The 1153433-nt window shown below is 35.9% G+C and overlaps 3 protein-coding genes, 3 non-coding genes and 3 pseudogenes across 9 annotated transcripts; 4 read left to right on the top strand and 5 right to left on the bottom strand.

The window, feature by feature from the left end:
* Positions 1-49932: 49932 nt before the first annotated feature.
* On the bottom strand, positions 49933-621325 carry Tbc1d8-9 (TBC1 domain family member 8/9). 2 transcript variants are annotated; one of them, XM_090415484.1, is made up of 28 exons: positions 621182-621325; positions 612945-613056; positions 557182-557233; positions 534459-534536; positions 494752-494931; positions 481548-481681; positions 468365-468430; positions 452365-452441; positions 442453-442578; positions 412894-413026; positions 395944-396063; positions 388345-388430; positions 378253-378311; positions 366825-366957; positions 353126-353234; positions 312958-313147; positions 283475-283621; positions 261790-261901; positions 249287-249347; positions 219866-220051; positions 190670-190777; positions 157358-157468; positions 144170-144358; positions 129543-129705; positions 117232-117447; positions 86680-86771; positions 59860-59950; positions 49933-50914 (listed from the first exon to the last, which is right to left on the bottom strand). In XM_090415484.1, exons 1-28 carry the CDS (start codon positions 621223-621225, stop codon positions 50550-50552), a joined length of 3540 nt encoding a protein of 1179 aa, XP_090271610.1. In that variant the 5' UTR covers positions 621226-621325; the 3' UTR covers positions 49933-50549. The 2 variants fall into 2 exon arrangements, with proteins under 2 accessions (XP_090271610.1, XP_090271611.1); XM_090415485.1 differs by lacking the exon at positions 117232-117447.
* Positions 597408-597524, bottom strand: LOC150107961 (5S ribosomal RNA; annotated as a pseudogene).
* Positions 621326-636434: 15109 nt separating the features above from the next.
* On the bottom strand, positions 636435-637355 carry BCAS2 (BCAS2 pre-mRNA processing factor). Its single transcript, XM_090415486.1, has one exon. The coding sequence runs from the start codon at positions 637222-637224 to the stop codon at positions 636580-636582; it is 645 nt and encodes a 214-aa protein (XP_090271612.1). The 5' UTR covers positions 637225-637355; the 3' UTR covers positions 636435-636579.
* Positions 637356-652396: 15041 nt separating this feature from the next.
* Positions 652397-652864, top strand: LOC150107963 (cell division cycle 5-like protein pseudogene; annotated as a pseudogene).
* Positions 652865-659823: 6959 nt separating this feature from the next.
* LOC150107964 (cell division cycle 5-like protein pseudogene) lies at positions 659824-660717 on the top strand (annotated as a pseudogene).
* A 58554-nt stretch (positions 660718-719271) lies between these two features.
* LOC150107965 (hepatocyte growth factor-regulated tyrosine kinase substrate-like) lies at positions 719272-981165 on the bottom strand. Of its 3 annotated transcripts, XM_090390574.1 has the most exons (16): positions 980882-981165; positions 970257-970341; positions 929590-929665; positions 921132-921224; positions 903483-903606; positions 894617-894738; positions 866695-866819; positions 853499-853528; positions 824639-824702; positions 814167-814265; positions 799909-799989; positions 799187-799375; positions 775056-775263; positions 756591-756763; positions 748679-749015; positions 719272-719733 (listed from the first exon to the last, which is right to left on the bottom strand). In XM_090390574.1, the coding sequence occupies exons 1-16, from the start codon at positions 980916-980918 to the stop codon at positions 719474-719476; spliced, it is 2103 nt and encodes a 700-aa protein (XP_090246700.1). In that variant the 5' UTR covers positions 980919-981165; the 3' UTR covers positions 719272-719473. The 3 variants fall into 3 exon arrangements, with proteins under 3 accessions (XP_090246700.1, XP_090246702.1, XP_090246703.1); XM_090390576.1 differs by lacking the exon at positions 853499-853528 and having other exon boundaries at positions 980882-981164; XM_090390577.1 differs by lacking the exon at positions 929590-929665 and having other exon boundaries at positions 980882-980932.
* On the bottom strand, positions 830786-830867 carry TRNAS-GCU (transfer RNA serine (anticodon GCU)). Its single transcript has one exon. It is a non-coding gene; the product is annotated as a tRNA-Ser (tRNA).
* Positions 981166-1031294: 50129 nt separating the features above from the next.
* TRNAG-GCC (transfer RNA glycine (anticodon GCC)) lies at positions 1031295-1031365 on the top strand. Its single transcript has one exon. It is a non-coding gene; the product is annotated as a tRNA-Gly (tRNA).
* Positions 1031366-1036888: 5523 nt separating this feature from the next.
* Positions 1036889-1036959, top strand: TRNAG-GCC (transfer RNA glycine (anticodon GCC)). Its single transcript has one exon. It is a non-coding gene; the product is annotated as a tRNA-Gly (tRNA).
* Positions 1036960-1153433: the final 116474 nt, after the last annotated feature.

Here is a 1153433-nt window from a genome sequence, read left to right on the forward strand (position 1 = left end):
GAGATTCTACTGGAATTTAGGGCGCTCCACAGTCACTGCAGACAGCACAAAGTGAGATTGGGGAGTTGGATAAGAGAATGGAAAGTATGAATTTGGTAGAGATGGATGGAAAGGGGAGGGAAAAGTTAAGAAAATAATACTAGGAGATCTGATGATTCGTAATAGAGTAAAAACCAAAGATGTCTTTAAAGAATGTTGGCTGGGAGTTAGGTTAGAGTGTGTTACTAGAGCTGTAAAGAGAGGTGATAGTGTAGACTAAATGATTTTAATGATTGGGACGAGTGACTTGGGGAACAGCATAAATCGTGTGGCAAGGGATTTGAAGATGTTGGAGAGTGTTAGAATTAAGAGTAAAAGTGCTAGGGTAGTCAGTGTGCTGCGCAGATATGAGAGTCGAGAAATGAGAAGGGCATTGATGATGAATGAATTGGTATCTAGGATATGTAGGAAAAGAGGGGTGGGATATTATTATTATTATTATTATTATTATTATTATTATTATTATTATTATTATTATTATTTGATACCTCCAGGGAGTCCAGACCCATCGAGGGAGAGTGTGCCAACAGCATCGAACTATTGTCCCCTTCCAACTACTAACCGCGCTCAAACTTAACTTAACTGAGCCATTAGTATCAGAGGCTCTACCTTTACGGCAATGTGGATGTATGTGAGGAGTTTGATGGGAGAAAGGAATTATATGCCGATGATGGTCTGCCTTTGAATGAGTGCGGGAATAAACCTTTACAGAAGCTGTTTAGCGATTATATGTGGTTATTAGATCAGGGAAACGACAGTAGAGTTATTAGAATAGGAAGGGACAAGGACGGTTGACAGAAATAACAATGACAGGGAGGCGGGGAAAAATGAAGAGTCAATGGTAAACCTTAAAAACACCCTCATCTGTTTATATATCAATGCGAGAAGTATAAGGAATAAGTCAAGAGTTTATAGTATTGATTAATTACAGTCCAGCCTCAGAAAATAGGAATATCGGAAAAGTTGTTGATCAGAAATGTTATCTTGACTGGCATTGTAGTTGATGGATATAGTATTTTTAGAGAAGAGAGAAATTATAAAAAAACGGGGGGAGGGGCTGTTTTACTGATGATAGCAAATGAGTTGTATCCATATAGGTCTGCAGAAGTAGGGGAAAAATGAAGTTTGAAATAAACAGTGATTTTGAAATTGTATGGTGTGAAATAAATTTACTAGAGAGATATTTAGTCTGGGTGTGTTACAGACCTCGAAATAATGAACGATATGAGAAAGAAATGTATAGGCAAATTAGTTTAGCTAATTTTTCGAAATATAAATTAGGAAGAAGAAATAACTTATGGGAGAAAGGAAAAAGATTTTCTTGAATTCTTAAGGAATCACTATCTCCTACAGTTAATGATGGAAGAAACCCGTGGGGTGCTTAAGGGCCAAAGCTGTATAACTGAGAGGAGACCTCCACATAGCCTTTAAAGGAATGCGGAGAACCGACCAGGGCTTCTGACCTAATGTCCAATCCTCACCTTCTCGTGGTGCACCCTGTTGGGTATCTACTTGGATACTGAACGAATGAGGATGGGCTGGCAATTTGGGATTTAGCCGACCAAATTGTATTCTTATTGGTTAAACCAAAATAAAAATTGATAGTACAACATGACAAAATTTCATGCCGGCTGGGGCGTCGCCCGGTTAAACAAGGGCCCCATATGTTTTCGCCACGGAACCAGGGCGAACAGCAAAAAGTCAGCTACTGGAACAAATCTGAAAAAACACCCCAACTCAACATCCCCAGAGTTAAAGATCGGTACTATCAACATAAGAAGCCTGAATGGCAAAGAAATGGAGCTAGCCGAGGAATTAAATAAGTACCAGATCGACATAATAGGGGTGACTGAAACAAAAAAGACAAAAACTGGTGAGATCTTTCTAAGCAATAAATACAAAGTGTTATATTCAGGCAATGACAATCAAAGAAAAGGAGTAGCCATAGTATTCAACACAAAATACAAGGCTAATCTTCTTGAATGGCAGGCAGTCTCAAGTAGAGTAATGTGGGCAAATATGAGAATGGGGAACTTGACAATGATACTTATTTGTGCCTATGGTCCCACAGAAGGTTCTACTAAGGTAGAAGTGGAAGAATTTCTTGAGGCTTGAGAAAAAGCAACTAACACAATGAAAAAAGAAAAGTTGGTCCTTGTTGGGATCTAAATAGCAGAGGAAATGATTAAATAGTAGGAAATGATTGTCAGCCATACAATTTTCCCAAAAATACTTTGGGAAAATTTGGAGAAAAGAGCAAAACTAATAATAATGGCAAATACTTGTTGTAATTCTGGTCATGACATGGACTGGTTATTACTAACACCATGTTCCAGCATAAAAATGTGCACAAATTCACATGGAGAGAAGAGGCAAGGAATACAAAAAGTCTGATTGACTATGTTATTGTTGATTGTGATGTTTTCTCCCTGGTGCAGGACACCAGAGTGTACAGAGTATTTGAAATTGGAAGTGATCTCCATTTAGTCTTGAGCAGAATAAAATTGAATTTCATATAGAAAAGAATGACATGTAAGAAAATTTTATAAAAGTTGAGCAGCTCTCAGATGTGAACTGTAGACTAAAATACACAAGGATTATTGAAGATAAAATGAAAGAGTTCGAGAACAGGAAACAAACCTTGGAGATTCAATGGTAAGCTTTGCAGAAAACTCTGATTGAATCAGCCAGAGAGGCATGTGGTAAGGTTGTGTGCAAGGGTAGAAAAATCAGAATCCATGGTGGAAGTGAAGGAAAAGAAGAAAGCATGTCAAAAGTTCCTGGCAAATAAGTCGGGTTGTGCGCTTAGAGAATATAGAGACAAATGCAAGAATGCTAAACACCGTGTAAAACTAGCTAAACAAAAGTCATGGGAGGACTTTGGAAAGAATATAGAAAATAAATATCAAGAAGGTGGCAAACTATTCTGGAGGTTGTTGAAGAAGCTTAGGAATGGAGGAAAGAGTGCTGTAAAAGGAGTTAGAGATGATAATGGTGACATGAAAATGGAAGAAAAAGATATCTTTGATGTATGGAGTAATTACTTTGAAAAACTGCTAAATGAAACAAGCAGTGATTACAGCACAGCGGTAAAAAGCACTGCCCAGGCATGCAGTCAGGAATACATATCCATACTTGAAGTAGAAAAAGCCATCAAAGGCTTGAAATGTGGAAAGGCAGCAGGAGTAGATGATATTCGACAGAAATGCTGAAGTATGGTAGTATAAGAGTCTTACAGTGGCTGCACTGCATAGTTCAGAAAGCCTGGACAGGGTGACGAATTCAAAACGAATTCAGGCCAAATAGATGCTGTCAGTATCAGATCTTCACTTTACGACAAATAGTCGAGAAGGCATGGGAATATAACAAAAACCTATATTTAAGTTTTGTCGATTTGGAAAAGGCATATGACAAGGTGCCAAGAGAGAAGCTATTAAATACGCTGCAGTTATATGGTGTGAATGGGGCGTTATATCAAGCAATACTTAGTCTTTATTTGAGTTGTAATTGAGCAGTTGGAATTAAAGGAAATACAGGAAGATAGTTTAATGTTAAATCTGGTGTGAGACAAGGTACATTATCTCCTCTGTATTCATTATCTATATGGATCACATTATGAAGGAAAGTGGTATCAAACATTATATCAAAATTGGAGATGTTAATGTCAGCTCTTCGCTTTATGTGGACGATTTTATACTTCTAAATAAATCCGCTACAAGTCTGCAAGATTCTCTGACTAAATTGAATAACTGTTGTAATAGATATGGTATGAAGATCAGCAATAAAAAGAAAAAGACAATGAAAATAGGCAGAAGCATTGAAAATGTCAACTGCATTGTGAATGGTGAACCTGTGGAACAAGTAAAACATTTGAGCTACTTAGGCACGATTTTTAGTGAAGATGGTAAATTATATATGGAAATAGACAATAGAATGAACAAAGCTAGTATAGTAGGAAGTGAATTGAATAAATTCATATGGAATAAGAGAGAATTTAGTCGCAACACTAAATTAGCTGTATACAAGACAGTGTTCAAACCAATTTTAACTTATGGATCTGAGAGCTGGGTCAGAAGTAAAACACTTGACCAGAGACTAGAGACTGCAGGTATCAGAGTCCTCAGAAAGATTAGTGGCGTGAACAGATGGCATCAATGGCAATATCATATTAAAAACGAGGATATATTAGGAAAGAATTCGACATTGTCAGCATCCAGGAATGCATTAGCAGAGCTAATCTCAGGTGGTATGGTCACTTAAACAGAATGGGCGAAGAAAGATTAGCAAAACAAGTGTTCTCTGCCAGGTTGGCAGCAAAATGACCCAGAGGAAGACCAAGATATATGTGGATTGATTAAGTGCCTTTGACGATAGAAATATAAGATCTGATAATATTGGAGTCTTGACAAGTAACAGACTGATTTGGAAGAAAATTGTAGAAAGGAAGTTAGTAATGATGTAATTTTTTTCATGTAGTATTATCATATCCTGTACAGTCCTTGAGGGTACATGACAGGAATTTGATGATGATGATGATGGAACCCGTGGGCAAAATGTACTGGATTTAGTGATAATGTCAGATAACGTAATTGTTAACAACATTGCCGTAAGATGATAACAGCGGTCATGTAGTCCTGACCTGGAAGGTGCTAATGCATGCAGAGGCATCTAGAATAGAGTAAAAGAGCACATGTGGAACTATAGGGCATGAGATTATGGAAACTCAGAAAACAACTTGAAGGAGTTCTATAACTTGAAGGAAAAGATATTAATGTGGAGTGTATCATCGTTAAGAAGTATTTGATGAGGGCAATAGACTGCATGCCTAAATCAAAAAGGATTAATAAAATAGGTGTTAAATGGATGAAGAGGGAAATTAATCAGGAATTGCAGAAGAGAAGATTATGAAGAAAATATAAACTTTGAAGATGTGAACAGTTGCATGAAATATATAAAGCGCATTCAAAAAGAGTGACAAGTATAACAAGAAAGGCGGAATTAGACTATAAGAGGAGACTAGTGAAACAGGCTACGAAAAATCCCAGATAATTTTTCTGTTATGCAGCTAGCAAAAGAAAGAATGATTATGGGAAGATAACTCTCTGGATAGAGATGGCGTAAAAGTGACCAAGCAAGAAGTTATTGTGGAGTTGTTCAGTGATCATTTTGTTAAAGTTTTTCACACTGATGTTAGTGATACTATTCTAAGGAAACGTTAAATTGAGGAATCAATACTTCAACCCAGTTCCTTGAAAGTCAATGACGTAGACGTCTATGATTGCTTTAGTCATATTGATGCGTATAAGGAATTGGACTAAATGAAATTCCACTATGTTATGAATGAATGCGCTAAGGAACTGACACTTCCTTTAACTCAATTATTTAATTAGAGTCTAGTGACCTCAACATTCCCTAATGAATTGAAAGAGGGTAAAATTTTTCATTGCATAACGGTGGAAGCAAAACGGATGTTTCAAATTACAGACTAGATTGCATTTCTGGGGTGGTTGTTAAGATCTTGGAGAGATTGGTTAGGAATAGAATACAAAATTCCGTGGACAAGGAAAATATCTGTATAGAGGTCAGGTTTGTTAAAGGGAGGTCTTGTTTTACAAATTTGCTTACATTTTATAAGAAGATGACTACCGTCGTGGATAAGGGTGATTCACATACAGTGATACTTCTGGATTTTACAAAAGCATTTTACAGCCTACCACATAATAAACTGGTATATAAGTTAAGGCAAATGGGATTGAAAAATCAGTTGGTTGATTGGATAGCAGACTGGTTTTCTAATCGATATCAAACGGTTGTGTACAGAGGTGCCACATCCCTCAGGAGGAGAGTTACCAGTGGAGTCCCACAGGTTCTGTTCTAGGGCCACTGCTTATATTTGTTTGTTAATAATATTGCGAGTGGTCTACAAACTGATATTCAGCTGTTTCGGATGATGCTAAGCTAGGAAAAGTTATTAGGATTGATGAAGATGTATTGGTGCTTCAGAGCGATTTGAATACCATGTGGGGAAACAATTGGGGATGTTAATTTAACACCAGCAAATGTAAGATTTTGCACTTTGGATCTCAAAAAGTAGAACGGCGTATCATATTGGAGACATTGTATTACAGGAGGTGGAGGAAGCATGTGATCTTGGGATATTGGTGGATAAAGAATTGAATTTCCAGAGATATATTACAAAAATAATAAAAACAGCACAAAGAAATGCCAGTGAACTAAGAAGAACACTGACAAGCAGAGATAAGGATGTGGCCATTCCGCTGTAGAAGGCTTTGATTAGACCACATCTGGACTACTGCGCATCGGTTTGGTCACCTGCGTTCCTAGGTGAGAAGTAAGCTGCGAAAAAAGTTCAGAGGCGAATAACAAAAGCAAATATCAGGGTTGTGGAATACTGACTATGAAGACAGGCTGAGAAAATGTGCATTACAGACGATAGTCAAATGGCGGAAGAGGGGTGATATGATTGAGATTTAATTGCTAAGGGACGGTTATCAAACATATACCGAGGACATTTTTCACAGGGTTGAAGGAGGGAAGAGGACAGAGACAAGAGATGATTCTTGGAATTTGTATAAAGGTGTGGTGCATAAGTGAGTGTCTCATGAGATTTTTGCATGGAGAGTGGTTGGTAATTGGAATTTATTGCCAAATGAGATTGTGAGAGCAGAAACATTGAACCAATTTAAGCTGAGGTATGATAAACATTATCTCTGTTAGAATGCATCTTACTATAGCCTGCATCGATGAGTCTTGGCGCCAGGAGGTGTTTGTATAATAATAATAATAATAATAATAATAATAATAATAATAATAATAATAATAATAATAATAATAATATCACTTATAAATAACAAGACAGTCATGCATAATTTCAGGCGGGAGCAGCAGAGTTTATCTCTCCTTGAAACCCGAGTTTTCCTCCTGTAAAATAGGCAAACCAGCCAGAAAACACGATTGCTCAACAGACAAAAACACACACACACATCTGTGAAGCCGACAACAAAACCGGCCTTTGGTCGAGTGGTTAGCGTGTCCACTTTCCAGCCAAGAGGCTGCGGGTTCGAATCCGGCATGGATGTTTGTGATTGTCCTACAAACTTTGTGTGGAAAGGAAATCTGCACCCCTACCACTTATTCTAGCAAGACTTTACTCCAAAAGAGGTAAGGGAGTGACCATACGGCGTCTACGGACTTGACGTCCGTAGATGTGAAAAAAAATTTTGGGGAGCGAACCGTGTAGTGTTCAGGTAGTCTCTTGAGATGAGTCATGGGACAAAATTGGTGCTTTGGATTACACGGGATCAATGATTAGGCTAATGCTTTAATATGATAATGCTAATGCATTTGGGTAATTTCCAAGGGTCCGAGTGGCAGAAGGATGCAAATGGTATAGTATTTGACGGTTATCGAACGTGTCATACTAAAAAAAAACTTTAATATTAAAATATAATATTAAAATTTCCCATCTGTTTTATATAGATGACTTGAAGTTATATGAAAAATCGGTACAGCAAATAGATTCGTTACTGGACACAGTTCGTATTTCCAGTTAGGACATCAAAATGGAATTTGGGTTGGATAAATGTGCAGTTTTATCTATTTAACGAGGAAAAAATTAATAACGCTATCAATTTTTATTTGGTTCAGGAGAAATAATATATAAAAGCAATTTCAGCTAACGAACACCTGGTTTATATTCCTATTTGTTTATAGGAATATAAACTATTCATTTTAGAAATTATAAACTTTACAACTGTGTTATAAATAACTCTTTTAATTTCCGGACGTTTCGATCTTCATATTAAAATCATCATTGGGAGTATATACAAATATACAAGCACAAGCTGAGTTACATTACATACAGTGAGTAAAGAAACAATGAATTTGATCACAGGTTATTCTACTGGCATGACCTCTAGTGAGAAAAAATATTTTAAAAAATAAAAATAAATAAATTAAAAAAATTAAAATTAAAATAAATTTTAAAAAATTACCAATTAATTATTTAGAAACTACATTAAAGCAAAATTCTATTTGAGATAACATGAGAAAACATTCTTTCTTATGGATAGTCTTCTTTCAGTAACAATGATGTCCTATTTTTAACATTGCAATTGTTATTTTTGATTTAGGACTCTGGATAACCTACAGTCCTGTTTACTCTTAGAGAGAAAGGTTCTGTGGGTAGAATATGTGCCTTCCATATGCTTGGGATTTTTAGACCATCATTATTGTTCAGATTTGGTTTAATGTTGATCTAAAAATCCCAAGAATATGGAAGGCACATATTCGAAACCTTTCTCCCACGGAACCTTTCTCTCTATTAGTTAACTATAAACAGGACTGTAGGTTATCCAGAGTCCTAAATCAAAAATAAAAATTGCAATGTTAAAAATAGGACATCATTGTTAATGAAAGAAGACTATCCATAAGAAAAAATGTTCTCTCGTGTTATCTCAAATAGAATTTAGCTTTGTTATAGTTTCTAAATAATTAATTGGTAATTTTTCTTGTATTCATTTTATTTTTAATTTATTATTTAAATTTTTTTTCTCACTAGAGGTCATGCCAGTAGAATAACCTGTGATCAAATTCATTGTTTCTTTACTCACTGTATGTAATGTAACTCAGCTTGTGCTTGCATATTTGTATATACTCCAGATGATGATCTTCATATGAAGATCGAAAGGGAAATTGAAAGAGTTATTTATAACACGGTTGTAAAGTCCATATTTTCTAAAATGAATGCTGACCACCGTGTAACACTAAAAGAAAGGAATATAAACTAGGTGTTTATATTCCTATAAACACATAGGAATATTAGAAGCCAGTGATATTCTCCACTCGAAAGTTAAACAACAGGCAGTAACGGAATGCACCAATTATGCACCAATATTCTGAAAACAAAACTTAATGGGTTAAACACAATTAGAGCAATGAACTCTTCAGCCATACCAGTGATCCTACACACATACAGCTGGCACAATACATTGGACAAAAGATGACTCGGGAAAATTGGACCACCAAACTAGAAAATTAATGACAATGCATTATGCATTATGTTTAAAAACTTATATCGACAACAGCACTGAGCATATGCTTCAGTCCATTTAAGAGCAATGATAAACACATCCGATTACAAAAAATGAACAGCAAAATAACCGATATGTGCGCTTGAAAAATAAACCCTTGCATGGCCAATTTCTTCGAGACGTGGTAATGGTTACAGTATGGACATATTAAAAAAGAAACAGAAGGATTTATTGTAGAGACTCAAGAACAGGCGCTGCCAACTAATGCAATCAAAGCAAAAATTTTGGGTATCAATAATAATAGCTAATAGCAAATACAGATTATGCGATCAGAAAGATGAGACTATAGAACATCTAATAGGGCATACAGCAAACAGCGCAAACTGATTATAAATACCGCTGTGATCAAGTGACCAAAATAATTCATTGCCATCCATGAAAAAAATATGGCTTTCCTACTTCTGGTCGCCGCTAAAATAAAGATAACATTAGAAAACGAAACAGCAAAAATTCTCTGGAACTTTAGAATACAAACTAATTAACCGCATTTGCAACAGAAAAAACCTGACATCGCAATTATTGAACATCGACAGATATGGATTATTGACATCGCTGTACCCAGTGATAACAACATTAACAACAAAGAACTGGAAAAAATTATTAAATATCGAGATCTGGTAATCGAAGTTGACTGGCTGTGGCTTAAACACACCAAAGTCATCCCAATAGATTTCAAAAAATAGCATTTTTGAAATCAAGTGCAATTTTAAAAATGCTACCCAACTATTCACAAGAATTAAACATCAAAGAAGTGAACACATATGATCTACGGAAAACGACATTAATTGGAACAGTCCATATTTTACGACGCTACATGACAGATTCTTGTGTAGGATCTGAATTGCTCTGTATCACCAACCTAATTATTGTATGAATGATATCGCGTTTCGATTCACATAATTGATACTATGTATCGATTATGAGAATAAAATAGTAGTAATAATAATAATAATAATATTTTTAATACTTTATTATGTCTTCCATACATATAATAATTACATTATATAATTATAGAAATTTCAAAATTTAAAAAGTCTAAAAATTACATACCTATAATAATAATATTATTATTATTTTTTTAAATTCAATGATTTTTTATTATTAAAATGATTGCAATGGATTTACAAAATATGTTCTGGTTTCTTTCTTTCTTTCTTTTTTTTTTGTTAACAGTGAATTTCATACAAAGTTCTTGCTTTTCCTATAATGTATTAATAATAGTTACTATAGATGATAATTTATAGTTTGCAATGAAAAGGTTACAGCATTTATAGTATTCTATATAATTGTATAGTTTATAATTTTTGCTTTTAATGTATTTAAGAGCTGAAGTTACACACTTCAATATAATAAATATTTTTTTTTCTGGTGATCTCGGTTGAGATGTAATGTCTCTGCTTGCATCCTCGAAGCTTTTTAATGAGCTTATCTGAGGATGACACCAGTTAGATATATGTATTTATTATTATTATTATTATTGATTATTGATTTGATTGCTGTGTTGGAAGTAGGCTGATGTTTGAGGTCAAATGAATGATCTGAAAGGTCTGATCAAAGTGAAATTGCGATATATTCTGGTGTTATTGCTTCTCTCTTGATGGTTCACATTCATTTTTATTGTGGTCTTCTTTTTTAACTAATTAGGAGACTTTTTTTTTCAGTGTGGCAACCTTTCTATGTCTTCTAAGCTTTTAATTTGTATCAGCTTTGAAGATTGTGACTTCTTGAATATCTTGGCATATCTGATCCACAAAAATTGGTAATTTGTTTTCCATTTTTGCTTTTCTTGCTTGGTACTAAAGATTCTAGTTGAATGGTGTTAAATATTCGGATAGGAAGATTGGTGTATTGTCTTGCAATGCGTTCAAGTCCTTGGCAACTGTTTTTTTCTGTCTGTTGGCTTTTATGAGATTGTCTCTTGTGGACTTGCTTGTAAGACAAACTATGATTGGTGCAGGCCGTGGCAAGCCTTGTTTTTTGCTCTTCCTAGGAATCCGATTTATGGTCTGAATGTCGTTAAGCTGTAGGGGGATATCAATTGCACGGCCTCATTTTAAGACTACATCTCTGAGGTTTTCTGTAGATGCAGATTCAGGAAGACCGTTTATGACAAGATCATCTTTATGTTGTTGCTGATTTAAATGTGTATTGTAGTTTTAGAGAATCAAGTTCTTGACGGAGTTCGGATGACTCTTTCATTAAAATTGTGTTGCCTGTCAGTTAGTGCGTTAATGCTGATTTTAATGTATTTTACCGTTTGCAACACTTCTATGATTGCTGAATTATTATGTTTGGCCAAATCTTCATATTCGCTAGAATTTTTTGTTATTTGTTCGTTCTGTTTTTCAAAGAGTTCTTGCACAAGATCTACTAAGCTGGCTTTTATAGTCTCTAGACCGTTTTCTATTAGTATATTTAAAAAGTTGAAATTATAGGGCTCACCTGTATTTTTTTTGTCTGTTCAGTTCGTCTTCTGATTTTGCCTCCGGTATAATCGGCTACATCGCAGGTGTAAGGTGCGTTTCTTTGTTCTTCCTGCAAAATAGGCACTTCCATTCCTCGCGTGTTGCATTGGATTTATGTTGTAGGGTTGTTTCGAAAAAGCCGGCATATGTAAAGTGTAGAATCCGACTGCATTTCGTACAGGTTATATGGTTTCTGTTGGACGATAAATTCTTCAGGCATTTGATGCACCTCATGACTCACCTTTCTTCTCATGAGCAACTATAATGTGATTGTAAAGATGGCGACATCCTTTGTTCTTCGCTCTTTGTTGACCCCGGTCCTCTCTGTTCACTTCTCAGCACTTCAAAAGATCAGGAGAACGAAAACATTAGTCAGGATGTGGAAAGAAGTTGTAAATGTCTTAGAGATATCCCTTGGCCTTATTTTGCCAAATACATGAAGTTGAGAAAAGTTGAGTGAATAGTGATATTAGTTATTGGCAGATGATGGAAGTTGGAAAGATCTAAGAGAAGTAGAATGGATGTTGTAGCCTTGCAAGCGGACTTCAATACATCGGTTACCTGGGCAAATAAGTATGGCTACCAATTTAATGTAGCAAAGTTAAGTTTTAAAATTTGGGAAGTGCACAAGTTAATGAGGTTATCTTTTCTTATAGCAAGTTACTGCAATGATATGGATATAATGAAATGATATAATTCCATTATACAAGGCCTTAATCAGACCACATTACTGTGCTCAGATTTGGTCACCTGGTTTTTCAAAAGGATGAAGATGTTGTTGAGAGGGTTCAGAAATGATTGACTAAGGTGGTTTCTCGTCTGAAATTTTGAACATGAAGACAGATTGAGGGAATGGTAAGGGATTAAGTAAGATTAATGTGGATGAGAATTTTCATAAAGGGGTCAGCTGTATAAAGAGAGTGTTAGCAAGTGGGTGAGGAATAGTTTTTTTTGTCTGGAGAGTGGTAAGTGATTAGAAAGCATTGCCTGAGTGTAGACACAGTGAATGCATTTGCTGTTTCATAGTCAAAAGATTCATTGCAGGAAATCCCACTCTGCAGAATTTCCTGTGATGAGCCTTTGACGCCATGAAGGTGTGATAGTGATGATAATAATAAAACCAAAAATACAGATGTCACAACCATGGACAATCAGAGATGGACACTAATCAGAGAATCAAATGGGAAAAAAAGTGAACTTTATTGTATCAAATTTAAATATGAGAATTCTGGATTCTACAGCTACACTTAAAAATGATCTAATGTAAATACATATGGATATGTGAAACTCTCACAGTATGGGGAAACTGTTTTAGGACATAACAGTGAATACCAAAACCACTCTGCTGAATAGCCAACAGAGTAACCATTACCCACTTCTATGTTGTGCGTTTATTAATCAGAAAAAAAAAAACCCAGCTAACACCTTTTTATTCCCGTATAGGGAGTAGGAACTCCCACAATAAAATTTGGGATTTCACAATAAAATTAGTTTTTGAGCTCTAATTAATAGTTTAAAATATGTCAAAAAATCAGCTAATGCCTTTTATTTCCTTACAGGAAGTAGGTGAGGCCTTTAAACCCTATCTAGCTTTTGAGACTGTAGGTAGTTCAGTCTCCACTGGTAGCCAATCAGATAGGTGGCTCATGAATACAAGTGCTGCCATCTCTTAGGGACCCGCTTTCCCGTGCCAGAGATCGACTAACTCAGAAACAGGTCGAAGATAAGCTTAGAAAAAATATATGTATATTTTTTTCATAGATAGGTGGTGTTTTGCACTGCACTCATTTTTGATATTTTATGTACTTTTCATATAAAAACAAAGTGGGCATTGTATAAATTTATAATATTACAAGTGTGTGTATCCAAATTAAGATATCATGGATTGTTGGTTGAGAGGAGTTTTAAACAAAAGTATAACAAGCAGTTCACAAGTTTCTAGTAACAAGGAGACTGATAAGCGGATATTGACGAAAATGCAGATCATGGCACTGGCATTACTTCTGTGGCAGATGAATCCAGAAAACGGAAGTGTTGTTTGTCAATACTAAAGCATCGTTAAGTCATAAAAACGTAAATATGACTCGAGTTATTTATTACTCGGATTCACGACTACAGGAAAAAAAATCCCGAGGCCCTTGATGCGTTATTGTTATTATTAAATGACACCTCTAGGAAATCTAAGAACTCACCGCAGGAAGCCGTGCTACACTGCTAAATACATCTCACCCTCTCCACTACTATCATCACCCAGTATTTTTTGTTTGTAAATTGCGTGTTCTGAAGGCCGATTTGTCTGTACGCGGAATAAAAAAACACTGTTTTTTCCTGGAGGGGAAACCCTTCTACCCACGTGTGAGATAGGCTAACTCACCTTGAATTGAAAAAAGCCCGCATAAGGATTCATCGTCAAGACGAGATTCGAACCTAGGTCTTTTCCAATCGAAGGGCAAAAAGTTCTGCTGCTCTTCCAATTGTACTACGGAGTTATATTTATGCAATAAGATCTTATCAAATACAGTAGTTCTTCAGCACCAGCTAAACTGTGCAGAATTTTGAATATAAAAATTCAGAATATAAAAATAAACATGTCAATGTTTTTTAAAAGAAAGCTTTTTAAAGAAACCTTTTCTCAACCGGTTTCCGAGTTAATCGATCTCTGACATGTGCAAGTTTGTTTTTTCTCCTGGAAACTCGGATTTTTCGTCCCGTAAACTCAAGAAAATCGGCTGTCGAACCCACACTATTTTCAAACATTAAAAATATTGTGTTAAGGTTAGGGACCACGAGATGGCGGCACTTGCTACTCGCCTTCTTAGCTGCATACCGATTAAGTAGTGATAGCCTTGGGCCAGCTATCTCTGATTGGCTACCAGTGGAGATTGATTTGCGCACTCAGTCTCCAAAAGTTAAATAGGGCTAAAACGGCCTCGCCTCCTCTCAATACGGGAAGAAAAAGGCGTTAGCTTTTTTTTTTTTTTTACAAAAGGAGAAATTATACAGTAATCCCCCCCTTATTCGTGGGGATACCTGAAACCGTGGATAGTACCAAACACATATATACTCCACAGTTCATAGAACCGAGGCTGACTATGTGCCAAGAATAATCAATTCATGCTGAAGGGGAGAAAGAAATGAAGGATGAATTAGTTGGTCACCAAAACATGGAATCATGTGCTTTATAAGTAAATTTTCCAACTGTTGCACAAGCAAAGTAGTTAACACTTTAAGAACTAGAATTTTCATAAAAGAAAAGCTAATTTTCCGACGTATTATAATAAACACTCATCCCATGAAATGCATTGATTACCCTAATATCGGAATGGATTCTCCTTCTTCTGACATGCACAGAAGTGTTGAAGGATCTCACATCTGTAAATAAGTGTAGTACCTATGATAAAGTTCAACTTATAAATTAGGCACAGTAATAGATTAACAAGAATGACTAATAATAAAATAAAACAATTATAACAGCATACTGTAATAAAAGTTATCTGAATGTGAATCGAATCTTAGCAAATTCAGTATACCTTTTTTATTATTTGTTATAAATAATTTTATTTATAATTATTATTTTTAGGCCTGTGTAGCTCAGTGGAAGTGGCGCTTGCGTCCTTTGCACTTGGTTGCTTGAAGTCAGACTTAAGTTCAAGTCTAGTCGCCAACTGGAGGAACTTTTTCTAAGCCTTTCTTCGACCGATTCCCAGGTTAGTCGATCTCTAGCACAGGCAAGCGGGTTTTTCCTCCTGGAAACTCGGTTTTTTATCCTGTAAACTCAAGAAAATAGGCTGTAGAACCATATTATTTCAGACAGTAACATATCTTGTTAGGGTTAGGTACCAAGAGATGGCAGCACTTGTTTGCCAGCCTCTTCCTTGGTGGCTGCTATGATTAGTGATAGACAGTTGTTAGCTATCTCTGATTGGCTACCAGTGGAGATTGATCTGCCCACTCAGTCTCCAAAAGCTAGATAGGGTATAGAGGCCTCGCCTGCTCCCTATAAGGGAATAAAAGGCGTTAGCTGATTTTTTTTGATTTTCATTATTATTTTTTTATATTTATTAAGAAAGTTTTTATATTTATATTTATCTGTCCACAATTATATACAGAATTGTAGACAGATAAATATTTTTAAAAAGATAACTGGCAAACATTTAATGAAAATGAAAAACTATAGAATTAGAAATCAGCCTGAAAGAAACAAGAAATGGAAAATCACCTGGAGAAGATAAGTTAGGTTCAGAATTATATAAATATTCAGGAATAAGTTTCAAAAAAAGCTATTATTTTTCAATAAAATCTAGTCAACAAGTAATCCACCAATAGAATGGAAAAAAGCCATTGTGATTCCTATCTTTTAAAAAAAGGTAGTAGAGATGACCCTAAAAATTATAGAGATATAATTATACTAAATTCCTGTTACAAAATATATAGCAGAATTTTAAATAAACTAATAAAATATTCTGAAAACTTTATTTTAATAGTACAGAATGGATTTAGAAAAGGACAATCATGTATAGACCCGGCCTTATGCCTAAAATTAATAATAGGGAAAAGAAGAGAATACAATTTAGAAACACATATTGCATTTATTGACTTTGAAAAAGCATTTGACCAAGTTAAAAGAAACATATTATTTAACATATTAAAAGAAAGACAGATACCAAATAATATCCTAAAAGCTATCACAAGTATATATGAAAATAATCAAATACAAATAAGATTAAATCACGAGCTATCATAAACCAAGGGGTCCGACAGGGATGTCCCCTCTCAGCAACTCTTTTTAATATTTATCTAAATGAAATAATAATAAAATGGAATAAAAATTTCCATCAAGGTATAAATCTTTCTCCTATAGTGAACGTAAATCCTCACTAAATCTATATTTAAAATCTGTAATTAGCTCTGTATTTAAACCTAACCTAGTACAAAAACAAACCAGACTAAAAGTATACAATACGTTAGCCCTACCAGTCCTATTGTATGGAAGTGAAATCTTGACAATAAAACAAAAAGAAAAGGATTATTAACAGCCAAAATGAAGTTTATGAGAAAAATTGCAAACTATATTCTATTCGATCAGAAAAGAAATCATGAACAAATCAAACCAGGAATGAGTATTAGAAAAAATTAAAAAATATAAACATAAATGGATGGAACACGTTCAAAGAATGAAAACAGAAAGATTACCAAAACAAGCCTTAAACTATTAAATTAAATTAATTATTAAATTATTTAAAAACATATATAAAAAATTAGTAAATTGAATTAATGCCAAAACATTAGGAAAAAGAAAACCAGGACGTCGTCTTAAGAGATTCAACGATGCTTTTATGACGTCGAGAAAGTTCACCTTTTTTCACTTAAAAGGAAGCACTTGACGGCTTCTCTTTGGCATATCCGAATTGCCACCATCACAACTCTTGTTTTGGAGCCATTATTAAGTAAAATAAGGGTTACTTGAACAAAGAACGGCGATACCGCGACAGTCGATCTAATAACCGAAAACTAGTCAGAACAGCGCGAAATTTTAAACTACGAATTGTTTATTACTAAAAGAATGAGCCATGCGACTTCGTTTCAGCAATGTAAAATTACATCGACAAAGTGGATATTTGATCCAATGTTATTTCAAAGCCGAATGTAAGTTGATCTGAGAGCTTACGAGAATACAATCGTCGGCATCCCTGAGAAACTTTCATAGTTTCTACAAACATTTGGCTTTGAAATAATGTTGGATCCATTTTGCTGATGTAATTATAAATTTTTTATTTCTGGAATTTTTTATTTAATATTTTCGGACCGGGGTTGACCGCGGATAAGGGAGGACTACAATATTTAAATATATCAACGATTTTATGACGACTCGTGGAATAAGTTGGGAGAAATGTGTCGATGTAGCGATGGTACGAAGTCGATGATGCACCTGTGAAAGGGGAAGTAACACGAATTAAAAATGTTGCTAAAACGTGTATGAGTAGTCGCTGTGTTCTTCATAGACATGTACTGGTTGGTCGAAATATCCCTTCATCTTTAAAATGTATTTTAGATGAAGCAGTGAAAATTATTAAGCAAGTGAAAACACGACCGTTTAAAAACAAGATTATTCAAAATTACATGTGAAGATATGGGCAGTCAACAGACATCTTTGCTAGTACATAGTGAAATAAGATGGCTGGCATTTGGCAGAGTTCTTGTCAGATTGTTTGAATTAAGAGAAGAGCTCGCCAAAGACTTACACAATGACAAATTTCTATTAACAGATGGGTTTAGAAATAAGTTGGGGACCGCTGTTGTATACAGATGTACGGCGTATCAGAAATAAAAGGGCTGAGTTGTAGCATTTATTGAATCAGTATGCCCAGAGATAATTGGCATAAGTGAAACTTGGTTGGATGAGGATGATATACTGTCAGAACTTGAAATGGTAGGATATAGAATTTTCTGAAAGGATAAAAAGATGAAGAGAGGAGGGGGTGGGGTATTGTTAATGGTATCGGAGGAATTGTGTCCTTCAAGAGTCGAAGTGAAAAATAGTGGTATATGTGTGTGAAATTTTTGAAGCTGTTTGGGTGAAGTTGAAATCAGTAGAATAGTATACCTAATAGAATGCTGTTATAGGCCAGGGAATGTGGAGAGTATTGATTGTTTAGACATGTTTTGAAGAAGTAAAAGTAAGATGATCCTAATGGGAGATTTTAATTATAGAAATAAGAGATAGTGTATAATAACAAGAAGAGAGAATTTGTTGAGTTTCTGAGGGATAACTATTTAAAGCAAATACGATGGAAGCAACACGAGGTTTATTGGTGTTAGATTTGGCGATATCCTCTGAGGATGTGGTTGTGAATGAGGTATCAACACTGCCACCTGTTGGAGAAAGTGATCATGAGGTATTGGTATGAAAGGAAGTCGAAAGGAAAGGAACAGGAGAAAATTGTTATCAAGAAGGCCTATATGTGGAACTATAAGGTGGGTGATTATCAGAAACTCCGTAGTCATCCAATGTATTTATTTTAGTTGACTACGGAGCTTCTGATAATCATGAATATTTTTAATAAAAAGTTAAAGAAAAGATGTTAACAGTGCATGGGAAATGATCAGGCAGTATCTAACAGAAGCAATGCATAACTGCATACCAAGTGTTAAGGGAATGAATAGAGGAGTGAGATCAGTGCCGGCGCTAGGGTATTTGCCGCCCGCATGCAATTTCTATCTATGCGCCCCTGTAACAATCCGGTCGTGTGTGGTTCTTTTACGATAATAAAAATTTAAATTATTTGAAATTTCTTAAATAAGTTTTGACAGAACAGCCACACGTTGGTTCGCTAAATGCTAAAAATGAACCGGGGTGTTGACTAGGCAGGATAATCGTTAAAAACCCGAATATTCAAAAAATTCTCAAAAGTTAAAGCAAATTTTGATAAGCCACTTCACTTTAATCATTGAATATGATATAGGGATTATAGCCTTCTCACAGACCCGACTCGCTAACAAAATTAAAATGAATTTTAATTAAAGTTAAAATTTATTTGAACTAAAGTTTAAAAAATTCTTGCATTTTACAAGTTACTAAATTCTTAGTAACTTTTAAAAATGTTTTAATAATTTTTATAAGTGGAACTATCTTTAAGGAAAATAAAAGAAACTCAAGATAGATGAGAAAATAATAAATAATTCAGAAATAATTTGAATACTTATATTAACATACTTATAATAACAAAAATAAATTAAATTACATAAATATACTTGAAATTTTTTTTATTAAAATTTTAGGATTTTGCGCTGATTTTTTTTTTATTCACAAAATTAGAAATAATGGTCTTAACGTCTAATTCGGCACATATATCATTTCAATAGCTATTAACGTCAATCTAACAAGTCTTTTTTTGTGACATACTTGTTCTTAAGTAGGTTTCAATCAATTTCAACTTGGAAAAGGAACATTCACCGCTCGCCACACTAACAGGTAAGGTTAATAGTATTCTTAAAGCAATTGAAAAGTTAGGGAAATGTAAATTATTGGACACAATAAAATCAAGAATATTGAAAGGGTTTTGAATATTTAAATTATCCTTCCTAAAAATATCCCGGAAAGCACATAACTCATCATATAGTTCTGTTGCATTTACGTCTTTATTATCGCCGTCCTTCAAGAGAATTTCTAATTCGTCACAATTTTTTTTGTAAAACTTCGTTATTAATTTGTAGTAATCTATACAAGAAATTGAAATTATCATAGTATGTTTTTAGTTGTTCAAAACGTTCTATTAACGAACACATTGTAACGTCTAGAAGTGTAAAAAACACATTCACTCTAAATTTATCTTCTGGCAATTGTGGCGTTTCGTCCTGACGCTCGTAGTCAAATTGCCGTGTCTTCTTTCGTCGTCGAACTTCCGTACTAGTTTTAAATTCTTGTTCTCCATCCACCTCTTCTCTCAGTTCTTTTGCCGTTTTTAGATCTCCTTTAAAATTTTTACAATTCTTACAAGAGTTTCTGATTGATACTCTTGTAAGAATATTTTTAAGTTTTCGATAGATTCTAAAACAAGTGTAATGTTACTAAGATGAAAAGCCAAACGGCTATTTTTCTGGCGACCTTAATTAAAATTAAGGGAATAAAAATCCCTTTTTCAAGTGTAATGTTCATATTTTTGTCTTGAAGCATTTTACTCACAGGGTTAAGTAAATCATGCCAAGCTATAAGAGAGCAAATAAATTTGTAGTTCTTTATTTTAGCACATAATATTTGTGCTTCATGCTGAGTTTCTTTATTAAAATTTTCATTATTTAAAATCTCAAAAAGTGCATCGTAAATTTCTCCCAACTGATATCGTAGAGGGCGGATTGCATTAATTTTACTTTCCCATCGCTTTTCTGATGGCTGTTTCAATGTTAAATTTTTGAAGAACTTTAAAAGGATTGCCCAACGTTTGTGAGAGAATGAAAAGAAATTCTATATTTCTGGAATAATTACAAAGAAACTAATTGTATCTGCATTCACTTTGGCTGCATCGTTAATGATTAAATTTAGAGTATGAGCAGCACATGGCACGTAAAAAGCTCGAGGATTTTTGTTCAAATTCAAATATTGGCTCCAAAAGCCAGTTTTGGAGCCAATATTTTTTTCCTTTCATATTTTTTTCAATATTTCCCTTTCAATATTTTGCCCCATTGTCATACCCTTGACCTCGCATGTCTCCAATGGTAATATTCCATTTTTCCAGCTGTTCCATTATTGTTTCACATAAACGACGTCCTGTGGAATCTGATATATCTGCAAAACCAAAAACATTTCCCCTGATCTTGACAATTCCATTGTCACAGGAAACAAAGCGAATAATAATAATAATGTTCTGTTTTACTTGCATCAGTTGTGCAGTCTAAAATTATGGAATATTATTTAGATTTTCGAATTGATAATAAAATTGTATCCCTGATTGCGTTACTTAAAGTTTTGCAATATTTCATTTTGACAGTCTTTACTCAAATAGCGTACTCTATTGTTTCGTTGTAGGATCCTTTCAACATGATTTTCCATAACGGGATCAAACTTCGCAAACAGTTCGACTAATTTTTAAAAATTGCCGTTATTCCTTTCATATAATTTATCAGATGATCCGCGAAAGCTAAATTTTGGCTACCAAGGAATTTTATAATTTCAATCAAGCATTCTAAAACACTCGTCCAATGTTTCTTTTCCATTTCATACATGCTTTGAGTCTGGCAATCTATAGTAGTTTTTTTTTTTTTTTTTTTAATTTTATCAAGTTCCTTCCAGTTTAAGAAAATTTTCATGTGAGTTAAACTAGTCTCATGTCTATGCAAAGTTGTACTTACATTTCTCCAATCGTTATAACCTTCTACAAAACTATTTGATTCAGTAGGTGCGAAAAGTTTGCAACAAAAGCAAAAAACAGAATTTAAAGTTTCGGAATAAATGAGCCATGTTCTTGGCACGAGCTCCCCGTTTTCCATTTTTCTATTATACGTAGGCTGTTCAATAAGTAATAAGACTATATTTATACAGAAAACAGATTACCTTTAATCGTCATGATTTACATGGTCTTTTTCGAAGTAACTACCGTGAGACTCGATGCATTTGTCCCAACGTTGCGTCCACTTCTTAAACACATGTGAGAGGCCGTTTTTTGAGAGTTCTTTCAAAACCGCCTCCGCAGCTTTTACACATGCTTTGTTGCTTTCGAAATGGCGGCCTCTTAGTGGTTTCTTGAGCTGAGGAAACAGCCAGAAATCGCACGGTGCGAGATCAGGACTGTATGGAGGGTGGTAGGATATCTGTGTTGTTCTTCTGCAAAACGTCCACTACACAACCAGCAATATGTGGCCTTGCATTGTCGTGGAGCAATAAGAAGCAATTCTTCAGAAAAGGACGCTTCCTGTTGACGTGCGTGATGATAATCGCTGCTGTGTTCATCATTGTCTCTGTAATGGAAGTTGAAGGTCTTCCCTCACGTTCAAGATCTTCCACATTTTGCCTTCCTTCCTTAAAAGTTTTATGCCAGCGAAAAATACTTGCCCTCGACATTGCTTCATCGTGGAAAGCTTCGCGTATCATGTTAAAAGTGTCCGATGCCGATTTTTGCAAACGCACACAAAATTTAATCGAATAACGCTGCCCCAAGGACGCATCCATTTCGAAGACTGGTCGCACCTCGCAGGCGCGCCGATGAGCACTTGCGTTTAGTCACGTGACACTCTGGCATATCAGCCCGTATACGCCATCTATCAACCTCTTTTGTTAATACATACAGCAACATTTCTTTATTCCACAGAAATTAATATTGTGATGAGTGGTTTCGCCACAGTAAAATTAGTCTTATTACTTATTGAACAGCCCACGTAATATGTGTCGCCAAATTTATGACCATATGCATCTCTGGGATATATTATATTTTTCTTTTGAACAGGCCCCATTTAATTAAAACAACTCGTAATTTTTTATCAATATTTCCCCATTCACCTGGATCTTCTAAATTTACAGAGACTAATAATGTGTTAGTTTCGCGATCAACTACAACTAAATCTTCTGTTTTTCACTTAAACCATGCGTCTTGTTATCTTGTTCAATAGTTGCTATAGTATTTTCATGAAAACTGGATGATGTGCACGGTCCTTCAATTCTGATTTCTGGTGTATCGAGTTGGTTACAATCTGCATCAGAATACTTTAATATTTTAACAAATTTATTAAGAGCCCCAGTTTGTTTCTTAATATCTGCTTCTTTCGCATCATGACGCTTACGATTTTGTGCGCCGGATAACTTTTTTTTAATTTTTGATTCCATTTCTATTTTATACCCACAAGAAATTATTACACAACACGACACAGAGAGGAAATAATAGTCCGCACTGCGCTACTATCAGTAGCCTACTGAAATGTACCATATGACTGGTTAACTAGCAACAAATGTTTTGTACGAAAATTCGTTTCTTCGCATAAAAACCGTTCACCGTTTCACTTTAGATAGACTGCAGTAGACACAACATTCTACAGGCAAGCATTTAGCCTGCTCTTGCTGCAAAAGTGTAAACAGCCGACTAATCAAAGAGGCGGCAATATACAATTTTTTAAAATTTTTATTCGGTGTATCCGTCCTTATATTAATATTGATCATTCTAAGCATTTTTTTGTTTTTATGATAAAAATTTTGTTTCTTAAAAATGAACTTATGAACCATGCCCCGGCGGCGGCGTCCCCTTCGTAGCAGCGCCCGCATGCACTGCATGCCCGCTTCTGGCGGCCCTGAGTGAGATGAATGAATAGCGAAATCAAGCAAGCAGTGGTATAAAATAAATTGTTATGGAAGTACAACACAGTTTGCAGTGAACAGATGCATGAAGAATATAAAGTGCAGGCCATAAGAGTGCAAGCAAGGTTAAAAAAGAAAAGTAGAATATGAGAGGATATTGGCCAATCAGGTCAAAGCTAATCCAAGGGAGTTTTTCTGCCATGTGGCAAACAAGAGGAAAAGTAATTATGACTGGTTGATAGTTATGGTAGCAGAGTAACCATAGTAGATGATATAGTGGAATTATTTTTATTATTACGTAGCATCTCCAGGCACCTACACTAGAACTCTCCGTCTCCACCAACCACAACTGCCTTCACCTACACCAACACCATCTACCGCCAACCACCATCACTATTTTCACAGTCAATCACAAACATCCATGCTCTTGGCAGGATTTGATCCCACAGCCTTTTGGCTGGAGAGTTGATATGCTAACCACTCGGCCAAGCTGGCCGGCATTTAATGAACACTTCATCAATGTACGAGGGTGGTCTGAAAACTCGGCGTAACAATGAAAAAACGAATTTATAATTTCAAAATTATTTTTATTTTTCAACATAATCTCCCTTAAGACTATTCCAGCGCCATTATCCCGTCCCTGTAGTGGTTCTCAGTGAGATCTGCAAAATACCGCTCTACAGCTGCAATCACTTCTTGATTCGAAGGATAACGCTGACCAGCGAGGAAGAGTTTTAGTTTTGGGAAGAGATAGAAGTCAGAAGGAGCCAAATTTGAGGAATAGGGTGGATGTTCCAACAATTCATAGTGCAGATCCCTTAATTTTCCCATTGTCAAAACACCTTTGTGGGTAGGTGCACTGGCCTGATGAAAGATGATTTTTTTTTCTTCTGCAAACCGGGTCTGTTCTCACGAATTTTTTCATCTAGTCTGGTTAAAAGATCGGAATAATATTCCCCAGTTTTTGTTTTACCCTTTTCAATATAATTAATAAACAAAATACCTTTGGCATCCCAAAACACCGATGCCATGACCTTTCCTGTTAATGGACCCGAACCGACTGTCTTCTTCTTTGGCGCTGAACAACTGGCTTCTGCCCACTGTTTGGATTCTGGTGTGTAATAGTGAATCGAAGTCTCATCCATAGTAATAAATCAACGCACAAAATCAGTTTTATTCTTGTTAAAACTCTCGAAGCACTGTTCAGAGATTTTCTGTGAACAGTGCTTGGAGTGCAGTGGATTTTAGTTTTTGATCTACTGTGAGCAAGAGTGGCACCCATCTTGCGCAAAGCTTTTTCTTTTGCAATTCTTCATGCAAAATATATCCTACACATTTTTTGAAATGCCTATAGTCTCAGCAATTTTATGCACTTTGACTCGCCGGTCATCCAATATCATATCGTGCACTTGATCAAAAATTTCTGGTGTTGTTACACTTTTTTAGACGTCCCTCACGTGGATCATCTTCAAGGCTGGTATGCCCACGTTTAAACTAGGCAGCCCATTTCTTAATTGTCGAAAAAGAAGGAGAAGTGTGCCCATAAACTTTTATGAACTCTGAATGAATTTCTTTTGGCATTAAACCTTCTTTGACAAAGAATTTTATAACCACACAATACCCAATTTTATCCATTTCAAGGGATACATAAATTTTTTCTTCAGACAGCTGTATAAAAAAAAAACTAATTGACAGAATGACTTGCAATTTCACATGGATGCTTATGACAGATGTACCAATGTAAGAAAAAAAAATCTTGCCGATAGTATAGCCATCTATGGTCGAGAACTTTTCAGACCACTCTCGTATATCATAGTGGTATGATATTGTGCAACATGTAGGAAGGAAGGCAAGAATTAGGATGATCAAAGGTTTAAGGAAGAATTAGAGGTGTATCAAGTGTTGCTCAGGTTAGATGTTAATAAAGCTGTGGGAATGGATGACATATCACTTATTTTTAAAGATTGTGCAAAAGAGTTAGCCATGCACTTGTCCCGGTTATTTAAATGAAAGTATTGCAATGGGGAAGGTTCCTAAGGATTGGAAAGAAGGCGCAATAACACGAGGGTGGTTGCATAAGTTTCTGGCCTGACTGATTTTAGAGGAATAGAAAAAACCAACTGTCCCTTTTCAACATAATCTCCTTTTACTTCAACACACTTTTCACATGTTTGAATTGGAATTTCTATGCCCTTGGAAAAGTAGTCTGTACTTTTGTCAGCAAAATGGCCTATAACTGCATCTTTCATCTCATTGTCATCTGCAAATTTTTATCCCCAGTGACAATGGATTCCAGAACTTCTGATTCCCTCGGCAAAGCTCTAAAAACTTGCAGGAATTATAGAAAGCCCCAACCTTGCTGAGATTTCGTTGAGCTTCTGGTGTCATTGAGCAGTTTCTCCTCAATAAGACATTTTGGTCAGTCATCACTTCCGCAGGCCGACTAGCATGAGGATCATCGTCGATGCTTTCTCTTTTCCTAGGTGAAACTGTTTAACCCATTCCTTTGCAGTGAAATATGAAGGAGAAGCTTCCCCATGCAATTGCTGTTTCATAGCACTTGGAGAAAAACTATCAGTTTTTCTCCAAGTGCTGGTACCAAGTGCTTGGTACTTAATTTTAACATTACAGCCGCTTAGCATGCCACGTGTTAGTCAAACGAGTGCCTTCAACTGAATGACACAGGCAGAGTTGAAACTGATAAACCAACCTTCCCATAGATGGTGCTATCTGTCAAGCATGGAATTTAAAAATTGGTGTGAATTTTGTATGTCAGGCTAGAAACTTTTAGAACCTACCTTGTACCTCTCCACAAGCATGGTTCAAGAAGTTTCCAATTATAGGCCGATCTGTATATCTGCAGTTATGATCAAAATACTGGAAAAATGTGTTAGAAATAGAATACAGGATTGAGTTGAACATAAGATTCTTAATGATAAGGTGACAAATGTGTTGAACAATGGTAAATCATATACAATGATATTCTTGAAATTTGCAAAAGCATCTGATAGATTATCACACAATCAATTTGTGTACAAGCTGCAGAGGATAGGAATAGATAGTATATTGATTACATGGATCGGAACAATAACAGCAAGTTATGTATGATGAAGCCGCGTCTCAGAAGAGGAAGGTAACCGGTGGCATGCCTCAGGGTCCAGTTCGTGTGCCCAGTGGCATAGCTAGAGCTTTTGCCACCCCTCTCAATATACACCAAAAAGTCAAAATAACGCATAGGGAAATAAATTAAAACACTATGTTTATTTTTTAAGTAAAACTTTAATTCCAACATTCTAAAATGTTTTTTTTTTCTTGCTTTTCTGATAGCACAATCATCGATGACATTGGCGAAGTCTATTTCTTAGTAATGTAGGTAATTCTTAATCAATTTTAATTCAGAAAAACTCCTCTTACAACTAACAACACTTACAGCAGTTGTGAGGAAACTTCGCAGTAGTATTACAATATTTGGAACTGAGTTCTTGAGACTATTTTAGAATAAACTGCGAAAGTTCAAAAAGGTTCAAAGTGCCGCCCGGGGTAGACTGCCTATTCTGCCCTACCCTAGATACGCCACTGCATGTTCCCATACTGTTTAACATGTTTGTTAATGGTATTTCATGTGGATATTCAAATGTTTGTCAATGATGCAAAGTTAGATAATCAGGAGTAGTGTTGATGTTAATTCTCTACAGGAAGATCTGAATAGATTTTTAGCTTGGACAAATGCATGGAGTTGCAGTTTTAATGTTAATAAAGGCAAGGTGTTACACTTTGTGATTCAGAGATATAAGGCTATGTACTGTATTGGTGGAACTGAGCTTCAGGAAGTGGATGAGATTCGGGAACTTGGAGTGATGGACAGTGGACTGAAGGGCATATCGCACATGTTGCAAAGACTGCACACAGGGGCGAATGCTGGTCTTGAAATTCACGCTTTCTCTTGTTATCATTCAGGGAGTGAGAGGTGTGATTGAAATCTGATTATCGGAATAATGAATTACAGGTAACCCTCGTATAACGCGGATGTTAGTTTCCATGGAAACCGCGTTATGCGAGACTCAGATCACATACAAAAAGTAGGGTTATGTTCCGAAATCTTTTTTTTTTTAATTATATAAACAACAATGCCATATCCAACAAAAATATTTTATTATTTAATTCAGGTAATTCATGTAAGTTAAGAAAACAAACTATGACACACATACATATAAAAATTACAAATTGCAATTAAGTTTCATTGCACGTAATGCATAAATGTTTTTGGAAAATAAAAATAAGTGCATATTTTAATCTTTCATAGCACCAGGATTTGAGGATCGGTTAATAAACATTACTTTTGTCATGCAATCACCTGATGTATTACTACAAAACAGAAGAGTAATTCTGTCTTTGGAAACTTTGAATCCAAGAGCTGATCTTTCATTTTTCGAAATATAGGTGCGTTTTGGCATTTTTTCCCAATATAACCCGGATTCATCAGCATTGAACACGTGGTCTGCATTATAAATGTTTACAAGCTTTTGTTTAATAAGATTTCCATACAAATGAATTTTCTTTTGAGTGCATGCATCTTCTTTCCAAATCATTAGAGATTTCTTCATTTTTCTCTTAGAAAATTGCTTACACGAGCAACGAGCTTTGCACTTACCATTGACCCAGCAAAAAACACTTTTTCGGATTTTATGTTCATTGTGTTTGATTGATTGTTGATTCATTTAAATTCAAAGTCCTTACACCAACTGGTTTTTCCTCCATGATTTTAATTTTTTTTCTTCGAGATGAATTTTCTTTTCAATATTCATTCCCCCCCCCTTTTCAATGCAATTTGTGGCCATTACTATAAAAAATAATTTTTTTACACAAAAAAGCATTACATATTATGTATGTAACCCACCAGAATATAAAGTGCTCAGCTTGAGATAACACTTATGTTTTTAATGCGCTTTCCTGGCAGAAAACGAAGACAATTTTCAACAATAAACACTTTATACGGTATATTGACGTATATGGGTGTTTCTAAAGGGCGTTTGCCCTAATATAAATTCGCTACCTATAACTACCTGCGCGATACGGGCAGACACAAATTTAACGAAGATAAAATTTGATTTTTAAGTCGCGCGGTGAAAAATATATGAAAAGATAAAGGGTTACTACAATTTGTAGACTGCGTTATATTAAAACCGCGTTATACGAGGGTTACCTGTACTCATCATTTAAAACTATATATTTAGAAATTTATGTACATTTAATCATACAAATACAACATTTATTTTACAAATGATATTCTGTATTTTTCCATTTAGCTACTTGAATACAAATTCTACCCTACGGTTCTTTTTTATGAACTGGTCAATAACATCGTCATAAAAAGTTGGTTGTATTATGTTGGAGGTTTAATGGATTTTTTACAACACTCAAAAAGAATTAAAATAGAATTTAATACTTCCTATATTTCGTCCTAGTCACTAGGACATCTACGGGGATTACAAAACAATTAGTGTAACATGCACAAAAACTTACAATACTAAGCCCAACCACGTGGGTGACACTAAAGTCCTATCTAGGTGGAGCCCCCCCAAAGGCGGTAGTAGGTGGCCTGGAATGTAAGGTGGGACCTCTGGTGATGAGTGTTTCCCAAATCTTCGGAAGCTTAATGCAACCGTATTTATTAAGATTTGGTTGGTTTCTGAGAGCTGCTGCTGCTTCTAAGAAAAGTCTCTCTTTCTTGAATTTGCTGTGGTGGAGCATGGTGGTTTTCTTCCATGATACTCTGTGGGTGGTGTCCAAAACATGGTCAGCCAAGCCTGAATGGCCATAGTTGTGTTTAACGATGTACGACTTGTGTTCCTCCAGGCAGATGGATGCTGATCTGCCTGTCTGTCCAAAGTACGCAAGCTTACAGGAACAGGGTACTTTGTAAACTCCAGATAGAGAGAGAGGAGGGAGCTGATCTTTCGTAGAACGGATAAGGGTAGCAAGTTTGCGGTAGGGCTTATATGCTGTGTGTAGGTTATATCCTTTCTTTTAGGCTTGCACGGTGATCCGAATGCATTTTTGGAAATTATGGAGACAACTACCGTGTTTGAATAAAAACTTTAGTTTACTATTACTAAAATTTTACAATTCGAAGTTTCGACCTTTATGTCAAGGTCATCTTCTGGAGCGTACAAATATACACAAGAAACAAGCTATACTACAATCATACTGGTTCGTTAAAGACACTGAGTAACCGCTACCACAATTGTTGGCCTGACCTCTGGTGAAAAAAAAAAAATTATACATCAACGCTAGAGTCCTATTATTTGTGTTGTCTACTATATACATATATTAACATCATTCCAGCCAGTTTGAGTGGAATGGTTTCTAATACTAGCGGATTGGCTGAAGTCCTGACTTATGTTGAATCTTTCATATTAGGTTGGCTGAATGTGTGCCATCCAGATCCCTGGAATTTTCATACCATCTTTATTGTTGATATTTGGGTGGTTTATCAGGATTTCGCAGGATTCTTTAAATTTTCTTTCGTACGATGTTTTTGTGCGGTGTAAGGAGCAGGTGCTTTTCCAGTTGATTTGGTGTAAGGTGTTAAGTGCATGGTCTGAGAGGTCTGCTTCACCATAATGGTTATATTTAATGTGTTCTTTCTTGCGTATAGGGATTGTCCGCCCTGTTTCACCAATGTACGGTAAGTTACAGTTGCAGCGGATGCAATAGACTCCAGGATGTGCTAATGGGAGGAGAGGATCCTTAGAGGAGCTGAATATGGTTTTAAGTTTAGTGGGTGGTTCAAAGGTGGCATTTAGGTTATAATGTTGTAGGATTCTGTTGATTTTTTCTGATAACCCTTTAATGTATGGGATGGCTATGGTTTTACTGTAATCTAGATTCGTTTTTGTTGTGGTTTTATAGAGTATTTTATTGACAGTATTTTTGTTATAGCCATTGTTTATGAATGTGTCACTAATGATTTTTAGTTCTTGTTTCAGGGCTTGCTGGTTAGAGCAAATAGTTGTGGCTCTGTTTTTAAGGGTGTTTATGACTCCATATTTTTGTGCTGGGTGGTGGTATGAATTCGCATGTATGTATTGGCCCGTGTGTGTCGGTTTTCGGTAGACCGTGAAGGATAGGCTGCCTGAAGGAAGACGTGTAACTAGTGTGTCTAGGAACGGGAGCGAATTTTGGTTTTCAATTTCGATGGTAAATTGTATGCATTCGTGTTGTTTGTTTAGGTGGCTGAGGAATGTATTTAGCGTTTGTCGCCCGTGCGGCCAGATCGCGAACACGTGGTCAACGTATCTGAGCCATATTGTCGGTCGAAGTGTGGTGGAATCAAGAGCCCTTTGCTCAAAGGTTTCCATGTAGAAGTTCGCGATTGAGGGGGGATGATGGTGAGCCCATGGCTGTACCTTCCTTTTGTAGGTAGAATTTGTTTTGCCACACGAAGTAACCGGACTTTAGTACGTGGGCAAAGAGGGCCGTAATGTCGGGCGGAAATTTGTTCTGTAGTAGGAGAATTGTGTCATTGATGGGGACATTAGTGAAAAGGGCAGAAACGTTAAAACTGACTAATAAGTCGTCTTTGTCGAGTGTTATGTTTTTGATTATGTTTATAAATTGTGTGCTTTTTATGTAGGAGGGGGAATGATCTACCAACTCCTTGAGTGTTGCCGCTAATTTCTTGGCTAGGTGGTAATTGGGACTGTCTATTCCTTCCACTATTGGTCGAAGGGGCACATTTTGTTTGTGTATTTTCGGAACTCCATATATTCTGGGGGGGCGGGCGTAGTGGGCTTTGAGTTTTTTAACTGTGTCTGGTGGCCAAGAAGTGACGGACTTTAGTTTTTCTGTTTTGTCCTTTATCCTCTTTGTTGGGTTATAATTTACCATTTTGTGTTGTTATCAGCTACTAGTTGATTCATTTGCAGTATGTATGTTGACCTGTCAAGGACAACAGTGGCACTGCCTTTATCAGCTTTCGTAATTGTTTTGTTTGGCTTTTAATGATTTAATTGCTGCTAATTCTGTTTTAGTCAGGTTGTTCTGTATGGTTTTCTTGGTATTTAGGACATTACTGGTTTCTAGTCGTATTTTGTCTGCTATGTTGTTGTTAGATAGGGATCCGATGCCTCTTTCAATGTGGTAGGTGTAGGTTATACTTTTTTAGTATCTTGGCTATTTTTTCCGAAGTGCCACGGATGTAGGGTATGGAAAAAATACTTCTTATGGAAAAAAATAGCCAAGATACTAAAAAAGTATAACCTACACACAGCATATAAGCCCTACCGCAAACTTGCTACCCTTATCCGTTCTACGAAAGATCAGCTCCCTCCTCTCTCTCTACCTGGAGTTTACAAAGTACCCTGTTCCTGTAAGCTTGCGTACTTTGGACAGACAGGCAGATCAGCATCCATCTACCTGGAGGAACACAAGTCGTACATCGTTAAACACAACTATGGCCATTCAGGCTTGGCTGACCATGTTTTGGACACCACCCACAGAGTATCATGGAAGAAAACCACCATGCTCCACCACAGCAAATTCAAGAAAGAGAGACTTTTCTTAGAAGCAGCAGCAGCTCTCAGAAACCAACCAAATCTTAATAAATACGGTTGCATTAAGCTTCCGAAGATTTGGGAAACACTCATCACCAGAGGTCCCACCTTACATTCCAGGCCACCTACTACCGCCTTTGGGGGGGCTCCACCTAGATAGGACTTTAGTGTCACCCACGTGGTTGGGCTTAGTATTGTAAGTTTTTGTGCATGTTACACTAATTGTTTTGTAATCCCCGTAGATGTCCTAGTGACTAGGACGAAATATAGGAAGTATTAAATTCTATTTTAATTCTTTTTGAGTGTTGTAAAAAATCCATTAAACCTCCTACATAATGTCCTCACAGCACTTAAGCCTCTACACAAAAAAAAAGTTGGTTGTAACTTAATTTTCCCAAGCAACATGCACACTTGTAAAGGCTGCCGAAGCTCACTGGCTAGAGCTACGTTGACTGCGTATGGCCTGTGGTTTATGCAACAGAGTGAGACGACGTGAAATGGCTATGTGCTCACATGAAATCAGTGCTGCTGCGAGGACCTGTAAGCTCCTACAACCGAGCAAGCCAAGGCCTTCGATACACAACGCAAAGCTCAATTATTGCCTCGCAAGCTTAAGATGTCTTCTGTCTACAAAAATAAAAGTCTAAATGGAATGCTTATAAATGCATGCATTTATTAACAAATAAATATTACTTCTTTGTCAATTAATGAACTTGCGCAGCAAGCATGGAGAATTCGCCACTGATTGCACATAGTATAGCTGCTATGATAAAAAGTACATTGACATTTAGGAATAAGGTGGCGGCGGTCTTCTATATAAGACAATGGTCAGACCACATATGGACGATTTTGGTCTCAGATTTGGTTTCTTAGTTTTCATTGTGATGTGGAAACGAATGATATCAGGACCCTGGAGTATTGGTAATGAAGAGGGTTTGAGAGAATGTGGATTACAGAGGTTGGTAGACTGGAGGAAAAGAGATGTGATAGAGACTTTCAAGTTAGTTAAGCGATCTATCAGATCGACATAGAATTATATAAAAAAAAAGAGCAGATGTTAAGAAGAGAAGAATGAGAGGCCATCTTCAAACTCATTATGATAGACATGTTGCTGGTTGAGTGGGCCTCCCATGATGAGTCTGTTGACTCCATGGAGATAAGAAAATAATAATACAATATGGAGTGATAACCAGCATTTATACCTTCATATAAAATATGACCTAATTCATGAAAGAATAGTGGTATGAAATTCCTTTCTTTTAAATAAATAGTTTCATAATTCTTTCATAAGAAAATTCCAAGATAGAGGAAAATAATTAATTTCCTCCTTTAATTTCTCCACATCATACGGGTCTCAAAAATTAGAGATATTGCCATACACTTATGAAGTAGAGAGAGAGAGAGAAGGTTGAGAAGTGGTAACATAATCCAGAGGTGATTGACCAAGATGATAGCAGGTCTGTGGAATGAACCTTATGAGAACAGGTTGAGGATTTGTGGGTTGCAAAAATTGGTTGATAGGCGGAGGAGGGGAGATATGATTGAGACATTCAAATTACTGAAGGGTTTCTATAAAATTAATTCAGAAGATATTTTTGAGAACAGGGCTGGTTGTGGAAGGACTAGAGGACATCCATGGAAACTGGGCAAAAGTGTGGTTAGTAAAGGTGTTAGAGCTGGGTTCTTTACTTTTAGAGTAGTGAATGAGTGGAATGCGCTCCCTGAGTCTGTGGTGGATGCTGTGGCAGTGAATGAGTTTAAGGCGAGGTATGATAGATACATAGTTGTGATGAATATGATTTGGGGCCTTCCTCAATGAGTCTAATGACTCCCTGGAGTTGGCCGTAATAATAGTAATAATCACAGTGTTCACATGATGAACATTCACTTCCTGGACAAACATATTAACGTACAGAGAGAAAAAACCACCTATCCATGGTTCTCAATAACTGTGATTATGCACTGATTAAGGTGATGCATTAATTAGCAATACTGTTTTGTATATTTTGTCTTAATGCTAGCAATTACCAAATTAAAAGCAACTGATACAATGTGTGACACAATATTTTAAGTGATTTTTTGCTGAAAATTTAACTTATATTTTACCATATCATTTCTATATTTGTGACTTATATACAACAATTCTGTTGAAATGAAGCATTTACTGTGCGTGCATATCAATTCACAGCCATATCAAAATCACACACCACAGAAAATAAGACAATATGGGAAATAAATGTTACATCAAAAGAGAAAATATATTTGTTCTTCTTCATGTAACCATGTGCAATTAAACTGTACTAAAAACTCAACTTCTCTAGTGGTCTTCAAAATAAATAAGCATTTATTTTTCTCAAGAAATTCATTCATTTATTTTCTCTGAACAAATAAATGAATATTTATTTGTTTAGAGAATTTTTTTTAGTCCATCAGTATATACATTTTCATTGCTACTGCAAAATACTTAATTATATCTTACTAAATTAAAATTTTTAAACAAAAAAAATTCAAAATTATTTGACAACTTTTTAAATATCAAAGATGAAGTCAACATATTTTCAACAACAAAAAAAAAAAAAGATATTGTTTGAAAATTTAACAAACTGTTTAAACTGCATTACCATTGATCAACTTGAGATGCTATGAAGAATTTATTTAAAATTTAGATACCTGTTTTAACTTTGGAATGATACTAATGTATAGATTAATACAAAATATGTTTTAATTAATCAGTTTTTAATTTATAAAAAAATAAATATGAATGATTATTATTATTATTACTACGGGCTACTCCTGGAGTCCTTAGACTCATTGAAGGAGGCCCTAAACATCATGTTCACACAACTGTTCAACATTCTCACAGTATCTATCATACCTTGCCTTGAACTCGCTCACTGTCATAGCACCCACAACAGACTCTGGCAGCTTATTCCACTCATTTACCACTCTAAAAGTAAAGAACCCAGCTCTAACACCCCTGCTAACCACACTCTTGCCCAGCTTCCATGGGTGTCCCCTAGTTCTCCCACCACCAGTCCTGATCTCAAAAATATCATCTGAATTAATCCTATAGAATCCTTTTAGCAATTTGAATGTCTCAATCATATCTCCCCTTTTCCGCCTATCAACTAGTTTCTGCAACCCACAAATCTTCAACCTGTTCTCATATGGTTCATTCCATAGACCTGCTATCATCTTAGTCACTCGCCTCTGGATCCTCTCCACCTCCTCCCCATCAAGAAGGAAACGAGGTGACCAAATCTGGGCACAGTAGTCGAGATGAGGTCTTATCAGGGCTCGGTACAGAGGTACAATAACTTGCTTTTCTCTGCTCGTCAAGGTATTTTTCAACAACCAAGTAAGTTGATGAGCTGATTTAGCTACTTTCGCAATATGCCCCCTAAACTTCATCTCCCTATCCACCAACACTCCCAAGTCCCTGGCCTCATCAATCTCTTGGAGTACAGTTCCACCAATGTGTTATACTGCTGCTAATCTTTTCACTCCGAAATGCATAACCTTACATTTTGTCACATTAAATTGACATCCATTCTCCTTAGTCCAGAACTCCAATCTATCTAAGTCATCTTGCAAGACTTTGACACCTTCTGCGTTCACTATTGCCCTACCCAACTTTGCATTATCAGCGAACAAATGAACTGTCCCACTTAGACCCTTCCCTATATCGTTAATGAACAGATTAAACAGCAGTGGTCGAAGAACAGAACCCTGTGGCACACCACTAGTCACAGGCCGTCTTTTGGACTCTACTCCTGAATAAACTACTCTTTGATATCTCTCCATCAACCACCCAGCTATCCATCTCACCAACCCTATATCCATTCCCATATGTTGTAGTTTACGGATTAGAATTCCATGTGGTATCCTGTCAAACGCCTTTGCCAGGTCCAGCAGTATCACTGTAAACTCATTTCCCTTATCCAGTTCAGCCGTCACCTTGTTATAAAACTTGAGCAAGTTACTGAGGCATGATCTGCCCTTCACAAAGCCATGCTGTCCTCTGTACAGTATCTCATTTTCATCAATCCATTCCTGGTAAAATGATAAAAAATTTAGTAGTTTTAAAAGACAATTTTTTGTTTATTACTGCACAAGTGACGAAGATAATTAACAGACATGGGAATGATATCCGTGTATTATATTCTATTGTGCAATAATAGTCCATGGATGAAGTGACTTTTGTTTATTTATTTTGTATGTACTGTATACAACTGACTTCACCATAAGTCATTTTCCACTGTATCTCCACTAACAGAAACTTCATTCCTAAGCAGTAAGTTGCTTCTTCAAGATGTTTTAACCTTTATTGAAACCTAATAGTAAGAATCCTATTTACAACTATCTTAAATCCAAAGTACAGCAAAACATGGTGATGATGTGATGCTCTGCCAAACCGGCTAGCATCATTCCTTCACTTTCCATTTAAGTCTTTAAAAACATGAGTAGCTGCTAGTCATAAGTAGCCAACATTCATACTGTTCGGCTTCAAATTTATAAAATCAACTTCTCATCCTGTTCTTTCGCTCTGTCTACCAATGTTCCTTTTCTCAACTTCTAGCTGTAGAAGAAATCAACAGATTGCTTAATAATTTGTTCCGATGTGATATAGATTTTACAGCCTCTCAATTGGAGTTGATATATATAATGTAATATATGCTCCACGGGGAATGTACTTTGCTAGTATAGTATATACTTAAATCAACTTATGATGAAATCAACTGCTCTCAAGTACATAAAATAATTTTATTTTATTTACCGAGTTTCATATAATTTTGTTTTGCATAAGAGCAAAAGTTGGTCGATTGGTAGAGCCTCTGCTACTAATGGCGCATGCAAAAAGTTAAGCAAGTTTGAGCATGGTTATTAGTTGTAAGGGAAAAATCGTTCGATGCTCTTGGCACACTCTCCCTCGATGAGTCTTTGGACTCCCTGGAAGTGTCACATAATAATAATAAATAAATAAATAAATGACTGCAAGAAATCATTACAAAAATAGTGAGTTTTGCAATGCATTCTTGTGCAGTAAATCAGTCATTATTGGTTGAATCTACAGCTGTTGAGGAATGTGTACTATAAGCATAATTTTGGTCTAATTTCACCATTAAACCTGTCTAACTAAAATGGCAAATTTGAAAAAATATTATTGGTGGAAATTAATTTTCATGAAATTCCATTAAACCAGAAAGGAATTACATTATTAATATCAATGTTTCATGAACTGAGTGAAAAATTAAATTTACTGCACAGCATGTCAAATCTATTCTTGCCTGCCTGGTTGGCCAAGTGAGTAGCATACTTGCTCTACAACCAACAGGCTGTCAGAACTTCACTATGGACAAGGTTTTATGCAGGGGATGAATTTCATCTCTATTCCTGTATGTTGGAAGCCTGAAGTAGCTTGAAAAAGTTACTTTCCATATTTGGTCTCTAAAGCAAAGTTTCCATATTTAAGAAATACAAAATAAGAAACACAAAATATTCTCTTTTCCCACCTATGGTACTAACGTACCATGAGTGTGGTTTTAAGGCAGTTGTAGGTGGAAGTCTCATAAAAAAAAAAAAACTGCAACAGCAAGCATTCCCATAAGCTCTCTGGTCTTTTTTTAAACTCTTTAAGTTTGGAGTTGCATCTTCGATTGCAAATATATTCACTGTTTTTGAGAAAATATTATAATCATTGTGACTGGATCATGAGGATGCAATTACAAATTTTTTCATTTTTTCATATGAGGATTATATGTATCTAAGGTTAAATATCACCAATAAAGGCACAACATAATGAAAATGAAAAATTTATTTTCAGCATAATGGTAATATGAATCAAACCATAAGAACAGAAAAATACACAAACATATGCATTCTGTATAATGAATTCAAATACAATAAAGCAAGATTGTTTAAAAGGTCTAATTATTACCACATATAATCATCATACAATATCACCAGGGTCAGTCAACTGGGTTACCCTTTGACTGAGTTCATTAACTGCATTAAGAATTTAGCAAAGTGTTGTCAAAGTAAATAGACACATTTACTGTCTCTCTCTCTCTCTCTCATATACCATATAAGCAGAAATATGAAAAAATGCTTAAGACTCAACATACACATTTAATTTTTAAAAAAAGTAAACTCAATGTGAACATGCAAAGACCTAAAATAGTTTGATATATATACACCCCCCCCCCCCCCCCCCCCGGTTCAAATCCTGAAGTTCATTTTTTTTGTCAAAATCTTGTGATACTCATGGCAATATTTAGAATGCTTTTTTTCTTTAGTGCATATAAATTGTATAAAAATTCAAAAGCAAATAGATGTCAAAAACTTCAAGACTTAAACCATCACTTAAGTACCAAACGGCAATTTTTCTTGTTGTTGTTGTGCTATAAGTTTTGCAACCTCTCATGGGGTGATTATGTAAATACAAAATAATACTTACTGGTATTTCCTTTAAAAAATTAAATATGTTTTTATAAAAAAAAAAGTAGAACTGATTAGTAAATCTTATGTTAATACTTGATGTATTAGTTTCATTCCAAATCTAAATGCTACATGACTGAGATTGTTTTCTACTTTAGTTTTTATGATATTACTATATACAGAATCTGTTAATTGTCATTTCAACATACACAAACAAAATTTTTTATATATTTAAATTCAAGCTTAGCAAGCCCAACTGTCAATGTAGAAAACAATACTAATAAGTAAATTATATATAACTGCAACTACACCACCGATTTTTTGGTAAAAAATGGTCTGGCACTTCCTTTAGTCTGGACAAAATTATGACATTTCACTTGAAATTCCTGCAACCACCCAACAACCTCACCGAGATGCAACAGATGGTGCTGCATGTGGTGCACCCTTGATTTTTTGAGTTATTCTTACTAATGTATGAAATGCATATGCTAGTGGTACTAATGTATACATTTCATTAAAATATTTAATCCATATTTAATACCTGTTTTATTAATAATCCCATTTCGTCGATACTAATAAACTTGTATCGTTTATACTAATGTATTTTTTAATAATTTAATTTACATTTAATGTTGAATGTTCTAGCAGTCCATGGTGCTTTAGAGACATGGGAGAGGTATAATTAGTTTGTCAGGAGTGTTCTGGTGAATCGTTAATACTCTGTTGGCCTGGCAAAATGGCTAATCCGATAAGGCTTTGGAACCAAGGATTTCAGAAAATCAGTAGTGTACCTGTATTATATTAAAATATACTGATATTATAAATGAATATTGTCTTGTCAGCACATACCAAAACCATTATTCCCAAGGTAAAAACATAGTGAATGCCTATCCCAATCAAGCAGCATTTTTTCATTGCTACATTACGAGGGATTATATAATGCAATAAATATGAAATCTAGTATAAATATCTAAGTAAATCTAGTTAATGCAATAAGTATAAAATCTAATTTTTCCTGTGATAAACCGTTAATTGCATATTTCCTAGAAGTGATGCCAACTTAATTAACTATATTTTATACATGCAAAAACCCTACTCTGAAAGTCATAGCCAGAGAGAGATAATTTCCAAAAAAAGGCAGAGAATGATATAATTAAAAAAATTTTTTTTTTAAAATACAGATATTTTATATAAGGAAAACAACCAACACAACAAATAATATAATATATATTAACATTATAACATATAAAATTAATACATTAATATTATATATTTAATAATATATGTTAACATTATAACATATAATATTAATATATTAATATTATATATCTAATAATATATAATTTATAAAATAATATAAATTCAGTAAATATAATAAAAATGGCAACTTTAATTATAGATTATATTTGTGCAATAACATGAAATGCAATACGTATTATCATACAAATTTTATGGTATGTAAATGCCAATGGTTTAGTGATATAAGAATGAGAGAAAAAGCTTATTTTCTGACAATCCTTACAAAGCAGAAGTACTATTGATAAAAGTATAAATGTTTTAACCATGCCATAAAGTAGGTATGCAATATTCACAAGCTATGAGGAACTGAAATTAGTCATTTAGTGAGTATACGACATTACAATTTAAGTATATTGTTCTTTACACACAACCATAACCATATAACGATTTGCATATATGGCCCAACTTATAAGCAAACTAAACACAAATTTAGATACAAATGAATCCCCCCCCTCCCCCCAAACATGCATTTTCTTATGGAATTATCAAATATCATAATACTGAAAATCAGTGTATCAGTGCAATGCCAGAAGATGAGTTACATCATTAATTTGTTGGGCTGAATGGAGATAATCTCAGATTTACAACCAATGTTCTCTTTGGAAGTCTTCAGGTGGTAGAGGATTTTCATCACTCTGTGTGCAACCTTTGCTTTGTTTACTTAATGGGGAACCAAGTGATTATAAAGTATAAATGTTTTAACCATGCCATAAAGTAGGTATGCAATATTTACAAGTTATGAGGAACTGAAATTAGTCATTTAGTGAGTATATGACATTACAATTTAAGTATATTGTTCTTTACACACAGCCATAATATAATTGCATATAAGCAAACTAAACACAAATTTAGATACAAATGAATTTCTTCCCCCCACCCCCAAACATGCATTTTCTTATGGAATTATCAAATATCATAATACTGAAAATCAGTGTATCAGTGCAATGCCAGAAGATGAGTTACATCGTTAATTTGTTGGGCTGAATGGAGATAATCTCAGATTTACAACCAATGTTCTCTTTGAAAGTCTTTAGGTGGTAGAGGATTTTCATCACTCTGTGTGCAACCTTTGCTTTGTTTACTTAATGGGGAACCAAGTGATTAGCACGGTTCCCAGATTTTAAGCCCCTGTAGTACCAAAGTGCTACATGTTTCCAACATTTAATAAGAAGATTATCATATAAATCAGTTGGTTGTCTATAATCACACAGCTTCTACAGAATGTTGCTAGAGCAGTTTGCATGCCAGAGAGGAATCTAGTAGTTCAGCTCAGCAGTTGTACAGCTGATTCAATGTTGTTCATTGTTTAGTAATTATAAGATTATTGCCATAATAATCATTTTCTAATGTATATTTTCAAAAGATGTACCAAATACTACTACAAGTGAAACATAATTACTATATCATTACTAATCTTCTATCAATCCATTTCTTCCAAATGGTCTATTAAATTAAAGATGCCAAGAAATTATATTCTAGTTTAATCCTTTATTCAAGTGTTAGCAAACAAAGTTTGCAGTTGCAGGTGAAGTATATTCATGACTAGGTTACTTGTATACAGAGACTTCACTCACACCAATTTATAACCAAGTGACAATGCTTTCAACAACTAGCTCTAATCCAGAGTATTTTAATAATAAGGTATTACACCTTTTTACTGCTTGTATATGGGATATATATGACTTCTACATTACTATTCAACCTCAATAAAGGTTGAAACCAGTCTGGGTAGTGGCCCTTCCTATAATGCATTATGTGCATCCAAAAGGATGTGTGCTTTGCATTATGGGATACCAAGGCAATTAATGTGAAGTCATTAGCCTCTATATACAAGTAGCCTAGTTGTGTAAAAGCTAATGACAACTAGGCTACTTATATATACAAACTTTGTTTTCTTGGATAAAGGATTAAATAAGAATATAATTTCTTGGCAAGATTAATTTAATTTGCAACCAAGTGAAAAAAACGTTCAAAAAATGGTTTATAGTTTGTGTGGTCTTGGATTTGTCAGTTCTATCTTCCAAAGCACTCTAAGCTGCAAAATCCATCTATACCCATAACTAGAGGTTATGGGTCTGTGAGTCTTCTTACTGCTATTTTTTGCTAATCTTTAATAACAAATTCTGTTTAAATGTAATCATATCATGTTGGAATTATATGCATACAATATAATTGATGCTACTCTTCACTCCACTAATTTTATTCAGAGCTCTCATATTTGTGATCTCCAAACTGGTGATCAACTTCTAACACTACTTATTATACATACTACTATATATTACTACTCAAATGTTTTGGGTGATTTCTTTCTTATTTCATATATTTGTTTAACTGGCTTGCCACTTATTCTGTGATTTAATCTGCCATTTTCACTAAAAATTGTCTCTAGAAAGTTTAAATATGTCATGTTCTAGAGGTGCACTTAAAGAGACAATGCAGTTGATATTTTTAATTTTTCTGCTATTTTCATAGCTTCTGTTTTTCTGATCTGATTTACATATCAAACTTGCCTCAGCAATTATTTGACTAAACAATTCTGAATATTTGCAGCAGATTTATTTAAGAGGATAACATTATCTGCAGAGAGTAAAGAAACGAGTTTAATATATCGTGTGTTGACATTAGGTTTAATAGCAGTTTTTTTATAACAGGATTTATAATTTATATAATAATATATATAATTTATATATACAATTTTTATAATTTATTCATATGATAATAATAAAACTTACATGCCTACCAGTGACCATAATGATCATGAAGTAGAAAGAGTATATGCAGATATTGGGAATTGGATAAACTTACCAACGGTGAAAACAATCTCATTTTAATGGACAACTGGAATGCTGTTAATTGAGAAGAAAAAGATGGTAAACAGGTAGGAAAATATGCAGTTGAGTACTGAAATGAAAGAGGAGAGAGAGAGAGAGAGAGAGAGACTTCTAGAGCTCTGCCGCCAATTTAATCTGATCATTACCAACACTTGGTTTGAAGTATCAAAAAAAAAAAAAGAAAAAAAAAAGGTATATTTGGAAAATGGGATATATAGGAAGGTATACAGATTACAGTATGACAGGAAATAGATTTAAAAATCAGGTAAAATTGTGTAAAAGTTATGGTATTGAAATGCAACTTGAAATTAAAAGCTATCAGAACTAAGGAAAAGGCTCAAAGGGAAAACAGATAACAATAAAATAGAGGGAAACTATAGCATTTATAAGCAGAAAAGTGATGATAATGTTAAAATGTGAGAGAGCAGAAAGAAAAACAGAAGTACAGAAGAAGAAAAATACTAAGCAATTGTCAGATTGGCATACCTGAGAAGAATTTAAATATCCTTATTTGATCTTTATTTGCAGTTTAAGTGATGTATTGCTCTGTATAGAGTTCCATTCACACATTCAAGTTTTAATACTGTGAACAGTTTTTTCCCTTGGTACTTTATCATATGGCTTTTTTTGAGACTGTCAAAACAGAGATCCTTGTCACATTCCAATGATTTCCTGTCTTTAAAAAAATCTCATCTTAACAACATTTGGCTTAAACCGGTCTCATTCTTCACCAAATTTCCCTTCAACAATTCTTGTTTATCCCTTTCTCTCTAACCAATAGGCTGTGCATCTGAATATCACAAAAGATTGTGTACTTATTTATATAGCAAATGAATTGAACTGTGCACAGATTTGGTCACATGGTTTTCAAAAGGACGAAGAGATGTTGGAAAGGATCCAGAGGCAACTGACTAAGGTAGTTTCTGATCTCTGGAATGTTGAATATGAGGAGAAGATGCAATTTACAGAGTCTAGCAGATAGGAGAAAGAGGGGGTGATGTGACAGAGACATACAAGATGGTAAGAGGTTGCTATGACAATGTCTGTGTGTGTGTGTGTGTGTGTGTGTGTGTAATGGGACTTTCTAGATGAATCTTAGACCTTAGACTTCATGGGGTCTCATGATGATGATGATGATGATGATATTAATAATAATAATTCCATCCCTAGGTACAACTATCCTAATTATTGGAGGCCTGAAGTGACTTGAAATATTTTGATCTCTAGAGTTGAGAAGGGTTTCCTGATTATATAACCATTATTTTATTCCTCATAATTAATACACTATAGATTTATTTACAGCCTTTTGTGAATGAGATTCACATAATAAAAGTATTCACAATAAATCTTTCCTGCAATAGCCAGAAGATACATTCCCTATAATTTTCATTTGGTTTTATATACATATATATTTTATATATGTATATAAACAAAAATATAAGAAAATATAAGAAAATCTAAAAAATATAAGAAAACATCCCTCTTTGCCCAATTGTGGAAGGAATTGATTCACCTACATATAAACTTTCAAAATATTTAGCAAAGTACCTCAAGTGTTTCTCCAATAAATCTTCATCTTTCATCAAAAACACCACAGATTTTGTTTCTCATATTAAAGATATTCCCATCGATGATAATGATATTCTAGCTAGTTTGGACATTATATCTTTATTTACTAACGTTCCTATGGACGAGGTACTTACATTACTACAGGATAAATTATCCAAAAAAATGTTCACTTTATTAAAGCATTGCATTCATTCTGGTTACTTCAGATATAAGGACTCCATTTACCAACAAAAACAAGGCCTGGCAATGGGCAACCCTTTGTCCCCTGTGCTAGCTAACATCTTCCTTGAAGACTTTGAAAAGAAAGCCATATCTTCCTTCTCATTTAAACCAAAAGTTTGGAAAAGATATGTTGATGATATATTCATTATTTGGAATCACGGGCACACAGCTCTCACAGATTTTCTTCGTCATCTAAACATCCAACATCCTAATATAAAATTTACTGCTGATATAGAAAATAATAACTCTTTACCTTTTTTGGATGTTATGCTTACACGATACTCTGAAAGATTAAAAATCTCTATGTACAGAAAACCTACGCATACCAATAGATATCTGCATAATCTTTCTCATCATTTTCCACCACAAAAACTTGGAATTATATCTACCTTAGGACACAGAGCACGTTCTCTCTTAAATGAACAAGATGAACTACAAAAAGAAATGAATCACCTCACTCTTATTTTTAAACAAAATGGATACTCTGAAAAAACAATTAAGAAACTTCTTCTGAACCCTCCTAAGCAGTGCACAACAGAGACTATTAATTTTAAAGGTAGCATCTCTATTCCATACATTAGCACAGTCTCTAAGAAAATAGCTAAAGTCCTTAAAAAATATAATATCAGGACCTTCTTCACCACACTTCCAAAAATCCGCTCTCTAATCAGCCATCCAAAACCTACTCATCACAACCTTAAGTACCCTGGAGTATATAAATTGTGGTGTGATTGCAATATCCCATACTTTGGTCAAACTAACAAATCTATAAAGAGCATAAGAGAGACATCTCATACAAAAGATCTCATGCAACTGCATTATCCAGTCATGTTCTTTTTTCAAATAATCCTAATGATGACCAACAAAGCCACTCTGTATGCTGGAATAGATCAGAAAATATTTTTCGCTGTGAAGATGAGTTTGAAAGAAAAATCGTAGAATCAAGGGAAATCCTACTGAACCCGGTCCACTTAAATAATAATTTAAGTTATAACATCCCAGATAGCCATGCTGCAGTTATTCAATATTGGCGTTCACGTGAACTTACACGCACAATTGCAACAAACAATGGCACGCCAGTTGGAACAACTTGAAAAATACAACGTTTTTATGTATCGATTATGTGAGGCAATTTGTACCTGTAATTTCCAGTTTGTTTATTTAAATAATTCAATGTTTATTAGTATTCCTTTCCTTTATAAATACCTGAAGAAGGCTGCTATATGCCGAAACTAGTAGTATTTATCATTAAAATCTTGTAAAATGTTATCTCGGTCTTGGAGTCATTAAATCTATTTTTTGAAATGTATAACAACCGAGTAAAAACTAATCGCCACCATATTTTATATATATATATATATATATATAAAAGTTTTGATAACTTTTTATAAAAAGTTTATAAACTGTTATAATGAAAACTATACTAGTTATCTGGAGTATAGCTCTCATTGGAATTCAATTTTTTGTCCAAGCCTGAATTATGCATTGTAGCCATTGAAAAACATACATTTCCGTATATGAAGAAAATACATCAGGTTTCTGATGGCATTTTCTATTTACAGTAATAAAATCTGTTCATGATTGCTGAATTCTCTTCCAGAATATTTTCTTCACAGTTCCATCACAGAATACCTTATTTTACCATTCTTCTAATACTTGCTTCAGACATTTATACTATTTATATCAGCCGGCCTGAAATGACCACATTCGTATCCTGAAGGGATTGGTTGGCTGAGTGGTGAGCGTATCTGCTCTCCAGCCAAAAGGCCGTGGGTTTGAATCCTGTCATGGGCATGGATGTTTATGCTTATCTGTGAAAATACTAGTGATGGTGGTCTGTGGTAGATGGCATTGGTGTAGATGATGAAAGTAATTGTAGTTGGTAGATTGAGTGGTGGAGGGGGAGAGTTGTAGAGTAGGTGCCCTCTCTCGATGAGTCTCTGGACTCCCTGGAGGTGTCATGAAATAATAATAATATATCTTCAATTATATGACCTTTATGCTCTTTGATCTTTAAATGGCTGCCCTTTATGATATCTGATTCCTTTTGGCATTCTTCTAAATTAGTATTCCTTACAAAATTCCTTTTTTTTTTTCCTTTGTGCAAGGAAAATGAATTTTAATGTGTGATGAAGGACTAAAATTTGAGAATTCAAGGGAAAGAGAAGGGGAGTTTGCATAGTGATTGCATTTTGTAGATACTATGAAGCATCGAAGTAATGAATAAATATATATAATGATTATATTTTTTTCTGTTCTGGGCAACAATATTCAGTAATAATAGATATTCTGGAATTCTACTTAATTTTTAAAATAAATGATGATAAAACTCACAAGATTTATGTTAGTCTCCATACCCATACCTTAGTCACTTGTAATGATGCCTTTTTTGCTAGAAAGACATGCATTCCAATCCACTCTAGACTGTGAAGGGCCTTTAATAAGACTATTTCAAGTGAAGGTGGGTTAGCCAATCTTACAAAGAAGTGACAGAGTTCTTTTTTTTTCTTTTCCTCTCCTAGAAACTCAGATTTTTCACCCAGCAAAGTTGGTTAGAGAATACATGCAAAATTGTAGATGAAATATATTGTTAATTGGTATAATTCTGGCCATATTACCCTACCAAATGAAGGTTTCAAAGCATAGGTATCTGACCAGTCATAGGCATCAGTGAAGCCTATGACTGGTCAAGAGAATTAATGTTGCTGTAATGTTACTACACGTGCTGCAATTTACCAGGAATATTTGATTAGGTAAAGAGCCATAGTATAAGCTATAATGTTCCATCAACACAGTAAACTTACAATTTTTATCTTTTCCTGCATTATTTATTCATCTTTACTATTCATTTGGATTACTTATCTTTTAGTTTAATGTAGCAATACTGTTTCACTATATTGTCACTGTCATTTAAATAAAAAATCTTTTATTGTTTAGTGGTGATTCTATCTACTAAAACAACCTATGATACATTATTATTATTATTATTGTTATGAAAGAGTTAAGGAAGGGACTCTTGGAAAATGTCAGGAACTCAGCTCTGTTCTGAAGATCAAACTTAGTTTTATTCATTCTCCTTGGTCTTATAATAATTAAGATAAGTGCTTTGCAGGTTATTAATTAAATATTTTTTTAGAAATTAATACCACGACAGATAAAAGGAAACTGCCTAGAATGTAGTATTATAAAAGGGAAAGTTGAGTAGATAAAATAGCAAAAAGGCAAAAGAAAAAAAAAAGCAAAACAGTTACTTTTCTTTACTTTCTCAAATAGCTTCAATTTGACAATATCCAACTGAAGGAACAACAGCATGGTTGAAAAACTTTATTCATCTACAGATGTATATGCAAAGATTCCAAAAAAAGATAATATGCAAGTAGATGCAGAGGGTAAATACTATGAAGATAGACTAGCAAACAAGTTGGTTTGGATTATGAAAAAGCAGATATGTATGAGATACGAGGTGAGCACATTATGTCTGTTTCGGTGGTGCATATTCCCCCCCCCTCACAAAACACTACTGTCTCACCTGCATGAAAAAATCAACTCACTCAAGAGAATAACAGTTTTGCACATTCAAACCACAGTCTTCCTAACCAAAGAATATATGTAATTTTTCTGTGCTTTGGACCCTGAACAAGTTATAATAAAAAGATCTTGCTACAAGGGCTAGATTAATGACTGCATATGAGAAATTATAGTGTAACATGGATCCATATTTCAATGCTTGAAAGGTGGAAATAAAAAATTTTCTGCACACTGCTACATATTTACTAACAGAAGAAGTACAACAGTAGTGAAAATATTCAGTATTTTCAATGCTAAGATTTTTGCTAACCATGCAAATGGTACCTTATTTGCTAAATGTGATTCAAGCTTCTCATGAAAAAAGTTCAGAACATTTGGAAAATTTATATCAAACCAGTTAGGAAGAAAAGTCCTAGAGCCAAACAACACACATGGTTGTTTTAAGTGAAAGTTTTCTGTGATCAAAACATGATATGTCATGAGACAACTGAAATTTTATACAGTGCAGATAATGGAAACCTCTTAACATTTATTGACTATCTAGCTTTGTTTGATTGAGCCATGAAGGATCATCCATATAAAATAAATGCCCATGAAAATTGCATTTATTTCTTTGGAAAACATTTCAGAGCAAGTTAATTCAGCTTTGAGAAAATGCTATTAAGCAGAAAATCATAAAAGCTGTCCATTCTGCTAAGACTTTAGCTGCAAGTTGCATTAAACAGATGATACTAAAATGATCATAAAGAAATATTTTTGGAATTTGTACTGTTGAAAGTGATGAATGTTAAGCATTTACAACTATGACAAAAGAAACAGAAATGGTATGCAAAAGAGAAAAACGAATATTGTTTGGAGGCAAATAATTTCTTTGGTCGAATGCAGCAAATGTGTTAAAACATGCTAGCAAGAAGTTTTTTCTACTAGTGCAGAAACAGTTTATTGTAAAGGTTAACTGTATATATATATTTGTTCTTCCATTATGCAAGTGGAACTTCACTAGCCATTATCTCAAAGAACACCAAAAAGTTTCAAACAGCTTAATACTTAATGTACTGCTCAGAGATTGAAAGCAAAAGCAGCAAACTGGTTAAGGCTTGAAAGTACAAACTGTAAAAAAGTTACGTTTGCATTATACATTGCGATTTGTTAGGATTAACAAAAAAGTGAATGAAAAATCAATGAACATATTTTGATATTTTAATACTGTTCATACTGAATGACAAGTAAATAAAAGTAAATTATATTCATTGATTTTTAATTTTCTCTATGCCAAATGTGAGAGAATGCACCAAAATCAGAGTTTGCTTATAGGTATCAAATGCTTGGTATGCTCACATACCTATCCCGCCCACATACAATTTTTTAGACAACCAAAATAAATTACCTTATAGTTCAGAAAGTGAAATATTTCTCCGTGTTAAACTATAGTTTATGTACGAATGCAGCCTATTATCAAAAATATAAAGGAAACAAAATTAAAGCATAATATAATACAAAATTGTCAAAGCATAAAAATATGTTAAGAAATTTTTACTTCTTTGCATGATATATATGTATATATACATATATATATATGATCATTAGTTACATTGACTCAGTGATTAGATATGTTCATCTTTTTTTGACTGACTGAAACCGAGAAAACAGATAAGTTAATTTAATGGAGCACACAGCATGTTTCGTCAAAACGACTTCTTCAGGTGTGGTAACACTTAAAGAAAATTAAAAAAAAAAAAAGCATAAAAACACTGTGCCATTATAATAACAGACTTGTAAACTGACAATTCAAACTTAACTTCAGTTTACAAGTCTGTTATTATAATGGCACAGTGTTTTTATGTTTTTTTTTTTTTTTTTTTTTAATTTGCTTTAAGTGTTACCACACCTGAAGAAGTTGTTTTGATGAAACATGTGTGCTCCATTAAATTAACTTATCCATTTTCTCGGTTTCAGTCAGTCAAAAAAAGATGAACACACACACACACACATATATATACACACACACACACACATACATATATATATATATATATATATTCAGCAAATTAAAATTTTCATATAAAGTCCGAAAATTTTATTACAATATATACAAAAAATCTGACTTTCATATTTACAGAATATCCTTAAAAAAAAGTAATGAGGATAATGAAAAATGGAAATGAATGGCCCCTTTCCCCTTTTGGAAGACTACTGATACCTGTTGTTAAAATTAATTACTGCTCAGTGATTCCAACTAATTAAAATAATTTTAGAATAATTCTGATAAAAGTATAACAGGTTTAAAAAAATAAAGCAATTAAAAAACACAACTGATATATATATATATTTCTATAAAGTTCGGAGGTTAATGTATCAATACAAAATGTAGTTGTGGTGGTCATCAATAGTAAAATATTAACATGTTTAAAATATATTTTCTTATTCAGAAGAGTTAGAAATTAGCTCACGGGACTGTGAAAAACTTAAGATTTACCCCAGAATATCAACCGACTGTAACAAATATCAATTCATAACACATAAATAATCCATTCTTGTATTGCAATGTCTATGAGGTCTCATCACATTTCACTGCAGAAAACGTGCAGGGAAACTGACTACAAACATCCATATCATTAAAGATAAGCACTTCTTGAATCCTTATCAAAATATGGATGATATTTACTATATAACTCACATGTACAAAGAAATCATTACTTTTATGAAGGGATTTAAGGTGGTGTAGATGATAAGCTTGCAGTCCTTTCAAGGCGGCAGCAACGAATTTTTTCAATTTCTTCTTCCAAATCTATTTTCCTTTCAAAAAAGTTTATTAAAGGCTGTTCTGTGTGAAGTGTACCCTGCAACTGCTCAAATGTAATGACCCATCCATCATCCCACTTAGCAGTACTACTGCTTGAAGTAGATGGGGTAGAATCAATTGAGCTTCTTTTCTTTTGAGATGCATCTGCATTATCAGAAATAGAGGGAACTGATTTTTCTGATGATTTCAGACTTTCTGATAGTGAACTATTTGGTTCATCAACTTTCTTAATAAGATGTTTTCCTAATTCTCCAATTTGCAATAACATTGTACCTGAAAATAAATACTGCAATGAATCATAAAAAAGCATCTTGAATCAAGTTTATAAATATTTACATAGAGAAGTTTCGCTTCAAAACTGAACTATTTAAATTGTATCTGTAGTTCAATTTTATCCATAAATTATTAAATGATCACTTACCTTGCTATGAAGAGCATAATATACAGTATTTTAAATTGCTGAAAATAGTAAGAACCAATAATTTTTCAATCAAAATAAGCACTATTTTTTCAGAGGATAACCTATTAAATCGCACTTTTCAATTCTTCTTCTTATTATTATTATTATGAGACTTCTAGGGAGTCAAGGACTTATCAAGAGAAGCTATAAATCATCCATACCAGGTAAGACCCATGTCACAACTTCCCTTAAATTCATTCACACTAGATGCACTCACTACCCCTAAAGAGCAAACTATTCTACTAACGCACAGCTCTGTGAGAGAAAAACCTAGCTCTTACCCCTTTCTTGACTGGGAGCAAATTTAACTTCCATGGATACCCCTGTGTTTTCTCCCCGCCTTCCATATAATAAAAAATTTCATCAGACAATAAGTTATAACACAGATTCAGAAGATTATAGACCTCAACTATATCAACTCTCTTCCTCCTGTTAACCATAATCTGTAATCCACATACTCGCAATCTGTCCTCATAATCTAAATCCCATAATCTGGATATAATCTTTGTAACTCTTCTTTGCAAGATTTCACGGCTTCTTTATTCCCTTGGAACCTGAGAGACCAAATCTGAACACAATAATTCAGGTGTGGTCTTATCAAGGCTGCATATATATGAGTTGCCCTAGTCCTGAAAATTCTTCAGGCACAAACTCTGTTTGCTTACGCTTGAATAAAGGATTAAACTAAGTACAGTAGGCCCCCCCCCGTACCCGCAGATAGTAGCGGACCACTAGTGAGATCCAGATTTTTGCACATATATAGCAAAACTAAAGCAGGAAATTATTAGTAAATTGACTTAGTCTCATGTGCTAGGACTGTAGGGTTCTTTAGTGAATATGTTATGTAGTTAATATATAATGTATACACTAAATTGTATGGCTAAATAAATAATAATAAAAAGAGTTAGATTTATTAAATGATGTAATTTCTAGACTACCACTTCACCTGTACTATCCATGGATGCTATTTACCGCATTTGGGCACACATTCCATTGCTCCTCGATAATAATATTACATATTTATTTAAAATTATCATGAAACAATTTTTTTGTCTTTAGAATCTATGAGGAGCAATGGAATGTGTGCCCAAATGCGGTAGAAAGCACCCCTGAGTAGTACGGGTGAAGTGGCAAAACAAAAAAATTGCCTCATTCAATAAAACTTCGTCTTTAGACAAATAAAATTTAACCCACATAATAATTATGTAGAACGAAATGAGAAAATAAATATGCTAATGAAAATGTAATTGTTAATAAAATCTTAACATTTTTATTCTTATTAGGAGGAATCAACTGAGATCAGAACACCTTGTTGTGTTCAGCTACATATTTATTCATCTTCCGAATCTTTGGCAGTCGGCTGCTTGCTTGTCTACTCAGCAAATGATGTGAATGGCTGAGGATCACTGAGAGTAGAAGCTTTGTTGACTTTTTTAAAAAACATTGTTATTGGAAGCTGCCATTTTTGTCTCTTCAATTCAGTAAACAGGTTCTGTTATTGTGCAAGTAATTTTTATGCTGCGCTCCATCATTGAATCATAATCCATTATCTGTTCCTTTAATGTTTGAGCCATTTGAAATATCATGGCAAATTTTTCAGTATCTCTGGTGTGTTAGTGAACATTTTAGAGAAGTTGATAAGAACTAGCATACAGAAATGGTGTTAAATTGTGAATGAAGATATTTATAAATAATAATACTTCATTCATAATTAACATGACCTACCATATTATAAGCAAGACTTGTAAATATTATTTGTTGTTAGTATCTTACTTGTAATATGTTATTCATATAAATGCTTTGAATTTTGTTTATTATTAATTAATTATATAATCTTAGAATATGTAATAGTAATAAAAAGACTATATAAAAATGACATTTAATTCATTTACTTAATTCTGTAAAATTTATTGTAAGAAACTGTGTGTATATAAATTGAAATGTACCTTATGTGAACCGTGATATATATTTTTTGTTATTTCTATAAGTAAAGGTAATTTTATGGAATTCTACTGATGAGATTTGATTGGCTACAGACGGAAAAATGGAGTTTATTTTAGTTAGCTCGTGCGGAGAGCATGAGCTACTGTGTATAAAGAGAAAAGCCAGTTGATATAAACTAAATGGGTTAAAACCGGATCTTGGTGGGGAAAGGAGAACGTAGTTGATTGGAAAGAAAAAGTAAAGAGAGAAGCCCTAGAGACAGTATAGAGATCGGTAGTGAGTGGCAGAAGGGGAGTTGATATATGCCAAAAATCGACTAGGAAAGGACAATGAATTAATAGGCATTTCGAATTACTTCTATGGGAATTCTGATACTACGATAAATTCCAAATGGTTAGTGGAAGAATAGTGAAGAACTGAAGTTAATACATAGAAGAAAATAAGGAATTAGTAGATAACTTAAACCAAGTGCATCAAGACGTGTATTTCTGTGTCTATAATTCAGTTATTATAGTGGAAGATTTCTTTGAATTGTGTTGCCATAAAGTAAAAGTCAACCAGAATTTCAAATGTGCCTATATGAATTCGATGTGTAGAAGCAGTAATCCGGTAAGAGTTGTCCTTTCTATAACCTGTGAAGCTATAACAGTTAACTCCGTCGGATATATTTTGACCTTAGCTGCGATGTTATGTCATTTACTGGTCGGTATAATAAGTGTTAGCTGCCTGAGAAAGAATATAGTGTAGCCTGTCATAAGATTAGTTATTGTAACGTTTGGAAGGTTAAACTTTTAAGAACTATTCTCAACTTGATTGACTGAGCATAAAGAATTGAAAAATGAATGTTTGATAGTTAATGGATTGTAATTATTCTGAATACTTTAAACTGAGCTAATATATTTATGATTTAATTCATCTAATTGGGCAGAGTCTTTCACTATGTGAAAGAATTCCTGATGCTTTAAGAATTAAGAAGTGTCAACATTAGCCATAATCCTCAAACCTAAATAAGAAGTTACTAATATCTGAATATGAATTTTTGTAATTGTTCAATTTGATAACCTTTTGCAGATAGTTATACTTGAATGTATATGTTGTACTATTCCATATTAAATGTTTTCTTTTGTTGAGTTAAACTGGTGTTTGCCTGATTTTCTTTCATTGCACCGCTCATAAAATTAATCAGACCTTTGCAGAAGCCTTAAAGCTATTAATAACCTCGGCTTGAAGATAAAGTGATAATATAAGTATAGCTGATTATTGATTCCTCTATATTATTTAGACTAATCTGAATATAGGGTGGTGCAGTATAATATAAATTTCTTTATATTCAGATGAGCATCAATAAATAACTTATGAATAAAAACGGAATTTAAAGAGGTAAAGATAAGATTAACAAACTAACAAAAATAGAACAGTCAGTTAGGTAGGACGTTCCAACAATGGGTAAACAAACAAGCTATATTCTATAAGGAGCAGCATGAGTTTACTAAAGGAAAGTCTTCTTTTACTAATTTCCTCATAATTTATAATAATGTTACAACCGAGTTGGATATACTATGATAATGTTGGATTTCGCTAAGTCATTTGATAAGATACCACACGAAAGACTGTTGCATAAAATGAAAATATGCGATTGGATATAAAGTCTTGACTTGGATCAGTGGATGGTTGACAAACAGATATCATATATGTGAGTGTTAAACTACCATATTTAAGGTGACTAGTGGTGTACCTGAGTGTTAAGTATTTGGGCCATTGCTGTTCAATCTATACATTAATGACATTAAGAAGGTCTAACAGATGTGTAATTGTTTGTTGATGATGTTTGCTGATAGGCAAGGCAATCAGGGATGCATGCTACTGATATCAAGCACTTACAAAATGATTTGAATAGGCTGGAAATTTGGATAAATGAAAATGGTAATCGGTTTAATGTTAGTAAGGGTAAAGTTATTCACTTTGGCATAATGAGATTTCCATTGGCATATTATATCATCATCAAATTCCTGCCGTGTACCCTCAAGGGGTGTACAGGATATGATAGTACTACATGAAAAAAATTACATGATTACTAACTTCCTATCTACAATTTTCCTCCAAATCAGTCTGTTACTTGTCAAGACTCCAACAGTATCAGATCTTATATTTCTATCGTCTAAGGCACTTTCTACTGTATCAATCCACCTATATCTTGGTCTTCCTCTGGGTCGTTTTCCTGCCAACCTGGCAGAGAACACTTGTTTTGCTAATCTTTCTTTGCCCATTCTGTTTAAGTGACCATACCACCTGAGATTGGCTCTGCTAATGCATTCCTGGATGTTGACAATTCAAGTTCTTTTCTAATATCCTCGTTTTTAATATGATATTGCCATTGATGTCATTTGTTCCCGCCTATAATCTTTCTCAGGACTCTCATATCTGCGGTCTCTAGTCTTTGGTCAAGTGTTTTACTTCTGACCCAGCTCTCGGATCCATAAGTTAAAACTGGTTTGTATACAGCTATAGAGCTAATTCAGTGTTCTGACTAATTTCTCTCTTATTCCATATGAATTTATTCAATTGACTTCCTACCATACCAGCATTGCTGATTCTGTTGTCTATTTCCATATTTAATTTACCATCTTCAGTAAAAATCGTGCCTAAGTAGCTGAAATGTTTCACTTATTCAACAGATTCTCCATTCATAATGCAGTTGATATTTTCAATGCTTCTGCCTATTTTCATTGTCTTTGTCTTTTTATTGCTGATCTTCATACCATATCTATTACAACAGTTATTCAATTTAGTCAGAGAATCACGTAGACTTGTAGTGGATTTATTTAGAAGTATAACATTGTCCACATAAAGCAAAGAGCTGACATTAACATCTCCAATTTTGATATAATGTTTAATACCACTTTCCATCATAATGTGATCCATATAGATAATGAATAACACAGGAGATAATGTATATCCTTGTCTCACACCAGATTTAACATTACACCATCTTCCTGTACTTCCTTCAATTCTAACTGCTGACTTACAACTCAAATAAAGACTAAGTATTGCTTGATATAATGCCCCATTGACACCATATAACTGTAGCGTATTGAATAGCTTCTCTCTTGGCACCTTGTCATATGCCTTTTCCAAATCGACAAAACTTAAATACAGATCTCTGTTGTATTCCCATGCTTTCTCGACTATTTGTCGTAAAGTGAAGATCTGATCCTAACAGTCTCTATTTGACCTGAATCCAGCTTGTTCTTCACCAAGATTTTCTTCTACAATTCTTCTCAAATGTTTCTCAAGTATACTTGCATAGGTCTTGCCAGGAACACTTAGTAGAGAAATACCTCTGTAATTCTCACATTCAGTTTTATTTCCCATTTTATATATGGGTACTATGAGAGCTCTACTCCAATCATCGGGAATTCGTCCCTCTGTCCAGGCTTTCTGAACCATGCAGTGCAGCCACTGTAAGACTTTTATACCACCATACTTTAGCATTTCTGGTCGAATATCATTCTACTCCTGCTGCCTTTCCACATTTCAAGCCTTTGATGGCTTTTTCTACTTCGAGTATGGATATGTATTCCTGACTGCATGCTGGTCAGTGTTTTTTACCACTGTGCTGTCATCACTGCTTGTTTCATTTAGCAGTTTTTCAAAGTAATTACTCCATACTTCAAGGATATCTTTTTCTTCCATTTTCATGTCAACTTTATCATCTCTAACTTTTTTTACAGCACTCTTTCCTCCATTCCTAAGCTTCTTCAACAACCTACAGAATATTTTGCCACCTTCTTGATATTTATTTTCTATATTCTTGCCAAAGTCCTCCCATGACTTTAGCGAGGTTATGTTACAAGAAACTGAAGGGGCAAGGTATCTTGCCGTAATGGTGGGTAGGAATTTAAAGTTTAAAGGTTACATAGCAGAGTGCTTAAGGGTCAAAGCTATATAAGTGAGAGGGAAACCTCCATATAGCCTTCAAAGGAATGCGGAGAACCAACCAGGGCTTCTGACCTAATGTCCAGTCCTCACTTTCTCATGGTGCACCCTGTTGGGTATCTATTTGGATAATGAACGAATGAGGATGGGCTGGCAATTTGGGATTTAGCCAACCAAATTGTATTCTTATTGGTTAAACCAAAATAAAAAATGATGGTACAACATGACAAAATTTCATGCCGGCTGGGGCATCGCCCGGTTAAACATGGCCCCTTTTGTTTTCGCCAGGGAACCAGGGCGAACAGCGAAAAGTCAGCTACTGGAACAAATCTGAAAACACACTCCAAATCAACATCACCAGAGTTAAAGATCGGTACTATCAACATAAGAAGCCTGAATGGCAAAGAAATGGAGCTAGCTGAGGAATTGTATAAGTACCAGATTGACATAACAGGAGTGACTGAAATAAAAAAGACAAAAACCGGTGAGATTTTTCTGAGTAATAAATACAAGATGTTATATTCAGGCAATGACAATTAAGGAAAAGAAGGAGTGGCCATAGTAATCAACACTAAATACGAGGCTAATCTTCTTGAATGGCAGGCACTCTCAAGTAGAGTGATGTGGGAAAATACGAGAATGGGGACAACGAGTCTTATTTGTGCCTATGATCCCACAGAAGGTTCTACTAAGGTAGAAGTGGAGAAATTTTTTGGAGAAAATATTTTAGTGGAGAAAGCAACTGACACAATGAAAAAGGAAAAATTGGTCCTTGTTGGGGATCTAAATAGCAGAGTAGAAAATGATTGTCAGACATACAAAAATATTTTGGGAAAATTTGGAGAAAAGAGTAAAACTAATAATAATGGCAAATACCTGTTGGATTTCTGCTCAGGACATGGACTGGTTATTACTAACACCATGTTCCAACATAAAAATGTGCACAAATTCACATGGAGAGAAGAGGCAAGGAATAAAAAAAGTCTCATTGACTATGTTATTATTGATAGTGATGTTTTCTCCCTGGTGCAGGACATCAGAGTGTACAGAGGATTTGAAATTGGAAGTCTTGAGCAGGATAAAATTGAATTTCATATTGAAAAGAATGACATGTAAGAAAGTTTTAAAGAGAATAAAAGTTGAGCAGCTCTCAGATGTGAACAGTTGACTAAAATACATAAATATTATTCAAGAAAAAATGAAAGAGTTTGAGAGCAGGAATCAAACTTTAGAGATTCAGTGGGAAGTCCTGAAGAAAACACTGATTGATTTAGCCAGAGAGGCATGTGGTGGGGTTGTCTGCAAGGATAGAAAAATCAGAGCTCCATGGTGGACACAGGAGGTTACATTCTACACTTGTTTTTACAGACTTAGAAGAACATGGAGGAACAATGAAAGCCAGTTAGCAGAACAGCACCCAAAGTATTTCCATAAGTCTTTTACCTACAGAAAAGGCATAAAGCAGAAAAAAAAAAATCAAATCTATGAGAAAGTAATTGGAGTGAGAGAGAAATCTACTAAACCTTTTAGAAATCTAGAAATCTACGTAACCTTCTGCCTCTTTGATATTGATATCGGACAGCCAATCCTAAATCCATTTGACCAATCTGACATCCAGATCCATGTGCTACAACTTGAATATCAGCTTATCATGTGGCACCCTGTCAAATGCCTTTGCTAAGTCTAGGAAAATGGCAGTATATGCCTTTCTCTCATCTAATGCTCTTGTAACTTTATCATAAAAGGCTAGCATATTGCTAAAACAAGAGTGCCCCTTCACAAATCCATGTTGACTCTCACTGATAACATTACCCTCATCTGCCCAATGCTGTATATGGTCCCTCACTACTTTCTCCAAGATCTTACTAACTACTGATGACACACAAACTGGCCTATAATTAGACATTTCCAGTCTGCTACCGCCCTTATGCAATGGCACTATCTTACCTTCCTTCCATTCCATGGGCACCTTTCCCGCAGCCAGACTTTCATTGAAAAGCCAGGTCAAGGGCACAGTCAGTTTCTTAGCACATTCTCTCAAAACTCGTGGTGAAATACCATCCAGTCCCACAGCTTTACTAACATCCAAAGTACTCAGTATGTGGAACACACTCACCTCCTGCACCTCTCAAACTCAAACCTGCTCTATCCCTCTAGTATTCAAATTGACTCCTCCAGAAATACTCCAATAAAGTGTTCATTGAACAATTCCACTATGTCCTCTGCATCAGTCCCTCTATTCCCATTTTTATCCCACAATGTCATTCTTCCACAGTCATTTCTCCTCCTACTGGCCACATAGCTAAAAAATTCCCTAGGATTTTCCTTGGATCTAAGGGCCAATCTTTTCTCATATTCCAGTTTTGCCTTTCTTACCATACTAGTCACTCTTCTGGCCTGTGTCTTATATTCTTTTTCATAAAAGTTCTTCACATTCTAGATAGGTTTTAAACCCAGATCTTTTCAACCAAAGGGTATCATCAACACCTAACGTATGGACAAAAAAAAATTCATTCCATTAAATTAAAGTTGCCAAGAAACTGTATTCTTGTTTTTTTTATTTTTTTTCAAGTGTGCAAACAAACAAAGTTTGCATGTGAAGTACATTCACGTCTAGGTTACTTGTATATATAGAAGCTAAATAACTTCACATTAATTGCCTTTGTATCCCATAATGCAATTCCCACATGTCCAAAAGGGGGACACCCTTTTGGACATGTATAACACTACGCATTAAGGGAAGGGCCACTAACCAGACTGGTTTCGACATTTACTGATGGCAAGTTTAATTTCATTTGCAAGTGAAAAAACTACCTAGATTTATTCCATCATATATGTGAATTTTTTTAAAATGAATTTTGATGAATATGTTACTCACCTACAGCAGCAATGGAATGATACATCTGTTGTTCATCTTGATGACCAGTAAACAGATCATACATTGTACGCCAAAGCTGAATAAACTGTTCCTAAAAATGTAAATATTAAAGAGGATAAGCATATGCAAATAAACTAGTTTTCATTAAAAGCAAATGTGAAGATGTTTTCTTACATGAACATTAATTCATTTTTAACATACAACATCACTAAATCACAATACTTTTCTTAGCATGACATTTTTAATTAATCGATGTACATGATGTTCAAAAATTTTATACAATAGTTTCTTTTAAAAATGACAGGGAATTTCTCATAAATCCTTTCCTTTTCCCAAAGTAGCGCCCTTAAATATAATAATAATATATATATATATATCCTGTACACCCCTTGAGGGTATATGTCAGGAATTTGATGATGATGATGATATTATTTTTAAAAAATCTGGGTTTATTAATTTAATCTTCCCACTTTGCCTCAAACAACCCCCCCCCCCTTTATCAGCCAAAGAGAAGAAGTATGGAGAACAAAGACATCCTAACATCCAAACAAGGTATATGCAAAATTTCTTCCTCTATTAGTCTGTATACATTTATCTCTAAAATACAATTATAATGCCCTAAAAAATTCTTGAGTAAAAAGCCAAGGTATTTAAAATAAGGGAACACTCCTAAAAGGAAACAGGCTAAAATAGCCGTATAAAAATGATCCTTTTTTTTTCTTTTTTTTTTTTTTTCTATACCAATTCTTTTCAAGTATTTTATTTTCTAACATGGCACTATCTGGGAGTAAATGCAAGTTCGTGAGGCCTCTAGAGAAGGAGTACGTGGGGCAGTCATCAGTGATATTCAGTTATGGTATGCAAACATGATAAAGATATGAATGTCTTCAAACATGGTTATGTATGTGACGAAGGGGTGGAAAAATATACTTTGGGTTCAGATATTTTAAATATATCTGGGGAGGAAAAAGAGAAAATTCTAGAACAACGCCAAATAGATTGCATATCTAATTATAAGGATAAGCTAGGTGGTAATTTATTTTGTCTAAACACAAATGCCAGGAGCATTAGACACAAAAGGATAGCTTTATTGAATATGATGTGGCCTAAGATTGTTAGCATTAGTGAAACCTGGCTATGGTAAGAATATCAGAATCAGATATGGTAAGTGAGATCAAGTGTAATAGGTATACTATTTTTAGGAACAGCAGAAGAGATAGGAGAGGAAGAGTACTACTAATGATATCAGACGACTTAAGTACAGTTAGGGTAGAAACATAAGAAAACCAATGATGGTAACAATGTCCCATGTAGAGTTGAATCTGAGTTTATCTAGTGTGAAGTGGAGATTAACAGAATGAAATATATGGTGGGCTGTTGCTATAGACCTGGTGGCTCAGTTGCAGGGGAAGAAGAAATGCATTGCCAATTTAGCCTTATGAGTACCAAACGAATGATCACTGGGTGACTTTAATTTTTCAAACATTGATTGGATAGAAGAGAAATCTCATGATAAGAAAGAAGAGGAATTTATTGAATTGTTATGTGACAACTTTCTCAAGCAGCATGTGAAAGAAGGAACTTAAGGTCAAAGAGTGTTGAATTTGCTCATAGAGTCAGAAGGAGTCTCTGTTAAGAATATGGCTTTCTTACCACCAATTGGTGACAGTGATCATGCTGTGCTTTCTTGGGAAGTATCTAATTGTACTGATGCTCCAATTAAAACAGGTTACATTCTGAACTACAAAGCTGGAAATTATGATCTACTTAGAATACTATCTTTGGTCACATGGTATGAGTTGCTGAATGGGAAAAATGTCAGCAATGAATGGGAATCTTTAAAAAAGTGCTTAAATGAGGTGGTATCAAAATGTATCCCTAGTGTTCGAAGAATAAAGAGGTTGGTAGTGAAATGGATGTGCAACCTTGTTAAGCAAGAGATCCACAAAAAGATAATGTGTAAAGAATATTGCAAGAATAACAGTGAGAGGAACTATGAAATAAATAAATCTCAAGTCAGAAACTAACGAGTACTGTGGGGAAAGCTAAGTCGGAGTATGAAAAGAAACTGGCCATGCAAGATAAAGGCAATCCAAAAAAATTTTATCGTTATGCTGCAAGCAAAAGGATAACTTTATTGAATGCAGATGGTACTTGAGTGTTGGAAGCTAATGAGATTATTCAGTTAATGAGTGCTCACTTTGCTAAGATATATCTACCAGGTGTATATAACATGGTGCACAGTGCTACTGCTACATTAGTTGAAGAGTTAGAGGTTCATGAAAATAAGGTTGAAGAATTGTTGCATAAGCTGGATAAGAATTAGTCTACAGGGACAGATGGAATATCAGCCTGTTTGCTAAAGGAATGTTCAGCCAAATTGGCTATGCAATTCATATGTTTGTATAACTTGAGCCTCAGCTCAGGAATAATACCTGAGGAATGGAAGGAACATATGATAGTTCCATTGTACATGGGTGGTACAAAAACTGATGTGTTTAACCACCAACCAATCAGTATCTCTGGTCTGGTCTGGTGTAGCAAAGATTTTTAGAGAAGTTGGTATAAACTCGCATACAGAAATGGGTAGACAAAGAAGCTATACAAGGAACAGCATGCGTTTGCTAAAGGAAGTCATGCTTTAGCAATTTGCTTATATTTTATAATAATTCTACGACTGATTTGAATATTTATTTATCATATGGCAATCTACATACAGTTATAAAAGTGCATGTACATAAATCAGTACATGCACTAGAACATGCACATGTAAAAGGTAAATAAAAGATATAAATGACAAACAATTAAACTAAAACATAGGCAGTTGCACTTTTGGCAGACAACGCTCTTATAAGTTAGGATCAGTTCTCTGATCCAGTCTATAACAGGCAGTATCGCCTCCAGAAAGTCACTTCTCTGAACCATATATATGCGAAGATTGCACTCAGTGGAAATATGATGGATTGATTGGTTTGGGTGTCCACAGTCACACTCCAGTGAGGGAATTTTCACCCACTTATACAGAAAGCTTGCACATCTTCCATTGCCGGTACAAATCCTGTTCAGTGTTATCCATGCCTTTCGGCTCAATTTCATACCCAGAATGTTGAGGCAGTGCCTATCAAACCAAATTTTGAATTGGGCATTAGTGTTTATGCTCCACATTTGTTTCCATTGATCTTTGATATTATAATTAGTCATTCTCAGATGTTTAGCTTCACGAAGAGCGGGCTTTGTTGATTTCAATCTGTTTAGCTGTAGTTCTGATATGTCATTATGTATTGGCAATTCAGTATGTCTGAGTATTTTGTCATATTCTCGTAATAGGGTATCATATCTTTGTAGATTTGGTGATATTGTGTTACTCAGCATTGGAAGCCAATAAACAGGAGTTGTTTTTATGGTTCCAGATATAAGTTGCATTGTGGTGTTAAGCTGAGGGTCAATTAGTTTAGTATGGCAGCTATTGAGCCAAACTGGAGCACAGTACTCCACCACTGAAAAAACCAGACTGAGTGCCGATGTTTACAATGTGTTTGCTGTACACTCCCAGGAAGTGACACAGAATTTCTGAATGATGTTATTTCTAGTTCTTATTTTTCCAGCTGTGTTTTCAGCATGTTTCTTATATGATAGAGATGGTCGAGTGTAACTCCTAGATACTTAGGATATTTATTATGACGTAGGATTGATTTTCCAAATGGGATGTTCAACTTGTCTTGTGCCAATTTATTATTTGAGATGGAAAGTTGACATATCAGTTTTACTTTGGCTTAGTTGTATTCTTCATTTCTTAAAGTAAACATGCATGGAGGCAAGGTCGTTTGTGAGGGTTTCCTCCATCTGTCTTCGTTCTCTATTTCTGGTGGCTAGTGCTATGTCATCCGCATAACAGAATTTTCTAGATACTGTATCTGGAATATTGGCTATATATAAGCTAAATAAGAGTGGTTAATCCAGTCTCTCAATTGTTTCAGTCCAGCGTTGTTGTCTTGCTGCATCCAATTCGTGAAGGAGATCGTTTGCAATTTCCAAATCACCACTCTACAGAAATTTCTCATAAAGTTGTTCACTCAGTTCGTTCCATCTAGGAACATGTTTTTTAGATATAGAGATGACAGCTGCTACAAATCGGTTGTAGTCATTGGATACAGGAGATATGAAGCGAACACACTTGTCAAGGTCAGTGGCATATTCTTCCCGATTGGCTCTTCAAAAATTCCATCTCAGGCAGGAAATTGATCAGACAAGAGATATTTTTATGCCTACATCAAGGAGGACCAGCCAGAGTTGGCTGAATTGTGTTAGTGAGTTGGATAAAGGGCATGGATACACTATGATAATGTTGGATTTTTCTAAGACATTTGATAGGATACCACACGAAAGGCTGTTGCATAAATTGGAAATACAAACTCTTGACTTAGATTAGGGGATGATTGACAGACAAACATCAAAAAGTGGTACACAGTGGGTATGAATCTGCCAGATTTAAAGTGACCAGTGGTGTACCTCAGGGTTCAGTCCTTGGGCCATTGTTATTCAATCTATACATTAAAGACGCCAGGCGGGGTCTAACATCAGATGTGCAATTTTTTGCCAATGATGCAAAGATAGCTAGGGCAATCAGGAATGCTGCTGATATTCAGTACTTACAAAATGATTTGAATAGGCTAGAAATTTGTGAAAACGAAAATCGCTCTCAGTTTAATGTTAGTAAGTGTAAAGTTATGCACTTTTGCATGATGAGATTTCTAGTAGCATATTATATTATTGAGGTTATGATACAAGAAACTGAGGAGCAAGGAATCTTGGCATATTGGTGGATAGGAATTTGAAGTTCAATGGTCACACGGCAAAAGTTGCAAATACAACTCAGAGGATAATTGCAATGTTGAAGTGAACCTTGACATGCAAGGATAAGGAAGTCATTTTGCCTATTTAAAAGTCTGATAAGACCACACCTGGATTACTGTGTGCAGATTTGGTCTCCTAGGTTCCAAGGGGGGGTAAAGAAGTTGTAAAGAGTGCAAAGAAGAGTTACAAAGATTATATCTGGATTATGGGATTTAGATTATGAGGACAGATTACGAGTATGTGGATTGCAGTCTCTGGTTAACACGAGAAAGAGCGATGATATGATAGAGATCTATAAACTTTTGAATGGGTGTTATAAGATATCGTCTGATGAAATTTTTCGTTATATGGAAGGTGGGGAGAGAACACGGGGACATCCATGGAAGTTAAATTTATTTGCAGTCAAGAAAGGGGGTAAGAGCTAGATTTTTCTCCCAGAGAGCAGTGAGTGAGTGGAATAGTTTGCCTATAGGGGTAGTGAGTGTATGTAGTGTGAATGAATTCAAGTATGACAGTTGGTTTGGGTGATTTATAGCCTCCCTCGATGAGTCCTTGACTCCCTGGAAGTCTCAAATAATAATAATATTCTGCACAGCACTACACACACAATAGGATGACTGAGAAATTCTCCAGAAATGTAATAAGTGGGAGTTTCTTTGTCTGGTCTTAAATCTGTTTAGCTGACCCCAGAGGTGTTGAGATCTTGGAGGTCTGAGAGTTGAAGCTGTAATCAGGCACTTGTTTGTAGTTTGGTCCAGAGTCTTCTCTATCAGTCCTGGGGACAATCATCTAATATTTTCACAAGCCATGTGGAAGATTTGGAAGTAAAGTGGCGAGCTGGAGATAGAGAGATATCTTGATGTATAGGAAGGTATATGTTATTTCTGATTTTATTTATTTCTTTGATTGTAGCTTCTTCCCTTCCGAAGCATGGAGAAGTGATGTGGAAAAGAATAATCTCTGTTAACCTTAAGATCTACTCCTCTCCCATGGTTACCATGACAGAGGAGTAGATCTTAAGGTACCAAAGATGGTTCTCATTGTTATGTTAAGCTGTATATCCACAAGAGTCATGTGGTGATTTCAGATCCAAATTGGCAAAGAATACTCTGCAACAGGGGAGACCAGAGTCAGGGCTGCTGTTCTAAAAGTCAAGGTATTACGATCCCAAGTAGTGCCCGTCAGCTTATTTATAATGTTGTTCCCGGCGGATATCTTTAATAGTTTTTTCTAAATATTTTCAGTAAGTCAGACTACAGTCGAACATGACACCAAGCTAACAAAGGTTAATTTCATAGATTAGAGTTCTGTTGCAGAAGTTCATTTTTAGTCTTCTATGACCCTGATGGTCATTTAGGTAGAAAGCAGAAGCAACAATTTTGCTGGGATTACAAGATAGTCCTAGCTTTCAAAAGTAATTTGGTAGTGAACTTTAGTGTTTCCTCAAGGCCTTGGAATGTACTATCTTGGGAGGCAATAGATAAACTATAGTATGCCCACAGATTCGAGACCCTTCAACACAGAAGTGTTGAAGGGTCTCGAATGTCAACAGGAGGAGAATCCATTCCGATAATAGCGTAATCAGTCCGTATTGTAGGACGAGTTGTTTATTATTACACGTCGGAAAACTAACTTCTCTTTTATGATCATTGTAGTTAACTATGTTGCTTGTATAACAGTTGGAAACTTTTTATCTATTATTATTATTGTTCCGGGAAACTCCAAGGAGTCGACAGACTCATCGAGGGAGGCCCTAACATCATGTCTGGAACAACTATTCAACATTCACACAGTATCTATCATATCTTGCCTTGAACTCATTCACAGTCGTAGCACCCACAACAGACTCTGGAAGCTTATTCCACTCATTCACCACTCTCCAAGTAAAAAACCTAGCTCTAACATCCTTGTCAACCATGACAAGCCCTCTTGACTCTTGACCAGCTTCCATGCATGGCCCCTAGTCCTCCCACCACCAGTCATATTTTCAAAAATATCTTCTGGATCAATCTTATAAAAACCCTTCAGTAATTTGAATGTCTCAATCATATCACCCCTCCTTCGCCTATCGTCCAATTTCTGCAACCCACAAATCCTCAACCTATTCTCATAAGGTTCATTCCACACACCTACTATCATCTTGGTCACTCATCTCTGGACACTCTCCACTTCCTCCCCATCACGAAGAAACCCTGGTGCCCATAACTGGGCACAGAAGTCCAGATGGGGTCTTATCAAGGCTCGATACAGAGGAACAACAACTTGCTTCTCTCTGCATGTTAAAGTATTTTTCATAAGCCAAGTGATTTGGTGAGCTGTTTTAGTTACTTTTGCAATGTGCCCCCTAAACTTCAACTCCCTATCCACCAGCACTCCCAAATCCCTGGCCTCATCAATCTCCTGGAGTACGGTTCCACCTATGCGATATACTGCTGCTATTCTTTTCACCCCAAAGTGCGTAACCTTACACTTTGCCACATTAAACTGACATCCATTTTTCCTAGCCCAGTCCTCCAAACTATCCAAATCATCCTGTAAAATTTTGACATCCTGTGCACTCACAATTGCTCTACCCAACTTTGATTCATCAGCAAACAAGTGAACCCTTCCTCTCAAATCCTTTCCAATATCATTGATGAACAAATTGAAAAGCAGTGGTCCAAGAACAGAGCCCTGCGGCACTCCACTAGTCACAAGACGTCTTTTTGACTCCACTCCTGAATAAACCACTCTCTGGTATCTCTCCTTCAACCACCCTCCTATCCATCTTACCAACCCTATATCTATCCCCATCTGCTCCAGTTTACTGATTAGGGTTCCATGTGGTATCCTGTCAAAGGTCTTGGCAAGGTCCAGTAGTATCACTGTAAACCCATTACCCCTATTCAGTTCAGCTGTCACTGTGTTATAAAACGTGAGCAAGTTACTGAGGCATGATCTACCCTTCACAAAACCATGTTGTCCCCCATATAATATCCCATTTTCATCTATCCAATCCTGTATTCTTTTCTTGACTAATTTCTCTAAGACCTTGACAATGATTCCTGATATGCTAATCGGTCGGTAATTTACAACAGAAGTCTTGGAACCACCTTTATGCAGTGGAACTATTTTCCCCTCCTTCCACCCGCTCGGGACTAACCCAGACCCGAGACTCAAATTAAACAAAATGGTCAAGGGTACTGACAATTTATTAGCTGCTTCTCGTACTACACGAGCTGGTATACCATCCAACCCCACAGATGTATTGACATTGAGGTTATGCAATAGACTACTCACCTCCACTTCATTCACCACAATTCCTGTATAATCTACTGGTTTATTCGTTTCTGCAATGTCACCACCTGGATGATATATTCTTGCAAAGTGCTCACTCAGTAACTCAGCTCTCTCAACTGATTCAGTTACCTCCCTACCATCGGCATTCTTTAAAATCATTCTGCCATGTACATTTTTCCTTTTACTTGCTAAATATCTAAAAAACTGTTTAGGATTCTCTTTAGCCTGCATGGCCAATGTTCTTTCGTAATCCTTTTTTGCTTTTCTTACCACACTCGTCACCCTTCTGGCCTGCCGGTCACCTTCTCCTTAAATTCACTCCATAGTTGTTTCTTTTTTTGCAGCTCAAGCTTAATGGTGTTATTCATCCATTTAACCCCTACTTGATTTATTATTCGGACTCTAGGTATACAGTCAGTCATTGCTTCATGCAAGCACTTCTTAACCACCTCCCATGCACTATCAACTTCTAGTCCTTGCAGTTGTACATGCCATGGCACTGAGTCAATCAAACTCCTAAGCTTGTAATACTTTCCAGCCCGATAATTCCACATGTACCCTGTCTTAATTGAAAATTCTACACCTTTAGCCACCTCCCAAGTCAAGACCCTATGATCACTCTCACCGATTGGTGGCAATGTGGTCATATTTGTTACAGCCAAATCCTCAGATGCAATTACTAGGTCAAGCACTCTCTGACCCCTAGTATTTTCCATTACATGCTGTTGCAGATAGTTATCCCTTAATAACCGCATAAAATCCAATTCCTTCCTCCCGTGTGTCCTCTCCTCACTCCAATCAATGCGACCATAGTTGAAATCTCCCATAATAATCACCCTCCTTCCACTCATTTCTTCTATTTGCTTGTGCATACTGTCACCACCATCTTTTCCATCACCTGGTCTATAGCAGCATCCAATTGTATATTTAGTTCTGCTAGCCACAATCTCACACCAAATGGCCTCAAATGTGCTCTTTTCTCTATCCTGCATTTCAACTTCTATTCTCTTTGGCTGTAGCTCATCAGCTATCATCAACAATACTCCTCCCCCCATTTTATTCTCTCTGTCATTCCTGAACACACTATACCCATCACATTCAATCCCACTAGCTATATCATCTACAGTCAGCCATGTTTCACTAATACCAATAACCTGTGGTCTGGAAGTGCCAACCATGGACAAAAACTCTTCCTTCTTGTTCCTAATACTCCTAGTATTAGTGTACATGAATTTAAGACCCCCATTTTAGCCCCAACCCTACCTTGATGCCTTATATTAACTATCCCACTCTGGTTTGTTGTCCTTATTTGCTCTAGCATATTATATTCATTCTTACATTCAACTGCCTCCCTAAGGACTGTATATCTACTCTCCCCCCTAACGAATCTAGTTTCCCTGAATTTGCACATCCACTACATTCAGCAACACTTTCTCAAGTCTTCTTACACCATAACCATTCAAATGCAAGCCATCCATCTTATATAGATCCTTTCGCCCATCAAACTCACTCCACACGTCCACAAATTCCACACCACTCGTCATACATAAACGATGCATAAAGTCATTCGCAATTATGGCCCTCCTTTTAAACATTTCACTGTCATACCGTGGCAAAAGACTAATCATTCTAACTCTCTCACTCTTTTCTTTTGCTTCCTCAAACAATTCATTCAGGTCTTCTATCATTTCCATTTTGTCTCCTTTCAAATCATTCGTACCTGCCACAACAATCATTTCTTTCACCCTTTCCTTTTGCTCTCTAATAGACTCAGTTACATCCTTTATGGTCGCGCCAGGTAGGTACGATTTTGTCAAATCCTCTACTAACACAGCTCATACTAACGAGTCTCCATACAGCACTCTATCCTTCATTTTGTTCATGTTCACATTCATACGCCTATTTTTCCTGTCATACCTTTTATTATTGGTTGGTTCATTCAGTCGACTTTTGTTCATGCACTCTAGCTGCTGTTTTGCCCTTTCTATCGCACCATTCAACAACGCGATCTCATTCAATGCATCTATCTCATCTTTTTTATTCTCTGAGAAACCATTAATACTATCATTCACACTTTCTACATTCACACTCTCATAATTCTCATGTACAACCTTGCCGTTTCTTGTCATATCGCTATTTTCTTCATTCTGAAGGTTGACAAAAATATCACACTCACGATCCGAAATACACTTCAATTCCTCATCTATAAAGTAATTGATTTCGCGTGTTGGCGACCAATTCGTACATCCTTCATTTCTTTCTCCCCTTCAGCATGAATCGACTATTCTTGGATGTCAAGCAGAGATCTACAAACTGTGGGCTAACTATATCATGGAATGTACTATCATCAGCATAGATAAACCTTTGCCTAGCTGCTGGAGGATTATTGCCAGTTTTCCTTTTATTATATCAATTTCTCATAAAGGTGGATCCAACCCAATGTAGTTTTTTTTTTCTTTTTAAGATCATTTTCACTGAAGAACATTGTTACCATTCTCTTTCTGGCTTATGCACGAATTGACTGGTTTGCATAGGTTGTGTGATATATGCTAAAAATAGGCAGACATTTAAGGAAATACAATATCTACAATATAACACAGTTGTAGAGTCCATATTTGTGTAAAATGAATGTAAAATGAAAATAGATACCAAGAAATAATATTCTTGGTTTAATCCTTCATCCAAGTGTAAGCAAACAAAGTTTGTACGTGAAGTAACTGCATGACCGAGCAACTCATTATACATGTCAGTAAGGATATGCGCTTTGCATTATGGGATACTAAGGATACTAATGATGTGAAGTCATTAGACTCTATATATGAGTTGCCCAGTCATGAAGTTACTTCACATGAAAACTTTGTTTGCTTACACTTAGATAAAGGATCAAACAAAGAATATAATTTCTTGGCATCATTAATTTATAGTATAATCAAGTGGAAAAACTTTCTGAAGTAAACTTCAAGATTTTTCTAAGAATAAATTAATTTCTTTTTAACCTTAACGTTTTTTAAAAAGATAAAAGAAGTTCTAAATATAATTGATTTATAATTCCTTTGACATAGGTGCCTATTTCTCAGAATTTAGCAAGATTCTGCTATACTGAAAATTACAAGTACAGTCATCCTCAACTTACACACATTCAAAGATATGTCCGTGATCATATAAGGGAATAAATAACATTTTCGACTACACTTTCAAACAAAATGCAAGCGAGCGTAAAGTGAAAAGGTTTCTATTTAGCAACAATGCACAGCGTCAACAGCTCTTCAGTGGCAACCTCCCTCGGCATTTGGCAGGTGTCTTCAACAGTTCCTCTGTTGATTTTGTGTTTGAGAAATAGGTTATTTGTGTATTAACATCGAACGGAACTTATTTCTCTTCTCCAGTGAAAAGGCTAACACTCTCCACCTAGAAGTTGCATCCACCTTACTTAAAGCCAAGCTTCCTCTATCTATTATTATTATTACACACCTCCAGGGAGTCCAAAGACTCATCAAGGGAGGGCACCTGCTCTACAGCTCTCTCTCTCTCTACCAACTAACCGCAACTACACCAACACCATATACTAACGACCACTAGTATTTCCACAGACAATCACAAACATCCATGCCCACGGCGGGATTCGAACTCGCAGCCTTTTGGCTGGAGAGCGGATACGCTAACCACTCGGCCAGCCAGGCTGGCAAAAAAAAGTATTTGCTCATGATAGTAGGTTCAATTACGTCCTGAAAATAAATATACGGATAACCATTTTTTATTATTACGTCTAACATATCTCTGTCTGAAAACAAAGCTATACATTCCCTAAGAAGCAACAGTCACCTAGTTACCACTAAAGCACACAAGGGAAAAACTATAGTAATTATGGATTTCTCTTTTACTATGAAATCGCTCAACATACCAAGAACTAGATCATGACCCCATTAACAGGCAACTGAAGAAATTAAATTCCCTTCTAGATGAAGTTATAAGTTTAGATGCAGACACCATAGAAAGGTTAAAAACTCATTTTGCAAGACCTCCTAGGTTTTATGGTCTACCAAAAATTCACAAGACAGACATTCCTCTCTGTCTTATTGTAGACTGTATTGATTCACCTACTTACTGCATAGTCGAATATTTAGCAAACTTATCAAAATCACATATAGGAAAATCTCGCTCTTTTTTTGAAAACCTCTTCTCATTTCTTAAACAAATTAAAAAATGTCCCCATACAACCTACTGATCTTATGGTGAGCTTCGATGTAGAATCTCTATTCACAAATGTACCTCTCAAAGAGACTTTATAACTACTTACTGACATCTTCTCATAAGATATTGTAAAATTATTCAGATTCATAATGCACTCTGGATATTTCTTGTGCCAAAACAAATTTCTACAACCAAGTAGAAGGAATTGCCGTGGGAAGTCCACTTTCCCCTACTTTAATCAACTTTTATTTGGAACATTTAGAAGACATCCTTTTTTCATCTATATACCCTCACAACCTTCATTTTGGGTTAGATATATAGATGACATTTCTGCAGTGTGGCCTCACAACAAAGATTCTTACTTTCCTTTTTAGCCAAAAGCAATACTTTACACCATTGTATCAAGATCACCATGGAAATTGAAAAAGACAACAAATTATCCTTTTTAGACATCCATCTCATCTGCTCACCACCAAGTAATTTAACAACATCAGTTTACAGAAAGCTCACTTTTACTGGGCATTACATTCTCAAACAATCAGCACATCATTCTTCTCAAAAGATAGGAATCATAAAATGTTTAATTCGATGACCTATAACTAACTGTTCAACTTCCCATCATTTACAGAAAGAACTTTCTACTATCAAACAATCAGTTGTAGAGTAGGTGCCCTCCCTCAATGAGACTTTGGACTCCCTGAAGGTGTTATGTAGTAATAATAATAATAATAAAGCTAAAATCTATGCTTGGTTTCATAGCTCTTAAAGACTATATTACGATTCTGTTAGGGAGTAATGTGGCTGGATGTAAACTGAAACCATTTGTGATAAGGCACAATGAGAATCCTCACGCCCTCAAAAACATTAGGAAGCATACTCTTCCAGTTCATTATCGGAGCAAAAAGAAGTCGTGATTGACTCCAAAATTGTTTGTCGATGCCTTAATCAACTGTTATGGAAGTGAAATGGAAAGATATTGTGTGAAAGAAAATGTAGAATTTTAAATTTTATTAATTCTAGATAATGCTCCAGGTCATCCACCTTATGTCAGTAGGGTGGTTTTCACCCAAAGTTCAAGGTCATGTTTCTTCCTCCACTTTCTTTCTACTTCCTCCACTCCTTTCTACTTCATTGATCCAACCAATGGATCAGGGAGTTCTTGCATTGTTTAAGGCTTTTTACCTACAGAGAACTTTTTCAAACAAGCCACTTCTGCCATTGAAAGAAGTGACCAGACTCTCATGCAATTCTGGAAAGCATTTAATATTTATCATGCTATTAAAAATACTGCTGTGGTTTCGGACGAAGTGACCTTTCAATGTATGATTGGCATACAGAAAAAGACATTAAAAAGGCTTGTGCATGATTTTGGAAGTTTTGAAAAAAATGAAGGCCTTTGTAAACTGAATGAAGAAATAGTGGGCCTAACAAACAATCTGAATCTCGAAGTAAATGATGACAACATAATTCAACTCAGAGTAATGCCCCTGAAGAGTTGATCAATGAAGATTGGGTCAAACTGGAGGAATAATGTGTTACAAAAGAGGAAGAATGAGAAAAGTAAGAGGGAAAAGAGAAACAAGAAGAGGTAGTTTGACAATTTACATTGAAAGGTCTTGCAGAAATGTTAACTAACTATGAGAACATAGCTATGTTCTCAAAACGGTAGATAACAATGTACCCCAATGATGCTACTTATTAGTAGAAAGGAAAGTATATGATGCATTTGCTTGCTATAAACAAATTTATGATGAAAAGAAGAAGAGGAATAAGCAAAGCACATTGGACATTTTCATCAAAAAAAACCAAACAAAACAAACAAACAAAGGTCACACCAGAAATGCCACAGCCTGATTCTTCACATACAGAAGGTAATGAAGATGTGATTGTGGAGGAAGATTTGTTTGATTAATTTCTTGTTTATAGCGACAGTAACACACAGTACAGTTTTATATGGTTTAAAAATTAAAATGACAGTATACTTATTATGGTTAAGTCCCTAACCCCTATAACTCTGTTGATTTAATGTATCGACTTACATCCTGTTGGATGGAATGGAACCTCAATGTAAGTCGAGGGATGACTGTATATTCTAAGCTAATAAAAATATTATTACATATGACAACTTTAGAAAACAAAAACACAATAAAGGTAAATCATACATGTGATGTTGCATATGCACCATACTAAGGAGCGCAGTACTACACAAAGAATATTTTACATGCAAGAAATGCTGATTTCAACTTTTATCAATCAGATAATATTAAATGAGATAATATCACCTGATTATTTTATCACCATCTTCATCATGAATTTCCTGATATATATACTCTCACAGGGTACACTGGGCACTGTGACAGATACAAATATTTAAAATTTTCAACTTTCTACCTTTTTTGATAGGAAGTTATAATTGATAACCTTCTATCAATTATTTAGGAACTTGATAGGGATCAATTTCCTACAATTTATTATCTGTCAGAATTGTGTTTATCAGATCGTATATTTTGGTCTTCTAAGGCACTTCTAACTGCATCAATCCATCCTAGGTCTTAGTCTTCAACTGACTCTTTTTCCTGCCATCTTGAAATCAAATACCTGATCATTTTATAATGGTTATACATGTATTTCAAGTAAGATGTAGTCAAATCTAAATAATGATTTCATTAATGAAATCACTTAGGAAGGATATTTCCACATGGTCTTCTGGGGAATGCAGAGAAATGATCATGGCTTCTGACCTGATGTCCAATCCTCACCTTCCCGTTGTGTACCCTGTTGGGTATCTACCTGGATAATGAATGAACAACGATGGGCTGGCAATTTGGGATTTAGCTGACCATATTGCATTCTTATTGGCTTAAACCATAAATCAAAACAATAGTACAACATTATGGAATTTCATGCCAGCTGAAGCATCGCCTAGTTAAACAAGGTCCCCATTGTCTTCATCAGAGATCATGGTGAACAGCGAAAAGTCAGTTACCGGAACAAACCCCAACTCAACATCAGCAGAGGTCAAGATGGCACCATCGACATAAGAAGCATCAACGAAAAAGAAATGGAACTAGCAGAAGAATTCAATAAGTACTAGATCGACACCATAGGTGTTACCAAAACAAAGCAGACAAAAACATGTGAGATCTTTCTAAGCAACAAATACAATATGTTATATTCAAGCAATAACAATTAGAAGTAATCAGCAAAAAGCAGGAGTAACTATAATATTAAACACTAAATATGAGAATAATCTTTCTGAATGGCAGACATTATCAAGTAGAGTGATGTGGGGTAACATCAGAATGGCGAACTGGACAATGAGACTTATTTGTGCTATTGGTCCAATAGATTCTACTAAAGAAGAAACAGAGGAATTTTTCGAGGCATCAGAGAAAGCACACAGTGAAAAAGGAAAAGTTCGTCCTTGTTGGAGATCTAAACAGCTAAGTAGGAAATCATTACTGGACATATAAAAATGTTTTGGGAAAGTTTAGAGAAAAGAGCAAAGCTGATAATGGTAGTATTTGAGAGATTTTTGCTCAGGACTAATTTTATTTTTCTTTATGTTAGGTCCATACACGAGAGGTTGGTTGATCAACCTATCGTACATTAATACCGTATATATTACTAACACTATGTCCACACATACACATGGAGGGAAGATGCAAGGAATAAGAAAACCTCACTGACTATGCCATAGATGCCGAACCTATGGCACGCGTGTCAGAGGTGGCACATCCGAGAATTTTGCTGGCACGTCAACAATTTACAGGTGATATCCTTTTATACGCTTATAAATTATTCGACTTTTTTTTTTTTTTAATTGTTACAATACGTACAAGTTAAATTTTGTTTTACACCACAGAGGCTATGAAGACGTTCATATGATTGGTGTGGTGTTAACAAAAGATCGCACGACCTAAAGACAAAGGCAACTGACAATTTTTGAGTTGAATACCAATTCTCTTCAACCGAATTCCATAACATCTGAAACTATCATAACATTCACTATATATTTCTTAGTTTTAACACATTCATGACGGGGTGTCATTTATCGTTCTGACAGAACTTGTCATTACCAGTGGGATCAACTCGAACAAAGTTTCAACCCTCAGTTGATTTTTATTGCTGCTTGTTTGCGTTTGAGCTTGCAAGGGAACTCACACAAGCATTATATGGCATGTTTCAATTCGTGGTAGAATTTTATTTGAAGTTAGCCTTTTTGATCTGTTATAATGACATCGAGAATTTCAAATGCAATCGAACAAACACTTACTTCATATACAGTAAAACCCTGTTTTTACGTTCCCGCAATTTACATTTTCCTGCCATTTACGTCATTTTCTGTTGGTCTGATCTTAAGACCTATTCTTACGATATATTGTTTTCCCGCCATTAACAGCTTGACGTGGATGTTATTTCCCGTGATTTGCATTTTTTCAGCTTGTGCTCTTAGGGAATACAGAAAAAAATGTAATAAAGCAAAGAATCTTGTAAAATTAGCTAAAAAAAAAAATCATGGTAACAATTTGATATCAGGGAGGTGGAAAAATATTCTGGAGGAGGCTATTGAAAAAGCTCAGAAATGGAGGAAAGAGTAATGTAAAAGGAATAAGAGATGACAAAGGGGGTATAAAAACTGAAGATAAAGATATTCTTATGTATGGAGTAATTACTTTGAAAGATTGCTAAAGGATACAAACAGTGACAGTATGGTGGTAGAAAACACTCAACAGGAAGCTATCTGAAATATATTACTATTATTATTAACATCTGATCTCCACGGAGTCTGATCGTGAGAGGTACACACTATTGTACACGATGCTCATCTAACCATGCCTTCAACTGATTCGTTGTGTCTACATTCACAACAAACTCAGGCAATGCATTCCACTCACCAACAACTCTCCATTCAAAGAACTCTCCTCACTCCTCTGTTCACATCCTCCTTATACAGTTTCCAGCAATGGCCTCTTGTTCTACCCTCCCTCTCTCATTCTATGAGAAATCTGATTTCTCATGACTACTGTTAAATTATGAATGAAGGTAATTTATAAATTATAATACTTCATTCATATTTAACATAATCCTCTGTTTCATAAGCAAGACTGGTAAATATTATTTATTGTTTGTCTCTTGCTTATAGTGTGTTATTCATATAATTGCCGTGAATTTTGTTTATTGTTATTTAATAATATAATCTTAAGTAATGTAGTAGTTATAACAAGGACTCTGTATAAAAATGTCATTCATTTTATTTAATTTATTCCTATAATAATATTGTAAGAAATTATACATATGTAAGTTTAATGTAGGTAAATGTGAACTATGTGAACTATGATATCTTTTATTTAACATTACTGAAAGAGAAAGCAATTTTATGTAATTCTTCTGATTGAATTTGATTGGCTGTTGTCAAGGGAACAGAGTTAATTTTAGATAGCGTGAGCTATGGTATTCGAAGGGAGGAGTTAATATGAGCTGAACTGGCTAGAACCGGATTTTGGCAGGAAGAATGAGGGTATTTTATTGGAAAACGAAAGTAAACAGGGGAGAAGCATTCAGGACAGCAAGGAGAAAAGTAATGGGTAGCAGCAAAGGGATTTGGATATGCTGTAAATAGATTAGGAAGGAACCGGGAAATTAATAGGCAATTAGGAATATTTCTATGGAATTCTAAAATTACATCGAATTTGAATTGTTTTGAGGAAGAACAGTGCAAAGCTGAAATTAATGCGTAGAAGAAAATAAGGAATAAGTAGATTACCTGAAACGAGACTTGTGATTATCTGCTTCAAGACTTGTAAAGCTCTATGTTTAATATTTCAGTTATATAGTGAAGATTCCTTTTGAATACTGTTACTTCAAAGTGATAGTTAACTTCTGTTTTAAGTGTGCCTATAGCAAATCCAATGTGCAAAGGATGTAACCTAGTAAGAGCAGTCCATTTTTTTATATTTCAGCATGAAGAAATAAGAGTTAGCTCTGCCCGATATATCTTAACATTAACTGTGGTGTTCTACTAAAATTAGCCAAAGTATGGAGCTTTAAAGTAATTAATCCTTGAAGTGATAACTGCCTCATAATTGAGGCAGTTATCACTTCAAGGAGGAATCACTTTTCAATGAGGAAACACAGTTCAATGTTATACTTAATGTACATGCTATGTAACCCTGCATTAAATGTTTTGTTTTATTGATTCTAATTTGGTGTTTGCCTGATTCTCCTTCATTGCACCACTCATAAAAAATATTGGACCTTGTGGAAACCTTAAATGATATTGAAATTGAAAGTTTATTTTTCACTTGGTTAGAGTATAATAAATTTAGTTTAATCCTTTATCCAAGTTTGTTTGCTCACACTTGGATAAAGGATTAAACTAAATTTATTATACTCTAACCAAGTGAAAAATAAACTTTCAACATCTTTCTCTAAATCCAGAGTAATTTATTAAAAAAGGGTGGCACACCATTTGGCAACTCCTATAGGTAGAGATGACCTGCGAATGCTTCTGCCTGGTATCTCAGCTTGGGCCTGGCTCCCACTGAAGAGACCTCAATAAAGGTCGAAACTAGTCTGGGTAGTGGCCCTTCCCTTAATGCATAACATCAGACATATCCACAAGGAGATGTGTTTTGCATTATGGGAGATGCTGAGACGGGAGTGTTGGTAGCTTGCTCCGCCTTTGCAACGAGTTGTCCTGGTGTTGTACCACCTTACCCCAGTCCTGAAGATACTTTCAGGCGCAAACTTTGTTTGCTCACACTTAAATGATAATATTAACCTCGGCCCATATAAAGTGAGATTGAAAAAGTTAATTGATGATTGATTCCTCTATATTATATAGACTAGTCTGAATATAGGGTGGCGCAGGATAATATAAATTTCTCTATATTCAGATCAGTATCATTCAGCATCTAACAAATAAAAACGGATAATTTAAATAAGAATAACGTTCCAACAAGATGGCGGATTCAAAGACAGGATGTACGATCCAATACTACCTTATATGTCTCAATCATACACCCCCCCTCCTATTCATGAGGCTTTGTAACTTAAATTCTCTCAATTTGTTCTTATACTCCACATTCCAAAGACCACTGACCACCTTTGGGAAATCTTCTCTGGACCCATTCAAACATATCCTTGTCACTATGAAAACCCAGCAACCAAATCTGCACAATAATCCATATGAGGACTGATCAACGCCTTACACAGTGGCATCATAACCTCTTTATTTCTGCATTTCAGGGTTCTCCACATTACTGCCATTATTTGATGTGATGTCTTCACAACTTGTGCAATGTGGCCAATGAATTTCAGGTCCTTGTCCACCATTACTCCTAGTTCTCCCATCTCCTCTACTTCCTTTAAAGTTTTCCCACGAAGAGTGTATACTTTGCATCTCATTGTTGCTTACCAAATTTCAAAACTTTACACTTTGCACATTGAACAGAGAGTTCCACTTACCAGTCCATTCATGCAATCTATTCAAGTCCTCATGTAAGGCCATAACATCTGCTTCACTCTGCATTTCTCATCCCACAATTTTGCATCATCTGCATGTCACTAGTTAAACCCATCCCATTATCATTAACATACTAACTGAACAACAATGGTCCCAAAACTGACCCCTCCAGTACACCACTAGTGACCTTTCTCTTCCAGGATACTACACCCCCATATACAAATTTCTGATACCTATATGATAGCGATTCATTGATCCAACTCAGAAGTCTATAACCCAATCCCATCTGTTTGAATTTATTTAACAACTTGTCGTGTAGCAGTCTATCAAAAGCTTTTGCAAAATCCAAGTATGAGGATGGTCTGAAAAGTTCTCGGCCTCAACCATAGATGTCAATATTTTTGGCAAGATTTTATTTATTTTTTTCCTAAGTTGGTACATCTGTCATAAGCATCCATATGAAATTGCAAGTCATTCTATCAAGTAGTTTGTTTTATATAGCTGTCTGAAGCAAAAGTGTTGTCTGTATCCCTTGAAATGTATAAAATTGAGTATCACGCAGTTATAAAATTCTTTGTAAAAGAAGGTTTAACGGCAAAAGAAGTTCATTCGAAGTTCATAAAAGTTTATGGGCACTCTTCTCCTTCATTTCCAACAATTAAGAAATGGGCTGCCGAGTTTAAACGTGGCCGTACCAGCCTTGAAGATGATCCACGTGAAGGATGTCCAAAAAGTGTAACAACACCAGAAATCACTAATCAAGTGCACGATATGGTATTGGATGACTGGCGAGTCAAAGTGCGTGAAATTGCTGAGACTATAGGCATTTCAAAAGAATGTGTAGGATATATGGATATATTTTGCATGAAGAATTGCTTATGAAAAAGCTTTGCACAAGATTTGTGTCGTGCCTGCTCACAGCAGATCAAAAACGCACTTGCATGAAAATCTCTGAACAGTGCTTGGAGCATTTTAACAAGAATAAAACTGATTCTGTGCATTGATTTATTACTCTGGATGAGACTTGGATTCACCATTACACACCACAATCCAAACAGCAGTCAAAACAGTGGATAGAAGGCAGTTGTTCAGCACCAAAGAAGACAAAGTTGGTTCCATCAGCAAGAAAGGTCATGGCATCAGTGTTTTGGGATGCTAAAGGCATTTTGTTTATTAATTATCTCGAAAAGGGTAATTTAACCAGACCAGATGAAAAAATTCATGAGAAAAGACACAATCTGCAGAAGAAAAAAATCATCTTTCATCAGGACAATACGCCAGCCGACAAAAGTGTTTTGGCAATGAGAAAATTAAGGGATCTGCACTATGAATTGTTGGAAAATCCACCCTATTTTCCAGATTTGGCTCCCTCTGATTTCTCTCTCTTCCCGAAACTAAAGCTCTTCCTTGCTGGTCAGTGTTTTTCTTTGAATCAAGAGGTGATTGTAGCTGTAGAGGGGTATTTTGCAGATCTTACCACGAACCACTACATGGACAGGATAATCGTGCTGGAGAATCGCTGGAATAAATGTATCAGTCTTAAGGGAGATTATGTTGAAAAATAAAAATAATTTTGAAATTATAAATTTGTTTTTTCATTGTTAGACCAAGAACATTTCAGACCGATCAGGATGAAACACCCATATAAATTGATCACTGAATACCTCAACGTCTTCTGCAACAGTTATCATGCTACCATTTTCATCCATTAACATCATCTACTATGATCATTCTGTGTTCTACTTGTAACATATCTAAAAGAACTCTAGAATTTTTCTTCACCTGATTTGCCAATTTCTGCTCATACTGTAGTTTTGTTTTTCTTACTAACCGAGTCACTCTCCTGGCTTGATCATTATACTCTTCATGTAACTGATTATTACCATTACACATCTTGTACTGCTCCAATGTAAGACTCTTATTAAACAGGCATGCCAGTGCTACAGTTTACAAAGCTATTCAAAACACTAGTTATATGATTTAAATTGGAGATTACATCAAGCAATACATAATCTCTATTTAAGCTGTAAGTCAGCAGTTAAAATTGAAGGAGGTACAGGAAAATGGTTTGATGTTAAGTCAGGTGTGCGACAAGGTTGTACATTATCTCCACTGTTATTAATCATCTATACAGATCACATTATGAAGAAAAGCTGTATTAAACCTATGATATCAAAACTGGAGATGCTAATCTGAATTCTTTACTTTATGCAGATGATGTTATACCTCTAAATAAATCCAGGACAAGTCTACAGAATTCCCTGACCATATTGAATAACTGCTGTAATAAATTTGGAAAGAAAATCAGCATTAAAAGGAAAATGAAAATAGGCAGAAACATTGAAAACATCTACTGCATTCTGAATGGAGAAACTATAGAACATGAAAAACATTTTAGCTATTTAGCCATAATTTAATACAGAAATAGACAACAGAATCAACAAAGCCAGTATGGTAGGAAGTTAAATGAATCAATTTATATGGAATAAGAGGGAGATTATTCAAAACACTAAACTATCTCTGTAACAAGATAGTGTTCAAACCAATTTTAACATGTTGACTGCCGTATGAATCAAATACGATTCACACTACATTTTTTCAATGCGTTGTGTGAATCATATTTGATTCGCATAAAGATTTTTCTTTCAGGCCGTGTAGTTCACCCGTGATTCATATCTAAATGAAATGCTTATGGGTAATGGAAATGTGGGGCCTGGTAAACAGGTTTATATAGTTAGCGCAGTAGAATTTCAACTACACAACCTATTATAGGAGTTTTATTTTTACCTGATTTAGGCCAATTTCTAATGTTGAATAAAAGAATAACAATGGTGCTAAATATTTATTTATAATATATGTCATTATAAATGTGTCTTCGAAGACAAGAAGTATAGGCTTTTACCTGATCGGATAGATCAATAAAACTTTTGCTTTTGTTATAGTCCATAATAGCTTCTGGCTTTTGCACTTCATTACCATTTCTTTCTGTAAGGGATTTCATTTTGTTTGTGTGCTTTGTTGATAACATAAGCACTTCACGTTTATCGCACCATTTTATTACCGCCACCTCTGTGTCACTTTCTTTACCAATTATTTCATCCTTTTTCAATTTCTTCTGGGTAACATCCTGTGGAATTCCCTTTCGAATTTTTCTCAAAGTGCCTACAAGGTGTGTTTGTCTATTCAAAAGTTTGTGCACTAATTCAATACTGGTATAATAATTATCTACAAATATTGTGCGTCCATTGTCAAGTAGATTCTCACAAAGTCCCATAACAATTGAAGTTGGAACACTATTAGTAGTATTGGTCTTTTCTGCGCCACAGTATATCTTGAAATCATATGTACAGGGTGTTCGGGATAAATTTGACAGTTTCGTAAGGAAAAAGAAAATCTTCTTTGTATCTATTAAATTTAATGAATTGACAAAAAAACATTACAGGCAGAGTTAATTACAATACTATCAACAAGATTTACTCAAAATAACCACCATTAGCATCGATCACAGCTTCAATTCTGCTTCGGAACCTCGAACAAGCTGATGCTACAGTCTCCCTGGGAAGGGCCGCAAAAACTGTTTTAATTTTATCCATTAACTGGGCTTTTGTATTACTGGAAGTGCAATTGGTGTCTTTTTCAACTGCGCCCCATACAAAATAATCCATGGGGTTAAGGTCTGGGGAGTTTGGAGGCCAAACATTTGGACTGGTGAAGTCGTAGAAATTTTCAGACAACCATTTTTGACTTTTCCCAGAGGTGTGGCAAGGGGCCGAATCCTGCTGCCATACATACGGCCTACCATTGGCTACCCTTGTTATCCAGGGCTTGACTACAGTTAGCAACTCCACGAACAAAGCCCGAATTCCAATGCCAGGGTTCTTCAACACCTGTTCCTGCAGATTTGCGAGGAATTCTGCTGTACGAACGCAATCAGATCGTCTGCTAGGGATCTTTCTTCTTGCTACATCCTCGTAGTCACCATTGCAAGTCTCTAGTTCATGCCTGATTGTTTTTACTGTATTCAGGGAGCATTGGGCAGCAGTCGTAATATCCTTATTTTGATGGCGGGCACGAATCATCATGATACAAGTTATTCTCTTCCATGATTCAGGTGGGTTCCAGCTATCCATCCTTTCTGACATCTTGTATATGAATGAAGAAGGGTCCAAACTTTTAAATGAAGAGAAGTGTGTGTTAATACATGTAACTTACGGAAAAATATAATTAATTATAAATATGTCAAATTTATCCCGAACACCCTGTATATCCATCTTCAATACACAATTTAAATAGTTTTATGCCAAATTTGTGTCGTTTATTCTTGATGTATTGACGAAAGGCAAGACGACCTCGGAAAGGAACTAAAGTTTCATCTACGCAAATATTACTCGAAGGCGTCATTATTTTCTGGAAATTTTTTCTTATGTGATTTATGAGAGGTGTAATTTTATAAAGTCTTTCAGAAGTATTTCCACCCTCGTTGTCTGTGAAGTGCCAGTTAATGAGAAGAAGAAGATCGAACCGATTCCTTGACATAACTTGTTTGATTTCTGTAGAATAGAGGATGTTATTCGACCAATAACACTCTAATTTTGGCATCTGCACTAAACCAAACCAAATTTGCAGACCAGATTTGCAAATATATTTTGCAAATCTTGCAAAAGATATTTTGCAAGATTTGCAAAATATCTTCATTTCATTGGGATTTGTGTTTTTCCACTTTCTTATCCTTGCTTTTGGTAAAATTGTCTTACTGAGTTTTTGAAGAGCATATGTGTTAGTTTCTTGTACCAGCAGTCCTTCATCAACAAACATAAAACTACAGGATGTTTATCGTGCATTTCTTCAATAACATTCTGTTTTATTCCGAAATTATTATCCACAAACTGAAAATGTTTTAGATTATCACCTGTAATTTCATTCCATTGTAGGTTGGTTGAATTCACATTTCCTAGTATTTCATCTGAGGAAGAATCATTAGTCAAATGCAGATTTCTTTTAACATCATCATCAATTGTTTGTTCTACAGAATGAGCAGCAGTAAACTGAGATGTACTAGGAGCAAAAACTTTGGTATTACTAGTTGTAGATACTTCTATTCTCTTTCTAGCAATGAGAGAATCAGACTGAAGACACAGAACTAAGATCACTTCTGTTGTAACTTTCCGACAAATATTCGTATGGTTCGTCATAAGATAGAACATTTATCAAGGCTTCTAAATGACGGTCTTTTTCGTAGTCTCCCATATTAGGGCAATTTATAACAATATTTATCACTATAACAAATTTATCCGCACTTCACACAAGTTTGACCTTGTGTGAAGTGCGAATCACGTGTGCACCGCTCGGCCCAGTCAGTGAAAAAATTCTTCCTAGGCCGCGCGGTGCACACATGATTCGCACTTAACAAATCTATTTAGCTGCATGAAATAGATAAAAAAATCATAAAATATGATTATTTTATGTTACTTTCAGCAAATTGTAAAATAAAAAGAAGTTGGCCCGGGGATCACAGAATTTTTTAACATTACAGCGGTCAGTCAACGTGTTAACTTATAGATCTGAAAGCTGGGTTAGAAATAAGTCTTGATCAAAGAATGGAGACCACAGATATGTCAGCTCTGAGAAAGAATAGTGGAGTGAACAGATGGCATCAACAGCAATATCACATTAAAAATGAGGATATTAAGAAAGAACTCAACATTGTTAGCATTCAGGAATGTGTCAGCAGAGCTAATCTCAGGAGGTATGGCCACTTAAACAGAATGTAAGAAGAAGGATAAGCTAAACAAGTCTTCTTTGCCAGGAGAGCAGGAAAATAACCAGAGGAAGATCAAGATGTAGGTGGATTGATATAGTAAAAAGTGCCTTAGAAAACAGATATACAGGGTGTTCGGGATATGACATATTTATAATTAATTATATTTTTCCGTAAGTTACATGTATTAACACACACTTCTCTTCATTTAAAAGTTTGGACCCTTCTTCATTCATATACAAGATGTCAGAAAGGATGGATAGCTGGAACCCACCTGAATCATGGAAGAGAATAACTTGTATCATGATGATTCGTGCCCGCCATCAAAATAAGGATATTACGACTGCTGCCCAATGCTCCCTGAATACAGTAAAAACAATCAGGCATGAACTAGAGACTTGCAATGGTGACTACGAGGATGTAGCAAGAAGAAAGATCCCTAGCAGACGATCTGATTGCGTTCGTACAGCAGAATTCCTCGCAAATCTGCAGGAACAGGTGTTGAAGAACCCTGGCATTGGAATTCGGGCTTTGTTCGTGGAGTTGCTAACTGTAGTCAAGCCCTGGATAACAAGGGTAGCCAATGGTAGGCCGTATGTATGGCAGCAGGATTCGGCCCCTTGCCACACCTCTGGGAAAAGTCAAAAATGGTTGTCTGAAAATTTCTACGACTTCACCAGTCCAAATGTTTGGCCTCCAAACTCCCCAGACCTTAACCCCATGGATTATTTTGTATGGGGCGCAGTTGAAAAAGACACCAATTGCACTTCCAGTAATACAAAAGCCCAGTTAATGGATAAAATTAAAACAGTTTTTGCGGCCCTTCCCAGGGAGACTGTAGCATCAGCTTGTTCGAGGTTCCGAAGCAGAATTGAAGCTGTGATCGATGCTAATGGTGGTTATTTTGAGTAAATCTTGTTGATAGTATTGTAATTAACTCTGCCTGTAATGTTTTTTTGTCAATTCATTAAATTTAATAGATACAAAGAAGATTTTCTTTTTCCTTACGAAACTGTCAAATTTATCCCGAACACCCTGTATATAAGATCTGATAATATTGGAATGCTGACAGATAACAGGCTAATCTGAAGGAAAATTATTGAGAGGAAGTTAGTAATGATGTAACTTTTCATATAGTGGTATCCTGAGATCCTGTATATCGTAAGATGATATATACCTTCCTCAAGGGTATATGTCAGGCATTTGATGATGATTTCATTTAGCAGGTGATGCTAAATAAAAGTTAATGATAAATAAAAAATTAAAATACCTGATTCATGTGAGGCAATGGCTTTGTTTCAACTTTACCACTGTTCTTATAAATACAACTTCTATAACATTCTGCTACAGCACTACTACCATCTGAAAATAAAATTCATTATTACCACAACAGAAGAGCAGAATTTAAAAGTATACATATCATTAATAAAATAAATAAAATGTTGTCATTTGTAAATTCTATACATATTATACATATGTATTCTATAAATAAATTGTATAAATATCACATAAAATATTTTATACATAACACTACATATTAAGAACTCACACATGTGTCCTCTACTACATTATTAAGCATAGCAATGCTTTATTGCATTATTAATACTAGTACTCATATCATCATCATCATCAAATTCTTGCTATGTACCTTTAAGGGGTGTACAGGATATGATAGTACTACATGAAAAATTTACATCATTACTAACTTCCTATCTACAATTTTCCTCCAAATCAGTCTGTTACTTGTCAAGACTCCAACATTACCAGATCTTATATTTCTATCGTCTAAGGCACTTTGTACCGTATCAATCCACCTATATCTTGGTCTTCCTCTGGGTCGTTTTCCCGCCAACCTGGCAGAGAACACTTGTTTTGCTAATCTTTCCTCTCCCATTCTATTTAAGTGACCATACCATCTGAGATTAGCTTTGCTAACGCATTCCTGGATGCTGACGGTTAGCATATCATTTTTAATATGATATGGCCATTGATGCCATCTGTTCACGCCACTAATCTTTCTCAGGACTCTCATATCTGTGGTCTCTAGTCTTTGGTCAAGTGTTTTACTTCTGACCCAGCTCTCAGATCCATAAGTTAAAATTGGTTTGAACACTGTCTTGTATACAGCTAATTTAGTGTTCCAACTAATTTCTCTCTCATTCCATATGAATTTATTCAATTGACTTCCTACCATACCAGCTTCGTTGATTCTATTGTCTATTTCCATATTTAATTTACCATCTTCACTAAAAATCGTGCCTAAGTAGCTGAAATGTTTTACTTGTTCCACAAGGTTCTCCATTCGCAATGCAGTTGATATTTTCAATGCTTCTGCCTATTTTCATTGTCTTTGTCTTTTTATTGCTGATCTTCATACCATATCTATTACAACAGTTATTCAATTTAGTCAGAGAATCATGCAGACTTGTAGCGGATTTATTTAGAAGTATAACATCGTCCACATAAAGCAAAGAGCTGACATTAAAATCTCCAATTTTGATATAATGTTTAATACCACTTTCCATCATAATGTGATCCATATAGATAATGAATAACAGAGGAGATAATGTACATCCTTGTCTCACACCAGATTTAACATTAAACTATCTTCTGTACTTCCTTTAATTCTAACTGCTGACTTACAACTCAAATAAAGACTAACTATTGCTTGATATAATGCCCCACTGACACCATATCACTGTAGTGTATTGAATAGCTTCTCTCTTGGCACCTTGTTATATATGCCTTTTCCAAATCGACAAAACTTAAATACAGATCTTTGTTATATTCCCATGATTTCTCCACAATTTGTCGTAAAGTGAAGATCTGATCCTGACAGCCTCTATTTGACCTGAATCCAGCTTGTTCTTCAACAAGCTTTTCTTCCACAATTCTTCTCAACTGTTTCTCAAGTATACTAGCATATATCTTACCAGGAACACTCAATAGGGATATACCTGTATAATTCTCACATTCAGTTTTATTTCCCTTTTTATATATAGGTACTATAAGAGCCCTACTCCAATCATTAGGAATTCATCCCTCCGTCCAGACCTTTTGAACTATGCAGTGCAGTCACTGTAAGACTTTTATACCACCATACTTCAGCATTTCTGGTCGAATATTCATCTACTCCTGCTGCCTTTCCACATTTCAAGCCTTTGATGGCTTTTTCTACTTCAAGTATGGATATGAATTCCTGACTGCATGCCTGGTCAAGTGTTTTTTTATCATTGTGCTGTCATCACTGCTTGTTTCATTTAGCAAATTTTCAAAGTAATTACTCCATACTTCAAGGATATCTTTTTCTCCCGTTTTCATTTCACCTTTATCATCTCTAACTCTTTTACAGCACTCTTTCCTCCATTCCTAAGCTTCTTCAACAACCTGCAGAATATGTTGCCACCTTCTTGATATTTATTTTCTATGTTCTTGCCAAAGTCCTCCCATGACTTTTGTTTAGCTAGTTTTACACAGTGTTTAGCATCCTTGCATTTGTCTCTGTATTCTCTAAGAGCAAAAGCTGACTTATTTGCCAGGAACTTTTGATATGATTTCTTTTTTTCCTTCACTGCCTCTTTAACTTACTGTATCCACCATGGAGTTCTGATTTTTCTATCCTTGCAGACAACCTCACCACATGCCTCTCTGGCTGAATCAATCAGGGTTTTCTTCAAGGCTTGCCACTGAATCTCCAAGGTTTGGTTCTTCCTGTTCTCAAACTCTTTCATTTTTGATTCAATAATCTTTGTGTATCTTAGTCTACAGTTCACATCTGAGAGCTGCTCAACTTTCATTTGCTTTAAAACTTTCTTACATGTCATTCTTTTCAATATGAAATTCAATTTTATCCTGCTCAAGACTAAATAGTGATCACTTTCAATTTCAAATCCTCTGTACACTCTGGTGTCCTGCACCAGGGAGAAAACATCACTATCAACAATAACATAGTCAATGAGACTTTTCTTATTCCTTGCCTCTTCTCTCCATGTGAATTTGTGCACATTTTTATGTTGGAACATGGTGTTAGTAATAACCAGTGCATGTCCTGAGCAGAAATCCAACAGATATTTGCCATTATTATTAGCTTTGCTCTTTTCTCCAAATTTTCCCAAAATATTTTTGCATGTCTGACAATCATTTCCTACTCTGCTATTTAGATACCCTACCAGGACCAACTTTTCTTTTCTTCATTGTGTCAGTTGCTTTTTCTAAAGCATCAAAAAATTCCTCTACTTCTACCTTAATAGAACCTTCTGTGGGACCATAGGCACAAATGAGTCTCGTTGTCCAGTTCCCCCATTCTGATATTTGCCCAAATCACTCTACTTTACACTGCCTGCAATTCAAGAAGATGAGCTTCGTATTTTGTGTTGAATACTATGGCTACCCCTTCTTTTCCTTGATTGTCATTGCTTGAATATAACATTTTGTATTTATTGCTCAGAAAGATCTCATCAGTTTTTGTCTATTTTGTTTCAGTCACCCCTATTATGTCGACCTGGTACTTATGTAATTCCTCTGCTAGCTCCATTTCTTTGCCATTCAGGCTTCTTATGTTGATAGTACCGATCTTTAACTCTGGTGATATTGAGTTGGGGTGTGTTTTTAGATTTGTTCCAGTAGCTGACTTTTCGCTGTTCGCCCTGGTTCCCTGGCGAAAACAACGGGGCCTTGTTTAACCAGGGCGACGCCCCAGCCGGCATGAAATTTTGTCATGTCATTCCATCATTTTTTATTTTGGTTTAACCAATAGGAATACAATTTGGTCAGCTAAATCCCAAATTGCCAGCCCATCCTCGTTCGTTCAGTATCCAGGTAGATACCCAACAGGGTGCACCACGAGAAGGTGAGGATTGGACATTAGGTTAGAAGCCCTAGTCGGTTCTCCACATTCCTTTAAAGCTTTGACTCTTAAGCACCCCGTACTCATATCAAAAAAATTGAAACCACATTATTTAGTAAAAATCAGTGATGAAAAGACCTATAGAATTGAATATATGAGGACAGATTAAGGGAATCTAGTATTCCAAGTTTGAAGAATAGAAAGTGAAGAAGAAATATGATAAATATAGAACTTAGAAATCTGCCCTCTCTTGATGAATCCTTGGAGTTCCTGGAAGAGCAAACATACATTGTTATTATTATCTAGGTATCTCAATGGAGTCTGAAGACATTGCATTACACTTCACACTAAGCTTTATACACAAATTTTCTAATATAATGAGATAGGTGGAGTAACCATAATTATAGAATCACATATATATCACAGTAAAAATTAATTTATTATACAGATATGTTGTCTTACATATTGCCAGACATTATCAGTATTAGCAGAGAACAAAAAAAAAAAGGAACTTCGATAAAAGAAACAATAGACCGAATGTGTTACATTCGAATCTCTCTCTCTATATATATATAGACGATGCAAAACTGGGAAGAGCAATGCAGAGTCATGCAGATGTTATGACCTTACAAGAGGACTTGAATAGATTGCAATGGGGAGGAAAGTGGAACTCTCTGTTCAATGTGCGAAGTGTAAGGTTATGAGATTTGGTAAGCAACAATGAGATAAAAAGTATACACTCTTTGTGGGAAAACTTTAAAGGAAGTAGACGAGATGGGAAAACTAGGAGTAATGGTGGACAAGGACCTGAAATTCATTGGCCACATTGCACAAGTTGGGAAGACATCACATCAGATAATGGCAGTGTTGTGGAGAACCCTGAAATGCAGAAATAAAGAGGTTATGATGCTGCTGTATAAGGCGTTGATCAGTCCTCATATGGATTATTGTGCAGATTCGGTTGCTAGGTTTTCATAGTGATGAGGATATGTTTGAAAGGGTCCAGAGAAGATTTCCCAAAGGTGGTCAGTGGTCTTTGGAATGTGGAGTATGAGAACAAATTGAGAGAATTTAAGTTACAAAGCCTCATGAATAGGAGGAAGGGGGGGGATATGATTGGACATATAAGGTAGTCATGGGTTGTTATCAGAATTCTCATAGAATGAGAAAGAGAGGGAGGGTAGTCTAGAGGCGATTGCTGGAAACTGTATAAGGAGGATGTGAACAGAGGAGTGAGGAGAGAGTTCTTTGAATGGAGAGTTGTTGGAGAGTGGAATTCATTGCTTGAACGTATTGTAAATGTAGATACAATGAATCAATTTAAAGCACAGCTGGATAAGCATTGTGTGCAATATTATGTACCTCCCAGATGAGTCTCTGACTCCATGGAAGTCAGATGTTAATAATAATAATAATATAGTCACGTGTTCATTGGTTAAAACTATTGGGCAGAAAATAAATTAAAATCAGATAATTAGCATAAAAAAAACCTTGAGAATACAAATTTACTTAATACATTTAAGGATGACAATTTACCACACTTTAGTAATAGTAAGGTAGACATCAGTATTTTCTCTTTCATTACTTCATGAGAGAATATAAGTTGCAAAGCCTTGTGAATAGGAGGAAGGGGGGGATATGATTGAGACATATAAGCTAGTCAACTTACATAACTTTATTACTAAGCTATTTTCAATCATAAAAGGGGTGATCGACGAGAGTCTAACAAAATCATGCTTTCCTGGTGTGAAAATTAATGATGTCAATGAGGCGATTAGAGTAAAAAGGGTAGGGTGAAAGAAATGATCATAGTGGCTGGAACAAATGATTTAAAAGGAGAAAAGTATCACATGAGAGAGGATGTGAAAGAATTACTCAAAGTAGAAAAAGAAAACAGTGAGAGAGTTAAGATGCTGAGTCTTTTGCCACAGTATAACAGAGCAGAGCTGAGGAGGAGGGCTAAAATAATGAATGACTCAATGTGTAGGTTATGCAGGAGTAGTGTGGAGTTAATTTGATGGGTGAAAGGGCTTTTACAAGAAGAATGGTTTGTATCTGAATGGATTTGGTGTTCAGAGACTGGAAAAAGTGCTACTGAATGAAGTGAAAATGGATGTGCAGAATCAGGGAAACTAGAGCTTTTGGGAGGGGGGGGGGTAAGCTGTTGAGTGGACATGCAGTTGAGTTGTATAATATGTGTAGAATGTGCATAATATGCCTAAGTTACCACCACTGGTAACAAACCGGAATGGGATAGTTGGTATAAAGTGTCAAGATAGTGGTGGACCAAAGGGGCTTTTGCACTTTATGTACACTAATGCCAGGAGCATTCAGAAAAAGCAGGAGGAAGATGATATAGTTAGTGGGAGAGAATGTGAATGGTATAATGCGTTCAGGGAGGATAGAGATAAAAGCATGAGGGGGGGAGTGTTATTGATGATAGCTGATGAACTCTACCCAAAGAGTGCAGAAGTTCAACTGCAGGCTAGTAAAAACAACACATTTGAGTCTGTCTGATGTGAGATTGAAGCCAGCAGAACAAAATATACAGTTGGATGCTGCTATAGACCAGAGGATGGAAAAGATGATGGAGTTAGTATGCATAGGCAAATAGACTCAATGAGTGGAGGACAGGCAATTATTATGGGGGAGGATGCGAAGGAAATGGAATTTATGCAGTTAATAATGGATAATTACCTGAGATAGCATGTGATGGAATATACTAGGGATTCAAAGGTGCTCAATCTAGTAATTGCATCTGAGAATTTGTCTATAACAAATATGACCATGTTGCCACCAACTGGTGAGAGAGTAATCATATGGTCTTGTTCTGGGAGGTGGCCAAATGTGTGGAATTTTCAGTTAAGGTGGGATACATGTGGAATTACAGGGCTGGTAAGAATGACAAGCTTAGGAGACTGCTTGGATTGGTGCCATAGTATGTAAAATTGCAAGGGCTGGACGTTGATAGTGCTTAGGAAGAGGTAAAGGAGTGTTTAAGAGAGGTAATGGTGGACTGCATACCTCAAGTCAGGAGAGTAAATCAAGTGGGAGTAAAATGAATAAATATCATCAAGCTGGAGCTGCAGATAAAGAAACAATTGTAGAGAGAATTTAAGGAGAAAGGTGACCTGCAGGCACATGAACAGTACAAGGCACAGGCCAGAAGGGTAACTAGTGTTTTAAGAAAGGCAAAAGCAGATTATGAAAGGAAGTCAGCAATGCAGGCTAAAGAAAATCCTAAACTGTTCTTTTAATATGATGCAAGTAAAAGAAAGAATGTTTATGGTAGAAAGATTTTAAGGAATGCTAATGGTAGGGAGTCACTGAATCAGTCAAAATAGTAGAATTACTAAGTGAATACTTTGCAAAAGTATATCATACAGGTGGTGCCATAGAATGTAAAATTGCAAGGGCTACAATTGTTTCTTTATTTGCAGCTCCAGCTTGATGATATTTATCCATTTTACTCCCACTTGGTTTACTCTCCTGACTTGGTGATATTGCAGGAATGAGAGAGATCAAAAGGTTTATACGGGAACTGAGGTAAACGAAATGGAGGTGCGAGACAGATAAAAGAGAATAGTGTGATAGGAAAGGTAGTATAAGTAGATGGCTGAAATTACTGTTAGTTGTATGAAATAAAGAAACAGAATGCCCGCCAAACCACATTAGCTTAATTCTTTTTTAGGAAGGAGAATAATAAATTTATATTCTGAATATGTTTTATTGTCTTTCAGTTTCATGGTTTTCCTTTAACTAGGCCCTAAGACTTACCCTAATTCTGTTATAAAAGAAAATTAAGGGTCAAAAAAGAAATTTGAGGAAGGAATTATCCTTTTCCCCCATAGGTTATTATATTTGATTAGTGCATTTCGATTAATGTGCCCATTTTAAAGAATGCATCACATGAATGTAATACAGGAATCAAGGGATTCCTGTATTACAGTTGAGTAAGAGTTAATCTTAAAATGCAAATGTTTGGCAGATTAATACAACCATACTTGTTAAGATTAGGAGAATGCTTCACAGCCATTTCTGACTTTAAAAATAATCTTTCTAACCTGTAATGACTTCTATATAGAACATTGGTTTTCTTCTATCTACACCCACATGAAGAGGTATCCAAAGCATGATCTGTCAGTCCCGACTTGCCATAATCATGGTAGTAAATGTACTTCTTATGTTCTCCAAATGCAGACATTAATAGATCTTCCTGTCTGTCCACAGTCAACTTCATACACTCCAGGATATCCAAGTGGATGGAGTTTGTGTTTAGGAGAGCAGATCATAGTTGCTAATTTGACATGTGGTTTGAAGGAAATATAATCCTTGACTACCACTCCTGAGATGCTGATTGATTAGTAATTTGCTAGCATAGTCTTGGAGTCTCCTTTATGGAGTGGAACTATCTGGGTCGATCCCAAGGGGTTCAACCCAGAGCTGATATTTAAATTACACAATGTGGTCAAAAGTCACTGTAAATTCCCTGGAGCCTTTTCGTAACACTCAAGCAGGTATACCATCAAATCCTATAGCTGTATTCACATCAAAGTTCTCTAATATCCTATGCACCTCCACAGATTATCTACCTCTATTTCTTTTTTTTTATTTTATTTCGTATCCAAACACAAGCAGTACAGTAGTAAGTGGTACAACATGATTTACCAATAAATTAGGATACATTATAATGAGATCAGCTTAGATTTGGTAGGTGAATTATACAGGGAATAATAATTAAATATGCAAAAAGGAAACTATACATAACTTATATACAATAAACATGGTCAGATGTTCCTCCAGTATCTTGCACAATCAACTGCTCTTTCTGTACAGGATATAAGGTCCTCTTTTGCACAAGGCGATGGAAGAAAGGGACAAGAAAGAAGGTGTTCCATGGACTGGGTTGTCCCACACTCCCAAATGTCTGGGCCAGTGAGGTAACCTCATTTGATGAGGTTTTGTTTGCAGCGTCCTGTCGTCCGGAGTCTGTTTAGGCTTTTCCAAGTATTCCAGTCCAAGTGGGCACCACGTGGAAGATGATCGGCTGTTGGAATACCAGTATTATTTTCAGGATATCAAGCCATGTTGAAGTCTTGTCTCTGGGAGGTTTTTAGGTGGTTTCAACAGTTGTCAGGAAGCTATATCGGGATCTTAGTCTTTGGGGCACTGCGGTCTGGCTGAATAGTGGGTGGCGTTCATCATTCATTTGTCTGCTTCTTTCATCAGCTGAGAATGCAGATCTTCGAATTGAAGGGGTGCAATACCAGCCAAAGTATACAGGTCTTTTAGTGGTGTTGGTTTCAGGCATCCTGTAATTAAGCAGCAGCTTTCATTCAATGCTGGATCAAGTTTTTCAGCATGGCAGGATCTGGACCATACTGGGCAGGGATATTCAGCAGAAGAATAGCAAAGGGCCAAGGCAGAAGATCTCAGTGTGCTAGGGTCTGTACCCCCATTTGGAAGAGGTAAGCTTTCTTAGTATGTTGTTTCTTGCATTCACTTTTGCCTTTGTTTTTTCTATGTGGGTTTTATATGAGAGGGTGCGATCGAGAGTCACACCGAGATAGACTGGTTTCCAGGAATGTTCTATATTAGAGCTTTCCCAAGAAATCTGTAGCTTCCTGTTGGCTTCCTTATTGCCAAGGTGGAAAAGGCCAGTCTGGGTTTTCAAGGGGTTTGGTTTTAGTTGATTGCTGGTATAGTATGTGGTTAGACTATTTAAGGCAAGTGATTGAGTAGTTTCAATGGACTTGAAATTTTCTGACTGAGTTGCTATGGCAAGGTCATCAGCATAGATAAAATTTCTGGTTCCTGGAAAGATGGGGAGATCATTGACGTAGATGTTGAAAAGTAATGGTGATAACACACTTCCCTGGGGGAGGCCATTTTTTTTGGTGGTGCCAGCGCCTCTTCCTACCCCCAAGGTCCACGCTGCAGTTAGGTCTACAAAGACTACTCCTGTGGCTAGTTTTTGCTCATAACCATTTTTTATATATTGAGAGAGGTTGAGAATTTGTGGTGTGCAGGATTGCCTGGTCTAAAGCCAGCTTGCTCAGCAATAACATGGGGTTCGATTAGGGGTTGTAGCCTATTCAAAATTAATCGTTCATGGAGTTTAAAGAGGTTGCTGAGTAGTGATATAGGTCTGTAATTTTTTGCTTCAGTTGTGGTTTTCCCTGGTCTTATTTCCATATAAGACCTTGCCTCTCTTGTTACTGCAATCTTTCTATATTGGTCACTTTTTTGGCCTGTATTTTCTACTGCTCATATGCCCTGCTACTTTCTTTTCTATCTGAATTCCCTTCAAAAATTTTTATTTTTTTTGTACACCACCTCCCATGCACTATCAACATCCAATCCTTGTAGATTCTCATGCCATGGCATTGCTCCGAGCAATCTCCTGTTTGTTATCAGCACTGTAATTCCACATATATCCCCTCATAACTAAAAATTTCATACATTTAGTCACCTCCCAGGTTAAGAAAGGCCACATGTTCACTCTCAACAATGGGCAGCAATGTGGAAAATCTTGATTATAGACAAATCCTATGATGTAATTACTTGATCTAGTACTCTCAACCGTCACATGCTGCGTCAGGTAATTATTTCTTAGTAATTGCATAAATTCCATTTCCTTCCTTCCAATCTATGTTCCCATAGTTGATGTCCTGTTTGCCTCTATCTCACATCAGATGGCTTAATATGCACTATTTTCAATGACCTCAAGTTGAACTCCTACTCTCTTTGGTTGCAGTTCATTAGCCATTATCAACAACACATCGTCACCAATTCTTTTTTCTTTCTTTTCTATCCTCCCTCAAATTACCATACCCACTTTTCAGAATCAGCAGCAGATTTAAAAAACCAGACTAAGCTAAATAAATATGGTTATATTAAACTTCCCAAATTATAGAAGCTTTAATTCTTAGGCCTAATGCCCAACTGCACTTACAGGGTGCCCCTAATAGTAATTTAGGCTCAAAATAGTCTAATTTCTTCCACTTATTGTTGTGTGTTATAACAATTTTAATAAAGTATTCCTGAAGACGTCTCACTGACAGAGACAAAATATCAGAACGATTAAACCTATTTTCAATTATTTCTCTACACTATATTTCTTCTATTAAATTTAATTATAAGTGTAAACCAACAATTAAGCCTAAATACATATAAACCTACCAAATATACTGTGAGATGTTGCTACAGATGGTGCTTCATTTTCTGGGGATGAAGAAATGCATTGCCAAATTACTCTGATAGTACTACATGAGTAATTACGAGGGTTGTTTGAAAGGTTTGGTAAAAAAATAAGTTAAACACTTTTTTTTGGAAAAAATCACCTTTATTTCCCAACATAGTCTCCATCGAGGTCCACACATTTGGTCCGGCAAGTTTCCTTTTTTCACCCCATCTAAAAAATAGGATTCGTCAAATTGTGCAAAATAGTCATTGACAGCCTTGATGACATCCTCGTTTGAAGAACATTTTTTCCCACGAGCAAAATTTTTAAGTTTGGAAGCAAGAAGAAGTCACACGGGGCCAAGTTCGGAGAATACGGTGGATCTGGAACCAATTCAAACCTCAATTCATGCAATTTTGCCATTGCGACAGCCGATGTGTGGGATGGTGCATTGTCTTGATGAAAGAGCACTTTTTTGTGCAATCTTGGCTGTTTTTTCTTCAGTTCCTCTTTTAAATGGTCCAACAGTGATGCATAATAGACTTCTATTATTCTTATCCTTTTCCAAATAGTCTATCATGATAATTCCTTGGGAATTCCAAAAAAATAGTGGCCATCACCTTCCCAGCTGATAAAATGGTCTTCGCTTTTATCGGTGCTCTTTCACTGGCATTGTCCGCTGTTTTGACTGCTGCTTGGACTCAGGTGTGTAGTGGTGGACCAAATTTCATCGACAGTCACGAATCGATGCAAAAAAATCCTGAAAAATTGCGATTAAACATCGCCAAACACTGCATTAAAATGTCTTTTTGAATGCGTTTTTGATCGACAGTCAGCAATCCCAGCACCCATCGCACACACAGCTTTTTTCACGTGCAATTTTTTGTGCAGGATATTATACACCCGTTCAGTTGAGATGTCTGCAATCTCAAGCAGTTTCTCTCATCAATCTTCCATAACGATACCATGGATTTTGTCAATCATTTCCTTTGTAGTGACCTTAGTCGGGTGTCTGGAGTGCACTTCATCTTTGATGAACTTATGACCACACTTAAACTCATTTATCCCAAAATAAATAGTCTTTAATGCTGGTGCAGAGTCCCCATGAACTGCATCTAACTCGATTTTGATCTGCACAGCTGTCCACTTCTTCAAATAAAAGTGTTTTATCACTGCACGAAACTCGTTTTTTCTCCATTTTTATGAAAAATGCAAACATGGTCATTTTAAATGTTTGCCAGACAAGAATTACGTGTTGCACATGGCTAAAATTTTGCCAGGGGTCATGAAAAAGATGATACGTGCTAACATTGGTATGAACGAACTAATTGTGTCACTGTCTATTGGAAATTTACCAAACTTTTCAAACAGCCTTCGTATTATGGATGACTAAAATTATCTAAATGTTAACTGAGTAGTAGAAAGAGAAAACTAATGATAAGAACAAAGGAAAATTTAATGAGTCATTGAAAACTTTCTGAAGCAGCACGTGAAAGAAACAAATCAAAAGCAAAGAGTATGAAATTTGATCATAGCATCAGAATGTGTCAGTTAAGAATGTGACTGTTTTGCCACCAGATGTTGATTGTGACATACCGACTTGGGAAGTAGCCAACTATATGGATGTTCCAATCATGACAGATTATATGTTGAACTACAAATCTGAAAATTATGCAAAATTCAGAATACCATCTTTGGTTCCATGTATCAGTTACTGAAGGAAAAAGGATATCAGCAAACCATTGGAAACTCTGAAAAGATGCTTAAATGTTGTGTTATTCCTACAATTAAAAAAAAAAAAATTAGGATGGTAGTGAAATAGATGTCCAATCTTATACTATATACTAATACCATATGGAAACTAAGTTGGAGTATGAAAATAAATTGGCTTCACAAGCGGCAACCCAAAACAATTTTATCGGTATGCTAGTAAAAGAAATAATGAATGTAGAAAAATAACTTTATTGAATGCAGCAGACAGTGCCCATGCATCAGAAGCAGATGTGATAGTCCAAATAACAAGTGCTGACTTCACCTATGTCTATCAGGTTGGTGTATGTAACATAGTCACAGTGCTACCCCTAAATTGGAAGAAGAGACAGAAGTGCATGAAAAGCATTTTCTAGAGTGCTGAATAAAATGGATAAAAATTTGGCAATAGAGAGGCAGGATATCAGCACATACTTAAGGAATGGTTAGTAGAACTGGCTGTGTCCTTGTAATATTTGTAATTTGAGTCTCAGGTCAGGAATGATCCCACAGGAATGAAAAGAATGCATAATAATCCCATTGCACAAGATTGGTGCAAAGACTGGTGTGTCTAACTCTGGAGTGATTGTGAAGTAACTATCATTTTTTCCGGAAATGACAATGTATACTAAATATTAATTATAAAAAATTTGAATTAATATTTTCTTATATTTTAGCAATCTTACACTGCCATCATCATGGATTACAAAAAAACAATATGCGCATGCAGGCACTAACACTGGGAAAATGAGGCAGAAGAAATAGAACTAAAGTCTCCCCCCCCAGTGGGATGAATTGGGTAGTATTGATTGTTGAGCTGAAGATTTCAGGATGCATGCTTCCCAATTTCAAGCAGTTTCATGCACCCAAATTTGTTGAGGTTTGGAAAGTTTTTCAGAGCTGAGGCAGATTCACTCACATAGTTCAGAAATGGGCGGATAAACGAGTACAGTAAAACCCCTTTTTTACACTTTTCAGGGGACTGATGGAAAAAAGTGTAAATAGCAGGAAATGTAAAAAAACATTTTAAAAAAAGGCTAAAAGATGACTTACTGCTAGTATGTGAGTCTACATACTAGATTACAAAATTTAATAACTGAAAATAAATGAATTAATGAAATAAATGAAAAAAACTTTAATCGTTGATTGTTTTTGCTTTTCGTTTTTTTTTGACATAGTGCTAGATTGCTTTACATTGAGTACAATGCTTGACCTGTTTTTTTTTACTATCGTGTTCACAGTGGACACGGAGAGTCCAAGATCTTTTGCTAAATGCACACGTGTTCCGGCATGCCAATCTACACATCGCAGAATTGTCATCTTTTCTTCTTCCGAAATACATTTTCTGTCTTTTTTCTCCATGTTACTAATATGGATCATCCACCACCGCAACTTGAAAGCAATTCTCACATGCTAAATTACGTAGCAGAAATTCTGCAATATCAATTCGTACTGTGATTGAAAAATCATGGTATCGCTCATCACTACATTACTGCTGCAAGTGTGAAAGTCACCATGATGGCGGAAACGAAACTACAGCTGAAAGCAACGTCATCTGGGAGCAGAAATGTGTAGATTTCCACAGAAATCGATCCGGAAATCAGTATTGCCACCCGAGAAAAAAACATATCGTAATGATACAAAATTAATAATGGAAAACTCACGTACAAAGATTATTTAATAGTATAATTTTTGCTTGTGTGTTACAGGCATCTTCAGTACATATTAAACTCAAATTAAACAATAACTAACAATTCCAAAAAGTGCCACCTAAGTACTATCTCCCATAAAGGGGATAGACGTAAGCTGCCGGATCTGTTTAAGTTAGGAGAATGAAGTGGAGTTTCACATGTTTCTTTATAAAGGCATTTCACGAGGAACTGACTTTTGTGAAGAACTCTTGTCTTTCTCCAATGAACTCTATGTCTAGTGAAGATGGCATGTTCTGCAAGTCCAGACTTTTCAGGTTTTAAAGTATTCAATATAAGATTGGTGCTATCTTCTAGCCAAATAGAGGCAGATCTTCCTGTTTGTCCGAAATAAGATAATCCGCAAGAGCATGGAATCTGGTGTACACCTGGATAATTAAGATGTGGAAGCTTGTCCTTAGGAGAAGTGAGAAAGGTGGAGATTTTTCTAAATGGTCGAAAGGCAACAAAAATATTCAGTGGTTTTAAAACTTTTGCTATACGTTCACTAATACCTTATACATAAGGGAGAGGAATGCGCATTATTTCTTCTGTATTTGAAGAGAAGACATATTAAAACTACTCAAAGCTCTTTTAATGAAGCTATTCTTATAACCATTAGATAGAAAGGAAGAAATTATATATTACAATTCTTTTTGTAAAAGATCGTCTGAAAAACAAAAGGAGTGGGCCCGATGAACCAGTGTTTTAATAGTTCCTGCCATTTGACTGGGATGGTGATGAGATTCAGCACAGATATAATGGCCTGTATGAGTCTTCTTTCTATAGACTGAGAAATGTAGGTTACCATCTGGTTGGCAAAGAATTAGAAGATCTAAAAAGTCTAACTGCTTATTTGATTCTACTTCTAGGGTAAACTGGATCCTAGGATGAAGTGCATCAGAAGAGTCATTCCATACAGCAAAAATGTCATCGACATATCTGAACCAATGAGTAGGTCTGGGAGAAATGTTGTCAAAGATATGTTGTTCAAAATGTTCCATAAAGAAATTGGAGATAGCAGGAGAAATAGGGTTGCCCATTGCTGTTCCTTCAATTTGTTGATACAACTTATTTTTAAAGGAAAAATAACCAGAATGTATTACAAAATCAAATAATTTTACAATGTCTGAAGGAAATTCCTGTTGCAGTAATTCAATGCTTTCAGAAAGAGGCACATTTGTAAATAAAGAAACAACATGTAAACTAATCATGATATCAGAAACGTCCAAATGAAGATCTGAAATTTTATTTTTGAAATCCGAAGTATTTTTTATACAAGTATCAGTTCTTCTAGTTGAAGAGGAGAGTAAATTTGATAAAAATTTTGAGATTTTGTAAGTGGGGCAACCTATACACAATCTACGACTGGTCTTAACAGAATGCCTGGTTTATGAACTTTCGGAAGACCATACAATCTAGGCGGACAACCAAAGAAGGTTTTAAGTTTTTTCTTTTGATCTTCATTCCATGTAGATACATTATCTATAAGAGAATTAAGTCTCTTCGATTGACTCTGGGTAGGATCCGATTTAAGAGGCCTATAAGTTGAACAGTCACGAAGTAATAGAGACATTTTTCTCTCTTATTCCTTCCTATCTTGAATCACTACAGCCTTCCCCTTGTCAGCTTTCGTAATAATTAAATTATTGTTATTTTTCAGTGATTTCAATGCTTTAAACTCAGGTAAGAAAGATTAGGACGAAGAGGCTAGGCATTAAAAAGAATTTTCGCACATTCAAAACGTAACCTGTTGGCTGTTTTTTTGGATAATGATTGAATACCTTTGTCTATGTTATGAAAAAAAATCCATACGTGGCACCTTATTCGGCGAAATCATGTCCTTTTGATAAAACAAAATGTTCACAGTCTGTTAGTGGATGTCCGGAAACATTTATAACTACTAGATATATGAAGAGCCAAAGGCTTCAATTCGGTGACATATGATTGTTTAAGTTAAGGGATATTACATCCCATATCGTTTCTTAGCCAAATAAGAAACTCAAAGAGTTTCATGCCAAATATAGTAGAAACTATATAAAGTTCGGCGATTCCAAGCATAAGCAAATACCTGGATACTGCAGCAACTGACCCTAAAGGTAGTGCAAGCTGAGGCAACTCATGTCTAAGGTGGAGCAAGCTCCAATCACTATTCTTGATATTTACCCATAAGTAGGTAGACCTAGTTAATATCAAGTTTGTAGCGAACAGAACTTACAACCCTTCTATGAGTATTGCCGAGAGGTGTCCTAATAAATTATTAGATATATGAAGAGCCAAAGGCTTCAATTCGGCTTGATATTAACTAGGTCTACCTACTCATTGATGAGACCTTAATAAAGGTCGAAACCAGAACAGAAATACAGCTCCTAGGAGCTAAGTTCACATTATGGGTAAATATCAAGAATAGTGATCGGAGCTTGCTCCACCTTAGACATGAGTTGCACTACCTTTAGGGTCAGTTGCTGCAGTATCCAGGTATTTGCTTACGCTGGGAATCGCCGAACTTTATATAGTTTCTACTATATTCAGCATGAAACTCTTTGAGTTTCTTATTTGGCTAAGAAATGATATGGGATGTAATATCCCTTAACTTAAACAAATTTATAACTACTTTATCTATATCAATTGATACAGATGAACATATAGCAAAAGTTTTAAAACCACTGAATATTTTTGTTGCATTTCGACCGTTTAGAAAAATCTCCACCTTTCTAGACTCTATTCGGCTAGAAGAACACCAATCTTATATTGAATACTTTAAACCTGAAAAGTCTGGACTTGCAGAACATGCCATCTTCACTAGACATAGAGTTCATTGGAGAAAGACAAGAGTTCTTCACAAAAGTCGGTTCCTCATGGAACGCCTTTATAAAGAAACATGTGAAACTCTATTTCATTCTCCTAACTTAAACAGATCCAACAGCTTATGTCTATCCCCTTTATGGGAGATAGCACTTTACAAATCAGCTAATCTTTCCTAACTTTTTATTGTATAATTTTTTTTTTTTTTTTTTTTTAGGAAATTTATTGACCTTTTTAGTTATCTTACACCAGCTACTTAGGTGGCGCTTTTTGGAATTGTCAGTTATTGTTTAATTTGAGCTTAATATGTACTGAAGATGCCTGTGATGCACAGGCGAAAATTATACTATTAAATAATCTTTGTACATGAGTTTTCCGTTATTAATTTTGTATCGATATGTCTACTCATGGTATACCTCTTTTAAAACTAATATATTGTAAGAATAGCCTTAAGACGGGACCAACGGAAAATGACGTAAATTGCAGGAACGTAAAAACGGGGTTTTACTGTATTACGTTTTGAGGAGCAGCATGGGTTTACTAAAGGGAGTGTCATGTGTGAGCAATTTGCTCATGTATATTGGTAATACATTCATGATTAATGATATTGTGAAGGGCTTGGCAGGATGTCTTCAATTGTTTGCTGATGATGAGGCAATCAGACATGCTATTGATATACATTTACAAGGTGATTTCAATAGGCTGGAAGTGTAGGCAAACAACAATGGCTCTCAATTTAATATCAGTAACTGTAAAGTTATGCACTTTGGTGTGATGATTCTTCCAATGGCATATCATATTAGTGGAATTATGCTTGGAGTAACTGATGAGGTTAGAGATCTTAGAGTTATGTTGGCTAGAAAGTTGAAATTCAAGGGTCACATAGCAAAAATTGCAAATACAACTCAGAAGATAATTGCAATGCTGAAACAAACATTGACAAGCAAGGATAAGGAAGTAATTTTACCTCTTTACAAGTCCTTGATATGACCATACGTGGACTATTTTGCATAGTTTGGTCTCATGGATTCAGAAAGGATAAAGAAGCTCTATAAAAGAAGAGTAACAAACATGATATCAGGATTTAGGAATGTAGATTATAAGGACAGAATGACAGTATGTGGACTGCAGATGCTGGTAGACGGAAAAAGAAGGGGTAACATGATAGAGGTCTATAAATTTTTTGAGAAGACATGGGGGGGGGGTAGTATCTGTGTAAGCTAAGTTTGTGTGCAGTTAACAAAGGGGTGAAAGCTAGATTTTATTATTACAGAACCCCGAGCAAGTGGAGCAGTTTGTCTGTTGAAGTAATAATAGATAATAATAGATAAGAATAATGAAGTAATAATAGATAGAGTAATAATAATAATTTATTTTTACACATTACACTTAATTGGACTTGAGTGATCATGAGTTTTCAGTTACTTGTGCATGCCTCATGTTTCAATCAATACCCATTGATCACTTCCTTGTTATGGAAATTCTACTACACATACCATTCACTGAATTAGAAACTTTTATTTAATACAGGAAACCTCACTTAACGCAATTAATGAATCCATCAATTAATGCGCACTAAGGGAAATCATGTTAAGTGAATGCAATAAACAATAGGAATAATTATAATTCATCCAGCGTAAATTTGAAAAAAAAAAATACAGTATACGCTATATTAGAGGATAAAATCATCAAAAGTTAATAAAATTCAATTGTTTAAATTTTTATTTAATCTCTAAACATTTGACTGAGCTACGTTTTTACAAAAAAATTAAGTAAAGATGTTTGAATCATGCTCGACTTTTTCATCTTTCATGCAATCTGTAATAGCTTGTGATCGCTTTATCAAGATTTTGGCAGATTTCGAAGATTCATTCCTTATCAGGATCAGTATCAAACAAAATTTCATTAGCATGCTCAATGTGATTGAAAACTAGCTCAAGTTCTTTTGTAATTAGCTTCTTAGTCGTAACATTCTCTTCTTGTTCGCGCTCCTTATCTCCTTCTTCATATGCATACTGTTCTTCTAGTTGAAGGAGATCATTCTTGCTTAACTGTTCTGAAAGGGAATCGAGCAAGTTTCTCACATCTTCATTATCTAGTTCATTAAATTAAAGTTTTTTTCCAACTGTGCCAATTTCTTCAATAATGTTAGATCTTGGATTTTGCGTATGATAAACTAACATAGGCTTGAGTTTAAAGTTGCCTTCTGCATCGTCTTCTAATAAAAGTGTGAGACAATCTTTAGATACTTTGTATCCTGGTTGAGATGCTTCAGTTTTAGCTAGGAAAGTTTTTGTTGGCATACGCTTCCAAAAGAGACCAGTTTCGTCAACACTGAATATTTGCCTATCGTTATAATCACCTACTCAATTATCCTTTGCAATTCTTCAGGAAACTTGGCCCACAGAATCTTTATCAGCACTAGCAGATTCTCCAGTAATTCTTACGTTATGCATCCAGCTCAATTTCTAACCATCCTAAACTTGCAGTAAAGTTTTCACATTCCTCTTGAAATTTGGTTTCCTTAAATGAGGTAAAAATATTGGGAGCTTTTGCCTGAATATTCTCTGCACTAAGAGGTATTCTTTTTTGGTTATAATACTCAATACAGAGTGATAGAAGACGCTCCATCTCGATCATTAAATGGCTTCTATTTCAGGTGATCTGCATGCTTAAAGAAGCAGTAGCAACTTTTCCTTGTTCTTTGTATTCTTTGTTCTTATTTAATATAGTCCGAACTGTAGACTCGCTGTATCCCAGGTCTTGCACAATCATTGTATTACTAGCACCACTTTCATGCTCTTAATGACTTTCAGCTTTTCCGTTCACTATAGATTGGTGACAAATAATTTTGTGCAACGTAAAAAAATCATGTTAACTGATTAATTACTTGCATAAAACGACAAAAAGTATCAATTCACTCAATCACACTAACTGATTATCATGCATATCGAATTCATATTAAGCGAGGTTTTCCTGTACTGTGTTGAACTTCCTTTAGCTCAAATTACAGCAAATACGAGATTTGGTAGAGATTCCAGAAAGTGTTGGATTGCAATTATGTCTGCAATATACTAGGTGTTCACCAGACAGTACTTTAACTGGTTCAGATTTGATCGAAAAGGACTTTGCTCCTAGAGCTGTTTTTCTAACATGTCCCATATATTCCCAATGGGAATCAGATTTAGGCTTTATGGTGGCCAGGAGATATGTGAATAATTCTTGTACGATGAACAGTAGAATTGTCATCCATGAAACAACGATCACCTGCTGGATAAAAAGTCAATGTTGCAGGATGGACTTGATCAGCAACAATGTTCAGATATTCCTTGGAGGACACCTGACCTCTGGAAATATCAGGAGACCTGTTCTGTACCAACAGAACATGATCCACACACCATAACATGACCTCCAGAACAGCGAGTTGTTTTTACAAGTCAAGCTGGGTTCGTTGCTTCATGGGCTTCACCACTCTCTAAGCCTACCATCAGTACAGAACAATGCATACCATGACTCGTCAGACTATGTGACTTTTTCCAGTCTTTCAGTATCCAATCACAGTGTTCCTTACATCACTACGGACAAACTTTCTGGTTCTTTGCTGGTTTCTTATGAGAATGTGAATGCCAATATTGATCCTCTTCAATTACCTGCACATAGTTTGATGAGGTATGGGTTAGGAACAGCCTTCATTAAATGTTTGGTCAATCGCTGCACACAGGAAGTTCTGTTTGTCTTTAAAAGCCTTCTCAATGGTGTAGATCTTGTTCCAGACAGAATGACTTAGAACTACTGTTGCACCTCTTAGACAAGCAATGCGAGTTATTTTTCCACTGATTAAATACTCAAGATATCTCACCTTTTGAGAAACCAGTCAGCTCTGATGTTTTCAAAATTGTGGCTCCAGCCAGACAGGCACAAACAATAAACCCTTTATCAAACTACAAAAGTTTCTTTGTTTTTCCCATTGTAATCGACACTTTTCATGATTATTGACCAGCAGCCTTTTTAAATAGTTTCCAAGAACATGTGGTGAAGCACATGATCAAGTATTCTGCATAGGGTTTCTAATTCAGTAGCCAGTATGAGTACATGTCTTTCCTCCAAATCAATCTGTAATCTGTCAAGACTCCAACATTATCAGATCTTATATTTCTGTCTTTTAAGGCACTTTTTACTGCATCAATCCACCTATATCTAGGTCTTACTCTGGGTCTTTTTTCCTGCAAAAATAGCAGAGAACACTCGTTTGCTAATCTTCCCTCTGACATCATCATCAAAATTCCTGACATGTACCCTCAAGGTGTACAGGATATGATAGTACTACATGAAAAATTTACATCGTTACGAACTTTCTATCTACAATTTTCCTCCAAATCAGTCTGTTACTTGTCAAGACTCCAACATCATCAGATCTCATATTTCTATCATTTAAGGCACTTTGTACTGTATCAATACACCTATATCTTGGTCTTCCTCTGGGTCGTTTTCTTGACAACCTGGCAGAGAACACTTGTTTTGCAAATCTTTCCTTGCCCATTCTGTTTAAGTGACCATACCATCTGAGATTAGCTCTGCTAACCCATTCCTGGATGCTGACAATGTCAAGTTCTTTCCTAATATCCTTGTTTTTAATATGATATTGCCATTGATGCCATCTGTTCACACCTCTAATCTTTCTCAGGATTCTCATATCTGCGGTCTCAAGTCTTTGGTCAGGTGTTTTACTTCTGATCCAGCTCTCAGATCCATAAGTTAAAACTGGTTTGAACACTGTCTTGTATACAGCTAATTTAGTGTTCCGACTAATTTCTCTCTTATTCCATATGAATTTATTAAATTGACTTTCTACCATACCAGCTTTGTTGATTCTGTTGTCTATTTCCATATTTAATTTACCATCTTCACTAAAAATCGTGCCTAAGTAACTAAAATGTTTTACTTGTTCCACAGCTTCTCCGATCACAATCAAGTTGACATTTTCAACGATTCTGCCTTTTTTTCATTGTCTTAGTCTTTTTATTGCTGACCTTCATACCATATCTATTACAACAGTTATTCAATTTAGTCAGATAATCTTGCAAACTTGTAGCAGATTTATTTAGAAGTATAATATCGTCTGCATAATGCAAAGAGTTGACATTAACATCTCCAATTCTGATATCATTTTTAACACCACTTTCCTTCATAATGTGATCCATATAGATAATGAATAACAGAGGAGATAATGTACATCCTTGTCTCACACCAGATTTAACATTAAACCATCTTCCTGTACTTCCTTCAATTCTAATTGCTGACTTACAACTCAAATAAAGACTAAGTATTGCTTGATATAATGCCCAATTGACACCATACAACTGCACAGATCGACAAAACTTAAATACAGATCTTTGTTATATTCCATATGCTTTCTCAACTATTTGTTGTAAAGTGAAGATCTGATTCTGACATCCACTATTTGGCCTGAATCCAACTTGTTCTTTACCAAGCTTCTCTTCGACAATCCTTCTCAACCAGTTCTCAAGTATACTTGCATAAATCTTGCCAGGAACACTCAGTAGGAAAATACCTCTGTATTTCTCACATTCAGTTTTATTTCCCATTTTATATATGGGTACTATGAGAGCTCTACTCCAATCATCGGGAATTCGTCCCTCTATCCAGACCTTTTGAACTACGCAGTGCAGCCACTGTAAGACTTTTATACCACCGTACTTCGGCATTTCTAGTTGAATATCATCTACTCCTGCTACCTATCCACATTTCAAGCCTTTGATGGCTTTTTCTACTTCAAGTATGGATATGTATTCCTGACTATATGCCTGTTAAATGTTTTTTACCACTGTGCAATCACTGCTTCTTTCATTTAGCAATTTTTCGAAGTAATTACTCTATACTTCAAGGATATCTTTTTCTCCCTTTTTCATGTCACCTTTATCAACTCTTTTTACAGCACTCTTTCCTCATTTCTGAGTTTCTTCAACGACCTCCAGAATATCTCGCCACCTTCTTGATATTTATTTACTATGACCTTGCCAAAATCCTCCCATGACTTTTGTTAAGCTAGTTTTACACAGTGTTTAGCTTTCTTACATTTGTCTCTGTATTATCTAAGAGCACAAGTTGACTTATTTGCAAGGAACTTTTGATATGCTTTCTTCTTTTCCTTCACTGACTCTTTAACTTCCTGTGTCCACCATGGAGTTCTGATTTTTCTATCCTTGCAGACAACCTTACCACATGCCTCTCTGGCTGAATCAATCAGGGTTTTCTTCAAGGTTTGCCACTGAATCTCCAAGGTTTGGTTCCTTTTCTCAAACTCTTTCATTTTTTCTTCAATAAGCTTTGTGTATTTTAGTCTACGCTTCACATCTGACAGCTGCTCAACTTTTATTTGCTTTAAAACATGTTATTCTTTTCAATATGAAATTCAATTTTATCTTGCTCAAGACTAAATAGTGATCACTTCCAATTTCAAATTCTCTGTACACTCTGGTGTCCTCCACCAGTGGGAAAACATCACTATCGACAATAACATAGTCAATAGACTTTTATTCCTTGCCTCTTCTCTCCATGTGAATTTGTGCACATTTTTATGTTGGAACATGGTGTTAGTAATAACTAGTCCATGTCCTGAGCAGAAATCCAACAGATATTTGCCATTGTTATTAGATTTGCTCTTTTCTCCAAATTTTTCCAAAATATTTTTGTATGTCTCACAATCATTTCCTACTATGCTATTTAGATATCCTACCAGGACCAAATTTTCTTTTTTCATTGTGTCAGTTGCTTTTTCAAAAGCATCAAAAAATTCCTCCACTTCTATCTTAATAGAACCTTCTGTGGGACTATAGGCACAAATAAGCTCATTGTCCAATTCACCATTCTGATATTTGCCCACATCACTCTACTTCAGACTGCCTGCCATTCAAGAAGATTAGCCTCATATTTTGTGTTGAATACTATGGCTACTCCTTCTTTTCCTTGATTGTTATTGCCTTAATATAACATTTTGTATTTATTGCTCAGAAAGATCCCACCAGTTTTTGTCTTTTTTGTTGCAGTCACCCCTATTATGTCGATCTGGTACTTATCCAATTCCTCAGCTAGCTCCATTTCTTTGCCATTCAGGCTTCTTATGTTGATAGTACCGATCTTTAACTCTGGTGATGTTGAGTTGGGGTGTGTTTTAGGGTTTGTTCCAGTAGTTGACTTTTCGCTGTTTGCCCTAGCTAAAACAAGGACTTTGTGTAACCCGGCGATGCCCCATCCGGAATGAAATTTTGTCATATTGTATCATCATTTTGTATATTGGTTTAAGCCAATAAGAATACAATTTGTTCGGCTAAATCCCAAAGTGCTAGCCCATCCTCGTTCGTTCAGTATCCAGGTAGATACCCAACAGGGTGCACCACGAGAATGTGAGGATTGGACATTAGATCAGAAGCCCTGGTCGGTTCTCCGCATTCCTTTAAAGTCTATGTGGAGGTGTCCTCTCAGTTATACAGCTTTGACCCTTAAGCACTCCACCACCTGAGATTATTCTGCTAACAATGTCAAGTTCTTTATTAATATCCCCATTTTTCATATGATACTGTCATTGATGCGAAGAGTTCACGCCACTAATTTTTTTCAGGACTCTCATATCTGCGGTCTCTAATCTTTGGTCAAGTGTTTTATTTCTAACTCAGCTCTTAGATCCATAAGTTAAAATTGGTTTGAACACTGTCTTGTATACAGCTAATTTAGTGTTTTGACTAATTTCTCTCTTATTCCATATAAATTTATTCAGTTGACTTCCCACCATACCAGCTTTGTTGATTCTGTTGTCTATTTCCATATTTAATTTACCATCTTCACTACTAAAATTTATGCCTAAGTAGCTTAAATGTTTTACTTATTCTATAGTTTTCCATTCACGATTCGTTCGATATTTTCAACGTTTCTGCCTATTTTTGTTGTCTTTGTCTTGTTATTGCTGATTTTGATTCCAAATTTATTACAACAGTTATTCAATTTTGTCAGGATCTTGCAGACTTGTACTGTATTTATTTAAAAGCTTAACATCATTTGCATAAAGTAAAGAGCTCAGATTAACATCTCCAATTTTGATATCAGATTTAATACCACTTTCCTTCATAATGTGATCCATATAGATAATGAATAACAGAGGGGATAATGTACATCTTTGTCTCACACCAGATTTAACATTAAACCATCTTCCTGTACTTCCTTCAATTCTAACTGCTGACTTACAACTCAAATAAAGACTAAGTATTGCTTGATATAATGCCCCATTGACACCATATAACTGTAGCATATTGAATAGCTTCTCTCTTGGCACCTTGTCATATGACTTTTGCAGGTCTACAAAACTTAAGTACAGATCTTTGTTTTAGTCCCATAATTTCTTACCTATTTGTCATAAAGTGAAAATCTGATCCTGACGGCCTCTATTTGGCCTAAATCCAGCTTGTTCTTCACTAAGCTTCCCTTCCATAATTCTTCTCAACTATTTCTCAAGTATACTTGCATAAATCTTACCAGGAACACTCAGTAGGGAAATATCTCTGTAACTGTCACTGATTGTTTCATTTAGCAATTTTTCAAAGTAATTACTCCATACATCAAGAATATCTTTATCTCCAGCTTTCACTTCACCGTTATCATCTCTAATTCCTTTTACAGTACTCTTTCCTCCATTTCTGAGTTGGTTTCTTCAATAACTTCCAAAATATTTTGTCACCTTCTTGATATTTATTTTCTATGTTATTTCCCAACTCCCTCCATGACTTTTGTTTAGTTAGTTTTACACAGTATTTAGTTTTCTTACATATGTCTCTGTATTCTCTAAGAGCACAAGCTGACTTATTTGCCAGGAACTTTTGATATGCTTTCTTCTTTTCCTTCACTATCGCTTTAACTTCCTGTGTCCACCATGGAGTTCTGATTTTTCTATCCTTGCAGACAACCTCATCACATGCCTCTCAGGGTGATTCAATCAATGTTTTCTTCAGAGCTTGCAACTGAATCTCCAAGGTGTGGTTCCTGTTCTCAAACTCTTTCATTTTTTGTTGATTAATGTTTGTGTATTTTAGTCTACAGTTCACATCCTAGAGTTGCTCAACTTTTATTCACTCTGAAACTTTTTTACATGTTCTTCTTTTCAATATGAAATTCAATTTTATCCTGTTCAAGACTAAATTGTGATCACTTCCAATTTAAAATCCTCTGTATGCTCTAGTTTCCTGCACAAATGAGAAGACATCACTATCAACAATAACATAGTCAATGAGACTTTTCTTATTCATTGCCTCTTCTTCTATGTGAAGTTATGATGAAAGACATTGTGTTAGTAATAACCAGTCCATGTCCTAAGCAGAAATCCAACTTCACAAGAAGTAGTTGTTAATGAGGTGCTGACCCTGCCACTGGTTGGTAAGAATGATCATGAGGTATTTGTCTGGGAAGTGGTGAAACAAGAAAAGGTTACTGCCAAAAATGGATATATGTGGAAGTATAAAGTGGGTTATTACAGGAAGTTCTGTTGCCAGCATCAGTACATTGGGTAGATGAGTTGAGCAGAAAAGATGTTGACAGTGCATGGAAATTCACAAGGCAGTTTCTAATGTAAGCAGTGTATAACTGCATACCAAGGGTTAAGAGAGTAAGTAGAGTAGGAGTGAAATGGTTAAACAATGAAATCAAGCAAGCTGTGTTGGAAAAGAAAAGGCTACGAATGAGGTGGAAGATAGTTGTGGTGATCGAATCTATGAAGAGTATAAAGAGAAGATGACAAGCATGATAAAGAAAGAAAAGGTGCAGTATGAGAGGAGATTGGCTGGTAAGGCCAAGGTTAACTCAAGGGAATTTTTCTGCTATATGGTAAGAGAAAGAATGATTATGGAAGATTGACACTGGTGGATAGTTGTGGTAGCAGCATAAGAGCTGCAAAGGATATAGTGGAATTATTGAACAAGCAATTTATCAGTGTATATAATACTGGCGTAAATGATATGGTGCAATATATAGAAGGGAGGCAAGTATTAGGAGAATTGGAAGTGAAAGAATTAGAGGTGCATCAAGTGTTGATTGGGTTAGATGTTAATAAGGCTTCTGTCGCTTCCATCATTCTTAAACCAGTCCACCCCACGATGTCATTAAACCACTCTCTAGTTGGTCTTCCATGTCTTCTCTTCCCCTCAACTTTCCCTTGTAATATAGTTCTTGTCAGGTGTCCTGAAGACCCTCTCAGAAGATGTCCTGCAAATCTGGTCTTTCTTTGCATAATATTCTTTAGTAGTGTTCTTTCCATCCCAACTCGTCTTAAAACTTCTTGATTTGATATTCTTTCTGTATAGCTAATCTTTTCCATCTTTCTATACCACCACATTTCCAATGCATTAATTCTTTCCATATCTCTCTTTCTGAGTGTCCATGACTCACTTCCATAACCTGCAATACTCCAAACTGTTGCTTTAACTATTCCAATTCTAACGCCATTTTAGTGTTCTTGTTTATTAAAATTCTCTTCATTTCCATAAATGCCGATTTAGCTTTGCCTATTCTATTTCTAATGTCCAACTCTGAAGTTCCTTTCTCTGAGATCTAGCTACTTAAATATTGAAATCTTTCCTCCACATCTTATTTTTACATTATCTCCTATTTTTCTACCCATTATCATTATCTTGGTCTTTTTTGTGTTAATTCTTAGTAATATTAAAACTACAACCCCACTTTGCAAATCTGGTTTGCAAAGTGGGATTGTAGTTTTAATATTACTAAGAATTTTAATATTACTACGAACAGACTTTTGCAAATCAAAAGTCTGTTCAAATCTACCTGAAGGGAATTAACATCAGCAGTGCTATTTATAATTCTCCCCAACTTTGCATCATTGCTGATGATGCAAAGTTGGGGAGAATTTATGTGTAACCAGTATGGATACCGGTTACACATAAAAAATAAAAATTAAAAAAAAGTAAAAACTCACTTATTTTAAATATTTTTATTATTATTATTATTATTATTATTGTTCCGGGAAACTCCAAGGAGTCGACAGACTCATCGAGGGAGGCCCTAACATCATGTCAAGAACAACTATTCAACATTCACACAGTATCTATCATACCTTGCCTTGAACTCATTCACGGTCGTAGCATCCACAACAGACTCTGGAAGCTTATTCCACTCATTTACCACTCTCCAAGTAAAGAACCTAGCTTTAACACCTTTGTCAACCACGCTCTTGCCCAGCTTCCATGCATGGCCCCTAGTCCTCCCACCACCAGTCATATTTTCAAAAATATCTTCTGGATCAATCTTATAAAAACCCTTCAGTAATTTGAATGTCTCAATCATATCACCCCTCCTTCGCCTATCATCCAATTTCTGCAACCCACAAATCTTCAACCTATTCTCATAAGGTTCATTCCACAGACCTGCTATCATCTTGGTCACTCGTCTCTGGACCCTCTCCACTTCCTCCCCATCACGAAGAAACCCTGGTGCCCATAGCTGGGCACAGAAGTCCAGATGGGGTCTTATCAAGGCTCAATACAGAGGAACAACAACTTGTTCGTCTCTGCATGTTAAAGTATTTTTCATAAGCCAAGTGATTTGGTGAGCTGTTTTAGTTACTTTTTCAATGTGCCCCCTAAACTTCAACTCCCTATCCACCAACACTCCCAAATCCCTGGCCTCATCAATCTCCTGGAGTATGGTTCCACCAATGCAATATACTGCTGCTATTCTTTTCACCCCAAAATGCATAACCTTACACTTTGCCACATTAAATTGACATCCATTTTTCCTAGCCCAGTCCTCCTTTATAGACTATGAAAACTATCGGATAATGTATTTTACCTTATATGTATATATAAGGAAAATATTTTTATTTGTCTATAACAAATAAACTCAAAATAAATGTAAAAAATTATGTATCATGTGGAGATCTTCAGTTGATTGCTGATGATGCAAAGTTGGGGAGAATTATAAATAGCACTGCTGATGTTAATTCCCTTCAGGTAGATTTGAACAGACTTTTGACCCGGACAAAGGAGTGGGGTTGTAGTTTTAATATTAACAAGTGCAATGTGTTGCATTTTGTAGTGCAGAAATATAAGGCTGTGTATTATATTGATGGTGCTGTACTGCAGGAAGTGGATGAGATTCGAGATTTGGGAGTGATGGTTGACAGTAGACTGAAGCTCAGAGGACATATTGAAAGTGTTGCAAAGACTGCACATCATAGTGCCACTATGATAAGAAGTACTTTAACATGTAGGGATAAGGAAGTGGTTGTGCTACTGTGCACTGGTCAGACCACACTTGGACTATTGTTCTCAAATTTGGTCACCTAGTTTTCAGTGTAATGTGGAAACACTAGAGAGGGTCCAGAGACAAGTGACTAAGACAATACAGGACTTTCAAATGCTGGCTATGGAGAAAGTTTGAAGAAATGTGGATTGCAGTGTTTGGGGAATGGGAGGAAAAGACGTGATATGATAGAGATGTTTAACTTAGAGGATTTTATCAGATTAATCCAAATGGGATGATAAAAAGAGTAAAAGGCTTAAGGGGAAAACCACAGGCCATACCTGGAAGTTATACAAGAATGCAATGAAGAGGGGTGTGAGGAGTAGATTTTCTACATGGAAAATTGTCAGTGAATGGAACACATTACCAGAATGTGTTGTTAATGCAACGAGTATTAAGGATTTTAAGATTCGGAATGATAAATATTTTGTCAGTTGAGTGAACCTCTCAAAATGAGTCTGCCAACTCCATGGAAGGTGCAATAATAATAATAATAATGCGATTATACTCTTAAAGCTTTACTGTATTACGGGAACGAATTGTCAAATTCAAACTCAGGAAACAAGTGCATCCTATTTCAATCTTATGCAGTGAACATTTAATTTATTTTTAGTCATTCGGATATTAATTTTAAAATTCAGTAATCTTATTTCCCCCCCCAGGAAATATTACTATGTGTGATTACAAATGAATGTGAAATGACACTAATTTTGACCTTTTCCTCATTCTAATTATCTGGCTAATTTCACAGTTTTTCAGGTTCTATCTCAGTTTCAAAAAACTAAACATTATGCCATGCTTCTACTAGATAAGAGAATCTTCTCAGATAAATTATCAACACTTCTTTTTTGCTGAAACACACACCTTACATTAGGGTATTTCAGTAGCAGTTTCCACAAATCAAATATGGATTTAATCTTGTCTACTTCAAATTCTATTGATCGCCATATTGTTTTTATATCGGTATATTTCCTTGTGTCACTAAAATCAGCATTTCATTTAGAGAAAGAAGTTCTTGCTTTCTTTCCTTTGCACAGAATTTTGCTGAAACAATCTGCTAAAGATCATCTCCTATTATTTTTTTCTATAGCTTTTCCATTTAAAATATCTGAGAGATTTGTAATTACCTACATAAGTCACCTGAATCAAAGGTATATAAGCCATCCAAATGTTCATTTATCAAATAATAAACACATTGTCCAACAGCATTAAAACGTTCCCACATAATACCTGTGGCTAAATATGCATCGCTCAAGTTACTGAAACTCAGAGAGTTTTCATTTGTCCATGTTAGATCAACTGGCTCAGTTTTATTAAGGGATGCTGAATTCATCAGCTGGTTGGCTGATAAGGAAGATATCATAGAGTCTGCAGAGACTGGACTTGGAGACTGTTGATCAACAGAACTAAAGTATTCCTCAGCTTCTGCAGCTATTTCAGTATCATCTGAAATAAAAAAAAGAAACAATAAAACATCATTATTAACAGAAGGAAATAAGTATGGCAATTTTATCTGCATCGCTTGTTATAAAAGAGACTTTGTTTTCATATTGCTTATTCTGAAAAATAAAAAGTAGTCATAATGATATGATTTCAGCTTCTGTCATAACACATTAAGCTTCCATATATTCCTCATTCAACATGAAAAAAGAAATGTCTAAAATTTCTAAAAAGAAATTTTAGAATTCCCAAATTCTAAAAGTGACAGTTATATATATTGTAATCTTTTGATACAATTAATGCTGACAGATGGTGCACCTGCTGAACATTTAACTTATTCCTTAAAAAAAAAAAAAAATAATAAAATAATAATAGATAATAATCATTAATGACACCAGATCAAATAAAAAAAAATTTCAGGTGGGCAAATCAAATCAAAATTCCCCTTCTACCATTCCAAGGAATATTTGTGATTAAACTTTTATATGTGAGAATTGTGTAAGAACTGCAGAGATAGAAACTACATTTAATTACCTAACACGCTAATTCTGTGGGTGTGTATATATTCACACATACAATATATATTAAAATATAGAAAAGGAATGTAATTAATGAGTATATTTCATGAAGATCTGAATTGGCATATGCTTTGAATTACAGTCAAAGCTACTTAGGCTATGAAGCCAGTGTGCCACATGTCTTAATTTTGCGTGTGTGTGTTTTAGTTTGCATGTTTTGCAGGATGGAAAACTCTTCTACTGTCATCTGAAAATGGATAAACACCCACCTTCAGTTGAAAGGCACTTCACATCCTAGAATGGGATTTGAATGTAGGTCTTTCAACAAAAGAGCACCATTACTATCAAATGAGATACTGGAGCTATATTTCATGTACAAAAAAAGACCTAGAATGCTGAATCCTAGAAAGTATCTGGATAAGATAATGTATAACCTTGCTTCAGTTCTTCTTCTGGTTCCCATCTGCCATACAGCTGCGGGAGGGTAGCTATATGCTACCATTCTAGGGAGAGATGATTATGAGCAAGGTGGTTTCCCGTTGCCTTCCTTGTCGTAAGTATTTATGACTGTAACCTGTGTGTTCATGGGGCCAGTTTGCCTGCTTGTGGGATGAAAAACCTCAGATAAACTGGCGGGAAAAACCCTGCGGCCCACGCCCAAGACCGGCTAACTTGGCTATGGCTGAGGAAGATCCTTAAGCTCCTCACGTCGTGGACAGGAATCGAACCTAGGACACTCCTTCCCCAGGCATATGGTTGCGAAGCGCAAAGCCACTAGGCTAACTGCGCGGACCTTGCTTCAGTAGGGAAGTGTAAATAGGCAGCTAAAATGTATGTTTCACTGTGGCAATTAAGCTTTACTTCCGTATTTGACTCCTAAATTAATTAGAATAGTAAGGAAATGCTGGTTTGTCGTCAACAGAAAAAAAAAAAAACCTCTAAAATCTAAAATAAAATAGGTGATTTAATTAAAACAGCAATAAAGATAATTTACAAATAAGAAATATTTGTGTCATATAATAAAACAGTATCTCAGATTCCTTTTAACATAATAATTTTAATGTTAGAGTAAGGAAAATAAAATATACTAGTGATTGTAGGAACCAATTATTTAAACATTGAAAAATACAGTATGAGATAGGATATGAAAAAAATTGCTGGAAGAAGTGTGAGTGAAAATTGTTAGTCTGTTGCTGACATGTGATAGTACTGAAATACAGGGTGGCTATGATAGCAAATGATTCAATTCTCAGGCTGTTTAGAATAAATGGGTGTATTTTTAGATGTATAAAATGGGTTTGAAGGCAGAAAAGACATATATAACAGGGATGGACTACAACTGAATGGAAGGGGCATTGGTAGCCTGGAGATATTATTTATTAGGGCAAAACTTGATGTAAAGAGTTAAGAAAACTAGATATTTGGAATTAGTGAAACTTGGCTCTCAAATGCTATAACTAGAATTCCTTTGAGGCTACAGTATTTTTAGGAAGACAAAAAGATATACAAGAGGGGAAGTGGTATGATTAACAATATTAGGCAGTTTGTGCCCAGTTAAGTTAGAAACTCATGAAAACAATAATGTCCCAATTATCAATGAGTTTGAGGCTATCTGTTATGGCATGGAAGTTAATAGAATGAAATATATGGTGGGGTGTGGGTACAGACCTGCCAGTTTGATTGATGCATTAGATGCATTTAGCACCAGGAACGTGGAAAAATTATTAACTGATAAAAGACCTAACACAGAGAGTCAGGGAAACTGAATTCTGATGGGAGGAATCATGAAAAATTGTATGTAAGAATGACAATGTTAGGTAACTGTTTTAATGATGGGAATGGTTATTATTATGAAAATAATAATGAAGCGATAACAATTTTGTGTTCATCCAGTTCGGACACCTATCAAGCTTATGTAACGATGTCAGTATAAGTAAGGAACAGAGATCTGCAAGTTGCCGAACTGTTTCATGAAGACCACAGAAAAGTGTATGCAAAAGAGCATGCAGGTAATTTATTATGTCTATACACAAATGCTAGGAGTAAAAGAAACAAAGAAGCAGAGTTTGTTGCCTTGGCTAATATATTAGTACCTCATGTTGGAGGCATTAGTGAGACTTGGTTATCAGAAACAGATATACTAACTGGTATAGAGTACAAAGAGCAGATTATTTTTAGGAAGGATAGGCAGGATAGGAGAGGAGGGCACATGCTTCTAATGATCAAATGTCTTGAATTCAGTTAGAGTTCAGACCTATGAATGCAATACTATAATGCTCAAAACAATTAGGGGATATTTTGGTTTTCTTGTAAATTATAAAGTTATAAAAATAATTTACAAATGTAACACATTTATTTAAAAATATTCTTAATATACAACAGTGTAGAGCACACAACTGCATACAAAATCATATTAAGACTTGTCGAAACGTGTCTTAGCCGTATTAGCATGTGTGTGTGTGTGTGTGTGAGGGGTATAAAAGCATGACTTGTTGCGTTCACTTTCGCAGTGCATAATTATCACTTCAATTGTAAACTTGTGTCACCTACCACCCATTATTTTGTTAAAAATGGCAGAGCAACATGATATCCTGAAATCCATGGCTTGGAGAGCCATTGGTCAATTAGAAGCTGGACAAACGCAGCAAGTTGTTGCTCAAGTGCATGATGTATCTCAAAGTGTAATTTCATGACATGGGAATCACTTTTTGGAGACAGGAAATGTTCAAAATTGTCTTCGTGCCATAGGTTTATGTGCTCGATGACCAATGGTTTGCATTCCACTTACTGCAAATCACAAAAGAGCCCAAAAAGTTTGGGCACAGGAACACTGCAATTGGAAAAATGAGGATTGGGCTCATGTACTTTTTAATTCAAGATGTTGCATAAACTGTGACAAGTCCAGGTTCAGCCTGCAACCAGATAACCAACGTATCTTGATATGACGTGAAAGTGGAACACATAATTATCCACAGTTTATTCATGAAAGACCCCAACATCAAGATGGGAGTTTGATGGTATGGGCTGGAATAGGTGGCCATACTGATCTCTATTTTATCAGAAAAGGTTCCTTAACAGCCCAAAAGGAATCACAATGAGATTTCAGAACCTATAGTTTGTCCATATGCTGCTGCAATTGGCCAAGAATTCATTTTTATGAATGACAATGCTTGTCCACACCATGCAAATTTGGTACAAGAGTGGTTTGAGGAAGAAGGTATTGAACGAATGGACTGGCCTGTCTGTTCACCGGATTGTAATCCAATCAAACATGCCTGGGATGCTTTAGCTAGGCACGTTTCTGCTCGACTGGTATCACTACAATCGTTTCAAGCTCGAAATTGCTCTCACAGAAGAGTGGGGAAATAACCCTCAAGAACTGTTTGATCATTTTATCCAGTCCACGCAATCAAGATGTCGATGTTTTGGCTGTTAATGGAGATCATACACCCTATTAAAAATTAACAAAAGCATTTTTGGCTATTTTTGTTGTTATTTTTGTTAAAATTATTTCATGCTAAAATGTATAATTCAGTTATTAAATTTGTAATAACTATCGATTATTTAAACAATATCTCATCAATTACACCCTAATCCATAAGTAAGAAATATTTATTCATGTATAAAGCACCCAATAGTTATAATTATTTGCAGAAATTTATAATTATCTAACAGAAACTAAAATATCCCCTAATTGTTTTGATCAGTGTACTAACAATTTTTCATGTGCCAGTGAGTTTGAAGTCATCTGATGTGAAGTGGATTCTAACAAGAATAAATAGACTGTGGGCTGTTGTTACAGACCTGGTGGATTGGTTGCTAGTGATGAAGAAATGCATCAACAAATAAATGCAATGCATGCAAAAAGAATACTCATAACGAGGGACTTTAATTATCCAAACATTGATTGGGTAGGTGTGAAATCACATAAGAAGAATAAAACTGAATTTATTGACTGGTCTATAGCAGCACCCAACTGTATATTTTGTTCTGCTAGTCTCAATCTCACACCAAATAACCTCAAATGTGCTCTTTTCTCTATCCTGCAGTTCCACTTCTATTCTCCTTGGCTGCAGCTCATCAGCTATCTATCTTCTAACATACCTTCTTCTTTTTTTATTCTTCAAATGAATGCGATATCCTCATATTCATCTGATAGTAACCATATTATATAGAAAAATGTTAGACTAAAAAAAATACATAAACCTTCTGTATTCTTAGTATTTATATTATGCTTAACACAATGCCAAAATCTCAAATATAAATGATCCTTAAAATCTTTTCTTTCTGCATTTATTTCTAAGAGTACAATTTCATTATTTTCTTTGATTGGGAAGATTTCTCAATATAAAGATTTCTCTCGTGAAAAATCTTTATATACAAAAATAGGCAAAATACCCATAAAAATTAAGATTTATATGGGCTTTTTCACTTGAAGGCGAGTTAGCCGATCTTGTCTGGAGGTAGCAGGATTTTTTTTCTCTCGGAAACTTGGGTTTTTCATCCCACATACAGACAAATCAGCCTTGAGAACACATGCAATTTACAGCCAATAAAATACTAGTGTTGGTGGTGATGGGCAGTAGATGGCATTGATGTAGATGATGGTAGAGGTGGTTCAGTACAGTCAGCAGATTAAGTGGTGGAAACAGAGAGCTGTAGAAGTTGGTGCCCTCCCAAAAGAGTCTTTGGACTCCTTGGAGGTGTCACATAATAATAATAATAATAATTAGACAAAAGCAAACATTACTAGCATTTATTTATTTATTCTAAATTTAAAATAAAAATTTATTTTAAATTTCATCGTCATATTCCTGATACAAATACTAACAATGGCAAGTTCTTTCCTAACATCCACATTTTCAATATGATACTGGCATTGATGCCATCTGTTCACACCTCTAATCTTTCTCAGGACTCTCATATCAGAGGTGTCCAGTCTTTGATCGAGTATTTTACTACTGACCCAGCTCTCAGATCCATAAGTTCAAATTGGTTTGAACACTGTCTTGTATACAGCTAATTTAGTGTTTTGACTAATTTCTCTCTTATTCCATATAAATTTATCGAGCTGACTTGCTATCATACCAGCTTTACTAATTCTGTTGTGTATTTCCATTTTCCATATTTAATTTACCATCTTCGCTAAAAATTGTGCTTAAATAGCTGACATGTTTTACTTGTTCTATAGGTTCAAAATTCAAGACAGTTGATGTTTTCAATGTTCCTGACTATTTTCAGGAACACTTGTTCCTTAAAACTTATTTTAAATCTATTTTTTTTTTTTTACTTTCCATGCCAAGCATAGAATGTGGAAGTGCAAAGTCAAGAAAACTAAAGAAATTAGGGCAGATGGAGATGAGTGTATGTGAAGACACCCATGAAGTGAATGAGTGTGTGTGTGTGAATGGGGGGGGGATACAAAATCTAGTCTCTCAAGCAACAATATTGAATGAGGGTAGTCAATTCAGGATGATATCATGCTACAGTTTCTATATGCTAATGCTAGAAGCATTAGGAATAAGAGGGAGGAGTTTTTGACATTTGATAGTACAACCTTACAAAAAGTTATAGGCATTAGTGAGACCTGGCTAACAGCAAATGATGTAGTTACAGATAGAATGTGATGGATTCATGGATGATAGAGTATACAGGATGGGGGTGAGGTACTGTTGATGATAGCAATGAATTGCAGCCAGCAAGATTAGGAGTCAGTTGGGCAGATGGCTTCTTTTCAGTCAATATGGTGCGAGATGAATGCCAACAGGACAACATATAAAATCTGTTGCTGCTATAAGCCAAGGAGGGCTAGGAATGATGTGGAAAATATGCATCAACAGATTAGTACAATGAGTACAGATTAAGTGATCATTATGAGAGACTTCAACTTCTAAGACATATATTGGAAGAAGGAAAGATCACATGGCAAGAAAGAAATGGAATTTATACACCTATTGAAAGATAATTACTTGAAGCAGAATGTGATGGAGGAGACTTGGGGTAAAAGATTGTTGGATCATAAGATCTGTCCATAACTAAGGCGGCTATGCTGCCTCCAAATGGGGAAAGTGATCATGTGGTCTTGACTTGGGAGGTAGCAAAACATAGAAATACCAGTTAAGAACAGGTATATGGAACTAGAAAGCAGGTGATTATAATATGCTAAGAAGACAGCTTGAAGCAGCACCTTGGCATAAAGACCTGTAAAGGAAAGGATGTTGATCAATGCATGGGAGATAGTCAAGGGGTACATGGAGGAAACAATATCACACTGTACACCCAATGTCAGAAGGGATAAATCAGGGAGGAGTTAGATGGATGAGTAATATCATTAAGCAAGAGCTGCAAAAAAAAAAAAAAAAATAGTGAATGATATATAAAAAGAAAGGTGACCAGCATGGTAAGAAAGGCAAAATCAGATTATGAGAAAGTTAGCTGAGCAGGCAAAAGGAAATCCCAAAATTTTTTCGTTATCTGGGAAACAGGAAGAAGAATGACCATGGAAGAATAAGTGCAGATGGTAGAGAGGTACGTGAGGCAGATGAAATTGTTGAGCTATTAAGTGACCATTTTGTAAGGGTATATCATATGAGCGAAGATACTATTATGGTAGAGGTGACAGGTGATGTGAGAACAGCAGTGGATGAATTAGAGGTATTTAGGATATTGCAGAATTTGAATGCAAATACTGTGGAATTAGATGGGATATTGGCTCACATTTTAAAATGAATTGGTGATGACTTTGACTAGGCTGTTTAATTTAAGTCTCAGCTCTGGCAAAGTCCCAAGAGAGTGAACGAAGAGAAAAATAATTTCTTTGCACTAAGTCTGTGGCAGTAAATTATAGACCAATTAGTACATCAGCAGTAGTGGTAAAAGTACTGGAAAAGTTGGACAAAAAAGAGAATTCAGGAATGAATAAATACAAATATGTTACACTATGCAGGGAAGCATGGCTTTGTGAATGGTCAGTCATGCCTTAGTAATTGTCTATCTTTTTATAACAGCGACAGCTGAGTTGGATAAAGGGAATGGCTACACAATGATACTGCTGGATTTTGCAAAGGCCTTTCACAGGATACCACATGGAAGTCTGTTGCATAAACTGTAACGAATGGGGATCAAAATGGAATTGTCGATATGGATAAAAGAATGGATGATGGACAGATACCAAAAAGTAGTATATGGAAGAACAGAATCCAGGAGAAGACAGGTTGACTAGTGGTTTGCCACAGGGCTCTGTGCTTGGGCCACTGCTGTTTAATTTGTTCATAAATGATACAGGAAATAATTTGAAGTGAGGTAGTTGTTTGCTGATGATGCAAAGTTGGGTAGGGTAATTTTTAACCAAGGTGATGTAGAGAGCTTGCAAGATGTTTAAAATAAGCTGACAGTATGGGGGAAAAACATAATGGATGTCAATTTAATGTGGAAAAGTGTAAAGTTATGCATTTTGAGACACAAAGATTACAAGCTGTGTACAACATCGAAGGAACTGTACTCAGGAAAATGATTAAGCCAGGAATTGAAACTTAGAGGCACATTGCTGAAATAGCCAGGGTAGCTCACAGGATTACTTGGTTACTGAAGAACAAAATAACAAGGAGAGATAAGTTGTTATTCCTGTTTATAAAGTCTTAATATGACCACATCTGGATTACTGCGCTCAGGTCTGGTCACCTGGGTTTCTTGACGATGAGGAAGTAGTGGAGAGGAACCAGTGGAATATGGTTCCTCTGGAATCAGAAGTCTGTAGAATCCTCTTTATGAGGATAGCTTGAGAGTTTGTGGATTGCAAAAATTGGTTGACAGGCAAAAATGGGTACGATATGTTAGAAACATTTAAGTTACTTAAAGGATTTTACAGGATTGATGCAGGGGAAATGTTTCAGCAAATGTTTCAATGTCAGAAGGGATAAATCGGGTAGGAGTTAGATGGATGAGTAATATCATTAAGCAAGAGCTGCAAAAAAAAAAAATAAATAAATAAAGGAGTAGTGGATGCTATATAAAAAGAAAGGTGACCAGCATGGAACATTGGTTATCATCATCATCATCATCATCAAATTCCTGCCATGTACCCTCAAGGGGTGTACAGGATATGACAGTACTACATGAAAAAATTACATCATTACTAACTTCCTATCTACAATTTTCCTCCAAATCAGTCTGTCACTTGTCAAGACTCCAACATTATCAGATCTTATATTTCTATCGTCTAAGGCACTTTGTACCGTATCAATCCACCTATATCTTGGTCTTCCTCTGGGTCGTTTTCCTGCCAACCTGGCAGAGAACACTTGTTTTGCTAATCTTTCCTCTCCCATTCTATTTAAGTGACCATACCATCTGAGATTAGCTCTGCTAACGCATTCCTGGATGCTGACAATGTCAAGTTCTTTCCTAATATCCTCATTTTTAATATGATATTGCCATTGATGCCATCTGTTCACGCCTCTAATCTTTCTTAGGACTCTCATATCTGCGGTCTCTAGTCTTTGGTCAAGTGTTTTACTTCTGACCCAGCTCTCAGATCCATAAGTTAAAATTGGTTTGAACACAGTCTTGTATACAGCTAATTTAGTGTTCCGACTAATTTCTTTCTTATTCCATATGAATTTATTCAATTGACTTCCCACGATACCAGCTTTGCTGATTCTGTTGTCTATTTCTATATTTAGTTTACCATCTTCAGTAAAAATTGTGCCTAAGTAGCTGAAATGTTTTACTTGTTCCACAGGTTCTCCATTCACAACACAGTTGACATTTTCAATGATTCTGCCTATTTTCATTGTCTTTGTCTTTTTATTGCTGACCTTCATACCATATCTATTACAACAGCTATTCAATTTAGTCAGAGAATCTTGCAGACTTGTAGCGGATTTATTTAGAAGTATAACATCATCCGCATAAAGCAAAGAGCTGACATTAACATCTCCAATTTTGATATCAGGTTTAATACCACATTCCTTCATAATGTGATCCATATAGATAATGAATAACAGAGGGGATAATGTACATCCTTGTCTCACACCAGATTTAACATTAAACCATCTTCCTGCAAAGTTGGGTAGGGTAATTTTTAACCAAGGTGATGTAGAGAGCTTGCAAGATGTTTAAAATAAGCTGACAGTATGGGGGAAAAACATAATGGATGTCAATTTAATGTGGAAAAGTGTAAAGTTATGCATTTTGAGACACAAAGATTACAAGCTGTGTACAACATCGAAGGAACTGTACTCAGGAAAATGATTAAGCCAGGAATTGAAATTTAGAGGCACATTGCTGAAATAGCCAGGGTAGCTCACAGGATTACTTGGTTACTGAAGAACAAAATATTCTAACTGCTGACTCACAACTCAAATAAAGACTAAGTATTGCTTGATATAATGCCCCATTGACACCATATAACTGCAGCGTATTGAATAGCTTCTCTCTTGGCACCTTGTCATATGCCTTTTCCAAATCGACGAAACTTAAATACAGATCTTTGTTATATTCCCATGCTTTCTCGACTATTTGTCGTAAAGTGAAGATCTGATCCTGACAGCCTCTATTTGGCCTGAATCCAGCTTGTTCTTCACCAAGCTTTTCTTCCACAATTCTTCTCAACCGTTTCTCAAGTATACTTGCATAGATCTTGCCAGGAACACTCAGTAGAGAAATACCTCTGTAATTCTCACATTCAGTTTTATTTCCCTTTTTATATATGGGTACTATGAGAGCTCTACTCCAATCATCGGGAATTCGTCCCTCTGTCCAGGCTTTCTGAACTATGCAGTGCAGCCACTGTAAGACTCTTATACCACCATACTTCAGCATTTCTGGTCGAATATCATCTACTCCTGCTGCCTTTCCACATTTCAAGCCTTTGATGGCTTTTTCTACTTCAAGTATGGATATGTATTCCTGACTGCATGCCTGGTCAGTGTTTTTTATCACTGTGCTGTCATCACTGCTTGTTTCATTTAGCAGTTTTTCAAAGTAATTACTCCATACTTCAAGGATATCTTTTTCTCCTGTTTTTATTTCACCTTTATCATCTCTAATTCCTTTTACAGCACTCTTTCCTCCATTCCTAAGCTTCTTCAACAACCTCCAGAATATTTTGCCACCTTCTTGATATTTATTTTCTATATTCTTGCCAAAGTCCTCCCATGACTTTTGTTTAGCTAATTTTACACACTGTTTAGCTTTCTTACATTTGTCTCTGTATTCTGTAAGAGTAAAAGCTGACTTATTTGCCAGGAACTTTTGATATGCTTTCTTCTTTTCCTTCGCTGCCTCTTTAACTTCCTGTGTCCACCAGGGAGTTCTGATTTTTTTATCCTTGCACACAACCTCACCACATGCCTCTCTGGCAGAATCAATCAATGTTTCCTTCAGAGTATGGGACAAAATAAGAGGTCATCCCTAGAAGTTGGGTAAGTTTTGGTTAGAAACGGAGTGAGGACTAGACGTTTTGCTTGGAGAGTGGTGAATCACTGGAATGGGTTCACTTCAGTTGTGAACGCTTTGTCTGTTAATGATCTCAAGGAGAGGTACAATAGATATTGTGTTGATAGTTTGAGTCTCCCACAATGAGTCTTAGGATTCCATGGAGTGCCTTGCAATAATAATAATTTCATAAGTGATGCTCAAGAAAGGATGTTGTTATCATCTCTAAACTTTCTAGATTAATCAATAGAGGATTCTGATGTAGTGAAATAATTATGATGCACTTATAAATTTTTCATGCTATATGCCTATTAGTATTATCAGTATGTACATCATTTTATAAAATTATCGAATTATGAGAATGTCATTTCATATTTTTAACTCTGTGTTTATATGGTTCACTATGACAATATCAAATACCACTAGAACAAACTCATTTACTAAAACCAACTGCCAAAATGTTCTGATTCTGATTCACAGACACAAAGCAATTCTAAATGAAATTTTCTATTGCAAACTATCCCTGTGGTTTCTGCAGATTTGTTCATGATGGTTGACTCTATAATAAAATGATTGTTATACTATAACAGGATTGATGAATTTTCATCTAATAACCATATTAAAACATGGTTATTTTCACATGATAAGTTGCTTATCAGGAAGAAAACATTTTTTTTTAAATCATCTATTTATTTATAAGAGTATTAAGTATACAGTTACATAAATAACATTTTATTTTGCTCGCTTTGGCTTGCCTTTATAAAATGAAGGACAATAAAAAAAAATTAAAAAAAAAAAACGAGAGAAGATGAGAGAGCGAGAGAGAGAGAGAAGCACAAATTATATTTCAGAATAGCTAAAAGTCCTTCTTGACCACAGATAGAACATTATTTTTATATAGGTAATCATATTAAACTACATGTAAACAGCAGCTATTTTTACTGTAGGGAAATGTAAGATTCACACAGTAGTCACATCCCCACAAACCTGTTAATCTTATTTATGAAATATTATATGACTAAATCATTAAAATGCATTTTGTGATTAAAATGTCTACTTTCCTATGATTGGATATAATTTAAATCTATGTCATAATGACTACAAAGAAGTTATTTAAAAGAAATAAATATTAAACTACTTATATACCTGATCCAACTGGTGAAGTCATTTCAAATTCTGGTAAACTAGGAAAAAGGTGAATTGCATAAAGCAGCCGTAACCGAGTGTCCATGTCTGCACGGCCCATTAGAGCAAAGGCCCGTACAAATTCCAAAAAATTTATTTGGTTATCTTGATTTTCATCCAGTATCTAAAGTAAGATATGAATATCATTAGTGTCATTTAACTAAGCAGTTTTTTTTATTTTAAAAAATCTCAAATTACAAGTTTTCTCAAGTTTTTACTACTGTATAAAAGAAAAAATATTTAATAGAGCATCATTTAAATATTGGCTTAAAGTCACATATTAGTTTAATCAGAGTAAAATGAAGTCAGTGAATTTATATACTTATGAGGAATAATATTTTATTATGCAAAAAAAAAAGAAAGAAAAAAAAAAGCAAGCTATTTTTAGTAATATGAGTGCAACTTTTTTAAAAAATTATTCAACTAAGTTACAGAGATGCTAAAGAAATGGGATTATATCAAATAAAGATTATTAATTTGATATACTTATGTGCATTTTTGAAGGTAAGGATGATACAGTGCTTGACTAGGATTTGATTAGACTGAGTTGGTATGTAATTAGGAGATATTGCAGATGAAGAAACTAATAGTCTGACTGTAGATATAAGATAGCAAAAAAAAAAAAAAAAAAACACGAATAAACCAATAACAAAGGAATGAACTAAGCGAACTAAGAATGTTAAAGGGCTGAAAATAAAGAATAAAAGGAGCATAAAACCTATTATGTACAGCAAGACAGCAAGATTACAAGTGCTGGCTTAACATTTAAAAACACAATCAGATGTTGAACAAAGATAATTAACCGTGAGCTTGTCATGTAGTTGAAGTCATGCAGCATGAAGAAGGGATATATGTGTGGAAGTATGAGGTTAATTATTACAAAAAGCTTAGGAGATGATTGGGAGCTATATCATGGAAAGAGCAGTTTAGTGGAAAGGAGAGAAAGATGCAGCAGGGACACTGATCAAGAGCTATTTAACAGCAAAAATGCCTGTATATTCCAAAAGTGAAAATGCTAACTAAGGTAGTAATAAAATGGATAAATGAAGAGAATAAGCATGAAATCCGGAAGAAGAAGGCACTATGGAAGCACACAAGAACATGAATCTTGCAATAGGGTGAGTCCCAAAGGAGTAAAAAGGAAGAAAAATTGTTCCGCTTTACAAAGACAGGTTAAGAGCGAGGCTACAAACTACGTGTCTATGTGACATGGAAACTATGTGCCAATCTGTGTCTGGAGTTGCAGTTAAGGTATTTGAGATGTTTATGAGGACCATTATTCCAGAGGTTTGTTATGGAGATTTCAGATGACAGAATGAAGAGTCCAGACTGCTTTAGCTATCTGGAATCTCCATTACAAGAAGGTGACAAATTCACTGTATATGGGGGTGCATATACAATGGTACACTTGGATTTTTCAAAGGCCTTTGATAGACTGCAACATGACTAGTTAGTAGCTAAATTAAAACAAATCAGACTGGGATGACAGACTTATTAGCAGACTGGCTGTCAGATAGGTATCAAAAAGTTGTGTATGGAGGAGTGATGCTTCAAAAGAGGAAGATCACTAATGGAGTGCCACAGGAGTGTCTTTTGGGGGTCATTATGTTTAACTTGACATATAACATGGCGCAAAGAGAAAAGCTATTTGAAGTGCTATAGTTGTATGGTGTCAATGGAGTATTATATCAAGCAATATTTAGTTTTTATTTAAGTTGTAAGTCAGCAATTAGAACTGAAGGAAGTACACGAAGATGGTTTAATGTTAAATCTGGTATCAGACAACGATGTACATTATCCCCTCTGTTATTCATTATCTATATGGATCACATTATGAAAGAAAGGTATTAAACCTGATATCAAAATTGGAGATGTTAATCTCAACTGTTTACTTTATGAAGATGATGTTATACTTTTAAATAAATCCGATACAAGTCTGCAAGATTCCCTGACTAAATTGAAAAACTGTTGTAATAGATATGGTATGAAGGTCAGCAATAACAAGACAAAGACAAAGCAAATAGGCAGAATCATTGAAAATATCAACTGCATTGTGAATGAAGAACCTATAGAACAAGTAAAACATTTCGGCTACTTAGGCATGATTTTTAGTGAAGATGGTAAATTAAATATGGATATGGTAGGAAGTCAACTGAATAAGTTTATAAGGAATAAGAGAGAAATTAGTCAAAACACTAAATTAGCTGTATACAAGACAGTGTTCAAACCAGTTTTAACTTATGGATTTGAGAGCTGTTCAGAAGTAAAACACTTGACCAAAGACTAGAGACCGCATGATGGTATTGATGATATTACCATCAATGGTAATATCATATTAAAAACGAGGATATTAGGAAAGGACTTGACATCGTCAGCATCCAGGAATGCATTAGCAGAGCTAATCTCAGTTGGTATGGTCACTTAAAAAGAATGGGCAAGGAAAGATTGGGAAAACAAGTGTTCTGTGCCCCAGATCCCCAACCTGTTTATAAAACCTTCCGTGAAAAAAAAAAAAAAAAAAGATTTGAAAAAGCTTTTCATTTTTATTGGATAATAATAATTATAATAATAATAATAATAATACACATTCTGTTCAAGAAAAAGACTCAGAGGAAGACCAAGATATAGATGGATTGATATGGTAAAAAGTGCATTAGAAGATAGAAAGATAAGATTGATAATGTTGGAGTCTTGACGTAAGAGACTGATTTGGAGGAAAATTGTGGATAGGAAGTTAGTATAGTAAGCCCACAGATGCGAGACCCTTTGACACTTCTGTACATGTCACAAGAAGGAGAATCCATTCTGTTATAGGGTAATCCATCCGTCTTCTGGGATGAGTTTGTTTATTATTACAGGTCAGAAAATTTAGTTTTTCTTTTACGAACATTGTAGTTTTTAAAGTGGTAACTATTTTGCTTATATAACAGTTGGAAAAAATGTACGTAAGGTATTAATGAAATTAAAAAAGGTATAACATAAAATACAAATTTAACAAAATTTATTTTCAAGAAAGTTTTGTATAAAATAAAAATAATTATACAGAAAAACAGAAATTTTTTCAAATGAACTATTCTTAAGATATTCTTAAGATATTCAAAAAATTGAGAGAACTGAGACACTTTAATATCCTAAACTGATTAATTATTTCTGACTTGTGAGACTTTAACAAAACCATGCAAAAAAAATATCATTGTCAAATCCTTTTAATCTTCATAGATCTGAATCAGTGTCCGAATCGCCATCACTTTCACTTAATTGATCACCAAAGGTTTGCATAATTCTTCGATAATTACGTCTCTGTCCCAATACATATTTTCCAATGAGGTGATATGAGAGCAATATTTTCCCCAATTTTGAACTGTAATACTTTCAATCGCCTGTTCTGAAAGCTTAAAAAGTTTCGACATATCAATATCCCAAGTTACGTTGCGATGACGAATGAAATTTTTCACTTCTGTCCAAACATACTCAATAGCATTAATATCACAATGATATGGTAGTAGCCTCAAAGCTTGGAATCCATGCTCTTTGAGCATCATGTAGAATTTAAATAGTTTACTTGTGGGCAAGTTTCTTTTGACCAAGTTAAGCAATTCAATTTTTTGCATATCTGGGGGGATGAGAAATGTTATTTGCAGAGAGCCAATCCATAAAAACATGCTTCTTGTTAGCCAATTTGGAACTGTGTTTAATTTAATATAGTGATATGAAGCATTATCAAGCATTTTTAGGAAGGTTTGGAATCAATTTTTCTTCTGCCCACTTTTCGAAGATCGTAGAATTCATTTGCCCATGGTAATCTCCAGTAGTTGAATTGGCTTTGTATAGTAAGTTTGAATTCGGTAAAAAAACCCATTTCTCCACCTGCACACAAAATTATTATGCATCGCGAGGCATTTCCGGTTTGTTGCACTCCACATTCTTCTTTAGATTGCCAACATTTTCCAGAAGTTAAATTACTGTCAATCCAAGTTTCATCTGTATACACAATTGGTCTTTTCTCCTCCTGGAAATGTCGTATTGCTCTCAAATACTGCGTTGTAGATAAAAGAATGTCACTTCGCTCCATGATAAGTTTCCTTTTATTCTGATACTTTTTGACATTCTAAAGTTTCTCTTTTCCATGGAAAATTAATTTTTTCTTTCAGCACAGGAATCGATTTCAGAACAGTTGGCACTTTTTTCTCGACCACATAAAGTTCATGAATAGTTCTTCTTATAATGTCTACATCAAAATCATTCAAAGGTATGTTTTCGATGGTTTTCTTTCTCTGACACTTTTAAGAGATTTAAATTTTGGCTTACCTTCATCTTTTGATTCCCTATGAATTTTTTAAACAGTCGACTCCGATAAGCCCACAATTGCACTTGCATGTTTTATGATTTAAGAAAGGGGAACAAGGAGACTGCCTTCTAATGATTCTTTTTTGCAGAATGTCAGCACATTATTCAATATTCTTTTGCAAGAGCTACTGAAAGATTTAACACCAGAATTTGTTGACTGTACTAAATCATTATACAAATTAATAATAAAAAATTAATGCAAAAAAGCGACAACAAAAATCAAGCTACTACTAGTACAGCGACAGACAAGAAAGCACATGATTTCACGTGTTGGTGACCAATTCGTACATCCTTCATTTCTTTCTCCCCTTCACCACGAATCGACTATTCTTGGCAAGTCACCAACCGAAGCTCTCGCAAGTACGGGCGTACTATAATGATGTATTTTTTTCATGTAGTGCTATCATATCCTGTACATCCCTTGAGGGTACATGGCAGGAATTTGATTATGATGATATTCTTTGCTGTATTCTGTCAAAAGCCTAAGCAAAATCCAAAAGTATCATGGTGTAACCATTCTTCTTGTCTAATTCAGTGGTAGCATTATTATAGAATGCGAGCAAGTTACTCAAACAACCTCTTAGTAAACCTAAGAGGTTGTTTTTTCAACTCATTTCTGAATGTGAGCCCTAACTGTTGTGTAGTTCCCCTTTTATTATTAGTATGTATAATAAAGTGCCTCCGTAGTTCAAATGGAAGAACAACGTTGCATGGCACCCTTCGAGTGGATAAGACCTGAGTTCGATTCCTGTCGTGATGGGGGGGAATCTTTATATGGACTTTTTCAACTGAAGGTGAGTTAGCCGATCTCATACAGAGGTAGCAAGGTTTTTTTCTCCTGGAAACTCGGGTTTTTCATCCCACATACCGACAAATCAGCCTTTCGGAACACACATAATTTACAGATAAAAGATACTTGTTGTGGTGGTGGTGGGCAGTGGATGGGGCTGATGTAGTTGATTGGTAGTGGAGGTTCGGTAGGGTGGAGACGGAGAGTTATACACTAGGTGTCCTCCCGCGATGAGTCTTCGGACTCCTTGGAGGTGTCACGAATAATAATAATATATATCTCACAACTTTACCTTTATTCACTTCTATTTATTCTCTTGTCCTAACTACACTTAAGATCAAGATCCTAACTTAAATTTTGGCTTTGGTGCTAGTTGCAGAAACACTATATACACAATTTGGCCAATTCCTAGATTGATTAAGTGCATTAATTACTTAGACAAAGGGTATGTCTTGGGCAGAAGACAAATCCTTTTTTTTTTTTAGACTGTCCGGAGTTACTTCCCGATAAGATACTGGCAAATTTATTTGTTTCGCTGCACAAGCCAATACCATTAGGTTAGAAAGACCTCTTAAACAAGGCAGAACTCTCAGATAATATGCAGAGATAATCAATCTATCATTAATACCTAGTACTGAATTATCTATATCACTTTCATTAACTATCATTTGCAATTGCGGTTGTAGTTCTAAACATGCTATTCTATTCCGCTCAGGTTCCGATTAAAAAATGAGTGGTGCATTGAATTCATTCTCAGGCCAAGAATCAGATAAAATACACAGTACATTTATTGAAGTCATAAGAATACATATTTACATTCATACGCTCTACTAAATAATGTCATTCTAAGTTAGGGAATTGTTTAAGACATCTGAGTTTCAAATCAACAAGATTCAATCATGAAGCCTTTCTACATAATTAAACACTACCTTCATACAATATACGGATCTAAATTCTCATCCATACAATTACTCAGATTCACCAATCACCTTGTAATAACATACTTGACACAATTCATCTGATATAACTTTCTCTAAAGAAATTATCACAGGAGTTATGCCACTGCTACCTATACTAATCACTTAAAAGTCCTACACTAGAATGTCTTTGCACATTAATTCACAACATTTCATCTTTTCAAATGGAAAAGGAAAACAAAAACTGTACATTACCAACTCCTATGATGTTCAGCGAGTCCGATACTTAGTTCATAATTCAGCTTGCACTGCTCGATCTTTTTCTCTCAAATTGTGATTAGACATCTCATTCTGGCTTTGATCCACGTGGTGACTCAAGGAGGTCATTCAATCTGTTTACCTTGAAAGCTGCCGTTGTGCCCATGCTTGACGTGCTCCGTCGCCGTTTATCTTTGTCTACATTGCCGTCCCGATTATCATACTCAGCTATTCCTCTCCGAAGTACCGAGCCTGGACTCTGGAACAAACCGGCATCAACATCAAATAGCAGAAGGCGATCCAGAATCCTCGGTGAGGCAGCATGAAAATCCGACATCCAAGAAAAAAAAGCCTTGTGTAAGGAGTGCAGACTCGTTTTATGTTGCACCCTTTGTGCCCTCTTTACTGCTATGTTTTCCGCTTGGCACTGATCCCTTTTTTTTTCATGCGAAACGTTCCTCCATACTGTATCTTCTTGTGCACACGGGATGATCTTCTCCTTAACGTCTTCTGAGAAATATGAGCGTGTCGCTCACTGTAGGCCAAGCATTCACCTGAAATTTCGCCAGTGGACTTCGAACTTTTGTTTTTACATTGTGATAAACACTTCACATAGAACACCTTTTAATTGTTACACTTTACAAACAGATCACATTACTTAAATATATAGTTTTTGTAATTCCACTTTAACAGCATTCATTTATAGCCCTTTTTACAATTCGCTTCTTCATTTAACACAGGTATCTCTTTGTTGATTTGTTATGTTTGTTAAATCTTGAATGAATTATTTCTATAATGAAAGCACTTCATTCAAGATCTAACATAACCACCTTTTCCAAAATCTTCACCATCACTCCTGAGATACTGAGTGGTCAATAGTTGGATACATCTGTCTTTTCACCACCCTTGTGCAATGGAATTGCCATATGTTCTTTCCACTCCTGTGGAATCTTCCCTGTTCTGAGACTCAAATTATATTGCCTGGTCAAGGGAATAGCCAGTTCAGCTGAACATTCTTTTAGCATCCATGCTAATATCCCATCACTTCCTATTGCAGAATTCTTATTCAGTTTGTGCAACTGCTCTAGTACTTCCTCATATGGTGAAGAGGTAGCAGTGACACGATAGGAAATGATAAGATAATAGGAAACTCAGACACGATAAGCAAGAAAGCACTGAAGTTGATAATTATAATATTAATAACAACAAGGTAAGTCAGTTAAAATTCTAAGAAAAAAAGAAGTGATATAGTATGGTGACCCAATCTTAAAATGTGCGCTTGCTGAGGAAGTCACCACTTCTAGTTTCCTGGGGCAAAAATCAAAAAACTACATCAAAGGAGGAATGGGAAAAATGTGTGTGAAAGTTTGGTTATGGTATGCAAACATGATAAAGATATGTCTTCGAACACGGTTATGTATGTGGTGAAGGGGTGAAAAAATATGCTTTGGGTTTGGACCTTTTAAGTATGTCTGGGGAGAGAAAAGAGAAAATTCTAGAACAAGACCAAATAGATTGCATATCTAAGTATAGGAATAAGTTTGGTGGTAATTTATTTTGTCTATACACAAATGCCAGGAGCAGTAGAAACAAAGGGTTTGAGTTCATTGCTTTATTGAATACGATGTGGCTTAACCTTGTTGGCATTAGTGAAACCTGGCTATCAGAATCAAATATGGTAAGTGGGATCAAGTGTAATAGATACACTATTTTTAGGAATGACAGAAGAGATAGGAAAGGAGGAGTACTACTAATGATATCAGACGACTCAAGTCCAGTTATGGTAGAAGTACAAGAAAAAATGATGGTAACAATGTCCCATGTAGCGGGACATTGTTACCATCATTGAGTTTGAGTCTATCTGGTGTGAAGTGGAGGTTAATAGAATGAAATATATGTTGGGGTGTTGCTATAGACCTGGCGGCTCAGTTGCAGGGGATGAAGGAATGCATCGCCAGTTTAGACTTATGGGTACCAAATGAATGATCATTATGGGCGACTTTCCAAAATTGATTGGGTAGAAGAGAAATCTCATGATAAGAAAGAAGAGCAATTTATTGAATTGTTACGAGACAACTTTTTCAAGCAGCATGTGAAAGAAGGAGCTCAAGGCCAAAGAGTGTTGGATTTGCTCACAGCATCAGAAGGGATCTCCATGAAGAATATGGCTACTTTAACACAACTGGTGACAGTGATCATGCTGTTATATTCTTTCGCTTATGTATATATTCTGTCTGTGCGACTATGTGACTGCCTTATTGTTATATCTCTAACTGTCATTACTTTAACTTTACTGTTAACATTAAATTTTTGTAATTTTAATATCAGATATTCGTTTGCTGACAAATTTGTATTGATTGACAAATTTGTATTGAATGACAAATTTGATTGACTGCGCCAGCCGGCAACTAAACTCTGATACATTATCCAAGAATACTTAAAGAAAATGTAGGGATCATGAGCATGCAGTCGTGGTCCCGATTCTTATATCACTATTGGTTTCCCCCTTAATGCACGGCACGTAAATTTTCAAACGGTAGCTCAATCCTCAGAAAGCATGACAAACTCATTTGATTGTATATAAAGAAACACATTTATTATGGCACAAAGACAAGTATACATGTTAATCAAATCCTTAATCTTAAAAGAGTCTGGGTTCCCTTTACTTAATTAATCACATCCAAAACTTCTATATCACAGTCCCTTACTAGACACAAATTTCTCACTTCTATACGTACATTTATTCAGACTCTTATAACTAAGTTACCTAATATTATCACACATATAATATTGCATATATACACAAGACAACTCAATAATTCTGACATGAACTTCTCTAGGATAATACTTCTTACTCTTACTTAATCCTCCCTCCAAAATTTTAGCTAACATTTAATTACGTTCTGACCATATAACATTACTGTTCCTAAGTTTCACAAACAGTTCGGACCTCGGCCTCCTATTCGCCTGGCGCCTAATATGCTTTCTTCTCAACCGCAGACAAAAGTGTCCAAATCGCTAACTGTTCTTATAGCACTACACGGAAATAGCATGCTTCCTTAATTTCTGCTACCTTACTCCATGGTTACTTTAATCCAACATTTAACATAAGAAATCTTATGCTTACCGTTCTTGCTTTGAACTGGATATTCTGGTCTGCTTACAACATCTTCTCTGATGGCGGCCTTGCTATTCCTTTGTTTCCATACGAACCAAAAACATTCATACACACATTTGTACACTGACGTTGATCTCATCAGTAGCTCTTTCTTCTTATGGATCTGAATACATTGTAGTTGCAGTCTTGGCCCACGTAGCATACATAGCAAGGGGGAATTCTTGTTACACGTGGTGGCAAGCTCTACACAGCTCTCCGACAGGAAACTAGGTGCCGACGAAACCCGGAGACAAGAGAGCGATTCAAATCCCCGCCGAAACCTTTATACCTCAAAACAGCTCCCTCACTCGGTGGTGTCGTCACGCATACGGCGACTGCCGATTGGACGCCGTGGCCACGGACTGTTTTTACATGGCTTAAAACATGCTCTAACTTATACAAATTTACTTGGCAATTTATACATGATTTTATATTCTAATTCATTTACAACTATTCTCTATTAAACTCATGGGTTATTTTAACACTGTTCAGAGCTTACACACTTGGATATTTACATGTTCTTGGGACATTAGTCGGTACATTTCCCATCCGGAGGCATAAGCATGTCCTTATCCACTCCTTCTGAGATAACTTAATGTTGGTTGGGAAAAAAGGCGACTCATCATTTTTTTCCAACACAACAATGTGGTACTTTCTTGGGAAGTATCTAATTGTATTGATGCTCTGATTAAAACAGGTTACATGCTAAACTACAAAGCTGGAAATGATATCAACTTAGGAGAATAAAATCTTTGATCCCATAGTATCAGTTACTCAAGGGGAAAAATGTCAGCAATGCATGAGAGTCTTTGAAAAAGTGCTCAAATAGGCAGTATCTGAATGTATTTCTAGTGTTCGAAGAATAAATAAGTTGGGAGTGAAATGGATGTGAAACCTTATTAAGCAAGAGATCCACAAAAGAAGAAAATGATGTGGAAAGAATATTGTGAGAATAAGAATGAGAGGAGTTATGAAATATATAAAGCTCAAGATAGAAAAATATTGAGTATTGTGTGGAAAGCTAAATCAGAGTATAAAAAGAAATTGGCCATGCAAGCTAAAGGCAATCCAAATGAATTTTATCGTTATGCCACAAGCAAAGAAAAGAATGAATGTGAAAGAATAACTTTAATGAATGCAGATAGTACTTGAGTGTCAGAAGCTAATGAGATTGTTCGATTAATGTAGCTCACTTTAGTAAGCTATATCAACCTGGTGTATGTAACATAGTGCACAGTGTTGCTGCTACATTGGATGAACAATTACAGGTTCATGAAAATGAGGTTGAAGAGCTGTTGCATAATCCTGGATAAGAATTTGTCTATAGGGACAGATGGAATATCAGCTCGTTTGCTAAAGGAATGTTCAGCCAAATTGGCTAGGTCTTTAACATGTTTGTATATCTCGAGTCTCAACTCAGGAACGATACCAAAGGAATGCATGATAGTTCCATTGTACAAGGGTGGTGCAAAAGCTGATGCATCTAATTACCAACTCATCAGTATCTCTGTTGTGGTAGTGAAGATTTTAGAGAAGTTTGTAAGGACTCGCATACAGAATGGGTTGACAAGCAAGGTATACTCTGCAAGGAGCAGCATGGATTTACTAAAGAAAGGTCATGTTTTAGCTATTTGCTCATATTTTATAACACTGTTAAGGCTGAGTTGAATGAAGGGAATGGATACACTATGATAATATTGAATTTTTCTAAGGCATTTGATAGGATACCACACGAAAGGCTGTTGCATAAACTGGAGAATATGGGATTAGAATATAAACTCTTGACTTGGATCAAGGGATGATCCAAGTCAAGACTTCCCCTTCACAGACAGATATCAAGAAGTGGTATACAGTGGGTGTGAATCTGCCATATTTAAGGTGACCAGTGGTGTACCTTAGGGTTCAGTCCTTGAGCCATTTTCGTTCAATCTATATACATTAATGACATTAGGAAGCATCTAACAGAAGATGTGCAATTGTTTGCCAATGATGCGAAGATAGGCAGGGTAATCAGTGATGCTTCTGATATTCAGCACTTATAACTGAGGAGGCAAGGGATCTTGGCATATTGGTGAATAGGAATTTGAAGTTCAAAGGTCACATAGCAAAACTTGCAAATACTACTTGGAGGATAATTGCGAAGTTGAAGTGAACCTCGACATGCAAGGAAGTCATTTTGCCTCTTCATAAGGTTTTGATAAGACACACCTGGATTATTGTGTGCAGATTTGGTCTCCCAGATTCCAAGCCCCCAAAGAAGTTGTGGAAAGAGGAGTTACAAAGATTATATAGAGATTATGGGATTTAGATTATAAAGACAGATTGTGAGTATGTGGATTGGAGACTCTGATTAGCAGCAGAAAGAGGGATGACATGATAGAGTTCTGTAAACTTTTGAATGGGTGTTATAGGATATCATCTGATGAAATTTTTCATTATATGGAAGGTGGGGAGAGAACACAGGGACATTCATTGTTGCAGTCAAGAAAGGGGTAAGAGCTAGGTTTTTCTCCCAGAGAGCAGTGAGTAGAGTGGTTTGCCTATAGGGTTAGTGAGTGCATCAAGTGTGAATGAATTTAAGTATGACAGTTGGTTTTTTATTGATTTATAGCCTCCCTCAATGAGTCCTTGAGTCCCTTTATTATTATTATTATTATTAGTAGTAGTAGTATAAATAAGGAAATAGTGCACTTGTTGCATGTTATCCATCATAGGACAAAGCAAGAAATTGTAAAATTGCAGCAAAGTCAAGAGATTAGCAGGACTGAAAAGAGAAAGAAGTGGGAGGTCCGAGGTAATTGTTAAGATTACATGAATAAACAAGAAAAGCAAAGTAAGTAGAAAAATTTGTAAGGAGATTCTATGATCAGAGGAGTACTTAATGAAAGTGTAAGAAAATCCAGTTTTCTTGGTGCAAAAATTCATATTAGTGATGTCATCCAGATGTATAAAGATAAAGTGAAAGAACTAATTTTCTTGATTGGCACTGATGACCTGAGAGGTGAGAAGGTTTCAATGATGGAGGTTGTGGAGGTTGATGGATGATGCAAAAAAGAAGAGAGAGATGATGAGAATTTCAAGTGTCCTCTCATGCCATGAGAGAGACGAAATGAGGAAGACACTGAGGAGGGTGTTAATACAAACGAATCGATTTTCAGGTTGTGCAGGATATAGGCTTTATGGAGCTATGGTCTGAGTTTGATGGAATGAAGGATTTGAATAATTTGGAAGGTCTTCAGTTAAATGGTTTTGGTGTCAAGTGAGGGCTTTGTTAGCTGAGAGTGCTGAAGCACAAAGTCAGGAAAATTTAGGCAATTAGGGTGAATGCGGATGAGTGAGTGAGTGAGTGAGTGTGTGTGTGTGTGTGTGAGGGTACATGAGGTGAGTGTGTGTGCGAATTACAAACAAATATGGAATGTATTCTCTCAAGCAACAATATCGAAACAGGGTGGTCAATTCAGGAATTAAAGGTGGATGGGGACCCAAAGTTGTGATGAGAGAATCTTTATAAGAAATTTTTTAATTGAAGGTGAGTTAGCCAATCTCACATATGGAGGTAGCAGGAGAGCCATGAGAACACACAAAATTTGCAGACAAAAAATATTATTGTTGTTGCTGGTGGTGGAGGTAAATGGCAATGTATGTAATTAACAGAGATGGTAAGAGTTTGCAGGATGATTTAAATAGGCTGACAGTATAGGCAAAAACATAATAGATATCAGTATAATGTGGAGAAATGTAAAGTTATGCATTTTGGGTACCCAAAATGCATAACTTCAGTCTGGTACCCAAAGCTGTGTACCAGACTGAAGGAACTGTACTCCAGAAAATTGCTGAAGTCAAGGATTTGGGTAGGGGGGGGTAGTAGTAGACAGAGAGTTAAAGTTTAGAGGGCATATTGCTAAAATAGCCAGGGTAACTCACAGGATTACTTGGTTAATGAAGAAGACACTAACAAGAAGAGATAATGGAGTTATCATTGTTCTTTATGAAGAGCAATGATAACTTAAATATGACCACATCTGGATTATGTGGTCAGATCTGGTTCCCTGGTTTCTTGGGGATGAGAAAATGGTGGAGAGGATCCAGAGGCGAGTGACCAAGATGATGAGGAGCCTGTGGAATCATCCCTGTGAGGATAGATTGAGGTTTTGTGAATCGCAAAAGTTGGTTGATAGACAAAAGGAGATATGACAGAAAACATTTAAGTTACTTAAAGGATTTTATAGGATTGATGCAGGGGATATGGTTTAGCACTAGGCTAGATGGGGCAGAACAAGAGATCATCACTGGAAACTTGGTAAGTATGGTTAGCAAGGACACAAGGACTAGATTTTTTGTTTGGGGAATAGTGAATGAATGGAATAGGTTGCCAGAATCAGTTGTGAGTGCTTTGTGTGTCTGACTCCATGGAGGTGCCCGTACAATAATAATATCCTCAACCAGCATGAAGATATCACTATGAACAGAAACACAGTTTTCTTATTTCTTGTGTTCTTTTTCTTTCTTCCTCTGTAATTGTGAATTTATGCACATCTTCCATGTGTATAAAGTGATAAATGGTTAATAAAAACTAAGAGATATACTAAGTAATAAAATAGACAAAGTTTTAAGTGCATGTTCAGGACAGTTCTTAGTCGGTTCACACAGTGAAATTTGGGATGACTATTTCCTTCATCTTAGACAGTGGTATGCCAAAGTACCTCAGGTTGGGTTATTAACAATACTTCAAAACTTGATTTGATTAGATAAGTTTGAAACAGCTAATAATGTTCTGTCTTACTTCATACATAAACAGAAACAATGGAGTGTAATTCATCATCTGAATGCCTGACTGTTTTTAAATGTAATTTAGCTCTGTTCCTTAATTAGTCTGCCTGATTATGCTTGAAGATGGATCAAATGATTAGTATAATATTCAGTTAAGAAACTTAATTTTAATTCATCTATATGTTGCAATTCATTTTACAATTTCAAAAGGGTATATAAAATTAATTAAAAATGATATACAGTATCATCATAACCATAAAAAAACAAGGCTATTAACAAATTAATGATTTTTTTAAAAATGATTCACCTATGGAAAACTGCTAAAATAAAAAATATTTAAAAGTATTACCTTAAATATTCTAAATGCCACTAAACTTGCTCTTTGACTATGTCCCCATGGTGACAGCAGCATGAAAAATAACTTGAACTGTTCATAATCAAGCCGATACAATTCATAAAAAGGAAGGGTGGGATCATATTTGTCCTGATTAGTGACTGATTGAGATCTTCCCCAGTATTGCTTGCTAAGCTGCTCTTCCTAACAATAAAAATCATAATAGTGATTAACCATACACTTGGAAAGTCAGACACAAAATTGAAATTCAAAATTATATTAGAGTATAAATAAATCGAATCAACTGTATACTTAGAGATAATCAAGTTGAATAATTTTCACTTTCTTAGAAATTTTTCTTTTCAGTAACAGCAATAAGAGCCTTATCTAATATGAGATTCACATGAGCACGCACTCTCTCTCTCTCTCTCTCTCTATATATATATATATATATACATACAACAAAACAACTTAAAATAGAAAGTTTTACAAACCATTTTATTGACTCAGATTTATTGGATTACCCACTGAATTCCTGGGTATGCAAATAGTCAATAACATAAAGCTACCACAAGGACTAAAAAACTGTGTAAGGGGCTCATGAAGTAGAACAAGATGGTTTATGGACAAACAGTGGTTGTCAGGATCAAATTTTCATTTTAAGACAGATAGATGAAAACTCATAGAAATGAAACAGAATCTGTATTTAAATTTTGTAGACCTGGAAAATGCATACAATAAGATGCCAAGAGAAAAGTTGTTCAAAATGCTACATGATGTAAATGGAACATTATATTGAGCAGTAAGACAACTGTATTAGAGTTGCAAGTCAGTAGTTAGAACTGAATGAGGTACAGGAAAATGTTTTGATTTTAAATCAAGTGTGAGACAAGGGTGCACATTATCTCCACCATTATTCATCATTTATATGGATCAAATTAAGAAGTGGTATTAAACCTGTATCAAAATTGGAGATGTTAATTTCAGCTCTTTACTTTATGTAGTTTGATGGTATACTCCTAATTAAATCCAGTACAAGTCTGCAGGATTCCCAACTAAATTGAATAACTGCTATAACAAATTTAGTATGACAATGAGCAATTAAAAATATAATGAAAATAGAAGAAAGACTGAAATCATGAACTACATCCAAATAAAAAATCTATAAAACAAGTAAAACATTTTGGCATAATTTTTAGTGAAGATGGCAAATTAAATATGGAACTAGAAAACATAATTATAAAATCTGATATGGTGGGCAGCTAGATGAAAAAATTTATAGGGAATAAGAGAGAAATTAATCAAAACACTAAATTAGCTGTATACAAGACAGTGTTCAAACCAATTTTAACTTATGGATCTGAGTTAGAAATAAAAGTTGATCAAAGATGAGACCACAGACATGTGAGTTCCAAAAAAGATTAGGGAAGTGAACAGACTAGCATCAATGACAAAATCATATTAAAAATGAGGATATTAGGATGGAACTTGACAATGTTAGCATTCAAAAATGTGTGAGAAGGGCTAATCTAAGGTGTATTGGTCACTCACTTGAATATAATAGAGGAAAGGTTAGCAAAACAAATGTTTTTTAAAGGGTCAAAGCTGTATAACTGAGAGGAGACCTCCACATAGCCTTTAAAGGAATGCGGAGAACCGACCAGGGCTTCTGACCTAATGTCCAATCCTCACCTTCTCATGGTGCACCCTGTTGGGTATCTACTTTGATACTGAACGAACGAGGATGGGCTGGCAATTTGGGATTTAGCCGACCAAACTGTATTCTTATTGGTTAAACCAAAATAAAAAATGATGGTACAACATGACAAAATTTCATGCCGGCTGGGGCGTCACCCGGTTAAACAAGGCCCCCGTTGTTTTTGCCAGGGAACCAGGGCGAACAGCGAAAAGTCAGCTACTGGAACAAATCTGAAAACAAACCCCAACTCAACATCACCAGAGTTAAAGATCGGTACTATCAACGTAAGAAGCCTGAATGGCAAAGAAATGGAGCTAGCTGAGGAATTAGATAAGTACCAGATCGACATAATAGGGGTGACTGAAACAAAAAAGACCAAAACTGGTGAGATCTTTCTGAGCAATAAATACAAAATGTTATATTCAGGCAATAACAATCAAGGAAAAGAAGGAGTAGCCATAGTATTCAACACAAAATACGAGGCTAATCTTCTTGAATGGCAGTCAGTCTCAAGTAGAGTAATGTGGGCAAATATGAGAATGGGGAACTGGACAATGAGACTTATTTGTGCCTATGGTCCCACAGAAGGCTCTACTAAGGTAGAAGTGGAGGAATTTTTTGAGGCTTTAGAAAAAGCAACTGACACAATGAAAAAGGAAAAGTTGGTCCTTGTTGGGGATCTAAATAGTAGAGTAGGAAATGATTGTGAGACATACAAAAATATTTTGGGAAAATTTGGAGAAAAGAGCAAAGCTAATAATAATGGCAAATATCTGTTGGATTTCTGCTCAGGATGTGGACTGGTTATTACTAACACCATGTTCCAACATAAAAATGTGCACAAATTCACATGGAGAGAAGAGGCTAGGAATAAGAAAAGTCTCATTGACTATGTTATTGTTGATAGTGATGTTTTCTCCCTGGTGCAGAACACCAGAGTGTACAGAGGATTTGAAATTGGAAGTGATCACTATTTAGTCTTGAGCAGGATAAAATTGAATTTCATATTCAAAAGAATAACATGTAAGAAAGTTTTAAAGCGAATAAAAGTTGAGCAGCTCTCAGATGTAAACTGTAGACTAAAATACAGAAATATTATTGAAAAGAAAATGAAAGAGTTTGAGAACAGGAATCAAACCTTGGAGATTCAGTGGCAAACTCTGAAGGAAACATTGATTGATTCTGCCAGAGAGGCATGTGGTGAGGTTGTGTGCAAAGATAAAAAAATCAGAACTCCCTGGTGGACACAGGAAGTTAAAGAGGCAGTGAAGGAAAAGAAGAAAGCATATCAAAAGTTCCTGGCAAATAAGTCAGCTTTTACTCTTACAGAATACAGAGACAAATGTAAGAAAGCTAAACAGTGTGTAAAACTAGCTAAACAAAAGTCATGGGAGGACTTTGGCAAGAATATAGAAAATAAATATCAAGAAGGTGGCAAAATATTCTGGAGGTTGTTGAAGAAGCTTAGGAATGGAGGAAAGAGTGCTGTAAAAGGAATTAGAGATGATAAAGGTGAAATGAAAACAGGAGAAAAAGATATCCTTGAAGTATGGAGTAATTACTTTGAAAAACTGCTAAATGAAACAAGCAGTGATGACAGCACAGTGATAAAAAAACACTGACCAGGCATGCAGTCAGGAATACAGATCCATACTTGAAGTAGAAAAAGCCATCAAAGGCTTGAAATGTGGAAAGGCAGCAGGAGTAGATGATATTCGACCAGAAATGCTGAAGTATGGTGGTATAAGAGTCTTACAGTGGCTGCACTGCATAGTTCAGAAAGCCTGGACAGAGGGACGAATTCCTGATGATTGGAGTAGAGCTCTCATAGTACCCATATATAAAAAGGGAAATAAAACTGAATGTGAGAATTACAGAGGTATTTCCCTACTGAGTGTTCCTGGCAAGATCTATGCAAGTATACTTGAGAAACAGTTGAGAAGAATTGTGGAAGAAAAGCTTGGTGAAGAACAAGCTGGATTCAGGCGAAATAGAGGCTGTCAGGATCAGATCTTCACTTTACGACAAATAGTCGAGAAAGCATGGGAATATAACAAAGATCTGTATTTAAGTTTTGTTGATTTGGAAAAGGCATATGACAAGGTGCCAAGAGAGAAGCTATTCAATACGCTGCAGTTATATGGTGTCAATGGGGCATTATATCAAGCAATACTTAGTCTGTATTTGAGTTGTGAGTCAGCAGTTAGAATTGAAGGAAGTACAGGAAGATGGTTTAATGTTAAATCTGGTGTGAGACAAGGATGTACATTATCCCCTCTGTTATTCATTATCTATATGGATCACATTATGAAGGAATGTGGTATTAAACCTGATATCAAAATTGGAGATGTTAATGTCAGCTCTTTGCTTTATGCGGATGATGTTATACTTCTAAATAAATCCGCTACAAGTCTGCAAGATTCTCTGACTAAATTGAATAGCTGTTGTAATAGATATGGTATGAAGGTCAGCAATAAAAAGACAAAGACAATGAAAATAGGCAGAATCATTGAAAATGTCAACTGTGTTGTGAATGGAGAACCTGTGGAACAAGTAAAACATTTTAGCTACTTAGGCACAATTTTTACTGAAGATGGTAAACTAAATATAGAAATAGACAACAGAATCAGCAAAGCTGGTATCGTGGGAAGTCAATTGAATAAATTCATATGGAATAAGAAAGAAATTAGTCGGAACACTAAATTAGCTGTATACAAAACTGTGTTCAAACCAATTTTAACTTATGGATCTGAGAGCTGGGTCAGAAGTAAAACACTTGACCAAAGACTAGAGACCGCAGATATGAGAGTCCTGAGAAAGATTAGAGGCGTGAACAGATGGCATCAATGGCAATATCATATTAAAAATGAGGATATTAGGAAAGAACTTGACATTGTCTGCATCCAGGAATGCGTTAGCAGAACTAATCTCAGATGGTATGGTCACTTAAATAGAATGGGAGAGGAAAGATTAGCAAAACAAGTGTTCTCTGCCAGGTTGGCAGGAAAACGACCCAGAGGAAGACCAAGATATAGGTGGATTGATACGGTACAAAGTGCCTTAGACGATAGAAATATAAGATCTGATAATGTTGGAGTCTTGACAAGTAACAGACTGATTTGGAGGAAAATTGTAGATAGGAAGTTAGTAATGATGTAATTTTTTCATGTAGTACTGTCATATCCTGTACACCCCTTGAGGGTACATGGCAGGAATTTGATGATGATGATGACGTTTTTTTTTTGTCACGATTGCAAGAAAACTATCCAAAGGAAGACAAAGATCTAGGTGGAGTGATATAATACATACCTTAGAACGCTAAAATATAAGTTATGACAATGGTGGAGTCCCGAGAGATAACAGATTAATTTGGAGGAAAATTGTTGATAGGAAGCAAGTTATATTTGTAGTATTATCATAACTGTCATCTGGAATAAGGATTGACTGACCTATTCTGTGGGATGTTTGGTTTTGAATGCTTGCACGGTGAAGTGTGGGTCTATGCTTGAGTGTGAGCGTAAATCAGGAAGTATTATCATAATATCCTGTATACACCCCCCTGATAATGCATTTCAGGAATCTAACAATGATCACTAAAAACACTGATGTAATTGTATAAGAGACAGTGTTCAAACCAATTTAACTTATATGGATCTGGGAGCTAGGTTGATCAAAGGAGGAAGACCACAAATCCCATCAGAGGTAAAACTATATTAAAAATGAGGATATCAGGAAGGAAATTGAAATTGCTGATATTCAGGAACGTCGGCAGAGCTAGGAAGGAAAGCAAAACAGGTATTTGATTTCAGGATGGTGAAAAAATCCAGAGGTGCTAGCAAATACCTAGAAGTGCTTCTGAAGTCTCCAAAATTTAAGATCTGAAAATATGGGATTTCCAACAGATTAATTTGGATTAAAACTGTCAATTGGAAGTTAGTTATCATAACCTTGTTATGGTATTATCAGTATCCTGTAAAACTCCTGAAGGGTCATTTACAATCACCACAATAGTTGTGGTGATTGTAAATGAGCAAAATGAAAAATATGCAAGTACTCCAATTTTGACTGGTGATATTCATAACAAAAAATGTTAATTTTTCTCTAAAAAAAATATTTTTTTTATCACTGAAATATTTTTAGCTAAGATTATCACAATTATCATCTAGCAGATCTGTAACAAAGAGTCCTAATATGCCAGAAAACAAATTTTATACTTAAATTCTTCACTACCTATTTGGCTTATGGGTTGGCTAGTTACAAAATTCTTGTTGATCAGTGTCATTAACAAATGTTACTGAGCAATGAATTTCATATTACTAATAAATTTCATATAATAACAGTTTCAATGATGAAAAAAAAAAAAGGATTTTTATTTCTCATAATATTACAGGAACTATATTAACTTACTAATGTGGCCAATAATTAAAAAAAAAAAGGCTTCATCAGAGTAAACACAAAAAATATAAGGTTAGCAACTGTAAACATTTCTACAAAGCCAAGTCTGTAGAAAACATTACAATATGAATAATGGAAACGTGGAAGATGGGAGGTGGCATGAGTCAAACACTATCCAGCACTATATACTGAAAACTTGAAACCTGGAATTTGAAAGGATCTAATGACAGATTTCCAAATGTCACAAAGAATTATTCCTTGGTTTTTATTAAGGTTGTCATGAAAAAGGATGACCACAGTTGATTCTTTTAGCCAAGAATAAATGAAGTTGTCTTCTAAGCAGGGCATTGAACTATTGTCCCAATCAATATCATATAGGAAAAGTGATAAACTAGACTAGAGGCAACATCTCCATGGTGTTCTTTTTACTTATCATGTTGTTCTCATGGTTCTTACCTATATATTACCGTTTTCTTTTTTCTTATCTGAAAACTTATCGAAATCTGACCTATATACAGTATGAAAGATCACATGAGAAGGGAATTCTGTAAACAGCAAGATGTTTGTAGAAAGGATTACTGTCTTTAGGAGAGAGGAGCAGACTCCATATAGTAAGAATAGGTTTATAAGTAACTCTGATATCATGAGGTTTTAAGAGATTAGAAATTTTTCTTGAAAGTATAGCAATGTAAAGGATGAAAACAGCATCTCTGTAGTGCATATCAGGATTTGACTGCATAGCATGATTAGAGAAAAACTATTTTTGGGTGAGTTTTTTTGGATATCCATTAAGAGTTAGTTTATAGAGCAGAACTTGAAGTTATTCATTAATTTTCTCTTCATTTCTAAAGATGGACGTAGCACATTTTTCAAGCACTGAATTGTCCATTTTTTGTGAAGGGCAGTGCAGTGAAGATAAATGGAGGTAATGATCGGTATGGGTTGGCTTGTGGTATACATCATGTGTAAACTATTATCTGCATTTTTTGTGATTAAAAAAAATCTAGAAAGGTGATATTTCACTTTCTTTTTCCAAAGTTAATTTTATTTTTTTGGTGGAATAAGTTAATTGAGGTAAGAAAGTTGTTTAATTCAACAACACTAATGTTGTTATTATTATTATGTGATGTCTCAAAGGATGTCTAAGGACTCATTGTGGTAGGGCATGCTACTCCACTTCAAGTCACTGTCTCCCTTACTTAATCCTCTAACGACATACAACAACACTACTACCATCAACACACAACAACATATGCTGCTAACCACCACCCATTGCCAATAGTACATTTTATCTGTAAATTGTGTGTGTTTTCTCATGTCCAATTTGCCTGTATGTCAGATGAAAAATCTGAGTTTCTAGGGAGAAAAACTATGCTACCTCTGTATGAGATCAGCTAACTCACCTTCAATTGAAAAAGCCCATATAAAGATTCCTTTAGATACAATAAGAATTGAACTCAGGTCTTTTCCAATCGAAAGACAAAATGTATCATAGTTCTATGGAGGCACTATGTTTTCTGATAATGAAGATATTATTATTATACAGGCACTTCTATGGAGTCCAAGACTCGTCGCGGGAGACCAATCTATACACAAACTATCATACCTCTCCTTGAACACATTAACAGACAAAGCACTCACAACTGACTCTGGCAACCCATTCCACTCATTCACAACTCTCCAAGCGAAAAATCTAGTCCTCACACCCTACTAACCACACTTCTTCCAGGGATGATCCCTTGTTCTGGTCCCTTTAACCAAGTGTTAACACATTTCCCCTGGATCTATCCTATAAAACACCTTAAGCAACTTAGATGTTTCTATCATATCCCCTCTATTTCTCCTATTAATGAACTACTGCAATCCACACACCCTCAATATATCTGCATTGGGAACATTCCACAGGCCACTCACCATCTTGGTCACTTGTCTCTGAATCCTCTCTACCGCTTCCTCATCCTCAATAAACCTAGGGGACCAGAATTCAGCACAGTTATCCAGATGTGGGTGTATCAAGACCTTATAAAGAGGAATGACAACTTCCTTATCTCTACTTGTTAATGTGTTCTTCAACAGCCAAGTAATCTTATAGGCTACCATAACAACCTTAACAATATGTCCTCCAAACTTTGTATACCACCACCCCTAAATCTCTAGCTTCATCTATTTCCTGGAGCACAGTGCCATTAATGTGATACATAGCTTGTAATCTATTTATCCTAAAATGCATAACTTTACATTTCTCAACATTAAACTGACACCCTTTAACTTTTGCCCTTACTGACAGCCTATTTAAATCGTTCTGCAATTTCTCCACATCGCCTTGATTAACTATTACTTACCTAATTTTGCATCATCAGCAAACAACTGAATATTTCTTTTCAGGTTATTTCCTTTACCATTTATGTACAAATTAAACAGCAATGGTCAGAGCACTTAACCTTGTGGGAAATCACTAGTCACCTGTTTTAGCCTCGATCCTGCCCTTCCATATACCACTTTTTGATATCTGTCCAGAAACCACGCTCTTATCCACTTAAACAGTGTTATATCGATCCCTATTTGTTCTAATTTGCGTAACAGAGTTCTATCTGGTATTCAGTCAGATGCCTTTGGAAAATCCTGCAGAATCATCGTGTAGCCATTTCCTTCATCCAACTATTGTAAAAAGTTAGTAAATTACTAAGGCATGACCAACTCTTCACAAAGTCATGTCAACCCTTATACAGTATCATATTTTTCTCTACCAATTCTTGAATTCTCTTTTCAACCCATTTTTTTTTTTGGTACTTTTACCACCATGCCTGAGATACTGATTGGTCTATAGTTCGTTACTGTAGTCTTAGAACTTCCCTTATGAAAAGGAATTATTTTGCCCTCTTTCTGATCCCTTGGAACTCTACCAGAGCTGAGACTTAAATTAAAAAGCCTAGTCAAAGGCATTGTCAGTTTCTTGCACATTCTCCCAAAAACCTAGCTGATATCCCATCTAATCCCACAGCTGCATTTACATTGAGATGCTGCAATATCTTAAGAACCTCCAATTCATCCACCTCTTTTCTCACATTAGTGTCTGTCGCATAGGCTAAAGCAGTAACCTCACTGGGATGATACATCCTTGCAAAGTGGTTACTCAATACCTCAACTATTTTATCTGCTTCTGTCTCCTCGTAACCATCATCACTCATTAAGGTCAATCTGTAAAAATAATCATAATTAAAATTCTGAATATTTTTACGAATTGTTTATGTTAAAATGTTTATTAGTTTTGTTTTCATAACACGCATTGTCGGCACTTGCAATGTGCCCGTTATGGAAATTGTTTTGTCAAAAGTGATATGTAAAGAAGTCAAAAAATTGATGTACTTACCAGATTTGATATTTGTATTACTTACAGGAATTTTATTGTAGTTTAAAAATATTAAGTTTTGTGTTTTTATGAAGACATTCTCTCTTGTCGCTAACGGAGACAATGTGTCAGCCATTATTTATACCTAACTTCTTGCTTACCAGTTTCATGGGGTACGCATGCTCGCTGAGAAGTTGGATGTGTGATTGACAGCTGACAAGGAAAGCGTTCGGTATCTGAGTAACGGCTGTAAACAAGAGAGTGTTCGGAGGAACTTAAGTTTTTATGTGACAGTCAGAGGAAAATTAATAGTATATTCCGAAAAAGGAATCGTGGAACTATATTTTAATGTGGAATAAGTATGTGGATAAATAAAAGAAAATATTGTTATATGCGTTTTAAACGGATATTGGAGGAAACGCTAATTGAAAGATTTATAGTAGATTCCGAAAAGGGAATCGTAGAACTGTATTTTTTTTTATTGGAAGAGTTAAGACTGTCAATAAGCATTTAGTGAATAAAAGAAGAATTTGCTATTTATGTTCTAAAGGAATGTTCGAGAAAACTCTGATTAGGAAGTTTCATCTGTATTAAGGACGCCGGATCTAACTATTATTTCTACTGAAGAAAAGAGACAGAATTAAGTTAGGAAGAATTAATGTGTGCTACATAAGTGATGAGAAAGGATCCTGTGAAAATGAAGAATAGAGACATATATCTTTGGAAAAGGGCCTTGACAGAGAAAGAAACTGGCTATGAACATTTTGTCATTGTGAAAACAAAGTGTTTAGTCTTAAGTGTAAGTTTATTTTAAAAAGGCCTTGGATCTAATTAAATTTGTAGTTAGTTATGTAAAGTTGTTTGAAGTGTGTGTGTGTATATATATATATATATATATATATATATATATTATTTTTGTTATATTAAATGTGTTTATTTTGTATTTTGGTCTTGAGCAAGTGATTATTTAGATTCTGAAAGAAAGAGTTAAGATCATTGCACCAATTGGAGTGAACCCTTGTGCATATAATAACATATAGGTACACTCGGAATTAAACATTAAGATAATAAGTATGAATATCTCCTCAATATAAAAATCCACCAATTATTAACAAATCTACCATAGTCATTTTTCCTCTTACTTGCCACATAATGAAAGAACTCTTTAGAATTTCCTTTGGCCTGCTCAACTACATCCTTTTCATAATCTGATTTTGCCTTCCTTGCTATGCTGTTACTTTTCTTGCCTGAGCCTTGTACTGTTCATGAATTTGCTGGTCATCTTTCTCTTTATATATCCTCCACAGCATTTTCTTCTTCTGCCGCTCAAGCTAAATTGTATACCATAGGTATACAATTTAATACTGCTTCCTCTAGATCATTCTTAACCATATCTCTTGCACTACTAACATCCTTACCCTGCAGTGTTTTATGCCATGGTACAGATTTAAGCTTTTTCCTAAACATGTCATAATCACCTGCCTTGTAGTTCCACCAATTCCTCATGTTTTACAATCTCCAAAGTCAAGACCACATGGTCATGTTCACTAATTGGAGGCAATGTTGTCACCTTGGTTATGGATAGCTCTTCTGATCCTATTACCAAGTCCAATACTCTGAACCCCTAGTCCCTTCCATCATATAATAATGTCTAATACATATAATAATCACATGCTGCTTTAAGTAATTATCTCTCAACAGTTGTATAAATTCTATTTCCTTCTTGCTATACGATCTTTCTTCCTTCCAGTCTATATCTCCATAGCTGAATTCCCCCATAATAATCACTCAACCTGTACTCATTGTACTAATTTGGCAATGCATGTCTTCCAGATCATCTGTGGAACTCCCTGACCTATAGCAACAACCAACTGTATATTTTGTCTTACTGACCTTAATCTCACACCAGATTGCTTCAAATGAACAGCCACCCTCCTGCCTGTTTCAAATTTTTTGGCTGCAATTCATCTGCTATCATCAGAAGTACTCTTCTCCCCATCATATCTTCTTTATCTTCCCTGGAAATACTAAACCCTTCACATTCAATCCCTGTAACTACATCATCTGCTGTTAGCCAAGTGTCACTAAAGCCTGTAACTTTTGGTGAGGTTGCACTAACCAATGCTAAACACTCCTCCCTCTTATTCTTGATACCTCTGGAATTAGTATATAAAAAGTGCAACATCCCCCCCCTCAGTCCCCCACCTACCTTTACTTTCTGAACTGACTACCCTATTCAGTATTTTTGCTTGATAGACTAGATTCCTCACTTGATCATTCTCACACTCACTTGCTTCATGGGTGCCTTTACGCAAGCTCATTTGCTTCCACCATAATTGCTTAAAGTTCCCTGAATTTTCACTTCAGCATGCTTGGTGAACAAAGCTCTCTCCAGACACCTAACACCAAAACCATTTAGATGCAGTCCATCAGCATTGTACAAATCCTTCTTTCCATCAAACAGAGACCACAGATCCACAAATTCAACATCATTCATTTAGCACAATCTATGTACAGGTCACAGGCTATCAATGCCATCCTCCTCAGTTCGCCTCTATCATAGTGTGGTAGGAGACTTATAGTCTCACCTTCTTGCTCTTCAGTTTTGCTTCTTCTAACAACTCCTTTACACCCTCCCTCATAGAATACTTCTCCTCTCAAATAATTTGTACCAACCAAGACAATCATTTCCTTTGACTTACCTTTTTGCATCCAGATGGCGTGGCTAATATCATGAATTTTTGCACCTGGGAAACATGATTTTGTCATACTTTCATTAAGTACTCCCCTGATCATTGCGTCTCCATACATAATTTTCTCCTAAACTTGTTTTTCTTGTTTGTTTGGTCAGTCTTTATTATTCCTACGGATAACCTGCTTCTTTCTTTTTTCATCCCTGCTTAACTCTTACTGCTTCTGCAACTTTTCAGTTTCATGCTTTGTCCTATGAAGGATAACATTTAAGCATGCTAGTTCTTTATTAATATCCATTTCGTTCTCCTCTATTTCCATGAGTGCAGTGCACATTTGACATTAATAATATTATTTTCCATTTTATCATCAGCATTTGTTGTCTTAAATTTACACTCATACCACATTTTGGTGTGATCTAAACAACAGGTGCCTTTCCAGTCAATTGTATGTATTGACATAGAATTGCCTGGAAATTGATTACAATAGAAGTCCATGACAGAATTCCAGTCAATTCTACGTATTGACTGAAAAGGTACCTGTTGTTTACATCACAAAAAAAAAAACGTGGTATGAGCATAAATTTAAGGAAGCCTGTGAAATTTTTATCAACCACCATAATCTTAACAATAATGGTGGTTTAAAAATCTCAAGGATATGGATGGCATATATTCTACCCATTTAAACTTTTGGTCTAAGGGTTAATTATAATTAGGACTGTAAGCAATCTAAGATCTTAACTCTAATATAACAACACTATTATTATATTATGGATTAGGCCACCAATTTTGCTATTAAAACTATCTACGAATTTGTTCTCTGATGATGTTATAAATAGAATATACCTCTGATGTAGGTTTTTTTTCCCACTAGAGGTCAGGCAGTAAATTAACAGTTGATCAAATCATTGTCACTTTGACTTACTGTCTGAAATGTAATATAGCTTGTGTGTGTGCACATGCTTCAGATAATATTGGACTGATATATAAAAAGGGCCTTGCTCTAACATATATAAATGTTATTTAAAAAATGATTTCTACAATTTTAAAGCACTGGATTGAACACATACCTTAAGAAGAGTATATAATTCTTGAAGTTCGTTCATTCTGAAGCAGCTGTTTATTAAGCTATCTGACATCACACTTCTTACAACATTTTTCATAGTTGTATCCTCCAAGACCTAAATTTAAAATTAAAAAAGGAAGTATTTCATATCATTCAGCTGTGCTGTTGTGTATACAAATGTATGTTTTTGTGCAAGTGTGCATTTGCATGACTAGGATGGTAATGGAAAGAACTACCTCTGTAATTATAAGATAACACAAGTCTTTGAAATGCTGACAATTTATTTTGGTACTTCATAAAATTACAAGTGAAAAAAAACATTATTATTATATTATTATTATTAAGAAAGAGACCTCCAGGTAGTCAGGGACTCATCAAGGGAGGCCACATACCACATGCACCAGCTATTACTTATTCTTGAATTCATTCACACTTCTTGCACTCACAACATCCAATTGCAATCTATTCCAATCACGCACCACCCTATGAGAGAAAAATCTAGCCTTCATCCCCTTCTTAGCAGCATTCATTCTCAGCTTCCAAGGATGCCCTCTTGTCATTTCCACACTATCCATAAATTGAAATCCTGTATGACCCTTTCAGAAGTTTTTAAGTGTCCATCATATCACCCTCTTTTGCCTGTTTACCAGTGTCTGCAATCTACAAATTCTCAATGTCTTCAGAATCAGTATTCCATAATCATGATATTTTTAATACTCTCCTTTGCACACTCTCTCTCCAATATATCAGAATCACAACGGAAACCAGGAGACCAGACTTGCGCACAATAATCCAAGTGTTCTCAAAGTCTTATCAAGGCATTATAAAGAGGCAAAATGACATCCTTATCTTTACATGTGAACGTTAATTTCAGCACTGCAATTATCTTTTGAGTTGTATTTGCAATCTTTGCTACATGACCCCTGAACTTCAATTTCCTATCTACTAACACTCCAAGATCCCTTGCCTCATCAGTTTCTTCAAGCATAATCACACCAATATAATACGACATTGGATATCTAATCACGACAAAGTGAACAACTTTATTTTTACTAACAGTGAACCGACATCCACTTTCTCATGCCCACATTTCCAGCCTATTCAAATCATTCTGCAAGTACTGCATACCAGCAGCATTCCTGATTATCCTACCTATCTTTATATCATCAGCAAATAGCTGTATATCACTTGTCAAATCCTTCGCAATATCATTATTATATAGACTGAATAACAGTGGACCAAGCACTGATCCTTGTGGTACACCACTGGTTACGTTAAATCTTGCAGACTCACATCCCCCATATACCACTTTTTCATATCAGTCCCATCCTCTTATTTAGGCTAATATTTTATAATCCAAACCCATATTCTCCAATATATAAAACAGTTTACCATGTTGTATTCTGTCAAAAGCCATAGCAAAATCCAAAAGTATCATGGTGTATCCATTCCCCTTGACTAGTTCAATGGTATCATTGTTATAGAATGTGAGCAAGTTGCTAAAACATGACCTTCCCTTAGTAAACCCATGTTGCTCACTGCAAAGTAGAGATTCACTGTCAACCCATTTCTGAATGCGAGCCTCAATTTTTCCAAAATGTTCACCACACTCTTGAGATACTAATTGATCAATAGTTGGATAGATTGGTCTTTGCACCACCCTTTTGCAATGGAATTACCATACATTCTTTCCATTCCTACAGAATCTTCCCTGTTCTGAGACTCATATTAAACAACCTGGTCAAAGGAATAGCCAGTTCAGCTGAAGACTCTTTTAGCACACATGCTGATATCCCATCAGTTCCTATTGCAGAATTCTTATTCAGTTTGTGCAACAGCTCTAATACCACATCCTCATACACATGAGTTTCTTCACCCAGTGAAGAGGTGGCAGTAAGCTCAATATCGCATACACCAGGTTGATAGCTTTTACAAAACAGACACTCATTAGTTGAACAACCTCTTCTGTAAACCCATGTTTCAGAAGAGGTTGTAATCCTCATACTATATGCATTTAGAAGAGTTATTCTTTCATAGTCCTTCTTTCTTTTACTTGCAGCATATTGATAGAATTATTGTGGGTTTTCTTTAGCATGCAGAGCCAGTTTCTTTTCACACTCAGACTTTGCTTTCCATACAACAGTTGTGACTATTCTAGCCTGCTGCTTATAATTTTCATAATGCACATCATCCTTATATACATGGTATTCCTTCCACATCATCCATATCTTACGAATCTCTTGCTTAATAAGATTACACATCCATTTGACTCCTACCCTATTTATTCTTTGAACTCTCGGTACAAACTCTGATATTGCATAATTTAAGTATGGTTTAAATGCTTCCAATGCACTGTCGATATTCTTCCCATCCAGCAACCAATCCCATTCCACTGAACTTAGTATACTCCTCAGTTTTTTCATAACTTCCTGCTTTGTAGTTCAGTATGTACCCTTTTCTGAATGAAACATTCATAAACTTAGTCACTTCCCCAGTGAGTACCACATGATCACTGTCACTAACAGGAGGCAAAATAGTTACATCTTTAACTGAAATGCCCTCTGATACTATAATCAAATCTAACACTCTTTGACCTTGAGTTCCTTCTGTCACATGCTGCTTGAGGAAGTTGTCTCGCAGCAGCTCAATAAATGCATTTTCATTCTTCTCATGAGATTCTACTGCTACCCAATCAATATTTGGATAATTAAAGTCTCCCATTATGATTACTCTTTTCGTGCCCATTGTCTCTATTCAGTGATGCATTTCTTCATCACTAGCAACCAATCCATGAGGTCTTTAACAACACCCCACTATGTATTTGATCTTGTAAGATTCCACCTCACACCAGATGGCTTCAAACTAACTGGCACATGAAATACTGTTACTAGTACTACAATCATAGGTCTCAACTTTAACTGGATTCAAGTCATCCGATATCGTTAGCAGCATGTCTCCCCTCCTCTCCTATCCTCTCCTCTCTATCCTTCCTAAAAATAGTGTACCCTTTACACTCGATACCATTTGGTAGTATGTCTGATTCTGATAGCCAGGTGTCATTAATGCCTACAATCCCAACATATTGACTAAGGCAACAAACTCTACCCCTCTATTTCTGTTTCTCTACCCCTATTTTTCAGCAGAGTGTAGGCCATCCGCTTTTTTTCACTAGCAGTTCTATCCACCAGTCCTTTTCATGCTTAGTTTTTGGAGGAAAAAAACAGGCAATTCAATAATGGCAAATATAAGTAGCATTAACAACAATAAAACATAATAAGAAGGTAGTGTAACTCAATCCTATGAGCAAAAAGCTTAATCTACAATTCTTGATTTTCATGTGCATGTGTGTGTGTGTGTGGCGTGCCAATATTACTGTATGTGTGGCTTGACATCTTACTGGAAGAATACCTACTTTTGCTTGATCAGTGCTGAGCAGCAATTATACAGCAGAATAACATGCAACTTTCTGGAACCAGCTTCAAGTGAAGCATGTCCTCAAACTTCTACCAAATACACAAAATGGCACTGTGCTAAAACCATGACCTATTATTAAATCAATCCACTGATTCTACATACTTTGGTTGTTGATGTAGATAGTCTTTTCATTAAAAAATTAATTTTCAATTAATTAACTGAATAAAATGTGGTATCAATTCTCACCTTGTAAGAAATTATCAACAATTTTCTAGTCATCAATACAATTCTGAGACTGATTTTAGTATCATCCATGAAAATGATATTAATGCTGTTTCTCTTGAAGCACAGAATTCAGACAAACTGTCAATTCTAGAGGTGCTAATATCATAAAAATCTACTTTTGAGATTTTTTCTTCTTGTGAACTAAGTGAATAGTTTTATTTAGCTGTCAGTTTTTCCATATGTCTAGCTCATACTGATGAGACAACAAAAATTGGTCTGAATGGTTTCTGTGATCCACAACATCATTTATCATGCTTGATTAAAGGATAAAAACAAGTATTTCTTGTCATATAAATTACTTTTGAAGCAAGAAAAAAAAGGGGGAAAGACAAAAAGAGGGCATAGAATAGAATTTTTAAATTTAAGCACAAGTAATTAGATGCAGGCTTATGGAAATGATGTTTGCATCAACAGTGCTGTTTTCAGTTTGAATTTAGTTGCTCATTAGAGGAACTTTTTCTAACCCTTTCTTCAACCATTTCCCAAGTTAGTCGATCTTAGGCACGGGCAAGCAGGTTTTTTCTAACAGAAACTCAGGTTTTTCATCACGTAAACTCAAGATAATGAACTGTAGAACGCACACTATGTCAGACAAATACACTGGTGTCCTGTGGCAAATTCTTCATGCTTGCTGCGCAAGCTCATTAATTGAGAAAGAAGTAATATTTATTTGTTAATAAATGCATGCATTTATAAGCATTCCATTTAGGCTTTTATTTTTGTAGACAGAAGACATCTTCAGCTTGCATGGCAATAATTGAGCTTTGTGTTGTGTATCGAAGGCCGATGCTTGCTCGTCTAGTCAAAGCTACCTTGGCTTGCTCAGTTGTAGGAGTTTCCAGGTCCTCGCAGCAGCAGCACTGTGATTTCATGCGCATGCATAGCCATTTCACGTCATCTCAATCTATTGCTTAAACACAGGCCATTATGCAGTCGATGTAGCTTTAGCTGGTGAGCTTCAGCCAGCCTTTACAAGTGTGCGTGTTGCTTGGGAAAATTAAGTTACAACTAACTTTTTGTGACGATGTTATTGACCAGTTCATAAAGAAGAACCATAGGGTAAAATTTGTATTCAAGTAGCTAAACTGTAAAAGATAGAATATCATTTGTAAAATAAATGTTGTATTTGTATGATTAAATGTACATACATTTCTAAATATATAGTTTTAAATGGTCAGTATCCTTAAGTTTTGGTGTCCAAAACATAAGAATGAACACTATCTCTGAAGATTACAAGTGCAAATTCAGATGAATCTATTTGTGTCAATTTGTATAACTGACAATTGTGGGTAGAAAGCAGATACACATTCAAATTTTCGGATCATGCAAAGGGGTCATGTGGTAGCACTCAGCAGGATAAAAGGCAGAAGGCTGTGCCAAGCAAATTGTGCTTGAAGAACGCTCCTTTTGTGAAGGAATGTGCCTGCCTGGTTGGCCGAGTGATAAGCGTATCCACTCTCCAGCTGAAAGGATGCGGGTTTGAATCCTGCCATGGGCATGAATGTTTGTGATTGTCCATGAAAACACTAGTGGTTGTGGTGGGCAGTAGATGGTGGTGTAGCTATGGTTCGTTGTAGTTGATCGACTGAGTGGTGGAGACAGAGAGCTGTAGAGTAGGTACCCTCCCTCAATGAGTCTTTGGACTCCCTGGAGGTGTCACGTAATGATGATGATGATGTCTTGTATTTAATAAATTAAAAATATAATTTTTAATTTGGATGTGTTGTAATGTCTACATTACAACACATCCAAGTTTTAAATGGTGTAACACTGATCTAGATGATGTCTTACAGACATCATCTAGATCAGTGTTTCCCAAACTGTGGTCCACGGATCCCCAGGGGGTCCACGAGTAATTCAAAGGGGATCCGCAGGATAGTTTTTTTCATTAAAGTTTATCTTATCATGTTGCTCACACCTGGGATATTTGCATTGTATAACTGTGGCACTTGGGGCCCACGGTTTAAGTAAAATTGAGCACAAATGTTGGTGCCGTTACTTCTTCCCTTTGTAAAGCAGAGGTGAATAACCAACCCTTTGTAATTTAATTTAACTAAATTTAATAAATTATTATAAATGTAATTTAATTTAATAAATTATAATTTAATGTTATATTGGGTTTGAGATTTATAATATTATAATTTATATTATAAATAAATTTTATAATATTTAACAAGTGTGTTTTTCTCGGTTTAATATTCAGTTTTTCTGCTCTTGGTCAAACAATTGAGTTCACAACGAAACTTCTGATTTTTAATTTGTTCACGATCTTATTTAGATATTTATCAGTGGTTAAAGTGTGGATTGTTGAAATGCAAGACAGATGATAATCCTAGTGGATCTAGGAAATAGGAATGTTGTCGAAAATAGTACTAGTGCAGATAAAGTTCCTTCCCTCAAAAACTAACGCAAATATTGTCCATCCTATTTGCTAATGGGATTTTCCATTCTGAATAAAGATGGTGAAGACAGACCACAGTGTGTTCTTTGTTGCAAAGTGTTATCGAATGAATCTATGAAACAGCCGAAGTTGAGATGCCACCTTGAAACAAAACATGGTGAATCAGTTAATAATCCAATAGAATATTTTCAAAATAAAAAAACTGCAACTTTGTGGTTCACAAAATTTAGTTACGGACATTGTGTTTGGAACAAAAAATGAAAAAGGCTGTTCTTGCCTCTTACGAAGTCGCCCTTCTGATTGCTAGAAATGGACAACCCCATACAATTGGGGAAGATTTAATTTCGTCTGCGACAAAGGCGATAACAAAGAACTTGTTTAGTGAAAAACATGTCAATGAGGTGTCTCTAATATCGTTATCTGACAATACTGTGAAAAGAAAAATCAACGAGATGGCTCAAAATGTGAAAGATATTTTACTAGAACGGTTACGTCATAGTGAATATTTTGCGTTGCAGTTGGATGAAAGCCATAATATTTCAAATAATGCTGATTTGCTAGCTTTTGTGTGATATGAACATGAAAATAAAGTTTGCAAAGACTTTTTGTTCTGTGAACCGTTACCTCTCCATACAACTGCTGAAGCCATTTCAAAGTTGTCAATGACTTCATAACTACAAATAAACTTCGGGAAAAATGTGCAGGTATCATCAGATGGTACTTAGGCAATGTCGGGAATACATAAAGGTTTGATCACACACATCCAGAAAGTCGCACCTCTTGTAAAATGGACATGTTGTATACACCGCGAAGTACTAGCTACGTGCCGTATGCCCTCCAAAATAAAAACTGTTCTAGACGAGGCAGTAAAAATTGTCAATTTTATTAAAGCCCGTCCTCTTAACAGCCTGTTATTTTCTGCACTTTGTAATGAAATGGGAAGTGATCACGAACACTTATTATTGCAAGCCAAAATCCAATGGCTGTCCCGGGGTAAGGTTCTGACACATGTCTGTACCAACATTTTCTCATCTTGGATATATGAAAAACAAATACAGGAACAGAGTTAACGTGGAGCCAGATCTACGTCTGAAATTATCCAGTTTTGATCCTGACATGCGAAAGTTGATGTCTCTGAAAAACAGCACCAGCCATCATCACATTAGGTGAGTGTTAAATTCATATTAGGTCTAACTGATATAAATGGAGATATTCGGAAGAATATGAACATAACAGTATTGCATTGTCATAAATGACACATTTAGTGTTGTAAAAATGTAATTTATTACTTCATCTTTATGATATGTAAAATATAAAAAAATTTCCATTTTGGATTTTATGGGAACCGTGGTGAATTAACATTCATTACAGGGGATCCGTGACATCAAAAAGGTTGGGAAACACTGATCTAGATGATTTTACATGGGGAAGAATTAATAGAAAGAAGGCCTCAGAATTACTGATATTGCCAGAGAGTTTGGAATCTCGCATAGCATTGTATCCAGGCTCTGATCAGCATTCAAACGAATGGAATGTGTTCCAGATGTTTGCTAAGAGGTCATCCTCACTCTACCATGGAGCACGAAGAAGACAGGTTTTTGATTATAACAGCAAAATGTAATTGACACACCACAGCAGGTCAGCTCCATTCAACCACAGGTAAGCAGATATCTCGACAAAATGTGGCAAGATGTCTGTAACAAGTAAGCCTATATGTTCAAAGGCCTGTAGTCTGTGCCTCTTTATCCACAGCTATTGTTGACCTCAGTGGTGTTGTATCTATAAAATGGACAAGACACCAATGGGCTAATATACTCTTTACAGATGAGAGTCATTTTAGTCTTTCCTCTGATTCTAGATGACACCTGATCTGGTAAGAAACTGGTACTGTTTACCATTGCAAGAATGTTCTTGAAAGTGACAGACTCAGCAGTGCTAGGATCATGGCGTGGGGAGGCATTCATGGAGACACACCAAGCTACAAGTACTTGAAAAAGAGACCATGACTGGTGAATGATATTGTAATGAAATTCTTCAACATCATGTTCAACTGTTTGGGGTGGACATATTCCCAACTGAAATGTCTCTCTGCATAGTTTTCTGTTAGCACTGAACATTAATTCCTTAACTACTCCTTAGGAAATTTGCAACTTTTGCCAAAACCATATTGCAATTTAATTTGTACAAAATTTTATTATTATTATTATTTTACAGCATCTCTATAGAGTCCAGAGACTCATTATGAGAGATCCAAATTAACCATTATACACACAATGTGAATGATATTGTAATGAAATTCTTCAAAATCATGTTCAACTGTTTCATGATGTAGGCAAAGAATTCATTTTTATGGATGACAATCCCACACCACATAGTACATGAGCAGTGGAGATACTTCTGAAGATGGAGGATATTAATTGAGTGGCCAGCATACTCCCCAGATCTAAACCCCATAGAACACATTTGGAAAGCAATTGGGAAATGCATTGCCGCTCGAAATTCCCCTCCAGAAAACAAAGAAGGCCTTATCCTTGCTCTGAAGTGGGCCAGTTTGCCTCAAGAACTCCTGCATCAGTTGGTGCTAAGCATGGTACGACATTGTGAGAGCTGCATCACAGTTTGGGCTGGACATATTCCCAACTGAAATGTCTCTCTGCATAGTTTTCTGTTAGCACTGAACATTAATTCCTCAACTACTCCTTAGGAAATTTGCAACTTTTGCCAAAACCATATTGCAATTTAATTTGTACAAAATTTTATTATTATTATTATTTTACAGCATCTCTATTGAGTCCAGAGACTCATTATGAGAGATCCAAATTAACCATTATACACACAAATTCTCTCATACCTCTCTTTGAATCTATTCACCAACAGGTAGCTTACAACTAATTCTGACAATCCATTCCACTCACTAACCACTCTAACATTTATAACACATTTTTTTGTGTAATATAATTTATCAGCATGCTAGCAATAAAATTATGTCTGCATTTGGCTGTAGTCATGCAAATATTTTCATACACAGATAAAAATGTAGTTCATCCTTTGTTTTTGGACACCAGAGTAATAAACTTTGTTAGGGTTAGAGCCACGAAATGGCAACACTAGCCTGTGTCTCTTCATCCAATGTAGTTTGAATATGTGATTGGCAACAAGGAGAATGTGAGAATGGACATCAGGAGGTTGATGATGAGAGTAAACGATGAGCCTGGTAGGAAGAGTAGTTTGTGTGTTGCCAAGTATGACAGTAATGAGCTAAGGTGGCAAGTGAAAATTATGCTAGCAGAGCTGTGAGGAGAAAGGAGTGCAATCTGTGAATGTCTGTATAATTTTGAGGGATGATAAATGGAACCTAAGAGAGAGAGAGAAATGGACTTCATTTAAATGGTTCTGGTGTGAGTCACTGGAGAAGCTGTTGATGGAAGGAAGAGTAATGATCACAGTGCAGAGAATATCTGAGGAACGATCCAAGAAAGCAAGTAAGGGAAGGGCAGCAAAGTATCATCATTACATGCCCTAAGGTCACTCCATAGCTCAGTGATGTGCCACACTAAGTGGACCTGTTGTATGCTTTTCTGAAGGCTTCAACTCTCTGAAGATCAGTCACACCAGACACCCCATCCATCCATCTCATTGGAAGTCTATCCCTTCCTCTTTTCAAGGAAGTTTACCTTCTATTACCGTTTTGAGAAGCCTCCTTCCATTCTTTCAATGTGAACAAAGTATTTCAATATTGTTCTATGAATATCCTTAAGGATCATTGAAGTTCTAATGGTCTAGTTCTAGCACCCATCCATTTCTCCACCTTTCAGTATATGATATCCTCGATAGCCTTCTGAAACACCACATCTCAAAAGCAGTTATCCTTTTCCTATCAGACTTCTTTAGGTTCCATGTCTCATAGTCACTGTTGGAAAAACAGCAACATCCAGAATACATAACTGTAGGGAGAGATCTGTCCTTCCAGATCTCTGACAAGTGTCAGACTGTTGTTTTAGCCATTCCTAATCTTATTCTGCCATCTTCTGAATAAAAATGCTTCACGTTAATAAGAGATCCCAAAGTTGAGGAAGTCAACAAGTTCGAGAGATTCTCGAACTTGTTGACTTCCTCAATTTTTTCTCCATTAAGGTACACTTGTTTCACAGGAGTTTTCCCAGTCTTTATTACCTTTGAGAACCATAATCTTGTCTTGCTAGGGTTGAGCTGAAATCCTTCTCTGTTCTTAATGATCTCATTAACTTTGTCTAAGATCTGTCCTAGTTCTTCCTTGTAATTACAAAGGAGTACTGTATCATCAGTGTACCTCACATTACTGATCAATCTACTACCTATCCTAATTCCAGTCTTAAGCTTATCTAATGTTGCAAGCATGATGTCCTGAGAATAGATACTAAACATGTGAGGAGAAAGTAGGCATTCTTGCCAACCTGAAGCCAATCAGTTAATCCAACACCTGTTCTTACTGTCGCTTCTTGTTCACTGTACAATTAGATATCAACCTGATAATGTATTGAGGAAAATCCATTATTTTCTTCCTCCTACAGTTTCACAAGCTGAACACATTCAAAAGCTTTGGAGTCATCTATAAAAAATTACCATAGGGAGTATAAATTCTTTATACTTTTCGATGATCTGTCTAAAGCAAAGGATCTGGTCTCTGGTACCCTTGCCTTTCCTAAAACCTGCTAGTTCCTCAGGCATCATTGCATAAACTTTGGCCTCAATTCTATTTAGATTTTTATTTAGAATGATCTTGAATAAAATCTTGTTTGTATGAGGGATTAAACTAATAGTTCTATAGTTCTTGCAATCCTTCATATCTCCCCTCTTGTGCAGTATGAAACCAACTAGATCATGATTCTGTCTCTCATATCCTTGTAATCAAGTAATTAAGGCAATGGGAGTAACCAGCATTGCAGGCAAGAAAATTGGGGATGAGAGTGAAATCAGAGTGAGCCTGGAGATGTTAAGTGAGAAAGAATGAATGCTGGGTGCAGAAATGAATGTGAACCAGACAAAAAGGGACTGGGATACGAAAGGGGGGGGAAGCATATGAGTATTGGGATGATTGTGGGATTTTGTGGTGATGGAGAGAAATGGTGGGAGGGAGTCATATCTGAGAAGTGGTTATAGAGTCAGAAATAAGTTGTTGTGCTTGTTTATGAATGCTGGAAGTATCCCAAAATAAAATGTGGTTGGAGGAGGATGACATCCTGACAAGGATATAGATGGAGGGATATGATGTTTCTCATGAAGACAACAAAAAAAAGGGAGAAATGACAGCATTACGTTCTCTTTTTCTCCATTGCCTCTACCTTGGCTAACCATCCAAAATAGGTGTAGTAGAGAAATAGTTGCAGTGATTTTGATACAGTATGGTGTGAGGTAGAGTTGGACAGGATGAAATATTTAGTTTGAGGTGCTATAGACCAGGTAATGTGGAAGGCAGAGAGAAGGAAATGACAAAGAGAATGAATGTTTTAAATTTTTAAGTGGTACCAATTTTAGACACTACATAACAAAAAGCACATCAGGATCAAGAGTCTTGGATTAGAATATCTCATCAGAGGATGTTATTATTATTAACAGCTTACCTCCACGGAGTCAAAGACTCATTGTGGGAGGTACACACGATTGCACATAATGCTCATCTAACCGTGCTTTAAACTGATTCAATGTGTCTACATTCACAACACACTCAAGCAATGTATTCCACTCACCAACCACTCTCCATGCAAAGAACGTTCTCCTCACTCCTCTGTTCACACCCTCCTTATACAGCTTCCAGCGACAGCCTCTTGTTTTATTCCCCTCTCCTATTTTATGAAAAATCTCTTCCATGTCGATCTGACAACAACCCCTGACTAGCTTATATGTCTCAATCATATCCCCCCCACCACCACCACCACTCCTCCACAAAGCTCTGCAACTTACATTCTCTCAATCTGTCCTTGTACTCCATATTCCAAAGACTATCTTTGTGAATCTTCTCTAGACCCTTTCCAACACATCCTCGTCACCATGAAAATCCGCCGACCAAATCTGTGCAAAATAATCCATATGAGGACTGACCTTATACAATGGAATCATAACCTCTCTATTTCTGCATCTCAGGGTCCTCTGCATCATTACCATTATCTGATGTGACATCTTCACAACTTGTGCAATGTGGCTCCTGAATTTCAGGTCCTTGTCCACTCTCACTTCCAGATCTCTCATTTCCTCTACTTTCTTTAAAGTTTCCCCACCAAGTGTATACTTTGCATCCCATCATTGTTTACCAAAATCTCAAAACTTAAACTTTGCAACACTGAACTAATAGTTCCACTTAGCTGCCCATTCATGCAATCAATTCAAGTCCTCTTGTAAGGCCATGACATCCGCTGGACTCTGCATTGCTCTCCCCAGTTTTGCATCAGCTGCATATCACTAGTTAAACCCATCCCAATAGCATTAACATACAAACTGAACAACAATGGCTCCAAAACTGACTCCTGCGGTACACCACAAGTGATCTTTCTCTTTCGGGATACTGCATCCCCCATATACAACTTTCTGATTATCTGACAGCCAGTCACTGATCCAATTCCATCTGTTTTGATGTCGTATGGCTTTGTAGTTCAGCATGTAACATTCATAAACTTAGCCACTTCCCAAGTGAGTACCACATGATCACTGTCACCAACCAGAGGCAGAATAGTTATGTTTTTAATTGAAATCTAGAATCTAGATTTCAGTCAAAGAAGTTTGAATAAACAGAGAATCGTTCTCTCTTCATAATCATTTCCATTCTCATCATTAACAGTTACCTAACAATGTTGTTCTAACATTGCACACAGATTCTCTCAATTCCTCCCATAATAATTCAGTTTCCTGACTCTTTTCATTAGGTCTCATATCAATTAATAATTTTTTCAAGGCTCCTCATGCTAAATGCAAAGTGTAAGCCATCAGAAATGGGTAAAAAAACTAATAATTTTTACTTTCTCACTCTTCTCTCTTGCTTCTTCCAACAACCTTTCATATCCCCTTTCATGCTGAATTTATTGCTAGTTAAGTCATTGTTAGCTACCAGAGTTATGACCTATTTTTCTTTTCTTTTCTGTTTTTCAATTGCTTGTGCTATATTTTTCCTTTCTGCTTCAGGAAAACTTGACATTATAACCCACTCGTCAAAGGCATGTTTTATGATAGAGTCGCCATACCAAATAACATCCTTCTTTTTTTACAATCCACTTTAGTTACCCAATTTTCATTATTATGCACTCGCTTACCTGATTTTGTGCTTTGTTGTTTTCCATTTTGCTGCTGAACTGAACTTTTCTTTATTCTCCTGTGTTCCTCTAAATGCTGCTCGACTTTTTGTAATTCCCTTGTCTGTGTGTCTAATAATCAGCTCTATCCTAGCGATTTCAGAGGTTATGTTATTTTCAATATCCTTTTGAATATTGTGTCTGGGGGTGAAATCTTATTCACCACTCTCCTGTCCTTGTTAGTGTTTTGTTTCTTCTGTGTTTTTTGAGGTATTTTACTGCTGAATTTAATATTACAATATCACATTAAAAATGGTATAAGATACTAAATACTCTAAAAACATGAAAATTTACTCTAATATACTATAAAACTTTAATTTTCTAAGGAAAAAAAACACCCAATAAAATAAAATGGATAAAAATCATGTTATACAGACTTAACTATACAGGCAAGATGGACCGATTGGACCTGTGGTCCTTTATTGAATTTACAATGAAATTTCTGGATTAAGAGTACACCCCTTGAGGATACATGGCAGGAATTTGATGATGATGATGAAATACCAAAGATTAAGATTAAGGAGCACTTTTTTTTCTTTTCTTCTTATATATAAATACTTGTTCAGTATGTTTCTTTTTTTTTTTTTTTTCGATGTTTGTCCTGAGATATCTGTTTTAGTTTACTGCTAGGTGGTTAGACTGTAACAGGCTAGGAATATTAATGTGCCTTTAGCTTGCCAATTTTGGGCTTCTGGCAGTGGGTTTTAAAAACTTACCTATTCAATATGGTTTGTGTTTTGCAGAATCATGCTCAATGTAATTTACGTTCTGGTGGATTAGTGGGTTAGGATGGATAGCAGTATTTGCAAAGAATTTTGCAGCCTATTTGCATAGGAAAGTTTTGATCACAGGGATATCAGCTTCACAGTATAGCTGTGTATTTCTTACGAGGATGATAAACAGAATAAAATTTAGTTGGCTAAATCCTAAACAGACAGCCTATTTTCACTCATTCAACATCCAAATGGATACCTAATAGGATGCACTACAGGAAGGTTAGAACTGAGAATGAGTCGGCAGATTTAATTTCTGACCCACTGTTCAGATTTCTCAACATTCCTTACAGATTTATTTGTTAAGGCAGTAATGAAATCCCTTCAACAGAACTCCTCATCTTTAGATGGAAATTATGTTATAAATATCATATTAAATTCAACATCTGGAGTAGAGACATATATATATATATATATATACAAAGACAAGCTTTATTATATTTCAAACAGTATGCCAAAGTGACAATGATTTGTCATAGTCGAAATATAAAAAATTACTTCTGTACTGTGCTCAATCATTGAGAATTTATGGTTTACCAAATAGAACACACCACTTCAGCCAATAGTTGAACATATTGAGAGCCTCAATTATCATCTAGTCAGGAAACTAGCATCAACACTCAAGGAGTTGGTATGTCATTACCCCATCTATATTAAAAACACACAATACTTTGTAAACAAAATTAAGGACATCACACTTGAAAAAGTGATTTATTAGTTTTGATTTCTCTGCCCTTTTCAATGACACAATCCTTTTTTTTACAGGACATATTCGTGCCCAATATCATGCTGCTTTTTCCCATGTACTACATTCTGGCTATTTTGTGTGGCAAAATACTTTTCACCTGCAAAAAGAAGGCACAGCCAAAAATTCACCATTATCCTCTCAAATCGCTAACTTTTATATGGAAGCTTTTGAGCAACATACTCTAGATTCCTTTACTGTAAAACCCTAAGTATGGCATAGATACATTGATGTGTTCATTATCTGACCCCATAGCCACGAGACATTACACACTTTCTTCAGCCACTTAAACAAGCAACACAAATGCATACAATTCACAACTAAAATTGAAAGTAAGAACACACTTCCTTTTCTAGATACACTTGTCAACTTTTCCCTTCCGAGAGTCTTTCCTTCAATGTTTACCATAAGCCTATACATACTAGCCAATGTATACAGATAAGCTCTTACCACCACCCATCACAAAAACTAGGTGAGATTAACACACTAAAAACAGGACTTTAAATATTTTCTTCAGTGAGCAAGCACTTAAACATGAATTAAGTTATCAGCAATAATGGCTACAGCAAAAATACTATCAACAAAATTCTTCACAAGATTCCACTTACAAACAACAATAAACTAGATTACAATAAAACTGTAGATGTTCTGGGTTGCTTAAGGGTCAAAGCCACATAGCCACATAACATAGGGTTAAAGGAAAGAGGCAAATCGACCAGGGCTTCAGACCTAATGTCCAACCATTACCTTTATGTGGTGAACCCTGCTAGGGATCTATCTACCTGGATACTGAATGAATGAAGATTGGCTGGCAAATTATGAATTTAGCCAACCAAATGGTATTCTCATTGGCTTAAATCATAATGCAAAATGATGCAACATGACAGAATTTCATGCTGGCTGGAGCATCGGCAAGTTAAACAAGCCCCTCCCCCCCCATTGTTTTAGCCAGGAAACAGGACGAACAGCAAAATTTCAGCTAATGGAACAAATGCTGAAATGCATCCAAACTCAACATTACCATAATTCAAGATTGGTACTATCAACATAACCTCTATGGCAAGGAAATGGAGCTGGCTAAGGAATTGGATAAGTACGAGATCGACATAACAGGGGTGACTGAAATAAAAAGACAAAAACTGATGATATCTTTCTATGTGACAAATATAAAATGTTATATTCAGACAATAACAATCAGGGAAAAGAACGAGTAGCCATAGTATTCAACACTAAATACGAGGCTAATCTTGAACGGATAGGCAATATCAAGTAGATCGATGTGGGCAAATATCAGAATAAGGAACTTGTTGTGTCAGAAAAAGTGCCAACTCACTTTTAACGAGTTATCCTATTTCCGACCCAACATAAGGTAACGTTAAAAACCATGGATATGGACATGCTTATGCCTCCGTGAAGAAAATGTGCATCTTGGTAACTCAGAACTGTGTCTAACCATTTTCTAGTAGATATTAAGTGAATTTTGAGAAACCCATAACTTAAATAGATAATGTTTGTGGATTATTTAACAAAGAAAAATATGTATAATTGCTGAAAGATGTATATAAGATAATATATGTATTGAGCCATGTCAAAAACAGTTCGGAGCTGCGGTAACCAATCGGCCGCCGCTATGTGCATGACGTAGTCACCAAGAGGGGGCGCTCACATTAGCTATATAGGTTTTGGCGCGGAATTCAATCGCTATCTTATTTTCTGTTCCTGGTTCCTGATCCAAGTGCTGGATAGCTGTGAAGCTTGCCGCCAGGCCCAGCAACATTTCCCATTGCTGTACGTGCCGCGTCGACCGTAGCCACAACTGAGGAATGCGACGAGAGTTCCAGAAAAGAGCCGTTGGTTAGCCATGCCAACGTATAAATCAGCGTAGAGGTGAACCTCTTACGAAAAGAATAGAAGTATGTCGCAGACGCCATAAGAAATATACGGTGAGGAAACCCGGAAGTCTAGTTAAGGAAATTCCAACAACTACCAGAAAAGCAAGAATGGTAAGGTGCAAGTTTTCATATTAAGATTGAATAATAACCAAAGAGGGTATAGGAATCAGAAGGTTAAGGAGCTCCGTATAGTCAACTTCCATTTTGTATCTAAAGAACTGTTTCTTTTGGACATTTTGTCTAAGTCTAAAGAGCATGTGGCACCCTAAGCTTAAGCTGAGTTGGGAACCAAGGTTTCGGACTGTTTATGTTGGAAGAAACATTTATATCATTGTGTTAAACTTAAATTTGAATATTAACTGAATTTTGGGGGAGGGTAAAGCCTGAGCATAAGAGAAAATATTGCCCCATGTGAATTTTGCAAGACGGAGTACATCTGATATGCTCCATATTAGGATTGTAGAATGTATCTATGTGTATGTGTTATTCCTATATATGGGAACTGAGCACTCTGTAAGAATTAACCGAGCCTGAACGTAATTACACTAAGAGATTGCTAGTATAAGATTTTAGAGTAAACCTTTTGGATACATTAACTTAAAGGGTGGGGGGGGGGAGTTCAGACTCTCTAGAATTGGAATTATTGACTAAAGTGTATATATGTATCTGTCTAAATAAATGTATTTCTTTAATTCAAACCTCATGAGTCTGTCATTGTTCTGAGAATTGAGTTACCACTTGTTAAATTTCGGACCATGCATAATTAGTAGGGGAATCCATTAGCAACTAAAAAGGGGGGACCATGACTGCAAACCACTTGATCCCTATATTGTTTTTTAGTAGTTTTAAATTGTGTGTCAGAATTCAGTTGCAGGCTGGCGCAGTCGACTTAAAAGAATATAAATTTGTCGGCAACGGAACAGCTGAAATTAAGGAAGATAAGTAAATAATATAACTAATAATAACAGAATAGGCCCTGTCAGAAGACATAACAAACTGGAGAATGAAATGCACTCATGCCTATGGTCCCTCAGAAGGTTCTATTAAGATAGAGAAGTGGAGGAATTTTTAAGACTTTACAGAAAGCAACTAATACAATGAAAAAGGAAAAGTTGGTCTTTGGTCAAGATATAAACAGAAGAGTAGGAAATGATTACTGAACATACAAAAATATTCTGGGAAAATTTGGAGAAAAGAGCAAAGCTAACAATAAAGGCAAGTACCTGTCAGATCAGGACATGGATTGCTTATTTCTAACAAAATGTTCCAACATAAATATGTGCATAAATTCATATAGAAAAAAGTTGCAATAAATAAAAAAGTCTCTTTGCAGGCGTAAACTTCTGTGGCTAATTGGTTCAAAAGACATATTTCAGTGATTACACCACTTTTTTTATTATTTAGTTATATAAAACACTGAAATAATAGTTCCTGACAAGTTTCGTAAATCGTAGGATTTACATCTTCAGGGGTAAATAGTATAACTTAAAGTTTAAACAAGAGAATTAATAAATACAAATCATAACCGTCTGGCTATTCATAAAACTCAAATAACAGAATGCAGATATATAACGTTATTGATGTTGAACAATATTGGACGATGTCACGTGTGCTTGTTCTCGTTCATACAGTCCAAGCTCAGATTGAGGTAGATTTTTTATTAGAGCTGACCACACTTGATGGAGAATTAAACCTTGATTTTTATTGCATTGGGTTGGGTTTTTTAGCATATTAGCAGCTTCTTTAAATTTTCTTATATAACTGTTGTTTTCTATATATGACATCGTCGTTTTTTGCCAGAGTACATCGTGTCCAGTGGAAGTGGTATGGAAAACAAGACCCGTTTTTTGTTTTCTTTTGTATTGTACGTCTTTTTGGTGTTCAGCCATGCGTATTTCTCCAGCTAACAACACAATAAAACAGGATTACAAAAACGCAATCTCGCTTCCTTATATCAAAAATGTTACAGACAAGCTAGCCAAATTATTGAACAAACACAACATAAAAGTAGCCTTCCTTCCTATGGAAAAAATCTCAAGATTCCTACATCCACCAAAACCACCTCATCATCCTCTTAAAAAACAAGGAGTCTACAAAATCCATTGCTCTTGCGGGATTTGCTATGTAGGACAGACAGGAAGATCTGGAGAAATATGTATGGCTGAACACCAAAAAGACGTACAATACAAAAGAAAACAAAAAAACGGGTCTTGCTTTCCATACCACTTCCACTGGACACGATGTACTCTGGCAAAAAATGACGATGTCATACATAGAAAACAACAGTTATATAAGAAAATTTAAAGAAGCTGCTAATATGCTAAAAAACCCAACCTAATGCAATAAAAATCAAGGTTTAATTCTCCATCAAGTGTGGTCAGCTCTAATAAAAAATCTACCTCAATCTGAGCTCGGACTGTATGAACGAGAACAAGCACACGTGACATCGTCCAATATTGTTCAACGTCAATAACATTATATATCTGCATTCTGTTATTTGAGTTTTATGAATAGCCAGACGGTTATGATTTGTATTTATTAATTCAGGGGTAAATAGTAAAACTTTAAGTTATACTATTTATCCCTGAAGATGTAAATCCTACGATTTACGAAACTTGTCGGGAACTATTATTTCAGAGTTTTATATAACTGAATAATAAAAAAATGTGGTGTAATCACCGAAATATGTCTTTTAAAAATATGTTATTGTTGATAGCGATGTTTTCTCACTGGTAGGACACAAGAGTATACAGAGGATTTGAAATTGGAAGTGATCACCATTTAGTCTTGAGCAGGATAAAATTGAATTTCATATTGAAACGAAGAATATGCAAGAAAGTTTTAATGCAAATAAAAGTTGAGCAGCTCTCAGATATGAACTGTAGACTAAAGCACACAAACATTATTGAAGAAAAAAAATGAAAGAGTTTGATGGGGGAGTAGTATCAGGGAGTAGGAAAGTTACAAGTGGAGTCCCATAGGACTCAGTCCTGGGACCATTGCTGTTCAACCTTTATGTCAATAATATTGCAACAGGACTACAGGGAGTCCTGTTCGGTTGTTTGCAGATGATGCGAAGCTCAGAAGGGTTATTAGTAATAGTGCAGATGTTTTGGCTTTTCAAAAAGATTTGAATAAACTGAAAGGGTGGGCATGTCAGTTTAATGCAACTAAAGGTAAGGTTTTTAAAATTTGGGATCCACAGACGGATGCATCATACACAGCATGTGGCGAGGTTATGCTCAAGGCTAGAAAAATCAGAACTCCATGGCGCACTCAGGTAGCTAAAGACGCAGTGAAGGAAAAGAAGAAAGCATATCAAAAGTTCCTGGCAAATAAGTCAGCTTGGGCTCTTAGAAAATATAGAGACAAATGTAAGAAAGCTAAACAGTGTAAAACTAGCTAAATAAAAGTTATGGCATAAGAACATAGAAAATAAATATCAAGAAGGCAAAATATTTTGGAGGCTATTGAAAAAGCTTAGACATGAAGGAAAGAGTATTGTAAAAGGAATTAGAGATGTTAACGGTGAAGTGAAAATTGGTGACAAAGATATCCTTGATGTATGGAGTAATTACTTCAAAAAAATGTTAAATGATACAAGCAGTGATCTAGAGCACAGAGGTAAAAAACACTCAACAGGCATGCGATCAGAAATGTATATCAATACATGTCGATATCAATGTAATTAGGAATACATAGAAAAAGCCTGAAATGTGAAAGGTGGCTGGAGTATATGATATTCGATCAGAAATGCCCAGTATGGAGGTATAAAAGTTTTATAGTGGCTGGATAATTCATGAGGCCTGGTCAGTAAAGGGTCGAATTCCAGATGATAATCATCGAGCTCTCATAATAATCATATATAAAGATAAATAAAACTGAATATGAGAATTACAGATGTATCTCCCTAACGAATGTGCCTGCTAAGATTGATGCAAGTATATTGAGAAACAGTTGAGGATTGTGGAAGGAAAGCTTGGTGAAGAAAAAGCTGGATTCAGGCTAAATAGAGGTCGTCAGGATCAGATTTTCACTTTACGACAAATAGTAGAGAAATCGTAGAAATATCACGAAGATCTGTATTTAAGTTTCATTGATCTGGAAAAGGCATATGACAAGGTGTCTACATGAAAGCTATTCAAAATGCTACAGTTATATGGTGCCAGAGGTGCATTATATCAAGCAATACTGAGTCATTAATTCAACTGTAAGTCAGCAGTTTGAATTGAAGGAAGTACTGGAAGATGGTTTGATGTTAAATCTGGTGTATTATCCTCCATGTTATTCATCACCCATTATGAAGAAAAGTGGTATTAAACTTATATCAAAATTGGAGATGTTAATCTCAGCTCTTTACTTTATGCAGATGATGCTATACTTTTAAGTGAATTCAGTACAAGTCTGAAAGATTCCCTGACTAAATTGAATAATTGTTGTAATAAATTTGGTATGAAAATAGGCAGGGACACTGAAAATATCAACTGTGAATGGAGAACCTATAGAGTAATATAAGTAAAACATTTCAGTTATCTAGGCCCAATTTTTGTGAAGATGGCAAATTAAATATGGAAATAGACAATAGAATTAACAAAGCTGGTATGGCAGGAAGTCAACTGAATAAATTTATATGGAATAAAAAATTAATTATTCAAAACAATAAATTAGCTATATACAAGCCAGTGTTCAAACCAATTTTAATTGGTTTATGAGCATCCAGGAATGTGTCAGTAGAGCTAATCTCAGGGGGGGGGGGGGGTAAGGTCACTTGAACAGAATGAGAGAGGAAAGATTAGCTAATCAAATGTTCTTTGCCAGGTTGGCTGGAAAAACACCAAGAGGAAGATAAAGGACAGAAATGTAAGATCTGATAATCTTGAAGTCTTCACAGATAGCAGATTAATTTGGAGAAAAATCGTTGATAGGAAGTTATTAATAATGTAAGTTTTTCATGTAGTACTATCATAATATCCTGTACACCCTTTGAGGGTACATGTCAGGAATTTGATGATGATGTAGCCATTCCATATCAAATAAAACAAACAGAATACAACAGAAATACAACTTTAATGCCACCTTTAATCCTCCAGCAAAATTAAAGAACTTATTCAACTCATCCAAGGATCCACTTCCTCAAATGATTCACCCTGGAGTATAATGTATTCAATTGTACCTGTAATTTGCCCTATATAGGTAAAACAGGATGCACATCTCCTATCAAAAAAAAAAAAAAAAAGGAATATAAACAGCACATTATTAATAACTATTAACTCTGCTGAAACTGGTATATGGAAAAATGACTTCTCCACACCTCAGTATCACCACTTCTGGGTCTGGCTCCCACTGATGAGACCTCAATAAGGGTCGAAACCAGTCTGGCTAGTGACCCTTCCCTTGATGCATAGCATTATACATGTCTGCAAGGAGATGTGCTTTGCATTATGGAAGATACTGAGGCAAGTGATGAGAACTTATTCCACCTTTGCCACGAGTTGTCCAGTCCTGAAAGATACTTCAGACACAAACTTTTTTTGCTTTTACACTTGGATAATGGATTAAACCAAGCATATAATTTCTTGATATCTTTAATTTATAACTATTAACTTTGGCATTTCTGAATATGCCCTGAATACTCTACATAGAATTAACTGGAAAGGCAACCTTTCTTTACATCCAACCAAAACATTGTACGAGCACATATTTAAATAGGCTTGTGAAATTCTTATTAACCACCATAAGCTGAAGAATAATGGTGGTCTAAAAGTCCCAAGAATATGGATGGCACATATTCTACCCACATAACCTTTTGTTCTCAGAGTTAATTATAACTGTAGTAATCTAGAATCTTAGCTTTAATATAACAAATACTTATGTTCAATTACTGATTTTACCACCATAATTTAGCTATATTAAAAGTATTAATATGAATTTATTCAGCTAGGGAGATATGTGGAGAAATTGTCTTCAAGGAGAGAAAAACAAGAACACCATCATGGACGCGAGAAGTTAAAGAAGCAGACCCAGAAAAGAAGAAAGCAAACCAAAAGTTCCTCGCAAATAAGTCAGCAGATGCCCTAAAAGAATAAAGATGAAAATGAAAGCTTTCTAAGCTAAGTGTAAAAGTAGCTAAAGAAAAATCAAGGGGAAGACTTTGTAACAGTATGGAAAATAAATAGCAGGAGGGTGGCAAAATGTTCTGGATGCTATTAAAATGGAGGAAAGAGTACTGTGAAAGGAATCAAAGAATGATAAAGGTGACATGAAAACTGGAGATAACGATATCCTAGATGTGTGGAGTAATTATATACTTTGAAAAACTGTTAAATGAACCAAGCAGTGACAGAACTGTACAAGAAAATTTTCAAAAGGAATGCAAAAAGAAGTACATATAAATACCTGAGGTAGAAAAAGCCGTCAACAACTTGAAATGTGGAAAGGCAGCTGGAGCAGATGATATTCAACTAGAAATGCTTAAGTATAGAAGCATAAAAGTTTTCCATGGCTACAATGCATAATTCAGAGTGCCTGGACAGAAGGTTGAATTCCCAATGGTTGGAGTAGAGCTCTTGTAGTATCCATCTATAAAAAAGGGAATAAAGTTGAATGTGAGAATCACAGAGAATTACCTGGAACACTCTCTACTGAGTGTTCCAGGTAAGATTTATGCAAGCATACTTGAAAAGAGGTTGAAAAAGATTGAAGAAAAACAAGCAGGGTTCAGGCCAAATAGAGATTGTCAAGATCAGATTTTCAATTCAAGACAAATAGTTGAGAAATCGTAGAAATATGACAAGGATTTGTAGTTAAGTTTTGTAGATCTGGAAAAGGCAACTGACAAGGTGCCCAGAGAATAGCTTTTCAAAACACTGCAATTATGTGGGGTGAATGGAACATTACACATAGAAATAAATAGTCTATATTTAAGTTGTCAGTCAGCAGTTACAATTGAAGGAAATACAGGAAGATGGTTTGATGTAAAATCAGGGTAATACAAGGATGCACATTATCTCGACTCTTATTTATCATCTACATGGATCACATTATGAAAGAAAGTGACATTAGGCCTGATATTACAATTGGAGATGTCAAACTTAGCTCTTTGCCTTATGCAGATGATGTACTTCCAAATACATCTAGTGCAAGTCTTCAGGATTCTCTAACTAAATTGAATAACACCTGTAACAGATTTGGCATGAAATCAGCAATAAAAAGACCCAGAACTATGAAAATAGGCAGGAACATAGAAAACTTCAGCTGCTGAATGGAGATCCTATAGAAGTAAAATATTTCTGCTACTCAGGAACGGTTTTTAGTGAAGATGGTAGGTTAAATATGGAAACAGACAAGAGAAGAAGCAAAGTTGGTATGGTGGTTAGCCAGCTGAATAAATTTATATAAGGGTCAATATACAAGGACCTAAGTTTGACATCTCCAATCCTAATATCAGGACTAATGTCACTTTCTTTTATAATGTGATCCACATAGATGATAAATAAGAGTGGAGACAATGTGCATCCTTGTAAATTTATATAAGGGTCAAAGCTATATAACTGAGAGAGACCTCCACATAGCCTTTAAAGGAATGCAGAACACTGATCAGAGCTCCTGACCTAATCTCCAATCCTCACCTGCTCATGGTGCACACTGTTAGGTATCTACCTGGATACTGAACAAACGAGGAAGGGCTGTCAATTTGGGATTTAGCCGACCAAATTGTATTCTTATTGGCTTAAACCAAAACAAAAAATGATGGTACAACATGACATAATTTCATAACAGCTGGGGTGTCGCCCGGTTAAACAAGGCCCCTGTTGTTTTTGCCAGAGAACCAAGGCAAACAGCAAAAAGTCAGCTACTGGAACAAATCCTAAAATCCACCCCAACTCAATATCACATATTCACGAGTTCAAGATCGGTATCAACATTAGAAGCCTGAATGGCAAAGAAATGGAGCTAGCTGATGAATTGGATAAGTACCAAATCAACATAATAGGGGTGAGTGAAACAAAAAAGGCAGAAAAACTGGTGAGATCTTTTTTATTATTATTATGGGCAACTCCAAGGAGTCCTTAGACTCATCAAGGGAGGCCCTAAACATCATGTCAAGAACAACTAATCAGCTTCTACACAGTATCTATCATACTTTGCCTTGAACTCATTTATAGTCATGGCACCCACATCAGACTCTGGCAACTTATTCCACTCATTCACCACTATCCAGGTAAAAAACCTAGTTCTAACACCTTTGCTAAGCACACTCTTGCCCAGTTTCCATGGATGGCCCCTAGTCCTCCCAATACCAGACCTGTTCTGAAAAATATCCTCTGAATTAATCTTATAGAAACAATTCAGTAATTTGAATGTCTCAATCATATCACCCCTTTTCCACCTATCAACCAATTTCTGTAACCCACAAATCTTCAACCTGTTCTCATAAGGTTCATTCCATAGACCTGCTATCATCTTAGTCACTTGCCTCTGGATCCTCTCTACCTCCTCCCCATTAAGAAGAAACCCTGGTGCCCAGATCTGGGCACAGTAGTCAAGATGGGGTCTTATCAAGGCTCGATACAGAGGAACAGTAACTTCCTCGTCTCTGCTCGTCAAAGTGTTCTTCAGTAACCAAGTGATTTGATAAGCTGATTTAGCCACTTTTGCAATGTGCCCCCCCTAAACTTCAACTCCCTATCCACCAACACCTCTAAATCCCTGGCCTCATCAATCTCCTGGAGTACAGTTCCACCAATGTGATATACTGCTGCTATTCTTTTCACCCCAAAATGCATAACCTTACATTTTTCCACAATTGACATCCATTCTCAGTAGCTCAGTCCTCCAATGGATAAAAAGATATCCTTGATGTATGGAGTAATTGCTTTGAAAAATTTCTAAATGAAACAAGCAGAGACAGCACAGTGGTAAAAAACACGCAGCAGCCATGCAGTCAGGAATATCTATACTTGAAGTAGAAAAAGCCGTCAAAAGTCTGAAATGTGGAAAGGCAACAGGAGTAGATGATATTCGATCAGAAATGCTCAACTATGGAGGTATAAAAGTCTTACAGTAGGTGTGCACTGCATAGTTCAGAAAGCCTGGACAAAGGGAGGAATTCCAGATGATTGAAGTAGAGCTCAGATAGTTACCCATATATAAAAAAGGTAAATTAAACTGAATGTGAGAATTACAGAGGTAGTTCTCTACTGAGTGTTCCTGGTAAGATATATGGAAGTATACTTGAGAACCGGTTGAGAAGGATTGTCGAAGAGAAGCATGGTGAAGAACAAGCTGGATTCAGGCCAAATAGAGGCCGTCAGGATCAGATCTTCACTTTACGACAAACAGTCGAGAAAGCATGGGAATATAACAAAGATCTGTATTTAAGTTTTGTCGATCTGGAAAAGGCATATGACAAGGTGCCAAGAGAGAAGCTATTCAATACTCTACAGTTATATGGTCTCAATGGGGCATTATATCAAGCAATACTTAGTCTTTACTTGAGTTGTAAGTCAGCAGTTAGAATTGAAGGAAGTACAGGAAGATGGTTTAATGTCAAATCTGGTGAGACAAGGATGTACATTATCCCCTCTGTTATTATCTATATAAATCACATTATGAAGGAAAGTGGTATTAAACTTGATATGAAAATTGGAGATGTTAATGTTAGCCCTTTGCTTTATGCGGATGATGTTATATTTCTAAATAAATCCGCTACAAGTCTGCAAGATTCTCTGACTAAATTAAATAACTGTTGTAGTAGATATGGTATGAAGGTCAGCATTAAAAAGACAAAGACAATGAAAATAGGCAGAAACATTGAAAATATCAACTGCATTGTGGGAGAACCTATGGAACAAGTAAAACATTTCAGCTACTTAGGCACAATTTTTAGTGAAGATGGTAAATTAAATATGGAAATAGACAACAGAATCAACAAAGCTGGTATAGTAGGCAGCTAACTAAAGAAATTTATATAGAATAAGAGAAAAATTAGCCAAAACACTAAATTAGCTGTATACAAGAGTGTATTCAAGCCAATTTTAACTTATGGATCTGAGAGCTGAGTCAGAAGTAAAACACTTGACCAAAGACTAGAGACTGCAGATATGAGAGTTCTGAGAAAGATTAGGGGTGTTAATAGATGGCATCAGTGGTAATATCATATTAAAAACAAGGATATTAGGAATGAACTTGACATTGTCAGCATCCAGGAATATGTTAGCACAGCTAAGATCAGGTGGTATGGTCACTTTAACAGAATGGGAGAGGAAAGATTAGAAAAACAATTGTTCTCTGCCAGGTTGGCAGGAAAAAGTGCCTTAGATGACAGAAATATAAGATCTGATAATGTTGGAGTCTTGACAAGTAACAGACTGATTTGGAGCTAAATTGTAGATAGGAAGCTAGTAATGATGTAAATTTTCATGTAGTACTATCATATCCTGTCCACTCCTGGAGGATATATATCAGGAATTTGATGATGATGATAAATTTATATGAAGTAAGAGAGAAATTAGCCAAAACACCAAACTAACAGTATATAAGACCTTGTTCAAACCAGTTTTAAGTTATGGATATGAGAGTTGGGTTAAAAAAAAAAAAAGCACTTATCAGAGACCAGGTTCCACAGATAGGAGAATTCTGAGAAAAATAAAGGGAGTCAATCGATGGCTTCCATAGCAGAATCATATTAAAATGAAGATATTAGAAAGGAAGTTAGTTAACATTATTAGCATTTAAGAATGTGGCAGCAGAGCTAATCTAAGGTGGTTTGGCTACTTAAATAGAATGGGTGAGGAAAGGCCAGCAAACCAGGTGTTTGATGCCAAGATGGCAGGAAAGAGACCCAGAGGAAGACCAAGGTCTAGATGGATAGATTCAGTCAGAATTGCCTTAGAAGAAGAAAATGTTAGATATTAGAATATTATAGTGCTTACAAGTAATATACTGATTTTGAAGAAAATTGTGGATAGGAGATTTATAATAATGTAAACTTAATGATGTAGTGCTGTTATAGTAATCTGAATACCCCTTGGGGGATACATATTAGGAAATGGATGATGAAATAAATTTAATTAATACTTCCAGTATTTTGTAAGCATAAAATTGCCATCATCAGAGAACAATATATAATAAGATATGTGCACACACAGGCACTACACTAAGTAATGAAACTGAAGAATGTCAATTGAGAGTTGGCCTAAAGTTCTAAATTGTGCCCCCTAGTGGCATTATTGGCTATTGGGCTGAAGTATGGAGGACGAGAGCTTCCTAAATTTGGGACAGTTTCATGCAACCTAATTTATTGTGCTTATGATAGTTTCTTAAGTCAGATGCAGATTCAAGTAATAATAAAAATTTGTTCTCTGATAATGTTATAAATAGGATATAGCTTTGATCTAGTCTTTTTCTTTTTCTTTTTTTTTTTTCACTAGACCTGTAGAATAACAGTATCAAATGAATGTCACTTTGGTATACTGTTTGAAATGTAATACAGCTTGTCTTTGTGTGTGCGCATGTGCATATGCTCCAGAAAATGATATTAATATCAAGGTCTAAACATTGGGCATTACATTCTTGATAATTTAATCAAGAATGTAATGCAATAACTTTTATAAAGGATTTTTTAATAGAACAGCAGTTATAAAGAAGAAAAGTGAAACATAGAAAAAATGACATATACAAAAATTCTGACATTGTGGGTTATTACTTAGTTAGGTAACCTTTAGCGTTAATTATGGCCTTACAATGCCTTTCCATGGAGTGAACCAAGTTTTTTAGTTCTGCAGCTGTTATAATGTGAAACCAAGATTGAATTATTGCTTTTATTAATTGGGTTTTATTATTGGGTTCCTTCTGACTAACAAGTTTCTTTAGTCGGCTCCACAGATTTTCGATTTGGTTAAGGTCTGAGCTATTCCCAGGCCATTCCAGCAGTGGAATATGATCATCTTGAAACCACTTTTTGCACACAGCAGCAACATGACATGGAGCTGAATCCTCTTGAAATATAAATGCTTCATTATCATGAAAAAGATCACATGCGGAAGACTTCAGTTTGGGCTCAAGAATTTTATTTATATATTTTTGGGCATTTATATTCCCATTAATCACGCAAGGGGTGCATAAGGGTTAAAGCTGTATAACTGAGAGGAGACCTCCACATAGCCTTTAAAGGAATGCGGAGAACCGACAAGAGCTTCTGACCTAATGTCCAATCCTCACCTTCTCGTGGGGCACCCTGTTGGGTATCTACCTGGATACTGAACGAACGAGGATGGGCTGTGAATTTGGGATTTAGCCGACCAAATTGTATACTTATTGGCTTAAACCAAAAAAAAAAAAAAAAATGATGGTACAACATGACATAATTCCATAACGGCTCAGGTGTTGCCCGGTTAAACAAGACCCCTGTTGTTTTTGCCAGGGAACTAAGGCAAACAAAGTCAGCTACTGGAACAAATCCTAAAACACACCCCAACTCAATATCACCAGAGTTCAAGATCGGTACTGTCAACATTAGAAGCCTGAATGGCAAAGAAATGGAGCTAGCTGAGGAATTAGATAAGTATCAGATCGACATAATAGGGGTAAATGAAACAAAAAACACAAATACTGGTGAGATCTTTCTGAGCAATAAATACAAAATGTTATATTCAGGCAATGACAATCAAGGAAAAGAAGGAGTAGCCATAGTATTCAACACAAAATACGAGGCTAACCTTCTTGAATGGCACAAAATCTCAAGTAGAGTGATGTGGTCAAATATGAGAATAGGGAACTGGACAATGAGACTTATTTATGCCTATGGTCCCACAAAAGGTTCTACTAAGGTAGAAGTGGAGGGATTTTTTGATGTTTTAGAAAAAGCAACTGACACAATGAAAAAGGAAAAGTTGGTCCTTGTTCGGGATCTGAATAGCAGAGTAGGAAATGATTGTCAGACATACAAAAATCTTTTGGGAAAATTTGGAGAAAAGAGAAAAGCTAGGAAAAAAGAGGCAAGGAATAAAAAAAGTCTCATTAACTATGTTATTGTTGAGAGTGATGTTTTCTCCCTGGTGCAGGACACCAGAGTGTACAGAGGATTTGAAATCGGAAGCGTTTGCTATTTAGTCTTGAGCAAGATAAAATTGAATTTCATATTGAAAAGAATAACATGTAAGAAAGTTTTAAAGCAAATAAAAGTCGAGCAGCTCTCAAATGTGAACTGTAGACTAACATACACAAATATTATTGAAAAAAAAATGAAAAAGTTTGAGAACAGGAACCAAACCTTGGAGATTCAGTGGTAAGCTTTGAAGAAAACCCTGATTGATTCAGCCAGAGAGGAATGTGGTGAGGTTGTCTGCAAGGATAGAAAAATCAGGACTCCATGGCAGACACAGGAAGTTAAAGAGCCAGTGAAGGAAAAAGAGAAATCACATCAAAAGTTCCTTCCAAATAAGTCAGCTTTTGCTCTTAGAAAATACAGAGAAAAATGTAAGAATTTACACTGTGTAAAACTAGCTAAACAAAAGTCAAGGAAGGACTTTGGCAAGAACATAGAAAATAAATATCACGAAGGTGGTAAGATATTCTGGAGTTTGTTGAAGAAGCTTAGAAATGGGGGAAAGAGTGCTGTAAAAGGAGTTAGAGATGATAAAGGTGACATGAAAACAGGAGAAAAAGATATCCTTGAAGTATGGAGTAATTACTTTGATAAAACTGCTAAATGAAACAAACAGTGATGACAGCACAGTGGCAAAAAACACTCAACAGGCATACAGTCAGGAATACATATCCATACTTGAAGTAGAAAAAGCCATCAAAGGCTTAAAATGTGGAAAGGCAGCAGGAGTAGATGAATATTCGACCAGAAATGCTGAAGTATGGTGGTATAAAAGTCTTACAGTGGCTGCACTGCATAGTTCAGAAAGCCTGGACAGAGGGGCAAATTCCCGATGATTGGAGTAGAGCTCTAATAGTGCCCATATGTAAAAAGGGAAATAAAACTGAATGTGAGAATTAAAGAGGTATTTCCCTACTGAGTGTTCCTGGCAAGATCTATGCAAATATACTTGAGAAATGGTTGAGAAGAATTGTGGAAGAAAAGCTTGGTGAAGAATAAGCTGGATTCAGGCCAAATAGAGGCTGTCATGATCAGATTTTCACTTTACGACAAATAGTTGAGAAGTCATGGGAATATAACAAAGATCTGTATTTAAGTTTTGTCGATCTGGAAAAGGCATATGACAAGGTGTCAAGAGAGAAGCTATTCAATACTCTACAGTTATATGGTGTCGATGTGGCATTATATCAAGCAATACTTAGTCTGTATTTGAGTTGTAAGTCGGCAGTTAGAATTGAAGGATGTACAGGAAGATGGTTTAATGTCAAATCTGGTGTGAGACAGGGATGTACATTATCTCCTCTGTTATTCATTATCTACATAAATCACTTTATGAAGGAAAGTGGTATTAAAACTTGATATCAAAATTGGAGATGTTAATGTCAACTCTTTGCTTTATGCAGACGATGTTATACTTCTGAATAAATCCGCTACAAGTTTGCAAGATTTCCTGACTAAATTGAATAACTGTTGTAGTAGATATGGTATGAAGGTCAGCATTAAAAAGACAAAGACAACGAAAATAGGTAGAATTACTGAAAATGTCAACTGTGTTGTGAACGGGGAACCTGTGGAACAAGTAAAACATTTCAACTATTTAGGCACAAATTTTAGTTAAGATGGTAAATTAAATATGGAAATAGACAACAGAATCCACAAAGGTGGTATGGTAGGAAGTCAACTGAATAAATTCATATGGAATAAGAGAGAAATTGGAACACTAAATTAGCTGTATACAAGACAGTGTTCAAACCAGTTTTAACTTTTGGATCTGAGAGCTGAGTCAGAAGTAAAACACTTGACCAAAGACTAGAGACCACAGATATGAGAGTCCTGAGAAAGATTAGAGTCGTGAACAGATGGCATCAATGGTAATATCATATTAAAAACGAGGATATTAGGAAAGAACGTGACATTGTTAGCATCCAGGAGTGCCTTAGCAGAGCTAATCTAAGGTGGTATGGTCACTTAAACAGAATGGGCAAGGAAAGATTAGCAAAACAAGTGTTCTCTGCCAGGTTGGCAGGAAAACGACCCAGAGGAAGACATAGGAGGATTGATACGGTACAATGTGCCTTAGACAATAGAAATATAAGATTTGATAATGATAATATTGGAGTTTTGACAAGTAGTAGATTGATTTGGAATAAAATTGTAGATAGGAAGTTAGTAATGATGTAAATTTTTCATGTAGTACTATCATATCCTGTACACCCCTTGAGGGTACATGTCAGGAATTTGATGATGATGATGATAATGATTAATCACACAAATTATGCCCACACGTTTTGATGTGATACAACCTCAGATCGTAACACTAAGTGGGTGTTTCACTTTAGGTTTAATGCAATCAGGATGCAAATTTTCTCCAATTCTTCTCCTTACGTATTTTATGCCATCGCTACCAAACAGGGAGATTTTAGTCTCATCACTCCAAATAACACTGTCCCATTGTTCTGCTGTCCAGTTAACATGGGTTTTAGCCCAGTTTAATCTTTTCAACCTTTGTTTGAGAGATAAAAATGGCTTTTTTTCGTACAATTCTAGCATTTAGACCAAATTCCAGTCTGCACCGAACCGTCCTTGCACTCAACTTCACATTGTATTGTGCCATTTCATCATGTATACACCTAGGTGATTTTCTTCTGTCACTTAAGCACAGTTTCTCAATTCTTCTATCATCACCTGTTGTGCACCATTTCCTGCCTTTACCAGTCTGGTTTTGTAGTGACTGAGTCTCCTTATACCTCTTCAAAAATTTAGAAATGCCACCTTTGGTTAAGTTTCCACCAATTTTTCTTCTCATTTCTTTATAACTGTAGCTTTGTTCACTTAATAGTACTATTTTACATTGCTTTCTGGGTGACCAGTCAACACTTTGCACCATTTCTTTAATTTTATTACGTTTTACAAGCTGACTGAATGAACAAACACAAAAAAAACCCAACCAACTTGATAGCAATCGCATAACACACTGACAAATGTCCTCTTCTCAGCTCCAATAGATGACATCAACAGCTGAATCCTACCTTATTGGCTCATTTCCAAAACAAGATGACACCTGATTGGCTCTCTAAAAACTCATGCTCATTGGCTACATTCAAATGAAGGAAAGCTACTTCGTATCAACCTAAGCAAGTTGTGTTTCTTTTTTATGGTTATTTGGCTATAATTTTCATATAATACAGATAATTGAACAAACTTTGTTGCATTACATTCTTGATTAAATTATCTTTCCATTGATATATAATTTTATGGTATTACAGCAAATAAAAGTGGTGTTATGAGCCATCAAACCTGAAAAATACACTTTTTCCAAAAGGTTTCCATAATTTTGGCCACTGGTGTATGTCATTAGAATTAAAAAAAAAGTTCTTACCTGAACAACCCTAAGTCGATGCTTAAGTCTGAGGCGCTCAATCATATTGCCAGTAAGAAAGCCATATCTAGCATATGACTCATAAATGAGATCAGCAACATCAGTCTCCTATATAAAACAAGAATAGAATTTTTAATGTACTTAATCTACTTTATCAAGTTGAAGAAATTTATTACACACAAAATATACAAACACAGAGAATATGTCCAGCCTTGACTGAACAATAAAGATGAACTCTAGATTAGCCAGAATTGTAAATGCAAATTCATATTCACTTTTTCAGATAGATGAACTTAAATGTTTAGTATAAATTAAAGATACCAAGAAATTATATTATTGGTTTCATCCCTTATCTAAGTGTAAGCAAACAAAGTTTGCATGTGAAGTCACTTCATGGCTGGGTTACTTGTATATAGAGGCTAATGACTTCCCATCAATTACCTTAGTATCCTATAATACAATGCACATATCCTTACAAACATGTATACTGCTTTGCATTATTATTATTATTATTATTAAACAAGATCTCATGGAGTCAAAGACTCATCTAGGAGGTCCTTTTATTTCACACACATCTCATCATACTGCGTCTTAAACACATTCAAACTCCTTGCAGACACCACACTCTCAGGCAAGGCATTCCAATCACTCACAACTCTGCACGAAAAAAACCTGCCTCTCACTCCCCTACTCACACCCTCTTTATACAGTTTCCAGGGATGACCTCTGGTTCTCCCCTGATCTCCCACTATTCTCTGTAGAACTTCTCCACCATTGATCCTATAACAACCCCTTACCAACTTGTAGGTCTCTATCATATCTCCCCTCTTCCTTCTCTCCACTAGACTCTGCAAATTACATCTTTTCAATCTTTCCTCATACTCGACATTCCAGAGGTCAGAAACTACCTTAGTCAGTCGCCTTTGGACCCTTTCCAACATCTCTTCATCCTTCTGAAAACCAGGTGACCAAATCTGGGCACAATAGTCCATGTGTGGCCTAATCAAAGCCTTATACAATGGAACAAGAATCTCCCTACTTCTACATGTCAGTGTCCTCCGCATCATTCCCAGAAGTCTTTGTGTTGTCTTCACAATTTTGGCGATGTGTCCCCTAAATTTTAGATCCTTATCCACTATCACCCCAGATCTCTTATTTCCTCTACTTCCAACAATGTATTCTCACCAAGCCTAAATCTGCATCCCATCTTTGTTTTCCAAATTTTAAAACCTTACATTTTGCAACATTGAACTCACATCCCCATTTGCTTGCCCAATTACTCAATTTATTCAAGTCTTCTTGCAAGGCCACAACATCTTCACTACTCTTTATGGTTCGTCCCAACTTTGCATCATCTGCAAAGAACTGAATATCTCCATCCAAATCTTCGCCAATATCATTAATAAACAAGTTAAATAGTAATGGCCCTAAAACAGACCCCTGAGGCACTCCACTAGTGACTTTCCTTTTCCTGGATATTGCACCACCATACACAACTTGTTGATATCTATCAGATAGCCAGTCTCCAATCCAATGCACTAATCTAATATCCAACCCCATCTGCTCTAGTTTGACTGTCAACTTATCATGAGGTACTCTATCAAAAGCTTTTGCGAAATCCAAGTATATTACTGTGTATCCTTCTCCTCTGTCCAAGGAAGCAGTCACTTTATTGTAATAAGTAAGTAGATTACTAAAACATGACCTACCTTTAGCAAATCCATGCTATCCATCAAAGATTATACCATCGTTGTTCACCCAACTCTGGATCCTAGTTCTCACAAGCTTCCTCCAACAACGTAACCACAACACCTGACACACAGATAGGCCTATAGTTTGATGCTCGAGTTCGATCACCTCCTTTATGAAGTGGCACAATCTTGCCCTCCTTCCACTCTTTAGGGACTTGACCAAGTGCAAGACTCGTATTAAAAAAATATGTCAAGGCAGGTGTCAACTCTCTGGCACATTCCTTCAGAATACGCGGTGATATATTATCAAGTCCCACAGCCTTATTTACATCTAGTTGACTCAACTCCCCAAACACCTTTTGCTCACTTACAGTCAGTCTCTCCTCCCCATCATCAACTGCTCTTAATCTCTCCATGAAGTCACATTCACAAGATTGAAAGATCTTTATGAACTGCTCATTAAGTATCTCCACAACACATTCTGCAACAGCTGTCTTTATACCATTTCCTCCAATCAATGTCATCCTTCCATAATCATTCTTTCGTTTGCTAGCTACATATCAAAAGAACTCCCTAGGATTCTTTTTGGCTTCATTAGCTAACTGCTGTTCATACCTCTCTTTAGCTACTCTCAACAACCAAGTCACCCTCCTTGCCTGGTCTTTGTAGACCTCATGAAATTGGTTACTTCCACTTCTCTTATGCTGCCTCCACAATGACCTTTTTCTCTGTATTGCATGCTTAATCTCTTTATTCATCCATCTCGCACCTACCTTATTTAACCTTCTCACCCATGGTATACATTTAGACATTGCATCTACTAAATATTTTTTGAAAATCCCCCAAGCTGCATTGATCTCTTTTCCAGCTAACTCCTCATTCCATGCTACACCTGCAAGCTGTCTCCTGAGCTCTTCATAATCCCCCCCCCCCTTGTAGTTCCACATATACCCTTTTTTCACAGGGGTCCTTGCACTGCTGGCAACCACCCAAGTAATCACCTCATGGTCACTTTCACCAATTGGTGGATGATTTGATACCTCATTGATAATTACATCCTCCGATGAGATGACCAAATCCAAGACCCTTAATCCTCGTGTGCCCTCTGTTACATACTGTCTGAGGTAGTTATCTCTCAAAAACTCAAGAAACTCATTTTCTTTACTTCCAGTTGCTATCTCTTCATTCCAGTCTATATTGCCATAATTAAAATCACCCATAATGATCACCCTTTTCTTATTTGCTTGCCTTATTTGACTATACATTTCACTATCACCACCATCCACATTACTAGGTCTATAACAACATCCCACCAAGTATTTGATTCTATTCACCTCTATCTCACACCATACTGCCTCAAAACCACTGGCCCCATTTCCCTCTTGCATCTCTACCTTGTATGGACATAACTCTTTCTCTATCATCAATAGCACTCCCTATCCCTTTTTACCCCTTCTATCCTCATGAAACACATCATACCTTTCCATCTCTATTCCTGTCAGGATGTCATCCTCATCTAACCATGTCTCACTTATTCCGACAATCTCTGGGTGCACAGACGCAATTAGTGCAACCATTTCATCCGCCTTGTTTCTTATACTTCTAGCATTGGTATACAAACACGACAACTCATTTCTGGATCTACAGCTAGTTCCACTGATACCACTCACTCGATGTGATCTCTCCATGCTGGACTGGGGCCATTTCCCTTTCTGCTTCTTCATTTTAGAACTCTTTGCAATTCCATCTGTTTCCTTTTGATCCCTGATCATCCCATTACTTTCCTGCTTACACATGCTCTCACCTCCTCTTGGAGCACCACCTTTCTCACGCTGTGTATCCTTGTCCACCCTGAGCCTCCCCGTTTCCCTGCTCCTCTTGCACACCCATTCTCTCATTTTCTATACTCATACCACTCACTTCCCCATTCATTTACACTTCTTCAATCTCTCCTGCTCTTCCACATCACTCCCCTCTCGATCTGATTCATTCTCTCTATTCACTTCTCCACTTTCCAGCAGCAGTCTCTCCAAGCAACTCACACTATAACCACTCAAATGCAGTCCATCGCTCCCATACAGCTCACTTCGTCCCTCAAACTCATTCCACACATTAACAAACTGTACTCCCATCTCCTCACACATTTCAGCCAGAATATCATTCATAATCCTTGCGCTCTGCCTCATTTCACCACAATCATACCTAGGCAACACACTGACTACCCTTCCTGTCACACTATTCTCTTTTATCTTTCCAAGCAGTCTCCTGACATTCATTTTGACATGCTCTTTGTTCTCTCTCAAATCATTTGTACCAATTAATACAATTAACTCTTTTGCTCGTTCCCACCTCATATTCAATGCCTCAATCACTCTACTCATTTTACCGCCTGGAAAACATACCCTGTGCATTTTATCCTCTAGCACACCTTTAATAATGGAGTCGCCATACAACGCCACTCGCTCATCTTTCGTTAACTCTTTCATGTCATCATGATTTATTTTAATAGTTTTGACCTGAATTCTCTTAATTTCATTCCGCATCCATTTCATTTCTTGCGTCATCCAATCCAATTCACCTTCCGAACCTCGCGACACATTCTCTCTATCATTAAATCTTTCTAACTTTCTAACTCTCAACCCCTCTTCTCACTTCCCCCCTCATTCATCCTTCTTTGTTTCCGTACTTTCGGTCCAACATACGTCCAACTTTCACTATCATTCTTCTCACTTTCACTCTCACATATCTTTCTTTGTTTCCGTACTTTCGGACTAACATGCGTCCAACTTTCGCTATCATTCTTCTCACTTTTACTGTCATTCATCTTTCTTTGGTTCGGTACTTTCGTTCCAACATGCGTCCAACTTTCGCCATCATACATTCTTTAGATTTTTTTTACTTGCGATTTCTGCATCACGCCATTTCTACTTTCATTCGTTCTCTCAATTTCGTTTCTTTCCACCTCACTTTCGTCCCTTTTAACATCCGTTACGGTTGTCAAATCGCTCCTTTTCTTTTTTCCTGATTTTTTAACATTTTTTCGCCTGTCTTTCTCACCATCCTTCTCTTTCAAACGTGCACTCACGACACAATCGGTACTAGCACTTTCTGTCATCAATTTCATATTCGCATTCATCAATTCCTCGTTCAGGTCACATTTCGCACACACCCTTCTTCCATCCGCATTAAACATCCACAAATCATTTATGTAATCGAAGGAATACATATAACAGATCTCACACTTAACGAAACGACTGAAATCTAAATTAAAATCATGGAATGACAATGCCGCCGCCATTTTTTTTTTTTTTTCCTGCAGGTTACTAGGTCTAATATTAACGATTTCGTATTTAGTTTAGGCAAGAAAAAACCCCACACTAATAATATCGGTAGCGTACAATGTTTACAGCCGCTCTTACTTAAACAATTACGCATATATACTTAATTATTCCTAGTACAACTTATCTGAATCAGGAGCTCTTCAAAACATGTCCGTAGCGCTTGAGTGGGTGACACCAAGGCTGAAGTAATGTAGAAGTCATATTTCCATATACAAGTAGTCAAAAGGTGACACACCTTATGTTTAGGATATTACAAAACCTCAATGTGAGCATATTCATGGGAATGAATGAGATATTGGCAGTGAATCTAACCAGGTTTTTTAATAAGTCTTGACAAAGGAGAGAAAGAGAGAGAGTATGGATGGATAGGAACATGATACTCTACGAGGATAGCATGGCTTTGTGAAGGGTAAGTAGGTAGGGTCTTGCCTTAGTAATTTCATGCTTTCTTTATATAATAAAATGACATTTCAGTTGGATAAAAGAAATGGGCACCATGATACTGGTAGACTTTGGATATTTTATATATCAATCTCCATTGGCATCTATATAAATAGATGCCAATGGAGATGGATATCAAAACTGGTGACACCAATAACAAGATGCCTGATTGGATTTGTGGTTTTATTATTACTATTATTCGTGACGCCTCCAAGGAGTCCGAAGACTCATCACGGGAGGACACCTACTGTACAACTCTCCGTCTCCACTACTACACAGAACCCTCTACTACCAATCACCTACATCAACGCCATCTACTGCCCACAACCACCACTAGTATTTTTTGTCTGTAAATTGCGTGTGTTCTGAAGGGCCGATTTGTCTGTATGTGGGATGAAAAACCAGAGTGTCTGGGAGAAAAACCCTGCTACCTCCATATGAGATCGGCTAACTCACCTTCAATTGAAAAAGTCCATATAAAGATTCCTCCTGTCATGACAAGAATCGAACTTAGGCCTTTTCTAATCATAGGGCGCAATGTACCATCGCTCTTCCACTTGCGCTACGGAGGCGTTTATTGGCACAAGGCAGCAAAGGTTACAGCAGTACAGAATCAAGGAGAAGGCACGTGACCAATGGTGTGCTACAGGACTCTGTAATTCTTGAATTACATTAATGGCATAGAGAATGATCTAGGGAAGGGGAATATCCAGTTTGAATTTTAATAATGCCCAGGCCGTGATTAAGAGATCTTGCAGGATGATTTAAATAGAGCGAGTGACAATGTAGACAAAGGATAATGACTGCTGTAGAAAAATGTAGGATTATACACTCTAGGATCATATTAGATTGATGGAATGGACCACAAGAAATTGATTATGGCTATTAGAAAACAGGACTACTGTGTATAACCTACTTTGTTTGCATAGGTTTCTTAGAGATGAGTGGGTAATGGAGAGGAGTCAGAATATGAGGAATGCTATATACAAGGATAAACTGAAGGTTTGGGGGTGGAAAATGATTAAGAGATACAAAAGAGAAGACAAAATAATAATATTATTATCATGGATATTATCCATGAATCCATGGAGTGTTGGTGATAATAATAATAATATGATAAAAGAATAAGTAATTAATAAGGATATACTTGTAAAAATGAATTAAACATATTAAAAAGATTAACTACTTCTAATATTTTGTTACTTGTTACAAGGATATCATCAGAAAATATAACACTGATCAGTAAAATACATTTAAAAGTGACATATGTCATGTAACACACATTTACTACTCAAGTTTCAGTTATGGTTGCATAAAAAAGACAAGCACACTATTAGAGTGAAAAGAAACACTGAACAGCTTTCTTCCCAGAACTTAGACAAAGGCATGCAATATGAGCAATCTGAATTTAGTATTGCATATTTCTGAAGAGGCAATCAAATATGAATTTACTTGAGTGGAGAATCCTAGTTTGATTCTAGTGAACTTTATGACTTGTGCCAAAGGCATGGGATGAAGTCTTTTTCTTTAATAATAATTTCAGCAGAATAACCAGTTGTCCCAAAATAATATAACTGATAAGAACAAGAAACTTGACACAAACCAGGAAGGGATATTTCCTTAAAGGTAAGTAAAAAGAAAAAGAGTTCATGAAATAGTATGAAGGTGCTAAACAGACTAAATTTGGGAAGAACTTGTGCAATCAGTCCCACAGTCCATTTAACTGCTCATAGAAGATCAGAAACAGTTGTCTGTGGTTCTCTCTGGAGAGTTAATGTATACAAGAGGATGGAAAATGATGAGAACAAATGCATTGTTCTCTTCTTGTCCTAAGTCAGGTATTTTTAAAGGAGCATTTAGGACACAATCCTAAATGAAAGAAGTATTCAGTTTGAATGAATCTGACAGAGTTAACAGCTTTTCAGAGGTAAAGTAGCACCTTAAGCAAAAATTCTTGGATGGTGAGTAAGTGATATTTGTATCACTTGTCCTTATCTTGTCCACAGATTTGCAACAAACAATACATTTCAGCTAAATGAATATATCTTTTCCTTTAGCTGAAATTTTGTGTGTGTATATATATACCTAATACACATACATACACATGCTGAATTTACTTGAAGGATAAAATGTATTTCCTTATTTTGACATCTGAAAACCATATTCAGAAATATACACAGGAATATCTATATTTTAAACACATTCATTTACTGCAAAGGCAACGAGGTCTTTTATATATATATATATATATATATATAAAAGGAAATTAAATGACTTTATACCGAAAATGACAAATTTATTGTTAAGATACAACTAGTTTCTGAGAGATCAGCTATTAAAAGTTTGAGATACAATGACGACATCATTTTCTTCCTGCAGACAAAGGGAATGCTACTGTGATCTTAAATAGATCAGATTATCATAACAAAATTTTAGAACTACTAAAGACTGACACTTACTCTGAACTAAATAGTGATCCTACTAAAGAACTGCACAATAGGACCAACAATTTACTGAAAGCCACCTCAGTTACCTAGAAACATCTGTCTTTCCCTTAGGTCGTTTCATCCTCTAATCCCTAGGTTATATGGACTCCCTAAGATCCATAAATTAAACTCTCCTCTTAGACCTATCGTTGAAGGCATAAACTCCCCTACTTACAACCTCTCAAAATACCTCGCATCCTTTTTAAAAAACCTTTGTGGTACTTCCTTTTCTCATGTAAAAAATTCTGCTGATTTTGTCTCAAAAATTAAAGACATCAAACTCAACACATCAGATTTAATGGCAAGTTTTGATATTGTTTCCCTCTTCACGAATGTCCCTACTCAAGAAGTTCTATACTTTCTCCAGAGGAAACTATCCAAGAAATTTTTCTCCTTACTTTCTCAGTGTGTAAACTCAGGATACTTCAAATATGATAACAAGATTTATAAACAAAACTCAGGTTTAGCTATGAGCAGCCTGCTCTCTCTCCGATTCTTGCTGACATATTTCTTAAAGATTTTGAAGAAAAAGCTATTAATTCCTCACCTCTTAAACCTAAAGTTTGGTATCGTTACATTGACAATGTATTTCTCATCTGGGAACACGGTATCATCAACCTCAACCTTTTTCTGGACCACCTCAACAAGTTTCATCAGAAAATCAACTTCACCTGTGAACTAGAATCCGACGAATGTCTTCCCTTTCTGGACTTAAAACTTACGAGATGCGCTGAGAACATCAAAATCTCCAATTTTAGAAAACCCACTCACACAGACAGATACCTTCATGCTTCTTCCCATCACTACCCTCCACAAAAGTTTGGTATTATTTCAACCCTGGCACATCAAGCCAGATCTTTATTAACAGATGAAACAGAAATTGAATATGAACTCAATTTTCTTAAAAAGTCTTTCATTAACAATGGATTCTCTCTTAAAAAGATTAATAAATTTCTCTCTGTCCACCACTCAACTGCTCTTGAAGATTCTTCTCCACCAAGAGGTTTTATTTCCTTACCATACATCAGCTCTCTCTCCCCAAAACTGGCAAAAATGCTTCAGAAATTCAACATTAGAACTTGCTTCACTACGTTCCCTAAACTTCGCTCCATACTAAGTAGACCTAAAATGAAACATCTTCCTACTCAGTATCCAGGAGTCTATAAAATTTTGTGTGATTGTGGCAAGCCATATTATGGCAAACTTCTAAATCCATCCTTTTATGCATAGAGGAACATCAAAGAGACATTTCTTACAACAGAACCAGAGCCAGCGCTCTCTTCTCTGTCAAAGCAGATGATGGCCGCCAACACATCGTTGATTGGCAAAAAAAAAAAACCCTGTAATATCCATGTGCACTATGATGAACTGGAAAGAAGAATAATTGAATCTAAAGAAATATCATTTGATTCATCTCATATTAATAACAGCCTTAGCTATAATATTTCTGATGCGCACATTGCCACTGTCCAATACTGGCGCACTAATATACCAGCTCACACACGTAATCAACTTCAGTTGGAACTCTAGCACGCATTCCTTTTAAATGTACTTGTTTTATACTAGATCTGTTAATGTATTTTTTCATGTGTCTGTTATTTTTATTTTACTCTTTACCAATGATACCTGAAGAAGTTGTATTTCAACGAAACTAGTTGTATCTTAACAATAAATTTGTCATTCTCGGTATAAAGTCATTTAATTTCCTTTTTTATATACAGTTCTACCGAGTAAATAATGAACATTAATATATATATATATAGCTTGCTTTATTTATATTTATGGCCAAAGCGACTCAGGCAACGAGGCCAGTGTATTATGTATGTTAATTTCATGTGTTCTAATGGCCAGTTTGCATGCTTTGTGGGATGAAAAACCAAGCCATCTCTGTATGAGACTGGCTAACTCACCTTCAGATGAAAAGTCTTGATAAAGGTTCTTCAAGTCCTAGATGAGATTTGGACCCAGGTCTTTCCAACCAAAGGGCATCACTGAAACCGACTGAGCTATGCAGGTTCAGAAAGGATCAATAAGAAACCAATTGAGTTTACTTTTGCTAGCAATGAAATTAATAAGGTCATCAAAACACCAATGAAGAGCAGTTTAAAAGTCAGCATATTTAGGGTTGTAGAAATTGATATTCTGTACATTTGGAAGGTTTTGGTGATTTGTGCAGTTCGAGGTTTGTCAAATAAAAAAGGGTGCAGTGTACTTTCATTGATAAAATTGTGTATTTGATATATAATCAACTAGAAGGCTGCCCATATAAAAAAGGAAGAGAGTAAACAAAAGAACAGAGTTGTGCAGAATACTGCCATTAGTTGCGAAGTTAGAGGATAAAATCAGTCCACTATCACATATGACGTGCATCATTGTTTATTAAAAATTTACCCACTTCAGAACATGGACAGAGTGAAAGTGAACCACAGAATGTGACAACAAATAGCATTATCTCCAACTAACACGCATTAACGGTTGTATAGATCTGTTGTTTGGTTTTTTAACGTACTTGTTTGATGTTTGTAATACCAACAAATGAACTTGTTTTTTCATAATTTATTATAGTTTGTGCTTTAAACTGTTAGTTCTCTTTACCCCTGAAGATGTTAGTCTTACAACTAACAAAACTTGTCGGGTTATTTTTAGTAATTGTTTAGTTTTTTAAAAAACAGTTCTCTAATAAACATGTGGTCACAAAACCGGAATATTTCTATTAAAAATGTGAAACTATTATTTTAAATATTCTACAGTATCAACCAAAACTTTTATGGCATAAAAAAGTGAGGGAAAAAATATATAAAAATTACATAATTAAATACAAGAACATAATTCAGAATATTGTAGACAAAAATTCTACAATATAGTCATCTCTCACTACAGCAATAGAATGATGAACCAATGGAATGATGGATATTATAAAGAAAATTCATAGCAAACTATTCATTTGGTCTGGATGAGTTCACTGTAGTTAGAGTTGACTATATTCTAAAATTTGAAAGCCATTCACATGTTCCTTTATATTTCAGGCTCAAAAGCGTTCTGATATGGTTAAGTACCTTAGCTTTGTGTAAATTTCATTTCTGGTAATGATAAGGTAGTTAATCATGTTAATTAATGTATATGTAGTCCAGCTGGTTTGCATATGTTACAAAAGAAAAATGTATGCTTCCATTAGACAAAAATTCTATCACTAGCATTTTGAGACTGGCCAAGTCACCTTCATTTGAAAAGTTCATTGTATTATTCTACTTGAACAGAATATCAAATCTAATGTATAAATTATACTGGAACACATAATGTACCTTCAATGGGTGTACAAGACATTATGAAGTCAAAAATTCATGATTAGACTATCTAGTCAATAACTTCCTTCCAAATTGCTCTATCATAGAGATTTTATACAATATCATTTATATCATATCATATAAAAATCATAGATCATTTTTAGGTCTAGGATTATATTAGCTCTTGCATTTTGATCTAATGCACTACTAAGTGTCAACCAGCTATATCCTAGGCCTTTTTTTGTAACATTTTTTAATCCAGGCATTTGTTTTACAAATCTTTCATCTCTTTTATCTGTTCTAAGTACTATTCTAAAACAGATAAGTTCTTTTGTTTCAGCTAGTTCTGTTTACAAATTTTTTACCATCTGACCATAACAACATTACTGTACTATATATTTTCACATACAAAATTTGTCATTTTCACTAATGTTATTGCTCAACAGCTGAAATAACTTATTCTAAGTTTCCTTACAGAAAATGTAGTTGGCATTTTACATTTTACATGCCTATTTTCAATACCAAATATTTAAGAGCAACTAATGAATTTGACTAAAGATTCTTTGAAGACGTTTCAAATTTATTTAAAAGAATAATGTTACTACAAAGAGAAAATAAGTTTAATATTCTAAATGTGGTTAAGAATGAAACTGGGTTTTAATAGTCATTAATATATACAACTATTACAGCCTAGTTTCATTTTTAATAGCCATGTAGTTGTAAAATTATTTTGAAAAAAATTTCAAAAGTGGCATTTAACCTGATATTTGAATATTAGGTTTAATACCACTTTTCTTAATAATGAGGTCTATACAGATTATAACTGTGGAGACAGCAATAACCTTACCTTAGACCTGAATTTAGAATCAAAAACCATCCTCTTGTACATTCTTCAATCCTAATCATTAGGATTGAAGAATTTATATGTGCACCTCCATTCTTATAAGTTCATTAATTTGTTTAGGCATGAACTCTACCAATGTAGAACACATTTTTCTTACTTCTGCATCTTGAAACCATACTTTTATAATGGATTGCATTAAGTTATCCTTCATATTACAATTTAATTCTCCAAGTCTATTGCTTTAGCCCACAAATTTTCTATTGAATTAATGTCAAGAGAGTTATCTGGCCATTGAAGCAATTGGATGTTGCGATTTTTCAGGAACTCTTTCACTTTTTTTGAAGTGTGATACAGAGAGAGATCCTGTTGGAAGATGAGTTCTTTGTCTTTCTGGATCTGTGGGACCATTCTTTCCACCAATATGTTTATGTATTGTCACTTTTCATCATACCACCAACAGGCACAAGTGATCCTGGGCTGTCATGAGTAAAATAATCCAAGAACATCTTTTTAGCTGGGTATTCAGGTGCTTGTTGAAAGTGGGCAGAAGTCGTCTTCTCAGCTGCTTATTTCCAAACATAGGGTACTGGCTCTCATCTGAGAATATGACTTTCTTCCACTTCTCAACAGTCCAGTCTTCACTTTTGCCCACAGAGCCTCTTTTTCTGCATAGCCTTTGTGAACAGTTGTTCCTTTATTGGTCTGTGGGCAGTTCTCCCTGCTTCCAACAATCTTTGATGGACTGTCATGTCAGAAACATTAATCCCAATAGCTGCCAAGTCTCTACTTAAGTCTACAGCAGACAATCTTGGATTCATTTCACTTTTCCTGACTAGTAAACAATTTGGAGTAAGTGTAGCTTACCTTTTCCACCCTCATTTTCCTTTTTTGTTAGAAGAAAAGGTGCCTATCTCTCTCTAAACCTCTTTAAAATCGCATTAACAGTACCCAAACCAACACCAGACTCATTGGCAATTTGTCTTTGAGTCACAGATGTGTGCTGAGAAAGAATATATATCATTGAATACTTTCTTGGGGATATATCCATTTTATAGCTACACAAAATAAATAAAACACTATGAATATCAACTTGTTACACTATTAAAAACACGCAACCCTAATATTAAACATTGTAGTGACATTTAAAACACACAGCACTCAACCAAAATAGTGAACATCAATCAAAACCAAAATTATTGTGAACTAAAAACAAAAACTAAATTAAAACCAAAAACTTGACAAAAATTCAGCACGTTCAAATTAATTTGTTCGCTACTGTATCACTCATGTATAAATTCCATTTACAACATGCAGGTGTAGTATTCTTCCATGTTTTTTCTGATTTTATCATATACATTTCTGAGTCAACAGAGGCTAGAGGAAGTGATTCTTATTATATATTCCCATGATTTCTCAACTTTTTGCTATAAGGTAAATATAAAAAAAATAAAACACATCAGATAATACCTTTTATTCCCTGATAGGTGAGGCCATTTTAGCCATACCTAACTTTTGGAGAATGAAGGGGTGGTTCAATCTTCACCAGTAGCCAATCAAAGAAAGCTTTCCCAAGACTATCACTAATTAAAAATGGGATCCAATGAAGAGATGACTAACAAGTGCTACCATCTCATGGTTCCTAACTCTAACATAATATGTTATTGTTTGAAATAGTGTGGATTTTGTGGTTGATTTTCTTGAGTCGATGTGAAGCAAAACCTGAGTTTCTGGGAGAAAAAAAACTTGCTTGCCCATGCCATAGATTGACTAACTTGGGAACTGGTTGAAGAAAGGCCTATAAAATGTTCAAGTCAGTGACTGGAATCAAGATGTTTTTTGTGTGGCTAAGTCCTGTGGAGGCAAATGCCATTTCCACTGAGGTACACAGGCCTTAAGGGAAATATATGGTCTTAAAGCCTTAAGGGAAATTCTTATTCACCTGAAATAGTTCTTTACCAGTAATCCCGTCAAGAGTTTTTCCTTAGTCTTTTCTCAAGTATGGTAACATAAATCTCTCTCTCTCTCAAAATATTAAGTAAGGATATTTCTATAACTCTCAACATTTAATTTTCTTTTTTTATAAATCTCTACAAAGGAAGCTTTACTCCAGTCACCTGTGACTTGACTTTACAACCTAGTGTTCTGAATTATGGAATGTGGCCAGTGAATAGCTCTGATATCACTATATCTCACCATCCTGGACTATTATCTACTAATATATATTATTATTTTTTTTTTCTACTGCCCTTCCACATTATGGTTTAGTTGAATTACTCTGCAGTGAATGGTAGTATTGTCCTTTTACTCTCTATTATTATTATTATTATGGAGTCAGCAGACTTCTCGTGAGAGGTTCTTTCAAGAGACAATACATTTATCATACTGAATCTTAAAATCCTTAAAACTTCCAGATTCTGGTAATGCATTGCATTCACCCACAATTCTCCATGTAAAAAGTCTCCTCACACTCCTCTTCACCATACATTTACATAACTTCCAGGGATGACACCTGGCTATTCCCCTTTCACCTTCTACTCTTTTTTATAATCCTCTCACTAACTTAAATGTCTCTATTATATCACATCTTTTTCTGCTATCCAAACTCAACAATCCACATTCCTTTAACCTCTCTCTCTCTCTCTCTCTCCATAGCCAACATTCCGGAGCTCTGATATCGTCTTTGTCACTTACCTCCCCAATGTTTCTACATCAGAATGAAAATAAGGTGACCTAATCTGAGCATATTAGTCCAAGTGTGGTCTGACTAATGCTTTATAACAGTGGCAAAACCACCTCTTTACCCTTACATGTCAGTGTACTTCTTATTACAGCAGCAATACGACGTGCAGTTTTTGATACTTGTAACATGCACTTCAAACTTCAATCAACTGTCAACCACAATTATCAGATCCTGAATCTTATCCACTTCCTGTAGTGCAGTGCCATAAATATAGTACACAACCTTATATTTCTACACTCCAAAATGCAACACCTTGCACTTAATGAAATTGCAATTCCACTCATTTGTCCAAACATAAAGTCTATTTAAATTTTCCTGAAGGGAATTAACATCAGCAGTGCTACTTATGATTCTCCCCAACATCTCTCTCTCATCATCAGAAAACAACTGAAAATCCCCCACTCAATTCACAAGATATTTCATTTACAAACAAGTTAAACAGCAGGGCTCCAAGAACCCTGTGACATGCAACTTGTTACCCACCTTTTTTGAGACAGTGCTCCATCATACACAATTTGCTGGTATCATTCAGAGAGCCAATCACCAATCCATCTAACCAATATACTATCCTATAAAAGCAGCACTTCACAAACTGTGGGCTGCGGTCCCCTTGGGGGCCATTAGTTTTGCTGAAGGGACTGTGAAATAATGAAAATAAATTTAAAATGTTTTAAGACTAAGTATATATATTTTTTAATCTTAAAAGAAAAATATTTAATTTTTATTATTTATTTCTTTTTTGTTATTTTTTATAATTTAATGAAAAAATCACACATGGTGTTGATTCTCGATTGCTTCATGCGGATTTCAGCGCTTAATGAATATTAGTAAATATATGCTTATTCATATATGTTTCATTTCAAAGATATTGATAAGAAGCCCAAAAAAGCTTACAAGAGCAAAATCTTGTGCATATTTAAAACAGCTTAGTTTTTCACACTTTAAATTAATGCTTCATTGCTAGTGTACACAGGTGTGGGCGATGCACGGGAAATACACTTGGGGTGCAGGGCGACTGTGCTGATAGCACAGATCACATGCATCAGAACTATAAACACTGAGGATTCCCTTCTTCACGTAATTCACTAATTTCATCTTGTTAGTCTGTGGTGTGCTGGTATCAGTACATGGTGCTACTATTTGATCCATTCTAGTTAAAAATTTAACCCTAAGATGGATAAGTGGCTGATAAAAAAAAAACAATCCAGCGAACACTCAGCAGAAGCAGACTCACAAATGACAGGATCTCATATTTTACCAGAAAAGTCTACCTCGTTTTCAGCACCATGCGGTAAGAGGCAAAAAACGTCGTATGAAAAAATTCGAAAATACAATCCTTCTTATTTGAAATATGAGTTTGTACCACCATATAGTGATCCAAACAAATGTATGTGTGTAATCCGCAGGAAACAGTTATAAAATGATTGCATGCAACCCGGAAAAATTTGTTGCCATTTAGATACTGTTCATGGGGAATATAAGAGTAAGACAATTGAGATTTTTCAAAGAAAGGCTGAAGAATTAAAACGACAAACTAAATGTTTTTCAAAACTAAATTGAATGACAAATTAGTAAAAGCATCTTTTGAAATTGCTTTGTTAATTGTGAAAACAAAGAAACCTCATACAATAGTGAAGACCTCATCTTACCAACAGCAATAAAACTTTGCAAAACTATCCATGGTTCCAAAATATCAGAACCTTTAAAAAAAATTCCTGTGTCTAATAACACAATTAAAAGAAGAATTTGCATTTCCGATAATATCATGTCTATATTAATTTCATGAATCAAACAAAGTAATACATTTGCCATTCAACTTGATGAATCTATGGATAATACAAATGACACCAATTTAATGGTTTTTGTTAGATACCTCTATAATTTTCAAATTCATGAAGATCTACTGTTTTGCAGAAATCTTTCTGGTACAACCAAAGGAAAAGATACATTTGAAAAAGTGAATAATTTTTTTAAAGAATATGAACTTGATTGGCAAAAGTGCATTGGGAATTGCAGTGAGTGCTGCAGCCATCGCGGGGAGAATTTCAGGTTTTGCAGCAGAAGTAAAAAAAAAGTAAGAAAAAACTTAGTATTTTGACAAATGGAAGAATCGCTGAGTAAAATGTTATCAGAAGTTTCTACTATAGTTAATTGTATTAAACTTTGGATTCGACAACAAAAAGAATGTCCATCATTAGCAAATGCAGCCTTAAATATGCTAATTCCTTTTGTATCTACATACCTTTATGAAACAGCATTTTCATCGTTATTGGTAATTAATAATAAACACAGGTCCTGCTTATCAATGGAAGCAGTGGAAAGAAATCTAAGAACTACAGTTTCAAATATTTCACCTGATACTGACTTTTTGTGTAGCAGTATTGAAACACATCCATCACATTAAATTGTTATGGGGGGGGGGGATTGAGACAGTCTTCCAGTGCCTTCAAGCAGTGGTACTTGAAGCCAAATCCAACAAAAACTGTGTCCACAGTATTTCACCTGAACAATGCTGAGGCAAACCAACACCTCAACCTTTCTGTGGAAAAATGGTACAACACGAGCCTCACCCGAAATACCTTGGAGTGAGCCTGGACAGAAGCCTAACCTATAAAAGGCACATTACCAACCTATCCAATAAAATTAAAACAAGAAACAATATCATTTCAAGGCTTGCTGGAACAATCTGGGGTTGTGGTGCAGAAGTCCTAAGGTCGTCTGCACTAGCCCTCGCATTCTCTGCAGCAGAATATTGTGCCCCTGTCTGGGAAAGAAGTGCACACACTAACATTATAGACACCCAGCTAAACTCTATCACTACTCAGTAATTGTGCACATGATACGGAGAAGACAAGCCTCGATTAAAGAATTTAATAAAGCAATGAGCAACCCCGCTCCTGCCCCAAACTCTCATAAATCCACCTGGTCTTTGCTTAAAATCTAGAAAGCCTCTCTGGTCCATGGACAAACTCTCTTCAGCTGCCCTGCCATCAACACCTGACATGTGCAGAGAATTCTGGTCCAACAATCTCCCAAGAAACAGCTTCCTGGTAGAAGATCCCTGTGCTCTGCAGCCTGGTTTTGCTCTTCCTAGGAAGATTTGGTCATCAATCAACAGGATCAGAACTAACCAAGGCAAATGTGGCTACCTACTACATAAATGGGGGCTGTTAAACCACCCTTATTGTGATTGTTCTCCAGTGGCTCAAATGATTACTCATATTGTGTAAGACTGCCCAAGGCGCCAATTTCACAGTGGTGGTCTACAGGATATCCACAAGGTGACGGATGAGGCCTTGAATTGGCTTTCCAGACTGGACATGGACCTGTAGTTGTAATTACTTTTCCTTTTTTTAAAAAAGGAAGACTTAGAAAACAGTTTGTGCCTTTTATGTAATGAACTTTTACATGTTAAAATTTTCATCATTTGTTTCTGGATATTGTGATTGTACATTTCGCTTGCCAGTTTCACAAAGCCATATGTATAAATAAATAAGATAACTAAATAACTTTATTTTAAGCTTTCTTTAAGCTAACTTTCTTTTTTCATGAAAATTCCATAAAGAACACACAACACTTTATAAACAAAATTAAAAACATAACACTCAACAAAGACGACTTATTAGTCAGTTTCGACGTTTCTGCCCTTTTCACAAATGTCCCCATCAATGACACAATTCTCCTACTACAGAACAAATTTCCACCCGACATTACGGCCCTCTTTGCCCACGTACTACAGTCCAGTTACTTCATGTGGCAAAACAAATTTTACCTACAAAAAGAAGGTATAGCCATGGGCTCACCACTATCCCACTCCCTCAATTGCTAACTTCTACACAGAAACTTTTGAGCAAAGGGTTCTTGATTCCGCCACACTAAGATCGACAGTCTGGCTTAGATACGTTGACGACGTGTTCGCTATCTGGCTGCACGGGCGACAAACGCTAAACACATTCCTTAGCCACCTGAACAAACAACATGAATGCATACAATTTACAATCCACAACCAACCTCCCTCTTCATAAAAAGATTACTCTAAATCCATGACAATTCCCTACATCCGAGGCACCTCGGGAAAAAATCAACAAAATCCTAAAAAAATATCATTTGGACTACTATTTCGAAACTTTGAACATTTTTTTTTTAACCTAGATGGCGCCATATTAGGACTTTAGTCTTGTGTTGCACGCTGCAATTACTTATACTAGCCCCACTGTTACACCAGATTGTGATTGTCTTGCTTTCGTAACAAACTTTGTGTTGTGTGCTCTGAAGATGCTGGATATAATACCAGCAAAATATTAGCTTCTAAGTTAATAAATAGTTATTTTCTTATCCATCTGTGTTCATATCATACCGTGAAATCTATTACAACATGTCTGACGAACACATAAGCCTATCCAGGCGTATAAATATTCTTCACGGAGATAACATCATACATAAGGCATGACAATATGGTAAGTGGAAAGTAAAATTGGCACGGCAACTGAACAGGTTAGCCTTCTTAAAAAGGTGCTGAGCTACCAATTTGATACCAAACTGTATAAAAATTAGGGATAAATTTCACTCAGCCAAAGCCCAATGTATTTATAAAAGAGCGAGTTTAGCACTATTACGAGAACAGGTATACGCTACTCACCGAGAAATTTCAAAAATAAATTCCTCCATCAGTGTACTACGTGATATATTATCTGACATTTTGAACTTGGAGCTATGGGATATCTTGGATAAAATCTCTGACTCGACAGCCAATAAAGAATTTGCTAAAGTTAAAAACCGACACCGGAAAAAATTTGAAATCCTCCAGCAACGCAATGTTACACAGCGACCACAATTTCATCAAGATGGCGTCGTTGTGAACCTATCATCGACAACCTTATCCAAAGAGGCCACGAGTGCATTAAGTCTTGGACACAATTTTGCCGCTACTCCTACTCCCAAATAATGGCTTCCGTTGAACGCAGAATTTATGACTTGCCTCCAGCTCTAGCCAATAATATTAGGTTAGACGTGGCCAATATCCTTATCCATTCTAAGCCTCCCAAAAATAATATCCCACATAAAGAAATAATAGCTCTAAAAGAACTATGCAATAATAACCACATTACACCAAATCAGACAAAGGAAACGCCACTGTAGTAATGGATATAACAGAATATGAAAGCAAAATGCATGCACTGCTTCAAGACCAGTCTACATATCAAATCATAGATCAAGATCCCACCGACTCGCAAAAGAATAAGGTGGGCAAGTTATTGAACAAAGTCACTTCATGGCCAAAAGAAATTGTCAAAAAACTCAAACCCCTACACATTATTTTAGGAGCACCATATATTCTGGGTGTTTTAACCCAGAATATATGGTGCTCCTAAAATACACAAACAAGGTACACCTTTGCGTCCTATTGTAGATAGTATAAACAGTCCTATATATAAACTAGCTAACATTTAGCCAAATTATTAACCACTTACACAAACAATTCTCCCTCTTTTGTTAAAAATTCTACCCACCTAAAAAGTATTTTAGAAAACCACACCTTAAATAGTTCAGACCTAATGGTGAGTTTTGATATCACCTCATTATTCACTAATGTACCACTGATTGAAACACTTAACTTACTAAATTCACAATTTCCCCCAGATATATTTCAGCTATTTAAATTCAGAGTACAGGCAGGTTATTTTACATGGAAAGGGAAAATATATAAACAATTAGATGGGACAGCTATGGGTTCCCCCCTTTCTCCCCCTTTAGCCAACTTCTACATAGAACATCTGGAAAAATTAGCTATCAACACAACCACTCTCAAACCTATTCTCTGGCTATGCTATGTTGATGATGTTTGCTATTTGGCCACATGGCCCAGACACATTGAATACATTTTTAGTGCATCTAAATAGCCAGCACCCTAAAATCCACTTTACAATGGAACTAGAAGCCAATGACTGCTTGCCCTTCCTGGACACACTGATCACGTCTTCCAGAAGGTTCCTTATCATTTTCAGTATATAGAAAATCCACACATACAGGGAGATACTTACACAAACAATCACACCATCACCCTTCTCAACAATATGGTATCTTAAAAACACTAACCCATAGAGCTAGAGCAACCTGTTCCAATGACATTGCTCTCACTGCTGAACTTTCTCACCTACGTCAAACCTTCTTAACCAATGGTTATAATCCCCATAAGATAGATAACATACTAAATGCTACTCAGAAATCTCCTCTATCTACCACAAAAGACTACAACAAAATTATCACCATCCCATACATTAAAGGCACATCTGAAAGATATCTAGGGTACTTAACAAACACCAACTACGCACAGTATTCAAACCTTATGTAAAATTAGCAACTCTCATCCATTCACCTAAGGACAAATGCACTCCTTTATCACATCCAGGAGTCTATGAAGTTCCCTGTTCTTGGCATCAAGCCTACTACGGACAGACAGGAAGAACTGTGGATATCCGCCTCAGTGAACACAAAAAATATATTCGACACTTTCACTATGGCAAGTCAGGTCTGGCAGACCATGCTTTGGATACCCCTGCACACGGGATCAATTGGAAAGAAACAAAAGTAATGCACAGAAGCTTCTACAAGTCAGAGAGGTTGTTCCTGTAATCAACAGAAGCCTTAAAACATACTTCAAACCTTAACAAGTATGGCTGTATAAATCTACCAAAGATTTGGGAGACAGTCATCCTAAGACCAAATTAATATTTATTACTTTTATTTTATTTTTTAAAACTTTCTAAGACTATCATTTGGACTACTATTTCAAAACTTTTAATTTTTTTTTTTACCTAGATGGCGCCATATTAGGACTTCAGTCTTGTGTTGCACGCTGCAATTACTTATACTAGCCCCACTGTTACACCGGATTGTGGTTGTCTTGCTTTTGTAACAAACTTTGTGTTGTGTGCTCTGAAGATGCTGGATATAATACCAGCAAAATATTAGCTTCTAAGTTAATAAATAGTTATTTTCTTATCCATCTGTGTTCATATCATACCGTGAAATCTATTACAACATGTCTGACGAACACATAAGCCTATCTATGCGTATAAGTTGTTATTAAACTTCTTTTATTTTTTAAATTTTTACTTTGTTTATTACTAATTGTTTTATGTTTCATGTGTCATGTCAAATGTGTATGTAAGATGCTAAAAATGTAATATTTGCATTTGATTTTTTGCAATATTCACTGTGTATGTTTTGTATTGAATATAAATACAATAAATTATGTATAGTTTCTGGGAAAATTCCCATGCTACTCCTCTTAAACACTATTATCACAATAACGGCTATTAGTCATTACCGAAACGGTCCGCACCCGGTTAACCCCTTCCCCTGCCCCAGTTTCCACATAAGTAAACCCTTCTCCCCCCCCCACAAAATGCATCCCTAAACACAATAATATATATATATATATATATATATATATATATATATATATATATATATATATATATACATAACCTAGGTTTCCAAATTTATTTTCCCACGTCAAAACACACCCCCACGCTCCCTTCCTCCTCCCCCCCCTTTATAAACAACCTTAAGCAGGATCATGAAATTGGAAGACATCCTGGAATCAAAACAAGGTATGTACAAAAATTTTTATTCTGCTATAATATAATTCAAATGGGTTGGCTATGAATCAGACAATCTGAAAACCCGCTCTATAGACCAAAAAACTGACCTTTTTCTCAGACTTCTAATAAACAAAATGGTGATCCTAAGCTAACAGTCAAGTTTATCTCCCATTCTAAAGGCATGCCTATAGTGGGATTTGAACCTTACCAGCAGGGTAGAGAAACTGCAAACACATTCAACCTGCTTCTATTCATCCACTTTTATTCCACCAGCCTCTGTTCTCTGGAAGAGTCTTCCTCAAGAAGTATTCCCAAATAATTCTTCAAAAAACATCAGTAAACTTCTATCTCAGTCCTCATTTGCACCCCACACATGTGCTTATAGGTCCCTCAACCTCTCGTGTACGGGGTCAATATATATATATATATTAAAGAATAAATATTTAATGACTTAAACCGAAATAAAATATGAAGTTTTAATGAAAACGAGACAACTAGTTTCAGCCTTTTACAGCCTTCTTCAGGTAGAACACAGTAATAAAAAACTGAAGCTACAAAAAACTGAGAATTACAGGCAAAAAATGCAATACATAATTCACACAAAAACGTTGCATTTTTCAATTCGTTCTATCTAACGTGCTATTGTTTGTTGCATGCGTGCTTGCAGGTTCTCGGGTGCGCCAGTATTGAACAACTGCAGCATGGCTATCAGTAATGTTGTAACTCAAATTGTTGTCCAAATGTTCAGGATTAAGGAGGATTTCTCTGGACTCCACGATTTTCCTTTCAAACTCATCACTACAGCAAAAAATGTTTTTGGATTTATCCCAGCAAACTGAGTGACTCCGTAGATCATCATGAGGGTTATTAGAGAAAAGAACATGACTGGATAGGGCAGATGCATGTGATCTTTTATAGGAGATGTCTCTCTAATGCTCCTCTATACAAAGTTCAACAGATTTGTTGTCTGTCCAAAATAAGGAATATTACAATCGCACCACAACTTGTAAACACCTGGATATTTCAGGTTGTGATGAATAGGCTTCGGATGGCTTATAAGAAAACGGACTTTAGGGAGTATAATGAAAAACGTCCTGATGTTGTATTTTTTAAGGACTTTAGCCAATTTATTGGAGACTGAACTAATATAAGGCATTGAAATGCTACCTTTAAAATCAGTAGTTTCTGTAGTACACTGCCTGAGAGGATCCAAAAGAAATTTCTTAATCGTTTTTTCAGAATATCCATTTTGTTTAAAGATAAGAGAAAGGTGATTAATTTCTTTTTTGAGCTCATCTGGTTCATTTAAAAGAGAGCATGCTCTGTGTCCTAAGGTAGAAATAGTTCCGAGCTTTTGTGGTGGAAAGTGATGAGACTGACAGTGCAGATATCTGTTGGTATGAGTGGGTTTTCTGTATATAGAGATTTGAAATCTATCAGAGCATCGTATAAGAAATACATCCAGGAATGGAAGGCAGTTATTTCGTTCTAGTTCGGCAGTGAATTTTATATTAGAATGCTGGTTGTTAAGATCATGAAGAAAATCCATGAGAGATGTGTGTCTGTGACCCCGTATGATGAAAATGTCGTCAACATAACGTCTCCAAAGTTTCGGCTTAAGTGTTAAAGACTACATTTGAACTTCCTCACAATATTCACCTTTCTTTACGCTCTCTACACCCTCTTATACCATGCATTTATGGAGTTCCGAAGATCCACAAAGAAAATACTCCTCTTCGCCCAATTGTGGAAGGAATTGATGGTCCTACTTATAAGCTTCCGAAACATCTTGCAGAATACCTCAAGTGTTTCTCCAATAAATCTTCATCGTTCATCAAAAACACCACAGACTTTGTTTCTCATATCAAAAATATTTCAATCAGTGAAAATGATATCATGGCAAGTTTTGACATTATCTCATTATTTACTAACGTCCCCTACAGAGGAGGTATTAACATTACTAAAGGACAAATTGTCTAAAAAGATGTTTGCTTTATTAAAGCATTGTATTCAATCTGGCTACTTCAGATATAGGAACTCCATTTACAAACAAAGCCAAGGCCTAGCAATGGGCAACCCTTTATCCCCGATTCTAGCAAACATTTTCCTGGAATATTTTGAAACGAAAGCCATATCGTCCTTCTCACTTAAGCCGAAACTTTGGAGACGTTATGTCGATGTCTGACAGCTGCTTCAAACTCAGTGGTTTTCATCAAAGACCAGGTAGAAACCTAAGAGAGCAAAAACTCTCAGTACCAAGGAACTCGAAGCATTGGAGAGGTGTACAGATAGATAAATTTTCCGTAAGCAAACTCTCGGTCAGTATGTAAACTTTTATAGTTTCAATACAAAACTTTTATAGTTTCTGTATTCAGCTCTGAAATTATGTTGGATTTAATATCCACTTAATTTATATAATTTTGCATTGCTGAATTGAAGCCTTTTGGCTGTTTATTTTAGTAAATAAGATATTATTTTCTGTACCTTCTTCCCTGTGAATTTGTGCACATCGTTCGGCATAATTGCTGTTAATAATGACCAGTCATAGAAATCCAGCAGGTATTTCACATTATTATTAGCTTTTCCCTTTTCCTCCAAATTTTTTCAAACCATCTCAATATACTTGGCATTAATTGTCTACTCTACTCTACTGTTTAGATCTTTAACAAGATCCAGCTTTTCTCTTTTTTTCTTTATTCAGCTGCCCTCCCCAGTGACTCAAACAGTTTCTTTACTTTCTACTCACAAAAACTTCTATGAGACTAAAGGTAGGTGAATAATAATTTCACATAAATATATTAACCAGTCCAAAATTAGCCTACATCACTCTCTTAAAATTGCTTGCCATTTGAGAAGTGCAAGTCTCTGGAGATCAGTTAGTTTCAACATGGCCCTTTAATTAGAAAGACCTGGTTTTAAATTCTATCTATAATGCAAGGAACCTCTGTCAGGACTTTTCAATTGAAGGTGAATTAGTTTGTCTCATACAGAAGTGGCAGGGTTCTCCCTTCTGGAAACTTGGGTTTTTGTCCCAAATGCAATTGACAGCTATAATACACTATGCAGATAGGACCATCAGAACATTAATCAGGTTTCTATCCAAACCATAATAAGCAAGCGGATCTAATGATGATTGATTTCAAGTAGTTTAAAAGTTGACTGTTATCAATTTCTTCTAAAGATATGGAGAAAATGATGTGAGAAACTGGTCAGTAATTTCACAATAATGATTTGCTACTCTTCTTAGGAATGGGTTGAATATGGACTAATTTCAAGTTGCAGGATAGATAACAGAGGAATAGATAACAAAATGTAAGCATAGAAAAAGAATCATCTTTGGAACACAAGCCTTCAGAACAATTGAAGATATGTCATCAGAGACAGGAGAAAGCAAGGCATATTTTTATCAGTCATCAGAGAATTTTAATCACAGTTATCATCATGAAAAGGAGAGTAAGGAGATAACTTTTACGGTGATCCTAGGATAACAGGAGTATTTAATGTAAGTGTGACAATCTTGTTTTCCTAGTGTGAAAATTAATAACATAAGTGAAGGTGTCAGGATGCAAAAAAAAAGGTAAGGTGAACTGGTCATTTGTGCTGGACAAAACAAAGAATTGATTGTTTTGTCCAGCACAAATGACTTGAAAGGCAAAAAAATATTGTATGAGACAAGATATGACAGAATTATTAGAGTGAAAAAGAAAAGCAAGAGAGCAAATTAGTAAAGATCGTAAATGCCTCAATACACAGGTTGTGCAGAGGGGATGGTGTGCAGTTTGTAAACCGATGAGTTGAATTGGTGGAGGCACACCATAAAAAACACAAAGTTTATCATACCACTCCTTGAACTCATTCACCATTCGTGCTCTCACCACACGATCAGGCAATGCATTCCATGGTTCAACCACCCTCTATTCAAAGAAACCACTCCTCGCCCTCCTGCTCACAACTTCCTTTTGCAACTTTCAGGGATGGGCCTTTGTCCTCACTCCTTCCTCTGGTTCCACCAAATTAAAGAACTCCCCAGTGTCAACCCTGTGACTATCTCTCAACAGTTTAAATGTCTCAGTCATATCATCTCTCCTTCTTCTATCTACCAAACTTTGCAGTCCACATTTCGTAAGTCTATCATCACAGCTAACATTGTACAGCCTTGATATCATTTCTTTTATCCATATCTGCACTCTTTCCAAGGTTAATTTATTCCCTTCAAATCCCAGGGACCAGATCTGAGCACATTAATCTAGGTGTAGTCTGATCAGGGCTTCATATCTTTTATTCCTGATGGTCAGCATCATCAGTACTGTAGCAATTCTATGGGTTACTGTCACCACCTTTGCAACATGTCCCCGAAATTTCAGGTTTCTATCAATCATCATCCCAAGATGGTTCAGATGATGATTCATAGCCTGCTCTTTATACTCCTTCATGTAACTTATTATTACCATTATTCATCTTTAAATTAAAGATGCCAAGAGATTATATTCTTGGTTTCATCCTTTATCCAAATGTAAGCAAACACTATGTGGAAACAGTATATGTGGCTTTGAATTATGGGATACTAAGGCAACTGATGTGAAGTCATTAGCCCATATACAAATAGCCCAGTCATGAAGTTACTTATCACACAAACTTTGTTTGCTTACACTAGGATAAAGGATGAAACCAAGAATATAATCTCTTGGCATCTTTAATTATTATTATAAACATCATAAAAATCGCCTACTCCCTAAACAGGAAGAAAAAATCTTTTATTCCTGTTTAGGGAGTAGGCGAGACTGTTTTAGCCCTATCTAACTTTTTGGAGACTAAGTGGGCAGTTCGATCTCCACTGGTACCCAATCAGAGATAGCTGGCCCAAGGCTATCACTAATTAAGCGGCACGCAGTGAAGAGAAGGCTAACAAGTGCTGCCATCTTGGGGTTCCTAACCCTAACACAAGATTTTTTAATGTCTGAAAATAGTGTGGGTTTGACGGTTGATTTTCTTGAGTGTATGGAATGAAAAACCTGAGTTTCTGGGAGAAAAAAACTGCTTGCCCATGCCAGAGATTAACTAACTCTGGACCGGTCAAAAAAAGGCTTAAAAAATTTTCTCTAGTCGCCGACTAGATTTGAAACCAAGTCTTCCTTCAAGCAGTCAAGCACTGTGGTATGCAAACACCACTCCACTGAGCTACACAAGCTCATTAATATTATAACCAAGTGAAAAATCTTTTCAACATTATTCATCTTGTGCTGCCTCCAAAGTGTCTTCTTCCAGATTTCAGGCTTAATCCCTTCATTCATCCATCCATTTTAATTTACCTCATTCAGTCTTTTGACCTTCAGAATACATTCACACACTGATGCTGTTTCTTTGTAAGTTCCCAAGCAGCACTCATTTCCTTACTGCTCAATGCCTCAATTCCATGCTATAGCATCAAGCTGTCTCCTTAAGCTTGCCATAATCACCAGCCTTGTACTTCCATATATATACTTTCCTCACAGAAATCATCATGTGGCTAGCCATAATCTATGTGATCATTTCACGATCACTCTCACCAACTGGAGGGAAGTGCAAAACCTCACTCACAGTTATATACACTAATCAAATAATCAGATCCAAAACTCTCAATCCTTGAATGCTCTTCTTTACCATACTGCCTGTGATAGTTGTCTCTCAAGAACTCAAGAAATTCATTTTCCCTATTCCCAAATACTATCTAATACTATCAAATACAAATACTTCATTCCAATCTATCCATAATTAAAATCACCCATAATAATCACCCTTTCCTTGTTTACTAACTGAAGTTGCTTTATACATTTCTTTATCACCACCTTCAACATTCACTGGCCTATAGCAACATCCAACTAAATATCTCTTCCTGTCAACATCAAACCCCCACATCACACTGTCAAAAAATGAGGAGAAAAAAACAAATAAGCAAACTGGTACTCAAGTTAAAAAAAATTTATCAGTTATGTTATGTTGCAAGTAAAAAAAAAAAATGAATGTGGAAAAAAGGATAAGAATTTTTTCTTCTACTGAATGCAAATGGTATATAGTTGGCAGATATAGAAGAGACTGTTGAACTAATGGAGTGCTCATTGTTCTAAGAACTATCAAATGGTATATGCAACATGGAGCTCAATGTAATTCTACAGTGAATGAAGAAACTCAGGTATATAAGGAAGAGGCACTAGAACTGTTGGATTGCTTTTAGCTTTACTTTTCTCCAAATTTTCCAGAAATATTTCTATAATAGTATGCACAAATAGAATGAAAGATACTTATATAAACATTGCATTATTATTATTACCCAACCCAACAATATGGTATTCATTAAACACTGCTACATCAAGGCCAGTGCAATAAGTTCCACACAGCTTTTGTCAAGGAACTCAATATTATCTCTGCTGTACTTTACTCACTAATGGCTACTCAACAAAACTATTTTTAAATTGCATTTTTAGTGAAGACGGCCAATTAAATATGGAAATAAATAAACGACAAGATAAGCACGTATAGTGAGAAAACAGTTGAATAAATTTATATGAAATAAGAGAGAAGCCAAAAGACAAAACTAGCCGAATGCAAAATGGCATTCAAACCAATGCTAACATATGAATAACAGAGCATGTGATATCTTAATTGTGTCAGAGGTTACCACACACACCTTTAACCCAATTAAGATTTCATAAGATCTCACAAAGAATATACATCAGAAAAATGATGCTAATGATTAGTAACATTACAGAAAAGATTACAACTTACACGCTTTTCTTCATCAAGCGTTGGTGGGTGAGTGAGACGATGTACCATACGAGGAAGGGTAGCATCACGATTAACTACATTTTCTAAATAATCACACAAGACAGTCATTGCTTCTCCATCATCTTTACAGTGCATAAGGGCATCTTTGTTAGATTCAAGGACAGCTAATGCAACTTGGAAAACTACCTAGTAAAAAAATAAAATAAAGAAAAAATAATTATTGCAATGTTTTCCAGAAAATGATTTTGAAAAATTCTAAATTACAACATGCAGCAGTAATCATACTTCAGTTTTCTGGATTATGGATTTTCCCATAAGAATGATCCAGATTTCAGAATTTTGGCTTTTTTTTTTTTAATAACTAATCAATTATAACAGACAAACATTTATTCAGCAAGCTCCATAACCAGTTCAATTTAGTTCTTTCATGAAGGAACATCTCAACTTCCTCAACATTGGCAAAAAGTTGTCTACACTGGAACTACACTATCATCAAATCTGACTTGGGTAAGGGAGAAGCCTCATCTTGAGTCACATTCACACACATAATAACTTCTGCATATTCATACTAGTTTTTGACCATCTCTGATGGTCCACCATTCTTAAATTATCTGAAAGCAGAATATGCTCTTGAAATAAGAAATACACAAGTGGCCTGTTCCAAGCTAGGACAAAAAGTGCTGCATTATCAGGGGTGATACACTGCTTTTCTCTCTAGATTGGTGTAGACCCTTATCACCGATGGCCTGGGAGGCTGAGGAGACAGCATTTCTGCAATCCAACCAACAGGCCAGTGAATTTAAATAATCCCAGTAAAGTACAAATGCTTGTGAATGTATTTAGATGGTAGATCACGTTCGTTAATAAGTGTAAGACCATAACCCTGTATACTGAAGTTGTTAAGTAGCTTGAAAAGTGCCATATTTAATCTCTATAACAGGTACTCACTTTAGCATCCTTAGCCAATCAACCATCAACAATACTAACGTACTTTTTTTTTCTCAAACAAATTTTTTGATGAAAAGGTTGTTGTGAAGACTGGTGAGCAGTTGGTCTTACACTGGGCAATGAAATTCATCTCCCACCTAGAGACAATCACATACACCCATGCCAGCAGCGGGATTTTAACCCACGACCTGTTGATTAGAGTGGGTATGCTAACCACTTAGCCAATGATGCATTTAGTTAACTCCTAAATCAAATATATCATGTAACTTCACTGAATGAAAGGAGCCATCATCACTAAAAATTGTGCTAAAATATAACTAGCTGCTATTAAAGATACCAAGAAATTATATACTTGGTTTAATCCTTTATCTAAGTGTAAGCAAACAAGTTTGCACTTGAACTATTTTCAGGACTGGGGCAACTCATATAAAGAAGCTAAGATTTATATGAGTTGCCTCAGTATTGAAAATAGTTTAGGGGCAAACCTGTTTGATTATACCTGGATAAAAGATTAAACCAAGTATATAATTTCTTGGTATCTTTAATTTATAGTATAACCAAGTTGAAAAACTTCCAACTAGCTGAAATATTTTACTTGTTTTATAGGTTCTCCATTCAGTATGCAGTTGATGTTTTCAGTGGTCCTGCCTATTTTCATATTCTTTGTCCATTTATTGCTGATGTCATTCTGAATTTAATATGGCCAAATTAGGGAATTCAAAGTTCTTCTCAGACATCTTGTTCTCAACACTAAGAGGCTCTTTATTTAAAGTCTTTAAGCTGATTATAACATTACTTGATAAATTAATCATCAGGCAGATTATCGTAACATATTTTCCTGAATTCTCACTACATACAAATCGATAACTTGAATTTTGTGCATGCTATACCTTAACCGAGAGTTTTCTGTTGAATTGTAACCATCTTAACACTTGCTGATTAGAAAGGGATGTGCATTCACACAAAACTGAGCTACTAAACATCATATAATAATAACTATCATGGCTCATTGTGTACAATTTATGGAAACAAAAAACTCATGTTGGAGTAACTACTTTACTTACAATTAAGCAAATAACACTTGACATTTCAATCTCTATATTGAGGTCACATATGCACAGGACAAGCTATATAATACTAAAGTAAACTACATCTAAATGCTTAGTTAATCGTTTACACTAGCCTGACCTCTGAAGAAAAAATTTAAAAAAAAATATATATATACCTTCTTCTTCTTCTGCTGCTTCTTCCACTTAAGTGGGGACACTGTTGATGATGAGTCTCCTCCACATCCTCCTGTCTTGGGCTGTCACCGCATCCAAGTTCTTCATCCTCAAGTCCTTTTCTACCAGCTCCCTCCATCTCTTCTTTGGCCGCCCACGTTTCCTCCTTCCTTGCACATCCATCTGCATGATCCTTCTTCCCACACATTCATCCTCCCTCCTCATCACATGACCAAACCATCTCAACCTTGTCTCCTGTATCATCGCTCCTAAGTTTGTAACTTTCACTGTCCCCCTGACATAGTCATTTCTCAGATGATCCTTTCTGGTCACACCGCACATCCACCTAAGCATTCTCATCTCTGCTACTTCCATCCTGCTGATGTTATTTTTCATCAGGGCCACAGTTTCTATAGCATACGTCATAGCTTGCCTCACTACTGTCCTATAGATTTTGCCTTTCAGATTGATCAGCACTCTCTTATCGCATAACACTCCAGCCATCTCCCTCCAGTTCCTCCAACCCGCTCGTATCCTGCATCCCACTTCCTTCTCAGCTCCTCCATCTTCTTCCACTGTTGAACCTAAGTATCTAAAGTCCCTCACCTTCCTGATGACATTTCCTTCCAGCTCCAGATCTGTCTCCTGGCTGCTGCCCACTGTGCAACACATATACTCTGTCTTACTTCTGTTCAGTCTCATACCTCTCTCTTCCAGTACTTTTCTCCATCTTTCCAGTTTAGTTCCTGCTTCTTCTCTTGAATCTGTATACAACATTGTCCAAGGCGCATCTTCTCTCACCTCCTCCGTCACCACCTCCATCCCAATATTAAACAGAAACAGACTTAATGCTGACCCTTGATGCAAGCCAACTGTTACTTGAAAACTTTCTGTCTGTCCCAGACAGGTCCGAACACTTGTCTTCAACATTTCTGTACATCTCCTGCACCAACCTAACATATTTCTCTTGAAAAATTTTGTACATATATATTTTTTTAAAAAAATATATATGTACAAAAATAAATAATTACTTATTTAATTAACATAAATAAAATATTTTTATATACATAAGTATAATAATATACAGATGATTAAAAAAATTAAGTGGAACTTTATCAAACACGTCTCTAATGTCCTCTCCTCTTAAGGTTTTCTTGTGTTGGGGTTCTGCCATCATGTTCTGGATGCTATATCAGATGTAGATGGGTCCTCCAGATTCTTGAATTACTAATCCATCATTTTCATTGAGATTAGGATGATGTTTCAACATCTCACAAGCTTCCTTGAATTTTATTTCAAATCAGGTTTTGGTGCAGTGTAGGAACTTGGTACCTTTCCAGTTGATTCTGTGACATGTTTGAAGTGCATGTTCTGACAGGCCTGTTTTACCACAGTGAAGGAATTTAATGTGCCATTTTTGTTCATAATTTTTTGTTGGAATGGTGCATCCTGTTTCCCCTATGTAGGGTAGGCTGCAAGCGCACTGAATTTTGTAAACCCACAGGTGGGCAAGATAGCAAAGGGGATCTTTCGATGAACTGAGTATACTTTTTAATTTTGCAGGAGGTTTGAAAGTTGCCTTAATGTTGTATTTATGTACTGTTCTATCTATTTCTTTTTCCTGATATTCCCCTAATGTTTGATATGGTTATGGCATTCTTATAATCTTTTTTACTTTTCATGATATTATGGTGGAGGATCTCGTGAACTGTTTTTTTGTTGTAGCCATTTTTTATTAACATTTGGCTAATGATTTCAAATTCCTTCTTAAACAACTGGCCTTGAAAGAAAGAATAACTATCTAAGGTTTAGACAGCTATCAATAATTTGGTTTGAAACAGATTTGCCCTTAAAATATTGACATCATTTTGTAGAAATCCTATATAATTATTTATTGTCACAATAAAAACTCAAAAAATATAATATAAAAACAAAATTTGAAACCTTCAAGGTTTTTTTTTATTACATTTACGATCAGCATGAAATACATTATGGATGTTAGAGTATAAAATCAACTGCTGCAATTATACCAACAGCAGTTTATTTACAGCAAATGATAAGTACTACCAAAAACAAAGTCACATACTGCAATGGAATACTATTGTTACCTGATGGTATATCATAATTTACAGGTAAAGGATGATATCTATGAAATCTTTCTTTCTCCACAGTAAATTTAATCTGAGGAAAATTTCTGTAGGAAAATGATCAGGTCAGATTCTGAATAAGGACAAATGTATACAGCAGGAATTCCTACCAACTCCATATACTGCAAATCTACCTGCACTGCCACATACAGAAAAATCTCTGCTAAACATCTTTTGCAGAAAAATGGCATCATAAAAACACTTCTCAGAAGATCTCATCACTTGTTCCCCAAAAACCACATAATAACAGGAGTTCCATACTGGTATAGCCTTGAATCAGCAAACTGGATACATTCGCCACAACATTCAAAGATTCACTATAATTACATACCCCCCCACCTCTTTAACTCTGTTGAAAAAAGTGGTTTCAATTCTCTAATGTTAATGGCATGTTTGAGCATGTTACTAGAATTCTGAAGGTGTGACATGTCATCACTCTGTATAATAAATTTAGTTTAATCCTTTATCCAAGTGTGAGCAAACAAAGTTTGCGCCTGAAAGTATCTTCAGGACTGGGTTAAGGTGGTACACACCAGGGCAACTCGTTGCAAAGGTGGAGCAAGCTACCAACACTCCTATCCTAGTATCTCCTATAATGCAAAACACATCTCCTTGCAGATATGTCTATTGTTATGCATTAAGGGAAGGGCCACTACCCAGACCGGTTTCGACCTTTATTGAGGTCTCTTCAGTGGGAGCCAGGCCCAAGTCGAGATATCAGGCAGAAGCATTAGCAGGTCATCTCCATCTATAGGAATTGCCAATTGGTGTGCCACCCTTTTTTAATAAATTACTCTGGATTTAGAGAAAGATGTTGAAAGTTTATTTTCCACTTGGTTAGAGTATAATAAATTTAGTTTAATCCTTTATCCAAGTGTGAGCAAACAAAGTTTGCGCCTGAAAGTATCTTCAGGACTGGGTTAAGGTGGTACACACCAGGGCAACTCGTTGCAAAGGTGGAGCAAGCTACCAACACTCCTATCCTAGTATCTCCTATAATGCAAAACACATCTCCTTGCGGATATGTCTATTGTTATGCATTAAGGGAAGGGCCACTACCCAGACCGGTTTCGACCTTTATTGAGGTCTCTTCAGTGGGAGCCAGGCCCAAGTCGAGATATCAGGCAGAAGCATTAGCAGGTCATCTCCACCTATAGGAATTGCCAATTGGTGTGCCACCCTTTTTTAATAAATTACTCTGGATTTAGAGAAAGATGTTGAAAGTTTATTTTCCACTTGGTTAGAGTATAATAAATTTAGTTTAATCCTTTATCCAAGTGTGAGCAAACAAAGTTTGCGCCTGAAAGTATCTTCAGGACTGGGTTAAGGTGGTACACACCTATCCTGTAACAAATATTGGTAGTTTTAACTCAGTCAGTAAGGACAAATTCTGCCCTTTCTTCATACTGTGTGTGCTCATGCATATCAGGTTCTCTATAGGTGTCACTTATTTTGTTCAAACTGGCTATTGTGTTAAGATTTTTAGTGAACACCACAACTGCATAAACTATTATGAATAATGAATCATACATGCCTAGCTTGGTAAGGCTTCAATACTGAACATATGTTGTGGAAAGATGCTAAGTATCCATAAGAGACTTCTTGGTATTAATGCTTGTGTAAGAAGATTTCTGAAGCACAATTACACTGTCCTAATTTGAATTAGAATGATGGTTTATCATACGAAAACTGAGAAATTGTGACTGACAGTGACTATATTAGTTGTAGCAGGATTTTTCATTTCATTAGCAAGCTGACAAGAAGTTATGTTTATATTATTATTATTATTATTATTTTGTGTCTACTCTACAATTCTCCATTTGAAACATCTACACTAATGCTCACCACCACTAGTAATTTTTGTCTATAAATTGGTGTTTGTCGTAAAGCCAATTTGTCCATATGCGGAATGAAAAATCCGAGTTTCCGTGAGGAAAAAACCTACTACCTCCATATGAGAGCAGCTAACTCACCTTCAATTGAAAAATTCCATATAAAGATTCCTCCAGTCAAGAAAGGAATTGAACTTAGGCCTTTTCCAATTAAAAGCACAATGTACCATCATCTTCCAATTCTGATACCTATGGAGGTGGAATTGGAAGAACCTTTTATCCTTTACCCAAGTGTGAGCAAACAACAGTTTCCAGGTAAAGCAAATTTGTGACTTGTCCACTTGTATGTGGAAGCAGATGACCTCGCATCCAGTTTCTAGGAATGATCAAAAGGAGAAATACCTAGTTTGGCCCACAAAAGATTGTAAACCTATATTGCATTAGTAAAATGATTGGTCTAAGTTTTTTTTTCTTTTTTTATATAACCTGGATCTGCTAAAGACCAAAAACAGAGAAATTATGGACTCTACAACCATGTTATAAATAACTATTTTAATTTCCCGACGTTTCGCCCTTCATATTAAGGTCATCATCTGGAGCATATACATATAAACAGAGACAAGCTGAATTACATTTCACACAGTATGCTAAAGATACAATCATTTGATCAATGGTTATTCTACTGGCATGACTTTTAGTGAAAATAGAATATTAAAAAAATTTGATATTTGATATATTAATTTGATATAGTTTTTTAATTAATTAATTAATTAAAAAACTATATCAAAGCTATATTCTATTTAAGATAACATCAGAGAAACATTCTTTCATATAGATAGTTTTCTTACAGTAACAATGATGTCCTAATTTAACATGACAATTATTATATTTAAGATTCTGGATTAACTATGGTCCTATTTATAGTCAACTCTTAGGGAGAAAGGTTAAGTGGGTAGAATATGTGCCTTCGATATATTTGGGATTTTTAGACCATCATTATTGTTGAGATTAGGGTGGTTGATAAGAATCTCAAAGGCTTCCTTAAATTTATGTTCATAACATGTTTTGGTGTGTTGTTCTTCAACTTGTGGTCTGCCAAAAATCCCCCCCCCCCAATCATGTAGCGGCTACATGATTCGGATGCTCTACTGTTGCAGGGCGAGCGGGCTGCATACAACAATGTAACGTCCGAAGTATAAACAAAGTGTGCGGCCATCGAATGCCAGTATTGCATCAACTCACCTCTTGACGATCGTCATAAAAATTCTTTTAATTTTTGACGTGTCGTCATAAAAATTCTTTTATGACGACACGTCATAAAAACACTCGTCCGTATTGTTTTCTATTATTGTGTTGTGGTATTTCAGAAAACAAGTTATTTCTTTCATACAAATTGAAACCCTACAAAATGGAGACAAAAAAAAAAGTCAAATAGCAAAACCTTTTAACCTTCTTTTAGTAGAGGCAAGGACAATATTCAAGAGAAAAGTAGCGATGGTACCAAAAGCATGCCAAGTACTAGTGCTTCGAGTTTCGAAGAAACAAAGACAAAGAAATATGTTGATACTTCAGAATGTGCAATACAAACCAAAAAAAGAAAAAGAAACTTCGTTATGCGTTTCAACAAGGACTATTTAAAGCTTGGTTTCATTGTAGCTCCTGGCAGTGAACTACTGCCACAGCCTTTATCTGTAGTATGTTCTGAAATTCTGTTAAATGACACTATGAAACCTTCCAAACTTGTTCGTCATTTGCATTCGAAGAACAGAGATTTTATTGATAAGCCACTGGACTTTTTTCAAAGATTATGTGACCAGATGAAAACTCAGAAAAGTGAAATGAAAATTATGATAACTAGTGACAAGTCGCTGCTTCGAGCTTCTTATTTAGTTGCTCTTCAAATAGCTAAAACGAAAAAACCATTTACTATTGGTGAGGAGTTAGTAAAGACTTGCATCTCAGATGTCATACGAGAAATTTTGGGTCCTCAAGTCACTAAAAAACTGGAGGCTATATCGCTTTCAGACACCACCATTCAGAGGAGAATTATTGATATGGTCACCGATATTGAAAAGCAAGTTGTAGAGGGGATAAAGAAATCGAGATGTTTTGCGATTCAACTTGATGAATCAACTGACGTGAGTAATCATGCTATCCTACTTTGCTTCGTGAGGTATAGTGAAGATGAAGACTTAAGGGAAGAACTTCTTTGTTGCCTTGACTTACCTGGAAGGACCACTAGTTCAGAGATATTGAATGATCTTGACAGGTATTTTCAAGTGCAGGAGTAGTTGCTTCAAATGCGTGAGCAAATGCGGTGGAGTGTGTATGGACGGTGCTGCGAGCATGACTGGACGTTGCTCAGGGGTAGTTGTGAAAATAAAGGAAGTTGTGCACCCAGAAGATTTGTCCACTCACTGTATGATCCACCAGGAGCACCTAGCTGCAAAGAAGCTTTCTACTGAACTAAACACTGTGATGAATGAAGCGGTGAAGATCATTAATGAAATTTGTAGTCGAGCTATGAACTCCAGGTTGTTCATAACACTGTGTGAGAGTATGGACTCACACCATCAACATCTCCTTCTCCATGCAGAAGTGAGGTGGTTATTAAGAGGAAGGGTTCTTGCATGCCTTTTCGAACTGAGGGAAGAAGTAAAGTAGTCTTTGTGAGAGTGAAAATCTGACCTAGTAGAGCCTTTGTTGAATGAGGAATGGATGGCTAAGCATGCGTATATACTGGACATATTTGGCCTTCTTAACGAACTTAATATTTGTATTCAGGGGTCTTGTACAAATATTTTTACACTCAGAAATAAAATGGATGCGTTCAAAAAAAAGCTGGCTCTTTGGGATAGTTGCATACAAGAGGAAGATATAGAAATGTTTCCACTTTTGGGAGAATTTTTGATTGCTGCTAATGTCAAAAAGAAAGTCATAATCAACATAATAAGTCAACATTGAAAGGCATTAGCTGAAAACTTTAATAATTATTTCCCTGAAAATGAGAATCCTCGTAAAGGTAACCTCTGAATTAATAATCCCTTCTTGGAAGATATAAAATCATGCGCACTTGATCCTCGTGAAAAAGAAAAGCTGATCGAGTTCTCTTCTGATGTCACTCTGGTATCCAGACATAAAATGCAATCATTGTCTCAATTTTATATATATCACTCGAAAAAGAATATCCAACTCTGAGTTATAAAGCTATCAAATTACTGATCGTTTTTCGACTTCATATTTGTGTGAAAAGACTTTTTCAGCCATGTCAGTAATAAAAACCAAACAGAGAAATCGAATGGCTGTTACTGCAGCACTTCATCTCTCAGAAACAACGCTCCAGCCATGTATATCAAATTTTCTGACCTCTAAGCAGCAGCAGATGTTGCACTAGCTAAAAATTATAATTTTATAACATTGGATTTAATAAATAAAATACTATTCACATTGGTTTATGTTTTTGTCTTAGACGTCAGCCAGTCTGTGAAATATTTCTCCTATTTTCCCCAGTCCGGAGATGTAAAAAAGGTTGAAGAACGCTGATGTAAACAACTGGTGCTTTTCCAGTCAATTCTGTGTAAAGTGTTCAGAGCATGATCAGAAAGGCCAGCTTCATCATAGTTATTATATTAATGTGTCGTTTATGTTCCTTTTGTCTGATAGAAATTGTGCATCCTGTTTTCCCTATATAAGGCAGATTACAGGTGCAATAAATACGGTATACTCCAGGGTGAGCAAGCAGAGGGAGTGGGTCTTTAAATGAGTTGAGTAAGCGCTTTAATTTTCCAGGAGGCTTTAAGGTTGCATTTCTGCAGTATTCTGTTTATTTTATCTGATATGTCCCTTTAATGTATGGAATGGTTATAGTTTTATTGTAGTCTAGTTTATCTTTGTTTTTTAGTGAGGTCTTGTAGAGAATTTTGTTCATAGTGTTTTGGCTGTAACCACTTTTTAGAAAAGTATTGCTGATAACTTTAAATTTGTCTTTTAGAGTATGTTCATTGGAGCAAATCTTCAAAGCCCTGTTTTTTAGAGTATTTACACCTAGTTTTTGTGTTGGGTGGTAGTAGGAGTTTATGTGTATATATTGGCCAGTATGTGTTGATTTCCGGTAAACAGTGAAGGAAAGACTGCCAGAAGAAAGATGTGTGACAAGTGTATCTAGAAACGGAAGTGTGTTCAGCTTTTCAATTTCAGTTGTGAACTGTATGCGTTTGTGTTGTGTGTTTGTTTAGATGGCTGAGGAAAGTGTCTAATGTCTGGCGGCCATGGGGGCCAGATGGCAAAAACATCTTCAATCTCAGTTCACAACTGAGATTAAAAAGCTGAATACACTTCCGTTTCTAGATACAGTTGTCACACGTCTTCCTTCTGGTAGTCTTTCCTTCACTGATTACCAGAAACCAACACATATACTGGCCAATATATGCACATAAACTCCTACTACCACCCAACACAAAAACTACGTGTCATTAATACTCTAAAAAAACAATGCCTTGAAGATTTGCTCCAATGAACAAGCACTTAAAGATGAATTTAAAGTTATCAGCAATACTTTCCTAAAAAAGGTTACAGCCAAAATACTATCAACAAAATTCTTTACAAGACCTCACTAAAAAAAGATAAACTAGATTACAATAAAACTATAACCATTTCATATATTAAAGGGACATATCAGATAAAATAAACAGAATACTGCAGAAATGCAACCTTCAAGCCACTTTAAACCTCTTGCAAAATTAAAGAGCTTACTCAACTCATCTAAAGACCTACTCCGTATTTATTGCACCTGTAATCTACCATATATAGGGGAAACAGAATGCACAATTCCTATCAGACAAAAGGAACATAAATGACACATTAAATATAATAACTATGGTGAAGCTGGCCTTTCTGATCATGCCTTGAACACTTTACACAGAATTCATTGGAAAAGCACTAGTTGTTTACCTCACACCAAAACATGGTATGAACGTAAATTTAAGGAAGCCTGTGAGATTCTTATCAACCACCCTAATCTCAACAATAATGATGGCCTAAAAATCCCAAATATATGGAAGGTACATATTCTACCCACTTAACCTTTCTCCCTAAGAGTTAAATATAAATAGGACTATAATTAATCCATAATCTTAAATCTAATATAACAATTGCCATGTTAAATTAGGACATCATTGTTACTGTAAGAAAACTATCTGTATGAAAGAATGTTTTTCTGATGTTATCTTAAATAGAATATAGTTTGATGTAGTTTTTTAATTAATTTAATTAAGTATTTAATTAATTATTTAATTTTTTTTTTATCTTCTATTTTCACTAGAAGTCATGCCAGTAGAATAACCGTCGATCAAATCATTGTATCTTTAGCATACTGTGTGAAATGTAATTCAGCTTGTCTCTGTATATATGTATATGCTCCAGATAATGACCTTAATATGAAGATCGAAACGTCGGGAAATTAAAATAGTTATTTATAACATGGTTGTAGAGTCCATAAATTGTCTAAAATGAATGCTGATCACTGTGTAACACTAAAGGAAAAGGCCAAAAATGGAGCTTTTTCTAACACAGCAGTGGTTTTGCTGTAAATGATCAAATTCACCACTCACCTAAGGATATTTACAAACAACCATGCTATAGCAGGATTCTCACACCCTCTCTTTTTTTGTTAGTGGGCAGGTAAATTAACACTAGACCATCCAGGCCAGCAAATGTTTGCCTATCACAACAAACTGGGAAGGCAATAGTTAATAAAGGCAATGTCAAGATTTAAAGCATTTAAAGCATTCACAATGCTTTAAATCGTCTGGAAGTTTGAGCAAGGGTGATGGCCAACGTTTCAACATGACAAAGCATAAAATTATGCAGTGACATGAAACAACTATACGCTATATATCTACACAGATGGTATTATGCTGCAAAGAAATTAATAAGGCCTGGATTTAGGGATAATGACAGACAGAGAGTCCTCTTGACATATTGCAAAAGTGGGCGAAATAAGATCACTTGGATGTTGGAGAATATCAAGAATATTATAAAATAAAGGAGTTTATAGAATAGACAATAAAGAAAATTTCTAATATGTGACTGAACAGGCCAGAGCAAGGGATCACTCCTGGAAGTTGTGGTGTAATTAGCAAGAGTATAAGGACTAGATTTTTTTTTTTAGAGTGGTAAATCAGGGAGATAGTTGCCAGAGGCACTTGTGAATGCTTTATTGGTGAATGACTTCGAGGAGAGATATAATAGGGAGATTGAATAACCACTTTATTGGTGTATATCATACTAGAGTAAATGACGCTGTGCACTATATAGAAGAGAGGCAAGTATTAGGAGATTTGGAAGTGAACGAATTACAGGTGTATCAAGTGTTGATTGGGTTAGATGTTAATAAAGCTGTGGGAATGGATGACATCTCACCACGTATTTGTAAGGAATGTGCACAACAGTTAGTTATGCCCTTGATCTTGTTATTTAATGAAAGTCTTGCAATGGGTAGGGTTACTAAGGAGTGGAACAAAGACAAAACAGTACCTTTCACAAGCATGGTTCTAGGACAGAAGTTTCCAATTACAGACCAATCTGTATAACTGCAGTTGTAGTCAAGGTGTTGGAGAGATTGGTTAGGAATAGAATACCTTTGGTATTCTATTCCTAATCAATTTGGGTTGATGGACATGGGTTGATGGACATAGCATTCTTTATTAAAGAACGTAGGTCCACAGTAATAACTTTTAATTAATAAATAAGGTACACATATTTCATACTAAAACTAATAGTACATCTTCAGAACAGATAGGAATGGAATACAAGTAACGAATGTTCAGTGGATCACCTATTAAAATACATTGTTGTCGCAAGCTAGGAAATGAAAGAAATTAATAAATAATTAATATTTAAGATAATTCTTTTGTTTTGTTTTTTTAATGATTACATAAAATAAAAGTCTCCCAGATCTTCGAGAGAGAGAGAGAGAGAGACACAGTCATTTCGATTTAAATTCAGTCGGTGTAAAATAGCTTCACAATTTTCTTTAAAGAGGCATTCATATTTGAACCTGCAGCTATGAAGGAGAATAGCTTTATCCCACTGGATATTATGGGTAATGTTAATACTGTGTTGTGCTAGACCAGACTTCTGAGGTTTGTTGTAATCAATATAATATTGATGTTCTTTAATTCTTTTTTCCACAGAACGGCCAGTTGGTCCAAAATAAGAAACATTGCATTCACATGGTATTTGGTAAACGCCAGTCAAAGATAGAGATGACAGTTTATCTTTCGTAGAAGGCAATAAGGAAGAAATTTTGTTGATAGGAATATACGTGGGAATCAATTGGTACTTTTTTAAAATTCTACCTATAGGTTCTGAGATTCCTGGAATGTAGAGGATTGGAACTGCGAACGGTTTAAGAAACTTTGGTTTCTTCAACATAAGGTTCAATTATCTGTTGGATTTGATTAGGGTGGTAATTATTAGATTCCATTAACTTTTTAATGATGGAAAGTTCTTGTAATTTTTCTGGATAAGAGCAAACTTTATGTGCTCTATTAATTCGAGATTTAAGAATGTGCCAAATTTTTGAGATGTGTGGTGAGCAGACTTTTTATGAATATATCTGCCAGTAAATGTGGGCTTTCAAAAGACACTTGTAGATAAGGTACCAGAAGAAGTTTGAGTAAGCAGGATGTCCAAAAATGGTAAAGTACCAGAATTATATTGATTACAACAAACCTCAGAAGCCTGGTTTAGCACAACACAGTATTAACACTACCCATAATATCCAGTGGGATAAAGCTATTCTCCTTCATAGATGCAGGTTCAAATATGAATGGTTCTTTAAAGAAAGTTGTGAGGCTATTTTACACCGACCGAATTTAAATCAAAATGACTGTCTCTCTCTCTCTAACTGACACAAAAAAGACAAAAACTGGTGAGATCTTTCTAAGCAATAAATACAAAATGTTATATTCAGGCAATGACAATCAAGGAAAAACAAGGAGTAGCCATAGTATTCAACACAAAATACGAGGCTAATCTTCTTCAATGGCAGTCAGTCTCAAGTAGAGTAATGTGGGCAAATATGAGAATGGGAAACTGGACAATGAGACTTATTTGTGCCTATGGTCCCACAGAAGGTTCTACTAAGGTGGAAGTGGAGGAATTTTTTGAGGCTTTAGAAAAAGCAACTGACACAATGAAAAAGGAAAAGTTGGTCCTTGTTGGGGATCTAAATAGAAGAGTAGGAAATGATTGTGAGACATACAAAAATATTTTGGGAAAATTTGGAGAAAAGAGCAAAGCTAATAATAATGGCAAATATCTGTTGGATTTCTGCTCAGGACATCGACTGGTTATTACTAACACCATGTTCCAACATAAAAATGTGCACAAATTCACATGGAGAGAAGAGGCTAGGAATAAGAAAAGTCTCATTGACTATGTTATTGTTGATAGTGATGTTTTCTCCCTGGTGCAGGACACCAGAGTGTACAGAGGATTTGAAATTGGAAGTGATCACTATTTAGTCTTAAGCAGGATAAAATTGAATTTCATATTGAAAAGAATAACATGTAAGAAAGTTTTAAAGCGAATAAAAGTTGAGCAGCTCACAGATGTGAACTGTAGACTAACATACACAAAGATTATTGAAGAAAAAATGAAAGAGTTTGAGAACAGGAATCAAACCTTGGAGATTCAGTGGCAAGCCTTGAAGAAAGCCCTGACTAATTCAGCTAGAGAGGCATGTGGTAAAGTTGTCTGAAAAATTAGAACTCCATGGTGGACACAGGAAGTTAAAGAGGCAGTGAAGGAAAAGAAGAAAGCATATCAAAGTTCCTTGCAAATAAGTCAGCTTGTGCTCTTAGAGAACAGAGAGACAAATGTAAGAAAGCTAAACACTGTGTAAAACTAGCTAAACAAAAGTCATAGGAGGACTTTGGCAAGAATATAGAAAATAAATATCAAGAAGGTGGCAAAATATTCTGGAGGTTGTTGAAGAAGGTTAGGAATGGAGAAAGGAGTGCTGTAAAAGGAGTTAGAGATGATAAAGATGACATGAAAACGGGAGAAAAAGATATCCTTAAGTATGGAGTAATTACTTTGAAAAACTGCTAAATGAAACAAGCAGTGATGACAGCACAGTGGTAAAAAAACACTGACCAGGCATGCAGTCAGGAAAGCCATCAAAGGCTTGAAATGTGGAAAGGCAGCAGGAGTAGATGATATTCGACCAGAAATGCTGAAGTATGGTGGTATAAGAGTCTTGCAGTGGCTGCACTGCATAGTTCAGAAATCCTGGACAGAGGGTCGAATTCCCGATGATTGGAGTAGAGCTCTCATAGTACCCATGTATAAAAAGGGAAATAAAACTGAATGTGAGAATTACAGAGATATTTCCCTACTGAGTGTTCCTGGCAAGATCTATGCAAGTATACTTGAGAAACGGTTGAGAAGAATTGTGGAAGAAAAGCTTGGTGAAGAACAAGCTGGATTCAGGCCAAGTAGAGGCTGTCAGGATCAGATCTTCACTTTACGACAAATAGTCGAGAAAGCATGAGAATATAACAAAAACCTGTATTTAAGTTTTGTCGATCTGGAAAAGGCATATGACTAGGTGCCAAGAGAGAGAAGCTATTCAATACGCTACAGTTATATGGTGTCCATGGGGCATTATATCAAGCAATTCTTAGTCTTTATTTGAGTTGTAAGTCAGCAGTTAGAATTGAAGGAAGTACAGGAAGATGGTTTAATGTTAAATCTGGTGTGAGACAAGGATGTACATTATCCCCTCTGTTATTCATTATCTATATGGATCACATTATGAAGGAAATGGTATTAAACATGATATCAAAATTGGAGATGTTAATGTCAGCTCTTTGCTTTATGCGGATGATGTTATACTTCTAAATAAATCCGCTACAAGTCTGCAAGATTCTCTGACTAAACTGAATAACTGTTGTAATAGATATGGTATGAAGGTCAGCATTAAAAAGACAAAGACAATGAAAATAAGCAGAATCATTGAAAATATCAACTGTGTTGTGAATGGAGAACCTGTGGAACAAGTAAAACATTTCAGCTACTTAGGCACGATTTTTACTGAAGATGGTAAATTAAATATAGAAATAGACAACAGAATCAGCAAAGCTGGTATGGTGGGAAGTCAATTGAATAAATTCATATGGAATAAGAGAGAAATTAGTCAGAACACTAAATTAGCTGTATACAAGACAGTGTGCAAACCAGTTTTAACTTATGGATCTGAGAGCTGGTGTTGGATTCTGAATATATAGAGATTTGAGTAATTAATATTTGCTTCAGAATCCAACATGATCTTCCATCATATAAGCAAAACTTGTAAATATTATTTAATGTAAATCATTCGTTTATAAATTAATATTCATATAACTAACTTTAAGTTTTATTAAAATTTAATTATCTAATCAAAGATATGTATTAATAGTGAAATGACTCTGTATTAAAATGTTATTAAGTTTATTTTATTTATTGCTATGTTAATATTGTAAGAATTTGTATCCAACATTTTAACTGCGTATTAATTGAAGTGCATATATTCCTTATTTGTTCCTGTATGTAGAGATATAACGTTATGCAATGCCTCCGTTTCATTATATTTTGTTTTGGTTGTCAAGGAGATGTATATAAGATCGCTAGCACAAGTTTAGAACAGTGCGTGACAGAATAATTGAAGGGCTGGAAAGGATTTTAGTTGAAGAGAGCACGAGAATAATTTTGGTGGGAAGAAGGGATATATAAGCGAAGAACAGAGAAAATAATTGATTCGGATGGAATCGGAGGAGATCGATTCGGGGAATCAGAGTGTGATAACAGCGAGTCACTCAAGTAGCTAATTAAAGTTTACTAGTCGAGGAGCAAGTTAGCTAGTAAGTTGTAGAACAACAAATAAAGCAATGGAAGATAGCAAGGTGACAACTGGATGACTAGCTATACTTTAGTTGGCATTTAAATCCAGAACCGACTTTTCAGGGACACACGGAAGCTTGAAGCTTAGCACGGAATAACTAAGACAATAAGTAGAGGCAGCAAGGTTGAATTTAAACGATAGCTGTGTTAAGAGATATAGTGCCTAAAAGATTAATTAAATGCCGGAAGTATAGGCAATTGTGCGTAAAAACTTCAAGTTAAAGAATTACTTTGTGTTATCTTAGTTCAAGAGTTATTAGTAGAATACTGAATTGGTCACGTGATGTCAAAGATAGTACAAGCGTTTTGCTTCATGCAAGAACCTTTAACTATGTGAATCGCGACTATTAATTTATTCAGTTATTACTAAGAAGATTTGTTTTAATGAGTGCTGTTAATTGTTTTAAGTGAATACAGTTATAAAAGGTGTTCGTATATAAGTAGATGAACAAGGAAGATTACCGGTAAGAATTATCCAATCTTTGATACTCCTATGTGGAGATATGTGTGTGTTTCTTCCTAAAATATCCCTATATTAACAGTAACTTTTTGCGGAGATTAGCTGGAGTGTGGATTTAAGAGTGTATACTTGTGAAGTGTTACTGCCCTATTATTGTATTTGAAACTTAAGTAACTATGAGATATTAATGTAATTGATCACTAAGGAACTTTATGAAGGCTGTATTTCAGACAACAGATTAACAATTACCTGAGATAGTATGACTATATTATCAGATGAGCTAAAATGTTTATAATACCTTATTTAAACAAAAGTGTATAATTTGTAAGCCTATATTAAATTAAATGTTTGTTTTGTTGATCTAAGGAAGGAGTAGCCATAGTATTCAACACAAAATACAAGGCCCATCTTCTTGAATGACAGGCAGTGTCAAGTAGAGTGATTTGGGCAAATATCAAAATGGAGAACTGGACAATGAGACTTATTTGTGCCTATGGTTCCACGGAAGGTTCTACTAAGGTAGAAGTGGAGGAATTTTTTGATGTTTTAGAAAAAGCAACTGACACAATGAAAAATGAAAAGTTGGTACTTGTTGGGGATCTAAATAGCAGAGTAGGAAGTGATTGTCAGACACAGAAAAATGTTTTGGGAAAATTTGGAGAAAAGAGCAAAGCTAATAATAATGGCAAATACTTGTTGGATTTCTGCTCAGGACATGGACTGGTTATTACTAACACCATGTTCCAACATAAAAATGTGCACAAATTCACATGGAGAGAAGAGGCAAGGAATAAGAAAAGTCTCATTGACTATGTTATTGTTGATAGTGATGTTTTCTCAGTGGTGCAGGACACCAGAGTGTACAGAGGATTTGAAATTGGAAGTGATTACTATTTAGTCTTGAGCAGGATAAAATTGAATTTCATATTGAAAAGAATAACATGCAAGAAAGTTTGAAAGCGAATAAAAGTTGAACAGCTCTCAGATGTGAACTGTAGACTAACATACACAAAGATTATTGAAGAAAAAATGAAAGAGTTTGAGAGCAGGAATCAAACTTTGGAGATTCAGTGGCAAGCCTTGAAGAAAGCCCTGACTGATTCAGCTAGAGAGGCATGTGGTAAAGTTGTCTGAAAAATTAGAACTCCATGATGAACACAGGAAGTTAAAGAGGCAGTGAAGGAAAAGAAGAAAGCACATCAAAAGTTCCTTGCAAATAAGTCAGCTTGTGCTCTTAGAGAATTCAGAGACAAATGTAAGAAAGCTAAACAGTGTGTATAAAACTAGCTAAACAAAAGTCATGGGAGGACTTTGGCAAGAACATAGAAAATAAATATCAAGAAGGTGGCAAAATATTCTGTGCCTTAGACGATAGAAATATAAGATCTGGTAATGTTGGAGTCTTGACATGTAACAGACTGATCTGGAGGAAAATTGTAGATAGGAAGTTAGTAATGATGTAAATTTTTCATGTAGTACCATCATATCCTATACACACCTTGAGGGTACATGGCTGGAATTTGATGATGATGAGGTTGTATTTTGCCTGAATCTCTTTTACTGCACTGTTCATAAAATATTCGAAACAAAGCGGGTGAATTATATAAGATTATATAATTCATTACATTATATAAGATTACATTTTTATATTATATAAAAATGTGCACAAATTCATATGGAGAGAAGAGGCAAGGAATAAGAAAAGTCTCATTGACTATGTTATTGTTGATAGTGATGTTTTCTCCCTGGTGCAGGACACCAGAGTGTACAGAGGATTTGAAATTGGAAGTGATCACTATTTAGTCTTGAGCAGGATAAAACTGAATTTCATATTGAAAAGAATAACATGCAAGAAAGTTTTAAAGTGAAAGTTTTAAACTCGGCCTGTATACATAATAATAACATAACATATTAAGGGGAAATAGTTGAGAGTTGGTTTTACTTCAATTCTCGGACTAATTTAGATATAGAGTGGTGCAGTCAATAAATACAAATTTTCTCTATATTTAGATTAGAAATCAACTAGCAACTTATTTTTTGTTTAAGAACATCGTAGTGACAAATTGACGGTTCCAAAGTAGAGGTTAAGACGAAATAGGATCCAACACTGGGTCAGAAGTAAAACACTTGACCAAAGACTAGATACCGCAGCTATCAGAGTCCTGAGAAAGATTATAGGCGTGAACAGATGGCAATATCATATTAAAAATGAGGATATGAGGAAAGAACTTGACATTGTCGGCATCCAGGAATGGGTTAGCAGAGCTAATCTCAGGTGGTATAGTCACTTAAACAGAATGGGTAAAGAAAGATTAGCAAAACAAGTGTTCTCTGCCAGGTTGGCAGCAAGGCGACCCAGAGGAAGACCAAGATATAGGTGGATTGATACAGTACAAAGTGCCTTAGACGATAGAAATATAAGATCTGATAATGTTGGAGTCTTGACAAGTAAGAGACTGATTTGGAGGAAAATTGTAGATAGGAAGTTAGTAATGATGTAATTTTTTTCATGTAGTAGTATCATATACTGTACACCCCTTGAGGGTACATGACAGGAATTTGATGATGATGATGATGAATCATTAAAAAAAAAAAAACTATTATCTTAAATATTAATTATTTATTAATTTTTTTCATTTCCTAGCTCGTGACAACAATGTATTTTAATAGGTGATCCACCGAATGTTTGTTACTTGTATTCCATTCCTGTTTGTAACACTGAAGATGTACTATTAGTTTTAGTATGAAATATCTGTACCTTATTTATTAATTAAAAGTTATTACTATGGACCTACGTGTTCTTTAATAATTATACTATGCCACAGGTACCTCTAAAAATAAAAATAGCCTTCTTTATGATGGTCAGCATGGATTTGTAAAGGGTAGGGTCTGTTTAAGCAATTTACTTGCATTTTATGATAAGGTAACAAGTGTGTTAGTTAGGGAGAATCACATAATATTCTTGGACTTTTCAAAAGCATTTGATTGATCACCACTTAATAAGTTAGTGTACAAGCTGCAGAGGATGGGAATGGATAGATAGATTGGTGATTGCGCTCTCTTAATGATACCAGCAAGTTGTGTATGATGGAGAGTGTCTCAAAAACAGGAGGATAACCAGTGGTGAGTCACAGTGTTCTGTTCTTGGAGCCCTGCTGTTTAACTTGTTTGCAAATTATATATCACGTGGACTGACTGACTTGGAATATTCAGCTGTTTGCTGATGATGCAAAGTTGGGGAGAATTATAAGTATCATGGCTGATGTTAATTCCCTTCAGGAAGAAATGAATACACTTTTGACTTGGGCAAAGGAATGGGGTTGCAGTTTTAATATCAGTAAGTGCAAGGTATTGCATTTTGGAGTGCAGAAATAAAAATCTCTATACCATATTGATGGCACTGTACTGCAAGAAGTGGATGAGATTCAAGATTTGGGAGTGATGGTTGACAGTAGACTGAAATTTAGAGGTATATTGCAAGTATTTCAAAAACTGCATGTCACATTGCTGCTATGATAAAGAAGTACACTGACATGAAAGGATAAAGAGGTGGTCTTGCCACTGTATAAAGCAGTTAAACCACACTTGGACTAATGTGCTCAGATTTGGTCACCTTGTTTTCATTATGATGTGGAAACATTGGAGAGTCTCCAGAGACAAGTGAATAAGACAATATCAGTGCTCAGGAATGCAGAGTTTTATGGACAGGAGGAAAAGAGGTGACATGATAGAGATGCTTAAGTTAGTGAGGAGATTTTATCCAATTAATCCAGAGGGGATTATAAAAAAGTAGAAGGTGAGAGAAGAAAAACCAAAAGCCATCCCTGGAATTTATATAAGAGTGTGGTGAAGAAGGGTGTGAGAAGTAGATTTTTTACATGGAGAATTGTCCGTAAATGGAACGCATTACTAGAATACGTTGTTAATGTAGAGAGTGTTGAGGATTTTAAGCTTCAGTATAATAAAAATGTTGTCAGTTGAATGAACCTCTCATGATGAGTCTGCCGAATCCATGGAGGGTGTAATAATAATAATGAGCATTGTACAATAATGGTTAATGTGAACCTACCATAGTTAGTCTTGGGACTCCATTGAGGTGCCAGTGTGATGATAATATATTTTATCTATGTTTCAGACAAATTATATTGCATTGTATTTCAGAGACATATTGAAGTGAAAATGTGATCCTAACAATCACTATTTGGCCTGGAAACTCAGCTTGTTCTCCAAATTCCCCTTCCACAATTTATCTTAGCCTTTACTCAGGCATACTTCCATAAATCTTACCTGGAACACTCAGAAGGGGATTCATCTATAGGTTTTATTTCCCTTTTCATAAATGGACACTTTGATCATCCAGTATTTAACCACCTTACCGGCCGTTATGGATCAAATACGCATCCGCATACGCTTCGTATCCATCATATATTTCATTGTTATAACAATGGTATTACAATTTTAATAAGTACTTCGCATCCATGATAAAGTGAACGTCTATAGACGTCTTGGCCGGTAGCGTGGTTAACCCAGTCCTTCTGAATTAGGTAGTGTAGTCACTGTAAAACTTTCTAACCTCCATATTCAAGCAGTTCTGGTCAAATAGCATTTCAGGTTTTTTGATTGCTTTTTTCCCTACCTCAGGAATTGATATGTAATCCTGATTGCATTCCTCTTGAATATTTTCTAATGTGCTGTCACTGTTTCATTTAGCAATTTTTCGAAGTTTTTTTATCTTCAGTGTTTTTGTCACCTTAGTCATCTGATTCCTTTTACATTATTCTTTCTTCCATTCCTAAGCTTTTTCTAGGCCTCTGCAATATTTTGCCACCTTCCTAATATTTATTTTCAATGTTCATACCAAGTCTTCCCATGACTTTTGTTTAGCTAGTTTCACACATTGTTTACATTTTAAAGCTTTATTTATTTATTTATTTTTTACATCTTTCTTATTTTTCTCTATACTCTCCAAGAGAGCAAGCTGACTTACCAACTCTCAATATGCTTTTTTTTTTCTTTTTCATTACTGCCTCTGCAACTTTCAGAGTCCACCATGTAGTTCTGAATTTTCTTTCCTTCAGACAACCTCACCACATGCTTCTTTCTCTGGCTGAATCAATATTTACTTCAGGGTCTGCCAAGGATCTGGTTTTTATTTTCAAACTCTTTAATTTTTTTTTTGAATGGTATTTGTGTATACATCTGTAGTTCACCTCTGAAAGCTGATCAACTTTGATTCATTTTAAAACTTTCTTAGACACTTCTCATTTTAAATATGATATTCAATTTTATCCTGCTCAAAATTATTGATCATATACCCAATTTCTAAGGATGACCTCTTGATCTGCTCCCACTAGCCAAGTGCTGAAATATTTCCTCTGTATTAAACCTACAAAATCCTTTAAGTGATTTAAATGTTTCTATTATATTCCCCTCTTTTTGCCTATTAAACTACTTTTACAACCCACAAATCCTCAATCTATCCTCATAGGGAGCATTGCACAGGCCACTCGCCATCTTTGTCACTCACCTCTGTATCCTCTCTGCCACTTTCTCATCCCAAAGAAACTCCAAGATGTGAGTACGGTAATCCAAATGTGGTCATATCAAAGTTTTATAAAGGGAAATGATAACTCCCTTATCTCTGTTTGTTAGCATGTTCTTCAATAACCAAACAATCCTATGAGCTAACTTGGCTTCCTTAACAATATACTCTCTAATCTTGAACTCATGAAAGAGAATCTAATGCTATCTCCAAATCCCTGAATTCAATTTCCTGGAGTACAGTTCCTCCAATGTGGTACATAGTTTGTGAATCTCTGTATCCAAATATGCATAACTTTACATTTTTCCACATTAAATTGGCAATACATTATGTGTAGCCCATACTGTCAACCTATTTAGAACATCCTGTAAGCTCTCCATATCACGAGTAACTATTACTCTACTCAACTTTGCATCATCAGCAAACAACTGAATATATATAACGTTTCAAATTATTTCCTATATCATTTATGTACAAATTAAATAGCAGTGGCCCAAACACAGAGCCTTGCAGCACACTACTTGTCATCTGCTTTCTCCTGGATTCTGCTCCTCCACATAATACTTTTTGGTGTCTGCCTATCATCCACCCTTATATCCATATCATCATTTTCATATCCAGCCCAATTTGTTTCCGTTTGAGAAACAGAGCTCCATTTTGCAAAGGCATTTGATATCTTATCAAATGCCTTTGCAAAATACAGCAGTATGATCATGTATCCATTCCCTTTATCCAAGCGGCACTCTATTATAACAAAGCTAGTAAATTATACTGATTGGTATACAATTTGTTTTCTACCACAGCCTAAGATCTTTCTTTATGGAAAGGAATTATTTTGCCCTCCTTCTGGCAGTCTCCCTTGGGACTTCGCCAGAGCTCAGACTTAAATTAAACAGCCTAGTCAAAGACATTGCCAGTTCCCTAGCACATTTCTGCAAAACACATGCTGATATGCTGTCTAATCCCACAGCAGTATTTGCACTGATATTCTGCAATATCCTAAGTATCTCCAATTCATCAACTTCTGTTTTCACATCAGTCACACCTCTGTCAGAGCAATATCCTCACTAGGATGATATACTTGGATAAAGAAAATGGCTAAACAATGATTTTGCTGGATTTTGTAAAGGCATTTGACAGAATACCGCATGGAACTATGTTACACAAATTAGAACAAATGGGAAGCAAAACAATGTTTTGCACGTGAAAGATATTCAATGCCTGAGCTACTTTTATATAGAGGCTAATGACTTCACATCACTTGCATTAGTATCTATCCCATAATGCACAGCACACCCACTTTGGGACATGTAAAATGCTATGCATAATAGAAAGGGCCACTACACAGACCAATTTTGACCTTTATTGAGGTCTCGTCAGTGGGAACAAGACCAAGGAGAGATACCAAGATAGAAGTAATGCAGAAGTCATATACATCTCATATACAAGTAGCCAAAATGTGCTCGACATTATTAATAAAAATCTCTAGATGAGAGAAAGATGTTGAAAGTTTCTTAGCTTGCTTGGGTTTATTATACATTAAAGATATGACACTGGTTAAGTAGATAAGAGGATGGCTGCTGGAGAGATATCAAAAAGTAATATATGGCAGAATCCATGCAAAAACAGGTGACTAGTGGTGTGCCACAAGATTCAGCGCTGGGACCATTGCTGTGTAATTTGCATAAATGATATAGGAAATAACCTAAAAAGAAATATTCAGTTGTTTGATGACAATGCAAAATTAAGTAGAGTAATAGTTAATCAAGGTGATGTGGAGAGCTTGCAGGACAATTTGAATAGTTGTCAGTATGGGCAAAAAATAACAGGTGTCAGTTTAATGTCACGAAATGTAAATTTATGCATTTTGGGATAAACAGATTACAAGCTGTGTATCACTCTGATGGCACTGTACTCCGGGAAATGGATGGAGTTACAGATTTAGATGGTGGTGGTAGATAGTTAAAGTTTAGAGGACATATTGCTAACGTTGTTATGGTAGCTCATAAGATTACCTGGCTATTGAAGAACTCATTAGCAAGTACAGATAAAGAAGTTGTTATGTCTCTTTATAAGGCGTTGATACATCCACATTTGGATTACTGTGCTCAAGCTGGACTCTTGGGTTTCTTGGGGATGAGGAAGTGGTAGAGAAGATTCAGAGCTGAGTGACCAAGATGGTAAGTGGTTGTGGAATGTTCCCTATGAGGATAGATTGAGCATGTGTGGATTGCAGAAGTTAGTTGAAAGGAGAAAAAGAGGAGATATGATAGAAACATTTAAATTACCTTAAAGGGTTTTATACAATTGATATAGGGGAAATGTCTCAGCACTTGGCTTGAGGGGTCAGAACAATGGCTCATCCCTGGAAGTTAAAAAGGTGTGGTTAGTAGGAGGTGTGAGGACTAGATATTTTGCTTGGAGAGTTGTGAATGAGTGGAATGGTTTGCCAAAGTCAGTTGTGAGTGTTTTGCCTGTTAACGAATTCAAGAAGAGGTCTCCCACGATGAGTCTTCAGACTACACAGAGGTGCTCATATAATAATAATAATACCACTGCAAAGTGGTCACCCGGCAACTTAACTATTTCATCTGTCTCAGTCACCTCTCTACCATCAGCACTCATTAAATTTATACTTCCATAGTCATTCTTCCTACTTGCCACATTATGAAAGACCCCTTTGTGATTTTCTTTATACTAATTGGCTAATTTCTTCTCATAATCTGATTTGCATGCTGGTCAACTTTCTTGTCTGATCTTTGCACCATTTGTTTATAAGCTTGCTGATTAACTTTCTCCTTATATACCCTTCACAACATTTCCCCCCCCCCCCCCAGCTCATGCCTAATGATACTAACAAATTCATCTAACTCCTACCTGATTACCCTCCTGACCTTGGATATATAGTATGATACTGCTCCTTCCAGGTACTCTTGATTATTCCCCATGCACTCTGAACATCCATTCCTTGCAGATTTTTATGCCATGGCACTGCTTAAAGCTGCCTACTAAGCTTGTTATAATGACCTGCCTTGTAGTTCCACATGTCCTTTCTTAACTGAAATTTCCACGATTCACTACCTCTGATGTTAAGAATGCATGATCAGTGTTCCCAATTGGAGGCAACATAGCCACTTTAGTCAGATAGATCATCTGATCCCATAACCAGATCCAACACTCTCATACCCAGAGTCCCTCCATCATATACTACTTCAAGTAATTATCTTGCAGTATGCATAGAAATTCCATTTCTTTCCTACCTAGTGATCTTTCCTCCCAGTCTGTTTCCAAAGTTTAAGTCTCCCATAATTATTACTCAATCTGCATTCACTGTACTACTCTGCTGATGGATTTCTTCCACATCATCCCTGCCCTCTTCCACAGCCTATTGCAGCAACCAATTTTATATTTTGTCCTACTGGCCTCAATCTCACACCAGACTGCATTAAAAGAACTGCCACCTGCCCTATTGACTCCTGCCCTTATTGGCTTCAATTCATCTGCTATTGTTAGCAGTACCATCCTCTCTACTCTAACCTCCCTGAAAATACTAAGCATTCTGTCCCCAAAGCTATGTCATCTGATGTTAGCCAAATCTCACTAATGCCTGTAACTTTTGGCAAGGTTGCACTGACCAATCTAAAAAACTCCTCCCTGTTATTTTTGCATACTTTTAGCATTAGTATACATAAACTGTAGCATCCTTTTAGCTCCTCCTCCCAACCATTTTTTATACTTCGTATTGACCAACCCATTCAATTTTCTTGCTTGAGAGATTATATTCCACAATTTTGGTCATTCTCAAAGTCAATTACCTCGTGGGTGCCCATGCACATATGCTCTCTAGATGCCTAAGTCTGAATCCATTCAAGTGCAGTTTATCAGCATTATACCAATCCTTCTGTCCATCAAACTCAGACTACAGATCCACAAACTCTACATAATTCATTATGCACAATCTGCATATCGATTCATTACTATCATTGCAATCCATCTTAGTTCGCCTCTACCAAAGCATACCTCCAGTATACTTGCAAACTTCATCATCTTGCTCATCTTTTCACTTCTTCCAATAACACTTTCACATCCTCCCTCATACAGTACTTCTCACTCTCAGGTCAATGGTGCCAGCCAAAACAGCATCTCTAATAATATTAATTTTTGCACCAGGGAAACAATATTTTGTTGCATTTTTTCAAAGTACTCCCTCTTATTGTAGGTTCACCAAAAAATATTAATTACAACCTTCTCCGCTTTCATTTATTCATATGATCTTTTTTACCTCAGATTGCATGCTTTTTTCTCTTCTTATTTCAACTAATCTCTTGATGTTTCTGTAGCCTGTCAATCTCTCACTGTCTCCTGTGAAGGATTACATGTAAGCAAGTTCTTTCCTTATTTGGATCTTCCACATTCTCCTGATTACTTTCAGTATTGACAGCAGTACTGACTGCACTTTCAATATTATCACTGATATTAACATTTTCTGGTTTTCTATCAATACTTACTACTCTACTATCATTTAATTTATTTTCTCTGCAATTATGCTTAGAACTCAGTCACCAGTTTTGCTCTCCTTCCTTTCAACTTTTGTGACAAGTACATCTCACAAATTCTATACTGAACTTGCTACAAGTATCTCTTATCCAGAGTATTATAATATAGAGATAACACCATTTTGTTACTTATATATGGATGACTCCTGCCACGGATTTAACTTTTAATACCTCATCAGGTCTAGCTTCTACTGGTGAGAAGATGATGTCAGAACCAGACTGAGCAGTGATCCTTCTCATACGTATGGCAATATACACTTCCAAAATTAAGTGTGTTGTGCATTTTTGGATATATAATACACAGCACACACTTACATATAATGCAAAGTCTATTGCCTCTATATAAAATTTGGCAACCTGTTAAGCTATTTCATAAAAAAAAAAAAAAAAAAAAAAAAAAAAAAACTTTTGTTTGCATACATCTCGATGAAGCATTAAAAGAAAAGAATATAATTTCTGGTCAAACTGGTTTCTTTAACTATTATGTAACAACACTCGGAAATTTTTTTTGTAAGAATACACAAACAAGCATCAATCTTTCAGCTCGTGAACTTTGTTTGTTTTTAGAAAAATGAACTGAAAGTTCATTTTTCTAAAAAGGCAATCTAAATAGATATAACAAATTCAATTCTTTATTTAAAACTATTAAGCTAGGATTTTGTTTCTATTTCTAAAAATACAAATTTTCATTCCTAAAGCTAATGCATTTTGTTGCTGACGGTGAGAGCCAAGCATTTCGGATTGTTATATACATCACATTTTATTAATAAATAACTTCAATAACTAAATACAGTAGGCTCTTGATTTGATTTATGGTTTAATCTATGCCAATTTAAATATCCACCAGTTTGAGAATTTTCTAGTAATTTCCTTTGTTTCCTTCAGAAATTCTGGAAAATTCTATTCCACATGCTGCCACCAAAACAAAAAGAAAGAAAGAAAAAAGTCACTACACAGTGCTACTGAGTGGAGCAAGCACCGAATCTCAGATTACTACGTTCATTCTAAGTGAATTAATTTTAAAACTCAGTTTGTGAACTTGAATACTGTGTTTTCAATAACTCAAACAACGTTTATTCTGTACTTTAAAACTGCGCCTTTTTTAAAAAATAAAGTTGTTCTTTAAAAAAGAACAACTTTATTTTTTAAAAAAGTGGAAATGCAAAGTTGTAAGAGTGGAAATGCAACTGCTGGCATAAATACTGCATATAAATATTAAAGAAAAGATGGAGGTCATTAGAAGAACAGGGAAAGCAGACAGTTACATCTTACTGTTTGTAGGAAGCTACATATCTATGATTTGCAGCAATTTCTAGATGGGAAATAATAGGTAGCTGCAGAGGTGGTAACAATCCCTGGGAATGAAGGTGCTCTATTTAGAAGATTCAATGCATTATTGCTATATTTTGCAGGGAATGAGGCATCAAGAAATGCGAACCACCCACTTAACCTTATTAAATATAATAATAATAATCGGAAGAGCCTTTAGTTGCATATTATACAGCTACATATTATGTAATAAATGTGCTTTTAATTCATGTTTATAATGTTTATATTTAAAATATTAAAATTCTTGTATTACTGTATGAAAGATTTTCAAATTTCATACACCTGGAATGCATCTCACTGAAATACACATAATTCAGGTTTAATTTAAGCCAACATGCCAGCATCTCAGGAACCTAACCCTGATACAAATCAAGGGCCTACTATATCAGTCAAATACTTTCTTAGAATTGAGCTTTGAATAAAATACAAACACTTACTTTAGCTCCATCATAGAAAAAGCAGTCCACAATATTAACTGCTGCTTCAAATGGAATCACACTAAAAAAATAAATGGAAAACTTAAATACACATAAAGAATGAATTAATTCCCCCAAATGATTCATAACAGCTTTCTTTTAAACTTTGTACTTAATAATTCTATCCCAATAATTCTTGCAAAATAGGCAACACTCTTCAGGTGGATTCTATTCCCACAGTATGACAGTACTATTTTAAACACTTTTTTAACTAAAGATGAGTTTAACAAGTTTGATTGTCACTAGCATAATGTGTGACCTTGCCTTCAGTGCTAATAAGTTATTATTTTCTCTTCAAAAACTGTTCATACATTTTTCACTTTGTCACTGTAACAACAAACTGTGAGAACAAACTCAGGTTTGAGATTAGCCCTTCTCACACATTCTTGAATGCAAACAATGTTAAGTTCAATATGATTCTACCATTGATGCCATCTCACTCCTCTAATTTTTCTAATAAGAAGTCTTATATATGTGATCTCTAATCTTTGATTAAGTGCTTTATTTCTAACTCAACTCTCAGATCCATAACTTAAAACTGGTTTCAACACTGTCTGTATACTGCTAGTTTGGTGGTTTGGCTAACTTCTCCCTTATTTTATATAAATTTATTCAACTGGCTGTCCACCATAACAACTTTGCTTATTCTGTTGTCTATTTCTAGATTTAACTCACCATTTTCACTAAAAATTGTGCCTAAATAGCTGAAATATAAATATTTTACTAGTTGAAATATTCTTGTTGATTTTCATGCCAAATTTATTACAGTAATCATTCAATTTAGTTAGAGAATCCTGGACACGTATACTGAATGTGTTTAGGAGTACAACATCATCTGCATAAAGCAAAGAGCTAAGTTTGGTATAGTTCGCCCACCATTTCTAGATCCCTTCTTGGCTTGGTGCCAAGAATAGTCGATTCATGCTGAAGGGGAGAAAGAAAAGAAGGATGTACGAATTGGTCGCCAAACATGCGAAATCACGTGCTTTCTTGTCTGTCGCTGTACTAGTACTAGCTGGAGTTTTGTTGTTCTCTTTTTGCATTAGTTTTTTATTATTAATTTGTATGATGGATCCAGTACAGTCCACAAGTTCTATTGGTACACGTTTCAGTAGCTCTTGCAAAAGAATATTGAATAATGTGCTGACATTCTGCGAAAAAGAATCGTCAGAAGGCCGTCTTCTTGTTCCCCTTTCTCAAGTCATAAAGTGTGCAAGTGCGGGCGTATCGGGATCGACTGTTAAAAGAATTCGTAGGGAATCAAAAGATGAAGGTAAGCCAAAATTTAAATCTCCTAAAAAAAAAAACCGCCAGAGAAAGAAAACCATCGAAACCGTAGCTTTGAATGATTTTGATGTGGATGTTATAAGAAGAGCTATTCACAAATTTTACGTGGTCGGGAAAAGAGTGCCAACTGTTCCAAAATTGATTCCTGTGCTTAAAGAAAAAATTAATTTTCCTTGGAAAAGAGAAACTTTAAGGAAAATACTTCATGAAATCAGATTCTGTTTTAAAAAGTCACAGAATAAAAGGAAACTTATCATGGAGCGAAGTGACATTGTTTTATGTAGAACGCAGTATTTGCACGTATTAACACTCCACGTACATTTTTCCAACTGTTATACAAGCAAAATAGTTACACTTTAAAAACAGTAATGTTCGTAAAAGAAAAGCTAAATTTTCCGACATGTAATAATAAACAAACTCAGTTTGTTTATTATTACATCCCAGAAGACAGACTGATTACCCTATTATCGGAATGGATTCTCCTTTTTCTAACATGCACAGAAGTGTCGAGGGACCTCAAATCAGTGGGCGAACTATATCTCCAATTGTAATCCACCTTTCTTTCATAATGATCTATATAGATGACGAATAAGAGTGGAGATAACGTGCATCCATGTCTTATACCTGATTTGACATCAAACAATCTTTCTGTATTTCGTTCAATTCAAACTGCTGACTTACAACTTAAACATAGACTATGTATTGCTCTGTATAATGTTCTATTTACTCCATACAACTGTAGTATTTTGAAAAGCTTTTCCCTGGGCACCTTTTCCTATGCCTTTGCCAGATTTACAAAACTTAAGTACAGATCCTTGTTATATTCATATGATTTCTCTTCTATTTGTTGTAACATGAAAATCTCATCCTGACAAACTCTATTTGGCCTCAATCTAGCTTGTTCTCTAAGTTTCTCTCCCATAATTTTTCTCAACCTCTTTTCTAGTATGCTTTCATAAATTTTATTTGGAACACTTAGTGGAGAAATTCCTCTGTAATCCTCACATTCAGCTTCATTCCCTTTTTTATAAATGGAAACTATGAAAGCTCTACTCCAATTATTTGGAATTTGACCTTCTGATCAGCCCCCAGTGTTTGCATTTCTCTTGTAAAATTTTTACTACGGTTCTGTCACTGCTTGGTTCGTTTAACAGTCTTTCAAAGTAATTACTCCAGACATCAAGGCTATCCTTACCTTCAGTTTTCATATCACCTTTATCATCTTTGATTTCTTTTACAGTACTCTTTCCTCCATTTCTAAGCTTCTTCAATAGCCCTCCAGAACATTTTGCCAACTTCCTGATATTTACCTATTATATTTTTATCAAAGTGTTCCCATGACTTTTGTTTAGCAACTTTTACACATAGCTTAACTCTCTTTCATTTTTCTCTGTATTCTTTTAGGGCATATACCGAATAATTTGCTAGGAATTTTTGGAAAGCTCTCTTCTTTTAGAGGACTGCTTCTTTAACTTCTCGTGTCCACCATGGAGTTCTTATTTTTCCGTCCTTGCAGACAACTTCAACCACATGCCTCCCTGGCTGTACTAATCAATGTTTTCTTCAGAGATGACCACTGAGATTCCAATGTTTGGTTCTTGTTTTTGAATAGTTTTCAATTTAAATAGTTGAGTCTAAAGTTTACTGGTAAAAGCTGCTCAATATAATTCTTCTTAAAACTTTGTTTTTAAATTCTGTTCTTTTCAATGTTATATTCAGTTTTATCCTACTTAAAATGAAGTGATGGTACAGTCAGTTTTACAGCATGTTCCCTTTAAACACATGGCAAAATTCCATCTATAAGCTTACCTTGCTGACATTTACTGTACTCAGAATTTGGAATACATCCTCTTCATTGACTTTTAGCACTTCACCACTCGATCCCTCTAGGAATAAAGCCTGCTGACCAAGATGGAATGCTCTAATAAAGTGATCATTAAATAGGTCAACTATGTCATTGCACTGGTCACCTAGTCCCATCTTTATCCAGCAAGGTAATCTGTCCACAGTCATTTTCCTCCTATTTACCACATAGTGAAAAAAATTCCTTGGTGAAAATTCCCCAAAGTGTTCAAAGTTTGTAGATATGTGTGGTCATGAGCTGGTTTGCCTGTTTTGAGGGATGAAAAACCTGCCATCCTGTGCTAACTCACCTTTAGTCAAAAAGACCAAATAAAGGTTCCTCGCATCACAGACAGGATTCAAACCCAGGTCTTTCCAACCAAAGAGCTTTGTCTGTACAGACTGAATTATGAAGGCTACGTATATTACAGTCGGTCTTTGACTTACAATGTAAGTCAAAGACTGGCTGTAATAATTTTCCTCTTTGTTTACTGTATTATAGTACAATATACAAATGATAACATAAAATTATTGTATACAATATTGTACTGTAATAAATAATGAAACATGAGTGTACAGTGCTTCTATGTGCTTATACTAAAATAATTAATTGAATGAATCATCAGAGGGGGCAAGGTAATCAATGACAAAGTCTTCAAATTTAGAAACTCCAACAAAGCTTTCTGAGTGAACCAGATACAAAACTTGTGGAAGGTCTAGGCTCATCATCAGGGATTAGGGTAACAGCAGAAGTGGGTTTCCTTAAAAATACATAATCCAATGCAGTCTAACCAAGTTTCCTTTCCTTTCCTGCATAAATTTTTCACTGTGATGTAACAAATTACCATCATTTTCTTACTTTGTTAATCTTTCTACATTGGGATCCATTTCCTCAAACAACTGAATTGCTTTATTAACAGAAGCAAAATGCCTTTGTCAATTTTTCGCTGCAAACTTTTTTTGGGAATCTGTTTCTTCAATTCTGCTGGAAAAATAAAAAATTTCTTCTTCTTCATCTGCAACTTTTTGTGTTTCTAGCTCTATAAGATCTTCCTCTCTGAGCTCTTCTTTCACAGCTTCCATCAACTGGTCTACATCTTCACTGTCAATCTTTAACTCCACCTCTCTGGATAATAGCAACAGCATTATCTTGCCACCAATCTTTTTAAGGGTTTGTCTTTGTTGAATCCTGTGACTGTATGAACATTTTTCAGCATCTTCTTTTAAACACAGTGCTGTCACTTCACTACATTATTTGTACAATGCAAGATATTACACATATTTCAAAATGTCTCTGAGCATTTTTTACTCTCAGTAGCAACAACAGCCCGATAAAAAGTATAAAAAGTATTTCTTAAATAATATCTCGAAGGCAACAATAATGTGGGTCCAATGGTAGCAGTGTGGTAATATTCAGTAAATGTGTTAATGGGATGGTCATTTGGAAATCACATGTCATAAATCGAGGACTGACTGTATTTTTAGCATTCTACAAGGAGATAAGTCTATAGAATAGAAAAGGCTATGCAACCTTAGATGGATTTGACATTTTCCAGGCCATTTTCTCTTTTATTTGTCATATGATGAAAAAATTCTTTCAGATTTCTCTTCAACTAATTTCTTTTTATAGAACATTTTTGTCTTACTCACAATTGTTGACACTCTACTAGTCTGTTTTTTATACTGTTCCTGGAAACAGTCACTATTCCTGTAATACTGGATCCACAACATTTTCTTTTTTATACAACTCTTACCTTAATTTCATTCATTTAATTTCCATGCAATTTATTCTTCTGATGCAAACAAATAGACTAATAGTTCCATAAATACATTTTTTTTTTTACATTTCAAGATCTCATGATTTGCCACATTATAAGTTCCACCTTCCACTCTTTCTTTTTCTCTCTCTTGCCAACTGGAGGAAAAATAGCTACCTCATTTATATATAGATCCCCCTGATGCTATTACTAGATCAATATTCTTGCACTATGTGTCCCTTCCACCCCATGCTACTTAAGGCATGGGATGGAAGAAACTTAACCCATAATAGTGGAAGTCACTCATAATGATAGTTCTAGTTGACATCTAATATTTCTGTGGTTTAGCATACATTCATTTAACTTCCCTGCATGGAGAACATATGTTTCTTAATGAGAATTAGATTTGATTAAACTAAACAATACAACCCAATAAGTTTTGCAAGTTGTCTTGCTCTTGATGATGTTAGTCGTCTTACATCATCAGGAGTACAAGACTTCTATAAAATCTAGAAAAAATAATTATAATTATAATTATTTATAATAGATTATTAATATTTATTAATAAACTTCTTAAAAAATTCAAAGTCTAGTACGTGTAAACAGAGTGGCATAAAAAACTACTGAACTAATGTGTAAGCATTTGAACAATGTGCTTTTCTGTGGCATAAAGCATGCCATATCCCAGTTTCATGGTTGTTACATTTTTGATAAATGCAGACCAAACTTAGTGTGGGATTAAACCTTGGTTTTTGTTACAATGTGTAGAGGTACAAAGTATTTCTGAGCCTTCCTAAAATTTTCATATATGGCATTTCTGTTTTTTTGCCAAAATACTTGGTGGCCTGCAGCACTTCTTGTGTGAAAGGCTAATTCTGATCTGTACTTCGTTTTCTTCTCAAAGTCCTTTGTGTTCAGACCATCCCATCTAGCCTACATAGCAAATGCTACAAGCGCAATGAATTTTATAGCATTTCCATAGCATTTTTCAAGTAAAGTTATGCAATTACATTTTTGAAATCTTGCTTATTAGAAAGAACTGTTAAAGGATATCTAAAATTTTGTTAGTCTTCAGTTCGTATCAAAGTTCAATTCTACACCAAGGACTAGTTTTGTTCAAATTCTTGCACATTTTATCCAACAGGTTTTTGTCAATCCATTTATATATACTAGACTAATGAAAGTTTGTGAACAATCTGTGTAAGTACCCCTGATGATGTAAGCCCTATGACTTACGAAACATGTTGGGTTGTACTGTTTAGTTTAATAAAGTCTAACTCTCATCAAGAAACGTGGTCTCCATACTGCAGGTTAAATGAAGATAGTTTTAGTTGTACTGATAAAATTTATCTATCTACATGGCTCACAGTTCTCTTCGAATGACTCTAGCCTATAACAGAATGCTTCTTTTTTCTTCTTTTTTTCTTTTTTTTCTTTTTTTTTAATTTACTGCACACATCTCAAACCTAGTGCCTTTGTATTACTCAGGACAGTGGTGTATGCAGTAAATTAACTAAAAAAAAGAGGATATACAGAATCCAACTGGAGTAGTTGAGACCACTATTCACAGTCAGTTGGAGATTTTGTGGGGCCTCAGGAAAAAGTTATTAGTGGGGTCCCAAAATATTTACAAAAAAATCATTTTTTAATCAAAAAATCATATAATTTTATTATTAAACATAATTTACAAACTATTTCCTATTGCTTTTATCAAAAATAATTATTAATTCTATTACAGAATAAAATAATTCTATTATCAAATTTTCTTAGAAATTTGAAAGTGCAGGGCCTCTGTCTGAGGCTCGAAAAACCGACGTCTGAGTTGGCCCTGGCACCACTTCAATTGAATTCTGTATATTCTCTCTGAATACATTATTATGTCTTGTTGTCATTGTATATCAGAGTAGTATGCCTGAGTGGTTTATTAACTTTTCAGGTAATATCACAGATTCAGATCCAGAATACTGTAAAGAGATTGAGTGAGAGAAAGAAAATGCAAAAAGAATATCTTTATTTACAAATAGTTAGTATTAGTGTAAATTTATGGTAATGAAAAAACACTGTGTAAAATGTTTGTTTCACAAGTAGGCTTTATACAAATCTGCATTATAAATAAAAACTTATCTCCTAAACAGAAAAGGGCCCACAAACTTAACAGAGCCAAAGACAACACACAAGATATCTTGTTTTCTCTTCAAGATCACAGAATTTGATGAAAATATACAAATTTCAAACTTATAATGCTCAGTTTCTTCTGATCTAAACAGTAGCCATAGAAAACTAATTAGCTCATCACTGATTTTTTTTCCTCAAGTATTTTTGCTTTCATAATTTGTGTGCAACATTTCTTAAGAAAGAACATATTTCTTCTTTCATATTTATCTGCAATATCAGTTCATTTTATATTTCCTTGAAATACAAAGATAATTTAATTAAAAGTTCCCTTTTCCTTGTGGAAACATCTTCCTTATCCTTGAACACAAAAAGAGTTCATCTCTTTCAGGTTTACAGCACTTAATTGCTATACATTTGTTGCATAACATATCAAAAGGAACTGTCCATTGCTTTGGGAGAGACTATATATCACTTTCTTTTAAGCCAGAGCTCAGTTTAACAAAGAAATTCATCCGTTAATTTTGGGATAACTGTTGCCCTCATAAAGCTCTTTTCCACCTTTTTTTTTTTTTTTTTTGCTTAAGAATTCCTCCTCCTCATCACATCATCAATTTCCTGATATATACCCCAAGGGGTGTTCACGTTACTATAACAGCACTACATGATTAAGTTTACATTATTATTAATCTCCTATCCACAAATTTCCTCAAATCAGTATATTACTTATAAGCACTATAATATTCTAATATCTAACATTTTGTTCTTCTAAGGCAATTCTGACTGAATCAATCCACCTAGAAATTGGTCTTCCTCTGGGTCTCTTTCTTGCCTAGAATCAAACACTTGTCTTGCTGATCTTTCATCACCCATTCTATTTAAGTGGCCAAAGCACATTAGATTAGCTCTGCTGACACATTCTTAAATGCTAATAATGTCAACTTCCTTTCTAATATCTTTATTTTTAATATGATTCTGCCATTGATGCCATCGGTTCACTCCCTGAATTTTTCTCAGAATCATCACATCTGTGGTCTCTGATCTTGAAAGTTTATTTTTCACTTGGTTAGCCTATAATAAATTTAGTTTAATCCTTTATCCAAGTGTGAGCAAACAAAGGTTGCACCTGAAAATATCTTCAGGACTGGGGTAATGTTGTACTACCTTATCCCAGTCCTGAAGATATTTTCAGGCGCAAACTTTGTTTGCTCACACTTGGATAAAGGATTAAACTAAATTTATTATGGTCTCTGATCAAGTGCTTTTTTTAGAACTCACCTCTCATATCCATAACTTAAAACTGGTTTGAACATGGTCTTGTATACTGTTAGTTTGATGTTTTAGCTAATTTCTCTCTTATTTCATATAAATTTATTCATCTGGCTAACCACCATACCAACTTTGCTTATTCTGTTGTCTGTTTCCAGATTTAACCTGCCATCTTCACTAAAAACTGTACCTAAGTAGCAGAAATATTTTACTTCTATAGGATCTCCATTCAGAATGCAGCTGAAGTTTTCTGTTTCTGCCTATTTTTATAGTTCTAGTCTTTTTATTGATGATTTTCATGCCAAATTTATTACAGCCATTATTCAATTTAGTTAGAGAATCCTGGAGACTTGTACTGCATGTGTTTTAGAAAGCAATATCATCTGCATAAAGCAAAGAGCTAACCTTGACATCTCCAATTCTAATATCAAGCCTAATGCCACTTTCTTTCATAATGTGATCTATATAGATGATGAATAAGAGTGGAGATGATGTGCATCCTTGTCTTACCCCTGATTTTACATCGAACCATTTTCCTGTATTTCCTTCAATTCTAACTGCTGACTAACAACTTAAATATACACTATAGATTGCTCTGTATAATGTTCCATTCATTCCATATAACTGTAGCATTTTGAAAAACTTTTTTTCTGGGCACTTTGTCACATACCTTTTCCGGATCTACAAAACTTAAGTACAGATCCTTGTCATATTCCCATTATTTCTTAACTATTTGTCTTGAAGTGAAAATCTGATCTTGACAACCTCCATTTGTCATGAACCCTGCTTGTTTTTCTCCAAGTTTCTCTTCCAAATTCTTTCTCAACCTCTTTTCAAGTATGCTTGCATAAATCTTACCTGGAATACTCAGTAGAGAAATTCCTTTGTAATTCACACATTCAGTTTTTTTCCATTTTTTATAGATGGGTACTATGAGTGTTCTACTCTAGTCATTGGGAATTCACCCTAATGTCCAGGCCCTCTGAAGTATGTAGCCACAGAAAACTTTTATACCTCCATACATAAGCATTTCTGGTCAAATATCATCTATCGCTATTTAGTTGATGTATTATGCAGTACTGTTTGCTTTCTTTAGGTCATTCTTTCTCAATAGCATTGAAACTAATCTAAGCTTTAGCCTTTTTATCCAGTTAAGAAGATTATTGTTTAGTATTTCAAAAGTTATTTCCAGCAGCAGTAAAAGTTGTCAAATTTCGACTTTTTTAAGGGGAAAAAAACAAAAAAACTAACACTACTGAACTTTCTTTTTTGTTGCATACAAGGGTGGTCTAAAAAAGTTCTTGGCCTCGTCCATAGATGGCAACACTATTGACAAGAGATTTTTTTTTTCTAAGTTGGTACATCTATCATAAGCATCCATGTGGAATTGCAAGTCATTCTATCAAGTAGTTTGTTTTATACAGTAGTCTGAAGCAAAAGTGTTGTCTGTATCCCTAGAAATGGATAATGAGTATCAGGAGGTAATAAAATTCTTTGTAAAAGAAGGTTTAACGCCAAAAAAATTTATTCGAAGTTCATAAAAGTTTATTGGTACTCTTCTCCTTCATTTTCAACAATTAAGAAATGGACTGCCAAGTTTAAACGTGGCTGTACCAGTCTTGAAGATGATTCACGTGAAAAATGTCCAAAAAGTGTAACACCACCAGAAATCATCGATCAAGTGCATGATATGGTATTGGATGACTGGCGAGTCAAAGTGCGTGAAATTGCTGAGACTACAGACATTTCAAAAGATCATATAGGATATATTTTGCATGAAGAATTGCACATGAAAAAGCTTTGCGCAAGATGGGTGTTGTGCTTGCTCAAAGCAGATCAAAAATGCACTCGCATGAAAATCTCTGAACAGTGCTTGGAGCATTTTAACAAGAATAAAACTGATTTTTTGCATCGATTTATTACTATGGATGAGACTTGAATTCACCATTACACACCAGAATCCAAACAGTAGTCAAAACAGTGGATAGAAGCTGGTTGTTCAGCACCAAAGAAGACAAAGTTGGTTCCATCAGCAGGAAAGGTCATGACATCGGTGTTTTGGGATGTTTAAGGTATTTTGTTTATTATCTTGAAAAGAGTAAAACAATAACCAGGGAATATTATTTCAATCTTTTAACCAGACCAGACAAAAAAAATCATGAGAAAAGAACTGGTTTGCAGAAGAAAAAAATCATCTTTCATCAGGACAATGCACCTACCCACGAAGGTGTTTTGGCCATGGGAAAATTAATGGATCAGCACTATGAATTGTTGGAACATCCACCCTATTCCCCAGATTTGGCTCCCTCTGACTTTTATCTCTTCCCAAAACTAAAACTCTTCCTCGCTGGTCAGCGTTTTTCTTCGAATCAAGAGGTGATTGCAGCTGTAGAGGGGTATTTTGCAGATCTTACTGAGAACCGCTACAGGGACGGGATAATAGTGCTGGACTATCGCTGGAATAATGGTATTAGTCTTAAGGGAGATCATGTTGAAAAATAAAAATAATGTTGAAATTATAAATTCAATTTTTCACTGTTAGACCGAGAACTTTTCAGACCACCCTCATACATATCTACAATAAGTTGAACAGCAGGATTGGCAACTAAAACCAGCAGAAAGCACATACTTGCTTCCCTTAGCATAGTATACCAAATACTGGCAAGAATATATTAGGATCTCTATTGTAAATTAGGACCTCTGTTGGGATTAATCTGCATCCCACAGTGGACAGAGATAATCCCAGCACAGAACCCTAAGGAACAGCATACCTGTTCTTTAGTCTCTATTTTTTAATTGTGAGATGATAGAGGATAAATATTATAACAGTCTAAATAGTATTATAAATAACTATAACAGTGTCTCCACAGCATGGTCAGTAGTGACAATGATCTCAATATGATCAGAAACACCAATTTGAAATGAGTCTATGATATATATAGAATATATACGAATATATAGCATCTAAAGAGGGTTAGCTAGTTTCAATAACAGAGATAGCAGGATTTTCCTCCTGAAAAAAAAGAGACAAAACTGCTGAGAGAAGATACGAATTCTCTTCTCTTAGCAGTTTTTTCTATGTTACAGGAGCTGGCAGTGTATATAGCAAATAGGATTAACCACTGTATCGACCTTGATATATATATATATAAATAATTTCATGGATGCAAAGTGTCCATTGAAGTCAATATAACCTTTGGATATTACAGAAATAATATGGATATTATTACCATATATTACCAAAATCAGGTTTATAAAATGCTATATCATTTGTCTAACAGACTATCAGCTGTAATATATAAAAGGAAGAGAGATGGATAATTAAAGGTAATTAAGTTGAAAGATGAAAGCTAATTAACTTGGTAGTATTGGTTGATCTTTCTGCCTGCATAATAATAATAACATAATAGCCCTCAAAAGATATTATTAAATTAAAAATAAGACCAGAACAAATCATAAGTTCCACATCCATATTTATTGTTATGATAATGATAACATAATAAAATAAAAATCAGCTGTAATCGTTTTTATCAAATCTCAGAAAGCCTCAAACAGACTGCAATATGTTTTTTTTTTTATTTATTTATTTCAATAAAGTATAAATATTAAGATATGGATTCAACGAGAAACTGTTTCTTTCTTGAACATCCTTTTTTTTTAAAATCAAAATTGATGTCCAATAGGATGGTCTGAATGTTTCAGAGCACTCAGAGTTAAAAAAGCACTGACAGAAACCATCTAAATCCCTACCAAAAAATCCATTATATTTGCCTATAAAAATGCTGTAAATTTAAAGCATATGCATTTCCTTCAGACTAGAGTAAACAATAATTAAACTATATGTAAAATATTTCTTCATCTTTCCCCTACCACACTGCTTCATAGAAAAGTAATTAATGCTTTGATACAGTGGTTAATTATACATACATCATCTGGTATTGCACATCAGCTACATGTATTGTCAGTTCTCAACCCAGTTTGTCTGTTCTGTAGGCTTAAAAATCCAAATTTATGGAAGGAAACTCCTGACAACTCCGTATGCAACTGGCTAACTCACAATGAGTTGAAAATCCCTTATAAAGACTGCACATGTCATGGATGACGGAATTCAAGCCCAAGTCTTCCCAAAATGTAAAGGCACTGTCACTACTGAGCCACAGAGGCATTATTACATAAAATATCATTACTGAATATTACCTGAGGAAGATGGTAAGGAACCAAGATAAAGAAATCATGGACAACACACCAAGAGGTTCAAGTTTGTCATACAAATCAGGCAAGTGATCCTTCGTTAAATCTTCCAATACACCTGCATATGTAATATAATATCATATTGATATAATACTCCTCACAGGGCAAGAAATTTTTGAGATTTTAAAAATGCAGCATGCAGAATGGAATAACTGGAAAGCATTATACTAGAAATACAAAATTATAGTATTCTTTTAAATTTTAATATATTTAAAATTCAAAAAAATTATAAAATTAAAATGTACACACACACCACAAATATTGTACTGGAAGTAATAGAGAATAATATCATTTATTCTTCATTCACTGCACTATTTAAAATGAAATGTTTTATTACTGAAAATACATAATAGTACTTTCTGTCTATCCAGGTTTTCATCCCACAAAACAGGCATACTGTTCAGAAAAACACACACAATTTACAGACATGATATGCAAGCCTCAGTCATAAATCCAAAGCAACCAATCTATCCATCCATGAATTAGTGTAATATAGGGCCGACTAATACTTCACACTTGTAGAATTACCACAAAAAATAAATAAATAAAATCAATATCACTGGCAGTCAAAGGCTTGGCACTTAGAAAATGGGCTTTAGTCTAGAACAGACTCTTTAAAAATTGCAGCTGTGCTGCTTGTATGAAATTTGTTTTATCCAATTCTGGAATTTTTGTTTTATGAAGGTTGTAAAGAAAATTAGCCTTCTCTGCACCATCCCCCCTTTTTTTTGAAACAGATCCATATAACAGTATAAATTAAAATCATCATTCATTAGAGCTATTCAGATTTGGTATAAATATTTCACATTGTTTTCCTACCATTTCTTTACCTCGGGGATGCGAAGGAAAGGTAAGGAGACTGCATAACTAGCCAGTCTGGTTGGCCGAGTGGTTAGCATATCCGCTCTCCAGCCAAAAGGCTGTGGGTTCGAATCCTGCCATGAGCATGGATGTTTGTGATTGTCTGTGAAAATTCTAGTGGTGGATGGCAGTAGATGGCGTTGGTATAGTTGGTGGATTGAGTGGTGGAGACAAAGTTGCGGAGAAGGTGCCCCTCTCTTGATGAGTCTTTGGACTCCCTGGAGGTGTCACGTAATAATAATAATAATAAAACTAAGTTCCTGACCACAGAAAACATTCCAAGCTGAATGACATTCATCAACAAATGGAATACTACAAAACCGAAAGCATGAATTACAAAAATGCACCATATATGATGTAGATGAAGCATTGGGAGCAACATAAAAAAAAATAAATAATAATAATAAATAAATAAAAATAAAATAAAATAAAAGTTCCTCCACCATGTACATTCTCATGAGAAACAACCACAGAAAATCATGACCACTCTGGTTTCAACTTTCTTGGACTTTTTGATAAAAATTCCCTTATCACATTAGCTAAATATGTATGATACAAAGCCATCCCTTCATAATCTAACCTACTTCAATGCATTTTCTACAAAATTACAGAAACCAGTATGAAAAAAGCTTGTACACAATTGTACTCTATAAATTACAGATACTGAATAGCAAAAATAAATTTAACACCAATCTTTCTTTAAAAGTACATGTATGATTCTCATAAAATTAATAGGTTAAGGAGGCCTAGGATTTCAACAAAATTTGATGGGATTACCTTTATATTTTACCTCTTCACTGGCCTTACTGTTTAAGTGGACAAACACATCCACTTTCCAACCAATAAGGCCACAGATTCAAATGCTATTGTGGGCATGAATGTCTTCAGGTGGTGAATGAATTTTATCACCCAATATGAAACCATCATCTGGCTCACAGCAGACCTCAAGGTATTAGACAAAGTTTGACATTTGAGTTGTAGCCATCCACAGCTGTAAAATGTGCTATAGGTTTATAACCCTTTATGGGTAGGATTCAGATTAAAAGAAAATAATAATAATGTTGCAAATTAATCCTGGTTAGAACATATTATATCATAGCTGGAGTTATACCTCAAGAAGTGTCATATCAAACTTATAGTATGCATAAAATCATATACTTGTATATTATTTTATGCACATATTATGTCCAAAAATTATGAAAGAAAAGTGAGAGAGTGAAAATTGTAAGTTTAAGATAAGAGACAGAGATGGATTTGGCATCAGGAGTCTGGAGAAATTATATATTGGGATGAGACCTAAAGCAGCAAGTCATGGAAATCAAGTCGGGCTGGAATGGGAATCTATATGTAAGTTCAGCTAAGATATGCAAATATGATATATATATTTTTTTAATGTTGAGTCCATACACGAGAGGTTGGTTGATCAACCTATAGTACATTAGTACTATAGGTTGATCTATAGGTTCTCTCCCAAACTAACTACCACCCATACCATGTATGGGTGGTAGTTTGGGAGAGAAGGTACTTGTTCACATTTGCTTTGAATGACTGTATATTGTATTTCCTGGGAAACACAAGGGGAAGACTGTTCCACAGCACAGCAGTTGCATGGATGAAGGAGGAGGAGAAGAAACTTGTACTGTGGGTTTCAAGGTGCACTGTGAAGGGATGTTGAGCAGCAGCTGCACGTATTCCAATGAGCTTAGTACTAAGTGGGGGAATTATTGATGCTATTTCAGATTAACATTTTCCATGGAAACATTTGTAGAATACACATAGTGTGGAGACCAATCATCTGTGTGAAAGTGGGGGTGAGTGAGTTGGTAAGAGACTTATTAATGATGGGTCATTAATAAGTCCGATTGCTCTCCTCTGTATTGAGTAGAGCATTTTGAGGGAACCTTTGGGGGCCCCACCCCATATGTGAGAGCAGTATTCAATGGTTGGGCAAATTTGTGATCTGTATAAGGTTAACAGCTGTTCAGGGGTGAAGTAGCACCATGAGCGAAAGAGAAATCATAGTTTTTTGAGGCTGAGGATGCAATGGTTATTATGTGTTTATGCCAGGAGAAGTTAGATGTGAAGGTAATTCCTAGAAGAGAAATCTCAAATTGTATGGAAATTTGGGTGTTATCAAAAATAATACTGGGAGAAAATGGTTCTTTTTTATGGGAAATAAGAAGACAGTACTGGTCTTATTAGCATTGAAATTGACTAGGTTATCTGAACCCCATTGGAGGATGGCTTGGAGATCAGAATTGAGGGCAGTGGTGGTTGATATTCTGTAGGTTGGGGTGAGTTGTGTTGAGTAATGCTTATCATAAGAAAGGGAGGAGTGCAATGTGCTGTCATTTGCAAAACCGTGTATTGGGTTGGAGGTAAGATGAAGTAGATCATTGATAGAACAGGGTAGGAAGAAAGTTGGTGAGAGGACAGAACCTTGTGGAACCCTGGCATTAGTTAGAATTTGATAGAAGACGGTTGGTGAGAGGACAGAAACTTGTGGAACCCCAGCATTAGTTGAATGGTGAGAGGATAAGAAACCATCCATCATTACATATAGGGTGTCCAGACAGAAAGCTGGCAATCCAACTACAGAGATAGACCAAACGATGGCAGCTTGCTTAGTAAGCCCTTGTGCCAGACCCGTTCAAACACCTTGGAGATATCAAGTGCAATCACTTGAGAGTCACCAAACTTCTCCATGGCATTCGTCCGGTGGTGGGTGACAAATGTGAGCAGATCTCCTGTTGATCGGAAGCAATGGAATCCATATTGACAGTTGTTTATTAGATGGGTAGCTTCAAGGTAGTGTAGGAGTTGGGATATGAATGCAAATGAGCTTGATTATGAATCTGGTGAAGGAGTGGAACTGTACTTTGAGTTCAGACTTTTTTTTGAGTGTGTCTGCAGATGAAAAAAAGAGAGACTTGCCCAACCAGACTTCAGATAACTATACAAATAAGCCAGGAGCATTAGGAACAAAGAGACCGAGGTTTGTTGCTCTGGTCAATAAGTTGTAACCTAAGATTGTTGACATTAGTGAAATCCGGCAATCAGTCAGGTGTAGTAACTGACAAGTGTAAAGGATATAACATTTAGGAAGGACAGAAAAGAGAGAGAGAGGGGGGGGAGGGGAGAGAAGCAGATTGCAACTGATGATATCAGATGATTTTAGACCGGTCAGGGTTTCTACTCTAACTGGACTCAAACAATAGCAGTAGTAATGTCTCGTGTAGCAGTGACTCTGAAGCTATCTATCTGCTGGGATGCAGAAGCCAGCAGGATGAAATATATAGTGGATGTTGTTACATACCAGGCAATTCAGTTGCTGAGGATGAAGAAATGCATTTCTGAATTATCCTGATAGGTATTAAAGTCACCGATTAATCATAATGGGTGACTTAAACTGTCTGAATGATGATTAAGTAGCGGACAAAACTCGTGACAAGAATGAAGGAGAATTTACTGAACTGTTGCGAGAACTTTCTCGAGGAGCATGTGAAAGAAGTGGCTTGAAGACAAAAAGTATCAGATTTCATCATAGCATGAAAAGCAGATTTCAATTAAAGATGTGACTGTATCGCTACCAGTGGTGATGAAAGTGATTATGCCACATAGACTTGGGAAATAGCTGTAGCTAAGTACATGACTGATCATATACTTAAGTATATGATCAATCATGTATATAGCTAAGTATATGACTGATCATATACAGGGTATATGCATGCTAAACTACAAAGCTGGAAAGTATGATAAACTCAAGAGAATACTATGATCAGTCTCCTGGTATCTGTTACTGAATGGAAAGGATATCAGCAGTGCAAAGGAATCTCTGAAAAGATGCTTAAATAATTTGGTACCTGAATGTCCCTAGAAACTAAAGAACAAATAAGGCAGGAGAGAAACAGATATCCAAACTTATTAAGCAGTAGTAGATCCATAAGAAGTGGATGATGTTCAAGGAGTATCATGATAATAAAGGAGAGAGGAGTTGTGAACTATACAAAGTGCAATCCAGATATGGAAAGTATTGTATGGAAAGCTAAGTCAGAGTATTATTATTATAATAACAACGGATGTCTCCAGAGTCAGAAGACTCATCGCAGGAGACCCTACATTGACATACCAACCATTATTCACGCGATACCTATCATCCTTTAACTTATTCATAGATGTAGCACTCTCAACCACCTAAAGCAACATGTTCCCCCACCCTCCAAGCAAAAAATCTAGTCCCAAAACCCTCGTTAACCACACTCATACACAATTTTCACAGATGATTCCATGTTCTCTCCCTTCCTGCACTGTACAGAAAAAAGTTATCAGTATCAATCCTATAAAACTCCTTTAATAACTTATATTGTTCTGTCATATATCCTCTCCTATGCCTGTCAGCAGGGCCACCCCCTAGGAATTTTTCCACCCCTTCTCCCTTATTTTTCGTATAGTTTATGCCAACTTTGTGGCCCCGTGCAAATGCACGTCTTGCACCGTCAGTAGAGCCGGTCCTGCCTGTCGGCTAGTTTTTGGAGCACAAAGGCCTTCCATAGGAAAAATTCCACAGACCTGCAACAATCTTTTTCACTCGCTTCAGGATCCTATTCGCCACTTCTTCATTGCTAGGAATCCAGATGACCAGATATGTGGGGGTAGTCCAGATGCGGCCTCATTAATGCCTTATAATGCCCTGTCATAACAATAACTTTCCTAACCCTGCTTGTCAGTGTGTTCTTCAGTTCAAGTCAGTTCAGCCAAACTAATCATGCCTTTGACATATTTGTATAATTTCAGTCTCAGCTCAGAAAGATTCCCCAGAAATGGTAAGAATGTGTGATAATATCTTTACACAAGGGTAGTGCAAAGACTGATATGTCAATCATCCTATCAGTAGCTCTGGAGTGGCAGTAAAGATTGTGTAGAGAATTTATAAGAACTCACATACAGAAATGAGTTCACATTTTTTGCAAGGAAAAGCATTGGCTTACTAAATGGAGGTCATGTTTGAGCAATTTGATCTTATTTTATAATAATGTTACAGATGATTTATTTAAAGGGAATGAATACACTATGATACCAGGCTGTCTGTCTGTCTGTCTGTGTCTGTGTGTGTGTGTGTGTGGGAGAGAGAGAAACAATTATTACTAACTATTATAATAACAGAATTAACTCACATAAATTATTCTTTATTCGTAGAATTTTCACCTGAGTATCACAGGCATCATCATTAGGAAATTTAACCTTAGCTACTTAGGTGGCGCTTTGTGAATATAACAGTTATTGTTTAATTAGCCTTGTACCTGTGCTGATGATGCCAGTGATACTCAGGTGAAAATTCTACGAATAAAGAATAATTTACGTGAGTTAATTCCGTTATTATAATAGTTAGTGATATGTCTACTCACGGTATTTCCTTACTGAAACTTAGAAACAATTATGCAATGCTAAATGAATTTAAACATCTCCTTGGTCCCATTAGATTCTAATGAGACCAAGGAGATGTTGAAATGCATATGAATGTCAGAAGTATCAGAAATAAGGAAGAGAAGGTTTGGAATTGGCTAGCGCAACTTGGCCAAAAATAACACACAGTAGTGAGACCTGGTTGACAAAAAAAACTATATAGTTGTTGAGACAGAATGTAAAGGGTATTGTATTTTCAGGAAGGATACAGTATAAGAATAGTATTGCTGATGATAGCTTAAGAACTACAAACAAAATTAGATGTTAAAGAGGATTTTAGTTCTGGAGGAGATGGATCATTTGAGGATGTCTAAGGTGTGTGAGAGAGAAATAGGACAAAAGATACTGTTGGTTGCTGCAATAGATTGGGGGGGGGGGGGGTTTCCACAGGAATATGTAGATGCCATGTATTGGCAAAATAGTACAATGATTGGAGACTGATAAAAATTGGAGGGAAGAAAGTGGGCATGGCAAGATGGAAAAGTGGAATTTATACAGTTGCTAAGGGATAATTACCTGAAACATCTTATAGAGGAGACCAGGGGTTTGAGAGTGCTGGATCTAGTAACAGCATCAGAAAATATATCCATAACCAAGGTATACACTCTGCCTCCAATTGAGGAGAGTAACCATGCAGTCTTAGTTGCAAAAACATGTGAAATCTGTCAAGAAAGGGTTTGTGTTGAAGTATAAAGCTGTTGATAGACTCAGAAGGCAACTTGGAGCAGCGCCATGGCTTGAAAAGCTATAAAGAAAGAAAGAATGTCAGTAATGCATGGGAAGTGGACAGAGATTGTTTGAGAGAAGCAGTATCAGACTGAATCCTCAGGTTAGGAGGATAAACCAAGTGGGAATTAAGTGAGTAGAGATATAAAGCAAGAGGGGAAGGGGTGCTGTGTGAAGGAAATATAAAGAAAAAGTAATCAGCATACTCATGAGCAGTACAAAGTGCAAGCAAGAAGGGTGACTAGTATGGTAAGAAAGGGTAAATAAAGCCAAGGTCAAATTCTTGTAGATAAGCTTATACGTTGGTTTCACATTGCTTTTAAATTTTCAGGAAATGACAACATATACTAGAATATTAATTATAAAAACTTTAATTAATACCTTCTTATAGTTCGACAATGTTACATTGGCATCATCAGGGATCACAAAAATTAAAAAAAAAAAAAAAATTAAAAAAATTATATGTGCATGTAGGCACTGAGCCAATGAGGATGAATAAAGGCAACAGAAGTCAGTCCTAGAGCCCTAAATGGTGTCCCCCTAGTGGGCTAAATTGGGTAGTGCAAATTTCGGAAAGTCTCATGCACCCACATTTATTCAGATTTGGAAAATTTTTCAGAGCTGAGACAGATCCGATGAATAGTCTTTCATACTTGTATTTGCTGCAGTGTAATCGAGTGGCCTTCTTCCAGCATATCCTGTGGTGGGTGTCCAAAGCATGGTCAGCAAGTCCTGAGTGGCTATATTGGTGGAACCAGATGTATACCTTGTGTTTGGATATACTGGTATTGGCTATCCTGCCTGTTTGGGTGTAGTAGGACAGTTTGCAACTGCAAGGGACCCAATATACTCCTGGCAGGTCTAGGGGGATGTGGCTGATCTTTGGTAGAGCAGAAAAGAGATGCCAATTTCTTATGTGGTCTGTAACTGGTTGTAAGGCCATATTTCCTTAGGATTTTAGTTGCTTTTTCGAATGTGCCCAGATATATGGAATAGTGATAGATTTTGGGTAATTTGAAGGAGGAGGGGATGGTGGTTGCAGTTACATGATTGTAATATTTTTTGTGGGAATGTAGCCATTGGCTAAGAAAGTGCTAATGATATGGTCAAGTTCAGTAGTTGGGGCACTGTTAGCCGACCTGATTAATTTTGTCCTGTTATATAGGGTTTTTATAATCCCATATGGTGAATGTATCTACCTGTATGTGTAGGTTTTCTGTAAACAGAGTATGCCAGGAATTCATCAGGCTGGTGTGTAATCAGAGTATCTAGGAATGAGAGACTGCTGTTGTTTTCTTTTTCCAAGGTAAACTGGATCCTGGGGGGGGGGGGGTTGATTGTTTAAGTGTGTTAAAATTCAAAGGTCAACATAAAGAAGTTGGCCAGGGGTGGAGAATCCATGGCAGTCCCCTCATTGAATTCTCATAGAATTTTCCTTGCCAAAGTGAACTGAAATAGGGCTGAGATATTGGGAGGAAATATGGCTTCGATGAGGTCTAAGGTATATTTCAGTGGGACATTGGCATATAAGCATGTGCCCTTTATGAGTGATGTTGGCTAGCCTTAGCTATTGGGTGGGAGGCCTAAGAATTAAAGTTTCCCAAATCTTGACAGATTTAAAACAATCATATTTATTAAGATTAGACAGTTTTTTTTGTCATGTTGTACCATCATTTTCTATACTTGAACAGAATGGGCAAGGAAAGATTAGCAAAACAAGTATTCTCTGCCAGGTTGGCAGGAAAACAACCAAGAGGAAGACCAAGATATAGGTGGATCGATACAGTACAAAGTGCCTTAGACGAGAGAAATATAAGATCTGATAATATTGGAGTCTTGACAAGTAACAGACTGATTTGGAGGAAAATTGTAGATAGGAAGTTAGTAATGATGTAAATCTTTCATGTAGTACTATTACATCCTGTACACCCCTTGAGGGCACATGTCAGGAATTTGATAATGATGATGATGACAGTTTTTTTTTTTAATCTGCTGCTGATTCTAAAAAACAGTGTTTCAAACGTTTATTTGTTGTTGTGAAGCATAGTAGTTTCCTTCCATTTGACTCTGTGCAATCCAAGCATGGTTAGCTAGACCTGACTAAAATGCATAATAAAATAAATATAATTTGCTTTTATTTTTTATTTGATTTATTTGCTTAAATTATGGCAGTGGATGTATATTTCATGTTCTTCTGGGCATATGTTTACAGATCTCCCAGTTTGACAATAATATGATTGCAAGAACAAGAAACCCTATAAACACTTAGAACAGAGAGAGAGAGAAAGGAGGTAGAAGTACTTTGGAAGAGCAAATGAAGGTAGAAAGCTTTAGATGAGGTTTCAGTGCAGTACAGAGATTGTGCTTTTTTAGAGTTCTATTTTTTCTGAGGTGTCCCAGCTAGAAGGAACAATGATAACATTGCTACAGTCAGGGAAGAAAGGAAATGAGAATAACAATTAATTTGCCGTTCTTATTGACATTGAACAAGAAGGTCTGAAAAATAAAGGAGCATTCAACAAACAGAGATTAGAGGCCCTGTTAACAAGAGTTTGATAATACCCTATTATTGAGGGAGAGATTATTGGAGAGTTTGAGTATGTATCTACTAGTGTGTATGTGTGTGTGTGTGGGGGGAGGGGAATCTGTAAACAAAGAAAGAACAAGATTGCCATTGGGAAGACTTGTGATTAAAGTATCTAGAAAAGGCAGGCTATATTTTGACTTCCCATCTTTAAAGATCCATTTTATAGTCAACATTTCCAAACAGTGAAGTCTTCTTGGTGATTTCATCATCATCATCAAATTTCTGACATGTACCCTCAAGGGGTGTACAGGATATGATAGTACTACATGAACAATTTACATCATTACTAACTTCCTATCTACAATTTTCCTCCAAATCAGTCTGTTACTTGTCAAGACTCCAACATTATCAGATATTATATTTCTATCGTCTAAGGCACTTTGTACAGTATCAATCCACCTATGTCCGCCCGTTTAGCCTAGTGGCTGTGCGCTTTGCAACCACATGACTGGTGAAAGGGTGTCCCAGGTTCGATTCCTGTCGAAGACGTCAGGAATTTCAGGATCTTCCTCAGCCATAGCCAAGATAGCTGGTCTCGTGCACCGGCATTACAGTTTTTTCTGCAAGTTTATATGGCGTTTTTCATCCCGCAAGAAGGCAAACCAGCCACGTGAATACACACAGATCTACAGCCATAAATACTTAACTCGCCATGGGGGGGGGGGGGGCTCAAATCGACCCAATAGGGACAGGGGAGAAAACTCCATACGAATAAATAAATCCACCTATATCTTGATCTTTTTCTGGGTCATTTTCCTGCCAACCTGACAGAGAATACTTGTTTTGCTAATCTTTCCTTGCCCATTCTGTTTAAGTGACCTACCACCTTAGATTACCTCTGCTAACACATTCCTGGATGAAGACAATGTCAAGTTCTTTCCTAATATCCTCGTTTTTAATATGATATTGCCATTGATGCCATCTGTTCACGCCTCTAATCTTTCGCAGGACTCTCATATCTGCGGTCTCTAATCTTTGGTCAAGTGTTTTACTTCTGACCCAGCTCTCAGATCCATAAGTTAAAACTGGTTTGAACACTGTCTTGTATACAGCTAATTTAGTGTTCCGACTAATTTCTCTCTTATTCCATATAAATTTATTCAATTGACTTCCTACCATACCATACCAGCTTTGTTGATTCTATTGTCTATTTCCATATTTAATTTATCATCTTCACTAAAAATCGTCCCTAAGTAGCCGAAATGTTTTACATCACTCTACTTGACACTGCCTGCTATTCAAGAAGGTTAGCCTCATATTTAATGTTGAATACTATGGATACTCCTTCTTTTCTTTGATTGTCATTGCCTGAATATATCATTTTGTATTTATTGCTCAGAAAGATCTCACCAGTTTTAGTCTTTTTTAGTTTCAGTCACCCCTATTATGTTGATCTGGTACTTATCTAATTCCTCCGCTAGCTCCATTTCTTTGCCATTCAGGCTTCTAATGTTGATAGTACCGATCTTTAACTCTGGTGATGTTGAGTTGGGGTGTGTTTTCAGATTTGTTCCAGTAGCTGACTTTTCGCTGTTCGCCCTGCTTCCCTAGCGAAAGCAACGGGGGCCTTGTTTAACTGGGCGATGCCCCAGCCGGCATGAAATTTTGTCATGTTGTACCATCATTTTTTATTTTGGTTTAACCAATAAGAATACAATTTGGTCAGCTAAATCCCAAATTGCCAGCCCATCCTTGTTCGTTCAGTATCCAGGTAGATACCCAACAGGGTGCACCACGAGAAGGTGAGGATTGGACATTAGGTCAGAAGCCCTGGTCGGCTCTCCACATTCCTTTAAAGGCTATGTAGAGGTCTCCTCTCAGTTATATCCCTCTTGGTGATTTCAATGTCCATAATTATGATTGGCTCCCTTTTTGAAATTTCGATGACCAAGCTGGAAGAGAGGCAGAGCTGTTTGTTGTAAGCAATGACTTAAAACAGATCAAACCATCTCTTACCCAAATTCTTGATGATTGTTTTCACTCATCGAACATTATAATTTTCTTAACTATTTCTCCTTCTAGGTACTCTATTCAAGTGACTGCTCCTCTTGGCAATTCAGACCTATGTTTCATGTCTGGTGGTATGTCCTTCCTTCAGCCACTCACAAACTTGCATGAGTTTTACTCCTCTCCATGGTCAGACTGCTGTTTTCATTCTTCTGATCCAGATACCTGTTGTGATCTATGCTGGAATAGAAACTTTCATACCTCACTCTGTTCAAATTCCCCAATCCATATCTAAACCATGGATCTCCAAAAAGTGTGTTAAGGATGTCTAAGAAAAGCAACGAACCTTTCACAAGTGGCTTAAGACCAAAACACTAGCTTCATTCACAGCCTACACATTGCATGCAAAACTTGTATAATGACCAATTAAAAGGTCAATCTGAATTCAACAAAGATAAATGTAAAAAACTCACTGCTCGTGTCCCAGCAGTTGTGCTTTCTGGTCACTAGCTAAAGCCATCAGGTACAACTTTTTTGTGACGTCACCTAAAGACAAGGTGACGTCACAAAAAGTAGCATTGTGACATCATCTAAAGAAAAGGCTTCAATGACAAGAATGAAACCAAGTCTTGGCTTCATTCTTCTCTTCCAACTCCTACATAGATGACCATGGCAAATTATCTCCTTCCTTGCCTAGAACATTGCATCTCATGTCATTGAAAGAATCTTGAATAACTCAGATATTACAAAGGTCCTGATGGAATTCCACTCAATTGTGCTCAAGAATTGTGCTATTGAACAACTAACACCTGTTCTCTATCATCTATTCATTAAACTGTACTCAGCTGGCATTGAACCTTAAACATGGAAGAAAGTTCCTATACAAACAGTTCCCCACCAAAAAAGGAGATAAATGTTTGCCATCAAACTACTGACCTATTACTCTTACATCAGTTTTGTCTAAAGTAATGGAGAAAGTTATCAACAGTCAGCTTCTTCAACATCATGAGAACAGCTATCTCATTAATAACCATCAGTATAGATTTTGCCACTCCATATGCACAGGAGACCTCCTGGCCTACTTCACTCACATTTGGATCCATTCCACAGAAAGGTCTGGAGAAATTTATGCTGTTGCTCTTGACATCTTCAAGGCTTTTGATAAGGTACAACTTGTTGATAAGCCCTGGCATTGAGGGCTTATCAACAAGTTACCATCATTTGTACTCCTTCATCCTTGTGTAAATGGATCACAAGTTTTTTTCTCAGATTGATCCCTATAATTATGGATGGTGTTCTCTCCTCAAGCTTTCCTATCAATGCTGGTGACCCTCATGGCTCTGTCATCATTTCATCCATCCTCTTCCTGATTTATAAATATGACCTGTGCTCTCATTGACTGCAAGTCAATGAGTCAATGAGAGCACAGGTCATATTTATGGCAAGGCAAACCAGGCAAGGCTCCAGGTTTCGATGGAATTCATTCAGATTTCCTGTTGAAGACAGGCCAAAAAGCTCGACAGTGGTTGGCTTGCTTTTTCTCTGATATCCTCCAAACTGGTAGACTTCCAAAACAGTTTAAGAGGACAAAAATTATCCCCATCTTAAAACCAGGAAATCCAACAACAAACCAGAAAACTACTGACCAATCGACCTGCTTAGCACCTGTTATAAGTTCCTAGAAAGGATCATCCTTAATAGAATTGCCCCTAAGATAACAGAACAAGTCCCAGTGGAACAGGCCGGATTCAGACATAAACGAAGCTGTGATCAGGTTCTGTCACTCACCACACATATAGAGCCATGCTACTGACAATGCCCGAAAACAGCTGCGGCTTTTGTAGATCTTACCGCAGCTTAGGATACAGTCTGGAGGCATGGCGCTGTCTGCAAGTTGCTCTGTGCAGTCCCGTACAGAACAATAGCAAAACTAATCGATAACATGCTAAGCAACCGCCTGTTCCAAGTATGTATGGACGAGAACAAAAGTAAACAAAGAACACTGGAAAATGGACTACTACAAGGGTCAGTTCTGGCTCCCCCTTCTTTTTAACTTATACATCACAGATTTGCCTAATACAGCCTCCAAGAAGTTTTGCAATGCTGATGACATTGCTCTAGCCACCAGACACACCAATTTTACTACAATGGAAGATACACTAACAAACGACCTTGCAGTCCTAGATGAATACTCCAGCAAATGGAGATTACACCCAAATCCTAGCAAAACAGAAGTTTAATGCTTCCACCTGAACAATAACCAGGTTAACAAAGAACTCATGGTCTGTTTCAACCAGAAACTGCTATGCTACAACAGATTCCTGAAATATCTGGAGATCACTCTGGATAGAACACTATCTTTTAAACCACAACTCATTAACACAGCATCCAAGCTAAAAACAAGAAACAATATACTGCAAAAACTATGTGGAACAACTTGGAGTGCCTCAGCAACAATGTTTCGCTGCACTGCTCTTGGCCTCGTTTACTCTACAGCTGAATACTGTTCACCCGTATGGCTGAACAGCGCGCATGTGTATTTGGTTGATGCCCAGCTTAATACCATTATGCGCCTTATTTCTGGAACTGTAAAATCAACCCCAACCTACTGGCTCCCAGTGCTAAGCAACATCCTGCCTCCACACATCTGCAGATCCAACTTTCGTCTACATGAATACAGCAAAATCATAGAAATCCGAAATCTTCCAATCCATGAACACATCCCACCCCTAGAAATAAACAAGCTAAAGTCAAGGCACCCTCCAATCTTGCAATCAAAAAATCTTGCAGAGACAAGTTTCAACATGAAGAAGAAGTGGAAAGAGTCTTGGTGTAACACTTCAACAGGGATCTTCCATGAATTAGTGGACCCAAGGTAGGTCAAAACCTGAAGGTAAACTTCAGGTTTTGACCTACTTCAGTAAACTTGGTCTGCCCTTAACCAAATATGCACCAACCATGGCAGATGTGCAGACCACCTTTACAAATGGGGCATGATTTGTAAGACTGTGAATCACCCCGCCAAACAATTAATCATATTACAGCAGAATGTGTCCAACGTGCATACAGTGGAAACCTGTCAGATTTCATCCATGCTACACCAAGTGCAGTTGACTGGATAATCAACCTAGACATTCAGTTGTAGCCTATTCTTGATTCTTGAGTGTCTCCTTTATGACTGTATTATGGCTTATTATTGTACATATGTCTATTACTATGTCCATATATATTAAGGATTAATGTAATGTAACTTTTCATGTGTGAGTCATACGCTAAATAAATAAATAAAACTGACTGCAAATCCTATTCATAGTTTTGCTGATGATAGCACACTCCACTCATCCTATTCATATGAATGACAGGCTTTGCAGTGCTAAATCATCTCATGCTTCAAGATCATCTATAATAAGTGCCCTGAACACTGATCTTCATAGTATTCAACAATTGGGGTGAAAGCAACCTAGCAAACTTAATTGCTTCCAAAATGCAGTTTTGTTTGTTTTCTCACAAAAAAGAACTCAGATCTTCTCAGCTTACTTTTAGTAAATGCTGAGCTCAATAGTCAAGACCAAATCTCTCTTCTCAGATGAACTCTTTCTCCAAACCTTTCCTGCCCTCACATATCACTTCTGTAACATCAATAGCTTCAAAAAAACTTGGCATCCTTTTCCAGCAAGAGGGTACTTCACTGCCAAACAGTTACTCATTCTGTACAAATCCCAAAGCTGACCAACATTGGAATACTGCTCTCATATATGGGGTAGTGTATGGTGTACCTAAGACCTCCCTAAAAATTCTTGATGCTGTTCAGAAAAGGACAGTCTGGTTGATATGACACTTCTCTTACAGACTCTCTTCAGCCACTATCCCAGAGAAGATCAATTTCTACATTGTGTCTCTTCTACAAGTATTTCCATGCTACTATTCAGCAGAACTACCATCCATTATGCCTCATATTTCTGCAAGATATACAAGAACTTATACTAAAGCTGCTCAGCATCCTTTTACAGTCAAACTGCACTCACTGAATCTGCTACTCCAAGTCATTTTTCATTCTATCCACCTCAATTCTGTGGAACAGTCTCCCCCATGAAGCATTTCCAAAAATCTTCAACAATTCAAGAAGAATATCAACAGATTACTGTATTCCTGGCCCCACCTTTACATAACATATGTTTGCTATGGGCTCTTCTGCCCTTCATATGTGGAGTGTGTGTGTGTAATAATAAATCAATGGTCAATACAACTTTCATGTGTTATTTTCCATATACCAACTAATTAAAAAGAAAAAAAAAATTGAAACAGATTTAAAGAGTGAGTCAATGATGCACCGATAAGTGCAAAATAAAATGATGATGCACCGATAAGTGCAAAATAAAATGATGATGCACCGATAAGTGCAAAATAAAATTAGAAGTTTCATAGACACAAATGAAAGGGTGTGAAAGGATAGAATGAAAGAAAGCAGAGAAAAAAGAGGTGAAATATGACCATAGAATGGCAATGTTTGGAGATTCTGTTATTAAATGTGTGTGAATGAGATGGTGTACACGGTCCATTTTCTGAGAGTTAAGATGAAACAATGACTGATGCTTTGGATATGAGAAGTAAATGAGCAAGAGAGCTATTGCTAGTGGACATGGGAAAAAATGATTTCGGTGGACAGGAGTGAGAAAGCATATTAGGAGGTTACTGAGGAGAGTAATAAAAAATAAGTGTGATAAGAAAGGTTATTGATGCGTTGTAAGAAAATACCATCATCATTCGTTTTCTGACAGTATGAGTGTGAGGTGGAGGTTAGGAAGAGATTTGGTTGGATATTGCTATAGGCTAGGGAATGTGGAGGGTGATGAAGAAACATGTAGGCAACTTGGGTTGTCTGCATGAGAAAGTTGATCATTATAGGTGATTTTAATTATGGTAGCAAGTAGATTGGAATAAAAAAGATAGCATTTGGGAATAAAGGAAAATGAATTTCTTGAGGGTCAACTATCTTAGGCATAAATATAAAATCACACATGTATTACAGTAAAAATGATTTATAGTGCAAATATGTCATTTTATGTGTGTATAACAGTGTAAGCAAAGAACAGAAGTCAGAAATTTGAGCAAAAAACAGCAGAGCACATGCATTACATTAGAATCCCTTAAGGGCATGCAGTAGCATGTTTATTAGGATAACAAATACTATTGGGCTGAAAATAAAATTAAACTATGAAGGAAAGTCAGTAATTACAAATGGTTATAAAAAGCAACCTTTATTTTTTAAACATTTATTTCTCTACATAATCCCCCTTCAATGTTTATATACTTGTCTCACTACTTGATCAGTCCATCAAAACTAGAAGCATCGTATTATTTTGTCTGTTCTCTCAGCCAACTCTACACCTCATTTTCAACCACATAATCATCAGCAAAATATTTGCCATCAAGGTGCTGTTTCAGCAGGCCAAACAGGGAAAGCTGCTTGGGGCAAAGTCAAGGCTGTAAGGTGGATGTTGATAGATTTCTCACTGAAGTTCTTGAATTCTCTCCAAGGTTCCTGAAGATGTATGAAATCTTGCATTGTCATGTAGGAATAATGGTCCTTCAGTAGGACTGGATGTTTTTGGAAAACTGCATCCTGAAACTTCAATAAAATTTCATGGTATGATGTGGGATTTACATTTACATCATAGCTCTGCATCCCTTATCCGCTCCACCAAAGACTAGTCACTTTCCCTAGAATTACCTGGAGTAAACCAGGTACCTTGCAACTATCCTACTATGGCCAAACAGGCAGGACAGCTAATATCAGGACATCCAAACACAAAGACTACATCCAGTTTCACCAATATAGCCATTCTGGGCTTGAGAACCATGCTCTGGATACCAACCACTGAATATGATGGAAGAAAGCCACTTTACTACACTGCAGCAAATATAAATATGAAACACTGTTCATGGAAAAACTTCCCAAACCTCAACAAATTTGAGTGTATGAGACGGCCCCAAATTTGGGAAGCATCATGAGAACATCAGCCCAACAGCCAAGACAAATTTAGCCCGCTAGGGGGCACCTTTAGGACTCTAGGAACAACGTTAGTTACTCGCTTCAGCCTTATTTGCTCATTGTTAGTGCCTGCGTGCACTTATCATAATTTTATGTTCCCATGCAGATGACAATATAACATTGCCAAAATATAGGAAGTATTAATTAAAGTTTTCTTTTAATTAATATTTAGTATACGTTGTAATTTCCTGAAATAATTTAACAGTCATGTGTTACCAATGTATAAGCTAATCTACAAGAATCATACCTCTGAAAAGGCTATCAGTACTGGAAATCCCAAAACAATATAAGCATAAGCTTTCCTGCTGATGGCAGGACCTAGAGCTTCTTGCTTGCCAGTAAAGTGGGATGTTCAATCATCAGTGGTGAACCCACAATCTGTTTAGCATGTCTTCTTCATCTGAAGCAGAGGTGATGTTACCAGGCCAGATCCATTCAACATATATATATATTTGGGCACCTACCATGAGTGCACTTTCTCACAAGAATAAAAAGACAAAATTGACATCTGCAGATATGGTGGTAAGTTCTGACATTACCTCTCTCTCTCTCTCTCTCAAAAATATTCCTCATGCTGCAACAATAGCATTTCTAGTGCAAGAATTTCCATTAGACACTTGTTGACTTATTCAAAAATTCATGATCATATCCAGTTATTTCATGCAGAAACTATACAAATAAATTGAAGGAACTGTGATGGACATACATACATATCCAAAGGGAACTAGATGGATTATCTGGGGTTGGCTCTCCTGGTCTGTAATTGCCAGGATATTCTGTCCTGGGTCACCAACATCTCCAACTGGGCACGTTACAGGTTTTTTTATTATTATTATTATAAGTAATATCCATGTTAAACAGGGTCTACCATGTCCTCTTGGTTCCATATACATTTCCATTAACTTGCATGTCATGTGATCTACAGGGCATCTCATGACATGTCCAAATCATCTAAGATTGTGCTAAGTTATTTTATCAGTGATAGATCTAACTTTGAAGCACTTCACTGCACTTTGTCCAGCATGGTGGTAATGCTGCTGGCCAAACTCAGCATCTTGTTCTTGTTGTTTGTTAAGAGGCCAACATTCAGCACCATATATAATGGCAGATCGTAACCACTGTTTTAAATATCTTCCTCTTTAATCATACTAGCATCCACCTGACAAATAATACTTCACACAGCAGTCTCTATTTCATCCAGCTGGTGTTCGTGCAGTGTTCCACATCTGTGTAGATAGTACCATCCTTCATGAGAATTGAGCTCAAGGACTTGAAGAGCTGTTGACCTTCCTGAAGGTATATGATGTTATTGTTAGGCCATTTGAAAAATCACAACATATATACTCAATCTTCTGTCTGTTAATTCGCATGCCACCTGTTTCCAGAGATATCACTTATCAAGCATCAACTTTGAATCTTCTGGGTCATTGCTCATCAGAACAATGTCATCAGCATATAAAATATCCTCTGAGGCAGGTCACTGAATGTCTGCTGTAGTTCATGACCAATGTAAATAGGAGCTAGCTTAGTGCTGATCCTTGATGTACTCCCATCTTGAATTCAAATTCTTTGCTGGTTCCTGCTGGGCTTCACACACATTGGTGTGGCATTCTGGTACCATCCGTGATCGGTGCTTGCCATTTCAATTTCCTGGAATCTAATCAAAGCCCTTTTTATAGATCAATAAATAAAAAATTTTATCCAATCAAAGCCATTTTATAGGTCAATAAACAAACAATTTTATCAACCAACATCCTATAATGCCCACTCAGAAGTTTATAGACTTCTATCATATGATCCTACTTTCTCCTGTCATTTTTAAGTTTGAGTGACTGTTCAAAGAGTTCTAAAGTGCTTTTCCACTATCCAAACTTAATCGGAATGACTACCTTTCCGTAGCAAAAATTTGGGAGAGTCTCATTTTGATCAATGACAATCAGCAATCCTTAATTTATATTTAATTTAATTATTAGACCTTATTTTAGCATATGGCTCATATTTGCCAAAGGGAAAAACAGTCTTTTGTTTTGTTCCACCTTTGAATTGCTTGTGCATTGATGATTTCTTAAATTCAGATCAAAATACTTGCATTAACAATTATTATTATTCATTTCTTGTGTCTATTTTTTTTTTATCTGCTCTTGTGTCAAGTGATTTCCAATCCCTTCCTTTTTTTTTTATTCAAAATTAATCACCACACACAATTAATCAACAAAGTTGATTAATTTTCTGGGACCTAATGTGATCACAGCGTTTATTTGCTAAATCCTGTATAAAAATATGCAAATACAAAAATCAATCTGAAGCATATAAATATATATTATTGTCCACACTTTCCATTAGTGATATGAAAACATACTCTTCACCAACCTGTAAAAAGAGAATTCTGATAAGTCAGTGGGTGGTCAATTGTCAACCATCATTTAGTTGAATAGAAACTAAAATTCTCAGTCATCTCTTATACCTACCCATCCAATCTCATTCCTAGTGGCTGATGATAGTCATTTTGGATTCATCTTATAGATGTAGCCACACAAGATGAGCATTATTTTATATGCAATAATATAATATATGAGGGTTGTTTGAAAAGTTTGGTAAAAAAAAAATAAGTTAAACACATTTTTTTGGAAAATCACCTTTATTTCTCAACATAGTCTCCATCAAGGTCTACACATTTGGTCCAGCAAGTTTCCAATTTTTTCAAACCATCTAAAAAGTAGGATTTGTCAAATGGTGCAAAACAGTCATTGACAGACTCGATGACATTCTTATTCGAAGAAACTTTTTTCTCACTGAGCTAAATTTTTAAGTTTGGGAACAAGAAGAAGTCACATGGGATCAAGTCCAGAGAATACAGTGGATGTGGAGCCAATTCGAACCTCAATTCATGAAATTTTGCCATTTCGATGGCCAATGTGTGAGATGGTGCATTGTCTTAATGAAAGAGCAATTTTTTGCACGGTTTTTCTTTAGTTCTTCTTTTAAATGGTCCAACAATAATGCATAATAGACTCCTGTTATTGTCTTACCCTTTTCAAAATAATCTATCATGATAATTCCTTGGGAATCTCAAAAAACAGTGGCCATCACCTTCCCAGCTGACAAAATGGTCTTCACTGTTTTCAGTACTGTTTCACTAGGCATTGCCAATGTTTTGACTGCTGCTTGGACTCAGGTGTGTAGTGATGGATTCAAGTTTTGTCTACAGTTCACAAATCGACACAAAAAAATCCTGCGAATTGCGATTAAACATCTCTAGACACTGTGTTGAAATGTCTTTTCGTATGCGTTTTTGATTGACAGTTAACAATTGTGACACCCATCGCACGCACAACTTTTTCATGTGTAATTTTTTTTTGTGCAGGATATTATACATCCATTCAGTTGAGATGCCTACAATCTCAGCAATCTCACGCACTTTCACTTGACAATACAGTGGATTTTGTTAATCATTTCCTTCATAGTGACCTCAGTCAGGCACCCGGAGTGCATGTCATCTTTGATGGACTTACAACCACGTTTAAACTCATTCATCATTTTGGATAAAGACCATTTTATCCAAAAATAAATTGTCTTTAATGATGGTGGATAGTCCCCAAGAACTGCATCTAACTCGGCTGTGATCTGCATGGCCATCCACTTCTTCAAATAAAAGTGTTTTATCACTGCACAAAACTCGTTTTTCTCCATTTTTATGAAAAATGTGAACATGGTAATTTTAAATGTTTGCCAAACGAGAATTACGTGTTGCATGTGGCTAAAATTTTTCCAGGGGTCATGAAAAAGATGATACATGCCAACACTGTATGAATGAATGAATTGTGTTGCTGTCTTTTCAAACAACCCTCGTATTAGGAAAAAGTTTATGTAAACATAACAGAGAGACAGACAGAGAGAATAAAAATTTAATTCACTGTACCACTTGTCTTTACAGAAGGGTAAAGCACATACACAAACAAAATTATTTCTTATATAATAAATTCCAATTTTCATACCTTGATCAACCAGAGCTCCTACCACTCTGGTATTATAATAATCTGGCAGAAGTCTTTCACAGAGTGCTACAAGTAACCAAAATGCTTCTTCCTCTGTCATATATAGCAGTAATATTGATGTTACAATGTTCATAGCTTGGCAATATCCTGTCAAATAAAACAGAATTACCATGGTAGCCACAAAAAATTCAGTTACAAAATGAAAAATTAAATCTTGTAAATAACTATACATACACAATGGAAATATGCACAATTACAGTAACAGACGAAAAGGCCTTTGTAATATATTGCTTAGGCCCTTTCTTCTATTACTGTTTTATCCTGGAGTAGATGGAAATAATTTCCAGAAATCCAAAATCATTATTTAAGTCACTTTTGCCTCTCAATATCAATAAAGAAAACAATTTCTGTCATGTTTTAATTGTATTGTACAGCCAATTCCCTACAGCAAACACCACTATAAAACTCAGTCAGTACAATGAACTTCGGTAAAGTTTGAACCATGCATGTATATTTACATACAACTATACATCATATATATAATGGTATGTGAATAGAAATTTGCTATGACTTATGGCCATTAGAGCAGAAAGTACTACTACATGGTGTGATTTCTGTTGCCAAAAGATAAATTGTTTTTTTTAAATATTATTACTTGACACCTACAAAGAGTCAAAGGACTCATGAAGCAAAGGCACTTTAGCACTTTACTCCACTATATGCAACTCACTGTCTCTTCTATTTAATCCTCCACCTACCACTACTATCAACATGCAATGTCATCTACAGCCCACCACCAGCAACAATAGTATTTTGTATGTAAAGAGCATGAGTTCCAATACCCATTTTGCCTGTATGCAAGATGAAAAACTAAGTTTCTAGGAAAATACCCTGCTAATTCCACATGAGATTGGCTAACTCACTTTCAACTGAAAAAGTCCATATAAAGATTCCTCTTGTCACAATGAGAATTGAACTCAGGTCTCTTACCAATCAAAGGGTGCAATGTCCTGTTGTTCTTCCAACTGCACTACAGACACGCTATTTAGTGATAACTGAGTCATTCTTTGTGAATTATTATAGGGAGTTATTGTTCCACTTTATAAGTCTTTAATAAGGATACATCTGGATTATTGCACACACAGATCTGATCACCCAGATTCCTTGCGGATGAGGATGTGGTGGAGAAGATAGAGGCAAGTGATGAAGATTGTGGCAGGTCTACAAAATGTTCCCTATTCGAACAGACTGAAGGGCAATGAGATTAAAAAAAAACACGCCTGATAGGTGAAAAACAGGAGACATGAAAGAGGCATATACGTTATTAAAGGAGTTTTAAAGGATTGACATTGAACATGTTTTTAGTATACGGTGGAAGGGAGAGAATGAGAGGTCACCTGTGGAAATTGTGTAAGATGGCAGTTAGCAAGTCTATTAGAGCTGGCTAGGTTTTTTTGCTTCGAGGGTGGTGAATGAGTTACCAGCAATATTCTTTCTCATTTTTGCTAGACCATGTGCACATGAAAAGCATTTTGTGCAAAAATTTCCTCTCGGACTCAATGTGCGAGGTAGGCTGTGCTCACAACAGAGAAAGTCACAAGTCACAAACTTTTAATATAATATGCCTACAATTTGTAACAACATCTTTATTAAAAGATCTTGTACACTGCATGCAAAATATTTCTATAAGAAATGCTTACGCTACTTAAAATACTGCCTGTATATATATATATATATATATATATATATATATATATATATATATATATGCAATTTATAAACAAATTGTGTCAAGATCTAGAATGGGAAATTCTGTGCCTTTTAATTTGCTTAAATCCATGCAGCTACAAAAATCAATCACTGCTTGCAGGAGTTCAAGTGACTATACTATCTTGACAGTAGACACTAAAGAAATATGCCTCTGCAACTTGTTGACATAAGATCAGTTCACCCACATAATTCATGCTAACATTAACTAATCAGAGTGTATTAATTCACATGAAAACACACAAGAAAATAAGTAAATAATATTTCATTAAAGCTATTTCTTTAAAGATATTTCAGCCTGAATATTACAGGCCATCATCAGCGGCAAGGTAGAACATTAACAATGGAGTGATTTGAAACAGTAAGAGCCACGTGATGTTATACCTATAACACACAGGTATAACTGAAGAAACATTGTATTATTAATTATTCATTAATGTATTAAAATAAAATAAAAAATTTAGTGATGTGTGATTAGAATAAGACTCTCTCATATACCGTATTTTCCGGTGTATAAGACGCACTTTTTTACCTTAAAAATTCATCCTAAAAATGGGGTGCGTCTTATATAATGAAGGTAAAGATTGTTTCCTCTTTTCAAAGTCATACGCACTCCCTTTTATGTTCCAAGATCTTTGTAGGCAGTTAATGGTGCAATCAAATTGATGCGTGACCTTCGCATGACTTCTAGCACGTCATTGGCTAAGAATGGGGAGTCGCTATTCAAGTTTCATATCATCTTATCCGAGTAATCAGTTACCGATGTTTATCAGTATCGAGTTGGCGTGTTGAGATATTTTGTGTTCAGTTTGATATTTTCCCGTAGATTTTAGTGATGGAAAAAAACAGGCGACATTCGTATTCTTCAAGTTACAAATTGCAGGTTTTGTAAAATATGTGGAAGAACAAGGGAATAGGGAAGCTGAAAGACATTTTGGGAAGACTTTAAAGTTTAGGTTTTTCCAGAAAATTGTATTAAATTTTTTGGGTGCGTCTTATACACCGGAAAATACGGCAGATAGTGAGAGATAGTCAATGCAATTTAAGTTCAGATGGTGGAGTAAGGCCTCAGTGCTTTCTTTAAACAAATGCTCAAATTTATAATGACACAGATAAAGTATTCTTTCTTTTAAGGTTACAGGGTGATCAGCATTCATATTTATGAATTTAGGGACACAAAACACACGTGTGGAAAAGATTATTTTACTGATTAATAATAAAATAATAACTTGACGTTTTGACCCCTGTATTGAGGTCATCATCAGAAGGATACATGTGTATAAGAACCAAGCTACATGCTGTTGCACTCTATACAGGTAAATTATACCTACTTTGTTAACTAATCTTTTTTCTTAGTCTGCCCTCTAGTGATAAAAAAAATAAATAAATTTAAAAAAATACCAATAAAAACTACAATAAACTCTGATGAAGTCCTCACATACTAGGATTCTTCTGGAATTATACAGTACAGGTTGCTATCGAATGTTCAGGGAAAAAAAAAACACTTCACCAAGTCTTCTTGTATTGAGATTTTTCTTTGTGGTTGCTATGAAGGCTGCAGATGGGTCCTCCACATTCTTGGAATGGTTAGACCATAATTTTTATTCAGATTCGGATCATGTTTGAGCATTTCACATGCATCCTTGAATTTCTGCTTGCACCAGGTTTTGGTGTGGTGTAGAGACTTGGTACCTTTCCAATCAATTCTGTGGTATGGTTGGAGTGCGTGGTCAGAAAGGCCAGTTTTTCTAAAATGGAGTATTTTATGTGTCGTTTGTATTCATCCTTCCTGCTTGGGATGGCTCGCCCTGTTTCCCCTATGTATGGTATGTTACATGTGCAATGTATTTTGTAAACTCCTGGGTGGGCTAGGTGTGGCAGAGTATCCTTGGTAGAACTGAATAGGTGCCTTAATTTTGTTGGGGGTTTAAAGGTGGTTTTGATGTTGTATTTGTGTAGTGTTCTGTCTATTTTTTCTGAAATGCCCCTAACATATGGTATAGCAATAGCATTTTTGAAAACATTTTTGGTATTAGTGGTATCGTTGTGGAGAATCTTGTGAATGGTTTTTATACTGTATCCATTTTTTATAAAGGTATATTTGATGTTCTCATATTCATGGTTAAGAGCTTGTTCATTTGAACACATAGCTTGAGCTCTGTGTTTAAGGGTGCTTATTACCCCCAGTTTTTGTGTTGGGTGGTGATAAGAAGTTTTGTGTATGTACTGGCCCTGTGTGTGCAGGTTTGCGGTAAACTGAGAAGGAGAGACAGCCTGAAGGAAGAAGTGTGACAAGAGTGTCTAGGAATGGAAGAGAGTTGTTTTTTTCTATTTCAATGGTGAATTGGATGTGTTTGTGTTGTTTGTCCAGATGGTTAAGGAATGTATCTAGTCATTCGCGGCCATGGGGCCAAATGGCAAAAATATCATCGACATATCTGAGCCAAATTTTGGGCTTTAGGCACGCTGACTCTAGACCTGTTTAGAGTGCAACAGCATGTAGCTTGGTTATTATACACATGTATCCTTCTGATGATGACCTCAATACAGAGGTAGAAATGTCAAGTTATTATTAATCAGTAAAATAATCTTTTCAACATGTGTGTTTTGTTTACCTAAATTCATAAATATGAACAGATGAAGTATGTTTCAGACCATTGGATATTGTTGAACTTGTGTGGCCAAGTGATTTAAGGGGCACTGGTTTTAGGCACCAATGTCATTGAGGCATCATGTTGGAGGCTTAATGGATTTTTTACAACACTCAAAAAGAATTAAAATAGAATTTAATACTTCCTATATTTTGTCCTTGTCACTAGGACATCTATGGGGATTACAAAAACAATTAGTGTAACATGCACACAAATATCATACGATACTAAGTCCAACCACGTGGGTGACATTAAAGTCCTATCTAGGTGGAGTGCCCTCTAAGGGCAGAAGTAGGTGGCCTGGAATGTAAGGTGGGACCTCTGGTGATGAGTGTTTCCCAAATCTTCTGAAGCTTAATGCAACCATATTTATTAAGATTTAGTTGGTTTCTGAGAGCTGCTGCTGCTTCTAAGAAAAGTCTCTCTTTCTTGAATTTGCTGTGGTGGAGCATGGTGGTTTTCTTCCATGATACCCTGTGGGTGGTGTCCAAAACATGGTCAGCCCAAGCTTGAATGGCCATAGTTGTGTTTACAGATGTAAGACTTGTGTTCCTCCAGGCAGATGGATGCTGATCTGCCTGTCTGTCCAGAGTACGCCAGCTTACAGGAACAGGGTACTTTGTAAACTCCAGGCAGAGAGAGAGGAGGGAGCTGATCTTTCGTAGAATGGATAAGGGTAGCAAGTTTGCGGTGGGGCTTATATGCTGTGTGTAGGTTGTACTTTTTTAGTATCTTGGCTATTTTTTCGGATGTGCCACAGATGCAGGGTATGGTGATGGTGTTTTTAGATTCTTGTTGACGAGAAGGACGTTACACTAATTGTTTTTGTAATCCCCGTAGATGTCCTAGTGACTAGGACGAAATATAGGAAGTATTAAATTCTATTTTAATTCTTTTTGAGTGGTGTAAAAAAATCCATTAAGCCTCCAACATGATGTCCTCACAGCACTTAAGCCCCTACACACGAATTCTAATCATTCATGGAGAAGATTTAGCACGCAAATCCAAGCAATACGGTAATCAAAACTATCTAGGCAAGTAAATAGACTGGCCTTTCTAAAAAGATGTTGGGATACAAGAGTGATACCAAACTGCGTTAAAATGAAAATCAATTTCCATTCCAAAAAAGCACTCCATATATATAACCATGCCAGCCTGGCATTACTACGTGAGCAAATCGCCTCTACTTGTGCCACCCTCTCAGTGACAAACGCTGCCATTGGCTCCTTACATTCAGAGCTCTCCACCATTCTTAACCCTGAACTTTGGTCGATTCTCTCTGGCATTTCGGAAACTTCCGCACAGAGAGAATTTCAAAAAATAAAAAATAAACACATCAAGAAATATAGCAACCTAGTTAAAGACAAACCACAAATTAAACCGCTCCAGACAGTAGTAAACCTCTCTTCCAAAAGGCTCAACGACGATGCCATCAGTGCCCTTTGCCTCGGCCGTAACACTGCCGTCGCTCCGAAGGAAGTGCCGGTGCTTGATGTAATGGTTAACATCGAACGGGGTGTCGGTCGCTTACCGTCGGAGATAGCCAACAACATCAGACTCTTGACGTAGCCAACATCTTCGCCTCCAAAAAGTAACTTATCATATGCCCAATGCACGGCTCTCCTGAAACTACGGAAAGAAAAAAGTATTGTCATCACCAGAGCAGATAAGGATAATGCCACAGTCATTCTTAATATCAGTGAATAGGTTCGTAAAATGAACATTATCCTCTGTGATCGCGCTACCTACATCCTGCTAGAACACTACCCCACAAAAACACAAGTTAAGAAATTAAAAATCTTACTTAAAAAAATATCTTCCTGGCCTCCTGACATCACGAAAAAACTTAAACCTTTCCCCCCCCCCCCCCCCGAATATACGGTTTACCAAAAATCCACAAACCCAATTCCCCACTCAGGCCTATAGTAGATGCCACCAATGCACCATGCTACAGACTGTCTAAACAGCTGGCCAACTCTCTGACCCCCTCCTCACCAGAAAGTCTATTTCCTATATAAAAAACTCGACCCACTTTAAAGCCCTCACAGAAAATTTAACCTTGAACAATGCAGATATATTGGTAAGCTTTAATATCTCCTCTTTGTTTACCAATATTTCCTTAACTAACACCTTATCTCTCTTAGAAAACGTTTTTCCCTCTGACGTCTTAGATCTCTTTTCCTTTGCCATTAACTCTGGGTATTTCTCTTGGAAGAACAAAATCTACAAGCAGATAGAGGGAACCTCCATGGGTCCCCCCCCCCCTCTCACCCATCCTTGCCAATTTTTATATGGAAGATTTCGAAAAATGAGCCATAGACTCAGCCCCACTCAAATATTCTATCTGGCTAAGATATGTAGATGATGTGTTCTCTATTTGGCCTCATGGCCCAGACATGTTAGACTGCTTCCTCAGTCATCTCAATAGCCTACAGCCAAGAATCCAGTTTACTATGGAAAAGGAAAAGAACAATTGCTTATCCTTCCTAGACACCTTAGTCACACACCTCCCTAATGATACACTTGCCTTCACTGTATACAGAAACCCCCCCCCACACACACAGGCAGATACATTCACAAACTCTCCCACCACCACCCCTCTCAACAATATGGCATTATTAAAACTCTTACCAAGAGAGCCCACAATCTTTGTTCCAGTGGAACCGCCCTCACTATTGAGCTTAACCACATACATAACACTTTCCTCTCCAATGGCTACAGCAAACACAGGATCAAAAAAATAATCAGTTCCTCCCCCTCCCCTCCCCTCCCCACTCCCCGTCCTTCTCATCAACAAGAATCTAAAAATGCCACACCATACCCTACATCCATGGCACATCCGAAAAAATAGCCAAGATACTAAAAAAGTACAACCTTCACACAGCATATAAGCCCCACCGCAAACTTGCTACCCTTATCCGTTCTACGAAAGATCAGCATCCTCCTCTCTCTCTCTGCCTGGAGTTTACAAAGTACCCTGTTCCTGTAAGCTGGTATACTCTGGACAGACAGGCAGATCAGCATCCATCCACCTGGAGGAACACAAGTCTTACATCTGTAAACACAACTATGGCCATTCAGGCTTGGCTGACCAGTTTTGGACACCACCCACAGGGTATCATGGAAGAAAACCACCATGCTCCACCACAGCAAATTCAAGAAAGAGAGACTTTTCTTAGAAGCAGCAGCAGCTCTCAGAAATCAACCAAATCTTAATAAATACGGTTGCATTAAGCTTCAGAAGATTTGGGAAACACTCATCACCAGAGGTCCCACCTTACATTCCAGGCCACCTACTACCGCCCTTAGAGGGCGCTCCACCTAGATAGGACTTTAGTGTCACCCACGTGGTTGGGCTTAGTATTGTATGATATTTGTATGCATGTTACACAAATTGTTTTTGTAATCCCTTTAGATGTCCTAGTGACTAGGACGAAATATAGGAAGTATTAAATTCTATTTTAATTATTTTTTGAGTGTTGTAAAAAATCCATTAAGCCTCCAACATGATGTCCTCACAGCACTTAAGTCTCTACACACGAAGTCATTGAGGCATGGGTTTGAATCCCACCCCTGCCAAGTATTTGGTGCTAGGGAATTGGCAGTGTCTTTAATGACACTTTAATCTAAGTCTGAGCTCTGCGTTAGTCCAAGGTAGTGGAAAGAGGGGAAAGTAATTCCACTGCATAAAGGAGGTTCCAAGACTGATGTAGCAAATTACCAAACAATAAGCATATCAGGAGTCACAGTCAAGATACCGGATAAGTTGGTCAAATCCAAATACAAATCTGAAAAGTTCTCGGCCTCCAACATAGATGGCAACACTATCGGCAAGGTTTTTTTTTCTAAGTTGGTATATCTGTCATAAGCATCCATCCATGTGAAATTGCAAGTCATTCTATCAAGTAGTTTGTTTTATAAAGCTGTCTGAAGCAAAAGTGGTGTCTGTATCCCTTGAAATAGATAAAATTCAGTATCGTGCGGTTATAAAATTCTTTGTAAAAGAAGGTTTAATGCCAAAAGAAATTCATTCGAAGTTCATAAAAGTTTACTTTTATGGGCACTCTTCTCCTTCATTTTTGGCAATTAAGAAATTTGCTGCCGAGTTTAAATGTGACCATACCAGCCTCGAAGATGATCCACGTGAAGGATGTCCAAAAAGTGTAACAACACCAGAAATCATTGATCAGTGCACGATATGGTATTGGATGACCAGTGAGTCAAAGTGCATGATATTTTTTACAAGAGACTATAGGCATTTCAAAAGGACGTGTAGGATATATTTTGCATGAAAAACTGCAAATGAAAAGCTTTGTGCAAGATGGGTACAGTACTTGCTCACAGCAGATCAAAAATGCACTGGCATGAAAATCTCTGAACAGTGCTTGGAGCATTTTAACAAGAATAAAACTGATTTTGTGCATTGATTTATTACTATGGTTGAGACTTGGATTTACCATTACACACCAGAATCTAAACAGCAGTCAAAACAGTGAACAGAAGCCAGTTGTTCAGTGCCAAAGAAGACGAAGTCAGTTCCATCAGCAGGAAAGGTCATGGCATCAGTGTTTTCGGATTCTAAAGGCATTTTGTTTATTAATTATCTTGAAAAGGGTAAAACAATAACCGGGGAATGTTATTCCGATCTTTTAACCAGACGAGATGAAAAAATTTGTGAGAAAAGACCCAGTTTGGAAAAGAAAAAATCATCTTTTATCAGGACAATGCACCTGCCCAAAAAGGTATTTTAACAATGAGAAAATTAAGGAATCTGGCTGCTTCTCACCTCTATCTCTTCCCTAAACTAAAACTCTTCCTCACTGGTCAGCGTTTTTCTTAAAATCAATAGGTGATTGTGGCTATAGAAGGATATTTTGCAGATCTTACTGAGAACCACTACAGGGATGGGATAATAGTGCTAGAGCATTGCTGGAATAAATGTATTAGTCTTAAGGGAGATTATGTTGAAAAATAAAAACAATTTTGAAATTATAAATTCTTTTTTTTTTTTTTTTTTTTGTTAGGACAAGAACTTTTCAGACCACCCTCGTATTCTCTGAATCCTCTCCACCAACTTCTAATCCTCAAGAAATTAGGTGACCAAATCATTGCATTGTAGTCAAGATGTGGCTGAATCATAGCCTTAACTCCATATCTTAATTGTTAGTGTGTTTTTGAACATCCAAGCAATCCTACAAGCTATTTTACCAACTTTTGCAATATACCATCTTCAAGTTTCTAGCCTTATCAATTTCCTGCAATCCAGTACCAATAACGTGATACTCTGTATATGTAACTTTTTCAACCTGAAGTATGCATAACCTTACATTATGCTAAATGAAATTAACATCCATTCTCCTTTGGACATAATGGCGATTTATTTAAATAATCCTGCAAGATATTTATATCACCTTTATCAAATACTGTCCTCTCCAGTTTGGCATCATCAGTAAACTGAATGGTTGCCCTTAAATCTTTTCCTACATCATTAATACAAAAATTAAATAGTAGTGGCCATAGTAGAGAACCATGAGGCACTCCATTAGTTACCCTCATTCCCCTAGATTCCACCCTGCCATATATTACTCTCTCATGTTTGTCTGTCAGCCAGACAAACCCTATCCATGCTACTGGCTTCATATCCATTTCCATTTGCTCCAACTTTTCTAATAGTTTTCCATTGTATTCTGCCAAATGCCTTTTGCAAAGTCCAGCAGTATCATGGTGTAGCCATTTCCCTTATCTAATTTTGCTGTCACTCTATTATAAAATGTGAGTAAATTACTAAGAGAGGACTGACCTTTTATAAAGCCATACTGCCCATTGCAGTGTATTGCATTTCTATCCACTTATTGCTGGATTTTACCTTTACTTTTCCAATACTTTAACCACCACTGCTGAGATATTAACTGGTCTGTAATTTGCTGCTTCTGTCTTGGAGCCACCTTTATGTAATGGAATTATCTTACTCTCTTTCCACTTTCTTGGAAATTTGTCAGAGATGGGAGTTAGATTGAACAACTTTATCAGAGGCAATGGCAATTCTCTTGCACATCACACAGTACAATAGGGTTAGCATGCTATCTAGTCCCTACTGTATACACGTTGATATTTTGCAGTTTATGATGTGACAGACTCATGAAAATTTTGACATGAGTCTCTCTCACATCTCAAACTGCAAAATCTCCAGCTGGATGATACACCTTGGCAAAATGATCACTCAGCAACTCAACTATTTCTTTTGCTTCGCTCATTTTCATACCATCAGTACTGATTCAAGTCATCCTGCCACAATCATTCTTTCTCTTACTTGCTACATAATGAAAAAATTTCCTTGGATTTACTTTTACCTGCTTAGGTAATTTTGTCACATAATCTCATTCGGACCTTTTTTACCATACCAGTCACCCTTCTTGCCTGCACTTTGTATACTGCTCATGAGTATGCTGATTGCTTTTTTCTTTATATATATAAAGAAATATTGTAGTTGAGGTGTGGCTGAATCATAGCCTTATCTCCATATCTTAATTGTTAGTAGTTTTTGAACATTCAAGCAATCCTACAAGCTATTTTACCAACTTCTGCAATATACCATCCTCAAGTCTCTAGCCTTATCAATTTCCTGCAATCCAGTACCAACAACGTGATACTCTGTATATGTAACTTTTTCCACCTGAAGTGTGCATAACCTTACATTATGCTAAATGAAATTAACATTTCATTTAGCATAATGAAAAAAACGTTCTTTCAGAATGTTTTTCTTTTTTTTTTTTCTTCATTTTTTTGGAAGCACTTGCTTTATGTTACAGCTCATGGCACTGCTCCAAGATGCCTGCTAAGTCTGTCATAATTACCTGCTTAATAGTTCAATATAAAACCTTTCTTAGGTTTTTAGGTTTTCTTAGGTTTTGCTGAACATTATGGGATCATCTGTTGTACAGATGATCTCATATGTTCAGCAACCTCCTGGAACAAGACAGCATGGTTACCCTCCTTGATTGGAAATAGGGTGCCTACTTTAGTTATGGGAACATCTTAAGATGCTATTACCAGATTCAGCACTCTCAAATCCCTGGTCCTCTCTATGACTTGTGATTTCAGGTAATTATCTACAGGGTGTCCCAAAATTCACGCAAGATTTAAATTTAGCGCCATTTGTGCGGTAAAGTGTTGCCAACGAGAAAAACAAGACAGCGTGACAGCTGACAGTTCAGGGTTATTAAAAATGACCATACACAGCGAAGAGAGTTCATTGAATGGATCATGGAACAACAACAAGTGGATGCTTATTTTTCGAACAAAATCATCTTCAGCAATGAGGCTCATTTTCATCTTGATGGCTTCGTTAATCGACAAAATTGTCGCATTTGGGGTTCAGAAAATCCACGAGTGATTGTTGAGAAACAAATGCATCCACAACGTATCACTGTTTGGTGCAGATTTTGGGCTGGAAGCATCATCGGTCCATTCTTCTTAAAATGCGGCTGGTAAGGTAATAACAGTTAATGGTGCTCGCTATCGCGACAAGATAATCCAGTTTTTTGTGCCTAAATTGCAAGATATGGATGTGGACGATATGTGGTTTCAACAAGACGGTGCCACATGCCATACAGCACGAGAAACAATTCAATTACTGCATGAGCATTTCCTGGTCGTGTAATTTCCCGTTTTGGTGATCAGAATTGGCTGTCCAGATCATGTGACTTAATGCCGTTGGAGTTTTTTCTTTGGGGTTTTTTGAAGTCTAAGGTTTATGCCAACAAGCCCACGACCACCCACGCCTTGAAGGAGGAAATTGAGTGCTGTATCAACGAAATTCAGCCACATTTATGCACAATGGTCATGGAAAATTTCGACAAAAGTGCATACGTGCCAGCAAAGCCATGGAGGCCATTTACCTGATATGCTATTCCATGCATAACCCTATACTGTATACTTTATGAATCAACAAGAAATTACAATTTTTAATTAAAAACCTGTGTTTTCTATCAAAATGACTTCTTGCGTGAATTTTGGGACACCCTGTATTAGCAACAATATAAATTCCGGTTCTGTCTTGCTATGCTTCGTTTTCCAATCTTAGTCGACAGCAGCAACCAACAATATATTTTCTCCTATTGGCCTTTATCTTGCACCAAATAGCCTCAAATGAATCATCTCACCCATACCTAAATCCTCTTTAACTTCTAATTTTGCTAGTTGAAGTTCAGCTATCACCAGCAATACCCCACCTTCTGTTCTATTCCGTCTATCCTCCCTGAAAATACAATACCCTTTACATCCTATTGCTGTAATTCATTTTCAGCCAATCATGGATGCCTTCATCCATATTTCCTTCAGCCACGTCTTTCATACTCTCCTTCATGTCACTGATGACTATTATTTTTGGCCAAGCTGAACTGACCAATGCCACACACTCCTGTACACTATTTCTGATCCTTCTGGCATTTGCATACATGTATTTCGACATTGCCTTGCCGCACAGTTACCCTTGCATAATGTCATTACCAACCAACTTTTTGGATCGGAAACCTCCTTTGAAAATGCATTCTACATCACATAATCATTTCTGTACACACACATTTGTCTCAGGAAGACTGTCTGAACCAAGACTTGACTGCATTTCCCTAATATTTCTAGTGTTCCGAACTTTGCTCTTCCAACTTTTCACTTAACTTTTTCCAAACATCTAACTCCAAAACCATTCAAATGTAGTGCACCAGGCACACTATTCTCCTGCACATATTCTCATTGACTTATTACTAATTGTAGCTCTTCTTTTCAATTCAGTTCTATCATATCTAGGTAACAGACACAATCTTTACTTTCTCACTCTTCTTTTTTGCTTCTATCAGTAACTCCTTCATATCATCTTCTCACACTACATATTTCTCACCTTTCAAATCATCCATGTCAGCCAAAACTTCAATTCTTTCACTTCTTCCCTCTGCAAATTAACATCTTTATTAACATTCTTGATCTTTGCACCTGGAAAACAAGCATTCCTCACTTTCTCATTAAGCACACTTCTTATCAAATTTTTGTTCATTTTCTCTCTCTCTCTCTCTCCCTCCTAATACATCACTCATTTTTTTCCCAGTCTAGAAGCTCACATTTTGTTCAGTGAAGGATGCCTTCATCCACATTTCATGGACTATTGTTCGCTCTTTCTATATTCTTTACAACACTTACATTGTTGATGTTACTTCATTCTTGTGCTTTCCATGTCTTGCATTTCTTGCGCTCACACATGCAACATTTCTGATACACTTTCTTTCTCTCTCTCTCTCAGACCATAAACCATTCACTCTTGGCAATAAATATACTGAACATACACTACATCGTATGAAATCCGTCATGCTAAAATCAGTGAACCGGGAAGCCCTAGCTGGCATTTTCCTCATATGCATTGGTGTCATGAAAAATGTTTTCTGAATGATACTGTCTATTAAATACTTACTTATTTTACTATCAGAATTAACTATAAGATTACTTATATTACAAATTACTCATAAAGTAATTTGGAATAATATGAATACATTCAAAACTAATCTCAACAAGGGACAACAGAATATATCTGCAGAAAGAGACACTTGCCTACTCTGCAGCCAAATTGAAACCTATTAAACCTTCAAGGAAATGAAACATCAAAACATTCAAGGAAATAAAAATAGAGAGGGTTCTTTTTTTAAAATATATCGAAGAACTACCAAGAAAATTAGAATTATTGTTTAAGAGTAGGAATGACTCGCCAAGAAATGAAATTAAATATGCTGAAATGAGCAAACAATAAATAGGAAATTGAAAAATTTTCCACTTGATTGTACTATAAATTAAGGATTCCAAGAAGTTAAATTCTTGGTTTCATTCTTTACCCCACCAAAAAAAAAAAATCTTTGAGATTCTCATTTTATGTAAACATCAAAAATAGTTTTAATATTATTTATTAATATTAATTTCTAGTTCGTGGCAAACCATTTTTAATTGGTAAACCAATTGCTGCATGTACCTTGTATTCCTTTTCTTTCTTTGATTTGCTTTTTTCTACACAATACTGTTATTTTCAGTACCTAGTTACTGTGGTTATCATGTAATTTATTGTGTATAGTTATGTCACAGATAAAGGTTAGACTTTTAATTGACTAATGTTGCCATTGATGATGACCTGTAATATTCAGACTGAAATATATGACTTTAAATAAATAAATGTTGTTTACTTATTTCCTTGCATTTTCATGTGAATTAAAGAAACATCATGGTACAAGTATCTCTTAAACAATGACCCATTGCAAAGGATCTAATGTAATTATTGAATAAGCATTTCATCAGTGTATATCATAGTGGTGTAAATGATGTTGTGCAATATGTTGGCAAGTATTAGGAAAACTGGATGTGAAAGAATCAGAGGTTATCAGGTGTTGATTAGGTTAGCTGTTAATAAGGCTGTGGGAATGGATGATATATCACTACATTTATTTAAAGAATGTGCAAAATAGTTAGCTATCCCTTTCACATGCTTATTCAATGAAAGTCTTGCAGTGAACAAGGTTTCTAAGGAGTGGGGGGGGGGAAGGCAAAATAGTACCACTCCACAAGCATGGTACTAGGAAAGAAGTTTCCAATTATAGACCAGTTTATTTTTTTTTAAATGGTGCAAGAACTCGAGGGCTATGCTGTGCCAGAACACACATAATAAATAAGTCTGGTGGCTTATATGTTGGCTATTCATAACTATTTTTTAAGAAAATCACATCTTAGACTACTATATTAACTAAAACAAATTTAATTAATACTTCCAATATTTCTGCAAAGTCAAACTGCCATCATCAGAGAACACAATATATGTGCAAGCTAACACCACTAAGCAATGAAGCTGAAGCATGTCAACTGAGAGTAACCATAACATCCTAAATAGTACCCCATAGTAGGCTAAATGTTTTCTGCCATAAAAACTACAAATGATTCAAATTTAATTATGTGAAACTGACCCAAATCTAGGAAGCTCTGATCCTCTGTACCTCAGCCCAACAGACATGGGAACCTATTTTAGGATTTTAGGTTTACTCTCAGTTCACATGATTATTCAGCATCATTGCTTAGTGTAGTGCCTGCATACAAATATCATATATGGTGTTCCCTGATAATGACAATTTGATTTGCCAAAATACTTGAAGTATTAATTAAATTTATTTTAGTTAGTATATTAGTCTACATTGTAATTTCCTTAAAAAACATAGTTATGTAAAAATCTATAAGTAAAAATAAATGAAACATTTCTTAGAAGTACACATCAATGAGCTAAAGTAATAAATGAACAAAACATCATAAACATAATCATCAGTGTAGAAAAATAAATGTAAAAGACAAAACTATTAAAATTCATAAAACATTCATAAAAACACAGGTTGTTAAAGGCATGTACAATATATGAAAACTAATAGGTTAAATAATTTATATGAGATGATAAACATCAATGCTCTGTGAAAATTTAAAAATCAGAGTTACACTTCACAAGTCCGATAAAATCTGATTGAGTGTATAGGGCTCAGACATGTGAAAGTTACTAAAATAATGACTGCTTATTGTCAAAACAAGGACAGTCATTTAAAATATGAAAGGCAGATGATAGTCTGGCATCACAAAACTTGTCACCCCTTAATTTATTTATTTCATATTCAAACACGAGTGGAACAATAGTAAGTAATTGGGACAACATTATTAACAAGAAATCAGGATACATTACAAATGAGAACAGCTTAAATTTAATAGGTAAATTATACAGAGAATAATAAATAAAATATGAAAGAAAAAGAAACTATACAAATAGATATGGTATACAAGAATACAATAAACATGGTCAGATGTTCCTCCAGTATCTTGCACAATCAACTACTCTTTCTGTGCAGAATATAAGGTCCTAAGGTGATTGAAGAGGGGGAAGGGAGGAAAGAAGGTGTTCCATGGACTGGGTTATCCCACGCTCATAATTATCTGGTCCAGCACGGTAGCCCCATTTGATGAGGTTTTGTTTGCAGCATCCTATCGTTCATAGTCTGTCGAGGTCTGTTCCAAGTATTCCAGTTCAAGTGGGCACCACGTAGAAGATGTTCAGCTATTGGAATACCAGTATTGTTCTCAAGGTATAGTGCAAACCATTGTTAAAGTCTTGTCTCTGGAGGGTTTTTAGGTGGCTCAACAGTTGTGAGAAAGCTATGTCAGGATCTTAGTCTTAGGGGCACTGTAGTCTGGGCAAATAGTGAGTGGCGCTCATCATTCATCTGTCTGCTTTTTTCGTCAGCTGAGAATGCAGATCTTCGAATTTAAGGGGGTGTAATACCAGCCAAAGTATACAGGTCTCTTAATAGTGTTGTTTCAGGCATCCTGTAATGAAGCAGCAGCTTTCATTAAAGGCTGGGTCAAGTTTTTCAGCATAGCAGGATTTGGCTAATACAGGGCAGGCATATTCAGCAGAACAACAGAAGAGAGCCAAGGCAGAAGATCTCAGTGTGTTAGGGTCTGAACCCCATTTGGAGGAAGTAAGCTTTCTTAGTATATTGTTTCTTACATTAACTTTGGCCTTTGTTTTTTCTATGTGTATTTTATATGAAAGAGTGCAACTGAGAATCACACCGAGGTAGAGTGAGTTCCAGGATTGTTCTATATTAGAGCCTTCCCAAGAAATCTGAAGCTTCCTTATTGTTAAGGTGGAAAAGGCCAATTTGGGTTTTCAAGGAGCTTGATTTTAATTGATTACTGCTATAATATATGGTTAGACTATTTAAGGCAAGTGGCAGAGTAGTTTCGATGGAAATTATCTAATTAAGTAGCTATGGCAAGGTCATCAGAATAGATAAAATTTCTAGTTCCTGGAAGATGGGAGATCATTGATGTTGATGTTGAAAAGTAATGGTGATAACACGCTTCCCTGGGGAAGGCTGCTTTTTTTTTTTTTTTTTTTTTTTTTTTTTTTTTTTTTTTTTGGAGATGCCAGCAGCTCTTCCTAAAAAGGATCTGTTTTTCAAGAGTGATTGGATCAGGAGGACAAGGCGATAGTCTCTAGTTATTCTGTATATTTCATTTCTGAGTGTGAGATGGTTTATGGTTTCATATGCTGCAATTAGGTCTACAAAGACTGCTCCTGTGGCTAGTTTTTGCTCATAACTATTTTCTATATGTTGAGTGAGGATGAGAATTCATGATGCACAGGATTTGCCTAGTTTAAACCAGCCTGCTCAGCAATAAGATGGGGTTCAATTAGGGGTTGTAGTCTATTCAAAAGTTCATAGCGTTTAAAGAGGTTGCTGAGTAGTGATATAGGTCTCTAATATTTTGCTTCGGGTGGATCCCTGGTTTCAGAAAGGCCACTGCTTCAAGCATGCCTCCAGATAGTTGGTATCCTTCGGGTTCTGAGTCAAGTGTTGTATAGGTTTAATAACCACTCTTTAGTGGTTATTAAATGGTTACCCTTAATAGGAAGGAATGTGTTAACATTCTCTTTTTTAGTCTCTGCACAGACTAGACCACTACAGTTCAATTTCAGGCTTGATTCGATAACTTAATTCTCTATCTCTGCCATGATGATGGCCACTGGGATAAAAGTTTGTGTCTGATGATCTGCCTATAATCAGTTTAGGGTACAGATAAATGGTGGAAGCTTGAGAAGTGAGCTTGCCTATCAGCAGTATCTGCAGCCTTGTTTCCCTTAATCCCATCATGCTTCCATAAATAAGAAAGGACAAATTGGATTTGATAGAGCACAGCACTGGATATTTCTATAGTTCTAGCATTCCCATTGCATGTAAAGAGTTCTGTGCATCTGTACAAAATTTAAAAAACAAGCTGTACAGCAGATAGCTCAATTGCCTCGATGTTCAGAGTAAGAAGACCCATAATCATATTTTGATTTTATAATTTTACAGACAGAGAAAACAACATGTCTGCACCTCAAGAGGTGGAAGACAAAAGTATATGGTGTGAAGGATGTTCACTGCTTTATGGCACTTGACTCACAACTAATGTATATGAGGGAGGAAATTGAGTTTCCTGTCAAATATGAGTCCCAAGAATTCAACTTCTGGAACCAGGATTAATGTTTCTCCTAGTCGAAGTTCTGGGTCAGGATGAATGTTCAAGTCTGCAACAAAAGTACACACAAACTGTCTTCTGAAAGAAAATCTGAACACATTTGCAAGCACCCATTTTGAGGGAAGACAAATGACACTCATAATATATGAATGAAGAAAATGAAGTCATCCATAGAGGGCATTATGTAATGTTTGAGAATGTTAGTCTGTTATTGAGTTGACTTTAATTGCAAAATAGTGTAGCACTCAAAATTGAACCCTGTGGGAGTCCCTCTTCTTAGGTATATAGTTGTGTTTTGAAAGATTCAGTTATTGTTGACAAAAAGAGAAAGATTCCCTCTAAGACCAAATTGTGTAGGTATTTCAGTTCCAAATCTCGAAGCATTGCCATATGCTTTCAACATATTATCATCATCATCATCATCAAATTCCTGCCATGTACCTCAAGGGGTGTACAGAATATGATAGTACTACATGAAAAATTTACACCATTACTAACTTTCTATCTACAATTTTCCTCCAAATCAGTCTGTTACTTTTCAAGACTCCAACATCATCAGATCTCATATTTCTATCGTCTAAGGCACTTTGTACCGTATCAATACACCTATATCTTGGTCATCCCCTGGGTCGTTTTCCTGCCAACCTGGCAGAGAACACTTGTTTTGCCAATCTTTCCTCGCCCATTCTGTTTAAGTGACCATACCACCTCAGTTTAGCTCTGCTAATGCATTCCTGGATGCTGACAATGTCAAGTTCTTTCCTAATATCCTCGTTTTTAATATGATATTGCCATTGATGCCATCTGTTCACGCCTATAATCTTTCTCAGGACTCTCATATCTGCGGTCTCTAGTCTTTGGTGAAGTGTTTTACTTCTGACCCATAAGTTAAAACTGGTTTGAACACTGTCTTGTATACAGCTAATTTAGTGTTCCAACTAATTTCTCTCTTATTCCATATGAATTTATTCAATTGACTTCCCACCATACCAGCTTTGCTGATTCTGTTGTCTATTTCTATATTTAATTTACCATCTTCACTAAAAATTGTGCCTAAGTAGCTGAGATGTTTTACTTGTTCCACAGGTTCTCCATTCACAACACAGTTGACATTTTCAATGATTCTACCTATTTTCATTGTGTTTGTCTTTTTAATGCTGACCTTCATACAGTATCTATTACAACAGTTATTCAATTTAGTCAGAGAATCTTGCAAACTTGTAGCGGATTTGTTTAGAAGTATAACATCGTCCGCATAAAGCAAAGAGCTGACATTAACATCTCCAATTTTGATATCATGTTTAATACTATTTCCTTCATAATGTGATCCATATAGATAATGAATAACAGAGGGGATAATGTACGTCCTTGTCTCACACCAGATTTAACATTAAACCATCTTCCTGTACTTCCTTCAATTCTAACTGCTGACTTACAACTCAAATAAACACTAAGTATTGCTTGATATAATGCCCCATGGACACCATATAACTGTAGCGTATTGAATAGCTTCTCTCTCTTGGCACCTAGTCATATGCCTTTTCCAGATTGACAAAACTTAAATACAGGTTTTTGTTATATTCTCGTGCTTTCTCGACTATTTGTCGTAAAGTGAAGATCTGATTCTGACAGCCTCAATTTGGCCTGAATCCAGCTTGTTCTTCACCAAGCTTTTCTTCCACAATTCTTCTCAACCGTTTTTCAAGTATACTTGCATAGATCTTGCCAGGAACACTCAGTAGGGAAATACTTCTGTAATTCTCACATTCAGTTTTATTTCCCTTTTTATATATGAGTACTATGAGAGCTCTACTCCAATCATCGGGAATTCGTCCCTCTGTCCAGGCTTTCTGAACTATGCAGTGCAGCCACTGTAAGACTCTTATACCACCATACTTCAGCATTTCTGGTCGAATATCATCTACTCCGAATGCCTTTCCACATTTCAAGCCTTTGATGGCTTTTTGTTCTTCAAGTATGGATATGTATTCCTGACTGCATGCCTGGTCAGTGTTTTTTACCACTGTGCTGTCATCACTGCTTGTTTCATTTAGCAGTTTTTCAAAGTAATTACTCCATACTTCAAGGATATCTTTTTCTCCTGTTTTCATGTCATCTTTATCATCTCTATCTCCTTTTACAGCACTCTTTCCCCCATTCCTAAGCTTCTTCAACAACCTCCAGAATATTTTGACAACTTCTTGATATTTATTTTCTATATTCTTGCCAAAGTCCTCCCATGACTTTTGTTTAGCTAGTTTTACACAGTGTTTAACATTCTTGCATTTGCTGTATTCTCTAAGAGCACAAGCTGACTTATTTGACAGGAACTTTTGATATGCTTTCTTCCTTTCCTTCACTGCCTCTTTAACTTCCTGTGTCCACCAGGGAGTTCTGATTTTTTTTATCCTTGAAGACAACCTCACCACATGCCTCTCTGGCAGAATCAATCAATGTTTTCTTCAGTGTTTGCCACTGAATCTCCAAGGTTTGATTTCTGTTCTCAAACTCTTTCATTTTTTCTTCAATAATCTTGGTGTATTTTAGTCTACAGTTCACATCTGAGAGCTGCTCAACTTTTATTCGCTTTAAAACTTTCTTAGATGTTATTCTTTTCAATATGAAATTCAGTTTTATCGTGCTCAAGACTAAATAGTGATCACTTCCAATTTCAAATCCTCTGTACACTCTGGTGTCCTGCACCAGGGAGAAAACATCACTATCAACAATAACATAGTCAATGAGACTTTTCTTATTCCTTGCCTCTTCTCTCCATGTGAATTTGTGCACATTTTTATGTTGGTACATGGTGTTAGTAATAACCAGTCCATGTCCTGAGCAGAAATCCAACAGATATTTGCCATTATTATTAGCTTTGCCTTTTCTCCAAATTTTCCCAAAATATTTTTGTATGTCTGACAATCATTTCCTACTCTGCTATTTAGATCCCCAACAAGGACCAACTTTTCCTTTTTCATTGTGTCAGTTGCTTTTTATAAAGCCTCAAAAAATTCCTCTACTTCTACCTTAGTAGAACTTTCTGTGGGACCATAGGCACAAATAAGTCTCATTGTCCAGTTCCCCATTCTCATATTTGCCCATATTACTCTACTTGAGACTGACTGCCATTCAAGAAGATTAGCCTCGTATTTTGTGTTGAATACTATGGCTACTCCTCGTTTTCCTTGATTGTCATTGCCTGAATATAACATTTTATATTTATTGCTGAGAAAGATCTCACCAGTTTTGGTCTTTTTTGTTTCAGTCACCCCTATTATGTCGATCTGGTACTTATCTAATTCCTCAGCTAGCTCCATTTCTTTGCCATTCAGGCTTCTTACGTTGATAGTACCGATCTTTAACTCTGGTGATGTTGAGTTGGGGTGTGTTTTCAGATTTGTTCCAGTAGCTGACTTTTTGCTGTTCGCCCCAGTTCCCTGGCGAAAACAACGGGGGCCTTGTTTAACCAGGCGACGCCCCAGCCGGCATGAAATTATTCTGTCATGTCGTACCATCATTTTTTATTTTGGTTTAACCAATAAGGATACAATTTGGTCGGCTAAATCCCAAATTGTCAGCCCATCCTCGTTCGTTCAGTATCCAAGTAGATACCCAACAGGGTGCACCACGAGAAGGTGAGGATTGGACTTTAGGTCAGAAGCCCTGGTCGGTTCTCCACATTCCTTTAAAGGCTATGTGCAGGTCTCCTCTCAGTTATACAGCTTTGACCCTTAAGCACCCCTTCTCCATATTAAAGAAAAGTAATATTAGTTGCTCACATTTTAGGAAGCCATCTCTAATGGATGCCTCCAGATAGATTAGATGATCAATAGTAGAATGATATTTCCAGAAACCAATTGTATTTTTTTGGGGGAAAAAAAGCTCTCTCCAAAAATCATAAAAGTTGAGAGCTAACCATTTTTTTAAGCACCTTACACAAACAGCTAGTAAAAACAATTGAATGGTAGTTATTTGGGAATTTTGAATCCTTCTCTGGCATAGGAAAGCAATAATAATAGCCTTTTGCTAGTATGCCAGGTACTGTTGCATCTCTACTCCAGAAATATGCTCTCACAGAAAATTCTGTTGTAAAGATTCAACAGTTCATCTATATACAATGCTGACAATTTTTACCATCTGATAATGGATATTATCTAGTCAGTACTTAAGCAAAGCAGCTTTCTTCTTCAGTGAACAGCCTGTTGTATTCTTCTGTGCCATTCAAAGAATAGGAAAAAAAAAAAACCACCCACTAGCTCTCCATTTAATTTTCTGGATTTTTTCCCCCCTGTACTTCTTTGCTGTTGGTAGATATAATAGATGTATATTATACACAGGATTTCTGGTTCTGATGATGGATATATCATGCTCAGGCTCAGATTGATCAACCAACTTCTTGTATATGGGCCCAACGTAAAAAAATAAAATAAAATAAAATAAAAAGTTGCCAGTCACAGAATTGAATTTTGCTTATACAAAAAGTTGAACCAGTCAGCTTGCTCAATTTTTCATCATGATATCTGTGGTGAAATACATGGTTGCCCATGCAGAAAAGTGGACATTACAGGAAAACAAATGCTTCCAACTTCCCACTTAAACAATGGAAAAGGGAGGGTGAGCAGACAGTCAAGTGGCAGTGAATGTTCAGGTAAAGATATAGAGGAAGGTTGCTTCATGTGATTAAGAAGGAGAGATTACTGCTTTCTCGACATAACACTAGAGGAAGAGTTTAGGAAGGCCCACTATGCTACAGACTGTTGTGTCTTTTTAAATTCCCCATGTAAAGTAAGAGGGAATGGTAACTGCAAAATGATATCAAGGTCATCTTGAGAAATGTCTGCAGCAGGGAAAATGATAAAGAAAAGGTAGATGCAGCATTCTGTCATTAGAATTCCAACTGAGAACTGGATAGTAACTGCTTCTACGCTGGTGTTAAGTGGGATTTGCTGGATGGGAGTATAGTTGTCCACAAGAATGGAAACTCATCTGTGGGCAGGTTCATCCCCCTGTCCTATCCTTCAGAATGATGATAATGTAAAAATCTCACATAACGGTTTGTGACTTATGTTTGTTTTTTACAGTATTGCATATACTAGGTGAAAATTGCAGTAACGAAGAAATACATTTTTGTTATATGATAAGATAATCTAAAAATATATGTATATGTTCACATTTATTAATGCAGACATACACGTTAGTATTACTGAAACTGCCATATGATTAAGTGGTAGCATAATAAAAGAGAATGTATTACAATTACAATGATTACAACATATGGTAGCAAGTAGTAAACTTGCTACCATATGTTGTAATCCTTATGGAATAACACAGAAATGTTGTAAGTATATTATATTATAAATTAATTTATGTTGTTTTCAGTTGTGTTTCTATGTCAAACACTCATAGTGTACAGTTGCTATACACTTTTGTTCTTCAGCGTAGCAGCAAGTTCTTCGTCCAATGCATGGATAGCCTCGTTTATGTTCATCAAGAGAACGTGGGTAGATTTCTCTGGTAGACTTGAAGGCCATGCACTAGATACACCACTGAGTACGCTGGAAGAAAGCCACTTGACTACACAGCAGCAAGTATAAATATGAAAGATTGTTCTTGGAATCTGCCTCAACTGTATAAAACTTTCTAAATCTCAACAAATTTGGGTGCATGAGACTGTACCAAATTTGGGAAGCTTGCATCCTTAGAACATCAGCCCAACAGCCAAGACAACCCAATTTAGCCTGCTAGGAGGCACCTTTAGGACTCTAGGACCAACGGCAGTTGTCTTCTTCAGTCTCATTTGCTCATCGTTATTGCCTGCATGCACATATCATAGTTATATGTTCCCAGAAGATGGCAATGTAACATTGCTGAAATATAGGAAGGTACTGATTAAAGTTGGAAGTTTTTTTTCCACTTGGTTAGAATATAATAAATTTATTTTAATCCTTTATCCAAGTATAAGCAAACAAAGTTTGTGCCTGAAGTATCTTCAGGACAGAGGCAACTCATGGTAAAGGTGGACCAAGCTCGCATCACTCCTTGTCTCGGTATCTCCCATAATGCAAAACACATCTCCTTGAGGAGATGTATAATGCTATGCATTAAGGGAAGGGCCACTACCCAGACCGGTTTTGGCCTTTATTAAATGTTCAAGTACAGGTCAAACTCCAAAAACTCAGCATTGTTCTCCTCAGTAATAGACTCACCCTGCCACTGAGAAGAGCTCTCAGAACCAGTTGGCTCTACACCGTGGAAGGCTCACCCCACCAACGAACAGAGCCACTCATCTGCTCATATGTCATCTGAGGGGTAACAGTAACAGCCGTGCCTCAGTTAACTTAATGGGCTACAGCATTGCCATTCATTACCCCCTCACCCAGGACCTGGGTGACTGCAACAGCCGAGCCTCAGTTTAAACTTCATGGGCTACAGGATTGCCATTCATCACCCAAGCTTCCAACCGGTTTCGACTTTTATTGAGGTCTCGTCAGTGAGAGCCAGACCCAGAAGTGGTGATACTAAGGCAGAAGCAATGGAGAAGTCATATTTACATATACGAGTTGCCAAAAGGTGTACCACCTTATTATTAAATTACTCTGGATTTAGAAAAAGATGTTGGAATTTTTTTTTCCCTATATTATAGTCTAACCAAGTGGAAAAAAAAACTTCTAACATTTTTCTCTAAATTCAGATATGGTATCTGGATTTAGATACCATATATATATATATATATATATCTGGATATGTATCAACAATATGGTATCTTAAAAACACTAACCCATAGACCTAGAGCAATCTGTTCCAATGACATTGCTCTCACTGCTGAACTTTCTCACCTACGTTACACCTTCTTAACCAATGGTTATACTCCCCATAAGATAGATAACATACTAAATGCTACCCAGAAATCCCCTCTATCTACCACGGAACACAGAAGACTACAACAAAACTATCAACATCCCATACATTAAAGGCACATCTGAAAAGATATCTAGGGTACTTAACAAACACCAACTGCACATAGTATTTAAACCTTATGTAAAATTAGCAACTCTCGTCCGTTTACCTAAGGACAAATGCACTCCTTTATCACATCCAGGAATCCATGAAGTGCCCTGTTCTTGCCATCAAGCCTACTACGGGCAAACAGGAAGAACTGTGGACATCCGCCTCAGTGAACACAAAAAATATATCTGACACTTTCGCTATGGCAAGACCATGCTTTAGATACCCCTGCACACGGGATCAATTGGAAAGAAACAAAAGTAATGCACAGAAGCTTCTACAAGTCAGAGAGGTTGTTCCTGTAATCAACAGAAGCCTTAAAACATACTCCAAACCTTAACAAGTATGGCTGTATAAATCTACCAAAGATTTGGGAGACAGTCATCCTAAGATCAAATTAATATTTATTACTTTTCTTTTATTCTATTTTATTTTTTCAAACTTTCTAAGACTATTATTTGGACTACTATTTCAAAACTTAGAACTTTTTTCTTTTTTTTTTACCTAAATGCACCATATTAGAACTTTAGTCTTGTGATGCACGGTGCAATTACTTATACTAGCCCCACTGTTACACCAGATTGTGGTTGTCTTGCATTTGTAACAAACTTTGTGTTGTGTGCTCTGAAGATGCTGGATATAATACCAGCGAAATATTAGCTTTTAAGTTAATAAATAGTTATTTTCTTATCCGTCTGTGTTGATATCAATACCGTTAAAGCTATTACAACATGTCTGACGAACACATAAGCCTATCCACGCGTATAGTAGAATAATATGCATATATTGGATTATAGAGCATAAACTCAAAAGTTGAATATTTGCTACCAGAATATAATGATTACATATGGAATCAGTCTGTTCAGAATTCCTATCCTGAAATGTATTTTTCATCAAAATACTTCATACTCTTGCTTTTTTAGACCTAAAGACAAAATAAATAGAAAGAAAAATTTTTTTCACTTGGGAAAAAAAAAATTCAGGTCAGAAAGGGTTAAAACCAGTTAACCACAACCCCCCCCTCTCCTGACCACCTGTTACAAACCACATAAGAAATTGGCATCCCTTATCTGCTCCACCAAAGACCAGCCACTTCCTCTAGACCTACCAGGAGTATACCAGGTCCCTTTCAGCTGTAAACTGTCCTACTATAGCCAAACAGGCAAGACAGCTAACATCAGGATTTCCAAACACAAAGACTACATCCAGTTTCACCAATACTGCCACTCAGGACTTGCAGACCATGCACTAGTCACCACAGAATATGCTGGAAGAAAGCCAAATACAAATATGAAAGATTGTCCTTGGAATCTGACTCAGCTCTAAAAAACTTCTCAAATCTCAACAAATTTGGGTGCATGAGACTGCCCCAAATTTGGGAAGCTTGCATCCTTAGAACATCAGCCCAACAGCAAGACAATCCAATTTAGCCTGCTAGAGGGCACCTTTAGGACTCTAGAACCAATGGCAGTTGCCTTCTTCAATCTCATTTGCTTGTTGTTATTGCCTGTGTGCACATATCATAATTTTATGTTCCCAGAAGATGGCAATGTAACATTGCAAATATAGGAAGGTATTGATTAAAGTTTTTTAATTAATATTTTAGTATATGTTGTCATTTCCTGAAAAATTTAAAGTCATGTGTAACCAACGTATGTTTATCTAGCAAGAGTTTCAATACCTTGGTTCCTACACTGATACTCTAACTGACATTGTGTAAAGAAAAGAGAAACAACTCCAAACTCATCACTACAAGTACCCAGTTCATCTTTATATATCCATATCCACCCATCAAGCTATTATTTACATTTGTTTCTTGGAAGTTTTTCCACTTGGTTATACTATAAATTAAAGATACCAAGAAATTATATATTTGGAAGTGACCCTTCCCATAATGCATAGCATTATACATGTCTGCAAGGATATGTGCTTTGCATTATGAGATACTAAGCAAGTGATGTGAAGTCATTAGCTTCTATATACAAGTTGCTCCAGTCCTGAAAATACTTCAAGCACAAACTTTGTTTGCTTACACTTAGATAAAGGATTAAACCAAGTATATAATTTCTTGGCATCTTTAATACACACATGTTTCAATGTTATCAAACTTCACATGAGTTTGTCTTCAATATTAGGATGTATGCAAAAAGATCATTTTTTGTAAGAGACCTTTTGTTGGTCTCACACCAGCAAAAGGTCTTTTACAAAAACAATTTAGAAAACTTAAATTCTGGCTGGTGCAACAGACCATAGTGTCCTAATTGTCACATCTCAAGTAAGGGTATGCCTACACTTTCCTGACTGCAATATCTTCATTCCTAATCATCTAAGTAATAAACTCAAAATAAAATTCCTATAACTGGTAAAACTGAAACTGCTCAAACATTACAGCAACATTGCTCAAATCAAAAAAGCAATTCTCTTAGATCTTTTAGATAATGAAATAAAAGCATGTATCTCAGAAATAATAGCTATAAGGCCCAAAAAGCAATAAATATCCATCAACCCTTACGTGCTCTCAGAAAATTGGCAACTTCACAATATGAAAATTATGCCCAAGTTCCAACCAACAATTAAGTGACTTGCAATTTGATGTAGCCTACTTAGTGTACTCCACCACCTATCTTTCACTTCCCTGGGAGAATATGCTTGACGTATATTCTGAAGAAGACACCATGTTTGAAATGGCTAACACTGTAATATTACTGTATCAGCTATTTTATCCATTTGTTTCTTTTTATGTTTTAAATTTCATATTTTATTCCACAGTGACATTTCCTGTCATGTAATCTTTCATGCTTTTAGTCATTCATAGTTTTATCATCTTGGGTTTTGATTCATTCTTATTCCTTTACATTAGTAGTTCTTTTCTTTGAATTTTAAAGTATGCTTATTCTTTTATTTGTCTACTGTTTCAATATGATTCCATTCTCTATCTATACTATAAATTGTCTGTGGAAAACAGTAGCAGAATGAAAAATGAATTACATCCTGCCTTTGGTATAATTCCCAAGGTATGTTTTTACCAAAAAATATAGTATGGCCATTTCTATATTAATTTCTGGAATTATCTTTAACACACACACAATAATTTACTTTTATATTTTAATCATTAAACTAGAAGGTTCAACTATTGAGTTTGTCAAAACAGGGTAAATTTGCCATTATATTAACTGCTAAAAAATGAGGAGCTTCACAAATAAAAATTTCAGAAATAGTGATACAATTTATTTTTGTGACTCCTACCCACAAAAGGCTGTGAACCTGTAGTACATTAGTACCATAATTTTTTTATTTGTTTTTTATATCATCCAGAAACCTTACTAGATCTAAAGACCAAATATGGAATTTTTCAAACCACATCAGGTCTCTGATAAATCTCACACCAGGGGGTCTCTCATACCAGGCAATGAAATTCATCTCTTATCTAAAGACATTCACAAACATCTATGCCCATAGTAGGATATGAACCCATGACTAATTAGTTGGAGAGTGATGACACTATCCACTTGGCCAACCAGGCTAGCATCATCAGCAAAGTTCTTTTTTGAGACAAGACAAGCATTAACAGACATTTACCAGTTGGCACACAATATAGCAGTTTGGCTTGCTTTCATTAAATAAGAGACTATCTCCAAACAGCTGTGATATCCATATTTCTGTATATTGTTCCTTATTCATATTTAACTTCTGAATACACTGTGTGATCATGATTATACATATAAATTTAGAGAACATTACATCTCTAGATAAATTTCAATCAGTACTGGTGCAAACTGAAGTTTTATTTTCAAAAAAGATACTTTGGTTAAGAATAAAGCCACTAAATTAACTCAAGATTAACAGGCAATTTCTTACAGAGAGAATTACAATGAAAAGGGCTGCATTTTTGAATGAGTAAATGTCACTGTGCCTATTGTGATAATTGCTTATTCTGTGATAAACAATTATTGCAAAACAAATAACAAAGCTTACCTATGCTTGGATTTTTCCAAGCATATGCAGTAAGAACGCGACGCAAAGCATCAATACCAAGTGAAGACTGGAAAGCAGGATGTTCAGGAAGTGATCGATGGAGATCTCGCTCGATTTCATCTGCTGCCATGCTTGGTTTCCCAAGACTTTGATCAACCAGCCATCGATAGAGACCTGGATTGTTTTCTAACTAAATCAGAATAATAACAAATGAAGTGTAAAATATCTTAATACATTTTAAAATTTGTTTTAATCTTTGAAATTCTCATAGCACCTATTTTTCCCATTTCATATCCAAAATATTAAAAAAAAACATAACAAATATAATCCATTTTGTCTTGCAAAGAAAATGCACAAAATACTGACAAGTTCTTGAATGTAGTATATTTCAACTCTCTACTTTGTTGGTAACCAATGAACTGCATTATGTGACTTACAATTTTGTGTGTGTGTGTGAGAGAGAGATACAGCATGTATATATACAAGATAAAACAGTATATTTAACCATAACAATAAATAGGAAAAATGTTATTACTCAATATAATTACAGTAAGATTGCATCTCAAAGCATAAGTGGTGAATAATACAAAATTAAAATTTATGTGAAATATCACATGGCACAGGATACACTTCAGGTACTGTAGTGTGTTACTTTGAAACACATGTAAAAGATCCAAATTAGCCTACCAGGTATTATTCAGTATGAAACAGCAGTTTTTATTAGTAATCACCATGAAACAACTGATAGTGACATAATGAAACCTCCAAAAATGAATTAGGTCACTACATCATTTATTCATTTCTGGTTTTAAAATTTGCCATGTATTTTTAATCTTAACTTTTAATTTTTATTTTACAGTTCGGTTTTAATCCCCTTGTAATTTATTCTTTTATGGTTGTTCGGTTTTAATCCCCTTGTAATTTATTCTTTTATGGTTGTTCAGTTTTATGACTATATCAACGATGTATTATCTCAGTTATATCTCAAGTAAACTTTCAAGTTGACAAAACAAGAATGTTTATTCTAGGTATGTCTCAGAATATGTATTATGTAGCGATATTTTATTCATTAAAAATCACAGGAAAAAGTTAGTTCATTCAAAACACAGGGATGCTCCTTAAAAAATAAGCATTGTTATTATATTGATTTGTATTTTACAGGAGCCACATGAAAAAAATTTCAGAAATATAGCATCTAACATCTTGCATGTTTAAATACCCCCCCCCCCCAACTTTGAACTCATATCATTTTTTTATCATTGTCAAATTGCTGATATCCCCCAGGGGATGGAAATTATTATTATTATTATTATTTCGGGCTACTCCAGGGAGTCCTTAGACTCATCGAGGGAGGCCCTAAACATCATGTCCACACAACTATTCGACATTCTCACAGTATCTATCATACCTTGCCTTGAACTCGCTCACTGTCATAGCACCCACAACAGACTTTGGCAGCTTATTCCACTCATTTACCACTCTAAAAGTAAAGAACCCAGCTCTAACACCCCTGCTAACCACACTCTTGCCCAGCTTCCATAGGTGTCCCCTAGTTCTCCCACCACCAGTCCTGATCTCAAAAATATCCTCTGAATTGATCCTATAGAATCCTTTTAGCAATTTGAATGTCTCAATCATATCTCCCCTTCCTATTATAATACACTGTACTATTATGATACAGGATATTATAATAGTATTACATAGAAAGTTTACATCATTATCAATTCCTATTGAGTTTTCCTCCTACTTAATGTAGTATCAGTCAGGATCTTATCTCTCAGTCATCTAGGGCACTTCTTACTATCTTAATCCACCTAGATCTTGTTATTTCTCCAGGTCTTATTCCTGCTATCTTGACAACAGAAGCCGGTTTTGCTACCCATTCCTCTTCCATTCTATTTATGTGACCATATTGCCTGAGGTTAGCTCTGTTCATACATTCCATAATGATCGCAGTGTCAAGTTCCTTCCCAATATCCTATTTTTTTTTTAATATGGTTCTGTCATTGATACAATCTGTTAACTTTCAAAATTTATCTCAGAACCTTCATATTTGTAGTCTCTCTCCAGTCTTTGTTCAAATGTTTTTATTTCTAACCCAGCTATCAAATCCACAAGTTAAAACTGATTTGAACTGTCTTGTATGCAGCTAATTTAGTGTTTTGGATTTCTCTTCTATTCCATAGAAATTAATTTAGTTGACTCCCTGTCATACTGGCTTTGCTGATTATGTTGTCTATTTCTACATTTAATTTTCCATCTTTCTTCCCTAAAAATTATGCCTAAATAGCTGAATTGTTTCACTTGTTCTATAGTTTCTCCATTGAAGATGCAGTTCATGTTTTCAGTTTCTGCTATTTTCATAGTTTGTCTTTTTTCATACTTTTTTCATTTATTACAGCTGTTATTCATTTTAGTTAGGGAATCCTACAGCTTTCTACTGAATTTGTTGACCTGCAAACCTGAGTGTCACCAGTACAGAACACGTAAAATTGCTGGAGCAAAGATAAATGCTGTTATTATTTTTTTTTTTTTTTGAAAAATTGTATGCATTTTGACAAAAATTTATTTATTAGCAATATTGAATGCTTAGTAATTATTGAGGTCATTTGTAAATTTTATAGAGAAATTTATGTAATACAGTGTTACAGTTAACAAAGACAAAATGGTAGTTAGAATTAGAGCAACCAGATGTCGGATGTAGAAATCAAGTGTAGTGGTGTAGTGAATGGCATGGATTTTTCTAAGATGGTTCACTACTGGGAGTGTGGCATGTATGCATGGATGAATGCTGCAGATGGGTTTATTGAAAGATTGAACAAGGGAATGAAAGAGTGAGGGTATGCAGAATGTGTAATATCATAATGGACTGCAGTGATTTAAATGAAAGTCAAGAATAAATTTTGGAGAATAATAGACAAAAGGCAGTGAAGGGCAGAAGAGTGAGAATTGTAATGTCAGTGCAGAGAATGTGATTGCAAATATGGAAATGACTGAAAAAAGCAAAAGTGAGCATAATTGTAGAAACAGAAGAAAGCCTAATCAATAGAGCACAAGCAGAAACAATTGATATGAAAAAAGAGCATGATTGCTGGAATGCACGGATTGAAGAATGAAATGATTAAGTGAGAAGTGAGATAGGGAATGAACCTTCATCTTACTTTCTCACATTCATTCAGACAGTGATTCATTCCTAATACTACCATCACTAACTCCCTTATGTGCAGAATGAGATTAGATATATGGTGAATATAAATGGAAGAGAATATGAGAAGTAAACATGTAAGGGAGTTAGTGATGGTAGTATTAGGAATGAATCACTGTGTTGGGCATATGGAAAATGTGAGGATAATTATCAGGAGAATACTGAGAAGAGGAAAGTCAACAGCATGGTAAGAAGAGTAGTTGGTATGGTGCCCAGGTATGACAATGAAGAGTTGAGATAGAGAGCAAAGATAGTGAATTGTTATTATTATTATTATTATTATTATTATTATTACGGGTATCTCCATGGAGTCAGTAGACTCATCGCGGGAGACCCAAACTAGCAAAACAATATCTGTCATATCTCTTCTTGAATTCATTTACAGACGAAGAGCTCACAACTAAGTTAGGCAATGAATTCCACTCATTCACCACCCTCCAGGCAAAAAACCTTGTTCTGACACCTTTGTTAACCACACTCTTCTTTAATTTCCAGAGATGACCTCTTGTTCTTCCATCACTATCACACAGCTGAAACATTTCCCCTGCATCAATCCTATAAAAACCTTTTAGTAATTTGAATGTTTCTATCATATCACCTCTTCTTCGCCTATCAACCAATCTCTGCAATCCACAAGCTCTCAATCTATCAATGTAGGGAGTATTTTTTATATCACTCACCAACTTGGTCACTCTTCTCTGAACCCTCTCCACAGCCTCCTGATCTCCAAGGAATCCAGGTGACCAGACCTGAGCACAGTAATCCAAATGTGGAAGTATCAATGCTTTATAAAGGGGAATAATAACCTCTTTATCTCTGGATGTCAGTGTGTTCCTCAACAACCAAGTAATCCTATGCGCAATCTTGGACACCTTAGCAATGTGTCCTCTGAACTTCATCTCCCTATCTACCAATACCCCTAAGTCCCTAGCCTCATCAATCTCTTGGAGTACCTTTCCATCGATGTAGTACACAGCTGGTAATCTTTTAATCCCAAAATGCATGACTTTACACTTTTCCACATTGAACTGACATCCATTTTCTTTTGCCCATTTTACCAGCTTATTTAAATCCTCCTGCAAACTTTCAACATCAGCTTGATTTTTTATTGCACTACACAACTTTGCATCATCAGCAAACAACTGAATATCTCCCTTTAAGCCGTTTCCTATATCATTTATATACAAATTAAACAACATTGGCCCAAGCACAGAGCCCTGAGGTACACCACTGGTCACCTGCCTCATTCTGGACTCGGCTCCTCCATACACCACCTTATGGTATCTCTCCCTGAGCCATTCTCCTATCCATATCACCAATTTAATATCCATTCCCATCTGCTCCAATTTGCGTAACAGTGTTCTATGGGGTATCCTGTCAAAAGCCTTAGCAAAATCCAGAAGTACCACTGTGTAGCCAGTTCCTTTGTCCAACTTGGATGTTATTCTATTATGAATAGTTAATAGATTGCTAAGGCAGGATCTACCTTTAACAAATTGTGTGTTAGTAGAAATGCATGAAGAGAAAGGAGTGCATGTTGTTTATTATTTTAATGGTATAATAGAACACAGAAACTAAGTAAATAATTAATTTATTAACTTGATGCTGATATTTCGCTGGTGTTATAACCAGCATCTTCAGAGCACAAAAACAATGTTTGTCACAATACGCGAGACTAAAACAACATGGTGTACTTAAACAAAATTGTAGCAACAACACAAAGACTAGAGTCCTGATTTTGGCGCCCTCTATCTGGAAAAAAAAAAAAAGCTATCATATATTACTAGAGTCCTAGAAACGTGCTAGTTTTTTCTTAATATGACTGCCTCCCAGATCTTCGGCAAGTTAATACAGCCATATTTGTTGAGATTTGGAGTGTGTTTTAGGGCTTCTGTCGCCTCTAAGAACAATCTCTCTGATTTATACGGGTTTCTGTGTAGTACTTTTATGTTTTTCCAGTTGATCCTGTGTGCAGGGGTATCCAGTGCATGGTTTGCTAGGCCCGACTTCCCATAATGATAATTCTGGACATATCTTTTATGTTCGCTGATGCGGATGTTCACAGTTCTTCCTGTTTGACCGTAGTAGGCCTGATTGCATGAGCAGGGTACTTGGTAGACTCCTGGATGTGATAAAGGAGGAATGCTATCCTTGGGTGAGCGGATGAGGGTGGCTAATTTGCTACATGGTCTGAATGTAGTGCGTAGTTTATGTTTATTGAGAATTCATGAGATCTTTTCGGAATTGCCTTTAATCTAAGGGATGGTGACTGTTTTGTTGTGGTTCTCTCTGGTGGATGGGGTTTCTTAGGAGTGTTTAGTATTTTGTTTATTTTATGTGGATTGTAGCCGTTGGCCAAGAAGGTGTGGCGTAAGTGAGTCAGTTCAGCAGTCAGAGCCTTGTCATTGGAACATATTGCTCTAGCTCTATGGGTTAGCGTTTTTAATATGCCATATTGTTGAGAAGGATGATGGTGTGATTGTTTGTGTAAGTATCTGCCTGTATGTGTGGGTTTTCTAAAAACTGAAAATGATAAGGAACCATCTGGGAGACGTGTGATGAGTGTATCCAGGAAGGGCAGACAGTTGTTGGTTTCTAGTTCCATAGTAAAGTGGATTTTTGGATGTTAGCTATTTAAATGTGCTAAGAATGTTTTCAATGTCTCAGGGCCATGTGGCCAAATAGCAAGCACATCATCAACATAGCATAGCCAAAGTGTTGGTTTGAGAGTGGCTGTATTGATTGCTTGTTTTTCCAGGTGTTCTATGTAAAAGTTGGCTTGGGGGGGGGGGGAGCCCATGGCTGTCCCATCAATTTGTTTGTATATTTTCTCTTTCCATGTGAAATATCCTGCATGTATTGTGAATTTGAATAGTTCAAATATATCAGGGGGGAAGTGTGACTTCAGTAGATTGAGGGTTTCTATTAGTGGTACATTTGTGAATAGTGAAGTGATGTCAAAGCTTACTATTAAGTCTGAGCTTTTTAGGGTAAGGTGTCGTAAGATGCTTTTTAGGTGTGCTGAATTTTTGACAAAGGAGGGAGAATTGTTTGTGAGAGTGGCTAGTAGCTTAGCTAAATGTCTAGCCAGTTTGTATGTGGGACTATTTATACTGTCCACAATTGGGCGTAGGGGTGTGCCTTGTTTGTGAATTTTTGGTGCTCCATAGATCCTCGGTGTTTTAACATGGAAGGGTTTGAGTTTGTTAACTGTGTCTTTGTGCCAGGAAGTGACTTTTTTCAATAATTTTCGTGCCTGATTCTTTTGTGTGTTGGTGGGATTGCGATCTATAATTTTGTATGTTGACTGATCTTGTAATAGTGTGTGCATTTTGTTTTCATATTCAATTGTGTCCATCACCACGGTTGCATTTCCTTTGTCTGCTTTTGTTATGGTAATCTGGCTGTTGTTGTGTAGCTCTTTTATAGCAATGAATTCCTTATGTGGGATATTATTTTTGGGAGGCTTGGATTTGATTAGGATGTTGGCCACATCTAAACGTATGTTGTTAGCTATTGCTGGAGGCAGGTCGTATATGCCTCGTTCGATGGACGCCATTATTTCGGCTTTTGGAACTTGCTTAGGGGTTATGGCAAAGTTGTGCCCTCGACTTAAAGCACTCGTGGCTTCTTTGCTTAAGGTGAGTGACGATAGATTCACGACGACGAGGTCTTGTTGTAATTGCGGTCGTTGCATGGTGTTCCGTTGTTGGAGGTTTTCGAACTTATTTTGGTGCCGATTTTTCACTCTGTCGAATTCTTTTTTTGCCGTTGCGTCGGTGATATTCTTACAATGATATTCTTACGGTGATATTCAAAGCATCTTACAACACCTTACCCTAAAAAGCTCAGACTTAATAGTAAGCTTTGACATCACTTCACTATTTACAAATGTACCACTAATAGAAACCCTCAATCTACTGAAGTCACACTTCCCCCCTGATATATTTGAACTATTCAAATTCACAATACATGCAGGATATTTCACATGGAAAGGGAAAATATACAAACAAATTGATGGGACAGCCATGGGCTCCCCCCTTCCCCGCCCCCTGGCTAACTTTTACATAGAACACCTGGAAAAACAAGCAATCAATACAACCACTCTCAAACCAACACTTTGGCTACGCTATGTTGATGATGTGCTTGCTATTTGGTCACATGGCCCTGAGACATTGAAAACATTCTTAGCACGTTTAAATAGCCAACATCCAAAAATCCACTTTACTATGGAACTAGAAGCCAACAACTGTCTGCCCTTCCTGGATACACTCATCACACGTCTCCCAGATGGTTCCTTATCATTTTCAGTTTTTAGAAAACCCACACATACAGGCAGATACTTACACAAACAATCACACCATCATCCTTCTCAACAATATGGCATATTAAAAACGCTAACCCATAGAGCTAGAGCAATATGTTCCAATGACAAGGCTCTGACTGCTGAACTGACTCACTTACGCCACACCTTCTTGGCCAACGGCTACAATCCACATAAAATAAACAAAATACTAAACACTCCTAAGAAACCCCATCCACCACAGAGAACCACAACAAAACAGTCACCATCCCTTACATTAAAGGCAATTCCGAAAAGATCTCATGAATTCTCAATAAACATAAACTACGCACTACATTCAGACTATGTAGCAAATTAGCCACCCTCATCCGCTCACCCAAGGATAGCATTCCTCCTTTATCACATCCAGGAGTCTACCAAGTACCCTGCTCATGCAATCAGGCCTACTACGGTCAAACAGGAAGAACTGTGAACATCCGCATCAGCGAACATAAAAGATACGTCCGGAATTATCGTTATGGGAAGTCGGGCCTAGCAGACCATGCACTGGATACCCCTGCACACAGGATCAACTGGAAAAACACAAAAGTACTACACAGAAACCCGTATAAATCAGAGAGATTGTTCTTAGAGGCGAAAGAAGCCCTAAAACACACTCCAAATCTCAACAAATATGGCTATATTAACTTGCCGAAGATCTGGGAGACAGTCATATTAAGAAAAAACTAGCACGTTTCTAGGACTCTAGTAATATATGATAGCTTTTTTTTTTTTTTTTTTCAGATAGAGGGCGCCAAAATCAGGACTCTAGTCTTTGTGTTGTTGCTACAATTTTGTTTAAGTACACCATGTTGTTTTAGTCTCGCATATTGTGACAAACAGTGTTTTTGTGCTCTGAAGATGCTGGTTATAACACCAGCGAAATATCAGCATCAAGTTAATAAATTAATTATTTACTTAGTTTCTGTGTTCTATTATACCATTAAAATAATAAACAACATGTTCGACAAACACATAAGTCTGTCCACACATAGAAAGGAGTGTTTGTAAATGTGTGGGATGAATATGAGGGAGACAAATGGAACTGTAAGAGTGATGGACTGCATTTGATTGGTTTGGTACAAGTCATCTGGCAAGGTTGTTGCTGAAAGGAAGTGAAATGGGTGATGCAAACACTGTATCAGCAAAAGTTAGAGGAAATATAAATGATCGGGAGAGTGAACCAGGTGAAATCAAAGTGATTGTGAATGGAGATAAAAATAGTGTGAGAGATGAGAATGCAAGAACAGGAATGTGTGTTGACAGAGAAGGGGGGGGGAGGATCAGGAAGATTGAGTGTAAGGAGAGTGGATTCTGAAAGCAGTAATGAATGCATGCATGCATATGGATTGTCAGCATAGGAATGGCTTGGCCTACAATGCCCATGTGGTGGTTGAGACTGGGAGATATAAGGGGGAAGTGAAGGCGACTAGACAGAAACAGATGAGGAGAAGTCACAAATGAGGGATGGCATGGGTAGAACTAGTTATAGACCAAGAAATAAATTGCTTGTTTATAAAAACAAGGAGCAGCAGAAATAAGGGAGATGAAATTATTTTATTGATTAAGTCCAACTGTCTACAAATAGTTGTAATAAGTGAAATACAGTTGGATGAGAATGATATCCTGATAGGAATGGAAGTATAATGTTTTTTTGTGAGGAGAGAAAGGCAAACAGGATTAGAAAGTGCTGCTGATGATAGCAGAGGAATTATGCTTCACAATATTGAGATAGAAGGAGAAAATAATGGTAATGGTTTTGAAGCAGTGTGGCATGAGGTGGAGGAAATATTATGAGAAGCTAGAATGTATTAGGATATGACAGAAGCATGACTGATGGTGAGTGAGTAGGAGGGGCATGAGGAATTAAGTAAACTTGATATTAATAAGCAGTAGAAATTGATATCACTACATGTTTCAAAGGACTGCTCTAAGGAATTAATGACCCCTTCTTTAACACGTTCGCTGCCAACTGCGAGTATACTCGTAGTTGGTAAACCAGCTACACAAGAGGGCTACGAGTATACTCGTATCATGCTTACCGCCGGCAACGAGATTACCGTACTGACCTTGAAGAAGTGAAATTGCTCGGCGTACGGGAACAGACTATGCCGAAGTAGCGTGGCAGTGAACGTGTTAACATAAGTCTTGCAACAGGGCAAGTCTCAAAGCAGTGGAAAGTGGAAAAAATTCTTCCACTTCACAAAAAAGGGGGAGAGAGAGAGAGAGAGGAGAGGAAAGAGAGAGAGATAAAATGAGGCTACAAAATAACAGGCCCTATCTCTGTGTCTGGAGTTGTTAAGATGTCAGCGAGATTGGTAAGGATTAAGATTCAGAACTGGGTGGAAAATAGTAGTATTCTCTATGGTGATGAGTATGGGTTTGCTAGGGGAGGAGTAATATTTTTGTAATCTGCTTATGTACTACAACAAAGTGAAAAATTCATTGGATAAGGAAGATGCATATTCAGGAGTATATACTTGGATAGGCTGCCACACAACAAGCTGGTAACTAAACTGAAATGGAAGGAAATGGTTAAGGACTAGTGAGTTTGACAGGTAATTAGTTGTTAAGGTTATGTATAGAGGAGTAGTATCCTAAAAGAAGAAGGTCACTAATGGAGTGCCACAGGGAGTTTTTTTGGGGGGTGGGGGGAGCAACATTATTGTTTATTTTGTATGTTAATGATATTCAGATCAGCATAACTGAAGATATGCAGCCATTTGCTGATGATGCAAAGTTGGGAAGAACTATGAGAAGTAGAGCAAATGTTGTGGCTTTGGAAGAGGATCTCAACAAACTATGTGAGAGACAAGTGAGCGGAGGTATCAGTTTAATACTGCAAGGTACAAGGACTTGAAATTTGGTAGGCAAGTTTGGGATGCAGAGTATACAATTAACAGAGAGAAATTTTTAAGGAAGTGGAAGAGATGAGAGATCTGATCATGATGGTGAATAGAGACTAGTTAGAGGATCACACTGCTAAAATATTAAGAACATTTATACCATATAATTGCAGAATTTTGGACAGCTTTGCTCATGGTACCCCATCATATGCCTTTTTCAGATCTAAAAAACTTAAATACAGATCACTGTTATTTTCCTATGATTTCTCAACTATTTGTCTTAAAGTGAAAACTGATCCTCAAGTATGCTTGCATAAATCCTATCTGGAATAATCAGTAAGAAAATTCCTCTAATTCTCATACCAGTTTTACTTTCCTTTTTTCTTCATCCAATTTACTGAAACTGTTTCTTCGTGATATCAAAATATCTGTTGAAACATTTACCTAAAATCTTAGTTTCTTCCTTTCTAAATCTTCCTGATCTTCAGGCCAGCTAAATGTATTAAATACCGAGACAGCTGTAACAATTTCTGGTTTATTTTCTTTTTTTTATCAAATACAGTATTCCTTCTTTTTTTTCTTTTTTTTTCATTCATCATTTGAATGTCATTGGATATACCAAAACTATCTGTTAGTTTAAAAATTCCTTTCAAACTGTTGTGGATTACTTTCAGGACATTCAAGGAGGTACTCTATGTGGTATTTTGTATGAGTAAGTAGCATTTTCATTTTGAAAAATCAGTGACATTTGCTTGAATAAAGTTAAAAAATCTAAGGAAAAAAGGACATAAGGAAAAAAAGACATACTCTATTCCTTTGCATATCGCAAAGGAATAGAGTATGTCTTCATTTTCTTTAATAAGCCTTTTGATGGTGCATCTTAGCCTAGATGGTGCATCTAAGCCTTTTGATGGTGCATCATTTTGGAGAAATTAGGGGTGCCTAATTTCTCCAAAATGCATTACCAGTAGAATTGATACTTACATTCTATTAGACACCTACATTACTGATAGCACTTACTTGAACTTGAGAATTTTTGTTTGTAACATGGCTGCTACTTTTCTCAATTCAGTCTTTTTAGTGAATTCTGGTAAAAAGGCATATATACTTGATGAATGTTTTTTTTTCGACCACTATATATTATAAGATAATATAAACTGGGTTTAACAGGTTGGAGATTTTGGATACAGAATGTTAGCCTACTAGTTTCGCCACCTGACTGGTGGCTTTGTCTGGGAAAAATAACTCTATACAAAACAGCTTAAAGAACAAAAACAAGCTTAAATTACAACTAATACATAACTGAAGGATGAAAAATATCAAATTCACGTGAACCGTTACATGAACGTGTGGATAAGTTCCTACTCATTTGAAATATCTGTGAGGTATCTAGAAAAGATTCATTCCACAGGAATCTTTGATTTCATTAATTAATTCTTGATTAATGACATCAGCAATAAATGACAAAATTTTTTACACACTTTGTGCATTTGGGAGTTCAATTACTGGGCTTGGACCTGTATCTAAATCATGCTTATTTAGCAAGGATATCAAGTTTTTGATAGCAAGATGTTTTGCTGCATTTAGTTATATAATAGGTTGTATTAAAAAAGGCACTTAAGGTGTTCAAACAATTTAGAATTCATTTTTCTTGTCTAGCCTAGAAATCCAGGCAGCCAGAAGTATGTTTTCTGACCAAACTCAAGAGACAGCATTTTTTCTATAAGAACTGGCTGCTGCCTTGTGAACCTAAATGTCTCCACTTTGAGAGATCATCCTCAAAAACTCTGTAGTAATAGTGATTTTCAGTAGCCCCAGAATATTTTTACATACCTCAAAAAATGCAATTTCATCATTGTAGAACAACCACTTCAATTCTTTGAGCCACTTGACTTGGAAAGCATGTCTTATTTGATTGTTTTTGGTTGTTGAAACAATAGAACTCTTTTCTCCAGTGTTTTTAACACTTGCTTGTTCTTAGTGCTTTGAGTTCTGCAGAATTTCACATTCATATTTGTGAAATTCTTCATTATATTTGTAATGAAACTGGAATTTATATAAATTATCCATAAACAATAATTCTATACGAGAGACAAATAATAAAATTTATGAAGATAAGAAAGTAGCTAACATGCTAGACTAGGGAGTTGGACTCGCAACGTAATGTTGGTCACATGTTCCAGTATGTGACTCACTTTACACAATAATTATATTTTTAATAGTATTAAAAAAGCTTTTCATTATGTAAGATACTGAAGTGAATAATTACACTAAGCTAATTCATTTTATAAATTGTGAAAATAAGCTTATGCTAATACTATATTACAATTCCTGCAAGTTGCCTCATCATGATAGAGGGCCAACACTGGATGGAACAAGTGAAGCACAGCAGGAGTACAGGGTGTTCAGGATAAATTTGACAGTTTCGTAAGGAAAAAGAAAATCTTCTTTGTATCTATTAAATTTAATGAATTGACAAAAAAACATTACAGGCAGAGTTAATTACAATACTATCAACAAGATTTACTCAAAATAACCACCATTAGCATCGATCACAGCTTCAATTCTGCTTCGGAACCTCGAACAAGCTGATGCTACAGTCTCCCTGGGTAGGGCCGCAAAAACTGTTTTAATTTTATCCATTAACTGGGCTTTTGTATTACTGGAAGTGCGATTGGTGTCTTTTTCAACTGCGCCCCATACAAAATAATCCATGGGGTTAAGGTCTGGGGAGTTTGGAGGTCAAACATTTAGACTGGTGAAGTCGTAGAAATTTTCAGACAACCATTTTTGACTTTTCCCAGAGGTGTGGCAAGGGGCCGAATCCTGCTGCCATACATACGGCCTACCATTGGCTACCCTTGTTATCCAGGGCTTGACTACAGTTAGAAACTCCACGAACAAAGCCCGAATTCCAATGCCAGGGTTCTTCAACACCTGTTCCTGCAGATTTGCGAGGAATTCTGCTGTACGAACGCAATCAGATCGTCTGCTAGGGATCTTTCTTCTTGCTACATCCTCGTAGTCACCATTGCAAGTCTCTAGTTCATGCCTGATTGTTTTTACTGTATTCAGGGAGCATTGGGCAGCAGTCGTAATATCCTTATTTTGATGGCGGGCACGAATCATCATGATACAAGTTATTCTCTTCCATGATTCAGGTGGATTCCAGCTATCCATCCTTTCTGACATCTTGTATATGAATGAAGAAGGGTCCAAACTTTTAAATGAAGAGAAGTGTGTGTTAATACATGTAACTTACGGAAAAATATAATTAATTATAAATATGTCAAATTTATCCCGAACACCCTGCATATGCATATATACTCCTAGTAGGGTCACCCTAGGCATGAAGGTTTTCTTTATTTGGATACTCCAAAAGGAGGGCAAAGAAGGGGTTGTTTCTTTATCCAAAATATCAAGTATTGTGACATGGACATTTAACCTGTGACAGTAATTTGCAGTTGTAAGATTACAGGATATATTCCTAAATAAAACTATTATGCAAGTACATGCACTGACAACATACAATGATCAGGAAGTGTATCTTTTTTATGGCCAAATCAATAACCTGATCTGTGAAACATCCAAGAAAGACTTTCTAGTAGTACAAGGGAACTGGAATACAAAAATTCTAGTAGATACAGGAAAGAATTTTCTCTCCTTTGTTGATCCTTTTGGACTAGAAGAAACAAATGACAGTAGTATGAAATTTGTTTCACAGAATGATCTTATCATAACCAACACACTTTGGTCATGAAAATGGACCTGGATCTCCCTAGAGGGAACAACTCTGAACTTAATTTCTTATATACATATAAAAACTAAATATAAAATCTGTATTAGCATGCCAGGCACTTGGCAAGAATTAGATTATGCCCAAGTGCTGACATTGGAAGTGACTATAATGTAGTAATAGCAATATTTATGTTGAAATTTAGAATTAGAACCATGAGTAAAATAAAAAGTTTAATCTTATACAACTCAAATCAAATACAGATAACCCTCGTATAATGTGGTCTACAAATTGTAGTAACCTTGTTCGATGCAGTACTTATAAATGCGGTTTCGATAAAAACACGGTCTACAAATTGTAGTAACCCTTTATCTTTTCATATATTTTTCACCCCGTGAATTAAAAATCAAATTTTATCTTCATTAAATTTGCGTCTGCCCGTATCATGCATGTAGTTATAAGTAGCGAATTTATATTAGGAGAAATACCCTTTAGCATGCATGTACGTGAATTATTTAATGTATAAAGTATTTATTGTTGAAAATTGTCTTCGTTTTCTGCCAGGAAAGCACATTAAAAATCATAAGTGTGTTAATCTCAAGCTGAGCACTTTATTTTCTGGTGAGTTACATACAATATGTAACGCTTTTTTATGTAAAAGTTTTATTTTTATAGTAATGGCCACTTAGAGGGCTTTTGTGATAATTGAAAACAAAATTAGTGAATTAATTGATGGAAAAATAGATTTAAATTAGGAGGAACTGGTACAATTAATAGATGATGTCGAACCAAATGGCGGGGAAAGTTCTGCTGAAGATTCTGATGAATCCATTAAAGAATTCAGTTTAAAGAAATTAGCAGGATTGGACTTGGAAAGAAAGTTATTTTATGGATAATGATCCCTCAATGGAGCGCCTCGAAAAATTCCCGAGACAACTGGATATTTGTTTAGCTCCATATTTTATGAACTTAAAAAATTGCAGCATAGTGGTAAGCAAAGGTCTTATTACAGACTTCTTGATAATAAACCAGCCGAAGTATGCAATGAGAATTATACAAATGATGTGCAAGAGATTTCAAGTGATGACGATTAAAATTATAAATACCATAATAGATTACCCCAAATTTTACATAAACTTCATTAATGCATAATGTGCGATGAAGTTAACGTACCATTTGTATTTTTATAAGTTTATATTATGTATTTGTTTCATAGTTTATATGTTTTCTTAACTTAGATGAATTACCTGAAGTAAATAAAAATGTATTTTGCTAGTATGTCATTACTGTTTATATAATTTTTTAAAAAAATACGATTTCGGAACATAACCCTACTTTTTCTATGTGATCCAAGTCTCGCATAACGTGATTTATATAATGTGGCATTTCTATGGAACCTAACATCCGCATCATATGAGGGTCACCTGTACTAATAAAGAAAACTGTCTAAAACAAATATTGCTTCCGCTCTTTCTGAAATCATTGCTGACTTTCTTAATTCTGATACCTCTTACCAATGGTTTTCAAGGACAATCATTGAAGCAACTGAAAACATTCTAGAAAGGAATGCAGTAATTAGGGCTTAGTGATCAGTGGAGAAGATTACAACCAATTCAGAACATTAAAAACAACAATGAAGAGTATAATTATTAGAAAAAACAGATTAAAAGGGAGATAAAGCTTGCCAAAACTAAGTTGTTATTCAAAGAAATTGGGGATATCTTGAGAAGAACCACACAACATCATACAAAATAATAAGAGCTGTATAACTGAGGATGAGGATGGAAAAATATTACTGATTCTCTTTCCTTTCTCATCTGTCCCTTAGAATGGATTGAGTCCCCTCCTAATGAGGGGTTTAAGACGAATTAATGCACTTGGCTGATCACTCCTGTGCTGCATTCCCTAAGGGCAGTATTTATGAGGGGCAAAAAACCCAAGTTTCCAAGTGAAAAAACCCTCTAACTCCATATGAGACTGGCTAACTCACCTTTAGTTGAAAAAGACCAGATAAAGTTTCTTCACATCATGGACAGGAATTAAATCCAGGTTTTTCCAACCAAAGGTTGGAAAGACCTGGATTACAAGTTGCCCAACAGGAGTTGGGCAACTTGTAAAGTTTATAGCCCCTCAGACCACACACACACACACACACACACACACACACAGAAATATGAGAGTTCTGAGAAATTAGGAAAGCAAGCAGGAAACATTACAATAGTAGAACCAGTGATGAGCTATAAGGGGCTCGCTCGAGCCCTTTGTTAAATTTTTCTCAAATTTGCAAGCCCCTTGTTCTTCTTGTTTACTTTTTTAAAAAAAAAAAAAAAAAATTACTTGAAATATTAAGAAACAAGCTCACATGGTTACTTAACAAAAATCAGTCTATTCAGCAGTGTATAAATTATTTGGAATTATCGTTTCAACTCCTCTATAATGAATACGCACAAGTTTGAAAATAAAATAAGCACATGCATTATCTTTACCCTTCTCCCTTCTGGTAGCCAATCGTAAGGTAAAACTAGTAGTCAATCAAATGTTTTATAAAAAGATCAGAAAAGATTTCATTCTTATTATATTTTGATAGTTAAAAATGTTTTTCTTATTTAAGATAAATTGACACAGTTGAATGTGTGCAAATATTTCATGTTTAGATCATAAATATTTGTTTAAAAATTATAGCATTTAGATGTTGATTGTCCTCTCATACTTTTTGATTGGAATTTGTTCACAAGCTGTATTAATAAAAGTTTTTGTGTGAAATAGGTTTTTTTTTTTTTATAAACCATATAAAAAATGAAGAAATTATGAAGGAACATGACACTGTTAACAACGAAAATTGCATAAATGAACACAGCTAATCTAAAGTGATATTCTTCTCTCAGACTGATTAGAAATGAAGAACACTTAGCATGTTTGATGCTGTGATGGCAGGAAAAAGACCTAGGTAGATTGACATGTTGTATAAGACTGAAATACACAATCTGACAATACTGAAATCCTGGCAAATAAGACAGATTTGGAGGAAATTGTTGATATGGAAGTTAGTAATAATCAAATAGATAGTACTATCACAGTATCTTATTCATTCCTTGAGAATACAAATCAAAATTAGATTTAATTAGTATTTTGTTCATTTTGTACTGGACAGTATAAGGAAAAATTCTATTCTCTAGCAAAACAGTAAATATCTGGTTATGCTACCAGTACCAGAACACTGCTTTTTTCTGATCTTGTAATATCAACATTACTGTTTTGACAGAGGACAGTGGTAGCAATTCTGAGAGTTATATTCAGTGGCAATGGTTTCAATTTATACAAAGCTTCAGCCACTTCAAATATTAATTTATTGGCTTCAGCTGTGCATAATTCCCTTTTCAAAAATTAAAGAAATTTCAGGTATAATATTCATTAGAGCCAAACAGATATTTCACAAAAATCAATTCAAATCTGACCACCATTTCATGGAAACTTGTAAAACATGACACCACCATCCAAATCTGAATTTTTCAGACTATACCAATATTAAAGTATTGGACCGAGTAATTATTATTATCATTATGGCATTATACACCCTCTGTCCAAAAAGAAACCAAACTTTTCGAAAATAGAAGAAACTAGTGGTGTCATCTGTTGTATCTTTTTGTTGTTGAAAGCGGCAACCTTCATTAGCGTTGTGTAAACTGTTTATGACATTTGTTTCATTAGAAGATGTTATAGTGCCAAGAGTGACAGTGTGTTTTGATGAACGGTCAGAAATGAGTTTCAAACAGAGAGCTGCAATTGACCTTTGTGTTAAATTTGGTAAACGTTTTACCGAAATGTGTCAAATGCTTCAAAAAGCATGTGGTGATGAATGCTTATCCAGTACTCAAGTTTTAAGCGATTTCAAAGTGGTCGTGAGATGCTTCAGGACGACGAAAAGCCGGGCCGTCCAAAAACTCGAGAGAGTGAAGTTAACATCCAAAAAGTGTGTGATTCTATCAAAGAAAACCAGAAATCATCCGTGAGATTGATTGAAGATGAATCGGGGATTCCAAAATCAACTGTGCACAACATTTTGACCGAGAGTTTGGGTCTTCATAAATTAAATTCGCGATTTGTTCCCCATAAGTTGACCGACGACCAAAAAATGTATCAAATTGAACACTGCAAGGACCTCATTAAAACCGCTCATAAGGACTCAAACTTCCATGAAATGATCGTTACTGGTAATTTTGGTGTTTTGAGTATGAGCCCAAAATAAAGCACCAGAGTGCCAAGTGGAGACCACCAGAAGAGGGGGCATCCGAAAAAAAGTCACTTGGAGAAGTCAAAAGTAAAGACAATGCTGATTTGTTTCTATGATTCCGAGAGCATTATCCACAAAGAATTCATTCTGTCTGGCCAGACAGTCAATGGTGAGTTTTATCTCAAAGTTTTAAAGCAATCGATAGCGAGAATTCATCGTGTACAGCATGAATATTGTGATGCAGGCAGCTGGTCACTTTTGCACGATAATGCACTATCTCATCATTTGAACATTGTGAGACAGTTTTTGAGCAAAAACTAAGTTTGTGTGTTGGATCACTCATCGTATTCACCTGATTTAGCACCCTGTGACTTCTTTCTCTTCCTCCGACTTCATTTGCCGATGAAAGGAAAGTGATACGACACCATTGAAAACGTCCAAGTGGCAGTAACCACGAACCTCAACAGTATCCCAAAAACCGATATAAAAAACTCATTTAACGAATTAATTGACCATGCCAAATGCTGCACTGAAGCTGACGGAGAGTATATTGATTGAAATAAATGATTTGAATAATTATAATTGGCCTGTGTTTTATTTTCTATCAAAAGTTCAGTTTCTTTTTGGAGAGAGGGTGTAATATATATTATCCTCTTATATTAGATGTTTCTTCTTTGGTGCATCAATCTGAAGATTGGTAAATATAGCAGCACATCACAACATCCTGTCTTGTGGCTTCCTTTTTATCTCCTCATAACTCTTAGCACCAATTAGCATCATTATGTTATTTATATATGAAATTCTTGGTCTGCCTCGTGGCCTCTTTCCTTCTACAGTCCCCTCCATTATTTCTGTAATCAGTCCCCCATGCCTCAAATGGTGTCCAATTAGGCTTTTTGTTCTCTTATTGATGTGTTTCATTAATGACCACTCTTCAGATGTTTACCACTGTTTATTAGTTTTCTTTTGAACTCTAATAGTATGTTCTCTTGCACATACATATCTGTGATTGAATCTTTGAGTTATAAACAAGTGGTTCCTGAAACTTCACAGTTTACATGTCATTTTATTATTACACATTACATTCTTTCTGAAGATGCTCTTGTAATAAGCTGTAAAATATATGAGTTAATAACTTTTGTTTTATATATGTGCAAAATCGTTACTCAGTTTTTACTGCCATCAAAAAATAGCACATACTTGCTATGTGCCATCCAGTCATTTCTGACTTTTGGTGATCTTGTGAACAAAGCATCTCCATCTTACTTGATCTCTTATATTTACTTCCAGCAGTTGTAAGCTCAATCTGCTAACTGCCTTTATGTTGTCCATCCAACTCTTGCAGTCTTCCTCTCCTTCTCAAGCCCTTTTCCAATTATTCATTTGCTCATATTAACCCAAACATCTGCCCAAAATATATTAATGTCAGTTTAGTGATCATAGCGTCTATGAAAAACTCTGTCTTATTCTCCAAAACCTTCTCATGAGTCATTCTTGCTGTCTATGAGATTCTTAATAGTCTCCTCCACATCCGTAATTCAAATGTATCAATTTGCTTTCTGTTTCTTCTTACTCATTCAGCTTTCACATCCATGCATCACTATTGGAAATGCCATCATTTTAACACATATTAGCCGACACTAAATTTTTCTACACATACAACAATTAAAATAGATGAACACAATGATCATAATCACCATGCCAAAGGATATTTAAAAGATAGTCTAGTTCTCAGCAGACCATCTAAACTAATTTGTGAAAGCAGTATACTGTATTAATATACCTAAGAAATATGTGAAGTAGCCTTTGAAAAATTAACACACTAACTGCCAAAAATACATTTGCTAAATAAACCATTTGAAAACATGTTTATACTGGAATACAATCATATTACTTCACATTTTAAAATTTATTACACAGTAAGTTATAGGTTATTCTTAATCAACTATATGGCATGTACTCCAATCACTAGGAGTGCACATGTTAATGTAAAAAACTTCTTGATAATATGAGAAATATAAATTTCATGTAAGAAAGAAAACAAAGGACATTAATGATATCTGATTTTACTATGCGGATTAACATAACATAATATTAGTAGTGATTAATGAGATATCATAATAGATCATTTTAAGTTGTAATTCAGCCAGGAATTTAATAAAATTTGAGAACAGAAACCCAACCTTGGAGATTCAGTGGCAAGCCCTGAAGAAAACATTGAGACTCAGCCAGAGAGGCATGTGGTGAGGGTGTCTGCAAGGATAGAAAAACCAGAACTTCATGATGGACACAGGAAGTTAAAGAGGCACTGAAGGAAAAGAAAAAAGCAAATCAAAAGTTCCTGGCAAATAAGTCAGCTTGTGCTCTTAGAGAATACAGAGACAAATGTAAGAAAGCTAAACATTGTGTAAAACTAAGCTAAACAGAAGTCATGGGAAGACTTTGGTAAGAACATAGAAGATAAATATCAAGACAGTGGCAAAATATATTCTAGAGGTTGCTTAAAAGCTCAGAAATGGAGGAAAGAGTGCTGTAAAATACTCAACAGGTATGCAGTTAGGAATACATATCCATACTTGAAGTAGAAAAGCCATCAAAAGTCTGAAATATGGAAAGGCAGCAGGAGTAGATGATATACGACTGGAGAGGGACAAATTCCAGATGATTGGAATAGAGCTCTCATAGTACCCATATATAAAAAGGGAAATAAAGCAATCGCAGATCATCACTGATAATGTGATTGTCTGTGAAAATATTGGTGGTAGTTGTGTAGGGGGGGTGGCAGTAGGCAGCGTTGGTGTAGATGATGATGGTAGTTGTGGTTAGTTGGATAGTTGGTGGATTGAGTGGTATAGACTCAATAGTATAGTTGTAGAGTACGTGCACTCCCTCGATAAGTCTTTGGACTCTCTAGAGGTGTGACATAATAATGTGAGAATTACAGAGTTAATTTCAATACTGAGTGTTCCTGGTAAGATTTATGCAAGTATACTTGAGAAACAGTTGAGAATGATTGTGGAAGGGAAGAACAAGCTGGATTCAGGCCAAATAGAGGCTGTCAGGATCAGATTTTCCCTTTACGACAAATAGTTGAGAAATGAAATATAACAAAGTTCTGTATTTAAGTTTTGGAGATCTGGAAAAGGCATATTTCATGTTCCAAGAGAGAAGCTATTCAAAACACTACAGTTGTATGATGTCAATGGGGCAATATATCAAGCAATACTTGGCCTTTATTTGAGTTGCAAGTCAGCAGTTAGAATTGAAGGAAATACAGGAAGATCATCATCATCATCATGCATATCAAGGATTTAGGCCTAGCATGGCCTGTTCTGGCCTTAGAAGTCACCGTTGAATCGTTTAAGAGGACGTCCTAGTTTTCTTTTTCCTAATGGCGTGTACTTTAAGGCTTGTTTTCGTAATCTTTGTGTTTTCATTCTCTGAACGTGTTCCATCCATTTATGTTTTATATTTTTTAATTTTTTCTATTACTGGTTCTTGGTTTAATCATCATCATCATCATCAAATTCCTGCCATGTACCCTCAAGGGGTGTACAGGATATGACAGTACTACATGAAAAAATTACATCATTACTAACTTCCTATCTACAATTTTCCTCCAAATCAGTCTGTTACTTGTCAAGACTCCAACATTATCAGATCTTATATTTCTATCGTCTAAGGCACTTTGTACCGTATCAATCCACCTATATCTTGGTCTTCCTCTGGGTCGTTTTCCTGCCAACCTGGCAGAGAACACTTGTTTTGCTAATCTTTAATCTCCCATTCTATTTAAGTGACCATACCATCTGAGATTAGCTCTGCTAACGCATTCCTGGATGCTGACAATGTCAAGTTCTTTCCTAATATCCTCGTTTTTAATATGATATTGCCATTGATGCCATCTGTTCACGCCTCTAATCTTTCTCAGGACTCTCATATCTGCGGTCTCTAGTCTTTGGTCAAGTGTTTTACTTCTGACCCAGCTCTCAGATCCATAAGTTAAAATTGGTTTGAACACTGTCTTGTATACAGCTAATTTAGTGTTCCGACTAATTTCTTTCTTATTCCATATGAATTTATTCAATTGACTTCCCACCATACCAGCTTTGCTGATTCTGTTGTCTATTTCTATATTTAGTTTACCATCTTCAGTAAAAATTGTGCCTAAGTAGCTGAAATGTTTTACTTGTTCCACAGGTTCTCCATTCACAACACAGTTGACATTTTCAATGATTCTGCCTATTTTCATTGTCTTTGTCTTTTTATTCCTGACCTTCATACCATATCTATTACAACAGCTATTCAATTTAGTCAGAGAATCTTGCAGACTTGTAGCGGATTTATTTAGAAGTATAACATCATCCGCATAAAGCAAAGAGCTGACATTAACATCTCCAATTTTGATATCAGGTTTAATACCACATTCCTTCATAATGTGATCCATATAGATAATGAATAACAGAGGGGATAATGTACATCCTTGTCTCACACCAGATTTAACATTAAACCATCTTCCTCTACTTCCTTCAATTCTAACTGCTGACTCACAACTCAAATAAAGACTAAGTATCGCTTGATATAATGCCCCATTGACACCATATAACTGCAGCGTATTGAATAGCTTCTCTCTTGGCACCTTGTCATATGCCTTTTCCAAATCGACAAAAACTTAAATACAGATCTGTGTTATATTCCCATGCTTTCTCGACTATTTGTCGTAAAGTGAAGATCTGATCCGGACAGCCTCTATTTGGCCTGAATCCAGCTTGTTCTTCACCAAGCTTTTCTTCCACAATTCTTCTCAACCGTTTCTCAAGTATACTTGCATAGATCTTGCCAGGAACACTCAGTAGGGAAATACCTCTGTAATTCTCACATTCAGTTTTATTTCCCTTTTTATATATGGGTACTATGAGAGCTCTACTCCAATCATCGGGAATTCGTCCCTCTGTCCAGGCTTTCTGAACTATGCAGTGCAGCCACTGTAAGACTCTTATACCACCATACTTCAGCATTTCTGGTCGAATATCATCTACTCCTGCTGCCTTTCCACATTTCAAGCCTTTGATGGCTTTTTCTACTTCAAGTATGGATATGTATAGCTGACTGCATGCCTGGTCAGTGTTTTTTATCACTGTGCTGTCATCACTGCTTGTTTCATTTAGCAGTTTTTCAAAGTAATTACTCCATACTTCAAGGATATCTTTTTCTCCTGTTTTCATTTCACCTTTATCATCTGTAATTCCTTTTACAGCACTCTTTCCTCCATTTCTTAGCTTCTTCAACAACCTCCAGAATATTTTGCCACCTTCTTGATATTTATTTTCTATATTCTTGAAAAAGTCCTCCCATGACTTTTGTTTAGCAAGTTTTACACACTGTTTAGCTTTCTTACATTTGTCTCTGTATTCTGTAAGAGTAAAAGCTGACTTATTTGCCAGGAACTTTTGATATGCTTTCTTCTTTTCCTTCACTGCCTCTTTAACTTCCTGTGTCCACCAGGGAGTTCTGATTTTTTTATCCTTGCACACAACCTCACCACATGCCTCTCTGGCAGAATCAATCAATGTTTCCTTCAGAGTTTGCCACTGAATCTCCAAGGTTTGATTCCTGTTCTCAAACTCTTTCATTTTCTTTTCAATAATATTTCTGTATTTTAGTCTACAGTTCACATCTGAGAGCTGCTCAACTTTTATTCGCTTTAAAACTTTCTTACATGTTATTCTTTTCAATATGAAATTCAATTTTATCCTGCTCAAGACTAAATAGTGATCACTTCCAATTTCAAATCCTCTGTACACTCTGGTGTCCTGCACCAGGGAGAAAACATCACTATCAACAATAACATAGTCAATGAGACTTTTCTTATTCCTAGCCTCTTCTCTCCATGTGAATTTGTGCACATTTTTATGTTGGAACATGGTGTTAGTAATAACCAGTCCATGTCCTGAGCAGAAATCCAACAGATATTTGCCATTATTATTAGCTTTGCTCTTTTCTCCAAATTTTCCCAAAATATTTTTGTATGTCTCACAATCATTTCCTACTCTGCTATTTAGATCCCCAACAAGGACCAACTTTTCCTTTTTCATTGTGTCAGTTGCTTTATTCCTAAAGCCTCAAAAAATTCTCTCCATGTGACTTCTACATTTTTATGTAGAACATGGTGTTAGTAATAACCAGTCCAGGCACAAATCCAACAGATATTTGCCATTATTATTAGCTTTGCTCTTTTCTCCAAATTTTCCCAAAATATTTTTGTATGTCTCACAATCATTTCCTACTCTGCTATTTAGATCCCCAACAAGGACCAACTTTTCCTTTTTCATTGTGTCAGTTGCTTTTTCTAAAGCCTCAAAAAAATTCCTCTACTTCTACCTTAGTAGAACTTTCTGTGGGACCATAGGCACAAATAAGTCTCATTGTCCAGTTCCCCATTCTCATATTTGCCCATATTACTCTACTTGAGACTGACTGCCATTCAAGAAGATTAGCCTCGTATTTTGTGTTGAATACTATGGCTACTCCTCGTTTTCCTTGATTGTCATTGCCTGAATATAACATTTTGTATTTATTGCTCAGAAAGATCTCACCAGTTTTGGTCTTTTTTGTTTCAGTCACCCCTATTATGTCGATCTGGTACTTATCTAATTCCTCAGCTAGCTCCATTTCTTTGCCATTCAGGCTTCTTACGTTCATAGTACCGATCTTTAACTCTGGTGATGTTGAGTTGGGGTTTGTTTTCAGATTTGTTCCAGTAGCTGACTTTTCGCTGTTCGCCCTGGTTCCCTGGCGAAAACAACGGGGGCCTTGTTTAACCGGGCGACGCCCCAGCCGGCATGAAATTTTGTCATGTTGTACCATCATTTTTTATTTTGGTTTAACCAATAAGAATACAATTTGGTCGGCTAAATCCCAAATTGCCAGCCCATCCTCGTTCGTTCAGTATCAAAGTAGATACCCAACAGGGTGCACCACGAGAAGGTGAGGATTGGACATTAGGTCAGAAGCCCTGGTCGGTTCTCCGCATTCCTTTAAAAGGCTATGTGGAGGTCTCCTCTCAGTTATACAGCTTTGACCCTTAAGCACCCCGTTCTTGGTTTAATTCTTTCATAATTTCTTCATTTCTTTTGTGATCAAATAGGGTATACTTTGCAGTTTTTCTCATAAACTTCATTTCTGCTGTTGTTAATCTTTGTTTGTGTTTTTGTTTTATCATCATCATCATCATCAAATTCCTGCCATGTACCCTCAAGGGGTGTACAGGATATGACAGTACTACATGAAAAAATTACATCATTACTAACTTCCTATCTACAATTTTCCTCCAAATCAGTCTGTTACTTGTCAAGACTCCAACATTATCAGATCTTATATTTCTATCGTCTAAGGCACTTTGTACCGTATCAATCCACCTATATCTTGGTCTTCCTCTGGGTCGTTTTCCTGCCAACCTGGCAGAGAACACTTGTTTTGCTAATCTTTCCTCTCCCATTCTATTTAAGTGACCATACCATCTGAGATTAGCTCTGCTAACGCATTCCTGGATGCTGACAATGTCAAGTTCTTTCCTAATATCCTCATTTTTTATATGATATTGCCATTGATGCCATCTGTTCACGCCTCTAATCTTTCTCAGGACTCTCATATCTGCGGTCTCTAGTCTTTGGTCAAGTGTTTTACTTCTGACCCAGCTCTCAGATCCATAAGTTAAAATTGGTTTGATCACAGTCTTGTATACAGCTAATTTAGTGTTCCGACTAATTTCTTTCTTATTCCATATGAATTTATTCAATTGACTTCCCACGATACCAGCTTTGCTGATTCTGTTGTCTATTTCTATATTTAGTTTACCATCTTCAGTAAAAATTGTGCCTAAGTAGCTGAAATGTTTTACTTGTTCCACAGGTTCTCCATTCACAACACAGTTGACATTTTCAATGATTCTGCCTATTTTCATTGTCTTTGTCTTTTTATTGCTGACCTTCATACCATATCTATTACAACAGCTATTCAATTTAGTCAGAGAATCTTGCAGACTTGTAGCAGATTTATTTAGAAGTATAACATCATCCGCATAAAGCAAAGAGCTGACGTTAACATCTCCAATTTTGATATCAGGTTTACTACCACATTCCTTCATAATGTGATCCATATAGATAATGAATAACAGAGGGGATAATGTACATCCTTGTCTCACACCAGATTTAACATTAAACCATCTTCCTGTACTTCCTTCAATTCTAACTGCTGACTCACAACTCAAATAAAGACTAAGTATTGCTTGATATAATGCCCCATTGACACCATATAACTGCAGCGTATTGAATAGCTTCTCTCTTGGCACCTTGTCATATGCCTTTTCCAAATCGACAAAACTTAAATACAGATCTTTGTTATATTCCCATGCTTTCTCGACTATTTGTCGTAAAGTGAAGATCTGATCCTGACAGCCTCTATTTGGCCTGAATCCAGCTTGTTCTTCACCAAGCTTTTCTTCCACAATTCTTCTCAGCCGTTTCTCAAGTATACTTGCATAGATCTTGCCAGGAACACTCAGTAGGGAAATACCTCTGTAATTCTCACATTCAGTTTTATTTCCCTTTTTATATATGGGTACTATGAGAGCTCTACTCCAATCATCGGGAATTCTTCCCTCTGTCCAGGCTTTCTGAACTATGCAGTGCAGCCACTGCAAGACTCTTATACCACCATACTTCAGCATTTCAGGTCGAATATCATCTACTCCTGCTGCCTTTCCACATTTCAAGCCTTTGATGGCTTTTTCTACTTCAAGTATGGATATGTATTCCTGACTGCATGCCTGGTCAGTGTTTTTTATCACTGTGCTGTCATCACTGCTTGTTTCATTTAGCAGTTTTTCAAAGTAATTACTCCATACTTAAGGATATCTTTTTCTCCTGTTTTTATTTCACCTTTATCATCTCTAATTCCTTTTACAGCACTCTTTCCTCCATTCCTAAGCTTCTTCAACAACCTCCAGAATATTTTGCCACCTTCTTGATATTTATTTTCTATATTCTTGCCAAAGTCCTCCCATGACTTTTGTTTAGCTAGTTTTACACACTGTTTAGCTTTCTTACATTTGTCTCTGTATTCTGTAAGAGTAAAAGCTGACTTATTTGCAAGGAACTTTTGATATGCTTTCTTCTTTTCCTTCACTGCCTCTTTAACTTCCTGTGTCCACCAGGGAGTTCTGATTTTTTTATCCTTGCACACAACCTCACCACATGCCTCTCTGGCAGAATCAATCAATGTTTCCTTCAGAGTTTGCCACTGAATCTTCAAGGTTTGATTCCTGTTCTCAAACTCTTTCATTTTCTTTTCAATAATATTTCTGTATTTTAGTCTACAGTTCACATCTGAGAGCTGCTCAACTTTTATTCGCTTTAAAACTTTCTTACATATTATTCTTTTCAATATGAAATTTAATTTTATCCTGCTCAAGACTAAATAGTGATCACTTCCAATTTCAAATCCTCTGTACACTCTGGTGTCCTGCACCAGGGAGAAAACATCACTATCAACAATAACATAGTCAATGAGACTTTTCTTATTCCTTGCCTCTTCTCTCCATGTGAATTTGTGCACATTTTTATGTTGGAACATGGTGTTAGTAATAACCAGTCCATGTCCTGAGCAGAAATCCAACAGATATTTGCCATTATTATTAGCTTTGCTCTTTTCTCCAAATTTTCCCAAAATATTTTTGTATGTCTCACAATCATTTCCTACTCTGCTATTTAGATCCCCGACAATGATCAACTTTTCATTTTTCATTGTGTCAGTTGCTTTTTCTAAAGCATCAAAAAATTCCTCCACTTCTACCTTAGTAGAACCTTCTGTGGGACCATAGGCACAAATAAGTCTCATTGTCCAGTTCCCCATTCTCATATTTGCCCACATTACTCTACTTGAGACTGCCTGCCATTCAAGAAGATTAGCCTCGTATTTTGTGTTGAATACTATGGCTACTCCTTCTTTTCCTTGATTGTCATTGCCTGAATATAACATTTTGTATTTATTGCTCAGAAAGATCTCACCAGTTTTGGTCTTTTTTGTTTCAGTCACCCCTATTATGTCGATCTGGTACTTATCTAATTCCTCAGCTAGCTCCATTTCTTTGCCATTCAGGCTTCTTACGTTGATAGTACCGATCTTTAACTCTGGTGATGTTGAGTTGGGGTTTGATTTCAGATTTGTTCCAGTAGCTGACTTTTCGCTGTTCGCCCTGGTTCCCTGGCGAAAACAACGGGAGCCTTGTTTAACCGGGCGACGCCCCAGCCGGCATGAAATTTTGTCATGTTGTACCATCATTTTTTATTTTGGTTTAACCAATAAGAATACAATTTGGTCGGCTAAGTCCCAAATTGCCAGCCCATCCTCGTTCGTTCAGTATCAAAGTAGATACCCAACAGGGTGCACCACGAGAAGGTGAGGATTGGACATTAGGTCAGAAGCCCTGGTCGGTTCTCCGCATTCCTTTTCCATTCTTTCTCCGCATTCCTTTTCCAATCGCTTCCATTCATTAAGACTGGTAGGGCTAATGTATTGTATACTTTTAGTCTGGTTTGTTTTTGAACTAGGTTTGGTTTAAATATAGAGTTAATTACACCTGTTATTTTAAATATTTTGCAATTTTTACGTTTATATCTTTTTCGTTTTCATATGTGATCGTACATCCTAGGTAGTTAAATGAATTCAACTGTTCTAAGATCTTGTTATCTATTACTATTTTAGTTCTTGCTGGATCTTTTCCTTTATAGGCCATAGTTTTTGATTTTTCTGTTGATATTATCATACCATAATCTTTGGATATCTCATTTAGATCTAAAATAGCTTTCTGTAGTTTATCTTCAAAATTTGTAATTATTATTTGGTCACCGCAAAGAGGAATGTGTTTAAGTTTACTGTAGGAGAAAGTTTAATTCCTTGATGTAAATTTTTATTCCATTTTATTATTATTATTTCATTTAAGTAGATATTAAAAAGAGTTGCTGAGAGGGGACATCCCTGTCAGACCCCTTGGTTTATCTCTCTCATATACGACAGCTCGTGATTTAATCTTATTTGTATTTGATTATTTTCATATATACTTGTGATAGCTTTTAGGATATTATTTGGTATTCGTCTTTCTTTTAATATGTTAAATAATATGTTTCTTTTAACTTTGTCAAATGCTTTTTCAAAGTCAATAAATGCAATATGTGTTTCTAAATTGTATTCTCTTCTTTTCTCTATTATTAATTTCAGGCAAAAGGCTGGGTCTATACATGATCGTCCTTTTCTAAATCCATTCTGTACTTCTAAAATAAAGTTTTCTGAATGTTTCATTAGTTTGCTATTTAAGATTCTGCTATATATTTTGTAACAGGAATTTAGTATACTGATACCTCTATAGTTTTTAGGGTCATCTCTATTACCTTTTTTAAAGATAGGAATCACAATTGCTTTTTTCCATTCTATTGGGGGGATACCAGTTGAATAAATTTTATTTAAAAATAATAAGCGTCTTTTTCTTTGAGTCTAGTTCCTGCATATTTATATAGTTCTGAACCTAGTTTATCTTCTCCAGGTGATTTTCCATTTCTTGTTTCTTTCAGGCTGATTTCTTATTCTTTTTTAGTTATTTCCTATCATTTTCATTAATTGTTTGCCAGTTGTCTTTTTTACAATATTTGCCTGTCCACAATTCTGTGTAGTAATTTAGAAATTCTTCTAATTTCAATTCAGTGTTTAATTTTATGTTTTCTTTGGTATCTGCATTTAAGGGTTTCAAAATTTTATATACATTGGGTCTTATTTTATATAAATCATGTTCTAAATTAGAAACAAATTTGTTCCATGATTCTCTATGTCTTTTTCTGACTTCTCTTTTAGCTATGGCTCTTATTCTTTTATATTCTATTTCACCTTCTAATCTTTTACTGCTTAACCATTTGTGATAGGCTTCTTTTTTCTTTTTGATTATTTCTTTGATTGTAGCATCCCAGATCTTCAGTTTTTTCCTTGTATTGAATTTTTTGGTCTTTCCTAAGCTTTCATTTGCTGCTGCATTTAGTATCATTTTTATATTAAGCCATTCTATTTCTATTTCTTCATTTTGTTTTATTTTATCTAGATATTGGTTAATTCTTTGTTCATATAGCCATTGTACATTTGTGTCATTCAATAGTCTAGTTTTATAAACAAATGTTTCAATTTTTCTTTCTGTTCTTGTTACTTGTAGCCATTTAGGTGGTAATCTTAATTTTATAATAGATTTAGTTTAATCCTTTATCCCAGTGAGAGCAAACAAAGTTTGCGCCTGAAAATATCTTCAGGACTAAATATAGTGTTGTACTATCTTATCCAGTAAGTAGTGCAACACCAAGGCAACTCGTGGCAAAGGTGGAGCAAGCTACCAGGCACTTCTAACCCAGTATCTCCCATAATGCAAAACACATTTCCTATGTGGATATGTATACTGTTATGCATTAAAGGGATTGGCCATCTACCCAGACTAGTTTCGACCTTTATTGAGGTCTCTTCAGTGGGAGCCAGGCCCAGAGCTGGAGATACCAGGCAGAAGCAGTAGCAAGTCATCTGTGCCTATGGGAGTTGCCAAAAGGTTTATCACCTTTTTTAGCTTTTTTCCAGCTCTGGGCCTGGCTCCCACTGAAGAGACCCCAATAAAGGTCGAAACTAGTCTGGGTAGATGGCCAATCCCTTTAATGCATAACAGTATACATATCCACATAGGAAATGTGTTTTGCATTATGGGAGATACTGGGTTAGAAGTGCCTGGTAGCTTGCTCCACCTTTGCCACGAGTTGTACTACTTACTGGATAAGATAGTACAACACTATATTTAGTCCTGAAGATATTTTCAGGTGCAAACTTTGTTTGCTCTCACTGGGATAAAGGATTAAACTAAATCTATTATAGTCTAACCTAGTGATAAATAAATTTTCAACATCTTTCTCTAAATCCAGAGTAATTTTTAAAAAAGGTGATAAACCTTTTGGCAACTCCCATAGGCACAGATGACTTGCTACTGCTTCTGCCTGGTATCTCCAGCTCTGGGCCTGGCTCCCACTGAAGAGACCTCAATAAAGGTCGAAACTAGTCTGGGTAGATGGCCAATCCCTTTAATGCGTAACAGTATACATATCCACATAGGAAATGTGTTTTGCATTATGGGAGATACTGGGTTAGAAGTGCCTGGTAGCTTGCTCCACCTTTGCCACGAGTTGCCTTGGTGTTGCACTACTTACTGGATAAGATAGTACAACACTATATTTAGTCCTGAAGATATTTTCAGGCGCAAACTTTGTTTGCTCTCACTGGGATAAAGGATTAAACTAAATCTATTATAGTCTAACCTAGTGATAAATAAATTTTCAAAATCTTAATTTTATTTTAACAAGGAAGTGTTCACTGCTTATTTCATATCCTCTGTGAACTCTATCATCTAGTGAAAATTTTGATGTCTTTTCATTTAGTATAAAGTAATCTAATATTGATTTCCATCTTCTTGCTGCCCAAGTATATTTATGTATGTCTTTATGTTTATAGAAGGAATTCATTATTTTTAAGTTATTATAAACTACAAAGTCAATCAATTTTTTACCATTCCTGTTTAGAGCATGTTCTTCATGTATTCCTATATTATTATTAATTTTCGTGTTTCCAATTCTTGCATTTAAGTCTCCTGCTAAAATTACGTAATCATTTTTATTTATTTTATTATATATGTTTTGTAGCTGATTATAAAAATCAATATTATCTTGTTCTCTTCCCTCTTCTGGGGCATATAAGCCAATTATTGTTAAATAGCCTCTATCTATTTTTATTCTAGCTTCTATTATTCTTTCATTCCATAATTTATAATGTTTTAACTGTTTTGAAAGGAAGTTATGAATCCAAAATCATGACTCCTGCTTGTGCTCTTTGGTCTCTGTCGACTCCACTGTATATCACATTAAAATTTTCGGTTCTCATAGTTCCTTTTAATTTCTTTTTTGTTTCAGTTTGTTACTGCTATTTTAAAATTTCTTTCATTTAATAATTGGTCTAATTCTATTTCTTTATATGCTATTCCTCTTACATTCCAGTTTGCTATGTGTATTATATTTTGTCGTTTCCATTTTTGTTTTACCTTTTCCATTCCAGGATCATTTCCTATAGATTCAATCCAATTATCTTTTTCTGTCAGCTTACTAGTAAAATTATGTTCTCCATGTCAGGGGACTAGCCTGACGATGGAATAGTTCAGTGGTAGGGCTGCTACCTTAAGGCTTCTGAAATAGCCTTCTTCTTCCGAATTTAAACCCATAGGAGGAATAGGGTATATTGAAAGGGAAGAGAGTAGATTATAGAACTACAGTAAGGTTTATAGAGAGGGCATAGTTGTAAGGCCAGAAATGAAAAGACCCATGGCCTTCGAGTACTCTAATAGCATAGGGGTCATAAAATAAGAAGAGTTGGCTAATAAGGCCTTATAGAAAAGATTAAAGTAAGTGGATCTTCCTCAAAGTAGTAGAAGGAGAGGAGATAGATCCAGCTAGGGGTCCATGGGAGTGCCGCTTCCCTTACAATCAAGATGATTGCCCCTTATGGCCCTGTTGGTCCACGAGTCCTTATGTTTGGACCATCCCACCATATACACATGCGTGGGCGCACACACACACACACACATGGTGGGCTCCCCTATCTGCCACCCAGGGGATGCGCTCTCTAGGGGTTACAGGGTCCCCCGAGAGTCCCCCATACAGGAAGATGGTTTGGATAAATCTGGTGTCAGACAAGTATGTACATTATCCGCTGTGGTACTCATTATTTATGTGGATCACATTATGAAAGAAAGTGGTATTAAACCTGATATCAAAATTGTAGATGTTAATCTCAGCTCTTTACTTCATGCAGATGATGTTATACTTTTAAATAAATCAGTACAAGTATATGCGTGATTCCCTGATTAAACCGAATAACTGTTGTAATAGATTTGAAAACAAGACAAAGAAAATAGAGAGGAATACTGAAAATATCAACTGCATTGTGAATGGATAACCTATAGAACAAGTTACATATTTCAGCTCATTAGGCACAATTTTTAGTGAAGATGGTAAATTAAATATGGAAATAGACAACAGAATCAACAAAGCTGGTAAGGTAGGCAGCCAAATGAATAAATTTATATGGAATAAGTGAGAAATTAGTCAAAACCCTAAATTAGCTGTATACAAGACAGTGTTCAAACCAATTTTGACTTATCGATATGAGAGCTGAGTTATAAATAAAACATTTGACCAAAGACTAGAGACTGCAGATATGAGAGTCCTGAGAAAAATTAAGGGCACGAACAGATGGCATCAATGGCAATATCATATTAAAAACGGGGGTATTATGAATGAACTTGACATTGTTAGCAGCGTTAATCTCAAAACAAGTGTTCTCTGTCAGGTTGGCAGGAAAAAGACCCAGAGAAGATCAAGATATAGGTGGATTGATACAGCTTAAAAAGTGCAATGGAAGACATCCAGTTCCTGTTCGCAAGTTTCACATGAAATGATACTTCATGAATCATTACAGAGCTTGTGCATTTAATGCAAAGTGAATGAGCAATAAAACCAGCAAAATGTGATGTAACAAACCATGCAATTCGATCTTACAGACAGAAGAAAAAAAATTTATTTATATTTTAAAATATAAACATTGGAGCATAGAAAGCATTAAAATCAAAATGTTTCAATTATGTTTTACAAATATTAATTTTTATATAAATCTTTTAAAACAATCATCCCATTCTTCTCTTTTATACATATTATTATTATTATCACTGAGGACCTTTAGGGAGTCGAGAACAAATTAAGCGAGGATGTAGATTATCCATCAGATGTCATACCATCTCTTAAAATTATTCGCACTAGATGCATTTACTACTTCAAGAAACAAATTGTTTCACTCACTCTCATCCCTTTCTCAACTTTACATAAATTTAACTTTTGTGGATGCCCTGTTGTCCTCTCCACATCTTTCATATAATGAAGAATTTTATCAACCAATATTATATAACACCTTCTCAAAAGTTTATAGACCTCTATCATATCATTTTCTTTCTCCTATCTACCATAGTAGAAAGAAAGTGATATGATAGTGTCTGCAGCCCACATACTCTCAAATCTCTCCTTGTAAGCCACATTCCATAATCCGAGTATCATCTTTATTATTAATATTTAAGGAATTGACAGTGTATACTAGAAATATAAATTAAAACAACTTTAATATATACTTTCCAATATTTCGGCGACGTCACTTTGCCATCTTCATGGGAACTTACGATAAAGACACATGTACCCCCCCCCCCCCTTCACAAAAAAGATTACTCTAAATCCATGACCATTCCCTACATCCGAGGCATCTCGGAAAAAATCAACAAAATCCTAAAAAAACATGACTTGACCTCTTGTTACAGACCATATAGAAAATTGGCATCCCTTATCTGCTCCACTAAAGACCAGCCACTTCCCCTAATCCTACCTGGTGTATACTAGGTCCCTTCCAGCTGTAAATTGTCCTACTTTGGCCAAACAGGCAGGACAGCAAATATCAGAATCTCAGAACACAAGGACTACATCCGATTTCACTAGTACAGCCACTCTGGGCTTGCAGACCATGCTCTGGATACTCACGACAGAATAAGGTGGAAGAAAGCCACAGTAATACACTGTAGCAAGTTCAAATATGAAAGACTATTCATGGAATCAGCCTCAGCCCTTAGGAACATGCCAAACCTCAACAAATTTGGATGCATGAGACTGCCCGAAATTTGGGAAACATATCAGGAGAACTTCAGCCCAAAAACAACTAATATAGCCCACCGGGAGGGGGGGGGGGAACATCAGGACTTTAGGAAAACAGTAGCTTCCTAGCTTCATTTCTCATTTGAAGTTGTGTAGTACTTGCATGCACGTCTTTATCGTAAGTTCCCATGAAGGTGGCAACGTGACGTTGCCGAAATATTGGAAAGTATATATTAAAGTTTGTTTTAATTTATATTTCTAGTATACACTGTCAATTCCTTAAATATTAATAATCATGTTCAAAGCATATAAGCCTTTCTACAAGAATTAGTATCATCTTTATAACTCTTCTTTGCACCTTTTCCACAGCTTCTTTATCCCTCCAAACCCAGGAAACAAATCTGCACCCAGTAGTTCAGGCATGGTTGTATTCAAGCCTTGAAAGGGAAAAATGTCTTCCCTAACCTCACATGTCAATGCTTGTTTCAACATTATAATGTCATCTGCTTTTTATTTGCAAGTTTTGTAGTATGACCTTTAAACTTCAGTTTAAAGGTCATACTACAAATCCTCAGCCTCATGAATTTCTTGTATCTCATCATGCCAAAGTGAAAACTTACTCACATTGAACTGATAGTCATTATCGTTTGCTCACATTTCCAGCCTACTGAAGTCCTTCTGTAAGCAGTGTATATCGTTAGCATCTGATTACCCTGTCTAACAGTATTATGTGCATATATTTCTTTTATCCAAACTCAGCAGTAACATTATAAAACGTGAATGAACTGCTAAAACACTTCCCTTTAGTAAACTCATACTATTCTTTGCAAAGTACAGATTGTCTATAAACCTATTTCTGTATGTGAGTTCTTACCAACTTCTCTAAAATCTCCACATTAGAGATACTGATAGGTCAGTAGCTAGACATATCAGGTTTTGAACTACTCTCATGCATCATAACTACCATACATTCTTTCCACCCCTGTGGGATCTTTCCTGAGCTGAGACTCAAGTTCTACAAACATGTCAAGGGTCAAGCCATTTCAGCTGAACATTCCTTTGGCCCTACTGTTGAACTGATATCCAGGTTATGCAATAGTTCTTGAACCTCATTCTTATGAACTTCTATCTCTTCATTCGGTGTGGTGGTGGTAACAATGAGCACCAAGCTACATACACCTGGTTGATAAATCTCAGCAAAGTGAGCACTCATTATTTGAACAATCTCATCCACTTGTTAATCGTTGATTTTTCTTATAAACTATACTTCTATCATTCTCTTTTATGCCAACTAAGACTAAGATCTCTAATCTATCTCTCTGGGATCATTTCCTTTTTGAACTCTGACAAATTTGTTCGTTTAAGCTGTGCCAGTCAGAGTTCTAGGACAGAAGAATTCTTCCTCAGAGAAACCTCCCGGAGTTCTAGCGCTACCTAATCTTGTTAAAAGTTTAACGCATCTGTAGAAATCTTAGCATGAGTCATGGCCTTATTACTCTAAAATTCCCTTATCTTCCCCTCATGCATAGGTTCAAACTTTTATGAGTAGTAAAATTAGTCTCATGCTCAGGTTTACATTGCAAAACATGTTTATTAAGAATCTAATGAACTTACAAATAGGTTTAAACATATCAAAGGCATATCACATTATCATTATTAAATCAACTGACAAACAATGAAAGAACATGCTAATTAATAAACACACAACTCATATCCTTAGGTTAAATAAATAAATACACACTTAGCATAAAATGCATGTTCATAATTCCTAACTTCAATTGCCAACATAGGCCCCTCCACATTAATTAGGTCTCACACAAATCTTAAATCTTCAGACTACTAGTCCAATGGAACTAACAAAACACTAAGCACATTAATCACTCAAAAGTTCTCCAAATAATTGTCCATCTTCCTTTCTAACTAAATTCTCGTTCACTCTTTTCCTCTAAAGCTAATTGTTCATTGAATAAGAAATTTCTGTACGTTACCACCGCCATTTGAGGTTACCGTGTTCCTTTCATCCGTCCTTTGTCCTTAGATACCTTTCTGCTTCAGCGGGTCACGTTGTTCGTCACGTATAGCCATTTTCTGCATTCTGCTGGGCAGACGCTCATCTCGCTGGTCACTGTCGTTAGTCTGACCACTTTCCAAAGGGATCCTTCTGCTGTCTCATCCGGGTAAAAACCTTTACTGATGGCCCGAATTGGTGGAGTCGTCATCTCGCGTACAGCTCAACCGATACTAGTCAGTCAGCAACAGGGAAAGGCCTGCTGTTGGTCATCGTTGAGCTTCCTTCCACTGGTCAGCATCGTCACATATAGCCATTTTCTGCATTCTGCTGGGCAGACGCTCATCTCGCTGGTCACTGTCGTTAGCCTGACCACTTTCCAAAGGGATCCTTCTGCTGTCTCATCTGGGTAAAAACCTTTACCGATGGCCCGAATTGGTGGACGTTGTCATCTCGCGTACAGCTCGTCCGATACTAGTCAGTCAGCAACAGGGAAAGGACTGCCGTTGGTCATCATAGAGCTTCCTTCCACTGTTCAGCATCGTAGCTCTGAACAAGAACAGAAAAAAAATGGGGACTGAAACCCGCACGAACCTGCATTTATTCTCTTTCGGCGTGCCCTCTTTTGGTTACAGAAATTTCTGATGGTGCCTTCCTATTTGCCCTCACGTTATCACATCACAATTCTTCTCCTTGAAGAGCGCTCTTTTTGTAGAATGCGAGTTCGATTCGCTTTCCATGAATGTTTTTGCCTCGGCCGTTACGCTATTGTAGGTAACTCGCACGTAACCTTTGGACCTTTGTTAGCATTTTGACATATATTTTGCATAGAGCATATTTTAATCACTAATGCTTTTAAACAACAAAATTTCTATTTACACAGACAAAATTCCTCCACTTTTGTACTTCATTTTAAGGTAATTCAATTGTGTTCTCTTTTTACAATTTGCTTTCTTCACTAATAGTACAAGTATTTCTTGGTCAGTATTGTATTCCTGTTAAATCTTGAATGAATGATCCTTTTGATAAAAAGGTCCTCATTCAAGATCTAACATACTTCTTACACAAAAGGTACCATCTCATTCGCTAAAGTTATTCTTCCACATTCATTTTTAATTTTACTTGCAGCATAGTGATAAAATTCATTCAGGTTGTCTTTTGTCTGCACAGTCACTTTTTTTCTGCACAGTCACCAATTTAGCTTTTTGCACAATACTCATAACTTTTGTAGCATGCACTTTATATATTTCATAAGCTCTATCACTCTTATTCTCCCAATATTCTTTCCATATCATCATCTTATGGATCTCTTGCTTAATAAGATTGCACATCCATTTCACTCTCATCCTATTTGTTAATAAATTTAGTTTAATCCTTTATCCAAGTGTGTGCAAACAAAGTTTGCGCCTGAAAGTATCTTCAGGACTAGGGTAAAGTGGTACAACACCGGCGACTCCTTGCAAAGGTGGAGTAAGCTACCAACACTCCTATCTCAGTATCTCCCATAATGCAAAACACATCTCCTTGCAGATATGTACAATGTTATGCATTAAGGGAAGGGCCACTACCCAGACTAGTTTCGACCTTTAGTGAGGTCTCTTCAGTGGGAGCCAGGCCCAAGTGGAGATACCAAGGCCATCTCTTCCTATAGGAGCTGCCAAACGGAGTGCCACCTTTTTATTAAATTACTCTGGATTTGGAGAAAGATGTTGAAAGTTTATTTTTCACTTGGTCAGACTATAATAAATTTAGTTTAATCCTTTATCCAAGTGTGTGCAAACAAAGTTTGCACCTGAAAGTATCTTCAGGACTGGGGTAAAGTGGTACAACACCGGAGACTCCTTGCAAAGGTGGAGTAAGCTACCAACACTCCTATCTCAGTATCTCTCATAATGCAAAACGCATCTCCTTGTGGATATGTATAATGTTATGCATTAAGGGAAGGGCCACTACCTAGACTAGTTTCGACCTTTATTGAGGTCTCTTCAGTGGGAGCCAGGCCTAAGTGGAGATACCAAGGCAGAAGCATTAGCAAGGTCATCTCCTCCTATAGGAGCTGCCAAACGGTGTGCCACCTATAGGAGTAGATGACCCTGCTAATGCTTCTGCCTTGGTATTGTTGGTAGCTTACTCCACCTTTGCAAGGAGTCGCCGGTGTTGTACCACTTTACCCCAGTCCTGAAGATACTTTCAGGCGCAAACTTTGTTTGCACACACTTGGATAAAGGATTAAACTAAATTTATTACAGTCTGACCAAGTGAAAAATAAACTTTCAACACCCTATTTGTTCTTTAAACTCTAGAGACACATTTAGATAAATGCTTCATTTAAGAATCTTTTCAAAGTTTCCCAAACATTGCTAATATTATTCTCATTAAGTACCACTGGACTAAAGATAGTATTCTCCTGAGTCTGCTTTAATTTCCAGCGTTGTAGTTCAGAATGTAATCTGTCCTGCTTAGAATATCCACATAATTAGCTACTTTCCAGGACAGTATAGCATGATCACTGAGACAAACTGGTGGGGGAAAAATCTTAATTGAGACCCCATTTTGATGCTATGATCAAATCTATCACTCTTTGACCTCAAGTTCCTTCTTTCACATGCTGCTTGAGAAAATTGTTTCACAACAGTTCAATAAATTGTCCATCATTCTTATGAGATTTTTCTTCTATCCAGCCAATGTTTAGATAATTTAAGTCATCCATAATGATTAACTGCTTAACATCCATCAGTGTAATTTGGCAATGCATTTCCTCATCCCCAGAAGGATGAACCACCAGGTCTATAGCAACATCCCATCATATATTTTATCCTGTTAGCCTCAATTTCACATCAGACAGCCTCAAACTCAATGTATAGACACTATTATATTATTAGAGAAAATTCATCAAAACAGTTCATCCTATCAGAAATGATAGGATGAACAAAAACTCATCAAAGCATTGTTATAATGAAATTAAAGAATAAATTTCAGTCATTGTAAATACCTCATTTACTGCTCCAGAATATAGCATCCACAATTCTCCACGCAATTCATCTGGAATACCCCTCAAAACAAGTTCTTGTGCTTTGGATGTTCTATATGTACATATACCCCTTGAAAGAATAATTAAAATGAATGGAAGAGGTGCTTGAAAGTCACATTAACGCGCGCGCACACACACACACATATATATATAAAGAAAAAAGTATATTAATAAAATATTATTTCACTATGTAGATTAAGAGTTTAAGAGTAATAATTGAAAAGGCATGAAAGACTTGTAATTTTTCAAGATGGGTTTGTGAATTATTTTATGCCAGCAGCAATACAACAGCTTCAGGCCAAGAAGGCTCTCCTATTTGTCAGTGACATATCAGTTCATAAATTAGACCTTCGGTATTTCCCAGGATTCATAAAATTAAAATTTTCTGCTGAATAACCATCTCACTGATTCAACAAATGGATCATCATGCCATTACATACATTAAGATGATGCAGAATAAACTCATATTCAAACAATGTTTTATGGCAAACCAATGAAGTAGGCAAGCTGACATTAAAATAATTCTAGAGTTATAACACCAAAAATGCTATAGATATTACAATGTCTCCGGTGTTATGCCGATAAAGCAGCAGACAATGAGAGCTAAATATTATCAACAGCATGGAAAAAGTGGGCCCAAACTGTGTCCGGTTTTAAAGGGATTCAAATCCACTGAATAACAAACAAAAAGAAGCTGAGAAAATGGCACAGCTTGAAGCAAATCTTGGAACAGAGGTGCCCTCAGAGATGTGGAGTAGAAATCCTCAACATCAACAAAAAAGTTATATTAGAATTTGTATATATAAAGTCTACATGAGGCAAACATACTGAAGACACTATCTTCATACAATGACAAGGTATTTCAGGCTTCTTTGGGAAATGATTCTCATATTGAGCCACATGATTTATTATTATTAGTAGTAGTACATGACACCTCCAAGGAGTCCAAAGACTCATCAAGGGAGGGCACCCACTCCACAACTCTCCATCACTCAATATACCAACTACAGCAAACCTGTGGAAGTGATAGGTGGCATCAGTGAATAAATAATGTTAAATTTGTGCTCCCGCATTTTATCATAACTGCAAGTGTTTATTGTACAAAATAAGCAGCGAATGGAAAAGTAGCAGAAGGTACTAAGAAGCCGATTACTACAGCATGTGAACAATTTGTGTAAGGTCGTTAGTGATGGAAAATGTTTCAGCATCTCTGCCTGCAAGATCCATACAACTGGAGGAGGAAAGCCAGTTGGTGTTATGAACATTAAAATCTCCTTGGAGGACGATTCTGCTGTTAGGAGAGTGGGACAGGAGAAAATCAATTTTTAAGGAGAGGAAATTAAAGAGGAGTGGTTGATGGCATTAGGAGAGTGATAGAAACAGCAGATGAATTTGACTGAGTGGGGAAGGGATATTTTCAACCAAAAATTGTCAAAGTTGGGTGATTCTAGGTTAGGTGCTCTCTAGCAGGGTATGTCAGAGTGGATATATGCACAGATGGCCCTTGGGTCGAAAGGAGTTAAACCATGTGTAGTTTGGAAAATTGAAATGGATAGTGCTGGGGGGGGGTTGAGTTTCTGCTAAAAAGATAAAGTGGGGTTTGGTGGATTGCAGATGGTAGTGGACACTATTAATGTTGGAGTTGAGGCCACGGATGTTGGTGAAGTGGATATGCAAGGTTCTGTGAGGCATGTATTTGACCGCAAGGGTCTTGCACGTTTCCTACACACTGTCTACATACTGGTCTTCTTGGTGGCTACCAGTGGCATCACTTCATTTTTGCACTAGTTTGGCTTGTTTGCAGTCTATGATCCAACTGTTGTTCCCATTTTGACATTTTTCTTCAAGTTGTCATCTTTGTTTGCAAATGTTAAGTGAGGTTGAACATGTATGCGTGATTGAGGGCAAGTTTCCTTTAACGCCATTTTTAATTTGGATGCATTTATCGGTGTGTCACAGGTCCCTTTCAGGAGATGTGGAAAGTTCATTCCATCCTTTCTTTTGTTTATGGGTCTGAAATGATGGCATTTGACGATGTTTCTTGGATTGAAGTTGCATCTCCTGCTAATTTGCTGACGTCTTCTTTTAATGATTTACTGTTTTCCGTCGGAAAGTTCAGAATAACAGAATTGAGTCTCTTGTTTTCGGTCTCAATTGACTCATGTATCGTTGATGTCACAGAGTTTGTTAGTGGGCAAGGGTGCACAACATGACATAGTCTCCACTTTTCCCATGAGCTCCAAAGATGACACACTGTCAAAATGGCTCACACCCCGTTACTCCCACCCCAAATCTTGTTCCATCGCATTTTATCCTTCTCCTTACACAAAAAATTTCTATTTTTCACCTTCCCTCCCAAAGAATTCTCAGCCCACCCTTAAAACTCAGGTTCTAAAATTCACATACTCCTCACCTCACACGCAATTTTCCCACATCTTTCTATGTGTACATTTCCCAACCCCTTCCTTTCAGTCATATTTCAGCAGTAATACAAATGTATGTCCATATGCCAGATACCACTGAATAAGAAGACAACCAGGAACATCCTAGAAAGGTATGGCCACGAAGAATGATATATTCCCATATATTCTTCATGTATCTGTCTTTAAAACATCAATAATGCCCTAAAAATTGAGTAAAAAGCCAATGACATTATTAAAATATTAAAATATCTGTCATTCCTTTTTTTGTCTCATAATGTGTATTTTGCAGTTCTCATGAATCTCATTTCACTTGTTTTTATTCTTTATTGTTTATAAATTATCATCTAGCCAAGAAACTAGCATCAACACTCAAGGATTTGGTAATTATTCCCCTTTATATATATTAAAAACACACAACACTTCCTAAACAAAATTAAGGACATCATACTTGAAAAAAAAGCAATTTATTAGTCAATTTTTATGTCTCTGCCCTTTTCAGAAATGTCCTAATCAACACAATTCTTATTTTACATGACAAATTCTCACCCAATATCACAGTGCTCTTTGCCCATGTACTACAATCAGACTATTTTGTGTGGCAAAATACTTTTTACTTGCAAAATGAAGGCACAGCCATGGGTTTACCCCCCCCCCCAATTCTAACTTTTACATGGAAGCTTCTGAGCAACGTATGACCAGATAATGAAAACATCATCAACATATCTTTGGGTTTTAAAGTAAAGAAATTAAGACCCATGGCTGCTAGACATTACACACCTTCCTCTCCTATCTAAACAAACAACACAAATGCATACAATTCACAAGTGAAATTGAAAGCCAGAACACACTTCCTTTTCTTGATACACTTATCACGTCTTCCTTCCGGCAGTCTTTCCTTCACTGTATACCAGTCTACACACACACACAGGCTAATAGATAGAAGGGGCTACCCAAAAATAACTGGAATCTGAACTTGGTGCACACGCATTTTCTAGTTATGGATAATGCCTAGGCATGATGAGTGTGCAGTTTTCCATGCCAGTCTGGCATGTGGTGCATCCTGTGTGAAATGGTTTGTTGTTCTGGCTGCTTTTTTGTTAGTGCTTACAAGCAAGTTTGGCAGCTTTGTGACAGATGACCACAAGGAAAAGAGACAGAGTGCATGAAATTTTGTTTTCTTTTGGGTAAAACTGCACTTGAAACTGTAAGTGACAATCATCATTATCAAATTCCTGACATGCACCCTGAAGGGATGTATACAGGATATGATAGTACTACATGAAAAATTTACATAATTACTAACTTCCTATCTATGATTTTATTCCAAATCAATTTGTTACCTGCAAGACTCCAACATTATCAGATCTTCGTTTTTCTGTCTTCCATTGCACTTTTTTAAGCAGTATCAATCCACCTATATCTTGGTCTTCTCTGGGTCTTTTTCCTGCCAACCTGGCAGAAAACACTTGTTTTGAGATTACCACTGCTAACACATTCCTGGATGCTAACAATGTCAAGTTCTTTATTAATATCCTTGTTTTTAATATGATACCGTCATTGATGCCATCTGTTCATGCCCCTAATTTTTCTCAGGACTCTCATATCTGTAGTCTCTAGTCTTTGGTAACGAGTTTTATTTCTAACTCAGCTCTCAGATCCATAAGTTAAAAACTTCTCTCTTATTCCATATAAATTTATTCAATTGACTTCCTACCATACCAGCTTTGCTGATTCTGTTGTCTACTTCCATATTTAATTTACCATCTTCACTAAAAAATTGTGCCTAAGGCGCTGAACTATTTAACTTGTTTTATAGGTTCTCCATTCACAATGCAATTGATATTTTCAGTATTCTTGTCTATTTTCATTATCTTTTCTTGTTTCCAAATCTATTACAACAGTTATTCAGTTTAGTCAGGAAATCATGCAGACTTGTACTGGATTTATTTAAAAGTATAACATCATCTGCATAAAATAAAGAGCTGAGATTAACATCAAAATTTTGATATCATGTTTAATACCACTTTCCTTCATAATGTGATCCACATAGATAATGTACATACTTGTCTGACACCAGATTTATCCAAACCATCTTCCTGTATTTCCTTCAATTCTAACTGCTGACTTACAACTCAAATAAAGGCAAAGTATTGCTTGATATATTGCCCCATCGACATCATACAACTGTAGTGTTTTGAATAGCTTCTCTCTTGGCAACATGAAATATGCCTTTTCCAGATCTACAAAACTTAAATACAGAGCTTTGTTATATTTCATTTCTTAACTATTTGTTGTAAAGTGAAAATCTGATCCTGATAGCCTCTATTTGGCCTGAATCCAGCTTGTTCTTCATCAAACTTCCCTTCCACAATCATTCTCAACTGTTTCTCCTCACTCAAGTATACTTGAATAAATCTTACCAGGACCACTCAGTAGAGAATTATCTCTGTAATTCTCACATCCAGTTTTTTTTATTATTATTATTATTACGTCACACCTCCAGAGAGTCCAAATACTCATCGAGGGAGGGCACATACTCTACAACTCTGTCTCTATCCACTCAATCCACCAACTACAACTAACCACAACTACCATCATCATCTACACCAACGCCACCTACCGCCACCCCCCTACACAACCACCACCAATATTTTCACAGACAATCACATTATCAGTGATGATCTGCAATTATTTTATTTCCCTTTTTAAATAATGGTACTATGAGAGCTCTATTCCAATCATCGGGAATTCGTCCCTCTGTTCAGGACTACTGAACTATGCAGTCCAGCCATTTGAACACTTGTTCATACTTGAACATTTCTGGTTGAATATCATCTATTCCTGCTGCCTTTCCATATTTCAGACTTTTGATGGCTTTTTCTACTTCAAGTATGGGTATGAATTCCTGACTGCATACCTGTTGAGTATTTTTTACCACTGTGCTATGACTGCTTGTTTCATTTAACAATTTTTGAAGTAATTACTCCATACTTCAAGGATATCTGTTTATCCAGTTTTCATTTCACCTTTATCATCTCTAATTCTTTTTACAGCACTCTTTCTTCCAATTCTGAGCTTTTAAGCAACTTCTAGAATATATTTTGTCACCGCCTTGATATTCATCTTCTATGTTCTTACCAAAGTCTTCCCATGACTTCTGTTTAGCTTAGTTTTACACAATATTTAGCTTTCTTACATTTGTCCCTGCATTCTCTAAGAGCACAAGCTGACTTATTTGCCAGGAACTTTTGATATGCATTTTTCTTTTCCTACAGTGCCTCCTTAACTTCCTGTGTCCATCATGAAGTTCTGATTTTTCTATCCTTGCAGACAACCTCACCACATGCCTCTCTGGCTGAACCAATCAATGTTTTCTTCAGGGCTTGCCAGTGAATCTCCAAGGTTGGGTTGCTGTTCTCAAATTTTATTAAATTCATGGCTGAATTGCAACTTAAAATGATCTATTATGATATCTCATTCTTCACTACTAGTATTATGTTCTGTTAATCTGCATAGTAAAATCAGATATCATTAAAGTCCTCTGTTTTCTTTCTTACAAGAAATTTATATTTTTCATATTATCAAAAATTCTCAAAAAATCATATTATCTCTAAAGTCTCAAAAAATTCCTCCACTTCTACCTTTGTAGAACATTCTGTGGGACCATAGGCACAAATAAGCCTCACTGTCCAGTTACCCCCTTTCTGATTCTTGTCCATGTCACTCTAATTGATATTGCTTGCCACTCTAGAAGATTAGCCTCATATTTAGTGTTGAATACTATAGCTACTACTTCTTTTCCCCTGATTGTCATTGCCTGAATATAACATTTTGTATTTATTGCTCAGAAAGATCTCACCAGTTTTTGTCTTTTTTGTTTCAGTTGCCCTTATTATGTCAATCTGGTACGTATCCACTTCCTCAGCTAGCTCCATTTCTTTGCCATTTAGACTTCTTATGTTGATAGTACTGATCTTGAACTCTGGTGATGTTGAGTTGTGGTAAGTTTTAGGATTTGTCTCAGTAGCTGACATTTCGCTGTTTGCCCTGGTTACCTGGCGAAAGCAACGGGGGGGCCTTGTTTAACCGGGCGATACCCCAGCCAGCATGGATTTCTGTCATGTTGCACCATCATTTGAAATTTTGGTTTAAGCAAAGCTAAATCCCAAATTGCCAGTCCATTCTCATTCGTTCACTATCCAGGTATATAGCTAACAGGGTGCATCATGAGAAGGTGATGATTGGACATTAGGTCAAAAGCCCTGATCGGTTCTTCTCATTCCTTTAAAGGCAATGTGGAGGTCTCCTCTCAGTTATACAGTTTTGACCCTTGAGCATTGTAGGTGACAATGAGTAGGTGAAATAATTTAAACTGTAATAGACAAATGATCTGAAGTCCTATTTGGCACCCTCTGATGTTGAAAAAAAAGTATTACAGTTGAGTAGGTCTTGATGTCAAAATGAGTCTCTCTCGAAGTTTTGGAAGATTAATGTAACCACACTTAAGGTTAGGAGATTGCTTCTTAGCCATTGCTGACTCTAAAAATAGTCTTTCTGACCTGTATCAACTTCTATATAGCATAATGGTTTACTTCCAACTAATCCTGTATGACGGGATGCCCACAGCATTATCTGTCAGTCCTGACTATAATAATGGTAGTGAATGTATTTATGTTCTCCAAGGCAGATGTTAACAGATCATCCTGTTTGTCCATAGTAAGCTAAGTCACATGGAACCTCATACACTCCAGGTTATGCTAGAGGATGGAGTTTGTCCTTAGGAGAGTGGATCGAAGTTGCTAATTTGACATATAATTTGAATGTGATGTCAAGGTTATATTTTAGTAGTATTTTGAATATCTTCTCAGGGGTACCTCACATATATGAAAAGGAATAGCAGTGTTTTGTTCTTGTATGTTTTGGGAGGAAGTTGAGGGGGGGGGGTGTAGTATTTTATCAATTTTGTGGGAGCTGTAGCCACTGGCCAAGAAAGTATGGTAAAGATAGTTGAGTTCTGTGAAAACAGCTGCATCATTAAAATAAATAGCCCTAGCTTTTTGTGAGTAAGTAAGTATTTTAGAATTCCATACTGTTGGGCTGGATGATGATATGAATGTTTATAGAAATATCTTCCTGTTTGTGCCAGATTTATACAAACGAAAAAAATAGTGAACTATCTGTAATGCAAGTGACTAATGTGTTAAGAAAAGATAAACAGTTATTTGATTCTTTTTCTGTTGTGAAGTGAATTTTGAGGTCTTGGCTGTTAAGGTAAGTTACAAAAGAATTCAAAGCATCTTACTCCTGGGGCCAAATGGCAAACACATCATCAACGAAGCGTAACCACACTAAGGAATTGAAAGTAAAGTATTCCATGTAAAAATTAGCTTGGGGGGCATTGTAGTATCATTAAGCTATTTGTAGATTTCTTTTTTTTTTCTTGCTAAGTAAAGTAACTTGAATACATAGTAAATTTGAATAAGTCAAAGATATTAAGAGGGAAGGTAGACTATTAAATCAAGAGTGTCTGTTAGTGGTACATAAGTAAATAAGGAAGGGAAGTGAGGAATCTTTAAGGATGTGATTTGAAATGGACAGAATTTTTTATAACATTAGAGGATTACTAGTGGTGGCGGGAGGGGGGCAATTCTCATAGCCTGATGTATATGAAGGAGGAAATCGAGTTTGATTCAAATATGAATTCCAAGAACTATGCTTCTGCAATTAATGTTTTTCCTAGTCTGAGTTCTGGGTCAGGATGAAGACCACATCTGCAGCAAAAATGCACACCAACTGTCTTCTGTTGTGAAAAATCTGAACCAATTTGCAGTGCCCATTTGAAAGATCATCAAAGGCTTACTGCAGCCATCTTTCTAAACCCTCATTGCATGAAAGAGTGAAAGAGGGATGGTAAAATCAACCTTCTCGGGCATTACTTATAGTTGGAGGAAGTTATATGGTTATCAAGGTTAACTTCATTGCAAAAAACATGATACTTAAAACTGAACCTTGTGGGAATTCCTCCCTTTGCATATACAGTTCTGGAGCATTTCCCACTTGGAGTTGGCAGATTCAGTTAGATAAAAAGTTTGTAATAAAAAGAGAGAGATTTCCTTTCACGACCAAAATTGTGTGGGTCTTTCAGTATTCCAAATCTCCAAGCAGTGTTGTATGCTTTTTTGATATCAAAGAAAACTGATACTACTAAGGATTTGCATTTCAAGAAGACATCTCTAATGAGCACTTTCAGAAGAAACAGATGATTGGCTCAAAAGATATATTTCGCTGATTACACCACTTTTTTATTATTATTATTATTATTCAGTTATATAAAACACTGAAATAATAGTTCCCGACAAGTTTCGTAAATCGTAGGATTTACATCTTCAGGGGGTAAATAGTATATCTTAAAAGTTTAAACAAGAGAATTAATAAATACAAATCATAACCGTCTGGCTATTCATAAAATTCAAATAACAGTTGATGGAGAATTAAACCTTGATTTTTATTGCATTGGGTTGGGTTTTTTAGCATATTAGCAGCTTCTTTAAATTTTCTTATATAACTGTTGTTTTCTATGTATGACATCGTCGTTTTTTGCCAGAGTACATCGTGTCCAGTGGAAGTGGTATGGAAAGCAAGACCTGTTTTTTGTTCTCTTTTGTATTGTACGTCTTTTTGGTGTTCAGCCACGCGTATTTCTCCAGATCTTTCTGTCTGTCCTACATAGCAAATCCCGCAAGAGCAATGGATTTTGTAGACTCCTGGTTTTTTTGAGGATGGTGAGGTGGTTTTGGCGGATGTAGGAATCTTGAGATTTTTTCCATAGGAAAAGATGATTGGCTGTTGAATGATATTTATGGAAGCAAAACTGTGTTCTAGAGGGGGGGAAAAAGAAAAAGGCTGTTTCTCTTCAAAAACCATAAAAGATGAGAATTAATTAGTTTTTTCAGAATCCCACAAGCCATTGATTGGAGCAACTGGTCAATAGTTTATAAGTGATTTTGGATCTTCCCTGGCTTAGGAAAGGCAATAATAATAGCCTTTTGCCAGGTATCCAGAAATATGCTCTCACAGAAAATTCTGTTGTAAAGGTACAACAAGTGATCCATAGATGATGGCAACACATATTCAACCATTTCATAGTAGATGTATATTCCAACAGCAGTTGTGCAACATGTAAGCAAAGAAGCATTTAATTTCTTCTTTTGTGAACAGCCTATTGCATTCTTAAGTACTATATGAAGAAAATAGAATTTATTGTTTTTCTGCTTTGCATTTTTCGACAAGGAACTCGGAGAGGAACATAAGAAGATGTTGATGATATTTTAACAAAAATCTTTCAGAGTTTTGGTGTTGTAAGTGTTGCTGATGCAATAATTATGTAACCATTATGTACTAGGATAGAGAACTGGCGTATCTGTCTTTCATTTTCCAGAGTCTGTTCCAGATTTCTTTAATGTTGGCTGTTCTTGTTATGGAAGATGTGTATTGGATCCAGAATTCTTATTGGCTCTGATGACAGATCTGTCTAGATCAGGCTCAAACACATTTGAAGCAATCAGGATTGTATTCTTCTGGGATTATTTGGCTGCTGGGCAATTGTCATTACACCATGGCTTAGAAAAACATGGCAACCGACTATATGTTTTAGGAATTGCAATTGTGGCAGCTTGTATAGTACAGTGTTACATGATTCACTGCATTGTTGACAGGAGAGGAATTGACCATCCATCATATTATCGAATTTTGGTAATAAGGAAAAGGTGGAACAGTCAGTTTGTTCAATTTTCCACTGTGATATCCATGATGTAGTACATGGTTGCCCATACAGAAAAGTGGATATTGCAGGAAAATGATCACTCCCAAACAGGATGGTAGTGAATGTTTGAGTAAGGATATAGAAGGTGTTACTTTACATGTTTAAGAGGGGAAAGATTATTGCTGTTCAGCATACACTCAAGAACTCTCTTCTTCTAGTGTTTGTGTTGACACTATATCATAGTGTGTTCTGTCTGTTTAAATCTCACATTAAAAGTAAGGGAAATGGTTACTGCAATATGGCATCCTCAAAGTCATCTTGATAAATATCTGTGGCAAGAGGAAGGTAAATGCATCATATTATTAGAGTTCCAAATAAGAGTCGGATGGTGACTGCTTCTATACTGACATTAAATGGAACTTGCTGGAAGAGTATGATTGCTCACAAGGATGATGACTTCTTTGTGGGTAGGTCAAGCCCTTGTCCTGTCTTTACAAATGATGGTAACATTTTGTAGTGTCAGATCATCACTCAACTTCGTGTATGTTTCCTGCAGGCAGAAGTATATTCATTTATACTTTTGAGAGAGAGCCTTGCTGTTCTTCTGGGGAAGCAGAGGTATCCATGCCATCTGATGATAGGAATCTATTAAAGGGTCTGGAGGCATGTATTTGACCCTCTGGGGGAGCATGTTCTATTATTATTTTTGATTAGTGGATTCCCATGAAGTGGAACCATTTTTGGCTTATCCTCTGGAGTAAGACTATATCAGTTTTTTTTTTATTATTTTATGCACTCTAGCAATAGCAAAGCAAACTATACCATTCAGGGATGCTGTAGTTTTGAGAAGGCAGGATTGACATGTGTGTAAAAGTCCCACTGACACTTTCTTGAGGGTTGCCTTCTCAGAGTAGGAATTGCCACTAGAAGTTGCTATATTTGTAGCATACTGCTTCTTTGCCTCATGTCAGTTTTTATTTTCTGGATCTTCCTTTCATCCTACCATCTTTGGCATGAAAACAGAGTTAGGTCAGGATCAGATTTTCACTTTAAAACAAACAGCTGAGAATTCATAGAAATCAAAGGTCTGTATGCAAGTTTTGTAGATCTAGAAAAGACACATGACACTGTACTAGGAGAAAAGTTGTTCAAAATACTATAATTATATGGCATAAATGGGACATTATACTGAACAATAAATAGTCTATATTTGAGTTATAAGTCAGCAGTTAGAATTAAAAAGGTACACAGAAGAATGGTGAATGTTAATTCAGGTGTGAGATGAGGGTGCACATTATAGAATGTTTTTTTCACTTGGTTAGAAAAAAATTATACTTGCAAAACAAAATATATTTTTGTTTACTCCTTCATCTAAGGAAGCAAACAAATTTGTGCATGAAATATCTTCACAACTAGGCAACTGGTATATAAAGGCTGATGACCTCACAAAAAATTGCCTTAGTATATCATAATGCATAATACCATGCATTAAGGTCCCTACTCAGACCTGTTTCTTCTTTTATTGAGTTTTTAATGACACTTATGACATTTTTTTTTCTGTATAATTATTATTTTTTTATACAAAACTTTCTAAAAAATAAATTTATTACAATATTTTTCATTTATCTTCTTCTTTTTGGCATTTTAGCCCAGACAGTAGTCCTGGGGTCTGCCACTCTTCATTCTTCTTCACTTATATCACTTATTTCTATCTTGGGCATCCCTCCTTTCCACTCCAACTTCTTCCACATCAATTTTAATGTTTTCCCACCATCTTTTCCATGGTCTTCATTTTTTTCTCTTATCCTTCACTTTCATTGTTGTGACTCTCTGAATTGGGTGGTCTACCGGTCTTCTCCATGCATGGCCAACCCACCTCAATCTACTTTTTCTCCCTTTGTTGCTAATTTTTCTAACCCCCATCTCCTTCCTTATATCTCTGTTCTTCCCATGCTCTTTCCTTGAAGATATTTTTCATTTTATACCTTTTTAAATTTTGTTAATACTATACATAACATTTTCCAACTGTTATACAAGCAAAATAGTTACCACTCTAAAAACTGGAATGTTCACAAAAGAAAAGCTAATTTTCCGGCATGTAATAATAAGCAAAATAATCCAATGAGATGGATTGATTACCCTATTATTGGAATGAATTCGCCTCCTTCTTCTGTCATGCACAGAAGTGTCGAGGGTTCTCTCATCTGTGATTGAACAGTATAAAGGTGCACATCATCTCCACTGTTAATCATTTATATGGATCACATTATGAAAGAAAGTAGTATTACACATGATATCAAAATTGACAATGTTAATATCAACTCTACTTTATGTAGATGTTATATTTCTGAATAAATCTAGTACAAGTCTTCAAGATTCCCTGACTAAATTGAATAACTGTTGTAATAAATTTGAAAATCAGCAATTAAAAGACAAAAAAAAAAACAATGAAAATAGGTAGAAATACTAAAAACATCAACTGTATCCTGAATATGAATCTTAGAATAAGAGAGAAATTAGTCAAAATACTAAACTAGCTATATACAAAACCATGTTCAAACCAATTTTAATTTATGAATATGAGATCTGGGTTAGAAATAAAACACTTAATTAAAGACTTGAGACAACAGTTACGAGATTCTGAGAAAGATTAGGAGAATGAACTGATGGCATCAATCACACAATCATAATAAAAATGAAGATGTTAACACTGTTAGCATTCAGGAGCGTGTGAACAGGGATAACCTGAGATGGTCACTTAAAAAAGAATGGGAGAATAAAGGTTAGCAAATCAAGTGTTTCTACCAGGACGGCAGGAAAATGACCAAGATTTAGGTGGACTGAGTAAAAAGTGCCTTTAAAAGAAGGCTAAAATATAAGATCTGAACATCCTGAGAGATAAGAGATTAATTTGGAAAAAATCTGTTGATAGGAAGTTAATAATGATGTAAACTTTTCATTTAGTACTATTATAATATCATGTACCCCCACACTGAGAGTGCCTATCAGGAATTTCATTATCATGTATTTGAAACAAGAATTACAGGATAAGAGCAAGTGTGGGTAATATAATAGATCCACTGATGAAGTTAGTATTACCACAAAGCAGAAGAATATGAACTGAGCGAATCAGTCATCTAACAAATGATCAAAGAATCTGGAAAGTAACTGCTCACAGAAAATAAATATTTCTTTAATGTGTTGGGCTGCCACTGTGTGCTGTACACCTATTCAGTGTACCATAGCAAAAAACAGCATGTGAAAAAAAATTACAAAAAAGTTTGCATAATAATAATATTTAAATAAAAAATTTACAGTTGTCTTACTAAGATATTTTTTAATATAAAATATGACCACTCATTTAAAAAAAAGAAATTACAAAAAAAAAAAAAGAAAAAGAAGAAAAATAGAAAGAAAGGAAGGAAACATAAGCTCTAAGACTCATTATCCAACTGATATACTACAGAATTCTTACTGTCCATATTCAGCAAAATGTATAGACCACAAAGCCAATTTCTCACTCTCTTGGACTGATGTTTCCATTCCTGTTTCTCTGCGGAAAAGATCAAGAAGTCTTGGTTGGATTTCCCAAGATTTTGTTGATGCTTCTGGAAAGAGAAAGATTTTTTTGAAGATGAATTGCAACAACTTATTCTCACACACATGGATTAATTAACCCATTAAATAAGGTTACAAAAAATAAATTCGATAAACATAAATAATATTAGAAGTAGGCATCAATATTTAAAAAAACATTAACTTTTTACCTTTCTGGCTTCAGAATTCAGACTTCAGATTCTGGCCTCAGAAACTATTAATATTTTCTGGATAGCATATAATTGCAATACTTGTTTAGGCAATCTTTCTATTGGTATTATTTCAACATGCTTCATCCAACTGTGTTTATATGAAAAAGTTCAGTAGAATATATTCTGTTTTTCTCATAAATTTCATTTCAGCTGCTATTTATCTTGATTATGTGGTGTAAACATACAATTAACACTAATTAGGTTAATTAATAATTAATTTTATGATAAAAACAGAAACAGGTTAAGATATTTAAATATCTTAAAATGATTTTGTTTTGGCAGGTATTGTTAGTTTAGGTAACTGAAAATGAAATGAAAGATGTATAAAAAATCATTATGTTGATAAAATATTTGTTTAAACAATATTTTAATGTAAGAAGAATATAGCACTACTGCTTATAGTTTTGCTATTAGTATTGACTAGTGAGGTTGTAAAGAATAACTGTGTTGCATGAATATATCATCAGTGGAAACAGTTTATCAACTTACAATGTTGTTGGAATTAAAATATCTGTAAACAATGAAATAATCATCAAGAGGAAAAGAAACTTCTTAGCACAGCAAACAAATATTATCAATTCCACCATTACTGAAAACTGCTTTGCTGTTTGTGACACCTGGATGTCATGACGTCATTCAGGCAGGTGCAAATGATAGAATAACTGCTCTTCTGTGATGTGGAAAGGAACAGCTGATGGATTTGGGAGAGAGAGAGAGAGAGAGAGAGAGAGAGAGAGAATACTAATAAAGAAAATAATAACATATTTTAGTCAGAGACTAAAACTTCCACCTTTGCAGATATTTTGTATTTAATACCAAAGACTCAATATTTTAAGGTTATAAATGTGTGTGTGTGTGTGTGTGTGTGTGTGTGTGTGTGTGTGTGTGTGTGTGTGTGTGTGTGTGTGTGTGTGTGTGTGTGTGAGTGAGTGAGTGAGTGAGTGAGTGAGTTAATAAAAGGTATTGTTTTAATACAAATTTATTTTATATGTTGTGTTTATACACACACACACACACACACACACACACACACACACATGGGTTGTTAATAAAATATACAAAAAGAAAACTCAGTTTTCGCATAAGTAACATAGTGAAATAACAAATACATAGGCTAGGTAAAGAACCTGTAAAACTTAGAGAGAAATATTAGATGGCTTAATCAATAACAGAACAAATGTTACATGATCAGATTTCTCTATTCAAACTGACTTGCCCTTTGATCTTTCCTGGGAAAACTACATTTCAACTATAGCTTCTGCAGCCAAAAAAACTCTGCGTACTTTCATAAGACATTACTTTACACCTTCACAGCTGATAACTCTATACAAAGCCCAAATCCACCCAGCTATGGAATGCTGCTCCATTATTTGGGATGGTGCAGCAAAACCCTCTCTAAGATTACTCAATTCTATCCAGAAGAGGGCAATCTGGCTAATTAATGACCCTTCTCTCAACAATGTTCAGTTTCTGCCTTGTGCCTCATCTACAAATACTTTTATGGACAGTGCTCTGCTGACTTGGCCACTATTATTTCTCCACTCTCCTCCAAAATTATTAAAACAAAAGCTACTGCTAATGAACACGCTTTTACAGTCCATCTGGAAACTCACCGAACCAACTTCACTGTCTCCTCCATCTCATCTACTGCTGTCCTTTGGAACAGTCTTCCCCACTCTGCCTTACTCAAAGATTACAACCTTCAGCTTTTCAAGCAAAATATTAACAGATTCCTCCTTTCTTCTATTCCTCTTGCCCACACATAGCACTGTGCCATAGGTTTTGTGTTCCTTTCATGTGTAAGAAAAAAAAAAAAAAAAGAATCAAAGATTATGAATATAGTCACAGATACTTTAAAAAATTAACAACAGCATTGCTTGATATCAAAACTGCAGATATACATATTGGCTCTTTACTTTATGCACATGATTTTCTACTCTTAAATAAATCAAGAATGTAGAATGGGATTCCTTAAATAAACTGAACAACTGCTGTGATAGGAAACTGAATAATAAATGTGGTATTAAAATCAGTAATAAAAACACAAAACCTAAGGAAATAGGCAGGGATATTGAAAACACCAGCTGCATTGAATGTAAAATCTAATGAACTAGTAAAACATTTCAGTGAAGGTACAATTTTCAGTGCAGATAGCAAATTAAATATGGAAATAGAGAACAGAATTGGCAAAGCTGCTATTGTAGGAAATTAACTGAATCCACTTATATGGAATAAGAGTGCAATTAGTCAATACACTAAACTAACTGTATACAAGGATGTTCAAACCAATTTTAACTTATGAATCTGAGAGCTAAAATTCTCAAGAAATTTAAAATCTACACTTCGTTTACTTCTCTATCCAAACTCCATTCCTTATTTGGTACACCTAAACCAACACATGACAGCCTAAAATATCCAGAAATTTATCGTCTTTTGTGTAACTACAATGTGTCCTATTTTGGTTAGATGGAAAAATCCACTGAGTTGCATATGGAAGAACATTGCCAGAGTACTATCTAATAATGTTCTTAATTCTGCTCACCCTAATGATGAAGATTCTGTCATTCACCTAGTGATCTGGAACAAATCAGAAAACATTTTTAGATGCTATAATGAGCTGGAGAGAAGAATTGTGAAATCAACAGAAATTATCCTCATTCAGGTATATCTTAATACTAACCTTAGCTATAAACTGAATGTCACTCTTCAGCTATCCAACTATGAAGTACACAAGATCATGCCCATGTGAACATACTCAACAATACTATGGCATTCAGAATGCCTTCAGAATGTCAGCAAATTAATTTATAGCTGTTCTTTTCTTGTAATGTGTATTTTTGTATTTCTTTTTTCATGTTATGCATCTGATGAAGTCTTCTAACAAGACAAAATTAGTTGTGCATTCAAATAAATCTTCTTTTTCTATTTTGGTATATCTCAGCTTTTAGTCATATATATAAAATGAAAGAAATTTAATAATTGAAGAAAAATAATGAGAGATTTTAATAAGTTGTCCAAATCTCTTGCTGTAATAACTGCGTCAATGAATTGTTGATTTAATGCACTAAAATCTAACTGCCACACAACTGAAGTTACTGAAACAAGATTTCAATAATTTAATGAATAGTCACCATTGTCTGATAGAAAGTTGATGGCACTGCATGTTCCACATGTTTGCATTCGCTGGTTAGCAGATATGATCAAAAGATTAGGTAACTAGCTATCTCTAATAGCATCATCTACTGTCAGTCAATATTGTAAACATATCTGATTGACCTTCCATTCCTCAGCTTGATGACAGCTATGGACTTCAAAATCACATTTTGAAGTCCACATAGTAGCATATACAAGAATGTACCCAAATAAATTTTTTACATTCCAAAATGCTGTTAATATTTTCCACAATAATATATCACCATGTATTCTGAAGGAATGTGGCAGGGAGTTGACATCTGCCTTGGCAAATATTTTTAATATGAGTCTTGCATTGGGTCAAGTTCCTAAAGAGTGGAAGGAGGGCAAGATTGTGCCGCTTCATAAGGGAGGTGATAGAACTCAAGCATCAAATTATAGGCCTATCTGTGTGTCAGATGTTGTGGTTAAGTTGTTGAAAAAGCTTGTGAGAACCATGATCCTGAATTGGGTTGACAACAATGGTATTATCTTTGATGGACAGCATGGATTTGCTAAAGGGAGGTCATGTTTTAGTAATCTACTTACTTATTACAATAAGGTGACAGCTTCCTTGGACAGAGGAGAGGGATACACAGTATTATACTTAGATTTCACAAAGGCTTTTGACAGATTACCGCATGATAAATTGATAGTCAAACTAGAGCAGATGGGGTTGGATATTAGATCAGTGCACTGAATCAGAGACTAGCTATCTGATAGGTATCAGCAAGTTGTGTATGGGGGAGCAATATCCTGGGAAAAGGAAAGTCAATAGTTGTGTACCTCAGGGGTTTGTTTTAGGGCCATTACTGTTTAACTTGTATGTTAATGATATTGGCAAAGATCTGGATGGAGATATTCAGTTCTTTGCAGATGATGCAAAGTTGGGAAGAACTATGAAGAGTAGAGAAGATGTTGTGGCGTTACAAGAAGACTTGAATATATTGAGTGATTGGGCATGGGAATGGGGATGCGAGTTCAATGTTGCAAAATATAAGGTTTTAAACTTTGGGAAACAAAGATGGGATGTAGAATTTATGTTTGGTGGAGATATATTGTAAGAGGTGGAGGAAATAAGAGATATAGGGGTGATAGCACATAAGGATCTGAAATTTAGGGGACACATGGCCAAAATTGTGAAGCCAACACAAGGACTTCTGGGAATGATGCAGACACAACTTGTAGAAGTAGGGAGATTCTTGTTCCATTGTATAAGGCTATGATTAGGCCACACACGGACTGCTATGCCCAGATTTGGTCACCTGGTTTTCAAAAGGACGAAGAGATGTTGAAAAGGGGTCCACAGGTGACTGACTAAGATAGTTTCTGACATCTGGAATGTCAAATATGAGAAAAGATTGAGAAGATGCAATTTACAGAGTTTAGTGGATAGGAGGAAGAGTGGAGATATGATGGAGACCAACAAGTTAGTAAGGGGTTGTTATAGGATCAATGTTGGAGAGGTTCTACAGAAAACAGTGGGAGATCAGGGGCGAACCAGAGCTCATCCCTGGAAACTGTATAAAGAGGGGTGTGAGCAGGGGAGTGAGAAGCAGGTTTTTTGCATGCAGAGTTGTGAATGATTGGAATGCTTTGCCTGAGAGTGTGGTGTCTGCAGAGAATTTGAGTGTGTTTAAGGCGCAGTATGATGAGTTGTGTGTGTGTATGATAATAGGACCTCCTAGATGTGTCTTTGACTCCATGGGATCTTGGGTAATAATAATAATATTTTCCATTTAGCAAATGAGTTCATAATTACTACTAAGCAAACTGCTAAAACCCTTTATTATTATTATTACTATTATTATTATTATGGGTATCTCCATGGAGTCAGTAGACTCATCGCGGGAGACCCAAACTAGCAAAACAATATCTGTCATATCTCTTCTTAAATTCATTTACAGACGAAGTGCTCACAACTAAGTCATGCAATGAATTCCACTCATTCACTACCCTCCAGGCAAAAAACCTTGTTCTCACACCCTTGTTAACCACACTCTTCTTTAATTTCCAGGGATGACCTCTTGTTCTTCCATCACTATCACACAGCTGAAACATTTCCCCTGCATCAATCCTATAAAAACCTTTCAGTAATTTAAATGTTTCTATCATATGCCCTCTTCTCCACCTATCAACCAAGATCTGCAATCCACAAGCTCTCAATCTATCAATGTAGGGAGCATTTTTTACATCACTCACTAACTTAGTCACTCTTCTCTGAACCCTCTCCACAGCCTCCTCATCTCCAAGGAATCCAGGTGACTAGACCTGAGCACAGTAATCCAAATGTGGAAGTATCAATGCTTTATAAAGGGGATTAATAACCTCTTTATCTCTGGATGTCAGTGTGTTCCTCAACAACCAAGTAATCCTATGTGCAATCTTGGACACCTTAGCAATGTGTCCCCTGAACTTCATCTCCCTATCTACCAACACCCCTAAGTCCCTAGCCTCATCAATCTCTTGGCGTACTGTTCCATCAATGTAGTACACAGCTGGTAATCTTTTAATCCCAAAATGCATGATTTTCCACTTTTCCACATTGAACTGACATCCATTACCTTTTGCCCATTCTACCAGCTTATTTAAATCATCCTGCAAACTTTCAACATCAGCTTGATTTTTTATCGCGTTACCCAACTTTGCATCATCAGCAAACAACTGAATATCTCCCTTTAAGCCATTTCCTATATCATTTATATATAAATTAAACAACAATGGCCCAAGCACAGAGCCCTGAGGCACACCATTGGTCACCTGCCTCATCCTGGACTTGGCTCCTCCATACACCACCTTCTGGTATCTCTCCCTGAGCCATTCTCCTATCCATATCACCAATTTAGTATCCATTCCCATCTGCTCCAATTTGCATAACAGTGTTCCATGAGGTATCCTGTCAAAAGCCTTAGCAAAATCCAGAAGTACTACTGTATAGCCAGTTCCTTTGTCCAACTCAGATGTCATTCTATTATGAAAAGTTAATAGATTGCTAAGGCAGGATCTACCTTTAACAAAACCATGTTGGCCTCTATAGAGTATCATATCCTGATCCACCCATTCTTGAATTTTGTCTTTAACCAACTTTTCCAATACTTTTACCACTACTCCTGAGATGGTGATTGGTCTGTAATTAACTACCGCAGTTTTAGAGCCACCCTTATGCAAAGGAACCACTTTGCCTAACTTCCACTCCCTAGGGATCATACCAGAGTTCAAACTTAAGTTAAATATCCAAGTAAGAGGGGGTTGACAATTCCTTTGCACATTCACGCAACACCCGAGCTGATATTCCATCTAAACCTACAGCAGTGTTTGCATTTAAATTTTGCAATATATTAAATACCTCTGATTTCTTAGCGTCAATTCTCACATTAGTTATTGCTACAGGTACAGAGATATCCTCACTTGGGTGATAGACTTTTGAAAAGTGATCACTCAGTAACTCGACTATTACATCTGATTTTGTCACCTCAATACCATCAGCACCCACTAAAGTTATCCTTCCGAAGTCATTCTTCCTTTTACTTGCCACATAGTGAAAGAACTCTTTGGGATTACCCTTGATCTCATTGTCTAAAGTCTTCTCATAATCTGATTTAGCTTTTCTTACTATGCTGGTAACCTTCCTAGCTTGAGCCTTGTACTGCTCATGGGTGTACTGATCGCATTCCTCCTTGTACATTCTCCATAACATTTTCTTTTTTTGCAGATCAAGCTTGATACTACTGTTCATCTATCTAACGCCTGCCTTGTTTGTCTTCCTGACCATGGGGACACAATCTGATATTGCTTTCCTCAGATACCCACTGATTTTATCCCTGCAATGCTAACATCTTTCCCCTGCAATATGTTCTGCCATGGGATGGCTGCAAGCTCACTCCGAAGCTTGTTATAATTGCCTAACCTGTAGTTCCGTATATACCCCTTCTTAACAGAAAAATCCACAGATTTTGCAACCTCCCAAGTCAATACCACATGATCGCTTTCACCAATTGGAGGTAACAAGGACACCTTACTTTTGCATATATCTTCTGAACCCATAACAAGGTCCAACACTCTCACACCACGTGTCCCTTCAGTTATGTGCTGTTTCAAGTAATTATCTCGTAGAAGATGTATGAACTCCATTTCCTTTTTGCTATGTGATATTTCCTCCTTCCAATTGATATCACCATAATTAAAATCCCCCATAATAATCACTAATGCACTCATTGCACTAATTTGCTGATGCATGAATTCAATATCTCCACGTGTACTCCCTGGCCTATAGCAGCATCCAACTGTATATTTGGTTGCATTGGTCACTATTTCACACCAGACCACCTCAAATGAACTCTCATTCACATGTCTATCATCTTGATATACTACTTTCTTTGGCTGCAACACATCAGCTATCAACAACAGTATTCCTTCCCCTGTTCTATCTTCTCTATCCTCCCTGAAAATACTGTACCCATCACATTCAATTCCAGTGACCACATCTTCTGCTGACAGCCAAGTTTCACTAATGCCTACAACTTTTGGTGAGATTGCACTGACTAATGCCAAAAATTCTTCTCTCTTATTTCGAATGCTTCTTGCATTGGTATACAAAAATTGCAGATTCCCTCTAGTTCTTGTACCGGCTTTAGAACTGATATACAAGTCACTAATTTCAGTAATCCCATGCCGATTTTTATCCCCTCTCTTCTGCAATTCATTCTGCGAATAAGGATCAATAAATATACAATCACTGCTAAAGTTTCCTCTCTCTTACACGCAACCTTTTCAATATTAGTTTCCCTGCCCAATTACTTCAACTTGTTCAGAAAACAGTAACTTCTTCAATCGCTTATGTCCTTCCATGTTCAGATGCAGCCCATCTCTAGCATACAACTGTCTTTTTCCTTCAAACACACTCCAGACATCAACAAATTCCAGACCTCTTTTTTTGCACATTCTTGCAATCATATCATTCATTATCATCGCTTGTCTACTTAACTCGTAATTGTCAAAACAAGGCAGCATGCACACTATCCTTCCATTGACACTTTTCCTCTTCACAATATCTAACAATGTTCTTAAATCTTTTGCTACCCGATTTATACCACCACTCAGGTCATTTGTACCCACCATAACTATCATCTTGTCTGCATCATGCCCTCTCTTTATTGCTAAAGCCACTCTTTCTATTGTCCTGCCAGCCAAGTACTCCTCAGGCATACCACTCTCCATACCCTTAATCATAGAATCACCATATATCTTACCACTCTTAACTTCACTCAAGTCCACACAAGCATCACTCATGGACTCATTTTCTACACTATTCAGCATGACTCTCCCAGTTTCCCTACTCAACGCTCTTTTACTTACCCCCCTCCCCAACTCTCACGACATCTTGTTTCTTCTAGACCTCTTGTGGTTTTATTTTGTTGACTCCCAATCACTCCCATACTATTTATTATTGCATCATTCACCAAAGACTCACCCATACATAATCCTGTTCTAGTTACTTCTGCTAAAGTAATCTCTATAGTCCTAATTTCTCTGTTTAACACATTAAACTCACTATTAAACTAACACATTGGCTCCCACTGAAGAGACCTCAATAAAGGTCGAAATGATGAAGAACCAGAATGGGTCTTCATCATTTCGAAAAGGCCCAGAATGCATAACATTATACATATCCGCAAGGAGATGTGTTTTGCATTATGGGAGATACTGAGATAGGAGTGATGTTAGCTTGGTCCACCTTTGCAACGAGTTTCCCAGTGTTGTACTACCTTACCCCAGTCCTGAAGATACTTTCAGGCACAAACTTTGTTTGCTTACACTTGGATAAAGGATTAAACTAAATTTATTATATTAAACTCAGTTTTAACTTCCAGTATCTCCTTACTGAGCACTTCCAATTCCTCATGAATAAGATGAAGGTCATTTTTCATTTTCATGAACTCCCGCCGAAGTTCTTCCGCTAGGTTCCGATGTCAGCTTCCATTCCTAAATGCTCCAGCCTATCCCGACACTTCTCACATACGTCGACATTTTCGTTCTTCTCATTTAGCCAGACCGACCACAGATCCTTCACATTCTTCGGCGCATACATGTAGCAGTTTCTGCAACGCATCCATTGCGAAAAATCTATGGCTGAGCTGGCCTTTTGCGTAGAAGTCCTGCGCGCTGCTGACGTACGTTTCTTGTTGGACGTCATCTTTACATGTTGAAGTAGTGAAACAAACAGCAGCAAAAACACAATATATACAACATAGTTCCAAACAATAACACCACTGAAGGACACTTGTATCTAACAGATGCACAACTGCAGCACAATTTGAGACAAAAAGCCACACTATATTTAAATTTAAAGACACGTTTTCTAGCTTAACTAAACATGACCGTCATATTCACCAAGGACACTAGTGCCGCCCCCTTAATTATTATTAAGAAAGACCTACAGGGAGTCGAGGACTCATCAATGGAGGCCACATATCACCTGTGCCAGCTCCTATACCTTTTCTTGGATTCATTCACATTACCTGCATTTGTCACCTACAAAAAGCAATCCATTGCAATCACATACTACTCTGTGAAAGAAAAATCTAGTTCTCATTCTCACCTCCTTCCTTCCTGATTGCATTCATTCCCAACTAACATGGATGCACTATCATCCTCCATGAAATGAAAACATTCATGACCGTTTCAGAAGTTTATAAGTCTTCACCATCTTCATCCTCTTTCTCCTGTTTGCAGTCCACAAATGCTTAATCTGTTTTCATAATTTGTATTCCATAATCCTGACATTCATCTTTAACACTCTCTCTCCTCTGTATCTGCATCACTTTGGAAACCTAATCAGCAAATACAGTCTAGATATATCTTGATATCACCTCATATGAACAAAATGACTTTCTTATTCGTATGCGTTAATGTTCGTTTCCACTAACTGGAGAGGTATCGTTTCTATAATAAAGAGTCAACTTTATGACAGATAGAATTTTTAAAACATTCAAAAGATTCTTAAGTAAAACTGGATCAAGTAACAAACTTAACTGAGTAAAGAAACCAAGTAATATTAATCAAGTGAAATAAGTGAAACATTTCAGCTATTTAGGCACAATTTTTAGTGAAGACTGCAAGTTAAATATGAAAATGGACACAAGAATAAAGAAAACTACTAAGATACAGAGTCAAGTGAATATATTTATATGAAATCAGAAAAATAATCAGTAAAAATACTAAAGTAGCTATATACAAGATAATGTTCAAATCGATGATGATGGATCTGAGGATTAGAGAAAGAAAATAGCTCATCAAAGACTGGAGACCACAGATATGAAAGTTCTGAGAAAAATGAGGAAGCGAGCAAACTGATGTCATTAATGGTAGAATCATATTCGAAATGAGGATATTAAGGAGCCTAACAATATTAGCTTCAGCAGAACTAATATCAGGACATTAGGTGCCAGGAAAAAAATCCAGAGATTATCAATTGTTGCACTTAGAAGGCTGTAGAAAAAAACTGAAATATAAGATTTGACAATACAAGAATCCTGAAGAGATAAATCTAATTTGGAGGAAAATTGTTGATAGAAAGTTATTAATACATAAACTTTTTGGACCATCTAACATCACTGTTAAGAATTCGATGATGTTTGATAAAAATAACTTATGAAATAAAGCTTGATTACAATAATTTTTAAAATGAAGTTTCGTTAAAATAATTTTTACTTTTTTTTACAAATTATAAAAAAAATGCCTTATTGGTAACCACTTTAATCTCTAGACCATAAAAATTTTTCAAAAAAATATTGGATAACAGAAGTGTCTTAACACACAGAAGCTGAAATGCAAGCTATATGCTAGCAATTGACTTTCATTTAGATATTAATTAGTTCTAATGCAGTAACATATACATAGATACACAAAATTTTTCAGACTTACCACTAGATGTATCAGAATTTTGGCTTCTTGATAATATATCTTCAAGATGATCAAATGGCCTAATAAAAGAAAATTTAAAGAGTTACTTGCTAGGAATATAAAATTATTATTATATTAAATAGAAAATTTCGTTTGCATATAAAACCCCTTTAATGTCTTATAAATTTCTATCATATCCCTTATTTTCCACCTATCAGCTAAAGCTAAATTTTGTAACCCACAAACCTTCAACCTATCCTCACTGTCCATATAGGCAACATGCAGTTGAATCATAGGCTTATAAAGGATAATAGCTTCCATATATTTACTTGTTAACATGTTTTTCAACATCCAAGTAATCCTTTGAGTGATTTTACCAATATGCCCTCTGAACTTCAACTCTCTGTCCACCATTATCCCCAAGTCCCTAGCTTCATCAATTTCCTTCATCAATACAGTAGCATCAACATGATAAACCATGTAACTTTTTCAATCGGAGGTGAATTACCTTATATTTTGCAACGCTAAATTGATAATCATTATCCTTTGCCATTTTATTTAAATCATCTTCCAGGATATCTACATCACTTTTATCAACTATTGCTTTCTCCAGTTTTGCATCAGCAGCAAACAACTGAATATCCTCCTTTAAATCTTTCCAATATCATTGATATACAAATTAAAGAGTAATGGCCTTAGTACACAACCCTGAAGTACTCAACTAGTCACCCCCATTCCCTTAGATTCCACTGCACCATATACCACTTGCTGGTGTCTGTCTTCAGCCACTCCCTATCCATGTTTCTTGGTTCATATCCATGTGGTGTTCTGTCAAATACCTTTGCAAAAGTCCATCAGTATCATAGTGCAGCAGCCATAAATCTGTGCACAGTAGTTAAGATGTGGCAAATCATAGCCTTAAAAAGATTATTATTATTATTACGTGACACTTCCAAGGAGTCCGAAGACTCGTCGAGGTGAGGGCACCTACCCTACAACTCTCCTTCACTATTTTTATTTGTTAGCATGTTTTTTAACATCCAACTATTCCTTTCAGCTATTTTACCATTTAGTATGTCCTCTGAACTTCAACTCTCTATCTACCATTATCTCCATCCCTAGTCTCATCAATTTCCTGCATTCCAGCACCATCAATATGATAAATCATATATAACTTTTTCAATCTAAAGCGAATAACCTTACATTTTGCAACATTAAATTGATAATCATTATCCTTTGCCATTTTATTTACATAATCTTCCAGGATATCTACATCACTTTTATCAACTATTGCTGTCTCCTGTTTTGCATCATCAGCAACCAACTGAATATCCTACTTTAAACCTTTATCCAATATCATTGATATACAAATTAAAGAGTAGTCACTCTAGTACAGAACTCTGAGGTACTCCACTAGTCACCCACATTCTCCAAGATTCCACTCCACCATATACTACTTCTGGTGTCTGTCTGTCAGCCATATGCTATTCATGCTACCAGCTTCATATCCATTCTCATTTGCTCCAACTTTTGCAATAGTTTTCCATGTGGTATTCTGTCAAATCAAATGCCTTTGCAAAGTCCAGCAGTATCATGGAGTAGCCATTTTCTTTATCCAATTCCACCATCACTTTATTATAAAATGTGAATAAATTACTAAGACACCATTTACAAAGTTGTGCTGCCCACTATAAAGTATTGTATCCCTATCCACCTGTTGCTGGATTTTACCTTTAACCAACTTTTCCAATACTTTAACAACCACTCCTGATATATTAATTGGTATGTAGTTTGCCACATCTGTTTGTAGCCACTTTTATGCAATGGAAGTATCTTATCCTCTTTCTATTCCCTTGGATCCCTGCCAGAGCTGACACTTAGATTGAACTCTCATGCACATTCACATAGCACACAGGATGACATGACACCCAGTCTCACTGCTGTATTCATATTGACATTTTTCAATATGCTGAACACCTTATTTTCATCTACCTCAATTTTGGTATGCATCTCTTCACATCAGCAACTGTAAAATCTCCGACTGGATGATACACCTTTGCACAATGATTACTCAGCAATTTAACTATTTCTTTTGCCTCTGTCACCTTCCTACCATCAGCATTGTTTAAAGTCATCCTACCATAGTTATTTTTCCTCTTACTTACTATAACAAAAAACTCTTTTGGACTTACTTTGATCTGCATAGCTAATTTTCACTCAATCTCATTTGGCCTTTCTTACTTATACTAGTTACCCTTCTTGTTTGCACTTTGAACTGCTCGTGAGTATGCTGATCACCTTTATCTTTATATTCCCTCCAGTGTTTTCTTTTTATGCAGCTCATGCTTCATATCTCTACTCATCCAATTCCCACTTGGTTTCTCCTCCTTACCTTGGGTACTCAGTCCAATACTGCTTCTCTCAAAGAATCTCTGACCACTTCCCATGCACTACTCATTCCTTCCTTGTAGATTCTCAAGCCATGGTACTGCTCCAAGATGCCTTCAAATCTGTCATAATTGCCAACTTTACAGTTCAACATAAACATTTCCTGACAGAGAATTCCATGTTTAGCAACTTTTCAGAACAAGAATGCATGGTCACTCTCCATTATGTGCCATTTTTGTGAAAAATAAATAAAATAAAATGTCATTAACCATTTATTTGAAAATTGTTTGCAAGTAATAAAGAAAAATATAAATAAATGATATCCCTCTTTGAAGTCGCTTATTAAAAAAAAACCTCTTCGATCAGTTATTATTACCCAGATGAAAAATGTACTATTTATTATACTTTGCATTATTAAATGAGGGAAAAGTTATATTCAAGTTAAAAGTGAATGCTTTTATGACCTGTTGCACCAACAGATAGATTTTAGATATACAGGTCCAACTTCTGTTTCTTCTTTTGTATGAATGAATCATTTTTATAGAGATAATGCTGATTTAATACATTAGTATTAATGTAATACTGTATAACACTAAGCCAACATAACGAAATCATAAAAAAGAAAAGCATCGTTTTTTTGATCTGCTTAAACATCCAATGTTAAGCAAAGAAGAAGAATTTCTAGATTCTTCTTGATATCTGAATGAAAATGGTTACTGTTGTTAGTTAGCAGCATTATCCATTTACATCTTCATAATTCATTAAGATAATCATCACCATGAAAGTGAATACTAAATCCTCTGCCATTAAGTTTTGTTTGCAATTAGTTTTTATATTATATCTTATTTATCCTCCTAAAGTGTAACTATTAGGGAATTAAGGAAAGGAAGGTATTCAGTCCTAATGGCTATTTTCTGTTGTAACATCCTGTATTTAGAGGAATCCACCTGTTTTACTCTTCTTCTCACTAACACAAGTTATGTCCAAGTGGTACTTGCATAGCCCATCTGCTATCTTGACTTCTTTTCCATTAGTACTTTTTATTTTGATGGCATCAATATTCAGTTCTGATGATGTAGAGTTTGTTCCACTAGCTGAATTTTCACTCTGGTTCCCAGCTGAAAACAAGTCTTGTTTAACTGGGTTTTGTTCCAGCCAGAATGACATTTCATTGTGTTTAATAACATGATATTAGATAGTGTGAATGGAGATATGATGGACAGCATTGAATGTTTCAATGAATCTCAAGTGAGGGTAGAATACTTGGAGAGAGATAGGAAGGGAGGAATTGGAAGGTATGCAAAAAGGAGTCAACTCTTATGAAAGGAGAGATCAGAAGACTTCAAAGGCTGATTGTTGTAAGATTATTATTATTAATATTGTGCAGGCAACTCCATGGGGTCTGAAGATTTATCGTGGGAGACCCAAACTATCCACACAATCTATCATACCTCTCCTTGACCCCGTTAACAGAGCAAACACTCACAACTGACTCTGGCAGCCCATCCCTCTCATTCACAACTCCCTGAGCAAAAAATCTAGTCCTCACCCCCCCCCTACTAATCACACCTTTACGCAACTTCTGGGGGTGACGCTTGTTCTGGCCCCTCCAGCCAAGTGCTGAAACATCAATCAATCCTACATTCAATCCTATAAAACCCTTTAAGCAACTTAAATGTTTCTATCATATCCTCTCATTTTCTCCTATCAACCAACTTCTGCAATCCACACATCCTCTATCTATCCTCATAAGGAACATTCCACAAACCACTCACCTCTGAATCTTCTCCAGCACTTCCTCATCCCCAAGAAACACAGGGGACCAAACTTCAGAACCGTAATCCAGAATGTGGACATATCAAGGCCTTATAAAGAAGAATAACAACTTTCTTATCTGTACTTGTTAATGAGTTCATCAATAGCAGTAATCTTATGGGCTACTACCATAACAACCTTAGCAATATGTCCTCTAAATTTTAAGTTTCTGTTGATCATCAACCCTAAATCTGCAGCTTCATCTATTTCTGGAATACACCGCCATCAATGCGATACATAGCTTGTAATATATTTATCCTAAAATGCAAAAATTTACATTTCTCTATATTAAACTAACACCTGTTATCTTTTGCCCATACTGATAGTCTATTCAAATTGTCCTACAAGCAGCCCACATCACCTTCATTAACTATTACTCTATAATTTTGCATCATCATTAAACAAGTGAATATTTTGTTTCATGTTATTTCCAATATCATTATGTACAAATTAAACAAAATGGTCCCAGAAAGGTCGAACCTTGTGGCACACCACTAGTCACCTGCTTTTGCCTGGATTCTGCCCCTCCATATATATATATATATATATATATATATATATATATATATATATACACACACACACACCACTTTTTGATATCTGTCCAGCACCCAACCTCTATCCATTTAGAAAGTGTCATCTCCATCCACATTACTTTGAATTTGCATAAGAGTTCCATGTGGTACTCTGTCAAATGCATTTTCAAAATCCAGCAGAATCATCATGTGGCCATTCCTCTTATCCAACTCTGCTGTCACTTCTTCTTCTTCTGCAGCTTTTCTCACTTAAGTAGGGTTGCTGTTTGTGGTGAGTCTCCTCCACAATTTCCTGTCTTGGGCTGTAGCCACATCCAAGTTCTTCATCCTCAAGTCCTCCTCCACCATCTCCCTCCATCTCTTCTTTGGCCGTCTGCACTACCTCTTCCCCTGCACATCCATCTGCATGACCTTTCTTCCCACATACTCTTCCTCCCTCCTCATCACATGACCAAACCATCTCAACCTTGCCTCCTGTATCTTTACTCCTAAGTTTGTAACTTTCACCGTTCCCCTTACATAGTCATTTCTCAGATGATCCTTTCTGGTCATACCGCACATCCACCTAAACATTCTCATCTCTGCTACCTCCATCCTGATGTTATTTTTCCTCAGTTTCCAAAGCATACGTCATAGTTGGTCTCACTACTGTCCTGTAAATTTTGCATTTTAGATTGATCGGCACCCTCTTATCACATAGCACTCCAGCCATCTCTCTCCAGTTCCTCCATTTTGCTTGTATCCTGCATCTCACATCCTTCTCAGCCTCACCATCCTCTTTCATTGTTGAACCTAAGTATCTAAAGTCACTGATCTTCCTGATGACATTTCCTTCCAGCTCCGTCTCCAGGCTACCATCCGCTTTGCAACACATATACTTGGTCTTACTTCTGCTCAGTCTCATACCTCTCTCTTCCAGTACTTTTTTCCAACTTTCCAGTTTGGCTGCCACTTCTTCTCTTGATTCTGCACACAGGACAATGCCATCTGCATACAACATAGTCCAAGGCACGTCTTCTCTCACTTCCTCCGTCACCACCTCCATCACAATATTAAACAGGAACGGACTTAATGCAGACCCTTGATGCAAGCCAACTGTCACTGGAAAACTTTCTGTCCCAGGCAGGTTCGAACACTTGTCTTCACATTTCTGTACATCTCCTGCACCAACCTGACATATTTCTCCGGTACATTCTTCTCCCTCAGACTTCTTGCCTTGGCACTCTATCATACGCTTTCTCCAAATCAATAAATACCAGATGTAGCTACTGTTGCTTCTCTCTCTCGAAACTTTTCCATCATCTGTCGTACCCCAAAGATAGCATCTGTGGCCAATCGACCAGGCATGAAGCCAAATTGCTCCTTTGCAATCTCCACCTCCTTCCTTGGTCTTCCATCAAGAACTCTTTCTAGGATTTTCATTGTGTGGGACATCAACTTTATTCCTCTGTAATTCTTACAGTCTTGTGCATCCCCTTTACCCTTGTAGATGGGAAAGAGTACTTTTCCTCCATTCCTCGAGTATATTTTCCAGTTGGCAAACTCATGAACAGGTCCCACAGCAGGTCAATTCCCTCTTCCCCAGAGCCTTCCATGCCTCCACTGGAATCCTGTCTAGGTCCACCGATTTTCCATTCTTCGTCCTCTTCATAGCCTCCTTCACTTCCGCTCTACTGATATTCTGCACCATCCCCTCAGAAGGCTGCCCATTTTCTCTGTGAGTTCTCGCATTTTCCTCATTCAAAAGTCCCTCAAAGCCTAACTCTTTTGCACAGTCTTTAAAAATACATGGCGATATGTCATCCAATCCCACAGTTTTATTATAATCTAACCTAGGCAACACTTGATACACCTCTCAATTCTTTCACCTTTGATTCTCCTAATTCTTGCCTCCATGTTTAACAGCATCATTCGCACCACTGTGATATACACTGAGCATTTGTTAAACAATTCCACTATATCATTTGCTATGATTACTCTGCTGTTATAACTATCCACTAGCATTAATTTGCCATAATTATTTTTCCTCTTGCTTGCCACATAACAGAAAAATTCCCTTGGATTAGCTTTTATCTGACTGGCCAATGTTACATCGTTGCTTTCTCTATATTTTACTGATTTATATCTTCCTATTCTATCTTTCAATCATTAATCTACTTCTTCACATATTGGGCCTAATATGCTTACATCTAGGATTGTTTCCTCTTCGGATACTGGCAAATTTATATTATGCTGCGACAGCCAGTATCCTATAGCCGAAAAGATCCTTGCTCAGGGAGACAATACTAGATTCTGAGGCGTTCTTACACAATGATTTATTTTTACATGGTTGTATAGATTCAGACTGCAGTCATGACCTAAATCTATAATTATACTCTTTCTAATTCCTTCCCGCCAAAATAGGTTCTATTTTTATAAGTGGTAAATCGGAATCGTAGTCAGGCATGACTCAGGTTTAGGTAAATAAAACATGTTTATTGGAATATCAAAGCAAAATATACTAAAGAAATTCATACATCGATTTTTGTTTCAATGCTAAATAAAGAAGCTCGAGTTAAGAGATTAACATACTTTAAATTAAATCAAAGGTTATAAAGCATGTAATACACAGTAACTGGAAAATGGGATAGATTGCAAATGGTACGTTAAGCTAAAATTTCCTTCTGCAAGCTATTCAATAAGATGACATGACAAACATTCTAATGTTATTCAGTTGCTATAAATCTACAATCCTAATCTCATTATGCTAATTCAATCACATACAACGTAAAAGACATCTTCCAAACAATCTTTCTTATTCCAAAAGGGGTTTTAACTATCTAATTAGAGTCTGTCCACAAAGTTCTTTAGAATAATGTTCATAATTCACATTCACAAATAATTTTCTCTCTTCTAAGGAATTCTAAACACATAATAGAGTAATTCTACTTTACCAAACTTTTTCCCGATGTCTTTCAGCACCACGTTTACGTCTGGTTACCTCTTGTTTATTGACTGTCCTTAAGCCAGCATGGGGGCTACGCTATCTTCATAATTACTGCTGATCAGGACTCGATTTTTGTGAATCGGGAAACATCTCTATTCCTTTCAATGGGACTTCTCTGTGAGGGCTCGATTCTGCTAGGGCTGGAAATTTCACCTTCAGCTCTGCGTGAAATCCTACAGCATTCTCAGGAAAACTCGCCGTCCGACATCATAGCACTGACGCTTCATCCCCCTCACTCGAACCACCGACTAACTTCCAAACCAGGAAAACAAATAGACAAGAGAGGGCCAATACGGTGCTCATTCCCTTATATTCTTCGTTCGAGTTCCCCCTTTTTTTCGGAGTCCCCTTTGCACACGACCTATATCTTTTCTCCCCTTGGGTTCATCCCTTGCTCTCCCCTTTGCTGTTATGCTCTTGTATTCATGGAATTCGCATCGACGTACCTTCCGCATAAGCTACTGCCGCCACCGTTGCGCTGGACATGTGTAGTTGTATACCTTCTAAGAATTGTTACTTTAATATCTATCTGGTGACTCACAATCATTCTATACAGCTAAAGTGAGGCTTAAATAATATTAACAATTTCCTCTTTTAAGACCTTCTCTAACTCGATCTTAGTATGATCACAATAGATTAAAATACTTGGTACATAAAATTAATGCAATTTTATACATATGTGAAGACGTTTCACTTTAATTTCAGCTGATGTGCAGGTATTTCTCTTTTTCTGTGTAGTTTACTATGTTAGATTATGAATGAATGATTTCTTTGCAAGATTCCTTCATTCAGGATCTAATACCAACCTCCTCTCATATTCTACTTTTTCTTTTTTAACCATGCTTGTCACTTTTCTGGCCTGCACTTTATATTCTTCATGTACCTGTTCACTGAAAACTGTCTTGTACTTCCTCCATAACAACTTCTTTTGTAACACTGCTTGCTTGATTTCACTGGTCATCCATCTCACTCATATTCTATTTATTTGCTTAACTCCTGGTATGTAGTTATGCATTGATTGTGTTAGATACTGCCTTATCATTTCCCATGCACTGTCAACATCTTTTCTATGCAATTCAGCAACCTTATCTACCGATGCTAGTTGACTACAGAGCTTCTGATAATCATCCACCTTATAGTTCCACATCTAGACCCTCTCGATAGCAACTTTTTCCTGTTTGACTACTTTCCAAACCAATACCTCATGATCACTTTCACCAAGAGGTGGCAGTGTTGATACCTAATTCACAACCACATCTTGTGAGGATATCACGAAATCTAGCATCAATAAACTTCGTGTTGCTTCTGTCACATGCTGCTTTAGATACTTATCCCACAGAAACTCAACAAATTTTCTCTCCTTGTACTATATACACTATCTCTTCTTTCCAATCCACATTCCTATAATTAAAATCTCCCATTAGAACCATCTTCCTTTTACTTGCCACTAATTGTCTAAACATTTCACAATCAATACTCTCCACATTCACTGGCCTATAACAGTCTATAATTTATATGGAATAAAAGAGAAATTTAGAAAGAAAGCACTTGAACAAAGGTTGCTGGCCATAAATATGAGAGTTCTGAGAAAAAAAAAAACAGGTGGCATCAATAGCAGAATCATATATTAGGAACTTGACATTGTCAGCATTCCAGAATGTGTGAGCAAAGCTAATCTAAGGTGGTATGGTCACTTAAACAGAATGCTAGAGGAAAGGAAAGCAAAACAAGTATGATGCAAAGTGGACTGTTTAAGTAAGGAGTGCCTCAGAAGACTGAAATGTTAATATACAACAGTACTGGACTATTGACAAGTAACAGAGTAATTTGGAGGAAAATTGACAAGGGATTTGTAATAATGTAAATTTAATTATGTACTCATAATAGTCTATACACTTATTGATAGTACATATCATACATACTTATTCCAAAAACATTATCACACTATGATGTAACAATATCAGTAAATAATTTTTTTAACTTTCTTACCATAGCTTTTAAATTTTCAATTTTTTTCTGCTAACAAAGAATGAGTACCAGTAACTATTTTTTTACCAAAAAAATGCACTGTTAATTATTAAACGAATCTAATTTCTTTACAAAAATATGGGTTACGATATAATGAAAAACTACTATGATAATGGAATGTAATTAAAGAACCATAATTTTGCACATAAATGAATGGTGAATCTTGTTCTTCCAAAAATATTCATCAGAATTATAATAAATTAATCACAATATCAGTTATTATACTGTAAGATAATTCCAATTTGCAAATATTCCTTAGTTAACGATCACTTCTAATGATTAGAATATATATATATATATATATATATATATATATATATAATCCAAAATTTAAATGAATAACAACAATTATATACTCACTTAGGTACTGGCATTCTAGCTAATAGGACAGATATTTTTTCTACAAGAAATTCAATGTCATCGAGCTGAGAAAATAGGAAGTTTATCTGAAAATAAAATAAGTAATAAATCATCTTTTCCTTAATCCAGAGGAACTCTTTTAATTTATAAATGTGGATATCAGTTATTTAATTTATATCAAAAGTCGTTCATTTAAGCCTCTATGCATACACACATATCAAAATGTTATGTTGGAGGTTTAATGGATTTTTTACAACACTCAAAAAGAATTAAAATAGAATTTAATACTTCCTATATTTCATCCTAGTCACTAGGACATCTACGGGGATTACAAAGACAATTAATGTAACATGCACACAAAAACTTACAATACTAAGCCCAACCACGTGGGTGACAATAAAGTCCTATCTAGGTGGAGCGCCCTCTAAGGGCAGTTGTAGGTGGCCTGGAATGTAAGGTGGGACCTCTGGTGATGACTGTTTCCCAAATCTTCGGAAGCTTAATGCAACCGTATTTGTTAAGATTTGGTTGGTTTTTGAGAGCTGCTGCTGCTTCTAAGAAAAGTCTCTCTTTCTTGAATTTGCTGTGGTGGAGCATGGTGGTTTTCTTCCATGATAATCTGTGGGTGGTGTCCAAAATATGGTCAGACAAAATATTGGCTGACCATATTTTGTCCTCACAGCACTTAAGCCTCTACACAAGAATACATATCAAAATGCTTTAATGATATTGTATGAGTGGAACGTTACATATAGCAGTATACAGTATATACCTGCAAAACCGAATGATCTAGATGACAGGATTTTTAAGATAGTGGTGCAAACTATTTCCAGTATTATTTGTGATCTGTATGGATCCCATTAGAAGAAAAGTGAAATTAGAGCTATTACCAGCATTGGATGTATTAAACTCAGCACTGTTCTTTATCACAGATAATATTATACTCTTAAATAAACCTACAAACCCACAGTAGTACTCTATAACTAAATCAAATAACTAATAAATTTGGTATACAAATATTAATAAAAACAAGTTATAAAAACAGAAAATATGGAAAACATTGACTACATTCTCAGTGGAAAACCAAGGAAAACTATTCAGCTATTAGCAAAAATTTTTAGTAAAGATGACAAATTAAATATGGAAATAAAAGAATAAGCTCATCTGGTATGGTTGGAAACCAAATAAATAAAATTTATATGGAATTATACATTTATCATGGAGGCTTGTCATTCTGGCAGTCTTCTTCTTCCTCAAGAGATGTATTCAAGAATCTATTGATGTATCCTGTCCATTCTGTGTATATGATGCATCTATTGTGTCTATTGCTGGAAAAAGAGATATAATGAATAAATCATCTAGTTTATTCACTGTTTTTTTAGGGTTATAATTAATTTGTTGATTGGTGGAGATATCCTGTAAAAAGCAGTAGTCTATTTTGCTCTCACAGTCAGCCATGTCCATTACCACCACAGTTTTTTCTTTATCTCCCCTTTCAAAATAAACACATGTTCTTTTGTCTTAATGAAAGCAGCACACTATGTAAGGCCAACAAGTCAATCACATTGATGCCACTTCAATTTTAGCTATTGCTTTCTTTCTGCTATATTCAATCTTGTCTTCAATTGATCTGGTTGATAAATTTGATAAATGCTTCTTGAAAGCATTTTTTTATCTTTTATAATCTTATAAATATCCTCATACCACTGTCTATGACCTATTTTAAGATAACACCTCTTCTTTTTGTCTAAGCTTTCAAATGCTGCCTGCTTTAATATATGACAAACGTTAAATTTTTTTTTTTTTTTTATCAATTCACAAATTTTTATATTTTTTGCTAATTTTTTTAAAATACTGTTGAAATTCACGGAATATAAGACAACATTAATCAACTTTAACTCAGATCAGAGCTGTATTAGAAATAAAACAATTGATCAAAGACTAGAGACCACAAACATGTGAGAGCTAAGAAAAATCAGATGGAGAATCATATTAAAAATGATTATACCAAAAGAAAAAAAAATGTTGCTAGCATTTAAAGGGTATGGTCTCTTAAATTCTACTTATTTTCCACAATTTGTGGGGGGGGGGGGGAGTGAGAATGAATTTGTCAGAAATGTGTGTTGACTAGGTATATAGAGGAATATTGGTTTTAACATGAGCAATATTTCTAATGAAGGATCAAATGAGCTAACAGTAGGAAATGATGCATGCAAGAAAATATGTGAGTAGAAAGAAAGTGGTAGAGTACATGAGTGACAGCAATCTTAAAGAGGTAAGACAGCATGACAGAGGTATTATGGTTGGTTATAGAGGAAAAAAAAAAGTGTGTGACAAAATTAGAGAAATACATGGAATTGATGAGTTTTGCAATACCAAATGGGAGTTGAAGAGAAGGACAAAGTGCTTAGTAAGTAAAAGAAAGAAGAATGAGAAAGAGAGAGAATATAGGGAGGGGGAGAACAGAAAGAGTGTCGAGGATATGACATTTCCATGGTTAGAGATATGCTAGTTGAATGAACAATGAAAGCATGTTTTCTGTAAACTGGAGATTTGTGACTTAACAGAGCCTATATTTGTTGGTTGAAACAAATGATTTGTTGATTTGTGAGGGGAGGGGACAAAACAGTCAAGACTGGAAGCCTGCTGCCAAGGTGTGAGTAGCTAGACAAGAAGTTTGGATTGCAAATGATTCAATGCATGCATTCAATCAGTGCAAGAAAAACTGCAAATGGTATGTTTATGTATGGAGATAATTATGGTAGAAAGGAACTTACATCATGGATAATACTTAAATGAATGATTTGGTTCATGTGAAATTCTTGCTCAGAGAAAAAAGTGAATATAAGTAATTGAGGAAACAGAGTAGCATCTCAAAAGAGCTTGGACATGTTCACTAAAGTGAGAGATTGAGAATGTTACAACAAAGTATGACTTGAAAGTTTATTTTTCACTTCGTTAGACTATAATAAATTTAGTTTAATCCTTTATCCAAGTGTGAGCAAACAAACTTTGCACCTGAAAATATCTTCAGGACTGGGGTAAGGTAGTACAACATCAGGCAACTCGTAGCAAAGGTGGACCAAGCTAACATCACTCCTATCTCAGTTCCCATAATGCAAAACACATATCCTTGCAGATATGTATAATGTTATGCATTAAGGGAAGGGCCACTACCCAGACTAGTTTCGACCTTTATTGAGGTTCTCTTCAGTGGGAACCAGGCCCAGAAGTGGAGATACCAGGCAGAAGCAATGGTGAGGTCATCTTTACCTATGGGAGTTGCCAAACGGTGTGCCACCTTTTTATTAAATTACTCTGGATTTAGAAAAAGATGAAGGTCAAAACTAGTCTGGGAAGTGACCCTTCCCTTAATGCATAACATTATACATATCCACAAGGAGATGTGTTTTGCATTATGGGAGATACTGAGATAGGAGTGATGTTAGCTTGGTCCACCTTTGCTATGAGTTGCCTGGTACCTTACCCCAGTCCTGAAGATATTTTCAGGCGCAAACTTTGTTTGCTCATACTTGGATAAAGGATTAAACTAAATTTATTAAAGTATGACTTGAGAACAATGAGAATAGTTTTCTCAAACAAGAAAAAGACTGAAGAAATGTTATATAGAAATCAATTGAGGCTGCCTATATGAACCAGTAAAGTTTTAAGTTCCCTGAATATGGACTGGCTTTATGGTCAATATTGCATATGGCATAATTTGAGAAGCATCAGCAATAAGGCCCAGTTGGCCGAGTGGTTACCGTATCCATTCTCCAGCTAAAAAACTGTGGGTTTTCAAATCCCATTATGGGCATGGATGTTTGTGATTGTCTGTGAAAATACTATTGGTGATGGTCGGCAGTAGATGGCCTTGGTGTAGATGAGGAAGGTAGTTGTGGTGGATGGATTGGTCGAGATGGAGAGCTGTAGAGTAGGGGCCCTCCCTCGATGAGTCTTTGGACTCCTTGGAGGTGTTAAGTAATAATAATAATAAAAATAATAAGGTAATGATTTTTTAACATTAGTAAATGAAAACAGATCAAAATTCATGAAATTTAGCATGACCTGACTCAATATGATGGGTACAGTGTATTCAGCAAGGGCAGACAAGATAGAAGGGAGGAAAGTATTGGTAGTGAGTGCAGAAGAATTAAAGCCAACCAGAGTAGAGAAGGAATAACAACACACAGGCAGAGGGTGAGAGACTGTTTGCTGTGTGGTAGATTAACAGGATAAAATACACAGATGAATACATAGATTGGGAGGAGGAACAAGAAAGCAAAATGGGGAAGGGAAAATTTATAAAGTTAAGGGATAACTGTATTCAGCAACACCTGATGGAAGGGATCTAGAAATAGCACATGGAATTAGTACAAATTGGAAGCATAACAGCAGAGAGAGAGAGAGAGAGAGAGAGTGTGTGAGTGGGTGGGTGAATGAGGAAGGAAGGAGTTTTAAGGAGGTGGTATATCGTGTGAAATTTCTGAATTTAAAAAAGATAACTATAAAACTCAAGGGATCAATCTGGTGAGCATGGGACTGGCAACTCCAAGGTACCCAAGCTGGATTTGATCATACTTCATGCTTATCTCGGTCAGATTCCTTTTCTGTCTCTTTAATTTCATCTTGTTACTTTCTAATCTCTGATTCTTCTGACTCTATGCTATTAGAGTGACTTCAGGGCTAAGGGGTCTCTATTTTATCTCTCCTCCATTCCATTTCAGAAAGCTATAAATTCATCTCCCGATCTATCTGGTCAATGTGGAAATTAGACCAAAAACCTCTATGAATATGAAGAGAAGAAAGAAAGGCTATAATGGACCAAGTAATATAATCACGAATAAGACTGTTTCTGGCAAGCAATATGAAAAAAACAGTTCCAATCCTACTAAGGAGTGCTATCTTAGATGGAAATAAACCTGACCAAATTTTAAAAATGGATAAGTCATTAAACAAGAAGAAACAACAGCAAGAATTTTATACATGCTCCTTATAATGTGGAAACTCTTATCAGTGATGATAGGTTAATAAACCTAGATAAATAGTCGGAAATTATTAAATGGGATATAATTGGAATAAGTGAACATAGACATAAAGGAAATACAATCCAAAATCTAAACAATAGGTATTTAATAATAACAAGTAGAAAACAAGAGAGAAGCAAACATGGAGTTGGTTTTTCGATTAACAATGAAATACAAAATAACTTAGATGTAAAATTTATATCAGAAAGAATCTGCCAAATCATAATAACACTAAATAGAAGATATATCCTATGAATAGTGCAAGTTTATCTACTTACATGTAGCTACACAGGTGAAGAGGTAAAACTTGTTTATGACCAAATACATCAACTTCTATAAAATGGTAAACATATTAATATTTTGATGGGAGATTTCAATGCAAAGGATAAGAAAAATGACAAATCCAAATGAAGCATCTGTGGGAATTAATAGTATTGGAACCAGAAATGAAAGAAGAGGCAAGTGCAGAAGAAAGAAATCTAAAAATAATGAATACTTTTTTCCAAAAGCCAGCCTGGTTGGCTGAGTGGTTAGTGTATCCACTCTCCAGCCAAAAGGCTGCAGGTTCAAATCCAAGCATGGACATGGATGATTGTGATTGTCTGTGAAAATATTAGTGGTGGAGAGTACTAGATGCGTTGGTGTAGATGATGCGGTACAATGTAGTTGGTGGATTGAGTGGTGGAGACGGAGAGTTGTAGAGTAAGTGCCCTCCCTCGATGAGTCTTTAGAATCCTTGAAAGTGTCACGTAATAATAATAATAATAAATTTAAAACAAATGGACCTGGAGATATCCAAATGGAACTAACAAGAATGAAACCGATTATATATTAACAGATAAACCATATACGGTACAAGATAAATATTATAAACAAAGTAAGTTAAGCAAAGATCATAAATTAGTCAGAAGTAACTGGAAAGAATAAAGAATAAAGAGATAACAGTAGAGATTTTACAGCTCTTTCCTCTTCTCTCACACCCTTGCTATGAGATTTTACAGCTCATGAGATAGGAGAGAATTATCTGAGGATTCAAAAAGAGCAAAAATAGACAAATTAAAAAAAAGGAAACTAAATACCTCATAGACTACTGTGCTCAGATATCATCATATGGGGAAGATGAGGAAACACTCTGAAAAGATCCAGTGATAGATAATTATGATGATATTTGGCTTATGGAATTATGCATATGAAATAGACCAAGGGAATGCAGTCTTCATTCCCTTAGTATAAGATGATAGAGTAAAAGATCGAGAGATAACAGCAGAGATTTTACAGCTCATGAGATAGGACAGAATTTGAGAATTGCACATAACCACATCCAATAAAGATGTAGTTATGTGCAATCTGGGTTATGATGGGTATCTAAAATATTTAAGCTAAGAAAAGAAATAAGATTTAGGCAATGTATGACTAGAAAAGCTCTTCTCTTCTCATTCAATAATAATAACAAATATAATGTAAAAGAAAAACTAATTTCAACTACTTTGTTCTCTACAACATTCCAAAGAGAAAAATATCATTCCATGCATCCAACTAATGGATTTAGGGTACACACAATATATCTTTGCATCATAATGCCTGGTGTGAGACCACTATCCTGCTTATTAAATGCCTGAAGTGGCTTGAAAAAAAAGTTCCATGTTTGGTCTCTAGAGCAAGATTTCCAGACAATATAAAAATAAAAAATAAAAAATTACCAAAAAAATATATAAAATCGATAAAAATGGGGAAAAAACATCCTTAGTCCATCCATAGTACAAATGCACCTAACCTAACTTTTTTGTGGGTGAGAACCACATGTAAAAAAAATAAAAAATCATAATTCTATTTCTATAAAAAATTTTATGATGCAATGTAATCTTCCCAGAAACATTCTCTAAGCATCATGCACCCTAACACTGAAATCACATGTGTTAAATGAGAGACACTGGTTGTCATTGATGGAGGTCTGTCTTCCTCCACTCTAACTTTTCTAATGGTTAACATCCAGTGTCCCAACTATCCTGCAATATGGCATCCTACTATACAAACACATGAATCTATCCATGTAGGAAGTTTCCAGTGATGTAACCATGATCTTTTAACCCCCCCCCCCACCACAAAAAAAAAACCTATAAAACACACTTTCAGTGGACTTCTTAAGCTTTAGATGGGCTCTTATTGTAGTTATTGTAAGGACCTGTACGGGCCTTAGCTGAGCATGTCAAGCTCCTACCTCCCACTCTAATGGATGACAAGGTTTCACACGTTAGATAGAAATATCCACTTCCACAAGTTGTCCAGAACTGTGAAGTAAGGCACTCATATATTCTTTGATTCTTGTGGCACCACACTACTATGTGATCACCAAATTTGCCTCCTTTGCTCAACAGTGAACATGCACTGGTACATGAGGGAGGGCAGAATCCCCATAATTGTATGTCATATGAAATAAATTTCATTTAGATATATCATATAAACAAGGAAGTGACATTATTATAATAATTTATTGAGAATTTTCATTGATATATTTATTTTAAAAGAGCAATCTATCAATTCAATGTTTACAAATCAAGTGAAAAAAAATTACTTTTCCTTTTGTTGTCAACATCAGAGAATCATGTTTTATGCTTGCAGATGAACTGTTTGTCATCTTCTCCACAACAGATAATTCCCTCAAAGGTATAACAACAGCTACCAAATTTTTCACCTATGAGATATATAAAAGCATTAAAAATAATACCATAATTACCAACTTTCTATCCATCTATATGTGTGTGCGCGTGTGTGCATGTACAATTATTAATTTTTCCAAACATGGGCTAGGCTGCTAAGTAGATAGTGTTTCTGCATTCTGAACAACAGGGCTATGTGTTTGAATCCCATAGATATTAAATGTACTGTAGATTATAAATCTTTCATGGCTGGTATGGAATGGGGAAAAATACTACACACGAACATGCAGTTTTCCCAGTTAGCTTGGTAGAAAAAGTTCTCTCTCCAACTGATATAATAATTTTCAAGGTAATCCTTGAAACTAGGCCATGAGTTGTGGGAAAAGAAAAAAAAACCCATAATGCCAAACTCATAATTATGAACAACACACACAATGAAAATAGTAACAAGAAATTTTATATAAGAGGATGAAATTAGAATAGTTAAAGATCTGTAAGGTCCTTAACTATTTCTGAAGCATCAAGGTTCATGTAGCTCTTTTCATTATTGACTGGTTAGCAAGAACTCAAGTAGATAGAGCTATCCCAATGTAACCAATTCAAAATGCTAATAAATCTACTAAATGTTAAAAATTGAACTTGCCACTGAAAAGACGATAATCTATCCTTTCCCCAATCTCCCAACATGTAGTGTGAGTAATACCCTTCTTCAGACATCTTCCCTTGAAGATACTTTATTACTAATAATTCTGGTGAACTACCTCCCTGCATCTACTACAAACTTACCTTCACCAGTCTATATACAGTTGCAATCTACACACCATCTATTTCAAAGAATCGGAATTATAAAAAAAAAAACCTTTACTGTAATGGGCCCAATGTGGGTTAGCATATGTTCTAACCCACAGGATCTCAAGCCAGAACTTTTTAACATCCAAAATTATGCAACTGAAAGGCTTCTCTCAACAGACAATACAGCATCTTTGACTTCTACTGCTTCCAGCAATCCAGAACCAGTATGGAGAATTCCAATTCCATACATTTCAGGTATCTATCTCTGAATCTATTTCAAATACAACATAATGTCTACATTTTATCCTATCAACAAATTCTCTTCATGATTAATTTCTCCTAAAGATAAACAATCTCCTCTTTTTCTCCCTGGCATTTACCAAGTTTCCTGTGATTGCCACCTTTCCTATTTCAGTCAAACCAGACATTCTGTAGAGAAAAAATTACAAGAACATCAGTCAAACAATATTAATAATAGATTTGAGAAATCTGTTCTAGAACAGCAAGGGACTGACAATAACCACAGAATCTAGTCTAGAACATGTCTATTCCACAAATGATGCTTAAAATTTGATGCTTCATTTGCTTAAAGAGAGTACTGAAGCTCTACTGCATCATCATAATTTGAATAACTCAGAATATTTGAATAATTGACTCTCCTTACCAAAAATCTGCAAATTGCTTTTTTATCCACCAGTTTTTGTGTGTGTGTGTGTGTGTGTGTGTGTGTGTGTGTGTGTGTGTGTGTGTGTGTGTGTGTGTGTGTGTGTGTGTGTGTGTGTGTGTGTGTGTGTGTGTGTGTGTGTGTGTGCGCGCGTGTGCGTGTGTTTCATCTGTATATTACTACATATCACCCACATTACATTGCTCTTTATGCCATCATGCAACTCGTATTTTTTTTTTTTTTTAAATAATCCACAACTCCATTTGAACACAAATCTGTTGAAATATTTGGCAAGTTTTATACTTTCTTTTATTTTGTTTCAATTATAATTCCTTGCATCATCGGATGAAGTTTACTATGGAATTAGAAGAAAACAACCAGTTATCTTTTTTAGACGTTCTCCTCATCCAATCACCTTCAAATATTCTTACAACTACAGTATACAGGAAACCAACATTCACAGGTCGTTATATTCTTAAAGAATCAGCCCATCATCCATGTCAAAAAACAGAATTATAAAATGCCTCATCAGAAGAGCCAAAACTAATTGTTCTACTTTTGATTATCTACAGAAAGAACTTTCTACTATCCAACAACACATGAAACTCAATGGCTTTTCTGAAAAAAGTACTCAACGTCTTCTCAATTCTTATAATCCTCCACAAAACAACAAAGTTTCAATACGTCGAGTGCCTATTCCTTATATCTCCAGTATTGCAGAACCTATCGCAAGAATTTTAAAGAAATATGATTTAACAACTACGTATTCACCTATTAACAAATTGTCTTCTCATTTTCCTTCTCCTAAAGACAAACGCTCAACTTTATCGCTTCCTGAAGTTTATCTAATTCGGTGCAACTGTGATCTCTCTTATTTTGGACAAACTGGACGTTCTCTTGAAAAAAGAATCCAAGAACATCAATCATCCATTCTTCACAACAAACCTGAAAAGTCTAGATTGGCTCAACACAGGATTGAAACTGACCACAGCATCCTTTGGTCCAGGACTCGCCTCTTACATAGATCCCATTATAGGTTCGAACGTTTGTTCAAGGAAAGCGTGGAGGCCTTGCTCCATCGCCCGAACCTGAATCATAATGACTGTATAACTATATCAAAAATCTGGGAAAGTCTAATCAAGATTACTCATTAATTAATTTTTTTATTTTTTTTTAATAGCAAATTCAATCATGTTTCTACTTCAAAATATTTCGTTTCATACTTAGTGATATAACATCATGCAGCGTGTTCTAATTTTAACAATCTATTGTTAGTATTCTAGCTTGTATTTTTTAAACTGTTCTTGTAATACCACTGACGATGGTCTGCTATTTCCAGACCGAAATATTTGGTTAAATAAATATCTTTCTTGTGATTATATCATTCATTATAAATACTTTGTCTATGTGAACACAGCTCTCATCTATGCTAACAAGTTGTGCTTGGAAGAAGGCCACATAACAGAATGAGGGATACTGTCAAGTCTACTTAGAGCACGGATTAAAGATGCCAAGAAATTATATTCTTGGTTTAATCCTTTATCCAAGTATAAACAAACAAAGTTTACATGTGAAGTAACTTCACGACTGGGAAACTCATATATAGATGCTAATCACTTCACATCACTTGTCTTAGTATCCCATAATGCCAAGCCCATATCCTTACAGACATTTTTAATGCTATGCATTATGGGAAGGGTTGAAAAGGGTTGCCTCAGTAAAGGTTGAAACCTAGACTGGTTTCAACCTTTACTGAGGCATGTTTAAGTGCAGGAATACCTTGTACAATCCCTCATACCCAATGAGTGATCCAAAGGTTCATTTAACTCAGTGACAGGCCCACCCCACCACCAAGAAGAACCCTTAGTGATGGCTCTGTCAAATGGTAGGCCCACCCCACCACTGCGCAGAGTGCTCATATCTCAGAGTAGCAACTACTTCAGCACAAAAGCACATCAGTGGGAGCCAGACCCAGAAGTGATACCAAGGTTGAAGTAATGCAGAAGTCATATTTCTATATACAAGTAGCCAAAAGGTGTCACACCATATTACTAAAATACTCTGGATTAGAGATAGATGTTGAAAGTTTTCCCACTTGTTAAGTTACTATAAATTAAAGATGCCAAGAAATTATTCAATTATTCAAGAAATTAATCATTAACCTCATTATATGAGTTGCCCATTGTGAAGTTACTTCACACACAAACTTGGTTTGCTTATATCTGGATAAAGGATTAAACCAAGAATATAATTTCTTGGCATCTTTAATTCATGCTATAAGTAGTCTTGACAGTGACCCTCATTCTGTTACGTGGCCTTCCTCCAAGCACAAACTGTTAGCATAGATGAGAGCAGTGTTCACACAGACAAAGGCTCTCACCGATGAGACTTCAATAAAGGTCAAAACCAGTCTGGATAGTGATCCTTCCCATAATGCATGTCTGTAAGGATACATGCTTTGCATTATGTAATACTACAGCAAGCGATGTGAAGTACACTTGGATAAAGGATTGAACAAAGCATATAATTTCTTAGCATCTTTAATTTATAGTATAACCAAATGGAAAAACTTTCAATGTACTAATAGCATGAAGAGTAGTGGATATACTCTGTATGGACAACATGCCTAAGAGTATCTCTTCCCACATGCATTCCAATGCTCTTTTTGCCTTCACCTTTGAAATACTAACATGATAGTAAACCTAAATAAATACAATGAAAGTGCATTTAAAATAAAAAAAAACAAACCTTCTTCGGAAACTTCTTCCCAAAAATTTAAAAAACTCAATAATCTCACAAAGATATTTCTTCAACATTCGCTTCATGAACAATAATGGTATAAACACCAATAAATGATGTGCAATATTCGAACCTGATCTACTGAATGAATTTCAAATCTCAGCTGCAACTACAGCCCTTAACTACCCAAACTACACACTGTATAACTCTTTCTGACACAAGGAGTACTTGTGTCAGAAAGAGTTATTGTGTCAAAAAGAGAGTGAGTCAAGATTAGATATCCTCTAGCATGGAATATCAGATCTTGAATCACTCCCTTTTTGACCTTTTTTTTTTGTGGCTTAAATTTCCTTGCTTTATTACAAATCAGTTCTCTGCTGTCCATATTGTACTCTCAATTCTGAAATTCATTTTAGAAATTATGGACTTTACAACCGTGTTAAACAGGACTGTAGATAATCCAGAATCTTAAATCTAACAATTGTCATGTTAAATTAGGACATCATTGTTACTGTAAGAAAACTATCTATATGAAAGAATGTTTCTCTGATGTTATCTTAAATAGAACATAGCTTTGATGTTCATAGCTAATTAATTAATTTTTATTTATTTATTTTTTTATATATTATATATTCACTAGAGGTCATGCCAGTAGAATAGCCATTGATCAAATCATTGCCTCTTTCGCATATAGTATGAAATGTAACTCAACTTGTCTTTGTATATTTGTGCACACTCCAAGATGATGACCATAATATGAAGGTCGAAACATCAGGAAATTAATACAGGTATCCCTTGATTAATGCAATTAATTAATCCCTCGATGTCAGCGTGTATATCAAAATCGTGTTAATCAAATATAATAATCAATGGTAAAAATTACAATTTGTCCATGATCGATTACTGTATTAATAATTCATTTCATATGGTACTCTTTCAGGAAAGATAAAAAATGAATGAAAAGTATATGTTCAATAAATGCCTTATCTCTTGCTTCTTAAGCGATTCTAAAATGTGAAATATTCCATCCAGTTCTTTGATTGTTATCTCCTTTGGAACAACCTCATTTTCGCATTCTATTTGTTCGTTGTCTTCATATGCGCGTTGTTGTTCAATTTCAAGAAGATTGCTGTCACTGAATTCTTTTGAATTTGAATCCAACTGAGAGGAGACCTCCACATAGCCTTTAAAGGAATGCGGAGAACCGACCAGGGCTTCTGACCTAATTTCAAATCCTCACCTTCTCGTGGTGCACCCTGTTGGGTATCTACTTGGATGTGAACGGACGAGGATGGGCTGACAATTTGGGATTTAGCCGACCAAATTGTATTCTTATTGATTAAACCAAAATATAGAATGATGGTACAACATGACAAAATTTCATGCCGGCTGGGGAGTCGCCCGGTTAAACAAGGCCCCCGTTGTTTTCGCCAAGAAACCAGGGCGAACAGCGAAAAGTCAGCTACTGGAACAAATCTGAAAATAAACCCCAACTCAACATCACCAGAGTTAAAGATCGGTACTATCAACGTAAGAAGCCTGAATGGCAAAGAAATGGAGCTAGCTGAGGAATTAGATAAGTACCAGATCGACATAATAGGGGTGACTGAAACAAAAAAGACCAAAACTGGTGAGATCTTTCTGAGCAATAAATATAAAATGTTATATTCAGGCAATGACAATCAAGGAAAACGAGGAGTAGCCATAGTATTCAACACAAAATACGAGGCTAATCTTCTTGAATGGCAGTCAGTCTCAAGTAGAGTAATGTGGGCAAATATGAGAATGGGGAACTGGACAATGAGACTTATTTGTGCCTATGGTCCCACAGAAGGTTCTACTAAGGTAGAAGTGGAGGAATTTTTTGAGGCTTTAGAAAAAGCAACTGACACAATAAAAAATGAAAAGTTGGTCCTTGTTGGGGATCTAAATAGCAGAGTAGGAAATGATTGTGAGACATACAAAAATATTTTGGGAAAATTTGGAGAAAAGAGCAAAATATCTGTTGGATTTCTGCTCAGGACATGGACTGGTTATTACTAACACCATGTTCCAACATAAAAATGTGCACAAATTCACATGGAAAGAAGAGGCTAGGAATAAGAAAAGTCTCATTGATTATATTATTGTTGATAGTGATGTTTTCTCCCTGGTGCAGGACACCAGAGTGTACGGAGGATTTGAAATTGGAAGTGATCACTATTTAGTCTTGAGCAGGATAAAATTGAATTTCATATTGAAAAGAATAACATGTAAGAAAGTTTTAAAGCGAATAAAAGTTGAACAGCTCTCAGATGTGAACTGTAGGCTAAAATACACAAAGATTATTGAAGAAAAAATGAAAGAGTTTGAGAACAGGAATCAAACCTTGGAGATTCAGTGGCAAACTCTGAAGAAAACATTGATTGATTCTGCCAGAGAGGCATGTGGTGAGGTTATCTGTAAGGATAAAAAAATCAGAACTCCCTGGTGGACACAGGAAGTTAAAGAGGCAGTGAAGAAAAGAAGAAAGAATACCAAAAGTTCCTGTCAAATAAGTCAGCTTGTGCTCTTAGAGAATATAGAGACAAATGCAAGAATTTTTTTTTTTTTTTTTTTTTTTTAAAATAACGAAACCTGTGGTGCGTTCATAATTAGAAGAAACACACACGTATAAACCACAGTGAAAATTATTTAATTGTAAATATTTCATCCTAAGTATCTTAGGACATCATCAGTACAGTATTTAAACAAAAATTAGGAATAACATACAGTTAGGGTGCATGATTACAATAGAATCTCATGAAAACATGCATAACGTGCTAAAGTAGTACAAAAAAAAAAAAAAAAAAAAAAAAAAAACGTTAATTATTTAACAGAGTTTTGTATGATAATTTACCATACTTTAGGAATAGTAAGAACGTCGTTGTGGTTTAGGTTTGGTCTGTGTAGTAGGGCTTCAGAACTTTCTTTGTATAAACGTTCATGTTTAAATAAAGATCTATGTAAAAGTTTAGCCTTTTCCCAATGGATCCTATGGTTTGGATTTTCAATTCCGTGTTGAGAGAGGCCAGATTTCTGCGGTTTAAGAAGACGAATGTGGTCTTGATGTTCCGGGATGCGTTTCTGAACAGACCTACCTGTCTGTCCAAAGTAAGATAATTTGCATGAGTATGGAATCTCATAAACACCAGGTAACATCAAGGGTGAGAATTTGTCCTTAGGAGAAGGTAATAAGTTGTGAATTTGGTCGATAGGTTTGTAAGTAGTGGCAAAATTGTATTTCTTCATAATTTTAGAAAGACGTTCTGAGATGCCTTTAACATAAGGTATGGGAATCCTATGCACTTCTTCCTGTCTGGTTTGATGTATGCAGAAGTGACTGATGATTTTTTGAGTTGTTTTGGGATTATATCCATTTAGGATGGCTGTATTTTTGATAACTTCTAATTCATGGTTTAAAGATTCTTCAGAGGAGCACAATTTGTGTGCTCTGGAAACTAGTGATTTAATAATGCCAGATTTCTGAGATGGATGATGAGCTGAAGAATTGTGAATGTAGCGACCTGAGAATGTAGGCTTGTGCAAGACAGACATGGCGATGGAACCGTCTTCTTTTCTTTGAATATGTAAATCCAAAAGGGAGATACCCTGTGGAGATTCGTTTTTTAACGTAAAGTTGATGCAATGATGAAGAAGGTTAATTTTATCTAGAAACAGTTGTAATTCAGGTTCGGGATGATTCCATACTGCAAATACGTCATCGACATATCTTAGCCAAATTTTTGGTTTGGGTTCAAAAGTGAATATTTTTTCCTCAAGGTGTTCTAGAAACAAATTTGCTAGGTTTGGTGATAAAGGAGATCCCATTGCTGTTCCTTCCTCTTGCTTGTAAATTTGACCTTTCCAGGTGAAGTAACCTGATGCAATAACAAACTTGAACAATTCAACTATATCAGACGGAAATTTTTGAGTTAGTAATTCTATTGTTTCTTTATGGGGAATGTTAGTGAAGAGGGAGACAATGTCGAAGCTGATTAACAAGTCAGTTTTTGATAGTTGAATGTCTTTAATTTTTGTGTGAAACTCAGTAGAATTTTTGATTGAAGAGACTGAGTGGCCTATGTGAGGGCGGAGAAGGTTAGATAAGAATCTTGATAACTTGTACGTTGGACAGCCGATACAGTCTACGACAGGTCTAAGTGGAACATTAGTTTTGTGTAGCTTAGGTAAGCCATAAATTCTAGGAGGTCTTGCATGGTATGTCTTAAGTTTTTTGATTGTTTCTTCATCTAAGGAGGAAATTTCATTAAGTAGCTTATTTAATTTCCTGAGTTGACGATTCGTAGGATCAAAATCCAATTTGGAGTAAGTATTACGATCTCGAAGAAGTAAATTAATTTTTCGGTCATATGAATTGGTATCAAGAACCACAGTGGTATTTCCTTTATCAGCTCTAGTAATGATTAAATTTTTGTTACGTTTTAAGGAAATAATAGCTTTCAATTCCGACGGTGGGATATTTAATTTAATTCACGATTTTTACTGAAGATGGTAAATTAAATATAGAAATAGACAACAGAATCAGCAAAGCTGGCATGGTGGAAGTCAATTGAATAAATTCATATGGAATAAGAGAAAAATTAGTCCGAACACTAAATTAGCTGTGTACAAGACAGTGTTCAAACTAGTTTTAACTTATGGATCTGAGAGCTGGGTCAGAAGTAAAACACTTGACCAAAGACTAGAGACCACAGATATGAGAGTCCTGAGAAAGATTATAGGCGTGAACAGATGGCATCAATGGCAATATCATATTAAAAACGAGGATATTAGGAAAGAACTTGACATTGTCAGCATCCAGGAATGCGTTAGTAGAGCTAATCTCAGGTGGTATGGTCACTTAAACAGAATGGGCGAGAAAAGATTAGCAAAACAAGTGTTCTCTGCCAGGTTGGCAGCAAAACGACCCAGAGGAAGAACAAGATATAGGTGGATTGATATGGTACAAAGTGCTGTAGACGATAGAAATATAAGATCTGATAATGTTGGAGTCTTGACAAGTAACAGACTGATTTGGTGGAAAATTGTAGATAGGAAATTAATAATGATGTAATTTTTTTTCATGTAGTACTATCATATCCTGTACACACCTTGAGGGTACATGGCAGGAATTTGATGATGATGATGATAATTCTTTAATATCTTCTGCATCAACACCATCAAAATCAAGGTCTTCACCAACTGCAACAATTTCTTCAAATATGTTGTTCACATGATTTTGAAAACCACATAAGTCATCAGTGCATTCTGGCAAAAGATCTTTACAAACAGCTTTCATGCAGCTAGAAGACACTTGTCTTCTAGGTCCCACGAGTCATGAATGTTTTTAATTGCATGTTTAATGTTAAAATTTTTCCAAAATTCTTGAAGTGTAATCATATTTTCTCCCATTGTTGTTTCTACTGACTTTAAGAATGCCTTTTTTAAGAAAATAGACTTTGAAAGTTGCAATACACCCATGTCCATGGGTTGTAGCAATGATGTCATATTTGGTGGAAAAAAATAAAACTTTCACATTCTCACACAGTTCATTAAGAGAATTTGGATGACCAGGTGCGTTAGCTAAAAGCAAAAGCGCTTTGAAAGGTAACTGGCTGGATCTGAGGCTCTGGGAGCCCAGCTGTGTGGGAGGAATGATGTCATCATGGCTCACGACTTTCTTTCTCTCAGCCAGGAAACACTCCTCGAGGCTTGTATGTATTTGCATGGTAAATTTTAAAGGCGCGTTAATTAAAACTCTTGCTATGTATATAAAGGGATTGTCACAAATTGATTAACTGTGTTAATCAAATCCCGCATTAGGCAAGGGATACATATATACTTATTTATAACACGGTTGTAAAGTCCATAATTTCTAAAATGAATGCTGATCACTGTGTAACACTAAAAAGAAAGGACTCAATTCTGAAAATTATTCCGACCTCTTTCACTTCTTATTCTAGAACTTCATACAACAAATATTCCCTTGTAGAGAACTCGCCTTCTGTGTTAACTTTAAGGTGCACATCAAACTGGCATCCTTCTTTTCCAATTCCAAGGACCAAGCTAGAAGAGAAGCAAATATATTTGCTGTAAACAATAACTTAAAACAAACTGTTCATCACCAAAGCAGAATTCCTGACTATCCTCTCTTTCTTTAACCAGCTCTCCTTCCAGGAGAACTGGTTAAGGAAACTATACTGCTGAGACCACCCCTCTTAGTAACTCTGATCACATCTCATCTATAGTGGAACATCCTTCCTCAGCCATTCACGATCTCATGTACTTTGGCACTACAACAATGCTGAGTAGGATGATCTCCACTTTTACTCCTGCTTTTCATGGTAAGGCTATTGTGTTCATTCTCATCCTCTATCCAAGTCACAGTTTTCTAAAAAAAAAAAAGTGTGCAAGGGTAATGCAAAAAAAAAAAAAAGAAGCTTATTGTAAGATCTCCAGCTTCATTCGCTCTCCTGACTGTAACCCAATTGAACATGCACAGGATATGCTGGAATGGAGTGTGAGAACTATTGATATGCCTCCATGGAATGTGAACTGATGGAGTTGCTGCAGTGGACATAGGTCGAGTTATGCATGGAGGATGTTCGACACCTTGTGAAATCTGTTCCTAGGCATCTCAAGCTGCGACTGCACAGAGTGGTGAAGCAATGTGTTATTAGGTATCATGTTGGAGGCTTAATGGATTTTTTACAACACTCAAAAAGAATTAAAATAGAATTTAATACTTCCTATATTTCGTCCTAGTCACTAGGACATCTACGGGGATTACAAAAACAATTAATGTAACATGCACACACAAATCTTACAATACTAAGCCCAACCACATGAGTGACACTAAAGTCCTATCTAGGTGGAGCGTCCTCTAAGGGCGGTAATAGGTGGCCTGGAATGTAAGGTGGGACCTCTGGGGATGAATGTTTCCCAAATCTTCGGAAGCTTAATGCAACCATATTTATTAAGATTTGGTTGGTTTCTGAGAGCTGCTGCTGCTGCTTCTAAGAAAAGTCACTCTTTCTTGAATTTGCTGTGGTGGAGCATGGTGGTTTTCTTCCATGATACTCTGTGGGTGTCACCCATTGATGGAATTTTTGTAATCCCCGTAGATGCCCTAGTGACTAGGACGAAATATAGGAAGTATTAAATTCCATTAAGCCTCCAACATGATGTCCTCACAGCACTTAAGCCTCTACACACAGAGTGTTATTAGGTAGGTGTTCCTAATGCAAAACTAACTCAATATAAATGAACCTCTAATTAATTACATGATGAACATCAAGGTTTTAGATCTGTAAGCAAGGTCCTACATACATGCAATATTTGCAATGAAACAACAAACAGAAAAATCAATAGAATATATCACTCCAGCTTTTATGTGTTTTATAGATCTACATAAAGCATTTGATAGTATAAAATTATAAGATTTTTAAATATAATAGTAAAAATAAACATGGATAGTAAAGCTTATCAAAGATATTTACATAGATAAATAAATGTGTAATAAGGTACTAAAATAATGAAAGAAAAGAAATGAAATGAAGAAAGGAATTAGACAGGTTGATTCATTAAGTCCTCCACTATTCAATATTAAAATATAATTTTAATGGATGAAATAATAGCAGAACTAAGAGATAAGAAGTTAAATATAATAAAAATTGACAATATATAGTAAATCTGATCTGCTATGCAGGTGATGTAGTAAGGGTAGCAGACACAGAAAATAATTGACAAAGAGAGGTAGGATTAGTATACAACCAATCAGGTGTAAGCTAGCAATAAACAGAAAAATAATAAAAAAAAGTGATGAATATATAGATCTAACCTAACCTAACCTAACCTAACCCAACCCAACCCAACCCAACCCAGAAATGCCTATCTTATGTGCTTGCTCTTTAACTTCATTGTGTGTTTTTCCTTCTGGGTTAATATGAATTTTAAATACTTAGGAATTCATATTAACCCAGACGGAAAAACACACAATGAAGTTAAAGAGCAAGGATATTTAAACAGAACAATATGGAAAAATAAAAACCTAAATGTTGCAACTAAGTATAATAACACCAGTTTTAACTATGGATCTGAAACAAGTTTCAGATCTTACAGATCAAATAAAATTACAGATCAAATAGTTAAACACTACTACCAAAATGGGAACTCTTAGGAAAATTGCATGAAAAACAAAATTTGATAAAATCAGAAATTAAGAAAAGTGTTTTACAACCAGTAATGGATAGATAGCAATCAGTAAAAAAAGAGATATGGCAAAAGTACATCAATAGAATGCAAAAAGAAAGAGTAATCACACAAATAGAAACATTTTAACTGGATACTAGAAGATTTGATAGAAAACCACGAAAACGATGGAAAGATAATTGTAATAAATATTATTGCAGCATGCTAAGACCTAAGGCAAAAGATAGAGAAGAAGAAGCATTTGATATGTTTCAAAGAATTTTAGAAGAACAGAAGAAAATGGAGAGAAGATATTAGGCAGAGGAGAACACAATATGATGGTTAATTACTACTGGATGTTTAAAAATAAAATAGAGATAGTTAGAAAAGGACAATAAAAAACAAAATCTTAAGAACTATATTAATTAATTAAATTAATATAATTAATGCAGAAAACTCATTTCCTGTTCAAACAGAGATTGAGCCTTATGGTCTGCTGTCAAGCTGCTGAGTACAAATTTTGCTCGTCTATATTTCCACTTTTCTCATAATACAGATGGTATTATTGAACTAGACAAGGGACATGGATACACCATGATACTTTTGGATTTTGCCAAGCTTTTGATGGAATACAGCATGGTAGACTGCTGCATAAATTGGAGAATATGGGTTTGGTTTATAGAATATTAGTGTGGATAAGAGGATGGCTAACTGACAGATATCAAAAACTAGTCTATGGGGGATGTGAGTCAGCAAGATTTAAGGTAACCAGTGGTATACCACAAGGATTAGTGCTTGGTCCACTGTTATTCAATATGTATATTAGTGATATTGGGAAGGACTTGACAAGTGACATACAGCTATTTGCTAATGATGCAAAGATAGGTAGGGTAATCAGGAATGCTTCTGATACGCAGTACTTGCAGAATGATTTGAATAGGCTGGAATTATGGGCATGGGAAAATGGATGTCAGTTCAATGTCAGGTAAATGTAAAGACATTCACTTTGGCATGATTAGATATCCAATGTTGTATTATATTGGTGGGATTATGCTAGGAGAAACTGATGAGGCTAGGGATCTTGGAATATTAGTAGATAGGAAGTTTAAGTTCAGGGACCATGCAGCAAAGATTGAAAATACAACTCAAAAGATAATTGCAATGCTGAAACAAACGTTCACATGTAAAGATATGAATGTCATTTTGCCTCTTTACAAGGCCTTGATAAGACCATCTGGGCTATTGCGCACGTAGGTCTGGTCTCCTGGTTTCCGTTGTGATTCTGATATATTTGAGAGACTGCAAAAGAGAATGTTAAAAATGATATCAGGATTGTGGAATACTGATTATGAAGACAGACTGAGAATTTCTAGACTGCAGACACTAGCAAACAAGAGAAAAGAGAGATGATATGATTGAGACTTATAAACTTCTGAAAGGGTAATACAGGATTTCAATTGATGGAATTTTTCAATTTATGGAGGATGGGGAAAGGACAAGAGGGCATCCTTGGAAGCTGAGAATGAATGCCGCTAAGAAGGGAGTGGGGGCTAGATTTTTCTCTCATAGGGTGGTGCGTGATTGGAATGGATTGCTAATGGATGTTGTGAGTGCAAGTAGTGTGAATGAATTCAAGAATAAGTATGATAGCTGGTGCATGTAGTATGTGGCCTCCCTTGATGAGTCCCTGACTCCCTGGAGATCTCTCTTAATAATAATATTGTCTTTTTTTTCTTCCCATCATGGATTTTGATCAAGTGGCCCATTCTGGTCTCATGCCAGTGCATTCTTGGTCTTCTAATTCTTCGTTTTCCATTTATTTCATATATGTAAAGTATTTTTGGCATCTGGTATTGTCCATTTGATTTAGATGTTCTAACTATTTTTGTTTCTATTTCTTTATATAATAGTTAATGGATTTTATATTCATAAAACTTCCAAAAAATTTGTTTTATGGTCTCCACTTGATATATACAGCTGTTTTTCTGAGAAATTTCATTCCTGGTGTTTGAATCCATTTCTCATTCTTTTTTATGATCCATATTTCACTTCCATATAATAAAGTTTATTTAGACATAACGTTTGATAGTCTGATTCTTGTGTGTTGTTGTACCAAGGATGGCTTAAATATATTCTTTATTGTGCACTAATTTTAATAAAATTTGATATTTTAATGCTATTTTGATGATATTTTCATCTTCATAAGATAAGGTGCATCCTAGGTATTTGAAAATACAGGGTGGTCCAAAAGTCACAAAGGAGTTTAAATATTTAATAACTTTTTATTAATTAATTATTTTTATTCTTTTTCTTTTTTGTTATAATGAAATACAGAACTTAGAAATTTTTTATTAGTTATGAAAAACCACATCACGTAATGCCTTCAATGGCATGTTTCATGATAACTGTTAATATTTCTGGCTGCAGCACCCTAATTTCTTCATGAATTTTCTCCTATGGGGGGTTACCTGAAGGAAAAGGTGTATGCAAACAAGTCCCAGACAATCCAACAACTGAAGCAGAAAATTCATATCAAGAGCTGCTGGTCAACGTAACTTGCAGTCCAGCTGCAAACTCGCCAAACAACCAACTTCTCAGCCTCCTCTTTCATCTCATCTACCTCTGTTCTTCAGAACATCCTCTCTCACACTGTCATCTTCACAGACTATAACTTTAAGCTGTTCAAAAAAAGTCAGCCGATGCCTCCTTTCTTCTTACCCTCTTGCTCATATACTGTACTGATATACAATAGCTCTTGCATGAGATTTCATATGTGGGGGTCAAATATGTGAAAATCATCAACTGGAAGCCCACCAGCTAATCAGTGACCGGTAATACACTCTATCACTCTCAATTCACAAGCAATCTCCTAACCATCACTACCAACCTTTGGACAAAATATGGAAAGATGTGGAGAAACTCACTTGATCACTCTTGACATTCTTAGGGCATTTGACTGAATCTGGCACAGTGATCCACTAAATAACCTACTCTTATGGTCTTACCTTCTATCTTTTGCAAATGAGTTGTCAGCTTTCTCTCTGGTGATTTACTACATGTTATGGTTAATCTCCCCCTCCCCCACCTAAAAAAAACTCTCTCAGAATTCCATGGAAGAGTTTGGAGATCAGTAAATGCTGTGAAATGAAATAAATATTCTAACCAACTTGTTCACTAGTGTAATGCTATGCTTGTAAAATAAGAAAAAGGAGTGCCATAGCTTGTCATCAGCTAAGCGAGCCATGGAATTTGTAATAATTTAGAGTTGCAGTTATACAAAAAAAAAAAAAAGAATGGAGATCATGAAAGAACCATGTGCCATCTAGTACTAGTTGCAAAGTATGAAGATAAAAATTGATCCATTATAAGCAGCAATTTGCTACCACTGTCATTCCACAGGGATCTTTCTGCTTATGCACTCACTTTTGGAAAAGTATACAACAAGAGAGGGAGATTGTGATCCATTGCAAAAGATAGACCTTAAGATGGGAGCATACTTAACAGGCCTTTGTGCTAAGCCTGATCAAATGCCTTACAAATATCCATATCATTTGACACAGTTATACAAAAAAAGAATGGAGTATGTGAAAAAACGGGGCCTTGTGGTACTATACCATAATCTGTTGCAAAGTTTTAGGACAAATATTCATCCACCATTATTATTATACACAATATTCAGCAAGAGGAAAAGCTGGCAATCCAGTTACAAAAGACAAAAAAGTGATCATAAGAGGATCTTATTTAACAGGCCTTCGTACAAAACCTGATCAAATATCTTACGGATGTCTAGATTAGCAGGTCTAGCACAAAGGCCTGCTAATGAAAAGGATAAGTAGCATGAAAAACTTCTCCGAACTTTTTCATGCTACTTGTCCAAAAGTGGTTGACTTAATCAAGAAACTCCTTATGGATTGACAAAAGCATAATTGATAAGTGTGGTTATTTAAGTAGTTGGGAGGTTTCCCATTAGGGAAACATTTTCCATGTTGCTTGTCCAAAAGTGAATGATATATCCTATAGAATGTTAGATTGATACATGTGATCATTTAGCAATTAGGATGTTTCTGAGTACTGAAAGTTAACCATTAACGGACTGAGGTTAAAATAATGACAGAAATATGATAGTAAAAAGAGATCATACTTCTTAGAAATGTGATGGATACAGACTTATCTACAAGCTGCAGGATAAATATATGTGAAATAGGATAGTGTGAATATACAAAACAGGATCAATTCCAGAACATAAATAAACAGAATAAGAAAAATTGCACCAAGACCAAAGTTTATTTTAAAACTACTGGGGGAAAAAAAATGATATTCACACTATATATATTCTAAATATATTATAATATGCATGTTGCAAAGTTCCTCATTCCTAGAATTTATACATGTTTAATATGTGCACACAGAGTATGTTGAGAAAGTTGACAAATATATAAAAAACATATATAATTCTTACCCTGCTTTCAAAACAAATGTAATTAGTAGAAAGATACAACTTTCCCCACACTAACTGTTTATTATAAGGGGTCCACAGTGTGCAGTCTGTACTCCCATCCAACTTTTCATCTGTTGGTAGCCTAAAAGTCATCCTAGGAGGTAAATACAAGGAGCTTTATTTACTAAGTAAACATATAGTTAACACATATAGTAACTGTGATATGAAATAAATTCACTTCATTATAGCTAAAAAAAAAAACCATAGCTAACTTTCACAGATAAAGTGACTGTATCTAACATAAACAGAAATTGATGTTCTTTGTTGGTTTGTTTGTTTGTTTTGGATTTAATGCTGCCTGGTTGGCTGAGTGGTTAGCATATCTGCTCTCCAGCCAAAAGGCTGCAGGTTCGAATCCTGCCATGGGCATGGATGTTTGTAATGGTCTGGGAAAATACTAGTGGTGGTGGTGGTGGGCAGTAGATGGCATTTGTGTAGATGATGATGGTAGTTGCAATTCGTTGTAGTTGGTGGATTGAGTGGTGGAGACAGAGAGTTGTAGAGTAGGTGCCCTCTCTCATCTTTGGACTTCCTGGAGGTGTCATGTAATAAATAATGGTGTAAGGACAGTAAGCACAGTCATACTGTGCCAGTTCAAGGTTATAAAGAAGGGGGCATAAATTGGCATAAAAACCTTTATATAAAAACAAATTTAAAAGGTGTATAGGAGCAAAAGTAAAAAGGAGTATAAAAATAAGTGTAGGAAAATTCATAACATTCATAAAAAAAAGTGTTAAATGCTTATATACACTAAATTAAACTAATAACACTTGCATGTATATAATTCATATAAGATGCTATTCATTGATACTCTATAAAAATTTAAAAATGGAGATGATGTTTGATGAATTTGATAAAATCTGCCTGTGTAGGAGTCAGATTATGAATGTGACTAAAATAGTGATTGTGTTTATTGATACAATTCACACACAGGCATGTGCAAGAAAACTATGATCTATGCAGAGCCAAACAAGAACAATTTACTCTTTACAGTTCCTGTGCAGTCTACCACAATTTTGATTTCAGGTTGATTTGATAAAGCTTATTTATTGGTCTCTCTATTCCATGATGATGACTACCGGGATAAACGTTTGTCTGTGATCCTCCAGTAATTGGTGTACAATATAGGCAAAAAGTGAAAGCTGGAGAAACAAGCTGACCTAGCTACAGTAACTGCAACATCATTTCCCTTAATCCCAATGTGGCTTGGACTCCAACAGAAGCATACATCCAAGTATAACTTATGGAGGGAGAATGTGCTGGAGAGCATTTTGGATATTTTTGCAGCTCTAGACATCTTATTACCAATAGAGAATTTTCTGAATCTGTGTACATATAATGCACCTTTATTAGCATTGCAGCCTTATGTAGTTTAAGGCAAGATCTATCACATACAACTCAGCAATACAGCTGTCATTCCAGTATGGCTTAGGAAAATATGGCAAGCGATTAGATATTTTAGGAATTGGAGTCGTGGCAGCTTGTATAATATGTTCTGCTACATAATTCACTGCATCACTGATAGGAGAGGAATTGACCATCACAGTATCAAATTTTGCTAATATGGAAAAGATGGAACAGTCAGCATGCTCAATTTTCCAGCATGATATTCGTAATATAGTACATAGTTGCCCCTGCAGAAAAGTGGAAATTACAGGAAAATGATCACTCCCAACCAGGTTGTCATCAATTTCCCACTTAAACAATGGGAAAAAGGAGAAAGAACAGACAATTAAGTCTGTTCACTACCACAGAGTGTTCTGCCTATTTAAATTTCCCATTAAAAGGTAGGGGGGAGGATGGTAACTGCAATATGACTTAATCAGCAATGCCATCATGAGATATATCTGCAGCAGGAGGAATGTAGTACAGCATACTGTTGTTACAGTTCTAGGTGAAAGTCAAATAGTAGCAACTACTTCTACATTCACATTGAGTGGGACTTGCTGGAAGGGGGTATGGTTGCCCATATTGATGGCAATGCCTCCATGAGAAGGTACATTTCCTGTCCTGTCCTTACGCATCCTTATGCATGATGGCAGTACTTTGTAATGACAGATGGTCTCTCAACTTTATGCAGGTAGAAATATATCAGTTTATGCTTCTGCAAGAGAGCCTTGATGACATTAATGTTTTAATAGAATCCACAACTGCATTGTAGGAATGTTTTCAGTGTATCTTTTTGTTGATATCATCTGGCTTCCTGTGTAGAGTAGTTTTTGTTTTCATTAGCCTTAGATTTTTTTTTTTTTTTTTTTTTAGAGAATTGAGAATGGCGAGTATCCCTCATTTCTTCTTTATCAGAAAAAAAATCCAAGATGGTGTTAAATTGTACTTCTCTAGGCCACTAGGTACATGAATCATGTTATCCTCTTCAAGAGGAAAGGAGGTATCCATGCCATCTGTTAACGGTCCATCTATTAAATGGTCTCGAGGCATGCATTTGACCCTCTGTAGTGCACACTGCATTATTTTTTTTATTGGTGGATTTTTCTGTAGTGGGACCATCTTTGGCATGTCTCAGGAGTGAGTCCATATAGATTTTTCTCCTTGATTTACACTAAGAAGATGGCGAGCAAATCATATTGTTCAGGGATGTAACTGTGAGAATTCAGGATCAAACATACAGGTTTGGATCCCTGTTGACACTTTCTTTATATTTGCCTTTTCAGAATAAGACAGTTTACCAGATATTACTGATAATTTTGTAGTATATTGCTTCTTCACCTCCTGATAAGTGATGCATTGTTCTGTTTTTATCTTTTGAATATTCTCATCCTTTCACCATACTGAAGGCAAACACAGCAGTAAGGTGTTGGATCCAAGTGAGCAGTAAGCTGAATGGTCTCCCTCACAATTAGAACATTTTGGTGTTTTGCTCTTGCAATCTTTGTATTCACAGTCTTTACTGCAGCATCGAGAACAGATGGCAGACCCTCAACAGGCAGTCTGAGAATGGCCATACTTCTGAACATTTAAATCAGTGCAAAGGGTTCAGGATGTAGAGTCTTATTGGGCAATTGAGATAGCTTGCTTTGACAGATGTTGGTGGTTTTGGTGTGTTGAATGTAACGATGATCAATGTTCCCAGTGGGAACCAGATGACCAGAAGAATACTTCTCACACACAGAGATAACCATCTCTATGTATAAGTATTCTTCTCATGGCTTTCACTCTGATCTTTCATTTCAGGGCTGATCTCATCTGGTATGTCAAGGAGATCCCACTCCAATATTACATTACATACGGAAAATTTTAAAGTTTTGTGGGAGATAATTGTAATTGTTATTCTCCCTGACAGACACTGCATGAAGTAGCTTTTCTGACTTTGTCTTAGTCGATGCCTGAATAAGTATATCGATACATTAATAAGTATATGAAGCTTCTTTATGGACTTAAGATATTCTGCTAGCCTTTCAAACGCTTCAAGATGGGTGATATTTTTCCTGAGGATGTTCCACTGTTGAATGTATTATCAAGAAAAGTGGGATAATGATTGCAGCTTCTTATTATGATTTCATGACATGGCTGGGACTTGTTTAGAACCTCTGATAAAGAAGAACATGAAGTGTTCATTCTCAGGAGGAGTTTGGCTTGCTGCCAGAGCTCCCCACCCACCTACCACAGGGCCAGAGATGGATGTCCACTATCCAGCAAGTAGAGACTGCACTTGGGAGTGGAATGCCATGACCACACTGGATGCCATATGGGCATCACAGCAAGCCTTGGGTCCTGTCCCCCATGAAGGAGACTTTCTACAACATCCCTAATGTTTGCAACTGATCCTGGCCAGATCATCTAGAACTGCCCATCCTGCCAAAGCAGAGGCCAAAGTAGTGAGAAACTACCAATATCCCCTTTTTCAGATATCCATGGGTTGCATTGCATGGCAAACACGGCAGCAAGACATTGGATCCCACTAATGGTGGTCTGAACACAAAATTGTAAAAAAGACTCAGGAGAAGTACAGCATAGAATATGGGAAAAAAAGCAAGAAAAAGAGGAAGAATGAAAAGGGACAGCACCATCACTAGGTCCCATTCACCAGGAACAGGTATCCAATGGAAAGGGCTGGTCAGAGCAACTGGTCAATGGCTATTTGGGATTCTGGATCCTTCTCTAACTTAGGAAAGGCAATAATAATCATTTCTTTTAGGCTTACACGGTGATCAGAATACATTTTGGAAAATTATCGAGACAACTATCATGTTTGAGTAAAACTTTAGTTTAATATAAACCAAAATCAACACTTGATGTTTCGATCTTTGAGATAATCATAACAAAATCGGATAAAGGTAATGACACTGTCATCCTTGACGGGTCAACATCCATCCATCAGATGAATCAACTAGTTGCCGATAACAGCACCGTCACTTCATGGCCATCAGACACAGTTAAAAAAACTTATACCCCATTATGCCTGTTCTCCCAGAATATATGATGTTCCTAAAGTACACAAACAAAACATGCTACTTCGATCGATAGTTGAAGGAATAGATAACCCTAATTATCACCTAGCCAAGAAATTAGTGTCACCACTCAAGGAGTTGGTAGGTCATTCCCCCTCCTATATAAAGAACACACAACACTTTATAAACAAAATTAAAAACATAACACTCGGAAAAGATGATCTATTAGTCAGTTTCAATGTTTTTGCAATTTGCACAAATGTCCCAATCAATGATTGGGACATTTGTGAAAATTCTTCTCCTACAGAACAAATTTCTGCCCGACATTATGGCCCTCTGTTGGATTCTGAATGAGGAGAATTGGAAATTATTAATACTTCATTCAGAGTCCAACATAATCTGCCATTCCCTAAGCCAAATTTGCTCATCAGACTAATAATCTCTTATTAATAGTACTATTTATATGATTTCATTCAAGTTACGTTTATTAATATTTATTTGTTCATTTATTTAGTTTTATATGCAGTACAGTTGTAAAAACTATGTATTAAATATCGCTTATTATTATGAAATTAATATCACTAAAACAGAGATAAAAACTGTAAATATGCAATCTTATTATGCTATTAGTAAAATGTAATGTAACCAAGTAATTCTTCAAAATAAGACATGATTGGTTGTTGTGAGAAATTATGTTATTTTTAGTCAGTGCATGCCTTAACATGAGTTACTGTACAGTATGAAAGAAGCCAGTTCGGTATCAACAAAATCAGTTAGAACCAGATTTTGGCAGGAAAGGAGAGTAGGATGGGCAGCACACGGAAAAGAAGAACACAGTGGAAAGAGGGGGAGAGAAATAACCTGAGGTTGAACGGAGTAGGAAGGACTGGGAACTGCTCTGTATTTTGACTTATCTTTTTTCAAGCTCTTATTCTTTTATGAATTCCTATCGCCTCGTAGAAGGATAGCATTGGACGAAAGGATAATAAGAATGAGTAAGAAATATTGAAAGTTAGGCAATTACGAGCAAGAAGATAAATTCTCCTGAGTTAACTAATCAGTTACTGAAACCCAAGATTCTATATTTATGTCCTCTGAAAGTGAAAGTATTCAAGAGCCAAGGAGTGTTTCTAGGATTCTCGATAATGAGGAAGCTATACTGTTTATAACGGTAAGGATATCCTTTCTATGCCTCGTGTGAAGTAGTGAAGCTTGTTTCTGTGATATAGTTCATATTGCTGAAATTAACAGTCAAGATTGAATGTGTGATATAGTGAAGTATTTCCTCATAAACGTAATATATGAAGTATCTCTGGATTAATAGTTCATATTTGAATGTGTGATACAGTGAAGCCTGTTACGTGAGAATGCAATGTAAAATTGAGACTGAACTTTCTGAGAACTATTGTGTTCGATTGATAAACTTTAAAGTTGCTGAAAGAATGTCTGATGACTTGTGCTTTATGATTGTTCCGAATAGTTAAACTGAGTCAATATTTAAGTACATTGAATGATAACTTTGCTCAGAGTGAAATTGTGTTTGGAATCTTGATAATAAGAAGAGTGGAATTTGTATGCATAAATCCTAATCGTAAATGATATAGTCAGCTGGGTAAATTACTAATGTCTTAATGAGAACTTATTCATTCTTAATTGTATTATCCTTACTAGAAATCGTTGTTTTAATGTAAATTTATGTGTTAAAGCATTAAATATTTTTATTTGAGTTGAATCTTGTGTTTGCCTGATTTCTTTCATTGCACTGCTCATTAAAATAGTTTGAATCTTAGCAGGAATCCTATATATAATAAAGAGAATTTCGGCCTGAATTAAGTTGATAACTATATGGTGTTAACTGATGGTTGATTTCACAACGTTGCTTATGCAAATTAGAACATAGAGTTGCGCAGTTAAAAATAAATTTTCTATGTGTTTGAATGTGAAGTCAGTCAACAGCTAGAATACACAACGGAGTAGGAAGTAGGATCCAACACCTCTTTGTCCACGTACTTATGCTCCGGTTACTTCGTGTGGCAAAATAAATTTTACCTACAAAAAGAAAGTACAGCCATGGGCTCACCACTATCCCTCCACCCCCCAATTGCTCACTTTTATATGGAAGCCTTTGAGCAAAGTTCTCTTGATTCCTTCACTCTAAAACCTACAGTGTGGCTTAGATACGCTGACAATGTTTTCATTATCTGGCCACATGGATGACAAACATTAGACACATTCCTTAGCCACCTGAACATGAATGCATACAATTTACTATTGAAATTGAAAATCAGAACACATCCCGTTCCTGGATACACTGGTCACACGTCTTCCTTCAGGCAATCTATCCTTCACGGTCTACCACAAACTAACATATACTGGCCAATGCATACATGCTAAATCATACCACCACCCATCACAAAAATATGGAGCCATTAACACTCTTAAAAACAGAGCTACAACAATGTACTCTAATCAGCAAGTTCTTAAATAAGAATTAAAAATTATTAGCAACACATTTATAAATAATGGCTACAACAAAAATACTATAAATAAAGTCCTTTGTTAAAAATGTGTTTATTTTAAATATGTTATAAAATCTTCACAATTATATTGTCTTCTGTGCCTTTGTAAAAAAACTATAGTTATCTCGTTTAAACCTTTCTTCTTAACCTTTACTATACTTCTGACTTATGGCCACAAATAATATAAGGCTCACATATGCAAAACTTATAGAACAAAGAAATCGCCTCAGGCCAGAGCCAATCTCTTTGTCTGACCCACTGGTGTTTATTCTCAACTGAATTTGGAAAATTTATTTAGTTTCTAGCTGCGCCACCAAATTCGTGGGTGGGAGTTGAATCTCCCTCCAAAAAATAACACACAGTAAACCACATGGAACTTTTCTCTCTTAATTCTAAGTAAATCTAGCACTTAAATTTTCTGCTATGCAGTCGTGACAATATCTACCTTTAAGGCTCACACAGATTAGAGTTTAATGAGTAGTGTATTGGATTAGAAATCAGGCAAGTTATTTAAACAAGAAAAAAATTTATTTAACATCAATAAAATGTACAATGTGTCAATTTTAAGTACTAAGTAAATTAGCTTCTATGCTTCAAATCACAACTAATGACTATGTTTACAATTTAGTTCTTTATCATAATCAATTCTAATAAGACCACGTGTATATAATTTTCTCTCGTTACACTTGGTAATACTCAGATCAATTTTTACATAACATTCTGCAGCTTTAGGCGGCAGCTATAACATTAAATGCACGATGTTTCACCTTAAATTTTAGCCAGACCTTCTCTCACATATAACAAAATATTTTATGTATCAGCATAAGGCCTAAAGTCCTCAAGTATGACTATAAAACAAGTCCCTTAAATAAATCACCGTCACAAACTTCTTATTTCTAGCTAAACAAAGGAAAAATCTTACTTCGAATAGATATCTGGTCTTTTCTGAATGATCCCTGAAATCGCTTCTTTCTATTACTGTCCGACTTTAGTACTGCACTTGGATATCATCTCCGAGATTTCATGAGATCTCCTCTTAATATCGCCGAACATTTGGATCTTTGCGGCATGAAAATTCGACATCTAATTCGTCTAAAACATTTTATCTTAGTCACATCGCTTTCTCAGCATTTTCTATCTGGAATGCAGGTCTGATGGCGATTAGAAATCATTTCCCAAGATGTTATCAAAACTCTGCTGCCGTAGCATACATCGTAACTTCCGGTCGGAACCCCACGTGACCTCAAAACTTCTCGCTAAACCCAGGAACGGGATTAGCGAGAAGCGCACTGAATCGACTTGAACTCCAAGAAAAAGGCAAGCCAAGACCTCCTTTTCGACATAGCGAACTGCTATTTATATGGTCCCGATGACCTTCGTTTTTGCTTACATCATCGTCCCCCAGTACTTTGCACCCGTCACCCTCATCGATCGGTGCAATTAGTCGGGAGAATCCCGTGTACTATTGGACTCTCGAGGTCGAGTTGCCCCAGGTTATTTGTTAATACCTTAATCCGTCTGGAATTACTGGTGACTAAGAGGTTTCTTTAGACACTTAATCTTACACTTATTTTTCTGATCTTTTACAAAACCCTTTGAGGTGACAATATTCAGTAATATACAAATTTTATTATTTTCAAATTAAAAAATATGAAAATTTCTCTATTAACCCACAAGTATTTTTAGTTAATTTTGTTTACCAGTAAAATCGGTATATAAGGTATTTTTGTATAAAAATCCTTCTATACACGATTTTACATAGGTTTTCTCTCACTGCAAAAAATTTTTTTAAGAAAATTTTTTTAACTTCCTCCCTGCAATTTTTCTGGTGAGAATGACTACAATCTTGTTTATTTCTTTTGTTTGTATCTCGTTTGGACCTAATTTGCACTTCATTTCTTTATGTGTTCTATTCTCAAAATTACACCTATTTTCCCTGCTATCTTTTAATGTTTTGGACCTAATTAATTCTCCACTATATATTTATTCATAGAGCTTGTACAATCTGTTAGTAAGTGTGCAGCTTTTGTAGCAAGTGCTAAGTTCCAACATAACAAACCACTTATAGCATTTCTAAGCATGAAAAGAAAACAGAGGAAGTTTGCATAAATAAATTGCTGCTGAGGTTGTATATTAATTTCATGTTTTCTGTGCCTGTTCCACCTCGGTCTGTTATAGGAACTTCTAGATCTATTAATTTTTTAAATGTAGTTTATTCAGATCGTTCTCGGACTATCCTCCCCTAATTTTTTTTCTGTTTCGCCTTGGTCATTTGCTAATTTAACGCTTGATATTTGGTAAGTCTCAGATTGACTGTTACCCTCGGATGTTGAAGCTACTGAGGAATTAGTCTGGTTATTTTGAAACACTTCATTAATTCTGTCAGTCGGCGCGACATTACTTTTACTCTGCATTCTTTCTTCATGAGATGTCTCATTTCTATTTCTGCCTTTAAATTTATCATTCCCTCTGCTAAACCATTCATTTCCCATAAGGAATATCTCATTTCTAGAGAAATCACATAAGAACTTGTACTTCTCTAGAAAGTTGGTTCCTAAAATTATCTGCACGTGTGGGAGAGATATCCTAGGGAAGACCAACAACTTCTGCCAAACACACATATTAAACTCAGGTAAGTATATTTTTACTCTAACTTTATTGTTCACATAAACATTCAATGTTGATAACCCTGACAGTCTGATTGGTTTCCTTAGATTAGAAATGCCTCGCCATACACGAAATTTTATTCCTTGAAAATAATCTCCTGTTATGACAGAGGCCTGGGAACCAGTATCCAACAATATGTCACAATGTGATCCTTGTACCTTACCCTTAATTGTCATTTTCAACCTTTTTTGTTGTTCATGATTCAATTGTCCTCTCCTCCATGGTTTACCTTCATACTTATGAGGAGTGTGCCCAAACCTCGACTCATATCTATTTTTTCTATTGGAGGATCTCCTGTTACTAACACAGCTGCGAACTAAGTGCCCAATCTTATTGCAACTGAAACATCTAGGAATTCCCTTCTGTCTCCTTGTTCATTAATTTTCTCTGCTTGGGGTTGTTAAATTGTGATTGATAAAATTCCTAAGAGAACTTATTCTTTCTTAATTTAACAAGTAAAGAACATATAATAGAAAATTTGCTTGCATCTAAGAGTGTGAACTACTTATATGTGAACAAAATTATATATATTAAACAAAAGGAAAATAATTGTGAAAATGCATAAGAAAGAAGTGTTATTCCATTATGTAGAAAGATTACTTAAGATAGTTAAATATTGACGGTAAAATTCTAGAGAAAAAGAATGTTATAGTATGATTAAAGCAGTATACCATTTTTAGGAATTAGATAGACAAAGCTTAGATGAACGACTCACAATTTTTAACAATAATTATAGCATAATCCAAGGCCAAGAGCACAGGATTAAAAAGGAAGTTGCCGCAAGTGTATTGTGTGCACACGCACATGATAAGTAGGCAGAAAAGTAGAAATCCTCTAGCAAGAGATATCGATGAGTTGGGTGGGGGGGGGGAGAAAATTTCGGAAGGTGCCGATAGGGTGCGGAGATATAAAAGAGTTAGGAACCCTCCCCCACGAGGCTTTTTTTCCTGGTGGTTTTGGTGTGTGGGCTTCGTGAGTGGAGGGATGGTTTGAGAGCGTGAGGGGAAATCTCTGCCCTGATGCCCAGCAGATGGAAATGGTTGATGCCACGTATCCACGGGAAAGATTATGCGTCGCAAGGTCCAAGGTGAATCACATTACTCGAAGGAAAGGGTAGTCTGCTTAGAGGCCTCAGAATCTAGGTAAAAGGGCAACACGTGCGAAAGAGTGACTTTGCCCCAAGAATCCTATTGAAAGGAAGGCATAACCGACTGAAACGAATGGGCCAGCACATAATCGAAGAATTCCAGGTACCAATCCCAGCACAAAGAAATCAATTTGAAGGTTAAAGGACGAGTAACGAGAGGAACAAGCACAGGAGATAACTATAATACAGTATCGTGAAATTTTATTGTTAAATAGTGTAAATTAATGATATGTGAATCAAGATCCAAGGACTTAACAAAGACAAAACTTAGGACTGTAGCAAATTATAAGTTGCGAACGTAGACACGTGTAACTTAAAAAGTGATAACCTTAAGATGTGTGAATACAAGGTGATAATGTATGTTTACTAGGTTTTAATTAAGAGAGTTATGAGGATCTTATGTGTAAAGTGATATAGAACAGCTCTATTGTTAATCCTATGTGAGTTATGAGAATTTACTGTTTGTATTTGATAACTATGATAGCACATAAATTTGTAGTTTAGAAATGATCTTTCCCAGATTTCCATGAACTGTATATATGTTAGAATGTTAAATAAATCTTTTGCATACTTTGATTCAGTTGTTTGTTAGTATTATCCAATGCACCACTTGCTAAATATGCGAACCTACGGGAAATTTGAGTAGCATGTCTACAGTCACGATTGCTAGTCACTGAGGTATAGCTGGGTGTTCACTTCTTGTTTAAGATTTTTTCCTTTAAATTAACTGTCCTAAGTGGTGCAGCGAAAACAAATAAATGTCTTAGGATTTTATGAGAAGAAGAACCTCAGAAGCTTTGTTACATTTGGATTTTGACTCTACCCCAGGGCAATTCCCTTTGTACTTAGATAGTACCACGTAACACCAAGGGGCAAATAAACGTAAAGAGCATAGATATCAAAGTTATTAAGAAAAGGTGACACAACAAGGTATAGTTGATTCCGAGGACTTCACAGTAACTGTCGCCAACTGCTGCATAATAGTATCAAGACGGTCCATCATGGGCTGTTGTTGCCATTTAACTTCTTGTCTTATCATCACATTAGTTTTCTCTGCTTGAGTTATAGTTGATTCCAAGGTCTTCACAGTTACTGCCGCCAGCTGTTTCAGTACAGCATCAAGACGGTCCACTAAGGACCGTTGTAACCGTTCAACTTCTTGTTTTATTATAGAATGTACTTTTATGTTTGTTAGCCCTGCTTGTTTTTGGATGTTCAATTCATTTTCAGTCACTGGATTAATGTTGACTAATATTAATCCAGTGACTTTCTTTCTCCCTCACTATCCTTTTGATCTTTGGTAGTCTTGCCCTTACATGTGCTTGATTCCCTTTCATTCTTACCTTCGCAAGCGGAATTATTTGCTTCTATAATCACGTTAATAACAGCTTTCGTGAGATCTCTTAATATCGGCGAACATTTGGATCTTGGTGGCATGAAAACTCGACATCTAATTCTTCTAAAACCTTTTATCTTAGTCACGTTGCTTTCTCGGCATTTTCTATCTGGAACGCAGATCTCTGATGGTGATTAGAAATCATTTCCCAAGATGTTATTAAAACTCTGCTGCCGTAGCGTACATTGTAACTTCAGGTCAGAACCCCACGTGACCTCAAAACTTCTCGCTAAACCCGGGAACGGGAACGCACACCGGATTGACTCGTACTCCAAGAAAAAGGCAAGCCAAGACCTCCTTTTCGACGTAGCGAACTGCTATTTATACGGTCCCAATGACCTTCGTTTTTGCTTACATTATCGTCCTCCAGTACTTTGGTGGTTTGCACCCGTCACCCTCATCGATCAGTGCAATTAGTCGGGAGAATCCCATGTACTGTTGACCCTCGAGGTTGCAGTTGCCCCAGGTTATTTGTTAATACCTTAATCCGTCTGGAATTACTAGTGACTAAGAGGTTTCTTTAGACACTATTAATCTTGCACTTATTTTTCTGATCTTTTACAAAACCCTTTGAGGTTACAATATTCAGTAATATACAAATTTTATTATTTCCAAATTAAAAAATATGAAAATTTCTCTATTAACCCACAAGTATTTTTAGTGACTTTTGTTTACCAGTAAAATCGGTATATAAGGTATTTTTGTATAAAAATCCTTCTATACACGATTTTACACCTTCATAAAACTTCATCAAAAAAGAATTTAGATTACAGTAAAACCATAGCCATCCCATACATTAAAGGATTATCAGAAAAAATCAACAGAATCCTACACCATTATAATCTCAAAGCCACCTTTAAACCACCTACAAAATTAAAGAACATATTCAACTCCTCTAAGGATCCTCTCCTCCCATTGGCCCATCCTGGAGTTTACTGCATCTACTGCACCTGTAACTTACCTTATATTGGTGAAACTGGACGTACAATCCCTATACGGAAAAAAGAACACAAAAGACACATTAAATATAACAATTTTGGTGAAGCAGGCCTCTCAGACCATGCTCTCAACACCTTATACCAAATTGATTAGAAAAGTACCCGCTCTCTACACTGTACAAAAACCTGGTATGAAAGAAAATTTAAAGAAGCCTGCGAAATTCTGATTAACCACCCTAATATCAACAATAATGGTGGCATGAAAATTCCAAGAATCTGGATGGCACATATTCAGCCTACTTAATACTTAGTACCCAACATAGTTTAGGACCTTAAGCAACCTTAACCTAGTGCTGGAAACCATTCCATATCAACTGGTTGAAATTTATATGTATAATTATGTTTTTAATATATATCGATAAACATGTTGCTCTCCAGTCCAATGTAATTTTGTAACCAATAGATAATAATAATAATAGGACTCTAGTGTTGATGTAGTCAAGGTTTTTTTTTTTCCACCAGAGGTCAGGCCAACAATTGTTGTAACGATTGGTCAGTAACTTTAGCAAACCAGGTAGATTGTAGTGCAGCTTGTTTCTCTGTATATAGTGTATATGCTCCAGAAGATGATCTTGATATAAAGATCGAAACATCAAGTGTTGATTTTGGTTTATATTAAACTAACGTTTTACTCAAACATGGTAGTTGTCTCCATAATTTTTCAAAATGCAATAATAATCAATTTTGCCAGGTATCCAGAAACACAGAAAATTCTGTCGAAAAGGTAAGCAACTAATCCATGGTAGATGACAACGGATGTTTGATCATCTCATAATGGATATCATTCTGGTAAAAAAAGCATTTGAGCGATATTTAAAAGTTGTTTATTTTTCTTCCTGCTTTTTTTTCCCCATAAAATGGCCTGGAGCTTCCTATTGTAGTCTTCCTGAAAAGAGAATTTGTTGTAATTTTGTTTATATTTTTGGGCAAGAAACTCCAAGGGATAAGAAGCTATTGCTGATGTTTGGCATAGATCTCCCCAACAGTATCAGTGATTGCTCATGGCTTGGCAACTGTACATCCATTATGTTCAAGAAGTGAAAGGGGTTAGATGGTATATTCACCCTTCATGCACTGGATTTTATCACAGACTTCTTAGCTGTTGGTTGCTCTTGTTGCATAAGACATGTATTGGATAAAGGATTCCTTTTAGCTCTGACCATGGATGTGTGGAGCTCAAGCATGTTTTGAAAGTAATGCCTGTTAATTGTGCAGTATCTGCAGAATATACTCCAAGCTTTCTTCAGAGCCTCCTTAGCTAACATGCAATCAATGCTCCACCCTGTTAATGGAAAAGTAGAAACTGACTAGGAATCTCAATTATGACAGCTTGTGTAATATGCTGTCTCATGATTCACTGCATCACTGATAGAAGATAAGTTTTTTTTTTGTTGTTGTTGTTGTTGTTGTTCCAATGGTTTCTGCACTTAGAAAGGGCTTCTGATAAACAAGAGGATGAAAAATTATTCATTTTCAGCAAGAAGATGGGTTCAGCACCAGAGATCAATTTTGCCAGGCACCCACCACAGAGGCACAAATGGATGCCCATTCATTGGCAAGCAGTGACTACATTTGGAAGTGGAATGCCAGGTCTACTCTAGATGACATTTGGCACCATAACAAACCTTGAGGAAAAGAATACCTACTGCAATGCCAATGATCTTTGTAAGCAAGCCCACTAATTGTTTGATTCTGGTCAGGCCATCGAGGAGTACCAGCTTGCCTAGAAAAAGAATAAGAATGAAAAGGGTTGCATCATCATTTGTAGATCCCCTCTACCATGAACAAGTGCCTCACATGGAGGAGAGAAACTGATGTATGACATAATCTACAAAATGTGAACACTGGAATTTTAAATCATGGTTATTCTTCCCCATCATTATTATTATTATTTGTGACACCTCCAAGGAGTCCAAAAACTCATCGTGGGAGGACATCTATTGTACAACTCTCCGTCTCCATCACTACACCGAACCTCTACTACCAATCATCGACACCAGCGCCATCTACTGGCCACCACCACAGCTAATTTTTTTTTGTCTGTAAATTGCGTATGTTCTGAAGGGCTGATTTGTCTGTATGCGGGATGAAAAACCCGAGTTTCGGGAGAAAAAAACCCTGCTACCTCCGTATGAGATCGGCTAACTCCCCTTCGATTGAAAACGTCCATATAAAGATTCCTCCCGTCATGACGAGAATCGAACTCAGGCCTTTTCCAATCGAAGGGCGCAATGTACTGTCGTTCTTCCAATTGTGCTACAGAGGCACTTAAAAGACATGCATCGGCCAGGAACCGAACCCGGATCGCACGTGTGGCAGGTGAGCATTCTACCATTGAACCACCGATGCTACTGCAATACCAATGATCCTTGCAAGCAAGTCACATTTTATGAAAACAAGTCATAACTTGTTTTCATAAAAGTGTTGGCATTACACGAGATTCAATCCCTAGATATGAAATGCATCATTAACCAATTTTACACACATTTGTTAAACATAAATATGAAAAAAAAAAAAAGCAACATAAAAGTAAAAGCTAAAAACCTGGTTGACTTTTGATCAATTATAATGAGTGAAGAGAATCAACTAGTTTCTGAACCAAAGTCCAATCATGAACTTCTATAATCAGTCTAAAAACTGAAAAAGGGAGGGTGAACAGGTAAATTTGAAATTTAGTGTTCCACTATATGGTTGAAACCAAAATCTGTACATATATGATCAAAAATCATTTTGGGTGAATCTAAAAAAACTTCCATCGAAGAAAAAAGATGAGAGCAAAAAGTTGGCTAATGGAATATAAGTAACACCATAAACCATATAAAAAGCATATCGAAGAGAGGAACTAGAAAAGTATCATATTATATCGCAGAGTTATTATTTTATATAGCACTCTATGCAACTTTATTCCAAAAGTATCGCATCTTCCTCTCAGAATTAAATTCAGATAAAAGTTAATTTTATATGTATTTTATTTTATTAAACATATAAATGAAAGAAAAACAATTAGTCTGTTTTATCCTCTTAAATAATAATTGTAATTAATGATTTACTCAGGTAATAAAATGGAACACCAAGAAATTCATATAGTAACCTCCTATATTTACCTAGGATAAATGATCATAGTAGGTGCAGGCTGTAAAGAAGAAATTATACATGGAATTCAACTTAGTTGGATAGCATTTGAATACACCATGAAGCACTCAAAGGAAACATTCAGAATCTGACTAAAAGAAAAATATTTGACAGTTGCACACTTCCAATTATGACATTTGGAAGTGAAATGTGGACTTTGACTAAAAAATTGACCAACAAGTTGACTGTCTAGAGGAAAATGGAAAGATCATATAGAAAATGCAATACTTGGATCAGAGCTCAGACTAGCGTGAGGGACATGTAAAATCTTGTATAGAAAGAATTTTGTATAAAATTCTTATATACCAATTTTACTTGAGAAAGAAAGTCAATGCAAAATACTTGTAGTTAAATTAACAATTTTTCATAAGTGTTTTATGTAATCTGGTAAAATATTAGAGTGAATTGCTAAATTGTTTAGCCACCAATATGTAATCTATAAATATATTAGAATGAATTGCTGAGTTACTTGACCGCCAAAATTGTACAAACAAAGAGATAACCAAGACAGAATTAGAATATAGACCTGGAACTATCACTAGGCGTGAAGGTCAGCGAGTTATGGGGTTTTCCCGCCATGATTCAGCAATTTCATAGGTAGGAAGGTAACCCTGGTATAACATCCGGGGAACTTGATCTAAAGAAGTTCCAAGGCCGTCAAGGGAGAATAAAAAGGAGACAGGCGCTCTGCTTTTGGGCTCTGAAATTTTTTCTCTTGCTCTGGCTGTCTCTGTTCCTGACTTGTTTCAGTGTCGCTTCAAAGAAGGTTCCTAGGTCCAGCCATTCCAAGGATGGGGAAGGATATCCCACTAGCAGTATTGCGACGATGATAGGAGATTTTTAAAAGCAGTGTCGGCCTGTTCTAGAAAGTCCGGTCACGATGTTCCTTAAGCGATCTCCAAGAATAACGTATCATTGTTGGTGGAATAATGTCTGTTTGCAGTTCTAACGGGAAAGAAGGAGGTTACATTCATGATCTCTAGGATCATGAATGCTGAACTGGCTGGGAAATGTATCAAGTAAGATTAATGTAGAACTGTTATGGATTGTGAACCTTAAGAGCAGGGATTGTTGATTATATAGTTACTAGCATATTGTAAGGTTATGAAGTCGGAAAACCACACTTCCATATTGTTGTGAAATAGTTATCTAAGGAGTTCTAAGCATTTGTTAATGTTAAGTGTTGAAGGGAGATTAAATGTGAAGTTTAGTTAAGCATAATTCTGATATTGATCTAAGTTAAATTGTTTTAAAGTGTGCATGAAATTAATCACATGTCTGATGTATATGTGAACATAAATATTTGTCTTTGCCTCTACGCTAAAGGCTAGAAGTACTGATTTAAGCAATTTGAGAATCAGACACATGCATTGCATTGTTACTTGGCAGAATTGATAAGAGCCTGAAAAATTTGACAGGTACGAAATCCTTTTTCCTTTAAATTGTAATTACCACGTCTTAGTATGAATAAATTGTTTTGTTTGTTATAAAACTTGCCTGATTTCGACTTACCAATGCACTTCTCATAAAAAGATAGAACCTGTGTGTCCTTAAAGTTAAAAGTAGCCACGACTGACCATTAGTAAGTTCTCAAATATTGCTTGATTTAGTGCTGAATTTTAAAGAAATATTTCCATGTTCTGCTGAGCATTTCACTTACATGTTTAGGAAAGACAAACAATTCCTTTGTGCGATCTTTAATGGCACAGTCGTTACACAAATAAATTTTTAAAGATCAGTGTTAGAGAAAGCCAGCTAGTTAGACAAAGGAATTGGCTCCAGCCAGAGGTAATTCCTAAATCTATACTGCACCCACGTGAAAGTAGCATAGTTACGATCTGGGGAGAGGGAATGAAACTGTACACTAAAGGATTAAAGATGATAAGACTAGACCAAGCAACGATATTACAACTCAGAGTTACGACTGACAAGAAGTTAAGATAAGATAAGAAATAATATTGAATACATCTCGAATAAAGTATAGATAAAAAACTTAAAGAATATAAAAGTCTTTATTTTTACAGACACTATAACTGCTATTAAAAAATCCAATGAGCAATGGGGAGGTCATATTGCAAGAAGTAACACTCAAAAATGGTATCCCAGACATGGAAACAGAGCTACAGGAAGATCAAAGTAACCAGACTTTTACTGAAAAGCCAACTCAACAAAGCTGTCAGTTCTTTAGCACATTTTCTCAAACCCCGTGGTGAAATACCATCCAGTCCCACAGCTTTGCTGACATCCAGAGTACTCAGTATTTGGAACACACTCTCCTCTTGCACCTCTAAACCTAAAACCTGCCCTATTCCTCTAGTATTAAAACTTACTTCTCCAGGATGAAATACTCCCATAAAGTGTTCATTGAACAACTCCACTATGTCCTCTGCATCAGTCACTCTATTCCCATTTTTATTCCACAATGTCATTCTTCCACAATCATTTCTCCTCCTACTGACCACCACATAGCTAAAAAATTCCCTAGGATTTTCTTTGGATCTTAGGGCCAATCTCTTCTCATATTCCAGTTTAGCCTTCCTTACCATAAAAATAAAATAAATAAATAAATGAAATAAAATAAAATAACTGCATCAAAGCTATATTCTGTTTATGACAACATCAGAGAATTTTTTCCCCCATAATATAACAATTCTCATGTTAAATTAGGACATCACTTTTGCTTAATTATAAAACTATCTATGAAAAAAAAAAATTCTCTGATGTCATAAACAGAATATAGCATTTATGTAGTTATTTCATTTATTTATTTTATTTTTATTTTATTTTTTTCACTAGAGGTCAGGCCAGTAGAATAACTGTTGATGAAATCATTGTCTCTTTAGCATACTATGTGAAATGTAATATAGCTTGTCTCTGTATATATATATATACAATATATGTCTATACTCCAGATGATGACCTCGATATGAAGATCAAAACGTCGGGAAATTAAAATAATTATTTTTAACACAGTTGTAGTCTCCATAATTTGTCTAAAATGAGTGGGAAGATGAGATTAAAGAGATGGCTTGAACTCACCAGCACAGAAAAGCTCAAGATAGGATTGAATGGAGGACTTTGGGGAAAGCCCTCATCCAGCAGTGGACAGAAAATGGATAACTATCATAATTTAATATTCATTTTGAGGAGAATAATGTCAGAAAATTTGTGGCTGTGAACACAATGAACACTAAATATGAAGAAGCAAAAGAATTTTCTTCTCTTGAAAATGATAAACTATTTCCTGTCCAAAACTAAATAGGAATTTTTATGAAAACATTTGGAGAAAAGGGCATATCTAATAACACTGCTAAATACCTGTAGATTTCTGTGTGAAGAGAGAGAGAGAAATCATATGAAAAGCAAGAAAAGCTCTACTGATTACTCTACAGATAATGATGTTTTCAGATTAGTCAAGAGTGCAAGAGGATTTGAAACAGAAACTGATCAACTTCATTTATAAGCAGTATAAAAATTATCATCATCATGCAAGCAAAAAATGTTAACTTCAAACTCACATACATTATTAGAGAAATTGAAAGAGTGTTTTTAACAACAAAAAATCATACGAAGTGAATAGTAAAAGCTATATGTTGAATAGAAAAGAATGAATAAATAATCATTGATTTTTTTTTTTTTTTTGATTAATAGAAATCTTTGGGAAAGCCTTTTGTAAGAGGGAAAAAAACATGTAACCAGTAAATTTATTTCATAAAACAGTTAACATAAGAATATTTTGATTTGTATATCACAAACCACCATCATTGTCAAGAAGTACAATAGAAAATTAAAATAAAAACAAACTGAAAGTGTCATAACAATATATGCAGTCATGCTTGTTGGGTTATACACCAAAACACTATAGGATCTTTAAAAAGAAAAGAAAAAATAATAACAATGCACTTACTGATAATAATTTCACAGATATTTTGAGTAGAGACAGTCCACTGCTGTGGTTAAAGTTAGAATGATGTAGAACTTCATTACTTTCTTTGATAAGGCATTCAAATTTGAAGATGCTCCCATGCATTCTATGTGGACATTATCAGTAACTTTGTATCATTTGGAAGAATTCTGACTTGTCAATACCATGCTGTGCAATACCAGACTTTAATATAATCAACTAAATATAAGACTGGTGCTCTGAGATATATTTTGCAACTAACTAGCCCATTTGTAGAAAATAGAATAAGCTGTGGCACATGAAGTTTGATGAACACCAACAGCATTAAGAGAAAGTTAATTTTTAGGTGATGGTAACAGTAGACAGATGTAATTGAAAGGCACTTCTACATGTCTTATGTAATCAAAAAATTTCGACTTATATTCAACTGATTAAACAGAGCTGCACAGAGAATGACACTAGTCACAATAATAACATACCATAAGTTGGCATACTGAAAAGAATTATAAAACCAGAGGAAAACTCACATAAAAAGCTTTATTAATATTTTTGCCTAAGTATCATCGGTACAAGATTACAGAATGGCAATTAAAAATTAACGGACAAGTCTAAAAAGCATCACCTAAGTAGCTAAGATAACTATTTTAAGATAACTAAAAAAGGTCAATAATTTCCTAATTTATTTTTAAAAAACTATATATATATATATATATATATATATATATATATATATATATATATATATACCATATATATATATATATATATATATATATATATATATATATATGGTATCACTGAATAAAAGCAATTAAGCAGGAGTTGAACACAAAGAAAAGGTTATTATTCTTATTATTATTTGGCCTCCATGGAGTCAGAGACTCATCTTGGGTGGTACACACTATTGCATACGATGCTCATCCAACTGTGCTTTAAATGGATTCAATGTGTCTACACCCACAACACACTCAAGCAATGCATTCCACTCACCAACCACCCTCTATGCAAAGAACCTGTTTCTCACCCCTTTGCTCACACCCTCCTTATACAGTTTCCAGCAATGGTCTCTTGTTCTACTCCCCTCTCCCATTATATGAAAAATCTCTTCCACGTCTACTTGATAACAACCAATGACCAGCTTATATGTCTCAATCATATTTCCCCCTCTTCCTCCTATTCACAAGGCTCTGCAACTTACATTCTCTCAATTTGTCCTCATACTCCACATTCCAAAGACCACTGACTACCTTTGTGAATCTTCTCTGTACCCTTTCCAACATATCCTCGTCACCATGAATACCCGACGACCAAATCTGTGCACAATAATCCATATGAGGCCTGATCAAGGCCTTATACAATGGAATCATAACCTCTCTATTTCTGCATGGCGGGGGTTCTCTGCATCATTGCCATTATTCGATGTGATGTCTTCACAACTTGTGCAATGTGGCCCCTGAATTTCAGGTCATTGTCCACCATCACTCCTGGATCTCTCATCTCCTCTACTTTTGTTAAAGTTTCCCCATCAAGTGTATACTTTGTATTCCATCGTTGCTTACCAAATCTCAAAACCTTATACTTGGCAACAATGAACTGTCAGTTTCACTTACCTGCCCATTCATGCAATCTATTCAAGTCCTCTTGTAAGGCAATAACAACCGCTTGACTCTGCATTGCTCTCCCTAGTTTGCATCATCTGCAAACAGCTGGCTATCACTAGTTAAACCAACCAAATATCGTTAACATACAAACTGAACAACAATAGCTCCAAAATTGACCTCTGCTAGTGACCTTTCTCTTTCGCGATACTGCACCCCCATATACAACTTTCTGATACCTATCCGACAGGCAATCACTGATCCAACTCAGAAGTCTGTTATCCAATTCCATCTGTTTCAACATATTTAAGAGCTTGTTGTGTAGCAGTCTATCAAAAGCCTTTGCAAAATCTAAGTACACCACTGTATATGCATCTCCTTTGTCCAAGGTACTTGTCACCTTGTTATAAGTAAGTTAGTGAAATATGATCTCCTCTTAACAAACCCATGCTGATAGCCACAGAGAATACTGCTGTTATCAACCCATTTCTGTATCCTACTTCTCACCAATCTCTCCAGGAGCTTCACCACAACTCTAGATATACACAGACAAGGCCTATAATTTGAAGCTGCAGCCTTATCACACCTTTAAGAAGTGGAACAAGTTTACACACCTTCCACTCGCCTGAAACCTGTGTTGTTGTAAGACTCTTATTAAACAGGCATGCAAATGCTACTGCCAATTCCCTTAAGATGCATGGTGATATGTCATAAAATCCTATTGCCTTATTGACATCAAGGTTATTTATTTCCTCAAATACCTCCTGCTCCCTCACAATTAAGCCATCCCCCCCCCATGTCCTCTACACTTAATTTCCTCATGATTCCACCATGATCAGGATGAAATACCCTTATAAATTGATCACTTAATATCTCAGCAATGTCTTCTACAGAAGTTACCATTTTACCACTTTCATCCCTTAACTTCATCTTACAATGATCACTCTTCCTTCTACTTGCCACACATCTAAAAACTCTCTAGGGTGTTTTTCACCTGATTTGCCAATTTCTGCCCATATTCTACTTTTGTTTTCCTTACTAACTGAGTCACTCTCTTGGTTTGTTCTTTATACTCTTCATGTGACTGATTATTACCATTATTCATCTTGATTGCACCAGTACTTTGGAGGAAGTAATTTGTACTTCCTCCAAAGTACTTTCTTCTTCCAGACTTCATGTTTAAGCTCCTCATTCATTGAACTCATACCTACCTTATTCAGCCTTTTGGCCTTCAGAATACATTTGTACATTGATGCTGTTATATATTTCTTTGTCAGTTCCCATGCAGCATTTATTTCCTTACCACTCAACACCTCGTTTCATGTTATAGCTACAAGCTGTCTCCTAAGCTTGTCATAATCACCAGCCTTATAATTCCACATATATCTTTTCCTCACAAAAGTCTGCATATGACTAGCCACAACACAGGTGATTACTTCATGATCACTTTCACAACTGGACGAAAGTGTGAAACCCTCTAACAATTACATCCTCTGATAAAATGCTGAGATCTAGAATTCTTGATCCTCACATGCCCTTCTTTATGTGTTGCCTGATATGGTTATCTCTCAAGAACTCGAGAATTTCATTTCCTTATTCTCAAATGCTATCTCTTCATTCCAATCTATACTACATAATTAAAATCTCCAATTAAAGATACCAAGAAATTATATACTTGGTTTGAACCTTTAATCCAAGTGTAAGCAAACAAAGATTGTGCCTGAAATATAATCAGGACAGGGCAACTCCTATATAGAATTTAATGACTTCACATCACTTGCCTTAGTATCGCATAATGCAAAGCACATATCCTTATGGGTATGTATAATGCTATGCATTATGGGAAGGGTAACTACCCAGAGTGGTTTCCACCTTTACTGAGATCTCATCAGTGGGAGCCAGACCCAGAGGTGATACTAAGGTTGAAGTAATGCAGAATCATATACGAGTTGCATTACTTCAACCTTAGTATCACCTCTGGATCGCTCCCACTGACGAGACCTCAATACAGGTCGAAACCCGGTCTGGGTAGTGACCCGTCCCATAATGCATAGCATTATACATACCCATAAGGATATGTGCTTTGCATTATGGGACACTAAGGCAAGTGATGTGAGGTCATTAGATTCTATATACGAGTTGCCCTGTCTTGATTATATTACAGGCGCATACTTTGTTTGCTTACACTTGGATAAAGGTTTAAACCAAGTATATAATTTCTTGGTATCTTTAATTTATCTCTAATCCAGAGTACTTTAATAATAAGAGGTGATAACTTTTGGCAACTCATATATGAAAATACGACTTCTGCATTACTTCAACCTTAGTATCACCTCTGGGTAAGTATATAATTATATAAAAAAGTGTATAATTTCCTGGTATCTTTAATTTATAATATAACCAAGTGGAAAAACTTCCAACAACCATAATTAAAATCACCCATAATAATTACCTTTCCTTTGTTCGCTAATCCAAGTTGATTTATCCATTTCTTCATCACCACCTTCCACGTTCGCAGGCTTATAGCAACATCCAACTAAATGTCTCCCTGTCAACCTCCACATTACACCATGCTGCCTCATAACCATTGCCACTATTTTCCCTCCCCCTTTCATGTCTCCCTTATGTGGACTTAATTCCCCTGCTATCATCAGCAGCACTCCCCCTCCCTTGTTACCCATTCTATCCTCACAAAAAATACTGTACAATTCCATTTCTATTCCGATTATGATATCATCTTCATTCAACCATATTTCACTTATTCCAAATTTTAGGGCGAATAAACTCGATCACTGAAACCATTTCATTCCATTTATTTCTGATACTTCTGGCATTTGTAAACAAACACAGCAGTTCAATTTTAGGTCTGTAGCCAGTCATATCCAAGCCATGTGTTGGTTGTGATTTCCCCACTACACCTGCCCAATCGCCTTTATTACTGCTTACCACATACATCTGCTCAGTCTCAACTTCTCCACCCACATTGTAATATACTCCATTTTCATACACACATTCACTGCCACTTTCAACATCCACTCTCCCTATCCCATGTCTCCCTGTCCACCTGAGCTTCCCCCGTTTCCCTGTTTCTCTTGTATTCCCATTCTCTCTTCTTCCTCTCTTACACTACTACTGTTTCACTGCCAAGCATCTGTCTCTTCAGTACCACTCTTCTGATTTTTCTCTTCATCTCTTTCTTCTGATCTGGCACACATCACACACACTGTACATCCACACACTATACTTTCATCAAGCAACACTTTCCCCAGTACACTCACTCCAAAGCCATTTAAATGTAGCCCATCACGCCTGTATAATTTCATTCTTCCCTCAAACACATGCCATACATCCACAAATTCCACTCCCTTCTCCTCACACAGCTCCGCTAAAATACCATTCATGATTTTGGCTCTCCACAACTCATCATACCTGGGCAACACACTGACAACCTTTCCTATTACACTGTTATCTTTCACTCTTCTCATCTCCTGATATTTGTTCCTCACATCCTTCTTATGTCCACTTAGATCATTCATCCTTACAATTACAACTAATTCTCTTGCTCGTTTCTTCCTCATGTCCCATGCCTTATCGTCCTCATTCTCCCACCTGGATAGCAGACCTTATGGACTCTGTCAGCAATTGGCCCTCTAATTATGGAATCTCTATACTGCTAGGTTATAGAGGGATTATAAAAAAAAATGTCTTCAGCATGCCCATGAGCAGTATAAGGCAGGCAAGAAGGGAGACGTATAGAAAGGAAGACCAAAATGAATTATGAGAGAAAACCAGCTGATGAAACCAAAAGAAATCCTTAAGCAGTCTTTAACGATGTGACAAGTAAAAGGAAGAATGATTATGAAAGGATGATTTTAAAAACTGTTGATGGAGGGGAAGTGACAGAGCTAAATCAAATGGTTGAATTACTGAGTGAGAATTTTGTAGGATGTACCAAATAGATGGTGACACTGCAATGCCAGATGTGATATTGACTAATAATAGAATAGAGGTTGAAGAAATAGAGGTGCTTAAAATATTGCAGAACCTAAATATGAACATAGCCACATGATTAGATGGCATACCGGCTTGTATTGCGAGAATGTGCAAGGGATTTATCTGTTCCTCTAATCAACCAGTTTAATTTAAGCCTCAGTACTGGGAAGGTGTCAATGGAGTGAAAAGAATGTAAAATAGTCTCATTGCATAAAGGAATCCCCAATATAGAAGTAAAAAAAATTTGGGCCAATCAGAATCTACGGAGTGGAAGGGAATTGGTGATTAAGGTATTGGAGAAATTGGCAAAAGAGATATTCAAGGCTGAGTGGATAGGAATATGGTACTCTATAAGGGACAAATGGTTTTGTGAAGGGTAGGTCTTGCCTTAGTAATCTGCTCACTTTTTATAATCAAATGACAGTGGAATTGGATAAGGAAATTGGCAACACAGTGACACTGCTCAACTTTTGAAAAGCATTTAACAAGATTCCACATAGTACATAAATTGGAGCAAATGATAATGGATATGAATCTGGTGATTTTGATTAGAGGGTGCTGATGGACAGATATTGAAGAGTAGTTTATAGAGCAGTTGAGTCAAGGAGTGGGCAAGTGATCAGTGATGTACCCCAGGGCTCAGTACTTGGTCCTTTATTGTTTAATTTGTACATTAATAATATTGAAAATGATATAACGGGATGATGGATAGAGTTCAACAACTGGAGTGTGCTTTCCCTAGCAGAACACTAAACTTGAGTTCCATAATCAAACTTTGAACATACTAGTATGTGATAAATATGGAGCAAGGAACATTGATCAGCATTCCACTCTATAGAGGTTAGTATGTGTGGAAGAAATTCGATGTTTTTTTGCACTTATCCCGAAGACAATGAACGAATGTTAACTTTCTGTCAAAGATGAGTTCCAAGAACTTGGACTCAGGTGCTACTGAGATAGCCAGAAGTTTGTCCCATTCTTAAATTAGGATCAGGGTGAAGAGTGCATTTCTGGCAGAAGTGTACACCTTGAAGAACTGTCTCTTTTTGATATGGCCAAGATAATGTGCTTCCCACTCAGCTGGATAGAAAGCTTTTAATAAAAACAGGAAAGTATCCTCTCAGACAGAGATTAAACAGGTATTTCAATATGCCATATCTCCAGGCTGTGTCATAAGCACTTTTGTCATGTTGAAGAACTCTGAAATGACAAGTTCTTTTTTCAGAAAATATCTCTTATACATGTTTCTGAATGTACCAAATGGTCCAAGGTTGATCGGTGTCTACAAAACCACATTATGTGTTAGAAGGAGGTCTGTTGCTTTCTAAGTACCAGAAAAGCCTTGTGTTTACCATTTTTTCCAAGACCTTACAAAGACAGCTGGTTAGAGCAATTGGAAGATAGTTGTTGGCTTGGCAACACCAAAACTAAGCAAGCATCCAGCTGGATGCTTGTCTAGTTTTGGGATAAAAATGACAATTGACTTATGCCAAGAGAACAGAAATTCTTCCTCTGTAAATATTTTGTTGTATAGTAAGAGAAAGAGATCTACAGAAAATAATCAGAGGTGTTTTATCATCTCATAAAGAATCATTAAGGTGTGCAGAGCTATGGTGAAACAGAAGAGCCTCCTTTGAGTTCCTCCTTAACAAATGGCTGATTGTACGGCTCTATCCCCTTGGTACAAAAGCTTAGCTGCTGTTTTTCTTATTGCTCTATCAATATTAAAAAATCAGGAGGATATGAAACAGCTGCTGAGATTCTGACAAGTTTTCTCCCAAAGTGTCTGTGATAGCTTTTAGATCAACAACAACACATCTATTGTGTTCCCAAGTAGTAGACAAACAGTGTGTTCTGTATCTACCTTTCAACCTCCAAATTTTATCCTATACAATTTTTGCAACAGTTGGTTTTGATTAATCGATGATGTAAATTGGATCCAGGATTGTTTATGACCCTGACAGCTCACATAACAAGCTTTGACCCAAGCACATTTAAATGCTATTAAGTTTGTTGTGGTAGGGTGTCTATGGAATATACCTCATGCTCTATCTTGATCTTTTTTGGCTGCTTGGCACTCTGGGTTCTGCCAAGGCTTTGGATAGAGTGGAAATTGGGATGATGTTTTTGGAATTGCTGCATGGACAATACAATCTATTACATACTTCACTGCTTCAGTGACAGGTGTTTAATTGACTGCTTCAGTATTAAATTTTGCAAGATTGGAAAATGCATTCCAGTCAGCCTGCTTCATTTTCCACATGGACATTGATGTAGGAGAACATGGTTCTTGTGAAGGATCACTTCTATATATGTTTCCTTGACATCCCATGTGAGCAGTGAAAAATGCCAAGGGAGCAGACTGTAAGATCAATTGCAGAATAAGAGCAAGTAGGCATATGGAAGGAGGTATTTACTCTGTACTTAATAAGGGAGAGTACATGGTTATCAAGCATTAGCCCAATGATGTGACCTCATTTATTCATGTTGGCACAATCCTATAGAGTGTTATGTTCATTAAAGTCACCCATTAGGAGTATAGGCAGAGGCAGTTGCAATATAAGATTATCAAGTTCCATTTCCTTTAATTCAGAACCAGGTGGTAAATATAGTGAGAATACTATGATAAGAAACTCCACAGATAGTTGAATCACTACTGCTTCCAGAGCAGTATTAAGCTGGACATAATGGAAAGGAATATGATTGCCATGAGAACAGCTACTCCACAATGAGCAGAACCATCTCAAGTTCTGTCCTTGCATACAAGAGTGATATTTCTGAAGGTAGGATATTAGTTTTGAATATGTTTCCTGCAGATAGAAACAAAAAGGTTTGCATTTCTGCAGCAGGTGCTTGATATCATCGATATTCTGCCAAAACCTATGACAATTCCATTGTAAAAATTTTCCTATAGTTTCGGCTTCATAGATTTGTCTGATTTCTGGGAGGTTCTGAACCTGTGAACTTTTTCAAGTTCACAGGTTCTCATTGAATGGAACCATTTTTGGAGTTGTCTCTTGATGTTTTTTCCATACATTGTGCAATTGATGCACTCAACAGAGAAGCAGTCACAATCATAAAGTTCAGATATGGTGAAATTATCAGATTGCAAGCTGCTGTTGACATTTTCACAAATGCTACCATCTCAGCATAAGAGGATCTCAGAACAGGTGTTTGGTAGCTAAGTTTCTTTTTTCATCCTGCTGTATTTCTTTTTCATCTTTCCACTTCTGATAGGCACAGGAGTATGCTTCTATGCATATCAGAAGCTTACACATTTAGCTTTCTTTACACAGCAAGATTTTGTTTTCATGCTCTTTGCTACCACATCAAGTACAAGTGGCAGAGCCACAATGCATGTCCATATTTCTGGCATTTGAAGAATCTTAGAGGATTAGGGATGTACAGTCTAACAGGACAATTGAGAAACTCTATTTTTACAAATGTTGGAGGCCTAGGCGTATCAAAAGTAAGGATAATGTTTCTGGTTGGAACCAAGTAACATCCTTACAGATCAGGATGCGTCTCATACCTGTCACCCCCTGATCTTTCAGCTCTGAACATATCTCCTCATCAGGAACATCAAGGAGATCCCATTCTGAGATCACTCCTCTACTGGAATTGAGTGATTTATGAGGTATAACTGTTATGGTGATGTTGCTATGAGTAGTTTTTCAGAATGTTTCTAAAAGGACATAACCTTTTAAAGTTGCAAAGATAATTTAGAAAAAAAAAAAGGAATGAATTTTACACCTACCTGTAAGCTTCACTATGTGCTCGAGCATCTAAATCTCTTTTCAAGTAAGAAGGCTTTTTAGGGACATTTTTGCTCAGCTTACAAGCCAAGCCTTTATCAGCTTCAAAAGTTTCTTCGCATATTAATCTACATTAAAAAAAAAAAAAAAACTAAAGTCACTAAAATTTACTAAATTTCACTAAATTTACTAAAGTAGATATTAGCATCAGAATTTTAGGTCAGCTATTATTATTTGTAAAATTTATGTGACAGATGGATACATACAGAGAGTTTTTCAGAAATATAAAACATACATAAGATTAACTGCCAAATGACAGTTATTTCCTGTATTACTAAAATAACTATATAATATTGAAGCTTTTTAATTTTACAGAAACAAATCTAGCCTAAATGAAAGCGTACCCCAGAGGTGGCCAACTTTTTAAGTTCCATGTGCCAATTTTTTCAGGTATGAGTTCAGATGCACCATACAATTCTTGTACCCTTAAAAACTCCTTGTAAAAATAAGACTATTACACTTTTTTATATAATGTTCGTCAAGTAGCTTTAATATATTTAATAAATATATGAATGGGCAAAAAGAAAAATGCATAACAGGTTAAAACAGAATCACAATGAAATACATAATAATTTCTAAGCTTAATAGAAATGGAACCCCTGTATTACTAAAATAACTATATAATATTGAAGCTTTTTAATTTTACAGAAACAAATCTAGCCTAAATGAAAGTGTACCCCAGAGGTGGCCAACTTTTTAAGTTCCATGTGCCAATTTTTTCAGGTATGAGTTCAGATGCACCATACAATTCTTGTACCCTTAAAAACTCCTTGTAAAAATAAGACTATTACACTTTTTTATATAATGTTCGTCAAGTAGCTTTAATATATTTAATAAATATATGAATGGGCAAAAAGAAAAATGCATAACAGGTTAAAACAGAATCACAATGAAATACATAATTTCTAAGCTTAATAGAAATGGAACCCCCCCCACCTCCCACAGGAGGTGGGGGGGGGGTTCCATTGGATCTGTTCATTGAATGGATCATTGGATCCATTCAATAGATCTGTTCCAACATGTATTAGTGGGTTGTAACCAACCCACTAATACACATTGGAACAGATCCATTTCCACTAAACATTAGGGTTACATGAATTATGAAAAATGATATATGTCTCAGACATAAACTACAGCCTCGAATAAAACAATTATCTTGAAAAAGGAAAAAGTGTGTAAGTTTAATAAAGGAACTAACTTCTTTGATGATTAAAAAAAAAAAAAAGTTATGTTCATTAATTATTTCAGTAAACCAGTACTTGTTCATTAAGTTGTATATACTAAATAATTGTCTTACAGAAAACTAATAATGAAATTTATTAAATTAATGTGCTAAAAGGCTTCAATTCAGCAATGCAAAATTAAATAAATCAAGTGAATATTAAATCAGCTTTATTTCAAAGCCGAATATAGAAACTATGAAAGTTTCGTAAAAAAGTTGACCAGACAGCTTACAGGAATACACTCGCTGGCATTTATGAGTTACCCTAGCACGGACCATATAGAAGACATGATTGCATTGCCCAAGCGTCCATGTATTCAACCCATTTTGATACGGTATCACTGGCCTGACAGCTATTTTGAACTGGTTGGTTCTCCTCAGATACCAGTCAGAAACCCTAAAGAGAGCAAAAACTCTAGTTCAGTACTAAGGAGTCCTAAAGTCCTAAAAAGGACTGGAAGATGGACTGAGTCCTTGATTCTTTATCCCTTCATCTAAATGAAGAAAATCTGTGTGGATGGGGTGTTACTGAGCTAAGCTCTAGTCATGGCTGAGTAACGGTATTAGCCGAGCCTCAGTTAAAACTTCATAATCATCATCAAATTCCTGACATGCATCCTCCAGGGATGTACAGTATACGATAGTACTACATGTAAAATTTACATAATTACTAACTTCCTATCTACAATTTTCCTCCAAATCAGTCTATTACTTGTCAAGGCTCCAATATTATCATTATCAGATCTTATATTTCTATCGTCTAAGGCACGTGGTACCGTATCAATCCACCTATATCTTGGTCTTCCTCTGGGTCGTTTTCCTGCCAATCTGGCAGAGAACACTTGTTTTGCTAATCTTTCCTCGCCCATTCTGTTTAAGTGACCACCACCTGAGATTAGTGAAATACCTCTGTAATTCTCACATTCAGTTTCATTTCCCTTTTTATATATGGGTACTATTAGAACTCTACTCCAGCCATCGCGAATTCGTCCCTCTGTCCAGGCTTTCTGAACTATGCAGTGCAGCCACTATAAGACTTTTATACCACCATACTTCAGCATTTCTGGTCGAATATCATCTACTATTGCTGCCTTTCCACATTTCAAGCCTTTGATGACTTTTTCTACTTCAAGTATGAATATGTATTCCTGCCTGCATGCCTGGTCGGTGTTTTTTACCACTGTGCTGTCATCACTGCTTGTTTCATTTAGCAGTTTTTCAAAGTAATTACTCCATACTTCAAGGATATCTTTTTCTCCTGTTTTCATGTCACCTTTATCATCTCTAACTCCTTTCACTGGACTCTTTCCTCCATTTCTAAGCTTCTTCAACAACCTCCAGAATATCTTAACACCTTCTTGATATTTATTTTCTATGTTCTTGCCAAAGTCCTCCCATGACTTTTGTTTAGCTAGTTTTGCTTTCTTACATTTGTCTCTGTATTCTCTAAGAGAACAAGCTGACTTATTTGACAGGAACTTTTGATATGCTTTCTTCTTTTCTTTCACTGCCTCTTTAACTTCCTGTGTCTGCCATGGAGTCCTGATTTTTCTATCCTTGCAGACAACCTCACCACATGCCTCTCTGGATGAATCAATTGGGTTTTCTTCAAGGCTTGTCACTGAATCTCCAAGATTTGGTTCCTGTTCTCAAACGCTTTCATTCTTTCTTCAATAATCTTTGTATATGTTGGTCTACAGTTCACATCTGAGAGCTGTTCAACTTTTATTCGTTTTAAAACTTTCTTACATGTTATTCTTTCCAATATGAAATTCAATTTTATCCTGCTCAAGACTAAATAGTGATCGCTTCCAATCTCAAATCCTCTGTACACTCTGGTGTCCTGCACCAGGGAGAAAACATCACTATCAACAATAACATAATCAATAAGACTTTTCTTATTCCTTGCCTCTTCTCTCCATATGAATTTGTGCACATTTTTATGTTGGAACATGGTGTTAGTAATAACCAGTCCATGTCCGGAGCAGAAATCCAACAGGTATTTGCCATTATTATTAGATTTGCTCTTTTCTCCAAATTTTCCCAAAATATTTTTTATGTCTGACAATCATTTCCTACTCTGCTATTCAGATCCCCAACAAGGCCCAACTTTTCCTTTTTCATTGGGTCAGTTGCTTTTTCTAAAGCATCAAAACATTCCTCCACTTCTACCTTAATAGAATCTTCTGTGGGACCATAGGCACAAATAAGTCTCATTGTCCAGTTTCTCATTCTCATATTTGCCCACACCACTCTACTTGACACTGCTTGCCATTCAAGAAGATGAGCCTCGTATTTTGTGTTGAATACTATGGCTATCCCTTCTTTTCCTTGATTGTCATTGCCTGAATATAACATTTTGTATTTATTGCTCAGAAAGATATCACCAGTTTTTGTCTTTTTTTGTTTCAGTCACCTCTATTATGTCTTATTAGGCTTCTTATGTTGATAGTACCGATCTTCAACTCTGGTGATGTTGAGTTGCGGTGTGTTTTCATATTTGTTCCAGCTGACTTTTCGCTGTTCGCCGTGCTTCCCTGGCAAAAACAACGTGGGGCTTGTTTAACCGGCAACGTCCCAGCCGGCATGAAATTTTGTCATGTTGTACCATCATTTTTTATTTTGGTTCAACCAATAAGAATACAATTTGGTTGGCTAAATCCCAAATTGCCAGCCCATCCTCGTTCATTCAGTATCCAGGTAGATACTCAACAGGGTGCACCACGAGAAGGTGAGGATTGGACAATAAGTCAGAAGCCCTGGTCGGTTCTCCGCATTCCTTTAAAGGCTATGTGGAGGTCTCCTCCCAGTTATACAGCTTTGACCCTTAAGCACTCCATGTAACACCCAATGAAGTTAAAACTTCATTGCCATCCGTTACCCTGGAAGTCCTAAAGAAGGACTTTGAAAACCCCAGTACTAAGGAGCTCGAAGTGTCAGAAAAGTGTATTTTTCATAAGTGAACTCTCATCGGTGTGTAAAGTATTTACTAAATTAAAGAGCCACAAGGCTTCAATTCAACAATGCAAAATTATATAAATCCAGTATTATTTCAAAGCCAAATGTAGAGACTATGAAAATTTTGTAAAAAAAAAAGTTGTTTTTAGCAACATTTTCACGAATCTTTCATAGTTTCTATATTTGGCTTTGAAATAATGCTGGATTTAATATCCACTTGATTGCAGTGTAGACAGAGTGTGCAGCTGGAGTTTGTCTTGAGCCATTCATGGTAAGCAGAGATTTCTTCTTTTACAGCATCGACACACTTATTTTGAGAACCAAGGTTTGGATGGTGGCTGAGAATTTGGAGTGGAATAAGGGATGAAAGCTTTCATTCCTGAGAGGATGATTTCTGTTATTCAGTCTGAGCAGGCATTTGGGTCAGAAGAAACGAAGCAGCAGTTGGAGCATAGGAAGAAGGAATAGAAGTCATGGAGGTGCTCTGAGTTGGCATCCTTGTTGTGACAAAGGACATGAGACTGTTAACTAGCAGGTGAAAGTTATTCTGTGGCAAAAGAGACTTGTATGAGGTTGTTCGAGTTACCAAGAGGAGAACTGACAACCACAGTATAACTGGAAGGGGAGCTTGTTAGGAAGAGGTCAAGTGTGTTGACAAATTGGATGGGATTGTCAGGTTTTCTGGTAGGAAGACTGATGGTCTGAGATAGGTCACTGCTGATGGCAGACACCCAAGCATCCATGCTTGCTTGGTTAGTGAAACTGGAGAAGGGGAGCCAATGCAAGTTGTGGACATTGAAGTACCCAAAAAGGATAACCTCACTATTAAGGTATTTCGACAGCAGAAAGTAAAGCTTTAGAGAGATAGTTGAAGAGGTTTTACAAGTTTTTTTTAAATTATGTTTTGTAGGAGAGAGCAATAGAGAGAGCATATGAAAATGGCAGGTTGGTTTGGTGCAGAAATTCTGAGCTAAAGCAGATCAAACAGTGCAGGATTCAAGGATGTGCAGTCTCTGGCATGGTATGTTGGTTCTGATGAATGCACAAGTGCCACCCTTGTGACAGAAAGAGTGTACAGCTGGAGTGTGTAATGTGCAGTTTGGGCAGTTGAGGTGGACAGTGGCTGTTGAGGTTACCAGTTGGGGTTCTGATAAGAATAGTACTTCTGGTTTAGTCACTGTAGGTGGTTGTCACATCATTTATATTGCTATTTGGACTATGGATGTTGGTGAAGTGGATGCGGAAAATTTTTTTTTTGGAAAAAATTAGTGTTGGTTTGTTGTTGGGTTGAATTTTTGATGTTTTTTTTTGCTTTTTATAAGTTTTTTTAATTATGTTTTGTGGGAGAATTTTTGAGATTTGCAATAAAATTGCACTTTGATTGTAGTGCATCAAATTTTGTGAGGAAGAGATAAAGAGGAAGTGAGGCATGAAGTGAAATGTGGAAGACTTGTTAACATACTGCCCATACAGAGAGAACTCTATTTCCTGTCTACAGTATTTGGTCTCCCTCCAGTCACAAATTGGCAAAATACGTGACTGCAGGATTTGACAATGGCTGATTGCAAAACCTCCAGATTTGTGACTAATTGGTTCAGTCCCATGTACTATCCAATGGATAGTACATGGAGAGGATCTTGGCTCCTTACAGTGAGATTGTTAGGTCAGTGAGGGTGTTACACTCACATGTGGGAAGAGTGGAGGAGACAGAAACTAGAGCCCTTGCTCTAGCGACCAAACATGACCGCAGCCACTTCAAGTCTCTAATAAGCAAGGCAGTGGTGGTATTTCACCAGGTGATGAAAGACATCTACCAATTAGAGAAGATATACTTTTTCGGCAGCAAGCTTGCTAGAGTCCTGCTTGTGGAAACAGGCTATAGAGGTGGGGATGACTTGACTGCGAGAGGATATATATATACTGCACATCAACAGCCCTTTAGTAGATGGAGAGGTTCCAGAGGTCATGAGTAGCTAAGATGATGGAAAGTCTATGAAATGCACCTTATGAGAATAGTTTGAAGATTTAAATCTTCAGCCAATCCTCAATATAATAATAATTATTATTATATTGAGGAAATCTAATCTAAGAGTTTCATGCCAAATATAGAAAACTATATAAAGATCAGCGAGTCCAAGCGTAAGCCAACACTTGGTAGTGCAATGCTAGGGCGATTCATAGTAAAGGTGAAGTAAGCTTTGATCACTGTTCTTAGTATTTTCCCATAAGTCCAAACGTAAGCCAACACCTGGTAGTGCAATGCTAGGGCGACTCGTAGTAAAGGTGGAGTAAGCTTTGATCACTGTTCTTAGTATTTTCCCATAATGTAAAACACAGCTACTAGGAGATGTATTACTGTTCTACATTATGAGAGAAGGTCACTACCCAGACAGGTTTCGACCTTTTTTTAGGTCATCAGTGAGTAGGTAGACCTATATATGTAATACCAAGGTTTCAATGGTCAGAACTTATATCTTTACTGTACGAGTTGCCAAAAAAGGTGCAAAAATATAATTACTGAACTAAGAGCCAACAGGCTTCACTTTGGCAAAGTTAAATTATTCAAAATTAAGTGGATATTGAATAACACATTATTAATACCACATTAGATTAGATTTCCTATCTTTGAGTTTGTTATTCAGCTAAGAAATAACGTGGTATTCAATATCCACTTAATTTTGAATAATTTAACTTTGCCGAAGTAAAGTCTGTTGGCTCTTAGTTCAGTAAACGTATTTGTGCACCTTTTTTGGCAACTCATACAGTAAAGATATAAGTTCTGACCATTGAAACCTTAATATTACATCTAGGTCTACCTACTCACTGATGAGACCTTAAATAAAAAGGTCGAAACCAGTCTAGGTAGTGACCTTCTCTCATAATGCAGAACAGTAATACATCTCCTAGGAGCCGTGTTTTACATTATGGGAAAATACTAAGAACAGTGATCAAAGCTTACTCCACCTTTACTACGAGTCACCCTAGCATTGCACTACCAGGTGTTGGCTTATGCTTGGACTTGCCAATCTTTATATAGTTTTCTATATTCAGCATTAGATTAGATTTCCTATCTTTGAGTTTCTTATTCGGCTAAGAAATAATGTGGTATTCAATATCCACTTAATTTTGAATAATTTAACTTCGCCGAAGTGAAGCCTGTTGGCTCTTAGTTCATTAATTATCATTATTAATTATTAATGCCAGACCTCCATAGAATCAAAAGACTCATCACAGGAGGCAAACACTGTTACACACAAAGCCCATCAAATTGTGCTTTAAACTCATTCAATGTATCTGCATTCATTACAATGTCAAGCAATGCATTCCACTTGCCAACCACTCCCCATGTAAAGAAACAGCTCCTTATGCCCCTGCTCCCATCCTCCTTATATACAGCATCCAGGTGTGTCCCCTTGTTTTACCCCCCTTCCCCCATTCTATGAAAAATTTTTTCCACATTCACCTGGTAACAACAATTTACCAACTCATCCTATTCACAAGGCTTTGAAAACTGCATCCCCTCAATGTCTTCACATCCCACATCCCTAAGACCAGTTATGATCTTGGTCAGTCTTCTCTGGACCCTTTCAATATATCATCAGAACCAGGAAAGCCATGGAATTAAATCTCTTCACAATAAACCATATGAGGCCAAATCATGGCTTTACACAATGGAAACAGAACCTCTATTTCTACATGTCAAGGTCCTCAACATCATTGCCATAATCTCGTGTGATTTCTTCACAACTTGTGCAATATGAGAATTGAACTTCAGATCCTTGTCCACCACTTTGGTAAGAGCAACAGAGCAGTACAAGCAGAAATTAGCAAATCAGACTAAGAAAAACTCTCGTGATTTTTTTTACATATGTGGCAAGCAGAAAGAAGAATGATTATAGTAAGATGATGTTAATGGATGAAAGTGGAACACTAGTATTCAACAATGTCTCTGCAGAAGACATAGTTGAGTGTTCAGTAAATAGTTCATCAGGGTGTTTCATTTTAAGTGTGATATCAGAAGCTAAAGTGCAGAAAATGAAATGAGAGAAGAATTAATGGTGAGCAAACAAGACGTATATGAGGAGTTAAGTAAAACAGGTGTCAACAGGGCAATAGGACTTGATGATGATGATGATGATGTGTCTTAAGGGAATGTTCCAAGGAGTTAGCATCAACTTTGGCCTATCTGTTTAACAAGTCTTGAAACAGCACAAATCCCAAAGGAGTGGAAGGAGGACAAAATTGTTCCATTTCACAAAAGGCAGTGATTAGTTTAAGGCAACAAATTATAGAGTGATCCATATATTTGGAATTTTAATTAAGGTATTGGAGGGGGGGAGAGAGAGAGAGAGAGAGAGAGATACAAAAGTGGGATAATAACAGTGGTATTTGTGCTCATCAGCAACGTTTATGTATTGAAAATGTATTGAACAATGGCACAGTTATAAAATGGGATTGGATAACAGACTAGTGAGTTGGATATCAGATAGGTATCAGCAAGTTGTATGTGTGTGGAGGTGGGGGGCACTATCTCAAAAGATAAAAGTCACTAGTGGTGTACACATTGGTCTGTTTTGGGACCATTGTTATTTAATTTGTATATTAATGATATTGGGATAATTAACTGGTGATATATACAACTGTTTGCAGATAATGCAAAACTATGGAGAGTGATGAGGAATCAAGCAGATGTTGTACCCTTACAGGAGGACATGAATGGATTGTGTGAGTAGGCAACAATATGGAACTGTCAGTTCAATGTTGCAAAGTGCAAGGTTCTGAAATTTTGTAGGCAACAATGGGATGCAAAGTATACATCTGATGGGGAAGTTTTGGAGGAAGTTGAGGAGATAAGATACCTTGGAGTGTTGATAGATGAGGATCTGAAGTTCAGAGGTCACACTGCACAAGTTGTGAAGACATCACATCAGATTATGGCAATGATGCAGAGTTTTGGTCCTCTGGTTTTCCTTGTGATGAAGATATATTGGAAAGTGTCCAGAGAAGACTGACTAAGGTCGTTACTGGTCTTTGGGGTATGAAGCCAGATTGAGGGAGAATGAAGTTTGCAAAACCTTATGAATAGAAGGAAAAGAGCAGATATGATTGAAACATTTAAGTTGGTAAAGGGTTGTTACCAAGTTAATTTGGAAGAAATTTTTCATAGAATGGGAAAAGGGGAGTTCAGAACAAGGAGACATCCCTTGAGGTTACATAAGGAGGGTGCAAGCAGGTTCTTTGCATGGAGAGTGGTTGGTGAGTGGAATGGGTTGCCTGACATTGTGTTGAATGCAGATATACATTGCATGAGTTTAAGGCATAGTTTTGATGGGCTTTGTGTGTAACAGTGGTTGCCTCCTGCAATGAGTATTTTGACTCCTTGGAAGTATGGTGTTAATAAGAATGATAATAATAATCAAAATAAAAATTACTGTAATAATTAATGAAAAGAAGAGAGTGGAATCCTCTGCCTAAACTGGTAGAATTTACAAGTAAATATTAAGGAAAGGTAAGTAACATAAGAAAACACAATAGCACTGCACAATTAGCTCAGCTTGCATGTTAATTGCATTCATCCAATATTTAAAATAAAAGCAAATGACAAAGAACTTTCAAATTAAAAACTAGCACAAATGTACTAATTAAAGGCAAAAAAGGTGATAAAATAACTTACTGCTTCATAGCTAAATTGACCAACTGTTCCATTAAACTAAATGTCTCATCTGTCTTCAGAAACATTGAAAAATAATGCTAAAACAAATAAAAAACATATAATTGCTAAAATTACACTGGAGTATCATAAACATTACAAATGCTACTTACACAAAATACTGCTAGTATCTCATGTAAGTAGCAGTCAAATTAAAGGAATCACATTAAAATAACATTTCTTTATTGGTAATTGGTAAGGAGCTATGGTAATAAGTGTACAGTCAATGATATTATCGCTACACAGACTTCTGTGGAGTGAGGACATAATACAATTGTGTTGCTGGTATTCTTATTGCATAAAACAGCTGGAATTTGAAACAGTTGATTAATTACTCAACTAGTTTTGTGAAATTCATGTGTTTCATATCATCAAAGAGAAATAAGTGAATAAACTAAAACTAAAAAAATAAAAATCCAATTATGAAGGGATAACATTTTCTATGAAATACTGGAAAACAATGGAAAGCATGCATTTGCTATAAAGTATTTGCTGGTTTGTGGTCTTCTGCAAACTACTAGCAAATGCATGGATATCGTGTTTAATGAGAGAAAACAAGACATGAAGTAAAATATATATATATATTAATATGAGATGTAAGAGGAACAATTCATCATAAAATATTATTACTAGAATCACTTACGTTTAATTTAAATGTCTTTACTTGTAAAATTCTTAGAGAATTTAAAGATTTAAATAAAATGGTGCTTGAAATCTATTTTACTTGCTAAATTATTTTATTTCAATCAATATCTCCTGAATGTAATATATCTAAAAAAAGAATTTCAGGCCTTATCTTCTCTAAAATGTAATAAAAACATAATTATTACTAAGGCCAACAAAGATCGAGCAGTTGTAGTTCATCATAAGAACAATTATTTTAGAAAACTTAATCTTCTTAAACTTAATCAAGATCATTCTAGGTACAGAAGCACTGATGGAGACCCAACTCAATCAAAAATCAATAAACTTAACAGCCTCTTGGACAAAGTTCATCCTTGGGATGAAGAAACAGTAAAAAGGCTGAAAGTTCATCATGTTTTTTCTCCAAGACTGTATTGCATTAAAAAAAATGCACTTAAGACCTATTGTGAACTGTATAGGATGTCCAATATATAAAGTCTCAAAATACCTATCTAATCTTCTTTCTGCATTTACTAGAAATGCTGCTTCTTTCATAAAAAATTCAATAGATTTTAAGAATAAAATTTCAGGATTATCCTTACAACCCACAGATCTTTTAGTAAGTTTTGATACATCTCACTCTTTACAAATATCCCTCTGGCAGATGTGATTGATAATGACTTTCCCCGATATTTTAAAATTATCTGACTTTGTAATTAATTCAGGATACCTTAGCTGCCAGAACAAACCGTACAAACAGATAGAGGGAGCAGCTACGAGGCCTCTACTTTCCAAAACTCTAGCTAATTACTTTATGGAACATTTTGAACCGATGGTTTAGATGAAAAAATGTTCAACATTTTTTCATCTAAACCATCGATTTGGTACAGATATGTTGATGATGTGTTTGTTGTATGGAACTCCTCCTTGTCCAATCTCCATGAATTTGTTGAAAAAAATTCAATAAACCCAAGAATCAAATTTACCCTACAATATTCAACAATGGGCAGTATGGCTTTATAAAGGATAGGTCCTGTCTTAGTAACTTATTCACATTTTATAATAAAGTGAGAGCAGAACTGGATAAAGGTAATGGCTACACAATGATACTGCTGAATTTTGCCAAGGCATATGACAGAATATCACATGGATGGGGGGAGGGGGAGACACACCAGAGAGTAGTATATGGCAGAGTGGAATCTATGAGAATGATGGTGACTAGTGGAGCATCTCAAGGTTTATTACTAGGGCCACTACTCTTTACTTTGTATATCAATGACATAGGGAAAGATTTAAGAGGAGGATATTCAGTTATTTGCTGATGATACAAAACTGGAGAGAGCAATAGTTGATAAAGGTGATGTAGATATCGATGCATATGCTATGAAGATATTTGCTGTTTTGTGGTTTTCTGTGAATTACTGGCAATTGCATGCATATTGTGTTTAATGAGAGAAGACCAGACTTGATGGAGGCATCCCTTGTTTCTTGTTGCACTGTTGAGGGTGTTTTATCATTTCAGCTGACTCCTTGAATACTACTGAGAAGAATCTGTAATCTATGTGCAGCATTTCAGTTTGCTGCCATTTGTTTGTATGTGTGAGTATTTAGGGTTAGGTGCTAGTTTACATTCGTGCTGCACTTTAATGGAATAAATTATAGCACAAATAGAAATAATTAAACAATATTTCAATAATTAAACATAATTTCGATATTTCATCTCAGTCAGACAACAGGAATACAATGTTAAAATTGTAATAATTTTAACATAGCCACACAAAAACACACAAGAAACAATAAGTGGAAGAAATTAGACAGAATAAATAAAGACTAAAGTCCTACTATGGGTGCTGTTGGCTAGCCTTAAAATTAAAATTTCTCAAATTTTGGAAAATTTACAGTGGATACATGGATAATGTACTGCACATAGGTAATGTCAATGCAATACTACAGTTAGTTCATTCGTTCAACAACTTTAGCCACATATTAAAATTCTCAGTTGAATACGAAGAAAATAAAACCATAAACTTCTTGAATCTGACCCTCATTTGATTCAATCATCATATAAGTACCAAAGTATACCACAAACTTACAAACATTGGAAATTATTTGCATTTCACCTCTTTTTACCCTTGCTGTGTCAAAAAAATCTGTCATATTAACAGAATTCATTAACACCTATATTGCTTTAAACTAAGAAATTACTCATTTGAAAAATAACCTCAGCTTTCGTTTGTATCCAAGTAACTCAGACTACACTATTCACTCATTATAAAATCATGTCTTCTTCTCAAAGTTGCATATCAACATTACATATAGCTTTAAAATTCCAATAGATATCCAAAACATCTACAAAGCCATAAAATGAATATTAAACTTACAGATTTTTCTTTACTACTAACAAAAAACTACAAAATTTACTAAAACATAGAACCACAATAACTCAGGCCAACATGTTACTATGCCATGATGTAATTTATAAATTCAACTGCCAGTTAGGATGTGACACTTGTTATACTGGTTCCACCAATCGTTCTATTAAGTCTCACTCAATTGAACACTGTTGAGATTGTAATATCCTCCACACCTATCTACTTTTCACCACAAAATTAAAAACACAAACAAAACATACCAGAAACAACAAAAATCTCACTACTGAAATATCCTTGCATGTAATCCAATCTAAGCATACCTCTGAAATCAAAATGGTTATTATTATCGATTTCCAGGTAAACGAATACAAACTACGTCGTTCTGAATCGCTAGTAATAATAACTACTCAATGTGGCATAAACCCTATTTACTATACCCCCCCCTTCATGGCAACAAAACAAAATAAATTACTCCCCTATACTCTCAAACCAGCCCAATTCTCGAATACTCTTGAACCAACCAAACTCCTCCTAACACTTTCTTATATAGTGAAACCTGTGGGGTATTCACCACAGTAAATAACTTTTTATTATGCAAATATTTTTTATGTCTTACGTATCATAAAATATCATCAGCACATTTTCGAGCAACAACAGGAATTGAATTAAAAAACAGTAGTGCACATGCCTAGATAGGAATCTCTCTACACATACAGGGTGTTTCAAAAGGATATATACAACTTTGAATTAAAATAGTGATAGATGAACAATTTTTATTACTGTATAAATGTAGTGTAATACTTGAAGTTTCAACACAGCAGTTAAAATTCGATATGACTGCCTCCAGTAATTCTGCGGAGGTCCCATCTGTAAACAATTTCCTGCTACACATGGCAGAGATTATTTGGCAATGGCAGAAGTAATTCTGGAATACAGCTCATCCAAATTGGCTGCTGGTGGTGGTGGTGGTGGTAAAAACACTCGATCTTTCGAAAGCATCACAAGAAAAAAATCTAACAGTGTAAGGTCGGGGAACACAGTGCCATGCTACAGGCGCTCCTCTATCAATCCAACTGCCTGAAAAATGGGTGTCAAGGCATGACTTTACATCTCAGTAATGAGGAGGTGCTCCATCTTGCTGGAAATGTAAGCGTCCATTGTGGTCATCGTCGTCTAATTGTGGTGTTAAGTACCTTTGCAGTATGTCCAATACACACCACCAGTAACGGTAGACTCCATAAAAACGAAGGATGCATACACTTTCTTCTTGCTTAGCACAAAAAACGTTAGTTTTTGGGGTGCTACGAACATGTTCTACGATGCCACATGGATTTTTGCTTCCACAAATTCTGCGGTTGTATTTACTTGTCTACTTACATGAAAAGTGCATTAGTCACTGAAAATTATTGTGTCCAAAAAGTCCTCAATTTGTTCTATACTACAGAAATCCTGACATATCTGTCACTTTCCCACACATCAAATCAGAGAAGTCCATAAGATTCCCATATCTTACGTCAAAGGCATCTCCGAACGTCTTTCTAAAATTATGAAGAAATACAATTTTCCCACTACTTACAAACCTATCAACGAAATTTACAACTTGTTACCTTCTCCTGAGGACAAACTCTCACCTTTGATGTTGCCTGGTGTTTATGAGATTCCATGCTCATGCAAATCGTCTTACTTTGGACAGACAGGTAGGTCTATTCAGAAAAGCATCTAGGAACATCAAGACTACATTTGTCTTTTTAAACCGCAGAAATCTCTCCTCTCTCAACACGGAATTGAAAATCCAAGCCATAGGATCCATTGGGAAAAGTCAAAACTTTTACATAGATCTCTATATAAACATGAACGTTTATATAAAGAAAGTTCTTAAGCCCTACTACACAGACCAAATTTAAACCGCAACAACGTTCTTACTATTCCTAAAAATTTTGTCATGCAAAATTGTGTAAAATAATAATAATTATTTTTTTTTTTTAACTTCTGTAACACGTTGCGCATGTTTAATGAGATTCTATTGTAATCATGCACCCTAACCGTATTTTATTCTTTATTTGTTTAAACTACTGTACTGATGATGTTCTAAGATATTCAGGATAAAATATTTACAATTAAATAATTTTCACTGTGGATAATACGTGTGTTTCTTTTAATTATGATCTCATCACAGGTTTCGATATTTAAAAATAAAATAAAATAAATAAACCAAATATGTAATTAGGATAAATTTGCAGGGCCTTAAATGTAGATACTGTCATAAAATACATCATAGTCATATGTGGAATTCCAATTTGATTCCCATAAGATGCCCATCTGATTGACTTTCCAGGGCTTCTCTGGAAATTTTCCTGAACTTCTTCCACAACAGCATCGGCAGTGCATGGCCTTGACATTGACCTTGGATGATGCACAGAACAGCCCGTTTCCACAAAATTCTTGTGCCTACTAGGAGGGTTCTTTTTCATATTGTAGAAATTCCTCTGAACTTGTATTACAGACCTCCTTTTCTCAAACCAAAACACACAATGTGCTAGCTCAGCACCATCGAAAGTTGCAATTTTCAAATGGGGTGATGTATCATGCCATCTGGTGTGACCAAAAATTGATGCATTTCAATATATTATGACTTCACTCAGCTTTTGTACATCTTCTGACGTACAAAAGTACATCTTTTATAGAATGCACATAAGAACGTTTTGTACGTTCATGGCTTAAAACTAATGGGCTGAAATCAAAATAATCATCATCATCATCAAATTCCTGCCATGTACCCTCAAGGGGTGTAAAGGATATGATAGTACCACATGAAAAAATTACATTACTAACTTCCTATCTACAATTTTCCTCCAAATCGGTCTGTTACTTGTCAAGACTCCAACATTATCAGAACTTATATTTCTATCGTCTAAGGCACTTTGTACCGTATCAATTCACCTATATCTTGGTCTTCCTCTGGGTCATTTTCCTGCCAACTTGGCAGAGTACACTTGTTTTGCTAATCTTTCCTCTCCCATTCTATTTAAGTGACCATACCACCTGAGATTAGCTCTGCTAACGCATTCCTGGATGCTGACAATGTCAAGTTCTTTCCTAATATCCTCGTTTTTAATATGATATTGCCATTGATGCCATCTGTTCACGCCTATAATCTTTCTCAGGACTCTCATATCTGCGGTCTCTAGTCTTTGGTGAAGTGTTTTACTTCTGACCCAGCTCTCAGATCCATAAGTTAAAACTGGTTTGAACACTGTCTTGTATACAGCTAATTTAGTGTTCTGACTAATTTTATCTCTTATTCGATATGAATTTATTCAATTGACTTCCCACCATAACAGCTTTGCTGATTCTGTTGTCTCTTTCTATATTTAATTTACCATCTTCACTAAAAATCGTGCCTAAGTAGTTGAAATGTTTTACTTGTTCTACAGGTACTCCATTCACAACACAGTTGACATTTTCAATGATTCTGCCTATTTTCATTGTCTTTGTCTTTTTATTGCTGACCTTCATACCATATCTATTACAACAGTTATTCAATTTAGTCAGAGAATCTTGCAGACTTGTAGCGGATTTATTCAGAAGTATAACATCATCCGCATAAAGCAAAGAGCTGACATTAACATCTCCAATTTTGATATCATGTTTAATACCACTTTCCTTCATAATGTGATCCATATAGATAATGAATAACAGAGGGGAATAATGTACATCCTTGTCTCACACCAGATTTAACATTAAACCATCTTCCTGTACTTCCTTCAATTCTAACTGCTGACTTACAACTCAAATAAAGACTAAGTATTGCTTGATATAATGCCCCACTGACACCATATAACTGTAGTGTATTGATTAGCTTCTCTCTTGGCACCTTGTCATATGCCTTTTCCAAATCGACAAAACTCAAATAGAGATCTTTGTTATATTCCCATGATTTCTCCGCTATTTGTCGTAAAGTGAAGATCGTTCCTGACAGCCTCTATTTGGCCGGAATCCAGCTTGTTCTTCACCCAGCTCTTCTTCTACAATTCTTCTCAATTGTTTCTCAAGTATACTTGCATAGATCTTGCCAGGAACACTTAGTTGAGAAATACCTCTGTAATTCTCACATTCAGTTTTATTTCCCGTTTTATATATGGGTACTATGAGAGCTCTACTCCAATCATTTCCCTCTGTTGGGAAATGTTCCCTCTGTCCAGGCTTTCTGAACTATGCAGTGCAGCCACTGTAAGACTTTTATACCACCATACTTTAGCATTTCTGGTTGAATATCATCTACTCCTACTGCCTTTCCACATTTCAAGCGTTTGATGGCTTTTTCTACTTTAAGTATGGATAAGTATTCCTGACTGCATGCCTGGTCAGTGTTTTTTACCACTGTGCTGTCATCACTGCTTGTTTCACTTAGCAGTTTTTCAAAGTAATTACTCCATACTTCAAGGATATCTTTTTCTTCCATTTTCATGTCACCTTTATCATCTCTAACTTCTTTTACAGCACTCTTTCCTCCATTCCTAAGCATCTTCAACAACCTCCAGAATAATTTGCCACCTTCTTGATATTTATTTTCTATATTCTTGTCAAAGTCCTCCCATGACTTTTGTTTAGCTAGTTTTACATAGTGTTTAGCATTCTTGCATTCGTCTCTGTATTCTCTAAGAGCACAAGCTGACTTATTTGACAGGAACTTTTGATATGCTTTCTTTTTTTCCTTCACTGCCTGTTTAACTTCCTGTGTCAACCATGGAGTTCTAATTTTTCTATCCTTGCAGACAACTTCACCACATGCCTCTCTAGCTGAATCAATCAGAGCTTTCTTCAAGGCTTGCCACTGAATCTCCAAGGTTTGATTCCTGTTCTCAAACTGTTTAATTTTTTCTTCAATAATCTGTGTATTTTAGTCTACAGTTCACATCTGGGAGCTGCTCAACTTTTATTCGCTTTAAAACTTTCTTACACGTTATTCTTTTCAATATGAAATTCAATTTTATCCTGCTCAAGACTAAATAGTGATCGCTTCCAATTTCAAATCCTCTGTACGCTCTGGTGTCCTGCACCAGGGAGAAAACATCACTATCAATAATAACACAGTCAATGAGACTTTTCTTTTTCCTTGCGTCTTCTCTCCAGGTGAATTTGTGCACATTTTTATGTTGGAACATGGTGTTAGTAATAACCAGTCCATGTCCTGAGCAGAAATCCAACAGATATTTGCCATTATTATTAGCTTTGCTCTTTTCTCCAAATTTTCCCAAAATATTTTTGTATGTCTCACAATCATTTCCTACTCTGCTATTTAGATCCCCAACAAGGACCAACTTTTCCTTTTTCATTGTGTCAGTTGTTTTCTCTAGAGCCTCAAAAAATTCCTCCACTTCTACCTTAGTAGAACCTTCTTTGGGACCATAGGCAGAAATAAGTCTCATTGTCCAGTTACCCATTTTCATATTTGCCCACATTACTCTAATTGAGACTGCCTGCCATTCAAGAAGATTAGCTTCGTATTTTGTGTTGAATACTATTGCTACTCCTTCTTTTCCTTGAATGTCATTGCCTGAATAAAACATTTTGTATTTATTGCTCAGAAAGATCTCACCAGTTTTGGTCTTTTTTTGTTTCAGACACCCCTATTATGTCGATCTGGTACTTATATAATTCCTCAGCTAGCTCCATTTCTTTGCCATTCAGGCTTCTTATGCTGACACTACCGATCTTTAACTCTGATGATGTTGAGTTGGGGTGTGTTTTCAGATTTGTTTCAGTAGCTGACTTTTTGCTGTTCGCCCTGGTTCCCTGGCAAAAACAACGGGGGCCTTGTTTAACTGGGCGACGCCCCATCTAGCATGAAATTTTGTTATGTTGTACCATCATTTTTTATTTTGGTTTAACCAATAAGAATACAATTTGGTCGGCTAAGTCCCAAATTGCCAGCCCATCCTGGTTCGTTCAGTATCCAAGTAGATACCCAACAGGGTGCACCACGAGAAGGTGAGGATTGGACATTAGGTCAGAAGCCCTGGTTGGTTCTCTGCATACCTTTAAAGGTTATGTGGAGGTCTCCTCTCAGTTATACAGATTTGACCCTTAAGCACCCCCAAACAAAAAAAAAAAAAAAAAAAAAAAAACATATATATATATATATATATATTTATATATACTTATACTTATTTTATATTATATTATATTTTATTTTATATTATATTTATACTTATATTATATTTATACTTTATATATATTTATATATATACAGGGTGTTCGGGATAAATTTGACATATTTATAATTAATTATATTTTTCCGTAAGTTACATGTATTAACACACACTTCTCTTCATTTAAAAGTTTGGACCCTTCTTCATTCATATACAAGATGTCAGAAAGGATGGATAGCTGGAACCCACCTGAATCATGGAAGAGAATAACTTGTATCATGATGATTCGTGCCCGCCATCAAAATAAGGATATTACGACTGCTGCCCAATGTTCCCTGAATACAGTAAAAACAATCAGGCATGAACTAGAGACTTGCAATGGTGACTACGAGGATGTAGCAAGAAGAAAGATCCCTAGCAGACGATCTGATTGCGTTCGTACAGCAGAATTCCTCGCAAATCTGCAGGAACAGGTGTTGAAGAACCCTGGCATTGGAATTCGGGCTTTGTTCGTGGAGTTGCTAACTGTAGTCAAGCCCTGGATAACAAGGGTAGCCAATGGTAGGCCGTATGTATGGCAGCAGGATTCGGCCCCTTGCCACACCTCTGGGAAAAGTCAAAAATGGTTGTCTGAAAATTTCTACGACTTCACCAGTCCAAATGTTTGGCCTCCAAACTCCCCAGACCTTAACCCCATGGATTATTTTGTATGGGGCGCAGTTGAAAAAGACACCAATCGCACTTCCAGTAATACAAAAGCCCAGTTAATGGATAAAATTAAAACAGTTTTTGCGGCCCTTCCCAGGGAGACTGTAGCATCAGCTTGTTCGAGGTTCCGAAGCAGAATTGAAGCTGTGATCGATGCTAATGGTGGTTATTTTGAGTAAATCTTGTTGATAGTATTGTAATTAACTCTGCCTGTAATGTTTTTTTGTCAATTCATTAAATTTAATAGATACAAAGAAGATTTTCTTTTTCCTTACGAAACTGTCAAATTTATCCCGAACACCCTGTATAAAGTCTGTGTGGTTAGCCTAGTGGCTGTGCACTTCACAACCATATGCCTGTGTCCTAGGTTCGATTCCCGTCAGTGACGTGAGGAGCTCAAGGATCTTCCTCAGCCATAGCCAAGTTAGCCAGTCTTGGGCGTGGACAGCAGGGTTTTTTCTCCAGTTTATTCTGGGGTTTTTCATCCCGCAAAGCAGGCAAACTGGCCTTGAGAACTCAACACTACAGGCCATAGGATACAATGGGGCATAAGGCTGACCACCTTATCCTGTAAACGGAGTGAGGTCCGATGATCAATGGACCCTCGACACCGCAAGGTAAAAGAGGGTATAAGGAAGATAAAAATAATATATATTTATATTTATATTTATATATATATATATATATATAACAGTCAAAGTATATTCCATACAACTGAGGATGACAATCTCCCAAACTCCTGGAACAGTCATTTAAATTAAGATTAGGTCTATGAAGTAAGGCTTCAGCACTTTCTCTATATAAACATTCATGTTTATATATGGATCTATGTAGCATTATTCCACTGAATCCGGTGGTTAGCATTTTCAATTCTATGTTGTGCAAGGTCAGATTTATCAGGTTTGATACCATATTTTACAAAAAACAATGCAGCTAGCTCACAGTTAGTTTTCAGCTTTTCTCACCTGATGACATTTAATGAAACGGCTACCATCCATCATGTTTGTTGTTGGCTTACTATGTATACAACAGGATTTTATTCTCAGTTCTTTCAAAATCTAAAATTTACATAATACATAACTTCAGTGTTAAATTTTTTCTTCACTGTTTTTCCCGCTTGTTTATTTTAATATATTTTCTAGCACTCAGTTGTCCCTATCTTGTGCTCACCACTTTTATTGCATACTACACTGGCTCTAATGAATTCAAGTTTTCACCATCTTTACCTTCAAAACGTTTACACAGTTATGTTAATTAATATCCTTCAATTAAAATCCTACTAAATTTATCTTTTAAGCCTAGCTGTTATAAAGGATCAGCTCCATCACCATAAATAGCTTTTTTTTTTCCCTACATTAAATATTTCAAACTTTGGGTAATAAAAAATAGAATCTGGGGCATTAAATTTGAGACCTAGCCAATACAGTGTAAAGTTATACACTGTATTGGCTTCTACTACAACAAAAATGCTATATAAATAGACTAGTGAAGTGCAAATACAGCCACTTCTGGTCAGCTCAATACCACCTTCTTGAGGTGTTCTGATCAATGGACTCTGGCATTCTCAGAGGAATTCGGATGTCAAAGAACATCTTCACAGATAGCTGTAGAAAGTTTTTTTGCTTAGTTATCGGGTATACAGGGTGGGGTGGGGCTGAAAACTGTTGAACACCTAGAACAAAAATGATATTAAAGCAACTGATATAGCCACAAGAAATAACATATCTTAAACCCTTTAACTCCCATGTTTCACCAAATTGTAATAATTTGTTCTTTTTCTTTTAGAATATATATATAAGAAGATGTCTGAAAAGTTCAAATTTTGAAGAAATTTGAACTTTTCAGCCCACCCTCATAAATTATAATAACCAAGAAATTACATTCTTGTTTTAATCTTATACCCAAACATAAGAAAATAAAGTTTTCACTTAAAGCATCTTTATGACTAGCCTACTTGTACACACATATATAAATGAGAAAAACCAGTTAACTAGAAAAATTATGTATGGAGACTCAATGATGAGGGGAGTACAAAATCATGTTCCCCTGACATAAAAATTAATGATATTAATCACACCATCTAGATGCAAAAAGGTAAGGTGAAAGAATTAATTCTCTTGGTTGGAACTAATGATCTGAGAGGTGAGAAGTATTCTATGAGGGAGGATGTAAAGGAGTTGTTAGACAAAGCAAAAATGAAGAGCGAGAAGGTGAGGACTGTAAATCTCTGACCACAATATGATATAGGCAAAATGAGGAGGAGGGCAGTGATAGCCAATAAATCAATATGTAAGCTATGCAGAAAGAATGATGTAGGATTTGTGGATCTGTGGTCTATATTTGACGGAAAGAAGGATTTGTATAATACTGACAGAATGCATCTAAATGGTTTTGGTGTCAGGCTAGAGAGAGAGAGAGAGCTTCGTTCCCCAAGCAAGTTGAAGCACAAAATCAGGAAGACTGTGTGTGTGTGTGAAGGCATCCATGACGCAAGTGAGTGTGAGAATGACCAAGTACAGAATGTAGTCTCTCAAGCAAAAATACTGAATAGGGTGGTCAATTCAGGAAGTAAGGGTGATTGGGGTCCTAAAGGGATGCTGCAGTTTCTATAAACTAATGCCAGAAGTATCAGGAACAAGAGAGAGGAGTTTTGGGCATTGGTTAGTGAGACTTGGCTAACAGCAAATGACATAATTACAGGGACAGAATGTGAAGGATTTAGTATTTTCAGCAAAGATAAAGAAGATAGAAGAAGGAGAGGTACTGCTGGTGATAGCAAATGAATTGCAGCCAAAAAATAGAACAGGAGGTAGATTGGAAGATGGCTGTTCATTTGATGCAGTCTGGTGTGAGAGCAAGGCCAGTAAGCCAAAATATACAGTTGGTTGCTGCTACAGGCCTGGGGATTCCATGAATGATCTCAAAGATGTGCATCGGCAATTAGTACAAGTGCAGGTCAGGTGATTGTTATGGAGGACATCAACTATGGAGTTACAGACTAGAAAGATCACATGGCAGGAAGGAAAAATAATTTATACACTTACTGGAGGCAGCATGTGGTGGAGAGAACTAGGTGTGTGATGGTATTGAAACCGGTCATAGAATTAGAACAGAGCAGCTATCCATAACTAAGGTGGCCACATTGTCTACAATTGGAGAAAGTGACCATGTGAGGAATATTCTTTCAAGAATAGGCATGTGAGGAACTATAAGATAGATGATTATGACAAGCTTAGGAGGAAGCTTGAATCTGTGTCACGGCATAAAACCCTGCAATACAGGATGTTAGTAGTATATGGGAAATAGTCAAGGGATATCTAGAGGAAGCAATATTAAATTGTATACCTAAGGTAAGGAGGATTAATCAGATAGGAGTTAGATGGATGAGTGATATCATTAAGCATGAGCTGCAGAAGAAGAAAATGCTGTGGAGGTATATAAGGAGAAAGGTGACCAGCATGGTAAGGAAGGCAAAATCAGATTATGAGGAGAATCTAGCCAAACAGGCTAAAGGAAATCCCAAAGAGTTCTTTCATTATATGGCAAGCAAGAGGAAGAATGACTATGGAAGATGAACCTTAAAGAGTGCTGATGGTGATGAGGTGACAGAAGCAGATAAAAGACTGGAGTTATTGAATGACACCATTTTGCAAGGGTATATCATACAAGTAAGGTTAATGCTTTGACATATGTGACAGACTTACGTAAGAACCAATTCTCATTCAAGTGCCATATCCTATCCAGGAGGTTGACTACCATGATGTAACTCACAGCCAACTACAGGTGTAACAACATATGGTGAGGATCCTATCTCTTCCACATACTGTTGTAAGTATTCATGACTGTAATCCATGTGTGTTCACAGGGCCGGTTTGCCTGTTCTGAGGGACGAAAAACACGAGTTTCCTGGTGAGAAAAACCTCTACTTCTGTATGAGACCAGCTAACTCAACTTTAGTCAAAAGAGACCAAATAAAAGTTCCTCACGTCATGGATGGGAATCGAACCCAGGTATTTCTGACCAAAGGGCTTCGTCTATACCAACTGAGGTACAGAGATAAATAAATTGGAGGTTCTTGGGATATTACAGAATCTCAATGTGACTACAGCTATTGGATTTGATGGGATATTAGCTAGTGTTGTGAGGGGATGTGCAATGACTCTGACTAGGCTCTTTAATTTAAGTCTCAGCTTTGGAAGAGTTCCAAGGGAGTGGAAAAAGGACAAAATAATTCCCTTGCATAAGGGATATTCAAAGACTACAGTAGCAAATTATAGACCAATTAGTATCTCAGGAGTGGTAGTGGTAAAAGTACTGGAAAAATTGGTCACAAAGAGAATTTAGAAATATGTGGATAAGAATATGATCCTCTATGAGGGACAATGCGACTTTGTTAAGGATCGGTTGTGGCTTAGTAATTCACTAACTTTTTATAATAGAGTGCTAGCCGAGTTGGATAAAGAAAATGGCTAATGATGATTCAGCTGGATTTTGTAAAGGCAGTTAATAGAATACCACATGGAACACTGTTATGCAAATTAGAATAAATGGAGATGGATATGACACTGGTTAGCTGGATAAGAGGATGGCTGCTGGACAAATATCAAAAAGTAGCATATGGAGGGGCAGAATCCAGGTAACTAGTGGTGTACTGCAAGGTTCAGTGCTAGGACTACTACTGTTTAATTTGTACATAAATGATATAAGAAATATTCAGTTTAATACAAAAGTGCCTTGTGCTTGCTAAAGACCTTTAAGGATGCACAATTATTTCCACTCTTATTTATCATTTATATAGATCACATTATGAAAGAAAGTGGCATCAAGCCTGATGTTAAAATTGGAGATGTCAAACTTAGCTCTTTGCTTTATGCAGATGATGTTGTACTCCTAAACACATCTAGTGCAAATCTCCAGGATTCACTAACTAAATTGAATAACAGCTGTAACAAATTATAACAATCATATATAAAGTTGACATAGAAACTTCAGCTGCATTCTGAATGGAAATCCTATAGAACAAGTAAAATATTTCAGCTATTTAGATACAGTTTTTTTTAATGAAGATGGCAGGTTAATTCTGGAAATAGACAACAGAATATGCAAAGCCTGTATGGTGAGGAGCCAGCTGAATAAATTAATATGAAATAAGAAATTAGCCAAAACACCAGACTAGCAGTATACAAGACGGTGTTCAAACCAGTTTTAAGCTATGGATCTAAAAGTTGATTTAGAGATAAAGCACTTGATCAAAGACTAGAGATCACAGATATGAGTGTTGTGAGAAAAATTAGGAGAGTGAATCAATAGCAGAATACTATTAAAAATGAAGATATTAGAAAGGAATTTGACATTATTAGCATTCAAGAATGTGTCAACAGAGTAATCTAAGGTAGTATGGCCACGTAAATAGAATAGGTGAAGAAAGGTTAGCAAAACAGGTGTTTGATTGTCAAGATAGCAGAAAAGAGACCCCAATTTAGTGCTTGTAAGACTATATTCTAGTCTTACAAGCATTAAATGTTAGATATGACAATATTGGAGTGCACACAATTAATAGATTGGTTTGGAGGAAAATTGCTGATAAGAGATTAATAATGTAAACACTCTTAGTGGTGTCATAGTAACCTAAACACTCCTTGAGGTACATATCAGGAAATTGATGATGATATATAAACATTTTTTTAAAAAGTGTGTGTTGTCCTGTTTGTCTGAGTGGATCTCTTCTAATCTTCAATTAACAGGATGTGGGTTAAAATTCCAATGAAGGCACAGATGTTTGTAAATAGCTTTAGGTGATGGAATTTCGTCAGTTGATATGAGACCACCACCTTGATTATTTGAGATCTGAAGAGGCTTGAAAATTTCTATGTTTTACCTCATAGTGTTCCTGGATTATCCAACTTTCAGCCCATTTATGACACTAATACCATGTAAGATATGTTTACAATCTTTAATGGTATGATCCATAAACCACCATAAGAACGAAGGATTGAGAGCTTGTGTAAATAGATTTGCAGAGCAACCCTTTTGCCTTATATAAGTCACAGAGTATTTATATTAATTTGCAATTTAATTACAAGATTATTACATAGTTAATCAACTTACATTCTTTTCTCTTGTAGAAACACATATACTCTCAGGAAAAAGAACAGAATTACTTCTTTCTATTTGCTAGAAGAAAAGATAAATCACTTCATAAAGTCCCTCCTGCATAACTATAAAGTTTATTTTTATTTATTTATTTTTATTATCATCAGTTTTGGAGGGTTTAAGGAAAATCAAATAAAGTCTTATACTGAATATACAAATAAAAATTTTACTGAAAAGATACATGTTAAAAAAAAGTATCCTGCTGAGGAAATCTTAAGATTATTAATACTAATATTACCTTACCAATGATTCTCGTTATAACTAAATCCTTGTATGGTTTGGTTATGAGTTTAATGTGAAAGAACATCTAATGTCCTACTATGCCAATACAAATCATAACAGCATGTTAGATAATAATTACTTGATAAATAAATAAATCAACAGCATAAACATGCATAGAAATAAGTGTATATAAAAACATGTGGCATGAAAGCAGGTGTAAAGAAATTCAGAAAAAACATATATAAAACCAACCAGGTATTAAAAGCCTATACAATAATAACATTCTAAATATACCATATTCTAGTCTTATGTAGTTTAAAGCAAGTTCTATTGCATACAGCTCAGTAGTGAAGTTGTTACATTCCATTACCATCTGAGCAGATATTAAACTATCTCAGAAGACAACAGATATCCCACTGAATCTTTTGAATTTGAACCATTTGCGTAAATAAACAGGTGCAAAATCAGAGCATTCCATTTCAAGGACTTCAAAGGGCATCACCAGTAAAGGTACAAGGCTAATTAAACAATAACTGAATTATATTCACAAAGCGCCACCTCAGTAGCTAAGGTTAAATTTCCTAAATTTATTTAAATTATTATTATTTATTTATTTTATTTTATTTTTATTATAATTATTTAAATTTAATTATTTAGTTACTTAATTATTAAATAATAATTATTTAATTATTCAATTATTATAATTAATTTTTTTTTTTTTAATATACAGGAATACCTTGTATAGCGCGGTTTTGAACAACTCGGGTTTTGGTCTAACACGGTTTTTATTATTACACTTATCATTATTACACTGACATTGTCAACACTGACCAACGACTCCCGGGCACCGCAAGTGACAGTCGAGAGCCAGTAATTATTTGATTTGCTCTCATATAGGCATGTTCTTTCCCCGCGGCATTTTATTATTTACGTTAATATTAGTATTTAAAATTTTTTTATTATTTAAGTATGAGTGAAAAGAAACAAAACAAAGAGGACACTGTTGCAGTAACAAAAAAAAACGCAAGTGGTTGACATTAGAGAAGAAACTTGAAATTATAAAATGTCACGAGAATGGCACTTCGTTTGCTAAAATAGCACGTGAGAATTCAATGAACGAGTCATCCGTACGAACAATGATTCAGAGCAAAGAAAAGATTAAACAACATGGAATGAGCACCGCGTCTTATATGTCAAAAGTGATCACGAGAACTCGATCTTCTACAATGGAAAATATGGAACGCCTGCTAATGATCTGGATCGAAGATTGTAATCAGAAAAAGATTCCTTTGAGTCAAATGATAATCCAGGCAAAAGCAACAAGTCTATATGACAAAATAAAAGCGAAAGTGAAGGAGGTACAGCAAGTGAAACTTTTATAGCAAGTCGCGGGTGGTTCTACAATTTCAAAAAACGTATGGGACTCCATAACCAAGGTGAAAGCGCAAGTGCTGACACTAAAACTGCAGAATTATTTCCCAATGAATTGAAGGAGCTTATTGAGAAGGAAGGCTACACAGATGATCAAATTTTTAACACTGACGAGACTGGCTTGTTCTGGAAAAGAATGCCATCGCGCACATTTCTAGCAGAGAAAGAAAAAACACAAGCTGGGTATAAAGTGTCAAAAGACCGATTGACACTTTTACTAGGAGGTAATGCAACAGGTGATTTAAACTTGAAACCACTGTTAGTGTACAGAGCGGAAAACCCAAGAACTCTTAAGGGCTTTACAAAGAACAATTTACCTGTTCATTGGCGTTCGAATAAAAAAGCGTGGGTGACTCATTCAATTTTCGGAGACTGGTTTGAAACTTGTTTTTGCCCTGAAGTTAAAAGCTATTGTAAAAAGAATGATTTTCCTTTCAAAATTTTGCTTTTATTAGACAATGTTCCAGGCCATCCAACTCTATTGACTGACTTAGATGAAAATGTCAAGATTCATTTTTTTCCTCCAAACACAACATCGATTCTGCAGCCGATTGATCAAGACGTTATCTCCACTTTCAAGGCTTACTATTTAAGACGAATGTTTGCTCAAGCTATTAAAGCTGCAGCAGAAGAAGATTCTTGGACTTGGAGGGAATTTTGGAAGAAATTTAACATAAAAGATGCCATTCAAAATATTTATGAATCTTGGCAAGCGGTGACTCAAAGCAACATGAGAGCCGTATAACATAATATCTTGCCGCATTGTTCAAAGGACTTTGTTGCCTTTACAACACAGAAAGAGGAAATCTCAACAGAAATTGTGCAGATGGACAAAGATCTTGGTTTTACAAGTTTAGAGTGTAACAATGTGAACGAACGTATTGATTCTCATTCAAATGATCTGGATGATGAAACCCTTTTGGAGTTGGAACAACAAAGAGCCTATGAAGCAAGAAGAAGACGAAAATGACCCCACTGATGTCATGGTTGAAGAATTTTCCTTTGCTGACCTTTCAACTTTTGTGAGAAAAATCGATGAAGCTTCCGACTTTCTCATAAATGCCAACCCGAATTTGAAAAGAAACATGAAAGTGAGACAAAGTCTCAATAATGCCATCAAATGCTACAGAGATCCAGTACTTGAAGAGATAAAGAAGACAAGGATGGTTCAACGAACACTAAAAGACTACTTTGGTAAAAAGTAAATTACTGTATGCTAAAATTGAAGCAATATGTGTTTTGTTTTCTACAACTTTTATATCAGTTCAAAAGGAATTTATTTGCTATTTAGTTAATAAAAATAACAATTTTTTTCATTTTTAAACATTTTTATTATCCTAAATTTTTGTAATAAACAAACTAAATTGAAAACCTTTATAAATAGACCTCAAACAATGTGATTTTGCATAGTGCGGATGCTTCTTGGAACCAATTAACCGTGCTATACAAGGTATTCCTGTATATATATATATGTGTGTGTGTGTGTGTGTGTGTGTGTGTATACAATTATATGTTAGGAAAGATTTGCTGCTTTATAAAGTACTATCTCCCACAGAGGGGGGGGGGATGTAAACCATCGGATCTGTTTAATGATGATGATGATAATTGAATAATTAAATAATTATTATTTAATAATTAAGTAAATAATTAAATTTAAATAATTAAAATTAAAATTAAAATAAATAAATAATAATAATTATTAAAATAAATTTAGGAAATTTAACCTTAGCTACTGCGGTGGTGCTTTGTGAATATAATTCAGTTATTGTTTAATTAGCCTTGTACCTTTACTGGTGATGCCTGTGATACCCAGGTGAAAATTCTACGAATAAAGAATAATTGACGTGAGTTAATTCCGTTATTATAATAGTTAGTAATATGTCTACTCACGGTATTTCCTTACTGAAACTTATAGTCAGGAATACATATCCATACTTGAAGTAGAAAAAGCCATCAAAAGCCTGAAATATGGGAAAGCAGGAGGAGTAGATGATATTCGATCAGTAGATGATATTCGAAAAAAAAAGTCTTACAGTGGAATTACAGAGGTATTTTTCTACTGAGTGTTCCAGGTAAGATTTATACAAGTGTACTTGAGAAACAGTTGAGAAGGATTGTGGAAGGGAAACTTGGTGAAGAACAAGCTGGATTCAGGGAAAAAGAGGCTGTCAGGATCAAATTTTCACTTTAAGAAGAATAGTTGAGAAATCATGGGAATATAAAGATCTGTATTTTAGTTTTGTAGATCTGGAAAAGGCATATGACAAGGTGCCAAGAGAAAAGCTATTCTAAACACTACAGTTGTATGGTGCCAATGGGGCATTACATCAAGGAATAGTTAATCTTTATTTGAGTTGTAAGTCAGCAGTTAGAACTGAAAGAAGTACAGGAAGATGTTTTAATGTTAAATCTGGTGTCAGACAAGTATGTACATTATCCTGTCTGTTATTCCTTAACTATATGGATTACATTATGAAGGAAAGTGGTATTAAACCTGATATTAAAAGTGGAGATATTAATCTTAGCTCTTTACTTTATGTTGGTGATGTTATACTTCTAAATAAATCCAGTACAAATCTGCAAGATTTCTTGACTAAATTGAGTAACTGTTGTAATAAATATGGTATGAAGGTCAGCAATAACAAGACAAAGACAATGAAAATATGCATCATTGAAAATATCAACTGCATTGTGAATCTACAAACAAGTAAAACATTTCAGCTACTTAGGCACAATTTTTAGTGAAGGTGGCAAATTAAATATGGAAATAGACAACAGAATCAACAAAGCTGGTATGTTAGGAAGTCAAATAAATTTATATGGAATAAGAGAGAAATTAGTCAAAAGGCTAAATTAGCTGTATATAAGACATTGTGCAAACCAATTTAACTTATGGATCTGAGAGCCGGGTCAGAAGTAAAACACTTGACCAAAGACTAGAGACCGCAGATATAAGTCCTGAGAAAAATTAGGAGCATGAACAGATGCCATCAATGGCAATATCATATTAAAAATGAGGATATCAGGAAAGAACTTGAATATTTTGTTGGTTTGCATTGTTTGCATCCAGGAATGTGTTAGGAAAGCTAATCTAAGGTGGTATGGTCACCTAAACAAAATGGGAGAGGAAAGGTTAGCAAAACTATTTGTGGGTTGCAGAAATTGGTTGATAGGCGGAAAAGGGGTGATATGATTGAGACATTCAAATTACTGAAGGGTTTCTATAAGATTAATTCAGAGGATATTTTTCAGAACAGGACTGACGGTGGGAGGACTAGGGGCCATCCATGGAAACTGGGCAAGAGTGTGGTTAGCAAGGTTGTTAGAGCTAAGTTTTTTATTTGGAGAGTGGTGAATGAGTGGAATAAGTTGCCAGAGTCTGTTGTGGGTGCCATGACTGTGAATGAGTTCAAGGCAAAGTATGATAGATACCGTGTGGATGTTGAATAGTTGTTCTTGATATGATATTTAGGGCCTCCCTCGATGAGTCTAAGGACTCCTTGGAGTTGCCCGTAATAATAATAATAATAAAAAATAAGTGTTCTCTGCCAGGTTGGCAGAAAAAGACCCAGAGGAGGACCAAGATATATAGGTGGATTGATATAGTAAAAAGTGTGTTAGAAGACAGAAATATAAGATTTGATAATGTTGTCGTCTTGACATGTAACAGATTGATTTGGAGGAAAATTGTAGATAGGAAGTTAGTGGTCATATGAGCTTTTTATGTAGTACTATATATCCTGCACACCCCTTGACATGTCAGGAATTTGATGATGATTTGCAAGTGCCCATTTTGAAGATCCTCATATTACATGAATGGCAGAAGATGGCAAAGTCATCAACATAAAGGACATTACTTAGAGTTGTTTGGTTACTGAGTTAGCCTTGATTGCAAAAAAAAAAAAAGCATGATGATTAAAACTGAACCTTGCAGGACATTCTCCTCTTAGGTTATACAATAGGGAGAGAGAAAGAGTGGTTCCCAATTGGACTTGGAAAACTTGGTCTTTCAATATTCCAAATCTCCAAACAGTATCATACAATTTTTTCATATAAAAGAAAACTGAATAATAAGTGCTCACATTTTAGGAAAGAAACTTTAATGGATGCTTCAGTCAGACTAGATGACCAGTTGAATAATGTTTTTGTCTTTTGAGTAATGTTTGTGGAAGCTAGATTGTATCCTGGTAAGCAAAGTTGTTTCTCAAGAATATGTTCAAAATCTCTTACTACGATGTTGGTGTGGGTACTATCCAACAGGGTATTGTGTCCATTTAAATCCCTTATTAAAAGAGAAATGGTAACTGTAATATGATGTCATTAAGGTTATCTTGAGAAATATGTTTGGCATACAATTTTTTCATATAAAAGAAAACTGAGGAGGAAGGTAAATGCAGCATGCTTTATTAGAGTTCCAACTAAGATCGGATGACTGCTTCTGCATTAGTATTAAATGGCCATTGCTTGAAGGAAGTATAGTCGCCAGCAAGGATGGCAGAAGACTTGAAATGGGATTGGCAGGTCCATCCCATTTCCTATCCTTGTGAAGAGGGTTACATTTTGTAATGCTGGATCCTCACTGGGATTAAAGTATGTTTACTGCAGGCAAAAGCACATTGGTACTTCTACACAAGATTCTTGATGTGATAAATATTTTGATGAAATCCATGAAAATTCCATTGTAGAAATTTTTCATTATTTATTTATGGCCATGTCAAACTGGCTTCTGATGTTATGAGGTCTTATTTTCCCTGGCCTTGGATTTTTCTTTTTGGAGAATTGGGAACCACCAGTATCCATCATTTCTTTCTTTCCTCGAGAAAAATATTCAAGATGAGACGTCAAATTGAACTCCCTCTATGTCATTAGGTATATTAATTGTTTTCATGCAAGAGAATGGAGATATTCACCATATCTATTAATGGATCTGGAGATAAGTTCTTGATTCTCTGCAGCACATTTTCCATTATTTTTTTTACTAGTGGATTCTTTTTTAGTTGAACCATTTTTGGTATATCAAGGGGAGTGAACCCACATCACTTTTTCTCTTTGATATGCATGCTCTAAAGGGAGCAAGCATATATCATAGTGTTCGTGGATGTTGTAGCTGTGAGGTGAGACCAACATACACATTAAGATAACAACTGACATTTCATTTACAGGTGCCTTCTAAGCATAAGAGGATTTACCACTAGATGCTGCTACTTTTTGTGGTACACTGCATCTTCACCTCCTGATATGGGATACTCTGCTTGGTTTTTATTTCTTGGATCTCCTTTTCATCCTTCCACCTCTGGCAAGCTTGGGAGTACACTGAGTGATCTCCCTCAGAACTAGGGCATGTCAGTGTTTTGTTCTTACAGTCTTTGTTTTCATGATCTTTACTAGGCAGAGATGGGAGAGCCAAGCCATTCGGTCTAAAAATGACCATACTTCTAACATTTAATCATAATATAGTCCAGAGATGATAAAGCACAGGTGGTAGTTTAGGAGCACATCTCTTGAATGCAATTAGTGGGATGCTATTAAGCCTTTTTATATTGTTTCAAGTTTCCTTTAATGTCTTTCTGGCAGAAGATCATAGGAAGCATGCAATGCTCTAGAAAAAAAAAAAAGCAATTTGCTTTAGTTATCAATGCAGGAGTTGGATGAGAAGAATGATGTCATGATGATGTTGCAGTACTACTATCTAAATGAGAGATAGAGAGATGGGAGCACAGTTGGACAGAAGTTGTGCCCAGCAGCTTTTGGTGAGGAATCAAAAAGTACAACCACTGCTGCTGACCTCAGGTGGTGAATTTTCTATATTTTAATACTTTTGTAGTCAAATTTAGTTCCATTAATGATGGTTTTGCAAGTGTGGCTTCAGTATAGACTGTGACTGTAACTAAAGATTTTGTCTTATGCCACTTATGATAAGCTTTTTTTCTTGGACCTCCATGGCACACTTTTTGGAAAACTAAGGCCGCCTAGAACTAAGAAAGAGGAAATGAAGGTTTTCATTCCAAAGGATAATTTCTCTAACAAGATCACAATAACGATCTGCAGAATGGAAACAGGGGTCTGATCATGTAAAGGAGGAGTAAGTCTCAGAGATCTTTCCTCTTGATATTGTTATAGTGCTAGAGACATTTGTGATGGTTTAGCAGATGGCATTTCATTGGAATGAAACTTGGATGAGGTTGTGATCTGATTACCAAGAGGAGTGATCACTTTATCAGTGTACCTGGAACTGGTTAAGAAAAGTTCCAAAATGTTGGGTCAGTGGAGAGGATTGCCAGGAATTCTATCTGGTAGATGAACAATTTGCTTGAGGTATTGCTACAGATTCAGCTGGCTTAAGAAACTTTCTTGAATTTTCTGACAAAGTAGTTAATCGTCTATGAATGGCATATTTCTGTTCTTTTGAATAGTATGGGATAAGGTATTCCAGATTTGTGTTTTCCACATCTTTAACATATTCTGACATATAGATCTATGCTGCATGAATAGAAGAGTTTATAAATTCCTAGTGTTTTTTTTTACAGGAGTGAATGAGATAATAAAGGAGGCTGTCAAAATCATGATATATTCATGAGAGGCGAAAGCAATTTTTATATATTATGCTGTATTTTATATTATGCTCCAAGTGTTTTAGAAATTTTGTCTCTTACATGGTGAATATAAGGAGGATTACTGTACTTTTGTATTCATGGTTATTTGCTGTTACCTGGGGGGGGGGGGAGATACTGTTGATCATCTTGTACTAATATCCATTTTCAGATAGAGTAAAGTTGATTTTTTAAGTTCTCAATTCTCTACATTACAAGAGATGTTCTATGCTCTGTTTCATCTTTCATACAGGATGAGATGTGTAATGGAGGTATCTTCTGGTGTGGGTAGGCTTTCTATACAACAAATAAGTGAGTCTGTTCTCTTCAGCGATCCCTAGAAGTACATCAAGAAATGGTAGAGTGTTGTTTTCAAGTTCAAGAGTGAAACATATGTATGTATGGATGTAGGTTGTTCAGATAGTCTATGAATTCTACTTGTTTCATTGAACCTGGCCAGACGATGATGAATATATTATCTACATAATGCAGCCATATTTTGAGTTTTTGATGGTAGTTTACCAGGGCTCTGTTTTCAAATGACTCCATAAATAAATTGGCTAGAAGCATAGTGATGAGCATACAAGACACTCTTTTCTATAAATAATATTTTTCTTGAAACAGGAAGAAAGTTTTTGCTATCACCATGGGAAAAGATTTAATGACAGTTCTGTTTCTTCTACAGAGAAATTTGTAGACAGATTTGTAACATCTAGACTTGCAAAAGCTGACTCATTCTATTAGTAATTCCTTAGTTTTTTTTCAATGATATGAACTGTAATATATATATAGAGAGAGAGGAGGGGAGGGGGCTATTATTTTTTCCTACATGTGGCATGTTGCAAATTGACAGATGTTTGTAGAGATTGGAGGTTAATTCCCTGAAGATACATAGAACAAAACCCTGTAAATTCTGGGAACTAACAAGTGTTTGGAAGAGTTGTGTTTTTATCATAGTTGGTGAGATCATAAAACTTTTATCATAAAGAAAAAAATGGAGTCCTTAAAAAAATAAATAAGGAATATAATCTGATGGTGATAGAACCATTGGACTTTCTAACAAGTCTAGATGTTACAAACATTTGAAACAATAACAACTATGTTACCTCATCAAAATTACAAAAGCAAGTTGTAGAACTTTCAAATGCTTAAAGAAATAGATGGACTTCACAGAGCCATGAAGTGCAGACAGTATAATAGTTTAACCGTGTGGAAAAGTTTATGTATTCGTCACACATGTTGAATTGAATTTTAACGATATTGATGCAAACACAGATTGATAAGAAAATAACTATTTATTAACTTAAAAGCTAATATTTCGCTGGTATTATATCCAGCATCTTCAAAGCACACAAACAAAGTTTGTTACAACAGTGAGACAACCACAATCCAGTGTAACAGTGGGACTAGTATAAGTAATTACAGAGTGCAACACAAGACTAAAGTCCTAATTAGGCACCATCTAAGTTAAAAAAAAAAAAAAAAAAAAAAAAAAAAAAAAAAAAAAAAAAACAGTAGTCCGAAGTTTTGAAAAATACTAGTCCAATTAGTAATCTTTGAAAGTTTTGAAAAATAGTAGTCCAAAGATTTGAAAAAAAAAATTAATTTGGTCTTAGGATGACTGTCTCCCAAATCTTTGTTAGATTTATACAGCCATACTTGTTGAGGTTGGGAGTATGTTTTAAAGCTTCTGTTGATTCCAGGAACAACCTCTCTGACTTGTAGAAACTTCTGTGCAGTACTTTTTTTTTTCCCAATTGACCCTGTGTGCAGGGGTATACAAAAAATGGTCTGCTAGACCCGACTTGCCATAGCGAAAGTGCCGGATATTTTTTTTGTGTTCAGTGAGGCAGATGTCCACAGTTCTTCCTGTCTGTCCTTAGTAGGATGGATGACATGAACAGGGCACTTCAGAGACTCCTGGATGCAATAAAAGGAGAGAATCTGTCCTCAGGTGAATGGATGAGAGTTGCCAATTTCACATAAGGTTTAAATACAGTGTGTAGTTGGTGTTTGTTAAGCACCCTAGATATCTTTTCAGATGTGCCTTTAATGTATGGGATGGTGACAGTGGGAGGATTTTTAAGGAGCATTTAGTATTTTATCTATCTTATGGGGATTATAGCCATTGGTCAGGAAGGTGTGATGCAGGTGAGAAAGTTCAGCAGTGAGAGCAATGTCATTGGAACAAATTGCTCTAGCTCTATGGGTTAGTGTTTTTAAGATACCATATTGTTGAGAAGGGTGATGGTGTGATTGTTTGTGTAAATATCTTCCTGTATGTGTGGATTTTCTATAAACTGAGAATGATAAGGAATCTTCTGGAAGACGTGTGATCAGCATGTCCAGGAAGGGCAAGCAGTAATTGGCTTCTAGTTCCATTGTAAAGTGGATTTTAGGGTGCTGGCTATTTAGATGCACTAAAAAGGTATACAATGTGTCTGGGCCATGTGGCCAAATAGTAAACACATCATCAACATAGCATAGCCGGAGACTGGATTTGAGAGAGGCAGTGTTGATAGCTAACTTTTCCAGATGTTCTATGTAGAAGTTGGCTGGGGGGGGGGGGGTCCCATAGCTGTCCCATCTAATTGATTGTATATTTTCCCTTTCTATGTAAAATAACCTGCCTGTACTGTGAATTTAAATAGCTGAAAAATATCAGGGGGAAATTGTGAATTTAGTAAGTTAAGTGTTTCAGTTAATGGTACATTCGTGAATAATATCAAAACTCACCATTAAGTCTGAACTATTTAAGATGTGGTTTTCTAAAATACTTTTTAGGTGGGTAAAATTTTTAAAAAAAGAGGGAGAATTGTTTGTGCAAGTGGCTAATAGTTTGGCTAAATGTTTAACTAGTTTATATGTAGGCCTGTTTATACTATCTACAATATGGAGTAAAGGTGTACCTTATTTGTGAATTTTTGGATTTGTGAATTCCATATATCCTGGGTGTTTTAACATGAAAGGGTTTGAGTTTGTTGACTGTTTCTTTTGGCCAGGAAGTGACTTTGTTTAATAACTTGCACACCTTATTCTTTTGTGAGTTGGTGGGATCTCGATCCATGATTTGATATGTTGACTGGTCTTGGAGAAGTGCATGCATTTTGCTTTCATATTCTGTTGTATTCATCACTACAGTTGTGTTTCCTTTGTCTGATTTGGTTATGGTAATGTGGTTATTATTGCATAGCTCTTTAAGGGCCATTATTTCTTTATGTGGGATACTATTTTTGGGAGGCTTAGAATGGATTAGGATATTGGCCATGTCTAACTGAGGTCGTATATCCCACGTTCAACGGAAGCCATTATTTCGGTTTTTGGAACTTCTTTAGGAGTAACAGCAAAATTGTGTCCCCGACTTAATGCACTTGTGGCTTCTTTGGTTAAGGTTACTGATGATAAATTCACCACAACGCCATCTTGATGTAATTGCGGCCACTGCATAGCATTGCGTTGCTGGAGGATTTCAAATTTCTTTTGGTGCTGGTTTTTAACTTTGGCGAATTCTTTGTTGGTGGTAGAGTCAGAGATGCTATCCAGCAATGCCGTACCCAGGGAGGGGAATGCAGGGCCCTGCCCCCCCCCCCCCAAAAAGAAAAAGGAAATAAACACTAGAAAATTTTCCAAAATTCTTCTAATTAAAATTCATTTTTTTTATTTATGTTGTGTCTTCTATTTCTATACTACTTATCATGTATTGGCGATCGCTGCAGATGCTCAGTCATAGGTCGTATGCAATGCGTAGTGTGTATTCGTAAATCGTCTACGCAACTCCCCCCCCCCCTGCAAGATTAAATCTTGAGTGCACCACTGTTATCCAGGATATCCCATAGCTCTGGGTTCAAAATGTTAGATAGTATATCATGTAGAGCACTGATGGAAGAATTTATTTTTGAAAAAATTTATTTTTTTAACTTAGATGGCGCCTAATTAGGACTTTAGTCTTGTGTTGCATGCTGCAATTACTTATACTAGTCCCATTGCTACACCAGATTGTGGCTGTCTCGCTGTTTATAACAAACTTTGTTTGTGTGCTCTGAAGATGCTGGATATAATACCAGTGAAATATTAGCTTTTAAGTTAATAAATAGTTATTTTCTTATCAATCTGTGTTTGCATCAATACCATTAAAATCCATTTCAACAAGTATAATAGTTTACTCCTTTATTCAAGTACAAGTAACCAAAGTTTTCATGTGAAATAATGAATACTTCACACACAACTGGGCTACCTGCATATAGAGGCTAATGGCTTTTCACATCGACCACCTTAATTGCCTCATAATGCAAGGTACATCCCCTTTCAGACATGTATAATACTATGTATTATGGGAAGGGCCACTATCCAGATCAGTTTCAAACTCTACTGGGTCTGATCATGGGAGTCAGACCCAGAAAGATACTAGGTTGAAGTAATTTAGAAGTCATATATTTCCCATATACAAGTAGTGAAAAGGTGTGTCACCTTATTTTTAAAATACTCTGTCTGTAAAACTTCACTTGGTTAGGTTCTGTCTAAACCTAACCAAGTGAAAGTTATCACTTAGTTAGACTATAAATTAAAGATGCCAAGAAATTATATTCTTGGTTTAATCCATTATCCAATGATAATTTGTACTATTAACTTTTAGGAGTGTTACTACAACATGAAACCTCCTGAAATACTAATGCCAAAAGCTCAGAAAAACCATGCTTGTGCACTGCCATTATAAGAAGCTATGTTATAACCAAATTTTATGATTCTAGCTATTACTATATATGAGATGGATTTTGTTCAGACAGACAGTTAAACTCTATATAAAAACATTACATTACAATTAAACTCTATAGAAATATAGTTCTTTTTGTTAACTGAATAACTGCAATAATAATTTCAGAAAAATTGATACCTACTATAACATCAACCCAGCGAATAATTAATTTTGTTTCCTTCCCAAAAAGATAGGAGTAAAAACACAAATGATTCACACTAAGATAAAGCCAACCTTGTCGAGGAACTCGTCCTTTCCAGTAACTGCAGGAATAATCTGAAAGATATATTAGAGAACTATAAGACTATAAAGAATACGACTTTGTTTTCATTCAGTTTCTTATAGTATATAAAATCAGCATTTCTTTAGAAAGACAGTTGTAATAGTTGTCTTTTATTATTATGGAAGGTTTTATTAATTATTCAAATTTACACTGTTTCATCTATTACATACACTGAGCAGCCATTTTATTAGGTATATTCTACCCACATCACCCACGTGGGTAGAGTGTAGAATTTTGATAAAGCAGTTCACTGCTTTATCAAAAGATGTTTCAAGAAAGTTCCAGGTTGGACTTTATATAATTACCCAAATCATAAATCTAAATAATGAAATCATCTTCCTGGGTGACCTTAATGTGCACAACTCCAACTGGCTCTGCCCTTTTCTAATATTACCAATCAAGCTGGATGTGATGCAAAGTTTTTGCTATATGCAATGACCTAACACAAAATTTTACACCTGGCCTCAATTCCTAATAATCCTCTCCACTCTCCCAATATCCTTGATCCTTTTTTTTTTTAACCAGTTCTACTCTTCCAGATATATCATAGAAGTCACCACTCCTCTCAGAAACTCTGATAACAATCTGAATTGCTGAGAGGAGAGTTTGCACAAGTTTCCAGTCACTCAAGTTTGCCCTCCCTCCAACCACTGCCAACCTTGTACCCAAGTGAGATGACCTCCAGAACTACTACTTTTCACTTCTAGGGTCTGAATGTTTCTTCTGTGACTATGATCCAGACATTTGTAATTGTCCTTTCCAGTAAGCAAGTCACAGATTTTATCCTTGCTGGTGTGAGGGATTTCATCCCTCATTCCACCCAAAATGTTCACCCACTAAATAGCAATATGAAAAAGGTAGAGGTAAATACTGTGAGAATTTTTTGGATGGTAGGTGAGTGTGCATGTATGCACACATTTCAACTTTTTACATATATATCCCTACATGCAAGAAGTCACTAGACTTATGACATGGCTGTGCCATGTGTAGGCACATACACATAGTTAGAAAGAAGAAAGGAATTCATTGATATATTTCCTAAATGTTGTATTCACATCCATTAAGCAAACTGCTTGTTTCTGAATGCAATCAAATGTGAGGGAGATCTCAGGAACACCAGCCTAAATGTGGGAACAGTTAATATTGGGCAGATTTGAACTTTATGAAGTGTCAGGAGTTGAGCAGGAGGGATGGACTGATATGCTTATGACAGGATAGGTTAGATGTGAATTTAACCCAAGACGAGAAAAACTGATACTGTTAGCAAGCAGAATATCATCAAAAGTGAGGGAGAGGGAGGCATAGTTCTTCTTTCTGGAGATGAGACAGGGATGTGTTTTGGTAGCATTGAAATTTGGAATGTTATTCTTCCCCTATTTGAGAATGGTGAGGAAATCAGTGTTAATGTCAATGGTTAAAGAATATCTTGAAGTGTTACTTACCTGAGCACTATAAGGTTTTGAAGATGAGGAGAGGATAGTACTATCATCAGCAAAGCTATGAATAGGATTGCATATCAGAGAGAGAGAGAGATCAGATCATTGATGTATAGGGGAAAAAGTGTAGGTGAAAACACAGAGCCCTGGGGTACACAAGCATGGATTGGAAAAATCTGATGAAATAAAACCATCCACCATGACCTGCAATGAACAACCAGAGAAGAAGATGGCAAATCCATTCTCAAAGGGAAGGAGGAATACCATAAGATGGCAGCTTGATAAGAAGACCATGATGCCAGATTTGATCAAATGCCTTGGAAATATCAAGAGTGACCACTTGAGTTTCCCTAAACTCTTCCATGGCCTGAATCCAGAGGTAGGTGAGATTGGCTAAGAGATCGGCTGTGGAATGAGAATGGAGGAATCAATACTAGTGATAGCTAAGTAATTTGCAAGTCTCCAAGTAGTGAAGCAGTTGGCTGTTGATGAACTTTTCAATTATTTTTTTGAGAGGATTGAGGTCAGAGCAATAGGGCAATAGTTTCATGGTTGACTGCAGTAATGAGCCAAGAAGAAATGACTGAGTGTGCGGCATGATACTGCAAACCATATCAGGACAAGTGTTACAGAAATTCTTGTCCTGCTGAGGTTATGTGTGTGAGGTAATCACACACAACTCCTGGAGTGTAGATGGTTAAAGCACTAGAAAACATCCAGGCAGTGACAATTCTGTTATTATATCATATCAGGGCAAGTGTTACAGAAATTCTTGTCCTGCTGAGGTTATGTGTGGTAGGTTTAAAATGAAGTGGTTCTAAAAGGGTTCTAGAGGATTAACACAAAAAAATGTTTCAATACATGACAAATGGGGGGGGGGGGGGAGAATTAGCGATTGCCTGCAGAAGATGTGTGTAAAAGTGGTTAATAAGGATGCACAGATTCTTTGGAGAATGGCAAATTAGTGGAATGGACTGCAAGAATATATGAATGCTCTGACAGTGAATGAGTTCAAGGAGAGATATAATAGGTATTATGTATATGAAGTTAGTGTGGGTCTCCTACAATGAGTTTCTGCCACCATGGAGATACTTGTATAATGTTTTCTATATCTTCTGTTTAGTTACTTTTACACACAGCTTTCTTACATTTTTCTCTGCATTTTCTGAGGGCATCTGCTGACTTAATTTCTAGAAAGTTTTGATATGCTTTCTTCTTTTCTAGAATGCCCTCTAACTTCTTTAGTGCAATGAAGTTTAGATTTTTCTATCTCTATAAACAACTTCCACATGCACTTCTGACTGAAGCAATTAATGTTTTCTTCAGAGTCTGCCACTGAGTCTCCAAAGTTTAACTACTGTTTTCAAACTCTTTCATGTTTTCGCCAAGAATCACCTTTGATTCTTTTTTTTAAAACTCACGTTTATCTTTTCAATGTGATATTCTTTTTTCTTTTATCATACTCAAAACTAAATGGTGACCTTCATTCTTAGTATATTCTTGTATCCTGAACCAGTATGAAGATATTACTAAAATAATAGCAAAAATAACATAATCGATAACACTTTTTTTTCTTTTGTCTTCTCTATGTGTGAATTTATGCATATTTTTTATGCTGGAATGTGGCATTATGCCCTGAACAGAAATGCAGCAAGTGCTTACCATTATTATCGCTTTGCCCTTTTCTTTAAATTTTCCCAAAACATTTCTATATGTGTGGAATTTCTTTCCTACTCTGCTGTTTAAATCTCAAAGAATAATCAATTTTTGCTTTTTCTTTATGTCAACTGACCTTCTTTAATAACTTGAAAAATTCCTTAATTTCTTTCTTAGTAAAACCTTCTGCACAAAACACCATCCAATTCTCCATTTTGAAATGTTCTGGTATCAATCTATTTTAAAGCATCTGCCATTCAAGTTCATCTTTGTTTAGCATTGAATGCTATGCCTACTACTTCCTTTCCCTGATCAGCACCACCTGAATAGAACATATTATGTTTATTATTTAGCAGAATCTCACCTTGGTCTTCATTGTCTCAGCAACACCAATTATGTCAATGTGGTACTTCTCTAGTTCTTCTGCCAGTTTGACTTCTTTTCCATTGATATTTCTTTCAGTGATGGTCTTGAGTTATTCTACATATATCACAACATATCAAAACATACAATATGTTGGGCCCTGTCACAGATCTAGGGTATACAGCTGTAGATGATGTCATGAATCTGTACCTAACCTCATAAAATTTCCCTTCTAGCAGTTAAAATCACACATGCAGCTACAATGTCACCCAATAGTGTGGGAAGAATTTTCTTGGCATACACGGAATCCTCTAATAACAGGAATGTTTGGGTGCCAGAGTCTATCTGAACACACTTACCAACCAGGTGCATCTTTTCAATACATGTTCATAGTATATTTACCTGGTAATAGAATTCCAACATTTTTTTTTCTCTTTTTTTGGTATAAGGACAGCGCAATTCTTATGTCTGTTAACTGCATGCATGTGTTCATTTGTCGCTGGCTAGTTTGCAGGACATTACTTTATATTATATAATTACATGTACGAGGTGGTATGAAAAAGTTTCGAGACTAGTTTTGTAACAGGCCAACAGATGGCATGCACAGTCACAGAGAGCACCGACTTCATAAGTCAGTGTGACAAAAGACATCATCCTGTGTACATCGGGAGCTGTGCAACTGGTGCTATTCTGACCATGTGTGTTACCACCTCTGCAATTTCATCATGGACAGCAAGTTAGTAGAACAAAGAACGAACGTGAAATTCTGCATGAAATTGGGCAGATCTGCCACAGAGACATTTGACATGATTTGGCAAGTTTCTTCTCCACGACCCATCATCTCCACAACTGAAAAAGGCGAGGCAAGTCCGCAGCTCGACCAAGTGCATGCTCATTGTCTTTTTCGACATTCGCAGCATTGTGCATCGAGAATTTGTCCCCAGGGGCCTGACCGTATGGCGAGTTCTACTGCCAAATTTTAAGGAATCTGAGAGAGGACATTCAGCAAAAGCAACCGGATCTGTGGTGCACGAAAAATTGGATGTTCCACGACGACAATGCACCGTGTCACTCTCCTCACATGAGTTTCTCACCGGAAACAACATGATCTCATTTATGCACCCACCCTACTCACCAGATTTGGTGCCCTCTTCCAGAAGATGAAGATCCAACTCAAAAGTCACTGTTTTGACACCAATGCAGTGATCCAGCACGTAGAAGGTGCTTGACACACACTTCAAAAAGAAGACTTCCAGAACACATTCCAGAAGTGGCAGGAACGCTGAGAGCACTGTATTGCCATGCAAGGGGACTATTTTGAAGGTGATAGTGTGTAAACGTAGATAAATAAAGTAATTTCTCGTAAACAGAGCTAGTCTCGAAACTTTTTGATACCACCTCATAATGTATAGTGAGAACTAAAGAATGTATTACTTTGTTTTGTCAACATAACATTTAGATATTTTGGTTAACATCACCTATAACAATATCTATATAAAGTAGATCAATACCATGGGTGGGTAAACTTTTTTCTGGCGAATAGATTTAAGTTGTATTTCTGGAATCCTGTTACAAAGATTCCTCACAAGTGAAACAGGAAACAAGCCCTGGTATTTCCAACTGAAGGATATAGTGTGATGCCAACTTTCACAAACACATTTGTGAAAGTTGACATGATAGATCATTCAAGAATGGCTTTAGGAGCACTGAAGTGATTTTACATATTTCACCTGCCTTCTCAAATCAATGGATCTTAATACAACAACAGGGATTTTGTAGGATAAGATGAATTAAAGCCAACTGTAACTTTAACTGCAACCTCCAAGATTGCAATCCAATCCCAGGAGAAGAAATTGTATGGTTAATTTAGTTTGTTGCATTTATCTACCGTGAAGTGCATTTAGTTTACAGGCATCTACAAGCATTCTTATAGATCCATGTGGCAAACATGGCTTTTGAGCACTTTTACAAAGATGTCAAAATTGAGAATCTTCTGACCTAATAGCAAGTAACTGTCACCTAGGAAACCGTATAAATACAGTATTCCTTCCTTACTTTTTTTATACTCAGGCATAGTCCATGCAGGCTTTTAAAACCAGATCCGATGGAATAGGGTAGTTAATCCTTATTACAGTAATATCTCTGTAAACTGCATGTGTTCTTCTGGTCCATTTGCCTGTTTTGTAAAAACCCTCATTTCCAGGAGAAAAAATCTTGCCACCTTTGTTTCGAATGGCTAACTCACCTCCAGTTGTATAAAGGCTCATCAGATCCTAGAAGAGATTCAAACCCAGGTATTTCCAAACAAAGGGCATCATCAAAATCAACTGAGATGGGGAGGATGCACTTTAAATACATTACTAATTAATAAAATAAGCAAACATAACAGGATATAATATTTAAATATTAGGCATCTTTTGTATGCCCAACTCATCTTTCATATATAGGATATCTGCGATTTAGCAATATCAGATTATCTTACTTTTTTTTTTTTTTTTTTAAATTTTTAGCAACAGTCGATGTTGAATAAATAAATAAATAAAAAGGCATGGATACCTTTTAGCATTATTACATATGAAAACATTTCCTGAGTGTTATTTCTGGTAATCAAAAATTTCTTTACTAATATTACATATAAAATAAATCTTTGTATAGTTACAGCCTATTGCAAACTGTTTAATTGCAATATTTATTTGTATGTTTGTAATAAGGACTCACCTCTAATTTAGTTCATTTAAAAAACCCTGAGAGAATAAAATATTGAACTTTCCGATGATGTTTTCATGCCATTAAACAACTGTAGTTCTTGTTTACATAACAAGTGATGATTTCACTTTCATTTCGCCACCATGTTATTTTCCAAACTAGGCAGCAGTGCACTTGTGCAAGGTTTATATTTCTAAAGAGGAAATTGATATACTAAGAGAGAGAGAGAAATAGAACAGCTGTTGGTGTTGATAAGAACAGATGTTCTGAAAAGTTGGAAACTTTAGGGGAAAAATATACTTTAAAGGAATTCTTAACCCAAAAAGGCAGAAAAGAGTGTTATGAGGGAAACAAACAGTTATCCCAAAATTAATTGTTGAATTTCTTTAAAAGTCATCAATTAATTTTGGGATAACTCTTGGAGTGTAAATAAAAGTGACAAGAAGAATTATATAGTTTCACCTGAAATAACGGACAGTTCTTCTTGATACATTAAACAGCAAACATTCTAGTTAGATGCTGTAAACATGAAAGTGATGAACTTTTTTATGTTCAAGGATAAAAGAAGAAGTTTATCCCACACGAAAAAGGGAACTGCAATATTATCTTTGTATTTCAAGGAAATAGAAAAGGAACTGATCTGTTAAAAAAAGAAGAAATACATTCTTTATTAAGGAAGGTTATGCATAAATTATTTTCTTGTTTTAAAAGAAAAAAACAGATATGAGTTAAATAGTTATATTTTTATGGGCATTGATGAAGAAGGAAGAAATTGTACTTAATAAGTTTAAAGTCAACTGTTTTTGTTTATATGTTCTCATCAAATCCTGTGATCTTGAAAAGAAGAAACCTTGTGTAATGTTTATTTTCTTTATGTATGATGTTAAGTTTGTGGTCCATTTTCTCTTTAGGAGAAAAGTTTTATTTCTAATACAAATTTGTATTAGAAATAAATGTGTTAATAGTGTGTATAACATTTTACACACGCTATTACTTCCATGCAATACCTAAATTTAAACTGATATTATTTGTTTGTAAATAAAGAATTAAAAATTTTCTTTGTCTCTCACTCAATTTCTTAAGTTAACTTATAAGTATTTTTACAGTAAAATCCCAAATTCAAATCTGTGATATTAACTGAAAAGTTAATAAACCACTTAGGTATATATGCCACAGACAAACAAAAGCAAATAATGGAACCGGCAGGATTGATTATAATTTAATTTTACATAAAAAATTGAGAGGAAATTGAAGAAACTTATTTTTTTTTGTGGTTTTATTTTTTCAGGTATTACTCAGTTCTGAAGCCTGATCAGGAACACAGTACGCATGTATGTTTAATTTAGCACATGCTCTACAGAGCTTCCGTGGAGAATACAATGAGAGTACTGAATATTTTTTTAAGACTGCAGAAAAAATAAGAGACTGGAAAATGGTCACATGATCAGATGAGTCGTCATAAAAGCTAAGTTTCATGCAAAAGTAGACTTTCTTCATACTTCTGGAAGGCTCAGATAACTCAGACATATGTACAATTCAAGAAAATTTTAGTTGTAAAATATTCTAAAAGGCTTGAAACTGGACTAAATCTCTCAAAAGTGCATTCTTATGTGCAAAATCAGAATAAAAGAATATCAGAATTTTACAATCAGCTGATTAATTTAGTGCACTTTTAGAATTGAAAAAAGCGATGCTGACTTTATTAAAAAAAAAATTGTATTTTGTGCACAAGACAGGGATTGTGAATGTTACAGAAGCTTTGAAATCTTCCTTAAAAGAGGAAAGTTTAAGGGAGGGTTCAAATGCACCTCAGCCAAAGTATATGCAATATAGTAGAGCAGCCAAGCTCTAAATTTCCTGTTAATCCCTCTAAACCAAAGAAGACTTCTGCATCTTGTGGTATATATTCAGTCGATTTAGACTCTGCTAAAAAGGAAGTACATAGCCTGAGAACTGAATTAATCAAAAAGATGGATTTAAAGTTAAAATCTTTTGCCATATTAGAAAAAGATTTTGAAGTTAGTTACTGAATTAAAAGCTGATCTCCCACAGGATTCAAATAATTCTGTGAAGTCAGGAATATCACAGGCTAAAGGAAATAAAAGATTTTCTCAAAAACAACAAATCAGATGTTATAGAAGCAATGGCATGGAACAGTCAAGAATTTGACCTGCAGATCTATCTACGGTGTCGAAACAACATCAAAAATCAATTTCTCATATCTCCAGTATTTTTCGGCATTGAAACTCTATGGATGTCGATGGATTTCGACCCTGGCAATAAAATAAAACGGGATTTAACGTCTCCCTCTTAATTAACAAATTCGCCGGTAAAATAGCCTTTCGGTTTTAATCTTTGTAGAGAACAGCTTAAATTTGGTAGGTGAATTACACAGGGACTAATAAGTAAAATATGAAGAAAAAAGAAACTATACAAGTTATATAAAATAAATATGGTCAGATTTTCCTCCAGTATCTTGAGCAATCAACTGCTCTTTCTGTGCAGAATATAAGGTCTTCTTTTGTGCAAGGTGATTGAAGAAGGTGTTTTATGAGTTGTCCCACCCTCACAATTATTTGGTCCAGCGAGGTAGCCCCCATTTGATGAAGTTTTGTTTCCTGTTGAACAGACTTCAAACAGCATCCTGTTGTTTGAAGTCTGTTGAGGCTTTTCCAAGTATTCCAAGTAGAACCACGAGAAAGTTGTTCAGCTGTTGGAATACCAGTATTATTCTCTGGATATAGTGAAAGCTATTGTTGAAGTCTTGTCTCTGGAAAGTTTTTAGGTAGTTCAACAGTTGCTAGGAAACTATGTCACGATCTTAGTCTTTGGGGCACTGTGGTCTGGCCGAATAGTGGGTGGTATTGCACCCTCTTCAAACTGAAGGGGGTGCAATACCAGCCAAAGTATACAAATCTCTTAGTGGTGTTGGTTTCAGGCATCCTGTAATTAAACGGCAGCTTTCATTCAATGCTGGGTCAAGTTTTTCAGCATTGCAGGATCTGGATCATACCGGACAGGCATATTCAGCAGAAGAATAGAAAGGGCCAATGCAGATCTCAGTATGCTAGGGTCTGCACCCCCATTTGGAGGAAGTAAGCTTTCTTAGTATATAGTTTCTCATTCACTTTTGTCTTTGTTTTTTCTATGTGTGTTTCATATAAAAGAGTGCGATCGACAGTCACACCAAGGTAGATTGGGTTCAGGAATGTTCTATATTAGAGTCTTCCTAAGAAATCTGTAGCTTCCTGTTGGCTTCCTTATTGTTAAGGTGGAAAAGGCCAGTCTGAGTTTTCAAGGGGTTTGGTTTTAATTGATTATTGCTATAAAATGTGGTTAGACTATTTAAGGCACGTGACAAAGTAGTTTCAAAGGGCTTGAAATTTTTTGATTGGGTAGCTATGGCAAGGTCATCAAGCATAGATAAAATTTCTAGTTTCTGGAAAGATGAGGAGATCATTGACATAGATGTTGAAAAGTAATGGTGATAACACACTTCCCTGGGGGAGGCCATTTTTTGGGAGAAAGCCAGTGGCTCTTCCTACCCCAGGTCCACAAAAAAGCTACTGTTTTCCAAGAGTGATTGGATCAGGAGGAAAAGGCGATAGTCTCTAGTTATTCTGTATATTTTATTTCTGTGTGAGATTGTTTATGGTATCAGTTAGGTGGTCTGCAAAGACTGCTTCTGTGGCTAGTTTTTGCTTATAACCATTTTCTATATATTGAGTGAGGTTAAGAATTTGTGATGCATAGGATTTGCCTGGTCTAAAACCAGCCTGCTCAGCAATAAGATGGGGGTTTGATTAGGGGTTGTAGCCTATTCAAAATGAATCGTTCATAGAGTTTAAAGAGGTTGCTGATTAGTGATAGAGGTCTGTAATTTTTTGCTTCAGTTGGAGTTTTCCCTGGTTTCAGAAAGACCACCACTTTAGCATGCCTCCAGATAGTTGGTATTCTTAGGGTTCTGAGGCAAGTGTTGTATAGGTTTAATAACCACTCTTTAGTCCTGGATCCAAAATGCTTAATTTGTTCATTACAGATAGAATCAAGGCCTGCATATTTTCTAGGCTTTAATAGGTTTACGACAGCATTGAGTTCAGTGATGGTGAAATCTGAGTTAATCATATTTTGTTTCTCACCTGGTATTCTACTTATCTTATTTTTTGGGTGCATTTTAGGGAATTTTCCATTCAGCAGCAATTTGATTAGCTGTTACCTGTGGATGCTCATATAGCTTAGTGAAATCCTTCCTAATTCTGTTGATAAAGTTCCGTGCCTTTCTGCTACTATGGGTGATATCAAGGGCATCTATTTCTTTTTTCCATAAGGAGTGCCTTTCCTCTCTTTTTGGAAAATTATGCTCTTGTTGGAGCATAATTTTTTTCCTGCAAGGATAGTCTCCTCTGAGAAAGGGGTTGGTGTCATAAAGTTGTAAGTAATTAGCATACTGGGCTTTTTTTTTTTTATGTTGGGCCCATACACAGGAGGTTGATTGGTCAACCTATAGTACATTAGTACTGTGTATGGGTGATGGGTTGGGAAAGGAGGAATTTGTTTACATTTGATTTGAATGACTTTAAATTGTATTCGTTGGGAAACACAGCAGGTGGGAGATTGTTCCACAGTGCAGCAGTTGCAGGGATCTAATTTGTGCGGAATGTAGTTTGTGCGGCATCCTCGGGGGATGTGTTTGGTGGAGATTTTCCTCAATATTTTTATGAATTGAGAATACTTTCAAAGTTTGGAAGGACTGGTTCTATGAAGCAGTCAAGATCTTCCATGAAACCCTTCCAAGCTTTTTGGAAATTAAATCTTCGTCTGTAAGTGACTGTACAAACAAAGCAATAATATGTATATGCAGGCACTAACACTGGGTAAATGAGGCTGACGAAAGGCTTCCAAAGTCAGGCCTAGAGTCCCAAAGAGTCCTCCCCTAGTGGGCTAAATTGATTGGTCTTGGCCACTGGGTTGAAGATCTGAGGATAGGCGCTTCCCAAATTTGAGGCAGTTTCATACACCAAATCTGTTGAGATTTGGAAAGTTTCTCAGGGCTGAGTTAAATTCCAGGAATAGCCTCTCATATTTGTATTTGCTGTGAAAAGAGTGGTCTTCTATCCTGTGGTGAGTGTCCAAAGCATGATCAGCAAGTCCAGAGCAGCTGTAATGGTGGAAATGGATTTAGTCCATGTGTTCAGAAATTCTGATATTGGGTGTCCTGATTGTTTGGCCATAGTAGGACAGTTTGAAACTTCAAGGGACCTGGTAGACACCTGTCAGGTCTAGGGAATGTGGCTGGTCTTTGGTGGAATGGATAAGAAATGCTACTTTTTTATCTGGTCTGTAAGTGGTTGTAAGGTTATAATTCTTTAGGAATTCTGTTAATTTTTCAGATGTGCCCTGGATATATGGAATGGTGATAGATTTTGTGTAATCTCTGCTCTGAAGAAGGGGGGGGGAGTTACAGGGCTTTAATATTTCGTGAATTTTGTGGGGATTGCAGCCATTGGCTAAGAAAATGTTGAGAATGCGGTCAAGTTCAGTAGTTAGGACACCACTATCAGAACTAATTAATTTTGCCCTGTTATATAGGGTTTTTATAATCCCACATTATTGGGAGGAAATGACTGCTGGTGGATGTATCAGTGGCGGAGAAAGTGAAGAACTCGTGGATGTCCCATCTATCTGTTGAATTTGTTTGCTATATGAAATAGTCTGAGTTCATGGTGAACTGAAACAGAGCTGAGATATCAGGAGGAAATATGACTTGAATAAGGTCTAGAGTATCTTCGAACGGGACATTCATGAATAGAAAGAAGACATTAAAACCAACCATTCTATCAGTGTGTTGGAGGACGAGGTTTTCTATAGCAGCTTTAAAGTGGGCTGAGTTTTTTGTTGCCAGTATATTGTGCGAGCACTTTGGTTAATGTTGTATGTGGGAGAATCTGCCATCCACAATGGGATGTAATTTTTCAGTTCACAATGAACTCAGGCTATTTCGTTTAGCAAAGGAAAATTCTAGAGGGGACAGACAGATTCTCTGCTTTCTACACCTCTGGCCAACTTATTCATGGAGACTTTTGAAGAAAAGTCTTAAACTCTGCCACACATAAATCCACTGTCTGGCTATGCTACACAGATGATGTGTTCTCCATTTGGCCACATGGCCTGGATGCTCTCAACATTTTCTTAACACATCTAAACAATCAACATCTCAGGATTCAGTTTACCTTAGAAAAGGAAAACAACAACAGTTTCCCCTTCCTAGACATGCTGATTACACAGACATTTACTTATTTGAATATTCAGTTTCATATCAGTGATAAAGTGAATTCACACAACATGAATATTTTTTATTATTATTAACATGTTAATCTGCTCATCATGGGAGGTACACACTATCATACACAAAACTCATCAAACTGTGCTTTAAACTGATTCAATGTGTTTACATTCACAACACACTCAAGCAATGCATTCCACTCACCAACCACTCTCTATGCAAAGAATCTGCTTCTCACCCCACTGCTCACACTCTCCTTATACAGTTTTCAGGGATGGCCTTCTTCTACCCGCCCTTCTCCCATTCTATGAAAAATATCCATGTCAACCTAATAACAATCCCTGACTAACTTATATGTCTCAATCATATCCTTCCTCCTCCTCCTCCTATTCACAAGGCTTGTAATTTACATTCTTCCAATCTGCCTTCATACTCCACATTCCAAAGAATTTCTTTTATCACGCATTGTTAAGATAATGAAATTTTCAGCAGTCTATTATAGTGAGCAAGTTCATTATAATGGAGATTGCTTTATTAAGTCTACTAGAGTACATGTTTTGTCATGGTTAATATAATAAAAGTGATTCAAACTATATATAACTAAAAAATTTATACGTACTGTTAACAAGCTTCTCTTCTTCTGGCATATTGAACAATTTGGCAAATTTGGCAACTGTTCCTTTAATGTGCAAGTTATCACCATTAATAAAGAGTGTTGTGTCAATATTAGATTGAGCAAGTAGGCTTTCAATTTTACATTTCACAAAATCAGTTGTTTCATCTTCTGTGTCAAAAGAACCTATAAATATAGGGGCACAAAAAATCCTATTCAGCGAAAACAGATTTAAACATTTTCTTAATAATATATTACTATTATCTAATTTATTGGTATATTCAAATCTGTGTAACTGAAATAAACTATACTTAATAATTATGTTATTTAACATTCAAGAACAAATATTAAACAAGAACAAATAATAAAGAAGCAAAGCAACATGTAAAAATAGCTAAAAAAATAGCTAGAAAGACTGGTAACAATATAGAAGATAAATATCAGAAAGGTGGAAAAATGTTCTGGAAACTATTGAAAAAGCTTAGAAAAAGAAAAAAAAAAAAGTGCTATAAAAGGAACCAGAGATAATGGTCGTGGCTCCAGAAATCCACTCACCACTGGCAAGTTAATAGAGACACGTGGTGAGCGAAGTTTCAAAGGCATCTAAATTTATTCAAAATATACTACCTTATTTTCTTTGCATAATTTATGCATTTTTTTCATTTCAAAAAACTTATTCACTGTCAAGTTATTTTATTATAGGCAGCTGGCATAAATTTATCAAAAACGTTTTACTCCTCAGTTGCCCTCCCCCCCCCTCACCTTGAAAAGTTAGCATGCATAAAAATAGTATAATCTGCTGTTTTTGAAAGTGAAGCAATTTGAATCTATGACAGCAGGCAGACCATTTATCTCTCATCATCTGTTCTGAACTACTTAAACCTGCTGAGCATTTGCTGGTTAATTTTGAAATAAATAATCAAAAATTTTCAAACAACATTTCATTCTGCTTGACTAGCAAACTATCACTATTCTTCTAAAATAATCATCAGAGATACTATTAAAAAAAATTAAAAAAAAATATATATATATATTCATTTAACAAGATCAATTTTCATCCATTTTAATATAAAATGAATTTATATTCTTATCTTTAGAGGTACTTATGGTATAATTAAAATTAATAACTTAACACATAAAACTAACAGTAATAACTTTAACGAATTAAAGGTACAAATATTTCGTACTGAAAGTAACAGTACATCATTAGTGTAGAACAACAGTTAAAGGAATGGAACACAAAGTACAGAACAGTTGGTGGATTACCAATGAAAATTGTTTCCACATGTAGGAAAATTAATATTAATAATTTATTAAATAATTCTTAAAAACTATTTCATTAATGGTTGCATAAGATAAGAATCTTATGCAACCATCAATGAAACCGTCTCTCTCTCCCAAACTTTTGGGAGAGAGAGAGAGAGAGAGAGAGAGTCATTTCGATTCAAATTTGGACAATGTAAAAGGACTTCACAACTTTCTTTGAAAAGGCATTCATATTTAAACTTGCATCTGTAGAGAGGACAATCTTTATCCCACCGAACATTCTAGATCATTCATCAAAAATTCTACACATTTTCTTGAACAAATCAAAGATGTTCAAATCAAAGAGTCTGACTTGTTAGTCAGGTTTGATATTGTTTCCCTTTTTACCAATATTCCATTAGCTGACACTATCAACTTACTATATGATGATTACCCTCCGGATATTGCAAAGATTTTTGAATTTGTTATACATTCAGGATATTTCAGCTGGAAAAATAAGATCTACAAACAAGTTGAAGGTACTGTCATGGGCAGCCCTCTGTCTCCACCTTTGGCAAACTATTTTTTGAAACATATGAAAGACACCTTGTTCTCATCCATTCATCCCCAACCCTCTCTTTGGTTTCGTTATGTCGATGATGTCTTTGCTACTTGGCCACATGCTGAAGAGGAACTTACCACATTCCTACAACAGATAAATAGCCTTCACCCACACATTCAGTTCACCATGGAAAAAGAAAAGGCTGGTAGTCTACCATTCTTGGACATCCTCCTTACATGCACATCCTCTGGTACTTTGTCGAAAACCTACCTTTGCTGGCAGATACATTCATCAAAAAATCTGTGTTATCACGTTATCAAATCTTTAATTAATAGAGCACATAAAGTGTGCTCCTCCCCCTTAAGCTTACAACAAAAACTTTTCACTATAAAAAAGCTAACAGAATCTAATGGTTACAACCCTAATCGAATGCAACAGATAATTGACTCCTATGTTCCAACACCTCAGGATTCCTCAACAGACCGCAGTTTCAATCCCTTATATTTCAGGCATCTCAGAACCTATTAGCAGAATTTTGAAGAAGTATCATCTTATTCCCACATACTTTCCTATCAACAAAATTTCTCACTCGTTGCCATCTACAAAAGACAAATTGGCACCACTTTCATTAGCTGGTGTTTACCAGATACCACGTGAATGCAATTTATCATACTTTGAACAAACAGGCCGTTCTGTGGAAAAAATAATGAAGGAACATCAATATTATATCGACTACATGAAACCTCATAAGTCTAGTCTAGCACAATATAGCATTTACACTAAACATAATATTCAATGGGATAAAGCTTGTCTTCTCCACAGATGCAAGTTTAAATATGAACGCCTTTTCATATTTAAGTTGTGAAGTCCTTTTACATCAGCCGAATTTGAATCAAAATGACAGTCTCTCCCTCTCCCAAAAGTTTGGGAGATTCTTATCTTATGCAATCATCAATGAAATAGTTTTTAAGAATTATTTAATAATAATTTATTAATATTAATTTTCTGGCATGCGGCAACAATTTTCATTGGTAATCCACCGACTGTTCTGTACTTTGTATTCCATTCCTTTAACTGTTGTTCTACACTGATGATGTACTGTTACTTTCAGTAAGAAATATTTATACCTTTAATTCATTCAAGTTATTACTGTTGGTTTTGGTTTTATATGTGTTAAGTTATCAATTTATATTCTTATTCTTCCTACATCCTCTTTAACCCTCAAAAGGTGTGCTATTGTAATATAACATTGACATATGCTTATTTTAATAATTCAACATGAATTTCTTTAGTGTAATTATATACTTGATAATGTTAATACTGCCTTTTATTGTTATTATTATTAACATTTGACCTCCATGGAGTCAGAGACCCATCGTGGGAGGTACTCACTATTGCATACAACTCATCCAACCACATCTTAAACTGATTCAGGCAATGCATTCCACTCACCAACCACCCTCTATGCAAAGAACCCACTTCTCACTCCTTTGCTCACACCCTCCTTATACAGTTTCCAGCAATGGCCTCTTGTTCTACTCCTCTCTCCAATTATATGAAAATTCTCTTCCATGTCCACCTGATAACAACCCCTGACCAGCTTATATGTCTCAATCATACCCCCCCCCTCTTCCTCCTATTTACAAGGCTCTGCAACTTACATTCTCTCAATCTGTCCTCATACTCCACATTCCAAAGACCACTGACTACCTTTGTGAACCTTCTTTGTATCCTTTCCAACATATCCTTGTCACCTTGAAAACCCAGCAACAAAATCTGTGCACAATAATCCATGAGGCCTGATCAAGGCTTTATAACATGGAATCATGCTTTTTTATTGTAATGAATGGATTTTTGCATTTCCTGTTTACTGAATAAAAAGTTTAAGCCTACACCCCCTCCCACTTTCGATTCTCTTCAGCCATTAATAACAATGCACTGCACAGCTGAGCTTACTACTCATTCTGAATCATTGCTATAGTTGCTAGATCAGATGATCTGAGTATGAAATACACAGCAGCGAAGCTAGACCGTTACCACCCCTGACAAATGCTAAAGTGTTCCTACCCTGCTAGGAATACAGTTTAACAAAGCTTAAAAATTTGTGTCACAAATGACACAGACCAAGATTTAAACATATCTTACTGCATTTTTTCCCCTTTATAATTCAATGCAGTGGGACAAAATATCATTATTGATGCTTTGTGTTAAACAACAAAGAAATTCTCAGAAATAATTTTTCGTTCTAAACTAATTTGACTTAAAAACAACCTAATCAGGAAAATAAAAGAATTATTTTCAAGAAAGCAAAAGCTGCAATACAGTTAAATGATTTGAATATGTACATTTAGTTTGGGTAGCTGGAGTATTTAATCATCATCATCCAATTCTTCATATGTACCCTCGAGGGGTATACAGGATATGATAGTACTACATTTAAAACTTACACCATTACTAACTTCCTATCTACAATTTTCCTCCAAATCAATCTGTTACCTGTCAAGACTCCAACATTATCAGACCTTATATTTCTGTCTTCTAAGGCACTTTTTACTGTATCAATCCACCTATAGTTCTTCCTCTGGATCTTTTTCCTGCCAACTTGGCAGAGAACACTTGTTTTGATAATCTTTCCTCTACCATTCTGTTTAAGTGACCATACCACCTGAGATTATCTCTGTTAACACATTACTGGATGCTAACAATGTTAAGTTGTTCTTTCCTAATATCCTCATTTTTAATATGATATTACCACTGATGCCATCTGTTCACACCTCTAATCTTTCTCAGGAATCTCATGTCTGTGGTCTCCAGTCTTTGGTTAAGTGCTTTATTTTCAACCCAACTCTCAGATCCATAAGTTAAAATTGGTTTTGAATACTGTCTTGTATACAGCTAATTTAGTGTTTTGACTAATTTCTCTCTTATTTCATATAAATTTATTCAGTTGACTTATTTAATTAACAGTATTTAATTAAATAACTTTAATTTTTGGCATTTCATGTACTGCTATGACCTCACAAGTAAATCTCAATATTCAAATTAAGTGGATATTGAATCCAACATTATTTCAAAGCCAAATAGAGAAACTACAAGAGTTTCAGAGAAACTGCAAGAGTTTCATGCCTAACCTAGATAGAAACTATAAAAGTTTCGGTGGATCCAAGTGTAAGCAAACCTTTCATGACAGGGACAACTCATAGTAAAGGTGGGGTAAGCTCTGATCACTACGAGTCATGAAAGGTTTGCTTACGCTTGGATCCACTGAAACTTTTATAGTTTCTATCTATATTCAGCATGAAACTCTTGCAGTTTCTCTGAAACTTTTTTCATTGCCCTTTTCTTGGCTGTCTATAAAAGCAAAGTGCAGTACACATTGTTTATTCCTTCACCTTTGTTCTGTATTGCAGTCATTTCAAAATTTTATTGTATAAAATTAGTGTTTATTTTAATATAAATGCTTAGAATATTCTACATTAGTGGTAAATGATTAAATGAAGGTATGTGTCATGGTACTACAAAGAATATCATTTAGCAGGTGCCTTTAACTTATTTTACATGTGTATAATTTGTATTGAAACTACCATCAACTAATGTTTATTGTTGTTTTTCAGAGAGAGGCAGTGTGTGTTTGTGTGTAGGGGGATGGGGGGTAAATAAGTATAAACAGAATTAGAGGAGTTCATTCTTTATGTTTAAAGTTATTAGCAATGAACATGTCACTTTCCCTCGTGTATATATTGTACTTAAACATCATTTATTATGTGAAATCTGTGAATATCAACCCAGATGTTACTGCTGACAAAGTACTAGAACTCTGTCATGAGTTAAATTAGTTGTGATGGAAATTTTCCGATTCTGTTAGCAAACCTAAACATCACATTAATGCATCTTGAATGGTTTAAATAGCAGTTTTATTTCTCTAAAAATAAATAGTACTAATTTCTGATTGTTAAAGATGTATAAGCATACACTAAATTATACTTATATTAAAGGTATACACTAAAAATCTGGGCAGTGTGTATTTCTTGAATATTTATACAAGTAAAATACACAATGCCTTGATTTTTCATAAAACCTAATTCGCATTATTCAGCTTTTAAGTAAAATTACATAATTCTGCTAAACGATTATCCACACTAGAATTATTAATAATAAACCGATTCTTAAATGAAATAATTTTAACGTACAAATGTTTCTGACATATTTTATTATAAGAGTGCACAGTATATTATTAAATGTCTGATAACATAAAAGTGGTAAGGAAATTACTTAGAGCAATGTTTGACTGATTAACATCAGGTACTTAGTGTTGTTCTAGCAAACTGATTTTGAAACCAAAAGTTAATTGCTCTCCATGTGAACATTTACTTGTGGCACCAAATGAGTGAATCATTCCTAGAAAAAATGTTTGGTTTCCAAGTATTTTAAAAAATATATAGCTTATGGATTTACAAAGTAATTGTAAATACAAGTTTTCCATAGACAGTTAACAAGAAATGAAACTATGCTAAGAAACTGAATGCTTTAGTTTTTAGTTCTGTATGAGAAATGACAAATCAGTAGCATGTATTGATACCTCAATTTTGCATTACTGAAATTAAGGAACTCAATTTAGAAAGGAATAACAGCCAGGTTTTTAACATGCAGCAATGAAGGTATGCACACTATGAAATTTGTTCAAGTACAAAAGCGCATGAACTGCAAAAACTAACCATACATATAAATGTTTGTAATACTTTGTTTTTTGCAGAATTTAGAAAGTCAAAATAAACATCGATATTTCTTAGCCAACTAAAAACAAATGTGAGAGTGTGCATTAAAGTAGTAAATTGACGAAAAGAACCTTCATCAGGGCTTTTCAAATGGGGGTGAGTTAGCTGGTCTCATGTGGAGGTGGAAGGTTTTTTCTCAGAAACTAGGGTTTTTCATCCCTAAGAAAGGGTATACCTTATCCTCGAATTATGGTTACAAGATCCAAGGATACTTGGGAGGTTGTGGGCACTTAAATGCCTGTTAGAACCACTGATGATGATACCTAGTGTTAAAGGAAAAACAAAAACTTGTGTGTGAGTATATAATATGTATATATATATATATATAACAACAGATTTACTTGGCCATATAACATAGCTGAAGAAATTTAATGACCAGAAGCCGAAGGATAACTAAATAGAAAAAAAAAATTTATTTAGAAATTATTATTAAGACTTAGAAGACTTCATTGGTTGCATATAACGTGAATAGAGAAATACAAAAAAAAATATACATTATAAGAATACAGCTATAAATTAAATCAAATGGATTGCTTACATTTGAAGACATTCTGAATGTCATAGCATTGTTGAGTACGTTCATGCGGGCATGACACTTAGGCCAAAGTTGGATAGCTAAGGAGTGATAATCAGGTTGTAGCTGATGTTAGTATGTTAGTATTAAGGTACCAGATAGAGGAAAATTTCTGTTGATTCAATAATTCTTCTCTCATGCCCATCATAGCATCTAAAAAATTTTTCTGATTCATTCCAGATCACTGGATGAGTGATAGAATCTTCATCGTTAGCAGAATTAAGAATGTGATTAGATAAAGCACTGGCTCTAGTCTGCCATATGTCTCTCTCACATGCTCTTCCTTAACTCAATGAATTTCTGTCTGATCAAAATAGGGCACACTGCATCACTGTCTGATCAAAATAGAACACACTGCAGTAAACTCTGGGATACATGAGGCTATAATGTTTCAGTTCAGGTGTACTGAGTAAGAACAGAGTTTGGTTAGAATAGTAAAAGATTGCTGATTTTAAATTTCTTAAGATTTTAGCTAACTTTGATGAAACAGAACTGATATATGTAAGAGAAGCTTATTAACAGTCTGTTTATGATGAACGTTCTTCTGAAAAGTTGAGAAGGAGAAAAAAAAAAAACATGGGAAGAATTTGGTAAAAATATAGAAAACAAATATCAGGAAAGTGCCAAAATGTTCGGGAAGTCATTATATATAAAAAAAAAAAAAAAAGCTCAGAAATGAAAAAAAGACTACTGTAAAAGGAATCAAAGATAATGGCGACACGAAAACTTAAGTATTTTCTGAATGTCTGGAATAATTACTTTAAAAGACTATTAAATGAAACAAGCAGAACAATAGCTGAAAATATTTAAGAATAATGCAAACAAGTATACATGTATTTGATGTAGTAAAAGCTATCAAAAACCTAATCAGCAAAATAAGGCTGAAGTAGATGATATTCAAATAGATATGCACAAATATGAAGGTATAAAGTTGTGTGGTGGATACAATGCATAATTCAGAATGCCTGGTCAGCAGGTCAAATTCCAGATGATTGCAGTCGAGCACTTATAGTTCCCATTTATAAAAAAGGGAATACATCTGAATTTAGAATTACAAAAGAATTTCTCTATTAAGTGTTTCAGGTAAGATTTATGGAAGTATACTTGAGAAGCTAAGAAAAATTCTGAAAGAAAAACTGAAAGAAGAAGAACAAACTGTGCTTATGCAAAATAGAAGTTGTCATGATCAGATTTTCATTTTACAACAAAAAGTTGAAAAATGATGGGAATAATTTCATGGGAGGATATGAAAAAGGTAAACAACAAGGTGCCCAGATAAAAGCTTTTCAAAATACTATAATCATAGAGATAAATGGAACATTATACAGAGAAATATGTAGTCTATATTTAATTTGTAAGTCAGCAATTAGAATTGAAGAAAATACAGGAAGACGGTTTGTTGTGACCAGAGCTGGCTCTACTGACGGTGCAAGATGTGCATTTGCACGGGACGGCAAGTTTTTTGGGGGCGGCAAAGTTGGCATAAACTATACGAAAAATAACGGAGAAGGGGCGGCAAAATATGCTACTGCACGGGGCAGCAAAATTCCTAGGGGCGGACCTGGTTGTGACATTAGGTATAAGAGAAAGATGAATTCTTATTAATCATCATCATGGATTGCATTAAGAAAGAAAGTTTACCCAACACAGGGTACCAATTAGAACTTTCGTTCTTTGTTGTCCGTTAGAATTTTAAACTGTTACCACTAGTAACTAATTGTTACCATTCACATACAGTGATAAACTGTTTTGTGCACTGCAGATGCTGATATTTCGCTAATGTGAAATATCAGCATTAAGTAAATAAATATTATTTTCTTATTATTCTTGTTTTGAATTAAACTTCAGACATTTACTGTCCAATCTCATCCTCCCACCTTCTCTTTGGTCTTCCTGTAGCTCTTTTTTCATGTCTGGGATACCATTCTGATATCAACTTTGTCCATTTTTTAAAGTTATTTCTTGCAATACACCCTGCTCATTGATATTTGGATCTTTTAGTGGTTGTTAAAATGTCTCTCATTCTAGTCTCACCTAAGAATTGTGCTTTCTATCTAGAATGGTAATAATGAGTAAAGATCGTCATACTGGCATTCTGATGATGTACATTGGTGTCCAAAACCAAAGGATGAATTACATTTTTACCTATATATGAAACATTTTCATGACTATAGCCAAATGCATACAAAAGTTTATTGCCAGCATACTAATAAATTATAATCACAAACAATGTGTTATAAATTTCCTAAGGACATATTTAAGAATTAATGTAGAGTGCTTACAGAAAACTATGCTGATATATTTCAGTATGGAATATTTCCTGTCCACCCTGAACTGTGATGCAGCTCTCACATCATACCATGCTTAGCACCAAGTGATTCAGGAGTTCCTGGGACAAACTAGCCCACACCTCCTTCAGAGAAAGAATAAGGCCTTGTTTTCTGGAAAGGAATTTCAAGCATCAGTGCATCTCCCTATTGTGTCTCAACCTGTTCTTGGGGTTGAGATCTGGGGGGCATGCTGGCCACTCAATTCGATTAATATACTTGGGTCTCCAGAAGTATCTGCACTGCTCATGTACAATGTGGTGTGGTGGTGGCACACCACATTGTACATTGCTCATGTACAATGTGGTGTGCCATTGTAGTCCATAAAAATTAATTCTTCACCCACAGCACCATGGAACAATTGAACATGCTGCTGAAGAACTTCATTGCAATTGTTCACCAGTCATAGTTCCCTTTTCCAGCACTTGTAGTTCAGTGCATCCATTACGCATAATCTATCCCTTTCAAGAAGAACATTCTCACGAAGGTAAGCAGTACCACTTTCACACTAGACCAAGTGTTGTCTAGAATCAGAGAAAAGACTAAAATGACACACCTGTAAAAAATACATCAGCCCATTGGTGTCTTGTCCAATTTTTATGGATACAACACCACTGAAAACATGCTATATGATGAGTTGTAGATAAAGGACACAACAGATTACAGGCCTTCAGGTATATATGCCTACTTGTTGCAGATACCTTGCCACAGTTTACTGATATGGCCACGTACCTGTGCTTGAATGGAGCTGACCTGCCATGGTGTGTTGATTACACTTTGCTGTTATAACCAAAAATCTGACTTCATGATTTGTGGTAGAGCAAGAACTTTGCAAATGTCAGAAACCCATTCCACTGGTTAGAAATGCTACCCAGAGCTGGATACAAAGCTTTGTGTGATTCCCAAATCACTGGCAATATCAGTAATTCTACAGCTTTCTAATAATTCTTCCCTGCATGAAATCATTTAGATGATGATTTCATGCAATGTCTTGTAATGTCTCAAAGACATTACAAGACATACATGTTTGCTATTTTATTTCACAAAAAGAGCTTCCTTCAAACACAATTCGCTTGGTGCAGCCTTTTGCCTTTTATCCTGTTGAGTGCTACCACATGACCCCTTTGTGTGAGAATCGAAAATTTGAATGTTTACGCACTTTTTATTGGAAATCATCATCATCATACAAATTGACACAAGCTGATTCGTCTGAATTTTCAGTTTTAATCTTCAGAAATAGGGTTTGTCTTTAGGTTTTGGAATTCAATTCACTGAATTCTACATTCAGTGAATTGAATGTAGAATTGATCATTTGTTAAAGTTCTTCTGCATTGTTTCCTAAAAGAACAATCTCGTCAGTAAATCAGTTCTTTACTTCTTTCCTATACTTCCTCTCTTGTGCATAAAACACCACTTCCTATGGACAACTCTCTTCTTATTCCTTTCATATGCATATTGTTTTCTATTTTAATTCTGATTTTTCTTGTTCTGAGGTTTCTAATTTCTTGTGTCATCCCTTTCCTTCATGTTTTACATAGCTTCAAGATTCTTAAAATTTTCTTCTAGGGCTGCCGTAAATAATTTAGATGAGATGGCATCTCCCTGCCTAACTCCCTTTATTTTATAGGATATTTCATATTTGTTCCTGAGTTCATAAACGAAGTTGTATTTTTATATATATTAACTAAGTTATAAGATTTTGCAATTCATTGATTTTTAAGGCTTCTCAAATAACTTATGTTAAAAATGAATCAAATGCCTTTTCAAAATCAATAAATGCAAGATCTAAGGAATTCTAGTATTTGTTATTTCAATGATTTTTCATCGTCATCATCAAATTCCTGTCATGTACCCTCAAGGGGTGTACAGGATATGATAGTATTACATGAAAAATTTACATAATTACTAACTTCCTATCTACAATTTTCCTCCAAATCAGTCTGTTACTTGTCAAGATTAACATTATCAGATCTTATATTTCTATCGTCTAAGGCACTTTGTACTGTATCCATCCACCTATATCTTGGTCTTCCTCTGGGTCGTTTTCTTGCCAACCTGGCAGAGAACACTTGTTTTGCTAATCTTTCCTCGCCCATTCTGATTAAGTGACCATACCACCTGAGATTAGATCTGCTAACACATTCCTGGATGCTGACAATGTCAAGTTCTTTCCTAATATCCCTGTTTTTAATATGATTTGCCATTGATGGCATCTGTTCATGCCTCTAATCTTTCTCAGGACTCTCATATCTGCGGTCTCTAGTCTTTGGTCAAGTGTTTTACTTCTGACCCAGCTCTCAGATCCATGTTAAAACTGGTTTGAACACTGTCTTGCATACAGCTAATTTAGCATTCCAACTAATTTCTATCTAATTCCATATGAATTTTTTCAATTGACTTCCCACCTACCAGCTTTGTTGATTCTGTTGTCTATTTCCATATTTAATTTACCATCATCAGTAAAAATCATGCCTAAGTAGCTGAAATGTTTTACTTGTTCAACAGGTTCCCCGTCACAACACAGTTGACATTTTCAATGATTCTACCTATTTTCATTGTCTTTGTCTTTTTAATGCTGACCTTCATACCATATCTATTACAACAGTTATTCAATTTAGTCAGGGAATCTTGCAAACTTGCAGCGGATTTATTTAGAAGTATAACATCGTCCACATAAAGCAAAGCGCTGACATTAACATCTCCAATTCTGATATCATGTTTAAAACTACTTTCATTCATGATGTGATCCATAGAGATAATGAATAACAGAGGGGATAATATACATCCTTGTCTCACACCAGATTTAACATTAAACTATCTTCCTGTACTTCCTTCAATTCTAACTGACTTACAACTCAAATAAAGACTAAGTATCGCTTGATATAATTCCCCATTGACACCATATACCATATAACTGTAGTGTATTGAATAGCTTCTCTCTTGGCCCTTGGTCATATACCTTTTCCAGATCGACAAAACTTAAATACAGATCTTTGTTATATTCCCATGCTTTCTCAACTATTTGTCGTAAAGTGAAGATCTGATCCTGACAGCCTCTATTTGGCCTGAATCCAGCTTGTTCTTCAACAAGCTTTTCTTCCACAATTCTTCTCAACCGTTTCTCAAGTATACTTGCATAATCTTGCCAGGAACACTAAGTAGGGAAATATCGCTGTAATTCTCACATTCGGTTTTATTTCCCTTTACATCATTATTTTCAAGACTCCAACATTATCAGATTCCAATCATCGGGAATTCGTCGCTCCCAGGCTTTCTGAACTATGCAGTGCAGCCACTGTAAAACTTTTATACCACCATACTTCAGCATTTCTGGTCAAATATCATCTACACCTGCTGAATTTCCACATTTCAAGCATTTGATGGCTTTTTCTATTTCAAGTATGGATATATATTCCTGACTGCATGCCTGGTCAGTGTTTTTGGCCACTGCGCTGTCATTGCTGCTTGTTTCATTTAGCAATTTTTCGAAGTAATTACGCCATACTTCAAGGATATCTTTTTCTCCCATTTTCATGTCACCCTTATTCATCTCTAATTCCTTTTACAGCACTCATTCCTCCATTTCTAAACTTCTTCAACAACCTCCAGAATATGTTACCACCTTCTTGATATTCATTTTCTATGTTCTTGCCAAAGTCCTCCCTGACTTTTGTTTAGCTAGTTTTACACAATGTTTCGCTTTCTTCCATTTGCCTCTGTGTTCTCTACGAGTAAAAACTGACTTATTTGCCAGGAACTTTTGATATGCTTTCTTTTTTTCCTTCACTGCCTCTTTAACTTCCTGTGTCCACCATGGAGTTCTGATTTTTCTATCCTTGCAGACAACCTCACCACATGCCTCTCTGGCTGAATCAATCAGGGTTTTCTTCAAATCTTGCCACTGAATCTCCAAGGTTTGTTCCTGTTCTCAAACTCTTTCATTTTTTCTTCAATAATCTTTGTGTATTTTAGTCTACAGTTCACATCTGAGAGCTGCTCAATTTTTATTCGCTTTAAACCTTTCTTACATGTTATTCTTTTCAACAGGAAATTCAATTTTATTCTACTCAATACTAAATAGTGATCACTTCCAATTTCAACTCCTCTGTACACTCTGGTTTCCTGCACCAGGGAGAAAACATCACTATCAACAATAACATAGTCAATTTATCAATCTTATTGCTTGATCAATCTGATATCGATCAATCTTATTCCTTGCCACTTCTCCCAATGTGAATTTGTGCACATTTTTATGTTGGAACATGGCGTTAGTAATAACCAGTCCATGTCCTGAGCAGAAATCCAACAGGTATTTGCCATTATTATTAGCTTTGCTCTTTTTGATCTGGAGAAAGCATACGATAGAGTGCCAAGGCAAGAAGTCTGGAGGTGTCTGAGGGAGAAGAAGGTGCCAGAAAAATATGTCAGGTTGTTGCAGGAAATGTACAGAAATGTGAAGACAAGTGTTCGGACCTGTCTGGGACAGTCAGAAAGTTTTCAAGTAACAGTTGGCTTGCATCAAGGGTCAGCATTAAGTCCATTTCTGTTTAATATTGTGATGGAGGTGGTAACAGAGGAGGTGAGAGAAGATGTGCCTTGGACAATGTTGTATGCAGATGACATCTTGCTGTGTGCAGGTTCAAGAGAAGAAGCAGAAACTAAACTGGAAAGATGGAGAAAAGTACTGGAAGAGAGGTATGAGACCAAGCAGAAGTAAGACAGAGTATATGTGTTGCACAGTGGGCGGAGTACAGGAGACAGATCTGGAGCTGGAAGGAAATGTCATCAGGAAGGTGAGAGACTTTAGATACTTAGGTTCAACAGTGGAAGAAGATGGAGGAGCTGAGAAGGAAGTGGGATGCAGGATACAAGCGGGTTGGAGGAACTGGAGGGAGATGGCTGGAGTGTTATGTGATAAGAGGGTGCCGATCGATCTGAAAGGCAAAATCTATAGGACAGTGGTGAGGCCAGCTATGACATATGCTATAGAAACTGTGGCCCTGAGGAAAAATAACATCAGCAGGATGGAAGTAGCAGAGATGAGAATGCTTAGGTGGATGTGTGGTGTGACCAGTGAAAGTTACGAACTTAGGAGCGAAAATACAGGAGGCAAGGTTGAGATGGTTTGGTCACGTGATGAGGAGGGAGGATGAATATGTGGGAAGAAGGGTCATGCAGATGGATGTGCAAGGAAGGCGGAAGCGTGGGCGGCCAAAGAAGAGATGGAGGGAGCTGGTAGAAGAAGATTTGAGAATGAAGAACTTGGATGTGGTGACAGCTCAAGACAGGAAGGTGTGGAAGAGACTCATTATAAACAGTGATCCCACTTAAGTGGGAGAAGCTGCAGAAGAAGAAGAATTAGCTTTGCCCTTTTCCTCCAAATTTTCCCAAAATATTTTTGTATGTCTGACAATCATTTCCTACTCTGCTATTTAGATCCCCAACAAGGACCAACTTTTTCTTTTTTCGTGTCAGTTGCTTTTTCTAAAGCATCAAAAAATTCCTCCACTTCTACCTTAGTAGAACCTTCTGTGGGACCATAGGCACAAATAAGTTTCATTGTCCAATTCCCCATTCTGATAATTTGCCCACATCACTCTACTTGAGACTGCCTGCCATTCAAGAAGATTAGCCTCGTATTTTGTGTTGAATACTATGGCTACTCCTTTTCCTTGATTTTCATTTCCTGAATATAACATTTTGTATTTATTGCTCAGAAAGATCTCACCAATTTTTCAGCTAGCTTTTCTTTGCCATTCAGGCTTCTTATGTTGATAGTACCAATCTTTAACTCTGGGGATGTTGAGTTGGGGTGTGTTTTAGGATTTGTTCCAGAGAACCAGGGCGAACAGCTGACTTTTCGCTGTTCGCCCTGGTTCTCTGGCAAAAACAACGGGGGCCTTGTTTAACCGGGCGACGCTCCAGTCGGCATGAAATTTTGTCATGTTGTACCATCATTTTCTATATTGGTTTAAGCCAATAAGAATACAATTTGTTCGGCTAAATCCCAAATTGGCAGCCCATCCTCATTCGTTCAGTATCCAGGTAGATACCCAACAGGGTGCACCACGAGAAGGTGAGAATTGGACATTACGTCAGAAGCACTGGTCGGTTCTCCGCATTCCTTTATAGGCTATGTGGAGGTCTCCTATCAGTTATACAGCTTTGACCCTTTCTTATTACATATATATGATCTTGTACTGTAGTTTTTTCTGAATCCTGCTTGTCCTGGAAGATGGAAAAAATCTAGTTTGTTTTGTATTCTGTTCCGAATGATTTTTGTAAAAACTTTGTATATTGTTAAAAGAAAACTGATAGTGTGATGGTGTTTGATATATTATTATCCCAAGACCCCATGGAGTCGAGATTCATCTAGGAAGTCCTTCTGTCATACACACAGCTCATTATACCATGCCTTAAACACGCTCAAATTCTCTGCAGACACTACACTCTCAGGCAAGACATTCCAATCATTCACAACTCTACATGCAAAAAACCTGCTTCTTATACCCTCCTTATACAGTTTCCAGGGATGACCCCTGATATCTCACCATTTATCATGGTGGGTTATCAGGTTTATCATGTAAAACCCCTTACTAACTTGTAGGTCTCTATCATATTACCTCTCTTCCTTCTATTCACCAGACTCTGTAATATCTTCTCTGTCTCCCTTTTAAAAAACTATAAAGGATAGCATTATCCAACTCTTTGGTATTCTCAAGCAGGATATATAAATTTTACTTAACATAGTCATGATTGGTTCACCACCTGCTTTCAGAACTTCTATTAACTTATCTTCAAATGGTATCTTTTCACTAGTCATGCTACCCATTGCACAAACTTCTTTCAAAACATTAAGGCATATTTCTCCCTTTTCCATTTGGGGTATTACATTTTTGTTTCCATATTGGTTTAAGTCTTGGGAATCATCATACAACTTGGCATAAAAGTTTATTCATGAATTTATTTTTAACGGCATTAACAACACCAAACAATTTTATCAAAAGATGTTTTATTAACTGCTTATATTTTGCTGAAATTCAAATCAGCATCACCAGAGCACAACACACTTTTACACGACAGTGAGTAAGTGAAACAATATAATTGAAATGGACAAAAGATTTAGTCCTATTTTGGAGTCCTGTAATGTTGTTAAAAAAAAAAAAAAAGCTTATCTGTTAGACTGGCATAAAAGGATTCTATTTTCTTATGATCTGTTCTTTGTCTTTAATTAGTACTCCATTTTCATCTTTAAGGACTATTAATTTATTTTGTTCTATGGATAACGCTCTTCTCACTCCTCTCAGGCTCATTGTTTTTATTGTAATTCTGATTCTCCTTGTTCTAAAGTTTCTGATTTCTTGTGTCATCCCTTTCCTTCACATTTTACATAGTTCCAAGAATTCTATTCTTTTCTCTCTGAGAAAGTTTAGTGTTACTTCAGACAATTTTAGCGCCTCGGTAGCAAAACTGGAAGAACGATGGTACATTGCGCCCTTTGATTGGAATAGGCCTAAATTTGATTCTCGTCGCAACAGGAGGAATCTTTATTTGGACGATTTCAATCAAAGGTGAGTTAGCCGATCTCATACGGAGATAGAAGGGTTTTTTCACCCAGAAACTTGGGTTTTTCATCCCACATACAGACAAAATGGCCCTTCAGAACACACGCAATTTACAGACAAAAAATACTAGTTGCAGTGGGTGGTAGATGGCGTTGATGGAGATGATTCGTAGTAGAGGTTCGTTGTAGTGGTTGAGACAGTTGTAGGTGTCCTCCCGCGATGAGTCTTCGGACTCCTTGGAGGTATTAGGAATAATAATAATCATTCTTTTGGTTAATTCCACCAATCTCTGTCATTTTTTTGTAGGGTCTAAATTATTATTTGGTACTTTTTATCCAAGTCTTCATTCATATCAATATATATATATATATATATATATATATATATATATATAGAACTCTGTTTTTATTAGATTTAGTAAATAGATAGTCTTTTAATTGGTTTCTATCTTTCTAATCTTTTGTTAATAACAATTTTTGATCTTAATCTGTGATCACTACCTGTATTGAAGCTATTACATCTGTGTCTTGGACAATATATTTTCTATTGGTTAAAATATAATATATTTCATTAAACACTTCTCCATTTAGACTTTACCATGTTCATTTCCAATTCTTCCTTTTTTTTGAAGAAGGTATTCGTTATGAAGAGACCTGTGTGATTTTTACTCCCTGGTTGTCATTATATACCAGAGCTGGCCCTACCTGAGTGGCTAATAATAATATCTGGTATATTACTATTATTTTAATAAAATAACTTAAGATTTCCTGACTAAATTGCAAGGCAATAATGAGACAAAGACAATGAAAATAAACAGAAGCAATGAAAATATCAACTGAATTGAAAGACTAGAGACTGCAGATATCAGAGTCCTGAGAAAGATTAGGGGCATAAACAGATGGCATTAATGGCAATATCATATTAAAAATGAGGATATTGAAAGAACTTGAGATTGTTAGCATCCAGGAATGTGTTAGCAGTGTGTCCGGACAGTTCATCAGCGACAATTCATCGCGGAGGAAATTTAAATTGTGGAGAAAATTAATCACACAAAAATTCATCAGATATATGTAAAAAAAAAAATTTTTTTTAATTTACATATAAAGTTATTCATATTCTTTCTTACTACAGGCTCTGTAGATGGAATATTAATTGTTACAGAACTGGGATAGGATGGTGAGAGAGAAAGAGCACCATATTTAAGAATATTTAGGGAGAATAGTTATATCCAACTAAAATCATGGCAATCTTAAGATGAAGCTTTTAGCCTAGTAATTACCGTCTAGTAACCAGAAAGGATTATTAAAGATCTCAGATTTCTGACAACAATCAGCAGTTGTAATAATCGAGACTTATTTTTAGGGGGTAAAAGAACACCCTAAAAATGATATTATACATGAAAAGATAATATGAAATCTATTAGTGAAAATTAAAATTATTTCAACTGTTTGTTATCTGCTAAAACATGTTAAAACAAGTGTTGTGCACCTAGGAGGCATGATTGTCGTGATGGTTCTCTCAGTTTTTGTTTTATTCCTTCAAAATTGATATTGCTTTTGTATGATGACACTTTTTTTTTAAACATTAATTTCCCATAATATCACACAATTTAATGATTATCAGGAAATAATATAAATGATAAAATATACAAAATTTGCTGACTTGTAATAATCACAATTTAATTTCAGTATCGGAATATTAAAAGTTATCTGGTACAATGACTTTGGAAACATAACGAATTCAAATAAAAAGAAGGTGCACACGTTACCTAGCAGTATTTGTGTGTGCGATAGTTTGAAAAAAAGGGGGGGGGCCTCATCAAAGAAGGAATGCAATTTTAATTCTATTATGAAAATTTTGGAAATAAAATTTCATTTTGATGTATGCACCTATACATGTTTTGAATGATAAACTGTACGGAAAGTATCACTACTTCAAAATTGCTGCATAATATCAAAATTAGGAGAAAATATTTACATAACAGTTTACTTCATTTCAATATGTAATGAGCGATTCCAGGAAACCAAGGAAGTTGAAGTGCAAAGAAATGTAGATTATGTTATAAATATTACATTATGTGATATGATTCAAGATTTATGTATGATTATCTATAAGGTAATATCATAAAAGAGCGAACCTTCAAGCAATCTGTGAACTAATTTTCTAACTAAGACAATGAATAAAAAATAAAGAAAATAATTTGTAACAGATAGAGGCTGTATTTATTTTAAGATTTGGATTTTATGAATTTATAAAATAATTGTTTGACAAAAATAATCTTGAATCAAGTTCTGGGAAAATAAAATATATTGGCAAAAATATATACAAATTAAAAATAATTAGCAAAAAGAAAAAAAAAAAAAGAAAACGATAGTGACATTGTTATTATTATTATTCCGGGCAACTCCAAGGAGTCGACAGACTCATCGAGGGAGGCCCTAACATCATGTCAAGAACAACTATTCGACATTCACACAGTATCTATCACACCTTGCCTTGAACTCATTCAGTCGTAGCACCCACAACAGACTCTGGCAGCTTATTCCACTCATTCACCACTCTCCAAGTAAAAAACCTAGCTTCAACACCCCTGCCTAACCACATTCTTGCCCAGCTTCCATTTTTGGCCCCTAGTCCTCCCACCATTTTTGCAACCCATAAATTTTCAACCTGTTCTCATAAGGTTCATTTCACAGACCTGCTATCATCTTGGTCACTCGTCTTGGGATCCTCTCCACCTCTTTCCCATCAAGAAGAAACCCTGGCACCTGTATCTGGGCACAGTAGTCTAGATGTGGTCTTATCAAGGCTCGATACAGAGGAACAATAACTTGTTTGTCTCTGCTTGTTAAAGTATTTTTCTAAACTTCAATTCCCTATCCACCAACACTCCCAAATGCCTGGCCTCATCAATCTCCTGGATTACGGTTCCACCAATGTGATATACTGCTGCTATTCTTTTCACCCCAAAATGCATAACCTTACACTTTGCCACATTAAACTGACATCCATTCTCCCTAGCCCAGCCCTCCAAATTACCCAAATCATTCTGTAAAATGTTGACATCCTGTGCACCCACAATTGCTCTACCCACCTTTGCATCATCAGATCCTTTCCTATATCATTGATGAACAAATTGAAAAGTAGTAGTCCAAGAACAGAGCCCTGCAGCACACCACTAGTCACAAGCCATCTTATGGACTCAACTCCTGAATAAACCACTCTCTCGTATCTCTCCATCAACAACGCTCCTATCCATTTCACCAACCCTATACTATCCCCATCTGCTCCAGTTTACTGATTAGAGTTCCATGTGGTATCCTGTCAAAGGCCTTTGCAAGGTCCAGTAGAATCAGTGTAAACCCATTACCTTTATCCAGTTCAGCCGTCACTGTGTTATAGAATGGTGAGCAAGTTACTGAGGCATGATCTACCCTTCACAAAACCATGTTGTCCCCCATACAATATCCCATTTTCATCTATCCAATCCCGTATTCTTTTCTTGACTAATTTCTCCAAGACCTTGACAACGATTCCTGATATATTATACTAATCAGTCGGTAATTTACAACAGCAGTCTTGGAACCTCCTTTATGCAGTGGAACTATTTTCCCCTCTTTCTACCCCCTTGGGACTAACCCAGACCTGAGACTCAAATTAAACAAAATAGTCAAGGGTACTGACAATTCTTTAGCAACTTGATGTATGACACGATCTGGTATACCATCCAATCCCACAGATGTATTGACATTGAGGTTATGCAATAGACTACTCACCTCCACTTCATTCACCACAATTCCCTTATAATCTATTGGTTCATTCATTTCTACAATGTCACCCACCTGGATCATATATATATTCTTGCAAAGTGCTCACTCAGTAACTCAACTATATCAACTGATTCAGTTACCTCCCTACCATCGGTATTCTTTAAAATCATTCTGCCATATACATTTTTTCTTTTACTTGCAACATATCGAAAAAACTGTTTAGGATTCCCTTTAGTCTGCATGGCCAATGTTCTCTTTCATAATCCTTTTTTACTTTTCTAACCACAAATATTTCTAACCACTCGTTACCCTTCTGGCCTGCGCTTTATACCGTTCATGTGCCTGCCGGTCACCTTTCTCCTTAAATTCCCTCCATAGTTGTTTCTTTTTTTGCAGCTCAAGCTTAATGGTGTTATTCATCCATTTAACCCCTACTTCATTTATTATTCGGACTCTAGGTATACAGCCATTGCTTCATGCAAACACTTCTTAACTGCCTCCCATGAACTATCAACTTCTAGCCCTTGCAGTTGTACATGCCATGGCACTGAACCAATCAAACTCCTAAGCTTATCATACTTACCAGCCCAATAATTCCACATGTACCCTGTCTTAATTGTAAATTCCACACCTTTAGCCACCTCCCAAGTCAAGACCTATGATCACTCTCACCAATTGGTGGCAATGTGGTCATATTTGTTACAGCCAAATCCTCAGATGCAATTACTAGGTCAAGCACTCTCTGACCCCTAGTATTTTCCATTACATGCTGTCGCAGATAGTTATCACTTAATAACCGCATAAAATCAAATTCCTTCCTCCCGTGTGTCCTCTCCTCTCTCCAATCAATGCGACGATAGTTGAAATCTCCCATAATAATTACCCTCCTTCCACTCATTTCTTCTATTTGCTTGTGCATACTATCTTCACCATCTTTTCCTTCACCTGGTCTATAACAGCACCCAATTGTATATTTTGTTCTGCTAGCCACAATCTCACACCAAATGTCCTCAAATGCGCTCTTTTCTCTATCCTGCAATTCAACTTCTATTCTCCTTGGCTGCAGCTCATCAACTATCATCAACAATACTCCTCCCCCCCATTTTATTCTCCCTGTCATTCCTGAACACACTATATCCATCACATTCAATCCCACTAGCTATATCATCTACAGTCAGCCATGTTTCACTGATACCAATAACCTGTGGTCTGGAAGTGCCAATCATGGCCAAAAATTCTTCTTCTTGTTCCTAATACTCCTAGCATTAGTGTACATGAATTTCAGACCCCATTAGCCCCATCCCTACCTTGATGCCTTATACTAACTATTCCATTCTGATTTGTTGTCCTTATTCGCTCGGGCATATTATACTCATTCATACACTCAACTGCCTCCCTAAGGTCTGCATATCTACTCCCCCCCCCCCCTTAATAAATCGCTTCCCTGATTCTGCACATCCATTTCATTCAACTACACTTTTTCAAGTCTCCTTACATTGAATCCATTCAAATGCAAGCCATCCATCTTATATAGATCCTTTCACCCATCGAACTCACTCCACACGTCCACAAATTCCACACCACTTGTCATACATAACCCACGCATAAAGTCATTTGCAATTATGGCCCTCCTTTTAAACACTTCACTGTCACACCGCGGCAAAAGACTAATCATCCTAACTCTCTGACTCCTTTCTTTTGCTACCTCAAACAATTCATTCAGCTCCTCTATCATTTCCATTTTATCTCCTTTCAAATCATTCATACCTGCCACAACAATCATTTCTTTCACCCTTTCCTTTTGCTCTCTAATAGACTCAGTTACATCCTTGATGGTCGTATCAGGTTGGTACGATTTTGTCAAATCCTCTACTAACAAATCTAGTACTAACGAATCTCCATACAGCACTCTCTCCTTCATTTTATTTACGTTCACATTCATACTCTTATTTTTCCTATCATACATTTTATTATTGGCTGGTACACTCAGTAGACTTTTGTTCATATATTCTAGCTACCACTTTGCTCATTGTATCGCTCCGCTCAACAACGCGATCTCACTCATTGCATCTATCTCATCCTTTTTATTTTCTGTTAAACCATTAATTTGCTCTGTATTAATACCATCATTCACGCCCTCACAGTTCTCTGGTACAACCTCGCCATTTCTTGTCATATCACTATTTTCTTCATTCTGAATTTGACAAAAATATCACACTCACGACCTGAAATACACTTTAATTCCTCATTTTCCTTACATTTTCTACACATTCACTCCTTTATTATCATCTAATCATACTCCAACAGCACTCCACAAAGCATACATTTCGCAGATAATACACTGAATAATCTCCTTTATATTACAGTTATTGAATAAAGATGGTGAACCATTATTACTAGCCACCATTTTCCTTCTTACGGAAGACATACTCCCTTCTATTGTGTTTTATCAAATTAATAATTGAAACACCAAAAACACACAAACAGACACACTAAGATACACAAAGCAAACAAAACTACGTAATATTCAAGCAAATTTGTCAATGATAACTTAAAATAACACTTATCTTATCAGGAGCTCTCAACAAACACTACAGACTACGAATCCCTCTAGCGGCCGAATAATAATCTTATTATTATTAGGGGCAACTCCAAGGTGTCCTTAGACTCATCGAGTTAGGCCGACATCATGTCAAGAACAACTATTCAACATTCACACAGTATCTATCATACTTCACCTTGAACTCATTTACAGTCATGGCACCCACAACAGACTCTGGCAGCTTATTCCACTCATTCACCACTCTCCAAGTAAAAAACCTAGCTCTAACACCCTTGCTAACCCCCACTCTTACCAAGCTAGCATGCATTGTCCCTAGTCCTCCCACTACCAGTCTTATTCTCAAAAATTTCTTCTGAATTAATCATATAGAAACCCTTCAGTAATTTGAATGTCTCAATCATATCACTCCTTTTCTGCCTGTCAACCAATTTCTGCAGCCCACAAATCTTCAACCTGTTCTCATAAGGTGCGATCATCTTGGTCACTCGTCTCTGGATCCTCTCCACCTTCTCCCCATCAAGAAGAAACCCTGGCACCCATATCTGGGCACAGTAGTCTAGATGGGGTCTTATCAAGGCTCAATAGAGAGGAACAATAACCTGTTTGTCTCTGCTCGTTAAAGTGTTTCTCAGCAACCAACTGATTAGATGCGCTGATTAGATTTGATTTTGACACTTTTGCGATGTGTCCCCTAAACTTCAACTCCCTATCCACCAACACTCCCAAATCCCTGGCCTCGTCAATCTCCTGGAGTACAGTTCCAATGTGATATACAGCTGCTAATCTTTTCACCCCAAAATGCAAAACATTACATTTTTCCACATTAAATTGACATTCATTCTCTTTAGCCCAGTCCTCCAAACTATCCAAATCATCCTGCAAAATTTTGACATCCTGAGCATTCACAATTGCTCTACCCAACTTTGCATCATCAGCAAACAAATGCACAGTTCCTCTCAGATCCTTCCCTATATCGTTAATGACAAATTAAACAGTGGTGGTCCAAGAACAGAACCCTGCAGCACACCACTAGTCACAGGCCATCTTTTGGACTCTACTCCTGAATAAACCACTCTCTGATATCTCTCCAACAACCACCCTCCTATCCATCTCACCAACCCTATATCCATTCTCATATGCTGCAGTTTACTGATTAGAATTCCATCTGGTATCATCCTATCAAAGGCTTTAGCAAGGTCCAGTAGAATCACTGTAAACCCGTTATTACCCTTATCCAGTTCGGCCATCATCGTGTTATAGAACGGTGAGCAAGTTACTGAGGCATGATCTACCCTTCACAAAACCATGCTGTCCCCCATACAGTATCCCATTTTCATCTATCCAATCCTGTATTTTTCTCTTGACTATTTTCTCCAAGACCTTGACAACGATTCCTGATATGCTGATCGGTCAGTAATTTTCAAGAGCAGTCTTGGAACCTCCTTTATGCAGTGGAACTATTTTCCCCCTCTTTCCACCCCCTTGGGACTAACCCAGACCTGAGACTCAAATTAAACAAAATGGTCAAGGGCACAGACAATTCTTTAGCCGCTTCTCGTACGACACGAGCTGGTACACCATCCAATCCCACAGATGAATTGACATTGAAGTTTTGTAATAGATTATTTACCTCCCCTTCATTCACCACAATTGCCGTATAAGCTGTTGGTTCTTTCATTTCTGCAATGTCCCCACCTGGATGATATACTCTTGCAAAGTGCTCGCTCTTAAGTGAAGAAATATGAAAGGATCTCTTATTTGCACTGGCATTAAAAACTAATTATACGATAAAGCAAGTAGCAAAAATAAACAGCAAGCAACTGAGTTTCTGGCAATAGGTAAATCAACGTAGCTACGTACGCGAGGTAATCTGGTTAAGTGTTCTCATCAGCGTGAAGGATTATCACACCTTCTAATGGATATGACAGTCAAATACACTTGATATCCATGCTTTTTCAACAGGTGGTCTCTGACTCGAATCCAGGATTTGCTGGACATATATGTCCTGGTCAGTTGGGAGGTTAACCCTGAGGAGGTCGCGTCGAAATAATTGCAGGCTTAGGTCATGTGTATCCAAGAGATACATTCATTACTAGTATGTGCTGAAATGCGATAAAACTTAAAAAAAAAACACTACAAATATAATACATGATGGTTTATTTGTTTTCAGTTACAATCTAAAGACTGTTGAAAAAAATAAACAAATTAAAAAAAAAAAACTAAACAACTATACTGATATCGGAGTTTGCAGTATCTCTCAGATACAATTTACTATCAAATATCACTTTCACTTCCGTATTTGACTATCGTTCTCATCACTGGACTCAAGTACCAGTCACTGAATTTCTTCAACATCTGATGGGTTATCCTGTCAATATATTTTTCCAGCCATATTCAATGGTGAATAAAATAAATAAAAAAACTAAACCAATACTATATTGACATCGAAGTTTGCAGCATCTCTAAGATACAATTTTCTATCAAATATCACATACCTCTACAAAACATGTGTTAAACCCACTGACTTCAATTTTCTAGTGAATAATGCTTTCAGCAAATTTTTTCTGTGATGATTTTTCCTGCAATGAATTTTCCCTCACAATGATTTTTCCTCTCTATGAGTTTCCCTGCGATGAATTTTCCTCTTGATGAATTTTTCCCACAATGAATTGTTCGTGCCACGATGAATTGTCCACGCTGCAATGAATTGTCCGCGAACCTGTTAGCAGAGCTAATCTCAGGTGGGATTATCACTTAAACAGAATAGAAGAAAGGTTAGCAAAACAAGTGTTCTCTGCCAGGTTGGTAGGGAAAAGACCAGAGGAAGACCAAGATATAGGTCGATCGATACAGTAAAAAGTGCCTTAGAATATAGACATATAAGATCTGATAATGTTGGAGTCTTGATAGGTAATAGATTGATTTGGAGGAAAATTGTAGATAGGAAGTTAGTAATGATGTAAGTTTTTCATGTAGTGCTATCATATCCTGTACATATCGAAGATAAGAACCCTTGAAAGTGGGATGAAGAAAATTAAGTGGTTTCGCTTAAAAGAAAGTGTACAAGATTGGTGGAGACATAATTCAAAAGCAAAATTCTGAGCTGTGCGATCGAGGAGCTGGGTGAAACATCTGGAAAGATTAGAGAGCAGAAGGAGGGTTGGTGGTGGAATAATAACGTACAAGAATCAGTGACGGCTAAAAGGAAGGCAAAGCAAAAGTGGGACAAGTCAAGAGTCGAAGAGGACAGAGAGGAGTACAGAGAGAGAGAGAGAGAGAGAGAAAGCAAGAAGCCAAGAGAGTTGTTGTGCAGGCGAAGGCGATGGTATCAATATCTTTATGATCAATTAGAAACAAAGGAAGGACAGAGAAAAATTTATCAATTAGCAAAATGTAGAAATAAGGCATCAAAGGACATCTTACATGTGAGGCAGATCAAAGACTCTGGAGGAAGAGTAATAAGAAACAGATGGAGAATGTACTTTGAAGGACTTTTGAATTAAGTAAATGTGAGAACTCACAGAGAAGATGGGCAGCCTTATGAGGGGATGGTGCAGAACATCAGTAGAGTGGAAGTGAAGGAGGCCATGAAGTGAAAGATGGAAAATCGGCGGGCCCTGACAAGATCCCAGTGGAGGCATCGAAGGCAATGGGGAAGAGGAAATTGACCTGCTGTGGGACCTGTTCATAAAATTATGCCAACAGGAAAATATACCCGAGGAATGGAGGGAGAGTACTCTTGTCCCCATCTACAAAGGTAAAGGGGATGCACAAGACTGTAAGAATTACAGATGAATAAAGTTCGTGTCCCACACAATGAAAATCCTAGAAAGGGTTCTTGATGGAAGATTGAGGAAGGAGGTGGATATTGCAAAGGAGCAATTTGGCTTCATGCCTGGTCGATCTTTGAGTTATGGCAGATGATGGGAAGAAACAACAGGAGCTACATCTGGTGTTTATTGATCTGGAGAAAACATGCAATAGAGTGCTAAGGCAAAAAGTCTTGAGGTGTCTGAGATAGAAGGAGAGGAGAAACATGTCAGGTTGGTGTAGATGTACAGAAATGTGAAGACAAGAGTTGGGACAGACAGAAAGTTTTCAAGTGACAGTTGGCTTGCATCAAGGGTCAGCATTAAGTCCGTTCCTGTTTAATATTATGATGGAAGGGTGGTGACAGAGGAGATGAGAGAAAATGTGCCTTGGACAATGTTGTATGTGGATGACATCTTGCCATGTGCAGAATCAGAAGAGAAAAAGTGGTAGCTAAACTGGAAAGATGGAGGAAAGTACTGGAAGAGAGAGAGGCTGAGCAGAAGTAAGACAATGTATACATGTTGCAAAATGGATGACAGCCAGGAGACAGATCTGAAGCTAGAAGGAATTGTCATCAGGAAGGTTAGGACTTTAGATACTTAGGTTCAACAGTGGAAGACAATGGAGAGGCTGAGAAGGAAGTGGGATGCAGGATACAAGCAGGATGGAGGAACTGGAAAGAGATGGTAGGAGTGCTATGCAATAAGAGGGTGCCAATCAATCTAAAAGGCAAAATCTATAGGACAGTAGTGAGACCAGCTATGACGTATACTATGGAAACTGTGACCCTGAGGAAAAATAACATCAGCAGGATGGAGGTAGCAGAGACGAGAATGCTTAGGTGGATGTGTGGTGTGACCAGAAAAGATCGTTTGAGAAATGGCTATGTGAGGGGAACAGTGAAAGTTACAAACTTAGGAGCAAGATGGTTTTTGGTCGTGTGATGAGGAGGGAGGACGAATATGTGGGAAGAAAGGTCATGCAGATGGATGTGCAGGGGTGGAGGAAGCGCAGGCAGCCAAAGAAGAGATGGAGGGAGCTGGTGGAGGAGGAGGACTTGAGGATGAAGAACTTGAATGTAGTTACAGCCCAAGACAGGAGGATGTGGAGGAGACTCAACAAAAACAGCAACCCTACTTAAGTGGGACAAGCTGCAGAAGAAGAAGACTATCATATCCTGTACATCCCTTGAAGGTACATGTCCAGAATTTGATGATGATGATTAACTTAAGAGATTCAGTGAGAGACAAAAAAAATTATAAAAATATCTTTTATTTGCAAACAATTAATATGAGTGTAAATTTATGGTATTGTCTTAACAGCGTGTGTAAAATGTTTGTTTCACAAGCACTACATACAAATTTTCATTATAAATAATAATATCTCTTAAAGAGAAAAGGGACCACAAACTTAACAGTTAAAGAACATAAACATCAAGCAAAATTTCTTGTTTCTTCTCTTCAAGATCACAGAATTTGATGAGAATACACAAACTTTGAACTTTAAAGACACAAACTTTAAGTAAATAATGGCCATTAAAATATAATTACTTAGCTCATACCTGTTTCCCTTCTAAAATAAAAAGATAAATTGTGCACACAACATTTCTTGAGAAAGAACGCGTTTCTTCTTTCATATCTTCTCTGCAATATCAGTTCTATTTCCGCTTCCTTGAAATATAAAGATAATTTTAAAGTTACCTTTTTCCTTGTGGAAACTTCATTCTTATCCTTGAACAAAAAGAATTCATCTCTTTCAGGTTTACAGCACTTAACTAGAATATGTTTTCTGCATAATGTATCAAAAGGAACTGTCTGTTGCTTCAGGAGAAACTATATATACTTTTATGTAACTATAACAGCTTTCTTTGAAAGAAATTCAACAGTTAATTTTGGAATGACTGTTTGTTTCTCTTTTCCACTTTTTTGGTTAAAGAATTCCTTTAAACTATTTCTCCCCCTAAACTTCTAACTTTTCAGAACGTCATCTCCATTCTAATCAAAACAACAGCTGTTCTATTATTCTCTCATATTAATTCAACTTCCTCTTCAGAAGTACCAACTTTGTGCAAGCAAATTACTGCCTAATACAGTAAGTAACATAGCGGTAAGATGACAGTTGCTTGTTATAAACAAGGCTACAATTCTCTAATGTGAAAACACTGTCAGAGTTCAATATTTTCTTCTCTCAAGTTTACATTACAGAAATAAAAGACTAAATTAAAGGTGAGTCCTTTTTACAAATAAACATCGCAATCAAACAGTCCGCGACAAGTCGTAAATATACAAATATTTTTTATATAAACACTTCTTATTAAAAGAAATGCATTTTTGCTATACTTGATACAATTAAAAGTTATCCTTTGCTTTTTATTTATTTATTTATTTATTTATTCAAAATTGGCCCTTGCTAAAAAAAAAATAATATAAAATAATCTGATATCATTAAATAGCAGATAACCTACAGATCCTTGCTTTCAGCAAATTCTATCAATATTCTTCCAGTTTCATTTCTGTGGCCCAGTCCACATTTTCCAATGCTACTAGATAGTCATCGCTTACATCCAGTTACTACTGAAGTCCCCTATCAAGATCATAAAGAACATGTCATCTATTTACAAGTTAGTTAGTGTTTCACAAAATGCATCTATTTCTTTCTCCATGAAGTCTGAGGTTGGTGAATAAATTTGTATAATCCTTAATTTATAAGATCTATTTATTTTAAGGTAGAATTCTGCAATCCTGTTTGTGACATATGTTATTTCTTGTATTTTCTTTTATGGAGTGGTTAATTGGGAAGCCAATTATTCCCCAAGATCTTGCATTGTCACCATAACTAGAGAGTAATGTCCATTCTTTAAATCAATACAATTTTCACTCAGCCCAATGATGCCCCACTTTTCTGCTTCCAATAGTAAGTCTTCTTTTCTAGAACTAATAATAGAAAATTATATGTGTGTGTACCTACAGCTGTAGGTATAATTTTCTGTTATTAGTTCCATTAGTTGAGAGAGAGAGAGAGTCACACTTGGGCATTTTACGTACTCATTGTGGCCTTGTGTCTTACAGCCTCCTTCATACTTGTTATCCATCATTTGAAGGAGGGGAAGGATTGGTCTAATCCTTCCTTGCTAACTAGGCTTCACAGATAGAATTAGGAGAAAAGGCGAGAGAAAGAATATGAGGGACAAGTATACAGATATAACATAACAGATGTATTTTGAAAGTTTATTTTTCACTTGGTTAGAATATAATAAATTTAGTTTAATCCTTTATCCAAGTGTGAGCAAACAAAGTTTGCGCCTGAAAATATCTTCAGGACTGGGGTAAGGTAGTACAACACCGGGCAACTTGTAGCAAAGGTGGACCAAGCTACCAACTCTCCTATCTCAGTATCTCCCATAATGCAAAACACATCTCCTTCAGGATATGTATAATGTTATGCATTAAGGGAAGGGCCACTACCTAGACTAGTTTCGACCTTTATTGAGGTCTCTTCAGTGGGAGCCAGGCCCAGAGGTGGAGATACCAGGCAGAAGCAATGGCAGGTCATCTTTACCTATAGGAGTTGCCAAACGGTGTGCCACCTTTTTTTTTTTTTTTAAAAATTACTCTGAATTTAGAGAAAGATGTTGAAAGTTTATTTTTCACTTGGTTAGACTATAATAAATTTAGTTTAATCCTTTATCCAAGTGTGAGTTTGCTCACTGGTATCTCCACCTCTGGGCCTGGCTCCTACTGAAGAGACCTCAAATAAAGGTCGAAACTAGTCTGGGTAATGGCCCTTCCCTTAATGCATAACATTATACATATCTGCAAGGAGATGTGTTTTGCATTATGGGAGATACTGAGATAGTAGTGATGTTAGCTTGGTCCACCTTTGCTACGAGTTGCCCGGTGTTGTACTACCTAACCCCAGTCCTGAAGACATTTTCAGGTGCAAACTTTGTTTGCTCACACTTGGATAAAGGATTAAACTAAATTTATTATAGTCTAACCAAGTGAAAAATAAACTTTCAACATCTTTCTCTAAATCAAGAGTAATTTAATAAAAAAGGTGGCACACCGTTTGGCAACTCCTATAGGTAAAGATGACCTGCCATTGCTTCTGCCTGGTATCTCCACCTCTGGGCCTGGCTCCCACTGAAAAGACCTCAATAGAGGTCGAAACTAGTCTGGGTAGTGGCCCTTCCCTTAATGCATAACATTATACATATCCGCAAGGAGATGTGTTTTGCATTATGGGAGATACTGAGATAGGAGTGATGTTAGCTTGGTCCACCTTTGCTACGAGTTGCCTGGTGTTGTACTACCTACGTCCTGAAGATATTTTCAGGTGCAAACTTTGTTTACTCACACTTGGATAAAGGATTAAACTAAATTTATTATAACAGATGTATATTATGTGAAGTAAGGCTTGGTCCAGCATCGGATATCTTGGGTTTGCAACTCCCATGATCACTAGCTATGAGTCCCTGAAGTCTTGAACAAATACCACTATTAAAAAAAAAAAAAAAAAAAAAAAATTAAACCAATCCGTTTCTTCACTTTCTGTTTTGGTAAAAATCTTTCACATTATTTTCCTGATAGCTCAAAATCCACCTCATTGCACTGATTTGCTGATTAGAGTGGCATAATTTGGAAAGTGAGGATCCACTTTCAAAATTCCCCAAGCACAGTATCATTGTGTTGGGGGAGGGGGAGTACTGACATTGTTTGTTTATTAGGTTTAGTTACAGACTTTGGAGGGGGTGAGTCCTGTCTTAATGGAACAATTGGTCTAAAAGCTTAGCAGCAGCAATTTTTTTTTTATCAGTCAACCAGGAATGACATGACAATTTTATTTCAGAAATGCCACTTATTGAACATCATATGTATACCCACAGACCTGCTTAATGTTTGTGTATGTTTCCAAGAGATTGATTCCCAGTGATTTTCATTTATAATTTTGCTCTCATTCTTGAAAAGTCTATATTAATGATGTGTAATTATTTTCTTCAGTTTCATAGGAATTAAGGATTGCAAGTATCAAAAAAAAAGGAATAAATAAATTTTTAATGGAAAGCAGAAGGAGAGGCAAAACATATAGTTTAAAAAAGGGATGCCCATGAGAATCTTGGAAAGATTCTCACATGGTCCTAGTGACCAATCTCACCTGGGTGGAAGGGGTGGGGGATTAAATTGAGGGTTCTCGTGTTTTAATCACAATTTAATTTGATAATAATGTTTATCAATTTAAATTCAGATTTGAGTGTTTTTTTTTCAATTATAGTCTAAATTTAGGTATTTTAAAAAATATCAGTTCAAGTTATTTACTAAAATAAAGAGTCAAAAGGCTTTAGTTCGGCAATGCAAAATTATACGAGTAAAGTGTCAAAGATAAGCTTATACGTTGGTTATGCATTACTAAATCACTTAAGGAATTGAAAACGTAGATAAGAATATAAATTAAATTACACTTTAATAAATATTTCCGATATTTCGGCAACATCATGTTGCCATCTTCAAAAGGAACTTACAAAAAAGGTATGTGCACGTAGGCACCACAACACAGTAACTGAGAATGAAGTGATGAAGCTATTGTTCTCCTAAAAGTCCTGATGGTGCCCCCTAGTGGGCTATGTAGGTGTTCGTGGCCGTTGGGCTGAAGGTCTGCTGATGTAAGCCTCCCAAATTTCAGGCAGTCTCATACAAATTTGTTGAGGTTGGAGAGTTTCTTAGGGCTGAGGCTAATTCCGTGAATAGTATTTTGAATTTGTATTTGCTACGGTGTATTACTGTAGCTTTCTTCTACCGTATTCTGTGGCATGTATCCAGAGCATGGTCTGCAAGACCAGAGTGGCTGTACTTGTGAAACTGGATGTAGTCATTGTGTTCTGAAATTTTGATATTCGCTGTCCTGCTTGTTTGGCCAAAGTAAGACAGTTTACAGCTGCAAGGGACCTGGTATACACCAGATAGGTGTAGGGGAAGTGGTTGGTCTTTAGTGGAGTGGATAAGGGATGCCAATTTTCTGTATGGTCTGTAACAGAAGGTCAAGTCATGTTTTTTTTAAGATATTGGTAATTTTTTCAGAGGTACTCAGATGTAGGGAATGATAATGGATTTAGAGTAATCCTTGTTTTGAAGGGGGGGGGCGGTTGTGGTTTGTTGGTTTCAATATTTTTTGGATTTGGGGGGGGGGGGGGGGGCATTGATTGAGAAAGTGTCGAGAATGTGATTTAGTTCAGTGTTTAGGGCCTTGTCATTAGAACAAATTAGTTTAGCCCTGTTGTATAGTGTTTTCACCACTCCATATTGTTGTGAGGTGGGGGGGCGGGAGGATTGTTGGTGAATGTACCTGTCTGTATGGGTGGGTTTTCTATAAATTGAGAAAATCAAGGTTCCATCAGGCTGGCGGGTGGAGAGAGTGGTGAACCCATGGCTGTTCCCTCTATTTGTTTATAGAATTTTCCCTGCCAAACGAAATAGCCTGAGTTCATTGTGAACTGAAATAGGTCTGAGATATCAGGAGAAAATTTAGCTTGCATTAGCTCTAAAGTTTCCTTGAGTAAGACATTTGTGAATAAGGAGGAGATGTCAAAGCTGACCATTATGTCAGTATGTTGGAGTGTAAGGTTTTCTATGCTGGCTTTGAAGCGGGCTAAATTTTTTTATGTGTGATGGTGTGTTGCCAGTATAGTGTGTGAGCACTTTGGCCAAATGTTTAGCTAATTTGTATGTGGGGGAATCAATGCTATCCACTATGGGATGTAATGGCACATTTTCTTTATGTATTTTTGGGAGTCCATAAATACGGGGGTCCATTAAACGGTTTTAATCTGTTAGTAACTTCTACAGGCCAAGAAGTGACTTTCTTAAGGAGCCTGTGAAGTTTTCTGATTTGTGAGTTGGTGGGATTGTATTTGATAGGGAGGTTAGTAGCCCGATCTAATAGAAGAGCATTAAGCTTACCTGTGTAGTCCTTTTGGTTAAGTACTACAGTTGCATTTCCCTTATCCGCTTTGGCGATAACTATTTCTTTATGATTCCTCATTTCCTAAAGAGCATTATATTCCTTGTTAGATATGTTGGTTTTTTTGTAGTCTTGCTTTGGAGAGGACACAAGCTACATCCAATCTTACACTGTTGGCGATTTGATTCAGAAGGTGGCGGATTCCATGTTCGATCTGGATCATAATATCCTCACTGGGTATTTTTCTGGGAGCAATGGCGAAGTTGTGGCCACGTGAAAGCACGTTAAGTGCTATAGGATGATTGAAGAAAGGTTGATTACGGTGTTGGTAGGAAGTTTTGGATTGACAGTAGAGTACTTTTTTTAATTTTTCGAATTTTTTGATCTGTCGACCTCGTATTTTTTCAAATTCTTTGTCTGCTGCGGTACACTTTGATCAATTTTAGATGACGTCTCGTGTATCACAGCAGACAAAGAATTTGTAAAAATATGAGGTTGTCGAAAAATTAAAAAAGAACTCCACCGATAGGTAGCGAATATTTTGCCATGACTGAAAAAAAAACCTTGGCGAGGATAAGATATAGATAATTCTTGATCTACTAGGGTATGAAAGCTTTCTTTTGCCTATAGGGGAACTTTGGGGGTGCAGTCATCAAACAAATATCTGGAGATTCTAGGCATGAAAAGGAATACTTAAGGTAGATCAAAAAAGATAAACAATAAAGAGATATTAACAGTATATATACAAATTAGAAGTAGCAAATAACCAACTATATATATACACACATTACAATGGCGCAGCCTACATTATACTGGCAACACACCATACATAAAAAAACTCAGCCCACTTCAAAGCCAGCATAGAAAACCTTACACTACAACATACTGATATACTGGTCAGCTTTGACATCTCCTCCTTATTAACAAATGTCCCACTCAAGGAAACTTTAGAGCTAATCCAAGCTAAATTTTCTCCCAATATCTCGGCCCGATTTCAGTTCATAATGAACTCAGGCTATTTCGCTTGGCAGGGAAAATTCTACAAAGAAATAGAGGGGACAGCCATGGGTTCACCACTCTCTCCACCATTGGCAAATTTCTTTATGGAGACCTTTAAAGAAAAAGCCTTATCCTCTGCCCCACAAAAACCAACCATATGGCTTCACTACGTTGATGATGTGTTCGCTATTTGGCCACATGGCTCTGATACACTCCACTCCTTCTTAACACACTTAAACAACCAACACCCCAGAATCAAGTTAACTCTGGAAAAAGAGGAAAACAACAGCCTCCATTTCCTAGACACACTAATCACCGACCAGCCTGATTTAACTTTGGTTTTCTCAGTTTAGAGAAAACCCATCTATGCAGGCAGGTACATTCACCAACAATCCCCCCCCCTCACAACAATATGGAATGGTAAAAACACTATACAACAGGGCTAAACTAATCTGTTCTAACGACAAGGCCCTAAACACTGAACTAAATGACATCCTCAATACTTTCTCAGCCAATAGCTACCCCCCCCCCAAAAAAAATATTGAAACCAACAAACCACAACCCCCCCCCCCCCCCTTCAAAACAAGGATTACTCTAAACCCATCACCATTCCCTACATCCGAGGTACCTCGGAAAAAATTACCAAAATCTTCAAAAAAACATGACTTGACCTCCTGTTACAAACCACACAGAAAATTGGCATTCCTTATCTGCTCCACTAAAGACCAACCACTTCCCCTACACCTATCTGGTGTATACCAGGTCGCTTGCAGCTGTAAACCGTCTTACTTTGGCCAAACAGGCAGGACAGTGAATATCAAAATTTTGGAACACAAGGACTACATCCGGTTTCACAATTACAGCCACTCTGGTCTTGCAGACCATGCTCTGGATACATGCCACATAATACGGTGGAAGAAAGCTACAGTAACACACCGTAGCAAATACAAATTCGAAATACTATTCATGGAATTAGCCTCAGCCCCAAGAAACTCTCCAAATCTCAACAAATTTGGTTGTATGCGAATGACCGAAATTTGGGAGGCTTACATCAGCAGACCTTCAGCCCAACAGCCAAGAACACCTACATAGCCCGCTAGGGGGCACCATCAGGACTTTTAGGAGAACAATAGCTTCATCACTTCATTGTCAGTTACTGTGTTGTAGTGCCTACGTGCACGTGCCTTTTTTGTAAGTTCCTTTTGAAGATGGTAACGTGACGTTGCCGAAATATCGGAAATATTTATTAAAGTGTAATTTAATTTATATTCTTATCTACTTTGTCAATTCCTTAAATGATTTAGTTATACAAGTAAAGTGGATATTAGATCCAGCATTATTCAAAGACGAATGTAGACACTATGAAATGATGCTGGATCTAATATCCACTTTACTTGTATAACTAAATCATTTAAGGAATTGACATCACTGAACTGAAGCCTTTTGGCTCTTTATTTTAGTAAATACTTTTATTCACTGACCGAGAGTTCACTTACGAAAAATACATCTCTCTGACATTTCAAGTTCCTTAGTCCTGAAAAACTCCTGAGAGTTTTTGCTCTCTCTTAAGATTTCTGCCTAGTCTCTGCAGAGAACCATCCAGCTCAAAACTGCTGTCAGGCCAGCAAAATCTTATCAAAATGGACTAATAGAAGACAAATATATAAATGCTTGGGAGGTGCCTATGTCTTCTAAGTAGTCTGCACTAAAGCAACTCGCAAATGCCGGTGAGTGTATTCCCGTAAATTCTCTGGTCATTTCAAGTTCCTTAGTCCTGAAAAACTTCTGAGTTTTTGCTCTCTCGTAAGATTTCTGCCTGGTTTCTGCTGAGAACCAATCGGTTCGAAACTGCTGCCAGGCTAGTGAAATCTTATCAAAATGGACCAATAGAAGACAAATATATAGATGCTTGGGCAACGCCTATGTCTTCCAAGCAGTCTGCGCTAAGGCCACTCGCGAATGTCGGTGAGTGTATTCCCATAAGCTCTCTGGTAAACTTATTTTAAGAAACTTCCATAGTCTACATTTGGCTTTGAAATAATGCTGGATCTAATATCCACTTTACTTGTATAATTAGTTCAAGTTACTTTTATCTTTTAAAGTCCAAGAAAAATATCAATTTTATTGGTTTATCGATTCAAACTGGATTTCTCATCCTTGCATATATCTTTTGTCAGCATTCTATATTTTTCATGTAAATATAAAAATATAAATGTTCAGTGCATAATGCCTATAATCGTTATGACCAGTTGTAATAATTAACAACTATTTTTCTATCGCACTTGACTTTTAGCGGTAGAACCATTTCCATTCATAAACCTGGCAAGGTGGATAAATGAAATTATCCACCTTGCCAACATTTCAAAGTATGGAGACTGTGTTTTAGATCTAAAAAATTCTGTATAATAAAAAAATCCCCTCCCATTCAAAAAATTTTATCCACGTAATATTTTGGACAAGTGAGAGGGTGTTAGAGAGGATTCCGGATGGACTGGAAAGTGTACAAGATTGGTGGAAACATAATTCAAAAGCAATCCTGAGCTGTGCAATCGAGATGCTTGGTGAGACAACTGGAAAAATTAGAGAGCAGGAAGAGGGTTGGTGGTGGGATAATAATGTACAAGTGGCAGTGACAGCTAAGAGGAAGGCAAAGCAGAAATGGGATGAGTCAAGAATAGAAGAGGACAGAGAGGTGTACAGAGAGAGAGAGAGAAAGCAAGAAGCCAAGAGAGTTGTGGCACAGGCGAAGGCCATGGCATATCAAGATCTGTATAATCAATTAGAAACAAAGGAAGGACAGAGAAAAATTTACTGACTAGTGAAATGTAGAAATAAAGCAGCAAAGGACATCTTACATGTGAGGCAGATCAAAGATGCTGAAGGAAGAGTTTTATGGAGGGATGTGGACATAAGAAACAGATGGAAAATATACTTTGAGGGACTTTTGAATGAGGAAAATGCAAGGACTCAACAGAGAAGATGGGGCAGCCTTCTGAGGGGATGGTGCAGAATATCAGTAGAATGGAAGTGACGGAGGCCATGAAGAGGATGAGGAATGGAAAATCGGTGGGCCCCGACAGAATTCCAGTGGAGGCATGGAAGGCACTAGGGGAAGAGGGAATTGACCTACTGTGGGAACTGTTCATTGAAAATCCTAGAAAGGGTTCTTGATGGTAGATTGAGGAAGGAGGTGGAGATTGCAAAGGAACAATTTGGCTTCATGTCTGGTAGATCAACAACAGATGCTATCTTTGGGTTGTGGCAGATGATGGAAAAGTATCGAGAGAAACAAAGGGAGCTACATCTGGCATTTATTGATCTGGAGAAAGCATACGATAGAGTGCCAAGGCAAGAAGTCTGGAGGTGTCTGAGGGAGAAGAAGGTTCTGGAGAAATATCTCAGGTTGGTGCAGGAAATGTACAGAAATGTAAAGACAAGTGTTCGGACCTGTCTGGGATAGACAGAAAGTTTTCAAGTAACAGTTGGCTTGCATCAAGGGTCAGCATTAAGTCAGTTTCTGTTTAATATTGTGAGGTGAGAGAAGATGTGCCTTGGACAATGTTGTATGCAGATGACATCTTGCTGTGTGCAGATTCAAGAGAAGAAGCAGAAACTAAACTGGAAAGATGGAAAAAAGTACTGGAAGAGAGAGGTATGAGACTGAGCAGAAGTAAGACAGAGTATATGTGTTGCACAGTGGGCGGCGGACAGGTGACAGATCTGGAGCTGGAAGGAAATGTCATCAGGAAGGTGAGAGACTTTAGATACTTAGGTTCAACAGTGGAAGAAGATGGAGGAGCTGAGAAGGAAGTGGGATGTAGGATACAAACGGGTTGGAGGAACTGGAGGGAGATGGCTGGAATATTATGTCATAAGAGGGTGCCGATCAATCTGAAAGGCAAAATCTATAGGACAGTATATATTTTGCTATAGATTTTTCTATAGCATATGTCATAGAAAATACTTCTATGACATATGCTATAGAAACTGTGGCCCTGAGGAAAAATAACATCAGCAGGATGAAGTAGCAGAGATGAGAATGCTTAGGTGGATGTGCGGTATGACCAGAAAGGATCGTCTGAGAAATGATTATGTCAGGGGAAGAGTGAAAGTTACGAACTTAGGAGTGAAAATACAGGAGGCAAGGTTGAGATGTTTTGGTCATATGATGAGGAGGGAGGATGAATATGTGGGAAGAAGGGTCATGCAAATAGATGTGCAAGGAAGGCAGAAGCGTGGGTGGCCAAAGAAGAGATGGAGGGAGTTGGTAGAAGAGGACTTGGGGATAAAGAACTTGGATGTGGTGACAGCCCAAGACAGGAAGGTGTGGAGGAGACTCATTACCAACAGTGACCCCACTTAAGTGGGAGAAGCTGCAGAAGAAGAAAAAGAAGAATATTTTGGACAAGTACATTTACTAAAATTTTGATATAGGTAACATACCCGAATTTCAACAGATTTCAACATCATTAAGCTGCATAATAACTGTCTCTCTCATAACAAAATTTAAACCAGTTTGAAAATAACAAATGTGACACTGAAAGAGGAACTGAAAATACTTCTTACCTAAAGATTGCAATAAATTTTTTTCTAGCCATTCCCAGTTCTTAATTATCTCACTCCTCGTAAGAGCACATGCTACAACTATTAAAAGAGTAAGAAAATAATTATACATTATAAAATACTTCTTATTTATATAGACAAAAAAAAACAAAAATGTACTATTAGATATATATCCAAAAATAGGAAAGTTTTTTTTTTTGTAATATATTTCCCAACTGTTTATCTATCAGTAGATATCGGTGCTGCATGAGCAGCATGTGCTCATGCAGCACCGATTCAGCATTTTGCACATGCATCTCTGCAGGATCAAAAAGACGCATCAGAAGAGACCTATAATAAAGTATTTCTAAAATGCCTCTCCTAAAACTCATTCAATGACAAAGAAGCCATGACTGTCTCTGGCAATTCATTCATTCACCTCTCAGAGCAAAAAACTAGTTCTCACACCCTTATTAACAACATCCTTTACACAATTTCAACAGTGAAATTTAGAATTGTTGTTGACCTCTTGTTCTTTCCTGTCCCCTCGTATATTAAAAATTTTGTTCAGTGTCTACTCGATAAAACTTCAGTAACTTATACGATACTATCATATCCCCATTTTTCTATAACCCAAATGGTATATTTTTCAAAATTAATTTAAAAAAAAATATACACACACACACACACCTGGAGTCAGAATACTCTGCCTTCCTAGAGGAAGGGGATGCTGCTTTTGACAAGGTGGCAGACATGGAATTAGTCCTGCTAATGGGTGACTTCAATGCACATGTTGGAACAGATGACCAGACATGGAGGGGTGTGGCTGGGAGGAACGGCATCCCTGACCTTAATGTGAATGGGTTGAAATTATTGGACTTCTGCTGTACTAACAGCTTGTCCATAATGAATACCTTCTTCCAGTACCGAGAAGTCCGTAAGTATACCTGGTACAAGGATACACTAGAACAAAGGTCTCTGATTGACTTCTTTATAGTCTCAGCAGACCTATTTTCCTCAGTGTTGGACGTTTGTGTGAGAAGAGGGACAGAACTGTCAACTGACCACCACCTTGTTGTGTGCACTCTATGGCTTCAGAAACTAGATGCAACCATCAATGCTGGTAGGCCTAAGCAGCTATACTGCGTGAAATGAAAGGCATTGGATAATGAGGCTGTGAGGAAGAATTTTGCAGATGACATTTCCTCCAGGTTCAAAGAGATTCCCAAGCATACTGCAGATGTTGAGGAGGAGTGGAAGCTGTTCAAAACAGCTGTCACTGCCTCTGCACTCTCATGCTGTGGCAGAAAGCAGCTCAGCGTGGCAATGGGCAGTGAGAAAAGGACACCTTGGCGGAACCAAGAAGTCAAAAAACTGTCCGGGCAAAAAAGGAATCCTACCTAACATGGCTTAGGGTCAGGTCACCTGAGATGCGGTATGCAGTATATTGAGAACGAAAAGCTGCTGCTGAGGCATTGAAGACAGCAAAGCAGAAGGCTTGGGAATCCTTTGGAGAAAGATTAGACTCATCCTATGCAAATGCAAACAAAGTATTCTGGCAGACCATCCGTCGCCTTCAAGGGAGGAAATCGAGCACAGCAAGGGCAATTAAGGCCTCTGATGGTGCACTTTTAACAACCAAGAAGGATATCCTCCACAAATGGAGGGAATACTTTGAGAGCCTTCTTAACCCGGGTGGCCCAGCAGTTGTGGACATCCAAGAGGTGCAGATCGGGGCAATGACTAGTCTCACAGCAGAAGAGGTCCATTTAGCAATAAAATCGCTAAAATCAGGCAAGGCTGCTGGCGATGATGAAATTCGGCCTGAAATGCTAAAAGCCTTAAATTGAGACGGTATTCTCTGACTGACTCGAGTGTGTCAGACTGCTTGGATATCTAGGCAAGAAAAAAAATGGCAGACAGGCATAATAATATCAGTCTTCAAGAAGGGAGACCAGAAGGATTGCAGTAACTATCGTGGTATCTCTCTCTGCTCAGCCTGCCTGGGAAAGTGTATGCTAGGTGCTTGGAAAGACGGTGCAGGAGCATAGTTGAGTCAAAGTTCCAGGAAGAACAATGTGGCTTTCGTTCTGATAGAAGCACAACTGACCAAATCTTCACTTTAAAGCACGTCTTTGAGAAATCTTGGGAATATGCCAAGAATGTCTACACATGTTTTGTGGACTTGGAGAAGGCATATGACCGAGTTCCTCGGGATAAGCTCTGGCAAGTAGTACAGGAGTATGGAGTGGATGGCCAACTATTAGCTGCTATCAAGTCCCTGTATAAATGCCCAGAGTTTTGTGTCAGGGTAAACAAGCACAAAGTCTGAACCTTTCACAGTCTCCGCTGGCCTCTGTCAAGGGTGTGTTCTGTCACCCCTCCTTTTCATAATATTTATGGACTGGATTGATAGGCACAGCCGAGGCAGTGAGTGTGTCAGAATTGGAAGATGTAGCATTGGACATTTGCTTTTTGCAGATGACCTAGTTCTGCTTAGCTCTTCCACAGATGACCTCCAGCCGACCCTGGATATGTTTGTAGCTGTTTGTGCAGAAGCCGGAATGAAGATCAGTGTGGCCAAAACTGAAACATTTGTAGCCTCAAGACAACCATCCCAGTGCACTCTACATGTAAGTGGAGTCCCAATGAGGCAGGTGGAGAAGTTTAAATACCTTGGGTCTATATTCACTAATGATGGAAAATGGGATGTAGAACTAGATACTCGAATTGGTTTAGCAAGCTCAATATTGCGTGAGCTTGGCCATTCGGTAGTATTGAAGCTGGCTGTCTTCAATACAGTCCATGTCCCCATCCTCACCTATGGTCATGAAAGATGGGTAATGACCGAAAGAATGTGGACACAAATCCAAGCAGCTGAAATGAGGTTCCTTCGAGGGGTTGCGGGGCTGACAAGACTTGACAGAGTCAGAAGCTCTGCAATTCGGGAAACCCTCAATACTCAACCGCTGCTTCTCCGTGTTGAGAGATCACAGTTATATTGGTACGGGCACCTGGTCAGAATGCCACAAGAGAGGCTCCCTAAAGCAAGCCCTCTTTGTCAAGCCAGAGGGTGGGAGGCCACTTGGAAGGCCAAGGACTCGCTGGATAGATTATATCCAAAACCTTGGGTGGACACGTTTGGGAATCCCACCAGAACACCTGAGCTTGGTGGCAGAGGATCGTGACCATTGGAAGTTCCTCTTGCAGCTGTTGCCCCCACAACCCAATTAGGAAAGGTGGGCTTTGAAGATGTATGTATGTATGCATGTATATATATTTATATAAATATATAAAATTATTTTTTATATTTTTTTCTCTATCTACACACACACACACACACACACACACACACACACACACACACACACACACACACACATGCAGTAAAACCCCATTTTTACGTTCCCGCAATTTACGTCATTTTCCGTTAGTCCTGTCTTAAGTGTGATTTTTCAATCACAGTATGAATTGATATTGCAGAATTTCTACTATGTAATTTAGCGTGTGAAAGTTGCTTTCAAGTTGCGGTGGTAGATTATCCATGTTAGTAACATGGAGCAAAAAGACAGAAAATGTTTTTCGGTAGAAGAAAAGATGGCAATTCTGCAATGTGTAGATTGGCATGCCACAAACACGTGTGCATTTAGCAAAAGATCTTGGACTTTCCGTATCCACTTTGAACACGATAGTAAAAAACAGGTCAAGCATTGAACTCAATGCAAAGCAATCTGGAGCTATGTCAACAAAAAAAAACAAAAAAAAAAAAAAAAAGCAAAAACAATCAACAATTAAAAAATTTTTTAAATGGATAAATGAAAGTAATTGGAAATTCATTTATTTTCAGTTATTAAATTTTGTAGTCTAGTATGTAGACTCACATACTAGTAGTAAGTCATCTTTATAGCCTTTTTTTTGTAATGTTTTTTTACATTTCCTGCTATTTACACTTTTTTCCATCAGTCCCCTGAAAAGTGTAAAAAAGGGGTTTTATATATATATATATTGAGAGAGGATATGAAAAGGTTGTTGGAAGAGGTGAGAGTGCAGAGTCAGAAAGCAAAAACAGTTGGTATATTACTTTGATAAGATAAAAATGAATTATGAAGAAGGACTATAATGACAAATGATTCAATGCATAGCCTGTGTAGAAGGAATGAATGTGAGTTTAGGAAAGATTGGATTTATATAAGAGAGACAGCCTACACTTCAACGCGTTTAGTATCAGGAGTCTTGAAAAACTAATAACTGGTATGAGACCTAACACTGGGAGTCTGGAAAATTAAATTATACAGGGAGACATGGTGAGAATATGGGTGTAAGAGTGCCAATATTACATAACTGTGTTAATGAAGGGAATGGCATTATCATGAAAATGAGTATGAGGAAAGAATAATTTCGACTTTGTGTTCATCTGAATCAGACCCATCAAATGTGTGAAAAGATATCTACATGTGTAAGGCACTAGAGAAGAATAGAGATCTGCAAGTTGTCAAACTGTGTCATGCAGACAGACAAGAGTATACAAAAGAACATGCAGATAAATTATCTTGTCTGTACATGAATGCTAAGAGTATCAGAAACAAAGGGGTAGATTTTGTAGCCCTCACCAATATGCTGGGACCTCAGACTGTAGACATTAGTCAGACCTGGCAATCAGAATCAGACATACTAGCTGGTATTGAGCATAAAGGGTACAATATTTTTTTAGGAGGGATAAACAGGATAGGAGAGGAGGGGCATGCTAATCATATCAGATGATTTGAATCCAGTTAGAGTTGAGACCTATGATTGTAGTACTAGTAACAGTATTTCATGTGCCAGTGAGTTTAAAGCCATCTCGTGTGAGGTGGAATCTTACAAGATCAAATACATAGTGGGGTGTTGTTAAAGACCTCATGGATCGGTTGCTAGTGATGAAGAAATGCATCACCAAATAGAAACAATGGGCACGAAAAGAGTAATCATAATGGGAGACTTTAATTATCCAAACATTGATTGGGTAATAGTAAAATCTCATGAGAAGAATGAAATCGAATTTATTGAACTGTTGAGAGACAACTTCCTCAAGCAGCATGTGACAGAAGTAACTCGAGGTCAAAGCGTGCTACTTTTGATTATAGCATCAGAAGGTGTCTCAGTTATAGATGTAACTATTCTGCCTCCAGTTGGTGACAGTGATCATGCGGTGCTCACTTGGGAAGCGGCTAAGTTTATGAATGCTCCATTCAGAAAACGTTATATGCTGAACTACAAAGCAGGAAATTATGACCAACTGAAGAGTATACTGAGTTCAGTGCAATGGTATCGATTGCTGGATGGGAAGAATATCAACAGTGCATGGGAAGAATTTAAAAAATACATGATACAATATCAGAATGTATTCCAAGAGTTTGAAGAATAAATAGGGTAGGAGTCAAATGGATTTATAATGTTATTAATCAAGAGATTCGTAAGAAAAAGATAATGCAGAAGGAATACCGTATGCATAATTATGATGTCCGTTATGAAAATTATAGCCCCAACAGAAAGCTAAGTCTGAGTATGAAAAGAAACTGGCTCTGCAAGCTAAAGACAACCCACAAGAATTCTATTGATATACTGCAAGTAAAAGAAAAAAAAATGAATATGAAAGAATAACTCTACTGAAAGCAGATGATGTGAGGGTGACAGATGCAAAAGAGGCAGTTTAACTAATGAGTGCCAAATTTGCTAAAGGCTGTCAACCTGGTGTATGCATGGAGATCACTGCTACCTCTTCCCTGTATGAAGATGAGGTATTAGAGCTGTTGCATAAACTGAATAAGAATTCAGCAATAGGGGCTGATAGGATATCAGCATATGTGTTCAGCTGAACTGGCTACTCCTTTGACCAGGCTATATAATTTGAGTCTCAGAACAGGGAAGATTCTGAAGGAGTGGAAAGAATGTATGGTAATCCCACTGCACAAGGGTGGTGCAAAGACTGATGTATCCAACTATCAACCAATCAGCATCTCAGGAGTAGTTGTGAACATTTTGGAAATAATGGTTAGGGCTTGCATTCAGAAATGGTTTGACAGTGAATCTCTGCTTTGCAATGAACAACATGGGTTTACTAAGGGAATGTCATGTTTTGCAACTTGCTCACAATAATGTTACCAGTGAACTACTCAAGGGTAATGGATACACCATGATACTTTCAGATTTTGCTAGAACTTTTGACAGAATACAGCATGGAAGACTGTTGCATAAATTGGAGAATATGGGTTTGGATTATAAATATTAGCATCAATAAGAGGATGGCTCAGTGATAGATATGAAAAAGTGGTATACATGGGATGTGAGTCTGAAAGATTTAAGATAACTAGTGTTGTACCACAAGGTTCAGCCCTTGGTCCTCTATTATTCAATCTGTACATTAATGATATTGGGAAGGATTTGACAGGTGACATACAGCTATTTGCTGATGATACACAGAGAGGTAGTGTAATCAGGAATTCTGCTGATATGCAATACTTGCAGAATGATTTGAATAGGCTGCAATTTGGATTAAAATGGATGTCAGTAAATGCATTCATGCACTTTGGCATGATTAGATATCCAATGTTGTATTATATTGGTGGGATTATGGACTAGAAGAAACTAATCTGGATAGGAATCTTGGAGTGTCAGTAGATAGCAAGCTGAAGTTCGGGGGACCATGTAGCAAAGATTGCAAATATAACTCAAAAGATAATTGCAACGCTGAAATGAACTTTCACATGTAAAGATAAGGATGTCAGTTTACATGGCCTTGATAAGACCTCACTTGGACTATTGTGTGCAGGTCTGGTCTCCTGGTTTCCACTGTGATTCTGGTACAGTGGTGAGAGTGCAAAGGAGACTGTCAAAAATGAAAAAATGCAAACACCAGACTTACAAACTTCTGAAAAGATCATACAGGATTTCAGTTGATGGAATTTTTCATTTTATGGAGGATGGGGGAAACGACAAAAGGGCATCCTTGGAAGCTGAGAATGAATGTCGCAAAGAAGGGGTGAGGGGGTGAGATCTAGATTTTTCTCTCATAGAAGTTGTGTGATTGTAATGGATTGTAATGGATATTGTGTGTGCAAGCATGTGAATGAATTCAAGAACAAATATGATAGCTGGTTTAAGTTAAGGGATATTACATCCCTTAACTTAACATCCCTTATGCACTACCTTAAGGGTCAGTTGCTGCAGTATCCAGGTATTTGTTTACGCTTGGAATCGCCGAACTTTATATAGTTTCTACTATATTCAGCATGAAACTCGTCGAGTTTCTTATTCGGCTAAGAAACGATATGGGATGTAATATCCCTTAACTTAAACGAGTCATATGTCGCCGAATTAAAGCCTTTGGCTCTTCATATATCTAATAATTTATTAGGACACCTCTCGGCAATACTCATAGAAGGGTTGTAAGTTCTGTTCGTTACAAACTTGATATTAACTAGGTCTACCTACTCACTGATGAGTCTTCAATAAAAGTTGAAACCGGTCTGGGTAGTGACCTTCTCTCATAATGTAGAACAGTAATACAGCTCCTAGGAGCTAAGATCACATTATGGGTAAATATCAAGAATAGTGGTCGGATCTTGCTCCACCTTTGACATGAGTTGCTTCAGCTTGCACTACCTTAAGGGTCAGTTGCTGCAGTATCCAGGTATTTGCTTACGCTTGGAATCACCGAACTCTATATAGTTTCTACTATATTCGGCATGAAACTCTTTGAGTTTCTTAATCGGCTAAGAAACGATATGGGATGTAATATCCCTTAACTTAAACAAGTCATATGTTGCTGAATTGAAGCCTTTGGCTCTTCATATATCTAATGATAGCTGGTGTGTGTGGTCTCCCTCCATGAGTCCCTGAAGGTCTCTCTTAATAATAATAATAAATAAATAAATATATTATTAGGTAAAGGATCGCCTTGAAATCCTGACAAACTGCAGAAAGCCACACTAACTGTAAACTCTCTCGATATGTTACTATGTAATTTATCATGCTCAATTTTACATGTTATTGTAGGGAGAATGCACTTAAAGAAATATCAATTTTTCTCTGTAATAATCTTGTCTTTGTAATAATTTAACCATGAGCCTTTATTAAAATAATATGGTGTATGATGTCATTATGTAACACTGTTAACTCATGTCCATATATGGCAATTTCAAAAGATGTCATATATGGACATGAGAGATGTGTGAATGCATACAACAGAAGTCCTGGCCTTTGTAAGGTGAAACGTCGAGAAAGACTTGGTCTTAGGTTTCTCAGTCTTCTCTTACCTGGGTCCTCTGCCACATGAGGTCCGTTGTCTGTAATCAAAAGAGGAGGTCTCAAGCCTTAGGATTCTCAATCTCCACTTACCAAGGTCCAAGGCCATGGGAAATATAGTGCCGATCATCGGGATTCGCTAGGAAAGAGTCAGACATTGCTGCCATGTTAAGGGTCCTAAAGGGCATAGACTTGTACAAAGAAGAAATTTGGTGGGATATCAAGAACGAGCCAGCAGAAGGAAAGAAAGACAAAAAGGAGCACTTTTGTGAAAAAAAGATTCATTTAAAAGACAGTGCTGAACAAGAATTGCAAGTACTTATATATGTGATATTTCTGAACAAGAATGTACATCAAATGTGTCTGCTTATGGGTACAAAAAGATTGTGTAAGTTAACAAGTGAAATAAGTTCAGTCAAGGTGTGTCTTAATCTCAACTGTGTATAATTAATTACTGTAAGAGTAAGTAGAGTACTGTACTAGATAATGTAAATTAATATTGATTTAAGCTCACTCAAGGTATGCTTTATTTTCAGCTTGTGTATGTATGACTAGCAGGATATTCTAGATTGTGGTTTAACTTTAAGGGAAGAAACATAGAACTAAGTCTGAATCAGAAAGAATTGATCAGACTATGCAAGTATTCCTTTTGATTTAGGTATTATTTCTGGGAAAATTCCCATGTTACTCCTCTAAAAAAAACTATTATTTTAATGGATAATATAGCCTACTTTTGTTTAGGAGAGTGCCCCTTCTTTTACAATGTCATTGGCTCTTTACTCGAATCTTAGGGCATTACTGAAGTGTTATAAAACTAATATATGAAGAATAACATAGGAGGAAAATTCAGACATATCTTTTTTGGACATTGTTTTCTGTCTCCTTATCCTAGCAATAAGCATTCATCTGCTGTTAAGCTGTTAAAGGAAGAAGGGGGTTTTGGGAAAGTGGAGGAAAGTAATGTGGGATGGGGAGGATTATTTGAAAAAAACTGAGTTTTTTATATGTATAATAATATTATTATTATTATTAAGGGTGGATAGAGAGAAGGATCTGAAGATAGAAATTATTTTTTGGGGAAGAGGAGGGATTCATGGGAAGAAGTGAGGGGCGAGAGTTACGGGGTGTGAGCTGTTTCGACAGTGTGTCATCTTCGGAACTCGTGGGGGAAGGGGGAGGTATGTCATGTCAGCTAGGTGTCTTTGGTGTGCTTGTGTTGTCTCCTATTGGTCGGAGTCATGACCTAATTTTTATGTTATGGAGCTTCCAACTCTCGATGATTATGTAAGGTCGGTGGACATTTATTGAGTGTTCGTCACATTTTATGGCTATCGTTTCTCATATTCTAAGCATTGTTTCATTGTCTTGTATATCTAATATTATGGCCTTGTCGATTTGATTTAATTAAGTAATTTGTGAACAACACACTGGACTGATTCTGTCAATGCACTATCCTGAAAATTCTGAACCTGCATAAGATAAAGTTTAAATGATCAATAGTCAAAGCCACAACTAATTATAGGTAAAGATTAACATAAGTGAGGAATGCTAACAATATCTGCTTTGTCTTTAGTTTAAAATCTTATAATCTCACACTCGATGCATAGTCTAACTCAATACATAGTAAAACAAATTTGTTAGACTATAGAGCGTGAGAACATAAGATCTAGTAGAAATAAATAAATGGGTAGCAATCAATAGTTAAGGCAGATGACCATTCACGACAATTCACAAAGTTAAGTATAAAACAAAAAAGACAAAGACAAAAGCAGGGTTGAGAAATATGTAACAAAAAAAAATATATAACAATAACATAACCATTGTTAACTGATTCACTGGCAAAGTACTCGGAACTGCCTCTGGCAAACATTTTTACTCATTCATTACTCTTCAAAACACTACTGATACTAATAGCTTTACCACACTCTTACAACTTCTAGGGATGGTCTCTTGTCAAGTATTATAAATTTCTTCATCATCATCTACTCTATAAAATCCCTTTTAGTAACTTATATGTTGCTATCATATTCTCTCTCTCTCTTTTTTTGTGCCTATGAACTAACCTCTATAACTCGCAAAACATCAATCTATCCTCAGAGACCAGTCACTCATTTGGTTACTTGCCTATGATTGGTCTTAATCCAGAATGCCATATCTAATTCCATTTTAGAGGAATAACTTTTATTGCTGCATGTTACTGTGTTGTTCAATATTCAAGTGATCTTTTGAGCTATTTTGCCTATTTTTGAATATGTCCTTAGAATTTAAATCCCCAGTCCACCATTATTTCCCAGAATTCCTAACCTCATCAATTTCCTGCAGTCCATCAATGCAACTTGTAATCTTTTTATTCCAAAACTTACACTTTGCCAAATTGAGCTAGCAATTCATTATCAATCGGCTAATGGATACTGAATTGGATAATAAATCATCATGCAGGATCTTTGCATCTTTGTTAGCTACTACTTCTCTCCTCCAGTTTAGTATCATCATCAAATTCCTGACATGTACCCTCAAGGGGTGTACAGAATATGACACTACTACATGAAAAATTTACATAATTACTAACTTCCTATCTACAATTTTCCTCCAAATCAGTCTATTACTTATCAAGACTCAAATATTATCATTATCAGATCTTATATTTCTAGTGTCTAAGGCACATTGTACCGTATCAATCCACCTATATCTTGGTCTTCCTCTGGGTCGTTTTCCTGCCAACCTGGCAGAGAACACTTGTTTTGCTAATCTTTCCTTGCCCATTCTGTTTAAGTGACCATACCAACTGAGATTGGCTCTGCTAACACATTCCTGGATGCTGACAATGCCAAGTTCTTATCTAATATCCTCGTTTTTAATATGATATTGCCATTGATGCCATCTGTTCACACCTCTAATCTTTCTCAGGACTCTCATATCTGCAGTCTCTAGTCTTGGTCAAGTGTTTTACTTCTGACCCAGCTCTCAGATCCATAAGTTAAAACTGGTTTGAACACTGTCTTGTATACAGCTAGTTTAGTGTTCTGACTAATTTCTCTCTTATTCCATATGAATTTATTCAATTGACTTCCTACTATACCAGCTTTGTTGATTGTCTATTTCCATATTTAATTTACCATCTTCAGTAAAAATCGTGCCTAAGTAGCTGAAATGTTTTACTTGTTCCACAGGTTCCCCGTTCACAACACAGTCAACATTTTCAACAATTCTACCTATTTTCATTGTCTTTGTCTTCTTAATGCTGCCCTTCATACCATATCTATTACAACATTTATTCAATTTAGTCAGGGAATCTTGTAAACTTATAGCGGATTTATTCAGAAGTATAATATCATCCGCATAAAGCAAAGAGCTGACATTAACATCTCCAATTCTGATATCATGTTTAATACCACTTTCCTTCATAATGTGATCAATATAGATATTAAATAACAGAGGGGATAATGTACATCCTTGTCTCACACCAGATTCAACATTAAACCATCTTCGTGTACATCCTTCAAATCTAACTGCTGACTTACAACTCAAATACAGACTAAGTATTGCTTGATATAATGCCCCATTGACACCATATAACTGTCACGTATTGAATAGCTTCTCTATCTTGGCACCTTGTCATATGCCTTTTCCAGTTCGACAAAACTTAAATACAGATCTCTGTTATATTCCCATGCTTTCTCAACTATTTGTTGTAAAGTGAAGATCTGATCCTGACAGCCTCTATTTGGCCTGAATCCAGCTTGTTCTTCACCAAGCTTTTCTTCCACAATTCTTCTTAACCGTTTCTCAAGTATACTTGCATAGATCTTGCCAGGAACGCTCAGTACGGAAATACCTATGTAATTCTCACATTCAGTTTTATTTCCCTTTTAAATATGGGCACTATTAGAGCTCTACTCCAATCATCGGGAATTCGTCCCTCTGTCCAGGCTTTCTGACTATGCAGTGCAGCCACCGTAAGACTTTTATACCACCATACTTCAGCATTTCTGGTCGAAAATCATATACTCCTGCTGCCTTTCCACATTTCAAGCCTTTGATGGCTTTTTCTACTTCAAATATGGATATGTATTCCTGACTGAATGCCTGTTGAGTATTTTTTACCACTGTGCTATCACTGCTTGTTTCATTTAGTAATTTTTCGAAGTAATTACTCCATACTTCAAGGATATCTTTTTCTTCTGTTTTCATGTCACCTTTATCATCTCTAACTCCTTTTACAGCAGTCTTTCCTCCATTCCTAAGCTTCAACAACCTCCAGAATATCTTACCACTTCTTGATATTTATTTTCTATGTACTTGCCAAAGTCCTCCCATGACTTTTGTTTAGCAAGTTTTACAGTGTTTTGCTTTCTTACATTTGTCTCTGTATTCTCTAAGAGCACAACATGACTTATTTGCCAGGAACTTTTGATATGATTTCTTCTTTTCCTTCGCTGCCTCTTTAACTTCCTGTGTCCACCAGACATACCTCTCTGGCTGAATCAATCAGGGTTTTCTTCAAGGATCTCCAAGGTTTGGTTCCTGTTCTCAAACTCTTTCATTTTTTCTTCAATAATCTTTGTGTATTTTAGTCTACAGATCACATCTGAGAGCTGCGCAACTTTTATTCACTTTAAAACTTTCTTACATGTTATTCTTTTCAATATGAAATTCAATTTTATCCTGCTCAAGACTAAATAGTGATCACTTCCAATTTCAAATCCTCTGTACACTCTGGTGTCCTGCACCAGGGAAAAAACATCACTATCAACAATACATAGTCAATGAGACTTTTCTTATTCCTTGCCTCTTCTCTCCATGTGAATTTGCGCACATTTTTATGTTGGAACATAGTGTTAGTAATAGCTAGTCCATGTCCTGAGCAGAAATCCAACAGGTATTTGCCATTATTATTAGTTTGCTCTTTTCTCCAAATTTTCCCAAAATATTTTTGTATGTCTGACAATCATTTCCTACAAGGACCTATTATATCCCAACAAGGACCAACTTTTCCTTTTTCATTGTTTCAGTTGCTTTTTCTAAAGCATCAAAAAATTCCTCCACTTCTACCTTAGTAGAACCTTCTGTGGGACCATAGGCACAAATAATTCTCATTGTCCAGTTCCCCATTCTCATATTTACCCACATCACTCTACTTGAGACTGACTGCCATTCGAGAAGATTAGCCTCGTATTTTGTGTTGAATACTGTGGCTACTCCTTCTTTTCCTTGATTGTCATTGCCTGAATATAACATTTTGTATTTATTGCTCAGAAAGATCTCACCAGTTTTTGTCTTTTTTGTTTCAGTCACCCCTATTATGTCGATCTGGTACTTATCTAATTCCTCAGCTAGCTCCATTTCTTTGTCATTCAGGCTTCTTATGTTGATACTACCAATCTTTAACTCTGGTGATGTTGAATTGGGGTGTGTTTTCAGATTTGTTCCAGTAGCTGACTTTTCACTATTCGCCTTGGTTCCCTGGCGAAAACAAAGGGAGCCTTGTTTAACCGGGCAACGCTCCAGCTGGCATGAAATTGCCAGCACATCCTCGTTCGTTCAGTATCCAGGTAGATACCCAACAGTGTGCACCATGAGAAGGTGAGGATTGGACATTAGGTCAGAAGCCCTGGTCGGTTCTCCGCATTCGTTTAAAGGCTATGTGGAGGTCTCCTCTTAGTTATACAGCTTTGACCCTTAAGCACCCCAGTTCCTTCAAATAAATTTCTATATGAAAAAAGTCCATGTATGCAGACTGTGGCATAACCACTAGTCATCCCACTGCTCCTTGATTCTATTCCACCATATCCTAACTTTTGTTGTCTTTCAATCCTCAGCCACTCCATCAGCTTCAGAGTCATCACTATTTCCCCCAATTTATCAAACAGGGTTTCATTCCAGTATCCTATCAAATGTCTTTGCAAAGTCTAGCAATATCATGATGTAGTAGTTTTCTTTATCCAACTCACCTGTTGCTTTATTATAGAAAATGAATAAATCAGTACAATCGACCTCTCCATCATATAGCTATCCTGTCCCCACTGAAGTGTAACATTCCTATTTACTGATGCCTGAATTGTACTCTCCAATTCCTTAAACAATACTGCAGAAATAATGATCAGAATACAGTTTGTCTCTTGGAACCTACTTTATATAGAAGAACTATTTGTCCCTAAGAACAATGCCAGTGCTAAGACAAACTTTCTCATGAGGGGGAATTGTTGAATCTCTTGCATATAACTAAAATAAAAAGCCAAAAGGCTTCAGTTCGACAATGCAAAATTTATAAAAATCAAGTCTAGTTTTTTTATAATAAAAATAAAATACTTGACTTTTATAAATTTTGCATCACCGAACTAAAACCCCTTTTGGCTCTTTATTTTAGTAAATACTTTTAGGCACTGACTGAGAGTTCGCTTACAAAAAAATACACCTCTCCGATGTTACAGGTTCCTTAGTATTAAAAGAGAGTTTTTTGTTCTCTTAAGATTTCTGCCTGGTCTCTGAAGAGAACCAACCAGTTCAAAACAGCTGTCTAGCCAGTGAAACCTTATCAAAAATGGACCAAATTAGAAAAGAATATATAGACGACTTGGTGTCCATGTTTTTTAAGGTGGTCCAAGCTGCGGCGACTCGTAAATGCTGGCAGCCATATTCCCATAAGCTCTCTGGTCAACTTATTTTTGACGAAACTTTCATAGTTTCTCCATTCGGCTTTGAAATAATGCTGGATCTAATATTCACTTGATTTTTATAAATCTTGCATATAATATACTGAACCGAGAGGGTGTGTCACATGAAGTTGTAATCAAAAATGCTATGGGTACAGATAAATTTTTTGGTTAATTAACTGTGAATTTTATATGCGTTTATATGTAAAAATTGCTTCCAATTTTTACATATAAACTTTTCATTTTTATTTCAAACTAGGAGAACAATGTACACTAACTGTTATCGAAAACAAAATGCCAGCTGCTTCTATTCTTCTTCTATTGCATCAGTCTTATGACTGGTAGCTCAGCAGCATTAGTGAATTTTGTGAAAATGTGAGATACACTACATGTATTCATTGAAACTTGAATGCAGAATTGATGGATGTAATGTATCAGCAACTGAGAGCAAAGAATGTAACAAGAAGAATGAATGCTCATCTGAAAGAAGGATAATGAAAAGCCAGAGAGTGAACAGCAAGAAACTTATGAAAAAGTGGACAAGTGATCTGGTGAAAGGAGCCATCAATGGCACTGTAAATGGTGTAAATCAGTATGGGTGTAGTGAAAGTCAGGAAGAGCGAACATAATATAATGGCAGTGAATTATATAGTAGAGAATAGTAAGATAAAGGAAGAAACAAACGACAATGGAAATGTACGGGAATGAAGACAGAATGGTAAAGAAGTTAGTATGAAAGATATGAACACAAGTGAGCATATGCAAAGAATGGGGTGAGGTTGAGAAACAAACTGAGGTGTGTGCAGAGTGAGAGAAGCCATTTACGAGAAGAAATTGGTGACTGGAAGTGAAGAAAGGTGCTTGTAGTAGAGGAGTCAAAGATGAATGAATGACTGAAGTGGAATGGTGAAAAATAGTGTTGGCGGATTCATCTTATTTCACCAGCAGTGGTAAAAGATGTAAAAATGGAGCAAGTGTCAAAAGTATGTTTGAGGAACAACAACAGGAAGGATAACTAAGGCTGTGAAGAGAAGAAACTGTGCTGGCAGAACCAAATTATTTGCGAGGGAGTGTAAATGAGGCAGTACAGGATTTGAGAAAAGACACTGGAGAGAGAGAGAGCGGAAAAATTGTGACAACAAGTGGGCAAATGCAAAGCATAGGGTGAGATAGATCTTAGGATGAGGGCAATAATTATGAATGGCACAATAGCCAGAATGTGCAGGAACAGAAAACTAGAGTATGGGGGGGGGGAGTTCTGATAAACAACTAGAATAAAATGGTTTGTGCAACAAGAGAAATACTTTTTCTCAGAGGATTGCAAATGATGCAAATAAGTCAAGTTTGTGCCTGAATATAGTTCAAGGCAACTCGTGGTAAAGGTGGAGTGAGCTCCAATCACTTTCCTTAGTATTTCCCCCTAATGCAAAGCACATCCCCTTGCGGAGATGTATGATACTATGCATTAAAGGCAAGGGCCATTACCCAGACTAGTTTCGACCTTTATTGAGGTCTCGTCAGTGGGAAGCAGACCTAAAAATGCCAAGGTTGAAGTGATGCAGAGCTTATAGATTTTACCTAAACAAGTTGCCACAAGGTGCTTTGACCTTATTAAATCTCTGCAAGGGGATGTGCTTTGCATTAGGGGGAAATACTAAGGAAAGTGACCAGAACTTACTCCACCTTTACCACGAGTTGCCTCAGACTTGAACTACATTCAGGTGCAAACTTGACTTATTTGTCTGTTTGCTTCACTTGGGAAAAAGGATTAAAACCTAGCTTATAAAATTGGTATCTTTAACACAGTTTCAAACAATAACGCCACTGAAGGACACTTGTATCCAACCGAAGCACAACTGCAGTACAATTTGAGACAACAAGCCACACTATAATTTAAAAACACGTTTTCTAGCATAACTCAACATGGCCACCACGAGGATAAATAAAGAAGGGTGCAAAATTGATGAATCATGGAATTATGCAAGAGCTTCTGGAAAGAGGATGTTAAGGAGGAGATATAAAGACCAGGGCCTGCCTCAGCAGAATGAGGAGTATAAGACAAAGCCTAGGATGATGAGTATAGTGAAGAAGGAGAAATTGGAATATGAAATTTGGCAGAAGCAGAAATGCAAAACCTAGAGAATTCTATAGTTATATTGTTAGTATAAGAAAAGATGAATATGGATTGATTTTAGCTGTTGGATATGGAAGAATATGGGTAAAATCTGCAGTGAGTAGTGGAAATGTGCACAGCTAGAATGACCTTGGTATAGCAAATATACAATAATTGAAATAAAGGAGGATCCTTAATTAATTGGACATGCAATGGCAACAGATAATGTATTGTTAAATTGTGAATGAAATTATTTTGTATGTTTTAATTCTTCATTCACATTTAACATAATCCATCATGTTATAAGCAAGACTTGTAAATATTTTTTTTATTGTTTGTCTCTTGCTTATAGTGTGTTATTCATATAATTGCCTTGAATTTTGTTTTTTATTATTTAATAATATAATCTTAAGTAATGTAACAGTTTTAAAAAGGACTCTGTATAAAAATGTCATTTCATTTTATTCCTAATTTATTCCTATAATAATATTGTAAGAAATTATATATATGTAAATTTTTTATTTAACATTACTGAAAGAGAAAGTAATTTTATGTAATTCTTCTGATTGAATTTGATTGGCTGTTGTCATGGAAACGGAGTTAATTTTAGATAGTGCATGCATGGAGCGTGAGCTATGGTATTCGACAAGGAGTTGATATGAGCTGAATTGGCTAGAACCGGATTTCGGTGGGAAGAATGAAGGTATTTTATTGGAAAACAAAAGTAAACAAGAGAGAAGCATTCAGGACAGCAAGGAGTAAAGTAAGGTTAATTGATGATTGATGATAGCAAATGGATTTGGATATGCTATAAATAGATTAGGAAGGAACCGGGAAATTAATAGGCAATTAGGAATATTTATATGGAATTCTAAAATTACGACGAATTCCAATTGTTTTGAGGAAGAATAGTGCAAGGCTGAATTTAATGCATAGAAGAAAACAAGAAATAAGTAGATTACCTAAAACGAGTGCATCAAGACTTGTGAAGCTCTATGTTTAATATTTCAGTTATATAGTGAAGATTCCCTTTGAATAGTGTTACTTCAAAGTGATAATTAACTTCAGTTTTAAGTGTGCCTATAGTGAATCCGATGTGCAAAGGATGTAACCCGGTAAGAGCAGTCCATTTTTTTTATATTTCAGCATGAAGAAATAAGAGTTAGCTCCACCTGATATATCTTAACATTAACTGTGGCATTCTATTAAAATTAGCTGAAGTATGGAGCTTTAAAGTGTTTCCCCCCTTGAAGTGATAACTGCCTCATAATTGAATTAAGTGTTTGTTGACTAAGAGAGAATTAGAGAGTTCTATTATAAGAGTATTTACTGTAAGATTCTGTAACATTGAACTGTGTGAATCATTTTAATTATTCGGAAGAATGTAGAATTGACAGCTGGATGTCTGATGCCTAATGTTTTATGTTTGTTATGAATACCTGAACTAAGTTGATTTGCATTATCTTGTTTTCAAAGTTATACTTAATGTACATGTTATATAACCTTGCATTAAATGTTTTGTTTTATTGATTCTAATTTGTTTGCCTGATTCTCCTTCATTGCACTGCTCATAAAAAAATATCGGACCTTGCGGTAGCCTTAAATGATAATATTAACCTCGGCCTGTATAAAGTGAGATTGAAAAAGTTAATTGATGACTGATTCCTCTATATTATATAGACTAGTCTGAATATAGGGGGGCACAGGATAATATATTCAGATCAGTATCATTCAGCATCTAACAAATAAAAACGGATAATTTAAATAAGAATAACGTTCCAACAAGATGGCGGATTCAAAGCCAGGATGTACGATCCAACAGTATCCATATCACCTGATAGTCTGCACTAATGTCCTATGTTAATTTCAGTTATAGATAAGCTGTCCATTCTTAATACTGTCGTAGTATTATACTCAACCTCGTTTCATGGAATCAAGAGCATGTGGAGACAGTCAAATATTACTTCCTAGTTCTCCTCACCTGAGTTATTCACCAACAAAATACTTGAAGTACTAGATTCAAATGCTTGTGAAGAAAAAGAAGAACCTTAAACACTCAATAGCCCACTAGTTCTAGTCTCTGTTCCACTGACTAGACTGATGCAGTGTTGCACCATTTATCCATTCATCCAATACCAATAGTGCCAATTACGTTCTCTTGAACTTCTGAGAGTGCATAAAGTTCCTTGTTCCTGAAGTTAGTCTACTTTGGACGGACTGGAAGATCAGTTAGCATATGTCTTGAAGAACATAAAATTACATTCCAAATCATCTGTATTGGCAAGTCGGGATTGGCAGACCATTCTCTGGATACTCCTTCAAATAGGATCAGATGGAAAAAAACATCTTTATTCCATAGAACCATTAGAAGTCTGGGAGGCTATTCTTAGAATCAGCATCAGCTGTGAAGCACTCTCCCAACCTCAACAAGTATGGTTGCATTAATTTACCAAAGATCTAGGAGACTATCATTTTAAGACCTAATAGCCAGACTTCTCTGAATTACATTTTTATAGATATCTGACCATTAGAGGCTGCCACATAAGAACATTACTTGTAAGTTACAATTTAAATTGTTTCTTCAATTCTTGGTTTAGTGCTATGTGCCTGTCACAGTTATCATTGTTCTCTGATGATACTGAGTAGAAAACCAGCAAAATTATCAGTGAGTTGAATAAATGTATTTTTTTCTTCTTGGTGTTAGTTATACTGTTAAGCTTTATCATGAATAATGCATAATATCTAAGCCTTTCTTTATGTATTATTAAGTCATTGTTCTCCTCTTGTATAGTTGTATAGTGGTTTTAAAATGTATGGCTTTTTATGTAAGACAATGTCTTGCCGATTTGTTTGTTGAGTTTGGATGCCAAGTGTTTTGCTAATTTACAAGTGAGACAATTTATGTCATCGATGATGGGGTGCAGCAGGGCTCGTGGAATAGCCAACTATTTAAACAAATTAAAGGTGTAGCAATGGACTCTTCACTTTCATCCCCAATGCAAATTTATACATAGTATCATTTGAATTTTTGGCACTTAATTCAGTCGCTCTCATGCCCAAAGCATAGTTGAGGTGTACAGACAATGTTTTGTGATTTGGCCACATGGCCCACAACCTCTGTTTAACTTCTTACATTTTCTCAATAATATCCATCCCCATATTACTTTCATTGTGGAACTAGAAAAAGAAGGAGCTAATGCATTCTTGGATACTTTAGTTACAAAGCAAGCAGATGGATCTCTCATATGTTCAGTTTACCATAAGCCCATGTCACTGATACCTACATGCCACTTCACACCACCATGCCACTTCACACTGCCATGCCCAGAAACTTGGTTCAAAACTTTAGCCTCAAGTGAAGAGCAAATTTCATCCTCAGGACCAGCACTGCATCAGGCTCTGCTCATGCCATTCCAACAAAATGGATACAACAAAAAACCTTTGCTAAACTCCCTAAAATGAACAAAAAATCTTCTCCTCCCCCCACAAAACCAGACTACAATAACCACACAGTTACAGCAGCAGCCATGTGACATTTCTAGTGCATTTCTTGCTGAAAGAGATAATGGTCAGTATCACAGAAACTTCAAAAAGTAGGAAGCATTGCATTGTTCCTGAATGTTCAGATACCTCTTGAAATTCAATGTTCATGGCACACAAAGAGAAGTCTGAGGTCAAACCAGGAGAAACAGGCCAATACCATCACACTGCCATGCCATCTCCAAATTTCATAGTTGGGGTTATTACACAATCTGGTAAGAGATGTTCACTGGACATCTACGACACCCACACTTGTCCATCTGCTCAGTAGAGGATATAGAGGGATTTGTTCACTACATAACACAGCTTTCCAAGCTTCCATGTATCGCTGTATACATTCTTTGCATCACTAAAGATGACACTGCATGTTGGTTCGATAATGTGGGGCTTGCATATTACGGTCATACCATGGAAACCCATGTTGTGAAGCTTGGTTCCGAATATTGTTGTGCAGATTCATGTTTCAGTCAATGCCAAGAACTCCACATTCAACATGCCAACCAACGAATGGCAGTTTTTACATATTATCCTTCATAGCACCCTACAGTCTTGTTAGTCGAGTGTGGTAGGTCATCCACTACAGATATCAATGATTGTTGACCTTGGATGGCCCAATTTGCTGAACAGATAACCTGCAACATGGCATTTATCACAATGCCTCTTTCAAACTCTGTCAGTTCCCCTTTTTGCAGCTATTTCACTTAGACATAGTCACATCATATTTCGGCACGATGCACCTTTCCCATTGGAGGGGGAAGGTGTCTTTTGACTTCTTTCCAAGTATAGATCAGAAGATTATCAAGAATAACATCCTTCTGAGAAATAAGGACAGGGCTATGTTTTGGCAGCAGTGAAATCCTCTTGATTATCCTCATCCACTGGAGAACGGTGAGGAGATGAATTTTTAAGACAATGGTTATAGATCTTGAAGCCTGAATTATTTGAGAAGGACTGTAGGGTCTGCCACATGATAAAGAAGAAGAATGGAGTATATCATCAGCAGAACTGTGGATATTTGAGTTAGTGAGAGATGTTCATTAGCATATTGAAGGAAGAGTGTTGGTGAAAAAACAGAGTTTTGCAGTACCCAATACTGATAGAGAAATATGATGGGAGGAAACCATCCAACATAGCATGTAATGAATGATTGAATCAGGAGACTCAATTGCAAAGAATATGGGAGAAACCATAAGATGGTAGCTTGGTAAGGTCTCTATGCCAGACCCAATCGAATGCCTTGGAAATGTGAAGAGCAACCATATAAGCTTCTCCACACTTTTCCTTGTGTAGGAAGTAGATAAAGTTGGCCATGAGATCTGCTTTGGAATGGGAGCATTTCAATGGAGTGGAATAATTGGATGTTGACTGGCGAAAAATCATTTACAAACTGTGCATCTATGCATGCTGCATCACTTGATATGTCGTGCAATTTTGTGATCAAAGCATGGAATAAAGTAAAAGTAGAGACTGTAATAAAATCATTTAAAAAGTGTGATATCTCTAATCTTATGGATGGTATGGAAGATGATCTGTAGTGTTACACTGATGACGATGAAAATGAAATCAATTCTCTGGATTTCAAACTGGGATCCATATGACAATCATTTAAACAATGAATCTGAAGAACTATTTTCAACAGATGATGAAGAAAATTAACTAATGAAAATTGAGGTTAATAATTATTATTTGTTTTTTTTTAAGACTTACATCTATTGTAATATTTTAAATAAATTATATATCAAAAAATTAATCTGATTTGTTTATAAATACTACCTATTTTCTTATATAGGCAGTGTATTGTAACTACCTAAATGTTCATCCAAGAAATTAAGCATCCCTTCTTTTTATACTTGCCGTATAAGACATGATTTCGAGGAATTTTCTGTAGTATTTGAGAGTCGTCTTATACGCCAACATATACGGTAATTTAAAAAAATAAAATAAAAAAAAACGAAACCTTGCACATTTCTCTTGAGTGTGTGTGGGGGGGGGGCAGTCCTTAAGAATATCAGCACCATGGACATAAGGAAATCTGACATATGTCACTAATAAAAATTTATTTGAAAAATATATATGTGTAAATTCAATAAATATATAACATATGTGCTAAGTATATATGCAGGAATGCATAAAGTGGCCATGTAGACTTGATACTTACTATAACTGACTTCTGACATAGGTGTTTGATGGAGAATTCTGTATGGTGGTGGCTAAGGAATAGAAAGATTCACTAAACAATTCAATGTAGTTGATATATATAAGTTAAAAAGCTTTAAAATGAAAATATCTGTAAAGGATAAGAAATAGAATCTTATCATTCTCTTTATTGACAGCTACCACTATACACTAGAAAATAAGAGTTATTTTCTTTCTTCAAAATAATATAACATCATATAGCAACTCTTCCCTTTATTCAAAACACTTTTCTATACTTCCATGACTGCTGATTTCCTCTCAACTTCCACCTATGAGGTGGAAGTTGAGAGGAAAACATCTCCTGTCAAACAGATTAAATTCAATTTGTTTACATTTTTTATTTATAATTTAAAAGAATGATAATTTTTCACCATGTAATAAAATATTTTTTCAGACTTTGAAATGTCTGATTTACAAAAGGTTTTGCATGTTACAATGAAAGAGCATGTTAGAACAACATATTGCATCATGTAAATCATTCAATATAAATTTAAAATGACTACTTTGTGCTTTAAAAGAAAAAAAAAAAGGTTAAAGCACTAAAAGTGTCTGCTTATCTTCACTACAGTATAAGTCAGTACCAATGACCAACCTTGGAATCAACAAAATTACTTCTGTTTGTAGGTTTCCTGGCCAGAAGGATTATAGTACAAGAAAGGTTTTAGGCTGAAAATAGTTGGGGAAAAAGGGTGTTAATAATCTCCTAATATCGTAAATCACTTATAATAATGATAGCAACAAGAAACCAGTCACACTACTACCAAATGTGTGCAAGGTTAGTTTTATGAATACATAATCTATAAATTAATACATTAAATACAGTTTTAAATCCTAGTTAATTTATGTAATAAGCATCTTCGACAATAATTCATTATGATAAAATTATGGAGACAACTACCATATTAACTTTAATATGGTAGTGGCCTCCATATAACTTTATATATAACTTTAATTTCCTAACAGGCATTTTTACCTTCGTATTAAGGTCATCTGGAGTGTGTGTGACTGTGCATGCAAGTGTGTGTGTGTGTGTGTGCGTGCGCGCGTGTACACATAGAAAAACAAGTTATGTTAATAATAATAATAATAAATAATAATAATAATTTAAACTGTATGCCTAAGTATCACAAATTTGGTCAATCATTATACTACCTGACTTCTGATGAAAAATATAAAATAATACATAAAACTCCCATAACGAATGCTGATCACTATGTAACTTTAAAAGCAGGACCTTCAACAATAAGACCAAATTAGACTGATTAAGCCAATACTAGCATGAAAGGAAGAAATGAATATGCACAATCATCTCATCTGATACATAAACCTGAAATAATTTGTATATCACCCTTAGGCAGCACTCACATCCTTTTGCTCTTCAGGAATGCTTTTTATTGCAAGACTCTCACATAACAAGTCAAGGGAGTGATAATTCTAACCAAACTTTCCAACATTCATGAAGTGATGGAGAGGTTAGAATTAGTGCTTCATAGCACTTGAAACATAAATTGGCCTTTCTTTGCCATTGACAATTTGGATTCTCTACTCAATTATGCAGGAAAACTATTGTCCTCATTTCCATTCTTCAGGAAATTTCCTATTGCTAGACTAACAGGTCACTTGAGATATCCCACTTTTACATATGATGAAGATTTAGGTGTGTAAAGTAAGGATGCTATTCCTTACTTTTGAAGAGAACAACACTATCTCTACATATCGGAATACGCAGCATGCTTGTTACTATCTGATCTTTAACTCATATTACAGGCTCAATGGAGCAAAAGTAGCACAGAGACAAAATTAAACCAATGTTTGATTCTTCCAGAATTTCACCTCAGTCACAGAGACATCAAGGAGCATGATATAAAGGACAACTGTTGATTGTAAAAGTCTTTCACTTCTGAACTTGATGCAATGAAGCAGAGTGATTTTTTATTTTTATTTTTCCATTTGATTCTGTTTGTAATGTCCAAGGCAAGGTCTGCTAGGCTTGACTGACCATAGTCATAATTACACTGACCCAAGTAGATAGTGACTGATTTTCCAGTCTTTTGGAAGCAAGCCAACTTGAAGGAACAAGGAACTCTATTGACTTGTTTCCAAGCCAGTGGAAACAAGTCAATAGACTTCAATTTTTCCCCACTAGAGGTCAGGCCAGTAGAATAACTGTTGATCAAATCATTGTCTCTTTGGCATACTGTTTAAAATGTAATATAGCTTGCTTCTATATATATATATATATGCATGTGTGTGTATGTGTACTCCAGATGATGAACCTTAATATGAGGGTTGAAACATCGGGAAATTAAAGTAATTATTTCTAACATGGTTGTAGTCTTCATAATTTGTCTAAAATGAATACTGATCACCGTGTAACACTAAAGGAAAGGATTCATCAGTAGATGGTTATTCAGTCCATACATTAATGACAATGGGATGGATTTGACATGCGACATACACATATTTGTTGATAATCCAAAGATAGGTAAGGTAATCAGGAGTGCTGCTAATATGCAGTACTTGCAGAATGATTTGAACAGGCAGGCATTGTGGGCATGTGTAAATGGCTGTCAATTTCAATATTAGTAAACATAAAGTCATGCAGTTTGGTATGATTAGATATCCACTATAGTATTATATTGATGGGATTATGCTAGAAGAAACTGATCAGGCTAGAGATCTTGGAGTTTTAGCAGATAGGAAGTTAAAATTCAAGGGCCATACAGCAAAAATCACAAATACAACTCAGTGAATAATTACAATGCTGAAACAAACCTGGACATGTAAAGATAAAGAAATCATTTTGCTTCTTTATAAGCCCTGATTTGGACTATTGCATGCAGGTCTAGTCTCCTAGTTTCTGTGGAGATTCTAATACAGTTGAGAGAGTGCAAAAGAGAGTGTTAAGAATGATTCTCGTAGAAAGGCTTATACGTTGGTTATACGTGATTAATAAATAACTTAAAGAATCCACAATGTACACTAGAATATAAATTAAATTAAACTTTAATATATATTTCCAATATTTCGGCAAAGTCACATTGCCATCTTCAAATGAACTTAAGATAAAGACACATGCACGCAGGCACTAAACACAGTAAATGAGGACAAAGTGAGGAAGCTATTGTTTCTCCTAAAAGTCCTGATGGTGCCCCTAGTGGACTATGTAGTTATTCCTGGCCGTTGGGCTGAAGGTCTCCTGATGTACATCTCCCAAATTTGGGGCAGTCTCATGCAACAAATTTGTTGAGGTTTGGCATGTTTCTTAGGGCTGAGGCTGATTCCATGAATAGTCTTAAGTTTTAAAAGAGGTAAACCGTGAGTAGACATATCGATACAAAATAAATAACGGAAAAAAACTCACGTAGAAAGATTATTTAATAGTATAATTTTCGCCTGTGTGTCACAGGCATCTTCAGTACATTAAGCTCAAAATTAAACACTAACTGACAATTCCAAAAAGCGCCACCTAAGTAGCTGGTGTAAGATAACTAAAAAGGTCAATAACTTTCCTAAAAAAAAAAAAAAGTTAGGAAAGATTAGCTGATTTGTAAAGTACTATCTCCCATAAAGGGGATAGACGTAAGCCGTCGAATCTGTTTAAGTTAGGAGAATGAAGTAGAGTTTCACATGTTTCTTTATAAAGGCGTTCGATGAGAAACTGACTTTTGTGAAGAACTCTTGTCTTTCTCCAATGAACTCTGTGTCTAGTGAAGATGGCATGTTCAGAAAGTCCAGACTTTTCAGGTTTAAAGTATTCAATATAAGATTGGTGTTCTTCTAGCCGAATAGAGGCAGATCTTCCCGTTTGTCCGAAATAAGATAATCCACAAGAGCACGGAATCTGGTAGACACCTGGATGATTAAGATGTGGAAGCTTGTCCTTAGGAGAAGTGAGAAAGGTGGAGATTTTTCTAAACGGTCGAAAAGCAACAAAAATATTCAGTGGTTTTAAAACTTTTGCTATACGGTCACTGATGCCTTATACATAAGGAATGGTAATGTGCGTTATTTCCTGTGTTTGAAGAGGAAGACATATTAAAACTACTCAAAGTTCTTTTAATGAAGCAATTCTTATAACCATTAGATAGAAAGGAAGAAGTGATATATTGTAGTTCTTTCTGTAAAAGATCGTCTGTAGAACAAAAGGAGTGGGCCCGTTATAAATTTTATATTATTATGCACATTATTTAAGTAATCTTTGAAAGCAATGAGTTCAACTGTTGTTCTTGGCCATATGATGAATATATCATCGACACAGCGTAGCCATATTTTTGGTTTTTGATGATAATTGTTTAAAGCATTATTTTCAAAGTTTTCTATAAATAGGTTAGCTAAAGTCGGAGAGAGGGAAGAGTCCATAGCCAGTCCTTCATTTTGTTCCCAAAATTTGTCTTGAAGCATGAAAAAAGTATTATTTATAGAATGTTTATAAAGATCTATGATGTCTGAAGGAAAAAGGTCTTCTAGGAGATTCACAGTTTCGTTTCTTGGAACATATGTAAATAGGCTGATAACATCCAAACTTGCTAATATGTCTGAAGGTTCAATATAAATATCTTTTACTTTTTCAATAAAATGTGTACTGACGCTGCCGATTTGCCAATTCAGGACGTTTTGTGCTAAATGCACAGGCCAGTCGCATTAGCTGTGAGCAATAGACAGTTGAATCAATCGTTCTGCCTGACTGTAACATCTCGTAGTGGACAACACCTTTATAATCCCACAGAGAACATGATCTTCTTTGGGTGCAATCCCACTTTCGAGGTTGTTTGTGGCGGTTCGCTCTTGTGCCCCCATGATCTTTTAAGTACCACGTTATCGTACATGATCCATTTTTCATCTCCTGTAATCATCCGCTTCAAAAATGGGTCGTTTCGCAGCGAATAATAGATAGATATGCGAGCAGTCATATTGGCCTCAGTCAATTCATGCGGCACCCAAACATTGAGTTTTGAAACATATCCCAGCTTGTGCAAATGGTTTTCAATGCTTGTGTGGGATATGTTCAGTACTGCAGCAATCTCCCGCACCGTTTGTGATGGATTTTTGTCGACGATATCCTTCACAACACTCAAATCAACCTCGGTTGGGCGATCAGCGTCAGGCGCATCACTGATATCAAAATCTCCTGAACAGAATTTGGCCGTTGCAGAGGCCCATATTTTTTTTATGGGAATCTGCAGCTTGTTTGCCTTTTTTTGAAAGAAAAAAAGCAAAATATGCCAGCAATGTACATTATTTCCTTCCATTTCTAAAAATATGTTACACACACACAACTGAAGTAGGCCGAACGAAAATTCACTAAAAGGTTATGTGAAATGTCACCTTTCAACTGTTGCTCAATAGTGTTGCAAGGTAGCACAACAATAGCGACAGGTGAAGCGGCATAAACTTTTACTAACACATAAACCGAATGAACTTATTTGCCAACCCAATAATTAGTTGATTTTTAATAAAATATGCCAATCAAATTGTGCTAAAAACTATTAATTTTGAATACTTTTTCTTTCCAAGAATTAAAGATCATTAAAATCAATGCAAAATGAAAATAATGTATTTACAGTTTACATCGACAAATAATTACATCAAATTAAAAAAAGCTAAAAGACGTTTATTGATGTAATTATTTAATTAAATCAATAATTATAAAAATTTATTGATGTATTTGTCTCCAAGCTTTGTCCCCCTCCCCCTGGAAAATTTTCTGCGGACGCACACCCATGCATACAGTCAAATTGATGTGAAATTTGTAGCGCAGGTTGCATAACCCTCACGACAGCACAACCAATCGAAATATGCATGCGACGCACTTTTTATATATATATATATAAAATTGCTTCTTCCAAGATAAGTAAATGGACAAAAAAAGAAAAGAGATCTATGATATCAGGAGAAAAAGCATTTTTCTCCCAATATATCACAATTGTAACATGTAACTGCAATTGGCAGTTGTAATATATGATTATTAAGGTCAATCTGATTTAACTTCATCCTATGATAAATAAATGGAACATATTTTAATAAGAAATTCCAATGACAAGCAAATGTCTACCACTTCAAGAGTAGTGTAAAGCAAGACAAGCTGAAATGGAGTATAGTTACCCAATAAGTTAGTGAATCTTCCATGAATAGGTCCATCTCCAGTTCTTTCCTTATGAATAATAGTGAAATGCCTTAAGGTGGTGTCCTCGGTGGATTTTAAACATGTCTTCTGTAGACAGAAACAGATAAGCTTGTTTCTGCAGAAGAGCCCTGATATCCTTAATAATATTTTGGCAAAATCCATGATAGCTCCAACGTAAGATTTACTTATTTCAGCTTTATGCACTTATCAGATTTCTGAAAGGTTGAGAGCTTACCTTTGTGAATTGATTTTGGAAAGCAAAGATGGCCAGTGTCCATTTCTTTATTTGAAAAAACATTTAATACATTACCGCATATGTCAGGGTCAGTTTTGTGTTTAATTTACATTCAGTGGTTACAGAAGTATTCATTTTCTGTGAAGGTGTCTGGTGAGTTTCCTTTCAGTGATTAATGACTGTTTTGCAATTATTACATGTTTTCCATGTAAGCTGGGAACAAAGTTGAAGTTTTTGTCTCAAGCCACTTGTGATGTGCTTGTGGGACGGTAGGAGACCACCAGCCACTTCTTCGAAAACTATAGCCTAATGGGTATTGGGAAGGGGAAATTAAATGAAATTAAAAATTAGAAATAATAATTCCCACATATAAAAACAGGAATATGCAAACTATAGATCAGTAATCTTACTGAGCCACAGGTATACAATTATTTATAAGAATTATACAAAACAGAATAAAAGCATCTCATGAACCATATAAAAAAGAACAAATGAGACCTAGGATAGCACCCACAATAGATGAAATCTACACTCTATTACAATCATCACAAGAATTTGGTTTTTTGAGAAAAAAAAAATCTTTATTGCTGTCTTTTAAACTTTAAACAAATATTTGACTCAATAAACAGAAATAAATTATTTGAAACTGTTAAAAAGAGTTAAAAATCATCAATATTACTCTCCAGTACTATTAAAAAAAAATCTGGAGCAGCTAAAACCTTTTTTTTACGTTCGTATTTGTACAACCTATGCCTGGAATAAATGGACAAAACATCTTCTTTTCAGCCATTTTCTGTCCACTGCTGGAAGAAGGCCTCCACCAGTTCTTTCCACCTTTCTCTGTTCTTGGCAATGGTTGACCAATTTTTCCCAACAAATTTTGACAGTTCATCACTCCACCTTCTTTTAGAACGTCCTTGGCCTCGTTTCCCTTCTTCCGGAATCCACTTCGTTGGTATAGTGGTCCATCGCTCATCTTCTCTCCTGGATAGATGTCTGGCCCATTTCCACTTTAGTCGCTTATGGTGAAGAATGATGTCAGTGATGTGAGCCGGGCTTCTTATCCAGGTGTTTCGCTTCTTCTCATTATTATTACAGGCGATGCCAAGGAGTCCTTAGACTAATCGCGGGAGGCCCTAAACATCATGTCAAGAACAACTATTCAACATCCACACAGTATCTATCATACTTTGCCTTGAACTCATTCACAGTCATGGACTGTGAATGAGTTCAAGGCAAAGACCCACAACAGACTCTGGCAGCTTATTCCACTCATTCACCACTCTCCAAGTAAAAAACCTAGCACACTTTTGCCCAGTTTCCATGGATGGCACCTAGTCCTCCCACCACCAGTCCTGTTCTGAAAAAGTCTCTTCATATACATACTTAGGTCATCTCATTGATCTAAACTGTGGACTCCAAAAGGAAATAAATAGGAGAGTTCAACTTGCCTGAGGTCCATTCAGAAAATTGAAAAGCATTTTTCTTTTAATGTGATGCCTAGTATCAATCTCTCCATTTTTCTTTGAGTTGTTGTTAGTTTATTTGCCAGTGCTTTTGTTAGCGACCAAGTTCACAACCATATGTGATGACTGAAGTATACACTGGTTAAATGTCTTCCTTTTTTAAACAGAGTGGGACATCATTGTTTTGAAAAATGCTTTTCAATTTTCTGAATGCACCCCCAGGCAAGTTGAACTCTCCTATTTATTTCCTTTTGGAGTTCACAGTTTAGATCAATGAGATGACCTAAGTATGATTCTAGTAGCAAGGCTTATACGTTGGTTAGACATAACTGGTAATTAGTTTACGGAATTAACAACGCATATAAAGTACATTAATTAAAGGTAACTTTAATGAATAACTTCTATATTTCGGCAAAGTCACATTGCCATCTTCAGGAACATAAAGATATGGTATGTGCACGCAGGCACTAACACAAAGCAAATGAGGAAGAAAGCAAGAAACTAATATTGTTCCTAAAGTCCTAATGGTGCCCTCTTGCAGGCTAATTTGGTAGTCTTGGCAGTTGAGCTGAAGTTCTCATAATGTAAGTCTCCCAAATTTGGGGTAGTTTCATGCACCCAAATTTGTTGAGGTTAGGAACGTTTTTTAGAGCTGCTGAAGATTCTTTGAATAATCTTTCGTATTTAAACTTGCTGCGATCAATTATTTTTGTTTTCTTCCAACAAATTTTATGGTGGGTATCTAAGGCATGGTCTGCCAGCCCAGAGCGGCAGTACTGGTGAAACCGGATGTAGTCTTTGTGTTCTGAAATCCTGATATTTGTTGTTCTGCCTGTTTGGCCAAAGTAGGACAATTTGCAGCTGCAAGGGACCTGGTATACACCAGGTAGGTCTAGGGGAAGTGGTTGGTCTTTGGTAGAGCGGATAAGGGATGCCAACTTTTTATATGGTTTGTAACAGGAAGTAAGGTCATATTTTTTGAGGATATTGGTTATTTTCTCAGAGGTGCCCTGGATGTAGGGGATGGTGATAGACTTGGTGTAATCTTTATTGTGAAGGGGGGAGGGGGTTGTGGCTTACTGGTTTTAGTATTTTTTGGAGGTTATAGCCATTGGCTAAGAAAGTGTTGAGGATGTGGTTTAGTTCAGTAGTCAGGGCCTTGTCATCTGAGCAGATATGAGCAGACATAAGAGCAGATTAATCTGAGAAAATAACCACTATCCTCAAAAAATTTTATGTTCCTGAAGATGGCAATGTGACTTTGCCGAAATATAGAAGTTATTCATTAAAGTTACCTTTAATTAATATACTTTATATGCGTTGTTAATTCCGTAAACTAATTACCAGTTAGACCTAAGTATGTATATGAAGAGACTCTTTTCAAGAAATTGTTTTCTATTATTATGTTTATTGGTTTTTTAAATAACAGTATCAGAGTAGCATTTTTCCAGTTTTCTGGTATCTTCCTCTCTTCTAGGCATAGATTTAGTAAATTTGACATGGTGAATGATATTATTTCCTCCCCATTTAATTAATAGTGTGGACCAGCACATTTTCCATTTTTCATTTGTTTTAATGCTTGTTTTATTTCCTCTGAAGTGAATGGGAGGATGAATTCTATATGCAATGGAGAAGAGTTATTTATATTTGATTTATCTATTGAAGGTTCACCATAGAGTTCTTTATAAAATTCTTCTAGCCTGTTTAGGATTTGTTCTTGGTTCCTTATTATAGTTCCATTCTTGTCTTTTATTGCAGATATTTGACTTTTGCCAACTGATAAATGTTTTTTTATTATTTTCATATTTTTATTGTTTTCAATTGTTTCTTTTATTTTTTTTTTAGTGTTATAAGATCTCATTTCATTTCTTATCTTTTTCCTTATTGTTTTGCATGTTCTGCATATTCTATTTTAGAAATTAAGTTTTTGTCTTGTTTCATATTTCGTCTCTTTTTTTAGTAGTTGTAAGGTTTTCCTCTGAAAATTTATGGTCTTTTTGTTGTTTGTTGCTTTTGAATTCGTTGGCTGCTGAGATTATTACTTCCATTAGGTTTCTGCTTATTTTATTTATGTCTTCTTCTTCAAATATATTTATTAAGTCTAGTTTTTGATTGAGTTTTTCTTCGTAATCCTTCTTGTTTTCAATAGGTTTTAAGTCAAACTTCTTGATTTTTTGTTGTTTAGATATTTTATTCTTTCCAATTTGAGGTTTATTTTAATTTTGGCTCTCACCAGTCGGTGGCCACTTCCTGTTTTTGCTCGATTTAGTACTGACACATATTTTGAACTATTTCTTTATTGTTACACAGTATATAATTGATTTCAATTTTTATTTCTCCATGTCAATTTTCTTTTCAGGGCTTTCTTAAAAAATGTATTCATAATGTAAAACTTGTTACTGAGAGAGAATTCTGTAAGTGCCATCCCTGAGTTGCTGCTTGTACCATATACGTATGGTCCTATGGTGTCTATTTGGTGAATGGGATGACCTACTTTTTCATTAAAATTTCCCATTACTATAGTAAAGTTTTGATTGCTATTTCTTTTTTCTGTCTAGAGTGTGCTGCAGTGAATCATAAAATGCTTCTATCTCTTCATTAGTGTGGGATGAGGTGGGAGCATATATTTGGATGATCCTGATTTTAAGTTTGGAGTTTATTTTAAGTGTGATTTCTATTATTCTTTCATCTGTATAATTAAATTCTTCTATAAGGTGTGCAATTGTTTTCTTAATTATTAGAAATCCAACTCTGTATTGTCCTTTAGTTTTCCCATAATAGTATAAGTAGTCTCCATTTTTTAGTTTTATTAAATGTTCATCTTGCCTGCAAACTTCACTTAAACCTATGATGTCTCATTTAATGTTTTAGTTCTTGACATAAGATGGTAAGTTCTTCCTCTTCTTTAAGTGTTCGACAATTAAATGTTCCTATATAGAGGAAAAGAGGATTATATTGATCACTGTTGTTTATGAATTCTTTGGGCTATTCCAGTATTGCTTATTATTTGGGAAAGCTTCCCCACTGTAAATGGACAAAACATACATCCTACAAAACATGCAGATGATATAGTATTATGAAACCTAGAAGGGCTATTGCAATACATATAAAACCAAAACAATGAGAATAGGTAGACAAAGAAAAGCCCTACTTGGTTAACCCTTAATAACAAATATTAAGAAATAGTGTGGTGTGGTGTAGCCTATGATCAAGCTTACAAATCTAACCTCAGCCTACTGATATACTACACATTTACAGCTATCTGTAAGTGAGAATCACATAAATATTGAAAAACTTAAATCATATAGATCAATGGCATTCCCACATTAATATTTATTGTGTAGAGACCTGGGTTATTAAACAAGTGAAAAGAAGAAAGATTAATTGGCTATACACTAGTGCTTGAGAAAAATTAATAGACCAGTATGGACTGAAATTAAAAATCGGAAAACAGAAGATGAGAAAAGGAACCATCACCATCCAATATTGTAATTGCAAAAATTAAATAAAAACCAGTTACAATGGCATAGCATATGGACATGTGTACAGAATATAGATTCTATGTAAAGAATAATGAAAGACAACTATTTTCAAAAATAGATATAAATTAGTGCTTGTGCCCATTGTAACACTTGTTAAATATTTCTAATTTATTTATTTTCTGGAATAAAAGTACAGTTAATGCCACATACAGCATTCACTGATTTTCTGTGCAATTTAGACCTAAATATATGAGTGAACTGTGGAAAAAAAAAGTAATAATAATAATAATAAACTGGAGCTTTACTGATTCTTTTAACTTGTAGAATCCATCCCTAAGTAAGTTTTTTAACTAATAAATCAAATGGAACACACTAACATATTAAGAAAGATCTCTCACAATGCATGCATGCATGCACACACATACACTGTAATCAATACATAATCTGTAATCATATACTGTAATCAATATGAGATGTAATATTGATTACATCTCATATATTATGAGATGTAATCAATTATGAGATGATATACTGTAATCAATATGAGGTGTAAGCATGGATCTTATTACATCTGCTGGCACAAGTCTAGACAAGGCAGATGTCTGACCCATTTGTCTGCTAGAAAACATTTGGCTCTGCTATTTTTTTTTTATAACTGTATTAATTAGAGCAGCTAGCATTCAACTGAATTGTTTCTTAAAGACTGTTTTTAAAGGGCCTATATATCTCATGCAAACTTTCAACATTATAAATTTTTAAACTGAAAGACAGCAATTCAAAAACATCTGTCTTTCATTAAAAGATCAGAATAAATGTATATATGCATTTATATATGTAAATATATGCAAATAAAAATAAAAAACAAATAAAAATTATATTTGCATATATAAGGGGGAAAATACAAACAGAGTGAGATCAAAATTCTGAATCAGGACTGACAAAGTTAAACTTAAGGACCATTTTTATGTACAGTAGCAGTCTATCTCAATACAGTATTGCAAGTGGAGTAGGTCAAAGAAAGTGTTTAAGATTTCCTGGATAGAAGAGTATGAGAATGAAGGTCATCTCTAGACTTGATACCTATATGTTTGGGAGTACTGCAAATTTTCTAAAAAATAAAAAAACACCCAAATAACTAGTATAAAACTGGTATTAGACATATTATTATTATTGTTGTTGTATGGGCACTTCCATGAAGCCAACTCATCTTGCAAAACCCAAACTAATCACACAATGTATGTTCCCTCTCCTTGAACAATTAACAGACAAAGCACTCACAACTGACTCTAGCAACCCATTCCATTCATTTACAACTCTCTAAGCAAAAAATCTAGTCCTCACACCCTTTATTCAACTTCCAGGGATGACTCTTGCCAAGTGCTGAAACATTTCTCCTACACCAATCCTATAAAACCTTTAAAGTAACTTACATGTTTCTATCATATCCCCTCTTTTTCTCCTATCAACCAACTTCTTCAATCCACACAACCTCAGTCTATTCTCATAGAGAACATTCCACAGACCACTGACCATCTTGGTCACTCACGTCTGAATCTTCTCCACCATTTCCTCATTCCTAAGAAACCCAGGAGACTAGACCTGAGCACAGTAATTCAGATGTGAACATATCAAGGCCTTATAAAGTGGAATAACAACTCTGTCATCTCTACTTGTTAATGTGTCCTTCAATAGCCAAGTAATCTTATGGGTTATCATAACAACCTTAGCAGTATGTCCTCTAAACTTTAACTCTCTGTCTACCAACATCAAACCATCCATCAGTGGCTTTAACAGGCACTTTAACTCCAATAGCCTTCCAAATATCCTTGGATTTCCTAACCACAATATGAGGATAAGCCTCGTATGCTTCCAAACATTCTTGTCTGTAAATTGCACATGTTCCACTGGCCGGTTTGTCTGTTCTGACGGACGAAAAACCTAAGTTTCCAAGAGAAAAAACCCTCTACCTCCATATGAGACTGGCTAACATACCTTTAGTTGAAAGAGACCAGATAAAGGTTCCTCACATCGGTCATTCTGACCAAAGGGCTTTGTCTACACCGACTGAGTTACTAACTCCCTGTTTACTACCACCCCAAAATATCTAGCTTCATCTATTTCCTGGAGTACAGTGCAATCAATATGATACACAGCATTATTATTATCAGGCAACTCTAAGGAGTCCTTAGACTCATCGAGGGAGACCCTAAAATCAAGTTAAGAACAAATATTCGACATTCGCGAAGTATCTATCATACCTCGCCTTGACCTCATTCACAGTCATAGCACCCACAACAGACTCGGGCAGCTTATTCAACTCATTCACCACTCTCCAAGTAAAATACCTAGTTCTAACACCCTTGCTAACCACATTCTTGCTCAGCTTCCATGTATGGCCCCCTAGTCTTCCCACCAACAGTCCTATTCTCAAACATACCTTCTGAATTAATCTTATAGAAATCCTTCAGTAATTTCAATGTCTCAATCATATCACTCCTTTCTTGCCTATCAACCAATTTCTGCAACCCACAAATCTTCAACTTGTTCTCATAAGGTTCATTCCATAGACCTGCTATCATCTTGGTCACTCGTCTCTGGATCCCCTCCACCTCCTCCCCATCAAGAAGAAACCCCGGCGCCCACATCTGGGCACAGTAGTCAAGATGGGATCTTATCGAGGCTCGATACAAAATAACAATAACCTGTTTGTCTCTGCTTGTTAAAATATTTTTCAGCAACCAAGTGATTTGATGAACTGATTTCGCCACTTTTGCGATGTGCCCCCTGAACTTCATCTCCCTATCCGCCAACACTCCCAATCCCTGGCCTTGTCAATCTCCTGGAGTACGGTTCTACCAATGTGATATACTGCTGCTAATCTTTTCACCCCTAAATGCATAACCTTACATTTTGCCACATTAAACTGACATCCATTGTCCTTACCCCAGTCCTCCAAACTATCGAAATCATCCTGCAAAAATTTGACATCCTGTGCATTCATATTGCTCTATCTAACTTTGCATCATCAGCAAACAAATGAATACTTCCTCTCAGATCGTTTCCTATACCGTTAATGAACAAATTGAACAGTGGTGGTCTAAGAACAGAACCCTGCGGCACACCACTAGTCACAGGCCGTCTTTTGGACTCTACTCTTGAATAAACCACTCCATAATATCTCTCCATCAACCACCCGCCTATCCATCTCACCAACCCTATATCCATCCCCATATGCTGCAGTTTACTGATTAGAATTCCATGTGTTATCCTGTCAAAGGGCTTAGCAAAGTCCAGTAGAATCACTGTAAACCCATTACCCTTATCCAGTTCAGCCATCACTGTGTTATAAAACGTGACCAAGTTACTGAGGAATGATCTACCCTTCACAAAACCATGCTGTCCCCCATACAGTATCCCATTTTCATCTATCCAATCCTGTATTTTTCTCGACTATTTTCTCCAAGTCATTGACAACTATTCCTGATATGCTGATCGGTCGGTAATTTACAACAGAAGTCTTGGAACTTCATTTATGCAGTGGAACTATTTTCCCCCTCTTTCCACCCCCTCAGGACTAACCCAGACCCAAGACTCAAATTAAACAAAATGGTCAAGGGCACTGACAATTCTTTAGCCGCTTCACGTACGACACGAGCTGGTATACCATCCAATCCCACAGATGTATTGACATTGAGGTTTTGTAATAGACTATTCACCTCCACTTCATTCACCACAATTCCTGTATAAGCTTTTGGTTCATTCATTCCTGCAATGTATGAACATTGCAGGAATGAATGTTCATACATCAAGAGTATATCACCACCTAGATGATATACTCTTGCAAACTGCTCGCTCAGTAATTCAACTATATCAACTGATTCGGTTACCTCCCTACCATCGGCATTCTTTAAAATCATTCTGCTATATACATTTTTTCTTTTACTTGCAACTTAACGAAAAAACTTTGGGATTCTCTTTAGCCTGCATGGCTAATGTTCTTTCATAAACCGCTTTTGCTTTTCTTACCACACTCGTTACCCTTCTGGCCTGCACTTTATACTGTTCATGTGCCTGCCGGTCACCTTTCTCCTTAAATTCCCTCCACAGTTGTTTCTTTTTTTGCAGCTGAAGCTTAATGGTGCTATTCATCCATGTAACCCCTACTTTATTTATTATTCAGACTCTAGGTATACAGTCAGCCATTGCCTCATGCAAACACTTCTTAACTGCCTCCCATGCACTATCAACATCCAGTCCTTGCAGTTTTACATGCCGTGGCACTGAACCAATCAAATTCCTAAGCTTGTCATACTTACCAGCCCAATAATTCCACATGTACCCTGTCTTAATTGTAAATTCCACACCTTTAACCACAGCCCAAGTCAAGACCCTATGATCACTCTCACCAATTGGTGACAACTTGGTCATATTCGTTACAGCCAAATTCTCAGATAAAATTACTTGGTCAAGCACTCTCTGAAGCTAGTATTTTCCCTTAATAACCGCATAAAATCCAATTCCTTCCTCCCATGTGTCCTCTCCTCCTTCCAATCAATGTTACCATAGTTGAAATATCCCATAATAATTACCCTCCTTCCACTCATTTCTTCAATTTGCTTATGCATACTATCTCCACCATCTATTCCATCACCTGGTCTATAGCAGCACCCAACTGTATATTTTGTTCTGCTAGCCTCAATCTCACACCAAATAGCTTCAAATGTGCTCTTTTCTTTATTCTGCAGTTCCACTTCTATTCTCCTTGGTTGCAGCTCATCAGCTATCATCAATAACACTCTCCCCCCATTTTATTCGCCCTGTCACTCCTGAACACACCATACCCTTCACATTCAATCCCACTAGCTATATCATCTTCTGTCAGCCATGTTTCACTAATGCCAATAACCTGTGGCCTGGAAGTGACAACCAAGGGCAAAAATGTATAACTTCACATTTCTCCACATTAAACTGACACCCATTACCTTTTGCCCATTCTGACAGTCTATTTAAATCATCCTGCAAGCTCTCCACATCACCTTATTTGCCAGCAAAGGTTGGTCGACTGGTAGAGCCTCTATTACTAATGGCTCAAGCAAAAAGTTAAGCAAGTTTAAGCGCAGTTAGTAGTTGGAAGGGATTTAATCGTTCGATACTGTTGGCACACTCTCTCGATGAGTCTTTGGACTCCCTGGAGGTGTCAAATAATAATAATAATAATAATTAACTATTACTCTACCTAATTTTGCATCATCAGCAAACAACTGAATTTTTCCTTTTAGGTTATTTCCTATATCATTTATGCACAAATGAAATAGTAGTTGTACTAGCATTGAACCTTACAGAACACCACTAGTCACCTGCTTCACCTGGATTTTGCTACTCCATATATCACTTTTTGATATCTGTTCTGCAGCCACCCTCTTATCCACCTAACCAGTCATCCATCCCCCATTTGCATTTCAAAAAAAAAAAAAAATGGTGGAAATTGACTTATTTCTCAATGCACAATTATGGAATGTTACTTAACATTTCTGAAACAACAACAAAAAAAAAAAAAAAAGTATTATCATCACACCCCCATGGAGTCAGCAAACTCATTGTGTGAGGTTTTTCATTCAACTGGCAATATATTTATGATACTGAATCTTAAAATTCCTAAGATTCTGGTAATGTGTTCCATGCACTCACAATTCTCCATTTGTGAATTACAAAAACATCCAAAAATAAAACTGCTGTTTGAAATGTCTACTACAACTTAACATGAACTACCCTTTACCCATTACCAAGGATGGAAAGGCACAAAGTTCAATATTTTCAGTATTTCTTGGAATGCTAACAATTAGATAGGGGGATACTACAGTAAAGTATGCTGAAGGTCACTATAAGATAATATTGAAAACAGTTACAGAGTTTGTTCCATTCAGTATAATTCCCAATTGCTCAAGAAACGATGCTGCAAAAAGTGCAACATGCATTTAGGATTAAAAATGCAGTTCTCAGTTCCTCAAAAAAAACATGCAATATTCACCTTCTGGCATTATTTAAAGTATCTATAACACAAGAACTGCAACAAATTTTTCTAGATGACTTTAATCTAAAGCATAACCTAAAGTTTCATGTTATATGAACTGGACAAAATCTGAAATTTTGTCCAGTTCATATAATTGTTAATATATGCATTTTGTCTATATTAACAGAAATGTCTTTAAAATTAGCTACTGATATGCATTCATATAATTAATATTGTAATAATGTCACTGTTGTCACAATAATACCTTATTTATACTATGTGAAAGATACTCTGATACTGTAGCACTGCATAAGAATCCAGGGTCCTAGAGAACATTTACTATCTTACTAAGTGTTCTCTAGGCAGGTGGTAATATCAGCCTAGTCTATGCGCTTCTTATCATAATAAAGATAGGCATTCAAAAATCCAGCCATCGATAATCCGGTTCCTTCAGATCTCTGGCATGGATTTCGGAGCATGCATTTTCAAATTTACCACATTGCCGCGCCACTGTTTTCTGTTTATGTTTTGATGGCGCTGTAGTCATTAAGCATTGCGATAACCTGCTTATTCCTTCTCATTTTATCATTTATTTGCTGCTGTATAGCCCCATTATGGATTCAGCAAAGGAAAGAGGTGGCGTAAAACGTAAACATCGTGCATTTCTATTGCAGAGAGAGTGGAAGTGCTAAAAAAATTTTATAGCGGCGTGTCTGTGCCAACCATTTTTGAAACATAAGACATTAGCTCTTCAACAGTGTATGATATTAAAAAACAGGAAAAAAAAACTGTTAAAGTTCTTTTCTGACAGTGTATCAAAAATGTTTGTAAGGAAGTCAATGAAGGAGGGAATAAGTTCGGAACTGGACCAAGTTATCATAACCTGTTTTAATTTTCGTGTAAGTGAAGGTGTGGAAATTTCTGGTGATTTATTAAAGAAACAAGCCAAAATGTTTCATGAAGTGCTGGGATTGCAACACAAGTGTGAATGTTCAGAAGGTTGGCTGCATCGCTTCAAGTCGTGACATAGCTTACAGTTTCGTGCAGTGTGTGGGGAAAAGCATTCAGCAGACAAAGATGCGGTTAGTGCATATGTGTGGATGAATTTGCAAAGTTAGTTAGTGATGAACATTTAAGTCCTGAACAAGTGTATAATGCTGACAAGACTGCCTTGTGTTTTGGAGATGTACGGCAAAAACAACTCTAACAACTGCGGATGCAGAATTGCCATCGGGGTTTAAAGCTTCAAAGGATCGCATCATGGTAATGTGCTGCTCTAATTCTGCGGGTACCCATAGATGCTAGTTGCTCGTTATCGGAAAAAGTTTACATCCGAGGGCCTTCAAGAGTATGACACAGTTTCCTGTCCATTACCGTGCCAACAAGAAGAGGTGGGTTACCACTGATATTACATTGGATTGGCTTCAAAACTGTTTTGTTCCTGAGGCTAGGGCTCACTGTAACTCGGTTGGATTAGACCCTAATTGCAAGATACTTCTTATTTTAGACAATTGTTTGGCACATCCAAAAGCCAATCTTCTAGTGAAAGATAATGTTTTTGTTGTCTACCTCCCACCCAACTGCACATCACTAATTCAACCACAGAACAATGGTATTATACGTTCTATGAGGTGTAAGTATCGATCCCTGTTAATGAGGCGCCTAGTGAGTTCAGTTAATTCAGGCACCTCAGTACAGAAGTCCATAAAAGAATTCAACATTAAGGATGCAGTGTACTGTGTTGCCAATGAGTGGAAGTCTGTGAAAACATCAACACTGAAAAATGGATAGCATAAATTGTGGCCAAGTTTAATGTTTACTTCTCATTCTAATGAAGACATTGAAAATAATATTGCAGGGTTTAGGGTTCCCAAAGAAAAGCAGCTTATACAGGAACTTCTTGCTTAAGTTAAAGATGTAACTAATCCTGATGCCAAGGAGCTTTCATCAAGGATAAATGAAGATGTTTTAACAGAATGGATGAATGTCGATGATAATATGCCAACAGTTCATCATTACACTGATTCTGAAATTGTAGATATGGTTAAAAGTCTGAAGAGAAATGCCTCTACAGGTAGTGATGAAGATGAAAGCAGTGATGAAATGAGGAAGATGTGAGAGAAAGAATCTCTATTGATAGGTTAATTACATTGACAACTGAACTGCTGGCTGGACTAGAGCAACAAAGTTTTGTAAGTGAACAAGAAATCATGAATGTTTACTTGCTCCAAGATAAACTTATTAGAGAAAGACCCAAATATATGAAGCAGCAGACACTGCACGATATATTCAAGAAAATAGCTAGGAAGCAGGAAGAAGCAGCAGTGGTGTCCACACTTGATAATCCACTGCCATTAACTTCAAGTTAACCAGATGTGCTGTCACCACCATCAACATTTTATTAATTAAAATTCTGAGGAATTATTTTATTCAGTTGAACTAAAATTCTGTAGAACTGTTATATTTAGTTGGTAAACATTAAAATTTCATAAGCTTTTCATTTAGTGTTTAATTTTCTTTCTTTAAAGGAACTGTACAGTAGTCATTTTCTGTTAAAAATATACAGCATATATAACCATCCGAAATCCGGAACCCTTCAGGTCTGGAGGAGGTTGCCGGATTTTAGAATACCTACCTGTACAATAAAAGGTATCCAAAATTATACATAATGCTTTATGTGTTTGTTTTTTTACAATATACATTTTATCATAACAAACCTCTACAGAGTCAGACTTATTATCACTCAGCAAGCAACATATCGTATTGATCCCAAACTCATAATACATTCCAGTAATGCATTCCACTCATCTACCACTATCCATGTCAAAAATTTACTTTAAGCATATAGAGAGAGTGTCTCTTTCTACTATTCTCAATGTCCTTTCTGTATTGATCTTGTAAAATCACCTCATCAACTTACATCCCTGTATTATCAATCTCCTTTCTCAAAAATCCAGTAAACTCTGTAGTTTACAGTTTCTCAACATAACCAAATTCCAGAGTCCTGATATTCTTAGACGCTCATTTCTGGACTTTCTAGGTTTACCAATCACAACTGACATTAGATAACCAAATCTGAGAACAAAAGTATGTGTGGTTTGAATAATGGCTTATACAGTGGCACAGACATTCTTATCTCTAATTATCAGTGTGCTCCTTATCACAGTAGCAATGCACCATGCAGTTTCTGCAGCATGTCCTCTAAACTTCAAGCCACTGTTTGCCTTCATCCCCAAATCTCATCCACCTCCTGAAGCACAGTTCAACCACCATCTATTACACTTCAAATTGCAACCTTGCAATTATTAAGTACAATCCCCATTCATGCATTCAAGATAAAAGTATACTGAAATATTCCTGAAGGGAGCAAACATCAGTATCATTCCTAATAACTCTCCCAAGATTTGCATCATCAGCAAACAACTGAATATCCTCTGTCAATTCATAAGAAATATTAACAAAAAAAAAAAGTAAACAGTAGAGCTTAAGAACAGAATCTTGAAGCACAGAACTGGTTACCATTCCAAATGTGTGTGCTGGTTGAAGGAATAATACCAGTGGACACTGCTTCTCTCTCTCCATACATAACTTGCTAGCATCATTGAGAAAGTCAATCTCTGACTAATCTACTATTGTTCACCATCTTTCCCACCTGTACACTAGCTTGACATGTGACTATCTAATGGTTTGCAACTTCCAGAAATATCAACATATTTGTGACTACCATAAAATGGGAAGAGATTGCTAAAGCAAAATCTATCCTTCACCAGGCAAAACCCAGGCTGATCATTACAGAGAATCAACCTAATCTTGAATGTTATTCCTAAACAATTTCTGAAATACCTTAATTACAGTTGGTATATAATTAGAATCTTCTACCATAGAACCCTGCTTGTGCAGTGGAATTCTTTTTGACTTTTTTCCACTTCTTAAGGAACTATTTCAACCGTAAAACTTAAATTAAATAACCAGGTCAAGGGTATAGCTTAAGTCTTTAACACATTCCCTAAAATGTGCTGAACCATTCCCACAATCCTATTAAAATCTAGACAAAGTATTTTGGTTACCGAGAAGACGGGGTGGAATCGAATGCATAACAACGGAAGACAAGATGAAGGATAAGTTTTCATTATTTAGTTATTTCATTTTATTTATTTATATCTAGTGTACTTAAATGTTCTGTTTGAAATTGTTTGTACGTTTTCTTATAGTTATACTCCATGATACTTATTTAGCGTTTCTTTTTTGACACTAATTAGTGATATTATTTTAAATAATGGCGGCAGCGTCAGTTAAAATTACAAATGGCATATCGCCAAGTCTCCCCTCCCCCCATTTAAGGACTCCATTTTGGCCAATATCATACAGGATTTTGTAGCATGCGGAATGTATGCATCCCGGCAATTGTATATATGTGGCAGGAGAAAGAAGGGGGAAAATGTATATGTGCAAAATGCAGGCAATGGGAGGAACTTGGTGATTTAGAACTGACGATAACTGACCTCGTTGAGTCAGAGATGGGAGATTCTCCACGTAGAGAGAGAGATGATGGGTATGATAGAGGGTGAGAGAAGTATGAATAAAATAATAAGAGTGGGGAGTATGGAAAGGTTGAATGATTCTGAAGTTTTAGGAGATAGTCTCAATTGGGAGGATGAATGGCAAACAAGAGTGGCTGACTTACAGAGAGAGACAGATGAGCTGAAAGAGCAGGTGGAATGTCTGGAGAATGAGATGAGAAGTGTGAAACATGAAATTAAGCGAATGGAAGAAACAAATGCAAAGAGAATCAGAGTGAGAGGGAGAGTGTTATGGAAATGAGAAAAGAGGAGAGAATAGGAACAATAGTAGAGGAGAGGGATTGAGAGAGAGTTATGGGAATGGTAGAAGAAGAGAGAATAGGAACAGTATACGAGAGGGAGTTATGGGAGTGATGGAAGAGGAGAGAATGGGAACAGTAGAAGAGAGGGAATGAGAGAGTGTTATATGAATGATAGAAAAGATAGAATAGGATAAGTGGAAGAGAGGGAATGAGTGTCAGATATAGGAATGATAGAAGGGGAAAGAATTGAAACAGGAGGAGAGAGGGAATGCAAGGGAGCACAGAGACTAGAGAGGGAATGCAAGGGAGCACAGAGACTAGAGATAGAGTGATGTCAGGAAGGCAGATAAGTAGGGGAGCACAGAGAGAAACTGTTACAAGAGAGAGAGAGAGATGCATGTGAGCAATAGAGGAATACGGTGGTAAGAGGTGTAATGTATAGGGACTCAATGATCCGTGGTGTTCAAGATAGGATGCGTGAGGAGTGTTTTCCAGGAGGAACGATAGAAAGTATGGCTATGGCAATTAAGAGAGGTAAAAGGGTGGATGAGATGATTATGATGGTGGGAACAAATGACTTGAGTGGTGGTGTAAATAGGGCAGCGAGAGATATAAGATTCTTGCTTGAGGCTGTATGAAAGAAGACACAGAGAGGAAAGATAGTGTGTGTGTTGCCTAGGTATGATAATGTCGAGCTGAGCAGAAGAGCAGTGATATTGAATAGCATAATAGCAAGAATTTGTTAGAAGAGAGGTTCGAATATGTGGATGCTTGGAATGTGTTTGAGAGCAGAGAGGAACTGTATGCAAGAGAATGTTTGCATTTGAATGAGGAAGGACGTAGGCATCTGGAGAGATTGCTGTTCTGAACTAGTCAGTGTGTCCCAGTGTGGATGGTAGCAGGGATGGCCTCTTGTGGGAATGGGTACTTGGGAGAAGGGAGACGACATCAGGTAACGCTGAGCCCAGTAGAGTCTAGAGGGGATAATGCTGGGTATAGAAACAATGGCATTTTTATGCTTTATACCAATGCCAGGAGTATTCGGAATAAGGGAGAGGAATTTGTAGCACTGATAGCATCAGCCTGGCCAAAAATTACTGGGATCACAGAGACGTGGTTGACAGAAGAGGATATAAAAACAGAAATAGAAGTTCCTGGGTATAGCATTTTTCAGCAGGATAGGAAGGGAAAGCATGGTGGTGGAGTACTGCTTATGATAAGTGACGACCTATTTCCTCTAAGAGTGGAGGCTTTGGAAGGCTGTGACACTAATGATTTTGAGAGCATATGGTGTGAGGTGGAGGTGGGCAAGACAGGATATTTAGTGGGGTGTTGCTACAGACCAAAGAGCACAGAGGGTGGGGACCAGGAGATGTTGAGCGTGGCAAGTGCAAGAAGAACGATTGTTATGGGAGATTTTAACTACAGCAGTATAGATTGGGGAAAGGAAGATGCATGTAGCAATAAGGGAATGGAATATCTAGAATTCTTGAGGGACAAATGTCTTAGGCAACATGTAACAGAGGGAACAAGAAGTTCAAGAGTTTTGGATTTGGTTATAGCATCCGAAGAGCTGATAATAACTGAGATGACATCTCTCCCACCAGTTGGAGAGAGTGACCATATGGTTTTGACTTGGAAAATAAATAGACATGCAGGAGTATCAAAGACACGGAAACGTATGTGGAATTATAAAGCAGGTAATTATGATAGTCTTAGACGTCAACTTGGGGAAGTTTTGTGGAGGGAGGAATTGGAAGGCAGGAATATCATTAGTGCTTGGGAAATTGTGAAGGAATATTTGTTAGCAGCAATGGTAAGCTGTATTCCACGAGTGAAGAAGAGGACACAATTTGGAGTAAAGTGGATGACAAACAATATTAAACAGGAGCTACATGCGAAAAAGAGGCTATGGAAGAGATATAAGGAGATAGGTGAAGAGAAGATACGTGAAGAATATAAGACACATGCCAGAAAAGTGACTAGTGAAGAAACTGGAATATGAGAAAAGATTGGCCCTTAGATCCAAGGAAAATTCTAGGGAATTTTTTAGCTATGTAGCCAGTAGGAGAAATGTCTGTTGAAGAATGACATTGTGGGATAAGAATGGGAATAGAGTGACTGATGCAGAGGACATAGTGGAATTGTTCAATGAACACTTTATCAGAGTATTTCATCCTGGAGGAGTCAATTTGAATACTAGAGGGATAGGGCAGGTTTGAGGTTTAGAGGAGAGTGTGTTCCACATATTGAGTACTCTCTATGTTAGTAAAGCGGTGGGACTGGATGGTATTTCATCACGTGTTTTGAGAGAATGTGCTAAGGAACTGACAGTGCCCTTGACCTTGCTTTTCAATGAAAGTCTGGCTGTGGGAAAGGTGCCCATGGAATGGAAGGAAGGTAAGATAGTGCCATTTCATAAGGGCAGTAGCAGACTGGAAGTGTCTAATTATAGGCCAGTTTGTGTGTCATCAGTAGTTAGTAAGATCTTGGAGAAAGTAGTGAGGGACCGTATAGAGCATTGGGAAGATGAGGATAATGTTATCAGTGAGAGTCAACATGGATTCGTGAAGGGGCGCTCTTGTTTTAGCAATATGTTAGCCTTTTATGATAAAGTTAGAAGAGCATCAGATGAGGGGAAAAGACATATACTGCCATTTTCCTAGAATTATCAAAGGCATTTGATAATTCTAGGAAATTGATTTGACAGGGTGCCACATGATAAGCTGATATTCAAGTTGCAGCACATGGTTCTGGATGTCAGATTGGTCAACTGGATTCAGGATTGGCTGTCCGATAGGTATCAGAGAGTTGTGTATGGTGGAGCAATATCAGAGGCAGAAGGTTACAAGTGGGGTTCCACAGGGCTCAGTACTGGGACCTATATTGTTTAACCTTTATATCAATGACACTGTCCATGGATTGCAAGGGGATATTCGATTGTTTGCAGGTGATGCGAAGCTGGGAAGGGTTATTGGTAATAGTGCAGATGTGGTAGTCCTGCAAGAGGATTTGAATAAGCTAGATAGATGGGCAAATGAATGGGTGTGTCGGTTTAATGCAGCAAAATGTAAGGTCTTGAGGTTTGGGACACATCGATGGAATGCTGCATACTCTATGGGAGGAGTTAAACTGGAGGAAGTAGAGGAGGCAAGAGATCTGGGGTTGATGATTGATAGAGAACTGAAATTTAGGGGACATATTGCAAAGGTAGTGAAGGCAACACAGAGGATTGCTGCAATAATGAGAAGGACACTGACCTGCAGAGATAAAATGGTTATGATTCTGTTGTATAAGACTCTGATCAGACCACACTTAGACTATTGTTCTCAGATCTGGTCCCCAGGATTTGAAGGAGATAAATTAACTGTGGAAAGGGTACAAAGGCGGATAACAAAGATGGTGTCGGGACTGTACAATGTTAGTTATGAAGATAGGCTGAAAGAGTGTGGACTGCGAGTTTGGTGGATAGAAGAAGGAGGAGGGGTGATATGATCGAGACTTTTAAACTGTTGAGAGGTGGTTACAGGGTTGTCAGTGGGGAGTTCTTTCGCTTGGTTGAACAGCAGGAAGGAGTCATGACAAGGGGGGGGGGGGCATCCCTGGAAGTTACGAAAGGAAACTGTGAGAAAGAGGGTGAGGAATGGCTTGTTTGCATGGAGGGTGGTTGAACCATGGAATGCAATGCCTGATGGAGTGGTGAGAGCGAGAATGGTCAATGCATTTAAAGAGTGGTATGATAGACTTTGTGTTTCCTAGGAGGGACCTCCCTCGATGAGTCTTGATAGACTTGTGTTTCTTAGAAAGGACCTCCCATGATGAGTCTTTTGACTCCATGGAGGCCTGAATAATAATAACAAATTAACACAGAGATTTCTACTTCTTTCACCTCTAATCCTTCTATCATTTATCTCCCTTCTTGATATTGCACAGCTCATTTATATCAGCATAATTCTACTATATCCATTGCCATGATTATCATACTATCATAAGCATCCACAGTATCACCCTTCTGCAATGAGGCTTCCACTTGTTTGCCACCTGGGTTTTTTTGGGTACTTGGAATCAGCAAACTTTAATTTTTATTTCGACTCAATACTCAGTCATAAACTTGACAAGTTCAAATCCAAATTCTGCATATATTAATGATCCCAGCAAAATAAAAATTACTTTCACTGATTTTTACTACTTGTACTTCTTGTTTACTAATAATGCTCTATTTATCATCATATCTACAATTCTAACACTACACATAATATTGAATTTTGACTGAGAAAATATCTAACTTTGACCTTAAGCTTCTGTGGTTTGAAATGTCTGTGATATCACATCCAATATGAACTACAAAGGGGGTAAAAAAACACTTTTTCTCTAAGACAAAAATTATTTTCCTAGTGTTGTTTCTATGTAGTTCATACCAGAAATAATATCCAGCCTTATTTCATTTTTCATATGTTCAACATTGACAATTTAAATAAAATATTTTAAGAAAATTAATAATTTTTATTAACTTAACATTTAAAATCAAAGTTAACAAAATAAAGTTATATTAATGGTTAGTGTATCTGCTCTTCAATCAACAGATGTGGATTCAATTCCTACCACAGACGTGGATGTTTGTGGTTATCTTTAAGTGGGAAGAGATGTATTTCTTTGCAATAAGAGACCACTATTCTGTTTACTGGAAGCATGAAGTAGCTTTTGAAAAAGTTCCATATTTGGTCTATAGAGTATATCCAAACTACATAAAAAATATTATTATTATTAAATGGGCAACTCCATGGCATCCTAAGACTCATCATGCAAGATCCAAACTATCAACACAATAACTATTCACTATCACACTTCTCCTTGATTTCATTAATAGACAAAGAACTCACAACTGACTCAGGTAACTTTTTCCATTCATTCACCACTCTCCAAGCGAAAAATCTAGTCCTCACTTCCTTGTTAACAATCCCTTGCAAAAAAGAGAGAACTGACCCAACCAGGGGTCAGTTCTCTACACCACTGTGTTTTAACCAGTGCTGTTTAATTACTCTTACCCAACCAGGAACCAAACACAGAACCCTGGGCACCCCTCTAACCAAGTGCTGTAACATTTCCCATGCATCACTATACAAGCCTTTAAGTAACTTAAATGATTCTATCATATCACCCCTTTTTCACCTATAAACTTTTGCAATCCATAAACCCTCACTCTACTCATAGGGAGCATTCAACAAAGACACCCACACACACACAGCCCACCATCTTGGTCGCTCACCTCTGAATCTTCACTGCTTCATCACCAAGAAATCAAAGAGACTAGACCTGAGCACAGTAATCCAGATGTGGTAGTATTAAGGCCTTATAAAGAGGAATGATAACTTCCTTAGAACTGCTTGTTAGTGTGTTCTTCAATAACCAAGTAATCCTGTGAACTATCCCAGCTACTTTAGCAATATGCCCTCTAAACATCAAGCTCTCTATCTATTAGCCACAAATCCCTAGCTTCAACAATTTCCTGGAGTACAACTCCCTCAATGTGGAACACAGCTTGTAATCTTTGTATTTCAAAATACATGCCTTTATACTTTTCCACATTAAATTGACATCCATTAATACTTCAGATTACTGAAAATTGCTTAGCATTTTATTTTATATTGTGACGTCAATTATGTTTTGTCCATACTGTCAGACTATTTAAATCATCCAGTAAGTTCTCTACACCACCTTGATTAAGATTACCCAACTTTGTATCATCAGCAAACAACTTAATATCTCCCTTCAAATTATTTCATATATCATTTATGTACAAATTAAACAGCAGTGGTTCAAACACAGAGCCCTGTGGCTCTGTGTTTGAACCATTAATATAATGGAGGAACAGAATCCAGGGAAATCTGCTCCTCCATATACTACTTTTTGGTGCCTATCCATCATCCACCCTTTTATCCATATCGCCAGTTTCATATCATCTGCATCAGTTTGCATAACAGAGTGCTAGGTGGTATCCTGTTAAACGCCTTTGCAAAATCTAGCATTATCATTGTGTAGCCATTTCCTTTATCAAATTCAGCTGTCACTCTATTATAAAAAGTTAGTAGATTATTAAGGCATGACTGATCCTTCAGGAAGCAATGCTGTCCCCCTCATACAGTATCATGTTCTTATCCACCCATTCCTGAATTCTCTTTATGACCTTTCCATACTTTTACCACCACTGCTGATATACTAATCAGTATATAATTTGCTATCACAGACTTAGATCCTCCTTTATGCAAAGGAATTATTTTGCCCTCCTTCCACTCTCTTGGGACTTTGCCAGACTGAGACTTAAACAGCCTAGTCAAAGGCATTCTCATAAAACACAAGCCGATATCATGTCCAATCACACAGCCATATTAGCATTCAGATTCTGCAATATACTAAGTACCTCCAATTCTTCAACCTCTGTTCTCACATCAGTCCTTATCACCTCTGTCATAATAATATGTTCACTTGGATGATATACCCTTGCAAAATTACTTACTCAGTACCTCAACAATTTCATTCGCCTCTGTTACTTCTCTAATCTGCACTCATCAAAGTTATCCTTCCATAGTCATTCTTATATCCTACTTGTCATATAACAAAAAAACTGTTTTTGGATTTCCTTTTGCCTATTTGGATAATTTCTTCTCATAACCTAATTTTGCTTTTCTTACCATGTCGGTCACCTTTATTGCCTGATCCTTCTACTGTTCATGTGATATCCCTTGACTATCCTCTATGTGAATATACTTCCCTTGCAGATCTTATGCCATGGTACTGCTGCTTCAAGCTGCCTCCTAAGTGTATCATAATTATCTGCCTTGTAATTTCACAGATACCGCCAACTGGAATTTTCACATGTTTTGCTACCTCCCAAGTCAAGACTACATGATCACTTTTCCCAATCAGAGGCACCACTACCATAGTTATGGACAGGGCTTCTGATTCTATAACAAGATTTAACACTCTTGTATTCCAAATTTCTTCCATCACATTCTACTTCAAGTATCTCTTAGTAAATGTCTTTATGTCCATCAAACTCAGAACATAGGTCCATAAACAAACTGTAAAAACTACATACTGATTCATTACTTATCGTTGCCCTCCTTCTCAGTTCACTTCTATCTTAGCATGGTAGTAGACTTACAAACTTCACCTTCTGATTCTTTTTTGCTGCTTTCAATAACTTTTTCACATCCTCCCTCATACAATATTTCTCACCTCTCAGGTCAATGGTTCCTGCCAAAACAATCAGTTCTATCAATTTCCTTTTCTGTCAGGAAAACAAGATCTTGTAGAATTTTCATGAAGTTCTCCCTTATCATAGAATTGCTGTAAAAAAATTATCTGCTTACACTCTTTCTTTTGTTCATTCTTATAATTTTCAAAATTTTTTGGGGTTGGCCCTCTTACTTTTTTTTAAAAAGTGAGAGGGCCAACTGAGAACAGTTCAACCAATCTCTTGCTGTTTCTGCAGCTTTTCAATCTCACACTTTGTCCTATGAAGAATTTCATGCAATTGAGCTATTTCTTTATTCAGGTTTTCTATGTTGTCCTGAACGTCTGCCACTGCAATTTTTGCACTACCTTACCCCTTGTTGCGTCGTATATCTCTGATATTGATATATCGAGGCAATATATTTAGCTTTATCCTTTCCTACTTCAGCCGCTATATCAAATTCTATCACATGTACCTCTTTGTTAAGTCGGTTGCGCCATTGTTATGTGATCTTCATTAATATTAATCTTACCGTTAAGTCTCGCTTCTCTTATACCTTTTCTTACGTAATTTAACCTAATTTAAGGGCCACCAGAAATTACCTGTTCTCTGAATTCCATGAGTTATCCTGGTCACTCAGACAAAATTTATTTTTTTATCTGCGCCAGCCTGGGCCTTAAGGTTAGAGATAAACTCAACCTTTAGGGTAATCATAGAATATCAGGTGCCACTAATAATGTTAATTGAATTCTTAGAAACCTTGGGTTCTCTGGCTTATTTTATTTGCAGTCGTGCCCTACTATTTTCAATTGGGGTATCCCCGCGCACGCACACACGATCACAGGTTCGATGTTTTATGAAGGGTCAGTCATCATGATCAGAAACACATGTAAGTAAGGAATCAAAATATTTATTAAACTCATTATATAATGCCATACAAGTTAAAGTAGTTATCAAATCTAATTTAAGCTTCTACCATTCTTTCACTCTCTCACTCTTAAAACCATTATGCATTGACTTCAAAATGTTAGCAAATTCAATAACTCAACATATAATACATTCTTAATTACAGCTCAATTGGACATTTAGGCATTTTAGCACATAAATAATCTCGCTCGGATTAATTATGACAGAATCTCTATCTAACTGAAAGTTCTTAAAGTTCATTTCAAAAGCATAGTCATTTACATAAATCTTAGTTCTTCACTCTTTCTTCCATTACAAATTTTAAGATGCATTCTCTTAACACTGTTAGTCAATTCTCAAAAGGGGCTAGAACAAGTGAGAGTACTTATCTATTCTTTATCGGTTTTCTTCCGTCCTTCCTTCTTTGTTACGACTCTGGTTGTCTCGATCTTATCACCACGTGGGTTACACATGCTCGCCTGAGCTGGGCGCTATCTCTCTACTAAGGTTTTACGTAGATGACCTTCTCATTGACGGCCTACGGTTGATCTTGCCGAAATCTGCTGCGGTGTCATGCCGGAACTTTTCGTAAGTCAGCCCTCAAAATGAGAGCTGAACTGCGATGAACTCTTGGAGCACACGAAGAGAAATGCAGGAACAAGAAAAAACGGAGTGATTTACTTCCGTGTTGCGGGTTTTATACACTCCCCTAGAGCGCCACCTTTCCGAGTTTGAATTTCTCTTATCGTCTCACCCATTGGTCTCAGGCTGGGTGACTTCACCGATCAACATATGGGACTTCTTGTTTCCAGGAATGTATGCGTCATGATGTCTTCTCAGATGTGATGCCTGCAGGTGCTCACACTGCTCTTATAGTATTAGGGCGATCTTTGCCCTATGTTGCTGAATAATACGCATCCTTTCATTTATAATATTTCACTAATGATTTCTCTCATATCTGCTCCTTTTTGCTGACTTACATTCATGGTAGACATATAGATACATTAATTTAAATTCACATAATTCACAGTTTATCATACAAGATGTTGTTACAAAAAGAAACATAGTTACACTGCCCTAAAAGATAAGTATGCATATATATATTTTTTTTGTTGATTGTTAGATTCTGGAATGGTGACGTCATGTAAAATTGAAGTCGCCTATTTCAGATCTAACACCCTACTTTCAATCGCTTAATTTATACTCTCACATTTCTTCCACCATCCTTTAAACCCAAAACTCCATTTACTTCAATAATTTCAGTTTCGCAGCTTTCAGTACTAATTTCTACTAAAATAATCACAAAAGATATTATTATTATTATTATGTAACACCTCCAGGAGTCCAAAGACTCATCGAGGGAGGGTTTACTCTACAACTCTCTGTCTCCACCACGCAATCCACCACCAACAGCATCTACTGCCCACCACTAGTATTTTCACAGACATCCATACCCACGGCAGGATTCGAACCCGCAGCCTTTTGGCTGGAGAGTGGATACGCTAACCACTCAGCCAGCAGGCCTAGCTGGCCGAGTGGTTAGCGTATAACATATATATATATATATAATTAATATATTTAAAATATATATATAAAATTAATTTTAAAAAAAAAAGAAAGAAAGAAATAGAAAATCCATAGTCCGTCCATGGTACAAATGTACTACAGGTTTACAAAAACCTTTCATGAGTTGGAGTCTGTCAGTCAGTTTCAATTTATGATTGAAGCAACTAAGAATATGAGGCAGTGTTTTATGAGGCAATGTCCATAAATTGTGTGTTCTTATAGCCAGTTTTTGCCTGTTTTGTAGAATGATAACCCAAGTTTCAGGGAAGAAAAATGTATCACCTCCTTATGAGAATGACTAACTCACTTTCAGTTGAAAAGCCCTGATAAAGACTATCTTCACATCTTAGAGGGGGATTCAAATCCAGGTCTTTCCAATGAAAAGGCATCATCAAACCAACTGAGCTATTAAAAAAATTAAAGAAATTAATAGAATTTGACAATCTATTTGATTGAATAGTTTATGCATCAGTAATAAGTCATACTGTTGAAAGTTTTTTTTTTTTTTTTATCTTGGTTCTACTATACATTAAAGATACCAAGAAATTATATACTTGGTTTTAATTCTTTACCCAATTTTTGGCCTCGTAAAATATCTTCCATTTATCTGAAGATAAATGGAAGATGTTTTAAGCCATTGCTGTTTTGTAGATGACACAGTCATCTTTACTTCATGAATTACACTCATATTTGTGAACTCCACATTGCTAGCAAAATAACTGGTTTAAAGATAAAAATAAGATCCAAGTTATATTCAATAGCTATGTACAAGCATAAATAATAAAAATCGATGACAATGAAATTAAACAAGTGAATCGTATACTTAGGACAAATGGATATCAATGGATCACAATACAATGAAAGAAGTCAAAAGATGAACAATGCTTGGGTTGAAAGCATTGGGAAAATCTTAGTCAATATTCAAAAGTCAATTACCATTACCACTGAAAGGGAAAATTTTTAACCAGTGCATTCTCCCTATATTGTTGTGAACATATGGCTGTGAAACATGGAAATAAATGCAAAAGAAACTCAAAACTAAAAACAAAAAACATATGTGCACCATGTTGTCATTAACATATTAATTTTATTAAGAACAGATTTTCTATTTTTATTATTTAAGTTTGAAACATTTTTTCATTTAGAGAATTCAAAAAAAGAATAAGCAGATAAAAATAACATGCCAAAGAAACCAAAAGTTTAGCCATTTTTCAAGGCAATATGCCAACTCAGAAGCTCACCTGAAGAGGAGATCATCGAACCATACCCTGAACTCATTCACAGTTTCTGCACTCACCACATTTTAAGACAATGCATTCCATTAAAATTACTCTCCATGCAAAGAACCTACTTTTCACTCCCTGGCCCATATTCTCCTTATACAACTTCCAGAAATTGCCTCTACTTCTACCCTTGTCTCCCACAGCTCTATAAAAAATCTCCTCCACATTAATCTGGTAACAATCATTCACCAACTTGTATGTCTCAATCATATCCCCTCTTCTTCTATTCACAAGGCTCTCTCTAAGTTGCATTCCCCCAATCTCTTTTTGTATCTGATATTCTATAGACCTGACACTGGCTTAGTAAACCTTCTCTGGACACTCTCCAATAAATCCTCATTGCTGTGAAAACTAGACAACCAAATCTGCTCATAGTAGTAGGCCTTATGTGGCTTGATCAAAGCCTTATACAAGGGAACCATAACCTCTTTGTTTCTGCATGTCAAGGTCCGCATCAAATATACATATCAAATATACCCACAATATACTCTTTTTCTTCTTCTTCTTTTTCACATATTGGGCCTAGTGGCCTGTTACAGAGCTGTCCTTAGCCCTTCCAAACCGTACCCGTCTCGAGGATAAGGTGATTAGCCCTATGCCTCCCAGTGTGTCTGTAGATACATGTGTTTTAGTTTAATCCTTTATCCAAGTGTAAGTAAACAAAGTTTGCTCCTGAAGTATCTTCAGGACTGAGGCAACTCGTGGTAAAAGTGGACCAAGCTCTCGTCACTCCTTGACTTAGTATCTCCCATAATGCATAGCACATCTCCTTGCAGACATGAATAATGGTATGCATTAAGGGAAGGGCCACTAACTCTGGGTCTTGCTCCCACTGACGAGAGAGCAAGACCCAGAGGTGGTGATACTAAGATGGAAGCAATGGAGAGATCATATTTACCTATACGAGTTGGCAAACGGTGTCTCACCTTATTATTAAATTACTCTGGATTTAGAGAAAGATGTTGGAAGTTTTTTTCCACTTATTTGTTTACATGTGGATAAAGGATTAAACTAAATTCATTATAGTCTAACCAAGTGGAAAAAAAACTTCCAACATGCATGTGTTCAAGGGGCCAGTTTGCCTGTTCTGGGGGGGGGACGAAAAACCAAGTTTCCGGGTGAAAAAAACCCCTACCTCCGTATACGACCTGTTAACTCACCTTTCATTGAAAGAGACCAGATAAAGGTTCTTCATAGAGAAAGTGACCATGACGGGAATAATCGAATCCAGGTCTTTCTAACCAAAGGGCTTTGTCTATACCAATTGAACTACGGAGGCTCTCCACAATATACTCATTTTTGTTAACCCAATTTCTCTTTGAGTTCATTTAACTCTCTCTTTCTCTGGGACAGCCTTCTCCATGGCTATAATTTTCAATTCAAGAAACACATTAACAGATTCCTTCTTTCTCTATAACCACATGTTCATATGTACCATATATTGCAGTCTATGTGACTTCTCATGTGAAATTTTTTTTTTCTTTTAATTGTGTGCATTGAGGAATTCTCCAATAGCCTGCTGAGATGTATCCGACCAAACATGGACCAACCATAAAAAATAAATATCTCCTATACTCAAACTGGATCCTTTAGTCTACATACCTTAGTTCAGATTTAGCATATTCTTTGAACAATATGATATTTCCTATTAAAATATATACACCTCACAAATATAGGGATCTTTCAAATATGGAAATTTCAAATAATTAACTTTGTCAGTTAACCAATTCCTGAATGGATTAGCATGTTATCTGATTTCTGAAATATGCTTATGTGTTAAGACTTAAGTGCTAGGAGGAACTCATGTTGGAGACTTAATGGAATAAAACAGCACTGGGAAAGAATAAACGTTATTTAATTCTTCCAATATTTCACAAGATCTAAGATCTACAACAGGTGCTACAGATTAACCCTGCTATAAATGATCAAAGCAGCAAAATCTCTTACCCCCCCTTTACCACTCATATGATATCATACCATTATAAAATTTTAAACTTTAGCCATTTTAAAATTTCTATTGAAACTCTAATTGTAAATAATACCGACATATTGGTCAGCTTTGACATCATCTAACTGTTTACCAATATTCTCTTAAATTACAACACTTTAAAAAAAAAAAAATTTTTTTTAAGTTTTCAACTTTTGTTATTAGAGATCTCTTTAACTTTGCCATCTATTCCAGATATTTCTCTTGGAAGAACAAAATTTACAACCAGATAGAAGGCATCACTACAGGTTTCTCCGTTACCAATTTTTTATGAAAGAATTTGAAAAACAAGCTCTTAACTCAGTCCCTCTCAATCCTTCTATATAGCTAATGTAGATGATATGTTCTCTATAAGGCCTCATGGTCCAGACACATTCAACCCTTTTCTCTATCATCTTAATAGTCTATACCCCTACTAAGATCCAATATATTATTATTTATTTATCATTATTTATATGGGCACTCCGTGGAGTCAAAAGATTTATCATGGGAGACCCACTTTATCCATTAACACAATACCTTTCATAGATCTCCTTAAACCTATTAACTGTTGGGGGGCTCACAACTACCTCTTGCAATCCATTCCACTTATTCACCTCTCTAAGAAAAGAACTTAGTCTACACACCCTTATTAAACCACACTCTTAGACAGCTTCCAAGTGTGATCCCTTGTTTTTTACCATGTACTGAAAAATTTCTTCTGTGTCAATCTTATTGTATCCCTTTAGTAAGTTATAAGTTTCTATCATATCCCCTCTGTTCTTCCTGTCAGCTAAACTCTGCAACCCACACACCCTCAAAACATCTGCATAGGGAATAATTCCACAGACCTGTCACCAGCTTGGTCACTCATCTCTGAATCCTCTCCACCACCACCCAATCCCCAAGAAACGAATTACCATAAGGTAATTTATATCCTACATGCTCCATTACACACAATGCATATATTGCATGTAGCTTCCAAGTAACTAATGAACATTTATATTTACATTTTTGTAACAACATTCATATTTATATTTTTACATCTGCATGTACATATTGCTATATTTACACTATATTATTATTACCCAAGACCCCATGGAGTCAAAGACTCATCTAGGAAGTCCTTTTATCAAACACACAGCTCATCATACCGTGCTTTAAACACACTCAAATTCTCTGAGGATACCACACTCTCAGGCAAGGCATTCACAACTGTGCATGAAAAAAACCTGCATCTCACTCCCCTACTCACACCCTCCTTATACAGCTTTCAGGAATGACCTCTGGTTCTCCCCTGATCTCCCACTATTTTCTGTAAAACCTCTCCAGCATTGATCCTATAACAACCTCTTAATAACGTGTAGGTCTCTATCATATCTGCCCTGCTCCTCCTCCTGTCCACCAGCCTCTGCAAGTTGCATCTTTTCAATCTCTCCTCATACTCGACATTCCAGAGGTTAGAAACTACCTTAGTCAGTTGCCTCTGGATCCTCTCCAATATCTCTTCATCCTTCTGAAAACCAGGTGACCAAATCTGGGCACAATAGTTCATGTGTGGCCTAATCAAAGCCTTATACAATGGAACAAGAATCTCCCTACTTCTACAAGTCAGTGTCCTCTGCATACTCATACTCGACATTCCAGAGGTTAGAAACTACCTTAGTCAGTTGCCTCTGGATCCTCTCCAATATCTCTTCATCCTTCTGAAAACCAGGTGACCAAATCTGGGCACAATAGTTCATGTGTGGCCTAATCAAAGCCTTATACAATGGAACAAGAATCTCCCTACTTCTACAAGTCAGTGTCCTCTGCATCATTCCCAGAAGCCTTTGTGTTGTCTTCACAATTTTGGCCATGTGTCCCCTAAATTTCAGATCCTTATTCACTATCACCCCCAAATCTCTTATTTCCTCCACCTCCGACAATATATCCTCACCAAGCATAAATTCTGCATCCCATTTTTGTTTTCCAAATTTTAAAACCTTACATTTTGCAACATTGAACTCGCATTCCCATTCCTGTGCCCAATCACTCAATTTATTCACCTTAATAATTTCCCAATGTGTGGTCTTCTTGTAAGGCCACAACATCCTCTCTACTCTTCATGGTTCGTCCCAACTTTGCATGATCTGCAAACAACTGAATATTTCCATCCAAATCTTCACCAATATCATTAATATACAAGTTAAACAGCAATGGCCCTAAAACAGACCCCTGAGGCACACCACTAGTAACTTTCCTTTTCCTGGATATCGCTCTCCCATACACAAATTGTTGATACCTATCAGATAGCCAGTCTCCAATCCAATGCACCAATCTAATATCCAAACTCATCCACTCCAGTTTGACTAACAACTTATCATGCGGTAATCTATCAAAAGCCTTTGCAAAATCTAAGTATATAACTGTGTATCCTTCTCCTCTGTCCATGGAAGCAATCACCTTATTGTAATAAGTAAGTAGATTACTAAAACATGACCTCCCTTTAACAAATCCATGTTGTCAACCCAATTCTGGATCCTAGTTCTTACAAGCTTCTCCAACAACTTAACTACAACACTTGACACACAGATAGGCCTATAGTTTGATGATTGAGTTCTATCACCTCCTTTATGAAGTGGCACAACCTTGTCCTCCTTCCACTCCTTAGGAACTTGACCAAGTGCAAAACTCGTATTAAAAAAATATGTCAAGGCCAGCGTCAACTCCCTGGCACATTCCTTCAGAATACGTGGTGATATACTATCCATTCCCACAGCCTTATTTACATCTGGTTTGCTCAACTTCCCATCCATACACCTCTTGGTCACTTGCAGTCAGTCTCTCTTCCCCATCATCAATTGTTCTCAATCTCTCCACGAAGTCAAATTCACAAGATTGAAAGACCTTTATGAACTGCTCATTAAGTATCTCCACCACACCTTCTGCAACAGCTGTCTTTATACCATTTTCTCCAATCAATGTCATCCTTCCATAATCATTCTTTTTTTTTTTCTGGCTACATATCGAAAGAACTCCTTAGGATTCTTTTTGGCTTCATTAGCTAACTGCTGTTCATACTAGTTCACCAACCAAGTCACCCACCTTGCCTGGTCTTTGTAATCCTCGTGGAATTGGTTATTTCCACTTCTCTTATGCTGCCTCCATAATGCCCTTTTTTCCTCTGTATCGCATGCTTAATCTCTTTATTCATCTATCTCACACCTACCTTATTTAACCTTCTCACCCTTGGAATACATTTAGACACTGCATCTACTAGATAGTTTTTGAAAATCCCCCAAGCTGCATTGATCTCTTTTCCAGCTAACTCCTCATTCCATGCTACACCTGCAAACTGTCTCCTGAGCTTCTCATAATCACTCCCCCCCCCACCTTGTAGTTCCACATATACCCTTTTTTTACAGAGGTCCTCACACTGCTGGCAAACACCCAGGTAATCACCTCATGGTCACTCTCACCAACTGGTGGGTGATTTGACACTTCATTTATGATTACATCCTCTGATGAGATGACCAAATCCAAGACCCTCAATCCTCGCTGTCTGAGGTAGTTATCCCTCAAAAAACTCAAGAAATTCATTTTCTTTATTTCCAGTTGCTATCTCATCATTCCAGTCTATATTGGCTAATTTGATTATACATTTCATAGTCAACATCATCCAAATTTCCTGGTCTATAGCAACATCTGACCAAGTATTTCATTCCATTCAACTCCATCTCACACCATACTGCCTCAAAAACCACTGACACTATTTCCCCCTCTTGCATCTCTATTTTGTATGGACATAACTCTTTCTCTATCATCAATAGCACTCCCCCTCCCTTTTTACCCCTTCTATCTTCACGAAACATATCATATCCTTCCATCTCTATTCCTGTCAGGATGTCTTTCTCATCTAACCATGTCTCACTTATTCCAACAATTTTTGAGTGAACAGACTCAAATAGTGCAACCATTTCATTTGCCTTGTTTCTTACACTTCTAGCATTTATATACAAACACAACAGCTCATTTCTGGATCTACAGCTAGTTCCACTAATAACATTCATTCGATGTGATCTCTCCATGCTCGAATGGGGTCATTTCACTTTCTGCTTATTCATTTTAAAACCCTCTTCAATTCCAACTGTTTCCTCTTGATCCCAGATCATCCCATTCCTTTCCTGTCTACACATGCTCTCACATCCTCTTGGAGCATCCACCTTTCTCATGCTGTGTACCCCTGTCCATCCTGAGCCTCCCTGTTCATCTTGCACACCCATTCTCTCATTTTCCACACTCATGCCACTTACTTCCTCATTTATAACCACTTTTCAATCTCTTCTGTTGTACTCTCCTGCTCTTCCACATCAATTCCACGATCTGATTTGTTCTCTATACTCACTTCTCTATCTTCCAGCAACAGTCTCTCCAAATGACTCACACCATAACCACTCAAATGCAGTTAATCACTCCCATACAGTTTACTTCGTCCTTCAAACTCATTCCACACATTAACAAATTGTACTCCCACCCCCCTCCTTACACATTTCAGCCAACATACCATTCATAATCCTTGCTCTCTGCCTCATCTCACCACAGTCATGCCTAGAAAACATGCTTGCTACCCTTCCTGTCACACTATTCTCTTTTATCTGTCTAAGCAGCCTCCTGATATCCATTCTGATGCAAGTCATTCGTACCTATTAAAACCATCAACCCCTTTGATCGCTCCCTCCTCATATCCAATGCCTCAATCACTCTACTCATTTTACCACCTGGAAAACATACCTTGTGCATCCTCTCATCCAGTACACCTTTAATAATGGAGTCACCATACAATGCCACTCGCTTGTCTTTCGTTAACTCTTTCATACCTACTTGATTTGTTTCAATTGTTTTCACCACCCGAATTTTCTTAATTTCACTCCGCATCCATTTCATCTCTTGCCTCATCCAACCCAATTCAACTTTTGAATCTTGCATCACATTCTCTCTATCATTCAATCTTTCTAATTTTAGAACTCTCAACTCCCGCTTCACACTTTCGCTCTCAATCATCCTTTTGAGTTTCTGTACTTTTGGTCCATGCGTCCAACAAATAATTAATGCCAGCAGCACCCAGGGTTCCCATGTACACCCTCCCAAGTACTAACTGGGCTCAGGTTTGCTTAACTTCAGTGATCGGACAAGAACTAGTGCATTCAAACCGAACTGGCAGCTGACAAATATAATCCAAACATTATCAGTAATTTATGTTACATTGCAGTGATTGAAAGATCTTATTGGTTTGTTTATAGCCACTTCTTTAGCCAGCTGATCTGCCCTCTCTTTCCTGGTACCCGAGTATGAGCCCTCATCCAGCAGAACTTGGTTTCCCATCCCTCTAGAGTGAAATTCCATACCAGATTTACTATTCTCGCTGTAAGTTGTTGTTGTGGTGGTCTTTTGATGAGAGGTGGTGAGTTCTAATTCCCAGAAATATGCAAGTGAATAAACTACATCAAGCTGTTCTGCTTGGGCCAGAGAGGATGCAGTCTAGAGCAGCATTCTTTTATAATGGATTGTCTGTAATATACAATGAAAGAACAACCAACATTTTTTTTTCTGTTTTGCTCTCATCAGTATATATATATGGAATTTATCACTGTCAGAGCTTTCCTTCTCCTTAAAATGTTTTCTTTGCTGGGTAAGGCCACCTGCTGTAGTGAAGCAGAAATTCGTAACAACTGGGATCAATGTTGACATTTCCGTTATATCTTCCAGAAGTGACTTCATAAGAAGAAGTGACTTCATATATTCTTGCATTTTCAGGAAGATCAGAGTTAGACCAGCAATAGAGCAAGCTTCCTCAAAAGATATTGTCCTATATCCTATAATTATTTGTATGGTTATAAGGCAATAAACTCCGTTTTTGTCACTTTTTCTTAGATTTTAATGCATCTTTCTAAGTGGATGCAGCATAAGGTATCAAGGGTAGTTTAGCTCTGGTATATATTGCTTTCAGTGCTCAGTAGTCCAACAAAGTAGTCCAGTTTATCCTTGCCAATTTTGCTAGAAGGTTTACGATTTGTAATTTTTTTTTTTTTTCAACATATGCAATGTGCTTGTTGAAGTTAAATTTGTTGTCTATTGTTACTCCTAGGTATTTTAGCTCACTGGCTAGAACTTCCTGTTCATGAAGACCGTTACAGGTTTTTACGTGAACTGTGGAGCACTTTAGACTTGGTACTACTGAAGATAAGTTTCTTCTCACATGCCCACTTCACAACTTTAAACAGTTCTTTGTTGGCTATTACTTCTAACTGTAAGCCGTTGCGTCCCCGAATTATTTTCATTGTATCATTAGCAAATGCTATGACTTTTGTTTCAATAGTGAAAGGAAGTCTTAATAAGGAGTTGTACTGGATGTTCCAAAAACCTGGTCCTCGTATGACTTCTTCTTTCATTACTGTGGTTTTCAATATCATGGTTGCTCTTCTGTCTGTAAAATAATTTTATGGAAGGTAGAGTAGGTTTTTTGGAGATTTGAAATCCCTTAATTGAGTTTATGGCTGGCCACCACGCAGCATCAAAGACTCCTTGTACATCTAGTGAGATCAGCAGTAAGTCTTTTTTTTTTTGTGGTAGACAACTCTTTACCTTCCATAATTGCATCTTGAGTGCTTGATTGAGGTCTAAATGCATACTGATTGCAGCTTATTATGTCTCGTGAATAGACAAAATGCATTATTCAGTTTATCAGAAGTTTTTCTAGTACCTTACCAGTGACCTTTATGATTTACTAATTTCATCAGATGTTTCTTTTCCCTTGTGGGCATAATTTTAAAGCATTTCCATAATAAAGGAAATCACCCTTTCTTCAGGAATTCATTGTAAACTGTTCTTATGAATGCTGGGAATTTGACAAACACTGTTAGGAATACGTCACTGATTATTCCATCCTCTCGAGGGGTTTTTTCTTGGATCCATTGATCTTAATATTGATTCGATTTCATTAGACGTAATTTCATCATCATTAGGTGTGTCTATGTCTGTTTCCATTCTTTGTCTTTTTGTGGATTACTTCATTTGTTGATTCCTCATCAGGAACAAACTTGTTATTCATAACAGCTGCAGTTTCTGCTAAGTTTTTAGTGTAAGAGCCATTTGTTTTCTTAATAGTTGACAATACAAGTGTTGCTTTATTCATGATTGCTGCTAATTTATATATATGGTTCCAAGAATTTGATGCAGTCGAAAGAGTATAGAATTTTTTTCATTATTCTGTTGAATATTGAATTTTGGACTGATAGCAGTATTTAGCTTTATAGTAGTTCTGCCATCTGCTTCGTTTGAATCTTGATTGTTGTAGGTTCTTTGATATAGTTGTCTAACTGCATTTACAAGTTTTCTTAAAGCTGTCAGTTTGTCATTCAGCCAAGGTACTGTTTATCTGCAATCAATGTTTAGCTTCTTGGGCAGGGTTGCCGAGAGAAATTTTTGGGCCCGTGACAAGTCTGTGGTCAGGGCCCCACTTAAAAAAGTGCATCACTTTTGTTTAGTAAAAAAAGTCATATAAAACATTAAACATTTATTTAAAAAAGTGTACAATAAATTCGAAATTCAATACATTACATACCATACAAAATACAAACGGGGTGCTTAAGGGTCAAAGCTGTATAACTGAGAGGAGACCTCCACGTAGCCTTTAAAGGAATGCGGAGAACTGACCACGGCTTCTGACCTAATGTCCAATCCTCACCTTCTCGCGGTGCACCCTGTTGGGTATCTACTTTGATACTGAACGAACGAGGATGGGCTGGCAATTTGGGATTTAGCCGACCAAATTGTATTCTTATTGGTTAAACCAAAATAAAAAATGATGGTACAACATGACAAAATTTCATGCCGGCTGGGGCGTCGCCCGGTTAAACAAGGCCCCCGTTGTTTTCGCCAGGGAACCAGGGCGAACAGCGAAAAGTCAGCTACTGGAACAAATCTGAAAACAAACCCCAACTCAACATCACCAGAGTTAAAGATCGGTACTATCAACGTAAGAAGCCTGAATGGCAAAGAAATGGAGCTAGCTGAGGAATTAGATAAGTACCAGATCGACATAATAGGGGTGACTGAAACAAAAAAGACCAAAACTGGTGAGATCTTTCTGAGCAATAAATACAAAATGTTATATTCAGGCAATAACAATCAAGGAAAAGAAGGAGTAGCTATAGTATTCAACACAAAATACGAGGCTAATCTTCTTGAATGGCAGTCAGTCTCAAGTAGAGTAATGTGGGCAAATATGAGAATGGGGAACTGGACAATGAGACTTATTTGTGCCTATGGTCCCACAGAAGGTTCTACTAAGGTAGAAGTGGAGGAATTTTTTGAGGCTTTAGAAAAAGCAACTGACACAATGAAAAAGGAAAAGTTCGTCCTTGTTGGGGATCTAAATAGTAGAGTAGGAAATGATTGTGAGACATACAAAAATATTTTGGGAAAATTTGGAGAAAAGAGCAAAGCTAATAATAATGGCAAATATCTGTTGGATTTCTGCTCAGGACATGGACTGGTTATTACTAACACCATGTTCCAACATAAAAATGTGCACAAATTCACATGGAGAGAAGAGGCTAGGAATAAGAAAAGTCTCATTGACTATGTTATTGTTGATAGTGATGTTTTCTCCCTGGTGCAGGACACCAGAGTGTACAGAGGATTTGAAATTGGAAGTGATCACTATTTAGTCTTGAGCAGGATAAAATTGAATTTCATATTGAAAAGAATAACATGTAAGAAAGTTTTAAAGCAAATAAAAGTTGAGCAGCTCTCAGATGTAAACTGTAGACTAAAATACAGAAATATTATTGAAAAGAAAATGAAAGAGTTTGAGAACAGGAATCAAACCTTGGAGATTCAGTGGCAAACTCTGAAGGAAACATTGATTGATTCTGCCAGAGAGGCATGTGGTGAGGTTGTGTGCAAAGATAAAAAAATCAGAACTCCCTGGTGGACACAGGAAGTTAAAGAGGCAGTGAAGGAAAAGAAGAAAGCATATCAAAAGTTCCTGGCAAATAAGTCAGCTTTTACTCTTACAGAATACAGAGACAAATGTAAGAAAGCTAAACAGTGTGTAAAACTAGCTAAACAAAAGTCATGGGAGGACTTTGGCAAGAATATAGAAAATAAATATCAAGAAGGTGGCAAAATATTCTGGAGGTTGTTGAAGAAGCTTAGGAATGGAGGAAAGAGTGCTGTAAAAGGAATTAGAGATGATAAAGGTGAAATGAAAACAGGAGAAAAAGATATCCTTGAAGTATGGAGTAATTACTTTGAAAAACTGCTAAATGAAACAAGCAGTGATGACAGCACAGTGATAAAAAACACTGACCAGGCATGCAGTCAGGAATACATATCCATACTTGAAGTAGAAAAAGCCATCAAAGGCTTGAAATGTGGAAAGGCAGCAGGAGTAGATGATATTCGACCAGAAATGCTGAAGTATGGTGGTATAAGAGTCTTACAGTGGCTGCACTGCATAGTTCAGAAAGCCTGGACAGAGGGACGAATTCCCGATGATTGGAGTAGAGCTCTCATAGTACCATATATAAAAAGGGAAATAAAACTGAATGTGAGAATTACAGAGGTATTTCCCTACTGAGTGTTCCTGGCAAGATCTATGCAAGTATACTTGAGAAACGGTTGAGAAGAATTGTGGAAGAAAAGCTTGGTGAAGAACAAGCTGGATTCAGGCCAAATAGAGGCTGTCAGGATCAGATCTTCACTTTACGACAAATAGTCCAGAAAGCATGGGAATATAACAAAGATCTGTATTTAAGTTTTGTCGATTTGGAAAAGGCATATGACAAGGTGCCAAGAGAGAAGCTATTCAATACGCTGCAGTTATATGGTGTCAATGGGGCATTATATCAAGCAATACTTAGTCTTTATTTGAGTTGTGAGTCAGCAGTTAGAATTGAAGGAAGTACAGGAAGATGGTTTAATGTTAAATCTGGTGTGAGACAAGGATGTACATTATCCCCTCTGTTATTCATTATCTATATGGATCACATTATGAAGGAATGTGGTATTAAACCTGATATCAAAATTGGAGATGTTAATGTCAGCTCTTTGCTTTATGCGGATGATGTTATACTTCTAAATAAATCCGCTACAAGTCTGCAAGATTCTCTGACTAAATTGAATAGCTGTTGTAATAGATATGGTATGAAGGTCAGCAATAAAAAGACAAAGACAATGAAAATAGGCAGAATCATTGAAAATGTCAACTGTGTTGTGAATGGAGAACCTGTGGAACAAGTAAAACATTTCAGCTACTTAGGCACAATTTTTACTGAAGATGGTAAACTAAATATAGAAATAGACAACAGAATCAGCAAAGCTGGTATCGTGGGAAGTCAATTGAATAAATTCATATGGAATAAGAAAGAAATTAGTCGGAACACTAAATTAGCTGTATACAAGACTGTGTTCAAACCAATTTTAACTTATGGATCTGAGAGCTGGGTCAGAAGTAAAACACTTGACCAAAGACTAGAGACCGCAGATATGAGAGTCCTGAGAAAGATTAGAGGCGTGAACAGATGGCATCAATGGCAATATCATATTAAAAATGAGGATATTACAAAAGAACTTGACATTGTCAGCATCCAGGAATGCGTTAGCAGAGCTAATCTCAGATGGTATGGTCACTTAAATAGAATGGGAGAGGAAAGATTAGCAAAACAAGTGTTCTCTGCCAGGTTGGCAGGAAAACGACCCAGAGGAAGACCAAGATACAGGTGGATTGATACGGTACAAAGTGCCTTAGACGATAGAAATATAAGATCTGATAATGTTGGAGTCTTGACAAGTAACAGACTGCTTTGGAGGAAAATTGTAGATAGGAAGTTAGTAATGATGTAATTTTTTCATGTAGTACTGTCATATCCTGTACACCCCTTGAGGGTACATGGCAGGAATTTGATGATGATGATGATGATGATGACAAAATACAAACATTAAATAAAAAGAGAATTTAACTTGTACATATTTGGTCTGATGTATTACAATAAATAACTTTTATTATTAAAAGACCAGAAGATAAATGATAAAATATATATACAAAGAGCCAACAAGTTTCACTAGCCACTGTCTAGCATTTTCAAGGCTGAACTGCTGTGAAAACAAATGCATTGAGTTACATTTCAAACAACATACACTTTAGTAACTGTTAGGCTGTTACATTTGATCATTCTGTTTGAAGGCGTGCATGTGTTCGAAAGCTTCAGTCAGATATCGGTACATGACCACGTGTTTTGTAGTTGTTTGCATATTGTAATTCTGTTGAACTGAGAGAGATGATGAGATTTTTCCATATGTCTTTAAGAACAATGCCCTGATTTCTATTTAAATTATTGCCTGTGCGTAATATCACAGCTGCTTCTTTTAAAGTTCTGTATTTGTAGTCATTCTCGATGTAAGGCATACAACTGTTTTTCCAATCTATTACGTGATTTGATGTTGAGAAATGATGTGCTAAACCAGATGTGATGATTCTATTATGATTGATATCCCCCACATGTTCCTACTGTCTTATTCCAAAACTTCTCGAAGTCTGACAACGTAAGAAAGGCCACACGTGCATGGAATTTCATATACTCCAGGACATTTGAAGAACGGTACCTCATCTTTAGGTGATCCTAAGATTTGTCTGATCATGGTAGTTGGTTTAAAAACCACTCTGATGTTATGAGCTTTTAACATTCTTGCCAATTTTGTGGAAACTGAATTAATATATGGAATGACAGCTGTGGACACATACTAGGGTACTGTAACACGTTGTTGGTGGTTGTCTTTAAATAGCCATTTCTTTAAAATGTTAGAAGGGTATCCATTAAGAGATAGAGTTTTAGATATCAGTGACAGTTCTCTCTGTACCTCTGTTTCTTTTGAAATCGACCTTAAGGCTCTATTACGGAGCATGTGAATGATGCTGTGTTTTTGTGATCTATGATGGTTGGACGAATAATGTAGATATCTACCAGTATCTGTGGGTTTCCTGTAAATGGACAGTTGGAAATTGTTATCTTCTTTCTTCACTAGGATGTCAAGAAAAGGAAGTTCTTTGTTCTTCTCTAGTTCTATAGTGAATTTGATCTTATTGTGTAGTGAGTTGATTTTGTTCAGAAATACGAGACGGTTTTCCATGGTGTCTTTCCAGATGATGAACACGTCATCGACATATCTCCACCAAATTGATGGTTTTGGTACAATGGTGGAAAGAATATCCTGTTCAAGTTTTTCCATAAAAAGGTCTGCGCATGGTGGTGACAGAGGGCTACGCATGGCTAGTCCTTCTAATTGTTTGTATACAGTGTTGTTGAATTTGAAGAAATTTGAATTCAGGCAATGATGAAACAGTTGTGTGATGTCTTGAGGGAAAAGATCTTGCAGAATGTTAACTACCTCTACGATCGGTACATTAGTGAATAAGGACACTACATCCAGACTAGCCATAATGTCCGTTTCTGATATTTTAATACTCTTGATTTTTTCTACAAATTGTTGAGACTTTTTAATGTAGGTCTCTGAGTGTGTCTAATTGTTCCTTTCATTAATTTTGCCAGATGCTTTGCTAGTAGGTATGTAGGTGATGATCTTCCATCAACTATTGGACGAAGAGGAACGTTTCTTTATGAATCTTGGGAGCTCCATAAAGGCGTGGAGTGATAGGATGCAATGATTTAAGTTGTTTTTTTAAGTTCATCCGACCAGCCGGTCATATTGCGGATAAGAGCGTTAGTTTCCAGATGATTACTCATGATGGGATTTTTATCTAAGACTTGGTAAGCGGAAATGTCTGCTAGTAACAAATTAATCTTGTCGAAGTAATCTTTCGAGTTGAGAATGACCGTTGAATTTCCTTTATCGGCTTTTGTTATTATAATGTCTTTGTTGTTACGTAAGTTGCGGAGAGCTTTTTTATCATAAGGAGTGATATTAGGTATTGGTGGTTTTGCTGAAGCAAGAATAATCATACTCTTGAACCTGATCGCATTTGCTGTAGCCTCCGGAAGAGGAAAAAGACTTTTTTCTATCCCACATATGTAATCCATTTTAGGGATAAAATTAGGGGAGATGGCAAAGTTGAAACCCTTTTTTAGGATTTCTGATTCGTGATTAGAAAGCTTGTGATCTGAAAAGTTAAAAATCACTTTGTTGTTAGGCAGACTGTGATGCGACTGGAATTTTTTCTTATATAGAAATTCGAATTTTTTAATTTGTCTAATTTTACTCGTCGTGAAAGTTTTTTCGTAGCTACGATGTAATACTTGGTCAATATCATTCCACGTCGTGTAGTCTAAACTGTTCGATATGTCATCAAATTGATCTCTACACTTCGCGTCAATAATGTTAAGCTCATACCTGGTATGTTGTATCCTTTCTCTTAATAGCGCTAATGAAGTCTTGTGATATATTCTTTTTGCTGCTGTAGATTGGATATGCCCTTTTACTACTAAGAACTTCGGGATGATAGCGAAATCTCTACATCTCTTCAGAAAAGTAAGGTGGTTTAGTAACTTAGCTTTTTTGCATTTGTTCTTCTCAAAGCACCGAACTTTATGTTTCATTTGTGAACTTAACTTGTATATATTTGGTCTGATGTATTACAATAAATAACTTCATCATCATCAAATTCCTGCCATGTACCCTCAAGGGGTGTACAGGATATGATAGTACTACATGAAAAAATTACATCATTATTAATTTCCTATCTACAATTTTCCTCCAAATCAGTCTGTTACTTGTCAACACTCCAATATTATCAGCTCTTATATTTCTATCGTCTAAAGCACTTTGTACCGTATCAATCCACCTATATCTTGGTCTACCTCTGGGTTGTTTTCCTGCCAACCTGGCAGAGAACACTTGTTTTGCTAATCTTTCCTTGCCCATTCTGTTTAAGTGACCATACCACCTGAGATTAGCTCTGCTAACACATTCCTGGATGCTGACAATGTCAAGTTCTTTCCTAATATCCTCGTTTTTAATATGATACTGCCATTGATGCCATCTGTTCACGCCTATAATCTTTCTCAGGACTCTCATATCTGAAGATTCAAGTCTTTGGTCAAGTGTTTTACTTCTGACCCAGCTCTCAGATCCATAAGTTAAAACTGGTTTGAACACTGTCTTGTATACAGCTAATTTAGTGTTGCGACTAATTTCTCTCTTATTCCATATGAATTTATTCAATTGACTTCCCACCATACCAGCTTTGCTGATTCTGTTGTCTATTTCTATATTTAATTTACCATCTTCAGTAAAAATCGTGCCTAAATAGCTGAAATGTTTTACTTGTTCCACAGGTTCTCCATTCACAACACAGTTGACATTTTCAATGATTCTGCCTATTTTCATTGTCTTTGTCTTTTTATTGCTGACTTTCATACCATATCTATTACAAGAGCTATTCAATTTAGTCAGAGAATCTTGCAGACTTGTAGCGGATTTATTTAGAAGTATAACATCATCCGCATAAAGCAAAGAGCTGATATTAATATCTCCAATTTCGATATCATGTTTAATACCACTTTCCTTCATAATGCAATCCATATATATAATGAATAACAGAGGGGATAATGTACATCCTTGTCTCACACCAGATTTAACATTAAACCAACTTCCTGTACTTCCTTCAATTCTAACCGCTGACTTACAACTCAAATAAAGACTAAGTATTGCTTGATATAATGTCCCATTAACACCATATAACTGCAGCGTATTGAATAGTTTCTCTCTTGGCACCTTGTCATATGCCTTTTCCAGATCGACAAAACTTAAATACAGATCTTTGTTATATTCCCATGCTTTCTTGACTATTTGTTGTAAAGTGAAGATCTGATCCTGACAGCCTCTATTTGGCCTGAATCCAGCTTGTTCTTCACCAAGCTTTTCTTCCACAATTCTTCTCAACCGTTTCTCAAGTATACTTGCATAAATCTTGCCAGGAAAACTCAGTAGGGAAATACCTCTGTAATTCTCACATGCAGTTTTATTTCCCTTTTTATATATGGGTACTATGAGAGCTCTACTCCAATCATCAGGAATTCGTCCCTCTGTCCAGGCTTTCTGAACTATGCAGTGCAGCCACTGTAAGACTCTTATACCACCATACTTGGCATTTCTGGTCAAATATCATCTACTCCTGCTGCCTTTCCACATTTCAAGCCTTTGATGGCTTTTTCTACTTCAAGTATGGATATGTATTCCTGACTGCATGCCTGGTCAGTGTTTTTTACCACTGTGCTGTCATCACTGCTTGTTTCATTTAGCAGTTTTTCAAAGTAATTGCTCCATACTTCAAGGATATCTTTTTCTCCTGTTTTCATGTCACCTTTATCATCTCTAATTCCTTTTATAGCACTCTTTCCTCGATTCTTAAGCTTCTTCAACAACCTCCAGAATATTTTGCCACCTTCTTGATATTTATTTTCTATATTCTTGCCAAAGTCCTCCCATGACTTTTGTTTAGCTAGTTTTACACAGTGTTTAGCATTCTTGCATTTGTCTCTATATTCTCTAAGAGCACAACCTGACTTATTTGACAGGAACTTTTGGTATGCTTTCTTCTTTTCCTTCACTGCCTCTTTAACCTCCTGTGACCACCAGGGAGTTCTGATTTTTTCATCCTTACAAACAACCTCACCACATGCCTCTCTGGCAGAATCAATCAATGTTTTCTTCAGAGTTTGCCAATGAATCTCCAAGGTTTGATTCCTGTTCTCAAACTCTTTCATTTTTCCTTCAATAATCTTTGTGTATTTTTGTCTACAGCTCACATCTGAGAGCTGCTCAACTTTTATTCACTTTAAAACTTTTTTACATGTTATTCTTTTCAATATGAAATTCAATTTTATCCTGCTCAAGACTAAACAGTGATCGCTTCCAATTTCAAATCCTCTGTACACTCTGGTGTCCTGCACCAGGGAGAAAACATCACTATCAACAATAACATAGTCAATGAGACTTTTCTTATTCCTAGCCTCTTCTCTCCATGTGAATTTGTGCACATTTTTATGTTGGAACATGGTGTTAGTAATAACCAGTCCATGTCCTGAGCAGAAATCCAACAGATATTTGCCATTAATATTAGCTTTGCTCTTTTCTCCAAATTTTCCCAAAATATTTTTGTATGACAATCATTTCCTACAAGGACCTATTATATCCCAACAAGGACCAACTTTTCATTTTTCATTGTGTCAGTTGCTTTTTCTAAAGCCTCAAAAAATTCCTCCACTTCTACCTTAGTAGAACCTTCTGTGGGACCATAGGCACAAATAAGTCTCATTGTCCAGTTCCCCATTCTCATATTTGCCCACATTACTCTACTTGAGACTGACTGCCATTCAAGAAGATTAGCCTCGTATTTTGTTTTGAATACTATGGCTACTCCTTCTTTTTCTTGATTGTCATTGCCTGAATATAACATTTTGTATTTATTGCTCAGAAAGACCTCACCAGTTTTGGTCATTTTTGTTTCAGTCACCCCTATTATGTCGATCTGGTACTTATCTAATTCATCAGCTAGCTCCATTTCTTTGCCATTCAGGCTTCTTACGTTGATAGTACCGATCTTTAACTCTGGTGATGTTGAGTTGGGGTTTATTTTCAGATTTGTTCCAGTAGCTGACTTTTCGCTGTTCGCCCTGGTTCCCTGGCGAAAACAACGGGGACCTTGTTTAACCGGGCGACGCCCCAGCCGGCATGAAATTTTGTCATGTTGTACCATCATTCTATATTTTGGTTTAACCAATAAGAATACAATTTGGTCGGCTAAATCCCAAATTGCCAGCCCATCCTCGTCTGTTCAGTATCCAAGTAGATACCCAACAGGGTGCACCACGAGAAGGTGAGGATTGGACATTAGGTCAGAAGCCCTGGTCGGTTCTCCGCATTCCTTTAAAGGCTATATGGAGGTCTCCTCTCAGTTATACAGCTTTGACCATTAAGCACCCCCAATAAATAACTTTTATTATTAAAAGACCAGAAGATAAATGATAAAATATATATACAAAGAGCCAACAAATTTCACTAGCCACTGTCTAGCATTTTCAAGGCTGAACTGGTGTGAAAACAAATGCATTCAGTTACATTTGATCATTCTGTTTGAAGGCGTGCATGTGTTCGAAAGTTTCAGTCAGATATCGGTACATGACCACATGTTTTGTAGTTGTTTGCATATTGTAATTCTGTTGAACTGAGAGAGATGATGAGATTTTTCCATATGTCTTTAAGAACAATGCCCTGATTTCTATTTAAATTATTACCTGTGCGTAATACCACAGCTGCTTCTTTTAAAGTTCTGTATTTGTAGTCATTCTCGATGTAAGGCATAGAACTGTTTTTCCAATCTATTACGTGATTTGATGTTGAGAAATGATGTGCTAAACCAGATGTGATGATTCTATTATGATTGACATCCCCCACATGTTCCTTCTGTCTTATTTCAAAACTTCTCGAAGTCTGACCAATGTAAGAAAGGCCACACGTGCATGGAATTTCATATACTCCAGGACATTTGAAGAACGGTACCTCATCTTTAGGTGATCCTAAGATTTGTCTGATCATGGTAGTTGGTTTAAAAACCACTCTGATGTTATGAGCTTTTAACATTCTTGCCAATTTTGTGGAAACTGAATTAATATATGGAATGACAGCTGTGGACACATACTGGGGTACTGTAACACGTTGTTGGTGGTTATCTTTAAATAGCCATTTGTTTAAAATGTTAGAAGGGTATCCATTAAGAGATAGAGTTTTAGATATTAGTGACAGTTCTCTCTGTACCTCTGTTTCTTTTGAAATCGACCTTAAGGCTCTATTACGGAGCATGTGAATGATGCTGTGTTTTTGTGATCTATGATGGTTGGACGAATAATGTAGATATCTACCAGTATCTGTGGGTTTCCTGTAAATGGACAGTTGGAAATTGTTAACTTCTTTCTTCACTAGGATGTCAAGAAAAGGAAGTTCTTTGTTCTTCTCTAGTTCTATAGTGAATTTGATCTTATTGTGTAGTGAGTTGATTTTGTTCAGAAATACGAGAAGGTTTTCCATGGTGTCTTTCCAGATGATGAACATGTCATCGACATATCTCCACCAAATTGATGGTTTTGGTACAATGGTGGAAAGAATATCCTTTTCAAGTTTTTCCATAAAAAGGTCTGCGCATGGTGGTGACAGAGGGCTACTCATGGCTAGTCCTTCTAATTGTTTGTATACAGTGTTGTTGAATTTAAAGAAATTTGAATTCAGGCAATGATGAAACAGTTGTGTGATGTCTTGAGAGAAAAGATCTTGCAGAATGTTAACTACCTCTACGATCGGTACATTAGTGAATAAGGACACTACATCCAGACTAGCCATAATGTCCGTTTCTGATATAGGTACAGAGAGAACTGTCACTAATATCTAAAACTCTATCTCTTAATGGATACCCTTCTAACATTTTAAACAAATGGCTATTTATAGATAACCACCAACAACGTGTTACAGTACTCGAATATGTGTCCACAGCTGTCATTCCATATATTAATTCAGTTTCCATAAAATTGGCAAGAATGTTAAAAGCTCATAACATCAGAGTGGTTTTTTAAAACCAACTACCATGATCAGACAAATCTTAGGATCACCTAAAGATGAGGTACCGTTCTTCAAATGTCCTGGAGTATATGAAATTCCATGCACGTGTGGCCTTTCTTACATTGGTCAGACTTCGAGAAGTTTTGGAATAAGACAGAAGGAACATATGGGGGATGTCAATCATAATAGAATCATCAGATCTGGTTTAGCACATAATTTCTCAACATCAAATCACGTAATAGATTGGAAAAACAGTTCTATGCCTTACAGCGAGAATGACTACAAATATAGAACTTTAAAAGAAGCAGCTGTGGTATTATGCACAGGCAATAATTTAAATAGAAATCAGGGCATTGTTCTTAAAGACATATGGAAAAATCTCATCATCTCTCTCAGTTCAACAGAATTACAATATGCAAACAACTACAAAACACATGGTCATGTACCGATATCTGACTGAAGCTTTCGAACACATGCACGCCTTCAAACAGAATGATCAATTGTAACGGCCTAACAGTTACTAAAGTGTATGTTTTTTGAAATGTAACTCAATGCATTTGTTTTCACAGCAGTTCAGCCTTGAAAATGCTAGACAGTGGCTAGTGAAACTTGTTGGCTCTTTGTATATATATTTTATCATTTATCTTCTGGTCTTTTAATAATAAAAGTTATTTATTATAAAAAGAGAATTTTTAAATTTTTATTGCCTCATCCACTTCCTCACTTTATGGTAAGTGAAATCTTTAATCACCTCGTCATAATCAATTTTCATTGCCAGGTCATGTTCTATTGATAGCAAAGCTAAGCGATTTAATCTTTCCTGGAGCATTGATCTACAGAAGCTCTTTATTGATGAAAGTTTACTAAACGCTCTTTCACCTTCGGCAACTGTTAATGGTATTGTGCAAAAAATTCTGATTGAAGTACATATTTCCGGAAAAACACTGTGAAGTCGAAATTTATAAATGGTAGTTAATAAATCTAGTCCTGGTATAACATCTTTAAACGTGGCGTTATAAATCTTTCTATGTGATAGATTACGGTCGGCATCGAAAAGGGCCCAACGGTCGGGCCCTTGACAAAAGTCTCAGATGTCACCCCCTCTTGGCGGCCCTGTTCTTGGGTATTCTGAGTGTTTGGTCACAAGATTTTTTCAGACATGATGAAAAGGATGCAGGGAAGTCTATACTGTCTTGTGCTGATGCCCAGGTGGCTAAGTTCTTGTCTAGGCTAAGCTGCTATTCACTAGTGACAGAAGTGATTATCTGAGATGTGTGCAAATTCTCTTTTCAATACTTTAGCAAATGTTTCTAGATTGGTTTTCTTAGTGAAGTACTTAAAGTTTCCACAGTGGTTTGTCTCATGTATTCTGTTTAAATTTTTGTTACTGATAATGAAATTTAATATGAAATGCTGATTAGAACAACTTTCTTCTTCCTTGCAACTCCGCTCAGAAATCCATGATAAAATAGCATCATTTGCTATTGTCAGATCAATGAAGCCGCTTCCTCTGGTATTTTCAAATGATGGGATATTACTGTCATTGTTTAGTATGTGTAGGTAATTTAATGCTAAAAACTCTTCCAGATTTATCCTTCTATTTTTTGTGCTCTCATTAAACCATAAAACAGAATGGACATTGCTATCCATTTCAAGAATTAGGGCGTGATTGATGGCAAGATCCACAGTGTCACCCAATCGGGTAGAAAAATTTTTCTAAGTTGTATTTTACATCACTGTGTGTGTGTTACAAGTTTCATATTTGTACTTCTTGGAGATGCTCTGTGACAGACAAAATACTGGAAAAATTAAATAGTATTTTAAATCTTTCCTAGTGCTATTTTACTCTATTAAGTCTCAAGCATGACTTTAGAAGACAGCACTGTCAGTGTACATTCAGTTATTCATTTACCCATCCAACAAACTGATTTCTCAACAAGATTAATAATTAAAAGATTACTGTGTTACATCTTGAATCTAAATATATATATATGTATATAAACATTATAATCTTACCTTTGTGTCGAATACAGTATCTAATGTTCCTACTAAAAGTGAAGATAAACCTTTTGTTCCATGACCTTTTCTTCTCTGAAGAGTAAAGAATGGATTAGCCTGTTCAGTAACCCTAGAATAATATATCACAAACCACATACTTTTAATAACAACACAACTCCAATAAGGTGTATTTTAATGAGAAAATTATTTGCACATAGTAACAAGGTAGTAAAATTATTTAAACCGATTGACTTGTTATGGGATCTATATACCCATATATGTATTTTTAAGCTGTGATAAGAGTTATTTGAATGACTTAAAAATCTCTATGAGAAAAGATGTTCACTATGGAAGTTATATGTGATGGCCTGGCTGGTCCAACCACCAAGTTGCAGGTTCAAGTATCCCACTATAGCATGGACACGTGAATTTCCACTGCCAATGAGAGACTGCCACCCTGCTTATTGGAGGACTGAAATAGCTTGGAAAAATTCCATGTTTCCAGAAATTCAATTCCAGGGATTCAATTCCAGGAAGTCGATTCTGCTTTTCTTTATCATAAGAATGTTGTAGCCACCTGGCACGCTGAGTTTTGCTCTCTTAGGTTTCTTCCGAAATTTTGCTCTCGGTGAGGGGGGGCTTAGATTTCGGGAGGTTTGCCGGCTTGGTTGGCTGAGTGGTTAGCGTATCCGCTCTCCAGCCAAAAGGATGCGAGTTCAAATTCCACCGTGGGCATGGATGTTTGTGACTATCTGTGAAAATAATAGTGGTGATGGCGGACAGTAGTTGGCATAGATGAGGCAGTTTGTGGATGTGGTGGAGACGGAGAGCTGTAGAGTAGGTGCCCTCCCTCGATGAGTCTTAGGACTCCCTGGAGGTGTTAAATAATAATAAAAATATGTTTGGCCTCTAGAACAGTTTACCAATTATCAAACCCAATTATCCATCCACAATACTATCATATCACTAAAAATACACGTAATAACCACAGTAATGACTATTTAATTTGTAAATATTTCATCCCAAGTATCTTGGGACATCATCAGTACAGTAGTTTAAACAATACCAGGAATAATGTGCGCCCTAACTGTATGTTATTCCTAGTATTGTTTAAACTACTGTACTGATGATGTCCCAAGATACTTGGGATGAAATATTTACGAATTAAATAGTCATTACTGTGGTTATTACATGTGTTTTTAGTGATGAATTCACCACAGGTTTTGTTATATAAAAATACTATCATATGAAAGACTTCAGATGAAAGTCTTCATATATTGGCATCAAATTTTAGTTCCAGCCTTTTATGGATGAAAATAGAATAAAATAATTCAACCCATCAGCTTCCTCCTATCAATTAAAAGCTTCTCCTACTGCACTTGAAAAAAAAAAAAAAAACTACACTATAGGATAATAAATCAGGATTTAAATTGAATTTTAATATACTTTGTTGTACACTGACTAAAAAAAATTTGGCTGAAACATCCAGGTCCTTGAAACTACTACTACTAATTATTACTGTCCTAATCAAATGCTTTAGAAATGTCAAGAGCAGCCATGTGAGTTTCTTCAAACTTTTCCTTGCTTTCATTCAGGTGGTTAACGAATGCCAGAAGAATGGCTATGGATTAAAATTGGTGAAATCCATGCTGTTGGTCACTAATTAGTTGTTGGGCTTTCATGTGGTATGGAAGTTGACTATTGATGAACTTCTTCATAGTTTTTGAGAGAACAGAAGTGAGAGAAACTGGATGAAAGTTTGCTGACTGACTTTAATCACCTCTCTTTGAAATAGGATGAATGTAGGCTTGTTTCAATGTTGAAGTTGTAGGATAGATGCCAGTAAAGCAGGAATGATAAAGAGGTGATACAGGAAAAGTGTTAATTCTGAGCACAAGTTTTTAGAACAACAGGTGGCATGCCATCAGAACCATATGCCCTGTTCATGTCCAGGTTATTTCAGGATTCTTCTGATTTCCTTCAGGTGGAAAACTAGAGGTGGCATGGGAGTAGTGTTGAGAGAGTGGGAATACTTTGCTATTGTTATCAAAGCAGGATATGGAAGACAAGAATAATTCTAGTAGATCAACTTTGTCTTTTGGACATTGCAAGATGGCCCTGGCTTGGGAGCAGAATAGGCTCAACTGTCATTAAAACAGGGCTAGATGTGGCTTTTAACTCTTTCTAATTTTTTTTTTTTTTTTTTTTTTTCTAACTGCAAGATAGGCTGTGATGCTGAAGTTTTAGTCTCAAGCCATTTGTGATATGTTAATTTTTTTCATGGATTACCTTGGCTTGGATACTAGTTAGGACCATAAATGAAAAGGAGAAGTCACAGAGTTCATTGTATTTGATGCCCTTATAATGCTAAAAGATATGAGACTGAGGATGGCTCAGTATAGGTTGTTCTTAAGTATAGGAAACATGGATCAGGTTGTGATCTGAGTTACCAAGAGAACTGTCATTGGCAGATGATATTTATTATTACTGTTCTGTCATTGCTTATCTCACCTAAGAGCTTTTCAAAAACTATTTCAGACATCCAGAATATTCTTCAATTTTTATGTTAATTTTACATGTAACTAAGCTTTCTTACATTTTTCTTTGTATTCTCTCTTAGGACACATGCTAACTTACAGCAACTTTTAATGTACCTTCCTTTCTAGCGCTACCTCTAACTTCTTGAGTACACCATAAGGTGTACTCAAGAAGTTAGAGGTAGCGCTAGAAAGGAAAATCAATTTCCTTCAGATTCTATCATTTGGAAAAGATGAACTTATCAATTTAAAAACAATAAAGGTTTATTTTTTCTTGTTTTCTTATTGTGAGCTATTTGAAAATGCTTTCATCCTGCTGAAAATTAAATGGTGATCACTTCCTATTTCAATTCCTCTGTATCCTGAACCAGTATGAAAAATATTACTAACAACACAGTCAATAAGACTCATTTCTCTGTCTGTCTGTCTGAGAGAGAGAGACTCCATACATACATCTTTACTTAGTTATCTATACTTTATGCATATCTTTATTAATGGTGTTAATCATTACTAAGAGCTTCCTTAGCTTAGCTGATATTGATGAGCTCTTTGGTTGGAAAAAACCCACATTCAAATCCAGTTCTGTAATGAAAAAACCTTCATCGGATGTTTTCAATCAAATGGAAACATTTTTTTTTTGTCCCTCAAAAAAGGTAAACCAGCCCCATGAACACACATATCTACAGACATAGGATACTACTGTGAGACAGAAGAGATTAAAGCTTCACCATTTTATCTTTCCACTGCACATTATGGATCTCAGGTAGAGATCCATAAGAGTCTACCTCCTGGACAGAGATGAGACTTGACAGGATAGGGCATTACTAATACCATGTTAAAATCATGATATTAGTAATGACTAAGTAATGAACGTTTATAAATTTTATAATAAGACTGACACCATGACTGTCTGCTATGACACATACTATCAGACCTAAGGGTTGCTGTTTAGGTTCACATGTCACATAAATTCAGATGACAGCAAGTTTGTTAATGTATTGGTGAATCTTGGTTCCCAAGTTTCTTGCCGTGTGTGTGTGTGTGTGTTAGCCAGTACCATCGACAGGGAGTAGCATAGAGGCAGCCTGCCTCACATGTGGCTTAATAAGGGCACTCGTTCAGCCATGTTGCGGTAGGCGGCGTTGCTACGCTAACAATTCCTGTTAGCATAGCAAGTGCAGAAAGGAGTTTTTCAAGCTTAAACTGATTAAAAATTATTTACGAACAGCAATGACCCAAGAAAGATTGGTTGGTCTAGCAACTATATCGATAGAGGCAGACAAGGCTTATAATTTAAACTTAGAAGAGCTTATAAACAGCTTTATTGTACCTATCCCCATAGAGCAATCCTTTAATTAATATTGGAAGTTTATTTTCCACTTGGTTAGACTATAATAAATTTAGTTTAATCCTTTATCCAAGTGTAAGCAAATAAAGTTTGCACCTGAAGCATCTTCAGGACTGAGGAAACTCATAGTAAAGGTGGACCAAGCTCTCATCACTCCTTGTCTCAGTATCTCCCATAATGCAAAGCACATCTCCTTATGGACATGTATGATTACTATTATTATTATTACTATTACTACGGGCAACACCATGGAGTCCTTAGACTCATCGAGGGAGGCCCTAAACATCATGTCCACATAACTATTTGACATTCTCACAGTATCTATCATACCTTGCCTTGAACTCACTCACTACCATAGCACCCACAACAGACTCTGGCAGCTTATTCCACTCATTTACCACTCTTAAAGTAAAGAACCCAGCTCTAACACCCTTGCCCAGCTTCCATAGATGTCCCCTAGTTCTCCCACCACCAGTCCTGATCTAAAAAATATCCTCTGAATTAATCCTATAGAAACCCTTCAGCAATTTGAATGTCTCAATCATATCTCACCTTTTCCACCTGTCAACCAATTTCTGCAACCCATAAATCCTCAACCTGTTCTCATAAGGTTCATTCCATAGACCTGCTATCATCTTGGTCACTCGCCTCTGGATCCTCTCCACCTCCTCCCCATCAAGAAGAAACCTAGGTGATCAAATCTGTAGTCGAGATGAGGTCTTATCAAGGCTCGGTACAGAGGAACAATAACTTGCTTGTCTCTGCTCATCAAAGTATTTTTCAACAACCAAGTGAGTTGATGTGCAGATTTAGCCACTTTTGCAATGTGTCCCCTAAACTTCATCTCCCTATCCACCAACACTCCCAAGTCACTGGCCTCATCAATCTCCTGGAGTACAGTTCCACCAATGTGGTATACTGCTGCTAATCTTTTCACCCCAAAATGCATAACCTTACATTTTGCCACATTAAACTGACATCCATTCTCCTTAGCCCAGTCCTCCAATCTATCCAAATCATCCTGCAAGATTTTGACATCTTCTGCATTCACTATTGCAGTACCCAACTTTGCATCATCAGCAAACAAATATGAACTGTTAGATCCTTACCCTTAGGCCACTACCCAGACTGGTTTTGACCTTTATTGAGGTCTCATCAGTGGGAGCCAGACCCATAAGTGGTGATACTAAGGCAGACACAATGGAGAGGTCATATTTACTTACACGAGTTGCCAAAAGGTGTACCACCTTATTATTAAATTACTCTGGATTTAGAGAAAGATGTTAAAAGTTTATTTTCCACTTGAGTTGCCTCAGTCCTGAAGATACTTCAGGAGCAAACTTTGTTTGCTTATACTTGGATAAAGGATGAAACTAAATTTATTATAGTCTAACAAAGTGGAAAATAAACTTCCAACATCTTTCTCTAAATCCAGAGTAATTTAATAAGAAGGTGGTACACCTTTTGGCAACTCGTATAAGTAAATATGACCTCTCCATTGCTTCTGCCTTAGTATTACTCCTTCTGGGTCTGGCTTCCACTGATGACACCTTGATAAAGGTCGAAACCGGTCTGGGTAATGGCCCTTCCCTTAATGCATAGCATCATACATGTCCACAAGGCTTTGCATTATGGGAGATACTGAGACAAGGAGTGATGAGAGCTTGGTCCACCTTTATTATGAGTTGTCTCAGTTCCTGAAGATACTTCAGGCGCAAACTTTGTTTGCTTACACTTGGATAAAGGACTGAACTAAATTTATTATTTAATTAATGTTATATAGTTTTGCATTAATGTTTGTCTTGTAATAAAAACAAAATAGCAATTTCAGATTTTCTTATATTTTGTCTTATAATCCATTAGGGGCGATATTTAATTGTTTGCCTCAGGGTGCAATCTAATCTGGCGATAGCCATGGTGTTAGCAATCAATGGCTGCAGGCTGATACTAAAAATTAGTTTTTGCCTTGACACATGCTTCTCATTACCACAACTTCACCTCTGACAAAATATTCTGGAACTTACATTTTCATGGACATATCACATTTTATAACTTACAGCAAACCACTGGTTTAAGAGTACAAGCAATTCACTTTCTCCTAAGTCATGAATGCTGCTCACATGAAGCTTGTGCAGGTGGAAATATTTTAATATTGTTAACATTTTTGGGGAATTCACAGTAGCATTTTGGCCTGTTTTTCCTTCTTCATCTAACACCTTTTAATTCCCTATAGGGAGCAGGTGAGGCCATTTTAGGTCTAACCTTTCAGAGTTTGAAGAGAAGTTCAATCTCACCAATAAGAGATAGCTGGCCCAAGACTATGACTAATTATAAACAGCATCCAGTGAACAGTCAGCTAATAAGTATCACACTCTCATTGTCCCTAATTCTAATACAATGTATTTACTGTCTAAAATTGGGCGAGTTTTATGGAAAATTTGCTTGGGTTTATGGGACAAAAAACCTGAGTTTACAGGAGAAAAAAAACCTGCTTGTCTGTGCCAAAGATCAACTAACTCAGGAATCAGTCAAAGAAAGATTTAGAAAAAGTTCCTCTAGTAGGCAACTAGAATTGAACATAAGTCTTTCTTTGGGCAGCCTAGTACTGTGGTTACAAATGTCTCTTATTTCTCACTTAGCAAAAATCAACAAAGAAATACAGATTTTAATGGTACTTTTAGTCAGTAGCCATTAAAGTATACTTAACCTTATTTCACCAATTTGTACCATCATGTGTCTGCTGCTTAAATCAATAGAGAACACATCTTGGTCAGCTAAGCCTTAAATGCCAACCTGGGAAATTATTATTATTATTTCTGATACCTCCAAGGAGTCCGAACACTCATCGTGGGAGGACATCTACAACTGTCTCTACACCTAACCTCTACTACGAATCATCTCCATCAACGCCATCTACCGCCCACCTCCAACACCACCACAACTAGTAATTTTTGTCTGTAAATTGCGTGTGTTCTGAAGGGCCGATTTGTATGTATGCGGGATGAAAAACCCAAGTTTCTGGGAGAAAAAACCCTGCTAAAAAAAATGAGCCCAGGACTGTACATTAGGTCAGAAACTAGTTGCTGAGTCACATTTCTTACAAGTTAAGTGGGGATCTCATCCCAGTATTTCCTTTATAGTATTATACTCAGTAACTTCATTCTTAAGAATGACAATACTAAGTATTGGTGTCCTTATGTTAATAAATTTAATATTCGTAAAACTGAATAATCGCGTTAATTTTCTAAATAGATTGTTTCTAAATAGCATAACACAAATAGAAGAACAATGACATTCTTCCATGATTCTTCCAATGGCTCAAGTGGATTTGATTCTATTTTCAGTTGATTTATTTCAGGTAAGTCAGCCAATTTCATATGAGATGTTTCATTCTTATATGCATTCATGTAAATTACCTCTAAAGGAAGGGTTTACTGTCTTCTGCACTTTTTCATACTTAGGTTTCATTGTTTCTATCAGATAACAATATTACTATGGACACTTCCAAGGATTCACTGTGGGAAGGCTTTCCGTTCCACATAACCTATCATCTCTGCCATTTAATCTTCTATCTACGCTCAATGGCACTAACCAGCATACTGATTGGTGCCATCTACCAGCCTTTTGTGTGAATTCTGTCTGATTTCCTTGTATGCAAGATGAAAAAGACGAATTACTCTTTCATATATATATATATATATGGCGCTGTGGTTTGTTAGTGCCATTGAGTGCAGATAGAAGTTATGTGGAGTGGAATGTCTTCCCACAGTGAATCCTTGGAAGGGTCCATAATAATATTATTAGCTGCCAGAAACAATGAAACCTAGGTATTAAAAAATGCAGAAGACAGTAAACTCTTCCTTTAAAGGTAATTTACATGAATGCACATAAGAATGAAATATCGGTAGAATTCTGGAGGGTTTAATGCGAACACCCAACAATAATAATATTCTAATTACAGGGGTATCACTGATCCACACCAGGATCGCATTTAAGACTCAAAATTTATCATATTTTTAATTAATTCTGTGCTTAGTTGATTTTATTATATCGACAACTTCATTTCAAGCATTCCATACACCATAATTGTATATACCTAAGTTTATTTCACAAGTATGATTCTAGTTTACAAGTCGTTTTGAAGCACATGAAAAAAAATATATAATCCAACGTAAGCTTAGGTATATCACCATAAGAAATAAAATGTGTTTACAGTATATTATAACATGGTCATCCTAATTATGCCAGTGTCCTTCGGTGTTTCAATGGGTCTGTAAAAATGAAATCTTACAAAGTATTTAAGAAATTTGCAATAACGATTGCATCACAGAATACTGTCAGCAATGGATAATTTGACAAACCGAGCTTACCAAAGGGCATTAGTTAAAAGCACTTCTTCAGGCTTCACCCACATTACAAACGTCGCTTTACACTTCTATATAAATATAAATATACAAAAATGATGCATAAATTTTATCACGAATCATTAATCAAACAGCGTGTGCTTTCGCTGATTCATTTTTATTCACAGCTGCAAAATACACACACCACAACCTACAGTTCGAGCACGTACCACATTAACCTGTAAACATGAAACTCTGAGACATCTAGTGAGGAGAACATAAACTAAACATTTTGTAATTCCATGAACTAACAACTATTGATATTAAGATTGAAATATGGGTAGTCCCCTATGGGTAGTCCCCTCTATGGACTACTATGGGTAGTCCCCTCTCACCTCCTTGTGCTGACTTATTCATGGAAGATCTAGAGAAAAAAATCTTAACCCAGATCTTTCCAAAACCGAAAATTTGGTACAGATATGTAGATGACATCTTTATCACTTGGGATCATACAAAAGAAGAACTAATGAATTACCTCAACCAAATCAATAGTTTCCACAATACCATCAAATTCACATTAGAAATGGAAAAAGATAAAACCATTCCTTGACATTTTAATAAAGAAACAATCCAATAATAGTATCAATCTATCTGTATACAGAAAACCTACAAATACTGGACGTTACCTCCATTTCAACTCAGCTCATCACATAGCTCAGAAACTTAGCATTATCCATAGTCTCAAGAAAAGAGCTATACTGTATACGACAGACAAGGATGACCTACTAACAGAATTAACCACAATATCCAGAGAACTTTCTTTAAATGGTTACCCTAAAAGATTCTATAACAAGATTCTATTTACCGATATACCACATCGACAACGTGATGACGTCCAATACATCAGTACAATTACAATTCCTTTTGTCAACAACCTTTCCAAAAAATTAGCTAACCTTTTAAAACCATACAAGATCAGAGTGACATTCAAACCAATCAATACTATTCGGAAATTTTTAAGATCACCGAAAGATCCTCACCCATTCTACAAATACTCTGGAGTATATAATATTCCTTGCTCATGTGGTATTAGTTACGTAGGTCAGACATCTAGAAGCTTCTAAACGAGAAAGAAAGAACACATAGGATATGTCAGAAATAACAGACAAGACATTTCAGGCCTTTCATGCCACTTTGCCTCTACTAACCATCACATTGAGTGGGATAAGAGCCTTATGCCATACATAGAAGATAACTACCATTCAAGAACCTTTAAAGAAGCAGCTACAGTCGCCCGTATAACTGAAAACCTAAACAAGAATCAAGGTCTAATTTTACCAGAAATTTGGAAAACTTTTGTCAGATCATTAAACATCAAAGAAATGAACTTTCATAACAATTACGTCATGAGTCATCACGAATAAATCACGTTAACGAGACACGCACATTGTCACGCACAATACCAATTTTTTGTATGATTTAGAACCATCGGTTATAACCTAGTCTGTAACCTTCATTTTGTGCTTACTGATTTGTATTCCCTGAGGATGCCAATAGAAACAGATTGGCGAAACATGTAGGAGGATAAAAATAAAGCTACTTGATAAAGATTTTATAAAAAAGTGTAATAGTCTTATGAATAATTGTCAAAAAAAATTCAACATACATAACTATTGATATTATTATTATTATTATTATTATGTGACACCTGTGGGCAGTCCAAAGACTCATCGAGGGAGAGTGTGCCAACAGCATCGAACGAGTGATCGCCTTCCAACTACTAACCGTACTCAAACTTACTTAACTGTTTGCATGATCCATTAGTAGCAGAGTCCAGGGTTACCACCCAGCAAAAATATTTAGCACCAACTTATGCAGGGAAAAGGTACTAAATCTGAAAAAAAAAAAAAAAAAAGTATAAAATTTTAATTTGCTTTCGTTTCATTCTATGTAGGGCATTTTACGATATTATTACCTTATTATCATAGATGAACTCAATGTAAAACCGCTAAATGAATACCTGTACGACAAATATGAAAAAGTAAAAAAATCAAAGTCACCTCACTGCAGTCATCTATGAGTCCAAGTGCTGCAGTTATCAATCATCATAACTGAACTCCCAATTGTAACTCTAGCACTTAGTATATGTATTAATTTACCATATACATAATCTTTATTCTCATTTTAGTGTTTAAAATAATGTAACATTAAATTTTCAGTTATTTAATATGCTATTTACATATTATTTTTTTATTTACATATCATTATTTTTGTATCAGATTTTGCTAAATTAATTAAAAAATTGAAACATGTTTCAATTTTTCTTTTGTCAAAAGGAATCCGTTCATCAAGGGAGTTTGTAGTTGATTTATTTTAATCTTATTTATTGTCACTGCTGTAAATATTCTTTCAGTTGCTGCTGATGAATGAGAGCGAGGCATAGTACAACTTTACCTAATGTTGTTAAATTAGGAAACATTTGTTCTCCTGGAATATTTTTCATTTCAAAAACTTTCTTCCAATAAAACATGAATTTTTGTCCTTTTTTCAATACTTCTATAGTCTTCAATAGTTGCATTTTCTATCAAGCTCTTCATAACTATTTTCTTCAATTACATTAGGAAATTTTACAGAAAGTGGCATTATACTGTAAAAACAGTCAGTTTTGTACTTTACTAACTGATGCAATGCACTTTTTTCACTGAAATTTAGGATCAAATTTAAATTTAGAAAGTTTTCTTGCCACTTGTCCATGTTTAAAACGAAAATTTAAATAATAATATTTTTCATGAAGAACTGAACAAGTTTTTGTTAATAAATTAATAAAAAAAAACACTGGACTTCAAACCCAATATACTGAACAGACACCTAATTCAATTCAAACTGCGAGCAATGAACTGAAATTCGTACAACATCGATTATATCTCATTGTTGAAGTTTGAAATGTGGAGCAAAATTTTTACATAACGGGATCGTGGATGTGGCGTTTGCACACCACGGCGCTTGACCTCACGAAGGAAGACTTGATTTCGAGTCTAGTCGGCGACTACAGGAAATTTTTCTAAGCCTTTTTTTCGACCGGTTCCCGAGTTAGTCAATCTCTGGCACGGGCAAGCAGGTTTTTTCTCCCGGAAACTCGTGTTTTTCGTCCCGTAAACTCAAGAAAATCGACCGTAGAACCCACATTATTTCAGACATTAAATTCGAGTGTTAGGGACCACGAGATCGTGGCACTTGTTGAGCCGCCACTCTTTACTGCGTGCCGCTTAATTAGTGATAGCCTTGGGCAAGCTATCTCTGATTGGGCACCAGTGGAGATTGAACTGCCCACTCAGTCTCCAAAAGTTAGATGGCTAAAAACGGCTTCGCCTACTCCCTGTATATACGGGGATAAAAAGGCGTTAGCTGATATTTTTTTTATCAATAAAAGGTGGTTACTCATATTTAAATATTTAATTTTTCCGCTTGTTTTCACTGTTGTAATCATCTTATAATGAGTGAGAAGCGTTTGAATAGCGAAGAATACATTTTCATTGGCTAATGCCAGGCTGACTGCCTGAGTATGGGATCGGGGGGGGGGGGTGAAGGTTAGCGAACAGTGACAGAGGGAGGGAAAAAAGAGAAATCATGTTTGTGTCACTGAATGTGATATATGGGGAGGTGGGAGAAGAGAAAATATTAAACTCATATGTCTAATTCTCATGTTGTTATTATTATCATTCATAAAGACGAAAGTAACGAGCCTGTGTAGCTCGAGTTCCCTGTAATGACGGAGAGCGATATTTATAATAGAATAGAAATTGTAACTCATCGATTTTGTTATTTCTTGAACTCTAAAATACAGTACAAAAAGTTGTCCCGAAGTTTTCTCTGGATAACGGGATGCATTAGCCAAAAACGGAACGATCCCTTATTTTACAGGACGTCTGGGATCCCTAGATATAAGGTATACAAAGCACATATCCCATAAGGATGTGCTTTGCATTATGGGATACTAAGGCAAGTGATCAGAACTTATACCATCTTTATAGTTCGCTCACCGTGTGTAGGTGAGTCTTGGCGTCTTGCCAAGAATAGTCGATTCATGCTGAAGGAGAGAAAGAAATGAACCTACGAATTGATCATCAACACGTGCTTTATAGGCAAAATTTTCCAACTGTTATACAAGCAGCATAGTTATCTACAATAATCTTAGAAGAGAAGTTAATTTTCTTACCTGTAATAATAAACAACTCATCCCACAAACGGACTGATTACCCTATTATCGGAATGGATTCTCCTCCTGTTGACATGCGCAGAAGTGTCGAAGGATCTCTAATCGGTAGGCGAACTATACCACAGTCCTGAAAATATTTCAGGTGCAAACTTTGTTTGCTTACACTTGGATAAAGGATTAAACCAAATATGTAATTGGTAGCATAACCAAGTGAAAAAAACTTCCATTAACTATTCCCAAGTAGCAAATCTTTACTTTACTGCCCAATTTCTCTACCTCAGTTTTCTCTAAAGTAATGAAGAGAACATTCAACTCCTACACTACCTTGAAAATCTCAATTAGTAAATGATTGCCACTACTGATCAACAGGGGAATCTACTTACCTGTGTCACTTATCTCTGGACAAACACCATCGAAAGATTTAACAAGTCTCAGGTGGCTGCCTTTGACAGACCCTTAACAACAGAAATGGTCAGACACAAGGATCTATTAAGCAAACTTCCATCATTTGGCTCATTCTCATGCCTTCTGCTAGTTAGAATTGCCAGCTTTCAACTGGACACACACTAGTGTGATGGTTCCTTATCATCTAACTATACAACTAATGGTAGGTTGCCATAGAGCTCTGTTCCCTAATCCACTTTCTAATCAGTATCTAGACGGACCTGATAATAGGTTATACCACAAGAAGATGAGGGGTGGACATTAAGTTAGCTCTGGTCGGTTTTCTGCATTCCTTAAAATACAGGTCTTATTCCAGTTATCTGATTTTGATCCTTAAGCGACCCTTGTTATATTTTTATTTAACAATAATGCCCCAGGGTTCAGTCCTTGGGCCATTATTGTTCAATCTATACATTAATGACATCAAGTAGGTTCTCTCATCAGATATGCAACTGTTTACCGATGATGCAAAGACAGGCAGGGCAATCAGGGATGTTACTGATATTCAGCAATTACAAAATGATTTGAATAGACTGGAAATCTGGCGGTCAGTTTAATGTTAGTAAGTGTAAAGTTATGTACTTTGGCATGATTAGAGTTCCAGCAGCATATTATATTATATTAGTGGGTAATGCTACAAGAAACTGAAGAGGCAAGGGATCTTGGTGTACTGGTGGATAAGAATTTGTTAAAAGGTCACATAGCAAAAGTTGCAAATACAACTCCAAGGATAATTGCTATGTTGAAGCAAACTTTGACATGTAAGGATAAGGAAATAATTTTGCCTCTTTATAAGGCTTTGATAAGACCACACCTGGATTACTGTGTGCAGATTTGGTCTCCCGGGTTCCAAAGGGATAAAGAAGCCGTGGAAAAGGTGCAAAGAAGAGTTACAAAGATTATATCTGGATTATGAGGACAGATTGCAGACTCTGGTTAAAAGGAGAAAGAGGGGGTGATATAATAGAGGTCTATAAACTTTTGAATGGGTGTTATAGCATTTCAAATGATATTTTTTGTTATATGGAATGCAGGGAGAGAACACAGGGCATCCATGGAAGTTAAGGTTGTTCTCAGTCAAGAAAGGGGGTAAGAGCAGTCAGTGAGTGGAATAATTTGCCCTTTAGGAATAGTGATCTAGTGTAAATGAATTTAAGGGAAGGTGCGATAGCTGGGTTAGGTAATTTACAGCCTCCCTCGATGAGTCCTTGACTCCCTGGAGGTCTCAGATAATATTATTTCACAAAAAAACATTTTATAGCATACACAGTCAAGGGATATACCAAATGTGACAGCAAACCTCAGCATTTCATTATCTCATTCCTATCAACTTTTTTTTTCCAAACTGGTTTCTTGTTTGTCCAGTCATCAATTGGATGAGCTGTTACATTTCAACTTTAAATCAATCCTAATACCATTAACCAACCTATATCCTGGTCTGCCAATGCCAGTTTGACTTCTTCAACTCGTTTTCTAATCACACTGTTAAGTGCATGTACTTTCTTTGATTAGTTCTACTTATGAATTCTTGATTTTAATAATGCCATTTATTAATTTTTAATATAGTTTTACCATCACCACCATCCCTTTACTAACTTTCCTCAGTGGCTAAAGTTAATGAAGGTTTCTGCTATCAGCGATCAATTACTTTATCTTCTAACCCATCTCTCAGAATCACATGTTAAAATTTGTTTCATCTCTCTCTCTATCCTATTCAGCTATCTTGATATTTTGGCTTCTTTCTCTTATTCTCTCTGAACTTATTCAAGTAAATTTTCATCACAACAGCTTTCTTCTTTTATCTAAATATTTAACTCGATTTCTTCAATAAAAATTGCTCCTAAATAGCTAAAATGTGTTCTGTTTTTTAAGCTGACTGAGAAAAGCAAGTCTCTCCACCCCTCCTGCTTATGTTCATAATCTGTTTGCATTTATTGACACTTATTACTGATCTGGTTGGCCGAGTGGTTAGTGTATCTACTCTCCAACCAAGAGGAAGCTGATACGAATCGTGTCGTGGGCATGAATGTTTGCGATTTTCTTTAGGCGGTAGATGAATGGCATCCCCCGGTATGAGACTACTCCCTGATTGGAGGCCTGAAAAAAGTTTTATGTTTGGTCTCTAGAGCAAGGATTCTGGATTATGTAAGAAAAAAATAAATGAAAAATACAAACAAAAAAAAAATTTTTTTTAATGATAAAAAAATAGTCCCTAGTCTGTCCACAGTACAAAATGTGCTATGGGTTTACAAATAGCCTTTCGTCGGTGGGAACAACATAAAAAATAAGAAAATCAAATAAAATATAAAAATTCTGAATTGAAACTAAATTATTACAGTAATTATTTTGCTAAAGGCTCTTGAACACTCAGATTTATTTATGAGACTAACATAATTTTCACAGATCATATATTCATAATTCCATTTCCCAAACCTATTGACAGATTTGGAAATATGTAACAATATACAGAACTACTCTAACTCCAAATTTTTGTTATTATTATTACATGACATCCAAGGAGTCCAAAGATACATTGAGGGAGGGCACCTACTCTATAACTCTCCATCTCCACCAACTACAACATCTACACTAACACCATCTATTGTCGACCACCTTCATTAGTATTTTCACAGACAATTACAAACATCCATGCCCGCAGCAGGATTTGAACACACAGCTTTATGGGTGGACAGTGGATACACTAACCACTTGGCCAACCAGGCCAGCAATTTTGAGTCATTAAAATAATTTATGAAAAATTGTAGAATCTTAACTGGTGTTCTTTTTTTTCTTTCAAAAATCTCATGAACATAATTATCATTTATGTACTATTTTAAAAATGTACCATTATAATCAAAAAAAAAATCTTCCCATACTCTACCAGTTTGGGTTCTGAACAATGACAGTAGAATTCATGTAGAACAGACAGACAAAAAAAAAAAAAAAAAATGCGTTCCGAAAAACATTTTTTTGCAAGTAATCATCTGAATTTAAATATCATAAATGATTTTTCATCAGTTCTATGGTAACCTGGAATTCACTATCACTCAAATTTTTTGTTTGTGTTTAGTTGGATTTATGTCATGTTGGAATAAGAATATATACCATAAATAGTAGTAAAACACTTTTGTGATGGTATTTATATGTGGTAGTTAACTCCATTAACCAACTTATATCCTTGTCTTCCAATGCCAGTTTGGCTTCAACATGTTTTGTAATCTCACCTTCTATGCAGTATAAGTGACTGTACTTTCTTAAATTAGTTCTACTTATGCATTCTTGATATTAATAATGCTACATTTAATTTTTAATATAGTTTTACCATCAAATCCATCCCTGTACTAAATTTCCTTTAGTACAGCGATGGGTTAGTGAAGCTTTCTGCTACCTATGATCAATTACTTCATCTTCTAACCCATCTCTTAGAATCACATATTAAAATTTCTTTGATCTCTCTCCCCTATTCAGTTACCATGATAGTTTCACTGCTTTCTCTTGTTCCCTATGAACTTATTCAAGTAGATTCTCATAACAGCCTTCCTCTCTCTCTCTCTATATATATAATATAATGTATAATTATTTATAATATCTTCAATATATCATCATCATCAAATTCCTGCTATGTACCCTCAAGGGGTGTACAGGATATGACAGTACTACATGAAAAAATTACATCATTACTAATTTCCTATCTACAATTTCCCTCCAAATCAGTCTGTTACTTGTCAAGACTCCAACATTATCAGATCTTATATTTCTATCATCTAAGGCACTTTGTACCGTATCAATCCACCTATATCTTGGTCTTCCTCTGGGTCGTTTTCCTGCCAACCTGGCAGAGAACACTTGTTTTGCTAATCTTTCCACTCCCATTCTATTTAAGTGACCATACCAACTGAGATTAGCTCTGCTAATCCATTCCTGGATCTTCAATATATATATATATATATATAGTATATTCGGACCACCCCACCATATACACCCACACAGACACAGATACATGGTGGGCTCCCCTATTCGCCACCCGGGGGACCTTGTAACCCCCTACAGAGCACGTCACATGGCTGGCAGATAGGGGACCCCACCATGTGTGTGCGTGCGTATATATATATATATATACAGGGTGTTCGGGATAAATTTGACATATTTATAATTAATTATATTTTTCCATAAGTTACATGTATTAACACACACACTTCTCTTCATTTAAAAGTTTGGACCCTTCTTCATTCATATACAAGATGTCAGAAAGGATGGATAGCTGGAACCCACCTGAATCATGGAAGAGAATAACTTGTATCATGATGATTCGTGCCCGCCATCAAAATAAGGATATTACGACTGCTGCCCAATGCTCCCTGAATACAGTAAAAACAATCAGGCATGAACTAGAGACTTGCAATGGTGACTACGAGGATGTAGCAAGAAGAAAGATCCCTAGCAGACGATCTGATTGCGTTCGTACAGCAGAATTCCTCGCAAATCTGCAGGAACAGGTGTTGAAGAACCCTGGCATTGGAATTCGGGCTTTGTTCGTGGAGTTGCTAACTGTAGTCAAGCCCTGGATAACAAGGGTAGCCAATGGTAGGCCGTATGTATGGCAGCAGGATTCGGCCCCTTGCCACACCTCTGGGAAAAGTCAAAAATGGTTGTCTGAAAATTTCTACGACTTCACCAGTCCAAATGTTTGGCCTCCAAACTCCCCAGACCTTAACCCCATGGATTATTTTGTATGGGGCGCAGTTGAAAAAGACACCAATCGCACTTCCAGTAATACAAAAGCCCAGTTAATGGATAAAATTAAAACAGTTTTTGCGGCCCTTCCCAGGGAGACTGTAGCATCAGCTTGTTCGAGTTTCCGAAGCAGAATTGAAGCTGTGATCGATGCTAATGGTGGTTATTTTGAGTAAATCTTGTTGATAGTATTGTAATTAACTCTGCCTGTAATGTTTTTTTGTCAATTCATTAAATTTAATAGATACAAAGAAGATTTTCTTTTTCCTTACGAAACTGTCAAATTTATCCCGAACACCCTGTATATATATGGTGGGGTGGTCCGAATATACTGAATAAGGACTCGTGGACCAACAGGGCCCTAAGGGGCAATCATCTTGATTGTAAGGGACGCGGCACTCCCATGGACACCCCCTAGCTGGATCTGTCCTCTCCTTCTTCTACTTTGAGGAAGATCCACTTACTTTAATCTTTCCTATAAGGTCCTATCAGCCAACTCTTCTCATTTTATGACCATTATGCTATTAGAGCACTCTATGGCCATGGGGTCTTTTCATTTCTGGCCTTACAACTATGCCCTCTCTATAATCTATAAACCTTACTATAATTCTTCTATAATCTACTCTCCCCCCTTCAATATACCCTATTCCTCCTATGGGTTTAAATTCGAAAGAAGGCTAGTTCAGAAGCCTTAAGGTAGCAGACCTACCACTGAACTATTCCATCGTCAGGCTAGTCCCCTGATATGGAGAACATAATCCTACTTGTAAGCTGACAGAAAAAGATAATCTGATTGAATCTATGAGAAACAACGCTGGAATGGGAAAGGTAAAACAAAAATGGAAACAACAAAATATAATACACATAGCAAACTGGAATGTAAGAGGAATAGCATATAAAGAAATAGAATTAGACCACTTATTAAATGAAAAAAATTTTACAATAGCAGTAATCACTGAAACAAAAAAGAAATTAAAAGGAACTATGAGAACCGAAAATTTTAATGTGATATACAGTGGAGTCGACAGAGACCACAGAGCACAAGCAGGAGTCATGATTTGGATTCATAACTCCCTTTCAAAACAGTTAAAACATTATAAATTATGGAATGAAAGAATAATAGAAGCTAGAATAAAAATAGATACAGGCTATTTAACAATAATTGGTTTATATGCCCCAGAAGAAGGAAGAGAACAGGATAATATTGATTTTTATAATCAGCTACAAAACATATATAATAAAATAAATAAAAATGATCACGTAATTTTAGCAGGAGACTTAAATGCAAGAATTGGAAACATGAAAATTAATAATATAGGAATACATGGAGAACATACTCTAAATAGGAATGGTAAAAAATTAATTGACTTTGTAGTTTATAATAACCTAAAAATAATGAATTCCTTCTATAAACATAAAGACATACATAAATATACTTCGGCAGCAAGAGGATGGAAATCAATATTAGATTACTTCATATTAAATGAAAAGACATCAAAATTTTCACTAGATATTAGAGTTCACAGAGGATATGAAATAAGCAGTGACCACTTCCTTGTTAAAATAAAATAAAGATTAACACCTAAATGGCTACAAGTAACAAGAACAGAAAGAAAAATTGAAACATTTGTTTATAAAACTAAACTATTGAATAACACAAATGTACAATGGCTATATGAACAAAGAATTAACCAATATCTAGATAAAATAAAACAAAATGAAGAAATAGAAATAGAATGGCTTAATATAAAAATGATACTATATGCAGCAGCAAATGAAAGCTTAGGAAAGACCAAAATATTCAATAAGAGGAAAAAACTGAAGATCTGGGATGATACAATCAAAGAAATAATCAGAAAGAAAAAAGAAGCCTATCACAAATGGTTAAGCAGTAAAAGATTAGAAGATGAAAAATAGAATATAAAAGAATAAGAGCTATAGCTAAAAGAGAAGTCAGCAAAACACAGAGAATCATGGAACAAATTTGTTTCTAATTTAGAACATGATTTATATAAAATAAGACCCAATGTATATAAGATTTGAAACACTTAAATGCAGATACCAAAGAAAACATAAAATTAAACACTGAATTAAAATTAGAAGAATTTCTAAATTACTACACAGAACTGTGGACAGACAAATATTTTAAAAAAAGACAACTGGCAAACAATTAATGAAAATGAAAAGGAAATAACTAAAGAAGAATTAGAAATCAGCCTGAAAGAAACAAGAAACGGAAAATCACTGTGAGAAGATAAGCTAGGTTCAGAACTATATAAATATGCAGGAACAAGATTCAAAGAAAGATTCTTATTATTTTTATATAAAATTTACTCAACTGGTATCCCCCCCCCCAATAGAATGGAAAAAAGCAATTGTGATTCCTATCTTTAAAAAAGGTAATAGAGATGACCCTAAAAACTATAGAGGTATCAGTATACTAAATTCCTGTTACAAAATATATAGCAGAATCTTAAATAGCAAACTAATGAAATATTCAGAAAACTTTATTTTAGAAGTACAGAATGGATTTAGAAAAGGATGATCATGTATAGACACAGCCTTTTGCCTAAAATTAATAATAGAGAAAAGAAGAGAATACAATTTAGAAAAACTTATTGCATTTATTGACTTTGAAAAAGCATTTGACAAAGTTAAAAGAAACATTATTTGACATATTAAAAGAAAGACAAATGCCAAATAATATCTTAAAAGCTATCAAAAGCATTTATGAAAATAATCAAATACAAATAAGATTAAATCACGAGCTATCATATACGAGAGAGATAAACCAAGGGGTCCGACAGGGGTGTCCCCTCTCAGCAACTCTTATTAATATCTACTTAAATGAAATAAAAATAAAATGGAATAAAAATATACATCAAGGAATTAAGCTCTCTCCTACAGTAAACTTAAACACTCTCCTCTTTGCCGACGACCAAATAATAATTACAAATTCTGAAGATAACTTACAGAAAGCTATTTTAGATCTAAATGAGATATCCAAAGTTTATGCTAAGATAATATCATTAGCTCTGCTAACGCATCCAGGAATGCGTTAGCAGAGCTAATCTCAGGTGGCATGGTCACTTAAATAGAATGGGAGAGGAAAGATTAGCAAAACAAGTGTTCTCTGCCAGGTTGGCAGGAAAACAACCCAGAGGAAGACCAAGATATAGGTGGATTGATACGGTACAAATTGCCTTAGATGATAGAAATATAAGATCTGATAATGTTGGAGTCTTGACAAGTAACAGACTTATTTGGAGGAAAATTGTAGATAGGAAGTTGGTAATCATGTAATTTTTTCATGTAGTACTGTCATATCCTGTACACCCCTTGAGGGTACATGGCAGGAATTTGATGATGATGATGATAATATCAACAGATAAATCAAAATCTATGGCCTTTAAAGGACAAGATCCAGCAAGAACTAAAATAGTAATGGATAACAAGATCTTAGAACAGATGAATTCATTTAACTACCTAGGATGTATGATCACATATGAAAATGAAAAAGATAAACGTAAAAATTGCAAAATATTAAAAATAACAGGTGTAATTAACTCTATATTTAAACCAAACCTAGTTCAAAAACAATTCAGGCTAAAAGTATACAATACATTAGCCCTACCAGTCTTAATGTATGGAAGCGAAATCTGGACAATAAAACAAAAAGACAAACAAAGATTAACAACAGCAGAAATGAAGTTTGAGAAAAACTGCAAAGTATATCCTATTTGTTCACAAAAGAAACAAAGAAATTATGAAAGAATTAAACCAAGAACCAGTAATAGAAAAAATTAAAAAATATAAACATAAATGGATGGAACACGTTCAATGAATGAAAACAGAAAGATTATCAAAACAAGCCTTAAAGTACACGCCATTAGGAAAAAGAAAACAGGATATCCTCTTAAACGATGACTTCTAAGGCCGGAACAGGCCAAGCTAGATATCTTCAATATATATAATATATAATTATTTAGATATCTTCAATATATATAATATATAATTATTTAGATATCTTCAATATATATAATTATTTAGATATCTTCAAAATATATATATATATTAATTATTTAGATATCTTCAAAATATATATATATATATATAATTATTTAGATATCTTCAAAATATATATATATATTTAATTATTTAGATATCTTCAAAATATATATATATATTTAATTATTTAGATATCTTCAAAATATATATATATATTTAATTATTTAGATATCTTCAAAATATATATATATATTTAATTATTTAGATATCTTCAAAATATATATATATATATTTAATTATTTAGATATCTTCAAAATATATATATATATTTAATTATTTAGATATCTTCAAAATATATATATATATATAATTATTTAGATATCTTCAAAATATATATATATATATAATTATTTAGATATCTTCAAAATATATATATATATAATTATTTAGATATCTTCAAAATATATATATATATATATATATATAATTATTTAGATATCTTCAATATATATATATATATATATATATATATATATAATTATTTAGATATCTTCAAAATATATATATATATATATATAATTATTTAGATATCTTCAAAATATATATATATATATATATAATTATTTAGATATCTTCAAAATATATATATAATTATTTAGATATCTTCAAAATATATATATATATATATATATATATATATATATATATAATTATTTAGATATCTTCAAAATATATACATATATATATATATATATATATATATATATATAATTATTTAGATATCTTCAAAATATATATATATATATATATATATATATATATATATATATAATTATTTAGATATCTTCAAAATATATATATATATATATATATATAATTATTTAGATATCTTCAAAATATATATATATATATATATATATAATTATTTAGATATCTTCAAAATATATATATATATATATATATATATATAATTATTTAGATATCTTCAAAAAAAAAAAAATATATATATATATAATTATTTAGATATCTTCAAAAAAAAAATATATATATATATATAATTATTTAGATATCTTCAAAAAAAAAAAATATATATATATATAATTATTTAGATATCTTCAAAAAAAATATATATATATATAATTATTTAGATATCTTCAAAATATATATATATATATATATAATTATTTAGATATCTTCAAAATATATATACAGGTGGCATGGCTTCAATATATATAATATATAATTATTTAGATATCTTCAAAATATATATATATATATATATATATATATATATATCATATAACATAGATGCCTTCAATAAAAATTGCTCCTAGATATCTGAAATGTGTTCTGTTTTATAAGTTCACAGGAAAACAAGTCCCATCTCCTCCTGCTTATGCTCATACTCAATATTTCTGATTTTCCAGATAAATTTGTTACAGCAATTATTTTGCTAAAGAATCAGATTTCTTTAAGAGATTAGCACAATCCCTAACATTTCTTTAAGACTTTGAATCATTAAGACAATTTTTGAAAAATTGTAGAATCTTAACTGCTGTTTTCTTTTTCTTTCAAAATGGTTATGACCATAATTATCAATTATTCATTTTTAGAAAACGTTTTCTGCATGTTATCTGACTAAATACCATAAACTACTTTTCAATAATTCTATGAAAATGCACCCTAGAAGTCACTATAAGTCAGTTTTTTTGTATGTGTTTAGTATTTCATATTTGTGTGAATGCTACCCATCAGTGGTTGCAAATACATTAGTAATGACGGATAGAGCATGCATATAAATATGAATAAACTTAATCCACTTAAATAGTTTGCCATATCATGTTCGAATGAGAATATATACCATAAATACTAGGCAAATAATTTCAGCCTTTTATCATTACGGTATTTGTATACCAATGTTAGGTTACAGAGTTACAACAACAAATATACATATGTACAATCAGCATTACAGTTCACATTAAATTAATCCGTAAACATAGTACGTATGGAATTTTCATAAAATTTATTTTGCCACTTTCTGTTTTTCTTTTTCTTGTTCCAGAGCGGACACTTCTTTTTCCAGTTCTGCACAAGCTCTTTCAATCTCATAGTTCTTACTCACAAGACTTACCCAATTTGCCTCCAAATCTCTCAATTTGTCTCCCGATGCCCTTTGAGCTGTTTTCCTTTGCCAATTAACTTCTTGAATCTCCTTCCTCAAATCTTGAAGTTGTTTCTGAGTTTGATGTAACATCTTCATCAATACTGAATTATACATTTTCCATGCCTCACAACCATAAGTTAGCATTAATTCTAAATTTGAAATACGAGTTGCTTGGTGCTCAAGCTGGGCGAGCGAATTGTCAACGCAATCTGTCCAAGCTGCAATATCAGTCATTTTCCCAGCAGAAGGCTGAGGTAATTCGTATCGCTTCATACTTAACATTTCCATCGGTTGTCTAGCCTGCAACCTTTCAAATTCAGACTTCATTATTTCTGTCTCAAAAGTATGCAGATTAAGTGCAGGCAGAAGTTCCAAATAATTCTTCGTTGGCCTGTATCTTCTAGTTTCTTCTTCGATCATAGAAAGCACTGCTTCCCGAACCCCAGGTTCATCATATCCTTGGTCAATGTACGGCAATGCATCGACCACAACTTCTCCAGCCATAACAGAACTTAAATACGACTTAAGGCTAACTTGGTAAATATCAATTGACACAGATTACGGTTAACCCTAAAAAAAACAACCATAAAGCGTAAACGTAACGTAACCCTAACAGCAATCTTGCAAAAATATATCGTATAAATCTCGCATACAGCGCCATCTCAACAATGTTAGAGAATGTGAAAATATAGAACCTGCTGTTTTAAGGATACTTGTGACATAAGACTGAATGATAAATGCACATAAACACAAGAAAGATATTTAATTAACCAGATATTTCGGTCTAGAAATAGCAGACCATCCTCAGTGGTCTTGTAATACCACTGAGGATGGTCTGCTATTTCCTGACCGAAATATCTGGTTAATTAAATATCTTTCTTGTGTTTACGTGCATTTATCATTCAGAATATAGAACGATTAGCATCATGAGCATGTGGCTAAAATATTGAGAAAATGATTTGAAATAAAAATTATCTGAAAAAACAAAAGAAAATTCAAATGGGTAATAGGTGAACATCAATTTCGATTCAAGGAAAAAATAGAACAGGAGATAGTATTCTCATTCATGTATACTATTTCATATCAGTATTTTCATTCATGTATACTAATGCCAGGAGTATTAGGAACATGAAAGAAGAATTTTTGGCCTTGGTTGGCTCTTCCTGACCACAGGTTATTGGCATTAGTGAAACATGGTTGACGGAAGAGAATAGAATGTGTATGTTATAGTGTATTTAGGAGGGACAGAGAGAATAAAATGAGGGGAGGAGTGTTATTGATGATAGCTGATGAACTGCAGCCAAGGAGAATTGAAGTTGTATTGCAGGATAGTGAAAAGAGCTCATTTGAGGCTATTTGGTGTGAGATTGTGACTAGCAGAACAAAATATACAGTTGAGTGCTGCTATAGACCAGGTGATAGAATAAATGGTAGAGACAGTATGCATAAACAAATTGATGAAATGAGTGGAAGGAGGGTAATTATTAAGGGGGATTTCAACTGTGGTAACATTGAGTGGAAGGAGGAGAGGACACATGTGAGGAAGGAAATGGATTTTATTCTATTATTAAGGGAAACTATCTGAGACAGCATGTAATAGAAAATACTAGGGGTTTGAGAGTGCTTGACCTGGTAATAGCATCTCACAATTTGACTGTAATGAATATGAATATGACCATGTTGCCACCTATTGGTGAGAGTGATCATAAGGTCTTGACCTGGGAGGTGGTTAAAAGTGTGGAATTTTCGATTAAGATAGGGTATATGTGTAATTACCGTGCTGGCAAGTATGACAAGCTTAGGAGATTGCTTGGTTCAGTGCCACGGCATATAATACTGCAAGGGCTGGATACTGATAGAGCATTAGAGGTGGTCAAGGAGCATTTACAGGAGGTTATGGCTGATTGTATACCTAGGGTCCGAAGAGTAAAGCAAGCAGGGGTTAAAAGGATGAATAACACTATTAAGCTTGAGCTGAAAAAAAAAGAAACAACTGTGGAGGGAATTTAAAGAGAAGTGTGACCTGCAGATACACGAACGGTATAAAGCGCAGGCCAGAAGGGTAACGAGTGTGGTAAGAAAAGCAAAAGCGGATTATGAAAGGAAAAAAGTTATGCAAGCTAAAGAGAATCCCAAACAGTTCTTTAAATATGCTGCAAGCAAAAAAAAATTGTACTTGGCAGAATGATTTTAAGGAATGCCAATGGTAAGGAGGTCATTGAATCAGTCGATATAGTGGAAACACTGAGTGAGCACATTGCAAGAGTATATCATCCAGGTGGTGACATTGAAAGAATGAAGCAGCCATTAGTTTATATGGGAACTGTGATGAATGAAGTGGGGATGAATAGTCTATTCGTCGTCGTCCTCCGGTAGCATCCTCTACCAAGAGGGTTGCAGCAGATGAGCAGCTCTTCTCCATTTCTCTCTGTCTGTCGCTTCCATCATTCTTAAACCAGTCCATTCCACGATGTCATTTAACCACTCTCTAGTTGGTCTTCCGCGTCTTCTCTTCCCCTCAACTTTCTCTTGTAATATAGTTCTTGTCAGGTGTCCTGAAGAACCTCTCAGAAGATGTCCTGCAAATCTAGTCTTTCTTGGCATAATATTCTTTAACAGTGTTCTTTCCATCCCAACTCGTCTTAAAACTTCTTGATTTGATGTTCTTTCTGTATAGCTAATCTTTTCCATCTTTCTATAACACCACATTTCCAATGCATTAATTCTTTCAATATCTCTCTTTCTTAGTGTCCATGACTCACTTCCATAACTTGCAATACTCCAAACTGTTGCTTTAACTATTCCAATTCTAACGCCTATTTTATTGTTCTTGTTTATTAAAATTCTCTTAATTTCCGTAAATGCCAATTTAGCTTTACCTATTCTATTTCTAATGTCCAACTCTGAGGTTCCTTTCTCTGAGATCCACCTAAATATTGAAATCTTTCCACTTCTAAAAATCTTTCCTCCACATCATATTTTTACATTATCTCCTATTTTTCTACCCGTTATCATTATCTTGGTCTTTTTTGTGTTAATTATTAGTCCATACTCTTTACAAGAGTTTTCAATTCTTTGAATAATTTGTTGTAACCCATTTTCACTTTCTGCCATCACTACTACATCATCCGCATATCTTAAGTTATTAATGATTCTTCCGTTTATTTTTATTCCTTCTTCTACATCCTCAAGTGCCTCTCTAAACATTTGTTCACTATAAAAGTTAAACAATAATGGTGATAACTTGCATCCTTGTCTGACTCCTCTCTCCACCGGGAATTCTCCTGTTTCCTCTCCATTTACACATACTGACGCTATTTGTGACCAATATAATATCTTTAAAATTTCCAAGTCATAAGAGTCAATATCAATATTTTCTAGAATGTCAAAAAGCCTTTCATTTTTCGCTGTATCAAATGCCTTTTCAAAATCTAGAAATCCCAAAAACAACTTTCCACCATGGTTTAGTGTTTTCTCCCCAATAATTCTTAGACAAGTTATAGCCTCTCTAGTTCCTCTGTTGGTTCTGAATCCAAACTGTTCCTCAGTCATTTCTTTTTCTATTTTATTCCTAATTCTCTCTAAAATTATTTGCCAGAATTTTTGCTGTGTGAGTTATAAGACTTATCGTTCTAAAATTGTTACAGTCTAAAACTCTCGTCTTTTTTGGAATGGGGATAAAAATTGATCTTCTAAACTCCTCTGGTAATTCTTGTCCTTCATGAATTCTGTTAATAATTTGCCATAACACTTCCATACCTTTTTCACCTATATTCTTTATAAGTTCTATCTGTATACCATCTATTCCAGGGGATTTTCCTGCTTTCATCTTTTGAATTGCAAGATTCAATTCCTCCCTCATGGTGCACAGTCTCTGCCCACTATGTTCTTCCCTTTGATTTTCTCCTCTTTCCCTGTCTTCGTAAAGTTTACTTACATATTCTTCCCATCTCTGTAATATCTTCCCTTTTTCTATCAAATTTCACCTCTTTCATTCTTGATTGCTCCAGTCCTTAGCATCTTTCTCCTTCTTGTCATATTCATGTTTTTATAAACACCTTTTATGTCCTTTCTTTCTGCCTTTGCTGTTGTATCTTTACTTATTTCATCTACTTTTTTACTGCTTTTTTTTCTAATCTGTTTTACTATTAACTAACGTTCTTCTTTGTGTTATTTTCCTCAAAATATTTTCCGTCATCCATGGTTTCTTTCTTTTCTCTCTTTCCTCCTCTTTTTTAGCTAAATGTAATTCTGTAGCAGTAATTATGCTTTCCTTCAGAATCTTCCATTTTTCACTTGCATCATTATTTTCTTGTACATTTCTCTCGTTCATTTCTTCCTCTACTTTCTTTGAGAATTCATTCGCCGTACTTGGTATCTTCAGCAGCTCCATGTTCCATGATTTGTTCCATTTCCCTGTAGTTACCTTTTTTAGATTAATCCTTATCTTAGTTGACAACAATATGTGATCTGTATCACAGTCTGCTCCTGGATATGTTGTCACATCTTTTATAATGTTTCTATGTCTTTTGTTTATCAAAACAGTCTATTACAGAACCTGTATTACTAAGGTTCTGTAATAGTCTATTACAGAACCTTAATGTGAATACATCTGTAGGATTGGATGGTATGCCGTCACGGGTCTTACATGAAGCGGCTAAAGAATTATCAGTGCCCTTGACCATGTTGTTTAATCTGATTCTCGGGTCTGGTTTAGTCCCGAAGGTGTGGAAAGAGGGGAAAATAGTTTCACTGCTTAAAGGAGGATCCAAGCCTACTGTTGCAAATTACCGACCGATCAGCATATGAGGAGTCGTTGTCAAGGTCTTGGAGAAAGTAGTCAAGGGAAAAATACAGGAATGGATTGATGAAAATGAGATACTGTATGGGGGACAGCATGGCTTTGTGAAGGGTAGATCATTCTTCAGTAACTTGCTCAAGTTTTATAACAAGGTGACAGCAGAACTGGATAAGGATAATGGGTTTAGAGTGGTACTGCTGGACCTGGCTAAGGCCTTTGACAGGATACCACATGGAATTCTAATCCGTAAACTGCAGTGTATGAGAATGGATATAGGGTTGGTGAGATGGATAGGAGGGTGGTTTATGGAGAGATATCAGAGTGGTTTATTCAGGAGTAGAGTCCAAAAGATGGCCTGTGACTAGTGGTGTGCTGCAGGGTTCTGTTCTTGGATCACTACTTTTCAAATTGTTCATTAACGATATTGGAAAGGATCTGAGAGGAAGTGTTCATTTGTTTGCTGATGATGCAAAGTTGGGTAAAGCAATAGTGAGTGTGCAGGATGTCAAAATTTTACAAGATGATTTGGATAGTTGGAGGACTGGGCAAAGGAGAATGGATATCAATTTAATGTGGCAAAGTGTAAGGTTATGCATTTTGGGGTGAAAAGATTAGCAGCAGTATACCGCATTGGTGGAACTGTACTCCAGGAGATTGATGAGGCCAGGGACTTTGGAGTGTTGGTGGATAAGGAGTTGAAGTTTAGGGGGCGCATAGCAATGGTGGCTAAATCAGCTCATCAGATCACATGGTTACTGAAGAATACTTTAACGAGCAGTGACAAGCAGGTTATTGTTCCTCTTTATCGAGCCTTGTTAATACCCCGTCATAACTACTGTGTCCATATCTGGCGCCAAGGTTTCTTCTTGATGGAGAGGAGGTAGAGAGGATCCAGAAGTAAGTGACCATAATGGTAGCTGGTCTATGGAATGAACCTTACAAGAACAGGCTTAAGATCTGTGGATTACAGAAATTGGTAGATAGGCGGGAAAGGGATGATATTATTGAGACATACAGTTATTAAAAGATTAATTCAAAGGAAATTTTTCAGAACAGGTCTGCTGGTGAACGAACTAGGGACCATCCATGGATAGTGAGCAGGAGTGTAATTTGCAAGGGGGTTAGATATAGATTTTTTACTTAGAGAGTGGTAAACGAGTGAAATAAGCTCCCAGTGTCTGTTATGGGTGCCATGACTGTGAATGAATTCTAGCAAAGTATGACATGTACTGTGCAAATACAGAATAATTCTTCACATGATGTTTAGGTCCTCCCTCGATGAGTCTAAGGACTTCTTGGAGTTGCCTGTAATAATAATAATAATAATAATAATAATATATTTTGTTTTTTATTATTATTACATGTTCATTGCATATTACACGATTATTACATTATTACATATTTTATTATTACATTTTATGATTACATTATTACATTAAAAACAACGAAACTCAAATGAAACGTAACCCTAGAAACAAATCATGCATAAATATCATGCATCAGCGCCATCTGCGCAGTGCTACAGAATGCCCAGTGTAGAATAATTAGAGTCATAAGTTATGTTGCTAAAATATTGATAAAAATTACTCTGCAAAGAAACAAAAGAAAATTCAACTGGGAAATAGACGAAAATCAATTTGGATTCAAAGAAAAAATTGGAACAAGGGTAGATAGTCATTTCACTCCAACAACAATAATAAAAAAAAATATCTCGAAAGAAATAGAGACATTTATATATGCTTTGCAGATAGGCTAACCATATTTCCTTGAGACAAAAACGGGACATTGAGATGGCAAAAACGGGAACGGCGTTATGTAATATTCTTCATTAATGAAAAAGTGAGACGATAAAAGAAGTTTTATTACATAAACATATTGAGCTTATCATTATTCTTCAGTGACAGAACCCATACAAAATTTAGGTAGGCGTAGAGGGGGACTGTATTTCATCACAATCTTACCATGAATATTTCTCCGATAAAGTGATCTTATGCAGCAAATTTCGGTCTTTCAACATCTTATTACAAAACTTCTCACACTCCACTATACAATTTTGTCTTACAACTAATATACTCCTTATTGTCTCAACATTTAATCTAGATTTCTGATTTGACCACATGCTGTTCATAACAGAAAATATTCTCTCAACAGCTACTGTGCTTCCTGGAAGACAAAGAATAAACTCTACAATATTACAAAAGTCTTGAAAGTCTAGGAGTTTTTTTTTCGCTCATTTAAGAAAAAATCTGCACGTTTGTTCCTTCTCTTATACACAGCTTGTCCAGTTAAATAAATTTGAATTCTTTCTGGAGATCCTCATTAAAAATGCAATTTCGCCTCTTTGATATTGCAAGGATAGACTTAAAGCTTTAAAAAATAAGGTTTAAAACTTTAACAAATATGAAATTTAAACCACTTGCATTGAAGACAAAGCCACCGGTGCGCATACAGGCAAAACAAAAACTAACGCTACAGAAGAACAGACGCCGCGTCTGAGACGCGCAAATGTTACCAACATGTTTTTTTTTGTTTGTTTTTTGTTTGTTTGTTTTTTTAAATTTCTGTGAATAAATCATTGCAAATATCGATATTTAGTATTGAAACAATGCGACACCATGGTTATACAAATTACTGGTATCCATGATACTGATATACAATTATAAGTTATGAATAATAATTTATGATTAATCAATATTAAAGTATATTTATAGTTTTTATTAAATACGGGACAAAATTGACATTTTTATTAAAATTACGGAAGAACCGGGAAATGCCAAAAAAAAAAAAAAAACGGTACCGTCCCGTTCAAAACGGTACGTATGGTCAGCCTATTTGGAGACCAGATCAAAGTTTTTATTCAATCAACAATAACAATATCAAACTGATTAGTTGCCTCAATAACATCGGAACGGATGGCACAGGTATAAGGCTGTTAACAAATCTATATTGGGAATAAACAGCAACAATAAGAGTTGACAATGAGATATCGAAAAAATTTACAATCCAAAGAGGTGTACGAGAAGGATAGATACTATCCCGATACTCTTTGATTTATATACTGATGAAATATACAAGGAAATTGAAAACATAAAAGGAGTAACAATAGGAAGAAGGAACAAAACAATTTAAGATATGCTGACGATTCAGTTCCTTTGGGAGAAAATAAAAAGAAAGATCTAGAAAATCTAATCAACATTGTAAGGATTATGAGAGACGAATATGGTTTGCTTTTTAATCGCAAGAAAACCAAGTCAGTGGCAATAACCAGGAAAAAGACATTGATATCAAACTTGACTGCATATATATTCACCAAGTAGACTAATTTACAGATCTTGGCACCTTAAGAACAGAAGATGAAATAAGCACAACAGAAATAAAAATAATTAAAATAGCTAGAGAGAAATTCAACACAATTAAATATATCCTGATATCTAGAGATCTCAGCATCAAAATGAGGATAAGGTTGACAAACTGCTGTGTATTTTCAATACTGTTGTTCATGACTGAGACATGGACAATATTAAAGGAAGCGAAAACAAAATTAAAGCTTTTGAGATGTGGATTTTAAAAATTATGAAGCCATCATGGATTCAGAAGAAAACGAATGAAGAAGCTCTACAAATGACAAGAGTAAAAAACAGAAGTCTTCTTAAAACTGTCAAAAGAAGATATGCCAAATATTTCAGATATTTGATAAGACATGACAAACTACAATAAGCGGTCCTGGAAGGAATGAAAGAGGGAAGAATGAGGGACCAAAGAATGCAAATATTAGTTGCATCAGCAATTTTAAGAACTGGACATATTTCACATATGAAGAATTGTAAGGGAGGCACAGAATTGTAAGGGAGGCACAGGAACGAAGTTGGTGCAGAGACATTCTAGTCAACTAGTCAACCTCATGGATGGAGACCACACATGATGCTGATGATGATGATCATGATTACGCCAATTGAAAATTATAATCATCTGAAATTATGGGTTCACTGTTGCCAAATTGCAAACATAGTCAAGAACTTTGATCGAGCTTTGTTGCAATCCTATCGGACCATTTGAAGACCAGCACATTTTTCATAGCTAATATATATTTTTCTCTCAGGGGACCCTGTAAACCCTAGAGAGCGCGTCCCCTGGGTGGTGGATAGGGGAGCCAACCATGTGTGTGTGTGTGTACATGTGCGTGCGTGTATATATATATATATATATATATATATATATATATATGGTGAGGTGGTCCGAATATACTGAATAAGGACTCGTGGACCAACAGGGCCATAAGGGGCAATCATCTTGAATGTAAGGGAAGCGGCACTCCCATGGACCCCTAGCTGGATCTATCCTCTCCTTCTTCTACTTAGAGGAAGATCCACTTACTTTAATCTTTCCTATAAGGCCTTATCAGCCAACTCTTCTTACTTTATGAACCTTAGCTATTAGAGTACTCGAGGGCCAAGAGTTCTTTTCATTTCTGGCCTTACAACTATGCCCTCTCTATAAACCTTACTATATTTCTTCTATAATCTACTCTTTCCCATTCATTATACCCTATTCCTCCTATGGGTTTAAATTCGGAAGAAGGCTAGTTCAGAAGCCTTAAGGTAGCAGCCCTACCACTGAACTATTCCATCGTCAGGCTAGTCCCCTGACATGGAGAACATAATCCTACTTGTAAGCTGACAGAAAAAGATAATCGGATTGAATCGATGGGAAACGACCCTGGAATGGAAAAGGGAAAACCAAAATGGAAACGACAAAATATAATACACATAGCAAACTGGAATGTAAGAGGAATAGCATATAAAGAAATAGAATTAGACCAATTACTAAATGAAAGAAATTTTAAAATAGCAGTAATCACTGAAACAAAAAAGAAATTAAAAGGAACTATGAGAACTGAAAATTTTAATGTGATATACAGTGGAGTCGACTGAGACCAAAGAGCACAAGCAGGAGTCATGATTTGGATATATAACTCCATTTCAAAATAGTTAAAACATTATAAATTATGGAATGAAAGAATAATAGAAGCTAGAATAAAAATAGATACAGGCTATTTAACAATAATTGGCTTATATGCCCCAGAAGAAGGAAGAGAACAGGATAATATTGATTTTTATAATCAGCTACAAAACATATATAATAAAATAAATAAAAATGACTACATAATTTTAGCAGGAGACTTAAATGCAAGAAATGGAAACACGAAAATTAATAATAATATAGGAATACATGGAGAACACACTCTAAACAGAAATGGTAAAAAATTGATTGACTTTGTAGTTTATAATAACCTAAAAATAATGAATTCCTTCTATAAACATAAAGACATACATAAATATACTTCGGCAGCAAGAGGATGGAAATCAATATTAGATTACTTCATATTAAATGAAAAGACACCAAAATTTTCACTAGATGTTAGAGTTCACAGAGGATATGAAATAAGCAGTGACCACTTCCTTGTTAAAATAAAATTAAGATTACCACCTAAATGGCTACAAGTAGCAAGAACAGAAAGAAAAATTGAAACATTTGTTTATAAAACTAGACTATTGAATGACACAAATGTACAATGGCTATATGAACAAAGAATTAACCAATATCTAGATAAAATAAAACAAAATGAAGAAATAGAAATAGAATGGCTTAATATAAAAACGATACTAAATTCAGCAGCAAATGAAAGCTTAGGAAAGACCAAAAAATTCAATAAAAGAAAAAACTGAAGATCTGGGATGATACAATCAAAGAAATAATTAAAAAGATAAAAGAAGCCTATCACAAATGGTTAAGCAGTAAAAGATTAGAAGATAAAATAGAATATAAAAGAATAAGAGCCATAGCTAAAAGAGAAGTCATAAAAAGACATAGAGAATCATGGAATAAATTTGTTTCTAATTTAGAACATGATTTATATAAAATAAGACCCAATGTATATAAGATTTTGAAACACCTAAATGCAGATACCAAAGAAAACATAAAATTAAACACTGAATTAAAATTAGAAGAATTTCTAAATTACTACACAGAACTGTGGACAGACAAATATTTTAAAAAAGACAACTGGCAAACAATTAATGAAAATGAAAAGGAAATAACTGAAGAAGAATTAGAAATTAGCCTGAAAGAAACAAGAAACAAAAAATCACCTGGAGAAGATAAGTTAGGTTCAGAACCATATAAATACGCAGGAACAAGATTCAAAAAAAGACTCTTACTATTATTAAATAAAATTTACTCAACTGGTATCGCCCAATAGAATGGAAAAAAGCAATTGTGATTCCTATCTTTAAGAAAGGTAATAGAGATGACCCTAAAAACTATAGAGGTATCAGTATACTAAATTCCTGTAACAAAATATCTTAAATAACAAACTAATGAAATATTCCGAAAACTTTATTCTAGAGGTACAGAATGGATTTAGAAAAGGACGATCATGTATAGACCCAGCCTTTTGCCTAAAATTAATAGTAGAGAAAAGAAGAGAATATAATTTGGAAACACATATTGCATTTATTGACTTTGAAAAAGCATTTGACAAAGTTAAAAGAAACATATTATTTAACATATTAAAATAAAGACAAATACCAAATAATATCCTAAAAGCTATCACAAGTATATATGAATATAATCAAATACAAATAAGATTAAATCACGAGCTATCATATACAAGAGAGATAAACCAAGGTCCGACAGGGATATCCCCTCTCAGCAACTCTTTTTAATATCTACTTACATGAAATAATAATAAAATGGAGTAAACATTTACACCAAGGAATGAAACTTTCACCTAGTTAATTAAATCCTCTCCTCTTTGCGGACGACCAAATAATAATTACAAATTCTGAAGACAACTTGCAGAATATTTTAAATCTAAATGAGATATCCAAAGATTATGGTATGGTAATATCAACAGAAAAATCAAAAACTATTGCCTTTAAAGGACAAGATCCAGCAAGAACTAAAATAGTAATAGATAACAAATCTTAGAACAGGTGAATTCATTTAACTACCTAGGATGTATGATCACATATGAAAATGAAAAAGATATAAACGTAAAAATTGCAAAATATTTAAAATTAACAGGAGTAATTAACTCTATATTTAAACCAAACCTAGTTCAAAAACAATTCAGGCTAAAAGTATACAATACATTAGCCCTACCAGTCTTAATGTATGGAAGCGAAATCTGGACAATAAAACAAAAACACAAACAAAGATTAACAACAGCAGAAATGAAGTTTATGAGAAAAACTGCAAAGTATACCCTATTTGATCACAAAAGAAACGAAGATATTATGAAAGAATTAAACCAAGAACCAGTAACAGAAAAATTAAAAATATAAACAAAAATGGATAGAACACGTTCAACGAATGAAAACAGATTACCAAAACAAGCTTTAAAGTACAAGCCATTAGAAAAAGAAAACCAGGACGTCCTCTTAAACGATTCAACGATGACTTCTAAGGCCAGAACAGGCCATGCTAGGCCTAAATCCTTGATACGTATGATGATGAATATATATTTTTTTTGTTTTTGTTTTTTTAATATCTGTTTCAATTTTATTTAAATATTGCTTGCTGTTCATCAATAAGGGGTTTGACAGAGATTGGCTGTTTGATAAGTATTAGCAAATTATGTTTGTGAAGGTATAGAAAGTTACTGGTGCTGGCTCCCACTAATCTGTTTTGGAGTCATTGCTACTTAACTTGAATGTTAATAATAATAGAAATCAAATAAATAACTTTTATTATTAAAAGACCAGAAGATAAATAATAAAATATACAAAGAGCAAACAAGTTTCACTAGCCACTGTCTAGCATTTTCAAGGCTGAACTGGTGTGAAAACAAATGCATTGAGTTACATTTCAAACATACACTTTAGTAACTGTTAGGCCGTTACATTTGATCATCCTGTTTGAAGGAGTGCATGTGTTCGAAAGCTTCAGTCAGATTCCGGTACATGACCACGTGTTTTGTAGTTTTTTGCATATTGTAATTCTGTCGAACTGAGAGAGCTGATGAGATTTTTCATATGTCTTTAAGAACAATACCCTGATTTCTATTTAAATTATTGCCTGTGCGTAATACCACAGCTGCTTCTTTTAATGTTCTGTATCTGTAGTCATTCTCGATGTAAGACATAGAACTGTTTTTCCAATCTATAACGTGATTTGATGTTGAGAAATGATGTGCTAAACCAGATGTGATGATTCTGTTATGATTGACATCCCCCACATGTTCCTTCTGTCTTATTTCAAAACTTCTGGAAGTCTGACCAATGTAAGAAAGGCCACACGTGCATGGAATTTCATATACTCCAGGACATTTGAAGAAAGGTACCTCATCTTTAGGTGATCCTACGATTTCTCTGATCGAGGTAGTTGGTTTAAAAACCACTATGATGTTATGAGCTTTTAACATTCTCGCCAATTTTGTGGAAACTGAATTAATATATGGAATGACAGCTGTGAACACATATTGGGGCACCATAACACGTTGTTGGTGGTTGTCTTTAAATAGCCATTTGTTTAAAATGTTAGAAGGGTATCCATTAAGAGATAGAGTGTTAGCTATTAGTGACAGTTCTCTCTCCACATCTGTTTCTTTTGAAATAGACCTTAAGGCTCTATTACGGAGCATGTGAATGATGCTGTGTTTTTGTGATCTATGATGGTTGGACGAATAATGTAGATATCTACCAGTATCTGTGGGTTTCCTGTAAATGGACAGTTAGAAATTGTTATCTTCTCTCCTCACTAGGATGTCAAGAAAAGAAAGTTCTTTGTTCTTCTCTAGTTCTATAGTGGATTTGATCTTATTGTGTAGCGAGTTGATTTTGTTCAGAAACACGAGAAGGTTTTCCATGGTGTCTTTCCAGATGATGAACACATCATCGACATATCTGCACCAAATTGACGGTTTTGGTATAATGGTGGAAAGAATATCCTTTTCAAGTTTTTCCATAAAAAGGTCTGCACATGGTGGTGACAGAGGACTACCCATGGCTAGACTTTCCAATTGTTTGTATACAGTGTTGATAAATTTGAAGAAATTTGATTTCAGGCAATGATGAAACAGCTGTGTGATGTCTTGAGGGAAAAGATCTTCCAGAATGTTAACCACCTCTACGATCGGTGCATTAGTGAATAAGGGCTCTACATCAAGACTAGCCATAATGTCCGTTTCGGATATTTTAATACTCTTGATTTTTTCTACAAATTGTTGAGAGTTTTCAATGTAGGTCTCTGTGTGTGTCTAATTGTTCCTTTCATTAATTTTGCCAGATGCTTTGCTAGTAGGTATGTAGGTGAGGATCTTCCATCAACTACTGGACGAAGAGGAACGTTTTCTTCATGAATCTTGGGAGCCCCATAAAGGCGTGGAGTAATAGGATGTAATGATTTAAGTTGTTTTTTAAGTTCATCCGACCAACCGGTCATATTGCGGATAAGAGCGTTAGTTTCCAGATGATTACTCATGACGGGATTTTTATCTAAGAATTGGTAAATGGAAATGCCTGCTAGTAACATGTTAATCTTATGAAAGTAATCTTTCGAGTTGAGAATGACCGTTGAATTTCCTTTATCAGCTTTTGTTATTATAATGTGTTTGTTGTTACGTAAGTTGCGAAGAGCTTTCTTATCATAAGGAGTGATATTAGGTATTGGTGGTTTTGCTGAAGCAAGAATAATCGTACTCTTGAAGCTGATAGCATTTGCTGTAGCCTAGGAAAAAGAATATATCACAACACCAAAATGAATATATCACAAGACTTCGTTAGCGCTATTAAGAGAAAGGATACAACATACCAGGTACGAGCTTAACATTATTGACGCGAAGTGTAGAGATCAATTTGATGACATATCGAACAGTTTGAACTACACAACTTGAAATGATATAGACCAAGTATTACATCATAGCTACGACAAAAATTTCACAACGAGTAAAATTAGACAAATTAAAAAATTCGAATTTCTATATAAGAAAAAATTCCAATTGCATCACAGTCTGCCTAAAAACAAAGTGATTTTTAACTTTTCAGATTACAAGCTTTCTAATCATGAATCAGAAATCCTAAGTTTCAATTTTGCCATTTCCGCTAATTTTATCCCTAAAATGGATTTCATATGTGGGATAGAAAAAAGTCTTTTTTCTCTTCCGGAGGCTACAGCATGTGCTATCAGGTTCAAGAGTACGATTATTCTTGCTTCAGCAAAACCGCCAATACCTAATATCACTCCTTATGATAAGAAAGCTCTCCGCAACTTACGTAACAACAAAGACATTATAATAACATAGAAAAAAGTATTTTTCCTCTTCCGGAGACTACAGCAAATGCTCTCAGGTTCAGGAATACGATTATTCTTGCTTCAGCAAAACCACCAATCCCTAATATCACTCCTTATGATAAGAAAGCTCTCCGTAACTTATGTAACAACAAAGACTTGGGATACGTGAAAATTTACAAAGAAAATCATCGGGAGATAATCCAGGAATGTTCACATTCGGAGATAATATTTACCTTGGAAGGAAACACTTCTTCCTGTCTACATTCGTTCTTCAGGAGTAATGATCAACTACCTTAAAGTGAGAAAACGGTGTTTAGTATATGACTCGTGTCTATATTGGCGCTTAATGCTGATATTTTGTTCCAACAGAAACCAGCCATCCTATACAACTGCAAACATCTTTGAGGAAAGTTAGCAAAAGAAATCTCAGCAACATATGTCCTCATTACGGTCAACGCTGAAGAAATGGGGGAATTGTAATAGAACCACTGATCAGCTCCCCATCCTGATATTACAATAACATAACATCTTGCAAAAGAAAGAAAAAAACTCTCAAGATCAGCCCTTCCCGATCCTCAAGTGATGGACGAAGACGAGTTAGAAATGCTCGCCGAAGCTCGAGCCCGACTCGCCAACACTCAGGGTAAAAAGGCCAAAAGGAAAGCCAGAGAGATGCAAATGGAACAAGCTAGAAGGTTAGCTAATTTGCAGAAAGTCCGTGAACTACGGGCGGCAGGAATCGAAGTGAAACCGCAGCGGAAGAAGAGAAAAGGGGTCGATTATAATGCAGAAATCCCTTTCGTAAAGAAACCTCCACGTGGTCTGCACGATACCACCGAGGATGTGTACGAACATATGGAACCAGACTTTAAAAGGTTAAAGTTGCAGCAACTCGAAGGGGAAACGAGACGTGAAAAAGAAGCAAAAGAACGCAAAAAAGACAAGCTCAAATTTCAGCAACGTAAAGAAAATTTCACAATGACCGCCATGGTTCCTGGTAATACGGAATCGACAAGAAGTAAATTAGTTCAACGTACAAATAAGTTCTGATTTTCTTCAATATTTTTAATCACAAGCGTTACTCCATTTTTATTTAAGTACCTAAAGAAGTGGGTTCATAATAATGCTTGATGAAAGTATTGGTTTTCTTAAAAAAATATTTTTGTGCGTTAGAGGTTTAAAATTGCTTAGTTGATGGGATTGCAATTTGCCTCTTAATACTTCACATGGACTGCGTTAAGAAAATCCAAATATTTTAATGCAATGTGACAACGGATGAATATTTTCCTGCTTATCTCAATACTTCTATTGTCTTTATGGTGCTCTAAGACGAGTCCTTTTCAAATGGGGACAGTAATCTCAAGCATGTTTAAATAACATATTATTTAATCGCTGACGTGGCAACATTTGTTGCTGTAACATTCACCATTCCGTAATTGTTTCCTTGTTTACTTCCATTTCGTTTTGACTGAAATAAGCGGAAAATCTTGAAAGAGTTCGCCTTGACTGCCATGTTTCCTGGTAATTTGGAATCGAAGTGCACAGAAGGAAGTTCTGATTTCCTTAATTGCCGATTTTTTATATATCTTTTAGTGATCATTGTGCTTCAAGTATTGCACATTCTGGGTAAATTAAATCAAAAGCGGATTCTCGCCATTTACCGTTGGTCCAATTCTTAGATTTAAAAAAAAATTGTTTTTGGAACAAAATTTGACGAAGTGATAGGAATCACTAAAACGCCTTTGGTAATAAATGCGTTTATGAAGAGAAACTTTTGAAAATCGAATGGTTTTATACAAAACATGAGGGCTTTCTAAATAGGGATACTGAAACACATAACTATATGGTTAATGTGTAACTCTGCGTTGTTTACTGTACGAATGTTTATAACAAACGCCTTTCAGAATGGCAAAAAAGTAATAAACAAAATGACCGTCACATATGTAGATATATGAGTATTTAACTCAGCACACAGCAACGGCTGTCATTTTTAATATTATATTATTCGGTGTCGAGTCTAGCTGGTGAACGGACGTGCTATCGGAGAGATTTGTGATTTTTGTTGATTTATTGGTGTTTTGGATTCAATTTAATGGACTTAAGTGTGTAATTTTGGTATATTATTGGAGCTTTATTAGCGTGGTTAGTGTACTAAAGTGTTTTATAACATAATCTATGTCGGGAAGTCGCCACTAGATGAATTCGTAATGTGTAGTGTTCGTGCAAGCTCCAGATAAGATAAGTATCATTTTCAGTTATCGATACAAATTACTTAATATTGTGTAGTTTTGTTTTGTTTGCCTTGCGTATTTCAGTGCGTCTATTTTTGGTGTGTTATAACGTATAATTTGACAAAACACGTTGCAAATAAGGATTGCACCTGTGCGAAGGAAAATGGCGGCCAGTAATGAAGGTTCGCCATCGTTATCAAAGAACGGTAGCAAAAAAGAAATGAGTCAGTGTACTAGCTGTGAAATGTACGCTTTGCGGAGTGTGGTTAGATGATAATAAAGGATTGAATGTGTGTAGAAAATGTAGAGAGAATGAGGAATTGAAGTGTATTTCGGATCGTGAGTGTGATATTTTTGTCAACCTTCAGAATGAAGGAAATAGGGATATGACAAGAAACGGCAAGGTTGTACATGAAAATTGTGAGAGTGTGAATGATAGTATAAATGGTTTCTCAGAGAACAAAAAAGAGGAGATAGATGCATTGAGTGAGATCGCGTTGTAGAATAGTGCGATAGAAAGAGCAAAACAGCAGCTAGAGTGCATGAACAAAAGTAGACTGAATGAACCAACCAATAATAAAAGGTATGACAGGAAAAATAGACGTATGAATGTGAACATGAACAAAATGAAGGATAGAGTACTGTATGGAGACTCGTTAGTACGAGGTGTGTTAGTAGACGATTTGACAAAATCGTACCAACCTGGGGCGACCATAAAGGAAGTAACTGCGTCTAATAGAGAGCAAAAGGAAAGGGTGAAAGAAATGATTGCTGTGGCAGGTACGAATGATTTGAAAGGAGATAAAATGGAAATGATAGAAGACCTGAATGAATTGTTTGAGGTAGCAAAAGAAAAGAGTGAGAGAGTTAGAATGATGAGTCTTTTGCAACGGTATGACAGTGAAATGTTTAAAAGGAGGGCTATAATTGCGAATGACTTTATGCGTGGGTTATGTATGACGAGTGGTGTGGAATTTATGGATGTGTGGAGTGAGTTTGATGGGCGAAAGGATCTATATACGATGGATGGCTTGCATTTGATTGGTTACGGTGTATGAAGACTTGAGAAAGTGTTGCTGAATGTAGTGGATGTGCAAATTCAGGGAAACTACATTTGTTAGGAGGGGGGAGTAGAGATACAGTCCTTATGGAGGCAGTTGAATGTAAGAATGAATATAATATGCCAGAGCAAATAAGGACAACAAAAATCTGAGTGGGATAGTTAATAAAAGGCATCACGGTAGGGTTGGAGCTAATGGGGGTCTTAAATTCATGTACACTAACACTAGGAGTATTAGGAACAAGAAGGAAGAGTTTTTGGCCATGGTTGGCACTTCCAGACCACAGTTTATAGGTATTAGTGAAACATGGCTGACTGTAGATGATATAACTAGTGGGATTGAATGTGATGGGTATAGTGTGTTCAGGAATGACAGAGAGAATAAAATGGGGGGAGGAGTATTGTTGATGATAGCTGATGAGCTACAGCCAAGGAGAATAGAAGTTGAATTGCAGGATAGAGAAAAGAGCACATTTGAGGCCATTTGGTGTGAGATTGTGGGTAGCAGAACTAAATATACAATTGGGTGCTGCTATAGACCTGGTGATGGAAAAGATGGTGGTGACAGTATGCACAAGCAAATAGAAGAAATGGGTGGAAGGAGGGTGATTATGATGAGAGATTTCAACTATGGTCGCATTGATTGGAGTGAGGAGAGGACACATGGGAGGAAGGAACTGGATTTTATGCGGTTATTAAGGGATAACTATCTGCGACAGCATGTAATGGAAAATACTAGGGGTCAGAGAGTGCTTGACCTAGTAATTACATCTGAGGTTTTGGCTGTAACAAATATGACCACATTGCCACCAATCGGTGAGAGTGATCATAGGGTCTTAACTTGGGAGGTGGCTAAAGGTGTAGAATTTTCAATTAAGACAGGGTACATGTGGAATTATCGGGCTGGAAAGTATGACATGCTTAGGAGTTTGATTGGTTCAGTGCCATGGCATGTACAACTGCAAGGACTAGAAGTTGATAGTGCATGAGAGGTAGTTAAGAAGTGCTTGCATGAAGCAATGGCTGACTGTATTCCTAGAGTCCGAATAATAAATCAAGTAGGGGTTAAATCGATGAATAACACCATTAAGCTTGAGTTGCAAAAAAAGAAACAACTATGGAGGGAATTTAAGGAGAAGGGTGACCGGCAGGCACATGAACGGTATAAAGCACAGGCCAGAAGGGTGACGAGTATGGTAAGAAAAGCAAAAAAGGACTACGAAAGAACATTGGCCATGCAGGCTAAAGAGAATCCTAAACAGTTTTTTAGATATGTAGCAAGTAAAAGGAAAAATGTACATGGAAGATTGATTTTAAAGAATGCTGATGGTAGGGAGGTAACGAATCAGTTGAGTTACTGAGTGAGCACTTTGCAAAAGTATATCATCCAGGTGGTGACATTGCAGAAACGAATAAACCAGTAGATTATACGGGAATTGTGGTTAATGAAGTGGAGGTGAGTAGTCTATTGCATAACCTCAATGTCAATACATCTGTGGGATTGGATGGTATACCAGCTCGTGTTGTACGAGAAGCAGCTAAAGAATTGTCAGTACCCTTGACCATTTTGTTTAATTTGAGTCTCGGGTCTGGGTTAGTCCCGAGCGGGTGGAAAGAGGGGAAAATAGTTCCACTGCATAAAGGTGGTTCCAAGACTGTTGTTGTAAATTACCGACCGATTAGCATATCAGGAATCATTGTCAAGGTCTTAGAGAAATTAGTCAAGAAAAGAATACAGGATTGGATAGATGAAAATGGGATATTGTATGGGGGACAACATGGTTTTGTGAAGGGTAGATCATGCCTCAGTAACTTGCTCACGTTTTATAACACAGTGACGGCTGAACTGGATAGGGGTAATGGGTTTACAGTGATACTACTGGACCTTGCCAAGGCTTTTGATAGGATACCACATGGAACCCTAATCAGTAAACTGGAGCAGATGAGTACAGATATAGGGTTGGTGAGATGGATAAGAGGGTGGTTGAAGGAGAGATATCAAAGAGTGGTTTATTCAGGAGTGGAGTCTAAAAGACGTCTTGTGACTAGTGGATTGCCACAGGGCTCTGTTCTTGGACCACTGCTTTTCAATTTGTTCATCAATGATATTCGAAAGAATCTGAGAGGAAGTGTTCACTTGTTTGCTGATGATGCAAAGTTGGGTAGAGCAATTGTGAGTGCACAAGATGTCAAAATTTTACAGGATGATTTGGATAGTTTGGAGGACTGGGCTAGGAAAAATGGATGTGAATTTAATGTGGCAAAGTGTAAGGTTATGCACTTTGGGGTGAAAAGAATAGCAGCAGTATATCGCATTGGTGGAATCATACTCCAGGAGATTGATGAGGCCAGGGATTTGGGAGTGTTGGTGGATAGGGAGTTGAAGTTTAGGGGGCACATTGCAAAAGTAACTAAAACAGCTCACCAAATCACTTGGCTTCTGAAAAATACTTTAACATGCAGAGACGAACAAGTTGTTGTTCCTCTGTATCGAGCCTTAATAAGACCCCATCTGGACTTCTGTGCCCAGCTATGAGCACCAGGGTTTCTTCGTGATGGGGAGGAAGTGGAGAGGGTCCAGGGACGAGTGACTAAGATGATAGCAGGTCTGTGGAATGAACCTTATGAGAATAGGTTGAAGATTTGTGGGTTGCAGAAATTGGACGATAGGCGAAGGAGGGGTGATATGATTGAGACATTCAAATTACTGAAGGGTTTTTATAAGATTGATCCAGAAGATATTTTTGAAAATATGACTGGTGGTGGGAGGACTAGGGGCCATGCATGGAAGCTGGGCAAGAGCGTGGTTGACAAGGGTGTTAGAGCTAGGTTCTTTACTTGGAGAGTGGTAAATGAGTGGAATAAGCTTCCAGAGTCTGTTGTGGGTGCTACGACTGTGAATGAGTTCAAGGCAAGGTATGATAGATACTGCGTGATGTTGAATAGTTGTTCTTGTCATGATGTTAGGGCCTCCCTCGATGAGTCTGTCGACTCCTTGGAGTTTCCCGGAACAATAATAATAATAATTATTGATTATATATGAACGTAGCCCATTATTTTCCGTAATTGTTTCCTAACATATATAAATACTGTATAATGCTAAGAAATGCAGAAATAATTTTAGGTTTGAAGAAGGTATTATTCGATTATGTTTTATACAGTTTTTCATAATTATTTTTAGGTGAGTATTTTATGTGTTCGTTGGAATTCGTGCGTGAAACATGTTTAGTTTTCCGTATTATTTCGAGTCAGTTACCATTAGTTAATTCACATCCGGAGATAATATTTACCTTGGAAGGAAACACTTCTTCCTGTCTACATTCGTTCTGCAGGAGTAATGATCAACTACCTTAGAGTGAGAAAACGGTGTTTAGTATATGACTCGTGTCTATATCGGCGCTTAATGCTGATATTTTGTTCCAACAGAAACCCGCCATCCTAGACAACTGCAAACATCTTTGAGGAAAGTTAGCAAAGGAAATCTCAGCAACATATGTCCTCATTACAGTCAACGCTGAAGAAATGGGGAGAATTGTAATAGAACCACTGATCAGCTCCCCATCCTGATATTACGATAACATCACATCTTGCAAAAGAAAGAAAAAAACTCTCAAGATCAGCTTCCAGCATTCTATCTTCAGAGAGAATACTTGAGGAAACTCAGATAATGGGAACATCTGCAATGCGTGCAGAATCAACACAATGCAAAGAAATGGAGGTTAACACCATAACATCCAAGAAATCGTGTTGACGAAAATATAAAATAAAATCTACTCGTGGACGATAAAGCACATAATGCTTAGAAATATTTCGAAACAATAAAAAACAACCTGATAAAGAGAACCAAAAGAAAGATAAAATGAACGGAAATAAGTGAATAACTTCAGATTATTCAACATTCCACCAATTTTGGAAGGTAGTTAATAAAACGATTAACTATAGAATCGTTTTAAATGCCAAGAAGTTAGTACAAAAAATCGATTCTCCAGCACTTTTTTCCAAGGAAAACGTAATTATCGGTTTAAAGGCGTAGGAAATATTCATTTCGCTTAACAAATAGTTTTCTTAATTGAGCTGTTTCAGGTGTATGAAATTAATTTTCTTTCAATACAAATGACGGATAATATAATAATTTATTTTCTAAAATGTCTGTACAGTGATGTATTAGATAAAACAATTTATTCCTATATAATTACATTATTTTATTTTATTTCATTCGACATTAAAGTTTTGTGTAAACGGCAATTTTAGCATTAAATAAGAGAACGCTTTTCAGGACTTTGCCATGTGGAAGAGGAAACATGAATCATTCTTGGCGATTCATTATCGCCAAAAACAGTATCATATCCCAGTCAGTCAAACCGTCCGAAGAACACACACATGGCTTGTTGCTATGGGTGTCATTTCAACCAATACCAAAGAAGTAATATCTTACATTCACATCTGATTGGCTAAAGTAGTTCCCGCGTTTTCTCCTGTTGCTCTGCTAGTTGCCACGTCAGCAGTTCATATAAAATTACAGATCACTGTAGAGAGAACAGTTCAGTTTCCACTTTGGCGATCAAGAGTGAGTGTGTGTTTTTGCGTTCTTGAGAAAAAGGAAGCTAAAACGTCGGTAATTTCAGTTGATTAATTTGTATTATTCTTGCAAAATTCTCGTGTTTATTATTATTTTCTACAATAATTGTCTTGTTTTTTTTTACTGGCAGTTTGCGGAGATGTCTCGTCCACCGACCAAAATTCGCTTATGGAAAAACACAGAGGACGAGATTCTAAAAGCGGCAATGACGAAATTCGGAAAGTTTAAATGGAGACGAATTGCTCGCTTGCTGCGGAAATCTCCAAAGGAGTGTAAAGCCAGATGGTACGAATGGCTGCATCCCTTCATCAAAAGGACGGAATGGTCTCTACAAGAAGAGGAAAAACTCATCCATTTGGTAAAGATGATGCCCGCACAGTGGCGGACAATCTCTGGAATTATTGGAAGGCCAGCAGCGCAGTGCGTAGAACGGTTCGAATTTCTACTCTCTCGGGGCCAAGTAAGAGAAAACGAAGAAGAATACATTTATGAGGAGATCATGAATAATTCCCGTCGAGAAATTTTGAATTCAGAAACGAAACCAGCCCTTCCCGATCCTCAAGTGATGGACGAAGACGAGTTAGAAATGCTCGCCGAAGCTCGAGCCCGACTCGCCAACACTCAGGGTAAAAAGGCCAAAAGGAGAGCCAGAGAGATGCAAATGGAACAAGCTAAGAGGTTAGCTAATTTGCAGAAAGTCCGTGAACTACGGGCGGCAGGAATCGAAGTGAAACCGCAGCGGAAGAAGAGAAAAGGGGTCGATTATAATGCAGAAATCCCTTTCGTAAAGAAACCTCCACGTGGTCTGCACGATACCACCGAGGATGTGTACGAACCTATGGAACCAGACTTTAAAAGGTTAAAGTTGCAGCAACTCGAAGGGGAAACGAGACGTGAAAAAGAAGCAAAAGAACGCAAAAAAGACAAGCTCAAATTTCAGCAACGTAAAGAAAATTTCACAATGACCGCCATGGTTCCTGGTAATACGGAATCGACAAGAAGTAAATTAGTTCAACGTACAAATAAGTTCTGATTTTCTTCAATATTTTTAATCACAAGCGTTACCCCATTTTTATTTAAGTACCTAAAGAAGTGGGTTCATAATAATGCTTGATGAAAGTATTGGTTTTCTTAAAAAAATATTTTCGTGCGTTAGAGGTTTAAAATTGCTTAGTTGATGGGATTGCAATTTGCCTCTTAATACTTCACATGGACTGCGTTAAGAAAATCCAAATATTTTAATGCAATGTGACAACGGATGAATATTTTCCTGCTTATCTCAATACTTCTATTGTCTTTATGGTGCTCTAAGACGAGTCCTTTTCAAATGGGGACAGTAATCTCAAGCATGTTTATTTTAGATATTATTTATTCGCTGACGTGGCAATATTTGTTGCTGTAACATTCACCATTCCGTAATTGTTTCCTTGTTTACTTCCATTTCGTTTTGACTGAAATAAGCGGAAAATCTTGAAAGAGTTCGCCTTGACTGCCATGTTTCCTGGTAATTTGGAATCGAAGTGCACAGAAGGAAGTTCTGATTTCCTTAATTGCCGATTTTTTATATATCTTTTAGTGATCATTGTGCTTCAAGTATTGCACATTCTGGGTAAATTAAATCAAAAGCGGATTCTCGCCATTTATCATTGGTCCAATTCTTAGATTTAAAAAAAAATTGTTTTTGGAACAAAACTTGACGAAGTGATAGGAATCACTAAAACGCCTTTGGTAATAAATGCGTTTATGAAGAGAAACTTTTGAAAATCGAATGGTTTTATACAAAACATGAGGGCTTTCTAAATAGGGATACTGAAACACATAACTATATGGTTAATGTGTAACTCTGCGTTGTTTACTGTACGAATGTTTATAACAAACGCCTTTAAGAATGGCAAAAAAGTAATAAACAAAATGACCGTCACATATGTAGATATATGAGTATTTAACTCAGCGCTCAGCAACGGCTGTCATTTTTAATATTATATTATTGATTATATATGAACGTAGCGCATTATTTTCCGTAATTGTTTCCTAACATATATAAATACTGTATAATGCGAAGAAATGCAGAAATAATTTTAGGTTTGAAGAAGGTATTATTCGATTATGTTTTATACAGTTTTTCATAATTATTTTTAGGTGAGTATTTTCTGTGTTCGTTGGAATTCGTGCGTCAAACATGTTTAGTTTTCCGTATTATTTCGAGTCAGTTGCAATTTCCATGAAGGGGAGTAAGCCTCTAATTTTGCACGTCGAATCAGATCATAGCAGTCGAATGATTTTCTGTTTCTCTACTATTTTTGAAAGAAAACGAAATACATAGTAAATCTTAGATTGGTTTATCGAATCTTTGAGAATTTCGTCTTATAAAAGAGACTGTACTGCAACAGACGTGCTAGATAGTGGTACCTTTCTGCTCCCCTAATGCATCTTTTCTTTAGAAGCAAGAATAACTAATTTAATATTAAATAGAGATGTTTTTATCTCCGTCATTAGTGGGCTGCAATATCTTCATTTGCTGGATTTATTTCACGGTGCAATTGACATTTCAATTGTGGCATATCACGAAAATTTACGTTGCGTTTTCATCGATTCGAGGATATACACCATTCTATTATAGGGGCCTTTGTTACTTGAGAAGGTAGAAGGCTACCTACCTTTTGTGGCTGGAGTTGACATAAAAATAAAGTAGAAAATATGAGAATTTTTAACAGATCAACGGACTTAAAAAATCGTTGTCTACTAACATGAGCTGATTAGCTCTTTTATAAACTAAAAATCAGAAGAAATAATTCGGCTCGAATAATAACTTTTGAATAAAGGTGAGGAATATTTTTAATCGAAAAAAAGATAACATGAAGTGGCATATTTCTTTAATACTCTTCATTCTCATTAAGGTTCCTGTATCAATACTATTCGCCTTTCTGCCACTAATTCTCACTTTTCAGAAACGACTGCTTTCAACTAGAGAAAACAGACGATCTTTCGCAGTAAAGTTGTATTCACTATAAACAGCAAAGTGTAAATCATGGAATGATACCAGACCAAATTACCTTCTGAAACATAAACCCTTTTCATAATTGGAACAGTGCTGAATTGGCAGCCATTTTTAGCTTTCTAGTGAATTATACACAAGATCGTCAATACTCGCAACACAAAAAGTAAATTTATGTTGTTTTTATTATTATTTCGGGCAACTACATGGTGCTCTTAGACTCATCGAGAGAGGCCCTAAACATTATGTCCACACAAATATACGACATTCTCGCAGTATCAATCATACCTTGCCTTGAACTCGCTCACCGTCATAGCACCCACAACAGACTCTGGCAGCTTATTCCACACATTTAACACTCTAAAATTAAAGAATACAGCACTAACACCCTTACTAACCACACTCTTGCCCAGCTTCCAAAGGTGTCCCTTAGTTCTCCCAACACCAGTCCTGATCTCAAAAATATCCTCTGAATTAATCCTATTGAAACCCTTTAGTAATATGAATGTCTCAATCATGTCTCCCGTTTTCCGCCTATCAACTAGTTTCTGCAACCCACAAATCTTCAACCTGTTCTCATATGATTTACTCCGAAGACCTGCTATCATCTTAGTCACTCGCATCTGGATCATCTCCCCATCAAGAAGGAACAGTGGTGACCAAATCTTGGTACAGTAGTCGAGATGAGGTCTCAACAAGGCTCGGTATAGAGGCAGAATAACGTGCTTGTCTCTGCTCGTCAAGGTATTTCTCAATAACGAAGTTAGTTGATGAGCTGATTTAGCTACCTAAATCAGCTCATCAACTTCATCTCCCTGTCCACCAACACTCAAAAGTTCCTGGCCTCACCAATCTCATGGAGTAGAGTTCCACCAATGTGGTATACTGCTGCTAATCTTTTCACTCCAAAATGCATAACCTTGCATTCTGTCACATTAAATTGACATCCATTCTCCTTAGCAAGAAATCCAATCTCACCAAGTCATCTTGCAAGATATTGACATCTTCTGCATTCACTATCGCCCTACCCAACTTTGCATCATCAGCGAACAAACGAACTGTTCCACTTAGATCCTTCCCTATATCGATAATGAACAGATTAAACAGCAGTGGTCCAAGAACAGAACCCTGCGGCACACCGCTAGTCACAGGCCGTCTTTTGGACTCTTCTCCTATCTCTCCATCAACTATCCATCTTACCAACCCTATATCCATTGCCATATGTTGTAGTTTACGGATTAGAATTCCATGTGGTATCCTGTGAAACGCCTTTGCCAGGTCCAGCAGTACCACTCTAAACCCATTATCCTTAACCAGTTCTGCTGTCACCTTGTTATAAAACTTGAACAAGTTACTGAGGCATGATCTACCCTTCACAAAGCCATGCTGTCACCTGTACAGTATCTCATTTTCATCAATCCATTCCTGTATTTTTCCCTTGTCTACTTTCTCCAAGACCTTGACAACGACTCCTCATATGCTGATCGGTCTGTAATTTGCAACCGTAGTCTTGGATTCTCCTTTATGCAGTGAAACTATTTTTCCCTCTTTCCACACCTTCGGGATTAAACCAGACCCCGAGACTCAAATTAAACAACATGGTCAAAGGCACTGATAATTCCTTAGCCGCTTCACGCAAGACCCGTGCGGGATATTCCATCCAATCCCACAGATGTACTCAGATTAAAGTTCTGTAATAGACTCTATACCTCCACTTCATTCATCACAATTACCGTATAAAGTAATGGTTCCTTCATTTTTTCAATGTGCCCACCTGGATGATATACTTCTGCAAAATTCCCGCTTAGTAACTCCACTATATCGACTGATTTAGTGACCTCCTTACTATCATCATTCCTTAAAATCATTTTGCCGTGTACAGTTTTTTTCTTGCTTGCAACATATTGAAAGAACTGTTTGTGATTCTCTTTTGCTTGATAGGTAGTTTGCTTTCATAATTCGCTTTTTTTTTTTTTTTTTGCCATACTCGTTACGCTTCTGGCCTGCACTTTATACCGTTCGTGCGCCTGCAGGTCACCCGTTTCTATAAATTCCCTCCACAGTTGTTTCCTTTTTTTTTTTTTTGCAGCTCAAGCTTAATGGTGTTATTTATCCATTTAACCCCTACTTGTTTTACTATTCGTACCTTAGGTATACTATAAACCATAACCTCCTGTAAATGCTCCTTGACCACTTCTCATGCTCTATCGACGTCCAGCCCTTGCAGTTGTACATGCCACGGCACAGATCCAAGCAATCTCCTGAGCTTGCCAGCACGGTAATTCCACACATACCCTGTATTAATCGAAAATTCCACACCTTTAGCCACCTTCCTGGTCAAAACCTTATGATCACTCTCAACAATAGGTGGCAACATGATCATATTCATTACAGTCAAATTCTCAGATGCTATTACCAGGTCAAGCACTGTCACGCCCCGTGTATTTTCAATTACATGCTGTCTCAGATAGTTATTTCTTAATAATTAATTAAAATCCATTTCCTTCCTCACATGTGTCCCCTCCTTTTTCCAATCAATGATACCATAGTAGAAATCCCCCATAATAATTACCCTCATTCCACTCATTTCATCAATTTGTTTATGCATACTATCTCCGCCATCTATTCCATCACCTGGTCTATAGCAGCACCCAACTCTATATTTTATTCTACCAGTCTCAATCTCACAACAAATAGCCTCAAATGAGCTCCTTTGACTATCCTGCGATACAACTTCAATTCTCCTTGGCTGCAGTTCATCAGCTATCATCAATAACACCCCTCCCTCCATTCCATTTTATTCTCTCTCTGTCGCTCCTAAACACACTATAACCTAAACATTCTATCACATTAACAGTATCATCTTCCGTCAGCCATGTTTCACTAATGTCAATAACCTGTGACCAGGAAGAGCCAATCAAGGCCAAAAATTCTTCCTCCTTTTCCTAATAATCCTGGCATTAGTATACATGAAATGCAGAGGTCCCTTTGTCCCACCCCTGCCTTGATGCGTTATTCTAAATGTTCCATTCCGATTTTTTTGTCGTTAGTGCTGGCTCGGGTATATTATATACATTCTTTCACTCAACTGTCTCACCGATGTCCCCATATCCACTCCCACCGCCCTCCTTGGTAGTTCTAGTTTTCCTGGTTCTACACATCCATTTTCACTTCATTCAGCAACACTTTTTTCAGTCTCGGCACACCAAGCCCATTCAAATGCAGGCCATCCATCTTGTATAAGTCCTTTCGCCCATCAAACTCATTCCACACCACACCGTCTGCATAACCTGTGCATAATGTCCTTTGGGATTATGGCTCTCCTTGTAAACTCCTCTCTGTCATACCGCGGCAACAGCCTCACCATTCTAACTCTGTCACTCTTTTCTTTCGCAACCTTTAACAATACTTTCAAGTCCTCTCTCATAAAAAATTTATCAACTTTAAATTCAATCGTACCCGCAACAACTATTAATTCTTTCAACCTCTGATTTTGCACTCTAATCCTCTCACTTACATCCATAAATTACGCACCCGGTAAGTACGATTTAGTTACACTCCGATCTATCACTCCTCTTAATAACGAGTCACCATAATATATCACAAGACTAACGAAGTCTTGTGATATATTCTTTTTGCTGTTGTGATATATTCTTTTTCCTCCGGAAGAGGAAAAAAGTCTTTTTCCTCTTCCGGAGGCTACAGCAAATGCTATCAGGTTCAAGAGTACGATTATTCTTGCTTCAGCAAAACCACCAATACCTAATATCACTCCTTATGATAAGAAAGCTCTCCGCAACTTACGTAACAACAAACACATTATAATAACAAAAGCTGATAAAGGAAATTCAACGGTCATTCTCAACTCGAAAGATTACTTTCATAAGATTAACTTGTTACTAGCAGACATTTCTATTTACCAATTCTTAGATAAAAATCCCGTCATGAGTAATCATCTGGAGACTAACGCTCTTATCCGCAATATGACCGGTTGGTCGGATGAACTTAAAAAACAACTTAAATCATTACATCCTATTACTCCACGCCTTTATGGGGCTCCCCAGATTCATGAAGAAAACGTTCCTCTTCGTCCAATAGTTGATGGAAGATCCTCACCTACATACCTACTAGCAAAGAATCTGGCAAAATTAATGAAAGGAACAATTAGACACACACAGAGACCTACATTGAAAACTCTCAACAATTTGTAGAAAAAATGAAGAGTATTAAAATATCAGAAACGGACATTATGGCTATTCTTGATGTAGTGCCCTTATTCACTAATGTACCGATCGTAGAGGTAGTTAACATTCTGCAAGATCTTTTCCCTCAAGACATCACACAACTGTTTCATCATTGCCTGAATTCAAATTTCTTCAAATTCAACAACACTGTATACAAACAATTAGAAGGACTAGCCATGGGTATCCCTCTGTCACCACCATGCGCAGACCTTTTTTATGGAAAAACTTGAAAAGGATATTCTTTCAACCATTGTACCAAAACCGTCAATTTGGTGCAGATATGTCGATGACGTGTTCATCATCTGGAAAGACACCATGGAAAACCTTCTCGTGTTTCTGAACAAAATCAACTCGCTACACAATAAGATCAAATTCACTATAGAACTAGAGAAGAACAAAGAACTTTCTTTTCTTGACATCCTAGTGAGGAGAGAAGATAACAATTTCTAACTGTCCATTTACAGGAAACCCACAGATACTGGTAGATATCTACATTATTCGTCCAACCATCATAGATCACAAAAACACAGCATCATTCACATGCTCCGTAATAGAGCCTTAAGGTCTATTTCAAAAGAAACAGATGTGGAGAGAGAACTGTCACTAATAGCTAACACTCTATCTCTTAATGGATACCCTTCTAACATTTTAAACAAATGGCTATTTAAGGACAACCACCAACAACGTGTTACGGTGCCCCAATATGTGTTCACAGCTGTCATTCCATATATTAATTCAGTTTCCACAAAATTGGCGAGAATGTTAAAAGCTCATAACATCAGAGTGGTTTTTAAACCAACTACCATGATCAGACAAATCGTAGGATCACCTAAAGATGAGGTACCTTTCTTCAAATGTCCTGGAGTATATGAAATTCCATGCTCGTGTGACCTTTCTTACATTAGTCAGACTTCCAGAAGTTTTGAAATAAGACAGAAGGAACATGTGGGGGATGTCAATCATAATAGAATCATCACATCTGGTTTAGCACATCATTTCTCAACATCAAATCACGTTATAGATTGGAAAAACAGTTCTATGTCTTACATCGAGAATGACTACAGATACAGAACATTAAAAGAAGCAGCTGTGGTATTACGCACAGGCAATAATTTAAATAGAAATCAGGGTATTGTTCTTAAAGACATATGAAAAATCTCATCAGCTCTCTCAGTTCGACAGAATTACAATATGCAAAAAACTACAAAACACGTGGTCATGTACCGGAATCTGACTGAAGCTTTCGAACACATGCACTCCTTCAAACAGGATGATCAAATGTAACAGCCTAACAGTTACTAAAGTGTATGTTTGAAATGTAACTGAATGCATTTGTTTTCACAGCAGTTCAGCCTTGAAAATGCTAGACAGTGGCTAGTGAAACTTGTTGGCTCTTTGTATATTTTATCATTTATCTTCTGGTCTTTTAATAATAAAAGTTATTTATTTTAATACATCAGACCAAATATGTACAATTTAAATAATAGAAATCATTGAAATGGTGATGTTACTTTCCACAGAATACAAAGTTGGAAAAAATATGGGAAAAGCAGATGTAGCTTTGTAATAGGATGAAAGTAGAGGGGATGATTACTCAAGTGTTTAGGGTGGACTTTAAAATTCGGCAAGCAAGGTATACAATTGATAGGAATTTCTCAACGGAGGTAGAGAAGATAAGAGATATTGCGTGGTAAGAGAAATAATGTTCCATTGTATGGTGGTGGTGGTGGTGGGCAGTGGATGGCATGATATAGATGATAATGGTAGTAGAGGTTCTGTGGAGATGGAGTTGTAGAGTGGGTGTCCTGCCTCGATGAGTCTACGGACTCCTTGGAGGTGTTGGAATAATAATAAAAAGAAGAACCTAAAATTTTGATGATATTCTAAAATTGTGAAAGCACAGCAACGTATCATGGTAGTTACAGAGGACATTGACGTCAATAAATAAATTAAGGTTCCATTGTATTAATTATTTGTAGAGCAGAATATAGATTACTGTCAGAGAATTCATCAACTAGTTTAAAAAAAGAATGAAGAAATATTGTAACGCTGCAGTGATGGTTGAATATGGTGGATTTTATATTATATATATATTTTTTGAAATAATGAGTATGAAGAAAGTCCGACGAAATGCATTTGGCATAGTCCAGTGGATAGAAAGAGCAGAGAGAGAGAGATATGATTGAGGCACCTAAGTTCTAAGGCGTTATTAAAATATTAGGACGAGGTTTTTTATGGAATGGGAAAACAGTAATGAGAACAAGAAACCATTCCTGAAAGCTAATGCAAAGTGAGTGTGCGAAGAAAGTGGTGAGGAGTAGGTTTTTTTGAATAGCCTGAGTGTCGGTTGAATGTAGAGACGGTAATTACATTTAAGGTGCAGTGTAATGAGCTGTGCGGGTGGGTGGGTGTGGAAAGGGGTGCGTGTCAGTGAGACCTTCCGTATTTAGTCTTTTAACTCCGTGGAGATCTGAGAATAATAGGAACATTTTTGACATGTGACAGAGTTTATTATCATCATCATAAATATATAGAGTAAGTTAATATTTCAAAATATTATTACATATTATTGTATTAATCGATTTCTTGAATTTACGGGACAAAACATCAACATTAATTCAAACAATAACATATTCATTTAGGGTCCACAAGTTGGCTAGACTTCTTCCTGGGCTAGCTATCAGACTGTCTTTCACCCTCCAAAATTATATAGGTCAAACACGGCCCTGTCAAATCCGTAGGAAGAGATTAAATATCGTTAATGAATAGCGGATTATTATATTTACTGTTCACTACAAAGATTCAGTACAAAATGCTATGTAAATATTTGATATAAATATTCGTTAATAATAATAATAATAATAATAATATATTTATAATATATTTAAGCCATCCCTAGTACAAAAACACACTAGAATCAGATTATATAATGTCTTGTCAAAACCAACTCTACTATACGGAAGCGAAATATGGACAATAAAAAGGAAAGATGGAAAACAAATTCAAACAGCAGAAATGAAGTTCCTCAGAAAAACAGTTTGATATACCAAGTGGGACCGTAAAACAAATGAAGAAATCTTACAATCCCTGAAAATAAAACCAATTAATTACTACATAAGCGAGTATAAACAAAAATGGCTAGAACATTTAAATCGAATGGACATAGCAGACTACAAAAATATTATACAGATACAAAAGAAGTGGAAAAAGAAGAATCGGATGACCAAGAAAGAGATTGCACGAGACCAAAACAGGCCACTTGGCCTAAAATCCATGTTAGGAAGAAGAAGAAGTTAATAATAATAATAATAATAATAATAATAATAATAATAATAATAATAATAATAATAATAATAATAATAATAATAATAATAATGTATTTTATGTGAATGTCATTATCACTAAAGAAATGGTCAAGCTAGAAAATTAAAAAACTGGAGTGCACCTGGCAAAAACGAACTACATGGATTTTGGTTAAAACATCTAACTAGTCTACATGATCGAATGCAGTACAATTTAATTATTTGTTGCAGTCAGGCTCAGTGGAAGACTAGATGATATCTGGGCGCACTTTTCTCTTCATGAAAGATAAGGATAAGGATGCAGACCCAAGTAACTATCGTCCAATAACTATGCTTAAGCTGTTCGCTGCAATCATAGCAAATTCCATATACCATTACTTATCAGATAATCAGATTTATCTGATTGAACAAAAGGCAATTTTCAAAAATCTAGAGGAACAAAAGACCAGATCTATATTAATAAAATGATTCTCAGAAACAGAAAAAGACGAAAAACTAATTTAAACATGGCATGGATAGACTACAAGAAAGCATTCGATTCCCTCCCACACTCCTGGATCTTAAAATCACTAAAAATATTTGGAATTAGCAAAAACATATGGTCCTTTCTGGCTGGTGCTATGAAATCATGGAAAACAATATTAATAGTGAATAATGAACGATTTGGAAATATCGACATTAAACGTGGAATTTTCCAAGGTGATTTCTTGTCACCATTGCTCTTCAACACTTCTTTGATACCTTTGTCTATGATTCTGAAGAAAACAAAAGTTGGATATGAAATTCCTAAATATAATATTAAAATTTTCCATTTCTTGTATATGGATGACTTAAAGTTATATGGAAAATCGGCCCAGCAAATAGTTTCTTTATTGAACACAGTTGGTATTTTCAGTCAGGACATCAAAATGGAATTTGGTTTAGATAAATGCGCAATTTTATCTATTAAACGAGGAAAAATTAATAACACTAACAATTTTAATTTTGGATCAAGAGAAATATATCAAAGCAATTTCAGCCGACGAACACTATAAATACCTAGGAATATTAGAAGCCAATGATATTCTCCACTCGAAAGTTAAACAACAGGCAGCATCAGAATACATCAAAAGAGTTAGAAATACTCTGAAAACAAAACTAAATGGATTAAACATAATTAGAGCAGTGAATTCTTGGGCTATACCAATGATCCGATACACAGCTGGCATAATAATTTGGATAAAAGAAGATCTGGACAAACTAGACCGCAAAACTAGAAAACTAATGACTATGCATCATGCATTACATCCACGAAGTGATGTTGACCGGTTGTACCTACCGAGGAGAATAGGTGGACTGGGTCTGCTGCAAGTGAGACAGACTGTGGAAGAAGAAGAAATTGGTTTAAGAAATTACATCGACAATAGCTCTCAGCCAACGCTTGAAGTAATTACACAAGAGGGCCTTCTAAAAGCAACAGGAAACAAATCCGATTACAAAAAGGAACAACAAAATATCCGATATGTGCGCTGGAAAACTAAACCCATGCATGGCCAATTTCTTCGAGATACTGAGAACAAAATTGACGTGAACAAGACATGGCAATGGCTACAACACGGATACATTAAAAAAGAAACAGAAGGATTTATTCTAGCAGCTCAAGAACAGGCATTACAAACTAATGCAATCAAAGCAAACATTTTGAACATCAATAATAACAGCAAATGCAGATTATGCGAACAGAAAGATGAGACTGTAGAACATCTAATCAGTGCCTGCAGCAAGAGAGCTGAAACTGATTATAAATACCCCCATGAAGTGGTGGCCAAAATAGTTCATTGGCATGTATGCAAAAAATATGGCTTTCCTACTTCTGATAACTGGTGGCAGCATAAAATTGAGACTATTGGAAAACGAAACAGCAAAAATTCTCTGGGACTTTCGAATACAAACTGATCGGCATTTGGAACACAATAGATCTGACATCACAATTATCAAACATCGACAGGTTTGGATTATCGATATTGCAGTACCCAGTGATAACAACATTAACAACAAAGAACTGGAAAAAATTACTAAATATCGAGATCTGGCAATCGAAGTTGGCCGACTGTGGCTTAAACACACTAAAGTCATCCCAATAGTTATCGGTGCACTTGGTGCAACTTCAAAGAAGCTATCCAACTATTTATAGCAATTAAAAATCAATGAAGTGACCCCATATGACCTACAAAAAACAGCATTACTTGGAGCAGTCCATATTTTACAACGCTACCTGACGGACTGTTCTTAGATTCTTGAGTAGAATCTGAATTGTTCTGTATCACCAGTCAAAGTTTTATTTATATGATATCTTGTTTTGACTGTGTATCAGTTATGTGAATACAATAATAATAATAATAATAATAATAATGTATTTTACATAGATAAGATACAGTATATACCATTGTATCAACATGGGAACACACACATGTATAAAATAGCTGAGAATGTGATGATGCATCACTGAATAAAGAGTAATATTCGATTCATTCTGAATCGAATATTACTCTTTATTAGGTCTGTAGACAATTCAGGGTGCTGTATGTCTCTCTCATATGCAATCTCATGGTTAGCATAGTTTGTAGTTCAAGGTTTCTATTTTCAATTGGTATTGTTTGACATATCCGAATATAAAAGTTCAGGATGGGCCTAGGAAAAAGGTAAGGCTTTATCAAACATGGGTAGTGGTATAGTTGTTTGGACCCTTAATATTTTATATACTGCGACTGCAGTACAGGTGAAGTTCGAACTATGACTGTTGTTTTACCATTGTATGGCAGTTATATTAATATATTTAGTTTACACTGCTTGAATTCAACTCAACGGACACCATAGTGTGAGAAACAAACAGCTATAGCATTCCCCTTAATAAGATGCAGGACTCGCTGCAATGACTGCTGCAATCCTAAGAGCCATACTCTTCACAAGCGTACGATAACGAGCATTAGAATTTTGAGCCATTCTTCCTTTACGCACATAATAAGGTAATGAGGTTCTGAACTGTTGTGGGGGTGTCCCTTGGCCTCACCCGACGCTCTTGCTGAGAGAGACAATGGTCATTTCCGTAGAAACGCCACAAAGTAGGAACCATTGCATTATCCAGAATATTTGGATACCTCACGGAGTTCAATGTTCGTGGTACCACAAACAGAGGTCCGAGGCCAAACAAAATCAGGACCATACCATCACTCAGCCTCCTTCAAATTTCAGAGATGAAGTTAGCTCACTCTGGTAAGAGACGTTCCCCGAGCATCTAGCATACTCGCACTTGTCCATCTGCTCGGAAGAGGGTGTTCGGCGATTCGTCGTTCCATAATACAGCTTTTCAAGCTTATACGTCTCACTGTGCATGCTCTTTGTACCACTGAAGACAATGCTGTATGTTTGTTCGGGTAATGTGGGGCTTGCAAATCTGGTCACGGTTGGTGAGTGTATTGGGTGGGCCACTGCAGAAAGCATTTAGAGTTTACTCTCAGAGCTTCCATATCAGTATGGTGGAAACCCAAGTTGTGAGACTCGTTCCTGAATATTTTTGTGCAGATTAGTATTCTAGTAGATGCCGGGGAAATTCGCAACCAACGTGTCCTCCAACGAATGGCGATATTTACATATCCTCTGTAGCACCCTCTGGTCACGGTCGGTGAGTGTATTAGGTGGGCCACTGTGAACAGCATTTAGAGTTTACTCTCTCAGCTTCTATATCAGTATGGAATACTGATATGGAAGCTCAGACCTCGGATAACCCAATTTGGCAACAATTTGCTGAAGGGACAGGCGTGCAACATGGCATCCTATCAGAACTCCTCTTTCAAACTCTGTCAGTTGCCTTCTTCCAGCCATTTCATCCTGATACAGTTGCACTGAATTCGAAGCATCACATACTTGCAATTTGCACTCTCTACAAACACGTGACTCGTCACATAGCATGAGGCACACCTTGCCTATGGAGAATGTCCGTTGACTTCTTTCCATGAAAAAAAATAATAAATCAGCTAACGCCATTTATTTCCTTATAGGGAGTAGGCAAGACCTTTAAATCCTATCTAGCTTTTGGAGACTTAGTGGGCAGTTCAATCTCAACCGGTAGCCACTCAGAAATAGCTGGCCCATATCTATCACTAATTCTAACAGTCACCGATGAAGATGCTGGCAAACAAGTGCTGCCATCTCTTGGTACCTAATCCTAACAAGGTATGGTACTTGTCTGAAATAATGTGGGTCTATTTTCTTGAGTTTATTATTATTATTATTATTATTATTATTTATGGGATGAAAAACCACTTGTCCGTGCCAGAGACCGGTTCCCGAACTCGGGAACCGATCGAAGAAAGGCTTAGAAAAAGTTCCTTCGGTAGGCGACTAGACTTGAACTTAAGTCTAACTTTGAACTACCAAGCGCAGAGGACGCAAGAGCCACTTCCACTGAGCTACACAGGACTTCTTTCCAAGCTGTGTATATTCTGCACAGAATGCACAAGTTGTTATAAGACGTTATGCGAAGATTTTCGTTATATATCATTTTTTTCAAGAATGAAACCTTTTGATATTTTGAATGATAATTGGAAGTGTAGCTATGAGTCTGTATACTTATTGAAATTATTTTCCTTTGTTTATATGTAGGTGCATTTAGCTGTTTATCACATGTTGGGGTATATATCCAAGTTCAAAAATTTTATATAGTGATTTTTATATGATTGTAACTATAGAATATGTACTGTTTAAAATAATTGGGTTCTCTGCTGTCGATTCCTGGACATTTCCTTCGATTGATCTGATTAACTACAGAGAACAGTTCTGCCTCTCTTATGGGTGTAAACCACAATGTCTGATTTGCTGGTTTAACTAGAGGATCGCGTTTTGTGAATGGTGAGATCGTTTTCTGTAAGCCTAGGATCCACTGTACAACGTATGCTGACTAAAGTAATTTGCTAGCTGTGGGATGGGTTGGATACTTTCATGAAGCTGTGCTCTACGGGTTTTGAAGACAGTAACTTTCAAAGCACACTTCAGCATAGTCTTAATGAGATCGTTTTTTGTAGAGGGCAATTTGTCCATATAGTAATTTCCTTTTGTTTTTTAACCTTGTTTTTGTTTTTTGACTTCTTTCCAAGCTGGGTCTATTCTGCACAGAACTCAAAATTGTTATAAGACGTTATGCGATGATTTTCGTTATATATCAGATTTTTTAAGAATGCGTTATAAGATTGTTTTTTATTCTTTGGTATTCAGTTTAGGAAATGAACTAAAGCGATACCGAAGTTAGTTAGTTTCATAAAGCTTCCTTTCTTCATACATCTAAAATGGTGGTGTACTGTATATGTTGTAGTTGAGTGACTGAGTAGGAGAGACTGGGGTGGATGTAGTGGAGTATTGTGTACTTCCTATGATAAGCCCACGGACTGTTTGTTTCATGTAATATTAATAAAATGTATGTCTTATGTAAAAGGTTTTCTATTTTCTGCATAACATTCTTATATATTTTCAAAAGCGCGAGTTTAATGTTTGAGTATAAAACATTTACAGAATTTCTAATATTTTCTTTTTTTGTAGTTAACTAGTTTCTCGATTATTATTTTTCGCACTGTTTTCAGATTCAGAACAGTGCAAAGACTGCGTTCAATTCAAGAGACTATAGAGTCAAAAAAATAATAAGCTGCCGGTTTGAATTTTATGATTGCTGCTGTGTAGCTATTTGTTGACTGCTATATGTTTATACAAGAGATTCCTTGGAAGAAGAAGTAGGAAAATTGGTATAAAGATTAAAAAAAAAAAAAAAAAAAAAGAATATATCAGCTAATGCCGTTTATTCTTTTATAGGTAGCAGGCGAGGCCGTTTCAGCCCTACCTAACTTTTGGAGACTGAGTCCGCCATCTAGTGGTACCTAACTCTAACACAGTATTTTTAATGTCTGAAAATAGTGTGGGTTCTACGCAGAGGCGTAGCTAGGGAGGGTAGGAGGCACTTTGAATCTTTTTGAACTTTTGCAGTTAATTTTAAAATGCAGTCTGGAGAACTTATTTCCAAATATTGTAATACTACTACGAATTTTCCTCACAATTGCTGTAAGTGTTGCTACTTGTGAGAGGTTTTTCTAAACAAAATTGATTAAGAATTACCTATATTACTATGAAATAGACTTGGTCAATGTCATCGACGATTTTGCTAACAGAAAAGCAAGAAAAATAACATTTTAAAATGTTGAAATTAAAGTTTTACTTCAAAAATAAACATAGTGTTTTAATTTACACTATGTTTATATTTGTTAATTTAATTCCCTATACGTTGCTTTGACTCTTTTTTTTTTTTTGGTGTGTATTGAAAGAGGCGCCAAACTCAGAGACCGTCCCGGGCGATAGAAGCTCTACCTACACTACTGGTTCTACGGTCTATTTTCTTTGAGTTTACGAGTCGAAAAGCACAAGTTTACTGGAGAAAAAATCCGCTTGCCCTTGGCAGAGATCAACTAAGCTGGGAGCCAGTCGATAAAAAGGCTTAGAAAAAGTTCCTCTAGTCAGCGACTAGAATCGAACTTGCAATGAACTTTTATCGGGCGGTTCAATGCTGAGTAGTGCAAACACCACTTCTACACAGACTTAGAGATTAACCTACCTAAAACCAAATTGATGAGTAATGCAGATCAAGCCAAACTAAAATTAATAGAAAATCGTATGGAAATTATGGAGGACTATATTTACCTAGCTTAATAAGTCTGTTTCAAGGAAATACAAGTTATAAAATAAGTAGAAGAATCATATTGAAGGTATGTTATAGGATATGGTCTGATGAAGTTTTCATTATATTGAAGGTGGTGTGGAGAGAACTTGGGGGAAATCCATGGAAGTTAAGTTTTGGGAGAGTATTGGACCTGATCATAAGATCAGAACTATCCATTACCAAGGTGTCAACATTGCCTCTAATTGGTGAATGTGAACATGACTCCTTGACTTGGGAGATTGTAAAACACGAGAAATATTATATCAATACGGGGTAATTGTGGAACTATAAGGCAGGTGATTATGACATGCTTAAGAAGAAGCTTAAATCTGTATCATGGTAAAAAATACTGCAGGGTAGTTAAGGATGTTAAGAGTTCATGGGATATAGTTAAGGGTTATCTAAAGGAAGCAGTACTAAATTGTATATCTAGTGCAATGGGGGTTAATCTGTAGGAGTTAGAAGTCTGAGTAATATCATTAAACACGAGCTGCAGAAGAAGAAGAAAATGCTGTTGAGGGTATATAAAGAGAAAAGTGACCAGTAAACTCATGAACAGTACAAGGCTCAGGCTAGAAAGGTAACCAGAACGGCAAGGAAGGAAAAATCAGATTATGAGAAGAATCTAGCCGAGCAGGCCAAAGGAAATCCCAAAGAGTTCTTGCTTTATGTGGCAAGTAAGAGGAAGAATGACTATGGAAGATTAACCTTAGTGAGTGATGATGATGGTGGCGAGGAGACAGATGCAGATAAAATAGTTGAGTTACTGAGTAACCACTTCCAGTGAGGTTACTGTTATAACCTATGTGACAGACACTATTGTGAGAACGGAGCTGGATGAATTGGAGGTTCATAGGATATTGCAGAATCTGAATATAAATACAGCTGTGGGATTAGATGATATATCAGCTACAGTTTTACGAAAGTATGCAAGGGAACTGGCAGTGCCTTTGACTAGGCTCTTTAATTTAAGTCTTAGGTCTTATAGAATTCCAAGGGAATGGAAAGAGGGCAAAATAATTCCTTTACATATGGCAGGTTTTAAGACTACAGTAGCAAATTATAGACCAATCTGTATCTCAGACGTGGTGGTAAAAGTACTAGAAAAGTTGGTATAAAGAGAATTCAAGAATGGCTGGATAAATTATTATACTGTGTAAGGGTCAACATGGCTTTGTGAAGGGTCGGTCACGCGTTAGTGAGTTACTGACTTTTTAAAACAGAGTAACAGCAAAGTTGGATAAAGGAAATGGCTACACGATGATTTTTCAAGATTTTGCAAAGGCATTTGACTGAATAGCACCGGAACACTGTTACTCAAATAAGAACAAATGTGGATGGATATTACGCTGTTCAAGTGAATAAGAGGATGACTGCTGGACAGATATTAGAAAGTGATATACGGAAGGGTAGAATCAATGCGAAAACAGGTGACTGGTGGCGTGATGCAAGGTTCAGTGCTGAGACTATTACTGTTTATTTTGTATATAAATGCTATAGGAAATAACCTGAAATGAAATATTCAGTTGGTTGCTGATGATGCGATATTAGTCAAAATAATAGTTAATCAAGGCGATGTGGAGAACTTGCAGGATGATATAAATAGGTGTCAGTATTGGTAAAAGTTAATGGATGTTGTCAGTTTAATATTGAGAAATGTAACGTTGTGCATTTTGGGATAAATAGATTACAAGTCGTGTATCACATTGATGCCACTATACTCCAGGAAATAGATTAAGCTAGAAATTTAGGGGTGGTGGTAGACAGAGAGTTAAAGTTTAGAGGACATATTGCTATGGTAGCCCATAAGATCACTTGGTTATTGTAGAACACATTAACAAGTAGAGATAAGGAAGTTGTGATTCCTCTTTATAAGGCCTTGATACGTCCACATATGGATTACTGTGCTCAAGTCTGGTCCCTTGAGTCTCTTGGGGATGAGGAAGCAGTGGAGAGGATTCAGAGGTGAGTGACCAAGATGGTGAGGATGTTTGTAGAATGTTCAAGGTGTATGGATTGCAGAAGTTGGTTGATAGGAGAAAAAGAGGGGATATGACACAAACATTTAAGTTGCTTAAAGAGTTTTACAGGATAGATGCATGGGAAATGTACCATTCATTATTAACAATTGAACAAGGATACATTTTATGCGCGTTTCCAAAATGATTAATATTTATTCGATTTGTTTTTAAGCCATTATATTTTATTTAATTGATTTTTAAGCCAAAGTTAAAACGATTTCACAAATTTAATACAAATTCTAAATAATAAGTTTTCTTCAGCTATTAATATTAATTCGAATAATTTTTCAGAATTTTAGCTAAAATAATCACATGAACATCATTTGTTATACACTCTAAATACTAATTTAGAATGTATTTTCCTTATTAAAAGCAAAAAAGCAAAAGCAGATTATGAAAGGAAACTAGCTTTGCAAGCAAAAGAGAATCCAAAACAGTTCTTTCAATATGCTGCAAGCAAGGAAAAAACTGTACACGGCAAAATGATTTTAAGGAATGACGATGGTAAGGAGGTCACTAAATCAGTCGATATAGTGGAGTTACTGAGCGCGCACTTTGCAAAAGCATATCATCCAGGTGGTGACATTGAAAAAGTGAAGGAACCATTAGTTTATACGGTAATTGTGATGAATGAAGTGGAGGTGACTAGTTTATTGCAGAACCTTAATGTGAACACATCTGTGGGATTGGATGGTATACCGGCACGGGTCTTGCGTGAAGCGGCTAAGGAATTATCAATGCCCTTGACCATGTTGTTTAATCTGAGTCTCAGATCTGGCTTAGTCCCGAAGGTGTGGAAAGAGGGGAAAATAGTTTCACTGCATAAAGGAGGATCCAAGACTACGGTTGCAAATTACCGACCGATCAGCATATCAGGAGTCGTTGTCAAGGTCTTAGAGAAAGTAGTCAAGGGAAAAATACAGGAATGGATTGATGAAAACGAGATACTGTACAGGGGACAGCATGGCTTTGTGAAGGGTAGATCATGCTTCAGTAACTTGCTCAAGTTTTATAACAAGGTGACGGCTGAACTGGATAAAGGAAATGGATTTACAGTGATACTGCCGGACCTGGCAAAGGCGTTTGACAGGATACGACATGGAATACTAATCCGTAAACTACAACATATGGGAATGGATATAGGGTTGGTGAGATGGAGAGGTGGTTGGTTGATGGAGAGATATCAAAGAGTAGTTTATTCAGGAGTAGAGTCCAAAAGACGGCCTGTAACTAGTGGTGTGCCACAGGGTTCTGTTCTTGGACCACTGCTGTTTAATCTGTTCATTAACGATATAGGGAAGGATCTAAGTGGAACAATTCATTTGTTCGCTGATGATGCAAAGTTGGGTAGGGCAATTGTGAATGCAGAAGATGTCAAAGTCTTGCAGGATGACTTAAATAGATTGGAGTTCTGGGCTAAGGAGAATGGATGTCAATTTAATGTGACAAAATGTAAGGTTATGCATTTTGGGGTGAAAAGATTAGCAGCAGTATACCACATTGGTGGAACTGTACTCCAAGAGATTGATGAGGCCAGGGACTTGGGAGTGTTGGTGGATAAGGAGATGAAGTTTAGGGGGCACACTGTAAAAGTAGCTAAATCAGCTCATCAACTCACTTGGTTGTTGAAAAATACCTTGACGAGCAGAGACAAGCAAGTTATTGCACCTCTGTACCGAGCCTTGATAAGACCCCATCTTGATTACTGTGCCCAGATTTGGTCACCTCGGTTCCTTCTTGATGGGGAGGAGGTGGAGAGGAACCAGAGGCGAGTGACTAAGATGATAGCAGGTCTTCGGAGTAAATCATATGAGAACAGGTTGAAGATTTGTGTGTTGCAGAAACTAGTTGATAGGCGGAGGAGCGGAGATATGATTGAGACATTCAAATTGCTAAAGGGATTCTATAGGATTAATTCAGAGGATATTTTTGAGATCAGGACTGGTGGTGGGAGAACTAGGGGACACCTATGGAAGCTGGGCAAGAGTTTGGTTAGCAGGACTGTTAGAGCTGGGTTCTTTACTTTTAGAGTGGTAAATGAGTGGAATAAGCTGCCAGAGTCTGTTGTGGGTGCTAAGACGGTGAACGAGTTCAAGACAAGGTATGATAGATACTGTGAGAATATAATCGCATAGTTGTGTGGACATGATGTTTAGGGCCTCCCTCGATGAGTCTAAGGACTCCTGGAGTCGCCCGAAATAATAATAATAATAATAATAATAATAATAATAATAATTATCCGATAATATCAGACGATATGTTGCCCTTCGATTAGAAAACACCTAGGTTCGATTCTCGTCGTGACGGGAGGAATCTTTATATGAACTTTTTCAATCGAAGGTGAGTTAGCCGATCTCATACGAAGTTAGCAGGGCTTTTTCTCCCGGAAACTCTGTTTTTTTTATCCCGCATGCAGACAAATCAGCCTTTCAGAACACATACAATTTACATACAAAAAATATTAGTTGTGGTGGTTGCGGGCAGTAGATGGCGTTTATGTAAATGATTGGTAGTAGAGGTTCGATGTAGTGATGAAGACGGAGAATTATACAGTGGGTGTCCTCCCTCAATAAGTCTATGGATCCCTTCGAGGTGTCACGAATAATAATAATAATATCCGGCCAGGCAGAATTACTGTTGTATAATATTTCGATATGTCGTTTTACTTTGTTGTTATGTCCCAAATTGGCGAATGAAATAAAAATTGGAATGGATCGTTGCTTTTTGTCCACTCAGGCTACCGGAATGACGATTATGAAAACACAACATTTATAACAAGCGTGAAACCATTTAGGTGTTATTATTGTTGCTATTTGGAATTACAGCTGAAGTAAGTAAGGCAAGGCCGGTATATTATGTGTGCTAACGGCGATTTTTTTGTGGATGAACAACTAAGAGTACAAATTATCCAGTGTGATATGTCTGTCATGTTGTTCATTGTTCTGGCCGGTTTGTATAAGGAAGAAAAACCCGAGTTTTTCTTCCTTATGCAGGCTAAAAAATTCCCAAATTCTGAAACCAGCTAACTCTTCTTCAAATGAAAAGCTTTTGTAAAGGTTTTAGTAGGCCTGTGTAGCTCAGTGGAAGTGGCACTTGTGTCCTCTGCGTTTGGTCGCTCAAAGTCAGACTTAAGTTCAAGTCTGGTCGCCGACTGGAGGAACTTTTTCTAAGCCTTTCTTCGACCGATTCACGAGTTAGTCGATCTCTGGCACGATCCAGCGGGTTTTTCCACCCGGAAAATCAGTTTTTTTTTCTTATCCCGTAAACTCAAGAAAATCGACTGTAGTACCCACATTATTTCAGACAGTAACATATTTTGTTAGGGTTAGGTACCAAGAGATATCAGCACTTGTTTGCAGCCTCTTCATCGGTGGCTGCTATAATTTGTGATAGACATGGGTAAGCTATCTCTGATTGGCTAACGGTGGAGATTGAACTGCCCATTCAGTCTCCAAAAGTTAGATAGGTTATGAAGGCCTCGCCTACTCCCTATAAGGGAATAAAAGGCATTAACTGATTTTTTAAAGGTTTTTAGCATCCTAGATGGAATTCGATATTAGATTTTTCCGACTAGATGGGTATCCTCGATACAAACTCAGTGATGAAGGATAATTTCGTTTTTAAAACATTTTACAAAATTATTTTTTAATGGAATACTACATTATTTATATACTACACTAAGTTTCAAAATTAACGCTTAATTAATGTCGTCTGCTAATTACATAGCATATTGATGATCATATCTCGTGCCTACATTGCATTTGTTTTCCTTACTTTTTTATTTTAAAGTATTTTTCCAATCTTTCATCATGAGTAAAAGAATTAGTGAGCAAAAATGTTTGGGAGCACATTCTTCCACATTGTGCAAATGATTTTAGAGGCCTTTCAAATTAATCTAAGTTAATTAAATCTCATTCTGAAAAGGTGAGTAATGCCAACCTGCTAAATTTAGATGCACAGCAGGAAGATCCCAAAGAATATGAAGAAAATTTAATCACCGACAAGCCCAAAGAGATTTCACAGAAACAAATTGAAATATTTTTCGTGCAACCGAAGTTCTTAAGCAGGAATGCTTAAAGGCTGACCTTGATAAAGAGAGAAGCAGTAAAATTTGCAGAAGAAGCAATAGGGCCATACCGTCAGTTATATGAAAAAAAAAAAAAAAAAGAAACAGAATGCCAGCCAAACTACGTTAGCTCAATTCTTTGTTAAGAAGCAGAATAATAAATTTATATTCTGAAAATGTTTTATTGTCTTTCAGCTTCATGGTTTTCCTTTAACTAGGCCCTGAGACATACCCTAATTCGTTTATAAAAAAATTAAGTGTCAAAAAGAAATTTGAGGAACGAATTGCTGTTTCCCATAGATTATTATATTCGATTAGTGCATTTTCGATTAATGCGCTTGTTTTAGAGAACGCATTAATCGAGGGATTGCTGTACTCATGAGATACAATTTTTGATGTAATTAATTATTATTATTTTCTAAAGAGTGAAATCAAATTTGAGTTTTTCCGCTGTTAAATTTATCATTCCCTTTCAGTTTCAATCAGAACATTTCCAGGGTAAAATTAGCGAAAAGAAAAACACGTTTCGGATACATCAGCAAATACTTTTTACTTTTTTGCAGGCTTTTCTATTTGTCAGCAGTTGCCCCTTTTCCGACCCTCCACTCTCACTGGTCCCTCTCCACGCAGCACTTGGTTTCCGTCTTTTTCCCTTCCATGGAGTGACCATAAGCAAACAACGGCGGGCGCAGTTGTTAGCTGGACGTATTACTTCGATTAGCTATATGCGATCACACTGTTTTGCGTAGCTTTTGGAGAGGCAACTGCAAAACCTATGCAAAACAGTGTGCTATATGTGAGTGAGTGGTTAAGAAGAAAGGTAGAAGCTGATTCTTTATGAGAGTCAATAAACTTGTAAGAAACAGGTTCTACCTTTCTTCCTAACCACTCACTCAAAAAAAAAAAAAAAGAAAAGAAAAAAAAAGAAATAGAAGATGATAGATACATTTGATGCGGTAAGTTTGTGCGTTAACGAGAAAAACAACGTATAAGGTGTTTTATGGGTTCTAATCGTTGCAGTAGTACCCGTAAAATCACTTCTTGGAAAATCCCATATTTGTAAATTTAGGGACATAAAAACACACGTGTTGAACAGATTATTTTATTAATTACTAATAAAATAAAACTTGACGTTTTGATCCCCGTATCGAGGTCATCATCAGAAGAATACAAGTGTAAAAGGAACCAAGCTACATGCTCATGCCCTGTATACTAGTAAACTAAATCTACGTATTTAATTAATCCGTATCCCTAGCCTGACCTCTAGTGATAAAAAAATAAATAAATAAAAATAAATAAATAAATAAAAATAATAATAAAATAAATAAATAAATAAATACAACTACAATAAACTGCTAAAGTCCTCATGTATTAATATTCTTCTGGATAGTTCTGATAGTTATAATATGATTTCTTTCAGCTGCTGTTGAATGTTACAAACACTTCACCAGGTTGTCTTCTTGTAGTGGGATTTTTCTATGGCTAGTTTAGGTTGTTATACAGGTTGTAGATGGGTCCTCCACATTCTTGAAATGGTTAGGCCATCATTTTTGTTGAGATTTGGGTTGTGTTTGAGCATTTCACATGACTCTTTAAATTTTCTCTCAAACCAGGTTTTGGTGCAGTGTAGGGACTTGGTACTTTTCCAATCAATTCTGTGATATGTTGGAGTGCGTGCTCAGAAAGGCCGGTTTTTCCAAAATGGAGGTATTTAATGTGTCGTTTGTGTTCATCTTTCCTAATTGGGATAGTTCGCCCTGCTTCCCCCATGTATAGTATGTTACATGTGCACTGTATTTTGTATACCCCTGGGTGGGCTAGGTGTGGAAGAGGATCTTTATAAGAACTGAGTAGGTGCCTTAACTTATTTGGGAGTTTAAAGGTGGTTTTAATGTTGTATCTGCGTAGTGTTCTGTCTATTTTTTCAGAAATGCCTCTAACATAAGGAATGGCAATAGCATTCCTGAAATCTTTTTTGTTCTTACTGGTATCTTTATGGAGGAACTTGTGAATAGTTTTTTTACTGTATCCATTTTTTATAAATGTTTGGTTGATGATCTTGTATTCCTGGTTTACGGCCTGTTCATTAGAACAAATAGTTAGAGCTCTGCATTTAAGGGCGCTTATGACACCTAGTTTTTGTGTTGGGTGGTGGTAAGAATTTTTGTGTATGTATTGGCCTGTGTGTGTGTGTGTGTGTGTGTGTGTGTGTGTGTGTGTGTGTGTGTGTGTGTGTGTGTGTGTGTGTGTGTGTGTGTGTGTGTGTGTGTGTGTGTGTGTGTGTGTGTGTGTGTGTGTGTGTGTGTGTAGGTTTGCGGTAAACTGAGAAGGAGAGACAGCCAGAGGGAAGACGTGTGACAAGTGAGTCTAGGAAAGGAAAAGAGGTTTTTTTCCCATTTCAATGGTGAATTGGATACGTTTGTGTTGTTTGTTTAGGTGGCTAAGGAATGTATTTAGAACTTCGTGGCCGTGGGCCAAATGGCGAAAATATCGTCGACGTATCTGAGCCAGATTTTGAGCTTTAGACATGCTGCCTCTAGAGCACGTTGCTCAAAGTCTTCCATATAAAAGTACCTTCTTTTTGAAGATAAAAATTGTTTTGCCACACGAAATATCCAGAGCGGAGTACGTGGGCAAAGAGGACCGTGATGTCGTGTGGAAATATGTTCTGTAGGAGCAAGATAGTGTCATTGATTGGGACATAGGTGAGAAGGGAAGTTATGTCAAAGCTGACTAATAGATCTTGGCCGTTGAGTGTAATGTTTTTAATTTTATTAATGAAATGTGTATTTTTTATGTAGGAAGGGGACTGACCTACCAATTCCTTGAGTGTGGCCGCTAATTTTTTGGTTAAGTGATAATTTGGGCTGTCAACAACGTAATACAGCAACGTAATACCCAACTGCATTAAACTAAAGAAGAAGTTTAAACTTCTTTAGCAGTTTATTGTAGTTGTATTTATTTATTTTTATTATTATTATTTTTATTTATTTATTTATTTATTTTATCACTAGAGGTCAGGCTAGGGAAAAGGATATTAATTAACTACATAGATTTAGTTTACCGGTATGCAGGGCATGAGCATGTAGCTTAGTTCCTTATACACTTGTATTCTTCCGATGATGACCTCGATACAGGGGCAAAACGTCAATTTGTTAGTAATTAATAAAATAATCTGTTCAACACGTGTGTTTTCGTGTCCCTAAATTTACAAATATGAGTGCTGATCACTGTGTAACCTTAAAAGAAAGAACCTATTGGAAAAGTATAACAGGGGAGTCTATGAGAGAGAGTGAATAGAATGAATCACCACTCTCTTATAGATGACATTAAGCATTTATAGGAAAATTTTGGTGCACTATCTTAGATGAGAAATATATTCTAAAGTTCAAGAAAGTGCCTTTCACGTTTAGTTAGGAAACACATTATAACAGGTAAGAAATTAAAGCATTTTTCAATCCTTCACCTACATGTATGCAAACAAAATTTGCGTGTTAAGTTCGCTACTACAAGAAGCTTTTGCGTTCACATCATTGTTTGCGTATTCCATAATGTATAACCTCATGACAACTGAAGTATAAGTCAATTTATTCTAAAGTTCAGTGGACTGAGGTTTCTACGAGGTAGCTACGCATATCAATAATGCAGAAAAATTGCACTAAAATTTCTGAAGATTGGAGAGACTCTGTGTGCGATGCGTTTCTTCCAAAAGAAGCATAAGGTGAAAGTCGGCTCAACAGAGAAATCTGGAGAAGTTAATCGAGAGAATCGCAAGATCCAGAGCACTCATAAAACAGGTCCTATGTTTTATGACTCATATTGGTATGACTCATAAAAAAGGCTAAAATAGCCATAAAAATAACATTAATCCTTTGTAGCTGCTAAAACAAACATTGGAATCGAATGCTGCAAAGTTTGTCAGCTATTGATGTTATTTTTATAGCTATTTTAGCCTTTTTTTATGAGTCATACCAAGAAACATACCAAAAAAACATTCTAAAATACATCGTTCAAAAAACACACATTAAATTCCATAAAAATTGTCTCGATCACAAATGTCACACCAAAATTCGCTGTAGTACGAGGCAGCAGTACATTCCCGGAAACAACAAAAAAAAATTGTCACCGGAAATCGCATCCAGAGCACTCATAAAACAGGTCCTAAACGAAAGCGTTGAAAAGAAAAGAAAAACAGACATATTTATACGTTCACCAAACAAAAAACAGACTTAAAATTTACTGACTTCAAACGAATGGACACTTTTCAGAAAGTGTCCAATCACATATCAACGATTACACACCATTAATAGACATAATAAACATAAACAGTTGATTAATACAATTTTGTGTATTATATGTATTTTATACTCTGTTCCCACAATAAAGTAAGCTAGAAAAAAGAAAATGTTTTTAATAAAATCATAAGGTAAAGAAAATAGGTTTACAGAATTGTACTATATCTATCAATACCTAGGCTGACCATATTTACTTGAGACAAAAAACGGGACGGGGGTTATGTAATATTCTGCATTCATGAAAAAGTAAGACGATAAAAAAAAAGTTTTATTACATAAACATATTGAGCTTGCCATTATTCTTCAGTGACAGAACCCATGCAAAAATTTAGGTAGGCGTAGAGGTGGGGATTGTATTTCACCACGATCGTACCATGAATATTTCTCCGATGAAGTGATCTTACGCAGAAAATTTCGGTCTTTCAACATCTTGTAAAACTTCTCACACTCCATGACACAATTTTGTCTTACAACTAACATTGTCTCAGCCCTTAATCTAGATTTCTCCTTTGACCACATACTGTTCATAACAGAAAATATTCTCTCAACAGGTGTTGTACTTCCTGGAAGACAAAGAATAAACTCTACAATATTACAAAAGTCTTGAAAGTCTAGGCGTTTTTCGCTCATTTAAGAAAAAATCTGTACTTTTTTTTCCCATCACTTGTATACAGCTTGTCCAGTTAAATAAATTTGAATTCCTTCTGAAGATCCTCATTAAAAATGCAGTTTCCTCTTTGAAATTGCAAGGATAGACTTAAAGCTTTAAAAAACAGGAAATTTAAACCACCGACATTGAATAACAAAGTCACCGGTCAGTATATTATATACAGGCAAAACAAAAACTAACGCTGTAGCAGAAGAGACGCTCCGTCTGAAACGAGCAATTGTTGCCAACGTGCATTTTTTTTTATTTTCTCTGAATAAATCACTGCAGATATCGATATTTAGTATCGAACAATGCGACCCCATGGTTATACAAATTACTGGTATCCATGATATTGGTATACAGTTATGGACTATGAATAATAATAATTTATGATTGACCAATATGAAAGTATATTTATAGTTTTTATTAAAAACGGAACAAAATTGACATTTTTATTAAAACGACGAGATGGCCGGGAAATATGAAAAAAAAACAAAAAAAAACACAGTATGTTTTCAAAACGTCAGCCTGTCAATATCGTAAGTTTACATTGTCTGTTTACAAGATGAATCGTCTGTCTGTCTGTCAGTACCTACATCAGTATTGTCTTATATGATACAAATCACTGTAGATGTCATTCATTACTAACACTAGGCTTCAAAAATGAAAAGATAATGTGAAAAAGAAATTCATATTTATTTACAGATATAACGATTCATGCGTTATACCTGTTATACGTTAAAGATGCCTAGACGTGAATATATTTCACGCGCAAAACATTATTTTGCTTCCTTGGGATAAGGATTAAAACCAAGTATAAAATTTCTTGGTATCTTTAACGTATTATAAACCCAAGGTAAAACACCTTCTACATATATATAATGATGTTCTAATTACGTAAACTAGACATGTAAAGTTCCGGAAACAGAATTTTCCTAAGGGAAAGCAATTAAAAAAATAATGGAAACGCTTAACATATTTTAATAGCAATGCTTCTCACTAGAGATACAGAACTTATAGTACAACTGTGGTGTGGATGGGACAAGGATTAGTTGTGTGCGTGTGTTGTGGGGGAGGGGAGGATCCTTTACATGTCTACTTAACCACGCTACCGGCCAGGACGTATATATATGTCCAAGTTACCATGGATGCGAAGTGCATATTAAAATTGTAATGCCATTGATATTACATTGAAATACATAATGGATATGAAGCGTATGAGGATGCGTATTTTAATCAATCATATTTTAAACCTCCTAACTAATTTATATGGTGTGATAATATTCCTTAAAAAATGCAACAGCTTTGACTCGTAACGCAACATTTTACTCCATCAGATGAATAGGTTAATGAAAATGAATGAAAAAAAACTTTTAAATAAATTGGATTTAGTTCTGCGATTAGAGTAGCAGGCAGACTTAAACTCATATATTGTCAAACTTGTTTTCTTCTGATCGATTAAAAAAACAAAACAAAATAAGACTTTGCTGCTACTGGTGGAAATCATGACTTCCTAATTCCTTTAATGGCAGAGCATGATTTATTTCTAACTGTTCCTCCACTAAATATCCTGTTCACAGTTCATTGTATTCTAACCAGCATAATCAGTATTTGAAACAGATCGGAGTACCCTTTATATTAAAGTCAACAGATAATCAAATAAACAATAAGGGTTTAAGTGTTATCTTAGCTTCCTTAGACAGTCAGTACACCGGTTAAGACCAAACTGAAACAGCACTCTAGACTCTACACCCTGAGTTCCCTTATCTCTGTTTGAGTGAGTAAATAAAACTAAACTATGGTATATCATAGTAAATGATATGTATAAACAACGAACCAGATTGATTTCAAAACAAAGTTACTTCTTCGAATATCAGATTCACCGCTATCACAAAATGCGAATGTCCCTTTTGTGATAGAGGAGAAAGATGAAAAAATGCTTAACTACAGAATTAAATCTAGTCTTCTGTAATGACCATTAAGAGATTGGCTGAAGAAAAACGCTACTTCAAGTTTTCTTATCGGGAACTTTTTGTAGTCTTTTATTTTATTTATTTATTTTTTTAATATATATTCAGTGGATTTCAGAATTAGTCGATTTTTTTAATAGAAATGTAGAATGTTTTCTTTAATAAACGCAGTCATTTAGCACAAATTGACCACAGCACGAGCGCGCGCACACGCACCCACACCCACACCCACACCCACACCCACACACACGCGCGCGCGCGCGCGCAATGAATTACATTAGTTAGAAGTTAAAACATGAGATGGCGTTATACGATTGGAAAATACGAAGTTCCATGTCGCATTCTTACTATTCATTTGGTTGTGCTGGCTATATGTGCTGAGCTAGATTGGACGAAGGGCACGAACGGAGAGAGAGACCGGATGCCAACAATTTCCGAATGTTCAGGATGAGAGGTAGAAAAATGCTTTCTAAAGACTGATCGAGTTATAAGCATGATGAGAATTGAGGTCTTTCTATTCAAAATCACTGGCGTTGATGGCTGGGCTATGGCAATTAAATAATAATAATAATAATAATAATAATAATAATAATAATAATAATAATAATAATAATAATAATAATAATATTATTATTATTATTATTATTATTATTATTATTATTATTAAGGGCGCTTTAGCAGCAAGCAGTCGCAAGCACGCTATTTCGATGCTCCCATATTTTAAGTTGCAAAGTAGATCTTTTCCAGTGAATTAAAATTTAAAGTACATCAGTGAACTCCGTTCATCAAGACGAACATATAGATGTAAAAACTGTAAGTATCTGTTAAGTAATAAGTAAAATATAAGTATTTAAAGTTCGAAGTATACGTTGGTCAACTACGCGAGAAGAGAACAAAGGAGGACGCCATATTAGAAAATACAGCAAGATCGTCAAACAAGAAGTATGAAGTGCTACAAATGCCAAGAAGACCTAACGGGCGAAGAAAACCACGTAACATGTAGGAACTGCCAAAGAAACATGCATTTTTTATGTTCAGGATTGTCCGAGACTACCTGGCAGCGAAAATCAAACAAGAATCGTGATGAGTGGAAGTGTCCCCATTGCAGAGATAACAAAGGAACGTCGCCTTCGACCGCAGGCGGAAAACAGCCAACGCAGAAAACAACCGCCGGCAGTAAACAGCTATCAACAACAGAGGGAATTAAAAACAAAGAAAACAACAACGGAAACCCAGGTGAGCCATCTTTAAATGCATTACTTGAAAATAGATTACAAAACCTAAAAGACTGTTTAATCGATTTTGTTGGAGAACCATTTAAAAAACATACCGCACATATTGTTGATATGTGCGGTATGTTTACAGCGAAAATCAAACAAGAATCGTGACGAGTGGAAGTGTCCCCATTGCAGAGATAACAAAGGAACGTCGCCTTCGACCGTAGGCGGAAAACAGCCAACGCAGAAAACAACCGCAGGCAGTAAACAGCTATCAACAACAGAAGGAATTAAAAACAAAGAAAACAACAACGGAAACCCAGGTGAGCCATCTTTAAATGCATTACTTGAAAATAGATTACAAAACCTAAAAGACTGTTTAATCGATTTTGTTGGAGAACTATTTAAAAAACATACCGCACAAATTACAGAAAAATTTAACCAATACGAGGCATTTATTAAATTTAATAATAACTCGATAGAAGATATGTTACAGACCGTTAGAGAAATTAAAAACTGCATCAAAGAGCTAACTGAAAGACAGCATAATTTAATTAAAGAGACAACGGACCTACGGCAAGAACTAAACTCTCTAAAGCAACAGTACGAGCTCTCAAACCAACAGCAGCACAAAAATGACCTCCTCATAAATGGTCTCCCAGAAATAGCTACGGAACCTCTAAGAGACACTGTAATACAACTAAGCCAAAAAATCGGCTCCCCCATTGAACCAAGAGACATCCAGTCAGTGCATCGGTTACCACAAAAACGGAAAAGAGAAAATAATACCCGTCCTTCTCCCGTCGTAGTGCGACTCACCAACAGCCTAACAAAAACTACACTTATAAAAGCTAGCAAGATTAAAAATCCAGTAGTAAAGGATCTGAAAGGAGACCACGACAACACCCCAATATACTTGTCTGAATACCTTACTCCACACTATCAGAAAATATTCTACCAAGCAAGGAAAGTAAAAACATAAAACAATTACCAGTTTATATGGATAAGAGACAGCAAAATATTCCTTAGAAAGACACAAGACTCAAAACCAATCGAAATAAAATCCGTAGATGACCTCAACAGGCTGTCACATTGAAAGGAATATCGACAACTCGTAAAGAAGGACCAGCACCCCAACCAACATAAATGCACACCATCAAGCAGACGTAATCACCCCGGAACATGATAATTGCCACATTTTGAAATCAATATCAGAATGGAAACAACTGACAATCCCCAAAAAAGGACTATCTATTCTCCACATCAACATCAGAAGCATTCAAAAATACTGGCTGACCCTGCAAGCTTATCTGAAGGAAGATATAGACGAAATAGACAATTTAATACTGACTGAAGTATCTACGACAAACGAAGAGGCATCCTCCTACCAAATGCCACACTTCCAACAACACAAACACTGCAGACAAACAAAACGAGGCCGTGGTATAATAATATTTACCAAACATAAACTAGAAGTAACAGAAATAAACTATAAATTAGAATACGCAGAAAACATATGCATCGAAATTAAAAACATCAAACAAGAAAACTCCCTGATATTAAACGCAATATACAGACCACCCAACTTAAGCACCACAAAATTCCTAGAAGAACTAAACAGATGGCTTTCAGTCACGAAAGTAGGCACCTCAAAATACTTGATAATAATAGGAGACATTAATATAAACATTAGGAACATAAATAACAACACAGAACAATACCTAGACCTATTATCGGCATATAACATAATCCCATCCATACAGTCGTATACACGAGAAGAGATATCGGAAACAAAACAACCTCAACCTGCATTGATCATATAAATATAAGGGCCCCTCCAAACAGCCACACAGCAGCCGTCATAACATGCAAACTAGCAGACCATTATTTCACAGCATTGCAGTTACACACTGAACCAGAAACCACAAAAATCACTGAGACTACAAAACAGTATCATAGCATTGTAAACGAAGCAATAGTGAACGATGAAATCAGAAAAACAGACTGGATGCAGATAGCATCTTTAGACTCTGCTGAAGCTGTATATAATAATCTTAAACTTGCATTTAACAAAATATACAACAAAGCATTAACAAAAATAAAAATACACCCCCAAACGAAATAAAATCCATGGATAACAGACAACATACTAACAGATATACAAAGAAAAGATGCCCTATGGAAACAACTTAAGAAGTCACCGAACAATATCGCTTTAAAAGCTGAATACAAAAGAAAACGGAATCTCCTAACAACCCAGATTCTAACGGCAAAAAGAAACTATTACAGCAACAAATTAACAACAGCACAGAACGACATAAAGGAAACCTGGCACCTGATTAATGAAATGCTGGACAATATACACAGAACCACTGCCACAGAAACAATAAAACACAGCTTTGCCTGCGATCCCAAATCCCTCAAACAGTTGGCAAACAACTTTAATCAGTACTTCGTGAACTCTGTCCAAAAGCTACAAGAAACAACCTTTCCTCACACATACGAACATTCTCCACTAGGTCCACGAGCAACCCAGTCGATGTGGTTCCCCACAGTAACAAAAGAAGAACTATCACTGGCAATTCAACAAATTAATCCTAACAAAGGACCGGGGATAGACGGAATCAGACCCAAAGACATCAAGAAACACTCAACCGACCTACTTCCAGTTATACAAAAACTGTTAAATAAAATCTTCGAAACGGGACACATACCTGAAACACTGAAGACTGCATTAATCACACCCATACACAAACAGGGAAAAAGAAGTATAATAAGTAATTACAGACCTATCGCCACGCTGCCTGTAATCAATCAAATCATGGAGCGCATTGTACATCAGAAACTCTCCACATACGTTGAAAAATTTCAAATCATACCCAAAACACAATATGGCTTTCAAAAAAATAAAGGAACAGCAACACTCCTGGAAGATTTCACAGATCTAATAAACGCTGCATTGGATAAAAACAGAATAACATTAGTGGTATTCATTGACCTAACAAAAGCATTTGACACACTAACACATAAAACCTTGTTAACGAAACTTACCCATATCGGAATTGGAGGTCGTCTACTCCAGTGGTTTAAAGCATACACGAAAAACAGAAAGCACATCACACGTATAGGATCAGCACACAGCAAAGAGGTACATGTAACCTGTGGAGTACCGCAAGGAGCTGTCCTATCTCCCATTCTATTTAACATATACACACACGACATAAGCCAACTCCCCCTAAAAAGTAAAATCTTCCAGTATGCAGACGACACTGCCATAGTATCCATTCACAACACAGCAAAAATCGCTTACAAAAATATGCAACACGACATCAATCAAATCACTAACTGGTTAACCGAAAACGGCATATATATAAACCCTGGAAAAACAAAGCTAATGATATTCAAAAACCCCCAAACCCTGCCCATAGAAACTAAATATCTCACTGTCAAACATTCATCCTCCAATACACAAAGTGCAGAACCTAAAATCACAACCATCACACAGGTAAAAACAACACGCTACCTTGGACTTCACTTCGATGCAGATCAAAGTTGGAATAGCCATACAAACTACCTACATACCAAGCTTAGGATAATAGCAAGCAAACTAAACAGATTAAAAGACATTGCCCCAACCCACATAAAAATACTAATCTATAAAGCATTATGTGAAAACATTTTAAGATATGCAATCACATCATACGCATTCTGCGCAGACTACAGACTTAACAGGCTACAATGGTTGCAAGATAAAATGATAAAACTGATATTCTGGGAACAACCCACTCTCATGCAGGAAGCACGGACAAAACACAAAATATTTAAGGTGAAACACTTACGCCACTACACAGTCATGTTAAAACACTACTACAGCCCAACATATAGAGTAACCAGAACAACATATCAAATAACAAGACCACAGTCAACAAACTACATAACATATAAGTACAACAACCACCACGGCAAAGCCACCCGAAACTTCTACGTACCTGACATGATAAACAAACTGCCGTTCGACAACAGAAACCTAGGAACATACAGAGAGCTGAAACAGGCATTATATAAATATTATAGCGAGAATGAAAATTAGAGCAATTCCTGTTTCTCTCTCCCCCACCACACATACACACACACACAAACCTACGACAACCCCCCCCTCTCAAAAAACTACCACTACAAGACTACCACTACATGTCTAAATCCAACCCTATTTTCACAAAAAAAAAAAAAAAAAGTTAAACTGTAATAGCAGTCGAAGTCTTTCAAGCACGTACCAACAAACAGTAAAATCAACACCTGGCTTGTGACCACTATAGGAACACAACCATGAAACCACCACCCTCTGTCATCTATTATCTTCCTCAGATAAGCTCTGCTAAGCTTCGAGGAAGAAAATTACTAACTTGCAAGTATCTGTTATACACACTTGCAATGCGTTATAAATATTATATACATATAATTACTACAGCAACTATGTATGCAATTCATCTGAGACATAAAAAAAAAAAAAAAAAAATTCTGTATAATCCTTATTGTAAATACTGTAAATATTATTATTGTATGTAACCTATACTGAGACATAATAAAAAAAAAAAAAAAAAAAATTATTTTTATTATTATTGAATTGTGTGTGTATGCTGCACTACTGCATTGTATCGTGAATTGTGTGCACATTGGTGCCAATCCATATTTAGCTAGTTTAAAAAAATGTATATTCATATTTATAAAATGTACTCTGCATTTTGTATATCGAATTTTCGTACTGTACAGAAAAGATAACATGTTTTTCATTTGTGTGTGCAGATACTCTGTGTGATAGTAAACTTTATCATTTTCATTGTGAAAACAAAAACAAATAAGTCGTTTATAAAAAAAAAAAAAAAAATTATTATTATTATTATTATTATTATTATTATATTCTAAATTCAAAAATTCTGTATAAACCTTATTGTAAATATTGTAAATATTATTATTGTATGTAATTTATACTGAGACATAATTAAAAAAAAAAAAAAATTATTATTATTATTATTATTATTATTATTATTAACAATAATAATAATAATAATAATAATAATAATAATAATAATAATAATAATAATAATAACAACAACAACTGCTAACCCCTTTAATCCTCATGGGGATAGGCGAGGCCTTTTAGACCTATCTAATTGTTGAAGACTGAGGGCCACTCAACTTTTATCCTTAGATAATAAGAAATAGATGGCCAAAGACTATCACTAAGTTTAAATTGTATCCGGTGAAGGCAAGATGCCGTTTAAAGAGTCCAGTTTACCGAACGAAAAACCCGAGTTTCCAGGAGAGAAAACCCGCTTAATCGTACCAGAGATCGACTAACTCGAGAACCGGTCGAAGAAAGGCTTAGTAAAAGTTCCTCTAGTCGGTGAAAAAATCGAATTTAATGTGATAGGTTGGTCTCTATTCTAGAGGCCTAGTGCTATCGATGCAAACACCACTTCCACAAGGCTACACAGGCTTCAATTGCAGTTGTATGCTTATTTATTTTTGAATTTATTAACTTTTAATTTTATTTCATGTCTAGTTTTTTTTTGTTTTTTTTTTCAAAATAAAGTACAGTGTATACTGAATTTAATTTCGCGAACAACCTAAAAACGAACTGTCAAAAATGCCGATGGCCTCTCTAGCTCAGGAGCGAAGACTCGTTAATCTCCTTCAGCTGGAAAATCCGATGATTGAATCTTCTCTAGAACGAGGAACCTTTATAAAGACTTTCACAGAGGACAGTAAGTTAGGAGGATTTAAAAGGAGATTCGAGGATTTAAAAGAAGATGCAAAACCGGGAACCAAACTTTGAGAGTTATTGTTTTGATTCCAAATCTGTGTGGCTCAATGAAAATGGCGTTCGAATCTATAGTGGTAAGTCTCTTGAAAAAAGATTTAAGTTCAATTTTGGTCTCGAAATTGAGGAAGTTTTTCTAAGCATTTCTTTCAGCGGTTTTCGAGTTAGTCGATCTTTGTCACAGGCTAATGGCTTTTTCTCTAGCACACTCGGGTTTTTCATCACTTACACTCAAGACATAGAACCCACTTGATTTCGGAATTTAAAGATGCCAAAAAAATTACATTTTGCACCCACCCCTTCGGGTGTGTATAATGCAATGCATTATGAGAAAGGCCACTACCCAAACCAGTTTTACTCTTATTGACGTGTAATTAGTTGGATCCAGACCCAAAAGAGATATCATGGTTGAAGTAATGCAGAAATCATATATCTCCCTTACACAAGCAGTGAAAAGGTAAATAAAGGTCTAAACCTGTCTGGGTAGAGGCCCTTCACATAATGACTAGTATTATTATTCCTTTTTATAAGGCCTTGATACACCCACATTTGGATTAATGTGCTCAAGTCTAGTCCCCTGGGTTTCTTGGGAATGAGGAAGCAGTGGAGATGATTCAGAGGCGAGCGACCGAAATGGTAAATAGCCTGTTGAATGTTCTATATGAGGATAAATTAAAGGTGTGTGGATTGCAGAAGTTGGTTAATAGAGAAAAAGAGGGGATATAAAATTTAATTCTAAGTTGTTTAGAGGATTTTATAGGATAGATGCAGGGGAAAGGTTTCAGCACTTGGTTAGAGGGACCAGAACAAGAGGTCAATAATGGAAGTTGAATAAAGGTGTGGTTATTAGGTGTGTGAGGACTAGATTTTTTGCACGGAGAGTGGTGAATGAGTGGAATGTTTGCCAGAATCAGTTGTGAGTGCTTTTTCTGTTAATGGATTCAAGGAGAGGTATGATAGATTAAATTTCCCACGATAAGTCTACAAACTCCATGGAGGTGCTCGTATAATAATAATAATAATAATAATAATAATAATAATAATAATAATAATAATAATAATAATAATAATAATAATAATAATAATAATAATACATATCTGAAAGGATGTGTGCTTTGCTTTGTCAGATAGTAAGGCAATTAATGCAAAGTCATGAGCCTCTATAAACAAGTAACCTAGTTTTTAAGATACTTCACATGCAAACTTTGTTTAGCTACACTTGGATAAAGAATTAAACAAAAATATCATTTCTTGGCATCTTTATTTCATATATAACCAAGAGGGAAAACCTTTCAACAAAGACAACAACATATTGTGTTAGAGTGGTGGCACTAGTTTTCCATCTCTTCATTGGCTGCTTAAAATTATTATCCTTCCATGACATCTCCAGGGAGTCCAAGGGACTCATTGAGGGAGGGTACCTACTCTACAACTCTGTCTCCACCACTCAATCAACCAATTACAACGAACCGCAACTACCATCATCATCATCTACACCAACGCAATCTACCGCCCACCACCACCAGTATTTCCACAGACGATCACAAACATCCATGCTCACGGACGGGATTCGAACCCGCAGCATTTATGCTGGAGAGCGGATATGCCAACTAGGCCGAAATTAGTGATAGTCTTGGGCTAATTATTTCTTATTTGCAATTGGTGGACTGTCTATTCAACTGTCAACTCAGTTTCCAAGTTACATACGGTTAAAACGGTCTCGCCTACCCCATTTAGGAGAATTAAAGGCATTATCTAATTTATTTTTCCTTTCTTTATTTTGTTTTGAATTCTGTAAAAGAACACTTCAATTTATAAATATATATATTGACTTAATGGTTTTAAAGGATTTGGTGGCAATTAAAACTAAACAAACGAAAATATCATCTTCAAATCTTTCCTTTATATCTTTCTAATTTTTTTCTTTCTAATCTTTCTATATCTTTCTAATCTTTCCTTTATATATCTTCAAATCTTTCCTTTAGTTAAAATTATACACACTATTAATTACATTGTGAGTGGCCGATTTATTTAGTGCACTTGTAAAGAGGTGATTTTTATGTTTTATTCTGTTTTTTTTTTCCTAAGAAAAGTAGTGTTTTATAGTTGATTCGTGGTGATTTACGTGTTTTTATAGTATTTGGTGTTTTCACAGCATCAGATATGCATGAAAGCTTGTTGCAAAAATCAAAACATAACCATAACAAATGCAATTGAAAATCAGAAAAGAAATGTAAAATTGATGGTAATTCTAGTAGCTAACAGGCACTTAAGCTCCTACGACCTTCCAAGTATCCTTGGATTTCGTAACCGTAAATCGAGGATGAGTTGGTTAGCCCTATGCCTATAACTATTCTAAAAAAAACAGTTAACACTTTTTATTCCCCTATAAAGAGAAGGAAATGCCATTTTTACCCCTATCTGACTGTTAGAGACCGAGAAGGTGGTTCAATCTCCATTGGTAGCTAATCAGAGATAGCTGGCACAAGACTATCACTAGTTATATACAGCAGAGGTAAAGCTACGCGGCTGACAAGTGCCGCCATCTCGTGGTTCCTAATCTTAACACTGTTTTACTGTCTGAAAACAGTGGGTTTGATGGTCAATTTTCTTGAGTTTAAGGGAGGAGAAACCCGAGTTTCCGGAAAAAAACTGCTTGCCCGTGAAGGAGATCAACTAACTCGGGAACGAGGAGAAAAAATACTTAGTAATAGTTCCTCTAGTCTAGTGCCATGACGCCAATTCTACTGAGCTCCACAGACACTCTATAAGTACTCTTTTGTCTATAAATTGCGTGATGACCGGTTTGCTTGGTTGCTGACGAAAAACTCGAGTTACCGGGAAGAAAAATCCTTCCGCCCTCCGTATTCAGAAGTTTCATAGAAGACAGAGATACAGTGCCGGATTTACGTATAAGCTAAAAAAGCTACAGCTTAGGGCCTCGCAATCTGCCGGGGCCTCAAATAAAAAAACAAAAAGACCAGCTGATGTCATTTAAAACAGTAGGGGGCCTCTGGGTTTTGTATAGCTTAGGGCCTCATCAACTCTAAATCTGGCCCTGCAGAAATATGTGATATATCTAGATAATATGTGGCCTCTGTCGATGAGTCCCTGATGATGTCTCTTAATAATAATAATAATAATAAGTGACAATATCAGAGGGCTGAAAAATGATAGACTAATTTAGTAGTAAATTCTTAATAGGACTTACTATTAATATTAATGCAAGCTTAACCCAATTGTATTTTGATAAACCGTATTTCCCACCATGTATGGCCATTCCGTATAAGTGTGATTATAAGGTACCAAAAGTGTTATTGCAAAGATAAGAATATAATGTAATGTGAGCTTTATCTATAACAGTTCACGCCTTCACCAAGAACCTGATCATTGTTCCTTCTGGTTCCCTCCATAGAGCTGTGTATAGTATTGGAAAATTATCGATCACATTGTTTGGTCAGCTGTTAGTTGCCCTATAGACAGGCATTATCATGTCATGTCATGGTTCTGTAAATAAATTGCTGTAAGTATGATGTTTGCTTAGCAAAAATCATGTCTTTCTTTTTGTTCTGTGTATAGGTATAAATAAATGTGGAGATGGTTTTGGGCTATTGTTCCATTATCTGTTTCATTATCTGCATGAGGAAATGATATATTGCACAGTAAGATTAAAAGGAATAGTTGATCATTAATGTAGTGAATATAGGTCTCTAAAAAAGAAATGGGGGGGGGAATACCTGTTTTGTGTATGTATATGTATGTATGTATGTACATTATGCAAGTAAAAAATAAATAGAATAAACTACCACCAGTTAAGCATCATTATTAAGACATGTTATTAGAATTTTTTTTGAATTTTTTAATACTCTTTAAAATAGTTTCATAATGAATTATACATGATAAAAAATATTTCAGAATTCAGACGTGTGACAGAATGTAATTATTTGTTCTCAAACAGTCTTCATTTCAAATTCCTAACACATGTAAGTAATGCATATGGTTAGCATATTCGCGTCTTATTTTTCATTTTTAAGGTGAATTTGCATGTAAATGAACTTTTAACCAACGCAGTGAGTGTGAGGGGTTTCTGGTGAAAACGAAAAATTTAGTTATGGATATTTAATTGGTTTTGTTTTGACAAATGTAAAAAAAAAGAAAAAGAAAAAAAGCAATTCAGCATTTTTTTTTTTTTTTTTTTTTGCATTTGATTAATTAAAAGAACCAAATCAATTAAAAATAAAATTCTCTTAATTGATTAGTTAGGTAATCAATTTTCTTGTCTATACTACCCTTTAGGTTCTATATCGCCAATATCGCCTACATGCATTCAGCTGCTTATAAAATTATTTAAGTTACCAATTTAGAAAAAGATATTTTTTGTGAAACCATTAAACTATATAATGTTTTCCTTGCCAATAAGCATCGAAAATAACAGCAGATAAATCCTGTTATCTGACCACATACATTAGTACATATATACCTATGTATTAATATAATATTAATACATATCTATGTATATTTTCAGTGATTTCAGTACTGAAATCACTGAAAAATAATTTAATTATTACGAAAGCTGACAAAGGAAGGCTATAGTTATTCAAGAATAGAAGAGAATATGAGAGAAAAATGTCTACTGCTCCGCGACTATTCAACTCACAGGCCCCTCACATCGAATCCTACCTAGTCAATTAAAGACTCTTATAAATAATGTATCTATATAGGATGAAGATCAAAAGAAAAAACTTAACACCTCTTTCTGTCGTCCACCTACATTATACGCTCTTCCAAAAATTCATAAATCAGGCATTCCGTTAAGACCAGTTGTAGACTGTATTGATTGTCTCACCTATAAAATTTCAAATTTTTTATCCAATTCATTCACTTCTTCAACTAGAAGAGCTGCTACTTATATGAAAATTTCTTTGGATTTCAAAAATAAAATTTCGGATCTTCATTTGGATGCTTCAGATATTATGATTAGTTTAGATGTTGTTTCATTATTTACCAATGTTCCTTATCTGACACCATTGAATTACTGCAACAAGAATTTTCTTCAGACATTGTAAAAATATTTGATTTTGTAATACATTCCAATTATTTTTCCTTTAAACACAAGTTATATCTATCAACAAATTGGAGGAACAGCAATGGGCAACCCTATTTCTCCTGCTATTGCCAACTTCTTTATGGAACACTTTTAACAACGTATTTTTGACATTTCTCCTAGACCTATTCATCGGTTCAGATATGTATATGACATTTTTGCTATCTGGAATGGCTCTTCTGATGAATTACAAGAGTTTCTCTCTAAATTAAATGCTCTTCGTCCAAGGATCCAGTTTACCCTAGAAGTTGAAGTAAATAAGTAGTTAGCCTTTTTAGATCTTTTAATTCTTTACCAACCAAATGGTAACCTACATTTCTCAGTCTATAGGAAGAAGACTCATACAGGCCATTATATCCATGCTGAATCTCATCACCAACCCAATGAAAAGGCCGGAACTATTAAAACACTGGTTCATCGGACCCGCTCCTTTTGTTCTTCAGATGAACTATTACGAGCAGAGCCGGTGCTGTGGTCTTTGACGCCCGCATGCAATTTCTATCTAAGCGCCCCTGTAACGATCCGGGAGTGTGTGATTCTTTTACGATAATAAAAATTTAAATTATTTGAAATTTCTTAAATAAATTTTGACAGAACAGCCACACGTTGGTTCGCTAAATGTAACGACCCGGGAGTGTTGACTAGGCAGGATAATCGTTAAAAACCCGTATATTCAAAAAATTCTCAAACGTTAAAGCAAATTTTGATAACGCCACATCACTTTAATCGTTGAATATAATGATACAGGGATTATAGCCTTCTCACCAACCCGAATCGCTAACAAAATTAAAATGAATTTTAATTAAAGTTAAAATTTATTTGAACTAAAGTTTAAAAAATTCTTGCATTTTACAAGTTACTAAATTCTTAGTAACTTGTAATAATTTTTATAAGTAGAACTATCTTTTAGGAAAATAAAATAAACTCGAGATAGATGAGAAAATAAGAAAAGAATTCAGAAATAATTAGAACATTTAATATAAGTATTCAAAAAATGGCATCTTTACAGAATAACAGAAAATAAATTAAATTACATAAATATACTTGAAATTTTTTTATTTAAAATTTTAAGGTTTTTGATTTCATATTCACAAAATTAGAAATAATGGTCTTAACGTCTAATTCCGCACATATATCATTTTCAATAGCTATTAACGCCAAACTAATAAGCCTTTTTTGTGACATACTTGTTCTTAAGTAGGTTTTAATCAATTTCAACTTGGAAAAGGAACGTTCACCGCTCGCTACACTAACAGTTATGGTTAATATTATTCTTAAAGCAAGTGAAAAGTTAGGGAAAGATAAATTATTGAACATAATAAAATTAAGAATATCGAAAGGGCTTTTGAATATTTAAATTAACCTTCCGAAAAATATCCCGGAAAGCACATAACTCGTTATATAGTTCTATTGCGTTTACGTTTTTATTGTCGCAGTTCTTCAAGAGAATCTCTAAATCGTCACAAATTTTTCGTAAATCTTCGTTATTAATTTGTAGTAATCTATACAAGAAATTGAAATTATCATATCTTTTAGTTGTTCAAAACGTTCTATTAACGAACACGTTGCAACGTGTTCGTTAATAGTGCATAAAAGTGCATAAAACACATTCACTCTAAATTTATCTTCTGGCAATTGTGGCGTTTCGTCCTGATGCTCGTAGTCAAATTGTCGTGTCTTCTTTCGTCGTCGAACTTCCGTACCAGTTTTAAATTCTTGTTCTCCATCCACCTCTTCACTCAGTTCTTTTGCTGTTTTTAGAACTTCTTTAAAATTTGTATCTGATCGTTACTCTTGTAAGATAATTTTTAAGTTTTCGATAGATTCTAAAGCAAGTGTCATGTTCATATTTTTTGTCTTGAAGCATTTTACTCACAGGGTTTATTCTGTTAAGTAAATCATACCAAGTTATAAGAGAGCAAATAAATTTGTAGTTCTTTATTTTAGCACATAATGTTTGTGCTTCATGCTGAGTTTCTTTATTAAAATTTTCATTATTTAAAATTTCAAAAAGTGCATCATAAATTTCTCCCAACTGATATCGTAGAGGGCGGATTGCATTAATTTTACTTTCCCATCGCGTTTCTGATGACTGCTTCAATGTTAATTTTTTTTACGAACTTTAAAAGGAATGCCCAACGTTTGTAAGAAAATGAAAAGAATTGTATATTTCTTGAATAATTGCAAAGAATCTAATTGCATCTGCATTCGCTTTGGCTGCATCGTTAATAATTAAATTTAGAGTATGAGCAGCACATGGCACGTAAAAAGCTCGAGGATTTTTGTTCAAAAGCAAATTTTGGAGCCCATATTTGCCCCATTGTCATACCCTTGACCTCGCATGTCTTCAATGGGAATGTTCCATTTTTCCAGTTGTTCCATTATTGTTGCACATAAACGACGTCCTGTGGAATCTGATATATCTGCAAAACCTAAAACGTTTTCCCTGATCTTGACAATTCCATTGTCACAGGAAACAAAGCGAATAATAATAATAATGTTCTGTTTTACTTGCATCAGTTGTGCAGTCTAAAATTATGGAATAATATTTAGATTTTCGAATTGATAATAAACTTGTATCCCTGATTGCGTTACTTAAAGTTTCCGATATTTCATTTTGACTGTCTTTACTCAAATAGTGTACTCTATTGTTTCGTTGTAGGGCCCTCTCAACATGATTTTCCTTAAGGGGATCAAACTTCCCAAACAGTTCGACTAATTTTAAAAAATTGTCATTATTCCTTTCATATTATTTATCAGATGATCCGCGAAAAGCTAAATTTCGGCTACCAAGGAATTTTATAATTTTAATCAAGCGTTCTAAAACACTCGTCCAATGTTTCTTTTCCATTTCATACATGCTTTGAGTCTGGAAATCAATAGTAGTTTTTTTTTTTTTTTTTTAATTTTTATCAAGTTCCTTCCATTTTAAGAACTTTTTCATGTGAGTTAAACTAGTCTCATGTCTATGTAAAGTTGTACTTACATTTCTCCAATAGTTATAACCTTCTACAAGACTCAGTGGGTGATTCAGTTGGTACGACAAGTTTGCAACAAAAGCAAAAAACAGAATTTAAAGGTTCGGAATAAATGAGCCATGTTCTTGACACGAGCTCCCATTGTCCATTTTTCTATTATAATACATGTCGCCAAATTTACGACCATATGTATCTCTGGGATATATTATATTTTTATTTTGAACAGGGCCCCCATTACAATTGAAACAACTCGTAATTTTTCATCAATATTTCCCCGTTCACCTGGATTTTCTAAATTCACAGAGACTAGCAATGTGTTAGTTTCGTGGTCAACTACAACTAAATCTTGTTGTAGTTGACTAAATCCTAACTATTTTTCACTTAAATCATGTTCAATTATCTTGTTCAATAGTTACAATAGTACCTTCATGCAAACTGGATGATGTGCATGAAGTACTTCATGCACATCATCCAGTGATGCACATCCAGATGATGTACTTCAACTCTGATTTCTGATGTATCGAGTTGGTTACAATCTGCATCAGAATATTTTAATATTTTAACAAATTTATTAAGAGCCCCAGTTTGTTTCTTAATATCTGCTTCTTTCGCAGCATGACGCTTATGATTTTGTGCACCGGATAACTTTTTTTTTAAATTTTTGATTCCATTTCTATTTTATACCACAAGAAATTATTACACAACACGACACAGAGACGAAATAATAGTCCGCACTGCGCTAGTGTCAGTAGCCAACTGAGATGCGTACCATATGACTGGTTAACTAGCAACAAATGTTTTGTACGAAAATTCGTTTCTGCGCATAAAAACTGTTCACCCTTTCACTTTAGATAGACCGCAGTAGATACAACATTCTGCAGGCAAGCATTTAGCCTGCTCTAGCTGCAAAATTGTAAACAGCCGGCTGATCAAAGAGGCGGCAACGTATATTTTTTTTTTCAATTTTTATTCGGCGTACGGCCTCATTTATTTTAATATTGATCATTCTAAGAATTTTTTTTGTTTTTATGATAAAAAATTTTGTTTCTTAAAAATTAACTTATAAACCGTTCCCTGGCGGCGGTGGCGCCCCCATCGTAACGGCGCTAGCATGCCCGCTTCCGCCGGCCCTGATTACAAGAAGAATTGCAATATATTATTTCCTCGTTTTTATCTAATGGATATAAGAATTCCTTCATCAAAAGAGCTTTCAGTAGTTTTGATATATATTCCTTTTCAAATACAGAAGAAATAACGCATATTCCTATCCCTTATGTGCGAGGCATTAGTGAACACATAGCAAAAGTTTTAAACCCACTAAATATTTTTGTTACCTTTCGACACCCATCAGAAAAATCGTCACCTTTCTCACTTTTCCAAAGGACAAGCTTCCACATCTAAGTCATCCAAGTGTGTACCAATTCCTTGGCTCCTGTGAGTTATCTTATTTTGGATAAACAGGAAGATCTGCTTTTATTCTGCTAGAAAAACACCAGTCATATTCAATACCTTGAACCTGAACAGTCTAGACCTGCAGAGCATGCTATCAACACTAGAGACAGAGTTCATTGGAACAAGACAAGAGTCCTTCACAAAAGTCGGTTCCTCGTGAAATGGCATTAGAAAGAAACATGTGAAACTTTACTTCACTCTCCCAACTTAAACAGATCCACTGGTCTACGTCTATCCCCTTTGTGGGTGATAGTATTTTTTAAATCAGCTAATTTATCCTAACTTTTTAATTGTATATATATATATTTATTTTTTTATTTTATTTTATTTATTATTTTATTTTTTTTAAATAAGTAAACTTAATGACCTTTTTTAGAGTTATCTTACACGAGCTACTTAGGTGGTGCCCTTTGAAATTGTCAGTTATTGTTTAATTAGCCTTTTTACATGTACTGAAGATGCCTGTGATATTGAGGCAAAAATTCTCTAATAATTCCGTTATTATAATTTTTAAGTAAAATGCTCGAAAGAACTCCCTATGGTATTTGCTACTTTTACCATTCAAGTGACAAAGAGTAAAAAAAAAAAAACTATAGGGAGTCCTTTCAGTATATAGTCAGCAGAAGAAATGATTATGGAATGATAATATTGGTCAGTGAAAATGGTAAAAGGATAATCACTACAGAAGATGTAGTGAGATATTAAATAAGTATTTCTTGAAAGTATTTCATCTTCATGAATGTGGCATTATACAGTTTGAGTGCAGCAGAAAGGGAAGAGAAGAGAGAGAGAGAAACTTTATTTTTTAGTCTCAAAAGAATAAAGTTCACAAATTATTAAAGAAGTCACTTCCTGGCTAAAAGAAATGGTTAACACACTCAAGCCTTTTCTTTCATGTCAAAACACCCAGAATATACGGAGCACCAAAAATTCACAAACAAGATACATCCCTATGTCTAATTGTGGGTATTATAAACTGTCCCACATGCAACTTACTAGACATTTAGAAATTACTCGTCCTCCTCACAAAACAATTCTTCCTCCTTTGTTAAAAATTCTGTTCATCTAAAAAGTACAGGTTGATCAAAATTAGAATATGCTGTTTAAGGTCTTGTGGAGTGCCATCCAGTGAATATATTGTGCATCATGCAGACGCAATATCTGAGAAACAAAAATAGTTCCAAATTCACCAACGGAGGCATTGTTGTAAAACACCAAATGCATGGAATTTGCATATCTCACAACTCGGCAGTTGCCAGGAGGGTTTAAAATGATGGCCATGGGATTTTTCCCTGCCTCATTATGGTTGTTAATACTTTCCACAGTGATGGCACTAACCTTGCCCCAACATGCTTTATTCGTGAAGCTGCAATAGCTAAACAATTGCAATGGTGTTGCTGCATCCTAGATTTTCGTCACCTGAACAAATATTGACGAGGTCCACTATCTCCATATGATCTACAACAAATGATTAGTCATTTTGAAAAAATGGGATCATTGGAAGTTAGACCTGCCAGATGTCACAAACCAGTCAGTCCACAAGTTGGATGAAGTTGTTACTGCTGTTGAATAACAGCACCGGTTCCTGCAGTGAATGTGTTGTTTCAAGACATGGATGTGCCTTTCACAGCTGTCTGGAAAATTCTGTGGAAGATTTCAAATTTTTACCCATTCAAGATAACCCTGACACAGGAGTTACACCCACAGGACTTTGAAAGTTGACTGATATTTGCTTTAACATTCCTTGATTGAGTGGAGTTGGATCATTTCACGAAAGCCAGAGTGTCAGCAGGCATTTCCCACTGCATGGTCTGATCCCTATGACTTCTAACTCTGGGGATTTCTCAAAGATGGTTTCTCAGGATAATCCTGATAACTTGAAAGACAGCGTAACTCAGCATATATGCAACATCAATGCTGACTGGCTATGTTCAGCCATTGAACACATTGTGCAAAGGATGCGGTTTTTGGCATACCAGGAAGAGCAGAACATTGAACAGTACAGCCTGTGAAGATATAATGGAACTGAATAAGAATGTCTCATGTTTGTCACTTTTCTCCTTATACACAGAAAAATTACACCTACATTATGTACATCATATAACACTCCCTGGTGGTGAATTTTGGAACCCCCCTCAGATATCACTTCTGCATGACAATATATTCCTGGAGTTTTGCAGTATTTGGATCATTGGGTGGAAATCTCCAAGGCCTTAAACAGGGATACTCGAATCTTTAACACCATGTATATTAGAAAACCTTGCATTAAAAAGTTCAGACATGTTTTGATACTACTTCACTATTTACCAATGTACCTTTAAGTGACACCCTAAATTTGCTAAAGCCACATTCCTCCTCTGCCCAATTATATTTGAATTTTTAAATTTACAGTATATGCAGGTTATTTTGCATGGAAAGGAAGATATACAAATAACTAGATGGAACAGCAATGAACTATCTCTTTAGCCAATTTCTATATAGAATACTTAGAAAAACTTAACTATGAATACAGCCATTCTCAAACCATTTGACTGCACTATTTTGATGATGTGTTTCCTTGCTGATGGTTCATTATCTTTTTCTATTTATAGAAAATCCACACAAACATACAGGGAGATATTTGCACGATCATCCAGCTCAACAGTATGGTATCCTAAAAACACTAACTCACAGAGCCAGCGCTATCTGTTCCAATGACAATGCTCTTACTACTGAACTCAGTTACTTGCATCACACTTTCTTAACCAATGGCTCTAATCCCCACAAAATTCTTAACCAGGAGAGTAAACATATTAGAAGGGAAAATACCAGAGAAAAGAAGAGGTTATGAGCTACAAAAGAGGAAAGCAGGAAGAGGGAACTCTCCACAGTGACTGTCCCATAGAATGATGATGACTCCTTGAACAGTCCAGAGCAGGCATGGGCAACCTTTCCTAGTTCGGAGGCCAAATTATCATTCTGTCTCCGAGTCAAGGGCCAGACCAAATTATTAAATAAAATAAATTAATATTAAATGAATTAAAACAAATTGCCACTTCATATTTCATTTATTTATAATATAATACTTTGGTATAAAGCTCTACATAAATTTTATAATATAATTAACGACATAATTTAATATGAAGTTCGGCCTTGTACTTCAACTATGAGACTACCAATATTGACATTAATATTACTTAAGGATAATCACATAGAATTTTCGAGGTTTTCGTCCATTATTCTTGTCCGAATTTCTGATTTATTGTATTTCATCCTCGAAAAAAACTGTTCACACATATATGTGCTGCTGAAAAGACATGCAAATTTGTATTTTTCTTCCACCAAATAAAATATATAAAAATCCGTGAAAGCAATGTTGTTAAATTGTGATTTTAGCACCAAATCCACCTTAAGCTCAATAAGTTCCATCTGTAAGTTTTCTGGCACATTATTTACATCAGCATCCATCAGACGAGCAAATATAGTGAATGTGGTCTTTGTTTTCTTTGTATCAAATTGCTCTATTAGTGCCTTCAGTTCATCTCCATAACAATTATAAGAGATATTTTTATGAGTTGCTAGAGTAGGAAAATGATAACAATTTTTAGCTCTTATCTGACTTTCCAATAATCTTAGTTTATTTACAAAAGGCTTTGACATGTCCATGCAGTTCATGAACCGATTGTCCTTGTTTTTGCAATTTAAGATTCAGTTTGTTTAGGTATCCGGTGACATCAACAAGGAATGCTAAATCACACACCCACTCATCTTTTACTTTGTTAATTGTGTTTCCTTTTATGTCCATAAAATCTGCAATGTCTTGTCTCAGATCATAAAATCATTTTAACATTTTACCTTTACTCAACCACCTCACTTCGCAATAATAAGACATCTTCATAATCCGAAAATAGGTCTGCCAAATACTCCTTAAATTGGCGGTGATTAAGTGCACGTGACTTAATAAAGTTAATACTGGCTACTACAACTTCCATAACATTTGTGAATTTAATCGATTTTGCACACAGATTTTGTTGGTGGATAACGCAGTGAAAATTTATTAAATTTTCCAGATGGATCTGTAGTTCTATTACTCTTTCATGAACTATTCGAATAAATCCCTTCTGTGCACCAACCATTGCAGGGGCTGCATCAGTGTATATGCAGATAGTGAACTCCATTTAAGCCCAAATCTCTCGAAGACTGTTTCAAATATATCTTCACCGGTAGTTGTTCCTTTTAACGGCTGAAGTGCCAATAATTCTTCTGTGATGTTGAAATATGCATTAATTCCTAGAATAAATATTACTAGTTGTGCTGTATCGGAGGCATCGGTGCTGTCATTCAAAGCAATTGAAAATGCTTCCAATTTAGCAATCTTCTCTTTTAAACTTTTTTTGATATCATCAACCATAATTTCTATCTGTCGGACAACAGTACGTCTCGACAAATGAATATTCTCGAAGTCTTTTTTCTTTTCAGGACATATACTTGCAACAGCCAGCAGACATTCTTTGATAAATTCTCCTTCACCAAATGACTTAGAATGCTTAGCGATTTTTTCGCTTACCACAAAGCTGGCTTTGACAATGCTGTGGAGCTGCATTCTTTGCTTGTTGAACATTTGCTGCTGGGTATCCAAGTTCTTCTTCAACTTGTGTATTTCATCTTTTCGTAGTTGTCCATCAATTTCTGGGTGATCCGCATGTCTCGAAGTGAAGTGTCTCTTCAAGTTGTATTCTTTGTTGACGGATATCGATTCGTGGCACAGCAAACATACAGGCAAACCTTTATTCAGAATAAAATAATAATCCTCCGTCCAGTTGTCTTGAAATTGACGATTCTCTGCATCTACTTTTCATTTATTTTGCAATAACCTCTGACATATTTATAAGCGATATTCAGAACTGTCAAACAACTGTCCTCTGCACTGAACAGAACACATCATCAATGCAGGCACCGAACAAAGCACAACACCAACGCAAGTACGGAACTGACATGTTGTAACACGTTCACACAGACCGCTAGTCAAAGTGAGAAAGAGACCTTGGTTGGAGAAAACAGTGTGTTTTGCACAAGTCATATGATGTCAGCTTAATGTGAGTTAGTAGAACACACCATGAATAAGACAAACTTTGCTGAAATAGATTAGAGCTGGATCAAAAGAAGTAGAAGGCCGGATTCGGCCCACGGGCTGCCCATATGTGGTCTAGAGCATATTGCATTCACTTATTACCTGCACATTCAAAAGTTCCACCCTATCATTTCAAACATTCATGCCCGATTCTTCCATCCTATCCCATTCACATGCTAGTTCTAAACTGTAACTCATTCATTTATTCACCTTCCTGCCTGTCACTTGTTCCATCTGTGCTTCTTAGATTTGTTACCAATCCCTTCTGTGCTCTAGACATTTTTATCCACTTCCATGCACATCATTCCATTTCTATCACTCATTCCTTCTGTGTTTCATATATTTCTACCATAAACTTCTTTGCGTATTCATTCCATTTTGTATTTCAACCTCATTTCATTTTTAAGTCATACTCTGCTTATTTGGCATTCATTCATTCACCATCATAATTTAACCCAAACACAGTCCTAATGTACTATAGTTGATCCACCAACCTCTTGTGTATGGACTCAACATAAAAATCATAAAATCTTTTCTTCTCAATCTTACTATCATCCAAAATTCCATTAAACAGCACAGTCTAATTCTTTTTATCTCAAAAATATTTTTCTTTCACTTAACTAAAAAATTATGGTACGACACGACAAAATTTCATGCCAACTTGGGGTGTTGCCCGGTTAAACAAGGCCCCTGTTGTTTTCGCCAGAGAACCAGGGCGAACAGCGAAAAGTCAGCTACTGAAACTAATCTGAAAACAAACCACAACTCAACATCACCAGAGTTAAAGATCGGTACTATCAACATAAGAAGCCTGAATGGCAAAGAAATAGAACTAGCTGAGGAATTAGATAAGTATAAGTACCAGATTGACATAATAGGAGTGACTGAAAAAAAAAGAAAAAAAACTGGTGATATCTTTCTGAGCAATAAATACAAAATGTTATATTCAGGCAATGACAATCAAGGAAAAAGGAGTAGCCACAGTATTCAACACAAAATACGAGGCTAATCTTGAATGGCAGTCATTCTCAAGTAGAGTAATGTGGGCAAATATGAGAATGGGGAACTGGACAAAGAGACTTATTTGTGCCTATGGTCCCATTGAAGGTTCTACTAAGGTAGAAGTGGATGAATTTTTTGAGGCATTAAAAAGCAATTAACACAATGAAAAAGGAAAAGTTGGTCCTTGTTGGGGATCTAAATAGCAGAGTAGGAAAGAATTGCAAGACTTATTTTGGGAAAATTTAGAGAAAAGAGCAAAGCTAATAATAATGGCAAATATCTGTTGGATTTCTGCTCAGGACATGGACTGGTTATTACTAACACCATGTTCCAACATAAAAATGTGCACAAATTCACATGGAGAGAAGAGGCTAGAAATAAGAAAAGTCTCATCGACTATATTATTGTTGATAGTGATGTTTTCTCCCTGGTGCAGGAGACACCAGAGTTTACAGAGGATTTGAAATTGGAAGTGATCACTATTTTGTCTTGAGCAGGATAAAATTGAATTTCATATTGAAAAGAATAACATGTAAGAAAGTTTTAAAGCAAATAAAAGTTGAGCAGCTGTCAGATGTGAACTGTAGACTAAAATGCACAAAGATTATTGAAGAAAAATGAAAGAGTTTGAGAACAGGAATCAAACCTTGGAGATTCAGTGGCAAACTCTGAAGAAAACATCGATTGATTCTGCCAGAGAGGCATGTGGTGAGATTGTCTGCAAGGATAAAAAAATCAGAACTCCCTGGAGGATATAGGAAGTTAAAGAGGCAGTGATGGAAAAGAAGAAAGAATATCAAAAGTTCCTGTCAAATAAGTCATCTTGTGCTCTAAGAGAATACAGAGATAAATGCAAGAATGCTAAACACTGTGTAAAACTAGCTAAACAAAAGTCATGGGAAGACTTTGGCAAGAATATAGAAAATAAATATCAAGAAGGTGGCAAAATATTCTGGAGGTTGTTGAAGAAGCTTAGGAATCGAGGAAAGAGTGCTGTAAAAGGAGTTAGAGATGATAAACATGAGATGAAAACGGGAGAAAAAGATATGGAGTAATTACTTTGAAAAACTGCTAAATGAAACAAGCAGTGATGACAGCACAGTGGTAAGAAACACTGACCAGGCATGCAGTCAGGAATACATATCCATACTTGAAGTAGAAAAAGCCATCAAAGGTTTGAAATGTGGAAAGGCAGCAGGAGTAGATGATATTCCACCAGAAATGCTGAAGTATGGTGGTATGAGTTCTTACAGTGGCTGCACTGCATAGTTCAGAAAGCCTGGACAGAGGGACGGATTCCCAATGATTGGAGTAGAGCTCTCATAGTACCCATATATAAAAAGGGAAATAAAACTAAATATGAGAATTACAGAGGTATTTCCCTACTGAGTGTTCCTGGCAAGATCTATGCAAGTATACTTGAGAAACAGTTGATAATTGTGGAAGAAAAGATTGGTGAAGAACAAGCTGGATTCAGGCCAAATAGAGGCTGTCAGGATCAGATCTTCACTTTACGACAAATAGTCGAGAAAGCATGGGAATATAACAGAGATCTGTATTTAAGTTTTGTCGATTTGAAAAAGGCATATGACAAGGTGCCAAGAGAGAAGCTACTCAATAAGCTAGAGTTATATGGTGCTGATGAGGCATTATATCAAGCAATACTTAGTTTTTATTTAAGTTGTAAGTCAGCAGTTAGAATTGAAGTACAGGAAGATGGTTTAATGTTAAATCTTGTGTGAGACAAGGATGTACGTTATCTCCTCTGTTATTCATTATCTATATGGATCACATTATGAAGGAAAGTGGTATTAAACATGATATCAAAATTGGAGATGTTAATGTCAGCTCTTTGCTTTATGCAAAGAGCTGACATTAACAGCTCTTTGCATAAAGTTATACATGATGTTATACTTCTAAATAAATCCGCTACAAGTCTGCAAGATTCTCTGACTAAATTGAATAGCTGTTGTAATAGATATGGTATGAAGGTCAGCAATAAAAAGACAAAGACAAAGACAATGAAAATAGACAGAATCATTGAAAATATCAACTGTGTTGTGAATAGAGAACCTGCAGAACAAGTGAAACATTTCAGCTACTAGGCACGATTTTTACTGAAGATGGTAAACTAAATATGGAAATAGATAACAGAATCAGCAAAGCTGGTATGGTGAGAAGTTAAATGAATAAATTCATATGGAATGAGAGAAATTAGTCAGAACACTAAATTAGCTGTATACAAGACAGTGTTCAAACCAGTTTTAACTTATGGATCTGAGAGCTGAGTCAGAAGTAAAACACTTGATCAAAGAATAGAGACCGCAGATATGAAAGTCCTGAGAAAGATTAGAGGCATGAACAGATGGCATCAATGGCAATATCATATTAAAAATGAGGATATTAGGAAAGAGCTTGACATTGTCATCATCCAGGAATGCGTTAGCAGAGCTAATCTCAGGTGGTATGGTCAATTAAACAGAATGGGCGAAGAAAGATTAGCAAAACAAGTGTTCTCTGCCAGGGTGGTAGGAAAACGACCCAGAGGTAGACCAAGATATAGGTGGATTGATACGGTACAAAGTGTCTTAGACGATAGAAATATAAGATCTGATAATGTTGGAGTCTTGACAAATAACAGACTGATTTGGAGGAAAATTGTAGAAGTAATGATGTAATTTTTTTCATGTGGTACTATCATATCCTGTACACCCCTTGAGGGTACATGGCAGGAATTTGATGATGATGCATATGGTCTGAAGTCCAAAGCATACTAATATATAAAATAGTTTTTTTTTTATCATCCTACTCTTATTTCTGACAGTTCCTATTACAATATTTATTAATTTTTATATATATATAACAAATCAATGCAATTTTCATAAACAATTTCAAAAACTATGATTTTCAATTTCATATTTTTATTTAACCATATACAGCAACATTGCCATGTTATTGGTTCAGTAATTAAAAAAAAATATGTATTCATACTCCTTTCTGCATAAAAAGAGACATTCCATTTAACTACACATTAGTGAAATACATGCTGCTTTTTCAAGCAAATATATGTGTGTGTGTGTATATACACACACACACATCTTGATATTTATGAACAGATAACATCTTCATATTTATGAACAGTAAGTCATAAAGCCATACTATACAGGGTGTTCGGGATAAATTTGACAGTTTCGTAAGGAAAAAGAAAATCTTCTTTGTATCTATTAAATTTAATGAATTGACAAAAAAACATTACAGGCAGAGTTAATTACAACACTATCAACAAGATTTACTCAAAATAACCACCATTAGCATCGATCACAGCTTCAATTCTGCTTCGGAACCTCGAACAAGCTGATGCTACAGTCTCCCTGGGAAGGGCCGCAAAAACTGTTTTAATTTTATCCATTAACTGGGCTTTTGTATTACTGGAAGTGCGATTGGTGTCTTTTTCAACTGCGCCCCATACAAAATAATCCATGGGGTTAAGGTCTGGGGAGTTTGGAGGCCAAACATTTGGACTGGTGAAGTCGTAGAAATTTTCAGACAACCATTTTTGACTTTTCCCAGAGGTGTGGCAAGGGGCCGAATCCTGCTGCCATACATACGGCCTACCATTGGCTACCCTTGTTATCCAGGGCTTGACTACAGTTAGCAACTCCACGAACAAAGCCCGAATTCCAATGCCAGGGTTCTTCAACACCTGTTCCTGCAGATTTGCGAGGAATTCTGCTGTACGAACGCAATCAGATCGTCTGCTAGGGATCTTTCTTCTTGCTACATCCTCGTAGTCACCATTGCAAGTCTCTAGTTCATGCCTGATTGTTTTTACTGTATTCAGGGAGCATTGGGCAGCAGTCGTAATATCCTTATTTTGATGGCGGGCACGAATCATCATGATACAAGTTATTCTCTTCCATGATTCAGGTGGGTTCCAGCTATCCATCCTTTCTGACATCTTGTATATGAATGAAGAAGGGTCCAAACTTTTAAATGAAGAGAAGTGTGTGTTAATACATGTAACTTACGGAAAAATATAATTAATTATAAATATGTCAAATTTATCCCGAACACCCTGTATATATCTTGATATTTAATATGAAATTTTATTCTTGTCTAAACCAATATTCAGGCATGAATTATTTAAAGTACATTAAAAATATAGATTAAAAAAAAAGCAATATATATATATATATATATATAATAGAGAAAAAAGGAGAGAGAATGAATATATGGCTCAGTTGGACTGTTTAAAAATTAATGCCAGCAACTAAGGACATGAAAAATCTGTGTGCTATGTATATCAATTATATTTTCATTTCAGTACAGTTTGTGCTTGGCAGAAAGAAAAATCTTCCCTAAGATTCTGGAATTAAATATGGTTCTTCTCATCCTCTTGTAAAGACAAATGAAGTTGATAAAATTCTTAATACATATATGAGATAGGATGGCAAAATTGAAATAAACCAGCAAATGATTATTTATTTCTCATTTATAAAAAATAAAGGATTAAAGTTTATTTTTAAAAAATTCTAATTATCAGTTAGATATTTTCTCATATTTAATGCACATGAATAAAAAATAAACTCCCGGCTCTTGTAACAACCTAACCGAATAGTTGTATTTGTTAGAGGAGTACAGACTTCTTTTTGCTTTCTTCTATACACCAGGTAATGAAATTTTCACATTATCTCAAAATACATTTTTAATATATCCATTTGAAATTTTAAAAAAATAATTCTACCATCAAAACCGACAATATTAACTACACATTATGTTCATGTCTTGAATTTATCTACTTTTGGCTTCCCAAGACACTTATCAATAGAAGATAATAATCAAGGTTACTGGTTTCAAAAAATGGAGCAATTAGTAGCAATTAGGAGTACCTGAATATAAAACTACTGCAGATATGTAAAAAATAAACATGTTTTTAATGTTCTTGTGACATATATGAACAACTAGATACATGTATATGCACAAAATGTTTAATGAAAAATCATTAAACATTTTCTTTTCTTATGCATATACGTGTATCTACCTCTAGTTATGGGAGACCTCCCATGATGAGTCTTTGACTCCATGAAGATCTGTGGATAATAATTTTAAAATATATATTTCGTCCTGAAAATAACAGACTATTGAGTGAAATAAATACAGATTCAAAAGAAAAAACAAACTATAAAAAAAACCTTCATAGCATAGGCTGCAAGATTGAGATTGCATTTGATGCTTTTTTTTTTGGTTTTTAACATTATTCACATCTCATCTGACATGTTACCTCACAGCTAGTGTCATGAAGGTGAAATCAACTGTTGTATGTTCTACCTTTTTTGAATCTATCATATCTCACTCTTGATCTGTTATTTTCAGATGTTATGTAAAGAATAAGTTACCAATTGCAAGTATACTTCAGATAAAAAATAAAATAAACGTTTAACTTGAAGCAAATCTTTCCAGAAAAATAAAAACACCAATATAATATGCAAGATATTCTCTTATAAATTTACATTTGTTCTCATTTAAGTATAAAATACTCATTTTTAACCACCTAGCCATCCATAATGTATAATTATGTCAAACAAAACAAGGATGTGAAGTCCATTAAAATTGCAATACCATTGATATTCCAGTGTACATAAATGGATACAAAGCATAAGATGATTGATATATTTCATTCGCGTAGACATTCAGGTGATTAAAGCATAAAACACAAAAAACAACCTCTTATATTCGACTGTGTCACAAAATATTACTAATAAAATATTTTACATACAAGAAAGAAGTTTAACTTGAAGAATTTGATACTGACAAAAATATTTATTGTGTAGTGATGGAATAATTAAATTTATCTCTTCAATATCAAAATACAATAGTGAATCTCTTAGCCGATCACTTAATTTAATTCAGTCTAGTTGGGTTATTACAGCTACATTTACAAGATAAGAAAAGAAAAAATAAAAGAATCAGATGGATTCTGGATTCCAGAAGTATTCTGGCTTATTTTGGTTTAAAGTGGAAAATTCTTTACAGATTATGAATGCTGAATACAGATAAGTTGAATAGTAAAAAAATTACCATTATAAACAAATGATATTGAGTGAAAGAAACCAATCATTAAATTTTATTGGTTCGTGCTTTAATAAATAAGTGAATGACTAGAGGGAAGTATTGCTCGCTCTAGTCACTATATTTATACTTTCATTTTATTTGGCTATTTTAGTATTTTATTTTGATCTAATTTGTTTGATAAAGAACTTTTAATAGAACATTCTCTAGTGACTCATTATTTTTTTATCTTTTGCTAGAAATTAATTTGATTAAATTTGTATTCCATATCCAATATATGGCTTATCTTTAAGCATATCTTTAAATCCATTTCATTAATTTACACAAATCTTATTATTAAACAATAATTTACAAATCATTATTTGAGTGGATCCAAGATAAGCATAACTGACAAAAAATATAAGCACACAATCTTGTCTGATTCCTTTATTTCTTTGTCTTATTGTAATACAATAACCAACTAACCTAACTTTCAATAAATGATTAGGCAATGGGTTGTTTAAAAAAACACAGGAATAGAGTACTCTAATATAAAATGAGCAATATGAACAAAATGTTCAGGAAACATTAAGATATTTTTATTGACTTTTTACAATTGCTCTACAAAATTGTCGTTTTTTCACATCATTTAAAATTTCACGATAAACCTCTTCTTAAAGGTGACCATTATCCATTGAGCTTAAATTATTTCTAGCAATGAAACTGTGGAAATCAGACAAAGCTTATTTATAAAATGACACTATTTTATAATTTAAATCTCAATCAAAGCTGATTAATGCTGCTTCTACATTATTCTGTGGTGGTGGTGGTGGCAGTGGTGCTGGCTGATGTTGTACAGTTACTGGTGTTGTCTCTACCATCTGTCCATTAACGACAACTCCTGGAGTTTGTGCTATCACACCTGGTGGGGAACTTAGCATTGGAGCTATAGCTGGAGGCTGAGATGGTGGCCCAGCTGGAATCTGATTCTGATTATATGGTGCTGCTTGAGGTAGTGAAATGCGAGGAGGTGGAGGCCCTTATAAAGGAGAGATAAAAAGTTATTAAATACTGAACAAATATAACTGAAATCTTCCTAATAACAACAATTTAGAATAACTCACAGTTATGCTTAATATATTTCTATAAAAGAATTTTTCATGAAATCGTTTTTTTTACATCATACATTTTACATAAAATCTTGAGATAGATATATACACACACACACACACACACACACACACACACACACACACACACACACACACACAACAATGCTGTTCTAAAGAGACTCAGATGCAGGTATATAATATTATTTTAAATAATTTTTACAATAAATTAGATCTTTATGTTTGTGATTAAATGTTAGAAAAATATTTGAAAAATGTTTTCATGAGTGCTAGAAAATCCTGCAAAGTTATTTTTACTATCACTGTGGATAGAAAGAAGCTCTCCATCACTGCTATGTCAGTTTTATTATTGAAAACTGAAAATGCGCATGATGGTGACGTATTATGATACATGTCACTATTATTGCCTTTTTCAGTTTTTGACTGACTGCCCTCCCAATGAATATTATCCTCAATCTAACAGATAATCTTATGTTTCTGCTTATATTTCATTGAATTTCAAATCAGCATCATCAGAGCACAACACAACTTGTATATGCAACAGAGAGTAAGTGAAACACTTGCACTATAATGGATAAAAGATCTCAAGTTCTATTTTGGCACTCTCTAATATTATTTAAAAAAAAAAATAAAAATACGGCTGTGTGGGAGTTGCTCTTAAAATAACAGTCTTCCAAATTTTTGGCAAATTAATGCAACCATATTTGTTCAGGTTAGGAGAATTCTTCATAGCCATGGCTGACAAAAAATAATCTTTCGGATATGTAACGACTTATAGCATATTCGTTTTCTTCCATCTAATCCTGTGTAAAGGGGTGTCCAAAGTGTGGCCTGCCAGTTCTGACTTGCCATAATAATAGTAGCGAATGTATTTTTTATGTTCTTCCAGGTGGATGTTAACCGATCTTCCTGTTTCCCCATAGTAGGTCAAGTCACAGGGAACTTCATACACTCCAGGGTGTGTTAGAGGGTAAAGTTTCTCCTCAGGTGAGCAGATCAGAGTTGCTAATTTAACATGGGGTTTGAATGTGGTGCGAAGGTCATGTTTCATCAGTACTTTGGCTATCTTTTCTGATGTACCTCTGACATAGGGAATAGAAATGGTAATGCTGTGTTCCTAAAAAACTATGTAGTATTTTATCTATTTTGTAGAAATTGTAGCTGTTGGCCAAGAATGTATGGCACAGATATTTGAGTTCTATGGACAGAGCTGTATCGTTAGAACAAATGGCTCTGTGTGCAAGAGTTTTTAAAATGCCATACTGTTGGACAGGATGATGATGTGATTGTTTATGTGGATATCTTCCTGTGTATGTTGGTTTTCTGTAAATGGAAAAAGATAGTGATCCATCTGAAAGGTGGGTGACTAAAGTGTCCAGAAAAGGTACACAGTTATTACATTATTTTTCTACTGTGAAAAAGAAACTTTTGGGGTGTTGGCTGTTTAGGTAGGTGACAAACACATCCAAGGTGCCTCGTTCATGGGACCAAATGGCAAACATCATCAACATAGTGTAACCACACGTCCCCTCTCTTTTCAAAGAAATCTGCTATTTCCTTTTATTCTCATATAGAGTAAGAGAGGCTGTTTTAGCCTTATATAATTTTTGGAAACTGAGGGAGAACAGTTATTTGGTCTCCACTAGCTAATCAGAAGTAGCTGACCAAAGACTATCAATAATTATAAACAGCATCTGATTTCAAGTAAGCTAAAATAAATATAAATTTTGATTGTTATAAACATGATTTCACAATATATCTGAATTAAGGTAAAATGTCACAAAAATTATCCAAATCTGATTATGAATTAATAATAATGACAAAATAATTACATATAATGTATAGTATTTTATCAATATCAGTAAAGAGATTAGAAGTGGAATAGAAGAATGTTAGATGACACAAAACAGGAACAATCTGGAGCAAGAGCCTTCAAAGAAGGCATTTTTCTGATTGTCCTGAAGAAAACAATCAAAACCAAAAGAAATTTTACTATATTACTATAATTCTGACATAAATCAAAGATATTAGTAAGGTTGTTAATATGCAAAGTGATAAGCCATAAAGTTCAAAAGTTAATAATTTGATTGGAATGAATGATTAAAACAGTGAAAAGTATAGAATATGAGAGGATGTGAAAGAGTTACCAGAGAAGCAAAAAAGAAGAGTGAGAGATTATCACGGTATGATAGCAGGGAACCAAGATGGACCATGACTGTAACGCAATGTATAGAAGAAATGGTGTGCAGTTTTCAGGGTGAATTTGATAGGTTAATGGAATTGCATATGACTAACTAAGGGATTGCACTTGAATGGATTTTGAATTAAGAATCCACAGAAAGTTTTGTTCAGTGAGGTGAATGCATATGCAAAATAAGAGAAACCTCCATATAAAGTTGTGAAGATAAGATATTTCTCTCACAAATATTTGTTTGGTGATGCATGGGCCAAGGATTTATTTTCTGTTATAATTTACTTTGCAACAAAGTGAAAAACTACCATGTTACTCATATAAGATTGAGATTAGCTCCCACCAGAGCTAATCCCAATTTCAGAGAGACCTCAAGAAAGTTCAAAACTGGTCTGAGCAGTGACTTTCCATAATACATAGCAATATACACTCCTCTGAAAGGAAGTATGCTGTGTATTAGATACTAGGGAAATCTGATGTGAAGTAATCTGTCTTCATATACTACTGCTTAAAGTTATTGCTCAAGCTTGGTTAAAGGATTAAAACAAAAATACAATTTGTCTATTATATTTAAAAGGATAAAACATAGTTAACTGCTATGATCAGGATTTACAAAAGAAGATGTTGTCAATAAGATGCATCAGCAAATTAGCCCAATGAGCAAAGGATAAGTAATCATTATGGGGGAAGAAGGGAAATTCAACTATGGGACAAAGACTGGAAGGATAGAAGGCCCCATGGAAGGAAGGAAATGGTAAGTAGAAAAAAAAGTAGAAATGAAGTTTCTATTGAGAGAATTATATAAAATAACATGTGATAGAAGCCACTTGGGATTTGAGTGTTGGATGTGGTCGCAGCATCAGAAAATTTGTCCATAACCTAGGTAACCATTTTGCCTCTGATTTGGAGAGATGTGTATTTTGTCATATGTATGTAAGTTTGGTCATATAAATTTATTATTTATATTGAATTACCAAGCGATTATTTTTTTAGTATATTTCATTCAGGTAGAGATCATGTAGTGACTGATGACAGCGATCAAAATGAAAACAGAAACAGTTGATGGAAATTCCTACACTACCTTGAAGGCCCCCAACTAATAAATGATGCCCGGTATGAGTTCTGTTGCTGCCGATCAACAGGAGATCTGCTCCTGTTGATTGGCTGATCTTGTTGATATGTCACCAAAGCCTTTGACCAGGTATTGTATAAAGGCTTACTAAGCATACTACCATCGTTTGGTCTGTCTGGACGCACACTATGCATGGTGGATGGTTCCTTATCCTCTCACCATTCAACTAATGCTGGAGTTCCACTGGGTTCTGTTCTCTCACCAACCCTCTTTATCTTATATATCAATGACTTACTCAGTTGACCTCCAATTCAATACACAGTTTTGTAGATGACAGCACACTGCACTCCTTCCTTTCATTTATAAACCTTATTCTACACAACTCACCTCAACCTACAGAACATCAACCACCATCTTCCTCAATTCTGATCTCCAAGCCATCCTCCACTGGGGTTCAGATGACCTCGTCAATTTCAATGCTAATAAAACCCAGTTCTGTCTTATCTCTCATTAAAAAAAAGAACCATTTTCTCCCAGTAATCCAAATTTCCAGACAATCTGAGATTTCTCTTCTTCGAATTACCCTATCAAGCCTCTCTTGCAGTATTGCATCCTTAGCTTCTAAAAAACTATGATTTCTCTTTCACTCAAGACTTTACTTAACTCTGGAACAGCTGTTAACTTTATACAATCACATCTCTGCCCAGCTCTTGAATACTGCTCTCACATATGGGATGGGCCCCCTAAAAGGTACCTCAAAATGCTTGATTCAATACAGAGGAGAGCAATTAGACTTATTAATGACCCATCTCTTACTCTAGATGTTTGGTTTCTACAAATATTTCCATGGGTCTTCGAAATTCGAGTCATCAGAATTCAAGGAGAACTGGCCTACCAGTCCGGAACTCAGGGGGTTGGGCGGTGTAGGTGCCGGGGTACCCCCTTTCGAGGTTTCAAAATTCGAGTCATCAGAATTCAAGGAGAACCGGCATACCAGTCCGGAACTCAGGGGGTTGGGCGGTGTAGGTGCCGGGGTACCCCCTTTCGAGGTTTCAAAATTCGAGTCATCAGAATTCAAGGAGAACCGGCATACCAGTCCGGAACTCGGGGGTTTGGTTGCCATAGGTGCCGGGGGGGGGGGGGGAGAACCCCCTTTCGAGTCTTCGAAATTCGAATCATCAGAATTCAAGGAGAACCGGCCTACCAGTCCAGAACACCGACAGGGAGGGGCACCGTGGGTGCCAGGGGGAAGAGTCCCCCTAGTAGAATATAAAAGATTCAGAGCAATAACAAGAGAAACCAGGAAAATCAGAAGACAAGATTGAGAAAAATTTGTATCAAGATTTAGAGCATGACATAAATGGACCTCAACTAAATAGCTATAAGATCATAAAAAAATGACTCAAGAAACAAAGGATAATCCACAATTAGAAGGCCCCCTCTTAAAAAGAATAGACCAAAAACTACCCAGCTTCTAAACAATAATAATCAAATTGAAATAAAATAAGTAATAAGTCAGGGTCCATGCAGTTAGCCTACTGGCTTTGCAACCATATGCCTGAGGAAGGAGTGTCCTAGGTTCGATTCCCGTCAACGACGTGAGGCGATTAAGGATCTTCCTCAGCCATAGCCAAGTTAGCCAGTCTTGGGCGTGGACAGCAGGGTTTTTTCTGCCAGTTTATCTGGGGGATTTTTATCCCGCAAGGAGCAAACCAGCCCCGTGAACACACAGGCTATAGTCATAAATACTTACGGCAAGGAAGGCAACTGGAAACCACCTTACATCACTATCTCCCCAGCAATCAGCTGCAACCCTCTCAAAGAGAGGAAGCCACAGGATAAGGATTACGAATAATTCAAGAAACAAATGAAGAACCAATACATTTTAATGATCTAAAGAAAATATTCGAAAAACTAAGAAATAGAAAGGAGAAGATGGAATAAATTCAGAGCTATACAAATACAGCTATAAACCATTTCAATTATGATCAATTAAATCCCTAAACAGAATATGGGAAGAAGGAAACATCCCACAAGAATTGAAGACAGCAAGTCATAAACATATTTAAAAAAGGAAACAGAAAGGATTGCAGAAACCATAGAGGAATATCTCTATTATACACATGCTATAAAATATATCTCGATATAATTAAAAGTAAATTAACACCATGAGCCGAGGAAGTTATTGGAGAAGAACAATGCAGTTTCAGGAAAGGAAGATCTTGCACAGATCCTAAATTTACACTTAAACAAATTATAGAAAAAAGAATAGAATTTAACCTGCCTGGATTATGAGAAACATACAATCAAATTAACAGAACAAAATTAGTTAATATACTGATTTAATTGAAAGCTCCACCTCAAATCATCAAATATAATGGAAGAAAGTTATTTAAATTATACAATAAAAAAATTTCAAAGCAAATAAATTAAAAAAGATGCGAACTAGTCATCTACAACAAAGTAATAGAACAAATGAACAAATTTAAATAGGAAGAAAGCTATATTAAAATTAATAATGAAATAAACAAAAAATTCAAGGAAGTCGATTATCATCAATACTCTTCAATATATATATATATGGAAAAAATTTCAAGAGAGTGGAAGGAAAAATAAAATCATAGGAATTAAAACAGAAAATAAAGAATTAACCAGCCTTTTGTATGCTGACAATCAAGTTATTTTTGGTGAGAATGAAGACCAGTTACAGAAAAATCTACACATATTGAACAAAACAATAGAACAGTATGACATGAAGATCTCAATAAATGAAAAAATCAATAGCATTTCAAGGCAAAGAAATTAAAAGATGTGAGCTAGTCATCTACAACAAAGTAATAGAACAAATGAACAAATTTAAATAGGAAATTACATCAGCCCAAATGAAAAAATTGACACTGCATACAAAAAGCAATAATTCCTAGCATTTATTGGAACTTTGAACAGACACTTCAAAAAACAGATGTCTAGAACAACCCAATAAACAACCAAATAAAGCTATATAAAACAATAGCCAAACCAATTCTTAAATATGGTAGTGAAACATGGACTTGGGGAGAACGATTTAAATGACAAGTGGAAGCTGCAGAAACGAAGTTCCCAAGGTCGCTCGCAGGCTATAAAAGAATAGACAAGATAAGAGCCTGGAAATATAAACCAAAAGGGATACCAATCAAGAGGAAGACCAAGGAGGAGATAGGTAGAAAACTGTTTAAACCCTTGCTGTTACAGGCAAACAATTGCCTAATATGGAAGCCAAGAAGAAGAAAATTTCAATAAAGCAAGAATCAGAGAAAAACAGTTCCAGTGGTGTTGACATAAGATTTCCTCAAACTCTCCAAAATGGAAAAGGGTTGAAGGAGAAATAATGCTGGGAAGACCTGGAAGGAAATAGATAGAAAACATCAAGAGTATAAGTAGTCTGAGCTCTTACAGAAATTTAAATAACTTGGTAGCAATAGATTGGAATGGAAAGCTATTCATGTTAGAATCAACCTTCCTTAGGCAGATGACTTTCCAGGCAGACGTCATTAGTACTCTGGATGCTGAAAGAGTGGCAGAAGTAATATTAAAACTATTAGCTATTGCAAGAGTTGAATTAGAAGACAAGCAGTGGAACTGGAAGGGACATTGTCGCTAGTTCTAAAAGAATGTACTAGTTAGCAATGCACCTGACTTGGTTAATTAACTTGAATCTCAGCACATGCATGATTCTAATGAGTAAATAAACAGAGAGCAAAATAATTCCATTATATCAAGATGGAGTTAGAACTGATACCACATGTTATACACTAATCAGTATCTCTGGTGTGGTCATCAAAGATCTAGAAATTGCATCCAAAAGTTGTAGATAGCATTATGATCCTCTACAGATAGCATGGTTTTGTTAAAGATTCTATAACAGATGGACAGCAGAAATGGATATACTATGATAATTCTAGATTTCGCCATGCATTTCAAAGAGGACTGCACATGCGAGGTTGTTATACAAAGGGATGGGCATGCAAACTAGACCTCCGATATGGATAAGAGTGTATCACCAACAGGTATCAGAAAGTGATATATGATACTAACCTGGTTAATTAATTTGAATAAACAGTTAAGAGGAAAGTCTAAGAGGAACATGAGTGCTCATTGGTATACCACATTCTATCTTCTTCTTTTTTTTCTCCTTTTTTTTTAATGTATATATTTTGGCATGAATCTAACAGGCCATCATCAGTGCACAAACAAATTTCATTACCCATACACATTACTGATGCATTTCTGGTTGATCAACCAACCTCTCATGTATGGCGCAACACAAAATCACAAGGTAGAGCATGACCATTGAATTGTTATTCCATTTCACAGATATGACCCATGTGCTAGAGTGACACCATACAACAGATGGCAAATAAATGAACTAAAATAATACAGAATAAAATTTTAAAAATGTGGGAGGGAAGGGAGAGAGGTTATTGCTTGCCATTTATACAGAATGAGACTCCCAAATTTTTGATGTGGATAGATATTCATTCCAATTTAAGTTTGGGTGGCATAAAAGTTCTTTTGCACTCTTTGAACAACTGCTCAAACTTAAAATGACACCTACATAACAAGCTTGTATTGCCAGAGGAAACTGTGACCAATATCCACTCTGTGCTTCACCAGGTCAAATGTTTCAGGTTTATTACAGATAAGACTGGTGTCCCTGTAGTCATTTTTCAACAGAAAATAGAACATCCTGTTTGTTTTGTTTCAATAAATGAAATGTTGTCAGTTGGCATAATAATAACATAAAAACAGAGGAAAACTCATGGAAAAAACTTATTTAATGTAAAAGTTTTGCCTAAGTGTCATCACCATTTTCAGTACAGGATTACAGAATGGCAATTAAACAATTCTAAAAGTATTAGTAGCAAATGTAAGATAACTAAAATGGTCAAAACCATTTGAGAATTGTTTAGGCTAAAATTTTACTTTAAATAACTTATTTGAGTTTTCTCCCATTCCAGCCTGATTGGCCGAGTGGTTAGTGTATCTGCTCTCCAGCCAAAAGGCTGCAGGTTCGAATCCTGCCGTGGGCATGGATGTTTGTGATTGTCTGTGAAAATGCTAGTGGTGGTGGGCAATAGATGATGGATGTTGGTGTAAATCAGGGATTCTCAACCTATGGTATACATGTACCACTGGTGGTATGTGAGCCACTCCCAGGTGGTACAGAAACAGTATAAAATAAAAGGGTAAATTAACATATTTTTTTACTTGCAACATGAGTTGAGAATTAAAAATGTATGCACAAATATTTAACAGTTCTACTTAAAATATTTAATGCAACTAAATGAAAACAATTAGATATTACATTATCATTAAAAACTTTTGTATAATAATATACAAAAATTAATTTCTGTCATAACCAGTGACAGAAATTAACTTAAATATATTTGATCGGACAACAATGGGAAACAAACAGTTTGTCCGATGTCATTTGTTTAGCCACAGTTACAGTTAAGAAAGTAGTGGTGTTAGATTATTGGCTTTGAATGTGAGATTTTATTTGTGAAATTGTCATATTTATATGTAGTTTGTGCCAGAGGATAGAAACCGGAACATGAATAAGTGGTTAACGAGCAGGTCCTCAAAAAGATTGAAGAGAGAAATGAGTGTAAGCGGGGGAAACTAAGCTGGGGAAACAATTGTTCTCTGCCAAAAGCCACTACTTTGAATCCTAACCAACCGAAGGAGGACATCATTGTACAAGAATGTAACAAAAAGCCCCGTACAGTACAACGTAAATATAATCTTAGTTATTTATCATATGGTTTCACATATATTGGAGAAGAACCCGAACCTGTTCTCCAGTGTGTGATTTGTTATGAAACGCTATCAAAACATGTGATGAAGCCTTTCCTTCTTAAACGTCGTTTTGAAATGAAGTATGGCAATTTAAAACACAAATCTTTGGAATATTTCCAGAGAAAACTGTCCGATTTTTTGTCAGCAAACCAAATATCCTAATTTTCAGGATTTAACACGAAGGTGCTGGAGACATCTTATGAAGTCAATTTAAAAATAGCTAAGGCAGGAAAACTTCACACAATTGGAGTCATTAATATTATCAGCAGCTACAGATATGGTTAGAATAATTTTGGGAGAAAAGGCAGCAAAACAACTTGAAATGATTCCATTATCCAATGAGACCATATCACGAAGAATTTCAGATTTGTCTTCAAATGTTAAGGAGCAGTTAATAGAAAAGTTCAGGCTACTAAATATTTTTCGATACAATTGGATGAAACTACTGATATTACCAGCATGGCCCATCTTCTTATGTATATAAGATTTATAGATGGGAAAACAGTGAAGGAAGAGTTCTTGTTTTGTGAACCACTGCCTGCTCAAACAACCTCAAATGAAATATTTTCAAAATTAGACCAATTAATGAAAATGAATGATATAGAATGGCAAAATGTATTGGTGTTTGTTCTGATGGAGCACGTGCAATGGTTGGGAAACACAGTGGCGTTGTTGCAAAAATTAAAAAAGTAGCTCAACGAGCAAAATTTTTTCATCGCAGCATTCATCACGAGGCTTTAGCTGCAAGAAATATGCCTGTTGCATTGAAGACAGTTTTGAATAAAAGTGTGAGAATTGTTAACTTCATTAAGTCCAGAACTATGAATTCATGACTTTTTTCCATTTTGTGCAATGAAATGGGTGCTGAACATGATTCTCTTTTACTTCATACCGAAATTAGGTGGCTGTCGAGGGGAAATGTATTGAGCCGCCTGTTTGAACTTCATTCAGAAGTGTAGATTTTTCTCTCTGACAAATCCTCAGACTAGAATTATTTCACTGACAAACTGTTGCTTGCCAGGTTGGCTTACCTGGCAGATTTATTTTGCCACCTCAACCAGCCGAACACGATCCTGCCGGGTGCGTGTACTTCCTTATTCTTGGTACAGGATAAAACTGCGGCTCTTAGGAAAAAACTTGGCTTCATCATTAAAGAAATCGATACTGAAAACAGATGTTCCTTTCCATTGTTGGATGCTTTCTTAACCGAGAATGAAATTCTTCTTCATAGTGAATTGGCAGTGAATATAAAAAAAGCATCTTAGTAGTCTCATCACAGATTTCAAGGAATACTTCTCTGAAAACCTTTTCAGAATTTTGGATTAGAGAGCTGTTTTTCATTGATGACACCTTACCAGAAACGTTAACTCCTTCCGAGAAAGATGAACTGATCAAGCTTTCCTGCACAGAAGTCTCAGGCAAACGATCAAGAGGATGGATTTAACAGACTTCTGATTGGCAAGAAGAAACGAATATCCAATAATCTCCGAAAAAGCTGTAAACTTTCTGTTGGTGTTTGCAACTATTTACCTTTGTGAATGCGGGTTTTCTTCTCTCATTTATATCAAAAACAAGTACAGGAATAAGTTGTTGAACCCGATTTAAGACTCAAATTAAGTCAATTGAAACCAGACATTAAGAAGCTGTGTTTAGCTAAACAAGCACAACCTTCGCACTGAAACAAGAATGCGAGTTCTGTAATTAAAAATATGTTTATATTTATAAACATTTATAGCTTGTACTGATTGTAAATTCATTTGAGAACTGGAGAACCATTATCAGGAATGTGTTTGTCAAAATTTGTTTATATATTCACTCATTATTATTTTAATTTTTAAAAATTGCACATTTTACAGAACAATCCATTGAATAGATTCAAAGAGCATCTGTTTCTCCAATAAATATCTGAATAAAATAATAAATAACTAAATAAATCACTAGTATTATAGAGAAATGCTTATTTTGTCCCTGGGCCCAACAAATCACACTTTTCCAGAATAAATTTGCTTACGTACATCTAATATCTTGAATTAAATATAGTGGTATGCCACTGAAAAAGGCTGAGAACCCCTGGTGTAGATGATGATTGTAGTTGTGGTTCATTGTAGTTGGTGAAATGAGTGGTAGAGACAGAGTTGTAGAAAAAAGGTGCCCTTCCTCGATGAGTGTTTGGACTCTCTAAAGGATCTGGAGGTGTCATAATAATAATTATTATACTGTTTGTTCAAAGTAAGAGTGAAGACATTCATATTGAATATGGTAACTACCAGGGAAAGATATTGAAAGTTTTTTTCTCATTTGGTTATACTATAAATTAAAGATGACAAGAAATTATATTCTTGGTGTAAGCAAACAAAGTCTGCATGTGAAGTAACTTCACAACCAGGTTGCTTGTATATAGAGGCTAATGACTTCACATCAATTGCCTAAGTATCCCACAATGCAAAGCACATATATCCTTATAGACATGTATAATACTATGCATTATGGGAAGGGCTGATTTTGACCTTTAACTTATGTCTCATCAGTGGGAGCCTTTCTTTTGGCCCTTCCCATAATGAAATTAATGTGAAGTCATTAGCCTTTATATACAAGAAGCCTAGTCGTGAAGTTACTTCACGTGCAAACTTTTATTTGCTTACATTTAGATAATGAAAGCAAGAATATAATTTCTTGGCATCTTTAATTTAAACTAACAAGAAAGGAGAGAGGTTGTGTGTGAGAGAGAAAGAAAGAAAGAGAGAGAGAGAGAGAGAAGAAGAAGAAGAAGAAGAGCGTGTTAATCTTTTGTGGAGAGTAAGTAAGAAAAAAATGGAGGAACTAAAGTATCTTTTAAGATTCTTTGAAACAGATTCAGATCCTTGCAATGTATGGAATTGGGATTTGCCATACAGGGCAAGGGTTCTTAAAGATCAGCTTGTAAGTGTCACACATGTTTAATCGTCTTGAATGTGAAGCCATTCTGTAGCACTGTGCTTTGGATGGTGTCAAGTTCTAGTCTAAGATCCTCTGTGTTAAAGCAGACAACATATGATCTATTAAGTAAGGATTTGATGATGCCCATTTTTTAATAAGGATGGCTGGCTGAATTTTGTTATGAGTAATGGCCTGTGAAAATAGAGGTTTACAACGAATAGAAGTTGTAGGTACTAGATGAGATGTGGGAGAGGGGGGACAACTGACAGACTATGGCCTGTCAATCCTGACTTGTCATAGTAGTGGATGCATTCTTGAGTTCCATAAGGTGAATGTTAATAGATAGTCCTGTCTGTTCATGGCTCAACAAATTATACAAAACCTTATTTGCCACATAAGAAATGCACTTGCCCCCCTCCTCACATTTTTTAATGATATGTAAAGGAAATAACAAGAATAAGAAAAACATTACTTTTTTTTTTTTTTGAAAAATATAATTTATTACCTTAATTTTTGTGACAAGAACTGTCCTTTGTATGACACATAGTTTTAGAAAAATACCACTTATCAAATGCACATTCTGGTCTAAACAAATCAAATGAAGGCCATTGCAGGATACTGTCATAAGATTCTCTATAAGCTGGAACTTTGACCCATAGTTCTGTTCTTAGATTTTATTATATTCATTGTACTAAAACCCCTTTCACACAATGCTGTGGAGGTAGGAATGACTGCTGTTATTGATATTAATTTGAAGAAAAACAGAAATCTCTCCTTGTGCGACTCAATCGATTTAAGAATATCAAGCTTCAAATTCTTGCATACTACCTTAACTTTGTACCATTCATATAAAAATTGGCACAAGTGAATCTTCAGGTGATTTTAAATTATGAAAATGACTAGAGTTTGTGTATTTTAGTCTAAAGTTCACATCTGAGGAGTTAAAAATTTTATTAGCTTTAAAACTTTCTTATATGTTCTTTTCAAAATAAAATTCAATTTTATCCCGGTCAAGACTAAATAATCACTTCTAATTTCAAATCCTCTGTACACTCTAGTGTCCTGCACCAGAGAAAAAACATCACTCTCGATAATCAAAGCAGCTTTTCTTATTCCTTACCTCTTCTCTCCATGTGAATTTGTGCACATTTTTATGCTGGAACATTGTGTTAGTAATAACCAGTCCATGTCGTGAGCAGAAATGTAACAGGTATTTGTTATTATTATTAGCTTTGCTCTTTTCTCCAAATGTTCCCAAAATATTTCTGTATGTCTGACAATCAGATTGCCAAAAATATCACAAACTTGATGCAAAAAAAGTCTCCTGGCCCTGATGGCATTCCTGCAATTGTCCTGAAGGTCTGCACAACAGAACTGACTCCTATCCTATGCCGTCTATACACACTCTCTTACTCTACTGGTATATCCACTGGAAACTGGCCCACATTCAACCCATTTCTAGAAAAGGGTGATAAATCACTACCATCTAACTACCACCCTATCTCACTCACTTCAGTCCTATCCAAAGTGATGGAGAAAATCATAAACTCTCAACTCCTACTCTACCTTGAAGGTACCCAACTATTAAGCAACCACCAGTACGGATTCTGTCAAAACTGATCAACAGGAGATCTACTCTCATACATCACCCATCGCTGGACAAATACCATGGAGAAATTCGGCAAATCCCAAGTAGTTGCACTTAATATCTCTAAAGCCTCTGACCGGGACTGGCACAAAGGCTTACTAAGCAAACTCCCATCATTTGGACTGTCTCAGGACTTCTGCAGATGAATTGCCAGCTTCCTGTCTGGACGAACACTATGTGTGATGGTAGATGGTTCCCTATCCTCTCACCATCCAACTAATGCTGGGGTCCCACAAGGTTCAGTTCTCTCACTGACCCTCTTCCTTCTATATATCAATGACCTACTTCAGTTGACCTCTAACCCGATACACAGTTTTGCAGACAACAGTACATTACACTCCTCCCTCTCATTTGATAAACCCTACTCTACACAACTCACTTCGACCCACAGAACATCAACCACCACTGCCCTTAATTCTGATCTCCAAGCCATCCTCCAATGGAACTCAGAAAATCTTGTCAACTTCAACGCTAGTAAATTTTCACAAAAAATAAACATTTTCCCCCAACATTGTTTTTGATAACATTCAAATTCCCAGACAAGATGAGATTTCTCTTCTCGGAATTACCCTGACATCAATACTCTCCTAGCATAAACACATCACAACTATTGCATCCTCAGCTTCCAAAAAACTAGGTTTTCTCTTTTGCTCAAGACACTACTTCACCTCTAAACAGCTGTTAACATAATACAATCACAAATCCACCCAGCTATCGAATACTGTGCTCACATTGGGAGTGGGGCTCCTAAAAGCTACCTCAAAATGCTTGACTCAATAAAGAAGAGAGCAATTAGAATAATAAATGACCCACATCTCACCAACTCGATCCCCTCACTTTCACATAGATGCTTGGTCTCTGCGACTTGTATATTCTATAAATATTTCCATGGGAAATGTTCATCTGAACCACCATCAATAATTCCCCCACTCTGTACTAAGCCTATTGAAACACATAGAGCAGCCACCCAACATCCTTTCACAGTACACTTTGAAACCCAAAGAACAAGTTTCTTTTCCTCCTCCTTCATCCCTGCTACTGCAGTACTATGGAATAGTCTTCCCCCGACGTATATTTCCCAAGGAATATACAACATACAGGCTTTCAAATCAAATGTAAACAAGTTTCTCTTTCCCAACCCAATACCCATATAAGGTACTAACATACTATAGGTTGACCAGCCAATCTCTCATATATGGGCCCAACATAAAAAAAATAATAATAATAATAATAAAAAAAAAATCGTTTCCTACTCTGCAATTTAGATCCCCAACAAGGACCAACTTTTCCTTTTTCGTTGTGTCAGTTGCTTTCTCTAAAGCTTCAAAAAATTCCTCCGTTTCTACCATAGTAGAATCATCTATGGGACCATAAGCAAAAATAAGTCTCATTGTCCAGTTCCCCATTCTAATATTTGCCCACATAATTTTACTTGAATATTGCTTGCCATTCAAGAAGATTACCCTTGTATTTAGTGTTGAATACTATAGCTACACCTTCTTTTCCCTGATTGTCATTGCCTGAATATAAAATTTTGTATTTATTGCTTAGAAAGATCTCACCAGTTTGTCTTTTTTTTTGTTCCAGTCACCCCTATTATGTCGATCTGGTACTTATCCAATTCATCTGCTAGTTCCATTTCTTTGCCATTCAGACTTATGTTGATAGTACTGATCTTGAACTCTGGTGATGATGAGCTGGGGGTATGTTTCAGGATTTGTTCCAGTAGCTGACTTCTTTTTGCTGTTTTTCCTGGTTCCTTAGCGAAAACAACGGTGGCCTTGTTTAACTGGCAACACCCCAGTCAACATGAAATTCTATCATGTTGTGTCAACATTTTACTTTTGGTTTAAGTCAATAAGAATACAATTTGGTTGGCTAAATCCCAAATTGCCAGCCCATCCTCGTTTGTTCAGTATCCAAATAGATACCTAACGGGGGGGGGGGGGGGGGGGGTACACCATGAGAAGATGAAGATGCCCTGGTTGGTTCTCTGCATTCCTTTAAAGGCTATGTGGAGGTCTCCTCTCAGTTATACAGCTTTGGCCTTTAAGCACCCCTAAAATAATTGTGACATCTCAAAATGAGTGAGAGAAAGAAAGCTGGACCCTAATGATACTGAACAAGCTTATTTATCTAGCCTAGCGACCAATAAGGAGAATATATCTCCTTATTAGTGATTAGATGAGGTTTGATGATATTACTGAAAAGGCAATGGATTTATTTAGGAGTACATCATCCACAAATGGCTAAGATCAATATATTCGGTTCTAATATCAGGTTTGATGTCACTTTCTTTCATAACACAATCCAGGGAGATAGTGCACCCATGTTTTACATCTGATTTTTCTGTATTTTCTTCAATTCTAACAGCTGACTTACAATTAAGTAAACACTAAGCAATGCTCTGTATTAGACTACATATCATGTAGCATTTTGAAAAGCTTTTCTCTTGGCATGTTGTATGCCTTTTCAAAGCTATAAAACTTATCAGATTCTCGTTAAAATCCCATGACTTCTCAACTGATCATCAGAAATTTCTTGATATGTACTTTAAAAATCTCACATAATCATTTCAATTATAATCGTTTTTACAGTATTCTATATACTGAGTGAAAAATTCATCAATGAGGAATATGTTTTTGTTACGTGATAAAATAATCTTTAAAAATGTGTGTGTGTGTGTGTGTGTGTGTGTGTGTGTGTTCGCATTTATTAATGCAGCTGAACATCACAACTGCCATGTGGTTATGTGGTAGCATAAACACAGGAGACTTAAGGAGTACTACACTTATATCATGTTGTAATTCTTAGGTAATAACAAAGAAATCGTACAAGTATAATATTGTATATTTGTTTATAGTAGTGTGTTCTGATGTCCCACTATTACTGTATAACAAGAGTACTGTAATAATAGTGGACATTTTTTACAGTATTTTTATTTAATTTATAACTTATTGTCTTATGTCATTTATAAACGTTATTTATATAAAATAGTTGATTCGTTATAAAAATTGTAAAATTATTAACTCAGAGAGATCAGTTTTCATACTGAAGGAACCAATCTCATTTCATCATCAATTTCCTGCCATGTACCCCCAAGGCGTGTACAGGATATGATAGTACTACATGAAAAAATTACATGATTACTAACTTCCTATCTACAATTTTCCTCCAAATCAGTCTGTTACTTGTCAAGACTCCAACATTATCAGATCTTATATTTCTATCATCTAGGGCGCTTTGTACCGTACTAATCCACCTATATCTTGGTCTTCCTCTGGGTCGTTTTCCTGCCAACCTGGCAGAGAACACTTGTTTTGCTAATCTTTTCTCTCCCATTCTATTTAAGTGACCATACCACCTGAGATTAGCTCTGCTAACGCATTCCTGGATGATGACAATGTCAAGCTCTTTCCTAATATCCTCATTTTTAATATGATATTACCATTGATTCCATCTGTTCATGCCTCGAATCTTTCTCAGGACCTTCATATCTGCGGTCTCTAGTCTTTGGTCAAGTGTTTTACTTCTGACCCAGCTCTCAGATCCATAAGTTAAAACTGGTTTGAACACTGTCTTGTATACAGCTAATTTATTGTTCCAACTAAATTCTCTCTTATTCCATATGAATTTATTCAATTGACTTCCCACCATACCAGATTTGCTGATTCTGTTGTCTATTTCTATATTTAATTTACCATCTTCAGTAAAAATCGTGCCTAAATAGCTGAAATGTTTTACTTGTTCCACAGGTTCTCCATTCACAACACAGTTGACATTTTCAATGATTCTGCCTATTTTCATTGTCTTTGTCTTTTTAATGCTCACCTTCATACCATATCTATTACAACAGCTATTCAATTTAGTCAAAGAATCTTGCAGACTTGTAGCAGATTTATTTAGAAGTATAACATCATCTGCATAAAGCAAAGAGCTGACATTAACATCTCCAATTTTGATATCATGTTTAATACCACTTTCCTTTATAATGTGATCCATATAGATAATGAATAACAGAGGGGATAATGTACATCCATGTCTCACACCAGATTTAACATTAAACCACCTTCCCGTGCTTCCTTCAATTCTAACTGCTGACTTACAACTCAAATAAAGACTAAGTATTGCTGGATATAATGCCCCATTGACACCATATAACTGTAGCGTATTGAATAGTTTGTCTCTTGGCACCTTGTCATATGCCTTTTCCAAATCGACAAAACTTAAATACAGATCTTTGTTATATTCCCATGCTTTCTCAACTATTTGTTGTAAAGTGAAGATCTGATCCTGACAGCCTCTATTTGGCCTGAATCCAGCTTGTTCTTCACCCAGCTTTTCTTCCACAATTCTTCTCAACCATTTCTCAAGTATACTTGCATAGATCTTACCAGGAACACTCAGTAGGGAAATACCTCTATAATTCTCACATTCAGTTTTATTTCCCTTTTTATATATGGGTACTATGAGAGCTCCACTCCAATCATTGGGAATTCGTCCCTCTGTCCATGCTTTCTGAACTATGCAGTGCAACCACTGTAAGACTTTTATACCTCAATACTTCAGCATTTCTGGTCGAATATCATCTACTCCTGCTGCCTTTCCACATTTCAAGCCTTTGATGGCTTTTTCTACTTCAAGTATGGATATATATTCCTGACTGCATGACTGGTCAGTGTTTTTTTACCACTGTGCTGTCATCACTGCTTGTTTCATTTAGCAGTTTTTCAAAGGTTACTCCATACTTCAAGGATATCTTTCTCTCCTGTTTTCATGTCACCTTTATCATCTCTAACTCCTTTTACAGCACTCTTTCTCCATTCCTAAGCTTCTTCAACAACCTCCAGAATATTTTGAAACCTTCTTGATATTTATTTTCTATGTTCTTGCCAAAGTCCTCCCATGACTTTTGTTTAGCTAGTTTTATACAGTGTTTAGCATTCTTACATTTGTCTCTATATTCTCTAAGAGCAGAAGCTGACTTATTTGACAGGAACTTTTGATATGCTTTCTTCTTTTCCTTCACTGCCTCTTTAACTTCCTGTGTCCACCAGGGAGTTCTGATTTTTTTATCCTTGCTGACAACCAAGAAATCAATCAATGTTTTCTTCAGAGTTTGCCACTGAATCTCCAAGGTTTGATTCCTGTTCTCAAACTCTTTCATTTTTTCTTCAATAATCTTTGTGTATTTTAGTCTACAGTTCACATCTGAGAGCTGCTCAACTTTTATTCACTTTAAAACTTTTTTACATGTTATTCTTTTCAATATGAAATTCAATTTTATCCTGCTCAAGACTAAATAGTGATCGCTTCCAATTTCAAATCCTCTGTACACTCTGGTGTCCTGCACCAGGGAGAAAACATCACTATCAACAATAACATAGTCAATGAGACTTTTCTTATTCCTAGCCTCTTCTCTCCATGTGAATTTGTGTACATTTTTATGTTGGAACATGGTGTTAGTAATAACCAGTCCATGTCCTGAGCAGAAATCCAATAGGTATTTGCATTATTATTAGCTTTGCTCTTTTCTCCAAATTTGCCCAAAATATTTTTGTATGTCTCACAATCATTTCCTACTCTGCTATTTAGATCACCAACAAGGACCAACTTTTCCATTTTCATTGTGTCAGTTGCTTTTTCTAAAGCCTCAAAAAATTCCTCCACTTTTACCTTAGTAGATCCTTCTGTGGGACCATAGGCACAAATAAGCCTCATCGTCCAGTTCCCCATTCTCATATTTGCCCACATTACTCTACTTGAGACTGACTGCCATTCAAGAAGATTAACCTTGTATTTTGTGTTGAATACTGTTGCTACTCCTTCTTTTCCTTGATTGTCATTGCCTGAATATAGCATTTTGTATTTATTGCTCAGAAATATCTCACCAGTTTTGGTCTTTTTTTGTTTCAGTCACCCCTATTATGTCGATCTGGTACTTATCTAATTCCTTAGCTAGCTCCATTTCTTTGCCATTCAGGCTTCTTATGTTGATAGTACCAATCTTTAATTCTGGTGATGTTGAGTTGGGGTTTGTTTTCAGATTTGTTCCAGTAGCTGACTTATCACTGTTTGCCTTGGTTCCCTGGCGAAAACAACGGGAGGCCTTGTTTAACTGGGCGACGTCCCAGCCGGCATGAAATTTTGTCATGTTGTACCATAATTTTTTTATTTTGGTTTAAACAATAAGAATACAATTTGGTTGGCTAAATCCCAAAATGACAGCCCATCCTCATTCGTTCAATATCCAAGTAGATACCCAACAGGGTGCACCACAAGAAGGTGAGGATTGGACATTAGGTCAGAAGCCATGGTCGGTTCTCCGCATTCCTTTAAAGGCTATGTGGAGGTCTCCTCTCAGTTATACAGCTTTGACCCTTAAGGACCCCAATCTCATTTAAATACATTATAAGTTTACCTCACTTTACAAAGAGTGGGCTTGGAACCTAATTCCTTCATCAAACGAGGCCTTCCTGGTGTGTGCGTGTGTGTGTGTGTGTGTGTGTGTGTGTGTGTATTATTATAATTTATTTTTTTCGTGCAAAACAATAGCAGGTAATTTAAGTGAAGTAAATTTACTTCAAAAATACTACATAATATCAAAACTAGAAGCAAATATATTTGTTTTTAAAATATGCAGTATTTTCTTCTTCATGTGAAATGGCCTTTTCAGAATGAAATTTTATTCACAGTAACAACCTTTTCTTTGTTGCCAAAAAGAACAAAGTGCAGAGATTTTTTTTTTGGTTCTAGCTAAACATTGAAAATCATTATTAATATTGCTTTATTGCATTGTATGCCCTTAGAATATACATAATTTATTTCATAACTATTATTTCAATTCATGAGAGATTCTGGGAATGGGGGGGGGGGGGGGGGGAAGAGACCACTGCAGTTTAGAGCAGCGCTTCCCGAGCTGTGGGCCGCAGCCCCCTTGGGGGTTGTAGGTTATGTTGGGGGGGAGGGGGGGGGGCTGTGAAATAATGAAAACAAATTTAAAATGTTTTAAGACTAACTAGATTTTTTTTCATTTTAAAAGAAACGTATTTAACTTTTATTATTTCTATTTTGTTATTTTTTATATTTTAATGAACAAATTCACACATTGGTGTTGGTTCACAAACTTTGCTTTCTGCGTATTTCGGCGCTTAATGAATATTAGTAAATATTGCTTATTCATATGTTTCATTTGAAAGCATTGGTTAATTGTATTTACTTCGAATGCTCTACAAGGAAGCTCCAAATCTTCCGTTCCCTTTCCATCACGCGTTCCTAATCAAGCACTGTTGATATTGACTTTATATACATATCAAAACTCATTTTATATTATCACTGTCATCCAAGCTAGTTTTCTGTTACCAATAAAAGTTTCGCATATACTTCACACATGAAAAAAAGCTTAAACAAGTTCATGTGGGGAGATAGTAACTCGTCTGCAGTGGTAAACAACACGCCCTCCCTAATAGCCACTATACTGCAGAGGCAATAAAACAAGTACTTTTATTATGCCAGTGAATAAGGTGTGAGCAGTCTGTGTAATATATTTCTCAACAAATAGTGCAATTAGAGACAACTGGGATAAAAACACACTAATTAATGAATCACATGTCCCCTCATACAGAAACTATGCTGTATATATAGACTGAAACAAAACCATATGTTGCATGGGCAAACACAGTATCAAACTAAAAACTATTGTTATTAATTAGATGTGGGCGAGTTCAATTTCCCAAGGCAGCAATAAAATTCAACCAAACATGTTAAAATTCGTAAAAGTGCTAAAACTAAGTAAAAAAAAAATATATATATATATATATATAACGAATGTAATGGCAGTTTCACATATGGAATTCGGTTGAAGAAAGTTAGCATTTCAACTCAATTGTCAACTATGCTTTTATCTTTCAGTTGCGTGATCTTTTGTTAATACCGCACCAATCATATGCATGTTTTAGTAACCTGCCCTTGCTGTCTGTTTTGCGTTAGGCTTAATTACCGTAAAGGGAGAAAAAGTCACAAAAGAGAAAAATGTTCCTCGTCCCGGGATTCCCTTATTCAGGTAATATTCACTAATTTCATGTTATCAGTCTGTAGTGTGCCAGTATTGGTAAGTGGTGATATTATTTGATCTATTCTATGTTAAAAAATTTAACCCTGAGATGGATAAGTGGTTGATAAAAAATAAAAAAAAAAATCCCGCGAACAATCAGAAGAAGCAGAAACAGACTCAAAAAAAAGGACAATATTTCATATTTTACCAGAACAGCCCGCATCGTCTTCAGAACCAAACAGTAAGAGGCAAAAAATGTAATATATGCATTTGATTTTTGCAATATTTGCTGTGTATGTTTTGTATTGAATATAAATACAATAAATATTATAATAATATATCTCTCTATTACGATTTTTTTTCGAGGGGGGCAGTGAAATATTTTAATTTTTGGAAAGTTTGGGAAGCACTGGTTTAGAGTATTGTAAGCAATATGATAAATTCTCATAAATGTTGCAATATATGTAAAGATTTATGTTTTATTTACTACAGAGAAAAAACAGTATAAGTGCAGAAATTAAGCATTCATTCTGTGAAATGATTTTGATTTCTAACTAAGATTATGAACAAACAATAAAGAAAATTTAAAACAAACAGTGAATTTTTTTAAAACTCTAACATATGCGATGCTTTGAGAACAAAAAATACACAATCCATCCATCTACTCACTGGACATCATCAGAAGGTGTATGGTCACTCAGATGCTTGCTGATGCACCACACCAGTCCTCACCAGACGGTCCTGTTGTATGCTTTTCTGGAGGCTACAACTCTCTGAAGATCAGTCACTCCACACATCCCATCCATCCATCTCACTGACAGTCTATCCCTTCCTCTTTCCAAGAACTTTACCTTCTATTACTGTTTTGAGAAGTCCTCCTTCCATCCTTTCAATGTGTCCAAAGTATTTCAACTTTTTTCTGTCAATATCCTTAAGGAGCCTTAAACTTCTACTGATCCTTTCTAGCATCCATTCCTGCCTTTCAGTATATGATATCCTCAACAGCCTTCTATAATGCCACATCTCAAGCACAACCATCCTTTTCCTATCAGACTTTTTTTGGGTTCCAAGTCTCTTACATCCATAAGTTGCTGTTGGAAAAACAGCTGCATCCAAAATTCTCAACTTTGTTTCTGTGGCAATATATCCATCCTTCCAGACATCTGACTGTTGTTTTTAGCCATTCCTATTCTTCTGATGTCTTCTGAACAGCAAGTCTTCACACAAACAATGGATCCCATGTACTCGAACTTGCTGACTTCTTAAATTCTTTCTCCATTAAGGCACACATTTCTCAGGAGCTTGTCTGTCTGTATTTTCTTTGAAAACCATAATTTTTGTCTTGCAAGGATTGAGCTGAAGTCCTATATTCTTACTGATTTCATTAACTTTGTCAAGGATTAGTCCAAGTTTTTCCTTGTTCATTATAAAGGAGTACTGTATCATCAGTGTACTGATCAATCTACCACCTATCCCAATTCCTGTCTTAAGCTCATCCAGTGCTACATGGATCATGACTTCTTTAAGTGATGATCCTTTAGGTCATGATCTGGTCTCCCATATCCTTGTAATCAATCTATCACTGTGATTCCTCCATTCCCTGTGATCTTAATTAACTCTTCTGGGATTCCCTCTGTACCTGGGGATTTATTGCTGTTAAGCTGCTTAACTGTTCTTTCAACCTAATGCCTAAGTGGATGATATTCTCAGTATAGATACTAAACAGGTGAGGAGAAAGTAGGCATCCTTACCTAACTCCCTTTCCAATCTGAAGTCAATCAGTTAATCCAATACCCATTCTTATTATGGCTTCTTGCTCACTGTACAAGTTAGCTATCAACCAGACAGTGCATTGAGGTCATCATCAGTCAAAAGCTTTAGAGTAGTCTATGAAACACATTACCACAGGGAGTCTAAATTATTTATATTTTTCTATGATGTACCTAAGGCAAGGATCTGATCTCTGGATGGTACCAGAGATCAGATCCTTTCCTAAAACCTGCTTGTTCCTCAGGCATTTCTACCTCAATCCTATTCAGAATGACTTAATAAAACCTTGCTTGCATGGAAGATTGTAGTGGTAAGAAAACAGACTTCTTTAAGTCATGATCCTGTCTCCCATATTCTTGTAATCAATCTATCACTGTGATCCCTACATTCCCTGTGGTCTTAGTTAACTCTGCTGGGATTCCCTCTGTACCTGGGGATTTATTGCTGTTAAGCTGTTTAACTGTTCTTTCAACCTCATGCCTAAGCAAAGGAGATTCCAAATTACAATTCTGCTGGTGAGAGAGTTCCTCCAAATTTTCCTTATCCTCTCTTCTGTATAGTTCCTCACAGTATTCTTTCCATCTGTTTATGATTTCCGGTTCTTTTGTTAGTATGCTCCATTTCATCTTTGATGACATTTGATTTGAACAAACTTGTGCTTTAGGTCAAGAACTAAATGAAGCATCCTTTTATAATTGCACCTCCTCATCTGGATCTCTATCTCTTCACATTTATTAGTATAAAAATTTTCTTTGTCCTGCCTGATGGCTCTCCTGACTGCTCTATGTTAAATATTCTTCAATCTCAGTGTTTTCTTTTTTCTCCAACCGACTTCTTTTGATTAGATCCCATGTTGAATCTGATATCCACGAGTCTCTTGGTCTTCTAATTGCACCGAGATACTTGGTTAACCTGGAATTTTTTCCAAAGCATTTCAGGTGAGTTCTCTTCACCAATTTCCAAAAGATCACCCAACCGAGCTGATGTTTCTTCTGTGAACCCACTAGGGATTAGTCTCACATCCAGTCTAGTGGTATACACCTGACTTGGAAGGTTTTAAAGTCTTACTCTTACAATGGCTTTTACTAGCTGATGGTCTGTATCCATCTGCTCCAGAATGTAAATAATCTGGTTCCTTGACCTATCAGTGTTAGACATCCAAGTATAGGTTCTGTCATGGGTGTTTCTGGAAGCAGGTATTAGTAATAACTAATCTGTTAGCATGGGCAAATTCCAACAGTCTTTCGCCATTGGTATTACATTCATCCAGACCAAATATGCCACACTCAAGGCCTAACGCTCATACTTTTTCCCACTTTGGCATTAAAGTCTCCTAAGATGTAAAGTACACCTAGGCTCTTTGGTAGGCAATCCAAAACATTTTGTAGGTTTTCATAGAATTCCTCACTCTCTTCATCAGGTCTATCTATGTGGGGTACATAAACTACCATGACTGATACATTGTATAAGACTTAAGGCTCATCCTACCAAAGTATCCCATCATTAATGGGATTATAACCAAGGGCTCTTGCCTGAACTGTCTTCAGTATCACAGCTACCCCATGATGCTTTGAGTCACTTCCTGAATAAACAACTAGTTTGCCATCCTGTCTTTGACCTTCTCCATTCCATCTGGTCACTGCAATTCCCATGATGTCAATTTTATACCTCTCCAATTCTTTGCAGATAATATCAAGAGTAGATCGCATATATTCCATGTGACTGTGTCAAGCCACCCTCTAAGATTAACCACATACCTACTATATTTCTCATTCACAATATCACTGACTTTTGTCGGAGACTGTAATATACTTCTCAAATAAGACCTTCTGCCTAAGCTCTGAATGTGGCTCTGATTATTCTGCATGACAACCAATGCAGCATGAGATGTATTATAAGGCACAACCATATTAGCATTTTGGAGAGAAGTTGCTGTGAGAGGGTTGCAGAGGCCCTTTCCACATCTGGGAGGTTTTAGTTACACTACATCCTACATTGGCCAGGTGGGTTGGGACTTCAGCTGGCTAGATAAGGCAAATACCTAGGAGAGAAGACAGACTTCTCTTCATCCACTGCATAAGATGAAATGAAATAGTAAAATAGGAAAGATTAACTGCTAATAGCATTGGGGGGGGGGGAGAACAAGAAGAAAATAAAGAAAGAAAAGAAAGAAGAGGGACCAGTCTACAGATAAGATAACAGATACCGCATCTGCCGGTGTATAAGACACACCCCTTTTTTGTACACATTTTTTTTTTTTTTTTTTTTTTAGGAAAAAAACTTTATCACTGAATATTATAATGAATTTACAGTATTTCAAATCTAAAGTAATAAATAGGTCTACTTTCAACAAATTGTCCTCTGTACCATCCAGTGCATTACTAATGACACACTTCTTAAATGATTTAACCACTGTCTCAGTTTTCACAGCATCCCATGAAGCTTTGACCCACTCACAAACTTGCAAAATGCTAGGCCTCTTTCTGATGGCGTAACCTCAAAATCTGAAGACTGCATCTAGCTGTTCCACTTCTCGTTCATAAATCCCTTAAATGGTTTATTAATACAGCCATCTAAAGGTTGAAGCTGACTAGTTAGACCTTCTGGAATTACAGCTGAGTTTACAATTCCTTGAGTTTATTTTTAACATCATCTGTTCTGTGAGAACAAAACTGATCCCATACTAGCAGGGCAGGCTTCTTCAACAGTCCGCCAGGGCGCCTAGACCAAATTTTATCTATCCATAACTTCATTCCTCCTCCATCCATCCAGCCTTTTGTGTGAGCATGTATAAACACTCCTTTAAGCAGTTTTTTTTGGGGTAGAGTCTTCCTTTTAAAAATCAATAGTGGTGGAAATTTTGTCCCATCAGCACAGCCAGATAAAACAACCATGTATAGAGTTTTTTTTGTGCCCCAAAGTTTTTAATAGTAACACTTTTTTGTGCCCTTGGAATCTACAGTTTTATTTGAGGGCACATCAAAAGTCAGCGGAACCTCGTCCATGTTTCCTATTTGCGCAAGTTCAAAGGAAAGAGTACCTGTTTTTCTTGCGTTAATTTTCTTGTTTCCTTGCGTTAATGACAAATCGATGAAATTCAATAATTTTTTCTTCATATTCAGCTGGCATCTTTTGTGATATTTTTGTTTTAGTCCGCATACATAGCTGGTTTCTCTTCATGAATCTTGAACACCATGATATTGATCCAGTAAAGTTGGCGATCCCTCTGTTAGTGGCTATCGCTTTCGCTTGATGAATAATCATTTTAGTAGACACTGAAAGTCCCGCTTTTCTCTGGTCTAAAATCCAAGTATTCAGTTCTGCCTCAAGTTCTGGCCATTTTGCAGTTCCATTACATAGGTTATGTTTACTGTGAGTTGCTTTTTTTAGATCCTCTTCCTGATGAAAGTTCTTTTCATTTTCTCAGTTGGAGGTGGCCCGAAATGCCTCTCTGCAACCCTGTTTCCATGTTCTTTAGCAATCACACATAGCTTGAATGCAATATTGTAGCAATGTCAACATTTTTCAGCCATAATTTGCCAAGAAATTTAGAGAAAATTTAACGGCAGAAATTTATCACTGTTCACAACAACTGGAAAGTTTAAACAAACAGAAACACAGCTGTGATCGTCAATGATAGTGCATGCACATCCACTGAACTCTACGTAACTGGAATGCTCTCATACACACCGCAAGGAAGCAAGAAAGAAATCGCATAACTGGGAACAGAGAAAATTTCCAGAAATGAAAGTAATAAAAAACTGAGTATCGGCATATAAGACGCACCCTGTTTTTTAGACCTATTTTCAAAGAAAAAAAGTGCGTCTTATATGCCGGAAAATACGGTATATATTACCTCATGCTGTAACTGATGGTCCAGCATCAGGTACTTGGGGTTTACCACTCCCATTACTCACTAAAGTGAGCCCTTGAGGTAATGCACAATCAGCTATTCGTAATTAAGCAAAAATTCAAGAATTGATTATGAGATTGCTTTTTCCAACACACAAACATTTATGTGCAGTAAAAGATTACAACAATTTCCCATACATAATCAAGTATGGAAGTTTACCTCATTTTGTCCTGCCATTAACATTAAACTATATTTATGTGATAAAAGGACTACAATATCAAAACATAATGTGTACATTTAGATTATCTGATATCCATATTTAAAATTAGAACTAAGTTACATACAATGAGGAACTATGCATTACCTGTTTTCAATGGCACTACTATGAGCAGAAGTTAATCCACTTAAGTGTTCTACTGAACAAGAAGATTATCACATCTCTCAATAGAGACAAAATGGCTAGCACTTCTTATGTTTCTCCAACTCATACTTAAAACTCATATTTAGTGAATGTGAAAACATTGTAGCAGTTAGGGAGTTTAATCATGGAGGAAAAGAACAGTATGCACTGATATGACATATATGTCAAAGAAGTTATCGTGGAGATGTTTTTGTTCAGAAAAATTTTTTTAATAAAAAAAGTATTCCATTTTGTCCAGTCTTCAGCTACTCGTCAGCTCATAAAATCTACTTACCATGGACAAGGGGGTGAACGTATTTGTCATGTATATCTTAGTATATCAATTTGCAAGTACAGGGCACTTCATTTACTCCTAGATTCACTAGAGGATTGAGTCTATCCTATAGTGAATAGATGTAGGTTGGTAGTTTGATGTATAAGTAGAACATAGCATAGAAATTATATTTATGTTATGCAGTATTATTATTATTAATTTTTTTTATTATTATTAAACACCTCCATGGAGTCCAAAGACTCATCGAGGGAGGACACCTGCTTTACAGCTCTCTCTCCACCAACTGACCACAACTACACCAACGCCATCTACTGCCGACGACTACCACTAGTATTTCCACAGACAATCACAAACATCCATGCCCACCGAAGAATTCAAACCCGCAGCCTTTTGGCTGGAAAGCGGATATGCTAATCACTCAGCCAGCCAGGCTGGCCAGTGGTTAAACATCTCTTCAGATGTGGATAGAGAGAATAGGAATAGTGTCTTGTGTGTTTGGGAATAAAGAATCTGGAGGATGAGTTATAGCCACTAGCTAAAAACACATGCTGATGGTATTTAAGGACACAACTCAAAATCTTGTAAATGCATTCACACTCTGTGTCAAATTTATTCCTTAAAGATAAAATTATTTTTATTATAGACTTGGGGATTTTTAGCAATGCATGAATTTCGGTTTCATGGCTAAAATAACAATCGGTAATGAAATAAATGCTGTTGAAATTATACCCCCCCCTTTATTGCAGTTTGTTAACATAGTAGGTACAAAAACACATGTATTAAAAAAAAAAGTTGAAATTTTTTATTAGTCACATTACCTTGCATGGCAGCATATGCCTGGAAATCACCAGGTGGAGGATAAGGTTGTGGTCCCATTACACCTCCTGTCTGTGGAACAGGTGGAGGTGGAGGTGGTAATTGCTGAGGTCCATAAGGAGCTTGATAAGTTAAGTGAGCCGGTGAACTGCCTGCAGATCCTGGTTGGCTAACAGGAAATCCTTGTGGTGGAATGTAAGATCCAGGAGGTGGAGAATATACTCCTGGAGGTCCTTGAACTTGATAGTGCTGCTTCTGCTGTTCCTGCCTCAATTTCATTTCTCGTTCTTGTTCCTGCATTCTTTGAATGGCTAACTGCCGCTGATATTGAAGGTATTCCTATGAGAAAGAGGAGAATAAGGGAATTTTTTTTTCTTTTTATGAACAGGATGATAATACAGTGTTACATAAGAGTAAAATTTTCATGTGTTACAAGATCAAATAAATAAGTACAGAAGGAGCCTACTATGCAAACCAAAGAAACAGTTCATTACAGTGAATGTGGGTTAACAATATCTCCCTCCTGAGATTAGTTATTAGGAATAACTATCATCAAAAGCATTTCATTTGGTAGGTTTATTTTTGGCAACTTTTTCTGGCTTTTATCCTTGTCTGAACTCCGACCCAAGTATTACACTATCTCAGATGGCAAAACCAGAAAGTGATCTCTCTCCATTTTTCTCTAAGTAGTCCTTAAACTTGTCGACTTTTCATTTATACAATATTTTTTAGAACTTGAAAGTACCAGTGAACTGCATCCTAGCAATTTATTTTCAGCTGGTCATGCAATGCAAATATTAGGTGGAGGTATCATCTCCTATCTTAAGTCATGTTGACTTCCTCTCACATCTGTGCCCATGCCAATGCAGCTCTTCTCCCATATGGAAGAAGAGCTGCATTGCCATGCTATTTACATTAAGTTAAATATATATGTATTTAGAAAATGAACCATTTGAGACGCTTTTTTTTTATCACCTACTAGTAAACACCAGTTCACTACAGTGAAATTTTGAATTTCCCATTGCTCACAATACTAAAATAACTGTTACTATGGAGCTTTAAGAGTTCATTAGTTGAGACTTTACAGTATACTCATAGATAGTTGCTATGTTGCAATGATAAGTTTCTACTGTATATGTGATAAGGTTTGTTTTATTTATAGTTTATAATTTTTATTTATAATTTATAAAGTATAATTTTATTTATTGTTTCAACTGAGCCTCAATACCCATCACAATGTGCATTCAAACAAATAGAGAAACAGAATAAATGACAATTTCATTGATGTAACATAAGTTTCAGATTTGAAATTAAAGCTCACATCTTTTAATTTCAGGTCTGAAAATGAATAATAATATGAAATACTCAGATACCACTTCTATTTCCTCGAGATATATAGCAAAATCAGCTATTAGGCACTTGCACATGCTTTATATTTCACTGAACATCACTTACTCATACAAGTACAATCTTTCAGAATAGTAAGAAATAAGCCAATGATATTAACTATATCAGATCAATTTAAAAATAGTAATAATAAAAAAAAAAGATATTATAGCTCTCTTCAAGAGCAATATTAGACTATTCTGATGTACAGCACAGATTTGCTAAAGGGAGGTCATGTTTTTGTAATCTACTTGCATATTACAATAAGGTAACAGTTGCACTGGACGAGGGAGATGGATAGAGTAGTATGCTTAGATTTTGCTAAGGCATTTGATAGATTATCACATGATAAGTTGATAGTCAAACCAGAGCAGATCAGGTTGAATATTAGATTAGTGCATTGGAATGGAGATTGGCTATCTGATAGATATCAGCAAGTTGAGTAGGCAATATCCCAGAAGAGGAAAGTCACTAGGTGCTGTGTCTCAGAGATCTGTTTTAGGGCCATTTCTGTTTAACCTGTATGCTAATGATATTGGGGAGGATTTCAATGGAGACAGAGGCGTTCATAAGTGGCATCTCATAGAAGACCTGGGTTTGGAGAGCTCTGAAAGCTAAGTTGTTTAGTTTAGAAAAAATAGTGATTTTTTTATAATAGTGAAATACTATTTTAAAAATACTATTTTAAAGTTTTCACTATTTTAAAATGAAAACATTTTAAAATAGAGAAAACAGATAGAATGTAGAATTTATACTTTGTGGGAGATACATTGTTGGAGGTAGAGGAAATAAGAGACCTTGGGAGTGACAGTGGATAAGAATGTAAAATTTAGAGGGCACACTGCCAAAATTGTGACGACAACAGAATTAATTCTGGCAACGATGTGGAGGAGATTATTTTGAAGTAAAGAGATTCTGGTTCCACTACATAAGGCTTTAATTAGGCCTATAGACTACTGTGCACATATTTGGCCACTTGGTTTTCAAAACAATGAAGTGATATTGGAAAGTATCCAGAAGCAAGCTAAGAAGGTGCAATTTAGAGTCTAGTGAATAGGAAGAAGAGGAGTGATATGACAGAGACACATTAAGTTGTTAAGGGCTTGTTATAGGATTAACATTGAAGAGGTTTCTCATAAAATGGTGGCATCTGGGGGGAGAACAAGAGGTCATCACTGGAAGTTGTATAAGCAAGATGGTGAGAAGCAAGATTTTTGCATGGAGAGTTATGAATGACTGGAATACATTGCCTGAGAATGCGGTATCTGCAAAAAATTGCAGATATGGTGAGCTGTGTGTGTGTGTGTGAGAGAGAGAGAGAGAGAGAGAGAGAGAGAAAGGGACCTCTAGTGATGAGTCTTGACTCCATGGAGGTCTTGGGATAATAATAATATTTGAGTATTTATAAATGAAATCCATTTCCATAATTTAAGCAAGGTAAATTTGAAAGAAGCCTGGCAAAAATACAATAGCCATGAAATATTAGAAAAGCATCATCATCAAATTCCTGCCATGTACCCTCAAGGGGTGTACAGGATACGACAGTACTACATGAAAAATTTACATCATTACTAACTTCTTATCTACAATTGTCCGTGCGGTTAGCCTAGTGGCTTTGCGCTTCGCAACCATATGTCTGGGGAAGGAGTGTCCTAGGTTCGATTCCCGTCAACGACGTGAGGAACTCAAGGATCCTCAGCCATAGCCAAGTTAGCCGGTTTTGGGCATGGACAGCAGGGTTTTTTCCACCAGTTTATCTGGTGTTTTTCATCCCGCAAGCAGGCAAATTGGTCTGAGGATACACACTAGGATTACAGTCAGGAATACTGATCCAGCAATAGGTCTGATTAGTCAGCCTATGCCGGTTCCAGAGCCCGGATAAAATTTGGGAGGAATAGATGGTACCGTGAACTCCCATAAAAAGGAGGAACGCTGTATCATCACACGGAATTTATTTATTTATCTACAATTTTCCTCCAATCAGTCTGTTACCTGTCAAGACTCCAACATTATCAGATCTTATATTTCTGTCTTCCAAGGCACTTTTTACCATATCAATCCACATATATCTTGGTCTTCCTCTGGGTCTTTTTCCTACCACCCTGGCAGAGAACACTTGTTTTGCTAATCTTTCCTCGCCCATTCTGTATAGGCGAGGAAAGATTAGTTATTCTTAGATAGTATGGTCACAAAGTGACCATACTATCTGAGATTAGTTCTGTTAACGCATTCCTGGATGCCGATAATGTTAACTTCTTTCCTAATATCCTAGTTTTCAATACGATACTGCCACTGATGCCATCTGTTCATCCCCCCCCCCCCCAATCTTTCTCACGACTCTCATATCTGCAGTCTCTAGTCTTTGGTCAAGTGTTTTACTTCTGATCCATGTCTCATATCCATAAGTTAACCTGGTTTGAACAATGTCTTGTATACAGCTAATTTAGTGTTCCGACTAATTTCTTGCTTATTCTATATGAATTTATTCAATTGACTTCTTACCATGCTAGCTTTATTGATTCTGTTAACTATTTCCATACTTAATTTACCATCTTCACTAAAAATTGTGCCTAAGTAGCTGAAATGTTTCAATTGTCCTATAGGGTCTCCATTCAAATGCAGTTGTTATTTTCAATGCTTCTGCCAATTTTCATTTTTGCTAATCTTTCCTCGTACTACTAAATAAGTCTACTACAAGTCAGGGAATCTTGCAGACTTGTAGTAGATTTATTTAGAAGTATAACATCATCTGCACAGAGAAAAGAGCTAAGATTAACATCGCCAATATTTATATCAGGTTTAATACCACTTTCCTTCATAATGAGATCCATATAGATAATGAATAATAGAGGGGATAATGTAAATCCTTGTCTGACACCAGATTTAACATTAAACCATCTTCCTGTACTTCCTTCAATTCTAACTGCTGACTTACAACTCAAATAAAGACTAAATATTGCTCGATATAATGCCCAATCGACACCATATAACTGTTGAATATTGAATAGCTTCTCTCTTGGCACCTTGTCATATACCTTTTCCAGATCTACGAAACTTAAATAGAGATCTTTGTTATATTCCCATGATTTCTCAATTATTTGTCGTAAAGTTAAGATCTGATCATGACAGCCTCTATATGGCCTGAATCCAGATTGTTCTTTCACCAAGCTTTGCTTCCACAATCCTTCTCAACTGTTTCTCAAGTATACTTGCGTAAATCTTACAAGGAACACTCAGAGAAATACCTCCGTAATTTTTACATTCAGTTTTATTTCCCTTTTTATATATGGGTACTATGAGAGGTCTACTCCAATCATCCGGAAATCGTCCCTCTGTCCAGGCCTTCTGAACTATGCAGTGCAGCCACTGTAAGACTTTTATACCTCCATACATAGCATTTCTGGTCAAATATCAACTAGTCCTCCTGACTTTCCACATTTCAAGGCTTTTGATGACTTTTTCTACTTCAAGTATGGATATGTATTCCTGACTGTATGCCTGTTGAGTGTTTTTTACCTCTGTGCTATCACTGCTTGTGTCATTTAGCAATTTTTCGAAGTAATTACTCCATACTTCAATGATATTCTTTTATCCAGTTTTCATGTCATCTTTATCATCTCTAACTCCTTTTACAGCACTCTCTTTCCTCCATTTCTGAGCTTCTTCAACAACCTCCAGAATATCTTACCACCTTGATATTTATTTTCTATGTTCTTACCAAAATGTTCCCATGACTTTTGTTTAGCCAGTTTTACACAGTTTAACAGCTTTCTTACATTTGTCTCTCTATTCTCTAAGAGCACAAGCTGACTTATTTGCCAGGAACTTTCAATATGCTTTATTATTTTCCTTCACTGCTGTTTTAACTTCCTCTGCCCACCACAGAGTTCTGATTGCTCTATCTTTGCAGACAACCTCACCATGCCTCTCTGGCTGAATCAATCAGTGTTTTCTTCAGGGCTTGCAACTGAATCTCCAAGGTATGGTTCCTGTTCTCATACACTTTCATTTTTTCTTCAATAATGTTTGTGTATTTTAGTCTATAGTTCATATCTGAGAGCTTCTCAACTTTTAATCGCTTTAAAACTTTCTTAATATGTCGTCTTTTCAATATGAAATTCAATTTTATTCTGATCAAGACTAGATAGTGATTACTTCCAAATTCAAATCCTCTGTACGCTCTGGTGTCCTGCACCAGGGAGAAAACATCACTATTAACAATAGCATTGTTAATGAGACTTTTCTTATTCCTTGCCTCTTCTCTCCATATAAATTTGTGCACATTTTTATGTTGGAACATTGTGTTAGTAATAACCAGTCCATGTCCTGAACAGAAATCGAACAAGTATTTACCATTATTATTAACTTTGCCCTTTTCTGCAAATTTTCCCAAAAATATTTTTGTATGTCTGACAATCATTTCCTACTCTGCTATTTAGATCCCCAACAAGTACCAACTCTTCCTTTTTTATTGTGCCAGTTGCTTTCTCTAAAGTCTCAAAAAATTCCTCCACTTTTATCTTAGTAGACTTATTGACTTGAGACAATAAGCCTACTAAGACAATGAGACTTATTTGTGCCTATGATCCTATAGAAGGACCATAGGCACAAATAAGTCTCATTGTTCAGTTACTCATTCTGATATTTGCATACATCAATCTACTTAAGACTGCCAGCTATTCAAGAAGATTAGCCTTGTATTTACTGTTGAATACCATGGCTACTCCTTTTCCTTGATTGTCATTGCCTGAATATAACATTTTGTATTTATTGCTCAGAAAGATCTCGCCAGTTTTTGTCTTTTTTTGTTTCAGTCACCCCTATTATGTCGATCTGGTACTTATCTAATTCCTCAGGTAGCTTAATTTCTTTGCCATTCAGGCTTCTTTTGTTGATAGAGTACCAATCCTCTACTCTGGTGATGCGGGGTGTGTTTTCAGATTTGTTCCAGTAGCTGACTTTTCACTGTTTGCCCTGGTTCCCTGGCAAAAACAACGGGGGCCTTGTTTAACTGGGAGACGCCCAAGCTCGGCATGAAATTCTGTCCTGTTGTACCATCATTTTACTTTTGGTAAGAATACAATTTGGTTGGCTAAATCCCAAGTTGCCAGCCCATCCTCATCTGTTCAGTATCCAGATAGATACCTAACAATGTGCATCACGAGAAGTTAAGGATTGGATATTAGGTCAGAAGTTCTAGTCAGTTCTCCGCATTCCTTTAAAGACTATGTGGAGGTCTCCTCTCAGTTATACAGCTTTGACCATTAAGCACCCCTATTATTAGAAAAGCAAGATGTTAAAAAAAAAAACAGTATCTAAATTTAGTGAAATTCATTTCTACTCTTTCAATATAAAGATGAAATTCCTTGTTCAAGAAATCATGAAAAAAGCAAAAACAAATATGTGGAAATGCACTGTATATTTAATAAAAAATGACTGCCTGAACAGCCAAAACTACAAAAAAAAACATTTTATGCAAAACGTTCATTTTTAATGAAAATTTTTGAACAGGACTTTTACATATAAAGCAAAAGCTGTAACATATAAATATTCTGCTATAAATATACAGTGTTATATATATACATACAGGGTGTTCGGGATAAATTTGACATATTTATAATTAATTATATTTTTCCGTAAGTTACATGTATTAACACACACTTCTCTTCATTTAAAAGTTTGGACCCTTCTTCATTCATATACAAGATGTCAGAAAGAATGGATAGCTGGAACCCACCTGAATCATGGAAGAGAATAACTTGTATCATGATGATTCGTGCCCGCCATCAAAATAAGGATATTACGACTGCTGCCCAATGCTCCCTGAATACAGTAAAAACAATCAGGCATGAACTAGAGACTTGCAATGGTGACTACGAGGATGTAGCAAGAAGAAAGATCCCTAGCAGACGATCTGATTGCGTTCGTACAGCAGAATTCCTCGCAAATCTGCAGGAACAGGTGTTGAAGAACCCTGGCATTGGAATTCAGGCTTTGTTCGTGGAGTTGCTAACTGTAGTCAAGCCCTGGATAACAAGGGTAGCCAATGGTAGGCCGTATGTATGGCAGCAGGATTCGGCCCCTTGCCACACCTCTGGGAAAAGTCAAAAATGGTTGTCTGAAAATTTCTACGACTTCACCAGTCCAAATGTTTGGCCTCCAAACTCCCCAGACCTTAACCCCATGGATTATTTTGTATGGGGCGCAGTTGAAAAAGACACCAATCGCACTTCCAGTAATACAAAAGCCCAGTTAATGGATAAAATTAAAACAGTTTTTGCGGCCCTTCCCAGGGAGACTGTAGCATCAGCTTGTTCGAGGTTCCGAAGCAGAATTGAAGCTGTGATCGATGCTAATGGTGGTTATTTTGAGTAAATCTTGTTGATAGTATTGTAATTAACTCTGCCTGTAATGTTTTTTTGTCAATTCATTAAATTTAATAGATACAAAGAAGATTTTCTTTTTCCTTACGAAACTGTCAAATTTATCCCGAACACCCTGTATATATTAAAAAAGGCTGTTACTGACTTGTTTCTTTGCTCTCATAATTTCTAACTTTTGAGCCATCTGGATCTGCCTTAGTCTTTCTGACTCTTCAGCTTCCCTTCTCAGTTTTTCTTTATGTTCTTCTCTTAGAGCATCAAGAGCTGCTCTGGCATCTTTCACTTGTGCCAGCTTATCCTGAAGACCTTCAAAGTAAGCTGAAAAGAGATGGTAGATAGATTTTGTAATTCGATACTCAAACATCTAGGATTTAATAAAATGTATTCAATGTAATGAATCTTAAATAGAAAATGTTAAGATCTTAAATAGAAAAGTTGCACTTGGGAACAACCTAGATGTTATTTAAAATGTTCAGAATATCTATCACTGATGTAAAAAGTGGTATGATGACAATGCAGCAAACTAGCAGACAAGTTTCAATCAGTGTTATACTGGTAATCTGCTGAACAGCATTTGACAATTCCACTTTGTGGCATTGTTTTGTGGCTTTGTGATTGATAATATTGACTAATTATGTTTTTGTGACATCAAATCAGAAACATGATTTATTCTTTAAGATTTGATAAATGTATGAGATATAATGCCATAAAAATGAGTTTAGAGGTGGGGAGGATCATTGAAACCTTATGGATGTCCATAAATCTCAACTGCAACAGTAATATTATGATAACTCAAGGAAGATACTAGAATGTGAAGTATGTGTGTGTGGGTGTGTGAGAGAGAGAGAGAGAGAGAGAGATTAAAATCAATGAGCAATCTATCTCATTGCCCTGGTTATGAAGTATAATAGTAATGAAGAAAGAATAAAGGATTTTGAAAATGAGGCCCAAACCTTAGAGACTGAGTGGCAAAATTTGTAAAATACATTGATTGACTCTACCAGGAAAGTAGTAATGATGTAATTATAAAATGAACTCTATGTTATGAAAATGAATGCAAGTATTATTCAGGAATTTCCATTTTAAGTGTAGCATAAAAGATTTATATGTGTGCTTGAGAAAAAGGTCTAGTACAATTTTTGTTTGATAAATGTAACAAAATTGTTGCAGATAAAATTGTAAGAGTAAGCTGGATTAGCTGATATGCCAAAATGGAAACAGTTTCCATTATTTGAATGCAAGTTTTTTTTATAATCTGTAGTTTGTGATTGATTATATCTGCAAACAACTGTATGTACCATTCAAGCCCTTTCCAATATCATTACATACAAATTAAACAGCAATGGACCCAAAACAGACTCTTGGGGCACAATCACTGGTAACCTTCCTCCTCCTCTGGGATACTGCTCTCCCATACACAAACTGCTGATATCTAGCAGACTGCCAATCTCCAATCCTATGCACTACTCCACTATCCAGTCTCATCTGTTCCAGTTTAATTACCAACTTGGCATGTGGCAATCTATCAAAGGCTTTAGCAACATCTAAATATACCACCATGTACGTTCCCCTTTGTGCAATGCACCTGTCACTTTGTCAATAAGTAAGCAAATTGCTGAAACTTGACCTTCCTGTAGCAAATCCATGGTCCAAAGACAATTGCTGTCATCAACCTCCAATTCCGAATCCTCATTCTCACAAGCCACTAACATCTTTACCACAACTCCATGCAAACAGATTGGTCTAATTTGAAGCAGAATGAGTTTGTCCTCGTTCCACCCCCTTTGGAACTCAGGCAACTTTAAAACTTAAGTTAAAGAGGTAAGCTAAAGCTGCTGTTAACTCCCTGGAACAATCTCTCAAGACATGCAGTGATATACCATCAATTTTACTCAATTCCTCACACACACACACCCTACTCACTCATCAGTGGCTCCTCCTTCCTCTCCACTGCTCTCAAGTTCTACATGGTGTTACTTTCACAAGGATGAAATACCTTTATGATATGCTTATTTAATATCTCTACTACTAAGGAGGATATAGTAGAGATGTTAAATGCTTATTTAACATCTCTACTATATCCTCCTTAGCAGATATCACTCTACTATTCACAACAACCAATATCATCTGTCCACAACCATTTTTAGTTCTACTACTATGTATCGAAATAACTCCCTAGGATTGCTTTTGGCCTCATTAGCTAACCGCTGCTCATACTGTCCTTTTACTACCCTTACCAAGCAAGTGACCACTCTTGCTCTTTGTACTCCCCATGAAACCAACTATTACTACCACTCATCTTACGCTGCCTCCATAATGGATAACTGTATTAATGCAAGACTCCTAACTGCCAAATTTAAAACTGGGATTAAATCTCTGAATATGTGATTAGTTGCTATGTCCCAAGAGATTCATAAAATTATGAGAAAGATTGCTTCTTTAACAAGCTAAAAAACATACTAAGCAGTTTTAAGAAAGATGATATAATGATTAATTTAGCAGATCTGAATGCCAAGATTGACACTGATTCCAATTAATGGGCAGGAGTAATAGAACATTTGGAATTGGTAATTGCAATGACAATGGTGAGACACTCCTCCAGTTATGTAAGCTAAATGGAGTGAATAACCAATACCTATTTCAAGCATAAGAATATTTAAGTACACTTAGGTCTCACCTGATGGTATCCACAAGAACATGATTATGTTCTAATTAATACTAAATGGCCAAGTTCTGTGTAGAACACTATAATTATATAGAGGTGCAGAGATAGAACTTGATCACTGAGCAATGTGCTCTTAACTAGTTAAGAGCACATTGCAATTGAAGCCGTGAAAATGTAGTTTAAGCCCTACCCTGTTCCTTTTAACACTAAAGCAGGGATTGGCAACCTTTTCAGACTCGCAGGCCATATTCAACTTTTATTTTTAATAATCGGGCTGCAAGCGTTTAATAAAGAGAAAATAGTGAGTGAAAAAATACTTAATTTATAAATTTTTATTATATCAATTTAAAAAAAACACAGAAATATTTAAAGTACCAGATATGAAACAAGCATGAAAATGAAACTCAATGAAAAATTATTATGACATAAAAACAAAGTAATATAGTTTATGCATCACGATGTGTGTATCTCCCTGCTTAATGTGACTTTTGTGATTGTTTTCCCCTTTGCCAAATTATCTATATCCACTTTACAATCTGAGCTGCAAATTCGAATCAAAGCATGCAAAGTTCATCAGTCAGGTCGAGAAGAAAATTTATTTTTTCTAAAACTCATGCCAGAAAATGCTTATTCATAAATGTATGTGCTTCCAAATGCAACTATCATCTTCTTTGCGAAACTGATTAATCCTTCAAATTTTTTTGGTAAGCATCGATAAAATTTTAGGATATTTTCTAACGAAAATGCTCATTACAGCACAATGAAAGATTAAATTCTTTAATGCTTCATTGTGCTGTAATTCCAAAACTTCCATCTGTAGTTGGTTTGGTACGTCATCAATGTCGACATTAAAAGTATTCAAAAATAATCGCATTTCGATGCTATTTTTATGAAAATCAACAAATCTTCTTGAAACTTCCGTTTGTAAATCTTCAATAATACCAACAAAAGTTTCCTTTTGTTTGTATTTCCAAGTTACAGAGTTGATATCATGAAGTATAGGTATAAAATTATTTTTAATTTATTATTCATATTATAAAATGTATTATTTAAATAATTTAACATACAGGCGACATGCCATGTAGGTATGGTCAACTTTTTATGGGCCGCTAAAAATGCACGTTTGGACCACATGGGCCTGCCGGTTGCTGACCCCTGCACTAAAGCATTGAGCAGAGCTCATACTGAAAGAATTTACCAAAATGAGTTGCTCAGGTGTTACAAAAGAGTTAACCTACAAGATTGTGATGTAGAAAGTGTGTGTGTGTGTGTGTGTGTGTGTGCACGCGCGCGCCTATGTGGAATAGATTTAAGAAAGCTGTGCATGAAACCAGTCAATCTGTATTAGGATTTAGAGGGAATAGACTAAGGCCGAGAGTTCCCAAACTTTCTCAGTAATTCTTTCACAATGCCCCTAGGCTTTATACACTTTACTATTGCATATGCTGCCTTTCAGGATGCTAGCAAAGCATTACTTGGCACGGATGCTTGTTTAAAAAATTTACCTTTTTATTTTTTCAATTTCATACTAAAACCACTTGACTAACATATAGGGACATTAATAAACAAATAAAAGCACAGCTGAAAACAGATAAAAACTCCTGGTTTAACAACATGGCAGAGAAAGCAGAAAATGCAACTATAGAAAATAATCACAAAAGACTATGCTATAAGAAGTTATTATAAAGGCCATGATGTGTATACACGTCAAAGTTACCATAGATACGAATTGCATATTAAAATTGTAACACCATTGATATTACATTGAAATATAAGAAGGATACAAAGTGTATGAAGGAGTGATGTATTTTATCCATATTGATGTCGAATAGAGTCAAGTCTAAATAAGAACGTAACTGAAGGATAAGATGCCATCATGAAAATTGGGCCGAGCATTTTTGATCCTTTAAACAATATTCAGTCTTGTGATTGATCCAATTATCCTTGATGAACAGACTAGTTCCACTTCCCAATTTGATATCAGTTCAATTACACCATATGAGGTTTGATTGCCATGAGTAAGGAAGGCGACTCACTTAGTAAGAATAACAAAAGTGCAGTATGAGCAGCAGTTAGCAAATGATACTAAAAGAAATCTTGGGGAGTTTTTTCTATATGTGGCCAGTAGAAGAAAGAATGATTATGGGAGGATGATGTTGGTTAGCAGTTAGCAATAATGGTAGAATGATAAACACTGAGAAGGATATAGTAGAGGTGTTTAAAGGACAGTTCATTAAAGTATTCCATCCTTGTAACATAATGCAGAACTTGAAAGCAGTGAGTAAATCTTCAGGAGGTATATGAGGTGAGTGAGCAGGAGGTATATGAGGAATTGAGTAAACTCGATGTCAACAAGGCCAAGAGACTTGATGGAATATCACTGCATGTCTTAAAGGAACATTTCAGGGAGTTAACAACTTTAACTTACATTTTTAACGAGTCTTGTTTTAGATTAGCCCAATTTCCAAAGAAGCAGAAAGATGGTAAAATTGTTCTGTTTCATAAAGGTGATGAAAAGACTAAGGCTTCAAATTTGACAGCATGGGTTTGCTAAAGGAAGATTGTATTTTAGCAATCTGCTTACTTATTATAACAAGGTGGTGAATACGTTGGACAAGGGGAGATGCATATAGAGTATACTTAGATTTTGCAAAGGCTGTGGCTAGATTGCTATATGACAAATTAGTAGTTTAAGTGGAACAGATAGGATTAAATGTAGATTAGTGCATTGAATAAGACTAGCTGTCTGCTATGTATCAGCAGGTTGTGTATGGCAGGGAGAGGGGGGAGTGATATTCCAGAAAAAAAAACTCACTAGTGGTGTGCCTCAGGAGTCTGTTTTGGGGCCACTGTTGTTTAAATGTATGTAAATAACATTGGAAGGGGCTTAAATGGAAATATACAGTTGTTTGCAGAGGATGCAAAGTTTGAGAGATTTATAAGAATACAGAAGCTGTTATAGCTTTGCATCATCAACCCCCCCCCCCCCTCAAGGGATGTTCACTTGCCTCAGAACCCTAAGGATACTAACTATCTGGGAGCATGCTAAAGTGGTGGCCTATCTCAAACAGGGAAAACTCCAACCAAAGCAAAAAATTACAGACCTATATCACTACTCAGCAACCACTTTAAACTCTAATTTTGAATAGGCTACAACCCTTAATTAATCTTACTGGTGAGAAGGCTGGTTTTAAACCAGGCAAATCCTGTACATCACAAATTCTCAACCTCACTCAATATATAGAAAATGGTTATGAGCAAAAATTAGCCACAGGCCTTAGTATCACCACTTCTGGGCCTGGCTCCCACTGACGAGACATCAATAAAGGTCGAAACAGGTCTGAGTAGTGGCCCATACCACAAGGAGATGTGTTTTGCATTATGTGTGATACTTAGAAAGGAGTGATGAGAGCTTGGTCCACCTTTGCTACAAGTTGCCTCAGTCCTGAAGTATCTTCAGGCGCAAACTTTGTTTGCTAACACTTGGATAAAGGATTAAACTAAATTTATTATAGTCTAACCAAGTGGAAAATAAACTTTCAACATCTTTCTCTGAATCCAGAGTAATTTAATAATAAGGTGGTACACCTTTTTGCAACTTGTATAGGTAAAGATGACCTCTCCATTGCTTCAGCCTTAGTATCACCATTTCTGGGCCTGGCTCCCACTGACGAGACCTCAATAAAGGTCGAAACTGGTCTGGGTAGTGGCCCTTCCCTTAATGCATAGCATTATACATATCTGCAAGGAGATGTGTTTTGCATTATGGGAGATACTGAGACAGGAGTGATGAGAACTTGGTCCACCTTTGCTACAAGTTGCCTCAGTCCTGAAGTATCTTCAGGCGCAAACTTTGTTTGCTAACACTTGGATAAAGGATTAAACTAAATTTATTATAGCCACAGGAGCAGTCTTAACTGCAGCATACGATGCCATAAACCATCTCATACTCAGAAATAAAATATTCAGAATAATTAGAGACCATCACCTTGTCCTCCTGATCCAATCACTGCTGGAAAACAGACACTTTTTTGTGGACCTGTGGTGTAGGAAGAGCCACTGGCATCTCCAAAAAAAATGGCCTCCCTCAGGGAAGTGTGTTATCACTATTACTTTTTCAACATCTATGTCAATGATCTCCCCATCTCTCCAGGAACTATAAATTTTATCTATGCTGATGACCTTGCCATAGCTACTCAATCAAAAAATTTCAAGTCCATTGAAACTACTCTATCACTTGTCTTAAATAGTCTAACCACATATTATATTATAGCAGTAATCAATTAAAAAAAACCACCCCCCCTTGAAAAACCCAGACTGGCCTTTTCCACCTTAACAATAAGGAAGCCAACAGGAAGCTACAGATTTCTTGGGAAGACTCTAATATAGAACATTCCTGAAACCCAATCTACCTCAGTGTTACTCTCGATCGCACTCTTTCATATAAAACATACATACATAGAAAAAAACAAAGGCTAAAGTGAATGAAAAAAACAATATACTAAGAAAGCTTACCTCCTCCAAACGGGGTGCAGACCCTGGCATAATGAGATCATCTGCCTTGGCCCTATGCTATTCTTCTGCTGAATATGCCTGCTCGGTATGGTCTAGTTCCTGCCATGCTGAAAAACTTGACCTAGCATTGAATGAAAGCTGCTGCTTAATTGCAGGATGCCTGAAACCAACACACTAAGAGACCTGTATACTTTGGCTGGTATTGCACCACTTCAATTTGAAGATCTGCATTCTCAGCTGATGAAAGAAGCAGACAAATGAATGATGACCACCACACACTATTTGGCCAGACCACAGTGCTCCAAAGACTAAGATCATGATATAGCTTCCTAGCAACTGTTGAACCACCTAAAAACCCTCCAGAGACAAGACTTCAACAATGGCTTGCGCTATACCCAGAAAATAATACTGGTATTCCAACAACTGAACATCTTTCTTTCTTTCTTCCCCCCCCCCCCATATTTTACTTATTAGTCCCTGCATAATTCACCTACCAAATTTAAGCTGTTCTCATTTGTAATGTATCCTAATTTGTTGTAAATAATGTTGTACTACTTACTAATGTACCACTTGTGTCTGGATATGAAATAAATAAAAGGGATGTTCAGGTTACTATGACAACCCTAAGTTTAACAAAAGCACTAATGATTAAGTTTACATTATTATTAATCTTCTATCAACAATTTTTCTCCAAATCAGTCTATTACTTGTGAGAACTCCAATATTGTCATATCTAACATTTTGTGCTTCTAAGGCATTTCTAACTGCATCAATCCACCTAGACCTTGGTGTTCCTATAGGTCTCTTTCCTGCCATCGTGGCATCAAACACCTATTTTGCTAATCTTTCCTCACCCATCTATTTAGGGTTAGGGTGTACAATGGAATTGGAAAAAAAATTATTAATCAAATAGCAGCCATATTATTTATTGTTTGGGTTAAAGAGCAATGTCAGTAATAACTTTCTTGGAAAAAATGTTTAAAAAATAACATTAATTTTAAAAAAAATCAAATTTTTAATAAAAAATTATGAATTTTTTGTCACTTTTTTTATAAAATAAATAATTTTTTTTAGTTCAAATTTGCTACAGTTATTCTATCATGTCTATTAAACAATATAAACTAAAATTATTGAGCAAATATCAGTTCCTTTAAAGCTAAGAAATTTAATTTGTCCATATAATGATTAATACACAAATCTTGCATGTTTGAAAAATAAACTTAAAAAATAAAAATGAAAATACATATCAATGATTATAATTTTAGTTCAATATATTCAGGATATATTAAGCTGTGTTAGAAAAAAAAAAAAATTTTCTAGGACTAAAATTTTCTTCGTATTTTTACCTGAAAACTATGATTTTTTGTGGGTACCCTAACCTTAAGTGGCCATACTACCTTAGATTAGCTCTGCTGACACATTCTTGAATGCTAATAATGTCAAGTTCCTTTCCAATGTGATTCTGCCATTGGAGCCATCAGTTCACTCCCCTAATTTTTCTCAGAACCCTCATATCCATGGTCGCTAGTCTTTGATCAAGTGCTTTATTTCTGACAACTCTCAGATACATAATTTAAAACTGGTTTAAACACCTTCTTCTAGTTTAGTGTTTTGGCTAATTTCTCTCTTATCTACCCTATATATATAGATAAGCCTTTTTGTGTAACGTGTTTTGTCAAGTTATTTGAAATGTTTTGAAAGTCAGGGGCTACTCTGAGTGTCGAGTCTTCAAAATTCAAGTATCAGAATTCAAGGAGAACCGGCCTACCAGTTCAGAACACGGGGGGGGGGGGGGGGGAGCCCCCTAGTTCCATATAAATTTATTCAGCTATCCACTGTACCAGCTTCGATTCTGTTGTCTCTTTCCAGATTTAACCTGCCATCTTCACTAAAAACTGTGTCTAATAGTTGATATATTTTAGGATCTCCATTCAGAATGCAGCTGATTTTCTATGCTCCTGCTATTTTCATAGTTTTGGTCTTTTTATTGCTGGTTTTCATGCCATATTTGTTACAGCTGTTATTCAATTTAGTTAGAGAATCCTGGAGACATGTACTAGATGTGTTTAGGAGTACAACAGGAGTTATCACTGGATTGTAGTTGTGGGCACATTCGAGACTGGGAAGAGAGAGTGGCAGGCACCAATATTTTTCTATGAAAATTTATACTTGCTTATCATATCAAATGATAATTAATGAATTAATTACCTATGAAAATAGGATAAACACACATGTAATATTTATTAAATAACTTAATTAAACCATCACACAATAAGCAAAAACATTTCTCTTTTTCTCTGGATAAAATAATAGTCATCTTCCTGATCGTTGTTGAATTTACAGGTTCGTTGTTTTTTTATTTGGATTACTCATTTTGGGACAATTTTTAAGCATGATAAAAAATTTATGCTAAAAGCATACAGACAACACCAGTGAAGTGGTGAAACATCCCTCAAGTGCACAATTGCCAGTAGACTAAATACATAAAACATACATACACACAAAATGGTACAAAATGTTTGTAATATAATATAAAGGTTAACATTTTTTATGATTTCAATAAACATTATTACTAGGAAAAGACGTATATTTTTTTAGTTTTAATTTTATTTTTTTCTTATTTAATAACTGACATGGGGCACATGGAAATAGCTCCACAGGCATAGGGTTGAGAACCACTGGAATACATCATCATAAAGCAAAAAGCTAAGTATGATATCTTCAATTCTTATATCAAGCATAACGCCACTTTCTTTCATAATGTGATCCAATAGATGATGAATAAGAGTGAAGATAATGTGCATCATTGTCTAACCCCTTCTATTCTATTCCCTCAACCATATGGCTGGTGGGATTAGCTATATGCTATCCACACACAGGGAAATGATTATGAACAAGGTGGTTTCCTGTTGCCTTCCTTGCTGTAGTATGTTTTTTTTATTTATTTTTATTAATGCCTGTAGCTATGTGTGTGTGTTCACAGGACTGGTTTACCTGTTTTGAGGGATGAAAACCCCGAGTTATCAGGAGAAAAAAAACCCTCCATATCCATATGAGACCGGTTAACTCGCCTTTAGTCAAAAGAGACCAGATAAAGGTTCCTCACGTCACTGATGGGAATCGACCCCAGGTCTTTTTGACAAAAGAGCTTCATCTAAAACATCATCTATACTGACTGAGCTACAGAGGTTCCTTATTTATAGTCTTACCCCTTATTTTACATTAAACCATCTTCTTGTATTTCCTTCAATTCTAACTGCTGACTGACAACTTAAATATAGACTATGTACTGCTTTGTATAATGCTCCATTCACTCCATATAATTGAAGTATTTAAAAAGCTTTTCTCTGGGCTCCTTGTCATATGCCTTTTCGAGACCTACAAAAATTAAGTACAGATCCTTGTCATATTCCCACGATTTCTCAACTATTTGTCTTAAAGTAAAAATCTGATCTTGAAAACCTCTATTTGGCCTGAACCTAGCTTGTTCTTCTACAATCTTTCTCAACCTCTTTTCAAGTATGCTTTCATAAATCTTACCTGGAACACTTAGTAGAGAAATTCCTCTGTAATTCTCACATTCAGCTTTATTCCCTTTTTTTATAGACAGGTACTATGAGAGCTCTGCTCCAATCATCAGGAATTTAACCTTCTGACCAGGCCCTCTGAATTATGCAGTGTAGCCAGTGCAAAACTTTTATATCTCCGTACTTAAGCATTTCTGGTCGAATATCATCTACTCTAGCTGCCTTTCCACAGTTCACTCTTTTGATGACTTTTTCTACCTCAAGTATACGTACTCCTCTTTGCATTCCTCTTTAAAATTTTCTAGTATGGTTCTGTCATTGCTTGGTTCGTTTAACAGTCTTTCAAAAGTAATTACTCCAGATATCTAGGAGGACCAGTGCAAAGACATTGAACAGTACTATGGAGAACACAAAACTAGAGAGGTCTACAAACTTATAAGAAATGTCAATAGAAAGTAGCAAACAAGATCAGTAGCAGTCAAAGATGAAAATGGTAAAGTATTGATGGACAAGACACAAATCATACATAGATGGACAAGATATTGCAGCGAACTATATAAAAATCAACTAAATGATACTGCAACAGAAGTAATCAAAGAACTAAAAGCAATCTCTCCACCAGCAGAGATCTTTGAAAATGATATCTTGGAAGATGAGGTGAATAAGGCTATAAAACATCTCAAGAACAACAAAAGTCCTGGAAATGACAACATAATAAGCGAGATGCTAAAATATGGGAGAGAATCAGTTGTAAAAGAAATACATCAGCTGTAATGAAATATGGAGATCAGGATATGCCCCCAAAGAGTGGAAAAAATTGGTCTTGGTTGTTCTTCATAAGAAAGGCAGTGCTTTAGAATGCACCAATTACAGAACTATTGCATTAATGAGTCATCTTAGCAAAGTGCTGATGAAAATATTAACAGAATGCCTGAATGGGCATATGGAGGCACATCTTCCAGATGAGCAAGCTGGATTTCGACAAGATCGAAGTAGAGTGCAACAAATACTCGCACTAAGACTAATAGCCGAGAAAGCTCAAAGAAAGAACAAAACGATATACAGTGTGCCTTGGTTAACAACGGTAATCCTGGAATGGATTACTGTCGTTATCCATGGTGCAATTCCCCATAAGATTTAATTGAAAATCGATTAATTTGTTCCGACTCCTCCCCATAACCATAGTACATATTAAAAAGGCAGATAAAACTCATTTAAAATGTCATAAAAATACGGTAAATATCATTTATTTATTATAGAGTATATGTATTTGCTACAAAAAAATTAACATCAATAAAATGATTTGTTCATGAAAACAGTTTTTAATTATCAATCTTCACTAGAAGGACAATTGGACTAACTTTGGAGTTTTTTTACAAATGGACCTGTAAAACACATGTCTAGAGTTGTTTGCTTCTGTCTCTTTTTTAACATGTTTCTGAAAAACTGCATGGACTTTTCATTAAATAGATCTGCAGTTCTAATAACCTCATATTTGTTTGGATTCCATTTCATAGCGACATTTTGAACTTCCTCCCACTTTGCCAAAACATTTTTGATTTCAGCAGTCCTAATTTGTTCTTTCTCTCCTTCCTCATTTTCAAATGAAATTTCCATTTCCTTTTCTTCACATTGCTGCTTGAAAAGTTCTTTTAGCTCATCAGTAGTCAGTTCTCGATCATGCATCTCCAATAATTCTTCAACATCTTCTTCCTCTACTTCCAAGTTAAGATCATGAGCAGTTGCCACAATATCCTTTACCAATTTGTGTCCTTCATCTGAAGTTTCTTCATTACCAAAGGAAGGACACAGTTTCTCCATGCTGCTTTGAGACATTTCATTGTTACTTCTTGCCAAGCCTTTACAATTAGCCTAATTGCTATGACAATGTTGAATTCTTCCTTCCAAAATTTTCTTAGGGTTTTGTTGGTAGCTTCACACATTTCAAAGCACCTGGCTAAAAGTGCCCTTGTGTAAAGTTTTTTAAAATTTGCAATTATCAGCTGATCCATACGTTGAATCAGAGATATAGTCTTAGGAGGAAGAACAATCACTTTGATAAAATCTAATTCCTCTGGTAGCTCTTCTTGTATGCCCGTTGGATGTCCAGGTGTGTTATCCAAGGTTAAAATGGCTTTTAGAGGCAGATTGTTTTGCTCAAGATAGGCTTTGACAGTTGGTCCAAACACTTTGCGAATCCAGTCTCTAAATTCTATTCTTGTGACCCAGGCTTTGTTAGACTTCCACAAAACACTGAGATTGGATTTAGAGACATTGAACTTTTTTGAATTCTCGGGGATTCTCTGAGTGGTAGATTAACATTGGTTTTACCTTGCAGTCTCCACTTGCATTTGCTAAAGGCAATGTTAACCTATCTATCACTCATTGGTTTATGCTCAGGAAGTGTTTTTTCTTCTTTTGTGATAAATTTCCTGTTGGGCATTTTCTTCCAAAATAACCAAGTCTCATCACAATTGAAGACTTGTTGTGGTAGGTATTCTCCTTCTTCTATAATTCTTGTAAAGCTATTGACAAATTTATCTGCTGCTGCTTTGTCAGCACTAGCTACCTCTCCATGTCTAACCACACTATGAATTCCTGTTCTTTTTTTAAAGTTGTCAAACCAACCTCTGATACCGTTGAAAACATCATCTACCTCAGAACTTGATCCCGAAGTCTTCTTTTTCAAATCTTGATAAATCTGTTTAGCTTTTTGACAGATTGCATTTTGAGATGTAGTATTGCCTGCCATTTCTCTTTCTTTGATCCAAATTAGTAATAGATTTTCCATTTGCTCAAAAAGAAGTCCTCTGACATTCAACCTTGAAGTTCCCTTAGCAATCTTAGCTACCATAAGTTCTTCTTTCTTAGCCAAAATGGTTGATATTGTAAAATGACTGTTTCATATATTCGAGCTAGTTGCATAACTTTCACACTTCATGATGTTTTGCTATTATTTCTTTCTTCTGTTCAATAGAGAAAATTTTTCTGTTTTTTGTTCCCCTCACTAGCTTTCTTTTGGGGACCCATTTTGTCACACAGTAAAAAAATTCACTCTATAAAAAAAAAAAGATACGCAAAACACGGTATTATTACAAATGTACAACACTAAGACAAGGGATACAAAGAACATATCGTCACTTGAAAATAAAAGTAAAAGTTCAAAAAAAAAAACTTTTTGAAATAAAAGTTAACAGTTAAATTCGAAACCTGCAATTTTTGACTTAGTGCATTTTGCTTGTAAGGTGACGATATTAGATACAGCACTTACCGTAACATACACTGATTAGCAGCTTATAGATATTTCAATAAATGGCATGAGAATAAACTACCTCTGCTTTGCAGGTGACATCGTCCTGATTGAAGAAGACACAGCAAGGTTGGAACAGACATTGCAAACACCATACAGAGAAGGAAAAAGATATGGACTAAATGTCAACTTTGAAAAAACTAAAACAATGATATTCGAAACAACAGGAGTTACTGAACAGTTACAATAGACAGATTTCAACTGGAAAATGTGGAACACTTCACATATCTTGGATGCCACATCACGCATGACTTGGACCCCAAAAAAAGAGAGAAAAATTAGAGTAGCCAGAGCAACAACTATTTTAAAAGTCATGGATAAAATATGGAAGAGCCAAGCTGATGCAAACTCAAACTGTGCATTGTAGAAACCTGTATCTTCAGCAGCATGCTCTATGGATGCGAGTCCTGGGTACTCGTGAGAGAATCTGAAAGGAGGATATTGGCATTTGAGAGGAAATGCTATAGAAAGATCTTCAGAATAAGCTGGATACAGAAAGTGAACAATGAGGAAATCTACAGATGAATACAACCAAAAGAAAACCTGATCCAGAAAATAATCAAAAGGAAACTACATCTATTTGGCCATATATGTAGAATGAATGATGAGAGAAAACTAAAAATGTTGCTGTTTGGAATGATTGAAGGAAAGAACAAAAGAGGAAGACCAAACAGAGAATTGCGATGAATCGTCAAATGGTGCGGAAACGCTATACACAAACTGAGTCATCTTGCACAAAATAGAATGCAATGGAAGAATCATATCAAGATGGCAGCAGACATCTACAGGCATTGGACCTATGGTTGTTGATGATGATCTAGGATATCCTTATTTTCAGTTTTTAATTTTCATGTCACCTTTATCATCACTGATTCCTTTTACAGAACTCTTTCCTCCATTTTTCAATAGCCCCCAGAACATTTTTCCATCTTCCTGATATTTATTTTCTATATTTTTACCAAAGTTTTCCCATGACTTTTGTTTAGCTAGTTTTATACATCGCTTAGCTCTCTTACATTTTTCTCTTATTCTTTTAGGGTATCTGTCAGCTTATTTGCTAGAAACTTTTGGTATGCTTTCTTCTTTTCCATTATTGCTTCTTTAATCTCTTGTGACCACAATGGTGTGCTTATTTTATTATCCTTGCAAACAACTTATCACATACCTCCCTAGCTGAATCAATATCTTTTTCAGAGTTTGCCACTGACACTCCAAGGTTTGGTTCTTGTTTTCAATTTGTTTCGTTTCTTCTTCAATAATGTTTGTATAGTTGAGTCTACAATTTACCTATAAAAGCTGCTCAACTTTTAATTTTAAAACTTTCTTACATATTGTTTTTTTCAATGTGATTTCCATTTTTATTCTGCTTAGTACTAAGTAATGGTCACTTAGTACTCTGTACAGTCTTGTATCCTGAAACAGCATGTTGATATTATTATTATCAATGACGTAGTCAATGAGGCTTTTCTTATTTCTTGTGTCTTCTCTCCATGTGAACTTGTGCACATCTTTATGTTGAAACATGGTATTAGTAATGACTAGTCTGTGTCCTGAGCAGAAGTGCAGTAAATACTTGCCATTATTATTAGCTTTGCCCTTTTCTCCAAATTTTCAGAAAAATGTTCCTATGTCTGGTGGGATTCATTTCCTATTCTGCCATTAAAATTCTCAACAAGGACTACTTTTTCCATTTTCTTTGTCAGCTACCTATTCTTATGATTCAAAAAATCACTCCACTTCTTCCTTAGAAGAACCTTCTATGGGGTACCATAGGCTCAAATAAGTTTCATTGTCCATCTCCCCATTTTGAAGTTTGCCCACATAACTCTATTTGAAAATGCATTTAAACATGAAGATAAACTCCTTGATTGGAAGGCAGTTTCAAAGACTTCACCAGGAGTATAACAGTGCCAATTTTTAAGAAAGAAGATTGCACAGTGTGAGAATTATAGTGAAATCGGCTTACTGTCTATTCCATGTAGGGTCCCCCTGCATTATTATATTCAACAAGATAAAGGACTTGGTTGACAAGTTTGGAAAGAAACTGTACAGGTCAAATGGTTTGTCCTCGAGAAATTGTTTACTTGTTCTGTAATCAGTAACTTTTGTGTAACTTTCTGTTACACAAAATTTATGGAAAGTTGTAAGAGGTTATGGCATACCTGACAAAGTTATTAGCATTAAGACTGCTTTATATGATAACAGTGAGGCTTATGTTAAAGTTGATAAAGCATATAGTGAATGGTTTAAAACAACTGGAGTAAAATAGGAGTGTATCCTGCCTGTCACCTTCCTATTTAGTCTTGTAACTGACCATGATGAACAAGACTCTGAAAGGGAAGAATCAGGGATTAAAGTGGTTTACGAATCATAAAATATCTGAGTTGGATTATGCTGATGATTTGGCCTTTATTCACATATTATTATTATTGTTATTATCATTATCTGAAACCTCTAGGTAGTCTTTGACTACCTGGAGGTTTCAGATCAAGGGAGGCTATAAATCACCCAAACCAGCCATATCTTCCCTTAAATTCTTTCACACTAGATGCACTCACTACCCCCCCCCCCCCCCCAAAGGCAAACTATTCCACTCGTTCACTTCTCTGCGAGAAAAAAACTGAGCTCTTATCCCCTTTCTTGACTATATCAAATCCATGGATGTCCCGTGTTCCCCCCCCCACCTTCCATATAACGAAAATTTTCATCAGTTGATACCCTATAACACCCATTCAAAAGTTTATAAACTGCGAACATATCGCCCCTCTTTCTCTTGTTATCCAACATCTGCAATCTACATACTCACAATCTGTCCTCATAATCTAAATCCCATAATTCAGATATAATCTTTGTAACTCTTCTTTGTAATCCTTTCCACAGCTTCTTTATCCCCAGGAGCTGGGGATAAAGAAGGAACCCAGGAGACCAAATCTGCGTACAATAATCCAGGTGTGGTCTTATCAAAGCCTTATAAAGAGGCAAAATGACTTCCTTATCCTTACATGTCAAGGTTCGCTTCAACAACGCAAATATCCTCTGAGTTGTATTTGCAACTTTTGCTATGTGATTTTTGAACTGCAAATTCCTATCTGCCAATACACCAGATCCCTTGCCTCCTCAGTTTCTTGTAGCATAACCCTGCTAGTATAATATGCCACTGGAAATCTAATTACACCAAAGTGCATAACTTTGCACTTACTAACATTAAACTGACAGCCATTTTCGTTTGCCCAAATTTCCAGCTTATTCAAATAATTTTGTAAGTGCTGTAGATCAGTAGCAAACCCTTGATTGCCCTGCCTATCTTCACATCATCAGCAAACAATCGCACATCTGATGTAAGACCCTGCCTGGTGTCATTAATGTATAATTTGAACAATAATGGCCCAAGGACTGAACCCTGAGTATACCACTGGTCATTTTAAATCTGGAAGATTCACACCCACTGTATACCACTTTTTGATATCTGTCTGTCAACCATCCCTTGATCCAAGTCAAGAGTTTATATTCCAATTCCATGATCTTTAGTTTATGTAACAGTCTTTCATGTGATATCTTTAGAAAAATCCAACATTATCATACTGTATCCATTCTCTTTATCCAAATCGGTCATAACATTGTTATAAAATATGATCATATTGCTAAAACATGACCTTCCTTTAGTAAACCCTGTTCCTCGTAGAGTACAGCATGTTTGTCAACCCATTTCTTACCAACTTCTCTAAATCTTCACTACCACACCAGAGATGTTGATAGGTCGGTAGTTAGTTTTTGCACCATCCTTGTACGACAGAACTATCATACATTCCTTCCATTCCTGAGCTGAGACAAGTTATACAAACATGTGAAAGGCCTAGCCAATTCGGCTGAACATTCCCTTAGCAAATGGGCGGATATTCCATCTATCCCTATAGATAAATCTCATCCAAGTTATGCAACAGCTCTTCAACCACATTCTCATGAACCTCTTAACTCTTCATCCAATGTAGCAGTAGCACTGTACACCATGTTACATACAAATGGTATCTTGGCAAGTGGGCTCTCATTAGTTGCACAATCTCATTAGCTTCCGACACTCGAGTACCATCTGCATTCAATAAAGTTATTCTTTCACATTCATTCTTTCTTTTGTTTGTGGCATAAGGATAAAATTCTTTTGGACTGCCTTTAGCTTGCATGGCCAATTTCTTTTCATACTCTGATTTCTACACAACACTCATTATATGGCTTGAGCCTTATATTAAGAGTGAGAATAGTATCACTCTTATTTTTACGATATTCTTTCCACGTCATCATCTTGTGGATCACTTGTTTAATAAAGTTGCAGATCCATTTCACTCCCAACCTATTTATTCTTCGATCATTTTTCACATTCAGTAACTGATACCATAGGACCAAAGATAGGGATGTATCATAAATGTATCTAAATGTATCATAATTCTCAGCATTGTAGTTCAGCATGTAACCTGTTCTAATAGGAACATCAATATAATTAGATACTTCCCAAGAAAGCACAGTATGATTTATTTATTTATTTTATTAAATATGATACTATTAATTATGTACCAATGTTTAATATGCTCATAAAAATACCTCTTAATTCATCTTGTTCCTGGACATACTTCAGTAGCTGTGAGTGCATATTTGTAATATTCATAAAGAGGGACTGTACATAAGTATCATTAGCTATAGGACGTCCTCTGCTAGAATTGCTCATCATTCGATTCACAAAGATTTCTATATTAGTTCTTAACTGGGCAAGGAACTCTTCCAGCTCATCAACTTCTCCATTTTGGTATTTCTGCAAATTCAAGTGTAACATAAGATATTGAATAAAATGGTTGTATAAAAGGTCTCCCCCCCCCCACCACCACACACACACACACACCATGTAACAAAAATTAAATACTAAAAATAATGTTATCATGAACCAAATGTAGAACAAAGCTTTTTTTTTAGTTATAGTACGGTGGTCAGAATAAGGCAGAAACAACATTTTAACATCACACAAGAATATATTGGACCTACAAGTACTCCAGATCTATAAAATGAGATGAAAACTTAGATAAAAGTTGTTCCAGCTGTATTAATTTTCAAGAAATTAAGTAATCACTATTGTTGTGTCATCCATCGTGTTAATCGATCCATTTATGTTGGTTAGTTGGATCTATTCTTATTTCTTTAAATTCCATTTTTATTTTGTTAGATACTGATCCGAATATAAGGAAATTTATATTATACTGTGCCATCCTATATTCAGATTAGTCTATATAATACAGAGGAATCAATCATCAACTAACTTTTGCAATCTCACTTTATACATGCCGAGGTTAATATTATCATTTAAGGCTTCCACAAGGTTCGAATAAGTTTTATGAGCGGTGCAATGAAGAAAAATCAGGAACAACAAATTGAATTCAATAAAATAAACATTTAATACAGGGTTATAGAACATGAACATTTAAGCATAATTTTCTAAGCAAGATAATCTAATTGAACAATATTCAAAATATCTCTGAGACACTAGTAGCCTCTCGGTTTGATTTAAAGATTGAAGTTAAATATACAGATCTTATTCTCCAATGCTTAAATACTATTATCACAACTTGTCTCTATTCACTGAGATAATTCAATTCTTTTATACATCAACTTAGTTCAAATACTCATAACAAACATAAACATTAGGCATTAAACATTCAGCTGTCAATTCTATATTCTTCCGAATAATTTAAAATGGTTCACACATTCAATGTTCCAGAATTTTACAGTAATTATTCTTAAGGTAGAATTGTCTAATTCTCTCTTAGTCAACAAACACTTAAGTTAATTATAAGGCAGTTATCGTTTCAAGGGGGAAACACTTTAAAGCTCCTTACTTCGGCTATTTTTAGTAGAACGCCACAGTTAATGTTAAGATATATCAGGCTGTGCTAACTCTTATTTCTTTACACTGAAATATAAAAAAAGACTGCTCCTACCGGGTTACACTTTTTACACACACTGGATTTACTATAGGCACACTTAAAACTGTAGTTAACTATTACTTTGAAGTAACACTATTCAAAAGAAATCTTCACTATAATAACTGAAATATTAAACATAGAGTTTCACAAGTCTTGACGCACTCGTTTTAGGTAATCTACTTATTCCTTATTTTCTTCTATGCATTAAATTCAGCTTTGCACTATTCTTCCTCAAAACAATTGGAATTTGTCATAATTTTAGAATTCCGTAGAAATATTCCGAACTGCCTATTAATTTCCCGGACCTTTCTTAATCTATTTACGGCATTTCCCAAATCCCCTTACTGCCACCTGTTACTTCACTCCTTGCTGTCCTGAATGCTTCCCCTCTCCTTACTTTCGTTTTCCAATTAAAATCGTTCATTCTTCCCACCAAAATCCGATTCTAGCCATTCAGCTTACATCTACTGGCTTCACTCCATATCACAGCCGTTCACGTTCTAAACACACGCTGACTAAAAACAAACTCCGTTTCTCCTTCAGCAGCCAATCAAATGCATTCAGAAGAATTACATGAAATCACTCTTACATATAGAAATAAAGATATATCACAATTCATATAATATACATTTAAATTTACATACATACAGTTTCTTATAATAAATTTTACAGAATAAACTAAATAAAATGAATAACATGTTTATATAAAGTCTTTTCATTATTATTACATATTCTAAGATTAAATAATTAATTAATAATAAACAAAACTCTTGCTTGTAATATATGAATAATATATTACAAGCAAGAGGCTAACAACAAATAATATTTACAAGTCTTGCTTATGACATGGTGGATTATGTTACATGTGAATGAAGTATTAAAACATATAAAATATCTTCATTCACAATTTAACGCTATGTTATCTGACAACTCAACAGCTACTCAATACATTTAGCTTATACTACTAACAGTCATCTCCATAACTAATCACATGAATGATGAGCTAGAAGCTACTAGCTCACAATCATGAAATGAAAGTAGAGGAAAATGAATAAAGATGAAGAGAAGCTTGTCTGAAGTTTCATAGTTGAACAATAAGTACATAGTAGCTGGTTGGTTTTTATATCTTAAGTTTACAGATCAAGCCAGAATAATAATGCCAAAACAAGTGAATAATTCTCATAGAAATGTGTGGAAAAAGGGCAGAAACTGTTAGGGACCTGATATCCATCTTAAAATACCAAAACGTGGAAATACAAGAGAGGCCAAGCAGCAGCAACAACAACAAAAGAACTGCATCAACAAGTAAAAGGCTAAGTGATTAATCTAACTTGTATTTTCGAGGATATCTGGAATTATTCTGAATCTGAACTTCAGAGTTAATACACTAAATACTTTTTTAAATGAATCTTAATCTGAATGGCTATAATAAGTCAACCTCTATCTTGCCTTGGATGTGCATTGTAAATAATCGGAAAGAAGGAGAAAGGGATATGAAAGAACTGAAGGGTGCAGCACAACAATGGAAATTTTGAGGCTTTGATAAGAGCTTCACAATACTGCAAAAAAAAAAAAAAAAAAAAAAAAAAAGATACATGTGGCTGAAACAAAATGTAAACAACTAGCATGGATGGGATGATATGTTTGTATTAGTTGGAACGAATGAACTGAAAGGTGAACACTCTTTCTTTTAAGGTTACACAGTGATCAGCATTCATATTTACGAATTTAGAGACACAAAACACATGTTGAAATGATTATTTTACTTATTCTTAATAAAATAACACTCGACTTTTCGACCACTGTACTGAGGTCATCATCAAAAATATACACGTGTATATAAAGACAAGCTACATCTCTCCAAAGGTAAATTGAATCTACGCTGCAAATTGATCTTTTACTTAGCCTGACCTATAGTGGTAAAAAAAATAAAATAAATTAAAATAAATCCTGCTAAAGTGCTCCCGTACTAAGCTTTTCTTCAGGCCTCATATCATTCAGGTTACTATTGAATGTTAAAAAAAAAAAAAAAAACTTCAAGTCTTCTTGTATTGAGATTTTTCTTTGGTTTGTTCTGGTTGCTATAATCGTCGTAAATAGGTCCTCCTCATTCTTGGAATGGTTAGACAGTCATTTTTGTTCAGATCAGGATTGTGTTTGAGTATTACACATGCTTCTTTAAATTTTTTCTTGAATCAGGTTTTGGTGCAGTGTGGGGACTTGATACCTTTTCGATCAATTCTGTGGCATGTCTGAAGTGCGTGGTCTAAAAGGCCTGTTTTTCCAAAATGGAGGTATAAATGTCGTTTATGTTCGTCCTTCATAATTGGGATGGTTCGCCCTGTTTCCCTTATGTATGGTAAGTTACATGTGCATTGTATTTTGTAAATTCCAGGGTGGGGAAGAGGATCTTTGAAAGAACTGAGTAAGTGTCTTAATTTTGTCGGGGGTTTTAAGGTGATTTTGATGTTGTATTTGGGTAGTGTTCTGTCTATTTTTTCTGAAATGCCTCTAACATAAGGCATGGCAATGGCATTCTTGAAATCTTTTTTGGCTTTTAGTGGTGTCTCAGCAGAGGATTTTGTGAATAGTTTTTTTACTGTATCCATTTTTTTATAAATGTATGGTTGATATTCAGATAATGACAATCGAGCAAAAGAAGGAGTAGCCATAGTATTCAACACAAAATACGAGACTAATCTTCTTGAATGGCAGGCAGTCTCAAGTAGACTAATGTGGGCAAATATGAGAATGGGGAACTGGACAATGAGACTTATTTGTGCCTATGGTCCCACAGAAGGTTCTACTAAGGTAGAAGTGGATGAATTTTTTGAGGCTTTAGAAAAAGCAACTGACACAATGAAAAAGGAAAAGTAGGTCCTTGTTGGGGATCTAAATAGCAGAGTAGGAAATGATTGTGAGACATACAAAAATATTTTGGGAAAATTTGGAGAAAAGAGTAAAGCTAATAATAATGGCAAATATCTGATGGATTTCTGCTCAGGACATGGACTGGTTATTACTAACACCATGTTCCAACATAAAAATGTGCACAAATTTACATGGAGAGAAGAGACTAGGAATAAGAAAAGTCTCATTGACTATGTTATTGTTGATAGTGATGTTTTCTCCCTGGTGCAGAACACCACAGTGCACAGAGGATTTGAAATTGGAAGTGATCACTATTTAGTCTTGAGCAGGATAAAATTGAATGTCATATTGAAAATAAAAACATGTAAGAATCTTCCTTTTAGGGTTACACGGTGATCAGCACTCATATTTGTAGATTTAGGGACTCAAAAACACATGTGTTGAACAGATTATTTTATTAATTACAAATAAAATAAAACTTGACGTTTCGACCTCTATATCAAGGTCATCATCGGAAGAATACAACTCTATACAGAACCAAGCTACATGCTCATGCTTTCTATATCAGTAAACTAAATCTACATAGTTAATAAATCTTTTTTCTAGCCTGACCTCTAGTGATAGAAAGGAAAAACAAAAATAAATAAAGAAAGAAATAAAATTATATTAAAAAAAAAAATGTATATATATATATTATAAATAGATAAATTCAACTACAATAAACTGTTAGAGTCCTCATGTATTAATATTCAGGATAGTTACAAAATGATTTCTTTCAGTTGCTATTGAATGTTCTAAACACTTCACCAGGTTGTCTTCTTGTAGTGGGAATTTTTCTAATGCTAGTTTAGGATGTTATACAGGTTGTAGATGGGTCCTCCACATTCTTGAAATGGTAAGGCCATCATTTTTGTTGAGATTTGGGTTGTGTTTGAGCATTTCACAAGACTCTTTAAATTTTCTCTCAAACCAGGTTTTGGTGCGGTGTATGGATTTGGTATTTTTCCAGTCAATTCTATGGTATGTTTGGAGTGCATGGTCAGAAAGGCCTGTTTTACCAAAGTGGAGGTATTTCATGTGTCGTTTGTGTTCGTCTTATCTGATTGGGATAGTTCGCCCTGTTTCCCCTATCTATGGTATGTTACATGTGCAGTGTATTTTGTATACCCCTGGGTGTGCTAGGTGTGGAAGAGGATCTTTAGAGGAACTGAGTAGGTGTCTTAGCTTATTTGGGGGTTTAAAGGTGGTTTTAATGTTGTATTTGCGAAGTGTTCTGTCTATTTTTTCAGAAATGCCTCTAACATAAGGAATGGCAATGGCATTCTTGAAATTTTTTTTGTTCTTACTGGTATCTTTATGGAGGATCTTGTGAATAGTTTTTTTTATTGTATCCATTTTTGATAAATGTTTGGTTGCTGATTTTGTATTCTTGGTTTAGAGCCTGTTCATTCGAACAAATAGTTAAGGCTCTGTGTTTAAGGGTGCTTATGACACCTAATTTTTGTGTTGGGTGGTGGTAAGAATTTTTGTGTATGTATTGGCCTGTGTGTGTAGGTTTGCGGTAAACTGAGAAGGAGAGACAGCCAGAGGGAAGACGTGTGACAAGTGTGTCTAGGAAAGGAAGAGAGTCGTTTTTTTTCCATTTCAATGGTGAATTGGATACGTTTGTGTTGCTTGTTTAGGTGGCTAAGGAATGTATTTAGAGCTTCGCGGCCGTGGGGCCAAATGGTGAAAATATCGTCGACGTATCTGAGCCAAATTTTGGGCTTTAGACATGCTGTCTCTAGAGCACGTTGCTCAAAGTCTTCCATATAAAAGTTCGCTATTGGGGGAGATTTCTTTATTTATTTTTGTTTTTCCTTTCTATCACTAGAGGCCAGGCTAGAAAAAAGATTTATTAACTATGTAGATTTAGTTTACTGATATAGAAAGCATGAGCATGTAGCTTGGTTCTGTATACAGTTGTATTCTTCCGATGATGACCTCGATATAGAGGTCGAAACGTCAAGTTTTATTTTATTTGTAATTAATAAAATAATCTGTTCAACACGTGTGTTTTTGAGTCCCTAAATCTACAAATATGAGTGCTAATCACCGTGTAACCCTAAAAGAAAGAATCATCATAATCCATGGAGATGTGACTCACAAGCAGTGCAGCCTCTACGGTAAGCTGAAGATACGTATTTCTTTATTAACAAATCGACTAGCCTTTTTGAAAAGATGTAGAGACAGCAACTTAATTCCTAACTGCATTAAACTAAAGAAGTTTAAATCAACCAAAGCGCTCCGTATTTATGCCCGTTTGAAAAAAGCCTTGCTACTAGAACAAATCCACGAGGCACGCAAAAATCTAGCATCCATCCAAAACAAAGTTCTACAACTTAAATTTGAATTATCTGACTACGTTATTCCAGAAATTTGGGAGATTCTAGATAGAATCACTGACGACTCGGCCAAGCACTCACTACTGAAAAATAAAGAAAAACTAATAATGAAATTTCAAGCCTTACAACAACAGAAAAGCACAAGATCATAAACGCCATTACGAAAGGAACAGCCAACCACAAACCGACTTAATAAGGAGCAACCAATCGCCCACAAACAATGTTAGGAGCCACCAACCACCATCGGATCAATGCTCAGTTATCAACCTATCAAACCACATTCTCACCGAATGTGAACTCTCGCTGCTAAAGAAAGGTTTGAACTACGCCATTGCTCCGAGGTCAGTAAACAAGCCTGATATCGTGTATCATATCAAGAGAGGTTTACGATCCCTCCCGACCATTCTGTCTGATAAAATACGAATGGAAATATCATGTATACTAAATTCTAACAAAAAACTAAACACCAACATAAACAAAACCGAAAATCTAGCCCTTAAATCCTTAAAAAATAACCAGGATATTATAATAACGAAAGCCGATAAAGGCAATTCCACCATCCTGTTAGACCGTACGACATAAATTGAAAAAATGAACCAGTTAATATCGGACCATAACACCTACCAAAAGGTTAACTACAACACCACAAAACATAACAAAAAGAAAACAACCGAATTAATCAAATCCGTCCACACATGGCCCGAAGAAACGACAAAAAAATTAATACTTCAGTATGCCCGTGCACCCAGAATTTATGGCCTGCCAAAAATACACAAACCTGGCACACCACTTCGCCCGATCGTTGAAGGAATTGACAGCCAAAATTATCTCTTAGCAAAAAAATTAGCTGCCACACTCAAGGAATTAGTAGGTCAGTCCCCTTCCTACATAAAAAATACACAACATTTCATCAGCAAAATCAAAAACATTACACTCACCGACCAAGATTTATTAGTCAGCTTTGACATAACTTCCCTTTTCACCAATGTCCCGATCAATGACAGGATCCTGCTACTACAGAACATATTTCCACATGACATCACGGCCCTTTTTGCCCACGTACTCCGCTCCTGATATTTCGTATGGCAAAACAATTTTTACCTTCAAAAAGAAGGTACAGCCATGGGCTCACCACTTTCTCCCCCAATAGCGAACTTTTATATGGAAGACTTTGAGCAACCTTTAGACATGCTCTAGAGACAGCATGTCTAAAGCCCAAAATTTGCCTCAGATACGTCGACGATACTTTCGCCATTTGGCCCCATGGCCGCGAAGCTCTAAATACATTCCTTAGCCACCTAAACAAGCAACACAAACGTATCCAATTCACCATTGAAATGGAAAAAAAAACGACTCTCTTCCTTTCCTAGACACACTTGTCACACGTCTTCCCTCTGGCTGTCTCTCCTTCTCAGTTTACCGCAAACCTACACACACAGGCCAATACATACACAAAAATTCTTACCACCACCCAACACAAAAATTAGGTGTCATAAGCACCCTTAAACACAGAGCCTTAACTATTTGTTCGAATGAACAGGCTCTAAACCAAGAATACAAAATCATCAACCAAACATTTATCAAAAATGGATACAATAAAAAAAACTATTCACAAGATCCTCCATAAAGATACCAGTAAGAACAAAAAAAATTTCAAGAATGCCATTGCCATTCCTTATGTTAGAGGCATTTCTGAAAAAATAGACAGAACACTTCGCAAATACAACATTAAAACCACCTTTAAACCCCCAAATAAGCTAAGACACCTACTCAGTTCCTCTAAAGATCCTCTTCCACACCTAGCACACCCAGGGGTATACAAAATACACTGCACATGTAACATACCATAGATAGGGGAAACAGGGCGAACTATCCCAATCAGATAAGACGAACACAAACGACACATGAAATACCTCCACTTTGGTAAAACAGGCCTTTCTGACCATGCACTCCAAACATACCATAGAATTGACTGGAAAAATACCAAATCCATACACCGCACCAAAACCTGGTTTGAGAGAAAATTTAAAGAGTTTTGTGAAATGCTCAAACACAACCCAAATCTCAACAAAAATGATGGCATCACCATTTCAAGAATGTGGAGGACCCATCTACAACCTGTATAACATCCTAAACTAGCATTAGAAAAATTCCCACTACAAGAAGACAACCTGGTGAAGTGTTTAGAACATTCAATAGCAACTGAAAGAAATCGTTTTGTAACTATCCAGAATATTAATACATGAGGACTCTAACAGTTTATTGTAGTTGAATTTATCTATTTATAATATATATATAAATTTTGTTTATATATATATATATATATATATATATATTTTTTTTTTTTTTATATATATAATTTTATTTCTTTCTTTATTTATTTTTGTTTTTCCTTTCTATCACTAGAGGTCAGGCTAGAAAAAAGATTTATTAACTATGTAGATTTAGTTTACTGATATAGAAAGCATGAGCATGTAGCTTGGTTCTGTATATTGTATTCTTCCGATGATGACCTCGATATAGAGGTCGAAACGTCAAGTTTTATTTTATTTGTAATTAATAAAATAATCTGTTCAACACGTGTGTTTTTGAGTCCCTAAATCTACAAATATGATAACATGTAAGAAAGTTTTAAAGCGAATAAAAGTTGAGCAGCTCTCAGATGTCAACTGTAGACTAAAATACACAAAGATTTTGAAGAAAAAATGAAAGAGTTTGAGAACAGGAATCAAACCTTGGAGATTCAGTGGCAAACGCTGAAGAAAATATTGATTGATTCTGCCAGAGAGGCATGTGGTGAGGTTGTCTGTAAAGATAAAAAAATCAGAACTCCCTGGTGGACACAGGAAGTTAAAGAGGCAGTGAAGGAAAAGAAGAAACCATATCAAAAGTTCCTGTCAAATAAGTCACCTTGTGCTCTTAGAGGTCTGCGCGGTTAGCCTAGTGGCTTAGCGCTTTGCAACCATATGCCTGGGGAAGGAGTGTCCTAGGTTCGATTCCCGTCGGAGACGTGAGGAGCTCAAGGATCTTCCTCAGCCATAGCCAAGTTAGCCGGTCTTGGGCGTAGACAGCAGGGTTTTTTCTGCCAGTTTATCTGGGGTTTTTCATCTCGCAAACAGGCAAACCGGCCCCGTGAACACACAGGTTACAGTCAAAAAAAAAACACTTACGGCAAGGAAGGCAACAGGAAACCACCTTGCTCATAATCATCTCCCTAGTATGGTAGCATATATAGCTACCCTCTCCTGGCCGTATGGCAGAAGGGAACAGATAGATAGATGGTGCTCTTAGAGAATATAGAGACAAAAATACAAGAATGCTAAACGCTGTGTAAAACTAGCTAAACAAAAATCATGGGAGGACTTTGGCAAGAATATAGAAAATAAATATCAAGAAGGTAGTAAAATATTCTGGAGGTTGTTGAAGAAGCTAATGAATGGATTAAAGAGTGCCGTAAAAGGAATTAGAGATGATAAAGATGACATAAAAATGGGAGAAAAAGATATCTTTGAAGTATGGAGTAATTACTTTAAAAAACTGCTAAATGAAACAAGCAGTGATGACAGCACAGTGGTAAAAAACACTGACCAGGCATGCAGTCAGGAATACATATCCGTACTTGAAGTAGAAAAAGCCATCAAAGGCTTGAAATGTGGAAAGGCAGCAGGAGTAGATGATATTCGACCAGAAATGCTGAAGTATGGTGGTATAAGAGTCTTACAGTGGCTGCACTGCATAGTTCAGAAAGCCTGGACAGAGGGACGAATTAATGATGATTGGAGTAGAGCTCTCATAGTACCCATATATAAAAAGGGAAATAAAACTGAATGTGAGAATTACAGAGATATTTCCCTACTGAGTGTTCCTGGGAAGATCTATGCAAGTATACTTGAGAAACGATTGAGAAGAATTGTGGAAGAAAAGCATGGTGAAGAACAAGCTGGATTCAGGCCAAATAGAGGCTGTCAAGATCAGATCTTCACTTTACGACAAATAGTCGAGAAATCATGAGAATATAACAAAGATCTGTATTTAAGTTTTGTTGATTTGGAAAAGGCACATATGACAAGGTGCCAAGAGAGAAGCTATTCAATATGCTGCAGTTATATGGTGTTAATGGGGCATTATATCAAGCAATACTTAGTCTTTATTTGAGTTGTAAGTCAGCAGTTAGAATTGAAAGATGTACAGGAAGATGGTTTAATGTTAAATCTGGTGTGAGACAAGGATGTACATTATCCCCTCTGTTATTCATTATCTATATGGATCACATTATGAAGGAAAGTGGTATTAAACATGATATCAGAATTTTAGATGTTAACGTCAGCTCTTTGCTTTATGCGGAAGATGTTATACTTCTAAATAAATCTGCTAGAAGTTTGGAAGATTCCCTGACTAAATTGAATAACTGTTATAATAGATATGGTATGAAGGTCAGCATTAAAATGACAGACAATGAAAATAGGTAGAATCATTGAAAATGTCAACTGTGTTGTGAATGGGGAACCTGTGGAAAAAGTAAAACATTTCAGCTACTTAGGCACGAATTTTACTGATGGTGGTAAATTAAATATGGAAATAGACAACAGAATCAACAAAGCTGATATGATGGAAAGTCAATTGAATAAATTCATATGGAATAAGAGAGAAATTAGTTGGAACACTAAATTAGCGGTATACTAGACAGTGTTCAAACCAGTTTTAACTTATGGATCTGAGAGCTGAGTCAGAAGTAAAACACTTGACCAAAGACTAGAGACCGCAGATATGAGAGTCCTGAGAAAGATTAAAGGCGTTTACAGATGGCATCAATGGCAATATCATATTAAACGAGGATATTAGAAAAGAACTTGACATTGTCAGCATCCAGGAATGCGTTTGCAGATGTAATCTCAGGTGGTATGGTCACTTAAACAGAGTGGGCGAGGAAAGATTAGCAAAACAAGTGTTCTCTGCCGGTTGGCAGGAAAATGACCCAGAGGAAGGCCAAGATATAGGTGGATTGATATGGTACAATGTGCCTTAGATGATAGAAATATAAGATCTGATAATGTTTTAGTCTTGAGAAGTAACAGACTGATTTGGAGGAAAACTGTAGATAGGAAGTTAGTAATGATGTAAAGGTTGAGGGTACATTTGAGGAATTTGATGATGATATCTAGTTTGTTTACTGACCTTGGTGCAATGGCGTAGTTTAGGCCTTTTTCCAGTAGTGAGAGTTCACCTTGGGTGAGGTTGTTGCTTGATATGTTAATAATCAGACCGTAGTCCGGTGGCGGTTGGTTGCTCCTAACTTCTGTTGTTGTCGGTTTGTGATTAGCTGCTCCTTGTGATGTCGGTTTGTGATTGGCTGCTCCTTTGGTTATGGCGTCCTGATTGTCTTGTGCTTACTTGCTGTTTTATTTCTTGGAACTTCTTTATTGATTTTTCCTTGTTTTTGAGTAATAGGTACTTGGTCGTGTCATCTGTGATCTTGTCTAAAATATCCCAAATTTCAGAATTAACTTAGCTGGATAGCTCTAATTTTAGTTGTGAAACTTTGGCTTAGGCAGATACTAACTTTTTTCGTGTCTCGTGGATTTGTTCCCTTAACAACACTTTTTCCAACCAGGCATAAATATGGAGCACTTTGATGTAAATTTCTTTTTCAGTTTAATGCAGTTGGGGATTACGTTGCTGTCTCTACATCTTTCAGAAAGGCTAGTCGATTAATTAGCTAGGAAACATGTATCTTTAGCTTACCGTAGAGGCTGCAATGCTTGTGGGTCAAATCTCCGTGGATTATGATGACTCTTTCTTTTAAGGTTACACTGTGATCAGCATTCATATTTACGAATTTAGGGACACAAAACATACGTGTTGAAATGATTATTTTACTTATTATTAATAAAATAACACTTGCTGTTTCGACTAAAACAAAAAAAATTTCAAGAATGCCATTGCATTCCTTATGTTAGAGGCATTTCAGATAAAATAGAACACTACACAAATACAACATCAAAACCACCTTTAAACCCCCCGACAAAATTAAGACATCCATTCAGTTCTTTCAAAGATCCTCTTCCACACCTAGTCCACCCTGGGTTTACAAAATACAATGTAGATATAACTTACCATACATAGGAAAAACAGGGCAAACTATCCCAATTAGGAAGGACGAACACAAACGACGCATTAAATACCTTCATTTTGGAAAAACAAACTGGCTTTTCAGACCACGCACTCTAGACTTGCCACAGAATTGATTGGAAAGGTACCAAGTCCCTACACTTCACTAAAACTTGGTTTGAGAGGAAATTTAAAGCATGTGAAATGCTCAAACACAATCCTCATCTGAACAAAAATGATGGTCTAACCATTCCAAGAATGTGGAGGACCCATTCACAACCATTATAGCAACCAAAACAAGCCAAAGAAAAATCTCAATAGAAGAAGACTTGGGAAAGTTTTTTTTTTTTTTTTTTTTTTTTTTTTTTTTTTTTTTTTTTTTTTAAACATTCAATAGCAACCTGAACGGTACAAGTCCAGAAGAAAATCTTAGTATAGCAACCTGAACTATAGAAGTCCTGAACAAAAGCTTAGTACGAGAGAGGACTTTATCAGGGTTTATTGTTTTTTTTTTACCACTAGAGGCCAGGCTAAGTAAAAGATCAATTAACAGCGTAGATTCAATTTACCTTTGTAGAGAGCATGTAGCTTGTCTTCATATACACATGTATTTTTCTGATGATGAGCTCAATACAGGGGTCAAACGTCAAGTGTTATTTTATTAATAATAAGTAAAATAATCATTTCAACACGTGTGTTTTGTGTCCATAAATTCGTAAATATGAATGAAAGAAGAAAAGTAGTTATGACAACAGATATGAAAGAGTTTGAGGCAGAAAAAAAAAAAAGAGCAAAAGTGTAAAGAGACAGTCTCCTGCCATGGTATGACAATGTTGTTATGTCGGGTACTTCCCTGTTATTATTTATTATTATTCAGCATTTACTTATCCTCAGCTCTTCCGTTGCCGACAAATTTATATTCTTTAAGTCGACTGCGCCAGCTGGCAACTGAAGTCTGAGACACAATTTTAAACTACTAAAAAAAAGCAGGCAGCATAGGGATCATGTGGTTTGCAGTCTTGACCTCTATAACAACATGTTATACCTTTCTTTCAATTCCTCCCCCCCCCCCTGCTATGGTTTGAATTTTATATACAAGAAAAAAAACATTTATTGGAATCTAAAGACATAATATAATATACACTTTCAATTAGTTCGATGACATGCTAATTTAAACCTTTTCAAATTTATTAATACTCTAATACAATGAATCCGTTTTTTGTGTTAGAGACTTAACATACATAATACACACTTCTACCAAATTTCCTACCTACTAATTTTAGTCTAGCATATTCAACTATTCACAATCATCTATAGTCATTCCTAACAATTTGTCTAATGGACAGTCATTCCAAGAATGAGTCCTCATTCTTGGAATGGTTAGACAGTCATTTTTGTTCAGATCAGGATTGTGTTTGAGTATTACACATGCTTCTTTAAATTTCCTCTTGAACCAGGTTTGGGTGCAGTGTGGGGACTTGATACCTTTCCTAACAATTTGTCTAATGGACATTAACATTGCTAAATAATCACCTAAAATCCTTAAGTACTGTCCATACTCGATTAATACATTATGAACACACACAATATGCGCATTTCACTCTTCTAATCAATATTCTCTCTGTTGTGTTAATCTTGCATATTAAACTAGTCGCAATCATCTATAATCATTCCTAACAACTTGTCTTATGGACATTAACATTACCAAATAATCCATACTCGATTAATACACCGCAAGTACACATAACATACTCATTATACTCTTCTAATCAACATCTACCTATTGTGTTAATCTTGCATATTAAACTAGTCACAATCATCTATAATCATTCTTAACAATTTGTCTTATGGACATTGACACAGCTAAATAATCACTTAAAGTCCTTAAGTACTGCCCACACTCAAGTAATACGCAGCAATAATTCTTCCCTTTTACCTACTGAGTAATTAAGCAACAAAATCTCTATTTTACCATTTATTGGGGCAGGGTCTCCAGGTCCGTCTGAACTACCTTTCTTTGTTCGAGTTCTCTTTCAGTACCTCCATAAGCCTATGTCCACGTGGTGGGTCACTATGGTCGTCAGAATAAGCTATACTCTGTACCTGGCGTTTTTTTATCGTCTATTCCCAATCTGTTTCGGACCATCGCTTCTGGTATGCACTCATGATATTATTCTGTCGGGACTTTCAGCGAAGATATCTTGCGTTTTCGCACCGGCAGACGTTCAGATATCGAAGGGAAATGCGCACCCTCCTATATCGAACCATCACCACGAAACACCGTCAGGAACCCTCGATCCATCAGAGAAGTCAAATCATCATCCAGGAAGGCAGGCGAAAAAAAAGCCCAGAGAAAGGGGTGCAAAAACTTTTTTATTCACCCTTCACTTCCCCCCTATTTTTCACCCTCATTGTTAGCTGCGATGGCGTCCTCTTACTTTTTTTCTGCGATCTTTTCCTGCCCGCTACTTTCATCGACCACGGCAACTTCAGAAAATCGCGAGACCATAGCAGCGTCTTCCGGGAAACGAATGTGCATCACTTTCGTGAGATCAAATTTGCCTCAGGCCTGCCCGTGACCTTTGGACTAATGCTTGCATCTAATTTACATTTCATTGTGTGCATGATGCTTTTCGCATAATACTAATTTATATACGCAGTTCCTTACCTAGTATTACAAATCTACTACCATAAAGTAAATTCTATTTCCATTTACAGTTAGTATTTTAATTTTTCTGCTTGAGTACAAGTTTTTTTTCTCTCAGCTGAACTTTCTGACTTGTTAAATTCTGAATGAATTATTTCTTTAATAAAGTGCTTCATTCAGGATGTAACAATGTCATGCTACAGCAAGGTTGCAAATGAGTCAGTAAGCAGATTGTGTATGAGAAACATGCAGAATATTGATGGTCCAAAAATTTTGTATTTGCAAGATGGATTATGCTTGAATGGTTTCAGCAGGAATTTCAGTTGCAGAAATTGTTATTCAACAAAAGAGAATGTAAACTGTCATGAAAATCGTTATTATTATTATGAGACCTCCAGTGAGGGAAACCACACATCACTTACACCATCTGCATTCACCACCTCCATTGCAAACATGTGCTGCTCTATGAGAGAAAAATCTAGCTATCTCTGCCCCCCCCCCCCTTCACTGTATTCATTCTCAACTTCCTTAGATGCTATTTCATCCTCTCCCCATTCTCCATAAAATGAAAAATTGCTTCTATTGATATCCTGTATGATTATTTTTAGAGTTTACAGGGCTCTATCAAATCACACCTGTTTCTTCTGTTTGCTAGTGAATGCAGCCCATAAATTCTCAATCTGTCTTCATATTCTACATTCCATAGCACTTTAACATTCCCTTGTATCCTCTATATTCTGCATCACCTCAAAAGTGACCAGATCTCACACAACATTCCAGATAAGGTCCTATCAAAACCTTGTGAAGAGGCAAAATGGCTTCCTTATCTTTATATGTCAATGTTTGTTTGTTTGCAATCTTTGCCGTATGTTTTCTTATCCCCATAATACAATATGCCACTGGATATCATATTATGCCAAGGTGTATAACTTTATATTTACTAACATTTAACTCACAGATATTTTCACATACCCACAATTCCAGTTTATTTAAATCATTCTGCAAGTACAATTTCATTAATGTAAAGACTGAATAACAATGGACCAAGGAATAATCCCTGGGGTACACAACCAGTTCTTACATCAAAGGATTGCATAAGTCATTCTTTTATCCATGCTAACAGTTATAATACAATCTCATATCCTCCAACTTGTGTAACAGCATTTCATGCTGTATCCTGTCAAAAGCTTTAGCAAAGTCCAAAAGAATCATGGTGTATCCATTCATCTTGTCCAACTCAACTGTAACAGTATTATAAAATATGAACAAGTAAATCTTAAAACGTATGCTTTTCATTTCCAAGTATAATTCACTATCAACTCATTTCTGTATGCAAACTCTTACCAACTTTTCCAAAATCTTTGCCGCCTCACCACAAAAAATACAGATAGGTGGATATTTACAAATCAGTCCTTGCATCCCCCCATGCTTATGCAATGTGATCATACATTCTTTCTACTCCTGTGGAATCTTCCCTGATCTGAGAACTCAGATTATAATAGTCTGGTCAAAGGCATAGCCAGTCCGAGCTGAACACTCTTCTAAAATCCATGCTGATATCTCATCACTCCCTATCGTCAAATTCCTATTCAATTTATGCAACAGCTCTAGTTTCCTCCTCATTCTCATACATCTGAGTTTCTTCATCCACTGAAGAGGTAGAATTCAACTCAATGTTACACACAGGGCTGACAGCTATTAACAAAATGGGCACTCAGTTAAACAATCTGTTCTGAATCTGTCACCTGCATATCATCTGCATTTATTAGTTATTCTTTCACATTCACTCTTTCTTTTACTTGCAGAATAATGACAGAATTCTTTTGGGTTTTCTTTAGCTTGCAAATCCAGTTTCTTTTCATACTCACACTTATCTTTCCATATAATACTTGTAACTCTTACACCATCCTATTCATCATCCTTGTGCAATGGGATTCTCATACATTCTTTCCACTCCTGTGGAATGACTCCTATTCTGAGACTCAAATTATACATCTAACTCGAGCATTGTCAGTTCACCTGAATACTCTGAGTATTCATACTGATATCCCATCAACCCCTACTGCCAAATCCTTATTCAGTTTGGGGTACTTGAACAATGGCTAAAGTACTTCATACATCTGAGTTTCTCTATCCAGTAGAGGTAGCACTGAGCTCATATGCAACATTGGTCGATAGCTTTTATCAAAATGGGCACTCCTTAGCTGAACAATCTCTTCTGCAACTGCTACCCATATATATCATCTGTATTCAGGAAAGTTATTCTTTCACATTTATTCTCTCTTTTACAGTACATATCTCTGGATGTTACAACAACATATGTGGTAGTTGCATGAAAGTATTGATCTCATCTTCTCTTGGATGTTAGGCTCAATGGCCTGTCATGGGCAAGTAACTTGGCTTATTTTAAACTAATTAATGCTCTGATGGGACAGTTAATCCTATCTGCATAGTGTATTATGGTTGTCACAATTGCATATGTTCTCTTGGCCAGTTTGCCTGTCTTGTTGATGAAAAACCCAAGTTTCAGGGAAGGGAAACCTTTCCACCATCATATAAGACTGGCTAACTCACCTTCAGTTGAAAAGCCCTGATTAAGATTTTTCTCATCCTATATGAGATTTGAATCCAGATCTTTTTAACTAAAGAGTTTTGTTGAAACAGATTCAGTGGATGTGTGCATTAAATGAAGTGGTAGAAATTGTGAGTTTAATGAGGAGAGAACAGTAGCTTGTCTGATCCCAGGAAATGCAGGGATGGTATTGTGATGAAAGAGAAAATCATATACTGTGGAAATAGATGTGAGGGTGGGGAGGGTTGAGGAATCAACTCCAACTACCTGTTTGTATTGCACAATTTTTAAGCGTTACCTGAAGACTATCAACTTGCATGTATATTCACCAATGTCCAAAGCATCAGGAACAAAGGTCAGCAGTTAGCACTGGTGGATGTAGTAAAACAAAAAAAACATTGGTGTTAGTAAGGCACAACTGACAGATAGATATCGTTACAGGAACAGAACATGTTGGACTCACTGTATTCAGAGAGGATAGATAAGATAAGAAGGATGGGAGAGTTTTTGTAACAACTGCTAAAGATTTAAATCGAGACAGAATAGAACTCTCCAATAGTAATGGTAGTGAGAGTAATACAGGCAGTGAACTCAAGACTGCATGGACTATGAGAAAGAACAGAAGCATGATACTCAGTTTACAGGTACATTGAATTTTGTAAACCCTGGGTGGGCAAGGTATAGAAGAGGATTTTTGGAAGAGCTAAGTCATCATCATCATCATCATCAAATTCCTGCCATGTACCCTCAAGGGGTGTACAGGATATGACAGTACTACATGAAAAAATTACATCATTACTAACTTCCTATCTACAATTTTCCTCCAAATCAGTCTGTTACTTGTCAAGACTCCAACATTATCAGATCTTATATTTCTATCGTCTAAGGCACTTTGTACCGTATCAATCCACCTATACCTTGGTCTTCCTCTGGGTCGTTTTCCTGCCAACCTGGCAGAGAACACTTGTTTTGCTAATCTTTCCTCTCCCATTCTATTTAAGTGACCATACCATCTGAGATTAGCTCTGCTAACGCATTCCTGGATGCTGACAATGTCAAGTTCTTTCCTAATATCCTCATTTTTAATATGATATTGCCATTGATGCCATCTGTTCATGCCTCGAATCTTTCTCAGGATTCTCATATCTGCAGTCTCTAGTCTTTGGTCAAGTGTTTTACTTTTGACCCAGCTCTCAGATCCATAAGTTAAAACTGGTTTGAACACTGTCTTGTATACAGCTAATTTAGTGTTCCAACTAATTTTTTTCTTATTCCATATGAATTTATTCAATTGACTTCCCACGATACCAGCTTTGCTGATTCTGTTGTCTATTTCTATATTTAGTTTACCATCTTCAGTAAAAATTGTGCCTAAGTAGCTGAAATGTTTTACTTGTTCCACAGGTTCACCATTCACAACACAGTTGACATTTTCAATGATTCTGCCTATTTTCATTGTCTTTGTCTTTTTATTGCTGACCTTCATACCATATCTATTACAACAGCTATTCAATTTAGTCAGAGAATCTTGCAGACTTGTAGCGGATTTATTTAGAAGTATAACATCATCCGCATAAAGCAAAGAGCTGACATTAACATCTCCAATTTTGATATCAGGTTTAATACCACATTCCTTCATAATGTGATCCATATAGATAATGAATAACAGAGGGGATAATGTACATCCTTGTCTCACACCAGATTTAACATTAAACCATCTTCCTGTACTTCCTTCAATTCTAACTGCTGACTCACAACTCAAATAAAGACTAAGTATTGCTTGATATAATGCCCCATTGACACCATATAACTGCAGCGTATTGAATAGCTTCTCTCTTGGCACCTTGTCATATGCCTTTTCCAAATCGACAAAACTTAAATACAGATCTTTGTTATATTCCCATGCTTTCTCGACTATTTGTCGTAAAGTGAAGATCTGATCCTGACAGCCTCTATTTGGCCTGAATCCAGCTTGTTCTTCACCAAGCTTTTCTTCCACAATTCTTCTCAACCGTTTCTCAAGTATACTTGCATAGATCTTGCCAGGAACACTCAGTAGGGAAATACTTCTGTAATTCTCACATTCAGTTTTATTTCCCTTTTTATATATGGGTACTATGAGAGCTCTACTCCAATCATCGGGAATTCGTCCCTCTGTCCAGGCTTTCTGAACTATGCAGTGCAGCCACTGTAAGACTCTTATACCACCATACTTCAGCATTTCTGGTCAAATATCATCTACTCCTGCTGCCTTTCCACATTTCAAGCCTTTGATGGCTTTTTCTACTTCAAGTATGGATATGTATTCCTGACTGCATGCCTGGTCAGTGTTTTTTTATCACTGTGCTGTCATCACTGCTTGTTTCATTTAGCAGTTTTTCAAAGTAATTACTCCATACTTCAAGGATATCTTTTTCTCCTGTTTTCATTTCACCTTTATCATCTCTAATTCCTTTTACAGCACTCTTTCCTCCATTCCTAAGCTTCTTCAACAACCTCCAGAATATTTTGCCACCTTCTTGATATTTATTTTCTATATTCTTGCCAAAGTCCTCCCATGACTTTTGTTTAGCTAGTTTTACACACTGTTTAGCTTTCTTACATTTGTCTCTGTATTCTGTAAGAGTAAAAGCTGACTTATTTGCCAGGAACTTTTGATATGCTTGCTTTCTTCTTTTCCTTCACTGCCTCTTTAACTTCCTGTGTCCACCAGGGAGTTCTGATTTTTTTATCCTTGCACACAACTTCACCACATGCCTCTCTGGCAGAATCAATCAATGTTTCCTTCAGAGTTTGCCACTGAATCTCCAAGGTTTGATTCCTGTTCTCAAACTCTTTCATTTTCTTTTCAATAATATTCCTGTATTTTAGTCTACAGTTTACATCTGAGAGCTGCTCAACTTTTATTCGCTTTAAAACTTTCTTACATGTTATTCTTTTCAATATGAAATTCAATTTTATCCTGCTCAAGACTAAATAGTGATCACTTCCAATTTCAAATCCTCTGTACACTCTGGTGTCCTGCACCAGGGAGAAAACATCACTATCAACAATAACATAGTCAATGAGACTTTTCTTATTCCTAGCCTCTTCTCTCCATGTGAATTTGTGCACATTTTTATGTTGGAACATGGTGTTAGTAATAACCAGTCCATGTCCTGAGCAGAAATCCAACAGATATTTGCCATTATTATTAGCTTTGCTCTTTTCTCCAAATTTTCCCAAAATATTTTTGTATGTCTCACAATCATTTCCTACTCTACTATTTAGATCCCCAACAAGGACCAACTTTTCCTTTTTCATTGTGTCAGTTGCTTTGTTCATTGTGTCAGAAGAGCTAAGTAAATTTCTTAATTTTGCAGGGGGTTTAAAGATTGTCTTAGTATTGTATTTAAGTAGTGTTATATTTTTTTTTTCTGAAATGTCCCTAACGTATGGTATGGCTATGACATTCTTGTCATTTTTTTTTTGCTTTTAATGGCATTTTTATGGAGGATCTTGTGAACTTTTTTTTTTGTTTGTTTTTTTATTGTAACCATTGTTTACAAGCATTTGGCTAATAATTTCAAATTCTTGGTTCAGAGCCTGTTCATTAGAGCAAATTGTTAGGACTCTGTGTTTGAGGGTGCTGATGATCCCTAGTTTTTGTGTTGGATGGTGATATGAATTTTTATGTATGTATTGGTCTGTGTGTGTGTGTGTGTGTGTAGGTTTGTGGTAGACTGAAGGAGAGGCAGCCTGAGGGAAGATGTGTGACAAGTGTGGATGAGAACACAGACTTATAAGAAAACTATTTATTAACTTATTGCTGATATTTCTTATAAGTATAAATATTCTTATAAATATTTCTTATTGCTGATATTTCTTATAAGTATAAATATTCTTATAAGTCTGTGTTCTCATCAATACTGTTAAAATTAACCAGCATGTGCAACGAACACATAAGCCTTTCTACACATGTGACAAGTGTGTCTAGAAAATGAAGAGAGTTGTTGTTTTCAATCTCAATGGTGAGTTGGATACATTTGTGTTGTTTATGTTTTGGGGCCATGGGGCCAAATGGCAAAAATATCAAACATATCTGAGCCAGACTTTGGGCTTTAGGCTTGCAGAATCTAGAGCTTGTTGCTCAAAGTCTTCCATGTAAAAGTTAGCTATTGTGGTGGAAAAAGTGGTGAGACATGGCTGTACCTTCTTTTTGTAAGTAAAAATTATTTTGCCACATGAAATACCAGGAGCAGAGTACATGGGCAAAAAATTTCTTCTGCATCAATTGCATAAAACCTCCTTTATTAACTTATATGTTTCTAGCATATCACTCCCTTTCTGCTTATCAACTAATTTTTGTAATTAACAAATCTTCAATCTACCCACAGAGGAAACATTTCAGACTTGTCACCATCTTAGATACTCACTTCTAGATCCTTTCCACTATTTCTTATCTTCAGGAAACCCAGGTGACCAAATATGTGTATAATCAAGTTCCATCTGAACTGCTCACTGTTCTTAGTTTGCATGCACACACACAACGACAAGGTTATACTCAAAACAAAGTATCTGTCTCTTATTCTTTGTCAGGAGAGACTGGGGACAATAGTTCTGAGGCTAATAAGGGGGGGGGTGAAGAAATAACATTAATTGCAGAACTATATTAAAAAATAAAGATATCAGAAAGGAACCTCACATTATCCATCATCATCACTATCCATGGGTCCAATGTCCATTAATGTTTGATGCTTGTTTCACCATTCTTTGTCATTTTTCTCTATCCACTGCCATGAACAATTACTCAAATACTGCAAAATCTTTCATCATTCTTTTATACCATCTATCCACTCTTGCATTGGCCATCCTCTTCTGTTTATATCATTAATTGTACCAAGTATCCTATGTTTTGATCTTACTACTGTTATCCATTCTACAGATATGTCCAAAAAACTATAGTTTCCTAAGAATTACTTTCTGCATTAGATTCTCTTTGCAGTTAATTTGCTATACAATTCTTTGTTAGTTTCTGCACCCATCTAATTCATAGAATCTTTCTATAAGATGTTCTTTTAAAAGCCAATATTCATCTCACAGAGCCTTTGACCATTATTTATGTCTCACAATCACAGACAGCACTTGTGATTATGCATTTTTCTGGCAGTCTCAGCTTTATGGGAAGGTGCACTGACTTACTTTCCCATATTTTGTCCACTGCCTGTAGATTTGCTTTCATTTTTGTTATCTGAGATCTTATCTTTTTTTTTTTTTTTACAGTCTAAATCAAGCATCATATTGCTCCCTAGGTATGTAAAGTTCCTAACTTCATCCAAATTGTGTCTGTTGACCTTTGTTATTATTATCAGCATTCAAGATGTAAGCACTGTTAACCTAAAGTGGTAGTATGGTCACTTAAACAAATTGGGAGAGTAAATGTTAGTAAAAAAAAAAAAAATGGTGCAAGCGTTTAATGCAAGAAGGCAAAGAAAGAAACCCAGAAGAAGAGCAGCAAGATATTGATGGACTAATGCAATACCTCAGGAGTAACAGATTACATCTCAGATTAATTTTCAGAAAACTGTTAATAATATAATAATGATTATATTATTTAATAGTAATGAATGAATAATAATGATAAAATTATATTATTATTTAATAGTGTTAAAGAGCTTTCATAAGCACAGTCAGTTATGATGAAGTGCTTTGGCGAAAAACTTCAGTTAGAATCCCATCTAGGACAAAAAAACCTTTATTAGGGGTTTGAAATTGAGGATGAGCAAGCCAGTCTTGTATGAAGGTGGCAAAGTTTTTACTACTAGAAATTTTGGCATTTCATACAACTATTGAAATTGGCCAGGAGAACACAAATCACACATGCACAATTTTTTTTTTTATACACACACAAGCCTTGTCCTACAATTATGGTTACAAAAGCAATTTGGAAAGGCCTTAAGGGCATATAAGTATTGCCAATTATATTTTATTATTTATTTAATGATGTTTGAATATCACAGTATCCTATGTACCCTGAATTTCTTAAACAGATTAAAAATATATCATTCCTGGTATCTACTCTGTTCAAGAAATTTTATAGTTTCTTCTGTTTTTTCATGTTTCTCATTTTAGCATTTAATTAAATATGATCAAAAGTTCAAAAAGTTCTTAATTTTTTTCAAAAATCTGTTATTACAAACCTCTGTCACTTTAACAGCAGCTTGAGTAACTGTTGCAATAGGTGCACTTGGCACTGGACTAGTCCTAGTCTGAGGATGATGTTCATCTTGTTGCTGCTTTTGTTCCCAGTATGGGCGATTTAAATACCTTGCAAGTTCAGGATCCACATAACTCTGGTGATTTTCTTTTACTTCTGATATGCTATTTTCCTAAAGTTATTAAAGTAACTTTTCAAAAATATATATATTATAATATTCTTAGAAATTTAGAAAGAAATACTTAGAAAATATCTACTGGTATTTCTGATGAATTACTCTAAACAAGACCAAGTACTTTACATAAGAGTAAGTTCATTCCTCCATTTCCTTCCTATGAGATGGCAATGAAGAAGGAATGACGAAAGCAAATTAATAAAATAACATCAGAATATATTACTGAATAACATGCTAAAAACAGTAAAAATTAAGTTATACAGTTGGCTCTCACTATATCAAATATACAGGATATAAAGATATACTGTTATAGCAGAGTTTTCTTTCTAGTGAATTTTAGCACACAGCAAGCTGATGTTTGGATCTTTGGCCAGATTTCAACTATCTGTTATATAAGTGAATCTACTCTAGTGGTGTTTGCTATAGTGAGATTCCACTGCACTTGTACAACCTTCAGAGAAGATTGCTGCCGAATAGTAAAAACAATACTGATTTTTTGGAAAATATCATTTATTACAAAGCAAACTTACAGTTGTTGATGATACTGTGTGATTAACCGCATGATTAGTTGATTCAGTTTTGTTCACAGCAAGATTACTCGTCTTCACTTTCTGATTAAAAAAATTTTAAATATAACTATATATATATATATTAAATATTTATATTTAAATAAAAATTAACAAATAGATATATTATTGCTGCAATAAATAATTATAATAGCATATAATAAATAATAAAAAATTGTGTGTCTGCTGTATACAAGGCTTAACAAGTTATTCAAAATCCTGCTTGCCAAAGGGGGGGGGGGGGCATACTTGTCCAGTACCTCTCCTCTCATTTTTTCCCACCACTAAGTCAAGAGGAATTCCATAAAGTGATTAATAATGTATAGCACTGTAGGAGAAAATTTCTATTTTTTGAAAACCATTTCAAGAAAGAAATTAATAAATAATAAGAACAGGAAGAACAGTAAAAACAACGTTGATTTTCTGAAAATATCATTTATTACATTCATTTTATTACTAGAACAGCCCTTTATATTACAAATATACTTGTGTGTTTTCTTAAAGTTAAAAAGAAAAAAGATAGTTACTTTTTATTAAATAAAAAATATTCCATTTAGTCCAAATATATTCCATTCCTCTTGCCCACACATGGTGCTAATGTGCTATAAGTCTTGTGGCCCTTCATATGTGGATCAGACATTATATATATATATATATATATATATATAAATAAAGTCTGCAGCTACCCACGATGGGCAAACATGTTTTTGAGCCGTGTGTGTATGTGTGTGTGTAAAATATATAAAATACTATTAAGGATCAATGCTAGCTAAATAACTAAGAAGAAATTAAGACCTCTACATAGCCTTTTAAGGAATGTAAAGAACCGACCAGGACTCCTGAAGTAATGACCAATCCTCACCTTCTTATAGTGCACCATGTTAAGTAACTAGTTGGAAATTGAATTAATGAGAATGGTTTACATTTTGGTATTTTGCTGACATAGTATTCTGTATTTCCTTATTTAACTAAGAAAAAATTATGATACAACATGATCAAATGTCATACTGGTTAAGGTCACTCACAGTTAAACAAAGCATCTGAATGTTTCTATCAGGGAACAAGGTCAAATCAGCTATTTGAGGTTAGTGGAGATTTGGAAAATTTGGAGAAATAAGCAACACTAATATGGTAATCACCTAACGGATTTCTGTTCTAGACAGAGACTAGTCATAATTAACACCATGTTCCAACATATAAATGGGCACAAATTCACATAAGAAAACACAAAGGAAATCTCCAATTATGTTCTTATTGATGGGAATATCTTCATACAGGTTCAATACATAAGTGTATATAGATGATTTGATTTAGAAAGTGATCAACATTTAGTTTTGAGCAGAATTAAAATGAATTTCATAGTGAAATTAACAATATGTACAAAGATTTTAAAAACAATTGAAGTGGATGTGATGTGATTTAGATGTGAACAGCAAACTAAACCTTGGAGAATTAGTGACAGACCAAAGAAAACTAGCTGTTTCAGCAAAGAGAGGCAGGTCAAGTTGTTAAAAGGATAAAAAAATGGTGGACTCAGAAAATCAGAAGCATTAGTGGAAAAGAAGAAAACATTAAAAATTTTATAAAAAGGAATATACTGGATTTATTTGACCATATTAATACAATTAAATGAAATTGACTAGTTTTGCCGCACATACTTGTGGCTTCTTCCAGATTAGGATGAACAAAAATTTATAATAAAGGGCTAACATGAACCACAACATTACCAAAATACTGAAACATGTAGGAACAGTTACGATAAGTTAAAAACAGAAAACATGTGGAGTGTGGAAGCTTGCACATGTCAGCTATTGTTCAGTGATGTGTGCACAACAATTAACTGAAAAGTTAAAATCTGATGTGCAAAAAAAGATCTGAGTGATTTCCAAATATCACATAATATCATTCCTTGGTTTCTACTGACTATGCCTTATGAGTGAATGACCACAGCAGATTCTTTTATGTTACAGGCACTGAAGTTGTCCTCTATGTAAGGCATGGAGCTCTTATCCCATTCATTGTTATGATGTGGGGGGGGGGGTGGAAAAGCTAGGCCCTGAGCTGTCTTCTGTTATTATTGAAGTCCCCAACATGCTCTTTTTGTCTGATTTCAAAATTTCTAGATGTCTACCTTATGTAAGAAAGGCCAGAAGAACATGGAATATTATAAACCCCAGAATATCTGTTGAAGGGGTTGTGATCTTTAGGTGAAAGCAATAAATCTCATATAGTCAAAATGAGCTTGAAAGCCAATCTTGTCATGAGATTTGAGGAGGCTGGTAATTTTAAGAGAAAGTCAACCAATATAAAAGATGGAAACAGAACTTCTGTAGAGAATATTAGGATTTTGTTGGAACAGGATTAGAGAACAGTACTCTCTGTAGAAATTTTTTAGAATACCCATTAGTCACAAATAATTGGAGTAGAGAAAGTAATTCTTCATTCAGTTGTCTTCATCTTTATGATAGAGATTACCCTTTACTTGAGCATATGTATAATACCTAGTTTTAGTAATGTACAGTGCAAAAAGGATGAATGTAAGGTTGAATATAAAATGAATGACCTGTATGAGTGGGCTTGTGGCATACGCTAAGAAAAAAGCTTCCTTAAGCTTTTTTTAAAATAAAAAAATCTAAGAAAGGTACTTATACTTAAATTAAGGGGATATTAAATCCCACATAGTTTTAAAACAGAATAAGAAATTCAAAGATCAGAATCAGCGAGTTTCTTGCCGAATATAGTAAACTATAAAGTATCGGCGACACTAGCGTTAGCCAATGCAAGTGATCCTAGTACGTAGTACAATACCGGGCAACTCGTTGCAAAGGTGGGGGAAGTTCAGATCGCTATTCTTGGGTATTTTCCATAATGTAAAAACACATTTCCTAGGAAATGTATGCTGTTATTACATTATGGAGGGAGGTCACTACCCAGACCGGTTTCAGCCTTTTTTGAGGCTTCATCAGTGAGTAGCTAGTCCTAATACCAAAGTGTATAGCGAAAAGAACTTATGTACTCTGCGAACGAGTTTTCCAAACAGGTGCAACCATTAAGTTACTTAAGTATAAAGAGCTAATAAGCTTCATTTCGGCAATGAAAACATTACTTATACTTAAATTAATTTAAGCATAAGTAATGTTTTCATTGCCGAAATGAAGCTTATTAGCTCTTTATACTTAACTAAGAAAGGTAGTTTCCTTCCTTTTCATGTTCCAAAGTGAATTTTATTTTATGGTGGAAAGAGTTCATAGATGAAAGAAACCATGCAGCTCAGTAACACTATTTCCAGATGATAAAGACATCATATACGGATATTCTAAGAAAAGGGTACAAAGAATACTGTTCTCTACTCCTGCTCCACAACAAAATCCCAACATTCTCCACAGAAGTTCTGTTTCCATCCCTTATAATAGTAGACTTTCTCTCAAGATTGCCAGCCACCACTAAGGCTAAACAAAAGTCACTGGAAAACTTCCGTAAAAACACAGAAGAGAAATATCAAGAAAGTGGCAAAATGAAAAAAATTAGTAATTATTATCTAAGATCTCTGGGGAGTCAAAGACCCATTGAGGAAGGGCATAGATCACCCACGCCATTTATCATCAGATCTCTGCTTAGTGTTTCCTTAAGGCCTTGAGGAAACACTAAGCAGAGATCTGAGCTCATTGAAAAACCATTTTGAAAGTTGGAGTACATTGCCTAACCCAGCAAAACTGTTGTTTTAACTTTTCACCTAAATAACAATGAGGCTCATAGAAAACTAAAAATAAACTTCTGCAACAGGAATCTAATTCTTGAAAGAAACCTTTGTTACCTTGGTGTCACACTTGATTGCAGCTTCACATTCCAACAACATCATAAAGAAGCACACAGGAACAACTTGGGGATGTAGTGTTTTGACTTTTAGAACAGCAGTCTTGGGAAGACCAGAGGCAAATTACTACTCACCAGTTTGGTGAGCAGTAATTTGCCAGAAGTAACCACGTGACTTGTGGACGCAGCTCAACATAATAACGAAAAATCATATCCGGTACCTTAAGGTCTACTCCTCACCCATGGTTGTGTCCATTCTTTCTCACATTACTCTTCCACTTCAGAAGAGTAGAAGCTACCATCAAAGAAATAAAATCAGAAAAAACATCAACCTCCCATACATAAAGATATCTCTCTCCACTTCTAGCTCACTGCTTCACCTCCAGATTTTCCATATGGCTTATGGAAATACCAGATTATGGTCCCCAGGACTGGTGGAGAAGACTCTGGAATGAACTACAAAGTAGTACCTGATCACAGATCCAACTGTCAAACCCCCAGGATTTAATCTCGACACCTGTGAAGCCAGTTAAACATATTTAGGACTGAATAAGGCCACTGTACATACTTAGTACATCTGTAGGAAATTTCAGTTATGTCAACCCTTTTGCATGCATGATGTTATGCAAACAATACATAATATCACTGTCCAACATACTCCTTTCCTGACGGCCTCAGAAACTTGCACTTACTCCCAAATAGTGCCATTAATTAGTTAACTACAGTCAATCTATATATATTTTGGCTCATTAATTTTTTTGTATTTTTACCAGTATGATAAATAAAAAAGCTACCATAGTTTCTCTTATTCATACTAGATGCACTCACTACTTCAACAGGCAACTGTTCCACTCACTGCTCTGTGAGAGAAAAATCTAACTATTCCCCTTTCTTAACCACACAAAAACTTAACCTCCACAGATGCTTCCTTGTCCTCTCCATGCCTTCCGTATAACAAAAAATTTCATCAGTTGATAGTGATGTGTCCTACTTTCTTAATTTCTTATCAATATATGCATTCTACAATAAGTCTTTCCTATGGTGTCAAGTGGTACTACTGAAACACAAAGGAATTGCCTCAGGGTTGAGCCAAATCCAAGGTGTCAAAGGTTCTGAAATCTTGCCTCTCTTAAAGCTCTAGGAAAATTTATAATTTAACGCTGCGCCAACTAGAACCATTAGATTAAGAAAGAGAAATCTTAATCAAGAAGTGAATTTTCAGATGCACACTAAGGTTTGCAATCCTGACCTAAACTACAACCTATTTCCTCCGGCCTAGATTCGTACTTTTCATGAGTGGCGCATTGGATTCTAAACACAGGCAATTTTATTTAAAGATAGCAAACGGTTTATTGAACACATTAGTTATCATGCAATACAAAGAACATTCAATCAAAATCAAATCAATGCTAAGCAAATTAATTCACATGCATCCCCAGTAATATAAGATTATCAAAGAAACAATTCCTATATAAGATTAAGAACTCAGTAATCTTAGGCAACAATATTAACATGAATTTTCAAGAGTTAACTTAATACCCAAAAATAGATCATCTTAATATTCACTTAAAACATAGATATTAACTCAACACATTCATTGATTGGATCAACGACTGAAGGGAAATTGTATGTTCCTCATACAATTTCCCTTCAGTCGTTGTTATGGCATGTATTTCTCCAGTCATTGGTAGGTTCACACGTTTCTAGCATACCAAGCCTATTCCAGGGACTTCGTTGGCGTCTGGTGATTCTGTTTCCATGAAGTTTGCTACCGACACACTGAGCCTTTTCCATGGATTGCCTTTGTTCAGTACAGATATATTTTCTTCCATCATAAGGCTTGAGGTACATAACCTTTTTAACTGATATGCGGCATTTCCGACTATTACCTACGGGAGTCCGAACAGAGCTCCCCGCTGACCCTTCGTCTGGATGTTCTCAAAGAGAGACACTACTCACTGCACAAAACCAAAAAAAACTTCAGAGCCCTGTGGAAGGGGGGGGGGGGGGAATGTTCCTAACCCTTTTTTATACCATCTCCCTATTGGCATTCTTTGTAACCTTCGTTGTTCACCCGTCGTGTAGAATTCTCCCCATGTGGGTCTTGCTTCGTAGTGTTTAATTTCCTTTTGACCACTTACCACTCCACGTGCCGTGTGCAACTGATACCGCTACTGCCTGGGGCAACATTTTTTTCCGTTGCCGTGCCCTTGTACTTTGACCTTTTGTTCACATTAACTTACATGTAAGTCTTACAACAATTAATTGTATTATCTATTTTTTTTAATTATTATATATTTACAAAGTATCACTGACATTAGACAATGTAGTAAGAATCCTTTCATTTAATTATTCACAATTTCCTTTCTTTGTAATAATGTATTCTATATTTGTCCAGATATACATATAACACATACTTGGATGCAAGTATATTCTTTTTAGGGTTTTGCTTGTTAAATGATGATAAATGGAATTCTTAAGAGTTTCAATTAATCAAAATTTAACAATAGCCTACAATACCTTTTCAAAAGTTTATAGACCTCTATGATATCACATCTCTTTTTCCTGTTTACCAGTGTCTGCAGTCTGCATACTCTCAATCATCTGTTCTGGTAATATACATTCCATTATCCCAATATCATATTCATTATTCTGCTTTGCACCTTTTTCATGGCTTCTTTACTGCCTAAGAGGCAAAATTACTTCCTTATCTTTACATGCCAAAGGAAAGAGTAAAGGAATCAGAGATGACAAGGGTGACATTAAAAAACAACCGATGTCTGATGTAATTACTTTAAAAGACTTAAATGAAATGAGCAGTGGCAGAAAAATGATAAAAAAAATTATTTCAATTAAGGGGATATTAAATCCCACATTGTTTTAAAACCGAATAAGAAACTCAAAGATTGGAATCAGAGAGTTCCTTGCCGAATATAGTAAACTATAAAGTATCGGCGACCACTAGCGTGAGCTAATGCAAGTGACCGTAGTACATAGTACAATACCGGAGAACTCGCAGCAAAGACGGTAAAGTTCTGATCGCTATTCTTAGGTATTTTCCATAATGTAAAAACACATTTCCTAGGAAATGTATGCTGTTATTACATTATGGTGGGAGGTCACTACCCAGACCGGTTTCAGCCTTTTTTGAGGCGTCATCAATGAGTAGCTAGACCAAATTAATACCAAAGTGTATAGCAAAAAGAACTTATATACTCGGCTATACGAGTTTCCACACAGGTGCAACCATTAAGTTACCTAAATATAAAGAGCTAATAAGCTTCATTTCGGCGATATAAACATTATTTAAATTAAGGGGATATTAAATCCCACATTGTTTTAAAACAGAATAAGAAACTCAAAGATTGGAATCAGAGAGTTCCTTGCCGAATACAGTAAACTATATCGGCAACCACTAGCGTGAGCTAATGCAAGTGACTCTAGTACGTAGTACAATACCGGAGAACTTGCAGCAAAGACGAATAGCGATCAGAACTTTACCGTCTTTGCTGCGAGTTCTCCGGTATTGTACTACGTACTAGGGTAACTTGCATTAGCTCACGCTAGTGGTCGCCAATACTTTATAGTTTACTATATTCGGCAAGGAACTCTCTGATTCCAATCTTTGAGTTTCTTATTCGGTTTTAAAACAATGTGGGATTTAATATCCCCTTAATTTAAATAATGTTTATATCACCGAAATGAAGCTTATTAGCTCTTTATATTTAAGATAAAAAAAAAGATTCAAGATGAATACAACCAAGAATAAATAATACTTGAAATAGAAAAAGACATCACAAATATCTGTTACAGCTGCCTTCTCCACCTAAATATGGAGAAGGCAGCTGTAGTAGATATTTAACAAGAAATCCTCAAATAAGAAGGTAAAGGTAAAAAAATTTTACAGTGGCTGTACTGCATAATCCAGAAGGCATGATCCAAGCATCAAATTCTAGAACTTGCACTCAGAACTTATAGCAATATAGAACTTGCATATATATAAAAAAAAAAAAAAAAGAAAGAAAGAAAATTGAAAGTAGGAATTACATAGAAATTTCCCTAGTGTGTGTGTGTGTTCAATGTAAAATTTATGCAAGCACACTTGAGAAAAGCATAAAAAAATTTTCGAAGGGAAACTTAAGAACAAGCTAAGGCAACCAAATAGTGGTCATCAGGATCTTTCAAACAGCTGAGAAATAATGGGAATATAAACAAGGATTTCAGTTTCAAAGTGCTACAGTTATATGGTGTAATAAGGAGATTACATTGAGTGATATATAGTCATATATTTAAGTTGTAAGTTATCAGTTAGAATTGAAGAAGTACAGAAAGATGGTTTTGAATCAGGTGTAAGACACTATCTCCACTGTTATTCTTCATCTATGTGGATCACATTATGAAAGAAAGTAGTATTAACCATTGTACCAGGCTTGAAATGTTCACATATCAATACAAGGATGCAAAGTATCCACTGCCATTAATACAGCATTTAGATGGCACTGAAATAACATAGATATGAAGCATAAATTATTTGATATATTCCATTCATCCTGACAGCAAATCTGGAGATGTTAAATTAGCTCTTTATATGGATGACATTATACTCATAAATAAATCTGGGTACTTAACTAAATTGAATAAATGCAGTAACAAATTTGGCATTAAAATCAGAAATAAAAAGGCAAAAACAAAACAGGCAGGAACATGGAAACGTTCAAGGAGACTAGAGAACATGTAAAATATTTCAGCTATTCGAGCAAAATTTTTAGTGAAACTGACAAAATATATATATATATATATATATATATATATAGGGGTGCTTAAGGGGTCAAAGCTGTATAACTGAGAGGAGATCTCCATATAGCCTTTAAAGGAATGCAGAGAACTAACCAGGGCTTCTGACCTAATGTCCAATCCTCACCTTCCCTAACTAAGGGTTAGGGAACCCCCCCCCCCCCCCACCACCACCACGAGGCTTTTTGAGTTTTTTTCTTCGGTGTGTGGACTTCGCGAGTGGAGGTACGGTTCCAGAATGGGAGGGGAATCTCTGCCCCGATTCCCAGCAGAAGAGAACGGAAAGCACCACGTGTCTATAGGAAAGATTATGTATCGCAAACCTGAGGAGAATAACATTATCCTGGAAAAGACAAGGCAGTCTGTGGAAAAGCTCAGAGTCTATATAGAATGCTTCGCGTCGAAGGAGTTCCTTTACCCCAAGTATCTCCCTGAAAAAAAAAAGGCATGACCTACTGGAAACGAGTAGGCCTATACGTGAGCGAGAAATCCCAGATACTTTCCCAACCGAGAAGAAATCATTTCAAGGATCCAGAGACGAGTAAAGAAAGTAACAAGTGCAGGAGCCCACTGTGAAACGCCATCGTGAAATTTTCTTGTTAATTAATGTGAATGAATGATATGTAATTCAAGATCTGAGGACTTAAACAGAGATAGAATAGGACTGTAGCATATTATAAACTGTGAAAGGAAATGAGTGTAAATTTAAGAGTGTTAAACTAAGGATGTGTGTCTATAAGGAGCTAATGCATGTTAACTAGATTTTATTAGAGAGGAATTTGAAGAATTTATGTGTGATATAGTTTGGAGCAGCACAATTGTCAATCCTATATGAGTTACGAGATTTAACGCTCACATTTGCTGATGATATTTGCACAATATTTTGTAGTATTGAATTGAATTTTACCAAATTTCCATGCACTGTATAAATGTTAGTATGTTGAATAAACCCTTTGTTTCTTCTTTTCTTCTAATTCAGTTGTCTGTATGTACTATCTGATGCACCACTTGTAAAATACATGAACCTAGGTGGGTGATTTAAGTAGTGAATTTATGGTCACGATTACAAAGTTGTTAGTCATTGAGGTATATCTGAGTATCTTCTTCTTGTTTAAGATTTCCTCTTTTAAACTAATTGTCCTAGGTGGCGCAGCATTAACAAATAAATGCCTTAGGACCTTAAGAGAAGAAGAACCTCAGAAGCTTTGTTGCATTTGGATCAACCCTGAGGCAATTCCTTTGTACTTAGACAGAACCATGTGACACCATAGGGCGAACATAACATTTAGAACATAATCAACAAAGCAATCAATGAAAAAGGGACAAAACAGAAAGCAGCTGACACAAATGAAAAGTTGGTCCCTGTTGGGGATCTAAATAGCAGAGCAGGAAATGATTGTCAGATATACAAAAATATATTGGGAAAATCTGGAGAAAAGAGCAAAGCTAATAATAATAATGCTAAATACTTGTTGGATTTCTGCTCAGGACATGGACTGGTTATTACTAACATCATATTCCGACATAAAAATGTGCACAAATTCACATGGAGAGAAGAAGCAAGAAATAAGAAAAGTCTCATTGACTATGCTATTGTTGATAGTGATGTTTTCTCCCTGGTGCAGAACTCCAGTTGTACAGAGGATTTGAAATTGAAGGTCATCACTATTTAGTCTTGAGCAGGATAAAATTGAATTTCATATTGAAAAGAATAACACGTAAGAAAGTTTTAAAGCGAATAAAAGTTAAGCGGCTCTCGGATGTGAACTGTAGACTAAAAAATACAAAGATTATTGAAGGAAAAATGAAAGAGTTTAAGAACAGGAACCAAACCTTGGAGATTCAGTGGCAAGCCTTGAAGAAAACTTTCATTGATTCAGCCAGAGAGGCATGTGGTCAGGTTGTCTGCAAGGATAGAAAAATCAGAACTCCACGGTGGACACAGGAAGTTAAAGAGGCAGCGAAGGAAGCATATCAAAAGTTCCAGCAAATAAGTCAGCTTGTGCTCTTAGAGAATACAGAGACAAATGTAAGTAAGCTAAACATTGTGTACAACTGGCTAAACAAAAGTCATGGGAGGACTTTGGCAAGAACATAGAAAATATATATCAAGAAGGTGGCAAAATATTCTGGAGGTTGTTGAAGAAGCTTAGAAATGGAGGAAAGGGTGCTGTAAAAAGAGTTAGAGTGATAAAGGTGACATGAAAATGGGAGAAAAAGATATCCTTGAAGTATGGAGTAATTACTTTGAGAAATTGCTAAATGAAACAAGCAGTGATAGCACAGTGGTAAAAAAAACACTCATCAGGCATACAGTCAGGAATACATATCCATACTTGAAGTAGAAAAAGCCATCAAAGGCAGCAGGAGTAGATAATATTCGACCAGAAATGCTGGAGTATGGTGGTATAAAAGTCTTGTAGTGGCTGCACTGCATAATTCAGAAAGCCAGCACAGAGGATGAATTCCCAATGATTGGAGTAGAGCTCTCATAGTACCCATATATAAAAAGGGAAATAACACTGAATGTGAGAATTACAGAGGTATTTCCCTACTGAGTGTTCCCGGTAAGATATATGCAAGTATACTTGAGAAACGGTTGAGAAGAATCCTGAAAGAAAGGCTTGGTGAAGAACAAGCTGGATTCAGGCCAAATAGAGGCTGTCAGGATCAGATCTTCACTTTACGACAAATAGTTGAGAAATCATGGGAATATTACAAAGATCTCTATTTAAGTTTTGTAGATCTGGAAAAGGCATATAACAAGGTGCCAAGAGAGAAGCTATTCAATACACTACAGTTATATGGTGTCAATGGGGCATTATATCAAGCAATACTTAGTCTTTAGGTAAGTTGTAAGTTAGCAGTTAGAATTGAATGAAGTACAGTGAGATGGTTTAATGTTAAATTTGGTGTGAGACAAGGATGTACTTTATCCCCGTCTGTTATTCATTATCTATATGGTATGAAGGTCAGCAATAAAAAGACAAAGACAATGAAAATAGGCAGATTCGTTAAAAATGTCAACTGTGTTGTGAACGGAGAGCCTGTGGAACAAGTAAAACTTTTCAAACTATAGGCCTATCTGTGTGTCAGGTGTTGTGGTTAAGTTGTTGGAAAAGCTTGTGAGAACTAGGATCCAGAGTTGGGTTGACAACAATGGTATTATCTTTGATGGACAGCATGGATTTGCTAAAGGGAGGTCGTGTTTTAGTAATCTACTTACTTATTACAATAAAGTGACTGCTTCCTTGGACAGAGGAGAAGGATACACAGTAATATACTTGGATTTCGCAAAGGCTTTTGATAAAGTACCTCATGATAAGTTGATAGTCATACTGGAGTGGATGAGGTTGGATATTAGATTAGTGCAATGGATTGGAGACTGGCTATCTGATAGGTATCAACAAGTTGTGTATGGGGGTGCAATATCCAGGAAAAGGAAAGTCACTAGTGGAGTGCCTCAGGAGTCTGTTTTAGGGCCATTACTGTTTAACTTGTATATTAATGATATTGGCAAAGATTTGGATGGAGATATTCAGTTGTTTGCAGATATGCAAAGTTGGGACGAACCATAAAGAGTAGTGAAGATGTTGTGGCCTTGCAAGAAGACTTGAATAAATTGAGTGATTGGGCACGGAAATGGGGATGTGAGTTCAATGTTGCAAAAAGTAAGGTTTTAAAATTTGGAAAACATAGATGGGATGCAGAATTTATGCTTGGTAAGAATATATTGTTGAAGGTAGAGGAAATAAGAGATCTGGGGATGATAGTGAATAAGGATCTAAAATTTAGGGGACACATCACCAAAATTGTGAAGACAACACAAAGGCTTCTGAGAATGATGCGGAGGACACTGATGTGTAGAAGTAGGAAGATTCTTGTTCCGTTGATTAGGCCACACATGGACTATTGTGCCCAGATTTGGTCACCTGGTTTTCAGAAGGATGAAGAGATTTTGGAAAGGGTCCAAAGGCGACTGACTAAGGTAGTTTCTGACTTCTGGAATGTTGAGTATGAGGAAAGATTGAGAAGATGTAATTTGCAGAGTCTGGTGGAGAGGAGGAAGAGGGGAAGATATGATAGAGTCCTACAAATTGGTAAGGGGTTGTTATAAGATCAATGGTGGAGAAGTTCTACTGAGAATAGTGGGAGATCAGGGGGAGAACCTGAGGTCATCCCTGGAAACTGTATAAAGAGGGTGTGAGTAGGGGAGTGAGAGGCAGGTTTTTTCGTGCAGAGTTGTGAATGATTGGAATGCCTTGCCTGAGAGTGTGGTGTCTGCAAGGAGTTTGAGTGTGTTTAAGACATGGTATGATGAGATGTGTGTGTGATAAAAGGACTTCCCAGATGAGTCTTTGACTCCATGAGGTCTTGGGGTAATAATAATAATTTCAGCTACTTAGGAACGATTTTTAGTGAAGATGGTAAATTAAGTATGGAAATAGTTAACAGAATCAATAAAGCTGGCATGGTAGGAAGTAAATTGAATAAATTCATATGGAATAAGAGAGAAATTAGTTGAAACACTAAATTAACTGTATACAAGACAGTGTTCAAACCAGTTTTAACTTATTGACCAAAGACTAGACTGCAGATATGAGAATCCTGAGAAAGATTAGAGGCATGAATGGTAATATCATGTTAAAAACAAGGATATTAAGAAAGAACTTTACATTGTCAGCATCCAGGATGCATAGTCATTTAAACAGAATGGGCAAGGAAAGATTAGCAAAACAAGTGTTCTCTGCCAGCTTGGCAGGAAAACAACCCAGAGGAAGACCAAGATATAGGTGGATTGATACGGTACAAAGTGCCTTAGATGACAGAAATATAAGATCTGATAATATTGGAGTCTTGACAAGTAACAGACTGATCTGGAGGAAAATTGTACATAGGAAGTTAGTAATGATGTAAATTTTTCATGTAGTACTATCATATCCTGTACCCCCCCCTCCCCTTGTGGGTATATGGCAGGAATTTGATGATGAATATATATATATGGAAATAGACAAAAGAATAAGCAAAGCTGGTATAGCGAGGAGTCAAATGAATAAATTTAGACTGAATTTAGGCTTTTTTTTTTTTTTGAATGAAGATACAGTTGCAGATAATGTGAATATCTAAAGTAAAGATTTGAAAAATTAAAGTGGAAAACATTCAAAAAGAATGGAACCAGAAGTACACATTCACACATTAGTAGAAAATGCTACCAGAATCCTAAAATATGGAAGGCAGCAGAAGTAGTGATATTTGACTAGAATGATTAGCATTCTAGTCAAATATGGAAGCATAAAATTTTTGTAATTTAAACTGCACAATTCAGAAAGTTGAATTCTGGATGACTGGAATAGAGCTCTCATCTTGTTCACCTATAAAAAGGGAAACAGAACTGAATGCGAGAATTTCATGAAGTTCCTTAATCATGAAGTTTTTTAATGTGATAATAATAACATTGAATAATTGAAACCTTCTGATTTAGTTTGAACCCAAAAACTGAAATGAATGATAAAAAGGAATTTTATAGTTCTATATAATCATTATTTAATATTACATGTATAATATTCTAGAAAAAGTGATTAGCTATAATGCATACGCAAAAAACATTTTCATACTTCTTTATCTCGGGATTCTGATTCACTCTTAGAAAGGGCAATAGCCAATTGCAGTTCTTCCTCCTCTTGCAACTCCTGTGATGACTTTGAAGACGATGTCTGAAAAAGCAATAAGCAATTGCTTTTCATATTTAAATTTAAAATAATTTAGATTTAGATTTTTAAATGTAAATTATTAATGCACTATTTAAATTTAATTAGTATATTAGTATTAGCAACATATGTGCTATGGATTAGATAATCCAAAAACTCTGCTATAGAGACCGAACTTTGAATTTTTTTTTTCTCCCCCCTAAGCCACTTCAGGTCTTCGATTGGCATAATGTGGCTCACATTGGACAATAAAATTTATCTTCAAATTAACTTTCACAAAATGAAAAATAATATATTCTTTAAATAGAGATACTGTATTAAATAATATGATGCAAAGGAAGGAGAACAGGCTATTAGAGTCAACTCTCACTACAGCAAATGCTGTGTTACAGTAAACTCACTCACTATAACAAACAACTGAAAAGTTCCAGCCAAAACCAGCAAAATCAATGATATTCTAAAGGGCATTTCACAAATCTGCAAATCTTCTACTATAATGAACTATTCCTTTGGTCCCTACAATTTGCTACAATCAGAGTTCACTACTATAAAGGAAGTAAAGACTAATTAAAAATAAGTTACCTTGAAAAAAAAAAGTAATGGAGAAGAATTTAAATAGCATATATATAAGTAGAATGGACAAGAAAGATAGCTAAAGATGAAAGAACCATGGATTGGTTATTTAATGGAAGTACTAAGAGTTTAGATGATATGAAACTGGATAAAAACAGTGTTCTTTCACAAGTTGGTCTGTATTTCAAATGTAGTATTGCAGTACTATGGCTATAGAAAAATTAGTATAGGGAGAAAAAGCCTACACCTCAATTGACTGGAATTGGAAAACTGAATTATTATTACACATGTATTTGCAAGAATAAGGAATCGTAATTTTTATTACAGCAAATATTTTGGCCAGAAATTAACAGGCCACCACCAGTATATATCAGCATAATCACAAGATGAAGCTAGAACAAAAAAAGATGTCTTCAAAGCTTTGCTCAATAGAGCACCTCATCTATTATAATGCACTGAGCACCATCATAATTTGGGATTTACCTCAAGGAAGTTTAAATGCAATGTGGACACACTTAAAAGATGAACCCTGTACAACAGGTCCTTATCCCATACATTGCAGGCATCTCAGAGGCAAATGCAAAGATCCTGAAAAGCTACAGTTTAGTCTCTACATTCTTAACAAAATCTCTTCCTATTTATCATCCACAAAAGATATCCCTCCCCTTTTCCTCCCAGCTATTTACAAGTGGAGGTAGTCTGTGTGACTACCTCCACTTGTACTTTGGATAAACAAGATGTTCAGTCTAAATATGACTGCAAGAACACCTATCTTATATCAACAACAACAATAAACCTGAAAATTCTATACTTGCTCAACATTGTAGTGGACATGGTGAGTACTGCACCACAATATCCTCTGGTGCAATACTCACCTTTTACACCGGGGCAGGTTTAGGCTGGAGCAATTATTTAATGAGAGCACTGAAGCATTTCTACACCATCCAAAATTAAATCAGAATGACAGTCTATCTACTGCCAAGATTTCTTAGTGTTTCATCCTCATAAATGGAAAGCAATAACGTGCATTGAACGCCCTTCGTTCCTTCTCCCACACACACTTCTTTTTTTTTTTTAAATATAATGTTGTATCATTCAATCATTTTATTTTGTAGCTGAGCCACATGCAGCACTTCTGCATGTGTCTCAGCTCTGTAAATAAGATTAACATTCTTTGTTGTAGCTTAACCTTGTGATTAAGCTGATGCACTGATGATGACTACTAAATTTCTGGCAGAAATATTTGCAATAATAAAAATTGTTATTCTTTATTCTTGTAAATACCTATCAGGAAGACATGCATCACTAAATTAGTACAATAAGTATAGGTTGAGTGATTATTATGGGGACTTGAGGTATCGCCTCAGGGTCTGCTCCCACTGATGAGACCTCAATAAAGGTCGTAACCGGTCTGGGTTATGACCCTTCCCATAATGCATAGCATTATGCATGTCCATTAGGAAATATGCTTTGCATTATAGGATACTAAGGCCAGTGACGTGAAATCATTAGCTTCTATATACGAGTTGCCCCAGTCCTGAAAATACTTCAGGTGCAAACTTTGTTTGCTTACACTTGGATAAAAATTAAACTACGAATATAATTTCTTGGCATCTTTAATTTATAGTATAATCAAGCGGAAAAACTTCCCACAACAATCTTTAATCTATAGTATTTTAATAATACGGTGTGACACCTTTTGGCTACTCATATATGAAAATATGACTTCTGCATTACTTCAACCTTCGTATCACCTCTGGGTAATGATTCTTCCCATAATCCATAGCATTATACGTCTGTAAGGATATGTGCTTTACATTATGGGATACTAAGGCAAGTGATGTGTAGTCATTAGATTATTATATATATATATATATAGGATGCTTCATATGAGAACGCTAAAGCACTTCTACACCATCCAAACTTAAATCAAAATTAAACCCTAATATAACTTTGGTGATTTAGTTTTGCATATACATTCACTCTTTCTCTCTCTAAATATAAATTCAAAATCTGCTACCAGTCTCTGATCAACTAATCCCAACCAAACTTTCAGAGTTGAGTTAAGAATAAGTACAAGATATAAGAATATAGTATGCAAGATGGTGAAGACCAACCAAGTTCATAATATATATTTCCTTTAACTGATTGTGCAACTATAATTGTTGTCAACCAAACTCAGCTCAAGGAGAAACTAAAGTAGCACTTCTAGTTTTCCTCCCACCTCAAAAAAATAAATAAAATAAATTGTGTGTGTGCATGTGAGTATGAACATCTAGTACACTTCCTGAAAATATATACTAGAAGGTTTACTTTAAAAAAAATTAGCTGTATACAAGACAGTGTTCAAACCAGAACAGGATGGGCAAGGAAAGATGAGAAAAACACGTGTTCTCTGCCAGATGGGCAGGAAAACGACCCAGAGGAAGACCAAGATATAGGTGGATTGATACGGTACAATGTGCCTTAGATCAGTGCTTCCCAAACTTCTGGATGTCAGGGCCCCCTTTGCAAAAATTAAAATATTTCACGGCCCCACTCGAAAAAAAATCGTAATAGAGATATATTATTATAATATTTATTGTATTTATATTCAATACAAAACATACACAGCGAATATTGCAAAAATCAAATGCATATATTACATTTTTTGCCTCTTACCATTTGGTTCTGAAGATGATACGGTCTGTTCTGGTAAAATATGAAATACTGTCCATTTTTTTTTTTTTTTTTAAGTCTGTTTCTGCTTCTTCTGATTGTTCGCGGGATTTTTTTTTTTTTATTTTTTATCAACCACTTATCCATCTCAGGGTTAAATTTTTTAACGTAGAATAGATCAAATAATATTACCACTTACCAATACTGGCACACCACAGACTGATAACATGAAATTAGTGAATATTACCTGAATAAGGGAATCCCCGGACCAGGAACATTTTTCACTTTTGTGACTTTTCTCCTTTTACGGTAATTAAGCCTAACGCGAAACAGACAGCAAAGGCAGTCTGTTTATTAAAACGTGCATATGATTGGTGCGGTATTAACAAAAGATCGTGCGACCGAAAGATAAAAGCATAGCTGACAATTGAGTTGAAATGCTAACTCTCTTCAACCGAATTCCATGTGAAACTGCCATAACATTCATTATATATATATATATATATATATTACTTAGTTTTAACACTTTAACACAGACTCCTCATACCTTATTCACTGGCATAATAAAAGTACTTATTTTTATTGCCTCTGCAGTATAATGGCTCTTAGGGAGGGCGTGTTGTTTACCACTGCAAGCGAGTTACTATATCCTCACATGAACTTGTTTAAGCTTTTTTTTCATGTGTGAAGTATACGCAAAACTTTTATTGGTAACAGAAAACTAGCTCAGATGACAGTGATAATATAAAACGAGTTTTGATATGTATATAAAGTCAATATCAACAGTCCCTGATTACGAACGCGTTACGAAAGGGACAGAAAGATTTGGAACTTCCCTGGAGAACATTCGAAGTAAATACAATTAACCACTGCTTTGAAATGAAACATATGAATAAGCAATATTTACTAATATTCGTTAAGCGCCGAAATACGCAGGAAGCAAAGTTTGTGAACCAACACCAATGTGTGAATTTTTCCATTAAAATATAAAAAATAACAAAAATGAAATAATAAAAGTTAAATACGTTTGTTTTAAAATAAAAAAAATCTACTTAGTCTTAAAACGTTTTAAATTTGTTTTCATTATTTCACGGCCCCCCCTCAACAAAACCTACAGCCCCCAAGGGGGCTTCGGCCCACAGTTTGGGAAGCGCTGCCTTAGACGATAGAAATATAAGATCTGATAATGATAATATTGGAGTCTTGACAAATAACAGACTGATTTGGAGGAAAATTGTAGATAGGAAATTAGTAATGATGTAAATTTTTCATTTAGTACTATCATATCCTGTACACCCCTTGAGGGTATATGTCAGGAATTTGATGATGATGAAGTTTACTTAAAGCTAGTTCCAGAAGGGTGGACCATCAACATTCACTTTTATTTTCAACAACCAGAGCAGGTGTATGCAAGTAAAATTCAAGATGAATTATGCTCACCTCACCAGCATTGGGAAATTAAAGAGTTCTTCACTTCCATCGTATCACGGATATCAAGGCTTTGTAAAGAAATGAAGCTACTTGATTTTAATCCAATTTAATCAAGACCACAGAATATAATAGCTTACATTACTGAATTATGTTTTTCAGTTGTAATGAATTGTTAATATAAAACTAAAATGCTGAAAGTTACAAGTCATCTTTATATTATGCCATGTGTTTATCAGTTTTTTTGTGTGGGTGGGTGGGTGGGGGGGGGGGGGTTCCAGGAGGAAAAATCTTGCCACCTCTGTAGGAGGTGAAGTAAAATAAACAAGAAGTTGTGACAGACTCTTGTAATCCAGTCGAATGGAGGCTTCAATTGGGAGAGAGATGGTTTGAGGAATGGAGACCTGCTTCACAAAGATCCTGTGTTGAGCAGAGTTCGCAGTCAGTATACCATCAATATGATGATTTCGAGGGAGGTTATGGTAAACAAGTTGAATAACGAGAAGCATACCAAGCCCAGGATGGAAATGCAGCAGGCAAAAGTTTCCATGTCGTACAATAGTGGGATCATATCTGTGATCCCACTATTGTATGACTATATCCAATTCTTGCTGCTGATTGAGTGGGCCTCCAATAATGCAGGTTATTCCATGCTGAATACCCCAGTAGCTTAAGCTGCTACTAGACTATTCTGAATTACAGCCAAAGAAGCTAAGGAGACCAGTGTATTATGTCTGTTGACTGCACATTCCACTATCTGTTGCAGAATGAAAAATCGAAGTTTTCATGATAGAAATGCTTCCCCTCCATATGAGACTGGCTAACTCCCCTTCGGCTGAAAATATCTTATTAAGGTTTTGCCCATTCAGAGGATTCAAATCCAGGTGTGCCCCAACCAAAGGGCACTCAAGCTGTTAAAAATTCTCTGATCAAGTGAAACTTTATTAATTTTTGGAGGATGAATGTCGAGCAAGAGTAGGCAGCATGAAGAGAGGGAGAGAAGTACACTGAAAGAAGAGATTAGGAGAAGGGAAATAATGAATGCAAAGTGAATCAGAGTAGGAGTGAGAGACAAAGTTATAGGAATGATAGAAGGAGAGAGAATCGGAGAACCAGTGAAAGAGAGAGAGAATGGGAGGAAGGTGAGACAGAGTAGGAACCAGGGATGGAGTGAAAGTGTCAGAGAGAGTGAGGGGTGCAGGTGAGCAAGGAAGGAATAGAGTGGTAAGAGGTGTGATGTATGGAGATTTGATGATCCATGGTGTGCAAGATAGAATGACAGACCTGGGGGAATGATAGACCGTGTAACTATGGCAATTAAGTGAGGTGAAAGAATTATGAGATGAGATGACTGTGATGGTGGTCACAAATGACTTTGAGAGGCAGTGTGAATTGGATCGCAAGAGATCTGAAGTTTATGCTTTAGGTTGTATGGAAGAAGACAGAGAGAGGGAAGATAGTGATTGTTGCCCAAGTAGAATAACAGAGGCTTGGATTATGTGGATGCTTGGAGGCACTGAAGACAGAAAGGAACTGTATGGCAGAGATGGCTTGCATTTGAATGAGGAAGGATGTAGGCATCTGCAGAGAATGTTGTTCTCCAAACAAGTCAGTGTGTTGATGCAGAGAAACTGGAATTATCAGCATAGATGGTAGCCTCCTGTGGAATAGTTGCTTGGGAGAAGGACCACTGAATTCATTGGAGTCCAGAGGGAATAATGATAGGTACAGAAAGTGACAATGTGTTGATGATTCTTTATACTAATGCCAGGAATATCCAGAATAAAGGAGATGAATTGGTGGCACTGATAGAATCAGCCTGTCCAAAGATTATTAGGATCACTGACACAAGTTGATGGAAGATGATATACTTACAGGAATAGAAGTAGTAGAGTATAGCATATTTTGACAGGATAGGAAGGCCAAACACAGTGGTGGAGCTGCTTATAAGGATTAGTTGAGTCCTCTCAGAGAAGAGGATTTGGAGGGCAATGACACTAATGGCTTTGAGAGTGTATGAGGTGGAAGTGGGCAGGATAGGATATTTAGTGGAGTGTAGCTATAAGCCAGAGAGAGCAAAGAAGGTGAAGAGCAAGAGATGTTCGGGCAGTTGAGATTGGCGAGTGCAAAAATTATGATTGTTATGGGAGATTTTAACTTTGCAGTATAAATTGGGAAGAGGAAACTGCATGTAGTAATAAGGGAATGGAATTTCTGGAATTCTTGAGGGACAAATGTCTTAGGCAACATGTTCAAGAGTTTTTGGATTTGGTCATAGCATCAGAAAATCTGAATGTAACTGAGATAGCATCTCTGCCCAGAGTTGGAGAGAGTAATCACATGGTTTTTACTTGGAAAATGAACAGACATGCAGGAGTATCAAAAAGAAAGGAATATATATGGAATTATTATTATCATTATATGACATCCATGGAATCCAAAGACTCATTGAGAGAGGGCACCTACTCTACAATGCTCTGTCTCCACCAACTACACCAATGCCATCTACTGCCCATCACCACCACCACCAGTATTTTCACAGACAATCACAAACATTCATACCTACAGCAGGCTTTTAGCTGGAGAGCATATACACTAACCACTTGGCCAACCAGGGCAGCAAATTATAAGAAGATAATTATAATAGTCCTAGAAATCAGTCTGGGGAGAGTTCCATGGATGGAAAAATGACCAGATATCTGTGTTTGGGAACTGGTGAAGTAATATTTATTAGCAGCAATGGCAAGCTGTATACCACAAGTGAAAACGAGAACAAATATGGTGTAAAGTGGATGAAAACAATATCAAATGGAAACTGCAGATGAAAAAAGGGGTTATGGAAGAGATATAAAGAAAGGGACAATAGCAAATGCATGAGGAATATAAGCCTCAGACCAGGAAAGTGGCTAGTATGGTAAGGAAAACAATAACTGGAATATGAGAAGAGATTGGCCCTAAGATCCAAAGAAAATCCTAAGGAATTCTTTTGTTATGTGGCCATTAGAAGGAACAAATGTGGAAGAATGACATTGCTGGATATAAATGGGAGTAGAGTAACTGATATAAAGGACATAGTGAATTTTTTCAATGAACACTTTACTGAGGTATTTTATACTAGAGAAGTAGGTTTTAATACTAGAGGGAGGGGGGAGTTCAAGGTTTAGAAGTGCAAGAAGAGAGTATATTTCAAATACTGAGTACTCTGGATGTCAATAAAGCAATGGGACTGGATGAGATTTTTGCCTTGGGTTTTGAGAGAATGTGCTAAGAGATGTTAAATTACTAAAGGAAGGATCATTTACAGCATTGGGCAGATGAGGGTAATGTTATCTGTGAGAGTCATCATGGATTTTTTATGGGGCACTCTTGTTTTAGTATAATCTGATTGCAATAATAAATTTAGTTTAATCCTTTATCCAAGTGTTTGGCAACTCGTATAGGTAAATATGATCTCTCCACTGCTTCTGCCTTGGTATCACCACCTGGATCTGCCTCCCACTGACGAGACCTCAATAAAGATCGAAACCGGTCTGGGTAGTGGCCCTTCCCTTAATGTATAGCATTATACATATCCACAAGGAGATGTGCTTTGCATTATGGGAGATACTGAGACAGGAGTGATGAGAACTTGGTCCACCTTTGCTATAAGTTGCCTCAGTCCTGAAAATACTTCAGGTGCAGACTTTGTTTGCTAACACTTGGATAAAGGATTAAACTAAATTTATTATAGTCTAACCAAGTGGAAAATAAACTTTCAACATCATAATCTGATTGCCTTTTATCATCATTATTATTATTTTGTTAACCTCCATGGAGTCAATAGACTCATCACGGGAAGCCCACTCAACCAATAACATGTCTATCATAATGAACTTGGAAGTTATTTGCACTACTTGCATTCACAATGCACTCCAGCAATGTATTCAACTCTCCACATAAAAAGCTACTCCTCACATCCTTCTTCACCACATCCTTATACCAACTTCCAGGGTGGCCTCTCATTCTTTTAATCTGAACATCCTCTTTTTTATAATTCCTTCTATATTAATCTGATAGAATCCCTTAACGTAACGATCTCCATCATATCTCCACTTTTCCTCCTATCCACTAACCTCCGTAATCCACATTTCTTCAAATGCTCTTCATAACCAACACTTCAGAGTTCTAATATCACTTTCATTAGTCTTTGGACCCTCTCTAGTGTTTCCACATCTCAATGAAAACTAGTGACCAAATTTGAGTACAATTATCCATATGTGGTCTGACCAATGTCTCCTTATCCCTACATGTCAATGTACTTTTTATCATAGAAGCAGTATGATGTGCCCTAGAAACTTCAGTCTACTATCACTCCAAAGATCCTGAATCTCATCAACTTCCTGAAGTACAGTTCAAGTAAAGTAACAAGAGTAGTTGATCAGCATAGGACAGGAGGCGGGATATTGCTGATGACAGCTGAACTACAACCAATAAAATTAGAAGTTAAGGAGGATTTTAGGTCTCGGAGAGATGGTTCGTTTGAGGCTGTCTAGTGTGAGATAGAGACCAATAGGTTTATTCTGCCGTTTTTAAATTTTATTTTACAAAGGCATTTGAGAGGGTGCCACATGATAAGCTGATATTTAAGTAACAGCACATGGGTTTAGATCTAACCACTTCCCATGCAATACTGACATGGCATTGCTGCACAATGCCTCCTAAGTCTGTCATAATTACCAGCTTTATAGTTCACCATAAATCCTTTCTTAACAGAAAATTCCACGTTTGGCAACTGCCCAAAGCAATACTGCATAGTCATTCTTCCCAACTGGAGGCAAAGTGTCTACCTTGGTTATGGATAAATCTTCTGATGTTATTACCAGATCCAACACTTTCAAACCCCTGATCCCATATAACCAGTTGTTTCAAGTAATTATCCCTTAGCAACTGCATAAATTCCACTTCCATCATGGCATGCCCCCCCTTTCCTCCCTATAGTTGAAATCTCCCATAACAACTGCTCGGCTTGCACTCGTGCTAATCCATTGATGCATGGCATCTACATCTTCTTGTGAGACCATTGGTTGCTGCTATAGAGCAGGAGTCTATAGCAGCAACCAATGATATATACTGTCCTATTGGCCTCTATCTCATACCAGAAACAGCCACAAACAAACCATCTCTCTGAGACCTAAAATCCTCTTTAACTTCTAATTTTATTGGTTGTAGTTCAGCTATCATCAGCAATATCCCACGTCCTGTCCTATTTCCTCTATCCTCCCTGAAAATACAATACCCTTTATATTCTATTCCTGTAACTATATCGCTTTTTGTCAATCAGGTCTCACTGATGCCTACAATTTTTGGCCAAGTGAACTGACCAATGCTAAAAACTCCTCTACCTTATTACTGATACTTCAGGCATTTATGTGCATGCATTGCAACATTCCCTTGTACCCACAATTATCCTTGTGTAATATAATTACCAAACCATTTGAATCGGAAACCTGTGAAATTGCATTCAGCATTGCATAATTATTTCTGTACACTCATTTATCTTAGAAATAGCAATAATAATAAGAAGAAATAGCTATTTTATGACATGAAAATCTCATCCTAATTATTTACTGTGAACACAACACAATCTCAAATAACAAAAATTTAATTCAACTGCTTAGAAGTTGAGAGTAATGAAATAAAAACATGTATCTTCTCAGCGGATAGTGGTCATAAAAATTTACCTGACCAGCAGTGTTTGGAGAACTCTGTTCGGAATTTGATTTCTGTGCAGGACTTGTAGATGGTCTAAAATAACAGAAAAAAATATAATTAAAAAAAATTTTAATGTATTAAAATCAGATTCTGTAGTGTTCTAGTCAGCTACTCTATACAAAATTAATACATACAAGCCATTCAATAAAGCAAACTCGATATTATCAGACATTATTCTTGATATTATTTTGTTAATCCAACTCTAAAAAACAAATAGTATACATACTTTTAATTCTGAAACTGTCAGTCAGGATGCAATAATATCTGTTATATTGGATTCAGCATTCATTCTATAAAGTCATGCCTATTATTGAGATTGCAATATTCCCATACCAGCCTACTTAATTTCCACCACTAAGAAAAGACACAAACAAAAACATACCAGCAACAAAAATTCCACCAGTGAGATATCCTCATGTGTAATACAATCCAAGCACATCCCTGAAACTGAGGTCACCATTATCAATTTCCAAGAAAAACAACCAAATTACATTGCTCTGAATCACTAGCAATAAGAACCATCCAATATGTGCATTAAACACAAAAAGCCTCTACATACTACCCCCCCCATGGCAATTAAATAAAACAAATTACTCCTCATAACTCTCAAACCAACCAAATGCTCCGACACTCTTGAATCAGCCAAAATCCCTGATACTCTTGACCCAACCTAACTTCTCTTAATACACCATTTCATTAAACCACATTGCAAGCTCATAGTTATGTTCTACAACTGATGACATTTTAAAACGAAACCACCAGCACAATATCATGTTTCTGGCTTGCTATGTACATGACAGGATTTATGTTCCTTCACTTCTTTACTGTCAGCTCTTAAATTCTTCTTCCTTAGCTTGCTAAGTCTCTAAGATTCTTTGCTATAAATACCAGCATTAAAGGTCCCATTTAAATGAGACCTTTAAAGGGAAACAGGCTATTACCATGGGAAGGTAGGGATGACTTGACTGGGACAGACTTCAGAGTTTTCTGAAGTATTATTATCATGGGTGACTCCAAGGAGTCCTTAGACTCATCGAGAGAGGCCCTAAACATCATGTCCATCACAACTATTCGACATTCACACCGTATCTATCATACTATGCCTTGAACTCATTCACTGTGACAGCACCCACAACAGACTCAGGCAGTTTATTCTACTCATTCACCACTTTAAAAGTAAAAAACCTAGCTCTGACACCCTTACTAACCACATTCTTGCCCAGCTTCCATGGATGTCCCCTAGTCCACCCACCACCAGCCTTGTTCTCAAAAATATCCTCTGAATTAATCCTATAGAAATCCTTCAGCAATTTGAATGACTTAATCATATCTCCCCTTTTCCACCTATCAACCAATTTTTGCAACCCACAAATCTTCAACCAGTTCTCATAAGGTTCATTCCATAGACCTGCTATCATCTTGGTCACTCGCCTCTGGATCCTCTCAACCTCCTCCCCATCAAGAAGAAACCTAGGTAATCAAATCTGGGCACAGTAGTCGAGATAGTAATAGTAATAGACTATTCACCTCCACTTCATTCACCACAATTCCTGTATAAGCTTTTGGTTCATTCATTCCTGCAATGTCACCACCTGGATGATATACTCTTGCAAAGTGCTCGCTCAGTAATTCCACTATATCGACTGATTCAGTGACCTCCCTACCATCGGCATTCCTTAAAATCATTCTGCCATGTACAGTTTTTCTTTTACTTGCAGCATATTGAAAGAACTGTTTGGGATTCTCTTTAGTTTGCATGGCTAATTTCTTTTCATAATCCGCTTTTGCTTTTCTTACCACGCTCGTTACATTTCTGGCCTGCGCTTTATACCGTTCATGTGCCTGCAGGTCACCTTTCTCCTTAAATTTCCTCCACAGTTGTTTCTTTTTTTTGCATCTCAATCTTTATGGTGTTATTCATCCATTTAACCCCTACCCGATATACTATTCGGTATCTAGGTATACAGTCAGCCATAACCTCCTGCAAATGCCCGTTGACCACTTCCCATGCACTATCACCATCCAGTTGATAGCGCATGGGAACCAGTCCTTGCAGTTTTACATGCCATGGCACTGAACCAAACAATCTCCTAAGCTTGTCATACTTGCCAGCAAGGCAATTCGACATGTACCCTGTCTTAATCGAAAATTTCACACAATTAGCCACCTTCCAGGTCAAGACCTTATGATCACTCTCACCAATAGGTGGCAACATGGTCATATTCATTACAGTCAAATTCTCAGATACTATTACTAGGTCAAGCATCTCTCAGACCCTAGTATTTTACATTACATGCTGTCTCAGGTAGTTGTCCCTTAATAACCGAATAAAATCTAGTTCCTTCCTGACGTGTCCTGTCCTCTTTCCAATCAATGTTACCACAGTTGAAATCCCCAATAATAATTATCCTCCTTCCACTCATTTCATCACTCTATTTATGGATACTATCTCCACCATCTATTCCATCACCTGGTCTATAGCAGCACCCAACTGTATATTTTGTTCTGCTAGTCTCCATCTCACACCAAACAGCCTCAAATGAGCTCTTTTCACTATCTTGCAATACAACTATCTCCTTGGCTGCAGTTCATTAGCTATCATCAATAACACTCCTCCTCCATTTTATTCTCTGTCCCTCCTGAACACACTATACCCTACACCAGGGGTGTTCAACCCGTTGATCGCAGATCGATTTTTGGTCGATCTCTTGTGTATTCCTCCTTACTTAAAACTGAAAACATAATATTTTATTTATCATTATTTTGTATTATTTTTAATTCGCTTTAAGTGTATTGCTATCGTTTATTTATTTTTCGTTAAAATTGTCAAATCAGTAATTTTCTTATAAGTCCGGGTAAATGAATTAATTTGGATCAGTGGAAGTCAAACAGCGAGCCAAAAGAATACAATTATAAGCAAAGTGCAAAAACTTGATTGTAGCTTAAATGTTCCAAAGCACATTACATCAATTTTTTACTTAGGTTAAGTCCCATGTGAATATTGTAAAAAAATAAACTTTGTTTGTCTCGATATAGTTTATATTAAATGTTTTTGTAAATAACTCTTTTGAAGCTAACTGTATATACTGCTTTAATAAGAATATGTTAGAGTGTTAAAAACAAAGGCAATGTTTTTGTCGCTGAAGCTGTACATGGTAGCATTATTGAAACTTGAAAATAACATTATTGAAAATGTTATTGAAACTTGGATGATTGAGAAAGGCTTGCAGGCTCTAAGTGTAAACATCTCCGAAGTCAGTCAGAAAGAGTTCAAACATGTTTCTGATGGCCGGCAACTTACAATCAAAAGAAAGCAGAGGAGGAGAACAAAAGGCGTGCTGAACTTGAAACTTAAGATGAAAGACTCATACTGATTCTTTGGGAGTTGCCATTCATGTGAGGTCTCAGAGGAGGTCTAATAAAAAGGGACTGAAGCAAGCAGAAGGGGTCCCGATTCCAGAATTGCTGTCAGAGAGGAGGCTGCCCGGATCCACATTGCTTGAGAGAGGAGTTTCCCACTTCCAGAAAGGAGCTTTTCAGTTCAAGACGTCGCTAGAGAGAGACTACTTCTAGGCCGCAGACAAAGTTTCGAATTGCCGAAAGGAAGAGTTCCAATTGCTGGAGAAAAGTTTCCAGGCCAGGTTAATGTCAGACATTCACCAGTGTGTTGCGTTTTCATTACAATTTGATGAATCAAATGACTTCACTGATATTGCTCAGTTAATGGTATTTATTCGCATGGTATTTCAAAATTATTCAAGTAAAGAAGAACTTTTGGAAATTATACCATTATTGGGAAGGACTAGGGGAGAAGACTTTTTTTGGCATTTGATGAATTTGTGAAACAACACAAACTTCCACTTTTTAAACTTGTGTCTATTACTACCGATGGTGCTCCTGCAATGATAGGTACGAAATCAGGCTTCATCTCATTATGTAAAAACAATGACAAATATCCAGATTTTTTAACATACCACTGTATTATTCACCAACAAGTACTTTGTAGTAAAAGATTAAACATAAAAGATGTTTTGGATATTACATTTAAAATTGTAAATTCTGTTCGAGGAATAGCCCTGCAACAGCGGTTATTTAAATTACATGCATATGATGATAGGGAACTTCTGTTGTACAGTAATGTTCGCTGGCTCAGCAGAAGTCAATTTTTAGAAAGATTTCTTGTATTAATTAACAATATAAAAAATTTTCTTGATGAAAAAGGAGATATATATATATATATATATATATATATATATATATATATATATATATATATATATATATATCCACATTGAGTGATAAAAGATGGTTGTTACACTTATCAATTTTAGTAAATTTCTGTACGAAATTAAGTAATTTAAATTTAGAGTTACAAGGTAGAGATAAAAATTTAATTGACATGTTAAGTTCAATAAAAACTTTCCAACAATACTTACTTTTATTAAAGAAAAATATAAATGACTGCAAATTTAGAATCTTTATTTAGAATCTCCCATATTTATTAAAATTTTTTGAACAAAATCAAGAAATGCTTCGCTATGATTTAAAAGAATTTATTCGTGAAATAGAATTAGTTGAGGAAGAAATAAATTCAAGATTTAAAGATTTTAATAAAACTGAAATGATTGTATCTTTTATCAATAATCCATTTCAAGAAAACTTGAACATCACAGAAATTTCAAATAAAATTAGTGGGCTGTTTGATATAAACCAAGCTGAAGTAGAACTTGAGATAATAAACATTCAGAATAGTTTACATTTAAAATCAATAAACAATGAAGTCATTTGGAAGTATATGCACATGAAAAATTCCCAATATTAAATATTGCGCAAAAAATTCTGTCGTGTTTCGGATCGACATACTTGTCAGAATCCGCTTTTTCAAATATGACATCATAAAAAATCAACTAAGAAACCAAATTAAACGATCATTTGGATGATTGTCTGTGATTGGCCACTTCTTCATATCAACTTGACTATGAAAATATTGCAAGGTCCAAACAATGTCAAATTTAACATTAACTTTTTTTTTTTTTTTAATCAACCAGCATTTTCTGTAACTTGAGTTTTTCATCAATCTGTTGTTTTTTCTAACTTTAGTTTTCCAAAATAGAGAAATAAATATTTTATTCCAATATATTTTTTTTTGTTGTTGTATTAAAATAATTAAAAGTGATAAATGTTTAAATACACAAATAAAGTTTTTAGTTGTGTATTTTTTTTTTATTTGTGCGTAATCAGATATCAGGTTGGGGGAACGTGATCTATATAAGGGAGTAGATCGCCGAATAACTTTTTATAGAAAAGTAGCTCGCGTAGTAACTTCTGTCAGCCATGTTTCCCTAATCCAATAACCTGTGGCCAGGAAGAGCCGACCAAGGCCAAAAATTCTTCCTTCTTGTTCCTAATACTCCTGGCATTAGTATACATGAAATGCAGAGGTCCATTTGTCCTACCCCTATCTTGATGCATTATACTAACTATTCCATTCTGATTTCTTGTCCTTCATACTGGCTCAGGCACATTATATACATTCTTACACTCAACTGTCTCACTAACGTCTGCATATCCACTCCCCCCCCCCCTTCCTTAATTGTTCTAGTTTCCCTGATTTTGCACATCCACTTTCACTTCATTCAGCAACACTTTTTCCAGTCTTTGCACACCAAATCCATTCAAATGTAAGCCATCCATCTTGTACAAATTCTTTAGCCCATCAACCTTACTCCACACCGTCTGCATAACCTGTGCATAAAGTCATTTGCGATTATGGCCTTCCTTCTAAACTCTTCTCTGTCATACCGCGGCAACAACTCACTAACCTAACTCTATCACTCTTTTCTTTCACTACCTCTAATAATTCCTTCAAGTCCTCTCTCATATTAAATTTATCTCCTTTCAAATCATTCGTTCCCACCATGACTATCATTTCTTTCACCCTCTGCTTTTGTGCTCTAACACTCTCACTTACATCCTTAATTTTCGCACCCAGTAAGTATGATTTAGTCAAACTCTCATCTAACGCACCTCTCACTAACGAGTCACCGTACAACACTCTTTCCTTCATTTCTGAAACACTCGCAATCATATGCTTATTTTTCCTTTTATAAAAATATCGCCGAAGATGGGATTCGAACCCACGCGGGTCAACCCCAATGGATTAGCAGTCCATCACCTTAACCACTCGGCCACCTCATCCTTCAAACTTATACCTACATAAATCCTACCTAGAATGCCCAATAGGAAAATTCCTCTGAAAAATACAATCTTCAGACCATACCTTCTGAATTATACAGTGCAGCCACTGCAAAACTTGTACATCTCCATATTTGAATATTTCGGGTCAAACATCTGGTAATACACAAATACAAGGATGAAAAGTTGTGATAATCACCATGAAGGAATTGAGGTAGAACCTCAATTGAGGTGTTTATGAGAACTTTTCAGTCCCCCCCCCAGTATGATTATTACTACTATTACAGTGGACTCCAGTTAACTTGGCGATTGGGAATAGCATAATTTGACCCAATTATAAAACTATCTCAATTATACAAAATTACATGTAAAGAGTTTAAAAGGTGTTTGACTGATAGATTGATTTGCAGTTTTATGGTGCAAGGACAGCAAAGGTCATGCTGCACCAGGACAAAAGGTAGGTAAACAAATAGTTACAAGGAGATAAAATAGTGAATAGTAAGAAATATATGTACAAAGTTATTAGAACCTAAATTAGTAAATAAAATGTATGTACAAAGTTTAGTATTTCCAATGCAGTATCTACATATATACAAATCCATAATCAAATGTCATTGAATAACTTAATATTTTTTGTTGTTTTTTAAATCAAAAATGTCATGCAATCTGAGTGTATAGGGCTTGGCCAGATAAGGAAAAATATAATTTCTCTCTTGTTTGAAGTGCTCACACTCCACCAGAATATGACTAATGGTACGAAGGGTGTTGCTGCATTTCCCACACATAGGTGGGTCATCAGCTCTCAGTAAATAAGAATGTGAGAAATGACTGCGATCACGTGGGCACGGACTACTTCTGTATGGATTTTCTTTCCCTCGATACGAGTACTGGATGATGAAATACATAGACAATTTCTTCCTTCTTGTAGCTATACGGCATTCCTCGTCTCTTGCATTAGGAATACGGGATCGAATTCCCGCACACTTTATTTCCTTGTTGCGTCGGAAGGAGATAACTCCTACGCCGTCACTCAGGAAAACCCGTGTTACCTATACGAAAATTTCGTGAAGAAACTCTGAGGGAAAAAAAGCAGTGTGTGTGTGTGGGGGGGGGGGTTCTAACCCTTTTATCTGCATGGTCCCTATCAGCACCTTCTTCCATTTCTTTCCCCCCACTGGAGTCGATCTCACTCACCAATTAAAGTCGTGTTTTTCTGCCCAAAACATGCTACGGTTCCTTGCACGCAACTCTCACGTGACATCGTCTCACTTTGGGAGTTGACCTTGAGCAATCATCATTTGTTTTAAGCTAGCCTCTATACTAAATTAATCCCCTTTTTAGAATTTACTTGAATATTTTAATCTCCTTTTTTCAAGTGTTAAACTAGCCTCTCACATACAAATTCTTATCTCTAATCCTCTTTGTCTTACTTAACCTATTTTTTCTATATCCTTTTTTTTTTTGTAATAAGAATCCCTTTTTTATTATTTAGTTAAACAAAACAATTTCCGTATTAATTAATTTTCTTGGATGCTAAGCATATTTTCTGTCTTTAAATATCTTGTATTAGATACTTACATAGGATTTCATATTTTTTTCTTGTTACACCATGATAACTGAAAATTTTTACATTCTTGGTTATCAGGATGTAACAGTAGTGTGAGCTGAATGACATAAAATTCTGCTGTATAGTTACTATAAGTGGGTAGAATCTGTTAGATTGTATTATCAGGGAACACAGCAACATAGATCTCTGATCTTGAACCATCAGTATAGATGGGTAAGAAATCAGAGTGAGCCACTCTATGTGCATTGAACAATTGAAGTTAGACAGATTAGTGTGTATGAAACTTGTGTAGTTTGACAAAGTGAGAGTTTGCAGGATGGGGTGGAAGCCTGCCACAGAGGAATGCTGTTTTGTTTGGTGTGAGTGAGCACTCAGTCAGCACTGGTGCTAGCTTCCATAGCCTCTTTAATGTGCATACCAAAAGGACGGATGGTAGTCTGGCATGTGTAATGAAGGACCCCCCCCCCCCCCCCCAATGTAGAGAAAAGAGACTAGTCCATTTAGAGTGATCTGAAAGGGACTTCATTTTTAAGGCATAATTAAGAGATATTTTCATCTGATAGAGGGCGTTCATTTGATTCAACATAAAGGCTTCAAATGGGTTATAAGAAAACCACTGGTAGATAATCAGAAACCTTGATGATGGACCTTGTCCAACCACTGGAGCGTGCTCTCCCTTGCAGAACTGTAAATCTGGGACTCATAATTAAGCTTTGAAAATAAAAGTGTATGATAAATGTGGAGATAGGAATATCGATCGACTGGTAGAGGATAGAGTAGAGAGGATGTTTGATGCTTTTATGCCCCTATCCCAAAGATGATAAATGCATGTAAAGAAAGTGAGCTTTTTATCAAAGATGAGTCCCAGAAACTTGGCATCTGGAACCACAGGTATACTAACTTGTTTCATTCTTAAATCAGGATTGGGACAACAGAAGTGTACACAGATGGTTTTTTTCAGCAGCCCCATGAACAGACACAAATGATTGCCTGTTGAAGTTGTCTTTCAAAGATCCGAATATTGCAGGAGTGACAGTATATTGTGAAATCGACAAAAAAATAATTGCCTGCTGTGGGAGGAAGCTGTTCAGTAATTGTTTTCACTTTAATCGCGAAGAGGGTCACACTTAAGACAGAACCTTGAGGAATCCCCTCTTCTTGATGATATGGTCAAGATAACATGCTATCCACCCACCCAGACTTGGAACACATGGCTGGAAAGAAAATCCTTAACAAAAACAGGAAGGTACTCCCCCCTCAGACCAAGATTAAACAGGTCCTTTAATATACCATCTCTCCAGGCTGTGTCATAGGCTTTATCCATGTTGAAGAACAATGAAACCAAGTTTCAGTGTCTCGCTTCAGTAAAACATCTCTTATACATGCTTCTAAATGAGTCATTTGGTCTATTTAGAAACATGCATAAGAGATGACACCAGTCAACACCTTGGAGCATTTAGTCCAAGGTACATGGACTAACCAGTGTACATGGGTAAGAAATTACTATTTCCAATACACAGTGTATTGGAAACTTCTTTCCAATACATACAGTGTATTGGAAAGAAGTTTGTTGCTTTCTAAATACCAGAAAAGCCTTGTGCTTACCATTTTTTTCAAGACCTTACAAATACAGGTTAGTAAGAGCAATGGAATGATAATTGTTGGCCTGGATTGGATAAATGAATTGGTTTTAGGATAGAATTGACAAGTGACTTACACCAAGAGTCCGGAAACTCTTCCTCGTAAATATTCTGCTATATAGTAAGAGAAGGAGAACTGCAGAGGATGATGGGAATCCTGATGGAGGTGATTTATAATCTCATAATGGAAATCATCAGGGCTGATTGTATGGCTCTATGCCCTTAGTGCAGAAGCTTAATCGCTATTTTTCTTGCTGCTCTTTCAATATTAAAAATTCAGGAGGATATGAGACTGTTGCAGGGATTCTGGCAAAGTTTTCTCCCAAAGTGTCTGCAATAGCTTTGAGATCAGCAATAATATGAGGCATGCTATTTAAAGAGTTCAGTCAACTCTTTAAATAGCATGCCAACGGGTACAGAGAGTGCACTGCAGCTACTGAGCACACCAAGCGGCAGATTTTGACAACGAACTGCCATTTTCGCTGTTTTGCTATGAGCATTAGTCGTTGAGTTATATCCACTGAAGTGAGCACGTGCACAAGCTGTTCGTCGGATTAGTGACAAAGTGACAATGAAAGAGCTTAAAAAACAACATGTGTGTGTGAAAGTTTGCTGCAAATTTGGTAAAAATTTTACAGAGACATTTCAATTGCTTACCTAAGCATATGGGGAGGACTGTATGGGCAGGATACAGTGCTATGAGTGGTTTAAGTGTTTTAAAAAGGGCAGAACGTCAGTTGGTGAAGATCTCAGACCTGGACAAATTTCCACATCAATGACAACCATGCCATGTCCAGAGAGTTTGTGCTGCGATTCGTGGAAATCGTTGTTTAACTGTCCTAGGTTTCATCAGCATAGGATTCTGCCATCAAATTTTGACTGAAAAACTTCAGACAAACAGTTCTGACCACGTGGTACAAATTCATGATGGAAGATGCCTTTCCAATCAAAAAACATGTCCATCACTTGATCTTTGACCGATTCATTCATGATTTTTTATCGTCAGTCAACAAATTGTGTTTGTTGACTGACGATCAGAAAGAGAATGTTGAAATCAGTCAGAAACTGCTTGCCAATGCAAATGGTAATGAAAACTTTCTTAAGAACATCATAACAGGAGATGAGATGTGGGTTTATAACTATGATGTAAAAACCAAGATGCAATTGTCACAGTGGGTGGGGAAAGGGTCTCCTCGACCAAAAAAGTATGGATGAATCAGTCAAAGATCAAGGTGATTATTTTTCATGTTTTTTGATTGGAAATTCATGATGGAAAATTGGAAATTGTCCATCGTGAATTTGTATTGTGTAATTTTGTATTTTATTTCTTATTGTATTGTGTAATTCTTAGGCCAGAGTGAGCTACAGTGTAATATTTCCCGTGGATTAGACTTGTTAAGACAGATTTTAGGACTTTAGCACCTATTCCTCTAACAAGGATCTTTGTAGTTATGGAAGTGTAGAGTTACAAGATTGTCATTAGTTTAGAGGTTAGTTTGAATTTGATGTGTTGTATGTGCATTAATTGAGGAAGAAGTAAAGCATTCATCTACATATTTGTGTTAAGTAATCGGGTTTAGGACAGTTTGGATTTTGTTAATATCACCTAATGGGAGATACCTATCGTGAACCAGATCTTGTTTGTTAATTTGTGCATAATTAAATTTAGGGACCTTCATTTAGCTTAGTTTTGATTAACATGTATTGTATTTTAGAATGAATAAATTTCTTTGTTTCTTAACCCAAAATACATGTATGATTTTTCAAGCCAATGCACCACCTGCTAAAAATATTGAACCTGTATAATTAAAAGCGCGTGAAATGGTTACGACTGTGGTTTAGAAATATTAGTAAGGGCTTGTTTAACGTTGATATTTATTGGAATCGTGATAATCTGTAGGTCACCCTGACAAGAAGTTCTCTCTTAAATAGGAATCAAGATGGCGCAGCTAAACAAATAAATTTTCTTGATTCCGAAAAGGACTTGACCCCCAGAATTTATAGATCAGGGAGAATACTCCTTGTTTGAAGACGTTGCTCACGATTTAAGATTGTAGGAGAGGCCACAAAAGATTACAACAAAGGTGCAGCGGACAAGGGATATGGTTGAGGGTTAAACAAGACAAGATTCAGGACTGAAAGAGTTTTAAGAGTAGTTAATAATACAATAGAAATATATAGACATTACGAATATAAAAAAAAATAACAGATATATAACACCAGGAATCTCAGAACCTATAGGTAGAATTTTAAAAAATTACAAATTGATTCCTACGTATATTCCTATCAACAAAATTTCTTCCTTATTGTCTTCTATAAAAGATAAATTCATCTCTATCTTTGGCTGATGTTTACCAAATACCATGTGAATGTGATGTTTCTTATTTTAGACAAACTGGCCGTTCTGTGGAAAAAAGAATTAAAGAACATCAATATTATATTGAATACCACAAACCTCAGAAGTCTGGTCTAGTACATCACAGCATTAACACTACCCATAATATCCAGTGGGATAAAGCTATTCTCCTCCATGGATGCAGGTTCAAATATGAATGCCTTTTTAAAGAAAGTTGTGAAGCTATTTTACACCGACCGAATTTAAATCAAAATGATTGTCTCTCTCTCTCAAAGATCTGGGAGACTTTTATTTTATGTAATCATTAAAAAAAACAATTATCTTAAATATTAATTATTATTTTCTATCATTTCCTAGCATGCGACAGCAATGTATTTTAATAGGTGATCCACCGAATGTTCGTTACTTGTATTTCATTCCTATAACTGTTTGTAACACTGAAGATGTACTATTAGTTTTAGTATGAAATATCTGTACCTTATTAATTAAAAGTTATTACTGTGGTCTTACGTGTTCCTTTAATAATTATACTATGCCACAGGTACCTCTAAAAATATTGTTAGTTTTTTTGTTTGTTTCTGATGAAGTCTACAAATCAGTAACATTGACACAACTTACTTGATAGCTGAAGGTTACTTTGAACAAGTAGGCTGTAAGAATGAATCAATCTTCAGTTACTTCCCACTCGCATGTTGTTTCTTAATGCTATCAAGTGTTATAAAGGAATAGCAAGGCTGTCACTCCCCAATATTCTGTTCTCTATGCCCTCTACATGCCACGCATGTATGTTTTTTGTAATGAAGTCCTAAATGTATGTTTTATTATTATGTTTTAAAAAGAAAGTCATGCCATGTGACAAAAGAACCAATTACAGCGCGATTGGTGTGATCACATGCTAATCATTCGCCGAACATGTTTTATGAGCAGTGACTCATTTATGTCGGCTAAATTACTATAGTGTTTTTCCAACATATGATGGCCTATTCACCAAAATTTGTCAAAAATAACAGGAAATTAATAACAAAAAATAACCTGTTAATTTAATTATAAGCAAATCTTGGTTAAAAGCATTTTAAAATTAACAGGGTGTTAATTTTTACATGTGCATACGGACTGAAATTTTGTCCATTAAATCCGAAGTTCGTTAAATCGAAGGTTTACTGTATATACAAATTTAAAAAGTTAGGAAAGATTAGCTGATCTAAAAAGTACTATCTCCCACAAAGGGGATAGACGTATACTATCAGATCTGCTTAAGTTAGGAGAGTGAAGTAAAGTTTCACGTTTCTTTATAAAGCCGTTCCATGGGAAATGTTAACTTTTGTGAAGGACTTTTGTCTTGTTCCAATGAACTCCATGTCTAGTGTTGATGGTATGTTCTGCAAGTCCTGTTCAGGTTCAAGGTATTGAATATATGACTTGTGTTCTTCTAGCCGAATAAAAGCAGATCTTCCTGTTTGTTCGAAATAGGATAACCCACAAGAGCAAGGAATCTGGTAGACACCTGGATAACTGAGATGTGGAAAAGAAAAAACTTAAAACCGAAGGAGGTTTTAAGTTTTTTCTTTTGATCTTCATCCCATATAGATACATTATCTATAAAAGAATAAAGTCTCTTTAATTGACTGCCAGTAGGATCTGATGTGAAGGGCCTGAAAGTTGAATAGTCACAGAGCAATAGAGACATTTTCCTCTCATATTCTCATCTTGAATAACTACAGCCTTTCTTTTGTCAGCTTTCGTAATAATTAAATTATTATTATTCTTCAGTGATTTCAGTGCTTTTAATTCAGAGTAAGATAGATTAGGACAAGGAGGCTTGGCATTACAAAGAATTTTTGCACATTCAAAATGAATCCTGTTAGCTGCTTTTTGGGATAAGGATCAGATACCTCTGTCTATACTATAAAAAAAATCCATCATGGGTACCTTATTCAGAGCAACAGTGAAATTATTCCTTTTTGATAAAACGAGACGTTCACTGTTAGTGGACAGCCAGAAACAGTGATAACTACTCTGTACCACAGGCATTAGTAATGGATCTAGGGAGGCTCGCAAGCGAATCAAACTTACATTTAACTACTGAATTAGAGAGCCAAAAGGCTTCACTTCGGCGATGTAAAATTATTCAAATTAAGTGGATATTGAATCCAACATTACTTCAAAGCCGAATAGAGAAACTACAAGAGTTTCATGCCAAATATAGATAGAGACTATATAAAAGTTTCGGCGGTTCACGTGTGAGCAAACCTTTCATGACATGAGCAACTCGTAGTAAAGGTGGAGTAAGTGCTGATCACTATCCTTGGTATTTTCCATAATGTAAAGCACATACCCAAGCAGATATACATGATGCTATACACTATGGAGGTGGGGGGGGGTCACTATCCAGACTGGTTTCGACCTTTGTTGAGGTCTCATCAGTAAGTAGGCAGACCCATATGAATTGCCAAGTGGTGTCACTTCACAAAAGGCACCAAGAATTACTGAAATAGAGAACCAAAAGAGAGAAACTATTTCGACAGTTCACGTGTAATACTCGCTGATGAGACCTCAACAAAGGTCGAAACCGGTCTGGGTAGTGACCCCACTCCATATACTACGAGTTGCCTGTGTCATGAAAGGTTTGCTTACGCATGAACCACCAAAACTTTTATATAGTATCATCTATCTATATTCGGCATGAAACTCTTGTAGTTTCTCTATTCGACTTTGAAGTAATGTTGGAGTCAATATCCACTTAATTTGAATAATTTTACATTTTAACTTATCACAAGAAGCATTAAAAACCTTTAGGTAAGAAGTCAATGATATGCACAAAATAATGTTAAAAGTTTTATCCACTAATACAGATTCTAGAACGTTCTTGACATCAACAATTTCTCTATTTAAGAGGGCGAGAGATTTTTATAAAAATCTCTCGATCTAATCTGATGAGCTCTTTGAGACTTAAAAACTTCTTTTAATTTACAGCAGGGAAGAATAACCTGAGCTATCTTACAGCGCTTTAGGAATATTATTCTGTTAATGCATTTAGCATTCTTTACTAATACTTTACCATATCTAGCACACTGTTCGGAAGTAGACTCTTCATAAAGTCCCGATATGTGTTTCACTAATTAAATACCTTTACTAGTTTCTTTACTGTTTTGGGAGAACCTGCCAGCCCTTCTATACCTTTCTGAATGAAGGAATGAATCAATAAGAATGACATTTTCCTTACTGGTTTTCACCTGTAGCATGATGAGTAGAAAAGGTGCATTTATACTGGTATCACATCTTTTATTTCTTACTTCTGTTGAAAGATGTATCAATGGTATCAATATTTGGTTGGGGCTTTTTTAGATCCCTTGAAATGACTGAGGATGAAGGATTCATGCTCGAGTAGTTTTTGGTTCAGCTCCAGAGCTCCCCACCTACTATGGAGCCACACATGAATGCCCACTCTCTGGTAAGCAATGGGTGAGCTCAGGAGTGGAATGCCAGGGTTACCCCACACTCTATACAAGCACCACAGCAAGCCTTGGGCCCTGTCCCAAGATCTGGGACAGGCCCAAGGAGGGAAGGAGACTTACTGCAACACCCTTGACCCATGCAGGCAAGCCCACTAGCCAAGTGATCCTGGTCGGATCATCCAGGATCACTCATCTTGCCAAAGTAGTGCAAAACTACCACGATCCCCCTTTCTGAATGCAGGTTGCAAAGCATGGCAAACAAAGCAGCAAGGCGTTCAATCCCAGTGATGGTAGTGCGGAAGATGGAATAGGGGAAAAAAAAGATTATTCTTTACTTATTCTATACTTATTATTCTATACTTATTCTTTGTTCTACTTCTCAGGAGAAGTAGAACAAAGAATAAGTGAAGAAAAGCAAATAAAAAGAAGAATGAAATGGGCCAGTATCATCATCGGGAGGTCCCCCTCCACCACGAGCAGGTGCCTCACATGGAGAGGATTTAAAGGTGTACACAGTATGTATGTACATATGTATGCATGCATGCACATGCATAAGACAAAATACAAGTTTATTTATTGAGTAGAAAACTACTGACTTATAGATTAAAGTAACATATTTGACACATAAATAATTTAATTTATATGTCTATTAAACATGCTTGCAGTTCTTAGCAATTAATGACATCCAAGGATTTAATCAATCAAATGCAGCTTGTCTGGTTTTTTTTTTTCAAAACGAGCACAGGTATCTAGTACAGATATAGCATTCCCTTCCTATACAAAATAGTCATGATCTCATTCAGTCATAAAGTCAATTCATTCTGATGTGAGAGGGCAAAAGTTTGTGCAAGTGGTGAATGTCTGTGCCAAAATATAAGTTCTTGTTTGGAAGTTTTTATGGACAATTAAGTCATTCTTTTGCATCATTATATTTATGAGAGTTTGTTAGATTAACTGTAAGGGCTGTGTGTTTAATATTCTAATTTTTAAAGATTTATTATTTGTGCACTGTATTGCGTGTTATGGCACTGATGCAGGTGATTTTAACGTGCATGCTTATGTTCAGTATGTAGCATGTGTGAAATGCATAGCATTCATAGCATGAGATATTTCTGGAAGGAGAATGAAACTGGGGAATGTGTTGGTCGAAAGTGTTTAGTGAGCAAATGTCACAAGTGAATGTGAAGAGAGTAAAATGAAAGATAATGGTTGGTTGGTTGAAAAACATTCATGTTGCAAGTGAGTATGATGCAATGGGAAATGAAGAGAATGACTAGATGGTAATGGAAAGGGTAACACACAATTGCAGACAATGCCAAAATGAGAAAAGCAATGGTAAATAAAAGTGATACAGAGATCTTGAAGGAAGCATTAATCAGACTAGTGGTATGGGCAAAGGTAAAATAGCTGCCAGTTTAATGTGGCCAAGTGTAAGGATTTTGGAAAGAGATCACAAGCTGTGTACTATATTGATGGAATTGATCTGTAGGAAACTGATGAGTCCAGGTACGCGGATGTAATTTGGACAGGGAGTTCATGTGTAGAGGATATATTACAAAGAGAACCAAAACAGCATATTATTATTATTATTCAGGCCTCCATGGAGTCAAAAGACTCATCGTGGGAGGTCCTTCCTAGGAACATAAAGTCTGTCAAGACTCATCGAGGGGGGGGTTCCTCCTAAGAAACACAAAGTCTATCATACCACTCCTTAAACTCATTGACCGTTCTCGTCCTCACTACTATCAGGCAATGCATTGCACGGCTCAACCACCCTCCATGCAAAGAAACCACTCCTCACCCTCTTGCTCACAGTTTCCTTTCGTAACTTCCAGGGATGGCCTCTTGTCATCACTCCTTCCCACTGTTCAACCAAGTGAAAGAACTCCCCAGTGTCAACCCTGTAACTACCTTTCAACAGTTTAAAAGTCTCAATCATATCACCTCTCCTTCTTCTATCCACCAAACTCTGCAGTTCACATTCCCTCAGCCGATTCTCATAACTATCCTTGTACAGTCCTGAGACCATCTTTATTATCCGTCTTTGTATCTTTTCCACAGTTAATTTATCCCCTTCAAATCCTGGGGACTAAATCTGAGAACAATAATCCAAGTGTGGTCTGATCAGAGACATATAACGGAATGATAACCCTCACTGACCTGCAGAGCCAATCTCTGCAGGTCAGTGTCCTTCTGATAATTGCAGCAATCCTCTGTGTTACCTTCACCACCTTTGCAATATGTCCCCTAAACTTCAGGTTTCTATCAATCATCAACCCCAGATCTCTTGTCTCCCCAACTTCCTCCAGTTTAACTCCACCCATATAGCATGCAGCATCCTATCGATGTTTCACAAAACTCAAGACCTTGCATTTTGCTGCATTAAACTGATACCCCCATTCATTTGCCCATCTATCTAGCTTATTCAAACCCTCTTGCAGGGATGGTATCCCTGCAAGAGGGTTTGATCTGCACTATTACTAATAATCCTTCCCAGCTTCGCATCATCCGCAAACAACTGAATATCCCCTTGCAATGTCATTGATATAAAGGTTAAACAATATAGGTCCTAGTACTGAGCCCTGTGGGACCCCACTTGTAACCTTCTGTCTCCTTGAAACTGCTCCACCATACACAACTCTCTGATACCTATCAGACAGCCAATCCTGAATCCAGTTGACCAATCTGACCAGACCCATGTGTTGCAACTTAAATATCAGCTTATCATGTGGCACCCTGTCAAATGCCTTTGCTAAGTCTAAGAAAATTGCAGTATATGCCTTTCCCTCATCTAATGTTCTTGTAACTTTATTATAAAAGGCTGGCATATTGCTAAAACAAGAGCGCCCTTTCACAAATCCATGTTGACTCTCACAGATAACATTACCCCCATCTGCCCAGTGCTGTATATGGTCCCTCACTACTTTCTCCAAGATCTTAACAACTACTGATGACACACAGACTGGTCTATAATTAGACACTTCCAGTCTGTTACCACCCTTATGCAATGGCACTATCTTACCTTCCTTCCATTCCCTGGGCACCTTTGCCGAAGCCAGACTTTCATTGAAAAGCCAGGTTAAAGGCACTGTCAGTTCCCTAGCACATTCTCTCAAAACTCGTGGTGAAATACCATCCAGTCCCAAAGCTTTATTGACATCCAGAGTTCTCAGTATCTGAAACACACTCTCCTCCTGTACCTCTAAACCTTGAACCTGCCATATCCCTCTAGCATTAAAACTGACTCCTCCAGGATGAGATACTCCAATAAAGTGGTCATTGAACAATTCCACTATGTCCTCTGCATCAGTCACTCTATTCCCATTTTTATCCCACAATATCATTCTTCCACAGTCATTTCTCCTCCTACTGGTCACATAGCTAAAAAATTCCCTAGGATTTTCTTTGGATCTTAGGGCCAATCTCCTCTCTTATTCCAGTTTCGCTTTCCTTACCACACTAGTCACTCTTCTGGCCTGTGTCTTATATTCTTCATGCATCCTCTCTTCACCTGTCTCCTTATATCTCTTCCATAGCCTCTTTTTCACATGCAATTCCTGTTTAATATTGTTTGTCATCCACTTTACTCCAAATTGTGTCCTCTTCTTCACTCGTGGTATACAACTTACCATTGCTGCTAACAAATGTTCTTTCACAATTTCGCATGCACTAACGATATCCCGGCCTTCCAATTCCTCCCTCCATGAAACTTCCCAAAGTTGACGTCTAAGACTATTATAATCACCTGCATTATAATTCCACATAAGTTCCCGTCTCTTTGATAATCTTGCATGTCTATTCATTTTCCAAGTCAAAACCATATGGTCACTCTCTCCAACTGGTGGGAGAGATGTCATCTCAGTTATTATCAACTCTTCTGATGTTATAACCAAATCTAAAACTCTTGAACCTCTTGTTCCCTCTGTTACATGTTGCCTAAGACATTTGTCCCTCAAGAATTCTAGAAATTCCATTCTACTATTGCTACATGCATCTTCCTCTCTCCAATTTATACTACTATAGTTAAAATCTCCCATAACAATCATTCTTCTTGCACTTGCCAAACTTAGCTGTCTAAACATCTCCTGGTCCCCATCCTCCATGCTCCTGGGTCTGTAGCAACACCCCACTAAATATCCTGTCTTGCTTACCTCTACCTCACACCATATGCTCTCAAAATCATTTGTCTCACTTCCTTCCAAAGCCTCCACTCTTAGAGGACATAGGTCATCACTTATAAGCAGTACCCCACCACCACGCTTTCCCCTCCTATCCTGACGTAAAATGCTATATCCAGCAACTTCTATTCCTGTTATTATATCCCCTTCTGTCAACCACGTCTCAGTGATCCCAATAATTTTTGGCCAGGCTGATGCTATCTGTGCCACCAATTCCTCTCCCTTATTCCAGATACTCCTGGCATTAGTATAAAGCATATAAATGCCATTGTTTATTAGATTAAGTAGTTGTTGAATACTAACAAGCAAAAGTTATAAGGCTTTAATAAGGCCACATCTGGACTAATGCACACAGATTCTGTAGTGATGAAGTTGTGGAGAGGATCCAGAGGCAAGTAACAAATATAAATACAGTGGCAGGTCTGTGTAATGCTCCCTATGGGAATAGATTGACTATTTGTAAGCTTCAAAACTCATAGATAAAAAAGAGGAGACATGACAGGAGCATTTAAGTATTAAAAAGTTTTATGGGATTCACCCTGAAGACATTTTTCAGTGCATGGCAGGAAGAGTAAGAACAAGGAGTCACCAGTGGAAGTTGTGTAACAGTGTAGTTAGCAAGGATGTTAGGAAGAAGTTTTTTGTTTGGGGTGAATGGGTTACTATAGGTATTTTTGGGTGCTTCATCAGTGAATGAGTTTAAGAAGTATAATAAGTATCATCTCAATGATGGCAACTATGTGACTAAATAGATCTCCCATGATGAGTTTTCTAACTTCATGGAAATATATGTATAATGATAATCCAGAAAATAAATTTTCCAGGTGTCCTGTGTGGTCATTCGTTCAAGCCTGAACAATAATAATATTACTATTATTATTGTACAGGCACCTGTACAATAATAATAGTAACCATGGAGTCCGAAAACTCATAACAGGAAACCCAAACTATCCACGCAATCTATGATACCTCTCATTGAACCCATTAACAGACAAAGCATTAAAAACTGACTTTGGCAACCTATTCTATTAATTCATAACTATCCAAGTAAAAAATACAGTCTTCATGCCCCTACTAACCACACTTTTACTCAACTTTCAGGGACCTCTTGTTCTGGCTCCTCTAACCAACTGCTAAAACATTTTTCCTGCATCAATCATATAAAACCCTTTAAGTAACTTAAATGTTTCTATTCTATCCCCACTTTTTTGCCAATCAATCAACTTCTGCAGTCCACACAATAATCTATCATCTCAATGGGGAATGTTCCACAGACCACTTATGATCTTGGTTGCTTGCCTCTGAATCCTCTGCACAACTTTCTCATTTCCAAGAAACCCAGGCAACCAGACCTCAGCACAGTAACTCAGATGTGGATGTATCAAGGCCTTATAAAGAGGAATAACTTCCTTATCTCTACTTGTCAGTGTGTGTTATTCAATAGCCAAGTAATCTCATGAGTTACCTTAGCAATGTTACCTCTAAACTTAAACTTTCTTTCTGCCACCATTTGGATGATATACCCTTGCAAACTGGTCATTAAGTAACTCAACTATTTTATCTGCTTCTTTCATCTCATGACCATGTGCACTCAAGGTTTTTCTACCATAGTTATTCTTCCTCTTTCTTGCCACACAGTGAAATAACTCTTTGGGATTTCCTTTGGCCTGCTTGGTTAATTTCTTCTCATAATCTGATTTTGTCTTCCTTGCCATTCTGGTCACCTTTCTTGCCTGAACCTTGTACTGTTCATGAGTTTGCTGGTTACCTTTCTTCTTATATACCCTCCACAGCATTTTCTTTTTCTGAAGCTCATGCTTAATGATGTTACTCATCCATTTAACTCCTATCTGATTAACCCTCCTTACCTTAGGTATACAATTTTAGATAGCCTTCCTCTATATGCTCTTAATTATTTCCCATGCATCTTTCCCTTGTATGGTTTTATGCCATGGCAAAGCTTGGAGCTTCCTACTGAGCTTGTCATAATCACCTGTCTTGTAGTTCCATATATACTCCTTCTTGACATAATGTTTCTTACGATATCCCACGTCAAGATCGCATGGTTACTTTCCCGAATCGGAAGCAATGTGCACCTGCAGACTCAAGTAATTATCTCTCATAAGGTGTATAAATCCCTCGGGGGGAGGGGGGATCCTTGAGGCCCTAGAGACCACATCCTCGGGTGACAGATAGGAGAATGCCTCTCAGATATGAGTGGTAGGAGGGAAATAAAATACCTCCCATGGACCAACAGGTAACAGCAGTGTCTGATCCATAGTGGGAGGCTGCAAGCAGTGCCTGTTCCCAGTGTTGGGGTGGCTGAATGAAACATTAAGGTTGGTCAGATGACTGTCGATGCGTTGACTGTAAAAAAAAAAAAAAAAAAAACAATGTGGAAGCGCACTGAAAAGTACACAACATGACAGCTAGGACATCACCTGGATAAACAAGGTCTTTTTTAAATAACGAAACCTGTGGTGAGATCATAATTAAAAGAAACACATGTATAATTCGCCCACCGTTTGTAGGTCTCTGCTTGGTGTGTTGCCAAGAATAGTCGATTCATGCTGAAGCGGAGAAAAAAATGAAGAAGACATACGAATTGGTCGCCAACACACAAAATCACGTGCTTTATAGGTAAAATTTTCCAACTGTTATACAAGCAACATAGTTAATTACAATAATCATAAAAGAGAAGTTAATTTTCCGACTAGTAATAATAAGCAACTCATCCCACAATACGGACTGATTACCCTATTATCGGAATGGATTCTCCTTTTTCTGACATGTGCAGAAGTGTCGAAGGATCTCTAATCGGTGGACGAACTATATTTACCACAGAGAAAATTATTTAATTGTAAATATTTCATCCTAAGTATTTTAGGACATCATCAGTACAGTAGTTTAAACAATAATAGGAATAACATACAGTTAGGCGCATGATTACAATAGAATCTCATTAAACGTGCATAACGTGTTGCAGAAGTTAAAAAAAAAAATAATAATAATAATAATTATTTTACACAATTTTGTATGACAATTCCCCATACTTTAGGAATAGTAAGAACACCGTTCGGGTTTAAATTTGGTCTGTGTAGTAGGGCTTCAGAACTTTCTTTATATAAATGTTCATGTTTATATAAAGATCTATGTAAAAGTTTAGACTTTTTCCCAATGGATCCTATGGCTTGGATTTTCAATTCCGTGTTGAGAGAGGCCAGATTTCTGCAGTTTAAAAAGACAAATGTGGTCTTGATGTTCCGAGATGCGTTTCTGAACAGACCTACCAGTCTGTCCAAAGTAAGACAATTTGCATGAGCATGGAATCTCATAAACGCCAGGCAACATCAAAGGTGAACAAGTGTTGTAAATTTGGTTGATAGGTTTGTAAGTAGTGGCAAAATTGTATTTCTTCGTAATTTTAGAAAGACATTCGGAGATGCCTTTGATGTAAAGTATGAGAATCCTATGGACTTCTTCTTGTCTGGTTTGATGTGTGGGAAAGTGACTGATGATTTTTTGAGTTGTTTTAGGATTATATCCATTTAGGATGGCTGTATTTTTGATTACTTCTAATTCTTGGTTTAGAGATTCTTCAGAGGAGCAGAATTTCTGCGCTCTGGAAACTAGTGATTTAATAATGCCAGATTTCCGAGATGGATGATGAGCAGAAGAATTGTGAATGTAGCGACCTGAGAATGTAGGCTTGCGAAAGACAGATGTGGCGGTGGAACCGTCTTCTTTTCTTTGAATGTGTAAATCCAAAAAGGAGATAATACCCTGTGGAGATTCTTTATCTAACGTAAAGTTGATGCGATGATGAAGAAGGTTAATTTTATCTAGAAACAGTTGTAATTCATGTTCAGGATGATCCCAGACTTCAAATACGTCGTCGACATATCTGAACCAAATTTTTGGTTTGGGTTCAAAATTGAATATTTTTTCCTCAAGGTGTTCTAGAAACAAGTTTGCTAGGATTGGTGATAAAGGAGATCCCATTGCTGTTCCTTCCTCTTGCTTGAAAATTTGACCTTTCCAGGTGAAGTAACCTGATGCAATAACAAACTTGAACAATTCAACCATAGCAGACGGAAATTTTTGAGTTAGTAATTCTATTGTTTCTTTATGGGGAATGTTCGTGAAGAGGGAGACAATGTCGAAGCTGATTAACAAGTCAGTTTTTGGCAGTTGAATGTCTTTCATTTTTGTGTAAAACTCTGTAGAATTTTTGATTGAAGAGACTGAGTGGCCTATGTGAGGACGGAGAAGGTTAGATAAGAATCTTGATAACTTGTAAGTTGGACTGCTAATACAGTCTACGACAGGTCCGAGTGGAACATTAGTTTTGTGTAGCTTAGGTAAAAGTATCAAATCAAGAAGTTTTAAGACGAGTTGGGATGGAAAGAACACTGTTAAAGAATATTATGCAAAGAACGACTAGATTTGCAGGACATCTTCTGAGAGGTTCTTCGGGATGCCTGACAAGAACTATATTACAAGGGAAAGTTGAGGGGAAGAGAAGACGTGGAAGACTAACTAGAGAGTGGTTTAATGACATCGTGGAATGGACTGGTTTAAGAATGATGGAAGCAACAGACAGAGAGAAATGGAGAAGAGCTGTTCATCTGCTGCAACTCTCTTGCTTGAGTATGCTACCGGACGACGACAACGAGCTTAGGTAAGCCATAAATTCGAGGAGGTCTGGCATGGTATGTCTTAAGTTTTTTGATTGTTTCTTCATCTAAGGAGGAAGTTTCATTAAGTAGCTTATTTAATTTTCTGAGTTAGTGCCAATAAACAAGGTCTGCATACTCAATTGAGCTATTGGAGTTGAATTGACAAGTTAGCTACTGAAAGAATTGCAATAAAATTAAAACTAGAAGAGATAAGCTATCAGGAGGAATACGGAATGTCTGTACTTTATGGGCTCCGGGAAAGCTAAACTTACTTTGCAAGGAAATAAAAAAATACAAGTGTGTCCTTGCATTAGCGGAGATGAAAGGTGGAAGAATCTGGTCTGGCAATAGTATAAAACTTGAGGCAGGAGTTGGATTTCTTCTAAGTAAAAGAGGAAGAGAAGCATTATTAGGATACAAACCAGTAAACGACAGAATAATAATGGCAAAATCTGTAGCAAGACCATTTAACATCACAGCAATTCAGATATATTCATCCACTTCAGAAAGTACAGAAGAAATACAGTTATTCTATAGCAAAACTTGAAAATAACCTTGAAACTGATGTGGCTTGATGGATATCAGTCCCATGGTCTCTGATCCCTTCATCGCTTATGAAATAGTCTTATATTAAAGGTTAGCGAGCACCTGGCTCACCCTATTTAGGGCTGTACGGAGGCACCTGAACTGATAAGCAGAGCTGCTTTCGGATGCTTATGTTTCCACCTATCATGTTCGTCATAGTTAGATGACTCTTGAATGAGTTGATTTGGATGAACAGCTGCTTTGGCAAAATAAGCAGTGGCACTGTTATGGAGAAACATGGGAATATCGGTAATATCGGCATCACGATGTAAGAGAGCATTTCTGACAAACCACGGAGTGTTGAAAATCATACGGAGGCACTTGTTTTGAATAACTTGTAGCTTTTTGATGTTGGTGGGGGAAGTGTGACCCCAGGCCGGGGATCCATAAGTTAACGATGGTCTGATAATTGTTTTGTAGATCCATAGTTTGTTTTCAGTGCTGACTTGACTTCTTCTATTGAGGAGAGAATAGAGTTGCACAATTGCAGAGTTTGCTTTTTTGCATGCATAAACTATGTGGGAGTTAAAGTTTAAATGGTTATCAAGTTGAATGCCTAGATATTTGGTGCTAGATCTCCATGGGATGGCTGTGTTGAAAAGTTTAATTTCTCCAAAGTGAGATGCTTGTCTTCTTGTGAAGAGAATGGCAGTGCTTTTATTGGCATTTACAGATATTCTCCATTTTCTGAACCAGTCCTCCAAATTTGTTGCTGCAGTTCATAAGCGCTGCATAGCTATATTCGGCCTGAGAGATCTGCTAAGAATTGCCATATCATCCGCATAACTAGCTATAGTGGTTAGTGATGTGCTAGGAACATCATAAACAAAGATGTTAAAAAGCAACGGTGAGAGCAGCGAGCCTTGAGGGACACCGGTAGTGATTTTTTTTCAGTGAGGATCGAATTCCGCGCAACTTGACCTGGATTTTACGGTCCTTTAGAAAGGAGTCAATAATTTTAGTAAGGTAAAGAGGGATGTTGGCTGAAATTAATTTATAGATGAGACCTTTGTGCCACACCTTATCGAAAGCTTTTGCAACATCTAAAAGGATAACTCCTGTGTATTGTTTCCAGTTAAAGCCTGTAGTGATGAATTCAGTCAGTCTGTGAATTTGACTGTGTAGTGCTATGTCCGGTACGGAAACCAAATTATTCTTTCAGAATTATGTTGTTTTTATTCACCTCCTCATTAAGTCAGTTAAGAATGACTCTTTCTGCGATTTTTCCCAGGCATGATATAAGACTGATAGGTCTATAGCTTTGTGGCATTTGAGGTGTCGTACCAGGCTTGAAAATAAGAAACATATCAGCTTGTCTCCATCTTGAGGAGAAATAATTTAATCTCAGCATTGCATTAGTGATGGCTAAATGCATGACAGCTTTGTGTGGGAGGGCTTTAATGGTTTTGTTGGTAATTTCATCTGGACCAAGGACTTTTTTGTTTTTAAGCTTCCTAATGATTGAATAGATTTCTTAAGGTGAGGTGGGAGAGATGTTTTCAAGGCTACAAGGTTGCCAAAGTGCAGAGCGTACTCTCCAGTGTATTTTCTCTATGAAGACCAGATCCACATGCGCATAATTAGGACGGCATTGAAGTTGGAGAGCATCAGTGAAAGCTTCTGCTTTTTCATTATCTCTATAAACAAGACCTCTTTCTCCGTGAATGGGCTGGATGTTAGAGCGATCCGTACGGAGAGCTTTAGTCAATTTCCACAGAGAATTATCTTCAGTTTTGAGAGAACAGAGTTTTCTTTCCCATTGCTGGTTCCTATGATCTTTTAATGCATAACGGACTAGGTTGGACGCTCTATTTAGTTCTTGACGGTCTTGCGGAGTAGCGTCTTGTGATAGCGTCTGAGTCTATTTTTGTTCCTGATCAGAGCAAGGATTTCTTCAGGAATTAAGTTTACTTGAGCTGGGGTGGAAATAGAACAAGCTGTGGATAAGCCAGAGCGTATTTTACATTCAAGATTGCTGACTACCACATCAATTTCTTCACGGGAAGAGATAGTAGGTACTGAGTCTATGATAGTGTTCATTTTAGCCTTGAATTTTGCAAAGTTAGTGTAGGATTGGCTGGGAATGAGCTCAGGCTCCCCTCCTAAACTTAAAAGTACTGGATTGTGATCTGAGCTGAGTTCATCAACCACTTGAAGTTGGAATTCATGAGAAATGTTGTTAAATATAGCAATATCCAAAACATCAGGTCTGCCGATCACTCCGTAACGTGTTGGCTCAATCGGGACTGCAATAACAATATTTCTCTTCAAGGCAAAATTGTAGAGGATCATTCCATTGTTGTTAAAACTCTTGCCGTTCCATAAAGGATGCTTGGAATTGAGATCTCCTGCTACAATTATTGCTTCATTTGTATCTAGTAGCTGAGAGAGATCAGAGGGGAGAAGAGGTTTGCCAGGGGGGGGGTGTATACAGAATAAATCTTTAAGCTGCCTGCATTGTTGGTATGAATTTCTATGCCTGTCTCCTCGAGGTTAGATGTATTAGTCTTCTTAATCTCATTATAGCGGATGCTTCTTCTGACAAAGATGGCAGTGCCTCCACCTCTGGCATCGAGTCTGTCATTTCTAAGTAATGAGTAGTTTCTGAGTTTGGGATTATTGCAGGGACGTAGGTGAGTCTCGTTAATGAGGAGAATATCAATTTGTGAATGATCTGTAAGTTCCTGTAGTTCCAAAACTTTGTTGTTGAGACCATTTGCATTCCAGAATACTATCTGCATAGAATTTGATGTTGAAGCCGGTTTAGTCATTAATCATGGAGAAGATGACTTGAGTATTTGTTGGTGTTTGTTGGTGTCGGCCTGGCTTGGATTTGTTTTGCTGAAGGCCATTAGCATCTCCCTAGTGAGGCAGCGAGAATTGCTGAGGAGTTTTGACTGCTAGTTGCAGGGAGTACCTCGGTATTATGCGAGGAAACCACAGAAGCATAAGATTTATCTGGTGTAACTTTTCGTGCTTTGATTTCAGGCACAGATCTCACGATATTTTTCTGAGTGGGCTGGACTAACTCCTGTCTAGGCTTTTGAAGGTTGGATGGGTGGAGAGAACAACCCTTGTAATTGGCAGGATGTGGGCCACTGCAGTTCGCACATTTAGCAGGTGTGGTCTTTGGCTTGACGCAAGTGTGCGAGGGATGGTTACCACTGCACTTTACACTTGTAATCTGCTCTGCATAACATTTGCGCATGCCCAAATTTTTGGCAGCGATGGCATTGACCAGCCGATGCCTTTCTTCTCAGTGGCTCAGTCTTGATGACCAAGTTGCAGACTATTCTAAGATCGTAAATTTCCCTCTGATCTTTACTGATCTCCACTAAGACCAGAGGCATGGGGCGCTTGTCTGCTCGATACATGCGAGAAATCTTGATCGGCTCCAAGCCTTGTGATCTGAGGTTAGTAGCTATCTCTTCTGATGTTATGTTTTCTACCAAACCTCTGATGACTACCTTAAGGTTTTTTTCACTTTTCAGTTGGTATGTATGATATAGGAATTTCTGATCATCCATAAGTCTGGTGAGCTGGCGGTAGTCCATTGTTCCTTCGGGCTGTATGCGGACTCCATCATCTGTGTTTTTGGCTGATGAGAACTTGATGTTATTGTTCTTCATCGTCTCTGCAAACAACAACCATTTTTCCTTAGTTCTCAAGATTACTGGTGGAATCCTCTCTTTGGGCTGTGTCAGCATATCTGTCTCTGTTCTTGCGCCAGATGCTGAGGTGTCCATTTGAGGTGCAAATTCAGGTTCTGCAGCAAGAGACTCTTTCTTTCTCTTCTTTCTGATGACCTCCTGATAATCATTAGAATCTACCTCAGGTGTTGTAGCGGGGGAAATGACACTGTCATGTGTAAGGTTAGGAGAAGGTTCGGAGGTTTGAGGGTCTTCTGTCTCGACCTCCATAATCTGATGGACTTCAACCTTTCCTGGCCATTTCGTATGTAAAATGTTACCGATGTCCCAAAAAATAGCTACAAGTTCCTTGAAAGGGAGATCCTTATATGGTGAATCCATAATTAAATATAGACTTGAAGTGGGGGTAGGACCTGCCTTGTCCCTTCAACCACCAAGTGCTGCACAGGGCAGGGAACAGGGAAGGGCCTGAAAACGTTTTTTTTTTGTTTTTTTTTTTTTGAAGATGAAAATAAAAGTCTTACCTGCTCTGTTGATCGAGCACGCCGTCGACGCTACAGGAGAAACATCAAACAATCACAATTTTAATGTTGAAAGGAACTGTGAACTAATCATCAGTATTAAATCTCAAAAAACTTTAATCACTGCTGTAATAACTAGAGCGCTGAGAAACATGTCTGTACTGAACGAAACCAAAACCCACTCCATAACCTTGAAAGCAGTACCAAAGAAAGATATACTAATTATTGGAGGAGATGGGAATGTGAAGACTGGAAAGGACAAAGAAGGAAGGAAAAGAATAATGGGCAAATATGAATATGGAGAAAGCAATGAAAGAGGAGAAAGAATGCTTGAATTTGCCTTGAAGTATGACATGGTAATTTGTAACACACACGTTTCCAGCAAAGAGGCTGCAGGAAGTGGACATGACAGTCACCAGATGGGAAGAACTAACAACATGCTAGGCATGATACTCATAAACAAGAGATGAGCCACATCAGTTCAGCAGTGTTGAATATTTCAAGAAGCAGACATGGAATCAGATCATAGCTTTGTGCCAATAAGATGAAATGTGTGACAAGTAAAGGCAGTTTCAAGTGATAAGTAAAGACAGTTTCAGAGTCAGAGGGATATGAGATCACTGAGTGAAAACACAGGGAAAGTGCTTGAGGAAGAAATGCAATCCATTATGAAAAAGGAACTGGAAGACAGAAATAACAAATGGTGTCTTAAATCAAGAAAGCAGTGGAACAAACAGTCCAGAGACAAAAAAGCTAAAGAAAAGATGGATCTAACAGGAGGCATTAAAGATAATTCAAGAAAAAAGAGCTTCAATGATTAGGGGGGGGAGAGAGAGAGATCTCTGTGGAAATGGAAGAACAGTAGAGAGCAAAATGGAGTGAAGTGAAGAAGGCAGTTAGCAGAGACAAATCAAAATGGCAAGAGGAATGGTGCGAGGATATGGTGAATACAAAAAGAGAAGTATATAAGATGATCAGAAACATCAACAAGAAATGGAGTCCAAAGCAGAGAGAGAGAACAATAAATAATGAAAATGATGTTCATTTTACACAAATTATTATTATTTTTTTATTATTATTATATTATCCCATGGTATTATTACACCAGATCACAGAGATCAAATATTATTATATTATCCCATGGTATTATTACACCAGATCACAGAGATCAAATTCATGTATTTTATACAGCACCTTTCTGGGTTGTTATAAAGTTTTCCCATCATGGAGACACAAATTATGGACTCTACAACTGTGTTATAAATAATTATTTTAATTTCCCAATGTTTCAACCTTCATATTAAGGTCATCATCATCTTAAATATATTACCTTGATGGACCCGTGTTTCACTCAAGATTTCTCCATGAGTGCAGGTCACAAAGATGCCTCCAACAATCTCGATCTTGAGCCTCTCTCTTCTATGTTATACCCATAGATTTCACTAGTGGATCTTCCCATCTTGTAGGTGGTCTTCCTGGTTTTCTCTTTATTCTTGGTTGCCAGTTGAGTATTCTATATGTCCATCTGTTATCCCTGAGTCTGGCTATGTGACCTGCCCATCTCATCTTGCTTTCATATACTGCAGTTACCACATCTTTTATGCTTGATCTCTTTCTTAGTTCAGTGTTTCTAACATGTTCCATTCTGCTGCTGTTACAAATCCTGCGTTCTATTGCACGCTGAGTTATTCTGAGAGTCTCTTCTTTTCTTGTCGTGTTCCATGTTTCTGATCCATATGTGAGTGATGGCAGAATATCACTATTAAATAGTTTTGCCTTCGGAGAGATGTCAAGATTTGGATCAGTAAGTGTTTCTTTTAGTCTGTTGAGTGATAGCCATGCAGCTTTCTTTCTTTTTGTTAGTTCTTCAGATAAATCGTTATTCATTTTTATTGTTTGTCCTAAGTACTTGTATGAGTAAACTTGTTCTATAGGAATGTTATCAATACATAGGTGACTGTCACTTATGTAGATGTTTGTGATCCATTTTGTGTTTTCTAGATTCATTTCTAAACCTATCTTACTGCTGTTTGTGTATACTTTTTCACCCATTTCTTCTAGGTCTTTTGGGTTGTGGGATATCAGTACTAGATCATCGGCAAACATAACAATTTGTAGCTTTTCACCATCTATGCTTATTCCTCCGTTTAGGTCTATTTTTTTTCAGAATGTATTCTAAAGTGCTCGTAAATAGATTTGGGGAGATCACATTGCCTTGGCAGACCTCTCTCTCTTTATATCTATATTTATAGGTTGATCAAATAGGGTTATTTGTGTAGTCTGATATTTTTTAATTTCTTTTATCATGTGGATATAAATAGGATCCACATTTATTTCCAGTAAGGCACGATGACTGCATTGTGTTCTATGGTATCAAATGCTTTTTTAAAATCAATAAAGAGGAAACATAGAGGGATTCAGTATTCTCTGCATTTTTCTGTTAGTTGTGAAATGACCTGGATATGATCTATTGTGGAATAGCCTCTTCTGAATCCTGCTTACTCTCTGCTGGAGTTGTCTTCTAGAGTGTTTTGGATTCTGTTCAGTATTACTCTGTTCATGATCTTATATATGTGAGAGAGTAGACAGATTGGACGATAGTTTTTTTATGTCTTCCTTGTTCCCTTTTTTGAATAGAAGTATGGTTTTTGAGGTTTTCCATTCCTCTGGAATCTTTCTTTCTCTGAAGTACCACGTGAATCTGGCAGCCAAGACTTTGAAAATAATTGGTCCACCTTGTTGGATTTCTTCAGCCTTAACATGATCAAGTCCTGAGGCTTTTCCTTGACTCATTTTCTTAAAGGCATGTTCAATTTCTTCTGGAAGTACATCTGGTATATTGCTTGGTTTTGGAATGATAGGTTCTGAAACTTAGCACTTAGTTGCATAGAGATCATTATAAAAATTCTGCACAATTTCTTCTATCCTTTTTCTATTAGTATGTTTTTCTCCATTTTGATCCTGTAAAGCAGATGGAATTGGCTGTTTAAAATTTAAGTCTTTCTCTATTTTTTTTTTTTTTCATGCTGGTTTTTGCCTGCACTGCTTCTCTTAATTTTTGTATCCTGAAAGCTTTGTAGTCTTCTGAAATTCTTTTCCTTAGAAATTTACAGATAATTTTGTATTCTAGAAAATTTTCTTCAGATTTCTTCAGTTCTTTTCTCTTTTTCAGTAGTTCTAGAGTTTGAGGTGAGAGTTCTTTTTTTTTTTTTTGTTTCACAGGAATTTCTGATTTTTTTCTTGCACTCGTTGAATTTATTAATAAAGTCAATGTGGTCATCATTTATGTAACAGTTTTTAATAGTCCATTCGGTCTCTTCTATGTATGTACTTCCTGAACTTGCGGTAGTCTATTTGTTTGGGTTGATGTTGCCCTGATATGTTGTTCTTTTTTTGTGGTCTATTCTTATAATGGCTCTGAGGAGTCTGTGGTCAGAATCTATGTTGAAGTATGTTTCGCCTATTGTACCAGTCTTTTACAGTCTGTTAAAATGTAGTCAATTTCATTTTTTGTGTCTCCATTCAGTGATTGCCAAGTCCATCTTCTTCCTAGGTGTTTGTTGAAAAAAGTGTTCATGATAAAGAGTTGTTCAGCTACAGCAAATTCAGCTAATCTCTCTCCTCTTCTATTTCTTTCTCCTAGGCCATGTGGTCCTATAAACTTTTCATCTTCTTTTCCACATCCTATTTTGGCATTAAAGTCACCACCAATGAATGTGTATGTTGACTTATAATTTAATGCCTGTTCAAGATTCATGTAAAATAATTTGTATTCAGTATTACTCTGTTCATGATCTTATATACAAAGAAATACAATCTTAAAGGTGGCTTTAAGATTGTATTTCTGTAGTATTCTGTTTATTTTGTCTGATATCCCTTTAATGTATGGAATGGTTACAGTTTTATTCTATTTTTAGGAAGGTATTGCTGATAACTTTTAATTCATCTTTAAGTGATTGTTCATTGGAGCAAATAAATAAATACAGAGACAAGCTAAATTACATTTCACACATTATGGCCTGATCTCTAGTGAAAATAAAATTACAATAAATAAATGAAATAAAATAAAATGACTACATCAAATTTTCAAAGACTTGATCATGTTAAGGCTAAAGAAATCCAACAAGGTGGACCAATTATTTTCAAAGCCTTGGCTGCCAGATTCACGTGGTATTTCAAAGAAATACAATCTTAAAGGTGGCTTTAAGATTGCATTTCTGTAGTATTCTGTTTATTTTGTCTGATATCCCTTTAATGTATGGAATGGTTACAGTTTTATTATAATTAGTTTATTTATATTTTTAAGTGAGGTCTTGTACAGAATTTTGTTGATAGTATTTTGGCTATAACCATTTTTAGGAAGGTATTGCTGATAACTTTTAATTCATCTTTAAGTGATTGTTCATTGGAGCCAAATAAATAAATACAGAGACAAGCTAAATTACATTTCACATATTATGCTGAAGAGACAATGATTTGATTAACGGTTATTTTACTGGCCTGACCTCTAGAGAAAATAAAATTACAATAAATAAATGAAATAAAATAACTACATTAAAGCTATATTCTGTTTAAGACAACATCAGAGAAACATTCTTTCATATAGATAGTTTTGTTACAGTAAAAATGATGTCCTAATTTAAGATTACAATTGTTATATTAGATTTTAAGATCCTAGATTACCTATGGTCCTATTTATAATTAACTTTTAAGGAGAAAGGTTAAGTGGGCAGAATATGTGCCTTCCATATACTTGGGATTTTTAGACCATTATTGTTAAGATTAGGTTGGTTGATAGAATCTCACAGGCTTCCTTAAATTTATGTTCATACCATATTTTGGTGTGATATAAACAACAGGTGCTTTTCCAGTCAATTCTATGTAAAGTATTCAGGACATGATCAGAAAGACCAGTTTGACCATAGTTATATTTAATGTGTCATTTATGTTCCTTTTTTCTGATAGGAATTGTGCATCCTGTTTCCCCTATATAGGGCAAATTACAGGTGCAATGAATACGGTACTCCAGGGTGGTCCAGCAGAGGGAGTGGATCCTTGGATGAGCTGAGTAAGTTCTTTAATATTGCAGGAGGTTTAAAGGTGGCTTTAAGATTGTATTTCTGTAGTATTCTGTTTATTTTGTCTGATATCCCTTTAATGTATGGTACAGTTTTATTGTAATTAGTTTATTTATGTTTTTAAGTGAGGTCTTGTATACAGAATTTTGTTGATAGTATTTTGGCTATAACCATTTTTAAGAATGTATTGCTGATAACTTTTAATTCATCTTTAAGTGACTGTTCATTGGAGCAAATCTTCAATGCCCTGTTTTTTAGTGTATTAATGATCCCTAGTTTTTGTGTTAGGTAGTGGTAGGAGTTTATGTGTGTATATTGGCCAGTATGTGTCGGTTTCCAGTAAACAGTAAAGGAAAGACTGCCTGAAGGAAGATGTGTGTAACAAGTGTATCTAGAAACGGATACTGCTTTTCAATCTCAATTATGAATTGTATGCAGTTGTGTTATTTGTTTAGGTGGCTGAAGAAAGTGTCTAATGTCTGATGGCCCTTGGGCCAGATAGCAAAAATATCGTCAATGTATTTAAGCCAGATTTTGGGTTTTAAAAGATGCCAGACATTAGACACTTTCCTCAGTCACCTAAACAAACAACACAAATGCATACAATTCACAATTGAGATTGAAAAGTAAAACACTTCCTTTTCTAGATACACTTGTCACAAGTCTTCCTTTGGGTAGTCATTCCTTCACTGTTTACCAAAAACCAACTCATACTGGCCAATAATAAAATGAATGCTGTTCACCATGTAACATTAAAGAAAAGGAATGAAAATGGTGACATCTTAATGAACACAGAAGAAATAGAAGCAAGATGGATAAGATACTGCTCAGAGTTACATACGAGGGTGGTCTGAAAAGTTTTCAGCCTCGACCATAGATGGCAACACTAATGGCACTTTTTTTTTCTAAGTTGGTACATCTGTCATAAGCATCCATGTGAAATTGCAAGTCATTCTATCAAGTAGTTTGTTTTATACAGCTATCTGAAGCAAAAGTGTTGTCTGTATCCCTCGAAAATGGATAAAATTGAGTATCATGTGGTTATAAAATTCTTTGTAAAAGAAAGTTTAACACCAAAAGAAATTCATTCTAAGTTCATAAAAGTTTATAGGCACTCTGCTACTTTGTTTTCGACAATTGAGAAATGGGCTGCTGAGTTTAAACGTGGCCGTACCAGCCTTGAAGATGATCCACGTGAAGGACGTCCAAAAAGTGTAACAACACCAGAAATCATTGATCAAGTGCACGATATAGTATTGTATGACCGGCGAGTCAAAGTGCGTGAAATTGCTGAGACTATAGGCATTTCAAAAGAACGTGTTGCATATATTTTGCATGAAGAATTGCAAATGAAAAAGCTTTGGCAAGATGGGTACTGCGCTTGCTCATAGCAGATCAAAAACGAGCTCGCATGAAAATCTCTGAACAGTGCTTGGAGCATTTTAACAAGAATAAAACTGATTATGTGCATGGATTTATTAAATGTGACTTGGATTCACCATTACACAGCATAATCCAAACAGCAGCCAAAACAGTGGACAGAAGCTGGTTGTTCAGCACCAAAGACAAAGTCGGTTCCATCAGCAGGAAAGGTCATGGCATCAGTGTTTTGGGAGCATTTTGTTTATTATCTTGAAAAGGGTAAAACAATCACTGGAGAATATTATTCCGATCTTTTAACCAGATTACATGAAAAAATTCGTGAGAAATTACCCGGTTTGCAGAAGAAAAAATCATTTTTCATCAGGACAATGCACCTGCCCACAAAAATGTTTTGGCAATGGGAAAATTAGATCTGCACTATGAAATGTTGGAACATCCACCCTATTCCCCACATTTGGCTCCCTCTGACTTCTATCTCCTCCCAAAACTAAAACTCTTCCTCGCTGGTCAGCGTTTTTCTTCAATCAAGAGGAGATTGCAGCTCTAGAGGGGTATTTTGCAGATCTTACTGATAATCACTACAGGGACAGGACAATGGTGCTGGAGCATCACTGGAATAGATGTATTAGTCTTAAGGGAGATTATGTTGAAAAATAAAAATAATTTTGAAATTATAAATTTGTTTTTTTATCGTTAGGCCGAGAACTTTTCAGACCATCCTTGTAAGACACACGATGCTGAGGTCCAAAAGAAGTTAATTGATAAATTGAGGGAAATGTTATTATTAATATGACACCTCCAGGGAGTCCAAAGACTCATCGAGGGAGAATGTGCCAACAGTATCGACGACTAACTTCCAACTACTAACCGGGCTTAAACTTGCTTAACTTTTTGCAAGCCATTAGTAGCAGAGGCTCTACTGACCGACCAACATTTGGAGAAACATATATACTGAGGAATGAGGTTGTAAAGGCAGTTGAAACATCTGAAAAACTATAAAAGCTCTGGGAATGATGAGATCACTGGAGAATGTTGAAGCAGTAGTGAGATGATAATGTGCAAACTGTACCAGTTCTGTAAATGGCGTGGAAGGAAGGCAATACATCAAGAGAATGGACAAGATCAATCCTAATACCTGTAGATAGTTTTCAGTATTGAGACTGCATATTAATATAAAGAGTTTATTAAAAATAAACAAATTAATAAACAAACTAATACCTATTCAAAAAAAAAAGGAAAGAAAATGGACTGCAAAAATTACAGAATAATAGCTCTAATGAGTCATGTGGGAAAAGTTCTTATATCAGCAGAAAGAATGATGAAACCAATGGAAAAAAATCTGGAAGATGAGCAAGCAGGATTTAGAAGAGAGATGGAAATACTGTGCACTAAATATTAATGTTAAGATTAATTGTGGAGAAAGCTCTACATAAAAAATAAAAATAAAAATGTTTATTCCTGTTTTGTTAACTTAAAGAAAGCATTTGACAGTATAGATCAGAAAGTGGCAGGGACTGTACTGAAATCTTTATGGAGTGGACAAGAACGTGATAGTTCTCTAGCAGAACATCAACAACAATGCAAAGGCTGCTGTAAGAAACTGTGGAGAAAGAGGAAGATCATTCCAGACAATAAGAGGCACAAGACAAGAATACCCAATATTTCCAAGCATCTTTGTCATGCTTTTAGAAAGAACAATGGATGTCATAAAGGATAATATATGAGGAATTTCAATTCAAGGTATGAAAATAAACAATGTGATTTGCAGATGACAGTCATTACTGAAGAAGATGAAGAAGAACTAGAAAGAACAGTGCTGAAGTTAAGTGAAGAAGGAAAGAGATATGGGCTGGTGATGAACATTGATAAAACAAAAACAATGATATTCAGATAAAAGAAGTTAGGAACTTCACTACCTAGACAGCAACAAAGAAATAAAATCCCAGATAACAAAAGCTAAAGTAAACCTACAGACAATGAACAAGATAATGGAAAAGTAAATGAGTGAGCTTTCCCATAAAGCTGAGACTGCTGGAAACATGCATATTCACAAGTGCTCTTTATGGTTGTGAGTGATGGGTAATGGTCAAAGACTCTGCGAGATGAACATTAGATTTCGAAAGAACGTGTTATAGAAAGATTCTTTGAATTGGATGGGTGCAAAAAAGTAACAAATGAAGATAATCTAATGCAGAAAATAATTCTTAGGAAACTATGGTTTTTTGGACATATCTATAAAAATGGATAGCAGTAAAAAGATCAAAACATAGGAAACAGAAGAGAACAGCCAAGGCAAGAGTGAGTAGATGATGTGAAAGAGCACTGTGGAAAGAGTTTGCACTCATCCTAATTGTTTAAGTTTTCCTGAATTTGTGCTTCAGCATGCTCTGTGAACAAATGCTCTCTCTCTAGACACCAAAACCATTTAGATGCAGTCCATTAGAATTATCCTTTCCATCGAACACAAGTCACAGGTTCACAAACTTAACATAATTCCTTCTGCACAACCTGTATTGATTCGTTTGCTAACTATTGAAGGATGTCATCACTGGATGCAAACTCTGCATAGTTTTTGATGTGGCCATATCTTGGGTATCCATGACTGAATGCTTAAAACTGTTTTGAACAGTCTTGTTGGTTATTTCAGCCAGCTATTGGCCATAAACTCTACTGCTTGTAAACTATTAACTTTTATGCTAACTTTCCCACTAGCTGTCAAGAACCTGTAAAATTTTTCTTGATTTCCATTGTAATTCTATGTCTTCAACTTGCATACCAATTCTTAAAATATTCAGATGTCATCAAAGAATTTTTGTTAGCATTGTCCTGAATTGGTAAACTCTCCAATCTAATCGCTTTGCGGTTCCAGGTAAAGGACATTATTTGTCATGATCATTTATTTCAGAGTTTCTTTTATGAGAAGATTGATGCCATGAAATCAAATTATCTTTAGGTGATATTGGGTGACAAAGATGTGAAAGCATAGATGGACAAAAGTTCTATCCGACAGGTTTTGCAAGGGGATAAGGCACATCTCCTACTGGAATAGGTGGCAAGTTTTCTATATTAAGCCGCCCTTTCAATGTCAGACTTAGCCCTGTTAATAATAGGCTTACAAGTGTTGTGGGCTTCAGCATAGGCTGTGAATGAAGCTGGACTTTTTTCTAGACCATTTACGATAAACTTTTTTCTTTTATTGCACTTTTGGAAAAATATGGCTTGGATACAGAATGGAAAATGTGAACAGATCAAAGGAGGAAAGCTTATTCTGACATGGATACCCTCTGTAACAAAATCACAACAGCAAATACTCCAGTTCTCTTCCAGCTTAAACAATGTGGAAAAAAGGTGCCACTGGACACTGAAGTCACATAGAAACATGACTACTGTTAATGAATTTGGATTGCAGGAAATCAAGCCCCAAGGATAAGAAGTCAAAGATAAAGTCATTCTGAATAATTTTCAGAATTGGAGAATGGTAGAGACTGCAGATGAATGATATATAATGAGGCAAGGAAATCTTAAGCCACAGAAGATTAAAATGGGGAGATTTAAGATCAGACATCCTCTTGCAAGGAATATTAGATCATGCAAAAGCACTAGCACTGCCATTGCAATAGAAGAAATCATACAGGATGTAGTTTAAACAGTTAAGTTGGGCTACAGTTGTCACAGAAATCTGAGGTTCACTCAAAAACAGATATCAAGTTTGGATGTTTACCCACAATGGTGTGCATCGTTAAGGTTGATGTTTATACCGCAAATTTTAGTAAAGTGAATGTGAAAGAAATTTTTTATCCCAGATTTAATTTTAACTGCAGTGATTTTATATATTTATTTAGATTTACTGTCATGTTAATATTTCAAAGGTGGAGAGAAAAAGAGGAAGGTAGAGAGTATCTGCTCCCGTAGTATGCTATGAGAGGAGATACTCTTAGACATGATGCCCATAAAGAGAGCATTCAGTCTCTATGCCAAAAAGGCCTTGATAGTGTCTTTTGCATACCACTGCATAGTTTCTCTCTCCAGGTAAGACTTGGCATCACAGAAGGCAGTGACATGTGATAGCTGATAGGAAATCCCCTAAACGTGTCACCATCTGATTTAATGCCATACACTATCTGGCCAGTGCAGAACTACCCTTACCCTAACATGGGGAGGAATATGTTTGCCATGTCCTTGATGGAGGATGATCAAGAACACCACTATGATCAACACAAGATTGTAATAAGATTATGGGGGGGGGGGGGGGAGAACAGGAGCATGGGAGAAAAGAAATCAAAACCTGCTCTGGGAACCAAATGTGACAAACAGACACTTCAGGTCCCAATCAGGAAGGTAATGTTTCACCAGGTAATGAAGATCTCCCATTAAGAATGGGATAAAGATCAGCATTTAAGGCACAGGTTGCAAGTAACTTGAACCTAAGAATTTCTGAGCATGGTATAGTTTGTCAAATGAGTAGGATGAGTACAGTGTACCATCATCAGCAGAGCTGCAGACAGGTTTAGTGGTGACAGAGAGTGGGTCATTTATCTATAAGAGAAAAAGAGAATAAATGACAAAACAGAGCCTCCAGACACACTCCTGCAATGGAGACAAAGTTCAAAAAAGAGGGAGTCATCCACCATGACATGAACAACCAGAGAGAAAGCTTGATATCCATTTGCAGGAGGATGACAGGCAGACAAAGGATAGCAATTTACCAAGTGCACTTCAATGCTAGACTTGATCAAATGTTGTGGAAATGTCAAGAATAACAGCACATTTCTCCAAATCTTTCCATTGCAAGTGTCCAACGATATATACTAAGAGGCTAGCGATTGATCTAAATTGGAATGCCTCTGGGTAGTGGAGAAGTTCACTGTTAATGACTTTCTCTGTTATTTTGGAAAGGATTAAGGTGATTGCAATAGGAGAGCAATTTGATAGTAGACTTTCAATTTCCTTTTTTTGGAATAGGTTAGATATGTTTTCGCTTACATGCATTAGGATAGGTGCCAGATGAGTACCAAGATTGTACCGATGTTATAGAATGTTAGCTATGGAGTACAATGTTTGAATACAACTGGAGAGATGCAATGGGACTGGAAGATGTTAGCATCTATGTTGTTTAGTATTTTCCTGATATTTTTTTGCCAAAAAATAAAAAAAGGAAGATTTGGTGCTCAGTTTCTGGAATGGTAGGAGGCACTTTGACTTGTTCATCTGTGCAGGAATGGGATATGAAGAGTAATGCCAGGAAGTCAACTTTAAGTTCTGGAACAGTGGTGCCATCTGGATGAGAGAGAGAGAGAGAGATGAGCAGAAGTTGTGTATAATGGCCTTTGTCAAAGACCAGAGGCATGGTTACCATTTGGACAAAAGCCAAGTATTATACTATTAGTGAGATTTGGATTCCTTGAAATTTTGTATTTACTGCATGTTTCAACATAGGCCAAGTATGTGCTGGTGTTACTGATGTAAACCACCTGTAGTAAAATGAGTTTTTTCTTCAACTGCTTTAGTAGACTTTTTATTGAACCAAAGCTTGGAAAATGGTTGGGAATTTTGAGTACATTGAGAAATTCATGATGAAAATAATTTATTCCACTTCCATGCGTGCTAAGAATCTCAAAGATAAGTCGATTCATGTGATTGCATCAGCAGGGCGCAATTCTTGAAAATGACTGATTTTATAGGGGTAAAACTTCAACATCTGATGTAGGATTTTCCACACCGTTGTGTATGCGATATCCATTTGCCAGGATATTGCTCGTGCACTGCTGGTACCCTGCACATTCGTCATCTCCTTTTCCACAATAGCAGTTGCAACTTGTTCAACTTGCGTGATTGATTGGTTTGCGTCCCCTGCCTACCTACACTGCTAGAGTTCTAGTAGTTTCAAATTGCTGAATCAGTTTTCGTAAGTTTTTTATGCTATAATCGGTCCTTTTCGTAAATTTTTCATATGCCGAAAATCGCGAAGACAAGCACTGGCAGTATTGTTCCACTGATAATAGAGTTTGACTAACAAAGCACACTCACGTAAGGTAAGAGGCATCGAAAAGCAGTTCATTTACAAATGATAAGAAATCTCACAGACTTTTCTTTTATTGCATGATTGCTCACAAGGAACGTGATGATGCAAATTAATGCATTTTACTCGGTAAACAGCGCCAAAATTTCCCCTGTTGGCAACTTTTGGTACTTTTTTTTCGTTAAATCGAATCCACATGTTCCACTGTGTACGTCTACCGAATATTGGTGTGTTTCATCCAATACATTACTCACTAGAGGGCTCTGAACACTTGATGTTATTTTATAATCACCCGGTAGACTGCAAATCCTGCTCTAGAGACCAAACATGGAACTTTTGAGCCACTTTAAACCTCCAATAAACGTGAAGGTGGTCTCACACTGGTAATGAAATTAATCTCCTACTTAAAGACAATCACAAACATCCATACCCATGGTGGGATTTGAACCCACAACCTGCTGGTTGGAGAATGGGTATGCTAACCACTGAGCAAACCAAGCTAGCTCTAGATGCTAAATTATTTGGTAAATAATCTTTGCTGACTGCTCTCCATAACATTTAGAAGGAGTTTGAATAGTGACACGTAAGTAGCAATGCTAAAACACATTTTTGTTAAGGATTCTGATATTTGCTCTGAATGATAAAAACGAAAGCTATACAGGTCTATGTATTTGGATGAAAAAGTTGTCCAATAAAAGAATATGACAATTAGAACCTACTTATTGAGCTTTTCCCAGCAGGCTTCACACACACGTACTTCCTTCTCTATACCGAAACGAGGAATGGGTGAGTTTCTTGATGAACATCTGTTACAGAATACCTGTCCACAGTTCCTACAATGATGCTTAGAAACAAAATTTTGTTTATAAATAAAACTGGGAATCAAATATGCATTTTCAATTTTAATGTTCTAGATCATTATGTCCAAATAATAAATGTATGCATAGAAAGTAAGGTTTGATCAACCTAATCAAACATTACTTTTCATGCATTAAAAAATAAATTAAAAATTGCAGAAGAGAATTTGGTGGCAAGGAATAAACTGAATTCAGCTAAAATAAGGGTTACTATGATTAGATTTTTTTCTGTAAGATAAACAGCTATCTTTCTGAACTCTCACACTAATATGAAACACATCAATATGGAGTTACTCCATCCTTTGCTGCTATAACAGCTTTCAATCTTCTGGGAGGGTTTCTACTAGATTTTGGTATGCTGCTGCAGTAATCCCCTTTGATTTTTCCAGAAAAGCATTAGTGAGATCGGTCACTGATGTCAGAAAATTAAGCCCGAGTTATAATTGGCGAGTTCCAGTTCATTCCACAGGTGTTCGATGATGGTGAGATCAGGTCTCTGTGCAGGCTAGTTAAGTTCATCAACATCCATCTTATGAAACCATTCTTGTACAAAACTCACTTTGTGGACGGGGCATTGGTCTGTTGATACAAGAAAAGGTCTTTGCTTGAACAGCTGCCATAAAGTTGGACAAAGAATTGTCTAGAATGTCATTACAGGTTGCATCATTAAAATTTTCTAGTCAGGAACTAGGAGTCCCATCCAAAAACCATGCAAAATAGCCCCAGATCATGAAGCCGTCTCCATCAAACTTCACAGTTTGGCACCACAGATTTAGGCAGGCAGTGTTCTCTTGGCATCTGCCAGATCCAGCCTCATCCATAGGACATATTCATTACTTCATAGCTTTACACCACTCCACCTGATGCTTAGTGTTGCCCTTGCTGATGCTGGGCTTGTGTACAGCTGTGTGATTGTAGAACCCAATGCTCTTCATTCCACAAGAACAGTTGTTGTCATGTCAACATTGTTTACAGAGGTTTTTCAGAACTCGGTAGCAAGTGTTTCAACAGGACAGGTGATTTTTTTCTCAATACCCACTCCAGCATTCAGTAGTTCTGGCTCTGGGATTTTATGTGGCCTATCAGATTGTGATTGTGCTGTTGTTGTTGCTCTTAGGTGTTTTCGCTTCCCAATAACTCACTCACAGTTGATCAGTACTGTTGCAGCAGAGCAGAAATTTTCAAAACAAAGTTGTTGCAAAGGTCAAATTACATGTTACTTTTGAATTGCACTATCCTATGATAGTGCAATGTCAAAAGTAAAGCTTTTCAAGTATGACTTGTTTTATTGTTGATGTTTGTCTATGAAGAGTGCAAGACCATGTGCATCCTATTATACCTGTTAGCCATGGTTATGATTTATATATAGCCATAACCACTACTAGGAAGAGGTGTCCAGATATTTTTGATCTGATAGATGTAAATGGGATGTGATGCAGAGTAATGGTGGCACAGTTAACCAAACGGTTAGCATATCCACTCTCCAAAACGGGCTGCAGGTTCGAATCCTGAGCATGGATGTTTGACTGTCTTTGAGTAGCAGATTAATTTCATCACCATCAGGAGACCACTGTCCCACTTATGAGGGGGTGCTGAAAAGTTGTGATAATCACCACGAAGGAATTGAGGTAGTTATCAAAACTTTCAACTCCCTTGCCTCACATATTGGGGACTTGAAAAAGTTCTATGTTTGGTCACAGAGCAAGGTTTCTGGACCAGAAACCATGCTCTGTGACTAAAAAAAATAAATAAAAAATATTTAAAAAATTATAAAAATTAATAAAAACAGAAAAAAATCCTTAGCCCATCCACAGCACTAAGGTTCTATAGCATTTGGTTTCAATAATATGTATATTCTACAATATTTCCAGGGGAAATGCTCATCTGAAATAACATCAATAATTCCCCCACTTAGTACTAAGCTTGTTGGAACATGTACAGCTATGCTCAACATTCCTTCACAGTGCACCTTGAAACAAACAGAACAACTTTCTTTTCCTCTTCCTTCATCCCTGCAACTGCTTTATTGTGGAACAGTCTTCTGCCTGTTGTGCTTTCCAAGAATACAATATACAGTCCTTCAAATCAAATGTAAACAAGTTCCTCCTTTCCCAACCCATTACCCATATATGGTACTAATGTATGTACCATAGGTTGACCAACCAACCTCTCGTGTATGTGTTCAACATTTAAAAAAAAAAAAAAAATTAGTCTTTTGTGTGCGAGAGTCGGATTAAAAAAAATCTATAGGCAATCAATATATATATATATATATATATATATATATATATATGGCGATTAGTTTTTACTCGGTTGTTATACATTTCAAAAAACAGATTTAATGACTCCAAGACCGAGATAACATATAAAGATTTTAATGATAAATACTACTAGTTTCGGCATATAGCAGCCTTCTTCAGGTATTTATAAAGGAAAGGAATACTAATAAACATTGAATTATTTAAATAAACAAACTGGAAATTACAGGTACAAATTGCCTCACATAATCGATACATAAAAACGTTGTATTTTTCAAGTTGTTCCAACTGGCGTGCCATTGTTTGTTCATTGTTCACGTGCCAGCGTTCACGTGAACTTGCACGCACAATTGCAACAAACAATGGCACGCCAGTTGGAACAACTTGAAAAATACAACGTTTTTATGTATCGATTATGTGAGGCAATTTGTACCTGTAATTTCCAGTTTGTTTATTTAAATAATTCAATGTTTATTAGTATTCCTTTCCTTTATAAATACCTGAAGAAGGCTGCTATATGCCGAAACTAGTAGTATTTATCATTAAAATCTTTATATGTTATCTCGGTCTTGGAGTCATTAAATCTATTTTTTGAAATATATATATATATATATATATATATATATATATATATAGCTTTACGTGGATTTTAAGTCAGCAGTTAGAATTGGCATTCTGTTCTTCAGGATTCAATAAGTAAATGAATACCTTCTCTAACAAATTTGGTATGAAAATTAGCAAAAAAGAACCAAAACTATGAAAAATTAACAGGAAACTGAACACTTTTTTCAGGAACATTGAAATGTTAACAAATTCCACAAATTCAAAATCATCTTCAGCAGAATTCAATATTGATGCTATCAATATAAGAGGCATCAACAGAAAAGAAGTAGAACTGGCAGAATAATAAGAAGTATCTAATATGCATAACTGGAGTAAATGAAACAAACAAGACAATAGCAGGTGAAATTCTTCTCAACAACTATTCTTCTTCCCCATGTACTATCACCCATCCTAATATGCTCTCTCCCTCAATTTTTCTTAGCCATTTCTCAAGCATACTTCTGTAATTCTTACATTCAGTTTTATTTCCCTTCTTATAGATGGATAATATGAGAGCTCTACTGCAATCATCCAGAATTTGACCCTCTGATCAGGCCTTTAAATTATGAAGTGCCACCTACAAAACCATTATACCTCCATATTTGAGCATTTCTGGTCGAATTTCATCTACTCCAGCTGCCTTTCCACATTTCAGGTTTTTGATGGCTTTTTCTACTTCAAGTATTGATATGTACTCCTAACTGCATTCCTGTTGCAAGTTTTCTACAATTGTGTTGACACTACTTTTTTCATTTAGCGATCTTTCAAAGTAATTACTCCTGACATCTAGAATATCTTTATCTTCAGTTTTGATGACACATTTATCATCTGTGATCCTGTTACAATACTCTCCTACATTTCTAAGTGTTTTCAACAGCCTCCAGAATATTTTGCCATCTTCTGATATTTATTTCCTATATTCTTACTGAAGTCTTCCCATGACTTATTTAGCTAGTTTTACACAGTTCTTCACTTTCATACATTTTTCTCTGTATTCTCTAAGAGCACAAGCTGATTTACTCGCAAGGAACTTTCAACACACTTGCTTCTTTTCCCTCGACTGTCTCTAACTTTTTAAGTCCATCATGGAGTTCTGATTTTTCTATTCTTATAGCCAACCTCACCACATTCCTCTCTGGCTTAATCAATGTTTTCTTCAGGGTTTCCAGTGAATCTCCAAGGTATGGTTCTTGTTTCGAACTCTTACTTTTTCTTGAATGATGTTTGCGTATTTGAGTCTACAGTTCATTCCTAAAAGCTGCTCAACTTTGATTTGTTTATAAAACTTTCTTATACACTCTTATTTTAATTATGAAATTTAATTTTATCCTGCTGAAAACTAAACAATCACTGATCACTTCCTATTTCAAATCCTCTGTATACTCTTGTGTCCTGAACCAGTAGGAAAACATCACTATCAACAATATCACTGTCAATGAGACTTTTCTTATTTCTTGCATCTTCTCTCTATGAGAATTTGTGCACATTTTTATGTTGGAACAAGTTTATCTACGAGAGTTGGAACATGGTGTTAATAATAATTAATCCATGTTCCGAACAGAAATCCACAAGACCTTTACCATTATTAGCTTTGTGCTTTTCTCTAAATTTTCCCCAAACATTTATATATGTCTGGTAATCATTTCCTACTCTGCTATTTAGATCTCCAACTAGGACCAACTTTTCCTTTTTCATTGTGTCAGCTACCTTCTCTAATACTATAGCTACTACCTATTTTTGTTATTATCATTGCCTGAATATAACATTTTCTATTGTTGATTAGAAAGATTTTGCTTGCTTTTATCTTCTTTGTTTGTCACACCTATTATGTTAATCTGGTACTTATTCAATTCTTCTGCTAGTTCCGTTGATGCTTCATACATTGATAGTACCAATCTTGAACTCTGCTGATGTTGAGTTGGGATGGTTTCTGTGATTTGTTCCAGTAGCTGACTTGGCACTTTCATCCTGGTTCCTGAGAAAAATAACAGGAGTCTTGTTTAACTTGCCGTAGCCCCAGCCAGCATGAAATTCTGTCAGGTTGTACCATCATTTTACATTGTTGTTTAAGCCAATAAGAATACAATTTGGTCAGCTAAATCCCAAATTGCCAGCTCATCCTTGTTTGTTCAGTATCCAGATAGATACCTACCAAGGTGCACCACAAGACAATGAGGACTGGACATTAGGTCAGAAGCACCAGTCAGTTCTGCACATTCCTTTAAAGGCTATGTGAAGGTCTCCTCCTGATTAAGCACCTCCTATATGGATATTCCAGTCAGAAAATGTGCATACTAAACTACAAAGCAGTTAAACAATGACAAATCACAGAGCATACTTGGTTCTGTTCCATGATATCAGTTGCTAATGGGAAGAATATCAGCAGTGTATGCGATATATTTCAAAAATATATTTCCAAGATTTAAAATACTTAAATCATGCAATACTGGAATTATTCCCTGAAGTTTGAAGAATAAACAGGATAGGAATGAAAAGGATGCACAATCTTCTTAAGCAAGAAATTCTTAAGGAAAAGATGTGAAAGGAATATCTTGTGATTAAGGATGATGTTAGTTACAAAAATTATAAGGAACAGCCCAGAAGAATTACAATTATTGTATGAAGAGCTAAATGTAGGTATGCAAAGAAACTGGATCTGCAAGCTAAAGAAAACCCAAAAGAATTCTATCATTATGCTGCAACTAAAAGAAAGAGCGAATATGAAAGAATAACTAACGAATGCAGACAAATATGTGAATGACAGATGCACAACAGATTGTTCAACTAAAGGGTGCCCGTTTTGCTAACATGTATCAACCTTGTCTGTGTGAGAGAGAGACAATGAGTTGAATGCTATCTCTTTGGTGGATGAAGAAATTCAGGTGTATGAGAATGAGAAGGTACTAGAGCTGTTGCATACTTGAATAAGAATGTGACAATAGGAAGTATTGGAACATCAGCACAGATGCAAGAAAAGTGTTTGGCTGGGACAGGCCTTTGAGCAGACTGTATAATCTGGGTTCTCAGAAAAGGGAAAATTCTACAGGGATGAAAGAATGAATAATTACAATGCACAAGGGGGGGGGGGGGGCAAAGTACTGATTGGTAACTATTGAACTATCAGTATTTCTGGTGTGGTGGTGGTGAAGATTCTGGTAAAGTTGGTAAGAGTTCATATACTGAAATAGTTTGACAGTGAATGTATACTTTGCAATGACCAGCATGGATTTACTAAGAGAAGGTCATGTTTGAGCAACCTGCATACATTTTATAATAATGTTAAAGTTGACTTAGATAAGGAAAATGGATTTGCCATGTGCTTTGGACATGATGGATAAGACAGTATGGAGGGCTGTTCCAGAAGTTGGAGGATGTTGGATTGGATAATAAACTAAGTTCAGATGACTGGCTGACCAGTATTAAAAAGTGGTAAATGAGGAGTAAGAGTCTGCAAGATTTAATAGGACCAGTGATGTACACTAGGGGTGCCAGTCCTTTGTCCATTGTTATTCAATCTTCACATTAATGACAGAGGTAAGGATTTGATAGGTGGCACACAGCTGTTAGCCAATGATACAAAGAGAGAGGTGTATAATCAAGGCTGCATTCCATCACAAAGGCTGGAATTGTGGGCATGTGAAAATGGCTATCAGTTCAATGTTAATAAATGTAAAGTGATTATTATTGTATGGGCACCTTCATGAAAATTCATTACAGGAGACCCAAACCATCTGCACAATCTATCATACTTCTTGAATCCTTCTTCTTATTGTGCTATCTTCTATCGAAGGTCAGCGACCATTTTGGCGAACAAACTGCGCTCGTGTGTTAATCTGAGCAGTTGTGCACTGCTCTTTCCTGTCCACGTCTTGATGTTGTCGAACCATGATATTCTTTTTCTTCCTCTAGTTCCTTTGCCATCAATTCTTCCTACCAAAATAGTTTGTAGAAGTTGGTATTTGCTGTTTCTCATGATGTGTCCAAGATATGATGTTTTTCGTTTCTTGATTATTTGTACAAGATGTTTAGCTTTGCCAATGGATTTTAAGACATCTTCATTGGTAATTTTTTCTGTCCATGATATCTTTAGCATTCTTCTGTATAGCCACATCTCAAAGGCTTCGATTTTCTTGATGGTTGTTGCCTTCAATGTCCATGTTTCAACTCCATAGAGCAGAATAGACCACACGTAGCATTTCAGCATTCGGCATCTGACTTCCATGTTTAGGTCTTTATTGCAGAATAGTGTTCTCATTTTCATGAAGGACTACCGTGCAACTTCAATCCTTGTCTTTATATCTATTTCTGGATCCCACCGTTCATTAAGCCAGCAACCAAGATATTTATATCTTGACACTTGATCAATATTTTTCCCATTGAGTGTCAGTTTCATTGATGAGGCTGGATGTTTGCTGATGATCATGTATTTTGTCTTGTTGATGTTTATATTTATTCCCATTCTTTGGCTTTCTATGTATACTCTGTCAACGAGTTTTTGGAGATCCATAATGTTATCTGCAATTAGCACGGTGTCATCTGCATATCGTAGGTTGTTAACAATCTTTCCATTTATTGTGATTCCCTCTGGACATTCTTCCAATGCTTTTTTAAAGATTACCTCTGCATATATGTTGAACAGGAGTGGTGAGAGCACACATCCTTGTCTCACTCCTCTTTTGATGTTAATATCACTGGTGGTAATGTTGTCTAATTGAACGGTAGCTGACTGATTCCAATACAGATTTGTTATTAGTCTAATGTCTTGTTCGTCTAGCCTTATTTGTTGAAGGATTTCTATTAAGTTGGTGTGTCTGACTTTGTCGAATAGCTGACTGATTCCAATACAGATTTGTTATTAGTCTTATGTCTTGTTCGTCTAGCCTTATTTGTTGAAGGATTTCTATTAAGTTGGTGTGTCTGACTTTGTCGAATGCTTTTTCAAAATCTATGAAACACATAAAGACAGATTTCTGTTTTTCTATGCATTTTTGTATCAATATTTGGGTACAGAAAAGGGCCTCTCTAGTACCAAAACCATTCCGAAAGCCGAATTGTGTTTCACTTAGAGTTTCTTCACTTTTTCTATAAATGCGATTCTGAATTACTTTCAAAAATATTTTTAATGTTTGGCTCATTAGACTAATAAGCCTGAAGTCACCACAGGAATTCGCTTTGGGTTTCTTTGGGATAGTGATAAATGTAGATTTGAGCCAATCTGATGGAAATTCATCACACTTTCATATATTTTATTAAATAGTTTTTCAAGAAGTTTGATGTTATCTGGTTCGATTAATTTTAAAAATTCTGTTTGCACACCATCTGGTCCACTGGCTTTTCCTGTTTTACTTGTTTGTATAGCATTCTCTATTTCGCATTTCATCATTGCTGGTCCTTGAATGTTATCTTTTATATTTATAGGCTTCTGTCTAGTATCATTGAAAAGTTCTGTTACATATTTTATCCAAATCTGTGCTTTATTCTCTTCTTCTAGAACTATTTTTCCATTTTCGTCTCTTAGAGACACTATTTGCTTTTTCCTCAGTTTTCCGGAAATTTTGTTGATTTTCTTATACAGATTGAAATTATCATGTTGTTTCTGAAGCAGTTCAATTTCAGTACATAAATTTTTCATCCAATTTTCCTTGGCTTCTTTTATTTTTTTCTTGATGATGTTATGTGTTTCTGTATACCGGCTAGGTCTTTGTTTTTATAGATTCTTCTTGTATCAATAAGAGAAAGAATCTCATCTGTCATCCATTCCTGTTGTTTTATATTATTCACATAGCCTACTCTTCAATACTTGTTGTTACGATGGCATTCTTTAAGCTATTCCAAAGAGATTCCACACTTTTATTTTCTTCTATGTTAATCTGTTGTAATCGCAGGTTAAGCTGTGTCTTGGCACTTTTATTTATGTTCGGGTCTTTCAGTTTTTCTACATCAATTTTCTTTTTCTTCTTTTGTGATTTTTTAGCTGATTTTAATCTAAGACATATTTCTGCAACTATGGGATTGTGGTCTGATGAGATATCTGCTCCAGGATAAGTCTTTGCACTCTTTATACTACTGTGGAATCTTTTATTTATCAGTATATAATCAATTTGATTTCTGACAATATTATGTTGGTTATCTTGAGGCGATTTCCAAGTGTACAGTCTTCTGGGTGGAAGTTTAAACCAGGTATTTGCTATTGTTAGATCTTCTTCCTGACAGAATTGGACTAGGCGATCTCCTCTGTCATTTCTGGTGCCTAAGCTATGTTCGCCAACAATTTCTCCATCACCCCCTCTTCCCACTTTTGCATTGAAGTCACCCATCACTATGTTTATATCATGTTTCTTTGTTAGGTTTTTAATCTCTTTTAGGTGTTCATAAAACTCTTCAACATCTTCTTCACTTTTGTCAGCTGTGAGTGCATAAGCTTGGATGATATTTATGTTAACGGGGTTTCCCTTAAGTTGTAACAGCATTATCCTTTCAGAAAATGGAATCCAATTTATTACTGATTTATTGATTTCTTCATCTACTATTACAGCTACACCATGTCGATGTTTGTTCTCATCATTCCCAGAGTAATACATTGTCATATTATCTTGTTGACACTTTCCAGATCCTGGCCATCTTGTCTCGCAAATTCCCAAAATCCGGATGCCCAGCCTCTTCATTTCTCTTGTGGCATTTCTTAATTTGCCAGCTTCATACAGAGTTCTGACATTCCAAGTTGCAATTTTAAAAGTGGACACCATTTTGAGCCCGGAGATTCTTCGCACCCCTGTCCCATTTAAGGGACGCCGGGAACTTGGGGCCAATTGTAAGGGTTTGCTCGCCATGGTGGTTGTTCTGGAGATAAGGTAGAGCAGTAGTTTCTCCATTTGCTTTCTGCTCCGCAGTATTACAGACGTACACAATATAATCATATTGCCATCTGCAAATCTCTGATCACAAGCTTTTCCGTCATCATTTGGCTTCAACCTTGTGTCAGTACTGACAATGCTGCTTCCCAATGTCAGGGGCAGTGACCCCAGTAGGTACTTATTTAATGACGGCACTACTCGCCATGTCACCGAGTTGTCATTGGGCTTTGTGAGGTTTTAAGTGAGACAGAGTTACCACTTCTGCTCCCCCACGCCCTGATAGCTCAGTCGCTGTTGGTCCACGGCTGCTTATTCGCCAGATTGCTCTGCTTATATCGCAGCTAACCTCCATATCTGAAGGCTGTTCCCCGATCCGCCACCTGGGGACGCACCCGGTAGTAGTCAGCTCTGCCCCGGGCTATCATACTTCTTGAATCCATTAATGATAAAATGCTTACAACTGACACTGGCAACCCAATCCATTCATTCGCCATTCTTCAGGCAAAAAATCCAGTCCTCCCCACCCTTACCAACCATGCCTTTACTCACTTCTTTACTCAACCAAAGTCATGCACTTTTGTGTGTTGAGATATCATACCTTACTATACTGGTGTGGTTATGGGGTGGGGTGAAAATTTCTGATATGTGTAAATTACGATTCTACCTCAATTACTTCATGGTGATTATCACAACTTTTCAGCACACCCTTATATGCTAGAAGAAACTGATCAGGATAAGGATCTTAAAGTTTTAGTAGATAATAAACTGAAGTTCAAGGGCCATATAACAAAGACTACAAATACTCAAATGATAATTGCAATGCTGAAACAAACACTGACATTGAAGTCCTTTTGTCTTTTCACAAAAGTGTGATATGACCACATCTGGACCACTATATGTAGATCTGATGTACTCGTTTCTGAGGTAATGCACAGAGTGAAGAGATTGTAAAAAGAATGATATTAAGACTGTGGAACATTAGATTATAAGGAGAGAGAGAATTTAGCTACTTTACACACTAGCAAACAGGAGAAAGAGTGACTGAGAGTTAAAATTTCCCGAGTCATTTTAATTTTATGGACAGTGAATAAGAGGATATCCATGTAATTGAGAATGCAATACAGTCAAGAAAGTGATAAGAGCTAGACTTTTCTCTCATAAGGCAGTGAATGTTTGGAATGGATTGCTTTTGTAGGAGATAAGTGCAGTTAGTATGAATGAATTCAAGAATAGGTATAACAGCAGGTGTTTGAGTTTGACATGGGCCTTCCTCGACGTATCCATGACTTCCTGAATGTTTCTGGTAAGAATAATTATTATTATATTGGATATCTCCATGAAGTCAGAAGACTCACTGTGGGAGATGCATATAATTAATAATAATCATCATCATATTTTACTGTTCTATGGGCTCTCTATTGAGATGCAGTTTAAGTTTTCATGATTTGCTTATTTTCATAGCATTCATCTTTTTATTGCTAATTTTCATGAAAAATTTCTTACAACTGTTATTCAATTTAGTTAAAGAATCCTGAAATATGCAACAGACTTGTTTAGCTCAGAGGTCAGTAACCTATGACCTGCTAAAACTTTTCAGGTAATCTGCCAAACGTTTGTATTTGAAAACTAATAATCTAAATTTTTAAAAATAAAAAAATTAAATAGGTTAATTCCTTTTTGTGTTATTTATATTTAAATAACACAAAACTGTTTTATTTCTGTAGTTCTATAGTTTGATTTTACCCTTGCATCGTGAACTACGCTTATGATTTCACCCAATTTATTTAGTATCCTTAATGAAACATGCACATATACCAATAGTGACTGATAATGCACGTGACATTGCGTTACCAAGTCTGTTACACTGATAGCAAGTCAAATGGTTGCTGCTGATGGTAATTTTAAATTTAGATTGAATTTATAAGATATAATAATAATAATAAATAACATCTTCATTTAATTAATATTTATTTTTAGCCATGTCAGATCTATCAGATCAATATTGAGCATCATTATGAAATCAGGAGCAGTACCCAACAAAACTGGCTTTATTACATCCCTATGTATTGTAAAATGTGGAAAGCCTTTCACAGATGGTGATTTTCTGAAAAATAGTTTCACTGATTATGCTGAGGAACTTTTTAAAGATATCATCATCAAATTCCAGACATGTACCCTCAAGGGGTGTATAGGATATGATAGTACTACATGAAAAACTTACGTCATTATTAACTTCCTATCTACAATTTTCCTCCAAATCAATCTGTTACCTGTAAAGACTTTTTAAAGATTTTAAGAATCAAAATGATATAACTAAGATATTTAAAGAGATGCCTTTAGCAGCTTGTAGTGTTCAATGTGGAGTTGACAATATGTCAAAAAAAATATTGAACAAATGGTGTTTAAGGGTCAAAGCTGTATAACTGAGAGGAGACCTCCACATAGCCTTTATAGGAATGCGGAGAACCGACCAGGGCTTCTGACCTAATGTCCAATCCTCACCTTCTCATGGTGCACCCTGTTGGGTATCTACTTTGATACTGAACGAACGAGGATGGGCTGGCAATTTGGGATTTAGCCGACCAAATTGTATTCTTATTAGTTAAACCAAAATAAAAAATGATGGTACAATATGACAAAATTTCATGCCGGCTGGGGCGTCGCCCGGTTAAACAAGGCCCCCGTTGTTTTCGCCAGGGAGCCAGGGCGAACAGCGAAAAGTCAGCTACTGGAACAAATCTGAAAACAAACCCCAACTCAACATCACCAGAGTTAAAGATCGGTACTATCAACGTAAGAAGCCTGAATGGCAAAGAAATGGAGCTAGCTGAGGAATTAGATAAGTACCAGATCGACATAATAGGGGTGACTGAAACAAAAAAGACCAAAACTGTGAAATCTTTCTGAGCAATAAATACAAAATGTTATATTCAGGCAATGACAATCAAGGAAAAGAAGGAGTAGCCATAGTATTCAACACAAAATACGAGGCTAATCTTCTTGAATGGCAGTCAGTCTCAAGTAGAGTAATGTGGGCAAATATGAGAATGAGGAATTGGACAATGAGACTTATTTGTGCCTATGGTCCCACAGAAGGTTCTACTAAGGTAGAAGTGGAGGAATTTTTTGAGGCTTTAGAAAAAGCAACTGACACAATGAAAAAGGAAAAGTTGGTCCTTGTTGGGGATCTAAATAGAAGAGTAGGAAATGATTGTGAGACATACAAAAATATTTTGGGAAAATTTGGAGAAAAGAGCAAAGCTAATAATAATGGCAAATATCTGTTGGATTTCTGCTCAGGACATGGACTGGTTATTACTAACACCATGTTCCAACATAAAAATGTGCACAAATTCACATGGAGAGAAGAGGCTAGGAATAAGAAAAGTCTCATTGACTATGTTATTGTTGATAGTGATGTTTTCTCCCTGGTGCAGGACACCAGAGTGTACAGAGGATTTGAAATTGGAAGTGATCACTATTTAGTCTTGAGCAGGATAAAATTGAATTTCATATTGAAAAGAATAACATGTAAGAAAGTTTTAAAGCGAATAAAAGTTGAGCAGCTCTCAGATGTGAACTGTAGACTAAAATACAGAAATATTATTGAAAAGAAAATGAAAGAGTTTGAGAACAGGAATCAAACTTTGGAGATTCAGCGGCAAACTCTGAAGGAAACATTGATTGATTCTGCCAGAGAGGCATGTGGTGAAGTTGTGTGCAAGGATAAAAAAATCAGAACTCCCTGGTGGACACAGGAAGTTAAAGAGGCAGTGAAGGAAAAGAAGAAAGCATATCAAAAGTTCCTGGCAAATAAGTCAGCTTTTACTCTTACAGAATACAGAGACAAATGTAAGAAAGCTAAACAGTGTGTAAAACTAGCTAAACAAAAGTCATGGGAGGACTTTGGCAAGAATATAGAAAATAAATATCAAGAAGGTGGCAAAATATTCTGGAGGTTGTTGAAGAAGCTTAGGAATGGAGGAAAGAGTGCTGTAAAAGGAATTAGAGATGATAAAGGTGAAATGAAAACAGGAGAAAAAGATATCCTTGAAGTATGGAGTAATTACTTTGAAAAACTGCTAAATGAAACAAGCAGTGATGACAGCACAATGATAAAAAACACTGACCAGGCATGCAGTCAGGAATACATATCCATATTTGAAGTAGAAAAAGCCATCAAAGGCTTGAAATGTGGAAAGGCAGCAGGAGTAGATGATATTCGACCAGAAATGCTGAAGTATGGTGGTATAAGAGTCTTACAGTGGCTACACTGCATAGTTCAGAAAGCCTGGACAGAGGGACGAATTCCCGATGATTGGAGTAGAGCTCTCATAGTACCCATATATAAAAAGGGAAATAAAAATGAATGTGAGAATTACAGAGGTATTTCCCTACTGAGTGTTCCTGGAAAGATCTATGCAAGTATACTTGAGAAACGGTTGAGAAGAATTGTGTAAGAAAAGCTTGGTGAAGAACAAGCTGGATTCAGGCCAAATAGAGGCTGTCAGGATCAGATCTTCACTTTACGACAAATAGTTGAGAAAGCATGGGAATATAACAAAGATCTGTATTTAAGTTTTGTCGATTTGGAAAAGGCATATGACAAGGTGCCAAGAGAGAAGCTATTCAATACTCTGCAGTTATATGGTGTCAATGGGGCATTGTATCAAGCAATACTTAGTCTTTATTTGAGTTGTGAGTCAGCAGTTAGAATTGAAGGAAGTACAGGTGGATCGTTTAATGTTAAATCTGGTGTGAAACAAGGATGTACATTATCCCCTCTGTTATTCATTATCTATATGGATCACATTATGAAGGAATGTGGTATTAAACCTGATATCAAAATTGGAGATGTTAATGTCAGCTCTTTGCTTTATGCGGATGATGTTATACTTCTAAATAAATCCGCTACAAGTCTGCAAGATTCTCTTACTAAATTGAATAGCTGTTGTAATAGATATGGTATGAAGGTCAGCAATAAAAAGACAAAGACAATGAAAATAGGCAGAATCATTGAAAATGTCAACTGTGTTGTGAATGGAGAACCTGTGGAACAAGTAAAACATTTCAGCTACTTAGGCACAATTTTTACTGAAGATGGTAAACTAAATATAGAAATAGACAACAGAATCAGCAAAGCTGGTATCGTAGGAAGTCAATTGAATAAATTCATATGGAATAAGAAAGAAATTAGTCGGAACACTAAATTAGCTGTATACAAGACTGTGTTCAAACCAATTTTAACTTATGGATCTGAGAGCTGGGTCAGAAGTAAAACACTTGACCAAAGACTAGAGACCGCAGATATGAGAGTCCTGAGAAAGATTAGAGGCGTGAACAGATGGCATCAATGGCAATATCATATTAAAAATGAGGATATTAGGAAAGAACTTGACATTGTCAGCATCCAGGAATGCGTTAGCAGAGCTAATCTCAGATGGTATGGTCACTTAAATAGAATGGGAGAGGAAAGATTAGCAAAACAAGTGTTCTATGCGAGGTTGGCAGGAAAACGACCCAGAGGAAGACCAAGATATAGGTGGATTGATACGGTACAAAGTGCCTTAGACGATAGAAATATAAGATCTGATAATGTTGGAGTCTTGACAAGTAACAGACTGATTTGGAGGAAAATTGTAGATAGGAAGTTAGTAATGATGTAATTTTTTCATGTAGTACTGTCATATCCTGTACACCCCTTGAGGGTACATGGCAGGAATTTGATGATGATGATGATGAAAAATGGTCAATTTTCATGTGCTGTAGTATTGCTCTTGACAATTGAGCACATATTAATAATATTTGCTCGGTTCTCAATAGTAGCTTGTTATGGCCAAATTAAATCACAACAAATCAAAGAAGAATTATGCACAACACTAATTGGATGCTACTTAAGGATCTGATATTTTTCAAAGATAATGCATTTCACAGTGAAGGAAGAAAATTAGACAAAGAAACTGTAATGACTGACAGTGCCCCAGTCATGTGCAGCAAAAATATTGGATTTATAGAACTTTTCAAAAATGAAATTTGCTGACAATTTTATCATTCATTGTATAATTTGTGAAGAAATTCTGTGTGCTAAAGAATCAGCAAAACAATTCGTTATGCTGATTCTGTTGGAAGTTATTGTTTATTGTGATAAAAATAATAAATTTAATTGAAGCATGTTCAGCTCTCACAAGTAGATGATTCTAAATTATTGTTGGAAGATATGGACTTAGAATATGGCTATCTATTGTTACATTCAGAAGTTCAATGGTTAAGCAGAGACAAAATTTTATGTCAATTTGTAGCTTGTATCAATGAAATTAAAATATTTTTAAATAAATTAGGCAAAAATTTTGGGCAACTTAATTTTGCTTGGTTAAAACTTTGGCTATTAACTGATATAATGAATTAGTTCAATGATTTCAATCTTCGTCTACAGGATAAAAATCTTACTATTTTATATATGCATCAACAAGAATGGAAAAGCTTTGTGAACAAACTTTTTTTTTTAGTAAGGACATTAAGACATTGCATCGCAACTTAAATACTTTCCCATGGTAAAAAAAAACTCATGGAGGATGGTTAAGAGCCAGTTGAAAATTTAAACGTACAATTTTTAATGATTATGCTAAAAATATAAAAATGAAATATGAAAATCAATTTCAAAATTTGATTATGCATGTGCTATATTTAGTTTCATAATTAATCCAGAGGACTTTGATAAAACTAAAGTTGCACATACATTACATTACTTTGAATTTTTAGGAAATAATTAATTTAGAAACAGAACTGACTGAATTTAAAAGTTCAATCATATGGACTAATAAAGTTTAAGAAAATGCACAAAGAGCTAGAGAAAGATACAAAAATCAAAATATAACAGAATGTTGCACATCAATTCCTTCAACATTTATAGCAATGAAGAGAGAAAAAAATCACAGCATTTCTAACTATTCTAGAATAGTTAGAAATGCTGTGATTAGATAGACCACAGGATCAGATCAGATACATATGTGATGATCACATGTGTATCTGATCTGATCCTGTGACTTCCTCTCTTGAAAGGGTTGCAGCTGATTACTAGGGAGATAGTAATCAGCTGTAATCAATCACAAAGCCACAAAACAATGCCACAAAGTGGAATTGTCAAATGCTGTTCAGCAGATTACCAGTATAACACTGATTGAAACTTGTCTGCTAGTTTGCTGCATTGTCATCATACCACTTTTTACATCAGTGATAGATATTCTGAACATTTTAAATAACATCTAGGTTGTTCCCAAGTGCAACTTTTCTATTTAAGATCTTAACATTTTCTATTTAAGATTCATTACATTGAATACATTTTATTAAATCCTAGATGTTTGAGTATCGAATTACAAAATCTATCTACCATCTCTTTTCAGCTTACTTTGAAGGTCTTCAGGATAAGCTGGCACAAGTGAAAGATGCCAGAGCAGCTCTTGATGCTCTAAGAGAAGAACATAAAGAAAAACTGAGAAGGGAAGCTGAAGAGTCAGAAAGACTAAGGCAGATCCAGATGGCTCAAAAGTTAGAAATTATGAGAGCAAAGAAACAAGTCAGTAACAGCCTTTTTTAATATATACAGGGTGTTCGGGATAAATTTGACAGTTTCGTAAGGAAAAAGAAAATCTTCTTTGTATCTATTAAATTTAATGAATTGACAAAAAAACATTACAGGCAGAGTTAATTACAATACTATCAACAAGATTTACTCAAAATAACCACCATTAGCATCGATCACAGCTTCAATTCTGCTTCGGAACCTCGAACAAGCTGATGCTACAGTCTCCCTGGGAAGGGCCGCAAAAACTGTTTTAATTTTATCCATTAACTGGGCTTTTGTATTACTGGAAGTGCGATTGGTGTCTTTTTCAACTGCGCCCCATACAAAATAATCCATGGGGTTAAGGTCTGGGGAGTTTGGAGGCCAAACATTTGGACTGGTGAAGTCGTAGAAATTTTCAGACAACCATTTTTGACTTTTCCCAGAGGTGTGGCAAGGGGCCGAATCCTGCTGCCATACATACGGCCTACCATTGGCTACCCTTGTTATCCAGGGCTTGACTACAGTTAGCAACTCCACGAACAAAGCCCGAATTCCAATGCCAGGGTTCTTCAACACCTGTTCCTGCAGATTTGCGAGGAATTCTGCTGTACGAACGCAATCAGATCGTCTGCTAGGGATCTTTCTTCTTGCTACATCCTCGTAGTCACCATTGCAAGTCTCTAGTTCATGCCTGATTGTTTTTACTGTATTCAGGGAGCATTGGGCAGCAGTCGTAATATCCTTATTTTGATGGCGGGCACGAATCATCATGATACAAGTTATTCTCTTCCATGATTCAGGTGGGTTCCAGCTATCCATCCTTTCTGACATCTTGTATATGAATGAAGAAGGGTCCAAACTTTTAAATGAAGAGAAGTGTGTGTTAATACATGTAACTTACGGAAAAATATAATTAATTATAAATATGTCAAATTTATCCCGAACACCCTGTATATATATATATATATATATATATATATATATATGTTTGTTTTAACATGTTTAAGAATTTTAACACTTTCGGTTGAACTTTATTGCTGCTTTGGGGCAGGCGAACTCGCACACATCTAATTAATAACAATAGTTTTTAGTTAAATGTGTGTTTCCTGGTGCAACATATGGTTTTGCTTTAGTCTATATATACAGCATAGTTTCTGTATGAGGCGACATGTGATTTATTAATTAGTGTCGTTTTTATCCCAGTTGTCTCTAATTGCACTATTTGGTGAGAAATATATCACACAGACTGCTTATACCTTATTCACTGACATAATAAAAGTACCTGTTTTTCTTGCCTCTGCAATATAGTGGCTATTGGGGGGAGGGTATCTTGTTTATGTGGGAGCAAATTACTATCGTCTGCTCTAAACGTGTTTCAGTTATTTTCCATTTGCGAGGTACATGCAAAACGTTTTAATTTCTTTTTTCGCAAAGTAAAATCATGGGTGAGAGTTATATGAGAGTAAGTACAGAATTTCAATTATGGATAAGTACACTGACCTTCTTTAAATGGAAAAATATCTTGGATGACAGTGATAATACAAAACGAGTTGTAATGACAGTTTGTGTGTAGATTCTGAAGAGAAAGAAGTTTGTGACGAATCCACAGAAACACAGAATTCCCATCAGTTGCAATGCGATGATATTAATACGTTGAACGAAAGGAAAGATGTGCTGACTTGCTGGACACTTGACCAGTGGATCGCATTCAAAGGTAAATACAACTGGTTATTTTGTGGGAACATTTTTCTGTTTTGTGACTTTTCTCCCTTTACGGTAATTATGCCTACATTATTGTATCATTATTCAACAATTGTTTACAGTTTTGAATGTGTATATAAATCAATATCAACAGTAGCCTGATTACAAACACATGAAGAAAGGGACAGGGAGTTTGGAGCTTCCCCGGATTCAAAAGGTAAATAAAATTGGTTATTTTGTATAGGGCCCTGAAACTTATTAGTTTAGAATTTTGCCACTGGATTAAATTCTAAATGAATACACTCGAAAACGTTTCCAAATTCTGAAACAGAATTTGGAAACGTTAATTGTCAAGTGACAGTGGGCTTAAAATGCAATTCCGTGATCGTGGTTTGCCTCGATTCTGGATCTCGCCTTCAGTGAGAAGTGAATTTCCTGAATTATTTGAAGAAGTCGAAAATCGTCATGCAGTTTTCTATAACCTATCTTTGCAAGAAAGGATTTTCATCGCTCCTTCAAATAAAAACAAAATACAGAATTTGTCTTAGTGTGTGTCAGTGATACAGAATTTGTCTTAGTGCGGGATTCGAACTCGCAGCCTTTTGGCTGCGAGTTCAAATCCCGCCGTGGGCATGGATGTTTGTGATTGTCTGTGAAAATACTAGTGGTCGGCGGTAGACAGCGTTGGCATAGATGACGATGATTGTAGTTGTGGCTGGTAAAGACGGAGGGTTGTAGAGTAGGTACCTTTCCTCGATATGTTTTTGACTACCTGGAGGTGTTATGTAATAATAATATCGACAAGCATTATATGTTCATTGTGCATCACATAGTTTGAATTTGGCACTTGGAAATGCTATATCTGTGACAAATAAGAAATTGCATTGGCATAATTGAAAAGGTACACAATTTCTTCAATACCCATAAAAGACAGGACGTCCTTGTTGTTTATATTATAATATTAATATCTTTTAAGATTTATATCTTTATTTAGCTTGCAAAAAATATTTGCGTGCACCTTACCATTGTCTAAAATAATGCAAAAATCTGACAGTGACCTCTTAACTGTCCTAAATTTTGTTGATGATGTTGTGGCTCAATTAAATACCGTTCGTGAAACATCAGATTTTTCATTTAAAGATATTTACGATGAAGCATATATAAAAGCCAATAATTTTCATATTGACATTAAAAAGCCAAGGACTTTATCAAAACAAACATTAAGGTCCGATATTCCAGTCGATTCTGTAGAAGACTATTTCATCATTCCATTTATGACCAAATATTGACTCAACTTCATGAACATTTCACTCGGCACTACAACATTTTGAAATATATTTTTTTCTCTTCTACCAAATGGAAAAGATGCTCCAACAGCAAGTGCAATGGAAGATTTTCGTCAATTGTGTGAATTTTATGCCAGTGATTTGCCTTATACAAATCCAGCAATTTTGAATGCCAAATTCAAGTTGTGGTATAAGAAATTTAAAAAACTGTTTGCAATAGCTCCATGCAAAACTGCAGTTGATTCAGTTTCAAAGTGTGACAAAATGATATATCCTAACATCTATAACTTATTAAAAATATCAGCAATGCTTCTGGTAACAACATGCATCAGTGAAAGGTCATTTTGTAACTTACGCCTTTTAGAAACCTATTTAAGATCTACCATGACACAATCACGATTCAACGGACTGGCTTTGCTATATATACACACAGAGAGAGATTAACGTAACCACGACTGAAATAATTTAAGAGCTTTGTAAAAAGAAAAAAAAAGTGGATTTTATTCTTTAAATAAATTTTTATAATCACCTAATGAATTTTATTGAATGAATGGAATTTAACAAATTTTTGTTGAACGGATAAAAATATTTTTATCCGTTCAACTATTTTAATACAAATTCATTGTATTAAAAATATTTTTATCCGTTCAACTCCCCCCCCCCCCCCCCCCCAAGATTAAATCCTGGGTGCGCCACTGCATGCACACACTTGGAAAGTTAGAATCATTTTGCAAGACTGGCATATATATGATGGATGAGCGTACTAAGCTTTCACCCTCAGTCATAAGTGTTCTGTATTTTTTTCCATTGTATCTGGGATTCCTAATTATCAACCAAATGCAAAGATAAACAAAACCAAGGAAGTCATTAAAACTGTAAAATAATACTATTTTTCTATTGTTTGATTTTGTATATACATGTTTTATAAATGTTTATATATATTTATCCTTATTTATATTATGCTTTCATTATAGACATATTTCTGTGATAACTTTTATATAAATTTGTGATTTTTAAATATATATATATATTCGTGTTTGCAATATTAAAATACTATTTAACATATTTTTGTGCTTTTTTTCATATTAATTTATAAGAACAATAAAGGTTTTGATTTTCTGTAATGCTTAGTACTTCATTTGTTTTTTTTACTAACATCAACCCCCCCCCCTCCCTGTGTAACCCACACATTAAGTGGTGAACATAAAAATTGCAAAATGTGATCTGCAGTGGAAAAAAGGTTACTGCCCCCTGGTTTAGCTCATCATCTGCATAAAGCAAAGATGCTGATAGTTGAATGTCTGATATCAGATTTGGTGTGTGTGTGTGTGTGTGTGTGTGTGTGTGTGTGTGTGTGTGTGTGTGTGTGTGTGTGTGTGTGTGTGTGTGTGTGTGTGTGTGTGTGTGTGTGTTTAATGCTACTTTCTTTCAAAATGTTATCCATATAGATAATGAATAAGAGTGGAGATGCATATTTACTTGTCATACAAACTATGTATTGCTATATATAATATGCCACTTACCCAATATACTTGTAACATTTTGAAAAGCTTTTCTCTTGACACGATGATGTGTGTCTGCATGCATGAGTGTGTTTTTCCAGATCTACAAAACACACAGATTCTTGTTAATATTCTCACATTTTCTAAATTATTTATTGTAAAGGAAAAATATGATCTCACAGCCCCTATTTGGCCTGAACCCTGCTTATTCTTCCCCAAGTTTCTCTTCCACAATTTTTCTTAGCTTCCACTCAGGTATAATTCCATAAATTTTACCTGTAACACTTAGTAAACAAATTTTTCTGTAATTATTCTCACATTCAGTTTCTCTTCTTATAGATGGAAACTATTAGAGCTACTCCAATCATCCGGAATTCTACCTTCTAACCAGGCCTTCTGAATTTTTCAGTGTAGCTACTATAATATAACTTATACCTCCATATTTAAGCATTTCTGGATGAATATCATCCATCTATCTTTCCACAGCTCAGGTTTCTGATGACTTTTTATACTCCACAGGCTAAGTATGTGCTAATGATTGCATTCCTCTTGAATATTTTGTACTAATATTACTTCTTGTCATGTAGCAATCATTGAAAGTAATTACTCCAGACATCCAGAATATCTTTATCATCTCTAAAGCTTTTGACAGAACACTTTCCTCAATTCTGATGCTCTTCTTCAATAGCTACACCAGAATATTTTGCATCCTAAGGTTATGATATTTGTCTTCCATATTTTCATCCAAGTCTTCCCATGACTTTTACTCATAACTTGCTTTCTCTCTTATGTCTCTCTCTCTCAGGTAACTGCCAAATTATTTGAGGAATTTTCAATATGCTTTCATCTTTTTCACCTCTTATGTCAATTATGGAGTTCTGATTTTATTCTTCACCACATGCCTCCATAGATTAATCAAATCCAATCCATTCATCTCTAAAATAAAAGCTGCTCAACTTTAATTCTTTTTAAAATTGCCTTACATTTTATTCATATGATATTTTTATGATATCCTGCTTAAAATTAAGTGATGACCATTTCTAATTTCAAATCCTCCTATATGCTTGTATCCTGAACCATAGTGTTCACCAAAATAATAAAAACCTGAAAAAATATCATTATGACATGCAATGGCGCACCCAGGATTTAATCTTGAGGGAGGAGGGCAGAGTTGAACAGATAAAATATTTTTAATGCAATGAATTTGCATTAAAAATATTTTTATCCGTTCAACTAAAATTTGTTAAATTTCATTCATTAAATAAAATTCATTAGATGATTATAAAAATTTATTTAAAGAATAAAATCCAGTTTTCTTTTCACAAAGCTCTTGAATTATTTCAGTCGTGGTTACATTAATCTCTCTGTGTATTATACAGCAAAGCCAGTCCGTTCAATCGCGATTGTGTCACGGTAGATCTTAAATAGGTTTTTAAAAGGCGTAAGTTACAAAATGACATTTCACTGATGCATGTTGTTACCGGAAGCGTTGCAAATATTTTTAATAAGTTATAGATGTTAGGATATATCATTTTGTCACACTTTGAAACTGAATCAGCAGCATTTTTGCATGGAGCTATTGTAAACTGTTTTTCAAATTTCTTATACTACAACTTGAATTCAGCGTTCAAAATTGCTGGATTTGTATAAGGCAAATCACTGGCATAAAATTCACACAACTGACGAAAATCTTCCATTGCACTTGCTGTTGGAGCATCTTTTCCATTTGGTAGAAGAGAAAAATTTTTTTTCAAAATGTTGCTGTGCCAAGTGAAACAATCCTGAAGTTGAGTCAATATTTGATCAATAAATGGAATGAAAATAGTTCTCCTGAAATACTCTTCTACAGAATCGGCTGGAACATTGGACCTTAATGTTTGTTTTGATGTAGTCCTTGGCTTTTTAATGCCAATATTAAAATTATTGGCTTTTATACATGATTCATCATAAATATCTTTAAAGGAAGACTCTGGTGTTTCACGAATCGTATTTAATTGAGCCACAACATCATCAACAAAATTTAGGACAATTAAGAGGTCACTGTCAGATTTTTGCATTATTTTAGACAATGGTAAGGTGAATGCAAATATTTTTTGCAAGCTAAATAAAGATATTATAAAATCAAATTCACACAATGAATTATTCAAAAGTTTTGCGTTAGAGGACGAGTCTGTCTTCCCAAGAAATGATTGTTTCAAGACTATGAATCACTGCATCATATAATTCCATCATGGACATGATGGCATCATGGCGTTCCACCCACTTAGTCGGGCAAACTTGGTGTAGTTTCTGTCTCTTAGTATCCAGTGTATATTTATCAATGTTGTCAACAAGGATGTCCTGTCTCTTAGGGGTATTGAAGAAATCATGTACCTCTTCAATCATGCCAATGCAATTTCTTATTTCAATCACAGATACAGCATTTCCACGGACTGCGTTTCTCACCCTTTCTAACACCAAGGACGAGTAAAATGCCTAAAACAATTCTGTGGACCACTAAGTTATGTAATTTTTTTAAAAATGTATGTGGGGATTATCTTTTGGGAAAAACAATATGATAATTATTTACTATTTACTTTTAATAAGATGGATGAGCTTCTCAGCAATATCTGGTTCAATATTGGTCAACTTCAGTCGAAGATCGGCACACACACTAAAATGAATTCTGTATTTTGTTTTTATTTGAAGGAGCGATGAAAATCCTTTCTCGCAAAGTAGGTTGTAGAAAACTACATAACAATTTTCGATACTTCCTCAGATAATTAGGGAAATTCCCTTCTCAGTGAAGGCAAGATCCAGAATCGAGCCAAACCATGATCACAGAATTGCATTTTAAGCCCACTGTCACTTGAAAGCTCAATTAGCTGTTCTTTTTTCGATAACGAAAGGTCATTCTTGTGACTGCAAGCCTGAAATGGATCATGAACCCACGAAATTTCTTATAAAAGTTATTCGGAAAATGTTTCCAAATTCTTTTTCAGAGTTTTGAGGTGAACACAAATGCTTTCCCAGTGGTTAAATTCTAAACTAATAAGTTTCAGGGTCCTATACAAAATAACCAACTGTATTTACCTTTTGAATACTATCTGGGGAAGCTCCAAACCTCCCCGTCCCTTTCATCATGCATTCGTAATCAGGCTACTGTTGATATTGATTTATATACCCATTCAAAACTGTAAACAATTGTTGAATAATAACAATAATGTAGGCATAATTACCGTAAAGGGAGAAAAGTTCACAAAACAGAAAAATGTTTCTACAAAATAACCAATTGTATTTACCTTTGAATGCAATCCACTGGTCGAGTGTCCAGCAAGTCAGCACATCTTTCCTTTCGTTCAGATTATTAATATTATCGCATTGCAACTGATGGAAATTCTGTGTTTCTGTGGATTCGTCACAAACTTCTTTCTCTTCAGAAACTACACACAAACTGTCATTACAAACTTGTTTTGTATTATCACTGTCATTCGAGCTATTTTTCCATTTAAAGAAGGTATACCAATGTACTTATCCATAATTGAAATACCATACTTACTCGAATATAACTCGCCCTCGCATATAACTCGTACCCCTGATTTTACTTTTCAAAAAAATAAATTAAAAAGTTTCGCATATACCTCGCAAATGAAAAAAAGCTGAAACACGTTCAGAGCGGGGGATGGTAATTTGCTCCAGCGGTAAACAGCACGTCCTCCCCCAATAGCCACTATATTGCAGAGGCAAGAAAAACAAGTACTTTTATTATGTCAGTGAATAAGGTACTAGTGTAATATATTTCTCAACAAATAGTGCAATTAGATACAACTGGGATAAAAATGACACTAATTAATGAATCACATATCCTTTCATATAGAAACTATGCTATTTAGATTCAAGCAAAACCATATGTTGCACCGGCAAACACAGTATCTAACTAAAAACTATTGTTATTAATTAGATGTGTGCGGGTTCGCCTGCCCAAAAGCAGCAATATGAAATTTGGTTGAAGAGAGTTAGCATTTCAACTCAACTGGCAGCTTGCTTTTATCTTTCAGTCACGAGATTTCCTAAAAATATATAAATACTGGGGTTAACTCACAACACACTTTGCCCAAGTATTACTTAGCACTTCTGAAGATGCCTTGGTTGAAGGAGGAAACCCTTCAACAATATAAATCAATAAACAACAAGCAATTGGTTGAAATGTGTACGAGTCATGTGGACAACACATGTTCACTTCAAATATGACAAAACAGCAAGGGAAAGTGGAAGCAATAAAACCATATTGTTGTTCACTTAATCCCTCTTTTATTACTCGTCATTCTGGTGCTACAAATTAAAATAGTGGCAGAATGTTCATTTCATGAACATTCTGTCGCAATTTTATTTTATTTTTTAAGTATCCATTTTATTTCAATAATTTTTACTTATTCAATTTTAATTTGTTTTGTTTGGATAATTAAAATATATAGATTTATTTGGTTAATTTAAGTCTGCCTGTGGACCACCTGTCCCATCGTCACGGACCACAGGTTGAGAAACACTGCTATAGGGTACTCTCATCTTATGTGACTGCTAATTCATAAGTAGTATAGAAATAGAAGACATGACACAACATAAATAAAAAAATGAATTTTAATTAGGAAAAGTAATTTAGAAAATTTTTTAGTGTATTTTAACTTTTTCTTTTGGGGGACCAGAGCCTCTTGGCTCCCTCCCTGGGTGCACCACTGATGACATGTGATCCCTTCTAACAGCTAAACAGGTTTGACCAGTAGACTATGATCGAAATAAGGGTATCTCTGAAATTCTGGCAACAAATTCCATTGTTTTACCAGAACAACAGTTCAACAAATGAATACAGTGGATACTGTTGGAGTACAACATGACACCCAAGGGCATCCCATACATGTTCGAATGGATTTACATCTGGTTATCGTGCTGGACACAGCAGTCATTGGATATCTTCAGTTTCAAGATATTCTACTACTTTAACTTTATGGATAGAGACACTGTCATGCATGAAAAGAAAACCTGGGTCAACTGCATCCCTACAAAGTTGTCCAAGTTGAGGAGTTGTTCACAGTACCTCTGCAAATGCAGTTGATGTTCTAGCTTATTTTCATAGTTTATCTTTTTAACAGATTTTCATGCCAGATTTTTAGAACAGTTACTCAACTTATTAAAAGAACCCTCACGAATATTTGTACCGAGGATTTTTTTTTTTTTTTTTTTTTTTTTTGTTGTTGTTGTTGTTTGTTTTTTGAGTAAAATACTTCATATGAACATGGGTCTGATACCTTATAGTTATGGCTGGTGGGTTCATTCAAAGCTATACAATTGTTAAAATAATAAGCAGATATGGACCTTAATAATGCATATTTAAAAATTTGGTATCTACAATTCTCACATTTGGAGCTACCATAGCTCAGTCAGTATACGTGGAGCCCTTTGGTTGGAAAGATCTAGGTTTGAAAAACAGCTCCATTTGTTGTCTCTAGAGAAAAATTTCCAGATAACCTAACCTTAGTCAATTCATAGCATTAATGTACATTATGCTAATATACTAATGCCTAACTAATATATTGAAGCTAACACTTATGGAGATGAGATTTCATTGAAAAAAAAATTAGTCACTAATAACCAAGAACCACTCTACTTGTAAGAAACATTTTCACAAAGGATATTGAAACATTTCGTGATAGCCTCAGCCCAACCATTACAAGACAAAAAATATATATATAAAGTTTAATGAAGTCTAATACTGCAAATTTTTTAATGAAGTCTAATACTGCAATTATAGTTTTTAAGTAACTATTTTAAATTAAAAAGTTCACTTTTTTTTTTACTATATAAAGCTGTCAAAAGAAAAAAATTACATTCTGAAAACAATTTCGTGATAACCAATGATAATAAAAAATTGTAAATATTGTTTATATAGATGTGATGCAGCCAGAAAGAAAATGCAAAAAAGAATGGGGAAAAGAAAGAAAGAGAGATTAACAGCAAAGCTGGTTTTAATCGCAATACTTACTTTCCTCTGAACCATAGTAAACTGAACACGACATCTATGGCAACACTCTGCATCTGCCCAATCAGGTGCCTGATCTGCTAAAAACATGGCATCACTCTCTTTAAGAATAGGAAATTTATAACCTAGAAATGTAAATTATTCTGCATTATTATAGTAATTTGCAGGAACATCCAATCTAAAAAAATTGCATTTTCAACAGTTCACACACAAGTCCCATATTTACACAGTTATGCAGTTGCAGTACTTCGACTTAGGCTAGCAATGCCATCTATCAAGTGCCACTTTGAACATGATAGATGGCTTTCCTAGTAAGATGATGTATCATTGTCCTATGGTTTGTTTCTTGAATGCAATTTGTGTCTTGTTACTGAATCTATGTAGTACATACTGAAAACAAAATAAAAATCCTAAATATGTGTGAGAAACTTAAAAGTGATGAGAATAAATATATGTATTCACAGGTGTAAGATGAAGTTCATTATAACTGGAGACTAAAGTAGATATTAAATAACATGGAAAATGAAATAAGTTCAAAAGACATCGCACATATGTACAAAATGAATGAATTGAATGTTAGAACTATTGTAAGAGATAGTGTTTGCATTATGCAGCTCATAAAAAGTTCAGTTCAGTCCACGATCACTTCCAAGAAAAGAGACATATTAATAGAAGAAATGAAAAAAAAATTATTGGCGGTTTGAATTGAACATATAACAAATGCCAAAAAAAATTTATGCTTATGCAAGGAAAAAAAAACCAAGATAATATTGATACTATAAAACAATTTATGAAGAAAAAGAACCATAGTACTATGGACTGCACACATGTATTAGTACAGAATGCATACTCATAATGAAGATGTAATAGTAATATTTGTAAAAGTTTACTGATAATTACATATGCTTCTATATAAATATCTTCAATAGGATCCTACTCAATATCCTATTGGGTAAATGAAAGTTTATTTATTTATTTATATTAAACTAAAGTTTTTATTCAAACACGGTAGTTGTCTCCATAATTTTCAAAAATGCATTCGGATCACCGTGTAAGCTTAAAAGAAAGAATAAATGAAAGTTTACTCAAACTTTCATTTACTGAAACATAAGAAGGACCTGTATAGCTTTATTCTTTGAAACAAACATATTTGTCACAAATGGATCATATTTAAACACTATTCACCGTTCACAGATTTTCAACTTGCACAGAAATCCTCACAACGAATTAACTACATAGGTCGAGAACTTACTGAATATAAAAATCACGAGACATTGTTAGACCTATACTACATCAGTGCTGTGGGCGCGAGAAAGAGTGTAACAAGAAAGAAGAAACCTACCGATATGTTTCTTGAACAGCTGATGGAAGTGGTAACTCTTCAGTAAATGTGGATGACTGGTCCAGACAAAGATAAATGGAATGCAAGATCAGAAGTTCATTCAACTGGTTTGAAGCTGGAATGTAAATAAGTTCAAGCAGATGCATGCGAATTTGCAGGTGAAAGTGGAGAAATGAAAGAAGCAATTCCGCAGAACACTGTTCCTTAAAATAACTGAAGAAAAGAATGTAGAAACAGACCATCTGTGAGAAAGTAATTGGGGTGAACTGTGTGTGTGTGTGAGAGAGAGAGAGACATCTGTCAACCAGACTGTTCTTTTCTCAATAATATCTTCTCTCAAAAAAAGAACAGTACATTTTTTGGACAACTGAAGAAATTGTAAATAGGATGTGTTTCTGTCAGGAAAGGCACAAGGTTCAACCTATGTTGAACCTTGTGCCTTTTTTTCATAGGTCAGCCTATGAACAAAAATCTGATGTCTAGAGATCTGGGTATTATTAAAGGTAAGAAGAGGAGACTAGATCTATCTTGAGAGAAATAAGACAGGACCATGTTTTGGTAGTGCTGAAGCTGATGAATGGCAATGAGGATCAGCATTAAAAATGGTTATGGAAGATTTTGAATCTTGGGATGTTTGAGAGTATCATCTAAAACTTGGATGTCCTCCATGGCAGCATATTTTCATCTTGATAAAAAAAAGCTGAAGGGAAGCAAACCTGAACCTACTTATTGTACTAATGCACTCTAGGTTTTTTTATGGGTGAGGGATCTACTGATGCTTTCTAGCAACCAAAAAAATAAAGGGGGGGGGGGAATAATTTGCCTTAGTTATTTGTGCAGTAATTGAGGAAAATAATGTCAGAATTCAGAATGTTAGATTTATTATTAAGTGATGATGATATCATCTGGATATAAGAGAGGTCGACATAAAAATAGTCTAAAGTTGTACCCAATATTTTTATTCAATGTGTAAATGCTCTCCAAAGATGCTCAACCTAAACCTGGTCTTGTTGTCTTGACAGTCTAATTTGCACAAACTTTTCTTTAAATGATATGGCCACAGTACAACAGTGAATTATTTGCAGCAGTTATTCTGTAATAAAGGTAGTGTAGAATTGTCCAGAATATCAATTAAACATTTCAATGGTTTGTGAAGATTTATTGCCAAATATGGAGATACATCCTCCCATCCTTAGTATTATCATAACAGATGGGATGATCCATGTGTTAAGGCTTTAGTACTGGAAGGATATCATGTTGGAGGTTTAATGGAGTACTTACAGCACTAGAAAAGGATTAAAATTTTATCTAATTTTAATGCTTCTGGTATTTCATTTCAGTCACTGAGACATCTTCACGGAGTACAAATATCACTTGTAACACACACACACACAAAGACAACACAATACTTAGTGAAACCCGTGGGTGATTCTAAAGTCCTATCTCAGTGGTAACCCCTCCATGGGCGTTTGTAGGCAGCCTAAGACTTCTGACAATTATTGTTTCCCAAATTTTAGGAAGTTTTATTATTAGTATCTATTTGTGTGTGTGTGGGGGGGGGTGACTCGAAAGACAATTAAATGAGCTGGCCTTTCTAAAAAGATATCAGGATACAAGAGTGATACCTAACTGTGTCAAACTAAAAATCAAATTTCAGTCAAAAAAAATCCCTCTGTATACGGATGCATAAAACTTCCCAACATATGGGAAACAATAATTGTCAGAGGTCCCAGTTTACATCCTAGGCCTCCTACAAAAACCCACAGAGGACACACCACCTAGATAGGACTTTGGAGTCACCCATGTGTTTCATTAAGTATTGTGTTGTCTTTGTGTGTGTGTGTGTGTGTGTGTGTGTGTGTGTGTGTGTGTGTGTGTGTGTGTGTGTGTGTGTGTGTGTGTGTGTGTGTGTGTGTGTGTGTGTGTGTGTGTGTGTTACAAGTGATATTTGTACTCCGTGAAGATGTCTCAGTGACTGAGAAGAAATATTGAAAGCATAAAATTAGTTTTTAATCCTTTATAATTTATTATAGTGGGATGATCCACTATAATAAATTATTATTATTAGACCTCCAGGGAGTCAAGAACTCATCAAGAAATGCCCTATAACACACACACCAGCAGTCATACCTTCTGTTAAACTCATTAACACTAGATGAACTCACTAGTTTAACAGGCACTCTATTGCACTCACTCAGTTCTATGAGAAAAATTAGAGGTATATATTGTGATTCATCACTCCATACCAGAATTTTCCAGTGGTTTAATGTCCCGATCACAGCAAGTCTCTGTACCATTCAAAGTGAACCTAAAACAAACATTATTCCGAATTAAATTTGAAATAATGTTTGGCTTATATGCAGAAGTCCTTTCATGGAAACTGAGTCTATATGTATGCAATGTCTACAGCTATGGACACATGAATTCCTAAGTACCAAAATTCACTAAAGCATGACAGAGAAAAGATGCAATCTTTTCAGCACTATACTATGCTTTTTCTTTCAGTTCTGTTTCATGGTTGTTTTTTTCACTACCACATTTTGATTTCAATGACATCGGCTACAGCTAAATCTTTATTTCTAAATATGTGCAATGATACAAATTAATTGATGACTAATATAATAGCCCACGATGAAACCTTTATGGATGTCAGTTAACTCTAAAGCATGCCCTATTCCTCCAGTGTAAAAAAATTAGTCAGCATACATTTCCTTGACTTAACACGTTCATGGCCACCTATGAGAACTCATAGTTGGCAATCTATATTTCCAATAATTCTTCCCTGCATGAAATCATCTAGATGAAGTATTGAGACATTACAAGACATCCAAGTTTGCAATTTTCCTTCACAAAAAGAGCTTCCTTAAAACAAAATTCGCTTAGCCCAGCCTCTTGCTTTTTATCCTGTTGAGCACTACCAGATGACCACTTTGCACACGACTCAAAAATTTCAATGTGTACCTGCTTTCTACTTGAAATTGTCAGTTATACAAACTGCCACAAGTTCATCCTTAGTTTTTGGACACCAGTGTAATAATGGTATATATATACAGTTATATACAAGTTTCTAATAATATGTAACATTGTATATAATAATATGTAACATATTATATACAAATGAACAGCCACGGTATTTATTATTATTATTATGTGACACTTCCAAGGAGTCCAAGGACTCATCGAGGGATGGCACCTACTCTAGAGCTCTGACTCCACCCACTCAATCCGCCAACTACAACGAACCACAACTATCATCATCATCATCCACAGCAATGCCATCTACCATCCACCACCACCACCATTTTCACAGACAATCACAAACACCCATGCCCGTGGCAGAATTCAAACCAACAGCCGTTTTGGCTGGAGAGCAGATACGCTAACGATTCAGTCAGCCAGGCTGGCATTTAAGACCACATACGCAAGGAAGGAATGCAATACATACCAGGAGGAGATCAAGAATGTAGTTTATCTTTTGAAATATGAAAAAAAAAAAAGGATGATTGTATTTGGTACAATTACTTACTTCTAAGGAATCTCCACTATGAAGCAGCTATTGTGCAATTCCATTCTCCAAATATGGATGGTTGTCTGATGCTAGGGCATTTGTCACAGACCATCCATATCCACAGCTGTTATACAATTCTTCTGCCATGCATTCAAAGTCCAAATTTCAAATTGTAAGGCACTGGATGATTCAGGTGGAATCAGCTCAGATACCTTTCTCAATGCTGATCGTGAAATTTGAAATAGGAATGCATTTTCAATTTCAAACTGATCTGTATTAATGAAATTAATACTAATCAATGTGTGAAAAGGCACAATATGATACTTTTTCATGAAGTTCTTTGAACTCTGTGAAGATTTTCTATATCAACTAAATCTCAATAAAACTGATTCCAAATTAATCTCTTGTATTTGGGAAACAGACAAATGGAAAATTAACACTTAAATTATTTAATATCCATTGCTGCAATATGAATGAACTAGTAATGAAAACTTGATAGTATTGCACAATCACAGTACCTTAATTACATACAAATTTATAAATTATGGTGATGGTTGAAAGACAGAATGACTGACAGTATGGATTTTGTCACTGTCGATCAACAGGGGATCTACTAACCTACATCATCCATTTCTGGACAAGCACCTTAGAAAGATTTGCCGAATCTCAAGTGGTTACCCTCCAAAGCATATCCAAAGCTTTCTGACCAAGTATGCTGCATGACTTCTGCAATTGGGTAGCCAGCTTTCTGGCCAGACACTCACTTCAAGTGATGGTGGATGGCTCCTTATCTTTTATATATATATATATATATATATATATATATATAGACAGCTAATTCTATACATAAACTATCTACTCCAGCTCCAGTACACAGTTTTGCTGATGATAGCACATTACACTCTTCCTTTTTATTCTACAAACCCTGCAAAAGTACAAATCACCACAGCCTCCAGAAATCTAACTAACTATCTTAACTTTCTACTACCTTAAATTCCGATCTTCAAGGTGTATTCATCAATGGAGGATGGATAACATTATCAACTTCAATAACAGGAAAACACAGCTCTGCATTATTTCCCAACAAAAAAGAACCCTGTTCTTTCAATCTTACCCTTGCGACAATACTCAAATCTCTGTTAAAAATGACATTCACCTTCTCAGAATAACTCTAACCTGGGCACAAACATATCACAACTATTGCCTCCTCTGCATCCAAAAAATTAGGCTTTCTCTTTCACTCGAGGTGTTATTTTAACTCTGAACAGCTTAACTCTACACAAATAATAAATCTGCCCAACCAGTGAATACTCTCATATCTAGAGTGGTGCCCCTAACAGCTCTATGAAAATAGTGGATTGTAGACAGAAAAGAGCAGTTAGATTGACTGATAACCCCTCTCTCACTAATACACTCCACTCATTTTTGCACGGGCATTCATTCTCCACAGCCTACATCATCTATAAATACTTCTATGGTGACTGTTTGTCAGAATTGGCATCAATAATTCCCCTATCCTCTTGCAAATCTGTCAAAATGTGTGCAGCAGCTAACCAGCATCCTCTCACAATTCAACGGCAAATCCACAGAACAAATTTCTCCTCTTCTTCGTTTATTCCTCCCACTGTTACCTTCTGGAACATTCTTCCATCACATGTGTGTTTCCCAAGGAATACAACCCACAGTTTTCAAATCAAATGTGAATAAGTTCCTTATCACCCATCCACAGTGTAAAATCTCTTATGAGATTTATCATGTTTGTTTTACATGTTTTTCTAAGGAGATTGCACTTAAAGAAATCAATTTTGTCTGTAAGAATCATGTATTTGTAATGACTTAATGACTTAACCTTGGGCCTTTGTTAAAATAATGTGGTGTATGATGTCATTATATAACAATGAAAACCAATGTATAGCTATTTCAAAAAAAGTGCAAAGTATGATGTCATCATGGTCGGATGTTAATATGTGACCATATATGGAAGTTTTGAGAGATGCACTCATGCGTACAACAGATGTCTGGACATTTATAAGGCAAAACATCGAGAAGGACTTGGTCTTAGGTTTCTCAATCTTCCCTTACCTGGGTCTGCCACCATGTGAGGTCCACTGTTGTAATCGAAAGAGAAACATCATAGGTCTTAGGTTTCTCAGTCTTCTCTTACCTGGTCCACTGCCACTTGAGGTCCATTGTCGGTAACTGAAAGAGAAGCATCATAGGTCTTAGGATTCTCAGTCTTCTCTTACCTGGATCTGCTGCCATGAAATCCGCTTTCAGTAATCTAAAGAGAAGCATCTTAGGTTTCTCAATCTTCTTACCTAGGTCAACAGCAATGCAAGGTCTGTTATTGGTTATCAAAAGAGAAGCATTGGAAGCATGGGTCTTAGGTTTCTCAATCTTCTTACCTAGGTCAACAGCAATGCAAGGTCTGTTATTGGTTATCAAAAGAGAAGCATTGGAAGCATGGGTCTTAGGTTTCTCAATCTTCTTACCTGGGTCTGCCACCATGTGAGGCCTGTTGTCGGTAATCAAAAGAGAAGCATTGCAAGTCTGAGGGTTCTCAATCTTCCTGGATCCACCGCCATGATAAATATTGTGTCGATCATTAGAATGTCCCGCTAAGAAAGAGCGGCACATTATGCAGTCATGTTAAGGGCCCTAGAGGGCATAGAATAATCGACAACTCAAACAAAGAAGAAAATCGACAGGAGATCATGAATGAGCCAGCAGAAGGAAAGAAAAAAAACGAGCACTTTCATGTGTACAAAAGATTCATCTAAAAGGTAGTGCTGAACGAGAATTGTAAGTACTAATATATGTGACATTCCTAAGCAAGAATGTACATCAAGTGTGTCTGTTTATGGGTACAATAAGATTGTGTAAGTTAATATTGAAATAAGCTCATTCAATGTGTCTCTTAGTCTAAACTATGTATAAGTATTTATTGTAAGAGTAAGATGAGTGCTGTACTGTACTGGATAATGTAATTTAATATTGAATTAAGCTTGCTCAAGGTATGCCTTATTTTCAGTTTGTGTATGTATGACTAGTAGGATATTCTAGATTGTAATTTAATTTTAAGGGAAGAAACATAGAACTAGGTCTGAATCAGGACAAACTGAAATTAACAAAGAATTGTAATGCAATTTGTGTGTGTGTGTTAATGTGGATCAGACTGTGTAAATAGTCCTTTTTGATTTAAATAAATAGTTTGTGAACATGTTGGACTCATTCTGTCACTGCGTTATCCTGAAAATTTAGAACCTGCATAAGATTAAGTTTAAGTGATCAATAATCAAGCCATGACTAACTAAAGGTAAAAATTAATACATGCAGGAAATACAAACAATATCTGCTTTATTTTTAACAAAACAACTTTGTCTTTAAGTTGAAAATCTTATAATCTCGCACTCAAATACATGGTCTAACTGGCACAGTCGAAAAACAAATAAATTTGTTAGACCATAGAGTGTGAGAACATAAGATATAGTAGAAATAAATAACTGGCAGCAGTCGACCATTCACTATATTCCACAAAGTATAAGTAAAGAACAAAAAAAAATTATAAAGCAGGGTTGAGAAATACATAAAAGAAATAACAGTAAGAAATAACAGAAATAATGGTACTAACATACTATAGGTTAACCAACCTTTTGTGGATGGGCTCTCCATAAAAATACCTCACCAAGCATTTCAGAAAATGGACTTGAGAGATGGAATATTTTGGTTTTATAAACAATCAAAATCAAGCTTTCATTTTTTCCTTGGTTGCATATTAAATTTATAAATTATAGTGATGGTTAAAAGACAGAATTAATTACATTTTGACAACTGCTTGCAGGTGTCATGATTAGATAAAATCGAATCATAAACAAAAAAATAAATAAAATTATATGTATAAAAATAATTTTCACTAGAATCATCTGTACTAAAAAATAAGTTATTAGCAAAAAAAAATTCACTGAAAGAAATTTAAAACAAACAGATTTTTTAAATCATTAAAATAAATATAGCCATACCTTCTGCTTTTAACAGATGCACAGCATCCTGAACTGCACGATAATTAGGTTTATTACGAAATGCATGAGCCCAAGCTTGAATTAATTCAATTATTTTATTCTTCAGGTTCTCATGAGTTGTAGTCTGAAAATAGTAAGCATGACATAATGTAATCCCTTCATATGTCATTAGGAAGATTCAAATTATGACTCAGTTAAGAACAGTCAATTCTTCCTACAGTGAACATACAGAGAACAAATGAGTTTGTTATAGTGAATTTTCTTCAGAACAGTGAAGCCAACTATATTTAACTATAGTTGGCTTCACTAACTAAGCCAACTCAGTTAACAATAATAATATTTTATAAAGTAAGAAATGACTGTGATCAAGCAGTTTGTTCTTGTTGTTGTTCTGTCTGCCTAAGTGTTTTGTTTTATATTCATAAGACAATTTGAAGATATTTTTCAGAATAAATTCATAAATACAGATTCATCACTAAATTGGTGACCAATGTCAGAATGATTAAAAGAAAAGTCCATTGCTTTCAAAATTATAACATGCAACCCACACCTATAAAAGAATTACATTCCTTAAATCAACTAAAATTATATTATGCCACTGACCTCCACTACAAAATCTTAATTATGTTCCAGTGCAAAGTTTTCCCACATGATAATTATGTGTACTGATTACTCATAATATGCAATATTTCAATAAAACATTAATGCATCAGGCTAGAACATTATTCATAAAATACACAATCAATCGCTTTTATAAAATATTCTGCAGATTGAATATGGAACTGTGCAATTAGGAAGAGAAGATTTTCAGCAAACTGCTCATTTCAGTCTGCATTTTACATAACCAAATTGACAAAACATAGGGTAAGCATGCCTGTCAACTTTCATGAGTTTTCAAATCACTCCCAATTTCAATTTAAAAAAAAAAAATTAGCCCACCCCCAAAGATAAGTAATGATAATTTTATTTATGAACTAATGTTACTATAATTATTGGCTTCTTTCAAAGTCATAACTACATCTAAAGCAGCCATATGGTATGAACACTAAAAATTATCCAAATTCATATTTATACTGAATATATTCAATATCAGTTTTATGATATATTGAAAAAAAATCAGAGCACCCAGAGGAAGAAAACCAATAATGTCTAAGTAAATTCTAGAGGGAATGAACGAACAGCAGGTGAATCATATACAAACTAATTAATGAAAAGCAAACATACAATATTTAATTAATTTTTTATTTTTATTAATTAAATAATTAATTATTTAATAAATTTAATACATTATTTTTTCCATATATACATTTACACACACGTAGCAATATTGACATTTATGTCTATGATCTCAACAATGATAGCAGTAGTGAAAAAATATACAGGAATTCTGCAGGTCATTTGAAAGGACAGTTGATCTAAACAAAAAGGAAAAGCCAATTCTTATTCGAGTGAAACAGCAGATCAGCCATTCTCCATTATTGAAATTAACTTATTTCAAATCCTCTCAACCAATAAACAATCGCCAGTATGGATTCTGCAAGTCAGTCAATAGATTTTTATTTATTTATTTATTTTTTTTTTTTTTTTTTTTTTACGTTAACCACATTAGAACAAATTCCATGAAAAGGTTTAGGGAATCCCAGTAGTTACCAGCCTGGGTGGTTGGGTGGTTAGCATATCTATGCTCTGAACAACATCATGGCATGTTAGTCTGTCTTTTGAATTCTGCAACTGAGTTTCCAGTTTTATTCTGGATTCACATTGTGTGCGATGATGAATGGATCTTTAACCTCAAACACTATGCAACTAATGCTAGTGTTCCATGAGGTTCTGTTCTTTCACCTACTCACTTCCTTTTATATATCAACGACCTTCTCCAAGTGACTACAAATCCAATACATAGTATTGCTGTATTCCTCTTTATCATTTGACAAGCCTTGCACTACACAAATTACCAATACTTCCAGAATATCAACTTCTACCATCCAAAATTCTGATCTCAAAAACAATTTTTCAATTGGCGTTATGATAAACTTGTTAATTTCAATGCTAGTAAACTCAAACTTCTTTTATTTCTCACAAAAAAAAAATTTCTCTCTTCTCAACCTTAAATCTCTCTTAGTATAAACATATTATAAATATGCCTCCACAGTAGCCCAAAAAAATAGGTTTTCTTTTTTGCTCAAGGCATTATTTTACTTCTGAACTGTTGTTAACCCTATACAAATCACAAATCCATCCAACCATTGAATGCTGTTCTCATATTTGGGGTAGTACCTAAGTGCTTCTTAAAAATCTTTGACTGCATAGAAGAGAGTAATTAAGCTGATTAATGATACATTTCTCCCTAATTTACTTCACTCTTTCACAGAGACATTCAGTTCTGCTGAATGCATTTTCTACAAATATTTCCATGACTACTGTTCATTTATCAGAACTGACCCTGATAATTCCACCGAGTCTTCTAAATCTGTTAAAACACATACAATAGCTGTTCAATACCCTTCATAGCTCAATTCCAAAATTACAGAACAAAATTCTTTGACGGGAGAAGACCTGCATTCAATTCTTGTCGTGATGAGAGTAATCTTTAGTTGCGCTTTTTCAACTGAAGGTGAGTTAACCAATCTCATTCAGAAGTAGCAGGGTTTTTCATCCAATGTACAGACAAACTGACCATGAGAAAACACACAATTTACAGACGGTGATGGACAGTAGATGGCAGTGATAGTAGTAGAGTTGTTGTGTGTAGTTGGCAGAGTAGGGTAGAGGGTCCTTCTGCAATGAGTCTTTGGACTCCTTGGAGCTGTCATGTAATAATAATAAATTTCTCTTCATCTTCCTTTATTACTTCTACTGCTCTCTTTTGGAACAGCCTCTCTTCAAATGCATTTCCTAAGGAGCACAATCTACGGGTCTTCAAATCCAATGTTAACAAGTGTCTTCTTTCCTTTCAAGGTTACATGGTGGTTAGCATTCATGGTTAAGAATTTAGGAAGACACAATACACATGTTAACATTATTACTTTACTTAATATTAGGAAAGTAACATTTGACGTTTTGACCACTGTAGTGAAGTCAAAACGAGGTCTGAAAAATAGATATAAGAAACACGCTACATGCTACTGCACTTTACAAGATAAAATGAATCTAAGTTGCTTATTAATCTTTTATCTAGCATGACCTCTAGTGGGAAATGAAAAAAAATTAATAATATTAAAAAAATAAAATAAAATAAATTTTTTTAAAAAAAAAGTAAATATAAAAATAAATTAAAAACAGAACTACATTAAACATTTCTAAAGTCCTCTCGTATTGAGATTTCATTCTGGGCTTCTTCCAGTTGCTATAAGGGTTTCTGTATGGTCCTCCACATTCTTGGAAATGATTAGTGTCATTTTGGTTCAGGTTTGGATTGTGTTTTAGCATTTCACAGGCTTCTTTAATTTTTCTCTGAAACCAGGTTTTGGTGCAGTATAGGGACTTGGTGCCTTTCCAGTCAATTCTATGGTATGTTTGGAGTGAGTGGTCTGAATAGGCCTGTTTTTCCATAATGGAGGTATTTCATGTGTCGTTTGTGTTCGTGTTTTCTGATTAGGATAGTGCGTCCTGTTTCCTTATTTCACTGCCCTCTTTGCCCATGTACTCAGCTCCGGGTATTTCATGTGACAAAACAAATTTTACCTACAAAAAGAAGATACAGCCATGGGTTCACCACTTCTCCCCAATAGATAACTTTTACATGGAAGACTTTGAGCAACGAGCTCTAGATTCGGCCAGCCTAAAGCCTGGCTCAGAGATGTCAATATTTTCGTCATTTGGCCCCACAGCCATGAAACATTAAATACATTCCTTAGCCATCTGAACAAATAACACAAACGTAGCCAATTCACCATTGAAATTGAAAACAGCAACTCTCTTCCTTTTCTAAACACACTCGTCACACGTCTTCCCTCTGGCTGTCTCTCCTTCTCGATCTACTGTAAATCTACACACACAGGCCCATACATAAACAAAAATTCATACCACCACCCAACACAAAAACTAGGAGTCGTAAGCACCCTCAAACATAGAGCACTAATTATTTGCTCAAATGAACAAAATCTAAACCAAGAATTTGAAATCATTAACCATACATTTGTAAAAAATGGCTATAATAAAAAACAGCTCACAAGATTCTTCATAAAAATACCACTAAAAACAAAAAAGATTATAAGAATGCCATAGCCATACCATATGTCAGATGCATCAGAGCAGCTTAGAGTCATTTTACCTTGTAAAGTGCAGTAGCATGTTTCTTATACATATGTATTTTTCTATACATATGTATATCTTTATATACATATGTATATAAGAAAGAAATTAGTCGGAACACTAAATTAGCTGTATACAAGACTGTGTTCAAACCAATTTTAACTTATGGATCTGAGAGCTGGGTCAGAAGTAAAACACTTGACCAAAGACTAGAGACCGCAGATATGAGAGTCCTGAGAAAGATTAGAGGTGTGAACAGATGGCATCAATGGCAATATCATATTAAAAATGAGGATATTAGGAAAGAACTTGACATTGTCAGCATCCAGGAATGCGTTAGCAGAGCTAATCTCAGATGGTATGGTCACTTAAATAGAATGGGAGAGGAAAGATTAGCAAAACAAGTGTTCTCTGCCAGGTTGGCAGGAAAACGACCCAGAGGAAGACCAAGATATAGGTGGATTGATACGGTACAAAGTGCCTTAGACGATAGAAATATAAGATCTGATAATGTTGGAGTCTTGACAAGTAACAGACTGATTTGGAGGAAAATTATAGATAGGAAGTTAGTAATGATGTAATTTTTTCATGTAGTACTGTCATATCCTGTACACCCCTTGAGGGTACATGGCAGGAATTTGATGATGATGATGATGATGATGTATTTTTCTGATGATGACCTCAATGCAGAGGTCGAAACATCAAATGTTGCTTTCCTAATATTAAGTAAAGTAATTATTTTATCATGTGTGTTGTGTTTCCCTAAATTCTTAACCATGAAGTTCTTAACCAAGTGTTCTTTCTTCTCAGCTTTCTGTCCATCCATGGTGTTAATGTACTATATGGAAACAATCTCTTGTGAATGGGATTACCATTAAAAATAAAAATAAAAAAAATCTACAAATGATTCCTAGGTTTTTTAATTCTATTTCAGTGAGATTCTTTTAAAATATTTCCCTATTAGAGGTTTAACAAATAACTCATTCTTAAGGTTGAAATCTTAGGTATTAGAAGGAGAGTCCATTTCTGTCCACCACTTTAAAAAAATTTTCTCAAAGGACACAAAAGTAGCAGATATTCTCTCAGTCAAAAAGGAGCTAGTTACACGACTGCTGGGTAGAGCAGTAGAAAATATCTGCTACCATACTCAACCATCATGCAATATGGTTGAGTATGGTAGCAGATATTTACTTTTGCATCAAAACATTCCAGTAGTCATTATACCTTACAACATCAACTTGAACATATTTTTTAAAGGTCTCCTTCATTTGTATTGTAGTTGCAAGAAATGTAAAGGCTTCTCATTACTATTTGCAACAAAACTGCCTATAACAATGTTTCTCAACCTTCTTTCATGTGTGCCTCATTTTTTAATATTATCCATTTCAAATTACCCCTGAAGATTTCTCAATTGAAGAAGAAGAGGAACAATTTATAGATTTCACATCGAGTTGCAAAATCAAAAGATGATTTGCATCTAAATCACTGTTTGAATTTTGGGGCAGTGTTGATGATGAATTTTTTGCGCTAAAGTCAAGAGCTTTTCGTGCACTTTTGCCATTTCCAACAGCTTATCTTTGTTAAATTGTTTTCTGCAGTGGCTGACTTAAAAACAAAATACAGATCTCAGTTAAACATAGAAAGAGAATTAAGAGTGTCAATTTCCAATGTATCACCATCATATGAAAAGCTTTGCTTTGCTCTGAAACACAGGCCCAAGGAAGCTAAGATTCATTGTTATTGTTTAGTTTTAATTAGTTGCTCAGTATATTTTGCAATATTGATATGTTCCCGTAAGCTTACTAGTTTATTCGATACAGTGGATTTTATACATTTTATTTTCAGAATTTATTTTATGTTTTTGTTTTTATACTGTTTTTGTGTCAATAAAAAGTTTCATTAAAGGCTTTTTTCAATAAAGTGGTTTCTCAGTTTTTTCTTTGATTTCCACTTTCTTTGCTTTCTTCTCCCCCAGGTATTTCACATCCCCTTTAGGGGGAGTGCACCCCATAGGTTGAGAATCACTGGCCTATAAGCTTGTTTAGAAGAATTTACAAACATGCACCAATGTTTTAGCTCATGGACTTCAATGAAATGACTCTTCATTATGGTAGTAGCAAATTTCATTATTTGCCTCAAAATATGAGCTATGATTTTGTTTCAAACAAGTTCTACTGATGAGAGCAAGAACCAAATAGTTCAGATTGTTGTTTAGTTAAAGGATCCTGTTAGAAATTGGAATTTAATTTCTTCTATTCAACCAAAAATGTGCACTATAATTTGATACATGCTTTCACTGATGATTTTTTTTTTATCACACCAGAAACAGATGATTATCGCCACCATTATCTGTCAGTGCTACTGTAAAATAACATCGTCTGCGCTATTGTAAAATATTGTCGGTTGTTCCTTTGTAATTTCTATAGTCTATTATCAATATTCTATTTTCAATTTACTATTGCAATCAATCGTGCCTTTTATTCCTTCTTTATGTGCACTTTAAGCTTAACTTATTTCTTCTACTTTACTCAAATAAAACTATACTCTGCTTAATATAGACCTCGCTATTAATCCTTTATAATCCTTGATATGTCCGTACTGCTGGTGAATGACCTTTGTTTTCAGTCTATTCACGATAAACAGGTTACCAACTTTCAAACTATATAATTTAGAAAGTTTATTTTTTTAACGACTGTGCCATTCTAAGTTATAAATATAGCTTAAGAATTTAAGTATGGAGCATACAAGATTAAACTTAATGTATACAATTCTTTATAGCTAGTCATGTCAATTCTTACTTAAACAGGCTCGCAGGTTCGCTAATTTTTTTGGAGACAGTGCATTGGCAAATAGATCAGGCAAGATAGTTACACAAACAAAGCATTTTATTTTAACCTAGTAAAATTGGTACAAATTTCACTAGGTTAACACACACAATTAGGAGACACTAACTCTCTAAGGCCTATTACATACACAGTAGGCAACATATGCAATTGAACATTACACGCACAATACTTAGTTAACCCTGTCCAACACTTTGAAACTGGACATGTAGCTGCTTCTTACATTAAACTTATCAAACTTCGTTCACAACACATATAGGTTAACATTAGATTTCCCTCGAACTGCCACTACTTATTAACTAAATACTAACATTTTTCTGTAAGCACACATACAATTCTCAAGTGCTGGCTTTTAAGACATCAACAAAGTAGTGTTAACTTACATTTGACTTTCGCAAACACAGTTCTATCAAGTTGAAAGGTTATTTTTCACTTGGTTAGTTTTACCACATTACCACAGTCCTGAAGATACTTTCAGGTGAAAGTATCTTCAGGACTGTGGTAATGTGGTACAACACCAGGACACTCCTTGCAAAGGTGGAGCAAGCTACCAACACTCCTATCTCAGTATCTCCCATAATGCAAAACACATCTCCTTGCGGATATGTCTAATGTTATGCATTAAGGGAAGGGCCACAACCCAGACTAGTTTCAACCTTTATTGAGGTCTCTTCAGTGGGAGCCAGGCCCAAGTGGAGATACCAGGCAGAAGTATTAGCAGGTCATCTCTACCTATAGGAGTTGCCAAATGGTGTGCCACCCTATTTTTATAAATTACTCTGGATTTAGAGAAAGATGTTGAAAGGTTATTTTTCACTTGGTTAGAGTATAATAAATTTAGTTTAATCCTTTATCCAAGTGTGAGCAAACAAAGTTTGCACCTGAAAGTATCTTCAGGACTGTGGTAAGGTGCAAGGAGTTCCCTGGTGTTGTACCACCTTACCACAGTCCTGAAGATACTTTCAGGTGCAAACTTTGTTTGCTCACACTTGGATAAAGGATTAAACTAAATTTATTATACTCTAACCAAGTGAAAAATAACCTTTCAACATCTTTCTCTAAATCCAGAGTAATTTATAAAAATAGGGTGGCACACCATTTGGCAACTCCTATAGGTAGAGATGACCTGCTAATACTTCTGCCTGGTATCTCCACTTGGGCCTGGCTCCCACTGAAGAGACCTCAATAAAGGTTGAAACTAGTCTGGGTTGTGGCCCTTCCCTTAATGCATAACATTAGACATATCCGCAAGGAGATGTGTTTTGCATTATGGGAGATACTGAGATAGGAGTGTTGGTAGCTTGCTCCACCTTTGCAAGGAGTGTCCTGGTGTTGTACCACCTTACCACAGTCCTGAAGATACTTTCAGGCGCAAACTTTGTTTGCTCACACCTGGATAAAGGATTAAACTAAATTTATTACAGTTCTATCAACTTGGACAAACCTCAGTTAGTTTTGCTTGATACTGTGTTCCTTCCTGAGTATTGGCTGCTGACTGAACGGTCTTGGCAGTTCTGCTGTGGGAGTTTTCCGGGAAAGCTGTAGATTGATTCTCCATTGGGAAACTGGATGGAACAGCCAAAGTTACTGTGATTTCTAATGGGTAACCACACTCTCGCAGCACGTCCTTACATCTATAGGAAACACATCAAAATAACAGCCTTTCTCCCCCCCCCCCCCGCACCTGGGGTCACGTACCTGGAGACGACAAAAACCGAGAACCTCGAGCCCTTTTATATCATAGCTAATCCTTTGTTCTTCTGATGTAGATTCGAGGATTACCCACAAGCACGATGATGTCATTTCAGTTCCCTCTGTTCTTGGGGGCATATTTCTACATGACTTGTGAAGATTTGTCATCGCTAATCCAGGTTAATCCCTCACTTTCTGTTTTATATATACTTTATACAATACATTACTTTATGCAATTTTAACAGTAGAGGTATATCATTCATTTTAAAACATTATAATTTCTAAATTTCCATAAGTTCAGAAACCTCTATAAAATCAATCTCGGAAATTTAATAAAAATTTATCGCGAGAGATTTTACACTACAATATCTTGTGGCGACAGCAGAGCAAGTGCAAGATATAAAGAGTGAGGTACTGATCTTATGGCAGATTCTAAGTTTGGATACAATATCAATATATTTGTTTTTCAGAGAAAATCCAGATATATTACTTAAACAGAAGTAACTAAAACAGTCGGCTTGGTCAGCCAAGTGAACAGTATCTCTCCTCCCTTCAAGTAACAAGCTATGGGTTCAAATCTCACTGTGGGCATGGGACATTGGTAAATGGTCTTTAGATGGTAGATGAATCTCATCACTCAATGCAAGATTACACCTTGCTTACTGGAGGCCTACAGTGGCTTGAAAGTGTCACTTCTCAAAACAGATATGTGGCCCTTTAGTATGCTCCAAATGATTGTCACCACCAAAAAGTTACTCATTTATCCCCTGAATCCATTGAACTGTGGCACAGTTACAACTAGTCTGAAAAAAAGTGAGCTCTTCATGCAGTAATGATGAGGAGTGCACTCTTTTTCTTTTCTTATCTTGTATTAGTTCTATTAGTATCATTCGAAGAGCATTTCTATGATGGTTCCTAAGATCTGTACTCAGAGCAAACTCCTGTTTTATTAACTTTTTATATTCTCCTATTCTAGAGATCCTGCAACTTGGAAAGAAATCGGTTCATAAGTAACCTCTTTCTGAAAAAAGGACAAAAAAGTCTTTTGCAATCAAATTATCATCATAATGTTCTCACTTCTCAAAAGCAATGTCAGAAATCCATTAATAGTTAACTTTTACACTATACAGAAACCTTTCAAATACAAAAACAATTACTATGCGGATTCACCATCGCAGACGAAATCTTATTGTTATTATTATTACCACTATTATTATGTTAAGCAATATTTATGGGGTCTGAAGACTCATCATGGAAAGCACATGAAAATCAAGATATGCCTCATACCTCTCCTTAAACTCGGTCATCAACAGAGTACTCATGACTGCCTCTGGCAAACAAGTTCTACTCATTTGCCATTCTCCAAGCAAAAAATCTAGTTTATACAAACCTGTTAACTATACTCTTACACAACTTCCAGGGATGACACACCTTGTTCTTTTCCATCCGGTCATTACTCAAAAACTTATTATATCTATCTCCTTTTTTTCAACCTATGGTCACTTGCATCTTTGCTCTTTACCATATTCCTTAGAAAGAGGGATAATAATGTCCCAATCAGTAAATCCTGCTGGTCAGTATATATAATACCATTCATATAACACACACATCTTACCATCTTCACAAGCAGAAAGAAACACAACTAAGCAGATGCACACTACAGGCACATGAGTAGGAAGGCAAGATTCTACAGACCTAATGGTGCCCTATATGGGTGTGGTGATGGAGACTTATTGAAAGTTTCAAAATAACAGTCTCATATATTTCAGATAAAGTGAGTCAGCCAAATTTGTTTAGATTTTGTTGAATGTTGTAATGCTTTGACAAATTCTAGAAATAATCTCTCCAATTTGCATCTGTTCTTGTAAAAAAAAAAAAGGGGGGGGGATATTTTGTTTCATTGGAACAAGTGATAAATATCCATGGCATGGTCTACAACTCCAGAAGGGCTGTAGTGCAGGTAATGGGCATAGTTTCTGTATCACTCCAGATGACAGATGAATATTGGTGTTTTGTCTAATACAAGCAGGAGCAAGGAATTGTCTAGATGAAGGAGGGGATTTTTTGATGAGTGGCTAATGACAGCTAATCTCTGGTATGGTTTGAAGACAGTCAATATGCCATAGCTTTCTAAAACTTGTAAGATTTTTTCTGAGATGACCCAAATGTAAGAAATAGTAAATGATTTTTTTGTTCTATATATGATGGATTTAAATACCTTGGGTCCATATTCACGAATGATGGAAAATGGGACGTAGAGCTAGATACTCAAATTGGCTTAGCAAGCTCAATATTGGGGGAGCTTTGCCGTTTGGTAGTATTGAAGCGGGAGTTAAGCCAGAAGGCAAATATGGCTGTCTTCAATACAGTCTATGTCCCCATCCTCACCTATGGTCATGAGAGTTGGGTAATGACTGAAAGAATGCAGACACGAATCCAAGCGGCTGAAATGAGGTTCCTTCGAGGGATTGCGGGGCTGACAAAACTCGACAGAGTCAGAAGCTCTGCAATTCGGGAAACCCTCAATACTCAACCACTGCTTCTCTGTGTTGAGAGATCACAGTTACACTGGTACGGGCACCTGGTCAGAATGCCACAAGAGAGGCTCCCTCAGCAGGCCCTCTTTGCCAAGCCAGAGGGTGGGATGCCATGTGGAAGGCCAAGGACTCGCTGGATAGACTATATCCAAAACCTTGGGTGGACACGTTTGGGAATCGCACCAGAACACCTGAGCTTGGTGGCAGAGGATCGTGACCATTGGAGGTTCCTCTTACAGCTTTTGCCCCCACAACCCAATTAGGAAGAGTGGGCCTTGAAGATGTATGTATGTATATATGGTGGATGGGCAGAGTGTTCTATTGATTATGTGAAAAGGAAAGACATCAGCTAAAAAAATGTCACAGATGTAATTGATTCTGTGGATAGACTAGTGTAGTCTTGGCAAATGATTCTAGCTTCTTAATCAGTTAAGGTTTTGATAATACCATATTGCTAGGATGGTTGATGATGTATGTATCTTCTGATGTGAGTAGGTTTTCTGTAAATAGTAAAGGATTATTATTATTATTATTATTACCACGGGCTACTCCAGGAGTCCTTAGACTCATCGAGGGAGGCCCTAAACATCATGTTCACACAGCTGTTCAACATTCTCACAGTATCTATCATACCTTGCCTTGAACTCGCTCACTGTCATAGCACCCACAACAGACTCTGGCAGCTTATTCCACTCATTTACCACTCTAAAAGTAAAGAACCCAGCTCTAACACCCCTGCTAACCACGCTCTTGCCCAGCTTCCATGGGTGTCCCCTAGTTCTCCCACCACCAGTCCTGATCTCAAAAATATCATCTGAATTAATCCTATAGAATCCTTTTAGCAATTTGAATGTCTCAATCATATCTCCCCTTTTTCGCCTATCAACTAGTTTCTGCAACCCACAAATCTTCAACCTGTTCTCATATGGTGCATTCCATAGACCTGCTATCATCTTAGTCACTCGCCTCTGGATCCTCTCAACCTCCTCCCCATCAAGAAGGAACCGAGGTGACCAAATCTGGGCACAGTAGTCGAGATGAGGTCTTATCAGGGCTCGGTACAGAGGTACAATAACTTGTTTTTCTCTGCTCGTCAAGGTATTTTTCAACAACCAAGTGAGTTGATGAGCTGATTTAGCTACTTTCGCAATGTGCCCCCTAAACTTCATCTCCCTATCCACCAACACTCCCAAGTCCCTGGCCTCATCAATCTCTTGGAGTACAGTTCCACCAATGTGGTATACTGCTGCTAATCTTTTCACCCCAAAATGCATAACCTTACATTTTGTCACATTAAATTGACATCCATTCTCCTTAGCCCAGAACTCCAATCTATCTAAGTCATCCTGCAAGACTTTGACATCTTCTGCATTCACAATTGCCCTACCCAAATTTGCATCATCAGCGAACAAATGAATTGTTCCACTTAGATCCTTCCCTATATCGTTAATGAACAGATTAAACAGCAGTGGTCCAAGAACAGAACCCTGTGGCACACCACTAGTCACAGGCCGTTTTTTGGACTCTACCCCTGAATAAACTACTCTTTGATATCTCTCCATCAACCACCCAGCTATCCATCTCACCAACCCTATATCCATTCCCATATGTTGTAGTTTACGGATTAGAATTCCATGTGGTATCCTGTCAAACGCCTTTGCCAGGTCCAGCAGTATCACTGTAAACCCATTTCCCTTATCCAGTTCAGCCGTCACCCTGTTATAAAACTTGAGCAAGTTACTGAGGCATGATCTACCCTTCACAAAGCCATGCTGTCCTCTGTACAGTATCTCATTTTCATCAATCCATTCCTGTATTTTTCCCTTGACTACTTTCTCCAAGACCTTGACAACGACTCCTGATATGCTGATCGGTCGGTAATTTGCAACCATAGTCTTGGATCCTCCTTTATGCAGTGGAACTATTTTCCCCTCTTTCCACGCCTTCGGGACTAAGCCAGACCTGAGACTCAGATTAAACAACATGGTCAAGGGCACTGATAATTCATTAGCCGCTTCATGCAAGACCCGTGCCGGTATACCATCCAATCCCACAGATGTATTCACATTAAGGTTCTGTAATAGACTATTCACCTCCACTTCATTCATCACAATTCCCATATAAACTAATGGTTCCTTCATTTTTTAAACGTCACCACCTGGATGATATACTTTTGCAAAGTGCGCGCTCAGTAACTCCACTATATCGACTGGTTCAGTGAACTCTTTACCATCGTCATTCCTTAAAATCATTTTGCCATGTACAGTTTTTCTCTTGCTTGCAGCATATTGAAAGAACTGTTTGGGATTCTCTTTTGCTTGCATAGCTAGTTTCCTTTCATAATCGGCTTTTGCTGTTTTTACCACACTCGTTACCCTTCTAGCCTGTACTTTATACCGTTCGTGTGCCTGAAGGTCACCCCTTTCTTTAAATTCCCTCCATAGTTGTTTCTTTTTTTGCAGCTCAAGCTTAATGGTGATTCATTGAGTAGTTGGGTGACCAGAACATCAAGAAAGGGCAGACAGCTATTGTTTTCTTCTTCAATGGTGAAACAGATTCTTGGGTGTTGGTTGTTGAAGTGTGCTAAAAAAAACATTTCCAACGTACCCCAATCATGTCGTGAAATGGAGAACACATCATACACATAGAAAAGAGTAATCACATTGCACATTTGAGAGGGACTAAGTTTAGAGCTATGTTTCCAAAATGTTCCATGAAAAGACTGGTGAGGGGAGGGGTCCACAGCTGTACCTTTAATCTTCTGTTATGTTTTTCCTTACTACATGCATGTGCTTAGCCGTACTTCTTTTTGTTCATGAAGATGTTTTGTAACTAAGGGGAAATATTGCTATGATAATTTCTTAACTAAATAAATTGTTAGTAATTATTTCAAGATGTGTCTTTTCTCTGTGAAACTAATAAAATGGGACATTATATGGAGCAATATGTTGTCTATATTCAAACTGTCTTAGCAATTAGAACTGAAAGAGGTATAAAAAAGGTTTAATATTAAATAATGTGTGAGACAAGGCTTCACATGATTTTCACTGTTTTTCATAATCTGTATGGAACACGTTATAAAAGAAAGTGACATTAAACCCGATATCAAAATGGATGCAGATATGATACTCCTAAATAAATCCAATGAAAGTACAGAATTTGCTGACTGGAACAACTGCTTAATAAATTTGGTATGAAAATCAACAATCAAAAGACAGAATTATGAAAACAGGCAGAAACATCAAAACATTAATTGTATATGAAAAAGCTACGGGGGGGGGGGGGTGCTTAAGGGTCAAAGCTGTATAACTGAGAGGAGACCTCCACATAGCCTTTAAAGGAATGCAGAGAACCGACCAGGGCTTCTGACCTAATGTCCAATCCTCACCTTCTCGTGGTGCACCCTGTTGGGTATCTACTTTGATACTGAACGAACGAGGATGGGCTGGCAATTTGGGATTTAGCCGACCAAATTGTATTCTTATTGGTTAAACCAAAATAAAAAATGATAGTACAACATGACAAAATTTCATGCCGGCTGGGGCGTCGCCCAGTTAAACAAGGCCCCCCGTTGTTTTCGGCAGGGAACCAGGGCGAACAGTGAAAAGTCAGTTACTGGAATAAATCTGAAAACAAACTCCAACTCAACATCACCAGAGTTAAAGATCGGTACTATCAACGTAAGAAGCCTGAATGGCAAAGAAATGGAGCTAGCTGAGGAATTAGATAAGTACCAGATCGACATAATAGGGGTGACTGAAACAAAAAAGACCAAAACTGGTGAGATCTTTCTGAGCAAAGGGTAGATGATATTCGACCAGAAATGCTGAAGTATCGTGGTATAAAAGTATTACAGTGGCTGCACTGCATAGTTCAGAAAGCCTAGACAGAGGGACGAATTCCCGATGATTGGAGTAGAGCTCTCATAGTACCCATATATAAAAAGGGAAATAAAACTGAACGTGAGAATTACAGAGGTATTTCTGTAATTCTCACGTTCAGAGATCTATGCAAGTATACTTGAGAAACAGTTGAGAAGAATTGTGGAAGAAAAGCTTGGTGAAGAACAAGCTGGATTCAGGCCAAATAGAGGCTGTCAGGATCAGATCTTCACTTTACGACAAATAGTCGAGAAAGCCTGGGAATATAACAAAGATCTGTATTTAAGTTTTGTCGATTTGGAAAAGGCATATGACAAGGTGCCAAGAGAGAAGTTATTCAATACGCTGCAGTTATATGGTGTCAATGGGGCATTATATCAAACAATACTTAGTCTTTATTTGAGTTTTAAGTCAGCAGTTAGAATTGAAGGAAGTACAGGAAGATGGTTTAATGTTAAATCTGGTGTGAGACAAGGATGTACATTATCCCCTCTGTTATTCGTTATCTATATGGATCACATTATGAAGGAAAGTGGTATTAAACCTGATATCAAAATTGGAGATGTTAATGTCAGCTCTTTGCTTTATGCGGATGATGTTATACTTCTAAATAAATCCGCTACAAGTCTGCAAGATTCTCTGACTAAATTGAATAGCTGTTGTAATAGATATGGTATGAAGGTCAGCAATAAAAAGACAAAGACAATGAAAATAGGCAGAATCATTGAAAATGTCAACTGTGTTGTAAATGGAGAACCTGTGGAACAAGTAAAACGTTTCAGTTACTTAGGCACGATTTTTACTGAAGAGATGGTAAATTAAATATAGAAATAGACAACAGAATCAGCAAAGCTGGTATGGTGGGAAGTCAATTGAATAAATTCATATGGAACAAGAGAGAAATTAGTCGGAACACTAAATTATCTGTATACAAGACAGTGTTCAAACCAGTTTTAACTTATGGATCTGAGAGCTGGGTCAGAAGTAAAACACTTGACCAAAGACTAGAGACCGCAGATATGAGAGCCCTGAGAAAGATTAGAGGACAGATGGCATCAATGGCAATATCATATTAAAAATGAGGATATTAGGAAAGAACTTGACATTGTCAGCATCCTGGAATGCGTTAGCAGAGCTAATCTCAGGTGGTATGGTCACTTAAATAGAATGGGAGAGGAAAGATTAGCAAAACAAGTGTTCTCTGCCAGGTTGGCAGGAAAACGACCCAGAGGAAGACCAAGATATAGGTGGATTGATACGGTACAAAGTGCGTTAGATATATAAGATCTGATAATGTTGGAGTCTTCACAAGTAACAGACTGATTTGGAGGAAAATTGTAGATAGGAAGTTAGTAATGATGTAAATTTTTCATGTAGTACTGTCATATCCTATACATCCCTTGAGGGTACATGGCAGGAATTAGATGATGATGATGATGATGAAATTATAAATTCTGAAAGGAAAAATTTTGTACATGCAGTTACTAGGCATGTGCACTCACTTTGTGTGTGTGTGTGTGTGTGTGTGTGTGTGTGTGTGTGCGCACATGCACAGAGCTTATAGGGAACCTTGGCTGTATACTATATTGATGAAACTGTGCTTCAGGAAGTGGATGAGATCTGGGGATGATGGCTAACAGTAGACTAAAGTTTAGAGGTTACATTGCAAGTGTTGCAAATATTACTGCTATGATAAGCAGTACACTGATATGCATGAATAAGGAGTTGGTTGTGTTGCTGTATAAAACACTGATCAGACCACACTTCGACTACTGAGCTCAGATTTGGTCACACAATTTTCATTATGATATGGAAATGCTGGAGAAGGCTCAGAGATGAGTGACTATGACAATATCAGGACTCTGGAATGTTAGCTATGGCGAAAAGCTAAAGGAATGTAAATTATAGAGTTTAGTTTACGATAGAGATGCTTAAGTTACTAAGGAGATTTTATCAGATTAATACAGAGGGGATTATCAGAAAGTGAGAGCAGAAGAAACCAGAGGCCATCTCTGGAAGTTGTGTAAAGTGTGGTGAAGAAGGGTGTAAGGAGTATTTTTTTAATATTGAAAAATATAGGTGCAAGAAGTGTTAAGTATTTCAAGGTTCAATATGATAAATATGTTATTGGTTAAGTAAACCTCCCATGATAACAATACTCTCAACTTTACCTGAAAAAGTTTAACTTCTAAACAGAAAGACTTATGTAGAAAAAATATACATCATCAAAGCATTAGTTATTACTTCTGTGCATAATAACTAATGGATCAGCCATTTACAAACAAAGAAAAAAACAGCACTGCATTTTCATTAATACAATCACAATATTCATTGCTTACCAGTATTAAAAGCAATATTAGAAACATATCTTATATACTAAATTAATTATTATTATTATTATAAGGAAATATAACAGTGAAGTAAAGAGCTTGGAAATTGCACCTTTAGAAGCTCTCGTAAATCTTCCATAAAAGTTTTAGTGGCTATTTCTTGATGGATGGGTGACCCACAATTTTTGACGCAGGATTCAAGGACCTTTAAAATAATAATAATAATGAAATTAATTTCTTTAATTTTCATATATAAAATATAACAAAGTTCAAAAGTATGATGAAGTATAACAGAGCTGGGTTTGTGGTTTCATGAAGATGCAAAAAATGGAAAAAAATGTGGAGGATGGTAATCTCAGGACATTAATATGATATCTGAAGAAATGTGACCGTTAGGTTAGATTAAGGAACATTGCAAGCTGAAAGATTTAGCAAATAGGTAAAAAGATAGAAGGCATATAAGGACAATTAAAGGGATGAGAATAACAAAAAACTTCAATAAACTGTAGGATGGAGAAAGAATGACAGATTAGTCCTGGAAGTTGAGTAGAAGGGCAGAAAGTGCAGTAAAAAAACTTTTTGTTCTTATAAAGAGTGTAAGTGACAAGTGGAATATGTTGTCAGAGTGAGTGTATTGACAAGTGAATTTAAAAAGCATGACAATTGTATGGGCAATGGATGAGCTAGTGTGGACTTCATACACTGCATCCTGGAACTTTTTGGGATACCCAATTTATAAAAATAAACCTGTAATCAGAATGTTGAAAGTTTTTTCACCTGGTTATACTATAAATTAAAGATGAAAAGAAATTATATTCTTAGCTTAATCCTTTATTCAAGTGTAAGGAAACAAAGCTTGTGCATGAAGTAACTTCATGACTGGGATAATTGTATATAGAGCCTAACAGCAGCTCAAAACAGCTGTTGGTCCAGTGAAACTTAATCAATGCAATAATAAAAGGCAAATATACAAACTACTAGAAAGAATTTTTGTCTTTCAAATAGTGTGCAAGTAAAGTAAGTAGTGCAAATAAGGCAATTCTGATTCTAAAAGTTATGTTCTTATAAGCTCTCTGGTAAATTTTAACCCTCCCTATACATTTAGCTACAAAATATAGATGGATCCATAATATCCTCCATTTTAATATAATAAAATTAAAATTTCATTATATTAATTTGCCTTTTAATTTTATAGGGAACATTTATCTAAAAAACAATTCAGCATAAAAATAATAATAAAGAACAGCACTTTCAGCACTTTGATTATTGAAGAAAAAATGAAAGAGTTTGAGAACAGGAATCAAACCTTGGAGATTCAGTGGCAAACTCTGAAGAAAACGTTGATTGATTCTGCCAGAGAGGTGTGGTGAGGTTGTTTGTAAGGATAAAAAAATCAGAACTCCCTGGTGGACACAGGAAGTTAAAGAGGCAGTGAAGGAAAAGAAGAAAGCATACCAAAAGTTCCTGGCAAATAAGTCAGCTTGTGCTCTTAGAGAATATAGAGACAAATGCAAGAATGCTAAACACTGTGTAAAACTAGCTAAACAAAAGTCATGGAAGGACTTTGGCAAGAATATAGAAAATAAATATCAAGAAGGTGGCAAAACATTCTGGAGATTGTTGAAGAAACTTAAGAATGGAGGAAAGAGTGGTGTAAAAGGAATTAGAGATGATAAAGGTGACATGAAAACGGGAGAAAAAGATATCCTTGAAGTATGGAGTAATTACTTTGAAAAACTGCTAAATGAAACAAGCAGTGATGACAGCACAGTGGTAAAAAACACTGACCAGGCATGCAGTCAGGAATACATATCCATACTTGAAGTAGAAAAAGCCATCAAAGGCTTGAAATGTGGAAAGGCAGCAGGAGTAGATGATATTCGACTCGACCAGAAATGCTGAAGTATGGTGGTATAAGAGTATTACAGTGGCTGCACTGCATAGTTCCGAAAGCCTGGACAGAGGGACGAATTCCCGATGATTGGAGTAGAGCTCTCATACTACCCATATATAAAAAGGGAAATAAAACTAAACGTGAGAATTACAGAGGTATTTCCCTACTGAGTGTTCCTGGAAAGATCTATGCAAGTATACTTGAGAAACAGTTGAGAAGAATTGTGGAAGAAAAGCTTGGTGAAGAACAAGCTGGATTCAGGCCAAATAGAGGCTGTCAGGATCAGATCTTCACTTTACGACAAATAGTCGAGAAAGCCTGGGAATATAACAAAGATCTGTATTTAAGTTTTGTCGATTTGGAAAAGGCATATGACAAGGTGCCAAGAGAGAAGTTATTCAATACGCTGCAGTTATATGGTGTCAATGGGGCATTATATCAAGCAATACTTAGTCTTTATTTGAGTTTTAAGTCAGCAGTTAGAATTGAAGGAAGTACAGGAAGATGGTTTAATGTTAAATCTGGTGTGAGACAAGGATGTACATTATCCCCTCTGTTATTCATTATCTATATGGATCACATTATGAAGGAAAGTGGTATTAAACATGATATCAAAATTGGAGATGTTAATGTCAGCTCTTTGCTTTATGCGGATGATGTTATACTTGTAAATAAATCTGCTACAAGTCTGCAAGATTCTCTGACTAAATTGAATAGCTGTTGTAATAGATATGGCATGAAGGTCAGCAATAAAAAGACAAAGACAATGAAAATAGGCAGAATCATTGAAAATGTCAACTGTGTTGTGAATGGAGAACTTGTGGAACAAGTAAAACATTTCAGCTATTTAGGCACGATTTTTACTGAAGATGGTAAATTAAATATAGAAATAGACAACAGAATCAGCAAAGCTGGTATGGTGGGAAGTCAATTGAATAAATTCATATGGAATAAGAGAGAAATTAGTCGGAACACTAAATTAGCTGTATACAAGACAGTGTATACAAACCAGTTTTAACTTATGGATCTGAGAGCTGGGTCAGAAGTAAAACACTTGACCAAAGACTAGAGACCGCAGATATGAGAGCCCTGAGAAAGATTAGAGGCATGAACAGATGGCATCAATGGCAATATCATATTAAAAACGAGGATATTAGGAAAGAACTTGACATTGTCAGCATCCAGGAATGCGTTAGCAGAGCTAATCTCAGGTGGTATGGTCACTTAAATAGAATGGGCGAGGAAAGATTAGCAAAACAAGTGTTCTCTGCCAGGGTGGCAGCAAAACGACCCAGAGGAAGGCCAAGATATATGTGGATTGATACGATACAAAGTGCTTTAGATGATAGAAATATAAGATCTGATAATGTTGGAGTCTTGACAAGTAACAGACTGATTTGGAGGAAAATTGTAGATAGGAAATTAATAATGATGTAATTTTTTTCATGTACTACTATCATATCCTGTACACCCCTTGAGGGTTCATGGCAGGAATTTGATGATGATGACTTTTTTTATATAACAAAATAAAATTAATGGAACTTTTATTGTAAACTGTGAAGTACAAAGAAAAATTATGGATTTATGAATTAAAATTAATTTATAACAAATCATGATGTAGGGAAAGGAATTTTTCAGTATTTTTGAGAGTAGTCTATGTCTGGTTTCTTCATAAATATTTATGAAATAACTTGACAATAAAATATTTAAGTTAAATATTTCTAAATAATTCATAATATTTCTGGCTTCTAAAGAAAACTCTTTCGATGAATATGCTGGTAACTAGAGCCAAAAGAAATTTTCTCTGAGAAATTGTAATATGGAATAAATTTACTCAATTAGCCTTGGAAATTCTTCTTTTTGAACAAATGAGCATGGCCTGTTATACAATACATTTCGCCAGCGTAATGCCAAAATTTTGCCATCTAGATCCTATTTTTTATATATATTATTTGATTTTAGATTTTCTTTTTTTTTTTTAATTAACATTTTATGATTTGATATTTTAGTTTTCAGTGTTTTGTTTTAAAAAATTCATTGCTATGTTGCATGATTACTATATTAATATATATTTACATGATTAATCAGAGATGTGCATTTCCTTTTCTCTCTATTCCTCCAGATATTCTGTTGTTTGCATATTTTACTTTTTGCAAAATTTTAATCTGCATATACAATTGACTCTTGAACAGCATGGGGGTTAGGGGCACCAACCCCTACATTGTTCAAAAATCTGCATATAACTTTTGACTCCCCAAAAACTGCTAATAGCCTCTTGACTGTAAGCCTTACTGATGATAAACAGTCAATTAACACATATTTTGTATGGTATGTATGTACGTATGTATTATATACTATATTCTTATAATAAAGTAAGCTAGAGAAAAGAAAATGTTATTAAAGAAAATCATAACGAAGTGAAAATACATTTACAGTACTGTATTTATCGATACCATAAGTTTACATTGTCTGTTAACAAGATGAATTGTATGTCTGTCAGTACCTACATCAATATTGCCTTAATAGATACAAAACACTGTGGATGTTATATGTGTTACTAATACTAGACATCAAAAATGAAAAGAGAATCTGAAAAAGAAATCTGTATTTATTTATAGGTATAACAATCGTGCACTGATAACAAAGAAGCAGCAATGCGATTGCTTCGCAGTAGCCTAGCCTATACACTATTCAATGAATTGTTAAAATTTTTATTTTGTGCTAAGTAATTTAACTAATTATCAAGTTAATTTTATGCAGTTAGGATTTAATACTGCATCTTTACATTTGTTTACATTACTCTCGACTGTAAATGGCCATGTACAGTCTGTAAGTGTTTGTATGCATAAGTTTTGATAAATTTTAACTTTGGTGTGTACTTTAGGGTAGTAAATGATAAAATAGATTAGTGTCTACATATATTTTATGCATTCATGACATACCTAACTTTTTCTTAATTTTTTCGATATTTTTAGGCTACTATGCAGTTCATCTGCAAATTTTCTTTAAATTGTCACAAATCTTCAAAAAAGTTTCAAATATATTTATTCAAGAAAAAAAAAAACTGTGTATAAGTGGAACCATGCAGTTCAAACCCACGTTCTTCGTAAATCATAAATCTCCCAAATATTGCTTTTCTATGATTTGTGGACAAAACTGACTCTTTTTTTCAATATTGTAAGATACATTTTAATACTTTATAAATAAACAACTTTTAAGACTGCATAACAAACTAAAATAAAAATACTACAAAAAATTTCTTATAGCAAATGCAATGTCTTTGTATGTGGTCATGCAAGATAAGGAGGGGCTTTTCCTGATTCGTAGCATTTGTTATGAGGCATGAATTTTTCTGCTTCAGCCCACTGAATACTGAATCTTTCTACTGATTCGGCTGAAGCAGAATATTTGAAAAACACACACACAAATTGACTGAATCCTATCCTATCCTTTTCATCCATCTAGGACGGGTCGCGTCCCCTCCTAATGAGGGGTTACTGGCGTATTAATGCAGCTAGATTGCCACGCCTCTGCTGCATCCCCTAAGGGCAATATTCATGACCCTATCCATGTGTGTTCATAGGGCCAGTTTGCCTGCTTGTAGGATGAAAAAACCCTAGATAAATGGGAGGGAAACCCTGTTGTCCACACCTAAGACTGGCTAACTTGGCTATGGCTGAGAAAGATCCTTAAGCTCCTTTTCGATGGGAATCAAAGCTCTGACATTGCTTCCCCAGGCATATGGTTGTGAAGCGCATAGCCACTAGGCTAACCATGTGGACTATTGACTGACTGATTGAATACCAAAGCAAAACTAAATATTCAGGGCATCTTTAAAGGCACAATCTCTGTTGAAGAGGACAAATTAAATACAAAACAGATAACTGAATTAACGAGACCAATATGGTAGAACATGAGATGAATAAATTTAGTAAATCTCTAAAGAAAAAAAAAATTATCCAAAAGCAAGCTAGCAATATATAAAATAGCATTTAAATCAATTTTAATATTTATGGATTTCAGAAAGGAGATTGAGGTAGAATCAATGGCAAATTATATTAAAAAAAAACAAGTCAGAAAGAAACCAATCATTCAAGCATGTGTAAGCAGACTTATGCAAGATAATATAGTAATTTCATGAAAATGAAAAATTAAAGAATTGGGCATTTGAAAGAAAGAGAAAAATGTTACAAAATACAGTTAGTAATGTAATACCTTAAAAGATAGAAGGAAAAGGATTCATCGAATTAAAAATCTAACAAATAAGCAACTGGAAAAGAATTACAGATAAATAATACTAATAAAATCTTAATTCACAGTGTCCTGAATATTCTCTTAAGATGCATACTAGGATATACAATGTAAAAGGTTGTATATAGATTGATATTAGCATGAAGTCTGTGAAAACTATATTTCAAAATTAATTCAAATTATCTGTTTTTTTTTTTGTTTTGTTTGTTTCAAAGTCTCTGAGGCCACATATTGATGGTGGCATGCACAATATCCAATGGAAATGCTGCCATTGCTCGCTCCAAATCCACCTTCCGGCTGGGGTATTGTTTCTTGCAGGTGCTCTCAAACTCCAACCACAATTTGAAGTCCAACGGATTCAAATCATGACTTCTTGACAGCCAATCAGATGATGATATGTGGTCAGACTCATTCACATCCAACCACATTGTGTGGTCCTCATCTTGTGTGCAGGGGGCTGAGTTCTGTTGGAAGATCCTGCTTACCATAAAACAAGGTGTTGTTCAAGGATTCCAGCAGAGTATCTTTATATACTTTGGCAGAGGTTTTGATCCCTTTCTCGCAGAAATGTAACTTGGATACCTCTCCAATACATAACTGCCTGCCAAAACCATCACTGATGTGGGGTGATGAACTCTGAATTCTAGGTGCTATGGGCACGTGTGTGTACCACCTGAAACAACTCTTCAATGGTGAAAATCTCATCTGTGAAGAGGATATGTGTCTGTTGTTCGCATACTGCCAGAGAATGCCTTTGATTTTATCACCCTCTGCTACAAATTGTTGTGTTATGAGGTGCCCAGTAGGATGAAGATAGATTCTCACCACCAGGTCATCAGATAGCCATGTGACATCGTTCTCTGCAAAATGTTAATCTCTCACGACATCACTTTCTGCTTTCTCACAGGATTATGGCAGAGGAATACCTTAGCAGTCCTCACAAACTGTTGTGTCCTAACACAGTATGGTCGACTTGTTCTGTGGCAGTTATTAGTCTAATACACAAACATCCTACTGTTCCGGAGTGTTTTTAGCGTATTAAAAAATAACAGGTGGCTGCGTTCCAATCTTGTGAAGTGCTATTACAGCCACATAGTTCTCATAATGTCTGACATGTGAATGTTGGCTGCCACAGCACCACTGATGGAACAGGGCTCATGCAATTCTGTGAGCAGCACAATGGTGTGCATAAGTTGTAACTATTTATGGCAAGGCTATGTACATTCTTAACATATACAACAAACTTATCCAAAATTTTCATTCAAAGTTTTTTCACTTGGTTATAAATTAAACTGCAGATCCCAAGAAATTATATTCTTTATCCAAGTGTAAGCAAAAAAAAAGTATGCATGTGAAATATCTTCACAACTAGACTATTTGTATGATTTCTGCATTACTTCAGCCTTGGTATCTCTTCTGAGTCTGCTACCACTGATGAGATCTCAATCTCAGTGTGGGTAATGGCCCTTTCCAAAAATTGAACATTATAGGATACTAAGGCAATTAATTTGAAGTCATTAGCCTTTATGTACAAGCAGCCTAGTCATTAAGATACTTCGTGTGGAAACTTTGTTTGCTTACACTCAGATAAAGGATCAAACAAGAATATAATTTCAAGAATATAACTTCTTTAATTTAATCCAAAAATTTTATAAATTTTACCAAGTTAGTAATTTTTTTTCATTTTTGTTGATTTCTTATATAAAACCTGTCCATCTATTCAATGGATTGTCCTGTTTTATGCTTTTCTTGAGGCTTCAACTCTCTGAAGACTAGACACTCCTGGCACATCATTCATCCATCCATCCATCTCACTGAGGATCTATCCCTTCCTCTTTTTCAAGAACTTTACTTTGAAATTACTAATTTGAGAAGTTTTCCTTCCATCCTTTCAATGTATCTATGGGCTACTAAAAATTTACTTTTCTTAGCTCATTCATTTTTGTGAATACTACTGAATTTTAGCACACTCATACTCAGCTAATCCAAATTTCTCCTACTGCAAAAATTAAATGTATTTTTTATGCTCAATTGTATGTACAAACAGTGCATACACTTCAATAATAAGTGAAGTCTGAACAAGCTGAGCATTACTATTAAATCATAAAAAGAAAAAATAATAATTTCACATAAAAAAAACTGCCAGTACTCAAATCATTTTAGAGCCAAGAGACTTTTCTTAAGAAGACTGAGGTTTTAATAAATACCAAATTTTGCAAACTGCAAGCAAGAATAAGCCATGTGTTATATTACTAAATGCTGATGTTAAGCATTATACTTATTAACACACACACACACACACACACACACATTAATCAGGCATTATATTAATAAGGTATTAATTTTATAACCACCTAAGCTTTACACTTTTATTTAAATTTTTTTTTTTTCTTAAAATAGTAACTTTAAAAAAAAAGGTTTTCACCTGAAATGCAAAGAAGGATACGTGGGGATTTTGATCAAAGAGTTTCTTTTTAATTGCACTAACAGCATATTTTGCTCTGTAAGTTAAAAAAGTATGAATAAGTACCTCATATAAAAAAAAGCATTAAAGTGAGCAATTCTGAAGAATAAAAACATTTAGAAAGAAAAGAAATTTCAACTACAAAACCAAATACTCAGATCTATAAGAAACATGCAAAAAAAAAAAAAAAAATCTACTCAATCAAATTTAGTTAACACTATTCATGAATAAAATAATATGCTTATAATTAAAAGAATTCATAACTTTAAATTTATTCTCAGTTAAACCACTAAAAAAAAGGGTAAAACAAAGTAGCCTTTTTAATAACAAAACAAATCAAGAGTTCAAAAGAATAAAGAAGTGTCATCATCATGCAAAAGAATTACAGAACAGCATTCTTGATTAAATGCAAAGTAATTCCCACTATATATTTTTTTTCTACCTGAAAATACAACTCAAAACATACTGAAACATATCATCAGTTCCCTCTCACAATGCAAGACTGGTTGGTTAAATAGATTGCATCTCCATTCTCTTTTTATTCCATTCTCTGTTTATGAATATCTTTAAAGTGGTAAATAAATTTGATTACTCGGTGTGAGGATAGCACACCATGCTTCATGAAGGTCTCAGGGAAAAACTACCAAGTTTGGTCTCTAGAGAAGGATTTTTGGATTATATCTTTTAGTCCACTCACTGTATTAATGTGCTATAGGTTTACAAATAATTTATGGGTGAAATTATTATCATTATATAACACCTCCACAGATTCATCATGGGAAGCCACTCAAAACTACACTACAAATTTTACAGGTGAAATGACACTTCCATGAACTCATAATGGGAAGCTATTCAACACTACACAACTATCTACACTACAAAACTACCGCCTGCACTATGCTAACACTAAACAGCATTTGTCTCTTAACTGCATGTGTTCTCTGGGCAATTCGGTAATACTGTTTATATTTGTTTATAACTCACTTTCACTTGGAAAATCCCACATAATTTTTTTTTTTTGTGACTACCACACATAAAATGTTGTATACCCATGGTACATTAGTACCATGGGTAAGTTAAGGATATTTTCTACTTTTATTAATCTTATTTTATTTTATTTATTTATTTATTTTTTGCATTTTATTTTTTAAATAATCTGGAAACTGCTCTGAAGACCAAACATGGAACTTTTCAAGCCACTTTAGACTTCCAATAAAGAGGACAGTGGTCCCTCATTTACAATCCAAAATATCCAAGTCTCTGGCAGAATTCAAACTCACAGCCCATTGACTGAAGAGTAGATACACTAACCACTCTGTCCACCAAGCCTGTAAAAACATACATAAAACATAGCCTATAAAGGTATTGTATGGAAAGCAAAGTCCTGGTATGAAAAGAACTTGGCTATGCAGGATAAAGGGAACCAAAAATAATTTTATCATTATGTTGCAAGTAAAAGAAAGCAAGAATGAATGAATGTGTAAGAATAACTTTACTGAATGAAGACAGTATGCATGTGTCAGAAGCAGCTCCAATTGTTCAAATAATGAGTACTCACTTCAACTAAGATCTATTGATCAAGCAACATGGAGAATGGTGCTACTGCTACATTGAACAAGAAGATAAAAGTGCATGAAAAGCAAGTTCTAGAGCTGTTGCATAATGCAGATAATTGACCAGATGGGATATCAGCACATATGCTAAAGGAATATTCAACTAAACTCATAAGCCCTTGACTTGAGTGTATAATTTGAATCACAAATCAGGAAAGATCACACAGGAATGGAAGTGTGTGTGGGGGGGGGGGGAATGTATGGTAGTCACTTTGCATAGTTTGGTGCAAAAAAAGCCTGTGTAACTACCAATAACTATCAGTATCTCTGAAGTTGTAAAGACTTATAGAAATTGCCAAGAGCTTGCATACACAAATGAGTTGACAGATGAGATGTACTCTGAAAGGAACAGCATGAGAGGGAGGTCATGTCTGAGCAATTTGCTTATATTTTATAGTAATGTTACAGCTGATTTGGACTTTGCCAAAGCATTTGATGAATTTTGTTATATGTGCATATAACATACAGTAATACCCCACCATACGACACTGCTTTATGACAGTCTGTTCATACAACACTTTTTCAATCATGACCAATGGCCATTTATATGATGCCGCATTCATTCATATGATGGTTTAACACTCTTGTGAATATCAACAGATGCACAGTTTTTGTAAATTGTTTATTTACAATGTCATTGCTCGCTATATCACTTTGTGTTTCAGTGTTTCACTGTGAATTATAAACAGTTTGTAACTATTATTTTATTTAACTGTTGTTAATAATAGCAAAAGAATTCAAAACAAGGGTGCTTCCAGTGAAACAAAGAAGATACCTATTATGTTAGATACTAAGACTAAAATTATTAAATTTAGTGACAATGATGTATCAAACGCTGAGAAATGCAGAAAGCTAAACTTACCTTGAAGGACTGTCGTTACAGTTATTAAAAACAAAGATAAAGTGAAAAAGTGCTACACTACTTAATGCTCGCGTTATCTGTAAATGTGACATTTCTTGCAGAAACGTAAAAACTTTTAATGGTGAAAATTGCTGACTAAACTGGTTGGTGTGTTTCCTTAAGCAAAGCTATTCCAAATAACTTTTTTCTTTGTGAAAATTATTCTAAATTTTTTTTGTTTGCATATTTGACATAAATAATTACTTTATTTACATCATTTACGAGCATATCTGACTGCTTAAAAATTTTATTAAACCATTACATTATCATGTATGGGCACCTCCATGGAGTCCAAAGACTCATCGCTCATCAAAGACTCAATTTATCCACACAATCTATCATACCTCTCCTTGAACCCATTAACAGACAAAGCATTAACAACTGACTCTAGCAACCCATTCCATTCATTCACGACTCTCAAATGAAAAATCTAGTCCTTATGCCCTTAATAACTACATTTTGACCCATTTACCATGGAAGACATCTTGTTCTTCTCCCCTCCCCTCTAGCCAAGAGCTGAAACATTTCCCCTGCATCAATCCTATAAAATCCTTTAACTTAAATGTTTCTATCATATATCCCCTCTTTTTCACCTATCAACCAACTTCTTCAGTCTACACACCTTCAATCTATCCACATAGAGAACGATCCACAGACCACTCACCATTTTGGTTGCTTGCCTCTGATTCCTCTCCACCATTTTCTCATCTCCAAGAAACCCAGACCTGAACACAGTAATTCAGATGTGGATGTATCAAAGTGTTAGATCCTGAATGCAGAGCTTTACATGTAAATTCTTTATTCAGGATTTAACATGACAAACTACTACTTATTAAGGAGATATCTGCACATCGGCTAATAATTATAAAGTGTTGTTTTATGTTTTGTAATAATGTATAGTCCATGTGTGCGATATAGTGAGAGTTTTTGTTGGGTTATTTGTAATTCCCAAGTAAGCTGTCTAGTACATTGCGAAATTCTGAGAAAAATTATAAGTAGCAATCCGGAATAATTGCGTATAATCGGCATGAGTCGAGCGTAGCGATGGAGGCTATACTTACGCGGAAATATGACGTCAGAGCACCTACCTAGAATAATGTAACCGGACAGGTTAGCGAGAGTGTAGGATCACCCAAGAGGCATGAACGATGGGGGTTCGTGGGTGAAAACCGGATTGAATAGAGGGTGCCCAAATAGGGCGAATAAAAGACGAAGAACGCCGTTTTAAGGGGCTTTTTGACCTTTTGATCTTGGAGTGCCGGATTCAAGTTTTAGGGAGAGTTTGTCGGGGAATTCGTGAGAGAGCAGTGGGTCGGCTACGGTAATGACGGATGGCAGGTTCTTTTCTTGAGAATGCTTGAATATTTTCAAGCGGAGCTGATTGCGATATGATGGCCTATGTGGAATCGAGCCTTAGCAGAATGTCCCATTAGAGAAAGTTTCCTGCAGAGCGGTAGACAGCACGCAGCAGTCGAAAACGATTAGAAGAAAAGGCGTAGTACATCACCAGATGCAAAGACAGCCGAAGAATATGCAGTAAAGTAATCCAGACCTATATGAGACGGCGGCATGAAATCTGGAAGGATCCGGTAATGTAAGAGTTTTCGTTCTATGCTAAAATTTGTTTAGAAGAACAAGAAATTTGTGTTGTAACACTAGTAGAGAACTTTTAGTGAGAATTTGACTGAATTAATTAAGCCCTTGTGGAACAAAGAAGAGTTGTTAATTAGGCAGTGATTTGTGAATGGCTAGACTTGCTTAGATGAAATTTAGAATTAAGGTAATCACTGATAGAATGTTAATGAAAGTGTTCAATAAGTATTCTGTGAGTAACTTGTGAAGGGAATTATATAGTAGTAGTGCTTTGCTTAAAGCTAATCTTATCCTTTCATAATCGAAGGATTTAACCTGCTCTGATTCATTGTGCTTTAGTGTTACCCTTAACTTAGAGTGAATTTTGATCCATTGAGTATTTAAACTTACATGACTGTAAATGTTTTATGTTTTTCCAATAAACATGCCTTGTACCTTATACCTGAGTTATGCCTGATTACGAATTCAAACCACCACTTATGAAATTGAACCTTTTGGCGAGAAGGAATTTAGATATAATTGTTTAAGTGAGATTCGGTCTACGACTGATAACTGAATCTGCACAGTGCTAGCGTGAGATAAATTATTGTGTGTATCCTTTTAAATTTTGAATTATTTCCCTGAACAAGATTCTCTTCTGTTATAGGATATTGGCTGGCACAGCAAAAATATAAATTTTGCCAATATCCAAGGAGGAAATAAATCTGAATTAGTATTTTAGGAGCACGACAGTAGATTAGAAGGAGAGTTATTATAGAGGTAGAATAAGATATAACATAGAGAGATAGCGACATAACAATAAAGTAGCAAGTAGGACTTTGATTGTACAAAGTTTTGAGTAAGCTAAAGGATAGATTCTAGAGACAGTAAATTAATGTATAATAAGATTGAACTTACGACTTACGAAATAACATTATATGAAAGTAAGGATATAACAATAACACAGCCGACGAATTACAGATTTAACAAAAGCCTTATATAGAGATCAATAACTACTTCCTTATCTCTACTTGTGTGTTCTTCAATAGCCAAGTAATCTTATGAACTTCCTTAGCAATGTGTACTCTAAAGTTTAACTCTGTCTACCACCACCTCTAAATCCATAGCTTCATCTATTTCCTGGAGTACAGTTCGATCAATGTGGTACACAGCTTCTAATCTATTTATCCCAAAATGCATAACGTTACACTTTTTGACATTAAATTGACAACCATTATCTTTTACTCACACTAACAGCCTATTTAAATTGTCCTGAAATCTCTCCACATCACCTTGATTACTTGATTAATTCATAACTAGGGTGCTTCCAGTGAAACAAAGAAGATACCTATTATGTTAGATACTCAGAGCCACATCAACTATTACTCTACCTAATTCTGCATCACCGGCAAACACTGAATATTTCCTTTCAGGTTATTTCCTATATCATTTACGTAAAAATTAAACAGCAACAGTCCAAGCCCTGAACCTTGTGGGATTCAAGAGCTTTTGTGGTCAGTTTTTGATATCAGTCCAGCAGGCACCCTCTTATCCACACAACTAGTGTCATATCCATCCCCATTTGTTCTAATTTGCATAACAGAGTTCCATTCATCTACAAGTGAAAAAAAAGCAGTGATTCATTACACAATGATAGTCATGTCACATGACTGTATACACACATATATTATTACATAAATTAGAGAATATAGGATTAATTAATGACCACACTTGATGACCTAAAGGTTATTTTTTAATAACATCTATGATACAGGATACATCCCTGATGATCTAAGGAAATCCATCTTTGTCACTATTCCCAAAATTCCAAGAACTTTTGAATTTTAAGAATATAATAGACTAATAAGTTTAACAAATCATGTTACAAGGTTACTACTGAAAATAATCCTAGAAAGAATAAAAGGCACTTTGTCAGGAGACATAGAACAGCGCTGCCCAAACTGTGGGCCACGGCCCCCTTGGGGGCCATAGGTTTTGTTGAGGGGGGCCGCAAAATAATGAAAACAAATTTAAAATGTTTTAAGACTAAGTAGATTTTTTTATTTTAAAAGAAAATTATTTAACTTGTATTATTTATTATTTGTTTTTTGTTATTTTTTTATATTTTAATGGAAAAATTTCACACATTGGTGTTGGTTCAAACTTTGCTTCCTGCATATTTCGGTGCTTAATGAATATTAGTAAATATTGCTTATTCATATGTTTCATTTCAAAGCAGTGGTTAATTGTATTTACCTCGAATGATCTCCAGGGAAGCTCCAAATCTTCTTGTCCCTTTTATCACGCGTTCGTAATCAGGGACTGTTGATATTGACTTTATATACATATCAAAACTCGTTTTATATTATCACTGTCATCAGAGCTAATTTTCTGTTACCAATAAAAGTTCCGCATATACTTCACATATGAAAAAAAGCTTAAACAAGTTCATGTGGGGAGATAGTAACTGGTTTGCAGTGGTAAACAACACGCCTTCCCTAACAGCCACTATATTGCAGAGGCAATTAAAACAAGTACTTTTATTATGCCAGTGAATAAGGTACGAGGAGTCTGTGTAATATATTTCTCAACAAATAGTGCAATTAAAGATAACTGGGATAAAAACACACTAACTAATGAATCACATGTCCCCTCATACATAAACTATGCTGTATAGACTGAAACAAAACCATATGTTGCATGGGCAAACACAGTATCTAACTAAAAACTATTGTTATTAATTAGATGTGTGTGAGTTTGATTTCCCAACGCAGCAATAAAATTCAACTGAACGTGTTAAAATTCGTAAAAGTGTTAAAATTAAGTAATATATATATATATATAATGAATGTTATGGCAGTTTCACATATGGAATTCGGTTGAAGAGAGTTAACATTTCCACTCAATTGCCAGCTATGCTTTTATCTTTTGGTTGCGCGATCTTTTTGTTAATACCGCACCAATCATATGCACGTTTTAATAACCTGCCTTTGCTGTCTGTTTCACGTTAGGTTTAATTACCGTACAAAAGAGAAAAATGTTCCTGGTCCGGGGATTCCCTTATTCAGGTAATATTCACTAATTTCATGTTGTCAGTCTGTGATATGCCAGTATCGGTAAGTGGTGATATTATTTGATCTATTCTACGTTAAAAAAATTTAACCCTGAGATGGATAAGTGGCTGATAAAAAAAAATCCCGCGAACAATCAGAAGAAGCAGAAACAGACTCAAAAAAAGGACAGTATTTCATATTTTACCAGAACAGCCCGCATCGTCTGCAGAATCAAACAGTAAGAGGCAAAAAATGTAATATATGCATTTGATTTTTGTAACATGCGCTGTGTATGTTTTGTATTGAATATAAATACAATAAATATTATAATAATATCTCTCTCTATTACGATTTTTTTTCGAGGGGGACCGTGAAATATTTTAATTTTTGCAAAGGGGGCCCTGACATCTAGAAGTTTGGGAAGCACTGACATAGAAGATACTCAATCAGGTTTTCAAAAAGACAAAAGGTACAAGAGAAGGAATTTTCAATTTGAAAACATTATGTGAAAGAAGCCTTGTTGTTGTTGTTGTCGTCTTGTCCTTTGAAGAGTCTTAGATGTCTCCGTATGCTCCTTGTACTGCTTTGGCTATGTCTATGATTTTGTTTGTATAGAGCTGTTGTTCAGGATTAGGATCTATTTCTTGCAAGGCAACTGTAATTGCTGGACAGGTAAAGATGTGAGTGGGTGTCAGTTCAGTATTGGGGCAGTTGTTGCAGTTTCTATATGTTCTCGTATCATTTGTATTGATCTTCATTCCTCTATAATGTCCTGTTCATAGTCTTGCTATTGTGGTGGAGGTCCTTCTGTCAGCACTGATTTCGGAAATTTGATGTTGTATCACTGATTTCAGCGGAATTAGTTTAGTTTTTGCTAGTGCACTGGCATCAGCAAGAGTTATCATATGAGTTTCTTGGTTGAGTTCTCTGGCCTCCTTTGCTAATTTATCAGCTGCTTCATTGTAATCAATGCCTACATGAGCAGGAATCCATTGTAAAATGCAACTTTTACCTAAACACTTTAGTTGATTTAAGAGTTTATGGATGTCTTGTGTGAGCTTGGTATTGCCATTTTTGATTGCCTCCATAGCTGATCTTGAGTCACTGTAAATTATAATTCCTTCAGATTGTTGAGATGATGATAGATTTAAGTAGGCTTCTAGTGCTTTATTTATTGCGTAGAGTTTGCTGGTAAAATTGGAAGCGATTCTCCCAGATCCAACTTTTATTGAAAGTTTTTCACCTTTCAAGAGTAGAAGGAGAACACCAGTGCCTCCATTAATCATATTGGTGTCTGACGGTCCATCGGTATAACAAATAACCTGTTTGAAGGATGAAAGAAGGTTGATAGTATTTAGGCCTTTTTCTTTGAGCATTTCTTTTGGTTCTTTTTTTTTGTACGGAGTTTGGTAAGGTTTAGATTTAAGGAGGTATTTGAAGGTAAAGGACTGGAAAATAGAGGTTCTTTGTTTATGTGGGCATTTAGCTGATCAAGACCTATTTCTTTCCTGATAGTGTCATCGTATTGTAAAGTTGATGATCTGTGAAGTCTGCATTTTTGGTTCCAATGTTCATAAGTTTTTAGGGAGATATGATCACTTTGGTAGCTTCCGATATTATTTATGAATTTTATGGTGGCAAATTTTCGTCTATCCTCCAGAAGGTCAAGCCCACATTCCTGTAGGGCTCTGATGTTGTTAGTGGATGAGACCGCACCAATGATAATCTTGGATGCTTTTGCTTGTGTTTTGTCTAATTTTTTCTTTACCGATGAGGCCGAAGGTGACCAGATAGGTGCTGCATATTCCATTATTGGCCTTATTAGTGTAGTGTAAAAGTTTTGAGGATTTTTGGCTTTGCATCCCAATTTGTTCCACAGAGCCTTTTCAGTATATTTAATTTTTTTTTAGAGCTCTGTTGGAAGTGTTAGAGATGTGTTGTGTAAAACGTAATTCCTGATCAAGAGTAATACCAAGGTATTTTTAATTTGTGACTTTTTCAATTAGCTTGTTGTTGATCATGACTTTGGAATTGTAGGAATGTCTATTTTTCCTGTCTGTACTAAAGGTGCTTAGTTTTGTTTTGTCTGGGTTGATTTTGAGTTTAAGTTCATCTGACCATTTTTCTAATCCTCTCATAGATTTGTTTAGAATCTCCTCTGATTCTTTGATTTTAGCACTAGTGTGCCAGATGACTATATCATCTGCATAGCAAGTTACTTTTGTGTCTTCTGTAAGGTAGGGATGAATGTTATTGACATATAGAAGGAATAATAAGGGACTGAGTACTGAGCCCTGGGGAACACCAGCCCAAGTTCTCTGCTCTTTGTTTTATTGATTACACCAAAGCATTTAATTCAATAGATCACAAGAAATTAATACATATCCTACAGAATAACAGAATAACAATAATAACAATAGGCCATTTGATTCCAGTATCTATTTGTAATTATAAGATCTACGTATAATTACAAATAGATACTGGAATCAAATGGCCTCCATAAGATATAAAAATGCATATTCTCACAACTTTGAAATCAAAAATGGAGTAAGACAAGGATGTGTTTTATAACCCTTACTGTACAATATACCGGTTGATCATAAAATAACGGCAAGTGTTCAGAGCCCTCTAGCGAGTAATGTATTGGACGAAACACACCAATATTTGGTAGACGTACAAAGTGGAACATGGGGATTCAATTTAACGGGAAAAAAAAATAGTACCAAAAGTCGCCAACGGGGGAAATTTTGGCACTGTTTACAGAATAAAATGCATTAATTTGCATTATCACGTTTCTTGCGAGCGATTGCAATAAAAGGAAAGCATGTGAGATTTCTTACCATTCATAGACGAACAGCTTTTTGATGCCTCTTACTTTACATGAGCGTGCTTTGTTAGTCAAACTCTATTATCAGCGGAACAAAATGCCAGCGCTTGTCTTCGTGATTTTCGGCATATGAAAAATTTAAGAAAAGGATCGATTAGCGTAACAAACTTACAAAAACTGATTCGGCAATTTGAAACTACTGGAACTCTAGCAGTGCAGGTAGGCAGGGGACGCAAACCAATCAATCACCAACAAGTTGAACAAGTTGCAACTGCTATTGTGGAACAGGAGATGATGAATGTGCAGGGTACCAGCAGTGCACAAGCAATATCCCAGCAAACGGATATCGCATACACAATGGTGTGAAAAATCCTACATCAGATGTTGAAGTTTTACCCCTATAAAATCAGTCATTTTCAAGAATTGCGCCCTGGTGATGCGACCACATGAATCGACTTATCTTTGAGATTCTTAGCATGCATGGAAGTGCATGATGCATGGCTGTGGCAGATTTTATGGAGTGACGAAGCGCACTTTTATTTGAATGCCGATATTAACACACGCAACTGTCGCATTTGGGCTGCAACTAATCCACACGTGTGTCTGCGGATGCCTATCCACTCGCCCAAAGTCACAGTGTGGTGCGGATTTACAGCATCTTTTATCATCGGTCCATACTTTTACAAGGAAAATCAACAAAATGGACCAGTGACCTGTTCCGTCAATACTAACAGGTATGCCAATATGGTACAGAACTTTGTGGTTCCACAACTGCAGCAAAGAGGATGTCTCGATTCGACCATCTTCAATCAGGATGGTGCACCACCCCACATCGGACTTCAGGTACAGCGCGTTTTGCGACAACATTTCTCTGAGAGAAGAATCATTAGTCATGCATTTCCCATGCATTGGCCACTGAGATCACTGATCTGAATCCTTGTGACTTTTGGCTGTGGGGATTTCTTAAAGCATTGTGTATCAAGAACATGTACCCAATATTCCAACTTTGAAAGATCGAATAACGTTACATGTGAGACAAATCAATTCCGATATGTTGCGAGCCACTGTGGAAAATGTTGTGCACTATGTGCAGTTCCTGGAACATCAGAATGGTGGTCATAATGAACCTCATTTGTAATTAATAATAAACATCATGAAATTGATGTGTGCTGTCTCTCATTTGCCATTTAGTCATTCATTAGTCACACCTACTAAAATTAATTTGGCAGCACCAAAATTTCCCCTGTTGGCGACTTTTGGTACTTTTTTTTTTTTTGTTAAATCAAATCTCCATGTTCCACTGTGTATACGTCTACCGAATATTGGTGTGTTTCGTCCAATACATTACTCACCAGAGGGCTCTGAACACTTGACGTTATTTTATAATCACCCAGTATATAGCGAGCAATTTTTTAAAAATATTTCAGAACTGAAGGGTGTAAAAGTCGGAGGTGGGAACTTCAACAACTTCAGGTATGAAGATGACACACTCCTTATAGGTGAATCTGAAGATGATCTTCAAAAACTTAGTGAGAAATTTACAACAGAAGCTTAGACATGGGATTAATTATTAACCTAAAGAAAACAGAGTGCATGATTATATCAAAAGAAGCAATAAATAAGAAACTAAACATAACTGTTAACCCTTTAACTTCTATGGTCAAGTTAACTCGAGCATGGAAAAAAAAAAAATGGTGCCCTCAAGTGGACATCCTTTGCAGATTATGCAAATTTTATAAAACACTATTATTGCCATTTTTGTGAGTGAACAAGGGTATATCAAGAATGTACGATGCTGTCCGGACTTCTTACTTGTAGGAATTTAATTTATTTTATTTATAAATTTTTCGCAAAATTAATTCAGCACATGGGACAATGTCAGTAGAATATAAAATCAGCAGTTAAAGGATTAACAAAAAGAAACTTGAACAGGTTCAGTCTTTTATATATTTGGGACAAATGTTTACAGACAGAGGAAATTCCCTCAAAGAAATAAAAAGAAGAGTAGAGATAGCAAGAAAAGCCTTTATTGATATAAAAACTGTTCTAACATTCAGAGACATTAATATAGATACAAGAAAAAAGATTAATAAAATGGTCTGGTCAAGTCTTCTCTACAACAGTGAAACTTGGACTCTAAATAAAGAAGCAGAGAAAAAATTAGAAGCTTTCGAAATGTGGACCATCAGAAGAATGTTGAACATACCATGGACAGAGAAAATGAAGATGTTTTAAAGAAAGCAAAAATGAAAATAACATTAATGAAAATAATTAAAGAACAAAAACTTAAATATTTTGGACATCTAACTAGACAAGAAGGCATTCAGAAATTAATATTAGAAGGGAAACTGGATGGAAAAAGAGGGCGAAATACATCCAGGAGAAGGTGGTTTGAAGACATTAAAGATTGGCTTGAATTACCATAAATGTTCCAGAGCAGCAAAAAAAAAGAAAAAAGTTCTGTCATGGTTGCCGGGACACAGTCAACTGGGCGAACAACTGGACAACGGAATAATAGATCAAATATGTAATTCTATTCTGTTGATCTATTACCGGGTAAAAATGAGTTAAAAGAATGGTATAAACATAAAATTTGAAAAATCTCGCTTATAATTAAGTTTATTTTTTATTGTATAATTAGGTTAGGTTATTTGAAAAATCTTGCTTATAATTATAAGTTTATTTTTATTGAGTAATTAGGTTAGGTTATTTGAAAAATCTCGCTTATAATTAAGTTTAAGTTTATTTTTATTGCGTAGTTAGGTAAGATTAGGTAAAGTAAGGCCAGGTTAGTTTAGGTTAGGTTATTTGAAAAATCTCGCTTATAATTAAGTTTATTTCAAGTTTAAGTTTAATTTTTTTAATTTTTAAAAAACTGTATTTTTATTGTTTTCTTTATTTTAATACTGTGCAATTATACCTTTTCATTTTTAAATCATTTTCGAAGCACTCTTTGTAACCATCTCTTTCTTAAACGATCCCACAAATTTTGATATATGATATTAGCCATCCTGACTGGCCGATTGGTTAGCATATCCGCTCTCCAGTCAAAAGGCTGTGGGTTCGAATCCCACCATGGGCATGGATGTTTGTGTTTGTCTGTGGAAATACTAGTGGTGGTGGTTGGCGGCAGATGGCATTGGTGTAGTTGAAGTCAGCTGGTGGATTGAGTGGTTGAGACAGAGTTGTAGAGCAAGTGCCCTCCCTCGACGAGTCTTTGGACTCCCTGGAGATGTCAAATAATAATAATAATATAAACGAAAATATATAATATAAATATTTATTAACTACAATAAAGAGCAAAGAGGCTATTTTTTTTATTTTTTATTTTTTATTTTTTTTTATATCAGCCTGGGTAGTGACCTTCCTTCATGATGTAAAACAGTGATACATCTCCTAGGAGCTGTGTTTTACACTATGAAAAAATATTAAGGACAGTGATCGAAACTTCCTCCACCTTTGCTCTGAGATGCCCAAGTGTTGTACTACTGTTGACTTATGCTTGGACTCGCCGAACATTATTCGGCATGAAACTCTTAGATTTCGATCTTCGAGTTTCTTATTCAGCTTTAAAATAATGAAGGATTTATTATCCCCTTAACTTTATTTATTAACTAGCTGACTCATTTTTTGTATTGGAAATTTCAATATGACTTCTATACAATCGTAATTCTACACATTTTGATATATGATTAAATACTTAATTACAAGTGAGATTTTTCAAATTTTATGTTTATACCGTTCTTTTAACTCATTTGTCAAAAAATATTATTTAAATTTATCTGGTAATAGATCAACAGAATAGAATTGCATGTTTGATCTTTTATTCCGTAGCCCACTTGGCCATCGCCCAGTTGTGTACCCTGGTTGCCAACCTCCTTCTAGGGGATGACACTTGAATAGGAAGAAACTGGAGAATATAGGATTGGAATATAAACTACTGACTTGAATGACTTGGGGGAGACCACACTCCTACCAGGTGCATTCCCCGGGTGGTGGAAACCCAAACGGGTTGCTCTGAATAAAGAATAAAGAGTCGTGAACCAAAGGATGTAGGCATGGCAAGCCAGTTGCATTATTATGCCAATAACGTCCATGAACTGGAGAAAATCTACAAACCGAGAAAATGCTACTGCGTGCAGAACAGCCAATGCGCCTACTTGAAGTTCACATAAAGTAGGTGAGAAATCAGTGATGTGCTCAGAAAAAGATGTGAAGTACTTAACCACCTTCAACATAAGATCATTAAACCAACCTGGAAAATTGCAATTAGTTCAGGAAAATTTAAAAAGACTGAAATGGAATATTTTAGGTCTATCAGAGACACACTGGTGCGGAGAATAATTTATGGATTTACCAGAAGGAAGACTATACTTCTCAGAAAGAAAAGACAATATACACAAAGAAGGAGTTGATTATTAATTGAGAAGAAACGCACACACACGCTGTAATTGAATTAAAACCCAGAATAATCATAGCCAAATTTAAAGCAAAAGAAAGAGGACAAATAATTAAAATAATCCAAATATATGCACCTGACAGTAACTATCCATAGGAAGAAATTGAAAATTCCTCAGGAACTACAACAGGAAATAGATAATTCAAAAAAAAAAAAAAAAAAAAAAAAAATCTCATGATAGTGATGGGAGATTTTAATGCAAAAATAGGACATTTCATAGTAGGCAAAAAAAGATGCGATGGGACAGTTTGGATACAGAGAGCTTAACAACAGAGGAGAACAATTACTCCACTTCTGTAAAGCAAATGATCTAATGATTGCAAACACATTGTTTTATCAACACCCTAATAGTAACTATACATGGACATTCCCCAGATGGTAAAATAAAAAACTGCATAGATTATATGATCATAAACAAACATTGGAAAAGATCAGTAAATAATGTTTGAACATTATTTACAATGGCATTTATATACTGTATACTAATGCCAGGAGTATCCGGAATAAGGGAGAGGAATTGGTGGCGCAGATAGCATCAGCCTGGCCAAAAATTATTGCGATCACTGAGACGTGGTTGACAGAAGGGGATATAAAAACAGGGATAGAAGTCGCTGGGTATAGCATTTTTCGCCAGGATAGGAGGGGAAAGCGTGGTGGTGGGGTGCTGCTTATGATAAGTGATGACCTATGTCCTCTAAGAGTGGAGAATTTGGAAGGTAGTGAGACAAATGATTTTGAGAGCGTATGGTGTGAGGTAGAGGTAGGCAAGACAGGATATTTAGTGGGGTGTTGCTACAGACCCAGGAGCACAGAGGATGGGGACCAGGAGATGTTTAGACAGCTAAGTTTGGCAAGTGCAAGAAGAATGATTGTTATGGGAGATTTTAACTTCAGTAGTATAAATTGGAGAGAGGAAGATGCATGTAACAATAGGGGAATGGAATTTCTAGAATTCTTGAGGGACAAATGTCTTAGGCAACATGTAACAGAGGGAACAAGAGGTTCAAAAATTTTGGATTTGGTTATAGCATCAGAAGAGTTGATAATAACTGAGTTGACGTCTCTCCCACCAGTTGGAGAGAGTGACCATATGGTTTTGACTTGGAAAATGAATAGACATGCAGGAGTATCAAAGAGACGGGAACTTATGTGGAATTATAAGGCAGGTGATTATAATAGTCTTAGACGTCAACTTCGGGAAGTTTCATGGAGGGAGGAATTGGAAGGCCGGGATATCACCAGTGCGTGGGAAATTGTGAAAGAATATTTGTTATCAGCAATGGTAAGTTGTATACCACGAGTGAAGAAGAGGGTGCAATTTGGAGTAAAGTGGATGACAAACAATATTAAACAGGAATTGCATGCGAAAAAGAGGCTATGGAAGAGATATAAGGAGACAGGTGAAGAGATGCATGAGGAATATAAGACACAGGCCAGAAGAGTGACTCGTGTGGTAAGGAAAGCGAAACTGGAATATGAGAGGAGATTGGCCCTAAGATGCAAAGAAAATCCTAGGGAATTTTTTAGCTATGTGGCCAGTAGGAGGAGAAATGACTGTGGAAGAATGATATTGTGGGATAAAAATGGGAATAGAGTGACTGATGCAGAGGACATAGTGGAATTGTTCAATGACCACTTTATTGGAGTATTTCACCCTAGAGGAGTCAGTTTTAATGCTAGAGGGATAGGACTGGTACAAGGTCTGGAGGTACAGGAGGAGAGTGTGTTTCAGATACTGAGTACTCTGGATGTCAGTAAAGCTGTGGGACTGGATGGTATTTCGCCACGAGTTTTGAGAGAATGTGCTAGGGAATTGACAATACCTTTAACGTGGCTTTTCAATGAAAGTCTGGCTTTGGCAAAGGTGCCCAGGGAATGGAAGGAAGGTAAGATAGTGCCATTGCATAAGGGTGGTAACAGACTGGAAGTGTCTAATTATAGGCCAGTCTGTGTGTCATCAGTAGTTGTTAAGATCTTGGAGAAAGTAGTGAGGGACCGTGTACAGCATTGGGCAGATGAGGGTAATGTTATCTGTGAGAATCAACATGGATTTGTGAAAGGACGCTCTTGTTTTAGCAATATGCTAGCCTTTTATAATAAAGTTACAAGAGCATTAGATGAGGGAAAGGCATATACTGCAATTTTCTTAGACTTGGCAAAGGCATTTGACAGGGTGCCACATGATAAGCTGATATTTAAGTTGCAGCACATGGGTCTGGATGTCAGATTGGTCAACTGGATTCAGGATTGGCTGTCTGATAGGTATCAGAGAGTTGTGTATGGTGGAGCAGTTTCCAGGAGGCAGAGGGTTACAAGTGGGGTCCCACAGGGCTCAGTACTAGGACCTATATTGTTTAACCTTTATATCAATGACATAGCCAGTGGATTGCAGGGGGATATTCAGTTGTTTGCGGATGATGCGAAGCTTGGAAGGATTATTAGTAATAGTGCAGATGTGGTAGCCCTGCAAGAGGATTTAAATAAGCTAGATAGATGGGCAAATGAATGGGGGTGTCAGTTTAATGCAGCAAAATGCAAGGTCTTGAGGTTTGGGAAACATCGATGGGATGCTGCATACTCTATGGGAGGAGTTATACTGGAGGAAGTAGGGGAGACAAGAGATCTGGGGTTGATGATTGATAGAAACCTGAAGTTTAGGGGACATATTGCAAAGGTGGTGAAGGTAACACAGAGGATTGCTGCTATTATGAGAAGGACACTGACCTGCAGAGATAAGAGGGTTATCATTCCGTTGTATAAGTCTCTGATCAGACCACACTTGGACTATTGTTCTCAGATTTGGTCCCCAGGATTTGAAGGGGATAAATTAACCGTGGAAAGGATACAAAGACGGATGACAAAGATGGTTTCAGGACTGTACAAGGATAGTTATGAGGATCGGCTGAGAGAATGTGGACTGCAGAGTTTGGTGGATAGAAGAAGGAGAGGTGATATGATTGAGACTTTTAAACTGTTGAGAGGTGGTTACAGGGTTGACACTGGGGAGTTCTTTCGCTTGGTTGATCAGCGGGAAGGAGTGATGACAAGAGGCCATCCCTGGAAGTTACGAAAGGAAACTGTGAGCAAGAGGGTAAGGAGTGGTTTCTTTGTGTGGAGGGTGTTTGAGCCGTGGAATGCATTGCCTGATGGAGTGGTGGGAGCGAGAACGGTCAGTGGGTTTAAGGAGTGGTATGATAAACTTTGTGTTTCTCAGAGGGGGACTTCCCCTCGATGAGTCTTGACAGACTTTGTCTTAGAAAGGACCTCCCTCGATGAGTCTTTTGACTCCTTGGAGGCCTGAATAATAATAATAATAATAATAATAATTAAGAAGCTTCGATTTTGACACTGACCATGAAATATTAACTTCCAAAGTGAAAATAAAATTTAACAGGAAAAATAACATCAGTAAAGAAGAAATTTCAATCTACCGAAACTAAAAGACAGTTCAATCAGAAGTCAATTTTTAGAACAGACGCGCTTGAGATTAAAACCCCCCATCTTTCAGAACAGTGGAAAATACTAGGAAGAAGAAAAAAGAAACCATGTTATCAATTGCAAAAGATATTCTATGTAACAAACCCAAAATAAACAATCAGTGGATAACCCAAGAAATTCTAACCACAATAGAAGAAAAAAGAGAGGCCAAGATACTCGTAAACCAACAAAACAACGAAGAGAATAGAGAAAAATACAGAGCACTAAAAAATAAAGTTGATAACCTGTGCAAAAAAGGCAAAGAAAAATGGCCAGAAGAAAAAGCTAAAAAAATGCCAAGCATACCAAGAAAACAACCTAAAAATCTTCCATGACACTACAAGAAAAATTACAAAGGACTGCTCAGCAAAAGCAGTAACAATGATAAACAACAGGATGATTGAAACCGGGGATATTGAAGAGATAAGGAAAATCTGGTCAACCATTTTAAGATTACCTTTCATCAAGGAAATAAAACTATAATGAACAATAGAAGAAAATAACAATCACTCAAAAATTTTAGAAGTTAGATAGGCAATAAAACAAATGAAAAACAATAAAGTACCAGGTATTGATACTATCCCTACTGAACTGTGGTCATATGGAGACAGCACATCAATAGAATATTTAACAATCCTATTCCACAAAATACTAGAAAGGAGATACCAAATGACTGGAGAACTGAAAAGATCATCCCAATATGCAAGCAAGAAAGGAGATAAAAGAGATTGCAGAAATTACAGACCAATCAATTTACTCTCTCACGCCAATAAAATATTCCTAAGAATTATACGAAATAGATTAAAAAGCACCTATGAAGGACTGATAGGCACAGAACAAGCTGGTTTTCGAGGAAACTATTCAACAATAGACCAGATTTTCACATTGCAATAAAGCACCAGGTATTGATACTATCCCTACTGAACTGTGTTCATATGGAGACAGCACATCAATAGAATATTTAACAGAACTCAGCTGGGAAGACCATAAAGAACTATATTGTTGTTTTGTGGACTTTAAACAAGTTTTTGATAGCATCAATATAGAAATCCTTCTTAAAGTTCTACTAGAAAAAGTAATAGATAAATATATAATACCGTTTTTGATAAAATATTACTCTAAGACAAATACAATAATTAAAAAGGACCCATAGAGATCCAAAAAGGAGTAATGCAAGGATGTCCACTATCCCCATACATCTAGAAGAAGTTGTAAAGAATGCAATAGATAATAAGCCTGGAATCAATATCAATGATTTAAATATGAATAATATCAAATATGCAGATGATCTTGTTCTTATTGCAAGAACCCCAAATGAACTACAAAGACTGATAAACTAAATGAAACCTGTAAAATATATGACATGGTAATAAATATACAAAAGGGATAAAAATAGGGAGGAACAAAACTAACATCTCAGTCCCTAAATGGAGAACAAATAGACAACTTTGTATATCTTGTATTTTAAATCAATATCAATGATTTAAATATGAATAATATCAAATATGCAGATGATCTTGTTCTTATTGCAAGAACCCCAAATGAACTACAAAGACTGATAAACTAAATGAAACCTGTAAAATATATGACATGGTAATAAATATACAAAAGGGATAAAAATAGGGAGGAACAAAACTAACATCTCAGTCCCTAAATGGAGAACAAATAGACAACTTTGTATATCTTGGATCAAAGCTAACAGAAACAATCAAAAACAGAATAGTGATAAGAAAATCCGGAAAATAAACAAGATATCTAAACAAGCCAAAATCAAATTATATGAATCAATAATAATACTAACAGTTATTATCTAGGGAGCAAAAGTATGCACAATTAAGAAAAGAGAGGAGAAAAAAAACTGTTGGCATTTGAAATGCAATACTTAAGAAAAATAAATAAAACAACCTGGATAGAAAAGAAAACAAATAACACAGACAAGAATTATCATATAAGGAGACGATATTAGAAAAAATTAGAAAACAACAACTGAGATGGTTTGGCCATGCTGCAGCATGCACACAGACTACCTAATAAATACTTTTACGACCAAAAAAAGAAGATCCGGGAGACCAAGAATCACTTGGCAGAAAGGTAACCAGTGGTGTAATACACGAATTAGTCTTTAAGTTACTTGTTCAATCTACATTAATGATATTAGGAAGGTCTGGCCGGAGACGTTCAACTGTTTGCTGATGATTCAGAGATAGGACAATTATTTATAAAATAATTTTGATAGACTGAAACTACAGACAAATGATAATGGCTATCAGTTCAAAGTGTCAAGTTATGGCTTTTGGTGTGATGAGATTTCCGACAGCAAACACAACCTTGAGGATAACTGTGATTGGAAAGCAACACTGAAATCATTTTACGCTTTTACAAGGCAGGCTTTGATATGATTGCATCTGGATTACTGTGTGCAGATTTGGTCTTCCGGATTGGGAATGAAGTTGTGGAGATGGTGCAAAGAATAGTTATAAGGATGATATTAGGATTATGGGATGTTGATTATGAGGATAGGTTGAAATTATGTGGACTGCAGATACTGGTAAACAAAGAAAGAAAGAGGGATAATGATAGGTTTATAAACTTCTAAAAGCTCTATAATTGAATGACCTGGAATTGTTACGCCTCTTTTCCATGGTCATATTACTACTGCTTTTACTTGTGTGATCTAAACATTTGCACTGAAATAATCCACACTGGAATTATTATTATTATGGGCTAATCCATGGAGTCTTTAGACTCATTGAAGGAGTTCCATAAACAATGCCAAGCACAATCCAACATTTGCACAGTATCGATCCTACTTTGCTTTGAATTCATTCACAGTCATGGCACCCACAACCAACTCTGACAACCTATTCCATTCATTCACCACTCTCCAAGCAAAAAAATCTAGTTCTAACATTCTCTCTATCTTGTTCTCATCACCAAGAAACCCAGGTGACCTGATCTGTATATAGTAGTCAAGATGGGATTTTACCAAGGCTCTATAAAGAGGCATAATAACCTGCTTGTCAGAGTATTCTTCAGTAATCAAGTAATCTGATGAGCAGCTATAGCAATTTTCCCCTCTAAACTTTAACTCTCTATTCACTAATATCCCCCAAATCTCTCACTTCGTCAATTTTCTGGAGTACGTGATGGAACATCAATGTGGTATACAGCTGGTAATCTTTGCATCCCAAAATGCATAACCTTACACTTTGCCACATTAAAGCGACATCCATTCTCCTTTGCCTAGACCGCCAGTCTATCCAAATCATCCTGCAAAATATTAACATCATCTGCATTAACTATTGCTCTATCCAATTTTGCACAAATGCCAAACAACTGAATAGTACCTCTCAAATTCTTTCCTACATCATTAATGTACAAATTAAATAGTAGTGTCCAAGAACAGAGCCCTGAGTCAAAGGCCGTCCTCTGGACTACTCCAGAACAAACTACTCTCTGATATCTCACCATCAACCATCCTGATATCCACCTCAGCAACTTTATATCCATTCTCAAGTGCTGCAATTTACTGATTAGAATTTCATGCAGTATCATGTCAAAAGCTTTTGCAACATCCAGCAATATCACTGTAAACCCATTACCTTTATCCAACTCAGCTGTCACTGTATTATAAAACATAAACAAGTTGCTAAAGCACAACCTACCCTTTGCAAAGCCATGTTATCCCCCCCCATACAGTATTCCATTCCTGTGTATCTATTCATGTATTTTGCTCTTGACAATGACACTTAATATGTTGATCAGTCGATAATTTGCTACATCAGTCCTGGAGTCTCCTTTATGAATGGAAGTATTTATCCCTCTTTCCTCCCCCCCCCTCAAGATTAACCTAGAGCTGACACTTATATTAATGGTGAAAGACAATGACAATTCCCTAGCACCTTCTAGTAAAACTCAAGCTGGTATACCATCTACCCCCTCTGTCCAAAAAAAACCGAACTTTTGATAGAAAATAAAACACAAGTCAATTATAATTATTCAAATAATTTATTTCAATAATACATCAATATACTCTCGGTTTCGATACAGCATTTGGCACAGTCAATTAATTTGTTAAATATGTTTATTTATATCGGTTTTTGGGATACTGTTGAGAGTCGTGGTTACTGCTACTCGAACGTTTTCAGTGGTGTTGTATTGCTTTCCTTTCATCGGCAAATGAAGTCGGGGAAGAGAAAGAAGTCACAGGGTGCTGAATCAGGTGAATACGGCGAGTGGTCCAACACACAAACTTGGTTTTTGCTCAAAAACTGTCTCACAATATCTCACAATATTATTGTGCAAAAGTGACCAGCTGCCTGCATCACGATATTCATGCCATATGCGATGAATTCTTGCTATCAATCGCTTCAAAACTTCAAGATAAAACTCACCATTGAAAGTTTGGCCAGACGGAATGAATTCTTTGTGGATAATGCCCTTGGAATCGTAGAAACAAATCAGCATTGTCTTTACTTTGGACTTCTCCAAGCGACTTTTTTTCGGATGCCCCTCTTCTGGTGGTCTCCACTCAGCACTCCTTGTGCTTTGTTTCGAGCTCATACTCAAAACACCACGTTCCGTCACCAGTAATGATCGTTTCAAGGAAGTTTGAGTCCTTACAGGCAGTTTTAATGAAGTCCTTGCAGTGTTCAATTCGATACATCTTTTGGTCATCGGTCAACTTGTGGGGAACAAATCGCGAATTGAATTTAGAAGGCCCAAACTCTCGGTCAAAATGTTGTGCACAGTTGATTTTGGAATCCCCAATTCATCTTCAATCAATCTCACGGATGATTTCGGGTTTTCTTTGATGAAATCATGCACTTTTTGGATGTTAACTTTGCTCACGACCACTTTGAAATTGCTTAAACCACTCGTAAACTTGAGTACGGGATAAGCATTCATCACAGTATGTTTTTTGAAGCATTTGATCCATTTCGGTAAAACTTTTACCAAGTTTAACACAAAAGTCAATCGCAGCTCTCTGTTTAAAACTCATTTTCTGACCATTCGTCAAAACACACTGTCACTCTTGGCACTATAACTCGGCTTCTAATGAAACAAATGTCAAGCAGTTGACACAATACTAATGAAGGTTGCTGCTTTCGACAAAAAAAAGATACAACAGGTGGTGCTACTGGTTTCTTCTATTATCAAAAAGTTCGGTTTCTTTTTGGACAGAGGTGTAATCCCATAGCTGTATTCAAATCAATGTTCAGTAATATTCTACACCTCCATTTCATTTACCGCAGTTTCCTTCTATCAGCCTTTGCCTCTCTCGTTACTGCAATGTCTCCACCTGGATGATATACTCTTGTAAAGTGTTCACTTAGTAATTCTACTATTTCACCTGATTCGGTTACTTCCCTACCATCGGCATTCATTAAAATCATCATTATCATCAAATTCCTAACATGTACCCTCAAGGGGTGTACAGGATACGATAGTACTAAATGAAAAATTTATATCATTACTAACTTCCTATCTACAATTCCTCCAAATCAGTCTGTTACTTGTCAAGACTCCAATATTATCATTATCAGATCTTATATTTCTATCGTCTAAGGCACATTGTACAGTATCAATCCACCTATATCTTGGTCTTCCTCTGGGTCGTTTTCCTGCCAACCTGGCAGAGAACACTTGTTTTGCTAATCTTTCCTTGCCCATTCTGTTTAAGTGACCATACCACCTGAGATTAGCTCTGCTAATGCATTCCTGGATGCTGACAATGTCAAGTTCTTTCCTAATATCCTCATTTTTAATATGATATTGCATTGATGCCATCTGTTCACGCCTATAATCTTTCTCAGAACTCTCATATCTGTGGTCTCTAGTCTTTGGTCAAGTGTTTTACTTCTGACCCAGCTCTCAGATCCATAAGTTAAAACTGGTTTGAACACTGTCTTGTATACAGCTAATTTAGTCTTCCGACTAATTTCTCTCTTTCCATATGAATTTATTCAATTGACTTCCTACTATACCAGCTTTATTAATTCATTAATTCTCTTGTCTATTTCCATATTTAATTTACCATCTTCACTAAAAATCGTATCTAAGAAGGTGAAATGTTTTACTTGTTCCACAGGTTCTCCATTCACAATGCAGTTGACATTTTCAACGATTCTGCCTATTTTCATTGTCTTTGTCTTTTTATTGCTGACCTTCATACCATATCTATTAGAACCGTTATTCAATTTAGTCAGGGAATCTTGCAAACTTGTAGCGAATTTATTCAGAAGTACAACATCGTCCGCATAAAGCAAAGAGCTGACATTAATATCTCCAATTCTGATATCATGTTTAATACCACTTTCCTTCATAATGTGATCCATATAGATAATGAATAACAGAGGGGATAATGTACATCCTTGTCTCACACCAGATTTCACATTAAACCATCTTTCTATACATCCTTCAATTCTAACTGCTGACTTACAACTCAAATACAGACTAAGTATTGCTTGATATAATGCCCCATATAACTGTAGCGTATTGAATAGCTTCTCTCTTGGCACCATGTCATATGCCTTTTCCAGATCGACAAAACTTAAATACAGATCTTTGTTATATTCCCATGCTTTCTCGACTATTTGTCGTAAAGTGAAGATCTGATCCTGACAGCCTCTATTTGGCCTGAATCTAGCTTGTACTTCACCAAGCTTTTCTTCCATAATTCTTCTCAACCGTTTCTCAAGTATACTTATTAAAATCATTCTTCCATAAACATTCTTCCTTTTACTTGCAACACACGGAAAGAACTGTTTGGGATTACCTTTGGCCTGCACTGCTAATTTCCTTTCATATTGTGCTTTTGCCTTTCTTACTACAATGGTTACCCTTCTGGCCTATGCTTTGTACTACTCACGTGCCTACTGTCACTTTTCTCATTGAATTCCCTCCACAATTTTTTTTCTTTATTTTATTTTGCAGTTGACACTTGAACAGCTAGGGTTTGAACTGTAAGAGTCCACTTATACACAGATTTTTTCAATAAATATACCTGAAAATTTTTTGGAGATTTGCGACAATTTGAAAAACTTGCAGACAAACTGCGTAGCCTAGAAATACCGAAATAATTAAGAAAGAGTAAAGTATGTCATGAATTCATAAAATATATGTACATTCTAGTCTATTTTATCATTTACTACCATAAAATATACACAGATCTATTATAAAAAAGGTAAGATTTATCAAACGTTACACACACAAACACTTACATGCTGCCATTCGTATTTGAAAGTAATGTAAACAAACGTAAAAATGCGGTATTAAATCATAACTGCATCAAATTAGCTATTATTAATTAGTTAAATGTATCTAATTAATTAGTATATAATAAAACTTTTATAATGATTCATTCATTAGTGTATAGGCTAGGCTACCATGAAGCAATCACACTGCTGCTTCTTCATTATCAATGCATGAATCGTTATATCTGTAAATAAATATGAATTTCTTTTTCACATTATCTTTTCATTTTTAATATCTAGTGTTAGTAATATCTATAACATCTACAATGTTCATATCATATAAGACAATATTGATGTAGGTGCTGACAGATATACCATTCATCTTGTAAACAGACAACGTAAACTTGCGGTATTGATAAATACAGTATAGTACTATAAATGTATTTTCTCTTCCTTATGATTTTCTTATCTCTAGCTTACTTTATTCTAAGAATAGAGTATATAATACATATAGCATACAAAATATGTGTTAATAGACTGTTTATGTTATCGGTAAGGCTTCTGGTCAACAGTGGGCTAATAGTAGTTAAGTTTTTGGGAAGTCAAAAGTTATAGGTGGATTTTCGAACAAAGCTGGGGGGGTCTGCGTCCCTAACTCTCACGTTGTTCAAGGATCAACGGTTTTTTTTTTATAGCCCAAGTTTAATGATGGTAATCATCCATTTAACTCCCACTTGATTTATTCTCTTGACAATAGGTATGCAGTCAGCTATTACTTCCCTCAAACACTCCTTTACCAATTCCCATGCACTATGAAACTGATCCAAGCAATCTCTTAAGCTTGTGACAATTATCATCCCTGTAATTCCACGTATACCCCCCACCTCAAGAAAATTCCATCTCCCAGGTCAAGACCATATGATCACTCCCACCAACTGGTGGCAATATGGTCAAACTGGTTATAGACAAATACTCTGATGCAATTACTAGATCTAGCACTCTCAAACCTCTAATATATTCCCTCACATGCTGCTTCAGGTAATTAATTTGGTAACTGCATAAATTCCATTTCCTTCATCCCATATGTGCTCCCCTTCTTCCAGTCTAAGTTGCCATAGTTGAAATCCCCCATAATAATTACCCACCCTCCACTCATTTGCAAATGCATACTATCCCCATCATCCTTTACATCTACTGGTCTATAGAAGCATCCAACTGTATATTTTGTTCTGCTGGCCACCATCTCATATCAGATAGTCTCCAATGTGCTTTTTTCATGCCCTGCAGTTTAACTTCTACTCTTTTTGGTTGAAGTTCTTCAGCTATCATAAATAATACTCCACCACCCCATTCTTTTTGCTCTATCCTCCCTGAACACACTATAACATTTACCTTCTATCCCACTAACTATATCATCTTCTGTCAGCCAAAAACCTGCTTGTTTTGAATACTCCTGGCATTAGTGTACAAAAAGGTCAAAAGCCCCTTAGGTCTGCCACTATCTTGACACTTTATGCTATCTATCGCATTCTGGTTTGTTATCAGCAGTGATAACTTAGACATTTTATGCACATTCTTACACTCAACTGCCTCACTGATATCTGTGTACCTGCTCAACAGCCCCCCCCCCCCCCATAAAAGCTTTAGTTTCCCTGAAGAATTTGCACATCCACTTTCTCTTCATTCAACAAAACTTTTTCCAGACTCTGAATCCATTCAGATGCAAACCACCCTTCTTGTATAAAGCCTTTCTTCCATCAAACTCATTCCTCACATCCATCTCACTATCTTAACTTTCTCACTCTTTTCTTTTGCTACTTCCAGTAATTCTTTCACGACCTCCTTTCAAATCATTCATTCCAGCCCAAACAATCAACTCTTTCACTTTATCCTTTTGAGCTCTAATAGTCTGCCTAACATTGTTAACTTTTACAGCCGGGAAGCATGACGCCGGCAATCTCTCACCAACCATACCTCTTATGATAGAATTATTCCTTAATTTTTCCTTCTCTCTTAGTTAAGCATTCCTTTCTCTTTTCTCACACTGGTTTCTTTCTGATATCAGCTGATACACACACATCAGGCGTTTTTGCATTCATTGCAGCTTCGGTTTGTCCTGTGTATCACTCCACACAACCAAGCTATCTCCCTCATTACGGACAACTCTTCATTCTTTACATCTGTCATACTACTATTCTTTCAATCAATACTTTTACTCTCTCTCTCAATCATGTCATGTTTAACCTCTCTTTCAATCCTATCTGCTGTTACACCATCACACACATTTTCATGGGTATTCTCTGTTCCATCCACTGCTTCAATCTAGCAACCTGACCCACACTTCTGACTCTTGATTTCATAGCATGTTTGGCCACTTTCCCACCACTAACACTTTCAAACCCAAGTCCTTTTGCCTTTGGTAAAGCATAAATCTCATGCACTGTACAAAGTGCCTTTGGCTGAATTCTTTAAACAATGATGCCTTGGATGTCACTGTTTTGCTTTGCATCAGTCACAACCTGCCATGCAGAAAGACTATATTAACTATATTTAAATAAAATTTTAATTTAAATCTAATTAACACCACAATACAATCTAATTCTAACATAATTTTTTAACTAATATCACTATTTTTTTTCCTAAGCTAAACAACTTGGCTTTCAAAGCTCTCCAATGACAAATATACCACACCACCTGACCACATCTTGTAATAATGCAAACATAAACATTTGTTTTCCTACACTGATTTTATGTTATGTTACTTATTTATTAAATCGTATACTTCTAAGAAATGCTTCATTTATGATTTTTGTTATTATTTCTTTTATATAGTTTTTAGACCTATATAAGCTCCTTATTTAAGACACATTTTTGGTACAGTATGACCATAGTTGTCCTTGCACTATTAAATCAAAAAACAAACAAGCAAGCATATAAACGTACATAAATCCATGGTTTTTGAAAAATATAATTACAATAACTTAAACTAAAAGGTATATACTTTATTTAAGGCAGTCAAGATTAATACTTTGTAAAAACTTAAAAACCAGGTTGATAGTTGATGAGTCTGATAAAATCTGTCTAAGTGTATAAGACTCAGACAGATTATAAAAGTGGCTAAAATAATGACTGTGCTTGTTGGTGAAATGAGGGAAGTCTATTTAAACATGCATGATGGGTAGTCCAGAGTCACAAAACTCATATACAGGCATATCATCATCCCTCAGACGGAAGGGATGGGTGAGATAACTATGACCTATGCAAGAACAACTTCCTCTGACAAGGCTAGACTGCCATAATTTAATTTCAGGCTTAATTTGGTTGAGCATATTATTACTCTCGCTGTTCCAAGATAGCTGCAACTAGGATAGGAGTTCTTGTCTGATAATCTGTGTATGGTACAGGCAAATGATGGATTGAGAAACGAGCTGACCTCACTGCAGTATCTATAGTCTCATTTCCCTTAATCCCAACATAGCTTGGAATCCAATAGAAACATACATCAAAGTGTAGCTTCCATAGTTGAAAGAGGTGGTGTTGAATTTGAGAAAGCACTAGATGTTGCTGTAGCTCTAGACTTCTTATTGTCCGAAGAGAATGTTGCAAGTGAGGGTGAATATATTATGCACCTTTAGTAGCAGTGGAATCCAAGGTATTTTAGTGCAAGCTCTATTGCTTACAATTCTTCTGTTGTTACACTCTAGTATTTGTGCAGATTTAATGTTGTCTGGAAAAATGCAGAATATCTCACTAGGTCCTCTGACTTTGAGCCATCTGTGTAGACAGGCACAAAATCAGAGTATTCAGTTCTATGATCTTCAAAGAGCTGCTGGTAGATAACAGCAGGATGGAAAATTTTGGTTTTATGATGGACAATTTGTGTTTATACCCAGCCAGGCATAAATCCAAATTGCTCTTCACTAACTGATGCCAAGTTTCACAATCTCTTCTCAAATACCAATTCCCATATTTTCATATTGTGACTCATTAGTTTAATTCCTCTGTAGTTACTACAGGACTTATTTTATTTTAATTTTTAATACTGATCCCATACATGAGAGGTGAAGAGACCTATTAAGTACACCAGTGCTATGTGTGTGTGTGGGATGCAAATGACAACTGAGATAGAAGTTTTTTTTTTTTTTTTTTTTTTTTTTTTAATCTTTTGAAGAGCTGCAGGTTGTAATCATTTGGGAGTACTTCATGAGAAAGGCTGTTCCAGAGGACAGAGGTGGAGAGAATAAAGAGGAAGAGAAGAAGCAGGTTCAATGTGTTTGCAGTTACACAGTAAAGGGATGCTGGGCAGTTGCTGCCTCTTATATTAGCAGAAAGTGGGGAAAATGATGGTTCCATAGTTGCTGCCCCAATTCACTGGGGCAGCAACTATGGAACTACCTGTAGAATAGCCACAATGCTGAAACACTGCATTTGTGAGATAGAGGTTGAAGTGAATCTGTAAGAGCAGGATCATCTATGAGCCTAAATGCTTGCCTCTGGAGAGTGTCAAGGATTTTAAAGGAAGTTTTAGGTAAACCACCCTAAAAATGTGAACAGTATTCTAAGCATGGGCAAATTTGGGATTTGTATAGTACAGTTGGGTGCAAAATAGCCTCTTGACAGAACAGAAAGACTGATTTCTTGGTTACTGAATTGACTATTGATGTGATGTGTTTATGCCAGGATAGACTGGAGGTAAAAATTAGTCTGAGCAGATATATCTGATCTTGTCTGGTGAGGTGTGTGTGTATTACTGAAAGTAAGGGTAGGTGAGGTGAGATCTCTTTTGCAAGAGAAAAGACAAGACTGTTTTGGTGGCACTGAACATGACAAGGTTGTCCTCACCCCATTGTAAGATAGTGTGTGTAGATCAATGTTTAAGCCATTGGTTGTAGATGATCTTGTAGCCTGGGATGTTAGAGTACTGCATGGTTTGTCAAATGAGCAGGATGAGTGGAGGGGTAATATCATCTGCAAAGCTGTGGATAGGATTAGTAGTGATTGTGAGTAGGTCATTTATGAACAAGAGAAAGAGAGTAGGTGAGAGAACAGAGCCTTGAGGCACTCCAACACTGACGGTGAAGCTCGAAGAGAGGGAGCCATCAATCATGACCACATGGTCAAAAGCTTTGCGAATGTTGAGGGCAACAGCAAAAGTTTCTCCAAACTTTCCATGGCAGATGTCCAGTGGTGGGTGATGTGAGCTATGAGGTTGAATTATTATTATTATTTGGTATCTCCATAGAGTCCAAAGACTCATCGTTGGAGACCAAAACTAACTGTTATATACACAAAAATCTATCATACCTCTCCTTAAACTCATTCGTTGTCAGGGAAAACTCGCAACTAATTCTGGCAATTGAGTAGTGAATATCACCTTTCTTCTTATGTAACAATATCGGTATGCTCTCTCTCTCTCTCGCCATTCCTCTGACATTTTCTCATTTTCAATGACCGTTAAAGGCATCCATTAACAGTCACACCCAATTCACATACTTCTACAGGGACATAATCAGATCCAACTGTATTCCTGTTTTTCATCTTTTTCAGTGCTTCTTCTACTTCCATTCTTGTTATGTTAGGGAATTGGCCCATTACTGGATCTCCTTCATTCTTCTCCTATTTTCTTCATTCATTCATATCTCAAAATACCTTTCCATCTATCTAGCACATTCAATTCTTCATACAGTACCATTCTCTGCCTTGACCATCCTAACTTGGTATATATCTTTACATTTCCACTCCTTTTATCTGGTTATCCTGAGTGCCCTTTTGATTCCTTCCTCATTATCCAGTTTCATTCAGATGAGCACTGGCTTCAAGCTTTAGATCTTAGACCTCTCTCTCTTTGCCTTTTTCTTTGTTTCTCGATATTCTATTCTGCTATTCTAATCACTATTCCATTTCTCTTCTGCTTAGTCATTATCTTTTCCCTTAATGCACTTTTGTAACTCATTGTTCTGCCGCGTTTCCTTGTCAACCTTAATATTCCCAATATTACAAATGTTTTCCATTTTGTTTTCCCATTTTGCATCTTCTATTGATTCATTTACAACAATCATTGCTAGTACCTTTTCTTGATGAATCTTCTCTAAAGTTATTTTCTCCCAGCTTCCACCATCTTGGTCTGATGATATCTTTCACTTTTTTGTTTCCTCACAGGCTCCTACTCTTGGCAGAGTAGGAGCCTGTGCTACTCCACTGCCTCTCCTGGTATTATCTTACAATAATTTTTTTCTTCATATCTGTAGAATATATATTCCACCAGGGAGTATCTCCACCCACTGCCTGCTGTATTTGTGTCTGTGGTTTGGTGGTAGGCTATAAAAGGTGTTCACAATATATCAAGATTCCCTGCCATTGCAAAATCAGAAATCCTATCACCCTCATTGTTCCTTGCACCAACTGCAAATCTTCCTTGTGTTGTCTGTCTATCGTCATTACTTTTTCCAACATGGCCATTAAGATCACCACACACACACACACACACACAAAGAACTATTCCCTACTTTTTAATCTGCTTATTACACACTCTAGGTCTCTCCAAAAATGTTCCTTTTCCTTTACATCTTCTTCACAGCCAGCTTGAGGTGTGTATACACTCACCAAAGAATAACTGCAATGCATTTATACCATCTGATATCCTATTAACTTCTAATACATTTTCTTTAAGTTCCTGATTGAGTACAATTCCCACTTCATTCCACTGTCTATTAATGCCAGAATAAAATTATATTATTCTCCAATCTTTCATGCTGCTTATCCTTTCTATTTTGTTTCTTGCATTTTTTCCCTTATATATCGTTTATTTTTTGGTTATTTTTAAATAGTTCAAAAATCCTGCTCTAGAGACTAAACATGGAAATTTTTCAAGCCACTTAAGACCTCCAATAAACAGGTCAGTAGTCTCAAGCTGGTCAATGAATTCATCTCCTGCCTAAAGACAATCAAAAACATCCATGCCCATGGCAGATTCAAAACCATATCTGTTGGTTGGAAAGCAGATACGATAACCACTCAGCGTGGCAAATTTCTATAACTTTTTATAAGATAACTTCTATTTATAATTAAAAATCTTTGATAGTTAATATACATGATATTTAAAAAAAGGTATATTACTATTACTATTATTACGGGCAACTCCAGGGAGTCATTAGACTCATCGAGGGAGGCCCCAAATCATATTCATCACAACTATCTGACATTCATACAGTATCTATCATACCTCGCCTTAAACTCATTCACTGTCACAGCATCCACTACAGACTCAGGGAGCGCATTCCACTCATTCACTACTCTAAAAGTAAAGAACCCAGCTCTAACACCTTTACTAACCACACTTTTGCCCAGTTTCCATGGATGTCCCCTAGTCCTCCCACAACCAGCCCTGTTCTCAAAAATATCTTTTGAATTAATTTTATAGAAACCCTTCAGTAATTTGAATGTCTCAATCATATCTCCCCTCCTCCGCCTATCAACCAATTTTTGCAACCCACAAATCCTCAACCTGTTCTCATACGGTTCATTCCACAGACCTCCTATCATCTTGGTCACTCGCCTCTGGATCCTCTCCACATCCTCCCCATCAAGAAGAAACCTAGGTGACCAAATCTGAGCACAGTAGTCTAGATGGGGTCTTATCAAGGCTCGATAGAGAGGAACAATAACCTGCTTGTCTCTGCTTGTCAACGTATTCTTCAGCAACCAAGTGATTTGATGAGCTGTTTTGGTCACTTTTGCAATGTGTCCCCTAAATTTCAATTCCCTATCCACCAACACTCCTAAATCTCGTGCCTCATCAATTTCCTGGAGCAGGGTTCCACCAATGCAGTAAACTGCCTCCAATCTTTTCACCCCAAAATGCATAACCTTACATTTTGCCACATTAAACTGACATCCATTCTCCTTAGCCCAGACCTCCAATCTATCCAAATCATCCTGCAAAATTTTGACGTCATCTGCTTTCACTATTGCCCTACCCAACTTCGCATCATCCGCAAACAAATGAACTGTTCTTCTCAGATCATTTCCTATATCATTTATGAACAAATTAAACAGCATTGGTCCAAGAACAGATCCTTGTGGCACACCACTAGTCACAGGCCGTCTTGTGGACTCTACTCCCGAGTAAACCACTCTCTGATATCTCTCCGTCAACCACCCTCCTATCCATCTCACCAACCCTATGTCCATTCCCATATGCTGCAATTTACTGATTAGAATTCCATGTGGAATCCTGTCAAAGGCCTTGGCAAGGTCCAGTAGAATCACCGTAAACCCATTACCCTTATCCAGTTCAGCCGTCACTGTGTTATAATACGTGAGCAAGTTACTGAGGCATGACCTACCCTTCACAAAACCATGCTGTCCCCGATACAGTATCCCATTTTCTTCAATCCAATCTTGTATTTTCCTTTTGACTATTTTCTCTAAGACCTTTACAATGATTCCTGATATGCTAATCGGTCGGTAATTTACAACAGCAGTCTTGGAACCACCTTTATGCAGTGGAACTATTTTCCCCTCTTTCCACCCGCTCGGGACTAACCCAGTCCTGAGGCTCAAATTAAACAAAATGGTCAAGGGTACTGACAATTCTTTAGCTGCTTCTCGTACAACACGAGCTGGTATACCATCCAATCCCACAGATGTATTGACATTGAGGTTATGCAATAGACTACTCACCTCCACTTCATTAACCACAATTCCCGTATAATCTACTGGTTTATTCGTTTCTGCAATGTCACCACCTTGATGATATACTTTTGCAAAGTGCTCACTCAGTAACTCAACTATCTCAACTGATTCAGTTACCTCCCTACCATCGGCATTCTTTAAAATCAATCTGCCATGTACATTTTTCCTTTTACTTGCTACATATCTAAAAAACTGTTTAGGATTCTCTTTAGCCTGCATGGCCAATGTTCTTTCGTAATCCTTTTTTGCATTTCTTACCACACTCGTCACCCTTCTGGCCTGCGCTTTATACCGTTCATGTGCCTGCCGGTCACCCTTCTCCTTAAATTCCCTCCATAGTTGTTTCTTTTTTTGCAACTCAAGCTTAATGGTGTTATTCATCCATTTAACCCCTACTTGATTTATTATTCGGACTCTAGGTATACAGTCAGCCATTGCTTCATGCAAGCACTTCTTAACTACCCTCCCATGCACTATCAACTTCTAGTCCTTGCAGTTGTACATGCCATGGCACTGAACCAATCAAACTCCTAAGCTTGTCATACTTTCCGGCCCGATAATTCCACATGTACCCTGTCTTAATTGAAAATTCTACACCTTTAGCCACCTCCCAAGTTAAGACCCTATGATCACTCTCACCGATTGGTGGCAATGTGGTCATATCTGTTACAGCCAAATCCTCAGATGTAATTACTAGGTCAAGCACTCTCTGACCCCTAGTATTTTCCATTACATGCTGTCGCAGATAGTTATCCCTTAATAACCGCATAAAATCCAGTTCCTTCCTCCCATGTGTCCTCTCCTCACTCCAATCAATGCGACCATAGTTGAAATCTCCCATAATAATCACCCTCCTTCCACCCATTTCTTCTATTTGCTTGTGCATACTGTCACCACCATCTTTTCCATCACCTGGTCTATAGCAGCACCCAATTGTATATTTAGTTCTGCTAGCCACAATCTCACACCAAATGGCCTCAAATGTGCTCTTTTCTCTATCCTGCAATTCAACTTCTATTCTCCTTGGCTGGAGCTCATCAGCTATCATCAACAATACTCCTCCCCCCATTTTATTCTCTCTGTCATTCCTGAACACACTATACCCATCACATTCAATCCCACTAGTTATATCATCTACAGTCAGCCATGTTTCACTAATACCTATAACCTGTGGTCTGGAAGTGCCAACCATGGCCAAAAACTCTTCCTTCTTGTTCCTAATACTCCTAGTATTAGTGTACATGAATTTAAGACCCCCATTAGCCCCAACCCTACCTTGATGCCTTTTATTAACTATCCCACTCAGATTTGTTGTCCTTATTTGCTCTAGCATATTATATTCATTCTTACATTCAACTGCCTCCATAAGGACTGTATCTCTACCCCCCCCCCCTAACAAATCTAGTTTCCCTGAATTTGCACATCCACTACATTCAGCAACACTTTCTCAAGTCTTCTTACACCGTAACCATTCAAATACAAGCCATCCACCTTATATAGATCCTTTCGCCCATCAAACTCACTCCACACATCCACAAATTCCACACCACTCGTCATACATAACCCACGCATAAAGTCATTTGCAATTATAGCCCTCCTTTTAAACATTTCACTCTGTCATACCGTGGCAAAAGACTAATCATTCTAACTCTCTCACTCTTTTCTTTTGCTACCTCAAACAATTCATTCAGGTCTTCTATCATTTCCATTTTATCTCCTTTCAAATCATTCGTACCTGCCACAACAATCATTTCTTTCACCCTTTCCTTTTGCTCTCTAATAGACGCAGTTACGTCCTTTATGGTCGCACCAGGTTGGTACGATTTTGTCAAATCCTCTACTAACACACCTCGTACTAACGAGTCTCCATACAGCACTCTATCCTTCATTTTGTTCATGTTCACATTCATACGTCTATTTTTCCTGTCATACCTTTTATTATTGGTTGGTTCATTCAGTCTACTTTTGTTCATGCACTCTAGCTGCTGTTTTGCTCTTTCTATCGCACTATTCAACAAAGCGATCTCACTCAATGTATCTATCTCATCTTTTTTGTTCTCTGAGAAACCATTTATACTATCATTCACACTTTCTACATTCACACTCTCACAATTTTCATGTACAACTTTGCCGTTTCTTGTCATATCCCTATTTCCTTCATTTCGAAGGTTGACAAAAATATCACACGCACGATCCGAAATACGCTTCAATTCCGCATTCTCCCTACATTTTCTACACACATTCAATTCTTTATCATCATCTAACCACACTCCGACCGCACTCCGCAAAGCGTACATTTCACAGCTAGTACACTGACTCATTTCTTTTATGCTACCGTTCTTTGATAACGATGGCGAACCTTCATTACTGACCGCCATTTTCCTACGCACAGGTGCCATATTTATCCGTAACGTGTTTTGTCAAATTAAACGTTATAACACACCAAAAATAGACGTACTAAAATACGCAAGGCAAATAAAACAAAACTACACAATATTAAGTAATTTGTATCGATAACTGAAAATGATACTTATCTTATCTGGAGCTTGCACGAACACTACTCATTACGAATTCATCTAGCGGCGACTTCCGACATAGATTATTTTATAAAACACTTTAGTACACTAACCACGTTAATAAAGCTCTAATAATATACCAAAATTAAACACTTAAGTCCATTAAATTGAATCCAAAACACCAATAAATCAGCAAAAAACACAAATCTCTCAGGAGCTCTCCGATAGCACGACCGTTCACCAGCTAGCCTCGACACCAGACCTCTTGCATATCTAACAGCCACTTGCATTTCTAACATTTGTTTACATTAAAATAATTTTCTAATAAGAAGATGGATTATTCATTCACTTCAATTATATCACAGGATGATGATGGGAAAGACATTGCAAAGTTAGTATGACAGCTCAGAAAAATGCTGCAATAGTGAGGGAGTTGATCTGCAGAGACAGGGATGTGGTGGTCCCAAATTTACAAGGAATATCTGAATCATATCTAGAGTACTGTGCTCAGATATGGATTGGAATAGGGGTGTAACTACATTGGAGCAGGATTGGAACTACAAACGCTACAAAGGCAGGGAACAAAAATTACATCCTGACTTTAAAATTCTAGTTATGAGAATAGGTTGGGAGACATGAGTTCTCTAGTTTGGTAAACAGAAGGAGTGATATGATTGCAACATATCGGTTGTTGGGAGGTATTTAACAGATGGACAATGAGAAAATTTTTTGCAATGGGTAGAACAAGGAACAACATATTCCCTGAAAGTCAAACAAGGAGTGGTAAGTAAGAGAATGAGATGTGGGCTTTTTTGCATGGGGAGCCGAGGGGTACATGAAAGTGCAGGCAAAGAATTAGTTTAAGCAGTATGACAGACTGTGGTATCTAAAGCAAATTTCACACAAGTCCCAAAAAGGTTCTGTGGTAATAGTAATATTATACCAGAAGAATCCTGCATATTTTTGATCTAATTAAAATTTATCATGATAGTCTTTGTTTGTAGCATTTACATTTTTGAATATAGCAAGTTTGCTTCATAAGTTAACTTGTGAAAATAACTTTTGTAACAAGAAAATTTAAGGACAGATATATAATCCAACTTACTGATAAGTTTAGATAAATGTTTTTCTTTTCCTTCTTCAGACTATGAACTTTACTGAAACTGGGATCTAAATTAATTCAGAACACAGCTCAGCACCCTAATCAATTCCAAAAGTTCTGTGGCAACTACATCCTTGGGGAAGGAATAATTATTTTAAAAAAAAAGAATGTAAGGAATGATAAGTATTGTTTGTAAAAGGGAAGAACCCCTTAATGAGTTTAATAAATGAATGAATAGAAATAACAAGGAAGAAGTAAGAAAACTAAAACAGTATTAAAAAAATAGGAAAGAAATAGAGCAAAAACCCTGCAGGTGTGTTCCAACAGAAATTCAATGATGAATTACTTGGAAATAAAACAGAAACAAAGTTAAAAACAAGAAATTTTCTAAAAAGAAAATTACATACAAGACTGCATTGAATAGTGGTCTCAGTGTTAGTCAGAATGACCAAGTACAGAATCTAGTCTCTCAAGTCAAAATATTGAATAGGATAGTCAATTCAGGAAGTACAGGTGGGTGTAGGCATAAAGGAATGCTGCAGTTTCTATATAATAATGTTCCCAAAAGTTATAGACATTAGTGAAACTTGGCTAATAGCAGATGATGTAGTTACAGGGATAGAATATCAAAGGTTTAGTATTTTCAGGGAAGATAGAAAAGGTAGGATGGTGGGAGGAGTACTGCTAATGACAGCAAAGGAATTGCAGCCAAAAAGAATAGGAGATAGACAGGAGGGCAGTTCATTTGAAGCAGTCTGGTGTGATATCAAAACCAATAAGACAAAATATATGGTTGGTTGTTACTATAGGACATGGAGTTTCAGGGATGATTTGAAAGACATGCATCAGCATATTAGTATGAGTGCAGGTCGAGCGATTATCATCGAGGACTATGGAGATATAGATCGGAAGGAAGAGAGATCACATGGCAGGAAAGAAATAGAATTTATGCACCTATTGATAGAAAATTACTTCCACCAGCAGGTGATGGAAGGTACTCAAGGTGCAAGAGTACCCTCCATCACATTGGAGGACCTGGTCATAGAATCAGAAGAGCTATCCATAACTAAGGTGGCCATGGAAACCTCTGATTGGTAAAAGTGATCATGCAGTCTTGACTTGAGAGATTGTAAAAAATGAGGAATATTCTGTCAAAAAAAGGTATATATGGAATATCAAGGCAGGTGATTATCGCAAGCTTAGGAGGAAGCTCAAATTTGTGCAATGGCATAAAACTATGCAAGTTAAGGATGTTAATAGGGTATGGGAGATAGTTAAGGGACATCTAGAGAAAGCTATATTAAATTGTATACCTAAGGTAACAAGGATTAATCAGGAGTTAGATGCATGAGTAATGTCATTAAGCATGAGCTTCTGAGAAAGAAAATGCTGTGGAAGGTATAAGAAGAAAGGTGACCAGCAAGCTTATGAACAGTACAAGGGCAAGACAAGAAGGGTAACCAGTATGGTAAGGCAAAATCAGATTATAAGAAGAAACCAGCCATGCAGGGCAAAAGAAATCCCAGAGTTCTTTCATTATGCAGCAAGTAAGAGAAAGAATGACTATGGAAGAATAACCTTAACGAGCGCTGATAGTCATGAGGTGACAGAAGCAGAAAAAATAGTCGAGTTACTGAGCGATGCCACTTTGCAAGGGTATATCTACAAGTGAGGTTAATGCTGCAACATATGTGATAGACTTATGTGGTAATGGAGGTGGATGAATTGAAAGTTCTTGGGATATTATAGAATCTCAATGTGAATACAGCTGTTGAAGTAGATGGGATATCAGCTTGCATTCTGAGGGAACTTGCAATGCCTCAGACTAGGCTCTTTAATTTAAGTCTGAGCTCTGGTAGAGTTCCAAGGAAGCGGAAATAAGGCAAAATAATTCCCTTGCATAAAGGAGGATCAAAGACTGCAGTAGCAAATTATATACCGATCAGTATCTCAAGAGTAGTGGTGGTGGTGGTGGTGGTGGTAAAAGCACTGGAAAAATTGGTCAAAAAGAGAGTTCAGGAATGGATAGATAGGAATATGATACTCTATGAGAGGCAATATAGATTTGTGAAGGGTCAGTCATGCCTTTGTAATTTACTAACTTTTTATAACAGTGACAGCTGAGTTGGATAAAGGAAATGACTATACGATTCTGCTGGATTTTCCAAAGGCAGCTGACCGAATACCAGATGGAACTCTGTTATGCAAATTAGAACAAACAGAGGATGGATATGACACTAGTTATGTGGATAAGAGGGTGTGGCTGCTGAACAGATATCAAAAAGTGGTATATATAGAGGAACAGAATCCAGACAAAAGCTGACTAGTAGTGTCCTGCAAGGTCCAGTGCCAGGACAACTACTGTTTAATTTATGCATAAATAGCCTAAAAGGAAATAAGAAATATTCAGTTGTTTGCTGATGCAATATTAAGTAGTAATATATAATAGGTGTCGGTTTAATGTGGAAAAGTGTATAAAGTTATGCATTTTGGGATAAACAGATTACGAGCTGTGTACCACATTGAGGAAATGTACAGGAAACAGATGAAGTTAGGGATAATGGTGGAAAGAAAGTTGAAGTTTAGAGGTCATATTGCTAAGAATGCTCATAAGATTGCTCGACTATTGAAGAACACCTAACAAGTAGAGATAAGGAAGTTGTTATTCCTCTTTATAAGGGCTTGATACATTCACATCTTGATTACTATGCTCAGGTGTGTCTCCTGGGTTTCTTAGGGATGAGGAAGTGGTGGAAAGGATGGAGAGGAAAGCAACCAAGATGATGAGTGGTCTGTGTAATGAACGATAGAAACATTTAAGTTACTTAAAGGATTTTATAGGATTTATGCAGGGAGAAATGTTTCAACACTTAGCTAGAGGGAACAGTAGGTCATCCCTGGGCGTTGAGTAATAGTGTGGTTAGTAGGGACATGAGGATTAGACTTTTTACTTGGAGAGTTAATGAATGAAATGGGTTGGCAGAGTCATTAATTAACATTTTGTCAGTTAATGGGTTCAAGGAGAAGTATGATACATTGTCTGGATAAATTGAGCCTCCTGCAATGAGTCTATGGACTCCATGGATGTTCCCGTACAATAATAATAATGTACAATATAAATGTTCTGTTTTATTTAACATATTTTAAAATGAAAGCAAAGATACTTATTTTAAGTACACAATGGAATAAAAATATCTGTTAACATCAGTAATACTTACTGTACATCTCTTTGTCGAATTGTATCCCAAATCTGTACAATAGCTGTCCAGTCTGGTTCTAGCAATAAATGGCTTGTAGCTTGATCTATAATAGTAATGCAGTTGTTAGTTAAACTATGTGCTGAAATTTTAAATTTATTCATGTAGTACAAATGAACTGTAAAGTAGAAAATAACATTTAAAATAACATCTTTGCATTAGAGATACCAATAAACTTTATGACAGTTAATACATACTCATTCAGGCCCTCTCCTAGTAATTGTGGGGTTCAAGGCAAGAGTACAAATGGATGCCCACATACCATATATCTAACTACTTAAACATTATAAATCTAGCTAACAAACTACTAAATCAGATACCTACTCTCCTTCTATCTTGACAAATGTACTTTCATAACGACAAAAATCAAAAAATATGTATAAAACTATGGTGTTTATGTGATGAAAGTTGGCAAAATATCAAAGATCACAATTTAATTATTACTGCATAGGTCTGAGTGTTCTGTTGATGGACTAGCGATGTTTGGATGAGTAATAAAATAAAGACATACATAATTCACAAATTATATATTTATACCATAAGATTATTTTTCATCAGCCTGATTCTGAATATTTCATTTCTTCCTCTTATTTAATAAATTTACTTTTTTCGTGTTTGTGATATGAGGACCCTCTAAAGTACAGGATCCAGGGCAGGTGACCCTTTTACTTTGATCTAAAGGTAGCACTGTACTCAATACATTAATATCAAGTGTGTGTATAACCTACTGTAACTACCCTATAAGAAAGAACTCTTTTCCAGACTTTTTTTAGTCTGATCATTTCTAATTCTTCCACTTTGCCTAAATGCCTGCGAGTTTTATACTATATCCCCAATGATATAGTACAAGGACAACATTTTATCATCATTAAATTGTCATTTAATTAATTCCTATGCTGTTCATTTCTATTAAACTTTTAACGTGGGCAATACATTACTTGAAGATATAACAGCAATCATGCTGAGACGGCCCTAACCAAGCAGAGTGAGAATTTTGTACATGTTAAAGAGTTAAACTGTTTTAAAGCATATAACTGAACCTTAAAAGATAAGTTTCTGTAAGGTTTGTGATAAGGTTAGATGTTAAGGCAACATTTAAGTTTATAGTTATTAACAACATATTTTTCTGAGAATTAATGACTATTTATTAGATATTTTACACTCAAAAGTGATTAAACTTGACTTCTAAAGCAACAAAAAATGACTACAAAATTACATCATATACTGGAAGATGAGAGAGATAATCAAATGGATAATTATGACTGAAATGTCATAATTGCCCCAGTTGGTGAAATAACCATGTAGTCCTGACTTAGAGGATGAATAGGCATGTAGAGGTATCAAGGCAGAAGGAATTTATGTGGAATTATAAATCAGGCAACAATCATAGAGTTAGAAATCAGGTTGTAGCAGTACAATAGATGAAAGAGAATTTGAAGGAAGAGAGGTGAGTGGTGCATGGGGAGATACTTGAGAAAAAACGGTTGACAGCAATGTCAGATTTCGAGTGAAGAAAGGGATTTGGAGTCAAATGGATGAAAAATAAAATTAAAGAGGAATTGCAGATGAAAAAGAAATTATGGAAGACATATAAAGAGAGAGGTGGAGAACAGTTACATAAGGAATATAAGGCTTGGTTTAGGATTGTAACTAGTATTGTAAAGAGAGAAAAATTAGAATATGATAGAAGACTAAATGTAATCAAGGAGAATTCCAAGGAGTTTTTTTTTTTTTTCACTACGTGGCAAGTAGAAGGAAAAAATGATAGTGGATGGATTACCTTGCTAGATGGAGATGGGACTCAGGTGACCAATGCAGATGACACAGTTCATCTAAATTATGATCAATTTTTATTAGTATTCCATCCTGGTACAGCAGGCCTTATTCCTACAATGATAAGGAGTGGTGAAGTGTTAGAAGTGAATGAATAGGATGTATTCCATATACAGAGTATGCTAAATGTCAGTAAGGCAGGGAGGGGGAGAGGAGGAATTTCATCATGTCTTTTAAAGACGAGCTGTGTAAATGACCATGCCATTCATTTGGCTGTTTAATGAAAGTCTTGCAATGGGACAGGTTCGTGAAGAGTGGAAGGATAGTGCCACTGCATAAGGATGGTGGTAGAATAGAAGAACTGTATTTCTTCTGTAGTTGTTAAGATTTTGGAAAGGAAAGGTCAAGGAAAAGAAGAAAGTATATCGAAAGCCCCTGACCAATAAATCAGCATGTGATCTTACAGAATACAGAGAAATATGTAAAAAAGTGAAGCAATGTGTAAAACTAGCTAATCAAAAATCATGGAAAGACTTTAGATAGAACACAGAAAAAAGAGAAAACAAATATCAGGAAGGTGGCAAAATATTCTGGAAACTATTGAAAAAGCTCAGAAATGGAGGGAAGAGTACTATAAAAGGAATTAGAGACGATACAGGTGACATGAAAAAGTGAAAGATATTCTAGATGTCTGGAGTAATTACACTGAAAAACTGCTAAATGAAACAAGCAGTGACATGATGGTAGAAACAGGAATACGATCAGTAATACATATCAATACTTGAAGTAGAAAAAGCTATCAAAATTTGAAATGTGGAAAGCATCTGGAGAAGATGACATTGGCCCACAAATGCTCAAATATGGAGGCATAAAAGTTTTAGTGGTTATGCTACATAATTCAGAAGGCCTGGTCAGAGGGTCGAATTTTGGATGATTGGAGTATAGATCTCATGGTACCCATCTATAAATAATTATTAATTGACTTAAGGAATTCACAACGTACAATAGAATATAAATTAAATTAAATTAAACTTTAATATATATATTTCCAATCTTTCATCTGTCGTTCAAGCTGTCCTACTTTGGCCAAACAGGCAGGACAGCAAATATCAGAACACAAGGACTACATCCGTTTTCACCAGTATAGCCACTCCGGTCTTGCAGACCATGCTCTGGATACACGCCATAGAATACGGTGGAAGAAAGCCACAATAATACACTGTAGCAAGTTCAAGTTGGAAAGACTTTTCATGGAATCAGCCTCAGCCCTAAGAAACATGCCAAACCTCAACAAATTTGGTTGCATGAGACTGCCCCAAATTTGAGAGACATACAACATGAGACCTTCAGCCCAATGGTCAAGAATACCTACACAGCCTGCTAGGGGGCACCATCAGGACTTTTAAGAGAAATGATAACTTCCTGCTTCGTCCTCATTTACTGTATGTAGTGCCTGCGTGCAAGTGTCTTTATTGTAAGTTCCTTTGAAAATGGCAACGTGACCTTGCCAAAATATTGGAAATATATATTCAAGTTTAATTTAATTTATATTCTATTGTACGCTGTAAATTCCTCAAGTCAATTAATAATTATGTATAACCAGCATATAAGCCTTTCTACGAGAACCCATCTATAAAAATGGAAATATGAGAGTATTATTTCTGGGAAAATTCCCATGTTAATCCTCTAAGATAAACTATTATTTTTATAGCTAATATAGCCTACTTTCATTTAGGAGTGCCCTTTTTTTACAATATCATTGGCTTTTTTACTCAAATCTCAGGGCATTACTGCTGTGTTATAAAACTAATATATGAAGAATAATATTAAGCATCTCCGTAGCTCAATTGGAAGAACGATGGTACATGTGCCATTCGATTGGAAAAGGCCTAAGTTCGATTCTCATCATGACAGGAGGAATCTTTATATGGACATTTTCAATCGAAGGCGAGTTAGCCGATCTCATACGGAGGCAGCAGGGTTCCCCCCCCCCTCCCGGAAACTCGAGTTTTTTATCCCGCATACAGACAAATCGGCCTTCAGAACACACGATTTACAGACAAAAAATACTAGATGTGGTGGTGGTCAGCAGATGGCGCTGATGTTGATTATTATATAGTAGAGGATCAGTGTAGTGGTGGAGACAGAGAGTTGTACAATAGGTGTCCTCCCTGCAATGAGTCTTCGGACTCCTTGGAGGTGTCACGAATAATAATAATAATAGAGGAAAATTTGGACATACCTTTTTTGGATGTTGTTGGCTGTCTCCTTATCCCAGCGATATACATACATATGGCAATATACATGTATGCATATCACCAGGATAAGGAGACAGCCAACAATATCCAAAAAAGGTATGTCCGAATTTTCCTCCTATATTATTCTTCATATGTGATGCGACACCTTGTTTTGCAACTTGTATATGGTAAAGTATAAGTTCTGCATCACTCCAACCTGAGTATTTACATTCTGGGTCTGGCTCCCACTGATGAGACCTCAAATAAGGTCAAAACCGGTCTGGGTAGTGACCCCACCCCATAATGTATAACATCATACGTCTCCTAGGAGATGTGTTTTACATTACGGGAAATACTAAAGATAGTGATCAGATCTTACTCCACCTTTACTACGAGTTGCCCCTGTCATGAAAGTTTTGCTTACACTTGGATCCACCGAAGCTTTTATAGTTTCTATATTCGGCACGAAACTCTTGTAGTTTCTCTACTCGGCTTTGAAGTAATGTTGGATTCAATATCCACTTATTTTGAATAATTCTTCATATATTAGTTTTATAACACATCAGTAATGCCCTAAGATTTCAGTAAAAAAAAAAAAGCCAATGACTAAATATGAGAATTACAGAAGACTTTCCCAACAGAGTGTTCCTGGTAAAATTTATGCAAGTATACTTGAGAAACAGCTAATGCAAGAAAACTTGTTTGTTCTTCTCCAAGCTTCCTTTGGAGAAGAACAAGCTAAATTCGAGCCAAACAGAGGTTGTCAGTATCAAATTTTCACTTTAAGGCATATAGTGGACAAGTCATGAGACAGCGGAATATAACAAGTATCTGTATTTAAGTTTTATTGATCTGGAAAATCATACAATAAGGTGCAAAGAGAAAAGCTGTTCAAAATGCTACAGTTACATTGTGTAAATGGGACATTATATCAAGCAATACTTAGTCTATAATTAAGTTGTAAGTCAGCAGTCAGAATTAAAGGAAATACAAGAAGTTGGTTCGATGTTAAATCAAGCGCAAGACAAGAGTTTACATTAAAAAAATAATTCACTATTAGTATTAAATTGATGACCTGCTGTGATAAGTTGTATAAAAATAAAAAATAAAAAGATTATAAAATTAGGCAAGAAACACTGAAAATATCAATTGTGTTCTGAATGGAAAATCCAAATAACAAATAAAACATTTCGGTTACTTAGGCACACTCTTTAGTGAAGATGGCAAATTGAATAAGAAAAAAAAGACAGCAGAATTAGCAAAGCAGGTATGGTAAGAAGTCAACTGAATAAATATTTATGGAATAAGAGAGAAAGAATAAATATTTAACAAATATTATTATTATTTTCTGACTCCCATGGATTCACAACACTCATTACTGGAGATCAACACTAGTGAACAGTCTTTCATACCACTCCATAAAATCATTCACATCTGCATATTTACCACCTTCTCAGGCAATGACAATACCAGAATCCTGACAAATAACAGATTAATTTGGAAGAAAACAGTTGATAGAAAGTTAGCAATGATGTACATTTTACCCATAGTACTATCATCGTAAAATTCGAAGTGGTGAAATTTTATATAACAATTTTTCGACCCCAATTTTACTGAGGTCACAAACCATGAGGAAAGAGAAAAATTGTAAATTACTATATTTTAAAGAAGTGCTGATTGTACACTTGTAAAGCTAACTAACAAAAAGAATGATATAGAAATTGTTCACAAATTATAAAAATATTGTAAAGGTTAAAATGTGAAATATATTGGTCTGATGTAACAGAATGTTAAAAGTATTTCTTTAAGTTAAGGAGATTAGACCGGATTATGTTGGCGACTTGAAAGTAAACAAAAGTATTGAAGGTCGTTCAGATGTAGATTGTTGCTGCCAACTCTGAAGGTCAAAACAACAGTGACGTCACGCAAGTTATTTACGGAAGATTCAGGGGGTCTCCGACACTAAAAATAAGGAGCTTCTGAATCATATAAAAGAGGCCTTGAGAACCTAGAGAGAGGCTGGCTGTTCGGGGAGTTTAGGTTCAAAGCTGTTCGAAGAGTTTGTTCGTCTTGCAGAAGTAGAAAGCCCAGGAGAAGAAGGTCATTCTACGGAGATGTATTTCCAGTAGTGGAACGTGCCACGTGTGACCAGATATACACCGTCAACAGTAGATCCAAAAACTGACAGTGAGCTATGCTACAGATCCCGGACAAGGACTACACCAGGATGACTGCCAAAAGCCGTTCAGCAAAGGCTAGGACATAGGACTGAGAAAAGCAGTCAGCAGAACTGCCAAAAGTCATCCAGACTGGTAGGACTGTATTTGTTTCTGCGAATTTCTGAGTAGATTTTAATATGTTAACGCTGAGATTGTGAACAAGAATTGTATGTCTGCTAAACGTAGCATTGTTAAAATTAGTTGTTTAAGTCGCTATAGGAAGTAACTGAGGCTGAAAGCTAATATATTTATTGAGAAGAATGTTAGCCAGTGACATTGATTGTAACAGCCAGAGATTGTCTAGAGTTGGTAAAGCAAGTGTTTCTTAGCATTGTGAATTGCAGGTCTATATTGTAAGGTTATGACTTTAAGTTTAAAGCAGGAATTAGAGAGAATTTGTTTAATATTGTATTGTGCTTAAAATAAAATAAACATGTTTTGTTTGTTTAAAAACTATCACCTGATTTTTGACCAATGCACTGTCTCACAAAAATAACTGAACCTGTGTGCTTAAATTAGAGAAATTGCCACGACTGACTATTTAAGGTATTATTTTTACTATTCTATAAGTGTTATAACTCTTCTTCCTGTGCCATAACATTAATACAGGGTGGCGCAGTCGAAAATACAAATAAATTTTCCCTGAATTATATCGCATGGGAAATGGTTAATTAACACTGTATCCATGAATTGCCTATTCTAGAGATCTTTTCACTAACAGCACTAACACTTGTAGGTAGTATAAAGGATTACAAGCGGGGACTGAATTAATTGGCTTAAGATAGAACAAGGTAAAGAATATTTAACAGAGTAGAAGCAAGGTACCCATAAGAAAGAGAATAAGATAAATAAATAAAATCTTAGAAAATAACAAAAGGTAGCAGTTCGACAGCTCAAAAAATAATAATCGTAATTAATTTAACATCCTCAAAAATAAAATATTACAATCATGATATCCTGTACATCCAAATATGAGAGAAAGAATAAATATTTATGGAACAAGAGAGAAATTAATCAAAATACTAAACCGGTTAAATATAAGACAGTGTTCAAACCTATTTCAATTTATGGATCTTAGAGCTGGGTTATAAACAAAACACCTGACCAATGACTGGAGACCAGAGATAATGAGAGTTCTGTGAAAGTTTAGGAGAGTGAACAGATAGAATCAATGGCAATAGCATATCAAAAATGAGGACAGTACTTGACATTATAAGCATTCAGGAATGTGTTAGCAGAGCTAATTTCAAGTCATATGGTCATGTAAGCAGAATGGGAGAGGAAAACTTAGCGAAACAAATGTTCTTTGGCAGGGCGGTAGAAAAAAGACCAGAGGAAGACCAATCTAGGTGGAGTGATATAGTAAAAAGTGCCTTAGAAGATAAAAATATAAGATCAGATAATACTCAATCTTGAAAAATAACAGATTAATCTGGAAGAAAACTTTTGATAGGAAGTTAGTAATGATGTACCTTTTTTCACGTAGTACTGTCATAATATCCTGCACACCCACTGAGGCTGCATGTCAGTAATTTAATGATGATGATGTGGATTTGAATACTCCTGTGTAATGAATGTTTTAAGGCAGTTGATTTCAGAAATCAGAGAACTTGAAAAAGTACCATGTTTGGTCTCTAAAGATCATCAATCTTTAGTCCATTTGAGATACCAATATGAAAGATTTTTCTCCTTTCATTAACAGGATTAATATAAAAAAACATGAACACACACACACAAAAAGGAAATAATAAATAAATAAATGTACTAACTCCATCTGTAAATAAGAAATCACAATGTATTAATACCCAGTTAAATACCTAGAGAAACCAATGATAGATTTCTTCTGCATAGCAAGATCCATGTTTTGTAGAAGAGTACATGGTATCTTGCAGTGCAACAATATACTATACAGAAGAAAGTTGTGTATGTGCACAGCGATTTCAAATACAATCATATGGATGTACACAAGTGTACTGGTTTGAACTCATAAGGCTTTACTGGAACATATACAGCACAAATAAATAATTAAAAACACATTTAATGAATCCTATATTTTGTCTCAGTCACTGAGACATGAGAGAAACAAAAACACACACAAAATTGCACAAAACAATAACTGGAAAAGATACACTGAAAGCCTAAAGTTCTAAGTCTTTAAGGCTTTCAGTCTAATCTTTTCCACTCACTGTTTTGTGAATTTTGTGTTTTTGCAATTTTAATATTGTTTCCCTGATGATGTCTCATGACCAAGATGAAATATATGATTGAATTAAACATAAAAGAAATATAAGATAGAATTTATTCAATTAACCTTTATGATGAGAATGCACAAGTACATGCAGGACAAATTTTGAATATCTAGACAGGTTATAGCAGGCATGCCTATTGTTAGTATATTGTTGCCACCCCTGGGCAAGATCATTCTGCCACCCGTAAATTAAAAAAAAAATAAAATAAAATATGCAAGATTAAAAATACTATTTTTATGGCTGAGATATAATTTCACCAGCTTTCTGTCACTCTCTAAACTTACTGCTCCTAGGCATTGTCTTAGTTGCTTGGTGGGTTAAGACAGCCCTGATAGTGGGAGTTGGATAGGGAAATATTGTCACTTAATATAATTAATATTTATGTTGCTTAATATAATTTTTCACACAAAAAATTGACATAGCTGAAAAACCCCTATAACCCACCCCCCTTACTCACGCTCTCTCTCTCGGGAAAGCTTAAATTCTGAACCAGCTGGACTTGCCTCTAGATGCAGAGAGAAAGAGTAATATTTTCACTCTTAAATCAAACTTCATTTAGCTATACATCATGTGAAAAAATGATGTTACTTGAGTTGGTAATGAAATCACATCTACATTAGTCTGTAGAATTCTAATCAGCACATGATATGAAGGGCAGAAACTAGTATGGAAAATCAACAGAATATGACGTGACAAGTTTAAAAATATGCAGTCACAGAATGATGCAGCATATTGTTAGCTACATAGTACGCTGCAATTTCATACAACAGTACTCTCTTAAATATCCAGCTAATGTTTTGTGACAAAACACTAATGTGTTATATGTTCTGCAACCTCTCAAGTCTGAGATTAAATTAAAAAATTAGTCACTGAGAAAGCTGGAAGCAGAAAGATGGATATCTCAGTGGTAAATAGTGATGCAACCTCAGATAATTAGTGGGGTGTCTCAAGAATGAGTTTAGATACACTCCCAAGTGAGCACTATATTGAAGCAGAGTGTTAAGATGATGTAAACATTTGAAAAGCAGTGAAGAAAGAAATTGATAGCAGTAGGCACTTCAAATTTGTTAGATTTATGAAATACAGGGTGTTTCAAAAAGAATGTCCCGATTTGAAAATTGTAATTGTGGTGAGCATTTGTAATTGTAATTGTGGTGAGTGAAACTTTAGGCCTTACTTCATACTTGGTAATTTATTTTGTAATTGTATCACATTTTCATTATTAAATATAATTATTTGAAATCAGATCATTCTCTTTGAAACACTCTGTATAAACTGGCTGTGCAGATTTAACGAATGTGGTCATCTTCAATTACTGAATACTGTGATAATCGGTGGGAAGAAACTAATGCAATCAGATGAAAAATTTGGATGTGCTGATGGCTGAAGTATCACATGTTTAGAGTTAACATGTCAGGTCAGGGAATAATAATTATTATTATGAAAGTGATTGCTATGGTTATAGATAGTGGGAATCTCTCTTTGTCTCTCTCAATATGTGCATATAAGGCGATTATTTGCTCATACTTGCTTACCATGTTCTGGTAAGATCTGGGCTATTCTGTTCCATGGTTACAGCTGTGCCAGGAAAGGCTCACATGTAATTATGGAAAATCCCACATAATCAGTATCAGTAGTATTGCAGAGATTGATATGTAAGCAACCAATCAATTAGCATGACTCGATTGCAATATATACATTTCTTATGAATATACATCAATACTTTTGTTGAAGTTTTGTAAAATATGTGACGGTAGATGGGAGGGGAGGTGGGGAAAGCAAACAGAAATGGTGTAGGTATTTAAAAAAAAAAAAATGGAAACATTTGTTTCCCAACCTTGAAGTGATGGGATATTGTTATATGCTAGCAGAGTAAATTAAAATTATCGCAATTCTTGTGAAATAATGCAAGATGTATACATGAAGGTTTCACAGATTCACACAAGATCTGCGAAATCATTTTAATAATAATAAATCCACAATTTTTATTATTAAACTTAATGAATTCGAGTGTTACATTAATATTTGTGAATATAAAAATGAATCTGCATACAAAAATAAACGAAATCACTGATATAGATTATGTGTCATTGCTACTGTAAACTTACCAAGAAGCCGATCAAATGTGGCTGTTGATCTAAACATATCCACAGTCTTTCTCTATTTTCCTGTTTATTACAATAATACCAAATTAAAAACAAACTGCATCAGAGAGAGAGTGACGCGTCATCCGCCAACCTGGAAACTTTATATAAAAGTTTGGAACTGCTATTTGCAATATTTTGCTTACTTGGCTAAATTAATCAAAAATTAATACAACCTCGATAACACAAACACGTCAGTTTCTAATATTAATTCCCTTCAGTCAGATGACTACCATGACGAAATTGCATACACAATGCCATCTATTGTTGATTATGTGGAACTCTTCGAAGCCATACACGATAATGTATCGCATTTATTGTAATAAGAAGATACACTATTTCTTTATCGTAAATATTTTCCTAGTAGTAACGTGATGGTATGTTATTCTTCATTTACTCAATAGCTGACTTCAAGCCATTTGCGATGTATCAAATGTAGAAAGCACATCAAAAGCTGAATAAATAAAAATAAGCATTCAAAATTTCATTATTTAGTTCAATTCTTTAATAAATCGTTTCATAATTTAAATGTGTTTAAAATATACACTATTTGCTGCGTAAGTTGATTTCTTAATACCTACTTTATATGTGAAATGGACATGATCTATAATTACAAGAATGTGTGTGTGTGTGTGTGTGTGTGTGTGTGTGTGTGTGTGTGTGTGTGTGTGTGTGTGTGTGTGTGTGTGTGTGTGTGTGTGTGTGTGTGTGTGTGTGTGTGTGTGTGTGTGTGTGTGTGTGTGTGTGTGTGTGTGTGTGTGTGTGTGTGTGTGTGTGTGTGTGTGTGTGTGTGTGTGTGTGTGTGTGTGTGTGTGTGAGTGAGAGAGAGAGAGAGAGATCTTACAGATGACTTAAATAAACTGAAGGTATGGATAAAGGTAAATGGCTGCCAGTTTAACACGACCAAATACAAGGTGATTCACTTTGAGAGGATGGGATCACACGCTGAGTATTATATTGATGGAACGAAACTGCAGGAAGTTGATGAGACTGGGGACTTTGGGGTGACTGTCGGCAGAGAGATGAAGTTGAGCGGGTATATTGCAAAGGAGGCCAAATCAGTACATCAAATTACATGGTTGCTGAAGAACACACAAGCAGGGACAGGGAAGTTATTGTTCCCCTTTATTAAGCATTAATAAGGTTATATCTGGACTACTGCGTACAGATCTGGTCGCCTGGATTCCTTGTTGAGAAAAAACTCCGACACGTGTGAAAAATGAGTAGGGAGGCAATACAAGGGATGAAACTGAAACAGTTGGCTGGATTGATGAGATATCAGCATGGATACTAAAATAGTGTTCATCTAAACTGGCTGCGTCTTTGACTGGAGTCTCAATGCAATAAGGTTCCCACAGGATTTGAAGGATTTATGATAATCCCATTGCATAAGTGGTGCAAATTCTGATTTGTCTAACTATTCATCTATCAGTATATCTGAAGTAGTGCTAAAGATTATGAAAAAGTTGGTAAGAGCTCACATACTGAAAGGGGCTTGACAGAGAAATTATATCATTGGTTTACTAAAGAAAGTAATCATATTCAGAAACTGGTTCACATTTTATAATAATGTTATTACAGTTGACTTAGATAGCAAAAGGATATACCACGATTTCTAATGAGTGTTATATTGGCGGGATTATACTAAAAGAATCTGATCAGTCTGGGGATCTCAAAGTTTTAGTGCAAGGGAGGGTAAAGTTAAAGGACGATATAGAAAAGATTCAGAATATACAAATCAGAGGATAGCTGCCATGCTGAAAGGTATTTTGATATGCAAGGATAAGGGCTCTCTACGAGGTCTCGATATCACCCCGCCTGGACTATTGTGCATATTTCTGCTCCCCTCATTTCCCAGGTCATGTAATGACAATGGAGAGTTGCAAAGATGAAAGATGATATTAGGGCTTTGAAATGTAGATTGTGAGAACAGATTGAGAATTTGTAGAGTGCAGACACTAGCAACCTGGAGAAAGAGGAATTGATATGGTAGAGACCTACAACTTCCGTAAGGGCCGTGCAAGATACCAGTAGATGGAATTGGTCATTTTATGGAAATTAAGAGCGAATGCAGTCAAGAAAGGGGTGAGAGCTACAATTTTCTTCTATAGAGTAGTGCACGGTTTGCCTTTGAACATGGAAAATGCACACCACACGCATGAATTCAAGGAAAGGTATGATAGGCAGTGTGAGTGATATCTAGTATCTCTAGATGAGTCTTCCCCCACTCCCAGAAGGTCTCTCGTAATAATAATAATAATAATAAACTTGGGTTTTTCGTCCCCTAAATGCAAGAAAATCGACCTTAGAACCCACATTCTATTCAGACAGTAACACATCCTGTTAGAATTAGGTACCAAGAGATGTCTGCACTTGTTTGCCCGTCGCTTCATCGTTGCCACATGTAATGAATGACAGTCCTGGGCCAGCTATTTCTGACTGGCTACCGGCAGAGATTGAGCTACCCACTCAGTCTCCAAAAGCTAGATAGGATTAAAAGGCCACATCTACTCCCTATAAGGAATATGAGGCATTAGCTAATAGTTTTTAATAATCCCGTTGCAATCTGTGTAACACTCCTATGCATCCTTTCCAAAAGGTTTTAATCTTCTCACAACCTAGGAGACGAAACTGACACATCGTGGTCCAGATGGGATCGTAAAAGACCTTATAAAGATTAAAAACTATTTTCTTATCCTCACACGGTAATGTTCGAATCATTTTTCATTATCCTGATTTGAATTCGCAATTTCTGATATATGTTTTTTAAAATTCAACTTCATGGCCACCATAATTCCAATATCCCTGACATCATCAGTTTCTCCTATCATACTTCCACCAATACAATATGCTATTGGAAATTAAAGATCTCATCATGCCAAAGTGCAACTTTACTCTTACTAACATTGAGTTCACATAATTTATGATTAATTCCTGTCTATTTAAATTACTCTGTAAGTGCTGTATATCAGATGCATTCTTGATTGTACTGCTTAGCTTTATGTCATTTGCAAACAGTTGAAGATTCCTGTCAGTCCAAGGAATAATTCCAGGGGTTCACTTCTGGTTATCTTCACTCTCATAGACTGATTTCCTCCATATACCACTTTCTGATACATGTCCCTAAACCGCCTGCTCATCCAAGCTAATAATTTATATTCCAATTCTACATCCTCCAATTCATGCAACAGTCATTCATGCATTATCCTGTTTAATGTGTTAGCAAATTATAACTCATCCATAATATTATTATAAAATGAGAGCAAATTACTCAAACATGACCTCCTTGTGTTATAATCATGTTGCTCTTTGCAAAATATAACAATGTGTAAGAAAACACATTATGCTGTTGAGGTTGTCATCATTTCCAGCTTTGTAGTGTAGCATGCAACCTAACCATCTCCTAACTGAAACATCCATTTACTAAGCTATGTTCTGGACTCCTATCATTTGTATATAGACATTAAAATTTGTTTCATGCCTTTTTTATGCACTTATCTCTGTCTGCTTTGTCAACTGGTCAACTTTCTCTTTCCCATTGTCACACTCACACACTCGAAAAATCTGAACCCAAAGTACAGATCCACTCCTCCACTAAATTTATAACTATGCTTATTGGTGTTCATGATTATCACAGTTGCATCTCATAGATGAACTTACATACCCATACACATACATTTCCACCATTTTTATTTTGATGACTAGTTTCTGTCATTCTGCATGTGGTTTAATTACAATACTTGATTCCTTCAGTCTCCTAATAATAAATTCATTCAAGTACAGACCATTTCTCATACAGAAGTCGTTTCTATACTCAAAGTCACTATACATATTCAAAAACTCTAGCTCATTTTCTTGGACACAGTCCTCACATGGAATCGTTTAGTATCATAGACTTCATTAACTCAGTACTGTCGTATTTTGTAATAGACTTACAATTTTCACTCTCGCTTACCCTTGATTCTCGCATTTTCGAGAAATCCTTCCATATTATTATTATTATTATTATTATTATTATTATTATTATTATTATTATTATTATTATTATTATTATTATTATTATTATTATTAGCAGAGACATCCAGGAAGTCAGGGAAACTACATATCCAGGGACCCCATATCACTCACACTACCTGCTACACCATTCTTTGAATTCAATGAATAGCTCAGTGGAAATAGTTTTTCTCCCCACTCTTGATTCTCGCGTTTTCGAGAAATCCTTTCATATTATTATTTATTATTATTATTATTATTATTATTATTATTATTATTATTATTATTATTATTATTATTATTATTATTAGCAGAGACATCCAGGGAGTCAGGGATTCTACATATCCAGGGACAACATATCACTCACACTACCTGCTACACCATTCTTTGAATTCAATGTGTAGCTCAGTGGAAGTGGTTTTTCTCCCAACAGTGCAATGACACTCTGAAGAAAGACATCAATTCCAGTCGCCAACTAGAGGAACTTTTTCTATGCCTTTCATTGATCGGTTCACGAGTTAGTCGATCTTTGGCACGAGCAAACGGTTTTTTCTCCCAAAAACTGAGGGTTTTTTTTCTTGTAAAACTGAAGAAAATCCAAAGTTGAACCCACAATATAGTGTTATGATTAGGGACCACGAGATGGTGAATCTTATCAGCCGTCTCTTCACCGGATGCCGTTCATAATTAATGATAGTTTTAGCCAGCTATCTCTGATTGGCTAACGATGGAGATTGAACTTTCCTTCAGTCTCCAAAACCGAGCTAAAATATACCTCGCCTACTTCCTATAAAGAAACAAAAGGCATTAGCACATCTTATTTATTTATTTTTATAGACAAAGAATTTCTTCCTTCTTCATATATGATTGTAAGTGCAATGTGTCCTTGAAGTTGTTATATTTCAAGTACACATTTCACCATAACTTTCACCTCTGAAATAATAATTAACAATAATACTTCTCCATACAAGGTAAAGTGACAATTGCTATATACTAAAATCTTACAGCGCAGTGGGATGAGTTCAGAAGACTCAATAAAATCACTCAAAGGAGACCAATGAAAATTTTTGTGTGTGTGTGTGTGTGTGTGTGTGTGTGTGTGTGTGTGTGTGTGTGTGTGTGTGTGTGTGTGTGTGTGTGTGTGTGTGTGTGTGTGTGTGTGTGTGTGTGTGTGTGTGTGTGTGTGTGTGTGTGTGTGTGTGTGTGTGTGTGTGTGTGTGTGTGTGTGTGTGTGTGTGTGTGGCCTGAGAATATTAGTAATTTCACTATAAGTAGCCATGTAACTCTCATACTGTGAAATCCGAGAGCTAAATGCTAGAAGTGACAGAGGCAGACGAAATATTTGAGCTACAGACTGACCACTGAAGATATTGCTGTTACAGAGGCGACAGCGACAGGTGTGAGATCAGAGATTGATGCATTGGATGTGTTCAGGATATTGCAGAATCTTAATCCAGCTCTAAGATTAGATGGTATATCAGCTCGCATTATCAGTGTAAGAGAATGTGCAAGGGAAGGCAATACCTTTGCTAATCAGTTTAAATGTCAGCTCTGCAAAAGTCCCAAAGGAGTGGAAAGACGGGAAAATAATTTATTTTCATAAATGTGCATGTAAGTTTTTGGTAGCAAATTATAGACCAATCAGAATCTTAGGAATGGTGAAAAAGTAAGAAAAGTTGGTCAATAAAGAAAATTCAGGGATGGTGAATAAAAATATGATACTCTATAAGGGGAAACATGGCTTTGTGAAGATTCGGTCATACCTTAGTATACTAACGTTCTATAATAATAATAACAGCTGAGTTGGATAAAGGTAATAGATACATGACACTGCCGGATTTTGTAAAGGAGTTTTACAGGATACCACATAGAACTCTGTTAGTTGGTAAACTGGAACAATAGGCAAATTAGAACAGATGGGAATGGATATGAAACTGGTGATGTCAATACGAGGGTGGCTTATGGGCAGATATCAAAAAGTAGTATACGGGTGTACTCGAGTATCCAGTGCAGAATCCAGGAGAAAGGAGATGACCAGTGGTGTACTGCAAGACTCTTTGGACCACTACTGTTTAATTTGCACTTAAATGATATTAGAAATATGGAGATATTCAGTTGTTTCCTGATGATGCAAAGTTGGATATGGTAACAGTTACTCAAGTCTAGACAGTTTAAGGGATGGTTTTAATACTCTGACATAATGAGCGAAACATAATGGATGTCAATTTAATGCGGAGAAGGCTAAAGTTATGCATTTTGGGATAGAAAGATTACAAGATGTATACCACATTCAGAGAACTGTACTCCAGAAATTGATGAAGCCGGGATTTTGAGATAGGTAGTAGATAGAGAACTGACATATAGTAGGTGAAGAGTTGAAGTTTAGTGGGAATTTGCTAAGGTAGCCAGGGTAGCTCACAGGATTTCTTGGTTATCGAAGAACACCCAAACAAGCAGAGATAAGAAAGCTGTTATTCCACTTCATAAAACTTTAATACGACCACATCTGTATTACTGCACTCAGGTCTGGTTAATAGGTTACTTGGGGAGATAAGGATGTCATGGAGAGGATCCGGAGGCGAGTGAGTAAGATGATCAGTGGTATGTGTACCACTCCCTGTGAAGATAGTTTGAGGGTATGTCGGTTTCAAAAAGATGGTTGAGAAGCGAAAATGAAGGGATCTTGTCAGAATGAAATGAGTTGGCAGAGTCAGTCGTGAGCGCTTTGTCTGTTAATAATGGATTCGAAGAAATGTACAATAGAATATGTGTGTGGATAGTGTGGGGTTTCCAAGATGAGTCTTCCTACCCCACGAAAATAATAATAAATGGGCTCAATGAATGGTTTGTTTAACTAATAAATTTCTATACTTTTTACTTTAGCTACCTTTCTTTCATAATATGTATCATAAGAATTACATATGGGAGCTTTACAAAATAAAATTCACTTCATATGCTTCTTTCATCTTCTTTTCTTACAGAATTAATGATACTGAAATTCAGAATGAATTGATTCTGACAATGCAGCATACTATACCGTATTTTATTATCTCTTTAGGCAAGAAGATATTCGTGAATTTAAATATATTCTGTAGTTTAATTTGCATCTCAGACCCTTGAAATGGATAATAATATTTATTATTATTATTTATTATTATTATTATATATTATTATTATGTGACACCTCCAGGGAGTCCAAAGACTCATCGAAGGAAAGTGTGCCAACAGCATCGAACGATTGATCCCCTTCCAACTACTAACCGCACCACTCAAACTTGCTTAACGTTTTGCGAGCCTTTAGTAGTAGAGGCTCTACCAATCGACCAACCTTTACTGGCTAATAAGATTTGTGTTTGTTAGTAAATGGAACTGGAGTTAAAAGGTAACTTTATATTGGCTTTATTAGTTGACCAGAGATTTTTTGAAAAATATATACAATTGTCTACAAGTTTCACCAGCGGTTCTGTCTGGCGTCTTCAGGACATGTACTGTTACATATGTCCTGAAGAAGCCAGACAGAACCGTTAGCGAAACTTGTAGACAATTGTATATATTTTTAAAAATATCTGTGGTCAACTAATAAAGCCCATATAAAGTTCTATTTTAATATTTAATAAGTGACCAAATACAGCATAGAGATGGAACTGGAGCTATTTTATTTGTATTTATTCAGTGATTAATTTATGTTTGTTCATTATGGCCATCTCATTAACAGCAGTTCGGAATTAGTGCACTGATAGCGTGTAAAATGTTCTTTAATCTATTAATGTTCTTTAGGACAAAAATATCTTTTTTCCATTATTTCCATTAAAGAAGTTGGTTGTGCCACAGAAGACAATTAATACTATCTATCTCGAACATCCCTGTCAGAATGGTATTCAACTCGCAGCTTATCAGCATTATTGTACCGAAGTTTATTGTTTGCCACTTTTCATACTGTTTTTTTTTTATAACAAACTTAGGGGGAAACTTGGTACAGTGCCATGCACAAGAAACTACACGGAATGAATGCCATCGGTGCATAGGAAGTGCTGAAGGATTATTTGAGCGAGGTAGTATCAGAGTGCATACCTCGGATCAGAAAGATAAACCGAGGAGGGATTAAGTGGATGACTAGTAGCAATATAAAGCAGGAGCATCAAAAAAAAAAAAAAAAGTAACTAGTATGGTAAGGAAGGCTAAATCAGATTTCGAGAGAAAAGAAGTAAATACGAACTAGGTTTTTTTTTTTTTTGCTACGTGGCAAGTAAGAGAAACAATGGTGATGGTCAGATAACAATGGTGATGGTCAGATACTCAGTGCTGATGGTACGAAAGTGACAGAAGCAGAAGAAATAGTCAGTTACTAAGTGATTCACTTTGCAAGGGTATATCATCCAGGTGGTGACTTTGCAGTTACCGAGGTGAGAGAGACTGGTGTGAGCAATGAAGTAGATGAACTAAAGGTACTCAGTATATTGAAAAATATCAATGTGAATACAGCACTGGGCCTGGACTGCATGTCAGCTCGTGTGCTACGAGAATGTGTAAGTGAACTGGCAGTGCCTCTGACAGAGTTGTTTGTTAGAGGCACTTGCCAGAGCTGAGATCTAAGTCTCAGCTCTGGCAAGGTTCCAAGGAGTGGAAAGAAGGTAAGATAGTTCCATTACATAAAGCTGGCTCCAAGACATAATTAGCAATACAGACCAATTAGTATCACTGGAGTGGTGGTTATAGTATTGGAAAAGTTGGTTAAAAATAAAATTCAAGAATGGGAGGATAGGAATATGATACTTTATAGGGAGCATCATGGCTTTGTAAAAGATAGGTCTGCCTCAGTAATTTATTTACATTTTATAATAAGGTGACAGCAGAATTCGATAAAGGAAATGGCTACACTATGATACTGCTGGACACTTTGAAAAGGCATATGACAAAATACCGCATGGAAAACAATCACATTAGTTGGAGTAAATGGGAATGGATATAAGCTGGTGGCATGGATAGGTGATGGCTGATAGACATCAGAAGGTGGTGCATGGTGGAGTGGAATCAAGGTAAATGAGGGTGACTAATGGAGTGCCCAAGGGCTCTGTACAAAGACCGCTACTCTTTAATTTGCATATTAATGATATAGTAGACATTTTACATCACCTTGATAAAGATGATGTAGATATTTTACAAGATGATTTAAATAAATTCGCAGTGTGGGAAAAGGACAATGATATTCAGTTGAATGTTGTAAAACGTAAGGTAATGCACTTCGGGTTGAAAAGATTATACACTTCGTATCATATTGATGGTACTAGTTTACACGAAACAGATAAGGTTAGGGATCTGGGAATGATGGTGGATATAGATTTAAAATTCAGAGAACATATTACAAGAGTTGGCTAAATAGATCAGACGATTACTTGGATGGTGAAGAGCACATTGACAAGTAAACATAGGGAGGTTATGATCCCTCTTTATAAGGCTATGATTTAGCCACACGTTGACTCTGGGCACAGATAGTGTCACCTGCGCTTCTTGGGGATCGGGAGGTTGTGGAGAGGATTCAGAAACGAGTGACCAAGCTGGTGCCAAGTCTGTGGAATGTTCTCTATGAGGATAGACTGATGGCGTGTATGTGGGTTACAGAGTTTAGCTGACAGGCGGTGGAGAGGGGATATGACAGAAACTTATAAATTACTAAAGGAATATTGTAGATTGAGACAGAAGCAATTTTTCAATACATGGGGAGTAGGGGAGAAAACAAGGGGTCACACTTGGAAGCTGTCTAAGAGTGTGGTTGGTAAGGTTGTGCGGACGAGGTTCTTTACTCTTGGAGAGTGGTGAATGAATGGAATGGTTTGCCGGAGGTGGTTGTAAGCGCCCCAACTGTGCATAGACTTAAGATGTATGATAGGTATTGTGTTAATGAATAGACCGGATCTGCTGCGATGAGTCTTTTGACTCTATGGAATGCTCATATCAATAATAATAATAATAATAATAAGTTTATTGTTTTCCACTTTCCCATCTAAGGGCAGAAATCTAGTTATTTATATGCGTAATAAAAATTTCTCCCAGCATAAATGGATTATATTAAATGAATACTTATCTGAAATTAGTGAGTAGTTAAGTTCGAATGTTTGCAAAGGAGAAGGTATAAAATTGTATCAGAAATAGAAAAAAATTATTTTCAACAAGTATTTCTGCCATAACGCCATCGTTATGGCAGAGCAAATTTTAATTCGTGAATAGTGAACTCTGTAAATAAAGGCCTGGTAACAGCACCTGAACTGTATGATAGATATTAATTGAATTGTATGAAAATAATCTCTAAATTTTATTAAGAAAGCAAAGCCACACTTAACTTTCATTATTATTCATGAATTAAATGACTTGATTGTATAGTTATGTGGAAATGGCACTTGCTTCCATAGCACTATACCGCCCAAAAGAAAGACTATTACAATTTTAGTCAATGACTAGAAGAACTTTTTCTATACCTTTTCTTAGCCGGCTCCTGAGTTAATCAATATCTGAAACAGGCAAATACAGTTTTTCGCTTCCTGGAAACGCAGGTGACACAATGAACTTCCGTTTACATAAATATGATAGAAACTAACTGATTATTTAATTAAATTTTAGCATTTATATTACTGTTTGACACTATAGCTGTATATTGTATACGGATGAAAGCAATCATCTGCCCTACTCCCTCTCCTGTTGCCCATGAAGTCTTTGATTACCTTTAGTTGTCACTAACAGCTGAGCGCAAGGTTATCAAATATTTCATAGGCATCAGGAGAGGGAGTAGTGCAGATGACTGCTGTCATCTTATACAACATACACTCAGAGTTTCAAATAATAATATACAGTTAGAGTTCAAACAATAATATACAAGAGTTACAGATTATGACTGACAAGTCACTGTATACTTTCTCCCCTCATACCTATGAATCTTTGATAGCTTTTTCGCTTCCTGGAAACGCAAGTGACACAGTGAACTTTCGTTTACATAAATATGATAGAAACTAACTGATTCTGCTCGGGTATCAGTGAAAACTAAGTGCCGATACCAGCTGCCACTATCTTTCAAAAGTTAGTTAAGGTTAAATGAGCTATTCCTTCTATCTTTGGGAATAAAAGGTTACGAGATTTCGTGAAATAATTAATTAGTTCCTATCATATTTATGTAAATGGAAGTTCACTTTCGTGCAAACGTTAATAAATAACTGTGATTTAACATTGCTTTTTTGATTATTTTGTTGTGGTGTAGTTTTCTCATTTTATTTTGGTGCTAGTCATTCAAATGGTGTGTATTATTGTTTGAAATAGTATGAGTGCTGATGTTGTTTGCCTTGTTGTTGGCAAACAACATTCAACATTTACTCTCCAACATAAAAAACACACAGAACAGTAAAACCACTACAATCACTCAGGTTGAAATAATTCGATACCTTGGAATTTACTTCGTTGCAGATATGAACTGGAATAGCCACATAAACCATCTACGCAACAAACTCCGAACAATAACTGGTAAACTCTACAGGTTAAAAGACATAGTTCCCACACACCTAAAAACACTAATATACAAAGCACTATGCTAAAATATACTAAGATACACTCAGGGACGGATTTAGACTTGCTGAGGCCCTAAGCTATACAAAACCCAGAGGTCCCCTACTGTTTTAAATTACTTCAGCTGGTCTTTTTGTTTTTTTATTTGAGGTCCCGGCAGATTGCGAGGCCCTAAGCTGTAGCTTTTTTAGCTTATACGTAAATCTGGCACTGGATACACTATAACAACATATGCTTTCTGTGCACCCTACAAACTAAATAGATTAATGTCGTTACAGCACAAAATGATAAAACTGATCTTTTTGGGAACAAAGAGACAACAACAACGACTTTATATACACTGCAATGTCGGAACACAAAATACTGACAGTAAAACATTTATTATCACCATGCAGCTTTGCAAAAACATTATTTCGATGCCAACTACAGGACAGTCAGAAATACATACCGTATAACAAGACCTCAGACAACTAATTATATCACATATAAATACAATAATCACTTCGGAAAGGCCACACGAAATTCGACATCCCAGACATGATAAACAAATTACCTTTTGAATACAGAAACCTTACAAACTGCGATAGCCTGAAAAGAGCTCTAAGGACATACTATGAACAAGAAACATCCACCTAAAATACCATACGAACTTAATGAAACACAATATATTCGTTCAAGCTTCCAGTTCAACGGCGGATCAAAACATTCCAAGTTATCATATGTGCGTGTGCGTGGCGTGCCGAATTTCCCAATCAACGGCTGCAGTGGGAATCAAACCTATTAAACATAGGTTTGATTTCCAGGTTTGATTTCGTATCTTCCCAACACAACAAACAAACCAATACATAATAACTAACTGGTGTCATCGTCAGATAAGCTTATAAATAAGCTTCGAGAATGAAAGCTGAGAAATTACATCTCACCCAAGAATTGAAAAAAAAAAAAAAAAAAAAATCCAAACCCACATATCACATTTCAGTGCTGTAGTTACAGAGCTTAAATATACTAAAATAAATAAATAAATAAAAATTGTAAATATATATATAACTCATTGTTAAATGAATAAATGCTGTATTATTATTATTATTATTATTATTATTATTATTATTATTATTATTATTATTATTATTATTATTATTATTGTTGTTGTTGTTGTTGTTGTTTTATTAGTACATTATCCAGGGGAAAAAGGGGGGAAAATATGTACGAATTTCATTGTTACAAAAAAAAAAAAAAAACAGAATTAAACCTGTTGTAAATATGTAATCACAATAGTAATCATAATTTTAATAAAAAAAGGATTGAATTTTTTTAAAAGAAAAATATGTAATCAAGAATGTATCATATGTAATGAAATGCATGTAATGTACGTAATTATTATTTTTTAAAAAAAAAAAATCAGTGGGCCTCCGTAGCTCAGTCGTTATAGACGAAGTCCTTTCGTTGAAAGACCTGGGTTCGGTTCCCGTCAGTGACGTGAGGAACCTTTGTCTGGTCTCGACTAAAGGTGAGTTAGCTGGTTTGATACGGAGGAGTAGGTAGGGGGTTTTTTCCACCAGTAAACTCGGGTTTTTCTTCTCCCAGAACAGGCCCCGTGAACACACGCATCTACAGACATAGGACACACCGGGAGGCATAGGACTAATTCTCGAGTTGCGGTTGCGAAGTCCAAGAATACCTGGAAAGGTCATGGGCGCTAAAGTGCCTGTTAGGACCACTGATAGGATAGGATAAGATTAGTAGTAGTTATACAATGCAAGAACGTTAAATGCACTTTTAGTTTAAGAGAAAATTTAATATACGCAGATTCCCCATAGGAATTGAAAAAAGCACATTTATACTTGTGAAAGGCAAAGACAAAATAGAGACAAATACTTACATACTGGTTTGTGTAGTTTGAAGCCTTGAATTTAAAATTAAACAAGGCACAAGTATCATATATGAAGACCTAAGCATGGGAATAATTTTCTTCTAAAGATATCGCAATTTGTCAGCTGAGTCCATGGTTTTTTAACTCAAAATCAATTTACGTGATATATATTGCCCAAAGCACGCTGTTACGACCGGTACCAACACGCTTCACAAGTTTTTCAAAAACGATTTATGTTCATGATGTCTGTAATACACATTCTCATAAATAAACATCTTCACTGCTTCATTTTCATATTCTAGTTAATCTTTCCTGGGATAAAGCAACGTTTATAACAGAATGTATAACTTAGTCTTTCCTAGGAGGTCTCCTTTTATTTTATTTTGTTTTTGTTTATTTATTTTTAAAGCAATCATAAAAATGTATAACCTTGTTGGCTCGCTCACTACTCAAAACTGATAGACTGTGGATGAGTTGTTAGTCGGGTGTAGTTGATCAGAAGCCATAACAGTGACTGTAATAAGTCAGTGTGTCTTTACGTAACATACTGAGTCACTCACTACTCTAAAGAGAGAAACAAATGTCTCTTCCATCTCATTAAATAAGACAGGGTTCTTCAACGCATAGCCTGTTGGCTATTTTGAAAAAATAACTATACTTAACATTAAAACAAGATTAAACAAAAATAATTTCAATGAAGCAAGCGGGCCACTAAACTATACTTCGGTATTTAGAATTGTAAGATGCTTTCCAGATTCACAAGGAACGCTGTGCATTTGATACTTTACATAAAATCCTATAAAAGTAAATATTAAATCGACATGCTTCTTCAGCCACCTACCAGCGCCAAGCGGTACTTAAGTACTAGTACTAACGTCGCAGGCAGATGGTTGAAGCAGTAGTTCGATCGAGTGCGCTGTCTAGTGCCTTCCAGATACATCTCGAAGGTTCTCGATGCTTCGTTATTTTCATATAAATACAAGAGGATCTCATCCACAGTCAGTCGTGAATAGTGTGATATTCGTGTATAAGCGCACGCAGGTTCGTCGTGTCAGCCATAGCCTATTGTGGTTTCATATTACCGGACTTTTTTCATTAGTGTGAGACATATTCAGTGGATAATAACCGTTACATGGCCATTGGGTTTACATTCATTATGGCGTCTACGAGTAAAAAGCGTAAATCAAGTGATTCTTGTCGGGTTTTTAATGAAAAGTGGACCAATTTGTACTTTTTTGTGTCGATCGACGATAAGCCAGTGTGTTTAATTTGTCATGAGTCAGTGTCCGTATCAAAAGAATACGATATAAAACGATACTATGAGACAAAGCAAGCATACAATTTCGATCACCTCCAAGGGCAGCTTCGTGTGGACAAAGTGAACCGCCTCCAAATTGATTTAAAATGTCAGCAAGGTACGTTTAAAAAGACAGAGGGAAGAGAGCGAAACGTGCGTCAAAGTTATGTAATAGCTGAAAAAATTACTAAAAAATCAAACGGCTTCTTGGACGGCGAGTTTGTGAAAGAGTGTCTCATCGCTGCTGGGGGATATTCTGTGACCAAACAATAAGGAAGTGTTTTTAACAAACCGAGTTTGTCTTGGGTTACTATAGCACGACGTGTCAAAGAACTTGCCAATGACATTGAACGAACTTTCAAAAAAACGGTCGTCCGAATTTACGTCATATTAAGTTGCTTTAGATGAGAGCACAGATGTGAAGGATACAGCACAACTGGCTATCTTTGTCCTTAGCATTGATCAACAATTTAATGTGACAGAAGAACTGCTAGCGCTATGAAGGGGAACGACGAAAGGCACTGATATTCTTGAAGCCGCCAAGAAAACGCTCTAGCGTTTCGACCTCAGCTTAACCAACCTCGAGGATGTGGTAACTGATGGTGCCCCTGATATGGTGGGAAAGAACGAAGGGTTTGTTGCGCTGCTACGGAAAGAGCCGGAACTAGAAGGAAAAGATTTCGTCCATTATCACTGTTTAATCCACCAGGGGAATTTGTGCGCGAAAACTATTAGATTTGAGAATGTCATAAAAGTTATTGTGACTGTCGTCAACATTATTTGGGCAAGAGGATTCAATCATCGTCAATTCCAAGAGTTTTTGACCCAAGAGTGTGAAGCGGATCACAGCGATGTGGTTTATGATTGTGATGTGCGTTGGTTGAACAGAGAGAAGGTTCTTAAAAGAGTCTTTGACTTAAGGAGCCAAATACAGCAGTTCGTTCAAACCAACGGGAATCCGATTGCGGAATTCAACGATTCGAAGTGAATGACAGACTTTGCCTTTGTGAACGACATCTCGTTGCATATGAATTACCTAAATTCGCGGCTACAATCCAAAGAGCAACTGGTGCACACTCTATTTGATTACATCAAAGCTGTTGTGGCCAAGCTCAAACTTTGGGAGGCACAACTCGCAAAAAAAGACAACTCATTTTTCAACTTCTCGCTGAGTCGAACTGTTCGTTTCTTGCTGAATACGCTACAAAATTAGCCGTGTTGCGAAGAGAGTTCGTAGTGATTTTCGTAACCAACAGTCTTCTTTAAATTTATTTTCAATGCCATTCAGTGTCAATGCTGCCGAAATATCAGGCTCAGTACAAATGGAACTACTTGAACTCCAAAACAACTCTTCTTGGAGAGAAAAATTATTCAATGTGCCCTTGCTTACATTTTACAAAGACTACATTTCTGAGGGCGCATTCCATAATCTTTGCCGGCATGCTTTGAGGATGTGCGCTTTGTTAGGAAGCACATACTTATGTGAGCAGTTCTTCTCCAGAATGAAGCATGTGAAGTCCAAGACAAGAACTCAGATTACGGACCAACATCTCGAGAATACTCTGCGCATAGCGACTTCCAGCATTGATGCCAACATCGACAAGCTGGTCAAGGAGAAACATTGCTAAGTTGCCCATTAACATTGTAAAAAATGAATGTTTTCTTCATTAAATTATCTTTTTTCAAGTATTGATTGTATTTACTTATCATGAACCCGACTCCTACCTACGCTCTTAAAGCTGAGTTTGTTTATTTTTATAGGATTTTATGTCAAGTATCAAATGCACAGCGTTTCTTGCGAATCTGGAAAGCATCTTACAATTCTAAATACCGCAGTTTAGCTTAGTGGCCCGCGGGCTTCATTGAAATTTTTAATGTGGCCCGCGGGCTTCATTGAAATTTTTAATGCGGCCCGCACTGGCTGAAAGGTTGAAGACCCCTGAAATAAGACATAGATTCTCGCTACTACGCGCTAGCAATAAAAAATCAGAACAACAAAAAAAAAAAAAAAAAAAACTTGTAAACCAGTAAAACTAACAAACTCTTTCCTCGGGAGTCCCTGTAACTTTGATCACGTTTGTTAAAAATAATTTCTCCAGGGTAGTCGTTTTCAGCACGAAATACAACATTTTACTCACCATGGTGTTCCTTATATATACTCTGAGAAACAGCGATATGCACCTGCGGATATCTGATTATTCAGATAGTCAGTGAATATACCGAAGAAATCTAAGCTGTCAAACGTAGATAACAATAATAATAAGAAGAAATTATGTCGTTGCAACTCCTTTCCCTATCTCGTATTTATTTGCAAATTTAAGTGATTTCCAGCCTCTCCATGTCATTGTTGCTGAAGTCCGCCTTCCTGTAGCGATACGTGCATCGCCATTGTACTACTACCTGATTTCTAAGCAAGTCGTAGGGTGAATTTGTTGCACTTCCTTGTTCGGCTCGAGGATTTTTGCTGAACAGTTAGATATGGATTCTTCCTCTTTATATGCTGTTAAAAACTTCATGTTCGATGTCAATATATAATATCGTATATTTTATTTCAACCAAGCTTATATAAGTAGGAGAGATCTGAAATAAAAAAAAAATAATAATAAAATAAAATAAATAAATAAATCATCACAAATGACTTTGCTTCTTCCGTGTTTCGCAGTACCTGGAACGACCTGTTAATAGACAAATTCTTCTGTTTCTACTGCTTCAGTAGTACGTTGTGAGTTTTTATAAAAGTGAGTTTTTATTCACTTTTAGTGCTAAACAACCAGTGAGTAAAAACATGAGTATTAAACAGTGCATGAAAAATTGGTAAGACAACCAAACCGCAAATTAATACAAATAACATTCGATACGATTGAATGAGCTTTACAACTTACATGAATAACGGTAGTGGTTCCGTTTTAAACATGATCAAAACAGAAGTAAAAAGATAAGTAGAACAGAAAGACAGATGTTTACAAACCGAAAATGGAAATATTTACGGAACAAGTGTTATTTATTTATTTTTAATTTTTTTTTTTTTTTTTTAATCATTTATATTGGCATATTCTCGAAATCTTGGCATATATTAAGTTTCAACGCACAAATGAATATGAATAAAAGCCAAAAGGCTATTTTTCTGGCAACCTTAATAATAATGAAGGGGATACAAATCCTTTGATGTTTATCTGCCAGTAAGCGAAACTCTAAGAACTAGGACTAAGATCTATGAGTTTCATACCGAAAAACTATCGGCAAAAAACTATTGGCAACTTGTACTACCTAGTGGTTATTACACTTGGATTTGCCAATAGTTTTTCGGTATGAAACTCATAGATCTTAGTCCTAGTTCTTAGAGTTTCGCTTACTGGCAGATAAACATCAAAGGATTTGTATCCCCTTCATTAGCACAAATGAATAGTTTGAAATAGCCCTTATTCTAACATGAAGTGAAGCTGAACACAAAATGTGCTGTGGAAAAAAAGGAAATATACCGTGGTAATTTAAATTTTGTGCAGTTAAAGTACTTACTATTTTAAAATTTATACTATTATTTGTATTAAATTGAGTTCTTGTCTTACCGAATTTATGCACAGTTCAATGCACGTCTTCCTCATTGCAAACGTATAGTGCATCACGTATCATGAATTGACTGTTTTATGTCATCTTTGATTTGTCTCTAATGGCTTTGGCGGTAATTTCACTCAAACCATAAATTTCGCCCTTTACCCGAAGCAAAAGCCAATTTGATCACGGATCATTTATTGCTATGAGTATGTTATTTATAGGTCGGCAAAAATAAGATAAGACTGTAAATAATAATAAAAAAAAGAACAATATTAAGAAGTTTTTCAAGCTTCCGCATCCTTATCAATCACGTCTAGACGATTTGTGTGTGTGTGTGTGTGTGTGTGTGTGTGTGTGTGTGTGTGTGTGTGTGTGTGTGTGTGTGTGTGTGTGTGTGTGTGTGTGTGTGTGTGTGTGTGTGTGTGTGTGTGTGTGTGTGTGTGTGTGTGTGTTTTCGGTCCAATGTTCGCATAGCTATAGCTTGCTCTAGACATCAAAACAGTGATCTGCCAAGTGAACGACTAATTATTTACTAATACTAGAATCAAAAGGTCGTAAAACTGCAATGATGGTATATGTCGGGAACAAATCAGATGCAACATTTTTCACAGTCCACTGTTGATATATATACAAAACAGAAAATAATCATTAAAAGAAAAGTTGACCATAACTGTTTGGAGAAGGATAAATTGTGTAGGGAAAAGAGAGAATCCTCAGACCTTCTGTATCAGTATTGGCGATTACTGGAATACAGACATATTTTAAACGTATTTTTTTAAGTGTTTGAAACAAGATACATCATTTTGTGACAATTTCTATAAATATTTTATGTTATTATTATTATTATTATTATTATTATTATTACGTGACACCTCCATGGAGTCCAAAGACTTATCGAGGGAGGGCATCTACTCTTTTACCACTTAATCCACCAACTACAGCGAACCACCGTTACCACAATCACCTATACCAACGCCATCTACTGGTCACCACCAGTATTTTTTGTCTGTAAATTGCGTGTGTTCTCAACACGAAATTTGTCTGTACGCAGGATGAAAAACCCGAGTTTCCTGGAGAAAAACCGTGTACCTTCGTATGAGATCAGTTAATTCACCTTCAATTGAGAGAAGAAGAAGAAGAAGAAGAAGAAGAAGAAGAAGAAGAAGAAGAAGAAGAAGAAGAAGAAGGCATATACAGATCCCTCTTCACGACAAGAATAGAACTAAGGCCTTTATCAATGCAGATGCAAAAAAGATGCTTTTCCAATGTCGTCAAATCTTCCAATTGCGCGCTATGAATGCAATTAATATATATGCATAAAAATTTTATAAAAGAAGGAAGAAAAATCATTTGGTTTGTAAACATTGTCGAGTTTTCTAGGATTTCAAAATTCGTACTGCTTTCGTAATTAACTTTCACTGAATGTTAATTTCATTTCGGACAGTATTTATTTAAATATCCTTCACCATTTTTTCTTTTTCTTTTTTTTTATGACTTCCATTCACGACAGGTTGTAAAACTAATATTAATACCATGGACTAACAGTTTTTTTAATTCCATTTTGTTATATATTTTGAATATTTTAGTCGCTTTCTATGATGGATAAATAGATTTTTCTTCCCTTCCCGAAAACTAGATTTATGAACACGCAACTCAAGAAAATTGACTGTAGAAACCACACTAATTCAGATAAGAATACTTGTTAGGATTAGAGACCACGGGTGTCTGGTGTGTATGAAGACACTTGGTCCACTGTTGGCTATGGGTAGAGGAGTATGGTTGTGTCTCAATTTTTTAAAAAAAGCTTCGTCTGCTCCCTTTGGGAATAAAAGACGTTAGAGGATATATATATATATATATATATATATATATATATATATATATATATAAAAAGAAAAAATAATATAGATGTTAAAATACAAAGAAATTATCAACAAATATTTTTAACTGTTTATAAACTCCACTTAAAGTACTTTCAAGATTTATCAATAACTTCGGCGGTATTTTAAACTAAGGCTTACCAGTGTAACATGCCTGTAGAACAGAATAACTGTTTCGCTTTTTTTTTTAATAATAATATCTATTTTTTTTTCTTTATTCACGGACACTGGAAATAAATTCACTGTTTCAACCCAAATAACATTTTATTGTATTCATTGTAATCATATTGTAATCATTGTATTCTTATGATTATTGATGATGAAGAACAATGTTCGATTCTTGTCTTTTTTTTTTTTTTTTGATATTGTACATAACAGGCAATTGACTTCTCAAGTAAAACAATGTCCGTAAAATACTTGGCTAACCGTAAAAATTTGTCCTTCTTGTCGGTCAAAGAAAATTCTCTCTCTGACCTATTTTCACTCCTCTGCACTATTTTCTTCTTCTTCATCGTCTAAGATTTTGCTTAATGACTTCATTATTATTATTTTTAAGCAAATAGCATGCTTGTTAATCAACTCACACGATATTTAATTTTAACATCAGTTCTGCAATAGCTCGACAGATGGCTGCACATTCTGGGTATTACATGAACATCGGACACATCTTAAGGTTTAGCTGGTATTGCACATTTTATGGATCTCAGAAAAAACAAATATACTTAAGACAAAAACTTGGGCTCTTGTAGACCAGTTTAACTTGAAAAAAAATATTCTAAAACAAATGCCACTATCATGAGAGCTTTTTTTTTCCTTTTTTCCTCTAGTGAGAAAAAAGTGTTATATGAAAAATGAATTTCTGACATGGAAAATAATTCTTTAAGAAACATAAAGTAAATCATAATAATTAAAAATAATTATAATATTTTTTTTCTTTATTTGCGTATGGCACGCAAATAAAGAAAAAAAAAGGGGGGGGGAGACTAAGTCAGAAACATGGTTATGTACAAAATGTTGCAAAAATTATCGGACACGCTTTTCTTTTCTTTTTTTTTTCTTTTTTTTTTTTTTATTGACCAAAAGAGATTTTGGATTCCTTCTATTCAGCCATCAGTATCAGACAAAAAACAAAGCTGTGAAAAAGTTGAAACGGATGTCACTGACCACAGTATCAAACGCGTATCCAGTGAAGAGCATGTGAGTCGGTCAGGCTACTCTCATTGTACAGTGCTGCCAACAAGAGATGTGGTGATGACAGTAACGGAAGTAGAAAAAAAATTCTGAAGTTAATGATACTTCTAAGATATTTAAAGTCGGTAAAGAAAAAGCTAAGCTATATTTGGCTATGGAGCAGTCCCTTTTGTAACAACTAGGACGTGAGGTCTAAATCAAGGCGTCCTAATTTGCATGCATGTGTAAAATTTTGGAGGTAAAAATGGTAAAGGTAAAAACTCGACACAAAACTTGATCAGAGAAGAGGTGGTATATAATTAAAAGTGATGCGCACAAGATATTGACAAATAAGTATGGAAAGAACATTCAGATAAACAAAAAACGTAAAACCCAATAACGAAATATTCCCTAATAAAAAAATAAATATATATATATATATATATAAGATTAAAAGAAAAAAGTCTGCAATTAAATTATGGAATTGGCCATTTGAGTGTGCAAAATCACAGAACATCTCATTCATTATTATGAGAGATTATTATGGATTATTGTAATTATTAAACATTATTATGCATATTATATAGTTTATGCAGAAAATACCGCTTTACAAAATTGGGATTTAGAAAGTTTTCTAAATCGTCGGTAGTAACGTTCGTGATGCTGGTCGTCAGAAGACCCTCTATGGGATCAAAAGTCTCATCTCGGGAGGTCCCACATTTAAACACACGCAGTTTATCCTACCGTGCCTCAAATATGTTCACTCTCTCCGCACTCACACACTCTCCGGCAATGCATTCTAACCACTCACCCATCTCCATGCAGAAAAAAAAAAAAAAGCCTGCTCTTCACTCCCTTGCTTACACACTCCTTATACAGCTTCCAGGTCAGGGAAGTCGTCATTCATTCTATGCAAAACCTCCCCCACATTAATCCAGTAATAACCCCTTAGCTTATAAGTCTCAATAATATCCTCCTTCTCCTTATATACACCAATTTCTGCAAACTGCATTTTCTCAATCTATCTTCATGCTCAGCATTCCAGAGACCAGAAATCATCTTAATCAATCGTCCCTGGACCTTTTCCAATACATTTTCCTTTCTATTGAAAACCAAATGATCAAAGCCTTATACGAGGGAACCATAACATCCTTACTTCTACAAGGCAGTGCCCTCCATCATTCCCATTATCTGCTGTGCTGTTCTCATAATTTTAGCGATATGTCCCTAAAAATTTGGTCCTTGTCCACAATCACTCCCAAATCTCTCATCTCCTCTACATCTTCCAAGATATTTCCACCGAATGTGTACTCTACATCCCATCTCTGCTTCCCAAATTTCAAAACCTTACACTTTGCAACATTATGACTGCTAATGCATTCAAGTCCTCTTGCAAAGCCACGGATTTCTCTCCAACTTTGCATCACCTGCAAACAGTTGCATATCACCATTCAGGCCAATCCCAATGTCATTTACATACAAATTAAATTAGTGGTGTGCCTTGGGGAACACCAGTAGTAATGTCCCTCTTCTGGGATATCGCAGAATATCTCAGAATTTAGTGATTTTAGACTTATAAGTTCAAATTTAATTACTGATTTCGAACCTGTAAATCCTTCATTAGATTTCTATATAATTCCGGTGTAAAGATTGATGCATTCGCGACAGAAAAGGAGACTCTTAGTCCTAACCAAAATCTTTTGTGAATGAAAAGACTTTAGGTGATTTATTCATCTATTTATTTATTACTTTTCAATGATGGATAGTTAACCTGATAAAAAAAAAAGAGAGAAAGAAATGCACGTAGAGAACATTTTTTGGTAGACGAGCAAATGGAGAACTATCTAGAGATTGATTCATTGGGGTCTGAGATTCTTTGTGAGCCGTATACTTTGTCGAAGGACTTTTGGGAGGTTTGCAAACCCTCAGTGCTTATTAAGTATGTATAAAAAAATTCTTCTTTTATCTTCATGGTTTTTCTTCGGGAAAAAAAAAGAAAATTCTTAAGTGACTATTTTAATCGTATTTTGTTGCAATTATAAATAGTTTTAATTGTTTTTAGGTATTTTCTTAATTCGTTTTTTTTTTCTGGCTTCAAAACTTCAGTCTGTTTCTATACTTCTAATTATATTCTAAGTGATCTCACGGGAAAAAGTGATTATTTCCGTATTCTGAAATAACGCAAATTCATTTGTAACGTGTAATCGCATTTCGTTTCCTTGCAGGTGGCTGTTTCAAAATGCTCTGACGTAAGCAGCTGCAACACATTTACGTATAATGTAACTATAAATATCGTAACATCATCCGTTTTCTCTTAAGGTTAACATATTTTCAAATCTCGACATCAAGGCATAAGGCAAAAATGGAAAAACATCAGCTAAAATTGCACTCCTAGATAGCGTCACAGATAACGTAAGCTCATGATCGAAATAAATTATGAAAAAATGCTTGCGTTTCTCTAAATCCAAGAAAAACACTTCCTATAATAGTTGAGACCACACGAATTGGTCTCAAGTATTATGTGGTCCCAAAGGAATGCAGTATATTCTAAGAAAAGAGCAATAAACTTTTTTTTTTTTTATTTCAAAAGACAAACTACATCCTTGATCTCCTCCTGGTGTAATACCTTGTGTGAAATTAGAGGGAATTACACTTAGCTGGAAATAGACGTGAAAGAACATATGAAATACATCCGTTTCCGTCAACTTCGTATGTCCGGATTAGGTGATGATTAAAACAGATCATTCTATTAAATAGCATGAAATAATAACATTTCTTATCAGCTCTTTTTAAATTTGCTGGATCATTCAAAGAATTACCAAGTCGATCTCTCGTATTTGTGACGTAGTTATCCAAGAAATGAACATTTAAATTGAATATCCTTCTGTTATTGTTATTTAGCAGCGATGTCGCTATCACTTTAAATGTGCTAAATTTATTAAGTTAATTGTTTATCCATAGTTCTTCCTGTTTCTTTAACGATGCTAGCGTCATACCAGAGAAACTGGGTGTAAAGTTTTGTAATATATTTTAATTCTTTTTTTTTATATATTTTAATAAGTTATGGCAACTACTATGTTGTAGTAATAACGTCAGTTTAATATAAATCAAAAGAATGACCTGACGTTTCAACCTTTGTATCAGGATCATTATCTGGAGTATACTTGAATATATATAAACAAAGAAAATATTTTATAATACACATAGTATGCTAAAGTAACCCTAATTTGGTCAACCGTTAACATACTGACCTGACATCTGATAGAAAAAATCCTACCACATCAAAGCTAGAGTCTCGTTATCTATTTGGCTAGAAATTAGTAACAGATAAATTAGAACAAAACCTATTAATGATGGCCAGTATACGAAATAACAGCTGAAATTATTGCTTAGAGTCCTAAAGCGAAGGTCTGGAGAACTTAAAACAAAAGTTTTGTGGGCGGATGTGTGCATCCATATTCTTGGGCTGCCATTATTGTTTAGATTAGGATGATTGATCCAAGTTTCATAGGCTTCCTTAAATTTGCGCTCATACCAGGTTTTCATATGATACAAAGAACAGGTACCTTTCCGATCAATTTGGTGTAGGGTGTTAAGAGCGTGATCCGAGATGCCCGATTTACCGAAAGTGTTAAATTTTGTGTCGTTTGTGTTCCTTTTTACGGGTGGGAATTGTGCGCCAAGTTTTACCAATATAAGGTAAGTTACAGGCACAATGAATTCGGTTTACACCAGGGTGGACCAATGGAGTGAGGAGATCCTTGGAAGAGTTGAATTTGTTTTAATTCTTCTCAATACGTTTATTATACTAAAAAAAAAAATCATTTGTAATATTAAGGCTGCTTATGAGTAGTAGGTGCGAGAAACATGCTCTAGAGACGAAACCTGGAACTCCATATCACCAATAAGTTTTACATCGGAGAATTAAATGCATTTAGAACATATAATATGAAATACTTAAAATTTTTATCTGCCCATAATGCAAATTTTCAGAATCCAGTGGTATCCGTGTCAAACATGTTATACATAGTATTTTAATGCAATTTAGAATATCATACCATATCTAAATTTTGTAGTACACAACCGGGCTCAGAAGCAGCATTTAATCCATACAACTAATGCTCGCTGGCAATTAGAAATATACCAGTAGCAATCTTCTTAAGAAACCCCACTATGCCGCCCGAAACAAAGCCATTCGATTTTAATTGGTGAATAGAAGAATTTTTTCTATACTTTTTTTTTCCCGACAGGTTCCCGCTTCAGCGGATTTTTGTTCTTTCTTCATTAGAAAATTATCAGTGTGGGTGGATTGTTATTTTTAGAAAAATGGAATGTTTGCTGCAGCTCAATTCTACCTGAAAGCTTGAAAAAGGAGCAAGGGGTCGTTCAGGGCCTTTGCCTCTCGTGAATAATTCACAGGTATTTGTTCATCTGTGTGTGACAAGAAAATCAAGAGGAACTAAAAATAATGAAATCACATCACAGAGTAAAGAAAAAGAGAAATTAAGTTCAGACAGTGGCTATGAAAGTTAAAATCTACTAAGGAATGGCAATGAGGCATGAGAAAAGATTCCATTCCATCATATACATGGCAGATTAACTCGTAGGGCAGAACAGAAAGGCTGCAGTACATTGCGCTGAAGGTGTTGAGTATAGGTTTACATCCCCATATTACACGATATGTACTATCCCCCCCCCACCACAGGACATCAGGACAGCCATCACATACACGATCTCTGTCAATACCCGATCCATCCATGCAGAGAATGGATGGATAGTGTATCTGATCATCGCTATGACATCTAGTGTGGCCAATGTCAATTGGAGGGATCACGATTAGAAGATTACGGTTTCAAACTGCTCTTCACAAGAAAGATCTCAATCTAAACAGATGCGAAAATGAAAATTATGTGATATACAGTGGCGGCTCGTGGCTTGAAATCGTGGGGATGCTGCAACTTTAATTAAACTGGACATTACAATTAAATCTTTAATTGTGATGTCCAATATTTAAAGAGACGGAGTAAACACGATAAGCACTACGAACACTTTACTACTTGCGCAAACTGCATATAAACAACAGTGGAACTGCGCGACGGACAGTGCCACATTACGCTAATAGCTCACATCTCACTATGACGTGCATATGCTTGCGCGCTTAGCAATATGACACTGTGGTAAACACAGTGCTGCTAGCGTCCTTTGCCCTCCTAAGTGCTACAAGATAGATTTTTATTATTTTATATACAAAATAAAAGAATTGTATAGGATTGTTGATGATAAAATTAAATATTACAAGCAAATATAAATAAATTAATAAATATATTTATATATCGAGAAAAATTGGGGGTGCTGAAGTTCTGCAGTGCCTATGCATGAGCCGCCCATGGTGATATACATAGTTTTCATTTCGTTTCATGTAATATATATCTTTTATTTCTAATAATAATAATAATAATAATAATAATTTTGATAGCAAACAGATGCACTACAATACAAATACCTCTCAATAAATGTAAATATGTAAACTAATATTTTACAGGTGTTGAGAGCTTACGACTATTTTGTTTTTACCTGATCTTTACCATTTGGATTTTTCTTAATATTCTTTAGGGTATATTTTTAATTTTTAACCAAACTTAAAAAAAAAAGGGGATTAAAAAAGCTACACTGCCTAAAACTAAAATTCGAATTACTTATAATTATGATATGAGACAATTTGTCATTTTACTTCGTTTCCTGCTAATAATGCTTGTTAAATTTATTATTGAGTCATTATTTAAAATAATTCTTCAACGTCAAAATTTTCTATTATGAATTTTTTTTTTAATTTAAATAATTTTTCTATGCTTCGTTCATAAAATGAAGTTCCAGAGTGAGGTGTTTTTTTTTTTTTTAGTTTGTACTTATTGTTTGGCATACTTTACAGTGGTTTCTCACTATAATTATATCTGAGAGATTTTGAAAGCAAAAAGAAATAAAATAAAACTAGCGCGCTGCAAATGAAAAGATCTTAATAGCATCATATTGTTTTCATTTGCCTTGTTGCATTACAGAAAGTTATTTTCTTTTTCTAACAAGTAATTACACCGTCAAGGACAATAAATATGTACTGTCCAAGCTTCAGCCATACTGCATGGTTGATTGAGCTCATGAAAAGTACACGTTTCTTATGAATTTCTCCGAGGCAATTTTATAAGGTTACGGTTTGTACCAATGAAATCTTAATATTTCTATACAACTGTATTAATGAACTGTAATTCCAAACAATTACACTAGTTAATTATCACTGCAGTCTTTTGAATGAAGGTTCCGTATAAAAGTGAGTTTTTCTTTTCTTTTTTCTTTTTCTTTTTTCTTTTTTTTTATGAAGAAAATAGGCACGAATTACTTTGATTCACGTTTATTTAAAATAAATTTATTTTAACAAAATAATAGCAGCCTAAGTGTCTTCAAAAAGAATAAACAAACAAATAATAAATAAATAAATAAAAAGTTAGAGCTAAAAGATGAATGAAAGATATTACAATAGCATGTATTATCCGTTTCTTTCTTTCTTTCTTTCTTTTTTTTTTTTAATACTATTGTAGCATCGTTTACGTATGAGATTATAGATCAACACGCTTCTAGTGAGAGATAGTAATTCATGGAAATTAAGATTGAGGGTAGTACCCAGCCCGCCAGAACAGACGCACAAACGCAGCTCTTCTAATGCCTTTATTCCACAAAAGGAATTAAAAGAATGTTTTATATAGAAAGTTTTTTTACCTTGGGTATAATATATGTCAAAGATACCAAGCTATTTTAAACCTGGTTTTTACTCCATTTCCCAAGTAAGCAAACAGACAAATAAGGCAAGTTTGCGCCTGCACGTAATGCAAGTATAAGTAACCCGTAAAGTGGTACAAGTCTAGGCAACTCGTGGTAAAGGTGGAATACTAAAGGTGGAATATTATACCCAAGGTAAAAAACTTTCTACATCTATCTCTCATCCTGAGATTTTTATATTTAATAAGGTCAAAGCACCTTTTGGTAACTTGTTTTGGTAAAATACTTATAAACTCTGCATTACTTAACCTTGGTATTTCTAAGCCTGGCTCCCACTGATGAGACCACAATAAAGGTCGAATCCGGTCTGGGTAGTGGCCCCTTGCCTTTAATGCATAGCATCATACATCTCCTCAAGGAGATGGGCTTTGCATTAAGGGTAAATATTAAGAATAGTGATCAGAGCTTATTCTACCTTTACCACGAGTTGCCTAGAATTGTACTACTTTACGGGTAACTTAGACTTGCATTACGTGCAGGTGCAAACTTCACTTATTTGTCTGTTTGCTTACTTGGGAAATGGAGTAAAAACGAGGTTGAAAATAGCTTGGTATCTTTGATGAACTGTTTTTTTTTTTTTTTTTGAAACCGGTAATCCAAGTTTTCACCTTGCTGATCACCAGTAATTGAGGTCATTTCTTCCAATGATTTGTGAAGGATTTCTGCCGTGTGTCATCATCTCTGAGAGGCAACAAAGAACTGCTGCCATCTCTTGTACATAATAGTAACCAATATATATTATTATGTGAAACTGTGTGGGTTCTGTGGTTGAGTTTTCTGATTTGGTTGAGGTATTGAAACTCTCGTTTTGGAGAAGAGCAAAATCTTTACTTACTTATGCAAAACATCGATTAACTCGGGGATCGATAGTAAAAAAAAGTGACCAGAATCGAACCAATAATGGATTTTCTTCAGAATGGAAGTTATCACAGGTTTATGCAGTTTTGATAACCAGTTCTTTGCTTTTATTATTATATTTATCGATTATTAATCGATAAATAATTATTTAATAGTAACTAACAATTAGTAATAATCGTTACTTTATTATTACTATTAAGTAATATTAAATTAACTGGTATTAATGATTGATCCACGTAAATTCGTGACATTTGCCTTTCAGATCGAAAGATCTGAGTTCGAATCTAGTTTTGTCTGTCTTTAGTAACTTCGTCCAATTTTGATATCACTCATGTGTTAGGTTCTTGGTCTCCCTCTACCAGGTCTGCCCCTCTATCATTCCCACAATCAAATTTGTAGTCCAGTCTAAGTGTCTTAATAAGTATCCCAGGAAGCCAGTGTAAGATGTTAAAACTGACTTAACTGATCTGCAGGTGAGGTAGTAGGTTTCAATCTTTGTGAAAGCACAAACACATATAATACACTGTCATCGTAGTCTAAGTTGCTTCTATCGTACTTGCAAACAAACAATATATCATGGAGAGAACATTCTAGATTTAACAAGTACTGGGGAAGATGGAGAAAAAGAAAAGAAAAGAAAGGTGAGGGTACATAAATGAACGGAATATACAAAAACGTGTCAGTGTAAGATCTGTTTGATCCCAATGCCTTTTTGTTTAATGTTATATTTAATTATCAGTTATATATTATGTGATCGATCAAGATATTGTTATCAATCATCTTAGCAAACTTATTCATAATAAATTATTCGAATGCATACTTCCTCTTCGACAAGCTTCGATATGTAGACCTGTGTAAATCAACGCAATAGGAAATCGTGATCAACTGGATTTCGATGCACTTGCAATATCCAGAAATCAGGCACGTAGGATCTCAAAATAGTTTCATGGATTTTCGGGTATTAAGAGACTTTAGAAAACTGAGTACTTCGCAGGCATAAAAAATGCCTATTTTAAAAAGGTCAACTAAGCATTTTTCATCATGATCGTTTTTATGACCTTGAAAGAGAACGGGTGCTGCTGAGATATGGTTATACTTATTCACATAATCTGTATTACTATTTTCTTTTTTTCTTTTTTTTTTCTTATTTGCACCAACCTAGTCACTTTTAAATTGCATTATGAATCTCATTTGTTTAAATAGTTTCCAAATACATGTATATGGAGGTTTGCTGATATTCCAACTCAAGGGATAATAAAAAATTATGGTAGTTTTTTATTGTTATTATGGCACGGGCACCTTCATAGAGCCTGAAGACTCATCGTGAGAGAGACCCAAACTGTCACCACCATATCTTTTATACCCCTCCTCGAAACCATTAACAAACAAAGCACTCACAACTGACTCAGGCAATTCATTCTATTCATTCCTTCACCACTCTCCAAGGGAAAATTGTAATCCTCACGCCCTTGCCAACCACACTCTTACTCAATTTCTAGGCTAACCGAGCTGTTAATCTAGTGGCTTGGTGCTTCACAACCATATGTCTGGGGAAGGAGTGTCCTAGGTTCGATTCCGTCGACGACGTGAGGAGCTTAAAGATCTTCCTCAGCCATAGCCAAGTTAGCCGGTCTTGGGCGTGGACAGCAGAGTTTTTTCCCCAGTTTATCCTGGGATTTTTCTTCCCACAAAGCAGGCAAACCGGCCCGTGAACACACGCTTCGACAGACATGGGATACCACCGCGAATAAGGAGCAACCAACCTATTCCGTGGGGTTATTGCTTACGGAAGCTTACACGGTAAAATGTGTAGGCCTGCGCGAAAGCATAACATACGATGATGGTACTCTATGTAAGAACTAAAAACAATGAAAGGCGATTAATTCATTTTCCCTCCCTTCTTCTTGGATATCGATGTGGTTTCTTACGATGAATTTTGCAGTAATATATCTCTAATATATTATATTAAGCAAGTCATGCAGAACGTTTTGTTTTTAAATATGTGCCTTTCATTATAATGCAGAGTTCTTTTTTTTGGGGGGGGGGGCGTGGTCTTTCCACTGCACAAGTAATGTGAGAAAAATAAACCGATGTTTAAAAGATAATAACAATTGCTAACAGTTTTGAGGAGATTAATAAAATGAAAATAGTGCCGAGTATTTGTTTATATCTAATTCTTTGGAGCCAATGTGATAAGTAAATCGTGCAACGGGGAAGAAGGGTGCAAATATTTCTTGCTTCCTTTTACCAAAGAAGCAACATGAATCAAATATAGTTGGAATATTTTTAATTATCGTATAATATATATGGGAGGGTTTGAGAAGTTCTCGGCCTAACAATGAAAAAACGAATTTATAATTTCAAAATTATTTTTCTTTTTCAACATAATCTCCCTTAAGACTAATACATTTATATTATTCCAGCGATGCTCTAGTGCCATCATCCCGTCCCTGTAGTGGTTCTCAGTAAGATCTGTAAAATACCCCTCTACGCCAATCACCTCTCGATTCGAAGAAAAACGCTGACCAGCGAGAAAGAGTTTTAATTTTGAGAAGAGATAAATATCAGAAGAAGCGAAATCTGGGGAATAGGGGGATGTTGCAACAATTCATAGTGCAGATCCCTTAATTTTCCCATTGCCAAAACACCTTTGTGGACAGGTGCATTGTCCTGATGAAAGATGATTTTTTCTTCTGCAAACCGGGTCTTTTCTCGCGAATTTTTTCGTCTAGTCTGATTAAAAGATAGGAATAATATTCCTCGGTTATTGTTTTACCCTTTTCAAGCTAATTAATAAACAAAATGCCTCTAGCATCCCAAAACACCGACTTCTGGCTTCTGTCCATTGTTTTGGATTCTGGTGTGTACTGGTGAATCCAAGTCTCATTCATAGTAATAAATCGACGCACAAAATCAGTTTTATACAACTAAGTTATACCAACTTAGTTTCACCAACTAAGTCTGTTGGCATCTTCAGGGTACATAACTGATGTACGGCACTAAAAAGTAAAAAACTGTTACAAACTATAATCAACTGATTCCAATTATATTAAACAAAGAACAGAGCGCGTACAATACATTCATAGAGCGTGGATGATCTCACTTGTTATTTAGGAACGTTCTATAGTTGGCACTGTAATTCAGTTCTGGCGAGTTGAAGGATCTGATAAGGGTCTTCCAGATCACGGGCAAGATTAGTCCTTGGTTCCTGTTAAGGTTTTGTGTACAGCGGGCAACTGTTGTGGCCTCCTTAAAAATTCGGGAGCGGAAGTCCTCCTCCATGTAAGGAATTGTACTTCTATCCCACTCTATGGTTCGTTCTTGAGAAATGAAAAGCTAATCCCGATTTTTCTTCTCTGTTATTATTGACGTCACCTATGTGTTCTTTTTGCCTAATTTCAAGGTTCCTTGAAGTTTGGCCGATGTAATTCAAGCCGCACGAGCATGGTATGTTATAAACTCCAGCATATTTGGAGAAAGGATGGCTATCTTTTGGAGATCTTAAGAATTGTCTAATCGTTTCTGTGGGTTTAAAGGCCACTCTTATTTTATGTGGTCTAAGGAGTCTAGCAATCTTATTGGAAACTGTCTCCAAGTATGGAATGACGATGGTAGAAATATAACGTACATCATCTTGTTGTCTTTGTCGGGGTTCAGAGAAAAGTATCTTGTGGACGAGTGTTCGAGGAAATCCATTCATGGTAAGGTTGGTGGATATCAGGGATAGTTCTTCCTGGAGGTCTTGTTGATCTGTTGTAAGGAGAGAGGCACGGTTCTTCAACATATGTACAATACTGAGTTTCTGAGAAATGTGGTGTGAGGAAGTGAAATGTAAATAACGTCCTGTATTGGTAGGTTTGCGGTAAACTGAGAGGTTGATACCACCATTCGGAAGCTTCTTAATTAAAGTGTCCAGAAATGATAATTTGTTATCTTCTTCAAGTTCTAGAGTGAATTTGATTGATTGTGTGGTGTAGAGAGTTGATTTTGTTAAGAAAGTCGAACAAATCCTTTTTTGTGTGGTTCCAAACGATAAAGATATCGTCCACGTATCTCCACCATACTGTGGGTTTAGGGTCTGTTTGAGTTAAGATTTTACTTTCAAAATCCTCCATAAAGAGATCAGCACAAGATGGAGAGATACTTTTTAGTGCCGTACATCAGTTATGTACCCTGAAGATGCCAACAGACTTAGTTGGTGAAACTAGTTGGTATAACTTAGTTGTTGTTATATGCATTTGATCAATATAATCCCAATAAAAGTATTTCCAGAGCTTTTTGGTCAAGAAAATTAAACGTTTTTTTAACAGTTTTATACTTGTTAAAACGCTAAAAGCACTGTTCAGAGATTTTCATGCGAGTGCGTTTTTGATCTGTGCGACACCCATCTTGCGCAAAGCTTTTTCATTTGCAATTCTTCATGCAAAATATATCCTACACATTCTTTAGAAATGCCTATAGTCTCAGCAATTTTACGCACTTTGATTCGTCGATCATCCAACACCATATGGTGTACTGATCGATGATTTCTTGTGTTCTTACACTTTTTGGATCAACTTCATGACTGGTACGATAGCGTTTAAACTGCAGCCCATTTCTTAATTGTCGAACACGAAGGAGAAGAGTGCCGATAAACTTTTATGAACTTCGAATGGATTTCTTTTGGCGTTAAACCTTCTTTTACAAAGAGTTTTATAACCGCACGATACTCAATTTTATCCATTTTGAATGGATAAAATTGAGTATCGTGCTCAATTCTATCCATTGATAGAATGACTTGCGATTTTAAATGGATGCTTATGATAACTGTACCAACTTAGGGAGAAAAAAAACCTTGCCGATAGTGTTGCCATTTATGGTCAAGGCCAAGAACTTTTCAGACCACCCACGTATATGTTACTATAAAATCCAGAAAATTGGTAAATCCTAGGTTTTACCGGAGCATTTACCATAGTGAGGTGGTAAAAGTCCGAAAAATGCTTGTAAATGCTTCCATTTCAGGCTTTTACCAAACCATTCCGGTAAATGCCAGCATTTACCAACACCAATTGGTAAAAGCGCGAGTACAGTACGAGTATAGACGAGTGTGAGCGGCTACGATCTAGAATCAGTTTGTTTTTGTGCTAATATATTTTACGTTTTTTTTTTTTATTTCCTTCATAAAAATGAATACACGTTGAATCGGAAGGTTAGGTGAGGAACCTAACCTAACCGATTAACCTTGTGCAAAGAAAATTTTTTAAGAAAAGAAGAAGTCGGAGAAGAAGAAATAAGTGTAAGTGAAGTGGTAAATAAAATAAAAATAAAATAATAAAGCAGTTATGTTTAATGCTATTCTGGACATTATGTTTCAAATGTGCATTGACAAAGGTAACACCCGTCTACAATCGTACTGTACTCGCGCTTTTACCAATTGGTGTTGGTAAATGCTGGCATTTACCAGCCCGAAATGGAAGCGTTTACAAGCAATTTTCGGACTTTTACCACCTCACTGTGGTAAATGCTAGGATTTACTAATTTTCGGGATTTTACAGTAACACACACACACACGCACGCACGCAGCACGCACGCACGCACGCACACACACACACACACACACACACACACACACACACACACACACACACACACACACACACACACACACACACACACACACACACACACACACATATATATATATATAATTTGAAAAAATAATATTTGTATGAAGCGTTATAATAATACTTGCGATGTCGTTAGTATTACAGCGCAGTAATACTAACGACTTCGCAAAATAACAATGACGCAGATTAAAATCTAATTCCAAAACAGCTGTTAACTTTTGTTCGAGAATAAAGAATAAAGAACAGACATACCAAGTCGTCGAATGCCTATTCTGTACATATCAGCATTTATCTTTATATAAATATAAATACGAAGTGCTTAAGATTTAAGATCAAAAGCGTATGCAACACGTCACATGTAAATAAGCAAACTCAATTCATAAACAGTGACACCTACCGAGCTAAAATCCATTTTTATATACAGTATAAACTAGGTTAATTGGTGTATATACTAAATTTTTCTATTAAATGGAATTTGAAGTCTTCAAAAACTCAAAAAATCGAATTCTATTAATTTTAAGTATTTGTAAAAGTATAGATCAGAATAAAATTGCTTAGCGTGCAAACTTTAACGCACCGAATGTGATTAGAAAATGTGTATCGCTGTATTTCGTACAGATTATTTGAATGTTTCAGTTTATTGTATTTACTTTCTCTCGCCTTATTATTTAGCCTCCATAAAACGGAGAACAGATACTTAAGTGTCATTGTCGTCTATCGAGATGGAAGGATCTTTATCGATCGTATAAAAATTCCACGTAAAATATAAATAGACTGGCAACTCACGAGTGTCCCGAACTATTTCCTGGGAATATTTCTGAGAATGCTAAAGGTTTCCCTTACCAGTTTAAGCCACTTACAACACGCCTGAGATTAGAAGAACTACTTTTTGCATCATTTCCGGAAAGAGCACAGAAAATAATTTATCTCAATTGAATAATGTATTGAGTCAGTTAATTTAGGTGGATCTGGTTTTGGCAAATGGTTTGCTTGCGTAGTAAAAAGAACTTTCAATAATTTATTAACCTCAGATTACACTGCATAAAAGGAATGAAAACGTCCCTGTTTTACAAGAAATTTCATTACACGTGATTTCTGACGTCAATCAGGATACAACTTTTTCTTGCAAGCAATCAATGATATGTTTTAAGAAATGGGAAAATGTCGCCTTGAATATTTAGTTGTAAATATTTCACTTTCCTGTTTGAAAATTATTAGACTTTAAAATAATCTAGTAAATTTCTGTGAGTATTTCTCATCATCGGTGAAATGTGCAAGGAAAATTAAAAGAAATCGAAATATTCTCTGTGCGGATATGCAAAAAATACGAGTAAAATAAATTTAATCCCATGAAGAGAATAAAGTTAAGGTTTGAAGAGCTCCTGTGGTAAATAGTTTATTACGAACTGTACATTCATGCATGCAATGCATTTTTAGTTTCATTTATTTATCGTTATCACTTTTATTATTTATTTATTTATTGCTACAGCAATACATGCTAATGTACTCGATCACATGTGTCAATTTTATGTTCCCAGAACTCTCACATTTTAAGATGAAATGCAAAGATATTTCCAGTGTACTGTTTTTATCAATATTGCTATAGGATGTCCGATCATTACTGATGACTAAATGGCGCAGTATTCCTCCAGACACCTTTGACCTTGCAGACATGGAATGTGCAACTTCCTCCAAGCGGTGGGTGGAATAATTTTTAAAAGCACCTGAAGGCACATTGCATGATACTGTTTCCAAATTATTTTTACCCAAAAAATATTCTGTTTGTAATCAAATGAAGTATTTCTAGATTATCGATAGAAAATACTAACTATTTTTTTTAATTTATTAAATTAAATACAACGATTTGATGCACATGATGAACAAATTACATTTAGCATTATAGTAAACCATCATGCATATTTAGTAATGAGTCTCGGACTTCACGCTTAAAAATTGAACACTTTTCTTAGAAATACGCTGACACTAGTAAATAAAGCTCATTTTTCAGACGAAAATTCTTAATTCATCAATCTCGTTTTTAATGTAATGAACAATAAAATATTTTAAGATATTTAACGAACAATATCATATCGTAGAAAATATTTCAACTACAAAAATGTCCGCGTGATCATAGACATAATTACATTCACTGGCCATGATAAAAAAAAATCCATCAGAAAGAATAACCAACTAACAACAATCAGTGAATATCAGGCATAAATAGACGATTGACTGTCTCGGAGAAGAGATGGTCTGATTTCATATGCATTAAATATTGATGAAAAGCTTGACCTGAGTGATTTCGAATAGGCGATGATAGTAGGAACCAAGAAAACCAAGGTTGTCCATGTACATCAGTGTCAGTGAGAATGGTGTGATAAACAGAAAACAAGATTGGATGTATGACTGAGAACAGCTGATTAGAGAGAGAGAGAGAGAGAGAGAGAGAGAGAGAGAGAGAGAGAGAGAGAGAGAGAGAGAGGTAAGTGACAGATTGACTGGATGGTAAAGTCAAATAGTTTTGCTATTGGTCAAATGATCGCTACAATAGGGACTGCACAGATTGAACAACATACATCGCATTGCCTCAAATGGGACATGACAACAGATGCGACCTGGTTGGCAGAGTGGTTATTGTATACGCTTTCTAATCATCAGGCTGCGGTTCAAATCCTGTAGTAGGTTTAGATGTTTGCGATTGTCTTTAGGTGGAACATGAACTTCATCGACTGGTGTGAGACCATCTACACGCTTGTTCGAAATCGGAATGGTTCGAAAAAGTTCCATGTTTAGTTCCTAGAACAAGTTTCGGGATTATGTAAAATAAAGAAAGAAAGAAAATAAAGATTAATATACACATTAAACAATAGAAAAAAAATCCTTAGCCTACTCACGATACTAATGTATTAAAGATTTACAATATCGACACTGGACACGTGAAGGTCGATCGACTGAATTAATGAATCTAAATCATTTCATCAAGACGAAGGCATAATGATATGGCGACAACTATAGCACTAAGCTATAAACCCATCATGGATGGTCACAACAAAGCAAGGCAGTGGAGTGGTAGTCTGGTGAATGTTTTCTGTCCCCTTAATAGCAATAGAGCAAGAGCAGAATGGTGTCACAGTTTTAGACTTTGTACACCTATTTGTCTTGACTATTTAGCCTGCACAGGATGGGACACTTCCAACAGAAATGGTTACGGAAGTGTAATATTCAATTTATATTAATAAATTGGCTTCGTCAGTCAGTTGACTTCAATTCTGTTCAGTATATTTTATTGTATAATGTGGCGAGATGGTTGTGAGAAGGACCCATCTCTTGCCGAACAGCCAAAGCAATAAGTTTTAGATTCCTTAGAAAATTTACGTTGCAAACTTCTCGCATCTTGTATGCACCGGAGATGAAAAACATTAAGTATGTAAGCAGAATATTTTTAATCCCACTTCCTGCATATTATATTATACGCAAAAAAGCAAATATACCATTGATCCCAACTACTGCTGTTCCTGATGACATCTAATTAGTGCGCTGAACTTTCTTTATATATATTCGTGAAAAACAAATGCCTGAGTTTTCTAATCGCGAAAGTGCTTTGGCATATGTCCTTTACATCTTTAACATCCCATGTAATAAAAGATGAAGTCTTCATGCTAAAATTGAAACTCGTCCAGAAATTCTCGAAACGCACGATGACTCAGTGCTCTTTAGTTAATGAAAGTCATGAGAATCAACTAAGAGTAAAAACAAACATTTAAATTTTATTAAGAGGTAAAAAGTTATAGTTTTGCTTTCTCCTTGCTTAGACACATATATCTGAGCCTATCTGCAGGGTAAGAGTCAATAATATTAGAAAATGTTTTTACGAAAAATTTTTCAAACATCCTGCTGCATCATGAGCAATAATTCACATAAATGATTCTCTATTCATATTATTTCACTTGAGTTTAGTAAAGCCCAGTTTTTAATCTTACATACATTCAAGCAAAGCCTATTGTTTGATTGTAATATTAAAAAATTTAGGGATAATTTGAAACGCTCTTGAAGTAATGATGCGCTTCGCCATTCGCGTGATAGATGTGGCTTCCAAATTCATATACCAGATTCTCATGGATTAATATTTATTCTCAACTGAAATGGATTGAGAACTAGGTTGAGAATAGTTACGATGGGTCTGATTTTGCTATTAAGTTTCTCAAAATTAACATGCAAATCTAGTACTATGGACAGAGTCATTATAATATAATGCAGGTTAATTCATGGCATTGATTAGGCTCACGTGATCATTCTGAAAATCTTGTTTTTTTTTTTTGTTTTTTTCGTCTTCTAGAATTTGTAGAAAGAAAGCGTACGCCTACGGCACCGATTTATGAACGTTCTATATACTTTTTCTTTTAATGAGTTTATTTAGTGTTTAAAATCTCTCAGATTCGATTTTACGTATAAGCCAAAAATCGTGTTTCAGGGAAGCAATTTGGCTCTCTTTAAATCTGCGAGCATCCATCTCGTAATTAAAATTGGAACAGAAGTTAATCCTATATCAATAGTCAATTGCATCTGACCCCCATTAAGATTTTTTCGGCTTTAATCAGTAAAAAAATAAGAATTAAAATATTCAGAAAGTTTCTAAAAAACCCATACCATCTCCGCATGGGATACACTAATTTACCCTCACCTAAAAAATCCTTATAAATGTTCCAAACGAGTCTATCCCAGGTTTTTCCTATCAAAAAGCACTTAAATAAATATATGCATTTTAGATATTTATAATAATTTTAATACTTTAAAATTTTAAAAATAATTTTAATTATCATAAATAATTAAAATTATTAGAAAACCTTCACAGGTTCAATTCTATCCCCCAACCAATTTTCGAATTAGCCAATTTTTGGAGCAAACAAACACGCATCTTCTCTCTCTCTCTCTCTCTCTCTTCTTTCCTTTATGGAAAAATACTTGGGATTTTAACCTTGTTATCCCCAAAAGATCAAGTGTAGAATATATATGTGAGATGTTTTGTATTTTGTGTCATGTAAAAAAAAAAAAAGATCGTATATAGAATCATATAATTTTATACTGTGCCGTTAGGTTTCTCAAATTTCTCTTTAAAATTCTGGGATTCTTATTCTACATTCTGTTTTTCCACAATTTTTACTACTGAAAACGATATGGTCGTCTTACCTTCCAGTCATTCTATACACTTTTCAAAGCAACTATTTTCCAACCTGTGGTTTCATTGTTTTTGTGTGGCTACTCTGTTGTTCACCAACAAAATTTCGAAGTTTGTAATTATACGCATATTTCGTCTGTTTTGAAGTGAATAGGTTTTTGGTAATGTAAATTGTACAGGGTGGGCATAAAATAACTTTCCCTCTTTGGAGGCATCTGTAGCTAAAACCAATAAACGGAATGAGACCAAATTTTATATTGAGACTTTTGAAGGCAAGCAGATAATTAGGAAACCTAATTATCTGCTTGTTTATTTTATCTGCCTTTAATTACATTAAAGGCAGATAAAATAGAATAATAACATTTCGTGTAAGCGATTATCATAATCTGCGGTAGTTAGTGCTTGCACACGACTGAACTTATACGGATAGAGGTGAAGCATTTTCCATAAGATTTTCCAGACTGTACTATAAGCCATATCTAGTTTGCGAGCCATGTCACGAGCGCTTGGTCCAGTACTGGTCCCTGTGTCGTCGAACACCGCAGTAGCAACGTCTGTTACTGTCTCTTCTTACACTGCTTTCCGTCCTCTGCCAGGTCTAACTCCTAGTGATCCAGTTTCTTCAACCTTCTTAATCATAGCTCAGTGCTACAGCTGACATAGGACCTGTACGCATGTTATGAAGCCTTCTAAATTCCCGAAGGACCGCTACGACATTGCACTGTTTAAGGTAAAACAACTTAACAAGTAAAGCACATTGAGGCAAGGTAGGACGCATAGTGAGCACAATTCGTCATTCATTCGAATAACTGTCTGAACGTTCCCAATCCCATTTTAAGTGGAACTGGTGGCGCTGCTGTCACGTACGCACAGTAAAATTTCCATAATCCTTTTTACCTGCGTTCACTGCAAATATTTTACTACTTAAGGGCTCTGCAAGCGCCAAAATTTCCCATATCGGCGACTTTTGGTACTAAATCTTTTTTTCGGGGAATTCATCTCCCCGTGCCTTCGAAAGTCTCAATATAAAATGTGGTCTCATTCCATCGAAAGTCTCAATATAAAATGTGGTCTCATTCCGTGTATTAGTTTTAGCTACAGATACCTCCAAAGAAGGAAAGTTAATTTATGGACACCCTGTATTCAAATGGTTGGAAAGTAATTGAAACAATCTCAAGGGATGTAATTTGCAAAGATTTTCTTTAATCTAGTTTCATGAAAAGTTTTATATTTATGTATGTTTTGTTTTTGGTCTATGTTTTTGTTATAGGTTTATATATGTCTGTGCAGGCTATGTAGATCCAAATGATTGCCAATTATAAAAGAGACTGTGAAGAAAAAAAAGTAATATTTCATCTGTAGTAAGAGTAATAATAATAATAATAATATTTTTGTGTGTAAATTGCGTTATGTTCACCTGGCCAGTTTGCTTTGTTGCAAAAAAATAAAATATTTGAGTTTCAGAGAGGAAAATCCTGCAACGCCATCGCATGACACTGGCTAACCCATCTTCAATGAAAAAGCCTTGACAAAGGTTCTTCGTTGATAGACGCAATTCGAACCTAGGTCTTTCCAACCACAATGCATCGTTCCCTCCAGAGCTGCAAGGTTCTTTATTTCTTCTTTAGTAGTTCTATAAATTACTACTAAAAAAAAAAAAAAAAAAACCGCAGTCAACTGGTCTTCTTTCAATGGTGTCTTATTAATAATTTTCTTTTTTTGCCATTTTTTGGCTACAAATAGCCACATTAGCAGAGAACTCAAAGGTTTCTTTTTTTTTTACGTGTAACCTGTATCGCAAACCAGTTTCTTTTTTTACTATCTTTTTCTGTGATATCTATTTAGCTACATTACTGGAAAGAGAGGAAGGGCTAAAATAGACTAAAATGAGTCATGGGAGTGTTAGAGTTCAGGTGAACGCCAACTGACTTTTTACGTCACGTGATGAGGTGTGCTACACCACCCTTTATCAGTCATGTAATATACACGCGAACTTATTCATCCATGAGAAACGTCAAGAGGTCTGACGTCGATATCCCACTTACACTCACGAGGAAGTTCTTTGTACCATGCCGAGTTTTCTGTTCTGTGAATTCCTTGGTATTTAAAGGAGTGTCCGTTCTAGACGAACGCGGAAGAGATACGATCGGTTTCTATGGTGATAAAACAGTCGATGAGTCTCTTTCAATTCGGAAAAGAGAGAAAGACAGACAGACAGAGAGAGAGAGAAAGAGAGAGAGAGAGAGAGAGAGAGAGAGAGAGTTCCACACGGATGGCAAATCGACTTTTGCCCTTTCTAGAATAGCAGCCTTATTTGAGAAAAGGGTTGGTAACAAGCCGATGGCATGACCTGCAAATGGAAGTAGAATCGGAAAGTAAAACAGACGAAGCAACAACAGCGAACTGAAAGATGAAAATGAAGATGAAAAAAGTAGAATTAAAAAATAGAAATAATACATAAAACAAAACACAGAATTTTAATCGCTGTTCTTAGAACTTCTAAGTTATAAGAAATAAAGTGATTTAAGTAAGTTGCAATGACATACCGGACTTCGGCAAGTTGCTTTTGCCAATGAAATCTGTTTAATTTCAGTTAGTAAGTCAAATTTCTGACACGCGTGTCTGTTTTTGTTGTTGTTATTAATGTATTAATGTTTGTTTGTGTGTTTTATCATTACAGACACCTACATATATATATATATATGTACGAGAATCATAAAGGAACCCACTGAATGTCCACTGCAAGAGCGCATAATCATAATTATGACGTCACGGAAAAGCATATCAGTCCTGTTGAATCCACATGTACTTGTTATTATATATACAATATAGCTTTCTATTATATTTATGCAAAATGCATTCTGGAATTTGTGTAGTTAAATCTAGTCTACAATTCAGTTAATCCTAAAAAACTCATAGAACAGACAAATTTTTTTGTGTTTAGCTAATTACATTAATAGCAGTAGCAATAAATTTAAACTATAGTACAGTATGTAACCTATAATTTTCTCGTCCATACAGCAGAATGACATAGGATAATAGATTAAAGAAGCCAAATGACTTACATTAAATGAAGATCCAATTAGTTTGGTTTGAAGTTGTTTTATCGAAAAATATAAGAACGCTACAGAACAGGAAACCGAAAGCCAAAGAACAACACAATAATGATAACTATCTATAAAAATTTTTTAAGGTTTTTTTTTTTGTCTGGTTTATTAACAAAAATACGAATTCATTGAACTTCTTTCACATGTCTAAAGTTTTTTTTTTTTTTTAATAAAATGTTAACTTACTCGTGGAATTTAGCTTACCATCAGTGTGCATGGTCAAAATTAGCAAATCCCCTCATTCTTTCGAGATGCTTTATACATATTTTTATATCTACAAATTAAGATATTTGCACATACGGATGATCTATCTAAAAAACAGCGATCTCTAGAAAGATAGACAAAGAGAAAAATTAGGAAAATCAAAGACCTCTTGCTCCTGAGGAAATTTCTCCACTCATTCTCGAAATATGCGTGCTGAGACCTCTTATTGTGATTACACTTCTTATTCTACTGTCTCACATTTATCTTGCAGCATGGAAAATCACCATATTCAGCTATTCCGTCCACCTTTTACAAAAGTAAAACTATTTGAAACCATACAATTGTTGGCTTATTTATTTAGCAACAACAGACTTCTATACTGCGCGTCATCAGATCAGCAATTGCTAATATGGATTAAAATTGGGATTGGAACCCTCCCCACCGAACGAACATGACAAATATTCGTAGCCAATGAGTTCATCTGGATTCACGAATTCAGTATCCTGCACTAAAATGTTTCCACATAGTTTCGCATGAATCTAGCAGAACCATTTCAGAGATCTTTTTCATATCACCAACCTTCCAACAAGCACTATGACAATGTTTAGTAGTTTTTTTTTCCCTTGCATAATACATATAGGTTTCCAGTTTTTTTTTCTTTTTCCCTCTGGTCACCCACTGAGCATGGTGGTGATCAGACAGTCTAATTTTGAACTCAAAGCAAAGAAGCGTTTTCCTAATCTCAATAAATGCAATCTCTTCATAACTAACATTTAGTTATCCAGAATTTGGGAGACTGTATAGGACTTTATTTCTTGCTTGTTCCATTCCATTTGATTTTTTCCATTACTGATCTGGTTATAGTACTTACATTTTTTGAAAACAGTATTGTCTTCTGAAGATTTCTGTATCACGCTAATGAAGCATCATACGGTTTAGCTTATTTTTATCATCCGAATTTTACCCATGGAAAGTTGTAAGCCTATCTCGCATTTTAGTGCTGCAGGCTAAGGATTAGATAATCCGATTATTCTACTTTAAAGACCAAACATGAATCATCAATCCACTTCACACTTCCAATAAGCTCTCCTAACGGAAGACGAAAATCGTCCAATCCAAAATATCTATGTCAACGGGTGGGATTCTGACCACAGCCTGTTGGTGGAAGAACGAATATGATATCAGCTCCGCTAGCCAGGGCTGTTATTGCTAATTGCGGTAGTATTATTAATTATCATTAAAAAAAGAGAGAAAAATATACGAATAATAGCCACCATCTAAGCCTTTCTAACTGTAGTCCAACAATAATTCTCCGAAGTAAAGATCATTCGTTAGTAAAATTCAGGGGCGGCTCTTCCAAAAGGGCTGCAGCCCCTCCAGTATAAAATGAAAGTTATTGTTTAATTATCGCCATTCTTAAATTTTTATATATTTATCTAAAAACCGTTAGTCTCTTGTTTGTAATACAATACCTCTCGATAGTATTTTATATAATTCATTTTGTAGCAATTGTTGCATTTTGTAATAGTCAATGTGCTGTGCTGGATAGGGCTAGTATCAGTACTGGCTACGCTGGAGCTGCATTCTATGCAGACAGCACGAAACCGCTGCCTCGTGGGGGTAACAAGCGATTTATGTGCAGTTTGGGCTGGTAGCATTGCAGCCCAAAATACGTTGCTACTACACGAGCATAAACAACATAAATTAGCGTCATTATCGTAGGTAAATAATGTGTGTTTTTTCTTTTTTCCATTTAATTCTAGCATTTAATTTATATCTTTGTAGAACTAAACGAAGACCTAGAAATTCTTACGAGCCGCCACTGGCCAAATGTTAATTCTTGCTGTTACGGAATCACATTCAGTTTTACTTAACGTAAAGATGCATTTCCGTTATAAAAGTATGAATAAGTTATGCCACATCCGCGCGCGTACGCACACAAACACATATACAGACGCACGCAGGCACACGTGTGTGTGTGTGTGTGTGTTGTAACTGCCGTCTTTCATTCTATCTACGTCTGTTCTTTGGAACAGAACATCCTTCCTGAAACCGTTTTCCTTAATGACTACAATCTTCTGAAAGACATGAAGAGATTTCTTGTTTCTCTGTAATCCCTTGCCCCCACACACGGCGGTATTGTTTTATAGGTCTTGTGACCTCTTGTGTGTATGTAAGAGATTGATATTTTAAAAAAAAAGTGAATAATAGAAAATGAAGTATACTTGCTATAAAGACCAACCAATCTAGAAATGGTTCAAAAAAAAAATAAATAAATAAATAAAGTTCTAGGTCCATGACGAGTGAAGTCTTTGTTCTGCAGATGTCATAGAAGTTATTACCACCACCCTATGTGGGTATCTTTAATTGTGACAAAATAAATAACTTTTAATTATTTTAGAATCAAGTCATGTTTATGAATGCTCAGCTCAGCTCAGCTGTGTCTATAAACATTTCCGTCCTCGTTAATAATAATCATTCATTAAAGAAATATTTATAGCTGATAAGTAGTGAAAATGAAAATTTAAAATGAAACGTATTTCAACATTCTTTGCATTGAAACACTTCCTAATAAAATTTCGAGAAATTTTAAAACCGAAAGCTTTAAAAATGAAACCGTTTTGTATCAGGTGGACCTGATAGATTTAGCCTGTCACATTAACCCATTGACGAACTGGTTATGGGAAAATTTTAATTTCATTAATGCTATCAGTTGTTTCTTTGCCCTAGTGCAAGTGCGATGACTCATTCTGAATGACTCACAGCTGATCACAAAACCCATTTCTCGCTTAGCATTACTAAAAAGCCATTCAATTTCATCTGGTTTTTTGTGCATTCACTACTTTTGGGAAATCTTTTGAGCTATTCTGGTTGACTTCACACATATTCTGTTATATACTTCTAGGAAGTGTGAAGTGTTTGATACCACCGTAGTAAAAACTACACATGACTAAAGTTGGGAAGGGGCGGCCTCTTTAAAATACAGATGGAGACTACTTTTAACTTTCTTTTTTATTTAATGGAAGACTACACATACTGATGATTATTGGAAGGTTCGTGTGATGGCCTCATCCATTTATTTCTTTATTATTTTTTTTTTTTATTTTCAGATCTATATATTATGTTTTATATCAGTAAATGTATGTGACTAAATAAAGAATAATCAAAAATCGTGTGTCGGACTCAACAACATCATTCAAATATTCACATGATATAAATCAAGTTCTAAACTGATGAAAAAATTATCCATCTTCAAATAAAGCTAAACATCGCCTCCGTAGTTCTGTTGGTTTTGACAATGCCGTTAGGTTGGAAAGACGTGGGTTCGAATCCCATCTAGCAAGCGTCGAACCTTTATAGATAACACCAACTCTAAGGATATGCGATGCGGGAATGGGAAGAACATTATGTCTCTTAATTGCGTATGTTCGCAGACTGGTTTGTCAAATTTGTGAGAGCAAAACACTGATTTTCGCAGCTGGAAGAAACCGTCCATCTCCACATGAGATCGTCTATGTAAAGTTTTTTTTATAAAGGTATGTTTGTTGACAGAGACAAATCTGACGTATGTTTCCAAGGCAACCATAGATAAGTCAGTACTACTACCTCTAAAAGTTCTGCGTTTGATGCCTTATGTACTTTTTTTAAGCGTATTTTTGAATTTTATTTTTTAAGACTGAAATTCAAATTTAATTAAATTTGAATCTCCAACGACGATGATTAAAAAAGTTTCGGGAGAAAAAAAATCGCTAGAGCAATTTCAGAAAACCGTTCTATTTTTTCCTTAAAACTAATATTTTGGTTATTTTGGTTACTATTCAAGTGCATTAGTTTTCCATTTGATTCACTATTCATTTGGTCTTGTCTCAATAAAAAAAATACGGTCATCTTAACAAGATGGATAGCTCTTTGCACACACTGTACGTACTTGATCATTGAAGAACTATTTCCTTCCTTTGTAAACCAAGAACATGAATTAAATCTCAGCGATGTGTGCTGTTTTCCTAATTCAAAACATTCTTTTTTCTTATTTCCTTTTATTTTTACTTAATTCAAAACAAATTGTTTCTTATTTCCTTTTATTTTTCCCCTTTTGTTTCTGTAAACTGCAAAGAATCGAAATAGTTTCATTGTAATTTTTAAATCTCTGGTTTTTTTTGTTATTTTAATTTAATTAAATGAATTATTTAATTAAAATCTATGTTGCATATCAAAATGTAACATGTATGAACGGTTTGATGAGTTTAAAGGGAATTGGAGAATTCGTTGATTCTTGGTCAGTACAACAGTGTCCATGAAAGGACTTATGTAGAAGCTAAAGTAGAATATCAAACACCTAAGTCAGCTGGATAAATTACTCTCTCTCTCTCTCTTTCTCTCTCTTCTGGATGGCATCATATTGTACAATGCCGGCAGCATTAGACTTAGAATCATTGCGCCAAATCAATATTCTGAAGCAACGTGAATTTGTATGAAATTAGCGAGAGAGAAGTAACGCCTAAGTGGAAGAGTACGCAGGAGTTTTCCGACGTGAGGAAGCTCACCTCCCCAAACATTGAAGTTGACCAGATTTATTCTCATCCCATTAACAGGTTCATTGCCAATCATGCGATATCGCGTTGACGTCGCTAACTAAATAAAAAAATTTGGCCACCACACGAAATTCCAATTTTCAGCTTGGCAATGAACGATATCGCGCGATCACGCGATGCGAGTTCTCACCAAACGGCCGATCACGCGTTATCGCGTGGACGTCGCTAACTAAATAAAATAAAAACAAATTGGCCACCACACGAAATTCCAATTTTCAGCATGGCAATGAAAGTGTTAAAAAAAAATAATAATAAAATAAAAAAATAATAATCAGCGTTTATTAATATGAGGGGTTCGGTCATCGTCCTCTCAACCCGAGGTATTGAATTAGTAAGAAGTGTGAAGAAAGAAACAAAGTCATCCACAATCACACTTTTTAGGATGGCTTATGTTTGCTGAAATGTTTTTTTTTTTTTTTTTTTAATTACATAATGCAAGCTTTCTATTCCATACTACTAGATTCACGTATGGCTTAGGTGTTTATATGATATGAATTTGGAACTAAAGCATGCAACGATGGCTTATCTTTAGGATAAGCCAATTAAATATTATTACTTATCTTAAAGGTTCTTTTTGCATGCTCGGTTAAGCCACAGTTGTTTTTCCAGTTGAGACAGTCGGTGTCGGGTTATGTACCTGGTGGAATTAGGTTTTCTCCAGCTTTCTCCACAAAAACATAAAATCGAAGTCAAGCATATTCCTACATGAACTTAAATCTCTTCGAGTATGATAATATCAAGTAATGATAATAGCAATAATAATAAAATAATTATACTACGCATTTTACTATTTCTGATAGAAGCTAAGATTAAAATAACATTAAATGTTAAAAACTAAAGCCATTATGGTTAAATTAATTTTTTAAAAAATCATTAATGTTTCTTACCACTTCGGTTAGCATTTTCGCTCTCCGACCTACAGACCGTGGATTCGAATCCTCTGGTATTAATTTTCTGTGCATATCTTTAAATAGCAGATGATTTTCAGAGCCAGGTGTGAGACCACCACCTGATTCTTAAAGGCATTCATAGGCAACTAAACACACACACACAAAATTCAAGTGAATTTTGTGTGTGTGTGGGGGGGGGTTGAAATGCTTCGTGTATGTGTACTCTAGAGCAGTGTAATCCGTATTAGCTAATCTTTACCGCATAATATCCTTACGCCATTTCGTGAATGGAACTGACATAAAGAAAAAATTGAAAAAGAGATAATGTTTGATGCAGTAAACTTAATTTTTTTTTCATGACTAAACGCATATTTTTTAATGAAAATCTCAGTTGCAGAACGATTAAGTACATTTAAAGAAAAAATGTACACTTGATTTTTATAAAAAATGTAAACTAAATTTTTATTGAGAAAATAAATTTATAGATGCCGCTGATCTCATATCAACTTTAGTACACCAATCATTTATTGGATTTCAGTTATAGCGTAATGTTATCGAAAGACATCGTTTGGTCATTTGCGTGCGAAGTGTAAATTATTATTTTTGTTTTAAATTTACGTCAAAAATACCAAAATTATAAATGACTATAATGTTTGTTGCACGCAACGATACATGTAGAAATAAAAAAATTTTAAAAAGTACTGATGACAGATTATAAAGTTAAGAAACAAAACTAAAAATAACAGGTATTTTCTGTCAATAATTGAATGCCCTCTTCTGCTTTTTCTCGAATTGTCGTAAGAAATTCAGGACAACGTATCATGATGTCACGCACTTCTTTAATGAGTTCTGTAGCCGTATGCAGCTCACGAAACACTTTGCACGTCATACAGGAAGAGATAAAAGTGTCATCATAATAAATTGTTAACTGTAAATCTGAAAATATATCTCTGCTTAATCATACGTACTTTTGACGTATGCTGTTATGGTAATGTGAGACTGTTTGCTATTACTGTATATTGCTTTAAGAAGAAAACTACTTAAAGACAGTATTGATTTCAAGTACATGAAGACTTGCGGTTAATTAAAGTAAGATCACAGGCAAAATAAATGTAACAAGAACGTATTAGAAAATATTTTGAAATATTTATTACGAAAACGTTGATTTGAGTCTATTACCATGGCCGAATGCAACTGCTGAACAAATGGGACATTAGCCCCAATTAAAAAGGGTTGGATTTACAAAAATTAACTTAAAAAAATAATAAATTATTATTATTTATTTTATTTTATTTTTTTTTTTTTTGAAACTCCAGAGAGACCTGTCTGGTGTGACCGCTTCTCAAGAATCAAATCAATAACCACATTCGTCGTAACTAAATAGAACAAGCACATCTTTACAGGTCATTACTACGTTCGCGTTGAAGTAATAAATAACTGGAAATTGAGTACACGTCATGCTAGGACGCATCATTAAGTTTCTGTTGGTAATCAGATAAAGACGATAACACACTAACAATAACTATTGAAATAATTTAGAATTTTTATTATATATATATTTTTTTTAATTTCAGTCACAAGTATGCTGTATATTGCATTAAGGAGATTTAAATTTAAAATTTTCATGCAGTATTAATTTCATACGAAAGTGAAGAATAGCTCTCATTTATGTTTGAACCTTTTTTATATTTTGTACAAATCAATATATACTGTATAGATGCTTAACGTATTCTACAGATAACAATTTTTATAGATTTTAGAGTAAAATAAAAGTTAATAAAAGAATAAGGAAACAACTACAAACAAGCATCGGTGGTTCAGTGGTAGAATGCTCGCCTGCCACGCGGGCGGCCCGGGTTCGATTCCCGGCCGATGCATTTATTTTTCCCTTTTAATGGTGAGCAATTTTTAAACACCCCATAAAACTGCCTGTACTTATACTAACTTAACGAAAAACAAAATAATAATTATTATCATAGTATATTATTCTTCTCGTTCTTATACTTAATTATTTTCATAAATTCCCGCACTTGAAAATGAAAAATTCAAATAAATTTCTTTATTTAGGCGTCGTCCAATGACAAAACATCAAGCACAAAATAATACTGCCCGAGTGTCAATAAAATAGCCTACTTTAAGTAATCCAGAAAAATTTATACTTCTTATGAATACTTTAACTTATACTTTCACTTAGATAAAATTTAATTATTCTGTTTATTTAATACAATGAAGTACGTCAATGCATTAATCCCTTTCAAATGCGAATTAGCAATGGCGATATTAATTACATATTCTTAATTTCTGTATTATATAACTGAAAGGAAAATATGTGAATTTGATTTATTATCATAATATATGCATGCTGCTAATAACTGGATGACACGTTTAGACTAAAAGATGTGGCTGACAGACGGGACGCACTGCGAGAATAGAAGGTGAAGATTGAGCATTGGGTCAAAACCGTTGATCGATTCTTAGCATTCCTTTGGGCTATGCGGCTATGATCCTTAAGCAATCCTTTTTTTTATTTTTTTTCTATGTTACTTTTTCCAGGAAGTTATTCAGTTAGTGGGTCTCAAGCATGTTGAGAGTTCTTTTCTTCTGGAAAATTGTATTTTTAACACCGCAACAATTTCAAGCAATTTAATACTGTGTGTGTGTGGGGGGGATAGTGGCAGCTGCCTTTTGGCATATTGTATACGAAATTGAAGTATTCAAAAGATTATATTATAGTCATTATCTCAACTGCTGGTGAAGACGTTCTTTGGAGACTGGCTGCCTAATGTTTTCCAAAAGTAGTCTTAACAAGGTTCCGTTCAGTCCCTTTGGGGAATAAAAACGTTACATTTATTTTCTTTGTGTCATAGAAAAAAGTCTTTTGTTTAACTTTCTTCTAAATTTCATTCAGGAGCTAATAATAAGAAATTACTTTCTGAAATTTAGTTTAAAGAGCGTGGTTGTGTTATATCCAGGGCCGTCGCCAGATTAGATCGCCCCCTGAGGCAAACAATTAGATATCGCCCCTGATGAATTATAAGACAAAAATATAAGAAAATCTCCAATTGCTATTCTGTTTTTATTACAAGAGAAACATTAATGCAAAACGATTACCTAATAATATTAATTAAATGTTTGTTCTACGGGAATATCGCAAAATAAAACTGTTTAGAAGCTTTTCTCTACTTAAATTATAAGCTATGTGCGCCTCTATCGATATAGTTGCTAGACCAACCAATCTTTCCTGGGTCATCTGTTTGCAAATAATTTTTAATCAGTTTAAGCTTGGAAAAAACTTCTTTCCGCAGCGATTGCGCCTACCGGGAAAAATGCTGAACGAGCGCCCTTATTAAGCTCCGTGAGGCACGCTGCCTCTATGCTACACCCTGTCGACGGTACTGGTTATATCATATTAAAGAGTTCTTTCGATGCAGACACTTCAGTCGGTAATATGGCATTATATATTATAGCATATAAAGCTTCTGTAGCTCAGTAGGTATAGACGAAGTCCTTTGGTCGAAAAGACGTGGGTTAGATTCCTGTCTATGACGTGAGGAACCTTTATCTCGTCTTTTTCAACTAAAGGTGAGTTAGCCGGTCTCATGCGGTGGTAGAGTTTTTTCACCCGGAAACTCGGGTTTTTCGTCTCTCAGAACAGACAAAGTAGCCAGTAGAACACACGCAATTTACAGATAAGAATACTTCGAGGCTTAGGGGTAACAGCCTTATCCTCGTATTACGGTTAACAAATCCAAGGATACTTGGATTATTACTACGATAAAGAGCCAAGAGGCTATTTTTTTCCGGTGGCGTAAATTAAGTTAAGGGGATAATAAATCCCTCATTATTTTAAAGCCGGATGCGAAACTCGGAGATCGAAATCTAAGAGTTTCATACCGAAGAACTATCGGCGAGTCCAAGCGTAAGTCAACACCTGGTAGTACAACACTAGGGCAACGCGGAGCAAGCTCCCTCACTATCCTTAATATTTTCTCATAATGTAAAACGCAGCTCCTAGGAGATGTATTACTGTTTTATTTTACATTATGAGGAGAGGTCACTACCCATATTTCGATCTCCGAGTTTCGTATCCGGCTTTAAAATAATAAGGGATTTATTATCCCCTTAACTTGATACTTGAATTTGTTAACCATAATGCTATGGGCGCTTAAGTGCCAGTTAATGCCACTGGAAGAAGAAGAAGAAGAAGATAATATAGCATAAGTGAAAGATTGCTTTCATTTCAGATCAACAAAATTCATTTTGTAATATTTATTAAAAGGCCTTTTTAATACAAAATATCTGATAATTACTGATAATTAATATATGAAAATTGATTTGTTAAAGGATACCACTTGAACATAATGATAACAGGTTCTGGTACCGACTACAAGATACAGCTCCATCTGCGTGGATCATTCATTTATTTAAAAAAAGGGAGACAAAATTGAAGCTAAACTATCATATATGCATATGATTTTTCAGATAATTTTCTGTCTTATCTAATATTTTTTGAAAAGCATATAATTAATGTTCAGTATAATAGCAAAAAATAAATTTCATTACACGAAGTTTTGAAAATTATATATATAAAGTGTGCTAATGACATAAATTTGACTTCTGTTGATGCCACTGAAATATGGAAACCCAAGAACTAAAGTTTTAAACTCCATTAAAGAATAACTATAAATGTTAAACATTAAAGAATAACTAAAAAAATAACTATTAAAGAATAACTATAAAGCTTCTGTAGCTCAGTAGGTATAGACGAAGTCCTTTGGTCGAAAAGACGTGGGTTAGATTCCTGTCTATGACGTGAGGAACCTTTATCTCGTCTTTTTCAACTAAAGGTGAGTTAGCCGGTCTCATGCGTAATTTTTCAATTTACATGTCACTTTCGATTGTAATTCTATTGAAAATGCTAATAAAAGTGAAGCCGAAACAGTTTATGAGGAACTTTATTAGGTAATAATAAAAGCCCAGTAATTAATGTTTTAACCATACTAGTAAGGATTATTAGCAACTGCCATCTTAATATTTTAACAACCTTAGTGACAGAATGATTTTTTTTTTTTTAGTACAACAGACAATAACTTACTTGATAATCAATTGAATACAGTATATCAGTATTTTTTTTTTTAATGTAACTCCCATCCCCGACATGTAAGCCTATAGTAGATTAACATCGTGCATGGGCTAAAGAGTTATTTTTAATTATTATTTATTATTTTTTAAATTTTACCTAGTCGGGAAGTCCTGCTGTGGAGACCAAACATGGAACTTTTTCAAGTCACATCAATCCTCCAATAAGCGGAGCGGTGGTCTCACAAACACACCAAGCAATGAAATTCATCAACCACGTAAAGATAATCACAAATATCCATAACTAGAGCTGGATTCGAACCCTCAGCCTGTTGATTGAAGAGCAGTTGAATAAGAGATAATTGAAGGTAACCGGAAAGATAATGAAGAATGCGATAATAGTAATTAATAAAACTCTTTTTTTTTTTCATATATATATATATATATATGACACTCGCCACCCCCACCTCCGTGATACGTGTAGTGATCACATCAAATTCTTAACGGATCCAATAAAGAAAATATTGTCTTGATCACTGAAATACGTGAATATCCGCAATCTCTATATTAGTGAAAAATTATACCATATCACAAACGACTACACAAGTCGATAACCTCAATCACACGCTCCTGACACTGATACTGAACAGATATGATCGAGTTCCTTTTTATTCTCATTAAATATTTGCTCTCGAGATTATGCGTGTAATTTTCATTTTGGACTGGATATTATGCTGGAATATTTGAATCCAAAATTATTTGACTTCTATTAGCTTTAGAACTTATTTAATAAAACATTATTCTGCGAAGCACCTCACCACTCTTGCCGTATTGGATCTTAATCAAATTTAATCCGCTGAAAGTTTTTAGTGGATATCACTCGTCCTACTCATGTCTTTTTTGCTCCATTAAGTTAGAGTAGCCGACAGTCTTGGTCCTGATCTGTAGTTCCTTCAATCTCATCTGAACTTTTATCTCCTGAGTGTATAGGATTCTTCAGTATTTCCAGCATAAAATAATAATAAAAAACTGGGATCTTTTTTTTTTCCAGTCTTCAAAATTATTACCATTAAACCATAATTTAAAACTGCATCATCTGCTCCGTATGGGAAGAAAATACGTTAGCGGAGGAGAATTTAAACACACACACACACAAATCATTCCTCTCAAATTCCACTAATCTGTGAACAGATTAGTGGAATGATCTATGAAATAAGATTACATATCATAATTCAGTTTTAATTATTAATTACAACAATGTTTAAAATAATAAATATAACATTTTATTATTATTATTATTATTATTTATTATTATTATTATTATTATTATTATTATTATTATTATTGAACCGCATTATTTTAATACGGTTTAATTTCAAACTTTCGCTACCGATTAAATATTAAACGAACGCATTAAAAGCAGTTGAAAAGAAGTGTTCTAGAAGATTTTGAGGTGCTAGGCGGGGTCATTAACTAGTAATGTTCCTTTGTTCACTATCATAATTAATCTGGGTTGCATTTTTTGATGCATAACAAACAATCAAAATATATTTATTCTGAATAGACGATTTCATTTTTAATCATTATATTGTACTAAAATCACCTGGATACTTTATAACAAACGCTTCTGGTAATACCGAATCGAAGTATATCTCATTCTATGCGTGAAAATATCTTATCCTGCATGCTGAATAAATAATATATTATGCATGGAAAGAAGAAATCACAGTATGTGATGCTATCATCTAAATCCGACAATGTTGTCGAAACGTGGCGCCATCTTCTGACAATATTATTCAGAGAATACTAGGTAATTGTCAAATGGCATTTCAGGTAGAAATTAAAAGCAGTACTTATTTGGCGAATGCCTCAACGAAACACCAGAGGGAACGCACATATTTACAAGGTCATTGGTGCGTTCATATTCAAGGAATAATAACTGGAAAGCGGTGCATGCCCTTTTTTTTTTTTTTATAGCTGTATGTTCATAATGAAATAAAGATTATAACTTACTAATAATAATTATTGAAATATAAGTTTGACGAGATTTCAAGTTTTTAAATTTTTTTTTTTTTTATGTATGTCACCAATTATTGATTGTGTGAGAAAATTTCAAACGGAAGTTTCATATTCAGTACTGTTTATGTTTATGTAAAGAAAAGCAAAAAAGAATTGGGTTCACTTATGTATAAAATCATTTTATATTTTGTACTAGATCAATATATTGTCAAATAAATAGTTTATAAAATGAAAATACAAATAAGTTCACACACATGTCCAATCCACAATAAAGGAAAATCTCTTGAAAATAATACCAACGAGCATCGGTGGTTCAGTGGTAGAATGCTCGCCTGCCACGCGGGCGGCCCGGGTTCGATTCCCGGCCGATGCAAGTTTTTTTTCCCCTAATTCAAAAAACCAATAATTCCATTATTCATTTTTATTTCTATATATCGGCTCCTCCTGAGAATCAGAACGCGATCGAGGGAGGATACTAATATGCATATACTTTTAATGAAGTCTATACTTCATTATTCGACGTTCGTGTTTGCTCATGCTCCATCTAGTGGCAATATAAATAAATAACATTCCCGTAACTTGACATGATTTACTGTAAATAAAGAGAATGGCAGAAGATAAAATTTTGGAATTTCAACTGAGCTTGCGATTTTCCTGTAGTCAGAAGAATAAAAAAACGAAGCTGATGGTAGATTTAAAGTTGCAGGTTTATTTAGTGAACTTACATTCATTTTTCTATTGCACACTTTTAGATTCAGCAAGATCTCAAACAATGATTCAGCAAGATATCTTTGTCTCTAGAAGTGATGAAAGCCATCTCTCATATAAAATGGTTCAAACTATAATCTAAACTTTTATTAATCTAGACAAATGCATTTTTTTTTGGCAACATTTTTTTTTTTAATAATCGTAATCAAAATATGCAAGTCATTGAATTGGTTTAGGCGCTCTAATAATGAAAAAGGACAATTGATTCGCGATGAGTGAAGTAATCCATGAAGAAAAGTTACAGATAAAATGTTGAGCAATTTTATACTATCACTTATCTGGAATATGAAAGGAAGATAAAGTTCGTTATGCAATCGAACAATTGATCCATTGGCCGTTAACGGTAGGAAAGCTGTAAAATGACGAGATGAAGGAACCTATACTTTAAAAGTGGGAGGGTGGGGGTGGGGGTGGGGGGCTTTTATCCTGTTCAGCAAAGTAAACTGCATAATGTTGTTTCACAAGTTTCTTAAATATAAAAATAAAAATAAAATAAAACATTCATTTCGGGAGCTATTTATTATTATAGGAAGACTTTGCGGCTCTTTGAAAGTGAAAAAGCATTCATTGTTCTGAGTAAGGGCATAAGCTCCTGGCGGAGCCTGCCCTGCTGCAAATAATACAGTAACGATGTAAAGAGAGAGAGAGAGAGAGAGAGAGAGTAAAGAAGAAACGAATGATATAATTTTCTCCCGAGAAACCTAGTAATGCAGTTCAACAAGCCATAAAATAAAGTCATTACTTTATGACTTACAATAAATGACATCAATTTTTTAAAAAGTGTTAAAAATAATATCAATAATTTTTGAACAAAGGATTCAAGATCTTCGGGAATTTTAGCACATAGAAGGCAGGTCTCGGTAGAATCGTATTACACTAGAATGTAAAATGAGAGTTATGTGCTCTTTATATAATAAAACTTGTGTTTAGTATGACAAGAGCGATCTTTATGTCGCAAATATTCATTTTAGCTGGGGGGGGGGGGGTAAAAAAAGAAAGAAGTATGCAATATTTTATCCGCCGGTCTAGTATTTTTTTAAACTTATATAAGCATGGAGTGTCAGTTCAAAAAAGAGAATCGTTTATCAGCCGATCAAAAAAAGTGTTTATTCTGACTGACAAAATGAGGTATTGGATAAGAGGGGGACTAAATAGAGAGAGAGAGAGAGAGGCATCGACAAAAACAGATGGGGGGAGAACATCCCTTCCTTCTATCTCTCTCTCTCTCTCTCTCTTTTTTTTTTTTTTTTGCTTTTTCCTATTTAGACAAAAATGTAGCCTTATTTAAACACCTATCTTCTCTCCTTCCGGTTTTTTTTCTCTCTCGCTCACTTCTATTTAGGCATAAATAGGAGGGAAGAATATAGAGGAATGTCAGGATTAGCACTCTAAAGGACAGCATTATCCGCTGTTAACCTTCAAATAATATAATTAGAACACTTTGACACATTTGAGTGTCAACCACTGAACACTTTTATTTCATCAATTCCCGGGAAATAAAATTCTTTCCCTCCCTACCCGCTTTACACACACACACACACACACCTGCTTTAGCGTGCACGATGACTACCGCTTAGCTGAATCGATGTAGAAGGATATCACATAAAAATATACGTAGCAAAAGCGGATTTTCAGCGCTATCATATCATGGGTTTTTTTTGAACTACACAATCAGAACTAGTCATAAGGACTTCCCGAACATAACCTCAAACCCAAAGCGGAAAAAAAAATCAAAACGGTATTATCAAAAAAGCCACTGCAATGAAATGAGAAACCCATTTCTCTCACTTTCCATCTCCAGTCTTTTTTTTTTTTTTTTTTTTTTTTTTTTTTTTTTTTTTTAACGTACAGTGATTTAACTCTAGACATCTGAACTCAGTAGTAACGTTAATACTGAGTTCAAGTTGTCCTTTAGGTAACTGAACTGGCGTTTTAGAAGAGACTTTTAAATTTGATACGAAAACCAACACATGGAAATCATGCAATCCGTTAACATGATTGGCTTTCTCTAATCCTGTTTCCTCCCATCATTCTTCTTTGATTTTTAATCACTTAGTGTCATTTTTACATCGAAATGAATCATTCCGTCGAACCATACCTACCTGGCAGTATTCCAGAGAAGTGTCTCAACAACATCCTGTGAGGTGCCGATCACAGTCGAGAACTACACAATGTTCCGGTGCGAGTGGGTTGTATCAGGATTTCTTGACTCTCCTGCTTGTAAATCACTTCACCAGAGTGGATCTCACCATCACCACTTTCTTTGTTGGTTTCTGCAAAACTTGTATGACTCCTTTTTCTTATAAATCGATTAAGATCGCGAGCTTTATAAGAATTTCAACAATGCTGACCGTTTAAGGAATCCCCTTGTGATTCATGACTTCATGAATCTGTTTTTTTTTTTTTTTTTTATAACGGTGAAATCAGAACCGCTGACTCAGAATCAAATATGAAGTTACATAATGATGGGGAAGAGATATTCTCAAACTCGCTCGATTTCAATGTCATAACTTTGTTAGACTATACTAGAAAGATTTCTAGCCTTTTTTTTCCCCCCCGTATGTTGTTAATATTGCTGTAATGACTCGTAACTGTTCACTATTTTCCAATTCTTTTAAATCTATTTTTCTCCGGATTCTATTTTGAAAGTTGCCTTTTCATACAATATTATGATTTTTCGAGAACTGTCCGAGATATCAAAATATAACTTTTTTTTATCGAATCCAGCTTAACAAAAAAAAAAAAAATAATAATAATAATAAATAAATAAATCAGGAAAAAAAAACGAACACAGCTTCATTTCACGTCACTTTTTTTTTGTCGATTTTTACACTGAGGTTTTCAGGATACAGAGTTTTCTTTAATTTAAACTTAAACTTTATTTCTTAAGTTTAAATGTACCAAAAATACACCACAATTTGCCTTATGCGTATTTAAGAGTCTAGTTCTTAGTATTTAAGAGTCTACTGATAAACTATGGTTTTATTCATTTTTTATTCGTCCTCAATTAATACTGCATTATGAGGATGGAGCAACATAATAAAAACTCGGTTATTTTAACACACTGAAGAGGAAGAATTGCTCATGTTGCAAATCGTTAATGGATGACTATTTTTCCATTAGGGACCAACGGTTGCATTTCCGAGAACTGCAACAAAGGTGGCTCTACAAATGGCCTTAGCCAATAACGACTCGACGAATGATGACGACATCAAGTAAAACAAAATAATTTGCCACTCCCCACGTTTTTTGCTCTTCGGCCCTTCTGAGGATTTCCTCTTCTGACCATTATTGTTAACCCCCCCCCCCCGACCTTTCTCTGAAGGAGATCTTAAGGAAGACAGTAGTAAGTAACTTTTTTTTTTAAGTGTAGTTAAGTAATCTTTTTTTATATGCAGCGTATTCATGGAGTCCATCACTACCCTTCTGGACCCCTCAGTGCTGTAGATTCCGTGTAGCGATAGTCTATTTCTCGAACCCCTAAGAATCCGTAAAACATTTCCAGGTGGGTCACAGACTTAAAAAAAAAAGTGAAATAAATCCTTTAAAAATGCTGGTTCTTAAATGATGATGCGTAACTAAGAAACTATAAATTAACAAAGACAATTCCGACTAGCGCTTTGTTTTTAATTTGCATAGATTGCACCTGTCTTTTTTTTTTTTTTTTTTTTTTTTATGTTGAGCCCATACATGAGAAGTTGGTTATCAACCTATAGTACATGGTGGGTTGAGAAAGAAGGAACTTGTTTACATTCGATTTAAAAGACTGTTTATTGTATTCGTTGGGAACCACATCAGGGGGAAGACTGTTCCACAATACAGCAGTAGCAGGGATGAAGGAGGAAGAAAAGAAACTTGTTCTGTAGGTTTCAATGTGCACTGTGAAGGGATGTTGAGTAGCAGCTGCACATATTCCAACGAGCTTAGTACTAAGTGGGGAAATTATTGATGTTATTTCAGATTTATTTTCTACAAATATTTCCCACGAAAATATTTGTAGAATATACAGTACATATTGCAGAAACCAAACGTCTGTGCTAAAGTGGGGGAAGCGAGTTGGTTAGAGATGGGTCATTAATTAATCTAATTGCTTTTTTCTGTATTGAGTCAATCATTTTCAGGGAGCTCTTAGAGGCCCCTACTTTAAATGTGAGAGCAATATTCAATAGCTGGGCGGATTTGTGATTTGTATAAAGTGAACAGCTGTTCAGGGGTGAAGTAACGTCTTGGGCAAAAGAGAAATCCTAGTTTTTTGGAAGCTGAAGATGCAATGGTTGCGATGTGTTTATGCCAGGAGAGACTTGATGTTAGGTTAATTTTAAGAAGAGAAATCTCATCTTGTCTGGAAATTTGAATGTTGTCAAAAATAATACTGGGAGAAAATTGTTCTTATTCGTGAGAAATAAGACAGAACTGGGTTTAACTAGCATTGAAATTGAAGGTTATCTGAACCCCATCGGAGGATGGCCTGGAGATCAGAATTGAGAGCAGTGGTGGTTGATGTTCTGTAGTGGGGGAGTTGTATAGAGTAAGCTTCATCAAATAAAAGGGAGGAGTGCAATGTGCTGTCATTTGCAATACTGTGAATTGGGTTGGAAGTCAACTGAAGTAGGTCGCTGAATTCTACAGCAAACTGCAGAAGGAAGAGGGTTGGTGAGAGAACAGAGCCTTGTGGAACACTGGCATTAGTTGAATGGTGAGAGGATAAAGAACCATCTATCATAGTATGCGTTCATACAGAAAGCTGGCAATCCACTCCAAAAGTCTTGAGACAGATCAAACGATGGAAGTCTGCTTAGTAAAGCTTTGTGCCAGACACGGTCAAAAGCTTTGGAGATATCAAGTGCAACCGCTTGAGATTCGTCGAACTTCTCTATGGCATTTGTCCAGAGATGGGTGACATATGGTAGCAGATCGCATGTTAATTGACAGCGACAGATTAAAACAGTATTCGCTGCACATTGGATTGTTTAGGATTATTTACACCTCTTGGGATACGAAAAGGGGAATAAATATGCATTCTGAAACGTTAACTAACTTGCAGTATTAATATTTTAATCATTTACAGTTAGATGGTATCTTTTTGAACACGTACCTCATTTCATTTCTTTTATAAGGTTGGATTGTCATTAGCAAAATGTTAAATTTTTAGAGCTAATGATCTATTAGAATCGCTTGATCAGTCCATTTGTATGCGTATTAGCAATTCTGTTCGAGCCAGAAGAATTTTAATAATAATCCTTGGTGATAAGACTGCCAAGTATCTTTGGCTTTCGAATGTTTCATTTGTTTAAATTGGATCGGTTTTGGTAGCCAAATTAGACAAAATAATTCGATTTAAAAAAAAAAAAAGTCTTTGTTATGGATTTTTTTAAAAAATCCATAGTAAAAATTTTATAATAGTATAGAAAAATATCTGTGAGGGAAAATGTATGAAATATATTTCCTTTCCTCCCCTTATCCATCATGTACGAACCCACAACTGCATGGTCGTTAATTTTTAGGCCAAAGAAATCCCCGTTGCAGTTAATTCATTGCCCATCAGACGCGTTTATTTAATGCACTGAGGTTGCGCGAGCAGACCGACTCGTCGCCGGTAATAAACATGATCGTAAAATGATGTAGATGTTGTTGGCATGTTCATGTGCAATTTTCGGATGTCAAGTCATCGTCGTTTTCCAGAGACCGACCTACAATTGTTCGGTCTCTAGGCCAAACTAACATCGGAAAGACGCAAAGACCATTAATGGTAGGGTGGTGGTTGTCCGTAGGTAAGAGACGAGAGAGAATTTAGACAGTAATTGGTTTAATATTCGAAAGGACGATCCAATATGATCTTAATCTACTCCGAATCTCTTTCCGCAAACATACACACATATGTTTCCGAGCGCCAAGCTATAAAAGCCCGATGAGTAATGCATCATCAGCTGATGTGTAGGAGGCAGTGACGGAACCCGGATCCGTTTATGCTTATAAAGCCGTGAGCATATGTAGAGGGACTGGCTTTCCAGGTGGTCGCATGTACAACAATATAATGAAGCGTCGTGTTTTTTTTGGGGGGGGATAAACGAATGAGGGGAATAAATCTTCAAAGGGTTTATTTTGGGGAGAAGGGGAGCTGTATCTGTCAGCAGGATAAGATTTTTTCTATTTTTAAAATATTTTTAAAATTTTTTACTCATTTTTTATCTTTTCCGGAAACTGTTTAAGAGACCCAATATGGAACTTTTTCAAACTACTTCCTGCTTCCAATAAGCGGAGCGGTAATCTTACACAGGGTGACGAAATTAATCTTCCACCTAAATTAGAATTCTGTCAAGAAAGCAGAAACCTTATAAGCAAAGTCCTGGTTCGCTTGTAGGAAGTTAAAAGGAAGAACCCCTACCATCTCTATGGCTCATACAGGTTTCTCTCCCACAGAAAGAGACTGACTAGACAGACGTCTTCGCCTCATTTGTATCAGAATTAATCCAACTCACTTTGAGCGCTATGAATCCCTCAATGTATAAATAGAACCCATCTTATTGATCGTATAATATCGAGTTAGCGGTATCGATATTTATCATTACGAGTTTACGGAAATGTACCAACTTTTTGAACAGGGAAGAATGCATGTCTTCTTGAAAACAGGCTAAAAATGAGTGCTTAAGACACTGGCATCTAATAGACAATATATGGTTTGTTGATCAAAGAGTGAACAACAAAATAAACGTGTCTTCAGGCGTTTGAAGAGGTATTAAGGATTAAGACTTCCATGTCAGGGAATTCGTAATCCTCAACCTCCCTGTGATGCTATTAATATGAGCTATAGGTTTTGAATCTTCTATGAGTGGATTACCTTAAAAATAAATGAAGTTGCAATTTTTGAATAATACATTCGTATTCTAATGCTTTTAAGTGCTTTTGGCATTAATACCAAACAAGCAAAGTCAAGTGTGTAACCATTGAATGGCGAGGTTAAAAAAATATTCGTCTTATGCCTAAAACTCAAACTGTCTATACAACAAGAACAAATGTCTCGCATTTACACAGAAGTGACGCATTTATCAGATAGTTCACTGCACGCACAAGATTTTCCATTTATTCAAATTGAGTGGAAGGTACTTCCCTCTATCAGCGTAGGTCAAATACCTTTGGCAATTGACAAATCCGAGCGATTTCCATAATGAAACTAAAATGTGAACTTGTTTTAGAAAATTCTAATTCCACTTGTCGTTATCTCATTTAGTGTTGGTAACTGTAAGCTGCTGATGGTCAAGTACAAGGTCACCTGCAAAGTGCTACGGCACGTGATAAGCTAACCTACATTTCTCATCTCTCCCCAGTGCACAAAAATGACAACTGGACAAGTTAATCTATTCACGTTGCATTCAGCGAAATTTATACTATATGTAACAGTTTGTTTTCAAAATAACAATTCTCCATGTTATTGTTGAGAAAGACACGTGAACACTTTACCATGGCAACTGGCGTCGAGTGCAAATGATTTCTAAATTAGCAACTATCAGTAGATTTCCGTCTACTTTAATCTCGTGGTTATTTCTTTATTTTGAAATTTATACTCTCGTGTAAGATCGTTCGAAGAAGTTTTTGCAAAATAATAAAATTAAAATATGCAATGTACACAAATGCTGTATACTCATAGATAATGGAGTACGTTTTACAAGCGAGTTAGGTGTATTACATTTATGGAGTACACGCTGCCTTTTTGCTTATTGTTGCTGATGTTGCATTATTACTGGTGCAAAACAAATTCCTTCTAAACATAAATTAAAAAAAAAAACAACTATACGGAATATTATATCGCTTTATTTTTGGTTGCACTAGAAATAAAATTTACCGTTGCAATTTTGATTCTAAACAGAAATCTGGCCTATTTCCAAAAAAAAAAAAAAAAAAAAAATCACTTAGTGAAATTATTTAATGAGACCGACGGTAAAACTCATGTTGGATTTGGACCAGAACACTCCGGAATAGTGTTCATGTAGCCAGAAAACGCTGGTGACAAGGGCGTCGCTAGTAATGGCAGCTGTCAACAGAACCGAAAGAGCGGAGATTTTGAGCCGAACAGACATCAGGATAAATCTCAAACATATAAATTTCTTACGCTGGATTTCTTAATGATAATCCCACTACGATAGGTTGAAAACTCATTAGTACCGCGCGTGGGTAAATTTAAGGTTAAATAATCCGGACTAAATGAGATCTTTTAAGTAGATACCTTATTCAAGAAATTGAAAGTCTATAGTTATGTTACTACCGAGCGTGTTGAGGAATGTGTGTGTGTGTGTGTGTGTGTGTGTGTGTGCGCGTGCGTGCAGAGAGAGAGAGAGAGAGGGGGAGGGGGAATTGTATTTTCTGGGAAATACTGCTGGGGAAGCTTATACCTTAGCACAGAGCAAGGCAGAGATGAATGTAGTGAGTACAATGAGTTTGGAGTTGAACTGGAAATGGTATAGGATTCATGTGGTCTGGTACAACTAAATCCAGACTGTTCTGAAAATAATTAATGGATGATGGAAAATAGGATGATTTATTCCTCCAGGAAATGCCTTTATGCTTCTGTGAACAACAGTGTTGCAAGCAACGGTCATAAATTCCTTGCTGACATAATTCCCTGCGAACTGTGTGAGAGAGTTGGGGTGAACTATGAGTATTTCGCAAACTGAGTGCCAGATGTCACTTCAAAGGAATCTTTCAATATCTTAAAGCGTTTAGTCTCTAAAATCCGTCCATTTCTCAGACATACAGTCCAGCACTCAACCACCTGTCCACTTTGGTACCCAACGAAGTATATCACGTCTGTCCACTGTGTATTCTCCAGTCAGTTTATATGTTTTTAGTGGATGGAAAAATCCAAGATTCCAGTTGGAAGGAGAAAAACACCTCCACCTGCGTACGAGACAGGTTCGCTCACCTTCATTCTGGAAACATTTATAAGATTATTTGAATCCAAGTGTATTTAAGGGGGAAATCTTGATTGTCTGTGAATTTAACGTTGAATACAAAAATATAGAAAATTTTCATTAGATCAGAAAAATACAAGAATTATTTTGCGTAAATTGAAGTTAATTTGGTATTGACACTCTGATATGTACGCATATAGTTGTTTTCAGTGTGAGAATAATGTTTCCACAGATGGATGATTGCGTCTTCCTTTTCTTAGGTATGTGTACGTTTGTAGAAACAGAGGAAGTGACTGAGTCGATTATCTTTTCCATGCCAGTGTACGTACTGCTTCCATTGACCGGGATCTTCCTCCGTTGACCTTGATATTCTTCCCATCACCAAAAGTGAATCATTCAGAGCTCGCGGGGTTAAGCAATAGTGAAAGCGAGCAGGGTCGGGGGTTGGAAGTTGTTGCCGGAAGCGAGGGTGATGTCTGTTAGTCACCTGTGCAGACGTCTATGTAGAAAACCGTCAAAGACAGAGTCTGGTTCCTCGTTCTCTCTCTCTCTCTCTCTTTCTATCAGTGCGTCACTTCCTTGGACATATTGTCGGCATGATGTCAGGAATGTTCGTGGAACTACTAAGTAAACAAGTCGTTAGGTCTGGAGTAAGGAGGGAAAAAAAGTTCTGTCCTATTTATGAAGTAACTTCTAGGAAGAAATTAGTGCTAGAAAGAAAGTGGGACAGATTTGCCGATCACCTTAAATGTAACACATCAAGTACTTCGTGTGTACTCAGCGCCATCTAGAGGTGCCATATGATTTTCTGAGTGTCGATCAGAGAATTCTTTGTGGTCCGCGTTGAAGGAAGTCTGCACACACACGCACACACACACTAATTTAGGAACACTGCTCAGCGAGAGACATCTCGACTGGCGTCTTGCCTTCGTATGACAACAACTGGCTCTAAAACATAAGCACAACCGCATGTAAACACTTCTGAGAAGATGCAGGAAAGATATTTGTGTGGGTGGGAACTGAACCGACCGATTTGGAGCCTTCGTTTAACTAGAAACTCACGAAGAAGAGTGTGAAGGTGAAGAGTTTCGTCTATTTTTTTGCGATAGACAAATTCTGTGCATGCGATACATTTACTCTCTCTCTCTCTCTCTCTCTTTCTCGGCTGTTGTAAGTTCTAATAACTGACGTACTAAGTACAGTATTATATTCCTATTTTTCTGTACAGTAAATAGTAATATCAGAGAACACGTCATATATGTCGATGCGATATTTTTTTAAAATGTAGTAACTACTTTTGGATAGCTGCTCCTGAGAAGAAGATGACTGTTCAGAAACAACGATCATCGGTATATAAGTGAAAGGCACTATCGATGTTGAACCGAGAAGGCGTCCGACCGCACAGTTTTACAGATAGCGGGTTAGCTGCAGAGATATCTACTTGTCGTTGCAGCTGCAGCTACTTATACACCACGAGTATAGTACTTTTGTACTATACTCGTGTTGTCTATTGAGACCAGAAGATTTTCAATTTCTTCCCTGGTATCTTCCCATCTGTTCTTCGTCACAGTTTTCTTTTAGAGTTTGTTTAAATACTTTATCAGCTCCATAATTTCGTAATCACTCATTCTTTCGATGTGTTTATTTCATTCTATTCTTCTTAATCTTCTTTTATTGATTTTATTTATAAAAAAAAAAAAAAGAGGAAAAGATTGGAAAGAAAGAACCGACAACGTTGTCTTGGGGAAGAACACCACCAGAGCATGCATGTGTTAATCACTGTACGCGTAGAATATGTAGCTACGCTTCTGGTCAGCTAGTGGAGACAAATGCCAATCTTGCTGTTACAAGACTTCGTTTTTAAAGTGGAAAAGAATTTATGGATTAAAATCCGGTTTGTGAGAAGACTTAGTGCTAATCAGAGTTGAAGAAATCTTCGGGAAGACGTTTTGAATCAGGCATTTCCATTTAGGATAATCTCACGGGAAGTATGGATATTAGAGTAGTATAAAACCCGATGCAAGGAAACAGTGTATGTAGCATGTCAGAACAGCATCAAACAAACATTCAAAACAGTATCCTCAAGAGCAAAATGCCTTACCGTTTCATGACACCATTGACATTAAAAATGCTAAATAAATTACTAATTATATGAAGAGCCAAAGGCTTCAATTCGGCGACATGAACTTATTTAAGTTAAGGGATATTACATCCCACATTGTTTCATGCCGAATATAGAAACTATGTAAAGTTCGGCGATTCCAAGAGTAAGCAAATACCTGGATAGTGCTTATAAAGTTTCTATATTCGGCATGAAACTCTTTGAGTTTCTTATTCGGCTAAATAAATATTATATATTGCATCCGACTATGTGTGTGTGTGTGTGTGTGTGTGTGTGTGTGTGTGTGTGTGTGTGTGTGTGTGTGTGTGTGTGTGTGTGTGTGTGTGTGTGTGTGTGTGTGTGTGTGTGTGTGTGACGTAAAATAAAAATATAACTGTGCCTATGTAAATGAAAATAACTATAGAAATACCCAAAGAAATTTTAAGCCTAACCTACTGCGTACATTAAACTTAAAATATAAAAACATTTTTATAATTCATTATTAGAAAGCTCTTTGGTTAGAAAAAAACCTGGGTCGAATCCCGTCTAGAACGAGAACTTTTTCAGGCTTTTCAACTGAAGTTGAGTTAGTGGTGCTCGTACAGAGCGCAGGATTTTTCGTCCAACAAAACAGGCAAACCGGCTAGAGGAACACACGCGACTGACAGCCATAATACACTATGCAAATAGGATTAATCGCCCTATCAGAACATTAATTAGGTTTCGAAGAAACCTAGTTATTTGTCCATGACAGGCCATTAAGCCTAACACATGACAAACCTTGCAAACATAAAGGCTTCAAGATATTCCAAGTTTCGATATCTATCATTCTTAAACATTAATCTATTTATAAATTTTCAGTGGAATGAGGAAAGTCTAATCACTTCCAATGCTATCAAAACACAATCATGTCTTATTTTGATCTTTGACATGTAGCGATAAGGAAGTCATTTTGCCTCTTTACAAAACTTTGACAAACCTCACTTGAACTATTGTGCGCGGGTCTGGTCTCCTGGTTTCCGCTGTGATTGTGATATACTGGAGAGAGAGTGCAAAGGAAAGTGTTAAAATGATATCAGGATTGTGGAATACTGATTATTATGAAGACAGGTTGAAAATTTGTAGACTGCAGACAGTAGCAAACAGGAAAAAGAGGGTTGATATGATTGAGACTAACCAACTTCTATAAGGGTGATACAGGATTTCAATTGATGGAATTTTTCAATTTATGGAGGGCGGGGGAAGGACGAGGGGGGACATCCTTGGAAGCTAAGAATGAAGGCCGCTAAGTGAGGACTAGATTTTTCTCTCAGAGGGTGGTGTGTGATTAGAATGGATTGCCATTAGATGCTATGTGTGCGCACCAGTGTGAATGAATTCAAGAATATGTATGCCAGCTGGTGCGTGTAGTATGTAGACTCTCTCGATGAGTTCCCGACTCCCTCGAGGTCTCTTTTAATATTTTTTTTTAACATTTTATTATTTCTCAGATAAATTACATACATTATATGAACACAATTATGCATAACAAATACTTTCTCGTACGTAAAGTTTTTTTTAAATAATAATAATAATAACTGTTTACAACGTATATTATTATAGTATTCATAATGATGATTATTACAGATGTTTCTTTGCAATTTTACACTCTATATATACAATATATATAATGTGCGTAATGTACGTTATGCATCTAATGTACGTATCACATGTAAACCAATGTATGTAATGTAAGTATCATATGTAAACAAATGTAAGTAATGTATCATATGTAATCAAATGTATGTAATGAATATAATCACTGTATATTACATACTTTTGTTACAATTATTACATACATTACATACATTTGATTACATATGATACATTACTTACATTTGTTTACATATGATACATTACTTACATTTGTTTACATATGATACTTACATTACATACATTTGTTTACATATAATACATACATTACATACATTTGTTTACATATAATACATACATTACATACATTGGTTTACATGTGATACGTACAATAGATGCATTTGGTTACATATGATACATCTTGGATGAGAACTAATTTCTTTGCTTTCATCCTCGAAGCTTGGTTATTATGTATTGGTTTTTTTGCTGTGTTGGGAAGCTACGAAATCTATGATTGAGAAATTCGCGCTCGCGCGCGCGCGCGCACACACACACACACACACAATAACAATAACTTGGAATGTATTGATGCGTCCCTGAACTGGAAGCCTGAACGAATATATTGTGTTTCATTAAGTTTGGATGGTATTTTCGGTGCGTGTTTCTTGTTCATAGTATGTCCTTAGAGCTCTTTTCAGGCTATTGTAGTTTGTAAGGTTTCTGTATTCAAAATGTAATTTGTTTATCATGTCTGGGATGTAGACTTTTCGCGTGGCATTTCCATAGTGATTATTGTATTTATATGTGATATAATTAGTAGTCTGAGGTCTTGTTATACGGTATGTGTTTCTAACTGTCCTGTAGTTGGCATCGAAATAATGTTTTATCAAAGCTGCATAGTTTCATAAGTGTTTTGCTGTCAGTATTTTGTGTTCTGACATTGCAATGTTTATAAGGTCGTGATTTTCTCTTTGTTCCCAAAAGATCAGTTTTGTCATTTTGTACTGTAGCGACATTAATCTATTTAATTTGGTGCACAGAAAGTATACGTTGTTATAGCGTATCTTAGTATATTTTGGCATAGTGCTTTGTATATTAGTATTTTTAGGCGTATGGGAACTATGTCTTTTAACCTGTAGAGTTTGCCACTTATTGTTCGGAGTTTATTGTGTAGATGGTTTATGTGGCTATTCCAGTTCATATCTGCATCGAAGTAAATTCCAAGGTATCGTATTATTTCAACCTGAGTGATTGTAGTGGTTTTGCTGTTCTGTGTGTTTTTTATGTTGGAAAGTGGATGTTGGATGATTATATATTTGTTATCAACTGGTCGAGTCAGTGGATTTTTGAATATCATTAATTTTGTCTTTTCTGAGTTTGGGTGTATGGAGTTTTTCGTGAGCCAGTCTATGATCGGATTTATGTCATGTTGCATATTTATTTGGGCTATGCTTGCGTTATTATGGATGGATATTATTGCTGTGTCGTCTGCGTATTGAATATCTTACCTTTGAGTGGTAGCTGATTAATATCGTGCGTGTAAATGTTGAATAGAGTTGGGGAGAGTACAGCTCCCTGTGGTACTCCACAGGTTACTGGTAGCTCTCTGCTTCGGTTTGACCCGATACGTGTGATATGCTTTCTATTTTGAAGGTAGTTTGTAAACCACCTGTGAAGAGGCCCGTCTATTCCAACATGCCTCAGCTTTTCTAACAAGGTTTGATGTGTGAGTGTATGGAATGCTTTAGTTAGATCAATAAAGACTACCATGGCAATTTTGTTTTTGTCTAAAGCGGTATTAATTACGACTGTAAAGTCTTACAAGAGAGATGTTGTTCCCTTATTTTTCTGAAAACCATATTGTTTTGGGGTAATATGAAAGGTCTTGCATCGCTGTGAGTTTCTTCAGTATGATCCACTCGTAATTTGATTGATAATTGGTAATGTTGCTATGGGTCTGTAATTGCTGATTAAATTTCTTTTTCCATGTTTGTATATGGGTGTATGGGAACTATGTCTTTATGGGTGTGATTATGGCGGTCTTTAGCATACTTGGTATCTGTCCTGTTTTAAATATTTTATTTATTAATTTTAGTAGGATAGGACTTAAACTAGTTGCATGTGATATCCTTAGGTCTTATACCATCAATTCCTGGGCCTTTGTTTGGTTTGATTTGATGTATTGCAGAGAGAAGTTCTGCTTCTTTTATGGTTGGGAACCATAACGTCTGTTTTGATTATGATCCAAGTGGAAGGTCACGTTTTGTGATTGGAGGAATATTTCCGTGCAGTTCTTGGATGGAGTCTGCAAAGTATTGGTCAAAGCCATTTGCTAGTTGTTGGATAGTTGAAGTTGTGTTTTATGGTTTCGGAGGCGGTGGTGTTGGGAGCACAATCTAACATCTCATTGATCAGATGCCAGGTTTGATTCATGTTGTTTTGTGCAGAGGTTAGTTTGTCTCTGTGGTAGTTTCTTTTTGCATTTCTGATTTGTGTTGTAAGGCGATTCCTTGTTATCTTATATTCAGTTTTTAAAGCTGTGTTATTTGGATATCGCTTTAATTCTTTCCATAAAGCGTCCTTTCTGTGTATTTCTAGGATTAAGTTTTGTGTTATCCAAGGATTTTGTGTTGTTTTTGAACGAATTCTGACTTTCTTTGTAGCTTTCTTATATATTTCTTCCAGAGTGTGAGTTTAATGTTGTTGTATAAGATATCTGCTGAATCTGATGCCAGGTGTTCCCAGTCTGTTTTTCTTATTTCGTGGTTGACTATTTCTTCGTCTATTATTGTTTCCTGTCGCTTTTCTTCTTTGGAACATTGCATGGATATTGTCTTGGTGTGCAGGTTTAGAGCAGTGAAGTAATGGTCTGAATAATAATACTAATAATAATGCTCTGATTTCTGAACAAGATCAAATTAACTTTCTTCGATTTTGCCTTTCTTGGCATTACCTACAGTCTCTTCAGTCTGAAAAAAACTTTTGTGTCATTATTATATAAATCAAGTGGATATTGGAATTTGGAGGTTGGATTTTTTTTTTTTTTATTACGACGAACGAAACTTGTCGGATTTTTTAATTGTTTATTTTTAATAAACTCTTTATTTAATATGTCTCAATACTGATAACTGCCTACAGAACTGCTAAACTGCAGCAAACCGCTTATCCACTTGTAGACCTACGTCTATAAGTGGATATTAAATCCAGCATTATTTCAAAGCCGAATACAGAAACTCTAAACGTTTCGTATAAAATTTGAGCAGAGAGCTGACGGGAATTCACTCGCCGGCATTTACGAGTTGCCCTAGCGCCGACCTTATAGAAAACATGATCGCTTGCCCAAGCATCCATATATTCGCCTTCTATTGATTCGCCTGCATCAGGCCAGTGAAACCTTATCAAAATGGACCAATAAAAGTGTATTCCGATAAGCTCTCTGGTCAAATATCATATGAAAATTACATAGTTTCTGCATTCTGCTTTGAAATAATGCTGGATTTAATATCCACTTGATTTATGTAATTTTGCATCGCCGAAATGAAGCCTTTTGGCTCTTTATTTTAGTAAATACTTTGTGTCAGTTTCTGCTGAAGACACTACTTCAACCTTTTCAGCTGTGACTTTAAACAAATCCCAAATTCGAATAACTTAAGATGCTAGTCTCACGTTCATAAAAACCCCTTAAAAATTCTTGGTGTTGTCCAGAAGAGGATAATCAGAGCTAAGAGTGATGCCCTTCCTCCCAGGCTCACTGAAACTGCATCTCATAGATCGTCTTTTCCAATCTTTTGCCTCTTTTGCAAGTTTTCTCCGCAGGAACTGTAGCATTTAACTGGCAATTACCATTCTTTTACTCTCCTATATTTAGCCTTATAAAAATACAAGCACCAATAATCCATTATCCCTTCATAGTCTAATTACGAATCCACCAATCCCACCCAACCTGCTCCTCTTAGTGCTCTTATTCTGAACAACATCCCTACTGTTCAAAAAGAACATCAACAAATTACTTTCGTTTTTGTAATCCTTACACAACACAGTGCTGTGTTGTAGGTTTGCAACTAAAATGTTGTTTGGTTGGAAAAAGATTTGGATTCGAATTCCGTCTAAGACTAGAAGAATATTTAAAAGCATTTTTCAAATGAAGATGAATTGGTTGGTCTCAAATGGAGGTTGCCAGATTTTTTTTTTTTTTTCTTGTTGGAAATTCTCGTTGTTTCGTTGTCTCACAGTTAACAGACCTAATACATTGGCCTCATAGCCTCAGTTGCTTCTGCCATAATTCCAAACAGCAGCATTATTGATTATATGAAAATAAACCTTCTAAATTGCACGACTAGCTGCTTCTTTCATTCCTGTGTCCACTTCCGTAACTTGGTAGCTTCATCGAGAAATTATAAATAAAACGGTAAAAACGGCTTCCACTCATAAAACAGTTGATACATTTAAATGTCATTTTCTTGGAAAAACAGTTCATTTGTGTGATGTTCACGACATCGAGTGTGCTGTTAATTGAGGCGGGTCATCAGTATTGAGCGAGCTTGCAATCAAATCAGCTCACGCCATCCACTGGCAAACGGCCACATACCATATATAACTTCGTGCAAAAGAGTGAGTGTTATTTAAGTTGTTATAATTTTCACTCTCGATGTTCACTTCCCTACACATTCCTCAAGTTCATATCAAAATCTTGAATTCGAATAGTTTACGTCAATTAGTATAACGAACAACACTTCCATACATTTATTCAAACCATATGGGAATCAGGAAACAATTGAAGGAAGGCTTTAAATGTAATCGTATTTCAAGGGAAGGACAATAAATATGCATTTGTTGTATATAAAAAGCAGGCAAATAATATTTGCTGTAATAACACAATTAAAAGTTTTGGGTGGAATCCATTTAGGCTACTTTTCTTTATTATTTATGATTTGCACACCGATCGATAGTTCTTTTACGCAAAATACAAATTTCAGAGATGAAGGGCCATCTTCTTGCTTGATATATGAAAATAGTTTGAAAGTGTCTCTTTATTTAAACGTATAAAAGGTGAGTTTAATGTAGCATAATATTTATGGCAATCCTTTCCGCAGGTCAAGTACTTTCGAAAAAAAAATGTCAACGATCATGCATTGCTTGCCTACTTGCTATATAAAGCACGGAAATTTCTACGTTCCTATGATATTCTGCCCCCCCCCCTGTAGGATAGTACTGGTGGGCACATGAACCTCATACAGGGAGAGAGAGAGAGAGGTGTTTGACTTTATCTGGTAACTGCTGAGAACAGATATCACTATAGATAAGGAGGTAGCACTGTCTATGAATATCATCCAAGAACAACAACACTGTTCATATTTACTTCTTTGGTTAATTTTTTTTAAATCTCTTTACCCAGAAATATTGAAAAGGGGAAAATAAAACTACTGCTTTTTTATAATATATACGCGCATATAAGGTTTTTAAAAAATCCAATTTTCTAAATTATTATTATTATCTGAGACCTCCAGGGGTCAAGGACGCATCGCGGAAAGCTATGTGTCATCCAAACTGGCTATCATACCTTCCCTTAAATTCATTTACACTAGATGCACTCACTACCCCAAAGGGCAAATTATTCCACTCACTCCCTGCTCTCTAGGAGAAAAACCTAGCTCTTAACCCTTTCTTGACTGAGAACAACCTTAACTTCCATGGATGCCCCCGTGCTCTCTCTCTCTCCCCTTGTTCTCTTCCATATAACGAAAAATTTCATCAGTTGAAATGCTATAAAACTCATTCAAAAGTTTATAGACCTCTATCATATTACCTCCCTCTTTCTCCTGCTAACCAGAGTCTGTAATCCACATACTCGCAATCTGTCTTCATAATCTATGTCTCATAATCCGGATATAATCTTTGTAACTGTTCTTTGCACCCTTTCCACAGCTTCTTTATCCCCTTGGAACCCGGGAGACCAAATCTGCGCACAGTAATCCAGGTGGTCTTATCAAAGCCTTATAAAGAGGCAAAATTACTTCCTTATCCTTACATGTCGAGGTTCGCTTCAACATAGCAATTATCCTCTGAGTTGTATTTGAAACTTTTGCTATGTGACCTTTGAACTTTAAATTCTTATCTACCAATACACCAAGATCCCTTGCCTCTTCAGTTTCTTGTAGCATAATCCCGCTAATATAATATGCTGCTGGAACTCTAATCACGCCAAAGTGCATAACTTTACACTTACTAACATTAAACTGACAGCCATTTTCGTTAGTCCAGATTTCCAGTCTATTCAATCATTTTGTAATTTCTGAATATGAGTAGCATCCCTGATTGCCCTGCCTATCTTCGCATCATCAGCAAACAATTGCAAATATGATGATAGACCCTGCTTGATGTCATTAATGTATAGATTGAACAATAATGGCCCGAGGACTGAACCCTGAGGTACACCACTGGTTACCTTAAATCTGGCAGATTCACACTTACTGTATACCACTTTTTGATATCTGTCTGTCAACCATCCCTTGATCCAAGTCAATAGATTATGTTCCAATCCCATATTCTCCAGTTGACACAACAGCCTATCGTGTGGTATCCTATCAAATGCCTTAGAAAAATCCAACATTATCATAGTGTATCCATTCCCTTTATCCAACTCGGCCGTAACATTGTTATAAAATAGGAGTAAATAGCGAAAAACTCTCGGGAGGACCCTGTAACCCCTAGAGAGCGCGTCTCCTGGGTGGCGGATAGGGGAGCCCACCATGTGTGTGTGTGTGTGTGTGTGTGGTGGGGGTGGTCCGGATATATTGAATAAGGACTCGTGGACCAACAGGGCCATAAGGGGCAATCATCTTGATTGTAAGGAAAGCAGCTCTCCCATGGTCCTCCAGCTGGATCTATCCTCTTCTTCTACTCTGAGGAAGATCCACTTTAATCTTTCCTATAAGACCTTATCAGCCAAGTCTTCTTATTTTATGACCCTTATGCTATTAGAGTACTCGAGGGCCATGGGGTCTTTTCATTTCTGGCCTTACAATTATGCCCTCTCTATAAACCTTACTATAATTCTTCTATAATCTACTCTTTCCCCCTTCAATTGTACCTTATTCGTCCTATGGGTTTAAATTCGGAAGAAGGCGAGTTCAGAAGCCTTAAGGTAGCAGCCCTACCACTAAACTATTCCATCGTCAGGCTAGTCCCCTGACATGGAGAACATAATTCTACTAGTAAGCTGACAGAAAAAGATAATCGGATTGAATCTATGGGAAATGACCCTGGAATGGAAAAGGTAAAACAAAAATGGAAATGACAAAATATAATATACATAGCAAACTGGAATGTAAGAGGAATAGCATATAAAGAAATAGAATTAGACGAGTTATTAAATGAAAGAAATTTTAAAATAGCAGTAATCACTGAAACAAAAAAGAAATTAAAAGGAATTATGAGAACCGAAAATTTTAATGTGATATACAGTGGAGTCGACAGAGACCAAAGAGCACAAGCAGAAGTCATGATTTTGGATTCATAACTCCCTTTCAAAACAGTTAAAACATTATAAATTATGGAATGAAAGAATAATAGAAGCTAGAATAAAAATAGATAGAGGCTATTTACCAATAATTGGTTTACATGCCCCAGAAGAAGGAAGAGAACAGGATAATATTGATTTTTATAATCAGCTACAAAACATATATAATAAAATAAATAAAAATGATTACATAATTTTAGCAGGAGACTTAAATGCAAGAATTGAAAACACGAAAATTAATAATAATATAGGAATACATGGAGAACACACTCTAAACAGAAATGGTAAAAAAATGATTGACTTTGTAGTTTATAATAACCTAAAAATAACGAAGTCCTTCTATAAACATAATAAAGACATACATAAATATACTTGGGCAACAAGAGGATGGAAATCAATATTATATTACTTTATATTAAATGAAAGGACATCAAAATTTTCACTAGATGTTAGAGTTCACAGAGCACATGAAATAAGCAGTGACCACTTCCTTGTTAAAATAAAATTAAGATTACCACCTAAATGGCTACAAGTAACAAGAACAGAAAGAAAAATTGAAACATTTGTTTATAAAACTAGACTATTGAATGATACAAATGTACAATGGTTATATGAACAAAGAATTAATCAATATCTAGACAAAATAAAACAAAATGAAGAAATAGAAATAGAAATGGCTTAATATAAAAACGATACTAAATGCAGCAGCAAATGAAAGCTTAGGAAAGACCAAAAAATTCAATAAAAGGAAAAAAAAACTGAAGATCTGGGATGATACAATCAAAGAAATAATCAAAAAGAAAAAAAAGAAGCCTATCATAAATGGTTATGCAGTAAAAGATTAGAAAATGAAATAGAATATAAAAGAATAAGAGCCATAGCTAAAAGAGAAGTCAGAAAAAGACATAGAGAATCATGGAATAAATTTGTTTCTAATTTAGAACATGATTTATATAAAATAAGACCCAATGTATATAAAATTTTGAAACACTTAAATGCAGATACCAAAGAAAACATAAAATTAAAAACCGAATTGAAATTAGAAGAATTTCTAAATTACTACACAGAACTGTGGACAGACAAATATTTTAAAAAAGACAACTGGCAAACAATTAACGAAAATGAAAAGGAAATAACTAAAGAAGAATTAGAAATCATCCTGAAAGAAACAAAAAACAGAAAACCACCTGGAGAAATAAGCTAGGTTCAGAACTATATAAATACGCAGGAACAAGATTCAAAGAAAGACTCTTATTATTTTTAAATAAAATTTATCCAACTGGTATCCCCAATAGAATGGAAAAAAAGCAATTGTGATGCCTATCTTTAGGAAAGGTAATAGAGGTGACCCTAAAAACTATAGAGGTATCAGTATACTAAATTCCTGTTACAAAATATATAGCAGAATCTTAAATAACAAACTAATGAAATATTCCGAAAACTTTATTTTAGAAGTACAGAATGGATTTAGAAAAGGACGATCATGTATAGACCCGGCCTTTTGCCTAAAATTAACACTTTCATTGCCAAGCTGAAAATTGGAATTTCGTGTGGTGGCCAATTTTTTTTTATTATTTTATTTAGTTAGCGACGTCCACGCGATAACCCGTGATCGGCCGTTTGGTGAGGACTCGCATCGCGCGATATCGCGTGATTGGCAATGAACGTGTTAATAATAGAGAAAAGAAGAGAATACAATTTAGAAACACATATTGCATTTATTGACTTTGAAAATGCATTTGACCAAGTTAAAAGAAACATATTATTTAACATATTAAAAGAAATATATTATTTTTTATATTAAATATATTAGTTAATATATTATTTAACATATTAAAAGAAAGACAAATATCAAATAATATCCTAAAAGCTATCACAAGTATATATGAAAATAATCAAATTCAAATAAGATTAAATCACGAGCTATCATATACGAGAGAGATAAATCAAGGGCTCCGACAGGGATGTCCCCTCTCAGCAACTCTTTTTAATATCTACTTAAATGAAATAATAATAAAATGTAATAAAAATTTACATCAAGGAATTAAACTTTTTCCTAAAGTGTACTTAAACACTCTCCTCTTTACCGACGACCAAATAATAATTACAAATTCTGAAGATAACTTACAGGAAGCTATTTTAGATCTAAATGAGATATCCAAAGATTATGATATGATAATATCAACAGAAAAATCAAAAACTATGGCCTTTAAAGGACAAGATCTAGCAAGAACTAAAATAGTAATAGATAACAAGATCTTAGAACAGGTGAATTCATTTAACTACCTAGGATGTATGATCACATATGAAAATGAAAAATATATAAACGTAAAAATATCGAAATATTTAAAAATAACAGGTGTAATTAATTCTATATTTAAACCAAACCTAGTTCAAAACCAAAACCAGACTAAAAGTATTATACAATACATTAGCCCTACCAGTCTTAATGTATGGAAGCGAAATCTGGACAATAAAACAAAAAGACAAACGAAGATTAACAACAGCAGAAATGAAGTTTATGAGAAAAACTGCAAAGTATATCCTATTTGATCACAAAAGAAACAAAGAAATTATGAAAGAATTAAACCAAGAACCAGTAATAGAAAAAATTAAAAAATATAAACATAAATGGATGGAACACGTTCAAAGAATGAAAACAGAAAGATTACCAAAACAAGCCTTAAAGTACAAGCCATCAGGAAAAAGAAAATCAGGACGTCCTCTTAAACGATTCAACGATGACTTCTAAGGCCGGAATGCCATGCTAGGCCTAAATCCATGATGATGATGAATTGCTAAAACATGACCTTCCTTTAGCAAACCAATGCAATTTTTAAATGCAAATTTTATCGAAAGCATTATGTAATCAGTAATAAAGCATAAAAAAGCATCAGTAATAATATCATAAATGACAGTTTGGATTTCAGAAATTTTTAGTGGAAGTGAATAAATTCGATGGGAGCACCATCATAGTTTTAACTCAGCTTTTATTTATATATATAAATGTGCCTCTCGCCCATAAAAAAAATTGTAAATTCACCGTGTGCTGTTGATAGGCTATTAAGGAAAAGCTTATTGTCTACAAAAAGTCACAATCAGTGTTGTTGATCGACAAACTAGCCTTGTTCTAATAATAGTGAATTGGCCTGAAAATTTTCGGATCATTTGAACTTTTTCAGGTCTCCAATACGCAGTCTCAGTTTACGAATAGCCCTGGGTTGGCAGAGTGGCTATCGAGAGACACCAACCACTGCCATCCAAACGGGTTCAAGTGCGCTTCAATATTTCCAGAGTAACAGTATCTACAGAGTTTTTATTTTGTTTTTCAAATCTTGTAGTAAAATCATGTTTGTGTGTAGATTTTGTCGTTTACATAATGCCATACGGAAAAAAAAAAAAAAAGACAGAAAGAGATAGGTCAGGATTATGATGCAGCTAGGCAGGAAATTATTTCACTTCAAAATTCTCTTCTATAGGACAACAGTCTTTTCCTGCTTTTGCTAGCACTAACGTTCCCAGATTACTTATTACGTCACACATATCACATGGGCGAGTGGTCTTGGTACTGTAATATATAGATCACGTTCACTTCACTAAACTAGTATGTTACAGTAAATAACAAGCGATGCGATAGTATTGCTGTTTTGCAAGTAACTGAACACCGGAAAGAAAGAAGCCTCTGCCTAGAACCCCGATGTGCAGATGACATATTCGACTGTAATTAGCCCAGCTGATGTCGCACACACGGCCAGGAAGCAAACGCTGTTTCTATACCTGGAGGCAAGCAGGTGATTCTAATCCCGTTCTTAGAAACAACGTGTTGCCAGCATCTTGTTGCTTTGAGCTGTGTCCTCTCTGTACTGTTCTATTCAGGGATGCAGGTGACGAAGGACAGTCACCTAACTCTTTGGATGTATCACATTAACAATGATTCAAATGAAAAAAAAAAAAAGTGAAAAGTTGATTTCGATTTAATCCTTTGTGTTTCTCCTTATACGGCATTTATTATTATTAATACTATTACTATTATTATTAGGGTGCCAATGTAGTCCTTTGGAAATAGCATTTGCTTCCATAGCGCCGGAACGCCCGAAGAAAGACCATTATAGGTTATATTCTAGTTATCAAGTAGAGGTGCTTCTTCTAAGCCTTTCTCGAATTAGTCTATTAGAAGTAGGGTCCTCCTTCTCCCCTCTGAAAGTCTGGATTCATTGACAACCATGAACTGCCAGAATTAGGCATTTATAGTTATTATTACTTCTAAATACTTGTGACAAGTATTTTTCGAACACTGGACTGGCTGGTTTCTACATTGGCCCAATAATTTGAGATAAGCTTGAATATGTTTATAACTACACTTGTGCATGAACATGCTTGTGTTCTATTGTTACTTGTTTACACTAAAAAAAAAAAAGAAAAAAAAAAGAAGTTTCTCGATGGTAAAATCGACGAATGTGACTGATTCTCTGAAAACCTTCAGATCAAGTTCCCGCACTCATGGATGAGTTTTAGAATGAGATCTCATAAGATGTCTTCAAATCTACCCACAGTAAGTAACTGCAGCGTTTCAATATTGTTTAGATGGCATCGAATATTCTCTTTAAAATAAAATTCCGTCAAATTCACCACTAAAATTTGTACATCAAGAAGTCTCGTTTATTTAATTCGGTGGATTTTAACTAACTAGCCACTTCTAAATTCGGTGGATTTAAAAGCGGCTAGTTAGCTTTATTTGACGAGAATGTCAAAAATATCCCTCTGAAATTCAAACAATACGATAACCACAAAACAACAATACCACTTTTTATTTAAAAAAAAAGAAAAAAGAAAAAAATGCAGCCGCTTGTATTTTTTTTTTTTATTATTATTTAGCTCAGTTTTTAAACGAGAATTTTTTTTTTTCAGTTAATGAGATCACACTACAATTGATATTGCTAGTCACATAGTGTGATTCTAGACTAGATTTTAATCTGTAAATGACGTCATACGCAGGGGGAATTACTAGATGACAGTCGTCTGCTTCTCTTTCCACGTATTTCTATTGTCAACCCGATTATGGTTTTAGTTTTTGATGAGTTATTTAAAGTTATGTTCATTGTTTCTCCCTCCTTTCCCAGAACAATTTTTTATTTATTTATTTTTTTATTTAGCTGCCACGTCATATGTAATTTGATTCCGTTCAGCTAATTGACCAACATTTTACTGTAATAGCAATAATAAAAAAAAAAATAAAAAAAAATCGCCCTCTGCATCTGTTTGGGATTCATTTCCTTTTTCAGTCTGATGATAATACCAGTTTCATTGATCGAATCTAACCCCTTAGGCGATGTTGATTCACTGGAAGTTATGAATGAAACTTCAGTTAAATCAACGTATGTCATGTCATGAAGCTAGAACAGCAAACTCTCTCTCTCTCTCTCTCTTGCTGGTTATGTGAAGTTGGATAAATGGCGTTTAATCTCTAGAGCAGGGAATTCTGGTTCGGTTTGATTTAGTTTATTTGGATATTACGGCTGAATGATTATTCTTTAGAAAGATTTATTGAATGTAAAGATTTTTTGGTTGAAAGGAATATAAATCAGGGATTATAACTCACAGGATTAAAAGTTAAATTAAAAGAAACCTCACTGGTAGAAAAAGAAAGTTCTCCAATAAAGGAATGTCGTGAGATGGAATCGTAGAAACAAATCAGCATTGTCTTTACTTTTGACTTCTCCAAGCGACTTTGTTTCGAATGCCCTTCTTCTGGTGGTCTCCACTCAACACTTTGGCGCTTTGTTTCGGGCTCATACTTAAAACGCACGTTTCGTCACCAGTAACGATCGTTTCAAGGAAGTTTGAGTCCTTAAGAGCGGTTTTAATGAGGTCCTTGCAGTGTTCAATTCAATACATTTTTTGGTCGTCGGTCAACTTGTGGGGAACAAATCGCTAATTCAATTTACGAAGGCCTTCGTAAATCAACTGTGTATACATTTGATTTTGTAATCCCCAATTCATCTTCGATCAATCTCACGGACGATTTCGGGTTTTCTTTGATGAAATTATGCACTGTTTGGAAGTTAACTTCGCTGAGTCCAGTTTTTGAACGGCCCGGCTTTTCGTCGTCTTCAAGTGTCTCATGACCACTTTGAAATCGCTTAAACCACTCGTAAACTTGAGTGCTGGATAAGCATTCACCATCGTTTGCTTTTTGAAGCATTTGATGCTTTTCGGTAAAACTTTTACCAAATTTAACACAAAAGTCAACCGCAGCTCTCTATTTGAAACTCATTTTCCGACCGTTCTTCAAAACACACTGTCACTCTTGGCATTATAACTCGGCTTCTAATGAAACAAATGTCATAAACAGTTGACACACCACTAATGAAGGTTGCTGCTTTCGATATCAAAAAGATACAACAGGTGGCGCCAATAGTTTCTTCTATTTTCGAAAAGTTCGGTTTCTTTTTAGACAGAGGGTGTAAATCAGAAATTTTCCATCTAAGGATTTTTTTCTCCCATTTTAGATGCACAACCATAAATGCTACCTAAAAAGAGAAATGCATAACTCCAGAAGAGAACAATCAGGTTAACAGATGGCTCTTTCTCCAAATTCACTTCAAACACCGCCTCGTAGACGTGGCTCTTCTAGGTATTTTTAGAGGAATCGTTGAATAAAAATCTGAACACCAACAGCTGGTGGTTAACATCTATTCGTTGTTCTTGTCTTTCTCTTTCATTTCCTGTTCTCCTTATTTAGTATTTTCCCCAAGGACTACAACCGCCCCCCCCAAGGTGTTAAAAAAAAAAAAAAAAACAGATTTTTTTTTCATTTCTTAATCAAGTGCTTATACACCGGTAATTTCTTGTGACTTTTTGTGCATAAACTTAACAATAAATAATAATAATAAGCAAAATAACGGTAGTGTCGCACCTGGAAATAAAAATCATTCATTGTCATAATCCAGTTGCTCTTGGAAATTGTAGTTTCTTAGGTTCGATTAATTGTTTTCGGTGAATTTTTTTGCATACCTGGCAAACCGAAGGGTTTAAATACTTTTTTTAAAAAAAATCAACGGATATTCCCTTATGTGCTGTCTTTTTTAGTTTCCATACCTAGCAAATCAATTGCACCTCTAAAAATAGAAGGGCAGTAGTACCACTGCATGAGCCATCTCCCCTGGGTGTTGTGTTAGGAGAACCAAAATTTTAATAAATTTCTGGGGAAGAAGCAAGAATTTCAATCTGATTGTATATAATGCTTTTAGTTTGGAACTGATACAGAAGGAAGGAGTATACCAAAAAAAAAAAAATTATGCCATGGCCGATGTTCTGGGTATTCCTTGATTAAAATGACAACAGCTGGATTAATACTCTCTCTCTCTCTCTCTCAACAACTAAGATGGCTTGGAATACATTAATTTATCATTGGCTATCTATGTGTTCGAATGGCTATATATAGATACAGCTGATAATATTGTCATGCTCTTGTGTGCGTGCTATATATGCATGCGCCCACATACATACACACAAAGACGTAGGGAGCGAGATGATATGGGTTGGCATTCCAAACGGACGGGTTACCTTTATTAAAAACGCGGAACTCACCTGCCGCCAATCCTGTCGGCAGTCTTGAAGTTCCTAGAAAAGGGTGACTCCTACCGCGAACGCTGTTGACGTTTGTAAGCGTCACGAGGAGGAGACTTATTAGATCCATGTGGGGCTGGGAAGACAGGTAGGCACCTGCTACTGGGAAACCGTCCTGGGAAACACCGGAAGGGTGGAGCTACGACGAAAAATAACCGCGCGTTTGGACTGCAAGTTTCGACTCTTTTCTGCATTGTGTGTGTGTGTGTGTGTGTGTGTGTGTGTGTTATGAAAGTCTGCGAAGGAAGCCATTAATCTGGCAAAAAATTTGAACCAAGTGTTTCTTCAAAGGTCAAGTACTTAGCAGCACATTAGTTTCCGTCCACAAATTCGCATGTATGCAACTATACTGTAACTGTGGCCATTTTAGGAAGTGAAAGTCCAGAATAGTCTCGTCCTCTCCCCTGATTCTGACTGAAGCAGGGGAGAGAACAATCATCATGCTCCATGGCATAAATTTATTTATAAGAGTTTTTCATCGTTCAATTCAAGTGAACGACTGCTGTTTAGTGATATGAGCTGTCTTCGCCATGATGGATATACCTATTAGCTGCTGAATCCGATGTTTCCTCTCGTAAAACTAGACAAGTAATCCTTGATATGCAAAAACAATGACCTAATTTCTAGCTGGATACCTGAAAGATCCTTCGAATTTTTTTTATTCATTTGTTTTGTTCAAAAATGAAGAAAAAGTAGGGTCTGAGACTTTGCACTGAAAATAAAATGGCCTAAAGCATGAAAAAAAAAAGAAAAGAAAAAGAACAATTAAGAGAAAGAGAGAGAGGGGGGGGGGAGAAGATTTTGGTTGGAATTATGGAAGTTAAGGTTGTTCTCAGTCAAGAAAGGGGTAAGAGCGAAGTTTTTCTCCCACAGAGCAGTGAGTGAGTGGAACAATTTGCCCTTAGGGGTAGTGAGTGCATCTAGTGTGAATAAATTTAAGGGAAGGTATGATAGCTGGGTTTGGTAATTTACAGCCTCCCTCGATGAGTCCTTGACTCCCTTGAGGTCTCAGATAATAATAATAATAATAATAATAATAATGGCCGAAGAATTATATTTGTTAACTGTGTGCTTTTCGGCTGGTTTGCTTGTCTGGCGAGATGTAAAATCCAAATTTCCAAGAGGAAAAATCCTCTCATCTCTGTATGCGATCTGCTAAATGACTTCAATAGCCAAACCTTTACAAACGCTCGTCGTGTGTCCAAGAACGGGATTCGAACCTAAGCCTTTCCATCCAAGTGAGAAATAAGAAAATGGGGAGGGAGATAAAATGAAAGATGACATGGAGAAAATGAACGAAATAAATGAAAAACAGACAGATAGATAGAGAATTAAGAATGAGCGTTTTGTGTACGCCTTGATGATGTTTTCAATTTTCAAGTCAAACGATTTTAAACTGTTATCTTACGGAAAACAGTTTAAAACAGTCGCAAAAAAAAAAACGTCAAATCTGCTTAATACCGTGCTCAAGACGACCATGAATGGACAGGTGTTTGTCAGCACACATTAGTCAATGAACATCACAGAAATTGTTCTGTTGTCGAACAGGTGTTTAAAACAAACAGTCTGCCTAGTTCCGAAGCATTTCTGGCCCGTTGCCAAACCCCCGTCTAATTTCTGTCTTTCGATTCTAGAACACCCTTTCAACGGACGGAGAAACCTCGGACACAACAAAAGTCTTTCTTATGCAATACAACCAGGTGCGCGCTATACACTTCGCAGAGAACAATATTCGCACACTTTGTGTTACAAGAAGATAGCGAACTACGATATGACGCTAGTCGATATTTCAGAATTGGGAAATTCAACAGCTATGAAAAGGTCGCGTGATGTGACATGTTTGCAATGGCTTTCGTCATGTGCTGCCTTCTGCTGTTAATAAATTGTAGAATGGCCTTTTAGTATACTGACATTTAATATACTTCAAATTCTTGAAGCGCCCTCAAGGAAGAGGGGGGGAATGTACAGATCTTAATCCAGCAGTATAGACTATGTAGTACTGCTTGATTAAGTTTGCATTATTACTAGCTCCCTATCAACAATTTTCTTCCAAATTAACCTGTTACTTAGAATTCTAAGAAGTGATAGCCATCTTGACACTTTGTATGCAGATGATCAAATACTCCTAGCCAATAAAGACGGTAAATTGCAGTATTCAGTGCACCATTCAGAACTTATTGCTAAAAAAATTATGACCTTTCAAGGAAAGAAAACAATTCGAAGTAAAATGTGTATTGAAAATATAATTCTTGAGAAAGTAAATTGCTTTAATTATCTTGGTTATAATCTCACTTTCCAGGAAGAAATGATCAAGTTTTTAATCCAACAAAAGTACAAAGCCATGCCAGAATTAAAGCATACAAAACATTAGCAAGATTCATCAATACTTACCTATGGAAGTGAAACCTCGACCATCAGAAAATAATATGAACAACGGCTGACATAAGTTGAAATGAAAATTATCAGATCTGCAGAATATACTTTACTGGCATCATGCCATCTCTCAATTCCTCTTTTTCCATTTATTTTATATCCAAATAATATTTTTGGCAATGTGCTGTTGTCCATTTGATTTAGATGTTCTAACCATTTTTGTTTATACAGTGATTAACTGTATATTCAGGGATTGTAAAATTTCTTCATTATAGCCCAACTCGGTTTATTCAACTGTTTTACTGAGAAATTTCTCTTCTGCTGTTTTAACCCATTTTTCATCCTTTTTTTTTTTTTAACGGTCTATGTTTTACTTCCATATAATAGAAATATTTTAGACAGAATGTTATATAGTCTAATGCTGGATGTTTTTATATCAGGGATGGCTTAAATATATTATTTATCATGGTGTTTACCTTAATAAATGTTTTAATGTGTTTTAATGTCTATATCTTTTTCATCTTCATATGATAAGACGATGGGGCGGAAAAGAGTAATTATAATAGGGAACTTTAATTATCCAAACATTGATTGGATAGCAGCAACATCTCGTGAGAAGAATAAAACTGAATATATTGAGCTGTTGCGCGCCAACTTCCTCAAGAAGCATGTGACAGAAGAAACTCGAGGTCAAAGAGTGTTAGATTGATTAATAGTGTCAGAGGGTGTTTCAGTTAAAGACGTAACTATTCTGCCTCCGGTTGGTGACAGTGATCATGGTTCTTGGGAAGTGACTAAGTTTATGAATGTTCCATTCAGAAAAGGTTACATGCTGAGCAAAGCAGGAAATTATGACAAACTGAGGAGTATACTGAGGATAGCTAACTATCAGTGGAATAGGATTGGATTAATGGGTGGGAAGAATATCGACAGTACATGGGAAGCAAAGCAAAACTTAAATGATGCGATAACAGAATATGTCCCAAGAGTTCTAAGAATAAATAGGGTAGGAGTCAAAGGTGTGTGATCTTATTAAGCAAGAGATTCGTAAGAAAAGGATGTGGAAGGAAGAATACCGTGTGCATAAGGATGATGTCCGTTATGAAAATTATAATCAGCAGGCTAGAAGAGTCGCAACTGTTGTACGGAAAGCTGTCTGAATAAGATGACACTGCAAGCTAAAGACAACCCCAAAGAATTTTATCGTTATGCTGCAAGTAAAAGAAAGAATGAATTTGAAAGAATAATTTTACTGTATGAAGATGGTATGAAGGCGACAGATGCAGAAGAGGTTGAACTAATGAGTGTCCATTTTGCTAAAGGCTATCAATCTGGGTGAATGCAACATTGAGCTCACTGCCACCTCTTTACTGGATGAAGAAACTCAGGTGTATGAGAATGAGATATTAGAGCTGTTGCACAAACTGAATAAGAATTCAGCAATAAGGACTGAAAGAATATCAGTCCCTATTGCTTATAAGGACTGATATCAGCAGAACCGCTATTCCTTTGACTAGGTTATGTAATTTGAGTCTCAGAACAGGCTCAAACAGGCGCAATAGTGAAAGGAATGTATGGTAACCCCATAGTTAGATACATGGGTCTTTGCACTACCACCACAAGGGTGATGCAAAGACCGATGTACTTAACTATCGTCGAATCAGTATCTCAGGAGTGGTGGTGAAGATTTTGCAAATGTTAGTTAGGACTCGCATTCAGAAATGGGTTGACAGAGGATTTCTACTTTATAATGAACAGCATGAATTTACTAAAGGAAGGTCAGGTTTAAGCAACTTGCTCACATTCTATAACAATGTTACCATTGAACGAGACAAGGGGAATGGATACACCATGACACTATTGGATTTTTCTAAGGCTTTTGACAGAATACAACATGAAAGACTGTTGCATAAATTGAAAATATGGGATTGGATTATAAAATATTAGCATGGATAAAAGGATAGCTAATTGACAGATATCAAAAAGTGGTATATGGGAGAGGCGTGTCTGCAAGATTTAAGGTAAACAGTAGTATACCACAAGGATCACGTTTTGTTCCATTGTTATTTAATCTTTACATTAGTGACATTGGGAAGGATTTGATATGCAGTATATAGCTATTTACTGATGATGATGATGATGATGATGCAATGTTGCTGATATGCAGTACTTACAGAATGATTTGAATAGACTGAAATTATGGGCATGTGAAAATGGCTGTTAATAAATGTAACGTCATGCACTTTGTGTGATTAGATATCTAGTGTCGTATTATATTGGTGGGATTATGCTAGAAGAAAGTGATCAGGCTGGGAATTTTGGATTTTAGTACGAGACAGTAAGTTGAAGTTCAAGGGTCATGTAGCAAACATTGCAAATACAACTCAATAGATAATTGCAATGCTGAAACGAACTTTAAGATGCAAAGGAAAGGATGTCATTTTGCCTCTTTACAAGGCCTCGCTTGGACTATTGTGCAAATATCTGGTCTCCTGGTTTCCGTTGTGATTCTGATATACTGGAGAGTGCAAAGGAAAGTGTTAAAATGATATCACGATTGTGGAATACTGATTATTATGAAGACAGATTGAAAATTTGTAAACTTCAGACACTAGCAAATAGGAGAAAGAGGGGTGATATGATTGAGACTTACCAATTTCTATAAGGGTGATGCAGGATTTCAATTGATGGAATTTTTCAATTTATGGAGGGTGGGGAAAGGACGAGAGGGCATCCTTGGAACTGAGAATGAATACCGCTAAGAAGGGGGGGCTAGATTTTTCTCTCAGAAGGTGGTGCGTGATTGGAATGGATTGCCATTGGATGTTGTGAATGCAAGCAGCGTGAATGAATTCAAAAACAGATATGAAAACTGGTGCGAATAATATGGTCTCCCTCGATGAGTCTCTTACTGCCTGGAGATCATTCTTTAATAATAATAATAAGTTACATCACAGGTATTTGAAAGTATTTTCTTGTTCTTAAATTTTATTATCTATTATTATTTTCATTCTTACTTGGGTTTTATCCTTTGAAAGCCATTAGTTTTGTTTTTACGTTTGCTATTCCTCATTGTTTTCAAATTTCATTTAATGATTTTCACTGATCTCTGTAGATCATCTTCTGATGATCTGAATGTGATTATCTAAATATGATACTTCTAACATGTACATCCAGAAATATCGACAAAAATGGTTGCAGCATGTAAACAGAATGGACAGCACTAGCATACCTAGAAAGGTTCTTCGATATCCCTGGAAGAAGGAGGAGACTGCCGGGAAGACCAGCGAAGAGCTTGAGACAGTGATAGGTCACCAGATCTACTATTAGGTAGGATGATGATGGTGGTGGTGGTCACTTCGAACTCGGGTATGGTCAGTTCTTACATCCTGGTCTTCTAAGGTTCTACTAACTGCACCAATCCATCTAGAACTTGGCTATTCTCTGGATCTTTTTGATACATACTCGGAGGTAAAATATCCAGAGGGAAATATTTTTTCTGTTAATCTTTCTTCACTCATTCTGTTGAAAATATGATGCTGACACAGATGAGCTCGGCTCACACATTCTTGAACGCTAACGTCAAATTCCTTCTTCATATCTTCAATTTTAATAGGATTCCGCCATGGATGTCATTCATTCATTCTGATTTTTCTCAAAATTCGCATTTATGATCTCTGGTCGTTTGATCAACTCTTTTTTTTTCCTTTAAAATTCATAAGTCAAAATAGGTTTCAACTTATTCTATACTGCTACTTCAGTGTTTTGACTAATTTCTATCTTATTCCAAATAAATGTATTCACCTATCACCTCAGCATGAGATTATAATTTCGTTATTTAATATATCTTTTCTGATACTTCGTAAGAAATGCCTTAGTTCTTCTCCTGTTGGTCCATTTTTTAGAATGAAGTTGATGGAGAAGAACAACATTAGAAGAAGTAAGGCATTACTGATTTTCGTTGCAAATTTGTTAATGCAGTTACTCAAGATGCTTAGAGAGTCCGAAAGATTTGTACTGGATTTGTTTAAGCCAGTGATTCTCAACCTATGGGTTGAGAATCACAAGAAAGTAGAAAATAAAGGAAAAACTGAAAAACTACTTTATTGAAACAAAAGCATTTAATGAAACTATTTATTGACAAAAAACATAAACACTGAAAAAAAAAATAAATTGTATAAAATCAACTATATGAAATAAAGTAGTTACGCTTATGGGAACATATCAATATTGCAAAATATACTGAGCAACTAATTAAAATGAAATAATAACAATGCATCTAAAAATTAATGGCTTCCTTGAGCCTGTGTTGCGGAGCAAAGGTTTACATATGATGGTGCATTGGAAATTGACACTTTTAGTTCCTTTTCTATATTTAACTGACATCTATATGTTATTTTTAAGGCAACCACTGCAGAAAACCCGATTTCACAGAGATAAGATGTTGGAAAATGGCAAAAGTGCACGAAAAGCTCTTGACTTTATTGAAGAAAATTCAACATCAACACAGGCCCAAAATTCAAAGAGCGATTTCGATACAAATTGTCTTTTGATTTCACCACTTGACGTGAAGTCTATAAATTATTCCTCTTATTCAATTGCGAACGCTTCAGCAATAATTTGAAATTGGTTTCCAACCCACTCGTACATTGCCATTATGTTGTCGTTTATAAAATAGTTTCTTAAAGTCTTCGTCAACATCGTTAAATGATTTTTTTTATAGTTGCAAATAAAACCAGGATGCTTAAGGGTCAAAGTTGTATACTCGTAACTGAGAAGAGACCTCCATATAGCTTTTAAAGGAATGTCGAGAACCGAACAAGGCTTCTGACCTAATGTCTAGTCCTCACCTTCTCGTGGTGCACCCTGCATACCTTGCAGGGTGCACCACAAGAAGAAACGAACGAACGAGGATGGGCTGGCAATTTGGGATTTATCCGACCAAAGTGTGTTCTTATTGGCTTAAACAAAATATAAAATGATGGTACGACATGACAGAATTTCATGCCGGGTGAGGCATCGCCCTGTTAAACAAGGCCCCCCGTTGTTTTCGGCAGGGGACCAGGGCGAACAGCGAAAAGTCAGCTACTGGAACAAATCTGAAAACAAACCCCAACTCAATATCACCATGGTCCAAGATCGTTACTATCAACATAAGAAGCCTGAATGGCAAAGAAATGGAGCTAGCTGAGGAATTAGATAAGTACCAGATCGACATAATAGGGGTGACTGAATCAAAAAAGACAAAAACTGGTGAAATCTTTCTGAGCAATAAATACAAAATATTATACTCAGGCAATGACAATCAAGGAAAGGAAGGAGTAGCCATAGTATCCAACAATAAATACGAAGCTAATCTTCTTGAATGGTAGGCGATATTTAGTAGAGTGATTTGGGTAAATATCAGAATGGGGAATTGGACATTGAGACTTATTTATGCCTATGGTCCCACAGAAGGTTCTACTAAGATAGTAAAAGAAAAGGAATGTTTTGAGACTTTAGAGAAAGCAACTGACATAATGAAAAATGAAACGTTTGTCCTTGTTGGGGAACTAAATAGCAGAGTAGGAAATGATTGTCAAACACAAAAATATTTAAACATCTCACATACATATTAACACAATTGTTGGTAAAACAATACCAACATATTGTTTCTCGAATATGTCCACCAGGTAGCCCAATTTCATTACAAATAAGTGGTCTGTAAACTTCTCTGCTTTTTCGTGATTTTCCTCTTCCAAGAAGATTGCTATTTCGTCTCCTGATTCGTAAACACGTCGTAAACATTTTCCCTGTGATAACCATTCTTGTCTTCAGTAAAATAGTAACGTTGAATGTTCCACTCCAGCAATGTCTGGAGTTCAGAAAACAGTCTTCATTTTAAGGGTCTCATTTTTATATAATTCCCCACGGTTATAACTGTTAACAATGTTTAGACCGGAACTCGTTTCCTTAGCAGCAAGAGCTTCTCTATGAATCATGCAATGTGTCCAAATACATCGTGGACAATTTTCCCTCAAAAGGGCTTGTAAACTTTTAAACTTTCCAACATAACTTGATCACCATCAGCGCAAATTCCAGCACAATTTTTCAACTGTATGTTTGCCTTGCATATAAAATCGTCCAATATTTTGAAGAATTCAGGTGCTGTGGCTCTTCTTCTGTTGGTTTACAAAATAATAACTCTTCAACTGCTGATAATCCATCGCAAAAATCGAACATAAGCAATAAATGACAATCCTTGTTGCTATCTGTTGCCTCGTTAAGCTGAATTAAGATAATTGGTCACAAAGCTTCGACTTAAGTTGTTGCTACTTATCTTCACATATATCACCAATTCGCCGAGCAGCATTATCATTTGAGAGAGGAATGCACTGTAGTTGTTTGGTAAAACTTTCTCCAAGCATAGTTTCCATAATATCAATCGCAGCTGACAGAATTAGGTCTTCTCCGATAGTGTGGGGCTTTTTGAACCTAGCTATTTTATATGTAACTTTGTAAATTAGTAAAGCTTTTTCATTTACATACAAATTTTTTAATGCTAGATTTTTGCTTTTCTAAGCATTTCAGTTTGGGCAGCAAAGACCTCTCGAGGTTTGTTAACATACTCCTTAGGAAGTGTTTCCAAATGTCTTTTAAGTTTTTTCGGTTTCATGCTATCAGCCGCTAAAAATTTCGAACAAATAACACACAGTGGTCTTTTTTCATCATTTACTTCCGTCTTTGTAAAACCAAAATCTAAATGTTCTGCTGCATACTTTCTTGATTTTACTTTCGGAGTGATATTCTGCGAATCTGAATTCGTTGACGTCGACGCTCCACATTCGTCGGATACCCGATTACCTTCTAAATAAAAATTGATCCATCTTTCTACACTAGAAAATATTGTTTTTATACCATGTATCAACAGTCGTTGCGAATAGGAGTAAAATAACGCCGGCCATCGACTTCTCACTGCTGCAATGTTACTGCCGTCTTGCATTTCCAGCCTTATTTATACTCACAGAAACATTTCCAGAACATTCGAGCCTTCCCGTGATGAAATCGCGAATGTTTCAAAGGCCGATACGATTGAAAAGGGTCTGTACAGTGATATCAGATCTATACAATTTCGAAAGATTTGATAACGTATTTAAATTTGTATGAATTTAAAAAAAAAAATTTATTCCTAGTTCGTTTGTTTGTTTTTTGCTAACTTTTATGGGTGTTGTCAGAGTCTCAAGACAAGATTTGCAACGGGGGAAGGTGGGGGCGCCACAAAAACTAATATTAAAAAATGGGGCACATGCATGAAAGAAGGTTGAGAAACACTGGGTTAAGCAAATTATACCATCACATAAAGTTAATTGTTGAGCTTATTACCTCCGATTTATATATAAGTTTCAATGCCATGTCATAGACCACTTTCCATCGTGATGTGATATAGATGATGGATAACAGAGGATAGCGTGCAACCGTCTTCCTGTAACTGCTTACAACTTTAGTATGGGTTATATATTGATCTGCGTAATGGTCCTGTAATTATGGTGTACAGTACAATAATTGCATGCCACCTTTTCATACCCCTTTTTATATCTAAACACCTTGTTATGTTCCCATGATATCTAGGCCATTTAGCTTAAAATAAAAATTCAGATCTAACAACGTTTTGTTTGACCTGAATCGAGCTTGTTCCTCCTCAAGTTTTTCCACCACAATTTTTCTTAGCCTATTCACACGTATGCTTGCATAAATCTTACCTGAAGCACTGAGTAAGTAAATTCCTCTATTCATTTCTCTTTCTGTAGATGGTACCGTACTATACGTTCTAATCCAAATTATCTGGACTTCAAATTCTGAATCATGCAGTAGAATTACTGCAATATTTATAATTTCGTACATCATTTACACCAGCCTTTTAACATTTCAGGTTTTTGATGGCTTTTTTTATCACCTCAAGTATTGACATATGTTCTGTTCATGAAGTACAGATTTTTTCTATCTTTGCAAACAACTTCTCTACATGCCTTGCTGAATCAACGAATTCTTCAATTTTGCTAGTGGATATTTAAGGTTTCATTCTTGATTTTAAGTGCATTCTTTTTTATCAAATAATATTTATATATTTGAGTCTGCAGTTTCACATCTGAAAGCAGCTCGACAACGATCTTAATTTTTTCTTAAATTTTCATTATTCTCAAACCCAAATGATAATCACCTACTAATTCAAATCCCCTGTATATTCTTTTATCCTGAACCAATTCGAAAATATCACTATGAGCAATAACAGCGCCAATGATATTTTTTTCTTATATCTTGTATCTTGTCATATATGAGTTTATGTACATCTTTAAAAGTCCTTAAATGCCGTTACTTTTTTTCTTCAACTTTTTTTATTTTTCTCAAAATATCTCTACGTGCCTAAGATTAATTAATTCTGTAGGTCTTCAACGAGGCTCAACGTTTTAATTTTTTTTTCTTTATATCAGGTACACTCGCAAATGACTTGAAAATGTCTCTAATTCTTCTCTATTAAAGCTTTTTATGGTACCATAAGACATAACCACCTCATTGTCCAATGTGTTCATTTTGTCCACATTAATCTATTGTAAATTACCTGCCATTCAAGAAGTCTATCTTTGTAATTAGCATTTATTACTTCAACTACATCTTTTCTTGATTACTACTGCCCGGAAAGAACATTTTATACTCATTATTATTTAGAAGAATCACACTTATTTTAGTCTACTTCATCTTTCTAAACTTCTCCACTTCTTCTCTATTGATTCTTCTTATGTCGATGTGTAAGAGATTTCTTCATCGAAGTTTCACATTATCAGCCCATCCATCTTTGTTCGATCAGTATCCGTCTAAGCTGATAAATAATAACAGATGTTATTATTTATCAGCTTAGGACTATATATTGGTTCAGAAGCTCCTGTCAATTCTATGCGTTTTTTATAGACTATGTAGAGGTCTCCATTCGGTTATCTAGCTTTAGTCTTTAAGCGTTTTCATTTTTTTAGCTTTTTTATTAATGTGTAGTAGTACTGCATCTTTTATTCATATATTATTTCATTGTTGGTATTGTCAGCCATCATCATCATCATTATGAATTATCATCACTGCAAAGTGACCATCACCATTGTTATTTATATTTTAGTGTTTGTCATACTATTATCTTCATTTTAGACTTATCATCACGATTTCATTATCATCATTATCAATATCGTCATCTCTAGCATCACTATTATTTTTTTTTTCTTCATTGCATCCTTTCAAATCTAGTTTTTGGAATGCGAGTGTTAAATTTTCCACACTGTTAAAATTTAAGCGACCCTTTTGTATCTAAAAAGCATAATCTCCAAATAACAAATCAAAATTTTGATTGGAATTGGTAATGCGAAAGCCTTGACTTTGATTTATCGTAAAAACAGATCTCAAGGACATTTCCCTCTCTCTCTCTCTCTCTCTCTCTCTCTCTCTCTCTCTCTCTCTCTCTGTCTCTCTCACAACACACACACGCGCGCATTCTTAGAAAGATTCTAACGAAACGACCAGGAAAATTGGAACTATGAGATAAATCTCAAATCATATTTGAGAATCCACACCAAAGCTATTGCTTTTATAAAGAGGAAAACACAAACTATCAATTAAAAGCATGCAAGGACTTAAACCATGACACAAAGAAAGAAAGATGACAATCAATTTCTGGGAAAGGTGAAATTCTGTGCTTATTTTATATAAATATAATCAGTGGATACTTGGGGATTTCATGACTTAATTTCCAAGAATTTATCTTCCTGAAGTGAACGTTGTTGAACAAAATGTTTGATTTCTTGAAGTTCTGTTCCTGGTTCTGTCAGATTTCATTAATCCTTATAGAGTGGATGCTAAGATGCATAATCAAAGTGCTATGTTGGTAGATTTTTGCTTCGATGTACTGTATATATTTGCTCAATTGAACTGCAGCCATCTTATACAGCATAATCAGATGATAGTGCTATTTTTCATGTTAATGTCATGTATTCATTTTTTATGTGACTCCAACCCATGAAAGGTTGTAAATCTATAGCAAATTAGTACAGCGGAAGGGCTAATGATTGTTTGTATTTTTTTAAATTAAATTTTTATATTCTTTTTATCCAGAAATGCTGCTGTAGAGACCAAAAATGGAACTTTTTCAAGCCACTTCATAACTCCACTAAGCGAAACGGTCGTCTCAGGATTTGAAATTGCAGCCAGTTGGTTGGAAAATGAATTCGTTAACCACTGCCAACAAAGCCTGCAACCATTAATATTGAGTTAGAAAAAGGAAAATATTTTATCGTCAAAAGGTCGAAACTATGTTTAACATATTTATTTTTCTAACAGGTAATATATTTTTTGCATCGTTAATATAATAAATAAAATATATACTAGAAAAAATATAGTTATCGTTCTTTGGATTTTTTTCTGTAGAAAAAAAAAGTTTTAAACATAATAAAATCTAAATTTAACTCAGCCTTCAAACATTTCAAATGTTTGTTCTTTTATGAACCTAACTACATAATATATGCACGCTTCAAACCTCTGCTTTTTTTTATGAGCTTCCTAGATAAAAGGAAAAACAGAAAGTCTAAGAAAAACAACCTCTTCATTATCGGTAGTGAGGAGTATCCTTGCGCCCAGTATAAAACCAGTACTTAGATCTCATTTTTTCTAAGCTCTACCCGAAGTGGCTTTGAAATGTATCATGTTTGATGTGTGGATTTTCCTGAAATCCCACTCTAGATCGCTTGACTGTTTTGATCAAATCAAAGCAACTGAGGCGAGTTATTTTGCCTATACTTTGGCCAGTTTGATTGTTTGCTGAAGAGAGGAAGGCAGAGGTCGAAGATGAACGATGAAGGAGAGAATTTCTCTCCTCTTAATTCTTCATTTTTTTCGTTCGTCTCCTCTTCTTTCTATTATCCTCCCTTCCCTCCTTCCTTATATATAATAAAAACATGCTACACAGTAGTAGTTGGATGCTCGATCAAATTTTTTCTTCAACTTCCAAATATATTTGTTTCGATTAGATGACATATCCCGAGCAAGTTGAATAATAAAAATGTTCTACGAGTGTATTTGAGCAAGAGTGTTGTAACGTCTCTGTCTCCATTGCAGTGCTCTGTTTATCACCCTAAATAACACTCAGCTGTTATCTCCTAAGCGAATGAGTTTGCATTCTCTGAAATATTTAGTTTCGGTTAGTTCTGAACACTTATCTGCGGCACGTTAAAAAAAAAAAAAAAAAAAAGAAGAAAAAACCTCGCCTTGTTCCTGGTAGCGTATATTTGGTTTAGACTCAGAGTGACAGCATATTTCTCAGGCATTTTAATACTCCATTGGGAGAAAGGCTTATTACACGTGCCACATACTGTACAAGCCTGCACAGCCATAATCTAGAATTTCGTGAATGTGTGTGTGTGTGTGTGCGCGCGCGCGTGTGTGTCCCTTAAATACACGCACGAAGGTGCAACTGTAGTGATAATATTCAGCAATAATATTCAAATCACGCAGTCAAACAACTACGAAAATAAAATAAAAAAAATCTTTCCGTGAGCAGTTTAGCTAATTTTTCACTAACAACTTTCTTCTATTTTTTCTTGGAAATGGACGATAGTCTAAGACTTCTTCGAAATGTTTTAAACATTCTTTCCTTCTCTAATGTTCACAACTTTCCTTCTATTGTATTTTTTCACTTCCAATATCGTTTCCCCCCCCCTATCAAATTATTACCAAATATCTTGTTCGTCATTGGCCACACTTATTCCTTCAACATAAAAAAACTAATGATTTGATCTTATTGACAATTCCACAAGTGAAAACAACTAAAGGCCGCTTTACTAACGAAGGTCAACTGAATTACAGCTATCTGCCACTATTAATATTGCTGATTCGGGGTTATCGAAGTAATGTCAATAGAATCAGTGCTTGCCTACACTTTAACTTGAATGCCAGATTCAGTTACGACAAACATTCAGGAAGCAAATGTCTCTCTTCACGAAGCAAGTTTAGATTGCATAAGTTGCTAAATGAATAAAAATTAATAATAATGAGAATGCAAAGAATTTGATACGCTTTTGAATACTAATTGGAACAAGGAAGATGTCGGTGCCTCTGAGCTAAAAAAACTCCCATTTTCAGCCGATAAATTTCATTTCACCAAATATAATTTTATTGCTCGTTGAGCGGGTGTATTGTGTCTTACAATAAGCAAAGGAAATTGAGAAATATAATCCTTTCGTAATCAGCGAATTTAAGCTCAAACTTAAATTTAATTTAAGCAGCGAGTTCTACCTTACGAGTCTTCTATATCCTTTGTCTCAAGATACGATTCCACATCAACCTTTTCAGCTCTACAAGGCTCTATATAAATATGTAGTCGATGCTTTTTAGAAGTGGCAGAGCGATCTTCATTTTCACTTTTATTGAGTGGTCAAATTTTTTACTTATGGCCATGATCATGGAAGTGAAAATTTGAATCCGGTTTCAAGAAAATGGATTCAAATTTTAAGGAAATCTGAATTGGTATTAAAAGAAAAGAAAAACATTTTAATGCTGTAGCTAAGATATATTTTAAACTAAATTATTTATTAAAATTTAATTTTAGGTTGCTAATAATAAACTGAACTTGCACACAAGGGCGGCTCGTGCATAGAAACTGCGGAACTGCAACACCCCCGATTTTTCTCGATATATAAATATATTTATTAATTTATTTATATTTGTTTGTAATATTTAACTTTATCATCAACAATCCTACACAATTCTCTTATTTTGCATAAAAAATAATAAAAATCCATCTTGTAGCACTTAGGAGGGCGAAGGACGCTAGCAGCACTGTGTTTGCCACAGTGTCATATTGCTAGTATTTGCTATGACATCTCACTATGACAAGCATATGCACGTCATAGTGAGATGCGAGCTATTAGTGTAATGCGGCACTGTCCGTTGCGCAGTTCCACTGTTATTCATATGCAGTTTGCGCCAGTAGTAGAGTGTTCGTAGTGCTTATCGTGTTTACTCCGTCTCTTTAAATATTTGAACATTGCAATTAAAGGATTTAATTGAAATGTCCAAAAATTGTAAATCCATTCCTTTAATTACAATTAAAGGAATGGATTTTATTTTAAGTAATTTTGAATTATACTAAACTGTATAATTTTATCGATAATAAACAATGTTTTTTCATGTTTCATTTATTTTTTAATTTTGACCATAATTTGGATATTTTATCCAAACACGTATACACTGCACTTCCAGTGTGTATGTATATTTCGAAAGTTGCAGCGCCCCCACGATTTCAAGCCATGAGCCGCCACTGCAGTTGCACATAAAGAAAAATTAACGTTCAAAATAAATTTGAGAGGAAAAATTGTTTATCTAAAATCTGTAATTTTTCTAGCTAATGCAGTTCAAAAAAATTATGAAAATTTATTGTTATCTTGTTAGTCCTGCAAAAACATTACAGTCTTAGTCATATTTAGAAATATGGATTTTTTTCCTTGTTTTTAAATATATATTTATTTTCCAAGAATGTTCAAAATATTTCGATTGCTGTAAAAACGATAATTTTCATTACGTGTTGAAATAAAACTGCATTATTTCTTGTTTCTAAAGAATCTTTAACTGAAAAAGTGGATTGCGTTGTCGTTATAGTTGACGTATTGCGTGTCTGTTTTTTACATCATCGTCATCATCAGCGGTTCTAACAGACGCTTGTCCACGACCTTCCGAGTATACTTGGATTTCGTAACCATAATTCTGAAATAAGACCCTACGCCAATATATACTTTTCATGTAAATTGCGTGTGTTCTCTTGGCCCTATTAGATCTAACTTATCTTCAATTGTAAAGCCCCGATAAAAGCTCTTCTCGTCCTAGACTAGATTCGAACCCAGAATCGAAAGGCGTCGTTGAAACCGACTGAGCCTCTAGTTCTGACTTCGGTGTTGACCTTTTCAGTTGAGGATGAGAATTCCTGTCGGAAATGGAAGTTGCTGAGTTTTTCCATCAGCAAAATAGACAAACAAACCTGTGAGCGCGCACAACACCCCCCCCCCCCCCCCACACACACACAGTTGACAGATGTTTCGATTTTGATTCTGAACAATCCAATGAAAGGACTAAAAGATGCTTGCAGGCAGGACAAAAAAAAAAAAAACAGGACAAAAAAAATGTACTCGATTTCTGAATGAAATTAAGGATAATCACTTAGAACTGAATAATAAAAATGTCTGAATGTTATTGTAACCTGGCCATTTGCAGGCTCAAAATTTGGATATTTGGAAATTATATGAAGCATGAATACTACTAACGTTAGATGGAATTTAATGTTTGGAATCCTGGCGTGCTAAAATATCTTCCCTTTATTTAGTTTTGGTTTCAATGACAAAAATAAACAAAACAACATGCTTACCGTATGTCACAGACGGCTCCTCTACGTTCAGTGGTTGAGATAATTAATTGAGTCACTATTGAGAATGCTATTACGAAAGACAACTTTCTGATGACTGTCTGCAATCATGTTCAAAATTGGTCAAGTTGGACGGATTAATAATAAACGATTTTCAACTTTGAGGAGCGCACCAAGTAGTCATAACCATGCAGCCTGTGCATTCAAGACGTTTCTATGACAATGAAATGCTAGAAGTAGACACAAGACGATGATCTGCTAATTTGAATTTTCTTCAAATCTCTTTGGACGCCTTTCGCTAGCATTTGACGCGAGCCACTGTGCTAATGTGCCAGCCAGGTTAGCAGAGGGGATAGCGTACCAACCAACAGCTTGTGGATTCGAGTGCCAGGGATACTTCTGAAAGTATTGAGGTGGTAGATGATTTTTATCTGCCGGTGTGAGGCCACCATGCCGTTTATTAGCGTGGCTTAAAGAAATTCATCTTTGGTGTCTAGAGCTGGGCATCCAGGATTATCTAATCCATGGCTAGCTCACGGTACTAATGCTAATATAACACAAGTTTAGAGCCTGTTATAAGCAGAATTCGTATTAATAAAAAATAACTTAATTAAAACATGTCTGAGTGCTCAGAAAAATGAAATAAACTTGAAGTATTCGTATTAATAAGTTTTTTTTTCCACATTCATATCACCATTTACTTAATTTCAATTAAATTTTGAAAACTGAAAATATTTTTGGACTAGCCCGTATTATTATTATTATTGTATGGGAACCTCCATGGTGTCCGAAGAATCATCGTGGGAGAACCAGATTATCCACACAATATCTATCATAACCACTCCTTGAACACATTAACAGAAAAAGTACTCACAATTGACTGTGGCAACCCATTCCACTCATTCACAACTCTCCAAGCAAAAAAGTTTAGTCCTCACACCCTTATTCACCACTCCTTTATTCAACTTCAGGGATGATCCCTTGTTCTGGCCCTTCCAGCCAAGTGCTGAAACATTTCCCCTGCATCAATCCTATAAAGCACTTTAAGCAACTTAAATGTCTCTATCATATCCCCTCTTTTTCTCCTATCAACCAACTTCTGCAATCCACACACACACCTGCATTCAATCTATTCTCATAGGGAACATTCCATAGACCACTCACCATCTCGGTTTCTTGCAGGTAGGAAGCGGTAGAGACGATCCAGAGGTGAGTGACCGAGATGGTGAGTGGTCTATGGAATGTTCCCTATGAAAAGACCTGAGCACAGTAATCCAGATGTGGGCGTATCAAGGCCTTATAAAGAGGAATAGCAACTTTTTTATCTCTACTTGTTAATGTGTTCTTTGTCAATAGTCAATTAACCTTATGGGGATACCTTAGCAACCTTTCCTACCCTAGCAATATTTCCTCTAAATTTTAACTCTCTGTCTACCACCACTTCTAAATCTCTAGCTTCATCTACTTCCAGGAGTACAGTGCCATCAATTTGATACACAGTTTGAAACCTGTTCATCCGAAAATGCATAATTTTACATTTCTCGACATTAAACTGATACCCATTACCTTTTGTCCATACTGACAATCGTCCTGCATGCTTTCCACATCGCCTTGATTAACTATTACTCTACCTAAAAGGATGTCTTCCTATTTGGAGCAAATGCCAACTAAACCATTAGATTATAGATGACATTCATCGTCCTGTGAAACACCACCATCCTGCTTATTGGGGATCTGGATTGGAGAATGCTGTGTTTGGCCTCTAGAGTTCCGTTGGCCTCCTGATACCAGTCAGTTACGAGTCATGAAGCTTCCCGGTGAAATGACACGAAATCTCCCTGCCACATACTCTGTCAGGTCATGCCTGGTGAGGGAGTCCAAGTAGTGGTATATGGGAAGCACTGTCGAGGTCAATAATGGTAAATGAGATTGGTCGCTCTCTGCATGGATGTCATGTTCACGAGTCTATCTTCCCCTACTGCATCTCCTCACCCTTTCCTTTCATCTCATGATAAACCAAAAATAAAAAAGTAACAGACAAACAATGACGGCAACACTGTGTACAGAATAAATTTCCGTCAAGAACAACCAGTTCACCCAAACAAATCAAACCAAATACAATATTCCAAACTTACCAGGATCCCTACTATAATAAACAAAAAAAGAGTTTTCCACATTCACTTTACAAGCATTTGCGGTATAAATTCCAACATAAACGACGTTCATAAACCAAACCTCTTTCTCTTAACAGAAACCCAAATTGCAGCTACATCAACCACAGTTCACCTTCAATGTCCAAATTATACTCTTCATGATTCATTTCGCCACAAAGGTGCCCCCTGTGCTTTTGTTTCTGACATTGCCTGCCAGAGAATGCCAAATTGAGAATCCTCTTATTTTGACCACCTCTGGCTGAAGGTTTCTTTTCCCCACTTAGTAACATTCATCTGCTGCATTTACCGGTCTCCAAACTCTGAAAACCACAAAGATCTCTTCACCTTCTCTCCATGAAACTCGACTATCTACAATCCAGCTGTCCAAACAACATCGTTCTCGGTGACCTGAATGTCCACAACTCCAACTGGCTTTCCTTCTCTAACACTACCGATCAAGCTGAACGTGATGCAGAAGTTTTCTTTGTAAACAATAATACCAACGCAAATCGTAGAACTATCTACTTGAATTCCAGATAATTTCCTCCACTTTCCCAATTCCCTTGATCATTTTTTTTTAAAAAAAACTAGTTTTCCTTCCAGACACACTGTTGAAGTTACCTCTCCTCTAGGCAACTCAGGCCACAATCTCGTGCAATTCTCCAGTCTCACAGAACGCTCCTCCGCTGACCACACCCAACCTCCTGTCCTCTTGTGATGATCTCCGGAGCTACTCCTCTTCGTTTCCATGACGTGACTATTACTTCCGCTCTTCTGACCCAAACACTCGCACTGAGCGAGTCGCAGAAATCATCCTCAGTGGCATGAAGGATTTATTCCTCATCAAAATCCCATCCACTTTCCAAATCCTAGTTCAACAGCAAATGTATCAATGCAGTCGAAAAAAAAAAAAAAAAAAGAAACTCAGCTTGCCGCAGGTGGCTTGCATCAAAAACCCAAGCTTCATATGCAGCCTAGGAAGCACGCAATAAATGTAAATCAACTATCATCAAATCCAAATCTAACTTCATAAAGACCAATAGCAGAAATCTCGTCTCTTGCTTAAATGGTAGCCGTGCCTTCTGGTCCCTCGTAAACGCCATTGCATGCAACATCTGCTCATCTGCGCTCCCACCTCTCACCTATCCAGATGGCACCACCGTTACAGAACCTAAAGAAAACGCTGATCTAGCATCACGCTTTTCCTCTAACTCCTGTATAGGCGACAAAGGCAAATCACCTCCTTCCATACTAGAAAATGACATATGCCTCCTATAGCCTTTCGGCAGAAAGACATAAGAAGAATATTAGACAACCTGAATGCTACAAAGTCGTCGTCCTGATGGCATTTCTCCTATTGTACTCAAACATTGTGCTCCAGAGCTAACACCTATCGTCTCTTCAATCTTCTAGCCTCAGCTGGCATCTATCCCATCTCATGGAAACTAACATACAGTATATCGAACCTATTCCAAAAAAATGGGAGACAAAGTCTACCTCTCCAATCCTCTCCAAAATAATGGAGAAAGTCATTCATCGTCAACCTCTTCACTACCTAGAAGCTCTCTAGTTAATCAGTGACTACCAGTATGGATTCTGCCAATCCAGAATCACGGCTGATATCTTAGCCTACATCACTCACCGCTGAACACGTGCATTGGAAAGGTTCGAAGAAATGTGTGCTGTCGTCCTTGACATTTCCAAGGCTTTCGATCGTGTTTAGCATCAAGGCCAGCTTTGCAAACTGCCTTCCTTCCTTCGGTCTACTTCCCATCTTCCGTAACTTGATAGCCAGCTTTCTCTCTGGTCGTTCACTGCGTCTCATGGTGGATGGGGAGTAGACCGAAGGAAGGAAGGCAGTTTGCAATGCTGACCTTGATGCTAAACACGATCGAAAGCCTTGCAGGTATTCCTGAATTGGAGGCAAAGCTCTCCATCACTGCAAATCTTATTCACAGAACTTTCCCGATGATAGTACTCACCATTCATCCTACTCCTTTGACAAACCATGTAGCTATCAGACATATTTTACATCAAGATCATCTGCAACTAGTGCCTTAAACACTGATCTCCATACCATCCTTCATTGGGGAAAGGATAACCTAGTCACCGCCAATGCCGTCGAAATGCAATATTGCCTTTTCTCTCGCAAAAGGATCTCAGCTCACCTTCCCTCATTCTCAGTAATACACACGTCACCTGACCGGATGAACTATCTCTCCTTGAAATGACATTCATTTTCAACCTCTCTTCGCACAAACATCACAGTAATAACTTTCTCGACTTAAAAAAAAAAAAAAAAGCTGACGAAGCCATTTTACACGCACCCAGCTACTAACCTCATATGAATTCCATGAATTCCAAATTCGCCCACCCTTACTGTTCACATATTTGGAGTGGTACACTTAGGAGAGCAATTTGGCTCATAGATGACCCTTCCCTCACGGGCTCACTTCAACCTCTACCTCACAGATGCAATGTTCCATCTCTGTGTCCCTTACAAGTGTGTCCATGGTCACTGCTCAGGCGAATTGGCAAACATCATTCCTCCACTTGCTGATAGGCCTGTGAAAACAAGAGCAGTAGGCTTTCCAACATCCCTTTACAGTACAACTGCTAACTCATCGTACTTGCTTCTCCTCTTCCTCATTTATTCCATCTGCCTCTGTCCTCTGGAGCAGCCTTCCTCATGACGTGTTTCTAACAATTTCAACTTATAGCTCTTTAAGAAGAATGTCAATAGGTTTCTTCTTCTTTCTCAACCCTTATCTGAATCTCACACACGACACTGATGTGCTATAGGTCCTTGTATGCGTGGGGGAAGAGGCTAAAAATGCAGAGATGTTTGCTCCAAGTACTGTTCATTATATTAACCCATTATAACAAACTGCTTACGTAACTAGCATTTTCAAAAATTATATTTCGTTCAGATTAACCTTATCTGTTGCTTATTAAAATGAAAATCAGTTTAATCGGCATTTTACCAGGAACAAAATAATAATAATAAAAGCAGAAGCAAGCAATTCTGCTGTCAAGCAAAGTCACTTCGTTACAGGGGAGCTTAAAACTATATATTTGTGAAATACAAATATATAATATTTGTATTTCAAATCAGGAAAGAACATATTAACATTTCACTCGTGTGATTTTTTTAGTCTTTCCCTACAATTTTACTTGAATAAAATAATTTCTTCATTAATACAATATAATAATAATATTATTATTAATATTATATTTCTATTCTATTACATTTTATTAGGAAGGATCTAACAGGAGATGCGCAATTGTTTGCTGATGAGTGATGATGCAAAGATAGGCAGGAAATCGTGGATGCTACTGAAGTCCAGCACTTACAGAATGATTTGAATAGGCTGGAAATTTGGCCAAATAGAAACGGCTATCAATTCAATGTTAGTAAGTGCAAAGTTATGTCCTTTGGTGTGATGAGATTTCTAAATTAGCGGGATTATGTTACAAGAAACTGGTGAGGTTAGCGATCATTAGCGTAATGGTGGATAGGAATTTAAAGTTCAAAGGTCAAATAGAAAAAACTGCGAATACAACTCAGAGAATAATTGCGATGTTGAAGCGAACCTTGACATGTAAGGATGAGGAAGTCATTTTGCCTTTTACAAGAGCTTGATAAGATCGCACCTGGATTATTGTGCGCAGATTTGGTCTCCAGGGCGATAAAGAAGATGTGGAAAGGATGCAAAGAAGAGTTACAAATATTATATCCGGATTATGGGATTTAGATTATGAGAACAGATTACGAATATATGAATATTGACCTCTGAATGTGTGTTATAGGATATCGTCTGAGGAAATATTTCGTTATATTGAGGTGGGAAGAGAACATGGAGGCATCCAAGAAGTTAAATTTGTTCGCGGTTAAGAAAGGGGTAAAAGTTAGATTTTTTCTCTTACAGAGAAGTGAAATGAGCGGGATAGTTTGCCTATTGAATTAATGACCATCTAGTGTGAGTTTGGATAAGTTTAAGCGAACGTAAGACAGCAGGTTTGGATGATTTATAGCCTCCCTCGATGAGTCCTTGACTCCCTGGAGATCTTATATGATGATGATAATAATAATATAAAACTGATTTGTTTATTTGACTAACGAAGATCAGGGTGATGTCACGATTACAGGTTTCCATGGGAAGAAGAGGGTCTTCTTCTTGCAGCAAATACCACTGAACCAATTTAGGCCAGAAATATGCGGTGCTTTGAAGTTACTTCAAATTAAGTTGAATCTCTCAAATTTTTTAAATTATTTCAATATTTCCAGGGAATTACATGAATTTCACTGTCCTGAGACTAATATCACCCTGCCCTAATAAGCAAGGGGGATGGTGTCACTCCGGCCGATGGTATTTTTATAGTTCATCTGTCATTCATTTGTCATTCATATAACAGGACTATCGATATTCCTTTGATTTCAATTTCCTCTAAAGAAATTGAAATTTTAATGCTTGCATCTCAACTGTATCGCCAAATTACAATTCTCAGATGTGGTGGGCAATAATAGATTACTCGACTCTTTTCTCAGAATGGTTACAAAAGGGTGTTTCAGAGTTGTTTCAGGTAATAGAACAAGAAGTTTGTCTAAATTGCTTATAAAGAAGTTTCATAAAAAAATAAAAAGCTACATAAATATGCATATATTGACATGCTGCAACCAGGTTTTGACAACTTTATACGGAAAACAAAACAGTAACTGATATTTCAATCAATACTTGCTTTATCCAAGTGAAGAAAGTATTCTTCTACCTTTAAATGTCTTAAATTAACTTCACATGGTTGACTAATAAGAATACAGATTATAAATAAAGAATAGCCTAAAGTGAAATTTTAAGCCAAAATTCAAATAATGCTAATGAAATTTCTACATACTGAAAATGCTTAAAATCACCATTAATCAATAGTAACGTGCTCAGGGAAAAACTTTGTTAAATTCCAGCAATTTTCCTGCATACTTATATTTGGTTATTCCTTGAAAAATATCCTGTGAGAGTAATTGTAGTTATGCCATCTCGATTTCCTTGAAAATCGTCAAAGATACGGAGGCAGAATTTTTATTATTATATTTAGGCCTAAGTGACATGTAAACCATGTGGCAACGTTTCTGGTCCCATAATGCTAAAAAGGAGAAAGAATGTTTTAGGTTGGGATTTTAGTTACTGGATAGAAGAGCTTCTTGACCTTTTTCTGAGTTAGATCTGAGTTAGCTAAGTAGAGATTTCTTCTCTGGGGAAAGTCCTATTTTTCTCCCAATATCTCAGGGAGACTCCTTATTGGAGGTCTGAAGTGTCTTAAAAAGTTCAATGTTTGTTTCCAGATTATCTACCTCTCAGCTACGCGATATTAGAAAACATTTATGATATGTTCGCACACTTTGGTGGGTGGAAGTCAGACAACAACAACAACAACAAAAAGATGCAAGTGATCTCGATGAAAACTAAATACAAATCTTATGTTCAGAGAAATTCTTATAATATCTAGTTCCCGATAGCGGTTATAGGTATTGACGTACAAGCGGAAAATCTTAATAAAGTACATCTGTTCTTTCTTTTCCTGCTGAAGAACTTTCTGTTAGCTTATTCCTCGAAGAATGTCATCTGAAGATAATTATGTTTACGCTAGATCGATTTCCTTGAAAATCATCAAAACTAAGAGCTTTCATTATCACTGGAAATATGCACAATTTGTTTTTCTTTTATCTTTTTTCGTAAGCAAATGATGACGACACATTGTTATTCAAGGCATCTTTCCAAGTGTAGCTCTTTAAGCTAGGATAACATTCAAAGGTAATTGAAGACTGCGTTTAATAAAAATTTTTAAATTAAAATTTTAATTAAAAGGTTTTGATCTGATATATGTTTGAAGTTTATTTTCAGTGATTTCCTTCTGCAGTTTTTGATATCTTATTTATTACTAATTAGTAAACGGAAGTGAAAGAAGCCTTGATAACCAGAAAAGCATATATCCTTGTTTTATTGATTACGCCAAAGCATTTGATTCAATAGATCACAAGAAATTAATACATATCCTACAGAATAACGAGTGAAAAGGAAAAGATCTATGTATAATTACAAATATATACTGGAATCAAATGGCCTCAATAAGATATAAAGATGCATATTCTGACAACTTTGAAATCAAAAAAGGAGTAAGACAAGGATGTGTCTTATCACCCTTACTATACAATGTATATAGTGAGCAAGTTTTTAAAAATATTTCAGAACTGAGGGGCGTAAAACGTCGGAGGTAAGAACTTTAATAACTTCAGGTATGCAGATGACACGGTCTTTATAGCTGAATCTGAAGATGTTCTTCAAAACTTAGTTACAGAAATTTACAATAGAAGAGTAGACATGGGATTAATTATTAACCTAAAGAAAACAAAGTGCACGATTATATCAAAATAACCAATAAATAAGAAACTAAACATAACTGTTAACAAAAAGTAGGGTTTTTTCTCCCGGAAACTCGGGTTTTTCATCCCGCATACAGACAAATCGGCCCTTTAGAACACTCGCAATTTACAGACAAAAATACTAACTGTGGTGGGCAGTAGATGGCGTTGGTGTAGGTGATTGATAGTAGAGGTGGAGTGTTGTATAGTAGGTGTCCTCCCGTGATGAGTTTTCGGACTCCTTGGAGGTGTCACGAATAATAATAATAATAATAATAATAATAATAATAATAATAATAATAATAATAATAATAATAATAATAAAAGAACATTGAACAGGTTCAGTCTTTTATATATTTGTGACAAATGTTTACAAACAGAGGAAATGCCCTTAAATAAACAAAAAGAAGAATAGAGATAGCAAGAAAAGCCTTTATTGATATGAAAACTGTTCTAACATCCAGAGACATTAACATAGACATGAGAAAAAGATTAATAAAATGCTATATCTGGTCAAGCCTTCTCTACAACAGTGAAATTTGGACTCTAAATAAAGAAGCAGAGAGAAAAATTAGAAGCTTTCGAAATGTGGACCATCAGAAGAATGTTGAAAATACCATGGACAGAGAAAATGAAAAACGAAGATGTTTTAAAGAAAGCAAAAATGAAAATAATTAAAGAGCGAAAGCTTAAATATTTTGGACATCTAACCAGACAAGAAGGCATTCAGAAATTAATATTAGAAGGGAAACTGGATGGAAAAAGAGGGAGAGGTAGACCCAGGAGAATGTGGTTTGAAGACATTAAGGACTGGATTGGATTACCATAAATGTTCTAGAGCAGCAAAAGAAAGAAAAAGGTTCCGTGACATGGTTGTCAACCTCCTTCTAGGGGATGACGCTTGAAGAAGTAAAAGGAAGACATAACACCGATTATGGATAGCGATGGTGCAAGACTATTTTTGTACTAAATCATTAGATTGTTTGAAATAACAAAGAATTAAAAATGGACGCACGACGGCGTTTGCATTGTTTAGCCCACGATACTTCTGGCATTAGAACGATTATTTTTGGAAGTTAGAATTTCAAGTCGTTTGTTGGTGTGCTTCTCGGTACGCATAAAATTTGCATTGTATTCCCAATTATTATTGGCCAAGTATTGTTGCTCTTGCAACGAACATTAATGTTTTTTTGCGTGGCAATAAATTCAATGAACTGGAAAATTCTGCCAATTGCCAAGGCTGGCAAGATGTTTAAAAATGCTTATCGTGTTTCTTCTGCTTTCCCTAAACGAGTTTCAGGTCTCTTATACTATGATGTTGGCAATCAACTGAGCCATTCCGTTTACCCACAACATAGGCAACACAGAATTATTTTCAAACCATTAAATATATTGTTCGATGTTAATTTCTCCGGGCATTCCGTAATGATACACATGTATCATGATGATTCATCACTTCGTAAACTTTCCATCGCTGTACTGTCCAATCATGGAACCAAATCGAATCTGAGCATCGCTTGGAATGATTGTACTTGGCTTGTATTCAACAGCTCCTCCACGAAAACCAAGGCTATGAATTTCAGTAGGTAATATTCTTCCATAAATCACAACAACTGCAGATGTGATTTATGGAAATAATATTTCTGATAAGACTTTTCTTGAGGTTGTTTAAATGAATTTTCAGTATCGGTAATCATCATTTAGTCATGCATGATATAAAGACAAGGTCCTTAAATCGTGCTGCTTTGGTGGTTTTTCACTAGCATGTAGCGGAAGATCCATATAATTTTCAAAAGTGATGCAAGATTCAAATCTGTATCTTCTAATATCTTGAAGTTTTTTTTTTTTTTCATGGGCTTAGCCGACTTGTGGAAACACGTCATCACTCTTTACCTCTTTAAGCTAAAAACTACTGCCAGATATCTTCTCCCCGTTATCTTTGGGTCAGGAACTTTTCGACGCTTAGAAATCGCCTCCAATATTTCTGGAATACGATAGGGAATCAAAATATTTTTATATTTGAAAGAATGCAGTGCTGATTAAGAAAACCCATGGAGATCCACGGGAACATACTGGACATCCAACACCAGCATGTATGTTATATAAAAGGGCAATTTTGGGATGAGAATTTTGATAATAAAAAAAATGAAGACATTTGATCAGGGAATCTAAGTATAACTGGGAATTCAGTTGAGCTTGTTTACATTCGTTGATCAAGATTTCCATTTTTAGGATATTTAGATTTTTTCAATTCAGCTGGTACAGTATAATTTTTATAACTTACAAGGATGAAACTTCTGTGAAATAAAGACATCTTAAATCCATGCTAATTTGGGAATTCAAGACACTTGGTGGCTGAAATAACCTCGTCATCTTCCTAAATAACACACATATATACTAAATAACACCTATTCCTTGAATTTATTAGAATTTCGGATTACCGGTGTTCTTATTGTCTTACTAAGTACAATATATTGATAGTCATGCCAGTTTCTTAGAATTTCCTGGTGATATCTTCCCATTAAAGTTTTTAGAAAAGAAGATATACTATGATGTAGTATGCACTATGAATGAAAACATGTGAGATTTCTCTCTCTCTCTCTCTCTCTCTCTCTCTCTCTCTCATGTGTCAGTGTAAGTAATAGTAGTAGTAGTAGTAGGGGCACTTTGAACAAGATCAAGATAAGATAAGGAATCGTATCGTGAATGTTTGTTATTATCAGATGTAGAAAAGTGACATAATTTTTTAGTTGTAAATAAGTGACGTTATTGTTTTGAATGGAAAGGGAGATATATTAGTGGGTAAAGAATCGTGTCGTCATTGGTGGGACACTTCTGACAAGATCAAGATCAAGATAAGATAAGGAATCGTGAAGTGTATGTGTGTTGTTTTCAGATAAAGATAAGTGCCGTTATTTGTTAGTTGTAAATAAGTGAAGTAATTGTTATTTGTAAATAAGTGACGTTATTGTTTTGAATGGAAAAGGAAGATACTATCATGACTGGTGGGATACTATGAACAAAATAAGGGTAGAGTGAATGGAGGGAAGGGACATCAGTGTCTTGGATGTGTATTGTTATGCGTTGTAGTAAAGTAAATGGTTTGCATATATCATTATGGGTGATGGATAGTGATAAGATAAATTTTGGAATGTTTGGAATTTCGCTGGGGTCCCCCTACTGTGAGGGACATCACGTCAGCTGAAGTGGAAAATTGGTTCACTATCTCTGGACAAACTAAGAAATTGGATGATAGAATCAGCATGCAAATATCAAATATTACTCGCCAAAGGAAGAGAAAAATCAAAAACATTAACGAGGTTAATAGGGAGGCCTGTTCTTTATTTAAATGAAATTGGATGCCCAAAACTTGAAAACATAACGTGTAATTTTAAATGCTTTTGAAAAACATAACGAAAGATTCTGTGCTTTTAATGATGGCAATTCCACAAGCATGGGAAGAACCTTTGAACAACAGTGCAAATTTAACAATAAGAAGATTAAGAAACAAAAAAATAAATTGTATTTTTCACTTTATTTATTTTCTGTATGTTAGATTCAGTAATACAATTTGTAAATAATATTTCACTCAAATAAAATGTGTAAATTTAAATGAACAAATTGGGTGTCGTTGATGTGCTATCCAAATTTAAGTAAGACCATAACGTTTTTTTTTCCCTTGTGAAATTTCATGCCACAAACTAACCAGAGACTTTTTTTTTTTTTTTTTTGAAAATCCCCTCAGTGAAACTGTGTCAACTCTTGGAAGCAAAAGGAAATGGGTATTAAATTAATAGGCAGAATTTAAGTGGAGAATATTTCACATGAAAAGTGACAAAAAAAATTAAAAAGAATCGTAGCATGCAGATAACAAGTCAATCAACATGCAAACATGAAAAAATACTCGCCATTGGAAGAGAAAAATCAAAAACCATTAACGAACTTAATAGCCAGACCTGTTCTTCATTTAAATGATACCAAATGATGAAAACAATATGCGCATGAATTTCAAAACTTTGAAAAAGCTGATGAAATTCTTGTTTGCTGTGGTCATAAATATTTATTTGAGGGTAAACTTTTTTTTTTCTTTACAATTTTTCTTTCTGAGCTAATTTTCATTTGAAATAAGAATAAGTAATTATTTATTTTTATTGGAAAGAATATCTAATATAATAATCGTGTTAAAATATATATATAAATATCCCTACTGTGAAATAAATGTCGGGCTGAGAGAACGACAGTCAATTGGGACTAACAGAAATGAGTTTTACATAGTTGAATTAAGTAAAACTATGTAATAATTAAAACTATGTAAACTATGTAAAAATAGTAAAAACCATTGTTGAACTTGTTTTGAAATGTCACATGGAGAATAATCACATGAATTACACGTAAGCACCAGTGGCAAATCATACACTATGAACATCAGCGCAAATGTTAAAGCAGAAGAATAAGAAAAAAAAAATCCGCTTTTTTCACTTTATTTAATTTCTGTATGTTAGATTCAGTAAATACAATTTGTTAATAATATTACAGGCAAATAAAAGGTAACATAGAAATTAACAAAGTATATATTACAGAGCTAATATTCATTTGAAATAAGAAAAGAAATAACTATTTATTTGTTGTGCTGGCAAAAGAAGTTTCTAAAAGAAAATGCTACAGCGAGTTCAAAATCTTGTTTGTCTCATATCCGTTACTTAAAATTGCTAATGCTAAAGAAAAATAAATAAAAAATATTCAGTTACAGAAATGGGTTAAGAGCACAAGGAATCGAAGGTAAAATTAATAGTCACATTAGTTTAAAAAAAAATAAATGTAAGCATTAATTTACTACACAATAATTTCCTACAAGAACGAAGAGTTCCAACCTAAACACACGATTTCTCACCTACGTACAACAAAATTGGCGATCGGATAAGAGAGATATCTTTAAGATAAGACTTAATGAGAAATCTACAGTGTTGGAAAATAAATTCACATACATTTTATTTATTTATTAATTTTGCTCAGTTATTCTGTTAGAATATATAGTTAAACTGGATTTTAAAAGTAAAATAGAAAAAATAACCAATCAATTTGAAAAAAAAAAAAATCATTTCACTTGTCAGAATTCCATACTCTAACAGCACTCCGAATTCGAAACCGGAAATAACACTTACCCTAAACAAAACGGCGCATAGACTTGCTCATGCCATGTTTTCCCACCAAGCTTGGGAAAACATGGCATGAGCAAGTGTGGGAAAGAATTAATACAGAGAACCAATCGGATAGTAATCTAAATTAAGTAGTCAACTAGGCCTTTCTGGTTATTTACAGAAATATCTTTCAACTCCTATGTTTTTGTGCTGTGAATATATGTTAGCCCCAGTAACCTATAATGAAAAAGTCAACTGCATTTTTAGACTTGTGTTTGTTCTGTGCTGTGAATATATGTTAAAAATTAACAATTTGGAATATTAAGAAAACCTAGATAGTACCAAGATGTTCCCATTCTGCAAAGAAATGTAAGTTATTTATTATTATTTTTTAAACTTAAACATAACAATTCATAATTGTAATTTCAATAATCACTGCTCGTATATTTTGGTAAGCGTAATTCTAATAATGAATCGTTTTTTTTTCATAAGAATAATCAGAGGGTACATATTAGAGTATCAACATGGATACATTAGTGACTTTTCATGTCTAATGTGTGTGTGTGTGTGTGCGTGTTTGAGGGACACCAGCATATAATTAAATTATTCAGAAAAGCCTAATCACTGCCGCCATCACGACTCTATGCTAAGAATTCCCACCCTTTAACACGAAAGAAATACCCCGAAATGTATTGGAAAATTAGTACAGCCATCTGTAGACAACCAAAGAAAAAACATCACGATAATGACGGATGTGTGTCACCCTGGGAAAATTCCAAGATATCTTATCTCAAAAACATCGCCCACAATTCCATAGGCAAACCAAAACACCATGTGATATCACAGAGAGACATATGTTCCCCAGAAATTTTCAAACACATAACGTCACGATTGGTTATCTCTAAATATCACCCACAATGTATTATTCGAACCCAACACACCACGTGATGTCCCTAACAGAAGGGGGCCCAGCAAAATTTCAAACATTCCAAAATTTATCTTATCACTATCCATCACCCATAATGACATATGCAAACCATTTACTTATCTACAACTCATAACAATAGACATCCAAGACACTGACGTCGCTTTCCCCCATTCACCCTACCCCTATTTTGTTCATAGTATCCCACCAATCATGACACGAATATAGTATATTCCTTTTCCATTGAAAACAATAACGTCACTTATTTACAACTAACAAATAACGTCACTTATCTTCATCTGAAAACAACACACATAAATGACACGATTCCTTATCTTATCTTGATCTTGATCTTGTCAGAAGTGTCCCACCAATCACGATACGATTCCTTATCCACTAATATATCTCCCTTTTCATTCAAAACAATAACGTCACTTATTTACAACTAATAAATTACGTCACTTATCTACATCTGATAATAACAAACATTCACAACACGATTCCTTATCTTATCTTGATCTTGTTCAAAGTGCCCCACCAATCACGACACGAATCCTTATCGCTACCATCACCCATAATTCCATACGCGAACAAAACAAACAACGTGACGTCACACACACACAGATGGTCCCCCAGAAAAATTCCAAGCATTCCAAACTCATGACGTCACACAAACAATGACGTCATCAAACGAACAACCAACACGTCACGATTCCTTATCTAATCTTGATCTTGATCTTGTCAGAAGTGCTCCTACTACTAGTGTATTATCGTGATGACTTTCATAACTCTAGATCATAGGTTCCCAAAGTGGGCGGTACCTCCCCCCAGTGGGCGCTGAAGCCTTCTAGGGGGGGGGGGGGGGGCTATAGTGGGATCAGAAGCATGTGGGGGCATTCAGGCAGTCTAGGAGTCGGTGGCTGTTTATAGAAGAAATTAATAATATATATTTAAAAATTAATTATTTTCGTGATTTTGCGATTAGCTAATCATTTAAAATTTAAATATTGCATTTTAATTCATCTTATGCCCGTCTTACACGATCAATTTTTTTATCAATTTTCTATTTCAATTATTTAATCATTTGAAAATTTACCATGTCAGATAGAAATAGATGTCAATTTTCTATGTCAATCAGAAAATTGAACGTGTCATACAGGATATTTTAACTTCTATTTTTTATATACTTAAAAAAATTATTCATATTTTGCTATTGTAAAAATTGATCGTGCCATACAGTCTATCCACGCAGCAGATGAGTCTTAACTAGTAGTATGTCGGTCAACTATTACGTAGGTAATTCACTCAATTCAGCATGTTTTGACAAAAATATGGGTGCTTGCAGTGACTTGTTCAAAGCACGAGTACGATGGTATCGCAAACAAGTCAATGCATGCAAGTCGATTCGGGCCAGATTTCAAATCTATAAATACCAGTGGTTTAGGAATAAGTTTCATTATTTTTTGTGCGCTTTGCCAACAATCATCAGTCGAAAGTGTGATAGATAAGTGGAGTCATACAAAGAGTGAATTAAATCTTTTATTTTGTGAATATTTTTGCAAATTTTATTGCTTCATTATGTCTGAATATAAAAAGAAATGTCGACAGTACAGTATTGAGTATTTGAAATATGGTTTTATTCAAACTGTTATAATGGGGGGAGGGGGGGGGGCGTTATAAAATTTATGTCTTGCAAAGTGGGCGGTGGCCCGAAAAAGTTTGGCAACCTATGCTCTAGATCAACAAACAGTAGAAGCGCCATTGCTTTGTTTCTGGACACCGACTAGATGAACTTTTTTCTATTTTTTTTTTCTTTTTCTTTTTTAAGCTGGTTTCAGAATTAGGTTATTTTTGGCGCAGTCAGGTAGGATTTTTCCCTTCCAAAGCGCTCAGTTATGAATGAAATGTCGGCAGTACTAAAAAGACTACATGCGCAAAATATAACCATAATATATATCCTGTTTCCACAAACTGGGCTATGACGTATCCGACGGCTATTATCCCCTCAAAGGCATATCTTCCCTAGTTGGAAAAAATGCCAACTACACCTATAAGTGGTAAGAAGTCTTTCATCGTCCGGTGAAGCACCACCGATGATGTTTCTTGGAAGCTTGCAGTGGACTACTTCTATGAGTGATAATCTCAGCAAGAGTTTCAGTTTCTGTCCCCATCTCCTTTGTTCTCACGTGTAGCGTAAGTGAAACCCTTCAAGGACATGGTAAATAGATTGTATGAACACAGACCCTACCCCATTCGAGGATACAGCAGTAAAATGGTTCCACGAGCCATCTGCTAGATAGTGTACGGGCGCAGACCTGAAAGTAACGAATTCGGAGTCTTCTCGATCAGCTGGTGATAAATCTTGATGCTACTTACTCTGCCAGTTCGTGCCTGGAAGGGACCCAAGTATTGTAGTACGCAGGAGGAACGGTCGAGGCCACGGTGGACAGGAGACTAGGTTCCGTGTGTGAGGGCAATATGTTTGCAAGCCTTTCACTTCACGTTGCACGCACGCACGCACACATTTTATTTAACTATGAAGAAGATATCTTAGTTAAATATGAGTATGCTGCGCACACACTAAAAATATCTCATTAAAAAAAAATGAACTAACAAGAAAAAAAAAAAAAATAAATTAATTAAAAAAAAAAAAAAAATCAGCTAACGCCTTTTTATTCCCGTATATACGGGAGTAGGCGAGGCCATTTAGCCCAATCTAACTTTTGGAGACTGAGTGGGCAGTTCAATCTCCACTGGTACCCAATCAGAGACAGATGGCCCAAGGCTATCACTAATTAAGCGGTACGCAGTGAAGAGAGACGGCTCAAATGTGCCGCCATCTCGTGGTCTCTAACCCTAACACAATATATTTAATGTCTGAAATAATGTGGGTTCTACGGTCGATTTTCTTGAGTTTACAGGACGAAAAACCCGAGTTTCCGGGAGGAAAAACCTGCTTGCCCGTGCCAGAGATCGACTAACTCGGGAACCGGTCGAAAAAAGGCTTAGAAAAATTTCCTCTAGTCGCCGACTAGACTCGAAACCAAGACTTCCTTCGTGCGGCCTAGCGCGGTGGTGTGCAAACGCCACATCCACTGAGCTACACAGGCTCTTTAAATAAATAAATCTAATTTAAATAAATAGCTCTAAAAAATAAATATATATATATATATAAGTTCAAATCTACTTTACGAACAGCCGAGGCCCTAACAACAATATAAACAGTGTGCACCACCACCTACAGTTATCGAAACCAGACATTATTTTTAACAGAACTTCGGCTGCGACCTCAACAACTACTCTCCACTTCTACTGCCTAAATTACCTTAAACGATTATTTCCACCATAATCTCCGATACAGGATGTCAGTTCTCACTGACATCCTATATCAGAGAATACAAAACCTTGAAATTATTCCCACCTTGTTTGATTTGCGTTGGCTCAAATTTTCCATACAAATCCATGTTGCATTCATCTGCTGTCTCTGTTGAAGTGACACACGATATACTTCAGTTACTGAGTCAGTCTTAGTGTCTACATACTGGAATTCTGTCACCAATCAAGTTCTTTTCATAGAGCCAGTGTTATGAATGATGTGCGTTGTTTTCACGGAAATAGCCGATGTCTTTTGTAGAAATAATTCACAAATACTGTATCTGAAGCAGCGAATAAGTTATTTATATTTATTGTTGAACTGTCGAACATTCATGGTTACACATATAAATACAATTTAGAATTTGGTACACAATTTTTCGTGTAGCACACCACAAGAATGTACTCAATTGTAGGGATAAGAAAAGGTTACATTATATATGCAACCTTTTTTTTTTTATTTCTTACTTTATTTTATTTGTTGTTAAACAGTACTACTTCCGTCGATGTCCTACGATTGCCCTACATTATCAATAAAAACAGCAAACAGCTGCATGACAAGCTAATGTGAAACATGCCGATGCAGCGTAAATATCTAGGGAAGCTTCCAATAGTCAGAATACCGGAAAGTATTCACAAAATTTATCAATTAATTCGGGAAAGACTCCGGAAGTCTGTTTTTTTTTTTTTTTCCTTTTGTTCCAAAGGAAGTCACCGCAACAAATCAGCAAATTCATCCTTTGAATTCTGAAATGCGAACTGCATTTTCATCATCATCCGTAGCAAACAGAAGTGAATACATCGCTGCAATAGAAGACGGTTTCCTGAAAAGCTGATCTGCGAATCATGATGGAAATTACCACCCACTTCTTGGGATTGGTTAAACCGAGCTAAGGAGTCTGTGTTATGTTCGGTTGTTTGGAATTACAGCCGAAGAAACTTTAGCGATAAAGGTGAGGACAGTGTATTATATCTTCCTGTTAAGGGTGCTGTTTCATTTGGTAGTTTTGTGAAGGAAATCCACGAAGAACGTCCCACTTTCGTATGAGACTGACTAACTCACCTCTAGTTGAAAAGCCCTTATAAAAATTATTCCTGTCCTCAATCCCGTCTTTCTAACCGAAGGCATGGTTGTCTGACTGAGCCGAGAATACTTAGCTCGGTTTATAACGACCTTATCTTTTGGCTGGAAAAACCCGGGTTCGAATGTTGTCTAGGACTCGATGATCGGGGGTTCGAATCCCGAATAAATTATTTTAATAAGATAGTGCCGTATGGGAGTCATAACCGTTTTATTATCATACAATAAATAAACCGATAAATAAAAATTTTTTTCTGAACCCATCTCGATGAATTATTTTTAAAAATCTTTATCTATCCATACAGATGGTTAAAATCGTGAAATAAAATGCCTTCAAGATTCGCAATCCATCTTTATGGATTAAATCATGGGTCATAAAAATCTAATCACTTACGCACCTCACACGTTCTTTCTTTTTCTGTGACTCCTACACAGAAAAAATGTAAACGTGCAGTACATTAGAACCGTCGTTTAAGTAAGGAATATTTTGAATCAATTTTGTGTTTTTATTTTTTACATAATCCAGAAACGCTTCTCTGCAGACGTGAAACGTTTCGAAACCACTACAAACATCCACGATCACTGCTGGACTCGAACCTGTAGTCTGTTAATTGGAGAGCTGTACGTTAACCACTCGGCCAACTAGGCCTGCATTTGAAATCATTGGGGAAAAATAAGAAGCTTGTTGTCTTTTGAAAATTCTTTATTCAGGATCGCTAAAAATGCGCCCGGAACAATTTTTTATCTCCCGAATTCTTGTATAACCATACGAATGTCGTCAGCTGAGTTTATTTATTTATTTTTTTAATCTGCAGAAGCCGACTTGGTCGAACAGTATCTTGTATAACTGCTATCAGGAGCCAGTGCGTGTCTCTTATCAAAGCCAACTACAAATTGTCACCAGTTAACAAACACACCTTCGTCGCTCTGACGGGAACTCTCCATTTTTGTAATCTATTCTGTAAACGCAATATCTTCCTTTTTCTCCCTTGCTTATCACCCTTTTCATCCCAACCACCTGTTTGAGTCAGAGTGGCCAGATAAATACTCAAAGAGTTCCTTGAAATACTTCCATGAGTTAGGTTTGCTGCTTATCACGTGATTTCATGGAAGGGAAGACTGAGCACGTACTAGCCTGGACCATAATTAGTGTTAAACAGGTGGGAAGTCATGTTTCCGGGGTGTTTCTTGTGAAATTGCAAGCTGATAAATGTTTCATTACTTTTGTTCGTTAGATCAGAAGTCAAAGTCCCAGAAAGACCTTGTGCAATTAAAAAATCCTGAAATAACAAAACTTCGTGGCTTCTGATATCCTTAAAACGGTGTTAATATATATGTATTTTATAGAATTAGTTAACTAATTAAACAGTGATAAATATGTTTGTTAATTCACTAGAAATAAAGTATATGATTTCGATTTGCATTGAGATTTCAAACAAGATTACTAAAATCCATTTGGAAAACTACTCTGAAAAAATAACAGTTCTTTTCTTCCCCAAAGGCAGTAATGATGATAATTAGTACATAATTGCATTGTTTGATAACTCACGTGCACTATTCTATTGTTGTAATGAAAACAGATGGAATTTCATTGTTGAGTTGAAATCTACAAGTCATTGTTATAGCTGTCACCATTGTATGCAAGCTCTAATGCAATCTTTTTTTTATTTTCTTTTTTTTTTGATGGTCTCTTAGCTATCAAAAATGAGACCTGCATTCTCTTAAATATACTGGAGGGTTTATATCACCATAATTATTTGACTTAATGGGATCGCTAATGACCATTACGTAGAAAAAGAATTCTGTTTAGCAGTATATGCATGACTGCACAGTGTTGTGTGTTGTGTTTATTTCAAGAATTTCGTGATATGTGGCAAAACTAGGAAGTCGTTAAGACACAACTGTAGGAATTATGACGCAAGATTATTCTTAAAACAAGAACCTAAAACATATACACACATTGGAGTACGTGTTTGTTTATATGCATGATTCTGTCTATTACGATTTCCTCTTGGTGTGCCTCAAATATTTGGATTTCTTCATTGTGTCTGGAAAGAGTCAAAATTTCTGTAAACATTTTTGTAAGTAATCTCGAAGAATACTAAGTATTGCTAAAAACTATTTCAAAAGAACACTTTTTGGTTCGCTGAAAGGTATTTATTGGCGCCTTTGGTCCGATGTCACACCACTCCTTTGCCTTATGGAACATTGAAGCGACAAAAAAACATGTTTGGTTTTCGAAGTGTGTATTTTTCTTAATGTGTGTGTGTGTGTGTGTGTGTGTGTGTGTGTGTGTGTGTGTGTGTGTGTGTGTGTGTGTGTGTGTGTGTGTGTGTGTGTGTGTGTGTGTGTGTGTGTGTGTGTGTGTGTGTGTGTGTGTGTGCGCGCGCGCGCGCGCGCGCGCGCGCGTAAACTTGCGTCCGATTTGTTTAAATGCCGTTTTCTGTATCCTTATTACTCTACTTCTATTTACCCTTATTTTAATCATTAAAAGATAATGAAAGATGTATTTCATATACGAACAATCGTATTTGTTTAATTGCTGTTTCCAATTCTTTATTCAAACAAAAAAATCTCGTTATTAATAACAGAAAAAATATTATACTTTCTCTAGAAATCTTTGCATGAAACGTTGGAAAGTAGCATCCGCTGACTTCACTATTTCACTCTTGATGCGAAAACAGTTGACAATTTTCGCATCAAACTTTTGCTCCGTACAATACTAAGCTCGGTTGGTAGTGGCAATTCTCGTTAATCGGAAAGACCTGGATTCGAATCCAGTCTAGGACGCGAAAAACCTTTGTACGTTTTTTCCATCTGAAGGTGAGTTAACCGGACTCCTACAGAGATGCAAAGATTTCTTCTCAATTCAAACTTCCAGAAATGTAGAAGACAAGCAATAGGATAAAGTGCAATGGACGAGTTTCTCTTACTCCTCATTTCAGAAGCAAACTTTTTTTATTCTTTTTTTTTTCTTTTTGAAGACGTTACGTTAGCTAATCTTAGACAGAAGTGACGGAGTTTCTTGTGGGAAATTCCAGCTTTCAGTCCACTTGAGAAACAATCACCTGAAAATGCCTATTCATGGATAGACGCAGCATAATAACTGCTATCTCACTGTGGGTTATATCATCAGTTTCTTTTATGTGAATCCCACTCACGAAAGGCTATTAACCTGCAGTGCATTAGCCTTAGTACTGTGGTTAGACTAAACGAGAGGGGATAAATAATCTGGAAATCTTGCTCTAGCTATATCATATATGAATTTTTTCCCAACTGATTCAGGCCTTCAGAGCTAATACATGAAATGATAGCAATTTCAAACTATTTTCTTCACATAAAGTGTATCTCAATTAATTTTTTTTTAAATTGAGATATCCAAAACTATATGGGGAAAGAAAGAAAGAAAGAAAGACGTTAGTTATCAGAAATATTTATCTACTCGTACACACAATGCATAAAACAGGCAGGAAAACACTAGAAAATGAATAAGAGGTGGCAAATAATTCCACTGTGTGGTCTAAAACTTAAGATGAAACTAAACAATAGAAAGAATAAATAATATAAATTAATATAAATTAATCCCATCAATTTGCGACGTGTTTCTTCTGAAATACTCTGTCATTCTTTTACTGCAATGGTTGAAGACGCCTGCAGGAACAATTGTTTTAAGTTTCCGACCAAAAACTATAAAAAGCAGTCAGCAGCTCACTTTATGTGGATTGCCTGAAATGAAGTGGCTTTTTCATAAACCTGACCAACACTAAAACAAGATGATAAATTCTACATACATATACTGTCTTTGAACTCGTGGATTTTCAACTCGTGGATTCGATAAGTTTCGCTTTTTCAAGATTATAACTTCCAGTTCAAGAGAAAAACCATGCTACTTCTACATGAAATTAGCTAATCTTGACTTCTTGTCGATCTTGACTTCATAGATGAAGTCAAGATGGACGAGTAGATACTCTTCAATCACCAGGGAAATGGATTCCGACTCCACCGTCAGAATGGATGTTTTGTAAATGTCTTAAAATAATAAATGAATTTCATCATCCGCTGTAAGGCTTATTTAAAGCTTGAGAAGGCATGACAAAAATTCCAGTTGGTTCTCTAATAGGATTTCTGGATTATCTGAGCCGTCTACGGTATTAGATTTACAGATGTACAACCTTTCATAGGTAGGGAGTCACATAAAAATAAAATGCATTCAAATTGGTTCCTAATGCTTTAAAAAGCTGTGTGTGTGTGTGTGTGTGTGTGTGTGTGTGTGTGTGTGTGTGTGTGTGTGTGTGTGTGTGTGTGTGTGTGTGTGTGTGTGTGTGTGTGTGTGTGTGTGTGTGTGTGTGTGTGTGTGTGTGTGTGTGTGTGTGTGTGTGTGTGTGTGTGTGTGTGTGTGTGTGTGTGTGTGTGTGTGTGTGTGAATATAAAAGGTGAACCATATATTGACACCAGAATATTTACGATGAATTCAAGAACGCCTGACGTATCAGGAATGTTCGAAGAAAACTATGAGAACGGAATGAAACTAGGAACATCAACAAACTAGAAGATGACTCTCAGAATGGGATGCAAGAACGCAATGTTAGGAAAAGTGTATCGTGAGAAGACAGTCCTACTAACCTTTATTATTATGTCACCTCTATGGAGTCCAGGGACTTAATGTGGAAGTCACTCACTACGCTACATCGTGTGGCTACTCCGAAACACACTAATCTACCTCGCAAACGTCTTTCTGCTTCTTAATTGCATATTCTCCAACCTGTTTTGTGGGAGGAAAAACTTTTTTCCTCCCTATGAGACCAACTAACTGACTTTCAGTTGAAAAACCCTTATTAGCAAGGGAATCTTCGTTACAGATTTACTGTGCTACGAAGTCAACATTTATATATTTAGTTACAGCATATCTTGTTTTATATTGGTATTGAAGTGCACCTTAGAACCGTTTATACTGTTCCCGGTCAATATGCTAAGTGCCTCCGTTAGTAACATCGGTGGCGTTTTGGTTTGAAATACCGGATTCCAATCTGTTGTAAGGCGCAAATAATATTTATAGTCCTTTCACCTGAAGGTGAGTTAGCTAGTCTCATAGAAAGAAACTCAAATTTATTCTCAATGCCAAACAGACAAACCCGCTAGAGAACACACATTCAAAGATGTAGAAGATTATGCAGATTGGAAATTAACTGATTGCACCATCATAATGCTTGGCTCAATAAGAAGCCACTTGGATATGATAAGCCACTGAAAAATGGAAATGGGATTCCTCTAGCGCGATCCTCCTCCTCTAGCGCGAATAACAGCCCCTACTCTCCGAGGCATTGAATTCACCAGAGGTAATTCCAGAGGAATGCCGCAGGTAATTCTAGCCATGTCAGTCGCAGCACTGTCCAAAACTATGCCTTAGATGTCGGTCCCGGATGCATGGATCTGATGTCTCGCTCTAGGGCATCACAGAAAGATTCGATTGAATTTAAATCAGGGGAACTTGGCGATCATTGGACGGTCCTAAACTCAGATGAGTGTTCCTCGAGTCACGCTAGGGTGGTTATGGCCAGGTGAGGGGGTGCATTGTCGTGCTAAAACATACCATCGGCTACAAGATGTGCAAATGCCATGAAAGTGTGTAGGTGATTAGCCAGCACATTCTGGTAGCTCGCAACGTTTAAGGACATCTCCAGGTACACTAAGGGATCTAATGTGTCACATGAGAAGGCCATGCCTCATGCTGTCGACAGCACACCCTCCCGTCAGCTCGGTAGAATTGATAACGGGATTCATCAGGCCATACGACTCTGGTCCACTCTGCAGAAGTCCAGTTTTGATGGTCCTGACACCATGCGAGACGCAGTACCCGATGCCGAGCTGTCAGTAGTGGTACACGATTAGGGCTTCGGCTCCCGTACCTTTCAGTCATTGACGCTGCTTGGACCTCTAACATTGAAACTGGATGTGATTGTGCCGCTGTTGCCTGCGGTTGGTCTGTTGGTCTGGACAGTCTATGTCGATCCCGGTCATCAACGGCCACCATTTGCTCACTGGCACGTCCGGTGATAGTATTCTCAGGATAGACCCTTGATATGGTTGCCATCGAGAACCCTAGGGTTCTTACCACTTGGGCGATAGAATGACCCATCTGTCTTGAGCCGATAATACGTCCACGATCGAAGTAGGCTAAGTTCCCATTTACCCATTTTCGTCGATTGCGATATACTGTTGGGAAGCCCGATGTCTGCTATTTACAGTTCGGTAAATAGGCATTCGTTCGGGGGAATGCCAGTGTCAACTTCTCATCACCTCTATCTCTAATGTTTGGTCCATTGAGTGCATCTATCCTCCTCTTTCCTGACATTTGATGAAAAGATAAGTTGAGAATACAACAAGGGGTAGTAAATGATATCTCGTGTTCTTTTTTAACCATCAGAAGACATTTCTTCAATCAGTGAAATAATTCTGGAAACTGGACAGCTGAAGTACGAGACGAAAAAAGGCAAAGAGATGTGTATCTTTCTTTGGTGTGTGTGTGTGTGCGTGCGCGCGTGTTTTTCTGAAATAACATTGAACGTCTTCTTTCAAATCAGGCGTTTATGCTTGCGTTAAACATCTTGATTCACTTAAGAAACACCAAATGGCACAGAATTCATTCCACGTCATTGAAAAATAATTTCCCTCGAGTTCATCAATACAACCTCCGTTGTATTGATGAACTCGAGGGAAACCCAAGCACCGGTGAAACCATCTTCGACTAAATTTGATTCAAAAATGTTTTATTCCCATATCATTAAATATTTTAAATAACTACTTCAGAACCATTTTTCCCAACTGTTACTTAGAAAGCTAAGCATTCTTAATACTCACTCTCATCCTTACCTAGTTAAGTACTAATAAATCTTCACTGACCTCTCCTTCTATAGTGATGCTATTCATTCATTCATTCTTTTTGAGTTCCTTTTCTTTCCTTTCTTTCTTTCGTCACCACTGAGATCCTTACTTAAGCATTTAAATAAAGATTTAATTGTCATTGAAATCCTTATTCCAACCTTCCCCGAATCCAGTTGATTCTAATTCCACAGACCTCCAATTATTCTAAACACCCTTCTCACGTTTCGCTTATGCAGCGAGGTAATAACTGGTGATTAGAAGGTGCATTGTGTTCTCTTAATCCTTCAAAGACTTCTTTCCGGCTTATCTTACTTTGGGAACAATTTTTATCTGTGGTGTTGAAATTCTCACCATCATATCCAAATCGTTGTGGTGTGTGTGTGTGTGTGTGTGTGTGTGTGTGTGTGTGTGTGTGTGTGTGTGTGTGTGTGTGTGTGTGTGTGTGTGTGTGTGTGTGTGTGTGTGTGTGTGTGTGTGTGTGTGTGTGTGTAAAGCACACATAGAGTGTGTTTTACAGAATACTAACAAAGCGACTACTGCTGAACAGGCTTGGGGAAAAATTTATATTTTGATCTTCACTAAATAAAGTTGATTCTTTCCAAAAAAAAAAAAGAGTTGCTTTTGTCAAAGTAAAATTTGAAAAAACACATTTCAGTTAAAAACAAAAAAAGATATATATTCATATATTGAGATTAAAATCGAAAAGTTCCCTGTCCAATGAAGAGGAATATCCATAAAAGCATCAACTATTATACTTTTAGCAACTCAGGGAAAATCAAAAAACAATGTAACGTGAACAAGAAATAAAGATACTTTCTTAGAGACAGAGAGAGATCTAGAATACATCATTAATATCTCAAATAGCACAGCAGCCTTTTGCATAACATTGAAGCAATGAAATATAATGGAAATTACTAAGTACTGAACAGCCGAATAACAGACAAATTTAATCTTTCAAAGCTTTCAAAAATTAAAAAATATATATATTTATGTATTAACTTGAAATTTAAAACATATTAATGTACAAAATATTAAAAGTGAAAAGTTAAAATATAAGAAATTAAAAACTAAAATAAACAAAATTATATTATAAAAATCAAGTGGATATTAAATCCAGCATTATTTCAAAGCCGAATACAGAAACTATCAAAGTTGCGTACGAAATTTGACCAGAGAGAGCTTACAGGAATACACTCGCCAGCATTTACGAAGCTCTCTGGTCAAATTTCGTATGAACCTTTTAAGTTTCTGTATTCGGTTTTGAAATAATGCTGGATTTAATATCCACTAATTTATATAAGATTTATATAATTTGAAGTCTTGTGGCTTCAAATTATAGTCTCTTTATTTTAGTAAATACTTTACGCACCAACCGAGAGTTTGCTTACGAAAAATACACCTCTCCGACACTTCGAGTTCATTAGACAGGGAGAAGATAATCGACCGTGAGATGCGGTGATTAATACCCTTGGATGGCAATGCTGTAGCCAATGAAGTTCTAACTGAAGCTCGGCTATTGCTGTTACCCTCTTGCCATGATCAGAGCTTTAATAGCTCAATAACACCTTATCCCTACACTGTCCTCTACAGATAACGGGGAAGATGAAAAGCATTCTTGCTTCGCCCCTTTAAGCCAGTCCTTATAAGGATTCATTAGTTCTAATCCTCTGTTTTCAGTTAACCGCAAATTTCAGAAAAAAGTAGGTAGTGAATTGAAAAAGGAATTGTCAAAAGATGGAGGATCGACTTGTCAGTTTTGGAATTGTGATGCGTTTATTACACTATGTGTCTAGATGATCATGCAATTTTTGAATCAGTGCTCTTACCAAATCAATTCAGAATCTACAGCAGTGCCGGTAAGACTACAACTGCACGCTAAGCGTTTTTTTTTTTTTATTTATTTTTAATATCAACTGTAGATACTGCACATTGATACTCGTGGAAAAACAGCTAAATGAATCAGTATTTGAGGAGGTATACAGAGAATTTATAAGACTAGGTGAACTACTTAACAACAATTGGCCGGGAAAAGTGAAACTTTACGACAAGTTTCCCCGGAAAGTGTCACAGACGCTGTCGCAGAAGATCAGTCAGAATCGGTGCCTTCTACTCCCTCAGACTTTGTAGAAGTGCGTGCACGCAAAAAGCGAAGAACAACAGAAGAACCGCACAATGACAATAATGAAATGGAACAGGGTTCGGACGCCGCTATTTCTCCCAAAGAAAAGGTGCCTCCGATCATCCTTAGAGAAAAGCAGAAGTGGGCAGCTTTAAGATCCACAATGTCCAATCTGCACATTGGCTTCAATAAGGCTAAAAACATGGATGAAGGCATAAAGATCCAGCCAGCAACAGTAACAGACTATAGAAGGTTGACCAAAGAACTGGACGACAGAGGCATCCAGTATCATACCTTTGCGCTCAGCTCCGAAAAAAACTTAAAATTGGTCCTTCGTGGTATCTGTGAAGACATTGACACAGCAGAAATAGCTGCTGACCTGAATTCTCAGGACCTGCCTCCAGTCAAGGTCAGCAGAATGTACAAAGCAGACAAGACTCCCATGCCATTAGTCTTTGGTTAAGATTCATAAAATATACAAGGATAATCTACAACTTAAAAACAGTCTGCGGCCTCATCGTCACACCAGAACCACTCCGGAAAATATCATCTTCTGGGCAGTGCCACAGGTGCCAGAAGTTTGACCATGCCCAGAATCTATGTAGAGCGGAATATAGATGTTTGAAATGTGGGGACAGCCACCCAACCAATACCTGCACAATGCCGAGGACCACCTCGGCCAAATATGCCAGCTGCGGTGGTCCTCATCTTGCGAACTACAAAGGATGTACTCAGCACCCAAAGAACAGACGGATGGAGGTAGTCAATCAGCCCTCCTCCTACAGTATAAAAAACACCAGAGGCCCAGGCATCAAAACCGGAGGCTCAGCGGCCACAGTCGGAGACCTCCAAAAATAGAGACACCCAAAAGAAAACAAGAAGTTATGCCGATGTAACCCGTACAAATAGACCAATACCAGAACAAAATCAACCAACAGCACTTAAAAATCTAACAGCTGTTATTACGGCCTCACTAGCAAACATGCTACAAACTTTCAGCCTATCAAACCCTACTGAAACCTCCACTAAAAGATTTCTTCGTGAAACGGAGGTCATCCTCACAGCTTTCATAAATAAATAGTAACAAACTCATTCCAGCATCGCTTCAGATAGTTGCTTGGAATGCAAATGGCCTCAAAAACAAAATTCTGGAACTCCGAGATTTCACATATAGGTATCAACCAGATGTTATATTAATCAGTGAAACTCATTTAAGACCCTCTGACAATCCTAAAATAAGGGGTTATCGCCTATACAGAAATGACAGGTTACTCTACAGAGGCGGCGGCACTACCATCCTCATTAAAAACTACATTAAGCACCACTCTATGAGCAATCCATCAACCACTAACCTTGAGATCACTGGCGCGGAAGTAGTCACCAGCTCCACTGGCAAACTGAAAATCTACTCAGCTTACAACCCTCCCCAAAAATCTCTACTTCACTCTGAACTAAATGCCATCTTATGCGTAAGAGAGCACACCAATATAGCCGGGGATCTGAATTCCAAGCACCCTGCGTGGAATCGCACTACCACCAACAAGAATGGTTGCATCCTTTCTAATTACTTAGGATCAAGCAACGCTGTTGTGGCAGGCCCCACCGAACCAACTCATCTCAGTACGTTTGGCACTACTGACATCCTGGATATAGCTATCCTGCAAGACATTAAACTACAGTACAGCATCATATCTATGGATGAACTATCATCCGATGACAACCCAATTCTACTACAGCTGAGAAAACAAGAATACGTGTCCTCCTTCTCACTCCCACATAGCATGGAAAAAACTGTCAGCAGCACTCAAGGTTTATATTGGACCTGTTCCTCACATACGCACAACAGAAATAGAAACTGCAATTACAAATCTCACACAACAAATTAATTCTGCTATAACGGTAGCTACCTCCTACAAATCTGCCCGCAAGCCAGATCGTTTGCCTGGAGACATCATGAACTTGATCAGAGACAAAAACAGAGCTAGGAAAAGATTCCGTAACACGTGTGCACCACAAGATAAAACAGCTCTGAACAGGATAAATGGGGAAGTAAGAGATGCACTTATAACTCATAGAAATCAAGTCTGGGATAAAAAGTTATCTTCTATCTCACCTATTGATCGCTCTACCTGGGGGTTACTGAGAAACATCAGAAATAAAAACAGTTCCCTCCCCCCATAATCTCAAACCAGGGCTTAGTTCACAGAGATGTAGATAAGGCAGAAGCCATACTAAAGAATCTAGAGGAGCAGTGCAAACCGTCTTAAAACAACTTAGATTTCAATCACCTGTACAAATTCCACAGACAGGTCAGACACGCATTAAATCTCCCAGATACCAGCGCTGACCATATTGCACCCACATCACCTGTTGAATTATATGATATTATTAAAAAACTTAAGAACAATAAAGCTCCTGGATCAGATGGCATCTCAAACAGGGTGATCAAGCTGCTACCTCGAAAAGCTGTAGTGCACCTTAGATTTCACTATTTTCCTTCCACCTGGAAACTGGCTGATGTAATTCCTATACATAAGCTAGGTAAAGACCCACACCTACCGCAAAATTATCGTCCAATCAGTCTCATCTCCAATCTGGGTAAGGATGCGGAGAAGGTCATCCTCTCACGATTCCAAACCTCAGTAAATGACCTAAACATGCTCCTTAAAGAACAGTTTGGTTTCCGGCAACACCATAGTACTACCCAGCAAATCCACAGAATTGTCGAATACATCAACACCACCAGCTACAACTGGCGCCAGTGCACAGGAGCTGTTTTCCTAGACCTATCCAAAGCATTTGACAAAATCTGGCATTTTGGACTCCTTCACAAACTTATCTCAGCCGGTACCTCACTAAAAATGGTTCATCTAATCCATTCATATATTCAGAATAGATCAATGCAAGTTAAAATCAACGGTTCTACATCGTCCCAGCACCATATCTTTGCTGGAGTGCCGCAGGGATCTCTACTGGCTCCATTGCTGTTTTCTGTATACATGTCAGACATCCCGCACAATCCGATGACTTCCATTTTGGCCCTGTATGCAGACAATACAGCAATACTAACGATATCTCCGACCTCATTTCATTACCAGAAAGCTTCAAGAAAACCTTCTAAAGCTAGAGGGTTGGCTCTCCAAATGGAGATTGGAAGGCAACCCCATGAAAAGCTCAGGTGTTCTTTTCTCGATAAGGCCCATCTCCTGCAGGAGATGTGTTTCTATACAATACTAAAATTCCCTGGCAGGCAGAAATAAAATACCTGGGTGTAATTCTCGACAAAAAGTAATCTTTCAACCAACACATCAAGTCTACGTGCGCAAAGGCATCTAAAGCCATAGTTCAGATCTATCCGCTAATTAATTGAAATTGCAAGCTCAGCAACAGAATCAAATTGCAGCTATACCAGATGACGATTCGTCCTATAATCACCTATGCCTCTCCAGCCTGGAGCCACACCTCTAATACTAACATTATCAAGATACAACGAGTGCAAAACAAGTGCTTGAGAATGATTCTGAACGCCCCGTGGTATGTTAGAAACAATCAACTTCATAGAGATACTAATATTCCCTATATTGTCTCTTTTCTACAATACTTAGCATCCAAGTTTTTCCTAAAGACGTCCACACATCCGAATGATTTGGTTCAGCAAGCTGCAGCATACGAGGCAACGGACATATTCAATATATTAGCCTCCAATAACGATGCATAATCTCCATGTCCATTCAGGGCGAGAAAACTGCTCATAAATTTTACCCTCACTGTAACTACAACAGATAGCGGGGAATACGAAAAGCTTTTTGCTTCACTCCTAAAGACATAAAAGTCAGTTGTCAATTGTCAATTCCTTAGTTTATACAAAGGTAAGCGTTCTTCATTTTGTGAAATAACAAAATGCATGCAATATCGTCCAGTGGCTAGAAGCTCGGTTAGATAAGTTTTTTCCAATTATGATTAGAGTTTTGAAAAAATGAGGTGTTTATTTATATGATCCGTGACTACATTTGTTCGTGATTGCGATGATATATAGAGGTATGCCTTCTTCATTTTGTGAAATTTGTGCAGAAAACCTTTAAGTGCAAAATTTTGCTACCTATGCTGGTAGATCGATTTGATCTACGGGATATTTACATTGGGCTCTAGGATCCGTTTCTCAAACTTTATTCTAAAAGAGTTGTTGCCTTCTATCAAACATGTCAAAACCTCTCAATGAAAGCATATTCGAAGAAGTTTACAGAGAATTTCTAATATTAGGAAAACTATTGAGAGACAACTGGCCAGGGAAAGTAAAGCTCTTAGATACATTCCCCCCTACAGCAGTCACAGAAGATAGGATGGATGATTCTAATGAAGGAAGTATGTTGACTGAACCAGAATTAAGACACTCCACGAATATAGAGGATACTGCATCCCTAGATAATACTCCGCAGTTTTTGGAAACCAACACAGAATTCCAAACGGTCAAAAAGAAAAGGAAAATCTCCTCTACTGCAGATACACCCAAAACAGCGGAGATAGAACCAGATAATGTAATTAAAGAAAGTCGTCCTAAGGGCCAAGAAGCACTGGACGTCCGTTATATCCGCACTGAAATCTTCAGATATCACCTTCATTAAAACCACAAACACAGAAGAAGGGATTCGCATACAACCTAAAACGTCATCTGATTACAGAAAAATAACCAAACTTCTAGACAACAACAACCTGCCATACCACACTTTTGCACTCAACAGTGAGAAAAATTTTAAAAGTAGTATTAAGGGGAGTAACTGAAACATTACAAATATAAGACCTCACTGCAGACCTCCAATTTAAGGGATTTAGCCCAATTAAAGTGCCGAATGCGGAGAGCTGATAAAACACCCTATCCCCTAATTCTGATGGAAATAGGTAAAGACCAAAAACATATATACAATCTCCAAACCATCTGTGATCTAGTCATAAAAGTTGAGGCATTGAAACATAAATCATCTACAACCCAGTGCCATAGATGCCAGAAGATTGATCACGCACAATGATGCTGCAAGGCTGAATTTCGTTGGGTGAAATGTGGTGGCAAAACACGCATCAAATGAATGCCGTAAACCCCGCACACTTCCAGCAAAGTGTGCAAACTGCGGAATGCGGAAGACTACAACCTGCAAACTATAGGGGCTGTATAGCATTTCCTCAAAACCAAAATATACAACTCAAAGCCAGTAAACCTCTTCAAGAACGCACGTCCTCCCATCAAACCATAGTCTCCACAACGGATGGAAGATCGTATGCTGAAGTTACAAGATCAACCTTCCAAAAAGACCCAAAACCAAATCAGTCACAGCAAACCAACAAACCTATCCTACTGAACATAACAAGCCACTTAGGTGAAATGCTTGCTAAACCGACAAACCAACCCAACTCAAGAAGCCAAGGATATCATCTTAAGGCACACACAATCACCCTTTATGGAAATTCTTAATGAATAAGTCTAAAAGGAAACCGAAATTGTTACAAATTGTTTCATGGAACGCAAATGGTTTATCTATCAAATTACAGGAGCTGCAGGAGTTCGCAGCAGAAACCCAAGTAGACATCATCCTCATAAATGAAACACATCTTCGTCCAAGTGACAAAATCAGAATCAACGGTTATAGCACTTACCGTACAGACAGATGCTGTGCTAGAGGTGGAGGCACTGCCATCTTTGTGAAAAGAAACATAAAATATAATTCAATAGCCGAACCACAAACAGAACACATGGAAACTACAGGAATAGAAATACATATGGAAAACACAAGCAGCATTACGATATATGCAACCTACAACCCCCCAAATAAAAAACTCCTTGAATCTGACTTAGATGTGATACTAAATACAGGCAGAGCAGTGATTATAGCCGGAGATTTTGATGCCAAACATTCAGTCTGAAACAGCAGAAACTCAAATATTAACGGAAGAATAATCAACTCTTACACCACTTCAAGAAATATAACAGTAATAGGACCCACAGAACCCAAACATTAAGGAGCAACCGGACGTCCTGATGTACTAGATATAGCTATATTAAAAAACATAGCGCGCATCTATCAGATAAAAGCAATCAACGACTTAAGTTCTGATCATAACCCTATCATATTACAACTAGGCACCATACAAGATTTAACGGAAAACACCACCACATTTATAAATTGGAAACAACTTCCCTCAGCCTTCCAGAAAAACTTTGGTCCAATACCGCATATAATATCTGCCGAAGATGTAGAAAAAGCAGTGATAACTCTTGAAAAGCAACTACTGACAGCTATAACACAGGTAACAAATATAACCAAATGTGCACCATCAAATAAACTCCCAGAGGATATAAAACGTCTTATCCAAGAAAAAAACAGATTAAGAAAACAATATCAGAGAACAATGGACCCAGCGGATAAACAAGCAGTCAATAGAGCAACAAACTAGGTTCGATATGCCCTAAAGGACCACCATAACCAACTCTGGAATAACAAAATTCGCCAATTAAACACAGAGGATCAATCAGTATAGAAAATGATGAAATCACTCGTTCAAAGCGTTTTACATTTCCTCCAATCCAAGGGTGAATCTAATGTTGTCTACAATGACGAGGAAAAAGTTGAAGCATTTGCTGACAGTTTAGAAAAACAATGCAGCCCCAATTATATCAATACAGATATAAATTTTATAAGTAAAATTCACACCCAAGTGCGTAAAATAACTCAAAATGCCTCACACCAATCCAATAACAAATCCGTGTCACCAACAGAAATATATGAGATTTTAAGAAAACTAAATAACCAAAAGGCTCCGGGTCCAGATGGAATAACAAACAAGATACTCAAGTTACTTCCCCGCAAAGGGATTATGCATCTGGTAACCATCATTAATGCCATCCTCCGGCTAAATTATTTCCCAGAGCGATGGAAAATTGCCGACGTTTTCCTAATTCCCAAACCTGGAAAAAATACACATTTTCCTGAAAATTACAGACCAATCAGCCTTCTTTCATGCATAGATAAGATAGCCGAACGTGCTATTCTCACACGGGTTCAAGAGGCAACAGATATCAACCATGACATTCAAGATGAACAATTCGGCTTTAGGATATATCACTCCACAACGCTACAAATTTACAGAGTTATCGAACATATAACCCAAGGGTATGAATGGCACCAACACTCTGGCGCAGTTTTCCTGGACACCATTCAGGCATATTTTTTGATAGAGTGTGGCATCACGGACTAATTTTTAAACTACACGAAGTTGGTATTCCACTACCACTAGTTCATCATCATCATCATCAAATTCCTGCCATGTACCCTCAAGTGGTGTACAGGATATGATAGTACTACATGAAAAAAATTACATCATTACTAACTTCCTATCTACAATTTTCCTCCAAATCAGTCTGTTACTTGTCAACACTCCAATATTATCAGATTTTATATTTCTATCGTCTAAGGCACTTTGTACCGTATCAATCCACGTATATCTTGGTCTTCCTCTGGGTCGTTTTGCTGCCAACCTGGCAGAGAACACTTGTTTGGCTAATCTTTCTTCGCCCATTCTGTTTAAGTGACCATACCACCTGAGATTAGCTCTGCTAACGCATTCCTGAATGCTGACAATGTTACCACTAGGTCTATTTATCAAATCATATCTAAATAACAGAAAATTTAAAATAAAACTCAAAGGTATCAGATCCACAGAGAGGAGAATCACGGCCGGAGTCCCTCAAGGCTCCCTGCTATCTCCCCTACTCTTCTCCATATACATGGCAGATCTCCCCAAACTGTCCCCAGCTATCACCGCTCTATATGCCGATGACACAATCATTATAGCCAGATCCCTCCGTCCACACCTGGCCATAATCAAGCTGCAGAGAGCAGTCAATGAATTGGAGGATTGGTACACCAAGTGGCATATCGCAATTAATCCAAACAAAATCTCTGCAGTATTTTTTACCAGACGTAAAGCAGAACCGAATACAAGCATACAAATGCTTGGTAAAATCATCCCTCGGCGCAATTCTACTAAATATCTGGGAGTTCATCTTGATAGACGTCTAAACTTCAAATCATATATGGATAGTGTTGCCACTAATGCAAATCAGACCATAGTACAGCTATATCCACTTTTGAATAGGAACAGCTTCCTAAGCATAAGCAACAAAATCCTCCTTTTCAAATCGGTAATCAGACCGCAACTAACTTACGCCTCTCCAACCTGGGATCACACGACTAAAAGCAACATCAACAGACTTCAGAAAATACAGAATAAATGCCTAAGAATGGCATTTAATGCCCCGTAGTTCATCAGAAACATCCAGTTACATCAAGAAGCCAATCTTCCAGATATCTAGATCTACATGACAGGCATTGCGGAGAAATTCTTCACAATCACGGATAATCACCCAAATCAGCTAGTTCGACAGGCAGCGGACTATAAGCCCTCAGATCGTTTCAAATATAAAAAACCGAAATCCTCCATCGCAAGAGAAAGCTGATACAGCCTCAATGCTCACAATGAGCGGGTAAATTACCCACAATCTAAAATCCAGATGAAGGGGTAAAGAGTCAAGGACTCAGTCCATCAACCAATTAAGTTCAAAGTTCAAAGTTCCTTAGTTTTGAAAGAGAGTTTTTGCTCTCTTATGTTTATTTCTGATTTTCGCTCCCGCTGAGGGAGGGAGGACTTAGATTTCATGGGGAGAGAGAGCATTTTTGAGTCTCTGGGGAGAGCCCCTCTCTGAGGGGCTTTGTCGGTGGGTGCTTTTCCCTGGAATATGAGCGGTTCTGCTCAGTGGTGGGGTGAGCCTGTTACTGAGTGGAACCGGCGCTGAGTTGGACGATCTTTCCCGTTCTCGTTTTGAGGTCTGGGGGATTGCCTAATTTTTAGAGAGATCTTTACTTATACAAGATCTAGCTCCCGGTGAGGGGAGTTTAATATTTCCTAGGGGAGGGGGAGAGTTGCCTTCAGAGAGTATTTTTGAGTCTCCAGGGAAGATGTTTACCAGCGTGGTCTGTGGGGGCATTGTCGGTGGATGCTTTTTCCTGGAATATGAGCAGTTCTGCTCAGTGGTAGGATGAGCCTGTCACTGAGTGAGATGATCTTTCGGTCACTCGTAGGAAGTGGTCCAGGGAGTTGTCCAATTTTTAGAGAGGGCTTTACTTAAGTATCTGCCTGGTCTCTGAGAAGAACCAATCAGTTCGAAACAGTTGTCAGGCCAGTGAAACCTTTTCCAAATGGACAAATAGGAGGCGAATATATGGACACTTGGACGAAACGATCATGTCTCCTATAAGGTCCGGCTAGGGCAACTCGTAAATGCCGGCGAGTGTATTCCCGTAAGCTCTCTGGTCAAATTTCGTACAAAACTTTTATAGTTTCTGTATTCGGCTTTGAAATAATGATGGATTTAATATCTACTTAATGTATATAATTTTGCATCGCCGAAATGAAGCCTTTTGGCTTCATTTCGGCGATGCATATTAACATAATTTTAGTAAAAAAATTATATTAATTTAATATTCAAATACCATAATCAAAATATAAAATTGAATTGTTAAATTAAAATTAATTGTTAAACGATAACATAAATAAAATAAACCCACTAACACCTTGTATTCCGAAAGAGTAGGCAGAACCCTTTCAGCACTAAACAACTTTTGTAAATCAGTGGACGACTCGACTGTTAGTTGTTGACGGTATTTAATCTAGGCCTACAAGACTTTGATACAAGGCTAAAAGATCAGGATTTCAAGTATTCGGAAGTGAATATTATTGTCTGTAATAGCGTGAGTTCTGAAGTCGATTTTTTTTTTTAGTTGTGAGGTTAGAAAATAGAGCTTGTGGAAGTAAAAACCTCTAGTTACCCAAATCTACAATCACAAGAAAACCTACTGAAGAAGAAAAAAAAAGTATATATATATAGCGGGATGAAAAAATCCCAGCTGAACTGAGAGAAAACCCTACTGCCCGTGCCCAAGACCGGCTAACATGGCTGAGGAAGATCCTTGGGCTCCTCATTTCTCCGACGAGAATCAAATTCAGGACACTCCTCCGAGCATATGGTTGCGAAGCGCACAGCCAGTAATCTATATATAATCCCATCCCACTCAAGTGCCATCTCCTATCTAGGAGGTTGACTGCCATGATGTGACTCATGATTAGCTACGGGCGTTACGACGGGTGATGAGGTCATTATCTCTTCCACATAATGTCATAAGTATCCATGGCTGTAAGTTGTGTGTGTTAGGCTGGTTTTCCTGTTCTGAGGGATGAAAAACCCGAATTTCCGTTTTTTTTAAAAAAATCTTACCGCTATATTGAGACCAGCTAACTCACCTTTAGTCGAAAGAGACCAGATAAAGGTTCCTCACGTCACTGACGGGAATCGAATCAAGGTCTTTGCGACCAAAGGGCTTCGTCTATAGCAGTGGTCGTCAAAGGGGTCGATATGACATTGTTAGGGGTCGATTCGGGCTCAGGGGTCGACAGAAAAATATGAGACATCATTGTATAGGTAATATTTAATTCGGTTAACTTGGATTACCTCCATGACAAAAGACATGGAGGTAATGGCAACGCAATTAAGAGTGAATCGTGGGAACAATACCTCCATCTTACAGGTCCATGAATAGGACCTGTAAGATGGAGAAAGGTCATGAAAATAGTTACTGAGGTCAATCAAGTAGGCCAAAATGACGCATTTACCAATAAACGGATGGTTGTGGTTCCTGCCCGGCAGGCGCGGCGGGAGCGAGATTGCAACACCTCCGCGGTTCTTATTTACTTACAAGTATTCGATCCCAGTCTCATTTTTGCGCATCGACATACAAGTGAGTGTTAATGTTCTAAAATTCATCAACATACATATTATAATTCAATCGTCATTCATTCACGAACTAAACTTCTCTATGTTGAAGAGTTGAGCAGCGCTGGTAGTAACACAGTGATATTAATACCAGTAGTTTATTAATATCACTAGTAATACCACTAGTATTACTAGTGATAGTAATAGTAGTAGTAGTAATAGTAATATAATAATATATACTATATTATACATACAATAAACACTGTAACTATAAAATAAACAATCTAAAAACTCACATAATAATTACGTAATAGTAAAATAGAGGGGGTCGATAAAAAGTCAAGAAACTCTTGAAGGGATCGACGGGCAAATAACTTTGGCGACCCCTGGTCTATAGTATAGATTCTATACCGACTGAACTACGGAGGCTCAATTAAAGCTATTAAATGAGCAATTCATCAAGACATTTCATCCTTGTGAATGTAACATCCTTGTGAATGTATGTGTGTGTGGGGGGGGGGGGGGGGAAGAGCGACTGATAGTGGGTGAGCAGGAAGTACATGAGGAATTGGGTAAACTTGATGATGAAATTATACGAAATGTAATATTTGAATATTTAAAATAAGAATATTGGAATATTTAAAAATATAAAAATGTTAAATTTCAAAATTAAATTTACATTATTAAGATTAAATGAGTAAAATAAAATGAATGATTGAAATTGAGCTCATTAAAATTAATAATCAAATAAATAATTATTACTTATTAGAATTAATTAATTCATTAATTATGATACTACACTAATTATTGACATTTTATTAATAATTAATCACAGACAAAACAGTTCTGTTATAAGTTCCAAAAGAATGAATAAAAAAAAACAAAAAAACTACGGGTATGTGCCCGATGCCTTGCCTCTTTCCCTCCTAACGCGAAAAAACTTACCAGGAAGTCAAGTAATCATTCAAGAAACTGAACAAGGAATTCAAAAGTTTTTAACAAGGGGGGGGGGGGGGAATTAGTCCTAATTTATCATAAATAGGCCAATGATGAAACCAATCAGGGCGAAAACAATCGATTCTTCCGGCATTTAAATTAAACGCACACATCACTTATCTTAACGCATCAGTAGTTAATGCCATCAATAATTTAAAAAAATTTTAAAAAATGACTACAACTCGCGCCGTCTTAGATAGTTTGGTGAACCATGTACAGCGCGCGCACACACACACGCACACACACACCTCAACAATATGGAAGGCATTGGCCTGAATGTTATTCACCCCAGGACATTACTTACCGTCTAAATCAAAGAAAATTCGCCAAAAGCGCAAATCTATTGAAAATAGTAATTCTGCGCACGATGTTTACAAGCTAGAAATACAGATTTAAGCCAACAATTTTTTTTTTAAATAGTTTTATAAATGAAACTATTTAGAAAACTTTTATGAAAAGTGGAAATTTCAACCTCGGAGCTTTTTAAATTAAGTTTCACTTTGAAAATCTTGCATGACTCAAATGTAATCTCATTAATAGTCACAGTTACATAAAGAGTTGTTGAACCAAACAAACTCTTTAGTACGATAACTAAAGAGTTTATTTGTCCTGAATTCCCAAATAGGGAATTGACCTATTTGGAATTGACCCTGGTATATTTTTCTCCCCAAAAAGTTCAGAAGGAATCACCACCAGTAGAACAGACACTTTAAGAATGTTCCGCTCACGTGTATGAAAGAAGGGTATAATTTCCATCGGACTTACATCTTTCGCCGCAAGGAATTCAATCACCACTCTCTGCTTCAAACGCGCATCTATAACTGCCGCCATTTTGAACTACTTACGTGTTTCGATCATGTGACCGATCGCAGTGCTATTCACTATAGTAGAACTAGAAACGGCTAATGTCATCTCAGTGAGGTGTATAGCTTTCCGATGAGATCGAATCGAAAGAAAGAAAGAAAAATAGGAGACGTCATTTCGTACAGCTCCTCAAATAGAAATTTCCATGTGTTAAAGTACGTATGCTACTTTGCTATGTTAATCAAAGAAGTTTGGAGATGAAATGGATGCAAGACATCTTGAACTAACATTGACATTCCAATGGGAAGAGAGGAACGAAGTAGTGACTGATTTGCATTCACTGACAAACAGAAAGACAAGACAAAGTAAAGGCGTTGTTTGCATGGAACGCATCTAAACAAAAATAAATAAATAAATAAATAAAAATGGATGCTGAATTGTCTTTCAACATCCGCCAAATTTTCAGTTTCTGTTACACTGGGTTGACTTTGTTTCAAAGAATGGAAAGCTGTCTTATTCTGAATATTATCTTCGCATTTTTTCCCCATCCCCCATTTTTTTTTTCTTTCTTTCTGAAACAGTTACACAAACTCATAACATTTTGATATCCCTGTCATTATAACATTTTCTGGTTCCGATGGTGATCCGATTTTGCATTCAAAACTAGAACGATATTTTTAATTGCAATGGTGAAAGGAAATTCATACGAAAACTCTCATAAAAGCGCAAAAATGGCTTCTGATTATGAAGCAATTTTTTTTTAGTAGAATATACATGACAACAGTGGTATCATATCAAATGAGCAGCTATGGAGCCTCCCTAGCTCAGTCGGTATAGACGAAGCCCGTTTGGTCGGAAAGACCCTGGTTCGATTCCTGTCCATGACGTGAGGAATCTTTATCTGGTTTCTTTCAACTAAAGGTGAGTTAGTCAGTCTCATACTGAGGTAGAGGATTTTTTCACCCGGAAAGTCGAGTTTTTCGTCCCTCAGAACAGGGAAACCGGCCCGTATATACACACACGTATCTATAGTCATAAAATACATACTTAATCCCTCACTGGAGGGCTCAACCAGTCGGGGGGAACCCTCACACGAATAAAAAATAAATAAAAAGCAGCAGCTATGATTGTAACAAAAATGTTCGCAAAATAGAAATGGTCGAATCTTCACCAGAATAGCAGCTCAGGTTTTTAAGTTGACAAAAGGTCAACTTAAAAATCGTCATTCCTCTACTTGCACATTGTAGCCATTGTAGAGGAACGATTCCCGTTCTGGCTGATTTCTCTACAATATACAGAAATCAGCCAGAACACATCATTAACATAGTCATAGAAACTGTTAACATAGTTAATGTTGTTCTGGATGGTATGTCTATTTCGAGGGATGAAAATTCCGAATTTCCCGTAGGAAAAAACTCTTCCACGTCGTATGAGACTGGCTAACTCATCTCCGTAGGAAAAACCCCTATAAAAGTTCTCCATCCAAGAGGGAATTCCAACCCAGGGTTTTCCAACCAAAGGGCATCGTTGATACCGCTGAGCTACGGAAGTTCACAGCATGTGCAGACAGAATTTCCTTGTTACCACCTAGGGAAGGTTATTCAGTGACCAATGATTACATAAAAGGTATATATAAGCTGTAAGTACATGAAAATAAATCCACAGAGGAAAAAATAATATTGCCACTATTTTTACTCTCATCATACGATATAAAATTTCAGTTTATAAACTTGCATCGTAAATTAATACCAAAAAAAAAAAAAAAACCAAATGCTTTCTTTACATTTGTCTCAAATTGCAGATGATCTTACTCTGAAACATCATCATCATCATCATCATCATCTTCATCACAGCCCGAATACTTGAACAAAACGTCATCTCAAATTCGCATTCAACTTTTCCTCATGATAAAACATTTTAAGTGCACAAATGTGTTCATAATAACACGTGAATTGGCTTCAGTTTCAATTTTACAACCCCAAAGAAGTAAAGAAAGCCTGTGAAGTTTAGTCGGTTTCGACCGGGGCTCTTTGGTTGGAAAGAACAAGGTTCGAATTCTATTTAAGACGAGAAGAACCTTAATCAGGGCTTTTCTTCACGGAAACATGGGGTCTTAAGTACTGCAGATTATTATTATTATTACGTAATTAAAGCCTATCAAATGGACCTCCGAAGGACATGCATTTAAGGTTGTGATCTAAATTCCAGTCATTGTTTAACTATTTGGGTTAATAGTTAACTATTTAGGTATCCAGTCACCCGTCAATACAAAAATATCTACCTTTCCGCTCATTTTAAACCAAAACCGATGCAGCGATCCTGTTTGTTCTCTAAATGCTGTCATCATAGCAGTGACAAACCTTGGATAGTTTTTTTTTCTTTTGTCTATACTTTCCAATATAATTAAAAACATAATTATAAACACGATGCATAAGATGTCAATGAAATATTAATGGACTTTCCATTTCTTTTTCTTTTGGAGGAAGGTAATAATTGAAGTGTTATTATAAATCTTCCCTCCTATAATACAGACAGAAGTGTGTTGACATTTTCGCTTATACGAATGTACGCATTGTCTTTTATTCCAAGAACATTTCACGCTGATGAAATTCAATATTTCTGTTATCTACATAAGCAACCGATTATTTTAAAAGTCATTTAAATGTTAAAAGTTAGTAAACGTATTAAATGACAGGAAGTGGAGCTTATATGACATCGATGTCAGTAGACACAACAAACATAAAAAAAAGGGTCCCTGAAATTATAAGAAGTAAGCTGAGAGTAAGCTGAGATACTAGGGAGATAAATTCCAAATTTCCTCTTGTCCTCTTTGACTTTCTATATTAAAGAAACCTAATTAAAGATGTTGATACATTTTACACCCAGTGCTACTTCTTTCTATCATGGTCCTAGGTCAAGTAGCCTGTTCCGATCTCAAGTGATTGCCATCGTTTTCTTGGACTTATAATTCTTCTTCTTACGCCTTAAAGAAAAAATATCAAATGAGAAACAAAAATAGAGATTGCTAGCAAATTCATTGAATAAATCAATATATTCAAATATATCAATCGGTTTGTTTTTTCATGACTGAGCCGGTTATGAAAAAAACATAATAATAAATAACAACAACTAATGATTCAAATATTTAAATAAAACAAAGTTAGCTGAATAATGATGATATTTAATTGACACAAAGATAATTATATCTTATATTTAATGGAGTTAATCTTATTGTTTCTATTGAGGTTTACTTCCTCCTATCGTTTTAATAATTAAAGATAGTCTATTTTTATCTCATTTTTTCAACATCTTTATGGCATTATGTTGGTGGATGTACACATCTTCTTTGCCTTTAGTAAAACAAGATACGAGTATGTACTTCTTTTTTTAATCTAAGCTAACATCATATATATGAGGAGCAACAATAAATGCAGATAATAATCGTGTAATCAGTGGCGGCTCGTGGCTTGAAATCGTGGGGGTGCTGCAACTTTCGAAATATACCTACACACTGTAAATACAGTGTATACGTGTTTGGATAAAATATCAAAATCATGGTAAAATTTAAAACAAAAAAAATTAAACATGAAACAATATTGTTTATTATCGATAAAATTATACAGTTTGGTATAATTCAAAATTACTTAAAAATAAAATCCATTATCATAACCCCAATAATGTTCTAAAATAAAAACTATAACAAATGTTTTGTCTTTAATTGTAATGTCCAATATTTAAAGAGACGGAGTAAACACGATAAGCACTACGAACACTCTACTACTAATACAAAACTGCATATGAACAACAGTGGAACTGCGCGATGGACAGTGCCGCATTATGCTAAAAGCTCGCATCTCACTACGACGTGCATATGTTTGCGCGCTTAGCAATATGACACTGTGGTAAATAAACACAGTGCTGCTAGCGTCCTTCGCCCTCCTAAGTGCTATAAGATGGATTTTTATTATTTTTTATACAAAATAACAGAATTGTATAGGATTGTTGAGGATAAAATTAAATATTACAAGCAAATATAAATAAATTAATAAATATATTTATATATCGAGAAAAATAAGGGGTACTGCAGTTCCGCAGTGCCTATGCACGAGCCGCCCCTGGTAATAAACACAATATTAGGCTCGAGCCTTCCTTTTCCTAATCATAAAGAGAATCACCTCATAAGTTGACTGCTATAGAGACGGTAAAACTACGAGAAGGGTAGTCCAAATTGCTCCGTGTTCTTGGGATCCTAGAAGGCCACGTTCAAAATAGATCTCTTTTGTAGCTCTGTATGAATTTCGGTCTCTTTTCCAGGTTTATTAACAACCAACAAAATCGTTTTCAGCCCATATGTTTAAAAGGAGTGGCAAATGTAATTTAAATAATAATGATAATAATAAACTCCACTTTTTTTTTTGAGCCATCTTTATACGAATTTTATTCATGCACACATTTTTGCTTGAAATTAAGCTTATGTTGTTTCTTTTGAGGTTCAGTTCCTTTGCAATTATTTTATCAATTAAAGATAACCCTTTGGTCTCGTTTTTCAGGATTTTTATGGCAATATGTTGTTAGATGTTAAATCTTCTCTGTTTTTAGTGAAACAAAATTGGACATTGAGTCAGATTGATTCTGAAGAAATGACTGCAACAGTGGAAAATGGAATAAATTAAATAAATAAAACACTTAAGGAAACTAACTATAATTTGTTATTGAATTTTTTGTTCCTTTCCAATAATAATAATAATAATAAAATAGCAGACTGCAAAAACCATAGAATTAGATGTGAACAGGAATATGGCCTAAATCTGGCAAAGGATGATCATGATGATGATGATAATAATGATCAAGGTGATGAAAATCTGTTGTAATCATTGAACGAATTATTGAAATAGCGAAAAATTTTTGAAACGAAGGCATTTTCTATCCAGTTTCATACTCATTTGGAAGCTGTTGTTTGTTTATGCCACTGTCTTGAAGAGTCCAATTAAAAAAAAAAAGCGATAAAACACTTAACTGCGTTTACTTTCTTCGTTTATTCTAGCGGGTAGTGAACTGCAGGGTGTCACATAAGTTACTAGCGGAGGACAAGTGAAAGGTCACTTATTGGTATTTCACCTGTATTCTATGGCGTGTCTCCATGACCTAAGAAGTTTCTTCCCTCCACCCAACCCCTCGCCGTATATAAGGTGAGGTGGGAGGGAGAACGCCATATATGCAGCCACAACTACGGCAAGTCCCCGTTTCCATTTTTCTCCTCCCACAATCTTCTCAGCTCCCTCCAAATCCGCACAGGGGGCGTAGTAGTAACTATAAACAGATTTAATCCCGTGTCTCCTGGAACCGATGCGTTCTGCTTCCTCGTTCTCCCACTTCTCGGAATTGGTCGCTTCGTAGAACCTCTAATTTTATGTTCCCGCCGTGACCGCATTTCACGCTACGTTTTCTTCGTCTTACGTAAAGACACATTCAAGTCATCTATAGGCTCACCGTAGAAGCATTGAAGGAAAGATAGTGCGTGCGTGCGTGCGTTCACAATACATCCGACCGCGTGTTCGCGCACTTTTATTCGGTGACATATAAATTGAGGAAAACACTAAAAATTATAGTGCCGCTAATCCCACCAATCTTCAGGGCAACTGTTGCCTTTAATCTATCTTAATTAGCCATCTTCCTGGATGGCTCGTCATATTTTCCTCCATCATTACGTGGGAAAAATAATATTTGCATCTGTAGATGATGTGAAATAATTAACGATAAGAAAAAAGATGAAAAAATATTTATTTTTAATAAGATTAAAATCTACAGCTCTTCATTAAAATGTCAATAAGTCAAATCTAAATTATCCGATCTTGAGTTAATGTTGATCAGAATCTTGTCCACAACAAGGATAATAAATCCTCATCTGGATAATAAATTCAGGAGCAGATTAACAAATACAGAATAAAATTCGGAGCTGATAATTGCTGTAGTTATTAATAATAACTGAATGGGGGAAATAATTAAAACCAGAACGGTTGTCTAACTAAAATAAAACTGAATCGTGTTAATAAGTTTTAGAAAAGATCCTAAATACATAGTAACGTTAAAAAAACATTACCATATAGTAACGTTAAAAATAATTAAAAAAAAACGTTTCGCCAGATGGCTGTTACGTATTCAAGATGGACAACTTATGACCCATTCTTTAGATCGATTTGCTGAAACCATTCTTGACATTGAAATGTATGAACTAGTTCATCCCATTCAATAGATTAACACGTGGGATATTTCTTGCATCATTTGTGTTAATTCGTAATTTCGAATGATTTACTAAACTAGCTTGTAGATACCGAAATGGTTTCACGTATCCATTATTGTTATTATTATGATTCCCTACGTCTCCGAATATATTCCTCCAGTATGAAAACCACTTGAAGAAATAAATAACTCGCATAGTAAAATAGTAATCAAACCTACAAATAGGAATTTTTAGGAAGACAATATTTCCAAAGCTATGATGCCTAACTCAGTGTTGTCTGCTGTTTCTTTTATATCACATAATCGTGCTGTTATGTGAAAAGCAAGTATGGTGAGTCACTGCGATAAAAAAAACGTCAAACTTTGTTTTATGAAACAGAACCAAATACTACCAAGTGTGAGACCATCGTTCCGTTAAAACACTGTGCGATGTCTTCGAAGTACAGCCTCCTTGAAAAGACATTTCTGTTTTGGTTCGTAAGCATCAAATTCCAGTCCACTTCGTGTGACTTTTCAGTTGTGTGAAGATTTCATACTTCCCATTAAATAATGGAACGTGGCACTGAGACGTTATTTCATACATCCAGATGTTGTGGCAAGGATGTGGAAGTTTGGGAGAATGATATTATACTTTCGTTTACAGATTTTTACAGTTTTCTACTTTCGTTTACAGAATGTAAATTTGATATCAAAACTCTAAGAATATTGGAAATCCTTGTTGACACCTATCCTGTGAATAGCAAGAAGGGGGGAGGACTATTGCTCCTTGAAGGTTTTACTGTTTGCTATGTTGCACAAGGTCTTAAGAAGCAGTGTATTTTTTTAGCTATGTGTTTTTCTTTGCAGGCATTCCTTTGAGAATGCAATTTTGATTTCTTGGAGCCAAAGTCGCCTTCTCTTTGGAGAGTCAAATGTCCTTGCTATTTGACATAACGGAGGCTTTAATATTTTAATAATCCCCTATTTTTGACTCCAATGAAGTTCCAAGTTCCACTGTATATATATATATATATACCGAAAAGTTGAATGGCGAATGTTCAGAAAGTATAAAGTCTAGAGGGAATTGTTTACAATATTCCCATATTTTCAGCCATCGAATAAATATCATATGCACATCACAGACCTCTGTAACTACCAAGATTCGAAATTTTGGATAAAAATAAAATAAAAATAAAAATAAAAAAGAATTGGCATGTACTGAGAAGAAAATAAAGGTGATCTAATAGCAAAAACTCACATTTGAAAATACACCGCATTTTTCCACAATGCAAAGCTGTCGACTCTAAATAGTGAGGAAGAAGTCTATCTTTTAGTTTCTTGAATCGTTTCTTGACGACAACAACAATAATAGTTTTTGGTTAGTTACTTCGAATTAGGCCTAAATGCTTTTTGCTTTAAATCAAGTTCGGGAATTTACATCTCCGCTGTAGCTAAGACTTGGTTCTGAGTAAGACAGGAGGGGGGAAAAAATCAAATGTTTGATGTCAAGTATCGATTTTGATATTAATTTAGTTTATGTTTTATTTTTACTCATAGGGTTTTGGTAGTGAAGGCACTCTGTTAAAAGAAGTGGAAGGGGTTCAAATTCGCAGTGAGTTGGTTGAGTTAGCTTATCCACTAACCCTTCGCCTAGCTAGGCAGCATTTATTGTTATGTGTTTTATTTATTACTATGTTTCACGTATTGCCAACTTGAAATCATTAAGCAATAAAAAGTCAAATGTAAAACACTGCAAAACAAAACGAAAAACGAACATAAGAATGTCATTCGAACATTCATTTACTTAATAGTTGGAAGCCAAATGCAGTATCTGTACTTACAGAGAGCAGCGAAGAGTCATAAAATATAAGGGTGCAGCTCTGAAACTTTCTATTTATTTATTTATCGTTTCTGTTGTTTTAGGACTGACTCCGAACGCCCACTTTAGAATAATTTCTTTCAATGAAGTGCTATGAACTAGATAACGTGAACTTTGAAACTGTACACCAAAAACCAATAGCCACTACCTATCGCTTCTCAATTGCCATGATGATATGGCGACCTCTCAACTCCAAGTTGTTCTTTATCGAAGAAAAATTTAACACACTTCAAGTGTTAATTCCGAGCCTTTCGCGGTCAGGAACTCGATTTCATGTAAACTACTTAATATTATGAAAAGAAGGTTAATTTATGTAGATCGTTTGCTTTTTTTTTTTTTTAACTCAAGAGGATTTTCATTTCCAGACTCCAGAGCGTTTTCATTTATTTCTTAAAAATTTATTTGAAGTTTTAACTGTTTTATATTGGCCCAATAAAAGAAACAAAATACAAAACTAATGAGAAGTCCATTGCAAAAGTCTTGTCTTAAGTTACTCTATATGAGCCTTCGTAGTTCAGTTGGTATAGACGACCCTTTGGATGGAAAAACCCGATTTGAATCGCGTCGTGAACGTTCACGTGAGGAACCATTAGCAGATGTTTTCAATCAAGTGGTGAGTTAGCCGGTCTCATTTTTTTTTTTTTTAATAGGAAACTTGGGTTTTTGTCTCTCAGAACAGGCAAACCGGCTCCGTGAACACACAGATCTACAGCCAAAGAAAATATTTGTCCTTACGGGATGCAGCAGAGGAATGACGTACCGGCTTCATTAATTCGTCGTCACCCCTAATCAGAGGACTCGACCTGCTAAGGGACTGTTGGTAGAAGAAGTGACCATTACTAACACGAAGCAGAAGTTCGAATTTATATCTACTGACTGTCCATTAAAATCTTTCAAAATACAGTATATGCAGAGAAAACGTCGCCAGAAATTCTCTTCTTTTAATGGAACAGCCGTCGCAAACGTTACGGGATATTAATCGCTGTCATACTTTTATTAGCCATTTCGTTCAGATGTAGCCTGCAGCACTATTGCCATCAAATGCTGAGCCCAGTGCAACGGAAAATTTTATGTCTTCTGAAGGGAGCGAAGAGGTTTGAAACAGCTATCATCCCATCAGAGACATCAATGGAATCCGAATAAAAACAACAACAAAATGACGTCCTTCAGGTTTATGTCGTTGAGTATTTCAATATAGAGGCAACTCGTCGCATATTGAAGTACGTTCGGAATATCAACTCTATGACTTTCACCTATTTCTTTATTCTTCATAAAATAGTTAGTCTTCCAAGCTGATGAGAAAGATAATTTATCCTTCCTTAAAGTATTTTTTTATTGGAATGGTATTACACATTTGGGGCATCCTTCATAGTCCAAAATCCTCCCCTCCCCCCGAGATTTCCAAGTTTTCCCAGAAGTGAGGTTTCACCTCTACGGCTATTCACTGATTAAGGGAGAAAGCTGATTGCCTCTTAATTCTATTTGTCAGTTTATTTCGATATCTACTACCTGCTCTAGGGGTCGTGTCAATGTCTATGAAGCAGTGCACAAAGTTTAATTTGTATCCAAAAAAATCGGAATTTTTTTTTTCTTTTGATAGGGCTTCCTACCAAAACGTCCTGAACTAAAATTACTGAAAAATGTTTCAGATCTTTATCTACAACTATATTTTCAGAGGCGCAAAAATACCTGTGCGTATCGCATGTTTATTTGTTTTCCTATGCAAGTAGATAAAATTATTCCTATTGAATTTTCAGTGTTATTTGTAAAGAAAAATGGGAGATGCATTGAGATTTAGTACAAAAGTCTCAGTCTTAATGGTAATTAAAATTAAACATATCTTCTAAACGAGGTATTGTATAATTACTCAGTCAATTGGATAAAACAGATTTTATCCTTCCCTCATTTCTCCCGTTTAATGATTAGGGAAACTGATTGATATTTAGACTATTCTCCCTAAATGCGTGTGTAGAGGCTTAAGTGCTGTGAGGACATCATGTTGGAGGCTTAATGGATTTTTTACAACACTCAGAAAGAATTAAAATAGAATTTAATACTTCCTATATTTCGTCCTAGTCACTAGGACATCTACGGGGATTACAAAAACAGTTAATGTAACATACACACAAATAATAACCATTACTGAGCCCAACCATGTGGGTGACACTAAAGTCCTATCTAGTTGGAGCGCCCTCTAAGGGCAGTAGTAGGTGGCCTGGAATGTAAGGTGGGACCTCTGGTGATGAGTGTTTCCCAAATCTTCGGAAGCTTAATACAACCGTATTTATTCAGATTTGGTTCGTTTTTGAGAGCTGCTGCTGCTTCCAAGAAAAGTCTCTCTTTCTTGAATTTGCTGTGGTGGAGCATGGTGGTTTTCTTCCAAGATACCCTGTGGGTAGTATCCAAAACATGGTCAACCAAGCCTGAATGGCCATAGTTGTGTTTGCAGATGTAAGACTTGTGTTCCTCTAAGCGGATCATCTCCCTAAATGAGAAATCAACCGAAATGAATTTCGCCATTTACAAAACATTTTTCTTGGAATATTTTTCGTGTGTTTCCTGATTAGAATTTTGAATATCAGAATTTAATTTAAAGGTAAAAAATTGCCAAAAAAAATCGATGTTGTCTTTTTAATTCACATTGACATTTTCTGAACAGCAAAAATGGTGTTTTGTAATTCCTTGTTCTTTTGTCGTCAAACCGAAACAATGACCTTTCGTTCCTGGTCAAGGTTCTACTCAATAAAACTTCGGATTTGCTGCGGAAGACCACAAATTCTTTTTCTTCGTAACTATTATTCTTAATGAGTTTTTTTAGAAAATATTTGCTTCTTCGTGTCAAATTCTTATCAAAATTAATCGTAGACCTTTTATTAATTTTACCTTTAAACATTTTCATCATATTGTAAACTGTTGGATGTCATTTCTAACCGTAAACATCTTCCTCTTGAGAAAACCTTGACATCCAACCCGTCAAACAGGTAAAAAAAAAAAAAAAAAGTCTTTTTGGACATACTGAAAGATCAAAACAATTTTACTGGCGATTAGAATTCAAACATATGCAGAAACACATCCTAACCAATATTAATGAATGTGATCCACAACCGAATCACTCTGGTAAGATTATTATGTCTATGAAGCATTATGATTTCATTAAGAATTCATACGATCATTGATATTTTATGATAGAGATTGATTTCCTTGTTTGTTTATGAGTTTATCATTTCTTATCCAAGCAAATTATCGAATATTAACGACGAAATGTATAAAGGTGTTCAATATGCGTTTGACAAGCCTATAACAAAACTATTACACGATCAAGTGAAGCACGTATGAGCAAGACGGCAACAATTGGAAAAGCATTAAGATTCATGATGATGATGATGACCATTTCTCTTTGTCAACCTTAATAATACAATGTATGGTAACGCTAATAACAAAGAAGAGAATGCCCATTAAAAGCCATTCTAGGAATGGCGTGTCAAAGAGTTAATGAACTTTCTTTTTGTCTTAACATCTGCCCCGAAACAACATTGCAACATACGTACAGAAAGGCGATGAAAAAAAAATTGAAAATAAAAAAGAAAGTGACATATCTCATCAAATGATTTTTATTTTACTTACGTTTATTATTCTTGGATGCTGTGGCATTATATGCTTTCGTTTTAATTGAAACAATTTAATAAATTCAAATCTTAAATGTGTCAAGTTTTTAACGATGGTATAATAATGTATCGAGCACACTTTGCCCGCTAGTTGGTTCAAAAAAGGGATGGTTTGATGAACAAAATCACCTATTTAAAGAACAAATAAGTACTGCAATATTTCAACAATAGCAGTACAACAAGGACACACCAACTACATATTCTACAAAGATTTCAGGTTCCAGTTGGTGTTTATATAGTTACAGAGGCGTAGGCTCCTTAAACTGACTAATACATTTTCTCAAATGCTTTAAGTTCTTTTTCCATAATAACGTACCGTATATTTGATTTTACTCTGTTTTATTTTTTATTTTAAGGTGGCAAGCCTCTCACCGTGATTCGCTGTGCCGTACTGTTCAATACTTATACTAAGCTCCCCTTATGCTAGGAGGACCAGATAGGGTATCGCGATTTTCCGTCGGTGGACTGATTTATTCCCATTAACAGGGATTCGAACACACGACAATGCTGGACTAAAACTTGATCGGATTAAGGCGATGTTTTTGTTCTCATCGGCCTTTATTCCGAGATCAGCGGGAGCTCGTGGCCGGCAGACGACCCCTATTTACAGTTCTCGACCTCTGTAAATTTCTTGGAAGTTCTCGGATGAGTGGCGTGACGGTTGCTCGCTATTGTCCGTAGACCTCTCGCAACATCAGCGACACATCTTCAGGAGAAGACAGACAGACGGAAGAGGGGGTAGGTGAGACGGATGGAGAGAGTGAGAGAGAGAGAGAGAGAGAGAGAGAGGAAAGGGGAGGGAAGGAGAGTGCATTAAGGCTTTTCTCCAGAAGGAAAAACAGTAGGAAGTTCGAAGAAGAGATAAAACAGCAGACGACAATAGCTGCGTTTCAGAGAACTGTGTGTGTCCACCTCTTGGCCCCCACGAGTTCATCGCTAAGCTCCACATGATGACGGGGGGATCTGCGTACGCTAACCAAAAACCTACTACTTGTAGGTTGAAACAAAACATGAACGTGACGAAAACACGAAGTAAAATTCTGCTCTAAATCCAACTGTATTTTGTAATCGACGCCAAATCGAATATGTAACAACGTTCATCTTTTATTTTGTGAAAAGCTTTAGTTCGGAGATTTGAATATATTAACATTGTCACTTAGAAAAATGTTCATACTAAACATTAAAATCCAGACAAATAAATAAAATTCCTCTTTTTATTAAGTAAAAGTCATCTACTTGAAAACTTTACTATTCCTCGACCGCCCTTTTATTATGTAAACTGCTCCGAAACATTAATTGCAATTTAAATGTTTGTCAAAAACATTAATTCACTTTATTTTATAAAGGGTTTCGTATCGAATATATATAAAAATATAATTTTTTTTTTTTATTCTGTAAAAGGTTGTAAATTTAAAACAAACATTTTTTTTTTATTTTATAAAATACCTCCGGTTCGAATATATTAATTCCCTTTCACTTTCTCAAAGGTTCTGTATCGAATACTTAAAAAAGTTTCTTAATTCATCTTAAGTAAGAAACTTTTCAATGAAAAAATGTTTCTTAATGTTTTAATTTGGTAAAAGGTTCCGTAATGAATAGCAAATCATCATTAGATCCTCCGTAGCACAATTGGAAGAAGAACGACGGTATATTGTGCCATTCGATTGAAAAAGGGGTAAGTTCGATTCTCCTTGTGACGGGAAATCTTTATGTGGTTTTTTTATTTTATTATTTTTAAAATTTTTTTTTTATTTATTTATCAATTGAAGGTGAGTTAAGTGATCTCGTACGCAGTTGGAAGAGTTTTTATTCTCCTGGAAACTCAGGTTTTTAATCCCACGTAAAGACAAATCCGCCTTGACAACACAGGCACTTTAATCGACAAAAAATACTAGTGGTGATGGCGGGCAGTAGATGGCATTGTGTGTAGACGAAGATGGTAGTAGCGGTTCTGCGTAGTTGGTGAAGACGGATAGAGTAGAGTGCCCTCCCTCGATGAGTCCTTGGAGGTGTTATGTAGTAATAATAATATGCATTTTTTATTGTCGAAGGTTCTGTGCTGATTATTAAAAAATTATGTTTTTATGAGTAACAGACACCATCTAGAATATTCGAAAATATTCATAGCTCCACCTTTTTTTATTATGTAAAAAGATCTAACTCAAATATTTCAACATATTATTCTTTCTCTTTTTATCGTGTAAAGTTTTCAACTGGAGTATTTGATAATATCAACATTTCTGCCTTTTATTTTGTACAAAAAGTTCCAACTCGAATATTCCAAATTTCTATTTTTATTATTTAAGAAAAGTCCACCTTCAATATTCAAAAAATGAATATTCTCACCCTCCCCTCCTTTTTTATTTCATAAAATACTTAAAATTGAATGCCACTAATTTCAAACATTAAATCTTGCTAATTTTTTTCATTAATAAAGTGAGTCAAAATCAGGAATAATGGGAAACTACTAATTCAAACATCGCAACAATAACAATAACGGGTTCTTTTGATATCGTCTCTTTTTGAACGGTTATTGTTTATTACTATTGAGCAGTATACTATGTGTGGGTCAGTTCCATAGAATCCCTAGCATTCCCTTGTAAATAAGCTGGTCCAACTGAACATCAGCAGCACAAGATTTCTGTGCATGACATTTACAGAAAGGAGTAAATTGTTTCTCTTTCTTGTATGGACAACGAAATATTTTTCAACGCGTGTAATTTGTGTATTTATATAAAAAATGGAAAAACATTAAGATATATGCTTTTACAAAATATTCATTCCAATTTACGTGATATAGGAAGGCGTATCATGAAGTGCGCATATTTTTTGACTGAAATATAAAATCACTGTAGAAATATTTAAAAAGTTTTCGTGATTTTTGAATGGAAAATTAAAAACTAAAAAAGCTTTCAGAATTGTTACTTTTTAATCATTATTTCTTTATTTCTCTGCGAAATAGACCTTTTCATTTAAACAAAAAAAAAAATGAAATGTCGAAAAAGTGTAATTTTACACTGTGTACAAGGAGCGGGTTTGTTTCTACAAATAAAACACGTGTCACCTTTCGCCAACCACTGCGCTAGCTTTTCTACATAAGGAAGATAAGCTTTGCCATCTTGTTTTAAACTGATGGCTCTAATTTCTTAGATGAATTAAAATAAAGTCAACCCCTGTTTATCATCACAGATATTGAAATCTATTTCGTAATGAAAATCCATACAACATTCGACTATTAATGTTGCTAAAGGCACGTCTAGAACCAGCAGAGATGAAACTGATTTGCATGTACCTCTTCGTGCGTTAGTGATGCATGACTGGACTTTTCTCCCTGCAGCGTTTAACTAACCAGAGTAAATCGAGCTAAAGGGGGCAACCCTTAGTGTCTGTTGATCCTGGACGGTGACCTCTGCGTCTGTCGCATTGGTATGTTTACTTGTTCTCTTTCGCTCTGTGTCGGATGGTGGATGGGCGAAGTGTGGCCCTTTCCTAATGAGCCATTCGTCACTTAGCTGCTGATGCTTACCACTAAGGGGTCGGGTATCTTGTGACAAGTTAATTCACCATGGCGATTCTTTCCCCCCCCCCCCTTTTTTTTTTGCATCCCACCCTTTCGGTTCTTCTGGTTGATCAACAACAGCGTTCCTCTGTGTGGTCCGAACCGCGGTTTTAGGGCGGCCTGCAGACCGTGGCAACAAGTTCTGGAAGTTCGTTCACCTGTGGGCAACGAACGCCTACGCCGCTCGTGCATTCATTCCCTTTCGAGAATACCCTCCGGTAGAAGAGGGAAAACAATAGGCATGAAAGCCAATGCACTCGATCGTTTCCTGCGTGAGCAGCACAGCGAAAAGGTTGGAATCGTCAAGCTTGCGTTTAAACCATAAAAAAAAAGAAAATATGAAATTTTTAATTTGCAATAAATTATAACAAAATTCAAAATTTAGGATCTGGAGGGAAATGAATGTTAGTTGCAGGGCTTGAAGACAACCTTTTTCTTTAAATATTTTCTTAGCCAAATGTATTTGTAGCTTATATCGTTTAAAAATGCCATTTTATTAAAGTGAAGATTTCTACAGAAAATCTTCTTGTGCTAAAAATGTAGTTTTCTGCAGAAAAATCTCTGCGCTTTTGTGGATAATGTACATTTCTGCAAAAGAAATGTTTCCATTAAAATTGTAGGTTTCTGGTAAACAAATGCATTTTTCTGTAGAGAGAAAGTCTGCAAAAGTTTTTTTTTTCTAATAAAAGAGCATTTTTATAAAAAAAAAAGCTTTCCAAAAAATTCTGCAAACGTTTTGATATAAATAAAAGAACTTTTTACGTAGAAAAATATTCTTCGAGTTTTATACTAATAAAAGAGCTTTTCTTTAGATCAAACTTTCACAAAAGCTTTTTTTCTGAAAAAAAAAATAATGCTATTGTCGAAAAAAATTTCTACAAAAGGTGTTGCTAAAATAAGAAAACGCTGTCATTGATAAAGCTTTCTTTTCCGAAGGATTCTGCTTAACTGCGCAGTATTTTGCTGAGAAACTTAAACTTTCTGCTATAATGTTTCTCTTAATATTTCAAGTTTTTGCTTGAAAGGCAGAAAGGTTTTATTTCTGCATATTTGTAAGAAAAAAGACACATTTTTCCTTAAATTTTCGTGGGAACGTTGAAGAAGACAATAAACATGCTTGAAATAAGCAACTGCATTGAAAGTAAACTGCTTAATTTTTTTGCAAATATCATAATTTCATAGAAATAAACCACAATTCTCTGTGGGGAGTCTTCTAACTTTCAATGATAGTTTGCTAAAGGAAGAGAATGACGTCAATAGAGAACATTCTGCAATTTTATTGGCCATTGAAAAAACTATCTTTGAAGTGTTTTAAGGTATGTCGGAACCTATTTCATAGCTTGCCTGAAAGATAAAAATATAAGATAGAGATTTCTTTATTTATATGATATTTTTCAAACTTTTTTATTAATCGTCCTTCAATTAAGATTTAGTCAGTCATTCTATTGCTAAAAAATAAATATTATACACAATACAAAACAAGATAAATGTTAAACACAGGTGAAATGACTATATTAAGAAAAATAGTAAATAAAACCTAGATTAGATAAAATAAAAAATACAGATATAAGAAAACAATGTGAAATACATTGGAAACCAAAGAATAAAAGAAGAACAGGAAGACATAGAAAAATATTAAAAGATATTGCTAAAGATGAAGTCTGTTGCAACAGATACTACATCTAATAATGCGTGAAGAAGAAGAAGACAATACAACATAATAAGTAAACTTCTGGTTTCAAGCATTGTTCTTTCTGTATGTTAATCCCACTCACGAAAGATTTGAAATCTATAGTATGTATAGTATCTAAACGTACTATAGGTTTCAAATCAAAATTAATCATAATTGTAAAAACGCGAGAAATGGCCACTCCACAAATTTTGGCCGTTTCTTCACCAGACGCGCTAAGTTTGCCTAGTTTTTCTTACGGGCTTCCCGTCAGGTTAAATCAATATTGTTCCACCTCCGGGCCACTCGAACACTAAAAGGGAAGTTTTCGGTTTACTTCACGAAAAAGTAGTTACCACTCCCAAAGGCGTTTTTCGCCAATATTTATTCACTCATTAGAGGGTAGGTAATGACACCCCAGTGAACGCTTCACTTGAAAGTTTGAGAAGACCACCCAACAGGTAGTACAAAGAAAACGTAAATAAATCGTTTAGCTATTTGGAAATGAATAAATCACCAAACTTTTGAAAGATAACGGAACATTTGAGACACTGATTAGAAACTATTTTTAACATGAAAAGGAAAGGACACTTTTAGAAGAATTCTAGAAGTGGAATTTCTGTTAAGACGTTGTGGTCCTTATTATCAACTGAACGCGAATGTATACGTCGTGAAATTTATTTTGATCACCGATATACGCAAAAAAAAAAAAAATTAATTAAAAAAACCGACGTCTTTCTTTCCAATTAATTTGGAAATTTATATATATTATTTTGAATTCATATTATTTTGAACTTGTCTAGTTTTCAATCAGCGATAACAAATATATAGGCCTATTAATAACAAAACGTCATAATGATAGAAAAGCATCATGGGGCGGGTATTATTATAGGATCATTCCTATGCTAATAGCGATAAAGAGCTAACACACCTTATTTGATATAAAAAAGAAAAAAGAAAAGAATTTGACAGTTATTTGATAGTGTTTCGTCGGTGGAATTCATGCGAGTTCCACCGACTAAATGTCGCGAACCTAATGCATACTTAGTACAACGGGTGGGCTAAGGATAAGATAATCCGATAACCCTGCTCTGGATAACTGGAATGGAACTTTTTAAGCATTCTCAGACCTCCATTAAGCAAGGTGATTTTACACCGGACGACAAACATCGTCTATTTGTTGGCTGAGCGGAAATCTAGCTAACCAAGCAAGTAGGTGCATTGATTTTATTATCGTATTGTTTGCATTGTAGGGTGTTCTCCAAATATTACTGTTTCCAACCAAGACTTTGGATTCGAATTACAGATTGCAATGGAAGTCTATGAATGTCTTTAGGTGGGAGGTAATTTTAATCAGTTAAGTTCAGACCACCGCTCTACGTATTGGAGACTTTAACTTGCTTGAAATAAAAGTTCCATGTTTGGTCTCTATAGCGCAATTTTAGGATTAACCTTTATCCTATCCACCCACGATAAATCAATAATAAAGAATCCAGATGAGTATCATTCGTGGTGGGATCATGCCAGAAAATAATTTCAGCTAATCGCTTCAACATAATTTATTTTCAGCTGCTGAATTTTATAAAGCAATTACAATCTGTAATACAACATTATCCATGATAGAATCATTTCAATGTTAAGCAAATGCTAAAAAGTCGTAAGTTTTTGAAGTTTAAAGTGAAAAGTTTGTACGGGGAACTTGGCAGGGTTCCAGAAATCACAAATCAACCCAAACCTTTCATCCTGTAAAAATTATTCACGGTGGATTATGATGACCCTTTCATCTTAACATTATTTCTGACTCAGAAAAGAAGTCAATGTAGCCATAAAGAATGCCTTTCGATGGGTCTCAAAGAAAGAAAAAAGGAACGAAATAAAGGGGGGGGGAGTTTTCAAGAGAGCGTTTTAAGATGGCAAAACCGTTTGAATGCAAAACAGATATTTTCCAAAGCGATCTTATCGCTGTGTACAAAGAGTACTTTGTATTGCTAAACAACATCACTCTACGAAGTGTTTGACAGGCCTTCGTAGCCTTTGCAATAAAACGAACTATTAAGAAGATAAAAATAAAAAAACGTAAACAGCAGACGCAATCTTTCTATACACCTACAATTATATGGAACTTCAGTGTGCTGGCAAAATAATTCCACTAAAAACTTTCATCATAGCATATCCGGCTAATGGCTGATATGAGAATTGCCCTACATATTGCACGCCATCAGCGGACGTGAAGAGCATGAAAAGTCGTTTTTATTAGCACAAGAGCAGGAAAGGGACTTGAAATAATTAGTTATCGGATGAAGATCGGGAGTAGTAGAAACAATAAATATAAATAGAGAATGCACAGTCTCAATGTCCTCAACTCTTCTCTCCCATCAAGGGAAAAAAAACCCATCAACTTTCTTCTCTCCTCTCCCCCCCTTACTTCTACATCTGATAATTCCGAGCTTGGGTTCCACCTGGGGACTTGTTTTGCATGCTAACAGGTTTTGTTAAAAGAGACCTACAAACATCAAAAAAACTAGTGTGATGTAAACTTCTATTATTATCTTCGGCAAGCTGAATCTTTCGTCATAAGCATTTAAGATATATGAGATGGAATGTAATAATTTCGGATGTTTTATGATATTTTTCATGTAAGGTATTGGAAGACTTTTTGTTCAGTTGAGCCTAGCAGAGAAATTAAAATTTGTCACATATTTTAGCCTAAAACTGGAAACAGATGATTGCTTCAAAAAAAATAAAATAAAAATAAATAAATAAAGGCTATTCGAAATCTTACTGATTGTAGTTCAGATTTTGGCGTAGCCATAGTAAAAACTATCATATACAATATTGAGTAAACCCAATAATGTCATGTGCAGGAAGTAATTGGTGCATGTTGAGAATTCTTTCCCAAGATGCGTTTATCTCTACGATAGCACTGGAACATAATAATGTATGCCGTATTGGTACATTCTTGTACCGTGAAGTTGTTGAAACACGAGAAGGTGATGACGAAAGTCAGATTCAAGGAAATTGACGGTATCCGAATTACTGATAAAAAAAAAAAAAACACGAATACAAATAAGAGGGAAAAGATAAATCGGAGATGATATTTCGACAGCTTGGTTGTACTGTGTTAAAATGTTTTTCTTAAATCTCAACCGTATAAATAAATTCCAGATTGTTTTCGAAACATAATATATTTCTATTTCCTTCTATAGAAAACAGAATAAAAAAAAAAAATTCTGCATGCATTTAAAGGAAGTTTCACTTCAGTTCTCAACTTAATTGCTTTTCGACGAAAAATACAAAAGATAAATACGCATTGTTTGACACATTTATATTGTTTTATAAGATTGATGTGGGGGAGGAAGAGAGGGGAGATGCAAAACCTCATGAAACGCTAAAATCAGTCGCCGCATGAACCATTCACGTCTATTGCGTAACTAGATGCTTTTTTTAAAATTTTTTTTTTAAATTTTCTATGTATCAATTAAGAGTCTGCCTTCACTCAAGCATCACATAACCTGCTCTGAAAGAAGTCCTTATATCGTAAGGAAAGAGATCACATGACCAGAGTTCCACGTATTTCTATTTCATTCAAATTGGGTGATCAAGTTGTAGTTATTATTCTCAAGCGTACAACCTTTCTGCGCTATTTCCTTTCGTCCTGTTCTCTTTCTTCCCTTAACGTATCCACGGGACTTCTCTCCGTGACCGAAGGAAAAAGAATTCGCCGTCACGGCTCTCAAAACCTGACAAAAATTCCCATACGGCAGGTCAACGACACGCGCACGTAGCAGTTCTCCCACAGAGTTGAACAAGGGACGGGTGGGGTGGTTACATTATCTCAGCGCCCCCCTTTAGTTCACCCCCGATAGTTGTGCAGCCTGCTATTACTTTCCAACCCTGGCGGACAATGACAGCATCTCTAATAGACGGACTCTATCATCCCCGCCATCTGGCGGGCTTACCGAGAAAGTCACTGACCTATCTACAGGGTGATTAGGATTCTTTCCTTAACGGGGTCGTTCTCACATTTACCCACAATGCTCCGGTTCAACCGTCATCATTATAGTCCACGGTGGGTTCGACGTATATCATTTTGGTGCGTTCTTTCTCCCCCCCCCTCCTACCCCTATCCCCAAACAAGCTTTATTTCTCTCACTTGGTTCAGTCTGCGTGTACTCTCTGAATTACGAAGGTGGTTCCATCTTAGGGGAAAGGGGAGAGTGTGAATAGGGAATCTACACGGAAAGACTTCAAGCACTGCTCATCATAGGAACGTCTTGAAGTGTAATGCAGTCTTGTATGGATGACTCATCTGGCTACGAAAAGGAAGAAATAAATTTCTCACAGAGTCCCACTAAGGAAAATGTTCAGTCTTTAAACAAGGAAACTTACTTTTATATATTTCCATTGCGAATTTATGTAAATTCCGATGTAGGAAAGGGAAAATATTCGAATGTTTAATGTTTCTAAGGAAAGCACACACACGGTTTAATTAGTGTGAAAAGTCTGTAATTTACAACAAAAGAGTGGTTATTTTTATTTCAAACAGGGAATTCAAATTCCGTATTCCCCATGTTTCTTTTAATTCAATGCTAAGAAGCAAGTTTTCATTGTTTCTGAAGTCTGCATTAAAAAATAAAATAAAATAAAGAGGCATTTACAAATAGAAATAAGCAGGTACTACAGACTACAACATAAAATTCACACAAAATACTAGTTAAATTAAAATCATTTCAAAAGTATTTGAAAATAATGGCTACAAGGGCAGGAGTGACATCGAGTTGAACACAAAATTTCATGTAGAAAAAGTATAACATGTCCATTGTTCGAAGCAACACGACCATGCGTAGTGAGGCATGAAGTTACAAAAAAGTATCCTTGATACTTTTTTGATACTTGATGCTATAATACTAATAATAGTCACCGTTTCCGCAGAAGAATGCCAATAGTTTAAATGCAAAATACTTATTGAAAAACATTAAGCTTAGCAGTAACCAGTATTCTGTAACTCGGCGTACAACAACGTTTGACAACAAAAGTTGACAAAAAGGAGAAGCTCTTGTGGTGTGCAACCCAACATTTCAGGAATAACTGTAGGACAGCATCTTTAATTTTGACTTTTAACTCTTGTAGTGAAGTCACTTTTGATATGTTCATTTTATCCTTTTTAATACTAGAAAAATAATCTAAGAATGTAAAATCGAGATAGGTTTTGACCAGTAAAACGGTCCTTTTCGATAATTTTTTTTTTTTGCGAGAAGTCCTGTAGATTTGTGTTTCTCAACATTTTAAACTGATTACAGCGCCGCTTGGTGCATATATCATCCTTTGAACTAGCTCGAGAGATTCGTCTGAAATTCTCATTACAACAATCACTGACTCAAATTTTGCTTACCATAAAATAACCGAGTTCTTTTATTATTATTATTATTATTATTATTATTATTATTATTATTATTGATTTGTTGTCATCTTTACGCTTTGATTAGCATGGGGCAGCAAGGCATGCGAAAAAAACTCTTTGAATAGGTTTGAATATTTTAGTTCCGGTAATTATCAGTTTTCTTCGAAAAATTGCTATCTTAATACTGGCATTCTTTGATGAGAACCCTCATCCTTGAAAAGCAAATCAGTGCATGCTAAGAAAGAACGAAATTTTATAAAACTGATACGATATTATGGCTTTTTATAAGTTATCTTGATACTGCACTATTTGAAAGATAAATTATAAAGAGATACTGTATTTTTGTTTATTATTATTATTGCTGTTGTTCCACTGACCATGCTGTATAATACTCATCGTCAGCCTCCGCAGGTATGCTGAGTTTCCACCTACAGTATATTAAAAGGGATGAACCGTGTTCGAAAAAGTGCTAGTTGTAACTCTAAAAAAGACCATGTCTTTTAAGTAGGTCAAAGACGAAGGCAACTCATGACGAAGAGGTGGATGTTATTTTCATATTTTGATTTCTTGAATATTTAATATACCGGAATGGATTTTTTTAAAATACTTTTTATGGTTTAATTCAGTCGTTTAGCCCTTTTTATTGTTCAGTTCTGTCGCTATGATAAAGCCTCTTTTCAAAATATGCCCCATGACTACATAGATGACATCACATATGAAAAACGTAAATAAAAGGATCAAAATGGATAAAAATTTTCTTGTAAATGTTGTCAAATACTCAGGTAAACTATGGGCGAGGAGAAAATTCAAATTAATTTCCCATTTCCTGAGAATAATATGAAACAAGCAAAAATTCATCTGCAGACTTGTGTTTTGTATCTTGCAATATCCGTGAACTGTGTGTACAGAATGTGTGAAAATCTCGCAAGAGCATTCATTTTCTCAGCAGATGTGCGCACAAAAGTTCAGCTATTTGCAAAGCAAATTCTTTAACAGGTTTGGCACAGTTCTCAGAAAAACTTGCATGCTGGAGGCAACGGTTACGTGATGCCTTTTGACGGAGAGCTTCCAAGTCTAGTGAAATGAAGATGTGATTTCCATCTCAGTGTCTATTTCTTATAGGAACCGGGGTTTCTACACCGTAATTGGATATGACCATTAGAACAATATAATGTCGTCACACAAAGAAGGAGGACAGATTCGTGCTGAACCAAGCGTATGCACACCCTATTAAAAGGTGTGCTGCTTTCTTTCAAAGTTTCTAAATAATTTTACTTGCTCGGTCGGGGAGGGAGAGGAAATCCGAATCCGTAGCCTACTTACCTTGCCATTTGAGAGAATTGAAGCAACGGGTGAGCACGCTAATATAAGCGGATTACTTACCAGCCATTCATCAGATTCTTTTACTCCAATCACACCACCCGACACCGACGAGCAACAATATAATCCTTGCCTGACAGCTTCTATTTTTTTTTTTCTTTTTCTCAAGCAGCTTTAAAGCGACTCCTACGATAAGTAGGACTAGTTTTGCTGTATCATTTTCCTCGAAAATTATGTAATTTGACGATCCCAAAGAAAGAAAGAAAAATTAAATATAAAAAATCACTTGTAAGTATGCCTAATATATTTTAATACTATCCTTGCTTGCGTATATCACAATTATTGCCAACGTAGTAGGAGAATACAGCCTTAAAATTAGGATCTAGATTCAAGGTGATTAAAACTAATTAAGCTACTATTGCAATTAAAATAAACTGAAAAGAGTTGTAATAGACAGTGGCGTAGTTTACAGGCCATTTCCAGGATGTTGCACCAGTCGGAGAGTATAAATCTAAAAAATAATATTCATAAAAACTATTTTTGAATTTGGAAGACAGATTTTGTTGATTCTATACCATTTTTAGAATGGATCGATGATTTTTAACATTACTTTTAAGCCACGTTTTTTCATTAGTCGGAACATTAGTATATAATGGGCAGTATTGTGAGTTGCACGCTGTCTGTAAACAAGGGGTATAATCTTCTTTTATTTTATTTTTTTTCAGAAAAAAAATAATAGCAGGATTATCGTATCTTCACATGCTCCAAAAATAAATAAATAACAAAACGGAGCGTCACAGTTTTCTTCCAACAAAACAGACAGATTGGACAGAATACACATAATCAAGACAGACTCTTAGTTGCTTTGTCCCTAATTCTGATCACCGCAATTGAATTCTACGAAGTGTCTTTCTCAATGATAAGGATTATTATTTGACACCTCCAGGAAGTCCAAAGGCTCATCGAGGGAGAGTGTGCCAACAGCATCGAACGACTGTCCTCTTCCAACTACTAACCGCGCTCAAACTTACTTAACTGAGCCATTAGTAGCAGATGCTATACCAATCAACCAACCTTTGCCGACCGAGGACTCTTCCAAACTTTCCCCATTAGATTTCTTTTTTTTTTTCTTTTCAAGGTGAGCATTATTCATTTATAAAGGTCTTCGGTGGCAGGAATTTTCCCTTTCAAAGCATACAAACCAGCTGGTAAGCACACCTAAATATTTAGTCTTGAAAGTACATTGTTCTTCCCTCTTTGATTGTAGTTGCTTCCTTTTTTTTTTAGCTTGATCAGCTTACTTCCATTTGTCTCTTTACTCATCCATTTATTCTATGTTGTTCTTCATTCACTGTAACCTTATTTCTCATTGTATTCAATTTTTAATAATTTATTCAAACTTTTTATTTATTTATTTATTTCCACAACATCTCGCTTTGCTGGTTTGGATGGGTCTTCGTTCAATCTGATCACAGTTTTAATTCAATGTTTCAAAAATAGTTTTTATTAATATTATTTTTTTAGATTTATGTTCTCCGACTCGTGCAACATCCTGGAAATGGCCTGTAAATTACGACACTGCATTTTACAATCTCTTCCGCTTATTTTAATGCAATAGTAGCTAATCCGTTTCAATCATTTCGGTCTTAAATCTAGACAGAATCATCATTTCGAAATAAAGGTTGAATCAACTCTACTTGAGGATTATTTAGATGAAGTTACATTCATGGTAGAGTCAGGAAAGTGTGATAAGAAGTTGGGTATATCTTAAATAATCAATTACCAAGTCGAAACATTTTTTTAGAAAAAATAAAATCATACAAGAAATAGTCACTTGTCATTTAAAAAATTATTAAAAATCATTTTAAAAAAATTCACACCCAGGACAGGATGTAAACCTCTGCATATTAGTACTTTGGGTAGCTTAGACAGTCCTAGAGTCCTGCACTCAAGGCCAAAAAGAACATTTTCAAGAAACTTCAGCAGACCGATAAAGCCGGTAGTACGCTTAGAAGTGAAAATAATCTCCCACTTACAGTATTCTTCTTGTTCTAAGCATTAATAAAATCCAGTAACATTGACTTTGTTAATTACTGAAGTTTGAGATATTATTATTATTGTTGTTGTTGTTAAGGTAGACCGCCAGGGATTCAGGGACTTTTCGAGGGAAGCCACATACTACCCACACCAACTGTCATACCTTTTTTTGAATTCATTCATACTACCTGCACTCACCACCTCCAACAGCAATTCATTCCAATCACACACCACTCTTTGTGTGATTGGAATCAAAATTGTGTGATATTTAGTTTGATTTCTTACAGAAGCTGCAACGTAAAACTAGTAAGATCTAGAATTTTGCAGAAAATGCCTGGGAAATTTTCCTCATTTACGACTTCTAAAGTGCTTCACACACACACACACACACACTGCAAACCTCTATATCGGCTACTAAAGGTCATGCACAGCTTGAGTAACCTTTCTCTGATTACGTTAAAAATAGATCTTAATTTTCATTGGAAGTTTGTATTAGGAAAAAAGTAACTTGTGCTCCGAAAATTTAAACAATCAAATCAATATATTTAAGACCATACTTTCCCTTTTATTAATCATTAGGGAATAAGTGCAAACAATATTTATTATTATACTTAAAAAGTGCGCATTAATTAATAAAAAAAAATGAACTTTTCAGCAATACTTTCCTCAAGATTTGGAATCAAATTTGTATTTGATATTTACAGCGTATTTCGAAGATGTCTGTCAGTTATCCGAGACCAATTTTTGTTAAAATGCTTATTTTCAAAAATGCTAATTGATTGGTACGGTACATTGGTACGGTTCCGTATTTTTTATTTTATTTTTATTTTTTAATAAACGTTTCAAAGGGTAAAGACCAACAGACTGGTTAAGCGAGTATGTACCGCCTTCCTTTCTACAACCAATAGGCAATGAATGCGAATCCCATTGTGGACATGGATGTTTACAAATGTCTTAGATGATAGATGTAATTTATCCCAGTAGCCACTAATCCGCTAAATGGACGCTGGAAGTGGCTTTTACAAGTTCATACTTGTTCTCTAGAGCAGGATTTACGAATTATATAGTCATTAGCCCACCTACTGTTTTTTTACAACTCTTTCTTGGATGGAGATCATACTAAAATAAATAAATAACTGCATACACAATATGAAATCAAATGTAAACAGTGCAGTGGAAAACATAATTTGATACGTCTTCAAAGTGTATTTAGATATGACATATCCATTATAAAAAAAAAATAATGTGTAATAAATACACTGTTTACAATGTCAATAACTCTCATATATTCGCACTGCATTTGTATTCGATAAATTTCAAAAGAAGAGGAAGAACTTGGCCTATGCAATAACTGTTAATTAAAACCTTTGGTATGATGTGCATGTTACTATAGTAAACTGTCTATATAAATTAGGCCTGCACAACTTGATTGTCTTTGAGGGCCAAACCCAACTTGGACCACCTGAACAAGGGCCAGATCATTTCGCACCTTGAATCTTTTTCAGACACTTTTTTATCAACTCTCCCTCAGCAAATGATTTTCCAGCACAAACTTATTATTTTGTGATATTTTTAAGCTTACCTTTGTGGCAACTTCATTTTTGTAGACGTCACTTTTTTGAAGGCTTGTTGCTCACCGCTAAGGACTTTCAATAACTTTGATGCTTTTATTTGCTTTTCACTTGCATCCAACTTGCCAAGGTTACGATCTTTCGATTCAAAATGACATCTCAGATTGTACTCTTTGGGCACAGCGATAGATTCCCGGCAAACAATGCACACTGTTTTGCCCTTAAACAACGTAAAAAAATATTTGTTTGTCCACTCACGGTTAAATGCTCGATGTTCCGAATCTATTTTACTTAAGCTCATTATGTCGAGATTGACAATATTAATTACAAAAAACTAATGATGACAAACTCACAGTAATGCAGGTTATGATAACAGTTATGTAATGTATTGCTCCAGCTACAACCAACTACTACACTGCCAAAGCCAGTCAAAGCACGCCCAACTTTGTGTAATACAATTCATTCTCGTTCGTAGACATCAAGTCGTTATCACGGATATGTAACTTTGAATTTTCCCGCAGCGACACTAGCGCTAACAACTTCGAAGCGATTGTAATAATTGGTTATTAAATACGACAGTAGGAATAACTCCAAATACAATTTATTGTCGAGCTGAAAGAAAGAGCTCGACAATAACTGTGATATTAATCGCATGAACGTTAACATGCAGAGTCTTAGTAAAAATTTAATTCAATAGGAAAAAATCATCTAATTTCATATTTCCCCGTACGATTAAATAATTTCAATCAGGCAGACGGACTGATTGAAATTATTAATAGCATTGAATATATATATATATATATATATATATATATATATATAACCATCATTCGTTTGTTACAGATAATCTGCTTATCTACTTCGAATTAATTGAAGTTATAAATGTAAATCAGCCAAAAAAAATAAAAATGCTGTCCATTAATCGGTTTCGACCATCGTTCATTTTCTTACGCCTTACACAATTTTCCTTACACTTCCTCGCCACCATTATCTAAACTCTGTTTACTTCTATTAATGAAGGTGCTTTCTCACATACGCACGAGTAAGTGAATTCAAATAACTTTTTTAAGTGTTCCAAACAAAATTTTGAATCACTTAAGTAATTCAAAACACTTCACGAAGGTCACGAAATTGACCTTTTTCTTTGAACAAAGTATCTGTGGAAGAAGTACATTTCCAATTAAAGATTCTCTGAAACTTCATTGACATTGTAAGTAAAAAACAGAAGACAACGAACGAATTTCCGTCTCAGATTTCGTCAAGTCCTGGAAAGGATTGAAGCACTATTCATACAGGTCGCTAAGTAGATTGCTATACATTTCAGCTGTCCTTGAACTCGCTTCAGTGCTTTGTGGAAACAGGGCTGCGATTATGAAAAATCAAGCGTTAATATTAGCTTCTCTTATTTTCACGCAAGTCCGATGTATCGAAAGTCGTAGCAGCCTCACTGACTAACAAGTCTGCATTCTGAGAACTGATGACAGCGGATTTCATCAGATGGCACTGTGATCGGAGTGAGAATACGAAACCCGATTACTTTGCGCAAGACAGTTAAAGATTTCTGGGAGTTGTGGGGGATATCAATTCCTAAGCATTCGTCTATATGCTGTTAGATGCATTCGTCAAGTTTCTCAACGTGTTCTCCAATTCCAATATGCAACGAATATATCTCTTTCTACTAAGATCAACCTCACACTATGAATTCTTAATTAATCCCAACCCTCATCACTTATTCACCTAACAGATTCTTAATATAAAATTCTTCATTCCTGAAGTGTTCTTAAAATACTCTTCTTTTGCTTCTTTTAATGGCAATGTCCTTTGGAAGAAGACCTATCCCTTCCACAATGCAGATACCGTTAAGTTTCTGCATTGTGGAAGGGATAGGTCTCTGAACACATTTCATTGTGGAAGGGATAAATTTCTTCAGGCTCTGAACACATTTCATGTGTTCAGAGCCTGAAGAAATCCTAATCTCCGTATTCTAGTATTTTATCAATAGCAATGCATACATTCAGCTCTAAAAAAAACATAAAAACGCATCATCGCTTAATGCTATTTGCAGTGAATGATTTTTACACAAATTAATGTGCGCACTTGCATCTAAATTCAGTCATCGCAATGCACGATTTCGACCTAGAAATACAAAAATGGAACATGACTTTTGTCTGTATACGTGTCGGAAACAAATCAGTCTCGATATTTTTTTTTATCAGACTTAGTAGCGAGATCTTAAAATAATAATTATTATTATTTTTTTAATTATAAATAAATAAATAATGAATAAAGACTCAGTAAACTTACCGCATGTACTTTCAACGGTTTGAAAGCGCACAGCACACTTTTCCATATGTCATGACCGGAAGTATACAACTGTCGAATATTTTTCTTTTAAGGCATTTGGGGCGTTTCCTTAGCTTCACGATGTTTTCTAAAGGCTATCCAAACCAAGTTGAATTCCACGTGTAATTTGTTCTTCACAGTCACCCTCTACTGTGATCTTTTGTGCGAGGTAAACATAAAAGGTTACTATATCAATTTCCTGGTGTTCCATTTCTATTGGCTTTATGGTAATGCAGTTCACTGATCACTTGTTGAAGTTCTGCAGAGTTTAATAAATAAATAAAAAAAAAAACGATGACATCAGTAAATCGTAGATGATTTAGTTCTTTCTCATTTATCATAATTCCTCTATTTTTCCTATGCAGGTTTTTAAAAATTTCTTCTATGGCTGCTTAAATAATTTAGGTGAAATGCCATCTCCCTGTGGAACTCCCTTTTTTGTAGGAAATTTCATATCTGTTCCGGATTTAAAAATGCAGTTGAATATGACTAAATACACTGGTATCCAAAAGCTAAGCACGAACTACATTTTTACCTGTATATGAAAAAATTTTCATCATCATCATCATCATCATACGTATCAAGGATTTAGGCCTAGTATGGCCTGTTCCGGCCTTAGAAGTCATCGTTGAATCGTTTAAGAGGACGTCCTGGTTTTCTTTTTCCTAATGGCTTGTACTTTAAGGCTTGTTTTGGTAATCTTTCTGTTTTCATTCTTTGAACATGTTCCATCCATCTATGTTTATATTTTTTAATTTTTTCAATTACTGGTTCTTGGTTTAATTCTTTCATAATATCTTCGTTTTTTTGTGATCAAATAGGGTATACTTTGCAGTTTTTCTCATAAACTTCATTTCTGCTGTTGTTAATCTTTGTTTGTCTTTTGTTTTATTGTCCAGATTTCACTTCCATACATTAAGACCGGTAGGGCTAATGTATTGTATACTTTTAGCCTGGTTTGTTTTTGAACTAGGTTTGGTTTAAATATAGAGTTAATTACTCCTGTTATTTTTAAATATTTTGGAATTTTTATGTTTATATCTTTTTCATTTTCATAAGTGATCATACATCCTAGGTAGTTAAATGAATTCACCTGTTCTAAGATCATGTTATCTAATACTATTTTAGTTCTT

The sequence above is a fragment of the Typopeltis vanoorti genome, chromosome 3 (genome assembly GCF_054136105.1).
Source record: "Typopeltis vanoorti isolate ZY-2024b chromosome 3, IOZ_Tvanoo_1.0, whole genome shotgun sequence".
In the NCBI taxonomy this organism is placed as follows: domain Eukaryota; kingdom Metazoa; phylum Arthropoda; class Arachnida; order Uropygi; family Thelyphonidae; genus Typopeltis; species Typopeltis vanoorti.

Excerpts from the sequence above, each read along its gene's own strand:
- Tbc1d8-9 (XM_090415484.1), bottom strand. The coding sequence starts at position 621,225 with ATGTGGGTGAAGCCTGAAGAAGTGCTTTTAACTAATGCCCTTTG. Across the intron at positions 534,537-557,181 it reads TATGTCAGAAGTCAGTTATA|TTGTAGCATGTGCTCTTACG; the intron begins GTAAGTATCAAG and ends CTCTTTTAATAG. Across the intron at positions 452,442-468,364 it reads TTTCTACAAGAGAAAAGAAT|CATTATTTTTCAATGTTTCT; the intron begins GTAAGTTGATTA and ends TATTTGTTTTAG.
- BCAS2 (XM_090415486.1), bottom strand. The coding sequence starts at position 637,224 with ATGGCTGGAGAAGTTGTGGTCGATGCATTGCCGTACATTGACCAAGGA.
- LOC150107965 (XM_090390574.1), bottom strand. The coding sequence starts at position 980,918 with ATGTTTAGATCAACAGCCACATTTGATCGGCTTCTTG. Across the intron at positions 756,764-775,055 it reads GGAACAAGATGAATTAAGAG|CTTACTTTGAAGGTCTTCAG; the intron begins GTATTTTTATGA and ends ATCTCTTTTCAG. Across the intron at positions 719,734-748,678 it reads GGCATATGCTGCCATGCAAG|GGCCTCCACCTCCTCGCATT; the intron begins GTAATGTGACTA and ends CTCCTTTATAAG.